The sequence below is a fragment of the Mesoplodon mirus genome (genome assembly GCF_964341445.2).
Source record: "Mesoplodon mirus genome assembly, chromosome: 3".
In the NCBI taxonomy this organism is placed as follows: Eukaryota; Metazoa; Chordata; class Mammalia; order Artiodactyla; family Ziphiidae; genus Mesoplodon; species Mesoplodon mirus.
In genome coordinates, this window is record NC_138978.1 from 69,716,838 (window position 1) to 70,770,322 (window position 1,053,485).

The 1,053,485-nt window shown below is 39.6% G+C and overlaps 3 protein-coding genes and 2 pseudogenes across 7 annotated transcripts; 3 read left to right on the forward strand and 2 right to left on the reverse strand.

Moving 5' to 3' along the window:
• Positions 1-10,716: 10,716 nt before the first annotated feature.
• On the forward strand, positions 10,717-591,880 carry ST6GALNAC3 (ST6 N-acetylgalactosaminide alpha-2,6-sialyltransferase 3). Of its 2 annotated transcripts, none has more exons than XM_082612775.1 (5): positions 10,717-11,028; positions 255,695-255,889; positions 365,088-365,497; positions 588,498-588,605; positions 589,669-591,880. In XM_082612775.1, the coding sequence occupies exons 1-5, from the start codon at positions 11,011-11,013 to the stop codon at positions 589,853-589,855; spliced, it is 918 nt and encodes a 305-aa protein (XP_082468901.1). In that variant the 5' UTR covers positions 10,717-11,010; the 3' UTR covers positions 589,856-591,880. The 2 variants fall into 2 exon arrangements, with proteins under 2 accessions (XP_082468901.1, XP_082468902.1); XM_082612776.1 differs by lacking the exon at positions 10,717-11,028 and adding an exon at positions 135,138-135,249.
• On the reverse strand, positions 95,343-97,236 carry LOC309800599 (protein arginine N-methyltransferase 5-like; annotated as a pseudogene). Its single transcript has one exon. The product of its transcript is annotated as a protein arginine N-methyltransferase 5-like (transcript).
• On the forward strand, positions 346,455-348,829 carry LOC309800059 (beta-1,4-galactosyltransferase 4-like). Its single transcript, XM_082613875.1, is given in 2 exon segments — positions 346,455-347,403; positions 347,405-348,829. Coding segments are annotated over 2 exon segments (972 nt in total). The 5' UTR covers positions 346,455-346,672; the 3' UTR covers positions 347,646-348,829.
• Positions 591,881-835,429: 243,549 nt separating the features above from the next.
• ST6GALNAC5 (ST6 N-acetylgalactosaminide alpha-2,6-sialyltransferase 5) lies at positions 835,430-1,018,437 on the forward strand (the record flags this gene model as incomplete). Of its 2 annotated transcripts, XM_082612413.1 has the most annotated exons (5): positions 835,430-835,516; positions 836,310-836,507; positions 998,088-998,497; positions 1,005,568-1,005,675; positions 1,018,206-1,018,437. In XM_082612413.1, exons 1-5 carry the CDS (start codon positions 835,502-835,504, stop codon positions 1,018,435-1,018,437), a joined length of 963 nt encoding a protein of 320 aa, XP_082468539.1. In that variant the 5' UTR covers positions 835,430-835,501. The 2 variants fall into 2 exon arrangements, with proteins under 2 accessions (XP_082468539.1, XP_082468540.1); XM_082612414.1 differs by lacking the exons at positions 998,088-998,497; positions 1,005,568-1,005,675 and having other exon boundaries at positions 1,018,206-1,018,340.
• Positions 917,767-920,455, reverse strand: LOC309800777 (transcription initiation factor TFIID subunit 9-like; annotated as a pseudogene). The gene is made up of 2 exons: positions 920,332-920,455; positions 917,767-918,404 (listed from the first exon to the last, which is right to left on the reverse strand). The product of its transcript is annotated as a transcription initiation factor TFIID subunit 9-like (transcript).
• Positions 1,018,438-1,053,485: the final 35,048 nt, after the last annotated feature.

Genomic DNA, 1,053,485 nt, shown 5'->3' on the forward strand with positions numbered 1-1,053,485 from the left:
TGTTTGCAATATTCCTCTTATAAAGTGGACAAGCACATTCAGAAACATTTTTTGACCATAAGAATTGAGGCAAAAGAGTTCTCTATATAAGTCTTCGTTCATTTTTACTGAAATAGCAGTTTTACTTACTTGGCTCTATTCTCCCATTGAGGTAATTAAGTTTTGTATGTCTGGAAATGTGCTCTGTGGCCTGACATCCTTCTCAGGGTCTATAAGGATGGCAAAATCTCTAAAAAGGCCTATCAAAGAGATCCATCAACAAACTCACAATAAAACAAAGCTCACAATACAGTGAAGAATATCCCAATTACCATATCAGTCAGAGTTACAGTAAAGTCCATAGGAGTTTAGGAGAGGAATTGAATGCTGCAGGTACTATAAGGCCAGGAACTGTGTTTGCCTTGTTCAGGGCTCCATGTCTAACGCAAATGAATTTGTTGAATAAATATTTCCTATTAGGATGGTCATCATCTAGATGGTAGCTTTTGAATGAGATATTTAAAGATGAGTTGAATTTTAACTGCTGAAGAGGAGAAGGGAAGACCATCCAGCTGGAGGAATGAGTTGTGAAAAATATGCAGCGGTAGAAAGAAAAGTGGGGAATGAGGGATGAGATTAAAAACTGCATAGAGCTGGATAAAGTCATTTACTAGATTATCCTTATGTATTATCTCACGCTTAGACTTCGTGTTGGCTTTGGAGAGATATCATTTTGTGTTTGTGTTTTTATTCTTCTATATATCATTCTTACCTGTCCTTCCCCTCCCCCAACACACAAATTTTGAATTAGGAGAAGGAGCATAGCTTATTGCTAGGGTCAGCTTGGGTTTTAGCTTTGAAACATCCTGAACAAAAATGATAACTGGGTATGTCTACCCTGAGGTGCAGAGCCAAAAGAAAGCTCTGCAGGACTCCAGAAGTATTTCATTTGATAACATGTCTTCAGTTTCATTCATGATGAACTCCTGGCTAAATCTCATTATTTTGCTTTTCCTAAATCCATAAAGAAGCCACCTGAAGTGTCCCTGAAGGACACTAGTGTGCTGATTGTTAGCATGGCTGGGTTGGTGCACAAGGTCTTTGGCACTGTGTACCCTGTGGAAATGCTGTCTCAAATGCATCATTTTGCTGAGTGCCCCCGCTCAATGCCAGCACTGGTTTGTCTTCTGAGTAGGCGTGCTTCCTAGAAATTAGCCTTCAGCTGACCCCACAGTACACCACACATGACAAGTTTAGTGATGTCACTCCCATGCCCTGACTGCAGACAAGAGACGCCTGAGAAGAGGAAGAAGTTTACCATTGAAGGGAAATGGAAAGTTTATTTTATGTCTCATCAGAGGCTCCACTGCCAGACACACGTTTCAGGGCCCAGTGTTCTGGACATGCAGATGCACACAGACACTGGAGTGTGGAGAATACAAGTGGAATGTGGGCAAAAAAGAGATGGGGAGGTCAGAGTTGTATGTAATGACTTTAATTTGTTGCAAGGGAAATGTCAGGTTTCACATGAAGGAGGATTTGGGAAAGATTAGAAGTACTGGAGCTGAATGTCCCTAAAGAATGTTGTAAAATTTCCTTTTCAAATATGATGGGCTCTCTCCTTTCTGAGATGCATTAAGTTAGCACCATCTTGATTGAAAACAGAGGGTTAATTCAGATGCACACTTAAGACATTAATAACATTTGTGCAGTAGCCACTTCTTCATGTCATTCAAAAATAGATAGAGCAATTCTGCAAATAAAGGGCTCGACTATACTTATTTTCTGTAATTCCTTCCTGGGCTTAGCAATATTTGGGTTTGCTGAAAATAAAAAAGCAAAAAAAAAGAAGTGTAGTTTAAAGGGGAAAACCCTTATTTAGTTATATGAGCACCTTGAATGTTTAGCAGAGCATCACTTACACAACAGTAATGCAGTCACCATTCTCTACATAGCTAAAGCTTTAATGACATTTTATGTAATCTCTGTTCAAAAGAAAAACAGAAAGTGTGTGTGTGTGTGTGTGTGTGTGTGTGTGTGTAGAAGAAACAGAAAGAAAATAATAAGATATTTTTGAAGTCAGTGGGTAAATATTTCATTTTAAGCATACAGTGTCTTGATGGAATATGGTGTCTGGGTTTGGAGGAGGAATAAATATTTTGAACCTGTTTACTTTATCATTTATTTATTTGGTTGCACCAGGTCTTAGTTGCGGCTTGTGGCCTCCTTAGTTGTGGCATGCAAGCTCTTAGTTGTGGTGTGCATGTGGGATCTAGTTCCCTGACCAGGGATCAAACCCGGGCCCCCTGCCTTGGGAGCGCGGAGTCTTAACCACTGCGCCACCAGGGAAGTCCCATGAACCTGTGTTTACTTTAGAATTAGTTAATATCAGTATGATTTTTACAAACTCTTCTTCCTAAAAAGTTACTTGAGGCAGCTCACATTCATTCAACAAATACCACTGAATACCTCATATGCTTTTCCAGTTGCCTAAATTTGTTGAAGACAGGTACAGAGTACCAAATCAGACAAAATTCATAATGACATGTACAGTGACTGTGATTACTAGCAGGAGACAATTCTCAATTTGGTCTTTTAAGCTTGTGTATATCTTGCCTTTGTTCTGGATTATCTTTTCAAGGATGTCTGTAGACTTACCAGTCTTGGAAGAGAGAGAATTCTCCTCAGGAGCAAAAGGCCAGCATGCTTATTGCCCATTATAAAAATTGGAGTTCCCTAAACTCAGGGTTCTTCTACTAAATGCAACCCACAGTGGGTGCAGGTATGTGGTTTTCAAGTTATGTTGTGAGAACTAGAGTTTGGGGAATGGGTGCAGATGCCGATACTCTGCCTGGGGTAATTGCTGTGAGTGTTAAATGCCCTATGCCTGTAAATTATAGTCCTATATCTCTGGTCCCAGGATCTTGGGCTTTAGCCAAGAGCCACAAACGTGTACAGATAATTTCTTAGTTTGCATGTAGGGTAAAATCTCAGGCCCTTCACAAATCTTGTCAATTACTTTGAGTATTTGCATTTTATTCAGACAAGTACTTGAGCCAAACTAGTACATTCTCAAGGTGAAATATCTCCCTTGGAATTTAATTTTCTTGTTAAATTTAAACTGAAAAATCTCCCAGGGATAAAAGGGTAAAGGATGTTGTAAAAGAAGGAAGAGGTAAAATGGGGTGATGGGAATACCAAAAATAGTGAAAAAAAAACAGGTCAAAGAAAAGAGCAGGACATAGGTATGAAACATTTTTGTATGTTTAGACAAATGTAGTTTATTTTTTAAATTTTGGGTTCATCCAATGGCTGTGCTAATAGACATACTTTTGCTGAAAATACAGAGAGGCTAGTTTATCAGGAGAGAGATGGTTTAATAATTTTCACCTATTTTTAAATGGCAAATTTTTATTACAATTCAAAAATGGAGAAAACTGTAACTCATTTAAAATGTAAGCTGATAAGAGATAAAGGAAATGGCAGTTTTCCAATGTTCTAATCATGCCATACTTATCCTAAATACTGCTGAATTCACCACTTGGAAGGGAAGACTAAGCTTATTTGTACTATGCCATTATTTAGAATGTAACTTCTTACTATTTCTTAATTACAAAAGTGTCAGTAAAAACTGCAAACTCAGTTATTTAAATACTTAATATCTTTGAAAATCCAGATCTCTTCATCTATTCGACAAAACAAATTTATTTATAAGATCCTATTCATTTCATTTTAATAAAAATAAAGATAAAACAGAGTGGAATGAACTGAAAAAAATAATAGCGTAAGTCCCAAGTCATTTTTTTTTTTTTTTTTTTTTTTTTTGCGGTACGCGTGCCTCTCACTGTTATGGCCTCTCCCGTTGTGGAGCACAGGCTCCGCGGCTATGGCTCATGGGCCCAGCCGCTCCGCGGCATGTGGGATCTTCCCAGACCAGGGCACGAACCCGTGTTCCCTGCATCGGCAGGCGGACTCTCAACCAGTGCGCCACCAGGGAAGCCCCCCAAGTCATTTTTTAATGAGAATAAATATCGGATAAACATAATGCACTGTGACTGATTAAAAAATACTGTACGTAGTGATTTTTTAGAAAAAATATCGTGATGGAAATAAGGCAGTTTTCATTTAGAAGAAAACCATCACTGACTTCTTAATCTACTGAAAACACCCACAGGGGTAATTACAGGCCACTCTTGTTGTTAAATATGGGCTGCAAAATCCATCTAAATCAAATAATCACTCTGTTGATTAAAAAATAAAAAGGAATAAGATGATCTGATATATGCCTTATAGAGAAATATAAGATGATCTGAGAATATCATATGTGGTGGTGGGATTACTAATACATGCAAAATTCTCTTCTCAGAATCTTTGAGTAGTATCCAAAATGGTAGGACAGTCTGATTTTCAATTTTATAAATTTGTGGCTGCTAACACTTTCTCACTTGGCATTCTTAATTATCTCTTCAGAGTTGCTGTGTTTCCTTGCTTGGGGCACAGAGAGGTGAAGAATGCAAAGAAAAAAAAAATAAGCCAGGAAACTTGTGATCTATTTGGGAAGTAAGGCCAAAAATAAAAGTCAAAATAAAGATTCAGGTAATAGGACAAGTTAATGTTAGAAGAAATGCCACTAGACAGGATGTGATTAACCACCAAAGATTTTTGCAAACAGTAATTGCTGGAATTCAAGTAGGGGAAACTATAATAGACTAGGGTGGTCCAAAAAGGCATCAAAGGCCAAATGAGATTTGGTTCAGCCTTGAAGGATGGTGAAATCTCGCTGAATGAAGAGTGCAAAGATTAAGAGATGGGGTTGGCAAACCAGTTTTGGGCTAAATCTGGCCTGGAGACTGCTTTACATACATGCAGAATCAAGAACGGATTGTACATTTTTAGGTGGTTGAAAAAAAATCAAATAAGAATATTTCATAACACTGAAAATTATTTGAAATTTAAACTTCAGTATCCATCAATAAAGTTTTATTGGCACACAGCCACTCTCCATTTGTTTATGTCTATGACTGTTTTTGTGCTACAGTGGCAGAGTTGAGTAGTTGTAACAGAGAACAAATGGCCTCAAAGTCTAAAATATTCACTATATAGATCATTACTAACAAAGTTTGCTGACTCCTGATGTAAGAGATAAAGGGCAATAATGGAAAGGAATGTTGGAAGGCCTATAATACACCCAGCTCTGGAGATGAAAAGGAACCCCTGCAGGTTTTGAATATAGGAGGAAGCCAAACTGCCTCTGCTTCCTAAACACATCACCTGCGCCTGCAAATGTTTGTTAAATCAAAACAAATGAACAACAATTTTTAGAGTCCTAATCCCACTGTTACTTTATATTTGTTGCTCTTCAAAAGGATGAATGACATTTCAGCATAGGAAATGTACCTTGACTCTCTGAGGTTGTCCATCCTAACCTCACACAGGTGTGCTATGAGCAGCTCTCACTGATTTTGACATTGTTGGACATGAAACAATACCTTGTATTTTGGGGCTTTTCTACGAGCGTATTTAGATGACTCCTCCCTGGACATTTCTTCTTTGGACTGCATGACATAATTTGTCTTCTACTTTTCCTACATAGCTCAGATATAGATACAAAAAGTGAGGGTTTGTACTGACACAAAGAATTGACAAAAAACCCTAGCTCTCTCTAGAGCCAGATTTTTAGAGAAAAAATGGTTCAGGCAAAGACACACTGCAGAAGGAGGCCAAGTGTTAAACCCCTCCTGCGGGTGTTCCCATCAGATCCACCGTGGATACATTTCAGATACCAAATTTCCTCTCTAATATTTTAAGGCAGCATGTCACCAAGCCTCACTAAGGGGTGAAATCTAAGAAGAGTGTAGAGAAACACACATGGGAAGAACATCACAATAAAAAGAAAACAAACTCTGGGAAATGTGGTTAAGAAATATCAGACTCAATTAATAGTGGAGACTTCAATAGCCTTGGAGAAATCCAATACAAACCAAATTCAAATGACATGTCAGTGCTTCCAGCCATGTTTGCTTTCAGTTGATTACGTTTTTAAAAAATCTTAGGGGGAATTCTTTAATGAAACCAAATCTGGCTAAAACCTACCTTCTTCTAGGTAATAAAAATTAGGTAAAAACATTAATTTCAGATTTTTCTCTTTTATTTAAAAACAGGTATCTTTTAAAAAACTTTTTGGTTCATTTGCAAAAAATTTTTTTGAGAAATGATGGGAACTTTCAATAGAAAGAGTAGAGCTGAGATGAAGTTAAGGGAGAACATTAAGAGAAAATGAGAAAATATACAATAGTTTAAAAATGCAACTTAAAGTCAAACTGCATAACTTGTTTTGGAGTTAATCCCAGATAAGTATCAGTATAGTCAGGGATAATGATGAATTCTGGATTAGAACTGTGTAAAGCTTTGAAAAAGCAGTAAGCTCAAGTCTTGGGAATGCGAAATGGATGACATTTTGGAATGAGCTTCTACCCTAAATGGAGGGAAATAAAGCTTAACTCGCATGTCAATATATTCTCATAAATATCCACCTAGAAGGGCACAGCTACAGGATACTTGGACACTTATACAGATACAGATACACACATGGATGTGGACAGATAGACATGTGCTTTAGGATATGAGAAAGTTCCTAGGTAAAAATTGTAACAGTGCAATGGTTTCTAGAAGAAAACCATCTCCTATCCTGGCTCAGAATGTAAAAAAATGACTTTCCCCTAACATTGTATAATGGATCTTCCAGTCACAGTCTCCTATAGAAGCATAATTTATGTAGTGGATGACAAGAAGAGTTTTATGATATCTGGAATTCATTTAAAATTTTTAGATGGGAAAAACTGAGATCCAATTAAAACCCTAATAAATGTCTCTGTGTTGAATACAAATATATTAAATTAATATGTGTGCAAGATGAACCTGGAAAAGTTATGGGAGTCTGCATTTTAATTCTAGTTCTATCGGGAAACTATTTAACTCAGAGAATTACTTGGTAATGGGACTGTTTACAATGAAGCAAAACTGAATTTAAATAGGACATTTTAGCCCATGACTTGTCATAACTCATGAGGTCTCAGCCTTAAGGCATGTTAAGATCTCACTGGTGAAACGCTGGCGAGGAAAAGGAAGACGGACCAACTAGCGCCAAGAAGAGCCCTCAGGAGGCTAAGGCAGCAATAGGGCCAGTCCCCAAGGATCTTACCTTGAAGGGAAGCAAGGGCTGGCATGCTACTACATGGCAGGCCCCACCCATGGCATACTCGACATACAGCAGAGAGAGTCTTTAGTTGGAGATAATTCTCATGGACAGAAGGTGGTAACAGCTTGGTTTTACAGGAGACCTGGATGGGATGTGCAGTGTCTCTGTTAAAGTAGGACCCAAGAGCTTAGGGTTTATAGATACAAGTGAGTGTACCTATCCTGTACACTCAAAAAGGTAGAATGTATCTATTTTCCACAGACTTACCTACTTGCTCTAGGTTTTGTATCCTAGGATGTATCCTAGGGAGGATATATTCTTACCCTACATTTTCTGACTATCAAATCTAAGACAATAGGGGACTTCCCTGGTGGTCCAGTGGCTAAGACTCCATGCTCCCAATGCAGGGGGCCTGGGTTCAATCTCTGGTCGGGGAACTAGATCCCACATGCCGCAACTAAGAGTTCGCATGCCGCAACTAAAGATCCCTCATGCCGCAACTAAGACCCAATGCAGACAAATAAATAAATAAATAAATATTTAAAAAAACCTAAGACAATAGACTAAATTTGAATGGTGTCAAATGGTAGAGATTAGGCCCCTCACCTACTTGGCAGCCGAGTGTAGCAGTTATGATGGCAGAGGCAGAAGTCCAACTATCTGGGTTCAAATCTCTGTTCCCCCCCTTACCAGCTGAGAATGACAACATCCATACAGATGTTGTGAGGATCAGATGGGATACTGCATATAATTGCAGGGTGCCTCTGTTTTGTTATTATTATTTTTGGAAACAGGCTTTTGGCTGTAAGTCACATAACTTGAGACTTGGAAAATTATACTATGTCTCTGGGCTAGACTAAGCTATCCCTGTAGTTTGGCCAGTTTTAAAACAAACAAACAAAATCCTGGCCATACCCTCCTCCCAGCCCCCACCCACATGCACATCTAGCTGCACCTTCATCCCCTAATAGGTTCAGAATGTGCTTTTATTACCATCTAACTGCTCTTCCCCTTCCAACTGCTGTCCAGCTGAAAGTGATTGTTGATATTGTTCTGTGAAACTTCTGGTCCAGATTTATTCTAGAATTGATTGACTTTGTTTTTAGGTTGTTATAAAATATGACTATTCCTGTCTATATTTAGTTATAATTTATGGATGCTAATAAAAGAATAACATTTTGGGAAGTGTGGACATGGGTGGGTGCGAGTTTAATTGAGAGATCCATACTCAAGACTGGGGGAGCTAGTGAAACCCTCCCTGTGGTATGCCCAAGTCACAAGATGCTAAATGTTTGCCTCCTCAGTGTTTATTTTTCTGAGACACCCGAGAAGAATGGCAATCATCCTATTCATACTCTCCTACAAGCTACCTTTACTGAACATCCTCCCAGCCGCACCCCCCCTTAGAAAAAAGAGCTACAGTTTTGAGAATGTTCATAGTGCCAGAGAGTGAGGTAAGTGGATTTACAAGCATTATCTTATTTAATTCTCACAAGGAATTATATATTATTAAATAAACTAAGGATTAAAGAGAGGTTAAGAAGACTGATCAAGGTCACCCAGCAAGGAAATGCTCAGCGGGGTTGCACGCTGGAGTCTGCTGCCATGTTGTCTCCCAGACCTGCAGACTTTCTGGATGGAGAAAGAGACCTCTGCTCACCCTTGCCCTTCCCACCTGCCACCCTGTCAGGCTCAGTCCTTCTTTCCTTAGAGCTTTGCTTCCACTTTGGTTAAGCACCTTACCACGTTATTTTATCATGTATCTCTCATCTTTCCCACTTGGCTGAAACTCAACTGATGTTAGAGACCATGGAAATCATTCTCTCATCTCCGATAGGTCCTGTACTACTTCCATAAAGGTTTCCTCCTCCAGTTAGTGGTAGCTCAAAAAAAGATTTATTCTTCCAGTAGCAGCTCAATAAAGGTTTATTGAATTCATAAATGGATGAAATACTGGGTTTTCCTGACCCACTAGAGACTGAGCTAAAGTAGTGGTTTGAAATATGCAGTCATGATCAAGGAGTTCTTCCTGAAAATACAGTAGATCTCTGAAGCAGATGGCGGGGCTGGAGGAAGGAGTGGGAGAGCAGAGTGTGGTCCCTCAGCGAGACTGAGAAGAGGAGCTTCCCTTGGGAGCAGGCTGTTCCTCCACAGCTCAGCCTCCACCCTTTCCCGAGGTTCCTCCTGCTCTCCCAGGATTCTGCGTGCTCTCATGAAGAAAACACCAGATCTCTTGAATGCCGAGGTTTCTGCTTTGCGGTTTGTGAGCCAATCTCATGACGTCACAGCCACCACCGGCAGCCCGCAGTGCTCTTCCTGACTCCACGGAGGCAAACTAGACTGGGCTTCCAGCAAGCGAAACCTCTTGGGTAAATACTTTGGGCCTGGTTTTTAGATTTCTCTGACAGACCAAGTGGTGGAGATCTGTGTATGTACACAGGACGGACGGTCTCTCCCTTTTTGGGCTATGTGTGTGATGTTACTTTCGTTATAGAAATAATTCTGCTTCTCTTAGTCAGCTCTTGCTGGGGAATTGGGCTTTCCTTGTTGATTTTCACTCAACAAGGAAAGAGGGTTTGCTGAGGAGAGGTGGAGAGGACCCACAACATGTCTTCTCCCAGGCCACGTGCTTCTTAGGTGGACCTCCTACATCACCCTTTGTTTCAGCATCAGAGAGTTCAGGTTGGATGGTGAAAAATGGCCTCTCTGGGTTTCCAGTCCTAATAGGAATGTGTAGATCTAACCTTGTTACTGAAGTTGCAACAAAATTCATCAAATTATAAACTTGTTCCAGGAAAGAGCTAAGTCCTGTGCATGTGTGCGACCGCCCGTGCACACACACACATGCACACAATTTATATATTAATTATACAATTAATGTATATATGAGATATACTATATTTTCATATACACATATATGCTATTTACAGTATATTTATGTATACACACATTTTTTCACAAACATAAGCTTAAAGCAGGAAAGAGCAATGCATTATATACACACACACATACATATACGTGTGTGTTTACTTACAAACAAAATATATCATACACAGTATACGGCTCACGGCATCTTTCAAGGATAGGTATTTGTGCTCCCTTTTTTTTTTTTTTTCCCCCCAGTACGCGGGCCTCTCCCGTTGCCGGAGCACAGGCTCCGGACGCGCAGGCTCAGCGGCCATGGCTCACGGGCCCAGCCACTCCGCGGCATGTGGGATCTTCCCGGACCGGGGCATGAACCCGCGTCCCCTGAATCGGCAGGCGGACGCTCAACCACTGCGCCACCAGGGAAACCCCCTTGTTTGCTACTCTTGAAGAATCCTTTGGGTACTTTTGTACCCAAAGCCTGTGGAGGGGTGATTCCAAACCCACTGAATTAAAAAGTGTGAAGTGTCTGCTAGGAGTTCGCTGATCTGTTAGGGGAGACCGAATCGAGGAGAAGAAAAGGCCACTTTCTCTTCCCAGCGGGACCCAGATCCCTGCCTGCTGTTGAGCGACTTTATATACAATGAACGACAGAACGTTTACAGAAAAAAAAAGAGAAAAGAAAAAGTAGCAAGCACCGAGGGGCAGCCGCCGGCGCCCGGGATGGCACGTGACCTTGGGGGGCGGGGTCCCGCGGGTCGCCAGCCAGTGGACGGGGCCGGGGGCGGGCCCACGACTCGGGGGGCGGGGCCTGTGCCCGCGCAGCTCTCACCGCGGTCCCCTTATTTGGATCTGCGGGAATGTGGGCTGGAGCGGTCCTGCAGCGGTACCAGCCTCCAGCCTGTCGCCTGGACTGCCCCTGACCCAGGAGCCCCGCTGCTCGGTGGCAGGAGGGCCGGCGGAGCGCCATGGCCTGCATCCTGAAGGTAACGACTCGCATCTATGGCTTGGACGCGTGGTTGGGCAGCCTCTTGCTGCTAAGAGGCGTGGAGCCAGCCGCGGTCCCACGGCATCCTCATCTCAGTTGTCTTTTCCTGGCGTTGATTTTCTTTTTGTTCGTTTGGCAAATGCATAGGGAGGGAGATTCTGAAACATGCAGCTGGCACGGCTTCTCTTCCGACCATTCCTGCTTCTCGCGCCTGCATTGAAGGAGCTGCAGACTGTTGGCTCCAGGGGAGAGCACGGCTGTGTGCCGAATAATGGGGATGGCAGGGAGGGGAGGGGTGCGCCCGCGAGTCCCGCGGCTCTGTTGCCTGAGGCCTTTCTGGGGCCACGCAGAGAAAAGGAAAGGCTGGACATGGGTTATTGGTGCTGAGGGGTGTAGCGCTTTGAATGGGGGTGAGAGTGTGCAGAGGGAGTTCTACCGAACATTTGATCGTATGAAGATAGAAACTTCAGAGTTTACAGGTAGTCCCTTAGGAATGAGTTTTCTGTGAGATCTGCTAACTCTGTATGCTGTTAGTTCTACTTCGGAAAAGTTCACAAGAGGGTGTATTTATTAGTAGAGAATTTCAAGCCTTCCTTTTGCTTATAAATTTAAACAGACAAACCTTCCTTTTGCTCATAAACAGACAAAATTATTTCACTCCCTATCAGAGTCTGTTCAGCCACCCCTTCTTTGTTGAGTTTTCTTTCTCCAAGTGTGTTCTTAGCCTGGACTGAGCATCTTTCTGGGTTCTTGTGGCATCAGGTGGTGGAACTTGGTACAAGTGCCTCACTTGAGAACTTTTTATTCCATAGGGAGTTTGTTTGTTTGTTTGTTTGTCTGACTACTGCTTCTACTCTTGCCTAACCTGACTGCATGAATCAAAAACATTCACAGCATGAAAGTTTCCTGGGCCTTGACTGGGAACGCAAAGGCCTATTTGTTCCGAGTTTGGGAGAGCTGTGTGTGACAGAGGAAAACACCAGAAATCAAGTTTTTTGGTTGTGCTATTGTGAAAGAGCATTTGCTTTTCTGTAGGATGATTTGAAGCCATCTACTGCTGTATTAGTTACCTGAATCCTCTTCCAACATGCCTTGGTGTTAATGATGCAAGTAAGAGACTAACCTAGTAGAGTTTGTTTCCATTTCTTAGAGTAAAGGAGATGAGGTATTTCCTGTGATTTTTCTGAACTTCCTTTGTTTGGTTTCAGAACATTTTCTGGGACATAATGGTATCAAGATCAAGAGAAAATAATACCTTGGTATTACAATATGGGATTTTTACCTTGGAGACTCCTAGCCCAAGGACTGAAATATGAAGATGAGTCATCTCTACTATTTATTGTGTTATTAACTGAAAGAGAAGTTGAGGAGCGTGACATTTATTGTTGGCTGTCTTCTTCCCTTTTGATTTCTCCCCTGCCTCATCTTGCACATGTTCCAAACATTTTTAATATGCATCCCAAGCTACAAATGAATCTGATCCAACCATTCCTTCCCTTTCCAGCCCCTCACACTGACCTCAGACATTTGGGGCATATCTGATTCCTCCTTTATTTTTTCTCCGCTGAAACTAATCTGGGGTGCAGACAGGTAAACTGCAAAGAGCAAAGGCTTTGGACTCAGAAAGACCTTGGTCTGAATGCAGGCTCTGCCAAGTGCTACCTGCGTGACCTTGGATAAGCTACTTAAATGTCTCTGAGTCTCAGTTTCCTCAATATAAAATTAAAGTAATAGCACCTCAGGGTTGTAATACTCCACAGGGTTGCTGTGGGGATGAAATAATATAAGATATGAAAAATACTTCGTGGCACAGGCATTCAATAGGTGCTATTTTTTCCTCACATATAATAATAACTACAATTTAATTAATCTTTACTATATCCTCAGCCCGTTTCATATAATATAACTCTTGGTCTTACACCAAACCCTGTAAGGTGAGTATCATTGTTTAAAACCGCATTTTACAGATGAGGAAGCTGAGGCTCCCGAGCTTAAGAGGTTTGCCCAAGGGAACAGGGTTAAGGACAGAGTGAGCCTGGACTTAGACCCAGATCTGCCAACCTTCTTTATATTTTAACTCTGTTCCCCGTACTTTCCCAGGTGATGACTTTCTAAGATGCCCTAATACTATTCAGAGTCTTTACCACCTTTGAGAAACAAAGTACCTTTGTGCAATGATGGTCTTGATGGCCTCTGGTGGGCCTTTTCCCCTTGTCTTTGAAAGGCCATGCATGGTGGAGTGGAGAGTCCAGAGACCTGGATTCAGTGCAAGCTTGGTCTCCTGCATATGATTTTAGACAGTCACTGCAACTTGCAACCTCAATTTGCCCAAGTTGTAGAATGCCTGATAAGGTTTTGTGAGGGTAAAATGATATACTGTTGTTGTTTTTAATGAAATATTTTCTGCCATATTGGTGTTGGTATCACAAGATGCATAAGCCATTGACTCCATTCTCCACTGGCTTACAGTATAGTAAGGGGGATAGAAAAGTAAATGAATGTGTTACAATGTGAAGAATAATAGGTCTGTGGAAGGCATAACAGAAGCATGGAGGGAGAAAGCAATGAACCCTCTAATTGGATAATCAGGATAGGGTTCCTACTTATGATATTGGAGCTGTGTTTTGAAGACTGAATATGATTTACTGTGATGAAGCTTGTGTTTTAGAAGGATAACTTTTGAGTCAGGGTCAACTTTATTCTGTGGGCAAAATCTACTCTTCTCAGCAGATTTTTGAGGTAGATCTTATTATCCCGAGATACAAAGAGGTTGATTAAAGTATCATTATTGCCTAAACAATAGTGACCCTAAATAGGAATCTTTGACTAGCTAAGAAGAGGAGCCTATACCATGGCAGCAAATGGTGGTCTTTTGGGGCATACAGAATATCTCCTCAAGGTATTGTGCATGGTAAGGGCCCATTCTGCCCATGTGTAGAGGTGGTTCTCATAACAGAATAATGATTACCTCAATAATCATTTAATTGTGGAATACATACTTACTCCACATTGCATGGGCTTTGAAGCCAGAAATATGTGGATTTTAATTATGGCTCCACCACTTACTAATTGTGTAACCATAAGCAAGTTTCTTGATTTCACTGCCTCAGTTTCTAAAATGGAGATGATCATGCATTCCTTAATGGGTTATTCTAGTGGTTAAATGGGAATATCTGCACATTAGTTAGGATAGGCTAGTTTACTGCAGAAAAAACAACCTCAGGTCTTAGTAGGTTCATTTCTTGCCATGCTCCTGGTTAGGCAGCCCTCCTGGGGAGCTGTGCCATTGTGAATAATCAAGTCAAGGGACAGTCTCTTTCCATGGGGTGTTTTAAAAGTCTTCGAAATTTGGTAGACAAGAAAGATATTTAATTTGTATTTATTTGGTTATTAGTGAAATAAAGCTTAAATTTATAGAAGTCATTTGTTTTTCTTCTCTTATAAATTACAGATACTTTAGTATTTTATATAATAAAAGCTGTTTGTATTTTCTTTTATGATTTCTACCTTTGGTCAGCAGGTACTTTTTTGAGAACAGTATCACGTATACCTTTGATATTTAACATGTATTTAGTGAGTTGTATTAAGGTTTTTTTTTTGGATTCAGTACTGAAATGGAAACTGAGTGAACATGTGGACACAGACACTTATTTCTGCCTTGGAGAAGATTATGGTTTTGCCAGGTTGATGATACTTAGGAACTTGAAGCAGTTAGACAATAACACAGTAGGTGCATGACTAAGCTACTGTTATCTTCTCTACCAGTCACCTGTCCTCGTATGACATTGATCCTTTTTTTTTTTTTCTTTTTTGGCTGTGCCACAAGGCATGAGGGACCTTAGTTCCTGGACCAGGGGTCAAACCCGTGCCCCTGCAGTGGAAGCACGGAGTCTTAACCCCTGGACCACCAGGGAAGTCTCTACTTTGGTCTTGATTGATGGGAAATTTGATGAATGTTGATATCAAGTTATGGGCTTGGTGTCTTCTTATTTACTTTTCCTCCACTGCCCCAGATCTAATCCTTCACCATACTACATTAATTCTGTCTCAGGAAATCTCTCAAATCTGCCCATTATTCTCTATCCCTATCACCTCTGCCTTGTCCAGAGCCTAGTATTTGTCTGTCTTTTGAAATAGCCTCCTTTCCTTCAGGCGCCTCATAATCTCGCCCATCTTCCACATCACTCTCAGATTATTGTGCAGAAGTGCAGTGCTGATCAAGCCATTTGTAGGCTTAAATGCTTGTCTTGGCTCCCCAGGCCCTGCAGGGTAAACCCAGCTGTTTAGCTTGGCATTCAAGTTCCTTGAGAATCTGGCCCCTGCCCACATATCTGGCCTCACCACCTACTACTCCCTTCCTCATGATCTAGACACTTACCTAAATGAATTCCAAGTCTGCAGATATAGGCCCTCCTTTCGTGGCTCTGTGCCTTTGTAGTATAGCACAGGGATTGAAAGCCTGGTCTTTGATGTCAGACCAACCTGTTCCAGCAGTGAAATCTCTAAGCCTCAGTTTCCTCATCTGTGAAATGGGAGCAAAAATAGTGCCTACTTCTTAAGGTCATGAGGAATAAATGAGCTAATTTCTACAGAACAGAACCTGACACATAATAAGTCCTTGATAATTATTAGCTATTAGTTGTAATTGTACATGTTGTTTTCTCTGCAGGAAATTCCCTCTGCTATCACTTTTCCTCCACAGAGAGTTCAACTTATCTTTCAACTCCTATTTCAGCATCAGGTCTGTGGTCAAGTCTTCCCCTGCCTCAGGCTTCCTCTGTGGCTCCATGGTTTGGTTCTTGTCTCTGTAGCAGCAAGTATTACCCTGTACTGTAAATTAGCTCAACTCTTTTGTTTTACTATGAACTCATATAGCACAGGGGCCTTTAGTAGGTCAATCAGCTGGTGTTTACTAAGCATATGTAAATGAATACTGTTCTTGCCCTAAGTAAGATTACAGACTCAATGAGAAGAAAGGTATACCTAGTGAGTATATGAGTAGTGGCGGTGTTGGTAGTTACCTAATTGAATCTTGGGGGCAGAAAAGACCTTGTCTTAGTCAACTTGATATCCATAGCAACTAGTCTGACTCACAGTAAAGTGTTTCCTAAATGTTGAATGTATAAATGATTTAATTTTTTTTGAGATGCTACTTACAGACAACAGCCTAACCTGGTCTCCTCTAGGAGTAGCCTAATTCTTCTTAAACATGCGTGGATTTTTCACTCTAGCATAAGCAAGCAGATGAGAGTTTATCAATTAGTTTGCTCCTTAAGTTCCTTCTCAGTTTGTTTCTTTTAGATCTGTTAGGGCTTCTCCTAAAATCTGGAGCCAATTTGAAATCTAGAGGGAGGGAGAAGAGAGACCTGGACTGGAAAGAAGAAAGAAGAAAAGTATAGGAGTGACTTACCTTTTGTCATGATCATTTCGTTTCCCTGGGTTAATAGAAACAAAAAAAGCAAAAGCAACAAACAAACAAACCTCAGCATCCACACCACAATTTGTGGTTCTCAAACTATGAAGTTTCAAAGGATTGGAAAATAATATGGCTTCACTGAGACTGGAAAGCCACAGAAACTTCACAGGTACACAGATTGCAAACCTGAAACTCTACGATAACCCCAGCAAGTAGAATAGACAAGGCACTTTGTTTAATAAATCTGCTATGACATTTCTTTCTGCTGCCCAAAGAATGCTGAAGTCTCAGTAGCTGCCCTGCCTAATTTTTAGGCTTATTGTGACTGAGCAGTTGCTTTTGCAAATTCCATTAGCACACTTTGGGCAATGAGTTGCTTGTGTACAAGCTTTGCTTTTTGGATGAATTGAGAACAACAGCAGCAATAACAGTTGTTCTTTATTGAACACCTAGTGTGTTCAGGCTGGGTCCTGGCCTGAGTGCTTTACATGTATCATCTCATGTGAACTTTTATTACAAATGAAGATACTGAGGTTCCGAGAAGCAAACTAACTTGCCCCAGGTCATGGTTAGTAAGTGGTGAAGGTGGGGTTGACTCAGGCTCTGGGTAGTGTTGTAGTGTGTATTTTACCTTCAGTGCCAATTCAGTGAATGTTTATAGGGGCTTTGAGTTTATTTCACCATCTTTTGAGTCTAGACAGCTTCCTAACAATCTCCTGATGGAGCTCTCTTTTAGCTGTGTTATTTTTATTTGTTCCTTCCTCAGAATTTCCTTTGTGACAGAGGAACTAGAGAATATAGAGGGGCCACAGAGACTAGGGAAATAAGAAGGTTCTAAGTCTGCCTCTAACACTAACAGCCTTTTGATCCTGGGCAAGTCACATGACCACAGCCCTCTTTCCTGAGAAACCCCCATGTCCCTTTGAAGGTGGGAGTGAAGGAGAGGAGTGATAGAGTTCGATTTACCCTTAGGCAAAGCTTCAGGGCCCCTTCAAGGCTCTGGGAAGAGGTTCTGGCATGGTTGTATTTATAATTTATATTCATTTTCTTAAAGAGACCCACAGATTCTATAAGCTTCAGGCTTCCCAGCCAGCATCCCCCCTGGGGCGGTGTTGGAATCCAAAAGAGATAAAGTTCGTGAATGCACTTTGTAAAGCAGAATGCGCTCTACACATGTGGCAAAACTATTATTGGTATCATTAATAATTAGATAACAGCTTGAATCAAGGAAACCTATCTTGGGGCTGGTGGGAGAAAAGAAGTTTAGATTTGAGGCAAGCAGAGGGAACCCATTAAGCTTTCCAGCAGATGACTGGGGAAAGTTATGATATCTCCTCCCCAGGAGGAACATATTCAGCTGTTTCTGAGAATTTAACACATGCTTATGCCTGAGGGTTGGGAATTGGATGAGTTCTCTATTTCCTGGATTCCGGGAAAAGTGGAGAAAGGCATTTTTCTAATTGAACAGAGTAGATTTACAAGTGTTACCAGGATCCCATTACAGAAAGCTGCAGTTAGATCCTGGTTACTAAAAGGATCATTGTTTAATTTATGGATTATCCAGATCCTGTTGGTCCCTGGCCACTCTGATGTACACCTTTTATGCGTTTTACTGCCAATTAGCACTTCCACCAGAGCCTGGAAAGGGAGAGGAGCTAAACTCCAAATTGGTTAATTCCTTTCCTTGTTAGCAGCTTTGTCAAGGTGTGTCAGCAGGAAGGTAAAGAAAATGGCTCAAATGCGGTGAAGAGATTATCTGTGCTTTCACTGTTGTTTTCTTTCTTCCTCAACTCAAGAATTAAGAGTAGGCCCTGCTTCTGATTTGAACTTGATTTAAAGTCAGTAAATCAAAGATCTTGGCCTAGGGCATCCAGGGACTTCAATAAACAGCAGCCTTGGGGTAGGTAACATTTTCAGAGAGCCTTTTGCCCACACCCCATATCTCCAGGCCTGTCTCTCATTTCCTGTGTGATGTGGAGGGGTGGAGACTCACAACTTCTGGTACATGGGAGACTGGGGGAAAGTTAACTCCTAAAGAGATGCTCAGGGGCCAGGAAAAGAGAGGTCCTGTACTTAAGTCATTCTAGTGTTTGTGTAAAAAAAATGTGTTTCTCTACATATACATAGTAAATATAAATAGAAATGTGCGCCCACATTCAATCATATCTTAGTATTTACTGAGGTTTGAAAACTCTTGCATGTAAAAGCCTTTTCTGGAAGGGATTTCTCTCTAATTTCAAAGGCTATTGTGTTTCCTAGGGAATTTATTAGCTGTGCATTTACCAGACACAAAATAAAAACTTTGGTCAGTTATGAAAACTCTGTTTGCATCTTGCTCTGAGAAGATCATGATCACAAGGGAATTGGAAGTAAAACGTGTATGTCCTGCATGGGAATGAGTCATAATGTGCGATTAAAATGTGCATGTGGAGCTCATCTTAGATTTTAAGGATTGGAATGAGCAAGCGACTGTCCTGGGACAATTCTCTTCCTTGGGACAAGTGGAATACCCACCTGTGGACAGCAGGGCTACGATTCCTGGTATTGTTGTTTGTTATTCTTGGCCCCAACCGTGTGCCTGACTAAAGAAAGAGATGTGAAAGTCTCTCTCTGTGGAGGGCTTGCCTTACCAATCAGGGAAAGTGGTAACCAGGAAAGAAGGTCTGTTCTCTACGGTGTGGGCAGGAAGAGGACTGTGGCTTGCAGAGGTCAGAGCTACACAGACTCTGATTCCAGCTTTGTGATGAGTTTGAGTAATGACAATAATACCTTTATTTAATGCTCTGTAACAGTGCAGTCCAGGAGAAATATAATGCGGGCCACTTAGGTAATTTTACATTTCTAAGAGCCACATTAAAAAGAAAGCAAAAAATAAATAAATAAATAAAAAAGCAAAAAGAAGTAGGCAGAATTTACCTAATGATATATATATATATTTTTTTGTTGTTGGTTTTTTTTGCGGTACGCGGGCCTCTCACCGCTGTGGCCCCCGCGCCCCGCCGCGGAGCACAGGCTCCGGACGCGCACGCTCAGCGGCCATGTCCCACGGGCCCAGCCGCTCCGCGGCATGTGGGATCTTCCCGGACCGGGGCACGAACCCACATCCCCTGCATCGGCAGGTGGACTCCCAACCACTGCGCCACCAGGGAAGCCCAGTAATACATTTTATTTAACACAATATATCCAAAACATTTTCGTGTCAATATGTAATCAATATCAACTTACGAATGAGCTATTTATATTCGTTTTTCATGAGTCTTCAAAATTCTGTATATATTTTGCCATTACAGCATATTTCAATTCGGATGCTAAATTTTCATCACAAATACTTGATCTTTATTTAGATTTTATAAAACGTACAGTTGAAAAAAGTAGATTCACATGTCTGAGTTGCTCCAGAGATGCTTCAAAGTTTTCCAAGAGTTGTATCGAGTATCAGGTTTTAAATGTAAATTAAAGAAAATAAAATGAAATAAAAAATGTGGTTCCTCAGTCACACCAGCCATGTTTCAAGGGCTCGACAGCCAAATGCGGATAGTGGCTACTGTATAGGACATCGTGTTCATGCAGGTAGTCATCCTTAGCACCGGAAGAGACTGCTAAACTTAGAGGCAATGAGAACAGTGTAAGGGGACCTGGGGGAAAGGATTGCCTACGGGGTAGGGATCAGAAGGGGAGGACACCTCTGTTTGTCAGACTCTTGGCACCCAAAGAAAAAGCAAATGAAGAGCAAGTAATGAGTGCCAGACCCAGGGATACACATTTGGGCCTTTGATGAATGCTTGAGATTTCATCTGAAATGGAGTCCTAAGCTTTTCCATATCCTGAGCCTGATTGGCCCCCCAGATGTTGAGCAGCTGTGAATTCTCCCAAGAGAGTGCTGCTTTGGTCTCAGCGTGGTCATGTGAACTCCTGGAGGCTTTGAGATCAGAGACAGACTTTATACACTTTTATTTGAATAGTTCCTTTGCTCTAGGAGGGAGGTACACATATGGCAGCAATTTAGACATCCAGAATAAACCACATGTCTTCTTTCAAGTCAAGAGAGGTGATTGGAGTTCCTTTCTACAGTTTGCTTTTTTTTTTTTTTTTTTGCGGTACGCGGGCCTCTCACTGTTGTGGCCTCTCCCGTTGCGGAGCACAGGCTCCGGACGCGCAGGCTCAGCGGCCATGGCTCACGGGTCCAGCTGCTCCGTGGCATGTGGGATCTTCCCGGACCGGGGCACGAACCCGTGTCCCCTGCATCGGCAGGCGGACTCTCAACAACTGCACCACCAGGGAAGCCCCAGTTTGCTTATTTTTTGACTGTTTATTTGTGTCTATAAAGTCAGCAATATGCTAATAGACGTATGTCCAATCGTGCTTAGAGCAAATGGGTTTGTAAACCTGCAGCTCTGTCTTGCTTGGCTGTCCTTCTTCATTGTACTCCTGCCCGGTTCCACCTAGTCTTCCTGAATCAGTGTTAGCATTTTTTCATGTGATGAACATTTCATTGTAATAATGGCAGCAGGTACCCTTTGCCGAGTGCCTTCTCTCTGGCAGGTAGCCTGCCAGATATTTTACAGATATTTATTATCCCACAACAAGATTGCAGGATGGGTATTATTACTTTCATCTGTCAGATGAGGAAACTGTTTCATATTGCTTAACAATATGCAAGAACACTAGACCAAGGTCCGCAAACTAACAGCCCTTGGACCAAATCTGGCCTGTTGTCTGTTATATATATATATTGATATAGTTAAGAATAGGTTTTGTATGCTAAAATTGTTGAAAAAATCAAAAGAAGATTTAATGATGTGAAATGTATGAAATTCCAATATCGATATCCCTAAATAAAGTTTTACTGGAATACAGCCATGTTTATTCATTTCTTAGTGTCTTTGTGTGCTTTCATGCTGTAATGGCAGAGTTGAGAAGTTGACATGTAGACTGTAGGGCCTGCAAAGCCTTAAATATTTACTGTCTTCCTCTTTACAGTTAAAGTGTGTTAACCCCTATGCTGAACTGTTAAGGTCTTACTGTAGACTGTAAGAGCCAGGGTCAGGGGCGGTGAGGGTACTCACACCTGGGGCCCCATGTCATGAATGTCAGGGATATTTAATGGGTATGGAGTCAAGCACTCCATGTGGAAGAGGAGACAAGCCTAGAGGGGGTAAGTAACTCCTCAAAGTCACATAGTGGGACTGGAATCAGACTCCAAAGCTTGGTCCCTAAGTCTGTTGCTTCTCACAGATAAGCTGACCACAATGCTGCTCAACTCGGACTGCACCAGGACCCCCTGAAGGGCTTGTTACACCAGAGATTGCTAAGCCCCGCTTCCAGAGCTTGATTTCATAGGTCTGGGCTGGGGTCCAAAAATATGCATTTCTAACAAGCCCCCAGGTGACGCTGTTGATGCCCATCTGTGGACCAACCACACCTCAAGTAGCCCTACTGTACTACATCCTGCTCAATAAATAGCTGCTGAGTTATGGAAGGCTTCAAACCCATGTATTCCCCAACCAAAACTAACTAGAAATTTAAGTCAAGTGCACTCTAATTACCTTTTTAAGCATTGTAATCGTTTGATTTCTGCCCCCATTGTTCTCATTAAACCCCGAGCTTTCTGATGCTATGGGACTCAGGCCACCTTGAGTGTTGAAATGCATGTGGCTCTGTGCCTGGCAGCAAGGGTCTGGGTCTGAAATGAACCGTCACTGGTGGCATCCCTCTTGCGTGTCTAGAAACTCTGTTTCTTTCAAATCAGTTTCAAAATCAGTTTATGATGATTTATGAACCAGGAATTTGTTTTCTGCTGATTGTATGTCAAATCCTTTCTCACTCTGTGCCCCCTATTTCTCTGCTGGCTAACAAGGAGCCCTGGGGGTGCAGGAAACAGCTTCTGTAGTCAGATTGTACTGGCTTTGGTCATGGAAGTTAATGCGTTAGTGCTAGAGTTCACTTTCTTAATTATTGATTTAGTCTCATATTTTAAAAGTCATTATTTAAGGATTAGGAATGGGGAAAATGAAGCCTGGTGAAAGATGATAGCTATTTTTTTTTATGTTGATTCATAGCCTCGTTTGGGATTTTAATAAGTAACAAAAAGCATTGGAAACTGCTGATTTAATCTCTTCTTACAGGCTCGTATTGGCATAAAAAAGAAAATAAATCTCTAAATTTTTGCTTTCTCCTGGCTCTCCATTTTTGTGCCTTTGTTTATTGTGGAGCCCATTTTTCTGATTTCCCCCCTTTCATCTTTGGCCTCCTAGCCCCTCTCCAGTTCAGGTGTTATAGAGATCATTAGCTAGTACAGTTGTCCCTTGGTATCCAGGTATCCACATGTCCGCTGGGGATTGGTTCCAGCACCCCACAGGTAAAATCTAATGCTCAAGTCCCTTATATAAAATGGCATAGTATTTGCATATGACTATGCACATCCTTCCATATGCTTTAAATCATCTTTAGATTACTTATAATAATTAATACAATGTAAAATTTATGTAACTAGTTGTAAATACAATGTAAATAGTTGCCAGCACAAGGCAAATTCAAGTTTTGCTTTTGGGAACTTTCTGGAATTTGAGTGTTTTTGAATATTTTTGACCCACGGACAGCAGAACCTGAAGACAGCAGAACCCACGGACAGCAGAACCAGGTTCAGCTGACTATGTTTAAAGAACGGTCATCTCAGCCCTGTACAAGGGGAGCCTTATAGAACTCTGTTGCTAAGCAGATAAAGCTGTGTTGCAGAGACCCGTGATACAAGCCATTCCAACAGAAAGAATTCTTCTCTGGGAAATGTGAGTCTTTTCTACTCCTGGTATAAAATCAGTGGTGTGGCGTTCCTGACAGCCCATGGTTGTCACCCCACACACCTTTGCCATGGTCTAGAGGCTGACTTTACTATCAGTCGCTCTTTTATTGCTGACCTTCTCAACCATGTCTTCCTGTCTTTCTCACTTAGTTCTCGGAGAAAATTCATTCCCCAGAAGCAGCAGATGACTGAACCAATGACACCTTACGCCTGTTTTCTTTTTCTTTCTTTCTTTTTTTTTTTTAAGATGTTGGGGGTAGGAGTTTATTAATTAATTTATTTATTTATGCTATGTTGGGTCTTTGTTTCTGTGCGAGGGCTTTCTCTAGTTGTGGCAAGCGGGGGCCACTCTTCATCGTGGTGCGCGGGCCTCTCACTATCGTGGCCTCTCTTGTTGCGGAGCACAGGCTCCATATGCGCAGGCTCAGTAGTTGTGGCTCACGGGCCTAGTTGCTCTGCGGCATGTGGGATCCTCCCAGACCAGGGCTCGAACCCGTGTCCCCTGCATTAGCAAGCAGATTCTCAACCACTGCGCCTCCAGGGAAGCCCACGCCTGTTTTCTTATTTATTTTTCTTTACATTCTTTCAGTTGGGAGTTAAGAGAACTTTCTCTCCTACCCTGGTTTATGTCACTTAATTATTTGTTCCTTGGCTGGTTTAATGTTTATTTAATTCTGCCATGCTGTTTAACCCTAGTGGCCTGGTTGATTGCTTTAACTGAGCCAAGATTTCCGCATGTGACTTCTAACTTGTTGGTAAATTAGGGTTTGTTTCTTTCTCACCCATCCTGGACCCTTGATACTAAAATCTTACTTGGAGAAATGACGTTCAAACCAAATACCACTCTAGATTTCTGTATTGGAACAGTTGAAATTCACTATATATTTTTCCAGATTTGTGTAGGTCTGTGTTTGACTTTTTTTCCCTCTTACCTTTGGGAAGTTTATTATCAAGCATTTAGAGAGAAGCCAAGTACTATGGGTGAGAGGAGGGGTAAAGGGAATGGAGGTAAAATAGAAGCTGAAGATTTTAATTCTTTTTGAATGGAAATTAGGGTCTGTATGAATAATAGTAATTGTAACAATAGCTTACATTTATTGAGTACTTACAGCTACTGTGTCGGGGCTTCATAGTTTTGTATTAGGTCATTTAATCCTGACAAGTACCTCATAAAATAGGTACTGTTATACATTCCCATATAGATGAGGAAACTGAAGCTTGGAGAGGTTACTCAGAGAGGCTATGTAACCTCCCCAAGGTTGTACCACTATTAAAGGAGGGGGTAGGATTTGAATCCAGGAGTTTGGCCAAAGAAAATATTCCTATAGTCATGCATGGGCAAACCTATTTGAAACTTGCCCACAATAATTTAATAACTTAATGATAAAATAATATCGGTAAGCTTTTTGAGCACTTTATTGTAGGTACTGTATTTAAGGCATATACATTATTTCCTTTAACAGTCAACAATCCTATTAGAAAAATACTATTATTATCATATCTATTTTACCTGGGAGGAACCACTGAGGATTGCAGAAAACTTTAGTTCTTTGCCCAAGGTCCTTGGGCTAGTGAGTGGAAAATTTGTGTGACCATATTATTTTACAGTTATTGGTATTAGCTAGCATTTACTATATGCAGTAAGGGCCAGGCACTATTCTCAACACTTTACACTTATTGATTCATTTAATGTCCATTTTTCAGATAAGGAAACCAAGGCACAGAGGGGTTAGATAAGGTCATCAAACCATTTTTGGCAGTAGTGAGACTGGAACGCAAGCACTTTGGCTCCGGGATCTGTATCTGTAACAACCTTGCACAAGGCCATAAATCCCCCCTCCCCCCCCAACTTTGGTGTTCTACCTCCTGGTGCAGAGAATCGCTTAGGACTATTGAAATCCATTCCAGTATCAAATCAACCCACTTCAAAGGAACTTGTGGAGATTAAAAAAAAATTGCTTGATTTTTGATGAGATAAGCTGAATTAAAAAATAAATTTGTTGAGGGCTTCCCTGGTGGCGCAGTGGTTGAGAGTCCACCTGCCGATGCAGGGGCCGCGGGTTCGTGCCCCGGTCCGGGAAGATCCCACATGCTGTGGAGCGGCTAGGCCCGTGAGCCATGGCCGCTGAGCCTGCGCGTCCGGAGCCTGTGCTCCGCAACGGGAGAGGCCACAACAGTGAGAGGCCCGGGTACAGCAAAAATAAATAAATAAATAAATAAAATAAATTTGTTGAGTTTATTTATTTTTTTAATGCCTTTGAAGATTTTTGAATCAGATACATTTAGAAGACCCATTAGGTCGAGTCAGACCTGGTGGAATTAGTTTCCTTGTGGAGGTGGAATTTGTAATTGAGCACGAGACAGTCATTCTGACTGGGTGGGGAATGCCAGGCAGTTTTCCCTCTTGACTGCTCTCCCCTTCTTCACCTGTACCCCGGAGTAACTCCATGGGGAAGCCAAAGTGCTCTTTTAAAGAGTAAATCAGGTCATGTCAGTTTCCTTATCTAAACCTTTTGGTGGCTTTCCATTTCACTTTGGATAAAATCTAAACTTCTTTCTAAGGCTTACAGTGCTCATGACCTTGCTCCTGCTTATTTCTGAGAAATCATCTCCTGCATCTTGGTCCCCTGCTTATTTTCATTCCATCCAGTTCTGTACCATGCCAAGTTCCTTCCTGCTTCAGAGCCTTTGGGCTGCTATTCCCCTGCCTGCCATACTTTGCCCCCAGGTTCTTTTTGAGGCTATTTCTTCCTACCTTTCATGTCCCAAATTAAAGTTTACTGCCTTGGACAGGCCTTTGCTGATTTATACCAATGAGACAGAACTCTTCCTGATATTCCCTGTTATGCTTCCCTGTTTACTGTGTGCATAACACTTTCTTAATATATGAATACATGCTTATTTGTTTGTTTGCCTGTCAGTCAAAAGACTAAAAGGGCAGAAATCATGGTTATTTTGTTTATCACTGTGTATCTAGCTTCTAGCATAGTATAGTCAACAAACGAATGAATGATTTAATTACTTAATTTCAGGCAAAAAGAATAGTAGGTACAAAGATAGGGTGGCATGAAGGAACAGGTCATTTTGGGGAATAGTGAAAAGTTGCGGATGACTGTCACTGAGTTCGTTTTGGGAGTCAGAGGAGATGATATAGTTGGAGTCAGATCATGAAGGACCATGTAGGTCCTACAAAGTAGTATGGGCTTTATCCTTTAGAAATGGGGAAACACTAATGGAATTTAAACAGATCATTAAATGTGGTGGAGATATTGGGTCAGAGAGAATATTCTGTTGTCTTATTTTAGAGTACTTGGAGTCCTTGGATTAACTCTGGTCATTGTCGTTGGTATTTGGAAATTACTTGCCCCAATTATGATTTTTCTACAATGATTGCACAGGCAGAATTTCAAATAGAATGCTGGAAATGAAAATGTGCCAAAGATGTAAGTGTGCTGGTTTATAGCAGAGCTTGGTGTTTTATCTATCATTGCCTAACCGGTTATATTCTGGGAGAAAATATTAGCAAATCATATGTCTGATTGGTTAATATACAAAATATATAAAGAACTCACATAACTTGATAGCAAAACAAAAAAACAAAAACAAACAATCCAATTAAAAAATGGGCAGAGGATCTGAATAAGCATTTTTCCAAAGAAGACATATAGATGGCCAACAGGTACATGAAAAGCTGCTCAACATCACTAATCATCAGGGAAATACAAATCAAAACAGTAATGAGATAATCACCTCACACCTATACCTGTTAGAATGGCTGTTTTCAAAAAGATAAGAAATCACAAGTGTTGGCGAGGATGTGGAAAAAAAGGAACCCCTGTGCACTCTTGGTGGTATAGTCACTGTGGAAAACAGTATGGTGGTTCCTCAAAAAATTAAAAATAGCACTGCCATATGATCCAGCAATCCACTTCTGGATATTTATCTGTAGGAAATGAAAATACTAACTCGAAAAGATACCTGTACCTCCATGTTCATTGCAGCATTATTCACATATTTGGACATTGCTGGTTCTAAATATGGTGGCCTTAATGATTACACAGCCAGAATTTCTCCTAGAAGGCTGTAAGATAAAACTTGGCAGTGTCATTTCTCTCCCTGGATGTGGTACAGTCAGTCACATTTAAGATACATGTTCCTTGAAGTCAAGGAGCTGGGCTGGGGTCTTGTACTGGCCCCAGTTTGTGTGTCCATGCTTTAATGAGAGTGTGTCATCTGTAAAATCTTTACAGTTTGGATAAGCAAATACGTCAATCCATTTGAAAGTGCTAATAAATGTAAAATATTGTTGGCAAATGATGCTACTACTACAGGTGTTGAAATTTTCACTTAGCCTGGGGAATCCTAAGTTTAGAAGTAATCTTTTGAGCCTTTAGATCATTGAATGCACAGTTTAGGTTCTTTCTGATATTGATGAACAGGTAGTGCTTGTAATATTAACTGTAGTTTTGGTTGAGTGAGGTACTTCTGGCCCATTACGCATTAAATGACTGCCGTTTCCTGGACCTGACTTAGAGTGTGGTTTCATATTACTGCCCTTGAGGCACCTGTTTATATAGCAGTACTGAGCTCCAGACCTCAAGCTAAGCACCACTTATGTATATTTATCAGTTAAAGCTTCAACACCCCTGTGACTCTGTTTTGTAATCTCTCTGTGACTCTGTTTTGTAATCTCCCTGTAAATTTGTATTGTTAGGGAGGAAATGTGGGCTTAGAGAAATTAAGTGCTTGAGGTCAAAGAGTTAGTGGATCTAGGGTCAGAGAGTCCAACACAGTTCTGACTCCAAAACCCTTGCTCTTCACCCCAGCCCTGTCCTAGACATAATGTTGTCCTACAGACAGGTCAGAACGGTAGGTAGGAACAGAGGGAGATCTCCTTTCCTATAGACTGTACATAAAAATGTCTCTCAAGCCATTTTGTCTGAAGCCCATCTTTCTGTCTTGGGTTCACGTCTATTTTTTAGAGATACTTTGTTTTGCCTAATAGATTTTTTTTTTTTTTTTTAGTAAATATTGCAGGCATCAGTCTTTTGTAAACTGAATCATAGTTAAATAAAGAAGTTTGCTATTTAAAGGACCTTGTGGTTAATCCCTTGGTAAAGAATTGTTTTGTAATTGAATATTAATGCCCTAGTTATACTGGTTTTAACTTGACTTTCAAAAAAGTAACCATGACAAAAGCTAATATTTTTTGATATGTAACAGGTTGTCTTATAAGCCTTTTTTTTTTTTTGCGTTATGTGGGCCTCTCACTGTTGTGGCCTCTCCCGTTGCGGAACACAGGCTCCGGACGCACAGGCTTAGCGGCCATGGCTCACGGGCCCAGCCGCTCCGCGGCATGTGGGATCTTCCTGGACTGGGGCACGAACCTGTGTCCCCTGCATCGGCAGGTGGACTTTCAACCACTGCGCCACCAGGGAAGCCCAAGCATTTTTTTTCTTATATTATATGGGAGTTTCTAATCTGATGCTCACAACAGCTCTGCAAGATGGGTGCTATTATTTTGTCAGTTTTACAGAGGAGGAAACTGAGATACATGGAGGCTAGATGAAGGGACAGCTTCATGGCATGTGACATGTATGATCACACAACCCCATGCTCAGAAGGGCCACACTTGATTTAATGTCCTGCAGTTGCTGTCTAAAAATTCTTCATAATTTTGAACAAGTCTCCACATCTTAATTTTGCACAGGGTCCTGCAAATTATGTAGCTGGTCCTGCCTAGGTGAGCTGTCCAAGGTCACTCAATGGTCAGTGGCAAAGTTGGCATTCAACCCCAGACTGCCTGGCCTTAAGCTTACACGATTCCATTTACATTCCCTGGTTTCCCATATCTCATATTCTTAAAGCAAGGTCCCTCCTCCACCTTCTTTTTCTTTGGGCCTGTCTTTAGAGGCAGGCGGTTTGATTCATCTCAGTTCAATCCTTTGGATTTGAGCTTTGTTGGACCGAGTGTCTGATACATACAATTTCCCCATTAGGTTTGTAGAAGAGCAGTAGGGAAGATTTTGAAGATATGACAAGAATTGCACATCCTTGCCGTAGTGAAAAGTCATAGCCTAAAAATAAATAGGAGTAACATGGAATCATTGTAACATTTTTGTTTTGCGCAACTCTCCTGGGGGGAGGGAAAGAAAAGAAAAAGAAAGCCCCAATGTATATGAGAGGAAGGCAGTCCCTCAGACTGCTTATCTGCATGCGGTGCTCTGGGGACTAGTGACACTTAATTACCTCATACAGTTTTATGGACTGTTTTATGAGAAGATGCTTTTTAGCCTTTCATGGATTGCTGTAAAGGGAAATAGAGAAAGACAGAAGAGGATTTCTATCACTTTGGTAAAAAAAAACTGTCCCTCTGTGGTCTATGCCTAGAACCTGAGACTGCCTGCGTTCCCTTTCAGCATTTCCTGAGAACTTTCTGTGAAGAGGTAGAGGCCACCAAGACCCTGGAGCTCGACGATGGAAAAAAGCGTGACACAGTGTAGTCACCACACCACACAGTGTGTAGTCACCACAGGGCACCTAGGGCTCTGACAGAGGCAGGCATCGGCCACAGGAGCCCCAGGAAAGCAGCAGCTGACAAAGTTAAGAGGAGTCTAGGAAGATCAGGGGAATTATCCAGGTGGAGAAGCGAGAGAGCATTCTAGACAGAGGGAACAGCAAGAACAAAAGCGTGGAGATGAGGGAGAAAATGGTCAGGGTGAACTGCAAATATCTGGTCCTGGCTGAAGTGCTGGAGATGGTGTAGGAGAGGTAGGTGGGGACCAAATACTGATGAACTTTGTATGCTAAGTTAAGGCGTGTGGATTTCTACCTGAGGTATTAGGGATGATAAGGACAACAGCCAACATTTACTGAGGGCTTCTCCATAAATTATAAATATCCACGTAGTCCCTGGTAACATGTATACCTGTTTGAGTGATGTGTGTGCACACTCACTACGTGAAATGACTGGGGTCTCAGGTCAGTTAGGTCCTCACTCTACCATTTACAGCCCTGGGATCTGGGAGCAGGCAGCTAACGTTCTGAACCTTTGTGTCCCTGTCTATAATCTAAATCATATCTGCCTCGCTGACTGTTGGCAGGAACAGTGTGAAGTAAGACTGTATACTTTGTATAGATAAAGTTTATTGTGTTAGTTTTCTCTAGTGTAAGAAATTTTATTTACTACTTTACTTTTTTTGGGGGTAACATTCATGGCAACTTTATATATCATTTCAAAGCTGGGGAGTTCTGGAGTTCTAGAGGTGGACTGTGGTTCATTAGCTGCCTTTTACAAAGACTGGGTGAATCATTGCCCTAATGGGCTGTGGGGGCGATAACAGTTTCCTGCAGGCATTGGGTCAGACTTCTCACTAGGTGTGATCTTGGACACATCACTTAACCTCTCTGAGCTACCGTTTCCTCCTGGAAAATGAAGACAAAGCTACCTACTTGTCAGGACTAATGTGAAGAAGATTAAATGAGATATTTGATGTAAAGTGCTTGACACATAGTAGGTGTTCAATAAATAGTAACTGTTATTATTTTTATTCCTGAAAAGAAAGGAGTTAGTATTCTGGTGTTGAGTGTTGGAAGAGTAGGGCATGGGTGTCAGAGGTGTTTATACACTTTCTTTCCTCTTCTCTCAGTTGTCCCCTCCTTCCCTCATCTCCAGTCATTTTCTCCCCTCAAGGTGGAATGAAATTGGATGTCTTATAAATGTGGAGCAGCTTTTGTCATAGTGCCCTCAGACATGCCCTTCTAACACTCTGACAAATGAATCAAAACATGAACAGCCAAGGGTTGTTGGTTGAATTTTCTAAATTTTCATCCTCTCACGAGCAGGGATAGTGCCAACTCTGCCTGGTGAACTCAGCCCAGACAGATTGAAGGAGCTGGCACTGCTGGGAGAGGGCTTGGTTACCTAGGAAACATTCACCTATGCTGATGACAAAGGGACTGTCACCGCCACCTGACACATGCAGACGTGTATCAAGTTATGGGGGGATGGAAAGAAACAATTTCCCCTGAAATGAGGTAGATGCAGCTGTTAATTTCTTTTGAATAGCAGCTAATTTTCTGTTTTCAGAGAAGCAGGATAAAGCTTAAACTTTAACTTCTGGCTAAAAATACTCAGTATGTGAACCTGGCAAAGCCTCTTACAAAAAAAAAAAACCAACAAAAAACCCCAGTCCTGGCACTGGTCTGTTAGGCTTCCTGTCTTTCAGCAACTTATTGCATTTATTTTACTGCTTTGGGGGATTAGAAAATAGTCTCTGAAGGCTATTTCTTTAATGACTTGGAATATTAATGTGGAAAATTTGCTTTTTGGACAATACAGTGACTACTATAGTTTTTGCCTATAATTGGCTATTGGGTTTTTCACTCCCTGAAGTCTTTTTTTTTTTTTTGATGTTTTCTTTATTGTTAAAGATAATGCACATTAAGAAAAGTGCATAAAACAATTAAATAGCCTAATGATTTATCATAAAGTGAATGTTTGTTAATGAGAAATGTTGCCTGCCATCTCAGTAAACAAAGGATGTTGCAGTCAACAAGCCATCATATTACAGTTACCCCCGACGGTGAGCCCAGAGGGAACTCAAGGACGAAAACAGGCTGCCCACCATCAAGCCATCAGTAACTGCAGCCATCCCACAACAGTGCATTCTGAGGAGACTCAGGATGGAAAACACAGCATACTGGCCCCCCATAGCTGTGGTACATATCAAAGGAATGATTTCAATGAGCCCAGACTTTTCCATCTTCCTATACATAGAAAAGCGTTCAAATCATTAACCTGAGATGTCTGGTTTTCTTTAATTAACAGTAATCTTTTGATGTTCTGACTGCCTGGTTTTTGCTTCAAAACTCCTATATATCCTGGTTCCTCCCTTACCTCCTAAGACCTGTCCCTCAGAGCTATCTGAGAGCTGTCTCCTGGGCTTAAGTCCTCAGAAAGTCCGCTGAATAAAACATAATGCTCAACTTTTACGTTGTGCCATTTTTTTCGTTCGACATGTTCATGATTGTTACCGACACTGAGGTTCCAGAAGCACCCCTCCAATTACCTTCTCTCACTCCCAAGGAGATCACTGTCTTGACTTTATAAAGAAAAGCAAAGAAATTATTACTAGAAGTTTTGTCACCTAAACATATATTTCTAAACATTGTGGTTTAGTTTTGTGTCTGTTTTGAATTTCATATGCATGGAGTCATAAAGTAAAATATTGTTTTTTGTTTGGCTTCTTTTTTCCCAGCATTTTGTATCTGAGGTTCTTCCCTCTTGTGCTGTGTAGCTGTTATTCATTCACTTGCTACATTTTATTATCCGAATATACTACAGTTTCTTTACCCATTTGGCCATGGATGGATATTTGGGGTGCTTCTAGTTTTTAGCTATTATAAATAATGATGTTATGAACATTCTTGCACGTGTCTCTTGGAGCACAGATGCACGTGTTTCTGTTGGTTGGAATTGTTGGGGCATAGGATAAATGTGTATTCAGCCTTAGTGGCGTTAAACAGTACTTTTTATTTATTTATTTTTAAATTTATGGCAAGGCACCAAACTCCCTGATGGCTTTCAGGCAAGGGCTTTTTTTTTTTTTTGCCGTACACGGGCCTCTCACTGTTGCGGAGCACAGGCTCCGGACGCGCAAGCTCAGCGGCCATGGCCCATGGGCCCAGCCGCTCCGCGGCATGTGGGATCTTCCCGGACCGGGGCACGAACCCGTGTCCCCTGCATCAGCAGGCGGACTCTCAACCACTGCGCCACCAGGGAAGCCCAAACAGTACTTTTTTAAAAAAAGTAAAATCATTACTCTGATACAAATGTAAAATGAACATGTGTCAGAGATTTCTTTTGACACATCAATTAATGAGAGAACCAATAAGATGTTACAACTAGTTCAAAGGAGTATTGAAAGACCCACGCATATGTAGGCAACAAGGGATGCTGAAATGAATTTGAGTAGATGCAGTGCAATCATCCATTGCATTCTACCAGACACAATTCATTTACATTTATATGGATAAGAAGCATTTGCATTATTAGTAGTTTCTACAACTTAAGTAGTTGTAGCATAGCTCAAAGACAATGAAAGGCAGGATAACATAGAAGGGGCACTAGCCTGGACACTCAGTACTTTTTTTCCCCTGTTCAAAGTCTTTCACAATTTTTCCTGGCAGTAGATAATACCAAACTGTTTTCCAAAGTGATTGTTTCAAATTACTCTCCCACTAGAAGTGTACCAGAGTTCCTGTTGCTCCATATCCTTGACAACAGTTGGTATTGTCAGACTTTTAATTTTTGCCATTTGGTAGGTGTTTAGTGGTATCTCTTTGTTATCTTAATTTGCATTTCCCTGATAAGAATAAGGTTAACCATTTTTTCACCTGTTTATTAGCTATTTGAATTTCCCCTTATGTGGGGAAATTCAGATTTGGATCTATTTCTGGGCCTTTTTGTTGAATCCCATAGATTTGCTTGACTATTTTTGCAGCAACACCACACTGTAGTGTTTTTATAATAAGTTTTATAATGTCTTTATTTCTGATAGAGCCAGCACTTCTACCTGCTGTTATTTTAAGACTAAGTCTAACCCTTTATATATCCTTTAGAATTTTAGAATTAGCTCATCAAATTCCACAAAAACTAAGGAATTTTATTTGTGGTTTTTCAGACTGCATTGAATCCTCAGAAATTTCACTCCTAGGTGTTTATCCTAGAGAAAACTACATCCATAGTACTATCATCTGCTAAAAATGACACTTTTATTTCTTCTTTTTAATTATTTTATCTTTTATGTCATATCCTAGAGAAAATATATGTCCACGAAAGAGTTGTAAATGAATATTTATAGCACTTTATTCATAATTGCTCAAAGCTAGAAAGAACCAATATGTTTTTACATTGTAAAACTACCAAGCATTGAAAAGGAGGGAGCTACTGATATACCCAACAACATGGGTGCATCTCAAAAACAGTGCGCTGAGCAAAAGAAGCCAGACACAAAAGAGGACATACTGTGCAACTCCATTTATAAGAAGTTTTATAACAACCACAACTACTCTGTAGTGATAAATATCAAATCAGTGTTTGACTGGAGTAGAGAGTAGAGGAGATTGGTGGGGGGAATGAACTGCACGGGACATGGGGGTACTGATTGGGGTGGTGATTATAGAGGTCATCAAACCGTACTCTAAAAATGTATGTATTTGATATGATGTATACAAATGATGTATTTGTATCCTATGCTTTAGTAAAGCGTAGAACATTCTTTTTTCAACCTTCATTAACTCTATGTAGACCTGTTTGGGAAGAACCGACGTTTTTACAAATTGGATTTTCCAACCTATGAATATGGTATATAGCTTCAAGGAATATTTGTCTTTAAATTCTCTCAATAATATTCTATTGTTTTCTACATAGAGATCTTTCACATCTTTTAAAGAATTATTCTTAGGCACTTATTTTTAGATATTCTTGAGTATTTTTGATGTTATTATGAAAAAATTTCATTTTGTTTAGAGCTGGTATATAAACATGCAATTCATGTTTGTATATTGATATTTTTTATCCAGCAATCTTGCTAAACACACTTATTGCCATTTATCTAGATTTTTTTTTTGATTTCTACATCCATAGTACTATCATCTGCTAAAAATGACACTTATTTCTTCTTTTTCATTATTTTATCTTTTATATCATTTTCTTACCTGATTGTACTGGCTAGAGCCAAGATGTTGATTTTAAAGAGAAAGCTTTCAAAATTTCATCAATATGTGTTGGTTTTGCAGTAGTCTTTTTAAAAAAAGATATAGTTTTAAGGAATTTTCCTCTTATTTCTATTTTGCTAAGAGTTTTAATCATCAGTGGATATTGAATTTTATTTAAGCATTCTTACATGTATTAAAATCATATGTATTTCCTCCTTAATTCTGTTAATGTGGTGAATAACATTTAAAAAAATGTTAAACAACCATGTGTTTCTGGAATAAGCCTAATTGGATCAAGATGGATTAATCTTTTTGTATATTGCTATGTTTGGTTTGCTAATGTTTTTTTAGGCTTTTTACCTCTGTTCATGAATGAGTGAGATAGACTTCAAATTTTCCTTTCTCACAAAGTCCATCTCAGGCTTTGGTTATTAAAGTTATGCTTAAAGTGAGTTAGAAAATGTTTTCTCTTTTTCTATTCTCTGGAGATGTTTGTGTATGATCAGCATTGTTTCTTCTTTAAATTTCTGGGAGAATTATTTGGTGAAGCTTTCAAGGTCTGGTGTTCTCTTTGTGCTAAAGTTTTAAATTATACATTATAATTATTTAATAGTTTAAGACTTCAGATTTTCTATTTCATTTTGTGGAAGTTTTGGAGAGGTAAAGTTTTCTAGAATTTGCCCCTTTCATCTAAATGTTCAAGATTCTTGGTGTAAATTTGTTCAAAATATCTTCTTCTTATATATTTAACCTCTGTATGATCTGTAGAGATGTCCCCTTTAAAAATTTCTGACATTGGTTTTTTCCTAATCAATCATTCCAAGGGTTTATCAATTTTATTAATCTTTTTAACATTTCCCTGGGTTGATCCTCTGTATTGTATTGTTTTTTCTTTACTCATTTCTGCTCTTATCTTTTTCCATTTTCTTCTACTTTAAGTTTGCTGATTTTTAAAAATGAGTTCTTGAAATGGGGTGCTTTATTCACTGATTCTCAGCTTTAATCGATTGTAATATACATATTTAAATAATAAAATTCACTTTAAGCATTATTTTTATTGCATCCTAAAATTTTATATGAAATCATTTTATTATCATTCATATAAGAGTATTTTCTAATTTCTACTGTGGATTTTCTAGCCATTATTTTGTTACTGATTTTTAGCTTCATTGCATTGTGAGCAAAGAACATACTCTGATTTCAGTACATTAAATGTGTTGAGACTTGTTTGGTTTCATAGCATATGGCCCACGTTTGCTATGCACTTTCAAATGTGTATTCTCTGGTTGATGGATACAAGGTTCTATACGTTTATTTGGCCAAGTTTACTGTTTATGTTCTTCAGATTTTCTATATCTTCACTGGTTTGTTTTGTCTTATTTGTTGTATAGGTTTCTGAGATGTGTGTTCACATCCCATGCTATGATTGTAGATTTGTCTTTTTCTTCTTGAACTTCTGTCAGTTTGCCTTTACATATTTGGAACAATGTTAAAGAAATTTTAAATTTGGAGTTGTTATATCTTCCTGATGAATTGAACCTTTTGACATTACAATTTGACTCCCCATACACCAAATAAGAATTTTTGCCATAAGTTCTACTTTGTTTGATATTAATAAAGCCACACGAGCTTTCTTTTGGTTAGTGTTTGCCTAACATATCTTTAAAAAAAAATCTTTTTAGTTCTCACATTTCTATATCCATATGTTTAAATGTGTTTCTTATATATACAGCGTATTATTGGATTTGACTACTTTTTTCTGTTAACTGGAACATTTAGTTCCCTTACTTTTAATGTAATCATGCACATAGTTGGATTGAAAATTATTATTATATTAAGTGCTTTCTTTTAGTACTGCTTGTTCCACGTTCCTATTTTTCTTCCCTTCTTTTGGATTGAGTTTACTTGTTTGTTTACCATTCCACTTTTTCTCTCTGTTAGCTTGGAAGTTTTACATTCTTTTATTATTATTTTAATGGTTACATTAGAGATTTTAGTATACATTCTTTTTTTAAAAAAAATTTATTTTTTATACAGCAGGTTCTTATTAGTTATCCATTTTATACATATTAGTGTATATATGTCAATCCCAATCTCCCAATTCATCACAACCCACCCCCCCTCCACCACTTTCCCCTCATGGTGTCCATACGTTTGTTCTCTATATCTGTGTCTCTATTTCTGCCCTGCAAACCAGTTCATCTGTACCATTTTTCTAGATTCCACATATATACGTTAATATACAATATTTGTTTTTCCTCTTTCTGACTTATTTCACTCTGTATGACAGTTTCTGTATCCATCCACGTCTCTACAAATGACCCAATTTCATTCCTTTTTATGGCTGGGCAATATTCCATTGTATATATGTACCATATCTTCTTTATCCATTCGTCTGTCGATGGGCATTTAGGTTGCTTCCATGACCTGGCTTTTGTAAATAGTGCTGCAGTGAACATTGTGGTACATGACTCTTTTTGAATTATGGTTTTCTCAGGGTATATGCCCAGTAGTGGTACTGCTGGGTCATATTTTAATTCTATTTTTAGTTTTTTTAAGGAACCTCCATACTGTTCTCCATAGTGGCTGTATCAATTTACATTCCCACCAACAGTGCTGGAGGGTTCCCTTTTCTCCACACCCTCTCCAGCATTTGTTGTTTGTAGATTTTCTGATGATGCCCATTCTAAATGGTGTGGGGTGATACCTCATTGTAATTTTGATTTGCATTTCTCTAATAATTAGTGATGTTGAGCAGCTTTCCATGTGCTTCTTGGCCATCTGTATGTCTTCTTTGAAGAAATATCTATTTAGGTCTTCTGCCCATTTTTCCATTGGGTTGTTTGTTTTTTTAATATTGAGCTGCATGAGCTGTTTATATATTTTGGAGATTAATCTTTTGTCTGTTGATTCGTTTGCAAATATTTTCTCCCATTCTGAGGGTTGTCTTTTCGTCTTGTTTATGGTTTCCTTTGCTGTGCAAAAGCTTTGAAGTTTCATTAGGTCCCATTTGTTTATTTTTGTTTTTATTTCTGTTACTCTAGGAGGTGGATCAAAAAATATCTTGCTGTGATTTATGTCAAAGAGTGTTCTTCCTACATTTTCCTCTAAGAGTTTTATAGTGTCCAGTCTTATATTTAGGTCTTTAATCCATTTTGAGTTTATTTTTGTGTATGGTGTTAGGGAGTGTTCTAATTTCATTCTTTTACATGTAGCTGTCCAGTTTTCCCAGCACCACTTATTGAAGAGACTGTTTTTTCTCCATTTTATATCCTTGCCTCCTTTGTCATAGATTAGTTGACCATAGGTGCGTGGGTTTATCTCTGGGCTTTCTATCCTGTTCCACTGATCTATATTTCGGTTTTTGTGCCAATATCATACTGTCTTCATGACTGTAGCTTTGTAGTATAGTCTGAAGTCAGGGAGTCTGATTCCTCCAGCTCCGGTTTTTTCCCTCAAGACTGCTTTGGCTATTCGGGGTCTTTTGTGTCTCCATACAAATTTTAAGAAGTTTTGTTCTAGTTCTGTAAAAAATGCCACTGGCAATTTGATAGGGATTGCACTGAAACTGTGGATTGTTTTGGGTAGTATAGTCATTTTCACAATATTGATTCTTCCAATCCAAGAACATGATATATCTCTCCATCTGTTTGTATCATCTTTAATTTCTTTATCAGTGTCTTATAGTTTTCTGCATACAAGTCTTTTGTCTCCCTAGGTAGGTTTATTTCTAGGTATTTTATTCTTTTTGTTGCAATGGTAAATGGGAGTGTTTTCTTAATTTCACTTTCAGATTTTTCATCATTAGTGTATAGGAATGCAAGAGATTTCTGTGCATTAATTTTGTATCCTGCAACTTTACCAAATTCATTGATTAGCTCTAGTAGTTTTCTGGTGGTATCCTTAGGGTTCTCTATGTATAGTATCATGTCGTCTGCAAACTGACAGTTTTACTTCTTCTTTTCCAATTTATATTACTTTTATTTCTTTTTCTTCTGTTGCTGTGGCTAGGACTTCCAAACTACGTTGAATAATAGTGGTGAGAGTGGACATCCTTGTCTTTTTCCTGATCTTAGAGGAAATGCTTTCAGTTTTTCACCATTGAGAATGATGTTTGCTGTGGGTTTGTCATATATCGCCTTTATTATGTTGAGGTAGGTTCCCTCTATGCCCACTTACTGGAGAGTTTTTATCATAAATGGGTGTTGAATTTTGTCAAAAGCTTTCTCTGCATCTATTGAGATGATCATATGGTTTTTCTTCTTCAATTTGTTAATATGGTGTATCACATTGATTGATTTGCATATATTGAAGAATCCTTGCATCCTTGGGATAAATCCCACTTGATCATGGTATATGATCCTTTTAATGTGTTGTTGGATTCTGTTTGCTAGTATTTTGTTGAGAATTTTTGCATCTATATTCATCAGTGATATTGGTCTGTAATTTTCTTTTTTTGTAGTATCTTTGTCTGGTTTTGGTATCAGGGTGATGGTGGCCTCATAGAATGAGTTTGGGAGTGTTCCTTCCTCTGCAATTTTTTGGAAGAGTTTGAGAAGGATGTGTGTTAGCTCTTCTCTAAATTTTTGATAGAATTCACCTGTGAAGTCATCTGGTCCTTGACTTTTGTTTGTTGGAAGATTTTTAATCACAGTTTCAATTTCATTACATGTGATTCATCTGTTCATATTTTCTGTTTCTTCCTGGTTCAGTCTTGGAAGGTTATACCTTTCTACGAATTTGTCCATTTCTTCCAGGTTGTCCTTTTTATTGGCATAGAGTTGCTTGTAGTAGGCTCTTAGGATGCTTTGTATTTCTGCGGTGTCTGTTGTAACTTCTCCTCTTTCATTTCTAATTTTATAGATTTGAGTCCTCTGCCTGTTTTTCTTGATGAGTCTGGCTAGTGGTTTATCAATTTTGTTTATCTTCTCATAGAACCAGCTTTTAGTTTTATTGATCTTTGCTATTGTTTTCTTTGTTTCTATTTCATTTATTTCTGCTTTGATCTTTATGATTTCTTTCCTTCTTCTAACTTTGAGTTTTATTTGTTCTTCTTTCTCTAGTTCCTTTAGGTGTAAGTTTAGATTGTTTATTTGAGATTTTTCTTATTTCTTGAGGTAGGCTTGTATTGCTATAAGCTTCCCTCTTAGAACTGCCTTTGCTGCATCCCATAGGTTTTGGATTGTCGTGTTTTTGTTGTAATTTGTCTGTAGGTATTTTTTCATTTCCTGTTTGATTTCTTCAGTGATCTCTTGGTTATTAATAACGTATTGTTTAGCCTCTATATGTTTTTGTTTTTTACGTTTTTTTTCTCTGTAATTGATTTCTAGTCTCATAGTGTTGTGGTCAGAAAAGATGCTTGATATGATTTCAATTTTCTTAAATTTACTGAGGCTTGATTTGTGACCCAAGATGTGATCTATCCTGGAGAATGTCCTGGGAGCACTTGAGAAGATAGTGTAATCTGCTGTTTTTGGATGGAATGTCCTATAAATAGCAATTATATCTATCTGATCTATTGTGTCATTTAAAGCTTGTGTTTCCTTATTAATTTTCTGTTTGGATGATCTGTCCATTGGTGTAAGTAAGGTGTTAAAGTCCCCTACTATTATTGTGTTACTGTTGATTTCCTCTTTTATGGCTGTTAGCAGTTGCCTAATGTATTGAGGTGCTCCTATGTTGGGTGCATATATATTTATAATTGTTATATCTTCTTCTTGGATTGATCCCTTGATCATTATGTAGTGTCCTTCCTTGTCTCTTGTAACATTCTTTATTTTTAAGTCTATGTTATCTGATATGAGTATTGCTACTCCAGCTTTCTTTTGATTTCCATTTGCATGGCACATCTTTTTTCATCCACTCACTTTCAGTCTATATGTGTCCCTAGGTCTGAAGTGTGTCTCTTGTAGACAGCATATATATGGGTCTTGGTTTTTTATCCATTCAGCAAGCCTGTGTCTTTTGGTTGGAGCATTTAATCCATTCACATTTAAGGTAATCATCAATATGTATGTTCCTATTACCATTTTCTTAATTGTTATGGGTTTGTTTTTGTAGGTCCTTTTCTTCTGTTGTGTTTCCCACTTTGAGAAGTTCCTTTAGCATTTGTTATAGAGCTGGTTTGGTGGTGCTGAATTCTCTTAGCTTTTGCTTGTCTGTAAAGCTTTTGATTTCTCTGTCGAATCTGAATGAGATCCTTGCCAGGTAATCTTGGTTGTAGGTTCTTCTGTTTCATCACTTTAAATATATCATGCCACTCCCTTCTGGCTTGTAGAGTTTCTGCTGAGAAATCAGCTGCTAACCTTATGCGAGTTCCCTTGTATGTTATTTGTCGCTTTTCCCTTGTTGCTTTCAATAATTTTTTTTTGTCTTTAATTTTTGTCAATTTAATTACTATGTGTCTCTGCATGTTTCTCCTTGGGTTTATCCTGCCTGGGACTCTCTGTACTTACTGGACTTGGGTAGCTCTTTACTTTCCCATGTTAGGGAAGTTTTCGACTATAATTTCTTCAACTATTTTCTCGGGTCCTTTCTCTCTCTCTTCTCCTTCTGGCACCCGTATAATGCACATGTTGTTGCGTTTAATGTTGTCCCAGAGGTCTCTTAGGCTGTTTTCATTTCTTTTCATTGTTTTTTCTTTATTCTATTGCGTGGCAGTGAATTCCACCATTCTGTCTTCCAGGTCACTTATCTGTTCTTCTGCCTCAGTTATTCTGCTATTGATTCCTTCTAGTGTATTTTTCATTTCAGTTATTGTGTTGTTCATCTCTGTTTGTTTGTTGTTTAATTCTTCTAGATGTTTGTTCTTTAATTCTTCTAGGTGTTTGTTAAACATTTCTTTCATTTTCTCCATCTTTGCCTCCATTCTTTTTCTGAGGTCCTGGATCATCTTCACAATCATTATTCTGAATTCTTTTTCTGGAAAGTTGCCCTCTCCACTTCATTTAGTTGCTTTTCTGCGATTTTATGTTGTTCCTTCATCTGGTACATAGCCCTCTGCCTTTTCATCTTGTCTATCTTTCTGTGATTGTGGTTCTTGTTCCATAGGCTGCAGGATTGTAGTTCTTCTTGCTTCTGCTGTCTGCCCTCTGCTGGATGAGGCTGTCTAGGAGCTAGTATGCATTCTTGATTTAGGCCTTAGAACACTTTAATGTTATTTATGTCTCTTTTGACTTACAACCTTGTCTTATATGTCATTATTGTTGTGTATTTTACTTCTATATATTGCAAATGCCCAAGATATTATTATTGTTTTACACAATCATTTATTCTGATTTACTCATATATTTATTCTGCTCTTTGCTCTCCATTTATTCTTTTTTTTTTTTTTTTCTGGTACGCGGGGCTGTCACTGTTGCGACCTCTCCCATTGCGGAGCACAGGCTCCGGATGCTCAGGCTCAGCGGCCATGGTTCACAGGCCCAGCCGCTCCGCGGCATGTGGGATCTTCCCAGACCGGGGCACGAACCCATGTCCCCTGCATTGGCAGGCGGACTCTCAACCACTGCGCCACCAGGGAAGCCCTCCATTTATTCTTGTGTCATTGATTTTCCTTATGGGATCACTTAATTGTTGCCTGAAGAACAAACGTCCTTTAGTGTTTCTTTTATTGTATTTCTTTTATTGTAGGTCTGCTGGTGACAGATTCTTTCTTTGTTTGTCTGAAATGTCTTTATTTCACCATCATTCTTAAAGGATATTTTCCCCATGCATAGAATTCTAGGCTGTCAGTTAGGTTCTTTCAACACTTTAAGGATATTCACTTATTTCTGGCTTCCCTTGTTTATGTTGATAAGTTAAAGTCTAATTTTTGTTCCTTTATTTTTCCTTTGACTAATTTTAAGTTTTCTGTTTGTGGTTTTCAGCAGTTTTAAAATAATATGCTTAGATGAAGTTTTCTTGTTATTAATTCTGCTTGGAATTTCTAGGGCTCCTTGTCTTAGCTCCCTCTAAGGCCAGATGTTTTTCTTCAGTTTTGAAAAGTTCTCAGCTATTATGTTGTCAGATATTGCTTTCTTCCATTCACTCTTCTTTCCTCCTTGGGCTATAATTACTTTTATTTACTTCATTAATTACTTGGGCATAATTACCATCTCACTTTATCCTATAATGTATCTTTTCCTGTATTTTCCATCATTTTGTCTTTCTGCGCCCCACTCTAGCTTTCTTCTGACTTCTAATTCCTACTTCAGCAGTATCTATTTTACTAAAGCTAAATTCATTCATTAAGTTATTAGTTTTAGTTAATATATTTTTAGGTCTAAACTTTCCATTTGGTTCTCTTTTTTTTTTGAGTTTACCATTTATCTTAATTTCTTAGGGCCTTTGTAATAATTTCCTATATTACTAAATAGTGAATGGCCTAAAACAACAGAAATTTATTCTCTCATGGTTCTGAAGTCTGTAAGTCTGAAGTCAGGGTGTTAGCAGGGCCACATTGCCTCTGGATGCTCCAAGGAGAAATCCATTCCTTTCCTCTTTCAGCTTCTGGTGACATTTCTTGTCTTGTGATCACATGTCTCTGTGCTCCATCATCACATTGTCTTGTCCTCTCTGTGTCAGTCTTAAAACTCCTTATGCTATTATCTTATAAGGATACATCTGATTTCATTTTGGGCTCACCTGGGTAATCCAGGAATAGCTCCTCCTGTAAGTTGGTCAGATCTTTTACCATATGAGGTAATATTTATTCCTTTGCCATATGAAGTAATATTCACAAGTCTCAAGAATTAGGACATGAACATATCTTTTGGAGGAGCCACCATTCACCCCACTATACCATTCCATGTTGAAATTTCTAACCTTGTAAAAAGTAAAACTTCTAATAAAAAGTTTCAGATAATTCCAAATATGGAGCCCTGTGGATCTATTTCTGTTTCTCTTGTTCCTGCTCGTTTTTATTTATATCTTCTTATCTTCTCATGTGCTTAGTTATTTTTAATTGTGTGTGAAATATTATATTTGCACAACTGTTTGCAGATATAATTTTTAGTCAACATTATCCAACTCTAGAGGGGATTAAGTTTGCTTCTGCAAGTCCTAGGAGCTTTAGCATTCTAGAAGCACCTTATTTCAGTTTCAGAACTGAGATGGTTTGAAGATAAGCCACAGTCCTCTGCAGGGGCCTGTTAGCTTTTTGTTCTTCCTTCCTGCTAGGGTGTAGCTCTTTGGGGATCCTAACCCAAAGCAAATGATATGCTCAGGTCTATTCACCCTATTTCCAGCAGACTGTGAACACAAATCTCTATCCCCCTGGCTCTTCAAAGCATCTGTAGAGGGAAAAGGGGTCCAAAATGTTGTTCTCTTTTCTCTGGACTTCCTTACTTCCCTTGATTCTCATTTAATGCCCCACCCCTACCCGCCATGTGGTTGACTTTGGGATGTTTTTAAGCATTTCATAAATATTTTGTCTATCTTTCCTTCTTGTCTTTGATGGAAAGATTTATTTGGCAGATCTAGCATATCTAGTGGCTTATTATCAGAAGCAGAAGTCTCCCTGAAGCTCTTCTCTTCTATCTTAAATTTTTATGATGAAAAATTTCTGACATCACAGAAGTAGAGAGAACAGTGCAAAGAACTGTGGCCCATACCACCACCCAAATTCAACTGTTATCAAGGTTTTGTTATGTTTGCTTGAACATGTTCATGATGTATGAGAAGAGAAAGTTAGAAAGCAGGGCAGTATTTAAACAGAGTCGTCCCTTTACCTCTTAAGTCCAGCATCAGAGGCAGGACTTCTTCCTTGGTTACGGCTGTGTCCTCAGCTCCTAGCATAGGGGGTAGCTGGTGCATATTTTGCACTTTGTGAGCTCCTGTTGAATGAATGAAATATTCTGTATAACCATAGACTGTTGAAGCTGGAAGAGGTCTTAACTTACCATAAGGAACCTCAGTTTATAGAAGGAGATGCTGAGATCCTAAGATTTGAGATGTGTTGAAGGTCACCTAGATGCATAGTAGAGTTAGGCCAAGGTCCTAGCTCAGGGCTCTTTCTAATTTCTATACTTCTTCCCCACTTTGCTAGCTGTTTAACTACCACTTTTTCTTCTTTTCTGATAAAACTGAAGTTTAAGGGCATTTCATTACAAGCATGATGATATAACATGGCATTAAGATATGACCAGGAAAAGTTTTATTGGCCATTACTACCTGCCTCAAGTGAGTGGTGAAGCCTTTGACCACTCGAGGCATGTATTAATAGCTCCATAAAATACATGCTGGATTGTTAGTGCTATTATCATCTGGCTACTACATTTCCTAAAATTATTGTACAAATACCACTTTAAACAATTTTCTTTTGCTCTTTTCTTTTTTTTTTTTCTTTTTAACTGGGAAGATTAGCCTTCTTTTATGAGGGACAATTCTTCATTTGCTAAAGAAACTAGAATTGTCAGTTAACTTGGAAATTTCTGAGTATGAGCATTGGAGTCAGACTCATCTGTGTTCATGTATTTGCTTTCTTATTTACTGGCTTTACAACATTTAGGCAACTTTCCTAACCTCTTTGAGCCTTCGTTTTCCCTCCTGTCAAATAACAACAAAATACCCACCTTTTAGAATTCATATGCGGAAAACACCTAACATAATCCTTTGAACATAGTAAGCAGTCAGTAAATCAAATATTGTTGTCATTATTATGAGGTTTAATTGTATGTTGTTGTGATGATGAATGCAAAAGGGAGTTTTTTTCCTTTGATTAGTGAATTATTTGTAAGATTAAAGAATGTCTCATAGCACTAACATGAACTTTAGTTTAATTTCTTATTAATAAAAGAGCTAATGTGAGTTGAACGTGTGCTCTGTTCCAGGCTGTGTACTAAGTGCTTAGGTACACTGTTTAATCCTGACTTTATGAGATAGGTGCTGTTATTATCCTCACAGGTGAAGCAATTTAGAAGTTAAATGATTTGTCTGGGATTTTCAAGCTGATAAGAGACAGAATTCATAGGAAACCCAGTGTTCCCCTTGCCTGCGGTCTTAACTGTTCTGCTGTACTGCCTCCCTCCAGGATGTCCAAAGTTCACAGCTGATGCCAGGGAGTTCATTGAAAAGAAAACATGTCTGATAAAAATTAAAATTGAGTGGGGAGAATTGGATCAGGAAAATGTTGCTAATGCAGATGGCTTTTGCTCATTGGGAGGCTGATGGAGGGCTTGGCTGAAAGTCTGCACTGATGCTTATTTTGAAGGTGGCCATGGTTAAACAAATGAATCATATAAACAAAGGGAATCTTGAACCTATTTAAGTAAATAGACTTTTCCCAAGCATTTTACCACTTCTCCACATACAAAATTAAATGCAATTAGTTCTAACGTGTTTATGATTATAGTCCCTTCAGACCTTCTCTGCTTGGCATACTTTTGGACGTTTGTTGATTATTTTTTAGCATCCACCTCCTTTTTCTCACAGCACCTAGATAATTCTTTTGGGAACCATTTTATACCTCATTCGATAGCAGCCACTTAGCCTGGCGGGGGGAATGGACCCTGATTGGCAGGACCCGTCTTTCAAATACCATCCTTCTTGAAGAGTATTGGGCAGACCTCACCCTGTCATTACTTAAGTCAGTGTATAACATTTTCCCTGTCTGTGTTGATGAGGTCAGCACTGGGCATGTGATCTAAATTGGTCAAGTCAGTGTGATGCACAGGACTTTTGTTTGAGAAAGAGAAAATTGCTCTTTCTCTTCATGGTCTGGGCTACCCATGTGAGGCTTGGTGCTGCTGCAGCCACTTTGCTTCCATGAGGGAAACCAGCCTAAGGATGACACAGACACAAGGAGGAGGGCAAAGGTGAAAGAATTGCAGAGAGGGTGAGCTGGAGCAATGATCAAACCATCTCTAAAGTTTGTCTTACTGCAGGACTTTTTTGGTACGTGAACTAATAAGTTTCATTTGTTGTCTAAGCTCGTTTAAGTTGAGTTTCCTGTTTCATGCACTTGAACTTATGCTAACATTTTTTTGCATTGTACATATACATTTCCTATAATTTGGGTTTTATGGTAATAGAGACTGAACCTCCCTATCATTGATTGGGATAAGCAAAGTTTAAGTATTAAGGCAAAACTCCCTGGCAGAAAGCAATGTTGTCCATGTTATTGAGGGCCGTGTAGCCTCTTGAGATGCCTTGGCAAGATTTTAGATGTGTTATATTGTAGGTCTTCTCTGTAAGCCTCTCTACTGTGGGTCACTCTCTGGTTTACCCAGTTATGTGATATCTGTAACCCTCACTTTCCCCATCCGTAAATTCAGGAGAGTAATAGTATCTACTTCATTTGGGGGGTGTAAGGCCTAAATGAGCTGATTTGTGTAAAGTGTCTAGCATAGGGTATGTCACATAGTGAATGCTTAATGAGTGTTGGTTGTTTCTCTTATTGGTGTTATTATTGTTTTAGTTAGTTTTCTTAAATTCTCTCCCAGAGCAAATCTTTGTTCCCTTTTTAGCCCTCATCCCTAAAAAATTGAACAGTGTTGATCAGAGCAAGAGGGGCAGACAGAGTTTTGCGAAGTCTATAAAATGACCTTGGAAACGACGTCATTTCCCTTCCTATGCTATGCTATGCTTCTCAGACTTGGAGCTCTGTGAGCGGGCCCTGGTCTGTGCTTTGACCTCAGCGGTGTGCCTTGTGCTTGGGATGACTGTGTCCTCCACGTGATTCTGTTGATGGCCTGCAGGGCTCTGTGCAGGAATCATCGGATGGTGCAGCCGAGTTCTTTGTGAGCTGAATAATCATGTCACTTGGTGGGGTGAGGCGGAGCAGTAGCAACAAAATACTTTTTTTTGCCTTTATTTATTTATTTTTTTTGCGGTATGCGGGCCTCTCACTGCTGTGGCCTCTTCCGTTGCGGAGCACAGGCTCCGGATGGGCAGGCTCAGCGGCCATGGCTCACGGGCCCAGCCGCTCCGCGGCATGTGGGATCTTCCCAGACCGGGGCACGAACCCGTGTCCCCTGCATCGGCAGGCGGACTCTCAACCACTGCGCCACCAGGGAAGCCCTTTTTTGCCTTTTTGAATTAAGCAAGCAGAAAATCCATTATTCAGGTATGAGGAATGTTAATTTTTAGATGGACGAGAGTGAACTTATTAATAACAATGACAGCAGTGTGGGACAGAGAATGATGACTGAAATCATGGGACCGAAGTATATAAATAAATAAAATAGTGGCACTTCCTAAGCATCTTTCCTGCCCCAGGCTCACTGCTGCTGTCAAGGGAAATATGAGTGTGGCAGCATTCACTCTGAAAAGGGAACACATATATATTTCCCTGTGTCTGAGATTTTTACATTCTGAAGAGCCTAAAGACGATTTTTTGCTATCTTTCTGAGAAATTAACTTCTGTTTTTCCCTTCCTGTGAGCCAAAAGAATAGTCGTCACATGCTCCCTGCTCGTGAGTTTCTGGAAAAAAACATAGGCCTCACTCAGGGTCTTCACCACCTGGGTAAGGTTTAATTGGTCATGGAGGAAATTTCCAGTGCTGGTTTGCAGTTGTAGTACACGCACATCTCCAAGTCTGAGTGGGCTGGGCCCCTCTTTGCAGACTAACTTCTTCCCTGACTAATCCCATGAGTACATGGCTGATGAGAATAAAAACAACTGTTGCTAATTAAGTACTCATCGAACACATTATTCTTTAATTGCGTTCTCATTTTATCTCATAATAATCAATAACCCAATGATATCTGTCCTATTTTTATCCTCATTTCACTGAGGAGGGTTTAAACGGAGGCTCAGAATGTTCAGTAACTTGCCCAGGACACAGTCTTAGGAAGTACACCCCCGCTCAACCTCAGGTTGGTCTGCCACCAGAGGATCTGTCCTTAACAACTATTCTACTCTCCCTTGATGCCATGATTATTTCCTTGCCTTGTAAACATTCTTGTATGTGGTATTATGCTTGTGTTCTTATTATTCTTGGTATGTAGAGGCATCTTTCTGCTTGCTTCTGCTTCCAGTTCCTTCCTTATTAATCAGTATGCACTTCTTTATGACTGAGCCCCTTTTTCCTATTGCCCTACTCTCTAGCCCACCTCATGTTTACATACAGTCCTGTGGGTGGACCCGAGTGGGTAGCCCATGCGCATAGGCTTTTACAAAGATGCAATGTGGAGAAGAATAGAAGCTTCTGTGGCAGGTCTAGGTTCTTTTTTCCACCTACTTCTTCCTTCTGCACCCCAGTGTACTTACTGTCCTTGTCTTTTTGCTCCTATTGCCTTTCCATTATCCTTGCAGCTCACATTCTGACATTCTGTCTGGAGACATTTAGATCTCCTGGCATCTAGGCTACAGAGTCCTAATACTTGAAGCAATTTTCAAAAGTGTGGAAAAGAGTTATATATAAAGAGTAATGTTTGGTAAAAGAACTGAGGGACAGAACAGCAACTTGGTCAGAGCCTGGCTCTTACATATGTGGTAATAGCTCAATATCTCCAATTTTCTTTCCACCATCTTCTTTAAAGTGCTTCCAAAGAAGAATTTGATCATGGAAGGTTATGACTGGTGGTAAGCCGCTCTCCCTGAGTTCAGTTATTCATTTATTCAACAAACAGTTATTGCCTGTACTCCTTAAGGTTCCTAAATTTCATTGGCTCACCAATGCTTTTATTGAAAGCTATGGATTCTTTTTCACAGCCTTGCATGTAGTTTGAATGGATTCATGGATTCATGGATCTTTGAAGCCCATCTGAAGACTACCAGCTAGGAACCCCAGCTTTGTGATGTACCACCTTTCTTGTTTAATCACATTCTAATCTCCACATCAAGGCCTTCTTCATTTATGAATATAGAGAGAAATTCAACCCAGATTCTTGGATGGCACTGTGTTCAGCCAAGTTCTGTTTGTTCATCACTGAAACTATACAAGGCTGTTAAAAAAGAAAGAAAGTAACTATGCAGAATTACTCATGATCAAAGAGGTGTCCTTAGCAAAGGTGCTGTCTTCATCCATCACCCTTCTGAAACTTGTTATGTAGGGTCTCTAAAATATTTTATGGGGAATTTAAATACTTTGTTTGAAATAAAGGTCCTAGGAGAGAGGAAAAAGAAAATCTCAGGTATGATTAGGCATAGTGGGTTAGGTAAGTCTCAGTCATTTTGAAAAAAGTAATACCAATACAGTGAGTTCTCAGATCTGTAGATGTGTTTGTGTATGTATATGTGTGTGTGTGTAATGTCTGAAGAAAATGAAGATTTTTACACCTAAAGGAAAAGAGCATCTTCCTTTGGGGTTCCGTAGTCCACAGCAGTATGACAGCTAATCAGAAAGCTGCCACTCTATGAGGGGTTTCATTGACCCTGTTTTCATCTTATTTTCTTGGATGATTTATAGTTTCTCTGACAGGTCTGGTGCACCCTTTGCATTCCTAGGAGGAGTCATACATCACTCAGAGTCCTAGAATACAGGAAGAGAACCACAGTACCTGGGCTTCATTGCTGTTGTGGTTTATACTGACTTCTGTCATAAACAGAAGTTGACTAGTTACAAAAAAGCAAATGGAATTTTTTGCTGACTTTCTGGTTACACACTCATTGCTCCCTCTCCCTCTGTTTCCACGCAGAAGACCAGAGCCTCCTGTAAACTGAGGTGAGGTGGAAAGGGCATGAGATCCCAGGGCTGGACATTTGTCTTTTGTTCTTAGGAGCTATGGTATAATTGGTCAAAGGGACTCATTATCTAGAGTTTCCCATAGGTCATTCTGGAATGTTCTGCTCAAAGGAGAAGAAGCCAAGTCCTATCTTCACTTTCCTGAAGTCTTCAGTGGCTCCTGACCATTGGGTGGTGTGTTCTGCTCAGTGCCAGACTATTTTGCTGTAGCATTTTGGAGAACCCAGATTCCTCTCTGGCCTGGCAGATCCCCTCTCAGGCTGAGCAGGGAGTGGCTGAGGCCATATCTGCATTGCTTGCTCCTGGCGTTGCCTGCCTGCCAGGGCACCACGCAGAGCCTGGGTGAAGTCATTCTTCCCTGAAAACCGAGATGGGAAATTTCATCTGAAGTATAGGAACTGACTGAGAAGGTTAAGAAGAGCCTAGCTGAGAATAAGGCTGAGGAGTGTGTTCTTTCAGGTTTAGAAAGGGATCACATTACTTTTACTTCTAGGGTTTCTTCTACTAACAAATTATTAAGATGAATTTCCACTGTAAAAAAATGGCAATTTGAAAGTATTTGAAAATGTACTAAATTAAACATTCATTTTTAAAATTATAAGGCACACTATGAGAAGATCAGGCAGTGAGCTGAGAATTATCACTGAAGTTTAATTTGTCATTTGCCTCTTGATATCTGGATGGAAACCAACGGGGCTGGCCATGCTCATTTCTTCTTTCTCTACCTTCTACCCACAGGGCCTCATTATAATTCCTTTTCATTCTTTTAGTTCCCTCATATTGTCCACATCCTCTCCTCCCCTGGAATCTTGCTCTCAGGAAAGAATCTGATCTCAGTTATCTATAGCTTGTAAACCTTAATGTGAATGTAAACCTGGATACTGATACTCCTAGGGGAATTAGAATGATATCACTTATTATGAATTAGAAGTCTTGCTTCTTTTATGAAGGAAGTACAGACCAGTACCTAAACACATTTCAAAAATAAATTTGAATACTTACCTGGCAGGGGAGATACCACGATCAAGAAGGTGGTTTTCCCAGGGTGAGGCTCATCCATTACGCTCGGGTGTGGTGAGCCCTACGATTTCCCCAAAATGTGGGAAACTTGACTGCATCATTTGTCTAAATTAATGCTGAGTATAACAGAGATATCAGATATAGAAGTAAAATCTTGTAGGCAAAGTTTGACCATGAGAACATAGCCTCATATAGAAATCTGCAGAAATCTAAGCGAGAGATTTGTATTTCTACTGGGCATGGAGTTGAGGGGGTTCCATCTATCTAGATCTTAAAGGACAGATGAGGTGGAGGAGTTCCCAAATGACGTTGTTATGGGATCTTCCCTGCAAACCTAGAACTCTGATAAAGTAATGGTGGGTGAGCAACTTTGTAAGACCCTGGAAGTAAGAAGAAGAAGAATCTGGAATGTGTTCTTATATGCTTTCGGTTATACCTTTGGTATGATGTGATGACCTCTTCCAGCTCTCAACAATGGCTTCCTTTTGGCCAGAGGTTATTTGACTGCTTCTGAGTGATCCTGAAAACATAATTCCTTGATTTCATCTGTGGCCATTTGTAACTCATTGATGGCTGTCTTGCCTACTGTTGTTTCCTGGGAATTCTTAGAGAAATTCTGAGATAAATAACTCCTTTGTCTGTGGAAGTTAGCTTTGGAAATGACAAATGAAATTTTTATCTTCAAGTTGTATGTACTATCCATTCCCAGGTGGATAAAAACTTATGTATATTTAACAGTTTCTCTGAAAAAGTATAGGAAGCACTGGCACCAAGATATTAACTAGAGTAAGAGGTCCCATTATAGTTTTCATAGCATCCTATCCTGTATTTTTTTCCTTGTAGCATTTATCAGAATTGCAATTCATTACTTGTGTAATGGTTGGTTATCAGTTTCTTTCCTAGAACAAAGACTGTGTCCTACACCAGGCCCAGAGTAGTGTTAACTAAACTTCTGAGTCATGGAATGAGAGGTGCTTATTTTCTTGTTTCTGGTTTTCTCTAGTTTTACAGCTTCTACCATGAGCATATTTTTTTTTCCTCATTACAAAATATGTCTTACTAAAATGAAGGGTGCATAATTAAGTACTCTGTATTACTTTTAAGAGAAGATATTTATGCAGCTGAAGAAAAAACCTACATGGAAAGAACTAGCAAAGAAAGGGACATATGGAAGAATGTATGGAAATGATAAGTTTCCTCCCCTGGATCTGAGAGCTTGCTAAGTGGAGGAGATATCCTAAAGAGAGTACAAAGTGTGCTGAGATCAAGTAGAGAGAATCCCCATAATAGCAGATAATTGACCTGGCAAATTTATCTTCTCTTAAAATAATGACACAGTTCATATTTGTTCTCTACCTTTTAGAATTGGGCTTGTTTTTTCAAGAAAAAAATAAGTGAGACTGTTACTGTAGAATCACTTGTTAGATGTATTATGTTTCAGGATATATTTCCAGGCACTTCATGGTGGAAATTTGGCCTTTGGAGCTTAGGCTTGGTTTTCATGTATTTTCTGTGTCAGTATATTGTAGTATGTCTTTAAGTACATTGGGTAGCAAACTCTCACCCCCAATGATTTATGACTGATTTGGAGTAGCTATAATTTTTTTAATGTCAGAAGAATTTAAATTTACTACATGACAATCATATTCCAAAGTCACACTTAGTAGTAAAACCACAGAAGAAGTCATTTACACTTAACAGGGGCTGTAGGTCTTAAGCAGTGGTCATTTGGTAATGTATCTTTTGATTTTAGGTTGAAAAGAAGCTTGATGTTTTGGGGTCTCTGGTTCTCAAGTGAGTGGCTAATAGTCTATTGTCAGAAAAGCACTCCCCAGTGCTTTTCAGAAAAGCATGCTCCCCAGGATCATGTACTTGGCTTCTTCGAGTGCAGAAACTCTGCTTCTTGGTGGACCACAGTTTGACTTTGTTTTCAGCGTTGCCGTGGTGTAACAAAGCATCCCTTGTGCCTTTGGGGTTGTCCTTGCCACCCATCACCTGCCAATTGGTTCCTGTCTATGGAAGTGTTCTGAGTTGGAAAATGAGGTGTGAGAAGTACTTTATTTAATTCTAGGCTACTCTTAACTTTTGGATACCGTTACATTTGAAAGTTTAGGATTTGGCCTGGTTCACTTGCTCATCTTTTCATTTGAAAATATGCATTAACTAATTTTTGAGAGTTTGATATTGCAGGGCGCCATACTAGGCAATGTGGAATTAGATTCAGAGAGGAGAGATAGGCTCTGTTCTCATTAAGTTTACAGTATGAGAGGCAAGAAAAAATCATCAACTGAAAAGCTATACAGCTTTTATAAAAATTTTTTATTTTATATTGGAGTATAGTTGATTAACAATGTTGTGTTAGTTTGTGGTGTACAGCAAAGTGATTCAGTTAGACATATACATGTATCTGTTCTTATTCAAATTCTTTTCCCATTTAGGTTATTACAGAATATTGAGCAGAGTTCCCTGTGCTATGTAGTACGTCCTTGTTGGTCATCTGTTTTGAATAGAGCAGTGGCTACACAGCCTTTTAATTGAAGTTGTGATCTGGTCTGGTATAGGTGTTATGAGGAAGTCTAAGTGGAAGATACGCTAGGGGGAAGTAGCTAGATGGGAGGGATGGAGAGTGTGGTGACTTTATGTGAAGACCTTGAAGTGAGAAGGAACTTTGTCATTGTAGAGATGCAGTGACTACAGCTCAGTGCAGGAGAGTGAGTGTGCCCCCAGGGCAAATAGAACAGAGGTCAGGGTCCAGATGGTGAGGCTCCTAGCCACAGTTGAGGGCTTTGGACTCTGAGCTAGGAGCTTTCAGTTGATTTAAATGTCTACTTCAGGAGGGATGTGTAGGGGACACATATTATTTCATTTGCGTGTAGCTTGGCCACCCCTCTGTTAGCCCCCTTGCTGTTTTGGAAATTGCTTCCCTATCACTATATCTCCATGATTACCATGAAGGCAGTCATGCTGCATTAGGCTACTCTGTGTCTGAACCACAGTGGATTGATCCAGGGGTTTTTCTTATTTGATTCCCTGGGATATTGGAATTGGCACTGAGAAAGAGAAGTTAGTTTCTCTCCTGGGGGCTGAAACAGGGGACAAAAGTGCAGAGCTGTTTGGAGGCCATGTTCTGTCAGGTGGCCTGAGACACAGAGATGGAGGAATGAAGCAAATCCACAGAGAGAATTTAAGGTGAAATCGGAGACACAGAACCTATTCCTGAGTCCTCCACATGCTCCAGGCCTTGGTTCTAGACCTTTCTAGTATGTATCTTAGCCTTGGATTCCACAATATAATAGTATTCCTCTAAAAAATCTTCTCTCCCCACTTTTTGTTAAAATTAGCCAGAGTTAGTTTCAGTGACTAATGTAAAATTATTTTTTTCTGTGTGTGCAGACATTTATAGACATATATTACAATTCTGCTTTAGGCACATCTTCTGATTGTAAGTGGACCTCAAAGCTTGTGAAGTCATGGAAAGTCAATCATCCTCTAGTTTAGTTTGAGGATACAAAGGAACAGGAGAAATTCAGTTCATCTAACATTTCCCAAGGATGAAAATGTGTTCCAAGGAAACTGCTGCATAAGCAGAAACACTAACAAGATAATTTATGGATTTGAGTGTAAAAACTTAATAAGAAGTGAAATTTTTTACCTGTAGTATTCTCTCTCATCTGAGTCTTTAAAGCCCACTCAGGTCTTATTTCTTTTTAAAGGCGATACAAACTGCAATAGTATTAGCATAAATAAAAGATGTGGTTCATTTATAAGCATGACCGACTACATTTTCTGAATTCAGTCTGCTGCACTTGCAGCTCTTGGAGTGAGCAGCTTTGCTAATGGCAAGGCCACTCGCGCTGGTCTAGCCTCTGGACCTGCTCATTTGAATGACCAGCCTCTGCAAACCACTGCTGAGGTTGGAGAAAGTGCTAGCCTGAAAATAGGCAAATTAAAGACAGTTCTACGGTGGTGTGATACCAACTCTTACCTACTGACCTCATCCTGAAACAGTGTAGTACAGCGGAGAAGAACAGGCTTCTGTGGATTCAGGCCTATGTGGAAACCCCACCTCTGCTCTTCACACACTGAGTGACTTCAAGCAAGTTACCTGATCTTTCTAAATAAAATGGGTTACTAACAGTACCTACTGCATTAGAATATTATGCTTCAGTAAAATAATATTTATGAAGCACATAGTAAGCTTTTCATATTAGCAATTATTATGGGTATTATTATGTAAAGCAGTTACCACAATGCCTAGAATTTGATAAATGCTATGGCTCTTTTATCCTTAAAATGTACATATCCATATCTTTAAAACTTCAGTGGGTAAACATCTCCCCTGACCTATCTGTCCCTGGACAGCAGGTGAAGAATTCTTGACTCATTCCAACCTCTCATTGGATAGGCAGAGAGATTGAGACCCAGAAGAGTGGCAGTTTCCCAAGGTCAGGCAGTGCCTGGCAGAGCTGGCTGTGGAACTCAGGGACCTGTTTCTTAATTCAGTTTTGTACACACAGCGTTGCCTATTTCATGTGTAGAAAATCTAGCTCATTCTTTGGCTTCATTGGTATGTATACAGAGGGCACATGACATTTGCAAAAGATACAGTTTGAGGCCATCCCAAACCTTCAGACTTGTGAATATGGAAATGTTTATACAGATCCTTATTTGTCCCAAATCATATTTCTGTTAGGGATCATGCGTTTCCTATGCAGAGCCTTATTTACTAAAGTATCTTCCTTTGCTTGATGGCAAATTTTCACAAGAAACCTGAGTTTGTAATCACTTCACACGTATTATTGCACCCAAGGACAAGGAAGGAATCTCCAAGTTTTATTGCTAGAAAGATGCTGGGCGCCTGGATTCTAAATGATTGCCCCAAACACTGGTTGCGTCATGTAGTTGAGCCAAATTTGTACTTCAGTGAAATTTCACACTAGAACATGTCATGGGTCTTTGGGATTGCTCATGAATAATTGAAGCAATGATTATTAAGTCCTTTAATTCTAGACATTTACTCTATGATGGTTCCGTTATACTTGACATTGGTCAGACTACTGGGTTCCATGGAGGGCCATATTTTAAGAGGGCTGCAGCCAAACATTATTATACACAAAGGAACAAGCAATGAGGATGGGAAGAAGTTCTTGGAGTTGGGTTCTGTGAGGGAGGGTAAAGGAATTGGGTCTATTTGCCCTGGAAGAGAGATGAAGAGGGGTAACAAAATCTGCCTTCAGATATTTTAAGGCTGTCAGGAGGAGCATACCCAGTATACTCTGTCATACTGGGTATTTCAGAAGACATATTTTAGGCTGTTTACTAAAAAAAATGTAGGTGATACTTGAATAACATTAACTATAACAATTAAAGCTTCCAGTTATTGAGCGCTTAATGGGTATGAAGTACTATGCTAAGTGCTTTCCAGGGATTATAGTCCCTATTATATAGATGATGAAACTGAGAGTCAAGTAGGTTTGGGAATTGGCCCCAAAGCTCCCCTTAAGTGGAAGGTCCATAGGACTCCAGAGCCTCGTGAAGAGCAAATGCCTCCCTCACAGGGTGGATGAGAGGTTCTAGGAACAATAGGCTCTGGGAGCACCTCCCTGCCTTGTGTTCCACTCTACCTGGCCATCCTAGCACAGGGCTTGGCCTCAGCCTGGGCTCAGCAAATGGTTGTACAATGAACGAATGAGTGGATCCTGCATTTGGTGGGAGATTGGACTTTTTTGACTGGGCTCTAAGGCCCTTTCAAACCCACTAACCATTTAGTAGGAAATAAAATATACATCCCCATCACTCAGCTGTTGGATATAAGCAAGTCACAGCTAGTCTGGCTTGGCTGGCTTTGGGGAGAGAGAGGCAGGTGATGAGAGTTCTGAGGGTGGGATTTTCCTTACCATCTATTAATGGGGCATGCCCAGGTTTATCTTGTGTTTCCTCCAAGTGCTGATCTGTGCATTCTGTGGAGCTTTGCAGAGACAAAAGACCTTAAAATTCTTTGAAAGATGACTCCCGTTGAATTTGGGTTAAGAGGCCAATTTATAGGAATAATAAATGCCTTATATTAGTGGCACACTCTGAACACTTGCATAAAATGTCTCGTTTGATCCTTGAGGTGGATAAATAAGATATAACTCCATTTTACGGAAGACACTGAAGCTCAGAGAAATTAAAGGACTTGCCCAAGGTCACATGAAGTTCCAGTTACCCTCTATAAGCTGCAGCCTTGGTCATCATCTATCTATTTGGTATCTCCACTTGGATAGGTTAATGAGTGCCTCAAATCCAGCATGACCTAACAAGAGCTCCTGATTCCTGCTCCTTTTCCAGTGCTCTCTGTCTCAATAAATGGCATCATAGTAAACTCAGGTATTTTAGTTTCCTATTACTGCTGTAGCAAGTTACCACTACCTTAAAACAACACTAACTTTATTATTTCACAGTTCTGGAGGTCAGAGTTCTAAAATGGCTTGGCAGGGCCGCGTTCCTACTGGAGTCTCCATTTCTCTATCTTTTCCAGCTTCTGGAGGCTGCTTGTATTCCTTGGCTACTGGCCCTGCATCACTCTGACCTCTGCTTTCATTGTCACATCTCCTTCTCTCACTCTGACCCTCCTGCCTCCATATTTCCTTTATGAGGACCCCTGAGATACATTGGGCCCACCCAGATAATCCAGGATCATCTCCCCATCTCAAGGTCCTTAATTTAAACACATCAGCAAGTTTCTTTTGCCATGGAAGATAACATATTCACACGTTTGGAGATTAGGTTACAGATATCTTTGGGAGCCATTAGTTGGCTTACCACACCAGATTCTAGGGCCAAAACCAAGGTGTTGTCCTCTGTTTTTTTTTCATCCAGTCCATCAGCAAGTCCTGTTGGCATCTCTGCCATCACCACCTTGCCCACCACCCTTTCTCACCTGGACCATTGATGCTCAAGCCTTTTCATCTGGTCTCCCTGTGTCCACCCTTGCCTCCCTACTGTTTGTTCTCCACATAGAAGCCAGAATGGCCTTTAAAAATGTGGGTCAGACCACACCACTCCTCTGTACAGGCCCTCCAGGAAGTTTATATCTTACTCAGAAAAAAAATCCATATCCCTTTCCATGGGTTATGGGCCTTACCGTTTGGCCCCCTTGGCCTTGCATTTCTGACCTCTTCTCCTCTCTCTGCCTTACTCACTCTGCTCTGGCCATGCCAGCTCTCTTGCTGTTTCTTATTCATGCCCAGGACATCTTTCCCTCAGATATCTACATGGCTCCCTCGCTGCCTTCTTTCCTGTCTCTGCTCACATATTACCTCCTCAAAGCATTTAAGAGGCATTGCTGTAGGAAAGTGACAAAGATCATAAGCAGATAGTTACTGTATATAGCACCACTGAGTTAAGAATGGGCAGTGTGTGAAGTACCAGCTGCCCAGGGAGGGGCATCAAATCTAAATGAGTGTCTGAGTGTGCTTTTATGTGTGGCACTTAGGGGATTGGTAGAGTGGCATTGACAGAAAAAGCCAGCAGAATGAGGTAGTAGCTAGGTTAGCTTTGAAGAAAGGAGTAGAGATTTTAAGAACAATAATCATAGCTACCACTTATGGAACACCCTATAGTGGTGTAATAAGTAATAGTAATCACTTATATACTTCTTAGCATGTTTCATGGTCAGTGCTACTCATTTTAATTTCTATTACGCTTATTCAGTACATTACCTCATTTTAATCCTCACACATTTCTGTGAGGTTGGCATGGTATTCTCCCTATTTTTTAGATAAGGAAACTAGTAGTAGAGGTAATTTGCCAAAGGTCACACAGCTAGCAAATGTCAGCAGTGAGATTTGGATTTGTCTTCAAAGCCTAATCTATTAACTACACAAACACTATTCTGCCTCTCCTCTTGGGGTGTGTGTGTGCGTGTGTGCACGTGTGTGCATATGCATCACAGGCGTGAGGGGGGCACCAGCTGTATGTTATTACCAGAGTATGAAATGGGAGGTGGGGAAGGTAAGGACGTGTGAGACAGAAGGCTGGAGGGGTAGGCCTGAATCTGCTTCCATTTCCTAAGTTTAGGTGTTAACATTTCCCCCTTTCCTCTCCCTGGGGGGTGAGAGTTTCTAAGTAACAACTTTTGGAGTTATCTGAAGAGAAAAAGAATGCTCTTAGTTTCAGGTGCAGCTGTGAGGTCTAAGCTGGAGAAGTGAGGCCAGCAAAAGGAGCTGGGCTCCTGACTATGATTGCTGGAGTGCCCGGTGATCCTGAGCTGGGCAATTCGCTTCATCTCCATCCGCGCTTCCTTCCTGGGCACCCGGCTCGCTGATGATGAGCTTGCGGTGGGAGGAGAGCCAGAGCCGAGTCCTGTTAACATCCCCATGATGAGGAAATCACATGCACCCTTTCAAGGTGATGTGAAGAGATGACTAAATGATTCTGAGAAGCTCCAGCTAGAAATCTTTTTAGACGGCATTGACTGGGCCAGAGAGGGGTTGGTTGCAGTTTCCCCCACCTGACCTTGCATAATGTAGCATGTCCCTGGATGGTGACATGCAGTACTCCACCTACTGTGTATTAAAAAGCTGTATTGACTTATTCCTAACAGAAAACCAGCTCTGATCTCCATTTCACAGCAGCTGTCATCTGCTGCCCTGTTCAGCAATGAGCACGAGGTCAGCCTGTCCCCAACTTCTTTTCCTTTTGTGACAGTGTTAAAAATAAAAAAGCTCCCTAATTGTTCCAATTCTCCTTCATCTGGATTTGATATCCTGCTTGCTACCTAGGCCTTTCAGAGAGCTCTTGTTGATCATACACTTTTTCAGAGTTCTCATTTGTTTAAATAAAACTTGGGGAAAGGTAAAGGGTTTGTGTGTAAACTGCAAACCTGCATCGTCCCATATGGTAGCCACCAGCTACATGTGGCTCCTGAGCACTTGGAATGTGGGTAGTCCAAATGAGATCTGCTGTAAGAGTAAGATACACACCAGATGACAAAGACTTAGTACCAAAAAAAGAATGTAAAATACCTCATTAATAATTTTTTATATCGATTACTTAGTGAATGATAATATTTTGCTATATTAGGTTAGATAAAGTGTGATACTAAAATTAATTTCACCTATTTATTTTTACTTTTTTACTGTAACTACTAGAAAATTTAAAATTACAAATGTGGCTTACATTCATGGCCTGCATTATATTTTTCTGGGATAGCCCCTCTCAACCTATAAGTAGCTAACAAGATTTCTGTCTGCTGTAATCCATTCTTAGAGCAGAAGATCAAGTGAATTAAAAACTTCCCCTCCTCTCCTTACCCCTTGCCTTTGTGGTCCTGGACCCACTAATTAAATCCTGTTTAGGTTTTAGGCACTGGGACTACTGATCACGAAGTGGCTGCTGGTTGGCACTTTGCCTCATTTTTACCATCCTCTGGTCTTTCTCTGGGGCTCCTCTGCAGGCTCTTCTCAGTCAGCCAGCCCTAAATGTGAGCGATCTCACAGTTCTGGCCTCAGCCTTCTTCTTCACTTCCCTCCTCTTCTCACTTTCCTCTCCTTGGATGATTCCATCCATGTTTATGGCTTCATTTACCATCTTTAGACTGATGACACCCAAATTTGTGTCTTCTGCCCCAACCCCTCTCCTGACATCATTAACTCAGCTGCTTCCTGGATGACTTCACTGGGTTGCCCTGTAGGTACCTCAAAGCTCAGCATGTCCTCAGTGAGACTCTGACTCTTCCTCCCATGTTTGTTTTTGTCCTCAGATCTTAGGAGTGGTGCTAACATCCATCTATTTCTCCAAGTCAGGTACCTAGGCGATAATATCCTTCCTTGTTGCCTCTCTCTTACATCCCTACATCTAGTCAATACCCAGGCCCATCAATTCTGCTTCTAAATCTTTTTGAGTCCACCCTTTTTTCTCCACATTCTCTGCTACTGCAGTAGCTCAGGACACCGTCTTCTCTCTATCTATGTCTGCCTCAGTATCCCCACTTCCTTCCCCATTGTCTCTAGTCTTGCTCCCTCCAGGACCCTTCTCTTCAGTACAACAAATATGATCTTTGTAGAACATAAAAGTCCTTGCTTTTATCATCAAGTCCATATTCCTTTCCATGACCTACAAGGACCTGTGTTTTCTGGATTCTGCCAGTCCTTCCAGCCTCATCTCTTGCTTTTCTCCCCACCAGCCCCAGCTCCCTACCCACTAACCAAACCAGACTTTCTTTATGCCTCACAGGACTGCTTTCCCTTGCCTTGCCTTGGCTAACTTTCTCAGTTTAGGTTAGGTGTTCCCATTGTGCTCCAGGCTTCCTCTACCAGTATCCTGATGATGATGCTGGGCTGCAACTGTTGGTTTAATTGTCTTTCCCTTCCCTTTAGTCTATGAATCCAGGAGATCAGGGAGTCTGTCTTTCTTGTTTATCTGTATTACAGGGGCCTGTACAGTGTCTAATCCATGTAAGAACTTCAGTAAATCTTTGTGGAGTAAATGAATAAGTAATTCAACTATTAGAGGTAGTTATAACATTGGACAGGAAGTGGAAGCCATACTCACATCCCTTGGCTCCTTGCCTGTGGGTGGAGTATGAGCACAGCCACTCAGGACAGTGCTGGCTGGCCATCACCCTGGACTGGGTTCTGCTCCACCAGCTAGCTACTCACTGTTTAGTTACTAGATCTTGGGGAGGCACAGAGTTAGCCACCATTTACCAACAACCAATATGGCTGAACTGGCACATATTGGTGAAAGATCTGGTGAGGGAAAGAGTTCACATTTAATGACTCAGAATAAGTTTTATTTGTGTTTGTGTGTATCTGGGGCTTTCATTTACCTGTTCTGCTCTTACCTGAACTTCCTAAGACCCACTGGCAAATTTGGAACACTTTATAATCGAAATGCACATGAGACAAGATCCCTATGGGAGTCCTTCTCTTTTCTGGCTGTGCAGCATTTACCTGAAACTCCTGAAAAGATGCATTTAACTTCCAGGCAATTGCAAGGAACAATGGCCAAGTGTGAGATGGAGATAGTTACAGGACAACATGAAACATACAAGATGGGCTTTTTTTCTCGCTGAACGGTATATTTCACGTCTACTAGAAGGTGTGATTTAGAAGTGTTCTCTAAGTTATATAACCACTTACTGTCCAGTCCATTCCTATCTCCTTCCTCTGCAGGAAGACACAGGTGGTGTCTCACTGTGTTTCTGGGCTGTGTTGGCACTGCGTCTGCACTGCATCCCACCAAATTGTTCATGACTTTGGTAGGGTCTGAGGATTTGAAAATGTTTAGATACAGATACAGCAGAATGATGAAACACTGAGTGCTGGTGATCAGCATATGCATAGTGGTTTGGGACTCAGCTTCACATTGAACTCCTTTCAAGTTGCAGTGCAAGACTCTGTTGTCCATCTGGAAGGAGCCATAAAGAATCTTTTGTCATCTTATTTCAGTACCTAGAATACAGTCAGAAGATCAGAAGTGGGTTTCTCGGTACAAAAAAAGCATGTGTTTCCCATCCGCAGACTCTTTTTTAGCTGGGTTCAAAATCTTTGTTGTGGACTGCTTCTGGCGTCCTCTCAGATTTTGCAGATCTGGGGATGATTCCTTTTTTGTCTCTGCCTTCTCTTTAACAGCAAGATCTGCTTCATCCTGATATATTTTTAGATACCAGTCAGGATATGACTTGTGCCCTTGCTAAGGTATTCACTGACACCCACCAGCCTCCAGTCTCCTACTTTAATTCCCAGTTTCTATGTTAGAATCCTATTTAGATAGATGGAGCCAGTTGAGTGGGCCCTGTGGAAGAGCCACATTCAGTTAGTGTAAATCTTCCTGCTGGTGTTGGAGACAGCGAGGTCTCCAGGGAGTCTGTCTGGAAATCTTATTGGATTTGCAAGACTTAAGTTAATATAGAAACCCTCCCCAGATAGTAAAGGGCCTCATTTCTTTGCCTCGAAAGATGTTTTCAGAGTTCTGTCTCAAGAGTCTTGCTGATAAGGAAGTTACTCCTAATATTTCAAGAAAAACAGAATACACAAAGTCTTCTATTTTCTTAATACTTTCCCTCTCCAAGCCCTTCCATCTCTTTAGTGTCATTTTTATGCTTCTCCTCTACATTTCTTTCCCTCTTTCTCTCACTCAGTCATTAAACTTAGGGCCCTGTTTCAAATGGAATTAATTACTAACCATGAAACTTGGTAGTGATGCCCTTAAGGGAAAAGTCCTTCTTTCTTTCATTTGTTTTCCTTTGGTGAGGAATGAATGTCTCTTACAGACGTAAGGGAGTACATTTCATGATGAAGTGCATTTTTTTTTTTTTTTTATAATCAAGTGAACATCTCCTTACTCATATAATGGGTACTGTTCTCTGACTGCTGCTCTGGGAAGCAACATCTAACAGAAGAAAGAGTTTGGGCCTTGGAGTCAGAACCACGAGCTAGAGACCCAGGTCCATCTTTATTCTGAGCACATGGTGTCACTGCTCTGTATTTCCATTAATTTGTCTATAATATGGGGATAATAATATTTACCGTGCCATGATATGTTAAGAATTAAAAGAGTGTACACAAATCAAAACTACAATGAGGTATCACCTCACACCAGTTAGAATGGGCATCATCAGAAAATCTACAAATAAAAAATGCTGGAGAGGGTGTGGAGAAAAAGGAACCCTCTTGCACTGTTGGTGGGAATGTAAATTGATACAGCCACTATGGAGAACAGTATGGAGGTTCCTTAAAAAACTAAAAATAGAGCTACCATACGACCCAGCAATCCTACTACTGGGCGTATACCCTGAGAAAACCACAATTTAAAAAGAGTCATGTACGACAATGTTCATTGCAGCACTATTTACAATAGCCAGGACCTGGAAGCAACCTAAATGCCCATCAACAGACAAATGGATAAAGAAGATGTGGTACATATATACAATGGAATATTACTCAGCCATAAAAAGGAACGAAATTGGGTCATTTGTAGAGACATGGATGGATCTAGAGACTGTCATACAGAGTGAAGTAAGTCAGAAAGAGAAAAACAAATATCTTAACGCATATATGTGGAACCCAGAAAAATGGTACAGATGAACTGGTTTGCAGGGCAGAAATAGAGATACAGATGTAGAGAACAAATGTATGGACACCAAGGGGGGAGAGTGGTGGAGGGGGGGTGGTGGTGGGATTAACTGGGAGATTGGGATTGACATATATACACTAATATGTATAAAATAGATAACTAGTAAGAACCTGCTGTATAAACAAATAAAAAAAATTAAATTCAAAAATTCAAAAAAAAAAGAAACCAGTTACAAAAGGAAAAATAAATAAATAAATAAATAAGAGTGTACATATTAAGTACCTAGCACCTAGTGGACAGTGGACATTCAGATGGTAGTTCTAAACAACTCCAGCCAGGGTCTTTTATAAATGTCTTGTTTCAGCCTTCTTGAGTCCAGGAGCCTTGTAACCTTCATGCCTTCAGTAAACTAGTTCTTGTACTTCCAAAACTCAGAGAAACATAAGACAATGATTAAAACAAAATTCAGAGTTTCCCAGATCTGCAGTGATGCTTTTAAAAGGGGAGTTTTGAGGTAGGAAATAGATTTCTGGCATCATCTTTAAGATTTTTGTGTGCTTATTGTGGTGGGCTTTGTGAAATGCATGGCCTCAAAGATGTGGGTGGATGTGTAAACAAGGAAGCTGGTGTTACAGGAGCCCAAGCAGCATGGAGAGGCCCAAACAACTCCCTCTGGGGAAGACTGACTGTCCTTGGGGCTTGGGCTTTTATTCAACATGAAAAGCCATCATGGGGGCCCTAAGCCATTAGTAATATTTCTATTGACAGCAGAGTGATACTGTATCTGCTTTGGCTAAAATATATAAATTTTCTACTCTCTTAATAACAGATGGTGGTGAAGGGGTACATGGTAACTGTGTGGACTGCATGTTTGTGTGCCCCCCAAAATTCATATGTTGAAACCCTAATCTTCAATCTGATGGTATTTGGAGATGGAGCCTTTGGGAGGTAATGAGATCATGAGGGTGGGACATTTATGATGAGATCAGTACCCTTATAAGAAGAGATAGGGGAGAGCTTGATTCCCCTCTGTTTGTCTGTCTCTCTCTGTCTTTGTCTCTCTGTCTCTCTCTGTCTCTTTGTCTTCGTCTCTGTCTCTGTGTCTCTTCCTTTTATCTTGGCCATGTGAGGATCCATCGAGAAGGTGGCTATCTATACACTAGACAACGGATCTGCAGCACCTTGATCTCGGATTTTCCAGCCCCCAGAACTGTGAGAAATAAATATTCATTTAAACCACCCAGCCTATGTTATTTTTGCTATAGCATCTGACTGAGACAGCAACTAAAGGGAATATGGCAACAGGTATGTTATTCACAGTGTAGACTTTATTGTAAATTTGAAATGGAAATAAAGTCGAGAGTCTGTATTTATTTACAATAAACTTTTTGTGCTAAGTGGGCTTTTCTAATGTTTTACTGTGTTGAAATAAACACTTATGATGTTCTTATGACATGCACTGTTTTCAACATTTTACGTTGATTATCTTATTTATTCCTCACCGTGGTGCTGAGGAAGGTATTATTATTATTTTCAGTAGCATCAAGAGATTGGAATAAAGATTCCACAAAGCCACTTGGTAGTGTATCAGTGGTGTCTGTCTTCTGAGATGGCAGTGATGGAAGGGCTGTCTGCTCATTCAGGGAGGCAGCCTCCTGTTAGTGTTACGAGCCATGGATTGTGTGCCTGGGGACATGCACACAAGTTAGGTGACCACATGCACACCCTCTAACTGTTCCCATCACATTAGAACATCCACAGTCTTTATCTCATCTTTAAGGTCCTATATGACCCAACTTCATCTTTTGTAATTCACCCCACATCTCTCTTTTTCCATAACCTGATTTATGTTTCCACGTAGCAGTTATTGCCACCTGACATTGTTATGTGTAGACAAGAAGATCCAGCTACCAGTCCCAGGTGAGGATTCCTACCACTTGGTGGACGGCAAAGAGCATAACAGTGCCAAGCCCCAGAAGTAGGAGTCCACAGCCCTCAATCCACTGTAGCACCTGTGGGCTGCAAGTTTCCAAGGAAGACTTATCACACAAAGTGCTAGTTAGTACGGGGCTTTACTCAGAAAGGAGGAGTGATGCAACAAGATTAGTGTCTCTGGTGTGTGCTTGTCTCATGGCCAACAAGTTTCTCCTGGTAACTGACACAGGAGGATGGGCTGCATAGACCCCTCTGCAGGCAGAGACCCCATTATCTCTCTGTGGAGAAGGCAGGGGGCACATGTGCCAGTGGGGCTGCCTGGGTGCCACGTACCACCCAGACAGGGAACACTTTCTTCTCATAAGGAAGAAGAATTTGGGGCCAAGTAGAAGCTTGGCACCTGGCCTGCCTATAAGGGAAGGTCCCAGGCCCAGAGCACCAGTTGTCAATGCTGGGGAGAGGATACAGGTTGTGCGAAGGCTGCTCCCCCAACAGTCCACCCCCAGCCCTCACTGGGATGCTAGGAAAAAAAACCAGACGAAGCACATCACACCCAATGGGACCACTGGCCACCCTGAACATGAGGCAGAGGTGTGTTCTGTGTGGTTCATGCCCCACAGAGCCTCACAGAGCCTGCCCACTTGAGACAGTAGGTGGTCAGGGCCACTCACAGGGCCTTCTGAAGAAGTCAGACTTTCTTGGAGTATGGCGCTGAGCCAGGAGCCCCAGGTGTCAGGGTTTAGCCAGCTGGGAAGGTTAAAGAATGAGTGTGAATGGGACTGTGGATTTACAGATGCTGACCATCCTGCTTTGGCATGGTTTTTCTCCAGCTCGGTCTTGACTTTCCCCGAATTGTTGATGCACACGCAGCAAGAGGTGTTGGCTAGAACACCCTGTTCTGCCAGGAGGTAACCCAGGGTGATCTGGTTGCCCATGGTCAGCTTGGCTGGCGAGTTCAGTGAGCCCTCTTGGTCCTGAATGGCCTAGATGATGGAGTTAGCCATTTCTGCCATGGTCAAGGGGTGGGTGTATATCTTTTCTGGGGCCTGTGTGCTATCCTGGTATTTAATTTTAGTTGAGTGGAACCAATTGTCAGTCTTCCCCTTGGGAACGATGTCACCTGCCACCCTTTGATGGGCCAGCAGAGTGGGGACCCTCTAACCTGCCATGCAGTTATCCACGTGGATGGTGGGTCTTAAGACCCTGAGGCAGCAAGACTCTTCTCAAGGGGAAAGGCCATAGCCCACTGAGGTCCACAAAGAAACATATCCCAAGTGAGAACAAGTGACTCCCACCAGGGTGTGGTTGTTGTATCATTGACTAATCTAGTTATACCTTGTCTCTGCCTGTTGTTGCCAGCTTGTGGCTTGAAGAGAAATATTTACACCTCTGCCTCTGCCCAGATTGCCTGTATGAGTCAGCAACACCTGACCCCCTGCGGGGTCCTTTCCAATCATGTTATAGGTGACATTAAAGCAGAGGACACTGGAATGATCCTGCATGTGAACTTGTATCAGTGGAGTCACTCAATGGACAGATCCATTGATGGCCTCTGTCATTATATATCAGCCAGGCCACCAAGGTGGGGGTCTGAGGCAAAAGAGTTCTCTCAGCCTTGGGTGGCAGATCCAGCTTTGTTTCAAGTCATCTTATTTGGCTACAGCAGTGCTGACTTTGATGAGGGTGTTGTCAGTCTAGGCATCACCATGCGTCCTGGAGAGGAGGAGAGATATCTGTGTTCCCCCCACCCCCATACCTCCCAAGGCAGGGGTGCTCCTGTTGTCACTTGAGGTGTAGAGTGTCTGGGGATGGCCACCCGTGCTGTCTGTCCTAACTAAGGGGCCAGTACCTCCTCCGGAACCCATTGCTCTTGCTGTTTCACTCAGTCCTTTCAGCCCATCATTCAATCCAGGCAATGAAGTTATGTCCTGTACAAACTTTGCATGTCTTATAACATTACCCCTACAGGGGAGTGGGAGTTCCTGTTGCTACCAGGGAATCCTAGCATTGTGGTGTTCTGTGACCCCCCTCCTTATTTCCTGTGAAGTCCTAGAGGAGCTAAGCACCCTGGAGCAGCATGACTTCCAAGTTAGAGTGGGGGTGGGGGACCTGTGTCAGGTGCTACTGCTGCATGGACCACAAACCTTCCTGGACAGAGGATTGAAGATGGAAAAAAGAAGAGGAGTGGTCAGATATACTGAAATTGGGATTCCTCAAGTATAAATTATTCAGGCTACTGCCTGGTTCTCCACCCCCTCCAAGCTCCGTATTGTCCAGAGTGTGCGTTGCAGTGCTAGAGCATCTCTGACCTCAGGAGGTATGGGGAGAGGGGACACTGACCCCTCCATCCCCCTGAGTGTCCGACTGTCTCTAGTGAGATGAGGATACCATCCTGCTAATAATCCTTGATATGTCTTCTTTAATTGTTGTCTTGGTCTTCCATTCCACCATTCAGTGGCTCCCTTAGCTTGTGGGTGGTATGGAATATGGAAGGTCCAGTGTATGCCATGGGATTGTGCCCATTGTTGTGTGGTTTGTGCTGTGAAAGAAGTTCCCTGATCTGACTGGGGGGCCAGAAGGTACCTGAACATGTGGCAGAGATTTCTTTTCCAGCATGACCAGGGTGATATTGGCATGTGGGTGCCATATGGGGGTGGCAGTTCCATATCCAGAGGAAGTGTCAATGGCTGTGAGTCACCAGAGCAATCCATACCTGGGTGTTAAAGATCCAATATGATCAGTCTGCCAAACCCAAGCCTGCAGATGCCCCTGCAGATATGTCCTAATTCTCCTCGTACTGCTTGGGCTTGTTGGCAGGAATTGCAAGATGTGCAAAACCACATCCGGGGCTTCTGCATCTTTGAGGATTACTCCCTTGGATTTGGCCCATTCCTGCATCTGAGGTGGGCTTCCATGACTGGTTCCTAATGCACCCAGTAGACTACCATTGCAGCTTGTTGGCTAAGGAATTCCATTCGTGTTCTTGTTCGAAAGGCCCTTTGCCATGAGCATCCTCATAAGTGACAGAGATTTGCCTGTTTCATGTGGCAAGGTATTGACATAGTCCTTGTCCTCACATGGGGAGTCCTTTAATAGTCCAGTTGTTTAGTTGCTAGTCTCCTGACCACATGGCTAGACTGTTTGCCACAGCCCAGGAATCAGTAAAAATCTAGCGAGGCGTGTTGGGTGGGTTGACTTGCACAGCCATTACCACCTCATGCAGTCCACTGGGTGGAGCGTCCTCTAGTTTCTGTTAAGAGGTGGCCATCCATGTGGCAGATGGCCGTGGCAGCCCAGTGGACTCCACCAGCTTTCAATTTTGCAGAACCATCATTAAATCAGGCCATGCCTTCAGCCAGAACCTCTTCAAGGGGTGGCCCCCAGGTGGTTAGGGGAGGGGCCGGGGCATCCCTTACAGGACACTGTTCCTGCTGGCAGGGTGGCTATCTGCTTATGGAGTCCACGGATCCCTTGGGATCCTGGCCTGGCTCGGTTTTGGATGTACCATTTCCATTTGATGATGGAACTTGTCCAATTTTGTTAGTAAGATTGGTGAGAACCCAAGCAAGGATGGTTACCTCAGGCCTCAGGGTCACATAAGGTCCTTTGATGGTGAGGAGTTCCGTCTCCACCAGAGCCCAACAGCAGTGAGAAGCTGCAGTTCAAAGGGTGTATATTGGGCAGTGGCTTCGGGCAGTTGTGGGTCCAGAATCCAAGAGTCTGGCACCCTAGTGTGGTTTCCTGCTGCCATAGACTCCAATCAGCATGTGTGGGCATTGAGGATACCTGCAGTTCCCTAGGGCTAGTGAGCACTAAGGTCACAAGGCCAGTGCCTGGGCTTCAGCTTGTTGAACAGCTTCCAGTGCTTGTTGAGAAGAGCCCCATTCTAAGGCAGCTTCCAGAAGGATACCCAGATGGGTCTCATGCTGTCCCCAGTATCTGGAGAGGCCCACTAACTGCTGAGCTTCCTCTTTATTAGTGGGTACAGCCAGCAACAGTGACTTCTGTTCAGCCTTCCCTGGAACACTCCGTTGACTCTTGTTTGTGTACTCCTGACCACAAGGCGTGGTGACTGAACTTCTGCTGTGATTAGTGTTCTACTGGCTGCCCCGAGAATGTACTGGTCCCTGTCTGTGTCATAAAAACCACCCTGCTTCAGACACACTGTCTCTTTCAAGAACTCAGTGGGGTTTTTTTTCTTCTTTAATTTCAGCATATATATCTTATTCAATTTATAAGTCAAATAAATTTTAATAATAACCCTGGGACCGTTTATAATTTTAGTCTTATTTTACACAGTTAATTAAATACTGTCAAACATTTAATTTTTTATTTATTTTTGTTGTTTGTGCTTTTTAAAATTTTATTTGTTTATACAGCAGGTTCTTATTAGTTATCTATTTTATACATATTAGTGTATACATGTCAATCCCAATCTCCCAGTTCATCCCACCACCACCACCACCCCCGCCGCTTTCTCCCCTTGGCATACACACGTTTATTCTCTACATCTGTGTCTCTATCTCTGCCTTGCAAACCAGTTCATCTGTACCATTTTTCTAGATTCCACATATATGCGTTAATATACGGTATTTGTTTTTCTCTTTCTGACTTATTTCACTCTGTATGACAGTCTCTAGATCCATCCACGTCTCTACAAATGACCCAGTTTCATTCATTTTTACGGCTGAGTAATATTCCATTGTATATATGTACCACATCTTCTTTATCCATTTGTCTGTCGATGGGCATTTAGATTGCTTCCATGACCTGTCTATTGTAAATAGTGCTGCAATGAACAGCATGTGTCTTTTTGAATTATGGTTTTCTCTAGGTATATGCTCAGTAGTGGGATTGCTGGGTCATATGGTAGTTCTATTTTTAGTTTCTTAAGGAACCTCCATATTGTTCTCCATAGTGGCTGTATCAATTTACATTCCCACCAACAGTGCAAGAGAGTTGGTTCCCTTTTCTCCACACCCTCTCCAGCATTTGTTGTTTGTAGATTTTCTGATGATGCCCATTCTGACTGGTGTGAGGTGATATCTCATTGTGAACTCTCAGTTTTAATAACTACCATTTCCTTAAACTATAAAATTTTGCCTTTATAAAAGTAGTATTATCTTCTTCAAAGAAAATTTCAGAAAGGAGAAAAAACTTACTCATAATCCCTCCATGCAAAGGTAGAATGGCTAAGGTTCTAGTGCTTTTCCTTCTACTCTGTTTTGTATATTTATTTGCTTCATGGCACAGAACTGTGTTTATGTTAATGCTTTGCTTTTTGAACTTAATATGTATTTTCCGTGTTGTCAAGTGACTTGTTTTAAAGAAGAACCAAATATTGAATATCTACTGATGTGACAGAGACAAATTGGGAGTTTCTACATAAGTTATCTCCTTTACTACAGCATCTAGTGAGGTGGACATTATTATCCCTATTTTGCAGTTGAGGAAATGAAGGCTCAAAAGGTTTCTGTCACTGGCCCAGACCATAGAGCTAATAAGGGCCAACGTCAAAATTCATCTGACGTGGGGCTGACTTCAAGAACCTATGTTCTTTTGACTGTGTGTTTTGATGGCTAAAAAATATGCCGTCTAATTGTATGACGTTGTGAAACTGAATCAGTGAGAGCACCCGTGGTAGGGCTACCTGCCCGGTGAGACATCATTCCTCCTTTCAGGCAGCCTCTGTCTTCCAGGCCCGACCCAGCACACAAGCATGCGGTAGAAAGGCGACTGCATTCCTTCCCGGTGCAGCTTTCCATTCATGGGGCTCTGCTCTGATCTTGGGCACACGTAATCGATGCCAGGTGTCACACGTGTCCCTCGTTTTGTTGTGGCAAAGGGGAGCCCACAGCAGTGCTCTTGAAAGGCTCTGCCCCACCCTAGAGTTGTGCCCCTGAATCTGTGATTTGGTGCACACCCCGGGCTTTTCTGCTGTGGCTCATTAAAGACCTCTGTGCGGGATGGGGCTCTTTTGACGTCAGGCCTTTCGTGCTGGCTCGTGTGCAATCTTCCGGAATCCTCTGCACAGGACGGGGAAGCAGCACTGCCTACCACTAACAGGCTCACAGTGGACTTTTAATACAGGTGCTTTATTTGAGAAGTTTATATCTTTTCATTGTAAAGAGCTAATAAAAAGAGACAGCTATAGGCCATTTATAAGTGCACTTCCAAAAACAAAATTCAGAGGGTTCACTAAATGCAGGAGCCTGGTCAATCGCTGTTTTAAATGCATTTATTTCTGTTGGGAGGCAGACTTTCCCCAAAATACCTTTGTTGTCAATAGGCTCTTTGTTCCTTGAGGTACAGCATACAAATAAATGCATTTATAGGACTTGCTAATGGGCGAGGGCTTTGAAATTAGTGGTAAGTTTGCAGTCTATAATATATCATCTAGTCATCTTTGATAAACTCAATTTTAATCTCATTAAGTGGTGTCTTCTGTGATTCTGTGTAGAGATCCTTGAGCTAATTCTATCCTACTTGGTTTTCACAGGAGAAAAAAAAATCCCCAATGGAACTGTTTACCAAAGTGTGTGTGTGTGTGTGTGTGTGTGTGTGTGTGTGTGTGTGTAAAATATTCCTTTTAGATGAGCAAGCCCCAGAAGATGCCTGGTAATAAATAGGTTTTACAGTTGGTTAAGCATCAGAGGTGGGGAGGCATCTAACCCCAGAATTATATGACATCTTTGTGCATGCCAATTCCAGGAACCTTACTGTTGTTCAGAAAAGGTTTGAAATATTTGGGAAGTTATGTCTTTCTTTTCACTCCCTTGGTTAGGATGATTTGGAATTGTAGTCTTTGTCAATAACTCTTTGATGAGATTATTCCCCCAAAGTCTGCTGAATCTATAGGCCTCAGAAGTGGCAATTCTCATACAAATCCTGGTACTGATGCTAACCATCATTTATCCAGTGTCAGCGTCAGCTCTAGGTGCTTGAAAAATAACATCTCACCTAGTTTTACAATAGCTTATGACGTTGACTTTTTCTTTTTTTTTTTTGTGGTACGCGGGCCTCTCACTGTTGTGGCCTCTCCCGTTGCGGAGCACAGGCTCCGGACGCTCAGGCTCAGCGGCCATGGCTCACGGGCCCAGCCACTCCGCGGCATGTGGAATCTTCCCGGACCGGAGCACGAACCCGTGTCCCCTGCATCGGCAGGCGGACCCTCAACCACTGCACCACCAGGGAAGCCCTGAAGTTGACATTTTTAACTTACTTTTTTGATTGGAAAGACAAAACTCAGATTTGTTCAGTAACTCGGTCAACATTATACAGCCAGGAAGTGACAGGAGGGATTGAAAGTGAGGTTTGCCTGTGTGGGCGTCTGTTTTCAGTCCACTGTGCTGCCACCCTGCCTGTTTATGCAGGGAGGAGGTTACTGCTAGGCTAAATGACTACCTGGCAGAAGACTCCGTGGAGCTGGTCCTTTCTATTATACTATGTCTGTCTGGGAAGCCTGAGGGTTTACGGACATTCTTGCCACTTTTTTAGGCACCTTCAGCTGTTAGCTGCTGTATAGACCTAATGTTTGGGAGAGTTTTTGGGAACCGATGATCAGCTGCGTGAGAATGAGATTTTCTTTAACTTGCTCTAAGTAAACATGCTCCACAGTTGAAGTGTGTTGGTAGAAACATGTTTCTGGGAGGCAGGTGATCCAAGTGGTAATGCTCAAGAAACATGAAATAGACAGAGATAGGAACCAAATAAATGCAATGAAAGTGCACGTCATTTTGTTCAAAGTATAAACTTCCAGTGGAGCAGAATCACCCTGCCCCCCACCTCCGTCAGCTCAAAAGATTTTGATTTTATAACTCTTTGTGTGTAATCTTCAGTATTTGAGCAAAAGACATTACTGGCTTCCTTTTTCATCCAGTTGAGATCACGTCCTCACAAGGGAAATTGTGGGTTACCGTGGGCTTCAGGATGGGGATCGTCTAGGCTGGAAATCCTTCTAAAGGATTCAGTTCCTTACCCAGGGCCAAACTGCTCGTCTGGTTCAGCAGGAAATGTCTACTTGAATATGCTTTACTTGCTTTCAGCTGCTTGTGACTCTGAATTCCCTGCTGCCCTGAGGAAGCCCTCCCCAAATCCTTGACCCAAACACTCCTTGGTAAGCCACTGGCGTGGCTCAAATGATTTCAGAACCTTACTCTAAATGCTGTTGCATCACCTCCAGAACAAATCTTCATGCTTTTGTGGTAAAACTTGTCTCTATGGTATTCAGACATATATTAGGTAATATCTCCACTCAGTTAAACATATGCCATGCACCATGACAGGTCTTGGGGATATGGAGAAAAAATACATGGTCTTTGCTCTGAAAGATCATACAGTCTAGTGAAGAAGACTGCAGTCTCAGAATGCAAAAAAGTGCCAATTGAAAAGATGTCCTTTTCCTTAAACATGAGAAAAGGTACAGTCATTTTCAGAAGGGCTTGTGGAGGGGAAATTTCTGGCCCTTTAGAAAGACAACCCCTTAGTGCTTTAGAGGGGTGACAAATCAGAGGGTCCTGGGGGTGATGTGTCCTCCTGCAAGGTCCCCCCAGATGACACAGTGTGGGGTGCTTCCTGAGGGCAGTATTGGTATTGCCAGCCTGCTCAGGTGGATGCCAGTTAGGAAGTGTGAACAAGTGCATTAGCCATAGGGCCAGAGCTTGATGCTTGAATCCTTGTACCCCATGTTTCAGCAGCTCTAATGCTCTTCATGGGCACCTCCCTAAATTGGTCATTATATGTAGATTCAAACAGCCTTCCAAATACAATACCCCTCTCAACTCAATGAGTTTCTGTGTGCTTTCTCTCTAAAATGGAGAGAAGTGAAACCTCCTAGTATTTATTGGTTCGTGTACCATTGCTGCTGCTGCTTTTTTTTTTTTTTACAATTCAATGAGTTTTTAAAAATTGAGTTATAATTGGCATATAACATTGTATAAGTTTGAGGAGTACAGTGTGTTGGTTTGATACATTTATATATTGCAATACAATTACTACAGTAGAATTAGCTGACACTGTCACATAATTATCATTTCTTTTTTTGTGTTGAAAACAATTAAGATCTAGTCTCTTAGCAACTCTGAAGTTTCATATAATACAGTATTGTTGACTATAATCACTATGCTATGCATTAGATCTCCAGAACTTTTTATCTATTGGTTTCAAGTTTGTACCCTAAAACAGCATCTCCCCAATTCCCCCATCCCCCAGCCTCTGGTAACCAACATTCTACTCTATTTTTACAAGTTCAGTTTTTTTTAGATTCCACATATAAGTGATCCCATACAGTATTTGTCTTCCTTGACTTATCTTACTTAGCATAGTGCCCTCAAAGTCGATTCATGTTGTCACAAATGGCAGCAATTCCTTCTTTCTCTTGGCTGAGTGATATTCCATTCTTCCTATCTATCTATCTATCTATCTATCTCACATCTCCTTTATCCATTCACCTATCAGTGGATGCTTAGGTTGCTTCCATATCTTGGCTATTATGAATAAGGCTTCAATGAACATGGGGTGCAGATATCTCTTCAAGATACTGATTTCAGTTCCTTCTCATATATAACCCAGGAGTGGGACTGTTGGATCATTTGGTACTTCTATTTTTAGTTTTTTGAGGAACTGCCATACCATTTTCCATAGTGGCTGTGCCAATTAACATTCCCACCAATAGTGTATAAGGGTTCTCTTTCTTTACACCCTCATCAACATTTGTTATTTTTTTAAAATAAAAGCCATCCTAATCATAGCCATATATATAGAAATATATATATATATTTCTATATATATATTTCTTCAGGCTTCCATTTGCTCTTTAGAACTTCAGAGTAATAAATTTTTTCATCCACCAAACACTAAAAAGGGCTTCTAGGCAGGTGATCCCCCAGTAACTATCCAGTGAGACAGACGCATAGTTTTGTAAAGGCAGCCAAAACCAACAGAATAAAGATTCTTGTTTCCATTTCCTTCATTTCCGTCCCCCCATGAATATAAGGTAGAGTTAAAAATATATACATAAATATATACAACTATATATACAAACACATAAACACATATATATGCACACTGCTATAGACTGAATGTTTGTGGTACCCCCCTTCCCAAATTCATATGTTAAATCATAATACTCAATGTGATGTTATGTGGAGATGGAGCCTTTGAGAGGTGATTAGGTCCTGGGTGTGAGGCGTAACTGTTGTGAATGGGATTAGTGCCCTTATAAAAGACCCCAAAGATCCCCTGTCCTTTTCACCATGTGAGGACACAGTGAGAAGACAGTCATTTATGAACCAGAAAGCAGGCTGACACCAGACACCAGCACCTTGATCTTGTACTTGTAGCCTCCAGAATTGTGAAAAATAAATTTCTGTTGTTTATAAGCCACCCAGTCTATGGTATTCTGTTACAGTAGCCTAAATGGACAAAGACAAATACGTACAAATTCACAAATGAGACCTTCACACACACACACACACACACACACACACACACACACATTCACAACTCAGACACATATGTACATTTATAACACTCTCACATTCACATAGATACAAATACACGTAAAAACATACACATGCATGTATATACACATCTAAACACACACACATACACTCTTACATGCACATTTCCTGTTTCCTGGGAAGAAACGTTTATTTGGTGAGAGTGGCTTCTTTTTTTCCATTTGCAGATTTACTCCTTGGCCTTTATCCCTGTAGGAAGCCAGGCTGAAAGCTTTTAAACAGCAGCAGCTTTTGTCCTGATAGCTATGTCTTTGTGACGTAGATTCTCAGAGAGACAGAGGTATTAAAGGTAAAGGTCTCTAAGCAAAGCATAATCTTTCCCAGATAAGTACTTGTCTAGTGCCAGGTTTCTGGGCTCAAAGTGGATTAGTGGGACAAGCACTTGAGTGAGCATTCAGGGCCTGAGTTCTAATTCTGGTTTTGTCACTAACCAGTAGGGCAAGACACTTACCTTCTCTGACCCCAGATTCTTCACCCGTAAATGAGGGTCTGGCCAGATGATCTCCAAGATTTTAGCTCTGAAATTCCATGCTTGTCTCTTTCCCAGTGATAGAGGAAGTACGAAGCAGAATAGGATGGAAATAGTATGTGAATAAGATCTGAAGATCTGAATCCCTACCCATCTTGAGGAGGAATAAGATCAATCCCCATTCCAAAACAAGAGAACCTCTTTACTTCCTCCCTGCTTTGCTCAATGCGCATGTTAGATGTATCTGTCAGTCACTGGTTTGTACATGTGGTGCCTCTCACCGTGAAAACTAGGCTCTTGAACAATATAATTGGTCTCATTTTAGTTTTCTGACTGCAGGAGCGGTTCCTTCCCCTGCCTCTCTCTTGCCTCAGCTCTTATTGATTTTCATGGTGAAAGGGATTCATCTGATGCTCTGTGGAAGTAGGTATCAAGATCCCTTGAGCAGAGAGTTTTGCATTCTACCTGTTTGGCATTTATAAGGTATTTCATTAACACTGTGGGTGATTCATGCCCCTTTTACTTTTGGCCGCCCTTTCAATGAATGCTGCTGAGGTAAGGAAGGCCTGCCAGGTGAGGATCAAAAAAGGGGTGGCTCTTAACACCGCCCTGGAGCCTGAAGGGCATCAGGTCCGTCCCGCAGCACCTGGTGGTCAGATGGTTCCCTGCTTACCTGCCTGTGCTCACCTCTAGCCACTCCCACAGGTCCTTGTACTTCCTTTAGCATACTGTTTATCAGATTATATTGAAGTCACCTGTTTATTTCTGCCTCTTTCAGGACTGTAACAACCTTGAGGCTTTGTCTTGTTTCTTATTGTACGCTCGATGACTTGCCTCTAGTAGGTACTCAACTCAGTCAGTATTTTTTTTTTTTTTTTTTTTTTTTTTGCGGTACGCGGGCCTCTCACAGCTGTGGCCTCTTCCGTTGTGGAGCACAGGCTCCAGACGCGCAGGCTCAGCGGCCATGGCTCACGGGCCCAGCCGCTCCGCGGCATGTGGGATCTTCCTGGACTGGGGCACGAACCTGTGTCCCCTGCATCGGCAGGCGGACTCTCAACCACTGCGCCACCAGGGAAGCCCAGTAAGTATTTCTTGAAATAATTAATGATGGGTTAATCTGGATGAAAGCAGGAATGAATGGAGGGCATTTTGTGGGGGGAGCCTGGAGATGTGGTTTTAGCACCCCATGCTGGGATGTCCCTGGTGGCTCCATCTACTGAGGTGGCACCAGGGAGCTTGCTAGTCTCTTTTGTGGCAGGCCTAAAGCATGTTTTCATTGGCCGGCATGGTCTATTTTATAAGGCTGAATTGGAACACCCTGCATAGCCAGGGATTTCTGCAGTGGAGATGAGTTTTGAGAGCTGTCCCATTTCTGAATAAGCGATAGTTCCTCTTGCCTGTAACACAGGGAAGAAGTGAGTTTGCATGTCCGTCTACCTCTGGACAGGCTGAGAGGTGACCACAGCTACTGGCATGCTAGACTGAAAGAGTCTAATATTCCTTCCAGCCAAACTCTGAAGCAAATAGCTCCTCTAGTGTCCCCCAAGGCCCCTGTGAGGCTTGTGCTCAAGTCACTTGAACAACTAGAGAATCCAGGTCAAATCTTAGGAGTCAAGATTCAACAAAAGAAATTATGTGTTTTTTTTTTTTAAATTGTGAAAGACTAAAGCTTATCTTTTATGCAGATGGTCAGCATCATGCTTGCTTGTGGCAGAAAAAGCATAAAAGATACATGAGGGTTTTTACAATTTAAAACACTTATTAAAATCCCTGTTGTATGCCAAGTTCTATAACTATGTTTTGGGGGAAATAACATGTAGAACTCCTCTCGTCTGGAAATGAAACGGGGAAATAAAATTCTTTGAGCATCTTCATTATAATAGATATTTTAGCATGCTTCATTCTTGTCACAGTAACTATGATTAAAGGATATATTGCTTCATGTCTTCCTGGGAGGGGCAGTGTGGTATTTTAGGCTTTAACAATACACTGCATTGCCCCTCCCAGGAAGAGATGAAGGAAAATGCCCATGAAACAATTGGAGTCCGTTCCAGTTAGTATCTGATCAAGTGCCAAAGCTTCAGATTGAAAGGGCAACAGAATCTCTAAGAAAGAGGGATCTGTAAGTGGACAAATCTTAAGAGGAGAGCACTTAGACCTTGGAGGATGAATACATTTAGTCATGAAGAGGAATCCCAGTAAGGGGCAGGTACCCCTGAGAGCAAAGACATGGAGATGGGAGGGAATGTTGGGAAGGTTGGAAAAATTCTATTTGGTTGGGATGCAAGTCCAGGATGAGTGAATTCGTTAAGGAAGAGGCTAAGCTGTTAGAACAGAGATTTAAAAAGTCGGGGGCTTAAATCCAATAGAAGTTTGTTTCTCTTTCACATGACAATATAGGTGTAGCTGCATATCTAGAAAGGATAGTTGCCTTTGTCCAAGGTGTCTTCCAGGGACATGGGCTTCTTTTATCTTGGTGCTTCATCTTCTCCTAGGGTGTCGTCTGTGTGCATGTCGTCATGGCTGGCTTGCCACTGCTAGCCATGGGGAAGAGGAGGAAAGGCAGCCTCCTTTCCATGATGAGATGTGAAGCTACATGACACTCCGAGGCACAGAGTTAAGATGTCTGGCCGTGCCTACCTGCAAGGAGGAGTGATACTGTAGGTAGGGTGGCAAGATATGTTGCTAAGAGAAAAAGGGAGACAGTCATCTCTGCCACTGTACAATAAGGAAGGTGGGAGTAAAACTGTGAAAGACTTTAAATGCTTTATCAGAGAACTTGTAGTCTTTCTAAAGATACTGAAAAATCATTTTGGACCTTTTCAGCCAGTGAGGGAGCGGCCATCTTTGGCTGTCTGGTGAGGGAAATGGGCAGAACTTGCTGGTAGTGGCCACGCTTCACTGTCTTGAAGACCTGATTTTTTTTTTTTTTTCTGAATTTTGCATCTGTTTCAGGACCACATTACTGCGAGCCACATTGAGTCCATTCACGTGGAGTATTACGTCTGGGTACACCATGTCTTTTATTTCTTTGGCTTTGTTCTATTTGAATATGTTGGCCTGAAGTCGGAGCAGGGAGAGGGCGCAGGAGGGATTACTTTCCTATCACAAAGAAATTAGATGCCTAAACTAGTGACAGTGATTTTTTTTAAAAACAGTTTTTAGAAAAATTGAACTTATTCTGTTTACCCTTATGGTAGGCTTTCTGGGTGGTGGGAAGGAACCTATTTTTATTTCATGAAATGGATCTTGGCAGTAGAGGATTTAAAACTAACTTTGGATTTATTTAAAAAGTAATCGCCTTACCACTAACTTGTCTTCTGTTCTTAAAGAGAGGAGAATGTTTACAGTGCTTATAGAATTTGCAGTTCTTTTCCAGTTGTGTGACAGTCTCATTAGCAGACTCATCTGTCAAAGCCTTGTTAGGTGATCACAAATTGCCCAGGACCCAATGTGGACTTCTAGCCAAGCCGTGTGTGTATGTGCGTGTGTGTCTACAGTATGCGTATGTCTGTGTATGTGTGTGGGTGTCGATGTGGATGTGGATGTGGATGTGTCTGTGTATGTGTGTGTGTGTGTGTGTGTATCTGTGCATATTTGAAATGTGGTGTTCAGGACATGGTGGTGAGACAGACTTTAATAGCATCCATTTTTTCCTCAAGTGGTCCCTCTCATAAAAGGTTGTATCCAGAAGAGGACTTAAAACATGTGAAAGAAAAAGTAAATTGAACGGTTCTGTTAGAATATAATACCAAACACTATGGCTTTTTTTCTCCTTGCCTCTTCATGTTGGAGAATCCATGAACATTTTTCAAACAATTCAGTAAAGTACTCTTTGGCTGACTCCCATGTTGAGATAAGAACTTCTGGGGAGAAAAACTGTTATGTAATAGCAGTATGGAGCCTTTTTTTGAAGAGAAACAAAGACTATCTTTCCTACCGAAGCAGATGGGATCACTGCCGCTCAGTCTCAGGTACCAAACATGTGCTTGAGATCAAGACTGTGAATCTGACTGAGTGATCACCAGCGCCTGCACTTTGAGAGGTAGTTTGGAGAATGGTTAAAAGAATGGCTTCTACAGCCAGATTGTCCAGGTTTTAAGCTCACTTGGCCACTTCCTAGCTGGCTGACCTTGGGCAAGTCCCTAGCCTTTCTGGACCTCAGTCTCCTCATCTGTGAAATGGTGTGATGTCCCCTTGCACAGTTGCTGTGAGGACTAAATGATTGGTACCAGTAACGTGCTCAGAGCAGTCTCCAGTACGTAGAAGCACTCAATTAAAGAGACAGGTTTTTAAAACTCCAGAGCCCATGTTTTTCTCACTTCAACACAATACCTCACTGAGAAAGGAGGGCTCGGGTATAACAGCCGGCTCTTGGGCACGGAATGAGAGGATGAGGAAGCATGCTGCTCGGCCCCAATGGATGGAGAAGTGTCACTAATGTCTGCTCAGAGGCCAAGAAAAGGGAAGGAGAAAGGAGCAATCAGAACATCAAGTGTCACATAGCTTTCTTTCCAAAGTATTATTAAGAAAACAGATGTTAACTGTTTGTAGTCAGGGACTATATCTTTTTTTTTTCTTTTTTAACTTTTTAGCTGCTCCGCGTGGCATGCAGAATCTTATTTTCCCGACCAGGGATCGAACCTGTGCCCCCTGCAGTAGAGGCGCGGAACCTTAGCCACTGTACCACCAGGGAAGTCTGTCAGGGACTGAATCTTATTTATTTTTACATCCATAGTGCTTGGCCCCTACTAGGAGCTCAGTAAATGTTGGAGTGTGTTGGCCTCTTTCTGGTTCATTCATTTGTTCAGCCATTGGACAACTATTTATTCAGTACCTGTTGTAGACTAAGCATGGCTTGAGGATCTTGGCGATCAGCAGTGAGGAAAATAGACAGGGACACATCCCCCCTGCCCTAGTGGAGCCTTCATTTCATCTGGACAGTGAACCTGTGCCGGCTTCTAATGTTTACCACCTCTTTTAATAAGTACGACACTCCACTTTCCCTCCCCGCCCCCAATTTTGTTAAGCAAACTAGTCTACAGTTCCTGATATTTTTATTTCTTGAAAGTTTGACATCAATGATTTTCTCAAATATTGGTTACCAACAGTGGTCTGGGGCTCTCCTTGGCATGTTGTGTAATATAGAGGAAAGAACTTCTTTCTTGGTGTCAGAAAACCTCCTGGGTTCTTAGCTCTGTTATGAGTTGAGTGGACTTGTGCATCTTCTGTGTTTCCAATTCCTTTATTGCAAAATGAGAAGAATGCTTATCTTGCAGTAGCTTGTCTAGGACTTGTGCGGTCCTAAGAATCAGCTGGGAAGTCTGAATCCTGTACCTTAACCCAGACTAAGCTAAGAATCCCCCTCTTTATTTTTCTTAGCAGCTCAGAGTACAGAGTCTTGCACCAACACCACACTATTACTACAATTTCATGTTTTTCCCTTGCATTTGTTCTTCCACAATTTGCACGTATGATTTTAGAACCTGAGCTTTCCAAGTGTAACCAAACAGAAGGGGCGGCAACACTTTTCTAGAAGGTTCAACAGGATTCACCAGGCAAACTAAGAAAGCAGTTCAGTCGCTTTCACTTTCAGCTTAATTCATCTAGCCATGCTGCCTCCCCTTAAGCCTCAGCCCTGGAAGATGGTCCATTGCTTTGCCACTCAAAGAGTGCGGTATATATAGCACCATGGGCATCTCTGGGGAGCTTGTTAGAAATGTGGAATCCCAGACCCCACCTCAGACCTACTGAATCAGACTCTGCAGCTTAATAACTTTCTCCCATTACTGTTTGAGAAGCACCTCTGGGTCAAAATACTATTCAGGTGTACTGTTCTTTTAAAATTATGGTAATAATTAGTGACTTGAAACTCACTTCTGATTTAGGACTGCATGGCTCTTTAAATAGATATAGCTGCATTAATGCTGTAGTAATGACATCACAGAATTGCTGGGATTTATGAGCTAGAGAGTAAATTCTATATGTGTTGAAAAATTCGATAAATTTGAATTTCACATGACAGTTTAATGGGGGCTTTAAAATTTTAACATGTGTAAATCATCTTCTGCTTTCTCAATGGCTTTTCCTGAGTAGTGGGATCAGAAAAGAAATTTATGTTATTCTGAGTTTTTTTTCCAATGTGGACTTGTAAGTGATTAAATGATTAATTTATAAATTTGCTCTCTGATTAGGAGGTGACTTTGATAATCTGGATCTGTACGGGTCTTCTAAGACAACCTGGTGAATAAACAGAAATGGCTTCCTGGGTCTTTGCTTTTTAAAACTTATTGCCAGCTGAAAGATGTAAAGGACAATTTAATAAATACAGACAACCTGTAAGCAGCTGAGGACAAGAGATGCTTGAATTATATATGTCTGTGTGAGTGGACAAGATGTGCTTTTCAAGATTGATGATTTAAGATGTTCTTTACATTCCTAGCCTGCTTAAACAAGGCTTAATTCTAAACAACATTTTCTTGTTTTCTTGCTTTTCCAAAATGCACTGTCCTTCCCCATCCCTTCAGGATTGATTGCAGGCGTGATCTAGGATGCTGCCTGTCTGAAGCTGTAACTTCTCTGTTTTTATAAAAGGAAGATTGTCCCTTTCTTAATTCTTTGTTTTCGTTGCTGTCAGATGGAAGGCTTTCAGAAGAAGTCAGTTAGCATTCATTGCACCTTCCCAGAAGGTGCCTCAAATTTTTTTTTTTTTTTTTTTTTTTTTTTTTTTTTTGCGACATGCGGGCCTCTCACTGCTGTGGCCTCTCCCGTTGTGGAGCGCAGGCTCCGGACATGCAGACTCAGCCGCCATGGCTCACGGGCCCAGCCACTCCCCGGCATGTGGGATCTTCCCGGACCGGGGCATGAACCCGTGTCCCCTGCATCGGCAGGCGGACTCTCAACCACTGCGCCACCAGGGAAGCCCCTCAACTTTTGATTGAGATGTTCTTGAGAATTCTGTGTTAGTGGCATCTTGGCATCCTCCTGTCTTCTTTGACTTTGGTGGCTCCTCCCCTCCCCTCCTCCCTGTTCTCCTGGCTACTCCCATCAGGCGTTTGCCTCAGCTTGCCATTCAGCTGCTTCTCTCCTTCGCAAATCCATCCTCTCCTTAGAATTTACAGGGTTTGATTACTTTCGCCCTTGATCAGCAGTTCACAAACTTTGTCCTGCCAGGTTTTAATAGGTATTCTGCTCTTCTTGACCCCTAAAAAAATTAATTGGTCAAGAGAGTGTGCAACTTGCTGATTTAGGCAGAATTAAACATGGTTCTGCTTGTTTATTTAACCACAGGACAACTCAGAACCTTTAATATGCTGCCAGGTGGGGGTTAGGTTGTTGGGTATCTTATTCTGAAATTTCTTTCCTGGTAGAACCCTCTTAGGAAGTATCTAGCAAGACCAGTGTTCAGTGGAATGTACTTCGGGACCTCTTCCTTAGTATCTCTCCCACGTGCCTCCCTCCATTCTATGCTGTGTCTAACGATCTCATGTGCTGCTGCAAATTTAGTATCCTTAAATTCGTCCTGAATTCACCACCACCAACAATCACTAACCTCTACTGATCACTGATTTTACTGCCAAGACATTTTCTCAGAAAAGCTCCTTTGCCTCTTCAGTGTCTGTGAAATCAAATTCAAACACCCTAATCTGATATTTAAGACCCTCTTGGACCAACCAGCTGGCAACCACACTTCTCCCTTCCCCAGAGTTCAGCATCCTGACTGTACCATTTATTTATTTTGTTTATTGCTTGTCTTCCTCAACTAGAACGTGCACTCCATGAGACTGGAATGTTTGTTTTGTTCGTGTGTATCCCAAGCATCCACAACAGTGTCTAGCAAGTGGTAGGTGCTCAGTAAATGTTTCAAATATAGCTTGAACGAATGATGAAGTGTTCTCAGTTTTGTCTCCTGCCTGTGCTCAGTGTTGATTCTCTGCTCTTTCCTTGTCCTTGTTCACTTCTTTTAGCCCTTCATCTTGATCTGACATCATCTCTCTACACCCTTCAGAATCTACCTAAGTACCATTTCTTCCAGAGTCTTCTCTAATCATGACCTTTCTCCCATTGTAAGGATCCCTCTCTTTGGAATGTTGCTCTTTATACCTGTCTTGTCAGTAAATACAGCCAGCCTTGCAGTAAAGTTACTTTTAAGCTGAAAAAGGATCCTGGGGTATTCATGTTTGCCTCTTAGGTCACTGTGGAATATGCTCAATAAATTTATAAATGAAGGGAGCAAACCCAAGATTGTGCTTTCTGTAAAGTGGGCCCTGTTTGTGTCTTTTCTGCACAGGGTGGGCTGCAGCAGTGCTGTCACGCCTCTGCATCCTCACTTGAGCCTTTGACGTGAATGCTTGACGTCCTCAACAGTCTGTTACTGGGAACTTTTAATTCTCCAATGTTTCTTTTTTCCCAGAAGACATTTCTTTGGTATGTTATAAAGCTTGGGTTGCAAAAATTTCAGCTGCTCGTCACGTTAGGAGAGGATGGGCTACGAATTGAGAGATGGGAGGGTGGCCAGGGGCTCGATGAGTTTATTTTCTTTTTGGTTTCATTGGCACATTTCATTCTTTTTTCCCTCTTTTGGGCGAACAGGTTTCCCACTTCACAGCAAAATTTCTGTTTAAATTTTTTTCCCCCAGTATCTTTAATTCTTTCTCTTTGTTATTTGCTTCCCCTCCCTTCCCTCAGAGAAAATTCAGACACTTCCACATGTATAAACAAATGCTGGGAGATTGCAATTCTCTTTTATGCGAAGTACATTTTCTCGGGCAGCTCTAAGCCCCGTGTGTGTTCTAAGGCTGCTGACATGGGCTTTCCACTGAGCCACAAGAAAGTGTGTCATTCTTTCTCTTCCACAGCCTGTCTCCTGTCCCCAGGGGACTCAGCAGCAGCCAATCCATAACTTGTCCTCTCTTGTCCTCTCTAATCCCCCAGGCCTTTTCTAATACAGCTTTTCCATTTATTCATGTATCACCAGCCATGACTTGTTCTGTTCCAAGGTGGGGATTGACCAAATGAATAAAAATATGTATTTATTTGAGACGTAGGATAGCAAAGGCTTGGGAACCAGGCAGACTTTCGTCCTCAGATTCCCGTGTACTAGTTGTGTAACCATAGTTATTTTCCTTTCCTAAGCCTCAGTTTCTTCATCTGTGAAATGGGGATAGCGTGACTGCCTCATAGTGTTGTGGCAAGAACCAGATAAGATAATTCATGTGAAATTTGGAGCACAGTGTGTAGCACCTGGTGATCATTCTCTAAATGTCCAGGACAGTGTGGATGAGGCTCTCAGCCTTTCTGGCATCTGGGGTCCCAGGTCCTGAATCTTTTTCATCCTTCTGTGCCTGACACATAATAATCATTTTTGTTTCAAAGACAAAAATGCAGGATTTTGCCTTCAAAAGCCATTCAACTAAGTAAAGCGAGGAGCAGGACATGGTTGGTCTCAGTCTGCCATGTCCAGGCATTTAAAAGAAGAGTCTTGGGGCTTCCCTGGTGGTGCAGTGGTTGAGAGTCCGCCTGCCGATGCAGGGGACACGGGTTCGTGCCCCGGTCCGGGAAGATCCCACATGCCGCAGAGCGGCTGGGCCCGTGAGCCATGGCCGCTGAGCCTGCGCGTCCGGAGCCTGTGCTCCGCAATGGGAGAGGCCACAACAGTGAGAGGCCCGCATACCGCAAAAAAACCCAAAAAACAAAAAACACAGAAAAAAAACAAAAAAAAAAAGAAGAGGCTTGTACAAGAAGTGCAGTGGAAAGGTGTATATTTCCTGGGAGTCTGGCATTCCCTATTAGTCTATAAGCAGACCTTTAAGCAAAGGAGGGCCTTTATGAGTTGTTTAGTCTGTTGGGTGACATTTCTTGGGTGATGTGGTGAGATTCTTAAGTAAGAATCTCATTTCATTCACTTATAAATGAATGGAACAAACCCAGCATTGGGTTCCAGTAAAGTAAGCCCCATTTGTGTGTCAGACTGCCCAAAGCAGACTGCAGCAGTGCTCTCCAAGCATCTGCGTCTCACTTGTGCCCTTGAGATGAATGCTTGACGTCCCTCCCTGGAGCATGGAGATGACCTGAGTTTGTACTCTGGCAGTGGTGCTAGATCTGCTCAGGAGAATGCAGATTTCTTCACGTTTCCGCACACGGTCCTGTACATTTCTGGATTGTACTTCCTCCTGTGTAGAATGAGGAGATTGGCTAGATTATCTCTAAGATATTCTAGCACTGAAGATCACATTTTCAGTCCCAATTTAAGAGCTTCTTTATATTTCCTGAAGGGAAACTTCTTTATATTTCCTGAAGGGATCTTCACCAATCACCGCCTGGGGGACTGGCTTTTATGTTGAGTGCTCTGGTGTGAAAGGCATACCTCTTTCAAGTTGACCTCAGCTTTCCTCTTTTACCTTTTCTCTTTTGTTCCTGCTTCCTCTCTTCTTTAAAGGTGTCAAGTAAAGCCAACAGTGATGAATCAGGTTTACTTTTCTTTTGGTGACGGTGAAATCGGTGAGTGGAGAGGTTTCGTCCTGTCTCAGTCTAGGTAGACTCCATTCCCTTCTCACTGCCTTTTTTCCTTTTGCTTGTTTACATCTTCCTTACTGAAATTTCCTTGGAGCTTTAGCATGTCCTCTCTTCATCATGTCTTTCCCTTTGTGATCTACGATTTTCTGTGGATAGTGCCAGTTTTCTGCAACCAGCCATGGAAAGCAGCCCTGCTTAAACTCACAAGGCCCAGCAGATCCCCTGTGACTGTGGCTTACACAGTGGGGGGGGGGGGCGATGGTGGGACACTGTGAAACATCTCCAGATGCATGAGTACAGAGATGGGTAAACAGTATACACTCACTGCTTGGTTTCCATCTGTTTTATCTGGACGATGACAGCACCTCAGACTGGGTGCAAAGATTTCTCCAGTGATGGTCAAATGGTGGCCTGAACATACAACAGGCTGGGAACCAGAGGTGACTATTTCAGCAGATCTTGGCTGCAGCTGAGCCTGTTTCTGCCAAGCCAGGGGTTGTCTTGGTCTCAGTGGAGCCGGGACTTCTGTAGCATTGTTACACTCTGGGCTGTAATCCTGACATTTCAACCTCTTGGACACTGAAGAGTGGTTGGGCCTCGAATCTTCAGCCACAACTCCCATTCAGCCTGCTTTGTGACCTGACATATCTGGCATTCAGGCCTCTTTCTAAGCGTGTATTAACACATTGGGGGTCCCTATCAGAGAGGGAACAGGGAGCCCAGGAAGTGGGATAGTGGCCCTGTGTTGATGTCTTTAGATCATTGCCCTCTGCCTTTGTTGGGGATTCCTTGGTGAGGGCTCTGCTAGGGTGTCAGGAGGAGCCATCAGAGCCCCCCTTGTTAGAGGGGAGATACACAGCTAAGCCGTGTCACTTTCGAAACTCTGCATTCCTGTCAGCTCTGGAGAAAATTACCTCCTTCTCACATCACAAGGAAAAGAGTAACTGTTTAAGGACAGGCCATTTGCAAAGACCGAGACCCTGAGAGAAAGGCACATAACCCCCTGCTCTAGTTTGGGTTTCCACAGAAGCTGAACCTGAGACAAGAATTCCAGGGTGCATTAGTTATATAGGAGAGGATCCCGAAAACAGGAGGAAGGATGTCAGCCAAGGCCGTGTTATCAAGCAAGCTGTCCCTGTGGACAACTGGCTCTTGATCCCACCCGGAAAGTCTGGGATACAGTGTAGCACAGGTGCCTCCGGGTTATCCCACCTGAGACATGAAGGATCTGCTGGCCAGACAGCCTCGGGCAAAGAGATGCAAGGGGTGAAGTAATAAAGGCCACGGAGATGTGGTGTAGCACCGGCAGCTTTGCTACAGCTGTTATCCCAGATTCACCTTCCAAAGGAGCTTAGTCATTTTCTTTACAGAGAATGAATCCAAAACCCAGAAAAGCAACTGAGCCTCAAGGTCACAGAGCCAGTTCTTGAGATTCAAGGTCACAAGGATCCAGGTTTCCTGACTCCGGTTGTAGTGCTCTTTCCACTTGGCTACTCAAGGCAGAAATCTAAATTTGTAATGATTTATGAGGCGTATGGTATCTGATTAATGGAACAATATTCCCTTTCTGTCGTGGATTTGTTTGTCTTTTTCTAAGTGAAAAATTATCAAAGGGATTCAATCCTGAGAGCCAGAGAAGGAGCAAAAAATGGCTGAATGTGTAAATAAAGTCTCCCAGGAAGATCATATTTTTGAAGGTATTCATTATTCATGTCTTTTTGTCATTGTCATGTCTTAAGTGTTTACTTGGGCTTCTAGCTTTTTGCTTTTCTAAGGACAAGGCTGATCCATTCTAGAAGAGCCTGACAGCCATCACCTTAACAATGGCTTATTAATATCCAGGTTATTTAAGATGCAGAGGAAACATTTATCACAGAAGAGCAGCTTCTCAACATGTCCTGCCAGGTGCGATGACGCATGTGCCTTGTGCATATCATGCATTTGTGGAGCTCCTCTGGATGAAAGGGTCAGGATTGCTTATAAAGCATTGTGTTAGGTGAGAGTGGGCTTGCTCTTCGATTCCGAAATACCCACAAGCCTTTGGTAACGCTGAGAGTGAAGCACCTGTGTGATTCCCAAGGCTGAGCCAGAGGCTTTAAGCAGCCTGCACCATAACCAGCTTACACCAAGGGGAACACATGCTGAGGATGTCGACTGTGGCCGCAGGCAGAAACAAAGCCCCTAGCAGACCGGAAGTGTTTACATTGGAAATAAAATGCCTGGGTGTGACTCTGAACTCATGGGACTAGCTAGAAACATGACAGGTTATTCTGAGGTTTGGCCTAATCATGGGATTAGCCAAAGACCACGTAAAAGTGGAGAAAAGGCTTGGAGATTCCATCTACATTTTCTCTAATTCTTGGATGCATTTTGGTTGTTGAGTTATGTCTCCATTTTCTTATTTATCTGGGGCCAAAAGTTTAAGTCCTACTGTGTGATCATTTATAAACTTTTGGAAAAGGGAGCTTCATATTGGAAAAGCTTGTCCAAGTCTTTCTTTAGAATTCCCAGAAGAGAATTGCTAGGTCTTAAGGTCAGCACATTTTTTTAAGGCATTGGAGGCATCTGGTCTCCAGAAATGGGGAGACCGTTTTTATACTCCCTTTTCTTGTAGTTTCTGGTATCTCTTCCCTTAGATCTTCTTCAGTTACGGATGTGTCATTCCTTTTTACTTTGCCAGCCTGATAAGTAGAAAATGATATAACGTCATTGCTTTAATTTACGTTCCTTTGAATATTATTGTGATATTTTTTCTTGTGCCTATTGCCTATTTGCATGTCATATGGAGTTGCCTGTTCTTGAAGGACACTGATAATGCTCTCCTCCCCTGCCCTACCCTTTTCTGCTGCCGGAATAACTTTAACTAGGCCAGGCGTTCCATTGCCTCTTCCCTTGGGTCCCTATATAGCTATGGGCTGGCTAGAGAGTAACTGTGAGCCCCTGGGGAGATGGCCCACCCACTAGAGCTGCTCCCAGCTCAGGGCATCACCTGCCTGTGTGTGCAAATTAGACCAACTGGTAACTTCTGGTTAACAAACCTGTTTGGCAGAAGGGATTTCAATTGGGGATAATCCTCATTCACTTCAATAAAGCAGGGAATGAGTCCGGGCAAGGGGGTCCACTTTTTACTTTCTAAAGTCAGACCTTTCTGTGTTTTGTTGTTGGTATAGCTTGCTCTGTATTGCCAACTTCTGAACTCAAAATGTGTTTTGTTTAAAAAAAATGAACATGACTTTCTTTGAGTGACTTACTTTTGCCTTCTAAGGAAGTGACTGGACGGGGACAACCATATTCTATATCAGGCCATCGACTCTGAGCCCCTTCATTTCTTATTTTCCTCTGTCTGGTATAGTGCTCTGGGGTGCTGTTTTTTTTGTGTGTGTGTGGTACGCCCGCCTCTCACTGTTGTGACCTCTCCCGTTGCGGAGCACAGGCTCCGGATGCGCAGGCTCAGCGGCCATGGCTCATGGGCCCAGCCGCTCCGCGGCATGTGGGATCCTCCCGGACCGGGGCACGAACCCGTGACTCCTGCATCGGCAGGCGGACTCTCAACCACTGCGCCACCAGGGAAGCCTGGGCTGCTGTTTTTGAGAGAAAGGTCTGTTAAAATCAAGAAATATTCACCCTTTTGGTATTTGCCCTGAGTTGGGCCCCTTGGAAATGGGCAACTTTCCCCATTTGGGTGTGTTCTTTAGGACCTTTCCTACTGGCTTAACGAGTTGGCTCGGTCTGTGTTAGTGGTGAGGAGATACCAGCTGTCTGTGGTTGGAGCAGACTTTTCAGTGTCGAAGATGAGCTATAGGCCAGGTAGATGCTAATCAGGAGAGGAGTAAAGCTGAACCTGGCCCAGTCCGCCTGAAATTGGGTATATTTATTTCCCCCACGAATTTTCTTGTATATGGGATGTGGCCTATTCTCTTGGAACACCATCAGGATAATGAAAAGGAGAAAACAGAGAGCAGGAACCAACAGCATGAACGCAACCTGCAACGGCCAGGTTAGCGAGGTGTCGGGCACAAGGTTCATACCCTGCATGCAGGACCCTTTCTTTCCCACTAGAGGGCACTCTTGTCACTCTTAAAGCGATAGTACCTGGGAAAAACTGGTTGCTTCTCAGTTGAAGTCCCCAGAAGCACACTGCATTTAAGATGCTACTTTGTGTCTCAGCTTCCATTCTCAAGGTGTGTTATGAACATAACACTCTCCAGCCCAGACAAGAATGGGAAGATTAGTGTCTGGAAACTTCTGTTGTAAATTAAGCATAGTCAGTCCCTGCTTATTTGTGTTTCATTAATGAGATGTGATTGTAGCCCTGGGGCTTTTTTACACGTTCAGAAGCAACATCTACTTTTGAAGTGCTGTACATCCAGTCTGCTCTTCTCCTTTGCCCACATACTTGGTGTAAATGTGGCTGCAGCAGGTCTGTATGGAGGTCGGTGGAAGATGAGGACTTGATCCTCTGTATTGATCCTGTTTATTTTGGGAGAGCTGGAGAGTACCCGTGGTTGGTGTGGGTCAGCCTGACAGGAGGTTTTCCATTTAGAGAGGATTTAAAATTTCAAGCAAGGGAAATGCAAGCCATATTTTACTCACTCAATACATCAGGGAGTGCTACCATTTAAAAAAACCACCATTCTGACTTCTGGGGTTTCCAGGTCATCTGGCAGCCACTGTATGGGATCAGTTCCTTGACCCTTTGTCAGAAGTTCCTCCAGATTACAAGGCATCTCTTTATGGACATCTTTACATTTATACCAATCATTTTTTTAAAAATTTGTCAGCCTTGGAGGATGTGTGAGGTGACTTGCCCTTTACTTGTAAGAATGAGGGGTGACTCCCCCCTAGAAAGTCACCAGTGTCAATCAGTAGAGCTGCTGGCAGTGCTATTCCTGTTGGGGGTGTAGGTTTTGGGAGTGGTCGTTGCTTGGCGACCAGCACAGTGACAGCTTGCTTTCTGGCTCCTTGAAACTAAATTTCCACAGGAAGAGCAAAAAGGACTCACATAGCAAATATCCCCCCTCCCACTCCCGATCCATGACTACTACTACCAGCATCATTACTAGCGAATAATTATATAACATTACTATGCTCCAGGCATGGTTTATTTTTGTTTATTTTAATGAGCTTTATGTTTTAGAACAGGCTTAGATTTACAGAAAAACTGTGAAGACAGTACAGAGAGTTCTTATATGCCCTATACCCAGTTTCCCTTATTATTAACAAATTAGTATGGCACATTTGTCACAATTAGTAGACCAATGTTGGTACATTATTATTAACTAAAGCCCAGACTTTATTCGGATTTCTTTAGTTTTGACCCACTGTGCTTTTTCTGTTCCAGGGTTCCATTTAGGATACCACATCATATTAATTGTCATGTCTCCTTAAGAGCCTCTTGGCTATGGCAGCTTCTCAGACTTTCCTTGCTTTTGATGACCTTGACAGTTTTGAAGAACGCTGGTCAGGTATTTTGTAGAATGTTCCTCTGCTGGAACTTGTCTGAGGTTTTCTCATGATTAGAGTGGGGTTACAGATTTTGAGAGGAAGACCTCAGAGATAAAATGCCATTCCCATCACACCCTATCAAGGGCACATACTGTCCACATGACTTGTCATGGTTGATGTTGACCTTTGTCACCTAGCTGCAGTAGTGTTTAGCAGGTTTCTTTCCTGTAAAGTTACTACCCCCGTATCCAGACTGTGTTCTTGGAAAAGTCACTGTGTGGAGCCCACACTTAGGAGTGGGGAGTTATGCTTCACCTTCTTGAGGGCAGAGTAGCTACACAAATTCTTTGCAGTTCTCCTGCCCAGGCAATTTATCTCTTCTCATCCATGTATTTATTTATTCAATTGTTTATTTACATCGGTATGGATATTCATGGAGATTTATTTTATACTTCGGGTTATCATAAAATATTACTTTGTTGCTCGGATTGTTCCAGCTTTGGCCACTGGGAGCCCTTTCCATTGCTCTGTGTCCTCTGACCTACTTCTATCATTGTGAGATGGTTGTTGTTCTTTTGAGTACTTTCTTATTTTCTGACACAAGATACTCCAGGCTCATCTTAACATCTCCTGCCCTAGTTCTAGAATCAGTCATTTCTCCAAGGGTGGTATTAAAACCAAGATCTGGGCACTAAGTGTTGTTGCTACAGGGTTGCTGTTGCTTAGAGGCCCTCTCAGCGGACAGAGCAGGGAAATGTATGTGTATGTACTAATTTATGAATTGATCTGTATGTAACCATCTGTATCTGTATTAAGCTAAACATGAGCCTACTGATGTCTCCAATTCTAATCCGTTACCACGTGGACCATTCTGGCCTCCTCCCCTTGGGGATCTGTGATCTCCTTCTCCAACAGTACGGTCAACTTGGCTCCCACCATCCCCCATGTATTTACCTAATTGTTCAGTTCCAGTATGCATGTATAGCAATGTCAGAATTGTTGACAAGACCCCCATGGAAAATAACTTTATCCACTAGAGTACAGTGCCTCTTATGTACAGTTTCCTTTGCTGTAGTTTTACAGACTTCTTATTTCCAAAGTTGCTTAGGGAGCACCTTTTTTTTTTTTTTTTTTTTTTCTCCACTCCTTTCAGTGAGGTTGTTTCATACATTTGTAATACAGTTAGATTGTTTGGTCACATTCTGCATTTCATCTTGGGATTCCCCTAACCTTTTCCATGATTTAAAAAAAAGTTTACATATATTAAAGTTCACTCTTTGTGGGTTTTGAGAAATGCAGGTATCGCCATTACAGTGTCATAGAGAATAGCTTCATCACCCTATGAATTCTCTGTGCTTCACCAGTTCACCTATTTAACCCTTCCCCAATCCACTGATTTTGTTTTTTTTGGAGCAGGAAAGGCCGTAACCTCACTTCATTTGTATTTCCTCCTTACACAAAATCATCAAAATAGGAACAGAGATGGGCAGCAAAAAGGGCTGCAAATTTGTTCAATCCACATGTTCTCAGGGCTATCCCAGAGAGCACTTGAGGCTGAGTGCCTGTTGGAGTAGCCACAGATCCAACACGAATTCCTCATGCCTTGGCCTGAAGTCTTCACAGATTGGTGGCGTGAGCCCTGCAATTCTCATCCTTTGCCCATCTTGACGTAAGGCAGGAAAGTGGACTGAAATGCTCCTTTCTGATGGGCAACAGAGCCCGTGGTGTACTTGCTGCACCTTTGGCGCTACAGGGGCGGAACCTGAAGCTGCTTCCAAGGCTCTAGACACTTGCAGACAGGGCTAGAGGCTGATGGTGTAAGAGCGGCCTGTGAGGTTCTGAATAGCAGAACAGACTGGTGCTGTCACAGCCCACTCATACCACACCATCTTGGAATTGCTGCATCACCAGAGACGCACACAGGTAGTCTGGGCTTCACGCACGGTAATGGGCTGCTTAATGGGGAAGAGGACGGGAAACTGTGAAAACATCTCAGGAGGGTGAGTCTCTGGACGGATACTCAGAGTGATGTCCTGATAAAGCACAGTCTCAAAGTAGCCTGCAAAACCATTGCAGCACTGTGTTCACCTCCACGGGAAACTCCAAGGTGCAGTAGCGGTTGTTGTCCATCATAGGATCTCTGTTGGGATGGCTGAAGGTAAAACAGGGCTGGGGTGCAGACGGCTGGTGGAAATTGTGCAGCCATAGCACATAAAGCATCTCAAACTGGGCCTCAGGGTCGCGGTCCTTTTCCCAACAGGCTCGGAACTCATTGTACAGCTTGGAGGAGGAGATGGGAGCTAGAAAGGAGGTATACTCGCCAGGGATGCTCACGCCATCATCTGGTGACAGCGCATTATTAGCTTAGGACCCCAGAAGCTCACTGACAATGATTTCCGCTTTCTCTGGAGCCACCCATTCCCGCATGTCCGATGAGACTGTCACCGGGCTTCCCCATTCTTCAAACTGCCAGTTCTCCAGCGTCACCACAGCATTTGGGTTCTTCTCCACAGCGTACAGCTTTATCCGCCAGTCAGCCTGCTTGGCTGCCCGCAGGGAGGCATTCACCAGGGGCCCCTGGCCTGTTCCCAGCACCATCAGCACGTGGACATTGGTGTCCTTCTCTTCCTCTGGCACTCGGTCTAACAGACATTTATAGATGGCCTGCTGGTGTTGAGAGTATTTGCTAGGGCCCTTTTCAAACACTTCGTATGTCTGAGATTCCAGATTATCCATCAGTGGCTGGAGTGGGGACTGCAGGTAGTCTTCATAGCCCTTGGCAAAGAGTTCATAGGCATTGGGTGGAGGTCGATTCTGGCTCAAGTCTTCCAAGTCCTGGAGGCAGGAGCAGAACTCTTTCTCTGAGTGGTGGGTGGTGGCTGTGATGATGAATTGCACATCCACCTTGAGGAGTTGGACGATCAGCCTCTGATGCATCTTAGAAAGAACAGGAAATCCCTTCTTATTGGTCAGGAAAATGCTGGTGGGGAGAATGGCTGCTTTGATGGGCTTCCCCAAGCCAACGATCAATGACATGATGAGATGAGAGGTCAGCACCAGTTTCGAGAGCCACCGCAATCCTCTTGCTATAATCACACAAGGCCTGGAAGTTGTGCCACCACATCCACGTCTTCTCCTCTCCACTGTACTCCTCTGTGTGTGAAGTTGGCGCATCTCTCAGGTCCTCTGGTGCCACCAGTGGCACCCACATCCAGAACATGGAGGAGTGGTGGCCAGTGGGATGTGGTTGGTCAAAACTCTTGCCAAGTTTGTGTTATCGTCCTGATGTAGGGGAAGCAGGAAAGCTGGAAGACCCAAATATGCCCCAAAATTCAGCTCCTGTAACATAGCTGCCTCGGAGCTCCTGTGGATCTTCTCCACTTTTGAGTCTGGATGAATCCATGGAGAAAGCTTTCCCACAATCAGTGTATTCCAGTCCCTTCCTGACAGCAGTAGGTCTGATCGTGTCTGAGGGCCTGGCCGATTCTTAGCAGGTTCCTGAGTGAACTCCCTCTTGAAACGTGGGTGGAACACAGGCATGCAGAGGAAATCAACCCCCTGCTTGGCCACAGCCCCCAGTGTGTCAGCCATTTCGGGGATGCAATTCAGGTCCCTCCCGCTGGACACGCGACTTCCATGGGCACCGCCGACCACCATCGCCTCCACCTTTTCCCTCGCGTTGTCCACGCTGAGATTCCCTGACCCCACTGATTTTTTTAACTGTCTCTGTGGTTTTGCTTTTTCCAGAGCGTCATATCGTATAATTGTAATAATACAGAACATAGCCTTTTCAGATGGGCTTCTTTCACTTAGCAAAATGTATTTAAGATTTATTTATGTCTTTTCATGGCTTGGTAGCTCATTTCTTTTTATAATATTTCATTGTGTGGATATACTCCAATTTGTTCATCCAGTCACCTATTTAAGGACATCTTGGTTGCTTCCAAGTTTTGGTGGCTATGAATAAAGCTGCTATAACATTTGCTTGCAGGTTTTTGTGTGGCCATAGTTCTGAAGTCAGTTGGGTAAGTTCCAAGGAGTGTGATTGCTGGATTATATGCCAAGACTATATTTAGCTTTGTAAGAAATCGTCAAACTGTCTTCCAAATTGGTTGTGCCATTTTGTATTCGTGCCAGTGAAGGATGAGAATTCCTGTTGCTCTTTTTCCTTGCCAGCAATTGGCATTGTCAATTTTCTTTTTTGTATTTTAGCCATTCTAATAGGTATGGCTATAAGGTATGCTGTGGTATCTCGTTGCTTTATTTTGTAATTTCCTAATAATGATGTAAAACATTTTTTCATATGCTTATTTGTCATCTATATACCTTCTTTGGTGAAATCTCTGCTCAGATCTTTTGTCCATTTTTATTGGGCTTTCTTACTGTTGAGTTTCATGAGTTCTTTGGATACAAGTGCTTTGTCAGATATGTGTTTGCAAATATCTGCAAATTTCTGTGGCTTCTCTTTTCATTCTTTTAAGTCTTTTGAAGAGTAGAAGTTTTTAATGTTAATAATGTCCAATTTAGATCATGCTTTTGGTGATGCTTCTAAAAACTCATCTCCAAACCCAAGGTAGCCTGGATTTTTTCCTTTGTTCTCTTCTAAAAATTTTATAGTTTTGCATTTACATTTAGGTCTGTGATACAGTTTGAGTTAATTTTTATGAGAGATGTAAACCCTGTGTTTAGTTTTTTTTTTTTTTTTTGCATGTGGATATTCAGTTGTTCCAGCACCATTACTTGAAAAGACTATCCTTTCTCCATTGAAATATTTTTGCTCCTTTGTCAAAGGTCACTTGACTATTTGTGTGGATCTGCTTCTGGGCTCTCTATTCTGTTCCATTGATGTATGTGTCTATTTTTTCACCAATACTGTGCTGTTTGGATTACTGTAGCTTTACTGTAAGTTTTGAAATCATTTAGTGTGATTCCTCTAATTTTTTTGTTCTTCAGTACTGTGTTTGCTATTCTAGATCTTTCGGTCCAGGCATGGTTTTAAGTCCTTTACATATATTAACTCACTTAGTCCTCACAGTAACCCACTAAGAGGCCCATAGAGATTAAGTGGCCTGTTCAAAGTCACATAGCTAATAAGTGGGGGAGGCAGGACCCAAGCCTCGGCAGTGTGGCTGCAGTCGCTGGCTCACATCCACCCACCAGGTGGCCTCTGAAGGTAATAAAGAAGGGATCCTTGTTTATTTTTGACACCTTAGTGAGAATACTTAGAGGTGATTTCCTGGACCCATTGTCTTGGGAAACAGGCAGTGTAGTGGGGAGTCTCAGAGTTCTTGCTTTAATTTCAGAGACTTAGGTTGACACCTGACTCTACCAATTATAAGCCTGGCTAGACCTTGGGCAAACAAGGCTCCATGGTCAGAGTCTTCACCTGTAAAATGGGAGCATAATGGACCTTTAATGGGATCCTGCTGGCTTACTTAACAGTCCCCTTTCTCAGCAAAGGTGGGTGTCTGTGCAGTGTGGTTCTGCTCCCTGTTCCCAAACACTTGTTTTCAGCTCTCTGATGCTATATTGTATTATACTTAACTGTTTTCATGTCTGATTTCTCCAATATATTGTAAGCTTTTAAAAGATAGACCTTTTGGGCTTCCCTGGTGGCGCAGTGGTTGAGAGTCCGCCTGCCGGTGCAGGGGACATGGGTTCGTGCCCCGGTCTGGGAAGATCCCACATGCCGTGGAGCGGCTGGGCCCGTGAGCCATGGCCGCTGAGCCTGTGCGTCCGGAGCCTGTGCTCCGCAACGGGAGAGGCCACAACAGTGAGAGGCTCGCGTACCGCAAAAAAAAAAAAAAAAAGATAGACCTTTTAATGGGTATCATTTATCTTTTCATCTCTGTCCCTAACACAGCGTCTGGCACATGAAAGGCTCTAAATAAAATGATTGTTCAGTAAATGCGGCAGGATATATTATAGATGGGTGAAGCTAGAAACAGGCTGACTCTAGGCACTGTCCATGGCTCAGAAGGCAGTTCGGTAAAGGACTCCAGGCCTAAATTCTCCAACCTAACTCATCATTACCACAGAAAGAGACACCATCTTCAATTCAGACTGTTCTGCTCTGTCCCCTAGAAAGTGTCTGTGCTTTCCTATCTCTACTCTTATTCCCAGAAAGTGGAAAAGGAAGCTGCCTCCCCACTCCATCACCACTCATCACTGCTTAAACCACATGGGAGCCTGAAACAGTGGTGAGAACCCTGCACTTGTCAGCAAAGGGCCTTGGTAGGGTTCCCAGCTCAACCACTTGCCACCTTCATGATCTTGGGCATACTCCTAAACATCACCATTCCCTCATCCATATACTGTGGCTACCATTTCTACCCATTTGTTAAGGAGAATAAGCAAGCAACACAGGAGTGTGTAGTTTACATTATAAAACACTAGGTAAATACCAAGAGCTATCATTAGATAATAGTAAAAGCTACTAATTACCAGGTACTTACTCACTGACAGGTACTGCTCTAAGTGCTTTGTACATTATCTTTTTTAAGCCTTATAAGCAATACGATAGCTCCTGTTATCCCTGCACTAACTAAGGTACCTGTAAGCAAGAGAGAGGCTGATTCTTCCTGGCTCAAGTTTTTTTTTTTTTTTTTTTAATGTACATTTTTAATCCAAATCTTGTGGTGTACTTTTTAAAAAATAAATTTATTTATTTATTTATTATTTTTGGCTGCGTTGGGTCCTCGTTGCTGCGCGCGGGCTTTCTCTAGTTGCGGCGAGCGGGGGCTACTCTTCGTTGCAGTGTGTGGGCTTCTCTTGTTGCCGAGCACAGGCTCTAGAGCTCGCGGGCTTCAGTAGATGCGGCGCGTGGGCTCAGTAGTTGTGGCTCGCAGACTCTAGGCGCGTGGGCTCAGTAGTTGTGGCGCACGGGCTTAGTTGCTCTGTGGCATGTGGGATCCTCCCGGACCAGGGCTTGAACCCGTGTCCCCTGCGTTGGCAAGCGGATTCTTAACCACTGCGCCACCAGGGAAGCCCCCTGGCTCAAGTTTTAAAAAATAAAAAAAAGAAGAAGGATAAGAAGGATAAGAAGGAGGGGGAGAGGATTAGAGGGGGCGCAGGGGGAGGAGGGGGAGGGGAAGAAGAAGAAGAAAATAAAATTTTTAAAAGTTGCTGGAGTTACTCAAAGAATGAATCAGTCCCTAAGCATCCAGCCCAGGCTGGGTAGGGACCAGGGGCAACCCCAGAAACTGCAGCAGCAGACATTGATGGACCTGCTCTCCAGACTATATAAAGGTGCATAAAGGTGCCTCAATACCAAGAGCCCCTGTCACTGGGTTTCAAATTCCTAGGCTAGAGAAGTTAATTGGCCTGACTCAATAATTTATAGGGATACTTACTATATGTGAGGCACTGTGCTAAATGCTTTACATGAGTTAGTTAACTTAATCTTCACATCCACCCTATGAAGGAAGTACTGTCATTGTTCCTGTTTTACGGATGGGGAAACTGAGGCAGGAGATGTTAAGTAACTTGCCCAAAGTTATGCAGATAGGTGTTGTGGAGTCAGGTTCCAGAGCCTGCCTTGTTATTTATGGCACTGAACTACCCTCCCCCACCTCACACCCACAGAGGGTCTGAATACATAGTTCTTTCTGGGATGGTTGTTGAGACATTCAGAGGCATTATTTGAACTGGCTATTAAAGGATGAGTTGGAGTTTATAGGTGGATTAGAAGGGAAAGAGTATTTCAAGTAGAGGAGACAATATGAGTTAAAGCACAGGTGGATGAAAGTATGTAATGTGTTCAGAAAATGACTAATAATTGCGGACGTCAAGGGGTAGAAAGGAATGGCTGGTGATTAAACTCAAAAGGTTAAAGCTAATGCAGTAGGCATTGCGGAGCTCTCAAAAGAATTTAAGCAGGGGAGTAATTGTCTAGATATGTTTCAAAACAATTCCTGTGGTAGCAATGTGGAGGCTGGCTTGAACGTGTGTCGGAACAGTTTGAAGGCAGGGGGACCTGCTAGAAGGCTCTACCATAGTCTAGATAAGACAGTGCATCAGCTTCTGAATAAGACAACAGATGTTCCTGCTTTTGGTGGTTTGGGGAAGTTGTACATCACAGAGTGAAGGAAGAGATGCTACAGGTTCATCAGAGTCCCATTGGGAAATGCTACCTTATTAGTCTCCGACAGTGCTCCATGAAGTAGCCAGTCTGGGAACTGTTTGTCACTGTTTGAACCAAGATAAGGGACTTGCACCAGAATGTAAATCAATGCACTGCTTCCTTCATTGAGAAAGTCGTGGCATGCACACCCCCCCACACACACACATTGACTGAAGCAAACAGTAAGCTCGCTTCGTGACAAAGTTGATTTACATTCTAGAGCAAACTCCTGTCTCCTTGTAGCCTGATAACAATTTGTAGACCTTCACCAGTCCACAACCACAATTAGAGGAGCTTGCTATATGATCAATTTATTATATTTATTATATGTAGGTGTTATACTTTAAATATCTTTTTCTCTACGGTCAAACCTTTAACGTGGAAAACATGGTTTCAGCGTTTTAAGAGTTTTCTTTTTATTCTACAGGCAAGCCACTTATGTCAAGGACTCCTCTTTTGCTTTTTATTTTTTGGAATGTTACATGATCACTTAACCTTGATTAATAATTAATAACTCTTTCTGTAGAGATGGGCTTGTGACCTCTTCCTGCTCTCCAGTATTGTTAAGAGCTAAGCTGCCTTTCAGACCTCAGGTTCTCTCCGACCTTCAAGACTTGGGCTATGATGCCTTATCCAGGATTCTCAGACGTTATAGAGCACTGGAGAGGGAATGGAAGTAATGATTTCTCTATCACTTGAGTGTAAAGCGTAAACCGAATCAACACTTAGCAGTGATGTTATTAAAGGGATTCAAACATCAGTAACGTGTCTGAACTAATGGACCTTAAAGATTCTTTGTGACCCTGAGATTTTTCTATTTGACTAAGGTCACAGAGCTAGTGTACGGCAAAGTGGGGCCGGCATCTGGGTCTCCTGACCCTCTGTCATGCTGCTTCTCTGCTTGCTTCCCAGCCCCCTCCCCTCAGTCCTTCACTAAAAGCAGCAGAAGAAATGACAGGTTCCTTAGAGGATGGAATAGATGCCGTGGGTCTTCATTTAATGATGGGACCTTTGGAGGTTTTTTCTCTGCTGATGACCACAGCAGAAAGATGCTTTACATACTGTATTGAGATCTAAATTTAGATAGCAGATGGGCTGACACTGATGTTCTAAAGTACATGTTGGGAAGATAATTCCCAATCTCCTGAGGAAAGAGGTGTCAAATTCAATTTTACTAAGGAGCTGAACTGTAATTTGGCTATTCCAACTCTGGCTTGCCCCAGCAATGAGCCACATAATTTGCCTTGAAAGGCCACCCCTTGATTTGGACACAGTCTGTACAGATGCCAGTTTAACACAGTGCCTAATGCTGAGTCTGTGCATTTCTACTGGTTTGCCTTGTCTAAATGCTATTTACTCATAGTGGTGCCCCTTATTGTTTCAGTTAAATATTATCAGGCTTTCCTCACAAACCCTTAAGTGAAGATCAGAGTTGGTCAGAAAAAGTTGTTAGAAATGGACATTTGTCAATGTCAATTGGCCAGAGACAGTCAGCACTTAGCTTGGGGAATAGGACCAAGAAAAAAAAAAGAGATCTTCAGAAAGCATGCTCCAGAATCCTCTGAAATCCATTGTCCAGACTTACAGCTCATCACCTTGGCTTTGCTGCTCACCAGCTGTGTGAGTGGGCATGTTACTTAGCTTCTCTGAGTCTCTTTCTTTATTGTAAAGTAGAGATAATAAGTCCCAATCCATGGTATGATTGTGAGAATAAATGACTCATATCAGAGGTGCTCAGCCCACTTTCAGGCAATCGGCAGGTCCTCAATAAGAGTTTAACTTGAATCTGTTGCACATGCATTATCCATTGTATCTCGATGTCTCTCTGTACCACAACATGCCATTTTATTCCTGCCTCCATGCCTTCTGCTTGTGAGCTGGAGCTGGGTATGGCCTAATGGTTAATGACCTGGCTTTGGTGTCAGGCACATCTGGCTGGAGTTTGAATTCTCTGTTGTGAGACATGGTTAAATTAATTGACTTCTTCAAGCCTCAGTTTCTTCACTTGATAAAATGGGGGAAATAATGGCACCTACCTTCCAGTGGCGTAGTGAGGATTAAATGAGCTAAGGCTTGTGAGTGCTTTGTCAAGATACCCATGAGTCAACGTATTGAGCTCCTGTTATGTGTTATAAGCCCTGGAAGTAGAGTGGTGGGCAAACTGGACAGTCCCTGCCATCACGGAGTGGCCAGGCCTAACAGGGTGTGACTATACACAGTTATAAACGTGGAAGTAAATAATTAGAAATAATTCCAGGGCTTCAAAGTATTTAAAAGAAGAATAAGTGCTATGAGAGAACTTACAGGGGGACCCAGCCGGACCTGGGAATCACATAAGACTTCACTGAACGTTGATGTGAACGATAAAGGGCGGGTGACCAGGTCCAGAGCCAGAGAAAGACTGTTCCTGGTAGGGGGACTAGCGTGTGTTTAAACTCAGAGGTAAGAGAACGTGTGGTATGTTTTGAAGGGGGTCTTATTCCTTGAATAAAAAATGAGGATAGTATTAAATAGTTCATTGATTTTAAGACTCACCTTTTTCTTCACATTTTAATGTATTTAAAACTTATATGTGTCTTACAATGAAAGACATTATAATATTGGCAGTATTCTTTTCTTTCTTGGTGGTGGGTAAAATAATGGGGTGTCTTACATTCAGAGCATTTTAAGATTTGATGAAATACAGTGACTTTTGCTTTTTGAAGATCATTGTGAAAATTCAAGTTGAGGTACACAATGCATCTGATATTTACCTGATGCTTCCACAGCAGTTTGAAGGTAGCTGCAGACTATAAAACCAGACCCACGACCCAGTACAAACTTTTCAAACTGCCAAAGTTAAAAGCTGTTACGGCCCATGCTTAGTAAAGCATGCCAAAGCTCAGAGCCACCCACCCTTAGCCTTAATGCCTCCCAGTGTATTTTGCCAATTTTAATATTGTTAAGGTTCATGGCAAAATGCTCAAGATGTTGGCGTCTTTGAGAAGCTGTCTCTCCTGCCCAGGTTCTGAACTAACCGAGAAATAAGATGAAAGAACTGGCAGAGGGAGAACCAAAATGTCACTAGTTCTAGCTTGGAGTGTGTAGCTTGCATCTGTGGGTAACTGGGCTCCGAGCTACTGCACCCAGAATTATCCTGTGCAGTCACAGGTACACCGATAGGGAAGGTGTGGAGGAACAAAGGAGGTCTGGGTGCTCTGTGGGCACTCCCTCCAAGGAAAGAAGGGAGAAGCAGACAAAACAGGAGCCTCACAGATCAGATCAGTCACTCTCTAGGGCAGGAGGGGAATGCCAGTAGGGCCCCAGCCAAGGAAAGGAGACTTTTGGAGTTGGGTAACACCTTGTATTGAATAGGCATAAATAAACACATTAGGAAGGAGAAAAGAAAGGATGATGTTAGTCAATTCCAAGGCTGAGTTTATGGAATCAGAATGAAAAAATGCATTTGATTGAAAAAAGTGGGCATTTAAAAAATGTCCAAGACTTAAAAAAAATGCAAAAAGTAGTAATAAACTGTGTTGCTGTAGAGAGGGGACAAAATGTTTAAAAAGGAAATTATTTCAAAGGTCCATATAAAGCCTTAGATTCTGTAAAGGCTGGTTCATTACTGGCCTATCTCTCTGCCCGTCAGGGAGTTGGCACGGAAGAGAGATCTGTGGTGCTGAGAAAAAGCCATGGGTGTGTTTTGCACCGCATATGGTTTAGCTTTGTTTTTGTATCTGACAAGCTAGTTTAATTTACACTTGTAGTTTTGATACACTCAGCACTGTGAATTAAGTATTGGGGGGGTCTGGTGAAAGGCACACAAACCACAGTAGCTCATTTCCTTTCATTGATCCAAGCCCAAAGCATTGCTGTTGCATCCTAGAGATTAAAACCCTTGATTCACACAAGAATAGTCTGGTGCAATCTGGAAAGATGTTGTCATGGTCTCTCAGGAGTAAATAATATGAATTTTTAAACATTCCGCAGGAATAATTAACATGATTTCAAGTATTCTAAAGCATCAGGATGTACAGTATTGCTTATTACAGTGGAAGAAACAGCCAGATATTTGGAGAAAACTGTAAAGGTAGAACTGTGTATTTTTAAGGACTAAGTATTTCTTCTGTTTGTTCTTAACCCAGCAGGTATTTGCTGAGGCTATTGTGTGTGTGTTCTGGGGACAGTGTTATCCCAAATAATAATATTATATAGAGATAGTCTATAATCTCCTACTTACAAACACTCTGATAGATTCTACCTCTTACCCTATCTTGGCATTTCTCTAGTGGAGCTATTGATGTTTACTGTCGTTTTTAGTGTTCTGCACTAAATTAAAAAAATAACTCTCCCTAAGTAATTACAGAATGTTCTAATTAATTTTATTATTAGCAGATATCCTAAAAATCATAAACAAGCACACACAAAAAAATGGAGCTAACCACTGTTTACATTTTTGTGAATGTCTTTCTAATATTTTATTTATTTTTGTATACACACATATATAATAAAATTATGTCATTATATGTATCATATATAAATTTTATGTATATAAAGTGTATGATAAATTTTATATAAGTAAAAGTTATATATAATTGTATAATTTTATTATATATATATGTATATCTGTATAAGCTAGCTTAATTTACAATGTTAATATACAAATTTATATTAAATTTATATTTACATATAATTTAATACATATACTTATATGTATTATAAAATATACATTTATATGTTTGTAGTCTGCCCATTTCTTTAACTTAGCAATAGGTCATGAAGATTTTTTTCATATCAATAAATATGTTTCTATGATGTGCTACTTAATGGTATCCATGTACAGTAAGTCCCCTACATACAAATGAGTTCCGTTCTGAGAGCACGTTCGTAAGTCTGATTTGTTTGTTAAGTCCAACAAAGTTAGCCTACGTACCCACCTAACACAACTGGTTATATAGTACTGTACTGTAATAGGTTTATAATATTTTTCACACAAATAAAACATAAAAACAAACACAAACAAAAAATAAATAGAACATTTTTAATCTTATAGTACAGTACCTTGAAAAGTACAGTAGTACAGTAGAACAGCTGGTATACAGGAGCTGCCATCGAGTGAACAGGCAAGAAGAGTTACTGACTGGAGGAGGGAGAGGGGGTGGGAGATGGTAGAGCTGAAGGATCGTCAGCAATAGGAGATGGAGGGCAAGCAGCAATGTCACTCATGCATGATGTTGATGACACAGATTCTGGTTCCTTGCTGGATTCAATTCTATATACTGTCTTGAAAAAATGATCCAATGATGTCTGGGTAGTAGCTCTTTTTTTCTCATCATAGATGACACAGTAGCACTGGACTGCATTCTGAATGGCTGCTGCAGCCTTTGTGTACCGTTCTTTGTTAAGGTCCTGTGCCTTAAAAACTAACAGTGCCTTCTCAAGGAAAGAAAATCCCTTGCCATTTCCTGCATTGTGAATCTCTTCGGTTCTTCAGTAACTTCTTGCTCTGTCTCTCTTTGTCCTTTCTCTGGGCCTCCAATCCCATCAGGTCTTCATGAGTAAGCTCCACATTCGCATCTTTGAAAGCTCGCAAGTTGAAGGTTCAAATGTAGGGGTCTTACTTATAGTTTTTAGTGGTGTTTTTGCTGGGTCAACATTATACTTAAGGAAAAAAGGACTTTGGACATGTATAACCAAAGTGCCCTCCAGAGAGTCTGTAAACGGTTTACATTGTTTTTTGGGTGTGCTTATTTTTCCATACCCTCTCACACCAGATAATCTCATTATTTTTAATGTCAGGTGAGACTATACAGTTGACCCTTGAACAACATGGGGGTTAGGGGCACTGACCCTCCAAGCAGTCGAAAATCCATGTATAATTTATAGTCGGCCCTCTGTATCCTCAGTTTCACATCAGGAGATTCAGACAACTGTGGATCATGTAGTACAGCAGTATTTACTATCAAAAAACAATCCACATATAAGTGGACCCATGCAGTTTAAACCCATGTGGTTCAAGTGTCAACTGTATTTTCATGTTTTATTTGCATTTTTGACTTTTTGATGCTAAATATTGCAAAGCTATTACTTGACAGCAAAACAGAAAACATGAAGTCTTATTTGATTCATTTGCTTTGAATCCCTTGGGGTCAGCTGCTCTGAGGCACAGGCCTTTGGGGTTGGCCTGGCCAGGATGGGGACCCAGTTGAGAAAACAGTGAAATTAAGGTAGTTTGAGAATATCATGGTCCCGGTAAAAGAAGTACCAGAAGATGAGAAAGAAGTACAGAGCAGAAGAAAGAGAGAAATCAAAGACTTTTTTTTTTTTTTCCTTAAAAATATTCTCCTTAGGTCTATACCATGAAAAGAAGGAAGAAAACTTCTTTTCCCCCTGTTAGCCACATTACCCCTTGGCCACTGTTCCAGAGCTTGGGACAGACTGTTTGTCCTATACTTTGTTTCTAATGTGGATGAAATAATTTTTCTGTGATCTTTTTTTTTTTTTTTTTTTTTTTTTTGCTGTACGCGGGCCTCTCACTGCTGTGGCCTCTCCCGTTGCGGAGCACAGGCTCCGGACACACAGGCTCCGCGGCCATGGCTCGCGGGCCCAGCCGCTCCGCGGCATGTGGGATCCCCCGGGATCGGGGCACGAACCCGTGTCCCCTGCACCGGCAGGCGGACTCTCAACCACTGCGCCACCAGGGAAGCCCTCTGTGATCTTTTAAAAACGAAGATCCCAATCGCATTGCTTCTCCAGAAAAAATACTTCCTACGTTACTAACTTTGGGAACATAAGTTATTGGTCATTTGGGAAACTACTTATCCTTTTATTTTTCCAATTTAAACATTAACCAAGGCAATCTAAGCTTTGCCTTTTTTTTCTCTTGGGTAACTTGATTCCTCAATTATAAATAATGATTATTTAATGTCTGTTAATTCTATCACAGTTTAGGGTGAATTCTAATTAGCCATTTCCCTAAGATACGTGGTTTGTGGCTTGAAAGGTTTTCTAATGCCTTTCCACCCTAGAACTAATGACTCAGAACCAAGAAAGACTGACACAGAGCTTCATCTTATGCTGGGGCTGCAAATGCTCCAGAGGGTGCCTACACCTCTTGCAGCCTTGCTGCTACATGGCAAATAACACCCGCCGCGAGGCTGGTCTCAGTATTGTACCTGCTCGGCATTGTGCCCAGAAGGCTTGGTTTGACTTACAGGATGCTCATCTCAGGGAGGTCACAAGCACTGTTTCTTCACTGGAGTCCGAGATAGTCATTTTTCCTAGTGCTTTAAAAAGATTAAAATGTGGTTTTATGGATAGTCATCACCCAGATTTTTGTGAAAGCGTCCCTAATCCTAATTAGTGGTATAAACAGATTCAGAGAGAGTAAAGAAAGATATCTATGGCTTCTAATTCAAATTAGGCTAACTGTAGTGATTGGTCACCCATTGTCTTAGTCTGTTGAGGCTGCCATAACAAACTACCATAGACTGTGTGACTTATAAACAACAGAAATTTATTTCTCACAGTTCTGGAGGCCTTAAGTCTGAGATCAGGATTCTGATGTCACGTTCTGGTAAGAGCCCTCTTCCAATTTACAGACTGCTAACTTCTTACTGTATCCTCACGTGGCAGAAAGAGGACAAGCTCACTCTTTGGCCTCTTTTTACAAGGGCACTAATCCAGTTCATGAGGGCACCACCATCATAATAGGGATTAGGTTAGATTTCAACACATGAAATTTTGAAGGACATAAGCATTCATAACACCCACCAGCTTTGGTATATAGATGTTCGGAGATTCAACATGACTTTCTGGAACAAAATAGCAGTTCTTTCCTGAGCATAATGTATAAACTGGGCTTAAAATATAAGTTGATTCATAAAAAAGTTGGTCCTAATTTTACCCTATATAAGAATGAAACGGGCCTCCCTGGTGGCGCAGTGGTTGAGAGTCCGCCTGCCGATGCAGGGGATACGGGTTCGTGCCCCGGTCTGGGAGGATCCCATATGCCGCGGAGCGGCTGGGCCCGTGAGCCATGGCCGCTGGGCCTGCGCATCCGGAGCCTGTGCTCCGCAACGGGAGAGGCCACAACAGTGAGAGGCCCGCATACCGCAAAAAGAAAAAAAAAAAAAAAAAAAAAAAAAAAAGAATGAAACATCATTCAGAATATTTAAAGAATGGGGAATTCTGTTCAGTAGAATTTTTTGATTGAGTTAAACAGAGGAAGGTAGGGAGTTATTGTTTAATGAGGACAGAGGTTCAGTTTTGCAAGATGAAAAGAGATGGATGGTGGTGATGTTTGCATAACAGTGTGAATGTGTTTAATATCATTGAACTGTATACTTAACAATGGTTGAGGTGGTATATTTTATGTTATGTGGGGTTTTTTTTGTTTGTTTTTTGTTTTTGTTTTTTTTTGCGGTATGCTGGCCTCTCACTGTTGTGGCCTCTCCTGTTGCGGAGCACAGGCTCCGGACGTGCAGGCTCAGTGGCCATGGGTCACGGGCCCAGCCGCTCCGCGACATGTGGGATCTTCCCGGACCGGGGCACGAACCCGTGTCCCCTGCATCGGCAGGCGGACTCTCAACCACTGCGCCACCAGGGAAGCCCTATGTTATGTGTTTTTAAACAAAATTTTAAGAAAGAGTTAAATGCAAGTTTCCTTTTGGAGAGCTTTTCAGTCCACATTTTGACTTAGTAAATGTAGGAGATTAAATTTAACTGTGTGTGTACTGGCTGTTTGAGGGTCATCATTATGCATGCAGCCCTCATTTTATAGGACTGGAGAGGCAGAATGTGTTTTGGATCTAGGACATGTTTGAGAAGGAGCTTAAAATTCCTTTATATTGTTGTGCATTCCTGTGATATGCATTTTTCTCCTAAATGAGCAGACAGAAAAATAAGTTGGATCCCAATTAATTGGGTTCTAATTTATCTGTGTTTTAGGCTCTATATTAAAAGATCAGCCACCTAACGTAGTATTTAATCGTAACCAATTTTGTATGTAACCGCACAGGAGAAAAAGAGCTTAAGTGCAGCTTTCTTCCCATCCATGCTTTCCCTCGGCCATTGTGCTTTGTGTTCTTGAGACTCAGTAAATTCTTTTGAAGGTCAGCTATGGCGCAGAGGAGAATTAATATTAAAATGCATTTAATAAATAAGCTGTCAGATGATTCTCTAAGATACATAGCAGCTGAAAGTCTTCCCTCCTTTTTCTTTCAGGTCGCTGCGTACAGGGGGAATGATGGTTAATATAGAGTCTCTGTTGGCATCTCCTAATGGGCCTTCAGTAATCATTTCTATCACAGTGTTGCTCCATTGCTGTCATCAGCCTTGAGTGATGGAGCACTTTTCTCACAGAATACAGCCCCTCCCTGGAAAGGAGGAAGCAGGAAGAGTCATCTATGTACCAGTGTGACAGGATGAGAATAGAAACAAAATCACAGATTTGGCAGAGAAGGCCTGCACGCTGACCCCGTGTTCCTGGCAGTCTGAGTGGGGTTTTGGTCTTTGGTTTGAATTGTCATGATTATTTAATGTTAAACCTGCAGAGTGTTATGAGGCCATGATTTTGAACTCTGTGCCCTTCAGAGGGGCTCTCCTTAAGGCACAAGTGCAGGAAGATTAAACATTAATTAAAGTATGCAAAGCAACTACACAGGAGAACAAAAAGTGTAAAGAAGCAGAAAAATAACTGGCCTCCCCAGTAGAGAAAGTCATTTTTAAAAGAAAGGTCTTGTATTGCACTTTAGAGGTGGATGTAATAGGACTTCACTAGACCCAGAGGCATGAGTAATTTCTCGGTAGAGTATTCTGCCTCTGATTCCTAAAAAAAAAAAAAAAAAAAAAAAAAATTGGAAAAACTCAGCAGGTGTTGGACCATCTCAGGGCCCTAATGGTATGGAGAGAAAGGAAACAAGAATGTGTTCAAGTTGTAAGTTGTAACTGCCCTTGATGTTTATTGAGACCCCACGGAGGGGTGGGGGAAGGGCTTCACAAGCCTGACTGAATGCCTTTCCTCCCTGTAGATTCCAATTCAGTATTGTGGATGTAGACCTAGGAGTCTGTATTTCCAAAAGATTCCTGGTACACAGCATGGTTTGAAAACTACTGGTCAAGGTCAATAGGTTTTTTTTTTTTGCGGTATGCGGGCCTCTCACTGTTGTGGCCTCTCCCGTTGCTGAGCACAGGCTCCGGACGCGCAGGCCCAGCAGCCACGGCTCATGGGCCCAGCCGCTCCGCAGCATGTGGGATCTTCCTGGACCGGGGCACGAACCCGTGTCCCCCGCATTGGCAGGCGGACTCTCGACCACTACGCCACCAGGGAAGCCCCGCTTTTTTTATATACATATGTATATATATACACACCACATCTTCTTTATCCATTTTTCTGTTGATGGACACTTAGGTTGCTTCCATGTCTTGGCTGTTGCAAATTCACCATCTCTATTGTTAACATTTGGCCCAAACCACCATCACCTATTGTCTGGATTATTGCCACAGTCTCCTAACTGGTCTCACAGCTTCTACCCTTGTTCCTAGAGTCTTTTCCCAGCACAGCAATCATAGTGATCCTTTCACATATTACTTAGGCCCTCCCTTCTTTGCTCAGAAGTCTTCCCTCTCAGAGTCAGAGCCAAAGACTTTATAGTGTCCTACAAGACTCTCCATGATGTGGATTTCCCAACTCAGTTTCTCTCACCTCATCAAAGGACTTATTTGTCCTTCGATCACTCTGCTCTAGCCATAATTTCCTCCTTGCTGTTTCTCATTTGGCCAAGCACATTCCTGCCTCTGGGTCACTGCCCTGTTTCCTCTGCCTGAAGCGTTTTTAAATGAAATATTTGTACGGTTCCCTCACTTTCCTTCAAGTCTACTTAATTTTTGCCTTATTAGAGAGTCAGTGCTGGACCAGCTTATATAAAAATGGAACCCCTTAATTCATTTCACATTCCTGCTTTGTTCTTCTTCATAGCACATTTCATCACCTGACATCCTGTTTATTTATTTTGTTTTTCAAGTGGTAGTAAATAGAAGCCCTGTGAGGGCAGGGCCTTTGTTTTGCAGAAACATGGGGTTCTTTTGCAGAATAGAACTAATGCTTAAGTTTCCCAACCAAAGTGTCAGGTCAAGTTTGCACTAAAAATATAATAGCTACTGTTATTGTTGTTGTTGTTAGTGTTGATTGAGGTTTGATTTAAAGGACTGAATTTATTCAGGCATGTGGTTGGGTTTCAATGAAAGTGGGATCCAGGACGTGGCTCCAGTCCCATAGGATAGTGTTGGTTGCTTCTATTCCACTTCTCCTAGAAGAGTGTGGGCTACCTCCTGATGGTTCCTGGGCTTTTGCTTGAATCATCTTTGTGGGCTTTTGCTTGAATGATCTTTGTGTAGGTGAGGACTTCCACAGGATAAGTTTTCCAGCTGTTCTTAAGCAAGTTATTAAAATTAAATACAACTACAGAATGGAGAATGTTCAACTTTTTCAATTACACAGGGTTTATGAAGGGTTTTTAATTATATAGGGTTCATTCCGTGTCCCCTTATATATAATCAATATGCAGTATTTTAAGTGCTTTTATCATTTGTGTGTTGAGGAGGTAATATCCATGGCAACCAACGCTTTTCTACATTAGCCAAAAAAATATGGTTAGTGCTCCATTCTGTGAAAAACATGCATGCAGGTAGTTTGCTTATTAACCAGGTTTGGTGTCATCCACACGCTTAAAATGTTAATAATTGCTAGCTATTAATATTGTAAATTTAGTTTAAATACTGTAAATGTCTGTTCTTCCAAGATTGAATGTTCAGATTAGAACTTAGAATTTCGTATAAGTATGTATAAATCATTTCAAATGGAAAAAAATGAATGCAAATCAGAGACCAGCTGGAGGCAGATTTGCATGATTATTTTAATGTTATGACAGGACACGAATACCCAGAAATTCGAATCAGAATGCTTGTGTCTCATACCTGCGAGGGTTGCTGAATCCCTCTTAAGTATCACCCTGTGTTATTAGCAGATCCTACTGATAGAAATTTGAGAGTCCAGGATCAAACTCACTCTGCCTATTTGTTTTCTCTGTACCCTGGGTTTGAAGATTAAAATGGAATAAGCATTTTCACTATGTAAGCAGTGCTTAGCACTTACATTCGTGTTCCTTAGAATTGCTCCAAGGTTTTTCAAAAGATAAATCATGCCATTTGATTATTGGCAATCATTTGTCCACTCAGCACCCTGATGCAGAATGCCCTCTGTACTGAGCAGCCACGCTTAAATGAGAATAAAAGAGTAACAGCATGGCAGTTTTTGCGAATGAGTCTAGACATAGCCTTCTCTGTAGCATGAAACTAGTATCTGGCTGATTGAGTCTTGTTGCAGATCATTGCTCATAAATGTGCTAAATCCTTTAGTGCTATTCATAAAGCTTCATAATGATGACTTCATAGGAGTTTCTTTTCTTTTTAGAGATGTGATTAGCTATCTGCTTTCAGTTTACACTGTTGCACTTGAAGTGTGCGTGTGTGTGTTTGTGTGTGTATGTGTATATAATGTCCTCTGGCCTTTTTAGCAATGATTCTCACTTTAATTATTCAAATGAATTGCTGATTAAAAATAAACTTTGATGGTCATGTTTATTTTTAAACATTGGGGATGATTCTGGTTTAAAAAGAAGGCTGGACAAGTATTTCTTAAAATTAACAAGTAAGGGTATCACTCCACAGAAACAAAGTAATTTTTTAGGAACAGAACACTTTATATATTGCTTGATGCTTTAGTCTGGTATGGTATTTGAAGAGCATAAAGTTATAACATAGATTTTCATTTTAATGGGAGAGTTGTAATACCCTCATAATTTTTTTTTTTTACTTCTCATTACTTTTTACAACCTATGAATTACCTAAAACAACTTAAGTCATTTGAATTTTGACTTGCCACTTATTTTCCTATGAGCTAAATCATCGTTTGAGAAATGGAGTCTATATTTACGGTATTGGTGTCTAAGGCTAGACGTAAGGAATATTACAGGGTTTGCAGATGCTGGCATGTGTAACGCAGTTCTAATGCTATCTGTTTGGGGCTTTGTTCAATATATGATTATGGAGAAGAATAGGAAAGAATGACAATGAAGTAGTAGTTACTGTCAGTCTTGTGGTAATATAATGAGAATTTGGGAGACGTTTCTGTACACTGGTTTAGCTCTACTATTTTGACTTGTCTGTAGAACATTTTGTATGATTTATTGTAAGCTTATTTCTCCAGTTCATTTATTTATTGATATATTATTACATTATTCTTTACCTAAAAAAAAAGGTCAGCACAAAACTTCAAGTCTTATTGTCCTTTTTGTTGTTGCTGCTGTAGCTGACTTTTGTAATAAATTTCAGAAATGGCATTTTTAGGGGGTGGGTAGAGACAAGTAATAACTATATGTTCATATATACTTCATATATATTATTGAATATATGTTATATATATGTATTGAAAGGGTGGAGACAAGGAATGTTTATATGTACATATATATGTTATTGACTATGTTATATATGCTGCTGAAACCTCGGGGCATTGTCATATACTACGTATACATCAATACATGGTTCAGTGTATGCATCCATATAAAATTATAACTATGGATATTGTTTAGTGTTTAGTCTCTCTTGTTTCTCTTCCCATTTCTCCTCTCCCTCTTCACTCTGAGCCCATCCAAGTAACCCATTTTAATAACTATTTTTATAATCTTTCATAATTTTCTGCCTTTAGCTCATTTCCAGTCATTAACTGTGTTATATGATCATCCCTTATGTGGGCAAAATGCATCTCCACAGGAGTATTTCTCTGCAAAAACTGTTTCTGCTTCATTATAGATAAGCTAGCTTATCCAAGTCACAAAGCTCAGAAAGTTCTAGCTTTTCCAGATTTGCCCAGGACAAAAACTAGAAATACAAAGTTGACCATTGACCCTTTGAGAAAGGTCACTGGGAGCAAACCAACTAATGAGAACCCATCAGCGGGAACTGATGCTATTTGGAGTTGGGCTGGAAATAAGGGCTCACTCTAGGGAGGTCATTGTGCGCTGTGGCTGATCAGAGGATGCTTTGTCACCCAAAATGGGTTGTGTTGGCCTGGTTGGGGGGTCTCCTTTAGACATGGTTATAAGTGGGGGAGAGTGCTTATGTATCCAGCTGTCTTATTGTGAGTTAAAAGGTTTGCAGGTGAGGATTTGCTCCAGTTTTCTTCTCACACTCTCCAGCTGAGCACAGCCGTGCTCCTGTCCCTGTTGAGGAATAATAACGGTAATGATCCTGATCATGACCTGAGAGCAGCAGGGACCATTTCCTGACCACCAAGTGCTCTCCTCTGCACTAATTGCTTTAAAGCAGCACGTCTTTTAACCCTCATCACAACCCCGTGAGCTACGGACGACCCACTATCTCCACTTTACAGATGGGGAAACAGGATCAGGGAGGTAAGTCACTAGCAGACAGTCACCAGGCTAGTCATTGGTAGAGCTGAGATGTAAATCTAGGACTGCAGTGCTTCCTAACCCAAGCCAATGTTGTTCTCTGCTTCTGCTTCTCTCTTTTTTTTTTTTTTTTTTTTTGCGGTACGCGGGCCTCTCACTGTTGTGGCCTCTCCTGTTGTGGAGCACAGGCTCCGGATGCGCAGGCTCAGCGGCCATGGCTCATGGACCCAGACGCTCCGCGGCATGTGGGATCCTCCCGGACTGGGGCATGAACCTGTGTCCCCTGCATCGGCAGGCGGACTCTCAACCACTGCGCCACCACGGAAGCCCGCTTCTGCTTCTCTTAATGTCTGACTTTGTGTTCAGTTCAAAAAATACCTCCTTCGCCCTTCCTGTGGGCCCGCAGGGACTGTAGCCAGTGCTGCAGAATCAGAGATGACCAAGACATGGACCTTGCACGGGAAGGCTCACAAATGAGTGGAGGGAGACTGACACGTAAATCATTTTACTGTAACATAACTGAGTAGCACTAGAATGTAAGCTCCAGGAAGAGAGGCCTTTTCTTTGTTTCATTCCAAAGCACTTAAATCAGTGCCTGGGACATAGCAGGCACTCAAATGCATGTATGCATGTGTCATGGAGGGAAGCATTTTTTGCCTTGTCTGGGGTTTTCATTTGTGCTCTCACTCTGAACCCTACTCCTGGCTCCTGATCCCTAGATAGCTTTGCCCACGAGCACCTGGAACACTCTGCTGCCCTTATAATTCATCCCACAAATGCTTTATGGAGCACATACTATGTTCTAGGTATTGCTTTGCCATTAGGGACATAAAGGTGGACAGACCAGGCACAGGCTCTGTCCTCATGGAGGAATACTCTTATACTCAGACAATCCGAATTCAACTCGGCTCCTTGCTCACACATGCTCCTCTGCCACCCACCATCACTGTGTCATCAGCAGGATTGATTCTTAATGGCAGAGAAGTCTGAATGGCAGAAAAGACCCACATACCCCAACTCTGACTTGACCAGATGCCATACCCAATGAGTTTCTCTGTAAAGACCTGCCGTGGATTCTCAGGTGAAATCTACTTCTTTGTTCACATGACATTGTCCATGGAGGAAAGAAGCAAACAGGTCAAAATAAACCCATTGACCATTGGGAAGATAAAAATCTTTAACATGTATGAGCCCCCTGCTATGTGCCTGGCAATGTTCTGGACATTTCTTCCCTCATTTAATTTGCAAAGTAATCCTGAGAATACAGTGATGTTTTCTCTGTTTTCCCAGATGAGGCCCGGTGAGGTTAGTGGGTGTCCAGGCTCAGAGAGCAAGGCGGGGGTTGAGTGGGGACGAGGAATGAAGCTCAGTCTCCCTGCAAACCTGCTTGTCTGGGACTGTGATACATTCCCAAGGCCATGAGAAAGGATCAAGGAGAGCTGGAGAGCAAGTTGCCCTGTGGTGCCTATTTATATCAGTGCCCTGAAAATTGTACCTGTAACTCATTGCCGCCATTGTCTACTTTCTGCAGACTTATTGGGGGCCTTTCTTGTGTTCCTCTGTAGATTTATGAGCTGGTACACAGTACCTCCACTCCACAGCAGTCTTTAGAGTTCCCTGAGGATTCTCGTAGAGATCACAATTATTTAGGTTCTAAATTACCCTTGTCCAGTTTTAAGCAGATGAGCAGTATTTTCACCCTGTAAACAATGATTCTTGAGGCTTATTGCTGCAATAATATCACGTTTAGTTTCCAAGGAAACTGCATATCCATCCCTTCTCTCCATCTCTTCCCTCCCACTTCCTCAAGCCTGAGTTTTTTTTTAAACTCAAAATGTGCCATTTTAACCTCCTGCTATTGTTAAAGTTTTAGTTCTGGCACCAGTTCCTAAGAAATTACAGTTTTCCTTCTGATGTTCTCTTTAATGTTTTGGATGCTTCTCTACAGAGTAGCCGTGCATTCTAAATGGCACTGAAACAAATTACTGCCTTCATAATGACACACAATAGATGAAAGTATCACACTTCAGAGTCACAGCTTCTTCAGCCAAATACCCTGGTTGTTTTACATCCTGCAGTTCTATAATTGCTTACTTGATATTCTATTGTGAGGCCCAGGAATAAAGGAAAGGTTAGGCTATGATATATATGTATATTTTACTCTCAGTATGTATGTATATTCCAATTAACTGACTGGATAGGTTCAATAAATTTGCAACTTCCAGATAAATTAATTCTTGGATCTAGACATCACTTTTTGTAAATTATGCTACTGGCGGCTAAAAAATATCCTTGGACATTGTATAAACCACTGAATTTGTTACTACGAAAGGCAAAGAAGTATGTACTTACTTTGTAATCCTGCTGGAAGGCAGGGGGTAGCCACACAGTGCCATAGGATGTCAGCATGGAGACCCATTGCTTAGGCATTTGAGCCGTGTTGATTGAAACCTCTCTCCTGACTCTTCAGTTTCCCTACCCTAAACACACACACATGCACACACACACACACACACACAAAATCACCTCCCCTTATAGAAAACAGCAGTGAACAGCCCTGTGTTTACAGAGACCCACTCGTGGCAGTGTCTGCATGTCTGCAGCAGCTAACTTCCATTCACTGGGTCCATCCTGGGGGTTGCCTTGAGCCTTCATGCTTCCCTGCATTCTCTGAGCTTTTCATACGGAGATCTACACCTTAGGAGTTTTTTTTCTTAAAATTGCTCTGAGACTTAGCTCTTGGAGAATTTGGAAATTGGGATCTGATCTGTCTTCAAAGAAATGAGCAGTAATTAACAGCCTATGAATGGATACTAGTAGAGTCAGAAATAATCTGTATGTGTTTTGTAGGTAAGAGCAAAAGTGGTTATTACTGTGCTTTTGGGATTTGGAAGGAATTAGTTCATGTAGGGTTAGAATTGTGAAGTCTGCTAAGGGATTGTTATATGTGGGAAATTGATCTTTCATTTACCTAGTCTTTTAAGCACTTGGAACTGCCTGGGGTTCTTACCAGGTACTAGCTTCTGGTAGGCAGCAGTCCAGAGCCAACCTTTCCAGAGGAGTTGGATGGGGCTAAGAGGGTGTAACCCTCTGCCCCCCTCTTCCCAAAGGAGAATGGGAAAGGGAGTTTCCTTAAGGGATCCTGGCTTTGCCAGGGTGTACGATCTGATGGGAGAATTTGTTCTTCTACTGGAAGAATACACTTCGTGTGCCCATCTTCATACAGGTAAGTTCTTAAATTATTTTCTTACAGCAAAGCAACTTGTACTTTTTTGCCTTTGTTTGTCACCACCACCCCTGTGCTAAGTCTACAACTTCCAGAAACCTAGAGACCAGCCATGGGTGCATAGGACCTCTCTGGCTGTTTTGTATCCATTTCTGTATGCAGTCACCATGGGCTTCTTGGTGTCCCCTTTTTGTTCTGGGCTGGAGCCTACAGGTCAGTAGACAGTGGAGTGAAATGTGGATGGATTCAGATTCACTTTGTGATTAGTGAATTTAAAATTTTAAAATCTGAGATGAATACACCTTATGATGAACAGTGAATAGAATGACTACTCAGAGATCAAAAGCCTGCAAAGAGTAAATCCAACAACAACAAAAAATAGCCTAGCGTTTGAAATTCCCTAATTTTAAATGGAAATGCCAGCTTAATTTGCAATTAGATTTGTCCCCTCACCCCACGTGGAATTGGAGAGAGAAAGGCTCTTGGGGGAAGTATAAGTAGCGCAAGTGGAGAGTGAAAGGGCAGAGACAGGTGGAGGGCAGGGCCCAGCTACAGCTGGTGAAGGGTCTTCTGGTCCAGGCTAAGGAGTTGGAGCATCATCTTGGAGGCTTGAAGGGACCCTGGAGGGCTGTCAAGCGGGGGCTGGCATTGTGAGAACCTGACCCCGAGCCTGGCTGGAGGCATGAGTTTCTAAGTCCTTGGATCATAGAATGTGAATTCTGAGAGCTCCATTGTGGCAGATAAAGGAAGGTTTATCTGGTGATGCTCTTTTCCTTATGAGAACCTTCTGACTTTGGGGTAGAGCTTAACAATCCTTGCTTTAAGACAACTCATTGTGTCTAATTGGTAATTAATGCAACAAAAGTATTGTAGTTACTCATGACATTTCTCCCATATAGTAATTTATGCTTGTTTGTCCATGACTGTTCTGTGATAGGGATAGGACCCAAGGACTGTATTATCTGTGTCTGCACTAATAGATCGGAGGGTAGCGTACAGTGAGAGTCAGGATCAGAGACAGGAAGGAAGGATTTTTGCAAAGCAGCACAAAGTTGTTAGAAGAGTACACAGTAGCACCTTTCTCCAGGGAAAGGCAATCCCTATTGAGGCATAGCCAGTTGGGGAAGAATGCTCTTGCCTTAGAGAAAAATACGCAGTAAAAGACGCTTTCAGCCTAGTCACTTCATGCTGCTTTGAAATGGTTGCTCTTTCTTTTCTTGTAAGCTTTGGGACATATGCCCAGCTGTTGGAGGGATTTAGCTTATATTATATCAAAGCATAAAACCAAGTAAAGCAAACAAAACAGCATATCCCCCAACACACACAAATAAGTACAAATGAAATTATTTGGTGAGGTAATTTCTTAAAAATTTCAGCTAGGGCTTTCCTGGTGGCGCAGTGGTTGAGAGTCCGCCTGCCGATGCAGGGGACATGGGTTCGTGCCCCGGTCTGGGAGGATCCCACATGCCGCGGAGCGGCTGGGCCCGTGAGCCATGGCCGCTGAGCCTGCGCATCCGGAGCCTGTGCTCTGCAACGGGAGAGGCCACAACAGTGAGAGGCCCACGTACCGCTAAAAAAAAAAAAAAAAAAAAAATTTCAGCTAGATGAGCAGAAGTGGTTCATGCCTCTGGTTTACAAGGGTTTCAGGCATTTAACCGCCCTTGTTGATCAGATTTGTAAAATAAAGCTTCCGTCATTTGTCAGAAAACTTTCTTTGCTATTCAGCATATTTGCTTATACACAGAGGTCCCCTTTTCTTGAGATAAAGCTTGTTAGTCATCCAGTCCAAACCCTGGCACCAATATACTATTTGCCATTGTTCTTATGGATGTATATGTATATACACACACACATATATATACATATACATAAATATATGATATATAAGGGTGTGCTATATTTATTTGAGGCCCCCAGGAGCAAGGTGCTCTTACTCAAAGGACATAAGGGAATAGAATCAGGCAGTTTTGCATCCCCAGAATCCCATTCAAAAATGAATGTTGGGGCTTCCCTGGTGGCGCAGTGGTTGAGAGTCCGCCTGCCGATGCAGGGGACACGGGTTCGTGCCCCGGTCCAGGAAGATCCCACATGCCGCAGAGCGGCTGGGCCTGTGAGCCATGGCCACTGAGCCTGCGCGTCCAGAGCCTGTGCTCTGCAACGGGAGAGGCCACAACAGTGAGAGGCCCGCGTACCGCAAAAAAAAAAAAAAAAAGAATGTTGGTTTCTAGTAGCAGAAACTAGAGTGTAGAAACTTACTTTTCAAAGTGTGGCCTGCAGACTAGCAGCGTCAGCATCACCTGGGAACTTGTTGGAAATTTAGAATCTCTGGTGCTTCCCCAGTATTACTGAATCAGAATCTGCATTTCACCATGCTCCTCAGTTGATTGCACATTAAAGTCTGAGAACCACTGGTATGGACTACTATTTCAGGAAGCTTGGCTGTGCAGAAAGCAGAGTAGTTGTGGAAGGGGCCCTAGCTAAACTGGAGCATAGGCTCACGGCATTTTTTAAAAAATTTGGACAAACCTCGAGTATGTATGTCCCTGTAGAAAAGGAGACATCTAGGAATGTGAGGTTTCAGAGAAAGGAGAGAAGTGGCTGAGGTTCTTGGGGGAGCTGGAGGAACAGAGGTGCAGGTACAGGTGGGAGATTAGGTTGGCCTGGGTGAGTGACACTTGTTCTTTTGAGATGGGAGGGAGAGAGGAAAGGGTGGAGGTGCATATACATTAGCTTGTATGTTGAGGAAGAATTAGGGAAGTTGGGAAGTTGAGAATAGTAAAGAATGATGACTTGCTTTCGCTAACAGTGGAGATGAGGTCATTTTCCGAGAGTTAAAGGGCAGGCCTGGTCATGGGACTTAAGGAAAGTCCCAGGGACCCTTGGAAAAACCCACTGTTGGGGGGAAAAACAGTAGATAAGATTAAGGAGGTAACAGCTTGCTTTGGCCAGCTCTCTTTGACAGTTCAAAACACCTTCTAGATCTATATAATGGAAGAGTTACCCTAGATCTAAATATACTAAATTCTAATGGTAAACATCATACAGATCTTCCTCAACTTAGGATAGGTGTGGTCCCCATAAATCCAAGTTGTAAATAACCATGTCAAAAATGCATTTAGGGCTTCCCTGGTGGTGCAGTGGTTGAGAGTCCACCTGCCGATGCAGGGGACACAGGTTCGTGCCCCGGTCGGGAGGATCCCACATGCCGCGGAGCGGCTGGGCCCGTGAGCCATGGCCGCGGAGCCTGCGCGTCCGGAGCCTGTGCTCCGCAACGGGAGAGGCCACAACAGTGAGAGGCCTGCGTACAGCCAAAGGAAAAAAAAATGCATTTAATATACCTAACCTACTGAACATTAGTCTATCTTACATTAGCGCAGCCTGCCTGACACGTGCACAGAACACTTACATTAGCCCACAGTTGGGCAAAATCATGTCACACAAAGCCTATTTTATAACAAAGTGTTGAATATCCGTTGCTTACCCTCGTGATTGCATGGCTGAGTGAAAGCTGCCGCTGCCACCCAACATCACAAAAGAATATCATACTGCCTATCACTAGCACGGAAAAAGATCAAAATTCATGATTTAAAGCACAGTTTCTACTGAATGTGTATCACTTTCACACTCCTGTAAAATCAAAAAATCACTAAGTCCAGCCATTCTAAGTCGGGGACTGTGTGTGTTCTTAAACTCATGTAATGCTGGTCTAAAATGTGGGATTGTATTGACTATATTAATATCGCTTATTTCTAAAAAATCAGAGTATCTTTACATGTGAACTAATTTTCCTCAAAGGCCATTATCCTCGTGAGAGGTGGAGAATATATGACGAAATTTCCCCATAGTCACAAACTGAGATTGGTACCAGGATCTGCTGGCTCCCACCAGAAGTTCCTTCCACTAGGCTATTTACAGTTCCTGATTTCTCAAGAGCCAGCACTCTACTTGAGCTGGAAAAAGAATTTTTGAAGAGTCCTGCTCTCACAGAACATCTGTGGGAATGCTGAAGGAAAAGTTAAATTGAGACACACTTTAATATTTTATTATCTTGACACGGCGTCAGAGTTCCTTTGCATTGTCTCTGCCAACAGGAAGTCATAGCTGCTTTTCATCCTTCTGTTGGCTGCTTGTTGCTGGGGCCTGTGTTTTGGTAAGAGGATGTTTTGTTTCTGAGTCCAGGTGGTTAAAATAGACTGCCTTAACTGGAATATTCGCCGCTATGTACTTCTCAGCACTGTGGATCATTTTTCAAATCTTTTCACTGCTTTTGCTCTTTGATCAGGAAAAATCACTTACAGGGAGACTGGAATCTCCTTTCATAGACTCCCATGTGTCCTTGTTTTCACCTTACTGGTCTTTACTTCTCTGAAGAGTCTGACCTTATGAATTAAATTCTTTCTGATTGTAACATTAGTCAGGTGAATTGAGAAACTGGGGACTTCTGTTTATTGATCCTTTCATCTCCTGTTTTTTTGCCTGTAAAGGTCATTTTTCAATTTCCCTGGAAGATTAGTCTACTTCTACCAGTAATTCTCAACAAACAGTAAGCTTAGGATATTAATATAAAGCCAGAATAAACATTAAGTTTAGAAGGGTCATAAAAAAATCTAGAAACAAGCCTTTGTGCTACTGAATGTAGCTTAAATTAGATAGAAAAAAATATCTAATAATCAAACGAGATTCTCCCATGCTGTGCAAGGTCCACAAAGGCCTCTTCTCTTTAGGGGTCTAGACTTGGAAGACTTCTCTTCATCCTTTGGTGAAATCATAAATGTCATTTTCTAAAAGATGCCTTCCTAAATGTCTACTTCCCTTCCAGTCTACATTAGATGTCTCTTTTATATCTTCGCTTAACACCCTTGACTTCCTTCACAACATTTAACATAACTATAGTTATATGTGTTTTGAATAATTATTTGTTTAAACTTGGTCTCCCCCCTTCTCCCACCTTCCACTACCGCCCCCAGACTATAAGCTCCATGATGGCAGGAGACTTGGAAATTGGAGTAGATACTAAATAAATATTCATCGAATTAATAATAATAGTAATAGCAGAAAATATTTATTGTGTTTACCATATACCAGAAACTGTGCTAAATGCTTTACCCTTCTTATCTGATTAATCCTTTGTTTTAGTCTGCTCGGGCTGCCATAACAATATACCATAGGTTAGGTAGCTTAAACAACAGAAATTTATCTTCTCACCATTTTGGAGGTTAGAAGTTCAAGATAAGGTCTGGCTGATTTGGTTTCTAGTTAGAACTCTCGTTCTGGCTTGCAGACAGCCACCTTCTCACTGTCATCCTCACATGACAGAGAAAGAACTAGTTCTCTGCTGTCTCTTCCTCTAAGGACCCTAATCGCATCAGATCAGGGACTCACATTTATGATTTCACTTAACTTTAATGACTTCCCTACTCCAAATACAGCCTTTAATGAAGTAGGCACTACGATTATCTCTTCATTATAAATAAAGATACTGAGGCTGAGAACAAGGAGCTTTTTCAAGGTTACACTAGTAAGTGAACTAGCTGGGTTGAAGTCACAGGTCTTGTGTACTCAACTGGGCTTCTAAGGGTATAAAGATCTGAACTATGTTACATATACAGTGAAGGATTACAGAATAAAGGTGTGATTAGAGTTGGTTAGGTATAAACCAGGGAAGACTTTTGGAAGAGAAGTAATTGGAGATACTGAGTAGGATCTTAAGGAACTATATGCAAGGAAGAAGAGGGTTTTATAGACTAAAGCTGTGCTTCCCAAATTTTGTGTCTTAGGACCTTGTTATTCTCTTAAAAAGCACTGAGAATCTTAAAAACCTTTTGTTTATGTGAGTTACATCTATTGATATTTATGGTATTAGCAACTAAAACTGGGAAGATTAAAACTATTTATTAATTCATTTAAAAGTAATAATAAACTCATTACATGTTAGCACAGATAATATATATTTATGAGACATAATTATACTTTCAAAAAAATTAGTGAGAATGGTAGCATTAAAAAAAGTTTTTGTAGGGCTTCCCTGGTAGCGCAGTGGTTGAGAGTCCGCCTGCCGATGCAGGGGACACGGGTTCGTGCCCCAGTCCAGGAAGATCCCATATGCCGTGGAGCGGCTGGGCCCGTGAGCCATGGCTGCTGAGCCTGCGCGTCCGGAGCCTGTGCTCCGCAACGGGAGAGGCCACAACAGGGAGAGGCCCGTGTACTGCAAAAAAAAAAAAAAAAAAAAACAAACAAAAAATTTTTTGTAGATCTCTCTAATGTCTGCCTTAATAGAAGACAGCTGGATTCTCATATCTTCTGCATTCAGTCTGTTTCAATAAGTTGTGTTGGTTGAAGTAGATGAAGAAAATTCAACTTTACACAGATATGTAGTTGGAAAAGGGAGGAGTATTTGAAAAGCCTTTTCTGATAATTAGGGACATTTTGCTTTGGTACTATAACAAAACTCTAAGTGGTGATTTTTTTTTTTTTTTTTTTTTTTCGGTACGCGGGCCTCCCACTGTTGTGGCCTCTCCCGTTGCGGAGCACAGGCTCCGGACGTGCAGGCTCAGCGGCCATGGCTCACGGGCCCAGCCGCTCCGCGGCATGCGGGATGCTTCCAGACCGGGGCACGAACCCGTGTCCCCTGCATCGGCAGGAGGACTCTCAACCGCTGTGCCACCAGGGAAGCCCCAAGTGGTGATTTCTTAAAAGTTAGTTTCAGTGTGAAATCTGAAACTGGATCAATGAACTTTTCATATACTGTTACATTAAAATCCATTGTCTAGCTTGCACTTTGAGTGGACTTTTTACCCATGCATGATTTTGTCACATCTTGCACCGGTCATTTGAAAATATTGGTTCACTGAGTTAATGAAGATCTTACAAATGTTGACACATTTTATTACACAGTAGCATTACATTCCTTAATATCTCCTCTCAAATATCTTATCAGAAAAGTCTTTAAGAACTGGGAAGCTGTCAGACTCATGGTGGTAGATATAAGTTTTATAAAATCCTAATTTTCATTTGAAAACTAAATTTTTATCATTGGCATCAAATACTGTTCGTTGTTTTTCTTGAAGTGGTAGGATCACTTCCTTCATTTTTTCAAGAAAAGATCTGCCAAATGCCCGAGTCTAAATAATCATACTTTGTTAGTTTTCCTTTCAAATAAAAATTGTGTTCAAGGAAAAAAGCAACTAGTTGAGCTCGTGACTCAAGCAGTTAGACAAGTGCTTTTCCTTGTAACAACAATTATATTTACGTGTATAGAGGTGCTTTATGCATTTTCCCCATTTCATCACATAGAATATTAAAAGGAAGTATACTCAAGGTTTAATAAAATTAATAATTCTTACTGGTCCATTAAAAACCCTCTTAACTGAAACCACAATTTACTTTATAGCAAGTGCATGGCCTTGAGGAACACAATGACTACCATTGCAGTTTGGTGCCACTGTCTTAATTCATGCTAAGGCACTAACACTTTTACCTACTACCATTGCTTTTGTATCTTTGGTGGCAATGTCAACAAAGCAAAAAAGGCAAATACATCTTAGTATTATTATAAAAACAGTTTTGCCCTTGTAGTCCCCTAATGAGGTCTCAGGGACCTTCCCACCCTCAAGTGGACTACAATTTGAGAACTGCTGGGCTAGAGGAATTGTCTTGTGGGAGTGAGTTCCCCAAGGGAAGCCAGGCACAGGCATGCACTTGGTTTGAGTATAAAGTTCAAGGATTAGCAGGCGTACCCTTGTAGTTGCTAGATGGGATTCTGCCCTAATCATTAAATTGCCTAATAAAGTTCAAGGATTAGCAACTCTGAAATAAGTGTGGTATGGATGACAGGGACAACCCTTAAATGAGGTTGGTAAGAGGGAGAAAGGTTTTAACAAAGAGTCCTAAAGCTCAGAAGCTCAGATTCTGTGGTAGTTGGTCTTCAAGGAAAACCAGAAGTTTCTGTAATTCATAGGGACAGAATGATACTGTTCATCTGTTTCCTCATCTGTAAAATGGGAATGTAATATTATTATGGTGTGAATTAATGTATAAACATCTTAGAACGGGGTCTGGTACATAGTAGGGCCTACGTAAGTGCTGTTGTTGTGAAAATGGAGTTGGGCCCTAGTTATAGGATGAATTAGGAAGCTGTTCTCAAACTTCAGTAGGCAGCAGAATGCCATGCAGGGCTCGTTAAAACACGGATCGCCAGTCACCACCTCTGGAGTTTCTGATTAGGGATTTCTGAGATCGAGGTCTGCTCTTCTGGATAGCATGCTCCCTGAAACTCTGAGTCAGAGGAGTTCATTTGGCATCCTTTTTTTTTTTCCAGGTTACTCAGCAAGCCATTGCCTTTTAGTTGATATCCTTGGATGAAAAGTAATGTCTACTTATTCTTCCTGTTTCATTTGGTTTTTTCATTTAACTTTGTCCAAGAACTGAAATTTTCTGTGTGTGTGTGTGTGTGTGAGTCTGTGTGTGTGTGTGTGGTTTTACCTCTGGGACAGTTAACTGATTTAGTATTTACTTTTTTTTAACAAGCTGTTTTGCCATGCCTCATTGTTATTAAAGCTAGATCAGATGGCTGGGTTCCAAAAATGCACCTGATGCCAACAGTCTTACTCACCAGCATGGTTTTCAACAATTCTAAGTACCTTGACTAATATCACAGGGCATCTTTGCCACTTTTCTGAACTTGCCAAAGCTTACTTTCTTTTGGGTCTTTGAAGTATAGACAAGGCTGCTGCTTTTAAGGCTGCTGATGAAGATGTGCTAAATGAAGAGTGTTGGTAGTTTGATGATTACCAGTGATGCTGATTTCAAATCATAATTCTTTTAATAAATATGCAAGTGCCAGCCATGTGAAAAGCTTTGTGCTAGATGCTGAGAACGAAACAAAAGGCAAGATAGGAATGGACCAGTGTGGGTCACCGATAAGCCAACAGGCAGTTATGAAACAGGGAAGGACAGGGAGCTGATTGGGCTGAGGGGGCACCTAATTCATGGGGCAGGGACGTGTTCTCAGTGTATGTGATATCAGAGCCGAAACCTTGAAGGAGGCTATGAATTAGTCAGGTAAAGAAAGCAGGAAAACCACACGGATAGTATTCCAGGCTGAATAAATAGTGTGCAGGAAGACCTAGAGGAGAGTGAGATCACAGTGTCTTGGAGAAAAAGTTTAATTTGGCTGGTTTGTTGATGTTAGGTCCGGTGGGGTGTGGTGGTGGTGTAGAATGTAGTAAATCACCAGAAGGTAGGAAGGTTAGGCAGAGCTCTCTATGCCTTTTGGGTTTCTTAATCTCAGCACTGTTGACCTTTGGGGCCAGATAATTCTTTGTTGGGGCGGGGCTGGGGGTTGTCCTGTGCATTATAGGGTGTGTGGCCACATCCCTGGTCTCTGCCAACCCGCGTCACCCCCCTCCCCGCCCCCGTTGCCAGGTGTGCCAACCAAAAATGTCTCCAGACATTGCCAAGTGTCCCTTGAGGGTGGGAGGTAAAATTGCCACTGGTTGAGAACCACCGTTACAGAGTTTTGTCTTTAAGGGCAGTGGAGGGCAGTTGCCAGGTTTTATTCCGGTGAGTGACATGAACAGATTTATACCTTTGGCCAAGCACTGTGATAGCGGCGTGGAGAAAGGTTGGGAGTTGATAAGACCGGAGACATGGAAACGTATTGTTGAGGCAATTTGAGTGGAAACTACCAGCCATTTGATCTAAGGTAGTGGCTATAGGGATGGAGAGAAGTGTATGGACTTGAGATATATTTAGGTGATAGCATTGACAGGCTTTGGTGACTAATTAGACACGAATGGCGAGGGAAAGAGAGGAATCAAGGCTGTCACCAGGATTCTGCTTGGTCCCTGAAAAAAGATGGTGGTGCTATTGCCTGATAAAGGGAGCGCAGGAGGAGGAACAGATTTCTTTGGGAGGATCAGGAGAGGAGGGCATGGATTTAGATATGTCGAAATTGAGGTACCTTGTGAGAGCCAAGAGGAGATTTTCATCTGTAGGCGGAGTTTTGGTTCTGGAACTGAGATGGATCAGAACCAATAACTATGTGAAAGTTGAAACTCTAGGTGAGACTGAGGGAGAATGCATTGAATGTGAAGAGCAGGACACTCAGGGTAGGTCCTGGTAAGAGTAAGAGGGGCTGATACGGAGGAGGAAAACCAGGATGTGGCAGTGCCAGGGAAGTTTAGAAGAGCTCAGTTCTGTGAAGAGGAGCTAGCTTTGTGTCCGTGGCTTAAGGTTCTGTCTTTCCTTCAATGGATTTAAGTTTCATGTGGTGCCAGATGTTCATTAGGGTCATTCTACAGTGACTGGAAACTCCAAGAGATAGAAGGGTGTGACCGGTTACGGAGACGGCCACATTTACTCTTGATACAACCCAAACGGAAGCTCTGAATCAATAAATCTAGAGTGGAAGACAGATGCTGTGCCTCTCCAGGATTGATGCTGGCCCAGACTGCTGAATCATGTAGTGGGCTTTGTAATGTAGACACATCTCCCCATCCAGAGGTTGCTTGCCGCTTCCGTAAAGAAAAATCTCTTTTGAGTTGATGAGTAGCAGAACTGTGTTTCTCTTTTATAAAAGCCACTTTTGATGAAAAAGTAATAACCTTAGAGATTGTGTAGCTATCACTGAAGTGTTACGATGCCATATAACCAAGTCTCCAGGATCAGCATTGTACAATACTGTATGAGTTTTTTTCCCTGAGTGGTATGTGCTCCAGATACCTGACTTTTGAAGGTATAATGTATTATTTACATGAAACTAAGATCCAGTGCATTCTAATTGGGTGTGGTTTATCATGACTATTTCAGAGTTGGGTCCTGTGGCCATATGCTAATTTGACTTGAAGGAAATTCTGTGCTGTGTACTTGGATTTCATGCTTAAAAATTTCATCAATAGTTTCACGGCTCTCTTAATTAAAATAAGATGCTTCATAACTTTTTCTGCATAACATGGAATGCACTTGGTAGCTCATATTTGAATTAAAACCCTTAGAAGCTTTACATTTTCTGGTCTGGCAATCTTTGTTTTTCTAATTTATGTGTCCCATTTGTCCGGAAGGAGTTGGGGAGTTGAAATTTACAGCCATCCCAACTGGGAGAGTTAAGATTCTTGATTAAATGAGAGCTTGTTTGTGTATTCAAATGGAAAACTGTGGTTGGGCAAAATAAAATTTGTAGTAAATTTCTAGCGGGTTATCTCCCAAACTTAGTGCAGTGTCCTCTTTCCTGGTAATTCCACCTGCCCAACTCCACATGGTGACTATGGGAGAAACCATTTTTGTATATACAACTTTATAGCAGTGACTGATTGGACCACAGTTGGGTTTCAATACTAAGCTATGCTAATCAGCCCCTGCATCTGGGACTTTGTAATTGGTTCTACCAGATTTCCAGCATGTCTTCGGGTGTGGACATTTTCTGCCATGTAAATAGGGAAATTGAGAAATCAGGTCTACAGACATGGAAGAAGGAAGGGAGAGGAGCAGAGACAAGCAACAGAGAGGAAGAACTCCCAGGTTTCTCTGGAGCACCTCAGTCCCCAGTTCCAGTATGTTCCCAAGATCCAGCTCATCTATGCCTTTGGAGGTCTCTCACAGACCCCTGAATCCTTCTAATAAATCACCCTGTGTGCTTAAGCCAGCTCATGGTTTCCTGCATATGGGAGCAATGAAATAGGCTACATTGCCTAGATTTCTATTTTCTGATTGGATGCTTGTTATCATGCTTTGTTTATATCCTAAAACAAGCTCTTTTATGAAGTGAATATTGTTTGATAGCTTTAAGTTGAGCTAGTCTTTGGTTTAAATGTTATTGATATTTTCTGAAAAATATAACAATGAGTATAGGAAATGTAATACCACACACATAAGTTTGAAACCAGATTCTTAAAACAAAGGAAGGATGTGTGTGTGTGTGTGTGTGTGTGTGTGTGTAAGCAATGGCTGCTTCCAGGTCTAGGAATCCAAGCCTTTTAAAGCTTGATGTGTAGACAAGGAAAAGAGAGTGCAGTGTCTCAGTGGGGGTTAGGAGCAGTACTGTGGTGACCGAAAGTAACCTTGGAGTGAAAGGTTGTTCCCAAGTCTTTTCCCAGGAGACTTTGTTTCTCATTTTCTGGTCCTATTCCTCTTTGTCCCCTGAAATACATGCTTTGAGAGCCCAGCCTAACTGGGGCCCTCTGATCACCCAGTGTTTTTAATGATTGGGAAGAAGACTGCTGTTGCATCTTTGACATTTGAAGATTAATAATAATATCCTTACAAAGTTCCTCTGTCCATAACACAGTAATGCAAAAACAAATTGTATCCCAGCGTATCTATTGTGTTCCTTTTTTATTATCCAAAAACTGAATAAGTGTGGGTTTATATACTGTATATAAACATATATTTGTATGTAGACATGTGCATTTGTATGTGGAGATAGATATGTCTTGGTATGTTTAGAAAGATTTTGTGATAGATAGCCCCTAAAGAGTTAAAAGTGATTACTTCTGGAAAGTGAGGTTGACAGCAGAAGAGGAAACTTTCACTTGTTTTACCTTAAATTTTTTAAAGTGGTGACAGTAAGATTGAGTTTAACTTTATATGCATTTTTATTACTATAAAAACAAAATTTTAAAGTTTTGTGATTTGAAATCATTATAATGAGAGATGAAAAACCAATAGTTGTGCTTACCTAAATATGGTTAGCTACTAATTAGGTTGTTAGAATAGTGTGGTGTGTGTGCGTGTCCATGAGTATGCATGTGTAAAGGTATAAGGAAAACTGATAATTGACTTCTAATTATAATAGATTGGGAAATTTTAGATGTCACATATAAATGTTTTAGATAGGTGAAAGTTTTGAATATCCGCTTCCATTATTGTGTAATTTCCAAATTATTTATTGACATCAATTGGTCTTTATGTAGCATATTGCTATTTTATAAATTCAGTTATGTTCATTTAAAGAAACTTTCTCATAGTGACTTTTTAAATTTCACTTCATCTCATCCTGGTTACAGCCTTTAGAATCCCAAAGTAAGGTTCTTAGAAACTTCTCAGTAATTTTACTGTGTATTTATAAGTTAACATCCTGTCATCAGTGTTTATGTAAGTGAGGGTATACGGAAAAATGTATAAGGGAAAGGGGAATTTGAGAGGCTGGTCCAAGTATTATTCAGTGTAAATATGAATGAGCAGTATTTCTTGGTTTTTCTTGGAATGAAAAGAAATAGAGGCAAACATAGCGATAAAGAGTCATATCCTTGATTCTATTACTTGCTGGATCTTTGATTTTGGACAAGTTATTTAACCTTTCAGAGTCTTAGGTTTTTCATCTTCATTCATTCATTCATTCATTCATCAAATATGGTACAACACCATGATGATTCAAAATTTCCCCTTGTAGCTTACAGTCTACATTGCATCTAAAATTTTAGCAAGCATCAAAATCACCTGCAGAGTTTAACACAGATAACTGCATTATGCTTCCAGATTTCTGATTTAGTGCCTCCCAGGTGGGAGCCCCGAAGTTTCATTTCTAACATGTTCCCAGGGGATGCTGATGCTACTGGTCCCAGAACCACACTCTGAGGGCCATCAGTCTAGAGCTTGCAGGCATTAGTCAAAGTTGTTGAATTCCAACAGTGCTAACTAAGTAGTACGGAAGAGAAGGGCCTGGTGCTACAAAAGGGCATGTGAACTTTGGGAGGTCAAGTAAGGTTTCCCTGAGTGACTCTTGAGCAAAAGGCAGAGAATGAGTGGGTAAAGGAGGAGTGAGACTGAGTAGAGGCTCTGAGGAGGGAGCCTGGAGCATGCTGGGAACAGTTTAGCTGTCGTACTGAGAACCAGTGAGATGGAGGTCATGAAATGAAACTGGATGGACAGGTAGCGCCAGTACAGAGTCATGATAAGGATTTTGTCCTTTACTCAAAGGGCAGTGGGAGAGCATTAATGTTCCTAAGGAGAGACATAAGGAGAAGGAAGTACAGTGGAGTGGGAGGCAATGATGTGATCTCTTTAATGTTTCAAGACAAATCACTTTACCATTGTCTGCAGTGTTGAGAACATGAATGTGGGGAGACGAGAAAGGAGATGATGTCGAAGTCCAGGTGAAAATTGATGGCACCTTTTAAAATGGGGTTAATAATATGTAAGGTTGTTAGGATGAAAAAGTAATAATGTGCATAAAATGCTCAGTGCTGGCATACAGTGAGTACTTAGACAATGTTATTTGCTATTGTAATTAATAAAAACAAATATTTTGAGGCCCAGATGCCTCAGGGCCATGGAAAGTGCCATTAAAATGTCATCTACACTTGAGTTTTCAGGCTTCTCCTACTCTACCCCAGCTAGAGTGACCTTTGAAAATGTGACAGTGAGCAAAAAAGAAAAAAAAAAAAAAGGAAAAAAAAGACGCAGATTATTAAATCCTTTCAGACTGAGAATCTGAAAGGGAAAGAGAATTCATCATTGAGAAGGAAACAATTTATAAGTGTCTATATGGCTAGTTGGCACTGATGATAATTGTTTGTAGTTCTCTTGTGTGTAGGAAAAAATAATAACTTTTCTGCTTAGGAGGTAGGTGGTAGGGAGAAAATAGCTGTTCAAAAAAGGAAGACTACAAAGAATAAACTATATTTCAATGGATCTGCTAATTACAAATAAAAATAAGAGGGAAAAGAAAGGTAAAATGTGGGGTGAGATGTGGAGAATCAGAGGCCTCAGCAGGAAGGAGGTAAAGAAGTGCCTTAGAGGGCTTCCCTGGTGGTGCACTGGTTGAGAGTCCGCCTGCCGATGCAGGGGACATGGGTTTGTGCCCTGGCCCGGGAAGATCCCACAGGCTGCAGAGCGGCTGGGCCCGTGAGCCATGGCCTCTGAGCCTGCGCGTCCGGAGCCTGTGCTACGCAACGGGAGAGACCACAACAGTGAGAGGCCCGTGTACCGCAAAAAAAACCCCCAAAAAACAAAGAAGTGCCTTAGATAGTATCATTTGGGATTCTAACAGGAAGACCTGCAATAGGGCATGAATCTGTCCTTGGATTCAGAGTGGCAATTTCTAGTTTATAATTACTAATATCCCCCATGTACATAGCATTTGGCATGTGCAAAATATACTGGCAAATGCATTAGTAAAATTTAACTATCCAAAGCTCTGGGAGCATTGACTTGGTAAAATAATGGAATCCCCATTAAAGCAAAAGTAATTAACTGACTCAGCACTTCTTCTGGCTAAAGTGGTTAGATGTCAGAGATGACTGTGAAGGGCACAGAGGGCAAATCAGGGGAATTTTCTGGCTACAGCAGAAGGATAACACATGGAGAGACAAAGCCATTGCACATACCTTTGAGTTTAACCCAGTGAGCAGGGGAAAACTGTTAATAGATGTTTCTAAGGGGGTCCTTTAAGTATATTTGGTCAGATTGGGTGTGTCTGTGTGTGTACATATATACATACATATACAATTAACTCCAAGGCTTTAAAGAAATTAAGCACAAGTATTTATTTATTTATTTATTTATTTTTGTGGTACGCAGGCCTCTCACTGTTGTGGCGTCTCCTGCTGCGGAGCACAGGCTCCGGACGCGCAGGCTCAGCGGCAATGGCTTACGGGCCCAGCCGCTCCGCGGCAGGTGGGATCTTCCAGGACCGGGGCACGAACCCGTGTCCCCTGCATCGGAAGGCGGACTCTCAACCACTGTGCCACCAGGGAAGCCCCCAGCACACGTATTTATTGTAAACCTTTGTGTAAGGTCTCTGCAAGGTTGTGGAGGGGATACATACATGCGTGAAGCCCTAAATTCTGTTTTCTGAAAGCTGAGCCTCAGACGGAGGTGAAGAGCACCCCGACCTCTACTGCAAGTCCTTCTACCCCATCCTCTTCCAGTCCTGCCTCTGTTGAAGCTCTGCGTGGGAACACATGGATGTGTTGGTGAGTTGTTGGAAAGGGAAGTAGGGGTGATACTTAGACAACATCAAATGACAGGAATGAAGTGTCTGCAATCAGAGACTGCCTATTTTATGCTGATGAAATCAGTTAAGTCTTAGATGTCAAGATGAATTTTTTTCAGTGAAAAATCTGCCTAGAGTCTTTAAAAAATGTAGGCAAGTCATCTATATGTGGCCTTAGCCCATTGCATTTTCGAAATACTGATTTATTAGGTGTATATTGATGTGGCCTTTGGACTGTTGGTGTTAAATAGGGAGATCTGAAAGTTCTTCAGTTCATCTTAATTGTGAAGTAATTGTCTGTCAAGGAAGGAAATACTTCCTGAGATAATCAGGTCTGCAGTTTTATAGGGTTCCAAGTATGGTAACTTTTAACGTATAATTAAACTTTATTGTTTCTGATTAATTTGTGGGAAGTTGTAGAATCAGAGTTTAGAAAATTTTAAACGAAATTGTTATTATATATTGAAGACAACTTAATGGCTGTCAGCCATGTGCAAGTGCTGTGCTCAGTCTTAGGATAGGTGCCAAAGAAATGTAAGGTTGTTCTCAGTCTCAGCTTCAAAGTAGAGTCACCTGGAGCACTTAAGAAAATTTTGGGGACCCAGGTGAAACTCAGATCAATGAAAGCTTCACTCAGGTCAATGGAGGCAGCACTCAGATAAATAAATGACACACTCAAGTCAATGAAGGACACACTCAGATCAATGAAGGTAGTGCTCCCATCAATGTAGGGGGCACTTAGCTCAATGAAGGACACGCTCAGATCAATGGAGGCTGCACTCAGATCAACGAAGGTAGAACTCATATCAGTCAAGTCAGAGTCTCTGGATATGGACCTAGGCATCACTAGTTTGTAAAGCTCCCCAGGTGATTTCAGTGTGTAGCCACATGTGAGAAATAGATCAGAGCTAGGGAGAGCTCTAAAAAACTACCCAGTATCAATTAAATAAAACCTCTGGGGATTAAGGTCAGGGAGGGGGGGTTGGTAAGTTTTACAGGCTCCCCAGGTGATTGTGACACACATTGAGGGTTTCGAACCAAGAGGATGGGCCTTACCCTCCAGAGGATACAGTCAAATGAGAGAAAAGGGTGATTTACATGTGAAACTGTTGAGGAAAAGTATGAGAAAGTCTATGTTTGAATACCAAAAACAAAACAAAAAAAATTGAATAAAAGCCAAGGAGTGATAAGAAAACATAAGTAGTAAATATTTGATGATAAAATGGTTTGTATTTAGCATGTTGATTCAGACAGAAATTGTTTTCGAAGTGTAGAAATTCTTGGAAATCCTTTTTTTCCATCATATGTTTTCACCATTTATTCTACATTATAGATTAAAACTTGATCATCTTACCTGCCAGAATTACTCTAAATTCTAGAGTGAAAGATTTAGAATTGAGAACTGCCCCTTTAATCTGGTCTCTAAACAAAGTCTGCTGTCTGTTTGTCAAGGAGAGCAGGGTGGAGCTGGGTTCCCTGGGAGAGCCATGATGGTAGAAGGAGTCCTTTTTATCCCACTGTGGAGGTGGGAGGTGGGGTGTGTGTGAGAGTGGTTGTTGGCCTGGATATCCAGGAACATGTTTCTCAAACGTGCACTGTTTGGAATACTCCATATTGCAGGATGTGAGTTTTAAGGCTAAAATCAGGCAATAGCAGTCTTCTTCTATGGGGTGTGGGGAGATTTACTTGATAGAACTTTCTCAATTTAAGTTCTTTTGCCATAATCTTTTAGCCCTTTGGTAACTGCTACTGATAGTTTCTTAAGAAAATTGAGTGAGGTGGCACTGGAGATTTCTTTGGATTTCCACAGCACTCCATCAGAATGCCAATAGCCTTGGAATTTTATATTATATTGTACCTTACCTCATAGGGTTCTTACATAGGCTTAGATGAATTGGTATATGTAAATGCGCTTAGGACAATGCTGGGCACATGGCGAGCACTCAGTAAATGTTAGCAATTCTGTACTTTTCCCACTACTGTTGTTACTTCCATCATTTGTTTTGGGGGCTGTGGGGCCCTTGAGGGCAGGCAAGATCTCTTCCTTTTCTTCATTTTCCGAATCCCCTAGCACAATGCTTGGCACAGAATCACGACTCACTAAATGTGTGCTAAGTGAAGGATGGGCCAGCTTGGATCTGATCGGCCAAAAACACTTATGCGATTATTGTAAGTGTAGTATATCAGCATTTCCGTGGTGTTCTACCTGAGTGAAGAGCTCCATGCCTTTCAAATGCTCTGACATGTCAACATTGTGGAAATGACTGCTTTAGAAGAAAGGGCTTGTTGTACATTCACTCGTCCAGGGTCTCCCTTTGCCTTCTTAATGGTGGATAGTCTATTACACCTCCCCGCCTACCTCCCTGACTGCTCAGTGTTCTCCAAATCACAGGTTGGTCCCCAAGTCATCATGCCCTGCAGAAGACTGACCTCAGGGCCAAAAAAGTGGTAGATAAAGATGTGGAGAGAGAGATCCTGGTGATGTGCCAGCTGGATATCTGAGCCCCCTTTCAAAAGAGCATCTTGTTTGGTCCCATCTGGCATCCTCTGAGGGAAATAAGTGCATTTGTGAATGGGGCCCTTGCTGCTACTACTTTTCTGTTGTCAAGGAGGAGGGAAATCTACAATGGATTGAGACATTGAAAGTACATATATTTTTTTCCTCCCAAAGAAACCAAAAGCATTTCCACAGCTATATTAGCCGATGCTGCTGATTTTATGCTTCAAAGAATTGATAATGAATACCTGGCAGTAAGTACTTAATCTGTGTGTGGTGACTGACAGATTAAGCACTAGGGATGTTAAGAGATTAGACCATGGATTCCCCAAACAGGAAATGTCTGTATTATTTTCCATCTTGGAATTGAATGAAGTTGCCTGTATGTTTCTCACCATAACCAGTGCCATTACATTCCCCCAATTTGGTTCTTACATTGTTTCTCTCTTTAAGACATCATTCATTTATTCAAATAGTGTTTCTTGAGCTCCTTTCATGTTATGGCTTTGTTCTAGCTACTGAGAAAATATAACGAAATGTGAGACATGGTCTTTTGACCCTAGAAGCTTATATTTCAGGAAACAGAAAAATGAGACCATAAGAAAATCCTGTGAGGTCTTACATGATGAAGTTCTATGAAGCCCTGGTGAAGGAGTCCTTTCAAGTGAGGGGAGCAGCACAGAAAAAAATACCACCTTTTAGCATGAATATAATCATGCTTCATCTGTTGTCAGCCTGAGATAGCTGAGGGCTGGTGGCTTTTAATTTTCCTCTAGGCTGTGGAAGGCAGTGGGGGTGGTAGAACTAGGAGTATGGTCATTGGAGTTATTTCTGGATTTGAATCCTGACCCTGCCAGTCTTCAGTTGTAGGGCTTTAGACAGGTGACTCAATATTTCTGAGCAAAACTAAATACATCTGTAGCTTTCAGAGATGTGTAAAGAGTAGCACTAATTCTCACAGCTAGCAAAGTAACTGGCACTTAGAAGGCATTCAGTAGGTGGTGATGGTTATTAATGGTAATCGTAGCAGTAAAGGTATTTCTACTGGGCCACTAAACTCACAGTTAAAGGGTTACTTCCTACAAAACAACTCCATTCACCTTGCCCAGGTTAACCTGTCTTTCTTTATATGAAAGATTTAGTACTTTTCATTCCCCTAAATTAGCAGCATTAGACAATATATCATGGGGTAATGGTTGCTTTCCTTGAGGAAGCAATATGTTTTTTATTTTTCATGTCATTGACATTTCTTAAGAACTCCCAAAGAAGGAAGCCTCAAGTAGTTTACACCTCATATTAAGAGCGGGGGGGGGGGCTTCCCTGGTGGTGCAGTGGTTGAGAGTCCGCCTGCCGATGCAGGGGACGCGGGTTCGTGCCCCGGTCCGGGAGGATCCCACATGCCGCGGAGCGTCTGGGTCCATGAGCCATGGCTGCTGAGCCTGCGCATCCGGAGCCTGTCCTCTGCAACGGGAGAGGCCACAACAGTGAGAGGCCCGCGTACCGCAAAAAAAAAAAAAAAAAAAGAGGGGGTTGTCAATCTAATATTTTTGACTTCTGGTTCCTCTTTCTGTCATTTCAGTGGTAACTAGCAACAACAAGCTTTTTCCTCCTTGTATTTGAGTCACTGTGCTGAATATCTTACACGATTAATCTCATTTAATTCTCCTAATAGTTCTGTGAGGTAGGTGTTAGCCCCATTTTATAAATTATGAACCCAAGTCCTCAGCTGTCCAGAGAGTGATAAGGTGGGATTTGAACTCTGGCAGTCTTGCTCCAGAGCCTGTGCTTCTCTCCCTGGTGCCTGGCTGTCTGCTCCTTCAGCTCCTTGCACTTATGGTGTTTAGCACCATTTGGGAGACTACACAGTAAGGGTGGTTACCTGCCCCCATTTCAAACTGATGCTAAAGGATGGATGTTAAATTTATCTCCTCTCCAGTGTTGATTCTCCACAGTCCAAATTCTTTACTGGCTGTTAAATTTTCTCCTTGGATGCTCCAATGTACCTATCATATAAAATGACCTTGGAACCTACTTCATGAGGAAGCTGTACTGTCCTTAGACCTGGGCAAGAGGAACTGGGCCCTGAGCCCTGTCCCTGTGCTTCAGAGGACCCCACTTTAGTGTTTGGTTTCAGCTGCTCCCACCCATGGAGTGATGAGTCCCAACGGACAAGGAGATGGATTGCCTGGAAACTGCACCACCCCTTCGGCACCACAGGAACCTAGGACCCCAAGACTCTCCACCCACATAGCTCTTACCCTATCTCAGGACTTGCTGGGACCTTTTCTCTGGGCCAGTCCTCCTGAGAACTGACTTTGGCTCCCTAGAGGGAGCACCTCTAGGCTCAAGGGATATGGGAGGCTATTGGGATGGTGCTGCATCTTACAGGGTGTCCTGACAATCACTAAGACACTGATTTTTCTATATCAAAGTGTTTTGCAAATGATAAGGTATTGTCTTAATCTGTTTGGTCTGCTATAACAAAATACCATACAGACTGGATGACTTATAAACAACAAAATTTTATTTCTCACAGTTTCGGAGGCTAGAAGTCCAAGATCAGGGTGCCAGTATGGTTAGATGAGGGCCCTCTTCTGGATGGCAGACTTCTCACTGTATCCTCACATGGTGGAAGGGGAAGGAATCTTTCTGGACCCTCTTTTATAAGGGCACTAATCCCATTTGTGGGGGCTCCACCCTCATGACTTAAGCACCTCCCAAAGGCCCCACCTCCTAATACCATCACCTTTGGGGGTTAAGATTTCAGTATATGAATTTTGGTGGGGATGCAAACTCTAGATTATAGCAGGTATCATACAAATTTAGCCATTATTATTTCATGCCTGCTTGAGCAACAGAAACTCAGGATTACAACCCAACGTTTGGTGGGGAATTAGACTGTGAAAGGATTAGAATCTGGTTGGTCACAACCTACTGGAAGGAGAATGGAGACTCCATGTGCCTCTGCCTTCCAGAGCATTGGAATTGCCACTGTGGATGAAATCCTAGGGCTTTCAGTCTAATACTTTCTGAGGGAAGCACTAGGGGACTTTTTAGTGCCAAGCCATTGAGTCAGACCTCAAAGGCTGAGGGTGGGCTTGGGAAAGGTAGGGTGAGTCACTGTACCTGTCTCTGACTTTCGTCTTCGATTAGGATCTGAGTGGCCCTGTTGTACATAACAGGATTCTCTTTCTGTTATGATGATGGGGTTTCTGAAGTAATTGTTGGTTTCCCTTTTTTTAAACATCTGCCTCTACCATTTTCCAGTCACACTGTACCTGGAGAAATATACATCATAAATGATTTTCATGTTAAATGTTCTCTTCCAGTGGGTTTGCCTGTATTCTATAGGCTTTTCTCCCCCCACATTTCTCTGGACAATTAGTGCTGATAAGGATTTTAAGGGGCTTCTCTCTCTCTTTATCTCTCTCTTTGGTGTTTTCTTTCATTCTTCTTGTCCTAGTGTTGAGTTTCTTTGGTCTCCAGAAACCTTCCATGCATCATCTTTAGAGATGAATTTATCTTTTGTACTTCTCAAAGCTTTTGTGTTTAGTGGCTCATTTTGCATATATGTTGGTGCTTTCTCAGGCCTTTTATTATTTTATTCTCCTATTTTCAAAGATGTCTTAGAATTTGCTGGGCTGATACAGTAACGTTCACTTGGTAAATTGCTAAGTTGCACTTTCTTGAGGCTAAGTTTGTGATGTTGTGCCCATTATGATGGCTGTTTCTACCCTATGTCGGTTGCACTTGGAGTGCTTCTTGCAGCCATTGAGCTTGTGCTGGGATAAAAGAATGGACTTTTTATTGTTGTGAGCACAGTGGCTCATGAGCTTCAAAAACTCTGTCTTTTACATCAGAGCATCTCATATAGTGGTGCAGATTGCTTCCTGCTCAAGCATGCCAGCCCAAGGGCCCAAATGGGGGCTGTCTGCCAGCCTGTGCTTCCCTTGCCAGATGCAAGGCTGCATCCCCAAGGGAGGACCCTTTTCCTAATACACATGAGGGTGTCACGTGGGCTGGCAGCCTGTCTGCTTTAACTTAGCAAGGTATCTTTAGGGGAGAAGCTGGAAGAAGAGGTTGTGGTGTTTCTTGTGGGGAGCAAAGATCTGCTTACTTGCCTGGAATCTTGAAGTCTCCCAAGATGAAGGAAGTCATTAGGGACCAAAACAAATTGTTTAAAAGTTGGTAAAGAACCACTTGGCCTGTGCTAGCATTTTTCATGCCCAGGATGATTTTTATGTTCCATTGGTTATTCGGTATACTCAGTGGGGGACTTGCAGTAAGAGCTACAGATCCGATTTCAGCCTGTGTAGCCCCTTGGTCACCCTTGCCTGCTGAGTCCTACTCTCCTTAGAGAATTGCTGCCCCCCCTGAGCTTGTCCCCAGGGGCCTTCAACCACCTGGCTTCCATTTTCCACCTACTTTGATCAATGCCTGGAGCAGCCCCACTTGGGTTCAGGGCTGCATTTTCTAGATGTCAACAATGTAGTGACTTGGCAGGCTTTGCCACACTGTAGTTGCATCTGAGAGCTGCACGTACCTTAGGTTTTTCATTTTTTTCCTCATGTGAACCATAAATATCCTTCCTCTGACTAGTATGCTGAAGGGATAGTACGCTTCCATTTAGCAGACATTTCTTGATGTTACCCTTTGTTCTGAATCTGTGACTTGGACCTTATCTATATGGAACTGAATTTGTTATCTGTTCGCCTGGACACCTGTTCTAACGTGGCCTGAGGCTTTCTGTATTCATCCTTGTATTAGTGTGCTAGGGTTCCCTAACAAAATACCACAGACTGTGTGGATTAAACAACAGAAGTTTATTTCTCACAGTTCTGGAGGCTGGAAGTCTAAGATCAAGATGCCAGCAGTGTTGGTTTCTGGTGAGAACTCTCTTTGACTTGCAGATGGCTGCCTTCTCCCAGTGTCCTCAGATGGCCTTTTCTCTGTGTGTGCATTTGTGGTGTCTCTATAAGGACATCAGTCCTATTGGATTAGGGTCTCACCTGTATGACCTCTTTTAATTTTAATTAAATGCCTCACCTACAAATACAGTCACAGTGGGGTTAGGATTTCAACATATGAACTTTGAATGGACACAATTCACTCTATAACGACCCACACTTGCTAGACTTTCTCATTTAAACATATCCAGTAGATATTAAAAGAACAACATTTCAGAGATACCTTTTTTGTCCATTTGGGCTCATGCAGCCAAGTTAAAGACTTTATTTCCACCCTCAGAAAAACACTCCATTTAGCAATAATTACACTTTGGATCTTGCCCCTTAGATGGGGTCCTAATTGTTATTTCCAAAAATCTAAGCCTCATTTTTGGAAACTGCTCCCCTGTGTTAAATATAGCGAAATGCTTCCAGACAATCTCATTTTGTTAAAATTAAACTGGTGTTTTCTGGACTCTATTTGTCCCATAAGCTGCATTCTCTAAGGGCTTGGCAGGCTGGGGCCCCCAGCCTGTGCTTACAGTAATCATGTTGACTTTTAATCAAGAGCTTTATTTTGGCAGGTTCTCTTTTCGGTCATTTGAAAAATACTTCCTGACTGTTCAGAGTTTAAATTCACCAGACTTAAAGAAGTGCTGGATCATGAAGAGGAATTTTTCTTGGGAAAAAACAGCTATCCTTGGGGCTTCCCTGGTGGCGCAGTGGTTGAGAGCCCGCCTGCCGATGCAGGGGACACGGGTTCGTGCCCCGGTCCGGGAAGATCTCACATGCCACGGAGCGGCTGAGCCCGTGAGCCATGGCCGCTGAGCCTGCGCGTCCGGAGCCTGTGCTCTGCAATGGGAGAGGCCATAACAGTGGGAGGCCCGCGTACCGCAAAAAAACCCAAAACCCCCCAAAAAACCAGCTATCCTTGTATATAGTATTAATGGGCAATTTTGGTAATGAGGGAGAGGATTTGATTATCCACCCTGGACCTTTAAAAATTTAGGAAACATCAGGACTTATTTCACATCTACTATGCAGTATTGAAGAAATTCAACAATTTGATTTTTTTCTGGGAAGAAAAGTGATTTCCATGAGAAGAGGGTTTTTTTTTTTTTTTTGAGACCATTTTGTAATGCAGGTGCATGATAAAAAGTGCACATTCTTTGGGGATTAATCATGAAATGTTTCAGGTTCGTTATAAGGAAGCTCATTAGTCTAGTGAAATAAGGGCCACTTTCTTGGTCATGAATTTTCTGTTTGCACTATTCGATCAGTTACTTGCTGGGCTAGGTAGTATCTGTGGGTGCCACTGGTGGATCTAAGACACAGGAAGGGAGAAGGAAAACATCTGAGGCTTTTATAGTAAAGTCTGATCCTTTCTGTGCTGAAAACATTTGGTAAATAGTTAAATCTACTGCTTATGCTTGAAATGAATAACTGAATGAGTAAATGAATGAATTTCATTAATTCAGGCTGGACTATTTCCCAAATAACCCAAATTAGTGATAGGCAAAGACAATGCTATGTGTTCATCAAGCCCCTGTTCCTTTTCCTCCTGAGCGCATGGCTGAAATTGTACTTCTCACTCTTCCCTGTTGTTGGGTAGGGCCATGGGGTTGAATTCTAGCCAGTGGAGTTTGGTGGGAATAACATATGACACCTCAAAACCTGACTTCTGAAATCCTCTTGCATGATCCTCCACATTTTGTCTCCTCCCTTGTCCAGTGATTGGATTCAGAAGATGCAGTGGAAAAGCTCAGGGGTAGTAGAGCCATAGGTGGAAGCATGCTGGGTCCCTGAAACACTGCATGGAAAGAGTCCCCCATCAACTCACATGAAACTGTGATGTGATTTGAACAAGACATAAATCTTTATTATGTTTTAAACCACTGAAATTTGATTTTGGGGTTATGTCACAGTAGCTTGTATTAATTACAATAGAGTTTCATCTTGGTTTTGTTTCTCAGTATTATTATGCTGAAAAATATTTGACCTGAAAGCAATGAACGCTGCAACCAAATGTACCTATGCCAGTTTCTGCCCTATTAAGACCATATTTTTTGTTGTTGTTCTACTTATTCCTAGTAGAAACACAGGGATGTGCTAACTTAGAGGCCTATTGAGCACTTGTCAGAAATCTTGTGAAGTTACATGCACGTTAAAACAACAAATAAACACACAATCTTTTAGAGAAGTGAAGAGTGCCAGGTATTTATTCTGCCTCTGAGTTGTGTTTAGGAGTCTGCCTTCCCTAGACATAAGCTAGCAAATGAGATCATCTACCTTTGGTGGCTACCACCATCTGACTAGGGGAAGGCAGACACCAGTTCAGGCACACGTTCTTAGTTGTGAAAATCCCACAAAAGAGATGTATTTGCAGAGACAAAGCACATGAGTTCCATGTGTGATGACTAATTTATTTTAGGTCTGAAATGAATGCCTACTTTTTGTGAATGCATTAATGGACTGCTTGCCCCTTAGGATTGTTCTGGGAGAAAAGGATTAAATGTCATTGAAAGAAACCCAAGAAAAAGCAATGACCAAAGGCCATAAACAGTGAGTTTATAAATTTTTTGTCCCTCTCCTCACTTTGAGAGGTAGTCATTTCATAACCTAGATTCCTCTAGAGCTGTGTAGCCCAATATGGCAGCTGCTAGTCATATGTGACATTTAAATTTAAGTAAAAATTAATTAAAATTAAGTGAAATTAACAATTTATTTCCCCAGTCACATTAGCCACATTGCAAGTGTGCAATGTCCACATGTGGCTAGTGGCACAGATTGGACAACACAGATATACAATGTTTCCATCAATCCTGAAAGTTCTATTAGACAGTACTCGTATAGAGAGCTTGCTTCGATATTTTCATCCTTTCGTGATGCAACCACATTTCCAGATTGTCTTACTTCTCAAATATTTAAAAGCACAATTAAAAACAAGACAACAGGCCCAAAATGGAGTCGTTTATGCTAAGCCCGATGTCACCAAACTGAGACTTAATTACAGTTTTGCCTCTCCCAGAAATGGAATATTAAACCAGTCAATCAGGAATCATCAGCATTAGTTAGGTAATCTGCCTGATAAACCCCTGCTACCCCTAAAGGAAGTAACCTTGCAAGAACCAATCTGCTCTTTTTGCCCAGTGCAACCTCCCTGGTCCTGCTCCCTTCTGTCTATAAAATCTCTTGACTTTTATAGCTCTTTGAAGCTCCTTTCTGTCTGCTAGATGGGATGCTGCCTGATTCATGAATTGCTAATTAAAGCCAATAACATGTTAAAACTTACTCAGTTGAATTTTGCTTTTTTAACAGCACTATGGTGTTTTTTAAAAGCACATGAGATGTTTTTAAGATTGTTGTAATATAAATTTTGGTAAAGGTTCTGGAACAAGTCACAAAAAGATGATTTCTGAGTACTTATAAAAGGAAGTTGTGAGAATTAGGTGCTATCAAGGGTTCATCAGTTAAGTTATGACAGATTCATTTCATTTTCCTCTGTGACTGGCATAACAATATAAGCTTCATAAAAGAAGAAATTTTTAAAATCTGTTTTCTTCATTGCTGTGTTCTCAATATTTCAGTGCTTACAGCATAGAAAGTATTCAATAAATATCTGTTGAACCACTATCAGAGAAATAGGTGGAGGCAGTTCGTTTCAGTTCATCAAGATAAAAAGTTCTCATGCTGTCTTTGAAGCAGTGGTTGCTGGGTAATAAGACAGTTGGGTGAGTTGCTAACTAGTTAAATAACCATGAGAAGCAGCTAATGAAAAGAGCTTGTGAGTTGGAATCAGATTTAGAGCTACCTTCAGTTCTTGGCTCTTTCACTTAACCTGTGTGATCCCAGGTAGTGATTTCGCTTCTCTGAATAACTTTTTTCATCTTTAGATTGGGCATAATAATATCTACATCATGAGGTTGTTGTGGGTGTCAGATATGGTGATATGAAAGGCTAGCATGAACATAGCATGGAAGGAGGTCTCTAGTAGAATTTTATAGGCAGAGTCTTCACTCTGACCTAGCCAATGTTTGTATCTCTGACATCAATAAACATACAGTGATTGGATTTGTGGATGACCTAAGCTGGAGTAAAAATCACAATTCAGGGCCTCCCTGGTGGCGCAGTGGTTGAGAGTCCGCCTGCCGATGCAGGGGATACGGGTTCGTGCCCCGGTCTGGGAGGATCCCATATGCCGCGGAGCGGCTGGGCCCGTGAGCCATGGCCGCTGGGCCTGCGCATCCGGAGCCTGTGCTCCGCAACGGGAGAGGCCACAACAGTGAGAGGTCCGCATACCGCAAAAAAAAAAAAAAAAAAAAAAAAAAAAAAAAAAAAAAAAAAAAAAAAAAAAAAAAAAAAAAATCACAATTCAGAGGGACCTTAATAGACTGAAAAGATAGGCTAAATCGAATCCTTTAAGGTTCATAAGGAGAAATATGATGATTTACACTTGATTTAAAGAAACATTGCAATGGTAGTGGACAGACAACATGTGGCTTAACCTCCGTGGGGGACTTAAAAACAGTTAGTGTCCCATGCACCATGTGCTTTGGCTGCCAGAAGTTAGTTTTAGCAAAGGAATAAGGCGCCCAGAGTTACATATTGGAACTCCTGGGAAGTTAAAAATGCTGATGACTGGGCCATTGCCAGAGTTTCTGATTTAATTGGTGTGGGACACAGCTTTAGCGCTGGGAGTTTTAACTTCACCTTCCTCACCCCTAGGCGCTTCTAATGTGCAACCAAGTTTGAGAAATACGGGTCTAACTGAGGGAGGTCCTACCTAGTTCTGTTCACTCCATATTTACACAGTCTGTAAATGTTACTTGCATGGAAGAATGCCTGATGGTGGTTCAGAATGCCCTGCTCAAGCTTGGAGTATCTTTGGGGAAGATGTCAGGACAGTGAGTGGACTGACAATTCTAATATTCTGAGGGGAAGTTTGAAGGAACAAAGCCCTTTGTCTTGGAGAACAGTTGGAAGAGATAACAAACAGTCTTGGACACTGCTTGCTTGGTCTGTCGTAGGAAGCTAGATTCAATTCCTCTCTCCGGCATTTCAGAGGGTAGAGAGGGATCCACTGAGTGCAAGCTTCAGGAGATAGATGAGGAAGTGCTTTGCCGACAGTAGTGCTTTCTGGAGGTGGCAGGGTTGCCGGGCTCTGGAAATTTACAGAGACCTCACAGATTTTGTGGTGAATTTAAAGGGATTTAAACAGGCTCCGTGATGGGTTCAACTACTGGCAAGTTTTCTTTCATCCGTGACTCACCTCCTGCTCTCTCACTTTCATCCCCTGCCTCGGGCATACCGGTCGCATCGCTGTTCTTTGAGCCCCACTCGCTCCACCCCCGGCACTTTCTCCATCTCAGGGTCTCTGTAGTTGCTGTTTCTTCCTCTTGAAGTACTTTTCCTCCAGATATCTGGATAGCTCCAGATATCTGCACAATTTACCCTCACCTCCAGGATTTTGCTGAAATTACAGTCTCTCCTTCTACTCCTTATCCCCCTTTCTTTTTCATTTTCCTTTATCAGCATCTGAAATCATGCAGACATAGACACACACACACACACACACACAGAGGTGTATATCTCTGTATGTATTCCTTTAATAGACTGTAAGCCTCACATGGTCCAGGACTTTTGTCTGAAGTGTGCACTGATGTAGCCCGCATGCCAGAAAAGTGCTGGGCTTTCACAGGTGCTCAAGAAACATTTGTTGTTGCATAAATCTCCAGGATCATTGAGTTCTATGGACTCTCACCAACTGTATCTTGCATTTTCTGTTCTGGCCTGGATGAACTTCCTGGAAGGAGGCCACCTAATTTATATCTTTGAAGGATACATTTAGTAATATATGGGTAGAATGACCACTTTCAAACTGTTTCTCTTTTCTTCCCTCACATCAGATGGGAACAGCATTTCTAAAGACAAAACTTTATTACTGATTAGCAGCTTTCAGGCAACCATTGAATGAAATCCAATGTGGAAAGGAAATATGAAACTTTACTGCAGTGTAATTTGTTTCTTCTGAACCACTTTGGGCCCAGTAAGGGTCAGTAATGCACAGGAAAGCTAGGTTTAATTCCTTTGATGTGTAAAAATTAGTGCTTTGTCATCAAGTACAGATGCAGGAGGACAAATCACCGGCACATTAAGTTGTTCCTGCTACATAAATTACAAATCTTGTTAGGAAAAAAGTATTAGCATCATCCCTTGTTATTTTAAAATGCCAGCTCTGATAAACAGTCAGCCTTGAGCATATATTAAAATGCTTGAATTGTCCTAAAATAAATTCAGCCTTTTAAGATAACACCTCATTTTAATTTCATACACGATTAAATCTATCAATTCAGAAGTCTTTTAACATATAAGTTTTGAAATCATAATAGTACTCTTTAACTCCCTGTGGAAAAACGTAAACCTCTCTCTGCTTCTTTAATAACTTTCCTTTATTGACTGAGAATTCTAAGAAATCCTCAGTTACTTTGTTTTGTGTTTTTGTGTGTTTTGCTCAAGGAGAAGAGGAAATTAAATTGTGATCCTAAATCTCTTTCATTTTTTGAAGGAGATTTTGCTTTTAATCATAGTCCAGAAGGAGGTTGAAAAAGCTTTGTGAATCAAATATTTTATCTCTCTCATGATGATAGTCTAAATTATTGTCTTATATCCAGCAAAATCTTTATTCCTACATCCAGTGGAACTTCTGAATTTTTCATTCTTAGCAGAAATAGTGCCTCCTCCCTGCCATTCAGGGTGACTGCTTCTCAGCTGTTTTGTAACTTGAAGACCTTTTCTTGCAAACATAAATCTGAGGAGACCGAAGCTCAGCGCAGGTTCTCACTGCCTGGCCTGGCCCAGGAGGCTGTCTTCAGACAGAGCCGCAGTACCGCCTTTTTAGAAGGAGGCATCCTCCTGTCCAGTTCAGAGACCTTGGAGGCTTGAATAGCCATACCTCTGTCCTCTTCAAAATCTCCTTTGAGGGGAGACTCTGTCACCAAATATTTATTGTTATTGAGAACTTCTGCATGTCAGACTTTGTGCTTGGGGCTGGAGGTACAGTGGTGAGGAAAACCATATGTTCTATAAAACTTACTCGACCTAAAGAATTAATGCAACATGTGCATATTACCTCTTTGAGATAAAGAAAAACTGGAAAAATTTTCATTTGCTGCAGAAAAAAGTTATATATATAATATATTCATACGTATCAGTATTTATCAAATATTTATTTATTTTTTCTTTCCTCACTTCTTCCTCTTCCCCCTCCTTTTATTCCTTCCTCCTTTTCTCCTCTTCCCTCTCTCCCTCCCTCTCACTCTTCCCTCCCTCCATCCCTTCATTCATCTTGATTCTTATTACCTAAGTACTGTATTGCAGATATAAGAATTAAAACGGAAGGCATTAGAATCAGAAAGACCTATATTTGAATTCTAGCTCTGCCACTTCATAGTAATATTGTTGCATTTGTCATCATACCACTATTATCGTTGTTGTTATTATTTTTAGTATAGATAACAATTACTTTTGCTACTTGTAGTTGTCTCTTACCATATCAGGCACCAAGGGATTTGCATGCACTTTGTATTTAATCCTTTCAACAATCCTATGATGAAGATAATACTATTGTCCCTATTACATAGCTAAGGAAACTATGCCTTGAGATTTTATATAATATGTTGCCTAAGGTCACCTGGTAATTAAGTAAAGGAATTGAGCCTAGCTTTGTGATTTGAACTTTCTGAGACTTGGTTCCTCCTTTGTAAAACAAAGGTACTAATTCCCGCCGTGGAAGCTGCTTGGGATGATTCAATGAGATGAATGATTTCACATTTGCAGTTTGGTTCCTGGCACAGGATAACATGATAATTGCTCACAAGGCATATGGCTGATCCTGCTCTGCCTTCAGCTGTCTGTTTTTAGGACTGAAAAATCTGCTTCCTTTCTTCTGTCTTCCTAGCTATTTCCTAGCCCCTTACTTAAGTTTGGGACTTTGTTCTTCTCATCATCCTAGAAAACCCAGTGAAGGCTGGAGTATTGAGAACTCACGAAATGTTTTTGAGATCCCATGTGACCCTATGACAAATGCAGAATGGGCACAAATGCAAATTTCTGGGCTCGAGGATGTGAGACCTCTGCTGGTACTTTCTCCTAGTTTGTCTCTGTAGCCAAGCAGGTGCTGGGGGCCAAGTGGGTCTTCTAGGGCAGCCTTCCCCTGTGCACAGAAATAAGCCCTCCCTAGAGGTGTCACGTGGGGCTTTTCCTGGTGACAAGGGCCCTGAAGAGTGAAAGGGAGATTGGGCTTTGGCTCTATGTTGCTAAGTGTGTGTTGTGAGTGGCCTGAGGCAGTTGTAGGGTTGGATATGGCAAACGTGTCATATGACATGTATGAAATGTCATTATTTGATAGCATGCAATTTTCTGTCTGTAACTGAATAAAATTCCGTGGTAGGAATGACATATTTGACACATAGACTTTGCTTCCTCTAACTCAGTTATAGTTCTTGTGTTAAGCAAGCTGGTGTTGGAGAATTGGATCTCTAGAGACCCATGGAGTGGTTCTAGATCTTGCTCTGGATTCCTGAGATGTAGCCTGTCCCAGACCTGAGTCATTCCTGTGACTCATGGTGGTTGTTACAGAGAAGGTACTTATCAGTGAATGAAGAAGAGGCTTATTACTGCTATTTGTAAACAGGATTGTGCTTGAAAACCTATCATGGCAAACTCTACTAGAGTAGAAACTTTTTGCCCAATTAATTTCTTTTTGCTATAATTTTCTCTTAATTTTTTGAAGGTTCCCTGGTTCACATTTCAAAGAGCTCACTTAATAATCTGGTAAATTTCATCAGAAGTATGAGGATAGGGTAAAACTTCTCAACTTTTTGCCCTGAAACTTCATAGTATGACTATAGGTAATTTCTTAAAGGCCTATATATACTAATTTTGTATTTGGGGGCATACATTAGAGACAGAAAAAATTAGGTGTTGAGAGTATGCATATTACACAAATTAATTCTCATTGTTTACAGTTGTTCTTTAAATACATGCGTTTTATACAGACAAAGTATTTTAGCAATTTGGTTCATTTTTAAACTATCTCATATCTTCATGCATGATTAATTGAGTCGCTCATTGCAGTTAGTTAATACTTGAATGTCTACTATATGCCAGGTAATGGGACTACTCAGGCCTTCACATGTCTTGTAATCTACTGACAGGTATGAACAAGTAATCAGATCATTGTAACTTAGGGGGAAGCACTATGGGAGCACATAGTAGAGGATGGCCTAACTCTGACATGGGGGGAGGTGGCAAGGACTTCCTCCTGGAAGAAGTAAGATATAAGCCAGGTCCTGAAGGGGCAGTGAAAGGTAACCTGGTGAAGCTGTTGTGGTGGGAGAGGGGGTTTGGACCAAGGAAGTAGCTCATGCAGATGCCTGGAGCTGGGAGCATGCCATGGTGTTATTGGGGTCTTCCTCTTCTCAGAGATATTTACAAGAGCAAGAACTTCAAATTGTGCCCGATCGGGGCATTTACAGTTTCAAAAATATTGCAGAAGCCTGGTGAACACCATCCCAGTCTTGACAGGTGCGTGGTCTGATATGTCCAAAGATAACACTTGTCACCCAGGGGATCCCCTGCCCTTAGGGCACAAACCTGAGCTTTTAGCAGTTTATTCTCACCTGGTGGCCAGGTTGGCTTTGGATTGGTTAGTGCAGACTGGTGCACCTGGAATAGGGATCCTCCTGGGGATGAGGTGGGAAGCCCTTGTAAACTGAAGATTCCAGGACTGCTTCTGTTGGGAAGAGAGAATGATTAGTGTGAGATGTAAGTATCAGGAAACTCTTTGCATTCTGGAACCCCTAATGAAGATGAGTTGTAGAGGCACACGGATCAGAGTCATGGAGTGTAATTTGATTAATTTCCCGAGAAACCAACTCAACGTTTTACGGTGCAAAGAGCACTGAAATTGGGAAAAGTCCAAAAGGTCTAGGTTCTAGTTCCAACTATGTACCCTGTAACAAAGCTATTATTGTTTTGTGCCACCACCGTAATATGGACTTGGCTGTACAAGGGCCTAAAATACCGTAGGACCAACTGTGGCTCTCACCAGGCTGTAACCGTTGCTGGGCTTCGTAACTTCCCTCTCCCCATATGCTCCTTGGAATATATTTTGTCGTACGTTGTTCAGATCACCTTTCATCCATCATTCCAAGTCCTAGTCTCTTGACTAAGAGATCAGCAACGAGAACCTGTTACCCTACTTCTGCTTGCCCTCCCTCTTTCCTTTCATTTCATGTGCTCAGCAATTCAGAACAAAAGAGGAAAACAGTAAGATACGTATTTCTTGTCAGACTTGAATGTGATCCTTGGAATAGGCTTTGTATCTGCTTGTTCCTTATAGCATATGATGGATTTCTCCCTTAAGTGTACAGGTTATTGGTATAGAATTATTAAGATAAAAATACTTTGACTCAAGGAATATCTCTGCTGTTTCACACTTCATGCAATTTTGTTACCCAGCTCTTGGCATGAGCTTTGTGTTGAAAGAATGAACTTACATTTTTGACTCTGTAATGTGAGTGATGAATAAGGGAAGGATTGGTCTGTTGCTGGGTGGCCACCCTCTTGAAGAAGAGAATTCTGAAATACTCTTTTCATCTGTTTTTTTTTCTTTCCATTTTTGGCCTCATTGAAAGCACTTAAGTGTTAAAAATTAAACATTTGAAATGTGGTTTTGGAAGTATCCAGGCTAGAGCTTACAAAAATCCATGTTACTATCTTGCATTGTCCAGTACAGTTAAGAACCTGTTCAGTGGGGTTTTGTGCAATGTTTCAACATTTTTCTGTTGTCCTGACTCTACTAATTCACCTTCCCGTTCTGCTTATTGATGCCAGGATGATTCTCCCTCACCGCCCCCCCCCTCAAAATACTTAATTATGTAGACTTTCTGGCTAAAACCTCCTAGCTTTAGGAATTCTTTCTTTTTTTTTTTTTTAACATCTTTATTGGAGTATAATGGCTTTACAATGGTGTGTTAGTTTCTGTTGTATAACAAAGTGAATCAGCTATACATAAACATATATCCCCATATCTCCTCCCTCTTGCGTCTCCCTCCCACCCTCCCTATCCCACCCCTCTAGGTGGTCACAAAGCACCAAGCTGATCTCCCTGTGCTATGTGGCTGCTTCCCACTAGCTATCTATTTTACATTTGGTAGTGTATATATGTCTATGGCACTCTCTCACTTCGTCCCAGCTTCCCCTTCCCCTTCCCTGTGTCCTCAAGTCCATTCTCTATATCTGCATCTTTATTCCTGTCCTGCCCCTAGGTTCTTCAGAACCATTTTTTTTTAGATTAGCTTTAGGAATTCTTAAACCTGGGTCTACAAATTGCAGTCAAGAAATTGGTGAACTCTCTGAGTACGTATGCAAACTTTTATGAGTAGAGGATCCAGAGTTTTGGTCTAAGTCTCAAAGGCATCCTTGACCCACTCTCGAATATCCTAACTCTTTCATAAGAAACACACCTGACCAACTTTATATGTGACCTCCAGCCATCATATGATGCTCCCCTCACATTGACCTGTTCAACATTTCCTGACCCCTCTGTTCTTCCATACATTTCTGCCTTTGACACTGCTGATCATTCTGCTTGCGAAGCCTTTTCTTCATCCTTGGCTTTGTCTGGTGAACTTCTATTTTACCTTCAAGATTTTATTCCAGGGCCACCTTCTCTGGAGAGATTTTATTGCCTTTGTCAGGAACAAAATGCTATTCTCTCATTTTTTTGCCTCCCTTATAATACTTAACACATTCCCCCCCCCCCCCAGTTTGAGGACAAGAAATGTATTCTGTTCAGCTGTGTGGGCCCAGCCTAGAGGATGGTGCTGGCCCAAAGTAAATGCTCATTAAACATTTGTTTAACAAATAGGCAGATGGTCGGTTGGAAAGCCCTTCTTTACTTAGATGGAGCTGAGACTGCCTTACAGAACCATAGTGCTGGAATCAACATTGCCTTCTTGCAGGTGAATGGTTTATGTAAGCTGGACATCAAGTTTCCTGTCCTCTGGATGAGGTATCTTGGTCTCCTGTGTTAAATAATAGTATATTGATTCTCTGTTCAACACAAACAGGTTATAATTGATTCCTCTAAGTTTTATGAAACAAGAGATTTCTGGTGCTGGAGATTGATTTTGGTGCTTATTAGCTTCTCAGTAAATCTCCAAGGGGACAAAGGGCCAAGGCAGATAGAAAGATTTCCCCTAAATCAGCCTGATAAAAAGTTCTGCATGACAGGATAGCCTTTGTCTTGTATTAAAATGCACTGTTTTCTCACCAGGTGACTTTGGAAAGTGTATGAATCCCTTATGAAAAGAGAGATCTGGTCTGGAGTTGTGGTCCCCTGGAGATTTAGTTGATATTGTGGGCATCTGATGATAGCAGAGAATGCAGGAGGGTCAGCTTAGTTTATTTCAGACTGCATGGGTGGCAACCTGGCATTATAGGACAGCTAAGTACCTAAGCAGATGGCTGCTTCCTGACTTGTGGATCAAGAGCAGGGATTGAGCAGCAGCCAATACAGTGATTCTTGTGATGCTCTTCTGAAGCCCTCTTTTATTTTTGTCTGCTGAGAAACTGAGCACCTACCTGCTTATCTATGAGACAAAGCCTTCCTTATTTCGTATATTTGATATAATCAAAGTCCACTATTCCCAAAGACTTTAAAGAGCCTCTAAATTTCCTGAAATGAGATTTAATCTGATATTGAATTTCATGCCTTCTGTCCGAAGAACAACCCTTCCTCAGTCCCCATTCCTGTGTGTGGATGCCAGAAATTTCATAATTAGAAACTTGTTACTTTAGCTTAAGGCTTGGTCCCCTGTGAAGAACACATTATACTTTTCAAGTGATGAGTATTAGTCTGATGAGTCCATCAGAAGCTCCTTTTCCTGAGATTAGCCACTGATGGAGGTAAGAAAAGGAGCTGTTACAAACGTGAGGGGAAAAACAGACCCATTAAAGAAGGAAAAGAACCTTCCCCCCGTACCCCACCAACAATAACATTTAAGGCCCCCAAAAGTAGCATTGCCTATGTCACTATTTATTCTGGAGGCAGTTTCTAACCTGCCATTTGCTTCACTGGATTTAGAGAGCCTAGTTAATACCCTCTCATTTTGTAAGGAAATAGTATTACTTAGATAATAGCTTGCAGAAAAGTGGGGAAAATATTTGCTAATAAGTTGCATACATCTATGAATTACACCATGGAGAGAAAATGATGACAAATTGGGATGAGAGGGCAATGAATGTTGTATGGGAATCAAAGATTTAAGCTCTGAAAGGAGCTATTTTATTTTGAGCCACTTTCTCTTTCGCTGCTCATCTTAGGACCCCAGTTATTACTTACTTGCTTCATCCTACCCCACTCCACTCATCCACACACACACCAGTCACCCAAAATACCCCCTAGTGTTTTCTTTTATTTTTGCGGTACGCGGGCCTTTCACTGCTGTGGCCTCTCCCGTTGCAGAGCACAGGCTCCAGACGCGCAGGCTCAGCGGCCATGGCCCACGGGCCCAGCCGCTCCGCGGCATGTGGGATCTTCCCGGACTGGGGCACGAACCTGTGTCCCCTGCATCGGCAGGTGGACTCTCAACCACTGCGCCACCAGGGAAGCCCAAGTGTTTTCTTTTAACGTTATTTTTGTGTTTAATCCTCATAAAGGTTAATAAAGTCTTCTCTCTCTCTGGTATAAAAGCATAACCGATGACTTTATTGGTGCAGATGTATTATGGCTGCTTTGACATTTATGTTTTCAACCCTGATAGATGAATGATTCTAATGAAAGTAAATCAATTGCACCCAGACTACGGGTATAAAATACCACACTCTGGGTTTTCTTCTTGTCTGGCAGATAGTGGAGGGTGAGAAATATTGAAATTTGACTTAATACTGTGTGTTTCTTCTGAAAAAGAGAATTCACTTTGTTTTGTCTCCTAAAGTACATTCAGGATCAGTGTTTGGCCTGGCATTTAGTGCCAACCTAGGGACACATGTCTCTAATGCTGGGGCCTATTTGCTCTCAAGGGACCCTAGACTGGAATGACTTCTTTTTTCTTCTAGAGTGTTGCATTCAATTAAAAATACTTACAAATATAGTTATTAAGAATCTTGTTAGAGATGGCAAATGGAGTTTTACTAGAATCCCCACAATCGGAAATCCCAGAGAATAATTCCAGTTCCTGGGTTAGGTTTAACTGACTTTTGTGATAAAAAGAGAAATCTTTATTTATCAGGCAGAAATACAGGTTTGTTTTTCCTTTTTGTTTGTTTGTTTTTTGTTTTTTTTTTTTTTTTTTTTTTTTTTTCACTCGAAAACAACAGAAATTTATTCTTTCGCAGTTCTGGAGGCCAGAAGTCTGAAATCAAGGTGACTGCAGGACCATGCTCCCTCCGAAACCTGTAGGAGAGGATCCTTCCTTGCCTCTTCCTAGCTTCTGGTGGTTTTCTGGCTATCTTTGGCATTCCTTGGCTTGAAGCTGCATAACGCCAATCTCTGCCTTCATTATCACGTGGTGTTCTTCCTGTGTGTCTCTCTTCATATGGCCATCTTCTTTTTTTTTTTTTTTTTTTAATTTAATTTTATTTTTTTGCTTTATAACAAATTTAATCAGTTATACATATACATATGTTTCCATATCCCCTCCCTTTTGCGTCTCCCTCCCACCCTCCCTATCCCACCCCTCCAGGCAGTCACAAAGTATCGAGCTGATCTCCCTGTGCTATGCGGCTGCTTCCCACTAGCTATCTACCTCACGTTTGGTAGTGTATATATGTCCATGCCGCTCTTTCACTTTGTCACAGCTTACCCTTCCCCCTCCCCATATCCTCAAGTCCATTCTCTAGTAGGTCTGTGTCTTTATTCCTGTCTTATCCCTATGTTCTTCATGACATTTTTTTTTCTTAAATTCCATATATATGTGTTAGCATACAGTATTTGTCTTTCTCTTTCTGACTTACTTCACTCTGTATGACAGACTCTAGGTCTATCCACCTCATTACAAATAGCTCAATTTCATTTCTTTTTATGGCTGAGTAATATTCCATTGTATATATGTGCCACATCTTCTTTATCCATTCATCCGATGATGGACACTTAGGTTGTTTCCATCTCCGGGCTATTGTAAATAGGGCTGCTATGAACATTTTGGTACATGTCTCTTTTTGAATTATGGTTTCCTCAGGGTATATGCCCAGTAGTGGGATTGCTGGGTCATATGGTAGTTCTATTTGTAGTTTTTTAAGGAACCTCCATACCGTTCTCCATAGCGGCTGTACCAATTCACATTCCCACCAGCAGTGCAAGAGTGTTCCCTTTTTTCCACACCCTCTCCAGCATTTATTGTTTCTAGATTTTTTGATGATGGCCATTCTGACTGGTGTGAGATGATATCTCATGGTAGTTTTGATTTGCATTTCTCTAATGAGTAAAGATGTTGAGCATCCTTTCATGTGTTTGTTGGCAGTCTGTATATCTTCTGTGGAGAAATGTCTATTTAGGTCTTCTGCCCATTTTTGGATTGGGTTGTTTGTTTTTTTGTTATTGAGCTGCATGAGCTGCTTATAAATTTTGGAGATTAATCCTTTGTCAGTTGCTTCATTTGCAAATATTTTCTCCCATTCTGAGGGTTGTCTTTTGGTCTTGTTTATGGTTTCCTTTGCTGTGCAAAAGCTTTGAAGTTTCATTAGGTCCCATGTGTTTATTTTTGTCTTTATTTCCATTTCTCTAGGAGGTGGGTCAAAAAGGATCTTGCTGTGATTTATGTCATAGAGTGTTCTGCCTATGTTTTCCTCTAAGAGTTTGATAGTGTCTGGCCTTACATTTAGGTCTTTAATCCATTTTGAGCTTATTTTTGTGTATGGTGTTAGGGAGTGATCTAATCTCATACTTTTACATGTCCCTATCCAGTTTTCCCAGCACCACTTATTGAAGAGACTGTCCTTTCTCCACTGTACAGTCCTGCCTCCTTTATCAAAGATAAGGTGACCATATGTCCGTGGGTTTAACTCTGGGCTTTCTATCCTGTTCCATTGATCTATCTTTCTGTTTTTGTGCCAGTACCATACTGTCTTGATTACTGTAGCTTTGTAGTATAGTCTGAAGTCAGGGAGCCTGATTCCTCCAGCTCCATTTTTCGTTCTCAAGATTGCTTTGGCTATTCGGGGTCTTTTGTGTTTCCATACAAATTGTGAAAGTTTTTGTTCTAGTTCTGTGAAAAATGCCAGTGGTAGTTTGATAGGGATTGCATTGAACCTGTAGATTGCTTTGGGTAGTAGAGTCATTTTCACAATGTTGATTCTTCCAATCCAAGAACATGGTACATCTCTCCATCTATTTGTATCATCTTTAATTTCTTTCATCAGTGTCTTATAATTTTCTGCATACAGGTCTTTTGTCTCCTTAGGTAGGTTTATTCCTAGATATTTTATTCTTTTTGTTGCAATGGTAAATGGGAGTGTTTCCTTGATTTCACTTTCAGATTTTTCATCATCAGTATATAGGAATGCCAGAGATTTCTGTGCATTAATTTTGTATCCTGCAACTTTACCAAATTCATTGATTAACTCTAGTAGTTTTCTGGTAGCATCTTTAGGATTCTCTATGTATAGTATCATGTCATCTGCAAATAGTGACAGCTTTACTTCTTCTTTTCCGATTTGGATTCCTTTTATTTCCTTTTCTTCTCTGATTGCTGTGGCTAAAACTTCCAAAACTAGGTTGAATAAGAGTGGTGAGAGTGGGCAACCTTGTCTTGTTCCTGATCTTAGTGGAAATGGTTTCAGTTTTTCACCATTGAGGACGATGCTGGCTGTGGGTTTGTCATATATGGCCTTTATTATGTTGAGGAAAGTTCCCTCTATGCCTACTTTCTGCAGGGTTTTTATCATAAATGGGTGTTGAATTTTGTCGAAAGCTTTCTCTGCATCGATTGAGATGATCATATGGTTTTTCTCCTTCAATTTGTTAATATGGTGTATCACGTTGATTGATTTGCGTATATTGAAGAATCCTTGCATTCCTGGAATAAACCCCACTTGATCATGGTGTATGATCCTTTTAATGTGCTGTTGGATTCTGTTTGCTAGTATTTTGTTGAGGATTTTTGCATCTATGTTCATCAGTGATATTGGCCTGTAGTTTTCTTTCTTTGTGACATCCTTGTCTGGTTTTGGTATCAAGGTGATGGTGGCCTCGTAGAATGAATTTGGGAGTGTTCCTCCCTCTGCTATATTTTGGAAGAGTTTCAGAAGGATGGGTGTTAGCTCTTCTCTAAATGCTTGATAGAATTCGCCTGTGAAGCCATCTGGTCCTGGGCTTTTGTTTGTTGGAAGATTTTTTATCACAGTTTCAATTTCAGTGCTTGTGATTGGTCTGTTCATATTTTCTATTTCTTCCTGATTCAGTCTTGGCAGGTTGTGCATTTCTAAGAATTTGTCCATTTCTTCCAGGTTGTCCATTTTATTGGCATAGAGTTGCTTATAGTAATCTCTTATGATCTTTTGTATTTCTGCAGTGTCAGTTGTTACTTCTCCTTTTTCATTTCTAATTCTATTGATTTGAATCTTCTCCCTTTTTTTCTTGATGAGTCTGGCTAATGGTTTATCAATTTTGTTTATCTTCTCAAAGAACCAGCTTTTAGTTTTATTGATCTTTGCTATCGTTTCCTTCATTTCTTTTTCATTTATTTCTGATCTGATTTTTATGATTTCTTTCCTTCTGCTAACATTGGGATGTTTTTGTTCTTCTTTCTCTAATTGCTTTAGGTGCAAGGTTAGGTTGTTTATTCGAGATGTTTCCTGTTTCTTAAGGTGGGATTGTATTGCTATAAACTTCCCTCTTAGAACTGCTTTTGCTGCATCCCATAGGTTTTGGGTCGTCGTGTCTCCATTGTCATTTGTTTCTAGGTATTTTTTAATTTCCTCTTTGATTTCTTCAGTGATCACTTCGTTATTAAGTAGTGTATTGTTTAGCCTCCATGTGTTTGTATTTTTTACAGCTCTTTTCCTGTAATTGATATCTAGTCTCATAGCATTGTGGTCGGAAAAGATACTTGATACAATTTCAATTTTCTTAAATTTACCAAGGCTTGATTTGTGACCCAAGATATGATCTATCCTGGAGAATGTTCCATGAGCACTTGAGAAAAATGTGTATTCTGTTGTTTTTGGATGGAATGTCCTATAAATATCAATTAAGTCCATCTTGTTTAATGTATCATTTAAAGCTTGTGTTTCCTTATTTATTTTCATTTTGGATGATCTGTCCATTGGTGAAAGTGGGGTGTTAAAGTCCCCTACTATGAGTGTGTTACTGTCGATTTCTCCTTTTATGGCTGTTAGTATTTGCCTTATGTATTGAGGTGCTCCTATGTTGGGTGCATAAATATTTACAATTGTTATATTTTCTTCTTGGATCGATCCCTTGATCATTATGTAGTGTCCTTCTTTATCTCTTCTAGTAGTCTTTATTTTAAAGTCTATTTTGTCTGATATGAGAATTGCTACTCCAGCTTTCTTTTGGTTTCCATTTGCATGGAATATCTTTTTCCATCCCCTTACTTTCAGTCTGTATGTGTCTCTAGGTCTGAAGTGGGTCTCTTGTAGACAGCATATATATGGGTCTTGTTTTTGTATCCATTCAGCCACTCTGTGTCTTTTGGTGGGAGCATTTAGTCCATTTACATTTAAGGTAATTATCGATATGTATGTTCCTATTCCCATTTCCTTAATTGTTTTGGGTTCGTTATTGTAGGTCTTTTCCTTCTGTTGTGTTTCTTGCCTAGAGAAGTTCCTTTAGCATTTGTTGTAAAGCTGGTTTGGTGGTGCTGAACTCTCTCAGCTTTTGCTTGTCTGTAAAGGTTTTAATTTCTCCATCAAATCTGAATGAGATCCTTGCTGGGTAGAGTAATCTTGGTTGCAGGTTTTTCTCCTTCATCACTTTAATTATGTCCTGCCACTCCCTTCTGGCTTGTAGAGTTTCTGCTGAGAGATCAGCTGTTATCCTGATGGGGATTCCCTTGTGTGTTATTTGTTGTTTTTGCCTTGCTGCTTTTAATATGATTTCTTTGTGTTTAATTTTTGACAGTTTGATTAATATGTGTCTTGGCGTATTTCTCCTTGGATTTATTCTGTATGGGACTCTCTGTGCCTCCTGGACTTGATTAACTATTTCCTTTCCCATATTAGGGAAGTTTTCAACTATAATCTCTTCAAATATTTTCTCAGTCCCTTTCTTTTTCTCTTCTTCTTCTGGAACCCCTATAATTCGAATGTTGGTGCGTTTAATGTTGTCCCAGAGGTCTCTGAGACTGTCCTCTGTTCTTTTCATTCTTTTTTCTTTATTTTGCTCTGCAGCAGTTATTTCCACTATTTTATCTTCCACCTCACTTATCCGTTCTTCTGCCTCAGTTATTCTGCTATTGATCCCGTCTAGAGTATTTTTTATTTCATGTATTGTGTTTTTAATCGATGCTTGATTCATCTTTAGTTCTTCTAGGTCCTTGTTAACTGTTTCTTGCATTTTGTCTATTCTATTTCCAAGATTTTGGATCTGGGAAATAGAATCTTGGATCATCTTTACCATCATTATTCTGAATTCTTTTTCAGGTAGAGTGCCTATTACCTCTTCATTTGTTAGGTCTGGTGGGTTTTTATCTTGCTCCTTCTCCTGCTGTGTGTTTTTCTGTCTTCTCATTTTGCTTATGTTACTGTGTTTGGGGTCTCCTTTTTGCAGGCTGCAGGTTCGTAGTTCCTGTTGTTTTTGGTGTCTGTCCCCAGTGGCTAAGGTTGGTTTAGTGGGATGTGTAGGCTTCCTGGTAGAGGGGACTAGTGCCTGTGTTCTGGTGGATGAGGCTGGATCTTGTCTTTCTGGTGGGCAGGTCCACGTCTGGTGGTGTGTTTTGGGGTGTCTGTGGACTTTTTATGATTTTAGGCCACCTCTCTGCTAATGGGTGGCGTTGTGTTCCTGTCTTGCTAGTTGTTTGGCTTAGGGTGTCCAGCACTGTAGCTTGCTGGTCGTTGAGTGAAGCTGGGTGCTGGTGTTGAGATGGAGATCTCTGGAAGATTTTCGCCGTTTGATATTATGTGGAGCTGGGAGGTCTCTTGTGGACCAGTGTCCTGAAGTTGGCTCTCCCACCTCAGAGGCACAGCACTGACTCCGGGCTCCTCAATTTGGGATGATGTGTTGTCTATTCATGTATTCCACAGATGCAGGGTACATCAAGTTGATTGTGGAGCTTTAATCCGCTGCTTCTGAGGCTGCTGGGAGAGGTTTCCCTTTCTCTTCTTTGTTCTCACAGCTCCTGGGTCTCAGCTTTGGATTTGGCCCCGCCTCTGCGTGTAGGTCGCCGGAGGGCGTCTGTTCTTCGCTCAGACAGGACAGGGTTAAAGGAGCAGCCTCTTCGGGGACTCTGGCTCACTCAGGCCGGGAGGGAGGGAGGGGCACGGAGTGCGGGGCGGGCCTGCAGCGGCAGAGGTCGGCGTGACGTTGCACCAGCCCGAGGCGCGCCGTGCGTTCTCCCAGGGAAGCCGCCCCTGGATCCCGGGACCCCGGCAGTGGCGGGCTGCACAGGCTCCCGGAAGGGCGGTGTGGGCAGTGACCTGCGCTCGCACACAGGCTTCTTGGCGGCGGCAGCAGCAGCCCCAGCGTCCCACGCCTGTCACTGGGCTCCGCGCTTTCAGTCGCGACTCGCGCCCGTCTGTGGAGCCCCTTTAAGCAGCGCTCTTAATCCCCTCTCCTCGCGCACCAGGAAACCAAGAGGGAAGAAAAAGTCTCTTGCCTCTTCGGCAGCTCCAGAGTTTTCCCGGACTCCCTCCCGGCTAGCTGTGGCACATTAGCCCCCTTCAGGCTGAGTTCTCGCCGCCTGCCCCAGTCCTCTCCCTGCGCTCTGACCGAAGCCCGCGCCTCAGCTCCCAGTGCCGACTGCCCCGGCGGGCGAGCAGACAAGCCTCTCGGGCTGGTGAGTGCCGCTCGGCACCGATCCTCTGTGTAGGGATCTCTCCGCTTTGCCCTACCCAGGTATGTGGGGAGTTTCTTGCCTTTTGGGAGGTCTGGGGTCTTCTGCCAGCGTTCAGTAGGTGTTCTGTAGGAGTTGTTCCACGTGTAGCTGTATTTCTGGTGTATCCGTGGGGAGGAAGGTGATCTCCGCGTCTTACTCTTCCGCCATCTTGAAGTGCTCGTTTGTTTGTTTTTTGTTTCCCCCAAATAATTTGAGTTTACAATGAAGTCAAAACCAGATGCAACTGGAAATGTCAGTTGGCTGTGCAAACTGACAGGAAAATTCAGGAAGCATATCCCTATTTTTTTTTTTTTTTCTGAACCCTGGAACTCTTCCCTCCCCTACATTCAGGAGTGCTGTGGCCCTCATCAGTCAAAGTGGACTCGGGCTGTAAATATCTAGTATGGTGTTGGTGTCTAGGCTGAATGTCAGCCTTCCCAGGTCCTTCCTGGAAGAAGTCATTGCCTTCTCATCTTGGATGCCTGAGAACTTCAAGATCAATCTCTCTTGTGGCATTTATCACGTAGTATTAAAACTATTTGTTTGTCCATCTGAATTTATCAGTAGACAGTGATGTCCTGAGGGCAGGGGATGTATTTACCCATTTTTGTATCTTCATCACCAACTTGATGCCAAGCACAGAGACAGCACTTAGTAAATATCTGCAAAATGAATTAAAGCTGTAGCAGATATTTAGAATTTAACAGAAGTAGAGTCACAGAGGTAGAAAACAAACTTATGGTTACTGGGGGTAAGGGGGGGAGGGATAAATTGGGAGATTGGGATTGACATATATGCACTACTCTATATAAAACAGATAACTAATGAGAACCTGCTGTATAGCACAGGGAACTCTACTCAGTACTCTGTAATGCTCTATATGGGAAAAGAATCTAAAGAAAAAGAGTGGATATATGTGTATGTATAACCAATTCACTTTGCTGTATACCTGAAACTAACACAACATTGTAAATCAACTATACTCCAATAAAAATTTTTAAAAAAACTAGAATTTTTACTCTGAATAAATACAAATGTATCATTGTGTTGTGCACATATCAGGGTTTAAAATCCCACTTACTGGAGTGTGTTTTAGCAGCAATTTAGGTTGTCATCCTGATACTGACTGGGTGAATTTCTGACCTATATTTAAAAAATATTTTGGGAAGAAAATGCCAAAACTTCCTTCTTACTCTTTTTAAAAGTTCAATTACATTAATAATCAGCATGTATTGAGTATGAGCATATTTCTAGTATTATTTGTTCTCATGTGACCATATAGCATGTATCCAAAGTGCTGTAAGAGATTTGCAGCTGGACTATACTAAGACCTTGGAAAATATTGTGCTGAGCTTTTCTGTAAGGGATGTGGTTTCTATAATCTGTGTTTGGGGCGGGGCAGTGGGAAATATCTAAAACCTGCAAGTACTCATTTGTGGAACATTTAATTTCATTACTTTGTTAACAAAGTGTGTTTCTGGAGGTAAACACCAATCAGCTACAATTATGCTTCGGGCTCAAGAGAATTGAGGTTAGGATGTCAAGGCAGAAAGATGCATATTATAGCAAAATATATTTGCTCTAGATGAGGATGGATTTTCCTATTGAAATGTTGGAAATAAACCATGGCATAGTGGTTTGCCTACCGCTTAGGAATTTTTAAGAACATTATAGTTCAAGAGTGCCAAATTTTAAGCAAAGCCTTGAGGTTTCAGTAATATTATGAATCAAATCATGACTCCTGTAAAAGCAAGCTCTCTGACCAAGGTTGAGCTTTCTTCTCCACCTTGCATTAACCTGAGAAATTTATGGCATGAATCCAATTCTTTTCCTTAAACACTTGTATTAACCAGGTTAATTCATAGGTGATCTGGTAACCCCAGAAAGAGAGGTCAGTTTGGAACCAGTGCACATGAAGCTCTTTCAAATTCATTTCAGCTCTATTTTATGTCTGACTTAATCCACCACATTTCTGTGTCTACTCTGTGCTCTGGGTCAAACTGTTGCAGCACATTTAAAAACCCTGTAAGAAGTGGGTCTCAGAACTCTAGAGGAACTATTATGCCCGTCTAACAAATTATTTTTTAATTATTTGTTCCTCAGTCTCCCACTTGGTTTCCTTCCAGGAAAAACGTTATCTCTGTAAATGAGACATGCTTCATATTGTACGAAAACATAAAATGTGTAACACTTTTTATTTTAGCTGAGAGTAAATTTAGATTCAAATTGTTTGCTGTATATCAGTTTGTAAGTTTGAAATGAAGCAACATAAGCAACTGTTTCTGCCTGGAGAAGTTCACACCAGTCAGGGAGAGAGCCCTGTGTGTTGATGATCATTCTCAGATGATAAATGTTTATGGACATCTCAACAGAGAATACAGAAGCTTGGGGAAGGGAGTCGCCCTACATTCAGATAGGCTTTATCAGATTCAAGTTGGACTCACCAGGCTAATGCTCGCTGCACCGGCTTAGGTTTCATGTTGCGCTGAGAGACTGAATATACAAACAGTGTGCCAGACCATATATAAAAATAGAACTTTGACCCATGACCTGCAGCGACCTGCCCAGGAAACTAACCTTATCTACAATAAATAGCCCAGAGACTCTAGGAAATCATGCTATCTCTAGTAACAATCCAGGAAGCTAAACAACAACTTCTTATAACACTCAGCCTCATGTGGCCAGGACTTGATTAATGACTGACAGCTTTCCTAATTCTTCTTCCCACTTCTAGTTAAGGACCAACCAGAGAAAGCCAAATATGCCCACCTAACCAGTCACATAGGATGTCCCATTTCTAATTAGCCTGTTTCCAGCTTCCCTGTGCCAGCGGCCTTCAATCAGGACACACCTGAAGCCTTCCCTTCTTTCCACCATGGGAAACTTTCCCACTCCTCTGCCTGCCTTCGAGTCTCTGCAAAAACACAAGTGACCGTGACTGGCTGACTCCCTCGCTGTAGTAAGCGCTGAGTAAATAGTCTGTGCTTGTTCTCACTTGGTTGGTCTTCGCTTATCTCCACAAGGCCTGGTTGGACAGGGAATGATTATCCAGGAGGACTTTTTACTCTCTGTAGGTGGCTGATCCCACGCGGCTGTTGTTTTTTCGGGTACATTAGCATTTCCTAGCTCAGGAGGGGTTGTGACTGGCCTGAGAGAGATGCACCATGGCCCTCCCAGTTGCCTTTCCACGTGTGGAAAGGGCAGAGCAGTAAAGCACATTACTAAATGTCAAGGCATGCGTTAGGTATTTCTATTTGATGGAGGACTCCATTTTCATGGCACTGAGTAGGGAGGAGCAGAGGGCTTCTTTGTGACAGAGATCAACGGCCAATGGCTTTTTTTAATGTTAAAGTATAAAGGAAAACCTTCTGAAATATTATCCTCAAAAGATTTGGAAATAGGAGATCTGAGTTTAGCGGGTCACCAAAGGGCTAATACTTGCTTATAGATGAGCTGGCTTAGAAGCTCCATACTCTTGTTTGTACTGATAATAGGACCCAATACAACAGATCTGAGAAACAAAAGCCAAGTTATTCCTTTTTCTTTTTCTAATGAAAATTCAATGACATTCCAACAGTGACCTCTCCTCAAATTTGGAGTACACATGAGTGTCAAGAGTTGGAACAATGGCCTAAGAACAGTTTGTAACCATATCACACCTTAGTTTGTTATTATATTTGGTTCTTTCTGCACTGAGTTCATTATCTGTGTTCATTCCATTATTACTATATTTAAAAATTGCAATTATGGAGCTTTAATAAGATAAAAGAAGTGTAGACCAGTATAGATAAAACAATTCTGAGTACGCGTCTTTGTAAAGTACTACACGGTGTTGTGCTAAAGAGCTGGATTCTGGTATCAGATTTCCCAAGATCAAAGTCTGGCCCTCTTATGTACAAACCACATGAACTTGAATAAACCTACACCATTTTTCTGGATTCCACATATATGCGTTATTACACGATATTTGTGGATAGAGAGATGCATCAGTAACCAGCAACACTGAAACTAGCTATGACTATCTATGACTAATATAGTTCAAGGAAGTGTGCTTTCCCAAAGTTGATAGTATTTATCCATCATATGGTGGTATGTTAGTCCATTAGGGCTGCTATAACAAAATAACACAGACTGGGTGGTTTATGAACAACAACAATTTATTTCTCACAATTCTGGATGATGGGAAGTGCAAGATCAAGGTATGGTCACATTCTGGTGAGGCCATCTTCCTAATTTATAGCTGGTGCTTTCTTGCTGTGTCCTCACATGGTGGAAGGGGCAAGGTATCTCTCTGGAGCCTTTTTTGTAAAGGCAATAATCCCATTCACGAGGGCTCTGCTCTTATGACCTAATTACCTCTCAAAGTCTTTGCCTTCTAATACTATCACATTGGGCATTAGGATTTCAACATATGGATTTTGGGGGGACACAAACCCAAACCATATTCAGACCATAGCAGGTGGCCTCTGAGCTTATTTCTGTGTTGTCAGTAGGGTTTAACATCTAGTGGTAGTGAGAGTGGTACTGGATGATCTATAGGGAGGTCCATTCACCCCACTCCATGGCCACTGGGTACATTTGGGGAAATTGGATCTGAACAAAGTCCCTTGCCTGAGAGGACATGAATGGACTCTGGATCCCAGCCTACATTCCACTCAGGTGGCACCAAGCCTATGCCCTGGCCATTTGGGAGAAAGGGCCCTTTTTCCAATTGACCCTGCCCAAGGAGCGTCCTTTGTACATTTCATCCAACCAGAGGAGCTCCTTTCTCTAAGGCCCTCTACGTGTCCTGCTCAGATTCCTCTTTTCCAGGATAGTAGGGCTGTAGTTGAACAGTCAATAAATTACTCCCTGGTACCCTCTATCCTCACCAAGTCCCTGCTTCCTGGTGCTGGGTGACTATTGTCCCTCCTCCTTTGGGTAACCTGTATCTTGGAAGAAGCAACAGGTACGACCTATGGTTAAGCAATGATGAACTCTTGACCTGATATTAATGCAAGGCCTGAGTGGTTTACAGCATCAGTCCCTAACCTGTTTGGCACCAGGGACCAGTTTTGTGGAAGACAATTTTTCCACGGATGGGCAGGGGTCGGGGGATGGTTCAGGCAGTAGTGTGAGCGATGGGGAGCCATGAGGAGCGGCAGATCAAGCTTTGCTTGCTTGCCTGCTGCTCACCTCCTGCTGTGCAGTTCCTAACATGCAGCAGCCTGGGGGTTGGGGACCCCTGGTCTACAGGAACTAGCCAAGCAGAGATAGACCCAGATGAGCCACCTATCAGCATGAGATCAGGGAAAGTCTCTCTGCTACAGTAACCTATGGGCCTGAGTTTTGGAGCCAGAGCAATTCCTGGTTTTACCACTGAGGAACTGTATGATTTTGGACACTGTACTTAACCTCACCAAACCTCTGAGACACGGGCACTTGAGGAGTGCCTGCCTCATAGGATTGTTATAGGATCAAAAAATAAAGTCTCTAAATGGACTGGAATAGTGCTTACTTTATAGTAAATGCTCAGTTCCTGTTTGCTGCTGCTGTACTACACCCATCCCTCCTGGTTCCTTCACTTTCTCTCAAATTCCTTTCCAGTAATAATAATATAAATACTGGAACTACCAATTCATACAGTGTTAGCGCTGGAAGAGTCCTGTTTAGTTAGATTTGGTGTTTTCTAATATGATTAAAATTAAGAGAGTTATAAATAAAGACCTGCTTTCAATTACAAAAAAGTCACCTGCATAGTTATAGGATGCATGAGATGCGGATTAGCAGCCATATTATAAAAAAGACTTGAAAGTTTTAGTTGAGAGTAATCTAACATCCATTGGCCAAAGCAAGCTCACAAGCAAACTCAAAAGTGAAGAGTGGGGAAGGGCATCCACCAACCATGAGGTCAAGGCAAGGTGTGGGTGTATAATGTCTGTACAGGAGAGTGAAGAGTTATGACCTACTGTCTAACCTACCACACAGGTTATGCAGTGGTATGGATGACCAGCTGTTAGAGCATTTATCTGTTCTAAATGGGCAGTGCCCGTGCTTGATGGGTTAGTGCTAGCATTATACTAAGAACTTTGTCTACAGTGTATCGTTTACTCTTTAACAAGAACCCTGTAAGGCATGCATAATCAATAGGGACGAGTCTTAGTCAGCTTGGGCTGTTACAACAAATTACCATAGGCTGGGTGGTTTTAAACAATAAACATTTAGTTCTCACAGTTTTCAGAGGCTGAGAAGTCCAAGATCCAGTATCTGGTGAGCACCTTCTTCCTTGTAGCCTCACATGGTGGAGAGTACAGAGGGAAAGGACTAGCTCTCTTCTTCTTCTTATAAGGATACATTCCATCAGTAGGTTTCCACTCTCATGCCCTAATTATTTCCCAAAGGCCCCATCTCAAAATACCGTCAGAGTAGAGACTCAACATATGAGTTTTGGGAGGATGCAAATACTCCATAGCAGGTCAAGATCTCAACCAAGGGCAAAAATGATTCTTGGTAACAAATAATCTTACTTTGTTTATGTGTAAAGTATATATATACGTACAATATATAAACAGATGTGGAGTATATCTGTGTATTAAAATTTAATAGGTGGGCAATTAAATAATACGTCTAAAGAGGCTCCTTAGGGGGTTGGTAATTTTTTTAAAATGTAAGAAGTACTGCCATCAGGTATTATTGTTCTTATTAAATAGATGTGAAAATGTAGGTTGAGAGGTAGGTTAAATAATTTACCCAAGAACACAAAATGATTAGGTGGGAGAGCTCTGACTGAAACCCACATCTGTGGTGCCAGAGCATATGCTTTTATTCACTGCACCACACTGCCTCCTGGTGGCTTGCTCTGAGGGTGGGGAAAGAGCTCTCTGACCTTCCACCTTTCTCCAGGTACTTTTGTGCTTCCCTTCCTCCCAAGTCCCTCTGTGCCGGCCTGGGACCTATGAAACTGCTGCTTCCCCCTCTAGGATCTGAGATCCCACATTCTTGGCTTCACTATTAGCCAGGAAATGCTCCAGGAGAATTTTGGCTGCGGGGTTGGAGGAATGGGTATTTGCATGTTAATATCATGCTGAGGAATTACCCAAAGTTACTGGCTCTTTCCCAGTGAGATTTCAGTCTCTTCCAGGCCAGTGGGAAGCAATCTGAAGCTACGTGCTTTGCGGATCCATGCAAATCATAGCAGAATAGCAGATGCCTGTCTCTGACCGAAGCCTTGTATGCTACATACCTTCATCTGACCCTCTTGACGAGAATCTCCTGCTGCTGTTTTATAAACTAGGCTCTGCACCTGAGTTTCTCTGTGTAGCAGTTCCAAGAACATTCAGTCTTCAAACACATTTCATAGTTAACAGAGGCAGCCATGAGAAACACTTTGTAGTTGCTTTGAAAGGTTGTTGCTTTGGAAAAATTGAATAGACTCAGCTTTTTAACCAGGGTTTCTAGGATCAACTTATCAGGAATTAGTGGATTTCTTTCTCTTCTTCCCAGAGGGCCCATGGAAGATGAGGAATATAAGCAAGAGCAAATCAATCAAATTTACATTTAAATGCTTCCTTCACAAGAGCACCCCAGAGGGCCCTACTTAGATAGTCAGATGCTAACAGCTACCCTTTCCCCCATCAAATACAGCCCTCCTTTGGTCAGAACCAGGAAGGGTGGGCTTCAGCTTCTCCACAGAGATTCCACTGTTTAAACCTGAGGTATCAGGGCTTGACATGGGCATTCTCTGTAGGGGGCACCGAGAGTCAAGACCCTCAGCTGATGGTATCTGGCTCTCAAGAGAAAAGGAAGAACTGTTCAGAGCCATTGTTCAAAAGAGAAAAATTGTTACCCACCCCACATTTTTAGTACCCAAACTCACACATGTGAGTAAGTACCTTACCTACCTGGGATGCCTGTAAAAGCCAGGGTTATTTTCTGAGAACAATAAGTAAATAGGTATCTCTCACTTGATATAATAATAAACTCCTATGCTTCAGTTCCCCCATCTTTAAAATGGGGATCATAAGAACACCCACCTATTTTAGTTTTCAAGGGCTGTTGTAACGAAACACCACAAACCGGGTGGCTTAAACAACCGGAATTTATTGTGTCACAATTCCGAAGGCTAGAAGTCTTAGATCAAGGTGTTGGTAGCATGCTTCCTTCTGAGGGCTTTGGGTGACCTGGTGGCAATCTCTGGCATTCCTGATCTCTGCCTTTATCTTCACATGGTTTTATCCCTATGTGCATGTCTATATCCAAATTTCCCCTTTTTATAAGAACACCACCTATATTGAGTATGATTGGAGTAGGGGCCCGTCCTACTCCAATATAACCTCATCTTAACTAATACATCTGCAGTGACCGTATCTCAAAATAAAGTCACATTCTTAGTTACTGGGGTTTAGAATTTTAACATATGAAATTGGGGAGGGACACAATTTAACCCGAAGCGCTATGTCACTAAAGTGCTGTGTGAGGATTAGCTGTAATTATTACTAGTAAGTAGACATATGAAAGAATTACAATATAAATAATTATTACTACTATTTGAGGCCCTACTATGTATCAGGGACTATATTGTTATACTCCCTTCTTTTTTTAAAAACGTTTATTTATTTTCTTATTACTTATCCATTTTATACATATTAGTGTATACATGTCAATCCCAATCGCCCAGTTCATCCCACCCCCACCCCCCGCCCCTTCCCCCCTTGGTGTCCATACGATTGCTCTCCACATCTGTGTCTCTATTTCTGCTCTGCAAACCAGTTCATCTGTACCATTTTCTAGGTTCCACATACATGTGTTAATATATGATATTTGATTTTCTCTTTCTGACTTACTTCACTCTGTATGACAGTCTCTAGATGCATCCATGTCTCTACAAATGACCCAATTTCGTTCCTTTTCATGGCCGAGTAATATTCCATTGTATATATGTACAACATCTTTATCCATTCATCTGTCGATGGGCATTTAGGTTGCTTCCATGACCTGGCTTTTGTAAATAGTGCTTCAGTGAACATTGGGGTGCATGTGTCTTTTTGAATTATGGTTTTCTCTGGGTATATGCCCGGTAGTGGGATTGCTGGATCATATGGTAATTCTATTTTTAGTTTCTTAAGGAACCTCCATACTGTTTTCCATAGTGGCTGTATCAATTTACAATCCCAACAACAGTGCAAGAGGGTTCCCTTTTCTCCACACCCTCTCCAGCATTTGTTGTTTGTAGATTTTCTGATGATGCCCATTCTACCTGGTGTGAGGTGCTACCTCACTGCAGTTTTGATTTGCATTTCTCTAATAATTAGTGATGTTGAGCAGCTTTTCATGTGCTTCTTGGCCATCTGTATGTCTTCTATGGAGAAATGTCTATTTAGGTCTTCTGCCCATTTTTGGATTGGGTTGTTCATTTTTTTAATATTGAGCTGCATGACCTGTTTATATATTTTGGAGATTAATCCTTTGTCCATTGATTCATTTGAAAATATTTTCTCCCATCCTGAGGGTTGTCTTTTCATCTTGTTTATGGTTTCCTTTGCTGTGCAAAAGCTTTGAAGTTTCATTAGGTCCCATTTGTTTATTTTTGTTTTTGTTACTGTTACTCTAGGAGGTGGATCCAAAAATATCTTGTTGTGATTTATTCAAAGAGTGTTCTTCCTATGTTTTCCTCTAAGAGTTTTATAGTGCCTGGTCTTACATTTAGGTCTCAAATCCATTTTGAGTTTATTTTTGTATATGGTGTTAGGGAGTGTTCTAATTCCATTCTTTTACATGTAGCTGTCCAGTTTTCCCAGCATCACTTATTGAAGAGACTGTCTTTTCTCCATTTTATATCCTTGCCTCCTTCGTCATAGATTAGTTGACCATAGGTGTGTGGGTTTATCTCTGGGCTTTCTATCCTGTTCCATTGATCTATATTTCTGTTTTTGTGCCAGTACCATATTGTCTTGATTATTGTAGCTTTGTAGTATAGTCTGAAGTCAAGAAGTCTGATTCCTCCAGCTCCATTTTTTCCCCTCAAGACTGCTTTGGCTATTCGGGGTCTTTTGTGTCTCCATACAAATTTTAAGATTTTTGTTCTGGTTCTATAAAAAATTCCATTGGTAATTTGATAGGGATTGCATTGAATCTGTAGATTGCTTTGGATAGTATAGTCATTTTCACAGTATTGATTCTTCCAATCCAAGAACATGGTATATCTCTCCATCTGTTGGTATAATCTTTAATTTCATTCCTCAGGGTCTTATAGTTTTCTGCATACAGGTCTTTTGTCTCCTTAGGTAGGTTTATTCCTAGGTATTTTATTCTTTTTGTTGCAATGGTAAATAGGAGTGTTTCCTTAATTTCTCTTTCAGATTTTACCTCATTAGTGTAAAGGAATGCAAGAGATTTCTGTGCATTAAGTTTGTATCCTGCAAGTTTACCCGATTCGTTGATTAGCTCTAGTAGTTTTCTGGTGGCATCTTTAGGCTTCTCTATGTATAGTATCATGTCATCTGCAAACAGTGACAGTTTTACTTCTTCTTTTTCAATTTGTATTCCTTTTATTTCTTTTTCTTCTCTGATTGCTATGGCTAGGACTTCCAAAACTATGTTGAATAATAGTGGTGATGGTGGACATCCTTGTCTTGTTCCTGATCTTAGAGGAAATGGTTTCAGTTTTTCACCATTGAGAATGATGTTTGCTGTGGATTTGTCATATATGGCCTTCATTATGTTGAAGTAGGTTTCCTCTATGCCCACTTTCTGGAGTTTTTATCATAAATGGGTGTTGAATTTTGTCAAAAGCTTTTTCTGCATCTACTGAGATGATCATATGGTGTTTATTCTTCAATTTGTTAATATGTTTTATCACATTGATTGATTTGCGTATATTGAGAATCCTTGCATCTCTGGGATAAATCCCACTTGATCATGGTGTATGATCCTTTTAATGTGTTGTTGGATTCTGTTTGCTAGTATTTTGTTGAGGGGTTTTGCATCTGTATTCATCAGTGATATTGGTCTGTAATTTTCTCTTTTGGTAGTATCTTTGTCTGGTTTTGCTATCAGGGTGAAGATGGCCTCATAGAACGACTTTGGGAGTGTTCCTTCTTCTGCAATTTTTTGGAAGTGTTTGAGAAGGATGGGTGTTAGCTCTTCTCTAAATGTTTGATAGAATTCACCTGTGAAGTGATCTGGTCCTGGACTTCTGTTTGTTGGAAGATTTTTAATCAGAGTTTCAATTTCATTACTTGTGATTCATCTGTTCATATTTTCTATTTCTTCTTGGTTCAGTCTTGGAAGTTACACCTTTCTAAGAATTTATCCATTTCTTCCAGGTTGTCCATTTTATTGGCATAGAGTTGATTGTAGTAGTCTCTTAGGATGCTTTGTATTTCTTCAGTGTCTGTTGTAACGTCTCCTTTTTCATTTGTAATTTTATTGATTTGAGTCCTCTCCCTCTTTTTCTTGATGAGTCTGGCTAATTGTTTATCAATTTTATCTTCTCAAAGAACCAGCTTTTAGTTTTATTGATCTTTGCTATTGTTTTCTTTGTTTCTATTTCATTTGTTTCTGCTCTGATCTTTATGGTTTCTTTCCTTCTGCTAACTTTGGGTTTTGTTTGTTCTTCTTTCTCTAGTTCCTTTAGGTGTAAGGTTAGATTGTTTATTTGAGATTTTTCTTGTTTCTTGAGGTAGGCTTGTATAGCTATAAACTTCCCTCTTAGAACTGCTTTTGCTGCATCCTATAGGTTTTGGATCTTCATGTTTTCATTGTCATTTGTCTCTAGGTATTTTTTGATTTCCTCTTTGATTTCTTTAGTGATGTTTTGGTTATTTAGTAATGTATTGTTTAACCTCCATGTGTTTGTGTTTTTTATGTTTTTTCCCTGTAATTGATTTCTAATCTCAAAGTGTTGTGGTCAGAAAAGATGCTTGATATGATTTCAATTTTCTTAAATTTCCTGAGGCTTGATTTGTGACCCAAGATGTGATCTATCCTGGAGAATGTTCCATGTGCACTTGAGAATAAAGTGTAATCTGCCGTTTTGTGATGGAATGTCCTATAAATATCAATTAAATCTATCTGGTCTATTATGTCATTTAAAGCTTGTGTTTCCTTATTAATTTTCATTTTGGATGATCTGTCCATTGGTGTAAGTGAGGTGTTAAATTCCCCCACAATTATTGTGTTCCTGTCGATTTCCTCTTTTAGAGCTGTTAACAGTTGCCTTATGTATTGTGGTGCTCCTATGTTGGGTGCATATATATTTATAATTGTTATATCTTCTTCTTGGATTGATCCCTTTATCATTATGTAGTATCCTTCCTTGTCTCTTGTAATCTTTATTGTAAAGTCTATTTTATATGATATGAATATTGCTACTCCAGCTTTCTTTTGATTTCCATTTGCATGGAATATCTTTTTCCATCCCCTCACTTTCAGTCTGTATATGTCCTTAGGTCTGAAGTTGTTCTCTTGTAGACAGCATATATATGGGTCTTGTTTTTGTATCTATTCAACAAGCCTGTGTCTTTTGGTTGGAGCATTTAATCCACTTACGTTTAAGGTAATTATCGATATGTATGTTCCTATGACCTTTTTCTTAATTGTTTTGGGTTTGTTTCTGTAGGTCCTTTCCTTCTCTTGTGTTTCCCACTTAGAGAAGTTCCTTTAGCATTTGTTGTAGAGCTGGTTTGGTGGTTCTGAATTCTCTTAGCTTTTGCTTGTCTGTAAAGCTTTTGATTTCTCCATGGAATCTGAATGAGATCCTTGCTGTGTAGAGTAATCTTGGTTGTCAGTTCTTCCCTTTCATCACTTTAAGTATATCATGCCACTCCCTTCTGGCTTGTAGAATTTCTGCTGAGAAGTCAGCTGTTAACTTTATGGAAGTTCCCTTGTATGTTATTTGTCATTTTTCCCTTGCTGCTTTCAATAATTTTTCTTTTCCTATAATTTTTCCAGTTTGATTACTATGTGTCTTGGCGTGTTTCTCCTTGGGTTTATCCTGTATGGGACTCTCTGCGCTTCCTGGACTTGGGTGGCTATTTCCTTTCCCATGTTAAGGAAGTTTTCAACTATAATCTCTTCAAATATTTTCTCTGGTCCTTTCTCTCTCTCTTCTCCTTCTAAGACCCCTGTAATGCGAATGTTGATGCGTTTCATGTCGTCCCAGAGGTCTCTTGGACTGTCTTCATTTCTTTTCATTCTTTTTTCTTTATTCTGTTGCATGGCAGTGAATTCCACCATTCTGTCTTCCAGGTCACTTATCCTTTCTTCTGCTTCAGTTATTCTGCTATTGATTCCTTCTAGTGTAGTTTTCATTTCAGTTATTGTATTGTTCATCTCTGTTTGTTTTTTCTTTAATTCTTCTAGGTCTTTGTTAAACATTTCCTGCATCTTCTCGATCTTTGCCTCTGTTCTTTTTCTGAGGTTCTGGATCATCTTCACTATCATTATTCTGAAATCTTTTTCTGGAAGATTGCCTATCTCCATTTCATTTAGTTGTTTTTCTGGGGTTTTATCTTGTTCCTTCTTCTGGTACATAGCCCTCTCCCTTTTCATCTTGTCTATCTTTCTGTGAATGTAGTTTTTGTTCCACAGGCTGCAGGATTGTAGTTTTTCTTGCTTCTGCTGTCTGCCCTCTTGTGGATGAGGCTATGTAAGAGGCTTGTGGAAGTTTCCTGATGGGAGAGACTGGTGGAGGGTAGAGCTGGCTGTTACTCTGGTGGGCAGAGCTCAGTAAAACTTTAATCTGCTTGTCTGCGGATGGGTGGGGCTGTGTTCTCTCCTTGTTGGTCGTTTGGCCTGAGGCAACCCAACAGTGGAGCCTACCCGGGCTCTTTGGTGGGGCTCATGGCAGATTCTGGGAGGGCTCACGCCAAGGCATACTTGCCAGAACTTCTGCTACCAGTGTCCTTGTCCCTTGGTGAGCCGCAGCCACTACCAGCCTCCGCAGGAGACCCTCCAACAGCAGCAGGTAGGTCTGGTTCAGTCTCCTCTGGGGTCACTGCTCCTTCCTCTGGGTCTGAAGGCGCACACTACTTTGTGTGTGCCCTCCAAGAGTGGAGTCTTTGTTTCCCCCAGTCCTGTCAGAGTCTTGCAATGAAATCCCACTAGCCTTCAAAGTGTGATTCTCTAGTAATTCTTCCTCCTGTTGCCAGGCCCCCAGGTTGGGAAGCCTTACATGTGTCCCAGAACCTTCACTCCAGTGGGTGGACTTCTGTGGTATAAGTGTTCTCCAGTTTGTGAGTCACCCACCCAGCAGTTATGGGATTTGATTTTATTGTGATAGCACCCCTCCTACCGTCTCATTGCAGCTTCTCCTTTGTCTTTGGATGTGGGTTATCTTTTTTGGTGAGTTCCAGTGTCTTCCTGTAGATGATTATTCAGCAGTTGTGATTGTGGTGTTGTCACAAGAGGGAGTGAGATTATGTCCTTCTACTCCACCATCTTGAACCAATCTTTGTTATACTTCCTTCTAATCCTTATTGAAACCTTCAAAATATGTTCTTTATCTCTAGCATCCCTAGTTTATAAATGGATAAACCGAAGCTTAGAGAGGTGAAATGATTTTGATGTGGTTGAAGCCTCCCAACTTGTTTAGAATTGTAAACAAGATTGTAATCTCAACATAATTGTGCAATACGTTGAATAACAAGAATATTTTAAAAATTTATAACTTCTTACTTGCTTTGTATGTAAAGCAATTTTCCATGTAATGTATTGAGTTTTCATGATCAAGGTTCTGCCACAATTTTCTAGATAGAAAGGTCAGCCATCTCATAAAAACTGTTAATTAGACCAGCATAAAATAGTCATTTTGATCTTGTCAATAATTTCTTTAAAATAGTGATGGTTTCCTGATTTAGTTAATGTTCAGTAAACAGAGTCCCCAATACCATATTAGGAATCATTAGAGCAGTAAAACCTGCCCCCTGCCTTCAGATAGCTTATGTTGAATTCCTGAGTGTGCTGAAGGGGATGGGCCATTGGCCAGGCCTGGAATGGGCTGAGCTGAGTGCAGTGGGCTGGGGCACGGTGAGGAAGAGTCATAGTGATGGTATCTGGGGGAGGGGTGTAGAAGAGCACATGGAGCCAGTGCATCCCTTCAGGCATTCTGATAGTTATTGTCAGTAAGTTAGAGGAGGTGGGGACTCATTTCAGCTGCACCTTTAGGCTCATTGAGGGGGCCAGTCAACAAAGCTGAAAGGTCTGAGGTATGCTTACTTACATTGACCCTTGCCTGATTTCCCAGAAATATGGTAGAAGTTAAATGGTTATATAGGCTTAGACTTTATCAGGGAATCAGTATAATTGGAGAAAAGAAAACTAGTTTCCTTCTCTTAGGGCCATCTCCCATGGAAATTCAGACTAGAATGAAAGGAAGTTATTTAGAGGGCACTTAACAGCCAATGACCCACGAGGACTCCTGACAAAATGAATACGTTTCTCGATATGGCAATGCTGGGTTTGATGCCATGTGCAAAAATGAATATGGCATGGTCCTTGCTTTAGAAGAGTGTATAGTCTAGTTGGGGAAGACAGATACTCCAAACTTTCCTCCTCACTGGTATGAATATGAAACACTTCCTGCTCTTGGATGAATTATGTTAATGTTGATTAATGATAATGGAATAATATTACTTTGCATTTGTAGGATGCTTTTAACTTTTCAAAGTGCTTTCTCATACTATTTTTCCTGCCAGACTGTCAAACAAACATGGAGATGGATGGGGTCAGGGCTAAGACCAGGTCTGGTATGGGACTCCCAGGAGCCTGGCTGCCACTCTTGTGAGGGGAGTGGCTTTCCCTTGACATTGCTTCTTAGCCTTCGGCTTCTACTCTTTTTTTTTTTTTTTTTTTTTTTGCGGTACACGGACCTGTCACTGTTGTGACCTCTCCCGTTGTGGAGCACAGGCTCTGGACGTGCAGGCTCAGTGGCCATGGCTCATGGGCCTAGCCGCTCCGCAGCATGTGGGATCTTCCCGGACCAGGGCATGAACCTGTGTCCCCTGAATCGGCAGGCAGACTCTCAAGCACTGCACCACCAGGGAAGCCCTCGGCTTCTACTCTTCCTCTCCATTTTCCACACTGTGCTGTCATTGTTCTGGTCTTCCTTGCTGTTGCCTTGGTGTTTTCTACATATCATGCTGTGCTATTTGGAGGAAAGCTATTACAGAAATCTAATAAATAATAAATTCCAGTGTTCAGACAGATCAATAGGATGCATGATAAGCAGAAGCCATTATGGCAAATGAAAAATGCACTAGAGGGTGCCCACAGCATGAGTCAACCTTCAGCCAGGAGAAGCTGAGCCTCTTGAAACACCAAAGAACAATAGGCCATCTTGAGGCATTTTGAAGTGTTCCTTTCTTAGTTCATCCACAGAAGTTTGTTGAAGATCTGTCTCCTGCCTGGCTGTGTGCTGGAAATTAGATGTGCAGAAACATTCTGTATCCAGGAGCTCGACAATTTAGCCAAGGACATGGGTGATGCAGCCATGGCTAATTGTAATGCAGTGCCATTGCCTCTGTAGACAATAAACAAAGATCTCTGGAGAGCTCAGAGGGGGAAGAAACCAACTATGCAGAGGACAGGGGAGAGGCTTTCATAAAAGTGATGACATTGGATTTCAACTGTAAAGGATGGATAGGACTTTTTTTCTGGTGGAAGAGTTGAAATAGGTGTGTGAAAATGTTTGCTAAGGGCGGGAAGTAGCACGTGCACAAGTGCTGGATTGAACACATACTGATATGTCCAGGGATTTTTTTGGTCCCGACTTTTTATCAGAACATTTAAAGTCTTTCTCAGTCTGGGGCAATGTAGATAACCAGCCTTATCTTTTTACTCAGCCTGCTCCAATATTTTGGATTTTTACCATTTAAGAATCTATAAGGTCCAGTAAGCAAGAAGTAAGCACAAGAGCAAGGAGGCTCAGCCTCAAGAGTGTTGGCAGAGCTGTTGTGGGCCGCCAGCTGTTTCCTGGGGTTCTCAAGTTGGCCCAATAGGAGGCAGAATCTGAAGGATATGGTCCAGCCTTATCATCACCCTGGTCACATGGAGAGAACACATAGAAGGGGCAGTTTGCCTCAGCGATGCTCTTCTTTTGAACTCCCCAGTTTCCAAATATGTGGTCCAAGCCAGCATCCTTGAACTTGACCTATCAGTAACCCTAATCTTCTTCCATGGAGGAGGAGGGGAGGATGTGGAAATAGGAGCCTTGAATTCTCCTAGGAAGAAACAACTTTGTTATGAAATCTGATGCAGGGCTGAAATGAGATGTGAAGAAGGCCCTGTGCTAATAGAAGTTTCTTCTCTCAGCACCTTAATCTTTTCTTCTGGATTCTCCTCCTTTTTTTATCTTCCTACTCTTTATTTCTACCTCTCAGTTGCAAGTTTTTATCCTCTGCCTCATTTCTTCTTTTTCCTATTCAGGTGGCCTTTGATAAATTAATTCTGGGGAAAAATATATACACTTTGAAGTCATAGGTGGGTTCAAATCTATGAACTATTACTAGCTTAGCTACGTGACCTTTGGAAAGTTACTTATCCTCTCTGGATCTTAGTTTCCTTAAATGTAAGTTGGAAAATAAATTTGTGTCTTTAGATTTGCTGGGAAGGTTAAATAAGATAAAGTATGTATAATACATCACATAGTGCGTTGTAGTCCAGGCACTCCATAAATGGTAACTTTTTTTTCACTGTTAGTTCTTTAGTGGTGGTGTGATATACTGGAAAGAACTTGAGATTGTAAGAGCACTCTCTCCAACAATTGTTATCTGTTTGTCCATGGGCAACTTATTTAACCTTGACTAATTTCAGTTTTTTCTTTGGGAAATTGAGAAAATGATACCCACTTCATTGAATTGTTATGCAGATTAATTGGGAGAACCTACATTAAATACTTAGCATGGTTTTACATGAAAGGTGCTTACAAATACCAGCTTTTCCTCCTCTTTCAAGTCTATATATAATTTCTAACTCCTTTAATCTTTGCTAGCATTCTTTCTCAGTTCCTTGCAGAATTATATGTAGTTAGCCATGTTGAGAAGTAACTTCTGGCTGATCACCCAAATCCATTCTCCTATTCTTCTTTAGTTTGACCATCTTCTCTCCATTTCCCAGCCTTCTTTATAGTTAAGTGTGGCTATCTGACAAAGTGTCCACCACTGGAATGTGAGTACAAGTGATGTGTGCCACTTCCAGGCTTGACCATTAACTTCCTACAAGTCTCTTCTGTGCTGTTCTCTCCCTTCCAGACAACAGGGGTGGGGTGGCCAGAGTGACCTTAGAAGCCTGTCAGCTAAGGTGCCCTTCAGCTTGAGTCCCTGAATAACTAGTGATCAGAGTAAACCCTCCACCACCACAACTAACAGATGGGTATTCACACACACACACACACACACACACACACACACACACACACACAGAGAATTGGAGCATTTGGAAATAAACTATTGTCTTTGTTCTGGCAGTTTAGCCTACCGTAATACTATTTTTTTAATTCAATCTCCAAGTTTAAGTGAGAAAGCTGGAAAATGCCAAACTGTAAAGCACTTTTGAAAGAGCACTGACCTGGTTTGAGACTTGCTTTGCACCTAACAGCTATGTGATCTTTTTTTTTTTTTTTTGACGTGATCTTTTTATTTACTTACTCAACCCTTCTCCTTCTTGTTGAAAAAAAGTGATGATAATCTATGTGACTCTGTTAGACTGTTTAATTTCTTCTGTCTCAGATTATTTACCTGCAAAATATGTCACAGAATCATTGTGAATATTAATTAGGAATATGCATGTCATAATTTTAAATTTGTAGAGCCCCACTAGCCATGTGTTGGTATTGAATACTTGCAATGTGGCTAGCCTGAATTGTGATACTTTATAAGTGTAAAACATACACTGGATTTCACAGGCTTGGTACAAAAATCTTGAAAAAGGAAGGTCAAATGGCTCAAAAATTTTAATTGTTGATTACACATTGAAGTGATAATATTTTAGATATATTGGGTTAAATAAAATAAATTTTTGAAATGAATCCCCCCCGTTTTTTTAGTGTGGTTACTAGCAAATTTAAGATTATATATATAGCTCACATTATTGGACAGTACTTCTCTCAACATTAAAGTTATCAGATATACATTTAGTATACTCAGATATCGTCTCATACCTCTGAATATGGGACCTAGGTAGTGGGAATTGGGAAGCAAGTTTTCTTTAAATGGAGATGATGGTTCTTATCTTGCTGGGCTGTTACTGGGATTAAAGATCTTATATGTACAGTGCCTGGTGTGCAGAAGTTGTTCAGCAAATGGTAGCTGTTGTTACTCTCCCACCTTTTCCTTTCATCCAAAAGCAACTTCCACGCTCATCAGTGACTGGCTTTGAATTTTCTCATTAAGGAAAACATTCTTTTGTTTTCTCTTTTAAAAGCGCTTCTAAAATGTATTTGCAATATCAAAGCTGAGACTGTTTTTGTTCTTTACAGCTTTTTTAATGTCACCATCTCCCTAAGTATGCAGTTATAACAGCTAACCTCTCTCTCTGGATCTAATCGAAGGAAACTGAGAGCGCTTAGCTTCCTTGGAATTAGGAAAATGGGTTTCAAGTCTAGCAATCCCTATTTAAAGCCCTTTGTTTAGCTAATGCTTTTCTTTAATCAAATCACTGCCTCAGTTTTTAAAAGGAGGGGGTGGTACAAAATGGCTATTATGCTAAGCCTAGAAATGTTTTATTTTTCCTTGTTTTGGGTCAGAGATCTGTAATTTGCACTGTGTACATGAAGCATGTGCTTTCCCACTCTGCTCTCTAGGAACCAAACACTTGTTTTCTCTCTTGTCCTCGCCTCTCCTCCCTGCTGAGTACCTACTTCCTCCTCTCCCCTCTTTTCTTCTTCCCCTTCTGTTCCCTCCTTTTCCCTTCTCTCTCTTTTCTCTTCTCCTCCTTTGTTCACAAAGACAAAGATGAAAAGAGGATGACACATTAGGAAGACTGAGAAACTGTCCCATGTGGCCACATAGAAACCAGAAGTCACGAAGATCGGACACTAATAAATTTCTTCTCAAAGCACTGATGTATTCTGTGTTAACACGACTCATTTCCTGGACAGAAATTGTTTATGTTCTCCCTCGAGGAGGTGGCCTTGAGAGATGTATGTATTTGTAAGTTTTCTTTCTTCCTTTTTAAAATAATAGCTTTTTGAGATATAATTCACTTACCATAAAATTTATCCTTTTAAGTACACAATCCAGGGGCTTTTAGTATACTCAAAAAATTGTACAACCATTTCCTAATTTCTTCATTTTTTCGACCTCCCCCAAAGCGAGTACTTATTAGCAGTACCAACAAGTACTCCCTGGAAACTACTAATCTACTTTTATCTCTATTGATTTACTTACTCTGGGCATTTTCTATAAATGGAATCATATAGCATGTGGCCTCCTGTGACTGGCTTCTTTCGCTTAGCATAGTATTTTTGAGGTTCATTCATATTGTAACTTGTGTCAATACTTCATTCTTTTTATTGCCAAAATTTTGTACTCTATGAATTTACCACCTTTTGTTTATCCCTTCATCAGTTGTATTCATTTTGGGCTATTATGAATAATGTTGCTACGAACATTTGTGTATAGGTTTTTGTATGAACATGCTTTTAATTCTTTTGGGTATATACCTATGGTGGGAGTGCTGATCATATAGTAACCATATGTTTAATCACCAAACTGTTTTCAAAAGTGGCTTCATCATTCTACAATCCTACCAGAAATGTATGAGGGCTACATTTCTCCTCATCCTTGTCAACACTTGTTATTGCCTGTCTTTCTGACTTCAGCCATCTTAGTGAGTGTGAAGTAGTATTTTGTGGTTTTGAATTGCATTTCTCTAGTGATTAGTAATGTTGAGTACCTTTTGATGTGTTTATTAGCCATTTGTATGCCTTCTTTGGATAAAGTCCTTTTCTAATGCTTTGCCCATTTAAAATATTGAGTTGTCTTTTTATTGTTGTTATTCTGCATACAAGTCCCTTATCAGATATATGATTTTCAAGCATTTTCTCCCTTTCTATGGATTTTTTCACTTTCTTGTGGTATTCTTTGAAGCAAAAATTTTTAATTTTGATGAAGTCCACTTAATCTATTTGTTGTTGTTGTTGCTTGTGCTTTGAGTGTCACATCTAAGGAATCATTGCCTAATTCACAAAAGTTTCTTTCAGGGCTTTAAAAACAGAGACATGAAGAAGAGGATGGCCTATAATTTCTAACCTGTCCTTGTCAGGCCTCAGTGGCTTCCAGACAGAGTTTTGGCTGTGCTATCAAAGAATTGTTAAAATCTTATTTTCATAGTGGGTCAGCGGTAGGAGGAGGGCACAGCTGCTAGGCATTTGGACACTGCATCAATTGCCTTAATTGGGCATTCCTCACCTCTCTAGTCTGGCTTGTTAATGGCTTTTTAAGTGAGACACCCCAGCCAAGTGAATTAGACTACTTGGCAAGTCAGTTCTTGCTCACTTGGAAGCGTTAATCCATGGAAAATAAGCAGATGCCTTCATCCAGGAGGAAACCTGAATCTCATTTGCAGAGGTGAAAGAAAAAGAGCTGCTGTCTGCAATCTCAGGAGCTTCCAAGTACACTTCTAAGGGCTGTCTGGAAAAGGACTTCTTATCGAACGACTCTACCTCTCCACCACTCTTCTTTAATTCAGCAAATGTTTGTTAGTGCCTGCAACATGGCTGAGGCACATGAGGGAGATGTGTCACAATGCCTGCCCTAAGGAGCTTCTACTCATGGGAAGGAATAGAAAATACACACATGAACTGGTTAGAAGTAATTCACTAACAATGTAAGATACGTTCCATTCTCTCCTCAACTTTGGGTATTCTGGCTTCAGTCAACCACTCTACACAAATTTTTCTTTCAGAGAACAACGAGAGTCACCAATAACCTGCTAGTTGCCAAATTTGATGAAATTCCAAATCTGTGCTTACAGCCTTGACCTTTCTTCTGGGCTCCACCCTGAATTTCCCCTTGTATATGACAGATCTTTACCTAGAAGTCTTGGCAGCGCAAGTTTCAAACGTCTAAAATGGAACTTCTGGGGCTTCCCTGGTGGCGCAGTGGTTGGGAGTCTGCCTGCCGATGGAGGGGACGCGGGTTCGTGCCCCGGTCTGGGAGGAGCGGCTGGGCCCGTGAGCCATGGCTGCTGAGCCTGCGCGTCCAGAGCCTGTGCTCCGCAACGGGAGAGGACACAACAGTGAGAGGCCCGCGTACCCCCCCCAAAAAAAAATTCGCTTCTTTTCTCCCTTCTTTCTCATCTCTTCTACCCTCACCAGTCTGTTCTGCTCCTTTGATCATGGCAAAACCACCTACCCTAGGTACTAAATTCTCCTATTTTCACCCCAACGTCACCAGCTCTAGTCTATTTATGTTTCTTCTTTTCCAACCCCACTGTCTTTTTTCAGGTTTTGATGATCTCTTTCCTGGACATTACAGTGTAAAGCTACTCTTCACCCAGTTTCTCCCCTAATCATTTGTCTACATTTCTGCCAAAATTATTTTTCAAAACCCTGAGCCCTATCCTGCCAGTCCTTTGTTCACATCTGCACTGAATCCCACAGCCTGGAGAATAAAGTCTCAACTCTTTGTTATGCAGCTTCTCTAGACCTGTTGATTCTTGCCTCCCTTTCTAGCCTGATCTCACGTAGCTCTAACTTCCTCTCTGTTCTCTGATCACACTGGGGTCTGCTGTACATCCCCGTCCCTTTGTCCGCTCTCTTTCCTCTGCCTGGAGTGGTGGCCTTTCTCTTGCTTCTCTGCTCCGTGAACTCTTACTCACCTTGAAGTTCCCAGACCCAAAATGAACCCTGGAAAGGCTTCCTTGAGACCCATGGCAGCTCGCATTGGCTTCTGTTAGAGTTCTTATCGTACTTCTGTGATTGGTCACAAGTTTCCTTCTGGCTCGAGTCCCTCACTCTGACTTTGATCAGTGCATTCTTCAATCCCTTGCTCTCCTTTCTCAGTCTTTCTGTGTCCCCCAAACTCCACTTATAAACCTGTCAGCTCCTAGAAAAGTAGAGACTCCCTTGCCTCAGCACCTAGTATAGTGCCTCACTCAGAAAAGATGTTAGATAAGGGTCCTCATGAATGAATTTGCTGACTCAAATATGATTAAAACTACTCTCCTCACCCACCAAAAGGGAAACATGTCCAAATTTCAAGTTAGTCCACAGTATGGCTTTCGTGTGTTAATGGTTTTGTTTGGGTCTTTTTGGATGGTGGGGAGAGTTATTATGTAAGTGTAACAAGAACCAGGGAAACAAATGGGAGAAATTTAGTGATGCTAAATTGGCCATGGAGGGCTATGGGCCAAGCCTGGGTGGGCTCATCTGGTCCTGCACTTGGCTCAGCAGCTTCTGTAACTGTGGCACACAGTCCCATAGAGATGGCTTGTGGAATGGGTGGCATTGTAGTGTAGTAGTTATGTGGACACTGGGATTTGAATCCAGGCTTATAGGTCTCATTCAAGGTCATCTGCCTGACTTCTCTGCAACTTGGTATCTACCACTGTGGTATGAAACAGGCACCCTCCTCAAAGTTTTTATAGGAATAACTAGGATAATATGTGTGCTGAGTCCTTAAGTTGTCAAATGGGAGCTATTGCATATGTATGTTTGAAAAGGTATGTATGTATTATTTAACTAGTCTGGAAAATGTATAGATGATATTTCTAATACATCTGATACAATTCCCCTAAGCACGGTTTCTTTTCATAATTTTTTGAATCTGGGACCAGGCTTGGACTCCTGAATGCTACTGGTGCTGAGAGAGATGTATAGTTAAAGACAGTGAACTGAAATTAGGCAAAGTGAAATTCTTCATAGAATTTATATCCTTGGGGGTATTTAAATGGCAATGTCCAAGGCTGTAAACACAGCTGAGAAATGCTGTTATTGCATTTAAGAATCTCTTTTCTGTAATATTAAGACATCTTGATTTAATTGGTAAGCTGCTCGGTGATAGCATTCAATTTAAATGAGGTTTGTGTATTGGGAGATCATAAGACAATCTCTCACAGATCAAAGATTGCTGATGAAGTCTACTTTATTGCCATGTGTCAGAAGTTAAATCACTGTCTACTGTCATGAACTGATCGATCAGATTCTCTTTTTTGATGGTATAATGCTAGTCGGGGGGGAGGTAGAGAAAGTGAGGATACAAAATAGAATTTTACCACTTCTGTATTGTGTTGCTTACTTTATGGTATTGGAAGACCTCTGTCTTACTGTACTGGGGTATTATCAGTCAGCATTTTCATATGAAACAAAACAGACACACACATATTGACACACAGACACATGCATGCACCCCAAGGCTGGAAATCTGAAGAAAATAGAGTATACAGAAAAATATAATTTTGTTTTACAAATTCCCAGGAGCCTTGGGTTCCTATGTTTAGAATTATTTCCAATTTAAACTTTCTTCTACATTGTCCATCTATTAGTAAATTGGCAACAAATTCCGTTTCTGAAAAAGAAGTAGAGATGAGTGTTTGCTGAGTTCCCTAAAGTCCTGGACAAAACATACTGCCATTGATATCTTTGGGCTTGGATGAAGATGGAGGAGCTCATTTAAAATGTGAAGCCTTTCACTATTAAAGCTTCAGATGAACCTGAACTGATGCAGAATCAAAGCTTTTTTGAGAGCATGACAGAAAGAGATTGATTATGTCAGCACCCCAGGTCTTGAAAATGTTTGTGAAGCATCAGACTTCCTAGTATATTCCATGACCCTGCTAGAATGTATCTCAAATTTGGTCAAATTAAAGGATTCTTTTACTGTTTCTTTTTTAAGATGGGCTTAATTGGAGCATACCCTCCATGGAAAATTATGGATGCAATTACATTAATCCTGGTCACCATGGTGACATATACCGATAAGCTTGGTTGAAAACACTGTAAGGCAGGCATACTAGGCATCAGTTACTCTTTTAGCATAGGAGCGTGCCCCTCTTTTCAGAACGTTCTGAATTTTTTAGTTTCCATTATTCTAGCAGATGGCCTAGGTTCTTGGGGCTACAATTAGTTCCCTGTGCACTGACCCGCATCTTTCAATGGGATTCTGTGGAAAGATGGTGTGTGCAGCACAGATCTTTTTGTGTGTGTGTGTGTGTGGTACGCGGGCCTCTCACTGTTGTGGCCTCTCCCGTTGCGGAGCACAGGCTCCGGACGTGCAGGCTCAGCGGTGATGGCTCACGGGCCCAGCCGCTCCGCGGCATGTGGGACCTTCCCAGACCGGGGCACAAACCCGTGTCCCCTGCATCGGCAGGCGGACTCTCAACCACTGCGCCACCAGGGAAGCCCTGCGGCACAGATCTTGAGATCCTTCAAAGGATTCTCAAAGCCTCTCAGTGGCCAATCCGTAGTTAAGGGGGAAATGGTGGTAAATGAGATAGAAGCCCTCTGTGAATGAAGTAATGGTCTGGAAGGGGCTATAAGTTTGGATTCTCATTCTGTTAATTTTCTCTCTGACCTTGGCAAATGCCTTTATTTCTCTGCCTTTGCAGAGAAAATTTCCCTGCTTTTGTAGGAAGGAATCATGCAAATGGTCATACGAAACCTTGAAACTGCAAAATGCTACAGAGATGCTAAATATATACCATCTAGGATGTGATTTTCCTCTGCTCTTAGGACAGTTACTATTTCTAGGCATAAGTGGATCAGAGGAGAATAGTACTCTGATGCTCTAAGGAGGAAACACGTGTTAAGCTGGATATTGGTGTGCTTAGCTACAATTAAGGAAGCTGCTGTGGCATTAGTGACTTACCCTTCATCAGGATGGCAAAGCTGTCTCATGCCGAGTTTTTGATTTTTCTCCCCTGTTCAGTTTGTTAGAAGTCTCTCTTTTGGGATAGGAGAAAATGGCAATTATCCTCCTCTTGTGTTGTTTCCATTTTTGGTAAGCAGTGGGCAGAATTTTCATTGGATAAAGCTTCAAAGGCTGTTTTTGTGAAAAATCATTCCCTCTTGACAATGACAAAACGGTAAGGGAGAGACTATAGTTGGCTTTTATTTCACCAGGTTCAACCATCTCCAAAGGCTAAATTCAGTGTCTGTCCCATAGACATTGGGTATTTAGTAATTGCCACAATCTGCCTGTGAATTTCTAGCTTTAAAGCTGTACTGAATTTTGCATTAAGCTGTTTTTGTCCTATGATGTTGACTACATTCCTGTGTCCGATTTCATCGCCTTCTTTCTCCCTTTTACCACTGAGTTGTTTGGGCTTGGGAGGAATACAAACTATTTTTAATTTTTATTTTGTTAGCTTGAACAAATTACAGTTAAATGATAAAATTTGTAGGAAAAGCAGTGCAGACTGAGGCCATCTGTATGCAGATTTTATCTGCTCGTTTGTTTTATCTGTTCTATAGTACTTTTCCATTGGTGCAAATAAGAAAAAGCCAATTGAACTTCCTGTCTGGAGAGAGAAAAAACGAGGCTGGAAATGCAGTCTTGCAGAGACTGTAAACTGGTCCTCTAAGGCTGAGTTTGGCCCCTGTGTGTATTCTGTTTGGTTGTTACAAATTTAAATTCACCTGCATTTAGGTGGCTTTCTAGTGCAGTTTGCTACTGTCCCCATTGCTCCTCAGTGTCTTATCTTCTCCCCGGTTCACTGCTTTATTGCCTCCTGCTCCCTGAATGAATTTGAGTTTGCAGCCCCCGTTGAAAGACTCATTCCTACTAGGAAGATGTGTGTGTCTATGCTAAGGGCTTGATCTTTTTCTCTTGTATGTAGGAAAGGCTATCTATGCCAGAACAATAATTGGAAACTGAAAGGGTAGAAAGAAAACAAGGACAAAAGCAAAAGGCAATAGAGGGGAGGGAGAAATGGAGTGTTGCTATTCAACGGGTACAATGTTTCAGTTACGTAAAATGATTAAGTCCTAGAGATCTGCTGTAGGACATTATGCCTATGGTTGAATACACCGTATTTTATGCTTAGAACATTGTTAAGAGGGTAGATCTCATGTTAAGTGCTCTTACCACAGTAATACGAAAAGCAAAAGGGAATATATAAAAGTCAGAAAAATAATGATATAAGGAAAATAAAATAGAAATCAAATCCCTTTATTTCTATGAGAGCTCCTATAAAGGAAAAGGAAAAAACAAAGTATAATGATACAGGGTGAAAATAGAATTAAAGAAGCCAAAAAAATTCTCAATGGTAAAACACACACACACACACACACACACACACACAAACACATACACACATGGTAAGGTATAATTAGGAAAAGCTATAAAGGGGCCCCAAATCTAACTTATTTAACCAGTGTGGGAAAATATAGGTACTTATAAAACTCGGAATTGAAACTATCTAATTTTAAAGGTAAAATTAAGGTACTCTAAAATAGCTTAAAAATATATTTTTACTTCATATGCATTTGACTTGTTATAACAAGTGCTAAATTACCTTTGTAATTTAAAAAAGAAAAGAAAAAGGTAATAGTCTTCCCTCCCGCTCTTCGATTCTTTTTCTTTGAAGCAGCCATTGTTGAATAGATTGCAAATCCATTCACTTTTTAAAATTTTAGTAATTTTTAAAGACAATCTTCATGTAAGAGAAGGCCAGCTATTTGGAATATTCCCTAATCATAACAAAAAGGCACTGAAACTCAGAGGCAGGAAGAGACCCCCATTATTGGTGCAAAGAGTAACGATGGAAAGAAAAGAAGGTTCCTGAACAAGCTGTTTTCCAGCAGGGTTGGTGTATGTTAAAGTGGTATCATAAGTGGCATCCTCCTGCTTCCGTGAGTTTAGATTGTATCAACCAAAAATAAAATGTAAGACAATTAAAAAAATGGAATTTGGAGGATACATGTGGGTAGGTTAGAACTGGATGTGTGTTCTTTTAAGTGTGATTTAAAAATATCTCCTTCTGGGCCTCCCTGGTGGCGCAGTGGTTGAGAGTCCGCCTGCCGATGCAGGGGACACGGGTTCGTGTCCCGGTCCGGGAAGATCCCACATGCCGCAGAGCGACTGGGCCCGTGAGCCATGGCCACTGAGCCTGTGTGTCCGGAGTCTGTGCTCCACAACGGGAGAGGCCACAACAGTGAGAGGCCCGCGAACCGCAAAAACAAACAAACAAACAAAAAATTCCTTCTGGTATTTATTATGGGTTCATAGGATGGCAGCAAATATCTCCAGTGAAATGGTTTGGAGTACATCATGAAGTTCTTGAAAACAAAATTACTTGGAATTTTTTTTTCAATCTTCACGAGACTTGAACAAGTGCTGTGTAAGTTATAAACAGGACACACTGAATAGTGATTTCACAGAAATGGGATAAATCTCAGCCACAGAAGTTAAAATCAGAGTAATCTGAGGCATTCACAATACTTTGAATATCCTGTCCATATCCAGGGCTACTGATTATATTTCTAAAGAAACTTACAAAACCAGATGTCTAGCTGGCAATTGGTTTTGATGAATCTCCAAATGTTAGCAATGAGAACATTTGACAGTCGTCAAAAGTAGCTAGTTATTATGAGCGAGAGAGGAAATTTTCTTATCTGCAAGTATAGAACTATCACAGGGAGGCATTGCATTATAATGTTGAGTTTATAAAGAAGATTTCAGAGCATATGGTTTAAACCTCCAATTTTTAAAAGTGACAGTGAACTGTCTTGGATGTTGGGAAGTATTTTAATACCTATACTACATGAATGTGGTTTTATTATCACCAGCCAAAATGTCTTCATGTTTCTTTCTTTCTTTTTTTTTTTTTTGTGGTACACGGGCCTCTCACTGTTGTGGCCTCTCCCGTTGTGGAGCACAGACTCCGGACACACAGGCTCAGTGGCCATGGCTCACGGGCCCAGCCGCTCTGCGGCATGTGGGATCTTCCCAGACCGGGGCACGAACCCGTGTCCCCTGCATCGGCAGGTGGACTCTCAACCACTGTGCCACCAGGGAAGCCCCATGTTTCTTAATTTAAATAAATTCATTTTCTGTTGCCAAGATTCATACCGTGACACTGATGTGGCTTATAATCGTGGTTCTGAAGGCTGCCTGTGCATCAGAATAATTTGGAGGGACTTGTGAAATATACAGTTGCCTGGGTCCCTCCCCACTCCTGGAGATTCTGATTTAGTAAATCTAGGTGGAGTTCAGGCATCTATATTTTCAACAAGCCCCATGGGCAATTCTGAACCACAGTCAGGTTTGAAAACCACTGGTTTGGGTAGTACCTGATTTAGCTCAAAGAATTTTCAAGTGTCTTTAGCTGCGCTCTTCAGCAGTAGTAGCACTTCGTACTGCAGTGTATATTCCAGTAAATCTTCCGCATTTGCTCTTTCATTGCCCCACTTGAGTCTTGGCTTATGCTCTGTTGCTAAATCCACTGTTCACTAATGAAAACGAGTAGCTTCTGAAATGGGTTGAGATTCAGTTGATAATCAGCCAAGAAAGAATGACAGATTATTCTGCTGAACGATATTGGGGAAAAAAGAGTGTGATAGAAGCCTGATGGTGTTATTTTATTTTCTGTTCAGTATCTTTGCACTTGTAGGTGCTTTTCCTTTCATTAAGTTGAATGTTATGCAGAATCCCGCTCTATACAGCAGGTGAATGTGGAGTTCTTTGGCTGGCAGCCCTGCCCGTTTGGCCTCCGTCTGACTCGGCCACTGGTGTTCAGGCACCTCTCATGAACCTGAAAACTGCTGTGACCTTTAAGTTTTTGTGTCCCACCTAAGGAAATAAGCAAATTGCCCTGGCTTTGTTACGTTTAAATTGTCTAGTGTAACAAGTATGTTCTCAAAGTAGAACTGGTCCTTCATTAAAATGATTTGTATGTTATTTACAGTGTTTTTTGTCATAAGCCTATATCTCCAACTTTTATGGTGAGATTTGATTGTAAAGTAGGATGAGGTGTTAAGTTTAATTTTTTTTGGAAGAAGATATTCATTCAATAAATATTTTTAAGCACTTGCTGTGTATGACACAATTCAGTTTAAAAAGTGCCATGTACTTCCTTGTAAAATTGCATAATTGTTAAATTGGAAGGCCAGATATTCTCATCTAATCTTGCTTCTTCAGGTCCTTACTTCCTTAGCTTTTTAAAGAAATGGGCACCTTTAGCACAGATGGGTCTATATCTAGATGATAATTGCAGAGCCATCAGAGCTTCAGGTTGCTGAGGAAGGAAATCAATTTTATTGTCACTTGAAGGCTCCCCTGGGATGGAGCAATATTAGAGGAAGCAATGCAGTCTAGAGTGTCGACTTTCCAGAGTTTTGGAGTTTGCTTAGAAGATAAATGATCTCTGACAAAATTCTTTTGAGTGCTTGCTATATATAAGATTCTTTGGGAGGGCTGGGTATGCATAGCATTGTAAGATGTGGCTCAGCCCTCAAGGGGCTTGGAGTCTAGCTGGAAATAAAGATCTGGCAGTAAGAAAACACAGTGAACCCAAATAAAGGGTTTGGACTCTACATGCTGCACGATGCATAATGTGATTGAAGAAATAGAAATCACCAATTTACACATCAGACCTAGAAAATCTGGTAAGTTGTTTTGGACATACTTGTGACCCTCCAAATTTACTTCCTCCAGAATTTTCTTTCTTTTTTTCTAATTTTTAAATTTTATTTTCTTTATTTTTTTATACACCAGGTTCTTATTAGTCATCAAGTTTATACACACCAGTGTATACATGTCAATCCCAATCTCCCAATTCATCACACCACCACCACCACCCCCCGCCGCTTTCCGACCCTTGATGTCCATACGTTTGTTCTCTACATCTGTGTCTCAATTTCTGCCCTAAAAACCAGTCATCTGTACCTTTTTTCTAGGTTCCACATATATGCGTTAATATACAATATTTGATTTTCTCTTTCTGACTTACTTCACTCTGTATGACAGTCCCTAGATGCATCCACATCTCAACAAAACACCCAATTTTGTTCCTTTTTATGGCTGAGTAATATTCCATTGTATATATGTACCATATCTTCTTTACCCATTCGTCTGTTGATGGGCATTTAGGTTGCTTCCATGACCTGGCTATTGTAAATAGTGCAGCAATGAACATTGGGCTGTATGTGTCTTTTTGAATTATGGTTTTCTCTGGGTATATGCCCAGTAGTGGGATTGCTGGATCATATGGTAATTCTATTTTTGGTTTTTTAAGAAACCTCCATACTGTTCTGCATACTGGCTGTATCAATTTATAATCCCACCAACAGTGCAAGAGGGTTCCCTTTTTCCACACCCTCTCCAGCATTTGTTGTTTGTAGATTTCCTGATGATGCCCATTCTAACTGGTGTGAGGTGATACCTCATTGTACTTTTGATTTGCGTTTCTCTAATAATTAGTGATGTTGAGCAGCTTTTCATGTGCTTTTTGGCCATCTGTATGTCTTCTTTGGAGAAATGTCTATTTAGGTCTTCTGCCCATTTTTGGGTTGGGTTGTTTGTTTTTTGATATTGAGCTGCATGAGTTGCTGGTATGTTTTGGAGATTAATCCTTAGTCAGTTGCTTCATTTGCAAATATTTTCTCCCATTCTGAGGGTTGTCTTTTCGTCTTGTTTATGGTTTCCTTTGCTGTGCAAAAGCTTTGAAGTTTCATTAGGTCCCATTTGTTTATTTTTGTTTTTATTTCCATTACTCTAGGAGGTGGATCAAAAAAAGATCTTGCTGTGATTTATGTCAAAGAGTGTTCTTCCTATGTTTTTCTCTAAGAGTTTTATAGTGTCCGGTCGTACATTTAGGTCTCTAATCCATTTTGAGTTTATTTTTGTGTATGGTGTTAGGGAGTGTTCTAATTTCATTCTTTTACATGTAGCTGTCCAGTTTTCCCAGCACCACTTATTGAAGAGACTGTTTTTTCTCCATTGTATATCCTTGCCTCCTTTGTCATAGATTAGTTGACCATAGGTGTGTGGGTTTATCTCTGGGCTTTCTATCCTGCTCCATTGATCTATATTTCTGTTTTTGTGCCAGTACCATACTGTCTTGATTCCTATAGCTCTGTAGTATAGTCTGAGGTCAGGGAGTCTGATTTCTCCAGCTCTGCTTTTTTCCCTCAAGACTGCTTTGGCTATTTGGGGTCTTTTGTGTCTGTATACAAATTTTAAGATTTTTTGTTCTAGTTCTGTAGAAAATGCCATTGGTAATTTGATAGGGATTGCATGGAATCTGTAGATTGCTTTGGGTAGTATAGTCATTTTCACAATATTGATTCTTCCAATCCAAGAACATGGTATATCTCTCAGTCTGTTGGTATCATCTTTAATTTCTTTCATCAGTGTCTTATAGTTTTCTGCATACAGTTCTTTTGTCTCCCTAGGTAGGTTTATTCCTGGGTATTTTTTTCTTTTTGTTGCAATGGTAAATAGGATTGCTTCCTTAATTTCTCTTTCAGATTTTTCATCATTAGCATATAGGAATGGAAGAGATTTCTGTGCATTAAGTTTGTATCCTGCAACTTTACCAAATTCATTGATTAGCTCTAGTAGTTTTCTGGTGGCATCTTTAGGATTCTCTATGTATAGTATCATGTCATCTGCAAACAGTGACAATTTTGCATCTTCTTTTCTGATTTGTATTCCTTTTATTGCTTTTTCTTCTCTGACTGCCATGGCTAGGACTTCCAAGACTATGTTGAATAATAGTGGTGATAGTGGACATCCTTGTCTTGTTCCTGATCTTAGAGGAAATGCTTTCAGTTTTTCACCACTGAGAATGATGTTTGCTGTGGGTTTGTCATATATGGCCTTTATTATGTTGAGTTAGGTTCCCTCTATGCCCACATTCTGGAGAGTTTTTATCATAAATGGGTGTTGAATTTTGTCAAAAGCTTTCTCTGCATCTATTGAGATGATCATATGGGTTTTTTTCTTCAATTTGTTAATATGTTTTATCACATTGATTGATTTGCGTATATTGACGAATCCTTGCATTCCTGGGATAAATCCCACTTGATCATGGTATATGATCCTTTTAATGTGTTGTTGGATCTGTTTGCTAGTATTTTGTTGAGGATTTTTGCATCTATGTCCATCAGTGATATTGGTCTGTAATTTTCTTTTTTTGTAGTATCTTTGTCTGGTTTTGGTATCAGGGTGATGATGGCCTCATAGAATGAGTTTGGGAGTGTTCCTTCCTCTGCAATTTTTTGGAAGAGTTTGAGAAGGATGGGTGTTAGCTCTTCTCTAAATGTTTGATAGAATTCACCTGTGAAGTGATCCGGTCCTGGACTTCTGTTTGTTGGAAGATTTTAAATCACAGTTTCAATTTCATTACTTGTGATTGGTCTGTTCATATTTTCTGTTTCTTCCTGGTTCAGTCTTGGAAGGTTATACCTTACTACAAATTTGTCCATTTCTTCCAGGTTGTCCATTTTATTGGCATAGAGTTGCTTGTAGTAGTCTCTTAGGATGCTTTGTATTTCTGCGGTGTCTGTTGTAACTTCTTTTTCATTTCTAATTTTATTGATTTGAGTCCTCTCCCTCTTTTTCTTGACAAGTCTGGCTAATGGTTTATCAATTTTGTTTATCTTCTCAAAGAACCAGCTCTTAGTTTTATTGATCTTTGCTATTGTTTTCTTTGTTTTTATTTCATTTGTTTCTGCTCTGATCTTTATGATTTTTTTCCTTCTGCTAACTTTGGGTTTTGTTTGTTCTTCTTTCTCTAGCTCCTTTAGGTGTGAGGTTAGATTGTTTATTTGAGATTTTTCTTGTTTCTTCAGGTAGGCTTGTATAGCTATAAACTTCCTCCTTAGAACTGCTTTTGCTGCATCCCGTAGGTTTTGGATCATCGTATTTTCACTGTCATTTGTCTCTAGGTATTTTTTGGTTGCCTCTTTGACTTCTTCAGTGATCTCTTGGTTATTTAGTAACGTATTGTTCAGCCTCCATGTGTTTGTGTTTTTTACATTTTTTTCCTGTAATTGATTTCTAATCTCATAGTGTTGTGGCCAGATGCTTGATATGATTTCAATTTTCTTAAATTTACTGAGGCTTGATTTGTGACCCAAGATGTGATCTATCCTGGAGGATCTTCCATGTGTACTTGAGAATAAAGTGTAATCTGCTGTTTTTGGATGGAATGTCCTATAAATATCAATTAAATCTATCTGGTCTATTGTGTCATTTAAAGCTTGTGTCTCCTTATTAATTTTCATTTTGGATGATATGTCCATTGGTGTAAGTGAGGTGTTAAAGTCCCCCACTATTACTGTGTTACTGTCGATTTCCTCTTTTAGAGCTGTTAGCTGTTGCCTCATTTATTGAGGTGCTCCTATATTGGGTGCATATGTTTATAATTGTTATGTCTTCTTCTTAGATTGATCCCTTGACCATTATGTAGTGTCCTTCCTTGTCTCTTGTAACATTCTATATTTTAAAGTGTACTTTATCTGATATGAGTATTGCTACTCCAGCTTTCTTTTGATTTTCATTTGCAATGAATATCTTTTTTTATCCATCCCCTTACTTTCAGTCTGTATATTTCCCTAGGTCTGAAGTGGGTCTCTTGTAGACAGCATATATATGGGTCTTGTTTTTGTATCCATTCAGCAAGCCTGTGTCTTTTGGTTGGAGCATTTAATCCATTCACGTTTAAGGTAATTATTGATATGTATGTTCCTATGACCCTTTTCTTAATTGTTTTGGGTTTGTTTCTGTAGGTCCTTTTCTTCTCTTGTGCTTCCCACTTAGAGAAATTCCTTTAGCATTTGTTGTAGAGCTGGTTTGGTGGTTCTGAATTCTCTTAGCTTTTGCTTGTCTGTAAAGCTTTTGATTTCTCCATCGAATCTGAATGACATCCTTGCCGGGTAGAGTAATCTTGGTTGTAGGTTCTTCCCTTTCATCACTTTAAGTATATCATGCTGCTCCCTTCTGGCTTGTAGAGTTTCTGCTGAGAAGTCAGCTGTTAACTTTATGGGAGTTCCCTTGTATGTTATTTATTGTTTTTCCCTTGCTGCTTTCAGTTACTTTTCTTTGTCTTAAATTTTTGCCAGTTTGATTACTATGTGTCTCAGCATGTTTCTCTTTGGGTTTATTGTGTATGGGACTCTGCGCTTCCTGGACTTGGGTAGCTATTTCCTTTCCTATGTTAGGGAAGTTTTCGACTCTAATCTCTTTAAATATTTTCTCGGGTCCTTTCTCTCTTTCTTCTCCTTCTGGGACCCCTATAATATGAATGTTGTTGCGTTTAATGTTGTCCCAGATGTCTCTTAGGCTGTCTTCATTTCTTTTCATTCTTTTTTCTTTATTCTGTTACATTTCAGTGAATTCCACCATTCTGTCTTCCAGGTCACTTATCCATTCTTCTGCCTCAGTTATTCTTCTATTGATTCCTTCTAGTGTAGTTTTCATTTCAGTTGTTTTATTGTTCATCTCTGTTTGTTTGTTCTTTAATTCTTCTAGGTCTTTGTTCAACATTTCTTGCATCTTCTTTTTTTTTTTTTTTTCTTTTTGCGGTATGCGGGCCTCTCACTGCTGTGGCCTCTCCCGTTGCGGAGCACAGGCTCCGGACGCGCAGGCCCAGCGGCCATGGCTCATGGGCCCAGCCGCTCCGCGGCACATGGGATCCTCCCAGACCGGGTCACGAACCCGTATCCCCTGCATCGGCAGGCGGACTCCCAACCACTGCGCCACCAGGGAGGCCCTCTTGCATCTTCTTGATCTTTGCCTCCATTCTTTATCTGAGGTCCTGGATCATCTTCATTATCATTATTTTGAATTCTTTCTGGAAGGTTTCCTATCTCCACTTCATTTAGTTGTTTTTCTGGGGTTTTATCTTGTTCCTTCATCTGGTACATAGCCCTCTGCTTTTTCATCTTGTCTGTCTTTTTGTGAATGTGGTTTTTGTTCCACAGGCTGCAAGATTGTAGTTCTTGCTTCTGTTGTCTGCCCTCTGGTGGATGAGACTATCTAAGAGGCTTGTGCAAGTTTCCTGATGGGAGGAATTTGTGGTGGGTAGAGCTGGCTGTTACTCTGGTGGGCAGAGCTCAGTAAAACTTTAATCTGCTTGTCTGCTGATGGGTGGGGCTGGGTCCCCTCCCTGTTGGTTGTTTGGCCTGAGGCGACCCAACACTGGAGCCTACCGGGGCTCTTTGGTGGGGTAACAGGGGACTCTGGGAGGGCTTACGCCAAGGAGTACTTCCCGGAACTTCTGCTGACAGTGTCCTTGTTCTCATGGTGAGCCACAGTCACCCCTTGCCTCTGCGCGATACCCTCCAACACTAGCAGATGAGTCTGGTTCAGTCTCCTGTGTGGTCACTGCTCCTTCCCCTGGGTCCTGATGAGCACACTACTTTGTATGTGCCCTCCAAGAGTGAAGTCTCTGTTTCCCCCGTCATGTCAGAGTCCTGCAATCAAATCCCGCTAACCTTCAAAGTCTGATTCTCTAGGAATTCCTCCTCCCGTTCCTGGATCCCCAGGTTCAGAAGCCTGATGTGGGGCTCATTACCTTCACTCCAGTAGGTGGACTTCTGTGGTATAAGTGTTCTCCATTTTGTGAGTCACCCACCCAGCAGTTATGGGATTTGATTTTATTGTGATTGCGCCCCTCCTACTGTCTCCTGTGGCTTCTCCTTTGTCTTTGGATTTGGGGTCTCTTTTTTGGTGAGTTCCAGTGATTGTTCTTTAGTTAGTTGTGATTCTGCTGTTCTCGCAAGAGGGAGTGAGCGCACGTCCTTCTACTCCGCCATCTTGCTTCAGGGTTTCAAACTTTTCTAGAGAAGCAAGGGCATGAAAGAACTCTAGACTCTTTCAAATGTGATTGGGGTGTCTTGTTTCTATGGGAAGATTTATAGTCTCCCTGCCTTTTCAATCCTGTTTTTCTATCTTATATGCTATAAAGAATCCCCAAGAAACAAGAACATAGAAGATGAATGCATGCTCTGTCAGAATGTAGAATTATGTCACTCAGCTCAATGGCCATGATTCCTTTTAGGAGATGAAAAAATTAAAAACGTAGGTGAGAAGCATTAGAATGAAATGCTCTAGGTTACTATTTGCTTACAAAATATTAGAAGCAGCTGCAGCAATGGAAACTTCTAAAGAAGAAATCAAATGCTAGATACTGGAGGGACTAAGGACTTTAGAGACCTAAATGAAAGGTAAGAGCTAGGACCCAGAGGAGAGACTGCCTGGGTCTAAACTGTGGGTCATCACTCCCTGGGAGTGGTTACTTAACCTCTTCTAGCCTATTTTACATGATAGTATGTATCACATGAATTGTTGGGTAAAACACTCAGCATAGCGCCTGGCACCTGGTCAGTGCTCAATAAATATTACCTGCTAGTACCACGACCACCACCATTCTTCTGTAATAAAAATTAAGCCCCATTGTAGCTCTATTTACAATAGCCAGGAAGCAACCTAAATGTCCATCAACAGAGGAATGGATAAAGAAGATGTAGTACATATATACAATGGAATATTACTCAGCCATAAAAAGAAGAAAGTAATGCCATTTGCAGCATCAGGGATGGACCTAGAGATTGTCATACTGAGTGAAGTAAGCCAGACAGAGAAAGACAGCTGTCATATGGTATCATTTATGTGTGGAATCTAAAAAATGGGTATAAATAAACTTATCTACAAAATGGAAATAGAGTTACATATATAGAAAACAATCTTATGGTTACCAGGGGGTTGGGGGGGAGGGATAAATTGGGAGACTGGGATTGACATACACACATTACTATATATGAAATAGATATAAGGACCTACTGTATAGCACAGAGAACTCTACTCAGCACTCTGTAATGGCCTATATGGGAAAAGAATCTAAAAAGGAGTGGATATATGTATATGTATAACTGATTAATTTTGCTGTACACCTGAAACTAACACAACATTGTAAATCAACTGTACTCCAATAAAAATTAGAAGAAAAATTAAGCCCTTATTTCTTGGAGAAGTCCATAACCTAATAACAATGCCTCCTTTTAAATAGTTTTAAAGCAGCCAGCACTCCATAGATTGCTGTGGGGAAATTGTAAGTGAAATGGGTGCTATGACCTACATGGTATTGGCAATAATACCTCTCTCTCTATCAGTGTGTAAATACAAGTGCTGAGTATACACACTCTGAAGCTGAATTTAACTAAACTTGGGCAGTAACATTTTCACTGTTGATAAGCTTGTATTTATTTGCTCTGGTTTACAAGGCAGCTGGGGTTGCCCAAAAATCTAGGAATCTCTTTCCAAATTTAAACTTTTCTCCTTCATTCATACAGTTGCTCTAGAACCTACAACAGCACTCCAGAGGGTGAATGGAGACTGGCTCATCTGTCCTCCTTTCTCATTCTCATGCCCTCATTTTGCTTTTTTCTTTCATTTTGCAACTGAAGCGTGAAATAACTAGGCTGTATCATGGAGCTAATTACCTCACCTGCTTCAGGGCCTTAGAACCCAAAGACCTGTGGGTGATCTGTGATCATGGCAAACAGGAAGCTTTGGGGACCATGCTTCACATTTGAAATCATTCTGGTTTGAAAATGCAGGAGGGAAGCCGAGTAGCTAGAGAGTAGCATGTGGCTGCCTAATCAGAAGATGTTGAAATGGAAAGATGTTGCAATAGAAAATCAAATGTCATTTATTCATCAGCCCACGCTTTCACAAGTACCTTCCTGGAAACCTTGGCATATTCTTTGTGGTGGTGGCCTTTTAAATGTCAATCTACAGAAGGGTTTCTGTTTTTAGCAAAGGCTGATTTTGAAGGCAATTAGATTATAGTTAAAAGTAATAGTCACCACTTATTGAGCACTTGCTATGCGCCAGGTACTGTGTTTGGCACCTTCTTTACATTATCTCATTCAATCAGGACAACATCCCTATAAGGTGGAATATTATTAGCATCATTTTTAGTTGAGGCAACTGAGGCTTAGAGATAAGTAACGTGCCCGAGGTCACAGGTAGTTAGTTGCAGATGATATATGAACCTGGATCTGTCTGATTGCAAAGCTTGTGCTCTTAACCACTTTTCTATATTTCTTCATGTACGTTTCATGGGGGTACAGTTTCTACTAAAAGCGTATTTTAGTTTGCAGATAAATCAAAGAAAATTAGGTCTAAAGAAAATTAGGTCCAGGCTCAGATTAAATTCAATATGTCCATCTCCGTCTTACTCTCCTTGGGCTCATTTTTTCATTTAACAGTTTTTTTAAGGGATTCTTTTTTTAACTTAACAAAATACCATGAACATCCATCTAGGTTAATACGTATCTGTCTGTCTTTTAATGGCTGCATGATATGGTTTGGATATACCATAATTTATTCAATTATTTTTTTATTGGAATGGCTGCACCATAATTTATTTAATCATTCTTTTATTGATGGGCACTCACACTATTCCAGATTTTTGCCAATTAGGTGACTTTTCTATTTGAAAGCTGCTGTCATCTGTATCTCAGCTGCCATGTGATAAAAATCGAGTATTGGCAGTGCTTGGACAATCAGGAGACACAAGCCCAGCGGTAAGCACCTATATGGTAGAGTCAGCCAGATCCTGGCCCTGTCATCCATCTGCTGTGTGACCTTGGCCAAGACATCCAATCTCTCTAAGTCTCAGTTTCTTCATGAAAAATTGGCGAAATATTGTTTTTCTCAAAGAATAACCCATAGGACCAATGGAATACCATGTGCAGAGGGCTTAGCACAGAGCCAGGCATGGAGCAGGTGCTACACAACAGGGCAACCATATTGCTGGGACCCAACAAAACGTCCTGTGATTAGAACTGGGACATGAGTTCTCTGAGGGCAGGAGCATGCCATTCATCTTTGGGCCAGGTGCATAATAGAGACTCAGTAATATGTGTTGATCAAAGAGGTCTGAAAACTTACTACTGTTCTGGGCAATATTTGCCTCTTCTCTCCTATATCTTTATTCCAACAGTTGCTGGACCACATTTCAAGAGTGTCTGGGATGGAGAACTTCCAGTGGTTTAAGTAGTTTTACCAAGGAAGTGTTTTTCACATGGAAAGAAGACAGGATGGAATTTATAGAGACCTTGACTCACAATTTTCATTTGACCAAACCATGTGTTTATGACTCCAGTGTCTGAGCTCTTAACCACTAAGCCACAATGCTGTAATAATCATGATATGATGATAGCTAACACTTATTGAACACTTGTCATGTACCAAAAAATGTACCCAGCACCCTTTACAAACTACCTCCTAATCAGCACAGCAATCCTGCGAGGAACATTCCCTCATTATCTCCATCTTACACTTGGAGAAACTGAGACTCATTGAAATATATCAGATTTGCCCAGGTTGGTGGGGCCAGAACTCTACCTCAGCTCTGCCCAACCCCAGAGCCACCATGCTAATTCCATGCCATTCTGCTGTAACTGTGTATTATTGGGCTCAGTTTTTATGGAGATCTGTATTTGTAAAGATATGGGAATATTTATTATAATACTTATGGTATTAAAAGAGGGATATACAGAGGGCTAATACAGGAGAGTATTGCTTTGTAAACTTTTGTTTGTTTTGTTTGATGTGGACCATTTTTAAAGTCTTTATTGAATTTGTTACAATATTGCTTCTGTTTGATGTTCTGGTTTTTTGGCCGCGAGGCATGCCGGATCTTAGCTCCCTGACTAGGGATCGAACCTGCACCCGCTCCACCGGAAGGCAAAGTCTTAACCACCGGACAGCCAGGGAAATCCCTTGCTTTGTCAACTTTGATGCCTCTTCTTTGATGTTAATATTTGGGTTGTATAAGTAATTAAGTTGTAATCAGTTTGCCAACTAAGTTGGTGTAAGATGAATACAAAATTCAAGAGTCTGTCTGGCTACTTTGTGTAGAACAAGGTAGAGGTGGTAAACACTGGAAATAACGAAAGCAGCTAAGAAACCCTTGTGTCATTAGGCGTGAGGTGAGGAAATCCAGGATGAGAAAGATGTCAGTGGAAATAGAAACAAATCAGCAACTGTGAAAAACGTTTGTGGTAGAACTTAAAATGGGTAATTATACCTCCATCCTGGAGTGGGCTGGAGGGCAGGGAGGATGGTTTGTCATCCTTCAGGATGTCCCTGGAGATTGGAAAGGTGTGCCTGGGGATTTCCTGCTTCCCCTTGAAAAACTTTAGGGAATATTCACAGGTGGTATTTCCTGACCTCTCGGAGTGATGGCTGTCATGTCCTTGACGAGGAAGTACTTTCTTTTCTCTGAGGCTCACTGGGTCCAGGGTTACGTGGTGATCTGAAGGCCGTATCTGTGAGGATCTTGTCTAAGGGTACCTCAGGCAAGGGTTCTCAGCAACAGTCTTAGCTGAGCCACCATAGTCCAGATCTGATCTTCAGTCTTATGAGTATAGAAAATGGTTATCTTCAGGTCATCCGGTTCAGTCTCTGTCTCATGAAAACTAAATTAGAAGAACAACATAAAGGTTATGGATTAAGTCCTTTGCCACTTTTAACTGTATAACCTTGGGTAAGTTACTCAATCTCTCTCAGCTTCAGTTTCCTCATATTAGCATGGGATCTTCCTTGTGAGATGCTGTGTTGATTAAATAGGCCCATGTGTGTAAAGCACTTACAGTAGTGCTTGGAATATAGCAAGTGCTTGATAAACATTATATGCTGATATTATCATGACTGATCTATAAGTCAGAATTAACTTATCATACAGTATCCTTTTTATAGGGGCACCAAAATTTAAATTCATATATCAAGTCTCTCTGTGCCCCACCCGCTTGTCACTTCTTCTGTCCTCCACCCCCATTCTCTTACTGAGGTTACTGGGAAACTGTATCATTAATCAGATGGTAGCTCAAGGAACATGGAGTCAACAAAGAAAGAAGATCATTTAGGCATGCAATACTGAAGCTCTGGAAAAGTGGCAAAATATTCAAACCTCATAATAGTGGTTACCTTTCTGGTAATGGAATTGGTTTAGTTTTCTCAGCTCCAGTGTCTCACTCTTTTGGATACTGCTAAGTAAACACATTTGCCTCTCTGAACATCATGTTTCTCTAATGCTTATCCCTGGCGATTGACATATTCTTTCTGTTGATGCGTTAGCATTATTCATTAAACCAAAGTCAGGGTCACCCTTTTTGTGGGCCTGGGAAGTGCTCTTTTTCTGTCTGTTATCTGTTGATTAGCTCTTGGGCCTGATTGGCATTTTGCAATGGCATACCATTATAATACCATTGTTACTTTGTATAACATGCAAAAACCATTGCATACTCATGGAGCTGGAAGGAACCACACAGATTACCTCTGTCTCCCTCATTTTACTGATGAGGAAATTTACTTAAGTAATAGCCTGAAATTCTATTAGAACCAGCAGAGAATGTGTCTGGAGGGAGTTGGGGGTTAGCTCTGGGCAGCCACATCAGCATAATAGTAGTAGCTTCAGTTTTTCTTCATACTGCAGTGAATTCATTTGTTATAATGAATCTATCTATCTATATATATTATAGCCATCAAATTATCTTCAGTAACTAGATAGGTGTTATTAGTTTAAACGTTTAAGACCCAGGAAGATATTTCAGTTCACCAAGCACATCTGCCATATGCACTTAAGGAGATTCTTTCCTGAATGGTAATTGTAGTAACTGCTGTCCTACTCTTGTAATATCTTCTCTAAAAATAATAATTTGTGCTTCAAATGTCTCTTTCTGTGAGTTGTTCAAAGTACTTTGCAGGAATCACTTATTTAAATCCATCCTTCGAGATGGTGTATGGATTAACTTACTGTGCAGTGGTTCAGAAGGAGGTGGGGACAAGTACCAGGAGCTCCTAAAATCCAAATCAAAACCTGGTCTTGTTCAGATGTGATCCTTATTAATCACATTAGAATAAGAATTTAGGTATTCAAAGCTATTTCACAGTGATTGAATTAATAGATTCTTGTTAAATTCTGCTGATATAATAGCGGTAGATATTGTATCAGGTGATTAAAACAAGATGGGGAAACCTTTTTTTGGCCCTAAAACCACCAAACTGATTATTGATGGACCATACGCCAAGACTCTTGACTATAACTGTAAAGCTTTGTCTACTAGATTATATTTCTTAGAGACATGTTTTCCACTTTTAAGGAATGGCCTTTATACCTCTAGATTCTAAAAAATAAATTCCCAATTCATCATTATATGAAGCCAGTTAGCTCTTGCGGGAATGTCAAGAGACCATTTACAGCATGCAAACGATAAAACTCAATGCCATTTTGCTCCAGGAATATTTATATAGGTGATATTTGACTGTGGCAACTGCTTTGAAGAAAGAAGAAAAGCCATTTCGACTAGAGTAAGGGACAATTAAAAATCAACACATCAGCTTTCAGTGTGTCATGTTTTTTGGGCACAGTTCAATTTTTTGAGACCATTTGTGGTTGCATCGGCCATCAAGGTTACCTGTAGGCAGGTCACAATAGTTATATGGGACGGTGATATTGGTACAATGTCATGGTCTAAGCATGTTATAGGCTAATAACCCAGCATTGCTAACCATTTTAAATCAAGACCATGAAATTCAACTGTAACATTTCACTTCAGTGCACAAACATTGCATTGCTCATCCATGTTGCTATTTTCCTTCCTTCTTATGTTTTTCCTGCCTCTGCTCTCCTCACGTTCATAAGCTGTGAAAACATGAGTGCACACAAATGCAACCACATTTCCTCTGAGTTCTTCACCACAAGCATATACGTTCATCAAAACTAAAGTGAAATAAGACTGAACATGAGACACAGAACATTCTGCATTTTATTGGTTCTGTGTCCAGTGTTCATTGAACTCATTCCTATGTGTAAGAGCAAGGATTTTGGATTTAGGCAGACCTGGGATGAATCCTGGCTCAGCTACTTACTGGCTGCGTGACCTTGTTCAAGTCAGTTTCCTTATCTATAAAATGAGGAGGATAATACTTGCCTCATAGTGTAATCATAAGGGTTAAATGAAAGTGTATATGAAGTCTCAAACTTAGGATCTAGAATAGAGGATTTTTCAGTAAATATAAGTCTCAGTGTTTCTCAAATCGTCGTATGCCTGAGTATCACCTGCAGTATTTACGAAAGCTTCAGATTCTTGTGCTCACGGCCATCCCCCTCCAAGGATTTGGGTCTGGTTAGGGCCCAGGAATCTGCAGCTTCACAGGTAGATGGTCTGAGGATCCTAGTTAGAAAAATTATGCTTGAGGTTCTAAGCAAATGGGCTATATATAATGAGTTTTTCAAACATTTCTGGGTTATGGTCAAATTCCCTCAATTTTTCAGAGGCAGAAATTCTAACTTTTGGGGGTCACTTCACCAACTGCAAATAGCTAGTAATAGAAACTTGCATGTTGTGGAATTTATTTATTCACTTACAGTATGTTATTAGGCACCTTGTCTCCAGTAAACCCTCTCCTAGCTCCAGGAAACACAGGGACAGACAAGGCAGGTGTGAAGGTGGAGCACTGGATGACCACCTCCCTTTCCTGGGTGCCCAGGGCTCCACTTCTCAGGACATTTCTTCCTTAGCATCACGATGACTCTATCAAGTAGGTCTGTAGATTTATTCAAGTCCCCACTTTCCAGGACTTATACTCTTGCTCCAGAAAGATGCTGGGTCTCAAAAGAAGTCATTTCAGAGGAAGTAGAGCTGGAAGCCCCTGCTTTGTTGGGACCAGACCCTGCATTCCTGGATAGGACCATGAATTTACTTGTTCTTATCATCAGATGTGGAGCACAGGCTGTTAGGGCAGCAGATGTGACCTCCCGCCTATGAAGGCAAAGCCTTCTAAAGCCTAGAGGACGAGGCTTGGTCTCTAGGAACAAAAGAGCAGCTATTGCTTTGAGGGCCTAACAACTGGCTCAGTGGGTGCCACCTCCAGTTCTCATCTCCCTGCTCCGTCTTGATTCCAGCCACCCATCTGAGCTTCCTGCTGCCACCCTCCCTGCGAGTATACCGGCCACTAACCATGCTGCCTTTTCTTTCACTCGGGGCAGAAACAATCCTGCATGTCGGCAAGTTGGGGACTATCTGTCCTCGTTTCATTTGCCTCTCAGCCATGTATTAGTTTTGTGACTACCTGCAGTCTCAGACTCAGTTGCTCTGTGGAATCAGCCACCGATGGCCCAGGGAAGCGTTTTCTTTGGGTTGTGTCCCATGGAGGGTCGTGCTTAGGTCTTCTTGAGAGACAGCACAGTGAGTGGTGAGAGAACTGGGCTGGGAGCTAACACTGCCAGCTAAAGCCCCTCCACTCCAGCCAGCTTCCCAACCTTGGCCAAGTCCCCGGTCTTTCTAGAGGATTCCAACTCTCCTTCCAGCCCAGGACGGCTGTGGGGCAGCAGCAGACAGTGTCTGTATTGAGATCTCTTTCCTACCTCCTGACCTCTTTGGCTCAGGTTGCTGAGCCCTTGTCCCCAGTTGTCTTCCCCAGTATGGATCCTCAAGGCCTGGCCTCTTGATCATGACTCTTTGCTTGATGGACCCGTGGAACTCTCTGCCTCCTTCTTCCAGCTTGAACTGACCTGTCTTGGACTTGGTCACTAGTCTGCTTCATGTAGGATCTTGATAGGTCCCCTACTCTGTTGCCTCCCTTCGCATCCCGCCCAAGCTCTGGCCCGCTGTGGTCCAAAGTCAGACAACACAGAGCTGCCTTCCTCGCAGTATTTTCCCCTTGGCTTCTCTCTTTTCTTCTCTGTGCCAGAGAAGAGTACCCGCATTCCCCACACTGTACTTTTGCCACCTTTTCTTCAGGGCCCAACTGAAAATCAGATAAAGATTATGAAGGAAAGTATATTAGTCCTGAGGCTGAATGTGAATCTGATCTTCATAATTCTCAGATTTGAAAAAAAATACATATTTTCTGAAGAAAGTAGACTATTATCTTAATTATCACCTCTGTAAAATTGCTATCAGTCAGAGGCCCAAGAAATGACTTTGCTCTGACTATGTGTGATATGCAAATGAAATGAATTCATGGCTACTGAAACCCCGAATTTAAAATCAGCTCTTTGTGAATCAAAAGCAGCCAATATTCTGTAAATCCTCCCCAGAAAGGTTTTCTTACAGAAGTACTGGCAGACTCTGTAATGACTGTGGCTGCTTTGATATGAGGATGTAGTCAATATCTCATGAAAAAAATTTCAACTTTCTACCTTCTGCAGTATAGAGAGAAGTGGAGGAAGTTCACGATGTTCTCATGTCCTTCTGACTCAGCGACCAAAATGCTTTATAATTTTTTAATTGATTCATCTGGATAGAGTCCATTCCCTGTAGAACTCACAGATCTCCATTTATGTAGGGAAGAAAATTGTAGTCCTATTCGCATGGCTGCTTGAAATTCCATTATTGATGTGATGAGCTCTTTGTTCCCCATTGTGATACAGATAAGATATTGAACTGAAGAAAATGCACTAAATACATCTTTCTCCACGAGAAGTGGTAGTGGTGCTGTTTGTTAATTCAAGATTTGTTTTGCTTTGCCAAATGGATTTGCCATTAATTTTACTCAGGCCACACAAAACTTTACATCAGCAACATGCAGAATAGAGGTGGGATTGTTGTGTAGTTGCCAGAATTTGTCTTGATGATGCTTGATGCAGATTTAAGAGAGAGAGAAAGCAAAAACAATACATTGTGCTGGGGTACCAGAGCCAAGGGCGGGACTGGCGTACTTGAGTGGACCCTTTCCTACCTGAGCCCCGCCTGGTGACCCTCAGCCTTTCCTTCAGTTCCCATACCCATCTAGTCAGCAAAGCCATGTGCGGGTGATCTTGATTGGAAGAGAGAGAGAGAAATTGGGTCTCGAAGTCTCAGAGCTGAGGTACTTATGCCCTAAACTCTAGGAGGCACTTCATTTTTAACTAGCGTCATGTCTCCCATAGTTTCACAACAACTCAAAGAAAATACAGAGCTGCTGGAAATTATGGGCAGCACCTGTCGGCTGAATGAACCTGACACAGTTTTTTTTCCTATTGTTTTGACATGATTGTGTTTTCCTTTATGCAGCCCGTAGTGAGCTCTGTGTAACCGTGATGTACCTGTCTTCCCAAGCCCAACCAAGGGCTTCTTTGTCAGATCACTTTGTCACCAATACCACATATTTTGGCACTTTGTGTGGCTTTGTATTGCTGTTTCATGTTTAATAGCTTCATGGGATTTAATGTTATTACTATAGAAAGACTGTATTTCACTAAAGGGAGAATATTTGGCTTTATTTGGGTTTTAGACTCTAAGCTGCAGTCAGTCGTGAAGAAGTCGGGAACCAAATTTGCAGCCCATCTCCAGCTAAGTGGACAGGATTGTGTGGTGGACACTGGGACATGGCCCTATTCCTGGCTTCATCGCATGCTTTCTTCTCCTTCCTCTCCTTTCTCCTTGTTGTCTATCTCTTCTAAGCCTCTTTCAGTCCTTTTAGGGATTAGGCAAAGTATAAATAACCTTCCATACGCTAAGCCAGAGGTCAGCACAGATGCTTGCAGCCTCCAAGTGGGTAATGAAATGACTCAGCCCAGGGAAGAGGGCATGGCCTGTCTCTGCCCAGCACCAGGCACAAGGGGCCACACTGGAAGGAGGGCTTGTTATTGCCAAATCTTTAGATTTTTTCAAAAGAAGTCAGAAATCCAGAGGCTTAAGTAAACTCCACCATTTTTAAACATAGGCAATTAATAATGTATGTGTACATGTACGTTATATATATATTCCTAGGTGCTATCCCAACTACCACCCCAATACTTAGCTGCCATAGTGCACGACTGATTTGCACCATCTGCTTTAAAGTTTTATTTGGTAGCTACCCAGTTATAATAGGATTGACTATCCTACTGTGGCTCCCTAGTATAAGGCCACGCATATTTGGTCACTTACCAAGTGCTGTTTGCTGATCAGCAAAAGCTGTTGAAGAATTCTGAAAGGAATAGAAAAAAGGAAAGCTCACGGCTTAGTTCCGTAAAGACCACATCCGCTATGAATATACCCTACAAAATCCTGGACCTTGCTAATGAGCCCTGTCTTCTCACCCAGACTGTAACTGCTCTAGAGCACTGTGACTTAGAATGGATCCCAATTGTATGTGTGCCTGAAACCCAGTGAGGCATTAAATTAGAGTCATAGCCATCTCCCCAATGGCACAATCACTCTGATTTTTATCATTCTAGATAAGGGATTCAGGGGCATTTACAGCAATGCTCCCCAAATGTTGGCTCCTGAGAAAATTTCTCTGACCTATAGCTCATACTGCGAGGAAAACCAGGTATTTCATGAAGTTAAAATTGTTAAACTTATTTTGAGATTATGTACTTATTATTTCCCAGGAGTGCGCCAAAATACCCTGCTGAGAAGGTCTTTTTCGAAAGAGTGCCTTTGCTTGACACAATAAAAAGTTGACAACCTTAGGACGGTTCCTCCCAGCTCTCTTTATTTCTTCATTTCTAGATTGTATTTGTCTGTGAGATGGAAAAGTCTGTGACCAGACTTGTGCAAATCCCTTAGCTGATGGAAGGTGCCGAGAGGGAGGGAAGGAGGGGAAGGGCCGGGAGCTCCTGTGCGGGACGAGCACACCCATTCTTACTGAAAGTGGTCACCTTTGTGAAGGGAGCCTGTCCTTATTCAGTCCACGCTTGGAAGAGATTTATCCAAAAGCTGTTGCAAGCAGCTCAGGTTTTTTTGGGGGGCGGGGAGGGGAGAGGGGTTGACCTTTACTAGTTTTGGAAGGAGAATGTATGACTCTTGAGAAACAAAAGATCTTATTGCCAGCGTGTTTGAATTCAGCAAATAGACCTGGAGATGGCCCCAAGGGATGATGGGCTCAAAGAACATGGATGATACCGTGTAACTTTGACCTATTTCATATGAGCATTGCTGAGCCTGCTTTTTGGAACTGGCTGCTTTGTTTGTTTTATAAATTGATCCTCATATTGATTCCTTACTTGATGGCTGTGGAAAAGAAGTCTCCCTCTTGTTTGAACTCATGTCTCTGTGGGGAATGATAAGTGAAGGATTGGCCTGTTTATTACATAAAAGTCTCCCTAGTCCTGGTTGATTTGGCAAGTGACTTCCTTGCTGAGAATTTTGCAAGCTGTAGTGTGGGTGTAAAGTGATTTGCTGTAATGGGAAAGGTTAGAAGAGAGGATCCTATCTCCATTTTGAAATGACACTTAACTGATGTCACTTCTTGGAACCAGAAGAACTTATTCTTGGAGTGAGAGAGATTATTTGTAAATTCATAGTTAGTCACAATAATTTATTGAGGACCCCCTTTGTGTCAGGCTCTATTCCAGGCACTGGAGCTATAAGCAGCCACTAAACAAAACAGACCCAAAGGCCTGTCCTCAGCGATCTTATGCTCTAGTGGGACGAAACAGACAAAAACAAAACAAAACAAAATCTACAACATAGGAGTACTATCACACAGTAAGTGAGGAGGAGACAATTGTATGTGGGAAATAGAGCTGGATAAGGGTGATCAGGAGCATGGGAAAAGGGACTGCTATTTAAAACAGGGTGGTCAGAGCAGGTATCCCAGACTAGGTGACATTTGAGTGCCAACTTTATTTATGCTTTAAAAAGACTGCTTCTGGGCTTCCCTGGTGGCGCAGTGGTTGAGAGTCCGCCTGCCAATGCAGGGGACATGGGTTCGTGCCCCGGTCCGGGAAGATCCCACGTGCCGCGTAACAGCTGGGCCCGTGAGCCATGGCTGCTGAGCCTGTGCGTCCGGAGCCTGTGCTCTGCAACGGGAGAGGCCACAACAGTGAGAGGCCCACACACTGCAAAAAAAAAAAAAAGAAAAAGAAAAAGACTGCTTCTACTGAGAAAAGACCACAGAGGAGCTGGGGTGGAAGCATGGGGGACCCATTAGGAGGCCATTGCAATAATCCTGGTGAAAGAAGCTGGTGGCTGGGAGCAGGGTGGCAGCAGTGGAGGGCTGAGAAGTAATCAGATTCCAGTGTATTTTGAAGGTACAGTTAACATGAATTTCTGATGTATTGGATACATTTATAAAGTAGGCTGGGACTTTAAGGGTTGTTTAGACCTCTTCTGAAGCCAGGTAGGGAGCATAAGTGATTGAAACTAGCTGCATGACAAAGGAACTTTTAGAAATGGAATGCTATGCCCTATTACATTAAAAAAATTAAAACACCATGTGAACCAAACTAAATATATTTGCACAATTGGCCTGTGAACTTCTAAAGTGCATCTTGTAACAGTCAAGCCCTTCATTTTACAGATGAGTGAGCCAAGGTCCCAGGAACTTCACTGACTTGTCCAAGGTCATTAGAGGCAGAATCAGGATTGGAACCTCAGGCTTCTTTGTTTCTAGTCCAGTGTCCTTTCATTACATCTGTACTTGAACCATGAATAGCTTTTCCACCTTAGTGTCATTCTCTGAGTAAGCGCCAGTGGAGTAAAATGCTCTTTTTTTTTTGCACTGAGGCAGCATGATGTATTCATTTTACTTTTCCTTTCAACTCTATCGTCAAGTGTCATCTTCTTAAACTTGCAAGCCTTTCTCTGTCCCAGCTACCCCACAGAACTCCCTTGGGACTGACTGACCCAATGTATGTGCCCTAGGGATTGTGAGTGTTGAGAGGATAGGGGTAACTCAGCATCCTCACTAGTTTGGTGGACACTGCAGTGAGGTAAAGAATAACGGAGAGAGCCTATATAGAATGGGAACAGAGGGCTATACTTTGCTTTGGGCAGCTTGGTAGATGGACCAGTATTTACATAAAAGATAAAAGAGGTAGTTGTGGGGAGAGGAGAGGCCATTTATAAGAGCGTTCAAAAGTTCACTTATAGTCCTTTCAGTGATGAGAGGTTTATTGCATTTATAAAGTTAAAAAATTATAGCCTTTTTCCTATTATAAAAGAAATACATCTGGTATATGAAATAATTTAATGTATTTCATAAAGAAGGCATTGTCAGGAAAAGAATGTTGAGAAAGTTAGATATCTGGGGAAACATCAAGTTATATTTTCATCTCATATCATAGACAGAAATAAAAATCTCCACAGATTAGAATATAAATGAAAAAATCGTAAAAATCTAAGGAAATTTAGTGAATATTTATTTGATCTTGGAATATAGAAGGATTTTGACTGTTTAAAAGCAACGGAAACGTAGAAAAAAACAGCATTTATTACATAAAAAGTTAAAACACAACCAGAAAAATATTCATAATACATATTTGACAAAAGGTTAATAACCTTAATGTAAAAAGTTTATATATATCTTGAAGGAAAAAAACAAACATCAATAGGTAATTGAGTTGAGAGGAAAAGCTCATAATTCACTAAAGAGGAAATATAAATGGCAAATAGACTTATAGGAAAAGCTTTAACCTTCCTAGTACTTTTTTTTTTTTTTTTTTTTTTTTTGCGGTACGCAGGCCTCTCACTGTTGTGGCCTCTCCCGTTGCGTAGCATAGGCTCCAGACGTGCAGGTTCAGCGGCCATGGCACACGGGCCTAGCCGCTCTGCGGCATGTGGGATCTTCCCGGACCGGGGCACGAACCCGTGTCCCCTGCATCGGCAGGCGGACTGTCAACCACTGCGCCACCAGAGAAGCCCGATGAAAACTTCTTTGATACCATTTTCTGTTTGTCAAGTTAGTAAAGGTTAAATACAAATTTTAATTCTTAAAGCTAGGAAATTAAGATAGACCCATTTGTATGTTCCCAATATAAATATTTCCTCGTATATCAACCTGGAAAGCAATAGGCAGCATGCATTGAGAGTGTTAAGATGTTAATATTCATTGATTTATTAATCTTACTTTTGAGACTTTATTCTTGAAAAGAAAAAACTAAAATTTGAGCAAAGATTTATATCGCAGACTTGTTTATAATAGGGAACAGTTGCAAACAATCTAAACATCCACTCAAGAAGTATAAATTTTGCTATACAATGGTGGAATGATATTTCTGGAAGTTTACCTTTCCACACACTTAGTCCTCATGCCACTCTTGTGCTTTATATACTATGGAGATCTGTTGTTAAGAATCTCTGGCCATTTCCAAAGCCAGTGGCACCTCACTGCTTCATTCAGTGGGAACATGTTATATGGCTTGGAAGTGAGAGTCTCATTTATCAAAGAAACTTTGGAGCATAAAACTAAAAGGAAGAAAAAGACCAGCCATAATCATAACATCCAAAGTTAGACATAGTTAATATTTTGGTATTTTTCTTTTTAATCTTTGTAAAATATATTTATAGCTAGAAGGAATTTTACTTAGCTGTCATCTGTCTATAATGAAAAACCCTTCAAACTATGCATTAATTATATATGTGTGTACATATATATCATGTATACATGTAAGCAACTTTTATCCTAATTCTCCAACTTCATATAGACTCTGAACCTATTCCAACTCATATTAATTTTTTAAAGTTTTTATAAAGATTCTAATTTACCCACAGCCTTTTAAAAACACACCTGCTGTGCAAAGTGAAGTTGGAGGACCCAGCTGTGAAATCTGTCTCTGTAAGTTTTTTAACCACACAGTGGCCTGGAGCAAGTATGGGGCGGTCTTTCATGGTTTGCCCTCAGCTCTCCCAAACTCCAGTAATACAACCTTATCTCTGATCAGCATCTTCTCCCATTACTCATTATTCCACATCAGGAATCCACAAGCAAGCAGTTAAAGAACCTTGAGTGGAACATGAGTTAAAACTATTCCTGTGGCCCACACTTCTTCAATCAATAAAAGATTGTCAGCAGTTCTATAGGCAGAACTTAATTCTAATACTATTCTTATATTATTTTTAAAATGCTAGTCCCGGTCCTCTCGGTCTCATTTCTAATCTGTGAAGGAAACAGTAAATGCAAACATAAGCATTTTAAGGGGACAGGCATGGAAATGAGATGCTTTTCCAGGATGCTCTCTTACTGTTTTCTTGACAAACTTGTGTGATTCAACACTTACTGATAGAGACTTTCACCAACAGTTTGCTGCTGTGACAGCAGGAGCAGTCAAATTTGGGGAATGTTGAACTTCATCTTGTGGTGAATTCAAACCTGGCGGAAGGCCATTGCTTCACTAGGAGATGGAAAAATGTCACTCTCCGAGACTGCAGTAAGTGGAGCCTAGAGTTCTGCTTTGAATACTGAGTGAGAGGCTAATGATATGGCGTCCTTGTAGACAGAGAGGCTCACTTCTTATGCCATATGGAGACTGTGTTTTCCAAACTGTGTTTGGTGCAATTATAGTTTTTCGGCTTGTGATAGATGTCCCTCTGGAAAAGTTCATTGCTCAAATGCATTTAGAGAAAGATTCATTGCAGGGCTTTAATATTCTAAGGTGCGTTGTGAATCAGTGTGAATAGGTTGTAGCATACAACATTTCCTAAACCTGTATGAACGTGAAACCTTTGTTCACGAGAGAGTAGTGTTTTCTAAAGCTTACTTTGGGAAATTCTATCCTGGGGTCTTGCAGGTGTAGCAGATTTGAATCTTGGTCTACAAACTCAGATATGTAAGAAATAGCACTTTTATTTTTAGAAATATTAAATTCTGATTTTAAAGCCCGTCTCTCCCAGGTGGCAAGAAACCTTCCTTGGGGCTCTGTCCCTACCTGTGCCAAAGTTCTGATCATTGCTCATTTGTCTACACTTGACCAGTTACTGGACAGTGCCTAGTAACCATCTTGAGGTCTTTCCTGGACAATACTTGAGTCTTCATTGCTAGAAATGGGGATGTAAATCTTTTTTACCCCCCCTGACTCCCTCTCTCTACCCCAAAAGTTTTTCTCCTCCCTCTTCTTTTCTTTTAATTTAAACATAGTTGATTCATAATATTGTGTTAGTTTCCGGTGTACAGCAAAGGAATCAATTATATATATATATATTTTAAATGGATTAATTTCCATTATAGGTTATTACAAGATATTGAATATAGTTCCCTGTTCTATACAGTAAATCCTTGTTGCTTATTTATTTTATGTATAGTAGTTTGTTAATTCCATACTCCTAATTTATCCCTCCTCTCCTTGCCTTTCCCCTTTGGTAACCATAAGTTTGTTTTCTTCTGTGTATCTACCATTAGGTTCTCCTGTTTTATTTTTTTCTTAATTGATTGTTTCTTGGTATTTAATAAATCCCTCCAGGATTTATACATTTTAAACAACAAGGGGATTTACTCACTTATATGTCTGGATGGTCCACTGGTGGCACTAACTTCAGGACTGGTTTGATTCAACAGTTTAATAGTATCATCATGGTACCAGTTTCATTCTTCCTCTGTACTGTGTTAATGTGATATGAGGTTGCGCCTAAGATGTATTTCTTTGTGGGGGGAGAATGGATAAAGTGATTCCAGGCTTTATATTTGCATACCATGTCTTCCAGAAGGAGAGACAGTTGGCTTTGGGTAACTTCTCAGAATATGAAGAATCTTTCTCTCATAATAACTCCCATCAAACCTCTCCTAACATCTTATTGGTCTTCATTGGATCCCACAAGTCCATTAACGTTATTTTATACCTGTGAAAATATATATAACATATAAGATAATGAAGAATAATATAATGCGAACCCATGGAGCTACCTCCCAGCTTAAGAAATAGAGTATTACCAGTTCTGTTGGATGCCCCTTCTAGACTTCCCTAGCTGTACCTCCTACATTCACTTCCAGAAGTAAGGTTTCTTTGTGTTTATTAATATCTTGCTTTTTAATATAATTCTACTCCATATGTATATATTCCTAAATAATATATTGTTTAGTGTTGTGTGATTTTGAATTTTATATTGATGATATCATCTATGTATATTCTTCTGCAACTTGCTTTTTTCTTTCTGCATGGTTTATGAGATTTGTCTATGTTGATGGACTTTTTCACTGTGATATAGCATTCCACTGTGTAATTAAACCACAGTTTATTCATCTGTCTACTCTTGTTAGACCTTTTTTGGTTTCAGTTTAAGGCTATCATGAATAATGCTGCCAAGCATCTCTCTTGTGCATTCTGGTGCCTGCATGGAAGGAGTTCCCAAAATATACATATATATTTGTTTATTGGTATTTTTATTTCCTCTTTTGTAAAATATCTGTTCATGTCTTACCATTTTGCTGCTGGGTTGTTTTTCTCTTCTAAATTAATCTGTAGAAGTTCTTATATATTCTGCTTATAAATCAAGTGTCAGTTATTTATGTTGCAGTATCTTCTCCCAATTTGTGATTTAGAGTTTCACTTTTTATATTTTTTAAAATAATGTCTTTTAATAAATTAAAAAATTTAAGATGGTTAAATATATCAAACTGTTCCTTATGATATATAGTTTAGTGTCTTATTATAAAAATATTTCCTACTTCAACTTCACTATACACTGACACCCCCTTCCCCACATGAGTCTTTAATTGACCTGGGATGAAAAAGGGGCACTATTGCATTTATTTTTTGAATATGACTATTGTATTAATTGTCTCAGCACCACTTATCTTTTCCCAATGATCTGCAATGACATCACTATTACCTATCAAGTTTCCATATATGTGTGGATTCATTGCTGGGCTGTTGTATGACATTGTCTGTGTGTCTGTGTTTGTGTCAGTACCATAATGTCATTGGCTTTTATAACTTTATAATAAGCTTTAAATCTGATTAGGCAAGTCTATTCCCACCTCCCCACCTTCTGTACATTATTCTTCAGGAGTGTCTTGGCCATTCTTGACCTTTTGCTCTTCTGCATAAGTTTTATAATTGGCTTGGAAATTTCCAATATTTTTACTGAATTACATTAAAATTATAGATTTGGGGGAGATGACATCTTTATAATTTTATAAGTTTGAGCCTTTGTGTCTGTAGCTTCATCTACCCATATCTTTAACCAATTTAGGTCTTTGTGTCCTTAGTTGCTATTATAAATGGTATATTTCAACATCACATTTTCTAACTATTGCTGGGCATTTTTCCCAATGGACTTGAGTGTTTACAGAACACAAGAAGGGCCTTTGATGTTGGTTTACCTCTACTTTTTGTTTGTTTTTTTGTTGTTGTTGTTGTTGTTGTTGTTGTTTTCTGCGGTACGCGGGCCTCTCACTATTGTGGCCTCTCCCATTGCAGAGCACAGGCTCCGGACGCGCAGGCTCAGCGGCCATGGTCCACGGGCCCAGCCGCTCCGCGGCATGTGAGATCTTCCCAGACCGGGGCACGAACCCGTGTCCCCTGCATCGGCAGGCGGACTCTCAACCACTGCGCCACCAGGGAAGCTACCTCTACTTTTTGATGAGCCCAAATCCTTGAGTCAAAGAATGATAGAGTTTACCTACTTGTCAGAAAGGAGAAGGAACAGAGAATAGAAATAAAGGGAGAACAATACAATTTAGAAGTAGTTGCTTTTTTTTTTTTTTTTTGCGGTACGCGGGCCTCTCACCGTTGTGGCCTCTCCCGTTGCGGAGCACAGGCTCCGGACGCGCAGGCTCAGCAGCCATGGCTCACGGGGCCAGCCGCTTCACGGCATGCAGGATCTTCCCGGACCAGGGCACGAACCCACGTCCCCTGCATCAGCAGGCGGACTCTCAACCACTGCGCCACCAGAGAAGCCCTAGAAGTAGTTTTGATAAATGTTCCTGCCACACCTATATGACCTTACTAAACCTTACCTCTCAAGGTAGGTGTAGTTTCTCCAGTTTCAATGACAAGGAATCCAAGGTTTAGAGGAGCCAAGTGACTTGCTCGAAGTCACACAGCTAATGTGTTTATGGCAAAGCCAGGGTTTAAAAGTAGGTGAATTTCACTCCAAAATGGTTTTACTCATCATACTGTACATTCCCTGAGGCAAAAAGAATGTTCAGAGTTTTCTAAGCACTGAGTACAATGACCAGAATGAAGAATTCATTCTATAGCCCAATTACGTGACATTCCACCCCCTCCCCGAAGTCAGCAGAGGTTCGATAGTACTCTCTCCCACTCCTTTTGGCACTGTTGCTGGCAGAGGAGGCCAACTGTCCCCCAGGGAAGCATTTTTACACACCTGAGGAAGCAGATAGCAGACATCACCAGCCTGCTTCCCTTAGAATGTGTGTTGATGCACACAGCCAGGCTGGCGAACTGAAATTGTAAAGCACAAGTCTGTGTGTAGATTTTTAATATTTTCTTAAACAGTCAGTGATGGAAAACTCCAATAACAACTCAAGTAAAAGCTTATAGCTGTGAAAAATCTCCTCTGTAGATCTGACTGGGAAGGATTCTCTGCTGAATGTGGCCAGGATGCCCGAGCCCAGTGTTCTTTGGTGAGAAAATTACCTCGAGTCATCTGGCCATCTATGATCCTCATGGGTGGAATAGTCCCCTGGAAGACACAGTTGTTATCAATCAACTTGCACTAGCCAACAGGCCTCGGAGCTATGGTGGGATGTTTTCACAGCATAAATGGGAGAAGGCTTTGTGGGGAAGAGATGACTAGTGTTCCTGATGGCTTGTCAGAGGCAGGTAGTGGCCATTATCAAGTGAGTGCAGCACATGAGAGTGCTGGGTTCAGCTGTGGTGCCCGGGGTAATGTCTGCCAGCGGTGGTCCAGCTGTCCAAGGCAGAAGAGGAGTCCACAGTGGCCATGGCCTCAGGCAGTCTCCCTGCTTTTTAGAGCCAGAGCACAGCTGTGACACCTGTGCCAGGCATGCCAACCTCAGGCACCTCACCTGGGTCTCCTCACCTGTGTTGCCTCAGAATCCAACAATGAAATAGGAAGAATTAGGTAGAAAGTTTCCAAAACTTAACAGACATCCTCAACGTAGATGCAATTTCAGAAACAGGGTAGAGATATAGGTTATTCAACCAGAAGAGTGCTAAATGTTTTCCTACCATAAAGGCTTTTTGACAAAGCAGGTGCTCAGTAAACATTTTTTCTGTTTCCTTTCCTCTATTTCTTGCCTCTCCCCTCCATCCTGTTCTGCCCCTTCTCCTTCTTTCATCTGTCATTCTCTTTTCCATTCCTTCCCCCTGCCCACTTCTCTTTCTCTTTCCTTCACTTGCCTATGTCTCCTCTTTCCTCCCCTCTACCATTTATGTCCTGAGTCAATGATGCCAAAGTAGAAAGTTGGAAAAAATTTCAGAAGTCCTATTTACATTTACTTCATCAGTTGTATATGTCTGTCTTTTGTGTGAGTAAATTGAGGACATGTTCTTAACCATATGTGGCTAGGAGTAAAGAAATACTCGAGACTGCTGCTTACAAATGTCTCTGTTTTCATCTTAGAACCATTGCGTCCTTTCCAGTTTGGGTACAGGAATTATGTTTTTTGTATGGTTCTTTCAGCATTTACTATTTTTGGTAAATGAATACCCAGCGTGCCATTTTGGGAGCTGTAACTGTTTCAATCAAGGGTGAGGACTGTGATCTTCTTTTGGCATGTCCCTCACTGATGCCACCAGAGACAGCAGATTGAGTTGGATGCACTATGGGCCATGGCAGGGGCTGGTCTTATGTACTATCACTAAGGATTCTTGTAAGAATGAAGTAAAATAATGGGCATAGAATTGAGAATGAAATAAATGGTAGCTGTTATCACCATTATTAATGTTATGTGAATGGTGTTGTACAAAGATTTGGACTCAGATCAACCTCTATTCAAATTCCAACTCAGTCACTTGCTAGCAAGTCACTTTATTCTATTTGAGACTCTGTTTTCTTTTCTGTAAGATGAGATCAAGAACACCCATTTACAATTTGGTCATAGAGACAAATGAGATAATATATGAAATCATCTAATACAAAGTAGATGCTCACTGAAATTCCCTTCTTTCTCCCCACCTAAGTCTATAAATGTTTTATAAATTTGACTCTTTAATATCATAATAACCTTTGAGTACTGACTGTTATTACATTATTACCCCATTTTACAGATAGGGAAGCTAAAGCACAGAGAGTTTTAATAACTTGCCTAGAGCCACATGGATAGTAACTGGCAGAGTCACTGTTATTTGGGTGAAGACACCTTATTGTGAGCTTTCTTCCTTTTAATTGAAGATATTATTACCCTGAGATATTGCCTAGAATCAATATGGATTTTTCTCGAGTCTGCAAATTTTCTTAGGAAGAAAACAACATGAAACAAAAGCACACTTAATTATGAGTTTATTTTCAGTGTTAATGAAGTAAAGGGGTGAATAAACTTCGTTTGGTTCCAGTCTGAGGGAGGCGTCAGATTGCAGCCTTGGCTGCTTCTCAGTGGTGAAGCTGGCCAGACAGAGATGCCTGCAGCCTACGGGGCAGAGCCTGTGCCAGCTGCTGCAGCCATGTGCCTGCGCTCCTCATCTGCACAGAGTGCACGCAGAGTGCAAAGGCACACAGATGGGAATTCAAGTAGGGCCAAGGTCACTGGGAAAAGCGTTGGAAAGTGAAGCCTGGCCAATAGACGGCACCCTTCTGTTTAACTGGAACTCAGGAGCTGGATTCAGAGGATAATGACTACAAACTGGCTGTGGTTTGGGTTTATTCAGCATCTTGTTCTTGTTTTCAAATGTTTGGTCCTTGGGAAGGCCCCAGACCTCACTTTGCTACACAATTGTACTGCCTATTTAGGAGCTTTCAGAGAAAATGTTAATCCATGTGGCCTACACTTATAATTCTTGAAGATCATTAACACATGTTTAGGCACAATTGACAGTAAGGAGAGGGAGGAAGAGACTGTATATTGAGCCACACCAGGTGCCGGGTGCTGTGATATCATCTCTACCCATGTTAGCTTAATTGATGACACCAGAGAGGCAGAAATATCTTCAGACAGAAATGGAAAAGGGAGGAAAAGGTTAACGGAGAAGGTAGGATGCATGGAAAATGGAAATGGAAAAGGTAGGGCGCCTCTAAGCCTTTTTGATGCCAAAATCCATGCCCTCAAGTCACCTGAACTGATTAGAAACAATATATAACCACCTTGTGTGAGGAGACAAAAATCATATTACATGTATTGCTCATTTTTCTCTTCTTCTGCCTGCTTGAAGGAGTTCTGTCTTTATTTGTTCAGTTCCTTTCCTTCCTTTTGTCCTGCCTTGAGAGACTGGTGATATTAAGCTTTCGTGAAGGATTTTTTTTTTTTTTTTTTTTTTTTTTTTTTTTTTTTTTTGCTGTACGCGGGCCTCTCACTGCTGTGGCCTCTCCCGTTGCGGAGCACAGGCTCCGGACACACAGGCTCCGCGGCCATGGCTCGCGGGCCCAGCCGCTCCGCGGCATGTGGGATCTTCCGGGATCGGGGCACGAACCCGTGTCCCCTGCATCGGCAGGCGGACTCTCAACCACTGCGCCACCAGGGAAGCCCCTCGTGAAGGATTTTAAGAGGTGGGGAGAGGGCAAGAGGATTATGGACACAAATACATATTCATATGTATATGTGTATTGATATTTTATATATTATATAAGTATATAGTTTCATATGTGATAAATACATAGACAATATAAAATGAGATTATACCATACTTAATCTCTTTTTTTTATCTGTTTGAAACCCTTCAAATTTATTATGAACATCTTCCCATGTCAAAATGTTTAAAACTACACTATCATTCTAAATATTGCCTAAAACTAACTGTATCCCAATACTTGATTATTGGGTATTTAGGTTGTTTCCAGTTTTTAGCTTTATCAACAGTGCTGCAAATAAGATTTGGAAAAAAAAAAAACTTTTAAATGATACAAATTCCTGTTTCTCAGAGAAAAGCTTTATTGAGTTTTCTTTTAAGTCAGAGGAATTATCTATATCTTCAAACTAATTTTTTTAAACCACTGGGATCATTCTTGCAATAGTGTATTTTGGAAGACCCACTGTGTTAAAGTCCTAGAAATGGCACTTCCTTCCATGGTTTCCCTCTTGCCCCCCAGTGACCCCTGAGCCTCCACCGTACCTCAGAATGCCCCCAGGACACTGTGGTAAAGCCACCGAGCTAGGTAGTAGCTTTGTTTTTTTTTTCTATGATATTATTATTTGCTTATGTTACACAGGACTGAAAATTTGTTTTTTCCATGTAAAGAGGAAACTCCATTTTCTTTTTCTAGCTCACATTGAGTTTGGATGTCCTACTTAACCAACTGAATTAATAATAACATTTATTTCTATTTTTATATATTATAATAGAGCCTTTATATTTAAGCAAATTCAAATCTATTCAGGTAGTCTGGGGTAGAGCTCATTGAAGGGTCGCATATGCCTGAGCAGGAACAGGTCCATTCGGTTTCCTTTGTCCCGTCAACTTAGGGGAAGGCACAAGGGATCAGGATCTTCCATAGCTCCTGAAATCAATAATAAAAAGAAAATCTGGCCTGGTTGGTACCACTGAGCGTCTCCATGTCTTGCCCTTTTTGATCATCTACCTTAAGTTTGGGTTTGAAATGTTAACCCTACACATCTTGTCATGACTTTAACCAGTTAGATTATTTTCCTGTGCAACAAAGTTTTTTATCCCTATGATTTCTATGTTTCTTTGACGATGCTGAGATGGGGAGTCGGGAAATATAAATACAGGCATCCACCTTTGTGTTTCCATTACATTTCTTTTGTTTGTGTCCTCCAAGGCGAACCCAAGTGTGAAAACAGTTAGCTAACAAATAAATAGGTGGCTGGGTTGTGGATGGACCTAGAGTCTGTCATACAGGGTGAAGTAAGTCAGAAAGAGAAAAACAAATACCGTATGCTAACACATATATATGGAATCTAAGAAAAAAAAAAAGGTCATGAAGAACCTAGGGGCAAGATGGGAATAAAGACACAGACCTACTAGAGAATGGACTTGAGGATATGGGGAGGGGGAAGGGTAAGCTGTGACAAAGGGAGAGAGTGGCATGGACATATATACATTACCAAACGTAAAATAGATAGCTAGTGGGAAGCAGCTGCATAGCACAGGGAGATCAGCTCAGTGCTCTGTGACCGCCTGGAGGGGTGGGATAGGGAGGGTGGGAGGGAAGGAGACGCAAGGGGGAAGAGATATGGGAACATATGTATATGTATGGCTGATTCACTTTGTTGTTGGCAGAAGCTGACACACCATTGTAGAGCAATTATACTCCAATAAAGATGTTAAAAAAAAATAAAGAAATAAATAGGTGGCATCTTTTCTTCAGATGTTGGGATTCAAATTGCTTGGAAATTCACATGTTGAGCCTAACTTATAGACTTCATGTGACCATGCAAAAGGGAACCTTCATGAATATGTTATTAGGAACCTGATCTCTTTGTCATTCATCCTTTTTGTGTCCTTGCTTGTTGGAAGATGAGAATTTTGTGATTGGTTCAAAGCAATGGAAATGTCAGAGAACTGAGTTAGATATGCATAGGATATTGAAAGGACAGAAATTTATGCCTTAAAGTATTACCGTTATTAGATTTATAATTTTAATTTTTTCCTCTCGTCTTTGATAAGGTGAATCATTGACAGGTCTCTGAGACCAGAAAGAAATTAGAAGGTAAATGTGTGTAGGTAACACCAAAGGATCAGAGAAGAAAATCCATTAGCAAATAAAAGCAAATAGGAAGAGGACATTATTGTAAGCAAAACTGGCAAAAAAGGTTCAGGGCCAGAAATTGTCAAAATCATTGGAAAAGTGAGAATTCTAATTTTAAAAGAGCACATTGGACCTATTTTTATTTTACTGGGGCCAATGGAAATAGATAGGAAAGTATAATTGAAACAAATGGGACTTAGTTGTTTTTTGAAACTTTAACAAGCAAAAAAGGACATTTTTGGGGAGTCCAATTAGTAGCATTAAGATAAATTTAATGTTCTGGCTTCCTGGGATTTGTGCCTTCAATTTATAAGCTTTACTGATAAAGAAGAAAATCAATTTCATTTCTTCTATTTCCCAGGGAAATAGCAAAAAGCTTAGGGATTTTGGGGGGGACTTTTTAATTAGGACTATTATAGAAACAAGTTAAAGAACCAAATAGCAAACCTGAAAACTATCTCTGGGGATAGAGTGTGGATGATGGTTGGGTTTGAAGGCAAATGATTATTCTTAGTCTTCCCAGGCTAAGGTGAACAAATCCACTTGCTCCTGACCCCCACCACGTGTCATTGCCCAGCTAGCTCTCTGAGAAGACGAAGCAAGCTTTATTATGTGTGAGATGCCAAGGCATCCCCAGAGAGATGATGGTGGTGTGAGTTGTGTCACAATGGGATGCCAGTACGTTTGTGGATAGGAAGATGCATGGCCACACTTCATCCTGCCTTCATCCAGCCAGGTCTCCCAGAAAGAGAGGCAGGAAATGAGGCAAGGAAAAGAGCATCTGAGTCGGGCTGGAGCTTCAGCTACATCCCCAAGGCAGATGTCTAGTGGACTAGACCTGGCTGCGTGGAGAAACTCCTTGTGCCTAACCTAGAATTTAAAACAGGCAGAAACACACACTTTCTTTCTATCCTGAAGCTCTCACCAGAAGCTTTGATCGTAACTTGCCGAATAAGGACAGGACAAGCGTTACCACCCTAACCTGTGAGAAGTAGAAGAATGTGCCGGAACAAAATAACTTTAGCCCCAAAGCTTAGAGCAAAAGTAGACTAGATGATCTTGCTTACAACTTTCTAAGCTGGGAATGCAGGGTCAGCCTTCTGTTGGAAGGGTGTGGTATGTGTGTGTGTGTGCAGGTGTGAGTATATATAGAGAAAGACTCTGACCACGGGGCATGTTGCCTCAGGCCCATGATAATTTTAGGGGGTCCATAAAATATTTATTTTTTTAATCAGGAGAAAAACTAAATATAATAATAATGAATATACAGTTATGGATCCATCCTGGATTATATTTGTCTCTCTACCAATGCAATCATAAAATGTGTTGCAACATTTTTTTTCGTAGAGGAAGGAGCCCATGAAGGCAAAAGTGCTGGGCCTATGAAAGTCATAATGCAGGCCTGAATGACTGGACAACCATGAGAGAAGCACAGATGGACCAGCAGAGCCTCAAAGAGGCAGACAGGGACAGAGCAGAGAGAGAGACAGGAAGATACACACAGGCTGAAAGAGACAGAGACAGAGAGAAGGAGATAAGGAAGGACACATACTTGGAGGGAGAGACAGGCAGATACAGGCACATGTGCACGCACGCGCATACACACACACACACACACTCAGAAACAATCTGACAGATACAGAGAGGCAGAGGGAGTGATGGAGAGCCAGGATAGACATACTGAGCTAGACAGACAGACACACACAGACAAAGGTATCACAGGGAGCATTCTGCTGGACGGGGGCAGCCATCACCTCAGTGTGATGTTTTCAACACCCCAGGAGCAAATGTGTCTGAAGAGTCACAGGCCTCTCTAGGCCCTCCCTTGTCTCCAGCCACGGAGACTCAAGTGAGAGAGAAGAGAGGGCCAGGCCTTCTCTTTTCCTGGGTGCTCCTGGGTACACAGCAGTCCCGAGAGGAAGGTTTCTGCCAGTCCTTGGTTTTGACCTTGGGCTGTACTCCTTCTCTGTGTGGGTGGAATAAGATGCAGTGGCCTTTCCCTTCCTCCGAAAAGTGCCATAGTCGATGCTATAAAGCCACTGAGCTCATGGGTGTACTTCAGCCAAGGCAGATGGGAATTGCAAAATTAGGCAGGAAGTGCCATAGCCTGAACCCTAGAACTGCTGCCTTGATTGTGAATGTACCAGGAGAGTGGGACAATTGGAACATGAAGACCTTGTCCCTTCATTGAAATTCACAGTTTCTGTTCATTTATATTGTCTCTGGAAAGTAGGGTTGGAGGTTGTTTATAAAAGACCCAGTTAAGATACACACCATTTGAAATGTCCTACAAGAAACCCCAATGAAATGCAATAATTTACACTAAAAAGTGTATATGCTTCAATCCGCTCTGAATTCTGGTCTGCTAATCTTGCCAGCAGATGGTTGTAGGAAGAAATCAATAAGGAAAAAAAATAAGTTATTAAACCAGGACAAGCTCGGCCTTTATACCTTTCAGGGCCAGAGAGGAAGCGATAGGCAATGGTACAGTGCCAGCCTTGAGGCAAAACTGCTTATGTGACCTTGGTTGTGAAAAGTGTTTTTAGGTTAAATAATTTCTTATTTTGCACAAATGATCACAGCATGTGTCTGTTTGTAAATTCATTCATAGCCACTGTCCAGCATCATTATGAAGATGATTTGCTTAGTTAAGAGAATACGGGCAGTTGAAGTTATTTATAAGTTTGCTTTTTATCAGTTGTAGGTTATTTTTCTGCCATTTGTTGACACCAGTGGAGTGTGGGGTGGTGCATAAATCCCATAAGAAATGGAGTTATATGATCACATTAAACTGAAGCCTCCTTCCCCCACCTCAAGCTAACAGCTATTATTTTGGATTCATTTTAGTAAGTGTGAGGAACTCATTGGTTTAGAAGATGAATAGTTTATCTAGAATCATCTGGTAGCAGCAGGTTGATTAAAGAGTGACTTGTCATCTCTAGCCCAGATTGTGGGTGTTATAAAAGCCAGCCTGTATTCTATGTGTTTCTACTGTGAATAGTACATTACATGTTCTAACTGATGACTACAAAAACACAGAGAGGGTATTGATTTTTGCTATTGATTTTTAATCTGGCCAAATTACTGAGTTATTTTATTCATTATATACTTATAGTAGATTCTATTGGCTGCCTTATGTGGACAATCACAGTCCCTGCAAACAACAATATTCTCCTTTGTCTCTTGAAATGGTTTTACCATTTAATTTTATTTTCTCCCTGATTATATTGTCTATAAATTATTATTGTTGTCAAATAAATGTTTCAGGAATGTAAATAAATAAATAAAAGCCAGCCTACTTTATACTGTCATGTGAGAAATGTACACAATGATGCCCAAAGAGTTTAAGCATTGTTGAAAGTTAGTCTCTTGGGTGAGTTTGTTTTTCTTCCACATTATACAGACATAAAGAGCATCTGCTAGTTTATTCTTTCCTGATTTTATGAACTTTTTATAATATAATAAACAAGTGATTGTACTTTTGCAAACAATAGTGTAGTTAACGACACTCTTCTAAGTGTATCATATTTAATTGTTACCACAGTCTTTGAGGTGGGAATACTGTTATTAATTCCATTTTCAGATGAAGGAACTGAGACACAGAATAGTTAAGTAACTTATCCAAGGCTGCACAGCTTGTGGGTAGCAGCGCTGGGATTAGCAAGCAGCCTGCCTTGGGAGCCAGTGTTCTCACTGCGTACACTCCACTGCCCTCATCAGAAGTAGTAGGAAATTATATGTCCCGCTCTCCGTTGAGAGAATATTGATTCATTTTGCGACTGAGAGGGCGGGCTCTTCTGCTTACTGGGATTTTTACCTGCTGCCTTTTTAGCCTGTGGGCCTAAAAGCTTTTATGCCTGTTGTCTGTTGTCTAGAAGCTTTGGGGGAACATATAAGATCACTGTGGAAGCCAGAGCTGAAATGTTGATTATTTTATTCTCTCCATCCTTATATCCAATATTAACATTTTTTAAGTCCTGGGGTCCAATTTCTGCTTTCAGAGTGACCAAAACAATGTCTCTGCTCACTCCTCCAGATAGATGTTTTGGTATGCACGTTCTAAACAACAAACCACATCAGACCCAGTCCCTCAAACATGCCAACCCATCAATCACTATTTGCTGGGCCCAGGGGAAAGTACCTAGAAGTGTAAGTCCTAGCCAAGCCTTCCCACCTGGGAATGGAGGTCTCGGAGGGAATGGCACACAGAACCAAGTCAACCCCTACCGCAAAGAGCTTCAGATGAGCAGTACGCTCGGTATGTGCTATGAAGCTCAAAAGAGGGAGAAATCAGATCTGGCTGGCTGGGCAGGGGTCTCCCAGGAGGGGACAGGATGTGGGCTTGTCTGAGGTGGGGAGGAGATTGGATTTGAGGTAGACCCTCAAAAGTAGGCTGGACTTGGATGACATTGCATGTGCAGAGGTGTGTGAGTGAGCCTCTGGGAATGTGAGAGACAGGTGTGGCCAGAGCCAGGGAGGGAGCACTGTTTTAGAAGTCCCAGGCGATGAGGTTGGAAAGACACCAAATGACCCAGGCTTCCCCACAGGGAGGAGGAAAACATATACTTTGCTCATTGGTGTATGAAGGCATGGAGCTCAAAAATCTGATTTTTGCATATGGTGTGTGGAACCAGTCTTCACCCTCCAAAGTTATGTCTTGTGCCAATATATGTTCTCATCTTGTTCTGTATTTTTAACTGCTATGAACTCTAGCAAAAACATGTTTGTTTTGTCCTCCTACTTGTGTTCTTGAAAACTGTGCTTATAGGACCTTATGTTACTTACACTCTGGTGTGTTACCTTTAATCTCAACCTCTGTGTGCTGTAAACATGACGGAAAGGTGACAGTTTCATTCGGAATAAACTCCATTGATCTCTGTCTGTGAGGCAAGATATTTTTCTCAAGCATTTTGGGGCACATTTTCTCTGAGAAACAGTGTGAACACAGAAGGAAGTCAGACTGTCTGGGTTCGGACCCCAGGTCTGACACTTATGACCATGGAACCTATGGTAAGTACTTATCTGTGCCTCAGATTTCTCAGCTGATTTGGGCGACTAAGTATGTCCAATCAGGTATGATGCTTTAAGCAGTACCTGGTACATAGTAAAGAATGGGTAGCTTACTTAAGTCCTCAACAGGGATGAAAGCACCCCAAGAGGGCAGAAATTCATGAATGGTGTGGTTAGGAAAAAAAATTGCCCTTTGGCAGGGGCTGCAAAAAAAGGGGTTGGGAAACACTGACTTAAATCAACTCCATTAAATTAGACTGAATGAAGCATTGACAGGAAGCATCCAAAAGGAAGTTTAGATGTACTTTGAGGCCTAGTAATCAACAGAGTCTGTAATGAATAGACTTCTACCAAGAGCCTATTGTAGGCCCAGCCTGGGGTCCACCCATTCACTTTACACAGTGAGGTAACCAATGAAAGGACGTTCCCCCTTCATTGGAGCCACTCATGGTGGGAGAACTGAACTGAGGAGGGAGTTACTTTGCCTAACTTGTCCAAGAAGAAAATGGCCAGGATATGTGGGGTTTGGCCTGGGCAGAGAAAATAGTAAAAGTTCACGTCTACCAAGCATTTTTTTGTTTTTTTCCAGAGTAGTTTCACACACGTATCTCACAAACACTGCTTTCCTTTAAAAATAACTTTTAATTACACGTATAATAAAGAAATATACTTTAAAAAATTTTATTGGGGTATAGTTGATTTACAATGCTGTATTAGTTTCAGTGTACAGCAAAGTGAATCAGTTATACATATACATATATCCACTCTTTTTTTTTTTAGATTCTTTTCCCATATAGGCTATTACAGAGTATTGAGTAGAGTTCCCTGTGCTATGCAGTAGGTCCTTATTAGTTATCTATTTTATATATAGTAGTATGTGTATGTCAATCCTAGTTCTTCCAATTTATCTCTCCTCCTGACTTACCCCCTGGTAAGCATGTTTATTTTCTACATCTGTAACTCTAAAACATACGCTCTTTAAGAAGAAAATTAATATATTACAAATAAGAGTAAATATTCCCTTTGAGCAGCATTTCTGTCTCAGTTCCCTGCTCGCCCCACAGGGTTAACCACTACCATTAATAGTGTATTATATCCAATATAGTTTTCTATTCATTTACATGCAAACTAAACATAAAAAAATGTACAATGTTACTTTGTATTCTTTTTACACTAATGATAACATACTATGCATAATTTCTACTACTAGCTTTTTTTTTTTTTTAAGCCCATGCATGTCTTGCAAAAATCATTCCGTAGTAAAACACACTGATCTATCTCATTCTTTTAAACTGCTGCTTGCCCATAGAATGAATATTTCATTATTTACTTACCCACTTCTCCTTCTGGTAGATATTTATGTTATTTCCATTTTTCCCTTTTACTACAGCTAGACAGCAGCCTCTTTGAGTATGTGGGTGTATTTCTATAGCTGCTCTTTGAAGCAGATATTCTCTTTCAGCAGAGGAAACCAAGGCCCAGAGAGGTGACACAGGACCAGAATCCAGGTCTTTTTGTTCCAAATTCAAGTTTGATGGCTGTTCTTCCCCTCCCCTTCCAAGGCTAGCTCACGTTCTCCCAAGACTGGAACATTTGCGTTTGGAGACCTATTTCCTAATAGCAGTGACATCCTAGGGGCTTCCCCAAACATTGCCGCTGCTCTTTTTCACTCAGTGATAGATCAGCTACTGCATGTTCCCTGAAGGAAGGCGGCTTTCAGGAGGTGGACAGCTCTGTGTGAATAAAATGGGGGTGGAGGGGATTGTACAGAATGTCTGACCCGACCTGTTTACCAAGCTTCTGTGCCAAAGAAGGCACTGTGTTTGCCTGAATGGCTGAATTTGAAAGCTCCAGCTCAGAAATGTCAGAATGAAGTAATGCTTAAATTATTAAACAAGAGGGTAGTAAAGAGGGTGAAGGATCGTAATCTGTGGAGACTGGCTTGTTTTGAACTGGAAAGGAAGAGATGGATGTTCTAATTGACTTTTACTTTAAAATAAAAAGGGTTCCTGGAGCCTACTAAAAGCTTAAATTTCAGAGAACCCTGAGCTTCTTTTTGATGAAACTTCTTCAATATTTTACAATATTGTTGAAAGAGTTTCTTACTTAATTAAAGTCCCCCAATACGTTACTGGAGAGGGTGCAGATCCGGATGGTTGGACCAGTCCTCTGTTTCCCAGCTGACTGAGACTGCAGTGCCTGAGGCCAGAGTGCCCCCTTCCATCAGCTGTCTCAGCCCTGAGCATGCCTGCAGCCCTGTCAGAGAAGATTCCAGTGGGAGCAGATACTGGCAGAGAGCATGGAGCCCAGCGAGTTCATCACGGCCTCACTGCCGCAGTTCATCCAGACACTCCCCTGGACCCAATTAGCAGATTGGAAATAGCATCCAAGTGTGTTGCAACCACTAAGGTAAAGAGGAATAGCAGACATGAAAGAATCAAGTGGGAAAAGAACATTTTGGATCCTGAAGGAGCAAGTTGCTTGTCAGAGATTTAACGAACTGAAAGAAAATAATTTGCTGCTCCTTAAGCCATTTTTCTGACACTGCTGGGTTTCATTAGCTTAGGGAAAAGCACCGAAATCGCAAAAGAAAAAAGGAATACTTATTGTTCCCATGTTCAGTTTCTTATTTAATATAACTTTTTCTGAAAAAAAAGATTTAATAGAAAAGGGAGGGCATCATTAACTTTAGAGTCTGCAAGAAATGAAACTGCAAAATGATCTGCTGATTAGTGATATGCAATTTGTTCCTTGAACGTCTTCAATAATGTGTGAATGTCACATTACATAACACTTATGATGATTAAACCAGAAGATGAAATAGATGGGATAGATCTTGTGTTCTTCCCTTGACTAGTAGACAACCCATCTCATTAATCTCTCTGGGATTGCAGCCTTAAATTGAATAAGCAGTGTTACTGGGGGGAGATTTATAGCCACAAGACTTAGCAGTCTCACCGAGGAAATCTTACAGTGCTATTTTGAGAGATCTCCAAGACAATTGCTGGGATTTGTATTCATTGTAGCCTGTCACAAAACATCGGCTGAACCAGTAATAATCAGTGAACCTTCTCAGGAACTTAATATTCTGACAGCAACATTGCAAATGGGTAGTTGTTGGTGCCCCATTTGATGGGAAGTTAAAGCATTCTGGGTCCCCATTTAAATTATTTTGTTAGAAATGGTGGCTTCAGTCTAGTGGGAGACTGTGCAGTGATAGACCTGGGTACTGAGGAATTCTCATGAAAAAGTGGTGAGTTTTCGACCTCATAAGGGCAGACCTCCACAGAGCAAGTGTGAGAGGACCTTATGAAATGTTTGTTGAAAGAATGAATGAACTGATGACCATGACTCCTCCTCATTTCATTTAAGTACTCCCTGTGACTGAAGTCCTGACATTTGATATATAAATGCCATTAAGTAAGATCAGCTTACTTAATGCAATTTTTAAAGGAAATGCCCTGCTACACCTTGGACCAGTAGCCTGGAGTGAAGTTTGTAAAGAAGTTTTGTTTTTCCATTCAGCTTTATTGAGGTATAATTGACAAATAAAAGTGTACATATTTAAAGTGTGCAGTGTGATGATTTGATATACGTATACATTGTGAAATGATTACAATAATCAAGTTAACTAACACATCCATGACCTGACGCAGTTACTATTTGTGTGTGTGTGATGAGAATGATTAAGATCTATTCTCTTAGCAAATTTCAAGTATACAATACAGTATTATTTACTACTCATCATACTGTACATTAGATCCCCAGAACTTCTTAATCTTATAACTGAAGGCTCTTACTCTTTGACCAGCATCTCCCCATTCTGCCTATTCCCCAACTTCTGGTAACCACCATTTGACTCTCTGTTTCTGAGTTCAATTTTTTTTTTTTTTTTTTTTTTTTTTAGATTCCACATTTAAGTGAGATCATAGAGTATTTGGCTTTCTCTGTCTGGCTTATTTCACTTAGCATATTACCCTCTAGGTTCATCAATGTTGTTGCAAATGGCAGGATTTGAACTTGAAGTTCTTTCTTTCTCATAGCGGAATAACACACATGCACACACACACACAAACTGCTTGCACAACCAGTTTAACTTAACAAATCACCCAATACAAGATTTCCCTTTAAAAGTCACCAGTAAGCCTTTACGTAACTACTTCCTCCTTTGAAGTGTTCACTTCCTCTCAAATTAGCCTATTTATTACTTGACTTGAGCTCCTTGAGCATGAGTCTATGCCTATCTCTGTAGCCCCATATCTTGATTATGCCTAGGACATATTAAATACCCTGGAAACACTTTCCAGTATATGAAACAAAAGTTATTATTTGTATGAAGTCAAAATCTATCTCCAAGTGAATTTCCACTTGGTAAACCTAATTCTATACTCAAAAAAAATATGCCAACTCCTTCTTCTGTGTGAGAGTATTTTGATGTTTAATCACTCCTCAGGTTTTCTCTGTTCCAGATTAATCCTTAGTTCCCTCAATTAATTATTTTCTAGAGCAGCTGTGTCAATCATTTTGAACTTTTTGGTCAACTAAAACCTTAGGTCTTCTTTTTTCCTTCTAGCAATATCAAGGAAACATTTCCACCCATCTTTTATTGGAGCAATGCTTTTTTTTTTTTCTCTGAATTCGTGACCTATCCCATTTATCATTGTAAAATTTAATCATATTGGTTTCTACCCATCTTTCTACCTTATTGAGAATTTTTTAAATGCTTATTTTGTCAACAGTGTTGTTGCCGTAGTGTTATATCTTTGAAGATTTGATCAATAAAGTTGGTAACAGAAAACTGTGGGTACTTTGGTAGATGCCAGTAAGGGTCCTTTTTTCCCTTTAGGGTGGCACTAATCTGTCATTTACCTTTCTTGTGTGTTCATTAGGCCTACAAAATTTCCACATGGTGCTAGAATTGGCTTTCGAAGATATTAAATCTATTGATTCTATCCTCCAATTTTACATATAAGGATACTGAATCCAAAAGAGCCCAAGGCTACATAGCTGGTTAGTAGATATACCCAGACTAGAACCAGAGCCAAGTGACACCCAAGACAGGTGTTCTTTCCTTTTTATCACAGCTGCCACTCTTTTTTAAAAAAATAGACCAGAAAGAAGTTTTACGTTCACAGCAGAATTGAGCTGAAGATACAGAGATTTTCCATATACTCTCTGGCCCCTTTCATGAGTAACCTCCCCGACTGTCTACATCCCTCACCAGAATGGTACATTTGTTACAACTGATGAACCTACATTGACACAGCATTATCACACACAGTCCATAGTTTACATTAGGCTTCATTACTGGTGTTATACATTCTGTGGGTTTGGACAAATTTATAATGATATGTAGCCATCATTGTAGTAACATACGGAGTAGTTTCACTGCCCTAAAGTTCCTCTGTTCTTCCCGCATTCATCTCTCCCTCTCCCCTAACTCCTGGCAACCACTGATCTTTTCACTATCTTCATAGTTTTGCCTTTTTGAAGTGTCATATAGTTGAAATCATACAGTAAGTAGCCTTTTCAAATTGGCTTCTTTCATTTAGTAACACATATTTATTAAAGTTCCTTAATGTCTTCTCATGGTTTGGTAGTTCACTTCTTTTTAATTCTGAATACTCCATTGTCTGAATGTACCTCGGTTTATTTATCCATTCACCTGCTGCAGGACATCTTAGTTGTTTGCAAGTTTGGGCAATTATGAATAAACATCTGTAAACATCTATGTCCAGGTGTTGTGTGGACATAGTTCTCAACTCCTTTGGAGCATGATTGCTGGATCATATGGTAATAGTAGGTTTAGTTTGGTAAGAAACCACTAAACTATCTTCTCCAGTGCTGCTCTTCATATCATTCTCAAGTTTAACACTGGAAACATTAAATGTCTTGTTGAAATTCCAACATATTGTGGAAGGTTTCTTAGTCTTTTAGGTGAAAGTCATGTACTAATGTTAATTTGAAGATAGAGTGGTGGTCTTTTCCTCTTTCTTCTTCTAAGACCATCAGTAAAATTCCTTCTGTTTCTAACAACTGGTACGTTATAGGTAGAAATAAGTGTGTGTGTGTGTGTGTAAGTGGATGTGCATTTGCTTTATGCCACAATTAAAGAGTAGGAGAAACAGGATAATTTACTGGTCAGTGAAAATCTTTCACATAATGGTAAACTGGTCATTTATGCACAGTCATTTTGGGGGAATGTAACCTTGCTTTGTGCTCACTAAGGGAGCTCTATCTTTGAGGAGAGACTGCATTTGTTCAATGGAAAGAAAATAGCTCTTTGTACCTTGCTGACTAAATGGCTAACTATTCTTCAGGTCTCATTGTTCCCATTATTCAGTATTTAAATACACATAATGTCTTTACTACCATTAGTCAGTATTTCAAAAGAGCTCTTTTCCTTAAATCTCTGAAACCCAGGACCAAAGAACACTTTTCTCTTAGGTGTATTTTATTATTGGTTAGAATGGAACCCATCCGCAAATTTTCAAAGGCAATAAACAGTGAGAAAAAGTTTCCCTTAGAATCTTCTTAGAACTTAGCTATTAGATGGTGTTTTTTTTTTAAAAAAAAACAAACAAACTTTAAAATCTGTTGTTTCATCAGAACTGTTTGCAGGGAAAATGTAAACCTCAGTATTGTTTAACTGCAGTCCAACAGAAGACTATCGTATCGCACTTCTAATCAAAAATAAATGGAACATAGTGGTAGGCTTACAGAAAGAGAGAGAATTAGATTTGATTAGATTAGCTTTAACCTGCCGGGAATAAAACTGTCTGTCTTTCCTGTTATTTGTTAGTGTTTATAGCAGGTTTCATCTACAATGCTTTCACTATTATTTCCAGGTAGTAAAAAGCAGTCAAGCAGAAAAGACACTCATAAATGTCAGAAAAGAGTAAGTTTTTTTGCATTTCAAGGGCTTTGAAGGTCAAGTTCAACCCACTTAAGAGAAGCAGAGTGATGGGTCTGTAGTAGCATGTTGTTAGTTGGTGTATTTAGGCATATAATTTATGTGAAATTAATAGTAATGTCTATTACTCTATGAAAGTGAAATATCCTGGGAGTATTTTATTTATTTTATACATTTTATTCACCTGTTAGAAGGTAAAATAAGCTAAATTTCCATAATTTGGGGTGAGGAAGAGAAGATGTTCAGTTTGTAAAAAGAGATCAGGTTATGGAGCGTTGTGATTCTTTCCTTGTTGCTTCCATTATATAATAATTTGATTCTTCCTGGTAGTTTCTCTACTCCATGCTATGAAAAGAGCTCTGTTAAGAATTTTTGCAAACCAGTGACAGATTTTTTTCCTCCAGAAAACCTTACTGAGATGTTTTCTTTTTCTGTATGAGACTTTATTTCTTTTCCCACCAGGGAGCGTGAGCAATTATAGTTTAAAGCTACTGAAAATAGGTATGTTCTGTGATATCAAAGAGCTTCTTGAAGATTTTTCCAACTGAAGAGACCCAAAGGTTGTATTTCAGGGTGCTACTAACATGGGCCTTTGTAGTTTAAAACTTTCAGAATGTTCTACCAAGTGTATTATTCTTTGGAGGTGTTGGACTTTAGTACTACTGTATTTGGTAAAGGTAAGGTGTTTGAATGAATCTGTATGTGTCTACGTGTGTTCCCACCTCTGCTGAACTGAGACTTGGTAGCTACAAATTGTTTCTCTCATGATGTAGGACGAATAGAGAGAGGATAGGGAGTAGGGAATAGAAGAGCCATTTACTGAGCACTCACTGTGTGCCAGTTACATAATATATATTACTTTTCAGTCCTCACTGTTACTATGAGAAGTGGTAGGTTACTATCCTCATTTTCCAAATTACAGATTCAGAGCTGTAAATTTCACTTGTCTGGGAGCAAACTCAGGTTTCTTTAGTGTCTGTGGTTAGCTCCTCTGGAGCCTCCACTGGGCTAGGCTCTAGAGAGGAAGAATTATATATAAGAAAGAATAAAACCAGATCAAAGCCAATTTCTTGGGAAAAGAGTGTGTGTGTGTGTGTGTGTGTGTGTGTGTGCGCGCACACATGTCTGTGTGTCTGTGTGTGTATGTTAGGTGGGGGGAGAATATACATGCAATATAATACTTTGAGAACTTTAATATCAGTAGATGGTGAAAGTTCAGGTGTCATTTTCTAAGGAAATGTCATTTGGTCACTCCACTTAGGTCCTGGCTTGCTCCTATTTTCCTGGACTTCTTTTCTTTTTTCAACCTTCTCGTCCCTTCCTCTTGTCAGTTTTCAGTCTGCAAATTCCTGTTGCTTTTCCTATATGGAAAATTGATGATTCCAGACCATGACTTATCTTAGAAACCCCAAATGTCCATGACAGTATTTTACTAAACAATGAACTATGAATGTGTATTCAATAAATATTTGTTGAGCACCATCTGTGTACCAGATATTATATGAGGATGATGTAGTAGTAACAAAAACAGACACAGTTCCTGCCCTTGTAGAATTTCAACCCTAATGGGAAAGAAAGACATTAAATTATTTTATGATGAATACATACGAGTTTTTCTTCTTCATATTTTTCTGCCATCATCAACTTTCTTATTTTAAGAGAATAGACTGAACTCAGATCCTGTATAGACATGGTGTAGGTGCTCAATAAATGTGTATTGATTTGTAGAAAATATTAAATTTCTTTAGCCCTCATCTTTCTTCTTACAAAAGTAATATTTTAAAATAAATTAGTCTTTGAGGAAAATCATCTTCTGTAGCTGACTATCAACATCAGTCAACATTTGTATGGAAATGAGGTGTTCGCGAAGAAAGGGCTTTTCATAGCCTTTATCAGAGTTAAACCTCATAAATTTGTGAGGAAGGGGCTCTTATAATCTTCATTTTACAGTTTAGAAATCTGTATATAGGAACTAATTTGTCCACTGTGGAGCTGAGATTATAATCTCTGTCTCCAAATCATCTTTTCTTTTGACTACATTTCCTCTTGAAAACGATTAAAACAAAACATCAAGAGATGTACAAGCATCTCAGTTTCCACTTACAATAACCGGTTTTTCACCTGAAAAGCACAAAGGCAAATTATTGTATTCATTTAATTTATTGATTCACCTACCTTTCTTGAGCACCTAGTATGTGCCAAAGAATGAGTTTCCAGGACTAGGGGTCCAAGATGTAGTCCTTTCCTTCAAGGTATTATAGTTTATTGGAGTAGATAGAGATATAACTTAATCAGTACAGGTCTATGAGAGAAGATATCCTTTAGGTATAATGGAAAGATCACTAGCTTTTTAGACAGTCTGGTTTGAGTCTTGACATCACTACTTATTGTTATCCTGGGAAAATCATTTTTCCCCTTTGACCAGGAGTTTCCTCAAAAGTGTAAAGTGGGAGATAAAAGTATTTGTGTGTATTACACTTGTAAACATTAGAGGAAATGTGTCTAAAGGGTCCAGCACAATTCCACACACATAGTAGATGCTCAGTTAATGCTACTACAATTATAACATGGCTGACCCAGTGCAAATTATACATATATATGTATATATGTTTGTTTTGTTCTTATATTTCTATTTGTTTTCTCTCCCTCCCTCTCTCTCTCTCTCTCTCTCTTTCTTTGTCTCTCTGTCTGTCTGTCTGTCTCTCTTTCTCTCTCATCTGGCTATAGACTCCCCAAGAATCTAGGGACTAATTTCCTGATGAGGCAGTAGAAAGGCTAGGGGAACGGTCTGAGAGGAGGTGAAGTTTTTTAGAGCATGAAGACAGATTTTTATTTTTGGTTTTGTTTTGTTTTGTTTTATTGTTTTCTTCTCCCAAACTGAAATTTTGGATAGAAGGAACTATACCAATATACGAAGCTATCAAAAAGCATGGAGCATTTCAAGGACCACAGGATGCTTACTATAGCTAAGATATGAAGAATGAGCTTGGGGAGGCCAAGAGCTAGGCTGGACAAATAGTCAGAGGTCAGACCATAAAGGGGCTTTTATATCATGCTAAGCCACTTGGGCTTTATCTTACCATACAGACAACTTCTCACCTAAATAGAAAAAGACAAGCCTAGAATTAAAGTGGTTGAAACAACTTATCTTGGTTTGTGGAGTTCTTGATTGCATGGAAAGAAGAGGAAATCTACTAAAAACATATTTGAAAACCCAAGAAATGATATATATTGAATAAGAATTTTTATGGTTGATGGATAATGGAGAGGTGAGTGTTCTAGTGAAATATACCATTAGGAAGCATCTTAAATTAAGTCTCAGAAGGAGCATGTGATGCTGAAATGTTACAGGCTAAAGCACCCTGGGGCAAATTTTGTCCCTTACCTGGCAAGTTCTAAAGCAGCAGAGACAGGCTCAGAGTGCCTGGACCCCAAATAGAACACTTAACCTTTCTCCCTGAAAGTCAGCGTAAATATTTGATAACATCTCCCTTTCTGTGAAGGGGCCCTCTCTCAGTGGGAGTGGTATCTGGTATTGCTCAGCAGAACAGAATTATTTGTTTTCTTAAGCCTTTCTTTAATGTCCTGGAGGTGGATTCTAAAAGCTCTTAAAGTATTTTGATTTTGAATTCTCACAAAAGTATTTTTTTCTTTCACAGTAATTCAATATAAAAGGTAATAAAAGTGATATATTCAGAAGTATTCAGGGCCTGCTATCAGTGCCACATGGGAATAAACTATCTTGCCACTTGCTTATCCCACTGGAGAAAAGAATCACAATTCACATACAGGAAATATTGCCTGTGTTTGCCTTCGTTTTGCTGGTGTTATCTGCTTTGCTGAAAGGCAGATTTTTTTTGCAGATAAAAGCTGCCCTGTCTTACTGAGCTGCTCATCTATTTTGCTCAGGAAGAAGAGGCTTTGTTAAAATCAGGAGCAAAGCCCGATTTGCAAAATAACGCCCCAGAATAACAAAATGCAGAAAAATGTCAAAATATGCTGACTTTGGGCCAACTTCATGCTGTGGAAAATTACCTAACAAATTTGGCAAATATTGTTTTTTAAGTGAACAGGAATGATGTGTTTTCTAAGCACCATCTTACGAATTGGTGGTCAGGTGCTCAAGAAGGAACGAGGGTGTGGAGGTGGCCTAGCCCTTGTCACTGAGCTAGTCCAGTAGATACGTGGCTAGAGGAGGTGAACTGTGTCATACTCACCTGGGCCTCCAGAACCATTCCCAGATTACTCATGTGTTTTGGAGGTTTGTTTACGCAAGGCTTCTGGCTTGACTGCTTTTGCCAAAGGGGAAGCATTGATGAACAAGACAGGTAGAGCGTCTGCTTTTCAAGAGCTCACAGTCCCACAGGGAAAGAGATATTAAGCCAGTCACTGCAACAGTGAACAGAGACATTTAGTAAATGGGAGGCTCAGTGTTGGAGGTGGTGAGATTGTGAAAGTTTGATCATTGGGACCCAATCCTGCAAAAGAATACCCGCCTAGGCTGGGTCTTGGGCACCAGAGCTGAGATTTTAGTTAAAATATGAAGATCTAGCACAAGCTTACCTCCCATCAACTGAATCTGTTTCTAAATTTGGGAAAGTGACCTTTGTTTCTTCGCAACTATTTATTGGTAATTCTTTTCCTGGAACTACCTTTGTGTATATTTTTATGATAATGTTTACTGAATAAATCTGAATATTTGGTTTATAGAAGTAACAATCTCCAGAGAAACCTCATCTTTATGCAGCCACATATAAGATACAAGAACAGGTTCTTTTTTTTTTTCTTGTTTTAATAAATATACATAGAATTGAAAATGTTCATACTCTCTTTGCTTTGATATCAGGTTTTCAACAAAATAACTCAGTGGACATTTAAAATTCCTATTGTGAGTGTCAGGGCTCAGTGGAAGTGGTTTGACCAGGGGTGTTAACCCATCAGTGTCCATATGCATATGAAAGACTGAACCTGATCCTATTCTGTATAACTGGGTGAAAGTATATGGAAGCTTCTTTTCAGACAAGGATTAAAAAGGAATGATCTCTTTTGCTGCAAACTTTTTATCAGCAGGTGCAAAATTGCTGCAATCAGGTAGGCTTTGGTAAGTGTCAGCTGCTGTCTACCAAGTTGAGAGATCACAAATTCTCATTCCATTTCTATTTCAATTACGTAGACACCAGGTTCAATTTCTGAGTGTCTGAAGGCATGCGTAACTCTGTGATAAAAAACGGTCCTGGACCTAGAGTGGGGGCTATGTACAGAGCTATGCTGCAAACCTTCCTCGAAGTGACATCAGCTACGACCAATCAGGGTTCCTGGTCATGATTATAGTGTCATTAGACTTGAGAGCAGCTAGGATCCTAAAAACATTCTATCATACAGATGAGGAAATTGAGACCTAGAGAGGATAACAGTCTTATCTGTGGTCACATGGGTTATAGACTTATCAAGGTATAGCCTCTGGCCTTTAGTTGCTAACTGTTTTGTGCCACAGAGGTAAATATATCAGGTCGCATTTATTAGCATCACTACTGACTGGAGCATTGTGTTGAAAGTGTTCTGAATTTGCATCCTCACTGGGAGAGAAATGGTACTGCGGTTGATTAGTAATGTCTGTCTGGAGAGAATGTGGAGGCATGGTATGCCATGTGTTTGCAGAATCTGGTTGAATGATGAAGGTTGACTGGTAATCAAATAATTACCACGTGTTGTGAATTATGCTTCAGAAAAAAGTGCTCTAAAATCTTCGTGGAGAGTCAGGATCATTTCAGAAGAGATGACCTCTGGGTTTGGTCTTAAAGAATAAGTAGCAGTTTTCTGACAGAGAAAGGAAAGAAGAAGACATTCCATGAAGGAAGGATAGCTTGTGCAGGGGAACCAATATGTGGAGAAGAGAAGGAAATCAATGATCACTGATTGCCTGCTATGTGCTCGGTCCTAAGCTTGGTCCTTTATGTGTTACCTCATTATTTAATTTTTATAATGACTCTATGATTTTATAGATGAGGAACAGGGAGAAGGAAAATTAAGATGCCCCATGTCATATAGCTACTAAGCAAAGTTGAGATTTTAATTATTGGGGCTCCAAAGTAACTAGTGGTAGCTACTCAGAGGCACACTCAGAGGTGAGGGGGAGAGGGTTGCGGGTAGAGGATATCATTAGTTTGGATTTGGACTATTACTATTGAATTTGAGTTGCCTCAGACATCCAAATAGAGGTGGCTAGTAGGCTATTGGAAATATGGCACTGACTGATCTGGTTATGATAAAAAAAAATATCAAAGCCTCACTGATTACAGACCTTGTGGGTAACAGGGGAGATCTTCCTGCCTTTGCTATTTTAGCACAGGAGACTATAAGTAATAAATTAATATGCTTTATGTTTCATGAGCAATTCAAATTACAGTCGAATGTTAAATCCAGAATTAATAGGAAAACTGTCTTACTTAGAAATTCAAGTGTTTTTGGCACAATACTACTTATTATCATCATGAGACCTGTGCCCTGGCAAAACTGTACTTGTGTTCAGCGAAAGACTGTTTAATATGTATGAGTTCCTCAACCAAGGTTCAACTTAGGCCTGTAAGGGAATTCTTTAAAGAGATGCTGGGAGGTGCAGCAGTTGATATCTGTGCATGGGGATGGGGTCCATATGAATGTGTGTGAAGGGTAGTCTAACTATTTTCAAAAAAAGGGGGGTTGTTGTTTTTTTAACTTGTGCAGTCTTGACAAGAAGAAGAAAAACCCAGAGGCTTTTTACATTGGTGAATTCCAGTACCCTGGGAAACTCCAGGACTCTGTCATCCTCTCTTCATGGATTTGTGGTTATACTTCCTTTAGGTTTTAGGGTGAGGGACAGGTGTTTAAAATAGTCCAGGCTACGTTTCTGATTATCTTTGTTCCCTAGAATGACGATGATGACAATGATAACCATGACAACTATAATAATACCGCTATATTTCATGTATTTAAAAATGGTTTTCTATTTTTTCACATATCTGAGAAGGAAGTGTGTCTTATACACAATACCTTGCAGTTGCTATTTGCCTACAACGGAGTTTAATTCTTCCAGATAGGATTTGTGTTGTTTCAGATGGTCACCTGGGGATACTACCATCTGGAGACCACTTTAAATTGAATTATTTACTGACTTTTACCTTGAATCACACTGGTGGTGTGAACTCATATCAAAAACCTGCATGAGTATCTGACTGTAGTTCAAGTTCTCAGGGGGGATTATTTTTCCTTTCTCTCTTCTTGCTGTGCCTTTCTGGATGGCAGCTCTATTTCTAGAATATTCTAACTTTAAGGGAATAGTATTTTGGTGTCACTTTTTGCAGAGACATCTTAGACTCCCCACCTTGTTTTCCTTTCTTATCATATTTAGAGTAACGGTGTGATGAACAATTGATGGTGTCTTAGATCTGATGAAATACTCTAACAGCAAAAGCTGACATGTGCTGAGCACTTTCCCTTTTCCAGGCAGTACTGTAAGGCCCTTCATATGTAGTAACTCATTTAAACCTTTAACAATCATATTAGGCAGGTACTATTTTTTCTCCAATTTTAGGTAAGAAAACAGAAGCACAAACAGGTTAAGCAATGTGCCCAAGGATACCTATATTGGCTCATTTAGTGTAACTTGACCACCCTGAGTCTACAGATAGGCTGCTGGTGAGAATCTAATTTCATCCCTATAAAGTTTCTGGCACAATACCTGATACTTGCTGAGCACACAGCAAACAGTTGCAAGTTCCTTCTCTCAGAAAATGGGCCATTGTCCTTATTAGAAGGACAGGCAATCCTTCTTTTATGCACTTTTCATTCCATGATGCGGAATTCTAGCTTTAAGTGTTCTCCTCAGACAAGAGTTAGTTGGTTTTCTAAAAAATGTGAATTCTTGTAAGTCTTTTCATGATGTGCTGTATAAATGATGTTGCTCTAAGCAGATCTGAGAGTTCTATCAGGAACTTCAAAGCAATGCTCAGCGAAAAGTCCGGTTTAACAAAGACTCAAATTCTTCCCACTTCACTTTATATTCCCCCTCCTAACCCTCCTCCCCGACCTCCCCTCCACACCCACATCAAATCTACACAGAAATCTCCAAGTGAGGTGAATTAAGAAGAAGAAAGAAAAGAACAATTTGTGGGGTTTCCCCTCATAGAAAAACATTTTTCCTAATGATCCTAAACTAAAACTTTTTGGATGATTTACTGCTTATATTTAGAAGAGAATAACTTTGAATCCCTCCATCCTTTCTTTTCTCCCCTTTCTTCTTTCCTTTCTTCCACAAATGTTTACTGAATGTCTTTTAAGTTCAAGACACTGTGTTTGATGCTGTCTGTATGAGAGATGTTTCTCAGCCTTTGTTCACGTCCTCAAGGATTTTTTTTTTTTTTTTTTTTGGCGGTACGTGGGCCTCTCACTGCTGTGGCCTCTCCCGTTGCAGAGCACAGGCTCCGGACGCGCAGGCTCAGCGGCCATGGCTCACGGGCCCAGCCGCTCCGCTGCATGTGGTGTCTTCCCGGACCGGGGCGCGAACCCGTGTCCCCTGCATCGGCAGGCGGTCTCTCAACCACTGCGCCACCAGGGAAGCCCCTCAAGGAATTTTTGTAAAGAAAATTATAGAGGAATTTTTCCCTCTCTCGCTTCCTCCCTCTGCATTCCTCTTTATCTTTTTCTTCTATCTTCTTTCACTACTCACCACCCCACCCCACCCTTATCCATGAACTGGAAGCCAGGGAGAAATAGAGGGCTTTAGGGAGGCTACACTGTTTAAGCTGAGTTATATTTGAACTTGTAGAGATGGGGATGGTAGAAAACAGCAGGGCACCAGTGCGGAGCAGCCTGGACAAAGTCACAGGAACTGGGTAGCCAAGGGGCGTTGGAGCGTGGTGAGAAGTCCAGGTGGAAACATGGAGGGCATGAAAGGAGAAATGGGAGATGAGGCTTTCAAGCATCCAACCAGCCCTTCTTACTTCACTGGCTATGTGGAGAATCATGTGAGGTGGTAGGCCTGAAAGTGCTTAAAAGGTGCTTTATACTGTAATGTCACATAGATTCATGTGACGTGGTAAGAAAACTCGGTGTCATCATCATCGTCCTCATCATTGTCATTCTCATCATTATCGTGATGCTTCTGGGCAGGACTCCCTCCCTAATGACATTACGACCACCAGAATTTATCCTTATGCTCCACTTCTGTGTCCTAAACACAAAGAATTGGATTCTAAAAGACAAACTCATCTTTTTCAGAGTAAAAGAAGCCAAGCAGATGTTCGTAGAAACCAAATAAGGCCGATGAAGACTATAAGTTGGCTGAGAATAAAACAAAAGCACCTGGTCTGATGACCTAATTATCTTCATTGCCCCTGGTTAGTTAGCCCCTCTCTTCCCTCAACAGAATGTCAGGGGTCAGGGAGAGGACAACAGGTGGACTGGAACATATTTCTTCCCATAAGTACAAGGATTTAATGAAAAAAGGAAAAAAGATAACTTCAGGTTCATCTGCCCCAGTCTCTGATGTTCTCATCATGAGAAACAGTCTTTTGGATTAAATTTCTCTGTGTCTATCTGTACAGCCACACTGAGAGACTGCTTGCGGGGTCCTTCATTTTTCATATTCAGTATCTGTCTTCAGCTCTATCTTGTGGTTCTGAAGAACTTTCATTTTCTTCTGCTATGTGAAAGGATATATGCTGAAGCAATACGATAAAGATGAAGAAGCAAAATGATATAAAACTGGTTTTATATAATTTTACAAAATAGACAAACTCAGTGAATGTAGCCCTGATTTTTTTCATTTGGTACTGTAGCAGTTTAAAAGTCAAAATGGGTCAGGAAACCTAATTCCCTCCTCAAATAAAAGAAGAAAAATGTGCAGGCATATTGAAAACTCACTGACATGTTTCATTAGGTTTTAAAATGTGTTAGAATGTTCAGTGTGACCTCTTATCATGCCATCTGACACTCAGAATGTTCACATTAACTTGAACTTCTCTAGTGTTTGCAGCTATAAGAAGTCTCCTTTGGGGGAAAAAAAATCCCTGAAGAAGTTTTGGCCATCTGTAACTTTTCTCTAGGACTAGCGTTTTGAACAGAATAATTTATGACAATGGGGGTGCCCATGAGAACTCTATTGCTTTGGCTTTTGTTTATTGGATTTGTAATTCTTACTGGACTGTACCCAGTCTGAACTGGACTGTCTGAAGGTGATGTGTGATGTGGCACCGAATTCTTTTTTTTTTTAATTTAATTTAATTTATGTATTTCTTATACAGCAGGTTCTTATTAGTTATCTATTTTATACACATCAGTGTATACATGTCAATCCCAATCTCCCAGTTCATCCCCCCCACCTCCACCACCTCCCAACCCCTGCTTTCCCCTCTTGGTGTCCGTACGTTTGTTCTCTACATCTGTGTCTCTATTTCTGCCTTGCAAACTGGTTCATCTGTACCATTTTTCTAGATTCCACATATATGCATTAATATACAAGTATGGCTCCAAATTCTTAAAGTAGATTACCATATTGAAGATGTTCTACTACTGTAAAAAATTCATTTTAATTTTATTTATTTATATATTTATGCATGTATTTATTTAAAGAAGCCATCAACATTTTGCTGTTTGGCTGCATCTTCACTGAATAAAAAGACTATAGAATTGTGGAGCTGAGAAAAAAAGACATACCCATTCTGTCATGTTGGTTCCTATAAACTGCCTGAATTAAGGCTCCATACTATTGATTGACAAAGGGTACCTAATATTCTCCAGCAGAAATGGAAGAATAATTGCTTTATTTTCCCTTAGTGCTAATCAATGGTACCCTGTAGTTGTTTTTTTTAATACTGGGAATAGAGCCAGAGTTAAATTTGTCCACAAATTACTGATTTTGAAATAATATAATTACTATGCTTCAGATCAGCCTCATAATTTTCCATATGAATTAGGTATTTTGCTTATTGACAAAATGTATTACAAAATCTGCTAATGGCTAGTACCAGTTTTTAAAATTTCTGAACCAATCCTGTAAGAGTGTTCCTGTTGGTATGAGTAACAGTTAACAACTTAGTTAATTCATACAGTAAAACACAGAATCTGGAGTCAGAATATCTGAGTTCAGTACCTGTCTTTACTATTTTCTTGCTCTGTGACCTTGGGCAAGTTACTCAACCTCTTCATATCTCTATTTCTTCATCTGGAAAGTAGGGATTACAGAAATATTTCTCCAACTAATAACACTCATTAAATATTATCTTCTCTTAAGTCTATGATGATTATTCATCCATATCTGCTATATCAGGACTTTATTCCCACTGGCCCTACTAGGAAAAGAAAAACCAGTCTCTGAAAGTAACAATTGCAGTTTTCATATTGAGAATTTAATGTCCATTAGTGATATCTGAAGAAGTAGTCCATTGTTGGCTTTTGTCATTATCTTTCCTGAAGGGTCTTTCCCGCCTCTCCATTCATTGACTACACCACCTCCAGAGTGAGCTTTCCTTGATCAGATCTGACCCTCTCTATCCCACACTTAGACCCCTTCTTTATATTCTGCAGAAAAGTCCAGACTTTGGCATGATATATAACTTCCTATAACCAAATCCCTTCCTGCCTCTCTAGCTTCACTTCTTCTGCCTTCTTCAAAGCCTACTCTCAAAATGTATTGCTTTTACCTATCACATTTTCTTCATCAGCCTCCTGGATTCCGAAATGCTGCTCATTCTCCCATGTTGACCTTGTTTTTGACATTCACTACTCTCTTCTTGATGGCCTCTAAGATTCTATTACCAGCTATGCTGCCTAAGACTGCCCTTGATAAGCTCCTGTGTGGGCTCCACCAATCTAGGATTGTCCACCTTTTTTTACCTTCCTTTTCTTATCCCCCCAACAAATGAGTGAGATTTCCCCCAGAGTTCACCATAGTTTAGCAAGCAGGATCCAGTTTGTTGATTCAATAAATAAAGTGAAACAAATGAAGGGATTTATGTATATAATCTGAGCTTTGCTAATTCATCCTTGTGCAAATGGGATGAAGCTTTGTTGTATTCAGGGAGAACCAGATTTGGAGCTTGGCCAGTGGCACAACTTTTTATATGGGAAAAGAAATTATATTTGATCAGGTCACAAATAAGCAATGAGTAGGGTCCTATCAATGTGTGAGTTTACTGAGTAACGGTATAAATAATACAGTTGACACTGTGCTTTCATATTTATTATTGAGTAAATGACAGCATATGGACAAAAGTGCACCGTTTTACCATGTAAGCAACGAATTCAGTCATTAAATAATACGATTTAGTTGAAAAATACGCCTTTGTACTGTTGTTTATCATTTACAAAAAAGAAACCAAAAATCTAGCAACCGACTAACCTAAAAGTTAAATAATTTATTCTGTGGTTAAAGTCTGTGGTAAGAAGAATAAAAACATAAAAATGTTAATAAAGGTTGCAAAATTGCTAGGTCCAAATCTCTGCAATTGTTTTCTCCCTAAATCATGAATTCTCTGTGGGTTTTATTTTGAAATAGGTATTTCTGCTATAAATTCTGATATCCTACTCTAAAGAGTGAGCAACTGGAATGCCACATTTTTGATGCATATTTTTGCAGCACAGAGGGGATTAAATTCTAAATGTCTCAGCTGTTAAAGGCCCCTTCAGACTTGCCCAAAAGAAGGAGAAAGCTTTCCCTAAAGCAATTCATCAGATCTATTTGGGCACAGTGACATTCTCTCAGAGCTTGTGTGGATGTTATACTGAATAGTTCAAGTGTTTGCAGCTGCTTGGAATATTTAAGAAAAAGACATCTCTCAGTTCTTATTGTTGTTCCCACAGGCTGGCCAACGCTCACCACTGGCTAATGTCCACCAAGGATCTCACAGTTAGTGGTTATATCATAATAGTGACACCTTCCATTTTTGAGTGCTCACTATGTGCCTGGAACTGTGCTCTGCTTTTTCCACCCATTATATCATTTAATGTTCACATGTCTGATCTTAGGGCAATGACTTATTAAATTTATGTCTGTTTTCTGCAGTACTAAAAGTTTGTTGAACTGAATCTTATGCATTATAAACTTGACAAGTACTTACTGTTGCTTTCTCTTACCTAATTGTTGGTTGTTGAATCTAGGGGATGCTCTGATTACCTCAATAAAGGCAGCAGTGATCACATCCATAAACAAATCGTTAGACAGTAGAACACATGTGTAAACAAGTAGAGTCTAATTTGCTGACTGTTGATAGACTCAAAACAGTTAAAAGACAAGCAACTGATGGGATAAACGTAATTCAAACAACTGGAAACAAGGTGTGGTGCTGGCAGTTCGGAATAAAATGAAGTGATTGATACATTTGATTGGAAAGTGAAGAATATTTTAGAGTTACAAAACAGCACTTTGATGTGTTTATCCTTTCGTTATCCTAATGTAAGGTAGATGGGACAGATAAATGCATCTGACTTAATGCATTTGGCTTATTATTTTTTGTTATGATTTGAACCTTGTCCACTTCCCAGCATATCTCCCACTACTTATCAAATGACTTGCACGTTTCTGACCAAATTAAGGCCTTTCAAAAACTCCTGTGCCTTTGTCTGTGCTGTTCCCTCTGCCTGGCATGGCCTTCCCATCTCCACTTGCCTAACTCCTTCTTGTTCTTTAGGACTGCATTTGAACATCACCTCCTCAGACAATCATTCTTTGAATTGTCCCAGGCACCGCTCTCCCCCCTCTTCCTCTGGACTGCCGCAGTGCCCTGTGCATACCTCCATCACCCCATTTGATATGTGGTATTATAATTTTCTGTTTACTTGCCAGGTGCACTGAATTGTGACTCTTTGGAAGCATGGTCTGTCTGTCTGTCTTTTATGGTTTTATTTCTGTGTTTCAGCACCTTGCCAAGTCTACACAGAATGTGGACTCAATGAGCAGTTGCACCTTGAAGGAGTGAATATATTCACGTATATCATGGATATTGGTATTTTGTTACTTCCCCAACTCCCACATCCCTACACAGAGACACACACATTCTCACTGTATTCTGGTGTCTGTAGATTGTGAGTAGCCTCATCCATGGTTTTCATTGTAGTTGTTGAAGCTCAAGGTCATGATCTGGCAGAAGTGACTACTAGAAGAATGTACTTCATGTTGAGTCCCGTTGTCCTTGTGTCCAGAATGTGGTTGACATTAGACCTCTTCTAGTGAAATTTCAGGGTGGTTTTATATCAGCACTATGGGAATGAGTTCATGTTAAACAAGAATATGGAAATATAAAGAAAGGCAGAGAACCGGGTTCAGACAATGCAACAGAAATGGGGCTGGAAGCCGGAGCTGTGAAAAGAGCCCATCTGCCCACTGCAGACTGTGATCCAGGCTCAGCACAGAGGAGTCAGTGTCTGGCTTCCACTCCCCGTTTGCTCCCCTCGTCTGCTCTCTGCTCATTACTTGGTTCCCTTTGACAGAACATGGGAGGCAGACACGGATTACTTGGGGAGCAGGCTTTTACAAGTGTGATTTAATTCCATTTTGAAGTTTCTGTCAAAATGGCTGATTTATTTTCCTCTCATGGATGCATTATGTATGTGTTGCTGTGTGAGATCAGTGAATTCAGAAGGGCCCTCCATGCTTTTGTCCCCAAACCCTCAGCCGTGCAATGCAATGCGGCAGCTGAGAGAAGCAGAGAGCCATGCTGAGCTCTGGAATAGACAAAGGCACAAATCCCATCTGGGTCTCCTTCAAAGCAAGCTGCTGTTTTGCAACAATCTACCCGTAAAAAAGGTTCTTACCAGTTTACTTAATGGGTGACTGGCCCTTTGGCTTTTATTTAGCCATCTGTTCTGGTCTATGTCCCTTTCAACTTGTAAGATCCGTCACCTCATTTAAGCTGTTACCTTGACACATTGCGGTGTTGTGGACATAGTGATTCCACAGAGGAACAAATTAAAACAGGTTTTCATGATTAGAAAGTTAAATGAGGTAAGGCTATGGTAGTTACTGGTGAGATGAGGGGTTTTGAGGAGGCAGAACTCAAGGGACTTTCAGGTGATTGGAAAATTGGGCTGGCTGGACAGGGGGATGGATGGGCTTTTACACATCACGGGAGCTGAGCAAGAGCAAAGACTTCTTTTAGGCATGTCTGACTTTGTGGTCTTGCTCTGCTGCCCTGACGGAGACTCTGACCGGGGAGGATACAGGGGCCACCTGTGGGTTTCATTTCTCCTTTGGGACATTCTGTGACGAGTAAAAGGAAGCCAATTCCACCAGGAAGTGGCGAGCTAAAAACACAACAGCACCCATTCCCAGGAAGTTACTTAGTTTCCCTTAAGTGTGAAGAAGAATCAGGGGCGAAGCCCAACTTCAGGAAGGAATACTTCACTGTGTCTTTGAAATGGAGTGGGACCCTGTGGTCCTCCCAACACCCCCATGTCCTCCGCCTGCCTTTTGTCTGTGGAAAAACTTTAGCCAGAGAATAAGTTTAATCAGAGAAGTGAGAAAATGCAGAAGCAAAAGAAAACAGTCCAGCAAGACTAAATAATAATAGTTTAGTCAGTAAGCCTAGTTGAGGACCTTTAGCTCCTCCTCAAGGGCTATAGATAACATTCTGAGCTGTCTTGTAGATACTGAAATCCCCACCAGGTGGAAGAGGTTAACTATATGATGACAAGACTGTAGCCATGACATAAGCTGCCACAATTACGAGAATTGGCTTCAAAGAAATAGGAACCAAACGACCCTGGAACTCCAGACTAACTGTCCCTAACACAATCAAGATGATGCTGATCAGACTGCCACATGACTAATTTCAAGATGACTGTCAGAGCTGATAGACGCCCCCCCCCCATCTTTAAAAGCTCTTGACCACTGGTTGGTTGTCAGTGCCGGGGGCACTCAGCCTTTGGGCAGGTGTCCACCCTCCCCCGCGGTGCTGGCATCCAAAATAAAGCAAACTTTCCTTTCCATCAACCTTGCCTCTTTAGTACTGGCTTTTGAGCAGCAAACAGCCAGACCCCCGCTTTCGGTTACATCTGCACCCTGGAGACAAGGCAGAGTTGTTCCTGACATCTGCCCTCAGCTCTGTTCTTTCTTCTTGCTCTAGACTTGACTTTCTGCCTGACCCCTTGATGGCTCCGTCCCGATGACCCATCAGTCCTTGAAAAGTAGGACTTAGAAAGCCAAGGGCTTCGTCTTCTTACTCTCTTAAATCAATTCTGCTCTAACCACCCTGGTTTCTCCTGATATGATCAGTATTATTGTAGTTACCTGGACTCAAAATCTCAGGCATCTCTGAATTTTCCATCTGCCACTTCTATCCAATCAGATTATTTTCTGTAGCCAAGTTCTCTGTCTTCCACCTAGATTGAGTTTCTCATGTCTTTTCTCACCTTTTTACACTCCCTGCCACTGCTCTCATTTCCATCCCTCATTACCTGTGTCCCAACCAATTGGAATGCTCTCCTAACTAGTTTCTGCCTATCTTTGGTTTCTCCCTGCTCCAAAGCACCTTACACACTGGCGTTTGATTATAACTTAAAACAGTCACATTTCAAAAATTAAACAAACAAAAATCTCTTTTGGCTTTCCATCAACTAACAAATTCAGTAGAGACTTCTCAGCTTGGTATCTGAGACAGTCCATAAAGTTATCGTTTGTATTTTCAGCTTTTTCTTCTCTGTGTCCCAGTAAAACAAAGTGCTATGTGGCTGTGAATAACTTCATGTTTTCTTGCCTCTTACTCTGTTCCCTCTTCCTAGAAAGCTCTGATCACACATCTCTACTGATTAAAATGCATGAATTTTATCAAGCTCAGTCTCAAATACATCTCTCCTTTCCCATGGCAGTCAGATGCAGTTGCTCCTACTCTGGTTTGATGACAACATGTTTAGGGGATGTTGTTATGCTGCTTGACGTGGATTTTTTTCCTACTCTTATTGTTAGCTTTTTGAATCTTTTGCATATCGTAGAGCACAAAGTTTCCTTCCTGTAGAGGGTGCTAGATAAAGAAGCGGAATATGATTTGTAAGGAGACTGGGTCTATAAGAATGTGAAAAATCCATTTATTCATTCACTCAGGTGTTTGTTGGGTGCCTACAGTATGTAAGGTGCTGTGTTAAGGACCTAGGATACGCAGAACAGTATGGCACAGTACATCCCAGTTCTCCAGGAGCTCAAAATTACATGCAGGAAAAGTCACATAAGGAATTATACCATGAAAGATGCACAACAGTAGAAGTGCCTCCAAAGTATTGGAGTGGCAGGACTTCTTACCTCTATTAGGGTAGATAGGTTGGGGCTGAGGGGATGATGGTGGGGAGGGAATTGAGCAGTTAGGAAAGGCTTCCTGTAGCTGGGAATGTCTGATTTGGGTTTTGAAAACTGCATAGGAGTCACCAAGGAAGATAGGAAGGTAAAGAGGGATTGGGATGGGATGGAAAGATAATCCAAGAAATCTGCTGTTTGTTCTCAGAGGCTCAGCACGCTAGGGCAACCTGGTCACCAAATGATTATTTTCTGTCTCCAAGTGAAATATCCTAAATGACAAAGTCCTTTGATCCCTTTGAAAGAGAAAGGGAGAGGAAGCACCTCTCAGAGACTGCTTTTGACTGAAAGTCATTCAGTCTTCTTCTTTTTTTTTTGACTGTTTTGTAGAGAAAGTCTGTGATTGCAGTGAGCTTCATAGCAGCGTTCCTCTTCCTGCTGGTTGTGCGCCTTGTGAATGAAGTGAATTTTCCCTTGCTACTAAACTGCTTCGGACAACCTGGTGCAAAATGGATACCATTCTCCTACACATACAGGCGGCCCCTTCGAACTCACTATGGATACATAAATGTGAGGACGCAAGAGGTAAGACCTCAGAGGGTTACATAGGGTTTGAGGGTATCCATGGTAACAGCTTTTCTTTAGGAGCAAGGTGGCTTGCAATCAATGAACTCATTACTCTCTGCCCCAGTGAGCTTCTTTGGGTCCCTGACATTTTCTGTTTTCTCCTTCTTAGACATTTACTGACACACGTCTAAAGTCTGCTGCCCCTCCTACATCAAATCTTCTGATTCACTGGCTTCATGTGGAGTTGAGGAAGCAATTACATATTTTCCTGGTGGTCTGTGGCATAACATACATATCTTTCCATTTAGAAATTCTGATCAGCAGTTACCAGCTGGAGAACTGGCTGGCTTTATTTCTTGGAGGTCAACTGGTTGGGGACAGCTCTCTGTAGAACTGCAGAGAATCATTTATACTCTTTAAAACTCTGTAATCCTTAGACCTGGAGCTAGAAAAGGCCAAGCTGATTTAAAAATTCTCAGTGGCTGCAGAGATAATGGGATTTAAAGAGTTTCCAAATTTAAAGGGGTTCAAATCATTCAAATCCTATAATCACTGAACCTCTAAATCTTTGTAGCCAATTGATGGTACAGAAGAGGATGGAGGTATATTGACAAGTAGAAAGTATACACTGTGCCAGCACTTTTGCAAGCAAGAATTTGTGTCATGGAGCGAAGTAGAAATAAAATGGACCTCACAAAATGTATGAAGTGTATAGAAGTGATTAATAAAATTGTTTTCACCATTTGTTTCAATGGAGTGGGATGAATGTGCGGTTAATATTCATCGATGCCAAGTCCAAGCCTGTTGGAAGTTGTTGGTGACAAAGGTACAAGTCATTAGTGTGTCTACATCACTGGGAAGAGTTTTGGATCAGATCCCATTGAAAGGTCATTTTTGCAAAGATACGAGAGAGGAGAGTTACCCACAGAATGCTACTCCCATCCCAAGAGTTATTCTTAGCATCAGGGAGGGATGTTGAAAACTGGCTTGGTCCAGACCCTTTTGTAGGCAATTTCATGCCTGAGTCATTGCTTCTGGTTAATTTGATTCTTTGAAAATTGTTTCTATATCTGCAGGATTTACAAGCTTTTTATTAGACCTTTATAGTTTAAAAAAAAGGCACCATTAATAACATAAATTTTTAGGAGCCTTGATGTTTATCCTTTAATTGGCTTTGAATTAATTTTTTAAAAGTGTCTACTGCTTGAATTTGTTGAGTGTCCTAATAAATTGATTACCTATATAAAAATGTATCTCTTAGAGAATAGTCTGTCTCACTCTTGTCTTTTGCTACTTTTATTTCTGGCTGTCGTGTAATATCCTATAACTCTACTGGATTGTGTTAATCATTTCACAAGTGCCTGCCATGGGTAGAAAATGAAACGTGACTGAATTGTCTCACGAATTACTTTCATGAGGGAAATGCCACCAAATATCAGAGGCTTTCATTTGTTTAAAAGTTAATAGACTGGGGCTTCCCTGGTGGCGCAGCGGTTGAGAGTCCGCCTGCCAATGCAGGGGACGTGGGTTCATGCCCCGGTCTGGGAGGATCCCACATGCTGCGGAGTGGCTGGGCCCGTGAGCCATGGCTGCTGAGCCTACGCGTCCGGAGCCTGTGCTCCACAGCGGGAGAGGCCACAACAGTGAGAGGCCCGCGTACCACAAAAAAAAAAAAAAAAAAAAAAAAGTTAATAGACTGGATTTTGGAGTGTTAAGGGGAAAACTGACCTAGGGCTGCAGTTCTTTAATTAGACATATTAACCAGCCACCTTTGAAATTCTTTTGGTATAGTTTTTAATACAATGACTTTACTACGGGATATTGATCATTATTTTGATCATGTGGAGGTAATTTCTTGAGAGGGAACATGATTACTGGAAAGAGTTTTTTTTTTTGTTTTTTTTTACAACTTTATTGGAGTATAGTTGCTTCACAATGGTGTGTTAGTTTCTGCTTTATAACAAAGTGAATCCGTTATACATATACATCTGTTCCCATATCCCTTCCCTCTTGCTGGAAAGAGTTTTAGACTACAGAGGCACACAGGCATGATTTGAGTGCCAGTTCTCACACTTACAAAAACAAGGTCAACTAGCAAGTTATTACGAGGATTAAATAGGACAAAGTGCCTGAAGTGCCCAGTTCCAAATTGATGTTCAATGAATGAGTTTCTTTTGCTGTCCCAGTACTTACCAGTTATGACATGAAATGCTCAGTGTGAACAACACCAAAATACCAAAGTCTTGAGTACCAGACTTTAAATTTTAAGGGATCTGGATTCAGGAAGTAAACATATGAAGGAGTTCCCAATCTCATTAGAAATCAGAGTTTTGCAAATTAAAACCACAATGAGAAGGAAGAAAAAAGCACAAGGAGGTAAATGTACACTAAATATCAGATTGGCAAAAAATCAAGAATCCAACAATACCAAGTGTTGGTGATGATGTGGAACAATAGAAACTCATATACCAGCAGGGGGAACAAGCGCTTTGGAAAAAACAGCTTCCCATTATTGATTAAGGCTGAAGATCTGCATACCCTATGTCTGAGCATTTCCAGTCATCCGTATATTCACTAGAGACATGCATAAGCATTATTCATAACAGCTAGAACCTGGAAGCAACCACATGTCTCTCAGTAGGAGAATGGTTAAAATTGTGCTACATACACTGGAATACCACACATCATTGGAAATGAGGAGATTGCAGACATATGTGATAATACGTATGAATCTTAGACAAACATAATTTTGAGCAAAAGATGCAAAAAATGAGAGAATACAAACAGTGTGATTCAATCTACAGATCACAGGAAGAGACAAAACTAAACGATGCTGTTTAGGGAAATGTATAGGAGGTAAAACTAAAAAGGAAAAAAAAAGAGCAAGGGAATTAAATATAACGTAAGTGAGAGAGCAGTCACCTCTGAGAGAAATGTGTGGTTTGTGATTAGTGCGAGTTTCTGAGATATCAGCAACATCCTGTCTCTTGATCCAGCTGGAAGTTACATGGGGGTTCACATTCTGAAGATTTATTAAATATGCATTCATGTTGTATGCACTTTTCTCTATGTCTATTTTATAATAAAAAATTAAAAATACATTCTGAGCCCATGTAGGATATTTAGTGACTGGAATCACACAAAGCGTTTTCATCTACTTTAACAGCAAGAAATATTTCACTAAATAAAGCAATGGGATAGTAACCTATCTAAAATAAACTAAAAATATTTGAAATAGGCAATTTCATTTTATGTAAAAACTAGCAGATATACAGCTAACTTATTCCTCTAGTCTATGCATGATAGAAAGGGAGGCCCCATGCTGTAACATTAGTACAGGTAATAAGCAGAAAATTTTGCATGGAAGTTGAAAAACAATGTATAACACTCCAAAAGAATGACAGATTTTCCTCCAAACTCAGATAGTTCTAGGCTAAATTGGGAGGAAAACAAATTTTGGTGACCCTTGTTGATTTCATCTTTCCTTCTCAAAATTCTACCCTTCCCACCCCCATGTCTGTGCTCTACTCTTAGCCCAAATTCTCTGTGCATTAGTCCTCACCAAATAATGGCTTCAAGTGCAGGCCTTGCCAGAGATAATTGTATTAGACTATTAGACTCAGAACGAAAAATCTTCAAGAGCCAAAGTAATATTGCAAAAATGATAAGTGGTGGATTTGATGTTCTGGGGCAAATAGCTATAATAGTGGCCCTCAAATTTTGCTTCAAAGATAACTACACACTCCTGTGTGCCTATTCACTCTATTCTAATCTGGAGAAGAGTCAGTAGCTATGGCTGAGCTGAGTCAAGTGGTAACCAAGATGATCTATTTATTTGAAAATCTTGGTCCTTGAGGTTTTTTCAGAAATTTCTCAGAAGAAAGCACATGCTTTCTAGAAACCACCAGAAGTCCAAGAATTTTTTTAAACACATAGACATGCCAGCAATGATTTCCAGACTTAGAGCATCTGCAAACATGATCATTGTTGATGATGGTTTTATGGCCCAATGCTTTAGCTGGATCAGACATTGCTGCCGCTGGACAAAAATTTTATGAGCAGAAATGTTTACAAGAAAGAATGTCTCTCCACTACTGTCTAAAAAAAGATGGGGTGTGGGAGTGGCAGGATTAGGTTGAAGATTTCCCGGACACTGGAGAGCTGAGTTGCTTGGGAGCAAAATTTGATTCTCTTGTTATCTTTAAAAACACACCATTGTAAAGCAATTATACTCCAATAAAAATGTTAAAAAAAAAAGAAATAGTAAGTGAAAAATAAAAAATAAATAAATAAAATAAAATAAAATAAAAAACCAAAAATGAGATGAGTTCCAGTCCCTTTGGCTTGGCACAAGTGGAAGTATAAGCAGTCTCATGAATCTGTGAGTCTGTCGTGAAGGCCTCCCATACAGTAAATTATACCCAGTTCAAGCTCGGCTTCATTTTATCAATTCACCTAGTTTTGAATGGTCTGCTCCCAAAGGAAGTGCAAGAAGTAAACGTACAAAGAACACAGGAGAGATAAATAGATGGACTTAGTTATATTTCATATGGTTGGAGTATTTTTTTTCTGGTCCAGATCCATAAAAAGGAATATGCAGTGAAAACTATGAGGACTAATCTAGAAGAGTTAAATTGAAAGAATTAAAATACCCATCCCACTACAATAATGACAGTCTAAATATAATGCAGTTGGTGATTGGCTCCCATTTTTTACCCTGTCGCCCTTCCCTTTCCTAACCAGTGTAGGCTAAAGTTCTTATATTTGGGAGAGGAGAAGTCTTGAGAAGCAGGGAAACAAAATGAGTGCCAGCTAACTCGGTGAGTGCTGAAATGCTGAAAGTCCCTCCTGGCCACAGAACCCAGAATTCCTCATCAGTACTTACGTTTGAGCTGACCACCACCAGGAGGTAGTGCCATGCTGAAGCTGGGACCGGGAAAGATTTAGATTTTACAGTAGGTCCTATACTTCCCCTGTGTCCCACCCCTGCTTTAATCCCTGACCTGCTAGCTGTTCATACTTGCCCTTTCATGTCACTACTGATTAATAATGCAGCCTTCCATTTTAACAGGACTGAATTTGAGAGACTCCACCTATAGTTTTATGGCAGTTACTGTATTATCCTTTGACCTTGGACATGATAAAAAAGCATGTAACATCTATATGTGTTTCAAAAAAAAAACATCTGTGCTTGGCAGTATCCTGGGAACTCTGCTTTCTCCTTAATGCAAGTTTTAACGATTCATTTTAAATTAATTGCGGCAGAAAAAAGGTATAAAAGACCAAAGTACCGCAGGGCTTGTTTCCAGGTAATGATTGTTTCTCCCTGTTGAGATCATGTCAGATTTTGAGGAAAAAGAAGGAAATGAACTTTAGGCTAGATTCTATCTGTAATTTCCAAACCATGGAATCATTCATTGTGTTATCTCTTTTGTGGTGACCTGGTGTGAGACATTGCTCAGAGCAAGCAACCTGCAACTTGTTTGTATTAACTACTAGATAAGAGAATCAAGCTCTGGAGTTCAATAGGATGCCACAGCCAGATCTTCCTGGTGATCAGGGGGGTGACAAATGTCTCCCTCAGATCTGATAAGAGATCCCTAACCCATTAGAGCTGCAGAGGATTTCAGGTATTTGGGGCAGAGTGCTCTTTCAGATGGTGCTAAAGATGTGCTAAGTGAAGAAGCACAGGATTTCTAGAACATAGCAATCAAGTTGTAGGGCTTATATTGGTTTGCTTAACAATTTAATGAGGCCGAAATATGTCTCTTATAAAAAGAGAACATTTTAAAGCTTCAAGTAGACTAAATAAGAATACTTAGGATCAGTTGCTGTGACAGACAGGCCGCACTAGCCTAATTAAAGACGTGCATAACATTTTGATGTTGCAGTAGCATTTCCCGAATTGTAGTTATAGCGACAATTAAGAAACAGAGCTGACTTTCTTGGCAGTAAAAGCACACACTCCACACATTCAAATAAATGTACACATGTAACTAAAGCTGCCATGAATAGGTTTTCTATATTTGGGAATATAGGCTTTGGATTTTACATAAGTATATTGAGAGCAATTATATGCAAATATGTTCCAAAAATTTAAAACTGATCAATTTAATTGTTAACTAAAATCTGAACATTCCATTTGTGTAATCGTAAAGCAAAATAACTTTCAACTATGGGCTTATTATAGGAAAGGAAACAACTAAATTAACATATAGCAAAGATCACTTCCTTGGCATGGGCATATTGGTTTCGTCATTTTGAAGATAATTTATCTTTTTCCTAAGCATGAGGGAGTGTACTTATTGAGTGGAGACAAGATTATGTTTCTCAGTCTGGTTGTGAAAGAGCAGCTCCCAAACAGTGGCCAGATCTCAAGTCAGTCTAAGCTCCACTGCCAAATGAGAGGGAAGGACACTGCTGTGGGTTATAATTCCAGAAAGCTTTTGTGGGAGAGGTGAGCCATGTGCATAGCGTAAGGATTTGATGGGACAGAGAGAGAAGGGAAAGTAGAGTTGAAGAGAAGAGAGAAAGTTTTGTGCTGGCCATTTTCCTTCGGCTCCTACCACACCCAAGTAGGCCAAGAGCGCTACACTTAGCCATAGTAAACTAATGTCTGCACTAGGAATCACCACTGCCTCATGCTCTGTTGATTCATTTTTCACCTCTCTCTGGTTCCATTCCCCTTAGTTTTTATCTTCCAGTTCCCCATATTGTTTGGTTGGTTACCCGGTCTTGCAGTGCTCTTACCTTGATCCTGATGCCACAAAAACTGTATATGAGGTCAATTCTAATAATGCTTCATTTTGTGTACCCCTGATATGGACATGGCACCCCATGTTCAAGGGGCCCCTGAGGCACCGCCATAGGCCTGCGTGATCCTCTGACTTGCCAGAGAAAGAAATCAGACACCTGTGGGGGCAGTAAGTAGGGCAATCTGCCTGGAATGCAACTTACTCTAGGGGATAGAAGGTAGAGGATGCATTCACTGGGTAATTATGATCTGGGGATGTGAATGGGATCCCTGGAAAAGGAAAAACTACACTCTTACTTGCAAAACAGTAATGCATATGTACAATGTATGTATCCATCCATATTCATGAACCACTATGTAAAATATACAGAAAATAGATCCATATGCACATACATGCATGCAATATATACATGCATGCATGCTCACAGGACAATTTACACTTTCTTAAATACAAACATACAGAGACTATATACATATACACTATATTATATCATAAAATGGTTAATAAATATAATTATCTGGTTAAGTATATATAGTGCCTTTTATTGCTCTCCACTATCCCTTTATTACAGAAACAATCCCTTACCTTCTGACTACAGGGGTGAGCATAAAATTCAGGCCAGTGATTGACCAATCTCGTGACGGGTCAGGGGGTGTACATATGGCCCTAGATGTGCCATTCTGAACCCTTCCCAGAGTTTATTGTTTTTCTGTGTAATGCTGTGAGAAAGGCCCTCTTTTCTTTTTAGTGGTAGAGCTGTGGAGATATGATTCTCTGGGTGTCAGTGGCTGTGTTCCCTGGAGAGAATGAAACCAAGACGTTGAGAGAAGTAAAAACCAGTTGCAGAGCTCAAGCAAGGGCCTGGACAGTACTCTAGTGCTGAGACCAGCCATTCTTGAAGTCAGCCTACCCACCTCTGTGATTTGACTGTAGAAGCCAGTAAATCGCTGTCTTTCATGTCTGCAGGTTTTGATTGTGTTTTGGTTACCTGCAACCACAAGAGTCCTAGCTGATATATATATATATATATATATATACACATATATATATACATTACATATTATAGTTATTTGACAGCAACAGCAACCAAACATTCTGAAACTCATCTTTAAACAAGGTGCTGCCTGGAGGATGTGAGGAGTTATCTTTCCAAATCCATGCTTCAAACCTGCCGGGAGGCCGAGTATGAGAAGACATATCCGTCAGTCCATCAGTTGGCTCAGGTGTCTGCAGAGATGTGCCCTATATATCTCCCTGCTCAGGGACATATGTTTAGGAAATTAGCTTGTCCTTTTGAGGTAGGGATGTGAAGGTCACAATTTCCCAAGGTTATAAAGCCAGAAAATGACCCGATAAGACTCATTACTTACTGAATTTCTAGTCTTACTCAACAGATTAATCATATAGTTTTATGATGATTATTCAGATGAAATCTTCCTTATTGCTTTGAGGCATCATCAGTCAAAACAGATTGATTTTTACTTTACAAATCACATCTGTTATTGATGAAAGATCTGGTATTATCACGGTTTTCAATGTAGTAATTGGTTCCCCAGGAAGATATAAGCTAATTTTATTCATTATCCAACCTTAGATAGAAAAATGCTCATTTGCCAGTTGTCATGTTAACACTCTTGAAAGGGGCCTATTAGAAATTCAGATATCAAATTACCTCATTTGTGACAAGCAAAGGAAAACAAAACAGAGTACCCACAAAGACCACCCTGACTTGAGAGTTGAAAAAGATAATAGAACTGGGGCCCCAATGGTAAGAGTTTTTGTTCATCTTTTCTCAAGTTCCAGCTAATAGCCTGATGGAGTGACTAGCACAAAACCATTCATCAAGCAGCAGTTCAGCCACTAAATATTGAATAAGTCCTTGTTCAGTTCCAGACAATGTGCTAAGGCTCAGCAATGAACTCCACTTTAAAGAAAAATTAAGATTGGGGTTCACTAAGGAAGAGAAAGAAATAGGTTTGGTTCGATTACAAGTATCCTGGAACAATACCACCTACAGGGCATTGACATTTCAGCATAACAGATTGATTCTGTTGCTGTTAAGAATAGTGAACATTCAAGTAATTTCAACTAAACAATTGTATTTAATATCTGGAAGATAATTTGTCACTAAGTAGATGGCATCAAATTGTGACTTCTCATTTTCCAGAGTAGGCTTACTTACAAAAGAAAAATATTCAGTAAAGAATTTTTTATTTCAAGAGTAACTATATAGCTCCTATATTAAATATTATTCTGTAAGGCTTTGGAAGAGGTATATCTAGTTAATTGAGTAATCTGTTTAATAGAATATTTTAAAGTATTTATTTAAAGTATTTAATTTAAAAGGAAAATGAAATCAAGAGTTCTGGTCTGGCAATACGGTAGCCTGAGATAACCTGACAATTCTGCTGTAACACCAGGACATGCTGGATAAAATAGGATATATTATTTAATGCCCAGCTGGCTTTGCTAGAAAGGAGGGAAATCGTCAGACACCAGAAACTGAGAAGGAATGGAAAGAGACATATAAGCCTGAAGTCTGATGGTGTGGTTTCCTGGGAGTTTATTAGTATCAGTGACTGAGGAGATGGGTAATATCCACCCTACAGGTTAGAGGGCAAGGCCTGGGTCCAGCAAAGGCAGAGAGTGGAAACACCCCTCCCCCATCCTAAAGCTGGGATTTTACAAGCTTTCCCCAAGTGAAACGTTGGGCTAGGAGAGAAATCATGAAAACTGGCACAGAAAACAGATAAGGAAGCTTATTTATATCTTTGGTCTTTAGATAACAAAAAATTGTCCCTGGAACTTCAAAATGCCAGACCTGTACCCTAGTGGTTTTACAATTTGAATTTTACTGCTTGCACTTTCTAGGAACTCTGCAAGCTGAGAAATCAACCGAAAATTTGGTTCCTAGCTGGTAATAAACTGGGGCTAAAGGAATTGGGACTCCTCTAGAGGGTGTTCCCATAACCCAAACGCAAAGGATTCTTAGAATGCACTGTTAGAAATTATAAAACACAAGGAAATGGTCTATTTATTGTGATTATTCACATGCTTTGCTATAAAAAAATATGACTGTTTGACTATGATGTGTTTCCCTATGCCCGATCGTAGTGTTTCATAATATACTGAATATTTGCTCTATCATCCTCCTCAGCTGAAAATTCTGAATTCCAAAATATACCTAGTCAAAAGGATTTGGGATAAGGGATCATAGGCCTGTGTGTTTAAACACCTCACACACCATTACCTTTTAGTCCTTACAGACAACATACTATTTCACTAATCTAACTCATTTTCCAAGGCCCCAAATTGGTGATGCTATGCCTGTGACTTTGGTTATCTTGTGAGGCAAAGGAAGAGACTGAGAATGCCTTGGTCAGCAAATTACATTAAATGGTTTCATGGAGGCTTCATCCGTTCAAGTCAGAAAGCTCATTGGATCACACTTGCTGAAGCCACTACATGCTGGGCACTTTGCTAGGCTCGGGAATTGTAAAGACGAGAACACTCTGTCTAAAACTACAGAACAATTTTTCTTAATGTTAAATGGTAATAAGCGAGATAGAGTAGTATATGCAGAGGGTTATTTTAACTCTTTATATGTAGACATAGAAAAAAGTTTTGGAGACGATATCTCGAAATATTAATTGTAGTGGTCTGTGTCTGGGTGGTACATTTTAGGTGACCTTTTGCTTAAACATGTTTTCCAGTTTTTATACAATGAGCACATATTGCACTTATTACTAGAACAAATTACTAGAAATAAATATTTTTTAAGCAATATCTATCTGTGAAACACAGATCTATCTGTGAAACAGCTGTTTCTGTCATCAAAAAAAAATAGAATTTAAAATGTCTAGATAGGTATATCGTTTGGAGTACTTTTAGAAGTGAGTATTCTTTTACTCCTTTGTGGGTTGCTTATAGTCACTTCCTTCCAAAGAGTACAACATGGAAATGGGAAAAAAAAGTAATTTTACAGTGGAGAAACTTGACAGACTCTACCTTAGCCAGGTGGTCAAGGTCAACATCAATAGCAATAAATCATGTTGGTAGTATGTTCCCTTGTGATGAAAATGGCAGTTTGCCTCTGTAGTCTTCCTCCCCCAAACCCATAACCCCTGACTAATGAGAAAAACACCAGAAAAGAAACAAGGAAAGTCTGAGAAACTGCCAGAGCCAAGAGGATCCTAAGAAGATATGTCTACTAACTGTAATGTGGTATCCTGGATGGGATCTTGGAACAGAAAAAGGGCGTTAGGTCAAAACTAAGGAAATCTCAATCAAGTATGGACTTTAGTTAATAGTAATTTACCAGTATTGTTTCATTCATTATAACAAATGTATCATACCAAAATACGATTTTGATAATAGGGATAACTGGATGTGGGGTATATGGGAACTCTGTATTGCCCTCTTTTTTCCTGTAAATCTAAAACTGTTCTAAAATAAAAAATTTATTGTAAAAAATGGATTTGGGTTTTTGACCTGTGTATCTATCTGGAAGGCTGGAATTGCCATTAACTGAGATGGAGGAAGACACAGAATGAGTGGTTGAAAATAGTTTGAAATATATACTAGTCCAGCTCCATAGGGAAGGGATGTATAAGACAAATGCATCGTGAATACATCATTGTTTTAATTTTCTATACTGAATACAACATACTTTCGGGAAAAAAAATAAGTATTATAGAAATAATTCCTGCCTTCTCCTCAAAAAGCTTATGAAATACAAGTCCTTCAAAGATTACCCCAAGAATACATGTGGAAGTCAGTGTGAGCTTTTAAATTCCTCTTAGCCATACTCATACACTTCAGCAGTTTCTTTTATTGTACAGCCAACCACTTTTTTGGCAATGTAAATTATTTGTGGAATTTCTGGGAAGAAAAGGTACAAACTAAACAACTTTTTGGTGTTCCATATGGTATTGTATTTTGCCAATGACTCTTTCTAATAAAGTTTAATAATATTTGTTGGATTGAGGACACTTAGCTATCATTCAGTTATCTTTCCCAATGCTCACAGGATGATGTTTTCAGCATGTTCCCAGAAGATGGTAACAATAATGTAACAGTAATAATAATGATGATGATGGTGATAATAAGCCAACACATGTAGTGCTTACTATGTGCCAGACATTGTTCTAAATGCTTTACATATACTAATTTATTTAAGCCTCATAATAACCCTAATAAGTAGGTATTAGTATCATCCCATTTTTCAGATGAGGAAACAGGGGCATAGAAAGGTTAAGGTGGAGTTGCTGAGACTTATACCCTGTTTCCAGAGTTCCTACTCTTGACCACCACACATACTGTGTCTTGTAATAATAGCTACCATTTATGTAATCACATCTCTGCTCTGGAAAGGCTTATAAAACTTGAGGATAAAGAGAGGGACTACTTTTCTCCTCAAAAAATGCCTCTTCCACATTTCTTATATATGCCAGAGATAGGCAAATGCTCACTGAAGCGTTTTGATAATTTCAAAATGTCCTGTATAGGTTATTTTGCCTATAGTTTTAGTACGTGGAAATACCGTGCACAAATGTTATATTTTTCTGGTCTTTGTTATTTCTCCCAAAACCCTTGAGACAGAAGTACTTTTATTTAAATATCCTGTTATGCAATCATTTTCTATATATTCTTTCTCTATATGCACATATTTGTGAAGTTGTAATTGTGGTGTATGTAAAAGTTTATGGATAGTTTTTACATTGCTAACCATTTATCATTACACTATCCTACAATCCTCTCTTTCCCTTTGTTTTGGTAAGCCCATTTCATATATGTTTTTTATTTTTATTTTTTTATGGTTTGATTTTCATACACTGTGAAATGATTACCACAGTAGGTTCAGTTAACATTCATCTTCTCATATAGATACAATAAAAGAAAAGAAAGAAGAAAAACAGGATCATACAATTCTAAACACTTTTCTGAAAAGTATCTGTTTTGTCCACAATTTTTTAAATTGAAATATAGTTGATTTACAATATTGTGTTAGTTTCAGGTGTACAGCAAAGTGATTCAGTTATATATGTATTTCTTCAGATTATTTTCCATTCTAGATTATTACAGGGTATTGAAAATTGTTCCGTGTGTTATACAATAAATCCTTGTTACTTATCTATTTTATGTATAGTAGTTTGTATCTGTTAGTCCCATACTCCTAATTACACCCCCTCTTCCCCTTTGGTAACCATAAGTTTGTTTTCTATGTCTGTGAGTCTGTTTCTGTTTTGCATATAGATTCATTTGAATTATTTTTTAGATTCCACATATAAGTGATATCATATAATATTTGTCTTTCGTTGTCTGACTTACTTCACTTAGTATGATATTCTCTAGGTCCATGCATGTTGCTGCAAATAGCATTTTTTCATTCTTTTTTTATGGCTGAGTAATAGTCCATTGTGTGTGTGTGTGTGTGTGTGTGTGTGTGTGAATGTATGTATGTATGTGTGTATATATATATTTTTTATTAGCTCTGTTTTTTGTGCTCATTATTTTGGTTCATTCATCAACATTTGTTTTTGGTAAATACTATTTTTAAAATTATTGTTCCTTGTGGGATTAGACTTGCTTCCTCTTTGCTCACCTTTTTTTTCAGAATATTAATTCACCTCTACATCATTTTGTTGAACAAAATGGAAAGTCTCGGTTGTATCAGACAACTATGTGCATAACAGTGCTGTGTAACAAATCACCCCAAAACTCAATGGCTTAAACAATAATAATTTATTCTTGCTCACTCTTCTGTGGGTCAGCGGGGATACCACCCATCCAGTGGGCTCCGCTGGGCTTAGCTTCAAATATGCAAGTTGGGCCCAGGTCTGCTTCCTGTGTCACTCTTCACTGATGACCTCTGGGCCAACTGGAGCATATTCTTCTCATGGGGAAGGCAAAAGCACAAGAGATTAAGCTCAACTTTGGAAGCACATTGCAAGCTTCTGCTGGCTTCACATCTGCTGACATCTCATTGACCAAAAGCAAGTCACAGAGCCAAACCTAATATGAAGATGCAAGAAAGTACACTTCACCCACCATGAGGCCAAGGCAAGTTACATGGCCGAGTCCAACATCATTGGAGTGAAGTGTACTCCTCCTATGGAGGTGAGTGTAGAGGGAATGCAAATTTGCTTCAAATAACTTCATCTACCCACACTAGTGAAATATTGATTGGAATTGCATTATATGTTAACTTAATAAAAACAAATGTTTTAATAACAATTGCTCTTTCTATTAAGGATGTATTACCTATACAAGTAATTTTTAAGTAATTTGCTGAAAAAGAGCATGTATATACATTTTAAACAAAGTTCTTGTGGCATCTAATAGGAGCTCAATAAATGTTTGCTGAGCTGTTTTCTTTTTCTTATCTTTAGTACAAGCTAAAATCATATTTATAGCTGTTTAATTTGGTATGCAGAAATGCTATTAATTTCACATATTTGTCTTGCATTTTTTGCTATACTAAAGAGTTCTAGTTAAGGTTTAGAAGTTTCCTTTGGATTGCTCTGGTGTGCAGTCTCAATGTTTTTAAATGATCTTTTTCTCATTTCTTTTCAATGTTTATTGCACTGACCAGAGCTTATCAAACAGTTGCAAATTTTAAAAGAGTGCTTCTAATGCTTGATCACTCAGCATAAAGTTGACCTGACTGGGTCTTCTTTACCATATTAAGGAATAACTTAATTGGTTTTAAAATTATTTTTCTAAAATTGTATCTATATGTGTTGATTTTATCAAATGACTTTGGGGCCTATATTGAAATGACTATGATTTTTCTCTTGGAACTTATCAAGATGGTACTTTCTTGTTTTGAACCATCTAAGCCAATTAATTTCATCTGTTTCATGATGTATGTATTAGGATTCTCCAGAGAAACAGAACCAACAGGATATGTGTGTATATATATAGAGAGATTTGTTTTAAGGAATTGGCTCTTGCAGTTATGGAGGCCTGGTGAGTTGGGTCAGTCCACTGTGCTTGAGACTCAAGGAAGAGTTGCAATTTGAGTCCAAAGGAAGTCTGCTGACAGAATTCCTTTTCACTTGGGAGAGGCCAGTCTTTGTTCAGTTAGGACTTCAGCTGATTGGATAAAGCCCACCCACATTATTGAGTGTAATCTGCTTTACTCAAAGTCCAATTTAAATGGTACTTGCATCCAAAAAAAACTTCACAGAAATATCCAGGATGATGTTTGACCAAATACCTGGGCACCATGGTCCAGGCAAATTGACATATGAAATTAACCATAACAATGTGTATGTAAGTCTTTTAATGAAGCATTGAATTTGAAAATTTTTTCACAAATAGTCTCTGAGTTATGTAAAATTATTCTCCTATATTGTAGATAAGGAAACAGAGACAAGGATAGGTTATACAACTGGCTCCAAATCACATTTGCTCAAAATGTCAGGGCTGAGTCTTGAAATCCAGACTCTGGAGCATCCAATGTGCTGAAACATTATTCTTTATACCGACCCTACTTCCTTTGCTCAGGGTTCAATGGCTTAGATCTTTCATATATGACTTAATCTTGATTACTTTTGTTGATGATGATGTATAAGAGCTGTAGATGATGAGTATAAGAGTTGTGATTTTTACTTACTAGTATAAGCTGATCTAAGTCGATTATCGTGTCACAGTTCACATCTGGACTGAGAACAAAAGCGAAGCCCTCCTCCTGACTTTTTACTGTATTGTACTGGTAGGCACAACAACCAGAACACCACCATTCTTGCTATCTTGCTGATGAATTGACCTCATATTTCTCTCCTTACATTTTTCAAAAGAAACTGCTGTTTTATGAGTTACTTAAGCCCTGTTTCAAAAGCAGTATGGTTGATAACTGTATTTCATCCCTGGCTGCACTGAGCCTTTTAACCCTGTATTCTTGAAACAATATGAGCTTTCAGACAGGATGTGTTCAGGACAGCCTTTCAGTGTGAAAATGTTGACTTTCTCAAATTAAAGAACTTGGCGAATATGGTAATATATTCTCTTGATTTTAAATTAGGTGGAAATTGATACCATCAGAAATCCACAGAGGATGAAAATGAGGCACAGTTTTAGGTGCTGAGCTATATGCCAAATAGCCCTTGTGTTTCTTTCTTGAATATCTCCTTCAAAGAGGCAGATTTGTCTTTGATATCCATGGGAGCCACATGAATATGACCTGACTCCAATTGCCCTCATCATCTCCAGAATTTACTTGTTTATTTATTTTTAGTGCATGGGTCTGTGGTCAATTTGCTCACTTGCTTCTTGAAACCAGCATGATCATTATAATTTTCCTTTTCATTAAATAACCCACTCTCAGCCTGTTTTTATTATCCCCACTTAGAAGTTGGGAATGGAGTCACCTAACATGAGGTCATTCATCTCTTCAGTGAATGGCGTGCCTGTGTTAAAAATACTTATGCTGACAAACCATAGGAATCATGGCAACAGAATAATATTCACCATCTGAGCCACCTTGACATTTTCCTGCTAGTAGGAAGCTTTCTTTTTTCTCTTTTGCTTTTAATGTAGAAGAATGCATCTTAAATTCTGTAGGCTACATAATCATGCCCATGAGCTTTCTCTTTTCAATGTGTCCTGCCCCCATGACTGTTTTTTTTTTTTTCCATAAGTGATGTTAAGTATGCAGAAAGCCAATTAGGAGATTCCACTTAGGATTCCTTCTCTTAACTGTTTCTCAAAGCTTATGTGGCATAACTACTAGAAAAGATGTTAGAAGAAGAATAATATATTCTATATTGGCCCTTCAGTTTCTCACCTTCATGCCTTAGTTCAAACTGGCAAGCTTCTGCTGTCTCCACATGTAGAAAATATACCCATTCCACAGAGCTCAGTCCAAAGGCCATTTCCTCCATGGTGGTTTGCCTGATTCTCTGTAGAAGTCACAGCTCCTTCCTGTGACCCTCTTCAGCACTTTTTGTTGTAACTAATAATGATAAATACTTTTATAATTCTTTACGCTTTACAAAGTTTATAGGCATATTATCCCATTTAATAATTTTGTGAACTTGATATGTTCTCCACTTTGAATTGAGAACATTCAACCAATGAAGCACAGAGGTTAAGTAATTTGTTAAGTGCCACACAACTATCCTCTGTCTCTGACATCACATCTCTTCCTTTGTCAGGTATATCCTGTTGGTCTCAAATCATCATCTTCTTAGCTAGCCCTTATTAAGCACTTCTTTTCGCCAGGCATTCTTCTAGGTGGGTATATGCAGCAGAAGTAATACCTAACACCTCCTTCCAGATACTCACATAGTCTTCAAAGGAACCCCACACAATATTATTATCCCACTATTTACAAATAGTAATCCAAGGGACAGAGAAGGTACATAACTTATTCAAGGTCAGATAACTGCAGGAAGCTACTGGGAGTGCCAGTTTTCCACATCACAAATAATGGTGTCTAATCAATGAAAATGCTACAGTTGCCAGAGGCTACCCTTCAGCCACCAATGCTACAGGAAGATTGAGCCCCATTTCCTTCTGCAATTCACACTTTGCAGGAGTGCTTTCCATTGGCAGAATGTAAATGGCATGCAGAACCCTAGTGGCCAGGAAATCTGGGAAATGTAGCTGTTAGTTTTCCAGCTCTTGCTATGTAGGATGGAGAAAGAGCACAGAAGGAGGTAAAAATGGATACTGAGGACCAAAAGACATTAGCTAGCATAGCTGTGATAATTATGTGAGGCTATTGGCCATTCCTTTTGAATAAGATGCTTTTAAAATGGTCATTGAATATTCAGTCACTCAGATTTGCAGTGGCTTCACCCAACCAATAGAAGGAGATGAACCACTGCATAGTTTGATGTAAAGAACAATTGCTTTTTGATGAGTAGTGGAACAGGACGGAGAAAGGAGTGGATGTTTTCTACAGCTCATGAGGAGAAACTTATTCTAACTTTATTGGAAAATTAATCACACAGACAGATGCCCAGAAGGGTATATCCAGATGCATTCCTGTTTGCAGTCACTCACTCCTTCGACTCTCTAAGTAATGATTGAGTAGAAACTTTCTCCCCCTTTCCTGTTCAAATGCTACATCATTAGCATTACTTCTCGTCCATAACCATTATTTCCTAAACGTTCTGCAACTTATTGATTTAAATACTGGATGAATTGCTATCAATTCCTCATCTTTCTGGTCACTCATTTCACGAATCATTTATGGGTTCCCATTCTGGTAATGGTCTTATCCTGAAAATGTCCTATCACTGTCTTTTCCCTATGACTTCCAACTGATTAGGGCAAATTTTTCTCTGATGAGTAAGTGTCTCAAGTGGGTCTTTGTTCGAAAAAGTGTCAAGACTCCTTTTATGGGGAATTAATGTAAATGCAGACATTTATTTACCAAAGAGTGTTAACTTAAGAATTAGTAGTTAATAATCACCCTACTTGTCAGTGTATTGTGTCTTTCCTGATTATTCCTCTCTTTTTGTAAAGAAACCTGCCTAGAATATCTCATGGATTTTCTCCCTCAAGTGTGCTTTCATGAAGTTCTCTGGAAGATTGATTGGAACACAAGGATTTCAGTTCATGGCATCCAGTTAATCAGCTCAGATTTGTTAAAGTCATTAGTGCTATAAATTTCCTTGTGCTCACTTTCATGATTTTCCTAACCTGGAGTTAATTCTGTGGCAGTGCATTAGTGTGGACAGGCTACCTTTCACCAAATGAGTGTTTTTAATGGAGCTTCCCCAGGTTAATGACAGTGGGGATCCCCAAAGGGAAAACAAAACATTTGGTTCAGATGTCTTGTGGGAGCTGAACCTGCTAGAATGCTCCTCTGGAGGTTTCATCACTAATTGGCCAACAACTGGAGCCTGCACCCCATCAATTCCTCTTCACTGAAGCTTTGGGATGTGGTACACTTTCTTTATCCAGCCATTTCCTTTTTCTCATTTTCTAATTCATGAAAAAGACCCAGAAACATTTGGAAAACTTGGGACTCAACAAATTGTGAGATAGATTTTCCTCTGCTGGTCCCATAGTGCTCAGATTGAGATGAGGTACTTAACTTCACTGAACTCTAAGTTACCTTGTATAGAACAGAGTCGATACCACGTCCTTGGAAAGAAATAAGGCCGTGATGAATCAGGTTTTTACCATGTGTAGGCTGTGCTAAGTGTCTCAGGGCTAATGGCATTCCTTGAGGTAGTGGATAAGGTGGCTGCAAGGGTAGAGCCTGTGTTTTGAATCAATCTATTAATACGACTAGTCCTTAAGACCATTCAGCCTATAGACTCTGACATCTTCCTGCCTCTCAGTTCTCTCATTGAACTCCCTCCCCATGGTATTCAAAGCTTTGGCCATGCTGAATCACTTTGAATTCCAAAATACACAATGTATTTCATGCCTTTCTGAATTTTCAAATGTCTGCCCCTCCCCCTCGTTTACCTGGTGAACTACCTTCCAGGCCTTTTCTGATTACCTTCTTCTCCTTGGTGTGCTTGTGTTCCTAGTGTAGCCTCTACCTATTTCTATCAGAGCACATATAACCATTTATTCCCATTACTTGTGTGCAGAGCTGACTTCCTCTATATACCCATAAGCTCCTAAAGGTCGGGTCCTCTATATATCTCAAGTCCCTTCCATTCCCTTCCTGTCTGTAGTGGTGCCTTCACACAGAGAGAAGCACATCTAAAAATATTTTTAAATGTCTGAGTTTCAGGGTAGTATTTATTTCAACCCTAAAAGAAAAATAAATTAGTTTTATCCAGCGATGTAGCTCTCCTCAGTTATAATATGTTCAGTGGGTGTGAATGCTCAGGAAGATTTATATTTCATAAGAATCACAGGAGGGAGGACAGTGATTGGAAGGTGTGAAGGCAGATTTGAGCTCAATATAAGTAACAACTTTATGTCATTAAAACTGTTCAAAATTCGAATGTGCTATGTTGTCAAATAATTAGGTCTCAATGATTGGAAGTATTTGTACCAAGACTCACAGGGATGCTACCAAATATATATTCTTCTATTGATTTGGAATGCACGCTTTGCCAAGATCCTTTCTAATCTTAAGATTCTATTTTTATCTCTATAATTTTGTTCAACTACCATTAAGTTCTCATAATTGCCAATTATGGGTTTGACATCCATCAATTTATCTCAACCTTCATTTAAAATTTTCTTATTAATCAGTCAATGAAAAAATTATCTTCTGCCTCTCTTCTCAGTGAATCTAGCTATCCTTGTTTATGCATGTTTTCACTCCCTGTCTATATGTATTGTAAAATTCCTAAGACTTTTATTAATGTCTTTCAATTTAAGAAAACAAATACTTGAATGATGGGCCAGATGCAGTAGGAGATAGAAAGAACATATGATAATGACTATGGTGGCTGACATTTATCAAGTGCTTACTGGTACTTTACCTATAAGAACACACTCGTCACAACAATCTTATGTGGTTGGTACTATTTTCTCATCTTATAGATTAGAATACTGAGGCACAGAGAGTTTAATCAATTTGCCCAAGATCATAGAGTTTCTAAGTGGAAGAACCCAAGCAAATCTAAAATCTGAACCTGTAACCATTAAGTATTGCCGACCTTTGAGGAATACATTTAGTAAGATAGTATCTCTTACTTCAAAGATGATTTCAGCTGGTAGAATTACATGTGTTTATTATATACTGGATAAGGCAATCCTTGCTAAAGATTTCTTCTTTGAAGCTTCTCTGTATTGTTATTGCTTTCTAGTATTCTGACATTGGCCAACCAAATCCATGCTTACCTAATTATACCATTTATGATTTTCTAAACTTGCTATCTAACTATATATCTATATTTTTTTAATTTTTAAATTTTTATTGGAGTCTAGTTAATTTACAATGTCATGTTAGTTTCAGGTGTACAGCAAAGTGAATCAGTTATACATATACATATATCCACTCTTTTTTACATTCTTTTCCCATATAAGCCATTACAGAGCATTGAAGAATAGTGTTCCCTGTGCTATACAGTAGGTCCCTATTAGTTATCTATTTTATATATAGTAGTGTGTATATGTCCATCCCAATCTCCCAATTTATCCCTCCCCCCCTTACCTCCAGTAACCATAAGTTTGTTTTCTACATCTGTAACTCTATTTCTGTTTTGTAGATAAATTCATTTGTACCCTTTTTTTAAAGTTTATTTTTTATTTATATAATTTATTTTTTGGCTCTGTTGGGTCTTCGTTGCTGTGGGCTTTCTCTGGTTGCGGCGAGCGGGGGCTACTCTTCGTTTCGGTGCGCGGGCTTCTCATTGTGGTGGCTTCTCTTGTTGCGGAGCAGGGGCTGTAGGCATGTGGGCTCAGTAGTTGTGGCTTGTGGGCTCTAGAGCACAGGCTCAGTAGTTGTGGCTCATGGGCTTAGTTGCTCCACGGCATGTGGGATCTTCCCAGACCAGGGCTCGAACCCGTGTCCCCTGCATTGGCAGGCGGATTCTTTTTTTTTTTTTTTTTTTTTGCGGTACGCGGGCCTCTCACTGTTGTGGCCTTTCCCGTTGTGGAGCACAGGCTCTGGACGCACAGGCTCAGCAGCCATGGCTCACGGGCCCAGCCGCTCCGCAGTATGTGGGATCTTCCCAGACCGGGGCACGAACCCGTGTCCCCTGCATTGGCAGGCAGACTCTCAACCACTGCGCCACCAGGGAAGCCCGTGGCAGGCGGATTCTTAACCACTGTGCCACCAGGGAAGTCCCCATTTGTACTCTTTTTTTTTTAGATTCCATATATAAGTGATATCATGTGATTTCATCTTTGTCTGATTTACTTCACTCATTATGACAATCACTAGGTCCATCCATGTTGCTGCAAATGGCATTATTTCGTTCTTTTTTATGGCTAATATTCCACTGTATATAAGTACCAAATCTTCTTTATCCATTTCTCTGTTGATGGACATTTAGGTTGCTTCCATGTCCTGGTTATTGTAAATAGTGCTGCAATGAACATTGGGGTGCATGTATCTTTTCGAATCTTTAGTTTGAACTCATAAGGATGTGATTCTGTCGCCATGTTTATGTTAATTCTCCTCCACTGAGACGTCTGCATTTATATTTTGCTTTTGTGGGAACCACAATAGTATGAAATAATCCAATGACAAATTGACTTCTTCTATAAGCACACCTAAGTCCCTGGAAAATATGATTTAGAGAAGCAATTTTCAAACTTTTAATATTCATCAGATTCACCTGAAACATTGGGTAAAATACTAATTTCTGGGCCCTAATACAGGGTTTCAGAGTCAGTAGATCTGAGGCCAGTTTCAAGAATTTGCATTTGTAATATGTTTCCAGATAATTCTGATGCTTCTGGTCTTGGCACCATACTTTGAGAGGCTAGGCTTTTCAGAGGTTAGGCTGTGTCACAGATATCACAGGTATTTTTAGAAAGCTTCACAGGTGATTCTAATGCACACTCAGGAGTTACACATATTCATAGTATTATTCCAGCTCTTTCAAAATGCTTGAGTTGATGCCATTTAATCCTTTACTGACTTTGTTAGTTTGGTCCAGAACATTCTACATTTTTCACTATTTGATAACATGTCTGCATCTACTTGCTTCAAAAGGTCATTTGGGAGTAGAACTCTACCTGATGCCTACCTCAGTAAAGACCAAGCAAATAATTAATTGAGGCTTTTAATACCTACTTTTCCAAATTATGTTTTCCAATTGCCATAGAGCACATAGCAGATGCTCAAGGAATGTTTGTTAAGTGAATGAATATCTCTTACAGAGAAACCTTATTCTACCAGCCTAGACTGACTGACCACCTGTCTCTAACCATGCTGGAGTAAGAATAACTTATTCCTGGTAAAAATCATTAATTTTATTGATCCAAAAGAGCTGTGTAAAATTGTTTTCCCCTTCTTACTTGCTATTTTCAATGTTTTCAATTTGGGCTCAGCCAGCAGTGCCACAGCTGAAGGGGCTGCATGGATTTTAATAAGGACTCCTATTTGGGGGAAAGAGAATAAGTGAGTCTGGAAGGCAGGGTCACACTTTCAAAGCCTGCCTGACATGAGGCAAAGATTAGAATGCTAGGGCAGGCTGAGAAGGCTGGGAGGAAGCTGCAGTTTCTCACCATAGATTTCCTCAGAGTGCCATTAGCTTACCAAGAAGAACTCAGGGTAGATTGCATTTACATAAGGGAAGCAAGGTAGGGCTCAGTTATCTTAATTTCTTTTGGTATCATTTCAATTATTTGTTAGAATAATAGGACTTTGATCTAAAACATGTTTCATAGTATTGTATTTCTTAGCATGGCAAGGCACAGAATATTTTCTGTTTTACTCTAATGATTGTCATGGAATGCTCTTAAATTTACCATATAAGTGAATCCCAAGATGCTTAAGTATAGAGATTTCCAATTCTAAACAGTAGTGTATCTCTGTGGTATAAACAAGGTTCTTGTATCTCATTTGGCATTGGTGATGGAATCTCAGCATTTGGGGCAGTTTACAACAGTCATATTCATGTTTGACCTCCATTAGAAATTCATGAGATAATCATTGGGATCTTAGACCCATTATGTAGGTGAGGAAACTAAGTCACTACAAGTTTAAGTTGTTTTATTTTGTCCAAAATAAAACAACTATTAGCGGTGAAGACTGTGACAACATCTCAGATTTTTTTTACCCCTGGCTCAATGCAAGATTCGAGACACTGCACTCCCAGCACCTCTGTGAAGAGTAGCTCCTTTTATTCCCATTTATCTGATGAGGAAAAATATGAGGCAGGGGAAAGATCAAGGTCAGAGGGCAAGGCTGATTGGGTGGTGCAGGCAGGGGTGAGAGCTGATTCGTTGGGGAACCGTATCTCTGAAATCTAAGCAGAAATCCATCCCACCCTGCCATATCAAGGGGATTCCTTAGTGATTATCCTTTTCTTCCCCTCTTGGTCTGGGATGCTGTGAGATTGTGAACAGCAGCTGAATAAGCAAGTAGCCAGGGCTTCCTCCAGATAAGCTAATATGCCGTGAGAGTGCAGACTAGCAGAGCTACCTTCACAGGCCAAGGAAGACATCTGCATTTGCCTCACAGCCCTAGTTGTGCAAATCTGCCCACAGCTCGAGGGATGCCGGTCAGTCCAGGCAGAGTCCAGCCTCTGATCTCCAGACTCTCCTCCCAGCTCTGTCCCCTCCTGTCATTTAAGCAGAGGCTAGGCTGAACCCCCTTGGACGTGGAGCACAGTCATTCCCACAGACCCCAAGCCCCTTCTGGCTGCTGTGTCAGCAGCTGGATGCTCGCCCGGGCTCTGCAGGACTCTGGAGTCTGGAGCCTGCTGGCCCCGGAGGCAAGAGGGCTGCCAGATGTGTATGCTAACAAATGGCAGAAGCTACTGTGCTATTACAGTGATACAGAAATAAGTCAGGAAATTCTCTCTCCCATGGCTTGGAATGCAGAGTAACTGAGGCAGCAAACAAACTTCTCTTTGTGCGTGAGGTGGAACTAAGTGTACCCATGGCTTCTGTTCAGGGATATCCTCCTGTTGGAATGAGGCCTTTTCCAGCTGTCTAAGGGTAAGGGGTTTAAAAGCAGGTTGTCTTAATATTTGATACCTAATGTGTGACCTATAGGTTACCATCACCTGTGGTGCTGGTTAGAAATGTGGAATCCCAGGGTCTAGCCCAGACCTACTGAATCAAAATCTGCATTTTAACAGGATCTCCAGAGGGTTTGCTTGAATGTTTGAGAAGCCCTCACCTAAAAAACACTCACAAGCCTGGGGAGAATCCTAGGGGCTTGTTCAACACTTGGGGGCTGTGACATTTTCTGTGTACTTTCCTAGCATAACTTGGTCACGTCGAATGGAGTTCTACCTCCAGTACTGGGGGATGGGGTGATATTAACCCTCCTGTGCTTTCTGGCCCAGAGCAACACTTCCAAAGGGCTGTGTGAGGTGGTGAATGCCCAGACAAGGAATTAACAGTTGCGCAAGGACTGCAAAGCTTTCTCCCGTCAGCCCTTGAGCACGTGGCCCTCCGTGGACCAGCCACTTACATCGTGCCTTCTGGTCAGAAGAGCCCACAGCTGCTCTGGTAGGGGCACAGCGAAGGGAGGAAAAGCATACTGAAAATGATACTGTGGCTATTAACATTTTTATAGGTAGACTGCTTTACAAAGCAGAGGGAGAGTATTACTCTTCTAAGATTAATATTTTTAACAAAAAGTCTGCCAGGAGAGGAGGCTTTTGCTGATAAACATAATTCTGCTGCTGATTTATCTAGTAATGGAGACTTGAAATTACAGGAATCAATGTGTATGTGAAAGCCATTGTCATTTGGTTAATTATGTTTTGCCAGCAGTGTGGGGAAGTACTTTATGCTCAGTGCAGCCAAATGTATTTCAGCCAGAATTCTTTATTGTGATGGGCCTAATGTAGATAAAGACAAAGACACCTATAATTTCATATTCCTGGACACTTGATTCATCTGGAGGCTTGACTTCCCTGCTCCCCTGCACCGGAGCTCTGGCATTTAGGTCTGCTTCCTCTAGAGCAGTGGTTCTTAACTGGGGTCATTTTGTAATCCCTCCCCCACCCCATGGGATATTTATGAATAATGGGAGACATTTTAGTTGTCATCACTGGGATGGAGGTGGTGTGGGTAGAAGCCAAGGATGATGCTGATGCTAAATATCCTACAAAGTACAGGACAGCCCTCACTCTCGCCTCCCAACAAAAAATTATCTGGCCCAAAGTATCATCAGTGCTGAGGCTGAGAAACCCTATGCTCGAGCACTTCTGCTTGTGATTCTGACCCAAAGAATTGGGGCCAAGTTCATGTCCTGTTTGTCAACAGATAAAGAAATTAGGTCTATGGACGTCACTGTCATCCAGGATTATCTACCAGGATATCCACCTAGGATGGAATCAAGGTGAGCGTCCAATAGAAGAGGTTGGAATGGTCCCCAGGCCACTGCCACCTGTCTGTCTTTGGTAGTGATGCTGTCTCCGTTTTCCTTTTCCTTCTTCCTGATGAATCAGTCATTGGTTTGGAAAGCCTAACCTGCATTATAATCTCAGCATTGCTATTTACTGAGTGACCTTGAGTATAGTAGGCAGAATAATGGCCCCCAAAGATGTCCATGTCCTAATTCCTGGAAACTGTGAATATGTTACCTTACATGGCAAAGGGGAGCTGAAGATGTGATTTGGTCAAGGATCTTGAGATGAGGAGATTTTTCTGGATTATCCTAGTGGGCCCAGTGTGATCACCAGGGTCCTTATAAGTGAAAGACAGAGACAGGAGAGTCAGAATCAGAGGTTTAAAGAAGCTATGCTGCTAGTTTAGAAGATGGAGTGAAGTTGGAAGAAGGGACCATCGAGGCAAGGTACGCATGCTACCACTAGAAGCTGGAAAAGACAAGGAAACAAATTTTCCATTAGAGCCTCCAGAAGGAATGTAGCCCTGCCAATACTTTGATTTTAGCCCAGTAAGGTGCATTTTGGACTTCTGACCTCCATGACTAAAAGATAATGAATTTGTGTTGTTTTAAGCCAGTAAATTTGTGGTAATGTGTTATAGCAGAGATAGGAAACTCATATATTGAGTCAGACGTTTTTCCTCTTGATGTCCTACTCTGTTAATAGGGTGTGGTCCACTGTAAAATGGGCCTCGATCATTCATTCATTCATTCATTCATTTTTTCCAACAATTATTTACTGATTACCTATTATGTGCCAGGCACTATTCTACGCACTTGGGATAGAGCAGTGAACAGCACAGACCACCTAATCTAGTGACAGGAGCCAATAAACTACAAAACATAGGTAGATGTACAAGTGATACATAAGTGATAAGTGCTACGAGGGAGAACTGAAGCAAGGAAAGGGAGCTGGAGTCCCAGTCTATTTCATAGGAGGTGTTTGGGGAAAGTTTCTGTGAAAAAGTGACATTCAGAAGAAACCTCAAGGAAGAGAGGGAGAAAGCCATGCCGATAGCTGAAGGAAGACTGTTCTCGACAGAAGAAAAGGCAAGAACACATGTCCTGAGCTAAGAGTTTGTTTCAGGGATTTAAAGTACAGGGAAGGGACCAGTGCGGATAATGAAAATAATTACCTCACAAGGCTGTCCTTAGAATTCCGGGCAGCAAACATGAAAACCCTTGGGGAATTTCAAAGCACCTTGCAAATATCAGTTATTATCATTGTTATGGTCCCTCAGAGTGTATTTGTGGGGCTTCCAAGTGACCCAGAGGTTAACCTTCATTTTTTGCCTCTACAAAAGTCAAGAGGAAACAGCTGTTGGCCCAAGGCTCTGGTAATTGGGCACAGAGGCCCAGAAATAGGAGTGTTTTCCCAGCTAGGAGCTCATGGTGATTCTGTGTGTGCCCTTCAGATCGACGAATCTTTGAGGGGTGGTGAGGACAGGGTAGGATGGATGGGAGATCATTGTTGCTGTGGCCAGTCTCACCTCTTACACCTCTCTGGTCCAGGGGGGTGCTCCCCACAAGGCAGCTGGGGCTTTGAGCGGTCAGCTTGTCTCTCACAATGGTGCACAGCCATCCTGGGAAAGGAATCGTCGAGGAATTTAAAGACCTTGGCCCCTGCCTGGCCAGGGACCAGAGAGAAGTTGTTAGGACAGCCTCTGACAGCCCAGCCTTGCCAGCAACTAATTCCCCAGGAGAAATCAAACTCTGCCAAAGGATGAAATTGAAATATTTGAAATATAATCTGCACAATTCTTTTTCCAAGGCGGGTGATAAAATGGTCTAGTTTTTATAAAAGGCTGAGAAAATTAAAATGCTGAAAGGCTTTGTGTTTGGGAGTAAGACTTTCCTTGGCAGCAGGGGCCAGGGATTGGAGGAGGCACCCCAAAGGCTCTGGGAGTCTAGAGCTGGCCTGTGTGCTTACTCATTAACATGTTAGGTTTAAGGGGGCTTTTTCAGTGCATTTTGCATCACGAATCTTGGAATGACCACGGCAAGGTCATAGATGATGTGTGTGTATTCCATCTTCCCTTAGCTGAATAAGCCACTTTTAGCTAAAAGGCATTTCAGTCATTAATTTGATTATCCTGTTAGATTTTTTTTTCCCTAAATGAGTTTCTCTAAGCTGCCTTTCCCCACTTTTTGATAGATAAATATCTTCAGAACTGAAAGACTAATGTGTGTGCTTTAACATCTGAGTTCCGAAGCTTTCTCCTTTTAGATACAAAGTAACAAAAGTAAAATGGACATCTGCAGCCCTACCACTTTGCAGCAAAAGAGCCTTTTTTAATAAAACTTATGCTTTAATATCAGTTTGTTCTGCAGTCTGGAGGGATTGTAAAAAAAAAAAAAAAAAAAAAAAAAAAAAAGGAAGGCTAAGCATGATGACAACTCCAAACCAGGAGGAATGAAAATAAAAATGCGAGATCAGTGTGTGTTCTGAGTTCTATGGGAGCTGCATCTGCAACCTAGAAAGCTTGGGAAACTAGTCCAAACCAGACAGAAGCCAGGCACGCAGCCAGGACGAACAGCTAGAAAAACTCTGAGGCATCATGGCCTGTCAGCTACTGGTATGCAGGCAGCCTTCCCCGTCCTCAAGGTCAGAACAAAGGCCTACCTTACTTCTTTCTTCTCCTCAACATCTAAAGCAAAACCCTACAGACTACAGAGGAGAAATGGGGACCAAACACCTTCTAGCTTTGAAGTGCTTTGATATTCTTTGCCTTTTATTTTCTTAAAGCCTTGATAGCGTGTTAACGCCATGGAATAGCAGGATTCCCTTACATTATATGATAAATGTGCTGGTGAAAAGCAATTGTAAGACAGGTTTTTACTGAGGAATTAAGGCTGTCTATGAGGATTGCTATAAGTAGCATATTCATTCACATATTCATCAAAGAGTTGTCAGGCACTGAGCTGAGCACTGGATGTGGGCAGGTGTGGGACAAGACCTTATCCCAGGCCTCCTGGAACTCACAATATAAACAGTGGGGGAGACAAATATTCAAATAAACCAACATGCAATTAAACTACAAATTGTTGAAAGTGTTATGAAAGAAATAGATGTGATATTATGCTAGGGAGTTATGGCTGGTAAAGGATGAGGAAAGCAACTTTAGCCAGGATTGGCCTTCCTGAGATTTAATCTGAGACTTGAAGATGAGGAAGAGCCAGCTATACCATTACAGTCCAGGAACGGAAACTGTTCCCTCTAGCTCCTCTGGGAAGACAGGAAAGCCTGTCAAAGGGAGATTTTTTTTTTTTTTTTTACATCTTTATTGGAGTATAACTGCTTAACAATGGTGTGTTAGTTTCTGCTTTATAACAAAATGAATCAGTTATACATATACATATGTTCAAAGGGAGATTTTTGATTGAGAAAGTCACATGGTCTAAGAGGAGCCTGTCACCCTTGTGCTTCTAAGGAGACATTCCCTGGTCCCCCTTCCTACCCACCCCCTGCCTTTTGCATGTCCTGTTCCCTTTCCCAGCATTTTTTTCTCCCTAGCTGTTACTAATATCTGACATATTTTCTAATTTGCTTATTTATCTAATTTATTGCCTGTCTACCCCACTAGAACGTGAGCTCTACAAGGACGTGCATTTTGTCCATTTTATTCACTGTGACTGTGTCTCTAGTGCCTAGAAGAATAGCGAGGTGTTCAGTGAAGACCATTTCTACTATATTAAGCTAGTTCTTTTTGCCCCTAGAGAGGAGAATGGTATTGAAGAAAGATCAAGAATTTTGAGAACTGCCAGATCTGGAATAATATGCTATACTTACAGGGTTGTTGTGAGATTGAAATGAGGAAAATGTATGTAGAAATGAGTTCCATGCTGGTGTATTGTAGGAGCTGAGTAGCCATCATTCTCCAGTGGTTCCTCAACTCTCTTTAAGAGAGCTATAGGGCTTCCCTGGTGGCGCAGTGGTTGAGAGTCCGCCTGCCGATGCAAGGGACACGGGTTCGTGCCCCGGTCCGGGAGGATTCCACGTGCCACGGAGCGGCTGGGCCCGTGAGCCATGGCCGCTGGGCCTGCGCGTCCGGAGCCTGTGCTCTGCAGCAGGAGAGGCCACAACGGTGAGAGGCCCGCGTACCGCAAAAGAAAAAAAAAGAGAGAGCTATAAACTTTGTGAAGTAGGAGAAGTTATCAAAGTATCAAATGTCTCTCCATTCCCTTGTTGGGGCCCCCCAGTCTCTTTCAGTTCTTTCTTCCAGCCTTCCTCTCTCTGTCACCTGTCTGTCCTCCTAGGCCCTCAGGACCCTTGGCTCTGGTTTACAAGGGAATAGCTGATTAATCTGCAACCAATTGCTGCTGAACCCCAAGTTGACAGCTGCTGTGCCTATGCCTGGAGCAGGCCAGCCCTCCTTACCGTGGTGGGTAAGCGTGGGCAAAGCAAGCAGACACCATCACCCTGCTTGTGGGCTCAGCTTTCCTCTCCCCCAGCGGTAAGGAGCAGACACTGCCCCTGTGGGCCTCTTTACCTCTCCCGCTTTCCTGTTGCTGACTTTTGTGTGTGTGTGTGTGGTATGCGGGCCTCCCACTGTTGTGGCCTCTCCCATTGCAGAGCACAGGCTCCGGACGCGCAGGCTCAGCGGCCATGGCTCACGGGCCCAGCCGCTCCACGGCATGCGGGATCCTCCCGGACTGGGGCACGAACCTGCGTCCCCTGCATCGGCAGGCGGACTCTCAACCACTGCGCCACCAGGGAAGCCCTGTAGCTGACTTTTTAAATCCCTTTTTGAATCCCTTTTCCTTAGAGTAAAAGCAGGAGAATGAAATAGTATAGAAGAACGAGAAAACAAGGCTAGAGAGCAGAGGTATAGAGAGAGGACAGAGTGCAGAGAGGAGAAGGGCGAGAGAAGAAGGAGAAGAAGGGAGCTAAGAGATGAACGAAAGAGCGAAGGAGAATAGAGGCAGTGGGTAAACAAACCTGCTGGATGTTTATAAGCATATCTCATACCCGCATAGAGGCTGTTAACAGCAAGGTCCATGATAACCCTAGCAGGGTAGTGTCTCTACCTTGGAATATTATTTCTAACGCTAAAAGTAATAGCATAATAACATTCATTAAACAGTGCTAAGAGTTTTACGTCCATTATCTCCTCTGCATGTTTCTTTCAGCTGAAGACAAATCCTGTCATTCCTATGCTCAGAATTTTTCAGTCATGCCCCATCTTAGAGTAAAAAGCAATATCTTTATGGGATCTGCTTCCCATCCCCACCTCTCAGTAGGACCCACTTCCCACCCTCATCTCAGAAAGTATTTACTCCTACTCTCTCCCTTGCTCCTTTCATTCCATCCACATTGGCCTCCTTGCAATTCTTGTTCAAACTAGCTGTCCTGCCTCAGGGCCTTTGCACTGGTTCTTACTTTTCCCAAAACAGTCTTTTCTCAGATGTCCTTATGCCTTTCTCTCTTGATTCCTTTAAGACTCTTCTTCCTTCACTTCCTAAACAAAAGTTCCTCCATCTCTTATAAAATGTCAGCTCCCCGTTGCCATCCTGCTACTCATTTTCCTCACCTTGCTTTAGTTTTCTCTGTACTACTTATTATCCCCTGGCATATAATATTATTTTATATCAATTGTTGGTCTTTTGACTCTAGGCTATGAATATCAGGACTATGTCAGCTTTCTTCTTGATTCATAGTAGACTTTGTTGGACAATATAATTTTCTTTGGCTTATTATTTACCATTGATTTTAGTCCAGACTCTATAAAGCTGATGTTAATGAATAGAAAACTATGGGATGCAAATCACTACTGTCCAATAGAGAAGCAAATGATTTCTAATAGTAGAGAACATTTTATTGGGTTTTATTGCTCTCTAGACCATTAGGCAGTTTTGTACATATATCTTAGAAATGTCTTTCAGCAATCTTTTCCCATCCATCTCTCCATCCATCCACCTGCCTATTGCCCTACCTACCTTCCTGTCAGTTTCTTGTATTCTCTTTTGAATTAGCTTTATTGCTTGCTTGTTCCTTCGTTAATGATTTTAGTATATCTTTGACACAGGCCCCTTATGTATTTGTATGAGAATATTTATGTTTTTAACTTTGGATATATATTAAATAGAACAGAATAGAATGAGATGGAATGATAATATAATATAGTATGGTAATATAATATAGTATCGTTTCCTAGCAAGGAAATGGTGGTATCTAAGCTATTTAAATCCTGGTGAACCCTAACAACTATCTAGTTCCCATGGTGCTACCCCCGATGAAGTTGACTATTTATAGTAGGGTTTACTGTACTTTTGCTTACTAGATATGAGAAGGGTATATAATGGTGGTTAGGAACCAGGGTTCTGGTGTCAAGACTGCCTGTGTTCAAGTTCTTGCTTTGCCATTTATTAGCTTTGTGATTGTGATGGTTAATTTTGTGTATCAACTTGACTAGGCCATGGGACACTCACATATTTGGTTAAATATTATTTCTGGGTGTGTACGTAGGATGTTTTTGGGTGAGGTTAACATTTTTTTTTTTTTTTTGCGGTACGCGGGCCTCTCACTGTTGTGGCCTCTCCCGTTGCGGAGCACAGGCCCTGGACGTGCAGGCTCAGCGGCCATAACTTACGGGCCCAGCCGCTCCACGGCACGTGGGATCTTCCCGGACCGGGGCACGAACCCGAGTCCCCTGCATCGGCAGGCAGACTCTCAACCACTGTGCCACCAGGGAAGCTCAAGGTAAACATTTTTAAATCAGTAGCCTGAGTAAAGCAGATCGCCGTCCCCAATATTGGTGAGCCTCACCCAATCTGTTGAAGGCCTGAATAGAATAAAAGAAATAATTCTTTGTCTGCCTGTCTTCAAGCTGGATTATTGGTTTTCTGCTGCCTTTGGATTTGGACTTGGACTAGAACAATACTGTCAGCTCTCCTGGGTCTCCAGCTTGCTAACTGTAGATCTTGGACTTCTCAGCCTCCATAATCATGTTAATCAATTCCTGATTAAAAAAAATCTTTTTATATATCTATCTCTATATCTCTAGATATATCTATCAATCTATCAATTAATCTATTTAATCTGTCATCTATCAATATCTATCTATTTATCTACTTATCCATCTATCCATCTGTCCATTCATCCATCTTATTGGCTGTGTTTCTCTGGAAAACCCATACTAATACAGAGATCTTGGACAAGTTGCCTAACTATACCAAAAAATAGGGCCATATTTGTATGTCTTATCTCAGAAGGCATTTTTAGAAGTAAATGAAGTTATATATATAAAGTGTTTAGCATGGTGTCTGGTATGTGGTTTAACAAATATTAGTTATTATGGTAAGTGCTTGATGTTCATCTTAGAAACTTTATAAAGAAAATGAAACTTTACAAAGCTATTGACAGTGTTTAATTAATACTCTCTCTGCAAACTGTGGCAGTAATTGTATAATAAGACAGCTTTCTTCCTGTTTTTCCTAAAAGCCTATGAACCGGAAGCTCTGAAAACAAGTTTTTACTGTAAAGGATATTCTATTCTTAGAGAACCCTACAAAATAAAATCACCCATGCTGAATGCACTTGAAAAGTAGCTCCTGTTATTTATTTTCTAACTTTCTATGCACTGTGTTATGGAAATAACTCATTATTTAGCACTGACTGTGTAGTCTGTAGTTTTATTGTCTTGTGCACTTTTTGACCCTATTGATTTACCCTGAAAGTCTGATTTAGTGTGAGAGACCACCTGTGATTTTTGTACATTTCAGAATGTGAAAGTATCTTTCCCAGACACTTGTACATTCTGATTCCCTTTGCACATGAGAGTGGATGTGGAAAGGCAGCTGAGCAGAGGCTGGCAGGCTTTCACAGGTGCTATGCCAAGTCTCCATTCATTCTAATTTAAGGTTTCTGTGCTAGAAGAACCTCCTCTCCTCTAAACCACTGCAGACCGAGAACTTCCAAGACACAGGGAGGCTACAGAAATTGAAATTATCATTGAATGATAGATTTTTCTTTCTCAAACAAGAACTTTGAAAAAGCTGATGCCAATTTTATGCAAGCCAGGCAGAATGATCATATATGTGATGAGGTGGTTGGTGGACAAGATTGGAGTTCTGGAATTTTTTAAGCTTTTCATGCAACATTTGTTATTTATGTAGCATATCTGTGCGCATACACTGTGCATTCATTTAGTAATCCACTATTAAATTAATATTAGGCCCCTATCTTTACATATGCAATACTTAATTTTTTTTGAATAATAAGGAAGAAAATGTATTTAAAGCACCTAGCATAGTGCCTGGCTAACAGTAGGTATTCAGTGATGAAAGCCAAGAGTTTTAATCTTCTCTTTAAAAATTCTACAAAGGTAATAAATGTACATAAAAAGAATCTGGGCTTCCCTGGTGGCGCAGTGGTTGAGAGTCCGTCTGCCGTTGCAGGGGACACGGGTTCGTGCCCCGGTCCAGGAAGATCCCACATGCCACGGAGCAGCTAGGCCCGTGAGCCGTGGCCGCTGAGCCTGCACATCCGGAGCCTGTGCTCCGCAAAGGGAGAGGCCACAACAGTGAGAGAGGCCCGCGTACCGCAAAAAAAAAAAAAAAAAAAAAAAAAGAATCTAATAGTACACAAGAATTGAAATAAAAAGCAGAAATTCCCTGTGCTGCTTCTGTTCTTCCCCAGTCATATTTTTTAAAGCCTCAGTTTAAAAAAAATTCAGTTCTTCCGATAGTTGCCTATATTCCATCAAACAATATAGGTACCAGTGGTGATGCATTCTCCACTGAACTCTTATAGAGAAATTCCCTGCTGGGCCAATCTAGATTCACCCAGGTCAGGGGCAAAGTTCCCTCTTACCCTTTTTCAGGTGAGGGTCTTACAAGTGTCCATGATTGTTGAACACCAGACCTGTTGTCCAGCAGGGGATGGATTGGTGTGGAGCAGTCCACAGTTGAGGACAGCTCATGTTCCGAACCCTTTCTGTGCTACTTTCCAGACCTCTGTGGGAGCTGTTCTCTTTCTGTCCCTCCAGGATATCTTCCCTTTCTTTCTTCTGTGTTGCCCCTCACCTTCTCTCATACTTTTCTCCACATCCAGTCTTACTCAGCCTCTCCTAGAGGAAAAGCCCTGCGAACCTCTTAGTCTGGCTCTTTGAAACTTTGTTTTCCCCTTTGGTGTAGACTGGGGATAAGTGTGGAAGGAGGAAAATAACTCTTAGGGTACAAATAAGACAAAAGAACTGGAGGGAAATGCACAGGGAACAACTAGATTAATATTTTGAGATAGAATCATCCTGCCTTATTTCTTTATTTTACCATTCCTCGACTTATCAACTTTAGACATTATTTATTGACTCCGCTCTATGAAAAGGGGGGATTTCACTCATCCTTTCTCCCTACCTTTCTTCTCCTTCCCTTCCCAGACTTTGATGGTTATGTTCATATTTTGCTTCTTCTGCTAATTTTCTTTTTAAGTTTAAATACTAAACTTAGACTTTGAGTTTTTGTTCCATCACCATTAGGCAGCCTATCTTGCCTCCCCACCAAGATGAGCATATTAGCTCCCCTGCTCTTCTCTCCCCTTTTACATTGGCAAGGTTGCTAGTGTTCTGTTCTATAACCATATTTGAAGTTTCCAAGTTTTATATATAATTTGATTATAAAAGTTGTAAACTAATAAACAGGATTTGTATTATAGTATTGATTGGCAAAATTTGAAAATGTACTCTATATTAGAAATTATTACTTTAAATTTCCTCATTTGTTAAATATATTGTGCCTAGAAAAGGAACCATCACTATACTCACAATATATATTGAAGGGTCATGAGGTCTGGAATGTATTTTCAAACACGTAGCAAAAATACGTATATAGGGAAACATAGAATGATACATAGATGGATAAAGAGATAAAGTAAATATGGCAAAATTTTAACAGCTGGTCATTCTAGGTACAGAGGATATTCATGTTCATTCTCTTACTCATGTAACTTTTATGTTGGTTTAAATTTTTTCAAAATAAAAATTTGAAGAAAAAAAACTAGTCCATTTCAAAGTCCAGAAATTTGAACAAGTTTAAAATAGATGAATGTATTGAATGCTTACATCTCCCTCACAAGATTTACCAAGTACTGAATTCAAAAAGAGTTATTTTTAAGCTTGAGTTTTTTAAGGTATTACTACTGAGAGTTAATAAGACTAAGAGAAAAACCATGAAAATGTTCTTTGAGTGACACATTTTAAAAGTATTCGTTTGGGGGCTTCCCTGGTGGCGCAGTGGTTGAGAGTCCGCCTGCTGATGCAGGGGACACGGGTTTGTGCCCCGGCACGGGAGGATCCCACATGCTGCAGAGCGGCTAGACCCGTGAGCCATGGCCGCTGGGCCTGCGCGTCTGGAGCCTGTGCTCCGCAACGGGAGAGGCCACAGCAGTGAGAGGCCCGCATATCGAGAAAAAAAAAAAAAGTATTCGTTTAAATCAGATTCTTCAGCTCAAGTGCAATTAATAGTCTAATAAAAGTATCATCAGTAAGGCGGGTAAATGTAGGAATCATGTCTTAGATTTTTAAACCAAGACAGGTTGAAAATAAACACGTTTTCCAGCTTCTTAGATAAGCTTTCTATTATACCAGCTCTACAACATGGATTAAAATTATTGTTTTATCTCATCTAAAACATGAAATATTAGTGTCATAAACTCTTTTAGTACTTGAACTAATACAGGGGCTGACAGTTGTGAAGCAAACACTAGGTTACTGGAGCTTTCCTAAGCATTATTACTCTGATATATGATCATACTATTTTAAACACCACATCTCAAGTTTCTGACACATATTTCACTTTTATAGTTCTAAGGATTTAGCAGCATCACATTCTTTTCTAACTCCTTACCCTTGTGACTAGGAAAAGTGTTAAATGAAGTACAAAAGTTCCAAGTGTAACTTAGTGCTGAGAAGTAAGGTAGATTTTGTCCTGAATCATGCATACTAATCAGCTTGTGAGAGTGGATTAATTTGCTAGAATTTCTTTGGATGTTCATGTCTATATTCATATGCGAGATTGAGCTACAGTTTTCTTCTTTGTGTATTAACTGTCAAGTTTTGGCATTAGGCTTGTGCTAGCTTTATAAAATGAATTGGAGAACTTTCTGTCTTTCTGTTCAGCTTGGAAACATATTATGTAGCATATCATTATGTGTGTTTTGAAGATTTCAAAGAATTTTTTTCCAAAGAAATGTATGGCCTAAATTTATCTTTGAAAATATTTCATTGATAACATTTTCTTTTCTTTCATGATTATCCATTACTGTTTTTAAGTCCTTTTTGAGTTCATTTAAAAAATTTATAGGGCTTCCCTGGTGACGCAGTGGTTGAGAGCCTGCCTGCCGATGCAGGGAACGCGGGTTTGTGCCCCGGTCCGGGAGGATCCCACATGCCGCGGAGCGGCTGGGCCTGTGAGCCGTGGCCGCTGAGCCTGCGCGTCCGTAGCCTGTGCTCCACAACGGGAGAGGCCACAACAGTGAGAGGCCCGCGTACCGCAAAAAAAAAAAAAAAAAAAAAAATTTATACATCACCAGAAAATTCCCTTTTTATCTAGACTTTCAAATTTCTTAGTACAGAATGTATATAGTGTTCTATGATATGTTTAAAATCTGTTATATCTATGTTTTCATATAATTTTATAACTTCTAATTTGCTCTGCGTTTTCTCTTTTTCTGTCTGTCTTAGATTTTCCATGTTTGCTCATTTTTTTCATTTTTCTGACAAACCAGCTCTTAGATTATTGATTTGTTCATTTTAGAATTCATTTATTGCCAATTATATTTTTACAGTTTTTTTTCAGAGTTCATGATGACAGGAGAATCACACACCCCAGTTTGCCTGGGACATGTTGGTGTTTGCCTACTGTCTCAATACAATTACCAATAACACCCTCTTTCCTCTCAAAAATATGTCAATTGGATAATAAATTATATGGTCATTCTAATGATGAGCGAATTACATAGTTTCCCCTAAGTACAACTTTAGAAGCAGCCTATAATTATAAAGTGTGCATTCTCAACCAGAGTGATGTTACATCCACAGGGGAGTGAAAATTGATTCTGGGGAGATTCGGGTGGGGCAAAAGTGCTTTGATAATATAATGGTTTGTGGCCATTCAAGGGCCACAGTACATAGATAATATATAGTCTATCTGTGGTATTAAAATTTCATGGGGGGGCTTCCCTGGTGGCGCAGTGGTTGAGAGTCCGCCTGCCGATGCAGGGGACACGGGTTCGTGCCCCGGTCCGGGAGGATCCGGCGTGCCACGGAGCGGCTGGGCCCGTGAGCCATGGCCACTGAGCCTGCGCGTCCGGAGCCTGTGCTCCGCAACGGGAGAGGCCACAGCAGTGAGAGGCCTGTGTACCGCAAAAAAAATAATAATAAAAATTTAAAAATTTCATGGGGGTGGGACTGCAATTAGGAAAAAATTGTTTAAACAGGCTCTGTAGAGGGACAATAATGAAATGTTGAAAAATGCTGTTGTAATACTGTTTTAATACTACCATTATTTTATTTCCTTTTTTGACTTACTAGTTACTCAGGTAATTTGTAACCAGTAAGTGATTATAGTTTATAATCACTTTATAAATTTGAAAGTGATTATAGTTTCTGTTTAAAAAATTGGTTAGTTTTTCAACACTGAAGTGATCCTGTTGACTTCATTTGTGACATAAGTGTTGTCAACACAGTTGTTCAGTCTGTGTCCTTGGCTGACTTCACCTCTCACCAGCATCTCACCCAGTTGACTACTTCCTCCTTTTTACAGCATGAATGCTACCAGCCTTGTAGGTTCCCAGGAACTGACAGTGAAGCACTCAGTGCAGTGCCTGTCTTCTGGTTTTCCCTCGACCTTACGGCTATTATCAGACTTGTTCTATAGCTTTTTCACCTCTGGCTGATTTCTAATTGCTGGAGTGCTAAAGAGCTTGAGCCTTGGGTCCTCTTTTCTTCTCTATCTATATTTTATTCCCAGGTGACCATATCCATTCCATTGCTTGAAATACCCTTGTATAACTTTATACCTCTATCCCTGATGCCTACCATGAGTTCCTTACTTGTATATTCCATTGCCTGCTTGACACTTCCACGGGGCTGTGTATTAGTTATCTCAGTGCACGTTCAGAATCGAGTTTTCTGTTCAAATTTATTCTCTTCCATTCCTCCCCATCTCAGTAAATGGCACGGTTATCCACTCAGTTTCTTAAGCCAAAAACCTAAGAGGCATCCTAGACATTTCACTGCCTGTCTGCCTCTACATCCTATCTATCAGAATGCCAGTCAGTTATATTTCCAAACCTGTCCACTTCTCTTGATTTTCCCTGTGACTCTCTAATCTAAGACACCACCAACTTTGTCACCTAGACTGGTCTTCTGCTTCTACTCTCATCCTCCAATTCCCATCCCAATCACCCATTCTCGAGAGATTTTTTTAAAAATTTTAACCAGATTACTTGGTGCCTCTCCTTAAAATCTTTATTGGCATTTTATTGTGGTCAAAATAAATGCCAACTCCCTATCATGGTCAATAAAGGAACCCGTCTCACATCTTTTCTCTAGCCGCACTGGCCTCCTTTTTTCCTGCCTTTTTTTTTTTTTTTTTTTTGGCTGCGCGCAGCTTGAGGGATCTTAGTTTCCCAACCAGGGATTGAACCGTCCCCCATGCAGTGGAAGTGTGGAGTCTTAACCACTGGACCACTAGGGAAATCCCCACACTGGCCTCCTTTTATTCCCAGAACATGCTGCACATATTTCTGTCAGGGGATTGCTTGCTGTTTCCTCTGCCTAGACACTGTTGAGGTCATGGTCTTCACATGGCTAGCCATTCTTGCCTGAAAAATCTCGGCTCAGTTGTCACTTCCTTAGAGAGGCCTTCCCTTGTGGTACTACAGCGAAATGTTGGCCCCTCTCCTCTGTGACTATTAAGTTACCCTGTACCAGTTTTTTTGTTTGTTTTGAACCAGAGTGATTATTGCAGGAATCTGGCCAAGGTTTTAGTTGGGTGGTTCCATCTAATTTTGGACTGGGGCCCCCTGCCAGGGCTGGGCAGGCAGGATAGAGGAAGGGGTAACAGAAGGCCACTGGGTGTGGACCTCAGAGCTGCAAGAGGGTATTGGGAGCCAGGCTGTAGGTGAAGGCTTTACTCTTGGGCTCCACTTTCAGGGCCTTCACAATGCTGGCATCTATCGCCATGGAGAACTTCTTGTGTCATTTACCTCAAAGAGTAGCAGCAGAGAATTATCTAGTAATAAATCTGTCCCCTTCCCAAAGGCCCCATGGGGTCAGCTAGGATTTGAACATTGCCTTCCATATTGTGGGCTCATCCCCACTTTCCAGTCACAGTGAAACTGACCCTCAGACATGGACTTGGGCCTCCTTGGCCTTTCCAGCCCCATTCTGCTCCACAAACCCCAGCAAGTGGATCTTGGGACATCCCAGGGTAGAGGCACCCTTCTCGTCTTTGTACAGATCTGCCAGGTTCACCTTGTTCCCACGCTCCTTTCAAGCAGCACCAATGTCAGGATGACATCTGCCACCTTGATAGGGGCTATGGCTACAGAGGTGCCACTGAAGCTGTGGGTCCTGCCAAATGTTCACCTTCCACCTCCTTCTGGTAGCTGTCCTGCTCCTGCTGCTGTCACTGATGTAGATTCACAGTGGCTGCCCCAGTGAGAACCAAACCAGTTTGACTTCCTGTCCCAGGTTGCCTGGGCCTGCCAGCCCTGCCTACCCACCAGCCCACCATCTACCCTGTACAGTAGTTTTAGAGTTGATCTTAGTTTGGGGAATGGCTCCTTTTTTCCTGTTGGCCTTCCACTTCTGTCTTGTCATCTCCACAAAAGAGGGGACCTTGTTGCTGCATGTACAACTCATCTTCAATAGCTAGAACAGCACCTGCCCCTCGGTGGGTATTTGTCGTGTATGTCATGGAATGAATTTTTGGCTTAATTCTCATAGATCCAAATAATGGAACTTAAATTATTAAATGCCAAGGGTGTGCTGCATTTAGAGGATGATTGATTTGTCACTTTAAAAATCAAAGCAGTTTTTATTTATGTGAAATTTTATGGAATTTGGTGAGGTGTATACCTATGTGGCTGGCTATATAGAGGAGAGGTTTCTTTTTTATTTCCTTCCAAATGATTAGTTATGCTTTGCAAGTATTGCTCCAGAACTTCTATGAATGTTGGTTTGGGGAAAGTAGACAGTACTGACAATTCTACATTTATCTATATTTAGCTATCAGGTTGATTATTTACCCCTTGCATTTCTTTCCTCTTTTTTTTTTTTTTATAAATGGTCCTAAAACAAAGTAAAACAAAACAAACCAAACATTTTTGTAGACCCTAATTGAGATAAGAAGGGAAAATTTGAGGTTAAAAAATATACATTATTTGAAATACTCTTTGGATGCAGAGGCTGACTTTATGTACTAAAACAGCATTTAAGAGGTATCTATGAATTTAATATAATTTAATGTATTTAGCATCTCATCAGGGTGATTAGAATTGCCTATGCTTTAGTCATTTCAAAACAATCACGTGGATTCTTTTTTGCTTAGCTTAAACTCAAAGTGACTTTTGTTGATAAAAGAAATCCCCGTCCCTCCTCAATTAATTTCTTCTTTCCGTGGAGATTGCAAGCTGTCAGAATTTCTTTAAAATGACCCATGAGCTTATTTTCAAGCAGTTTTAAACCAGTGATCAGTCTTTTAAAGCAACCTTTTATTTATTTTTTTCTAATTGGAGAGTAATATATATTCATTATAAAGAAATAAAATAGAAAGTATGCATATCCCCACCAAAGAAAATTTCCATTTTAGTGTATTTCCTTTCAGTCCTTTTTCTGATATATGGTCTTTTTCTCTTTCACTTTGAGCTATGCATTGTGATTTCCCTTTGTGATAGAGAGGATAAATCTGCTGGCTCCTTTCCTTTTATAGACTGCCACTTTCTCCACCAACCAAGAAAAAGTGTATTCTGGATTTCGCTTGGTTTGCAGCAATTTATGCTAGAAGAACTATAAAATGTAGAATCTGTAATCTGAATTTGGCCCACTCTGTATGAGAAAAAATAGCTTCCACCACAGGCAGAGAGAAAACTTTACGTATCACCCAGAGAGCCAGTGCTTTTGATCCATATTTCATGATCACAGCTGAGGCCTTTCCAAGCTCAGAGTGCATATCATTCATTCACTCTTTTAAACTACAAGATTACTTTTGGCCCTTTGTGTTGGCACGCAGGACTTCCTGTTCCTGATCTGCATGAACTATTTATCAAGTCAAGGGTTTAATCTATCAAAGTCAGAATTTTTTTGTTCTGCCTCTCTCTGTCTCGCCTTCCCATATGGTATTGTCTCATAAGTGTATACTTTTGGCTTAAAGAAGGTTATTTGGAATGCAAGGATTTATCACATTTCTCTGCTTTTTCAAAATAATATATTATGGTGCAAAGTAATATTTTATAGGAAACAATAATAATACTGTTAATCAGTTTCTAGAACCTTAATCTCCAAACCTGCTTCTTTGCTAGTATCCCTGGTTCCGTTTTTGCCAGTAGCTCCTACTTTTCCTACTTACTCAGTCTGAAAACTTGAATTATCTTTGATTTCTTTCTCTCACCTTTTCTAAGCATTTATTGAATTGTCAAATACTTTGGACTCTCTACCTCCTGGATATTTTTTGAGCCCACCCTTCATCACTTTTGTTTACTGCACTCTTGACCCTGTCTGCTATTTTCTAAGAAGAAAACCAGTCTGTTTAGAGTGCTTTTGATGGGATCCAGATATAAGCGCCAAAACAAATTAGGTAATGCGTTCAATAACACGGAGTGCTTGCCATTTGCCAAACCCTCTTCTAAGCTCTGGAGATGCAGCATTGAACAATAGAGTAAAAAAAGAAAAAAAAAATTACCTCACAGAGTTTACATTCTAGTGGGAAACGGGAGAGAGACCAAAAAAAAAAAAAAACCAGCATAAATAAGTAAAATATAGTGTGTGGATGTTGTTAAGTGCTATGAAGAAAAGTAAAGCAATGAAGGGACATAGGAGAGCTGGGGTGGACAAGGAAGGTATTAGATATAAAGCAGGTAATGGAGATGATAATGAGAGTTAATTAAAAATTAAAGGAGTATCATGAAAAAAAGAATACAGCAAAAGGCATTCTAGTTCTTTTAACTTTTTCTTGAATCTCCTAGTCTTGATACCAATCCATAGTGATAATTTATGCCTGAGCATAATTCCATAAAAACTGTTACGATAGCCACAAGCAATTCTCCCTCTCTCTGAGCCATCCCTGTACCAGGTCAGTACTTTCAGTGAAACCTTATTGAGATCCAAACATAATAATTGTACTGTCAGTAAATAAGGAACGAGGGAAGGAAGAAAGCAAGGAAAGGAGGGAGGGAGGGAGGAAAGAGTTGTGTTTGAGGGAAAGTACTAAGGTTGTTCCAAAGAGGCATGCCCACAGTACGTAACTCAAGGGACATAAAATGGGACTTCCAGGATGAGACACAAATGGGAACCATGAATAACATTTAGTGAACTCTTACTGCCAATAAGAAACAGTCTAAAATTTTTAGCCAAATAGTCATAGCCCTCCACCAACTAATTTTCCCACGTTTTCCCCTAGTGCTCCTGTGCACACTCCCCAGCACCAGTCTTCTGATTTCCTTCCTTGCTGCCTTTATTTTTTGGGTTTTTAAATTTTGTTTTGTTTTCCTAGCTGGAAGATCTTTTCCCACCATCTCATCAGTGTCTAAATTCTATTCACCCTACTGGACTCAGCTCAAATGTTTCCTTTTCTATAAAAACTTAATGAAAATAATGACCACCTCTTCTGAATGTTAATAACAGACTCTTTTGGAGGCACTTTGCATTGTATTTACTTATATATGAGTGTGCCTTCACATTTCTGTTGGACTGAAAGCTCTTTGAGAATAAGCTTCTGCTCTGACTAATCTTGTATCTTCCCCCATGACCAGCAAGTGTGTAGCAGGGGTGAGGGAATAATGAACAAAAGGGCTCTGTGGCATATTCATAATAGAGTGACTTTATATGAAGGCACTGGAAATGGGAATGTTGTGACATGCTTAATAGATGAAAGACATGAGATGTTCAGGTTGGAGAGGAGAAAAGTAATGACAGATAAGTTTTTAAATTCTTCTTCTTCTCCTCTTTCCTTCCTCTTTTCTTCTTCCTCTTCTTTTTTTTTTTTTTTCAGTCTTTTTCTTAGCTGACCTACTGGCAAAATTTATTGGCATTTACCACTCCTAATTTTTGAAATATTTTCTCCCTTCCATATCCATGATGTGAATTGATCCTTTTCATCTCTTTTGCTGACTTCTCTTCTATCCAGTGTTTAAATGTTGCAGTTTAAGCTCAGTATCTTAGGTACTTTCTTCTCCTCATTTTTGACTTACTGATGTTTATGGCTTCAGTTACAATCTACATGGTGGAGATTCATTATATATCCACCATGGACAAGGCCTCCGATCCCCCAACTGCCCACTCAACATTTCCTTCAAGATGTCTCAGGGGCTTCTCAGACCCAACATGGACAAGCAGAACTCATAAGCCTTTTCTGCTCTTTCCAATTTTAACAAATGGCATTAACGGCCTTCCATGTACCCAGGCCAGAATTCTAGAAATTATCTGACATTCCCTTCTCCCTGACTCGTCATAACCAATCCACTTCCAAGCACTCATTTTTTACCACCTAATACATCTGGAACTCACTTAGACCATTTCCAAGCAAGAGAACACCATCATCTCTTGCCTGAACCTCTCCAATAGCTTCAAACTGGGCTTCCCACATCCACATTTGCCTCTTCCCCTTTGTTTTCCGGTTCTCTGCAGTTACCAGGGTGATTTTTTTAAATCACCTGGGTGAGACTCCTGTGCCTTCCCCACACTCTTGTGGGCATGGCTGGGCAGGGCCCACAGGGCCCTGCTTTGTTTGGCCCTCCCTGCCACTCCAGCCTCATCTCACGCCATGCTCCCCTCACCTTCCTTTAGTCCATCCTTTAAGTATGGAGGACAAGCTGCTCCCTCTGTCAGGGATGCTCTTGTCTCCCTTCTTCAAATACCTAACCTTCAGCTATTTCACTTCTCAGATTAGTCGTCACTTCCTTGAGGAAGCATCCTCTCATCTCCCTCATTAGCTCAAATCCACTATTAGAATCTCTTATAGCACCATGTTATGAAAACACATATTGCTATTATAATTTTACATTTATTGTTGATGATATCTGGGAGGGGGATGGGGAGAAAGACTGTTGGAAGAAGTAAAACGAGAGAACCTAGGGGCCAGATTAAGAAGCATTTAGTAAACCAGGGATTTTATCCTAGAGGCAGTGGGGACCCATGAGATCATTTGAAGAGAAATGACAGGATTATATTTACATTTTATAAGTGTTTTGAGTTGAATTGTGTCCTCTCTGCCCACCCCAGAAAGTAGAATCAACTAGGACAGGTGAGAGATGGGCTTGGATTGTTGAGAGAGGAGAAGAAAGGCTTGAGAAATGATGGAGGATTTCAAGTCCCATTTATTAGTTGATGACTCCCAAATGCACACCTTTAGCTAAGACCTCTCTCCAGTCTTCCAGATTCTCATATCCAAATGCCAAGTCAGCTCCACTTGGATTTTCCACATCCACTTTGATGATGTTTGATTAAATGAATTAATTAAATTACTAATAATTAATAAGGGTTACCATATAGATAAATAACCCATCCCTCCAAATAATTATATGCTAAAGGGAGACATACATTCAAGAGTTTTTAATCAACCAGAACTTCTCAAGATGAAATGGATGCTCTTGGGAGGTAGATTTTATCTCTGATGTCTTTAAGCAGAGTCTAGATGACCATAAGTCTATGACTTCAGTCTATTTTTCTCTCTCTTTTGCATTCCTATAGCCCTTTGTTTATGGTTCTTTTATTATTCTCTTTACATTTTAATTATATATAGAGGCCTAGCTAAATTCCTCATTTTGTTATAAGATCTCTAAGAGCACAGACTATGCTTTGTTTATTTTACCAGTACCTGTAGCCTAACACTAAGCAGAATAACTTAATAACTGCTGCTCTGTTGAGAATGAACAAGTTTGGGCCCTGATTTCAAATATTCTCTACCCCAGGCATTTCTTTCAATAGTTTAATAATAAATATACTTGTTTATTTCCTTACTTAATAATAAAAATACAAAGTGTTGAGATGAAATATTTCTGGTGGCTAATCAATATTCCTGTTATCAGTTATCCATGCTAGGTTATATTATGTGTTAATTAAAAAAAATTATTTAATTTAATTTATTTTTTTATACAGCAGGTTCTTATTAGTTATCTGTTTTATACATATTAGAGTATATATGTCAATCCCAATCTCCCAATTCATCACACCACCACCACCGCCCCCTGCCCCCCGATATTATGCATTAATTTGATTCCGTGTTTTGCAGTATATGGTATGTGTATTCTGAAAAGGCATAATTGCTTGTGTTCATACATAATAAGTAGGCTGGGGAATTTGCCTAATGGTATATCTTAGTTATTAACAGTGATTGTCAAGTGTACATTTCAAGTTTAGAACCTCATTGGCCTTCTGATGGTAGCATTACAATTTCAAGGAAAATTTAAACCTTTCCTTTCATGTGCTCCTGTTCATTTAATCCTGTCAAAATAGGAGATTTTGTGTCTCAGAAAAAAGAGCTAGAGGCTAATTAAAGGGCTGATGGCAAAGGTTTCATGGCCCTCTGATTTCTCTGCAAATGAGTGATGAATTAAATATAAATGAGTCAGAAACATACCTCAGGGTTTGCTTTTGGTTTTGTTTCTGCAAATTGTGGTAAAAAATACATAACGTAAAATTTACCACTTTAACCATTTTTAAGTGTACAGTTTCAGTAGTGTTAGGTACATTCACATTATTCTGCAACAGATCTCCAGACTTTTTCATCTTGTAAAACTGAAACTGTATATCAGTTACTCCCCCATTCCCTGCTAACCACCATTCTTCTTTCCTTTTCTATGATTTGACTGTTTTAGATATCTCTATAAATAGAATCATACAGTATTTGTTTTTTTGTGACTGGCTTATTTAACTTAACATAGTGTTTTCCATGTTCATCCACGTTGTAGTATGTGACAGAATTTCCTTCCTTTTAAAGGCTGAATAATATTCCAGTGTATGCATATACCACATTCTGTTTATCTATTCATCTGTTGATGGATTTTGGGATTGCTTCCACCTCTTGGCTGCTGTGATTTTTAATTTTTTTATTTTTTGCGGTACGCGAGCCTCTCACTGTCGTGGCCTCTCCCGTTGCGGAGCACAGGCTCCGGACGCGCAGGCTCAGCGGCCATGGCTCACGGGCCTAGCCGCTCTGCGGCATGTGGGATCTTCCCGGACCGGGGCACGAACCCGTGTCCCCTGCATCGGCAGGCGGACTCTCAACCACTGCGTCACCAGGGAAGCCCAGCTGCTATGATATTTTTAAACTAAGTATATTTGAAAATATAAAGTTCTTACATTAGACATGTCAATTTTATAAAAATGAAGGAAGAATATTTTAATACACTTGAAAAATTCTCAAAAATCTTCATCATTTAAGTCTCCTTATTCTAGATTGTTATTCTCTGACAATAATGGTACCAAATATGTCTTTAATCAGAGAAATATTGTGAAACTCAGTGCAAGGAACATTTAAAACTCCAAAAACAGATATTGGATGTTTTGACAGATAAGTGAATAGACTCTGGAAATGAATGACTCTTGACCTCCTGAAGGATCAAGGAAACTTGGGACAGAATTATTAAGAAAAACCCATCCCTTTTAAAAACTCTTTAAAAAATTAAATTATTTTCCACAGTTACTGAAGATAAAGCTATTATTTTTGTTTTAACAAGACAATGAGTAGAATTTTCTGTGATATCTTAAATAATTTCAGAACCTAGAGTCTGTGGCTCTGAGGTTTGTGCCAGTGAAAATCAATGTGTCATCCACATAATTAAGATGCTTTCGAAGAAGAATTCACAAGAGCTTTGAGTATGTTTGTAAAAGTAGGTCCTAGAATTCTTTTAAAATAATGACAAGCATAGTCTTTCCATTCTTTCACATTCTTAAAACTGATAAACTAACAGAACCATGTACATTGTCTCTAATTTTCTGAGGATTAGGTTTATTAGTTTAATTCATGGTTATCGTTCTTGTGTCAACTACATGGATGTATGGATCTGTAAATATAATCTTCCACTTTCATTTGCTTTTTCTCTCCTCTTTTCTCTCTCCTTCAAGTCCTTATATTACCCACAATCCCTGGTAAAACATATGTGTTAGGTGTGAAATTACAGAATTGCCAGCCTCAGAAAAATCTATTGCCTTACTACTTCAGACTGAGTCCCTCCTGTTTCTCTTTTCACATTGGATGGTTTCTTTAATCAGATTTAACTTCTTGAATTTCTTTTTCTCTAAGCTGATTCTTAATACATTTCAGAATTCCTTTCAATGCATTCAGAATGCATTGTTTTCTTTATAAATCAATTTGTGCATGAAATATTCAATTTTTAACCAAGCTTAATTTTGTCCAATGCACTATTTGTTTTGCTTTCAAAGCAGGAAAGAAATCTGTGAATTCAAGTCCATGGTTCTCCTTTTAAAAACCCAGTCTGATTAGCCCCTCCAAATTCTTTTCCCCTGACTTTTAATTCAGCTTCTAAAATGAAGTATCTACTGTTTATACTGTTAGACATTTGAAGACATTTGAAACTAGATCTTAAGTGCAAAAAATGCACACAGTCAATTCTACTTGATTCCTGATTTTGCTGAAGCATCACCTGTGAGTTTTTTTCCCCTCCATGGATTATCTACTTCCCGAAAGAAGTAAATGATAAGAATAAGAATAAATGTAAGGACACAGGTTGCAAAATGAATGCCTTGTACCATGATCCTTCTCCCATTTTGAACATCTTCATTGAGAAGCTCTAGGTCTTTCCCTACTTGGTTTGATTTCTTCTGTGTGATTGTGGGTATAAAATGATTAAGCAGAAAGTCCCCACACAGCAAATATCAAGGTGCCCCTGATATCATAACTTGAAATCAATCAAGAAATCACTTTTTCATCTGGGTAAAAACTGCCTCCCATTTCCCTGGTCTGACAGAAAATACAAGCGCTGAAAACTATAGCCGATAAATAGTACCGTTGCTAGGCATAAGATTTGGAAGCCAGCACTTTGCAAGGAAAATTGGAATAAACAAAGCTCCATAGAAATATGGTTCATTAAATCTTTATTATATATGAGAGATTGAGAAGTCTTTAGAGTAAATATTAAAAATTCTGACATAAAGAAATGTCCATTCTAGCAGATCAGTCTTGGAAAATGGCAGTGTAGGACTCTGAGGCAGAGAATCAGTGCGATTGCAAAATCTAGACAAAATAAAGCAGAACAAGATATAAACTACAACCAGAAAAGAGAATATTCTCTAAGCAACACCTGGCTAATTCCTCAGTGTGAGGGAAATGGTGGTTGATATCAGAACCATATGGCTCATTATTCATGTAATTATGCTTGTTAACTAAAGAGTGAACCACATATATAACTTTCCTTTCATAGCATTAATTCAATCATTATTGGTTTTTCCTTTTCATTTATACTTAGAATAAATATATACTGAGGACCCACAAATGTTTCAGGCACTGACCTACAATGGTGAGAAGGGTACAGCGTTGCCCTCAGGGATCTTACAGGAATGGGGCAGATGGCAGGAAAGCACCACCACTGTGTGGTAAGCACAGTGCACTATGGAAACAGGAAGTGGGGATATTTATCTGAATTCTTGTAGGCAATGGAAATAAATGTAACTACGAACAAAGGATGGTAGGATTATAGGAGAGTAAGAGAGAAGGTTCCAGGCAGAAGCATGCACTAAATTTTGAATGGGGCAAAAGTTCCGTGAAGCTTTTGTTGTCATTCTAAAACCCCAAAGTAAAGGTTTTCTGTTCATATATTACTGATACCTCTCTGAACCAGATGAATATCAACTGTGATTTCAGTCAAGAGCTGACAGTGTGGCCACACTGGCTGTGCCACCTGCCTTCAACGTTTCATCTTAAGAGGGCTTGTCATGTAGCTTGTCAGATAGTGTGTTTATTCTGCATGTTGCTGGCAATTTGAGGCTATAATCTAGAAACACAATTTTTGGTCTCAGCAGCATGTAATGAGTTACTGCCTCCCAGGAACTTGGATAAAAATATGTCCTATGAAAAGGCTCCACGAAGCACCAATGTAAAAACATACCACAAAGCACCTCTTCCTTTCATAGTGCCACAGGGGCTATTGCTTTGAGTTTGACTCATAACCTGAATGGAAAAGCATACCCGTCGACTCATTCCATTTTGCTTTATACTTCTGTCCAATCCAACACCAGAAAAATGCTGAAGGAAATTCTCTGGGAGAGAGCTCACCACTTTGCCACTTGCCCTGTTATGTTCTAGATTTTTTTTTTTCTGCAAAGGTCCAGATAGTAAATATTAGTCTTTGCAGACCATACAGTCTCTGTCACAACTACTCAACTCTACCATTTGTAGCACAAAACCAGCTATAGACAGTATGCAAATGAATGTTCCAATAAAACTTGATTTACAAAAACAGGCAGTGACCTGTGGGTCACACTTTGCTGGCCCCTGCTTATAGCAGTTCTGTATGGAGCAGCATCTGGACCCTCACCCATACTCTTGCCGTGGCTTAGAATGCTGTTCTTCCCTCTCTCTGCCCAGCTAGATTGTAGTTATTCTTCAGCTCCTCAGCATAGAAGTCATTCCTTCAAGGATGAAGCCCTCACTGGTACCCCAGATCCACATTGTGTGCCCTCATGTGCTCCCCCAGCTCTGCGTACCTTTCCCTCCAGGGCACTGACTGATTTCTAGTCGTCTGGGGGCTTGTCTCTTCACTCCAGTCCACTGCAGACTGTGAGCTCCTTAAGGGCAGAAACTGGTCCGTTTTACGCCACCTTGTATCCCTAGCATGTAACACACAATGCCTGGGACATAGGAGGGGTTTAATAAGTATTTGTTTAATGCTTAAGGAATGAAATTATTTATTCCTTCTCTGACTTAATTAGGATTGTACATCTAGCAGGTGAAGTTTCTTTATGGCTTTATAGTTTATGAGCCATGTCACATTTTTAGTCCCTGTATTGTAACAAAGCAACCGTTTCATTGTATCTTGGTTCCAGTGGCATTCAGAGGGCTGTGGACATCAATAGTTTTAGCCCTTCTTTAGCTGAGTGCCATTTGGGTAGTCTGTGACCACTAAAAGTTTTGTCCCCCATTCCCCACCCCCTCCCCCTCGACTGCTGCTCTGCGGAAGTGGAGAATAGCACCTCTCTGTCCCCAAGAGTGTCTTTCACTCTTTAGAGGGGGGTCCCAGGACCGTGCTATCTGTGCTCCAGTGTCTAATAGGATTTTAATAAAATGTGTCTTCCCTAGAAACAAATAAGCCTACTTGACTTATGAGACAAGCCTGAAGTCAGATCAGATATAATCAGAACAATTCTTTCCTCCACCAGGGCCGAGGTTTCATTACTGGATCTAAATCGTGAAGCTCAGCCCTTGGGAAGAATTCTTTCCCAGGAAGCTCCTCTATCCCTTACAGGCACACACTTCAAGAAGCCTGCCCCCCAATTTGTCAACGTGCTCAGACATCACTTTGAATCCTAGCCAGAGCAAGCTGAGACCCTGGCCACAGAAGAATCTCTTCTTTTTCCTCTTCCACTTGCAGGAAGAACAACTAACAAACACATGGAGCTAACTAGGCACCAGACATTCACTATCTACAGATAGTAACTTATTTAACCCTCTTGACAGTTCGATTGCAGTATCTTTATTTTACCAAAGAAAAAATTGTAGCACAGAGAAATTTGCTACATTGCTCAAAGTCACACAGCTAGTAATTGTGGAGCTGGGAGCTGAACTTGGACAAGCTGATTCTGAGCTGGTGCATTAAATCATTTCACTGATGCTATGGTCACTCACTTCTTACCCTCACCCCTTCTGGTGGCATATACAGCCTCCATTCTACTGGTCTCTTAGAATCTCAGAAAATAAGAATGAAGAAGGGGCAGGAAACAAATAAGAGTGCATGACTTATGCTAGAGGCTGAGACTGAAGTGGAAATGTTCAGAGACCACATTAGATGTTAGGCAATACTGTCTCTACAATAGGTAGAAAATTCCAAATCAGAATATTATGAGCCTTGAAAATCACGAAGGAAATGAAAATGCACTTGAATGGTTATGCTACTTTCTCCTTTCAAGAGCTAGCTTGGAACACTGAAAAGATGTTCTTACTCACTAAGTGTTTTTCACTAAGTTTGAAGTCGAGTTTTAGCCACAAATAGATGTTTTCTCTAAAATTGAATCAGCTTATGAAATAATGTGGAGAATATAATGCCTCTAGCTGTTTTTCCCAGTGACAATGCCGCAGAGACCAAGCATGAGATGTGGCCACCTGTTGGACCAGGTACTCACCCCATCTGTAGAATGGTGACACGTGAAATGATTCTCACCATTCCATGTTGCAAAGAAAAATTAGTAACTTAATAACAATAAGCTTCATGGACTCACTTGTGACACAGAAACTGGCCACTATCTGAAGATCTCAGGTCCCACCTGCTTTGTGAAAACTGTCTTCATTACAGGCTTGATTAAATTGCCATAAATAGGCATCTATTTTTCAAAGTAAAAATCTTCCCTTTTTCTTCCAAACTTTTGCCTTCTCATATTTCCATCTTCAGTGGTTAATTCTTATTTGAAAAAAACATTCTTTTTATAGGGGCATCCCCAGACTAAAACATGCTCTTTCTGACCCAAAGAAACTGCTTCTTCATAAACTCATGGGCATTAAAATATTTGTTTTTCATAATGGTAATTGTATGACCATTTCTCTTTTTCTTTTTTTTTTAATTTATTTATATTTATTTTTGCTGTGTTGGGTCTTCATTTCTGTGTGAGGGCTTTCTCTAGTTGTGGCAAGCGGGGGCCACTCTTCATCGTGGTGCGCGGGCCTCTCACTATCGCGGCCTCTCTTGTTGCGGAGCACAGGCTCGAGACGCGCAGGCTCAGTAGTTGTGGCTCACGGGCCTAGTTGCTCCGCGGCATGTGGGATCCTCCCAGACCAGGGCTTGAACCCGTGTCCCCTGCATTAGCAGGCAGACTCTCAACCGCTGTGCCACCAGGGAAGCCCCTAAAATATTTTTTACAAGGTCACCAAAAGTGACTTGTGCAAGGGCATCTGAAGTCAGTACAGCAATTAATTGAGAAATCAGATTCTCTGTCCTCTATTTAAAATTATTGTGGATGAGATGAACCATCACTTTTTTGGCCTCAGAAACTGATTTATATAGAGAATAGAAAATGTTCTGGGAAAGTTTATTTTCCCACTGATAAAGCCAGTTTTTTACTTTGTAATCCATCCATCTACCCACCCATCCACACTTATTTATTTTGTTTATTCTCTGCCTCATACTTTAGAATGTAAATTCTGTTAGGTCAGAAATGTTAGTCCCCTTTGTTCACAGCATATCCCAGCACTTAGAATAGTACCTGGCAATAAGTGATGATAAATGTGAGGACTGTTGAGTGATTTTTCTTATTAGATAAATATTTATTTAGCATCTTCTACTTTTCAAAGTACGGGACTGACAGCCAAAAAGGATCTAAGATGAAATAGATATGGATCTCACTCTCAAGGAGATTCCAGACTAATAAAGCCATTATCAAAATATATTCTTTTAATAGCATCACTTTACAGGGGAATGTAGTTGTTTCCATATGAGAAATGAAGCAGAAGTGCTACTTATACTTCTCCCTGAGAGAAAAGCTTCCCTGAGGAAGTGACATGTGAGATAACCATTGAACAAGGGGGAAATTTTGGAAATGGGGAGTTGTAACGAAAAGGCATTCTAAAAAAAAGTGATAGTAGGAATTAACAAGTGGAGGTTGGAAATACAGGATATATAAGAAATGGAAAAGCAAGTGATTCAGGTTAGAGGAAGGAAGCTTGGTAGTAATGGAAGATCTATTTGGAAAGAGTGATTAGGTCAAATTATGGAGAATTTTGATGTCACTTGTTGGCAGTGGTGAGTCCAAGATTCTCTTTCTCTGTTATCTGAACCTCTCTATCTCACCTACACTGTAACTTCTGAGTGACAGTATTTTGTGCTCCATGTTTTGGGTTTCAGATCAGCAACTTGGCCAACCCAGTTTCTAGAGCCTGGAAGGAATCTTGTGGGAAATGCACATTTGGTCTTTGATCTACATTTTGTAGGTCAACAGGCTTACTTACTTGGCAGAAATTACAGGGCTCACAAGGATGTTGTTCTTGAATAATTTATCTAATATATTAGCCACAAACAAGCTTTCTTCTAAGCAGCTCACTACCCCTGTTCCTGCTTTGCAGGAGGGAGCTATGAATTGTCGCCTGTTCCAAGAGATTATTTCAAAGTTTATCTGGAGTATGGATTTCTCCATTCACCAGAGTTTAGCCCTAGAGCTGTGAAAGACATAGTATTTTCTACTTCCAGTATCATTTAGGGAGGACAGCAAAAAGTGTTTTTATCTTGGCACGTGAGCCTCTCGAGTGTGTCCTTGTTCCATAAGTGTACTTTGGCACCAGGAAGCGGAAGCAGCAGTTTTCAAGTAACAGGAGAAGCAGGCTGATTAAGAGCTCTGCATGGCCAGACGGTACTAAAGCTGCTTGCAGAGTCCTTGCCTAACAGTTGGGGGTTTTAATGGAAAATTTTTCAATTTTCAATCTTTTGGGTAGAATTTATTATTTTCCCCCTTCCCAGTTTCTTTTCTTCTAAATTCCTTCCCTCTCAATGAATGCCATGACTGTCCTATCTTTCCAGGTACTCAGATTTGGAACTTTAGTGCCATTAGGAAAAACTGGTGATAACATCATTTATTGAAATAAATTTAAGTAATTTATTTACTTAAAAAATAGAGGGCTTCCCTGGTGGCGCAGTGGTTGAGAGTCCGCCTGCCGATTGAAGGGACACGGGTTCTTGCCCCAGTCTGGGAAGATCCCACATGCCGCGGAGCGGCTAGGCCCGTGAGCCATGGCTGCTGAGCCTGCGCGTCCGGAGCCTGCGCGACCAGAGCCTGTGCTCCGCAGCAGGAGAGGCCACAACAGTGAGAGGCCCGCGTACCGGGGAAAAAAAAAAAAGAAAAGAATAATTTATTTAAATTAGCACTGAAGGCCAGAGCTGATTTCCATGGCATGGGTATTTGTTCTTTCAATTCATCTTCTCCCATTATTTTCACCTCCTATCTCTTGAATACATTCTGGAATGAAAATAATATCAAGTGCTAATCCATGAGTTGGTGATTTGAGAGTTCCAGTCGACCTACTCTGTAGGATGTAGCACAGCTATCTCCTTAAGAAAGCGATCAAGGTCATTTTGCTAATGACTCCCCTGATCAAAGCAGCCAGACATGCTCCCTGCCTCTTCTACATTTCTATAATAATAAAAGATTGTATCAGTAATGACACCATACTTATTTTGTACCCTCTTGAGGCTCTAATGACCGTGACTTTGAAGTGTTACCTTTTGTTGAAAGAGCTCAGGTGTGTGGCCAGGCAAACCTGGGTTCAAAGGTTTGCATTCCCCCAAAGCGTTCCATAGCCTCACCCTTCCCATCCCCAGCATTCTTTTCTTCTGGTGCCTAGTAAACATTACATTAAGACAAGAAGGAACACTCAGAGGTACCCAGTTGTTTACATTCAAGGGCCACAGATGAATTTCCAATTCTTTCTCCTGAGATTTATGTAACCTATAGTTTCACTACCACTAGTTAGAGAGAAGGAAAGCTTACACATTTTGCAGTGAGCCAGGGTAAAAGAGAACTCTTTTGTCAAGGTAATAATAACACTTAGCACTTACATAGGGCTTTTTATCTTCAAAGGGCTTTCTAAACATTAGCTAATTAGGAAGTCCGCTCAATGTGCAGCAGCTGTTGAAAAAAATAAATGTGATGCTTGGGTGTATTAAAAAAAGGGAGCAAAAACATGAGGACATCCTATATCAAGCAGCTGTGGTGCTCTGTCTAATTTGTTTGCTTCACCTGGTGGAATAGATCAGACATTAAAATAGTCCTGCTGCACAAAGTAATAATCTTTAGGGATAAGGCAGAGCTTGCACATAATGGAATATTGCAAGGGCTACAGAATATCTACCTGAAGAGGGAAAGCCAAAGAGAAGCCTCATCACCTTTCATTAAGCTTTCATAATCACAGACACATGCAACACTAATGAAACAGACATCTGACATGTAGGTACAGATGCTCTAAGAAAACTCATTGACATAAACAGGCATTCTCATTTATTCATTCAAATTCACTCGACAAATATGCGTTGAGCACTTACCAGACATTGGAGACATACGTTTAAAAAATTACATGGGAACAATCTAAAAACAACTATGGATCATCTTGGTACGTCATTTACCTATTGGGCCATAATTTTACATTAATATCAACACACACACGCATGCACACAAACATATTCAGTTCTGTCAACATTTTCCTTTGTTGACTCATTGGCAGAAACGAGCTAACATACCAGTGCATGAGCTGAGCTTTGAGTCTGGTTATGAAAACAAAGTAAACAAATAACTGAAAAATGCTTTTTGTTGTGATTTTCCACAATTGGCATTGGGAAGTAGCCAGCTTTTCTTTTTTCTTTCATGTTTTCTCACAGCAAAAAATTTACATTCTTTTTATATGTTATATATTATATATATTATTACACATAATTAGTATATATATAAATATTAATTTATAACTGTTATTCTGTTTAAAGTGTCTATTTGAAAGATTGGAAATTCCGCAGAGATGAGGGGAGGTGATACATAAAGAGGAGAGGGAAAAGGAAGTTGCTGTGGCTCTGGGAGCTACGGTCTCCGAGGCTCAGCTGGTGTCAGATCACTGGCCGGAGCCGGAGTCCACTGGCCACGCTGGCTGCTCAAGGGGCTGAGGACTTACGCTGAGGCAAGATGCTCCCGGCGAGATCGGCGAGGTGCTGGCAACCACGTGCGGCTCTGAAAATGGTGACCAAAGGAAGAACATTAAGGAGAAAAGTGACATAAATATTGCAGCTCTTGTTGCACATGAACCAGTCCGCGAAGGTACAGATAATGGTGATCTCCCTTCCTATGTGGCGGTATTTATAGAAGAGGAAGTTGGAAGTGACCTTAAATCTTTAAAGAAACTTGATAAACTCATAGAACAGATGACAGAAAGTAAAATGCAGTTAGAAGAACAGGTACTTACAGTTTCATCAGAAATCCCTAAAAGAATTCAGAGTGCCTTAAAAAATGCAGAAGAATCAAAGCAATTCCTTAATCACTGTCTGGAGCAAGAAACCCATTTTTTTCAGTTCCATTAACAGCCATCTGCTGGACTGCACAGCCCTGAATAGAAGATCTTGAAGCCATGGTTAACCAAATTGAAGAGATTGGACAGCATCTTGCTTATTTAAATAGATTTCCCAAATTGAAGAGCTCAGTGATAACATTCAGCAATATCTGATGACCAATAATGTCCCAGAGGCAGCCTCTACTCTGGTCTCTATGGCAGAACTTGACATCAAGCTTCAGGCATCATCCTGTACTCATCTTCTTGGTTTCATGAGAGCCACTGTTAAATTCTGGCATAAAATTCTCAAGGACAGTCTCACAAGTGATTTTGAGGAAATTTTAGCACAGCTTCATTGGCCATTCATCACACCCCCTCAGTTGCAAACTGTTGGCATAAGTCGACCAGTCAGTGCCCCTGAGATATACAGTAACTTGGAGACACTATTTTGTCAGCCCCTGTAACTGCAAACCTCGTATCTTTGTTGGAGTTAAAACTTATTAAAATTTCTTGTGCTTCCCTGGCGGCACAGTGGTTGAGAGTCCGCCTGCCGATGCAGGGGACACGGGTTTGTGCCCCGGTCCGGGAAGATCCCACATGCTGCAGAGTGGCTGGGCCCGTGAGCCATGGCCGCTGAGCCTGCACGTCCGGAGCCTGTGCTCCACAGCGGGAGAGGCCACAGCAGTGAGAGGCCCGCGTACCGCAAAAAAAAAAAAAAAAAAAAAAAAAAACTTATTAAAATTTCTTTTTTCTAGAGTGGATTTGTGGCCAGAGAGTAAAGTGACCAGAGAGCAAAGCTTTTTGAAAGTGGCCAGGGAGTACTGGGCTTGGTCTTGATCTGTGTATGCCCATGGAGTGGTGGACTGTTCTCCTTCCAAATAAATTGCATGGGGGTGGGAGGGCTGTGAGAAATTCTGAAATGCATGACTGTGCAAGTTTGTATCACATATAGGTCTCATGGGACAATCAAAAAAATGGTCAATTGGGAAGAAACCTTAGTAACTTAGTATTAATTTAATAACACGATTACTTGAATGTGTTTCCTTACTACTTATTATTCTTTATTTCAGGAAAGAGAGATTAATTCTAATAACATTTTTCATGCACTTTTTATTGAAGTCATAGGTAATGTAAAGTTAGACTACATATTATCTGTATTATAATTCATTTTACTTAGTATTATATATGTCTGATGGAAAAGTATATTGTGTGTATACATACATAAGAAAAAGAGGAAAGGGGGAGGGATCATATGATGTCAAAGTACAAGTGCCTGCTCCCCATTCGAGTACACACCATACTATTTATACCTGGCTACACGCCTGTGAGGCATATTACAACACGTTACTTCCCTTGTACTCAAAGAAAAAGAGCAGTTATACTTTTGATTGAGCTGCTTGTCAAAATGGGATTGTAGGGAAAAGTAGTTCCCCATTCAAGGAAGACAAGTCGTGGCAGAGACAGCAGGGAGGTGAATCAAGAAGAGAGGGTGCTCTAGGTTTTGGGAGAGAATCGAGAGGAAACATGTTCTTAAAGTAGAGAAAAATGTCTGCAAGAAATTATAAATAGGTTCGCTTTTACCAAGGGAAAGTTGCAAGCCTAAAAATAAAGTAACAATGAGAAGCTGAGTGATGCATGGTAACAAAGATAAATAAAAATCTGCTCAGTGTTTGGTAAGTTCAGAGCATAACACACCGTAAAGTGATTAGAAGATCTAGGCGTGGCTCCCAAGACCCCAGAACCAAACCACCCTCGTTGTTTGAGGGTGCATGTATGGGGTAGGATTGATGTGGTTAGAAAAAAATCAATTCAGTGATTACTGGCTCACCTGGTGCATTATTTATAATAGGAACTAGAGCTGAGGCCCATTCCAGCAGGCGGCGTTCCAGAGAGCAGGGAGCGTCTCTCTCCACTCTTCCCCCGGAGATTCGGCATTTAGAGGACTTCCGGGTAAGATGGCAGAAGAGTAAGACGCGGAGATCACCTTCCTCCCCACGGATACACCAGAAATACAGCTAAACGTGGAACAACTCCTACAGAACACCTACTGAACGCTGGCAGAAGACCCCAGACCTCCCAAAAGGCAAGAAACTCCCCACATACCTGGGTAGGGCAAAGCGGAGAGATCCGCACACAGAGGATCGGTGCCGAGCGGCACTCACCAGCCCGAGAGGCTTGTCTGCTCGCCCGCCGGGGCGCACAGCGCTGGAAGCTGAGGCTCGGGCTTCGGTCAGAGCGCAGGGAGAGGACTGGGGCTGGCGGCAAGAACTCAGCCTGAAGGGGGCTAATGTGCCACAGCTAGCTGGGAGGGAGTCCGGGAAAACTCTGGAGCTGCCGAAGAGCAAGAGACTTTTTCTTCCCTCTTGGTTTCCTGGTGCGCGAGGAGAGGGGATTAAGAGCGCTGCTTAAAGGGGCTCCACGGACGGGCGCGAGTCGCGACTGAAAGCGCGGAGCCCAGTGACAGGCGTGGGACGCTGGGGCTGCTGCTGCCACCGCCAAGAAGCCTGTGTGCGAGCGCAGGTCACTGTCCACACCACCCTTCCGGGAGCCTGTGCAGCCCGCCACTGCCGGGGTCCCAGGATCCAGGGGCGGCTTCCCTGGGAGAACGCACGGCGCGCCTCGGGCTGGTGCAACGTCACGCCGACCTCTGCCGCTGCAGGCTCGCCCCGCACTCCATGCCCCTCCCTCACTCCCGGCCTGAGTGAGCCAGAGTCCCCGAAGAGGCTGCTCCTTTAACCCTGTCCTATCTGAGCGAAGAACAGACGCCCTCCGGCGACCTACATGCAGAGGCGGGGCCAAATCCAAAGCTGAGACCCAGGAGCTGTGAGAACAAAGAAGAGAAAGGGAAACCTCTCCCAGCAGCCTCAGAAGCAGCGGATTAAAGCTCCACAATCAACTTGATGTACCCTGCATCTGTGGAATACATGAATAGACAACACATCATCCCAAATTGAGGAGCCCGGAGTCAGTGCTGTGCCTCTGAGGTGGGAGAGCCAACTTCAGGACACTGGTCCACAAGAGACCTCCCAGCTCCACATAATATCAAACGGCGAATATCTTCCAGAGATCTCCATCTCAACACCAGCACCCAGCTTCACTCAACGACCAGCAGGCTACAGTGCTGGACACCCTGAGCCAAACAACTAGCAAGACAGGAACACAACGCCACCCATTAGCAGAGAGGTGGCCTAAAATCATAAAAAGTCCACAGACACCCCAAAACACACCACCAGATGTGGACCTGCCCACCAGAAAGACAAGATCCAGCCTCATCCACCAGAACACAGGCACTAGTCCCCTCCACCAGGAAGCCTACACAACCCACTAAACCAACCTTAGCCACTGGGGACAGACACCAAAAACAACAGGAACTACGAACCTGCAGCCTGCAAAAAGGAGACCCCAAACACAGTAACATAAGCAAAATGAGAAGACAGAAAAACGCACAGCAGGAGAAGGAGCAAGATAAAAACCCACCAGACCTAACAAATGAAGAGGTAATAGGCAGTCTACCTGAAAAAGAATTCAGAATAATGATGGTAAAGATGATCCAAGATTCTATTTCCCAGATCCAAAATCTTGGAAATAGAATAGACAAAATGCAAGAAACAGTTAACAAGGACCTAGAAGAACTAAAGATGAATCAAGCATCGATTAAAAACAGAATAAATGAAATAAAAAATACTCTAGATGGGATCAATAGCAGAATAACTGAGGCAGAAGAACGGATAAGTGAGGTGGAAGATAAAATAGTGGAAATAACTGCTGCAGAGCAAAATAAAGAAAAAAGAATGAAAAGAACAGAGGACAGTCTCAGAGACCTCTGGGACAACATTAAACGCACCAACATTCGAATTATAGGGGTTCCAGAAGAAGAAGAGAAAAAGAAAGGGACTGAGAAAATATTTGAAGAGATTATAGTTGAAAACTTCCCTAATATGGGAAAGGAAATAGTTAATCAAGTCCAGGAGGCACAGAGAGTCCCATACAGAATAAATCCAAGGAGAAATACGCCAAGACACATATTAATCAAACTGTCAAAAATTAAACACAAAGAAATCATATTAAAAGCAGCAAGGCAAAAACAACAAATAACACACAAGGGAATCCCCATCAGGATAACAGCTGATCTCTCAGCAGAAACTCTACAAGCCAGAAGGGAGTGGCAGGACATACTTAAAGTGATGAAGGAGAAAAACCTGCAACCAAGATTACTCTACCCAGCAAGGATCTCATTCAGACTTGATGGAGAAATTAAAACGTTTACAGACAAGCAAAAGCTGAGAGAGTTCAGCACCACCAAACCAGCTTTACAACAAATGCTAAAGGAACTTCTCTAGGCAAGAAACACAACAGAAGGAAAAGACCTACAATAATGAACCCAAAACAATTAAGAAAATGGGAATAGGAACATACATATCGATAATTACCTTAAATGTAAATGGACTAAATGCTCCCACCAAAAGACACAGAGTGGCTGAATGGATACAAAAACAAGACCCATCTATATGCTGTCTACAAGAGACCCACTTCAGACCTAGAGACACATACAGACTGAAAGTAAGGGGATGGAAAAAGATATTCCATGCAAATGGGAACCAAAAGAAAGCTGGAGTAGCAATTCTCATATCAGACAAAATAGACTTTAAAATAAGGACTACTAGAAGAGACAAAGAAAGACACTACATAATGATCAAGGGATCGATCCAAGAAGAAGATATAACAATTGTAAATATTTATGCACCAAACATAGGAGCACCTCAATACATAAGGCAAATACTAACAGCCATAAAAGGAGAAATCAACAGTAACACAATCATAGTAGGGGACTTTAACACCCCACTTTCACCAATGGACAGATCATCCAAAATGAAAATAAATAAGGAAACACAAGCTTTAAATGATACATTAAACAAGATGGACTTAATTGATATTTATAGGACATTCCATCCAAAAACAACAGAATACACATTTTTCTCAAGTGCTCATGGAACATTCTCCAGGATAGATCATATCTTGGGTCACAAATCAAGCCTTGGTAAATTTAAGAAAATTGAAATTGTATCAAGTATCTTTTCCGACCACAATGCTATGAGACTAGATATCAATTACAGGAAAAGATCTGTAAAAAATACAAACACATGGAGGCTAAACAATACACTACTTAATAACGAAGTGATCACTGAATAAATCAAAGAGGAAATTAAAAAATACCTAGAAACAAATGACAATGGAGACACGACGACCCAAAACCTATGGGATGCAGCAAAAGCAGTTCTAAGAGGGATGTTTATATCAATACAATCCCACCTTAAGAAACAGGAAACATCTCGAATAAACAACCTAACCTTGCACCTAAAGCAATTAGAGAAAGAAGAACAAAAACATCCCAAAGTTAGCAGAAGGAAAGAAATCATAAAAATCAGATCAGAAATAAATGAAAAAGAAATGAAGGAAACGATAGCAAAGATCAATAAAACTAAAAGCTGGTTCTTTGAGAAGATAAACAAAATTGATAAACCATTAGCCAGACTCATCAAGAAAAAAAGGGAGAAGACTCAAATCAATAGAATTAGAAATGAAAAAGGAGAAGTAACAACTGACACTACAGAAATACAAAAGATCATGAGAGATTACTATAAGCAACTCTATGCCAATAAAATGGACAACCTGGAAGAAATGGACAAATTCTTAGAAATGCACAACCTGCCAAGACTGAATCAGGAAGAAATAGAAAATATGAACAGACCAATCACAAGCACTGAAATTGAAACTGTGATAAAAAATCTTCCAACAAACAAAAGCCCAGGACCAGATGGCTTCACAGGCGAATTCTATCAAGCATTTAGAGAAGAGCTAACACCTATCCTTCTGAAACTCTTCCAAAATATAGCAGAGGGAGGAACACTCCCAAACTCATTCTACGAGGCCACCATCACCTTGATACCAAAACCAGGCAAGGATGTCACAAAGAAAGAAAACTACAGGCCAATATCACTGATGAACATAGATGCAAAAATCCTCAACAAAATACTAGCAAACAGAATCCAACAGCACATTAAAAGGATCATACACCATGATCAAGTGGGGTTTATTCCAGGAATGCAAGGATTCTTCAATATACGCAAATCAATCAACGTGATACACCATATTAACAAATTGAAGGAGAAAAACCATATGATCATCTCAATAGATGCAGAGAAAGCTTTCGACAAAATTCAACACCCATTTATGATAAAAACCCTGCAGAAAGTAGGCATAGAGGGAACTTTCCTCAACATAATAAAGGCCATATATGACAAACCCACAGCCAGCATCGTCCTCAATGGTGAAAAACTGAAACCATTTTCACTAAGATCAGGAACAAGACAAGGCTGCCCACTCTCACCACTCTTATTCAACCTAGTTTTGGAAGTTTTAGCCACAGCAATCAGAGAAGAAAAGGAAATAAAAGGAATCCAAATTGGAAAAGAAGAAGTAAAGCTGTCACTGTTTGCAGATGACATGATACTATACATAGAGAATCCTAAAGATGCTACCAGAAAACTACTAGAGCTAATCAATGAATTTGGTAAAGTTGCAGGATACAAAATTAATGCACAGAAATCTCTGGCATTCCTATATACTGATGATGAAAAATCTGAAAGTGAAATCAAGGAAACACTCCCATTTACCATTGCAACAAAAAGAATAAAATATCTAGGAATAAACCTACCTAAGGAGACAAAAGACCTGTATGCAGAAAATTATAAGACACTGATGAAAGAAATTACAGATGATACAAATAGATGGAGAGATGTACCATGTTCTTGGATTGGAAGAATCAACATTGTGAAAATGACTCTACTACCCAAAGCAATCTACAGATTCAATGCAATCCCTATCAAACTACCCCTGGCATTTTTCACAGAACTAGAGCAAAAAATTTCGCAATTTGTATGGAAACACAAAAGACCCCGAATAGCCAAAGCAATCTTGAGAACGAAAAATGGAGCTGGAGGAATCAGGCTCCCTGACTTCAGACTATACTACAAAGCTACAGTAATCAAGACAGTTTGGTACTGGCACAAAAACAGAAAGATAGATCAATGGAACAGGATAGAAAGCCCAGAGATAAACCCACGGACATATGGTCACCTTATCTTTGATAAAGGAGGCAGGAATGTACAGTGGAGAAAGGACAGTCTCTTCAATAAGTGGTGCTGGGAAAACTGGATAGGGACATGTAAAAGTATGAGATTAGATCACTCCCTAACACCATACACAAAAATAAGCTCAAAATGGATTAAAGACCTAAATGTAAGGCCAGACACTATCAAACTCTTAGAGGAAAACATAGGCAGAACACTCTATGACATAAATCACAGCAAGATCCTTTTTGACCCACCTCCTAGAGAAATGGAAATAAAGACAAAAATAAACACATGGGACCTAATGAAACTTAAAAGCTTTTGCACAGCAAAGGAAACCATAAACAAGACCAAAAGACAACCCTCAGAATGGGAGAAAATATTTGCAAATGAAGCAACTGACAAAGGATTAATCTCCAAAATTTATAAGCAGCTCATGCAGCTCAATAACAAAAAAACAAACAACCCAATCCAAAAATGGGCAGAAGACCTAAATAGACATTTCTCCACAGAAGATATACAGACTGCCAACAAACACATGAAAGGATGCTCAACATCTTTACTCATTAGAGAAATGCAAATCAAAACTACAATGAGATATCATCTCACACCAGTCAGAATGGCCATCATCAAAAAATCTAGAAACAATAAATGCTGGAGAGGGTGTGGAAAAAAGGGAACACTCTTGCACTGTTGGTGGGAATGTGAATTGGTACAGCCGCTATGGAGAACGGTATGGAGGTTCCTTAAAAAACTACAAATAGAACTACCATATGACCCAGCAATCCCACTACTGGGCATATACCCTGAGAAAACCATAATTCAAAAAGAGACATGTACCAAAATGTTCATAGCAGCCCTATTTACAATAGCCCAGAGATGGAAACAACCTAAGTGTCCATCATCGGATGAATGGGTAAAGAAGATGTGGCACATATATACAATGGAATATTACTCAGCCATAAAAAGAAATGAAATTGAGCTATTTGTAATGAGGTGGATGGACCTAGAGTCTGTCATACAGAGTGAAGTAAGTCAGAAAGAGAAAGACAAATACTGTATGCTAACACATATATATGGAATTTAAGAAAAAAAAATGTCATGAAGAACATAGGGGTAAGACAGGAATAAAGACACAGACCTACTAGAGAATGGACTTGAGGATATGGGGAGGGGGAAGGGTAAGCTGTGACAAAGTGAAAGAGCGGCATGGACATATATACACTACCAAACGTGAGGTAGATATCTAGTGGGAAGCAGCCGCATAGCACAGGGAGATCAGCTCGGTACTTTGTGACCGCCTGGAGGGGTGGGATAGGGAGGGTGGGAGGGAGACGCAAAAGGGAGGGGATATGGAAACATATGTATATGTATAACTGATTAAATTTGTTATAAAGCAAAAAAATAAAATTAAATTAAATTAAAAAAAATAATAATAAATATAATAGGAACTAATTGGAAATAAGCCAAATATCTGTTTTTTGTTGCATCATGTTTTTCCATGAACAAAGGATTGATTAAATAAATCAGTATCTATAGGAGGAAGGCTATACACCTATTAAAACAAGGTGCTCTATCGCTACTAAAAGCGCAAAGATAAATTGATAAAGCGATGTCAGGCGTGGGGGAAAGTGTACATGATGTTAAAATCTGTGTAAAAATCTGTGTGTACATTCATACATATTTCTATGTGGAGAGACTGCTGACTATCTCTGGAAGGATAAGTAGGAAAATAGCCACAGTAGTTACTCCTGGGGAAGAGAATAGAACGATTGGGAGGCAGAAGCAAATGGAAGCCTTCCTTTTCAGTGTATATTTCTTCCTCCATTAAAAGAGAAAAACAACTTTTTATTTTGACATAACTGTAGATTCATAGCAGTTGTAAGAAATAATACAGAGAAATTCTGTATACCCTCACCCAGCTTCCTTCAATGGTAACATCTTGTGGAAATATAATTTCACAACCGGAAAGTTGACACTGATACAAATCCACCACACTTATTCAGATTTCACTGGTTGTACATGCACATGTATGTCTGTGTGTGTGTGTGTGTGTGTGTGTGTGTTTACATCTATGCAATTTTATCACGTGTAGGTTTACATTACCAATACTGCAGTCATGGTAGAGAACAATTCCATCACAAGGATCTCTTGTGCTTTTATCACCCTTTTATAGCCACAGCCAGCTCCCTCCTTTTCTCTTCTTCCTTACTCCTGGCAACAACTAGTCTATTTTCCATATCTATGATTTTACCATTTTAAGAATGTTGTATAACTGGAATCACACAGTATGTAACCTTTTGAGACTGGCTTTTTAAACTCAGCATAGTTCTCTTGAGAGCCGTCCAAGCTGTTGCATGTGTCTGTTCTTATAGACAGCATATTGTCAGATTGTTGTTTTTATCCACTTTGCAGAAATCTCTGACTTTTTTTTTTTTTTTTTTTTTTTGCTGTACGCGGGCCTCTCACTGTTGTGGCCTCTCCCGTTGCGGAGCACAGGCTCCGGACACGCAGGCTCAGCAGCCATGGCTCACGGGCCCAGCCGCTCCGCGGCATGTGGGATCTTCCTGGACCGGGGCACGAACCCATGTCCCCTGCATCGGCAGGCTGACTCCCAACCACTGCACCACCAGGGAAGCCTGAAATCTCTGACTTTTAATTGGTGTTTTTAGACCACTTACATGGGAGGTATTTATTGATATGTTAGGGCTTAAGTTTGCCATTTTATTATTTGTTTTCTGTTTGTTTCCTCCATTTCTCATATTTCTCTGCTTCTCATATTCCTGAGGGTTACTTGAACATTTTTAGGATTCCATATTTATTGCTTTATAGTGTTTCTGGTGGTATCACTTTGTATAGTATTCTTAGTGGTTGCTCTGGGTATTACAACATACATGTATAAATTAGCAAAATTTGTTAGTATTATATTCCTTTTTTAACTTTTGGAAGTTAATAATGGAACCGACCTCACAGAACTATTGTGAGGATTTGCTGAGAAAATGTATGTAAAGTTCTTAGTATCATGTCTGGCACATGGCAAAAATTCAAAGAAATTATTGCTATTATCTAACTGAATTTTCCCCTGAGTTCAGAGGTTGGGCTGGGCTCAGAGTTTGCAATTGTAGAATGACATGGTGCCATTCCTCAGGACAAGAAGCTAGTGCCCCCAGTTGTGCCTTTTGGTATTTCTCACTCCTCTGACTGCATGGATGGCACCATCTTTCTACTTTTTTTCCCACAAAGGCCAGATTTTACCATATAACAGTGTTTGGGGTGAAAAGGGCTTACTCCAGGCCTCTTGGCTCATTTCCCTACCCTTAGACTGATGGTCTTTGGTATTTTATAGTAGTTGGATAGAAAAACAAAGGGTAACTAAAAGATAGATATGGATTCATAGGTTTATACCTTGGGAGGATGAGAGGAAGATGTCAGAACTGGCAGCATTGTCCCTAGCAATAAGATACATGATCAGTCTTTTCCAACTTTCCCTGCATCCTTGTTGATAGATCTTTGGCTAGAATCTCTTGTCGGGAATGAGTGATGCTTACTTGCTTTATACAGGACCCAGAATATATGTAAATGACTCTTACAGTTGCTTTTTTTTAGTGTTTTCTGTGGTACAAAAGATCATCCAGGTCTGTTAGATGACACTTCACACAATCAGAACTGGCAGTTTAGGCTATTCTAACTGAATAGCCATTTCAGTGTACTTCCCAGAAATGATTTCTATTTTCCTTATTCCTTACTTGATACAGAAATTCTCAGACCAGCAGAAAAATTACCATGAGACCTAAGAATGTTTTCCTCTTTTTGTGACTCTTCTCTTTATGGGTCCTCATCCTTTACTTTAAAATTTCTGATTCATTTTGACTATCCATACATTTTTTCCCCCCCAGGGCTTTTTTCTCATGTATCTTGCCAATATCCCTAACCCCATTTCACCCTTCACCAGACCCTTCTAAATCTCCCATCATGAATTTTGTACCCAGATTAGAAGTTTGGCCCCCTCTCCCATCCTACTGAGCAAACTGCAAAGAGATTAAGACTAAGGGCAGTTTAGAGTCAACAAGAACTGAAAAAACTTGCAGCTGGTGGTACCATCTGTGCCTGTCAAACTGTGGCCAAGTAGTTTTCCATGGTGGAGAAAGATGGAGAATCTGATAATGGCTTTTGGTTTGAGGTTACTGAAAAATGAGGAATACTACCCAGGAGGAAGATTAGGAGAGCTGGTAGGCTGCTCGTTCTCTTTGTAATGTGTGGCTCATCTCTCAGAAAAACAGGCTTCTCCTGGCAAATGGTCAAATTTGACATCCAAGACCATAGAGTGGTCTCCCGTGTGCATTCTTTCTTTCCTAGTCCATCTGCAGAATTTAGTCGATGCCAGGTGCCCAACATGGCATAGGAGAGCATAGAGTCATGAGAAGGAATTTAAAAAAAACTCACAGAACTTACAAGAAACTGCTAAAGAGACGTTTCCTGGGCTTCTGGTGATTCAGAAACAGGAGGATGGTATAGAGTAGCAGCAGGGGAGGAAGCGGGGAGGATTCCTGCTGGCTGCATCCCAGGCTCTCCTGTGTTGGGGAGAATCTGACTCTTGGATGAAACAAAGAGGTTAGGAGCAAAGTATGGCAGTTAGGCCACATCACCTTTGTTAAGGAAAATAAATGGAAGTAGGTGAGGAGGCATGGGGTGTGGCAGATTAGCCACTTGGGCTTCTGGGAGAAGAAAAGGAAAGCAGGAGGCTATTTTTTTTTTTTTGCGGTACGCGGGCCTCTCACTGTTGTGGCCTCTCCCTGTTGTGGCCTCTCCCGTTGCAGAGCACAGGCTCCGGGCGCGCAGACCCGGCGGCCATGGCTCACGGGCCCGGCCGCTCCACGGCATGTGGGATCTTCCTGGACCAGGGCACGAACCCACGTCCCCTGCATTGGCAGGCGGGCTCCCAACCACCGCGCCACCAGGGAAGCCCCAGGAGATTTTTGAGAAGTGTTTTTAAACTGGGCAAGAAACTTGAACAGGAACTTCACAAAAGAGTGAAGGATAGTGAAATTGACAGTGAAAGGATACTCAGCCTCATTACTCATCAGGATAATGCAAATTAAAACCACAGTGAGATAAAAATATTACCTGAATGGCCAAACCAAAAATGACTGACAAAACCAAGTGTTGGCAAGGATATGCAGGAATTGGAACTTTGCTACGCTGCTGGTGTGACTATAATTTTTTTTTTTTTTTTTTTTTACGGTATGAGGGCCTCTCACTGTTGTGCCCTCTCCTGTTGCGGAGCACAGGCTCTGGACGCGCAGGCTTAGCGGCCACGGCTCACGGGCCTAGCCACTCTGCAGCATGTGGGATCTTCCTTGACCGGGGCACAAACCTGTGTCCCCTGCATCAACAGGTGGACTCTCAATCACTGCGCCACCAGGGAAGCCCTGGTGTGAGTATAATTAATACAACCCCTGTGGTAAACTGTTTATCACTATCTCTTAAAACTGAACATATGGCATACCTTGTTTTATTGTGCTTTGCTTTATTACATGTTGTAGGTATTGCGTATATTACAAGTTGAAAGTTTGTGGCAGCCTTGTGTCAAGTAAGTTTATTGGCACCATTTTTCAACAGCATTTGCTCCCTTCTTATCTCTGTTACATTTTGGTAATTCTCACAGTATTTCAAACTTTTCATTATTACCATTATATTTGTTATGGTGATCTGTGATCAGTGATCTTTGATGTTACTATTATGAGTCACTGAAGTCTCAGATGATGGTTAGCATTTTTTAGCAATAAAGTATTTTTAAATTAAGGCATGTACATTGCTTTTTTAGACATAATGCTTTGCACAGTTAATAGACTACAGTATAGTGTAAACATAACTTTTATATGCACTGAGAAACCAAGAAATTTGTGTGACTCGGTTTATTGCAATATTTGCTTTATTGCAGTGGTCTGGAACTGAACTCCCAATAGCTCCAAGCTATGCCTATATCCTATAACCTAGCAATTCTACTTCTAGGTATCTACTCAAACAAAATGAGTACATATGAGCACAGAACGTCATGCACATACATGTTTATAGCAGCTTTCTTCATAATAGCTACATTTAGGAATAATAAAAATGTCCATCAACAGTGGAATGGATAAACAAATTGTATATTTATATCATGAAACACTATATAGCACTGAAAAAGAATGAAATACGGGTGAGTCTCACAAAGATAAGATAAAAGAAATCAGATGTTAAAAGCTATATGCTGTATATCTAATTTATATAAAATTCAAAAGTAGACAAAGCTAACCTATATGTGGTATAGTGGTTGCCTTTTGGGAACAGAGAGAAGGTAGTAATTGGGAAAGGGCAGAGGGGCTTCTGAGGTCCTTGTAACTTTCTATTTCATGACTTTGGGTAGTGGTTACATACCCAGGATCAATTTGAAATAATCCATTAGGCTATATATTTATTATTTATGCCTTTTCTTATTCTATACTCCAATTAAAAAGTTTATTTAAAAGGAGGAGGAGTGTTGGATTATAGCTTAGATCTCATTTATTTATCTATTTAGCTATCTATTTATTTTAAAATTTATTTTTGAGAGACCAAAATAAGATTGGAATTATTTTTAAATTAATTGTGTTTTTCAACTCTATCCTTTTAACTGTGACATTGTGCCCAAACAATAGCACATGGAACCTAGAATGTCTGCCCTTCTATATAACATGCTTGGTTGTTCATCTTTTTTCTTTTTCCTTCCTAGTGCTTTCATACTACACACTTTTCTTCTGTGTAGCTTTCTTCTAGCAATGAAGAGTCTAATATTGACATTTAGATCATCTTGAGTCAGAGTTGTTTTTGATTGTACGTGATAACTCTGTTGCCTCATCTGATACTTGTTTATTCAGATGATAAACAGGCATAGTACTTAGGCCATGACGTGTATTTAGCATATTATTAGCAGGAAATGCATAATAACTTGGATTCTGATGAACACTACAGAAGTGGAGTGATGTGTAAAAATCACCAGAAATTTTGGTTGAGCCATGCGGGGCCTTTCTATGGTGGGACTTAAAGAAGATAAAATGTTGGGCAATGTTTTCAAAATTATGGCATTAATATTTGAGGATTATTTTGTTTTAAGGCTGCAGTGTCCAGAAATTGTCACTATGGTAGTAGTTTTTCTTGTTGTTGTTTATTTATTTATTTATTTGGCTGTGTCAGGTCTTCGTTGTGGCATGTGGGATCTTTTGTTCTGGTATGCGGGTTTTCTCTTCTCTAGTTGTGGCGGGGGCTCTAGAGCGCGTGGGCTCTGTAGTTTGCAGCACATGGACTCTTTAGTTGAGGCATGTGAGCTCAGTAGTTGTGGCGTATGGGCTTACTTGCCCTGCGGCATGTGTGATCTTAGTTCCCCAACCGGGGATCAAACCCTCATCCCCTGCATTGGAAGGTGGATTCTTTACCACTGGACCACCAGGGAAGTCCCGGTAGTAGTTTTTAAACTGGGTTCCTCAGAGGTTTTTGGCTCCAAGACGGTACAACTCAGGAGTGTTTATCTATCTATCTATCTATTTATCTATGACAAGGAAGGTTGAGATAAGAGTAACCAGAACAGGCAGCTCTGGGTGCATTTATTGGGAATCTATGTAAGATTTGTTTGCAAATAGTTTGGGCTACTAAAAACAAAAACAAAAGCAAACAAAACACACACACACACACACACACACACACACCTTTAGAGGATTTTAAAGGACTTTTGATGTTGGTAAAAAACTACCAGACACCAGGAAAATCTAATATCATGTAACCTAAAGGCAATACAGATGCACTTGCAATGCCAGGGGCAAGTGTTGGAATAAACAGCACATGGAATTGGAAGTTTGGAGTAAGGGCTCCCAGGAACATTCACTAAAAAATGCCCCTGAACTAAACATTAGCTAATATGTAGGAATAATAATATTAGTAAATACTTATTAAATATTTACTATTATTTAGTGATGTTAGGTATTTTCTACGTTATTTAATCCTGTAAGCACACTGCTTACAGACGTGATGGAGTAACTGGTATCAGACTAATTCTTCCACTAAGAAGCTGGATCAATTACTGCTTGAAGGCATCAGAGTGCACCTGAAAGGGCCAGAATTTGAGAGGTCAAGACAACTGAAAAAAGGACCTTCTCTGTGGCTTTTTTTTCTTCTGTGATGCATTTGTAGTACATAAAAGGGGCATAGAGGCTGAACAGAAGGTAGTGGCCTAGATCTCACAGGAATCTCAGTGGAATTAGGAGACATAAATTCATATTCAGGAGTACTAAGACAGCCATAATATGAAAGACCAAGATGCAAGAGAAAAGGGAACTCAGAGATATCTGAGCCAGCATTATGCATGCAAATTTCCCTAGGAATTTGTGGACCTCTACACTGTGCACTAGCAGACTGAGAAACTGAGAAACCAAGAAGAATGCAGCAGTTAAGAGACCAAAAGTCCAAAAAAAAAAAAAAAAAAAATAGAGGGAGAGAGAGAGCAGAATTCCAAACAGGGATTTAAGCAATCCCATAGAATTTAAAGGGCAGAAATTATAGTTCAGAGCCCTGTAAGGAGGAAGGGCCCTGGTAAAAATGGAAAACTCTCAGTTGAGACCCAGAAGAACTAGACTCTAAAAGCAAAATAAAACTGGAAATAGACCATTTTCTACAGGACCAAGGTAATATGTCTATGCTGTCTTCCAGAAGACAGTGAAATTCTCTGTGTAGGAAGATATCATCCAAAGCCTTATCATCCTTAAAATGTACAATAATCAAAAAAATGTACAGTAATCAATGGACATTTCCAGGTATGTCAGGAAATAAGACCAAATAACTGAATTTCAAAAGAAATAGAGATATATTACATGTTTTTGATATAATGAATTATCAGATTTTAAAATAACTATGATTAATATGTTTAAGAAAAATAGATGTGCAAATTGATTATTTCACAACTGGAATCTATAAACAAGGATCAAATGTTAATCCTAGAATTGAAAAACATAAATTAAGACTATAAGAGATGGGTGTAATAGTACATTACACATAGTAGAAGATTAGTAAAGCAGAAGATGTTAGTAAAACATGATAGACTGAAGCACAGAGAGGAAAAGGATGAACAATAAAGAAAAGAACACAACGGACATACGAAACCCAGTGAAAAAGAAAACTAACATAGTGCTTCTCAAAGTATAATCTTGAGACCACTTTTAGTATCAGTCCCTGACAAGATGAGTAAATAAGGATAGAGTATTTACAAATATTTATATCAATTGACTTTGCCACAAAATCTTTAATGTATTTTATGACAGAATTAGTCTACAAGAGATTATAAATAAAAGGAAAGAAAACATTCACTACAAATAGTTGACATAACATATGTGTACATGGAGTCCCAGAAGTCAAGGAGATAAAGAATGTAGCAGAAGTAACGTTTAAAACTGTATTGGCTAAGGATTTTTCAAAATGTTAAAGACCTTAAGGTACAACTTCATGAAGGTCCATGAACCATAAGCAGCATAAATACAAATAAAACCATACCTAGGAGCATCAGAATGAAGCTGTTAGTAACCTAGGACAAAGAAAAAAACATTGAAGGCTGCCAGAGAAAAGGAAAAAGAAAACCTTCAAAGGAACTATAGCAAGATTGAAGCTGCTTTTTCAATAGAAATGGTGGAATCCAGAATTCCAATGTACAATGGAATGGCATTTTCAAGGTACTGAAAAAAAATAATAATTATTAGCCTGCCAACTTAATTCTATACCAAGTGAAAATACCCTTCAAAGTAAAGATGAAATAAAGATATTTGCAGATGAATGAAAACAGAATTTGTTGTCAGCAGACTCACATTAAAATATTAAAGAAAATTATTTAAACAAAAGGAAGTGAACTTATATGGAAGTACAGGAACAAAAAAAAGGTGAAGAGCAAGAGAAAGTCTTAATATGAAGGTAAATATAGATAAATATCATGCAAAACAAAAATAATAATATCCAGTTAAATTAAAATACATGACAATAATGGTAAAAAAAAATGTAGGAGCAAGGTAAAGTATTAAAATGTTGTAATATCCTTGCTATGTTTGGGAATTGATGAAAATACTAAATTATACTCTAATAAATCAAGGTTGAATAGTGTAATTTCTAGGGTAATAACTTAAAAAAATAATACTTAAAAAAACTTTAAAATAAAGGATGTAGAGTAACAGGTCAATAAAGAAGAAATGGAAAATTTTTTTAATTACTTGATTAATTTTTTAAAAGACAAGAAAATAATAATAACAAAGAACAAATGGAAATAGGAAACAAGAAGGTGGTAAATTTGAATCCAGATATATTCATAGTTATATTAAATATAAATGGTTTAAATATTCCCATTAAAAGATGCATCTCTCAACCATATAAAAATGGTTTTTATGCTACCTGAATAGACACACATTAAATATCAGGACACAGAAAGATTGGAAATAAAAGAATGGCAAAAGATATACCATGCAAACACTTATCAAAAGGAAGCTGGTATAGCTATACTGATATTAGACATTGTAGATTTTAAGGAAAGAACTCATACTAAAAATGAAATAGGCCATGTCATGGTGATAAAATGAGCAATTTGACAGGAATATTCAATAATCTTAAAAGATATGTATTTAATAAAATATTTCAAGCAAAAACTGAAAAACCTTCGAAGTGGACAATTTGACAATCACAGTTGAAGATTTTAATAGATCTCACTCTCTCTTTAATTGTTAGCATTAGCAGACAAAAATATGAGTAAGAATATAGTATATTTGAAAACACAGTTAAAAAATTTAACTTAAATGGCACATATAGAACTCTATACCCCCAAGTTTCAAAATACACATTTTCAGATAAACATGAGACAGTCAATAAAATTGATTACATACTAGTCAATAAAGTAAGTCTTTAAAAAATTCAGTGTATTGAAGTTGCGTGGAGTATCTCCTCTGATCACAGTGGAATTAAGCTACAAATCAATAGCAAAAGATAACAAGAACATACACATATCCTATGACCCAGTAATTCCATTCCTGGATACCTAAAACAAATGTGTACTTTTGGCAGGAAAGGAGATGTACAATTATGTTCATGAAGTCTAAAATAACCCTTTGTCTATCAACAGTGGAATGAAAAAATTATGTCATATATTTATATAATGGAATAATGAATGAACTACTGCTATACATACAAAACAGCATGGTTGAGTCTTGCAGATGTAATGATGAGCAAACAGCCAGACACAAAGAATGCATCACATGTGGTTCCATTTCTGAATTCCAAATCAGGTAAAATTATGCTATAATGATACAAGTCAGAATAGTGTTTTGTTTTCTTACTGTATATATGTTGTACCTCATCAAATGTCTTTTAATAAAACCCCCCAAAACAAAAAAACCTCAAGATTAAAACATGAAGTACTTTCTGGGTGAAAAAACAAATGTGGGCAAACATTACAAACAGGGCATTTCTTGGGTTTCAGTTCTGTATTCCTCATGAGCCTTCCTCCACCTAATAAAGTCTTACTTTTAAACCCCATTAACATTCTCATCTATTATTTATTATGGAAATAAATATACCAGCTAATGGTATTATTTAATTGTCTCAGATCTTTTTTTTTCTCCCCCATCATATAGGGTCTGTCATGTGGGGCAGCATGATATAGTAGTTAAAGACACAGCCCTAGAGACAAGACTACTTGGTTTCAATCCCACCTTAATATTTGGACAAATCACTTGAACTCTCTGTGTCTTAGTTTCTTCACTGTAAAATCAAGGTAACAGTAATACCTATGTCGTAGTGCTGTTTTGAGAATTAAATGAGTCAATTACTTAAAACAGTGTCTGGGGCTTCCCTGGTGGCGCAGTGGTTGAGGGTCCGCCTGCCGATGCAGGGGACATGGGTTCGTGCCCCCGTCCAGGAAGATCCCACATGCCGCAGAGCGGCTGGGCCCGTGAGCCATGGCCGCTGAGCCTGCACGGACGGGAGAGGCCACAACAGTGAGAGGCCTGTGTACCGCAAAAAAACAAAAACAAAAACAAAAAAACAGTGTCTGGCACAAAAGTAAGCACTCTATAAATGTTTGTGATTGTCACTATAATTACCTTAGGGGATTGGACCGTTCCTTATATTTGTTTTAAATCCTTCTAATACCTAGAACTATACTGAGCAATCAAGAAGATGGGATTTCCAGAAAGCTGGAGGCACAGATATTTTGGGAACTGACTGTTTTCTCTCTATGGATGAGGATGAGCTTACACTGATGACAAGGCTGGCTCATGAACCAGGAGCTTAAATAGAGCTGCATAAATTAGTGTAAGTGTTAAGAGTAAGATAAGAAGAATTTGTTTTCCTAACTCTGGTGGGACTCTACAACCCTGGAGAGTCAAGAGCATCTTAGAACTGTGCTAAGGACCCAAATCGTGAGTGCCAGCACATGTGACATCAGTCCCTTACCAATGTACTCACCTTGCTTCCACTGCTAAGAACTCATGGCTAAGTAAGTTGGGAACTTATAGCAAGGGCATGTATATGTCATTTTCTGCAAATGTGTAAGCTACCTGAACTCTGAAAGCCTATGTATTTGAAAAAAAAAATGTTTGTGGATTTAATTGAATTAAATTATACTGATATGAACTGAATTGAATCTTGAGAGGTGGGTAAGAACTACAGTAGTTTAGTGGTTTAACTTGTAGGCTTTGGAGTCAGATAGATCTGAATTTGATTTACCAGATATGTGAATTTTCACAAAATATTTAACTTCTTAGGGCCTCAGCTTCTCCATTTGTAATATGTGGGCAATAGTCACAGGAACTCCACAGGGTCATTGTAAGGATTAAATGAGATATGTGTCTGGTACATGTATTAAGCACTCAGTAAATTATAGCAAATACCATTATTATAGATGTTGTTTTTTAGTTACTCTCAGCCAAGAGGCTTAAACCAGGCTGACCTGAATTGTGAAAATGAGCTGTGAGCTTTCCAAATGTGTCCTTTCTTTGTTTCTTAAAATCCATTTTGTTTTAGTCTCCTGATAACCCTTAGTTTGGATAGGGAGGTCCTATTATCTGCAATTAGCATATGAAATAACATAGAGATATAAAGTGATTTGCATAACAATCTCATAACTATTGGTGTTAGAGATGAGCTTAGAACTCAGGCCTCCTCAATGTTAGCCTTGAAATTTTTATTCCTTCCTGTTTTTTTCTACATTCTTATCTCCAGATACCCAGTGAGAGAGTATTTATAACCCCCATGTAAAGGATTCTTGAAAGATCAGGGTATTATCCTAAATTACTAGCCCAAGAACATCTTATCTTTTCAGATATGGTAGTTAGGTGGTTGACATAAGTCAACAGAGATATTTTAGGAGATCTAAGAGGTTTGATACTAAAGCTTCATTTAAGGATGCTCCCACTTTTAAGACCCAACATTTTCTCTCTCCCACACTAGAGCTCATTTTAGCTTGAACCTCTCTCCAGAATGGCCTTTCATCTTGCTGAATTCTTCTTGCTCTTAGTTGGGGTTTTTCTGTTCCTCTACTTCCCAGGCTGGGGATGGTTTCCTCATCATGTCTCCCACGTTTGTTGCTCCTCATTTAAAGCTATCAACTCAGCGATGAGTTTTTACATTGGAGCTCAAGGTTTCCTTGAAGAAAATTTAGGTCAACAGGCAAGCCATTTAATTTTTTTTTTTTAAACTAAGGTAACTCTAAGGCTGCAGGAGGTGTTCTACCTTCCCTCTCAGTACTAAATGTGAGCTTCACGAGGACAGAGACTTTGTCTCTTTTCCCTGCAGAATCCCCCAGGGCATGGGACAGTGCCATACGCCCATTAAGTTTTTCCTGAATGAATGAATGAATGAATGATGATCCAACTCAGAAATCCTTCACATTTTAGTTAATTTCCTATCTTTGTTATGCCTTTTTCCATACATTTCAGATTTTTGGTTTAGATTCTGTTTAGATGCTTTTTTGGGTTTAGGTTATGTTACCAAACTCAGGTTTAGCTGCTCGCTGCTCAAAAGTCAATAATTCGAGAGGCAGGCGTCAGCAGAAGGAAAGGTGCTCTAATCAGGAAATCTGGCAATCTGGGGAGAAGGTGGACTTGTGTCCAGAGACCAACTCCAAAGATTCTGCTCAGCCATGACAGTTTTTAAAGTGAAAAATGTGGGCAAGGCTCTTAGTGAATCATTGAGGCAGGAGGTTGGGTCCTGCATCATTCTCCATTGTGTACAGACTGTCTGACTCCCTTTTCAGATGTTATTTTGCCCTCATGATCTGCCTGCAGGACTCCTTAGGGGCCTGTTGGGGGTAGAGAGATAATCATTCTTTAACCACTTCATGCTTCAGTTTTAATTCTTTTTATCTAGGGAAACAATCGACAGGTTAGGCAAGGCATGGTGTGCATTCAGGAAAGTGTAAGTCAGGAATTAGTTTCAATTGCTTAGTGATCCCTATAATTAGGGGTCACTGTAATTATAGTGAACCCTATAATTAGGTTTTTAAGGTTAGATGGGGACAGAAATGGGTACATAGGAAAGGGGCAAAAGAGCTGCTTTCAGTTATTTGGAAAGACTGTAGAATTACTTTGTGTTCTAGTTGAATTTTAAACTTCTGGCTTCTTAGAGTAGTGTATTCTACCCATACTCTGGTCCAGGTGTTTATGGCCATGAACTTACCTGCTTCTGAAAATTGGATTTCATAGTAAATGAATTAAAAATGAAGCTATTAGTTTGTCTTAATTAAATTCTAGAGCTAAGTTACTTAGAAAATTTCAGATATAAGATTTTCTGATGATTAAGATCATAGGATATTCTTAAAATTGACTTTCTGTAAGATGCTGCTTTCCACCCTCATTGCCAGAGCACATAGAATAGCATTTGCTGCTATTTATTAGTCATGTTTGATTTCCCCTAATAGGACTTTCAGCAACCTTTTCTGACCAAACAAACAAATAAATAAACCTGTGAACAAATGAGCCCCAAAATAACAAAGTGTAAACCATCCTGTGCTGGGCCCTGAGCTGAGTCTCTGGTGTACTCTGGACCGGAAATTGTGAGCTCCTTCAGACTCCTGGGACTGCCTGATGCTACACGGGGAGCAGGGGGAGATTTGCTCTGTTTCCCTTTTGTGCCAAGTCAACCACAGACACTTTCATCCACTCTATTTCAAACAGTTGCAAGCAAAGGAAAAATGTCATGGGAATATCCAGACTTGAGCAGATAACAGCCCTACTCTTTATATCCCACTTATTAATCCCTAGGAAGGAAGGGGAGAAACGGTCTTTGTTTTTTTTTTTTTTTTTTTTTTTTTTTTTTTTTTTTTTTGCTGTACGCGGGCCTCTCACTGCTGTGGCCTCTCCCGTTGCGGAGCACAGGCTCTGGACACACAGGCTCCGCGGCCATGGCTCGCGGGCCCAGCCGCTCCGCGGCATGTGGGATCTTCCGGGATCGGGGCACGAACCCGTGTCCCCTGCATCGGCAGGCGGACTCTCAACCACTGCGCCACCAGGGAAGCCCGAGAAACGGTCTTTGGATGGTCAACTATCCACGTGCAGTAGTTGGATGCTGAGCCCTTTTCAAATGTACTCAGAATAAAAATGAAACCCTACTACTTGTTTTGCCTATTAGATACCATTATCTCCTTGGAACGCCAATTCATATCTCTTTGTGCTGTGTGTGGTTCTCACATATGGGATTTTAATAACCTCCATGCTGTGCTATGAATTTATAAGCAGGCCCGATAGAGGAAAAGCACCACAGGACTTTATTTTTTCATTATTTTTCTTTTGAAAAACAGGGTCTGCCCTGTTTTGGCAGAAATGCCCTGCCATTTCTGCAGGGTTCTTCTGACAGCACTGGCAGTGTTGCAGCTAGAGGTATAGCTGTTACCATGGAAAGGAATGAGCTCTTTATTTACTTGCTATCTATTTTTTCTGGACTCCCTTTCCCACCCCCATCCTGCCTTTACCCACCTCCATAACATCTTAGGCATTGTACTTGCAGCTTCAGTGAACTGATTGCACAGAAATAGGCCCTATTCTCCAGCTCTGTAGTTCATCTTACGTTCTGATATTTTTTCTGCACATCCTTTTAAATGTGGTTGCATTTCTCCTCCATACACTTCTGCAAGTCCTAAAAGCCTGTTTCGTATGGTGGGTAGGAAAGCAGACTCTGCAGTCAGCTAGTCCTGGATGTGAATGCTAGCTTTGCTCTCAGATCCTGGAGAAATTATTTGGATTGTTTTAATTCATTTATAAAATAGTAATGATAAACCTTCCTCCTAAGGTTGATGTGATGGTTAATTGGTATATTATTTATGAGCCGTTTAGCACAATATTTGACAGTGTTAATAGAAGTTGCTATTATTGTTATTATTCATTTAACAAATATTTACTGATTGCCTACTAGATGTCAGACACTATTTTAGATGCTGGAGTTATACAAAGAATAAAACAATTTCCTTGCTTTTATAAAATTTACCGACTAGTTAATAATCATTAAAATTGCAATTGAGGGCTTCCCTGGTGGCGCAGTGGTTGAGAGTCCGCCTGCCGATGCAGGGGACATGGGTTCGTGCCCCGGTCCGGGAAGATCCCACATGCCGCAGAGCGGCTGGGCCCGTGAGCCATGGCTGCTGATCCTGCGCATCCGGAGCCTGTGCTCCGCAACGGGAGAGGCCACAACAGTGAGAGGCCCGCGTGCCGGGGGAAAAAAAAATTGCAATTGAATATTACATATTGTACTCCTTTCAAATAACACTTAAAATCTGCCTTTTTCTTAAACATGAAGGTTAAAATTATTTTGTAGTCTTATGTGTAGATGAATAATCCTACTGTGTTGTTATTTTTTATTTTTCTTGCTTTCAAACCCCTCTTCCATTTTCATGTTGTACCCATTTGAACTGACCTGCTTAACGAAGGAAAAAATCCTGTGATCCTGGCTTCTCCAGCTATCATAACCTTTTTATTATAAATTCAAGTCTCTTTTAGATTCAGTCCGTCTAACTCAATATGGTACTTTATCTGAAATTTCATATTAGACCTCTTGGATGCTAAAGTAAAATGTAGGTTAAAAAAGCAATTTTTGAAAAGTTCAGGAGCAGAAAGAACTCAAGGGCTAAATCCTCACATATCTTTATCATCATGACTGTCCAGCAGAGCTCCTGACTAGGAATTTGCTTATAGGTGTGTTTTGACACATGTGCACACGTGCTTATGTCCACAAAGTCATATATTTATGTGGTTTAGACACTGAATACACTGAGTACAGTTTATATTTTATATTGTTTCCCAGTTCAATAAGAAGTTGGTGAACTGTATGACCCAATGGTACCAGAGGTCTCCATATTCTTGGAGATTCCTCAGAATTCACTGCACTTAAAAAAAATTTTAAGACTTACGTTCTGAAAAATATAAGATGCTATACAAATAAAGCAGAACACTATTTAACACTGATGTTTGGGTAATGGTGTTAAAACCACTCTATCAGTAAACATCGCAGATAACGAGTGTGATATTTACAGTACATCTGAATCTATTTTCATGCATTCAAAAATATTATTAACACCTGCTTTGGGGCAGGTAGATTGTTAATGCTGTTGATACAGTTGCAAACGGATTGTTCTCTTCCTTCAAGAAATTTAGGGTCTAACCGGAGAGACTGACAATAAATGAGTAAATGGATTAATAAGTACACAATTACAATTATGATAATGTCTCTGAGGGTACAATGCTGTGTGCTATGAAAAGACCTAATGGGGAGGATTTACTTTGAGCTGGATGGGTGGTCAGGATAAGACTTCTTTGAGAAGCTGACATTTAAGCTTGGTGGTGCATGATGAGAAGGTACCTGCAAAAATGGCAGGGGAAGTGGAGGGCAAAGTATTCCAGGGAAAAAGAAACAGAATAGTCCAAGTTCTGAGGCTGAGGCAAGAACATGACCTGGTCAAGAAACTTAGAGAAATTTGGTTGCTGGCTGATTATGACTGGGAGCCTAAAGCCACGTAAGACATTCCAAGGAATGCCAGAGGGCAGTGTCTTGCTTTGTGTCGTTTGTGTTTGGATTCAGTTACTTTCATGGACCTATATGCCTTTTGAGAGTAAGAAATGTGGATTCCCAAGCTCAGGATCTCCATGTTTATTTTGAATGCTAATTACCACAAATATGTTTTTAATTGGTAACTGTGTATCTTAGGCACACTCCATTACATTTAACCTTTGAGATCACTTTTAATTTATCCTCTTAAAAATGTTTTCTATTAAGAAAATATGGCACACATGAACCACATTTTAATTACTTCCTTCTGGAAGATTTTTGTGCTGGACACAATTTATCTGTCAAGGAGGAAATGAAAAACTGAGCATACTTAGAGAGAATGATGAAAATAAGATCAAATGCTAAACATCTCAATGTGTTTGTTTTCTAGATGATTTAGTATTCTGCTTTTACATAATACTGTTTATACACTCAGCCTAACTTTTTGGCTCCACTTATTAAGAATGTATATGATTTAATTTTTTATAATAGCCAGCAGTTTAACACAGCTGGGTATTTGCTTTCTCCCCTATCAATGATCTGCTACCACTTCCTATCATTGTATCATACTGACCTTTAATCCAGCCTTTACATACAAACTCAGTTATATATCCAATTCCTGTTTTAATGGGTTTTGATAGATTTCCCTGTGCTTATTTATTTATAGAAATGATTTACTATTTATATTGTTTTCACGGTACTTTTATTTCTGTGTTTCATTTTGTTTTGGAGGAGCCACCCTGTATTCTAACAAATATTTCTTCGTTGGGTATACATGAATTTTAGATAAGTTGTTCCATGTAAATAAATGTTGATGATTCTTTCTGCCAGTATCTGCAGCTATTATTATCTTTACTCTCCAAGTTGTTGTTGTTGTTTTTTTTGAAAGGAATTTATTATATTCAATCTGAGCCATGAGAGGGACTCTGATGTTAACTAATAGAGATGGCTGCCCCTCTCTGGCATCTACATTATGGATTTATTGACTACTACTGAATTTCTATAACACTAACATCCTTCAGATTTCAAAACTGAGCTAAGATTTATTAAAGATTCTGCTACTGGTAATCAACCTTTTAGCTAATGGAGCACATACTGAGTTTTTGCACAGAGAATGATGGTTCCCGACCAAGGGGGTTTGGCTCCAAAGACTAAGTGTTGCTCTGTGGCTTTGGCAGGCCTCAGAGGAGCCTGGCTGCTGGGAACTGAAATGCTCAGAGCTTGCCAACCCCAAACCACTGTGTTCTGCACAGCTCTCTAGTGCTAGGAGTTTGTGTGCCAAGGAAACAGAAACCTGTCTAGAATATAAACTATTTTCTCTTGACTTTTCCTTTAGGAAGACTAGAAGAGGTTGAACCTGTAAGTTGTTTTATGATTAAAAAATAACTTAGGACTTTACCTTGGAAGTTGAATACTACAATTTCATACAGAAAACAAAATGGCGCATTATTTATGCTCCCCAAATTACTTTATTCCCAATTATCAAAATGTCTATTAATTTTTTAAGTGATTAATAAAATTGTGGTGGTGGTGACACTTATTTCAGCTCTTGAACTAAAGCAGTCCCTGTGTGTGAAAGGCCTCAAGTTTTAACTGTGTGATGTAAGCCTGTGACAGGATGGAAATTATTCCAGCTGCGTGGTTATATATAAGTGAATGTGGGTTATGTGGGCAGGTAATGCTGATGATATTGGTAGCCCGTAAATTCACTAGCTAACAAAACTTTTTGCAGGATTGCATATTCTTTAGAAATAAGTCTCAAAGCTATTAGGAATATATATGTTTGACCTATAACATTGGAATTGACTTTACTCACTTTAATTCAACCATCCCTGTCTCTTCTTATTTACCCTCTCTCTATTCTTTCCTATTTCTCCTTCAGTACATACTTTTCTCCATCCAGTTTTCATCAGAGGGAAAGTTTTCTACTTAATCTAGCACAAGACTGAGATGTAAACCTGGGATCTTATGAAATTAGGGCTTAACTTACATTCAGTACAACTAGTACTATTCTAAGAAGGTAGACTCTTGTGAAAAATCAGTAAAACTTGGAACACAGAAAAGATTAAATTCATAGCATTTGAATAGCTTAATTTCATTAGACCTGTTGCCTGATCGTTTATGAGGATTCCTTGATTTCTTTTAGACCTGAGTTTCTCCACCTCAGCACTACTGACTTTTTGGACTGGATAATTCTTTGTTGTGGGGTCCTTTGCTGTTCATTGAAAGATCCTCTACCCACTAGATGCCAGTAGAACCACACCCCACACCCCAAATCTCTCCAGACATTTCCAAACGGCACCTAGGGAGGAAAACCACTCCCAGTTGAGAACCACTATTTTAGACCCAGGTACCTGGACACATGATGTTATAAATCAATACGTTATGCGTAGGTTTTTTAAAAAAGTCTGTTTTTAAAGACTGGATGTCCCCATCTTATCGCATTATTTCCTACAGCATTCAAATTCAAAAGCTGATGACCAATGCTAACAAAGCCTGAATAGATAGAAAGTAGACATCTTCCTTTTTATTAGATAATATGTCCGGCAATGAAAATCCCTGGATACAAAGAGCTTGTTAAGATGTATTATGTCAGATGAAAGTTCTATTTTAATAACTCGTTATTAGATGGACATTTTATTTTAGAAAAATGGATAATTAGCATTTTGGCTTATCACTTTCTCTCCATGAATACAAATAATTAGATAGACAGACAACCAAGAGAGACTTCATTAAATAATGGGTCTAATCAGCCTGGGACTAGAGTAAATTAGAGGTTAGACTTCCAGCTTGAGAGTTGGAACTCAGGGTTTGGTGGCAATGTCCTCTCATTCATCCAGGATATTTCTGTGGATTGACCTCATGTTGCAGTCAAAAACCAGAGCACAGGTCAGTTAGCTAGAAATAAAAGTCGAAATTCAGCTTGGGAAGCCATAGGCTACACTGCATTTAACTTGCAGCTGGATACTTGCAAGAACACATTCAAAGCATAACTACAAGTCTTATGGTGTCTGGACTTAGCAGCTTCAATTTCTAGATAATGGCCCATTATTAATGTGGAAATATTAGAAAGTTTTCCAGGGAAAAAATATCAGCCTGGAACCATTCCCCTTTGCATACATTATACACTTTACTGCCATCTGTGGTTATCCATACTACGCATAAAACCTAACTATTTTTCCAAAAAGGACTACAAATAACACTCTATTTCTTTTTGAGAACAGTCTTCCCAACACCCAGCTAGGAATCTATTTTAAAATTAATTTTCTTAAAAGATTTTTTAGTGTAATCTATCCTTTTGTTTCTAAGAAACAAAGCCCAATGCTGTTTGATTTGGAACTATCTTATCGCTCAGAGAAGACAAATAAGCATTAGTGGAATTTTCCTGGCCTTGGTCTTCTTTTAAAGCTTGCAGTGCAGTCTTAAGAATGGATCACAATTGTTACTTAGATTTCCTCTGTGGGGCAGTGGGGGAGCTCAGGTCTGAGAAATTATTCTTATCATGAGATGGAAGAATGATTTTATTCACCATTCATACTCCACATGCGTGATCCACACAGAAGCCTTTGCTCTGTGTGTCCTTAAGCTGCATCTGACATTTTACCTCCTGATGTTTTCTAAGTAGCATTTTTCTACCAAGCAGATTTGTGTGGGAAAAAAAATTAAGGTAACAAGTGTACAATCCTTCTGAAACATATTTAAATTTATTACTAGCATATTCTAAGAAAAATAACAGAGCAAAACCTAAACAGAATGATTTTACAAGTTCTGAAGGGAATCCTCACATGATACAATGCAAGAAATAAAAAGCCTTTATTTCCCCTCGAAAATGTGTACGTGTGTCCTTCTATTTATTAATCACATGATTTGTTATCGATGCATCTCTACTCACCCCTAAGAAGGGTGGATCCTAATAACTAGAGAGTCTTTAGGGGGCTGGGTGAGTGGTAGGTGTGAGCATTCAACTTGCAGGAACCCAGAGAAATATACTGCTTTGTAAATAAATGGAGAGATATAGAGTCTAGGGTGTGTTGCTTGGAAGAAATGAATGTTTGGAAGGGGAGAACCTTTTTCCATATTCCCATATCATCTTCGGTGAAATTTCCATTGTCCACTTATACTCTGTGGGGTGGTTTTTCTTTTGTGGGAAATGAGCAGTAGTGTTGAATTTTACTCAAATTTGCCGTGGGACAAATGTGGAGGTTGCTCAAGGGTAGCTAATAAATTAGTTGCAGAAGTTAAGAAACAGAGAGTCAAGAGTTGAGAAATCTTTGCAGAAGTACGCAGCTAGAAAGGGGCAGAGAGGGATTTGAATGCTAGTCTTATGACAAAGCCAATGCTTGTTTCTATTCTACTATGCTGCTGGAAACTGGTTCCATTATAATTTTCCCAAAACAACTTAAGTTCTTTTGGATGAGATAGAAGCAGAATATGAGAGAATGTTGAAGGTTGATGGTATTGAAATTATTCTATAAAATTATATATATTTATATATAAATGTTTATATATTAAACTTTCAAAGCCCTAGTGTTAATAGCTTTTATTTTAAATTATGTCTTCATTGTTTGACCCATTTTGGAAAATATGGTTTATGGGCAAATGTATGCTTTTGGAACCAAAAAGGTATAGAAAGGATATGGCCACGGTATCATAAACTTCTTGTCTCCTCTAACAAGAAATAAACACTTAATTGGAGCAAATCCCATTTTTTGAAATGTTACCTAAACTTTGCCTAAAATTAGCACTTGTTTGTTTACAGCCGTTGCACACACACACACACAAAATGTTTTCATAAAAATTAGAACTAGAAAAATTATTTGACTTTTCACATTCGCCCTCTCTGCCTCACCCCCTCATTTCCCGACTCCCTACTCCCCACCGAGTGAATTATATGGTACTGAAAGGTTATTTATTTATTTTTATGATCAGGCCAATCAATAATATATTCCTACCTAATTCATTAGATTGTTAATTAGGCCCTGTGTTTTAGATCTGCGGCTACAGACTGGAGCCCAGGAGTGAGGCAAGGAAGCTGTGCTGAGGATTTGTATGTTAGCTGCAGCACGCAGCCAAGATTCTTGCAAGGTTCAGATTTCCTTCTTTTAAGGCGAGAAGGAATCCCATTCTCTCCATGGCCTGTCAGTAAACCTATTTTGTAAGTGAAACAAAAATTAAAAATTTGTTTACATTATGCATTGGCTATGCTTTAACATTTTATGGCAACTGATCTGGTTTCAGTTAAGGACCTTATTTTTTTTTTCAGCTTTAAAACATGTAAAGTTGCTACAGTATTTGGTGCCTGCGAGATGCCCAAATTACTCTTTATCAAAATGATCCCATGGAGAGTTCTAAAATCTAGTTACGTAGACTTTGGAGAAGACTCTAAGAAAGTCTGAAATCTGCTCTTAAAAATGTGGCCAAGATGTACCATAATTTTCAACAAAGCGGTTTGGTTCATTCATCCTGCAAGTAATTTGTTTATTGTTGTTGTTTGATCTTCTGAAGCCTGAGTGGAATCTTTAGTTTGTCTAGTTTCTGCAATCTTGGGTCTTGGAAGAATGGTAATTTTCAGTTTTAACTAATTGCTATGCTTTACATGGTTACAGGGACTGTGCATTTTAGAAAGTCACTTCATTAAAGCATTAAAATACTGTGGGCTCAGTAATTTCATTTACTGGATCAATAACCCATGATATCTAGAAGAAGATTTAAAATAGTTTAAAAATAATTATTCAAACAAGAAAGGGATTTCAAATTATAATTACCATAGCAATAAAGGAAAAAGAGACTCCAAAGCAAGTATAAATATTATATTTAACCTTATATCAGATTTCTATAACTCAAAGGGTTTAACTTGTCCAATAGTAGATTACAAGATCTTAGACCTGAAATAAACTTCAGCAATCATCAAGCCTGGATGTAGAAATTCAAGTTTTGTTTTGTTTTGTTTTTTTCTTAAAAACCACTTATAATTCTGTATCCGGACAGCCTATTGCAGTTCATTCTTATATAAGGTGCTCATTTTCTTAGAGCATTCACAAATTTCATATTCAGTTTTTTTCCCTAGGTATTTTTCATGTTAGTTGTTACTGTGCATTAGAGTTCTTTTTATTCTAGTTCTGTTTTTCCTGATGGTATTATTTTGTACATTCATATTGTACAATTTTGTACATTCATATTGTAGCTGGCTACCATTTTTTAATTCTGCTATTAGTTCTAATCATTTTTCTTTGGTTGGTTGTGTTTGCAAGGAAGATTATCATATCATTTGGAAATAATGATGATTTTTCTTCTCTGTTCCAGTGTTAATACCTCCCCCAACCCTGCCTCTGGGCTTCAGTTATTTTATTGAACTTTCAGAACAATGTGAAATAATTATGATATCAGTGGGCATTCATGTCTTGCTCCCAGCCCTAACAAGACTATATCTAGTGCAGAGTTTCCAAACTATATTCCAAACTCTTATCCCATAAGATGTTAATCAGTTTCCTAGCCCCCCACCCCCCCAAAAATAAGGTGAGGTTTCCAGATAATTTTCTGGAACTCTGAATTAAGCAAAATGAGACAGATTTCCCTAGTGAATGACTTTACATAGCCTTTAGTGTTTAATATGCATTGGCGGTCTTCAAGAGGTGGAGAATATATGTGGCATTTCTCAACATATTTGTCTACAAAACATTGTTTTTGAAGACCATTTAGCTACCACCTTACAACACGTGACTGCTACCCTGGTAGGGCACTGTGATGTTGGTTTTGGTTTTGGTTTTGCTTTCAGAATGATATTCCTTATCACATTAAATAAATCCTACTCTTAGCTTACTAAGAGTGTTATATAAATAGAATCTTCTACTATGTGTTTCTTTGTATCTGACTTTTGCTCAACATAATGTTTTTAATATTCATCCATGTTGTTGATTTGTTTTCAATGCTAGATAGTATTCCCTTGCACAAGTGTGTTGATGAAAATTTGTGTTATTTGCAATCTAAGGGTTTTATAAATAATGCTGCTCTAAATATTCTTGTACATGAATCCTGGTACATAAAAGAATGCACTTTTATAGGATACATATATCAGGAAGTAGAATTCCTGGGTCTTAGGGTATATACATATATTCAGGTATACAGGATAATGCTACAGGTTTTCAAAGTGTTAATATAAACTTAACACTCTTACCAGTTATTGCTTGAGATTTCCAGTTACTATACAGTACATTCTTTTTAACACTTGGTATTGTCAGACATTTTAATTTGGGGCAACCTGGTAAATTTGCAAACACATCTTATTGTTTTAATTTGTATTTTTCTGATTACTAATAATAGGCACCTTTTCTTATGTTTATTTGCCATTTGAATTTCCTTTTTTTACGTAACAATTGAATTTTGTCAGTCTTCTGTTGCTTTGGCTGTCTCCTGTCTTTTATTACTGATTTGTAAGAATTTGTTACATATCTTGTATATTAACTCTTTCTAGGATACACACACACACACACACACACACACACACCCTAGGAGAGGGAGAAAATATATACCGTGGACCCTGGAACAACGAGGGGGTTAGGGGCACCAATCCTCCATGCAGTTGAAAATCCGTATATAATTTATAGTCAGCCCTCTGAAGACATAATTCCTCAACATCCGTGGTTTCACATCTGTGGTTTCAACCAACGGCAGACCATATAGTACTGTAGTATTTACTATCGAAAAAATAATCCCTGTGTAAGTGGACCCCTGCAGTTCAAACCTGTTGTTCAAGGGTCAACTGTATAAATATCTCTGTGGCCTGCCTTTTCACTCTCTTAATGTCATCTTTTGAAGGACAGCTATTCTTAAATTTAATATGGTTTATTTTCTCAGTCTTTCTCTTTCTTGTTAGTGCTTTTATGTCTTAAGAAAAAATTTCCTATTCTGATACTATAAAAGTTTTCTCCTGTATATTTTTTTCTTAAAGCTTACTGTTGTCTTTCAGATACAGGTTTCCAATTCACCAGAAACTGATTTTTGCATATAAGTAAGAGTCTAGATTTACCTTCTTCCATGACTTTATCCAGTTCTTCCAGCTCCACTTTTTTTTAAAGCCTGATTTTTTTTCTCCACTACTCTGCTTGGTGCTTTCATCACAACTTTTTGGGCCCTTTACTGTGTTCCATGGGTCTCTTTGTTTGTCCTTGTGCCAGTACCACCTTGTTCTTCCTCAGCGGTGTTTTAGCTTTCTTGGCCCTTTGCATTTCCATATAAATGTTAGAATCAACTTATAAAGCTCCAGAAAAGCCCGAGCAGCGGGGGCGGTCCCTGCGGCCGCTTCTCACCGCCTTCCCTTTCTCCGGGAGGTGATCGTCGAGGCTGCGTGTGGGGGAATGCTGGAGCGGAACTACCAAGCAGAAGCAGGCATTGCACTGTCAGTTGTCATCAGGTTTGCAATCAGATTGGAAAAGCTGAACTTGAAGCTTCCTGCCTTCAGTGAGGCCGAGAGATACCTACTGCTCGCATAATAAAAGACATGAGCTTCAACGTAACTTTCCACCTTTCCTATAAATTCCGATTACTGTTGCTTTTTACTTTATGCCTGACGGTGGTTGGGTGGGCCACCAGTAACTACTTTGTGGGTGCTATTCAAGAGATTCCTAAAGCAAAGGATCTCATGGCTAGTTTGAACAAGGGTGTAGTTTTGGGGAAGAAAGGAACTGTGACAGAGGAAGCCTCTGTGAAAAAAGCAAACCTTAACAACTGCTCTTCTGTGTCTCCACACCTCAAAGGCCAGAACAAGCTCGTTTTCAAACCAGATCTCACTCTGGAAGAAGTACAGGCAGAAAACCCCAAGGTGCACAGAGGCCGGTATCACCCTGAGGAATGCAGGGCTTTGCAGCGGGTCGCCATCCTCATCCCTCACCGGCACAGAGAGAAGCACCTGCTGTACCTGCTAGAACACCTCCACCCCTTCTTGCAGAGGCAGCAGCTGGAGTATGGCATCTATGTCATCCACCAGGCTGGAAGTAAAAAGTTTAATCGCGCCAAACTCCTGAATGTGGGCTATCTAGAAGCTCTCAAGGATGAAATTTGGGACTGCTTCATATTCCATGATGTGGACCTGGTGCCCGAGAACGATTTGAACCTTTACAAGTGTGAGGATCAGCCCAGGCATCTGGTGGTTGGCAGGAACAGCACTGGGTACAGGTTACGTTACAGTGGGTATTTTGGGGGTGTTACTGCCCTAAGCCGAGAGCAGTTTTTCAAGGGTTGAGCTTCATAGAATGAAAATAACCCGGCCACTGCCTGAAGTGGGTAAATATACTATGATCTTCCACAATAGAGACCAAGGCAATGAGGTGAATATAGAACGGATGAAGCTCTTACATCAGGTGTCACGTGTCTGGAGAACAGATGGGTTGAGCAGTTGTGATTATAAATTACTCTCTGTGGATTACAATCCTTTATATGTCAACATCACAGTGGATTTCTGGTCTGCCCCATGACCCTGGCTCTTCTGGTGACATTTGGAGGAACTGAATATTTGATTGCAATAATTTTGGCCTAGAGACTTCCCCTAGTAGCACACATTAAGAACTTGTTGCAGCCAATTATTGAGCTGATTCTCCCTCTTTCATATTTTCTTAGCAGAACTCCTGGTGATATGGAATGTAAAACAATTGTTTTGATCATGAGGGTTAAATATTGTAATGTAGATACTTGAAGGACTAAGTATAAAAGGACCACTCAGAAGATACCATGAAGGCTATTTGAGAACTCTGATTGAAGGAGATTTATTTAAGTTTGAAGTGACACATATTTTCTGGGATAAAAAGTGCCACAGGAGATCAGATTGCCGAATGTTCCAGAGAACCAGAATTGTTCTTGTCCAAGCAGGAAAGGGTTGAAGATATATTTCTGTTACTCATTTATCCTGCATGGTCATCTGGGAAGAAGCGGGTCCCAGGTGAGAAGAAGGCTGAAGAAGAGGGGAGAAAGGTGAAGAATGAAGATGCTGCGAACTTGGGACCAAAGAGGTGGCATAAGGACCGCATCAGGCGGAGAGTGGCTCCGGTGGTTGTACCGTTGCTATGGCTGCTGCCCTGTGGCAGGTGTCACCTGTCTAGATATGCCTTCCAGTAACATTTTATCTACTAGTTTCTGGAACATTTTTGTAAAATGATTTTGTACATGTAGGATATGAAATAGCAGTTTACAAATTACATATTAACTAATAATACATCAGAAGTACCTCTGTAGTAAAATATGAAAAAGCAAAAAAAAAAAAAAAAAAAAAAAAGCTCCAGAAAAGAAATCTTGTGGTATTTTGGGATTTTTGATTAAGATTACCTTGAATCTATAGACCAGTTTGAGGAGAATTTACATCTTCACATCGTTAAGTTTTCTATTCCATGTCCATGTTATAACCCTCCATTTATGGGGAGCTTTTTATTTATTTATTTATTTTTTGTTTTTGTTTTGTTTTGTTTTTTTTTTTTTTTTAGTCTCTGCTTTACAACAAAGTCAATCAGTCATACATATATATCTGTTCCCACATCCCCTTATGGAGAGCTTTTTAAATGCTTATCAATAAAGTTTTGTTATTTTCCCCACAGAGGTCTTGCACATATTTTATGATATTTATTCCTAGGTATTTTATATGTTGATGCCGTTGTAAATGATATACTTAAAATTTTTTATTATTGCTGATATATTGAAATACAATTGATTTGCATTCTGATTTGTACCTAACAATTCTAACTTTAATAAAAATTATAACAAATTATAGATGGATTATTTGATACCATTTTAGGGGAGGAATATTTTTCCCTTCTTTCTTTCTAGGTACTTTGGCCAGCCTAATAATTAAATTGACCTAAGACAGATTAACAGGAGAAAAACAAAATTAATTTTGTCGATATGGGAGCTCATAAAAATATGAGACTCAAAGAAGTGACCAAAGCAGGCAGCTTTTATACCTTTTAGAAAAAGAAACAATAAATTTGTGAAGAATTAACAAGACAAAGAAGTCTGGGCTTGGGGTAGTAAGTTAGTGAAGAAGTAACAAGTTTTGTTTATACAGCCTTCTTGGCCCTAAATTCTCTATCTCTGGTGATAAGGATGTCTCTTTACCTTCTAGTACAGGGAGGGTACCTTCTACGTGACAGATGTATTTCCTGCGTTCAGGGGAACAAAGGAGGGTCAGAGTATCCTTATTGCACAGGCTATTTCTTAAGTAACTCTAATTCAAAATGATCAGTATTCCAAGTGGCATATTTTGGGTGGCTTGCCTTGAACCACATCACCATCATGTCATCTGTGAATAATTTTATTTTTGTTTCTTCTTTTCCAATCCTTATATGTTTCATTTTTTTCCCTGATTTGCTGCACTGGCTAGGAACTCAGTACAATATTGCATAGCAATGGTGATAGTGGAAATCCCAACTTCAAAGAGACAGTTTCCAACATTTTACCATTAAATGTGAAGTGCAATGTTTGCTATAGAATTTTTGTTTTGTAGAAACATTTCATTAGATTAAGGAATCTCCCTGTTACTTTTCCTTAACTAAGAGGTTTTTTTGTCTCCGTTGGGTCTTCGGTGCGGTGCGCAGGCTTCTCATTGCAGTGGCATCTCTTGTTGTGGAGCACAGGCTCCAGGCACGCAGGCTTCAGTAGCTGCGGCATGCGGGCTCAGGAGTTGTGGCTCGTGGGCTCTAGAGCGCAGGCTTAGTAGTTGTGGGCGCACGGGCTTAGTTGCTCCACAGCATGTGGGAATCTTCCCAGACCAGGGCTCGAACCCATGTTCCCTGCATTGGCAGGCAGATTCTTAACCACTGCACCACCAGGGAAATCCCTGACTAAGAGATTTTAATCATTAGTTGATGATGAATTTTATCAAACTCTTTTTCTGCATCTCCTGAGATGATCATATGGTCATATGATTTTCCTTTTGAAGTGATCATATGATTTTATTATTAATGTTGCAACTTACATTGATTTTTCTTCCTAATTCTTTTATTTTTAAAAATTTCATACGAGTTGCAAGTTTCATTGAACATCATTTTTACTTGAAATAACAGCCAACAGACAAACTATGAATATTCAGATTTAGTTATTTGGCAGACATTTTCTAAAATGAGTGAAGTGAGCTTGTCACTTCAAGAAAATAACAGGCAGTATATTTAACTAATGACAAAAATTGAACTTTCAAGTCAAAATTAGCATTTTGGAAAATTTCTATTTGTCACCATCAGCTTTTTGGTTTTCCAAAACTTAAAGGCTTTTCTGATGAGGTCAGTGGTAACATCAATAAATGTGTTTAAAATATACATTTGGAAATATCAATGTTTCAAATATCTGCATAACTCATTGGACTAATATTTTTCCACATTAGCAGTGTATCATGTTATAAAATCATGCATGAGTTGAAGATCTATGCAAGATACAAGCTAGACAAATGGATTCTAATGCAACATAGACAATTTTATTGATATGGTTTTAGATTCCATATTGCAAATAAACTTTAAGAAACTGCCACTTGTCAAATTTTGGTATAGATTCAAATAAAAATATCCACAGTTATCTCCCTTTTAATATGACATACCTTTGTGAAGCTGGATTTTCTTCATCTACTTAAGCCAAAACAACATGTTTTAATGGATTGAAAGCAGAAACAGATGTGAGAATCTGGCTATCTTCCATTAAGCTAGAGATTAAAGAAATTTGTAAAAATATAAATAATATCATTCTTTTCATTATTTTTGTGGAAACTATGATTACTTTTCATAAAAAAAGTGTGTTACTTAGGTTAATATGAAATTGACATATTGGTTTTTTTAAATAAATGGATATGTAAATTTTTTAAATTTTCAATTTCTAATATGGTAAATATTAATACATATTCAGCTCACATAAACAACAGATCCTTAGAATACTCAATAATTTTTAAGTAAATGACACCGGAGACCAAAAAGTATGAGAACTACTGCACTAGGAATAACACCAGACATCCTAAGTTTATGAAAGTATAATGTTACTTAGCACATTTATCCTCTTCCCATGACAATGTAAGAACTTTAAGATATTTGAACTCCATTTACTTTCCCTCTCAAATTATACACTATTTTACGGTATTTTAATTCTAAAATTTCCTCTTTTTTTTGTTTTTATGAAGCTTCACTATGATATGTTTAGATGTTGATTTATTTTTATTTATTTCGCCTGGGAGTCATCAGCTGAGCCTTTTGAATTTGTAGATTCTTATAAGTTCTGGAGAATTCTCAGCCATTGTCCTCTGTCCATTCTCTCTCTCCTCTTCTCTGGTCTTTCAAATAAATTTGTGTTAGGCCTTCAAATTGTATTCTCTGTGTCTCTTAACCTATTTTTTTTTTAAATCTCATGTTTCATTCTGAACAGCTGCTCCTGTCTTCTAGTTCACTAATTCTCTTTAGCTTTGTTTGCTCTTTGTTCAGCTAATTTGCTGTTAAATACATTCATTGAATCCTTCATTTCATGTATCATATTTATCAGTTATAGAACTTCTAAGTGGTTCTTTTTCATGTACAGTCCATCACTTTTTATAGTTTTCATTTCCCTGCCAACATTTTTACTTGGCTTTTATCTCCTTGAACACAGTGAACATAGCTGTTTTAGTCTGTGCCCTGTAATTCCTTATGTGGAGCTCCTATAGGACTGTTTCTATTGGTTTTCTCTAATGGTGTTTTGTCTTTTCATATATTTGAAATTGTATTTGTAGCAATAATTTGAGGCCTAGGGTGCTATTATGTTCCTCCAGGGAAGAGTTTCTTTGCTTTTTCCAGGTGTCTAAGGTCATTTAGATGTTTAGGACTACATAATGTAATTTCCAAAATTGAGGTTTTCAGAGCCAACCAATTGACGTGAAAGAAGATGATAGATTTTTGCAAGACTGGTTTATTTCAAACTTACTCTTAGGATACATCTTAGGAGTCCTAGTCTGTCATGTCTGCACACAGGTTGGAAGAAGAATTTCCAGACACGAAGTATTTTAGAAAAGAGTGAGTTTATGAAGAACAAAGAGCAGAGTTAGTGAGAGGCCCTTCAAATACAGTGGGCCAACTTCCTGATAGACCAGCGAGAGCCGGCCCCCTTTGTGGGCTAGTAGCCAACTTTTATAGCCTCAAGACAAAGACAATTCCTGCTGGCAGGATGGCATTAGGTGATTGGTCAGGATGCTACAAGGTTACTACATGGTGATTATTTTGCTTAATATGGGGTGGGGGGTGCACTGTCTGGTTTAGATTAGGAGAGCCCATGGCAACAGGTGCTATGGGAGCTTGGTTAATTCTGGAATTTTTGCCCTGTGTCCTTGATGTAGGGTGTCCTTTATGTAGGGTTCCACATAGTCCAAAGTGGATGCTGATTTACCCTTTTTGGGCTCTGGATTCTGATCTCTGTCCTCCTAGACCCAGGAGCCTGCCAGAAACAGAACTTAGCTAATTATTCCAGAGCCACAAATGCCTCCAGGGCAAAAATAGTCCTTAGTGTTGGTGTACCTCCCTGAGTTCCAGAATTCTCCAGACTGGCAACTCCTCACTATCTTGTTAGGTCTTGGATAGTCTTAAAGAGATGGTTTTTATATTTTTTCCGGTTATTTTAGTTATCTTACATGGAAAGATGGTCTGAATTTTGCAAGTTAACATACTGAAGCAGATATTCTCATGCTGGTTTCTTTCTTTCTCTTCCTTCCTTCCTTCCTTCCTTTCTTTACTTTCTTTTTTTCTCCTATTGAATGATTCTTTAAATTCCACAGTGTTTTACAATTTTCAACAGTTTCACATACATGATTTCATATAATTCCATAATAACCCTTTTTTCCCCTACCCCTATGTTGCCCCTCCCTCTTTCCTCTCCCCACAGGTAACCACTAGTTTGTTCCCTATATCTGTGAGTCTACTTCTTTTTTGTTTTATTCACTAGTTTGTTATATTTTTTAGATCCCACATGTAAGTGATATCATACAATATTTGCCTTTCTCTGTCTGACTTATTTCACTTAGCATAATGCCCTCCAAGTCCATTCATGTTGCTGCAAATGGAAAAATTTCATTCTGTTTTATGGCTGAGTAATATTCCATTGGATATATGATATACCACGGCTTCTTTATCCATTCATTTGTTGATGGACATTTAAGTTGCTTCCATACCTTGGCAATTGTAAATAATGCTGCTATGAACATTGGGGTGCATGTATCTTTTTGAATTAGAGTTTTTGTTTTTTTCAAATATATACCCAGGAGTGGAATTGCTGGGTCATATGGTAGTTCTAGTTTTAGTTTTTTGAGAAACTTCCATACTGTTTTCCATAGTGGCTGTACCAATTTATATTCCCACCAATAGTGTGCAAGAGATCCCTTTTCTCCACATCCTCGTCAGCATTTGTTATTTGTAGACTTTTGATGATAGCCATTCTGACAGACGTAAGGTAATATCTCATTGTGGTTTTGATTTGCATTTCCCTGATGATAAGTGATGTTGAACATATTTTTATGTACCTGTTGGCCATCTGCATTTCCTCTTTGGAAATATATCTATTCAGGTCTTCTGCCCATTTTTTAATCAGATTTTGTTTTAATGTTGAGTTGTATGAGCTGCTTATGTTATGTTGGATATATTAACTTCTTATCAGTTATGTCATTTGCAAATATTTTTTCCCATTCAGTAGGTTGTCTTTTTGTTTTGTCAATGGCTTCCTTTGCTCTGCAAAAGCTTTTAAGTTTAATTAGGTCCCATTTTTTAAAATTTTTGCTTTTATTTCCTTTGCTTTAGGAGATAGATCCAAAAAAATATTGCTACAATTTATGTCAAAGAGTGTTCTGCCTATGATTTCGTCTAGGAGTTTTATGGTTTCTGGTTTTACATTTAGGTCTTTAATCTATTTTGAGTTTATTTTTGTATCTGGTTTTAGAAAATGTTCTAATTTCATTCTTTTACTTGTAGCTTTTCAGTTTTCCCAACACTACTTATTGAAGAGACTGTCTTTTCTTCATTGTATATTCTTACCTCCTTTGTTATAGATTGACCATAAGTGTGTGAATTTATTTCTGGGCTGTTTATTCTGTTCCATTGACCTGTGTGTCTGTTTTTGTGCCAGTACCATACTGTTTTGATGACTGTAGCTTTGTGGTATATTCTGAAGTCAGGGGCATGATTCCTCCAGCTCTGTTCTCCTTTCTCAAGATTCTTGTGGCTATTTGGGGTCTTTTGTGTTTCCATACAAATTGTAAAATTTTTTGTTCTAGTTCTGTGAAAAATGCCATTGGTATTTTAATAGGGATAGCATTGAATCTGTAGATTGCCTTGGGTAGTATGGTCATCTAACAATATTAGTTATTTCAATCCAAGAACATGGTACTTTTTAATGATAATGAATTTGAATATCCTCTGTTCTTTGGTTTTTGCATTTCCAAATTGGAAGGAATGACTTATACTACAGCTTCCTCCCTGAAGCCTGCAAGGCACATTTTTCTCCTTATTCCCCAAACAAGCATACCCTTAGGATATACAATACATGTATATCTCTCCCTGTCTCCAATGAAGGAACATAACCCCACTAAGACATTTTTGTTTCCTTATCTCTTCCATTTACTCATTTTTCTACCATTTCCTTCCACTTTCAGCTTGGAATTCATGTTACTAGTGCCCATAGTTATTTCTCAACTTTGAGTTTTCAGTACACCACTTGCCTCAATCTCAAGCCCTGGATCAAGCTCTAGCTAAACTCTTTCTTCATCGTTGCCTCTGTGCTCCTAAACAGTGTGAGAAAGAATGCATAACCTTACAGTATATTCATCAAAAGTCTATAATTTCTAAATTCTAACTGTGGCACAATTGGCAATCCTTTTGATTCTTGCTCAAAATATTCTCTTTCTCAAAAGTTCATGTCTCTTCCCAAGTCTGTTAAGCTTACCTCTAAGTCTCTCAATAATTAACCCTTACTTGCTTTATAGAAATATAAGGGAATCTGGAGTAAACTCTAGTTGTATTCCAATCTTGAAAGGTCACATGTTTCTCCTCAGTCTTAATTTTTTTTTCCTGTCTCAGAGGAAGAGGTGTCTCTACTTTTTCAAAGGCTATTCATCCAACTGTACTCTTAAGTTTCTTTTATTTATTTATTTATTTATTTATTATTGAACTATAGTTGACTTAAAATATGTATTAATTAGTTTCAGGTATACAGAAAAGTGATTCAGATATATATATCTGAATACATATATCTGAATATAAAAGAAGTAAATATAAATACACTTATATTTAAAATATAAAATTCTGAAAAGGATTTTCAGATTCTTTTCCATTATAGGTTATTGCAAGATATTGACTATAGTTCCATGTGCTATACAGTAGGTCTTTGTTTTTTATCTATTTCATATATAGTGGTATGTATCTGTTAATCCCATACTCCTAATTTAGCCCTACCCCACCCTTTTCCCCTCTGGTAATCATAAATTTGTTTTCTACATCTGTGAGTCTGTTTCTGTTTTGTAAATATGTTCATTTGTATTATTTTTTAGATTACACATATTAGTGATATCATGTAATATTTGTCTTTGTCTGACTTACTTCACTTAGTATGATAATCTCTAGGTCCATTGACGTTGCTGCAAATGACAATATTTCATTCTTTTTATGACCTAGTAATATTCCTTAAATTATTGACTCCTATCTTTCCTGGGTTCTCACTCCATTAGTGGCTCCTTTTCTTGTATTTGCAATTACTCCCTCTTCACCAACCCCCCTCTCAAACTACAAACCCCCTAAAGCATCCTCCAGCCTAGAAAATAAAACAAGATGAAAAACACCAAAAAAACTGTATTGAATGAATGTCAACGAATGTTCAATTTATCACTAGCCTTATATGCTGGCAGAAATTCTACATGACAATTAAGAGCATTTGTAAGGTAACATGATTTTCCTTGCTTCCAAAGCAAATTCTGACCAGAACATAAAGAACACCTCTAATGCTATATAATTAACAATATGTTTGTGGAAATAAAGTTCTCATGCTTGGTACTACATACAAACCTCCAATATATTTCCCATTTGTTCTTCATAACCTCTGACTTTTAGGACTGATTTCAATTCTAAGTGCCGCTCACCAATCTAGCAGTGTTTGAGAGGTAATGGAAGGATTTACTACACTATCATCTAGTGCGTGAGGGATCCAAATTTACCATTTTGTTTTTCATCCTTTTTTATCAGGCATTATGGTCTAATTTGCCATTGCTAATTCCTCTAGGACAATATTTCTCAAACCTAGATGCCCATTGGAATCATGTGTGAAACTTAAAAAAAAAAACTTACATGCAGGCACCATCCTCAAGAGTTGTCTGATTCAAATAGTCTGGGGTGAAGTCAGCCATTATAATTTTTTTTTTTTTTTTTTTTTGCGGTATGTGGGCCTCTCACCGTTGTGGCCTCTCCCGCTGCAGAGCACAGGCTCCGGACGCACAGGCCCAGCAGCCATGGCTCACGGGCCCAGCCGCTCTGCGGCATGTGGGACCTTCCCGGACCGGAGCAGGAACCCGTGTCCCCTGCATCGGCAGGCGGACTTTCAACCACTGCGCCACCAGGGAAGCCCCATTATAAGTTTTTAAAAGCTCCTTTGGTCATTGTAATGCACAGCTAGTTGAGAACCATGTCCCTAGTTGAGTGACATGTGAGATACTAATACCATAGCATAAATCAGCTTTCTCTCTTACTCTCTTTATGTGATCCACCTGGATAGTATGTTAGCACTGAGTCCTGAGCTCATCTTCCTGAAGGGAGAGGAAAATAATCCAGAGGTAAGTTGGCCTCAAAATCAGTCAAATTTTGTTATGATCTGATAGTGATAGTGAAATATGAATTACTCCCATTTTCTCAGTCTATAGGTGAAAACTCTTTTTTGGTTTGAAAAGACTCATTGTTTGCCTTCCAGTCCAGAGAAAGCAAACTGCTTTCCTTTGGCATGCCTTCATGATTATACAGATCCATTTTCTAAAGGAAGTTCCAAATAAAGAGAACACATCATCTACGGTGACGGAAAAACATAGTTTTATGGTGCTGGTTTTAGAATTATCTCCTGACATTAACATTTTTATGCGCCCCTCTATTAAGTTTTATGCTTGGATATAATGTCACCAGGTAGGAATCAAGGTAAATGCCATATCCCAAATCCACAGAGTCAGAGCCAAACTGTGGGTTATCACATCTATCTTTTTATGTGCTGTTACTCAGTGTATGATTTATACACACTGCTTTTGAAAGCTGCATTAACTGAAAGAAGCTAGCTTGTGGAGGGGCAAAAAAGTACATATACAGGCTGGCTTGTTGAACTGTGTTGATTTCTCTCTAGAACAGTCTTTACAATTCTTTGTTCACAGAGGTCTGCTGAAAGTGACTCAGTGTAGATGAAAACAGCTTGCTTAACCATTCCTGAAACACAGGAAAAATTAAAATACATTTTTTTCTTTGTCAAGCAATAAAAACAATGCCAGATTGTTAATGCCTTTTTTGTACCTTTCACTTGAAAGACCTCAAAAGAACATCGAGGAGAATAAAGGCAAAGTCTATTCCCCAATGGCGTCATTATACATGTTGAAGCCTCTAAAACGAAAACTCTAAAGACATCAGGAAGAGTAGAGGAATAAATGACAGCAAACTGAAGAGTGTGTCTCCAGAGCTTTGTTCAACCTGCTTTGTTCAAATTTATTCAAATTGCATGATGAAAAGCAAAGATTTCATTTGTTTCAACATTAAAGTAGTAAATTAGTGAGTTGTGAGTTGCTAATTGTCCTGTAAAGCATTTAAGGTGCCAGGGGTGCCCCATTGCCGATACTTTAAATTGCATTCTCATGCTTGAAGTGAAAGCAACCCTTAGAATAGTATAAAACAATGTTCTTAATAATTTAAGCTGGTTCGATTCAAACATGATTTCCGTTCTGAAATATTTATCGAAGCTCCTGCTTTTATTTGAGATGAGCAAGTTTCATTTTAGACTTCAAGACATCAAATAGAAATTCATTTTCAATATGGGGCTAAAGTAGGAAGATAGATTATCTCTCTCCAGTGTTGTGTTTCATCCCTGGCTGTGTCTGCTTACTTGTAGGGTATAGAATTAGCAGGTTTGGTTAAATTTTACTTGAATTTTTAGCGACCTTTTCTAATCCTGACTGTTTCATAATTTAATGTCTTGACCTTCGTTTTCTGTAGAGCCACCTCAGTGATAAATGCAGAGATTTAATAACTAGAACTGGTTGACAGGTGACCTTTCGTACCTGGCCATTTCTCTTTGCTGGGGAAACCACACTGTTTTGCAAGTTTTAATTCACAGATTTTAATTATCTATTGTATTGTCTATAAGCTTATTCATGGAGAAAAAAGTAAAGGTTAAATATTTCATTCTTCTTACTGATTAAAATGTAAAGTGCTTGGCAGTTGTCCCAATATATCATTCAAAAAGGAAAGGGCAGTTTGTCAGATTCTTACCCAAAGAAGAGAGAAGGGGAATTTTCCAGAGTGGTTGGTAGGAAGCAGGATGGAGAAAGTGGCCAGGAGGGTGAGCTGTCTCATTAGCTGGATGAGGGTGACCGTGGCCAGGAGGGTGAGCTGTCTCATTAGCTGGATGAGGGTGACCGTCTGTGTGTGTGTGTGTGTGTGTGTGTGTGTAAATTTAGAGCAGAAAAACAGAAAGAAGTCTTTAACTATATGTGTCCTAGTTTGAAGAGAAAAGTGACTGTGACTCAACAAAAGGTGAAACTTGCCGATCAGAGTGAATGACCTGTTAGTTTTGGTCATTCTTTTTTTTTCCAACCAGGCAAGGATCAGTTGGGCATGTCATGGTAAATTGGTTCCTAGAGTCCACCTAAATAATATTTACACACAGGAAAATAAAGCTAATTATTAAAATACCACAGACTCTTAAAAAGAGATGAGAAGAGCCATGTCTTCCTCCTTACCTCCATAGTATCAAGGATTTCTGGCGCTTACGTTCTTCAATGTTTATGCAAACGAGAATCCATTTCTGTTCTAAATGCTCATGCTTCTGGTAAGATAAAAATAAAAATCAGCATGCCTGTAAAATGACCTACAGGATGAGCATAGTATCCCAGGCAGCCAGTGTCCTAGAACCTTCATGCCTTCTTCATATGGAGAGGGGAGCGACTCAAAGAGTTAGAGGAGGGCTTGGCGTCTCGAGCTGACTTTGCTTCCCAAGGACTTGAAAGCAGCCCCTGGGGGCTTCTAGAGTGCATTTGCCTCAAGGAGGCTTTCCGACACGGGGAGGTATTCTCTTTAGCCACGGAGACCAGCTTATAACAACATCCGCCATGGCCTTTTGTTTTCTCGAACATGGACTGTAATCATTTAGTGCTTCAGAAAGAAACACAATTCACTGCTGCTATGAAAAGAAGTTTGAAAAGCAAATTGAGTGAAAAGATGTGGAGGACCATTTTAAAGCCAGTAAAACTGGTCATGATTAGTTTATCTTAGACTAAAATTTCAGTCGTATTTCAAACTGAAATATTAAGAAAAAAATGTCCACATAATTTCTTCTGCCATCATAATGCCATTGTCAGAAAGGAGAGGTTAATTCTACCCCCATGCAAACTGTAACACTCCTGAGGAGACTTTCATCAGCTAAGAACTTTGTCCTGTTTTGTTGAAATTCTTGGCCGCCAGCATGGTTAAAAACATTAATTTATAATTTAATATAAATAATTTTAATATGATACTGGGTGAGATTTGAGGTGTTTGCCTATATGTATATTAGGAATAGTGCAAATTAATAGTAAATATTTCTTTAATATCCCCCACTTCTTAATAGTGCTGTGAGTGCATTTCATGAAAGATAATATGTGCTCTCTTTTTAACCTGAAAGACATCTAGTACCCACTGGACATCATGTTTGTCTCAATTTCCTCAACTCAATCATGGGAAATAAAAACTAACTTTCGAAGAATTTATTAGGAGAACTGAATGGAATAATGTAATAAAGTGCTGGGCAGGATGACTGGCCCATAGTATGTATTCAATCATGTTAATATCAATAAATATAATACACCATACTTATATATCTCCCTCACACTGCTTCTTCCCTCTCTCATTCTCTCCCTGCATCCCAGACAGGAATCAAGTCCTTTTTCTTATAAGGAGGCAAATGTCAAGATTTGTTTTAGCAGAGAAAGGACTTGTTTTTCAAGGCAATCCCTTAGACCTTTAAAATAGTATATGAATTGACCCTAGTTGATCATAAAACTTCCCCACCTACTTCAAGGCTGTGTACTGAGGTTAAAGCTCACACTGATTAGAATTCTAAAATTATTTCACCCTTAACAGAGCCTTGCACAGAATAGGTACTAGGTAAAAATTACTTGATTGTTTACTAGATGTCACCAAATACTTAACTTTCCCCAAGCTGACTGTTCCCCAAGCTGATTTCCAGATATGCAGGTATAGAGCCAGTATTATTTTGCAGAGGGAGAAAATACCCAAATCAAATAAGGCAAACCTTGGAGATATTGCAGGTTCAGTACCAGACCACTGCAATAAAGTGAATATTGCAGTAAAGTCACACGAATTGTTTTGTTTCCCAGGGCATGTAAAAGTTATGTTTACACTATACTATAGTCTATTAAGTGTGCAATAGCCGTATGTCTAAACAAGTACATGCCTTAATTTAAAAAATACTTTATTGCTAAAATACTCTAACCATCATATGACAACGTGTGTTGCTGCACACCTTCAATTTGTGAAAAACGCAGTATCTATGAAGCGCAATAAAACGAAGCACAGTAAAAACAAGGTATGCCTATATAATGATGTTACAACTAAAAAAAAAAAATCAGTGTCTCAGATGTCAAATAAAAGAAAGCGTTTGAGGGCTTCCCTGGTGGCGCAGTGGTTGAGAGTCCGCCTTCCGATGCAGGGGACGTGGGTTCGTGCCCCGGTCCGGGAAGATCCCACATGCCGTGGAGCGGCTGGGCCCGTGAGCCATGGCCGCTGGGCCTGTGCGTCCGGAGCCTGTGCTCCGCAGCGGGAGAGGCCACAACAGTGAGAGGCCTGCCTACCGCAAAAAAAAAAAAAAAAAAAAGAAAGCGTTTGACATTTGTGAGCTTTCTCTTAACAGTGACACAGTTGCCTAGACAGGATCGGCTGTATATTTGTGGTGATCTCAGTTTATAGACACAGCCCAAGCCCAAGCAAAGCGTTTGGCTTGATGTTTTGAGTGTACAAGAAGAAAAGACAAAGAGGTCAAGTTTGTTTTTAATAAAGAAAAACAAAAAATAGGGACAAGTCAACTGAAAAGGAGAATTGAAAGTTAAGATGAGGCTTGATAAAGTGGAGCCAGATAAATCTTTCCAAAGGTCTCGGAAAATCCAGGGCCTCAATCTACAAAGAAACTGCTTACTGAGGCAGAACTGAGCTAGTGGACACATATGGAATAAATTTTCAAGCAAGGGCCTCAAATCAAATAACATAAATGAGCTCAAGAAACAGCAGGATGTTTTAACAAAGAAAGTTGAGATCACAAGATGCAGTGATAAAGCTAATAAAAGGAACTGAGATAACCAGATAAGAGCAGCTCTTGGGTCAAACCATCCATTCATGCCCAGGTGCGTCTTTCTTTTTATCATGGCTTACTGTAGTTTGAAGATGCCTTCAAACATATAAATGAGTCCCTTGCGCTTTAACAAGCTCTTGCTGTTACCTGAAGCTTCTGATTATGATTAGGATTGTTTCATTCATCTAGCCCTGCACTCCTATCATACTGTAAAGATGGTTCCTGCAACCAAGTGGTAAATAGAACAGTCACTCCATGCAGCCATGTCTCCTGGCACCTCATTCAGGAAATCAGACAGCTAGGCAGGTCTGAGAACAAGAAGTATATGACATGCAGAAGTTTCTTACCACTCTGGCCGTGGTGACAATATGGCCAAGCGAATAGTATAAAAGAAAGGGACACTTTAAAGATCACCACCTATCCCCAAAGTCATTACATTCGTAGCACCCTGCCCAATTACATGTTTGTCACATAGACAAGAGGCTGTTATTCCCAGTGTTTGCCCTCAAGTTGTTAGTCAGCTGCTGACCTCATAAACTGCACAGCTGCAACATCCTGATATGTTGTCATGAAACAGATTGTGATGTCTTAATTGATCACTCTCAGAGGTCACAATTGTCAAGTGAAACCAGTACACTGATTTTTATTAGTTAAATTAAGCTTTGTTACAGCAGAACCAGCTGATTCACTTTAACGACTTGGAAATCCAATGCAGATTGCTACATGTTGTAGATTAGAACACATCCAAGGCTTTTTCTTTATATCTTTCTTTTTTCTTTTTGATTCTTTTTTAATGTGTGGAGGCCCTATCCTCAAAATGTTTTTATTATATAGTGAAGCAACTTCTTGGAACAATAAATGGAACCTAACCCCCCTGTACCATATGCATCTTGGTGATAAGTTGGAATGTGCCATGTGACCCACACAATTTAAATCAGGCATTGATTTGTGTGACTCTAAGTGAGTTTGGAGGACTCAGCTAAGTGTAATGGATGTCAGGCCCAGCTGCAAATCGCCTGGCAGGAATAACATCGTGTTCTTCCTTATCATCCCCAAAGACTGTGGGCTCCTGGGTGCATGAGGAAGGGGCTTAGGTCAATGCCTGATTCTCAGAGGCATCCCCTTGTGCCTCCATTTGCCCACTGGTGAAGTTTTCACTATGGCACCAACCTAGAGAACCCCATTTCCAAGTGCTCTAATATACTCACCCACTTTGAGCAGACCTATTCTAACCTGGTGCCTGGATCACCTGCTGTCCACCTTAGTTCAGAAATCTTACTGTAGCAGGAGTGATGGACAGTCCCTTTCATAGCAGAGTTTTAAGGCACTTCACAAATGGACCTTTGTGGGCTGCATAAGTAAAGTTATTTTGAAATTCTTAATTTGACATCTCAAATAAATGCCCTTGATTCTAGTGTATTTTACAGTGTACCATAAAAATGAAATCAAAGAAGTAAAGTTAAATCATGTAATAACTGTTGGCATCCAGAATACAATGGGAAGCATAAGGATGCTCATCAAAGCAATTTTTATGTGATTAAAAAAATCAGATAATAGCTAATGCCCAGAAAGAGGCAGATAGGTACATTATGGTACATCCATACAATGGAATATTATGCAGGCGTTAAAAATATCTCTAAGGACTATTTACTAACATGGGAAAGTTTAATGATGTGAAATTAATTGAAAAATCAAGGCGGCCAAATTGTATAAATGGTATTGTAGCAGCTGTTGAGTGGTGGAAATATGGAGAGTTTTAATTCTTTTTATATTTTTCAAGTTTTCCACAACAAGCCCATATTACTTTAATAATCAGGAAGATAAATAAAAGCTGCTTGAGTAGGTTTGTTATAACATTTGCTGCAGGAGTCTGTGTTCAAGTCACCTTAAATCTAACAGGTCTGGAAATGAGCTCCTGCTTCCTCCCTCGGTCTGTTTCTCCTGAAGCCTTCTCCTTCTCAGTTAAAGGCAGCTGCAGGCTTCCAATTTCTTAGGCTAAAATTCTGAAGTTATCCTTGACTCCTTTCTCTCTCTCAGATCTCACCTTCCATCTACTGGTCAACCCAGCAAGCTCTACCTTCAGAAAATAATCCAGCATGTGACCAGCTTCTTACCACCTCCTCTTCTGCCCAACCTGGTCCAAGCCATCATCCTCTCTTGCTGGGATTATGGCAGCATCCTGTTCTCACAGTTTCTACCCCTGCCTTCCTTGTGTCAGTTTTCCACACAGCAGCCAAAGCTGTTACAATGTGAGTTGGATCAGTCATTCCCCTGCCCAGAACCCTCAGTGGCTCTTAAGTAAAAGGCCCTAAGTGATGGCTCCCCTGCCACCTCTCTTGCCCCAGTACTCACTTGCTATTCTCAATGCTCTGCCAGACCACATTGCCCTCCCTATTGTTCCTCTCCTACCCTGGGGTATTTGCAGTGACTTTTGCTTTTGCTTTGCAGGAATGCTTTTTTTTTTTGCAAAATCCCATGGTCAGCCCTTTTACTTCATTCAAGTTTTTCCTCAAATATAATTTTTTCCTGAGACCTTTTCTGGTCAATCCACCAACACACACACATACATTCTCATAGATACATCCTTACCTCCTTCCTTGCTTTAATTTTCCCTATTTAACACTTACCTGCATCTAACATATACTGTGCAGATTTGTCTGTTGCCTTTCTTCCCTCACTTGAGTGTAAGCTCTGTGAGGGCAGGGATATTTGTTTAAAGTTTTCACTGCTGAATCCCCAACCCCTAGAACATAGTACATAGTAGTTAATAGTTAGTCAAATAACTACTTTGAGTCCCTACCATTGACAGTTGTGTGATAATTATCCTGGTGACTTTTCTGAGTCTCTTTGCTACTCAATTTGCCCACCTAGATTGAACCTGTTGGTATGTTGATATGTTTCTTCTGGATTGCTTTTCTCTTTTCAACTAAATCAGTAATTCTAGATGAATCAGAAAAGTCCATTTCTTCCCTAATATTAAGTTCAGGGTCCTAATAAATTATCTTAATTAATAAAATTATCTTAATTATCTAAATTAAATTGCTTTCATTTCCTGACTTAACCGCTATATATTGAGCTACTATAGTATTCCAGGGACTTCTGGGGAGTGGGGTTAAAATGAAGAAGACAGACATTGATTCTGTCGTTACTGAGTTTACCGTCTAGTAGACAGGCATAATTAAATAATAAATTAAAGTGCAACACAACTACTGTTGGTTTGGTATAAATATATTTCAGAGGTATTCCCACACTCAGCAGTTATGACAATATCTGGATTTTCTGTTTTCCCAGAGGAATTTGTTTGGATAGATGGAACTTACTAATTTACACATTTCTTCCCTCACCCTGTTTCTCTTTTTGTTTTTCAGCCTTTGCAACTGGACTGTAACCTTTGTGCCATAGTGTCAAACTCAGGTCAGATGGTTGGCCAGAAGGTGGGGAACGAGATAGATCAGTCTTCCTGCATTTGGAGAATGAACAATGCCCCCACCAAGGGCTATGAAGAAGATGTTGGCCGCATGACAATGATTCGAGTTGTATCCCATACCAGCGTTCCTCTTTTGCTGAAAAACCCTGATTATTTTTTCAAGGAAGCAAATGCTACTATTTATGTTATTTGGGGCCCCTTCCGCAATATGAGGAAAGACGGCAATGGCATTGTTTACAACATGTTGAAAAAGACTGTTGACATCTATCCCAATGCCCAGATTTATGTGACCACAGAGAAGCGCATGAGTTACTGTGATGGAGTGTTCAAGAAGGAAACTGGGAAAGACAGGTGAGTCCTCTGAGAAGCAGCCTTATTGTCTTTTATGCTAAATCTTTGCTGAGTTCTTTTGCCAGCTATCAAATGAACAGAGTAACTTTTCAAACTGATTGTTATATGTTTTTGACTATTATGATTACTTGATGAGCCAGCAGCTAGGCCCCATTTATTCCACCTACCCCACCTTCTGTTCTCTCCCTTTTGATTGGCTTGAGGCTCCAAAAAAACACTGGCTGCTTCCCCAAGATATCTTTAGATTTCTTCTTATTTAGCTCAATTTGCTATTGAATAAATTGGATTTTAGCCGAAAGAAGTCTACACATTTCTGTTTTAAAATAGAAATGTGAGAGAACTTTAGGACCTAAACTCCTTTGGAAGCTGTGGCAAAAATTTACTGAGAGCACAAAACAGAACAAGCTATTGATTCTCTAATAAGGTTGCATAGCTTCTTGCCTGCAAATAGGTCCTATGATCGTGAACACCATAACTTAGCATTTAACATGTTAAGCAGAATACCATGTTGAAATTATGCATTCCTTAAAATCATTAGCAGTGGATTCTTGAAGTGAAATGAGATATACATACCGTTCACTCAATGATCTAAAAACCAATTTGCATTTTTTTCATTACATCCCGTTTCCTGCAGCATTCTGTAAACCACCTTTCCCGAGGCCTGCCTATCTTATTCTTCTCCTACTCCTTACTTTTCCTGCTTCCTCCCCCTGCTTCCTCTTCCTCCTCCTCTTCTCCCGTGTAACTATTTCTCACCACTTTTTCTTCCTCTTTAGAAAGGTAACCAGTATGTGAGAGAGAAGTAGAATTATAAATCAGTTTACCTTAGTTCATATATCTAGTTCTAATCAAGAACTGCTGAAGGAAAATATTGAAACTGATTGCTGAAAGTTTGAATTACTGTGAATTTTGCTCTTTTGTGTAATACTATGGATAAATTGAGCATTGACTATAATTCCAGTATTAACATTCTGATTTCCTCAAAATATCAGTCTTTTATTCTTCCTTATTATCAAATTTAAACTTTCAACTATATTGCAGTGTGTGTTTGAGAAGGGGAGTTTCTGATGTCTCTGGTTATAATTTAAATGCTGATAACTATTTCAAAATCTTATCTGGCTCAACTCTCCTACTGATAATGTAGGTGGAATTTAGTGTTTTCTACTTCTGAGAACCAAAAATGCATAGCTTCTAATGAAATGCAAGACAAATAGCCATGATAGTGACCCCTTCCACTTTAGTGTTAGCAAGAAGAATCCCAGTGTTAAGATTTGAATCAGTATAGCATAAACAGTCCAAAGAGACAGGCACTAGGGGTTAAAGGAGTAGGTATGTGCTTCAAAGAAATACTCTCACATGTAGCACCATTCTATATAAATACGACCATTCTCAAGTGGCTTTGGAAATTTCTGGTCTCTCACTAGCCCAGAGCAGTGCAGTTAATTAGGTATATTTGGTTTTTCATTAGTAACACTTAGCCCTCGGGGTATGCCCTAGTCATAACTATAAGCCCTAGAATAATTCTGTGGTATCAGAGAAGAGCTCAGCATGCTGTCTGTCCCCATGTGTTTATATCATGCTGGCTTTGCTGTGAGCTTTCAGTGAGACAGCACTGTCACAGATGTGTGGATTGTACAACAAGCACTGGAAGAGAATAGCTTTGGGAGATTCATTTTCCTACTGGCTGTGATGAGGAAAGCTGTTTGTATAGTGGGGAAAAGGACACTTGGTAAAATTAATTTGCAGGTATCATTCAATTGGTAGAGTTACCAAAATAATAGTAGAAAAAACAAGTCAAGATGATTTTATGATGCTTTCTTGCTGTTTTCTTCCCCAAGTCTAATCCCGTCTGGTGCTTCACTGAATACTACAACCAGACCAAAGAAGACAACTATGCTAGAAATGAGCAGAACAGATGGTTTTGGTAAAATCTGGTTGGTTGACAAAAGGTCAACCAAAACGACCTCAAGGGTAGCAATCTCCACAATGATTTAAATCTGTACCCTAAATTTAGCTGTGTGGATTTTATTGTTAAAGATTTCCCATAGTGACCTGATGTTCATTGCCAGATTTCAAAGAAGGATATTTTTTAGCTTTTTATGAAGGAAAATGTCAGACTTATAGGGAAACTAATGCTGTAATGAACTGTTGTATACCACAGCTCAGATTGAATAATTATTAACTCATAGGCAATCTTGTTCTATCTATATCCCTGTACACTTTCTCCCTCCCCAAGGATTATTTTGAAGCAAATGCCAGACATCATATTATTTTATTCATAAATATTTCAGCATGTATCTCTAAAAGATAAAGATTCTTAAAAATAAACACAATGCCATTGTCCTACAGAAAAATCAGCATACTTTCGTAATAACAATATATATTTAGTCTGTTTTCAAATTTCTCCAATGATCTCATTAAAATTTTTAACAGTTAATTGAATCGGGATTAGTGTTAAGGTCTGTGCATGTTCAAATCAAGATTAGCATAAGGGCTTTACAAATAATTGATATGTCTCCTATATTTCTCTTAACACATGGCTTCTTCGCTCCCACTCTCTCCCTTTATTATTGAAAAAAACCTAGTCATTTGTCCACAATCCAGATTGTGCTGATTACACCCCCATGGTACTTCGACTTTGGTATCTCTATATTGAGGATTTATTGGATTCGGGTCTAATTTTTTTAAAAAAATTATCAAGACTATTAGGTGATACTTCTATCAGCATGAAGACCATCTAGTTTTCTGTCTCTTTATGTTAGCATTCATTAATGATCATTGTCTAGATCGAATAGTTCATTAGAGATTACAGAATGGTGATATTTCGTCATTTCTTTTTCATTTATTAACTGATATACCTTATAAAGAGAAACTTGGTCTCATTAACCATTTGGTGACCATGAGGTAGAAGATAGTACCAATTCTTTCTCCTTATTAGTTTTTTTTTCTTGAAATTTATTTAATTTATTTTTTATACAGCAGGTTCTTATTAGTCATCCATTTTATACACTTCAGTGTAAATATGTCAATCCCAACCTCCCAATTCATCACACCACCCCCACCCCCTGCCGCTTTCCCCCCTTTGTGTCCATATGTTTGTTCTCTACATCTGTGTCTCAATTTCTGCTCTGCAAACCGGTTCATCTTTACCATTTTTCTAGATTCTACATACATGCGTTAATATACGACATTTGCTTTTCTCTTTCTGACTTACTTCACTCTGTATGACAGTCTCTAGATGCATCCACGTCTCTACAAATGACCCAACTTCGTTCTTTTTTATGGCTGAGTAATATTCCATTGTATATATGTACCACATCTTCTTTATTCATTTATCTGTCGATGGGCATGTAGGTTGCTTCCATGACCTGGCTATTGTAAATACTGCTGCAATGAATATTGGGGTGCATGTGTCTTTTCGAATTATTGTTTACTCTGGGTATATGCCCAGTAGTGGGATTGCTGGGTCATAGGGTAGTTCTATTTTTAATTTTTTAAGGAGCCTCCATACTATTCTGCATAGTGGCTGTATCAATTTACATTCCCACCAATAGTGCAAGAGGGTTCCCTTTTCTCCACACCCTCTCCAGCATTTGTTGTTTGTAGATTTTCTGATGATGCCCATTCTGACTAGTGTGAGGTGATACCTCATTGTAGTTTTGATTTGCATTTCTCTAATAATTAGTGATGTTGAGAAGCTTTCAATGTGCTGTCTTCTTTGGAGAAATGTCTATTTAGGGCTTCTGCCCATTTTTGAATTGGGTTGTTTGTTTTTTTAATACTGAGCTGCATGAACTGTTTATATATTTTGGAGATTAATCCTTTGTCCGTTGATTTGTGTGCAAATATTTTCTCCCATTTTGAGGGTTCTCTTTTCATCTTGTTTATGGTTTCCTTTGCTGTGCAAAAGCTTTTCAGTTTCATTAGGTCCCATTTGTTTATTTTTGTTTTTATTTCCATTACTCTAGGAGGTGTATCAAAAAAGACCTTGCTGTGATTTATGTCAAAAAGTGTTCTTCCTATGGTTTCCTCTAAGAGATTTATAGTGTCTGGTCTTACATTTAGGTCTCTAATCCATTTTGAGTTTATTTTTGTGTCTGGTGTTAGGGAGTGTTCTGATTTCATTCTTTTATGTGTAGCTGTCCAGTTTTCCCAGCATCACTTATTGAAGAGACTGTCATTTCTCCATTGTATATCCTTGCCTCCTTAGTCATAGATTAGTTGACCATAGGTGCGTGGGTTTATCTCTGGGCTTTCTATCTTGTTCCATTGATCTATATCTCTGTTTTTGTGCCAGTACCATACTGTCTTGATTACTGTAGCTTTGTAGTATAGTCTGAAGTCAGGGAGTCTGATTCCTCCAGGTCCGTTTTTTCCCCTCCAGACTTCTTTGGCTGTTTGGGGTCTTTTGTGTCTCCATACAAATTTTAAGATTTTTTGTTCTAGTTCTGTAGAAAATGCCATTGGTAGTTTGATAGTGATTGCATTGAATCTGTAGATTGCTTTGGGTAGTATAGTCATTTTCCCAATGTTGATTCTTCCAATCCAAGAACATGGTATATCTCTCCATCTGTTTGTATCATCTTTAATTTCTTTCATCAGTGTCTTATAGTTTTCTGCATACAGGTCTTTTGTCTCCCTAGGTAGGTTTATTCCTAGGTATTTTATTCTTTTTGTTGCAGTGGTAAGTGGGAGTGTTTCCTTAATTTCACTTTCAGAGCTTTCATCATTAGTGTATAGGAATGCAAGAGACTTCTGTGCATTAATTTTGTATCCTGCAACTTTATCAGATTCGTTGATTAGCTCTAGTAGTTTTCTGGTGGCATCTTTAGGATTCTCTATGTATAGTATCATGTCATATGCAAACAGTGACAGTTTTACTTCTTCTTTTCCAATTTGTATTCCTTTTATTTCTTTTTCTTCTCTGGTTGCCATGGCTAGGACTTCCAAAAGTATGTTGAATAATAGTGGTGAGAGTGGACATCCTTGTCTTTTTCCTGATTTTAGAGGAAATGCTTTCAGTTTTTCACCATTGAGAATGATGTTTGCTGTGGGTTTGTTTTATATAGCCTTTATTATGTTGAGGTAGGTTCCCTCTATGCCCATTTTCTGGAGAATTTTTATCATAAATGCGTGTTGAATTTTGTCAAAAGGTTTTTCTGCATCTATTGATATAATCATATGGTTTTTCTTCTTCAGTTTGTTAATATGGTGTATCACATTGATTGATTTGCGTTTATTGAAGAATCCTTGCATCGCTGGGATAAATCCCATTTGATCACGGTGTATGATCCTTTTATTGTGCTGTTGGATTCTGTTTGCTAGTATTTTGTTGAGGATTTTTGCATCTATAATCCTCAGTGATATTAGTCTGTAATTTTCTTTTCTTTATAGTATCTTTGTCTGGTTTTGGTATCAGGGTGATGGTGGCCTCATAGGATGAGTTTGGAGTGTTAGCTCTTCTCTAAATGTTTGATAGAATTCACCTGTGAAGCCATCTGGGCCTGGACTTTTGTTTGTTGGAAGACTTTTAATCACAGTTTCAATTTCGTTACTTGTGATTGGTCTGTTCATATTTTCTATTTCTATTTACTGAGCCTTGATTTGTGAGCCTTGATTTGTGACCCTAGTGTTGGAGGAGACCCTCCAACACTAGCAGGTAGATTTGGTTCAGTCTCTATGGGGTCACTGCTCCTTCTCCTGGGTCCCGATGTGCACACTGCTTTGTGTGTGCCCTCCAAGAGTGGAGTCTGTTTCCCCCAGTTCTGTCAAAGTCCTGCAATCAAATCCCACTAGCCTTCAAAGTCTGATTCTCTAGGAATTCCTTCTCCTATTGCTGGACCCACTGTTCAGAGACCTGACATGGGGCTCAGAACCTTCACTCCAGTAGGTGGACTTCTGTGGCATAAGTGTTCTCCAGTTTGTGAGTCACCCACCCAGCAGTTATGGGATTTGATTTTATTGTGATTGTGCACCTTCTACCTTCTCATTGTGGCCTCTCCTTTGTCTTTGGATGTGGGGTATCTTTTTTGGTGAGTTCCAGTGTCTTCCTGTTGATGATTGTTCAGCAGTTAGTTGTGATTTCAGTGTTCTCGCAAGAGGGAGTGAGAGCATGTCCTTCTACTCTGCCATCTTGAACCAATCCCCTCTTTTTTAGTTTTAAGGCATTCATGCCCTATCATTCTCCAAAAGTTACAAGTAGATTTATTATTTTCAGTATTTACATATTGACTTATGTACTTAAACATATTTGAAATATTTTAATTCATTCCAGTTATGTTCTTATGCTTAACTGTCCTATTTTGAGCTGTGGGAACCTCTTCAGACTGGATTTTGAGTCCTTTTGACATGTCTTTAGTAGTCTTGTAAAACAAAGTCTTTTAAATCTCCTTTGCTTCCTTGTATTATAGGATGTTTCAGGCTCTTCTTGTGCATATCCTGATGCAAACGTGGGTTCAGACTTTTTTTTCCAAAGAACTTTCGTCTTTTTTAGTATTGAAGAGAGCATAATCTTGGCACTACACATGCTCATTACTACTGGATTGGTCTTTGTTTCGTGGTCTTTTCATTGGACAGAGCTAGTATATAAACAACATATGCTGTATATATTGTTTAAAGATAAAATTTTTTTGAGTTCAAACTGAAACTTCCAATACAAATTCAGGTCTACCAGGTTTTTAGCTTACCTCATCTATCTTACATCTGTTCTTCTTTCTGCCATGCTGACAATCACAGGTCCTAGAGACACCAATGTAAATACTCATCTGCTTTATCCCACAGCATACACACAATGCTTTTAGAATAAAAATAACAGCACAACCAAAATATGATTACTGTGAACATTTTAAGATTATTTTGCATCAAAGAAAATGTTTTATGCAAGCATCCGTGTAGGTACATGCTCACAAAGTGTGTGTTGGTTATATCCTAATAAATGTTTTAAATATTTTTCTCCTAAGTAAATAGGAGGAAGTTAAGTGGTATACATCACTGCAGGCATGAAGGGGTGAAGAAAAAGCATTGTCCATATAATTTGACTTTTGTGTAAACTATTTTGGTTGATTTGCCTGCAGTTCCTGGAGGCAACTGCTAATTTTCGTCATCAGGTTTTTTTTTTAACATCTTTATTGGAGTATAATTGCTTTACAATGTTGTGCTCGTTTCTGCTTTATAACAAAGTGAATCAGATATACATATACATATGTCCCCATATCTCTTCTCTCTTGCATCTCCCTCCCTCCCACCCTCCCGATCCCACACCTCTAGGTGGTGACAAAGCACCAAGCTGATCTCCCTGTGCTATGCGGCTGCTTCCCACTAGCTATCTATTTTACATTTGGTAGTGTATATATGTCCATGCCACTCTCTCACTTTGTCCCAGCTTCCCCTTCTCCCTCCCCGTATCCTCAAGTCCATTCTCTAGTAGGTCTGCATCTTTATTCCCATCTTGCCCCTAGGTTCTTCATGACCTTTTTTTTTTTTTTTTTTTTAGATTCCATATATATGTGTTAGCATACGGTATTTGTTTTTCTCTTTCTGACTTGTTCACTCTGTATGACAGACTCTAGGTCCATCCACCTCACTACGAATAACTCAGTTTCCTTCCTTTTTATGGCTGGGTAATATTCCATTGTATATATGTGCCACATCTTCTTTATCCATTCATCTGTTGACGTCATCAGGTTTTTAATGGAGAAGTTATGTCACCATTATGATGTATAATTTATAAAATTAAAAAAATATTTTTCCAGGCTTCCCTGGTGGCGCAGTGGTTGAGAGTCTGCCTGCCGATGTAGGGGACGCAGGTTCGTGCCCCAGTCCGGGAGGATCCCACGTGCCGCAGAGTGGCTGGGCCCGTGGGCCGTGGCCGCTGGGCCTGCACGTGCGGAGCCTGTGCTCCGCAGCAGGAGAGGCCACAACAATGAAAGGCCCGCGTGCTGAAAAAAAAAAAAAATGTATATATATATATATATATTGTTCCTAGTAGTTAGAGTGATTCATGATAGGAAAGTAATTAAATTAAGTTCTTCAAAGAAAAATTTGCTTCTCAACTTGATTCTTCAAATTGTCAAAATCATTTTTAAAAAATACTAGCCCCTCCTCCATTCAAGGCGGGCATCTTTTCATTTTTCCAGTGGTTTTATTTTTATCATAAGGGATTCCTTATTGAGAAAACATGAAGTAATAAAAGAACATGTACCCTGTTAAATTTCTTAGAATGAGTTTAGATCAACTCATATGCATATTGGAATACTTTTTCAAACCAAATGAAATTTAATTTGCTTTCTTATCAGTTACTGACTAAAATTATTTGGCATGTCAGTTAGAAACGGTGACCTTCTGGGAAAGGCTGAGAGAACAGAGAGAGAGACTGCTTGCCCTTTCTCTGTTCATCTTCTGGGGCTTAGTTTTCTTTGGAATTCTAGGTCATTTGGGGAGTGGTCCCCTTTATATTTTTACTTACCAAATATTTTTCTGGGAAACAGCTACCTTCAACAAACCAGAAACCTTTGTAATTAAAGGTCTTGTAGTCAAAATAATCTGGACCAAAATGGATCTCTTTTCCCCCTTTGAATGATTGGTGTGCATACATAATACTAGCTTGCTGACATTTCCACATTTGCATTAATACATTTTAAGACTGAAATACCCTAGAGGTGCTGTAGGGCTGACAGTGGCACATGGTACTGCATTCAACATTTGCAGAATGTGATTATGTGCCTGGCCATGTACAGATGTAAAACGGATGTTACTCTCTTGGAGAAGCAACAAAGCCTGTGTGAGGTGTTCTGCTTACCTATGGGTGTGTAGGCAGTTGCAGCTTGCATCCCACTTTAGAAATACATTGGCAAATGCAGGCACATTATTTAATTAAGTAATAATCCCATTAAAACTGCAAAGCTAATTCAGGGCTGATAAAGGGCCCTGAGCTCCCCTAAATAGGTCTTCATTAGCGGGCACAAATGTGGCTCTGCCTTCAGGGATGGATGAAATTAATGAAAGCTAGCAGCAAATAGATCAATATTTCAAGACGTTACTGCTTCAGGTGCAGAGGATGTGAAGGGAAAGAGTTACTTTTAAGGTTCATTTAGGAAACAGGGTACACAAAAGTTAGTTTCAGAAGACACTGTCAAAATGGGAAACTGATTGGTAAATATCAAGATGGCTACATAGCTAATCATTGCCTGCATGCTCCATCCATTCCCACTCAGTCCTACAGAGACAAAAAGAAATCAGTGATGTGTTGTTTCTCACAGCCTTGTGTTGGAGTCGGTTTTGTCATCTGGTGTGGGTTTTAAGTGCAGCCCAGATTTCGCTGTTTTAGCTTTGGCCATTTTGAAAGTTTCTTGTGCTGCTGTGTGATCGATTTTAGGGATTAAATTGTCTCACATCCCTTAGGTTTACAAACCCTTAGTATTTCCTAGAGTGGAAAGAGGAAAGCCTCCCCCCTGAGAATTTAGAAACTCTCTGAGAGTCCCCTCTGTTGGGACACAAGGCAGGCAAACTGCCTCAACAAATGCAGTACAGCGAGAGGGAGGGGCAAAAGCAAAAACTGGAAGATGTGCTAGCCCGAGCGCCAGCCAAGAGGCACAGACACGTGCCTAGTTCACCCAAAGAAATCCTGTTACTCTACCTGGACTCTGAAAACAAAGATGTCTAGTTATTTCTAACTTGGAATAAATAGGTACTAACCTTAGGAAAACCTGGACCAAGGGAAAATAGGCAAAGTAGAAAAATTCTTGGATTGAGAGACAGAACCCAGTATTAAAAACAATATTTTCTTTTTTTTCTTTTTGAAGACAGTCTTTGCAAATATAGCATCTCAGCACTTTTTTCAGGAGCAACGTTGACTCATCTCTGTTAAAATGAATTAATGTTCCCACCCCAGCTGATGTATTTGGCAGAAACAATGAGTTCACACAGCAGTCACGGGCAGACCCATAGGACTTTGGAGTCAAAAGCATAATAAGGCATCCAGGGCTGTGTTTTCATGCTAACAAGCATTGGGAAATAGTTGACTTCCTTTTTCCCATTATTCATGATGGCATGTAGTGACCTACATTAGGCCTCCTCTGTAATACACACAGGCTGGAAACTAAAAATTCACTAAAAAAAGGGAAGAATCTATTTTAATAATGGGAATTTGGAAGGGATGTTTTTAATTTACCAATATATCAGTACTGACCTCTCTTTTGTTTAAAATTACACACATTCGTGCAAGGGCATGTGCACGCACGCAGTGGGTAAAACTAATTTGATAAAACAGCTTAGTTTAGGAGTAAAACGAGAAACATCTTTAATTCAGTGACTATATTTTTAAAAGGAAGACTGATATTCAGACTACTGATAGTTGTAGAAATCAAGACTTGCAACCAGTCTACTTCAGAAAATGATGTTCTCCTGAGGCTTAGGATATGACTTGACAGAATGGCTAGATACATAGCCAGATTATGCTGTATAGAAAGAAGTCCCAATAGACATTTATGCTAAACAGTCCCTCAATATAAAGGCTTTTGAACACTACAAAGGGTGTGAACCTCAAAGACAAATAGACCTTAAATCGAAAGCTTCGTTAGAGTGTATCTACACTTTAAACTTTATAAGGGCTTTAAGGGTCTTTTTTTCTTTTCTTTTCCTTTCTTGTTTGTTTGTTTAAAGTCATGGGATTTTTATTTATTTAAGTCATGAGGTTTATCTCTTCGGTTGTTTTACTTCCCTACTATAATTTGGATTTCTCCTCTCCTTTGATTTTTTTTTTTCATCTCCCAAGTTTAGATCAAAATCAAGGAAATTAAGAATGGTTATATACTGTCCATGAAAAATATGAAGCAGGGGCAATCTCTTTCTTTTTTCCTCAATTCTTGTATACCTTGACTCTTAAGACAGAGTTGGTTTCTTTGAGACTTTTCAACCTATACAGTATCCATCTATAATACTAGATTTTTACTTGCTTGGACAACATTTCAAAATATCTTGCTGAGATGCTGTAGGAGCTCTACAAATGTTTGTTGAATTGAATTTTTGCTTCTTTGAAAACAAAAATAAGAGACTATTTATTAGATATAGTAATGTTGACCTTCTAAATGGACTTCCCTCCTTAGCTTTTTTTTTTTTTTTTTTTACTAAAGAATGAGTGCTCTAGATCAGTACAGTATTTTCTTTCTTTCCTTCTCCCTTCCTCGCTTCCTTCCTACCTCTGTCTCCCTCCCTCTCTCTCTTTCTGTTTAGTACAGTACTTTTCAAACTTGAATGTGCATGCAGTCACCTGCTGATTCAGGTGATTTGGAATGGAGCCTGAGAATTTGCATTTTGAACAAGCTCCCAAGCCAGGCCAGTACTTTTAATCTGCTGATGACACTTAGAACTGCACTATGTTAAATTGCTTTGAATGAAGAGACAGGACAACATTTCATTTTTCCTTGAGTCAGAGAAATACATAAGGGAAGGATAACTATGTCTCAAATAGCCTTGGTAATCTACTTGTAGTTGGATGCCAGTTTTGTGACTATGACCTGTTCCTGGCCATTTAAACATGATGGCACCCTGAAGTCCTTAAGAATTCAATGAGGGTCTTATTTATCTCATCTTACTATGTTTATTTGTCCATTTCTCTCATTAGACAACACACTTCTTAAGAACAGGGACTTTGCTTATCTCCAGTTTATTTTCAGACCTAGCACAGTGGTGGTTTACCATCAAAAGAGCAAACAAATGTGTTGTTTTCACTCTACTTCTCTCAGCTAAATGGCTCACAGATATTTCAGGTTTCCTTGAAATGACCTCAGCAGTAGCTCATTTTCTTTCTTCTATCATTACCACTACTGCTGCTCTAGTTGAGGCCTTCTTTTCCTCTCATATGGGTGACTATGAATATAGCCTTGCCTCTATGCCTTTGCAGAGATTGCTCCCTCTGCCTAAATTTTACTTCCTCCCATTACCATGCACACAAATGCATCCTTTATGACCAAATTAAATGTTACCTCTTACATGAAGACTTTGGTAATATCTCTAATTAGAACTCATATTTCCTCCTCTGAAAATCCATAGCATTTGGACTTTTTTTAAAAATAAAAATCATCACTCTCTACCATGCATTATTATTTATGTCTAATTCTCCAGGTAGTCCATAAACTCTTTAAGGGAATATCAGCTCTTATATATTTGTTTCCCCACCACCTGATACAGTGTTTGACTCTAATAGGTATTTGGTAAACATTTGATAGATGAATGAATAAATGAGTTAAGGAGTGAAAGAAATAATACCCAATAGTTTTTTTTTTTAAGTTTCCAAGTCCCTTTGCCACTTGTTCCAAACACTTTTCTTCAGTATATAGGGGTCACAGTAATACCAAATGAGTCAAGTTATAGGATTGGATTTTGATAGAAAAGTTTCCACAGTTCTACTCAGACAGACCACCCCTTGCTCTATCTTACCCAAAGGCTGGCAAGTCTATTACCTTTGCCAGATATTTTGTGACTGGGCACTAGGTTTTTAATAAGTCACTGACAGAGCCATTCCTCAAATACAGGTTTGCATTTTACTTTCTCTTCAGTGGCAAAGCAGGTTCCAAGACTTCACTCACAATTCTGTTAGCTGTCAGTTGCCTGGTGAAAAAACAATTCCTAGCACCCAAGGTTGTACTCTTGGACCTTAGGCAGAAAGGCCACAGAAGGCAGGAAACCAAAGACCCAAGTAAAGGAGAACTGATCACTATCCAACTTCATTTTCTAATTGTCTTCTAGACAATATTTTCTTCACTGATAACAAAGAAAGTGAATTGCCTTAGTGAAAATAGTTTTAAATAACTTTATGAAGAACATAAAGAAAAGGAAAAAAATAGTAGCAGTGTCTTTTAACCTGCTACATAAATGGTTGATGAAACTGTACACAGACTTAGAGGAAAATTAGTGAGTATTTTGGCATAATTCAGATCATGTCACTCTTCTGCTCAGAACCCTGAGGTAGTCCCCTATTTCCCTTAGAGTAAAAGCACAAGTTTTTTTGTTTTTTGTTTTTAAACATCGTTATTGGAGTATAATTGCTTTACAGTGGTGTGTTAGTTTCTGCTGTATAACAAAGTGGATCAGCTATACATATACATATATCCCCATATCTCCTCCCTCTTGCGTCTCCCTCCCACCCTCCCTATCCCACCCCTCTAGGTGGTAAAGCACAAGTTTTTACAATGACTTACAATGCCTTCCAGGGTGACCTGGACCCTTGTTTCCTCTCTGGCCTCTATTTATTAAACTTCCTTCATGCTCATTCTGCTCTAGCCATACAGTCTTCCAAGCTGCATCTCAAACACACCAGGCATGCTCCCTCCTGCAGGCCTTTATTTCAGCCCTTTGCTGGATCACCCTTTCTCTTCATGTATTACATGATCAACTCCATCATCTTCAAGCTTTTGCTCACGTCTCCCACTCAGTGAATCTACCATGATACTACTTAACATTGAAATCCCCACTCCCAATAAGCAGCATTCCCAATTCTCCTTACTTGGTTTAACTTTTCCTTTCTTTCCCCAATAGCATTGTTTACCTTCTAATATTTTATGTACTTATGAATTTTATCATTTATTGTTTTTGTCGTTCTCCCCTACTAGGATGTAAGTTCCTTAAGGGCAGGGATCATTGTCTGTTTTTGTTACTTATATATCTCAGCACCTAGAATAGTGCATGGCATATAGTAGATACTTAATACTTGCTGAATGAATGACCAAGGGATGGAAAAACAATTAAGTAAATAAAGGATTCAGTCAAACTTGCAAAACTTATCTCATGGGGTCTACCAAAGCAAATTAAAAGGAAGAAAATACATGTGTTCAGAAACTATACAGTTAAGGTACAGGGTTTTTTTTAATTAATTTTTTTTATTGGAGTATAGTTGATTTACAATGTTGTGTTAGTTTCTGCTGTACAGCAAAGTGAGTCAGTTATACATATACATATATCCACTCTTTTTTAGATTCTATTCCTGTATAGGTCATACAGAGTATTGAATAGAGTTCCCTGTGCTTTACTGTATGTAGGTTCTTACTAGTTATCTATTTTATATATAGTGGTGTGTATTTCTCAATCCCAATCTCCCAGTTTATCCCCCCCACATTCCCCCTTGGTAACCGTAAGTTTGTTTTCTACATCAAGGTACAGATTTAAAGTAATTTGTTCTGCTGTTATTCTATAAAATAATACTAGGATGACAGTTCTCTTATTTGAAGAGATCATCATGTCACTCAAGGAACTGGTCTGACTGATTTTTATTCTTCAGCACATGGACCAGTTGTTTAAACAGAATAGACCAAATTAGCTAATTTCTTTGGTATCCACAAAAACAGCAAAAATCTCTGACTCTTATTTGGGTTGGTAGAGAAGTAGTTCCCAAGCATGAGCCTATATCTGAATCGCCTGGAGGACTGGTTAACACACAGATTGCTAGGGCTACCCTGAGAGTTTCTGAGTTGGTGGTTCTGGTACAAGGACCTAGAGTTTGCAGTTCTCACAACTTCCCAGGTAATTCTGTCATAGCTGGTCCTGGGACCACACTTTGAGAACCTTTGTGGTACAGAAAGATTCTAAGATATCAGGAGTTATATCCAATTGTTTTGAATACATTTGGTCCTATAATCTTTATACTGTTGGCGTAGTGTTCTGTGACCATCTAAAGTTACTTTTATTATGATTATTTTTATGGTGAGGAATTTTTTAACTTCCTGTGAAAATCCTACTGCAGCTTTGTCATTCTATTCTTCACTTTCTTATGATCTTGCTCCTCTGTAATCATGCCAGATGGTGCTGCTCATTAGCTTATGAAGAAGTGATGCTTTATCATTCTAGACAGACAAATCATTCTGTTCTCTGACTCTGAGTCAAGAATCAACATTTGGGTGTATGTTCAACCTACTGTTTGCTTTACAATTTTGCTCATTAGGTATTTATTACCCTGAAAATATATGAGCTAGTCATTATCCCTCTGTCATGTATTTCTCTCAAATTATATTCATTTAAAGTTCATATTGGCACCGTTTGACAACTGCCATCATCACAGCATTACCTCCACTAACATGTAATTTCTCTTTTGCCTGAATATCCATAAAATTAAGATGCTGGATAATATTCCATTCTCTGACTCACCATGTTCCAAAGGGATAACTGGGGTAATTGGTATTGCTGATTTGTGAAAAACAATAAAACTTAAGGACAATAAGTAGTATTATGATCAATGTCATCACATTCTTTTTAATTCATTGTATGTTTTCCTTATGAAGAAATCAGAATGAAGAGCCTATATGATTTAATGAGAAGTATAAAGAAACAAAACAAAACTAGAAACACTTAGTAAGACACTGGAAAGGTGGATGGGGAAACTTTTCCCATGTGAAGTGGAGAACTAGTTAAAACTCAAGACCTGGAAAAAAAATAACATACTTGTGCTATTCAGTTATTGGAGCAAAACCATATTTTTCAAAGTTCATAATTTTCTCTAAAAGGGTAATTAAAGTTAGTGCTAGATAATTCATGCCCAGGCACCATTACAGGCATACATGTAGCAGTCTCTTGATGTGAATAGGTCATTTATTCTCCCCAATTATGCTTCTCTACACAGTTGCAATATTGAAAATGTCAAGTTTTCTTGAACTTTTGCTGATTGGAGTGTAGGAAAAAGAGAAGGGTGTATAGTTGGAGGCTTCTGGGAGAGGTTGTCAGTTTGTCTTAATTCTTCTAGTTGAGAGTAGATCTTTGACTATTAAATCTTTACCAACTAAGATGTTCATATTACACGGCATAGTCGTATCATTGTGGAGGTGCAGAAGCACTGAAGGTAAATGCAAACAAAGAATGGTTGCTTTTTCAAGGTAACTTTTCTACTATGCATTCTGTATTTCTAATATGTTATGCAGTCCTAATCTGTCAGTCCATAACAAACACAGTTGGGTTTACTTAATTGTGTATTAAACTTTCTTCCATCAGTGGAGCAAATTTCACTTATTCTTCATGGCGACCATAGTTAATTTGTTCTTTATCATCTACTTCACTCATAACTTATAGCTAACCATCCCACCTTAATTAGGAGACAGGACCCTTCCAAAGAGTGAATCATTGGCAACTCTGCCACCTGGATAGAGTTACATAAAATATGTTAAAAACAGAAAAGACTGCATAACTGGTTCATCATATTTTCCTTAGCAGGTGGATTCTTAGTGGGCCGAGAGTGTGTTTCTGGTGTTTTGGCTGCCAAGCACATTGTGGGTGTTCAATAAATATTAAATAATAAGAAGAATTTCCTAATTAAGATGAACATTTTTCTATATTAAGCAGATGGTGCTCAGTAGGAGTAGCCCATTATTTACAAGTATGACGCAAGGTGCTGGCAATTGTCTAGGAAACATGGCTCCCACTTTGTATGCTGGTATATGTTAAAGCAAACTTTTGTGGCAAACAGCTTGATCAATATTAGTTAATGTTTGTGATAAAAACTGTGAATAGGGATGGACTTTGTGTATATATGCCTGTAATTCTGCTGTTTTGATTGTTAATATTGGCTTCGACTATAAAAATGTTTCTTGCTGGTTGCTGCAAAGCAAGTTTTGGCAAATCAGTGTCTGATTTTATCCCATAGGTTCACCATTTGATTTGAATCCTCATTATTGTCTGATTTCTAAAGAGATTTTTCTTTCAAGTCCTTTGAGTATCTCTTTGGGTTACTAAAACTAGATGTGAACACCTCCGTGATATTTGCAATGCTTATATTAGTAGCTAAAACCTCAGTGGAACTAACTAGAGTTAATTAGGCATTCCCAAAATACACATCATTCTATGATTTTGCAGATCACCGCAATGAAAATAACAGTCTAATTTCGTCAAGTCATGTATATTATAGGGAGAGGGATGATGAGACAAGGCAATTCTCAGTTCTTCGGAGGAGTTAATTTTGTTGTCAGCACATCCACATTTCCAGAAATCACAAACCACAGGCAGAACTTTCTAGCAAAAGTGATCACATACTGTTTCCATTTCTAACTTCTGCCTTCTATATAGTGCCTATGCAAATAGGGGCTTTCAAGGATGTAAAACTAGCATCTTCGTCTATTAGGAGCTCAGCGAGCAGCTGCCATGCTTTCTCATAAAGGATAGAAAACATCCTGTTTACTAACATACTCCCACATACACTCACACCAAGCTATTCTATTTAAGCAGAGCTTTTATTTTGGCTTGAGATAGGCAGCATGGAAGTAGAGCGTTATTCAAGTCTCTTGCAAACATTTCATTCATTCTTTAAGCACGTATTCCCTGGGTGCTAACTAGGTACCAGACATTGTCCTAGATGTGGAGAATCCACTGGTGTTTGAAACATGTTCTCTAGTTTTACCGGGAACTCATCAGAGGTTCTGGCATGTGTTGGCAGGTTCTTTGCACCGGGTCTCTCCCCCTTATTTTTAATATTTATAAATCATGCTCATCAGGCTGTCAGTAGGTAGGAAATGAAAGCAGCTGAGAAACCCTGCCAAGACAGAACAAATCCCAGAGTGAACTAAAAAATATGTTGACCACCGGGATGTGTGGCAAACCAAGATGTGTTCTTGAAGTGGCAAAAAATAAGTATGGTACAGAAGTCCAGGCTTACCTCACTGTCAGATAATCAGTGGGCTAGAGATTTCACCTGTGCCCTCTACAATCCCTGTTAAGGAGTCATGATCATGTGCTTTTCTGTAAGCCTGGAGTCTGTCCAAAACATGAGCTTATAAATATGTTAGCTTAAATCAGGCTTATGATAATATAGAAGATGAATTATCTTCCTGTTTTGAAAAGTATGTATTCTATAACTCAATATGTCTGGAGTCCTCCCAGAGACCTGTATGATTTTTTACCTTCAATTCCTTTAGATCTTTTTTTAAAAATTTATTTATTTTATTTTATTTATTTTTGGTTGCATTGGATCTTTGTTGCTCTGCCCGGGCTTTCTCTATCTGCGGCGAGCAGGGGCTGCTCTTCATTGCGGTGCGCGGGCTTCTCCTTGCAGTGGCTTCTCTTGTTGCAGAGCACGGGCTCTAGGTGCGGGGGCTTCAGTAGATGTGGCACGTGGGCTCAGTAGTTGTGGCTCGCGGGCCCTACAGCGCAGGCTCAGTAGTTGTGGCGCACGGGCTTAGATGCCCCGTGGCATGTGGGATCTTCCCGGACCAGGGCTCGAACCCGTGTCCCCTGCATTGGCAGGCAGATTCTCAACCACTGCGCCACCAGGGAAGCCCCAACTCCTTTAGGTCTTGATTCAAATGTTGCCTTATCAGAGAGCCCTTCTTTGACGACACCCTCCATCTGACGCCCCACCACAACCTGCCTACCAAACTCTATTGTCCTTTATGTCACACTTATCATGGCCTGAGACATTATCTTTTGGCTCTTGTTCTTCTACCCCCGCCCCACACTAGACCTGTAAGCACCATGAGAGTAAGACTGTGTTTTACCCAGTGCTGTACCTCTGCCCCCTCGAATAGCACCTGGCACATAGGAGATGCTCATGACACAGTTATTGAGTGGATAAAGTGACTCTGTTTGGAACTGTTAGGTCCTTAATTTAAGAAGCAACATTAGTCAAGAACTCCTAGGGTTGGAATGGAACTTAGAAATGTCTATCCCACTGCATCCCAACATTTATGCAATTTTACCCCTGTGGGCTTTATGCTTTGAAAGATGTGATCTACAAAAAGGACACAGATCAGTAGTATTTATTTCTCCATTTTTATAAATCTGAGACAAATACAACTGCCATTAAAAATTCTGATAACCAGAGGTGATATAGTTTCAGCTGAAAAGCAAAAAAGTGGATGTGTCAATAAGACTTTGTGTTGGACAAATAAATGACTCCTACATGACCTTTTGAAATTTTATACATAACTCAAGAATTTCTATTGCCAACTTCATGGTACCCTTGTCCAGAGATTTCAGTAAGGAAACTCCAAAATGAGCCCAACACACACATCTCATGGGTGAGGAAACCTGAGACCAGGATAGTTTTAGTGACTTTCTCAAGGTTGCACCTTTTACTGTAGTGAAGCTTTGATCACAGGGTCTTCTGAATCTTAGACCAGTGCCATGTTTACTGGTTCACATATATACTCTATGGAGCACCTGTTTCAGAATCTTCTGGAGAGGGTTGACAAAAACATAGCCTGTTAGCCCTGTAGATTCATAATCTCTGGGAATAGAACCTGGGGCTCTGCATTTTAATCAGTTCCCCAGGTGTGTCTTATGCATAGAAATGTTTAAGAACCAGGGACCTATTATGTGCCAGGATTCTTGATTCTCCTCCATTTGAATGGAAAAAATAAACCAATCAAATCTTATCACCAAACTATACGGATACATGTTTATTGAACACTTTAACCAACAGCTTTACTCAGGGAGGGACACAGGGCCATGTTAAAATCTGTTTAGTTTTACCATCAAGTAGATTATATAAGCTATGAGGTACTTTGAAATGTGGGGCTTAAACCTAACTAGTTCATTAATTTCTTCCACAAACCTTGTAGAGTCCAAGATGCCAGGGAGTCACAGATAATTGGGACAGCCCCAGTGTAGTTGGGGGAGACATATATGGTTTCACAGGGCTACAGGGAAGCCCTGAAGAGCTTGATGCTTCCATACAAGGCCTCAAGAACAAGTCACACACCAGCTAAGGCCAGGTGGTTAGCAGACTACATTTTTAAATCTCTTTGCAAACTGCTAGGTATCTCTCCAAGTCCCCCAGATAGTCTCAATCTTCACAAAAAGAATAATGAGTGAGTTCTCAGAGGTAGGGGTTAGAAGCAAAAAGTTTATTAGATGCTCTTATTATTGTTATTATTACTAGTTTTCAGGACCCACAATTACTGTTGCCATAATCACTGCCCAATCACATTGCCCTTGGCCTTTGTTCTAGTAAATGTCCCCCACTCTTCATCATCTTTGGGGGTGGATCATACAGTGCATCAGCATTTTACTTCTTGACGTACAACCCCGAGATTGAACAATTCAAAAAATTTCTCAAAATGGCTTTGTGGGCTATTAATTTAATTCGCTGAATGGTGAACACTGTTTAAGACATTTTTCAGAGATTAGGCTATTGAATATTTCATACCATGGAAACTGTCTTAGGAGAGAGTTGGAGAATTAAGGCACCAAAAATTGAAGGAAATATACTTGAGAAAACCTTATGAACTAGAACTTCTTATAAGAATATTAATATATTATTTTTCTGCATCTTGAAATTTCCTCAGGTGTGTATTGAATGAGCTGACTTCATGGCTGTAGTTTTGTTGTTCTTTCTATGTTACTTTGCAGTCCACCCTGTGGCCATCATATTGATTTCAACACTGTGGTCTTCACTATAGGAAAATGAAGGCATTAATAACTTGGTCTCTATGGACAGATTGTAATAGAAAACCTTATAAATAATTGCCCACTAATGGGAAAATTGAAAATATGCACTGTACTATAGTTGTCATAATGTAATCATTAAAATTATAATTATGTGACAATGAAATAACTCATTATGCATTAGTTTATCTTTACATAATGTTAATAGCTAATGAAAGTGTGACAATTACATCTAATTTAGTTTAACAACATTTATGTACTTCTTGTAAATGGACTACATTTTGCTTGAAACCGTGTATGTGGAGGCATTAGTGAAACCAAGGTCCATCTCTATTATGAGTTTTGAAATGCAACCATCAGTCCAAGCAGAAACTGTAACTTAATGCCTTTTTGTTAAATGAACTGCAAATGTGAGCTCTTACTAAGGGTAGCTTTATAAAAAAAGTTTCTTGGATTATGTCATTGATATAGTTAAAATACCCATTAGCCCTTCCCCTCCCACAAATGTGTGTGTGTGTCTGTATGTGTTTGACTCATCTGTTTTGTCTATAACTATAGACTAATTTTACTAGATTTTCACGTTAGAAGAGGTTCGCCCAGATTTGGGTTATAATGATGAACGGGGGTAGATGTTCGTTCTTTGCTATAGATTATAGCACACGACTGTCCCCAACAGCCTACCCACGTGACTTAGGCCACGAGTAAACTCTCTGTGCTTCAGTTTTCCCACGTGTAAAGTAAGGTTGGAATAATAATATCTGCTCTCTGTACTTCTGTTAGAATCAAACTAAATAATATTTATAAATGTCATAGCTAGAGCCTGGTACATGGTAAGCATTAGTAAATATTTGTTATTATTATGAAATATTTTACATCCATGTTATAAAATCAAGAGAATAATTCCAAGCTAATATCACATTTCCTTCACTGACATTTTATTACATATAAAGGAATCTTTCAGACTTTGATTTTTCCCTCCTTTAAAAAAAGTTCTTACATGTATCATATTGAAAACAGCATAGGGGCCCTCGATATGTAATCAGCATGTTCTCCAGAATGGAATTTTGAGACCCTTGAGCTCTGGAAGGCATTGGCCAAGTCACCAGGGTTTCCAGCTACTCAGGTTTCACTTTCAGAGTGATGGACTGTGGGATTCTTTCCAGACCCCTGGCCACTGTCATCATTCTTGGGTCATCAGGAAGCATCAGGAAGCAGAGGCTGTTCAAGGGAATCCAGGTGGAAGTTGGCAGACTTGGTCAGTTGCTACTGTACTTCCAAGAAGCTGTGACACTGGTCTTTTTCTTCTGTTCCCTTGATACATTAAGCATAAATGAAACATTCCCTCCCCGAGAGAACTCATTCAGTCCCATAGCGTCAACCATCACGGTTACATGTTATCTCCACCTCTGACATCACTTCTAAACATTAGTCTCTTAAACTAGGTATGCAATTTCCATAGGCAAATTAATCTGTCTAAAACTTGGCTCATCTTTCCAACCAAATTCTGATTGCATTACCAAGTCCACCATCTCTTACTTTGTAATATTGATTACATGCTTTATTTCTATTTCAAGGTTCCCATCATCTCATGTTGAAACTACTAAAATTTTCTCCATCTATTTTCTCCTTCCCATCTTTTGCCCTTCAATCCACATTTTATACTTCTAACACGTTAGTCATCTTAAATCACCTTTGCATTTCATTCACCTACCTACAAATTTTTTTTTTTTTTTTTTTTGTGGTACGTGTGCCTCTCACAGTGTGGCCTCTCCCATTGTGGAGCACAGGCTCCAGACGCACAGGCTCAGCGGCCATGGCTCACAGGCCCAGCCGCTCCGCGGCATGTGGGATCTTCCCTGACCGGGGCATGAACCCGTGTCCCCTTCATCGGCAGGTGGACTCTCAACCACTGCGCCACCAAGGAAGCCCTACCCACAAATTTTTGATGATTCCTCATGCCAATAGTATCTTTCATCTGGATTCTTGTCCTAAGAATTTTGCCCTATCTTCTCTCCAAGTTTGTCACCAGCTAGTCCTTACAAATATTCTCTAGCCCAAGCAAATGAATCTGCTCATTATCCTCCAACATGCTCTGAGCTTTGTATCTTTGCTGGTACTGTTCCCCCAACTGAAATGCCCTTCCTTCTGTATCCTTGTCATATAAATCCATTCAGGCACACCCCAAGAGTCAACTCTTTGATGCAGCTGTTTCTAACAGCCCTATTTGTCTCTCCCTCCTCTGAATTTCTCAGCCATTTATTTTTCCTGTCCTGAATCTTACTTTGTTCAGACTGTTTTGGCTTTTCCTTATCCTTTACATATGATTCTGGCTGGCCAATGAGATTGGCAAGATTGGAAGCCCCTCAAGACTGTCTTACGTCTCTCTGTGCAGATTACTAGGTATATATTAGGTCTTCAACAAATATTTGTTGATGAGAATGTCAATTTTGTAAATACTTGAAGACAATACTCAAAAGCCTTCTTGCAACTACTGGAATCTGCCTGGAGCTGATTTCACACTTAGAAGGATTGTTTTCTGAGCCTCTTTCTCATAGGAGTCTTGTGAAACCTCTTGGCAGAATTAAGCACAATCCCCTCTGCCCTGGATTCAAAGACCTGTTCCTTAGGGAAGTATCCTTTTAGCTAAGAGTTTATGGGAAAGGACAGACACACACAGATCAGCATCACAGCCCTGGTAGCCCCTCTCCTGCTAAGGGCAGCTTTCTCAATCTCCCATCTTAGTAGGGCCCTTAACTTACCTCATTTCTGAAAGAACAGGTGTTGGATCACCTGTAGCTGATGCCACTTAACGAACCCCAGAAACAAAAGCAGGTGAACGCTGAGTATGCTTGCCTCAACTCACTAACTAACTGGATAAACTTGGATAAGTCACTTCCCATAGTCTCCAGGCTTTATTTCCTCCACTCTAAAATGGATGAAGAGCTCAAACATCAAAATTTGCTGACTTTTGTTTTTTTAATCAGAAGCTAGATGGATCCAAATAAAATGAAAATCACATTTTGGTAAAAAAAATAAAATTCAAGGCAAATCCACCTGATTTTTTGTAGCTCTTCATTTCATAGAGGGAAATCTATCTCAAATTCTGTCTTCTCTCTGTCTCTTTGTCTCTCTCTCTGTCTTTGTCTCTCTCTCTCTCACACACACACCCACAATTCTCTACCAAGTCAGTTTTTTCTCAGGTATCTCTTGCACACTTAGTTCTCCTCTATGTGGAAAGAGCTGCCAATGAAATAAGATATGGAAACGTGATAAGAAGGTGACCTTCTTTTAGAATGTCTTATTTCTTACACTGAAAAAATTCCAGCTAAAATGTGTAGCTAAGTTACCTTCATTAGTTTTCTTTTTTTCTCTCTTTTGTAGTACTGAGTGATTTTTTTTGAGTTAGAAATAGTGAATATAACTGGAAGTCTTTTTCTTTCATTTGTACCATCTAAAAATATTTCTATTGTTTAACAAAAATAAAACAAAAGAATCGGGCAGATCACAAACTTACACAGGTGGTCTTCGAGGGTGAGATGTGGCAGGTGGGCATCTTTAGTCTTATGTTGCTTTTCTTCTTGTGGTGACGCCCTTTTGCCATCCCTGCTGCCTTCTGACTCTTGTGCTCATCTGTCCTCTCTCCTTCCGGTACCTGCTCACACTGTTCCCTCTGTGTCTCTCTTTGTTCTTCCTCAGAGCTCTTGACTCTGCTACTTAATGCTTTTCAGTGCCATGGTTCTTTGGCACAAGCTGATTTGATCACTGTCTTTTTTTTTCCCCTCCCTTTGAAAACTTTGTCTTGTGTATCTTCTAGATTTCTGGTAATGCTTGTCATTCTTGTTAGGTTTTGTTCTTGTTTTGCTTTGATTTTTCGTTAAGTTTTTTTTTAACTCTATGAGAGAAAAAGAAAGAGATTTTATCCCCCCTCTTATTCTAGGTTTTCCCTTCTGCTGCATTTTGTACTTTGTGTATGCATTATGCCTTAAAGTCCGAAGAAATAGTCAGCAGAGCCGGTGGTGGGGTTATGGATGATTTCTACTTTCTTCATTATAGTATTCTATATTTTCTGAAATTGTTTCATAGTACCTGTGTACAAATATTTCTAGAAAGAAAAAGCAATGAAATGAGTTGCATTTTGGCAAGGAAAAATATCTTAACGAGTGCCTGACTTTGGATCTTGCTTCTAGCCCTCCATCAAACCTCCTTTTCCCTGTCTGTCTTCACCACCAGCTGTGACTACAATGGCTGGCTGATCTGGAGACAGACAGCAGTCCACGGGATTGTGGAAGTGAAACTATGGTTAGCAGGCGCCTACAAAGCTGCAAGTCATGGGTCACTTCTGTTGAATTCCCTAAGGCTAGGCGCTTGCTGCAAATTGTTCCTGATGGGAGGAAATGCAGAGAAATAGCACTGACTACCTTATGAAATCCAGCACCCTTGGTTTAACATGACAATTATTTTTGAAAACTGCTGGTGATAGCAGATAGAGGTGAGATGTGATGAGACTTATTTATTATGATAGTATCACATTGTGATTACAGAGGTTTTTTAAAAAAATCTTTTATCTATTTATTCATTCATTTATTTATTTTAGTCTTCTTACTGATTGCTCTTATTGATTACTGGGTACTCATTTAAGTTGCATGACCAATGCTGCTGCTTGCTCACTCCTCACAGATGACAACCTCAAAAAGCAAACCATGGGGCTTCCCTGGTGGCGCAGTGGTTGAGAGTCCGCCTGCCGATGCAGGGGACACAGGTTTGTGCCCCGGTCTGGGAAGATCCCACATGCCGCGGAGCGGCTGGGCCCGTGAGCCATGGCCGCTGAGCCTGCGCGTCCGGAGCCTGTGCTCCACAACGGGAGAGGCCACAGCAGTGAGAGGCCCGCGTACCGCAAGAAAAAATAAAAAGCAAACCATGGCAGGCCCCCCCAGGAACTAAGGTGGCAGGGCTCTGAGTAAGGCCCAGGCTCCCAGATTTCCTTCCAAATGATGTGATCATTAACATGGGTTAAAACCTGTCTTAGGTGGCAAGAATCAGAGACAGAGATAAGAATCTTTGGCCAGAGAGCAAGCCCATTTTTACATGCCGCTAAAATTGCCACCTCTCATTGTATACATGTGAACATAAACATGGTATTTCATGACTAGAAACTGTCATGGTCTAAGCGCTTTGGTCTATCAGGTTGTTAACCGAACATATAAGCTTCTATCCTAAGAAATAGGATAGAATAGTAGACAAATCAGCATTTCATCTATTTACATCACAAGATTTATTAAACATCTCCTACAGACTAAAAACCCCGCAACAATGAAGAACATTGGCATTTCCTTAAAGCACTTCTTCCAGTGAGGGATGCAGACATTTTAACAAATAAATGCAAAGAAAGATTATAAAAAAGTATTTTAGAAGAGGTAGCTATTTACAGGATACACTAGTGAGAGAAGTTAACATTCTGGTAAACATTTTTTATTGTCATGTAAACAAATATGTCTTTGTATGGAATTCACTGCAATTCGCTGATGTATGTGTACAACTGCACACTATGAACTGTCACTGGAAGGTGACTTTTTATTGCCATTTTATATTTTGGTAATTCATATTTAGTACTCATAGTCACTTAGCTTCTCAGTATCTCATTTTCCTTATGAGTAAAGTTGAGGTAATATTTCATGTATTTGATATTTAATAGGTTAAGGATATTAAAAATATATATCAAAGGTTGATTGAAAATATCAAGCAAGACTCTGAATCTAAAAGCATATATATATAAGATGAAAGATACTCTAACTGTTACTAGTATTAGCCTATATATGGGGAAAATAAATGATTAAATAAACATATACATATCTATGGAAGACAAATTTATGAAAAGTGTGACTAGCAAATGGTGAGAAAAATCTAGTATCTCCTTTTTCAGAAATAACAAACATTCTTATTCAGTTGCTAAAGGTTAAAGGAATTCTAAGAGGTTTGACATTCCCATGTTTGAATGTTAGATCATAGATAATGATTGTCCTGAATGCTGGGTAAATAATTGACTAAATCTAAAAATGTGAAAAGCACTGCGCTGAGGTCCTGGTAATACTTTCCCTGAATAATGTTATTTAACCAAAGCTAAAAAGACTTAACTATAAATCTCCTAAAATTAATGTTTTTTCCTTCCTGAAAAAGTAGTTTCCATAGGACTCTGGTCAGTATTTCAGTATAACTTCAAAATAATATCAGTTTTGTTGTGTTCATGGTTGTACTGGCAAATTATTTTCCATTGATGATTAAACATCGATGAATCATCATAGAGAATATCAAATGACAACAGACCTATTGCCTTATGCTTCAACCTTTTCTAAAATTCCTCAAATTGGAGTGAAAACCCAAATCTCTTTCTTTGTTTTTAAAACTCCTTTGAATGAAATTTGTAATCCAATCTCTTTTGCATTAAAGCATTTGACTGCAAAAAGTATAAATTTTCTCTGGGTCAATATGCAATTTTCTAAACTCACTTAAGCTCAGACTGCTAATAATCAAATGAAACTGAGTTCTAAGCTAGATTAAAGGACAGATGATTGAGGATGGCAGTAATTCCCCAAGGACCTGGAAGTCCATCAGCATATCACATTTGGGAAACTGTTGGTCATTAAGGCTATGGGTGGTAAATTTAAGCCTAAAGGGAAGTTGCTTTCTTTTAAAATTGAATCGATCAGTGTTACTATTGAGCTATCCTGAGTCACAGTTTTTTTCATTTAATGAGGACTGTGTAACTCTTAAGAAATCAGGGTCAACATTTCTGTTTTACCTGTTTGTGGTGCTTCAGCCATTATTTAATACATTAAATATTGGAAATAATCTCTTAACCAAACATACAGTGGGTATATAAATGTTAGGGCTTTATTCTTAATTTATTTAACAAATCCTTAGCTTTGTATTGGGCACTGTGCCAATTATTACATTAACCTCATTTAATCCTTACAATAATTTTATGAGGAAAAATATTCCTCCCCCTCCATACACACACACAAACACATACAGAGATAAGGGAATTGAAACATAAAGACCTTACGTATAATCCAAATTTATTTTCGTCTAAGATGATTTACAACATATCTGAGGATTTTTTAATTTTAAAAATTCTCCATATTTTGAAAACTGACACAACTATTGATTATGGATCACCAATTTTAGGAATTGAACCATTGCATAGTCTAGGGATTTTATCTCCAATCCCCAATCCAGGTGGCATGATGTAAAGTGGTCTCTTGCTCTGACCAGAGGTTCAGTGTGAGTGAGCTTTGCTGTGCATTCAACTGACCTATTCTTTCTATTGTCAACACAGGGTTCTGAAAGCTCCTTTTTGCCGGTAATCCCTTGCAACCTTGTGTACCCATACCAATAGAAAATGCAATACTACAAAAACGAGGAAGACATTTCCTAATCTTGTGTTAGGTTTCATATCATTGCCTCTCGGCAACCCTGTTCAATAAGATTTGCTATTGCCTGATTATTTTCACAGGTGTGCTTTCTTGATTTCCAAGGTGAATTTGTTCTCTGATAAATATATCATTTGTTTACTCTCAGTGTTCAGTGAAGTCTTTTTCTTTTTTTTAACTTGCTGAATTCCTTATTATAGAGAGGCTACATATAATTTTACATTAATAATAAGGTTAATTATTTCATTTCATTTGGAACTTTTTTCATTTTTGTATTTTCTTAATTTCTTAAAATCAGTTCTAAGAATGTCCTTGGTTAATAATAGGTTCTCAAGCAGCATTATTTTTTAAATTAATGTCCAAATATAAAGAACTGAATATTCTAAGTGTGATCAAGTCTTAATATAAACTTATTTTTGCCTAAGATAATTCATCTTCTAAAGTTTTGAACCAAACCTGGATACTAATTTTTCAAATACTGATGACCTGTGGACCATTTAGGAAGGCCTTATGGTTTTCCTTAAAAAAATGAATCATCATTGTATGATATGCTATCAAACAACATATTCTGACTTTGTAATAAATCATTTAATTGTATTTAATTCCTACAGACCTCTGACATCTTCCTTCTTAATATTCACGCATAAGATTCATAGCTATAGCCTCTGCCTTCCTTATATGAAGTAGGAAAATCTTATTATTATTCTCTCTCTTCCCCTCTCTCTCCTCCTTTTATGTCATTAAACACCCCATGCTCCAACAAAACAATATTTTAAGCTTCTCTTCTTGCCTTTATGTTTGTAAATGCCTTTCATTCCACCTGTAATTGTGGTGCCCACTTTGCCTCCTCCAAACCAACTCACCAGGCCAAATCTGGTGCTTCTTTGAGGCTCAGAAGTGGCACCTCTTCCATGAACCCTCCCTGCTCTGCCCACATGTAGGCAGAGTGATTCCTTCTTTCCTCGGGCTCTCATATTTCTTGAGTATGGGCCAGATTGTAGAACAGAGTAGCTATTTGAGTAGATGTCTTCCTGACCAGCTAGAAGTGAGCTTTCTTGAGAGCAAAGGGCAGTTTTATGCTTTTTTGTATCTGTAACACTGTGCTCAGTAAACATTAACTTGGAAATCAGTAACACAGTGATATCATGAGCTAAATGTCCCATGATTTAGTTTTTCTTCTTTGAAATAAGGACACAGTTGCTCATTGCCACACACCTTTCTTAAAGGCTGAATGGATACTGAGATGTCTTTGGAAATGTCTGAAGGATTTCTATAATAGTATAGTAACTTTTTCATAGTAATTCTCCCGTAGTAACACTTCACCTAAACTTTGGTCAACATATATTCAATGGAATATTACTCAGCCATAAAAAGGAACAAAATTGGGCCATTTGTGGAGACATGGGCAGACCTAGAGACTGTCATACAGAGTGAAGTAAGTCAGAAAGAGAAAAACAAATATTGTATATTAACGCATATATGTGGAATCTAAAAAAAATGATATAGATGATCTTATTTCCAAAGCAGAAATAGAGACACTGACATAGACAACAAATGTATGGATACCAAGGGGGAAAGGGGAGGTGGGATGAATTGGGAGATGGGGATTGACATATATACACTACTGATACTATGTATAAAATAGATAACTAATGAGAACCCATTGTATAGCACAGGGAATGCTACTACTCAGTGCTCTGTGGTGACCTAAACAGGAAGAAAATTTTAAAAAGTGGGATATATGTATATGTATAGCTGATTCACTTTGCTGTACAGCAGAAACTAACACAACATTGTAAAGCAACTATACTCCAATAAAAATTAAAAAGAAAAAACTTTGGTCAAGATAAATGATGTCCATGGAGGGCATGAAATATACATTATCTGTTTTCTTGTGACACCTAACCGGAGAAGTGAGTCCTGGAGAAATGAGGTAGTACAAAGTTTTTGCAAAATAGTTACTGTCAAAACTAAACGAAGCTGTTTTAAGAGGCTCTTAACTCTCCCTAATATGTATAGCTTAAAATAAAACCTAATGTATAGAAATGAAAAAAGGACTTTTTTAAAAAAAGGTTTGGGCTTTAAAAAGCTATGCTTTATGTTTTCAATTTCTCCTTGTATGCTTCAGGAACTCTTAAGGATTTAGGAGTGTGTAAGGCATTGGGTTATTGCTTAGGTTGAAGCATCTATTTTTACAAAAGTATACCATCTCTGAAACTTTTTATTTCCTCTCATCTACCCACGCTTATTTCTATCAGTTGCCACTATATCCATTTTTGCAACCAACTAAAGATGTAATAGCATACATGATGTTAGGGAAATCTGTAGAGAGCATAACTACATTTTTCTTTCTTGGATTCATGTAGTTGGTAACCCCTAGATAAGCACTAGTGACTACATGTAAGGTACAGTGCTAGACACTGAGAATCCAAAGGTAAACAAGAAAAGGAGCTTATAACACATCAGACTGTAACCAACACCAAAATGGCAGTATAAACAAGATCCTATACTAGAAAAGAGGACAGAATTAAATCTAACTGATCAGAAATAGCTCCTACTTACCATTAGTGTGACTGTGGACGTATTACTTAACCTCTATGTGCCTCGCTTTTCTCTTCTGTAAATAAAGATGATAATAGTACCACCTCATCGGATTTAGTGGAGATTGAATTAATGTTTATGTTGTAAGTGCTTAGAACAGTCCCTAACACCCAGTATGTACTCAATAGAATATAAATATGAATGGTTTCATGAAGGTTATTCTGAATTTTTTAGGAGGGAAGATGAGAAAGGACTTCCCAGGCAGAGGTAATAGCTTGAGGAAAAACACAGTGTCAGGAAGGTATGAAGTGTGCTGGAGAGAAGTTTGGTGTTGGTAGAACTTTCTTTTAATGGAAAATATTGAGGAGATATCCTGGGAGTGAAGTTAGGCACTAGTTGAGAAAGAGCCTTGTATGCCAGATCAAGAATTTCTGACCCTGATGTTTATATTTTCAAAAAGTGAGCTTTGGGCTTCCCTGGTGGCGCAGTGGTTGGGAGTCCGCCTGCCGATGCAGGGAACACGGGTTCGTGCCCCGGTCCGGGAAGATCCCACATGCCGCGGAGCGGCTGGGCCCGTAAGCCGTGGCCGCTGGGCCTGCGCGTCTGGGGCCTGTGCTCTGCAAACGGGAGGGGCCGCAGCGGTGAGAGGCCCGCGTACTGAAAAAAAGAAAAAAAAAAAAGTGAGCTTTGTGGCAGAAAATGATGTTTTATGAAAGGGTACCAAGGGTACCAAGGAGCCCAGTTAGGGTCATAGCTGGTTATTACAACAGCCCATATTAGAGATGATGGGGCCAGGATGGGGCCAGGCTGTCCATGGAAGGGCAGCAAGAACACGGATTAGAAAGCAGAGACTATACCAAGGGCAAAATACCCACAGGTATATCCTTTCACGTTCCCAGAAAGTAGAACTGTATTTGATAAAATCTTATTGTTCCTCATCAAATTATATTTCCGATTTTTACCTTCAGACCACCCAGGAACATTATAGCCTCATGTACTATAATTGATTAATTTTATGACTCACTGTTTAAAGTAAATGGAAATTTTAAACTTGTTTTTTATCGTGAGAGTCCTTGTCTGGCAGTAACTAGGCAGAGAAAACAAGATAAAAGACGTACTTTTTTTTCACGAGCTACTGAGTAGAAAGAGAAGCAAAAAGCAACGTGGACACCAAATCTTAAGGAAATATGAGAGAATGTGGGTTTGCTCAATCCTGAAGGTTGAACAAAGGTGTGTGGACCTATGATTATTATTTTAATGATAATAAATATTTGTTGAACACTTACTATATTGCAGGCCCTGGGCTGTGTATTTCATACATCATCTCATTCGATAGTCTCAATAACCCTATGAGGCGGGTACAATTATTAGCTTTATTTTACAGGTAAGGAAAGTGAGCCTCGGGAAGATTATGTTACTTGTCTAAGCCAGCAGGGGGAGGAACCATAGAGAAGAAAATGTGCTCAAGGTGGGATTCCAACACAGATTTAATCCTAGAGCTTGCACACGTAGCTGTCCTATTTACTAAGAGCACCCAAAAAACACTGCAGGAAACACCATGTGAAGAGCTAAACAATTTTAAATTGAGACAAATGCCAGTATCCTTCATCAAATAGGTTCTTTCTCTGGCCATGATCTCTGAGGACACACTTTGGCAGGGTAAGCTTCCCTTCGATGCCCATCTCAGTCTTCAAGCATTTTAATTTCACTAAACAGCCCTTTGATGGTGTCTCACTCATCAGTTTATTAGAACTTTTTGTCATCTCATTTATGTTCTTCCAGTGCGCTCTAAGTACTAATGTGCAGATGCATGGAGCAGGTAAGTGGTACTGAGTGGAAAGGACCTCAGGGTCAGAGGTAAGGGACTTCTAATGGAGTGACCTGGGTCAGGTGAAGAAACATCAGCTGCAGTTTCCCCTTTCAGATGAGTTGATGTCCATTCCCCTTTATAATGGAATGATTAGTCAGCTCTAAATTTGCCACCTGGAATTTATCTACAGAAATGTTCCATTCTAAACTGATTTATTCCTCCTACCTCAGTTGTCTCCTCTGCCAGTTGATGTGTACTTAGAGGCTACACATTAATATTCACATTTCTGCAAGTAAAACACAAGCACAAAGGTAAACCCGATGCCTGTCAAATAATACAGTATATTTTATAAACCCAAATAAGGGACTTTCTGATTTTGCACTCTTTTGGATTATCCACATCACTGTCTGCTTTCATTAGCATGACATAGTTCAAAGTTGACTAGATTGGTTTTACTCCATACATGTCCAAGAGGCAATCTATCTGTGTTGTGAAATAACTCACCTCAGGATTTATTGAGCAATGATGTAGACTAGGGAAAAAAAGTATGAGGTGCTTTTTTTTTTTTTTTTTCTAAATCAACCAAGAACAATTTCCTATCTTTTCTTTTTCTTCTGTTTCCAGAAGCAGATCTGTTATCTGATGGGAACCTCCAATTTGTACTCAGCTTGGCATTATTCTAATACCACCCAACAAGGGACCCGACTCAGTGGGCTTTTTGACACTACCCCTTTTAGGATCCCTCTTTTGACTTTCACCAACAGAATGTGACTGCCAATCCAAAAATGTACTTCTTTCATGGAATTTTAGACTCAAAAATTTGAGTGGAAACAACTTGGCTCTTCCTCTTTCATCAGCCTCCTGGGGAATGCAACCCTCATTTTTTCACACATAGGACTGATAAGGAAAGTCAAAATGGTCTCCTACTGTGTTTTAGATCGTTCCTTTTTCTTCTTTTCTCTTTAAATAACTGGCTTTCTATAGCTTCCTTCTGTGATTTCTGACATCGATAGTATCACAATTATGATTACTCAAGATTTCTCTTCCTTGAAGTCTCAATTTCTGAAGTCTTTAGAGCACCAACTTGGTTTTATTCCAGCACACTTACTGGTATACTTTTGAATTATAAGATCCAAGTGTCTTGGCCAGACCAAGATAAAGCCGAGCAAAGCCAAAAACAGAGCTATCATTGTTAATTCAAACAGTTTCTGGGACAGGTTAAGGCAATGTTATCCAACTTGGCCTTAAAGAGTGATGGCTCTATCAGTTCATTCAGCCTGGAATTGGGAGGGCTCTGCCTTCTGTCTGCAAGAACGTGTTGCAGAGTACAAGGCAGGACTTCTTAGAAGTCCTGACCATGGCCAGAAACTCAGGGCCCTCTGTAGTTCCTAAGCATCTCTCCCCTTCCCTAACCTACCCCCATCAAGAATCCCTAAACCAAAAAGGATCTTACTTTCTGTTTTCAATAGCTTTGGCTGAAGTGTGAAGGGGACTGTGGTTTAGATTTCTTGGCCTTGTCAAGTTTTTAAAGCACAGCCTGATGCTCCATAAAAATTATTTTATGAAGATTGAAGGAAAATGATTTGAAAATGAAGATATTATGATAGAAAATAGCCTTCTGATCTTGACTTACGCATTCCAAAGAGGTCAGGGTCCCACGCAAGAGAGATGCCAAGAGAATTATATTTCACTTAAGTGCTGTTTACTTTCACTCTCTAGGAGGTTCTATAATGGGTGCGGTTTGGCATCTTAACAACTGTGGAAAATAGTGTTTCCGATAATTTCTCAATACAAATTTTCTTTAGGTTAGTTTTACTAGAGTAGTTCATACCAATGTTTCAGGTAACTGGAATTGACTTTCTACTTCTCACAGAATCAGAAGCAAAGAAGTTGGCATCTTTCTAGAGAAGGAGGTTAGCTTTTAATTTATGCTAGACGTGGCCAACTACAGGCTTCATTGTATCTCCATCTAGAGTTTTTCCTTTCCCAGTGAGTCAACTGATAGCTTCTAGCATGACATCCAGTCTTTAGCATTCATCTCTCTAAAACTTGATCAGATTATAGATCCTTTGAGTTAGATAAAGGGATATTAGAAGATGTTTTTTCAATCTATACATTTTTATGAGTCTGGATGCTCTAAATGTATTCTTCAGTTCTCTCATACAGCTTCTACAACATTGCTTACCCACTTATTTAACAATTTTTACTCAGTACCAATTCAAGGCCATGCTCTGTGCTAGGCACACAGTCCAGTGAGAAGCAGGCAAGTTCATGAAACACTGTGGTGAAACTGGAGAAGTTTTCAGAAATCAGCTCATGAAGAGCTTCATATGCCATTCTAATCTTGAAAATAATGTTGAAAATTCCTGGCAGATAAAATTGGCAATAATGTCATAATACATTTGCATAGGACCTTTATTTTCTAAACTATTTTCTTGTTTTTGAAGTCATTGGATTTCGATGCCTACCCTGTGAAGCAAGGAAAGGGGATCTTTCTGTCTCCTGATTACAGATAAGGAAAAGGAGGCTTATCCAAGATCACTCAGCTAGTGAGAGACAGGGCAGCCATGAGGAACCAGGCTGTGGATTCTTAAATCAAAGACATTTCATCAGTCAGCCTCTGCTTATGCACTTTGAGTTCAGGGAGTGGTATTTCCACTAATGACATGTTTGCTCATGGACATGTGCTATGTTATCTGGAAGATGACTCGGTCATCTCTCTATCTTTGGCAATGCTCACCACAGTGCCTTCAACCTAGTCTGTGCTCAGTAAATGACTTTCTGTGTGATGTATTATATACTGTCTGAATTTCAAATCATATGTCTCCTTTATTTTCGTCCTTAGGAAAAAAAAATAAAACGTGAAAAAATCAGTGAGGAGAAACTAGCTGACCAACATGTGAGCAGAGATTGCTTTTTTTGATGCATTCTTCCCATTCTAAACACCTAGGGATGTCCTTACCATTGCAGGGACTATCAAGGGCATAAGATAGTGTCTGGGCTCTGGTAGGAAGTCACTAATGTTGGTCCTTCTCCACTTTCCACTGTTCCCTCTGCTCTGGAGAAATGAACAGAGGAACAACATCTGACAGGGAGCAGAGTCACAGCAAGGAGTAGTCCTGACTCTCTCTTAACCAGCTGGCGAGTCTTGGGTCCTCTGTTTATTAGACTGAAACAGGACCCAAACACACTTGGGTCCCTCCCAGTCATCCCTAGCTCAGAAGATTTTGGTTATCAAACTACAATTCTTAAGTAATAATTCTTTCGTTTCTCCATTTTGGTAATTAAAGACATAGAAAAATACCAAGCAGAGCTGCTGATTTGTCTGAAATAACCAGTATTGACTAGAGAATTGTGTTCCAAAGCAGGGAAACATGATGCTGGTAGTTAGTATGTACAGTCTTGTCATTGGTAAATCTGGAATTTCTGGTAAGCTTTGTGAGCAGTTGAAAATGGTTTTCCAACTTGGTGAGAACTTCAGAGACCATTTAAGAACCATTTAAGATGCAACTTGGGAGCATCTTCTCCAGGAAGCCTTTGACACCTTTGCTGGTCCAAGCATGTCAGAGAACCCTACACATAAAAGTATCAGTGGTGTTAGAAGTGTGGTCCCAGGCCAGTAGCATCAGCATCTCCTGGGACTGTGTTAGAAAAACGAATTCTTAGGCCCTGCCCCAGACATGTTAATCAGAAACTCTGGGTGGAACCCTGAAATCTTTGTTGAAACAAACCCTCCAGGTAATTCTGATGCATGCTCAAGTTTGAGAATCCCTGCATGCTATTGACAAACATATCATATCAAAACTGTCAGCTTATATGTGTGCCTCCATACTGGACTAGAAGTTGAGGGTAGAGACTATTCATTTTTGTATCTACAGCATATACCCACTGTGTGTGTGTCTATATGTGTCCGTGTTTTACAAAAATGGGACTATACAAAATCTACTGCTCTAGCCTACTTTTATTTTCCCCTCAACAATATATCATGAACATTCTTTCTTTTGGATACAGATGTTTTGTGATATGGATGGCTGATAACAAATCTTATATTGGTTATATCAAAAATTTTAATCCTTTGTTATTATAGGACAACATGGAGTTATTTTTTATGAAAAGAATGCATATGTATACTTAAAAGTCTGTTTAAAAATAGCAGCTCATCCACCACTCCTCATTCTTACCTCTAGTGGCAATCACTTCTCATCTTCTGATGACACTCTTTACATCCATGTTTTTAAATAACATACATATATTTCTCTGGTGTCTCAACTTTAGACATCTCCTATGAAATTCCTGGGATGGCAGTTGAGAATTTTTCTCTCTCATGTCCCCACACACATTCTACCCCCATTCTCCCAGTATAGCTTTGTCATAATTTTTAGTTAAAGCAAAAGTTCAGCGTTTAAAACTGTATAAATAATGTTTATTGCAAAGGCAAGAAATAGGCTATGCTTATGTTTCTTTTCTTGAAAAACTTTTTCCGGTGATATTAATTGCCTTGTATTTTTACTTGCATCGTTTTCTAAACAGTCCATCAGCACTGCCACGTGCACATCAGTATCTTTCCCTGAGTATTCAAACATATGTTCTCCAGGCCTCTCGCATATTTGACATTGTAGGATCCCCACATCACATTTGTTGTTGCACCTCTGGTTCTCAGATCCTTGTCTTCCTCTTTCTTGGTAAATCCCTCATTTTGCTCTAGGACATCTTCCAGGAGTTCCCTAAGAAAGGGTGAATAAGAAAGATGAGTTGTTTTGCATTTTTTTCTGAACAAGTCTTTATTCTACCCTCCTGCTGGACCAATAGTTTGTTAAGAATGGAATTTAGCTGAGAAATCCTTTCCCTAAGAATTTTGGAGGAATTGTGCCATCATTTTCCAGTTGGGAGGTCTGATACTATCTTGATTAGTTTCAGACCTTTTGCTCCTTTGTGCCTGACCTGATTTTTTATCATTAGAAATTTTAAGCAGTTTTCATCATCTCTGGAGTCATGATATTTCAATGTAATATGCTTAAGTGTGGGTCCTTTTAAATGAATTATGCTAGGCTTCAGTAAGCAGTTTGAATATGCAGATTCTGGTTTGTTCTTACACTCTGGGAAATTTTCTTCAATTATTTTTTTGATAATTTCATCTATCTATTTTTTTCAGTTCTCTTTCTGAAACTTGTTAATCTTATATTAGATATGGCTTCGTTCTCTGGTTTTCTCTCCTTTTCTTTTCTCTTTGCTTTTTTATTCTGCTTTTGAGCAGATTTACTTAAATGTATACTCTAATGATTAGGTTTTTGATATTCAGCTATTAAATTTTTCCTTTTCAAGAGTTCTTTTGCATTCTCAGTTTATTTCTGTTCCATAACAACCTGTTCTTTTTTTATGGATACAGTATCATTTTTATTTATATCATGTCATTACATTTTTTATGTTTTCTGCACATATTATATGTGCATATTATTTTTTACCATTTCCTCTTTTTCTGTTTGTTTTGATTTTTGGCTTTCATTTTGGAAGTTTTCCTCAATTTATGGCAATCTTCTGCTGCTGATTTATATTTAAGAATAAAGCAGAGAATGAAAGCTGACTGAAAGTTGTGTGTTGGGTGGAGGGTTTTGTGTTCACTGTAGCTTGGTCTTGCTGATCCAGCTTTTTTGAGGACTCTTAATTTTGTATATGTAGGTTTTACTCTAGGGAGACATACAATTTCTTCAGGAGACACCCCACTCTCCTGGAGATATAACCTTGGTTGCTAGGATGCTGAGGATCTTGCCATTCTGTGTGCATATTTGTGAGTTTTAGCTACCAGGTTTTACCCCCACTTTCCATGGTGCCACTGCTCTCTTTATTTCAGTTGCTCTAGATGAGAACTCTGCCTCCCCTCTGAGGGATGAGTAGTTCTCTAACTACTGACTTTGGAGAAATACTCCATCTCTCTTTCAGCCCAGCATTTTGCTTCGCCTTTTAGGGTACTTTGAATTCTTAGTCTAACTGTTACTATCCCTACAAATGAAAGTTGCTTAAATTTTCAGAGCTTCCTTACCACTCTCCATGAAATGCCAACCTCGCAAGGGCATTGTAAGGATTGAATGAGTTATATATGTACAAACACTTTGTGAACTAACTGCAATACATTTCTTTCTTTTTTTTTAAACATCTTTATTGGAGTATAATTGCTTTACAATGGTGTGTTAGTTTCTGCTTTATAATAAAGTGAATCAGGTATACATATACATATATCCCCATATCTCTTACCTCTTGCGTCTCCCTCCCTCTCACCCTCCCTATCCCACAAAGCACCGAGCTGATCTCCCTGTGCTATGCGGCTGCTTCCCACTAGCTATCAGTTTTACATTAGGTAGTGTATATATGTCCATGCCACTCTCTCACTTCGTCCCAGCTTCCCCTTCCCTCTCCCCATGTCCTCAAGTCCATTCTCTATGTCTGAGTCTTTATTCCTGTCCTGCCCCTATGTTCTTCAGAACCTTTTTTTTTTTTTAGATTCCATATATATGTGTTAGCATACGGTATTTGTTTTTCTCTTTCTGACTTACTTCACTCTGTATGACAGTCTCTAGGTCCATCCACCTCATTACAAATAACTCAATTTCGTTTCCTTTTATGGCTGAGTAATATTCCATTATATATATATGCCACATCTTCTTTATCCATTCATCTGTCGATGGACACTTAGGTTGCTTCCATGTCCTGGCTATTGTAAATAGAACTGCATTGAACATTGTGGTACCTGACTCTTTTTGAATTATGGTTTTCTCAAGGTATATGCCCAGTAGTGGGATTGCTGGGTTGTATGGTAGTTCTATTTTTAGTTTTTTAAGGAGCCTCCATACTGTTCTTCATAGAGGCTGTATCAATTTACATTCCCACCAACAGTGCAAGAGGGTTCCCTTTTCTCCACACCCACTCCAGCATTTATTGTTAGTAGATTTTTTGATGATGGCCATTCTAACTGGTGTGAGATGATATCTCATTGTAGTTTTGATTTGCAATTCTCTAATGATTAATGATGTTGAGCATCCTTTCATGTGTTTGTTGGCAATCTGTATATTTTCTTTGGAGAAATGTCTATGTAGGTCTTCTGCCCATTTTTGGACTGGTTTGTTTGTTTTTTTGATATTGAGCTGAATGAGCTGCTTGTGAATTTTAGAGATTAATCCTTTGTCCGTTGCTTCATTTGCAAATATTTTCTCCCATTCTGAGGGTTGCATTTTCACCTTATTTATGGTTTCTTTTGCTGTGCAAAAGCTTTTAAGTTTCATTAGGTCCCATTTGTTTATTTTTGTTTTCATTTCCATTTCTCTAGGAGGTGGGTCAAAAATGGATCTTGCTGTGATTTATGTCATAGAGTGTTCTGCCTATCTTTTCCTCTAAGAGTTTTATAGTGTCTGGCCTTACATTTAGGTCTTTAATCCATTTTGAGCTTATTTTTGTGTATGGTGTTAGGGAATGTTCTAATTTCATTCTTTTACATGTAGCTATCCAGTTTTCCCAGCACCACTTACTGAAGAGACTGTCTTTTCACCATTGTATATTCTTGCCTCCTTTATCAAAAATATGTCCGTGGGTTTATCTCTCAGCTTTCTGTTTTGTTCCATTGATCTATATTTCTGTTTTTGTGCCAGTACCATACTGTCTTGATTACTGTAGCTTTGTAGTATATTCTGAAGTCAGGGATCCTGATTCCTCCAGCTCCGTTTTTCTTTCTCAAGATTGCTTTGGTTATTTGGGGTCTTTTGTGTTTCCAGACAAATTGTGAAATATTTTGTTCTAGTTCTGTGAAAAATGCCATTGGTAGTTTGATAGTCATTGCATTGAATCTGTAGATTGCTTTGGGTAGTAGAGTCATTTTCACAATGTTGATTCTTCCAATCCAAGAACATGGTATATCTCTCCATCTGTTTGTATCATCTTTAATTTCTTTCATCAGTACCTTATAGTTTTCTGCATACAGGTCTTTTGTCTCCTTAAGTAGGTTTATTCCTAGGTATTTTATTCTTTTTGTTGCAATGGTAAATGGGAGTGTTTCCTTAATTTCACTTTCAGATTTTTCATCATTAGTGTATAAGAATGCAAGAGATTTCTGTGAATTAATTTTGTATCCTGAAACTTTACCAGATTCATTGATTAGCTCTAGTAGTTTTCTGGTCGCATCATTAGGATTCTCTATGTATAGTATCATGTCATCTGCAAACAGTGACAACTTTACTTCTTCTTTTCCAATTTGGATTCCTTTTATTTCTTTTTCTTCTCTGATTGCTGTGGCTAAAACTTCCAAAATGCAATACATTTCTGCAATAAGGTTGTGACTCCTCTGTGTGGCATTAGCTGAGACCCTCATACTTTTGCACCAGTGGGCCCAGTGCTACATTGCTGCCAATTTGTATGGTGTACTGCAGTTTACAAAGTGCTTTTATGTATTCCTGAAGGCACAGGAGAATGAACCTACCTCTTCAGTGTCTGGAAACTGGTGAGAAAATTTTTTTAAGTCTTGTATAATCTTAAAAATACACATGGATCTTGCATCTTTCTTCATAAAGTGTCTGTTTTAATATAAAAATAATGTTCTTAGATCCCTTATCATAGAAAGAAACTGACAATTCAGGATGATGTACTATGTCTGGGATTTATATACTCTTAGCATGTCAGTAAATATCACTAGGAGTGAACATACCTCTGCTTAAGTTGTATAGAAAGAACTTCTAAGCTATTAGTTCTGAGAAATTTGGTTTCTTCCCTTTCCTAGATTTTTTTAAAATAAATTTATTATCGTTATTTATTTATTTTTGACTGCATTTGGTCATCTTTGCTGCGTGCAGGCTTTTCTCTAGTTGTGGTGAGCGGGGGCTATTCTTCGTTGAGGTGCACTGGCTTCTCATTGCAGTGGCTTCTCTTGTTGTGGAGCATGGGCTCTAGGTGCGTGGGCTTAGTAGTTGTGCCTCGTGGGCTCTAGAGCACAAGCTCAGTAGTTGTGGTGCATGTGCTTATTTGCTCCATGGCATGTGGGATCTTCCTTGACTAGGGCTTGGACCCATGTCCCCTGCATTGGCAGGCGGATTCTTAACCACTGCACCACCAGGGAATTCCCCTTTCCTAGTTTTTAAACTTAGATTCAAGATGGCCTGGCAAATTAAAATAGTGTCCTTAGACAATAAGGTACCCCTGTCTAACAGAAATATGGGACTAGAATGGGATTGACTGTGGGCTGCTGGGGGGGGAGTAGCTTATTACAAGTTTGTAAACATGCTTGCTCCCTATCACTGTACAAAACAATAAAAATTGCCAGGCGAGTGGAGAAGAAAATTAGCAGTGTTTCCATATTACAGGGTAGAAAAGAGGTGACACTGCAAGCAGAAATTATAGGCTATACTCATTTAAATAAATACAGATAACAAAATATGAACTTAGTTGAATGCAAAAAGTCTATTTTATTTTCTGTGCATCCAGTATAAGGAATAGCATCCCATACTGATTATTTAAAAATGGAAACACTGGGGCTTCTCTGGTGGCGCAGTGGTTGGGAATCTGCCTGCCGATGCAGGGGATGTGGGTTCAAGCCCTGGGTCCGGGAAGATCCCACATGCCACGGAGCGACTAAGCCCGTGAGCCACGGAACAACTGGGCCCGTGAGCCACAACTACTGAGCCTGTGTTGCACAGCTGCTGAAGCCTGTGCGCCTAGAGCCCGTGCTCCGCAACAAGAGAAGCCACAGCAATGAGAAGCCCACACACGACAAGGAAGAGTAACCCCCACACACCACAAGGAAGAGTAACCCCCGCTCACCACAACTAGAGAAAGCCCGAGTGCAGCAACGAAGACCCAATGCAGGCAAAAATAAATAAATTAATTAAAAAAAAAAATGGAAACACTGACTACTTCTATGAGATGTTTTAACATGTGCATTTAGCGTTTAACAGTGCTGTGGGATAGTTCTCATAAGTGTCTCCCTTCCTTAATCTCCGTCATTCCCTGACTCCCAGCCATCCTAAGTAAATATCCAAATTAAGTGAAAACCATGTTCATGCTTAGCAAACACAGTTTTTTGGTTTTTTTATTGAAGTACAGTTCATTTACAATAATCTCTTAGTTTCAGGTATACAGCAAAGTTATTCAGTTATATATATTTTCCAGATTATTTTCATTATAGGTTATTACGAGATATTCAGTATAATTCCTTGTGTTATACATAAATCCTTTTTATCTACTTTACATATAGTAGTTTGTATCTGTTATTCCCATACTCCTATTTTATCCCTCCTACCACCCTCCCTTTCCCTTTTGGTAACCATAAGTTTAGTTTCTATGTCTATAAGTCTATTTCTGTTTTGTATGTAGATTCATTGTATTATTTTATAGAGTCTACGTATAAGTAATATCATATAATATTTGTCTTTCTCTGTCTGACTCCCTTCACTTAGTATATTGTCTAGGTCCATCCATGAGGCTGCAAATGGCAATGTTTCATTCTTGTTTACAGCTGAGTAATATTCCATTATATATATATATATATATATATATTCCATTATATATATATATATATATTCCATTATATGTATATGTATATATATATATATATATATATATATGGCATCTTCTTAAACCACTCATCTGTTGATGGGTTGTTTCCATGTCTAGAGTACTGTAAGTAGTGGTGCTATGAACATTGGGATGCATGTATCTTTTCAAATTGGTTTTCATCTTTTCTGGATATATACCCAGGAATGGGATTGCTGGATCATATAGTAGGTCTATTTTTAGTTTTTTTAAGGAATCTCCATACTGTTCTCCATAGTGGCTGTACCAATTTACATTCTCACCAACAGTGCAGGAGGGTTCCCTGTTCTCCACACCCTTCCCAGCATTTATTATTTGTAGACTTTTGGATGATGGCCATTCTGACCAGTGTGAGTTCATACCTCATTGTGGTTTTGATTTGTATTTCTCTATTAATTTGTGGTGTTGAGCATCTTTTTGTGTGCCTATTGGCCATCTGTATTTCTTCTTTGGAGAAATGTCTATTTAGGTCTTCTGCCCATTTTTTTGATTGCGTTGGGTTTTTGTTTTTGTTTTTCCTTTGATATTGAGTTGTATGAGCTGTTCGTGTATTTTGGAAATTAAGCCCTTTTTGGTTGCATCGTTTGCAGATATTTTTTCCTGTTTTGTAGGTTGTCTTTTCATTTTGTTGATGGTTTCCTTTGCCGTGCAAAAGCTTTTAAGTTTGGTTAGGTCCCGTTTGTTTATTTTTAGCAAACACAGATTTGATGCAGAGTCTCTAGATCTTTTCAAACGTGTTGATGCCCTTAAGCACTTCCCTCAATTCTATATAGAACTTCTGGAGCTGCCATTGTGTGCTTGTGTGTCTATTAAAACACACATAATATAAAAGTTACCATTTTAACCATTTAAAGTGTATAATTCAGTGATGTTTAGTACATTTACAATGTGCAGCCATCACTACTATCTAGTGTCAGATCGTTTGCATCCCACAAAAGGAAAAGCTATACCAATTAAGCAGTTACTCCCTATTAGCCCCTGACATTCACTCATTAATCTGCTTTCTGTCTCTATGAATTTGCTTATTCTGGATATTTTATATAAATGGAATCATACAATATGTGGTCTTCTGTATTTGACTTCTTTCACTTAGCATGGTATGTTCAAGGTTTGTCCATGTTTTAGCATGTGTCAGTACTTTATTCCTTTATATGGTGGAATAATATTCCATTGTCTGGATATACCACATTTTATTAATCCATTCATCAGTTGATGAACATTTGAATTGTTTCTACCTTTTGGTTATTGTGAATAGTGATGCTGTGAATATTCTTGTACAAGTCTTTGTTTGAACACTAGTTTTCAATTCTTTTAAGTATATACCTTAGAGTGGAATTGTTGCATCTTATGATGATTCTATGTTTAACTTATTGAGGAATTGCCAAATGGTTTTATACCATAACTGCACTATTTTACATTTCTTCTAGCAGTATATGAGGGTTTCAATTTCTCTATATCCATGCCAATACTTGTTATTTTTTTCTTTCTTTTTTTTAATAGCTATCATAATCCATGTGAGTTGGCATCTTGTTGTGGTTTTGGTTTGCATTCCCATAATGACTAGTGAGATTGAGCATATTTTCATGTGCTTCTTGGCCATTTACATATCTTCTTTGGAGACATGTCAAATCTTTTGCCAATTTTAAAAATTAGGTTGCCTTTGTGCCGTGAAGTTGTAAGCATAAAACTTGAGACAAAATGGAAGCTACTTGTGGTTATTTTATTAGAAATTATACCACTTGGAAAAGTCTCAAGGATAAATTTTGCTAAGTTCTTTGTCCACTATTCAGTAAGAAGTCCCTTTCTCATTTCTTTCCCTTTGATCATTGGTCCCCTGGCTCCATCTGTCAAGAAATAAGGCAATCTTTGATTCCAGCAAATAAATGACACACTGCAAAACCAAGCCCCACTATTGCACCTAAAGTTTCATCCCTGTGGGTTTCCAGGAGTCGGCATTGCCTTCAAAGACAATTGTTAAATGGCCCTGGCTTCATTCTTCTTCATTTGCATTAGCAACTGCTATAAGCAGTAACAAGATAATAACCCAAACCAGCATCCTGTTATCGTTCATTTATTTGATTTAATACATAGAGATGTAGTCTCTTAAAGAGCATTTACTTTTCGTCTTCACATCATCAAAATCATTCTCAATGGAAACATTTAGCCTGATAATGGGGATGAATTCCTTTTTAGATCCAGTGAATAGGCTGGGGACTCAGAATTTCTAATTTTGTTTAAGCATTTTGGGTAAATGGATAGGAGAAGGAATGGTAGTAGATTTTACCATGGTTTGGTTAGGCTTCTGTAGTCAGGTGAGGAGGAGTAATGTTTGTGACCATTTTATTTGAATATCTTATTTATTAAAGTAAGATCAGAACATAAAAAAATATAACTTAGGAAAGATGGAAGTGGAAATTGAATCTTTGCCATCAAGATTGGTCATTGTCTTATTTAATCTGTCTCTGTTTTTTTCTTCTTATCTATAAAATTGTTCTTCACCCCATATCTGCTGGTAGTTCATATTCTCCATAGACGCCTCTAACTATGCAAGACACATAGTGATCAACGATCAGTTATCATTTGAATCTTAGTTCAATTTAATGAGCTGTGCTTTATACTTAAGTTGTCTCTCCCCTGGTGGTTGCCCATGGCAGACTTTGGAGTTTGATAGCTCTTCACTCCTTATTTTACATTTCATCTCTAAGTAATTATACCCTGTGCTCTTAAGCCTCAAAAGCATCAACATGTTTAAAATTACCAATTAAACTCTTCAGATAACAGTATTAAAACTTTAGGTAAAGATACTCAGGACCAATGATGCTTCATGCTGGAGCCTTTATTCTACATCTTTCTTCTCTAAAGACTTCAGGCCATGGTCTCCCTCTCGGCATGAACAACTGCCATGCTTGTACAAGTTCAGGGGACCCAGCCTCAAAAAGTACAGTCATTCAGGATATCATTTTGCAAGGGAGCTCTTGCCACCATCTTTGAGGGAGAAAGCAGAATGATGATCTTGATGTTGACAGTGGTAGTGATAGTAGCAGCGAGCATGCGTTGGCCTTCTGGTACAGTGCTAAGCTCCTTATTCTACATCATCCTACTTAATCCTTATCACAACTTCACTAGGTGGGTATCATTACCTTTTCATTTTACAGATGGAAAGACTGAGGCTCAGAAGGCTGTTCAAGGTCACTCAAGTAGTAAAAGGCAGAATAAGTATTGAGACGTTGGTTATTTTCATTTTACAGATGGAAAGACTGAGGCTCAGAAGGCTGTTCAAGGTCACTCAAGTAGTAAAAGGCAGAATAAGTATTGAGACATTGGTTACCCTGACTGAAGCCCTGAAAAGGCAAGCTGGGGAGGTTCTTGAAGGTACCTAGCATGTCTTTAGCATGGCCTCCTGTGGGAAGTGTACCTGACTCTCCCAGTCCAGCTGATCACAGGGCCTCCTGTTTCCTCAGCATTCTGTACATCTAAAGCAGCTAATGTCATCCGTGTAATAATTATTCCCACACTTGTCTCCATCTTCCCAGATTGTGAACTGCTGGAGAGCATAGGTGCTGTGTTTTTTATCTCTCTATATTTAGGACACAACACAGAGAAGGAACTCAAAATCTGTGGAATGAGTGGTTGAATTAATGGGAAAAAAATGTGTGTGTGAGTGAACTAATAGGTTATAGGTTATTTCCTGGTCTTTCTCCCAACTCTTCATATAAAATGGGCCCAGCCATCGCCATAGGTCCCTGGATAAATGATCCTGTTGTTTTTCTCTTTAGTTTCTCCAGTCCCCATTATTTCTTTTTTAGGCTGCACAATTGGCAGTTATATATAAGCTAAGCCAAATCAAACCTTTTAGAATTGTTAATCTCTATCCATTAGTGGGTCTTGAAATTAATTTAGTGGGTAGTAGTCAGCATTTTTTAAAGAAATAAACAGACCAGAAAGGAATACAACTTATCAGCATGCATGGCACATAGAAAGACACAGTATTTGTTTCAGATGGATGGATAAATAGAAGAGTCACGTGTATCAATAGCACTTTTTAAATATCATACATTAAGGCATGTTTTAAGTAGAGTAAATGCCATACTGGCATTTAGGAAAGTGTATTTCAAAATGTTTGACCACTATCTACACTAAGAAAAACATTTTATGTTGTTATTTAGTATATATCTGAGTGTGTGCTAGATTGCTATGTGGAGTATATTGCTTACTGTTTGAAATACACCATCCTAAATGACATCCCAATGTGTGACCTGTGACCCAACGTCACTTGTCCTGCTTAAACAGTTCCTAAAGTTTTACATTTAGTCAGCTTTTGTAAAAATTATGGCCAAGATTTAGGAATTTTTCTCCTAGTACAATTATTTTAACATTTTCTGATCAAAAATAAAAATACCACAGAGAATTTTCATAGGAAAAACATAGAAAGTTTTTAAAAATTTAATAGCGGAAGCTTAACTTTAAAATTCACAGGATTATTTCATTTTTGTACTCTTCTTTAAACTTGCTCCTCCAAATGTTAACCTAAAAGCACTGCTACTTTAGGTAAATTGTGGGGATCCATTTGTATCAGTCAATAGCATTAATATAGGATTTAAACTTCAACTTGCTGTGAGGGAGCCAAACTTTGCTATGGAATGCATTCATGTGCAGAGCTGCCTTGCACAGCTCGTTGGAGATAAGACAGTTTTGACTTCACATGCCAAACTTTTGTCACTTTGTCTTTTCATATTTCTCTATGACTCTGCAGAGACAAGCTTTTGATCAGTTTAGTAGCAAACTGAAAATGTTCTTTAAAAAATCCAATACTGAAGAATACCCAAGCAATACTGCTCTTTCTAAAACAAACATTTGCTGGGTGCTTACTCTGAGTGAGGTAATTATTGGACAATAGGATTATAAAGTGAGCAAGATACCATTCCTGCTCTAAAGGATCACCTGGTCTATGAGCTTTCCCACTTTAAGACTTGGTTCCATCTTGCCTGGGTCTATGGGTAGACGGAAGGTCCTCCATCTGCCCTCCAGGCCCACTCTATGATCTTCACCTAGTTCTCTGCCCTGGGAGGTCGGCCCATATGGATTGCAGCCAAGGACTCTTTTGCTCTCTGCCCTCTGGTTGGGTTTAGCCAGTGGGTGGCCTGGCAGGAGATCAGAAGGAGGGAGGAGAGTGAGGTAGGAGTATTTATTCTCCCAGTTCCCTCCTTGCAAAGTCATGCCAGGCAGGCTCTGTTGCTATACCGAAAATCAGAGCTCCTTTCAGGCACTCTCTCCACAGAGTTGTTTCTCTCTCTGTGTTCCAGTGACCACTGCCCCTCCTCTTGTTTCTCCAGTGCCCCACTGTTGCCAGGCCTGGGGTATAGCATATCACCATGGTTTGTCTACCCTGCCCACTTCTTTCTAGATCATCCCTTCAGCATTGTGTGCCTTGACAGAGCACCACTTTCACTCTAATGTCTTCCTTTAAAATCTTCCAGTTCTCCTGACTTATGCCTTAGCTAATTTTCTGACAGACACAGTTGAAACAATTTCAGAAGACTTATTTATTTTTATATATGTTTCCAGGAAGCCATCTGATTAATCAATACGGAAAGGTATTTAAAACCACAACTGCTGGTTCCTACAAATATATTTTATCTCTAACACATACTTGAAATGCTCAATAAATATTTGTCATTGTGGGTGATGTTGATCACAACACATGAAGTGGTCACAGCCTTAGTCATTAATTACCCAGTTCACTAGGCTTTGTGGCAGGTATCCTGGGAGGAAGTCTCCTGTGGAAGAATGAGGGAACTGTCTTGCTAACAAATTTGCCACCAGCCCCCAATTTGCGAGTCCTAGTTGGGTGTTGTCATCTGTTCTCAGGGAAGAATGAAAGAGTATGGGGTGATAACCTAAACCCTGGCAACAGCAATAACAGAGCCAGTGGCCATTTATTCATTGCCTGTTGTATGCCACACTTTGTACTGGACAGGCATCATACTAAGATCTTTACATTATCATCTTATTTAGTCATTGCAATTGCTCTACAAGGTAGCTCTTTTTTTTAAAACAATATTATTATTTTTTAATATATTTATTTATTTATTTATTTATTTGTGGCTGTGTTGGGTCTTCATTGCTGCACGTGGGCTTTCTTTAGTTGCGGTGAATGGGGGCTGTTCTTCGCTGTGGTGCGCAGGCTTCTCGTTGTGGTGGCTTCTCGTTGCAGAGCACGGGCTCTAGGCGTGCGGACATCAGTAGTTGTGGCATACGGGCTCAGGAGTTGTGACTTGCGGACTCTAGAGCACAGGCTCAGTAGTTGTGGCGCACGAGCTTAGTTGCTCCGCAGCATGTGGGATCTTCCCGGACCAGGGATCGAACCCGTGTCCCCTGCATTGGCAGGTGGATTCTTAACCACTATGCCACCAGGGAAGTCCCTACAAGGTAGCTCTTAATTCCATTTTATAGATGGAGAAGCTGAGAGTTGAAGAGGATAAGTGACTTGTGCAGGATTACACAGCTAGCTTCAGAACTAAGATTTGAACTTAGCCTCATCTAAGTCAGAAGCATTCTTCCCACTATTCCATCCCCCAAAAGCCTCTTTGTTTTTGCCATCAACTTTGCCAAAAGTCTCAGTTGCCATCATGTTTGATCTTATCAAAGCTTCAAACATGTTTTAAAAAGCAGGCATTCTATAAATTGCGGGGAAAAAAATCTGATTGGGATCCATTTCTTCCCTTCGAGTGGTAAAAGATTAAAGAGAATGGAATTTGAAGGAGAAGGAGGAGGAATAAATGAACTATATATTAGCAAAGGACTTTGGAAACCCTCAAGTAAATAACAATCAAGCATTGAATTTCCTGCATTTTAGATATTGAGTCATTTGCCCTACACCCAGTTAGGCTTTCTCCTGAACTTGTGTCCTCGGAGAATAAAAGGCTTTACCACTGACCAACTGATTTACTTCTATGTGCTTTTACAAGAACCCTACCTACCCTTTATTCCCTTGGAAGCAAGAATTTCCCAGAGTTTCTATGCTAAGATGAGGGAATGGGGCTAAAAGAAAAGAGAAAGCCAAGAAGTCTATCTGAAACCTGTCAGCATCATCTCAATGGGAGTTGATGTTTTGACTTCAATGAAAGAGCAAAAGCAAGCAAGCCAGCTGGTTATAAATTTAATTTATGAAAATACTACCTGAGGCCTAAAACATTCAACAGTACAGCCGTTGATTTCTTCTTTCTAGTTAGTTCACTGGGGAGTCATTTCTGTATTTGATATGGTGAACTTCAAATTGTCTTACTTTATCATTTAAATGTTGTATCAGCGGTACCCTGAAAGGAGCTGAGGAGTTGTATACTTACTGGGAAAAGACAAGAGAGTGTTTTTCACTTCTTTTAGGAACAAATATTCCTTGGTTGACAGGTTTTCCCTGTTAGTGAGGATTGCTATTGTTTCCTATTCTTTTCCAATCCTCCTTTATTTTCACCACAGTGTTGCATTTCCTCAGTTCTGTGTGAGGCACTGGGAGAGGGTAAATCATGATGTTCCAGGTCTATGTTCTTTCTGGTCTTTCTTAACCTCTGGGATTATTTTCTTTAACGTAGCTGTTGGAAAGTCAGCTGTTACCTGCCAGAAAATAAAACAACCAATTTTTCATTCCAAGTTAAATAAACATTGAAAAATCAGCATTCTACAGGGACCATTAGCTTATGTATCACTGTAATATGTTTTATGACTCTTGGTATAAAGAAAGCTCATATAGAAATAAATTGTGTCATAACAAACATTTCTCCCTGTGGTGGTTTGTAATAGCCTTAATATCAAATAAATCTAGATTGAATACTGTTAGTCTCCAGAAAAACTGACCTTCAATTTCAGATAGTTGTTTTAGATCATTGTGATGATGACACTGACTCAGATATAAGGAGATACAAACTTGTATCAACTACCTAGATCATCTTTTATTTAGAAGACGAGAGATGTCTCAATGAGGTGAAATTGCTCTGGAGTGACCCATTTTATTTACATATCTGCTTGTTCTGACTACCACTTCACCAAATGAGAATCCAGCACATAGCTCCCCGGGGTTCTTGAGAGAGCAAGTCATAGAAAGACACAGATTAAAACCCATGAGCAGTTATCATTTTACATCTGTAGATTAGAAATTCTCTTAAAAGTATAATAGTCACTGCTGGTACAATATTGGTGAACCTGCTGAACTCATATCCTATTGGTAGCAATACAGTTGCTTTAAAAAGCATTTTGGCAATACATAGAAGTGTCTGTATCCTTTAATCCTATATTTACACTTCTGGGAATTTAGCCTAAGGAAATCACTTAGAAGAATAAAAAAAGCTAAGATGTTCATTGCAGAATTTTTTATATTAGTGAACAGTTAGAGACAACTCAGCAAATTGAGAGTCAGTCAATTTTTTTAATCTATGTGGATTTAGATACATGAAGTCTAATTGGTGACATATAAAATTTTATGATATAGGGCTCAGTGAAAAAATATGATTATGAGGATATGAAGTTATTGTGAGTGTATGAAGAAACAGAATTTGGTAAAATGTGTTCAGATTTGGCTTTTAAATTTAATTTTAGTTTTACAATGTTGTTTTGTGTTCAGCAGTAATTAGGATCTAAAAACTACCTAACTCTAAAGATTAATATCAATGAGAAAGATCTTATATTTTTTATTGGAACTTTGCTAAGATATTGTAGCTGTTCAAATGTAAACCTTTGGGCCTGAGAGTGTCAAGGATTTGGAAAATTGACATTTAACTGATCAAATTTAAGCAAAAGAGAAACCAAATAGGTAATCAGAAGAGTTAGACATCTTTCCATAATAATGAAATCTTCCATTCTTGTTCTTTTTGGTTTTTTTTTATTATGCTCGTGCCTCGAGTGAGAATCTCTCATCAGATAATTTAGACAGAAGTCATTTTCCTTAACATGTTGCATCAGTGTAGTTTGTGGGGCATGAACTGAAAAATCCTTATATGAGTGGGGTAAATAGACTTTGTGGGAAGGCTCTATCCCAAAGAACCACAGGACAGAAAGGGAATATGAAAATATCCCTGCCAGGCTTGAATCAGACCTAAAAGTATCCATGGAAAAAGACCTGTTGGAAATAACCTAAATACCCAACAATAAAGGATTGGTTAAATAAAGCATGTTCTAGTCATACTATGGACAGTTAAATGAGCATTGAAAGTAAAGCAGAAAAATATCTGTTAATCAAGTAAATGTCTATAGTAAAGTTATGTGAAAAAAAGTGAGATAGAAAATTATGAATAGGACATGACTCCAATTTTTACACTCTCACTCATAAGAAAAAGAAATTAAAGAGATGTAAACTTGTCAATAGTGGTCACCTGACTAGTGGGATAGCAGGCAATTAATTCTATATTCATCCCATATTCTCCAATTTTTTTATCCCTTAATTAAGAGAAAGTTGTTTGTAAAAATTGTTTCTTGAATTTAATACAGGTACTTAAATACATAGTGATTGAACTGATGCCTGAAACAATTTTAGAAAGAGGTAATATATAAATTAAAATAAAATGAAATAAAATAAAATGCAATTTTGATTGCATCAATTGACTGAAAATCCACAGCAGTGTTCAGATAAGGTTATTTGCTTTTTATGAAATTCCACCAGTGAATAACTTGCGTTGAAATGCCAAATATTATGTAAGCTCTTGCTGACACTCTCATGTTTTCTTTTTTTTTTCTGAAAATCTTTTTTGCTAAAATTATGGTATTATATATACCAGAATCAATCATTCTTCCTCCCTGCCTTCCTCCCTTGCCTCCTTCTACCCTCCTTCCTTTCACTTCTACAACAGTAAGCAGAGTGAGTGAGGATGGGTTTAGTTCCGTTTGCCCATTTCTGAAAAGTCTTGGGTTCATAAAATCTTGAGAAAATGAAAGTAACAGAGAGCAAAGACCCTCACCTAAGTACTGGCTAGCAACTAGATAAAGCCTTTACTTCCAACTTGTTTAGTGCCTATGATTTAAATGGCTATTTGGGTCACATTGATGAAGAGCCTGATGTTAGCCTTCTAGAGTCATACAGTAAGAAGCAAAAAATCCTTTAGCCTTGAATTGTACTAAATAGAACACCCTGCAAAAAGACAACGTTGTATGTATTTCTTGGTTGTGAGTATATTGAGGGAGATCTGCCCCCAAATTTGTCAGCTTCTCATCACTCAATATACCAGCCCTGCAGTAAATGAAATGATGTAAACTCTCAACGTTACTACCTTCACCCACACCACTAAAAGGACTGATAAATGGGGAGTTTAGTCATAGTTTTGTTCCTGTTCTTTACTCATTTTTTACCAAAATATTATGTCTTTTCTTGTTATACTTGAGAATCTAGACACCTATCATTTGAGATTGAGGGACTATGGAATTCCAGGTTCAGAATATGAAGGGCCAGTGCAGTTACTTAGAAGGGGTTTCTAATCAATAGCAAAAACTATGGAAATTTCTCCTAAACCTTTTAGTGGTTTTGAGTAAATATTTATGAAGTAAAGAAACGAAGGAGGCAAGAAAAGAAGGACGGAATCAAGAGAGGCAAGGAGGAAGGAAGGGAGATACTCTGGCATCACCCACGAAAAAATAATAGTCTTTCTCACTGTATTTGCAGATGGGGAATCATTGCTTTTTCTGCCTCAGTAGTATAAAAGAAAAAGTGACACGAAGGATAACTTATTGATTATTACAATATTATTAGCTAAGTAGTAAAATAATATTATTTATGCAGGAGACAATTATTGTATCTATTTCTTTTAAATTCCTCTGGTTATGTGTTGCAATGATTTAGCCTGGGAGTTAGCCAAAATTGTTGGGAGTTTTTTCCCTAACAAAAGACTATTGTTGAAAGACTTCTTTTTCCCTGTTTATTGCTACCCTAACACAACACACCTCCTCCTGTTTCTTCCTTCATGTCCTTCTCATTTACATTTTTGCTACTTTATTATGGATTTGAAGGGTATCTAATAGCACAAAACATCAGATTGCCCCAGGATCCAGCACATTGTCTTGCATAGTGTAGGCGCTCAGTAAATATTGAATAAATTCAATTCAGAACATTGAGGGGGAAAAGTCACAAATTTATCAAATAATTCACAGACAGATACCTGGCAGCTATTCCAGTTAACTGTATTAAGGAAAGCTGAATCCAGAACATGTTTCAAATCATTTCTCTTCTTACAAAAGTTTTGTTTAGTGGCTAGAACACTTGTATCTCAGTATGTTGATCAAATGTGACTTGAGCCAGGGAGATTCACGATAAATAACACCAGGAGGCTTATGAATGATGTATAAAGCCCACCGATTTAATGACAGGTGAGGCAGAGGAGAGCAGTTACTTCATTTCAGAACAGTCAAAGCCTTGGCAGTGGAATACCACCATGGGAATACTGAATGGCTGTGACTGGTTTGTAGTAAGCTCCTAGAATGAAAAAAGTTTGAAATGTTCTGATGGGTATTCGATTTTATTATTTTTTTTTTCTGTATTAACGGAGCCATTGCTTCCGATGAGCACAAACGAAAATGGCCCCTTTTGCTTCTCTAGCATTTGCGCAGTGGAGATTATTTGGTCCAGCTGAGCGGCATTTCCAGTATTAACCTCTTTTTACTTGCAGCGAAACTATACTTTTTTTTTGGAAACAGGATCCTTCATGACTTGTTTTCTCTCTAAAGCTTAGGTTCTGCCACACATCAATCAAAGGATTGATTGCATTGCTACTGTGTGCCTAGTACTGTGATTCTCTGTGATTGACTTAATAGAAACATATCATAATACTCTTGGGTGGAAATGAATCATAGCTTATGGGTGAAAGAGATTCTAAGTCAAACTAATTGACTGCCAGCATCTAGGAATGGGGCATGATATGGTAGATAGTCTAACAAAAGACTGGCCTCCTCTCCCACTAGGTCTATTCTATTTCTGCATATAAAACCGATCACCCATTCTTATGTTTATTCCTCAAATAAAGCTCTTATTGTATCAGCCAGGATCCTTTTTGTTTCCAAGTTAGATGAAAGCTCCAGCTAAAAATGGCTTAAGCAACTTAGGAAGTTATTATATCACAAGCATAAAATACATTTTCTCCTGTGTTGTCTCTATTTTCAAACAGGTTTTTCCCTCATATGTACCCAAATCCAAGAGGAAGAAAAATCAAGGGCTTTCTTCCCCAAGAATTTGGACAAAAACTAAAGTTCTGATTACTTTAGTCCAAGTCAGGTCACATCTCAAGAACCCATCACTGAGGCCAAGGTTTTGCCTGGGTGAACTGTTCTCCCCTGGAGCTAGGATCAGCTCCAACTAGGCTGAGCATGGGACAAGGATGATTTTGCTCAGGTGCTTTTACCAGAAGCAGGAACTGGATGCTGTAAGCAGATGGCAGATGTCTATTCTACTGACTGATAGCCAGGCCTTGTGCTGGTTGTTGACAGAAAGACAAGCATGACTTGGTTTCTTCTTTCCCTCTCAGAATCTCACCCCTCCTGTCTATGTTAACACCCCGTTGCCAGTTCACCTTCTTAAGTCAAAGTTCTAATCCTTTCCTACTACTCCTCAATAATGTTGCTGGTTCCTTATTATCTATTGATTAAAATATTAACTTCTTGGTTAACCTCCCAATCCAGGCAAAAGCAACTGGTCACATATCTTTTGGGTTTTCCTGCCTCTGTGGCTTTGCCCTGGACATTTTGCTCCATGCCTATCAATGGTAGTCTGAATCTCTTTCAGGTCCAGTTCAAATATATCTTCACTGATACACTGAAACACCCACTGAGTTCCTTATTCTAGTGTTTGTAGCACTTAACATGAACTTATGTTATAGCACTGACTGTTTATTTAACAAATATTTATCGAATGCTTACTATATGCTTATAGCTGTTCCAAGTGTTTAAAAGTATTTTTCCTACTTTGTATTATTGTTCATGGTATTCTTGTCTTTTTTATCCAGAGATTTATAAGCTCCTCAAAAGTAGGATCCTTAAAGGCAGTGACATACCTACTCATTGTGGGCAATCAGCATATGCCTCATGGATGAACAAATGTTCACCAGTTTGCACATATAGTGAGCACTAGCATTTAAAGCTGAAAAGTGTAGGGCCTGTTTTTTTCTCAAATCTCTCTCTGCACAGAGTATGGCAACATGCATATACTTAGCATTCAATAAATATTTGTTGACTAAATGAGATAGAAATGAAAAATATTCAAATATCTAAGAATGAACTATTTGCCCTTTGTTTTACATTCTTCAGTCTTTTGGCATAATTTGTGAAACTTCTTGTTGTCATTGTATTTTTCCAAACAGCTTTCACAAGAATGTCTAAGTTCTGTTTTCGAACTTGAAACAGGATGAAGGTTATTTTTTTAACAATGGGGACTTTTTTCAATAGTTGCACATTTCAACACAATTGACCAATTTTTATAAGACTGAGTTTTATGAAGTTCTTCTAACAGCCATAGCGCTTTGCAGGCCCATGTTCTGTGCAGGTGTTAGTGAGTAAGGGTATTCAACAGCCCTTGCAAAATTGGTGTATAAGGAGGTAAACACTCGATTTGTGTAGTGACTTGCAAGCACAATGAACACTTACCTTTATTTGTGAGTTTGTGATTTGAATTAACTAACATTTCAGATGTTTCCATGCAGAAATTTGTTCTAAAATACATAAGCCATGAATGGGCTGGAGAAAAGATCCATTTTCTTGGTCTCAGCCATGCTGGACAAGGACCAAATTTCCCATACTTTGCCTTCCCAACCTGAACAGGAGATGGAAAGTCTCTGCCCTCTTTCTTCTCTTTTCAGTTTCATTGTTCCTCATCCCTCTTCACAAATAATTTGTCAGCCACCTTAGATGAGGACCAACAGGTGTCAAATGAAATTGGCAACTAGCATAGCCTTGGTGATTTTGTGAGAGCAGGTTCAGGGAAGCAGTAAAGGCAGAAGCCAGACTGCAGTGGACTGAACAGCATGAATAGTTGAGTCGCTGAATTCTGATGAATGAGTCCACAGACTCTGGAGGTGGCCATCCAAGTTCAAACCCAAACTCTGTCAATCACTAGCTGTTGACTGTGGGCAGGTTACTAAATATCTGTCTGCCTCAGTCTCCTCTTCTACCAACTGAGAATAAAAATAGAACCATCCCAAGGCTATTATGAGGAGTAAATGAGACCAAGTGGGTAAAATGCTTAGAACAGTTCTGGTTTCCTTACAAGTCCTCAGTAAATATTAGCTGTGGTTTTTGATGAGATTGCAAAGACAAGCTGAGATTACTTTTGAAGCTTGGCTGTGAGAACTTGAAAGAAAATGAGGTCATAGTTTGCTAGGGGGTAGAGATTAGGAAGTTTATTCCAGATAAGTGAAATATGAATATTTTATAAACTGGAGGAAAAGAAATGGTTCTCAGAGAGTGATGGGTTGAAGATGTAGAAAAGTTAGGGCTTAATTGATGGAATAGTATTACTGAGAAGATGAGGGAGGGTGGAACTTAGAGAAGGGGTGGATGGATGGATAACCCTTGGATAGAAGGGGTTTCTTGTTTCCTAAGTCTGGGGCTAGGGTGGGGCCAGTAAAGAGGGGCAAAGCTAAGGACACATATGGAGCAGAAAGTTGAAAGCATTCAAGGCTAATAGCTGGCTGCTTTTGTGAAACAGGAACAAGCTCATCTGGTGGGAGAAAAGAAGTGTCAGGAGTGAGAAATGGAGTAGGACTGATAAACAAAGTAGTTATGCAGCAGTAACTTCCGGAGACAAGATGGCACTAACCAAAATGTATAGTCTGACAAAGGAGTGAGAATTCTGGTTTGATGAGAAACTGTGCTCACAAAGTGAGACACTGGTGTTTGCTTCCACAGGTGATAAGTCTAAGGTAAACATCTGAAAATCATTGTGGTCTACAATGTGAAGTTAGAATTTACAAGCATTCTCCACCAAAAAAAAAAAAAAAAAAATTCTTCACCACAAATAAATGATTGACATATGTCCATACTTTTCTTGATTTACTGAGTCATCTTTCTCCTTGCAAATTTGCAATGCTATTGGAAAGGTAGATTGTAGAGTTGGATTTGATGCTGCCCCTATACCACCCAATCAGTCCTTGAATATACTTATAGATGGGAAATTAACTTTTTATAGGGCTGACCATTCTATTTTTGAGTAGACTGGAATCCATTAAGGTAGAAACATAAGTGCTAGAATATGGATTTTATTTTATTGTGGATGGTCACACAAAAAGCCTTCCCATCCTACGTGCCCTTGTGCAATGTTATTTTGTCACTTTTCCCATCAAGAGGTGGAGTTTATCCCCTCCCCTTGAATCTGGGCTAGACTTGTGAATTGAATGAAATAAAAGTGACACAGTGCAACTTCTGTGCCTAGGCCCTAGGAGACATTGCCATTTCCATGTTGGCCCTCCAGGAATCCTGAGCTACCATGTAAAAAAGTCCAACTTCTCTGGCCTGCTGGAGAGAGAAGCCAGGTAGATAGAGGCCCTGGGGATGAAAGATCATGGGAAGAGATAGGCCCAGGCAGCCCCAGCTGGCTCAGCCACCCAACAGTGTCACCAGATGTGTCAGTATTGCCAGCTTGATTCCTGCAGCCTCAAGTCAAGTTGCTCCCACCAACACATGTGGAGCAGAGACAAGCCATTGCCACTGATCTCTGCCAACATTGCAGAAACGTGAGCAGATAAGTGGTGGTTACTACTTTAAGCCTCCGAATTTTGAGAGCTTTATTATGCTGCAGTGGGGTGTGAAGGGGAAGAGTCTCAAGACAGGGGGTCAAATTAAAAGCCCTCAGACATAGTCCAGGTGTCAGGTGATGAGCTGGCAAGTACAGAAAGAGAAGTAGGTGAAAATGTGGGAGAGCAGTAGGCGGCCAGGTTCAGTATGACCTGGTGATTGGATGGGGGGCAAAGGAGAAAGGGAAATAAAATTATTATGAAACTCTAAGTCTGGGAAATAATGTTGTTGTGGACAGCAATATATCTAGATAAGGAACTGGATTCTTAAGGAAGGTAAGTCCAGTTTACAGTTGTTACTTTTGATGTGACAGCACAACTTCCCTGTAAAACTACTCCCAGAACAGCTAGAGACACAGGCCGGTAACTGAGGGCCTAGTCAGGGCTGGAGCTGTTAGAGGTTTCAAACAAAAAAGATGCAACCAGCTCTCTTTCCCTTTTGTTCCAGCCTGAAGGGTATTTTCTAATTCCTTTCTCCTGTATTTAGTAGCAAAAGCAGAGACATCAAGCAGAAGCGAGAAAGAAAGGAGAGGGAGAGACACATGTGAGAGAAAACAAGCAACGTAGTGCCCTGTGGGATTGCACCTTATTTTAGTAACACCTCTTGGAAGGCTGCACTGCTTAAGTAAAAATAAGAAACGCAACACTCAACTAAAATGATTGTCATTTACAGCTTCTCCCTTTAAATAGCCTCAAATGAAGATAAGAAACCCTAACCTCAGCTTTTTAAATCACAATGAAAAGGAAAAGAGATGCTTTCCTTTTATGGATTCTTAAACTTTCAGAAAGGGTGCGTTTGTGTCTTGAGCAGGATGGCTGTGTGTGTGCGTGTGCGTGTGTGTGTGCGTGTATGCGCGTGCCTGTGTGTGCACATGTGCATGCATTGCACGCGTAGGGAGGAGGCTGAGATCCCAAGGTGTGAGGCTTCACCTAGCAGGCAATGTCAGGACTTCCCATTGGCCAGGTTGTGCTGTATTTGTGAAAAAAGTGAAAAATAAAGTATACTGCATCTCTTCTAAGGGAGACATTATTGTGTTGAGATTGTATAGTGCAAAGATTACTCCCCCTTGCTCTGCGATCAGCTAGGACGGAGTCCAGGTCCTTGTCCCATTGCTTACTAACCACGAGGCTTGGACATGCTGTTAACCCCTCTGAGCCTCAGTCACTTCAGCTGTAAAATGAGGAGAAGGCTGTCTAACTCATGGGTTTGTTTTGAACAGCCAATGAAATATTGTATGTGAAGCACTTAATCTGGTAAGGGCACAATAAGTGGTACCTATAGTCATAAGAATTTGTGCTAATTTGGGGCTTTGTCATTTTTGGCCTATCACTGAGATGATTTTTCAGAAATGTTTACAGAATAAGGAAATGAGGTCTGAGTGATTTTAGTCAATGATTTAAATGTAACAATTGTTTAATATAATACTATTTCATAACAGGTCACTTTATAATTTATGTGTCTTTATGATTTCCCTCTTAGGGGACGGATTCCGTTGTTTCACAGAATCTTTGTAAATCTTTAGGCAAACCAAAACTGACATGTCAGTTCCTCCTTATTTCATTGTCCATAATTCTGGATGTAAGAAAATAAACAATGTTCTAATGCAGGATTCAGCAAACTTTTTCTGTGAAAGACCAGATAGTAAATATTTTTGTCTTGCAGGTCACTGATGATCTCTGTCTCTTATTCTTCTTTGTTATTTTTTACAACCCTTTAAAAATGTACAAACGATTCTTAGCTCATATGAAAACCGGTTACTCGTTGAAATTAACCTATGGACTATAGTTCACAGACTCCTGCTCTAGTGTAAATTTGTATTGTTTATTACGAGGGTACTAGTAGTTAACTAGTACCCTAGTTATAATAAATAAATACTGAAAAGCGAGTGAGAAAATACGTTAAGTAAATAACATGTAAGCGATTCTGATTCTGATTCACACACAGGCCAGCTTCAAAAAGACCGTTGATTGCTTTCCTTAATGGAACAGGGCCATTTTCATGGAGAAGCAATGAGCTTAGGTATGATTTTCAGGACTGGAGACCATTCAGCACATTAGTTCTGAACAATATCCTTGTGCTTTGCACAAATTTCTTTCCCCTCCTCAGAGGAGCAGTTTGGATACAGGGTTTTATGGCATCAGGCACAAGCTGCCATTAAAACCCTAAACTGAAAGTCGTGTTGCCCTTTACGAAAATGAACAGCTGGTTAGCCCAGACCATTGGCTGCCGTCACATCTATTTGTGTTGTTTACAAGTAGCTTGAATATCCCTTCACGTTGAGGGGCTTTTAAGACATGTTTCAATCACCCAGTGGGAGGGAAATCCTCGTCAGTGATTAGTGTGTCTTTCAGCACCTGCACCTGCCTTGGCTCCTGCCTCTCTGGACCCAGAAGAAAAATATTCTCATGGATGCCATGATCTAGGATTGTCTTGATCTTTTCTTTTCTGACTTGTGTTCCAACATGCTTCCTTGGAAATACCAGTAATGTCTTCTTCCCCGGCTCTTTGCCCTATTGTCATGCCTATCTTTCTACTTTCCATTGACTACAAAGAGAAAAAGGAGAAATATTTTTAAAACCTATAAAGTACCCCAAAATATTTATCCCTGGATATGCTGACAGCAGACCATATTCCTGTGTTTTAATCAAGCATGTTTTTGGTGAGTCCTATATTTTATGTTAAAAGAGGCAAATGGAATCATGACCCACTATCTGAGTAGCACCTTAGCTGAGGTCCTGGTACTCTGTGAGCCAAGCTGGACCATCAGAGATCCTTTTGGGTGGCTTGGTCTTAGTATAACATAGAGTCTGGAGCAAATTAGGGCAAGGAGCTTCCTGTCTTCCTTTTACCCTAAGCCTACACTGGAGCCTGGCCTTTGGCATCTCACCCATCTAATAAGGAATGAAGGCTGGCTCTGGAAGAGCACATTTGTCAGAGAAGAGAAGCAGCTCAAGATAGAGAGAGCCCGAGCGTGTTTGTCCTAGTTGTCCAGGACAGAGCTGGCCTGTGCTTCCTCTCCCAGCTTTCTTGGGGCCCTTTGCTCCAGACGTTCTCGGGGCAAGGGTTGCACCAAGAGAAAGAGCGCCCTCCAGCCTCCACTCACTGCTTCATTCAGTCATTCATCCACCCAGCACAGATTTATTGAGTAGTTATCACATGCCAGATACTCTTCTAAGTCCTGGTGACAAAGCAGTGAACATGAAAGACAAGGTATCTCATCATTTTACTCCATACCTTGTTCCAAAGATACCACTTTTCCTCAGGCTCTGTCTTTGATCACTTACCTTCAGCATTGTGACACCTGTGGGCCAGTGACCAAGGAAAATATCTTTGAACCAGACCAATCCATAGCATAGTCCTTCTTGGAAGGGTTGATAGGAGGGATGAAAAGGGAGCTGTGAGTTTCTTCTGCCTACTGGCCCCGTTTCTTACTTTGGATGACAATCTCTCATTCTAACCCCCTTCTAGTTTGCGAGAATAGAGGCAGTCCTGTTTGTTTTCATCTCCTAACCTCATCTGATCCTATTCTGTTCACCTGGTCTGGGCTAATTTCCCTTTAACTGCTTTATGGTCTTTAAATGAAGTCTCAGCCTATTGTAGGCCCACCTTGCAGGTGCCATCTCTATCATGTCATGCGGTCAAAGGTTGTTTTGTTTGGGGTAGGGAAGTTTCTTCTTCACCGGATGTAGACCACCTGTCCTGAGCTTTTGCAAACATGTCCTTTTCTGTTTTGTGGAGGCCCTGTTGGTTTACTTTCTGAGGAAATTTTGTTGAATCCCAGATTGAACCAATGCTTGTCCTATGTTTGATGTATCCAGGCTTTTCTGTTCTGGTTGATCTACTATAGGTAATTTTAGAGAGACTTCAGTTCCTCAGTGAAGTCAGATTCCTTGTCATCAGGCCCAGTATCTCTAACTCCCATTCAGATGGGAATGGGCTTTTAATACCCATAAGACAAAATAATGTTTTTTTTCTGTTCTAAAATCAAAATATTCCCAGTACTATTATTTTTACAGTCATGTGGCTGTAGATTTTTTTTCTCTGGTTGACCTTCTTCTTCTCATGTTCAGATTTGTGGCTGTAGCTCTTCCTCTTGTTCAATAATTCATAATACCTTCCTCAGCACAGTATCAACATGCTTAAAGTGGTATTCTGGAGACATACAGCAGAACTGAAATACTATCCACTCCACAAACATCTTCACATCATTAGAAGAGGCTGCTCCAGGAGGTGATTTGGGAGGGGCCGGTCACTGGAATGTATAGAAAAACAAAGTCAACATTCTTCTTTTTTCCCCAAACCTCACATAACATCATACAATCAAACAAGATCCTGATGTATGGCCTGTAAGGACTCCCCTGAGTATGTGAGTGTCAAACCCTTATTATCCAAATTTTTTAGCCCTTTACTGGTCAATCCACCTGTTAAAAAAAAAAAGTCACATTTTTTAATATAACATACTGACCTGAAAGTAGTGAAGTTGTCTATAGTTGTTGGTTACTAAATGCAACAAAGTTGACAACTCCCACGTCTATAATTAAATGTGTGAAACTAACAAATGGAAGTAATAGAGGAAGATTTTTTTATTTCTTTACTGGTCATGTTGTGACATCAATTTGTATTTAATAATGAGAGTGAGAACTTAGAGGATTTGCTTTTCATTATGGTGCAAATTAACATTCAACTACTGATCGAAATAGATTTGCATAAGAGTTACCACTATCAATAATCATTTAGACTTCATTTTACCCAGATAAGTTAGAATCTCCAGTGATAACAAGCAAGACTTTTCCTGTGTATTGCTGAAAAAAGATTAAAATAATAGCTTTTCCTTATAACGGGATCTTGCGATTGGACACAAGCCTTGTATATGTGGCTTTCTATATCTGTTCTTAAGTTTAAGTGTAAACATGAATTAATGCTTCATGAAACTAAGAAAATAAGATGGAGTTCAAAGATGATGTTGGATAGACAAAGGTCAGGAAATCATAGCTAGAAAGATACCAAAATATCACCTAGTCCATTCCCCTGCATGGGATGCATAGTACCTCCAGCTGCTATCGTACTTAATTGATCTCAGGAACAAAGAGGAAAAAGATCCTCCAGTAATCTGTTTAAGAATCCCTTCACTCCTGCCCCAAATACTAGTCCTTCAAACCCTCTTTATAGCAGTAAATTCTTATGTATGTATATAGCTTAAAGTAACATATTTGTTAGAGATGATAGAGGTAATGACAAGAGGTAATCACTATCCTTTATTACCCTGCAAATATGGTATATAACTGTAATATCAACCACAGTCAAAACACCATAGAGTGGGTGTTTCAATAGGCTAGACACTTTTCTGAGTCTTTTTTAAAGCATCATTCCAATACTATCCATTACTATTCTCTACAAAGAAATAGAGACCGAGAGAAGATAAGTAATTTGCCCATTTCCACCGTTTGTAAGGGACAGAGCTCGAACTTAGATCATCTACTCCAAACCCTCCCTTTTAACCATTCGGGTCCTGCATCATTTATAGGGCAAATGTGAATCTATTGAAAAACTCTGATTGGGTCCCCTCTGGTGAGTTTTCTCCTCTCTGAATTAACTGTATCCAATTTCTAACAGTTTGTCAGAGTGTCATGTTCTACCATTAGTCGCTAACAGAAATGTATGGTGTATTGTTATTTTAAATCCATACACATCAAGAAAATAGGCCTAATTCGAGGAAATTAAGGTAGTTGAAGCTTCCTGATGATTAAGCACAAGAATCTGTTGCTTAAGGAAGTTGGAGAATTTTCTCTTCTGAAAATCTGAAAGCAAAACACAGATAAGGTTTTAACAAACTCTGATTTCGGCAAATGGACGGTTCAGAGTAGGTGATCTCCCTTGGGTCTCCCCAGTCCTAACATCCCACAAGTCTGTAACTTCTGATAGGGACTGGATGTTTTAACCTTGCAAGGTCCCTTTTAGACTTCTGTTTTTATGCTTGAGTGATTCTTGGCTCTCTTTGGTTCAGCTCCACATTCTAGCATCTCTTTCAAATGGAGATCTCATAAGAGCTATTATTTAACAGGTTCCCAATGCACAATGTACAGAATTATATACAACTGTGCATTTAGGACTTCAGCAGTCATAGTTCATCAGCACTGTCTGTTCATTCTCCTATTTGATTAAGGTTAAACAACAAGACAATATTTCCTCACTGGGTAACATTTTAAAGTGCACTGTGTATGTGACAGATGGGATCTTATAAATGCATTAAGCATGCTTATTTTAATATCTAATCATATGCAAAAGTTCTAGAAATATTTTACATGCAAATGTCTGGGGCTTTGCAAAGGCCTGTAATAGAAATCCATACTCTGACTTCAAAGCCTTAGTCTCAACAACTAACCACTTGGCTATTTCCAAATCAAATTTCTTCAAACAAATCAAAGGCATTTGTCCTTCCCAAGAACCAAGTTCTGTGGCAAATTTGACATTTTAAAATCAAGCTGCTTATTGAGATATTAATGCACTGAAAAAAGCACCCAGATTTCTTTCAAGGGATGAGAAACACCTTTTTTCATGCTCCAATGACTCAGAAATTTGTCAAAGAGAATTTTATCAAATTTTCTTCACACACACACACACACACACACACACACACACACGCACACACACACCCCTCACCTTTGCAGTAAGAGCCAGCATTTGGAATTTCAGCCCAAGAGAGCTTCCATTTTCTGAAAGGTTATGAGCCCCTGAGATTTCAATCCTTTTGGAGTCATGATCACTGTGTTGCTTCTGAGTTGTTAACAATAACACTGATTAAGAGGAAAAAAGAGAAAAGATCCCACATACCAATATTAAATGCTTCACAAAGTAGGAATATTTTAAACACCACAGCATTTGTAGTGAGTAGAATAAAGTGCCCAATTTCCCAGGGAGCAGAGCAGAAAAGAAACAAAGAGAACGATCATGGTAAATAACTAACCTTTATCCAGGGCTTCCTGTGTGGAAGGAAGTGTGCCAATGCCTTCATGTGCATTGTTTCGTTTAATCCACCCAACAACTCTCCAAGGAGGTACTTCTACTGTAGCATTTTTAACTCATGAGGAAACTGAGGTTCAGTGAAATTAAATGACTTGACTGGAGGCACCTAGACAAAATTCAGATAGGGTTTATTCCAAGCCCCTGTTCTTAATTGCTTGACTATGTACTGTCTTCTCTAAGAAAGGAATGGAACAAGAAGCCCTGGCAAGAAGAGGTATCAGGAAGGAACAGGAACAGGAAGATCAGGTGGGCTTCCAATGGACAGTTCTCCAGCGCCCACATCCCAGAGCATACAGGCTGCCTCAGAACCAACACTTAATAAATATTTATTGAATGAAAGACTACATGAATTAATGCAAAACAACGTAAGACAATTTCCAGGCATTCTGGCCTTCAACCCCCATTACTTCTCCAGCCATCCATTCTAGCTCATTCTAACATCTGTCATTTGTCCATGATTGTGTAACAACCTGGCTTCCACTTCCAGAACCAGTGCTGCATGAATTTGTGAAGAGAGCAAAATGCTTCTGGTTCTTTGCTGGTACCATTATATCCCCAGCCCATGCTGTCCTTTATGCTGGCTGCTGGCTGTTCAGAACTCAGCAAGCCCAGGGCAAATACCACTCATGGACTTTTTGTGATCATCTTTCTTCTCCTTTCTCTTCCTCCCTGGTCAAAATTTCAAGATTTCTGGAACCAACTGTTTGTTTGCTTATCCGTCTTCCCCCTTTGAACAGTGAGATCTGTAAAGACAGGAGCGGCACCATCTTATATTGCACTGCCCATCATGGTACCTGGAATAGAGAAGTTGTTTAGTCAACATTTGTCATCTCAATTAGTGAATGAATGGATGAATGCTTTCCACTACAAACCTTATTTATCAAGATCGCAGGGAATTGGGTACTACCACTATTAATAATTGTCAGAACAATGTACTTATTTAGAGGTATTACTGTAGGAAGCTTTATAGTTCCCAGCGTTACAGGTGTATGTGTGTGTTCACGCATATATATGTAAATACAATATTTACTGAATACGTACTATGTGCCAGGGCTGTTCTAGCATTAGGGTATACTGTCAACTACTATACAATCAAAATGCAACTTTTGTTTTCTACCGTCCCTTTACATTTGGTTTTTTGGAGAGGGATTCTCTTTCCCTGCTCCTGGATGAAAATTCTAGTAGGCTCCATAATTCCTCTGCTCACTCAAGGGTAAAATGGTCCTAAAATGCCTTGAAGTCACAAATACAGTCTCAATTCAGTAACTGTGATTTCCAGTTCTAAGGAATAATCAAAACTCTGAACCTGAGTTAGCATTCAGTCTTCTCCCCTTCCCCAGGTGGAGCTCTGCAGTCTGAGAGGGGACCATGGGCTGAGGCCCTTTCTCTACTCTCCTTTGCTCATCTCTTTTCTCATCTTATAGCTGCTATTTAAGGTCACCTCAGCTCTGGGTTGAACAAGAGGTGGGAGGAAGGTTAAAGGGGATAGTACCGCACTATCCTTACTTGGATAGTTTTTACGTGGCTGATAGTTCTCTGAGCCTGACAGATGGTTCAAGGTGATCTGCCTGGTTGAGGAAGGTTTCATGGCTCCTTCAGAGGTTCCCTGCTGGGCCCCTTCTTCTGAGGACCCTCATCCTAAGCATGTTCCTAAGCATAGTCTAGTCTAGATGGTCTCCTGTGGCTCTTTTCTCAGCCCTTAGGAGCTAGAGGGTACATATGCTGGGTGTGAGCCTTCTAGGCAGACATCATCTAGGGATGATGCAAGAAAATCCTACACTTGCTCTCTCTCCTATATGACCCACCTCTGCTCCATGGGAAACATTCATATCCCTCCCCAGAATGACTCTGGGAGGAGAGGCCTGTTAATCAGCAGTTAGTGAGGCATCAGTCTTTTCTAGCTCCTGACCAGGAAACACAGCCCATAGACCTCCCAGTGATCTTCTTCCTTTCCCCTCATCAGACTTGGGGTAGAAGTGGGGAGGTGGAGATTTAGGAAAGCAAGAGCCTTCTGATGAAATCCCTTCATTCTTTCTCTTCCTTACACCAGACTCTAGACCCTCTTGGATTCTCAAAGTGGGGATTAAGTTCTAGGATCCAGGAGCAGTTTTTTGAAAGTCTGCACATGATGGGTTGACCTTGGAAATTCCCATCTATTTTACATTGCAGTCTCTGTAGACACTTCAATTTTTAGCATAATATTTTATATAACATTTTATACTGTTATATATATATATATATATATATATAGTGTGTGTGTGTGTGTGTGTGTATCTCTCAAATACTTTGAAAGCTAACAACTTGTGGAATGTAATGATAAAATTATTTTGTCACCTCTCTCTTTATTTTCAGTTTTTTCTCTGCTGCCAGATGAAACCTCAACTTGGATATATACCCATGGGTTTTCTGATACCTTTTAAGAAATAAAAATATTCTGGTCACTTTAAGCAACCAAATACTGTCACAATTTGGTACTTGAGATGTCCAGTCCCCTGTAACAGTCAAACCTAATTTCATTCAAAATTATAGCTATTCTTTCTCTTCCCAGTGGGCCCACAGCCTGGAAATGTGATGCATTTGGTTCCTTTTTCCTCTCTTGCTTCTCTCTGCACTAGCTAGCTGCTATTTATAGATCATTTGGAATTGGAGCAAGAGGTAAGGAGGAGAAGCAAGCTCTTGCATGGCCAGTTCTGCTGTAGGCTGGCCTCATGCTCTCTGGGCCTGGCCTATATTAAGACACTTTTTCTCATTGAACACTTTCATGGCTTCTTTGGAATCCCACTTCTACCCTCAGTGCCGGGAATTTCCCAACTGCATAGTTCTCTTGATATAGGTGATGATTCATTTTCCTCTGACTAGTTCCTTACTCCTTCCATAGTCCCAAGGAATTGGAGGGTGTTGGATAAGAGGCCCACCCCCAGCTTCTATTTGATGAGTTTTCCCATCTCAAAGGGACCGAATGGAGCTAACACAACCTCAATCTGGTTCTGTTGCTTACATGGCCTATGTTTAATCTAAGGCACACACTCACACAACTTTTGTCCCAAGAAACTCTGGGAGACACTTTTCAACTCATTATTGCCACTGAATGTTAGATGCCAGTTCCACTACATCTCCTCTGCTGCAGAGGACAGATACCAAATTTCCAAGAGGTCCTGTGAAAGTCCCTTTCACTTGATTGGCTGTGAAGGGGTGAACACCCCTTTGGGGAAGGGACCTCACAGCATAGCTCATGCTGAAGTTCCCACTCATTCTTTCCTGTCTTAAGCCTCTTATATTCTGTGTAGTTGACCTGCTTAAGATCATGTAATTGGTTTTAGTTGTCTCCTTTTCAAATCCTGCAGACTGGTCTGTCTCATAAATCACTTTGACATCTATTATCTATGAAAGCAGAGTGTTCAGCCAAAACTTCCAATTTTACTTCCTGATATGAATATACAATTTAATATACACTATCCCATGGCGTTTGCAGCATATATTATTATTCCTGTTTGACAGATGAGTAAACTAAGGTTCACAGAAGTTAGTAACCTACACGGTGGCTAGTTAGGTTTTCTCACTTCATGATCTTTGCTCTTTCCCTGACAATGAGTTAACCTGTTGCCCTTCTAAGAATGGACTGGAGGCCCAGTGAGTTAATGAACAGGAATAATTTTATTGGTGTTCTTTAGGGCAACAAAATTACCAAGAGAACCTTACACTGGATAAATAAAACACATAATTAATGAGAAGTACAATAAAGTAGTAGATTTAACGATGCTTTAGAATAAGTAGGCTTGAGTGAGAAAAATAGACTTACATCAAAAAGAAACAAAAAAGGGGCTTCCCTGGTGGCACAGTGGTTGAGAGTCCGCCTGCCGATGCAGGGGACACGGGTTCGTGCCCCGGTCCGGGAAGATCCCACATGCCGCGGAGTGGCTGGGCCTGTGAGCCATGGCCGCTGAGCCTGTGCATCCGGAGCCTGTGCTCTGCAACAGGAGAGGCCACAGCAGTGAGAGGCCCGCGAACCACAAAAAAAAAAAAAAAAAAAAGACCAAAAAATATGAGCTTAGTAAAAATTAAAAAGAAAAACATTATCTTTATTGCAAATTAGGTATCTGGTTATTTGATGATAAAAACTTAATGTGGTTTGAAAGAAAACTCATCAGCAGTAGTTTATCACCAACACTGAACCCCACCCATGCCATACAAAATGTCTTAGGAAACCAAGCTACCCTTCATGTTATAACACCACGGTAACACAAGGAAGTAGTTATGCAAACCTAACTTGGGCATGGAAGTAGGCTATGGTATAGCACTACTTAAGCGTACAGTATAAGCCACCCTGAGGGAAGTACTGAGCAGGAATCTAGATGGACTCAAAATAAGAGAATGAATAAAGGGGAAACGGGAAGGTTAAATAAATACGTTAAGACTAATAAGCACATGGGTTTGGAAGTTTGGGGTACTGCAGATCTGTTGCAGGGTAATGTCATTCATAAGCCATGTTTCATCACCTGTTCTATCAACTAGCTGATTCTCCTGCAAGGAGAGGTCATCTCCTGGGGCCCTGAGATTGTCTGAATTGCCTCTAACCCTACACTCTTACTTCACTCTAAGTGCTGGGCCTGCAAAGGGATGAGTGAGGGATACAGAACAGAGACTTGACATCTTACGTTTGCTGACTTATTTTTAAAGTACCACTAGACCTACTTTTATATATCATTTTACTCCCTGTTAAGTTCAATTTTAGATTCTTTTTTTTTACAGTTGCTTATACCATTCAGTAACCTTTCAAAACTGGATGCTGTCTTTGGAAGTAAAGAATAAACGATTTGTACTGGAAGTATTTCAAGTGCCTGGAGAGGTAGATGCTGCCATGTAGAGTGGGCAAAGTCCAAAAGACATGGCCTCAGGGCACACCTAGAGAAACCTAGAAAAACTGATGAGGGGACAACACTAAAAATAGCCTTTGGAGTGGGACTTGTATGACAAGGGAATTTAGGGGATACCAGAAGTAGAAAGGTGATCTTGGCTTGAAAGAAAGACACAAAAACTACCACTGTCATCTCTTCAGCTCTGGTGTCTCTGCTCAAGCATATCCTTTGCTCCTGATTTTATGTTAAGATCTCAATGTACTGATTCCTGATTTTGATTATTTCTCAAATGTGCCCTGTTAGTTTGACAGCTTCTAGTTTTCTAAAATGTAAGCCTTCTTGGACTGTCTGAAAGGAATGCCTGTCTTCCTGCTTTAAATGAGATAACATATACAGGTGTGTTTTCAGCTCTTCAGAATAAAAGTCAGTGAAGACATTGGTATGATTTCTGTCTTTTTATTATACAGTTTATTCTGATTTCAAAACATGTTTAACGTGTATTGATTGATTTATTTGGTCCACATTGTCCTTTCAACATATGCATTAAAGAAGAAGAGGTATTGAATTTGGTCATTCAGAACTTTTTCAAATTGATATCAACAAACTTATCAAGAATCTCCACAATCTGAAAATGTTATATGTGCAGGGCCATTTCCTCGGAGGATATGAGCAATTTCATGTATATGTCGCACACCTCCAGATTTGTTCCCCTTTCTCATCAGAGCTCCTTTTTCATCTCTGCTCAGGCTCTTAGTAGGGTCTATGCTCATATCTCTGTAAATCTCTGCAACTCTATGACATTTTTCAAATAGTAGAATATCTGTCAAAATGTCTTGGTGTTTATCACAACCTTGACTCAATCTTGGTAGTAGGATTTCTGAACGTGTTTCTTGTTCCATTTTCCTAATACTTTTCCTATCCATTTTGAGACCTAAATGATATCTTAACCACATCCTATGCTTTCTAGAATCCATACCACCTTAAATATCTAGAAATCTCATTTCTGACATTCTAATGGAGAATCCTGTTTTTAAGTAAAGTTGCTTTTTTTCTTGGAAGAAATTTTGGTATTATCAAGTCTCTTGAATTAAGTTTTCTAATCCATTTGTTCATTTACAAACACTCATTGGGTGTGTATTAGAGTTCTTCAGAGAAACAGAACCAAAAGGATAAAATAGGTATATACATATATAAATATATACATATATGATTTATTTTAAGGAATTGGCTTTTCTGGCATGGAGGCTAAGTTCCAAGATCTGCAGTTGGAAACTGGAGACCCAGGGGAACTAATGATGTAGTTCCAGTCCAAGGGCCTACAGGCCCAAGGCCCAAGAAGAGCCAATGTTGAGTCCACAGGCAGGAAAAAAACCAATGTCCCAGCTCAAAGCAGTCAGGCAGGGAGAGTTTCTTCTTACTCAGGGGAAGATCAGTCTTTTATTTCTATCCTGGCCTCCAACTGATAGGGTGGGGCCCACCCACATTAGAGTGGGCAATCTGCTTTACCCAGTCTATTGATTCATGTGCAACCAAATGTTTGGGCACCCTGTGACCCAGTCAGGGTGACATTTAAGATTAACCTTCACAGAGTGCACACTGTGTATGTGTGCTAGGTACCTACTTAATACACATTTTTACTGGTATTAGAAAATGGAGAGAATAATAGAAAGGCTGAATTTTACTATTATTAGAGAAGAGTGATAAAAATTACAGTATCCTTGTCATAATTTTGTTGCATATGAATTAGGTGCTTAAGGGGGGAATTTCTTGCTCTTGCTGGAATGTATACTATGGCTGCCAATGATGTGAAAAATTTCATTTATTTGTCAGGATAAGTAATGCTATGTCCTATAACAATCAACCCTTGTATTATGGTAGCTTAAGAAAAGAAGTTATTTCTCACTTTCGTCACAGTCTGATAAAGGTCAGGAGGCTATCCTAGGTAACTCACATCCAAGTTGTAATATCTAGTTGTAGAACCCTTCCATATGTTTAAATATGGATTTTTAAATCAACATGTGTCTCACTGGACTTTGAAAAGGAAAGAGATATAAAATCAACTCCAAGCATATATATTTAATTGATTGCTGGCTTAGAAGCTGCATAATCTTAGACAAATGATTTTTCTCCATTGATGATCTCTGTGGAACCCAGTGGGAAAGTACTACAAGTTGAGATAGTAAGTTAAACTTTCAACAGGTTTTGTTATTTGAGAGTCTTCCTTTGCAGGGAATTTTGGAAATAGGGACTTGCTGTTAGGATGTAGCAGAGGGAGCCCTCCAATTGAGCTTTAGATTCAAGTACTAAACTCTTCACATCAAGCTGGGTAACCTAGGCAAATAAGTTAACTACTCTGTGCCTTAGTTTCCTATTTTGAAACTTTGGATGTTGGCCACACTGGTATGTCTAAGATCACTTCCAAATCAAAATTTCAACTCTTCTAATTGGACAGTCCTCCCTTTAGGTTTAAGAATGAATTCTACTTGGAAGTGAGGGGAGGAAGTGGAAAGATGTGAAACAGTTCCTCTATCCATATGCAACAATCCATCTGAGATGTAGACAGGTGCTATTCAACTCTTTAAGTCAATGGAGCATCAACTGTGGTCCAAAGAGTGCTTTGTACCAGCAACACTGAGTCCGCAAGTCTCACTTACACAGAGTATTAGCTGCTTGTTAGTCACAATGTGCCAGAGACTTAGCTGGAAAAGCTGAAGCAGAAGGCAGCTCTGTAACGCTGTCACTATCACAGAGGGACATGGAGAACCCACACCAGGCATTCTGGCTTCTGGTTTGATTTCATTTCTGGATTAGACATCCTTATTTTAATCTTTATGCATTGTTTCAATTTGTTAGCATTGTTATATCTGAGCTTCACACAGAATGCAGATTTGCTCAAATGAATTCCCAAAACTTGTAGCAGGAGCACTTAGAACAACCCTGGGCAGACCCCAGCTGTGCCTTACACAGGCACACCACTCTCAAGGAGTCATAAAGACACTGCCACTGAGCCACCCCACTCCCGACCACATTGCTACAACCCCAAGAGAAACCACCTGTCTCGAGAGCTTTCCTTTCCTGTGAAGCAAGAGGTATAATTAAATTGTGTCCCAACAGTGAAGGTTCCTTAATGATGATGAGCCAAAACTAATTGTATTGATTTGTTTATTACTGGCTTAGGAGGCCCATCAAACAAATGGACTGAGACTATTTCCATATTCTTATCTGTTGGGTAAATGAGAAACAAATGACCTCTCCATATGTCTGCATCCTGAAGTCACTGCCCTTGAAAGCTGACTGCTCTGTGGCCTCAGGTGGGAGCTTTCTCCAATGCTGGGCCCATTCTGCCATCTGCCTTCTTCACATGCGTGAAGAAACGGAAAAGTTTGGTACTAGTTCTTTATTTTTAATTTAGTTGGGGGGATTCGTTTTTAACAATTACAATTTGGAACCTTACCAAAGGTGCCAGATGGTCTGCTTTCTTCAGGGGACCTAGTCAGGAGTATTAATAACCCTAATTCAGGATTCTCTGAGGAAGGGGGAGCTATAATATTGGAATGGCAGGAAATGAGCAGTCATTGACACCACAGAAATTCAAAGAAAGGGACTCTCCAGTTCCTGGAGGGGAATGAGGTGTAACTGTGGGCAGCTTTTGAGGGGGAGGGTGGACAGAGGAAGAAAGTCTGTTGAATCTGAGCCTGTTGGATCTTCTTGGTCTTTGGGAGCAGAGCCATTGTCCAGTCTGTTGCTCCATAAATTAAGAGAAATGAAGCAGAATAGAGGAGAGTTCTGAAGAGGGCCATGGTAATGTCCAAGACTGGAAAATTTGGGCCCAGGTGGAAAAAGTTAAAAGAAATGGTATAGTTTAGCCTCAAAAGCATGAAGCCAAACAAACCATGGATGGGAGGTTAATCTGTGACTGTTTGCCTTCACTGAGGTGAAGGAACAAAACTAAGCCTGATCCTTGTAAAAGATTTAGGTGATACAGAAAGAAAACTAACATTTATTGAGTTCACATTCTGCTCCAGTTACTCTGCTAATAGCCTTACATGTGTTGTCTCTTGAATTCTACCCCCTACCCCAGCAGGTAGGCATTCATGTCCCATTTTAGAGAGGAGGCAGCTAGGGGTCAGAGAATTTAAGTAACTTGCCTAATGGTACCCAGCTAGGGTCAGTAGATTCAAAGCCAAGATCATCCACATCAAAGTCCATAATCTTAGGGGATGAATACTGATCTCTGTCTCTCCTTCTTCATGTTTCCAATAGAAGACAAGGGAGTTCCTATCAGCACCTCTTCAACGTGGGCAATATTTTAAAAAAATAACCCTTCTTTCCTCTCTCTGTGTCCTCACTCTCCCCAAGGGAGGGCCTTATCTGAAAGGGGAGAATGCAGAAAGCCTGAGTGTCTTTGACCAGGCTGGTCAAGGGCAAGAGGACAACACAGACCCTTTGGCTGAGCTCTCTCATGCCCTGTGCACCAGTCTGTCCCCCTCTGAGGGCTTTGCCCCTGTGATTCCATGCAGCAAACAGGCCACACAAGAGCTGCTTCTGGCATCACAACCAGGGCGCTGCCCTCTTGTTCTCTGCATTTCTGCTTGTACCTGGTGGCCAAGTCAGAGCAGTGAGGTCCCAAGCAAAGGTGGTAAGAAGTCCTTCCACATTCTCCAATGCTTTTTATCACCCATAAAGCTGATGCTCTACTGTAATCACCAAATGGCTTGTTCTTTCTGTTCTCAATTGGTTAGAACCCCTATGATATGAAGAGTAAGTGGTTAGTGGGTTAGTGTCTTAAGTGTCCATCAACAGATGAATGGGTAAAGAAGATGTGGCGTGTACACACACACACAATGGAATACTCTCAGCCATAAAAATGAATGGATTAATGCCATTTGCAGCAACATGGATGGACTTGGAGAGCATTAGGCTAATTGAAATGTCAGAGAAAGACAAATACTGTATGATATCACTTATGTGTGGAATCTAAAAAATAGAACAAACTAGTGAATATAACAAAAAAGAAGCAAACTCACAGATACAGAGAACAAACTAGTGGTTACCAGTGGGGGGAGTTGGTTACAATATAGGGGTAGGAGAGTGGGAGGCATAAATTGTTGGATGTAAGATAGGCCCAAGGATATATTGTACAAAATGGGGAAGATAGCCAGTATTTTGTAATAACCGTAAATGGAAAGTAACCTTTAAAATTATATTAAAATTTTAAATTTTTAAAAATAAATTTTAAAAAGAGTAAGTGGTTAGGTTTTTTCCTAACCACCACTCTCCATGACTGACAAGACACTTGAAGGAACTTTCTGAATATGAGGGTCATTAAGATGATCTGATAGCTTACAGTATCTGGGATGGTTTGGTGGAGCTTTGATCAACAAGAGAAAGAAGGTTTCATAAAATCCTCTCTCTGCCTTGCTTGAAATTTATATAGTTGATCCCACAAATTTGAATTACTTTTTCCTAGTTCAAGTGTTTATTTTTGAGGAATTCAGTTTCTAAAACTCCGTCACATTTCGTCCTTCATTTGCAGGTCTAAACTACTTTACCATTCATGGACACTGTGTATGGTGGAGGGCCTTTGATAAACTTTGCCTCATTCACTTCTCAGGACAGCAGAGAAAAACAGAGGGAGACAGATGATAAAGTTTCCTCTCTGTAGAGGTAGAAAGTTACTGAAGTTTATGTGACTTGTCCAAAATTGCTTTGCTGGTAAGTGGCTAGAATGAGATTCTGACTGCTCTTCTGTGTTCTGATACATTAACCAGCTGGCATTAAAATATAACAGCACTTCACAACAGAATCTGTAAGAAAAGCAATTGATAAATTTGATTACTTAAGAATATAAATCTTCTGGATAGCAATATTAATTAATTAAACAACATAAAACTCTAAGTAACAGATGGAGTAATTTGCCCCACTTAACAGATAAAGGATTAATTTCCTTAATATGCAACAAGCTCTTTACATATCAATAAGAAAAATATAAACAACAGGAGTCAAAAAAAATAGGCAAAGAAGAAGACATAGAATTGGTCAATGATCAAGAAAAGATGGTTAAACATATATAAAGAAGTACCACTGAGATATGTTTCACTAATTCGCAATAATTTAAAAGTTTGATGATAGAAAACACTGATGAGGGTATAGGGAAAAACTTTCAGTGGGGGAGGAATTTGAAACAGCTTTTCTGGAGGGCATTTTGGCAATATTTATGATCACCTCTTAGTAATGTTCATAATATCTGGTAGAGTGTGAAGGTAGAGTCCCATTACTGGAAATAAAATGTACATAAAACCCAGAGGATATGTTTTCTAGCTTCTCAGCTCCCTTATCAGACTACACAGAGTTCAGCTCAGATGAAAACCAGGGAGCCTCTGCTCTAATCTCCTTTTCTATGTCCTCTCTTACCTCCTCTTTCCATGGTTTTTCCCTCATCAGATGGTCTTTTTATCTTTTGAGTCATTCTCCAGATTTGCAGCTCCCAGAGTCTCAGTTCTGTTAGGTCCTCCCCTAGTGAGATCCTGCTGTGTGCTGGGCTTAATGGAGGGGAAGGGGCCCTATGGACTTCAGAGTGAAAATATATAAGATAATAAAGCATTTCCCTTGCTGATTTTGACCGCCACATACAGTGTAACACAAATGCACTATACTAATAGAACTCGTCCTTGTGAGGAAGAAAGAAAATAAAGGAGGAATAGAAAATTCTATTCAACTATAATATACATTGACCCAGAAATTACACTTGGAGGAATTTATTCCATAGACATATTTGCAAGAGTGCATGAAGACGCATTTGAGGAAACTGATTGCAATCTTGTTTGTAATTGCAGAACATAAAATATAAATGGCCATCATAGACAACTGGCAAAATAAACCATGGGGGTACCTCTGTTATAGAATACCAGGCAGCCCTCAAGAATGGAGTAGATCTTCCATTATGCTCTCATAGAAAGTTGCCTAGAATAGAAAGCAGTCTCATATTCTTCAATGTGAGGATTCTTTTTTAAAGGCTTTGGTTACTTAAAATGTATATGCTTTTAGTGTTATAAATGGAATAGTCAAATGTCTACTTATATTTAATTTATTAATCTAATTACACATTCACATTTAAGATCACATAATTGCTTTGGAAATGTTTCCACTTTCTGCATTTATTGTATCAGTATTATTTAAATTATTTAAATATTAAACAAACTGGATTTCCTTTCTGTGCTATCTAACATATAATTTTCAGAGTACGTTTCACTTATTTCCATCTGTTACTTGAGATGCAACATTTGTTGGACCACATATGACGCTCTCACTAGAAATTTTATCCTAAACCACAAGTCCCCGTTCACATAACATCAGGAAAATTGTTTTACTATCACTCATTCTCTAAGGGTATATGTGGGGTTTCACAGCGCAACTACTTATTCTGTTGTTTATTAAGAGATCTTTGAAAGGCTTGTTTACACAATATCAAGCTTGAAATTTTGAGTTCTTACACTCAGGAATAAAAACTAATCTGATCAATTGATCAATTTCTTTACCTCCCTTTTAAGCAATTCCGTCAGGAAACCTCAATAAGCATTCAGAATTACGGTTGAATGAGGTTGTTGCAGGCTGATGCATCTTTCCCAAAAAACAATCTTTTGTTCAAAATTAAGTAATGAAAAAACAAACTTATGGTTACCAAAGGGGAAATGTGGTGGGGGGAGGGATAAATGAGGAGTTTGGGATTAACATATACACACTACTATATATAAAATTGATAATAAACATGGATCTACTGTATAGCACAGGAAAGTCTACTCAATATTCTGCAGTAACCTGTATGGGAAAAAAAATCTGAAAAAGAATGATTATATGTATATGTATAACTGAATCACTTTGCTGTACACCTGAAATTAACACAGCATTGTAAATCAGCTCTACTCTGATATAAAATAAAAATTAAATTAAAAAATTAAGTAATGAGGAAAGCTCTCCGTGATCTGAGAGGCATTGTAAGAACTCCAAAATAATTATCCTTCTTTCCTGAAGGATAATTTTGGGAAAGTAATTTCATCTTTTACTCAGGCATCTTTTACTCATCTTTTATGGAATGTATATAGATGTGGGAAAATATCCAAGAAATATTTTGAAGTAAAGGAACAGGTTGCAGAATAGTATTTACAGTGAACCCATTTATACAAAATAAAAAGGCAATACTAGTAAACATTATCTCTAATTATACATGGCATGCATTCATAAACCTTTCCTGGAATAATACTCAGTGATTACTACTAGGGTAGCAGGGGGAGGACCCCAGGAGGAGGAGGAAGACATATATTTTTCTCTTTTTCCCTTGTTCTAGTGTTGGCAGTAATGTATTAAATGGAAATTAGTTTAAAATGCACTCCTTTTCTTTGCCTCCCTGCCTCCTCATCCAAGCCATTTCTCATTTGGATTTCTGCCTGCTATTACATTGGGCCAAATTAAACTACTGACCGCCTGGTGGAAAAGTCCAGAGCCTGTTCGATGATTCCAGCCTCTTTCCTATCCATTCTCTAATGCAGGCAGTCCCAAAGCCCTGGGCATGCTCCATCTATAATTTGTAAATCCCCAGATGTATACATGATGCTTTATAAGGCAAATCTTTCAAAAGGTAAAGTCCTTATCCCAAGAGATTATGCTCTAAGTCACACAAACACCAGGGAGACTAAATCATTTTGTTGAGCTGAAACAGAAGGAGAATCAGTTTAGGGAAAATTGACTGAAGGAAGCAAATTTTATGAGGTGAGTAAAGGAAAAGAAAAGAACAAAATATGCTTATGAACAAGCTAAATACAATTTTTCCAAATTAGTGAAACCAAAGATTGAGAAGCAGGATATCCAGGTACCCCAAATGAGTAAACCTCAAGATGCAGAACGGGGAACAAAGCTACGGAGGCTTTGACAGGAGAACAAAGGGGAAAGGCAGCCCACATTTAATGAGTGCATACTATGAAATAGCAGCCCTGTTGCTTCAGTTTGAGAATCCCTGGCTCAGATGCCCAAACAGTAGAAGTTTCTTTTCCTCATATAGCAAGCAGACTGAATATAGGGAGCTGCTGAATTTGATTCAGCCAATCAATGAAATCAGAGCTCCTGATCATTTCAGCATCTCTCTGATACTTTTGCCCTCCCCAGCATTCCTACATTCTGAAATGTCAGTGTTAAGCATCACATCCTCCCACGATCCACTTCCAAGCCTTGAGACAAGGGTGACAAAGGGCAGTGTTTCTCCACCCGTGACTCTCTTATCCAGGAACAGTATCGTTCTCAGAACCCCTCCCCCAGCAGTTTCCCCTCACATCTCCTTAACTATAGCTGCGTCACATGCTCACCCTATTCCAAGGATTGCATCCACATTTCTGAGATCAAAGGATCTCTTCCTGATACCTAAAGAAAAATCAGAGTTCTGTTAGCAAGTAAGAAAAGGTGATGGTCTTTGGGGAAGTGACCAGCAATGCCTGACACATTAATCTTCTCAAATAACCTTTTGAGGTAAGTATTATTATTGCCATTAGTATTAGTTTTCTAGGGCTATCATACCAAATTACCACAAAGTGGGTGGCTTAAACAACAGAAATTTCTTGTTTCATAGTTCTGGAGGCTACAAGTCCAAAATTAGGGTGTTGGAGGACTTCGAAGGAAGGATCTCTTCCAGCTCTTTCTCTTTGGCTTGTAGATGGCTTTTTTTTTTCCCTATGTGTCTTCACATTGTCTACCTTCTGTGCTTACCTCTGTGTCCACATTTCCCCTTTTTATAAGGGTACCAGTTACATTGTACTAGGGCCCACCTAAATGGGCCCTAGTAAATCATTTTAACTTGATTACCCCTGTAAAGATTTTATTTCCAAATAAGTTCACATTCTGAGGTAGTGGAGGTTAGGACTTCAACATATGAATTTTAGGAGGGCACAATTCAATCTATAACACCATTTTACAGAAGAAACTGAGGCCAGTAAAGATTAGATAACTTGCCCAACACCACAATAGCTCCAAACCTAGCTCTTTTTTTTTTAACAATAAACTTGTGTTCTTCTCACCATAACACAAGCAAGCAAAAGTTAATGAATGAAAAATGGTGAGTGAATAATATTGTGATATTTCTAATGTATAGGACAGAATGTAGGAATATTATATGGTTATGTTAAAAAAATACACATTCTCAGCTAAAACATTTGAATGTGTATCTGAGCATAGACAAAATTTAAATTACACTTACAGGCCTGATAACATGAAACAGACATGAAGTTAAGTATGCTTTAAGCTCTATACACTAAAATAAAGGAAGCCAGCAGAAGAATTCAAGGAAGTGGGGCAGAAAGAATAACTGGCCCATCAAAGACTATCAGCAAGCAGGAGTTGCCAGTGGAGAAGCCATTCAATGGTGCCTTAATTACATTTGCAAAGATCCTTATTTTATATAAGGTCACACTCTTAGGTTCCAGGTGGACATAATTTTGTAGGGTCACAATTCAACCCACTACAGTATTGACTGAATGTCTGGGGGAATAAATGAATTAATATTCAGTGTGGCTTCACTATTTAGTGTGAGCATTTATACATTTATACTACAAGAAAGTAACCTGTTTATTGAATTATACAGAAATGTAAATGCAGATCAAACATGCAGGTAGCATAGGAAACCCAGAAATGGATGTTTAAAGAACATTTAGATGTTTGTGTTCGAGGGTAACACCATGATATCTTGGGCCTTCATTGTGTGGAGTCTTAGAGTTGACAGAACCTAACATAACTGTGGTCAGTGGCATAATAGATCATATTACAGTGAGCTTTTACTATTGCTGGAGTTATATTCACAACTTGAGTGTCTCTAAACTATTAAGTAGTACTATTAATATTGATATTTTTAAAAGATTTAGACTGTAGAAATGTATTCTGATGTGGAAAGCCTTTTTTATTTTAATGTTTATTTTTTAATTTATTTATTTTTCTTATTAGTCATCCTTTTTTTTTTTTTAAAGATACTTTTTTTTTTTTTTTTTTTTTGCGGTACGCGGGCCTCTCACTGTTGTGGCCTCTCCCATTGCGGAGCACAGGTTCTGGACGTGCAGGCTCAGCGGCCATGGCTCACGGACCCAGCCGCTCTGCAGCATGTGGGATCTTCCCGGACCGGGGTACGAACCCGTGTCCCCTTCATCAGCAGGCGGGCTCTCAACCACTGCGCCACCAAGGAAGCCCTGGAAAGCCTTTTAATAGGATCATGCCATGATCATTTTTTTCTAGCATATTTCAGGTGTGGCCTGTTCAGTGATAGATCAGAAGCTTCTAGTACTTCTCTCTTATCTTGTAATTTCACATTTGAGACCCAACATGACCAGCAAGGAGGTGGTATCATTACACCATAGTCCTACTAAACAGAAAACAATTCTCTATCAGTTAATGGGGCTAAATATTTTCTGGTACCTAGTAGAAGCATTATTATTTTAGGTAGTGATGTGCTAATTAGCATACTTAGGCAAAAAAATGGACAGCCAAAACTATTATTGCAAAACTCAGGATAATATTTAGACATGTAATCAAACTAGAGCTGTCTTATATCGTCAATTATTGACACCACAGGGTGGTCATTCTTCAATTTATAAATAGATCCACATACAACCTAAACTGGCAAGACTCAGTCAGCCTAATTTGAGAATTTCATTCCAAAGAGGCAAAGACTTCAAGAAGTTTAGATGTAGAATCACCTCTACATCCCCCGAGAAGCAGAGCTAGTCCCTCTGTCTGTACATTGCTTGAAATGCAGCACCGTATATTAAAAACACTGAAAATAGAGCTCAGAATGGAGGGCTTTAGACTGCACAATCATGAATATTTCACCTTTGCTGATCTTAACAATCAGAAATAATTTAAAAATGGACATATGGAGCAGCTTGTGCATGGGGAGAAGAGGTGCCACTTAATTTCAGAGCCAGGCACAGTGTTGATTTTGACTGTTTGTTCTTGTCAATAACCACTGACGGCAACCCTCTTTATTTAACATCAGAGGAAAAAATGAAACGCGTTCAGCTCCTACTTTGAGACGTAATCATTATTTAATAATGTGCTGTATATGAGACGTGAGTTTTATTTGACACCTTATATGCCAATAAACTTCAGAATGTTGCTGAGGCCCTTGGAAATGGAGCCCTTGAGATGAGAATGGTCTTCTGCTTTCATTAGGTAGTCTCCTGCACCCTATTGAATCTTGGGGCTCTTGCAAATCTTTATTAGCCAATGTATACCCAAGGGGAGAGGGAGGCTAATTTTACTATCACTGAAATATGACGGAAGTTCAATAGTAGTAGAATAATATTGCATTAAGATGGAATAAAGAAAGAAGACTCTTGTCCCAGGGAAAAAAGGAGTCTGGGCCCATCCCAGGCAAAAGTGTAAATTAAGTGAAAGATCTCTTACACTAAAACTTCCTCTTTCCATTAATGGTCCTTTTCTCTCTTTCAGTGACCCACATAAACAGATGATCATTGCCCTGAGGCTTTCCCTGGCTCTGTGCATCTTCCCACTGCTGAGGTTTTCAACATAGCAAACCCTTCCTAGACTGTGCTGCTTGCCCCAGACCTTCCCAACCCATTCTTGAAAAACATTATTGAGCAACTGTTGTGTTTGACTCTGTATTGGGAAAAATATACACGGGTATATAATTATGCTTTCCTTTCCAAGGCACATTTATAGTTCAAGCAGGACTTCTGTGCCTTATCCCAAAGGAGAGGCTAATAATGGGGGTTTCAGGTCCAAGACAGGAGGATTAGCTAGTGAAAAGGGGAGGCTGGAGACAATTTGGCTAAGGAGGCTTAACTCAGACAACACTCAGATAATGTCATAAAAGCAATCAGCTGTCACCTCTCTGTGCAGGGCAGGCCCTGGAGAAATGAGTAGAAATCAATAGAAGTAAATATGCATGAATGTTGAGGTAGTGGAGTGAAGCCTTAGAGCATACGTGGAAGGTAACAGAAATAAATATTTAAGGTGAACATCCCCTTGGAAATAATGAAAAATGATATGCAGCTGGGCTCTGGCAGGACTTCTCAGGAAGAAGTCAGCAGGATTAAGCAAATGCCCCCTGCCATTCATTATTTCACAAACAAAACATACAAAATTCTGGCCAGCTCGGTACTGTGTCTCTTAGGAGCTGCTGCTGGTTTTGATTCTGTTGGTCCTAAGTAAAGAGGAGGTGGAGCCAGAGGGGGAGCTGGTGGAGGAGGTAGTATGGGTTATGCAACCAGTGATGCAGCTCAGGATGTAATATGGTGGGAAATATTCATTTGTGCCACTTCTTTTTTATAAAACAGGTTTGTTAAGATATAATTGACGTGCTGTATAATTCACTCATTTAAAGTGTACAATGCAGTGGCTTTTAGTACATTGGGAGCTGTACAGCCATCACCATAATTAATTTTAGCGTATTTTCATCACCCCAAAATGAAACCCCATACCCCTTAAGTGTCATCCCTCAGGTCCTCAGCCCCCTCTAGCCCTAGGAAACCACTAATCCACTTTCTGTCTCTATGAATTTGCTTATTTTGGATATTCCACATAAATGGAATCATACAATATGTGGTCCCTTGTGACTGGCTTCTTTTAGCATGTTTTCTAGATTCATCCATGCTGTCACATGTATCAGTACTTCATTCCTTTTCATGGCTGAATAATATTCCATTATATGGATATACCACATTGTATTTATTCATTCATCAGTGAATAGACATTTGGGTTGTTTTGACTTTGGGGCTATTATGAATAATGCTGCTATGAACATTCATACAGAAGTTTTTGCATGGACATAAGTTTTCGTTTCTCTTGGCCATGTACCTAGGAGGGGAACTGCTGGGTCATGTGACAACTCTATGTGTAAACTTTTGAGGAAGTGCTAGACTGTTGTTAAAGCAGTTGCATCATTTTACTTTCTAGCCAGCAGCTTATGGAGGTCCAATTTCTTCACGTCCTTGCCAATTACTTGTTACCCTCTATTTTTTAAATTATAGCTCTCCTAGTGGGTGGAAAGTGGTATGTCATTGTGGTTTTGATTTGGATTTTCCTAATGATGTTGATCACCTTTTCATGTCCTTATTAACTCCTTTCACTTTGTTTTGGCTAATAAACTTGCCTTAGATGGATTTGTTATGCAGAAGAGTTTCACCTCTGATGTCTGTGGACAAAACAGCCCCTAGAGTGTCTGCAGAAAGACTCAGGAAGGCTGCATCCTGTTTGAAGTCTGTCACTTGAGCCCCAGTATTGCTGAAGCATGATATCCAGAAGTCAGCCACTAGAGCACATGTTGCTGAGAAAGGCATATAGGGGAGGCTCTAGAAAGGGAGGAAGGGAGGAAGGGAGGGAGGGAAGGAGGAGGGCCTCATGGAAGGCACCAGACAGGGGCTGAGCTGGACCCCAGGCTCCTAGGTGAGCATCAGGTAGCACATATCCCATGGCCTCCTTTCATTCTCATTTTATGCTCTAAAATTTTACAGGTTTTGGAGCACAGTGTCACTTTTAAGTTAATGAGAAGTTGACAATTGATGATGATGTCTGAGACACTGAGCGTATTTCTCACCTAAGAATCAATAAGAAAGATTTTTATTGGCATATAAAGATATACCGAAACTGCCAGGAAAAACCAGATCATGAGTGTAGAGCGTCAATTTAGTGAGGACAATTTACATTTAGAATAAATATCTTACCAAGTAAGACAGAATTTTCTAGATCTGAGAAGCTTCTAATATAAAAGTCTATGAATTGAACAGCTTGTCACCTTTAAGCTCATCAAGAAATGGGAATGGCATTATTTAGAAAGACCAACAGAGTTATTCTTCAACTGTTGATACAAAAAGTGTGAAATGATTTGAATGCTGGTGGTCTAAGGAAGTATCTTTTATCACTCAGTGCAGTCTAAGGAGAAAAAAAAAACAGGTAAACAAATAAGTGAACACAAAATGGAAGCTAAAGAAAAGGGGGAGGGGTGAGGATTATAGCTGCTATCGAATTTGCATTCAAAGAATTGTTCCAAGAATATTGGCAAAAATTCAGAGTACTGGCTTGGGTCAAATTGACTTAACGTATTAAGAATAGATGGAAATGTATAATATTGGGTTTGTTTGGGCTGATGCTACAGCAATATCTTGGTTAGAATCATAAAAAGAATGAAGAGTCATGCTTACTCTGACACTATGAAATGTAAGAGCAGTTCTTGAGATATTGGAACTACATCAAAGGGAACAAATAAACTGGATATTTTTTGTACCAATGAGATTTGAGTTAGGGGAGTGTATTAGCTTCCCACTGCTGCTGCTGTAACAAATTACCACAGACTTACTGGTTTAAAACAACACAAATTACTTTTCTTACAGTTCAGGAATGAGAAGTTGAAAATGGGCTGGCAAGGTCCTTTGTGACTGGTCCTTCTGGAAGCTTTAAGAGAGAATCTTGTTTTCCTGCCTTTTCCAGCAAGATGTGTGCAAGGCTGTCCACATTCCTTGGCTCATGACCCCACATCACTCTGAACTCTGCTTCTATTCTCACATCTCCTTTCTTCCTCTCCTGCCTCCTTTTTTTCTTTTCTTTTTTCTTTTAAGGTGTTTTTTTAAAAATTTATTTATTTATTTATTTATTTATTTTTGACTGTGTTGGGTCTTCGTTTCTGTGTGAGGGCTTTCTCTAGTTGCGGCGAGCTGGGGCTGCTCTTCATCGCGGTGCGCGGGCCTCTCACTGTCGTTGCCTCTCTTGTTGCGGAGCACAGGCTCCAGACGCGCAGGCTCAGTAGTTGTGGCGCACGGGCCTAGTCACTCCGCGGCATATGGGATCTTCCCAGACCAGGGCTCAAACCCGTGTCCCCTGCATTGGCAGGCAGATTCTCAACCACTACGCCACCAGGGAAGCCCTTTTTTCTTTTTATAAAACCCCTTGTAATTACATTGGGACTGAATAATCCATGATAATCTCTCCATCGCAAGATCCTCAATTACAATTTCAAAGTCTCTTTGCCCTGTAAAGTAATACATTCACAGGTTTCAGGGATTAGGACGTAGACATCTTTAGGGGGCCATTCTAACTACCTCAGGGAAAATGGAATTTCTCAGTTCTTTGAATAGTAGCCGGAAAGTGGTGGAGAGTGTGTTTGTTTTGTGAGGGCTGAGCCACACTCTCCAGGGCACAAGTTAAAACATGGTGGGCTGTTCTGAAGTGTCACCTGCTGATGATGAAATCAAAGGCTTGGATGACATAGATTTTCCACCTTAGAATAAGAGATCACAGCACCAACACATAGGACATGATTTAACCCTCAACATACTAAGAGCTGTGGACAGGAACTTGAAAATGGGTGTCCACACTGAATTTATTACCTAAAAGGCATGTTTTTGAGCTAAAAATAGTACTGTAAGATATTATGGGCTTTGGTTCCTACCCTTCACCAAAAATGTCTTGAATACCCTGAGTAAGGTAGTATGCTGGGTGCTGGGGAAGACAATACAGGTGAGACACAGACATGTAGTCTAGCAGCTCACAGCCAGAGAGAGCATATACACCATCCAAATGTGTTGTGATAGAAACAGTAGAGTGAGGGAGGGACACCAGAGGAAAGATGGTCCAAGAAGTCAGAGCAGAAAGTACTAAGGAGCAGAGAGAACATAGTGGATCCAAGAGTAATAATACCAAATAGTTTACCATATGCCATTCACTGGTCTCAGACCCTTATTTTTTTTTTTTTTTTTTTTTTTCGGTACGCGGGCCTCTCACTGTCGTGGCCTCTCCCGTTGCGGAGCACAGGCTCTGGACGCGCAGGCTCAGCGGCCATGGCTCACGGGCCCACCCGCTCCACGGCATGTGGGATCTTCCCGGACCGGGGCACGAACCCATGTCCCCTGCATCGGCAGGCGGACTCTCAACCAGTGCACCACCAGGGAAGCCCTCAGACCCTTTTCTATATAAATTCATTTAATCCTCACAAGTCAAGTCTAGTAAATTGACTATCTAGGCAGAGTTTCTCAGACCCATGTCTACTTCCCCTACCTGCTGTTACCACTTTAGTTGGGACATCAGGATCTTTTGCCAGTGTTTCCTAACTGGTGTCTCTGCTCCCTTCTCTTATCCTACACCAGAGAGATCCATTTATAAGATAAATCTAACTCTGCGATTTAAAACCCTTCAACTAGGGGTAAAATGGGAATAAAGACACAGACCTACTTGAAAAAATAAATAAATAAATAAATAAATAAATACATAAATAAATAAAATAAAACCCTTCAAATCCCGCCAAGTATAAAATGTAAATTCTCAAACTCTCCATTCAAAGCCCTGGAGAGTCTGACCTCTTTGACCTCACCTCCACCCATCTCTTTCCCCATTCGCTCTTACTATTTACAATCCAGACACAGTGGATTCCGTCTCTCCATAGGCAGCTGCGTGTCTCACACCCGTGGACCTGCCCTCCACACCTCCTTCCCCCAAGTAAATCCTGCTGTTGTTCTCCCCTTAAATGGCTTCTCCTCCTCAGAATTCTTTGCCAGTCCGCTCCTTCCCCCGCTGAGTGAATGCAGTGCTGCTCCCTCCCCTTCCTCCCACAGGGCCCTGAACACAGGCCCAGCATGTTCCTCTGCCCTCCCTATAGATCTCAAGTGTCTTCACATCAAGACATGGAATTTTCATCTTCCCCTCTCCAGCCCTTGCACAGTACTTGGCACACAAATGTTACAGTCAACTAAACTGAGCAAAAACACCCTCTCCCTGTACTCTGACTATGCTTTATTACATTCAGAGAGTGGTAGTAGAATCGTGGGTGATTTGAGGAAAGTTCAAACCAGAAAGGGCTCCACACTGAAGGCCTCTTGAATGTAGTGAAAATGAATATCAAAATCAATATGCTGCTCAGTTTAGGGTTATGAATAAATGATTTCAAATGAATTGAATTTTCCTCTCAACATTAAGTGGTGGAAAAACGTGAATTATTAGGTAATGTATTTGAAGTAATAGCTCTCTCCTGAATTCTCCTACAATTTGGTTTCACTTCTCTTACAGACCTCTATACTTGTGTCATGGCCACCTGAGAAATATTTATCCCCCTTAACGTCCCAAAGGGCAGGGACTGTATCTTAGGCTCCAGATTCGGAATTATTTCCTGGTGTTAGTTTCTTCTTCTTCTGTGCTACCATAACATCATTTCTTCCTTAAATGATTCTTCTTACATGAAAAAAACCTCATATTTGAATATTACGATTTTTGTAGGGGAAGAATTTAATAATATGTAAACTACAATTTAAAAATGTGAAAGATTGCCTCCATTTTTCCTTCAAAGTAACCTCTAGTAAGAGTCTAGCCCTTTTTCTATGCATAGACACACACCCGCACACACCCTGCACTTACATGGTGTTTGTTCTTTCTGCTGCTTCCTATTAGTAGATGCAGTTATACTAGCATTATTCTGCCACTTGAGTTGTTTTTCATTTTTTAATTTTTTTGAATTTTTGCATTTTATTTAATTTATTTTTTTATACAGCAGGTTCTTATTAGTTATCCATTTTATACATATTAGTGTATACATGTCAATCCCAATCTCCCAATTCATCACACCCCACCCCCCCATCCCCACCGCTTTACCCCCTTGGTGTCCATACATTTGTTCTCTACATCTGTGTCTCAATTTCTGCCCTGCAAACCAGCGCATCTGTAGCATTTTTTCTAGGTTCCACATATATGCGTTAATATACGATATTTGTTTTTCTGTTTCTGACTTACTTCACTCTGTATGACAGTCGCTAGATTCATCCACGTCTCTACAAATGACCCAATTTTGTTCCTTTTCATGGCCAAGTAATATTCCATTGTATATGTGTACCACATCTTCTTTATCCATTTGTCTGTCGATGGGCATTTAGTTTGCTTCCATGACCGGGCTATTGTAAAGAGTGCTACAATGAACATTGGAATGCGTGTTTCTTTTTGAATTATGGTTTTCTCTGGGTATATGTGCAGTAGTGGGATTGCTGGATAATATGGTAAGTCTATTTTTAGTTTTTTAAGGAACCTCCATACTGCTCTGCATACTGGCTGTATCAATTTACATTCCCACCAACAGTACAAGAGGGTGCCCTTTTCTCCACACCCTCTCCAGCATTTGTTGTTTGTAGATTTTCTGATGATGACGATTCTAACTGGTGTGAGTTGATACCTCATTGTAGTTTTGATTTGCATTTCTCTAATAATTAGTGATGTTGAGCAGCTTTTTATGTGCTTCTTGGCCATCTGTATGTCTTTTTGGGAAAATTTCTATTTAGGTCTTCTGCCCGTTTTTAGGTTGGGTTGTTTGTTTTTTTAATATTGAGCTGCATGAGCTGTTTATATATTTTGGAGATTAATCCTTTGTCCGTTGACTCATTTGCAAATATTTTCTCCCATTCTGAGGGTTGTCTTTTCATCTTGTTTATGGTTTCCCCTGCTATGCAAAAGCTTTTAAGTTTCGTTAGGTCCCATTTGTTTATTTTTGTTTTTATTTCCATTTCTGTAGGAGATGTGTCAAAAAGGATTTTGCTGTGATTTATGTCATACGGTGTTCTGCCTATGTTTTTCTCTAAGAGTTTGATGGTGTCTAGCCTTACATTTGGTCTTTAATCCATTTTGAGTTTATTTTTGTGTATGGTGTTAGGGAGTGTTCTGATTTCATTGTTTTACATGTAGCTGTCCAGTTTTCCCAGCACCACTTATTGAAGAGACTGTCTTTTCTACATTGTATATCCTTGCCTCCTTTGTCATAGACTAGTTGACCATAGGTACGTGGCTTTATCTGTGGGCTTTCTATCCTGTTCCATTGATCTATATTTCTGTTTTTGTGCCAGTACCATATTGTCTTGATTACGGTAGCTTTGTAGTATAGTCTGAAGTCAGGGAGTCTGATTCCTCCAGCTCCGTTTTTTTCCCTCAAGACTGCTTTGGCTATTGGGGTCTTTTGTGTCTCCATAAAAATTTTAATATTTTTTGTTCTAGTTCTGTAAAAAATGTCATCGGTAATTTGGTAGGGATTGCATTGAATCTGTAGATTGCTTTGGGTAATATAGTATATCATTTTCACAATACTGATTCTTCCAATCCAAGAACATCGTATGTCTCTCCATCTGTTTGTATCATCTTTAATTTCTTTCATCAGTGTCATAGTTTTCTGCATAGGTAGGTTTATTCCTATGTATTTTATTCTTTTTACTGCAATGGTAAATGGGAGTGTTTCCTTAATTTCTCTTTCAGATTTTTCATCATTCGTGTATAGGAATGCAAGAGATTTTTGTGCATTTTGTATCCTGCAACTTTACGAAGCTCATAGACTAGCTCTAGTAGTTTTCTGGTGGCATCTTTAGCATTCTCTATATATAGTATCATGTCATCTGTAAACAGTGACAGATTTACTTTTTCTTTTCAGATTTGTATTCCTTTTATTTCTTTTTCTTCTCTGATTGCCATGGCTAGGACTTCCAAAACTATGTTGAATGACAGTGGTGAGAGTGGACATCCTTTTCTTGTTCCTGATCTTAGAGGAAATGGTTTCAGTTTTTCACCATTGAGAATGATGTTTGCTGTGGGTTTGTCGTATATGGCCTTTATTGTGTTGAGGTAGGTTCCCTCTATACCCATTTTCTGGAGAGTTTTTATCATAAATGGGTGTTGAATTTTGTCAAAAGCTTTTTCTGCATCTATTGAGATGATCTTATGGTTTTTATTCTTCAGTTTGTTAATATGGTTTATCACATTGATTGATTTGTGGATATTGAAGAATCCTTGCATCCCTGGGATAAATCCCACTTGATGATAGTGTATGATCCTTTTAATGTGTTGTTGGATTCTGTTTGCTAGTATTTTGTTGAGGATTTCTGCATCTATATTCACCAGTGGTATTGGTCTGTAATTTCATTTCTTCATAGTATCCTTGGTTTTGGTATCAGGGTGATGGTAGCCTTATAGAATGAGTTTGGGAGTGTTCTTTCCTCTGCTATGTTTTGGAAGAGTTTGACAAAGATAGGTGTTAGCTCTTCTCTAAATGTTTGATAGAATTTGCCTGTGAAGCCATCTGGTCCTTGGCTTTTGTTTGTTGGAAGAGTTTTAATCACAGTCTCAAGTTCAGTGCTTGTGATTGGTCTGTTCATATTTTCTATTTCTTCCTGGTTCAGTCTTGGAAGGTTACCTTTTTAAGAATTTGTCCATTTCTTCCAGGTTGTCCATTTTATTGGCATAGTTGCTTGTAGTAGTCTCTTAGGATGCTTTGTATTTCTGTGGTGTCGTAACTTCTCCTTTTTCATTTCTAATTTTATTGATTTGAGTCCTCTCTCTCTTTTTCTTGATGAGTCTGGCTAATGGTTTATCAATTTTGTTTATTTTCTCAAAAAAACAGCTTTTAGATTTAGTGATCTTTGCTATTGTTTTCTTTGTTTCTATTTCATTGATTTCTTCTCTGGTATTTATGATTTCTTTCCTTTTGCTAACTTTGGGTTATGTTTGTTCTTCTTTCTCTAGTTCCTTTAGGTGTAATGTTAGATTGTTTATTTGAGATCTTTCTTGTTTCTTTTCGTAGGCTTGTATTGCTATAAACTTCCTGCTTAGAACTGCTTTTGCTGCATCCCGTAGGTTTTGGATCATTGTGTTTTCATTGTCATTTGTCTCTAGGTATTTTTTTATTTCTTCTATGGTTTCTTCAGTGATCTCTTGGTTATTTAGTAACGTATTGTTTAGCCTCCATGTCTTTGTGTTTTTTAAGGTTTTTTTTCCCTCTAATTGATTTCTAATCTCATAACATTGTAGTCCAAAAAGATGTGTGATATGATTTCAGTTTTCTTCAATTTACTGAGGCTTGATTTGTTACCCAAGATGTGATCTATCCTGGAGGATATTCCGTGGGCACTTGAGAAGAAAGTGTATTCTGCTGTTTTTGGATGGAATGTCCTATAAATATCAATTAAATCTATGTGGTCTATTGTGTCATTTAAAGCTTGTGTCTCCTTATTAATTTTCTGTTTGGATTATCTGTCCATTGGCGTAAGGGAGGTGTTAAAGTCCCCCACTATTATTGTGTTACTGTCAATTTCCTCTTTTATAGCTGTTAGCAGTTGCCTTATGTATTGAGGTGCTCATATGTTGGGTGCATATATATTTATACTTTTTATATCTTCTACTTGGATTGTTCCCTTGATCATTCTGTAGTGTCCTTCCTTGTCTCTTGTAACATTCTTTATTTTAAAATCTATATTTTATATTATATGAGTATTTGTTACTCCAGGTTTCTTTCGATTTCCATTTACAATGAATATCTTTTTCTATCCCCTCACTTTCAGTCTGTATATGTCCCTAGGTCTGACGTGGGTCTCTTGTAGACAGCATATATATGGGTCTTGTTTTTGTTTCCATTCAACCAGCCTGTGTCTTTTGGTTGAAGAATTTAATCCATTCATGTTTAAGGTGATTATCGATATGTATGTTCCTATGACCATTTTCTTAATTGCTTTGGGATTGTTTTTGTAGGTCCTTTTCTTCTCTTGTATTTCCCACTTCGACAAGTTCCTTTAGCATTTGTTGTAGAGCTGGTTTGGTGGTGCTGAATTCTCTTAGCTTCTGCTTGTCTGTGAAGCTTTTGATTTCTTGATCAAATCTGAATGAGATCCTTGACGGGTAGAGTAATGATGGTTGTAGTTTCTTCCCTTTCATCACTTTAAATATGTCAGGCCACTCCCTCTGGCTTGTAGAGTTTCTGCTGAGAAATCAGCTTTTAACCTTATGGGAGTTCCCTTGTATGTTATTGGTCCTTTTTCCCTTGCTGCCTTCAATAATTTTTCTTTGTCTTTAATTTTTGCCAATTTGATTACTATGTGTCTTAGTGTGTTTCTCCTTGGGTTTATCCTGTATGGGACTCACTGTGCTTCCTGGACTTGGGTGGCTATTTCCTTTCCCATGCTAGGGAAGTTTTTGACTATAATCTCTTCAAATATTTTCTCGGTTCCTTTCTTTCTCTCTTCTCCTTCTGGGACCCCGATAATGTGAATGTTGTTGCATTTAATATTGTCCCAGAGGTCTCTTAGGCTGTCTTCATTTCTCTTCATTCTTTTTTCTTTATTCTGTTCCACAGCAGTGAATTCCACCATTTTGTCTCCCAGGTCACTTGTCCATTCTTCTGCCTCAGTTATTTTGCTATTGATTCCTTCTAGTGTATTTTTCATTTCAGTTATTGTATTGTTCATCTCTGTTTGTTTATTCTTTAATTCTTCTAGGTCTTTGTTAAACATTTCTTGCATCTTCTCGATCTTTGCCTCCATTCTTTTTTCAAGGTCCTGGATCATCTTCACTATCATTATTCTGAATTCTTTTTCTAGAAGGTTGCCTCTCTCTACTTCATTTAGTTGTTTTTCTGGGGCTTTATTTTGTTCCTCTATTTGGTACATAGCCCTCTGCTTTTTCATCTTGTCTATTCTTTCTGTGAATGTGGTTTTTGTTCCACAGGCTGCAGGATTGTAGTTCTTCTTGCTTCTGTTGTCTGCTTTGTGGTTGATGAGGCTATCTAAGAAGCTTGTGCAAGCTTCCTTAACGGAGGGACTGGTGGTGGGTAGAGCTGGTTGCTGCTCTGGTGGGCAGAGCTCAGTAAAACTTTAATCTGCTTGTCTGCTGATGAGTGGAGCTGGGTTCCCTCCCTGTTGGTTGTTTGACCTGAGGCGACTCAACACTGGACCTTACCCGGACTCTTTGGTGGGGCTAATGGCGGACTCTGGGAGGTTTCACGCCAAGGAATACTTCCCAGAACTTCTGCTGCCAGTGTTCTTGTCCTCACAGTGAGATGCAGCCACACCCCATCTCTGCAGGAGACCCTCTAACACTACCAGGTGGCTCTGGTTCAGTCTCCTGTGTGGTCACTGCTCCTTCCCCTAGTTCCCAATGTGCACACTACTTTGTGTGTGCTCTCCAAGAGTGGAGTCTTTGTTTCCCCCAGTCCTGTCTTAGTCCTGTAATCAAATCCCGTTAGCCTTCAAAGTCTGATTCTCTAGGAATTCCTCTTCCTGTTGTCAGACTCCCAAGTTGGGAAGCCTGACGTATGGCTCAGAACCTTCACTCCAGTGGGTGGACTTCTGTGGTATAAGTGTTCTCCAGTTTGTGAGTCACCCACCCAGCAGTTATGGGATTTGATTTTATTGTGATTGCACCCTTCCTACAGTCTCATTGTGGCTGCTTCTTTGTCTTTGCATGTGGCTTATCGTTTTTGGTGAGTTCCCAGTGTCTTCCTGTAGATGATTGTTCAGCAGTTAGTTTTGATTCCAGTGCTCTTGCAAGAGGGAGTGAGAGCACGTCCTTCTACTCTGCCATCTTGAGTTGTTTTTTATATGTTCTCTAACAGTATGTCTTGAGAATATCTATATATAGATATATGTACATATACATATAAATAGATGTATACATATATGTATCTATAAATAATCATATACATACATATATGTATGTGTGTATGTATTTATATACATATATATAAATTTTCTTCTTTTTCCTGTTGTTTTCTTTTAATGGATATATGGTTTTTCCTTTTTTTGTTGTTAATGTTTTGCTTAAACTAATTGAGTTGGGCTTCTATAAATGGCAACTGAAAAAATCCTCTCTGCTCTTTTTTTTTTTGCTATTACTCAGTATATATTACTTTTGTATAAATGCAAGATTTTTGATAGGAGAGATTCCTAGAAGTGAGGTTTCTAGGTCTGGGAGTATATGCATTTTATATTTTGAGAGCTACACACTGACAGATTGCTTCAAAAAGAGTATATGTCTGGATAGTATATGAACTTGCTGTTTTCACCACATTTTCAAAAATACTATCAATCTTTTCAACATTCTAAATCTAATATATAATATCTTCTTATTTTAATACTTATTCTCCTATACTAGTGAGATTGATGAATTGTGCCTAAATTTCTTAACCACATGTATTTCTTTTCTTGTGAATGATCCTTTTTGATATTTCTAATATCTTGTCTTTATAATTTTTTCAAAGAACTCTGTATAAAATTAATAATAAACCATTGTATATTATGCATGTTATTGGTATTTTCTCCTAGTTACCTTATAACTCTGCTTACTGTAACTTTTTCAATATAGAAGTTTAAAATACATTTTTAATAAAAGCTTTCAGCCATTTCCTTTATTTTTTCTAAGTCCATTTATCATTTTATTTATAAATTTGATAACTGGTCAGACAGATCCCAATTAATTATGCTTTAATTTCAAAAGTTTTCTTTGATATCCTTGAACATTTTATTATTCTGTATAAACTAAATAATTCTCTGTTTAAATCTATAAGTAACCATGGATTGTGATTGAAATTTTATTAACTTTGTAGATTTATATTGAGAGAATCAACTTTTAAAATATGAACTCTTCTCACCCTGAAATATGATATATTGCTTCATTTATTCAAGGCTCCTTTTATGTCTTATAGTAAAATTTCATCATTTTCTTCATATACGTCTTGCACATTTTGCATAGATTTATGTCCTTGTGCTTTATACTTTTATTGTTCTAGTGAGTATGACTTTTTACATATGCTCTTAATGTTTTATTTTTGACATATAAAAAAGTTAATTATTTTTACCTAACTTATCTCATATAGTTTTTCATTAGACTTGTCAATTTTTTGTAGATCTTCTTTACCCTTGCAAAGAATCAGCTTTTGCTGTGATTAATCAATCTTATCTTTTTAAAGTTTACCTTTAATTATTGCTATGGTGTCTACTTTCCACTTTTATTAATTCCTTCCTTTAACATTCTTTTGTTTGCTTTGTTGTTTATAACATTATTAAGTTGATTTTTTATTTTCTATATGTTTTTATTTTGAACTGGTACGTTTAAGGCCCCCCCCCCTTTTTTAACATCTTTATTGGAGTATAACTGCTTTACAATGGTGTGTTACTTTCTGCTTTATAACAAAGTGAATCAGCTATACATATACATATATCCCTTTATCTGCTCCCTCTTGTGTCTCCCTTCCACCCTCCCCATCCCACCCCTTTAGGTGGTCACAACACACCGAGCTGATCTCCCTGTGCTCCACAGCTGCTTCCCACTAGCTATCTAGTTTGCATTTGGTAGTGTATATATGTCCATGCCACTCTCTCACTTCATCCCAGCTTACCGTTCACCCTCTCTGTGTCCTCAAGTCCATTCTCTACGTCTGCATCTGTATTCCTGTCCTGCCCCTAGGTTCTTCAGAACCTTTTTTTTTTTTTAAAGATTCCATATATATGTGCAAGCATACAGTATTATTTTTCTCTTTCTGACTTACTTCACTCTGTATGACAGACTCTAGGTCCATCCACCTCACTACAAATAACTCAATTTCATTTCTTTTTATGGCTGAGTAATATTCCATTGTATATGTGCCACATCTTCTTTATCCATTCATCTGTTGATGGACACTTAGGTTGCTTCCATGTCCTGGCTATTGTAAATAGAGCTGCAGTGAATATTGTGGTAACTGACTCTTTTTGAATTATGGTTTTCTCAGGGTATATGCCCAGTAGTGGCTGGGTCATATGGTAGTTCTATTTTTAGTTTTTAAGGAACCTCTACACTATTCTCCATAGTGGATGTATCAGTCTACATTCCTACCAACAGTGCAACAGGGTTCCCTTTTCTCCACACCCTCTCCAGCATTTATTGTTTGTAGATTTTTTGATGATGGACATTCTAACTGGTGTGAGGTGATAGCTCATTGCAGTTTTGATTTGCATTTCTCTAATAATTGTGAAGTTGAGCGTCCTTTCATGTGTTTGTTGGCAATCTGTATATCTCCTTTGGAGAAATGTCTATTTAGGTCTTCTGCCCATTTTTGCATTGGGTTCTTTCTTTTTTGATATTGAGCTGCATGAGCTGCTTGTAAATTTTGGAGATTAATCCTTGGTCAGTTGCTTCATTTGCAAACATTTTCTCCCATTCTGAGGGTTGTCTTTTCAACTTGTTTATGTTTTAAAAGGATCATACACCATGATCAAGTGGGGTTTATCCCAGGAATGCAAGGATTCTTCAATATATGCAAATCAATCAGTGTGATAAACCATATTAATGAACTGAAGGAAAAAAACCATAGGATCATCTAAATAGATGCAGAAAAAGCTTTTGACAAATTTCAACACCCATTTATGATAAAAACCCTCCAGAAAGTAGGCATAGAGGGAACTTACCTCCACATAATAAAGGCTATGTATGACAAACCCACAGCCAACATCGTTCTCAATGGTGAAAAACTCAACCATTTCCTCTAAGATCAGGAACAAGACAAGGTTGTCCACTCTCACCACTGTTATTCAACATAGTTTTGGAAGTTTTAGCCACAGCAATCAGAAAAGAAAAAGAAATAAAAGGAATACAAATCTGAAAAGAAAAAGTAAATCTGTCACTGTTTGCAGATGACATGATACTATACATAGAGAATCCTAATGTTGCTACCAGATAACTACTAGAGCTAATCAATGAATTTGGTAAAGTAGCAGGATACAAAATTAATGCACAGAAATCTCTTGCATTCCTATACAAGAATGATGAAAAATCTGAAAGAGAAATTAAGGAAACACTCCCATTTACCATTGCAACAAAAAGAATAAAATACCTAGGAATAAACCTACCTATGCAGAAAACTATGACACTGAGGAAAGAAATTAAAGATGATACAAACAGATGGAGAGATATACCATGTTCTTGGATTGGAAGAATCAACATTGTGAAAATGACTCTATTACCCAAAGCAATCTACAGATTCAGTGCAATCCTTATCCAGCTACCAATGGCATTTTCCACAGAATTAGAACAAAAGTTTTTAGAATTTGTATGGAGAAACAAAAGACCCTGAATAGCCAAAGCAATCTTGAGAAAGAAAAACAGAGCTGGAGGAATCAGGCTCCCAGACTTCAGACTCTACTACAAAGTTACAGTCACCAAGACAGTATGGTACTGGCACAAAAACAGAAAAATATATCAATGGAACAGGATCGAAAGCCCAGAGATAAACCCACGCACCTATGGTCAACTAATCTGTTACAAAGGAGGCAAGGATATACAATGGAGAAAAGACAGTCTCTTCAATACATGTTGCTGGGAAAACTGGACAGCTACATGTAAAAGAATGAAATTAGAACAGTCCCTAATACCATACACAAAAATGAACTCAAAATGGATTAAATACCTAAATGTAAGGCCAGACACTATAAAACTCTTAGAGGAAAATGTAGGCAGAACACTCTATGACATTCATCCTTTTTTAGATTCTTTTGTTTTTTTCTGGAGCATATCCTCAAGTGCTCCCTTCAAAAAGAACTATGGGATAGTACATCCTGAGAACTTGTGTCTAAAAATATCAAATTCATTTTTACAGTTGTAAAATAATTTAAGTGTGAAATTCTAGGTTGAAAATAATGTTTACTAGAACTTTGAAGACTTGGTTGGTTCTACAAGCTCTGTGCATCCAAATTTTCTGAAGAAGAGGCTGACATCAGTCAGTTCCTTGTTTCTTTGTAAATAATCTTTATTCACTGTATTGTCCAAAATAGTAGCCGCCCACATCACAGGTGGTATTGAGCCTTTGAAATATGGCTAGTAGATTTTTTAAATGAATTTATAATTTTATCACAGTTTAATTAATTTAAATGTAAGTTTAAATAGCCATGTGTAGCTAGTGACTATTGTACTAATGCAGCTTTATGATCATGCAGAAATAGCTAGTTGTTTCATTAACCTTTATTAATACTCAGGATGGGCTTCCATTCTGCATGAGTCATTCTTTCTTTCATACTCTTCAACTCTTTCACTTGTAGTTTTTTGTAGGAGAATCCCTCAATTTGATCTTCTAGTTCATTGTTCATTTTTCAACCATTCTGCTGATTTATGTTTATCGTAATTCTGTTTTTAATTTCAAGAACTCTGCTCATTTATTTTTCATAGCAGCCAGTTGCTTTTATCATAGATAATATATTTTTAAAATATGTATGAGATTAAAAAATATGTCTGTCTTTTTTTTTCTTGTTTTCTCTGTTAACATACTTTTTTCCCCTTGTTTCCTCTGTTAACTTCTGTTTTCTTGGTGGTTACTTCCTCTGTTTGTTGAGTCAGCGACTCTTTTCATGCTGTAGCTTCCCTCAAATGCTTAGTGATTCATGCATGTTTGCTCATATTTGTATCTAAGGATCTTGATTGAAAAGTATTGATAGTGACATTTATTTACTCAGTACAAATGAGAATCTCTATTGACCTAGCAGCAAATACAGGCTCTGATAACAGGAGCCTTTGTTCCCGGGACTAAAGAAGGGAAGAGAGACATATAACTAGACAGGCCACTCTTTAGAGATAGTTCATAGCCTCTTATCTTGGTACAGAAGACCATAAATTACCAGAGGTACTTCTCAGAATTCTCACTTTATATAGCTATACTTAGAGCTTAATCCTAGAGGCAAACATAGGAGTTGGCTGCTGTAAGAACCAGAGGTTGGTATAGTAAACACACACACACACACACACACACACACACAAAATTATCTGACCAATCACCCACATTCTATTATTTCTAACCTTCATTACTACTGATCTTGTGGTTAGTTAGGGTTCTCCTGGAAATTTTCACTTATTCTGGGGGCTCTCACTTTTATCTGTATGGCTTAGAGATTCCAGAGACGTGCTAAGTTTGTTTTTTTTAATATCGGATACATAAATGATTTAGAATTATTATATCTTCCTGGGGGACTGGCACCTTATTATAATATGACCTTGTTCATCCCTAGTAATCCTTTTAGACTTATAGTTTTTTGAGCTGGTATTAGTATAGCTATACCAGTTTTCTTTGGTTAGTATTTACCTGGTACATAGTACCTCCTTATTGTTGTAAACACATGTAAGTTTTTAAAACCTAGCCTGAAAATATTAATCTTTTACTTGAACTACTTTGTCCATTTATAGTTAATGTACTTATATATTTGGGTTTACAACAACCCTCTTATTATTTGTTTAATATTTGGCCCATCTGAGGGTTTTGTAAAAAGTGGTTTTTAGTATTTTGCCTTCTTTGGGATTAATCAAGAGGTTTTTGTCATTCAATTTTTTCTATCTGATATTTTCTCAGCTTTACATTTTAAATAATTCTCTTAATGGTTAAGAGATCAAAATATTCATCCGTGACTTATTACAGACTAATACAAATGTTTATTTTTACCTCTTCCATAATAATAATAGAACTTATCCCTTTTGTGTTATTGTCATCACACATTTTAATTCTGCATATATTTAAAATTCCTTAAACATAACCATTGTTTTTGTGCCATCTATATTCAGTTATATTTATCCACATATTTATCTTTGTGTTGCTCCTAATTTCTTCCTCGATTTCCATATTTTCCTCTATGATCATAACCCTTTGGCCTGAAAACTTTGTTTGATATTTCCTTTAGTACAATCCTACTGACAATGAATTGTTTTAATTTTTCTTTTTCTAGTCATGTTTTTTCTTTTCTTTATTTTTGAGGTACATTTTCACTGGGTGTAGAATGCCACATTAACAGTTATTTTTTAGCACCTCTAAGGTATTATTCCATTGCCTTCTGGCTTACCTCATTTCTATTGAGAAGGCAGCTGTTTTCTTATTGATGTTCCTTTGAAGATAGTGTCTTTTTCTTCCACTGGCTGCATTTAAGATTTATTTTATTTATCTCTCTCTCTCTTTTTTTTTTTTTTTTTTTTTTTTTGCGGTACGCAGGCCTCTCACTGCTGTGGCCTCTCCCGTTGCGGAGCACAGGCTCCGGACACACAGGCTCAGCAGCCATGGCTCACGGACCTAGCTGCTCCACGGCATATGGGATCTTCCCGGACTGGGGCATGAACCCATGTCCCCTGCATTGGCAGGCGAACTCTCAACCACTGCATCACCAAGGAAGCCCCTATTTATCTCTTTTTTTAACTCAGTTTTTTATTGATGTACCTTAATTCTTTTTAACAGTATTTATTTTGCTTTTAGTTTGCTGAGAATTTTGAATTTGTGAATTGATGTTTTTCTTCAGTTTGGAAAATTTTGTGCCATTATCTCTTCAAATACTATTTCTTTTCAATTCTCTCTTCTCCTTGTGCTAAACCAATTACGTATATGTCATAATATTTCTCTTTTGCTCTGTTCTCTCCCCCTACTGGTTCTTTGGTCTCTCTCTCTGTGCTTCCATTTGGATCTTTCCCACTGTCTTCAAATTCATTATTTTTTTCTCTCAACTCTGTCCAATTTGGTGTTCTATGCATTAATTTAGTTCTTATTGTAAGATAGGACACTTTTTACTTCTGCAACCCCCATCTAATTATTTTTATAGATTCTTTGGTGGCTTTTTGTGTGTGTCGATTAAGCTAGGCTGAACTACATTTCCAAGAATTCTCTTGCTTACATGTTTTGAGTTCAGGTGGGCCACAGTGGGATTTGGAAGGTAGAATTGATGTAGTAGCCATATAGATTTTACACTTAGAAGGTCATGCAGTGACATCAAATGCCATTGCATCTCATACACGTTGTCACTGATCTGTTTGTTCACCTCATTGGGGTTGGGCAGCAGTCAAGTGTTCAGCTACTACTCCTCTTTCAGCTTCTCTGAACCCTCAGCCAAATGTGTGTTCAAGTGGGTGATGAAGGGTAAGAGCTTCTTGTGTATGACAATTGCCATTAAAGTTAGAGGCAGTGAGAGACTGGTATGGGTGTTAGTCCATCCCTATCCAGCTCATTCTTTTGGATTCCAGTTTATTCTCACTGTCTGGAACTTTATGTCCGTCTTTATTTCCCAAATACCTAAACGTTAGATGCAAAGCTCCAGTATAAGACACAAAGACATCCACTGTATAGTGAATTTAACTAACTGTCACAGTTGTGTAGGGTTAAATCCCTATAAAAACTTAGAAAATCACATGTGAGTATATATATATATATATATGTATGTGTGTGTATATATACACACACACACATATATAAAGTATGTGAATAAAAATAAATAATGTAACATGACTGATTCGGATTCTTATTACCTGGGAAAATTCTCCAACATTTATCTTTTTTCTCTATCATTTTTCTTTTTTCTTCATATTAATCAGTTATTTTATACCCCTTATAACACCAATGTCTGTATCACCTATGAATCTGTTTCTGTTGCCTGTTTTTTTCTCCCTTGGTTTTTGGACATATGGTCCTGTCTCTTGCCCTATCTAGGATGATTTTAATAAATGAAGAACACTGGGTATAAATATTGAAGAAGTCCCAGATTTGTCATCTAGCATCAGAAAAGGATTATTTTTTCTCCTGCTAGGTAGAGTGAGGGGCTATCTTAAATCATTCAAGAATGAGCCAGTTTGGGGGCTCTATTGAAGTTTTTATTAAACTAAACTAAAACTCAGTCTATTGCTGGTTTTTCCTGCCTCTCCTCCAGAGACCTCATTGCTTTCAATTAAGAGCCTACTGTATTCACTAGGCCCACTACACATCTATCTTCTCAGCATCAGGAGACTACATATTTTTCCACTTTACTTCTCAGAGTTTGTGGTTTATCTCTTTAGTCTTCTGTCTTGTATACTTTCACAGTTTGGTGTGTATTTTGAGGGAAGAATCACTTCTGGCTTGAAGCTCCTCAAGTATCCAATTTTGTGAGTCCATCTCATTTAAATGCCAAAGTATCTGCTGGTTTCTCTGTCTTTAGCAGTGGTCCTCTACCCCATGAAAGCCCCGGTTCCCAGCCTCACCTTGCAAGAATCAGCATGTTTCCAGGGAAAATGCCACTGAAGATTATTATTACACCCTTCCAAGTGTCTCCTCTTTCCATGATTTTAGCCTCTCTAGTCCTTATTATTTCTGTAGCTGTATATATCTTTAAACAGAGAATTTTTGTGTTTATTTTGCGTTAAAAAAAAATTCTTAGCAGGTGAATTGGTCTACCAAAAACTACCTTAATCTACAAGGGACAGAAAAACCTGTCAATCTGTTCTTATTTATGTCATCCCAAATTCCTGTCAGTATACTGCTCTACTGTTAGGATGCCCAGTTTTCCAGTCTTACCATGCTTTTATAATGGGTTGCTATAAAGTCACATCAGAAGTAATTTAAGAAGAAAGGCAGTACCTGCAGTAAGCCATTTGAACTAGAAATCTCATAACATTTTGAACCTTCTGCATATTATTGTTCTATGATTATATCTGTCTCTACTACTATATTATACATTTCTTAAAGGTAAGAACTATACTGTATTCATGTTCTTGCTTGCTATAATACTTGCCATATGTAATTACATGTAGGAGGTGCTTACCATTTACTTGTTAACTAAATTATGAAATAAATGAATAAATGACCTCAAGATGTTCATGGTCAATGACTTTATTGATATCTTCCACATTTTGAATAGTATTGCCTTTAAAAATCTAACATATTGTATGAAATATTAGAGAAATAGAGACAAATATTTTGTTTCTTTAAAGAATGTAGTATAGTCTATGCCCTTAAACAAAACTTAAACAATAATAAAAACAATTTGTCTCTAGCTTCTAGGATTTCTCAAAGAAAATTCTTTAAAAATGAAGGACTTTAATCATCTGGTCCCTTTAGATTTTATAGTAGTTCAAAATATATAGGAAAAAATCCTGATATATATTTCACTTCTCTCCTAACACTTATATTTCCCTTTAGAAAAGAAAAAAAAAATCACATGAAAAAGAAAATTGAAAAGAAATGTTACCTAACACATAAAAAGTCATACTTTTCAAAGATTATATTTCCACTTCTACATAATATGCTCTCATTATGAAATCATCAGTGCATTTTTTAGTCATAAACAAGGCACTGAAAAGAAAATGAATAGCAATGTAAATGACTTTCTGGAAAGTGACATCTATTCCAATCTCAGAAAAAATTAACTTTCTGAAATATTAATTGATCATAGTGAGGAGGCCAAACTAGATAAACAGAGGAGCCAGGGAGTACTTCCCATGGGCTTGCAGCTTGTTGTGAAGACACCTATGAACACTGGCTTTGAATTTAAATTTAAAATAAATAAAAACAGATCAATGTATCAGACTGTCAACTTGAAGACTTCAACTGGGAATGCCATGCTTCTGTTCCTTTGCTATTCAAACACAGAGTAGGAAGAAACATAATTGTACTAGAAAAGAAAATTTCCAGGATTCCTGGCCATTAGATAGGAATTCCAAAAAGATCAACCTCTGTTCCTTTCTTCCCTGACTTAGAAATAAGCTACGGCTGTAGGTCATCCCATGAGCCAGTAAACAAACGTCCAGTTGTTTTGGCAATATTCAAACCCAATAGAGAGAACATTAACATCTTTCTCATAACTGGTACAGGAGGCAGCACCACTAGCTACAAACTTCCCAACCCCTTGTACTCATCACATTCTGGACTTCCCCTTTTACTTTACACTTGCATATTTCATTTTCCATGAGACTGCTATTTATACAACTTGTTTGCAAGGAATAAGACAACTCATTCAACACAGTTCCTTCAAATGCCAAACTTTTATTACCAGAGGCTTCAAATGAACACCTCTCTGCAGTGGGCCTAATGTGTGATGGAGTTAAAGATGAAAGCAAACTGTCCAGATTCAAGCTCAAGGACAAATGCCAAAAACAATGACAAATGCAGAAGCTGTGCAGTACTGCAAAGCATTCAGAAAGTGATGCCTGACCTTTCTTCATCTTTCCATTTTGTTCTGAATTTGCTACCACTGTATTTTGGAATAGCATAAACTTAGAGGAATGAAGGCTCATCTTCCCTCCTCTTTTGCGTGTCTTTCCATGAAGCTAGAACTTTGCTTTCTCTCCAGCGTTCACCCTGTCCCTGTAGTTTACAATATTCCAGCTCTTCTCAATAGCTTAGTGGGCACACAACTTCTGTTTCCAGCCCTGTTTATCAAGCAGTGAACTACAGAACCAAAAGGAGGCAATTTTTTTTTTAGAATCTGGTCTCAGAAACCTAAAACCCTGTGATTACAACTTCAGATAGTTTTATGCCCAGAGATCGAGCTGTAGCCCTTTCCAAATATTCACGCATGAAGCTCATTAATTTTCTTCTCTCAGTAACTGAAGATGAATCCTTTAATTTGAAGTGGCCATAACACTAAAGAGTCATGCCATTACTCTGGAATCCTTTAAGTTGATTTTTTTTTCCTCATTGACTCAGTGAGGTAAAAATTAAAGATAGCTCCTATTAGCTCTATATATGTCCTGAAGCATCTGCTCATGGTTGCAAATTGATCCATCGTAAATATTTATTTGTCTGTAAATGCCATGGAGTCAACGCTTCACTTTAGATTTCTTTCTTTTTTTTCCCCAACACAAAATTTCATGTAAAAGTTCTGTCAATAACATCATTTGCAATTTAAATGCTTTAAAAATATGATCCTTCCTGCTGTGTTTTTTAATACTTCCTTCATATTTAATTGCTGTAGACACTTTAGTTCCTAATTAAACTTTATGTTTATAATGTTGCAGTCATTAATAGACATGATAGGGGGAAAAAAAGGTGGTTCTAGCCCTTTTTCTGACTGCTAATTCTAGTCTTAATACTTTTCATAGCCATGATGAATTCATGGAGCGCAAAGAAGGATGGGTAGAAAGTGAGACAAAAGCAAGTGTACAGTTCATGGTTTTGAGGATTTACTAGACATTCTGGAAAACAAACTTGAATTGGACTTGAATTGAATTGGACTTCTTGATTTGTAGGGGAAATTACCTTAGAAATAGCATCTCAAACACTTGCAAGATGAACATCCTCATTTCTCAAGGCTCCTTTCTCTATCATATCCCCAGGTTTTGCGCTGGTGACAGAGAGGAGGATATATTGCACACACAAAACTTACCTCATCGTCGGAGTCTTAAAAGACTTTTATTGTGAGAGAATGGAGACACCTGATGAATCTAATGGGTTTTGGTCATAGAAAGATTTGCTATGAACCACTGCACCAAGGGTGAAATGCCCAAGAGGCTGACAAGCTTATTGCCCTTTTCAGAGATTAAATAGTTTTGGAAAAATTTTCTCTCCTGGCAGTTGTAATTGTGTCTGTGAAATAAGTGTTCACTCTGCTTGAGCACCGTGGTTTAAATGCTTCCTTCTATATATTCCCCCAGTGGATTGATTCTAAAAAGATCTGCTCAGATTTCCCTGTACCAATGCAAATTAACCCATGAACTTGATAACACCTCCCCTCAACCTTCAACATCCTTGCCATGTCCCATGCTAATGGGTAATCAGAGGCACCATCAAGTGCCTTTATTATGGATTATCTTTGTAGCTGTTTGAAGGAAGGGAAAGGAGCTGAAAAATCTTCCAGGTTAATAATGTGGTGACAGGGAATCGACAAAGGCTACCATCAGTAACCTTGAGAGTCTTAAGCTGCCAGAGTAGCACTCATGAGTAGGTAAAGATGTCATTTAGTTGTTGGAACTTCCAAGGCATCTGGGAGGGCCTCAAATGCTCCAAATAAAATAGGGTGAGGGTAACATCTCAAGAAGAGGGAAGAGGGTGCAAGCAGGAAAACACAAGCTCATCACAGGCATATCATCTATTCCCTGACTTTTCCCACTGTCAACATCGCATGTTAGTCTGCTAACAGCTGGCAAGTATCTGACCTTTTGGGTGATTTAGAGCATTTCTGTTTCTAGCCTGTGTATTCCTCTTCCACGGCAGTCATTATCTGGAATTCCTGGGTTTATCATTTTAAAGCAGCCTCAATATCATACCTCAAAATTGAATGTGAGAATATCAAAGAATTCTGGAGACAGTTAATAATCTTTATTTCTGAGTATTCAGTATATCCTTGGCACTGAGCTGAGATGTGAGTGAATTATCTTACTTAATCCCTTAACAGTTCTACCAGGTAGGTTCTGGTATTATCCTGTGGTAACTGATACTCCGAGAGATTGAGCAACTTGCCTAAGATCACACGGTTAGTAATTAGTTTAATCAATTTGAAGCCAGGTCTTCCTGATCCTAGAACTTGAGCTCATAACTATTTTCTTGTACTGCCTTCCCTTTAATCCTCAGTACCTTGAGAAAGCAGAATGAGCTGATGCTAGAAATAAGATGATTGTTTATAACCAGGATTGTATGCTCACCTGCATTCGGTCTGATTTTTATGCCATTCTATTAACGGGATTGCCTTCACAATAATTTTTAAAGTATTGTTTGTGGCTCCAAAGCCTCCTAGGATGGTGTTTAGCCCTATTACCTTGTTCAGGTACCTTTCTCTATCCACCTTTTTGGGTTGTCAGTGGTGATTAACGTCCATGCCTGAGGAAAAACAGGGGCAGTCACAGTATATGAATGAAAAAGCAGTGGCCAAGAATATCTTTGTTCAGGTGACTGGTGGGACCACCTCAGCATCTCCTGCTATCTAGAAGCAACTGTTAGCCAGATGACAAGAGAACATGAAGGAATTGATACTGAACATAGCCAAAACCATACCAGATGTTAACATCAGTCAGATCCTTTTTGAGAAAAGTAGAATTGGGGTGGGAAACAGAACGTGGAATATACATATAAAAATACTATGAAAATTTAAGGAGAAAGTCTTAATCAATGGAAATGACCACCGATAAGGTTAAGTGATTGGTGCACGGGCATTTGAAGTGGATTGATTGCTGTTTTCTTACATTTATAACCAATCAGAAGTGAATAATAATTATTCTATGGATATTGTATGTTTAAAGTTTACATGTCAAGGGCAAACCTCTAAGTCAGAGGATATTCCTTTTGCATTCACTGCCCGTGTGTCTCTGTCACTCTTGGTGGCATGCGTTTTTTTCCTTACTTGGTTTATCTGATTTTTTTCTTCCTTCCTTCATCCACCAAGTATTTAGATACCAGCTTGTTGGGAGATGGGAGGCAGGTTCAGGAACCTTCCCTGAAGGTTCCATCCTTACATGGATGTTGTAAGGATTAATGAACTAACATATTCTAGAATAATTTTAAAAGGTGAAGTGCTATGTAAGTGTCAAGCATGATTAACTAGCAGCCAAGTTATTAGGCACCTGAATATTCTGCATCTTTTCTGAATTTCAGAAAAATGAATGTGCATATTCATTTTCAAAAGCAATATTATTTGAATGATAGTCAGGCACTCAAATAAAAGTCTAACCCAATCCTAATTATCTCTACTCTTCTCATACCAGTCATATAGACCTTAAGAGTGACATATTTATGCAACTGTGAGTAGAATAGACATAATTACCAACCTCATGGAGTTTTCAGTGCATCAGGAAAAGGCACAGTGCAAAATACTAGTTGCTTTTCAACCTACATCCCATTATCCTAGTACAAGAAATATTGAGGCCTGGTGGTTGGGAGTGTGAACTCTGGCCCAGACTTCCTGGGGCCAAACCCTCACCCCACTGCTGGTTAAGTATTGATAACTTTGGGCAAGTTGCTTTACCTCTCCTTGCATTAGTTTATTTATATAAAAACTGGGGACAGTGTTAGTATCTATCTCATACCTGATATATATAAGTTGCTCAGAAAAGCAATTCCTAACTTGCAGTAATTGCTCCTTAAATATTAACTATTATCATTATAATCGTCGTTAATACTGGCCTCTACAGCTTCCACCCTCAGAGAAAGAAATAATAAATAGAATTGGTAGTTAATTTGCTAGGACCCAGGTATGATGTCTGGCAGCTTACAAAGCCCATTTAAGTATAATATTAACCTATGGTTGCTCAGCACTTGCCATGTGCCTGGGTGCTAACAACAACCTGGTGAGATGGGTTAGGACAGGGGCAGCTTTTAGTTTTGCTTTATTTGCTCAGTAAGGTTTTGATCCCCCTTCTTCTGGTAATTCACTCTGGCCACATCCTTTCACCGTAGGTGCAGGGGCGGGCACAATGCCATGCCCGTCAATCAGACTTCTCACCCTAAGGTTAACATGTGAACCTGTGGGGCCAATCTCAGGCCTCCCCTGACGTACTAGAGAAGGATTCGATTTGAAAGTGAAAAATAAACAGTTTTGCCACTGTGTTCATTATGCTAAATGACTGTGAAATTAGTGTTAAAAGTGACCAAGTTCATTCCAAGTTGAAGAGGTATGGCTGCAGAAGGAAAGTGAAGCCAAGCAGAGCTGAGCTGAGCTTAGAGATGGAGGTGGGAGTGCGTTCTGGTGGCTTTGAGTCCTGATCCTAGCATTTGAGGCCCAGGCTCCCATCCGTTGATTGGGTCAGATAGCCCAATATCCCTCCCAGCCCTGTGAGCCACTAGACTTATTCTTTGTGTTTCTCTTAAAGTAGTTTGAATTAAGTTTCTGTCTCTTGCAACTTAAAGAATGCTTACAAGACAAATGCTGTAATTCACCCATTTTATGGATAAGGGAATTGAGGCTCTGAGAAGTTAAGTGATTTGTTCATGAAGATCACATTACCAGTGATTTTCAGAACTTCATGCCCTATTTAATAAACCCAAATGTTATATTCCAGGGAAGAGAGCAAAGCTGAGGAATTGGAGATGGAGCTGATTATTAATGAAAGGGGCAGGGAAGCTTTGGGTCACCCTCGGGTCACAGCTATTCACATAGCTAATTCATTCACTGGTTCATTAAATATTTGTTCAGTCACAAAGAAACAATCTAAAGCGAGTTGTTTGGCAAGAGGAAGTGAGTGGTCAACAGGTGCCCTCAGCTCAGCTGGCTGGCTGGCTGCTCTCAGCTGCTGTCGGCATAGGAAGGGGTGAGAAGCCACAGAGCCAGGCCTCCTGTGTTTTTCGAGCTGCTATTCCAGTGAATGCAGTGTATGCAGAAGGTGTCAAACCTTGGGGTCTCTCAGAAAATTGATTATGGAGCTTGCCTCTTCCTTAAAAAGCAAGCTTTTGTTTTTATTAGCATGCGTAAATACGGAATAATTTCTGAATGTAAATATGGATGATATTTTATTTTCCTGACACGTTTGGAAGCAGCCTGGGGCAGGGTGGCAGTGAATCAGTAAATATCATGGGTACTACGCTGGGAATTCATCAACTGTGCACACAGTTCATGGACTTATGCCGTATGTTCCGTAATAGCATGTTTGTTAACGTGGGATTGGGCTGCCTAGTTGTATGACAAAGCTGCCACGTCAGTTTCTTGATGTATAGAAACAGGCTCTGCTAGCCAGATGTAGAAATCTAGCAAGGTCATTTTAGGAGTAATTTCCATTTTGTGTGCTTTTTTCCCCCTCATTGACTGTAGGAGAATGTGGTTTGCCTCATTACAATGTGATGCCAGGTGCACAACACAATAATGACCTTTATGCCAAAGTCTGAAGTTCACATAATTGATTAGATAGACTCCCATTCAGCAATGTTGGAAACCATTAGCTAGAGGCAGGGACCGTGTTAACTTCTTGACATAGGAGGTCACAGGGTCAAGGTGAAAGCCCAGGTCTGGACTCAGATGAAAGGAAAACAGTGCTGCCTGGCAGCACTGGGGTTTGAAGCCTTCCCTCTGAGAGTCAGAGATGTCCTGGAGCATGTGGAAAGCTAAGGGAAGGCCTGGGGAACCAAGGTGGGAACTGATAAAAGGGCAGCAGATCCCAACTCCACAGCGATGGGCTTGAGTGATGGGCCTCTCCAAGCAGGGGTGCTGTGGTAACCATCACCTCTGTTCTCTTTTCAGGTCCTTACTGCTAACATTTCCTTTGCCTCTGACCCTAAAGTATGCCATCTATACAAAAGCGTTACATCTTTTTTTTAAATTGATATATAGTTGACTTACAATATTGTGTTAGTTTCTGGTATACAGCAAAGTGACTCAGTTATACATACATATATATATACCTATTCTTTTTCATATTCTTTTCCATTATGGTTTATCACAGGATATTGAATATAGTTCCCTGTGCTATACAGTAGGATCTTGTTGTTGATCTAGTCTATATATAATAGTTTGCACCTGCTAACCCCAAACTCCCCCTCTATCCCTCCCCCACCCTTGGCAACCACAAATCAGTTCTTTATGTCTCTGAGTCTGTTTCTGTCTCATAAATAAGTTCTTTTGTGTCATATTTTAGATTCCACATATAAGTGATATCATATGATATTTGTCTTTCACTGTCTGGCTTACTTCACTTAGTATGATAATCTCTAGGTCCATTCATGTTGCTGCACATGGCATTATCTCATTCATTTTTATGGCTGAGTAGTATTCCATTGGGTATATATACCACATCTTCTTTATCCATTTATCTACCGATGGACATTTAGGTTGCTTCCATCTTTTTATTCTCTTGGATTCTGGATTGTTGGTGTTTACATGGGAAATCAAGGATTTCTTATGGAGTCTTTACAATAACTTGGGAAATTTGAGGGTTCTGTTTTCACCCACCCAGGGATGGGTTTCCTGCCAAAACCATGCCTGACTTCTGTCTTTTATTGAAAATGGCCAAACAAATTAAGTCCTTTTCTTGGTGATTATGGCAGTATTGACTGCCATTTTATTAAACACACATTTACAAATGGCACCTGAATATCCAACAATGCTCCAGACCTCAGGACCCTTCCTAGTGCACCTGTGTAGGAGTTACTGACAGCCAGCTCTTGCCCTTCTTTCTCTTTTTTCCGTTTTCACTCTGACTGAGAATGCAGTGTTTCATATCTCCTACAAACTACAAGAACCCGAATGTAAAAAATAGGCAATGAAAAGGGAAAGTAAAAAGTCACATGTTATCTGCAACCTGAAGCTTGTAAATAAAGAAAGAAGTAATAACCAGATGAGAATGCATTTGGTCAGAAGGAAAAAGAATGGGAGCTTGAGGATGTTAAGCAGAGGAGACACAATGCTTAAAATGATAAATCAAATGGCTTGTTTGTTTATTTGTTTACATCCTTGGAGTTATAAGTATCTTTGTCTGACCATGGGTTAATAGTTTTTCAGTAGGAGCCTATTGTGTGTTTTTATCAGTGTTTGATTTCCAGAGCTTCTGGCTCAGCCTGGGACAAAGGCTCTGTCTTTCACTAATGCTCATAGACGAATAATGTCTTTTTAAAATATTGCCAATTCTGCTGTCATTTCAGGACCCCAGAGACTCTGCTTATTAGGATGGCAGGCAAGCAAAGAAATGAGTTGGACATAGAGGTGGCAGGGGTTAATTTCATATTTGTCACGAGATCTTGCATGATTTCCCTAAAAGATATTTAATTTCCACTGGGCATAATAACTTGCAGCTGCTGGAATATGCTGTATACTAGTGGTGAGTTCTTGTCTTCAGAGATTTATGCAAGTCGTTATTTAAAAATAGAGATCCGGGAGTTACAGCTGGCTAATTAATCTACCACTAAGGAAAGCTAAGCAAGTGACCCACTTAACTGTTTTCAGGAACCACGGCTACACTGAAGCAAACTTTCAAAAACTGTCCTGCACAAAGAACCAAACTAATACATCCCTGTGGCATTTTTGTGGTCTTCTCACAGTGTGCGTGTCCCTTCTTCATCTCCCTTTCTTCCCCATGGACACCACTAATTCAGCCCTCATCCACACACATCTGAATGTTCTACAATTTGAATTCCTAGATGCTTCACCATCTGGGTCGTTCTTCCCAAGGACGCTGGCAGCCTCCCCTTCCTTAGTCTCCTCTTTCACTGCATCACTCCCCTGCTCATGTTTTCTGTCACCTCTGAGGCCTCTGCCTGACTTCTGAGGGTTCCCCTAAGAGACCCAAGCCATATATCTGCCCATATTTCCTCTACTCCCTCCACATGCACCTTCCCCTCTGGGCATAATGGTCTCTCCCCTCTCATACTGTCCCCTCACCTAGATCACCTTTTCCATTCCTCTCTCAGCCTGAACATGGTCTGTACAGCTTACAAAGCTCCACTGTGTCTATCCCAGGCCACCTTGATTTTTTTTTCCCTGGACTTGATGTCAGAGAGTTAACTTAATCAGGTCATGACACAATTTCATCAACATTGGTCTGTGAGGGCCCTGATCTTATCTTTAAATTAATCTATCAATTAATGTTTTTATTATATTTATTCCTATCTCCTTACCTCTCTGCATAGGCAGGCATTCTATTATGTTTTATGTGCATTATTTTTTATTGTATACACCTTTACCAAATAATTATTACTACTGTATATACAATTATTTTGCTTAACACACATATTAAATTTCATGTGTCTCCTACTATTTTCACTCAGGCTTATACCGTTAAAGTCCATCCATGTCTCTAAATCTGGCTGCTGCATACTGCATCGTAGGCAACCATCACCTTCAACTCTCAGCTTTCTCCATGATGTACACGCCCACATCCCTCCCACTATCTGGATCTCCCCTGCTCTGAAATCGCTCAGTATTCATTTACCCTACACTGGGCTCTTAATTGTACTGTATTTTCCTATGGTGTTTCATGTTTTTCCCTTGTCTTTTGTGTAACTCCTTGGAAATCAGGGACTATTTCTCATAGTACTCCCTCTCCCACTCCACCTCTTCCCATCCCCACCTCTGCAGACCTGCATAATCAGGGGTCAGTAAATCCTTGTTTACTTAGTGAATTGAATAGCGTGAACTCCATGAGGGTAGGCATTTTCTCTATTCTTAACCATATTTACAATGTCTGGCAAATGGTGCCTGGTATGTTGTAGGTGATCAGGAAATATGACACAAATGAGTGTCTCACTTTTCACAGAAGAAAAGGGATATGGAATAGTAGAATATACAGGGGTCAGAATACTATGTTCTAGTTTCTAATCTGCCACCAACTAGGTGTTCAACACTTAGCACATCATTTAGGTCTTGGTTAAACTGAATGATTTCTTGAGTCCTTGTTCACTCTAACTTGCAAAGGTTCTGTAACTTCACTAAAGTTTTTCAACAGGAAGAGAGTCTTTAATATGAAATCATCTCTGTGGAATACAGCAATCATATGGAAGGCTCTGTTGGGTTGAGGTGTTGGGTATAGGTGAGAGTCTGTCCTATGGCTTCTGATCTTAGGCTTCCAGAATGATAGGAAGGACAAAATGATTACTACCTGTAAAGTATAGTACTACCTGTAAAGTATAAGTATTTACTCTTATTTTTATAAATTTAAGAAAATCTACTAACATTTGCAGCAATCTCTTGTCTGGCATATGGAAGTCTGGTCTTCAAGCTTATGTGTCCCAAAAAAGGCCCCAGGAATTCTAGTATCACTGCTGAAATTAACAGCTCTCTTTTATAGGACAATAATCATCAGACAACAGTCTGATTTCTTTTAGGCCCAATCTGTTGTCTTTCTGATAATGGGCAGGTTCTTTTTTGAAGTAAAGCAAAAGAATATTGTCCTTCAGGCTCATGCAGCAGCTAATAAAGATGTTGAGACAAGAATCTTGAGTTCTATATTTGGTATCTATCAGAAACAAGTGTTTCCTCTATAGAGTAGTCAGTTAGAAATGGAACAGAATATGAATATATTAATATTTTATGCAGATGATATTTTCCCTTTAGTAGGGAAGCAGTAACTAAATAATCTAATTGGCTTTCTCTTATCTTTAAAGAAGTGAATTCAAGTATTGAACAAACCATTCTTAAAATTCTGAACAGCATTTAAATCATGAGCTTCTTTGTTGCTAGATGGCTTCTTTTTCTCTAGGTCAGAGGTAAAGCTATTTGTCTTAAAGAAGAAAACACTAAATGGTGTTGGTAATGGGCTACAGGTATTATAAGCTAACTATATTTGCTTCATGAGCAAAAGGAGCATTTGATAACTCTTTTATTCTACTGTTCTATTGGGCAAATGAAGTCTTAAACAGCATTTCAGTTTAATGCTTTTACATACAAAATCCAATTTGTGAATTTTAAAAGTTAAAAAAAAATCAGGTAAAAATACAAAATGAGAACTGGGGACTCCATAAGGGCTAGAAATTTTTGGACCAAAAAAGAAGTACAACCTCTAATTAAAAGGTTGGAGAAATAAGTAGGTAAAATGTTCAATTACCAACGACAGCACAGGAAAATGACTTTGAATCATTTGTTTTAGAGATCAGAAACACTGGAGTACACTGTAAGATTTACATGGGAATGGGGAATGGGGATTTTAAAAAAACACCTTGTGGTTTTGCTTCTGTTTCTGTTTTTCTTTTCTTTTACTCATGAACTTTATTTGGAGGAGTACCATAGCTTCCTAGTAAAATAAAGATGGACTGTGTTCTAATAACATTGTTCTGTGTTGTGTTTCTCAGGTAGTTCTCAGCTACAGCTGCCATTTATTTCCATATGGAATAAACTGAAGTAAAATATACACTTTGAATAGCCAAGAAGGATTGCCATGTAAATTCAGTGAGATATAATATGTTGGAAGATGCTCTGAAAAATCTAAAGTCCTATACACATATTTGTTTCTGTTATTGCTGCATTAAGTGAAAATCAGAAGAGTGCGTACCATGTACCAGGAACTGCTTTAGGCACTGAGGATTCAGAGAAATAATAACATTGATTTTGCCTTAAGGATTTATAATTAGGTTGGAGAAACAGAGAATGTCAGTGTATTGTGGAAATGATGGATATGTGCCAGGTGCTTGGGAGCATAGAAAGGGATAGTAAGGGATCCCTGACTAAGCTTTTAGAGTCAGAAAGACAGAGGAAGTTAGGGAGAGGAGAGGAAGGGAGTCCCAGGAGGAGGAGAGGACATGAATATAGCCTTGGGGTAAAAATTAGTGCAGTATATTCTGAGTCAGTAAGGGGATCAATATGACTAGAGCTTAAAATATCAAGCAGAGAATAGCAAAACGTGTCTTTGAAAGGTCAGATTACAGCAGGCCTGTATGCTGTGTTAGAGGTTCAGATTTTACCCCATTGTTGACAGAAACCCAATGAAGCCACAGCACAACGTGGTCACTCTGGGAGAGGATGGCAGGTGGATTTGAGGGTCAGGGAGAGCAGTGAGGAGGATATTACTGTAGTTCAGGTGAAAGACGGTGAGAGCGGGAACTTAAGTTCTCAGATAGAACAAGGAGGGCAAATCTGAAAAATAGTGAAGAAAGGCAACGTATGGTGATTAATTTTGTGAGAGTTGGTGAGGATGACCCTCAAGCTTATAGTCTGACAGACTGGGTGATTTGTAGTACGGTTTACATACAGAATACTGAAGGAGAGTCAGGTATAGGGCATAAGATATATGTTCATTTTTTGTCACGTTTATCTCAAGGTTGCTATAAGACATTTGAGTGACGGTGTCCAGGAGGCAATTGGATATATGGCCCTGAATTGTGAACTGCAGATCTGAGTAGGCAATTCAGGTTTGTAAGTCATGAGCATTTAAGTGGTGGTTAAAACCCTCAGAGAAGAGAAGCGAGGGCAGAAACCTGGGAAGGCCAGTGTTTAAAGAGTGGGCCAAAGTGAAAGCCAAGAAATCCTAGAGGGGACAGTGAGATGGTGCGAAGGCACCTGATACAGTGTCATAGCACAGAAACCAGAGGGACAGAGGATCAGGAACGTGGTGGGATCCAAAGGGAAACCAAAGCAATAAAAGCCAATATAAAGCCTTAAAAAGAATCCTTTAAATTTAGGAAACTGTGACTTTAGGTGACTGTATCAAAGCAGTCTCACTGCAGGGGTGGCAATCAACTACAGTCAATTGCGGAATAAATGTGGGGAGAGTGAGCACAGGTCTTTCTCTGCAGAGAATTTTGGGTGGGAGGGTGGAGAGGGCTAGGATGGCTGTGAGAGGAAATGCAGGGGCAGGAGCAGGTTATTTTAGGAGCGTAGAAGTTTAAGTTAAGGTTGGAGGCTGAAGAGAAGGAACCGATAACGGGAAAGGTAGAAATATATAAGAAAACAGGAAAAAATGGTGTAGCATGTTCCCAGAGGAAGTGGGAGGTGTGGAGAGGATGGGATCCACAGGAAAGGTTGTCTCTATGCCAGAAGGACTTAAACTCTTAAACCTCCAAGGCTGGAAGGATGGGTAGAAGGAAGAGAGTGGGCGATGGGGGAGTGGAGGAGGGAGGTCAGTCGTGCTTCCTGGCTTCAGGACAAGGTCATTAGTATTTACTCATTCTCCTAAGGCCCAAACACTGATTTAGCAAGTGAAATCATCTTCGCAAGTCCTTCATCATCCTTTTCAGGGTTGCTCTCCCAGCAGCCATTAAAGCTTTCCCCCCCGAGCAGCTTCAGTTCTCTTGTGGCTCCTCTCCCACCTCCATGCACAAGTTTTTCTCCAGCAGTGCTGGATTATCCCCCAGCCACTCCCCGCCACCCCACACTGGCTTCCCCTTAAAATATCCATTGAGAGCTTCCCTGGTGGTGCAGTGGTTGAGAGTCCGCCTGCCGATGCAGGGGACACGGGTTTGTGCCCCGGTCTGGGAAGATCCCACATGCCGCAGAGTGGCTGGGCCTGTGAGCCATGGCCGCTGAGCCTGCGCGTCCGGAACCTGTGCTCTGCAACGGGAGAGGCCACAACAGTGAGAGGCCCGCGTACCGCAAAAAAAAAAAAAAAAAAAAAATCCATTGATTATCAGCATTTAAGTATATTACAAACTACCTCCTTCAAGGAAGTAAATATCTGATACCCAATCAACTGTGCCAGCTTTCCCAGAAGCATCTGCCCTATAGATGGGCACTCGGGCTTTCAGGGGCCCTGCCCTATTAGACCCACCCTCTCAACCTTTCTTCTCACACTCCATCAATATGCGCCCTCTGTTCTAGTCACACATAAGTCTTCACTTTTTCAGAAAGTGAAGCACGTGGTATGAAGTTCACATGGTTGGAATAATAGTTAGGACAGTGAAGATTTTTTGAGGTGTCCCCATTGTCAGGTATGCCACAGGCAGCTCTGTAAGGAAAGGTTGCTGCTACTTCTGATATGGCATATTCCAATATAAGTTACCTCCATTCATTAGTTTTAAGCTACAGATTAGGAGTACTGCTTACCCCTTCTGTCTTAATAGAAAGTTAGGAAAATTTGAATCGGTGCTACTGTGTGTGTGTGTGTGTGTGTGTGTGTGTGTGTGTGTGTGTGGTATGCGGGCCTCTCACTGTTGTGGCCTCTCCCGTTGCGCAGCACAGGCTCCGGACGCGCAGGCTCAGCGGCCATGGCTCACGGGCCCAGCCGCTCCGTGGCATGTGGGATCTTCCCGGACCGGGGCACGAACCCGTTCCCCTGCATAGGCAGGCGGACTCTCAACCACTGCGCCACCAGGGAAGCCCCAGTGCTACTTTTTAAAAATCAGGCTTTACTGCTGTTTGCTGGTTAGTGTTACAATCACAAAAGCAAAAGCTAAGCCTTTTTCTTCTTTAAAAAAAATAGTGTTTTCCATTATGTCCAAATGACTAGAAGGAAAAAATACCCACAGCAGCTCCTTGGGCTCAGTGTCATACCTAGATACCTTAATCCCAGATGTACTGGCTAAGCCCAGGCTGATAGGATGGCTGGGCTAATAATAAAAACACCCCAGAGGCTCTGATCTCTGTGGAGTCTATATCTAAAATGTACAACTTTATGGCTAGGGGTACTGGTTTTAGAGTCAAACTGCTTTGCTTCCTGATTACCACTTACAACCTACGACACACCTCTCATAGAGTTGTGGGGACTAAGTGTGATCATGAACTTAAAGGGCTTCGCCTCATTGCCAGTACACAGTAAGTTCTCAATAAGTGGAGACTGCTATTGAATTATTACCATTAATAATTCATGCTTTGATTTAAGAAACTACCTGGTCTAACTATCTCCAGGCAAAGGCTGCTTTCTCATCCAAGTCTCTACTATATGGCTATAAAATGCTGAGTTTCCTTTTCAGATGTGCACACATACTTGCTTTGCTCTCATCACTGATGCCTACTCTCTGTAGTCAATTAACATGATCGACCACTTTGGGTAATCATTTCCTAAGAACCAGATGTGCTTACATTCAGTGGCACCCACTGTAATGCAATTAATTTTTCCAATAATAGACATCTAGTAGATAGGCACAGTAGAAATGAGAGCTGTGATGATAAGCTACCTCCTGCTTGCTCATTTTAAAGAGAGATTCATTAGGGACAGTGGTCCTCAATGCTAATGAAATGACACAATCTAATTAGAGAATTGCAGTTATATACACTAGTGCTAGAAAGAAAGGAATTGCTACCTGACAGGTAATGTCACTGTCTGCATCTTGCTTCTGCCCTCCTTTAGGATGCTTCCACCTTAGTCCAGATCTCATCCTTTCCTTGGGCCTATTCAGCCATCTTATGAATATTGGGAAAAGCCTAAGCTATAAATAGCTTGCTTTTTGATAAGATGATTCATGCCTGAAAAAGTTGATAATGATTTCGGAATTTCTTGTAATTGAGTTTTTAATTACAACACAGATAGCCAATATCTCACTCATATGTAATTTTAACAGAGATGACAAGCAATTTTATATTCTTTGGAGATCATTTGACAAGTGTTGGGAGCCTACAGTTAAGTACCAATGGCCTTGTTTTTGGACAGGAGTACCTGACAACCACTCACGCAGGGGAGATTGGAAACTGGAACATCTGGATCTCAATAAATTATTTGATAGAACAAGCCAAGTGCTATAACACGAGCTGCCACTGGGAATATAAACCTGATTGGTTGGCTTAGAATCTTGCTTTTCTAATTTATAGTCCACATATTATGATTTGAGATACTGTAGAGCCAATTGGTATATGGACAAGGTTCTACCGTAAATAAATTTTTCTATCTTTAGACTTTATCAGCATGTCAGATAAAATTGGCAAATATTTTTTTCTAATATATGCAGAGCTTATCCTTGGGATGGGTACCATATTTTCTTTACTCCTTTAGCATTTACTTAAGTGTTCTAGAGGCCATGCCCAGAGTTCTAGAGCTAGAATTAGACCAAAGAAATTGCTCCGTCCAAAAGAGCAGAGAACCAGCCCAGCACTGGCTGGTCCCTACTAGTACCTCCCACAAGCTTTCAAAAGCCATTCGCATAGACTGTTACATTGAGAGGTGCAAACTGATTTATCTTTTTCAACCACAGAGCAGTATTTCTCAGATCTTTGAATTTCAGAGACCAGGAAAAAAAATTATTCTTAATTAGAGTCCTATGAAGGGTGGTAACTTTTTAATTTTACCAAGTAAAGATGTTTACATTTTTTCTTCCTTTCCACTCGTTTGTGAGCATTTATTGAGCACATACTATCTGCAGCTACTAGAGTATGTACTGAGAATGCAACAAAAAGCAAAGCTAGACATAATCTATGCCCTCAAGTATCATATAGTCTGGTGGGGGAGATAGTTTTTAATCACTTACACTAATGTATATAAAATTCACAGTGATAAAGATGCTATTAAGGAAATAAACGTGGTTTTCTGACAGCATGTAACACATTAATTTTATATGGACAGTGAGGGTCAGGGAACTCTTCCTCTTTAAAACTGATGCTTGGACTTAACAGGTCTCAGACTATGTAGGCCATGATGCGAAATTTGAACTTTATGCTAAGAGTAATAGAAAACAATTAAAGATTTTGAAGCAGGATTTATGTTCTTAAAAGATGCCTCTGGATGCTATTGGAGAATGGATTGGAGGGGTACACGAGTGGAAGGAGTGAGATCAGTTGGGACGAAATTTCAGTGGCACAGATGTAACTAGTGTGATGGCTATGGTGATGGTGAGTAGTTGGATTTGAAGAATATTTTGAAACTAGAATTGCTGAGACATACTGATAGATGAGGGGGTGGTGGGAGGAGGAGAGAGGTATCAAGGATTTCTCTTATATTCTTGTTTGAGCAACTTGCCATTTAACACACTGTTTACTGAGGTAGAAAGACCAAGAGAGGAAGAGGTTGAGGCGGGAAGGGAGACTTGAGCATCCCTTTTTGGGCTCGTCAGTTTAGGGTGCCTGTGAGATATCCAGTGCAGGCAGATACATGAGTCAGAAGCTTGGAGGAGTATTCTGCTACTAGATATACATTTAGGAGATATCAGCTTATCGATGGTATTAAAGTCATGGGACTAGATAAGGTTTCACAGAAATAAGTATTATGGAACGTTGAGCATTTCGAGGCCCAATACAGGAGGGGAAGTCTTCAGAGCATCTTTCCTCCTATGAAAGGGATGACTTTTTAACACCCACAAAACAGAAAGAACACAATATCAGTCCTTTAAATTATGGACATTTAGTTGCATGAACTCCTCTCACCATTGTTGTTATCATTCTCATTTTGCTGCAGATCAGTGAGAACTTCGTCATGAAGCAGCAGTTGCAAATCACTGCCCTAGAGTTTCTGCAACTGCCTTAGCAGGAATGACCTCATTTTGGTAGCAGAAGGTCTTATCCACAGCCAGCTTTACCTGACCTCTTAGTCTCTCCACCCTTAAAAACACATCTGGGGTTTCTGATTCAGAGTAATACAGGATTGAAACTCACAATGACACAAAATCCTATGATATGATGTCAATTTCTCCCTACCCTGAAATGCAAAGTCAGTTCCCTCCTATGTACTTTGTGGCATTCCTAAGTCAGAGGACTACATTGCAAATGTAGTATAGTTATTTGTGTGCATCAGCATCACTTAACACTTGCATGGCTTTCTCCCGCTTCTGCACATCATAGTATTGGCATCCATCACAGTATTCTTTTCTAGTGGACCTAGTAAATGTTTCTGAATGATCCTATCACAATGTTCCAGACAGCTTGATCAATCAGATTGAATGTGGGATAATAGTACTACTACTACTAACAATAATACCCACTTTATTATTATACTTGCAACTGATATTATCAATACTAACATTCTAAAGACTTTGTGTAATGCATCATACTAAGGGTTGTCCCTACTTCATATTATGCAAACCCTAACTACAACTTAGAAGAATGGTGCCATTTCACAGATGAAGAAACCAAGGCTGAGAGAATGACATCCCAGGAGTACATTTCATTATCGTTTTTGCATTGGATTATAATTATATGCCATTATCTGTTACAATGGAAACTCACTGAGACTCTATACTTTTCCTGTTTGAAACCTCAGCACGTAATAATGCTTGGCACGCTTAAGGTGCTTATTAAAATCTGATGAATGTATGTAAAAGCATACTCATTGTGCTTCCCTTTATTACATTTTTTTTATAAATTGAAGTTTTGTGGCAACCCGGCATCAAGCAAATCTATCAGCACCATTTTTCCAAAAGCCCTATGCTCACTTCCTGTCTCTGTGTCACATTTTGGTAATTCTCACAATATTTCAAACTTTTTCGTTATTATATTTGTTACGGTGATCTGTGATCAGTGATCTTTGATGTTACTACTGTAACTGTTTGAGGGACACACCCATAATAGAAGGCGAACTTAATCAACGTTGAAATGACAACAAAGGATTTAGACTATTACATAAACTTAGTTGATAAAGTAGAGTTTGAGAGGATTGACTCCAATTTTGAAAGTTCTCCTGTGGGTAAAGTGCTATCAAATAGCATCGCATGCTACAAAGAAATCGTTTGTGAAAGGAAGAGTCAGGGGCTTCCCTGGTGGCGCAGTGGTTGAGAGTCCGCCTGCCGATGCGGAAGACATGGGTTCGTGCCCGAGTTCTGGGAGGATCCCACATGCCGCGGAGCGGCTGGGCCCGTGAGCCATGGCCGCTGAGCCTGCGCGTCCGGAGCCTGTGCTCCGCAACGGGAGAAGCCATAACAGTGAGAGGCCCGCGTACCGCAAATTAAAAAAAAAAAAAAAAAAAAAGGAAGAGTCAGGCGACGCAGCAAACTTCTTTGTTGTCTTATCTTAAGAAACTGCCACGGCCACCCCACCCTCAGCAATTACCACCCTGATCAGTCAGCCACCATCACCATGGAGGCAAGACCCTCCAGTGGCACAAAGATTACAGCTCACTGAACGCTCAGATGAGGGTTAGTATTTTTTTAGCAATAAAGTATGTTTTAACCAAAGTATTATGTACATTGTTTTTTAGACATCATGCTATTGCACACTTAATTAATTACAGCATAGTATAAACATAACTTTTATATGCACTGAGATACTAAAATAATCTGTGTGACTCGCTATGTTGTGCTATTCACTTTGTTGCAGGGGTCTGGAAGTAAACCCGCAACATCTCCAAGGTATACCAGTACTCTGTGAATCTAGAAGCCTCTTGAAGAGCAATAATTGTGTCTTAACATGATTTGGAATCTCTCACAGCACCTAGCATAATTCCCAATAAATGTTTGGAAGGTTGAGCGTGTGGGTTTAAAACTGGCTGAACAACTACTGTAAACCGAGAAGGCTCTGAGTGCTGCTGGCGGAGGTGGGGTCCCTACTGAAGGAGGATGAAGAAGATGTGCCGCCAGCTCTGCTGTTGGCACAACTGTGGGTCCGAGTCTTATTTAAGTGTTCTTATTCATGACCTGGATGGAAAGAGGGAAGAAGCTGCTTGTTTTTGGAATTCACTAATGGTTGCAATTTGGAAAGTATAGCGAGCAGCTCAGGCAACAGAAATAAAATGCAAACGACCTTTGAGACTTGAGGTATGTAGGCTGGGGATAATAACTTTGTGAGCATTTGAAAAAGGCAAATCAGTGAATATACCTGGGGGAGGAGAATCCAAACACAGAGCTGTTCTCCGGAAGCAGCCACCGGAACGCAGTAATGCCAAAGTAGGCCCAGGGGGTACAGTGGTCTGCAAATTAAATTCAGGTCAGCCAGGCCGTCCGGCAGGATAAAAGGGAAGTCCAGGTTGAGGCTGCCTGTGCAGAAGGGCATGGAGTAACAGTTCCTCTGTGGCCAGTTCTAGCTGAGCAGTACCTGGCCCCTCGTGCTGTGTTCCCACCGCCTCGTTCCTAGGGAAGCTCAGGCAATTTGGAAGAAGTGCAGAGAATAGCAACCAGGTGAATGAATTCAGGAGCCTGAGGAGAGGACGCAGATGAAGAGTAAAAGGATGAGAGAGCTAGAGTTTAGCTGCAGAAAGCTGAGGGAGAGAGGAGGGAGAGACCCAGAAACTAATAATAAATATCCAGGTCTATTCGAAAATAGCCGAGTGGAAATTTGCAGAATACCCTTCAGATTAAGGCTTTTCAGATGAAAATGGACAGTTTTCTTCCAAGCCATGGGCTTCTTGCCTGGACTGGCACTCTGCCTACTCAGGTGATCAGTGAATACTGTCTTATAAAATAACCTTCATTTGCCATAAAATTATATGATCCAGGAAATAGGCCAATAGGAAGCACATTAGAAAATAAGCCAGCCCTTTCCATAATGCCCAGTGAGGACAGGATTAAAGCAACTAGGTTTTTGTTGTGCTGTTCAAATCAGACTGTCTTCAACAATGAAGTTGCCTCTTCACATTCAGATAAATACAGAACAAAACAGAAACCTTTGTAGCATGGGGAATGCCTAAGACACTGTTGGCTAGACTCTGGTTAAGTCCTATCATTGCAATTTACTTCATGTCAAGGGGGCTGGTGAGGTGCTGATTTTTTTTTTTTTTCCCTCCTAGGCAGTGGAGGGGCGGGTAGAGGAAGCTGAATCTCTGGATTTAGGTGGACTAGGTGGACTTCATTTTTAAAAATTCGAACACAAAAACCCAAGTAGATTGATTAGGGATTAATTCTTTTTTTTATAGAGAGGAGTCTCTCAAAATATCAACTACCTGAATACTATTGAATTCACCTTGGTTTACAGATCGACTATACTGTTCTCAGCTTGGAGCCTGAGAGAGTCAAGTATTCAGATTCCCAGCCAGTTGCAGACTGGTTCCTTTATCAAGCTCCAGCCTCGGAGGGCTTCCCTGAGTTCCTCAAATGTGCTGTCCCCTCCTCTGCTGGCCTTGTCTACCCTCCCTCTCCCCTGCCCCATCCTGCTTTCTGCAGGGTTCGCTTCCCCCCACTCCCCTCCTCTCAGCTTCAATGTCCCATCTTCTCGAAGGTAGCTGTTTAGAATGATTTGGGCTGCAAAAGGAAATCTTATTAAAAGCGGCCCAAGCCAACAGATCTTTATAACCTGCTAAAAAGAAGTTCGGAGTAAACAGTCCACGGCTGGTACCATGGCTCAGCCCTGTCATCAAGGGCCCAGGAGCCTGTCCCTCTTGCTCTATCCCCAGAATATATGACTTCCATATTCATTCATCTCAAGATGTCTGTTCCACGCCCAACATCACATCCTGCTGCAGGCATGGAGGAGCTAAGGGGTCAGAAAGGCTTTCTTCCTGTGAGGCTTAGCTTTTTTATTCAGGAAAGGCCCCTGTCCCCAGAAGCTCCTAACTATATCTAATTGGTTAGAACTGTGCCAGATGCAAAGGAGTCTGGAAAATCATGATTAGCTTCCCAACCTCTATCGCAGAGGAAGGCAAGGGAGAAGGGGGGATGTGAATAGCTTCTAGGCAGCCAAACCTGCCACAGTATGTGCCTGCCCCAGTTATTCAGTCATAGTTCCCTGCTCTTCTCTTCATGGCATTGATCATGGTTTGCAGTTGTACATTTGTAATCCCACTGGAATATATATATATACATATATACATATATATATGTATATATATATGTATATATATATATATGTATATATATATATATATACACACATATATACATATATATATGTGTGTATATATATATATATATATATTTTTTTTTTTTTTTTTCCCTAGCTGGGTCTCTCACCACTGCATTGCCAGAACCTTGCTCTGTGCCTCATGAATGGCAGGTACTTAATAAATATTGCTTCAGTCGCAGGCTGCTTGGCTTCTAAAAGAAGAGAGAAGAGAAGCTACCTCTGAAATTATCATGGAATCACAACCTCCTGGGAAAATATGATTCTGGTTATAAAATTTGATTTCCACATAGCTCCTTTTTATTTATTAAAAATATTTCAAATATAAAGAGAGGTAAAATATAAATGAAATAGAATACTGAACATTCAAATACCCACTACCCAGCTCTATCTGATTTGCAGATTTTGCCATAGGCCTTTGTGGTCAGTGGAGACTATTGTGTTTTTTTTGTTTTGTTTTTGCGGTATGCGGGCTTCTCACTGTTGTGGCCTCCCCCCTTGCGGAGCACAGGCTCCGGACGCACAGGCTCAACGGCCATGGCTCACGGGCCCAGCCACTCCCAGGCATGTGGGACCTTCCTGGCCCGGGGCATGAACCCGCATCCCCTGCATCTGGCAGGCGGACTCTCAGCCTCTGCGCCACCAGGGAAGCCCTGAGGCTATTGTGTTTTGACAAACAAAACCTTTCCAATACAGCTGAAGTCCCTATGTCCCTTCCCCTGGCTCCAAGCTCCTGCTGCTACTCCTGCCGCTACTCCTGCCTTTCTCTCACTGGAGGTAAGCAGTATCCTGAATTTGGGTTTACCAGGCTATGCTCTTATACTATGACTGTATACATATCCATAAGCAATATAAAACTATAAGGTATTATTGTACATGTTTCCCAGCTGTATATAAATATTCTACTTTGTATAAACACTATAATGAATTACATGAGTATTAAAACTATTATTCTCCAATATTTTTGAACTATCAAGTTATTGATATTTAACCCTATTTTTGTAGGTAGCTCAGTACTGTTTCATTGTATAAATATACCACAACTTAATTGTCCTTTTTTCTCTCGGTATTTTGATTGACTGTTTACAGTCCTTTCCTATTACAAATAATGCTACCCATGATTAACTTTCTTCTACATATTTCTTTGTCACACGTGTGAAAGTTTCTTGTTCTAAGGTACTTATCCAGAAATAAAGTTACAGGGTGAAGGAGGTGTATTTCTTCAGTTTTCTTTGATTTTGCCAAAAGTCTGTAGTGGATGAGAGAAACTGCTTCTGTACTCAACATTTGGTATCAGATTCTGATTTTTGATGTGAAATGGTATCTCATTGTTTTATTGTGTATTTCCCTGACAATGGGGAAGGTTGAGGACCTTTCAATAGGTATGTCAGCCAATCAAGTTTCCTTTTATGAAAATTGCCTATTCACATCCATTGCCCTTTTTACGGGAACAGGGAGTTGTTTTTTTTTCTTACTGATCTGTAAAGTTCTTTATATATTCTGGATAGCAATCCTTTGTGTTAACACACAGTACAAATATCTTTTCCAGACTGTTGCTTGACTACTCATGTTGTTTACAGTGTTGCTTTGTGAATAGAAGTATTAAACTTTACTACAGTAAAATATACCAACTTATGAGTTTGTGGTTTGGGCTTTTTATGGCTTATGCAAAAAATCCTTTTCTTTACCTCCAAAAGCTTAAAGATATCATCCCATATTCTCTTTTAAAAAAGTTCAAGTTTTTGCTTCCCACAGTTAGTCCAGGTGGAATTAATTTTATGTAACATAAAGGGATCTAGTTTTCTTTTATTTTTTTCCACATGGATAACTAGCAATCTCAGCAGCATTATTGAATGCTTCCTTTTTGATCATTGATTGATATCAAGTTTCCATTTTTGCCTGGGTCACTTTCTGGGTTCAGTATTATATTTCAGTGGCTGTTTTTCTATCCCTGTGTCAATAAGACACCGTGTGTATCACCATAGCTTTAGAGACATTATTGCATAGGGTTAGGTGCAGGGGCTCAGGACCTGCTTGGGTTTAAATCCTAACTCTGCCATTGCTTAGCCTTGGTACCTTGAGAGAGCTCCTTAATCTCTTTGTGCCCTCATTTCTTTCTTAACTGTAAAATGGTGACAATAATTGTACCAAACTCATGACACATGAAAGGTTTTGCCTGGCATTTAATAAATACTCAGTAAAAGTCAGCTGCTATTATTTTTAGCTGTAGTATCACTATTATTATTACTAATTGTGATATCTGATAGGTTGGGCCATGTCTGCCCTTTTCTTCTTCAAAATGGTCTTAACTATTATTGACCTTTTGTGCTCTTTCAAATGGATTTCAAGATTGGCTTATAATGTCTCATGAAAAAGGCTGTTGAAAATTTGAATGTCATTGCATTTATACATAGATTAATTTGAGCCTTCTTATCCATAAACTTGGTATACCTCTGTCTATTTTATTCTTTGATGTCAATTGGAAAGTAATTTTATAATTTATTCCACAAAGATCAACACATATTTGTTATATTTTTTCTTAGCTATGTTTTAGTTTGTTGTTATTGTAAATGAGGTACTTTTTAATATTATTGTTCTTGAATGAGTTATTACTGCTGTGTAGAAATCCTATTATTATTTTTAGTTTGATCCTGTATCCAACCACCTTGCTGAACAATGACTAATTCTAATGGTCTGTAGATGCTCGTGGATTATTTACGCAAACACACTGATCTTTTACACAAAAATACAGTTTTGTTTCTGTCTTTCCATTATGTACCTCATTTTATTTTTCTTTTCTTACTGTGTTGACTGAGACCTCCTAACAGCATTAAAAAGAAGTAGTGATAGCAGGCATCCTTGTCTTATTCTACCTCTAATGGAGACATTGTTAAGTTTCATTGTTAAGTTTGATCCTGGCTATAGATTTTTGATAGATGATAATTATCAAGCTTGGGAAGTTCCCTTTTATTCTAATTTACTAAGATTTAAACACAAATGAATGTTAAGTTTTATTAAATACTTTTTTGGCATCTATTGAGTTTATCATGGATTGTTTATTCTTTACTTTGTTAATATTATATAATGCATTAATAGATTTTCTAATGTTGAAACATCTTTTACTTCTTCAAATAATACACATTGGTGTTCAAGAGTATTTCATAGAGACGCCTGGATCATTTCCTAAAGGACAAGAAACCTTAAGGTTTTTAAGCAATTATTATTTTTATTTTACTTTACATAAGTTTCTTTTTAGATCTTTGTGTGTTTAGTTCATAATTTCTTTATTTCTTTCACTTTTTTGCATTTCTACATTTTTAAAATGAAATATGTAAAACGTGTAATAGCAAAAGGTATGAACAGTGAGAGATGAAGAGGGTGGAAGTATTAGCTCTGCTTATTCTGGACCATGAAATAAGGGGGTAGAAGAACTTCCTATCAGCCAAGGATTCCTGAGGTAACTTGATCCCGTGCCATAATGACCCTAATTGCTGAGTAGGTGAATCATGCTGGCCCTTGGCTAAAAACTTGGTGAGGCCTGTATTAAGAGTTATTTAGGAAACAGACCCTTAACTGCTCCAGGTAACTGGGTCCAGCTTGTGAACTGGGAGGGCTTGTCCTCCTAGAAGCTGTCTTGTGTAGCACTGATGGTGGTGAAGAATGAATCTGCTCTTATTCCCTTAGCTCCACTTTTGTTTTTTCCTCTGTTTTTATTCATCTTGGGTAATTGCATCATTTTTGAGACTCATATACATGTAAAACCTTTTGTAGTTCTGATGCTCAACAAAGAAACTATATTCTGTTCAATAATTAGAGCTTCCATATTACAAAATTATTTCAGTGTAATTGCTCTTGGTGGTAAAATATCAGGTCAGGGTAGAAATATCATTTTGATGGTTGTTGAGCAATTCTGTTTCTGAATATCTATCCTAATTATATGCACATATTCATACAATTACTGAGAAGTTACTGTACCAAAAGAACGGTACACAAATACTAACAATAATGTGATGTCCTGGTCTGTTGGCTTTAAAAAAGATTTCAGAAATTGATTAAAACATTTAATGTTAGTTTTTCATTCCAGGTTTTGTGAACCAAGTACCTTATTCCAGTTGGAAATGTGTTACAAAGAGAATATTCTTTTCTCCTTCCTGCCTCATCATACAGAACATAGGGAGAACGATACCAAACTCCTGGGAGTTATCTCTTTGATTAACTGTGAAGTAATAAACACAGGAAAGCAGCAACAATTCATGCAGTTGGGTACTAAATCTCCACCTTTGTGGTCTGCATTTGCCAACTGTCTCCATATTTGACAGATAAGGTGCATCTGTGAATTTTAAGTTTCTCAGATTACAGTTAAGATATATAATGACTTTTCAAGATACATGCCTTCCCCCAAAACTTCTGCTACAGGAGGGAAAACCCAATTAAGCCAGCTTTACTCAGCTTCAAAACAAAACTTCAATGTGAAAATTGGCAGAAGAACTTAACTAATGAGGACACCCCTGCCCACCCTTGGAGAATGCTAGTGCTTGATGGAGCCAGTGCTCTCTGGGGACACAGGCTCTTCCTCTCTTAAGGCTGAAGTCTGGAGGTTTACTTGGTTAATAAAGCCAGTTCCTTTAGACATATGGATTGATGCAGGGACTGGTGGAAATTAGTATTTGGAACATTTGTTGCATATAGTTTTATCAGCACTTATACTTATTGGATGAAAGTTATCTGAGGAACTTTATTAACTCAAGCAGGCCCATGAAGAGCACTTTCAATGCTCTGAAGCAAAAATAAATTCCAGCTATGTAAAAATCTTTGGGTTGGTAAGGTCTGATTCCAGCCTAGAAATACTTCCAATAACCATAATGACTATGATGATAAAAGTAACAAATATTGCCTGAGCGGATACCACAGTTAAGCACTCCCTAAACATTAAAGAGCATTAACTTGTACTCATGAAAAACATACATAATTGGTATTCTGTCATTTTACAGTTAGAAACTGAGGTTCAGACAAGTTGAGTAATTTACCCAAGGTTACCTAAATGTCCCCTTTGGCAGGTTAAATTCTTTGTCTTCGGTGTAATGGAAACAGAGTGGTTGATTATTGCCTTTTATAAAATAGCCTTAATGCCCTTAAATGTAAAAGTTTCCTTGAATAATATAAGAAGGGAATTCAGGAAGACACTAGAAATGTCAGCTCATTAGGGTAAACATATATTTTATTGTTAACGGGCACAGGAAATTCACGCAACATGAAGTTACTGTATATCTTCAAGAGGATTGTAATGTAATCAGGCAGACAAATACATGAGGAATTGCTTGAGATAATTTTTTAAAATATCAACAAAGGCAAAGTAGGCAAATGCTTGGAATTGAATTTTGTTTCCTCTGGACCCCATTTGTATCAGCTTTTACAGCTTTTACACCAAAATGATGGGGGTAGGGTGGACAACTACTTCCCTTAAAACTTTCTTCCCACTTGCAAACCTATGTTGGTGATTCTAACGAGTGCATGTGAACAAATCAATGTGGAGAACACCGCAAAGCAAAGTGGGGCTGGTCATTCAAGGTCTCCTGGAGATGACATTTGAATCAGATCCAAAGAATGTGAGTTATGTTGATTAGTTCTGATTTGGGGATAGGGCAGAGTGAGGACCTTGAACAACTGGAGAAAGAGTGAGAAAATAGCAGGTGTAAAGAAGGGAGCACGAGTGGCAGATTGAATGAATTTTTCTAAAGTAGATGGACCAAGAACACTAAAGGAAGAAGTTGATAAAGAGCACATTAGAATTACCAGGAACCTATATTTTTTTAAGGCCAGGGTGCCAGAATAACTGAATCAGAAACTCTGGGAGTAGGGCATTTTTATAGGTTTATTGAGATATATAATTCACACACCACATAATTCATCCATTTAAAGTGTACAGTTCAGTGCTTTCAGTATAGAGCTGTGTAACTATCACCACAATCAATTTTAGAACATTTTTATCACCCCCAAAGAGAAACTGTATCCTTAGCAGTCACTCCCAGTATCCCTAATCCCTCTTAGTTCTAGGCAACCACTAATCTATTCTGTTTGTATAGATTTGCTTATTCTGTGTAATTCATATCAGTGGAATCACTCAGGCCTTTTGTGACTGGCTTCTTTCTTTAGCATTATGTGTTCAAGGTTTATCCACGCTGCAGTATGTATCAGCACTTTATTTTTTGTGGCAGAAAAATATTCCATTATATGGGTATATACCTATACATTTTATTTATTCATTTATCAGTTAATAGACATTTGGATTGTTTTTACTATTTTGGCTTTTATGAATAATGCTGCTATGAGCGTTCATGTACAAGTCTTTGTGTGACATATGTTTTTGATTCTTTTGATATATACCTAGAACTGGAATTGCTGGGTCACGTGCTAACTCTATGTTTAACATTTTGAGAAACTATCAGATTGTTTTTTGGAGCAGCTGCACCATTTTACATCCCCAGCAACAACATATGAGGGTTCCAGTTTCTACGACTTCGTCAACTCTCATTATTATCTATCTTTTGGTAATAGTCACCCAAGTGGTTATGAAGTGCTATCTCATTCTGGATTTGCTTTGTACTTCCTTGATGCCTAATGATGTTGGGCAACTTTTCGTATGCTTTTTGGCCATTTGTATATCTTCTTTGTAGACATATCTGTTCAAATCTTTTGCCCATTTGTTATTGGTCTTTTTGTTATTGAGTTGTAATAATTCTCTATATATTCTAGATAGAAGTTCCTTATCAGATATATAATTTAGAAATATTTTCTCTCATTCTTTGGGAGTCTTTCTACTTTTCGAGCACAAAAGTTTTTAATTTTGATGAAGTCCAACTTACCTATTTTTTTTTTGTCATTTGTGCTTTTGGTATCATATCTAAGAAGGCTTAGCCTAAGTCAAGGTTAGGAATATTTACTCCTGTACTGTCTTTTAAGAGTTTTATAGTTTCAGCTCTTACACTTAGGTCTCTGATCAATTTTTAGTTAATTTTTGTGTATGGTGTGAAGAACTTTATTTTTTTCCTTTAGGTATGTAGTTGTCCCAGTACTATTTGTGAAAAAAATCTGTTTTTCCTCTATTGAATTATCTTGGCATTCATGCAAAAAATCAGTTGAGTATAGCTGTATGGAGCAAATTTTGAAATCAAAAAGTATGAGTTCTCCAACCTTGTTTCCTCTTTTTCAAGAGTATTCCCTTGAATTTTCATACGAATGTTAGGATTAGCTTGTCGATGGGATATGGGTTTTTTCAAATTCCCCAGGTGATTCTATGTGTAGTCAGGGTTGCAAACCACTAATATAGAACTGAGAGGAAGGCAAATAACATTTACTGATCAATTACTATGCATCTAGCTTTTGCACTGGGTAACTTACATTTTTTAAATCATTTGATCCTCACAGTAACCCTGTGGGACAGACACGATTATCTCCAATTACAGGTAATAAATCTGAATCTAAGAAATGTTGTCTCATCAATAGTTAGTAGTGATACTGAGATTTAACTAGGTTTTTGCATTAATTATGCTAACTCCCTTCCCAGGAAATGTAGATTAGATAAGCTGGAAACTAACTCTTGCACTCCTATGGCCTTTGTATCACTATTATACCATTCATAATATGTTAGAGTTTATATGTATGCTTCTTCCATTTGGAGAATGGGATTGGGTGGGGACATTCCCAGCCAGAAGCAAAGAAGATAAGAAACTAAGTCCTGTTTTTTCAGTATGGCTGAAATGAAATGAAGCTTCTTAGGCAGGAGGAGTCATGACGTTTCACAAATTACAGACTGTGATAAATATTTCCACCAGTACACAGGAACATGAAAAAAAGAAGGGCAATCTGCTGAGTTTTTAATAAAGCTAAATTTACTTAAAATATTTGACTTCTGAGATTATTTTCTTTCCTGGTGTGTACATCCATGTAAAATATATTCTTGTTAAATTATGTAGAGAGAGTATAAACACTATTTGCTTTACTTATTGCTCTCCCGAATAATAGCAAAAAGTTTGCAAACTTACCTAAGTCTTCCAAAATTATTTTGCTTTTCTGGTTCATGGAGTCCAAGTCTAGAAATCACACTATACTCAATAGGGAACTACTAAAGAATTTTGAGTGTGAAATGAAATGAAACCATATCTTTATGTGTAGTAAAGAGCACCCTTTCAACAAACGGTGTTAGGACAACTGTGTATCCACATACAGAAGAATGGAGTTAGACTCTACCTCATACAATACACAAAAAGTAACAAAGTGGACTACTGACTTAAATGGAGTAAACAGAACTATAAAACTCCTAGAAAAAAACACAGGAGCAAATTTTTGTGACCTTGGCTTAGGCAATAGTTTCTTACACCTGACACCAGAAGCATAAGCAACAACAGCAAAACAGATAAACTGGATTTCATCAAAATTAAAAACTTTTGTGCTTGAAAGGAGACTGACAAGAAAATGAAAAGACAGTCCACAGAATTGGATAACATATTTGCAAGTTATTTATCTGATAAGGGACTTGTATCTAGAATATGTAAAGAATTATTACAACTCAATAACAAAAAGACAAATAACCCAATTTAAACATGGGCAAAAGATTTGAATAGACATTTCTCCAAAAAAATATATGAATGGACAATAACACATGAAAAGATATTCAACATCATTAGACATCAGAGAAATGCAAATCAAACCCACAATGATATACCACTTTCTAACCACTTGGGTAACTATTATCAAAAGATAGATAATGAGAGTTGGCAAAGATAGAGAAACTGGAGCCCTCATACATTGCTGCTGGGATGTGAAATGGTGCAGCTGCTCTGAAAAACAATCTGATAGTTTCTCAAAATGTTAAACTTACAGTTGTACACGTTCTAGTTACTTCACTCTACGATAATGAAAACTTATATTCACACAAAAACTTGTATGTGAATATTCACAGCAGCAATGTTCATAATGGCCAAAAAGTGGAAACCACCCAAATGCCTGTCAAGTAATGAATGGATTAAAAAAATGTGGTATATGCATACAATAGAATATTATTAAGCAATAAAAAATACAGATAAATGCTACAACATGGGTGAATATTGTAAACATTATGCTAAATAAGTCAGTCAAAAAAGGCCACGTAATTTATAGTTCCACTAATATGAAATATTCAGAATAGGCAAATCTATAGAGACAGAAAGGAGACTGATTAGTGTCTCCTAGGGCTGGGGCAGGTATGAGGAATGACTGCTAATGGGTGCAGGGTTTCTTTGGGGACTGATAAAAGTGTTCTAAATTAGGTCAGAATTGACACAAAACTTAGAGCATGTACTAAAACTCACCAAACTGTGTACTTTAAATGAATGAATAATATGATATGTGAGTTATAGCACAACAAAGTTGTTACAAAGAAAAAACGACAGGTTATTAAGTGTGAATGTGGAAGACAGGGTGTCAGAAACTGAAACTGTACATAAGGAAACAAGCTCAAGAATGTAGATACAGTCCTAAGATGTGATAAGTAGGGCTTGAACTAACATAGTGGTAACAGGGATGGTACAGCGAGAACAAATGCAGGATTATAAGGAGGTCACTGGGCAGGCTCTCCCAGCATCATCCCTGATGGGTGGTGAAACATCACTTTATTTTAAAACAGCCAGAGCTGAAGCCTCTGTCCGTCACTTCTTATCCTCCCACTGGTCTAGTTGGAGAATCATTTTAATTCATTTTATTGTTTCCAAAGCAAAATTTACTTGTCTGCAACATCTATCCATTGTCTTTAATTCTGCCTTGTAAAAACAGATATGTTGCTGTGATAACTTTGGAAAACTTTGTTTAGTCAACAATCAGGATCTGTTGTGGATTATAGAATGTATACATGTTTGTACAATAAAGGTCAGAGAGATTAATTCTCTAATTAGAATTCTACTTTTGAAAAACTAAACTGTTAATCAGATGTGCAGATGAAGGGATCAAACCCCCGTGTGGTGTTGACCCAGCTCTCTCACCATGAATACATCTGGACTGTGCCTAAAAGGCCAAGCAGCCCCAATGCCATGTGGGGCTTTACTGATGGCATCTCTCTGGAATACTGAGAAGGTACTATTGAGACTCCTGACATTCAGCTTAATCAAGAGGTGACCCTTTCAGGCAATCTAACAATATGCTTACATTACACAGACAGAATTTTTCTCTTAAGATTCCATTAAATACTTAACTAACACCACTAAAGAAAAATACAACCAACAACATAGCTGTATCAAAATGGGAAATCAATCAGTTTTCAATCTTGTCTGGCAACAATCTCATCAAACCAGGCAGGCAGGAGACGTGTGGAAAGGGAGGGAGGGATATTAGGCCTTGAGCCAGAGATGAAATTAAATCTTGTCGGCCCATCTATTTTAAAATCTGCATCACTTTCCATGTCCTGCAAAGGGAAAGACTGAGAGAGGCAGATGCCTGACGTCTCTTTTGTCTAGAGAATCCAGAGGTATCTCAGAAGTCATGCTGATGGTTTCCAGCACTTTCTTTAAAATGTTGCTCTTTTTACCTGTACAGTTTTCTCCAGGATTCCCCAAAGGAAGATAGTACTTAGGATTTCAGAGTCTCAGCAGCACCCTGATGAAAAGGTTAGGCATATTTAGTAATCAATTTAATTTTCACACCCCAAAGGAGTAGAAATAACAACAGTAAAGACAATAAAAAAATATTTTACATTGATTTAGCAGGGTACAATTACAAAGTACTTTGCATGTATTGCCTTATTTAATTTACACAGTGGAGAAGACTGTACTGGTTTGACGGTTCAATATATGTTTTGTTTGATTTTACTGTGAGAAAACGTGAAGCAAAAATTTTTCCTCCACAGAAAACTAAAGGCCATAGAAGGGATCTTAGCACAGCTTCCATGAGAGCACTCAGTAATGTTCTTTCTTCCTCCTGCCCCTGCAAAGAGACTTTGGCTAAGAGTCAATGTTCCTAATACCTTCAGCAGGACTAGACAGTAGTAATGATTTCTTCCATTTTGTGCAGGAAGGATCCATTAAGCATCTCATGTCCAGGGAGAAGTAGAAGAGGCATGGGAGTGAGCATATTATGACCACGTTCCCCTTTCTCTAACAAGGCCCTTCATAGAAAGGAAGTATGCTATCCTCTCCTGGTCTGCTATTTTGCCCCTAAGTAGACTGTAGACTTAATGTGACAGCGTAAGTTCTTATAGAAAACAGGGTAACATACTGGAATAAACTGAGGACCAGAGATTTAACATGAAGCTAAGGAAGCTTGGACATCAGGGCCCCTTGCTTGCATGGAGTAAAGAAAAGGAACTAAATCTCCATGTCTTCAATGATTTGTTATGATTTATTTGGTCCTTCTAAATATTTCCTTTCATACCTAATTTGTATTTATAATTTCATTTTTTTTCTTAAAGACCTTCATGGCCCCCAATCATATACACTTTAGGCTTCATATCACCTGGATCCATTCTTGCCGAGAATTTAATTCAAAATAATTATTCAGAAACCACAGCAAATGACTGTAACCTTCACAGCAAGGCCAGATTTGGATTAAATGCCAAATTAGTGGTAGATCCACTGGTGATACCAAACTGGTGAGATCCAAAGGTAACATGGCAGATTCAAATATGCAAAGTAAACGTGGCATCTTTATTTTTCTGAAATTGATCTAAACTTCATGAGTTTTCACCTTCCTCCTGGGTAGGAGAGAAACTTCACCTTGACAGTTCTGTTTCTTCTTTTTATTTCTATTTACAATACTCCTTTCTGGGAATTCCCTGGTGGTCCACTGGTTAGGACTTGGCACTTTCACTGCTGGGGCCCAGGGTTGGATCCCCAGTTGGGGAAGTAATATCCCATAAGCCTCGCAGCGCAGCCACACAAAAAAAATACTCCTTTCTAGGAAAATGCTTGAATTCTTCCCCTCCCCCTTTCTGTTCCCAAAGATGGTGTCTGGGTATATGGGGGTGGGGGGGAGGGTCCCTTGGTCCTGGTTTGGGGTGGGAGGGAGGACTCCTCTGATCTCATTGATGATGCCCATGGTTTATTCTGGGCTCTCATTGGGTAAGTTCACAGGGACTTGCCACGCTGGGAACAAAATGACTCCAACTGAAAGTATGCCTGCTTCAAAGCTTACCACGCATGCTCCTTCTGCTGTCTTCCAGAGCATAGGAGGAAGCTTCTGGATAGCCTCTATACCACACATGAGTTGAGAAAGATTCTGGAGTGCTAAACATAGGCCATTTCTCTTTGGTGAGGCCACCACTGAAGTCTCTTCCCAGAGCACAACTGTCCCCCCTTTCCCCAGGAGACATCAAGGCACATGTCTTCCTGTTGGTTCCCCTACCACTCTCTTCCTCTTTCTTCCCACAGAGAAATTCCTCAGAGAAAGGGGAGGCCCTTCCATTTTCTTTTCTCCTCTTGAATGAGCTTCCTCTAAGTCCTACCTTTTCTTCCTGGAACAATTAGCCTCCCAGCTCAGCTGAAGTGTCAGAAAGTGTGTCCTCTCTACTTATAGAAAAAGCACAAGCATACCTGATTTGTGCTTCAGGCCTGGTTCTTCGTGTGTTAATTGAAGCTAACAGATTTTAGAAAATCCTTTTCATGTTCAACAGAGCCAGTTGTTAAAAACTATTGTCTTGCCACCTGTGCCAAAAATCTGAATAGCCAAAGCTGCATCTCAACTCTCCCTTGACCTTTGCAATCCTGCCCTAACAATCCTAATTCTCCCTGGGGCAGATGGATGCCTCTGGAACAATATAGGGGTGTGCACAAAGGAAGGAAGAGGAAAAGAGCACATTAATTCAAAATTGTTATCTCTACCATTTAGACTACTGAAAGTCCTTTTTAAAAAGATTTTCTTCTGAAAGTGTTTCTATTTTGAGTAGTGTTGTATTTTTATTTTATTTCAGTTATTGTTCTAAGTGAGAATTTGGTATTGTGATATACTTAGAAACTAGTCAGGTAAGTACATATTTATATTTGGTTAATAAACAATTTTGTTTTTAAAGAAAAGATGACTTCTTCGGATAGTAGGTATGAGGTAATAGTAAATGGCAGGTGCCATCGGGATCCCTAGAGGCTAAATTCCAAACAGCAAGTAGCTCCCAGATTCTGAACCAAAATAGTGACATGCTATATCTATGTATCTGTCTATTCAACCATGCATCCTTGCATCCATCCATGCATCCATCCATCCATCTATCTATCTATCTATCTATCTCAGACTGTCTTGATATATAAAGCAGCTTTCAAAGGGGTGTGGCTTAATACCTGGAAGGTAAAGAGCAATTCATACTCAAAACATCCCCAAAATAGAGGGATTATGGCAAGAACTTCCTAACTAGTCTTCCTGCTTCTACCCTTTTTCCCTATAGTTTATTTTCTATACAGAAACCAGAACCTTTCTTATAAACTTGAATACCCCATCCAGTGGCTTCTAAACCAGACTCAGAGTAAAAGCTCACCTTCTTTACGATGTCCCATCAGGTCCCCCACCTCCTACTTCCTGCTTCCTCTCACTCCATTCCAGCCACACTGGTCTCCTTGCTGTTCCTCCCACCCTTCCACACACTCCTGCCCCAGGGCCTTTCCCATTACTGGGATACCCTTCCCTGAGATACTATGCAGTCTTCCCTCATTTCCTTCCACCCTGTTGAAATGTCACCTAACCAGAAAGTTTTTGCTAAACCACCCTAAATAAAATGAGTCCTCTCCTTGTCTTACCCATCATTCTTTCTCTTATCCTGTTTCATTCTTCTTCCTAACACTTGCTAGCTTTGTCAGAATTAATTTTTGGTCTCTTCATTGGAAAATATACAGCATGAGATGGGATCTGCTTTATTTATTACCAAAGGCCCAGCACCTGGAGTAGTACCTGAACAAAGCAGACCAGGAACTACTCTAGGTCAATTAACTGACCAACTCATTCAGTTTGCTTGGAAATTTCTCAGGCTTATCAGTGAAAATTTCACATCTTTGGAACCCATTCTGTCTCAGGAAATCCCGGAGAGTTGGTCACCCTACTCTCAATAAATTGTTGTTGAATGAAAGAAAGGAAAAAAAGAAAAGGGGGCTTCCCTGGTGGCAGAGTGGTTGAGAGTCCGCCTGCTGATGCAGGGGACATGGGTTCATGCCCCGGTCCGGGAGGATCCCACATGCCGCGGAGCGGCTGGGCCCGTGAGCCATGGCCGCTGAGCCTGCGCGTCCGGAGCCTGTGCTCCGCAATGGGAGAGGCCACAACAGTGAGAGGCCCGCGTACCGCAAAAAAAAAAAAAAAAAAAAGAATGAAGACAGGGAAGGAGGGAGGGAGCTAGGAAGGAATGGAGAGGGGGAGAGAGAGAAAAAGAGTCAGGGAAAGGATTAATATCTCCTGATTATTTATGTGGAAAGTAGAAGAGGTATTTTTGTACTGTTTTTAGTGGTCTGGATCAAATTAAATATGTTCTTAAAGCCTTGAGACCCTTTTTTTCTGGGTTTTGATGCTTCACAGTACTACAATGCATCTGATTGGAATTTCAATTCCAGGTTTAATATACTGTGCAAGTTGGTGTAGGCCCTATAATTACACATATTCATGGGAGCAATCATGACCTTACTTTTGATGTGACTGGCAAAGTAAGATACCAACAAGAGAACAGTAATCAAAGAAACAGGGGAGGTACCAATTGTTATTTACCTATGACATTTTACTAGAAAAACTCAAGCAAAATGAAAGACTGTTTCCAATGATGTACTAACAAAACAATATTATAAAATGCCATTTTTTCTTTCCGTTTACACAATAAAGCATTTTAAAGCTACACAACTTGGCAGTCACACCACCAGATATAATAATATCCTAATGTGAAGGTACTTAATAATATTGCAGTTTTAATTCCTTTGATATTTCAAAGATATCCTTTGAACAGCCCAAATCAAATCAAACTTGTGCTTATGGGAAATAGGTACTTCTCATGAATCCTTATATTGTGGTCCCAAGAACCTACTATGTCTCTTCTAGGTGCTTTTCAGTTATTTACCTCAATAATTTTTCAGCCTGTCTCAGGTGGGTGTGTAAATTTGTCATCAGTTTGTGGAATGTGATGAGGGAGGACCTGCCTTCCTAAGCTTGGAACTGTCAATTGGGTGTCAGGACCGCCCGTTCTCTATTGAGTATCTGTTTTATTTGACTTAAGCAAATATTTATATACCTCTGTGCCTCAGCAGCTGCATCTGTTTGGTAAAAATAAGATGATTGCCTCTTGAGGTCTTATGACAAAGGGAGAAGGGCTTTAGATATTAAAGAAAGGAAGAAAACACTTGAAACTCAAGACAGGAATCACATATTATTTTGTATCCCCAGTGCCGTCAGAATGCCTGGATAACTCGCAGTGGGCATTAGGAGGTTGCTTACCTATTATGTCATCCTATCCTGTAAGCCCTCCTGTGAAGCTCAGAGAGATTCAGCGCTTGCCCAGAGCTCAGAAGGGAAGTATAAGTTAGAGGCATGATTTGAACCCTGCCTTCCAACCATAGTCTGGTACTCATTCCAGGACGCCTGTGCATTTTCTCCAGCAATTGAATTGATTTATATGCTAAGCATTTCACCTTGTTTTAACACACTAAAGCTCATGTACAAAAATGTTATGGAAGGTTTGTGCCCAAGCCCGCTTCCGTATCATGTGTGTACTTTCTTCCTGGCACTCTCTCAGACCATCTCTATCCCAGCGTGAGTGTTGTCTATAAACCCTGTGTGATCGCATTGTAATTTGGAATCTTTACAGGAGCCCGACATCATTGAACCAATGCATGGGTTAACACCTACTTCGACACACACAACCATTCCCCACCTATACTGGCAGTTTCTACCCAGCCAAACCATAGCAGACTGAGGTTCTACATATGGAGAGGGGGCAATGGAAAGGCACAGTGGAGACACCAACACGCTGCACGTTACTTAGCATGCAGGCGCATTAATGAGCACTTGCTTCAAATCCCAGGTTTGCCAAGAGTGTCTCTGTTCGCATATCAAAGCAGTCATCTCGGGTGTGAGTGGAAATGTTAGTAGTATTCATTCCTGCCTAAATATTTCCTGGAACCCATTACAAAAGATTCATTTTCCAAATGGATTTTGTTAATTTAATTTATTGTGTGCTTGTTGCAGCTAGAAACCTAGAGGTAAATTGAGAAGAATAAATGGGTTAAACTGCCCCAGGGGATGGCTTGTCTGTGGAAACATCCCAGGCGTACAGAATGGACCTTAATGAGTACTGCTTGTCTAAGGATCTGATATGCATTTTGCAGAATAAAATAACTCTTTTTTCAGCAGTTGATAAACCATTCTTTAGGGAAATGAATGAAGGGCATATACCACTCTCTCGGCTGCCCAAATATACTCTTGTTTGAAGTGAAGGCAGCAAAAACAATACAATAAAAAAAATGATAAAATATGGGTTTCTCTATTTTCAGGTTACCTTTTCCTTCCAAGACATATTGTATTGTATTGGTACAAAACAAAGTTCAGTATATGCAAGGAGGAGAAAGTACTCCAGCCTGAAAATGGATTTCAGCCTGGCAAAAATGAATTAATAGAAACATGGCAAGTCAATTATTTAACCCAGTCTAGGGACTGTCAAATTAACCTTGTGTGAGCTGAGACAACTAAAGAAAATTCGGCTTGTTCTGCTGCAAAATTAGCCCAGTCAAATCAAAACAAGACTCCTAAGCAAATCAAAATGACACTTTCAAAATAAAATCATGTTAATATGGATTGCAAATGCAACTTTATTAGCAAGTCAACTTTAGAAGTGCAGTCTGAATGTGAAAACCTGACTGCTTGAAAAAAAAAACAAGTAATAACTGGCCTAATAAGACTACAATTTAGATCATGTAGGACAGCATCTAGGGAGCTTCTTCCTGCTTATTCTCACCGTGTATATTATTTATGGCTGCAGGTTACATTATATCCCTAAATATCATATTTCTCACCAGAAAGAGCACTGAGTAATTGGATGCTGCATGGCTTAATGTTCAATACTGACTCATTTTGATTAGACCCATATTTTATCGCTTGTGCTATTAGCATCAGATTTTTTTTTTAAGCCATGAAACTTCTGTGTTCTTCGATTTGATGTTCATAAAATTAGGGAAATCAGTTCCTAAAAACTACTTTTCAAGAATCAAGTGACTTAGTATCTCAGCCATGTCTAGGTGGCCCAAATCACTGATCATTTTTGGTCTGAGGCTAGATGTGAACCCAATCCATTTTCTGTAATGAAGCAGCAAAGTTAAAGAAGGGCTGAGCCATGCTCTGAACTATGGAAGTAATGGATCTAATAGTTAATTCAGTCATTTCTGAATAGTGTGCACTCATATTGGTTGAGTTAATAATGTCCATATTAAATCAATATGAAATTTAAACCTTTATAGAATATCTTTATGAAAATATTTTTATAAAATATAAACCTTTATGAAATATCATTAAAATGTATATATAGTAATGGGCAATTCTTCACCTGTGCTTTGGATCCTCTGCCCTCAGACCAAGGGTCCTTATTTTGCCTCCCTCCTTCTCTCCCTCCTTCCCTCGTTCCCTCCCTCTTTCCCTCCTTCCCTCCTTCCCTCCTTCCCTCCCTCCTTCCCTCCCCCCTTCCCTCCCTCCCTCCATTCCTTCCTTCCTTCCTTCTCTCCTTCCTTCTACACCTTCAATTATTTCTCTGTACTGTTGATTTTCCTCCATATAGCCTATGAAGTTGTGTAATTCCATCCATTTTTTTCTTATTTTTTATTTTCTCAATCCCATGTTCTCCTGTGTTTACTGTGGTAAAACTCCTCAATACTTCATATTAAAGTACTTCAAAGAGGTGTGCACTTTCCATGTTTCTCTCCCTAAGTTTTCATTTACTCTGTAACCCATATGGCTGTTTTTTCTTACTACCACACCAATAAACTTACCAATGACATTCTATGTTGCCAAAGTACATAGACATTTTCTGTTTTTTGAACTTCTCTTTCTGGGACATTTGACATATTTCCATTTATCAAAATGTTCTCTTCTTTTGCCTTAGAGGAGACCACTCTTTTTCATCTCCTTTGTTCTTTTTTCATCTCCTTCTATGGATTTTCTTCTTCTTAATCCAGAAATATTCTTCCTAGGACTTTTTTTTTCCCTAGGTTCTCTTTTTCTCATTTTATTTGTAGTCCTTAGGTGACTCCACCCATGCTCATGGCTTCAGGTACCACTTAGATATTTGTATTCTTGGCCTATGCCTGCTGAGATCCAGACCCAAATATCAGTTATCTGCTAGATGTCTCTACTTCAGTACCCTTCAACAAAGCTAAAACTCAAACTGCCTGAAACTGAACATATTCTCCTTTCTCCCAAAAGTGTTCTTGGCTTATTTTTCCTAAAGAGCAAAGATGATGCACATCCTTGGTGATGAACAAGGCTCCTTCCTATTCAGGCCTAAAGCCAGAATCTCAGTTATTTAAGATTCTTCTTCCTTGTTTATCACATTCAATTTTATGCCAAATCTTATCTATCCTACTTCATATCTATACACTTCTCCCCATTTCCACCACTTTTTAATTCTCTCTCCACTGAATTATTAAAATATTTTCTGGGGCTTCCCTGGTGGCGCAGTGGTTGAGAGTCTGCCTGCCGATGCAGGGGACACGGGTTCGTGCCCCAGTCCGGGAGGATCCCACATGCCGCGCAGCGGCTGGGCCTGTGAGCCATGGCTGCTGAGCCTGCGCGTCCAGAGCCTGTGCTCCACAACGAGAGAGGCCACAACAGTGAAAGGCCCGTGTACTGCAAAAATATATATATATATACATATTTTCTGGAATATTATCTCTATTTCTGATATGGCCTCCTACTAAATGCAAACCCAATCACATCACACCCCTGATAAAAATCTCTCAGTGGCTCCCACCTGTATTAGTCAGGGTTCTCCAGAAAATATCTATCTACCTATTTATCTATATCTATCTATCTATCTATCTATCTATCTATCTATCTATCATCTATCTATCTATCTATCTATCTATCTATCTATATCTATTTGTCATAAGATACTGGCTCGCACAGTTATGGAGGCTGAAAAGCTGAAGACTCAGGAAAGCTGGTAGTGTATTTCAAAGACCTGAGAGCCGGAGAGCCAATGGTGTAGATTCCAATCTGAGTCTGAAGGCCTAAGTACCAGGAGTGCTGAGCAAAGGAGACAGATGTCCCAGCTCAGTCAGGCAGAAAGTGAATTTAACCATCCTATGCCTTTTTGTTCTATTCATACCCTTGGTGGATTGGGTAATGCCCATCCACATTAAGGAAAGTCATCTGCCTTACTCCAATTCAAATACTAATCTCTATCAGAAGAAGAAGCATGCCTTCCTGTTCAAGTTTTTGGAATAGTGTGAGAAGGATAAGTAGTTATTCTTCTTTAAATGTTTGATAGAATTTTCCTGTGAAGCTGTCTGGTCCTGGATTTTTGTTTGTTGGGAATTTTTTTTTTTTTTTTTTTTTTTTGAGGTACGCAGACCTCTCACCACTGTGGCCTCTCCCGTTGTGGAGCACAGGCTCCGGACACGCAGGCCCAGCGGCCATGGCTCACAGGCCCAGCTGCTCCGCAGCATGTGGGATCCTCCCGGACCAGGACACGAACCGGTGTCCCCTGCATTGGCAGGCGGACTCTCAACCATTGCGCCACCAGGGAAGCCCTGTTGGGAATTTTTTGATTACAGATTCAATTTCATTACTGGTAATTTCAGATTTTCTATTTCTTCCTGACTCAGTCTTAGAAGGTTATATATTTCTAGGAATTTATCCATTTCTTCTAGGCTGCCCCTTTCTTCTTTGTGTCCAGAAGCATGCTCACAGACACACCCAGAAATAATGTTTAACCAGTTATCTGAGCACCCCTTAGCCTAGTCAAATTGACACATAAAATTAACCATCACACCCACTATTTCTATTATAGAACTTCTGTAGACATTTTCTTAGTGCTTACCATGGGGTTTATGTAAAATATCTTGTAACAATCTATTTTAAGCTGATAACAACTTCACTTACATACAAAAACTACACATTTACCTCTTCCCACACATTATATGTTACTGATACCACATTTTACATCTATTTTTATTGTATATTCATTAACATAATTTTATTTATAGTTATTTTTGATACTTTTATCTTTTTCTTCTTATACTAGAATTAAAAGGGATTTATCCACCATTCTTTCAGTAGTACAGTATTCTGTATTTGTTTATATATTTACCTTTACCAATGAGTTTCATACTTTCTTATGCTATCACGTTGCTGTTTAGTGTCCTTTTGCATCAACCTGCAGAACACCCTTTAGCATTTCTTGTCAGGCAAGTCTAGTATTCGTCTGAGAAAATCTTTATCATCTCTCCTTTATTTTTGAATCACAATTTTGCCAGGTATAATTCTTGTTCAGCAGGTGTTTTTTCCTTTGAGTACTTTGAATATATCATCTTGCACCCTTCTAGCATGCAAGCTTTCTGCTGAAAAATCTGCTGATAGTCCCATAGGTGTTCCTTTGTATATGACAAGTCAATCTTGTCTTGCTACTTTAAAATTATCTCTTCATTTCTGACTTTTGACAATTTGATTATACTGTGTCCTGGTGTGGATTTGGGGAGGTTCATCTTTTTTTTTGGATCTTTTGAGACTCCTGGATCTGAATGTCTATTTCCTTCTCCAAATTTGGGAAGTTTTCAGCCAATATTCTTTTGAATGATTTCTTCCCCTTTCTCTCTCTTCTCCTAAATAATATATACATTATACTCCCATAATGTGTATACAGGTTGGCTTATGTTGTCCCATAAGTCCCTTAAGCCATTTTTACTTTCTCACTCTTTTTCCTTGTTGTGCACCCACTATTTCTAGACCATAGTTTAGCAGATGAAACTTTTCTTTAACCTGTCCTGAACTTGTCTCCTACATGCATGGCTTCCTCCTATGTCTACTGATACAACAAACTACTTTTACTCTCACAAGTACATTATGTTTTTGTTTTGTTTGCTTGTATTTTTTTACCAGTCTGTGCCTTCCCTTTGCCCTGGGGAAACTTCCTATATCCCAACCTCCTTCTTCTTATAGCTATCTCCTGCTTATTCTTCAAACCTTAGATCCATCATCCCCTCCACTGGGAACTCTGGTTTACATCCCCTCTCCAGTTCACATATCCTTCTCTTAGCACTTACTAAACTTTACTGTGGTAAAGTTTACTGTAATGTTCTATTTGCCTTCATATGCCTTGAACTTCTCATGCTACCTAGCTAGTTCTTGTGAGATGTTCAGTAAGTGTTTTTAGAATAAATGAACAAAAAAAAGGTGAATAAATGACTGAGTCCCTCTTGATTCCTTGGACCAAAACATGTGGGCTACTTCTGTATCCATCTACTTTTAAAAGAGGTAACATCTACATTTATAAAGCCTAGTATCCTCATACCAGTTTAAGGGTCTTCACAGCCATGATTTTACCAAGGTTGTAGAACTGAATCCTCTTTCTTTAAAAAAAAAATCATGTTTTGTTAGGGGACTGTGTTTAATTCTTCACTTCTGTTAACCTCTGTTTTAAATCTTCAGAGCGCTAGAAGTGTTTACTATATTAGAAATGCAAAGGATTCATTTTCCTGGATAAAAGAATAGAAAAGGATAGCTAGAATTGTATATAGGAAAGAAAGGTCCACTGTGCATGAGTGAGTTGGTGCTTTTTATTTACCATATAGAAAGAGAGACTGAATTCATTATCATCCTGTTATGTATGTGTTAATTCAAAACCATTGTGGCACTCACTATATAGTTAGTACTGTTTGGTTCTGGTGGTTTGTAATGTAATGATTTATGCAAATTCCACATGACTTTCTTAATTCTCTTATTAAGAAAAAAGAAAGAACATTTCTATGTTCTCTTGTAGTAACTCTCAGAAGAAATTCTTCCCCTTTTAATCAAAATACATAATAATAACATCACTTTGTATCTTCTATTGTTATTGTATGTTAGGCATTTTTTTTTTATCAAGCAAGCTATATTTTTCTCATGGAAAAGTGATACTTTTCAACAAAAAATCAGCCAGAATTTTTACTGTAATTCTTTTTTTCTTTTTATTTATTTTTTTATTGAGGTATAGTTGACATACAATATTATATTAGTTTCAGGTGTACAACATAGTGATTCTACATTTATATACAGTACAAACTGATCACCACAGTAAGTCTAGTAACCATCTGTCACCATGCAAAGTTATTACAATATTGTTGACTACATTCTTATGCTGTACATTATGTCCTCTGACTTATTTATTTTATAACATGAAGTTTGTACCTCTTAATTCCCTTCACCTACTTCATCCAGCCTCCTCAACCCCCTCACAACTGGTGACCACCAGTTTGTTCTCTGTATCCATTTATATGTTCGTTTATTTGTTTTGTTTGTTAGATTCCACATATAAATGAAATCATATGGTATTTGTCTTTCTCTGTCTGACGTATTTCACTTAGCATAATGCCCTCTGACTTATTTCACTTAGCATAATACCCTCTAAGTCCATCCATGCTGTCACATGTGGCATATTTCATTCTTTATTACAGCCAAGTAATACTCCATTGAATATAAATATATATATACTATATCATCTTTATCCATCCCTCTATCAATGGATACTTAGGTTGCTTCTATACCTTGACTATTGTAAATAATGTTGCAACAAATGCAGGGGTGCATATGTTTGTTTTTCTTTGTAATTTTATTTTTTATTTTATTTTGGAGTGTAGTTGATTAACAATGTTGTATTAGTTTCAGGTGTACAGCAAAGTGATTCAGTTATCCATATACATGTATCTATTTTTTTTCAAATTCTTTTCCCATTTAGGTTATTACAGAATATTAAGCAGAGTTCCCTGTGCTATGCAGTAGGTCCTTGTTGGTTATCTGTTTTAAATATAGCATTGTGTACATGTCAATCCCAAACTCCCAGTCTATTCCTCCCCCCACCATCCTTCCCCCTTGGTAACCCTAAGTTCGTTCTCTAAGTCTGTGAGTCTGTTTCACATGAAAAGATGCTCAACATTGCTAATTATTAGAGAAATGCAAATCAAAACTACAGTGAGATATATCACCTCACACCAGTCAGAATGGCCATCATCAAAAAGTCTACAAACAATAAATGCTGGAGGGCTTCCCTGGTGGTGCAGTGGTTGAGAGTCCGCCTGCCAATACAGGGGACATGGGTTCATGCCCCGGGCCGGGAAGATCCCACGTGCCGCGAAGTGGCTGGGCCCATGAGCCGTGGCTGCTGAGCCTGCACGTCCGGAGCCTGTGCTCCGCAATGGGAGAGGCCACAACAGTGAGAGGCCCGCATACCGAAAAAAAAAAAATGCTGGAGAGGGTGTGGAGAAAAGGAAACCCTCCTATACTGTTTGTGGGAATGGAAATTGGTACAGCCACTATGGAGAACAGTATGGAGGTTCCTTAAGGAACTAAAAGTAAAGCTATGATATGATCCTACATATGTCTTTTTTAAATTGTGCTCTCTTTTTCTTTGGATAAATACCCAGAAATGGAGTACCTGGATTGTATGGTAGCTCTATTTTAATTTTTTTGAGGAACCTTAATACTGTTTTCTATAGTGGCTGCACCAATGTATATTCCCACCAATAGTGCACCAGGGTTCACTTTTCTCCACATCCTCACCAACACTTGTTATTTGTTGTCTTTTGATGATAGCCACCAGGTATGAGGTGATATTTTATTGTGGTTTTGATTTCCATTTCCCTGATGATTAGTGATGTTGAACATCTTTTCATGTGTCTGTTGGCCATTTGTATGTCTTCTTTGGTAAAATGTCTATTCACATCCTCTGCCAATTTTTTATTCATGTTGATTATTTTTTGTTGTTAAGTTCTGTGAGTTCTTTGTACATTTTGGATATTAACTCCTTATTGGATATATAATTTGCAAATATCTTCTCTCTTACAGTAGGTAGCCTTTTTGTTTTATTGATAGTTTCCTTTGCTGTGCAAAAGCTTTTTATTTGATAAAGTCCCATTGTTTTTTTTTGCCTTTGTTTCCCTTGCCTGAGGAGACATATCCAAAAAAATATTGCTAAGAATGATGTCAAAAAGCATACTACCTATGCTTTCTTCTAGCAGCTTTATGGTTTCAAGTCTTACATTTAGGTCTTCAGTCCATTTTGAGTTTATTTTTATATATGGTATGAGAAAGTAGTCCCATTTGATTCTTTGCATATAGCTGTCCAGTTTTCCCAACATCATTTGTTGAACAGGCTATCTTTTCCCCATTGTATATTCTTGCCTCCTTTTTCATAGATTAATTGACCATATAAACATAGGTTCATTTCTGGGCTCTCTTCTATTGGTCTGTTTCTGTGCCACTGTGCTACAGCTTTGATTACTATAGCTTTGTAGTATAGTTTAAGACCAGGGAGTATGATACCTCTAGCTTTGTTCTTCTGCTGTAAGATTCTTTGACTCTTAGTCTTTTGTGGTTCCATACAAACTTTAGGATCATTTGTTTCAGTTTTGTGAAAAATGTCATTGGTATTTTGATAAGGATTGCATTGATCTGTAGATTGCTTTGCCTAGTATGGATATTTGAATAATAATCAGTCTGTCAATTCATGATCACAGTGTCCATCTTTTCATTTTTCTGTGTTGTCTTTAATTTCTTTCATGAATGTCTTATAGTTTTCAGAGTATATGTTATTCACCTCCTTGACTAAATTTATTCCTAGGTATTTTATTTTTTTTGATGCAATTGTAAATGGGATTTATTTCTTAATTATCTCTCTCTGATAGTTCATTGTTAGTGTATAGAAACACAACAGATTTCTGTATATTGATTTTGTATCCTGCAACTTTACTGGATTCATTTATTATTTGAAATCATTTATTTGATGGAGTCTTCAGTGTTTTCAACATATAGTATAATGTCATTTGCAAATAATGACAGTTTTACTTCTCCCTTCCAATTTTGATGCCTTTCATCTCTTTCTTATCTGATTGCTGCAGCAAGGACTTCCATTACTATGTTGAATAAAAGTGGCGAGAGTGGGCATCCTTGTCTTGTTCCTGAATTTAGAGGAAAAGTTGCAGTTTTTCACTGTTGAGTATGATGCTAGTGGGTTTGTCATATATTACCTTTATTATGTTGAGGTATGTTCCCTCTATACCCACTTTGTTGAGGTGGGTTTTATTGAATTCTGAATCTATTGAGATGATTGTATGATTTTTACCTCTTTTTGTTAATATGTATCACATTGATGATTTGTGGATATTGACCACTCTTGCATCCCTGGAGTAAATTTCACTTAATTATGTCATATGATCTTTTTAATGTATTGTTAAATTTAGTTTGTTGATAATTTGTTGAGAATTTTTACATCTATGTTCACCAGTATTATTGGCCTGTAATTTTCCTTTCTTTCTTTCTTTTTTTTTTTTTTTTTGTATTGTCTTTATCTGGTTTTGGTCTCAGGGTAATGCTGGACTCACATAATGAGTTTGGAAGCATTTTGTGCTCTTCATATTTTTTGGAATAATTTGAGAAGGATGGGTATTTACACTTCTTTAAATGTTTTGTAGAATTTACCTGTGAAGCTGTCTGCTCCTAGATCTATTTATCATTATGTAATACTCTTTTGTCCCTTATTACAGTCTTTGTTTTAAAGTTTATTTTATCTGAGATAAGTATTGCTACCCCAGCTTTCTTTTTGTTCTCATTCACATGGATATCTTTTTCCATCCCTTCACTTTCAGGCTGTGTGTGCCTTTTGATCTGAAGTGAGCCTCTTGTAGGCAGCCTCTTGTAGGTCTTGGGTTTTTTTATCCATTCAGACATCTTATATCTTTTTATTGGCATATTTAGCCACTTACACTTAAAGTAATTATTGATAGGTGTATACTTATTGCCATTTTGTTAATTGTTTTCTGGTTGTTTTTATAATTCTTCTCTGTTCCTTTCTTCTCTTTTCATGTTATTTGATGACTTTCTTTAATGCTATTTGTGTATTCATTTCTCTTTATTTATTGTATATCTGTAATGGATTTTTGGTTTGTGGTTACAATGAGGTTTCTATATAACAACCTATGTGTAGAGCAGTCTATTTTTAAGTTATGGTCACTTAAGTTCAAGCACATTCTAAAAGCACTACATTTTTACTCCCCCCCATTACATTTTATGTTTTTGATGTCATACACATATGTATGTAAAAATGTAAATTTTGATGTCATACTTTACATCTTTTTATTTTGTGTATTGCCTAACAAATTATTTTTGATATAGATTATTTTACCACTTTTGTCCTTTAACCTTTATACTATCTTTATAAGTGGTTGATATACTACCTTTATTGTATGTTTGTCTTTACTGGTGAGATATTTTCTTTCATAATTTTCTTGTTTCTCATTATGCCCTTTTCTTTTCAATTTAAAGAAGTCCCTTTAACATTTCTTATAAGGCCAGTTTAGTGGTGATGAGCTCCTTTTCTTTTGCTTGTTTGGGAAACTATGTCTCCTTAGATTCTGAGTGATAGCCTTACCAGGCAGAGTAGTCTGGTTGCAAGTTTTTTTCTTTCAGCACTTTGAATATATCATGCCAGTCCCTTCTGACCTGTAAAGTTTCTGCTGAAAAATAAGGTGATTGTCTTATAGGAGTTCTTTGCACATAGCTAGTTGTTTTTTTCCTTGCTGCTTTTAAGATTTTCTCTTTAATTTTTGAAATTTTAATTACAATTTATCTTGGTATGTATCTCTTTTGGTTCATCTTGTTTGATCCTCTCTTTGCTTCCTGGATTTGGATGTCTGTTTCCTTCACCACGTTAGGAAAGTTTTCAGCCATTATTTGTTCAAGTAGGTTTTCTGTCTCTTTCTCTCTCCCTTGTCGTCTGGACCCCTATAATGTGAATGTTAGTACCCTTGATGTTGTCTCAGAATTCCCTTAAACTATCCTAATTTTTTAAATTCTTCTTTCTTTTTGCAGTTCTGATTGGCTGATTTTCACTACCCTGTCTTCCAGGTCACTGATCTGTTCTTCTGCATCCTCTAATCTGCTATTGATTCTCTCTAGTGTACTTTTCATTTGAGTTATTGTATTCTTCAGTTCTGATTCTTTCTGTATTGTATTTTCTATCTCTTTTTGAACTTCTCACTGAGTTGCCCAAATTCAGTGATGAACTTTATGGCTATTATTTTGCATTTTTTATCTGGTAAATCGCTTAGCTCTCTTTTGTTTAGTTCTTTTTCCTGAGGTTACTTTGTTTCCTCATTTTGCCTAACTCTCTATGCTTGTTTCCATGTATTATGTATATCACCTATGCCCCACAGTCTTGAAAGAGTAGCCTTATGTAGAAAGTGTTCTGTGGGGCCCAGTGGCACAATCCCTCCTGGTCTCCAGAGTTTGGTGCTCCAGGGGTATCCCCTGTGTCAGTTCTTCTGTTGTGGTTGGGCCACAGTTGCTGTGAGCATGCTGATGCATAGGGTTGTCCCCCAGGTCAGCTGGTGGCAAGACCCAGCTGCAACTGCTATGGGCATGCTGTGACCAGGCTGGCCCCCCAAGAGTGGGAGCTGCTTTGGAGAGGTGCCAGTTGTTGGGCAGGCTGGGGCTAGCCCTCTGGAGGAGGAATTGCTTTGGAGGGGCACCAGTGCTGGCTAGGGCTGTCTGTCAGATCGGGTGGATGGGTGGAAGCTTCTTTGGAGGGGCTGGGAGGGTTCTCAGAGGAATGCCAGGACAGGGTGAATGATGTTAGCTAAGTTAATGGAGAGTAACAGCTCCAGGCAAGCTAGGTGGAAGGAGAGAAAAAAAATGGTGCCCACCAGTGCTCCTGTCCCCAGAGAAAGTTCCACCAGATCCCTGTACCTCCAGCATATGCCATAACATTAGTCAATGAATCTCCTTCTCATATGACCTAGGTGCTTTGCAAGTCATTGTCTCTGCACTGGGACTTGGAGAGAGTGAGTTTGTGAATGAGCCCTTCAAGAACAGAATCTTGGTTTCCCACAGCCCTCTGGCTCTCCCTGACATAAGCCCTGCTGGTTTTCAAAGACAGATGTTTTGGTGGCTCATCTTTCCAATGTAGGTCCTCCAGGATGGGAAGCCCAGTGTGGGACTCAGACCCTCACTGCTCAAGGAGGACCTCTGCCTGCAGTTGTAATATCCCTCCCACTTGTGAGTTGCTGCACTGGGGATGTGGGTTCTGGCTAGACCGCATCTCTGCTCCTCCTATCTGTCTTGAAGTGGCCTTTTATTTATGTTGTTAGTTGTAAAAAATCTGTTCTGCTAGTCTTCAGGTCATTCCCAGAGATAGTTGTTCTATATGTATTTGTAGTTTCGGTGTGTCCATGGATGGAGGTGAGAACAAGAGCTTTCTATTCTGCCATCTTGATCCAGATTCCTTTTTTTCTTTTTTTAATTTTGTGTCCAAACAACTGGTGGATTGATTAGCTTTATAATGTTTTTACATGAACTAATTTTTTCTAACCTATTCCAGTAATATCTCAATATTTAATTTATACTTTAAATAAGATAATGATATTTTCTTAACCACACAACACATCTTTTCTTCTTTTAAAAAAAAAAGGAAAATAGGAGACTTTGAGGTGACTTAAACAGTGCCTGACACATAGTAAGTGCTCCAGAAATGTTACATGAATGAAAGAACTCAAATCCAGGTAAACATAAGAATAAAGAAAAAATAAGAGGGAGGCTGTGATTAGTTCCTTTGTTTGTTTGTTTTCATATCCATCACTTCTTGGTAGTTTCCCAAGAATAGTTAATTGTCCATGTGACAAGAACTTTATATCCTTATGTCACCTACCTCCATTCCCTCCCCCCACCAGGTTTTGAAATAATTTTACCAGACCACCTGATGCACACTCTTAGCTACTGAAGAATCTCTTGTCTGTCTCTTTAGCTTCTCCATAAATACACACATTTCTTCATTTGTTTTTAAGGCAGTGCTGTATGTGTAATCATGTGTGAATATTTATTGAACACTTATGGAACGAGCCACCTGTTCTTACAAATTAGCCGAGTTCTCAAGAAGGCCCAGATTAACGAATTAGTTGATGAAGGAAATTTGTTGCAGACAGCAAGCAGGCAGCTAAAGAATTTTTCAGCTTGTTAAAAGTATTGTTAGTCTCATAGCTTGGTAAAGAGACAAGAATATACAATACTGAACAATTCTAGGTAGTGACTTAGTACCTTAAGCTCACCAGAGAAGAAAATAAAATTGCTTGTCTTATCAGCTAAGAGAAGCTTTGCTGATCTCAGACCGTAGCCCAGAAAGTTAACTAAGTTTTGTAGAAGTGGATAATCTTTTCTCAGTGATCGATGTGGCTAGATTAGAAGTACGTTACCAGGGGAGTCATGGGGAAATAGGTTTCATTGTTTTAGCTGTACTTCTGGCTGAAGGCAAAGCTGAAAAAACCTTAGAAGTCACTTGGCCAGGTCTCATCCACAGAGCATGCAAGGCACCTGATGATTTCTACAGGCACTTTTTAAAAGTAATTACCAGTCCTTGTGAGTGAAACTGTCTTTCAGTCCCCTCACAAGCATCCAGTTACTTGTTGAAGCATCAAAGGTAATATGAACCTTCTGACAGGTCATTGTGTCACCGGCCTCCTCCTTTCACATTACAAATCCTGTTGTTGACTGGCAGGCAGCAGCATCCATCACATATATTTTAAACACCCAAAGGCAGTGTTCTTATTTTCAAGGAAGCAGGGCTCTGCATGTGAATTGCACAGGAGGGGGCAACTCTAGATTGTACCCTGCCCTGATCCAACTGGGGAGCCCTACTGTTCAGCTTGTCTATGCCCAGATCTTTGTGTGACTATGTGAATTAGGTCACATTGCTTGTGCTTCATCTATACAGAGAAAAAGGACAAACATCCTCTTGATGCTATGTTTATAAAGATGTTGCTCAGATTTGTACGAAGCTATGGCCAAGGTGAGATCTTTTTCCCATTCCACTTTCTTTTAATTTTGTGTCATACTATTAATAAAAGTCCATTTAAGAAAAACTATTAAAAAATGAAAAAGCGTAAAGAAAAAATAAACACATTCATAATATAAATACTGCTAACATTTTGTATTTATCCTCTGGTCTTGTACTTCTAGGAAATAATGAGTGGTCTGGTCGTATTTAAATACTGAGAGCGTATTTAAATTATGGGGACTTCCGGGTAAGATGGGACTTCTGGGTAAGATGGCGGAAGAGTAAGACGCGGAGATCACCGTCCTCCCCACGGATACACCAGAAATACAGCTACACGTGGAACAACTCCTACAGAACACCTACTGAACGCTGGCAGAAGACCCCAGACCTCCCAAAAGGCAAGAAACTCCCCACATACCTGGGTAGGGCAAAGTGGAGAGATTCCCGCACAGAGGATCGGTGCCGAGCGGCACTCACCAGCCCGAGAGGCTTGTCTGCTCGCCCCGGCGGCGCTGGAAGCTGAAGCTCGGGCTTCGGTCAGAGCGCAGGGAGAGGACTGGGGCTGGCGGCGAGAACTCAGCCGGAAGGGGGCTAATGAGCCACAGCTAGCCGGCAGGGAGTCCGGGAAAACTCTGGAGCTGCCGAAGAGGCAAGAGACTTTTTCTTCCCTCTTGGTTTCCTGGTGCGCGAGGAGAGGGGATTAAGAGCGCTGCTTAAAGGGGCTCCACAGACGGGCGCGAGTCACGACTGAAAGCGCAGAGCCCAGTGACGGGCGTGGGACGCTGGGGCTGCTGCTGCCGCCGCCAAGAAGCCTGTGTGCGAGCACAGGTCACTGTCCACACCGCCCTTCCGGGAGCCTGTGCAGCCCGCCACTGCCGGGGTCCCGGGATCCAGGGGCGGCTTCCCTGGGAGAACGCACGGCGCGCCTCGGGCTGGTGCAACGTCATGCCGACCTCTGCCGCTGCAGGCTCGCCCCGCACTCCGTGCCCCTCCCTCCCGCCCGGCCTGAGTGAGCCAGAGTCCCCGAAGAGGCTGCTCCTTTAACCCTGTCCTGTCTGAGCGAAGAACAGACGCCCTCCGGCGACCTACACGCAGAGGCGGGGCCAAATCCAAAGCTGAGACCCAGGAGCTGTGAGAACAAAGAAGAGAAAGGGAAACCTCTCGCAGCAGCCTCAGAAGCAGCGGATTAAAGCTCCACAATCAACTTGATGTACCCTGCATCTGTGGAATACATGAATGGACAACAAATCATCCCAAATTGAGGAGCCAGGAGTCAGTGCTGTGCCTCTGAGGTGGGAGAGCCAACTTCAGGACACTGGTCCACAAGAGACCTCCCAGCTCCACATAATATCAAACGGCGAAAATCTTCCAGAGATCTCCATCTCAACACCAGCACCCAGCTTCACTCAACGACCAGCAAGCTACAGTGCTGGACACCCTATGCCAAACAACTAGCAAGATAGGAACACAACGCCACCCATTAGCAGAGAGGTGGCCTAAAATCATAAAAAGTCCACCGACACCCCAAAATACACCACCAGACGTGGACCTGCCCACCAGAAAGACAAGATCCAGCCTCACCCACCAGAACACAGGCACTAGTCCCCTCCACCAGGAAGCCTACACAACCCACTAAACCAACCTTAGCCACTGGGGACAGACACCAAAAACAACGGGAACTACGAACCTGCAGCCTGCAAAAAGGAGACCCCAAACACAGTAAGATAAGCAAAATGAGAAGACAGAAAAACACACAGCAGGAGAAGGAGCAAGATAAAAACCCACCAGACCTAACAAATGAAGAGGTAATAGGCAGTCTACCTAAAAAAGAATTCAGAATAATGATGGTAAAGATGATCCAAGATTCTATTTCCCAGATCCAAAATCTTGGAAATAGAATAGACAAAATGCAAGAAACAGTTAACAAGGACCTAGAAGAACTAAAGATGAATCAAGCATCGATTAAAAACACAATACATGAAATAAAAAATACTCTAGATGGGATCAATAGCAGAATAACTGAGGCAGAAGAACGGATATGTGAGGTGGAAGATAAAATAGTGGAAATAACTTCTGCAGAGCAAAATAAAGAAAAAAGAATGAAAAGAACAGAGGACAGTCTCAGAGACCTCTGGGACAACATTAAACGCACCAACATTCGAATTATAGGGGTTCCAGAAGAAGAAGAGAAAAAGAAAGGGACTGAGAAAATATTTGAAGAGATTATAGTTGAAAACTTCCCTAATATGGGAAAGGAAATAGTTAATCAAGTCCAGGAGGCACAGAGAGTCCCATACAGAATAAATCCAAGGAGAAATACTCCAAGACACATACTAATCAAACTGTCAAAAATTAAACACAAAGAAATCATATTAAAAGCAGCAAGGCAAAAACAACAAATAACACACAAGGGAATCCCCATCAGGATAACAGCAGATCTCTCAGCAGAACCTCTACAAGCCAGAAGGGAGTGGCAGGACATAATTAAAGTGATGAAGGAGAAAAACCTGCAACCAAGATTACTCTACCCAGCAAGGATCTCATTCAGATTTGATGGAGAAATTAAAATGTTTACAGACAAGCAAAAGCTGAGAGTTCAGCACCACCAAACCAGCTTTACAACAAATGCTAAAGGAACTTCTCTAGGCAAGAAACACAACAGAAGGAAAAGACCTACAATAACGAACCCAAAACAATTAAGAAAATGGGAACAGGAACATACATATCAATAATTACCTTAAATGTAAATGGACTAAATGCTCCCACCAAAAGACACAGATTGGCTGAATGGATACAAAAACAAGACCCATATATATGCTGTCTACAAGAGACCCACTTCAGACCTAGAGACACATACAGACTGAAAGTAAGGGGATGGAAAAAGATATTCCATGCAAATGGAAACCAAAAGAAAGGTGGAGTAGCAATTCTCATATCAGACAAAATAGACTTTAAAATAAAGACTACTAGAAGAGACAAAGAAGGACACTACATAATGGTCAAGGGATCGATCCAAGAAGAAGATATAACAATTGTAAATATTTATGCACCAAACATAGGAGCACCTCAATACATAAGGCAAATACTAACAGCCAAAAAAGGAGAAATCGACAGTAACACAATCATAGTAGGGGACTTTAACACCCCACTTTCACCAATGGACAGATCATCCAAAATGAAAATAAATAAGGAAACACAAGCGTTAAATGATACATTAAACAAGATGGACTTACTTGATAATATAGGACATTCCATCCAAAAACAACAGAATACACATTTTTCTCAAGTGCTCATGGAACATTCTCCAGGATAGATCATATCTTGGGTCACAAATCAAGCCTTGATAAATTTAAGAAAATTGAAATTGTATCAAGTATCTTTTCTGACCACAATGCTATGAGACTAAATATCAACTACAGGAAAAGAGCTGTAAAAAATACAAACACATGGAGGCTAAACAATACACTACTTAATAACAAAGTGATCACTGAAGAAATCAAAGGGGAAATTAAAAAATACCTAGAAACAAATGACAATGGAGACACGATGACCCAAAACCTATGGGATGCAGCAAAAGCAGTTCTAAGAGGGAAGTTTATAGCAATACAATCCCACCTTAAGAAACAGGAAACATCTCGAATAAACAACCTAACCTTGCACCTAAAGCAATTAGAGAAAGAAGAACAAAAACATCCCAAAGTTAGCAGAAGGAAAGAAATCATAAAAATCAGATCAGAAATAAATGAAAAAGAAATGAAGGAAACGATGGCAAAGATCAATAAAACTAAAAGCTGGTTCTTTGAGAAGATAAACAAAATTGATAAACCATTAGCCAGACTCATCAAGAAAAAAAGGGAGAAGACTCAAATCAATAGAATGAGAAATGAAAAAGGAGAAGTAACAACTGACACTGCAGAAATACAAAAGATCATGAGAGATTACTAAGAGCAACTCTATGCCAATAAAATGGACAACCTGGAAGAAATGGACAAATTCTTAGAAATGCACAACCTGCCAAGACTGAATCAGGAAGAAATAGAATATATGAACAGACCAATCACAAGCACTGAAATTGAAACTGTGATTAAAAATCTTCCAACAAACAGAAGCCCAGGACCAGATGGCTTCACAGGTGAATTCTATCAAGCATTTAGAGAAGAGCTAACACCTATCCTTCTCAAACTCTTCCAAAATATAGCAGAGGGAGGAACACTCCCAAACTCATTCTACGAGGCCACCATCACCCTGATACCAAAACCAGACAAGGATGTCACAAAGAAAGAAAACTACAGGCCAATCTCACTGATGAACATAGATGCAAAAATCCTCAACAAAATACTAGCAAACAGAATCCAACAGCACATTAAAAGGATCATACACCATGATCAATGGGGTTTATTCCAGGAATGCAAGGATTCTCCAATATACGCAAATCAATCAACGTGATACACCATATTAACAAATTGAAGGAGAAAAACCATATGATCATCTCAATAGATGCAGAGAAAGCTTTCGACAAAATTCAACACCCATTTATGATAAAAACCCTGCAGAAAGTAGGCATAGAGGGAACTTTCCTCAACATAATAAAGGCCATATATGACAAACCCACAGCCAGCATCGTCCTCAATGGTGAAAAACTGAAACCATTTTCACTAAGATCAGGAACAAGACAAGGCTGCCCACTCTCACCACTCTTATTCAACCTAGTTTTGGAAGTTTTAGCCACAGCAATCAGAGAAGAAAAGGAAATAAAAGTAATCCAAATCGGAAAAGAAGAAGTAAAGCTGTCACTGTTTGCAGATGACATGATACTATACATAGAGAATCCCAAAGATGCTACCAGAAAACTAATAGAGCTAATCAATGAATTTGGTAAAGTTGCAGGATACAAAATTAATGCACAGAAATCTCTGGCATTCCTATATACTAATGATGAAAAATCTGAAAGTGAAATCAAGAAAACACTCCCATTTACCATTGCAACAAAAAGAATAAAATATCTAGGAATAAACCTACCTAAGGAGACAAAAGACCTGTATGCAGAAAATTATAAGACACTGGTGAAAGAAATTAAAGATGATACAAATAGATGGAGAGATGTACCATGTCCTTGGATTGGAAGAATCAACATTGTGAAAATGACTCTACTACCCAAAGCAATCTACAGATTCAATGCAATCCCTATCAAACTACCACTGGCATTTTTCACAGAACTAGAGCAAAAAATTTCACAATTTGTATGGAAACACAAAAGACCCCAAATAGCCAAAGCAATCTTGAGAACGAAAAATGGAGCTGGAGGAATCAGGCTCCCTGACTTCAGACTATACTACAAAGCTACAGTAATCAAGACAGTATGGGACTGGCACAAAAACAGAAAGATAGATCAATGGAACAGGATAGAAAGCCCAGAGATAAACCCACGGACATATGGTCACCTTATCTTTGATAAAGGAGGCAGGAATGTACAGTGGAGAAAGGACAGTCTTTTCAATAAGTGGTGCTGGGAAAACTGGATAAGGATATGTAAAAGTATGAGATTAGATCACTCCCTAACACCATACACAAAAATAAGCTCAAAATGGATTAAAGACCTAAATGTAAGGCCAGACACTATCAAACTCTTAGAGGAAAACATAGGCAGAACACTCTATGACATAAATCACAGCAAGATCCTTTTTGACCCACCTCCTAGAGAAATGGAAATAAAGACAAAAATAAACACATGGGACCTAATGAAACTTAAAAGCTTTTGCACAGCAAAGGAAACCATAAACAAGACCAAAAGACAACCCTCAGAATGGGAGAAAATATTTGCAAATGAAGCAACTGACAAAGGATTAATCTCCAAAATTTATAAGCAGCTCATGCAGCTCAATAACAAAAAAACAAACAACCCAATCCAAAAATGGGCAGAAGACCTAAATACACATTTCTCCAAAGAAGATATACAGACTGCCAACAAACACATGAAAGGATGCTCAACATCTTTGCTCATTAGAGAAATGCAAATCAAAACTACAATGAGATATCATCTCACACCAGTCAGAATGGCCATCATCAAAAAATCTAGAAACAATAAATGCTGGAGAGGTTGTGGAAAAAAAGGAACACTCTTGCACTGCTGGTGGGAATGTGAATTGGTACAGCCACTATGGAGAACGATATGGAGGTTCCTTAAAAAACTACAAATAGAGCTACCATATGACCCAGCAATCCCACTACTGGGCATATACCCTGAGAAAACCATAATTCAAAAAGAGACATGTACCAAAATGTTCATAGCAGCCCTATTTACAATAGCCCGGAGCTGGAAACAACCTAAGTGTCCATCATCGGATGAATGGGTAAAGAAGATGTGGCACATATATACAATGGAATATTACTCAGCCATAAAAAAAATGAAATTGAGCTATTTGTAATGAGGTGGATGGACCTAGAGTCTGTCATACAGAGTGAAGTAAGTCAGAAAGAGAAAGACAAATACTGTATGCTGACACATATGTATGGAATTTAAGAAAAAAAAATGTCATGAAGAACATAGGGGTAAGACAGGAATAAAGACACAGACCTACTAGAGAATGGACTTGAGGATATGGGGAGGGGGAAGGGTAAGCTGTGACAAAGTGAAAGAGCGGCATGGACATATATACACTACCAAACGTAAGGTAGATAGCTAGTGGGAAGCAGCCGCATAGCACAGGGAGATCAGCTCGGTGCTTTGTGACCGCCTGGAGGGGTGGGATAGGGAGGGTGGGAGGGAGACGCAAAAGGGAGGGGATATGGGAACATATGTATATGTATAACTGATTAAATTTGTTATAAAGCAAAAAATAAAATTAAAATAAATAAATAAATAAATAAATTATGGATAGAAGTGAGTGGCTGGCAGGAGAAGTGGAGAGGGATACAAGGAAAATATCTGCTGTAGACAGATGCCTTTATCTTTTTGTCTGGATAAGAAAATGTTCATTGTTCAATAAATGATAATTGAATATCTACTATGCACCAAACACTGTTTTAGATACTAAAACTACTCCAGGGGTTAATGCAAAAATGCCTTTGTAGAAGTTATAATCCATGGAAAGTAGCCAGGAAAGAGTAAAAACACCCAGTGCAAAACTTGAAAATCCAATAAATAATTTGCAAGCAAACTGTTCTAAATAGGGACTTACAGGACCTGGTATCTGGCAGGTTTTGAGTGATGATGTGTTAAATTTATGATCAGGAATTTTTATCCAATTTGTGTGTCTAAAATAGTGGATTACATAAAAATGAGATAGTCATATCAGTCTTATTTCTAGATGGTATTTTACAGTTTTTGGACAATTATTTAAGCCTTTATATAGAACTTCTCATAACTTGAGTCAAATCTATTAGGCTCATAGAATCTCAAAGATGGAAGAGACTTGAATGTTTTATATGGTCTGCCCTCTCTGTTCTTACCTGCTCTACACCCCTAGTCCCCATGGCTGAATCCTCTCCCCAACATATTAAATAGTAATTATCCACCTCTCATTGAAATCTTCAAGCACAGGAAGCTCTCTACTTCCTGGGGCAACCCATTCCACCAGCCAGTAACTCCAGTTTTAAAAATGATCTTCCTTCTATGAAGCTGAAATCCACAACCTATAGTTTCTTCTGTTGAAAGTAATGTGCAAGTCTCAGGAACCATCTCAGGCAGTGGAGTTGAGGCATGAGCAGATTTCTTTCCCAGGCGTGAGAGGTCATGCAGCCAGGAAGAGCCCTGAAAGTGTCTGAGGTGTTAAACTCTCTTCCATAAAACCAGTGAGAAAGATAATGGAGTGGATAAGGAAATATCAGTGAGGCATGGAAGGACGAGGGGGAAGTAATCTGGCTTTGACATCTGTCACTCCCTTGTCTGCAGGGCTGATTTTATCTGATTACTAGTTAGAAATGTGTCACCTTCCTCCCTTGCTGGTCTATATGTGGCCTGCCTCAAACTGTAAGGCAAAAGAGATGAGCTTCTAAGCTCTATCTGGACTCCTCTTTGGTCAAAGATATCTGAATAGCTGAGTTTTTTTAATAGAAACTCTGAATGTGGAATTGCAGTTTAAAGCAGCCCAAATACCTATTTTCATAGCTGAGGAGAGATTCTAACATGCAGAGTACGTCATGCAGAAGCCAGTGATGAAATGTCTTCGTTCGTGCCTTAACAAATGTTCATTTGATGTGCAGAGGAAATGAAATCCACTATAATTATCAATGGAAAGATAATCATCTTAAGTTCCTTTCCAACATCCATCACAAACACTCTGTTTCATTGTAAAAATAAAACAATTGCGTTTTTTCTCTCCATCTTGTGATTTCCAATAGCACCTTAAAACTACTGTCATATTCACTTATGTCCTTTGTGGCCAATCAGGAGGCAGAAAGACTATTCATTAATTGCATCATTGATTCATTTACCAAACATATTGAGAACCTAGGCTGTGTCAGACACTATTATTGTGCTGAGGATTCACAGACCAATCAGACAGAGCATCCTCCCATCCCCCAGAGGAACTCAAGGAGACAGACAAATAAACAAGTTATTTTAGAGAAAAGCACAAGGATATGAAGACATCTATGAGGCATGTTCCAGAGGACAAATCAGAGCTACTTAGAAAAAGAAGGGGTAGGACATTCTGGGCATCTTTGGAAAAAGGCTTGTGCATCATCTGATGGTAGTGGAGAGCTACTGAAGGGCTTGCAGGAAGGGAATAATAATAGAAGATTTGCATTTCAGAGCAATCATTCCGACTACAGTGTGCAGAAACAAGTAAACGGGAATAAGGTTAAAACAAGGAGGGCAGGGGGCACTAAGAGTGGATTGCCATCTACTTGCTCTAATCCCAGTGAGAAATCATAAGAGCCTAAAATGAAGTAGTAGAGTGTGGGTGGATTGGAGTGGACTAAGTTAGAAGGTATCAAGGAGAGAAGTTTGATGATAATTAAATATGGGAGTGGGGAAGGCATCAAGGGTAACTCTCAGGTTTCTGGCTCAGGGAGTTAAGGGGATGGTGGTGCTCCCACAGACATAGGTAAGGAATCATGAAGGAGCAGCATACTGATGAAGATCTACAGGAAAAAGGAGTGAGTAATGGCGTGTTCACCAATGATGGTGATCATGCACCAGGATCTGGGATCTTTTCTTTAGGTAGGAAGCCCGGACTTGGTGGTGTGGTGGACTACGTGATAAAGAACGGGCATCTTTTCTTTGAAACATTGGCTTTCCATTTTAAAATAAGAGCTCCTGGTTAAAGCTGTATGTCGACCCCATATGGGGACTCTAAGATCTAATTTTACTTAAGAGGCTAGCCAAGATTCTGAGAAGATATCAAATAAAAATCTTGGAACCTATGGAAAGCAATTTTCATAATTAGGAGGAACAGAACCCCATATATCATCATTAGTCTGAGACAAGGAACAGAAGGTTGGAGGAGGGAGGATGGTTTCTCTAAACAGGGAACAGGTGGCCTGTGTAGTTGGGGCCAGCTAGGGAAACCTTAGGCAACTCTGCTCAAAGAATTTCTCTGCTTCTCCCCTAGAGACTATCAGATGCAGTGGAGAACAGGATTATTAGCTATTTGGCAAAGGATGTTTCTCTTCATGATGGTGCTTTTATTCTTACAGCAACACAGGGAAAGTCCAAGGGATAGAACTTAATGGAACCCATAGACACTATGGAAGATGAAGTGTTTCTGTATCTCTTGATAAACCAAAGTTTTTATATCACAGAATATCCAAAAAGAAATTTGGCTCTCATTTGAATTGCTTCCTGCAAAGTTAATTGTTTACTCCCAATCCATAATTGATGATAGCTTTTCCCTTGCTGCAGTTAGACCAAGGAATCTTGGCAGTCTAGTGCTGTGGAAGCCAGGCACAAACAGGTAATAACACCCCAGGAAGAGCTGAAATATTAGTCTACTGAGACACGGGCCCTGCAAATTTCTCTGACTTACAAAAGAGACATCAGTCACAACTTAGAGCCTGTCTTGTAGACTTAGTTTCATAAAAGTTGCATAATAACTCTGGAATGTACAGATGACATGTTAGACAAAACGCCAGAAGGATGAGCTCTGAGGAGCCTGATTAACCCTTTCCACAGTAGTCATGGAAACGAGAGTGTTCTGATAACTGAAGGACTAGATTTGCATGCGTAACGAATTCCTTTCAGTCTCTCAGAGAGATTGAAAGATAGATAGATAGATAGATAGATAGATAGATAGATAGATAGATATAGAGATATACCTATACAGAAATGTACTTCTCTCTATATATGTTATATATACCTATATCTATAATGTGTATTTTTCTGAAACTGCCATACTCATTCATTATCTGGAGGCCAGAAACTCCATTACTGATCTAGCTGGATCTCTTGCCTGGAAGGAGTGTCCCTTCCCACTGTAGCCATCAAACTTCTATCCTCTTCCATGTCCCATTCAAGCCCTAACTCCTCATCTCTTCTTTATGGAGTTGCTTCGTGTTCACTGTGAATGTCCTTGATTTCCTTTCTCCATGAACTATTCAGAGTCTGAGACATAGGCAATGTCATCATCCATTTTGCCAAACTGTGCTGCAGTGGTTACTCTCCCCTCCTCCCTAGACTGAGACCAAAACAAGTTCTGAAATTACTTCTCCACGCCCACGATGGCTAGTACAGAGGTGCCCATGTAGTGTCGCCTGATTGAACAGTAGCTGCCGCCACCGGCAGTAGGAAGGAAGGAAAGAAGGAAAAAAGACAAAAAGAAAGAAAAACAAAATGCATTTCTGTTTCTATGGTTCAAAGGTTAAAACTGCATCTACACAGGGTTCTTCTTTTCCTTTGTTGACTTGATGCATAATTATTCAGCTACGATGGCGATTTTTTTAAAAAGGAGGGAAAATTGTGCTGTGTAAATATTTTTTCATAAGAAGGTTTTCTTTCTTTTCTGATATGTTTTGTTTTATTTAATCTGTCCTCACTGAATCTTATCCAAGCAAAAGTTGTTCATCTTCCCATTACTCTGATTTTGATGACAAGACTATAGAATGGAGCTCATTTTGATTCCTTCAAGGGAATTGTTTTGTTGGAAGGCCACGCTAGGTTTCCATCACCACCACATCCTTCTGCTGGGAAGGTAACCTTTAGCAAGAGCTATGGCCTCTTAATCTTTTAGTGGAAACTGCTCTTGTGAAAACGGGGCCTGATGGTATCTTGGCTCACTAATTCATGCCATGTGGGCCAAAATTAAAACATTAAAATTTCATAGATATAATATCATTTATAAATCGTGTCATAAAAGCATTCATTTCCCATAGACCTTGAAAACTGAGCATGTCTTCCTCCAGCTGTTGCTTAGAGTTCATTACAAACACACCAGTAACTGTCAAAAATAAAGCTGCGGGGAAGTGGGGGAATATTTAGTATTGACACCCGCAAAGCATCAAGCCACTGTCCTCTTCCCCCTGCAAACGCTGCCCACATCAGTGGTGATTTAACCTGCAAGGCTGCCTCAGCACGGTGATGGAGCCCTGCAGAATTGTATACATAGGCCAAGCAGCTCCGCGAGGGCAGCTTTCTCATTTTTTGTGACCGTATTCCGTTCAGATGGAGAAAGAGACTATTTGTTACTTTCCCTAAGTTTCTCTTCTATAAAATTTCAATATGTTTAGTGAGTGAGCACAGTAGACTGATTAAGTAGATGGTCAACATTTGCCACACTTCAAAAAATGACAGACGTTTCTTTTTGCCATAGCAGATGGGGAGTTAATAATCGTTTAAGTTACAAAAATAATTTGCCCTAGTTTACTACTCGGTTTTTAAAAAATTATTTTTGGCTACACCTGAATAAAATCCCTTTGTCCTTTTGAAATGGTGGAAATTAGGATATACACACTGAGGTGTTTCCGGGAGGTATATGGCACATGTTTGTTTGACTTGCAGATGCTAATGGATATATAATCACATTTGCCAACCATAAAACCCCTGTTGGTAAATCACTTTCATCTGCAATAATCCACCACTTTCTTGAAACATGCTAATTTGCTCTAATAATGCAGGGGCCCTTGAGGGTTTCTATGTTGTCTAAACAACTAGTTGTGGTAAGCAATCAGACGCAAGAGGCCATTATATAATAAACTGGCCTTTGTCAGTTTTCAGGAGTTTGGGGAGGGGGGTTGTTTGCTTGCTTGTGTTTCCTTTTAGGAATTTTATTGTGTTAACATTTCATAGGGCAGTTTTAAGATGGATGCTTTGACCTGTGATATGAAAAGTAGGTGATCCATCTTTTTATTGCTTGACTTGTTGGAAGAGTCCTTATGTATTCAGTTTTAAAGATTAACCCCAGGAAACTTGGAGCTGCTTTGCAGTGTGAATTCCTGGATCTAGTGCATTTTCTCCAGGCTGAAATCTACCTAGACATAGATATTTGGTTGTGTAGAATTCCCTTAATCATTGAGGTCCAGTGTCTGCATTCACATGGACACAGTTTATATACGCTACCTACCCATGCCTCATTTGTCTGGTATATAATCTGAAATGTGGTTTTGTGCTAATTGAAATATTGTTTTATTTGCTTTCAGCCTGATCTCAGCCTTCCCCAACAAGACTAAAAACAGTGTCAAGCAGAATAGATCAAAAAGATGCATCTCGGGATATATCTATGCATACACACATTTGTTTGTATGTGGACATACATATATTATATATTCTACACAAATGCACCTTTGAGAGAGTGTTCCTATTTTCCTTCTATCATGTTTATATATATTCATATGTTTCATGTGGGTATAGCTTTGGCCCTGAGAAAAATCAGACCATTAGATGTATGTTAACGTGACTGAAAAACCTGGAACAGCTTCAATTAGCCAGTTTCTGCTGGTCTTTTGGGTATATGCATTTATATGTCGACTAATTTTTTTCTTTTTCTTTTTATTGTGGAGAATTCCAAACATACACAAACATGAACAGACTAGTGTAATGAACCTCTGCATATCTATCACCAGCCCCAACAAACATCAATTCATCAATCTACCCTGACCAGTCTTCACCACTAGCCACATGTGCCCAATCCCACTTTGTATTATTTTGAGGCAAATCTAAGATCATATGCTTTTCATTATTTCATTTCTAAATATTTTAGTATGGACTTCTAAAAGATAAAAACTCAGTTTTTATATATGATCAGAATACTAATATCACACTAAAAACTTAACCTTACTTGTTTGTATCATCAAATATCCAGTGTTTACATCTCCAGTTATTTCATAAGTGTCATAAATACTTATACCTTTAAAAAAAATCAGGATCCAAATAAAGTTTATATATTACATTGATTGATAGGTCTTTAAGACTCTTAGAAATATATAGGTACTCCCCTCCTTCTTTTTTTCCCCTTGCAGTTCATTTGTTAAAGATACTTGGTTGTTTGTCCTGTACCTTCTCACAGTCTAGATTTTGCTGACTGCATCTTCACGGTATAGTTTAAAATGTTCTTTGGTCCTCTTATTTCTATACTTAGTAGTGGGATCTAGAAATTTGATCATATTCAGATTTGATTTTTTTTTATAAGACAGCTACATATCTGATATTGTCTACTTAGTAGAAAGCTCATACAGTAATGTCTAGTTGTTTCTTTTGGAGATGTTAGCCATTAGGGTTCAATGCCCAGATCCACTAATTCATTAGAGATTGATTACGAACCGGTAAGTTTCTTATTTTCTCATGCATTCTTCATTTATTAGGTGTAATATTTCTACAATCAAAAAATTCCCCTTAATTACTCTTGGGTTAACAGTGGTACAGTTAGTGTAGAAAAGGGAGGATAAATTTTTTATTCTTTTATAGTTTTCAGAATAATGCTTAGGACTTAGGTCCCTGGCATTCTTTTTTCTCTTTTTTTTTTTTTTTTTTTTTTTTTTTGCGGTACGCAGGTCCTCACTGTTGTGGCCTCTCCCGTTGCGGAGCACAGGCTCTGGACACGCAGGCTCGGTGGCCATGGCTCACGGGCCGAGCCGCTCCACGGCATGTGGGGTCTTCCCGGACCAGGGCACGAACCCGTGTCCCCTGCATCTGCAGGTGGACTCTCAACCACTGTGCCACCAGGGGAGCCCCCCCCACCCTGTCATTCTTAATTAGTACCCAATATATATATATTTTTTTCCGGTACGCGGGCTTCCCACTGCTGCGGCCTCTCGCACTGCAGAACACAGGCTCCGGATGCGCAGGCTCAGCGGCCATGGCTCACGGGCCCAGCCGCTCCTCGGCATGTGGGATCCTCCCGGACCGGAGCACGAATCCATGTCCCCCGCATCGGCAGGCGAACTCCCAACCACTGCGCACCAGGCAAGCCCCAATATTTTTTTTAACATCATGAAGAACACAGGAATTTAAAATTTATTGAAGTATTTCTATCCATTATAGTTATTATCCTTACTGATGCTCAAATTCTCCCATTTTTGCCCGGTAGGAGCCCCTTAAAGTTGGCTAAGTTCTTGTGACACATTTCTGTCCACTCTCCACTCTTTTGCAGTTTTGTATCTCAGAGACTTTGGAAATGGACTCCTCCCTCTCCACTGCATTCGGCCTAACCTACCTCATTTTCAGCTCACTCCAGGGGTTCTGTCACATGATTTCAACTCTGGGATAACTTCTCAAGGAGCTAGTTTTTAAATGTAAATGACTGAGAGACACAAAAGTGCCAGAACACATTAGTTTTCAACCACATGTCTTATTCTTCTCACATTTTCATGCTATCTTAGGGAACCAAATTGACCTGGTGTTTGGAATTCTGATGTGTTTTTGGTGGTCTCTTAGTCCCAGACTGCAAATTGCTATGCTCTGTGTCTCCTTCATCACTGCCTGGCACCTGGTAGCCACTGGAATATTTGTTGAATGAATCCATGATGGAAAACAACAAATGAAAAAAACACCCATGACCTCCTTTGACTTTCAGGAGTAAATTCAGTTTTAGATACTGTGTTGTGAAACTGAGCACAATATTAGCCGATGGGAAAGAGTTGATACTGCATGAGGAGGATGAGGGTGGATTTCCTGAACCATTTGGAAGGAGGGCTTCAACAGGAAATTATCCCTTGTGCTGAGAAGCATTCCCTATGCAGTCTCTCAAACGCTAATTTTGACAAGCACCAAAGCAAGACACATGCTTTGGAGTGTTACGGGATTTTGTGTCAAGAGATTAAATACTCAGTGAATCTGAAGGAGCTGGAGGTAGCTTAGAAGTACGGTTGCCTTATCTATTTCTTATCTGTTTAGGTGATTTATCTATTTTGATTTCCCTGAAATGTTTAGCGCCAAGATTTCATGGAAATAGGTGTTCTAAAAGCCACTAAATATTGTTTTTTAATTACCTCACGGCCTCAAAGGAAAAAGTAATCCTCATCTTCTTGCACTAAAATTCTCTATAACCACCAGCTCCCATAAAGATCATTCTTTTTAAAGCCTTGTTTCTTCCTAAGGAATGTTGATTTTCTACATAGATCACTGCAGAATGGAGTCAGGCAAAGAATAATCATTGTCATTCAAGTCAGTGCTTCACAATATATCCGGGTGCTAAGAAGCCACTCTAACTGGAAGGGGTCCATGTGTTGTAATAAAATTATTTATCCCCCAGACAAAGAAAGCAATAATTTTGTAACTTGTCATGTGTCAGTGCTTGCGTAGACACAAGAGATACATACAGTTGGGGAGCAGTGGTAAACAGTTTCCTGTGTACACTAAATCCATGCTGATCATACATCTTATTCCTTAAATCAGTAGTCTACAGACAATTTTTTATTGCCCTCACTCTAAAGGTAAGTGATTTTTGAACATTTAATCTCAATAAATTAGGTTAAACCATCTATATGAAATGGACATTTTATGGGTAAAAAATATTTGAATATTGACAATTTCCTATTTTTTAACCTTCTATTTCTATTTATTATTTACAAATATGCACATAGATGCTATGATCACTAATATACCAAAGCACAACTCTTTAAGGCAAGGGTCAATAATATAATGGGTATAAATCTGTATTTTATATGCTCCTAGATAGTTTCTGAATTGTTTAGTTACTTGTGTTCAGATCGTCACAGCTTTTATTCTGGCACTGTGCCTAGCAAGAAACTTGACTTCGGAGGGGGAAGTGTCAGCTCTGCCCAGTTTCTGCTGTGTGCCTGTGTTTGCATTGGTAGTATTTTTTTGTCAGTCTGTGGTTTCTTTGCAGGAATATATTTAAGGCTCTCGTGCACTTTGAAAGGGCTAATTAATAAGTCAAAGTTAAATAAAATAATAAATGTATAACCCAATTTGACTAAACCTCCTAAATCAGAGTGTGTCACAATATGCTGAAAAGAATGTTAATATGTTGACTCTCTGATATATGGATGAGTGATGCTGCCATTGTCATGTAGAATATTAAATGTTAGTAGAAGTTTATTTCTAATTTTTCAAATAGAAAATAGATATAAATGAAAGTTTAAATGTAATAGGAATTTTTCTTCCCACATGTGGTCTTTCCACATGACTGGGATTTCTCACAGCATGGTGGCTGGGTTCTGAGAGAGAGCCTCTCAAAAGCGAGCATTCCAAGAACACAAGGCAGACACTGTGTAGCTATGACCTAGTTTTGGAACTGACATAGTGTCACTTCTACCATCCTTTATTAATTAAAGCAATTACAGGCCTACCCAGATTCGAGGAGAGGGTACATAGACCTTACCTCTCTATGGAAGGAACGTCAATTTGTCAAATTGTCAATTTGTGGCCATTGTTTATAAACCACCACACTACCCAATTAATGAGTCCCATATATTGTGTCTCTAACAAATGGTCATCCAGGTTTACTACCTCTAGTGATAAGGAGCTCATTATTGCAGAAGACAAACTATTCCTTTTTTGGACAGTATAAAATATTAGAAAAACTTTTCTCAACTTAAACAAAAATATCCTTCTTCATAATTTTTAGTTTTTGGTCCTCCTTCCGCCCTCTGGAACTAGACAGAGCATGTCAGCTTCACTTTTCAAGTAAACCTTTTTCTTTTGGATGTTCGTATTCCTATAGGTGCTCTAACCAACTTTCCCATATCTCTCATGACCTGGTTATCCTCTAAGCAAACAGTTTATTCTTACCCCTCTGAAAATGCTGCTGAATTTGAGCACATGTTCCATTTAATACTGCCCCTTGCTGTCTGGGTAGCTACAATACTATTTGTATATGAAATAGTTTCCCAAAAGAAAACACATGCATTTATAGAACAATTTATTAAAGCACATTGTTAATATATAATTTTTCGGATGCTTGGAGTGTCGGCGTACTCTGAGCCAGCGAGAGCTGGTGTGGTAGACTGTTCTATATGCTTCCAGGCAGCAAACATTTGTGCCCCACATGGCAAATATTTTCATCCAGCGAACACTCCACTGCACCGTATTGAGTTGAAAGTGTTCAGCAATGTGTGTTATATACCCCCTCAGGAGCCTCTCTTTTTGCCATATATTTTTGTGTTCTGGTGAACGGCTTCAAACCATAATGGCAGACAAAATGTATGCAAGTCTAGTGCTGAGAATGAGACAAAGAAACACAGGAAGAGTATCATACTGGGTGTTAACATGCAGGGTTTCCAGCAGCTTGAGGAGCTTTTGATGAAAAGGTCAAGGTAGCAGATGGTAAAGATCAGCAGGAAATCAGGGATTGGTGTAAGTCCTTTTGACATTCTGAAGGGCCTTGTAAAGCATCCCTGTAGGATTGACCAACGGTTGTCTGAAAAATTCCTAGAAGAAACTAAAGCTAGAGCATGTCATGATTCCTAGTGTTTAACAAAAATGGTAGACTGCTTGCTAGCATATAATGCCAAGGACTCATCTTTATAGAGGCTATGTTCTTAGGACCCTGTGTGATGCAGATACAGAAATACATACCTCACACCAAAAAGCATATTTCAATATTCTAGGTGAGTTTTGATCAGGGAAGACTGAAGGAGAATTAACTTTGCTAAAATATGACATTTTCCATCTATTATTTCAGTTGGATTTAGCCTTTAAAATAGCTACTTTACGCTGTTGACCCATCATAAACTTCTTCAGTGAAGACCTCCAGATCCTTTTTAAATGAAATTCTACAAAGCCAGATTCTCTTCCTCACCCCCATTCCAACATTAAATGTGGTCATGGTGATGATGAGGCCCAGGACTAATGTTTATTGGACACTTGCTATGCTCCAGACACAATTAAGTGCTTTCACTATCTCAGGAAGTCTTCGCAACAAAAGTATGAGGAAGTTACTTATATTCTCTCCACCTTGGTATGGAGAAAATTATAGAAGCTAGGTAGGTCTTATAGTCAGCAAATGGTAGATCTGGGATCAGTGTATCACTTGGGGTGATATCAGATATTGAATATGCCATTTATAAAGTCAGCTATCCCTACCAGTTTAGGTTGTATTTGTAAACTCCATGAGGACACGACTTTATGTGGGACAGTGCTTGCTTGGTTCACAGAAATGCTGAACAAATGAATGAATGAATATGTTATGGGCCAATCAATCCATGAATCCACTAATAAGCATCTATGATACACAGCCCAATTCTTCTTGATGCAAATCAGGTCTGTCACTCTTAATGTATACTGAAAATATTTCTTTTAATCTATGGTTCCATAATTATAGAATTCCAAAAAACATCCTTCTGGGAGATTCAGCAGCACTGAGGCAGAGCAATCCTTTTGTTCAGGACATGTTATGTGTTTGTGTTTTCCAAATATTTTAAAAGCTAGCAGCAGCCTCAGGCATGAAATTATTTAATGGGCAATCCTAATAGAAAAAACAAGCTCTAAAAGAAGAACATACAAGAAATCCTACTTCTGACTCTCAGTGGAGATTGACATGGGTCATGCCAACTTTAGAGAAATATGGTACCCACCATTGACATTATGTGTCAAAAGAAACAAAACAAGATCATACTGTTGAGCTTTCTCAAAGGTGGAGTGAGGAAGGGAACCTTATCAATTAGCTAATTGTAGTAGATTGTTGAAAATATTGCCACTTCTCCTTATGGGCCCCTTCCTATGGGGCACCTCCCTGTGGAAAGATGATACACACACACCCCCACTTCTTTGATATCCAACTTGGACAGTTGACTTTTTGGGGCCAATGGCATGTGAGCAGAAGTGATGTGTGCCACTCCCAGCAGAAAGTTTTCAGAACCATTATGGAGTATACTGCCACATGGCCTTTTTTTTCTATGACAAGGCCAGCAATGTCCCAAATATGAGGATTCCATTAGCTTGGGTCCCAGAGTGAAGAAGACATATAGGAAACCCATTATGGTCATGTAAAACTAGCAAGAAATAAGTTGTTATAAGCACTGAGGACTTGTGGTTATTTGTTACCACAGCATGCTTAGCCTAAGCTGACTGATACACTAGTGGCTATGCTAAGGAAATCTGAACTAATCCTGGAGAAACATGTTAGGCATAAAAGGAAGAGCAGCACCTTGCTGTTCCAGCCACTTTCAGCAAAGGGAGAGCCCCATTACAGACACCATTTCTGAGGGTAGAGTTGGACAGACTAGGGATAGAGGCATACACAGAGTGGATGTACAGCTCATGCTGAGACCAAGTCCACAGATGAGGGTGTGAGAATAATATGAAAGAAGATGGCATTTTCCTGAAGAGTGGCAGAAAGTAAATAACATTTACTTTTTCTGATCTTACTCTTCTTCCCTATCATAATCAACCGATTCCATAATCCCTTCCTTTGAAATACATAGCGCTCTACCATCTGTGAGTACCTTAAAATCACTACAGTACCTTAAAAACAAACAAATACCAAATGGATTTTTGTTTTACTTACTTATGGGTTGAAATAGGAATTTTAGGTTGTGCATCTCAGAATCTACTGTGGCATTAAGCAGTCAAGGGTCTGGAGCACCCTGCCCCCCTCATAAATCAACTGACCTACTCCACTTCAATCCATTTCAAATATTTGTCTTCTAATTAGATTTCATTTGTACAAAGGGTTCTGTGACCAAAAATGTTTAGAAAACCACTGCCTCAGATAAGGCCATGAGATCATTTCCACTATGTGAAATGATTATCATCAAATTCTGCGGACTCTCTTCTGGTCTGTCCTAATCTCAACCCTTCTTTTCTGAGCGTGTGGCAGCAGAATCATCGCTGCTGAGATAAATATTCATGTGCATTGCATTTTGCTCACAGGCACTGTATAAACTATATTTAGAACTCTGAATGTTGAGATGTACTGTGTCAACATTGAAATTTAATTACTGTGATGGACTTTAAATCCATGTACCTTCTTACATCATGGAGTAAATATTACCTCCTATGTTTGTTCATTCTCCTTTACACTCCTGGAGGAAAGGGTTGCATTCTATTTAACAAGAACACCCACCTGCCCTTCTCTTCCAAGTGAATGAAATGAGCTCTCAGTTTTACGACTCTTTTATCTTTGTATTGTGAAAAAGAAATATTGTCTTGCTAAACTCTTGGGACACTTCCTAATATGTGATATCTCCCTGCTACTCCTATTATCACTCTTTCTGGTAATAAATGATAATGTTCATTGCTAGGATTTGTAAAGCTCTGTCAAGTTAGCCTGTTATTTTCAGCTCAGGTTAAGGTAAGGAATTTAGATTTATATGAGCCTGGCACAGTTTCATTAAGAACAAAAAGCATTTTAACTTTTCTCTCTCTTTCTGCAATGGACTTTATATACCTTAATGTTACACAAATCAGTGTTTTAATATTTCTTTGAAATGTATCTACTCTTTGTATGCTTTGTCAAAGTCAATAGCAAGAATAAAAAGTATCTACATGATAACTCAGAAACTGCTGCCTTCTTGGCCCTTAAATAATAGCTAAGTGGATGCTTTTAAAAATGAATCTATCCCTGGTACTTTTCCTATTTCTGTATAGGATTTTAGTTTTATTTAAAATGAATAGCATAAACCCCAGGTCCTAAAACTAATAGAATTTTTGCATTTACCTGCTGACCCAGAACATTGAGGTTAGAATGTGTGCCAGTTTTCAGTCATTCAGTTAGATGAAGCGATGCTTTACAACTGAAATGAGAAGATTTCTGTTAGACTCCAGCAGGCACCAGATATGATGGCCAGTTTGGGTGGATTATTGTTAGAATAACTTTATATTAGTATTGATAAGTGGTACAAACTAAGCTGTAGGAAGTAGATACAGGCCCCTAAATGAGAAGAGACAAGGAAAGAAATGTGTTTGATTACCTGACACCGATTCACCCTGTGAGATGGAAGGCTGATTAGAAGCCCAGGCACTGGGAGAGGATATTGTGTGAATCCTGGTCAGTACACCATGGGCGTGTACATGTCACTGGCCAGCTGGGTGTCCATGAAGGCTTTACTGTCCATCCAGTTCTCCTCAGCTCCTGTGTGTGTGTGCAGAGCTGTGACTGGGTTTGAGACCAAGTTCTTTAGATGCTGACACCTGGTATAAGTGAGGAGTAACCTGCAGTACTGCTGCTCTGTACTGGGCCTGGGCTGTCTGAGATGGTATAATGGAATACATGTTTGGACACAGAAGTTGGTTCAAATCATACTTCTATGACTTACTGGTTGGGCGACCCTGGGCAAACTACTTAATCTCTGAATCTGTCTGTTCATATCCAAACTGAGAGTTCCCATGAGGATTAAATGAAAGAATACAGGCAAAGTATCTAGTCCAATTCCAGGCACATAATGGGCTCTTGATAAAGAGAAGTCATGAAGATAGCCCTACCCTCAGGAGGTGAGATTCAGGCCTAATGAGTATCAGTGGCACAAGAGAAATGGCATGTGGGCAGTAAAGCCTGGAGGCTGGGATTGTCTAGAGGCAGGCTCATGGCACGGAAAGGTGCAGAAGATCCCACTGCTGTTTATGACAGTACTAGCTCCCTAAGAGCATCTACCATGGAGGGTCTACCTGAGCCTCCAGGAACATGAAGAAGTTACCAGGAGCGCTATGCTTCAGGAAGCCTGGGGAATGCCAGATGGGGATGGAAATGGGAAGCAGAGATGATAGATGCATAGAACACACTTTGCCCTTTTTTCCTTTTTTTTTTACCCATAGCCATTCTGCTCCTTGCTGGAACAGATCACAACCTAGAGCTCACTTCTGTTCTTACTCTGTGTACCACTAAACCCATCCTAAAAATGAATCATGGGAGTCATTCTGGTCTTTTGAGCTGCCTGTGCTCCTTACTTGGCCTTGCAATAAACACTGCAGTATCCTTCACCACAACCTGGTGTCAGTGGGCTGGCTTTACTGTGTGTAGGAGACCCTTGAATACTCCTAGACCAAAGGCTAGGTCCAGAAAATTATCAGAGCTTTTCTTGCAGACTCGGCTACAGCTCAGTGAGAAGTTGCAGGTGGCACAACTAGTGGGAATAAGAGCTGATAAAAACAAAATGAGAAGGCAGAAGATGGAAATGCTTAAAATTATGCAGATAACTATACTTCACAGAAAATATTATTTCAACTAAACTCAAGAAACATTGAAAAAGAAACTTGTCTTCTGTTCCTAACATAATTGTAATGTGAAGAAATACAACTTGTCGTCTTTGAGAATGAAAAGTCCTTTGTGACACCAACACCAGGAGTATTTTTAAGAGTTATAAAAATGTAGTACCTTTAAAGCTACTGTCCAAAAATAAAGTATGGCAAAATAAAATTTCGGAAGTCCAAAAAAAAAAAAAGAAAAAAGAATGATGGACTCAGTAAATGCTCACTAGTCATGAGTACTTTCTTTAAGTGTAGACTCTGTCAAAAGAAACAAATTTAAATAGTGAAAATAAAACATTCCACCCAGATTCTTTTTTAATGAAGCTATAATCAAATAAAGTGTACAATGCTTTCCCACTGTTCTCCGCCTTTGGTACATTCCTCCTGATCTCTGCTTTTCTATCACAACAAACGTCAGCATCTATGTGTTACCCAGGACACAAGGGATAGGTCAATAACAGTCAGTAGAAATATAAGGAAAAGAAAAAGTTAACTGAATTGCAAAGCTTATAGCACAGAAGGAATGCACTTGATATTTGCCATGGATGGGAAGCTACAGGGCAGCACACATGAGCTTGTTGGCCATTTGCCTGTTTGTCCTTAGGTCCATTTTCCTTCCTTCCCCTGCTCTACTGTCAATCACAAGAAACACCATTTTTCAGATTCCCTTGACAACCAACTTCCGGGTAGTTTTCGCCAGCAGAGGATACTGGCAGAAGACTGGAGGATGGGAAGAGGGAGAAGTCAAGGTATTTCTCCCTGTGCCTTTGGAGGGTATTTCCAGCAGAAGCTGTTTCTCCTTTAGCTCCACTCCCACTGGACATCCCTTCCCTCCACGGCCCCAGCTTCTGCTAGGCAGCCTCCACAGTGGTACATGTTTCAGCCTGAGTGTACTGGTTTCCAGAAATACCACTTCCTGGGAGACTTGGATTCCTGGCTGCTGCCTATATTTGGGATGTCTCATCTTCCCTTCATTGGCTTTTCATGTCTTTCTGTGTAACCAATTCCAGTATTAAATTTTCTCTATTTGAAGTACTTAGAGTGGTTTCTGTTTCGTTTCTAGACCCTGATATGTTACACATGGTGATAGGAACCTACTCTGTCCAATGACTCAGTTAGAATGGAAAAGTTAATGTATTTAAGCAGATGTGTGTCTACACAGCTCTGAATAAAAACAAAATTGCGTGAATAATGCACCAAGACATTCCATCCCAGCAAAGTATTGCTTTGGTCTCTAATATTTCATGCCATTTGCAACTATCTCCCTGTTTGTTATTCTGAGGATTTTTCATTAGGGCTAAACTATTTCATATGACAGTCAAACACTTCTACAGTAGTTTGCAAGAATTCTGTATTTTTCCAGCTGAGAAAAACAGCTCTGAACTCAGTTTTCCCTTCACCCTGTACTTTCTAACATATAGTTCATTCCTACTCACCAGAAAGCCTGCCCATTGCCCTGGTGTAAAGAAATTTGCCTGGTTAGCAGGACAAATGTGCCCTGACTTGCTTTCCACTATCCCCTTCTGAATGAGAAAACCAGGAGAGAGATTTTAAGTGGTTAGAGAACAAAACTTGCTAGTTTTTGTAAGCATTCAGACAGTAGCTTATAAAACAGGCCATTAAAAGAATTCATGTCAGGGCTTCCCTGGTGGTGCAGTGCTTGAGAGTCCGCCTGCCGATGCAGGGGACACGGGTTTGTGCCCCGATCCGGGAAGATCCCACATGCTGCGGAGCGGCTAGGCCCGTGAGCCATGGCCGCTGAGCCTGCGCGTCCGGAGCCTGTGCTCCGCAACGGGAGAACGGGAGAGGCCACAACAGTGAGAGGCCCGCGTACCGAAAAAGAAAAAGAATTCATGTCTGAAATTCAGTATTAATATGACGCAAAATGTCAGGTGGAGAACTGACTCCTCAGAGTTTTGGTCCTAACTGCACGGCTGCTTGAATAATATTCAGAGAACCCATCTGAAACAAGGGGCACTAAAAAACTGGCTTGTTTTAAGGGTAGCTGAAATTGGCATCAAAAATAGCAAAATTCAATTAGAAACCGATGAACTGGGCATTCAGGTATTTAATGAGTTAGAAACCAATTCTTCCTTGACAACCAGCACTCCTTCATGCATAGAGCTTTTCGTCCACACCAGACTTGGAAAGGAGGGGGCAACGATACTCCTTAATTTCTCTCTGAGGGGTAGCAGGTGGGTTCAGCTTCTATTCTTGTAATCCATTTTGTATTGTGTCACCTGCCTTTTCACTTGGCTAAGTACCCTGCAAACTGGGCATGTATTTTGGTCATCTCTGGCTGAGTCCAATGGCAGCTAAGAGCGAAATCAGCAAGGGGCCTTGGAAAATGTGTTCAGTTTGGCTAAGTTGTACCCATGTTGTACGTCTGTACTCAAGATGTGCCTCTATTTCTACTCCCTATTCACTGGGGTCCATAAAAGCCTGTGTAATCAAGATCCACCCTTTACTGAGGTTCTGAACAACTGCTTAATGTGTCCACATTTAATCCGCCATTACGTTTCAGTGTCTTTTCATAGGAAAGAACCTATCTGTGCTGTAAGAGAAATAGGATTAGGATTTTAGGAAGGCTATAAAGTAAAACAACAATAAATTTTCCAATACCCAGTTGTCAGGTATGTTTCACTACATTGCAAATATCAGATTACATTTTTAATCATTTCAAACTCACACTGGGAATTATACAAGAACCATACATTAGAGGAGAAAATAGACTTACCTTTTCTGTTGTCAGACTCCTGACACCCACATGGATTTTCGTGGTGGAGACTTCAGGAGCACTCTTAATACTGACTTATTTCCAATCAGAGCTGAGACATCAAAAAAGATGAACCCTCTGTGCATCCACTCAGTTTTTTTTAAAACTCATGTTTAAAATTAATAATTTTCTTGGGCATTCAACAGTGAATAATAAAGCTGAGCTCATTCATTTAAAGTTTTTAAAAAGCTCTAGATTAGTTCTCTGTGATACAGGTAGCCAGTATGCAGAAACCCAGTAACTGTCCCAGGGTTTCATCCTTGACTGTATGACCTTGGGCAGTATTTAATTGTTCTCAGTGTCTGCTTTCCCTAGAAAATGCAGATGATAATGGTGTTTACCTTGGATAATTATTATGAGGATTAAATTAGATCATTCATTTGTTTGTCATTCAACAAATACACTTTGAGCATCTCCTATGTAACAGACATGGAGCCTGTCCTTGTCAAGCTTATGGCTTGGAAGGGGAAATAGATATTGGTCAAACGATTACACAAATAAATATAATTACAGGTGGATAAAGGCTACAAAAAGAAGATATTTGATGCTACAAGAATACATGACAGGGGGACTTCACTTAATCTGGGGAGAGGGAGGATTAGAGAAGGTTTTCTGAAAAAATGCACATGAGTGAAGATATGAAGGATTATTGAGTTAACTAGGCAGGGAGTGTGCGTGTATGTGTGTGTAGGGTGTGGGGTGGACATTCAGGCCTGTGCTCAGGTTCCCTCTGGAAGCCCACCACCCTGAGAAAACTATTATTAACTTTCCTGCCAGTTTTGTTTATTTTTATTCTTCAACAAAATGAGTTGTATTTTTTGATCTGGAAATTTGGAGGATTACTTTGACAGTAGGTATATATGTGGGTCCTCTGGTGATGTATCTGTACTTTGTAGAGCACAGGGCCAATGTGCATGAAGTCCATGTCTCCTGGACACGTTTGATGGACAATATTTGTCATTCATTCAGAAAACATTTACCAGCCATCTACTCCTGCCAGGCACTACCCCATACACTGAGGATACAGAGATGAAGGAGGCACAGCCCCTGTCTTCAAAGACTTCAATCCTAGAATTTAGTGAGGAAAAGAGATACCAAAGCACATATTTATAATATGCCATATCAGAGCTGTGTATGTGGTCAATAAATTCTGGTGGCACAGAAATGGCCTGGCTGCCTCTTCCTGGGAGAGTCAGTAAAGACTCCCCAGGACGGGCACTCCAGAACAGCCTGTGCAAAGACATCATATCTATATCCTCAGGACCTAGCAAAGTGCCTGGCACCTTATATCTAAATAATAAGTATCTGTTTAATTTACAAATGACACAGTATGGAGTTCTATAAGTTATTCTAAGTGGTTCAAATAAACCATGCAAGAGTCAACTTATAGATATGAGGCCAGAAATGTAAACAGGGGTAAAATGGTGAAGATTTTTTAATACAAGGTAAAGAATCCTAGCCTTGGTTCTCTCATCTCGATGGTGGAAAGCAATAGAAGTATTGTAGGCAAAGGGAATGATGTAATCAGCTTTGCTTTATAGAAAAATCACGGCGGCAGCAGTTCAGGAGATGGGTACATTAGAGAAAAGGCTGAAAGTAGAGAGACCAGTCAAGAAACGATTATAGTTTCTTGGAACAGGGAGGATTCGGTTCTAAGTGAAGGAAGATGAAGGGGATGAATTTGAGAAACATTATGAAGAAAAATCCAGCAATAACACGTGGAGTTAAGGGAAAACAAAGAGATGGAAATGATGAAGAAATGTTTCTGGCTACGTGACTGCTGACACCCTTAACCAAGACGAGGATACAGAAATGGGAGAACAGTTGAGAAAACACACAAAGATCAGTTTGGGACATGTTACTGATGAGGAACACTGTACACACAGAGGGAAATTGTCCAGATGGAGAAAGCCCTGGGCCTCTTGTTTCATATTTGAAGATCATAAACTTACATACTTATTTACGCCCTCACTCAGGGAAGAGAAGGCATAAAAGAGAACCTTGGAGCCCCTGATTCTCACCCCATCACCCTCTACTCAGCTTCCTCTCAGACCTCCTGGTCCCTCCTCTGAGTCACTGAAGACCTTGTAAACTGGCTCACATCTCCCCTCCGCCCAAATTCCTGCTATTGCCCAGCCATTGTCTTCAAGACAAATTAGCTATTATGTGTTAACCTCTTCAGGACAGGAAAACCAAGATAAATGTTACCCGACATCTTGCCCCTCTTGGCCGTCCATCTGGGGATATAAAGGAGAGGGAGACGCACCTCACGTAACTTAGAATGGTGGGGCTTGAACTATTATACAAAGAACGTTTTATAGAACAGATATACTCTTAAAAGAACGACTCATTTCCACACATGAAAAGAATACAAATTTTGTGCGTACGTGTTTTGCCTTCTTTTTTGTTTTTAAATGGGTGTCCACTCAGAGTTGCTAAGTTGCTAAGAATTAAAACTGTCAACGTGATTTCTTCTAAATAGCACCCTGGGAAAGCACTTAAAGCCTCCATTTATTATCCAAATCTAACTTAAGGACAAGAATGGAATAATTATTTTTGAAAGAAAATAATCAATGAATCATTTATCAGTCTTCCTGTCCCTTGTATAACAAATTGTAATTAGTATGATGTCTGTGTTGGCAAGTGATTATCAGACAAAATGCAGTATAGAAGCAAAGGAAGATTCTGTAAAGAACTGTGTTGTTTTGCAGAGCTAATTGTGATGCTGTTGCTGGAATTTTGTGTGATTGCATTGTTAATTTTTAATTTGATATCTTTACTAGCAACAAGGTTATTAGCTCCTACCTTGAGTTCTTGGTGCCCACATTAGATAACAAAATCTTGGCATGGTGAGCATTTGGAAATGACTATTCATCTAAAATAGAAAAGAGATCCGGAGACTCTGCTAGCCTTGAACAAGGCACAATTTTAAGAAACTGAACTTGGCAGAATAAATAGATACTTTATAAACCATCTTTCTAAATATTTTCTCTCTTTGGTAAAGAATGTAACAACACGGTCCAGAGTTTCAAAATCACCTACCGGACTCTATCTGAGACTCTTTGCTCTACTTCCCCCAAAGTTTATTTTCATTCCAAAAATTAATCATTGAATGCCTACTAGTTGTGATACTTGTTGGAGAATCAAAGATGAATGGGACCCAGCCTCTGCTCTCAAGGCGCTCACACTGGAGTCTAATGGGAAACACAGCCGGCAAGCAAATGGTTTCAGTATAACGGAATAAACATGCTAATGTCATAGGTCATAGGTAGGTGCCATGACGGTAAAGCAGGGAGATTTACTCATTTGGAATCTGCAACCCACTCACCTGCAGAAATCTCTAAGAATTGTCCCAGTTCACACAAATCCCATCACAATCAGCATAAGAAAGAACCTGGAGTGGAAGGCACCCTTGTGCTACCTCTCCTCCCTGCATTTCATCCATAAGGAGCTCCTGGATTGGCTTAGGACAGGACTCTGAACATGGGTTAGGGGATAACTTTCAATGACTGCTGAAATCCAGTTATATGGCCATGGGATTTTAGTTGTGATTCTTGGAAATAAATATATTTTTCTGATAAATGTAGAGAATGAAAGAGTACTAACATAAAAATGAAGATATTAAAAAAAGAAGCTGTTTCGACAGATCTAGAACTGATTTTGTTTTTAAGTAGAGAGCTAGCAGTCCCATCAGTCAGTATTACAAATATGATATCCCATGATTTCCATTTGCAATACTACTTAGGGGTAAGCAGAAATGAAGAAAAACATACCGTATCTACCCAATTCTTTAAATGTTTTGTCCTCCTCTTAGAAAAAAATATACTTGTCTCTCAGAATTTTTCTTGACTTTTGGGACCTTCAAACATATCAAAGATCTGTAATACCCTCTTGTTACATTTAGCATTTCAGGAGACCTGAGTTACCAATTTATACTTCATAATAAGTTGTTTTTAACTATATCCTGATATTGTCCTCTCAGGAAGGAAAACCTCAATAACAATAGGTAAATAGATAGATGAATGGATGTATGGATGTATGGATGTATGGATGTATGGATGGGTGGATGGGTGGATGGATGGATGCACAGAAAGGGAGAGAGAGAGAGAGAGGGAGAGAGAGGTGTGACCCTTTGGGCCCTTTACCTTTTTTCTTTGATCATCTTTGAATTAACTATGATTGCACAGAATTTGCGTGAACAATTACCTATACTACCACTGATTTTTGAATTGATTTATGCAACTACTCAGTAGATGTATGAAAGTATGTCTGGGTGTATGAACGAAAATATAATACCATTTCTCATCTGTCTACAGCTTCTCTGAGGAGGTAATGATATAGGTAGTCAATATCCACCAGGCAGTGTTCCCCTAATAGGCTCACAGGTCTCCCATAGGCTATGCTTGGCAATTTAGTTGCTCAGAAAACTTTAGGACAAGAAATACAGCCTGCCAGCAGGACAGCATCAGGCTCTCCTCTTGGCAGACATCTTGCAGAATCCATACAACTATCCAGAAGCTATTCTCTTGGCATCCAGGTGACCGCTGAAGTGTAAGGAAATGAGCTTCATGCCAGGCAAGTGTGAGAGCTAACTTGGTCTAAAAGCCTCATGTCTGACAGAGCCACTGTTTCCTACAGCACCATAGGTATAGCTTCCAAGGCCCCCGCAAGGGTCATGCCAATTAGGAGGAGCCTCCACACTCAAGTAAGCCTAAAGCTATGGCTTCCTATCAGGTGTTTATAGTTCTTCCAGCACAGATGCAGTTTATCAACGAGGTAACATTTTTATCATAAGCAGTGTTGGCCTAGTAACATAGATGATATTCTACCTTATTAGGTTACAGGGGAAGAGAGCTAGAAAGTTAACTGAAGTTAAAATTCTCATGCAGAGGGCTTCCCTGGTGGTGCAGTGGTTGAGTCTTCCTGCCGATGCTGGGGACATGGGTTCGTGCGCAGGTCCGGGAAGATCCCACATGCCGCGGAGCGGCTGGGCCCGTGAGCAATGGCCGCTGAGCCTGTGTGTCCGGAGCCTGTGCTCCGCAACGGGAGAGGCCCCAACAGTGAGAGGCCCGCGTACTGAAAAATAATAATAATAATAAATAAATAAATAAATAAATAATTCTCATGCAGAAAGAGAAAGGTAGCACTGACTGATGTATATAAGCTTTAAAAACAAAATGGAGAGACGTTTTTAAAAGAAAGTTAAATTTTTGAACAGTTTTACATTTACAATATATTTCAAAGATTGTAGTACAGAGTTTCCATATACCTCACACCCAGCATCTTACATTAATATTTTTCATTTGCCATAATTAATAAGCCAATATGTACAGATCATGTTAGTATTAACTAAGATCCATGTTTTATTCAGATTACCTCCATTTTTCAAAAGACAGGAGACTTCTGTTTGGTGCTATATTCTATATTTAATCCATTGCATACTTAAAATGTTCAGAAACCACTCAGGATAGTTTAAATGAGACAGGAATCATTTCAAGTACTTATAACCCCACAGTGCTTAGTGTGTAAGAATCTTCAGGTCCACATACTGATTTATAATTCTCAAGGCCCAGTAACTATCAATAAACATCATTTATGTTTATTAGGCCACTTCGGACCTGGTTTTTACATTGAGTGAAGTTAAGTATATAAAAGTGAAGGTGTGGATTTTAAGCCTTTGGCTTTTCTTATATTTTCTTTTCTATATATATTTCTAGTCCATCTATTACCCTCCTCCCAAAATAATGGTCCCCTTGGCTTAAGGCAAAGAAGGTGTCCTCTAGTTGCTTACTATGGAAAAATAGTTCTCAGGCCTAGAGATAATCTGAATCACTTGGGGAAATTTTTGTGTGGGACCAGTGACTGACCTCACTCCAAAGACTCTGAATTAATTGATCTTTGTAGTCTCCTCCTTCCCATTTTCTGAGCTCTCCCCAGGTGATTCTAATGCACAACCAAGGCTGAGAACCACTGCATTGGAAAATGGAGACTTTACCTTTTTAATTCAGATAAACACATGAAATGTGGGCGTTGTTTATTAACATGAGGCCTGGAGGACTCCTGGAAAACTCTTCAAGGATCTCCTGCTTTAGCTTTTGTTTCCCCTTTGCCTCCCCAAACAGAATTAATTATTCCCTCCTTAATAATTTATGAATGCCTCTTTTATTTTGTTTGTTACTTGAAGTTATCATAATTTTTTAATGCTTATCTCTCCAGTTAGTCTCTGAGGTAGAGACCATCTCCTGTCTATGTGAGATAGTCTCAGCTTTTAACACAGTTCCTGGCAAGTAATAGTTGCTCAATAAGGGCTTTAGGAAGGAAAGGTGGTTGTAAATCTGCAAAAAAACAAAAAGACAAAGTATTCTTTAGTATTAACTGAAAAAGGTCTTCTTGGACAACACTGACTTCAAATTCCAAGAAATTCAGTAGAGACAAATCTGCACTTGTATTGTTACTGATAATTATAATATATATAGCACATATCAAGTTTTTATTTAAATAATTTAGCCTAGCATCTCAGTTTAGAAAACAAAGAAACATATAGTAAAATAGGGATTGCTAACAAGTATGACTAGTTCCATTAAGCCACAACAAAATTGAAATAACATCAGTCCAGGACTTTCCCCCCATATTTCACGTCAGAACATTTGTTATGACTGTTGCTGTCAATGAATTGTACACTTGGCCAGCCACTGTATCTCCACACACCGAGATGTCTGGGATGCTATTAGTCAGCCTCTTTAGAACTGAATTCAGGGACTTCCCTGGTGGTCCATTGGTAAAGAATCCACCTTGCAATGCAGGGGACGCCAGTGCGATCGCTGGTCAGGGAACTGAGATCCCATATGCCGCGGGGCAACTAAGCCCGCGTGTCACAACTACTGAGCCCGCGTGCCACAACTACTGAGCCTGCGTGCCTCAACTAGAGAGCCTGAGTGCCACAAACTACAGAGCCCATGCACCCTGGAGCCTGTGCACCACAACTAGAGAATAGAAAAACCGCACTCCACAACTAGAGAGGAGCCCGTGCACCACAACAAAGAGCCCACATGCCTCAAGGAAGATCCTGTGTGCTGAAAAGAAGACCCGACACAGCCAAAAATAAATTAATAAATAAATCTTAAATAAATAAATAAATAAATAAATAAAATATTTGAGAAAAAAACTGAATTCAATTTTGATTGAACATGTTTATACCTGTGAGCTTATAATTATCCTTGAGTTCATTTTAAGAGATGGTTTAAAAGGTTTTTGTTTTTTCCTTCTTGCTAACTACTGCTGTGTTTTCAGAGAGATTTACTAGTCTAAAAGATTTCTGGGGACATTAATAAAAGAAAGAAAATCCATAGTTTAGTCTGAGTCTGTAAGCATAAAGCAAAGAGATGGTAGGCAGTTTTCTACTGATTAGTTTTCCCAGTTGATGTGTGTAGGAGGCCTGCCAAAGACACTCCTACCCAGAACGTTCAGGGAGTGGCAAGAAGCTCTAATGAAGCAAAGAACCTAGGTACTCCAGTTTGACTAATTATTCATTTCTAGTCATCTTCTCTTCATTTATTCAATAAATGTAAGTTGCTTGCTTACCATGTGTGGGGTCCTGGTGATGACAGTGGTGAGTTTCCTTCCCTTTCTAGTGGGAACCTATAGTCACACACAGACCATACACACACACACACACGTATCACTTGACTTCACTTTTTCCATATAAAGCTGAATGGAAGCTCTAAATACCAATTAAGTTATATGTCTTATACATCTGATTTTGTGTCCTGATATTCAGACCCACTCTCCATTAACTCAAGAGTGGTCAAGCATGATTTGAGAAGCATGGGGAAATTGCTGATAAAACTACTCACCTGTGCTGAGAGTGGTCCCATACACTCATAGACTGTTCAGCTCTGCACCATGTGAAGAAGTGGGGTAGGCACTGAGTGCAGATACTGGAGCTGGCACTTCTCCATCTAACTATTGTGGGCATCATTTCTTGTGGGAGGGCAGCAGGGAGACTATTTACTGTTCTCTCCAGATTTGCAATGGGTAAAAGAATTCTGTTTTTTAAAAAGGTACCCCCATAATATACCAATAATGAGGAGAGAAAATTTATTCCTTGTTTTAAACTTTGAAGGACCAGATTAGACTGCTATTTTGAAAGAAATTTAAAAATTGGTTACTTTGGGCTTAACAAGCAAATGGACCTCTGAACAGCTGTTGATAATCTAAACTATTAGTAAGTAGAGGGCTTCTGTACTTTTACTGTCACTTTACTAATGAAGAAACTGAGACTTGAAGAGATTGAGTGATGGGCTCAAATTCACACTAATAAGTATCAGACCTGGGATTGGGAGCCCTGGGGTGTGTCTGTGCTCTCTCTAAAATAATGTATTGCTCACACTCTTTGCTCTGTCTGGCATGGCTCTTGTTCACCAGGCCCTGATTTTAATCATCCAGGCTCAGTTTAAGAGCACATAACCAGATGCCTTCACAACCAAGATGGCAGACTCTTCATGAAAGGGGTGCCAATCAGACTCCAGAAGGGCAGGGATCCCATGCACTCTTGCATTTCTGCCCACCCCAGAGTATCCAGGGCTTTCAGAAGGAGAGGCTGCCCCAGGGGACCAAAGGAACGACTGGAGTCGAGCCGACAAGTAGAAATGTTTTGCAAAATGTTGCTTACAGATTCAGAATTTAAACTGATGTTGAGGCCTTGGGAAAGAAATATAAATTCTAATCCTATTTCAATCTTTCTGGATCAAAACTTTTTGTATATACTCCACTGTATTCAATGATGGAAAAAAGTAAAATACCTTTTCAAACCTCCATTAATCCTTCTACTGATCTCTCCTATACCCATGATTCAGGTGTGCTTTATAGACAAGCACATAGCTTCACTGCCCATTCCTGCCATAAATACTTCAAAAATTAAAAAATAAACAGGAAACCTCTGTCAGGCCAAAAGGAAGGATTCTTTTTACTAAGTGAGGAGTAATTAGGGCATTTCTTCAATAATACCAGCATCTACCATATACTTCCTAATATACTTATAAAAAATAAATTGCTGGCAAAAATATGTGAAATCTAAGTATATCTAGTTCTCATTGCATTTCTGTGTTTTTCATGGAAACTAAAAACACTTTATGAAACTGAGTATTGAAATATTTATTTTTCAAAAATAATCTACCTTTATTAGTATTATTTGATTTTTTTTCATGGTTGTAGGTTCATTGCATTGCTTTTTTTCTTACAGATATTTTAGGATTGCAGATTTCCATAAATCTGATAGAAGAAATACCATTAATACTTCTCATTTATTTTTCATTAGCTATGCACATTAAAATAAATCATCTTTTATCATTCTCTTGTGCATAAGATAATTGAAATGTTTATGTAAGAGTTCATGATTGTTTTCACTTTTAGAGTATTAGCTTATTGTAAAAGAGCAATTGTAGAGTGAACATTGTGAAAAGGAGCTGAGTGCTATGTCTACCTATGAATATCCAAGAAATTATCATAAAATTCATTATTTGCTTATTTTATTACCCTTTCCAATTTTTAGCTCAGTGTGTGTGTGTGTGTGTGTGTGCGTGTGTGTGTGAGTGTGTGTGTGTGTGATGGGAAGAGTGTTAAGAGTGTTGCTTTAAAAATACTTCTGAGGGCTTCCCTGGTGGCGCAGTGGTTGAGAGTCCGCCTGCCAATGCAGGGGACACAGGTTCGTGCCCCGGTCTGGGAAGATCCCATATGCCACGGAGCGGCTGGGCCCGTGAGCCATAGCCGCTGAGCCTGCGCGTCCGGAGCCTGTGCTCCGCAACGGGAGAGGCCACAACAGTGAGAGGCCCGCATACTGCAAAAACAAAAACAAAAACCACTTCTGGTCTCTATCATATTTTATTATTTTTGGTAATGCATATCAATGAAATTATGATCACTAATACACAGTTTTCAGGACACACAATTTGATAGCCTATGTGCTGTGTTTATCCTCTACATTTGGAAAACTGATCTAGTGGGAAGAGAGAAATAGGTAGGAATTTAAAAATCTATTTTTTATCAAAGGTTATTTTAAAGGTATACTAATCTGGAAATGGGATGACCTTCACCTCTCTCAAATGAAGAGTCTTATTTCAACCCTACTCTCATTATTCAGTCCAACCTTCTCTGAGTACCCTCTCTGACTACATACATTCTTCAGGGAGCTAGGGATATAACGACCAATAAGACAGGACCCCTGCTCATTTTTCTGTGTCCCCTTCCCCTCCAAAAATTCCTGGATCTGAGTGTATGCCTCATCCAGTATATAAATCTACCTTATCCAGTATATAATCTCACCCAGTATATAAATCTCTTCCACCTCTGTGGCTGTTGCACTGTGCTGAGACTGCTGTACTGTGTCTTGAAGATGTCTGCTTGGTATGTTTTAAAACATGTCAGGGTTATTCTCAAATAAATGCAACAAAGTAACATTTTTTTGGCCAGCTTTCAACTTATGAATATGGATTAGTTTTAATAATTAGATTAGAACACTACTTCAGAAGCCATTTATCTAATGTATTTTTCCCAATCCCATTTCACTAAAAATTTTCCTGGAAATGGTCATCTATAAAATAGACAAAACATATTGAGGTCACCTTCAGGTTTTTTCAGGAAAATAGCATATTAAAGTTCACTAATTTCAGTTATTTTTACTTTTTATTTTCTAATATTCACTGAAATATAACCAAATAATTAATAAAAATAAAATGAAATGAGTAAGGTAGTTTGAGGGAAATGTATAATTATTTTTAATAAATAAAGGAATTAGGACATTGGGTCTTGGTTAAAAGAGATAATTACGGGGTAAAAGAATTTTAATCATTAGCTCAAGACGCAATAGAAATTTATTTTTCAATGTTAAAAGAGGAGATTAAAGAAAAGGCAACTAAATTAAAAGATAAAGAAAGCGAATTTACACACATAGAACTCCTATCATGTGCTGGCACGAAGTTCAATTTCAAAGACTGTTTTATTTAATCCTCACAACAACCCAATGATGTAGGGATAATTACTCCCATTTACAAGGACACTGTGGCTGAGGAAAATTCCTTATCTTTCTTCCCAAGCTTGGATGTCCGTGGCCAAGCCAGGATTAAAACCAAGGTCTCCTAAGAAAAATCATTTGGAGTCCATGGCCTAGAGACTGAATGGGAGAAGCCAGTTTGCACTGGAATGAGGAAGAAATGGGTTGGGAATAAAGAGATTATTAGCACAGAGAGTGCTGAAAGTGACCAGTTGAGGGAGAGAGCAGAGTGCTATCATATACCGAGCAAAAGTCAGGAAAGGAGAGACTTTTTTGAAGGAGTACGAAGAAGTCTAACTAGAAGTTGGCAGGGGCAGGATCCAAACACTGGGTCCTGGATGGAGTGGAAGCTATCCCTCTCCACCCAAATAAATGAAAACAGATGGCAAATGAAGAAAAGTTCAGAGGGGGTGGGGAAGATGGGGAGGAAGAAATATTCAGAGACTTAATCGGCTCTAATTGCTTTGCAAAGAGGTGAGAGACAGAGAATGTTAACAAGGCTTCTAGGAAGAGAAAAAACGCTGTAAATGTACATTTGACAGCTGAAAAAAAACATAACATGGGAGTTAAAATGGGTCAAAATTTAGCAAATAAAGTATTGTTTGGACATGGGAGTTGTCATGAGGCTGTGTTGAAGTGACAACTATACTGAGTAGCCACTGAAATGGATTTGTTCAGCCATTTGCATTAGTGAGCATTTAAATGCAACAAATATAATTTTGGGTGACAACGTGAATTAATAAAAGTCAGTGCTCTTGGATTAAAAAAAGAGAGAAAGAGAATAAAGGACTGAAGAAAAATGAATGGCAGCCCTAACTACTTACAGCTTGGTTAAGGATTGCGCATAGCAAGCACAGATAGAAAGAAGTGATAAGTGTGAAAGTCTGTTGCTGGCAGTGCACCCGGGACCACTTCAGTGGTGCGGCAGAAGCGGAGATGAGGGTAGGGAGAGAAAGATGTGCAGGTGCACCATTTGTGTGTGTGTGTGTGTGCGCACATGTGCATCCACATGGGAAATGATGAGTGAGCAGAGACAAGGAAGGGGGCCAACAGGAGAGACACAAATGTACCCTTGAGGCTTCCTAAACCCTTTTGTTTGTAAGTTGTTAGCAAAATAAATCGAAGTATAATAACAGGTTTGTGATTTTTAAGTGTAAGGCAAGCAAAGGAAATGTGCTTTTTAAAGAATCTTAAATTTGACATCCGATTAAGAATGGATTTCTTAAAAATAGCTCCCAAAGCACAAACTGTAAAGGAAAAGATTGATATATTTGATTACTCTTATTAATTATGTTAGTTAATAAATTAATATATTAATTTTTATTTTTAAAGTTTTCATCAGTTTAACTGATTGATTAATTTTAAGTTTAAAAATTTCAAAAAAAGTAAAAAGTAAAAGCCACAGAGGCAGAAGATACTTATACACATAACAGACTGGAGGATCATAAAGGATTACTGAAAAAATCACTAAGAAAAAGACAAACCCACTGGAAAAAGTAAGCAATAACCTGGACAGTTTCACAGAAGAAGAAACATGTATAGCTGATAAACATGTGAAAATATTCTTCACCTCATTAGTAACCAGGGCAATGCAAATTCAAACCAAAATTAAATACCATTATACACCCACCAGATTGGCAAAATTTTTAAGTCTTAAAATATATAGTATTACTGAGGATGTACAAACAGCAGCAGGAGCTATTATATGCTATTGATAGACATAGAAATTGGCCCCAGCCTTTAGAAAACAATTTGGAATTACCTTGTAGTTAAACATTTGCTTACCTTTCTACCTAAAAATTCTACTCCGAGATATTTCCCTAGAGAAACACTAGTACAGGTGTGAATGTTCATAGTAGTAATGTTTGCAAGAGGAAAAAGAAAACTGGAAACATCTTAGATATCCATTGACAAAATAATGGATAAATAAATTGTTATGTATTTAATGGATTTTACTATGGTAGTAAAAAAAATGAAGGAACTATAGCCACAAGCATTAACAGAGATGAATCTCACAAACAAAATATTGAATGAAAAAGACAAGTCATAGAGGAATACATAAAAAATGATGCCATGTATATAAAGTTGAAAAACTCACAAAACCAAATAATATCTTGTTTATGGACTCATAAATGTGGAGTAAAGCTATACTAAATATAATATATAACTATACTAAACTAAATCCAAAAACTAAAGTAATGAATACTCCCACTAGGGAGACAAGGGATTGGAATACAAGGGTCTGAATTGATAATGCTGTGTTTTTCAAGCTTGGTAATTTATTATTCTGTGGACTGATGAACACATTACCTCTAGTCCTTCGTCTGCATGAAATATTTCATAATAGTGAATGTAGATTTGGGCCCAAATTAAATTTGAAATGAAAAATCAAGTATATAGAAAAAATTTGGTATTAGTCTATAAGCATACATATCTGGTTTAAATGTATAAATCTTTGTGACTTTCACCCTGAACAACATAAAAATTGGTTGGTCCTTGCAAAGTCATAGTTCTTTGAAAAAATGGTTGACTATTTGAATTATAACAGATCAATTTAGTGTTTCATTTTTAATAGGTAAGAAGTACTTTATTATAATGAATCTGTCAATTTAACTTCTGTACATAAGACAAGATTACTAAAAATATATAGTATAATTTTTTCCAGAGTATGTTCCATGAAACATCAGAGCTTAATTGTTCTTTAATCAGATGTGTTCAGGAAATGCCGGATACTATACCCACTCTTAGAAATTCATAAGTAAACACCTAATCTGGCTGCTATATTGTTTTTTTCTATTAAAAACATTAATGAAAAGAAGAGTATGCACAATTTAAATACTCTTTATGAGAGATGGAGAGAGAATATAAACTCTAGCAAGGTCTAAAAGGATCATGCATCAAATGACCTCTGACACTGTCTTCTACATCTCTTTCTTTGACCCCTTACCCTCTACAGACCCATCAAATGTTGGAGTTCCTTAAAGATCCATTGTTGTTCCTCTTCTCTCCTTAAATCTCCCTTCCTCCCCTAATCCATAATCTGGTTATGTCAAGACCTCTCTATCTAGACCTGACTTGTCCGAAATCGCATTCTAAATTTGATTTGGAACTTCCCAAGCTGAGGTCGCAGAGGCATCTCAAATTTCACACATCTGTACCAAACTCTGTTATCTTACAGCCTAAAATATTGTGGTCTCTGGATTCTCCATTTCCATTATGGTGTCACTATCCCACCTAGTCTTCAAATTAGAAATACCTTCAGTTGGCTCTTTGCTGCATCATCTTGCATTCATTTTGCTATTCTTCTGGAATGTTCCTTAGTTCTAGTCTCTCTTCTCTTTAATCCTTTGTCATACCTTAGTCTCCATCTTCATTATGTCTTAACTGGGCTTCCTGTCTTGTCATTTTATCACTAATACTTCCCAAATGCATTTCATAATTCACATAGACTTATTATCATAAAAATCAAATCATGTTATTTCCTAACAAACATGTGTGAGATCTCTGTGGGTTAAAAGGTACAATAAAACACATAAACATAGTGAAGAAGACTCTTTTACAGTCCAGATTTAAAAATCTACCTCTTTCACCTAATTTCCTGCCTTTCCCTCATGTATACTCTATGGTGTGGTGATAGTAAACTTCTTATCATCCACTGAACGTGCCACAGTTTAACTTCTTTGTCTTTCATCATATACAGTTTGTCCATCAGGAATGCTCTCTCCTTCTTCATCCAACAAGCAAACTCCTATTCATACTTTAATACCCAGAAATATCACTTTCTATAGAATACCTTCTTCAACATTCCCAATTTGGACATCCATTGTAGCACCTAACACATTGTACTATCTCCTCACCTAACTCCATCCTCCTTGTATTTTCCGTAACCTATTGGCACTTGGAAGAATCTCACTAAATGTATGGATTCATGAAAAGAAGGATAGATGGAACTTCTGTTTTAAACATTTATCAATTTTACTGAACTTAATTTTGGGTGTAAACTTATTCAGAGTCTTTTTTAAGGTCATGTTTCCAGGACTGTGCTCACTTTGGTCCCCTTGTTTTTATTTTTATTTCTTTATTTTTTAGTCAATGACTTAATATTGTAAAAAGCTAAGCAGGTTTTGTAATCAGATTTTATAAAGGAATGCCATGGACAGGAAGGGGCTTTAGATCTCTTATTTGGCCTCAGGCTTTGGAGTAACAAACTGTGGAACAGGTTCTTAGAACCTATTCAATTAAGTCTCTTTGTTTAAAAAAAAATTTTTTTTTTAGTTAAGCTTATTGGGATTTATTAAAACAAGGCATTTTTCTCCCCTAACTGCTAATTAGTAGAAACTCTTCCCAGGACCTTTTTTTTTTCTTTTTTTTTTGGCGACAAATGTTCTATCTGTGGAATCTCTGATGATTTCCTTTTTTCTCTGCCTTCTGAACTAGACCTTAATTTACTAAGAAAACTCTCCAGTATGGTTAGGCCCAATGCTATCATATCTCTTCATAACAGAAGAGAAAGGTGTCCCGTCTAGGTGAGGGATTACTGAAAGGCATCCCTTTCCCTGGGCTTATGCAGCCAGAACCAAAGCATAAGTCTTGGCAAGCAGAATAAAGGCTGATTTCAGGCCCCACATGCCCCCAGCCTCCTTCCTGGCCCTGTGCCCTTGTTTAGGGGACAAGCTGTACAGCCGTGACCTACAGCTCTGGTGCAGACTCAGCAATGCTGTATCTTATATGGTCCCATGACTTACCCAACCAAGCATAACATTTGCCTAATTATCCCTGACAGCCAGCCTGCTGCTAGGTAACAGTGCCTCTTAAACTACCTGGCTTATAGGAATCTTCTGATACACTTAGATGAGCCAATCAGTCAACACAGATGGGAATTTTCATAGGCCTGTGATGGATTTTGATTAAACTGTGGTTTGTACCTAAAGCTTCAGTGTCCTACTTCATATAAAGTACAGTTTCATTGTAAAAGAGCCAGTCTAGCCTAAGCCAATGAGGTAGCCCTAAGTACATGAACCTAAGGCATGAACATACTGATATAAATGAAAAAGAAAGTTACATATAAAATAAATGAGTCAAAACATCCAGTGAATTTAGGAAATACTTAAGTAAATAGAAGAGACTAAATGGTATTTATTCACTCAATCAACAAATTCTTATTGAGCCCCTACTATATGACAGGTATTACTCTAGATCCTGGGAAAAACAGAAATTAACCAAATAAGTGACACTCATGTAATTTACAGTCAAACGGGAGGAGAAAGAGTAAACAAATCTCTACTGGTATTTATCAGGTGGTGATAAGTGCTGTGGAGGAAAATGAAGCTGGGTGAGGGAACTAGGGGTGAAGAGTGGTCAATTTGCTGTTGATACAGGGTGGTCAGAGGAGAGCTCACCAAGAAGGAACATTTGTCAGACAGAAGACCAAAGTTCGTGAGCTAGAAAGGTGTGACTGTATGCACCTGTGCCCATTTTATTCAGTGTTTGCCTTTTTAAAAAGCAATTTTTTTCAACATCTTTATTGGAGTATAATTGCTTTACAATCGTGTGTTAGTTTCTGCTGTATAACAAAGTGAATCAGCTATACATATACATATATCCCCATATCCCCTCCCTCTTGTGTCTCTCTCCCACCCTCCCTATCCCACACCTCTAGGTGGTCACAAAGCACTGAGCTGATCTCCCTGTGCTATGTGGCTGCTTCCCACTAGCTATCTATTTTACATTTGGTAGTGTATATATGTCCATGCCACTCTCTCACTTCATCCCAGCTTACCCTTCCCCCTCCCCATGTCCTCAAGTCCATTCTCTACGTCTGCGTCTTTATTCCTGTCCTGCCCCTAGGTTCTTCAGAACCATTATTTTTTTTTAGATTCCATATATATGTGTTAGCCTATGGTATTTGTTTTTCTCTTTCTTACTTCACTCGGTATGACAGACTCTAGGTCCATCCACCTCACTACAAATAACTCAAGTTCGTTTCTTTTTATGGCTGAGTAATATTCCATTGTATATATGTATCACATCTTCTTTATCCATTCATCTGTTGAGGGACACTTAGGTTTCTTCCATGTCCTGGCTGTTGTAAATAGAGCTGCAATGAACATTTTGGTACATGACTCTTTTTGAATTATGGTTTTCTCAGGGTATATGCCCAGTAGTGGCATTGCTGGGTCATATGGCAGTTTTATTTTTAGTTTTTTAAGGAACCTCCATAATGTTCTCCATAGTGGCTATATCAATTTACATTCCCACCAGCAGTGCAAGGGGGTTCCTTTTTCTCCACACCCCCTTCAGCATTTATTGTTTGTAGATTTTTTGATGATGGCCATTCTGACCAGTGTGAGGTGATACCTCATTGTAGTTTTGATTTGCATTTCTCTAATGATTAGTGATGTTGAGCATTCTTTCATGTGTTTGTTGGCAATCTGTATATCTTCTTTGGAGAAATGTGTATTTAGGTCTTCTGCCCATTTTTGGATTGGGTTGTTTGTTTTATTGATATTGAGCTGCATGAGTTGCTTGTATGTTTTGGAGATTAATCCTTTGTCAGTTGCTTCATTTGCAAATGTTTTCTCCCATTCTGAGGGTTGTCTTTTCGTCTTGTTTATGGTTTCCATTGCTGTGTAAAAGCTTTTAAGTTTCATTAGGTCCCATTTGTTTATTTTTGTTTTTATTTCCATTTCTCTACGAGGTGGGTCAAAAAGGATCTTGCTGTGATTTATGTCATAGAGTGTTCTGCCTATGTTTTCCTCTAAGAGTTTGATAGTGTCTGGCCTTACATTTAGGTCTTTAATCCATTTTGAGTTTATTTTTGTGTATGGTGTTAGGGAGTGTTCTAATTTCATTCTTTTACATGTAGCTGTCCAGTTTTCACAGCTCCACTTATTGAAGAGGCTGTCTTTTCTCCATTGTATATTCTTGATTCCTTTATCAAAGATAAGGTAATCATATGTGTGTGGGTTTACCTCTGGGCTTTCTATTCTGTTCCATTGATCTATATTCTGTTTTTGTACTAGTACCATACTGTCTTGATTACTGTAGCTTTGTAGTATAGTCTGAAGTCAGGTAGCCTGATTCCTCCAGGTCCATTTTTCTCTCTCAAGATTGCTTTGGCTATAAAAAGCAAATTTTATATTAAAACATTAACCCTTTGCATTCCATGTGTGTCACCAATGTTTTTCCCCCGCTCTGTCAATGTATTTTACTTTTGTGATTATTTTTGCCCCAGTGGAATTTTTTTTAATTGAATATGTTGATTTATAATATTGTGTTAATTTTTGCTGTACAGCAATGTGATTCCATTATACATATACATACATTCTTTTCTTATATTCTTGTCCATTATGGTTTATCACAGCATATTGAATATAGTTCCCCTGTGCTATATATACTGTAGGACCTTGTTTTTTATCCATCCTACATATAACAGTTTGCATCTGCTAACCCCAAACTCCAATCCATCCCTCCCCCAACCCCCACCTTGGCAACCACAAGTCTGTTCTCTATGTCTGTGAGTCTGTTTCTGCTTCATAGATAGGTTCATTTGTGTCATATTTTAAATTCTACATATAAATGATACCATATGGTATTTGTCTTTCTCTTTCTGACTTACTTCATTTAATATGATAATCTCTAATTGCATCCATGTTGCTGCAAATGGCATTATTTCATTCTTTTTTATGGCTGAGTAATATTCCATTGTGTGTGTGTGTGTGTGTGTGTATACCACATCTCCTTTATCCATTCATCTATCTATGGACATCTAGGTTGTTTCCATGTCTTGGTCATTGTGAATAGTGCTGTTATGAACATAGGGTGTACCAGTAGAATTTTGGTCAGAATTGCATTCAAACTCATTAATTTGGGCAGAACAGACATATTTTCAGCCTTCAGTCTTCCCAGTGAGTGAAACTGGTGGTCCAGTCCTGAAAGCCCCACAAATTTTTATTAAGATTATTCTTTAGTATTTTAAAAAAATATTTTTGCTGTTATGAATTTTAGGAATATTTCAGTACATTATATTTTCTACCTATTAGTTCTGGTTATAGGAGAAAACTATTCATTTTCAAATATATATATTTTGTATTTGACCATTTTATCAAGCTCTCTTATTCTAATAGTTTTGAGCTTCCTTCTACAATTTTTTAAATTTTTTATTTTCTTTATTGAAGTATAGTTAATTTACAATGTTGTGTTAGTGTACAGCAAATTGATTCAGGTGCACAGCAAATTGATTCAGTTATATATATATTCTTTTTCAGATTCTTTTCCCTTATAGGTTATTATAAAATATTGAGTAGAATTCCTTGTGCTATACAGTAGGTCCTTTCCTTCTATAATTTTTAAACAATTATTTCATGTAGGTATAAGAGTTCTGTTTCTTCTCATCATTAACATTTCATGTCTTATTCCATTATCTAAAATTTCCAGAACAATGTTAAAGAAAAAAAATAATAACAGCATACACATTTTTTCTTATTCCTGACCTTAATGACACATACCTTCTAGTATTTTACCATTACTTATGATGCTGGCACTTAGTCTAAGAGAGGGATTCTTTATTACATTAAGCAGATATCCCTTTGTTTGTAGATTAAAACAATTTTATTTGGATTGAATATTGGATTGTATCAAATTCTTTCTGGCATCTCCTGAAGAAATCATATGGTGTCGCCTTCAATGACTGATACAACACATTAAATTAATAGAGGCTCCACCAAAAATATTTCCCCGAGAACACTTTTTCCTCAGGCTGGTCCATCAAAAAAAAGTTGAGTGGGGAAGGAAATTGTCATCTAGTTAAATAGCTTAGGGAAATGCTGCCTCACATATTCACTTCTTAGAGATATATTAGCTCTTATCATATGAAGATACTGAGAAGTCCAGCAGTCAAGAAATTGAGTTAAAAAAATATAGACACCATAATGCCATATGGTGAGTAATTCTGTATTTGAAGGTTGCTAAGAGAGTAGATCCTAAAAGTTCTTATCACAAAAAAACCCCACATGTTTTTTGTATCTACATGAGGTGATGGATGTTAACTGAACTTATTACGGCAATTGTGTCAAAATGTATGTAAGTCAAATCATTACGCTGAACATCTTAAACACATACAGTGCTGTATGTCAGTTATATTTCAGTTAAATTTGTTAAACCCACCATTCCCAAACATTACCTGTTCCTCTTTCCCTTGTATAATATTGTTTAGTATCCCACTGATTTAGGGTTCCACCTAACACACTTAAGAAGTGCCATAGTAACAGCTTTACTTGTATTAAATTATCCTTGCCCTCCTGGAATAGAACTTGTTTGACCATAGAATATGGCTATTTAATTTAGTGCTGTGGTCAGTTGGTTGGGTTTTAATTGAAGATTTTTGAGTCTGTAATTATAAATGGGATTGTACTGTCATTTTTCATCCCTACCTGCTTTTGGCTCTTTCTTGGGTTTCAGTATCAGAGTGATGCCAGATTGGTTATATTAACTGGGAAATGGTCCATATTTTAGGGGACTCTGGAGCAATTTATGCAGCATAGGAATTATCATAGGATTCTTTTAACATCTTTATTAGAGTATAACTGCTTTACAATGGTGTGTCAGTTTCTGCTTTATAACAAAGTGAATCAGTTATACATATACATATGTCCCTATATCTCTTCCCTCTTTCATCTCCCTTCCTCCCACCCTCCCTATCCCACCCCTCTAGGTGGTCACAAAGCACCGAGCTGATCTCCCTGTGCTATGTGGCTGCTTCCCACTAGCTATCTATTTTACATTTGGTAGTGTATATATGTCCATGCCACTCTCTCACTTTGTCCCAGCTTACTGTTCCCCCTCCCCGTACCCTCAAGTCCATTGTCTAGTAGGTCTGTGTCTTTATTCCTGTCTTGCCCCTAGGTTCTTCTGGCCATTTTCTTTTTCTTTTTCTTTATTTTAAGATTCCATATATATGTGTTAGCATACGGTATTTGTTTTTCTCTTTCTGACTTACTTCACTCTGTATGACAGTCTCTAGGTCCATCCACCTCACTACAAATAACTCAGTTTCTTTCCTTTTTATGGCTGAGTAATATTCCATTGTATATATGTATCGCATCTTCTTTATCCATTCATCTGTTGAGGGACACTTAGGTTGCTTCCATGTCCTGGCTATTGTAAATAGAGCTGCAATGAACATTTTAGTACATGACTCTTTTTGAATTATGGTTTTCTCAGGGTATATGCCCAGTAGTGGGATTGCTGGGTTGTATGGTAGTTCTAGTTTTAGTTTTTTAAGGAACCTCCATACTGTTCCCCATAGTGGCTGTATCAATTTACATTCCCACCAACAGTGCAAGAGGGTTCCCTTTTCTCCACACCCACTCCAGCATTTATTGTTTGTAGATTTTTTGATGATGGCCATTCTGACCGGTGTGAGGTGATACCTCATTGTAGTTTTGATTTGCATTTCTCTAATGATTAGTGATGTTGAGCATTCTTTCATGTGTTTGTTGGCAATCTGTATATCTTCTTTGGAGAAATGTGTATTTAGGTCTTCTGCCCATTTTTGGATTGGGTTGTTTGTTTTATTGATATTGAGCTGCATGAGTTGCTTGTATGTTTTGGAGATTAATCCTTTGTCAGTTGCTTCATTTGCAAATGTTTTCTCCCATTCTGAGGGTTGTCTTTTCGTCTTATTTATGGTTTCCTTTGCTGTGTAAAAGCTTTTAAGTTTCATTAGGTCTCATTTGTTTATCATAGGATTTTATTTTCTTAATTTGAAATATTTTCTATAAAATAGCCAAAAGAGAGATGAACCAAACACAGCACCAACTGGTTGTCAGTGAGCTTGTAGAATCCCCCTGTTAGCTCTGTTTTCTTTACTGATGAGGCTTCAAGTGTCTCTATGTTTCCTCACTGTGAGTAAACATGATTGCTCTTTGCTCCGGAGGGATAATCATTCAGATAGAGCCCTCTGCTTAGAAGCAATAACTCCTTGTCTTGTCACTCCAGTTCACCACAGAACAGGGGGTCATCAAAGGTAGGTCAGGGAAGCAGGAAATGATAGAATCCCGGACAAGGGAGTCAAACTTCTCCATGAGCACGTTGTCCCTGATGCTGGGAACAAAGTGAGGAGACAAGGACAAAGGCCGGAGGGAGAGAGGAAACAGAGCAGGGTGAATTGTGAGGGTCTAGGATCCCAAGAAGAGGGTCGAAAATTATCGATCTGATTTTTAAAAATACTTCCTTTGAAGCACTGTTGGGACAATTTTGGACATTCTGTAAGGGAAGAAATGGGGTTTTAGGGCCACTTTTGAGACCAGTTCCTCCCCAAGCCATAGAACTCTTTATTCAGAGCAATGCCATATTATTATAGACAAAATACTTCATGGCTCTTCTAAGGGCTTGGGCATAAAAACACCACAAAGATGTTTATGTGTTTTCCTTTTTGATACAAGAATTACTCAACATCAAAAAGCAAAGTACCTTAGTGGTGCAGGGCCAGGCTCATGGCAGGCACCTTGCTGTGCTTGGTGTTTGTTGAGTAGCTGCACAGTGCTCGTTAAATAAATGCACATGTGTTATCTTCCCCTGTTTTTATGCGACGAATGTGCTCCTGAAACAATGTGGGGCATAAATTAAATTGAGAGAAATGAATCCTTTTTCCCAGGTTTATATATATATATATATATATATATATATATATATATATATATATATATATATATATATATATATGTATATGTATTAAATAACTCCTTAAGTGCTAAATATATATTGTTTTTTACTCCTTCATTAGTTAGTGTATTTCTTAGCACTGAATCTTTAAACTTCAGTTTTCTTTCCCTCAGTAATTTCAAGGTACAATAATCATTTCAGATATTTCAGCATATTCAAGCGGACTTAATATTCAAAATGATTCTTTCTAAATAAGCTAGTAAGTTACCAATTTTTTCTCCTTCTATTTTCACATGCCAGGTAGCCTAAAAATAAAAATAACGTACCTTTGTCTAAAACACAAATTGCACAAGATGAAGTCTTGCACCAAATCCTGGATGTATTTTTTTTAAGACAAAAAGAAACTGCTAAGATCACATATCCCTGAGTTATCCTCTGTAATGTCATGCATGTCAAGAAAGGAAATATGTGTGTTAGGAGAAAATAATGGTTATCAATAGAAAAGTGGTTCCTTCCCCTCCATGCTCCATCCCGCTCTTTACAGAAGCACATTTGTCTAGGTGACTTGTTGGGAGAAACTAATTCATCCGTTCATTCACTCAAAGATCCTTCCACTTAATAGTGCTAGGCCTATGTTTAACATGCTTATTAAATACTGTTACTTTTGTATTGGTGTACAAAGGAAAAAATGATAATAATCGAAGGAAGTTTTGGGTGGTATGTTGCAATATGAAATCAGGACTTGAATGGCTATAATATTTTAACCAACACTGAGTTCTCTGAAATTCCTTGATTATCACAAAACTGGACATCCTTCCTTACCCCTGATTAGAGAAAAATCTGATTTTCCTTTGCATTGCCTTCTTGAAAGAGATGATGGGGGAAAGTGCCACAGTGAAGAGCTGAAACTGAATCAAAGAATATTGACTCTGTGTCTAGCCCAGCTTGTGCTTTTCCAGTTTCAACACCTCACCAGGAAATACAGAGAGGCTGTTTCCACAATAAAGTCACCTGTGACTAGAAAATTATTGGGTAGGGAGATCGGAAAACATACCTTTCTTCATAGCAGTGCTGAAGTGTTTCCCTTTTTAAAAATTTTACCACAGTCCCCGCTTCCTATTTTTTTGTGATTTTAAAGAAAATGCCAAGATTGTGAAGGGACATCTTGGGTTTTGGTGGTGGCTCCCTGAGACTGGGCTCATATCCACTGTTGCCTCCAGCCCAGCCACCGCATCATTCCCTTCTGTTAAATCTGTACACAGATTTCATAGATGTACCACAATGGGTGACTGTCCTAATCTGAAGCCTACACCCAAGCCACCTTGTTACCCAGGGTTTTAAAGTACTAGAGGGATACAAAGAAACAGATGTGAGAGGTAACGTGAAGAGTTAACACAACCCAGTAACTAACGGGACACAAAGGATGAGGAAGAGGGCGGAGTCGAGGGTGATGCACATATCCTGGAGAATCATGGAGCCATCATCCAAACAAATAAATTAAACAAGATAATTCAGCAGCTGGAGCCATCTACTATCTGACATCTTTCTTGGCTGTGTTAATATCACCATTAATTCTCGAGCTATGAATGGAAGGAAACAGTACTCACAGCACCACAGTTCCGAGCACTTAGGTTTTCTTCTCTTGCAATGTGCAAATCAGCAGCTGCCAGCTTGTTTTAGAAAGGCTTCTCAATAAGGCTGGGCACTGTCTCTCATGCATTAATCCTGTTAGCAGCATACTAGTTATGGATGATTGCTAGCTACAAGCACAGCCCGAGGTGAATGGCAAGTGCTCTTACAGTCAGGGTTGCTCAAGGAAGTGGCAGGTCCAGAGCCATTTAAAAACTGGAAAGTGGCCTTCTGATAAATAAAACGGCACTTCTGAGGCCAAACATAATTGAATGAGCTTTGTGCTGACAGGAAGACTGAGGAAGCTTTCCTATGGGGCCAGTATGCAAATGTCACTTTCTGGACTTTGTTGATTGCAAAACTGGAGGCAACAGTGACAAGAGGAGTGCATGATGGCAGCCAAAAGCAGGGAGGAAAGAGACTTCCCTGTGCCTGTAGAATGACGTAAGACATTAATTGCCATGAGATTCCATTAAGCATGTGCTTTATAACTTCAGGAAGGTACAAATGACAATTTTCTGAGAGTTTGCTTTGCAGTGAAAAATTCAAAAGACTGAAATTAACTTAGGTAAATTGATATTTTACCTCACGATTTCAGGAATTTAACAGTGAATACACCTCTTGATGTTGATATGTCTACTGTGGGTCCAATAAATTTCAAAAACACATCTTCCCACCTTTTGGAGCCCCATCTTTGTTTATTCTCCTTTCTTTGGCATGCCATATATGGCCACCACTGTGCTATGATTTGTTATTTATAAAAAATACAGAGCATATTTCAATCCTGATAGATGAAATCAGAATTTTGGCTGAACTGTGGGTCAACTGACTAAAAAAAGGATTTTAAAATTTGATTCTATCTCAACTATAAGATTAAGAGCTGGGATTCTAATGCACAACATAGTGACTATAACTAACAATACCATATTATATACCTGAAAAATTTTGAGAGAATAAGTCTTAAATGTTATCAAAACACACACGCATACGTGTGCACACACACACAAATTGTAATAGCCTGAAGGGATGGAAATGTTAGCTAACCATATTGTGGTCATCGTTTTGCAATGTGTACATGTACCTAATCATTACATTGTACGCCTTAAACTTTCATATGTTATGTGTCATTGATATCTCAGTAAAGCTGGGGGAAAACCTGATTCTGGAGGCAAATGGATACAAGGGGTACATGTGAGGTTTACCAAATTTTGCATGGTGATTTGGGTTGTATCTCTGACATGTGGTGTATCCTTAGATATATCAGTAAGTACCTCTGTTACATCATCAATGAGAAAACACTGTTAAACTGTTTAAAATTCCTTGGGGGAAAAATGTTACCAATTTCTACTTAGGAACAGACTGCATTCTAAAAATTATTCAACTAAGTTGGACAAATTGAGTGCCTAATGTGTGCCAGACATAGTTATTAAGGTGGGATACATTTATATACACACAATGGAATATTATTCAACCCATAAAAAAGAATGAAATTTTGCCGTTTGCAACAACATGGATAGACCTGGAGGGTATTAAGCTTAGTGAAGTAACTCAGACACAGAAAGACAAATACTGTATGTTATCATTTATATGTGGAATCTAAAAAATAAAACAAATGAGTGTATCTAAAAAAATAGAAGGAAACTTACAGATATGGAAAACAAATTAGTGGTTACCAGTGGGGAAAGGGAAGAAGGGAGGGGCAAGACAGGGGTATGAGATTAAGAGATACAAACTACTGGGCTTCCCTGGTGACACAGTGGTTGAGAGTCTGCCTGCTGATACAGGGGGCACGGGTTCATGCCCTGGTCTGGGAAGATCCCACATGCTGCGGAGCAGCTGGGCCTGTGAGCCATGGTAACTGAGCCTGCGTGTCCGGAGCCTGTGCTCCACAGCGGGAGAGGCCACAACAGTGAGAGGCCCGTGTAGAGAAAAAAAAAAAAAAAAAAAAAAGATTAAAAAAAAAGAAATACAAACTACTGTGTATTAAATAGATAAGCAACAAGGATGTATTGTACAGCACAGGGAAATATAGCCATCATTTTGTAATAAGTTTAAATGGAGTATAATCTATAAAATATTGAATCACTATGCTGTACACCTGAAATTAATGTAATATTGTAAATCAACTATACTAGTCAATTATACTTTAATTAAATAAATAAACTTTTCAAAAAAAGTCAGGATACCTTTGCTTACCAGCATTCCTTCACTGGCAAGTTTCCAGTCAGTTTGCAAGTCAGCTATTTATAAATTGGGACATATTTTCCTAAAGAAACAAATTTTAAAACAGTGGTTAGTTCTCAGGCCAATCCTCAAAAGCTAATTTAATTCATAATAAAGTGGAACTCAACTTCTAATAGAATCCTCAAACCTAACAAGCATTTATAGCAGTGATTTTCAACCCTGGCTACACATATCACATTATAATCACCCAGGATAGTTTTTTTTTTTTTTTTTTTTTTTATGGTATGCGGGCCTCTCACTGTTGTGGCCTGTCCCGCTGTGGAGCACAGGCTCCGGACGCGCAGGCTCAGTGGCCATGGCTCACGGGCCCAGCCTTCCCGCAGCATGTGGGATCTTCCCGGACCAGGACACGAACCCGTGCCCCTGCATCGGCAGGCAGACTCTCAACCACTGCGCCACCAGGGAAGCCCCCTTTTTAAAAATTTTTATTAAGTACAAATACCCAGACTATACTCCCAGGACAATAGAATCAGAATCCATTATCAGTAGCAGTGGTGGTAAATGGAGCTTGCGAAAAGGTGCAGAGGATGGAAACAATGCCTCTAGGGAGAGTGGGATCAGGGCTATGGCTGGGAAGTGGAGCCAGGGCTCTGGGTGTAAAGAGTGGGATCCCAGTACTGCATAGGAAGAAAGATGCCCCTGCAAGAAGGAATAGGATTGTGGAATCACAATCATCACATCAGAGATTTGGGCCTCTGATGACAGTAAAGAGTTTTTCCAGAGTGGAAAAATGGTGGAAGGGTCTAGAATATTCAGCCTAGGAGCACAAGGATTGTGGCTGCAAAGATGGGGAGGGAGCTGGTCGGCATCACTCACCAGTTCCCTTTAACTGGTTCATAAGGAAGGAAGGCAGCTTCCTTCAACCTACTTTCTTATTTTGGGGTGAAGCTTTCACAAAATTTCATGCCTCATATTTCCCCTCTACAAAAAACAATGATGTATTTCTTTTCATCCTCTTGGCATGATTATGGACACTTAAGACTAAGCAGAGGTAAGGGGAAGAGAGGAGGAATGAAGGAAATCCAATCCGTGGGCTCCAAAAATAGCAATTCTGTGCATCTGCTGCTGCTGTTCAACAGGCTTCAGAGTTCAGTAGCTCTTCTCGTCACTTCTTTTCAGCCCCTTTAGTCAGAGACATGGGCATAAACTGTTATCACCAGCTGGTGAAAGCAAAGATGCAAGGCAGAGGATCTTCTCAACTGTTTTCCTGTGTCCTTCTCATTTTTATAGCTAGGCGTGGAGATTTCTGCCATTTTGTGACTGTTGCAATGTAGGAAAATCTGGGGAGAGAACAACATTCTCACGTTTCAGTCAGATGCTCTCAAATAAGAGGAATTTTCTAAGTTCTATTCTGCATTTCTCCTGGCATCTTCTAAGATATATTGCTTTTGCTCTGTGTTCTAGTTCCCACTTTATGAAATTTTTTCTACTCTGGATCAACAATATTACTGGGCTTAATGTATATACAAAACAGAAACTGACTCACAGACATAGAAAACAAATTTTTAATTACCAAAGGGGAGAGGGAAGGGGGGAGGGGCAAATTAAGGGTAAGGGATTAACAGATACAAACTACTGTATATAAGATAAATAAGCAACAATGATATACTCTATTGTACAGGGGATTATACCCATTATTTTGTAATCACCTTGTAATAATCATTGTATAATGGAATATATATAATTTGCAAAAAACTGAATCATTATGCTGTACACCTGAAACTAACACAATATTGCATATCAACTATACTTCAATAAGAAAAATAATTACTGGGCTAGAAGAATTCCAGAGTCACATGAAAGTTATCTCCTCTGATTGGAAGAATGGAATTATTGCCATTACCTTTTCTCTGATCAGAAAGATGGTCCTTAGATAAAAGGACCTAGTACAGGAGAAGTTTTGGTATGGGGAGGGTGTGCACAGAAGGACTTCGCAGGTACAGATTTACTGTAAGCAACAAACACACAGGTCCTTTCCCCAGATTGTCAGACAACCTGTGTATCAACGCTATAGGAAGACATACCTCCATGAAAACAATTCTTTGCTTCATTAGGCAAGGAATCTAGCTCAACTGGAAAATCTGAATAGCTTTCAAACTCTATCCCTTCTCAAGTTTAGAGAGAACAATGGATTTCTTAGGACTAAAATTCCTGGGCAGAATTAAATTGGAATAACTTTCTACCTTAGTGGACAATCAGCTTGTTTAATAGGTGAGACTCCATTAGCTTTGACTGTTTCAAGGAAGATTCAATCACTAAGTCACCTGAATTCGGGTGTTCTTCTGGTGCAGACAGATGCCCCTCTTAGGAATCAGCTGGTACTGTAGTAGAAGAACTAGATAAGTGTCTGTTTGACACATTGATGATAGCCTATAATTTGGCAAAGGTATTGTGTATAAGGTAGTCAATGAATCTCAGCCTATTGGAAAAATGACAAATAAAACCTCCTTCTCTAAGTTGGAGACTAAAATTCTCAGTCCCTGAAGACCCATATGTCAGTTGTTACTTCTGACCTTTTCTAATTGAATTATCCTTCTAATTGAATTATCTTTAGTGAGCCAAATAAAAACAACTTTAATAGATGGGGATGATGGGGGTACAGCTTAGCTTTTCCTATTGAAAATAAATATTCCCCTCAAAATAAATTATTTCAGGATTTATTGAGCCATGTAACTCAGAATAGCGATAATAGATTCAGATAGGCAGGAAATGGCAGCAAAATTGGTCTTTCTTAATCAGAAGAAGGTCAGTGCTGCTTTGTATTTTTTAAATTTCAGTTTTATGTATAGCTGGCTGCTTGGCTCTGGACGAAGCTGGTTTAATGATGATCCCAGTGATACTGGAGACCTTAGCATCAAGCATGGATACCCAATTCTCCTTCAATGGGGTGAAACCACCTCAAGTCTCTGTCTTAAATCCTTGTTAAATCCTGTCTTAATCCTTTTCAGTTGTTTAAAAATTATTTTTTAAATTCTGAAACTATGTGTGGTGACGAATGATAACTAGACTTATTGTGGTGATCATTTCGAAATATATACATACAAACGTCAAGCATTATGTTGTACACCTGAAACTAATATAATGCTGTATGTCAACAAGGGCTCATTTTTGTCAGAAGCAAGTTTGAGTCTGATTCTGTGCTAGAACTATTTCTAAAGGAAAAGCTTGGTTTAACTCAATTTCCAGTTAAGTCAAAAAACTAAGGGAGGGCTTCCCTGGTGGCGCAGTGGTTGAGAGTCCGCCTGACGATACAGGGTACACGGGTTCGAGCCCCGGTCCGGGAAGATCCCACATGCCACGGAGCAGCTAGGCCCATGAGCCATGGCCGCTGAGCCTGCGCGTCTGGAGCCTGTGTTCCGCAACGGGAGAGACCACAACAGTGAGAGGCCCAAGTACCACAAAAAAAAAAAAAAAAAAAAAAAAAGCTAAGGGAGGGTGAGTCCTTTCTTTTCTCTTCTAAAAACTTAAAGTAGCAGGAAAAAGTCTTTTTTCTATTTAGTTATTCTCCTACCTGATTACAATCTTTCCTTTTTTTTTTTTTCTCCTTAGTCTTAAGGGAATTATATGCAGAGGGAATTGCTGATAAGAGAACTAGGAGAGAAAGCCAAAACCTTCCTTTATTTACCTTTATCAGGTTAGCAGGGAACAGGCACCTATGCCGTAGGTAGAGACAGGTGATTAGCATTCAGAATACTGAAGACCACATCAATTTAGGAAGGGCATGATTTCAAGATAAGTTGAAGGGTAAGTTAGAAAGAAGTAACTTATTTAAGCCTAAGTATAGAACTTGGATCAGATCAGATAGTGATTGTTAATAAGAATTAAGGATTCAGTAGAAGCAAAGCCCCTAATTATACCTAGAGTATTAAATAGACTCATTATGTTAGAAAGGATCTTGGAGGTCAACCAATCCAACTTCAAATCTTTGGTTGCAAGGAACAGATGCCTCCTTCAGCTGACACAAGCCGAAGAGGAGAATTTATTAAAAGGTTGCAGAACCTAAGGGCTGAAAGGAAGCCATGCCTGGGGAATGAAGTAAATCTAGGAACTTGATCTTTATTTTCAGGACTTACCCCTTCCTCCCTCCCTCCTTCCCTTCAACCTTTCCTCCTTTCTTTTGTTTCTTTTTTTTTTTTAATTAGAGTATAGTTGCTTTACAATGTTGTGTTAGTTTCTGTTGTACAGCAAAGTGAATCAGCCACACGTATACGTATATCCCCTCTTCCTTGGATTTCCTTCTCATTTAGGTCACCACAGTACATTAAGTAGAGTTTTCTGTGCTGAACAGTGTGTTCTCATTAGCTATCTATTTTATACATAGTAGTGTATAAATAGAAACTGTCATACAGAGAGAAGTCAGAAAGAGAAAAACAAATATCGTATATTAACACGTATATGTGGAATCTAGAAAATGGTATAGATGAACTTATTTGCAAAGCAGAAATAGAGACACAGACGTAGAGTACAAACGTGTGGATATCAAGGGGGGAAAGGGGGGTGGGATGGATTGGGATATTGGGATTGACATACATACCCTTTATTTCTTTTTAAAGTTGATGTACATATCTACATCAGTGGCCTAAAGCTATTGTTTGAACATGACCATGGCTGAAATTCTAAAAAGTGTTTTGAATGGTAAGGCTATAAACACAAATCTATAAAGTGGTGATAATAACTCTGTGCCAAAAATACAGCTAGACATTTATAATCTCTCTAACATGGATTATGTTACTATAACTACAATTATAGAACTTTAGTGATGAAAGACCTTAAGCCTACCTAGGCCAATCCTCTTATTCTGCCACCAAAAAAAAAAAAAGAAAATGTGGCCCTAGAAGAAGCAACATGTTCAAGACTGCCTAGAGAGTTAACAATAGAACCAGAAGCATTGAGGTCTTTTGATGACTGCTCTATCAGACATGTGATACCTCCTCAGGCAATACTGAGAATGATGGTAACCAAGAAAGAACTTAGTTAAGAACCTGAGTTCTCTGATATGACTGTCTTTGGGCAAGTATGTTATATCTCCCCAAACCTTCATTTGTATAGTGGGGATATTAATACTCCCTATAGGAAGGGGTTGTTGTGAGAATTAAATAAAATGACCTATGTACAGCTCTTGGTACAATGCCTAGTACATATAAATGCTCCATAAATAATAGCAGTTATTATTTATCAAAAAAAGTTTACTTAGCTTTTTGCTGCATATCAAATAACCCTAAAACTCAGTGGCTTACAAGAACATTTATTTACTATTCACAGGTCTGTGATGAGCTATAGCTCTGCTAGGTTAGCTGAACTTGGCTCTAGTTTTGGGCTCGTATCTGCGTCACGGGACCCAGGCTGAAGGAGCACCCTCTACCTGGGATGTGTTGTTCTCATGATGGAGGGAAGAAGTGTAAGAAATGGGAACCATGTGACACTTCTTAAAATCTCCACTGAGAACTGTCTCAATGTTCACTTCTACTTATGGTCCATGGGTCAAAGTAAGTCATTTGGCCAAGCCTAAAGTCGTAAGGCAGGAAAATTACTGAGGCGTGAGCAAGCCATGTTCAAGGAGGGGACGATCAATACAATCTATCACAGGAAAGTTGACAGAAAATCTATTGTTGTTGAGACAAGGGCCTCTATGGCAGCTTGAATAGTCTGAAACTAGAACCCACACAGACTATCCATAATACCTCATGTCCTCAAAATTGTGGGCCATTTAGGAAAACCGGAGATCCAGGGAAGGCAACAGTTACTCAGAGTGGAGATTAGATGTTAGTGTACATAGTGTAATCCCTTGTCCCAGAAGCTTCACTGGGTAAAGGAGATGTTACTATGGAAGTCATGTAGCTCAGCATTTCTAGACCAGGAAGGTATTTCAAAGGGTTCATGTCCTTAAAGCAGCAGTGGTATCCATTTTCATTTCCAATTAAAAAAACAAAACAAAAAAAGCAAACTCAGTAATTTAAATGTTTTTGTAAAAACTGTTTCCCTTTTAAGTGGAACAGGTTGTGAGCCTTCAGGTGTGTACTGAGGAAGTCCACTTGGAGACTATGTGGAGATTAGATGAGTTTGCTTCTGCCTTGTAACTTAGTTTATAACACAGATGAACACCACTGGGTACCTCCAATAGCCTCACACATTTTTTAATTGTTTTTATTCTTAGTCGTATATTGTTAACACTTTTCTCAGTTCTGAATTAATGAAGAATTTAACAAGGAAGAAAATATATAATTCTGCCAATTTTCCCCCAGATACTTTTCTCCAGATCCATAAATTTCCTTTAGCTGAAACAACTAGCTATACAGAATGTCAAGATATCTCTAATATTTCAAAACATGATGTAAGGAAAAAAAATAAGTCAGTGTTACCTATGCACTCGGTCTCTAACCAATAACTTATTACGGAAATTAAGCACTGATGATGCTTTGAGGTTTCTTCCAGATTAGAGGACGGATCAGAGCTACTCTGTATTCCCGTTAGTCTCATTCCTCAAGTGCAACTGCACAGCCCATTCCCTCTGCCTGAAAGGCTCTCCTTCTGCTCCTTTTTCTGCCTGGTGTGCTTCCTTAGCCTGCAGCCTGAGCTGCAGCTCAGTTCTCAACTCCTACCTTCCCCAATTCCCTCCAGCAGCATCTGTTGCTCTTCCCTCAGTACTCTCATAGCACTCACAGGGGAATTACCCCCTTGATAACCCTATTTTTGAAAATAGTCATCGAGTCTGTCTCCCTGCCTTGACCCTGATTTGAGATCAGGGGCAACTTGGTCTTTCCAGTGCCTGGTGCAGTACCTCACACCTACAGTGCACTCAACGAATCTTTCTTGAAAGGACGAGGGAATCAAAGCTTTATAAGATTAGAAACAGGAGAAGTCATGGGGAGAGCATTTCAGGAAGAAGGAACATGTACACAAGTCAAGGGAAAAAAAGACAGAGGCTGACACATACAAGATGTGCTAAGGAGTCATAAATAGACCCATGTGACTAGACATGGGAGTTCAGGAAGAGAAGTCCTGGAAAATACAGTGGGAGGTCAGGTTTGTCAGGGGAGGGCCCTGAGAAATACCCATTGCCTTAGTCTGCTTGGGCTGCTGGAACAAAATACCATATACTGGGTGGCTTAAACAACAGAAATTCATTTTCAGATAGTTTTGGAAGCTGGTGGTCCAAGATCAAGACGCCAACATGGTCAGTTTCTGGTGAGAACTCTCCTTCTGGCTTGTAGCCTTCTTGCTATGTCCTCATATAGCATGAAAGGACAGAGCTCTGGTGTCTCTTTCTCTTCACATAAGGGCAGTAATCTCATCAGTAGGGCCCTACCTTCATGACTAATTACCTCCCAAAGGCCCCATCTCAATACACCATCACAATGGGGGTTAGGGCTTAAACATATGAATTTGGAGGGGATACAATTCAGCCAATACTGAATGGTTATGGAACCAGTCCTGCCTTAATGAAGTTGCCCAAAGAGATCTCCACTATCCATCCTTGCCATTCCTGAGGTTCCATTGTTCATTTAAGAAATTGAATGAAACCCCAGAAATCAACTTTTCCAATTGAGAGGGCTTTAAAGCCCAAGGGTAAGAGCAAAATAACCTTTTAATTTCTGAGATGAATGAAAAAAGTAATTTTTGTGAGTGGTATCTGCTATTTCTACAGCAGTCATAAATCATATCTTTGGGAGCTATACCATTTTACTTTTAAATGTACATTTTGAAAAGAACACAGTCATTTCTTATTATGCTCATTCTGTACAATTTCATTGCATTCATCACTAGTCGTAGAGTCCTGTTGATTCTACAGCAAGAAAATTATTTGTTGTATTTACAGTCCAAGAGCCTACTGATTAGCACAGGCACTTTGCATCAGCGGATTGGGATGGTAGTACAGTCCTCTAAGATTTATGGCTTTCTCCATTTACCCATGGTCTATTTTTCATTATTTTCCAGGCCTAGATTCCTTTCATTTGGTGCATTCTCTTAGGAATCATCCACAGTATGATGTTTTTATCCATTTGAAAAGTTTATGTCCATTTGCAAATGATTCAAGCCAAGTTGGGGAGTTCTGCTGCCTGATTTGCAGAAAGTTTGCTGCCTAAAGATTTGCTGGGCATGTCCCATTGACAGATAGTACAAATATACAGTGTTAATACAATGGGCAAACTCCAGAGTATTACCATAGCTCCCGACTGTCGAATGACATACAAAAATATATGACTTGGGGACAGCTGAAATTGCTTCCACACTTTGAGCTCTGCTTTCATTAGACTGGTTCACAATATTAGATTGAATCCCAAGGTGCTACTGATAATCACCAGCTGTTTTTCTTGGCCAGTCTCTTTGTTTAAATGTATTCTTTCATTATCCATGTACTTTTGGAAAAAAATGGGGGAAGAATGTTTTTAATTGAATAATCTGTATTCTGTCAGGTATTCCGTCTCCCTAGGAAGGTATATGGAAACTTAATTTCTATTTTTATTTATCCTGCCAGTGTAGTATATTGATGAGAGAACTGAGATCCAGTAGTGTTAAAACAAGACATGAAGTGTTGATTAATTCTCTTATAAAACTTCCTTTTTGCTCCTGAGTATAGCAGATTTCAGAAACTGCTGCCAATATTGTGCTGTCCAATAAATCTCCATTGTTGGGAGGGTCTGGATCTTCTCTGGGCTTTAATAAATGATTATTATGTTTTTGAAATTTTTGCTTGGAATGCCCCCAGGCCTTGTTTGCATTAGCTTATGGAAGAAATGAATTAGAAACAGTAGGACCAAAGGCCCCCAAAGGAACCATTCCATGAAGAAGAGGCAGGCACAGAGATGGAGGCAACTGGACTCCTCATCCTTGTTCCTCGACACTTGTTTCCCTTCCTCATTGTACGTTCCCCATTGCAGGCTATGACCTGCCCTTTGGGTTCAGGCCAAGTGAATTTGCTGATTCTTAGGGCTGTGTTGAAAGATAAGATAATAATTCAGTATTGAGCAAACCTGAATGGCTTCAGATAGACTTATCAAGAAGGAGAAGGAAGTAAGATGCTTGGCTGGTGAGGAAAGCCAGTGGGACAGTGAGAAGCCAGAAAGGGAACTGTAGATAAGGAGAGCCTGGAGAGCCTGCATTTGGGGTCAGAGACATCCCCATGGCAAACCCCCCTGAGCCAAAGACTATACACCAGGGAGTCAAGAAGTCTACTGCCCTCTTTGGGCTCAGGGGAGCTTGGAACAGAAAGGAATCTGGTGAAATGTGAAAGAGAACTTATTACATAGGACATACCCCACAACAGAGAACTGTCTCATTTAAAATAGGCCGAGGGCTTCCCTGGTGGTGCAGTGGTTGAGAGTCCGCCTGCCGATGCAGGGGACATGGGTTCGTGCCCCGGTCTGGGAAGATCCCACATGCTGTGGAGCGGCTGGGCCCGTGAGCCATGGCCACTGAGCCTGCGCGTCCAGAGCCTGTGCTCCGCAACGGGAGAAGCCACAGCAGTGAGATGCCCGCGTACCGCAAAAATAATAATAATAATAATAAGTAAATAAAAATAAATAAAATAGGCCGAGATTAAAAAATCATAATATAGAGAAAGTGCTATTATTTTGCCCATCAAAGTATAAGCTTCTTGAGTTTAGAGCCCAAGTCATTGAGCTAATTGTGCTCAATAATTACAGCATCCTGTGAATAGATAATAAGTTCAATGTAATTCAGTTTTCTTTTGAAAAGTAACCATTTCTGTTTCCTCAGTTCCTCCCCTGAAATTATCCCACAGGGAAATGTCACTCACTAGAAAGTTTCAGCTTGCCAGGCAATAGGAAAGAAATGCTTCATAATATGTTTCCGGAAAGGAGAAGGCGAGGGAGCATGCTCAGAAGCAAGCGTGCAGGTGAATGAAGGATGCTGACAGCCACAAATATTGAGACTGATAAACATAAGGCCAGCATGACAGACAACGAATCCCTGTGGCCATGTGATGGCCTTTAGACATCAAAGAACAGGGGTAAACATCAAGGGGCATGGTAGCTTATATTTTATTGGTAATAAACTAGATGAAAGATCATATTTTAAATGATATGCCTTCAAGCATGTGCTACATCAAGGTGTTGACAGCATCATTTTTCCAAGAGATGAGCAAGTAAATTTAAGTTGTTCCCAAGTGGTAACTATTTTGATTACCAAGGAGCAGTGGGATGCAAAGCTTGGCCGGTGGAAACAAATGATTGATAGCTTCCTTTTAACACTCCTGCCTTTATTTTCCCCTGCATAGCTCATTATTCTGCTGCAGTAATTTAAGCTTTCCTATTGCACTGAGTTAGGGGCTTAAATTCTCTTATCATCCCTATGGGAATCTTGATTGTTTATTTGTAGATGACAATAATTGTTTTTATCGATCCCCAAATGTGGAAGGTATAAAAAGTGCCATGGCTGATGGCCAGCTGGTACATAGTGTTGCGTGCATGAGTGACAAATTACAAGACAATATTTGGTCCCAGAGGAGACTCTTTTAGAATTTTTTAAGGCATCTGATGGTTATCACTAGGTCTCTCTAAGCTGAAAAGCATAAACAACTTCATGTACATCAACTCAAGTCTTTTTGTTATTGTTTTTTATTGAACCTGCAAAGGTCTACTAGGGTGTATAATTTATACTTCCTCCTTTCTAGTACACCCACACAGCAGGAGAGTTTAGAAATGGTGCAGCTACAAGAATTCCCAGATACAGTGCCATCCAAGCCAGTGAATTCCCTTAGGGACCCAGATCATCAGGGCATTTTTTCAGAAGAATTCCTGTATTAATCCAGCAGCTGCCATTATTCCACTGCAAGTATCGTTATATGGACATTAGCTCTGAGTATTTTGAGAAGAAACCACTTTCCTAGCCCCAGCAAGTATTATCGGTAGGAAACCTCACATGGTACCACATCCCAAATATATCAGAGACACCAGGGAAAAAATGCAACTGTCTAATTAAGTGCTGTTTGTAGGACAGGGCACTTGGGCAGTATGAACCTCCCAGTCTGAATCAAATGCAACAGAGTTTGCTTGAAGAGCTTTTGAGCTAATTATTATGATGTCTATCCAGAATGATCCAGAACAAAATAAATTAGATTAGGCTTAAAAGTAATCAATATCAGAAATGTAAAAATGTCCTTATTAGGTGGTGAGATGGAAAGATCTTTGACCAGATGCCAAACCCTGAAATTCCTGACCCTCTTTTCCTGTGGTAAAGAGAAGATAAATATGTAGAGAAATCACTTTGACATTTGTACCCTATGGGGTTCTGTTCTGAAAGCTTGGCAGTTGAACTCTCAGACATGAATATCTGGGCTGGATCAGAGTGAGCCAGGGGAGCTTACTTTGCAGAGGAGGGGTCCATATGTCACACAAGTGATCCCCCCCTTTATTCCAGGGCTCTAATATTATTTTGATCCTTGACAGCAACTCCGTGGAGGGACTGGCTCCTGGAAAAATGCATAAAAAGAAAAACAATTTGCCCTAATTTGGATTTTTTTCTCACTCAAATTAAGCTTTACCCTCAGTGCTATGGCTGTGCCTTTGGTCTTAGCCATTCCAACACCTTCCATGAGCAATTGTGTGAAAGAGGAAAACATGGACCTTTTCCCTCCAAAATTTAGTGACTGTAGCCACTACCATTGCCAGGTAAAACTGTATACCCTTTCTATATACACCCCAGGCATTTAGTGGCATGCCCATCACACAAGTGTGCATTAAATGTGACCTGATCAATTAATATGCTTGTTAATTACCCATCTAACACACATGGAACATGGAACTGCCAAATGGCTAAAGAATAAAACAGATTGACCACTGAAGGTGATGATTGCAGAATCACTTGATTTTAAAATTAGAAGAAACCTTAGATAGGACTAGTTGAACTATCTCACTTTAGAGACAAGGAAACAAAGATGACCCAAAGAGGCCAAATAAGTTGTCCAAAGCTTGACATTTGAGTAGGGGCACAGCTGGAATGGGAAACAAGACATCCTCACTTCTGTACTGCACTTGGTACTGACTCTGAAACTCCACTTTGTTACACTGATTGTGACTAATTGTGATAACATGTGTGCCTCCCTCCACTAGACCGTGTGCTCTTTAAGAAAATATCCCGGGCTTCCCTGGTGGCGCAGTGGTTGAGAGTCCGCCTGCCGATGCAGGGGACACAGGTTCGTGTCCCGGTCCAGGAAGATCCCACATGCCACGGAGCGGCTGGGCCCATGAGCCATGGCTGCTGAGCCTGCGTGTCCGGAGCCTGTGCTCCGCAACGGGAGAGGCCACAGCAGTGAGAGGCCCGTGTACTGCAAAAAAAAAAAAAAAAAAAAAAATCCCATATTCATCACCAGCTCCTAGCAGAGTCAGTGGCATATAATAGGATAACAATGAATGTTTCTTGAAAAAAATGAATAAATGGGTGAATATGTGAGACCTGTCTTTTCTCATCATGTGCAAATAGATGCTGTAATTTTTAGTGATCTCTACTAGTGCTTGGTTAGCCTAGTAATTAAGAAGCATAGAGAGGATTGGAAGGTAGAAAAAGTAGAAGGAAAAGGCAAGAAGAGGGGGAAAAATACAATTCAGCAGGAATAATAACGGGAAAGAATCAGTACATAGATAAAATTTCTAGTTTCGATTTGAGAGCTTTTAGTCAAGACTCTGTTCTTCTGATCTCTCCCAATTTTCAAATGACTTTTTAAGCAGATGGTGCTTTAAGCAGGTCCCTTCATCGCTGCTCCTCCTCGGACCCCAGAATGCAGGATTGACTGCAGGTTCCATTCTATTCTAAGCCAGCTTTTGCTCTTTTGTGTCTTCCCCTCCCTGTGCTGTGTCTTCCCACCCATTTGGCACCTGCTCCTAACCCATGCTGCTGCTAGTGTTCCTATCACAGAGGAGAGTGCATGTAACGTAATGGGATCTTGCTTCTGGAATGTTTTCCATTTAGAAGACACACCAGGAGATACAAAGGAAGTCAATTTACATAGCGGCATTTCAGACTCAGTGACAAATAGGCAGAGGGGTTAGATATAAATGCTCTGGGTCTGTTTCTCCTTCCAAATCAACCAAAGTCGATGAAAATAAAGGTTAAAAATCCAGTTATCAACCCCCACTGTGAGTCTGAAATGCTTGCCTGTTTTAAGTGATTTGATACCAAGTGGTGCCTGATTAAAAAAGAGGAATCAGGGCTTCCCTGGTGGCGCAGTGGTTGAGAATCTGCCTGCTAATGCAGGGGACACGGGTTCGAGCCCTGGTCTGGGAGGATCCCACATGCCGCGGAGCGGCTAGGCCCCTGAGCCACAACTACTGAGCCTGCGCCTCTGGAGCCTGTGCTCCGCAACAAGAGAGGCCGCAATAGTGAGAGGCCCGCGCACCGCAATGAAGACTGGCCCCCACTTGCCACAACTAGAGAAAGTCCTCTCACAGAAGTGAAGACACAACACAGCAAAAATAAATAAATTAATTAATAAACTCCTACCCCCAACATCTTCTTTAAAAAATATTTTAAAAAATTAAAAAAAGGAATCAAAGGATTCAGGGTCCTAATTGTAGCACACTGATGGCTTGGTCCTCGAGAACTGCAGCAAGGATATTGGACGTCAGTGGGAACACCTACTGGCTGGAGTTCTGTACCAGTGGTGAAGTGTTGGTTTGGAGGAGAAGAGCCGGCCATGTTCTAGTTTACCAAGACATCTAGATGGAAGATAGGAAACATAGTCTTTTTAAGACAGTGGTGCTACTCAGTTGCCAAACAACCTGGGTGACCCAGATGCCCCTACGGGGAAAGTTTTCAGCAGATGGGCAGTCATCTGTTTTGGATGGATTGGGTTGTCTTGGCTAAAGACAAATATGAAGATCAAATATTCCCTTGAACCATTTGGAACTTGACAGAATCCTCCAATCAGTACTTATCTAATTACTCTCCCCCTTCAGCTACTGTACTTCCCACCTCTTCCTTAAACATACCAAGCACACTCCTCATATTTGTGATATGGAACACTTCCTGGGACACTCTTCTCTCATACGGTCTGTTGAGCAAGGGGCATCTGTGTCTTATCACCAGGAGTAGAAGTCCAAACACTTCTGCCCACTGTATCTTGGTATTGGAGTCACAAAAGAAAACACAGCACAGTCAAGCACTGGATAGAAAAATGCTATCCTCACACAGAGAAGAGATAGAGCAAGGTCAGCTCTAATAGTGGGCATCGGTCCCCCACAGCCAGCAGGTCCCTCCCAGCAGCTGACACAGGCTCTTGGCCTGCATGCAACCCTCTTGTGCCACAGAACAAAAGACCCCAACCCCTTTTTAAAGGAGATGGATATAGCAGTGAGGTTAGCCATGTGCCATATGACATTTAAGCAAATGTGTACAACTTGACTGTGAAACAGAGAAAGATACTCACACACAGGGTGATAAGTCCAGCACAGGCTGTGAGAACTCCTTGATAAGGAAGTGTTCCGGGCCCAAGGCCCACTCTTATGTGACCAAGAGTGTGTTGAAAGGCTATCCACGTGAGGCTGCCTTTCCAGTATGGCTTACACAGTTTCTTCCCATTCACTCTCTCCCATCCCCTTTTTTCCCAGATCTTTGCTTCTGTTATCAAAAAGGCCTTCCCTGATCAACCTTTATAATATAGTCACCTCCAGATCCAATCCTCTGGCCTGCAGGAAGACAAAAGCCTTGGTTTTTGTGATAATTACTGCATCCACGGCACCTACAATGGTGAGGGGCACAGAGTAGATGTGGTGTTCAATAACAGTGTATTAAAGAGATTGGTACGATAGGTCTTACAAAGGAAAAGTCTTGTCTCACGATGCCTGGAAAACAGTGAAGGAAAACTTTTCAGATGCTTTCACAGACCAAGTCATTCACCTGCACTGCATCCAATTTTCACTTAGCAAGCCTCAGAGAAAGTGATATGTCCAGGTAAGTAATATAACACCATTATCACTCAGCTCCCATCAGGGCTCCAAGCAACTTTAGAAAACCTGTCCTCTGATATACAGTACTAATTTGTGTCTTACGGGAAATCAAATAAATTATTTTTCACCTGAAGGGAGCAGGGTTATTTAACTCCAGATATTCACCATTTGGCTTCTCTTCCATACAACATAGCTTTTAGGCTTAAGGTACTAAGAGTGAGAGCATGCCTATAAATTATTCAGAGATAATTCGAAATAAGTGTTTATCTTTGACAGATTGTCAAGTTTCCTTATGCTTTTTCCTGATAACAAGGACTATGTTTTGATAAAAATGTTGCCCGTTTCTCATCACACTTTGCTGTTGCTCTGTGTATGTCTTCTGTGTTGTTTTGTTTTGTTTGTCATTGTTTGTTTTTGTTCCGCCTACAGAGTCCAGTCTGGCTCTTATCTCAGCACGGGTTGGTTTACCTTCATTCTGGCCATGGATGCCTGTTATGGCATTCACGTCTACGGGATGATAAATGACACCTATTGCAAGTAAGATCACAGGAAATTATTTTTATGCATCTCCAATTCTGATATGTTGTCAAAATTTCACAATTCATTTTAATATCATAAATCTGAGAAACAGATAAAGCAACAATTATTTCCCAGCATTCTTTGCTGACATGACATTTTACTGTCAGTGCATCAAGTTGTGACTTTTAGGGATGATAAAAAAGAAAAATATTTACCACAGTCTAATGTCAAATGTCAGAAGGAACATTTTTCCCTTAGTCTGAGGCATATCAGGGACTTGTGGCTTGGAAATACAGAACAAGTTCAGTGGTTATTTAATTTGCAGAGCAGGTTTGTCATTTCTGTTGCTCTAATGGTTGATAGATGGCTATCTACTCAATGGTTGTATTTGATCTTGAAGGACAAAATGTCCTGAAGCCTCAGAGAAGCTGATACCTTAATGAGAATTCCTGGAAATTATATTTCACTACTAAGTGAGTAATCTGCCAGATCCTTATTTAAAATGGGTATGTTTATCCACAGTATATTCCTGCTGGTGGGATCGTTTCTAAGTAGATAATAAAACAAACGCTCCATGCTTCATGAAGGTAATGAAATATATTTCCCTACCAACAATTGGCACAATATTATTCAGAGAGTGTTTTAATCATATTGTCAAAATGGTAACTAAGCCACAATCTTCATAATCAAATATTTCTACCCTAACTATAAGCATAATGGAGCACAGATGAACCAAATATCTTACTCTGAAAAATCACTAAGCTTCTTCAAGCTCTGCAAGAGCAATCAGGTTATCCAAAGTTTGTTTCCATTATACACCATTTCCTCCTTCAAAGGATAGCTATATTTTTGCATGTAATTGGTGTGATATATAAATTTTATTTGATTTATTAAAGCACTAAGGATCTGGTATGTCTTCCTAAAAGCTTTTATGTATAATAGCTTTTAACTGAGTTCACGGACAAGAATCATGCATGGGTTTGCAAGTAAATGCATTTACTGGGCACATAATGGAGTCTTGTAAATGAATACTTCATTCTTCATCTCAGTCTTTCTCTCCTTTTCTTTATTTCTTTTTTAGGACAGAAGGGTATAGAAAAGTCCCCTACCATTACTATGAACAAGGAAGAGACGAATGTGATGAATATTTTCTCCATGAACACGCCCCATATGGGGGGCATAGGTTTATCACTGAAAAGAAAGTGTTTGCTAAATGGGCCAAGAAACACAGGATAATATTTACACACCCAAACTGGACAGTGTCTTGATGTTGGCTTTTCTGACCTTGCCACACCACTTGACATGATCATGATACTGCAACTGTGATGCTAATGATGCTGATGCTGGTGATGATAAAGGCAACAACAATGATGATAAAGTTTCTGTACATTCTCAGATATGGACGATGATTCTGCCAGTAATTTGAACTTGGGATTTCGTGGAGGGTAGTTGTGCTCATTACATTCTTTCTGAAGGTTCAACATTTCATACTGCACTTTATAATCTAACTGGAATTGAAATAAAGGCCAGTAACATGACAAGAGTGACCTAAGAAATGGGAAGATTATCCTTCAGGATAGTTGCCCAGGATTCTTGGACAGTGAGTAACTTCCAAAAGCCCTGGGATTTGGTCTCATGAGGCAAGGTTATTGACTCTGCTGTCTGTTGAACCTGAGCAGCTCCACCATCTTGAAGAATGGTTGATTGTCAAACACTGACCCAAGAAATGCTTTCTGGGTACAAGGGTCTTGCCACAGTAACTAGTTGGCCTGGGGGCAGGAAAGGAATCTCTTCCTGACTTACCATCATCCTACAGTACCTCCTACAGCTAAAGCCTCAGGCCATTTCCTAATTCACAAGGAAGATATGGACATCCTTCCCACCAGGATTACTTGACTATCTCAAACACTTCATTCAAAATGGGCTAACTAGCAAATCTTCTTGAATTTCTACTCTCATCACTCCATTTTTACTACCCCCCCAAAATATAACTAAACATATTACTAGAATGATCTGTATTAATGTTTAGTTATTTTTGGTTGAGTGCTAAATATTTCAGAAAGCTATTCAACAAGTAAGATACCAACACTGTAGTAACATAGACTGTGAAAACATTCTTAAAACATAACCAAAAGGGTTTACTAACTCTGCTTCAACATCCAACAACACAAAATTTTATGCTTTTTAAAATCATGAAACAGGGAAAGCAAAGCATATTTTTACATCAATTTGTATCCTACCATACTTCATAATATATATTTGTATATTCAAATTTCTATTTTATAGGCCCAAGATGTGTCTCTCCACACATTTCATTATCCTTGCCAAGTGCCAACTGTTAGACATGAAGAGGAAATGATTCTTTGTATTTAATCTGACCAGAGCTTTTGCCTTCTTGGGGTTTATTTTCCCCAAACTGTATCAGTTACTATACCATAATAACAATAATCATAATGATGACCTTGATGTCCAAAGTGCTTTGTCATGTAGAGTCCTTTCACATATGCTGTCCCATGTGATGCCCATGACCACTCCATCAGGCTATTGCCTATGCATTCTGACATATTAGCAGATGATCTCTAATTTGTTCATTGCTATGATATATTCCAGATTGCTCCCCTTGCTAATATTTGTATAGAATAGAGTTTATGTAGACTAGTAACCAATTGATTTCAGTGCCAAATACAATGTATTATATCAGGATTACGCAAAAAGTATCCCAAGGATGGCCCTGGCCATAAACTAGGAATTCTGTGAACAAAAGTACTTTTGATTTTTTTTTTCGTGGCTCTATTTAGGTGGGGAAAAGATGAGGTAGCAGAGATAACAGGAAGAAATAAAAGCAAAGAAATACCGTTTCTCATCCCCATCTTAAGATTACTTTGTTCTCCATATATTCATTGCTCATTAAATATTAGAGGGTTGATTTGCTGAGAGAGTAGCTAAGAGACCAAAAACATCCTTACCAATGATTCAAAAGACAAAAGCTGGGCTTAACTTACAGCCTGTTTTGGAGGCTGGAAGTGATGATGCATTTCACCTTGGGAGCCCTTTCCAGGTCTCTACCAGTGCTAAGTCCCATGATAGGCTACCTTTAAAATGGTCCATCTTGGACGAAAGCCTCTTTCCTGCTCTTTTCTACCATTTTAATACCTCAATATTTACATCCATAAAAATGACCAAGTGCCACTTACATTGTTGGAACTATTATTGTTGTTATTCTTTTGTTGCTTCCTTATGTGATTTTCAGTTCTACGTATGCTAGTTTTTGTGAGCTAATGATGGATAGAAATGCCCACTCAAAGAAAAATAAACAGATGAAAATGTCAAAATTGTAATACAGACTGTTTTTCCCCCCCTGTTGTGATACAGAAGTTCCACTTTGAAATAAAAAGGAAGCTTGGTTATCAGAGTGTTTCAGGGAATGACATAATGTAATTTATTTAGTTTCCTGGTAAATGGAGGACCAACCCTATTTGCTTTAGCCCTTACTAATGAGAAACTTTGGAAAACATCCTTGCTCTCCTACTTCACTGTCACGGTCTCTGATGGAGACTTTTGCAGAGCCCTGCCTCCCTCACTCTATGACAGTAGGTATGTGTAGAATAGGCAGTGTTTCCTTTGGAGTGGTAAGGGGGGGCCTCCCCTTTCCTCCCTTCCCTTTTTTTCCTTAACTAAACCCCAACTCTACACTTTTTATTGTTGTCTCTTATCTATTTTTTTCTAAAATTGGGAAACGAAAACCAGATTATTCTTAACATGGAGACCTAATTGAATGACTCCCAGTGTCATCATCATTTTGATAGAATCACATGACTTATTTTTCTCTGCATTCTTAATGTTCTCTGCTTCCATTTCCTGTTCCTCTTTACCCTCAGCTTCCTAATGTGGAAACATAAAGTGGAAATTTAAAGTCTAATTTCTCCCATGTTGAGAAATTTTCCATCTAAGATTTAATGATAGAGAAGAGAATGGTAAAGCAGCAATTCAAGGAGAGACCTTTGTAGTGCAAATTTCTGGTCCATTTTCTAGCAACTGAAAGAGATTTCATCCAGCACCTAAACATTGGAAAATTTAACTCATTCATCACTGATATGTATACATCCCAGAAGTTAAGTAATACCTGCGAAAAATAAAAATATTTCAATAGCATCCAAGGCTCTAGGCAAATGGACTGTGGAAAATGGTCACAATTTTCTGAAATCAACATAAAAATATGCAAGCTAAAGATAATAAAGTAAACATTATTTTTAATTCTGCAGAATCCTTGATAAAAAGCAAGAAAATTTTAAAGGGTTTTTTTTTGTTGTTATTGCGGTACGCGAGCCTCTCCCGTTGTGGAGCACAGGCTCCGGACGTGCAGGCTCAGTGGCCATGGCTCACGGGCCCAGACACTCCACGGCATGTGGGATCTTCCTGGACCGGGGCACGAACCCGTTTCCCCTGCATCTGCAGGCGGACTCTCAACCACTGCGCCACCAGGGAAGCCCTAAAGGGGTTTTAAAATGAATGTTGGAATCCTTTCTAAGTTAGCCTAGTGATAAGTACTAATTATTTATATTGTTATGATGGTAATGTGCATTAGAAACCTTTTAGAATATATGATTTTACATTGTTATCAAACCTATCAAAGAAAAAACAATTTGGGAGGACGTTTGTATGTATGCACATAGAGTCCCTGTGTGTGTGTGTGTGTGTTTGTGTGTGTGTGTGTATAAAGATATACATGCAATCCTATATTTCTCACTGATGTGTATAAATCACAGAAAATCTGTTTTAGACTTTATCTGAAATTTGTGGGGTTACATTTTGAATCCTGAATAAAAAAGAAAATCCAGATTAAATGTGCCGATTGCTAAGAGTACATAAAATCATATTCAGTGGCTGGCCAAAAGAATAAAGCTAGAGAAGCTGCTAAATCTAGAACTGAGGGCACAATTAGATGCCACAGTTGTCACAAATCAGACCTGGAAGTATAGCAATCTGTATCGTAGCCTCTGCTGATTGCAGCTCAGCTAAAGTCACATCGAAAAACAGCGCATCAAGCTCTATTTGCACTGATGTGAATGAACATTGGTCCCCCTATTCAAATAAGCCTGTCTTTACTGTAAGCAAACTCAGATTTGCATGATTTTTATTATATGGCTAGAGAACTGTGACCACTGTGGAAAAGAGAAAATTATATAAGGAGATTGCTCTTTGAGGATTTGGAATGAATCAGCTGATGTGGGAGCAAGAGTCTGAATTGGGGACTTTGCTGACCTTTCCAGAAGTATAAAGCCACTAGAAGAGAATCACTCATTACTTCCTCAGGTAAAAAACAACACTAAAGTACTTCAACTGGTGCTGTTAATTGAATGTTAATTATAAGCTCAGTTTAATTTCAATAAGTGAGAAAATATAATCAGATGGCTCACCTTTTTTTAAAACAACATACCCATCCAGGGTTTAATGTGGCATGTCAAATGCAAAGAACAAACTCTGTTGTCCAGTGTCAGTTGTTTGCATGTCTTAGCACAATAAATGATTTATAGTCCCAGGGCCAAGAGGGAAAAATGCTTTCCCCTTAACTGTAGTTTTAAGAGGCAAGACCTCATCATTTTAATAGTTTACATAGATCCCATGACTAAAGGGGCCAGTGCTAGCCTTTGTAAATTGTCTTGACTTGTAAAACTGCAAGGGGCTTTAGTGACTAAACAATCCAACTCCTGCATCTTGGAGTTCAGGAAATTGACTGGTAGAGGTGAAGTGGCTAGCTGGTGGCTATAAAACAGACTAATGGAAGTACTGAGACAAATTCTTATCTCACGTCTCCTTTTTTAATACTTTTTCCACTACATTGTTCGTTTTAGCACAGAATAGTAGCTGGAAAATGCGTAAGTGACTCATTGGAAGAGTCTATTCCTGGAAACCAGTAGCTCCAATTAATGTTGATTCTACTCACGATCTGAGAAATTTCTATACTAAAGTATATAAATATTTGCATAATTGAAGTAATATCTCAGTAATTGTTGATATGCTCTATCATCTATGTTGTTGCTTATACTGGGCCATGTTTGATTATCATAAGATTCTAGGATTAGTTTAAAGGATGTAAAAGTCAGTTTCTTCTTTTGTTATTGAGTATGATGAAGCCACTGATAGTCCTAAGATCTGTTGAGTATGGAGGTTGCCTGGTGTAACTGGCAGGTCCTGTTGTTGAATTATCCCCAGAGCCTAACTGTCCTCATCGTGGAACCAATTCAGTTGCCTAGGTTACTGAAATAATTCATCTGTACTGGTAGGTGAAATGTTACCTTTGGTATCATGCTCATGTTTGTACTACACATGATTTTGAGCCCACCTACTCTCTGGAAGGTAAATCAAATGCCCCACAAGACTCAATCACCATGAAGATTGAAAGGGCTTTTTCTTTACAGCCCATTCACGTGATACTGTTAGAAGAGGAGAATTTTGAAATATATGCACTAGGTTCTGAAATGGCTCCTGTGGCTCAGAGATAGCATATTGTCCTGTTCCTTGTTTTTGCTGAATCTTATAGAAACCACTAGAGTAAAATTCCATGTAAATTGCTAAGGCATCAAATCAGAACTGTCCTTGGGCATTGTAACATTGCAGAAAACGTCATTTTTTTTTTACTTCTCTACTTTTTTTTTTCTTTTCAGAAGAGGCACAATTTGTTTATGGAGTAAAAAGCTCTTCTTTCTCCACAGATATGTCTCCTTTTGTTCCTGCCTTGGAGACTTCAGAAAAATAGAAGTCCACTTTCATAAAAATGAAGAACATCTTGACAAAATAACCAACTGCTAAATTCATATATTTGCCTACATAGTGAGCAGCTTCTTCTAAGAAACTCCAAAGGGACCAAAAGCAGGGCATTTCATGGTTCCTTCTTACCTAACTTACAAAGCACTCATTTCCCTGTGTTTAACTTTGTTGTCATTGCTACTGAGTAAAACCCATTTCTATTATATGCACTATATTTTATGCTTCACTCATTTTTCTAAATTCACACAATTTTTGCTGTAGTCTTTCATTCACTTTAAAAACCTATAATCTTCACCTATTTATAGAAGAAACTGTAAATGCACAGTTGTGAATTTGGTGAGGTTTTATTTTCCTCTGGCACCATATTGCTTTATTTATAGGCATCATGTTTTAGAATAAAGCTTACTAAGTGGCAATGGACTACTGGTATATTTCAGTTTGATTTACTTTTACAACAAGATAAATGAGGAGAGGTGAACAAAGCCAGAGAGTATATGTCACTGAAGAGGAAAAAAAAAAGTTGGGCGGCAGTGGAGTGGGGAGAGAGAGAGATTCAATATATTCAATATCCAAGGCAGAAAGATGTCTAGGATACTACTGCAGACAATGGCAAGAGAAAATGTTGGTCAGCCTCCAGAATTTGCTTTGTCTACATTAACTATCTGATGCTGAAGTAGATTTCCTATCTTGCTATGTAAGACCTGTTAGCAAAGTTGGGTTAGTACATAAGCTGCTTAAAATAGAGAAGTCTTCCTTCTTTTCTCCCTCCCTCTTTCATTACTTCCTTCCTTTCCTCCTTCCACTCCTCCCATTCTCCCTTATTTTCTTCTAGAAAACTCAGCACACTTTCAGTTGAACATCATGCATGGATAGTTTCTCATTTTACAAATTAGCTTACAGTTCTTTACCAAACTCCATAAGAGACCTTTATTTGGATATGATCTTAAAATGAGAGTGTTTCTGGTAATAAAGTAATAATAACCTATGCTTATATGTCAGGTTTATTAAAGGACTGTTATACCTCATTCAGTCACCTCAAATACTCTGTGAGGTATGTAATGTTACTATCACCATTTCACGTATGAGAAAACTGAATCACAGAGAATTTAAGTAACTTGTTCAAGCTTGGCCAGCTAGGGATAGAATGAGGTTTTGAACCCAGGCAATTTGACCTAGAATCAATACCTGGTTGCAATAGGCTAATAGATGTAACCAAAACCCCCCACCCCCAAATTTCAGTGGCTTAACAAAATAAGGTTTGTTTCTCTCTAAAACATGAGTCCCCTATAGATGCTCCTCTCTAACCAGCTTGTCTCCAAGGATGACTCAGAGACACAGGCTCCTTCCATCATGTGGCTTTGTCCTCCACAGCATGCTTAGAGACCTCCCTATGTAGCCTGCTAATAGGGAAAGCATGGGGAACTTGTTTTTCAGGCAAGTCCAGAAGTGGTGTACATAATTCCACCCACATCCTACTGGCCAGGCTCAGTCATGTGACCTGGCAATGTTGTCTGTATGCCCAAGAGGAAAACAAACAGGGCTTGATGAACATTTAGCAGTCTCTGCCATAATATTCTTAGTCATGATGATATATAGCCTTGTGCAGCTATATGGATGACTCATTTATGTTCATAATCCTTATCAAGAACACAAGAAAAAAAAACTGCTTTACCTGGATGTCAGTACCCACACCTCAACAAAATAAAATAGGGAGCAAAATGCTGTTTTAGATCTTATGCCAAGAGAGGATATGATTTCCTTTACCAGAGAATGTGAGATGAGAAACTAGTAAGTAAGAAATACTTCTAAGCATTTACCAACAGTAGACTTTGAATGTCTTAATGATCTGTGGTTAAAGTAATACAGACTGATCCTTGTCTCTGATCATCCCATCTTCTTTGGGTACCTATTTCCTTTGCAAAGATTAGCCTCCCTTTTCAATTTTCCTTTGGTCTTCAGGTCTATGCAGTGCTGCAATGATATTTTAAAATGAAAAAAAATGAAACTGCATTTCTCATATTTTAAAATGACAAATATCTCTTTCATACCCTCCTCCCTTTCTCTGTTCACACTGGCATATGAACTTGTTCAAGGAAAAAGGTCCAAATAGGCCATAAGTGTTGTCCATCACCAAAACAGCACAGGGTGTATCCTCATGGAGAGAAGCCCCTCACACTCTCTCCTGACATTTCTCTTCCCTTCCCAATACTTTCTATTCTTTGATATTATTTTGTGTAAGATATCTAGAAATCCTTTACTCCTAACAGCAATTGTATTTCACATCCTAGATTTCTTTCTCATTTAATAGGAAACTGCTGTCTTGGGAAAAAATGCTTTGCATGTTAGCATATAAATTTTCTTAGTCTGTCTATTGAGACAGATAAGTTGAGACTCTAAAAACAAAATAATTAGAGAAGAGAACTTGCCAGTGTTTACCTTCTTCCAGGTCAACGTGAAATTCCTTTTAAGGACAAGAAACTATAGCTCCTGGTTGGTAAATGACAAAGGTTTCAATTTCTAACAGTTGTAACTGGTGATAAGACTATCTTAAGTTGCTTTGCAAGGATAAAATGAGGTTCTTACTATCCCTCATCTTATGGCTAAAATTCTTGAATAATACAAGTATACAGTGTATACCAGTAACATCTTACACCATGCACTGTTAAGAGTTCTTGAATCTAACATTGGTAAGACTTTTCAAATATACTGTTTTCTATGCTTATGAAATCACTCAAAAATCTATATAATCTTCCAAAACTATTTTCCTCCAAATGCCTGAACTTCTCCAGAAGTAAAACACCTACAATGAAATTAACTTAGAATGGTCTTCCATCTTCAGTGGCAGTTTTGCTTCAAATTAAAATGGCTTGTCCAGCATATCTTTTGGTGATGATGGTTATAATGTGTTTCATCTCTAGTAGAAAGGGCATACGCTACAATCTTTGATGGATAAAAGGGCATTAATGTTGGATGAGGACATTATTACCATGCAGATGCATCTGTGGATCATGTAGAGCTATGGGTGGTTGTTCAATATGAAACAATAGAAGAAGCAAAAAGAAAAAGAAAGCATTCAACAGCCCAACGTATGCGTTCAATGAAACCAAATGAAATTTGACAGGAACAAATGTAAAGACAGGCACTTCGGTTCAAAAAAGACAGGAGCATGACTTAACTGCAGTACTTGTGAAAAATATTTGGAGGTTTTAGAGCAATCTAATATGAGATGTAGCAATTTAAAAGATCACTATGACCTAAGATGCTAGGAGAGTCTAAGAACAAGTGGGGAGGTTCAGGATTAATCAGACCACTTCTGGGAGTATTTTTATAACTTGTTTTTACTTGATTTCTGATTGGACAAGTAGTACATTTTCACCATCAAAAAAATAGAGAAGACAGAAAGGTATGACACTCATTATCAAACTGCTTGGTATTTATCTGGTACTTTTCTATAGATAATAGTTACATTACATAAATATAAAATATGTTATTTTATAGCCTGCTTTGCTCCTTAATAAGAAATCACAGGCATTTTCCCAATGTCACTAAATTATCCTACAACATTTTCTGTTGCTACAGTGTTCCATAATCTATTTATCCATTCCTCCACTGTCATTTTTTTCTATATGATAAACAAGTTTGTTCATGAATTTTTGAACACTTCTCGGATTTTTTCTTTTGTTGTTCCAACATACAGTGTGCCTGCTTCTCTGCATCCTTGCCAAAAATTGGTGGGTTTTTTTCATCTTTGCCAATTTTACATATGCAAGAAAGATTATCTTGCTTTAATTAGCATTTAATTGCTTACCATGGAAGTTAAACATTTTTGCATATTTTTTGACACTTTATATTTTTTCTTTCATGAATTAGCTCTTCCAATATTTTGTCCATTTTTCTATCGCAGTGGGAGTCACAACACTTTAAAGATACAGACAAATAAGAATCCATTCAAACGAGAGGGGCCAGGATCACTTGGGAACTGGAAGTCATATTATACCGGGAATTGAAGACATTTATCTAGCTTGATAGAATGTTTAAAGGAGAACTAAATTCAAACATTTAAAAGGCATTAATGGAGGTGTGAAATTAGTGTTAAACTCTGTGGCTCCATTGGACAGAGCTAGAGTCAATGAATGAAATTTCAGATTATATCTCAGGAGGACATTCAGAAGAGTCCAAAAGTAAAGTGTGGATTTTTAGACTGAATTTGTGTAAATATTCTCAGAGAGATCAGACCATCCCCTCGTTCAGTGTTTCACGCAATTAGATAGAAAGTTGGATGTACTAGCCTCACCCCCAGACTCCCTTCAAAGCACACGTTCTGTGAAATAGGATGCAACTCCATGTGGGAAGATTTCACACTGAAGCTCTGAAAAAATAAGCCTAAAATGGCTGAGCTTTGGGAGCCCTTTTCTTTACCAGCAGTGTATTCAGAAGCCATCTTTTAAAACAAGTTATTTCTGATGATGGCAAATTTCACGGAATTCATGTTCAGAGTTGGTTCCTGAATTCTGGGGACACATTCAATTGCTGGTAGGTACACACACACACACACCACCACCCCCAGCTTTACAACTGCCTATTACTCACTTCATTCTTGTAATGCTTCACAAGGAGCCCTAATTTCCTTTGCTTCAGTGGGGAAAATTTGTTCACATTTCATATATCCATATTTTTATATACTTGTTATTGTGCTATGTCTTTGAAATGTAATGACTCAAGAAAATTACATTTAGTATCATAGCATTCCTCATGCTTGTAATTTATGACAATGGATATCACTGTAGATTTAGGAGTCATTTATATTGTCCACATTTTCTTATTACTGCTAGCTTAAATAAATTCTTCATATTGAGTTTAGCTACATTTTTCAGTTTTCTAGTCTGTACCACTCACTTTCAGTATATTCATAATCCTTTTATCTGATCTTTGTAGTTTCAAAATGTTGCCTTGGATATTTTAAGTTTTGAGCAATCAATGCCCTTTTCAAATTGCCTTCTTAAGATTTTTGTAAAATAATATTCTCCATAATACAACTTTAAATTACCTGCCTTTTCCTTTACTAGGCTTAATCCAAGAAGGCTAATTGAACATTAAGCATTTTAATCATCCCACACTGTCAAACTTGTCTTCTCATTACTGAGACTTGGATAAGCCATAAGCTTAAGTGTGTTCCTGGCAATGTAACTAGAGTGAAAGTTTGATAATATAACTAGTATATAACTATAGAATTAGTCCTGGTCTTTATTAATATCTATACAAAAATATTATTTTAACAAATATACATTGAATATAACCAAATTCATGGTACTTCATTAGAGCTTTGGAAAATACAGAGATGGGTAGGCTGTAGTATTTATCTTTATGGAGTTTACTGAAGAGCTAGAAAGATAAAACAAAATTTCCAGTAATTACAAGATGCCTTAGAACAAGGTAATAAACAAAAGAATGATACAAACAAAAAATATCATATGTTATACAGAAAAATAAGAAGTATAAGGAAATGATGATTCAGATATAAAAATTGTCATTATATTATATGTGCAAGTAATGTTCAAATATACCTATAAGGTGATTCAAACTCTCCAGATGACACAGCACATGTTAGATGTCAGGAAGTTCATCTTGAACTTCTATTAGCAATGCCTTTTGGAAGTGGTTAATACAGGAGATAGCCACCAAGACATAAAGACACTTTCATCTAAAACAAGATGAGGCTTCCTGACAGTAGTATCTTGTAGAATAACGATGTTTATTTGAAAATGTAGAGTTTATTTTTGAAAAATGAAATAAAAATGTCCATGATACAGTAAAATGCAAATATCTTCTCTGAAATCTGCTAGGGGAACCCCAGAGAAGGCTCTGGTACTATTTTTAAATGTATTCATTGAACAAATAGCACCTTTAAAGGACAGTTCAAAGTAAGCTGTGAATTTAAATAGCATAGGACGTGGAACAAATGTAGGTGTAAATATGCATCCATTTTATCCCTTTTATCCATGTAGATCAATTAGTCTTGTGTTATTATTCTCTATATGCATTCACTCTCAGCTTTAGGAGTGACTGTGAATGTGAATTACCCTGATTATGCTTTTTCTTATGATGGCTTTATCTATACGTATCTACTGAGCTTGAATGAAAATTTTCTAATGTCATGATAGCTATATGCATCTACTTGGAGACTTAAGCAGGGCTAAGAAACAGACTGGGAAAACAAAAATCATAACATGCACCTGACCCAATTTTCACCTGTTGTCTACAACTTCCGAAGAAAATCTAATGAAGGAATTACACTTTTTCATGTGATTAAATAGATTTCACGACCTAAGTAACCTACTTATGTTTCTCTAGAAGTGACCTATTCCAGGAAAAATTACTCTCCTGTGTGGTAGGTGAGTTACCCTGACTGGGGAGAGGGGAGAGGTCGTTTCAAAATCATAAATGAATAATTTTCCATGTCTCTTCTCAATCTCTGTGGAAATTTTACATTCTTTCCTAATGGTTCTTCTTCTCCATTATATATTTGGCTGGACGGGCTACCCAGTTCTCATGAACTATGGTCACTGAGTCCATACTTACAAAAAAGATCCACATATTTTGGTCAATTGATTTTCTTAGAGATGTCAAAGTAATTTAATGGAAAAAGTATAATCTTTTCAACATATGGGGATGAAAAATTGGATATCTACATGGAAAAAATGAATCTCATTTCTTACTTCACACCATGCAAAAAAATTAACCTGAAAAGGATAATTGGTCTAAGCATAGAAGATGAAAAAAAAAATTCTAGAAGAAAACAAAGTATAAAATATTCATGACTTTGGGTTACATAAAGATACCTAGGATGCAAAAATCATAACAGAAAAAATATTAATAAATGAGATTAATCAAATTTATACCTTTTTAAAAAGACACTATTAAGAAAATATAAGCCACAGAGAGGAGAAAATATTTGCAGAGGACTCATATTCTGAATATATAAAGAATTCTTACAACTAAATAATAAAAAAATCTGAATTTAACATGGACAATTTGAACATATGCCTCACAAGGAAAGATATACAAATGGCCAATAAACACTTTAAAATGTGCTCAACATCACAGTGAACAGGAAATATCAATTAAAACTGAACACTCTACTAGGCACTAGGGACTCTTTGGTGAAAAAATTTGACATAGTTCTTGCCTTTATGGAGTTTATAGTGTAATGATAGAGACAAACAAGTTAAAAGGCTTTCACAAACAATTGGATAGGTGCTGGGACAGGAAGAATACAGGTGCTTTGGGGGTGATGACAGAGGGAATCCTAACACAGACAAGAGGTTAGACAAGGGAATTATCAAGGCAGGCTTTCTGATAAAAGGGAATTTAAGTTGAGATCAATAAGGTGAGTGGAAGCAAATTGAGTAAAAGGGGTATGAAGAAGATAAGCATGGACAAGGAACAGTATAATGCAGAAAGTCATAATGAAGAGAGAAAGTATGACAAGTTCAAGAATCTAAAAGAAGTTTACTATGACTGGTTGGAGAAAAACCACATGGGTGAGAGGTGGAAGGTGGTGGTAAGAAATAGATGAGCAGTTTAATTAGAGGTCAGACCACATAAGTCTTTACAGGTTGTCATAAGAAATTTTAACTTTATTATGAGAATAACACATGAAAAGCATAGAAAGATTTTAAGCACAGGAGTATATTTGACTTGTTGTTTAAAAGCATCACAGAGAAGGAAGAGAAATCAAGGACAATTCACAAGTTTTTGGCTTGAACAATTGGGCAGATGTTGATACTACTATCTATGCTAGGAAATATAGTAGAAGAAGCAATTGGAGATGAATTAAGTTTAGTAGACGTGGTTAGTTTGACATGTGTATAGGACATGGAAATGAAGTTCTATATATGAAGCTCAGGAGATAGATCTAATCTAAAGATATAAATTTGGGAGTCATCTGTATAATGAAGAATAAAATGTGATAAGTGCTATGACAGAAATATGTATAGAATATCACAAAAGCACAAAGAACTTCTCTATTAGTTACCTATTGCTATGAGACAAACTACCACAAACTTAGTTGCTTATGACAACACACATTTATTATATCACAATTCCTGTGAGTCAGGAATTAAAGCATTGCTTATCTGGGTCCTCTTCTTTAGGGTCTCTAACAAAGCTACAATCAAAGTGTCAACCAGGGCTGACATCTCGTCTGAAAGCTCACCTGGGGGAGGATCCACTTCCAAGTTCATGTAATTGTTGGCTAAATTTAGTTTCTTGATGGCTGCCAGCTGGAGACTGCTCTTAGTTCCTTGCCATGTGAGCCTCTCCACAGGGCAACTCACAACATGACAGCTTACTTCATCAAAGTCACCAATGGAAAGAGTCTGCTAGTAAGATTAAAGTTATAATCTAATCATGAGCATGATATCCTTTCAATGTTGAGATATTCCATTGGTTAGAAGCAAGTTCCTCAATGAAAGGAGATTGCAAAAACCTGTAAATAACTATAGGCAGGATTATTTTGGGCTACCTACCTCTCCATCTCTACCTAGAAGAAGTAAAAAAGCTTCCACATAAAAGCGACTCATGAATGCGAGAGAAGATATGTGAATTCCAAATAGTCAAAAGAAGAGGGCAGACTAGTGATGCCCCAGTTTTCCATCTTGATGTTGATTTTCAAAACTTCCATATTTTCCTATGTCAGGACTGATCATGGACCAAATTGACCAAAATTTTAAAAGTTGTAATAAATCTAGTGTATAACATGAGAAAATGAATTCAGCTAGGAATAATCAAATGGAGTTGCTTTTTCAAGGAAAACCAAGATGAAAGGGATAAGAAAGACTATGAGAAGTTATCCTGTTTAAACTCTCAATAAAGTGGGTATGGAAAGGACATACTTCAACATAATAAATCCATACATGACAAACCTACAGCCAACATTATACTCAACAATGAAAAGCTGAAAGCATTTCCTCTAAGATCAGGAACACGACAAGGATCCCCACTCTCATGACTTTTACTCAACATAGTATTGAAAGTCATAGCCACAGCATTAGATAAGAAAAAAATAAAATAAAGAGAATCCAAATTGGAAAGACGAAGTAAAACTGTCACTGTTTGCAGATGACATGATACTATACATAGAAAATCCTAAAGTTGCCACCAAAAAAAAATTAGAACTAATAAATGAATTCAGCAAAGTTGCAGGATACAAAATTAATATACATATCTCTGTTTCATTTCTATACACTAACAACAAACTACTAGAAAGAGAAATTAAGAAAACAATCCCACTTAAAATTACATCAAAAAGAATAAAATATATAGGAATAAATTTAACTAAGGAGGTAAAAGACCTATACTCAGAAAACCACAAGAAACTGATGAATTAACTTGAAGGTGACACAAACAGATGGAAAGATATACCATGCTTATGGATTGGAAGAATTAATATTATTGAAATGACCATACTACCCAAGGCAATCTACAGATTCAATGCAATCCCTAGCAAAATACCAATGGCATTTTTCACAGAACTAGAACAAATCATTCTAAAGTTTGTATGGAAACACAAAAACCATGAATAGCAAAAACAATCTGGAGAAAGAAGAACAAAGCTGGTGGTATCATGCTCCCTGATTTCAAACTATACTACAAAGCTATAGAAATCAAAACAATATGGTACTGGCATAAAAACAGACACACACAGATCAATGGAACAGAATAGAGAGCGCAGAAATGAACATATATTTATATGGTCAATTAATCTATGACAAAGAAAGCAAGAATATACAATGAGGAAAAGACAACCTCTTCAATAAATGGTGTTGGGAAAATTAGACTACTATATGCAAAGAATAAAATGGGACTACTTTCTCACACCATATATAAAAATAAACTGAAAATGGATTAAAGACTTAAATGTAAGACCTGAAACCATAAAACCTTTGCAAGAAAGCATAGGGAATACACTCTTTGATATCAGTCTTAGCAATATATATATATATTTGGATATGTCTCCTCAGACAAGGGAAACAAAAGCAAGAATAAACAAATGGGATTACATCAAATTAAAAAGCTTTTGCACAGCAAAGAAAATTACCAACAAAATGAAAAAGCCACCTACTGAATGGGAGAAGATATTTGTAAAAGATATATCTGATAAGGGGTTGATATCCAAATTATACAAAGAACCCATACAACTCAACATCAAAAAAACAAACAACCCAATTTAAAAATGGACAAAGGACCTGAATAGACATTTTTTCAAAGAAGACATACAGATGGCCAACAGACACATGAAAATACACTCAACATCACTAATTATCAGGGAAATGCAAATCAAAACCACAATGAGATATCACCTCATACCTGATGAAATGGTTATAATAAAAGGACAACAAACAACAAGTGTTGGCAAGGATGTGGAAAATTGGGAACTTTGGTGAACTGTTGGTGGGAATGTAAACTGGTGTTGCCATCATGGAAAACAGTATAGCAGCTCCTCAAATAATTGAAAATAGAACTACCACAAAATCCAGCAATTTCACTGTTGAGTACATCTCCAAAGAAAACAAAAACACTAATTTGAAAAGATATATGGACCTCTATGTTCATTGCAGCATTATTTACAATAGCCAAGATATGGAAGCAACTAAGTGCCCATCGATAGATGTATGGATAAAGAAGATGCAGTAAATAGATATAATGGAATATTATTCAGCCATAAAAAAGAATGAAATCTTGCCATTTGTGACAACATGAATGGACCTGGAGGGTATTATACTAAGTGATGTCAGACAGAGAAAGATGAAAACCATATGATTTTACTTACATGTAGAATCTAACAAACAAAACAAATGAACAAACATAACAAAACAGAACCAGAATCATAGATACAGATAAAAACAGGTGATTGAGGGGAGATGGGTTGGGGCTGGAAAGAAAGAGGTGAGGGAGATTAAGAGGTACAAACTTACAGTTACAAAATAAATGAGTCACAGGTATGAAATGCACAGCATGGGGAATATAGTCAATAATTCTATAATATTTTTGTGTGATGACAGATGGTAAATAGACTTATTGTGGTGATCATTTCAAAATGTATAGAAATATCAAATCACTGTATTGCACACCAGAAAATAACATCGTGTTGTAGGTCAATTATACTTCAAACAAGTAAATAAACTCATAGAAAAAGAGATCAGATCTGTGGTTGCCAGAGGTGGGGGTGGAAGAGGGGGAAATGGTTAAAGTTGATTAAAGGTACAAACTTCCAGTTATAAAATAAATAAGCACTAGGGATATAATATACAATATGATTAATATCATTAACACTGCAGCATGTTATTTATGAAAGTTATTAAGAGAGTAAATCCTAAGATTTCTTATCACAAGAAAAAATTATTGTTTTCCTTTTTCTTTTATTTTGTGTCTATATGAGATGATGGATGCTCCTTAAACATATTGTAATCATTTCATGATTTATGTAAGTCAAATCATTATGCTGTAAACCTTAAAATTATACAGTGCTGTATGCCAATTATATCTCAAAACTAGAAGAAAAAAACATATTTTTACAAATGTACAAATGACTGGGGGAAAGAATATTACATATTTAGAGTGGAGGTCATGGTGATATAAAGAAATATGGCAGAATGAGTAGGTATGAATGAAGGAGTATTAAATCAGTCATTATCAAGGGAGTGAGATTTGTTTCTAAGCATGCATTTTTTGTTGTTTGGCTTCCTAAATAGGAACAAATACTTTGGGAACTGAGAATCCCAGACACCTTGGCACTGGATAGGTTCTGAGATGATGGGAAAAGGACAAAACAGTGAGAAATGCATTCAAGTATTAAAAATTGAGGTGATGTCAGGAAAACTCCTTTCCAGAAAATCTGATATTACATTTTAAAGTTAGGGTGAAGCAGTGGTTCACCCTAACTTTGGAGCAGTGGTTAAGAATCTGCCTGCCAATGCAGGGGACACGGCTTGAGTCCTGGTCTGGGAAGATCCCACATGTAGTGGAACAACTAAGTCCATGTGCCACAACTACTGAGCCTGTGCTCTAGGGCCTGTGTGCCACAACCACTGAGTCCAAGTGCCACAGCTACTGAAGCCCATGTGCCTAGAACCCGTGCTCCACAACAAGAGAAGCCACCACAATGAGAAGCCCACACACTGCAATGAAGAGTAGCTCCCACTCGCCACAGCCAGAGAAAGCCCACGTGCAGCAATGAAGAAACAACACAGCCTAAATTTAAAAAAAATTTTTAATAAATAAATTTAAAAAATTATAAATAAATAAAGTTAGGGTGATACATGCATCGTGAATGTTAAGTGCATAGAGGGAAAATTATAAGATCTCAAAAAAAGACAAAAATATCTTTGATATTTGATATTGTGAATGAAAAATATTTATTATTCATTTAAAATGCATTTAGTTAACAAATATTTACTAAGTAACAGTTGAAAGTTTAGAAGTGAGAGAGTGGAATGGATATATATACACTACCAAATGTAAAAAACATAGCTAGTGGGAAGCAGCTGCATAGCACAGGGAGATCAGCTTGGTGCTTTGTGACCACCTAGAGGGGTGGGATAGGGAGGGTGGGAGGGAGACACAAGAGGGAGGGGATATGGGGATATATGTATATGTATAGCTGATTCACTTTGTTATACAGCAGAAACTAACACAAAAATGTAAATAAATTATACTCCAATAAAGATGTTAAAAAATAGTTTGGGACATTTTTTAAAGTAGGAAGCTATAATATTTCAAATTAATATTCAAGCCTGGGGCTAGGCTATCTATATCACAGCTGGAATGTGGCAAAGGGGTAGAGAAAAAATAGTAAAGAGCTTTCAGATCTATACCACCTATGGCTAAAATAAAGTTGAGATTTCTTTTCTGGCTCTAATGATAGAATATATTCCTGACTTGGGGACACAAACTGACAGTTCAGAACTCCTGAGAGAAAGAAGACAGTTAAGTTTAGAATATATTACTATAAATAATAATTTCAGGAACTTCTCTAATTGTTATCCTTCTCAAATGAAAAACTTGATGGATGATATAGGTATGGAGTTGAAGAAAAAATAAGATACTCAACCAAAAAAAAAAAATAAGACAATTGTATCAGGTGTAATATTTTGTTCTCTTATTGCACTCTATATGAAGGTTAGATAGCTGTTATTTTTCTTTTCCCAGCACACATTCTTTCTTCTCCTGTGTTCATCCAGTAACAAACCATGATCATACAGGTGGGCCTGTAATCCAGGATGGGCCAAACTTTGTACCATATCACCTTGGCCATGGTGATCGATTTGGAATGGGTATCTACCCCAAGCAGGGACAATCAGATCCCTTTCCTGTGATTTACGTATAGACTCTGGGATAAAGGAAGTAACTCTTCCCAATGATGTTGCTACAAAAGTATGCTAACAGCCTATCTGGCCAATAGCTACAGTCCCTTCAAAGAGAAAAATACCCATGTTGCATAGAAGTGAAGAGATAAAAAGCTAGCTGCTTGGTGATACTTTTGAACCCTCAAAAAATCATGAATGATGCCATTCCAGTATGTTTTTCCTGATCACATGAGCCAGTAAATGCCCCTTTTCTCTTTTGTTTCAGAGAAACTATCAAAAAACAAAATTGTTTTTTAGCTATTTTGTTATTTGCTGTCAAAAGAATCTAGACTAATGAAATCTACCAACAACATGAAGGTCCCATTCTTTGAAAGATATTGTCTACTATGTTGCACCTATTAAGTAAAAAGTAATTTGTCTTACATTTTTAATAACTGAGAAATTTTACATCTATTCTAAACTAATAATCAGGATAAGAAAACTAAAATTACTTATTGAGTTGACAGAATTCCAACCAAAGAAAAAAAGTGTAATGCTTTGCTAACCTCTGGAAACCTAATTAAAGGTAAACATATCTTTTCTGTGAAGTTTTTCAAAATATTACAAAGGTTTTGGGACCTACATGACTACCCTCAAAGTGCTCCAGATTACAGAGACTCCAGTGTGGAAACTACGCTCACCAAGATAAATCTCTTTTAGCACTTACAATATAATAATGTAACACATGATTTGCATGCTTATGTTCCCTATTAGACCTTCAGATTTTTAGAAATAAGGAAAGTGGTGCAGAAATTGCTGGCTTTTTGCTAATATCTATTTTTCCATTCCTCCATAATGACAGAGCCTCTACTTTTTGGCTGGGCATATGGTCACATACCTTTGCAGATGGGTGTGGTCATATTAAATTCTGGTCAATGACATGTAAGCATGGATGTTGTGTAAGCCTGAGGTTGAAATTTTCTTAAAAAATATCTGACAGGTTTTTGATTCCATTTAAGGAGTGAGAACACTCCATACCATCTCTGATTAGAGCTAAAATCCCTAGTCCAAAAATATAAAGGAATTATCTGAGAACTCTGAAAAGTAAATAATAGCAGTCAGACTGAGCATGAAAACAAAAATTTGAAGACCATCCATATAGCAGTGAATTCCCTGGTGTTTTGTTTTTTTTTTCCTCTCATATATCCTGGATTATACTCCAGGTATCCCAAATCCTAGAACAGTGCATCATGCATTGACAGAAATCTATCCTCCCAAAATTATCTCTCTCTTCAGCCAGAGGGCTAGAGAGATAGGTTCCTACAAGATGGAACTATGGTAATGAAGCTATGACACTACAGTAGTGGTGGCAGTAGTAGGAGTGGCTCTGAAGGCTCTTTTCTCTGAATTCTCTACTCCAAGGTGGACCCAACTGGAGGAAGTACAGGGCAACCAGGGAGGCTAAAGGCCTGGATTAATAGAGCACCAGAAAAGGGTGCTTCTGAGAGCCCGAGTATGTGGGAGGAATCACAGAGAGGAAGGAGGTGGAAAAAGGAATCCTTTAAAATTGTGTATGAAAAGTGGCATCTACAAAACCTGTGACCTAACATCACATTGAATGCTGAAAGGCTGAATGTTTTTCTACTATGTTTGGCAACAGGCAAGGTTTTCTGCTTTCTCAATTCCTATTCGTCATTATATTGGAAGTCCTGTCCAGTGTGATAAGGCAATAAATAAATAAAATAAATAAAAAGCGTAAAATGAGAATAAAATTCTCCCTATTCCTAGATAACAGGGTTGTTTGCATAGAAAATCCCTAAAAATCTACAAAAAAACTTCTAGCACTAATTAGGGATTTTAGCAATGTTGTAGGAAAGAAGTTCAATATATGAAAAAAATAATTGTATTTTTAAATATTGACAATGAGTGATTGCAAACGTTTCTTTAAAAAAAGACCATTTATAAATTTACAATAGCTAAAAAAAGAGAGAGAGAAATGCTTACATATAAGTTTGGGGGAGACAAGTTTTCATGGGCTTCTTACATTCCTACCTGTCTTGCAGGCAAGGCACTGCACTGGCTGCCCTTAGTTCCAAACTACTCTTTCAAGAATATTCATAGATTTAAAGAAACATAAATAAAAATCCCTGCAAGATTTTTTTGTTGATGTAGACATGCTGATTCTAATATTTTATGGAAAGCAAAGAAAACTAAATTAACTAAAATGATTTTAAAAGAGAAGAACAAAGTTGGAGGGCTCACCCTACCCAATTTTAAGACTTACTATAAAGCTACAGTAATGACAACAGTGTGGTGAAAGGATAGAAACATAGATCAATGGAACAGAATTGAGAGTAAAGAAATAAACCCATACAAATATGTTCAATTAAGTTTTGCCAAAGGTGCAAAGGCAATTTAATGAAGGATAATAAAGAAAGGATGGTCATTTCAACCAACGGTGCTAGAACAATTGGATATCACTATGCAAAACAAAACAGAACCTAGATCCATTTCTCAAACAAAACAAAATTTAATTCAAAATGGGTCATAGACTTAAAAAAAAACAGTAGAGGCTTCCCTGGTGGCGCAGTGGTTGAGAGTCCGCCTGCCAATGCAGGACACACGGGTTCGAGCCCTGGTCTGGGAAGATCCCACATGCCACAGAGCGGCTGGCCCCATGAGCCACAATTACTGAGCCTGTGCGTCTGGAGCCTGTGCTCTGCAACAAGAGAGGCCGCGATAGTGAGAGGCCCGTGCACCGCGATGAGGAGTGGCCCCCACTTGCCACAACTAGAGAAAGCCCTTGCACAGAAACGAAGACCCAACACAGCCATAAATAAATAAATAAAAATTAAAATAAAGAGCTGGTGACATGTACGTGCACCGAGACAGCGTGAATTGGAGAAAAAACAAAAAACAAAAAAAACCCCTCAATAGGTTACCAGAGTAATTCAAGGTAAACTACAAATAAAGGATAATTGAGACAGCACCCAAATTAAAAAAAAAAAAACAAAAAACAGTAAAACTCTTAGGAGAAAATCTTCATGACCTTGGGTTGAGCAAACAGTTCTTATATATGACATTTAAAGTACAATCCACAAACACTCACACACAAAACTGAAAAGTTTTGAACTTTGAACTTCATAGAAATGGAAAATTTTTGCTATGAGAAAGACACTATGAGACACTATGAGAAAGATCATTAAAAAATAAGTCACAGCTTGGGGAAAATATTTGCATATCATTTATCTAACAAAGGATTTTTATACAGAAATGTTTTGGACTGCTATAACAAAATACCATAGACTCTTTGGCTTAAACAACAGACATTTATTTCTCAAAGTTCTGAAGTCTGGGAAGCCCAAGATCAAGGTGTCAGCCATTCAGTTCCTGATGAGGACGCTCTTCCTGGCTTGCAGAGGACTGCCTTCTTGCTATGGTCTCACACAGTGAAGGAAGAAAGAAAGAAAGAGAGAGAGAAAGTGCTCTCTGGTTTCTCCTAATAAGTGCACTAAGCACATCATGAAAACCCCACCCTCATGATATCATCTAAACCTAATTACCTCCCAAAGGCCCCATCTCCTAATCCATTACATTGGGTTAGAGATTCAACATATGAATTTTGGGACACAAACATTCAAGTCATAACAAAAATACACAAAGACTTCTCAATGCTCAATAATGAGAAACGAAACAACTCAATATAAAAATGGGCAAAAGAGTTGGACAGTGTATTAGTCAGAGTTCTGGGGGAGGTCAGTCCTTTTCCTTAAGGCCTTCAATTGACTGGATGAGGCCTGCCCACATTATGGAGGGTAATCTGCTTTACTCAGAGTCTACTGATTTAAATGTTAATCTCATCTGAAAAATATCTTTACAGCAACATACACATGTGTTTGACCAAATATATGGGTACCACCTAACCAAGTTGACATATAAAATTAACTATATACAGACATTTCTCTAATGAAAATATATGGATTGAAATAAGCATTTGTAATGATGGTCAACATCATTAGTCATTAAGAAAATGCACATTAAAACCACATTGAAATACCACATACATACCTATTAGAATGCCTTTAAAAATGTTAACAAACAGAAAAAAACACAAAAGCAAAGCAACAAAATCTCACAATATTAAGTGCTGTTGAGGATATACAGCAACCCATACACTCATATATTGTAGAGAGAACTGCAAAATGATACAGCTACACTGGAAACAGTTGGGCAGTTTCTAATAATTTTAAGCATATACTTACCCTATTACCTAGGCATTTAAAGAAAAAACTTATGTTCAGAACAAAAACGTGTATATGAGTGTTTATATCAATATTATTTATAATCACCTCAACTGGAAATAGCCAAAATATTCTTCAACAGGTGAAGGGATTAATTGTGGTACATCCTCACAATGGAATATTGCTCTGCAATAAAAAGAAATAAACTATCATTCATACAATATGATGAATTTCAATTGCATTATACTATATCAAAGAAGCCAAAACTAAAATATTGCACACTTTTATGACATATGATTCCATTTATATAACATTCTCTAAAAGCCAAAACTATAGAAATGGAGAACAGGTCAGCAGTTGCCAGGGGTTGGGTTTGTTGAGGAAGTTGACCCCAAAGAGGTAGAATGAAGGAATTTGGGGGCTGATGAAATTACTCTGTGTCCTATTTGTGGTGGTGAAACTGAGTAGGACCCTGTGGGGCTCCTGGACATGGAATCCTTTCAAACAGTTGCTAATCAGGGAAGGGAGGGGATACAGAGACAAGGGAGGAGCAGCCAAGAAACAATAGTGCAGCCTTGTGGCAGGGTCCTGGTTCCACCTCAAGGGATACACATAACAATATCTTTGAGCTCTTTACAGAACTAAAACCCTCACCAAATGGAAGATGTTAGCATTCTTCATTGCAAAGAAGCTCATCAAGATACCACCTGAGGCCAGATTAAAGGAACCAGAGAAGCTCATTAGGAGAACACCCAAACCAGTTTAAAGGGGTGCAGGCCCTGCACACACCCTGATCCTTATCAACAACTCTGCCCTTGAACCACTGCTATAAAACTCCTCACCAAATCCTCCCGATTGGTACACAAGTTTTGAGGGGCACGAGCCCGCTGTGTCCCCCTTTGCCTGGCAAAGCAATAAAGCTATTCTTTTCTACTTCACCCAAAACTCTGTCTCCAAGATTTGATTCAGCACTGGTGCACAGAGGCCAAGTTTTCAGCATCAGTGGTGGCTACACAAATCTATATATGTACTAAAACTCAAAATTGTATGAAAAAAGTTAATTTTTCAGTATGTAAACTAAAATAATAATAATTAAAAGTCTTTCAAAACTGGACAGCTGATACCCATTCTTTGTCCCATCTACTTTGTCCTGGGAACATGAATGCCAATTTGGACCATGACAACGTGGATGGTGGCAATTACCTGGAAAAAGGCATATATTACCACTGTACTGCATATTATTTTGGGGTTTTCTGTTAGTAGCATTCAAAATTGTTGTAAATAATACAGTCAATATCTTTTATTTATGATCCCCCCAAATCTAATAATGTATGTACTCAGTAAATAACTACTGGACAAAGAAAGGTTAATTTAATGAAATGTTACCAATTAAATATCAAAATACTATATCCCCCAGTTAGGCAAGCTATAAAATATTATTAAAACCATTTCACTAACAAGTTGAAAGAGAAGAGTTTACCATCATATTCTTTCCTGGCAAAATGAAGGATTTGATTGAGCCTATCCTGGATAAGTCAGGCATTTTTATCTATGGAACCACCATAACAAATAATCCATTCAACTGGTTTAAAACTATTTAAATAAAGTCATCAGACTCTCTCCTGGCTCAGGTTCCCAGGACTCTGATTGGAGTTACCCCTGCCTGTATTTTCCTGGACTGTTCAACTTAGATTAAAACTCCTGTTTCAGAGACTCTGAGTTCCCAAACTCTCCTGTCTGCTGGAATCTTAGAAGCCTTTTTATATTAACAAAAATAGGCAATACTTCAGAGGTGCTTTTATTTTGAAATAACCTTTGCCAAATCCTGTGAACCTAATTTACCATCTTCCTGTCACCTAAGTTATAAACACCTCACATCTAAGAACTTCCTGTAGCGATCAGAACCTACACTTCAACAAATTTCTTGAAATCCAGTTGTTCATTCAATAAACATGTATTTTCCACAGTAAGGATTCAATCTGGAATTTGGAAGATGGCTCTTATTTCATGCTGTCTAGGTTATCTACCGTCTTCATCATATATATCACCACACACACACACACACCCCACACACATGCACACCTGTCTCCCCTATTTTGGAAAAAAGTGTTCTTTTTAATACTTTCCATATCCCTGTCAGCATCTACCCAGCCCTAGTATTTGCATGGTATTTAGCCCATAGTAAACACTAAAATATTTCTTAGATAAATGACTATAACAAAAACCATAATTGAAAAGACTAGGAAAGGAGAAATAAATATTGTTATAGCAAGTAACTGAAGAAAGGAAAGAAGAAATTGGGCAGATTTTCAGCAACACATTTATCAGTTGTTTGCCCCTAGCTGGGCCTTTGGTCTATGTATTTATGGTTTCTCTGGTGCCATAGCTGCTGCTGGACTCTAGAGATTAGACTTCTTTTCTGCAATGGTTCAAAACCTGATTATGGCTTTGGATCAAAATAAGAGGAGCACTTTGAGGTCTTAAGGCTTCTGAATTCTGACAACACGAGGATGTTGGATCAAAGTGTCAGTAGCAGAACACCTATTTTGTGTAGGATGAATAAATCCTGGGGAGTTAAAGGTTTTCAGAATTTCTGTGTCTGACTTTTCTGACACTATTTTAAAACTTTGATGTAGTTTAGCTGGCTCACTTTTCTGAGTCTATATTCACCTATCACAATAACTCTTGAATAGCATCTTTATGAGAAATTTTAACTCTTGAAGAAAATGAGTTTAATATTATCTTTTTAATTGGGAGACATCCAATAAAAATTCATTAATTCAGTCAGTCAGTAATGTATGTACTATAGGTAGGGCAAAGTGTTATAAGTAAAACATCGACCTGTCTTCTATGAGTTTACCACCTAGTAGTAAAGATAAAATATGTACATCAAAAATTACAATCTGAAAAGCATGATAAGAGGTTCTGATTCCAATGATGGCATACTAACTTATACAGGACTAACTTCTGTCAAGAACAACTGGGAAAGCAGGATAAAATATGAACCAAAAAAATCTGTTGGAAAACATTGGGGAGCCATCAAGGAAGCAAGATCCTTAAAGAAAAGAAGTACAAAGAGTTAAGTCTGACACTTGGCTCTTCTTTTCCCTTCAAAGGATTTGCTGATTTGCAGGCAGCCTCTGAGAGACTGAGAAGCTAAGCAAAATTTTACACTAATAGGGCTTGGGAGTAAAAAATTCAAGTTCAAAGTCCCCAAAGAGAAGAGACTATGGCAAACATCTAAGGTTTCCAGTTGAGGTCTTTGAAAGGACTACTCACTAGAAAAAGGTTAACGAGAAATAGACCAGCCCGCCTGAAACCAGATTCTATTCAACTCTATCTCAAAGTGAATTAAAGTAATTTGCTCCCAGGCTAACTGGCTTCCAGAATGAAAATAAACCTTCTCTGAAAGAAAATAATATTACCCCAAATCAAATTATGTGTACATTTTTTCATATACAAGATCCAAAAAAATTTTAATAAAAATCTATTAGGTAAACCAATAGAAGACACCAAGGAAAAAGTAGATAATGGAAATGAACTTATGGGAAATACAAATATTGGAGTTATCATATATAAAACAAAAACAACTGTGTCTAATATATTCAAGAAAAAATATGTCAAGATGAACAATTCAGCAGATAAATAAGAAATTAAATAGAAATTATACAACAAGAAAACTTCAAAAACTGAAAATGAAATTCAATAGACAGGTTCAATAGCAAACTGGACATAGCTGAAGAGAGGACTAGTGAACTGAAATATAGGTCAGCAGTAGAGACCCAGGCTTAAACACAGGAAAAGTTTAACATACATGTAATTGAAGTCTTAGAAGGAGAAAAGAGTGAGAATATTTGAAGATATGTGGCCAAACATTTTTCTAAAACAAGAAAGACAACAAGCCACAGGTTCAAGAAATACTTTAAACTCCAAGAAGGACAAATACAAAGAAAGCAACACTTAAGCAGTTCATAATACAACTGGGAAAAAATGAAGAGAAAGTCTTAAAAGAGGTCAAAGAGAAAAAAGACACATTAATTTTGAAGGAGCAACAAGAATACTGACAGATGACTTCTCACTAGAAATAATGAAACCAGAAGATAATGTAATGCCATCTTCAAAATTGCCAACCTTAAATTTTATAACCAGCGATAATATCCTATAAGTATGAAGTCAAAACAAAGACATTTTCATGCAAATGTATTTTTCACCAGTAAGCCGGGCTGAAATAAATATGAAAGGATTTCTTAATACAGAAGATAGAAATCTACCCTAAATGGAAACATAGAAATGTCGGAAGAAGTAAAAAGCAATAGAAAGATTGATATGTAAGTAAATGCATATTGATAGCATATGATCAATTTATGGAATTTAAAATATGTTAAATAGAAATATATGACATGGGATTCCCTGGTGGTGCAGCGGTTAAGAATTTGCCTGCCAACGCAGGGGACACAGGTTCGAGTGCTTGTCCAGGAAGATCCCACATGCCGCAGAGCAACTAAGCCCATGTGCCACAACTACTGGGCCTGCGCTCTAGAGCCAGGGAACTACAACTACTAAGCCCGCATGCTGCAACTACCGAAGGCCGTGCGCCTAGAGCCCGTGCTCCGCAACAAGAGAAGCCACCACAATGAGAAGCCCGCACACCACAACAAAGGGTAGCCTCTGCTTGCCACAACTAGAGAAAGCCCACACGCAGCAACGGAGACCCAACGCAGCCAAAAATAAATAAAGAAAGAAATATATGACACAAAAATCAATAGGCATGAGAAGGATAAATAAAGTTTTCTTAATTCCTTATATCTTACAGGAAACGGTAAAAGTACAAATTTATGTTAGACTTTAATAAACCAAGGATGAATTGCAATCTTGAGATAACCACTAAAAAATAATAAAAGATTATATAACTAACAAGATAATAGAAATAGAAAATATAATAAGAATACTTAATCTAAAGGCAGGCAGAAGAAAAATTTTCCTTCTACCCTTCTAGTTTCTTTGGCTTGTCTAATAATCAAATTGACATAAGACAGATTAACTGGAGAAAAACAAAGTTTAATAACCTGTATATCCCCTGTACACATGGGAGAGACCCAGGAAAACTGATTAACTTGCCAAATGGCTGAAGCCACCACCTTAAATACCATCTTCAGCTAAAGACAAAAGGAGATGTTGGGAATGCGTGACTCAGTTATGGGAGGTTACCAGTAAAAGCACAGTAAACAAGGGTAAGGTTGTGATACAAACTGTTGCCTTCTCTATTGATCAGAGTAAATCCTCTGTATTTTTATAAAGGGTAACTTCTACAGGGTTTTCATAGCTTGTCCTGTGCCTGCTATTTCTTTCCTTCTTTTTTTATTTTTGACTGCATTGGGTCTTCGTTGCTGCACACAGGCTTTTTCTAGTTGTGGCGAGCGGGGGCTACTCTTCGTTGTGGTGTGCAGGCTTCTTATTGCACTGGCTTTTTTGTTGTGGAGCATGGGCTCTAGATGTGCGGGCTTCAGTAGTTGTGGCACATGGGCCCAGTAGTTGTGGCTTTCAGGCTCTAGAGTGCAGGCTCAGTAGTTGTGGCTCATGGGCTTAGTTGCTCCACAGCGTGTGGGATCTTCCCAGACCAGGGCTCGAACCTGTGTCCCCTGTATTGGCAGGTGGATTCTTAACCACTGCACCACCAGGGAAGCCCCCATGTGCTATTTCTTAAAAATAACCAGCTTAAAATAATCCTTATTCCTGTCAACTTAAAGAAAGATGCACAACATAAGAGTTGTGAGTTTAAGTTGTATTCAGGGTCTTGCTGAAGATTGTAGCCCAGGACACAACTATGCAGTTAGCTCTGAGAAGACTGCTCTGAAGAGGTGGGAGAAGCCAGTTTATGTATGATTTTTGGCTGAGGAATACACGCAGTCAAGCGTACAGCTGAGTTAAAAGTTCCTGCTAATCACAGAAAACAGATATCTTGAGGTAATGATTTTAGTCCTTTTCTACATAGGGGAAGATGCAAGAATCTGGGGTCACTAAAATTCTTCCTGAGATATACATCTAACTATCTAAGCGGCGTGCTTGTCCAAAGCACAGAGTGCCACATCCTGTTATCATCTTAATTTCTTCTCAAATTGCACTGTTGGTCAGCAATTGCAGTGGGTTATGACTCAACCCTTGTAGAACTCGGTGGTGAGCAACACTCTCTCTTACCAATCCTGATTTTTCTGCATCCATATGCCAAAGAGGCACATTTTGGGTTGGCAAACTCTACTCCCCTATAGCAGACTAGTACTGCATCTGATTATTTCATGCTTCCATTTTGACTGATATGCATAGGAATTTCTGATGGCATCCCATACATTCCTCCTTGGTTGGCAAGTCATCTACATAGCAAACTATCTTGCCTTAGGTTTTGAGTAGGCAGGAAAATCTTCTATGAGGTGCTCAGAAGAAGCCAGCTCCTCTGGAAACCATGGATCCCCTCTTCTATGATTCTATCTTGCCTTTCTTCCTTTCAACTTTCCTGTTGTCAGATCTTCCTGCCAGAGATTGAAGCCATGTCTCTAATCACATCAAAGCCTGTATGAAGTAGATTATAATACTTTTAAAATTACAGGCAGGAGAACAGTGGATAAAAGCTTAAGCTCTGGAATCAGAAGCATAGCTTTCAAATCCAGCCTCCAACTTATTAAAGTGTGTGGTCTTGAGCAAAACACTGATGATAAAGAAGGTGGTGCTTATCTATCATGTGTTAGGTGCTTACTCTGTGCTAGGCACTGTAGGTAAGAATTTTTCACACAATACCTCATTTAGTGCTAATAACTCAAGGGAATCCAGTAAATACCTACATTGTCAGATGAGGAATCTGAGGTTTTTCAGATTCACTACTCATAAAAGGTATGGCTTTGGGCAAGTTACTTAATCTCACTAAACCTCATCCACAAACGCTATCAGAGCTAATTTCTGTAGATACTGACATGACTAAACGAGGATGCCTGTAAAGAACTTGGCCTACAGCGAGCCAAATAAGTATTATCTACTAATATTATTATTACCCTCCACTTTCCCATATGTGAATTCTTTATATATGATATGAAGAAACCAAAAAATTATGCAGCCAATTAGTTCCAAGAGACACAGCCAAATTGAATTATTTTGACCAAAGTCTTCATTTTCATGATAGTTGACAATACCCACTTCATTTTGCATTATGAAAGCAGAATTCAAGATAGCAACATATGAGATTAGGTGTCAGGTTAAAGATAAGCAAATAATCTGGGATCACTTTAAAAATACCAGAAATGTCCCTGGATCACCTAGTGATAATGAGGCAGACAGACGTCCCTTCCCACCTGCTTCCTCACACCATCTCCACATTCACCTGTTTGAGGAAATTCAGGTGCCTCGGCCGTCCACCCACTTCATAGCCTATGCTATGTTATACCAAGCAACCCAAGCTCAGCTTCCCCACAAATGCTGCTGCTGCTCTTGCTTAATGCAGCCTTTTGTTTATCACTCTGGGCATCTATGGTCTCACAACTCCTGAAGGAAGAATCAATGCAGTCACTCTTCATTTCCATCTATCATGACACCTCAAAGCAATGTCCTTCACAATGACACTATCTTATTCTAATGCTTTACACAGTGTATTCTTTTGTCTCATTAATAACTTGACTTACGATGATAAAAGATGCCTTGAAATTCATCTTGCCTGTCTGTGGTCCTGCTTTCTGGAAATTCCAATTATGTCCAGATGTTTTCCTGCCCTCTCTACTTCTAGACACTCACAAGGGAAAATAAAAGCATTCTTTATTTTGCTTCTTATTGCTGATGGTGTGCTAGTTTCAGAAAAGATGATTAGTTCCATGTTTTCATGTGATTTCTGGTTCTAAATTCTTAAACTTATCATTAAAAAAATCAAATAGTATTGGCCAGCACACATGCCAAAAGTAGTTTTCCCTGATCAATAAATGACAGAAATAAATTCAAGCCTTCTGACTTTTCTTGTGATACATACATTAAAAAATATATTTTTTTAACAATTAAAGAAAAAATTTAAAGACTTCCTCTTCTGACCATGATAAGGAAGGCTGGATTTAGCTTTTTGCCAGAAACAACCAAAAAAGTAAACTAAATATATAAAACCTTGGTTTTCAAGATACTGAACACCAAGCAACAAAGGATAGTAATCTCTGAGAAATGGGAAACAAATGAGGTGAGTCTTATGATTGCCCCAGCTTACTACTTGAGAGTTTCCTGTCTCAGGGAGGGGGAACCCAAGAAAAATCTGGTGAATACTGTGAGTAGAGAATAAGAAGCTGGAATTCTAGAGAGGCCAAGGTGACCAGAGTTGGCAGGACAGAGTACAAGAAAGGAGAATGATACACAGAGAGAGAACTTCAGAGATTTGCAGAAGGCTCCCTAGAGTCTTCAGATGGTTATCAGCATACACCTTTGGGACCAGGGGATTAACTACCTGCAAGTATTAGAAGGAACAATTGCCAGAGTTCACACAGCCATGAATAGTGCCCATTTGCATTAGCAAAACTGGAAAATCTCATTATTTATAGAGCGCTGAGTACAGTACTCTGGAAAGTTCTTGATTGAGTGCTGGGGAATAATTAGGTCTATCCTTAATACCACTCTAGTCCCACCTAACAAATCTTAAGAGCAATATCTGAAAGGGTTAAACTGAATCCTAGTAACTTAACTGTGTCCCAAAACAAAGCTCAAGAATATTTCTAGAAATACAAAGATGTCCATTACCCAACAAAGTAAAATCTACAATATCTAGTATTCAATCAAAAGTTACTAAGAATGCAAAGAAACAGGAAAATATGAAGAAAAATTAACCAATTAAAACCAATCCAGAATTGACACGGATGTTAGAATTAGCAAAGATATTTTAAAAATTATTATAACTGTTTTCCCTATATTCAAAAAATTAAGTAAAGACAAAGATATATAAAAGACTCATATCAAATTTCTAGACATGAAAACTGCAATGTATCAGATTAAAAATACACAGGATAAAATTAATTGAGAAAGGAAGATAACTGAGATAGGAAAAATAAGATAACAGAGAAAGGAAAAAGCTAGTGAACTTGAAGACATAGCAATAGAAGCCATCCAAAGTGAAACACAGAGAGAAAAAATAAATAAAGGGGTGCTCAGGATGGATCTCACAGAGGAGGTGACTTTTAAACAAAAAATTTTACAGAAACAGGGACATAGCCACATGATATCCAAAGGAAGACAACCCCAGGTATTACTGAAATGATGGGTCTAGAAATAGTGATCATCACGTATTTAACATAGTATTTAGCATTTAATAAGCACTCAAGAGATTAAAGTTATCATTGCTGCTGTTGTTATTGTCCTTGTTAAACACTAAGAGTCTGGGAAGGGAACTCATATATACTCACGTATATAGGGGCTTCCTTTCGCTGGCACACATCTAGGCATTTCCATATATATTACCTCACATAATCCTCAAAATAACCCTGTAATATGGGTAACCTCATTTTATAAAGAAGAAAGCAGATATTTTGGGGAGTTGAGATATTTATGCAAGGTCACCAAGAGACTAAGATGAGACTTGATTTGACCTCAGAGTTCTCTGACTTCAAATCTTAGACATTTTCCATTCCTCCACATGGAATATGGGGACTTGGGGAAGTTAAATGCTCCAAGCTTTCACACACCTCTGTTTTGCCCAGGAGACACAAATTCAAATGGAGCTACCATGATAAGTGATGTGGGGAGCCTCCACAAGGCAAGTCAGCAGCCACTATTCAGCCCTGAGTTAGTATAGACAAGACAGAAGGTAGGCAAGTGTTGCTTGGGCTTCTTTGTAAGTTCTCCCAAGAGAAGTCAGAAATCTATATTTTCGGGCTTCCCTGGTGGCGCAGTGGTTGAGAGTCTGCCTGCCGATGCAGGGGACACGGGTTCGTGCCCCAGTCCGGGAGGATCCCGCATGCTGCGGAGTGGATGGGCCCGTGAGCCATGGCCACTGGGCCTGCGCGTCCGGAGCCTGTGCTCCACAATGGGAGAGGCCACAACAGTGAGAGGCCCGCGTACCACAAAAAAAAAAAAAAAAAAAAAAAAAAAGAAATCTATGATATTTTCTAATTTTTAAATTATTTATAACATGTCTTTACTTGAAAACTTTCTATGTGGGTCATTCAAAAGAGGATGATGATCCTAAGTACAGATTTGGAACCATTTATTTACCAACTCTGGTCTAGGTAATTAATTAATTAATCAATTAATTAATTAACATGAATATAAACTTATTGTTTTCTTTGATTATAAAAACGATGCATATATGTGGTTAACTAGTTTTTGATGAAGGCACCAAGAATACCCAGTGGGAAAAGATAATCTCACCAATAAATGGAGCTGGGAAAACTGGATAACTGCATGGCAAAAAATGAAGTTGGAATGTTGTCTTACACCATACACAAAAAATCAACTCAAAATGGATAGAGAATTTAAACATAAGACCTGAAACTGTAAAACTCCTAGAAGAAAATGTAGGGAAAAACACCATGACATTGATCTTGGCAATGATATATTGGCAAACAAACAAAAATAATTAAAAAATGGGCAAAGGACCTGAAGAGAAATTTTTTCAAAGAAGATATGCAAAAGACAAACAGGTATATGAAGGGGTGCTCAGTATCACTTATGACAGGGATTTGCAAATTGGAACCACAAATGAGAAGTCACCCTGCACATATTAGGAGGGCTTTTAGCAAAAAGTCAAAAAATCACAGCTGTTGGTGAAGATGTAGAGAAGAGGGAATCCTTATGTATTGCTGGTGGGAATGTAAATTGTTACAGCCATTATAGGAAAGAGTATGAAGAGTCCTCAAAAATTTACAAGTAGACCTACCAGAACAGCAATCTGCTTCTGAGTGTAGAGCCAAAGGAAATAAAATCACTATCGTGAAGATATATCTGTACTCCCATGTTTACTGCACCATTATTCACAAGGTCAGGATACGGAGACAACCTAAATGTCCATCAACAGATGAATGGATAAAGAGAACGTGGTTTACAATGACATATTATCCAGCCTTAAAAAAGAAGGAAATCTTGCCATTTGCAACAACATAGATAAATGTATGTAAAGGATGTTATGTTGAGCGAAATAAGACAGACACAAAAAGATAAATACTGCATGATCTCACTTACATGTGGAATCTTAAAAGGTCAAACTCATAAGAACAGAGAGTAGAAGGGTGGTTATCAAGGGACAAAGATGGGGGAAAGGGGAGGATGTTGGCCAAAGGGTACAAATTTCAGTTATAAGATGAAGACATTCTGGAGACCTAATGCACAGCATAATGACTGTAGTTAATAATGTATTATATGCTATACTTGAAATTTGCTAAGAAAGTAGGCCTTAAGTATTCTTACTGCACACACAAAAATAATGTGAGTTGATGAATATGTTAATTAGCTTGTTTGTAGTAATCACAATGTATACATATATCAAAACATCAAGTTTTGATGTTTTGATACATCTTAAATATATATAATTTTTATTTGTCAATTATACCTCAATAGAGCTAGGGGAAAAAAAGGAATACATAGAGAATGGAAGAAATTTGTTAAGTGTTCTCACCACACACACACACAAAATGGTAACTATATGAGGTGATGATGTGTTATTACTTGATTGTGGTTATCTCCCAATATATAGGGATTTCAGACCATCACATTGTACTCCTTAAATACATACAATTTTTATTTGTCAATTATACCTTAATAACACTAGGAAACAATTTAAAAAGTGAAAAGGACTTAGTGAGTAAATGAAATCATTTCTCTCTCAGTATCCATAAGCATCACACTCCCCAGTTAATTTACTCTGCAGCCCTCACATGTGCCCTCAAACTTCTCACACTCTTACTTCCACATTGACCCTGGGCTGATATCAAAGCCATCCTCTCCCCAAGATGCAACTCAAATGCCATCACCACCATGAAGCCTTTCCTCATCCTCCCTTCTGTTTTGAAAATCACTGGTAGGCTTCTCTACCTTCTACTAGAATCATTTTCATACCTGACTCATCCTTCCTATAAAATTGTCCTTTACCTAAGAACAAAACAGCCTTGTTTTCTGTAGTTTTTCTTTTATCCAATACAACACATAGGACAATCTTCTAAAAAATATTTTATTATGAGAAATTTAAAATATACACAAAAGTAGAAGGAATTGTATAATGAACCTGCATTACCCATCACCCAACTTCAGCAATTCTCAACGTATTGCCAAATTTGTTTTACTGTACCTCACACCCTCTACCTTTTGCTGATTATTTTTTACAGCTTTATTTAGATATTATACAATTTGTATACTGAAAAATTAACCAATTTTAAGTGTAGAGTTCAATGAGTTTTAGTAAATTAACCAGTCGTGCATCATCACAGTACAGTTTTTGAACTTTTCCATCAGCCTAACAAGCTTCTCCAGTGTCAGTTCAGAGACAATACCTGCTCTTACTCCCAGTCCCAGGCAACTACTGATCTATGTTCTGACCTTATAGGGTTGCCTTTTCTGGATATTTCATATATATTGTCATACGATATGTATACTCTGTCAGTCTTAATTTACTTAGCATATATTTTGGGGGTTCCCTTATGCTGTATTATGTACCAATACTCTGTTCCTATCTATTATGAAGTAGGAGTGCTTTGGAAGCATGAACTGCATTTTGTTGTCCACAACCAGCTGATGGCCGTTTAGATTTTTCCAGTGTAGGGCTGTGATGAGTGGTGGTGCTATAACCATTCACACATAACTCATTGTGTGGACATATGATTTCATTTTTCTTGGGTAAATTTCTAGGAGTGGAATTGTTGGGGAATCTGATGAATTTGTGTTTAACTATTTGAGGAACTGCCAAATGTTTTGCCAGTGGCTGCCTTATTTTCATTCTGATTAGAAATGCATGAGGGTTCTGGTTTTTCCTCATCGTCCCTGACACTTGATATTGCATGTATTATTGATTATGGCCATTCTGGTGGGTGTGTGGTAGTATCTCATTGTGAATTTTGATTTGCCTTTCCCTGGTGAAGAGTGATGTTGATCATCTCTTTGTGTCTTTATTAACCATCACGTATTTTATTTGATGAAATGTCTATTCAAATATCTGGTGCATTTATAAAGTGTTGTTTTATACACTTATGACTGAGTTGAGAAAGTTCTTTATATGTTCTAATGCAGGTCCATTGTTGGTAGTACGGTTTACAAATGTTTTCTCCCACTCTGTGGTTTCTCTTTCTATTTTTATGAATCAATCATAGACCTAAACGTAAAAGCTAAAAGTATAATAAAGGTAGAAAAAAATCCAAAACACAAAAACAAAGAATGCATAAGATTGTAAAAATATTCAAAAAGTACAAAAAAGAATAAAAGACAAAACAAAACTTACTGGAATTTCTACAAGTAAAAACTACTATGCCCTTTTAATGCATATTTTTCTGGTGCAAATATATCTTGTATTAATCAGCTGCATTTTTTTAAAGACTTGAATAGAAATTTCTCCAAAGAAGAAATACAAAAGGACAATAAGCATATGAAAAGATGCCCAACATCACTAGTTATTAGGGAAATGCGATAGGAAAAAGCAAATCAAAACTACAGTGAATAGCAATACAATCCCACCTTAAGAAACAGGAAACATCTCGAGTAAACAACCTGACCCTGCACCTAAAGCAAGTAGAGAAAGAAGAACAAAAAACCCCCAAAGTTAGCAGAAGGAAAGAAATCATAAAGATCAGATCAGAAATAAATGAAAAAGAAATGAAGGAAACGATAGCAAAGATCAATAAAACTAAAAGCTGGTTCTTTGAGAAGATAAACAAAATTGACAAACCATTAGCCAGACTCATCAAGAAAAAAAGGGAGAAGACTCAAATCAAAGAATTAGAAAGGAAAAAGGAGAAGTAACAACTGACACTGCAGAAATACAAAAGATCATGAGAGATTACTACAAGCAACTCTATGCCAATAAAATGGACAACCTGGAAGAAATGGACAAATTCTTAGAAATGCACAACCTGCCAAGACTGAATCAGGAAGAAATAGAAAATATGAATAGACCAATCACAAGCACTGAAATTGAAACTGTGATGAAAAATCTTCCAACAAACAAAAGCCCAGGACCAGATGGCTTCACAGGCGAATTCTACCAAACATTTAGAGAAGAGCTAACACCCATCCTTCTCAAACTCTTCCAAACAATTTCAGAGGAAGGAACACTCCCAAACTCATTTTATGAGGCCACCATCACCTTGATACCAAAACCAGGCAAGGATGTCACAAAGAAAGAAAACTACAGGCCAATATCACTGATGAACATAGATGCAAAAATCCTCAACAAAATACTAGCAAACAGAATCCAACAGCACATTAAAAGGATCATACACCATGATCAAGTGGGGTTTATTCCAGGAATGCAAGGATTCTTCAATATACGCAAATCAATCAATGTGATACACCATATTAACAAGTTGAAGGAGAAAAACTATATGATCATCTCAATAGATGCAGAGAAAGCTTTCGACAAAATTCAACACCCATTTATGATAAAAACCCTGCAGAAAGTAGGCATAGAGGGAACTTTCCTCAACATAATAAAGGCCATATATGACAAACCCACAGCCAACATTGTCCTCAGTGGTGAAAAACTGAAAGCATTTCCACTAAGATCAGGAACAAGACAAGGCTGCCCACTCTCACCACTCTTATTCAACCTAGTTTTGGAAGTTTTAGCCACAGCAATCAGAGAAGAAAAGGAAATAAAAGGAATCCAAATTGGAAAAGAAGAAGTAAAGCTGTCACTGTTTGCAGATGACATGATACTATACATAGAGAATCCTAAAGATGCTACCAGAAAACTACTAGAGCTAATCAATGAATTTGGTAAAGTAGCAGGATACAAAATTAATGCACAGAAATCTCTGGCATTCCTGTACACTAATGATGAAAAATCTGAAAATGAAATCAAGAAAACACTCCCATTTACCATTGCAACAAAAAGAATAAAATATCTAGGAATAAACCTACCTAAGGAGACAAAAGACCTGTATGCAGAAAATTATAAGACACTGATGAAAGAAATTAAAGATGATACAAATAGATGGAGAGATATACCATGCTCCTGGATTGGAAGAATCAATATTGTGAAAATGACTCTACTACCCAAAGCAATCTACAGATTCAATGCAATCCCTATCAAACTACCACTGGCATTTTTCACAGAACTAGAACAAAAAATTTCAAACTTTGTTTGGAAAAACAAAAGACCCCGAATAGCCAAAGCAATCTTGAGAACGAAAAACGGAGCTGGAGGAATCAGGCTCCCTGACTTCAGACTATACTACAAAGCTACAGTAATCAAGACAGTGTGGTACTGGCACAAAAACAGAAAGAGAGATCAATGGAACAGGATAGAAAGCCCAGAGATAAACCCATGAACATATGGTCAACTTATCTTTGATAAAGGAGGCAGGAATGTACAGTGGAGAAAGGACAGCCTCTTCAATAAGTGGTGCTGGGAAAACTGGACAGGGACATGTAAAAGTATGAGATTAGATAATTCCCTAACAACATACACAAAACTAAGCTCAAAATGGATTAAAGACCTAAATGTAAGGCCAGAAACTATCAAACTCTTAGTGGAAAACATAGGCAGAACACTCTATGACATAAATCACAGCAAGATCCTTTTGGACCCACCTCCTAGAGAAATGGAAATAAAAACAAAGATAAACAAATAGGACCTAATGAAACTTAAAAGCTTTTGCACAGCAAAGGAAACCATAAACAAGACCAAAAGACAACCCTCAGAATAGGAGAAAATATTTGCAAATGAGGCAACTGACAAAGGATTAATCTCCAAAATTTATAAACAGCTCATGCAGCTCAATAGCAAAAAAACAAACAACCCAATCCAAAAATGGGCAGAAGACTTAAATAGGCATTTCTCCAAAGAAGATATACAGACTGCCAACAAACACATGAAAGAATGCTCAACATCATTAATCATTAGAGAAATGCAAATCAAAACTACAGTGAGATATCATCTCACACCAGTCAGAATGGCCATCGTCAAGAAATCTAGAAACAATAAATGCTGGAGAGGGTGTGGAGAAAAGGGAACACTCTTGCACTGCTGGTGGGAATGTGAATTGGTACAGCCACTATGGAGAACAGTATGGAGGTTCCTTAAAAAACTAAAAATAGAACTACCATATGACCCAGCAATCCCACTACTAGGCATATACCCTGAGAAAACCATAATTCAAAAAGACATGTACCAAAATGTTCATTGCAGCTCTATTCACAATAGCCCGGAGCTGGAAACAACCTAAGTGTCCATCATCAGATGAATGGATAAAGAATATGTGGCACATATATACAATGGAATATTACTCAGCCATAAAAAGAAACGAAAGTGAGCTATTTGTAATGAGGTGGATAGACCTAGAGTCTGTCATACAGAGTGAAGTAACTCAGAAAGAGAAAGACAAATACCGTATGCTAACACATATATATGGAATTAAAAAAAATGTCATGAAGAACCTAGGGGTAAAACGGGAATAAAGACACAGACCTACTTGAGAATGGACTTGAGGATATGGGGAGGGGGAAGGGTAAGCTGTGACAAAGCGAAAGAGAGGCATGGACATATATACACTACCAAACGTAAGGTAGATAGATAGTGGGAAGCAGCCGCATAGCACAGGGAGATCAGCTCAGTGCTTTGTGACCGCCTGGAGGGGTGGGATGGGGAGGGTGGGAGGGAGGGAGATGCATGAGGGAAGGGATGTGGGAACAGATGTATATGTATGACTGATTCACTTTGTTATAAAGCAGAAACTAAAAAAAAAAAAAAAAACTACAGTGAGATACCACTTCACATTCAGTAAGATGGCTATTATGAAAAAGAGAAAAGAAAAAGTAAATAACAAGTGTTGGTGAGGATGTGGAAAAATTGGAACCCTTGTGTATTGATGATAGGAATGTAAAATGGTCCAGCAGCTGTAGAAATCAGTATGGAAATTCCTCAAAATATTAGTCATAGAATTACCATATGATCCAGCAATTCCACTTCTGGGTATATAACCAAAAGAAGTGAAAGTAAAGAATTGAGAACAAGAATCCAATTTACACCCAGACATAAAGATATACTTATATAGTTTACATAAAAGACATCATGCATATCTAATTCATTCTTGTTAAGTCACAGAATTGGAAGAACCTGGTTCCTAGTTTTAAAACTTCCAAACACCACAAAGTTTATTAATAAACTTAGATATAAAAAAAGGAATACTTACAGCTGCTTGGACTTTTAGTGAAAATCTGAATTTTTTTTTTTTGTTTGCTACTTCACACCTGTGAGTTTCCCCAGAGATCAACAGTAATACTCATGAATAAAAATAGTGATACAAGTAACCTAGAAAGTAAATAAGGAACACTATAACAAGTGTCTTTAACATTCCAGAACCTGCAAAGATATATTAGCCATTTAGGGAGAGAAATAATTTGCATACTCCATATAGCCCTAGATGACACAGACCATGTAGAGGAAAAGAGGTGTATTTTCAAGAGATTCTAAAACCAAGGTGCTCCATCCCAAATGAAAGGACTAATCGTTTTTCAAAAATGAAAGGGATTAGAAAAGGAGGTAGAAGCATGACATTTTCTGCTTAAGAAGGGGACTTTTATAAAATGTTTCCATTTGCCCGAGGTCAAAAACAAAGAGAATCTCAGATCTAGTATATTCCGGCCAAGCAAGAACTTCTTCAAGCCTGAAATGTTTATTTCTCACCTAGATTATCAGACAATAGGAGGTGGAAAAATAAATCTTGTGTCATCAGATAGCCATGTTTCTATTAAAATGCAGCGTAATGTATTTATAAAATGAAGTTCCAGATTGTGATCTGCTAGGTGCCTGACCTTTGCCCTGAGGGGTATTTTGGGGAATGATATCATTTTATAACAGTGGTGGTGCAACCCTTTTTCTTCTCAGTGCTTTGGACACAAAGACCATGGGATTAATTATATACTGTGAGCAACAATTCATGAATATTTAACACACTCATCTATACTTAATGAATAAATTTGCATCTTGACACTATTATTTAATGTGCTTTAAGGAAATACTGCTCATTACCTTTCAATTTTGTAGATTAGTTGAATGTAATCAGAATGATAAGGCAGGAGAGATATAGTATTATTTAAATAACATGGTTTTTTATGACTTCTGCTTCCATCAGTTTCCCCCACTCTTTTCTTTTAAGTAACTAGGTTTATTTTATTGTATTCTGGCTGTTCTGTATTAATCATTTTGTCTCCCTGCTCCTTGCAGAAGGGAGTTTCTTTAGATTCATGGAAAAACAATGCAAATTAAATAATCAGTGTTTTGCTTCCCTCTGTGTGTTCTGTAACAGGGCATTCTCTCACACAAAATGTCCCAATGCAATTGGCAGTAATTGCATCCTGGGCTGGCAGGCTCAGTGAGGTTGCAACAACCTGCACAGCAGGCAGAGGGAGCTGCATAACCAGTGGCAATGAGCAGACATCTCTTAACTTTCCTAAGAAAGATAGAATCCCAAGGAATCAGGGCTGAGAAAAGCCAGCTAACTGGCAAGGATACAGTCTGAGATGAGCTTCCCTGTTTGTTTGTTTGTTTGTTTGTCAGTCTTTGGCTCATTATGAGGAGCTTTTTCTCATAAGGATCCTTTGTTTGTGTGGTGGGCACCTAATCTACATATCCACTTTAGGGAGTTTGGGCTTGAGAACATGCCTCTAGGAATCTTATTCGTATGAAGGTTCCATAATCTTTCCAAAAGGAAGGAGACTTTGAGACAAAGAGTCAGACTCTTAGAAATCAGAATTAATACTGCCCAACAAAGAAGAAGGACAAAAATTGGACAATAACAAGAGGAACAGAAAAATAAAATCTTAATGCCAGACACTGTGCTAAATGTTTATGTACATTTTCTCACTTAATCCTTAGCTTATGAGGTCTCTGTCGTCATCATTATCATCATCATCAACATCATCACTGCCATTTTACAAATGCAGAAACTGAAGCTCAGATAGGTTAACACAGATGGTAAAAAATAGAGCTAAGATTTGAATCCAGGTCTGTTGGAACCTAAAGTTCATATGCTTTCAACAGTTCTCAGCTAATTGGGGCTTTAAAGGGCTTTGCTATCAAACATACTGGAGTTGAGTTAAAGTAGGTAAGCCTTCCTTGCCCCACAGTCCTTGGTCAGGTTCTATGTTGATTATGGTATATATGTATTATATATATCGTTTCCCCCGCCCCCATACTTGACTGAAAACTCCAAGAGGGAGGGGACTCCTGTTTGCTCACCACTCCATCCCTGGGACCTAGCAGAGTACCTGGCACAACATAGGCGTGTGTGTGTGTCTGTGTCTCAGTTTCTTTGTCTATAAAAATGTGGTGAAAAGTACCTAACACATGGTGAGAATTAAATGAGATAATTTATGTAATGTGACTATCACAGAGCCTGGAAGATAGTGTGCTCAATAAATAGCAGTTTAAAAAAGTAAAGCTGTGTAAGCTACTCTGAGCCCACAGGAAAGGGATGAGACCAGGTTTTGAGTTCTGATAACAAAACTGAGGGGCTCCAAGTCAAATACAGAAGCTCTTAATTATCCCCAAGACTAGTGTGACCCAGGAAACCAGTAAAGAGAACTATAAAGAATATAGGAATAGCAGATAGGAGAAGTAGTCTTACCCTCAGGGTAAGATGTAAACAGATCCCATAGCATAAAAGTAATAATGACCAGATTTGAACTCTCAGTCTTCATGGGGCCTGTGCAGCTGCTCACTGCCTCCTACAACCTGATTTCAGAAACACAGATGCAATGGAAATGGAAGAAAACATTTATACACAACCTCACAATCCCACTACCCTTTTTTCAGATGGCAGGATTCCAGCTTTCTGTGTCAGCTTAAGATATTTTAATAGCAGTTTGAAACTGAGACCCAGAAAAAAAAAAAAAAAACTATGAATGGGAATGCACAATCTAACCAAATGGCATTAAAATGTCTTCAGAATTGTGACTCATTGCTAAAGTTCAGAACTCGATCAAGAATTGAGAGAAGTTAACTGAAATATGAGTGAAAATATGTGATTCATATTACCCAGATCACATGAAAGCATTGGGAACGGTATGACCTTTGAGTCCCCTGATGACATAGGGAATAGTTTTTAAAAGGACTAAACATATCCATATATTATTCAGAAAGAATGACGTGGGTGAATTTAGTCCCTATATCTCCCCTGTAGTCTCAAAATCTTGACCAATAAGTATGACTATTTCTTTAGCCTGTCTAAGATGGTGTCTGTAACATGAGTATGAATTACTGATCTAATGACCTTAGCTAACTAGAGATTAAATTGTCGCATAGCTAAGTCAGTATCTTTTCAACCCTGGGAAGGTTTGGAAATAAGTAAAGAATGAATAAGCAACTCAAACCTACAGTGTAAATACTGTTGTGTCAAGTTTAAGCTAATCCATATTTCTTATTTAAAGTGATCATATATACAAATATCGAATCATTACATTGTACACCTGAAACTAATATAATATGTCAATTACACCTTGATAAAAATGGTTTAAAAAAGGAGTTTACTAGAAAAAAATAATAAAATGATTATAGTAGTTAAGATAACTTGGCATATCGAATCTGGAAGATTAGCCTTCTATTGCCAAAATTAAATCAGTAATTGATTTTAGATTTATAATTTAAATTGAAATCCTTAGACGATTTTTTTTTTTTTGCGGTACACGGGCCTCTCACTGTTGTGGCCTCTCCCATTGCAGAGCACAGGCTCCGGACGCGCAGGCTCAGTGGCCATGGCTCACGGGCCTAGCCGCTCCATGGCATGTGGGATCTTCCTGGACCGAGGCACGAACCCGTGTCCCCTGCATCGGCAGGCAGACTCTCAACCACTGCGCCACCAGGGAAGTCCTCTAGAAGAATTTGACTGTAAACAAATTCGAATACTTATGTGAATTTGAAATTTCCTATACTAGTTTAACTTATTACATTTATAAGGATTGCTTAAGTATTTGAGAAGATTTTGCTTGTTAGGATTTTCAATTTTCCTTTTCAGACATTTTAAAGGTTTTAAGGAAAAGTAAATGTGTTTAGTACATATGTGAAGTTGAAAAGTCTAAGCATATTTAATAATTAAGTCTATAAAGGGGACTGCTGGTTTAAAGGGTATGTATCAGGCAGGGTCCAATCAAGAGACAGAAGTCATACAGAAATAGTTGCAGGGAAAGTTTAATATAAAGAGTTATTATCTATAATGGAGGATTGGAGTAATAAGGGATTGTCTAGTAAGAAGTAAAAAGCACTATAAAGAATAAAGGAATAGCAGGTATAAGAAGCAGTCTTACCCTTAGGGTGAGATAGAGACAGGATTTTTGAATAAGTGCTTCCGTGTTTTGAACTGAATCCTTTTCGTTATCCTTATGGAGATGCATGTAAAAATTGGAACCAAAATACTTTCAAGTTATTTTTTGTTGCTGGATTGTGTTTCTTTATGTGAGACATTATGGTGACACTGAGTTTTGTGAAACCTTGGAATTTATCTGGATAGAACTTAAAAAATTAAATCTGACTAATAATCCATTTGAAAAGCAAATGCACTGCAAAAGCCCTTCCCAAGTTGATGACATCTCCGTCCAGAGCTAGGAGATGACTCCCACGGGAGAGCTGTGTCACTGGCCAAGTCAGCCATCCAGGGTATGGCATTTACTCCCTCATTTGTGCACCACACTATACAGCATGGGATAATGGAGTGAGGAGAAACCTCCCAACACTCACCTGTAAGGATCTGAGAAGGTTTATTCTTAACATTACTCTCCCTTCTCCACCCAGGTTCAGAATCAATAAAGAGACCCAAGTTTAGAATCAATAAAAAGAGAGACCCAAAAGTCAGGCAGATTATTGATGAAAGCTGATATTGGAGACTGATGATTTAGGTCTACTGGCCAAGTGGGTCTGGTCATACATTGCCCTGATTTAAACAGACTTACCCATCCATAATCATCGGAAGTGCTGAACAACAGTAGGCTTCCCCTGGAAGGGAGGAGTGAAGCAGAGCATAGTGTGTGCACTCAGTCAACTACTGCCTCCAAAGACAGCAGGGAGAGGAAGGAACTTAACATCGTGAACTCAGTGCCCCCAGTTGCATCAATTAATTGAGGTTTCATCATATGGAAACCTGAAGCTGGAGAAACTAGTTTCTCCCCAGATATTCCCTAACCTAAGGGTCGCTCAGGGCTGTGGTTATTCCATGGAAGAAAGAAATCACCCTTTACCAAGCACTAGCAGGAAGTTTAGATTTTGCCCCAGAAAACTTTGAAGTTGGTTAGAACAGTACAGGAGAGAACAGTACAAGTTCATTCTATACTCAAGGCTGAAAATTTGCTCTGCCATTTCGTTCCCCAACCTAAATCATGTCCATCACAATGTCTGATTTAGCTCATTACTGCTTCTGCAATGAGATTACATGACAACCTAAAGACTCTCCAGTAACAAAGACTGCCACATAATTGAACTAAGGCCATATTCCTTTGTGAAATTCCCAAGGAGAAATTGAACTTCGCAGATTAAAGTCCCAAGGAATGGTGGGCTGCACTGAACACTAAAAGCTCTTACCTCTCCCCTGCAAAACTACAAACACCAAACACGGAGGAACAGAGCAGACTGTACGCTTCCTGAGGGAAGCCAGCTCCCGAAGAGAGAGCGAGAGGAAGTGCTACGTCATGCCTCCCCTGCTCCTCCTAAACTCACGAAGCAGCGAGACTCCAGCAGAAGTCCCCAAGGAAGGAAGCAGTAGAAATACCCCTTCTCCCACCCACACTCACAACACGCACAGTAGACCAACCCCCCTTTCCAGAAGTGCTGCAGAAAGACTGCTATCTTATAAACAGGCAATAGAGAACACAAGTTCATGATGCACATGGAATTTTGAATTTATCCACCTTTCATTTCTTGCTGACCCAGAAACTTTCTAGCCCACCTAGACCCACCCTACCTAATGTCAGCTCCCCTCTGCTTTCCTTGTACCTAGGAATCTCCTATTGGGGCTGCCTTTGCCATTCTTGTTCTGTGGCTGAATTTGGATGACAATCCATCACTCTCTTCCTTTTTTTTTTTTAATATATATTCCCAATCACTAATTCAAACATTTTATTTCTCCAGTACTAATAATGGATATATGCCCTCCTATCTACACTCTTTTCCCAACCATTCTTATGACAGGTTAAGGCAGCTTATTCCTGGGATTTTCCAGCATTAGAATATTCTTAGACAATATATCCTTACTGACAATTCACACAACCATCACTCTCTTCTAATATCTCAGTGTCATCTCCCCACTAACAGATCTCAACTTCTGTACAATGTCTGCAAAGATGCTAGTTACAACTAGGTACTGTGAAGTATGCTAGATAGAGTTTCTAAAATTTTATCCCAAAACCAAAGTCTTTCAGTTATGGAGGAAACACCAAAACCTGCTTTGGCACAAAGCACTACATTTCCTATTTTTAAATCATTTTTAGTGTGACCTATAAATATGTTTATTTCTCTGTGAACAGACCTCCTTACTGAAAGAAAAAAATGAAAGTGTTGGTCACCACTGCCAAAAGGTGTCTTCATACTTTTACTGTCCCTCATTCTCTATGTCTCACCTCCTCTAGCAAACATTTCTTAGCTCCCCAGGCCAAGTTAGGGAACTGTTCTGTGCTCCCACAGTCCCCAGTGTACACCTCAATTATTGCTCTTTCCACTTGGCATTGAAATGCTCTGTTTATGTACCTAGTGGACATACTGCTTATGAGTCTTTTGGATGAAAAGTTCTTTGAGGACAAGAACTACCTCTGCCTCCCCAGCCCTGACATAATGTCTTGACACATAGAAAAATTAATTTGTGTTTGAGGTAATCAACTCAACTGCAGTTTCTTGAACAGCTTCCTATATAGAGCATTCTGCAGTGCAAGGCACTTGATGAAATCAGAAGAATGGTAACAATAACAACAGTACCTTATACATGGATAGCTCTTGCTTGTTTTTATAAAACATTATCAAAGCTCTTACTTCACCTGGTCTTTTCAACATCCTTTGAGAAAGTTAGGTAGAAGGGGTACTTTCAAGCCCATTTGACACTTGAGGAAAATTTGACCAATTGCATCTTGTTAGAAAGAGGCAGAACTATGTTCAGAGCCCTTGACTTAGAGCCTCTTCCTCAGAAACTGTGAGGGTCATTCCAGACCTTGCTGGGCTCTGATTGAAATGTTAGGTCTTCTATAGTGGAAACTCCATCCCTTTCCCCAGGAGAAACTCCTGTCCAAAATCACATAGTTCTCTATCTGTTGCACAGACCCAGACACTCATTTTCAATTCACTACCATGGAAATACTACTTTTCATCAACATCTCTAAGTTTCTAATTTAAAAAATTATTTACAAAGTGATGAGTTCTCTTTCTAAATTTTCAATTTCCTTTCCAAACAAACTTCAAATAACAGTGAACAGCCCTAGACAATGTATCTCTATTTTTTTTTTTTTTTTTTTTTTTTTGGCCACGCAGCATAGCTTGCAGGCTCTCAGTTCCCCAACCTGGGCCACAGCAGTGAAAGCCCGGAATCCTAAGCACTAGGCCACCAGGGAACTCCCAGTCTATCTCTATTTTTATTCTACTTGAAAAAGAAAGAAAACCACATCAGGTGATACATGACCTTTGATTCAGCCTAAATTGTCTTTGGTGTTCATGAAACTAATTTGGGGAGAAAAAAGTGCAATGTTATCTAAGTTTGTTCTACTATGTTGGAAAGCAAATGCTCCCAAGATCAGAGTAAAGGGAACTCAGGTGAAAGTAAGATAGATGGCCTTTTCTGTCCATTTTGCTGCTTCTGCTGGCAAGCAAAGTTGTAGAATGTGAGACATTCCTACAGATATTACCCAGAATCCATTTTCCAACTTTCTAGATGTTGCAACGCCACTGCCACGGAGGTGGCCAAGGCAGAAGCAGCACCAACTGCAATGATTCCAGGTTCCAGAACCCTGGATCACATGTACAAGAGCATGTTCTTGAATTCTTACCTCCAGTGATGGTTTCAGACGGTAGCTACCCTAGGGGTCAGTGAAGAATGGGTTTGAGAGCCTTCTAGAACCTCCTAGTACCCACTCCATCAGTCCTTCTGAGAATTTTGAAAGCAACCAATTCTCCATCTTAAATTCCTTCTTGCTTTAAGTATTTAGAATGATCTGTCTCCAGTATGAATCTCTAACTGACTCATTATTAGCTCTAAAGCCACATAGCTCACCCAGCTAACTCTCTCAGCTATAATTCAACCACTTATTCATTTCTTAGAATCTCACTTCTCTTCTATTTTTGGGCTCAGTGCTGAGCACTGTTTATCATCCAGTTTCATTCAGGGCCCTAGGTCAGTAATCTCACTGTGTGATACCCATTAGTTCATCTTGGTGGAACTAGGACAAGGTCAGAAGTGATTTTGCTGCCTTAATATTAAAGCAAGAATGCGGTTCCCACCATACTAAGCAGTCAAGATGGATCTGGAAATTCTTTTCCCCAGAAAAGATATTTTAAAATTGTCCCTTAAAGAAATAACCTTGCAAGGAAGAACTACTCATCAGCAAATGGCTATCATAAGTTTCTGGGTTTTTTTGGCTGTGTTGGGTCTTCGTTGCTGCGCGCGGGCTTTCTCTAGTTGCGGCAAGTGGGGGCTACTCTTCGTTGCCGTGCGCGGGCTTCTCATTGAGGTGGCTTATTTTGTTGTGGAGCACGGGCTCTAGGGTGCGCAGGCTCAGCAGTTGTGGCTCGCGGGCTTAGTTGCTCCGCAGCATGTGGGATCTTCCCAGACCAGGGCTCGAGCCCGTGTCCCCTGCATTGGCAGGCAGATTCCTAACCACTGTGCCACTAGGGAAGTCCCCTATCATAAGTTTTAAAAGTCTAGCTAATAGTGGAATTATTCACAAGAGCCAAGAGGTAGAAACTACCCGAGTGTTCACCACAGACGAATAGATGAATAGCATGTGGCATATACATGCAATGGAATATTATTTCATCATAAAAAAGAATGAAGTTCTGATACATGCTACCATAATGATGAACCTTGAAAACATTACAGTTAGTGAAATAAGCCAGACACAGAAGGACAGATGTATAGTTTCACTTCCATGAAGTATTTAGAATAAGCAAATTCATAGAGACAGAGAGTAGATTAGAGGTTAACAGAGACTGGGGTGAGAGGAAGGATGGTGAGTTATTGCTTAATGGTTACAGAGATTCTGTTTAGGGTGATGAAACATTTTAGAAATCAATGGTGGTGATGGTTACACAACACTGTGAATGTAATTAATACCACTGAATGGAATTGTACCTTAAGAATTATTAAAAAATCAAATTCTATATTATATATATTTTACCACCATCAAAACAATGAAAGGTTAAGTAAACGGCAATTATGTAAAAGCAGTGTTTAATTCTCTAAAGGTTTCTCGTAACAGTCTGGGGAGTAATGATGATGTAATGCAGTTTTCACCAATCACAGGAGCGGTACATCTGGAAACCATCCCTAACATAAGAATTCTCTTAGAGGTTTTTTTCTTTTTTCTTGTATAAATGTTCTACTTCCTCATGCCTCCAGCCAGCCTTTGTTTAACTCTGTTGTTCTCCACTGTCTCCCTGGGTCTATGCTCTTTCTCTTTTGGTCTCCTTTATCCTGCTGGAGATTCACATTTGCTATACTTGGAAATGACCCTGAACACCGCCAGTCTTCTTTCTGATCTCCTTTGTCTGATAGTGAGGGCCTGGGAAGAACTGGAATGGGAGAGAAGAGGTGTCTCAAAGGACCTGGAGGAGTTCTCAGGGGATCCCATGTGGGTAGTAGAGGCATTGCCAGTTTTTATGTTCCTCCTTTAAGGGAGGGAGAAGAAGAGGAGGAATAAGCACCTAGAGATATTAACAGCCTAAAACTCCAAGTTACTGCGCCACAAATAAGTAATTTCCAGCTACAACACCTTCCTTCATGGTCTCGATATTACACAAGCACTCTCCTGACACTGACTCTAAATGTGAGTTCTAACCTGGTTCAGCTATTCGGAGCAAGGCCTGAGAACCACTCACTCCCAGCTGGAAGTGGCATGCCTTTGTGTGTATCCCAGACAAGGCTTTTTAAAAAAAGTTTGTAAAACTTAAGCTGAAAGGCCATACACATGTGTCAGAAGCAAAAACCAAAGGGAAAAAGTTGGTTGCAGAAGTCAGTCTCATCAAATAAAAACCATACCACTAAAAAGTTTCCCTAAACTTATAATCAGCGCCCAAAATAGGCTTCAGAAGTGTAGGAGGAAGACAATTCATTCAAACAAAAGGAACTTAGAAGAATTCTTTGCCTTAGAAAACGTCTTTCAATCCCAGATCAAAATATGAAGCTCGATTTGCTTACCCGCCTACGTATATTTTTTGTTTTTAATCTTAATATCAGAATAACATAATAGCCCTCACATAAATCTGTCTCTGACAAAGCAGCTTTGTCATTATACATGCCAATGGTGGACCACACTGTAGCTCCTGTAATATCTGCATCTCAAGGTTAAGTAGCACGTTAGTCATAGAATTCTAAAAATAAGAATGATATTTCTTGAAATTCATAATGCTTTTTGTGCAGCGGAAGGTAATTTTCTCCAGATACATAAGGTTCTCTAGACTGGTATTCTCTTCACTGACCTTATGCCCCACAGGTAATCTCTGGGCTGCAGGATTGTTGTTTAAGCTATGCAGCTTGGCTCTAACCAAGATGATATTTTTTCCACACGACCTGCTGATGTGGGACATGGCTGAAATGAACCCCCTACAAGCTGTGGGGTTAACAGGGGCACTTCTGCCTGGTTCCAGAGTGAATCTAGTTTTCACCTAGCCCCCAACTTCATTTACCGAAGAAGACTACCTGAACGTGACTATATTTTATATAGCTACATTTTGAGGTCTATATTTTATAACATTTACTCAACTGCTAAAAAAGTGACAATCTTAAGAAATAAATCCCTTGCCAGAAACATTTTTTTTGCTTAAATTAAGAATTTTTTTATAACACTTCTCACTGTCTATCTCCCTTCACCCACTTCACAACCCCCCACATACAACCACAACCTAAACTAATTAAGGAATTATTCTCCATCGTATTCCTTTGAGAGAACTGTGTGCTTTTGTATGACAAAGACACTGTCCAAGTGTGATATGTGACAATCCTTATTCCATTTTAAGTTGCTAAAACTTGTGGGTGGAGGGGGGCTTTAAGACAGTAAATATATCCAAGGGAAAATCAGAGGTGCTGTGCTGGTGATGGACACTAGGTGAGCAGAATAATTAAGATCATACTTAGGGCTCAATAGGCTTTTTTTTTTTTTTTTTAACATCTTTATTGGAGTAAAATTGCTTTACATTGTTGTGTTATTTGCTGCTGTATAACAAAGTGAATCAGCTATATGTTTACATATATCCCCTCCTTCTTGTGTCTCCCTCCTACCTTCCTTATCCCACCCCTCTAGGTGGTCACAATGCACCGAGCTGATCTCCTTGTGCTATGTGGCTGCTTCCCACTAGCTATCTATTTTACATTTGGTAGTGTATATATGTCCATGCCACTCTCTCACTTCATCTCAGCTTACACATTCCCTTCCCCGTGTCCTCAAGTCCATTCTCTACGTCTGTGTCTTTATTCCTATCCTGCCCCTAGGCTCTTCAGAACCTTTTTTTTTTTTTTTAGATTCCATATATATGTGTTAGCATACGGTATTTGTTTTTCTCTTTTTGACTTACTTCACTCTGTATGACAGACCCTAGGTCCATCCACCTCAATACAAATACCTCAATCTCGTTTCTTTTTATGGAGGAGTAATATTCCATTGTATATATGTGTCACATCTTCTTTATCCATTCTTCTGTCAAACAAAGCAACTGATAAAGGATTAATCTCCAAAATACACAAGCAACTCATGCAGCTCAATATCAAAAAAAACAAACAACCCAATCCAAAAATGGGCAGAAGACCTAAATAGGCATTTCTCCAAAGAAGATATACAGATCGCCAACAAACACATGAAAGGATGCTCAACATCACCAATCATTAGAGAAATGCAAATCAAAACTACAGTGAGGTATCACCTCACACCAGTCAGAATGGCCATCATCAAAAAATCTACAAACATACAGAGTGAAGTAAGTCAGAAAGAGAAAAACAAATACCGTATGCTAACACATATATATGGAATCTAAGAGAAAAAAAAAAGGTCATGAAAAACCTAGGGGCAAGATGGGAATAAAGACACAGACCTACTAGAGAATGGACTTGAGGATATGGGGAGGGGGACGGGTAAGCTGTGACAAAGTGAGAGAGTGGCATGGACATATATACACTACCAAACGTAAGGTAGATAGCTAGTGGGAAGCAGCCGCATAGCACAGGCAGATCAACTCAGTGCTTTGTGACCACCTAGAGGGCTGGGATAGGGAGGGTGGGAGGGAGGGAGATGCAAATGGGAAGAGATATGGGAACAAATGTATATGTATAACTGATTCACTTTGTTATAAAGCAGAAACTAACACACCATTGTAAAGCAATTATACTCCAATAAAGATGTTAAAAAAAATCAACAAACAATAAATGCTGGAGAGGGTGTGGAGAAAAGGGAACCCTCTTGCACTGTTGATGGGAATGTAAATTGATACTGTCAATAGGTTTTTGAAGAGCTAGAAAGATCTTGGAGATCATTTAACACTTGAGACCAATTTCTCCATTTTGAAGAAGAGGGTTTGTTAAGTCTCGAGAACCTGAAAATCTTCTAATTCCAGTCTGGACCAGACAACTGGCTCTCTGTGATGAGTGTCTTCATGGATACAGGTCTGCTGTGAATTGTGCTTCACTTGGTCCTGGCTCCCATCCATGTGTGCCTACTCTTGGTTATGTGATACCATAATGAAAGGAAGATGGAAGGAAACAGAAATGGAACCAGAGTGAACCCTTCTCTCACCGTCAAGGATAAACAGATCACTTTAGACCTGTGATGGCCTCTTGCATACCTACATGGTTTAATAAATCAGTTCTGGCCCAGGACGCAGAAACATAGATTCTGGCCATATCTCTGGCACCCTCCGCCTCTGCCCATTCATATGCCCTCTGTCAGAGTTCTCCCCATCTCAATTCCCAACATCCATAGGCAAGCTAGAAGACAAGCAGGCAGTAAGTGAAGCATTTTTTTACACTCATAAGAAACATAATTGAAATTTACTCTGTTGTTCAAGAGGATGATGAGAAGAGAGATTGCTGTTGGAGCAATCCAGGGGGAAGAAGTTATTTTATAAGCTTTAAATGACACAGTGACAGCATTTTTTGCACCAAGAGTTGCAGTGAGAGAGAGCTTCACTGACACAGTTGTAGTGGGTAAGAAATTTGGTGGAGTGAACATACATCACTGACCCAGTGAGCTCAAGAAAGGAAACAAGAAGAGGAGAGGAATAAAGGGTGGGAGGGGAGAGAGTGAGAGTAAGATAGAGAAAGAGGGAGAGAGAGAGAAAAAGGGAGAGAGAGAGAGAATTCCTCAGACTTTAAAATCCAAAAGAGACCATAAAAAGCCAATTTCTCACTGTTAAACTCTAAATAGAGTGCTCATCCAGTGCTACATCCACCCACACTATGGGCCCGCCTTACTAGTGGACAAGTTCTTTTATGCTACTTGATTAAGATAACATCCTTGGAGAGGTTACTTAACTTTATGCTAAACTCTAAGCTGTGGCAGGTTGCATTAGAGTGATATTCCACGGTGATAACTAGCCTTTAAAACACGAAGCAGTCCTGGATTAACTTACCTAATGAATCTCAGGAATGGTCCCACTCAGTTATGAGTCATTGTGTTTCCCCATCTGATCACACTGCACTTCTCAGCAGTGGAGACTGACACCTTTGTCCATATATCATATTCACGGCAACACAATCATTTCAAGTGGGATTCTTTTCTTCCAATATTTGTTGAAACTTATTTTACACTCGGTAGGTATTTCATTGCCAAACACAATGGAAATTCCAGGCCCACTGTGGCCTGCTGTTTACCCACGACAAGGAAGGGGGTCAGAATGCTTAAGTTCCTGCCATCTTCATACTAGCATGGCCCTGATGTGATTATTCAATATCAAAACATGACGTTTCTGTTTCAGAGATAGCATGGAAAATTAAGAATGCCTTTTCTCTCGATGCTAATTAATGAAGGACTTTTAAGATGGAATCAGACACTGTCCAAATGGAAATGACACTGACCTTGGAATGGAAAGTTGGGCTTGGAGTCTGTCTTTCATTCATTCAGTAACTATTTACAGACAGCCTACTGTTTTTCAGGCACTGCGCTAGAGGATCTGTCACTTTCCACTTCCATGATCTGGGCATGTTATTTAATACACCCCTGCTTCATTTAGGCCAGACCCCTTTTACAGTGCCCAACTGCCCAACTGTACATGGCAGCCCAGTCTCAGCACCTCCAAAGCCATCCTTCCTGCATAGATGTGTGCGTTCTTTTGCCATTGTTCCATGTCTGAAAAACAAACACAGGCACAGTCCTCAAGGGCATTTCCTGCTAGTGAATCTTCCAAAACCCCCAGTACATCCTGTAAACACATAGAGGTGGCTCAAGATGGAAAGAGGGTAGAATCCTTTTAGCCCCTAAATGTCTAACGTCCAGGTGAGTATTCCCCCCTTTATTTATTTTTTATTGAAGTATAGTTGATTTACAATAGTATATTCGTTTCCAGTGTACAGCATAGCGATTCAGTGTTTTCGTAGATTATATTCCATTGTAAGTTACTACAAGGTAATGGCTCTAGTTCCCTGTGCTATACAATATATCCTTGTTGCTTATCTATTTTATGTATTGTAGGTTGTATCTGTTAATCCCACACCCCTAATTTGTCCATCTCTGCTTCCCTCTCCCCTTTAGTAACCACAAGTTTGTCTTCTATATCTGTGAGCTTGTTTCTGTTTAACATATACATTCATTTGTACTATTTTTTAGATTCCACATCTAAGTGATATCATACAGTATTTGTTTAATATTCCCCCTTTTAAAAGTTAGTCAGAAAAGCAATGGGGCTGGATAAATTGAGAGTGAACCAGTCTCTGCATATGTGAAACTCTTGATCATTTGCATTTATCCTTAGTGGGAAACCTGTCTCTCTAGGACTGAGGCCATTTACCATATATGTGACCCTACCCAAGTCACTTAATGTCCCCAGGTATCCATGGGTCTTACTGATGTTATCTTCATTCTCATCCTCATCCTCATCTGGACATCTGGTCAGAAAGAACATGGTTGGGAAACTCTCCCTTCAGGCTCTCCGACACCCTTTGTGGGTAGTCAGACTGCCTGGGTGAGATGAGAAATGTTATCTCTCACCAATGATCTCTCAAACATGGAAAGGCTGTCTGCCCACCAGAAGTCTATCTGTGTGAATGTCTCTCACAACCAGTGCAGATATTTAGGAATGAGAGGGAGTCATAGCAAACTTAGACAATCAGCCTCATTAATCCAGCAGAGCAAGAGCTCCTCATTCTTCTTTTAATAAACACAACTGGGCTGGGCACTGGCTGTTGACAAAGAAATCCATAGGTACCTCCACTTCAAGACAGTCCTGAGAGCCTCAGTCCTCTGGATGTAATGGTGAGGGGTGGGGGGCACTGTGCTTCAGATTCTGGGAGGAAGCCCACTCTCATTCTGAGAACCTCTCTCGGGAGGCCTTGTGATTGTCCAAGCCCTGGACCATCAGGGGTGCTGACCACACTCAGGCAGTGCTGGCAACTCAGTGCTAAGAGGCAGAGCATTTTCAGTTCCCATCTCTATGCCGATGACATAAAAATGCATTTTTCCAGAAAGATGGTATCAGGGGCATTGATGGTCAGAGCAGGGAGCCCTGATCACCCCCATCTGGTCAATGAATCCTCTACTTTCAATATGGCAGGTGAAAAGGTTATAGCATTTCCTAGGTTATAGTGATCGCTTGCTTGGGTTTGCACAGCCCAAAGGATGTTCCTAGGAATATGAGGTCATGGTTTGAGGTCCAGTTCTCACCAGTAGGAACCAGGAAGAGCCTCTTGAAGAACTGAATCAGAGTTGGGGACGTGGTCCCCAAAGGAGGGGTGTAGTGGAGTAAGATCCTAGGTTGTTCGATGCTGTGTGGGTTTATAGATTGGGCAGCCTAAGCCTACCTAGTAAAGTGTGTATCATGAAACAGCTCTTACAACTTAATGGGACTTAGTGTCTAGGCCTCTTTTTGGCCCATTAGAAACTAGTTTGTTAGCCTCAAAAATGAATTAGGCTGACAAAAAATATTTTAGATTGATAGACAGGATGAAAAGAAAGATTCCAAGTGGAAGATTCAGTAACCTACTCAACCTGTCTCTCTGAGTAACAGCCTTCTACTCTTTGAATAAACAATGATTCTAAAAGAGACTCTGGGGCAGCCCACACACATAACATGCCCTCACCTGCACCAGGTATCATTTAAAATGTCTGTGCCACCCAATCCCCTACTGAGGGAATCTGCCCAAGCCCACACTCTCTGTCAATGGGCCCAGCCAAACTCTATACCACCTGACCTCACTCTGGCCACAGCTTCAGCCCAGGGTCAGCATCTCTCCCAAGGGGAGTCCACAGCAAAGACAGCAGTGACCCAAGATTTATATGGCCAGGATCAAAATGTTTAGGTGAGTTGAGCCAATGAGATTTCTCTGTAAATATTTGGAACTGGAAGGCTGAGAGGCTCTTTTCGTTATGTGGGCCACCACAAATAGAATGATACATGTTCAGGGCAACCCTAGTGGGACATGCATAGTCTGAGGTAATGGGGGCAGAAATATAAGTAAGCAAAGGAAGGTGACAGTGGAAGAGGGGCCCAGAGCTGGCAAGAGAGGAAAAAAATGCTGTTGGGAGGGAGAGATCAAGTAGAAGGTAGCCCTGAGCTCTCCTCCTCCCTGCTGTTCCTGGCTTGCACGTCCTTTCAGGCAACTCCTCTCTTCTTGCCACTAGCTCACACAAATGCTGAATTTAAAACACCTCTCTGGTCACTCCAGGGACAGGCTGGCATTTGCCAGGTGGCACATCGGGGAGGTCCATGGAGGCACATTTTTCTTTCAATTTCCAGCTACATGGGGTGTCCAGTCTCTTACACAACAGGACTTTGTTTTCCCTTCTTCACAGGCAGAAACTGCTTATGGTTGCACACTCTTGACATTAAATATATGGTACCTGCATCCAGGTCAGTTGGTGGAAAGTAGTGGTCTTTACCCCAGGAACTGATTGTTTGATCACAGACTTATTAGAGCTGGAAACTATCACTTTTGAAATGATTCTTTACTGCAGTCTTGACAATAGTCTCATTTTTCTTCCTGAGGACACATTTTAAAGAGCCAGGTGGTGCATAAGCTGCAGCAGAACTCTCTGTGTTCTCTGCCCGCCCCCCCCCCCAGATTAGCTTCAAACACTTCTTTTTAATTCAGGGAAAATATTTATGCCCATTTGTTTAACACTATCCCAAATATCTCATTTGGTCCTCAAGCAATGAGGTGATGGAAGTACATGAGGTATTATTTCTCACAGATATAAAATTAGGGACCTACAGCAAAGAGAGAGATAATGACTTACAGAAAGTCACACAGCACTGGAGAGTAGCAGAGCTAAGACTTGAATCCAAGCCTTCTGATGCATGTCCAGTGTCTTTTCTGCCACAACAGAGGACATCTCTAATTTTTTTTCTACCAGAGTTTTCCCATTAAATTAGTACTGTAAATGGTATAATTAGGTTGAATCAAAAGTCCTTGACCTTTGGACAGAATATCTTTAGGGCACACATGTATGCTGAAAAGAAAAGTACACACTGGACTTCCTCTGCTCATCTGCAGTGGCCGACAGAACTCAAAGCCATGACCCTCAACTGCCAATGTGTTAAAAAGCATTAAAGTGTTCCTAGTGTTCATTGTATTCTTCCAATTGTTCATTTATTTAAAATGTACTTAGTGAGTGCCTGCTATATGCCAGACATTACTTTACCAACTAGGGGTAAACATGAATAACATGAGACAAAGTCCCTATCTTCACAAAACTTGCATTTTGGAGGGGATGTAGACAGTAATAAGGAATTACATAGAGTCACGTGGCAATAAGTACTATGGAAAAAAAAAGAGCATAGTAAAAAAACAGCGAGTGACAGAGAGATCATAAGGGAGTTAGACAAGGACTGAGGAAGTGACATTTGGTGCAGAAGCAAGGCCTGCGAAAATGTGGGGAAGAGTTCCAGCAGAAGGAACAGCAGGTGCGAAGCCCTGTGTCAGGAGAATGCTTGGTGCATCTGAAGAAAAACAAGGAGGCTAGCGTGGCTGGAGCTGTGTATCTGAGGGGATGAGAAGTAGGAAATGAAGGAGGCGGGTGAGCCAGGCAGGGTCAGACAAGTCATGGTAGAGCCTTTGGATTTTATCTAAAGTGTGATAGGAAGAGAGCATGACATTATTTGGTTTATGATTTAAGAGGACCACTAGCAGGGGTTTTTGGAGAAAAGACTGTAGGATGCAGACAGAAGAAAACAAGTGAGAAAGCCACTGCAGTGGTAGATGCAAGAGAGGATGGTACTGTACGCTGCTCCCATTAGCACACAAATACATTGCTATTTCTTCCATTTCTCTTGACCCCCATGTCCCCTAAGAGCTACTGCCTGAGTTCTCTGCTCCTCTTTGCACCAAAGCTCCTCAAAACAGGAGCAGATTCACTGTTTCCACTTTCTCTGTTCTCATTCTCTCTTAACCTCTTAACATTCATGTTTTTTAAAAAATCTTTATTGGAGTATAATTGCTTTACAATGGTGTGTTAGTTTCTGCTTTATAACAAAGTGAATCAGCTATACATATACATATATCCCCATATCTCCTCCCTCTTGCATCTCCTTCCCACCATTCCTGGCCCACCCCTCTAGGTGGTCACAAAGCACCGAGCTGATCTCCTTGTGCTATGTGGCTGCTTCCCACTACTTATCTATTTTACATTTGGTAGTGTATGTATGCCCATGCCACTCACTCACTTCTTCCCATCTTACTCTTCCCCCTCCCCATGCCCTCAACTCCACTGTCTACGTCTGCATCTTTATTCCTGTCCTGCCCCTAGGTTCTTCAGAAGATTTTTTTTTTTTAGATTCCATATATATGTGTTAGCATATGGTATTTGTTTTTCTCTTTCTGACTTACATCACTCTGTATGAGAGATGCTAGGTCCATCCACCTCAGTACAAATAACTCAGTTTTGTTTCTTTTTATGGTGGAGTAATATTCCATTGTATATATGTGCCACATCTTCTTTATCCATTCATCTGTCGATGGACACTTAGGTTGCTTCCATGCCCTGGTTATTGTAAATAGTGCTGCAATGAACATTGTGGCACATGATTCTTTTTGAATTATAGTTTTCTCAGTGTATATGCCCAGTAGTGGGATTGCTGGGTCATATGGTAGTTCTATTTTTAGTTTTTTAAGGAACCTCCATACTATTCTCCATAGTGGCTGTATCAATTTACATTCCCACCAACAGTGCAAGAGAGTTCCCTTTTCTCCACACCCTCTCCAGCATTTATAGTTTGTAGATTTTTTGATGATGGCCATTCTGACTGGTGTAAGATGATAACTCATTGTAGTTTTGATTTGCATTTCTCTAATGATTAATGATGTTGAGCATTCTTTCATGTGTTTGTTGGCAATCTGTATATCTTCTTTGGAGAAATATCTATTTAAGTCTTCTGCCCATTTTTGGATTGGGTTGTTTGTTTTTTTGATACTGAGCTGCATGACCTGCTTGTATATTTTGGAGATTAATCTTTTGTCAGTTGCTTCATTTGCACATATTTTCTCCCATTCTGAGGGTTCTCCTTTCATCTTGTTTATGGTTTCCTTTGCTGTGCAAAAGCTTTTAAGTTTCATTAGGTCCCATTTGTTTATTTTTGTTTTTATTTCCATTTCTCTAGGAGGTGGGTAAAAAAGGATTTTGCTGTGATTTATGTCATAGAGTGTTCTGCCTATGTTTTCCTCTAAGAATTTTATAGTGTCTGGCTTTACACTTAGGTTTTTAATCCATTTTGAGTTTATTTTTGGATACAGTGTTAAGGAGTGTTCTAATTTCATTCTTTTACATGTAGCTGTCCAGTTTTCCCAGCACCACTTATTGAAGAGGCTGTCTTTTCTCCACTATATATTCTTGACTCCTTTATCAAAGAGGAGGTGACCATATGTGCATGGGTTTAATTCTGGGCTTTCTATCCTGTTCCATTGATCTATATTTCTGTTTTTTGTTCCAGTACCATACTGTCTTGATTACTGTAGCTTTGTAGTATAGTCTGAAATCAGGGAGCCTGATTCCTCCAGCTCCATTTTTCTTTCTCAAGATGGCTTTGGCTATTCAGGGTCTTCTGTGTTTCCATACAAATTGTGAAATTTTTTTGTTCTAGTTCTGTGAAAAATACCAGTGGTAGTTTGTTAGGGATTGCATTGAATCTGTAGATTGCTTTGGGTAGTATAGTCATTTTCACAATGTTGATACTTCCAGTCCAAGAACATGGTATATCTTTCCATCTGTATCATCTTTAATTTCTTTCATTAGTGTCTTATAGTTTTCTGCATACAAGTCTTTTGTCTCCGTAGGTAGGTTTATTCCTAGATATTTTATTCTTTTTGTTGCAATGGTACATGGGAATGTTTCCTTAATTTCTTTTTTTTTTTTGCGGTACGCGGGCCTCTCACTGTCGTGGCCTCTCCCATTGTGGAGCACATGCTTCGGACGTGCAGGCTCAGCGGCCATGGTTCACGGGCCCAGCCACTCTGCAGCATGTGGGATCTTCCCGGACCGGGGCACAAATCCGTGTCCCCTGCATCGGCAGGCGGACTCTCAACCACTGCGCCACCAGGGAAGCCCTCCTTAATTTCTGTTTCAGATTTTTCATCATTAGTGTATAGGAATGCAAGAGATTTCTGTGCATTAATTTTGTATCCTGCTACTTTACCAAATTCATTGATTAGCTCTAGTAGCTTTCTGGTGGCATCTTTAGGATTCTCTATGTATAGTATCAGGTCACCTGAAAACAGTGACAGTTTTACTTCTTCTTTTCTGATTTGGATTCCTTTTATTTCTTTGCTGTCTCTGATTGCTGTGGCTAAAACTTCCAAAACTATGCTGAATAATAGTGGTGAGAGTGGGCAACCTTGTCTTGTTCCTGACCTTAGTGGAAATGGTTTCAGTTTTCCACCATTGAGAATGAGATTGGCTGTGTGTTTGTCATATATGGACTTTATTATGTTGAGGTAAGTTCCCTCTATGGCTACTTTCTGGAGGGTTTTTATCATAAATTTGTGTTGAATTTTGTCAAAAGCTTTTTCTGCATCTATTGAAATGATCATATGGTTTTTATTCTTCAATTTGTTAATATGGTGTATCATATTGGTTGATTTGCATATGTTGACGAATCTTTGCATCCCTGGGATAAACCTCACTTGATCATAGTGTATGATCCTTTTAATGTCCTCTTGGATTCTGCTTGCTAGTATTTTGTTGAGGATTTTTGAAACTATGTTCATCAGTAATATTGGCCTGTAATGTTCTTTTTTTGTAACATCTTTGGTTTTGATATCAGGGTGATGGTAGCCTCATAGAATGAGTTTGGGAGTGTTCCTCCCTCTGCTATATTTTGGAAGAGTTTGAGAAGGATAGGTGTTGGTTCTTCCCTAAATGTTTGATAGAATTCTCCTGTGAAGCCATCTGGTCCTGGGCTTTTGTTTGTTGGAAGATTTTTAATCACAGTTTCAATTTCAGTGCTTGCGATTGTTCTGTTTATATTTTCTATTTCTTCCTGGTTCAGTCTTGGAAGCTTGTGCTTTTCTAAGAATTTATCCATTTCTTCCAGGTTGTCCATTTTATTGACATAGAGTTGCTTGTAGTAATCTCTTATGATCCTTTGTATTTCTGCAGTGTCATTTGTTACTTCTCCTTTTTTCATTTCTAATTCTGCTGATCTGAATCTTCTCCCTTTTTTTCTTGATGAGCCTGGCTAATGGTTTATCAATTTTGTTTATCTTCTTAAAGATCCAGCTTTTAGTTTTATTGATCTTTGCTGTCATTTCCTTCATTTCTTTTTCATTTATTTCTCCTCTGATCTTTATGATGTCTTTCCTTCTGCTAACTTTGGGGTTTTTTTTGTTTTTCTCTCTCTAACTTCTTTAGGAGTAAGTTTGTTTATTTGAGATGTTTCTTGTTTCTTCAGGTAGGATTGTATTGCTATAAACTTCCCTCTTAGAACTGCTCTTTTTGCATCCCATAGGTTTTGGGTCTTTGTGTTTTCATTGTCATTTGTTTCTAAGTATTTTTTTATTTCTTCAGTGATTTCTTGGTTATTATGTAGCATATTGTTTAGCCTCCATGTGTTTGTATTTTTTACAGTTTTTTTCCCTGTAATTGATACCTAATCTTGTAGCATTTTGGTCGGAAAAGATACGTGATATCATTTCAATTTTCTTAAATTTACCAAGGCTTGATTTGTGACCCAAGATATGATCTATCCTGGAGAATGTTCCATAAGAACTTGAGAAGAAAGTGTATTCTGGTTTTTTTTTGGATGGAATGTCCTATAAATATCAATTAAGTTCATCTTGTTTAATGCACCATTTAAAGCTTGTGTTTCCTTATTTATTTTCATTTTGGTTGACCTGTCCATGGTGAAAGTGGGGTGTTAACGTCCCCTACTATTATTGTGTTACTGTTGATTTCCCCTTTTATGGCTGTTAGCATTAGCCTTATGTATTGCGGTGCACCTATGTTGGGTGCATAAATATTTACAATTGTTATATCTTCTTCTTGGATTGATCCCTTGATCATTAGGTAGTGTCCTTCTTTGTCTCTTATAATAGTCTTTATTTTAAAGTCTATTTTTTCTGACACGAGAAATGCTACTCCAGCTTTCTTTTGATTTACATTTGCTTGGAATGTCTTTTTCTGTCCCCTCACTTTCAGTCTGTGTATGTCCATAGGTCTGAAGTGGGTCTCTTGTATACAGCATATATATGGGTCTTGTTTCTGTATCCATTCAGCCATTCTATGTCTTTTCTTTAGAGCATTTAATCCACTTATGTTTAAGGTAATTATCGATATGTATGTTCCTATTACCATTTTCTTCATTGTTTTCAGTTTGTTATTGTAGGTCTTTTCCTTCTCTTGTGTTTCCTGCCTAGAGAAGTTACTTTAGCATTTGTTGTAAAGCTGGTTCGGTGGTGCTGAATTCTCTTAGCTTTTTCTTGTCTGTAATGGTTTTAATTTCTCTGTCGAATCTGAATGAGATCCTTGCTGGGTAGAGTAATCTTGGTTGTAGGCTGTTCCCTTTCATTACTTTAAATATGTCCTGCCACTCCCTTGTGGCTTGCAGACTTTCTGCTGAAAGATGAGCTGTTAACCTTATGGGGATTCCTTGTGTGTTATTTGTTGTTTTTCCCTTGCTGCTTTTAATACTTTTTCTTTGTATTTAATTTTTGATAGTTTGATTATTATGTATCTTGGTTTGTTTCTCCTTGGATTTATCCTGTATGGGACTCTCTGAACTTCCTGAACTTGATTGACTATTTCCTTTCCCATATTAGGGAAGTTTTCAACTATAATCTCTTCAAATACTTTCTCAGACCCTTTCTTTATCTCTTCTTTTTCTGGGGCCCATATAATTCGAGTGTTGGTGCATTTGATGTTGTCCCAGAGATCTCTGAGACTGTCCTCAATTCTTTTCATTCTTTTTTCTTTGTTCTGTGGTGCGGTAGTTATTTCCACTATTTTATCTTCCAGGTCACTTATCCATTCTTCTGCCTCAGTTATTCTGCTGTTGATTCCTTCTAGAGAATTTTTAATTTCAATTATTGTATTGTTCATCATTGTTTGTTTGCTCTTTAGTTCTTCTAGGTCCTTGTTAAACATTTCTTGTATTTTCTCCATTCTGTTTCCAAGATTTTGGATAATCTTTACTATCATTACTGAGAATTCTTTTTTCAGGTAGACCACCTATTTACTCCTCATTTTTTGGTCTGGTGGGTTTTTTACCTTGCTCCTTCATCTGCTGTGTGTTTCTCTGTCTTGTCATTTTGTTTAACTTAATGTGTTTGGGGTCTCCTTTCTGCAGCCTGCAGGTTCATAGTTCCTGTTGTTTTTGGTGTCTACCCCCAGTGGGTAACTTTGGTTCAGTGGGTTCTCTGGGCTTCCTAGTGGAGGGGACTAGTGCCTGTGTTCTGGTGGATGAGTCTGGATCTTATCTTTCTGGTGGGCAGGTCTACGTCTGGTGGTGTGTTTTGGGGTGTCTTTGAACTTAGTATGATTTTAGGCAGCCTCTCTACTAATACATGGGGTTGTGTTCCTATCTTGCTAGTTGTTTGGCATAGGGTGTCCAGCACTGGAGCTTGCTGGTCTTGCGTGGATCTGGGTCTTAGCATTGAGATGGAAATCTCTGGGAGAGCTCTCACTGATTGATATTACGTGGGGCCAGGAGGTCTCTGGTGATCCAATGTCCTGAACTCGGCTCTCCCACCTCAGAGGCTCAGGCCTGACACCCGGCCAGAGCATCAAGGTCCCATCAGCCACACGGCCAGGTAAATGGGGGAGTTTCTTCCCTTTTGGGAAATCTGAGATCTTCTGCCAGTGTTCAGTAGGTGTTCTGTAGGAGTTGTTCCACATGTAGATCTATTTTTGATGTATTTGTGGGGAAGAAGGTGATCTCCACGTCTTACTCCTCTGCCACCTTGAAGGTCCATCCAATGCCCAAAAGCCAAAACTCTTGATCGTCCATCTTTGCTTTTCAGACCATGCCCTACTCTCTTCTTCTCCTGTACATGCTCCAGCCACCTTGCTGTTCCTTGAATATGCCCATTATATTCCAGCCTTAGGGTCTTTGCATTGGCTGTTTCCACTATCAGAAACACTATCTCAAAAACATCTGTGTGACCGAATCCCTCTCCTCCTTCAAGACTTTATTTAAATTTTATCTTTTAAAATTAATACTGTTCCCCTGCTTCCCTGTTATGCTCTGTCCCCTTTATTCAGCTTTATTCTCTTCCACGGTGCTGATCATCCTCAAATATTTAGTTATTATGCTTAATTTGGTGGTCTGTCTCCTACAACTACAGTTTAAGTTCCTTGAAGGCAACAGTTCTGTCTCTTCCCTAATGAAGTCAAAGTGTATGGAATAGAATCATGCACATAGTTAGTGTTCAAAAAATATTTATTGGAGATTAGGGGCCAAAATGTTGAAGTAGAAGGACGTGCTTTCACTGCCTCTTGCAAGAACAGTAGAATCACAACTAGCTGCTGGAAAATGATCAACAGGAAGAAACTGGAACTCACCAAAAAAGATAACCCACATCCAAAGACAAAGGAGAAGCCAAAAGGAGATGGTAGGAGGGGCACAATCGCAGTAAAATCAAATCCCATAACCGCTGGGTGGGTGACTCACAGACTGGAGAACACTTATACCACAGAAGTCCACTCACTGGCATGAAGGTTCTGAGCCCCACATCAGGTTCCCAACCTGGGGGTCTGACAACGGGAAGAGGATTTCCTAGAGAATCAGACTTTAAAGGCTAGTGGGATTTGATTGCAGGACTTCAACAGGACAGGGGGAAACAGAGTCTCCAATCTTGGAGGGCACACACAAAGTAGTGTGTGCACTGGGACCCAGGGGAAGGAGTAGTGACCCCAGGGGAGACTGAACCAGACCTACCTGCTAGTGTTGGAGGGTCTCCTGCAGAGGTGGGTGGTGGCTGTGGCTTACCGTGGGGACAAGGACACTGGCAGCATAAGTTCTGGGAAGTACTCCTCGGCGTGAAACCTCCCAGAGTCAGCCACTAGCCCCACCAAAGAGCCCAGGTAGGCTCCAGTGGTTGGGTTGCCACAGTCCAAACAACCAACAGGGAGGGAAGCCAGTCCCACCCATCAGTAGTCAAGTGGATTAAAGTTTTACTGAGCTCTGTCCACCAGAGCAACGGTCAGCTCTACCCACGACCAGTCCCTCCCACCAGGAAACTTGCACAAGCCCCTTAGATAGCCTCATCCACCAGAGGGAAGACAGCAGAAGCAAGAACTACAATCCTGCAGCCTGTGGAACAAAAACCACATTCACAGAAAGATAGATGAACCAAAAAGCAGAAGGCTATGTACGAGATGAAGGAACAAGATAAAACTCCAGAAAAACAACTAAATGAAGCAGGGAGAGGCAACCTCCCAGAAAAAGAATTCAGAATAATGATATTGAAGATGATCCAGGACCTCGGAAAAAGAATGGAGGCAAAGATCGAGAAGATGCAAGAAATGTTTAACAAAGACCTAGAAGAATTAAAGAACAAACAAACAGAGATGAGCAATACAATAACTGAAATGAAAACTACACTAGAGGAATCAATAGCAGAACAACTGAGGCAGAAGAACAGATAAATGACCTGGAAGACAGAATGGTGGAATTCACTGCTGTGGAACAAAATAAAGAAAAAAGAATGAGAAGAAATGAAGACAGCCTAAGAGACCTCAGGGACAACATTAAACGCAACAACATTTGCGTTATAGGGGTCCCAGAAGGAGAAGACAGAGAGAAAGGACCCGAGAAAATATTTGAAGAGATTAGAGTTGAAAACTTCCCTAACATGGGAAAGGAAATAGCCACACAAGTCCAGGAAGCGCAGTGAGTCACATACAGGATAAATCCAAGGAGAAACATGCCGAGACACATAGTAATCAAACTGGAAAAATTAAAGACAAAGAAAAATTATTGAAAGCAGCAAGGGAAAAATGACCAATAACATACAAGGAACTCCCATAAGGGTAACAGATGATTTCTCAGCAGAAACACTACAAGCCAGAAGGGAGTGGTATGATATACTGAAAGTGATTAAAGGGAAGAAACTACAACCAAGATTACTCTACCCAGCAAGGATCTCATTCAGATTTGATGGAGAAATCAAAAGCTTTACAGACAAGCAAAAGCTAAGAGAATTCAACACCACCAAACCAGCTATACAACAAATGTTAAAGGAACTTCTCTAAGTGGGAACCACAAGATAAGAAAAGGACCTACAAAAACAAACCCAAAACAATTAAGAAAATGGTCATAGGAACATCCATATCGATAATTACCTTAAACGTGAATGGATTAAATGCTCCAACCAAAAGACACAGGCTTGCTGAATCATTACAAAAACAAGACCCACCTATATGCTGCCTACAAGAGACCCATTTCAGACCTGGGGACACATACAGACTGAAAGTGAGGGGATGGAAAAAGATATTCCATGCAAGTGGAAATCAAAAGAAACCTGGAGTAGCAATACCCATATGAGATAAAGTAGACTTTAAAATAAAGAATGTTACAAGAGACAAGGAAGGAGACTACATAATGATCAAGGGATCAATCCAGTAAGAAGATATAACAATTATAAATATATATGCACCCAGCAATGGAGCTCCACAATACATAAGGCAACTGCTAACGGCTCTAAAAGAGGAAATCGACAGTAACACAATAATAATGGGGGACTTTAACACCTCACTTACACCAATGGACAGATCATCCAAAAATAAAATAAATAAGGAAACAGAAGCTTTAAATGACACAATAGATGAGATATATTTAATTGATATTTATAGGACATTCCATCCAAAAACAGCAGATTACACATTCTTTTCAAATGCGCACAGAACATTCTCCAGGATAGGTTACATCTTGGGTCACAAATCAAGCCACAGTAACTTTAAGAAAATTAAAATCATATCAAGCATCTTTTCTGACCACAATGCTATGAGATTAGAAATGAATTACAGGGGAAAAAACGTAAAAAACACAAACACATGGAGGCTAAACAATACGTTACCAAATAACTAAGAGATCACTGAAGAAATCACAAAGGAAATAAAAAATACCTAGAGACAAATTATAATGAAAACATGACGATCCAAAACTTGTGGAATGCAGCAAAAACAGTTCTAAGAGGGAAGTTTATAACTATACAAGCCTACCTCAAGAAACAAGAAAAATCCCAAGTAAACAATCTAACCTTACACCTAAAGGAAGTAGAGAAAGAAGAAAAAAGAAAACCCAAAGTTAGCAGCAGGAAAGAAATCATAAAGATCAGAGCAGAAATAAATGAAATAGAAACAAAGAAAACAATAGCAAAGATCAATAAAATTAAAAGCTGGTTCTATGAGAAGATAAATAAAATTGACAAACCATTAGCCAGACTCATCAAGAAAAATAGGGAGAGTACTCAAATCAACAAAATTAGAAATGAAAAAGGAAAAGTTACAACAGACACCACAGAAATACAAAGCATCTTAAGAGACTACTACAAGCAACTCTATGCCAATAAAAAGGACAACCTGGAAGAAATGGACAAATTCTTAGAAAGGTATAACCTTCCAAGACTGAACCAGGAGGAAATAGAAAATATGAACAGACCAAACACAAGTAATGAAATTGAAACTGTGATTAAAAATCTTCCAATAAATAGAAGTCCAGGACCAGATGGCTTCACAGGTGAATTCTATCAAACATTTAGAGAAGAGCTAACACTCATCCTCCTCAAATTCTTCCAAAAAATTGCGGCGGAAGGAACACTCCCAAATTCATTCTATGAGGCCACCATCACCCTGATACCAAAACCAGACAAAGACCGTACAAAAAAAGAAAATTACAGACCAATATCTCTGATGAATATGGAGGCAAAAATCCTCAACAAAATACTAGCAAACAGAATCCAACAACACACTAAAAGGATCATATACCATGATCAAGTGGGATTTATCCCAGGGATGCAAGGATTCTTCAATATACGTAAATCAATCAATGTGATACACCATTTTAACAAATTGAAGGATAAAAACCATATGATCATCTCAATAGATGCAGAAAAAGCTTTTGACAAAATTCAACACCCATTTATGATAAAAACTCTCCAGAAAGTGGGCATAGAGGGAACCTACCTCAACATAATAAAGGCCATATATGACAAACCCAGGGCAAACATCATTCTCAATGGTGAAAAACTGAAAGCCTTTCCTCTAAGATCAGGAATGAGACAAGGATGTCCACTCTTACCACTATTATTCAACAAAGTTTTGGAAGTCCTAGCCACGGCAATCAGAGAAGAAAAAGAAATAAAAGGAATACAAATTGGAAAAGAAGAAGTAAAACTGTCACTGTTTGCAGATGACGATACTAAACATATTGAATCCTAAAGATGCCACCAGAAAACTACTAGAGCTAATCAATGAATTTGGTAAAGTTACAGGATATAAAATTAATGCACAGAAATCTCTTGCATTCCTATACACGAATGATAAAAAATCTGAAAAAGAAATTAAGGAAATGCTCCTATTTACCATTGCAACAAAAAAAATAAAATACCTAGGAATAAACCTACCTAGGGAGACAAAAGACCTGTATGCAGAAAACTGTAAGACACTGCTGAAAGAACTTAAAGATGACACCAACAGATGGAGAGATATACCATGTTTTTGGATTGGAAGAATCAATACTGTGAAAATGACTATACTACCCAAAGCAATCTACAGATTCAATGTAATCTCTATCAAATTACCAATGGCATTTTTGTTTTACAGAACTAGAACAAAAGATCTCAAAATTTGTATGGAGATACAAAAGACCCCGAATAGCCAAAGCAGACTTGAGGGAGAAAAACAGAGCTGGAGGAATTAGACTCCCTGTCTTCAGACTATACTATAAAGCTACAGTAATCAAGACAATATGGTACTGACACAAAAACAGAAACGATCAATAGAAAAAGATAGAAAGCCCAGAGATAAACCCATGCACTTATGGTCAACTAATCTATGACAAAGGAGGCAAGGATATACAATGGAGAAAAGACAGTCTCTTCAATAAGTGGTGCTGGGAAAACTGGACAGCTACATGGAAAAGAATGAAATTAGAACACTCCCTAACACCATACACAAAAATAAACTCAAAATGGATTAGAGACACAAATGTAAAACTGGACACTATGAAATTCTTAGAAGAAAACATAGGAAGAACACTCTTTGACATAAATCACAGCAAGATTTTTTTTGATCCACCTCTTAGAGTAATGGAAATAAAAACAAAAATAAAGAAATGGACCTAATGAAACTTCAAAGCTTTTGCACAGCAAAGGAAACCATAAACAAGTTGAAAAGACAACCCTCAGAATGGGAGAAAATATTTTCAAGTGAATCAATGGACAAAAGATTAATCTCCAAAATATATAAACAGCTCATGCAGCTCAATATCAAAAAACAACCAACCCAATCCAAAAATGGGCAGAAGACCTGAATAGACATTTCTCCAAAGAAGACATACAGATGGCCAAGAAGCACATGCAAAGCCACTCAACATCACTAATTATTAGAGAAATGCAAATCAAAGCTACAATGAGGTATCACCTCACACCCGTTAGAATGGGCATCATCAGAAAATCTACAACGAACAAGTGCTGGAGAGGGTGTGGAGAAAAGAGAACCTGCTTGCACTGTTGGTGGGAATGTAAATTGATACAGCCACTATGGAGAACAGTATGGAGGCTCCTTAAAAGACTAAAAATAAAATTACCATATGATCTAGCAATCCCACTACTGGGAATATACCCAGAGAATACCATAATTCAAAAAGACACATGCACCCCAATGGTCATTGCAGCACTATTTACAATAGCCAGGTCATGGAAGCAACCTAAATGCCCATCTACAGATGAATGGATAAAGAAGATGTGGTACATATATACGATAGACTATTACTCAGCACTAAGAAGGAATGAAATTCGGTCATTTGTGGAGACGTGGATGGACCTAGAGACTGACATACAGAGTGAAGTATGTCAGAAAGAGACAAACAAATATTGTATATTAATGTATATATGTGGAACCCAGAAAAATGGTACAGATGAACCGGTTTGCAGGGCAGAAATTGAGACACAGCTCTAGAGAACAAACTTATGGACACCAAGGGCGGAAAGTACTGGTGGGTGAGGGGGGTGGTGTGAAAAGTTGTGCGACTGAGATTGACATGTATACACTGATGTGTATAAAATTGATGACTAATAAGGACCTGCTGTATAAAAAAAATAAATTAAACAAAATTTAAAAAATTTTTAAAAATATATATTTATTGAATGGATGAAAGAATGAGAAGATGATACTAAATGTTGTCTAATTTTTACTCTAAACATGTCCTCAAAGGTAATACGAAGCAGTCATGTAACCAGTTACAATATTTAATGACTTGGAAAGCTATTTATGATCTAGTGGTAAAATTTTTACAATCAGGGCTTTCAGAAAAATAGTTACAATATTATCTAACTGTTATTTAAGCAATGTATATATTTTCATTAGAGAAGAATGAGAGGAAATATTTATCTAGCCAGTATTTCTGAAGTGCCTACTATGCACCATGCATTGCGCCTATTAACTCTCCCTGGGGTGAGGTTATAAATTGATTTTATTTCCTCTTTTTGCTTGTCTGTATTTTCTGTGTTTCTGTACTAGTCACCTATTAATTTTATATTAAAAATAATTAAGCTGAGAGTTTTTATTTGTTGATGTGCTTTAGTGGCTGTCTTTGGGAAGCGCATTTTCAGGATAAATGCATGGCCCTATGTTCATACTGGTTTACTACAGTAGCCATGGAAGAGGCTACAAGTGGAGTTTTTTCTTAAATTCCATTAACTAGAGAGAATTCCAGATCTCATTGCCTGTTCAAACAACTGCAGGGACAGCTATGACATCAGCAATCAACATTCCTCCAGCAACCAAAGAGATATTCTAAGCAATTTGTAAGCTACTGGGGGAAGAGCAGACATTTTATCATTGCCCATCCCTGGTCCCTCATATTTTAATTGCTTATTAGTAAGACACTTTGGAAAGTCTTGAGCATGAGAGAGAAAAAACACTGTAAATTCCAGTATAATTTCCTTGTATTCATTACATCACTGCCAACGTGAACATGATTTCCTTCGTACAGAGGGTGTACTATCATTTCTAAGAATGGTAAATTCTATGTACAGGTTTGAAGAGCAAACTTTACCTGGAGTTTATTCCCTGTAGGTATTTCTATAACATGCTATTTAAAGATTCCTCTATTTCAGTTTTTAAAAACCTCCATCTGCACATGCTGTCCTAGGCTGTGAAATTCTCAGCATTCGAGTGGGACAGATATTTCCCAATGCTGATTTTTTTTACCGTCACTGTGTGCTTTGTTATATCTGTCAGTTAATGAAATGCTTAATTAGCTCTTTCTTTTTGCCACAGAATCATTTTATAAAACTGTAAATTAAGAGCTTTGAAAATGAGACATCTCTATGTGGCACAAAAGTATTGAAATCCAGGTGTGTCCTTTAGCCATCTTTGTCTAATTGAAATAATCATGCAGGGTTGCTCCTGGTTCCACACAGGACACAGACTTCTCTATAGGCATGGGTTGCTGGTGATGGTGGCCACGCCAGCTCTACTTCCTGAGAAGCCCACATATCACTTGCTTTATCTGTAAATGACCAACTGGGGCAAATCAGGGAGAGTCACATCCTGGTTTCTGGGAAAATACTTCCAGTGAAGTTCACTCTAGGCTACTTAGAAGCTTTGTCTCTCCAATGACATCGACAGCAAAAGTCTTCACCCATCTTGACCACACTATGATGAGCAATGCAGTTGGAGAGTCGAGAGGTTTTCTGAGGGTTCTACTGCCCCTCAATGCAATTCACGTTGTCAGGTATAATCTAGTCAGTCAACTGCTCTAATCATTTTTTTTTCCAGTTTGAGTCTTACTTTTTTATTTATTTATTTATTTATTTTAACATCTTTATTGGAGTATAATTGCTTTACAATGGTGTGTTAGTTTCTGCTGTATAACAAAGTGAATCAGCTATACATATACATGCATCCCCACATCTCCTCCCTAGTCCACCCCACTAGGTGGTCAAAAAGCACTGAGCTGATCTCCCTGTGCTATGTGGCTGCTTCCCACTAGCTATCTACTTTACATTTGGTAGTGTAAATGTAGAGTGGTAGAGTGGCATACGTCCATGCCACTCTCTCACTTTGTCTCAGCTTACCCTTCCCCCTCCCCATGTCCTCAAGTCCACTGTCTACATCTGCCTCTTTATTCCTGTCCTGCCCCTAGGTTCTTCAGAACTTTTTTTTTCTAGATTCTATATAAATGTGTTACCATATGGTATTATTTTCTCTTTCTGACGTACTTCACTCTGTATGACAGTCTCCAGGTCCATCCACCTCACTACGAATAACTCAGTTTTGTTTCTTTTTATGGTGGAGTAATATTCCATTGTATGTATGTGCCACATCTTCTTTATCATTCATCTGTCGATGGACACTTAGGTTGCTTCCATGTCCTGGCTACTGTAACTTAAAAGCTTTTGCACAGCAAAGGAAACCATAAACAAGACAAAAAGACAGCCCTCAGAATGGGAGAAAATACTTACAAATGAAGCAACTGACAAAGGATTAATCTCCAAAATATACAAGCAGCTCATGCAGCTCAGTATCAAAAAAATGAACAACCCAATCCAAAAATGGGCAGAAGACCTAAATAGACATTTCTCCAAAGAAGATATACAGATTGCCAACAAACACATGAAAGGATGCTAAACATCACTAATTATTAGAGAAATGCAAATCAAAACTACAATGAGGTATCACCTCACACTGGTCAGAATGGCCATCATCAAAAAATCTACAAACAATAAATGCTGGAGAGGGTGTGGAGAAAAGGGAACTACTATAACTTAATGAACTTATTTTCCCTCCCTCCACTCCACTCACCTTGTCACCCCTCCAGCCTTTGCATTTGCCTCCTTAGAAGGTGATGCGCTCAGACAGCCACCTGCCCATGTTTCCTTTCCCGTTTAGCCTCTTTGGCCCTAGGAGTGAACAAGGGTGTTTTCTGAACAAGAGTGTATTTTATCTGTAGTCAAACTGGGATTTCAAGTGTGAGCTTTTTTTTTCTTTCCCCTTGGCTAGCTTATATTTGCTCAGGGAAAAACTAACAGGCAAATCAGCTGCCATATTGCCTGAGGTGAACAGTCAAAAACTAAGACCTTCTCAAGATGTTGCTATAACTACTATTTTCAGCCAGAAGAGACATTCTTTCTGCTTGTAAGGATGGTAATTTGGTTGGGTTAGGAGGTGCCACAGGAAGCAAGAGCTCAAGGCTGATCACCATTATGCAGACCTGGATGATGGCACATACATGATCAGCTGATTGCATTAATGTATCAGTGCATTCATTTAATGTGGTCAAAGTCAAGGAGGTCTGCTTCTCAGCGGTGCTAGACAGGAAGCTCAAAATATTACGTATGCTGGCAACAAGTGCCATGATTGATTTTTGTTATGGAATTAATCTGTCAAGAGTTGCAGTTGCAGGTTTGCTGCTGTGAATTATATCTCTGGTTCAGCTGGAAGACACAGTGCTGGAGAAAAGGGCTAAACTGACTGGCTATTTGTCTCAATAGGAGCTTTGTTAAGTCCTTGCTGCTGCTGCTGCTGTTGATAGGGAGGTATATGTGAGGGCTGGGGCCCAACCTCATTCCACTGAAATTGCAATTAAAAGAGACCCCCCCGCCATGTAATGGTAGCCAGATCAAATGTGGATGGATGGTTGGGTTGAGTTTCTTAACCTCTGGGTTCCTCTGCAGAGATCCTTATTTAGTACATCTGGGTGGAGCCTAGGGAGCTATATGTATATATATATTTTTTGCGGTACGCGGGCCTCTCACTGTTGTGGCCTCTCCCGTTGCGGAGCACAGGCTCCGGACGCGCAGGCTCAGCGGCCATGGCTCACGGGCCCAGCTGCTCCGCAGCATGTGGGATCTTCCTGGACCGGGGCACGAACCCGTGTCCCCTGCATCGGCAGGCAGACTCTCAACCACTGCGCCACCAGGGAAGCCCTAGGGAGCTATATTTTAACAAACATCATGGGTGGTCAGCAGCCTCAGTTGGAAAACAGGCATAAGGTGTGGAGACTTCACTGTGGTTGATGATGAGTCACTAGACAAAGAATTTACATGTCATAGCGTAGATGCAAGGGAAGCCCATGAGAGGCGTTAGGTAGAGATGAATTGGCATTTTAGAAGGAACACTCAGGCAATAGTACACAAGTGGATTGGAGACAGGGAAGTCTAAGATAGTGTGAACAGTGAGGAAGCTGCAATGCAATAAGGAATGATCATATTACTTTGAGGTGGGGACACACATTAGGGCTGTCATCCTGAGGCCCAACAAAGCTTGGTATTCACAGAAAAGGGATGTATTCACCATGGCCCAAGGCAATCATCCTTCATTTTGTATCCATCACACTGTAAAGAGTCATTGTATAGACTGGTCTCTTTTGAAATGAATTTAATTTTGATTCCCATTCCTCTCCTCTTTCCATCTGTATCCCTGATGATCCTCGGTGCCCAAGTGCTGGTTTGAGGGAAGCTATTTTATTTTGGGAGTCATAAAATAATTACATGACTGATTGTTCAAACATACTATTCATTACTATTCAAAAAAAGGTGGGGCTTCCCTGGTGGCACAGTGGTTGAGAGTCCGCCTGCCGATGCAGGGGACACGGGTTCGTGCCCCCGTCCGGGAAGATCCCACATGCTGTGGAGCAGCTGGGCCTGTGAGCTGGGCCCATGAGCCATGGCCACTGAGCCTGCGTCCAGAGCCTGTGCTCCACAACGGGAGAGGCCAAAGCAGTGAGAGGACCGCGTACTGCAAAAAAAAAAAAAAAAAAAAAAAAAAAAGTGGTCAAACTTTTTTTAGAGAATCATGAGATTTTGTTGTTTTGTTTTTCAAAAATGTCTCAGCCAGTGCTCAACTGATTGGCAATTTTAAACTCTTAAAGGCAGGGAATATAGAAATACAGAGTCCTGGGACCTCAGAAGAGACAGATCCCTTATTGATTATCCAGTGAAACTCATCCAAAACATGAATTTCTTCTACAACAATCCCTCCAAGAAATGCTACCACTAATAGACCAATTATGTCTAAAATATTAAACTAATAATGTCTAAAGCTTACATAGCACTAATGTGCTTTACATTTGTTAATTATTTAATCCTCACGACAACCATATGAGGCAGGCATTGCTTTTATCTCCATTTTACACTGAGGCACAAAAAGGCACAGCTTGTAAGTGACAGAGCTGGGGACTTGAACCCAGGCAATCTGTCTCCAGAATGTTCCTTTACCCATTACACTCTCCTGCCTTCAGTGCAGGTTTTGCTTGACTACTTCCAGGCATGGGGAGTTCACTAACCCCAGAAACAGCCTACTTCATTCTTGTCCATTCTGGTGGTTGGACATTCTTCCAATGACCTAAAGTTTTCTTTTCTTTTCTTTTTAATTTTTATTAGAGTATAGTTGCTTTACTATGTTGTGTTAGTTTCTACTGTACAGCAAAGTGAATCAGCTCTACATATGCATATTTTCTTCTCTGATATTTCCACCCATTGAGCTCTCTGGAGTAATAAGAATGTTTAATATGTCTGTTGCCAAAATCTTTTCCTGGGAATTCAGATTTGCCTTCCATGACTTAAAATGCCTATGTCAGTTCTCTGTAAAGTTTCTGTGTGTGGCAGTTAAAAGCTGGTGTATTTTTTTCTTTTACAAGTTCTGTTGGTCCCACTCTGAGTGTGTGTTTAATTACTACTGCATTTGTGTATTTGGTGATGTAATTTTTTTAAATCATAGGAGTAGAACTTTATATTTCCTTATTAAATTTCTTTCAAGATTGAGCCTATATGCGGCAACCTATTGAGATCTACTGCTGGTTTCATGGAAATAATTACTAAAACACGAAGAAATCAAAGCTCAGAGAGATTAAGCTGCCCAAGGTTTTAGGAAATGGAATTTGCACCCAGTTCTCTCTAACTTAAAAATGCATGCAAATCCAGTTGCTTGCTCTTGCTACCAGATCTACTTTTCACTGCATCTGTTTCTGACTTGCCTCCTGCTTAAGCCCTGGTCTTCCCACTAATGTGAAAGGGGCATGACTGCAGAGGATTGCCTTGTTTCAGCAGCTACCTCACTCTCTGTTCCTCATTTTTATTTGACTTGAATTGTGAGGAAAGATGTCGTCCTGATATATTGCCTAATCATAGTGTAGCATTTGGCTTGATAGTGACTCTTTTTAGCTGTAGCAACTGTATTATCTGTGATGATGGTTTTTAAAAAAACTTAATTAAAGCCATAATGAAGTTAATTCACTGCTGAACTAATAATGTTCAGAAAAAAATTATTCCAAAGACCAATGAGAATAAGCAGGAGGGTTTTTAAAGCTCTATTATTGGTCTAAGCGATCATACAAAGTCAAAACTGCCAGCATTATTTTTTCATGACAGCATGATGCTTAGGAAGGTATTTGTATGTTGTATAATCCAGATAGAAATATGCAACTGTCAAGTGGTATGACAGCCTGTACTGAGAGGGAAAGGTGTAGTAACAGTGGAAATCACCTCAAAGATCACTTTGAATCCTAAAAATAAGGACAATGATAAGGGAAGAAAAAAATAGAATTCTCACTGCAGGATCTTGAGATAATTTCTAATCTTTTCCAATTTTTCTCTCCCTTTCCCCGTACCAAGATACATCTGTGGACATAGGACATTCCTTACCATCATTTTAGAAGTACCAGTCTCCATTTCTATCTTAAATCATACTCTTCACATCCTTCCTTCTTTAATCAACTTAACAAGGTATTACCAGAAACCAGCTATGATCTTACATCTAAGCTAGTTACTCTGAAAGATTCATTGAAAGATAACTACAGTATAATTTTCAGAATTTCAAATCATTTGGTAAGGCAGACTATACAGAGAAGAAACAGCCCTCCTGCTGATATATTCAGTGTATCTTCGAGGACTGAACCCAACATGCTAGATACATATGCTTTAAGAATTACATAATTTATTCATTTATCCTAAAGACATCCAGTGAATGCCTGCATGTGTAGGAATCTAGAGGAGGCCTGGAGAAACAAAGATGAATCAGATATGCTCCCTGACCTCAGGGACTCTGAGAGACAGAAACATAAGCGGATGATCAGAAATCACCATGGTTGGGCTTTTTGTTAGGCTTGGAAAGACGGGTAGGGTTTTACTATAGGCGGAGCAAAAAGGAGCTGGTAAGATGGCACAATTCAGCTCAGCAGGAGGAAAAGAGAAATATAGGAGCATGGTAAGGTACACAGACTGGGGAAGGAAGTGGCTTTTTATTTGGAGGAGGACTGCATTGCAGAGGAGTGAGGAAGCCAGCCTGATCTGCAGGACCACCTTGTGGCTTCAGCAGTTACAGTGTTGCTAGGGCCCTGTTTTGGGAAGCCTTGCAGCAAGATGCTGTGCCTTACTAAAAGAGACACCTAAAGTATTTATTTTTCATATACTTGCATTGTTTTGTGACATTATTTTATATATACACCAGCCTTAACAATGTATTTCTACCCCTTGTACACCAAGCCTAACATCTATAGGACGCAGACCAAGATATACAATATGTATAAATATTTATAATTCATAAATCAATGTAACAAAATGTCAAATGAAAACTGTTCTGTCTTTCTACCTTGACAAATATATCTTCATAACAACCGGGAAGATCAGTTTTGAATTTAAGAGTTCTTGGAACCCTCCCAGTTCCATGCTGGAATTTGGTGGTTTGGGAAAATCTCCTTGATAGTCCACTGCTCACTCTTCCCATCCTTGACTCCATCCCACACTGTGGGATGTTCAAACGTATCTGGATACCTCTGACCATTGACGAGTTCCATCTCATCCCTCTCTCCGACCACAACCAACCACTCACTGGTCATACCCATGGCCTAGAGGGATGTTCATTTGAGGTTTGGTCCACTCTTGGGAGGACATAATGTCAGGGAAGAATTCTGCATAATCCTTAGTAGTGGGCTTTGAGACATGGATGATGAGTACCCAAAATGCAGCCTAGAAGTCGAGATTTGGGGAGATGCAGGTTCCTGGTGGGCCTGTTCTCTTGCCTCTGTAGGGATATGGACACTTCTACCCCAGTAGGGAAGAGCCGGGCTAGATAAGGGCCAAAGTTAAGTTCCCTAAAGTGCAGGATACAGGGGTTAGGGGTGGGGCTCTCTTAACCAGAACCAAAGGCAGTGTTCCCCCCCACCTCCATCTTGCAGTGGTTGAGTTATCTTGAGTCCTTTACCCTTCTAGGGACAGCACTGATGGTTAGAACTGAGGGTTTTTTATGCTGATATTCCCAAACTTTCCAATAAGATGGCTCCTTCGTTCAACTGTTACATTTTAATTTCTCCCTTAAAGGCCTATCTATTGCAGCCATTTTCCTCCAAGCCAGAGTCAACAGCCAGTTTGTATGTGTATGTGTGGGACAGAAGAGTGAGTTGGAAAATTCACCTTTCTTACAGGCCCAACGTAATGGATTATTAATTATCAAACATTAAACCCTTTCCGAAGTTCTTTAGATCATAGTTCACCCTGTGCTTCTCCACCAGTGCACAGAAGAATGCCTACCTCCTTTTACCATTGAGAAGGGAGAGAGAGTAAAAGAATATCAGGTAGGCAAAGAAAAAGCCCTGTTTCTTCTGGCTGCCAGGACGTGTGGGCAAGAGTTTACCAGGGGAAGGAGAAGTGTTGGCAGTGAGAGTGTTGTGTTATGAGCTCCACCCTGAAAGGAAAAGGAAAGGCTTTGGATTATGGACCAGAACTCTGAAGGCACAAAGACTCCTGTCCCTCTCTCTTTACAAGAACCTAGAGGAGGTTACCTCACAGGCTTGTGCCAACCACAGTGGGGACTGCCCCACTACAGCTGGGCAGCAAGGGTAGCAGAGCGGGGCAGCCTGAGTGCTCTTATCAGACTCCCCTTCTCCTTGGCTTCTTGACAGCAAGGACAGGACCCAGTGCCCTGAATTCTGGCAGCTAGCAATAGCAGCTCTTGGCCCCACTCATCCGCAGACATCTGCTCCCATCAGTTGAAATACACAATCACTAGATCCTTTGGGTTTGTTGTTCAAGTCTTAGTCCTCATCTAACTTGGCAACATGTGACACAGTTAATCAGCCCCTGCTCCTTGAACAGCTTTCTTCACTGAGCTTTCAGCATGTCACTCTCTCTAGGTTTTTTTTTTTCCTTCCCTATTTCACTAACTTCTTTCTTTTTTCAGTCATTTTTGCCTGTTCTTCCCCATCTCCCTATCCCATAAACACTGGAGTGCCCCATGGCTCAATCCTCAGACATTTATTCTTCTGTCTTGTTTTCACTCTTTGTGTGATATCATCTAGCCCCTTGGCCTGAAAGATCATCTACATGCAAGGATTTCTAGATTTGCATTTTCACATTGGACCTCTCCTCTGAACTCCATACTTTTATATGCATCTGCTTACTCAAGAGTTTATTGGGAAGTCTATCTTTACACTAAAATTGGATATTGACAATTTACTATCATAATAGTGCACTTAAACACAAGGTTCTCAATAGCTGATAGAATATGCAGTCAAAATTAAGTAAGGATAGATGAAATTTAAACAGCACAATGAATGTTTTTGTACTTGTAAGAGCATTGTACCCTAAAAATCCAGAATACACATTCTTCTTTGGTACACTTGGAATATTCATGAAAACTAATGATGTGCTAGGCCATAAAGACAGCCTCAATAATTTTTAAAGGATTAGTACCAAACATAGATTATTTCCTGATTATAATGCATATAGTTAGAAATTAACAACAACAACGACAAAAAAAAAAAAACTAAAGAAACACTAAATGCATGGAAATTTTATATTATACTTCAAAACAATTCCTAGTAAAAAAAATGCAGAGGAAATCAGGAAATATTTATAACTGAACAATTTTGAAACAATATTTATCAAAACTTGTGGTGTGCACCTAATATGTTACTTAGAAGAGAACTTATAGTCTTAAATGTCTGATTAGAAAATAAGAACAACTGAAAATTAATGAATTAAGTTAGAAACAGAACACAAGGTAAACCTTAAAATAGAGAAGGAAGGAAATAATAGGGATAAGAGTAAACATCAATGAAATGGAGGAGAAAAAAGGCTACTATAAACAGTATGAACAAATCAAATATCTGTTCTTTAAGAAAGAGAAGTTTCTTAAAAATAGGCAAAAATATGGAAAGAATAAACAGAAAAAGTGACAAATGAATAACTTTAAGAAGGCATCAGGTGGTATAACTACACATAGAGGGGAGATTAAGAAATAAAAAGAAAATATTTAGATCAACTTCACGCCAAAAAATCTGAAAACTGAGATGAGTTAGGCAAATTCCTAAATACTTATAATTACCAAAATTGACTCACAAATAAATAAGAAAGCTGAATAGTCACATAACCCTTAGTGAAAACAAACCAGAGGGTTTTTTTGCTGGTTTTACTGGTATTTCCATGAAATATTAAGAGACCAAATATTATTCTAATCTCACACAAAGTATCCCCAGAGTAGAGAAGAAAGAGTACATTCCCCTTTTAATTTATTGAGGTTGACACAACTTGGATATCAAAATTTGATAATGATAGCACAAAAGGGAAAAGTTACAGTCCAATGTTTCTTATGGACATAATTGTAGAAGTGCTAAATTATTAGCCAACCAAATCCAAACATGGTTGACCAAGTTGCCTTTATCTCAGAAATTCAAAATTGGCTTAACATTGGAAAATCAATAAATGTAATTCACTACATTAAGAGATAAAAGAGGAAAAAAATGATATGAACATCTCAATGACTACAGAAAAATTGCTTTGATGAGTTTCAATAAAGCAAGAAACAAAACTACTATTATTTGACAATAACATTATTATGTATATAGACATCCCAAAAGATCTTACTAAGCTATTAAAGAAAAAGTTAGTTAGAAAATATAATTTTAAATATACATTTATAATATCAAGAAATATATAAATTATCCAGTAATACATTTTTTAAATAGAAATCCAATTTTATTATTATTTTATTATTTTTTTAACATCTTTATTGCAGTATAATTGCTTTACAATGGTGTGTTAGTTTCTGCTTTATAACAGAGTGAATCAGTTATACATATACATATGTTCCCATATCTCTTCCCTCTTGCATGTCCTCCCTCCCACCCTCCCTATCCATCCATTCTCTAGTAGGTCTGTGTCTTTATTCCCATCTTGCCCCTCGGTTCTTCATGACCTTTTTTTTTTCTTTTTCTTAGATTCCATATATATGTGTTAGCATATGGTATTTGTTTTTCTCTTTCTGACTTCACTCTGTAAGACAGACTCTAGGTCCATCCACCTCACCACAAATAACAATTTCGTTTCTTTTTATGGCTGAGTAATATTCCATTGTATATATGCGCCACATCTTCTTTATCCATTCATCTGTTGATGGACACTTAGGTTGCTTCCATGTCCTGGCTGTTGTAAATAGAGCTGCAATGAATATTTTGGTACATGACTCTTTTTGAATTATGGTTTTCTCAGGGTATATGCCCAGTAGTGGGATTGCTAGGTTGTATGATAGTTCTATTTTTAGTTTTTTAAGGAACCTCCATACTGTTCTCCATAGCAGCTGTATCAATTTACATTCCCATCAACAGTGCAAGAGGGTTCCCCAGTAATAAATTTTTAAATATAAAAGACTTTCAAGGATAAAATTATAAACTCTTATTGAAAGATATTAAAATGCTAAATAAATGGAGAACTTTATCATGATCATGAATATGAGAATTCAATATTATACAGTTGCCTATTTTTCCACAAAGGGAAATTAGGGAAAGTTTCCTACAATATAAAAAAAAAATTATAAAGCTATAGCAATTATCAGCTTTGCATTGGCTCAGGGGTTGATAAATAGCCCAATAGAACAGCAAGAGCCTAGAAATGAACCCATTTAACATAGAAACAGAATATATGAGAAAACCAGCATTGCAGATTAGTGGGGCAGTGACAGATTATTTAATAAAATGCACTGAGACAATTGGCTCTTCACTGAACAAAAAATGAAATTGGATTCTTACCTAATGCCAGACACAAAAATCAACTCCAAATAGTTTGGCTACTTATATGTGAATGGAAAATTATGAAACATTTAAAACAGAATATAAGAGAATTCATCTATGACCTTAGGATAATAAAGATTTCTTAAACAAGACATAAAATTCAATTTATAAACTAAAAACAATACATCTTATCACATGAAATTTTAAAAAATGCTTGTTCAGTAAAAGATACAAGGAAGAGAGATATAAGAATCCAAAAGCTGGCAAAAAGATGCTTATTACATTTATCCAACGATGGATTAGCATCCCAAATAAACAGTAGGAAAATATCAGGTTTTGATGATCATGATCCTATGGCTGGTAGGATTGTAAATTGGCCCAGCCTCTTTGGAAAACTGTTTGACATTACATTGTGAATTTGAATATGCCCACTATCTACGACCCAGTATTTCCTACACACAGCCAAGAAAATATTGTATATGTGTATGAGGAGACATGTACAAGAATGTTTATAACAGTAAAACCTAGAAACAATCCACTCTCCATCAACAGTAGAATGGATAAATTGTGACGTATTTGAAATATGAAATAATTAAAATGAGTGAACAGTAGAAATACACATGAACATGGATGCTTTTTAAAAGATAATTTTGAAGGAAAAAAAGTAAGTCATTGATAGCCTTTATGATTACACATTTATAAAGTGCAAACAATAGCAAAATTTTAAAAAGACATATTTTCAGGAATATTTACATATCTAGTAAAACTATGTCAGAAGCAAAGGGACTGATTAACACAAAATTCAAGGTAAAGTTTACCTAAGAAGCAGGAGAAGAGTGAGTAGCCTGTTGGGGAGGGGAACCCAGTAGGGCTTCTAGAATACAAGTAATGTTATATTTCTAAAGCTGAGTGGTAGGTACATTCTAAAATTGTAGAGAGATATATTTTGATTTGTTTGATGCATTTCACCATAAAAAATGAATATAGGGCTTCTCTGGTGGTGCAGCAGTTAAGAATCCGCCTGCCAATGCAGGGGACATGGGTTCGAGCCCTGGTCCAGGAAGATCCCACAAGTCGCAGAGCAACTAAGCCGGTGCACCACAACTACTGAGCCTGCGCTCTAGAGCCCGCGAGCCACAACTACTGAAGCCCGTGCACCTAGAGCCCATGCTCCACAATAAGAGAATCCACTGCAATGAGAAGCCCGCGCACCGCTACAAAGAGTAGCCCCCACTCGCCTCAAGTAGAGAAAGCCCACACACAGCAATGAAGACCCAACGCAGCCAAAAATAAATAATAAAATAAGTAAATTTATATTAAAAAAATGAATATAATGTCTTGGAAAATCTTGTTAAAGATAAGTCACATTTAAAATGACTATCAAATTAGATGTGGGAGAGACAACTGTAAAAGAGGAAGCTGGAAATTTGCTCCTTTTTAAGAAAATTGAAACTTAAAACTACAGAAAACATAGTGAATGTAGCTTATGCAAAAAAGATAAGATTCACTTGAATTAATAATTCATACACAAATGAAAGTCTTTGAACTTATATTAAAAGCTAGGCAAAATAATGCCTATTTATGTTTTAAGTTGAAATCTTTAATGTATTTATGAATTTATTTTTGTGATTTCCTGCCTTGTTAAGCTTTCTCAAATAGCCAACCAAATATGGATAATGCAAACACCAGATAAGAAGGCTTCTATGGCATTATATCAGTCAATTAGACTAAAATCTAGTTGCTTTTCTTTTTCTTTTACCAGTGGGTGGCAGCTTGTGAAAAAGAGTGAATAGCTAAGAGATAAAATATTTACCTGTGTAGAGTGTGAGTAAAATTTTTAGTCCTCTTAACATAAGTATCTTATGTTTTCTGGGAATTAATATCTTATAAATACCACGTCTACTTAATCTGTGTTGATTATTGTGACAGAGACTGTCTGTTTTTCTCCTCCTAGAATAATTGTTCAAAAACACTTCCCAGTCTCCCTTGCAGCTTGATACGGTCATAAGACTGAATGGTGGCTGGTAGAATATAGGTGGAAGTGATTTGCACAACTTCTAGGCCTATGAAAATTCTACCATAAAAACCTCCCAGGTAAGACCTTCTCTGATATATTCCCCTTCCAGCTGGCTTGAACGGAGGTGACCCCACAGTGTAACCTGGAGACACAAGTGGAAGGCAGTGGAGCTTTAAGATGGAAGGAGCCTTAGTCACTGTGACATAACTTGCAAACAGGCTTACTTGACCAGGAGTATCTGCACTGGATGCCATGAGTAAGGAATAAACTTCAGCAATATATACTTCAAAGATGTTGGGGTTTATCTGTAACAGCCATTAGAATTTACCCTAATCAATGTCAGAAAAGCTAGTTAAGTGAAAAAGAAAAGGAGAATGAGGCTGCAATTGGATACCTTTTTCTTCTCTCTAGAGAACAGATCCAGAGCACTTCCATATACACAAGCTGGCTGGGCAAAGTCTAATGAAGGAAGAGGCAACTTTGCTCATTTGCTGCCCAATGATCTTTATGAACTGGCAAAGTCATCTGTAACCAAAGTTGTATTATTACCAGTGGCTAATCAGCCAACCAGTGATAAGATGCAAGATTATGAAAGGTTTGAATTGAATTGACACACATTCGTGGATTCGACAAATATTTATTGAGCAACTATTATGTGTTGGAAACTGTAAAAGTTCTGAGGATACAGTATTGTAAAAGTGCCTTACAAAGTGGAAATGCCCAGCATTACTAATGTTGGAATTATTGATATTATTGAATGTCTAGAATTCATTAATCCTCAAAACCCTCCACACTCTTGAGAGGAAGGACAATTTCTTTGTTTTGTTTAGCAACACCTTGAATTTTCCTTTTCCCTCTTCTCAATAGAAATAGTTCTAATTTTTTTAAGATATGGCTGAGAGTGTTGGTACTCCAAAAATATCCTCACTCACAAAATGTGCTTCACCGTATTTCTCTGTCCTCATGTATCTAGGTGGGTGCATGTGACTAGTTCCTGCTGGTGAAAAGTTAAAGGAAGTCTGCATCCTTTCTAATCTGAGGCAGAGAAGAGTGGATGTGCCTTCTCCACACACTTTGTCTTCCAACAAAGAGGTTAAAAGCAAGGGATTCTGGGATTCCCAACTTGCAAGATGGAAATAGCCTGGTCCCCAAGTCATAGCTAGGATGAGAGACATGCAGGATTGCCACGCAGGATTGCCACATGGCCTGCATTGCACTGTGCCATGAGTAAGAAATAAACATTGATTGCATTAACCTAATAAGACTTAGGGCTTTATTTAATGAGCTGATTCCTTACAAATAGAAAAGACTGTGCTATAGATTAAGACAAAGGAAAACAGTAAAAGATGAACGCAATTTATTGAAAGATTAGAAAGGAAACCAAGGAAAAAAGTACAATCTCAATCTTACCTGTATATTACTGAAAAAGCCTCTTGTTGAAACTGGTAAACGAAGGTGCCAATTCCCAGCCCCTTCTAACACCCCAGGAGCTTGCTCTTCCTTTCCCTATGACTGATCACAAAAATGCCACATGTAGAAGCTGAAATGGAAGACTTGAATTGTTACACACAAAGGCATTATTTATTTACCAAATTTCTGTGGAAATCTGAAAATACAACATTAAAAAAATTGGAAACTTTTGTGAATCGATGTGGAATTACTAATGATTTCATTCTAGCACAAGGGAATTGATTTAACTGGGAAAGAGAGTTAAAATACTTTATTAATGTTGCTAACGTGATTATCATTAAATATTATTAATACACCAATAGTGATGTGTGCACTGATATGCTACAGGGAGAATAAATGAGAAAACAATAAAAGCTTTGCATCAATTTGTAGATTTGAGAGGGTAGAGCTATTCCCTAGTGCAGGAATTTTTGTATTGCATTTGTAAAAGAAGTATGTTCCTTTTTCAAAGTCTGCTAAAGAGAAGGAAGCCAAGAAAAGAGTACATTGGATGTAAACAGCTGCTTTCTTTACCATGAACACTGAATGCTAGCAAAGAAAATATTGAAGAGATGATGCTACATACTAATAAAACAAGTTTCTGTGCTTCTCTTTTCTGTAAAATACAATTTATCTATAGTGGTATAAGCTGGAAGTGTTTCTTCTGAAAATTTTCCCTTACTGCTTTTCAATTTTTTTCTGCCAATAATCAACAAAACTTCACCACTTATTAAGAAAGAGTTATGTTCATTCTTTAAGCAATACACATATTCTCTAAGAATTACTCTGCTATCACTCTGTTGATAGTTGCATTTATGCGCCAATTCAAAATCCAAAATATTTGCCTCAGATATTAGCTACAGAGAGTACACATTCATAAAGATATGTTCTTGCAGCATAATTTCCTCTTTTTTATTAATCACCTTTCTGAGCTCCTTGTTTGCCAGACTTTGGCTTTATTTTTGTATTTTCTAATCAGTAAAATGCATTTCCTAAAGAAAATAGCTCGTTGCCATTAATGCGTGGCAAGAAAGCACATTTGGTTGGTGCTTTCAACCAGCTCCCACTGTGATACGATAAGACGTGTTTAAACATGTAATCATAATCTCCAGAGGTAGGCTAAGGCTGGCATCAGACTAAAAATCTCATCATGGCAATCGAGGAAGGGACTGGGTTCTGTGGAGAAATTTGCATAAGTTCCTTAATAATCACAAGCCTTATTTCTCCAATCGTCCCTCAGACCAAGTTTCTATTACCTCTGTGTTGACATACTGAATGAAAATAAGCTGTTGATGTATTCAGAAAAACAAAGGCTCCATAGTTGTATACATGGGTAGAAATATTAGTTTGCTTGAGAAATATTGATACAGTGTTCTCAGACAACAAAATATGTAGGATTGAGTTTTTGTGTCATATAGCATAAACAGCATCACAAACAGCATAAAATCACAGAATCACGAACATTTAGATCTGGAAAACATCTCTTACACTGTCATCATTTAATGCCTCTATTTTCAGAAAAGGAAACAGAGCTCAGAAGGATAAAGTGACTTACTCAACATCACACTAGTCAAAGACAGATTTAGGTCTTTCAAATAGTCAAACATTTCTTCTGTGCATACAATGTAGAGGGTTAACCAGACAAGTCATGAGTGAATGGAGGCCAATTCACTACCCAAGTGATCCATGGTGATACCTGCAGGCAAAGCTGTTCATTGATTTGCTACAGACATTGCAGAGGAACTTGAAAATGTACTGATTGCAAAACTTACTCACTTGAATTCAATATAACAAATGTTTATGGAGACCCCACTATGTGAAGTCACAGAATCAGGGAATTTTTGCACTTCCTTTTTTAGCATCTAATAAAATCCTTCAGGTTATTCTCATGGAAGCCACACCATGTCCTCTGCATATTTTAATTTGCATATATTCATCAGTACACATCAGGCAATAGAGAGGGAGAGGAAAAGGGACATTTCAACTTTCCTGGGAAGAAATGGAGGGGACAGCAAATGGATCATGGTAAAAGGTAGACTAAGTTTCTTCTGCACCAAAACAAAGTCCAGTACTGTTTTCCTTTTCTCTATTCCCAAGTTCCCCTCCTCCTTCCCCTCTCCTTTCTTTCTCCAGGGCTTCTCAGGCTTAGGATATTTTCTTTCTTTTTTTGAGGCTCTAAGTACATAAAAATTTAAAAATGACAAATCTAGAACATATATTAAATGTTTTCACTTACATTGACAATTTTGACACACACACACAAAGCAATGTAATTGCACTATTCATAAGATAATTATATTTTTAAAGAAATATTTCACTGCACAATAGATGCTGTGATCTGAAATGATGCACGAGCTTAAAATCGTAGGAAGGCTACCCTCTTTTTAACCTGTGTTTCTAACCTCTTTCTAAGTTGTCTGATGAGAGAAGCCAGAAGTTTAAATTTGAGGACTTTTGTGTACATGTCAACCAAGTACCCTCCTCTCTCTCCGCTGCTTCTATCCCACCTTAATAATCACCATATAATTAATAATCTCTTAACAGTTTCCCTTTCTCCTGTTGCCAGTACCCACACACGGCAGAGAGTTGTCAGGAAGCACAAGTTCAGGACCACGCTCAGGCCCTCTCTCTGGGCTGCAGAGTTGGGAAGGTGGGGATTAGTTGGGCAGCTGCATACCAAAAAAAGGAGTTCACTCAAGGAAACACCAATAGCTATTTTGAGGGAATAAAATCTAAGAGCAAGTCAAGTCAAAAAGTAAATGGGATGAGCATGATTTTATTTTGAGACCAGATCCAAACCCCAACTTGAAATTTGAAAGATGGGCCAAGGTGTGGGCCAAGGAGGGCAGAGACTGAAATTAAAGCAGGGCAGGTGAGACACCGGAGTTTGCTGTGCAAACTCCACAAAGGGACTGGCCTTTTCAGTCCATTTTCATTGGCCCCTGTGGCATCAGACTTAAATGTCATCATGGCAATCTTCCCATCATCTTGAACCTGAATGGGGAGAAGTTTGGTTCACTGGTGAGACTAGAGTTGGTAGAAAAATAGGGACAAAGCCATCCTCTAATCTTTCACTTCTTCCCTATCTCAAAACTAATAGTCAACTTTCATTACTCAGGAGCTGGTCATCTAAAATTCTCTTTCTTTGTCCACACACTAGATATTTGCTCACCATTGCCCCTCTACCAGCTTAAACATGGGAAGAAAGAGAGGGCAAAATCCAAATCGGTTAGAATCTGGCTTGGCAGGAAGGCTAGGAAAACCATTTAGCTATAATCATTTTCTTTTTTTTTTTTAATTACATGGTTTTTGTTTCACCACTATCATTGACCTTATTAAATCAAATGTTTGAGAACTGGCAGTTGCATAAGTTTTACCTGGATAAAGTGTTGCATAAATTGATAATGGCCACTTCGTATGTATAAGTCAATCTAGGGCTGCCAGCTTCCTACTAGGTTTCTAGCCCTGAGATTTCATGCAAAACTAGTATGTATGTGCATTTTCTTGGGGTGATTGTCTACAGATTCCCTTAGATCCTCAAAAGAGGTCTGTGACCCTAAAACTATAAAAATATCTTGTTGTTTTATAGCTTCACATTCATTCCCTGCCCTAAGCAACTTGCTTCCGGGTCAAAAGATAATTTACTTTGTTCTTTTCACATGTGTCAGACATCAAAATGGTCCTATTGCAGACAGAATATACCATTAAAAACAGTCTCTTGCCACATAAGCTTGTTATCTAAGGCATAATAAGCACAGCTGGCTTGAAGCTCCAGGCTGTGACCTGACTGGATTGTTGCAAAATTTGGACTGGAGTGGGTAGGGCATGCATACACATCAGTTTTCCAGGAAAGTTGAGTTTCAAGTCCTGGTCACCATGCTTTAATCCTGTCCTATAAAATTATATGAGAGGAATAGGAAAAGGGATCTGAGTTTGAATTTCATGCAGACTTTCCCCACAAAGAGGGAGTTACACATTTTTTCTCATTATAAATACCAAGACTTTGAGGCTTCCTCCATGAAAGACAAAGTGGAAGAGTCTCTCTGTTTTAAATGGCTTAACTATGGTCCTGCTAGTAGGCAGAGGGATGGATCAGAGGACATCCCCCAAGGATCTCTGAATTTCCAGCATTCTGTGAAGTTGAGACTTTATTTTACATTCCTCCAATCTACCTTGAAAATGGCCAGAAATGACATCTTGTTACAAGAATGCATCTTCCCCTCCAAAATCTGTCTCCAGGTAGGTGTCTGGGTGTTGAAGGGCTGAGCCCTCACTCCATTCTGTCAAATGCACATAAGTAGGACACTTTTCTTACACTTCAACTGAATTTCAGTGCCTGACACTTTGTCTAAGTTATTGTTTTCAGCCAGCCTGATGTTTGGCTGACTCCCAGGTTTCTAATAACCACATTTGGAAGGTTATATCTGAAAATGGAGAAGGCCATATAAATTGTACTTAGAAGTATATACATTTAAAAACTTCGTGGGACACATCCATCACTCCTGGACACCAGAATGATGATTTTATAGATCATGTAATTGTTCTGAACACCCTCTCTTAACAACCCTCATCTTTGAACTTATAGCTGTTTCATTTATTACAGCTATTTGGATCATTTAAAATTTAGCCCACTTTTCACCAGGTGATTTATGTTGTGTTTCTAAGTCCATTTTGACATCTTCTTCCATTTCTTCCACCAAAATAATCTCACCCTTACCATCTGAGTGGAGGCATCATTTACAGCTAGAGAAGCATATCTGGAAAATGCATTACCTTTAAACAGTAGGATTCATCATATCTGAGTTCATATGTCTGATAGCCAAAAAGCCCCATTTCATTTCAAAAGAAAAATTGCTTCTGTCAGTGTAAATAGAATGCATTATCTTCTTTTAATAACCATTCTTAAGTATGCTGCTGTATTACTTTTTCATAGCTGTATTCCAATAAGCTATAGAGTAATTGCCAGTTCTTCTGTCTAATAGGTTCATTATTCTTTTGCCATAATTGCAGCCATTAAATGTTCAATTGTTAAATTTCCACTCCTACGTTTACTTAGTGTTACATTTTAAAATGGGGCATGTCATTACAGCACCCCAGTGGCCATGGCTGTTGTTCAAAGTATTTCTAAAAGTCAATGAGATCTCTGTGAAATATGTCTTCATTTTTCATTTGTTCAGGTTTCCCCCGCATCCTGCCACATGACCTCTTCCCTTTTTTAGACCTTCTAAATAGGCTCTTAGAAATTGGTATATTTTACTAGAAGTTTGAGGACCAGGAGACATAAAGCTGAGCCCTCAATGTCTATGAGCACCACTGTTTCACTTTAATAACGTGATTCATGTGTAACAAGGTAAAGAAGCAAAGATTTCACCACAGAAATGAACACTTAATGGTTTTTCAAGAGCTCTGATTTATCTTTCATCATGTTAGATTTGTGAGGCTTTTTCATCAAATGAAAGACACGTTGGTCAGAGGTTATGGGACTGTTAACCCCTGGTCCGCAACATTCATGGTAATAAAGCAAATGTCTTCCCTTTATTGCTTGACATTTCTGGATGTGTCACATCCTCGGGTCTAGGCTCACCTATTCCATCTGATGCAATAGACTGCGTTAATTTGGGAAGTTATACTGATGAAAATGGATAGCGAAATGGTAAGACATTTTAACTTAATCACTGTATACAGTTCAGAGTCTCCCGATTTGTTTGGCTTTGTTTGTTTGTTTTGTTTATTTGCTTTGGGTTTTCAGTATAGGGCTGAAAGTTCTTTTATAAGACATCTTGTATTTCTTAAATACTCAAATATTATCCAAAAGCTTTGATCTAAGTCACATTTCATTTTTAAAGACTTTTCTAATCATCTATTCATCAGTTAATCATCCATTTCAAGGTAATTTTATTTCACTTCCATTAGCTTTTATTTCCTTCAGAAGCTGAAAATAATTTTTACAGCCAATGGGTTAGCATTGTAATTTTCTCCAACTCATTTCAGCTCTATGTTCTTTCAGGAATCTTCTATGATTTAGAGTACATTTTGAGTTTTGGTAAAAACAACAGAAACCTTTTTGATAACATGGTTCATGATATCAGATGTGGTTATACCCCTTACACCATAAACACTCTTATCCACACATCCACTTCCTTTGCTCATTTGCCTTGATATTAGCAAAAAAATAATAACTACATTTGTTAAGCATTTACTCTCATCCTGTCTCTGTATTATATGATCATACACATTTTCTCACTTAATCCCTATGAGGTAAATACATTTATTATTCTCATTTTACAGATGAGGAAACTGAGACTAGAGAGGTTAAACAACTTGCACAAAGTTACAGCTAATAACTGAGTGCATAGCTCACTCTATTTACTTCTACTCAACATAATTTTTAAGGGAGTATTGCTATAAACAGTGAAAAGAACTTAAACATATTGATGAAGCAGCAAATGGTAAATAATTCTTGAGAATTCTGCCACCTCCCTAGGCAGACGGTTTGGGAACTTGTTAAAAGTTACAGGGCAAAAGAGACACCCAGCACAGAATTCTTCCACCCTCTGTTCTCCTCCACAATAAGCCTGCTCACAAAATAGACTAACAAAAGTAACTGTAAAATTGACCTGAGAGCAATTTATAGCTTACAGTCCCACTAACTTTCCTACAAAGAAAAACTTAGATACAGGTATAACATATTTAACATAGATGTGTCCATCCTAAAACTCTATCAAAAGTGTCCAGGCATTCCTGTCTTTCACATATTGTTAATATAAATTTTGTAGTAAGACTTTAGATATAATTTGATTGCTGATGACAGAAACTGGATGATGCTTCTTTTTCTCTTCCCTGGCTACATTGGCTTTGCAACATTGCAAAAGAGAACATTTGTTGTTGTCAATAAAGCAGTCAGCTGTGTCACTTGGGGAAGAGATATATGGAGTGGGATGGTATTATTTTGACAATCACTTTCTTCCAAAGCAATACAGTAAATGTACCTTATTTTGCTCATTTATTCACAACACAATGGCCAAGATGGAAAAAGAAAGAGCACAGCATAGATTTGGGTCGACAAGAAAGCCATATTGTGTAATTAACAAAAAGAGGCACATTACTTGATGAAGTCAAAGGCATCACCCAAGGAGAATGGCTACAATGGCTGCAGGAATAATTGGAGAGAGAGTAAAAAGGTAAGCATCCCCATGTCTGAAAACAGATTTCTTACCTGTCTCATCAGGCAGGTGATCTTTTCATGGTGCTGTATTTTAGAAAATGGTCAGCTACAAGACACAGAAGTCATAAAAGATTTGCCAATCATAAAATATCTATCATTAGAGTTTATTTAGTGCAAGATAAAATTGGCTGATCAACTCTTAGAAACTTTCTGAAAGGATTGAGGATAAAGTGGTTTTTAAAAAAGTGTGTGTTTTCTGCTCAAATCTCTTTAGATTTGAGATTCACAAAGATTTGACATAAAGGAAATACATACAAGATCCATCTCTCTATTATATTTTAAAGCTTTTGTCAGATCTTTGAGAGTTAGCTCCAATAACAAATACTGTACTCATTTATTTAAATTAGCTATAATAAATTACAGGGTTTGGTAAAAATTACATTTTTCAGGGGCTTCCCTGTTGGCATAGTGATTAAGAATCTGCCTGCCAATGCAGGGGACATGGGTTCGAGCCCTGGTCTGGGAAGATCCCACATGCTGCAGAGCAACTAAGCTCGTGTGCTACAACTACTGAGCCTGTGCTCTAGAGCCTGCGAGCCACAACTACTGAGCCTGTATGCCACGGCTACCAAAGCCCGTGCACCTAAAGCCTGTGCTCCACAACAATAGAAGCTGTCACAATGAGAAGCCCACGCACCGCAATGAAGAGTAGACCCCACTTGCCACAGCTAGAGAAAGCCTGCATGCAGCAATGAAGAGCTAATGCAGCCAAAAATAAATAAGTAAACAAACAAGCAAATAAATAAATTTATTTTTAAATAATCAAAATTTTTAAAAAATTACATTTTTTCAGATATACATGTATAAAGATCATAAATGGTGAAACAAAGAAAGAGATCAAATGGTGATTTTTCCCCTGTTCTATAGAAACATTGAGTGACTTAAAACCCTCTCATATTGTTGTTTGTTGACAGAAAAAAAAATACACACATAAATATGAGATATTTGAAGAGGTTTAGAAAAGTCTAAACTGAATCTCTCTATGAGATGGAAAACTAACCCAGATGTGATTCCACTTTCCAAATCCAATCCAATCCAGAAGCCATAGAAAGATTTGTAGTGCCAAAACATTACAAGAGCAGTGCAAGAAACCCCTGGAGAAACAGAAGTGTGTGCTGGGGCTGGAAGGGGGCAGGAAAGCACTTAGAGTAGAAGAGGAGCAGGGAGGTAGGGGAAAATTTTCTTACAGTGTACTTTGTTCCACCTTATACTGCCCTACGTAGAGCAAAAAGTCAGCAACTCCAACCCAACTAACTGGGTGTTTTGTCTACTACTGGTACAGAAATGGAATCTTTCTTCTATATTGATCTTGTATCCTGCAAACCTGCTAAACTGTCTTATATTTAAGTAATTCCAAAGTGTATCCTTTTCCACATTCAAACACTTCTGAAATTAAAATGTATCTTATAATCAATTTATGATCACTATTTTGTAGATAGTAGTCATCATAGCCTGTGAATAGTGAACTTGGTCATAGCTATTGTCATCTTTTCAGTTGAATTGTGTATATAGTTATTAATATGTATGCTGTGTGTAACTATCAATTAAAATGTCTTTAAAATAATTACACTGTTATTAAGTAGTTTTTTTTTTTTGACCATGCCATGCAGCTTGCAGGATTTCAATTTCCTGACCAGGGACTGAACCCAGGCCAGGGCAATGAAAGTGCTGAATCCTAACCACTAGACCACCAAGGAACTCCCTATGAGTAAGTTTTTGAAAGAAAAGTTATTGAGTACACAAAAAGGCACAGAAACAGAGCAACAGAGCATAAACTAGATATTAATGTAGTAAATATTCATTATGAGAGGTATAATCATATCATATGGGAGGAAAATATTATATTTATTTGCAAAACAATAAAGTGTTATACAGAAGACAAAAAAAGGAAAATGTCCCTAAGCAGATGAAGTTGTGTGACAGGTTTTTGCCATAATTAGTGCAAAATAATTATCTGCCATACATCAAGCAATAAACTGAGAGCAGAACTTCCCTAAATTCTGAAAGGACTGACAAATCCTTCTATAGAAATAAAGACTAATTCATGCAGTATGCAGGACCATTGTTAAAGCAATGTCAGAATTTAATTGGTATCATTTTTTTTCTTTCTTAGTAGAAAATAATGATGAGTCTTAACAACTGAGAAAAAATTAAAGGCTCAATGTAAAATAAAATGAATTCTAATAATACTCATTATCATAGTAGAAAAATGACAGCTGAGTTTCTTTGTAATTCTTTTATTTATTTTTCCTGCCTTATTGTGCTGGCTAGGATCTCCAACAAACACTAAAAGAAGGGAAGGTGGAAGCCTTTTGTTTTTCACTGATTTTAAAGACAAAGCCTTAAGAATTTTATTTCAAACATGAGGTTTAAAAAAATTGTTGTAAATACCTTTATGGGTTAAGAAATTTCCCAATTGGGATTGACATATACACAATGCTATATATAAAATAGATAACTAATAAGAACCTACTGTATAGCAAAGGGAGCTCTACTCAATACTCTGTATTGATCTATATGGAGAAAGAATCTAAAAAAGAGGGGATATATATATATATATATATATATATATATATATATATAAAAAACTGATTCACTTTGCTGTACAGCAGAAGCTAATACAACATTATAAATCAACTATACTCAAATAAAAATTAATTTAAAAAAGAAACGCCCCTAGTTTGCTTAGTTTCAATCATGAATAGATGTTAAGTTTTGTCAAACAATTTTTCTGCATCTATGGAGATAATCATGTGGGTTTTTTCCTTTCACCTGTTGATGTGATAACTTACATTTATTAATTTTTCTAGTATTAAATCAATCTTGAATTCTTGGGTTAAACCCGAAGTGACCATAATATATTATCCCTCATATATTGCTGGATTTGATTTAATATGTTTTGTTTACAGTTTTTGCATCTACATTTATAAGTGACCTGTATTCTTCCTTTCTTGAATAATCCTTTTCAATTCTTAGTATCAAGATTAAACTAGTCTCATAATGTGCGTTTGAAAGCATTCCTTCGTTTTCATCCCTCTTGAATCATTTGCTGAGGATTAGAAGTAACTTTTCCTTGAATGCTTGGTGAAACTTGCCAGTGAAACCATCTGGTCCTGGAGCTTGCATTATGAGAAGAATTTTGACTACTAATATAATTTTTTTAATGTTTATAGCTCCATCAGTTTTCCTATTTCTTCTAGAGAAGAATGGTGCATATAACCTATTAAAGAACATAATCTATTACATTTATATTTTTATATTGTACAAGATTATAACCTATCTCATCTGTATATTCTAATTTATTTCCATGAAACTGCCTATAAATAAATAACACTTTATTATCTTTAATGTCTGCAGCTTCTACACTTTTACATTCTTAATATAGTTTGTGTCATTTTTTCTGTTTCTTCACTCTCAGTCATCAGTTTGTAAATTATATTAGCCTCAAAGAACAGTTTATCTTTTTAAATTCTCTATATTTTACATTTTAATTCTATTCATTAATTGATAATTATATTTATTTTTATTTCTTTTTTGTTGTTGTTTTTTGAGTTTATTCCACAGTTGCTTTCTAAATCTAGTTTTGATGATTAGGTTATTAATTTAAAAAAATTTTTTCTTACCTTTCAGTGTCAGCATTTTTACACTATATGGCTATAAAATTCCCTCTAGTTTTTGTTGAATCCCAAAATATTTGATATGTAGCATTTTAATTCTTGTCAGTTCCAAAGTGTTTTCTAATTTCCAATGTGACTTCTTTTCTGATCCATTGGTTGACTTTACAAATGTATATTTTAAAATTTCCAAATATAATTTTAAAATTATTGATTCTTAGGTTAATTGTATTGTGGTCAGAAGATGTGTCTATATGATTCCAATCTTTAGATATTTGTGGAGATATGTTTTATGAGCCAGAAAATGTTCAAATTCCACAAAAAGAGAAGCCACCGCAATGAGACACCCACGCACCGCAACTATTTGAATAGAATGAAATACATTCTATGTAGTTGTTGGATGCAATGTTCTGTATATGTCCATTGCATGAATTCTGTTAATCATATTACTTAACTCCCACCCAAAACAAAACTTTATACATGTAATGCAATTGTCATTTAATAATGAAACTATATGGCAAGGACTACAAGTAGTTTAGAAATCATACACATATGACATATTGTTCATACCCTCAGGTGGTGTGTTCAAATCTTCAACACTAATGTTGCAGAATTACTGGCCACAAAAAGAATGATGTTGGATGAAAATGTAAAAGAGGATATCAAAATCATAAAATGTTGGGGAGGAGAGCAAGAAAATGTAGGTTCTTCTTTTTTTTTAAGAATGTGTTTGAGCTTTTATGACTATCAGTCTAAAACAAGCAGGTATAGAAAGGGGTTAACACACTTGAAAAACAGGGTAACCAGAAATCAAAAAAAATACAACAGATTCACAAAAACCAAAAAGAAGAGAACAAATAAAAGGAAATCATCAAACCACAAAAAGAAAAACAAAAAGAAAAGGGAATAAAGAAGAAACATAGAATCAACTGGAAAACAAGGTTTAAAATGGTAATAAATACATATTTATCAATAATTACCTTAGGGCTTCCCTGGTGGCGCAGTGGTTGAGCGTCCGCCTGCCGATGCAGGGGACGCGGGTTTGTGCCCCGCTCTGGGAGGATCCCACATGCCGCGGAGCGGCTGGGCCCGTGAGCCGTGGCCGCTGAGCCTGCGCGTCCAGAGCCTGTGCTCCGCAACGGGAGAGGCCACAACAGTGAGAGGCCCGCGTATCACAAAAAAAAAAAAAAAAAAAAAAAAAAATTACCTTAAATGTCAACAGACCAAATGCTCCAATCAAAAGGCATGGAGTGGCAGACTGGATAAAAAAACAAGAGCCTACAACATGCTGCCTACAAGAGACCCACTTTAGGGCAAAGGCTATACATACATTGAAAGTGAGGGAATGGAAAAAGATACTTCATGCAAAAGGAAATGACAAGAAAGTGGGGGTTGCAATACTCATATCAGACAAAATAGACTTTAAAACAAAGGCCACTAAGAAAGATAAAGAAGGACACTACCTAATGATTAAAGGTTCAATACAAGAGGAGGATTTTACACTTGTCAACATGTATGCACCTAATATTAGAGTACCCAAATACATAAAACAAATACTAACAGACATAAAGGGAGAAATTGATGGGAATACAATAATAATAGGAGACTTTAACACCCATTCACAACAATGACAGATCTTTTAGACAGAAAACCGATAAGCCAACAGAGATCGTAAATGATACAATGGAACAGTTAGACTTAATTGATATTTTCAGGACACTATGTCCTATAAAAAGCAGAATACACATGGTTTTCAAGTGCACATGGAACATTCTCTAGAATTGACCACATACATAAGGCACAAAACAAACCTCAACAAATTTAGGAGTATAGAAATTATTTCAAGCATCTTCTCTGACCAGTGGCATGAAGTTAGAAATCAACCACAGAAAAGGAAATGAAAAAAACAATTACATGGAAATGAAACACATGCTACTAAAAAACCCAGAAGGTAAACAAAGAAATAAAAAAGAAATTTAAAAAAACCTTGAAACAAATGACAATGAAAACACACAATCATACAAAATCTCTGGGATGCAGCAAAAGCAGTTATTAGAGGGAAGTTCATAGTGATATAGGCCTTTCTCAAAAAACAAGAAAAATCTCAAATAAACAACCAAACATACCACCTAAAAGAACTAGAAGAAGAAGAACAAACAAAACCTAAAGTCAGCAGAAGGAAGGAAATAATAAAGATTAGAGAGGAAATAAATAAAATAGAGATTAAAAAACAATAGAAAAAATCAATAAAACCAAGAGTTAGTTCTTTGAAAGGGTAAACAAAAATGACAAATCTCTGGCTAGGCTTACCAAGAAAAAAAGAGAGAGAACCCAAATAAACAAAATAAGATATGAAAAAGGAGAAATATCAACCAATACTGCAGAAAGACAAAAAAATATAAGAGAATACTAAGAACAATTATTTGCCAACAAATTCAAAAACCTAGAAGAAATGGAAAAATTTCTATAAAATACAGCCCACCAAAATTGAATCAGGAAGAAATAGAGGGCTTCCCTAGTGGTGCAGTGGTTGGGAATCCACCTGCCAATGCAAGGGACATAGGTTTGAGCCCTTGTCCAGGAAGATCCCACATGCCGCGGAGCAACTAAGCCCGTGCACCACAGCTACTGAGCCTGCACTCTAGAGCCCGTGAGCCACAAGTACTGAAGTACTGAACCACAACTACTGAAGCCCGTGTGCCTAGAGCCCATGTTCTGCAACAAGAGAAGCCACCACAATGAGACATCCACGCACCGCAATGAAGAGTAGCCCCCACTTGCTGCAACTAGAGAAAGCCCACACACAGCAGCAAAGAACCAATGCAGCCAAAAATAAAATTAAAAAAAGAAGAAGAAATAGATAATTTGAACAGACCTATCACTAGAAATGAAATAGAATATATAATTTTAAAAACCACCCACAAACAAAAGTCCAGGACCAGATGACTTCACAGGTGAATTCTACCAAACATACAAAGAAGAACTTTTACTGATCCCTCTCAAATTCTTCCAAAAGGTTGAAGAGGAGGGAACACTCCCAAAGACATTCTATGAAGCCACCATCACCCTGATACCAAAACCAGAAAAGGTACCACCAAAAAAGAAAATTACAGGCCAATATCTTTCATGAATACAGATGTAAAAATTCTCAACAAAATATTAGCAAACCGAATCCAACAACATATATAAAAGATCATACACCATGACCACGTGGGATTCATCCCAAGTTCACAAGGATGGTTCAATATACAAAAATCAATCAATATGGTATATCACATCAACAAAAGAAAAGACAAAAACAAAACGATCATCTCACTAGATGCAGCAAAACATTTGACAAAATTCAACATCGATTCATGATAAAAACTCTTACCAAAGTGGGTATAGAGGGAACATATCTCAACATAATAAAATCTATTTATGACAAACCCACAGCCAATATAATATCCAATGGTGAAAAGCTGAAAGCTTTCCTGCTAAAATCTGGAACAAGACAAAGATGCCCACTCTCACCACTTCTCTTCAATGTAGTATTGGAAGTTCTAGCCACAGGAATCAGACAAGAAAAAGAAATAAAATGTATCCAAATTGGGAGGGAAGAGGTAAAATTGTCATTATATGAAGATGACACGATACTATATATAGAAAACCCTAAAGATGCCACAAAAAACCTACTAGAACTGATAAATGAATTCAGCAAGGTAACAGGATAAAAGATTAACATACAGAAATCAGTTGCATTTCTTTACACTAACAATGAAACATCAGAAAGGGAATGTAAAAATAAAGAAACCTTTTAAAATTTCACCAAAAAAATAAAATACTTAGGAATAAACGTGACTGAGGAGGTGAAAGACTTATATGCTGAGAACTATAAAACGTTAATAAAGGAAACTAAAGATGACTCAAAGAAATGGAAAGATATCCCATGCTCTTGGATTGGAAGAATTAATATTGTTAAAATGACAATACTATCCAAAGCAATATACAGATTTAATGTGATCCCTATCAAGTTATGCATGACATTTTTCATAGAATTAGAACAAATAATCCTAAAATTTATATGGAACCATAAAAGACCCAGAATTGCCAAAGCACTCCTGAGGAAAAAGAACAAAGGACAAACCCTCCCAGACTTCAGACAATACTACACAGCTACAGTAATCCAAACAGTGTGGTATTGGCACAAAATCAGATACACAGATCAATGGAACAGAATAGAGAGCCCAGAAAAAAACTCACACACCTGCAGTCAATTAATCTTTGACAAAGGAGATAAGAATATAAAATGGGAAAAAGACAATCTCTTTAGCAAGTGGTGCTGGAAAAGTTGGACAGCTGCATGTAAATCAATGAAGTTAGAACACACCCTCACACCATGCACAAAAATAAACTCAAAATGGTTTAAAGACTTAAGTATAAGACAAGACACCATAAAACTCCTAGAAGAGAACATAGGCAAAACATTTCTGACATAAATCGTACCAGTGTTTCCTTAGGTCAGTCTCCCATGGCAATAGCAATAAAAACAAAAATAAACAAATGGGACCTAATCAAACTTACAAGCTTTTGCACAGCAAAGGAGACCATAAACAAAATGAAAAGACAACCTACGGATTGGGAGAAAATATTTGCAAATGATGCGAACAGCAAGGGCTTAATTTCCAAAATATATAAACAGCTCATATATTCAACAACAACAACAACAACAAAAGCCCAATTGAAAAATGGGCAGAAGACTAAAACACATTTCTCCAAAGAAGACATACAGATGGCTGGTTAATAGGCACATGAAAAGATGATCAACATCGCTAATTATTAGAGAAATGCAAATCAAAACTACAATGAGGTACCACCTCACACCAGTCAGAATGGCCATCATTAAAAAGTCTACAAATAACAAATGCTGGAGAGGGTGTGGAGAAGAAGGAACACTTCTACACAGTTGGTGGGAATGTAAGTTGGTACAACCACTCTGGAAAACAGTATGGAGTTTCCTCAGAAAACTAAAAGTAGAATTACTATATGATCCAGCAATCCCACTCCTGGGCATATATCCAGACAAAACTATAGCTCAAAAAGATACATGCACCCTTATGTTTATAGCAGCACTATTCACAGTAGCCAAGACATGGAAACTACCTAAATGAATGAATGGATAAAGAATCAACAGATGAACGGACAAAGAAAATGAGGTATATATAATATACCATATAATATAAATGGAATATTACTCAGCCATGAAAAAGAACAAAACAATGCCATTAGCAGTTACATGGATGGACTAAGAAATTATCATAATAAGTGAAGTAAGTCAGAAAGAGAAAGACAGATACCATATGATATCACTTATATGTGGAATCTAAAATGACACCAATGAACTTATTGACCAAATAGAATTAGACTCACAAACAGAAAACAGACCCGTGATTGCCAAGGGGGAGGGAGAGAGGGAGGGGGAGGGATGGACTGGGAGTTTGGAGTTAGTAGATGTTAACTATTACATTTAGAATGGATGGACAACAAAGTCCTATTGTATAGGACAGGGAACTATATTCAATGTCCTGCATAATGGAAAAGAATATAAAAATGAATGTGTATATATGTATAACTGAGTCGCTTTGCTGTAGAGTAGAAATTAACACAACACTGTAAATCAACTATACCTCAATAAAAAAAAGAATGATGTTGGGCCATTTCCGTTATTTTTCTCTCACCAAAGTCAACCTACATGACATACAAGAGATTTTGGAACACTCTTGTATTGTACTTACACAGGATGTTTTTTTAAAAATCAGAAAAGCATCCTCTCTGTGTTAAAAAAAACAACAAAAACATTAATACTATACATTGCAGTGAACAATATCAATAAAGCAGGATGTGCTAGAACACATGAAATAATGTATTTGCTAGAAGCTGCTGAAGAAGCAACCAAACTCACGTGCCTTGAAAATGTAAGTACTTCTTACCTGACACCTGCTGAAAAAAAATTTCTCCCATCATACTACTCAAAAGAAGAATTTGAAATTATTTTGCATGTAGAGAAAGCTGAGATGGAAATCTTCACGACTTTTAAAACAAAATCTTGAAACATAACCACGTTGCATTGCTTCATTTCTAAATTCAAGGTTTAAAAACAATTTTTTTTCTCAATTTTATGGGTGTGGAAAAAAGTTGAAGGCAAAAATATTATAAATAAAAATGTATGAGGATATTATTAATAGCTTAAATATACTTCAGAAAATAGATATGATCTTCTTCAAGAAATACCCAAAGCTTTGGTTTGCTTCAGTAAAATTACATCATCACAATAGACCAAATTTTCAAGTTCCTGAGTTGAAGTGGAGTTGTGCCTTTTACCTAACTAGTTTAGTGAAGCTAGCCTGTTACCACTAGAAAGAAAGGAATGCATAATAAGCACTGGTGCCAACATCTTCCTCATAGAACCCTATCTTGGCAGAGTGGGTGATGATACCTTGTTTCTCTCCTGACTCTAATTCAAAGTAAGTATCTATTGTAAAAATGCATTATGGTGATCATAGTTTCACCAATAGAACTGATAATGATCAACAGCACTGAGAAATAGTGTGTCATTTCAAATGTTTAAACCTTGGTTATGAAAAATTTCAACATTTAGATTTAATTACACTTTAATAAAATTTCAGATTTTATTCTTATGCAACAGAATTGATTCTATTAATATGGCATTAACATTTGGCCTCAACTTTGGTTGAATATTGATTTCCAAACCCTGCTGAAATGTACATTTGGTGTACTTCCAGAATATAACTTAGAGAGACACCAGAATATGTGCATCCAGAAACGTGTTCAAAACCATTTACAGCAGCACTGTTCATAATTTTTAAATTGGAAACACAAATGCCTACCAACATTAAATTCAATAAATAAATTGCAGTACATCTATAGAATCAGGTACTACTTAGAGGTGAAAATAAGCAATCTAGAGATAGCACATTAATAGGGATAAATCTTACAAACATAATTTTAGGGAAAGAATCAAATCCCTGAATAATATGTGCAGTATAACTCCATCCATGTAAATTCAAAACCAGACATAATTAAATGTTATGAGGAAGAGGAGGGGGAAGACACATGTATAGATATTAAACTATTTCTTAAAAAAGCAAGGAAAGAATAATACACAGTTCTGGATCCTGTGTATCTCTGGGAAGGAGGCAATGGAATGGGATAGTTGAGGAGCACTTAGGAAGCTATAGGTTAGTGGTTATGTTCTAGTGCTTGGCTTAGGTAATGAATTCATGTTCATCATATTATTATGAAATGGAATGAAAATAGCTACCTCTGCATACACTGATCATAACAGTGTGTCATGAACCAACAGCTATGACTAACACAATTCTGTGCACCTGGAACCCATGAGAAAAAGCAGGGAACAATTATCCCCCCAAAATCAGGGTAGTAGTTCCTGACCTTGGTTACCACTGGTTAGTGAGAGAAGGGGCCATGACTGGATGTCTCTAAGGTACTGGCAACATTCCAGTTTCCAATCTAGATGATGGTTATATAAGGATTCACGTCATGATTATTTTGTAGACTGCATTTATAGGTTTCATATATTTTTCTGTATGTATAAAATAGTACATGATTTCTAAAAGTTAAAAGTAAACACATACACACAAACACAAGGATACATTCATATTACATATTCACTTGGATATATTAAACACATGGAGGTAAGTTTTGGTGGGAGTAGACAGTGGCAGTAGTCACTGGGGATGGGGAATCAGGAGTCGGCAAATCTGTTTCTGATAAGCTAGTGGTTTGGTCAGTTTTGCTTACACTCCATCTCCATAACTGGTGATCATGGAAAGAAAACCATACACATAACACCAAGGCTTAGAACAGCTCCATTGGACTCACTTCACCTACGTCGTCATTTTGATTATGAAAGGTAAATTATACTGCACATTTTTATAGTGATTATCCTCTGCTGAACTAAAGCAACAAAATTTCCACAAGCATCATATAGCATTACCTTATACATCCTCTTTGCCAGTTTTACTCCATTATTTACTATTTTTATCAGTTCTATTTCCACGGCACTTTATTAAAATGTATCATTTATTAAACCTAATTTTGAAAAAAGAAAATAAATCATCCATAAGTCCATCAAACTAACATAACTATATTGTTGTGCACACTTTCTTTCCACTCACATACGTATTTAAAACAGACGCCATCATAATGTACATTGTGTTTTAAGTCAGCTTTTTTGCTCTTAATGTCATAGTGTGAACATTGTTCCTTGTTATTCATGGTCTTCATAATTATAATTTTAATGGCTGAATAATATTCCATAGACTTAATGTTGCATAATTTACTAAAGAATTTCACAACTGTTTTATACATATATTGTTTCTCAGAGGCATTTTTCTATTCGTTATTATAAAGCTGCTACAATGAATATTTTCTGGCACATAGATGTCTTGCTTGGGTGGAATTATTTCCTTAGGACCCATTCCCCAGGGTGAGATTCCTGGGCTAAGAGCTATGCCTGTCTCTACAGTTCTCCCTTTATGTTGCCATATTGCTTTCAAGAGAATCATACTAGTTTACAATTGTCACCAGTAATGTACAAAAGTGCCAATTTGAATGTAAGCAGCTGGCATTTGTGAGATTAATCATTTCTGCTCTCATAAGTTCTTTCCCCAAGATAGAAATGCTTGACTCTTTACTTTTCTTTCTTTTTGAAAAATTAAAACTTCCCTGAATCAGGCTTGTCCAAAGTTTCTTCACCAACTAGCTTGACTGCACACCAAAGTTGTGTACAACTTAATGGAGAGCCACGCAGTCTCTCCCTCTCTACCACATGCTGTTTCTTCTGTAACAGGAGCTCATCCTTTCTGAGACCAGGCATTTGTTATAAGGAATCCATATTGCCCAAGATTCCTATCTCACCCAACTATATCTCAGTAGTTTCTTGAAGATATTTTTAAGATCTTCATTCCCAAATCCAATGTAGATCTTTCTACATTGGATAGCATGCTTGTATGTCTGCCTAAGTCTTGGACCTTGACCTTTTCTCTACACTGCATTCAGAACATCCTGTTGCTGTTTTGTCCTTTAAAAATTTTTTTTAAAGCATTTTTTTTCAAAAGAGCTCTTCTTTTCTACCAGTCTTTCAATATGGGCAGGGCCTATTTGAAATTAACATCCTGTCATTATCACTTTCTGCCATCTGCATTTCAAAGCACAAGAAGGTTAGAGGCTAGAACAGTGGTGCATTAAATAAGCCCAGCCCTAGGCTCCTTTGTTCCAGTGGGCGCCCCATCCATAGCATTCTGGTGACCTCGACAAGCTATTCCGGGACTCACTCAAAACACCCCATCAGCAAGTCCACATACCTGCTGGGGAGAGTGTAGAGAAGACATAAAAATTAACACCAGAAATTTGGAGGCAATTTTACTCTGTTTTCTAAGGTTAACTCCTAAGTGTGTATTCTCTCATATTCTTTTATTTTATTCTTCCAACCTCTTTTTGCATATTCTCCCCTTCCAGAGTGTATAGTTGGACTCTGCAACTTGTCCAGAGCCCCTTAGGAAACAAAACCCTTCATAAACCTAGTTCAGCCATAAAGATACATACTGGGCACTGAAAACAGTTTGTACTGCAGCAGCCATAGAGCGGAACACTGACAAACGTTGTTGATCCAAGTATTTAAACTTGTATTTCATTGTACACAATGTTAAAATCCCAAAAGAATGTAACTTACTTTTTTTCACCTTTTGAGTGTCTATCAAACCTCTGTCAGACTATGCTACAGTACAATGATATTGAAACTTATATTTCAGAAACCATATTCTTGCAAAAAGCATCTACCCCAGATTACATCCTTTCTTTCCTCTTCTCTGCTGAATGTTTGGGAAGGGGATAGTCATTTTTTATCCTGTGTAACAGATACACTAGGTTAGAAACACACACACATGAAAGCAAAACTATTTCTCCTGCTTTTACTCAACAGCCGTGTCCTTCCATGGGCTGGCTTCAACTTTAATGACATGGCATAATTTAAGAACAATTCACAAAATGAAAATGGGCATTTCAATGCTCCCTGTAACACACTACCACCTCTAATACCATTCTTTTGTGCCCATTTAAGCCTCAAATTAATTTCCCAGGTTATAAGATTTACCAGCAAGTATATGTTACCCTCATATTGGAACTTGAATTTCTACCTGAAACATTTTTCTTTTAGACCTAGCTGCACAGCTGATACATCTAACTTCAGAACATTTGTATTCTGAACTGTAAAAATCTCTAAGTTTTATCAGATAATTCTCTGAGCTTTTTTATATGGGTAATAAAACTTTCAGACTATGTTTCTACGCAAAGCGGATGACTGTTAACGAAACAAGTAGCACAGGCCTGGTTCACAGGACCCAAAATATCCTACAAAAGCAGGCGAGAGCCATTGGCAGACTGGATGAGGAAGTTCAAAGAAATAAGGAGGACACAGACAGGAATGAAAAGCAAGCCTGAAGCATCAGAGAGAGTGCACAGGTGACTAGGAGCTCATAAAAATCTGTAGGGGAAAGCCTCATTTTTCACACTTTTTTTCCATAGTGCTAGATTTTTAAAATATCCTCCTACCATCGAAGCAATTGAGTTTATGTCTCATGGAACACAGGTATTTCTGAATTCCAAGAAAAACAAAAAATTTGAAATGCTTCTAAAGAGAAAAAAGCAATCAACAAATTGGTATTCAAAACCTTATATAAACCACTAGATTCTGGAAAACAATAGGGCAATGTCTTAAAGCTATATTGATTTTGAACATAGATTTATTTGACAAGCCAACCAATGAAGGAATATAGCTTTAGACACACAAAGGTTCAGAAGGCATACCACCCAAGAATCTCTTCTACCAGAATATACTTCTGCAAAACAAAAATAAATCTAAGCAGAAGGAAAGTTTGGGGTGTAAGGGAAAAAACGGTGATGAAAAGACCAATAAGACAAAGAACTATTTACATCTGTGTTAATTAGGTGTTAACAAATGCTTCTCCTTCTGGTCATGACAGAGTATCAGGGACTGAATGAGCAGTACTACTTTAAACAACTGGAAAACCAGTCAAAAGAGACCACACATTGTTTTTCATTTATTGGACAACAGGCAGTACAGGATATTGCTGCCTGAAAGTAAAAAACAAAACAAAACCCCCCAAAAGTTCAGTCCTTCCACTTTCTTAGTTTACTTCTTGGGGTGAGTTTACAGGCCTCAGTGCAGACAGAGAGAAGCCAAATATCTCAGCAGTTGCTGAGCTGAGCTATTTCATATTACAGAGATGTCAAATGACAAAAGTGATATCAAAGGGCAGAATACCAGGGATGAGGGAGCAGCACAAGGACACAACTCAGAGAGGTCCCCTTACATCTCGGTCTACTCTGCACATGCAGGAGAAAAAAATTTCCAAATCTGGAGAAGAAGCACTGGAATGGAGTAGATGTAATAAACCCTGGAGCTCCCACAGGACTGGGAAGAGTCTGTGTTCAAACCAGGAAGCATAGAAAACCCACCAAATATATAAAGCATTGGGTAGAGTCCTCAGAAGAGTATTAATTAGTAATGGAGCAAAATTAGCCCCTGAATAAAGACAGCTCTGGATCCACCTTCACAAAGGCCAACGATATTTAAAGAAATACAGTAAAATCCATCATCCAACATTATAAATTTCAAAATGCCTTAGCTCTAATAAAAAATTATGAGGCATATAAAGATTCAAGAAAATACAACTCTTTAGCAAAAAAAAAAATCCACTAGAGGAACGAAATCAGCAAAAATGGCAGAGTCAGGAGATCTAAATTCTATTCTTCCATAAAAGTAATGAAAAAAAACTGATAAAAACTTTCAGAATCAACTTTTTCAGAACTCTGAAAATTAACCAAAGCCTTGCAGCAGTCTGGATAGCACTTACTCAACAAAAACAGCTGATTCTCAGTCAGAACAGAGAACTTTGTGGCATTTTAACTTACCCCAGACCCATCCCCTGCTTTTCAGCTTAGCAGTAGCCATTAAGATAACAGCTCTCATTCCCCTTACCAGAGGGAGCAAAGGGGCCACATTTAAGAGACTTGTAGTTATTTGTTCTGATTTTGGTGGCTCCCTGGAAGACAGGCTCAAAGGTTTTGTCTTTATCAACTGGTCCAATGCTAAAGCTGCTTCCCATGGGGAATTTGTTGAAAACCTTTGCAGGCTGATGTTTTAGTTGCTGCTGCCTAAGGTACAGTTGGAATAGGCAATATACTAACCAAAAAGCTTGGAAGGAAAAGCTAGAAAATGAGATGTCTGTTAGGGCTTCGAAAAGCTCCAACATATTCATGGGAACCTCAAAGGCCATGTGTATGTTCAGGGCTATGTGTGTGCTGAAAACACAACACTGGACACAGTCCTGCCCACCAGAAAGACAAGATCCAGCCTCATCCACCAGAACACAGGGACCAATCCCCTCCACCAGGAAGCCTACAAAACCCACTGAATGAACCTTACCCACTGGGGGCAAACAGCAAAAACAATGGGAACTATGAACTTGCAGTCTGTGAAAACAAGACCCCAAATGGAGTAAATTAAGAAAAATGAGAAGACAAAGAAATACACAGCAGATGAAGGAGCAAGATAAAAACCCACCAGACCAAACAAATGAAGAGGAAATAGGCAGTCTACCTGAAAAAGAATTCAGAGTAATGATAGTAAAAATGATCCAAAATCTTGGAAATCGAATGGAGAAAAAACAAGAAACATTTAACAAGGACCTAGAAGAATTAAAGAGCAAACAAACAATGATGAACAACACAATAAGTGAAATTAAAAATTCTCTAGAAGGAATCAATAGCAGAATAACTGAGGCAGAAGAACGGATAAGTGCCCTGGAAGATAAAACAGTGGAAATAACTACTGCACAACAGAATATAGAAAAAAGAATGAAAAGAATTGAGGACAGTCACAGAGACCTCTGGGACAACATTAAGCACACCAACATTCAAACTATAGGCATCCCAGAAGAAGAAGAAAAAAAGAATGGTGCTGAAAATATTTGAAGAGATTGTAGTTGAAAAATTCCCCAACATGGGAAAGGAAATAGCCACACAAGTCCAGGAAGCACAGAGAGTCCCATACAGGATAAACCCAAGGAGAAACATGCCGAGCCACATATGAATTGAACTAACAAAAATTAAACACAGAGAAAAAATCTTAAAAGCAACAAGGGAAAAGCAACAAAAAACATACAAGGGAATCCCCATAAGATTAACAGCTGATATTTCAGGAAACTCTACAGGCCAGAAGGGAGTGGCAAGATATATTTAAAGTGATGAAAGGGAAAAACCTACAACCAAGATTACTCTACCCAGCAAGGATCTCATTCAGATTCAATGGAGAAATTAAAACCTTTACAAACAAGCAAAAGCTAAGAGAATTCAGCACCACCAAACCAGCTTTACAACAAATGCTAAAGGAACTTCTCTAGGCAGGAAACAAAAGAGAAGGAAAAGACCTACAATAAAAACCCAAAACAATTAAGAAAATGGTAATAGGAACACACATATAGATAACTACCTCAAATGTAAATGGATTAAATGCTCCAACCAAAAGATATAGAATGGCTGAATGGATACAAAAACAAGACCCATATATATCCTGTCTACAAGAGACCCACTTCAGACCTAAGGACACATACAGACTGAAAGTGAGGGGTTGAAAAATAATATTCTATGCAAATGGAAATCAAAATAAAGAGTAGCAATTCTCATATCAGACAAAATAGATTTTAAAATAAAGACTATTACAAGAGACAAAGAAGGACACTACATAATGATCAAGTGATCAATCCAAGAAGAAGATATAACAATTGTAAATATTTATATACCCAACATAGGAGCACCTCAATATATAAGGCAAATGCGAACAGCCATAAAAGGGGAATTGGCAGTAACAAAATAATAGTTGTGACTTTAACACCCCACTTTCATCAATGCATAGATCATCCAAAATGGAAATAAACAAAGAAACACAAGCTTTAAATGATACATTAAACAAGATGGACTTAATTGATATTTATAGGACATGCCATCCCAAAACAACAGAATACACTTTCTTCTCAAGCACTCATGGTACATTCTCCAGGATACATCATATCTTGGGTCACAAATCAAGCCTTGGAATTAAGAAAATTGAAATCGTATCAAGTATCTTTTCTGACCACAACGCTATGAGACTAGATATCAATTATAAGAAAAAAAACTGTAAAAAATACAAACACATGGAGTCTAAACAATACACTACTAAATAACCAAGAGATCACTGAAGAAATCAAAGAGGAAATCAGAAAATACCTAGAAACAAATGACAATGAAAACATGACGACCCAACACCTTTGGGATGCAGCAAAATCAGTTCTAAGAGAGAAGTTTATAGCAATACAATCCTATCTGAAGAAACAAGAAACATCTCAAATAAATAATCTAACCTTACACGTAAAGCAACTAGAGAAAGAAGAATGAAAAAAACCCCAAAGTTAGCAGAAGGAAAGAAATCATAAATATCAGATCAGAAATAAATGAAAAAGAAATGACGGAAATGATAGCAAACATCAATAAAATTAAAAGCTGGTTCTTTGAGAAGATAAACAAAATTGATAAACCATTAGCCAGACTCATCAAGAAAATAAGGGAGAAGACTCAAATCAATGGAATTAGAAATGAAAAAGGAGAACTAACAACTGACACTGCAGAAATACAAAGGATCATGAAAGATTATTACACGCGACTATATGCCAATAAAACGGACAACCTGGAATAAATGGACAAATTCTTAGGAAAGCACAACCTTCCAAGACTGAACCAGGAAGAAATAGACAATATAAACAGACCAACCACAAGCACTGAAATTGAAACTGTGGTGAAAAATCTTCCAACAAACAAAAGCCCAGGACCAGATGACTTCACAGGCGAATTTTATCAAACATTTACAGAAGAGCTAACACCTATCCTTCTGAAACTCTTCCAAAATATGGCAGAGGGAGAAACACTCCCAAACTCATTCTATGAGGCCACCATCACCCTGATACCAAAACCAGACAAAGATGTCACAAAGAAAGAAAACTACAGGCCAATATCACTGATGAACATAGATGCAAAAATCATCAACAAAATACTGGCAAACAGAATCCAATAGCACATGAAAAGGATCATACAACATGAGCAAGTGGGGTTTATCCCAGGAATGCAAGGATTCTTCAATATATGCAAATCAATCAATGTGATAAACCATATTAACAAATTGAAGGAGAAAAACCATAAGATCATCTCAATAGATGCAGAAAAAGCTTTTTACAAAATTCAACACCAATTTATGATAAAAACCCTCCAGAAAGTAGCCATAGAGGGAACTTACCACAACATAATAAAGCCCATATATGACAAACACACAGCCAATCTCGTTCTCAATGGTGAAAAACTGAAACCATTTCCAATAAGATCAGGAACAAGACAAGGTTGTCCACTCTCACCACTATTATTCAACATACTTTTGGAAACTTTAGCCACAGCAATCAGAGATGAAAAAGGAATAAAAGGAATCCAAATTGGAAAAGAAGTAAAGCTGTCACTGTTTGCAGATGACATGATACTATGCATAGAGAATCCTAAAGATGATACCAGAAAACTACTAGAGCTAAACAATGAATTTGATAATGTAGCCAGATACAAAATTAATGCACAGAAATCTCTTGCATTCCTATACACGAATGATGAGACATTTGAAAGAGAAATTAAGGAAAACTCCCATCTACCACTGCAACAAAAAGAATAAAACACCTAGGAATAAACCTACCTAAGGAGACAAGTATACCTATATGCAGAAAACCATAAGACACTGATGAAGGAAATTAAAGATGATACAAACAGATGGAGAGATATACCATGTTCTTGGATTGGAAGAATCAACATTGCAAAAATGACTATACTACCCAAAGCAATCTACAGATTCCATGCAATGGCTATCAAACTACCAATGGCATTTTTCACAGAACTAGAACAAGAAATTTCACAATTTCTATGGAAACACAAAAGACCCTGAATAGCCAAAGCAATCTTGAGAAAGAAAAACAGAGCTGGAGGAATCAGGCTCCCTAACTTCAGACTATACTAGAAAGCTACAGTAATCAAGACAGTATGGTACTGGCACAAAAACAGAAATATAGATCAATGGAGCAAGATAGAAAGCCCAGAGATTAACCCATGAACATATGGTCACTTTATCTTTGATAAAGGAGGCAAGAATATCCAATGGAGAAAAGACAGCCTCTTCAATAAGTGGTGCTGGGAAAACTGGACAGCTACATGTAAAAGAATGAAATTAGAACACGCCCTAACACCATACACAGAAGTAAACTCAAAATGGAATAAAACCTAAATGTAAGGCCAGACACTATAAAACTCTTAGAGGAAAACATAGGCTGAGCACTCTATGACATACATCACAGCAAGTTCCTTTTGACCCACCTCCTAGAGAAATGGAAATAAAAACAAAAATAAACAAATGGGACCTAATGAAACTTCAAAGCTTTTGCACAGCAAAGGAAACCATAAACAAGACAAAAAGACAACACTCAGAATGGGAGAAAATATTTGCAAACAAAGCAACTGACAAGGGATTAACCTCCAAAATATACAAGCAACTCATGCAGCTCAATATCAAAAAAACAAACAACCCAATCCAAAAATGGGCAGAAGACCTGAATAGACATTTCTCCAAAGAAGATATACAGATTGCCAACAAACACATGAAAGGATGCTCAGCATCACTAATCATTAGAGAAATGCAAATCAAAACTACAATGAGGTGTCACCTCACACCTGTCAGAATGACCATCATCAAAATATCTACAAACAATAAATGCTGGAGAGGGTGTGGAGAAAAGGGAACCCTCTTGCACTGTTGGTGGGAATGTAAATTGATAGAACCTCTATGGAGGACAGTATGGAGTTTCCTTAAGAAACTAAAAATAGAACTGTCATACAACCCAGCAATCCCACTACTGGGCATATACCCTGATAAAACCATAATTCAAAGAGTCATGTACCACAGTGTTCACTGTAGCTCTATTTACAATAGCCAGGATGGAAGCAAACTACATGTCCATTGACAGATGAATGGATAAAGAAGATGTGGCACATATATACAATGGAATATTACTCAGTCATAAAAAGAAATGAAATTGAGTTATTTGTAATGAAGTGGATGGACCTAGATCTGTTTTACAGAGTGAAGTAAATCAGAAAGGTGAAAACAAATACCATATGCTAACACATATATATGAAATCTAAAAAACAAACAAAAAAACCCCAAAATGGTTCTGAAGAACCTAGGAACAGGACAGGAATAAAGACACAGAGGTAGAGAATGGACTTGAGGACATGGGGAGGGGAAAGGGTAAGCTGGGATGAAGTGAGGGAGTGCCATGGACATATATACACTACCAAATGTAAAATAGATAGCTAGTGAGAAGCAGCCACATAGCACAGGGAGATCAACTGGGTTCTGTGTCCACCTAGAGGGGTGGGATAGGGAGTGTGGGAGGGAGTTGCAAGAGGGAGGAGCTGTGGGGATATACGTATATGTATAGCTGATTCACTTTGTTATACAGCAGAAACTAACACACCATTGTAAAGCATTCATACTCCAATAAAGATGTTAAAAAAAATACTGAATCACTATGCTGTACACCTGAAAATAATACAGTATTGTAAATCAACTGTACTTCAATTAAAAAAAAACTTATTGCACTGTATTTAAAATTGGTGTATTTTGTTATCTGTGAAATGTACCTTGATAAAATTAATTATAAACATTAAAAGAAATAATATATTAAAATTGCAAATTTCCCAACCATAGGAATTTGAACTTTGAGTAGTTTATCTAGGTATACAAAATTTTTTGTCTTAATTTATCAATTTTCCTTAGTGTTGCATATAAATGTATGGTGAAAATTAAGAAAGAATTGTTTTCCAAGGAGAATACAGGATTAATGGGGACAAATAACTATATAGAACTGAACCTCAAGTTATTTCAGTAAGGCATGGGAGAAGCTAAGGGAGTTTTAAAGCATGTTAAATGTCTTGGTTAGACTAAGGAAGTGTATAGAGATTAAACACATGTAAGAAAATATAAAGTTAACCCCTATGAGGGAAGAGATAAAATGTATGACTTCAAAACTCCGGAGGAAAAAGGAACCAATAAAAGCAATCTAGGTCAAGGTAAAAAAGAATTATAATGAACCCAAATGCATCAAATAGCCCCATTAAAAGATTCTGAGATTAGGTGAGATACCAAAATTCTGGGGGGTGCTATTTACAAGAGACATACCTCAAATAAAATGACATAGAAATGTTGAAAATAAAGGGAAGAGCAAAGCTCTATTTGGCAAACGTTAGCAAGAAGAAAGCCGAGTGGCAATATTCACTTCAAACAAAATAATTCAACGTAAAGAACTATAGAAGATAATATATAATTATGATTTAAATTATTTACCATAGCCAGAAGGGAATAGAAACGGTCTGTGTAACTGGGAAGGCTTCAAGTAAGATTGACTCTCTGAAATGAATGAGGTTTGTGGCGACTGGTGAGCAGAAAAGAATTGGGAAATTTCCATATGGAAGGAACCAAGTAAGGAAAGTGTGATAGATTACACATATAGCCATACAGCCATTGAAGCACCTACCAAGAAGTGGAATCTACTTCCTCACCCCATGAATACTAGTTGACTTTATAACTTGTTTTCATGAGCAGAATGTATCAGAAATGACATTGTGCAAATTTCCAGCCTAGACCTTGCAGAGTTTGCTCTTGGACCAGGAGCCATTCCATCTCCATGTGAACAGGCTCAGGCTAGCCTTTTGAAGGATGAGAGACCCTTTGAAGGAGGGCCCCAGTGGTTCCAGCCCTCCCAGATGAGGCCCCAGATATGTGAAGGGGCCAACTGAAAATAGCCAAGCCCTACCCAGACCAGAAGAACGCCCAGTTGAGCCCTGTCCAAATTAACAACAGAACTGTGAACTAAATACAATTGTTGTTTTATGCCCCTAAACTTTGGGTGGATATCTGATTCAGAAAGGTATTTTGTTTGAGATGTCATAGGGTGAGGCTTCTTGCTAAGAAAAACTCTTCTGTTTTGGGGTGTGTTCAAGTATCTCTCACACATTCACAGGTGATCATACATCGTTTAAGGTGTAACCACAGGTCTGGGGAACGATTTGTACCAAAGGAATAGGGGTCCCACATCATACTGTTGAATCTCTGTCTGATACCCACTGGGTTGCTTTATCCCACAGCTTTCTTTGCCTCTAAAGTTATAAAGCTGATATTGTGCCACAAAGCGACATCATCTAGGGCTTAGGGTCACGTTCAGAGGATTTATTTAAATGTGGCTTCAAGTGTCACAGAGTGCCTTTCACACTGAAGTTCTGGAATCAGTGCAGGCCTCAGTGACTGAAGGACAGGTTAGTGAAGCAACATGGCGCAATACGAAAATGACGGCCTTTAGAAGTCGGGGAAGCTCAGTTTGAATCACAGCTCTGACTCATGCTAGGTGCATGTCATAAGTCAACTCCTCTGAGCTTCAGTCTTTGCACAGGCAAATTAGAATGAAAGTACCCACCCCGAGGAGGCACCTTGAGAACGAGACATGGCTGAGACTACTGGATCTGGAGTGAGACTGCCTGATGTGGGCTTTCTGTTCATCACCCTGTACCTCGGTTTTCTCATCTATACAAAGGCAAGAATTGTAGTGCCTACATAAAATTCTAAGAACACTGCCGAACACGTAGTAAGAGGTCAATAACATGTTACTTCTTGCTCCTGTCATTCCTTCCTTTCTTCCTTTTTGTGTTCAAAAGTGAACAACCTAGAAAAGAACCCTCAAATCCTATTTTATAGAGTTATTTTGAGTATTAAAGGATGAAAAGCGCATTGCATAGTTCCTGGCATGTAGTGAGCAATCACTAAATGGTACAAATAAGAGGCAAGGTGAAGGAACAGCAATGGCGAGTGGGGGACAGAGAACAGCTGGCGGGCTGGTCAAGAGCAACATTATGAGTGTGTGCAGACTAGTGTGACCATCTCAGTTTCAGAGTCTTGTATTCAGGTTTACCCTCTAAGTTTACATACCCAAGAAAGAGGTAGGCTTTGCATCCAGATAGCTTTTCATCTAACAGGTCTTGGGTATGTTATTTAAAAATTTAAGCCACAAACAGGAGATAATTGTTCCTCCTTTTCAAGTGCTTTAAAGGAATATTTAAACTGTATATAAAATACCAGAACATAGTATATTCTTTTTTTTCTTTTTTCTTTTTTTTTTTTTTTGCAGTACGCGGGCCTCTCACTGTTGTGGCCTCTCCCGTTGCAGAGCACAGGCTCTCGACGTGCAGGCTCAGTGGCCATGGCTCATAGGCCCAGCTGCTCCGCAGCATGTGGGATCTTCCCGGACCAGGGCACGAACCCGTGTCCCCTGCACTGGCAGGCAGACTCTCAACCCCTGCGCCACCAGGGAAGCCCCATAGTATATTCTTAATAAATCATAGTTATTTTTCCTCTGAGATTGGGAAAGCAGTACTATCATCCTTATAACAAAACACCAGAGAATGCATAGGATTTGCCTGTAAGCACACAGCAAGCATGTGGCAGCACTTAAGCCCAGATCTCCTGACTCTGAGTCTGTCGGGCTTCTATTGTGCATGTGGGTCTATACCGGGCAATACAACATTGTGGCTAATGGCACAGATTTTAGAGTTAGGCTGCCTAGGTTCAATTTCGAGTCAGCCCCTATATAACCTCGGAGAAGTCATTTAATTATTTGGTGCATTGGCTTACTCATCTGTAAAATGGGGAAACTAAGAGGTTTTTGAGAGGATTCATGCATGGAAAGTCCTTGGTACATAGTAAGTGCTCAATAAATGTTAGCTTTTACTATTATACATTATTACACTACACGACTTCATCAGATTAACCTGGATGGGTCCTTTTTGTGGGGGATTTTATAGCCACCTTCCTTCTCTGTAGGTATGTGGGAGGCTCAGAATCATTCCACTAAAATCAGATTATGCCAAGAATAAACAAGGAAACAGAACAAAGACCATGGACCAGATCTTTTCCTCTAGCTGTGAGAACTTCTGGGCATGTGGGGCATGAATTCAGTTCCAGTCGCCATCAAACTGGCTTTGCTTAGCCTGATGCCGAGGCCAAGACATTTTCTCAGGCCTCAACTTCTGGGCAATTCTGAAATGGGCTGAGTCATCAATAGCTATTTATTTCCCTGATGATCCAGTTTTTAAGTGTAATTAAAAGTGCATCTCCCGGGCTTTCCTGGTGGCGCAGTGGTTGGGAGTCCACCTGCCAATGCGGGGGACACGGGTTCGTGCCCCGGTCTGGTGGGATCCCGCATGCCGCGGAGCGGCTGGGCCCGTGGGCCATGGCCGCTGGGCCTGCGCATCCGGAGCCTGTGCTCCGCGACGGGAGAGGCCACAGTAGTGAGAGGCCCGCGTACAGCAAAAAAAAAAAAAAGTGCATCTCCCTTCTCTTAACACCATCAGGAGGAGGGGTGGGATTTTGAAAAACTCTGTCCTTTAGCAAGATATCTCAGCATAATCTTGGGGCTATAACATAGCTCTTGATGTGTAATTACCCTGTCACCTAGTGGAACTATTAGTTTCCTTCTCACTCAAAGGACAAATGTGAAACACAAAAGCATCCATCAAGATGAAGGATTAAAAATATTTTAAGAGGTGTCATTATTTACATACTACATGGCCCATAACCAAGCTGACAGGTTCAAACTGTGGTCCAAGGAGCTGACAGCTTGAAATCCCAAAGCTTCATTCACCAAAGAATGGCAGCAGGATTTAGTGGACAAGAGGACAAGTGACAACTGAGAGAGAGGCAAGGAAGTATTTTGTCTGTACATGTGTAGATGTGTCCACATAGAAGGAGGCTTCAAGGAAGGAGTTCTAGACTGGGTGTGTGCCCAAGCAGTAGAAAGCAATGAAGAGGAGACAAGGACTGTTTGCTGGGTGTAGGGCACTTTTCACAGTGATCATATCTATTCTTTGCAATGGCTCTGCATGACAGGTAATCCCACCTCCATTTGGCAGATGACAAAACCAAGACTCCAAGAGAGGTTACATAAACTGACAAGGTCCCAGGACAGATATCAAGCCCAGAATTCCAATCATTATCACCCCAACACTCAAATGCCTGCTTTTTCTACAACTCCTGCTGTTCTTTGCATTAAGCAATTATTCTGTGAATATAGAATTTTCCCTATTACTGCCCATATATTTCAGGCAAAACAAAATTTCCACACACACTGTCCACATAGAAGACATTCTTCTAAGTCAAGATGAAGTCATTTAAATTCCAAATCCCTCTCTCCTTCTCTCTCTCTCTCTCTCTCCTCTGCATCCACCCTGGAAAAGGATACTAGCCAAAAACACATGAGAAGAGATAAAGGGACTGATGAGAAGAAAGGATGTGATAATAAAGTATGAAAGTCAGGTTCTCTACTTATAATTGGCTTCAGTTGGGAGTTAAGTGCATGAAAGAGAGTCTAGATCAAGCTCTTTATGTATAATTATCAGGAGAATGATTTTAAGATTCTGAGATGTCATCTTGTTACTCTATATATCTGCTTCTGCCTGAGACCCTGTGCTGCTTCTTTTCATATTTTAATAATATTCCACCACAGTTCAGACAACAGAACACTTATAGCTGTGAATAAGCCACTGGATTCTGTCATTCTTTGCAAATTCCTAACAATTAGCTAATTTTACTAATGACACATGTTGGAGGAGGTAGATGACTTTTGCTGCAGGTCCAATGAGCAGACATTTTTTATAGCCTTACCACTCACAACCACTTGATGTCTATTTTTCTAATTTCTCCCCTTGGTGCTTTTCTTTCTTTCTCTTCCTTGTTTTCTGCTCACATGGTCTTTCTCATCTCTCCCTCTCTCTTTCTACATCGACCCTGCTAGTGGCACTCAAGGATAAAGAGTTTTCTTGTTCCTGAATAAAATATCCAAAGATTCACATGTGTTTTCTTTTCCCCAAGAGCCTACTGGGGGGATTCTGCCCATATGTTACTTATGTTTGGAATAAGTTAATTCCACTAGATGATATGAATAAGCTTCCTGTAGGGTAATGGCTTGAACTCCCTGATTCAAACCATTATCATCACTCTCCAGGACCACTTTAATGACCTCTCCTAAATGGCATCCCTAGTTACAGTCTTCCCATCCCCACTCTGCAATCCACTCTCACTCAACTGCTAGAGGGTTTTTGGGTGGCGGGGTGTGAGTGTGTGTGTGTGTGTGTGTGTGTGTGTGTGTGTGTGTGTTTAATACAAGTCCATTCATGTAGCTCTCCTGTTAAAATCCTCCAATGGCTTTGATCACACAGAGAAATAACTGCATAGAAAAGAGCTGGTCCCTGCCTCCCTCTCTACCCCCATCTTTTACTTGTCTTCCCACCCTCATCCACCCCAGCTGCAAGGACCTTCTCTTTGTTCCCATAGCCGGCCAAGATGGGTGCCTCTTTAAGCCCTTGGGTTTAAGCTGGCTTCTCTATGCTCTTCCTTAAATCTTCCTGTGCCCAGCTCCTTTTGTCATTTGATTCACTGCTTAATGTCATTTTCTGAAGGAGGCCCCCTCTGCCTAACCAAACAAAAGCATCCCCCAAGCTCCATCTATCACATCAGCCTGCTATGCGGTCATCATAATTTCTTATGTCTTTATTTTCTGTTCTCTTCATACCCCCACTAGAACGAGTCCTCCGCTAAGTCTGGAATTTCCTCTTTTCTTCACAAATCTCCATGCCCGGAATAGTGCCTGGCACATAACAGATGCTTAGTAAATACATGTGAAATAAATGAATACATATTCACAGTATCTTTTTAAAAAACAGGCTGTAAAATAGGTATATCTGCATTTCTGTAAGTATGGGTATGTGTGTATTGCCTCTGTGTGTGCGTATAGAGTAACTATTAAAGTAACAAAAATAATAACAGTGGTTATTTCTAGGTGACTCTAAACAATTCTTTTCTTTTTGTAAAATGTCTGTAATTTCTGGGTTCTTCAATTATCATGCATTTGCATGGGATTACCAGGTCAGATCTTACTTCCCAATATTTGTACTGAGTCTGTCCAGCCACCTCCACGGAGCTCCACTTGCAGCTTATGGCACCTGGAATTTCAACCGTTAAGTTGCTCCCCTCAGTGTGTGCTTTGTGTGAGAACGTAGATGACACAATAGCACGCCATGACAGCCATGGGGTTGAGCAGAAATTCTGGCTGACAGTGAAGTGCCTATCCCAGGAAACATCCCCGTGGCACTTTCAAACATGAACAGAAACAAGGTGCACACAAATCACACGAAGCTGTGCCTCTAGCAGAGAGCTTGAGACATGTGGACCCTCCATAAACCTCTACCGAATAGAATGGAATATTACAGGGTTTATTGTTCACAATAAAGTAAGAGGCAGAACACACAGCTTGATGTTCCCATCTTGGAACTGCTCTGTGGTTCTCGCCCTTGGCAAGATGACCTCATCCACCTGTATGCTTTGTGGTTTGAAGAGGATGGAAATCACAAAATGAAAGGAAAGGTAGCCATGGCCTTGGTATCATTTTGCTGTCATTTCCAAGGTATCTATTTCTCAGTTCACAATGAGGAGCTGGCAAAACGGCTCATCTGGAAAGACTTAGATGTTTTTGGGTTTCACCTGCCTTAACAGTTCTTCAGGGGACATTCAGTGGCGAAATACTGTCATTTTCCCTTTCGCAGCAATGACAGCCAGATCGGTTTTGGTTATGTAGTTATTGGTTATGCAAAATCAATTTTTTAATGCTCTAATTATTAGCTGTTCTGAAGAAATTGAGAACAATTCAATAAACAATAAATTGAGTTTATTGACGAGAGTCAGCAAGTCCTATGCCTATGATGTATCAGGGGGAAAGCATTGCTCTATCTGCTAACCGCTAACTGCTCAGTGAACAAGCTTGGGCGTCTGCAATTTTCATTATGATGAACTGTTGACCCAAGATAGATTTTCTGACCTGTCCGCTATAATATCTTTCTGTTAGGGCCATTCCATTGTAGCAATGGTGGCTGTTACTGAAACTTGAATGGGAAAATAAAGCTAAACATGACCAGGCTAAGGCATAGCATGTTTCAGATCAATAATCAGTACTGGGTGAGTGAGGCTGGAATATATAGAATGAGCCTCTCTGATTCATTTTTATTAAGCTGAAGTGGGTTTTATTGCAGCTGTTATGATCAGTTGAAGGCAAATAAAGAGAGGGAAATCTACACGGAAGAGGGAAGGGGTGCCTCTCAAGGGCAGCTAGAAATCCATCACACTGACCTAATCGCACTGGCACACTGTGATCCTGGTGATTCTCTCACCAAAGAGCTTTCCTTCAGGTCACCCGCAAAAGAAACAGCACATTGTTTTGTGAGCTTCACAATCTCTGAAAATACCTTGTAAGTTTCTCATGCCCACAATCTTACTTAACGTGTTGTATGAGGTAACAAAATGAACATTCTCTTAGGGCTGAAGTTGGAGTCATACTCACATGTTTTCTACCCAGCTTCATTCTAATTAAGCGCCACTCTGCCTACGGGCAAAAGGGGGTGGATCTGCAACTAAACACTCCAGATTCATGACGCGAAATAGAAAAGCAGATGGGAAATGTATGAATATTTGCACAAACATGTCAATGAGGTACCAATAATCCACGTGACTCCAATTCTCTCTCCTTCAACGTTCGTGTCACCTCAGCTTTAACGTGTTTGCAGGGGGAGTAAGTGATCGTGACAGCAACAGCTGAGTGCAGGAAAGCCTCATTAAGTCCATCGTCACTTACTTGACGTTTTCTGTGTTCAGCGTCTTCCCATCCTGGCATGCCTTGCTCTCTGGCACGGTTGCGTCACTGTTTGTGCTGCTCGCCCCTGCACTGAGAATGCGCCCCCCACCCCATGGCCACCTGTCACCATCCTGCCTCACGTGTGGGCCCCATTCCTTCCATCCACCGCCGGGTGGCTCTCTCTGGGCTCCTCAGTCAGAACCCCATCCACACACACACACACACACACACACACACACACACACACACACTGCCCTTGGTCCTTGCTCCCCACCCAGTACTGATTCCAGGTCCGGCCCCACCACACACAAGCCACAGAAACCTATAGACCGACTTCACCTCTCAGCGCTTCAGTAACATGGAAAAGTAACAGGAATTTGTTCTTTTTTTCAAAAACAAATTTTTTTTTAAATAAAAATTTTTTTGTTATTTATTTCACAAATCACATATCACCAGGCTTGGTGAAACTCAAATGAAACAATGCATTCTCAGCATCATACCTTACAAAGAGTAGGCATTCAATGAACATGATTACTATCATTTTTATATGAACATATCTTTTGGTTGATTGAAGTATAGTTGATTTACAACATTGTGTTAGTTTCAGATGTACAGCAATGTGATTCGGTTATGCACATATATATGTATATATCTAGATTCTTTTTTCAATTATTTTCCACTATAGTTTATTACAAGGTATTGAATATAGTCCCCTGTACTATACAGTAAATTCTTGCTGTTTATCTACTTTATATATGGTAGTGTATATCCTAACATATCTTAATTTTCTTTTAGGATATCAATTTCTTCCCTTTCAGCACATGTGGCTGAGAAGGAGGTGACAGAGAACCCCCCATTCATCCCCTCCTTTTCCAGCGGTGAGCACATGACATAAGGTCAGATCAGAGCTTCTGTCCCACGGGCCACAGTGATCAGTACAAGGATTAGTAAATCACCTCAATTTACAAGGGGCTATTAGGAAGGAGAAGGTTTCTTTCCACTGGGTTTTCTGAGTGGGAAGGTGTAAGCTTGGGTTGCTGATGGCCACCAGAAAGAGACCAATTCGGTAAATGAAGCCAACCTAGCTGAAATAGTGGAGAGGGAAGGAGAGAGTGGCAGAGGGTGGTTTCCAAGATGACAGGCCTTGAGCCTCTGGATCCAGCTGTGCTTGGAAACAGCCATACCCAGGGACTGACAAGAGAAAGAGTCCTGGATAAACAGCTTCCTCTCCTTCCTGCACCTCCAGAATTTTGAAATCCTAATGGGCAAAACATGTCCTGCCACAATGGTGCACACCAGTGTTCACTGTGCAAAACAGGTGCTCAGTATCTTTTAAGCTAACTTGTCTTTAAATCACCTCTAGTTCCAGCTGACCCAATAGCTGGAGCCACATGACCTCAGCCACCTGATGCTCTTTAACTAGGCTTGTCCTCCTGCTGAGTCATCCCCTTTCTGCGGGGAGAGAGCAGTGGCCTGGAGCTCACATTTTCTCCCATTCCTAGTAAGATGCCCCTTCACTGGCTCCACACTCACAGAGCTGTCCTGGATGTTGAGCTGCCCCTGAGGAGGCCCCTGGCCATCCTCCAGGTCTACACACCATTCTAAACGATAGAAGTGACCTGGACCATGAAGCTTTCCCTGATTACCTTCCTTCCATAGACAACGAGGGCTGATCCCAGGAGAGCTCACATCTCTGGTTTCTCCAGGCACCCGCAGATAGCCAAGCTGATCGTTTTCATTTATTATCACACTCCTTCTGTTCTTCCAAAACTTCCCAGTTACCCTCTGGTGTTCAGTCTGTCATCAACAATCTCCCCAACCTTTTCTCTGAAACTTGACTTCACTTTCTGGCTCTAAGTCAGTGGGTCTCAAGGTGTGGTCTGTGGACCAGCAGCATCAGCATCACCTGGGAACTTATTAAAAATGCAAATTCTCAGGCCCTAACTGAGACTTACAGAACTGGAAACTCTGGAGATAGGGCCCAGAAATCTGTGTTTTAACAAGACTCCAAGAGGATTCTGATGCTCTAACTGGAACTAAGATTTCCCTTGAAGATACTGTTTTCCTGGCACTTTCCTGAAGATGGTTTCCCCACCCCCATCTCTCCTAGGCCTGTATCTCAGACATAGGGATAGAGTATGTCCTGCTTGCTCCAATTTGTGCTCCCAAAGCTCTTATTCTCCTTCCTCCCAGAATCTTTAAAGTGCAAGTCATCAAAATTTGGTCCCCGCCATCCTTCCTGATTGCTTCCATCCACCAACACTGAGGTCCCTTCCCCTCAGTCATGGCCGCTATAGCATCTGAGCCTCTGTCTTCATCTCCATCTCTGTTCTTGCAGTCATTCTAAATGACTTCCCATCCCAGGGGAGGACCAACCACCATTCCCTGACATATTATCCTCCACCCTCCACTTCAGTCCCTCCTTCCTGTGCTCCTAACTTAGGCATCATTTTTGCCAGTAACACACACAAACGCCCAATTCATCTTACCTTCTGAATACCCTCCTTCTACCACTCCGGCTCTCTTATTCCAGTCTGCCCAATCCACCTCCCCTTTGACCCTAGAGGAATGTTCAGTCTATTAACCCTCCACCATTTCATTATTCTCATAATTTCCAAATCTATATCTCCAATCCTGACCTTGGTATGAACTACAGACACATATTTATGACTACCTATGAGATATGTCTATTCAGATGTCTAAAAAGCTACATCAAACTTAATGTCTTAAACTTAGCTCTTGTTTTTTTCCCCCAAACTTGCTCTTTCCCCAATGGTCCCTATGTCAGTAAATGGCACCACCACCCAGGAAGTTGTTCAAACTAAAACTCTAAAGTTGCCATCTATATTTTTTCTTTTTTTTAATATAACCTTCATTCAGTCCTTCAGCAAGTTTTGTAGACCTGACTGTCAACATTTATCCCAGCCTAACCACTTGTCTCCACCTCCAACTTCCAAAGCTTCAGTTAGCTCTTGCTTAGACTAATGCATTACCTCCTGTTTTCCTGTTTTTGTTTTTGTTTTTTTTTTTCCGGCCCTCTCACTGTTGTGGCCTCTCCCGTTGCGGAGCACAGGCTCCAGACGCGCAGGTTCAGCAGCCATGGCTCACGGGCCCAGCCGCTCCGTGGCATGTGGGATCTTCCTGGACCGGGGCACAAACCCGTGTCCCCTGCATCGGCAGGCGGACTCTCAACCACTGCGCCACCAGGGAAGCCCTCCTGTTTCCTTTTGGTCTCCTGAATACCATGCTCCACACTGCCACCAGAGTGATCTCCACACTCACATTAAATCACACCACCCACCACTGTCTTTCCATTGTAAAGGTATCAGGGAACTCTGAATCTCCTGCTGACCTCCTCTCCTCCTCCTTCTCTCCCACATAATATATTCTAGCCACAGCAGGCCTGCTTTCTGTTCCTCAAACACATCATTTTCTATCATGTCTCAAGGTCTTTGCATATGTTCTCTCCTTTGCCTTGGTGTCCTCTTCCTCCCACAAATTAGTTTGACTGTCTTTCTGTCATCATTCAGATTTTAGACCAAATCACCTCAGAGAGCTTTTCCTTAATACTCTAACTAAGGTAGCCCCCATTCCCCTAGGAATTCTTTATTCTAACTCCCTATTTAGTGTGTTTGTAACACTTAGTGACATAAAAATGTGTTGTTAGAATAAATATCCTATCTCATCATCCCACTCACCAAAATAAATGAAAGTTCCATGAGGTCAGGAACTAGGCTATATCTCTTAGACCTAGATTAGATCTAAATTAAATTGAGAAATGGCCTACAATTTAATTTTTTACTAATAGAGATGAACAGAACATTTCAAAACTGTGAAATGTATAAGGGAGCTTTCAAAGAGGATGTTTGGCTATGTCATAGAACAAAACCTTTAACCACCTTAGAAGCACCCATTTTCATACTAACTTTGTGATCATCTAAATACTTATGCTGAAACTTTGATTTAACAGCTATAAAATATTTTTTTTATTTCTGTGTTAGGGCAGGACAGCTGTCCAGCAACACGTCGATTGGCATAATTTCTGACACAACACAGAGCGAGCATTGTGATATTTGTAATTGTTTTAGAAGAGCCCACAGTTCAGACATTTTACTGGTTACTCCAAACTAGAACAGTTTAATCAGACATGATCTTTGCACTGTATGCCAATGTGACAAGGCTGATTTTTTTTTTTTTTCGGCACGTGGGCCTCTCACTGTTGTAGCCTCTCCCGTTGTGGAGCACAGGCTCCAGATGTGCAGGCTCAGCGGCCATGGCTCATGGACCCAGCTGCTCCGTGGCATGTGGGATCTTCCTGGACCGGAGCATGAACCCATGTCCCCTGCATCGGCAGGCGGACTCTCAACCACTGCACCACCAGGGAAGCCCCCTGACAAGGCTGATTTTAAGTAGCCAACACTGGGATTGTTAAAGGAACATTTCAAGGATGTACAGCCCACCAAGCTGGTCCAGGATGGCAGCCAAGTATTGGTGAGCAGACACCAGTTTTCATCTCTGTCATTTTTTTAAACACATGTCTATAGAGACATAAAAAATGGCTGATTAATTATTGGAAATCATTGGCTAACAATTGACAGAGCTTGACCAGAGCTGTGCACAGACTGGAATTGTACTCTCTCTCTAATCGTTCAAATGTACTCTGTTCCAAGGTGCTTAGGTAGTACCAGGACACGTGTGACAGTGTTCATTTTGTTTGGAGCCTGAAGAAAATGTGAAAACACTGGGCAGAAGGCAATTGCCATTTATAGTCGGAAAGAATAGTTCTTGTTAAAAATTATACCCTTTAAAAAATAAGATATAGCTCCCATTATAGCTTTCTCCTCTTCATCCTATGATTCCCTAACTTGTAATACTATTCACCATCATCAGGTCACCCAGGCTGAAACTGTGGTGTCATCAGAACTTGTCTCTCTCTCCCTCGTGTTGACTCTTAAGCTTGGATTTCTTCCACTCCACTGGTTCCTACCTGTGTTTTTATCTAGCGTTGCCTAAACTACCTCCATGCCTGCTGTACCCAATTCTCTCCATTTCTAGCATTGAGGACTGGGGATTGGGGGCAGGGAGCGTTGCTGAATCCCTAAAGGCATGCACGGGAACTGCCGAACTCCCTCACGGCCTCATTACAATGGGGAGGGTCAGAGGGCTCACTGAAAAAGGCCTTTGCTTTTGCCCTGTGCAATTCATTATTGGATGATTAGATCATCCATATCAAGTAATCCCCACTGAAGAAAAACTTCGTGAAACAGAACAGAAGCCATTCTTGACACACCATCCCCACCCCTGTGGAGACTAGGTACCATTCCTCCACTCTCCCTCAGCACCTGGGCATGGCTTTGTCAGGGACCTGACTGCCACATGTGGGAGGCTTATGTAATTAAAGCTTTGTCTGACTCATTTGAGCTCCTAAGACCACATACTTATATTACCATCATTTTATCCCTAGTACATATTACAATGCCTAACACATAATAGTAGCCTAGAAGAGCACCCGCCACTTCATAGGCATGCCATAACTCTCTGGTTAACCAATTAATTAATTATTGCATGATTGATTAATTAACCAGGTTGTTCATGGGCTGGAGGAGAAGGCATTAGGGACTTATCAACCTACTTTTTTGGGTACACAGAAAGTGAGGTACCAGGACCTCCAAATAGACCTGGAGCAGCCGATGATCTTAGTGCTATATTGTGAGACAAAATCATTAATTTTTAAAAAGATTTATTTTTACATGAGAGGAAACACATGCTCCCCAAAGTAAGGGCTTAATTCTCTGTATTCATTCTATACTTCTTCAGAGCCTGTGGATGGTACTTTATGCCTGAACTTTGATTCAAACAAATCAGCCTTGAAAATCCAAGGTTCCTTAATGAGCCAGCAGAAGAAAGATATTAATTTCTTTACAGTCTCATCACATCCACCCATGGATCTTTTCTGAAACATTTATTAAGCACATACTGCATGCCAGGTGCTGTAGTCATCCTTTTAGATGTATCATAGCACTTAATCACTATAACATTCCCATGAGGTGGGTTTTATTTCCATCCAGATTTTACAGGCAAGAAAACTGATGTCTAGGAAAGTTGCATTACTTGCCTATGGTCACAAAACTAGTAAGTGCAAAGCAAGAATTCTAAACCAGTTCTGTCCAACCCCTAAGCCATGTCTTAAGCATCATGATATTCTGCTTCTGCGCCAAAGGTGAAGGTAAATATAGAAAAGAGAGTGGAGAAAAGCACCTGTTTCCAGAGCAATACTTTGAGGTAGTGGTAGCATCATCAGGTAGTGTTAACTTCAGTGTTATCTACAGGAGGACAGCAAGGGTCTCTGCACTGGATTGTCAATAGTGGGTTATATATGTGCCTTGAATATGTATGTATGCGCTGCAGGGAACAAAATCAGTAAGCCATGGTACCTGCTCTAGAGATTGCCTTAATGTACAAATGAGATAAAGGTATGTTCTCAGGAAATACCAGATACAGTCATTTGGTCCAGTCTGGAGTCTGGAAAGACTTTCCGGAGAAGTTGATGCCTAGGAGTTATTTAGGTATCAGAAGAAAAGTAAGAAAGGGTTTCCAGGCTAAAGGAACAGAATTTACAAAAACTCAGAGGATTGAAATCATATAGTGGGTAGAAGAACCTGAAAATACTTGAGTTTCACTCAAATGCATAAAATAGAAATTAGGGAGTGAGCAGATGAATAGGGTGGCTATAAGCCCAGATTTTCCTGGGATGATACTGTTTTATACCTGATGTTCCAACTAAATTAAGTGTGGATATCTCTTTACACTCAAAAGTATGCTGGTTTGTTTGATAAATTATATGGCCACCCTACAATCGCCCGACAGATGAGGTTGCAGAGTGAAATAGAGGCCAAATCATAAAGAGTCTTTTATTTCACACTGAGAAGTTTCCAAAAGTATACTACATTTATCACTGATATAAGGAGATAATTTTAGGTAATACACAAACATTAAAAAAATTTTTAATAGTTAAATGTGCTTTTTAATGTATATTGCAGGAAAGCATAGCTAGCACATCAAGCTCATGATTTCATGAATATTTATGCCTTGGATAGACTAAAAATGGTTATTGCTCTGGTGATTGTTTCTACCTGGACCCATAAATTTCAGGCCCAATGTTCTGACAGGAGCATTTCAGACCTTTAACAACTGAAACGTCTTTCACAGCTCTTTGGAAGGTTGCAAAGAGCACGTGATAAGGGTTGGTCACATGGATTCTCCAGTATTGAATATTATGGGTATCAATGCATTCTTTTCAACAGTACACCGAATATCACTTTCAATGGTGTAGGACTATGGCAACAAAATGAAAGGGCTATAAAAATGTTGAAATCTAGGAAGCACTGCACTGGGAGAGAGGGAGTGTTGAAGGGCTCTAGACTAGGGATTTCCATGAGAATCTGCCCATTTTATGCTCCTACTTATAAGCTCTTCACTGTGGTCCCAGGTTGGACTTCAGGAGACAATGGTGAACGGAGAAAATCTAGGAGGAAAATTATTTTTGTAATTCAGGTAAAGGGTGGTGAAGCCTTAAAACTAAAAAGGTAGTGGTGGGATGGAGAGAAGGTAACATTATGAGATATATTCAGGAGCTAAACATGAACACGACTTGAGCAGATTGAGCAGAAGTGGGAGAGAGAAAGAATAAATAGTCTAGTTTGACTCCTAGGTCTCTGACTCAGGCAACTGGGTAGAAAATGGTTCCATGAACCAAGACCAGGACTGAAGGAGAAGAAGCAGGTTTGAAGCAGAAGACAGTGAATTCACCAGTTCTCCAGCTACAGCTTGACCACGTGCAAGTGGGAGGTAGATGGAATGTTTGGAAAAGAGCATCACATTTAGATTAAGAAGAACTTGGTTCAAATTTCAGTTTTGTTATTTACTTCTGAAAAATGTGCATAATATATTAGGAGGTTGTTGTGAGAATTAAATGACAGGCTATGTGTGAAAGCACTTTGTAAATTGCAAAGTGTCAGTTGTTATTCTGAAGTAGATAAGCAGAAGTGATAATGGAGTCTAAGTGTTTAGAGATTATAAGGCTCAAAGGCACACTTAAGGAGGCTGACCACATGGTCTGTTCTTAGTATGCTGTACTTCAACCACCTCCCAGAGATGAGATGCTATCTTATTTTTTTTTAAATCCTAGAGAAAGTAACCTTGTTAACCCATTTTAGAGTTTTAAAGCCCTTGATGTTTAACAATACCTAGCCTAATTTTATTGTGCTTCAACTCCTTTTGTCTATATCCTTGGGTTCATTATATTCTTAAAAACCCTTCATGAGGGCTTTCAATTTTTTCTTCCAGCTGAATGATACCTTATCTATAAAGCTATCTGTAAGCTATTGAATGTGTTCCTCAGGGTAACCAGATTAAAGAAATAACATTTCCCCACCTCCTTAAATCCTTTTTGAAAAAATGTAAGTTATAAATAAGGAAAGCTTATGGCATGTTATTTTTTCAAGCCTAAATACTAAGCTTTACCACTTATAATTTGAGTTTAGATCAATTACAAGTCATTCTAGCCTTAGTTTCTTAATCTTTCAAGAGTGGGTGCAGTGATGCCTGCCCTCACTCTATTTCTTGACATAAAAGAACATTGACAAATGTCACAGAGCAGCCTGGACCTTGGCTTGCTTTCTGTACTATGTTAGCAATTTGGAAGTAATGAAGGAGAATAATCTCTAACCATAAGGGTTCTAAATTGAGTTCTTTAAAATGTCGATCAATATGGCTGCTAGATCACAACTTTAGAAATAATGTAGACATCCCCAGGGTGATTGGGCAGTGTGTGGTCAGAATTGCTCCCTGTGTGCTTTGACTTTGTTTGTGTGATGCTCTACTGCCATGACGCACAGAGTTTGTATACTTTTACACCTAAGTATAGGTGTATGTGAGATAGTAGAGACATGGTGTCTTAGAACAGATGGCTATGTATTCTGATGAGGGGGATGCAAAACAGATTCTTTCTGAGATCAGTCTATTTACATGGACTTATAGATCCACACCATCTGGTTACAATCCCAAGTAAGCTTTAATGTCCTGCTCCTGCTGAGATCCAGTGGAAAAGAGAACGGAGGATCCCTGTCAATGAACAGATTAAGGCTTCAAGTTTCTCATGGAGCAACCTGCTGGTGGGCATTTTTCTGATGGCCACAGATCCTCTGAGCTCTGGATCTTTTAGTCCGTGGGTCCCAACTGGTACAAGAGCAGCAGCGTGGGCTGGCTGAGTGTCCTGCTGCCACAGGCTGTCCTGAGAATGGGCTGTAGCGCCCACCTCTGCTAGGCCAGCGGAGAGGAGTCCTGAGCTGAGGAAGCAGCGGAGCATGCAGAGATCGGGATCCTGGATTCATCTGTGGTAACCAGATATGCACATGTTGACAGGCATCAAAAGTGGCCAGACATTCAAGACTTGGAGACTTCAGACTAAAGTAACTAATTCTCCAGTCTTTTAAAAACATATACTTAAAAGCCAATCACACAATGCTTTTCAAAAACAGCAGTGGCACCAAAGTTCAAGCTAGTGTGTTAAACTCTGGTTGCAAGAGCTGGTTTTACATCCAAGGCCTAAAAACTTTTTAAAAACTATTCCGGAGTCAGTCTGATAAGAAAAAAAGGGAAGAGAATCTGTGCCTTCAAGACAGCACCTAATAAAAATTAAACAGAATTGAATAAACTTTTGCAGATTTCCTATGAAATAAGAAGTCATTACCCCCAAATCAGAGAAAATGTTTCATTCAGTTAACAAATATGTATGGCATGCTGATTTTATCAGGCCCTGTGTTTTTAACTTATCAGTTGGTTATACAGTCCTTTCTTTTTTTTTTTTTTTTTTTGCGGTACGCAGGCCTCTCACTGTTGTGGCCTATCCCGCTGCAGAGCACAAGCTCCGGACGCGCAGGCTCAGCGGCCATGGCTCACGGGCCCAGCCGCTCCGCGGCATGTGTGATCCTCCCAGACCGAGGCACGAACCAACGTCCCCTGCATCGACAGGCGGACTCCCAACCACGGCGCCACCAGGGAAGCCCTAAAGCCCAGTTTTATATGTAGTTTTAAGATGATCTACTGTTTGGTGTGATTCATGACACTGTTCTCCTTCCATTAACTCAGAGTTAATTATGTGGCCTCTTCTTTTCACTGCCTGAGATTTCCAAATTGAATCCAGCATTCTAAGGGACCCCGTTTTTCTTGGCAGCCACCACTATTATATTAAAATACACAGAAAATCATCTCGAGCATCAGCACCACCCAACCCCTAATCCCACAAGCAGCTTGCTTGGTGCTTATATATGACCCACAAGGGCTAAATAGAGTTCCCAAGATACCAGTAACTTCCTGGATCATTGAGTCCATGTATCAGCATAAAATTTCATGAACAGTTTAGGTGAAAAGATGGTAGAGCAGCTCTGAAAATAACATTGTAAAGGCTCAAATTAATCTCTAGCGGTAGAAATTTCATAACCCAAAGCTATTGCCAGGGAGAATTCTTTGTCCATTTACGCTTCGCTGCCTTGCTAAGCTCTCCCTTTCACTGAATCGGACTGTTTGGTTGTCTAGAGTTAATTTTCCCAGGCTTTGTTTTCACAAGACTTTTCTTTTTATGTTTTCTTTTCTTTCTTCTTCTGCTTCTCCTCCTCCTCTTCATTTTTCTTCTTATTCTTCTAATCTCTAATTTCTTCAATTTGCATGCCTTTCTTTGCTCCAAATGACATTTGCTAATACTCTCAATTTAAGTCCAAAAGTAAATGTAATTTCCTGGTTGCTAATGATAAGCACACAGTGCTGCCAGAGTGTCTTGCTCACATGTAGCTCTGGTCATGTTACCCTGCTGTACCAAATTCTTTAACTGCCCTTCTTATGCACTCAGAATAAAATCACACTTCCTTATCAAGGCCTTCATTTATTCATTCAATCAAACAAATGCATTTTTCCTAACCTGTGTACTAGGCATGGTTCTAGTACAGACAGATATGATATTAAACAAGATATCATATACCCTCATGAAAATTACATTCTAGTGTGAGACAGTGAGATAATAAAAAATTAAATGAGTAATATAATTTCTGATATAAACTATGAAGAAAATAAAGAAGGATAAGGGAGAGAGGGGGTCAGGGAGGGGGCCCCTTAGCTAGGAAGGTTAGGAACCCTCTCTGAGGGGTGACACTTGACCTGAAACCTGAATGACAAGATTAAAATGTTAGTTACCTATAAATTCAGTAACATGAACTAAGTTATTCTCTTATATATGAATTTTACTTTGTAAGAATTATTTTGAATAACAGTCTAACTTTGTCTATTTCTACATACTGTTTCCTTGTAGACTACATTTTTGTACTTGTATGAATCTTTTAAATGAATAGAATCTTACAGTTGGAGGAAGCACAAACTCTCTTCCAGCTAGTCCTGCTACTTACTCAAAATATGGGCTTTACTGGGCTTGAAAGCCCTGAGTATTGTGAGACCTTGGGCAATGGGTTTCCCTTACCAGGTAGAAAATGAGAACATCTAATATCTAAGACCCCTTCTAAGTCTAAAATGTATAAAATGCCATGATTCTCTTTTGAGTTATATATTTATGATCTATCAAAAACTAGTACCTAGGTTGACAAAAATCTATTAATCTATGAAATAATGTTTTAATGGCACAGGAGGTAATTAATAATAATTGATGAATTTGCCATGTTTCAAAAATTAATTTATTGCTTAACTTTTAGATCCATTATGTATGCTAAGACCCTTAATGCTTCAATGTTAGTGTTTTGATTCTTTTTTTTAAAGTAGTTGCTTAGTTTATTTAAAATATATAGAATATTTAAAATTTTGTAAATGCAATATAAACTAATATCAGGGTACTTGATGCTCTGTCTTGAATCTTGCAATCTAATAATTTACTATTTTAAAAAATTTATTATTATTATTTTTTGCTGCATTGGGTCTTTGTTTCTGCATGTGGGCTTTCTCTAGTTGTAGCGAGTGGGGGTCACTCTTCATTGTGGTGCGCGGGCTTCTCATTGCGGTGGCTTCTCTTGTTGTGGAGCACGGGCTCTAGGCACATGGGCTTCAGTAGTTGTGGCACATGGGCTCAGTAGTTGTGGCTCACAGGCTCTAGAGCACAGGCTCAGTAGTTGCGGTGCACGGGCTTAGTTGCTCCGTGGCATGTGGGATCTTCCTGGACCAGGGATGGAACCTGTGTCCCCTGCGTTGGCAGGTGGATTCGTAACCACTGCACCACCAGGGAAGTCCTGTTTTAATTCTTTTTGAATTCCAGTGTTTGTAGTTTTAGAAGACCATTTAAGGAATGGCTTGTCTCTGTAGTTTCAAACAAGATAAATAAAAACAAATAGATAATAATAGCTAACACTTATTGAGGTCTTATCAAGAACTCTGCTCTAAGTCTCTACACGTAAATATTAACTTGTCCCTCTTAACACTGAGATAGGTTATGAAACTCTTTACAGATGAAAAATCAAGGTATGGTTATTTTAATAGTCCAAAACCATTAAATAGAAGAGCAGGGATTTGATCCCAAGTAGTCAGATATCAGAGGCTATGCTTTTAATTACTATACTATACTATACTCTTATGCCCTGTATTGATGACCCTAGATAGATAAAGGCAAATTCGCACTTAACAATAGGGCTATGGTTGGGGGCAGGGAGCTAGAATGGTTTTTTAGAGTTTTTTAAGAAAAATATGAATATGTGGCCTAGAAGTTACTCTACTCTGAGAATCCTTTGAAAGACCTCTCTCCACTAAAAGAAATGGCATCCATTTTAGAGTATAGGGAAAGTATATTAGATATGTCCTTTGCTAAGTCATAATATACAGGTGAGAGGAAGGGTAGGAATGGAATTCACATGCCGCTTTTTAAGACCACAGTGTAGGGGAGGGATCAAGACCATAACTGAACCTGCAAAGCAAATACATGACGACACCAATAATTAGCTTTACAGATATGGGGTAAAAGGGAAAGGAGTTCTATTCATGTTCATGCCAAGATGAGCTAGGTCAATTTCAGGCTTGATGGGCACAACATAGTAAAGGTTTGCTCACTAGACTCAGGCCAAACAGCAGGGAAATGTAACCTCAGGTACCATCTTATACATATGTCCAATAAGCATAATAAAAAAATTAGGCTGGTAGTCATGTGTGTATAGGAAATGGATGCAATCTTCATATAGGGTTTTCCTTCATGCCCATAAAAGGAAAGTGAGATACTGAGAAATAAAGACTATAATCTAGAGCACATGCTGCTGATTCTAGGGACTACTTTTTTTTTTTTTTCTTTAACAGGGAAAGAAACTTCTCTCCACTCTGCTGAAAAGGGGAATAGCATTAGGTCCATAACTCACCAGAAGACCCAGTGGGTTTGAGACGCAGACAATTATTGCTCAGTGAATCGACTCTGATGGGAGATTCTCAGAAGAAGGATTACTGTCATCACTCTGGCTATTACTGACCAGTGGGCTGGACCTGTTAACAAGCCAAGCCTCACAGGGAGCATCTCACTGAGTCTTGACCACAAGAATACATCCTTTAACTCTTCCCCCTAGTGTTTCTCAGGGTTCCACAGTCCACTCTTACAAGTGGGCTTAGCCCATGTTATTTTCTTGCAGCTATGAATGTACGGCTTATTTACAGCCTGCTGAAGTCATTTTTATAAATAGTCTTCACTATTTGCAAAGCATTGGGGATGTAGCATTAGCAAAAGGATACAAAGATGAATAAGGTATAGTCTCTGATCTCAAAAATCTGATTAAAAAATGTAACTATAATACAAGGCAAAGTGAAATTCATTCTAAAGGCATTCCAAGAAGCAAGCTGTAGGAGGACAGAGTGTTGGGAATCCTTAAAATTTAGTATACAGCCTGGAATTTCGAGGCCATCAATCAGTTGCAAGCAACGGACAACACCCCTCACTAATATGAGCAGAAAATGAATTGAATAAAAATACATTGAGTAGCTTACAAAACCTCTAGGAGAGCTAGGCATGGAGGCTTGGCCAATGCCCAAAGTCACATAACACAAAGCTGGTCTGACGAAGACACCACTGCCACAAGAGCTGGGTGAAGGTTCCACAACATGTACCACTGACAGTGGACAGAGCTTTCTGGTCCCAGAACGGGAACTCTGCAGTCTCTGGAAACTGGATGTCGCTGCTGCCACTCTCACCAGAGCAGAGTCCATGCAGTTGCAGCTTCTCCATGCCACCAGCATCCAGCAGCCAGCCTGGAGTGGCTATCTCTCATTGCCAGCATCTGGGTCATGTGCCTACACTGTAATTTCAAGGATCTAAGGAATAATCATGATATTTTCAGTTTCTCTAGTAGGGTCCAGCTCTTTATAATTTGATGTGTGGGGAGGTGGCTCACAAACATATGAAGGGTATTCAGATGCTGGGGGGCCAACATTCACTGCACCACCTCCTACATCAAGCAAGCTATACTGGACACCGAGGTTAAGGGGAGGAGATTGGGAGGCAGCCCACTGTGGCTTGCATGTCCTTCTTCCTTTGTACAATGAGATGATGCTTTTTTTCACTTGCTACCATTCTATAGGCCCTTCTATCTGAGAGTATTTTGCAGTCTCCTTGGTGAGACAGCTGGGACTCCTAGGATTTATTTAATCATGGTATTTTCATTTGTGCCCAGGATTATAAACAAGGCTATATTGAAGGGCCAAATGCTTAATTAAAGGGAAAAATAATAATTCTTTTAAATTAGATGATGGTGTGGAAGAAAAATAGACATTATTTTAACAAGTGTTTTCAAAGAGACAGTTGGACATAACTCATAGAGGTGGATAGATTATCTGACAACCAAGGAAAGGCTGAGACTGTAGAAGCAGAGATAGCACCATCAGCTCTTTGTTCCCTGACAATGAGCAATATTCAATACATTTAAGGCTGCAGAATGATTTCAGGCAATGGAAAAATGCAATAAAGGGGAAAACCTCACTCAAGCATTTAACAGGATAATATGGAAAAGATTTCCCCAAGAGGCTCTGATTCACTAGTAGATACTCCCTTGAATTCTTCTGACCATTAAGTGTAAAACTTTGGTAACTAAAAAGAAATGTAAATCAAATGATTACATAGCATGAATGACGATTTAGAAGATCAAGGAATTCCCTCTGAATTTCATATACACAAATGTCCCCAAGTACATAACCCTCAACACCCCTCCACCACCAACAACTGAATTATATTAGCATCTCGCCAATCCTCGTTCCCTTTCTAATATTTCCTACACAGCAAATGAAGCCCTCATATGCCCAGGCAACCAATCAGGAGGTAGAACATCACAAAAAAATCTTCCCCAGCCTATCCTCCTCCATCTATTCAATCAGAATATTCCTCAAATTTTATGTCCTAAATATGCTTTCAATCTGTCTGCTTCTCTCAGTCTTCATCACCATCACCCCAGCTGAAGGCCCCGTCAGCTCTCACAGGACCACGGCCGTGTGCTTATGCTTGCCTCTTCAGCTCTAGACATGTAGCCCTCAGCCATCCTCCATGCAGCAGTCATAGGGCCTTCTGAAACTCAGATCTCATCATGGCTCCACCTTGTGTGGATTTTTGGATTCAGAGGAATCTGGTTTTGAATTCTGACTTCTCCACTAAGGTAGATTGGACAAGTCACTCAGCCTCTGTAAGCCTCAGTATCTTCATTTTAAAATGAAAAGTAATGCTTTTTCAAATGGACATTGCTCTAAGGATTAAAAGAGAAAATGTGATGAAAGTGTCTAGTGCAGTAGCCAGCATAAAATAAATCCTTCAGTGAAATTTTCTGTAATCATTACTAAGAATTAAAATCTTTTCAGTGTAAATTCACCATTAGAGGAGGATTCTAACACAAAGCAGATTTTTTGTTGATGTTTAAATAAAAAGACAGAAATAACAATGGATAAAGGATTATTTGCATGCCATAAGGAGTGCCATGTAACAAATGACACCCTTGGAACCTCCCAAAGGGAAAGGGGGTTGTTTACTTCTCAGTGGGAACAGTGTGCCAATGCAAAAAAAAAAAAAAAAAAAGAAAGAAAGAAAGAAAGAAACCCACAAGGTGCTTGAGGAGTGACAGCAGCAACAGCTGCAGCAAAATTAAATGTTTTCCAGGTATTTATTCATTTATGTATTCATCAAACATTTATTAAGCAGCTACCATGTGCCCTGTGCTTCTTGCTGGGAATACCAAGAATAGAATTCAAAGTGAGCTCTTGAAGGAGTTCACAGCTTAGGGAGAAAAGCATAATTTAATGTGCTTTATATGATAATAGAAATACACCCCATGTGTCTTGAGACCTGTAAGACCTCCATCAAAAGGGGAAGGAACTGAAGGGAGTGACAAGAGTAGGAGGAAAGAGAGGGGAAGAGAAGTTCACAGCAGCACACTGACAGACACATCATGGTAGACATCCTAGAGGATGAATCAGTGATGGGTCTTTTGATGTGGCTGAAGTGCATGCATCTGGTTGTGACAGGCCCTTGCTTTGTACTGGATGTGAATCTGGGACAATAATAAGTTTAGTACTATTGCCTCTGGAACCTGGGCTCATCTAAGGTGCGTCCTTGATCACTGGTCTCTCCTGTATCCAAGTTTAATTCATTCAAAGGCCGATACTCCTTCAGCCCTTTCTCCATCAAAACGCTCAAGGGGGGGTGAAATCAGCCCTTTTTCTGGGCCATTCTGTCCATCCACTTCCAGCTGATAGAACACTCTGAAAGATGCAGTGGCTTGAGGCTTGCTGGAGGGATAGCAGAAACCAAGAACAAAGGAATGAAAGGTCACATTTTAATCAACTGAGTTGTGTCCTTGGCCAAACAAGGATTTTTTCATACTCAGTGCTTCAGAGGGAAGGAGGCCACCGAAGACTCTCATTCATCTCTGATTCTCATATTCTCTCTCTCCCTCCCCCTGCCATCTCTCCCCCGTCCTTTCTTCCCCATACCTCTCCTTCATATCTCTGTTCAAACACCAAACTATTGTTCAAGAAAACTAAACTCCTTTCCAGCAAATTTCTTCCTGTATGCTCCTGCCTCAGTTACCCATGGCATTCTCTTTAGCCCAGTCACTGAGGGCCCCAGAGAAAGAAGGAGGGAATATGACTCCCCAGTTCCAATTTCATTTCCTTTTCAATGAGACCTGCATTTTCCCTGACTTCCTTACTAATGCTGAAGTCAAGTTACATGAATTTGAATCCCAGCCTGACCTCCATCTGTAAGATCTTTGAAGATTTAACTTAACTCTCTATGCTTCCATTTCTTCATCTGTAAAATGGCGAGAATCATAGTATCTACCTAATGTTGTCTAATGATTAAATGAATTAATACATATGAAGTGTTTAGAATAGTGTCACTATATAGTAAATGATAAATATTATCATTATTACTTATGAAGTAAGCATACTTCAAAAAGATATTCATTAATCCTCCTCATGAAAAGTTCCATATCTTTGGAGGAAAGGATATTTTGCTAGTTGGTATAGTGTTGGATTTGCTCGTAGATTAAATATCCCACCCCACCACCACCTTATACTGAGAAGCCCTTGGCTGTTCCTGCCTCACCTGAGTTTGGCTGTGGTATGAGACATTTACTGCTCCTTGTTACCCAGCCGGAAAGACAACAGCTCCTATGCTACAGCTCTTTGTCCTCTTGGAACTGATTCAGTGTTCCCTAGGCCCGATCATGTGGGACATACCAGGGGGTTAAGATTTTAATCCCAAGGCAGTGGGTATCTGCTGAAACTCTTGAAAGAAAAACTGGTGATCGAATTTTCATTTTAGAAAAAGAATTCTGGCAGTAGTTTATGTAGATATGTTGGACTGGAGGTAGAAGAGGCTAAAGGCAGGGAGACCATACAGGACACTGTTAAAATAGTCCAGGGAAGAGATGATGAGGTCCTGGCCCCAATCATGGCAGAAGAAATGAATTTCTTCTGAAGCAGACATACCAAAACTCGGACGTGGAAGGGAAAGATAAGTTTTTAGCTTAGACAACTGAGTGGGTAGCAGTGCCGTTAGTTGAGACAGAAATAAATGATCTGGACGGAGGACAATGAGTCCTCCCTTTGACCATGTTAAGTTGAAGGTATCTCGGGGTGGAGATGTACAGTACGCTGTTGGCAATATGGATCTACCTCTTGGTAGAAAGGTCCAGGAGATAAAAATCTAGGAGACATCACCACATAAGTGAGGGCCAACATGACTAAAATGGATGAGATTGCCTAAGAGCAAGATATAGAGCAGGGGAGAAAGAGGACCAAGAACAAACTTTAATGTCCAAGGTGGATGAAGAAGGCCAAGTGCAAATGAAAGGTTTGGTCAGGAAGGCAATAGGAGAACCAAAGAGTGTAGCATCACAAAAGCTAACAGATGAGGGACATTCAAATTTGCTCATTCAACCCAGCATTTATAGAACACCTACTATGTGCCAGGCACCACGGTGGGTGCTGAAAATACACCTGCAAAAAAAAAAATAATAATCCCTGCCCTCATAGAGTTATATTCAGGGAGAGGCAGATCAGGAACAGGAAAGTAGTGAAGTGTGCTATGAAAAAATCTAAAGATAAGGGAATTGGAGGTGATGAGGGAAGAGGGTGCCACTGTAGATACCAGGGTTCGGTGGGGGGGGCCTCTTTTTTTTTAAATTTTTATTATTTTTTGGCTGTGCCACACACACACCAAGCAGTGAAAGCTGAGGAGTCCTAACCACTGGCCCGTTAGTGGGATTCCCCAGGGAGTTCCTTTTTAAAAAGCGACATTTATGCAAAGATCCGAATAAAGAGAAGGAGAGAGCCATGCAAATATCTGGGAGAGTAACTTTCTAGAGGCAAAGGCACCAGTACATGCAAAGGCCGTGAAACAGCAGGGCTGGCTTGTCTGCAGAACAGTGAGTAGGCCAGGGTAGCTGTGGAGGGGTGAGTAAGGGGGATGTGATGGGAAATGAGGTGAGAGAGCTGGCTTTGGGCCAGACCATGCGGGGTCTTGCTGAGAGGTCAAGTGTGATGACTGAGAAGACACTATTGGATTCAACAATTAACAGGCCATTGATGACCGCCGTGAGAGCAGTTCACTCAAGCATTATGGAAAGAAGCCAAATAGATGTAGGAGTTGAGAAGTCGGTTCCACGAGAGAAAGGAGCTCGTATAAGCTCTCTTTCAAGTTGTGTGTCAATGAAGCAAAGGAGAAAGGGCAGGATCCTGATGGCATTGCAGGGTTGAGACAGGAGTTGTTGCAAGATGGGGAAAACCTGACAAAAAGGAAGATGCAAGACAGAAAGAGGGAGAATCATGAACAAAGGAAGGCCCTGCAGAGTAAAGAATGAGATCAGATGTGCAAGTGCAGGAAAGCTTTGGAGAAGAGGAAGCACCTCTGTGCTTATACTGCTGTGCACACGTGGTGGGCGAGGTGAGCTTGGGAGCTTGTGTGCACTGGCCTCTGTTTCTCCTGAGAATGAGGATGCAAAGTCCTGTGCTGACAGTGAGACGACCGGGTACAAGTGGGAGCCTGGGCAGGATGAGGTGAAGAGTATGGAGAGGAAGTGGCGTGGAATCAGAGAAGGGGTTGGGAGAGTGGCAGGCCACACTGAAGACACTGGCAAAGGCAGGAAGGCCATGAGAGGGTTTGAGAACCCCTGCATCCAGGGAGGGCCAGCACAGAACCTTGAGGGTTGGTGGATGGCAGTCAGGTCAGAAAGGACCCCAAGGCTTAAAAGGGAAGAGATCAGGGAGGACTAGGGGCCATCTGGGAAGCTGATGCCCACACACTAGTGCCAACCCCTAGTGCAAAGAAAGTGGCAGTTAAGGAAATCCGTACTATACGACGTCTGTGCGTTTAGCAGCACGTATTCACAGCTCGTTAAATCCATACACCATCTGTCCATATCCAACTATTTCCTTTGTTTCTGAAGTTCTGGTAAAGCACATCTTTCAAGTAGGGTTGACTGAAAAATACTTAAATTTGAGAGTATTTCAGCGTCAGTTATCTAGACATTATATAACATTACATCGTCTCTAACACCAGGCTGCCTGGGTTTGAACCCCTCCTCTGAAATCAGCTCCATGACCTTGGGAAAATTTCTCATCCTTTCTGTGCCTTATTTTTCTCAGCTGTAAAATGGAGATCATAATAATACCTCCCCTCATAGGGTTATTATGAATGTTTACAGATCACTCAGGATAGGGTCTGGCAATATGAACACTGTATAAATATTTGTTTAAAAATAAAATTCTCTTTTGGTCAGCAATAATGCTAACCATTGGACATGAATTAGCCTAATCCTCATTTAAAAACTATAAGATAGGGCTTCCCTGGTGGTGCAGTGGTTGAGAGTCCGCCTGCCAATGCAGGGGACACGGGTTCGTGCCCCAGTCTGGGAAGATCCCACATGCCACGGAGTGGCTGGGCCCGTGAGCCATGGCCGCTGAGCCTGCGCGTCCGGAGCCTGTGCTCTGCAGCGGGAGAGGCCACAACAGTGAGAGGCCCACGTACCACAAAAAAATAAAACAAAATAAAAACTATAAGATAGGTTTTATTGCTTCCATTTAAGAAATAAAAGAGACTCAGGAGGGTTAAGTGATGTTTCCAAGATCACACCGCAAGGAAGAATAGAGCTGGGATTTGAAGCCATGTTTATCTGCTCCCAAAGCATGTAGTCCTTTCACTAAATCATGCTACACTGTGAAAGTCTGCACTTGCAAAAGTTACATTGATATAGTAATTTCCAGTTACAGAAGGCCGTCTATGTACTTGATGCTCTTCCATTTGAGTGGCTTATGTGGGCCGTTTGCAGCTTGGCTATCGAGTTCAGCTCACCACACACACATACACACACACACACACACACACACACACAGAGCCAAGCTCAGCACTGAATCACAACCCAGATTCTGAGGTTAAGTTTAAAGTATATTAGTTTTGGTTTGGTTGTTCTAAACCTTTGATGACATTTGATACATTAACTTTCTGCCACCCTGAAGTATTTTCAAAATGTCAGCTGAAATGATTGACTTGTACTCACCATTTTTTAAGGTTTCTCAAGCCCTACCACAAAATAGAGATGACTGATTAAAGAAAAATGAGCCATTTCCCTATCTACCTTAGGAATTCCCTCCATAAACAGCACAGTGCATTTCCATTCTGGGTCCCTTGCTGGAGCATAGTCTTCAGAGAAGCAATCTGGGGCTTCCCAAATGCCAGTCCAGACTGCTCTGTGATGATGTTATACAGCTATGCAACAAAATGGGGAAAATAGAATAAAAATATCCACACACATTCAATTTGCGGAGGTTTCTTTTTTGGGAAGGACCCTCTTGTTAGAGACATAAGGTTGTACTGTATTCAAAATCGCATCATACACTCCAGAGCTAGGCTTGTGAATTCAACTCCCAGTCTCACCACCTACCAGAGGGTGACCCTAGGCAACTTTAAAACCCGGTGCCTCAGTTTCCCCTCTTATAAAATGAAGGTAGTAGTTTCAACCTGACATTTTTTGTGAGGATTAATTGAGTTCACACATATAAAGCATTTAGAATAAGCCTGGCACATAGCACTCAAATACACATAACCCACTAGTATCATCATGACATTCTGTCCTTTCTATCTTTTTGGTTTGCGAAATATCTTTTCCTTTTATAAACAGTATCACTAGTACACAATTGCTAGAGATGTTGGTTTGGGGTTTTTTTTTGTATGTTTAGTTGGTTGTTGTTTTAATATTCTTATTTGGAAAAATAAAAAGTTTAAATGATGTCGCTGACACATGGTGGTTGTTGATTCTTCTTCATTTTGTCATTTGTTGTTGTTTTAATATGCTTACTTGACAAAAGAAAAAATTTACAAACATATGTCAGTCCCCAATTTTTAAAAATTTACTGGTTCATGAAACGCCCAAGTTTGGGTATCACTATTCAACTTCAGGAATTCCCTCAATAAAATAACTACATCACCAGCTCCTGTGCAGTCACGAATTGTAGGACTTTCCATTTTAATTCAAGCCAGTGGGAAATAGGAATACAATAAAGACAGTGCAACTCCTGGGACACTTTTGCCAAGCCATCTAATTAAAGCTGCAGCAGTTATTCAGGCAAGGCAGGAAGATTACCATCAGCTTAAGTTAATGAAACTAGTTTCATAATTTGAGCATTTGGGGATATCAGAGGGCAGTGTGTCCATTTGCTTTATGAAATATCCCATATGGTTGACCTTAGATTTTTCTTTTAAATGTGAAATAACATCAATGTAGTCACAATTAACTCTACCCACAAATACACAGAAAATCTTAAATTGAGCCTTAAACTTCTTAAAATCTTAAACTTCCACAAATATGTTCTTAGACTGCTATAATTGCTATTCTGGTAAGCCTGTTAAGCAGTGTTTCTCAAAGTAAGTTCTTCAAAACAGGATTCCTCTGAATATTGTATTAGTTTCCTGGGGCTGCCATAACAAAGTGCCACAAGCTGAGTGGCTTAAGCGACGAATATTTATTCTCTCATAGTTCTGGAGGCTAGATATTTGAGATCCCCACCTTGTGTCATCAGGGACACGATCCCTCCGAAGGCACTGGGTGGGTGGGTGGGGGGTTTCCAGGCCTTTCTCCTAGCTTCTGGTAGTTCCTTGGCTTGTGACAGTACAACTGCAATATTCACATGGCATTCTCTTTGTGTGTGTATGTCTGTCTCTATGTCCAAATTTTCCCTCTTTATAAGGACTCTAGTCATATTGGATTAGGGGCCCAGACTACTCCAGTATGACCTCATCTTAAACTAACTGCATCTGCAATGACCCTATTTCCAAATAAGGTCACATTCTGAGATGCTGGGAATTAGGGTTTACTGTAGACTGAATGTTTGTGTCTTCCCAAAATTCATAGATTGAAACCTGTTCCCCAGTGTGATAGTATTAGGAGGTGGGGCCTTTGGGAGGTGATTAGGTCATGAGGGTGGAGTCCTCATGAATGGAATTAGTGCCCCTATAAAAGAGATCCCAGGAGCTCCTCTGCCTCTTCCACCATGTGAGGACACAGTGAGAAGACAGCCATCTATAAACTAGGAAGTGAGCCCTACACCAGACACAGAATCTGTCAGTTCCTTGATCTTTTGATCTTAGACTTTCCAGACTCCAGAACTCTGAGAAATAAATCCTGGTTATGCTACCTAGTCTATGGTATTTTTGTTACAGCAGCCCAAATTAAGACAATGCTTCAATATATGAATTTGGGGGGGACACATTTCAACCCATAAATACTCTTCCAAAGTAGGGTTCTGAGGCTAAAAAAATTGGGAAATTTTGCCAATTCTATCTACTGTCTACATTCACAAGGCACATCAGCATCTTAAAAATATTGAGACTCTACACAATAAAGAAACATTGTACAATAAGAAATCTTTGTAAAACCCAGTGTTTCTCAAATTTAGGTGACTTGGGAAGTTATTTTCTTAAGTGACATTTGTATATATCCCACAAATATCCCTCAGAAAATTCAACCAGAATAACCCTCAGAAAATGCAATTGGATTTCAAGCAGGAGAACAGCCCAAGGCTAAAACCATGGTGATCACCTATAACAACTACAAAAACAAATTCCAGGCAAGGCAGTAAGTCTTTGACAGTCTATAACCCTCTGGCCTCTTCTTGTCTCTTAGGGAGGAGAGTGGGAGTGTTACAAACTCCTGGACATAGAAGCCCTTTGTGGCAATTATGACAGACTCAGAGTCAAGTGGTCAAATGGGATGCCATTATTAAAGGTGGAGGGAAAAACATGACGCTGACATTCTGCCAAAGCACCATAAATGAGGTCATGCACTTGAGTGCACAGACTATTACTGATAACAGGCAGTGCCGGAAGAATTTGTGGGAAACTAGAGAGCATGGTGGAGGCTGTTTTATGGGGGGCTGGGGGGAGAGAAAAGGGGGTTGGGGAACAAGCACCAGAGCTGTCCTTGCCTCTCCCGGTAATCAGGTCTACAGCTGTCTGCCTGGAGCAGGTGCTCCGTGGGTCCAGGTCCCCAGGCACACAAGGACCAGAGCTCCCCACCTTCCCTGGCAGCCACAGCGCTGTGGTTTGTTGCCCTGCTAACCCCACCCTGCACATCTCCCTGCTAGACAGGAGCAGGAAAAAAGTCACCATGCAGGGGCCAATGTGCTTTCCTTTTCAAGCAGATGCTGCTTTATTGGACACCTGACTTTGCGATTAACTTTGGCTTACTGTTGCCATATGCCTTACCCAAAGCCGCTTTAGTTCCTGGTGCAAGCTGAGCCCCTGCAATTTAATTAATCCAGTACTGCCTCTGCTCTCCGCAGCTGGCTCACCACTGGGTCTGCAATTGGCATTTTGCTCGCCTCTTTTGGCCTGGCTAGAACAATTGCTGGTCTATTTGTCTCGACATGCTCATTATTGATTTAGCCCATAGACTCATATCAGACACTGCAGAGCCACTGTCTTTATCCAGAGCTGAAAGAAAAATATGTTAAATATGACAACACCTGTGACGTCTTTTTAGGCCTGATACGGAAAGGGAAGAAATGAACAGTTGTAAAGCAGAGAGGAGGAGGACCACCAACTAGGGGCATTAAATTGGAAAGCAAACTAGCCTCTGGTATGTGAAGATGTGGGAAGTGACACCCGAATTTTGATGAGAAACAAATATTGAATAAAACATTTGGAAACAGATGGGGGAAGGACACGAAGTCTACTTTTTAAAGAAAACCCACTCAACTGAATTCACATAAAAGGCAGCGTGATCTGGTAATAAAAGGCAATTGGCATCCTCTGGTTTAAAATGAGGCTTCAAAAGTAAACTTCTGGGGCTTTCAATCATAGCCTCTAAATCCCAAACATGGGCCTTTATCCACATGAAACAATTGCTTGCCAGGTGAAATGATTAGCTGAACAGGAAGATCAGAGATCGAGATACCCATGTGATGTTAGTATCATGAAACTCAACCAAGCAGTGTCTGGGAGATAAGCCTGAGCTCCTGTTTGGCCATTATTTGAAGCCATAGAAGAAGATCCATTTTCTTCCCTATTCCCACACCCCAAAGGACTCAAGTACACACACACACGTACTTGTACACACACACAAACACAGCTGGAATTCCTGCTTCCCCATTTAGAAAAAGATCTGCACTTTTTACCTGCCTCCTTGCTCCATTCCATCTTAAGGGAGGACATGGAACAAAATAAAAATGAACATATTGGGGAAAACTGTGGGAAAATATGACTTGGTTCTCCTAGTGAGAAATTGAAACCCAACAAGACTATGGGATAAAATGCAATTGTTCTTCAGTCTGCCTTACATTGTAAATTCAGCCTTGGAAACCAAACCAAAGGACTGCAGAAAGCTTGGAGATCAGGAGAGAAAACAAAACACAGGAGGTGGTCAGTGATTCCGTACAAGTGGTCTGGGGAGCTCTTTAAAACCGCATCATTATGACAGGCTCCCTGCAGGCCTTTTTCTAAGCAATTCCTCCTAAGTGCCCTCAGAGTGCAAACATGTTGTAAGTTCAAGGAAGAATGAATTTCTGAGATGGAATATGCAACCTCTTTGGGATCTGTGAACCAGAGGGTGGTGCAGGAGGGCATTTTGATGCTAGAAATTAGAATTGCTACAGGAGATAAAATAGAGTGGGAATCCAACCCTGTTTTGGCAAAGTTTGCAATATTTTGCAAAGTTTCTACAAGCAAAGAGAAAAACTCAAAACATTTTATTTCTAACAACATTGCTCTCTTTCCCACCTCAAAGCTGCCCATTTGTGGTTGTTGTTTCCACTAATAAATCATTGTAACAACAATATAGGAGCCGTGAGATGGTGAATTTCTATTCAAATGCACTTCATTGTCATTGAGATTAAATGCAAGGTATGCCTTCAATGTCTTTCTGAATGGTATCCTCTAAGCAATGCTCTTGATTTTGGCTGAACATTGGTGTGACCCGGGAAACTTTTTTTTTTTTTTTTTTTTTTTTTTTTTTTGCGGTATGCAGGCCTCTCACTGTTGTGGCCTCTCCCGTTGCGGAGCACAGGCTCCGGACACACACGCTCAGCGGCCATGGCTCACGGGCCCAGCCACTCTGCGGCATGTGGGATCTTCCCGGACTGGGGAATGAACCTGCGTCCCCTGCATTAGCAGGAGGACTCTCAACCACTGCGCCACCAGGGAAGCCCTGATGTCTATTTTGTTTTTGGTTTTTGTTTGTTTGTTTTTTTGGCTGTGCCATGCAGTTTATGGAATCCTAGTTCCCCAGCCAGGGATTAAACCTGGGCCTCAGCAGCGAAAGCTTGGAGTCCTAACCACTGGACCATCAGGGAATTCCCTTTTGATGTCTATTTTGTGATAATTGTAAAATGTATATATGTGTGTTATATATATATATATATATATATATATATATATATAATGACAATTAAAATACTGTACCTTTTTTCTTCTTAATGTAGTTCTTCAAATTACACTGGAAAACATATGAGGGCAGTACCTCTGTGTTACAAGCCTAGCACAATGCTTGGCACTTAGTAGGCATTTAATAAATCCCTGAATTAGTTAAGCAGGGACATTATTATACTACTTGAAGATGAGGATATTGAGGTACAGAGGAGGAAACTGAGGTTATAACTGCATTATTGTATGGATGATCAGCAGAGTTGGGGCTTTAACTCCATACTCTGATCTGCCAAATATCACTACCTTCCTTTCTTGGTGAGTAGGAGGAAAACTGAGGACCCCAGAAAACCAAACATCTATAGTTCCTTTATTGTTGCCTTTGGATACTCAACAATTAATTAGGTAGAGCCACTCAGATGTTAACAGACCTCAGCATCTTCAATGAATTTAGAGACCAAGTTGTTACGAATCTGGCCTGGACGTGGGTGCGTAGCCTTGAAGAATCACAGTGATTATCTCCTCCTTATGGCAAAAGCATATAAACCATGAGCTGGAAGGATCTATAGGGAAATACGGGTATGATACAGCATGTCTGTGAGGATATGAATACCTATTAAGTCTGCCCATATTCCCAACTGTCTCCCCTTATTTGGGAATTGTCTCTTGGTCCACGGAAGTGCTTCTCATTAACTTGATATTACGTGTCCCTACCTCTCTCATCATGGCTGATTAGACCAAGGATAAGCACCAGAACAAAGCCCACCATTTTGACATGGATGTGGAACTGGGACTGAGTGGCAGTGATCAGTCTCTGCCACTGAATGGAACTATAACATATGAATTTGGGTGCTGTGGGGTGGCCACATTCCACCTGATGGACCAGAACCCTGAGAAGAGGGTCGACACAGAAAGAGAGAGGGAGACAGAGACAGCGAAAGAGACAGGGAGAAAGCCAGGGAATCATGAGACACAGAGATAAGGGACAAAAAAGGGAGAGAGCCAAAGACTCATTCCAGATCCTTCCTGAAGTCCACTAGTCCTTAGATTCTGTGCAGGATCCCTGTATACTTAAAATAAATGTCCCTTTTATTTAAGTGAGGTTAAGTTAGTTCCTGTTACTTGTAACCAAAGAGACCTGACTAATATAGCTTGGCAGATGGTGGGGACAAAGCACAAAAGAGAAAAGAATGAATTTCGTAGTCTAACAGGTGGCAGGAATGAGGCACCCAGTCCTGTTCTCCCAGACTCGCCCACCTACTACCTTTCCATCCCACTCAGCAGACAAATTTCCATTATTTTCAATCCAGAATGGGAAACAAATGGAAGAAACAAAACTTAAATTATTATCAAAAGCCAAATGGAGGTGGACAGCCTCCAGCTACCACTCAGCCACCCTTAAGCAGCTGTCTCTAAGAGCTAAATGGAAACGACCAAGCCAACAAGAATTCAGATAGGAGCACACAGCAGCCTATCCCAGAGCCAGGGGAGAGGGAACCATGAGAGTGGGAAAGGGTTCCAGGGCTGAGACATTTGAGTGACCAAGTTAAGAACTGGAAAAAAGAGGAAGTGGGTAGGCAGAGCCACCAAATAGCTCCTTTAATCTCTTTAAGGGCCACATGAGTCACTATCGGGTGAGTCAGGAATAGTTTCCGGACAAAAAGCACAAACAAACAAAAAAACCAAACTCATTTATTGGAATGCATATATTAGATGAATAGCATCATCTTTAAGGAGGTACACAGATCTCAGCCATATCCAGATGATGAGCACCAGAAACCATGTTTTACTCAACTTTGTGTCACCTGTAAGCAGCCTGATGCTTGATTTAGAGTTGGCACTCAAAACATGCTTGGAGAAATTAATTAAATTGAATTGAGTATGCAGTCAAGATTATCACTATTGGTACTGCAAGTTGGAAATAGTCTCTTGATTATTACAACTAGAGGTGAATGTCTAATACTAATACATGGAGCCGTTGTTTCCGTCCAAAAGGGAGAAAATCAGAAACGTACTTTTCTACCAAAAAAGTTCAAAACAAAGTCTCCTACAATGTAGCATACCTGGGAAGACAAAACATAGAAAGAGGGCCTAAAGCATCCAGATTATAAAGACCGAGCTGCAGCTCTAAGCAAAGTAAGACAGTGAAGTGCTCCCTACATAGCTAGGGTGGGTTTCTCTACTGTGCAACCCACCCATGTTCCCTTACCCACTGCCAACATGCCTATCAGCATCAAACATTTTCATCATTTAATTAAGGGAGCTTATGAGTGTCCCAGAAGGATTGAAAAATGGAGGAATGTCCACTTGGGGCAGTTCAGATGGGGCTGAGCAAAGCCTCACCTCTTCTGGTGGACAACCCGCTAACAACAGGTGTGCTGGAAGCCATTACTAAAAGGGCCCCACCAGGCATCAAAGACAACATGAAGGGTTTACGTGGATTCCTCACTCAGATGATGGACAGTGCCTCCCAGAATGTTGAGTGGAGGGTCTGCAGGGCTGCTCTGGCTTCCACAAGGCCCCACTGTATCAGGGCTCAGTAACCTTCTGTTGCTGATTCCTTGCCCTTCCCTGTAGTTCCCTTAGGTGTGGCCCCTGCTCCTTCTCTAAGGTCATGCCCCATCCCACTCTCTACTTACCTTCAGGTCTCAAATGCTAAGCACATCTTAGCTTAGCTTTGATATCATTTCAAGGCCCTGGAGGCAAGATCATCTGATCTTTTTGTTTCCCTTGCCAGTATGATATTCTGGCATAATCTTTTGGTTCTGCATGCTTGAGGGCTGTCTTTGTGATTCTCAGAGCCTCTCCTTTCTTTCTTTTTTGTTGTGGTACGCGGGCCTCTCACTGTTGTGGCCTGTCCCGTTGTGGAGCACAGGCTCCGGACACGCAGGCTCAGCGGCCATGGTTCACAGGCCCAGCCACTCTGCGGCATGTGGAATCTTCCCGGACTGGGGCACGAACCCGTGTCCCCTGCATCGGTAGGCAGACTCTCAACCGCTGCACCACCAGGGAAGCCCCTCTCCTTTCTTAATGTATCTCTTCTAACCCAAGTTTCTCCTTTCACAACTTGTTTCTATTGTGGGCTCCAATAGCCTATAATGAAAGCCAGAATAAAAACCCCACTTGACCATTTCCTCTCTGCATTTCTGCTGCAATTCTCATTCTTTTCAGGGCAGAGCGGAAGCCTCCAGCCGTGGAAGGAACACATCAATCACCTTCAAGGGAGTGCTGAGGACAAAAGTGCACATTTCTTGCCATTATCTTCACATATCATCTTAACAAGAATCAGGTGGCCAGCATTTTGCAGTCTTTTGGAGGAAGAAAACTTGGTAACATTATTTCTAAAGATTGTACCTAAAAGGAGCTAAGAGCAGGGCTCTAAATAGGGAATTTTAAAAGCTGATAGTTCTTTCTAAAGTTTTATAGCAAAGAACTGAAGTGCCTGAATTCTGACCCCCAACTAAACTTCTAATGGGTAGAGGCCTAACAGAGGCCTCAGAAAAATGCAAACTCCTTGTCACTAGCTAGGCTTTTGCTCCACTTTTCTTTCAGGTCTTACCCTGGTGAACTGAGCTGGTATGTGTGAGACCTGCAAGAAGGCTTTAACCTTTCAGGCTAAAGTCAAGGTTAGAGGCAGACCTCCCTCCCACCTTCCCCTTGAGGCCCACCATTGACTCCTCACATAATGATGAGGTTGAGAACTGAGGGGGTCCCCTACGGTCAATGCTATATAAGAGGGAAGGAAGAATAAAAGGGAGGAAAAGAGAAGCAAGAAAAAGAGAGGAAGAAGATAACTTTTTAACCCTCTCCTCTCCTCCAATTCAGCTACATTCCTATCAGAGAAATCCCATTGACTGTAACTCGAAGATTCTATGTTGTCCTTTATCCAGTCAAAGCTCCTTTCTTGAGATTTGTATTGTCCAATATGGTACAAGTGAATATTAAAATTTAAATTTTAACTAATTAAGATGACATAAAATTAAAGATTCAATTCCTCAGTCACACTAGCCACATTTTGAAAGATCAAGAGCCATGTGTGAATAAAGGCTACTCTTACGTCAGCGCAGATGTAGAACATTTCCATCATTGCAGAAAATGAACCGCACTGTAAATCTAGACAATGGAGAGAAAGCGGGAGGGGTTAGAGTTCCTTAGAGCTTAGTGAGTGTGATCAATAAAGGTGACATCACAAAGTAGACTCAGTTAGTGGCGGTGGTAGTGGTAATAGCTTGCCATTTATTAAGCACCTACCGAGGTAGGTATGGGAATTATTTCCGTTTCACAGAAGGGAACAGGAAGATTATGTAATATGCTCAAGCTTACACAGCTATGAGGAGGGGGAGCCAACTTTAAATACAGACAATTGGGTTTCAAAAGCCCATTCTCTCAACCATGAGGTAGGATATAGAAAAGGATCCATAGAACCTGAAAGAAGAGTTCCCCATCCCAGACAGGTGGAGCCTAATAAAGAGATGTTTGAAAAATGAATAAGACTGTGCTTTTGCAGACACTGGCTATGGCTTTCCATCATCTACTCAGAGGGAAGAACTGGGACATCAGTATCAGAACCCACCTGTGCATCCTTGGTGTATATATTTGCAGATGTTGGTGTGATGTAAAATACATGTTCATTACTATTCCATAATCTCTAATAATCCTTTAGCTGTCATCCTAATCTTCCCAGGTTATAAGATCCATGGAGGTGGGTTTTATATCTGTCTTTCATATAACTGTATCACCAATATATATATATATATATTTTTGGCCATGCTGCTCAACATGAAGAATCCTAGTTCCCTGACCAGGGATCAAACCTGTGCCCCTTGCAGTGGAAGCGTGAAGTCTTAACCACTGGACCACCAGGGAAGTCCCTGTATCACCAATATTTAACACAGAGATTTTAGTAGTCTCCCAATATATATTTTTTGCATTAAAAATGAAGGAATAAATAAAAATAATCTCTGTGAGGTTTGTTATATACAGATATGTGGACCCGTAGGAGCTACACGATTATTAAAGTCAGGATGAATAATCATTCACATATTCTGGTGGTACAGATACTCAGCACCCTTTTCAGAATGTCTCTCTTATGTAATGGGCATTTGTTGGTTTTCCACTCAGCTTGCATTCTCCCTTCCTGCAGCACAGCTCTCCAGTTTCAAATTAGGGAATGACTCCTTCCCCGTGGTGTACAATCTTGGAGTACTGTCAGTCAAGGAGACCTGCTCTCCTCTAGCCATGTGGCAAGCCAAGGTGGACCCATCCAGCTCCTCCTCTGGACCGAGACTACAGAGTGGAGCTGCACAGGCACAGACAGCCAGTTGGAACAGATTCACCCTAGCTGCAATACCCGTAAGATTGTCCTTTGGTTCCTGAACTGGGATCCCTGGAAGTTTCTGATTTCTTCCTGTTCTGAACTGTTTTATCAGCTGTTTTTTTCAGTGCTATGAATACCTTGCATCCTTCCCAAACAAAACAAAAGAAAACAAAAATGTTTTTGATTAAGTTAGCCAAGTTGGTTTTGCTTTCTTTAAACCAAAGTATTCAACCAGTGCATCTAAGGAGGCTTTTCCTTATTTGCCTGTGCTCAGCATCTCAGGACCATTATACCATCTAGGGCTGGCTGCGTCATTTGTAAGCCCCATGCAAAATGAAATTGTGGGGCTCCTTATTACAAAACAGGGGAAAGTGTCGTTAAAGCTACTAAAATATAAGCTTTTCCTTTCTTCTGTGGTCTCTCAACTCATCATGGAGTTTCTTTTCTATTTAATGTTGTTCTAAGTAAAAAAGAAATTAAAATTTGAAATTATTATGATGAATTTTACTGTTTATATTTATATTGTGCAATGTCTATTTTAAATGCAAATATCAGAGCATTTAACTGATAGGTAAAATTACCAACACTACACAATTCATATTTTGTAGCTCATACATATGGGTTTTATTCTTTCCAGAATAGTGGGAACTCTACACAAAACTAATCCAACTGCTTTTATGTCACTTCTTGGTACACATACACTTCACCTTTGACTTACTGATAAGTGAGGAAGTACCCAAAGAAATAAGAATTACAGGAACCTTTTCTTTATTCATCATTTTCAACATATGTTTCAAGGAAGCAAGACAAGTGAGAAAGGATCTGATAATCTTTCTTGGTTATACATATTTCTTAGAAATCACTGCCTTCTTCCTGCATGCAGAGGAAGTTCTGGTTAGAATAGAAAGCATGGCCACTTGGGGCTGTCAGCACTGAGTCATAGACATGCCACAGTTATCTTATACTACCTTTGAGTCTCAGTGAGCTCCCACCTTGTGAATCCACCAGAATTCTGTGCCCCTGGGGCATTCAAAAGGCTATATGCAAATGGGGTGACAAAGAATAAGAGTGAGCACGCGTGTTGCCTGTACCTCCTCTGCTCATACACCTACTCCATTATCCCATTGTACTTTATGTATAAAATATAAGGTAAAAAATAAAATTGTTAAGAATTTCAGGACAGTGACAAAGACACACCACTTCTGGGCATAAGCCCCTGTGTGACAGGTCAGACTATGAAACTGGCCCTGATACCATAAGAACTTGTATTTGGAGCAAGAGCCATCAAACAGCCTACCCTCCCAACAGCTTCAGCCCTGAAGTCTGCTTAGCCTGTGAACTCCTCATTATAAGGAGGTGTCCCTGTATAATGCTCACCCCAGTGTCCTTTCTTTTTTTTTTATACCTCTCAAGGGTCAAGGGTAGCTTATGTGCTGTTATGTACAAGAAGATGTGATCCCTGCTCTAATAGGCCCTATATATTTTTTTTTTGCTTTATAACAAATTTAATCAGTTATACATATACATATGTTCCCATATCCCCTCCCTTTTGCGTCTCCCTCCCACCCTCCCTATCCCACCCCTCCAGGCGGTCACAAAGCACCGAGCTGATCTCCCTGTGCTATGCGGCTGCTTCCCACTAGCTATCTACCTTACGTTTGGTAGTGTATATATGTCCATGCCGCTCTTTCACTTTGTCACAGCTAGTGTCCTTTCTATAGGATTCAGGAAGAATAAGAGGAGGCGGAGTTTCAAATAAGAATTTTATACCTTTCCTATTGAGGTGCATTTCAAAGAAGCCTCTATAACTCTACTTAACACAAGGGCAGGGAGAAAAATCTCTGAAATTCTGCTGTTTTCTACAGCTGGAAATGAAGGGAGATTTTTACACAGCAGTAGAATATCCAGTAGTGACCCCCTACTAGAAAAGATGCAAATATTGCTGGAAACATCCTCAGAGAGAAGCCTGGAGAGTGACCCTCCTTGTTCTCAAAGCGTCAGCTCTGCCCTCCTATTGTGTCAGTTCCAATCTGATAGCACTGGAGCCAAGAAATTATAACAATTTTGAATTAGAAAGGACCTTTGAACTCATCAGACCTAACTCACTTTACATATGAGATTAGATGACTTTCTGAGGTCACAGCATTAGTGAGTAGCAGCACCAGCCAAGGACCTTAATTTTTAGCTTTTATCTCCATCTTTAGCCAAGGCATTCTTTCTCTTAAAGATAAAAATAAAGGATATACTGTATGATTCTAGTTACACAATGTTCTTTAAATAAGAAAATTTTAGAAAGGGAGAGCAGATTAGCGATTGCCAGGGGCTAGAGAAGAAAGAGAGTGGAGGAAGAGGGTGTGGCTGAGACAAGAAAGTGTGGCATCCTTGTGGGATCTCTGTCTTGACTGTATCAATATCAGTAACCTAGTTATGATGTTGTGCCACAGAGTTAAAAGGTGCTCTTTGGGAGAAACTGGGTAAAAGATACACAGGGTCTCTCTGTATTATTTTTCAAAACTGCATGTGAGTCTGCAATTATTTCAAAATAAAAATTTTAATTAAAAAACTGCATAAAGGACACATTGGAGGTTTAACTTCAATAATTCAAGATAAATAGTAAAGGAGACAAATACTAAATTGATAATCATTGAAATACTGAAATGAACCCTATTCTCTTACGTGAGTGACAAGAGGTTGTACCCAGGCCTTCATACTGTATGCTATTCCTGATTTTTCAGAATTATTATTTCATTATTGGCAGGCCTTACTTTTCAAAGTTTTTCCTGTCATAGGCTATTTGACAACACCCTTTGAAAAAACAAGAAGTCCCAGTCCCAGAATACACACAATGGAGGTGACACTGCTGATAACTGAGAATGTTTATGTTGTTTAGAATCCAAAGAGATTACAAACATCATGCAGCACCTCTGGACACTGTTGTTTCATCTCTTCAGGATATCTCAATGCAGGAGAAGAGAAGTCTTTAAAAGACTGTCCATTGAATACAAAATCACCTAGCAAAGATTATTAAGGCCCTTGGGGGCTGTTAGAGCCCATCCCAAAAGAACAGAGAAGTACCAGAGTGTTCCAAATTTGTCAGCATTGTCTCTCAGTCGATAGGCATTGCTAAATGATGGTGCCATTTCCTTATGTAAACACTGGTCTCAACTCAGCCTTCTGTACTAACTACCATCAGAGAAGAAGTATTCATTCCTTGGTCAGATACAACCTCCCTAACAGGTGTTTTGGAATGTAACTTTAAGGAAAGCGGGAAAAAGAAAAAGGATAAGGGCATTAAAATTCACAATAAGAATAATAAATTGGCTTCAAAGGAAGTTCTAAAAAGGGAAGCTCTTTGTTCTACAGAATCCCCAGTAGGTCAATGTTGATTACATTTGGAGGTAAAGCTAAAACATGATCACTAAGAACCGGAATATATTCAAGGGTGGATGTGAACTGCCTTTTCACAGATATTACTGCTTTGTAAACAATCATGAAACAGAAGTTATGTATATTATTAGAATCCTTAGGAGTGTGACTACATAAACGAAACATAGTGCACCACTTTGGGCATTTATCCTGATATTTGACTTTATTCCAGCATTTGGAACAAAATAAAGGTAGTTTGGCAAATGTGGACTTCCAGTTCTCTTAAGAAAATAATCGTTTTCTTCCAAAAAGAAAAAGAAAAAAAATTGTTTTATTTATCCATTCATTCTTTACAAAAAAAAAAAGAACTATTCTACGTAAGCACTGTACTAGCTAGGTAGTGGGGATGCATCTGTGAAGAATAATTATAGCAGCAAAAGTTCGTCTAATTTATATAGGCACCAGTCATATTATAACAAATATTAAATCGTATAGTTTTTCTAATAGCCCTGTGAGGTAGGTATTACTATCACCCTTGCTATATGGCTCAGGAAACTGGGCTTTCCCAAGGTTACAAAGCTAACGCAAATGAAGCTGAGATGTGAACACAGTAATCCTAGCTCCAGAGCCAAATTCTTAACCCCTATGCTATGCCTTACACAAAGACTGATTGATATGCCCCAACCCCATGGTTTCAGTTTACTGGGAGAGACAGACTTTAAACAAATAACTTTAAAGAATATTAAGAACTGGAAAGGCAGGGTCTGGTGAGGGTAACCAAGGGGAAGTGATCCTCCCCCTTTCTCTCTCCCTGAGTGTTCTAACCACTCCTCTTTGCTTTTGTGTTTCTTCTCTACCAAGCAGGGAGCGATCACTTGCCTTGTACTGGACCCTGGCTATCTTCAGCATGATGCATACGAAAACGTGTAAATTCTCCGGAAGAAAAATCATCTCTGGTCCACGGTAAAGAGCAAGGCTGTAAAATGTGCTGGCAATCAGGTGTCAGTTTCCTAGCTGCTTTTTGTGGGCATTTAAAAAAACGCTTGCTATTGGTATTTTATATTTCTTGCTGCTGATGTTTCCACTGAAAATAATTGTATTAATGTGAGCATTCAAACGGACAATGTGAAAGGAAAATTAAATAATGTTTTCGTATTACAAAACCTTCATGTGGGAACTGATGGCAAGAGCTCAATCTTCTTTGCTCGCGGGTCCCACGAGCCTAATTAACACTGGCTTGCAATCAAGGCTACTATTCTAGTGGCTACTTCCTCCACGGGCCTGACACCACAGCACTTCTGACCCTACTTCTTGTTTTCAAGTTCTCACAATAGATCTTTTCTAAAATGTCTCTTTTTCCCTTCTGAGAATGAAACTAGTGGTATTAGCTATCTCCCCCGCTGCTTTTCTTTGCAGATTCCTTTTTGGTTTTTTATTCCTAGGGCTCTCTCTGGAATGAAAGCACTTTTTCTATTTTGCAAAGGCTTTTTTTCACAGTGGAAAAATTGGAGTTTGGTACTAAGTAAAGTGGAGGCCCTCTGACAGTAAAATGATTAGAAAGCACTTTGTTCAGAATTCTAATCCCCTGCCCCACTGTGAGCACAGGATTACTCCCCAGAACGTGGATCGAGGGGTCCTGCAGGGGAGGGGAAGGACACAGTCTTCAGAGCCAGCTGGATTTAATTTAAAATTCCAAATCCATCACTTTCTAACTGTGTGACCTTGGGCAAGTTATCTGAACCACACAAGCCTCAGTTTCCTCATCTGTAAAATAGAGATAATAACATCTACTTTGCAGAGTTGTTTTCAAGATTCGATAAGAACAGAACAGTGCCTACAGCAAAGCACATCTTTTTCTTTCTTTCTTGTGGGGAGAGGGATGAAGGTCAGGGTGTAGGAGCATTGGATAGAGAGTTAAAGGAGGGTAGAAGAGAACACCATCAAGAGCTGGGTCTGAGAATTAGCGACCACAAGGAAAGCACGCCCCCAGGGGGATCACTCTGTTAGGACTTCATTGTGGTGTCCACCATGAAAGCCACATGTGAGGTCCCCGGTCAGACAGACCTGGGTTAAAGTCAATCCTCACCACTTACTGGTTGTGTGATCTTTCCATCTCCTGTAACTGGGGGAATTAATACTTGTTTCAAAAGATTATTATGAAGATTCAGTTGGATAATATTTGAAAAGTGCTTAGGCCAGTGCCTGACACATTGGAAGCTGTCAATAAGTGATAGCTGTTTTTAATTATCTTGGTAGCTATTTGTTGTCAGTTTTACTTTAAGCAACTTTCTAAATCTTTCCAGGCCTTAATTTTCTCATCTGTAAAATAGGTGTAGTAGGAGGTACCTCGTATGGCTATTGTTAGAATTGAGACAAACCATTTAAAAACAGATGGCAAGGGACTTCCCTGGTGGAGCCATGGTTAAGAATCTGGCTGCCAGTGCAGGGGACATGGGTTCAAGCCCTGGTCGGGGAAGGTCCCACATGCCGTGGAGCAGCGAAGCCCATGCATCACAACTACTGAGTCTGCGCTCTAGAGCCCATGAGCCGCAACTACCGAGCCCGCACACCTAGACCCCGTGTTCTGCAACAAGAGAAGCCACCGCAGCGAGAAGCCCATGCACCACAATGAAGAGTAGCCCCCACTTGCCGCAAATACAGATAGACCCCACATGCAGCAATGAAGACCCAACACAGCCAATAAATAAATAAATAAATATATTAAAAAAAAAAACAGATGGCAACATACATGGCACCTGGTGAGTAATCAATACTTGTTTCCTCTCTTGCCTGCTCTGGTAATTATAATGCTTGTTGAAGATTACTCTCAAATATACCTCCGTGAATGAATATTCCATTAATTATACCAATTTCTCATAGTTTGTCTGTTATTATTTCTTTCCAGCTCTTCAAAATCTTGCTTTTTCCTGTAATTTCATAACTGCCCTTGGTGTGGGATCCTTGTTGATTACCTGGTAGGTGTGTCTGAAGTTTCCCAGAAAGACCTTCCTTCCAAAACATGTCTCTACTATGGATCTCACATTTCTACTCTTAGCAATTTATTTCACCATGTTCTCCATAAAACAGAAATTCGTGTTAACACTTCAACTGGAGTCAATGAAAACTTTTTCCTTCTTGATAGGAAAACTAAATATCCTAGAAGGGAATGGGTGACAAAGTAAATGAAGGATGTGGACACAGAAGATAAAGCTTTCAGAAGAAAGGCAGAGGGGAGGGTACTCAATGGACATGATCTTCATATTTTCACAGTGCTTTAAGGAATGGACTAGCTTCTATGCATTCTAAATTCCTCCCCCACTCTCCCCTCTCTCTGTCTTCTTCCGTCCCCCTCCCCTCTTTCCTTCCTTTTCTGATTCACATTTATTTTTGTCCACTCAAACAACAGTCCCTGCTTTCTCTTTTTCTCCTCAGAGTGTTTTAAACTGTTTCCCATTTCCTCTTCATCGTTTCAGATACCATTTTTACTGCATTTGCAATCCGTATGCTGACACAGCATCATTCCCCTCCTTCCCTTTTCCCATTTATATCAAATACTGTGCAGGAAATTCATCCTGCTCAGTGTCAAATGCCAGATCCACTTTGGATATGCATTATTTTTTTCAAGGTAGGATTTATACCCACTGTCTATCCCGCAAACCTAACAACACACACACATACACACACACACACACCACACACACTCTCACACACACGTTCCCTATCCTTACCTGACCGGTGTATCCCGAAACTCTCTATTCTTTATACCCTTTAGAGATGCGTGGAAATATTAGATGGTGAAGGCTGGATCAGTTCAGAGTGAATTAGTACCCAAAATCTAGGAAGCATGGAAGCTTATCAGATCACATTTCTTCCTTTTTTTCCCCTGAAACTTATCCCAGCTTTTGAATTTGTAAAAGTGAATGAATAATTTGGTGAGAAACAGATTTCTGAGAAGATTTGCCCAGCCTCCAGCTTCTCTTTAGGGCTGAATTTTCCTAAGAACATTCTTTCCTTCTGGCAGTTGGAGAAATTCAGGTCCAGGGAAATAGAATGGACTCACAACTGCAGGATACACAGCTAGAGGAAACACATGTGCTATTAGAAATCTTAAGTGAGTCTGTAGTCAGCCATGTTTGAGTCCCATGTACACCTAATACAGAGATCAGTGTTTACTCTGGTGTAAACCTTCAGTGGATTAAAGATCTAACGTGATCTATGACCAAAACTGTTGGAGAAACCCACCTGTAGCAATGCCCACACATTCAGGCTCCAAACAAGTAATTCTTTAGGGACACCAAGAGCAAGGTACTTTGAGATATAATAATTGTAGTCCTGTGTCTGTCTACACCCACTACGGTCTCTTTGAAGGAAGGTTGTGTGTGTTTTACTAATATTCCGGACCCCTGGTCCCCTAGCACAGTACACGTTGCATGTCTTCTGTAAAGACTTTCTGAGGCAAACTGAACTGAGTGGATGTTAACTAAGCCATGCTTAGTGAGCAAAGTGCAAGATGAAGAAATTAAAGTTTCAAGCTACAGCAACACACCTGTTATCACATTCCACGGATTCGTCCCAACCAGATTCAACACAGATCTAGGCTCAATTTAAAGACAGAGACTGTGATCAGAGAAAGGCTGCCTTTCTCCAAGGTTCTTGTCCTTTTTTTCCCTTTTGTAACAGTGCTATGCATGTTCCATTTATTTGGTTTGTTACTTCACTGGATTGTGTATGCAATGCAGTATCACCAGACTGTGAGTTGAGACGATCAATTTATGTGCAACCAGAGAGATCCTGGGAAGCAGTCATGTTGCTCTGAAACAGTCTTGTCCTGACAGGAGGCTATTAGAAATGAGCTCCATCACACCCAGGAAGATTTACTTTTCTAAGACCACAGCACAGTCATTCATTAGAGCATCGTTTTTCATAGAACCTTGGAGTGGGAATCAGGAATTCCGGTTTCCACTTCTGCCTCTTCCCACACTGGGCTTCGGGACCATGGACAGGTCACTAAACCTCTCTAGACCCATCCAACTATACCTTGAATTTGTGTTTTTATATGTGTATTCTCATTTTTCCCCTTAATTCAGATTTTTGGGTTAGATGTTGCTACCCTTGTTCTACAGGCCCAACAGCAAACACTAGTTGAGCACTAAATCCTGTGCCCTGCACTGTTCTAGGTGTTAGAAATGATCAAATGTAAGGCGCAGAGAACTTTAGTAGTGACACAACTACCTAGAAATTTCTTCTAATGATGGCAACTAGGTAATTTTAATTAACCCTCTATCTGAAGACAGCAAAAAGGATAGATGAAATATAAAAAGCATTTCTTTTTTTTTTTTTTTTTTTTTTTTTTGCTGTATGCGGGCCTCTCACTGCTGTGGCCTCTCCCGTTGTGGAGCACAGGCTCCGGACACACAGGCTCTGCGGCCATGGCTCGCGGGCCCAGCCGCTGCGCGGCATGTGGGATCTTCCGGGATAGGGGCACGAACCCGTGTCCCCTGCATCGGCAGGCGGACTCTCAACCACTGCGCCACCAGGGAAGCCCTAAAAAGCATTTCTTAAAAGCACATAAGAACTAACAAAACCCAAGAATGACAAGGCCATAGTCTAGGAGTTGCTGAGGATTCAGAGAAGCAAGTCTAGCATCCAAAGGTGCTTTGGTCTGAGCACACTTGACTATTTGGAAGAAATAGCTGCAAAACCAAGCTGTGGTTCTGGTAGCATTGAAACAAGAGGGAAAAACACCCCTCAGGACCTGCCCCATCTGGGGAGTCTGACAATCCTTCCACATTAAGGTGGGACCCCAAAGGGCCACAGTCTCAAGGGTGAACCAGAAATAAACTCTTGCTAGACTTACAGCCCAGGTTTATTGGCAGAAGCCAATAAAAATCCTCTTGGAGAAAACTGTCATTATCCTAGGCCTCCAATTTTTTGAAATACAATGTCAAGTACAGAAATATAACTAGACAGCAAGGAGACATAAGTCAACAAGAGTATCTTCTCTACTCACAAGAAATTGACATGCTTGACATATCAGTCATAAACAATAAAATAATACATTTTGCTTGCCACGTTTAAAGAAATAAAAAGCATGCTATAAATTATCTACAAGTAATATGAAACTATAAGAAGTTACATGCCAGACTTGAAGAAGAACCAAGTACAACCTTTAAAACTCAAATTATAATAACAAATTAAAAACTGAGTTGTTGTATTTAAACTACATTAAATCCAGGTGAAGAGCGAATTGGTGAACTGGAGGACAGGTCAGAAGACATTGTACAGAATGTAGCACAAAGAAACAAAATATAGAATATAGAAAAGGTAAAATACATAGAAAATACTCTGAGAATGTCTAACCCACATTTAAACCAGATTTCCATAAAGAAAGGAGAGAGAGCATGAGATGGGAGCAATATTTGAAAAGACAATGGTAGATAATTTTCAAAAAATGGGGAATTAAACTCGAGGCTCATAACTCCAAACTGTATGCTCTTTCCTTGTGTTTGGAAGAGTCATGGATCTCTTCATCCCAGCCTTCTTTATAGTTTGATATTTACCCTTTTCCTTCATTTATTCTTATCATCTGTATTTGTTCTGGAAAAATACTGTAATATTTCTGGTTCTTAGAAGAATGGTGATGATGCAGCTCCCCATCTCCTATGGAGTAAAAGACTTAGTGAGTAACTCACAAGGAGCTCATTTACAATGTCAAGGAATCAGTGCTACAGTGATGTGTTTTTTAAAACAGTGCTGTGGGGAGTATAGAGCAGGAAGAAACTAACTCAGCCATGGGGAGTTTGAAAACCCTTCACCAAGGAGATGACACTTTAACTGGATCACAAAAAATCTTGAGGATGAATGGGAGTTTGTCATCTAATAACATGGAATGGCCACTCGAGGCAGAAGGAAGAAAATGTGTACCTGCATCAAGACATTATCATTCACGGAAAGTCTGAGAGAGAAACAATTGATGTGTGGAAGATAGAGTATATGATAGGAGAGGAGGAAATGTCTGCTGAACAATTAAGATGGCACTAAAATGGAATGAACACTCACTTAACGAATTTGGTCTCATCCTATAGGCCAGTATTTCTCAAGCTGGAGTCCACAGACCCTTGGGGTGGAGGAAGTGAGGGCACACTCTTGAGAGGCAAATGTTCTCCCAGAAAAGCTTTCTCCCCCCCCCATTTAGATGAGAATCTGAACAAAACAAAAGCAAACAAACCAAAGCCCTAAAATGAATACAGATGTATTCTGGATCATTTTGATTACCACTGTATTTGTTGTCCATGGTTACACTGTCACCTTTGATTCAATATGGGAGTTGAACACTTAACAGATTCCATTTTGCAAATAAATGAGCATGCTGGCTATAAACAATCAAGAGTAGAAGGGTCCATGGTATATTAGAGACTACATGCCTTATTTTAAAAAGTATTCAAATCTGATGTTAAAAGAAATAACTCTGTGCAGTTCAAACAAAACATGGCACTTCCAGTTTGCAACCCTGACCTAAAGTGACAGTTTTTAACTTTTAATGTGTTAGTAAGTGTATTTGATTGTATGGGGTTATATCAACACATCCTAATGGCAAAATGACAATTGTCCTACACTGAATTCATTGTATTTATGCTGCATTATTTTATCAGTTATTACCAAAAAAATGTTTCTTTCTCATTGACAACTGAAATAAAACACAGTTTCCTAGAATATGATATGTGTTTAAGTTAGGCAATAAATCGAGACCAATGTGAGATCATGAAGACAACATTGCAAGAGGAATGATGGCACCTTCAAGTGTTTCTGGTTTATAACAAATGATCAGAGACATTTATTAAGTAAATACTTTGTTTATGCCAAATAAAGGCCAAATAACATCATGGGGCACTGTACAAAGGAGGTTTTGTTTTAGTTTGAATAGACTTTCTTCCAAATTTCAGACAAAATGGAAACAATGGTAGAGAACTTGATTTATGGTTGAGTCATTTCAAAATGGTCTGAATGAATCACTTCCAATATTTACTGACATTTTTTCACTAGCTCGGTGTTGCAGCCATGAACAGTTCTTTAACAACTACAAGAACCAAAAAATGACTTCAAATGTTATTTTCCCATTCACAAGTCCAGAAATAATTGGATTAGGTAATCATTTAATGCAAATTTGTGTGTCATAATAATAAGCTATCTTCAAGTTACCAAGATAGCCTCATAGGGATCAAGAGACAACTCATTAAAATTGGCATTTGATGATTATTCCACAGAATAATCTAGGCAGAATTAGGATAAGTAGGTGGTCTGAATATCATAAAATAGTAAACAAAACTGTGACGTTACTTAATACCATTATGGACAACATTGTTAAATCAACAGTATTGCCCTCTTTAAAAAGAGTATTTTTAAATTTAAGATACAGATTAAAAATAGAACATAGAAATATAGAAAGATTTAGCTTTATCTTTTTACTATTAATCTTTCACATTAAATTAATATTGTTAATTAGAATTGTATAGGTTTTACAGTTTTGTTTATATTTAATTGTGTATTTATTTTTGGATTTAATTTGTACATCATCTATGAGATAAAGGAGTTGTTATATCTAGTCTTACATGTTTATAGATTTTGTTAATATTATGATAAATAATTTAAGTCAACACTGGGAGTCTGAAAGAATTTTTTTCCTTTAAAAAAAAGCCACCATTATAGGCCCTATGTGGCTACTGAACGATTTAAAAGAAGGAGTAAGTGATGAGATTTTCATTTTAAGTTTACCCTCAGGTGTGTGAAGGTTAACATGAGAAGGAGCAAGACCTAAGGCATGAGCTCCGTCAGGAAGCTCAAGTGATGTACTTGAGAGGTAACGAGGATTTTAACAGAAGATGTTGCTTTAGGAGTAGAGAAACTGTGACATGCCAGGTGGGTCTCTCATCGCTTATCTCCTGTTATGTACAATGGTTTGGGATATATTTTACAAGGTCATATGGCAAGGGTTTAGCAATATGCTTTTTTAGGGAAAAGGATAATGTACAATCTGGATCAAGAAGTCAGGAAAAGGTGAGGGTCTCTAGATCTTAGCATTATTTCACAGAGGGCATGCTGGGGCCTAAGCTTGCTGGACATGCATTTTGGGTCGACATTCCAGTGGAGAGATGCCCTCCACTTAGCCATAGGTCTGTCTCTTTGTAGGACAAGCTTGAGAAAACAGCCTAGCCATTGCAGGAATACATAGGCTGCCTAGTACAAGACTATCTGAATTTGAGGTGCTAGCAGTTTAGGAATTGCTCAGGAGTGCTTGTTCTTCAAAACCTAGAAAGTTTGGGCCCATGAGATGATGAGATTGACCCTGCTGAAAGGAAGAAACTTCTTGACCCATGGGAAGTGGAGCTTGGGTGCAGCCCCACCCTTTGGGAGAAGAAAAATCCTAGATCTAGCTAGTTCTCTGTTCAAATAATGAGAGTGAGCTTCCAGCATCACTTTTGGACAGTTATGCTCATTACACTGCAATATAGAAGTTATTTTATGGAGAGTATTCATCAGACTTGGTGATTAATTGAATCTGGAAGAGTGTATAAGACAGGGAAAGAGGAGTTAAGAATTACTCTGAGGTTTACACCTTGGTTAATTGAGTATATGATGATTCCATTAACTGAGATAAAGGATGCAGGAGAAGAAAAGGCTTTACGGGGAGGGGGAGATGATGCATTCGCATGTGGATATATTGAGTTAGAAGTATCCCTGATACATTCATTTGAAAGAAGTTGAGGCTAGCGAACACTGATTTGCAAGTCGGATGCACTGCTTATGCTTGAAGCTTGGAAAGTGAATGGCAATGACATTGTTCTATGTAGACTGAGGAGAAGCGAAGGGACTTTTAACATTTTAAAAGCAGTTCGGTATAGTAGATCAATTGTTGAGTGGGGATGAGCCTGGGGCAAAAGAGAAAAAACATATATTAGAAGCCCAAGAGCTATCAACATAATGAACCATTCAGAACATGTGAGAAATTTTAGGAAAGCATATTTTGCCATTGTTTAAGATATAGTTGAGTTTAGGAAGCAGATGACTTTTTCTCCAGAAGTTTGCTGATGAAGAGGAGAGAAAGAGGAGAGATGGACTAGGAATCAAAGGGGAACCACAGGAGAGGGCAATATTATTTACTATGCTATCATATCATATTAAAGAAATACCTATGAGGTTTTGGGTTGACAATATATAATATGTATGGGATAAAGTTGGGTCATATTTGCCTACCTCCAGTTTTTTTAAATAATAACTATTTTTAAGGAATTTACCAGAAGAGATTTTACTTTAAGTATAAAGTGATCTGCAAAATAATTTCTCTATTGTAATACCCTTCTATTGCTTCCCCTGCCTTCATTTTTAGCCCCTCGGAATCAGCCCTCCCTCCAATTCCCAAGACCATGGTAATCTATCAAAAATAAAATTCCAATCACGTCTCTCACATGCTCATGACTTCCATGATCTGGTCCTTGCCCAAATTCAAACATCCATTTAGCATGTATTCATTACATATCTCTATGTGCAGTCTGGTATGGGAGACAGACAAGTAAATGAGCAATCCTAATATATAGCATGGTACTTTCTATGATAGGGAGGCCTGGCACACCAGATCAGAGAGTTCCCCAGCTTGGTGATGGTTGAGCTGAGTCCTAAGGGAATGTCAGGAGCTCACTGCGTCTTTCATAAAAGCCCCACTTGGCTCTGGCCTTTTTGTTTCAACTTCCATGCCTTTGTATATGCTGTTCTTTCCAACTGAAATACCCACCTCCACGTCCATCAGCCTGTGGAATTCCTATTTATCTTCAAGATTTCACACACATATCATGTTTTCCCTGATGCTTCTTTTACATTCCTCAACTGGGTTAAGTGCCCCAGTTTTATAATCCCAGAGGATATTACAGTTACTTCTGCAGAAACACTTGTCTCCACATCCACCTATGCATGTACTTTTTCAGGGCAGGATAGGTCTTTCATCTCTAATACCTCCCTCCTAGTACAATGTCTGGCATATAGTAAATGTTCAATAAGTGTTTGTTAAATGACTGAGTGAATAAAAGTTCCTTGACAAGTGAATTATCTAATTCTAGAACTTTTTAAGATTTGGGACAAGTGGGTGCTGTGACCTTTGAAATACTCATTTAATCTCTCTGAACTTTTCCAGCTTTGTGTTTGGCTATTGATAACTAAGATCCTTTACCACAATAAAATACCATTACTCTATTTGATTCTCTGTGTCTATGAATATAACATAGTAAGATCTGATTGCTCAAACATGTCTGTTATCAGCAGAGTCTGACAGATTATGTAATTCATTTAACATTCAACCAATATTTATTAAACACTGTGTACAAGGATCTGGTCTCAATGTAAGTATTAACCATGCAGATAAAGGCCTTGCCCTCATTGAATTTATGATCTATGAGGGAAATATAGTAAGGAACTAAGTTTGTATGTAAATACAGTTTGAGATAAAAGCTATGGGAGAAAAATAACATGGTGCAGCAAGAGAGACTAACAGGGACAGCTTACTTTAAATTATGGGGTCAGAATATGGTGAAGAGATATTTAAAGCTAAGATCTAATGGGTGTATAGAAAGTGAGGACAGTGAGAAACTATTTCCTTCTAAGAGGAGGCATTTGAGAATGTATTTTGGACTGTTTTATTTATTTATTTATTTTTGGCTGCGTTGGGTCTTCGTTGCGGTGTGTGTGCTTCTCACTGCAGTGGCTTCTCTTGTTGTGGAGCAAGGGCTCTAGGCGAGCGGGTTTCAGTAGTTGTGGCATGCAGGCTCCGTAGTTGTGGTTGGTGGGCTCTAGAGCACAGGCTCAGTAGTTGTGGCTCACGGGCTTAATTGCTCTGCGGCATGTGGGATCGAACCCGTGTCCCCCGCATTGGCAGGTGGGTTCTTAACCACTGTGCCACCCAGGAAGTCCCGAGAATGTGTTTTGACTGCACAGTTGGCATGTCCAGAGCCTGGTGAAGGAGGGGGTAAATCCCTGGAGATAGGGTTGGAGAGGTAAGCAGGGGCCACATCATGCTAAAGATTATAGAATTATTTCTACAAGTAATGAGAAACCATTGAAGGGTTTTGAATAAGGAAATTATATAATCATTTTCATTTTAAAAGATCACTTGTCTGTGGTGTAGAAAATAGATTTGAAGGGACAAGAGGGAATATGAGAGCCCAATTAAAAGACTTTTTGTTTAGAAACTTAGATTTGTTTGCTTATAATAGACAACCCCAAAGAACAATGGCTTACAAGCTAGTATCTGACTCTCCTCGCAGGTAAAAGGAAGAGCTAACTAGGGCTGGAGCAGAGGCTTCTATGGCTATCTGGGCTTTTCCCTCGTGGGGTAGTCACAAGACAACCACTCAAGAATATGCCAGCACATCCATACGTTGGGGAGGAAGGAAAAAGAAGCTCTAAGGGAAAAATGGAACATGAACTCAAGCATCTGTCCTCACCCCTTTTAAAAGACCTTCCCAGAATCCACCCAATAGCGTTTACTCATATTTCACTCCTCAGAACTGTGTCACCTGGCCAACTCTATCAGCAGGAGAGCTGAGAAATGTTGATTTTCTAAAAAACGGGGTCTGTTACCAGGCCAGACAAAATCAGACTTTGAAAAGAAGAAGAGAAAAACGGATATTTGAGAGACAAAAAGCTGCCTCTGTCCCTGTCCACCTCTTTTCATCTCTTGAAGGGAGGGTGAGCATGGTTGGCTTGTATTAGGGAGGGCTGCGCTAGGTTAGGCAGAAGCAAGCTGCTGTTTGTAAGTTTAATGATGGGAAGAGAACTGTGCTTGAATGTAAAGGGCAGAAAAGGAGGCCTGGAAGATACTGTACATCAGCTCACTCAAAACCCATCCAGCCCTCTTCTAACTTGCTTTCCTAGACTAGATCCCTAGACTTCTTTGCAGCTAGAATGCTACCGTATTTTCTAGTTTACACCCATCCTACAAAGTCTCCCAAATTTGGGATGCAGACGTGAGCCATGTGTGGTGCTATTTTAATACTTGGGATATCAGCTTTTCTGGTCAGCAGTTGACAGAGATGTCTGCTCTTCTAGTGCTGCCAGAGTACTGGGGTCCTCTCTTTGAGCTTAATAGGTCAGGGGTGTGGTTGGGTAATTGGTCTGAGTCTGTAGTCCCAGCTGTGTTGTTCATGGCTATGTAGGATCCAGAGTTAATCCTCTGGCTCCCTTATAGATTTTTTTTTAGTTAAACAGTTTTCTTTAATAAACACTCTCCTGCTACAAGTAGCTAGAGTGGAGTCATTTGTCTACAGTTAAGGACCCTGACCAGTGTCGGAAATACTAACCCCCGGGGCAGTGTATAGGCAGTTTCTTGAACTGTTATGAATATATGTTTATATAATATGATGAATAATATACTCCATTTTATTAAAATCTGACTGTGTGTCAACTACCTACTTATCTCTCCTTCTGAAGATCTCAGAGATACCCCAGACTTAACATGTCCAGATCACAAACTCCTGATATTTGCCATTCAAACTTGTTCTTATGGCTTTGGGTTATGCAGTCCAGAAATTTAGATAATCCCCTCAGTGCATACATTCATTCCATAACCAAGTTCTAGTCTGCCTCCTAAATGTCTCTGGATTTCATTCACTTTTTTATGTTTCTACCATCGCCATCCTGGTTGAACCTATCACGATCTGTCTCCGGAACTACTAAATTTGTCTCTTAATTGATCTAACTGCATATTCTCTGGGTCCCCTCTAATTTAGTTTTTACAGTTTTGCCAGTTTTCAACAGAAATGTTGTAGATTAAGACAAACGTATTCACTCATCCCAAATCCCTGCGCAGTCAGGCCCTTGCCCAACTCTTTCGGCTTACCTGTCACTCCACCTCTGGTTCTCTAGCTGTCTCTTGTGCATGCCATGCTTCCCAGACACCGCACGTGCTAATTCCTCTTCTAGAACGCTCCTCTTTCCATTCTCTCCCTGGGGCGCTCTTACGCATCCTTTAGATCTCAGCTTAAGCGCAACTTCCAACTTGAGTAGGATCATGAAGGTATCCTTTATAACATCTATCACAGTGGCAATTTATTTATTTGTTTATTTATTTATTTTCTTTATTGGAGTATAATTGCTTCACAATGGTGTGTTAGTTTCTGCTGTATAACAAAGTGAACCAGCTATACGTATACATATATCCCCATATCTCCTCCCTCTTGAGCCTCCTTCCCTCCTTCCCTATCCCACCCCTCTAGGTCATCACAAAACACCGAGCTGATCTTCCTGTGCGATGCAGCTGCTTCCCACTAGCTATCCATTTTACATTTGGTTGTGTATATATGTCCGTGCCACTCTCTCACTTTGTCCCAGCTTGCCCTTCCCCCACTGCGTCCTCAAGTCCTTTCTCTACATCTGCATCTTTATTCCTGCCCTGCCACTAGGTTCATCGGTACACAGTGGCGATTTTAAATTTGTTTGTTTTTATTTAATCAATGCTTATCTAAACCCACTGGACTGTCAGTTCTAAATAAAGAGGAAAATGTCTTATTTGGTTCCGTATATACTGCATATTGTTTTAATTTATATTTTTCTGATTGCTGAGGTTGAACAAGCACAGTGCCTTTTGAACCACGAATAAAAGAATGAACAAACCAGATCGTCGCATATGTAATTAATAATTTTTATATCAAAACCACAAAGTAGGAAAAAATTCCAAATTTGCAGACAGGTTCCACAAACAGTAAGCAGCAGAGGCGGAACTTAAGTCCAGGCCTGTCTGAATCCAAAGCCTGAATTCTTTCCCTGTTACCATTCTGACTTCTTCTCTTAACTGAGACAATGAATGTGAGAGCACTTTGTAAAAAATATTAGTGAGGGTTGGGTGTTTTTATCATTATCGTCTAGGCTGAGAGAATAAACAAAGGGCAGTATTGCTGCTCACCATCAATATGAGATACCAAATGATGAAGAGAAGTCTCTAGCATATCCTGCATGGCACCACACTGTCAGCATCCTTGCATTTTGGTTTGGTTGGCAGTCTCAGTAATTTAGTATTTTGTTAGGTGTCTTGTAATAGCAACCACTAAAAACAAAAGTTCATCTTGATTATTAATGTCTCTTGAATATTTCTATAATAAATATAGTGTTCTGATCTGAACCAGTTAAAACTAAGACTTTATTCAACTCTCCCCATCTTAGAACCCATAAGTCATCAAGGATGTAATGTTGGAGACAAAGAACAAAGGGGTAGGAAGATAAGTACAGACAAACTAACTCATCGTTTCCTTATCTCTGAGGAATGTGCCCTCCCTGTAGTTCTGACCAACTCCAGCCAGTTACTTTAATTGGTCGCTGAGAGCTGGTAGCCTCCATGTAAAGCATGGTCTGCTCCTTCCACTTAGCAGAGCAGCAGGAGGGAAGGCACATAGTTCCTTAGAATCTCAAGAGGACCCCAGTCCTGAGGGCAATAACAAAAGCAGATTGGGACTGGGGACCACTTCAAGAGCAGCAGGGGCAGGAACTCTGCAGACTCTGAATGTCATGGCTTACTGATGACCAGCTACTCCAGCTCCTTGTCTCAAAGGAGGACAGGAAGGAAACAAAATCAGCACAGTTTTTCCAACACGTTCAACACGATCAAAATAACTTGTAAGTGGTGATAAATAGTATGAATAATGCTCTGGTATATTGCTTTTTAAAAAATAACCATTATTATTTTTGCTAAGAGGAGATTTGAAAGAAATGTAAGAAGTAGAAAGACATCAATTAAAAATTAGCCAATAATGGTGCCACCCAGAAAAAACTTCTGTTAATTTTGATCAGACGTATTTACTTCTAGTATTGTATATGAATATTTTCATGCAGCTTTTAACATCTAAATATATAATTTTGTATTCTTTTTGATAAGATATTATAGTATTATTATCTTACCATGTCATTAAAAATTCTTTATAAACATCATTTTAATAGCCAACGTAGTATTTCATTATAAAGATACACATGTTTTACTTAACCCTAGTCCTAACTGAAGATATTTTCTTTTTTTCCTTTTATTATATAACACTATAATAAGCACTTTTGTCACTAAATTTTTCTCTGTATATGTCATTATTGCCTTAGACTAGATTCTAGAGGGGAGATTTTTGCATTAAAGGATATAAAGAATAAGGTTTTCAATAATATTTCCAAATTGCTTTCCACTGCCAGCATGAGTACATTTCACCATATATTTATCAGCTTTAAGTATTAGCAATTTTTAAAGTCTTTACTATTCCAATAAAGAATAATAGTCTTATTTTAATTTATATTTCTTTGATTGATAATAAGAGTTAATTAGAATATTTTATATTGTTTATATTTCTTCTTTTATAAAATATATTTACATACCCATTTTTCTATTGGGCAGTGCTCATTTTCTTAAAGATTTATGTAAGTCCCTTATATAAGGATGAACATAGCTTCGTGAGACTAAGGTCTATGAGTAGATGTTTTTCCTGAAATCAATAGAGTTTGGCAATTCAACTGGCTCTAATTCATAAAAGTTATTATTAACATTTCAGAAGATGGTCAAAGAGATCACAAAGATTGAGAAAACTAACGACCAAGCTTAAAATTGTTATCTGTAACCAGTGACCTTTATATAACAAGGCATCCAGTGAGCCAGGCATTTTTAGGAGGAGAGAGGAGTCCCAAAGACCCTAATGGCCTCAAGGGAATTGCAGTATTTGCCTTCAAGGTAAGAATTCTGTTTGACTTTTTATCTAGGTGATGACTGATTATGAATATTAAAAACCCAAACTGATTCACGGATAATCAAATTAAGATGATAAGAGTTATAGATCACCTTCTATGTTGCTTTATATTGCTGGAATGGTGGGTTCCTAGACAAGATAAAATAAATTATCCAGTAAAAAAATATTACAAATGTGGAGAAAAAATAAAAATCAAACATTAATAATGACCTGGAAGATGGGAATTGAAGTGTTTTTATTTCCATCCCTACACTTTTTTGTATTTTTTCAGTGCATATGTACTATTTATAATCAGATGAAATGATAAAATTGTCTCAAAAAATGGCCTGGAGGATTGGCAAGTTCAACAAATTTAACAAAATTAAAAGAAGGGGGAAATGAAGAAATAAAAGGTATCTGAATTGGAAAGGAAGAAGTAAAACTGTCACTATTTGCAGATGACATGATACTATATATAGAAAACCCTAACGTATCCACCAAAAAAACTATTATAACTAATAAATGAATTCAGTAAAGTTGCAGGATACAAGATTAATATATAGAAATCTGTTCCTTTTCTACACACTAATAATGAACTATCAGAAAGAGAATTCAAGAAAACAATCTCATGTACAATTGCATCAAAAAGAATGAAATACTTAGGAATAAATTTAACCAAAGAGGTGAAAGACCTACACTCTGAAAACTATAAGACACTGAAGAAGGAAATTGAATACAATACAAATAAGTAAAAAGATATCTCATGTTTACAGATTGGAAGAACTAATATTGTTAAAATGTACATACTATCCAAAGCAATGTACAGATTTAATGCAACCCCTACCAAAATACCCATGACATTTTTCACAGAACTAAAACAAATAATCCTAAAATGTATATGGAACCACAAAACCCCCAAGTAGCCAAAGGAATCTTGAGAAAAAATAATAAAGCTGGAAGGATCACATGCTCTAACTTCAGACTATATTACAAAGCTACAGTCATCAAAACAGTATGGTACTGGCACAAAAACAGATACATAGATCAAACAAATAGAATAAAGAGCCCACAAATAAAGCATGCACTTATGATCAATTAATCTATGACAAAGGAAGCAAGAATATACAATGGAGAAAAGACAATCTCTTTAATAAGTAGTGCTGGGAAAACTGGACAGCCACATGTAAAAGAATGAAATTAGAACATTTTCTCACACCATATAAACTCAAAATGGATTAAAGACCTAAATGTGAGACTGGAAACAATAAAATTCCTAGAAGAAAAACATATGCAGAACACTCTTTGATGTAAATTATAGCAATAGTTTTTTGATCTGTCTCCTAAAACAAAGGAAACAAAAGCAAAAATAAACAGGTGAGACCTAACTGAACTTAAAATCTTTTGCATAGCAAAGGAAACCATTGACAAAATGAAAAGACAACCTACTGAATGGGAGAAAATATTTGCAGATAGTATGACCAATAAGCGGTTAATATCCAAAATATATAAATAGCTCATAAAACTCAATATCAAAAAAAGAAACAACCCTATTTAAAAATGGGCAGAAGACCTGAATAGACATTTTTCCAAAGAAAACATACAGATGACCAACAGGCACATGAAAAGATGCTCAACATCACTAATCATTAGAGAAATGCAAATTAAAATCACAATGAGATATCACCTCACCCCTGTCAGAATGGCCCTCATCAAAAAGTCTACAAATAACAAATGTTGATGAGGATGTGGAAAAAATGGGAACCTTTGTACACTGTTGGTGGGAATGTAAATTGGTTCAGCCACTATGGAAAACAATATGGAGGTTTCTCAAAAAACTAGAAATAGAACTACTATATGATCTGGCAAATCCACTCCAGGGTATATATCAAAAGAAACTGAAAATTTGAAAAGATGCATGGAGGCTTCCCTGGTGGTGCAGTGGTTGGGAATCTGCCTGCCAGTGCAGGGAACACGGGTTCAAGCCCTGGTGCAGGAGGATCCCACATGCTGCAGAGCAACTATGCCGGTGCACCACAGCTACCAAGCCTGCACTCTACAGCCTGCGAGCCACAGCTGCTGAGCCCACACACCACAACTACTGAAGTTTGTGTTCCTGGAGCCTGTGTTCCACAAGGGAAGTCACCGCAGTGAGAATCCTGCATGCTTCAGCGAAGAGTGGCCCCCACTTGCCGCAACTAGAGAGAGCCCGCACGCAGCAATGAAGACCCAACACAGCCAAAGATAAGTAAATAAAATAAATAAATTTTAAAAAAACATAGTGCTAAGGACAATTTATTTTAAAAAAAGATGCATGCACCCCAATGTTCATAGCAGCATTATTTACAATAGCCAAGATATGAACACAACCTAAATGTCTATCAACAGATGAATGGATAAAGAAGATGTGGTATACACACACACACACTGCTATATTATTCAGCCATTAAAAAGAATGAAATTCTGCCATTTGTGACAACATGGATAGAACTGGAGGGTATTATACTTAGTGAAATAAGCCAGGCAGAGAAAGACAAATACTGTATATTATCACCAATATATGGAATCTAAAATATAAAACAAATGGATATAACAAAACAGAAGCAGACTCACAGACATAGAAAACAAACTAGTGGGCAGGGGATAAAGAGACATAAGTTATTATGTATAAAATAAATAAGCTACAAGGATATGTTGAACAGCACAGGGAATATACCCAATATTCTATAATAGACTTAAATGGAGAATAATCTGTAAAAATTTTGAATCACTACGTTGTACACCTGAAACTAATATAACATTATAAATTAACTATATTTTGATTACATAAATAAATACTGTAAGTCACTCCCCAAAAAAAGGTGGGACAGGGAATAATACCACTAGAGCTATAATAAGTACATGAGACTCTTTCTGACATGAAAATTAGAAGAAGCATCCCTACTAACACCAAAGAAGGGAGACCTGTATTAAGTGATGAGATAAATTCTCTTGTAGTTGCCAAAGGACCAGAGAAGAGATCGCCATTTGGAGCACCACAGACCTAGACCTGGACCACCACTTTTACCTGAGTGATCTTATGAAAGTCCCTTAATCTCTGAGGATTCCTCATCTGTAAGGCACAAGCTAATAATACCCATTTGCAGGATAACTGAAAATTAGTGACAAGATATGTAATGCATTTAGCATAGGTTGGCACAAAGTAGGTACTCAGTAAATGGAATAATGTTATTTTTATTACTATCACTGTAACATGAAAATGACTTTTTATTCCCACTTTCTATATAAAGACATGGGTGTTCAGTGAGTTTAAATAACTTGCTCAGAAGTAGGTTAGTAGTGGAGTGGGATTGGACCAATGTATGTTTTGACTTCATATCTATGCTCTGAACCACTAAGATGTTCAATACATGGTATTTGAATGAATGAATAAACACTGAATGTAATGAGAAGATCCCCAAAGCCAATGATGCAATCAAAACCCCCTAGATTTTTTTCCCTGGAGAGTGTAAAATTCTAAGTAGGAAATAGGAGGACTTGGGGTCTACACTGCATTTTAATCCCTTTTCCCAATAAAAAAATTCTCTCTGTAGGAGAAAAGAACACACCAAGTCACATAACATTCTACAGGGTGTTAGGTGAGCAGAATTTAGTGGGTGGATGCAACTTCTGGCAAGAGATGAAATACATTTCAAGAAAACTGGGAAGAACAGGTTAGGAAATAAAAGCCATAGACCTGGGTTGTGTGGGATACAAGAGAGTGAAGCATTCCAAATAACTCATCAAATTTGAAACATCTGCACTTGCTTCTTTTCTCTTTCCCATGTCTCTGTTAAAATGTCATTTCTTCAAAGTAGTCCCTGACCACCTTAACAAAAATAAAGCCCTTCCCCAGTTTCTGTGTACCACATCATCCTGCTAATGTTTTTCATAATAGCAATCTCAATCGAAAATTATTTTACCTATTGGTTTACTAGTTTTTTCTGTCTCTCTCATTACATCATAAACTCAATGAGGAGAAAGACCTTGTTTGTCCTATTCATCAGCACAGGGCCAGACACATACTAAGGGCATAAGAAATGTTAGTTGAGTTCATATTTCTAAGCTGGGCAATTGAGAGTGTGGTGCCAATGACAAAGTTAGAAAGTACAGAAGAAATAACAGATTTCTGTGGGGATGGAGGAGGAAGAGAAGAAATTCGGCTTTGTAAGTTTTTTAAGCTTTAAGTATCAGTTTTAAGTTCTTGAAGAAATTGCAAATGGGAATATCTAGTGGCTCATTAATTAAATGCATATGAAGCTCAGGGCACTGATGCGGGCTGGAAATAGGGACTTAAGAGCCAACTGTATTTGATAGCAGCACTTGAAACCATTTGTATGACAAGGTACGTGCACACTGCTACTGATCCAAGGGGCCAAGTGGGGGCTGAAATCCAGTGTGAATCTGTGCAAGCTTTGTGTCCTGGAGCAGACCTGAGGTCCCTGGAAAAAAAGGATGTTGTACTCTTCACCAAACTGTGCTATTTGCTGGGTAAGCCATGTGCCCAAGGAATTGTCACACCCACCAAAGCTGGAGGAGAATGTTTTCTAATTTGCACAGAAGTATAATACAGACAAATAGCATGCTTGAGTATGAATGAAGAGCTCCCAGGAAAGAGGGTAGAATGGCAACAAAGGACCTACCACCTGTCTCATTCAGCTGGGCTACATTTTGATGCATGGATGCTTTTTGTTGAAAATATGAAGAAGGTTGGATGTGGGTTTCTCAGTGTAAGTGATTAAGTTCAAATTCCAGTTCCTTTGCTTACTAACTCTCACCTCAGAAAGGTCAGTTAACCTTGATGGGCCTCGGTTTTCTCATTTTTAAGATGGGGGAAATAATGGCACTTGTCCCATAGAATTCTTGAGAAGATTAGATGAAATAGTCAATAACTCACATGGCACAGTGCTCAGCACAGACCAAGCCCTGAGAAATGCTGATTGCCATTGTTATGACTGTAGTTTGACACTGATGCACCACCCTCTAGATTCCTCTTCAGGAAGAAAGGAACTTCTTCCCCCAGGTTAGTGTATTGCCAACAGAAAGCCCTATCAGCTTCAACAGGGATAGCCTTGGCTGCAGAGAGCCACCTTGCCCCAGGTTACAGACCCTTCCTGGAGCAGGAAGCATCCAATGACTGGTCCACGTGGGATATAAAGCCCCAGCCCTTTCACCCCAAGTCAGGACAATTCTGAAGGCTTATCCCAGCTTTAGAAACCCCCCTTAGGGTCAGCTCAGCCTCCATTGAGATTGTATCCCAGTTCAACTTCTCTCTCTACCCAACTGGGTGTCCTTCTACAGTTGAAAACACTCCCCAGTAACATTGTGCGCATTCATCTCCATCTCAGAGTCTGCTTCCCATGCACCAAATCTGAGACATCTGGTGCTGGGAGTGACTGGAGGAATCATGTGCCCTGGTGGGCTCTTGGAGCTGGACTACCTGCTTGCTGGCAACGAGAACCCAATCACTGGTGGCACAGGGAGTCTCTGACACACAGTGCAATTGTTTCACCAGCAGTAAATGGAGAAGGTACACCAGTGGAAGGTAATGCCTTTGCTTTTCAAGCTTTTGAGATATATTTGGGAAAATAGTACCTCTAAGTACCTGGAATTGAGTGGCTATCCTTAAGCCCACATGACCTCTGGAAAAAGATAACAAAATGTTAGGAGTTCTTGATCATCAATTAAAAGCTAAGTGAGAAAGCCAGAGGACTTTTTTGGAAGCAGGTACAGATGCTCTTACGCCTTAGAGTGGGAAAGCAGAGAAACGAAGGACCAAGCCCAGGACTTCACTAAAAGCATAGCAGAGCTCCAAGAAAGTTAAATTTCAAAATGAGGAAGGTCTACTCTGCCAAGCTCAGGGGCCTGGTAGATAAAGAATGTGACCCTGATACATGGGGTAAGGATATCTGCGTTGACGCATCTGAAAGTATTGAATCTCAGATACTCCTTAATATTCTGAACCTACAGAGGTAGCCCAGTCTACTAAGAACTAGAACCCCCCTCCTTCACTTGAAGATGATGCAAAGGACCAAATGTGTTCCCCTCCAGCTCCCTTCCTGTTCACTAGGCAAATAACTAGGGAAAGGTCACAATATAACCCAGCTAGCGTTCTCCAAAAGAGGTACTAATGTGATGGCAGCAGCTGGGAGGATACACAGAGGCCTGGATTCTGAGGATGCTTGATTAAGGGGCTTGAACATAATGTCTGATAAGGAAAAGCCTATCAGTTTGGAAGCACTCTACCAGGATACAAGATTTAACACCCTGACAAGGACTTTGGAAGATAATGTGAGCATGCTACCAGGATAATATCTAGAAGCATGGTAAAAATGATGATCCACACAAAGTGAGCTAGAATAGTCATGACAGATGGTTAAAGAGGGAAGTGGGGATAAAAGACTCAGAGAAGGGAGCCATAATAAAGTGGATATACTATGCAAGCCTGAAAAACCAACTAGAGGACTGTTTCATCAGAAAGCCCAAATGATCCACCAATTACCAAAGTAATAAAGAATGCACTGGTCAGATGGGTGCCAGTATCACTAAGAAGTTCAGTGGTGTCTTTCTTCTGCAGGCCAGGGCTGGAGATTCCATTATAGGAGTTCTTGATCATCAATTAAAAGCTAAGTGAGAAAGCCAGAGGACTTTTTTGGAAGCAGGTACAGATGCTCTTACCTCTTAGAGTGGGAAAGCAGAGAAACGAAGGACCAAGCCCAGGACTTCACTAAAAGCATAGCAGAGCTCCAAGGAAGTTAAATTTCAAAATGAGGAAGGTCTACTCTGCCAAGCTCAGGGGCCTGGTAGATAAAGAATGTGACCCTGATACATGGGGTAAGGATATCTGCGTTGACGCATCTGAAAGTATTGAATCTCAGATACTCCTTAATACTCTGAACCTACAGAGGTAGCCCAGTCTACTAAGAACTAGAACCCCCCTCCATTATAGTGCTAGACTCGCAAATAGCAGGTGGATAGTAAGACCCTAAAACATAAGTCCAGATGCCAGAAGCCTAATGGATGCAATTATGGTGAGTCACAGTCAGAAGTGCAGGCAGGGGCCCTGACCTACAGAGGAGTATAAAGATGGTTAATTATATTTGGCATCCCTGAATGTGAAAGTGGAGAATAAATGTGCAGCCAGTATGGGTACTAGTCAATATATGTAATCAAATGATATCAAGGATAGATGAACTGATACCTTGCAAAGATTAAAATCAAGGAAGAGGGCAGTCTCCCCAATTTAAGGTCACAATTCCTCACCCAGTTTGCAGGCCTGAGCCAGGATTCAGATCCAGAATCCACTGACTGAAAGAGGGCAGGCCCCAGGAAGAAGGGCCTTCTAACACCATGCAGGTGTACATAATAGTGGTTCCCCCAAAGTGACCTATAGCCATTTGCTTGAGTAGCTGTACATTGAAGAAAGAAGATTACCCAAACATTGAGAGGACTCTTGGACATGGAGTATGAGCTGCCACTGACACTTGGAGGTGGCATCATGGTCCCCCATTAGTATGAGGATATAGAAGGGCCAGGAAATAAATGTAGCCCTGGACCAGGTTCAGGTCACAGTGGGTGCATTGAGTCCATGGACCCACCCAGTATTCACTTCCCAAGTCCCTGAATGTATAATTAGTCTGAACACACCTAGTAGTTGACACAACTACATAGATAGTGTTTGGCCTGTATGGCAAGTGCTATCATAGTGAGGAAGGCCAAGAAGAAGCCTCTGACATTGTTCCACACTCTAAGCTAAGATGGGAAAATAATACTGTCACATCTCAGAGAGAATGGCAGAAAATAGTGCTACTATTATACCTAAAAGATGTAGGGATGGTGATTCTCATCATAACAGCATTCAGTTCATAAATCTGGCCCCTATAAGGAAACAGATGAATCCTGGAGGATCACAACCTGTTACTGCAAACTCAAAAAGTAGGAGCCCCAGTTGCTATGTTAGATGTATTACATATGCTAGAGAAGATTAACACAGTCTCAGATACATGCTATGCAGCTATTGATCTGGCAAATGGATTATTTTCCATCCCTATCAGAAAAGAGGATCAGAAATAGCTGCATTCACTTGAGTAGACAGCCATGTATGTTTGCAGTCTTGCCCCAGGGCTTTGAGAAAAAGACAGATCACGGAGCATCAAATGACCATAGAGCCAGAGCTGTCCATCATGACCTGAGTTTTGTCAGACTCACCAAGTCATAAAATTGGATGGGCCCAGCAGCAATCCATCTTAAACTGGAGGTGATACAGCCAGGATTGAGCACGAATGATTCTAGAGGGCACGGACAAGCTACAAGAAGAGTTAGGACAGACCCACGTGTCATCCACCACTGTTTTCATACCAGCAGTCCTCCCTCACCTGCTCTTCAACATGGGGGGTGGGGCCCTGAGACATCCCTCATGACCCACTAATGGAAAAGACCCCCAAGCCTGGTTCATAGGGTGATCAGTTTGGTACAGGGGTGAAAGCTGCAAATTAACTGTGGCAGCAACACAACCTCACTCAGAAGTATCCTTGATAGACAGTAATGAGAGGAAATCCTATCAACGGGTAGAGTTTTGGGCAGTTTACCAGGTCATCCAATTTGTGTAGAAAGAGATATGGGCCAAGGTAAGGGTATAAGTGGACTCATGGGCTATGGCAGATGACTTGGCTTGTTAGCCCAGGGCCTAAAAGGAGCAATATGAGAATCCCAGGAACAAGGAGTTCTAGAGAAGAGGGATGGGGTCGTGGGCCCAAAATGTTTATAATTTACCAAGATTATAGTGCAGCTCACTCTCCCCCTTTCCAATCCTTCTTCCTGCCCTTCCCTTCCCCATGTGTTGAACCCAGGAGTATAATCTAATAAATCTCCAACTCAGAGTCTGCTCCCTGGTAAAACCTGCCTGTCAACATTACCTGCAACATTGAAATCATAACTTTGTTTTCTGGTCTACCTCCAGTGCTAGTTCTGCCTGACACACATTAGGTTCTCAATAAACACTTGTTAAATAAATGACCAGACCCCAGGGATGCTGATTTGATAAGGTCCACGACAGAACTACATCTGAGCTCTGTACCCTCATGTAAATTCTAGCCTTCTTGGCTCTAATGCAGGTTTCGGTAGCCTGAGGAGGACACAAAATGGTGGGGTAAGAGGATCATTCCTGCTATGTTTTGTCAGTCCCAAATTGTTACGACTGCAAAAATACACACACACACGCACCTCAAACAGACATACCAAAACACACATTTTTGTCTGAATCTTAGATAGCCAGATTGCATATTAATAATTTTCAAAATCATCAATAACACAACTACATCATTATCACAGAGCAGTTATCGAACTTCTATTCTCAGTAAATTATCTTACAGAAAAATAGCACTTCATAGAGAATTAGAATTTTTCACACACACACAAAATAAGTTACTTGTTATTCAGTATTCCTGCTTAAAATTCTCATGGAGGCTCAAATGCAACACAACAGTAGAGTTGAAAATGTGATTTGTATTGTTAAAACTATCTCTTTTCATATACTCAAAAAATAGAAATACAAATAAATTTTGTTAAAATATATGTGGTGTTAGTTGCAAGGTCACACAACAAAGAGAAAACTGGAAGGGAACTTGAAAAATGTTCTTGGTGAGATTAGATGTTATGCATAATAGCCTCCTTCCTAAAATGTGGGGAATTTACCTGCTTTTCTTCAAATCCTCTCTCTAACTTGCTCTCATATTCTACTTTCCCGAAAAGAGAAAGAACTGTAAGTTCTGCTTGCACCATTGTGGGATAAGGAAAATTCTAATTTTTATCAAAATACTTTCCTTTGTAGATGGGACAAAACAACTGGATTGAATATGAAGTTTGGGTTCTCACACAATTTAATAGAACTGTGTTGATCCAGCCTGGATATAGGAAAGTGCTAGTGACTTCCAAAGTGTCCAAAGCCTGTGGTGGCAGCAGCGGCAGCAGCAGTAGCAGCCTGACTTGGCATCCTAACATCTGACTTCGTTATCTGAGTCACTGAGGTGATAGGATTTTAACAGTCAATTGTAGATTGTAGGTAGAAATTTACATGTCCCAGTATTTTTTGGTCCAAATCACTGCCTAAATTTTAAGGTAATCTCTATTGCTGGTTCATCTTTCATTTACTTGTTTAATTGTTAAAGTATTATATCATATTTAACAGGTTATAAAATGAATACTTAGGTACCGTAAAAAAAATGCTACAGGTAAAAAGTTATAGTCCTCCCCACTTCCCCTCCCATTTCAATGTATTCGTCAGCTTTATGAACAGGTAGTGTGTGTATGTGGGTAGAGATGTATAAATATTTTTATATGCATTGATTTTTATATAAATGAGATCATAAAATCACCTGAATTTTCATGTGTTTTCAATCTTTGACTAGACGGTCTATATTTTACGTATATTTTGTTTCGTAAATTTTCATTTCTGCTCTGCTTTTAGCTCTTCTGGTGTTACTTTTGTAACTACATGAAATGTACATATGTCCCCGTTTCTTGGTTTAACAATGTCGTACTGAATCTGTTGAGACTCCAGTATGAAAGTTGAAGATATTAGTGCATGTAAGTCTCTCATTTCTCTCCAAACCCTCACCACCTCACATCTTGGGTGTTTTCAGTTGTGTTATTACTCTTACCTTTGTCAAGTATAACAACGTTTACATTTTGGTCTGTGACCTTGATTCTCATAGCCTATTAGTCTCTTCTTTCTTACTATGGCTTTCTAATGCCAGAGGCCTTCATTTGATTCTTGTGGTTGGCTTGATTTCTTCATCATCTGTAGCTCAAATGTTTAAGAATCTATTTCCTCCTGTCTTTATTAATGAACTACTTGACTTGATACAAATTCCTGGGTTACCCTTTATTCTCTCTTCTCAGACCACTAAAGATATTGCTCCAATATCTCCAAACTTTGAGGCCAATCTGATTTTTTCCTTCCTGAATGCCATTTGCTCTTTTAACCTAGATAACAGTAGGGCTCTTTTTTATTTTTCTTGAGCTTTGTTGCTTCACCATACCATGTCTTGGGATTATTTATTTTTTGTATCTTGTTGTTGTTGTTGTTTCTGGAACAAACTTATGTGAGGGAATAATATACTCTCCTGGAGATCAGAAAACCTGGGTTCTAGAACTTGATATAAATGGGTGACCAGATCAGTCATTGAGGCTCTCTGGGACTAAATTTCCATATGGTAATGTAGGAGGAAAGAGTATATCATCTCCAACAAATCTTTTCAATAATACCCATGCAGATGCATGGCTTTATACAATATATTTTAAGTCACTACAATCCTTGATAAACTGTGAATATTATAAGAAACAAGATGATTATAATAAAGAAGAGAGAATAGGTGTGGATATCTCTTTAGCTCTTCCTCCTTGATACATGTTGAATGGGTTACATCAAACATAAATAAAGGTTCACATATGTGATGTTATGAGGATATGGGAAATTTACTAGGAGGGAAAAAGAATAGTCGAAGACTTAGGCTTTATTCTCAGAGTCCAGGTTCACCCTTGCTTGGAGGCATCATAGTGAGTTGGAAGAGCACCGGGCTCTGAGTCAGAAAATCTGGGTTCTTGTCTTATTGATGTAGCTGATTCACTGGTATGAGTTTGGGCAATCGATTCAGATAAACTCAGGTTTGAATCCTGGTTTTGCCATTTTCTAGCTGTGTGATTTGGGGCAAATTACAAGGCCTCTCAGAGCCCCTGTTTCCTTAGATATACAATAACAATAATTAGTTCAACTTTCTAGTTATGTCATGGGTATTAAATGAAGCAAATTTATTTAAATGGATGTTTAGGTCTCTACCTCAGAAGCTACTTTCTCTCTGAGCTCTCTTCTCATGTTAACGTTCCCTGAGTCTAATTAAAGTCAGGATAATATAGTATATTATTAATTTCCCCCTATTTCTCTGTGATATTTCTGTAAGGTACTTGCCATTTTAGCTTGGGTGTAATATTTTTCTACTGCTTGGAAATCTCATTTTTAATGAAATATTTGCTGAAGACCCATTTCTAGTCCCTAATTAGGCATGACAGATGGGTATCCCTGTGACCACCATTTAGTAACTGCAAAACATATCATAAAAATACATAAAGAGGAAGAAAACTGCCTGAGAGCAGCCAGATTCTCCTCATTCCTCTACTTAGCAGTTTCATTAGATTTGGGGAATTCTCTAGGTCAAGAAAAATTAGGTGTGTGAACAAGAAATTTGACATTTTATTTCCAAACAATCCATCTGCAGAATCTGAATGTGACATGAAATCTTGCTCAGTTAAAGAAAAGAACAAGTTAAATATAGTAGTTTTTGCAAATAATGAACAAGTGTTGGACTGTATTCTGATTCTGTTTAGAATGCAAAAGAGAAATAAAATATATGCTTAACTGCTTTAACTCTTTTAATTTTGTTTCCTGAAGCCATACATCATCTGTCTAGGTGATTGATGATATCATTTAAATTCAACCGCCCCCCAAAAAAATAGTCCATTAGGTTGCAAATAAAATTGTCATATTTTCCACTTACAAAAAGAAAAGGTAGGGCCTCCCTGGTGGCGCAGTGGTTGAGAGTCCGCCTGCCGATGCAGGGGATACGGGTTCGTGCCCCGGTCTGGGAGGATCCCATATGCCGCGGAGCGGCTGGGCCCGTGAGCCATGGCCGCTGGGCCTGCGCATCCGGAGCCTGTGCTCCGCAACGGGAGAGGCCACAACAGTGAGAGGCCCGCATACCGCAAAAAGAAAAAAAAAAAAAAAAAAAGAAAAAAAAAGAAAAAAAAAAAGAAAAGGTAAGGAATGAATAAATTAGTAGTCCAACATTCCCCCTCAGGGAATCCTGTATTAATCTTTTTAAAGTAATGAGCAGTGTGGTGGAATCAGCATGGGAATGAGAACTATTTACTAGCAGTGTGACCTTGGGCAAATTGCTCAACCTCCTCCAGCCTCATTCTCTTCATCCATAAAGTAGGGGTAAAGACAACAACAACAATAACTCAAAGGTTGTTTAAAAGAACAGGTTAAGAGAGCAACCTTGAAACGGCATTGTAAACCAAAACGACATCACCAATACTGGTTAATAATTAAAATTAAATCCTGGCATCCTTTTTTGTTTTTTATTTCACTTCTTTATAACCAACCCCAAATCTAGAGTATTTTTATTTCTCTTCTTTCTCCCAATGTGTAAGGGAAAATATGAGTTTTGAGAAACTATCATGTCCCTCTAAATTTTACTTCCAAATTTAAAGCATTAGTAAGTTCCATCTAATCAAATCAACATGTCTTGTTGAGCTTCTCAGGTGTGCAGTGCGTTGCATTAGGTACCATAAGGAGAGAGGAAAGGCAGAGGCATGTTCATTTATGGGACTTTATGAAATAGAATCACATTAAGCAAAGCCTGCCTTCAGTATAGATGGTGCTGGACATTTAAGTCATCCTGTTAAAAGGATTGAACCTTCTCTTTTTCTCTATTCCTTTGTGTTGGATTCTTCATTTTGCTTCTAAAGACCAATCTTCCTGCTGTACCATTGTGTCCTTTGCCCCCTGGAGGCGGATCTGTCTGGTTACATCAGCGGACCGCCTGATGGAGTTTAGTGAACATGCAGGAGAATGGAGGTGGGAAGGAGGGTCATGTTGGGGTACTTCCCAGCCGCTCCTGTGGGCTGGCTGTGTACTTCAGCTGAAGGCCACAACCTCTCTGTTTCTATTCTGGCGATTACTCCTTTCTCCATCCTTGCTAACCTGGGGTGTTATGGTATCTGGACCCTGTACATCCTTCATGGTTTTCCTGGACCCTGAGCACCTTTAGCAATACTCTCTTTAATAAGCTCTCCTCCAATGACTCAATTTCAATGCTTTTCTATTTGCTGACAAGACCCTGACAGATATACCCGCCTACTCCCAACCTCCCACCCACCTCTACCTACCCCCGACCCACTTCCAATTCCAGGTACTACTTGGTTTGGTGTCTCTACATCAGTGTTTTTCAGACTTAGGAACTTGCAAGCCTCTGAAAATACATTTATGGACTCCAGGAGTCCACAGACAGGAGTGTGAAAAGCATTGGTTTATCCAGCATTCCAGCCCCACCCCCCAACGTAAGAACCCAATGGGTTATTTTCTATTTACAGGAATCTGATCTTGTTAGAAAGAAGTCACAATAACAAGCATAGGTTATCGTTTGTTTTTATAATTTATTAGATAGCACAAAATCCCAATAGTCTACAAAACCTAAGTTCTTAGGACTTAAAAAAATATCAGAGAGAGTTTAATCTAGCACTTTCATTTTATAGTATAAATGAATGAACCCAGATTTAGAGAAGTTAAGTGATTTCCTCGAGACCATACAGCTTTCATCGGCCAAAGCTACAATCCACTTCCTGAGTCCTAATCCAATGTTATTTTCTGCCTGACATCTTACCCAACTTACACTATCTTATAGAGAAAATAATGAGACATATCAATGAAATGTTGTGTACCTGAACAGGAAGACTTTTCTAAGAATCTGTTCCTAAAAGCAAGAGAAAAAATATAGACTTTTGAGATATTAGGGCTAGAAGATACATTCAGCCTCTCCCTGAGTTCATAGGCAGGGAATCTGAGCCCCAGAAAAGATCAATATCATATGTTTCTCCTGTTTCCTGAAGTATTTTCATAACATTTTCCCCATCACTTTCAAGATCTCTCAGGGAACTTTGAATAATTTCACATCCAGAGTGTCTCCATAAATCTATCATTTTTCCTGTTGATAAGATTTTAAGACTCAAAGAGGTGGTAAGATAGAGAATAACAAAAAAGCGAAATATGCCATCTGATGGAGAATAGCTCAAGAGCTAACCTGTAAATTGAAATATGAGTTAAGGAGTTTTCTTTATACTAATATGATGGCAACTGACAAAGGCTCTCTGAAAGAGGACACCCTTGGCCAGTGAGCCCACAAAGTCAAGGTACCTGTGGTGATGCAATGTTCCATCAACATGTACGCTGGTGCTGACATTTGCCCAGGATACCATCATCAGTGCAAGACATTCAGGATGAAGTTTTCAATCTCTGTCTGAGGAAGGAGCGGCTGCCATTCAACCCACAGGAACACTTTCTCAGTGTCAAAATATGCCATTAACTCTGAGCTAGCATCATTTTTCGTCTTAAAGAGGATATTAAATAAGCAGAGTAAATTCATACAGGTGAGCTAACATGTACTAGCCATAAAACAGTACATTGTTCAGGTTGAATTCCTTTATTAAGGCTTATTCTGTGAGTCAATTGGCCAATAACTTTGCCAAATTGTTAAACTCTCTACTGAGGAAGGCCCCCACTATGATAAAATCAGCTCCAATCTTCTTCTTCTGCCCTTATGGAGTGGTACATTGGAATGGGACAGAGACCCTTGAGTTTTGTTCTTAGATGTCCCTTTCAGACAACCCAGGGCTACTCATCCCTGAGGTCTGGTCATCACCCTTTGCTCACCTCTAGAACAGGAGGACCTCTTTGAACACAGGCATTTTGCTCAGTCAGGTTAGAGCTTCTCTCTAAGAAAACAAGAGATGGGAGGGGGAAAAAAGGTAAAGTGTCTCCAAGTCAGAGATCCTATTGAGGAAATTCAAGGACTGGATGGATGATTCCCCAAATCCTTTCAAACTTTCTAATCCTCTGGTTTAGAACCACAACAAATGTCTCTGCCATGGTCTGCAGATTGATTACAGCTGAATGTAATCCATAGTGGTTTGCTGCAGAATAATCTAGACTTCTGAGTTTCACTGCAAAACATTTCTGCCCCTCTTTCTTCACTCCACCCTCCATCCCAAATGGCAGTGCTATGACTTTCTGAGACTTACCTGGCCAAGAGAGGGCCCTTTAGGATGGTAGAGGACTTCTCAGGCCTGTCCTGTTTGAAACCCCCAAATTCATTGCAAAGCTAGAGAGAGAGTCCAGAAATAAAGCCCATGGAGCCTGCTGGAGAATTTTACCCAATTTAGTACAGAGCAAGGGCCTTGAATTGAGGGCCTGGGTCTGAATGTTGGTGTAAACTTAGCCCAATTGAATAACCTCTCTGAGCGTTAGCGCTCTCATCTAGAAAACTGAGTGTAGATATTTACCAAGTGGGGTGGATAAAGGGTTAAAAGAGATTATGTATGAGGCCTGCACTGAAGTTCAGCTTCATCCCTGGGGTTTAGCCAAAATGTGGTATCTAGCTTCAACTTTGGCCTTGATCTTTGGAAGGTATTAATAGCCAGCTTACCTACTTCATCATCATTTCTGACATTCCCCACCTTGAGAGTCATCAGTGACTGCACGCTCTCATCAGTTACACAAGATCAATATGACACACAGCAAGACCGGCAATAAAAGCAAGCGTTTCTATTCAGCCTCATCATTCATGTACGAATATTCACCTTCTAGCATAGGTAAGTTATACCTGACCCTTCTCTATTTCTCTACCTTATCCCTATGACTACCTGAAGATAATACAACATTTATGTTTTCTATAGATTGTATGTCTCCCTAACTAGTATGCAAACTACACCAGAGCAGGAATTGATTTAGTTTTGTTCACTGCAGCATCCCAAATGTCTAAAAACAGTGCTAGCCAGTTCATAGGCACTTAATAAATTATTGTTGAATGAATGAATATGCAACAGATCCTAATTTCTATCCTCATACTCAAGTCTGCAAGAACAATCATTTTCTTTATTTTTCCATAACTGAACTTAGCTGCTGTTCACCAGATTGTCAGTGTAAGATTCAGCTCCATGTTTCTATGGCAGGGTCATCCATCACAGCTAAGGTCTGGGGGCCTTATATAGTATCAAGGTGTTGGAGGGTGGGCAACACATCCTCCCAGTCATCTTTCCATGTGGACGTCCGCAGAAATATGCCCTCTGGTTGCCTCTGAGTCATTCCTCCTCCTCCCCCAGACTTCTCTGGGTTTAGTGGCCCTCTCGCTCTTTCTCTGCTACTTCTAGGCCATCATTCTGTAGCTCCCAAGCTATATTGGAACTCTGAGTATCTAATGTTCATTTCACCTACACAGCACAGTCATTTCTCTTCTGGAGCCCTGTCACTTACCCAGGACTCTACCTAGGAAAGGGATAAGAGACCCTCTGTTTTCAGATCCCACAAACCCATCTGGGTTTTCCAGTGGCTGCACCCACCTTGTCCTGGGGCTGGGTCCAGAGAACAGAGCACATAGAACTTCTTTCTTAGGGGCTCATCCATGCTTCTTGTCTGACTGTCTTCTATCTCTAGTGACAGATTTTTTTTCCCCACTCTTCTTTGGACAGTCAGAATCTGTGCTTTTGAAACTCAAAAGAAAGGAATAAATTTCCTTTTCTCTGCTCTATGTACCCACTTTCTTCTTCTGTGCCAGTGAACACAGACTAGTTTAGCTGATCAAAACGTGGGAGAAGGGTCAAGACATAAAAAGAAATATGAGGAGAAAACAGTTATTAGCATTTCCAAAGCATCACACACACGCGCGCGCACACACACACAGAGTAAATTTTAAAAACCAGTCCAGTTGTTTAAGCCTCTCAGTGAAAATCTCCAGCCCTGTCTTATTTGGAAAATGGCAGATCAATTTATATAAGAGCTCTCAAACCCTCCTTCTAATAAGTTTGCCTAGGACATGCCAATAGTATCTATAAATAGACACAGTACCAAACTCCTAATATCTGGGCGCCATATCGGGTGGCAGGCCCCCTGCTTAAGCATCACCTACTCTGAGAAGCCTTGCCTGGTCCTCCCCCAAAAAAAGTCACCAGTCCCTTCTTAGTGTCTCTCACTGTATCCTACTGCATTAATTCACTGAAGTTAGACTAGAAGTTGCAGAAAACTCAGGAGAACAGTGGCTTAAACAAAAGATATGTTTATTTTTCTCTCATGATATTTGAAGGTAAGAAGCCCAAAGCTGGGCTTTGCCTCATAATCACCAAGGATCTAGGTTCAGGGGTAAATCTGCTTTGCTCCTGCCTCACCCCCTCCCTACAGGATATCTTCCTCAGATTCAAGATAGCAGCTTATTCTCCAGCTATTACATTCCAGGTAGCAGAAAAAGAAAAGCAGACAATGAAGGAATATCCCTTAACCTTAAGGAAACATCCCAGATGGTGCACACAGAGGTCCTGCTTATCTCCCACTGGCTGTTACTTAATTGCAAGGACATAACTACTTGTCAACTGGAGTTTGTAAAATAGTATTTTAACCGAAGGGCAGTGTTCCCAGAAAAATTTGGGCTTCTCATTTGTAAGAAAGAACAGATGTGTACTACAAGGCAGCTAGCAGGTTCTTCTACTGCTGGTTGTAGAATGGTTACCTCCCTTGTTTACCTGTTTTATCAATCACATAGTAAGTTCGTTGAAGAAAAAAAAAAAACACAAGACAAAACAGTGTCTCACTCATCTTTCTTCCCCAAGTTCTAGCACAGGGCAGACTGGAGTTACACTCAATGCTTATTAGTAAAGGAGAATTTGAAGCCCCTATAATGGAAGGCACCTGATAGATGTAAACTCTAGTTCTTAATTAAAATACAAAACAAAACCCAATAAAGCTATGTTTAAGAAGAACCTGTTTCCATCCCATTTTATGAAAAATAGGAAAGAGGCTCAGAAATATTAAGTAACTTACACAGGATCTCAGGTCCTGTGAGTGGCAGAGGTTGGACTTAAAGAAAGTACTGACTGACTCCAAAGTCACAGTCTTGTTTTTTTTTTTTTTTTTTTTTTTTTGCGGTACGCAGGCCTCTCACTGTTGCAGCCTCTCCCGTTGCGGAGCACAGGCTCTGGATGGCCGCAGCCGCTCCGCGGCATGTGGGATCTTCCCGGACCGGGGCACGAACCCGTGTCCCCTGCATCGGCAGGCAGACTCTCAACCACTGCGCCACCAGGGAAGCCCCCAAATCACGGTCTTTGTATTATGTGGGCTCCTTTACCTACTGCTTCTAGCCTTTCCTTACCTGCCATTAATGTGACAGTACCACGGGTTATTTATGAACCTTGGTTTATTAACCTGTATCACCATCACTCCAGTGAACGAAATGACTTGTAAAAGCAGTTCATCCCGGCTCTTGAGGATGAAGGCTTAGTACATCTCCCTTACTTATGAAGAAAACCCTTCCCCATTTGATCTCACACCATACCATCTACTCCAACCATTCCTTCTCTCTGAGCCTTACACCAAAAGCCAACTTATAAAACCATGTTCTGCTCTGCCTTGATGACTGCTTACTTCCTTTGCATGGAGTTTTGCTCAGCCTAGTATCTTAAGATGAGGAGGGGTTCAGTACCTGGACCACCAAGAGTGATGATTATAAAGTCCCTTCTTAGCTAAGATCTCTGCCCCATTTCATGAGATTCTGATTGCTGTCCCTGGCTCTTGTCATTGCTATGGTCACAAAAACAGGGATTCTCACAGCCTCCTCCTCTCCATCTTGACAGTGCCTTAAAATAGTTTACTGTCTAAAAATCTATTCCCCTAATCCACTGATTTAGTGTATTCTATTCTACTCATATAACACAAATTATTTCCAAGCATATGTAACCACACAATTATATCTCTATAAACCCTCTAACCCAATACATTTTATATGCTTATTAATTACACTAATAAACTTTCCAATAAAATTTCCTACTGATCTATATTACCCATCACATCACACTATTCTCCTCTCTAACAGAGAAATTCTTAAACACTTTAGCATATGACTATACAACTAGAATTAGTCACAGATCAAGATTAGTATATAAGGTCTTTGGAGGAGTGAACTAACTGTCTTAAATGTCTATACTCTCTGAACCCTCACCTTGCTGTGCATCATATCAGCGCTCACTTATTTCTCAGATTGATCCATATGGGAGAGTAAAGTCTAGAGCCAGTTGAATCAGGCTGGCTGTAGATAATCCACTGGGTTATTTTCAGCAACAAATTATATTCTCCTATGAAAACAATATTATGGTCTTATGATCAATAATGTTGAGTTCCTTGTCTTCTTTCCAAAATAGATCTTTTCAAGAAACCAATCTGACTTAGGAAAAGAGGGTTTTACCCATGTTTGGGTCCTACATTTTCTGACCAAGCCAGGTGGCTAATGAATAGCATTTAATTTTTTTTTTTTTTTTTTTTACCAGAATAGCAAACTGCCCAAGGGTAGACATTTCTCATTTTCCTCAGGAAGTGTTTATGAGAGCCCTGCCAGCATCTCACCAAACCTTGGAATACAGCCAGGGAGGGACAAGTGCCAATACCACTGGCATCCCTGAGGCACAGAGTTGAGGCACAAATTTCAGGTGATTTCAAGGGACTGGAACCTGGGATAGATCTGCAAATCCTCAGTTTCATTTTTAAAAATTTTTTTTAAAATATTTATTTATTTATTTATTTAGACTGTGCTGGGTCTTAGTTGCAGCATATGGGATCTTTAGCTGTGGCATGCAGACTCTTAGTTGCAGCATGAGGACTCTTAATTGCAGCATGCGTGTGGGATCTAGTTCCCTGACCAGGGATCAAACCCAGGCCTTCTGCATGAGGAGCATGGAGTCTTACACACTGGACCACCAGGGAAGTCCCTGCAAATTCTAAACTTTAAAAGAAGAATTTTAAACCATAAACCAATTCTATTTTAACTAAATTCAAGAAATATGTACTGAGTGCTTACTACACACCAGGAGCAGTACTAGGCACCAGGGACACAGATGAGAAGACACACTTTTCACCCTCAACAGGTTTACAGACTAAGGAGGGAGACAGAGCCAGATGCAATTAGCTGATGCTTGTCATACTGGGCCATGTGTTCCAATAAAGCCCGAGGAATAAAAACAATAACAAAAATAAGAATATAAATACAAATATAAGAATGACTAATATTTGCTGGTGCCTACTGTGAGCTCTAAATGCATTATCTCGTTTATTCCTCTTGGCAGCCGATAAGGTCTAAGTCAGTACTCCGCATTTTGCAAACAAGGAAATGCTATTGGGATGAGCAGAAAAGAAAAACAAATTCTGCCTTCAGGCATTGGGAAAGGCTTCACTGAGAAAGTAACATTTGTTGGAATCATCAAATCTGGTTCCTCCTTTAGCCCCCAGCAGGCAGCGATGGAGTTTCATAATAAAGTCACTGACAGAAATTACGTACTGGGGGATTCCAGTGCAATTGCTAATGGGGAAACTGCCTATACTAGATGACTAAATATGATGTTCTGGGTCATTAAAATTGTATTATGCATATGCTGAGGTTGGGGTTGGCTAAAACGTTATAGAGAGCTGCTAATCTGACCACTAGACCATGTTCAGTAAACTTGTTCAGGGATGAGCCAGAGTTAAAAGTGTAGATCCAGCTGTAAATAAGGAGATAATTGGACTGCATGCATCAGTTGATGAAAATCTGTGGCCAGCTGGAACATTTTTAAAATTTTATTTTTCATGAAATATTTCATACATTCAAAAAATTATGTCTAGTGAATAGCTAAGGTATAAAGAATGACTGACTGACCATCCATGTGCCCAAGCCATCTTAAGAAATAGAAAATGACTAATTATGGCACAGCCCCTGATATCCTTCCCCATTAGTTTTTCTTATTTCCCTGACTCCCCACCAAGGATTATGGCTTTTAAAAATAGTTTATTATATATGCACTTTAAAAAACCATATTATTATATATAACCATACATGGTTACATATATAACCCAGAAATATATGCTACTTATTTTTGTACATTTGAACTTTATTATGTGAACTTTTGTGATTTGCTTTCTTCACTCGCATTATGCTTTGGTTCCCATGCACATTGAGGCAGTTGTATTCAACCCCAGCAGTTTTATTCATTCATCTTCACTACTATAGTATGCAAAGTATTGATCCATTCTCCTGGCAATGGACATTTGGATAGACATTTGTGTAAACACAGGATGAACATTTTTATACACTACACACACGAGCAAGAATTTCTCTACAGTATACACCTAAGAAAGAAATTGCTAGGTAATATGTTTTCTTTAAGTTAAAAAAATAATGACAAATAATTTTCCAAAGTGTTTGTACCAATTTATACTCTTACAAGGTCTACGTGTCTCTCATTCTCATCATAACTAGTATTGTCCAGCCTTGCCAGTCTAATGGGTATAAGACACTAATTCACTGGTGTTTTAATTTGGATTTCTCTGGTTACTAATTAAGTTGAATATTTTCTTCTTATATTTACTAGCATCAGGGACTCTTGTTCTGTGAAATGTCTTTTTCATGTCTTTTGCTCATTTCCTTTTAAGTTTTCTTTTTATCTGTCTTCTGGTAAACATAAAATTTTATGTTAATGTAATCCAATTTATTTCTCTTTCCTTTATGGTTTATATTTTGTGTGAATTGTTTAAAAATGCTATGTCCTTACCTGAGGTAAAGATTTTATCCTATATTCTCTCTTATAGCTTTAAAGATTTCTTTTCACTGTTAAACTTCTAAGTCACCTGAACTAGATTTGTTTAGAATATGAAGCAGAGTTCCAACTGTACTTGTTTCCATAGGAAAAGCCAATGGTCCCAGCACCATCGATTGCATAGCCCATTTTTTCCCGCTTGGTTTGCAATGTGAGCTCTATATATGTCAGGTGTCTATGTATGGGTGGGTCTGTTTCTGGCTCTCTCTTCTGTTTAAGTGATCTCCTTATGTACCCATACATCAAGCTAATATAAAGCATTAAAATAAATCTTTACAGTCCTAGGTCAAGTTACGCCACATTTTTCTTTTTTCAAGCTCTTCTTGGCTGTTTGCTTGCCTTTTCCACTTATTCACTTTGGATGCTATCTATCAAGTTTTATCAACATTCAATTGCTATGTTAACAGATCAATTATGGGAGACCTGATTATCATATCTAGCAACATGTCATGTCTCCATTTATTTAGGCCTTCTTTCTACATAAAAGTCAGACATCTTTTGTTAAAGTTATTCCTTGGTGTCAATTTTTTGTTGCTATTTTTAGACATTTTATGTAACATTAACACTTTATAACTATTGGTTTCTATTTTATGACTATGCAGTTGACTTTTAAGAATTGATCTTATATCTAGCAATCTTCCTAAACTCTCCTAATGTGTTGTGTGTGCAAGTGTGTATACGTGTATATACATTAGATCTTCTACTTGGACAATTTTCACGTCATCTCTGAATAATCAGTTTTGTTTATTTATTTCCCCTCATGGCAACTTTTCTTTCTTTTTCTTGCTTTAGTCCAGTGGCCAAAGACTTTAGTACAACACTGAATAAATTCATAACATGTGACTTCCAAAATTGGAATAAATCAATAACTTCTTGCACAGGAGTCATGCTAATATTTTTGAACTCACTCCAGTGTTGGTATATGTGCTGCCAAAGTGAGAGAGTTAAACTCTGCTCCCTCAGGTGGCAGCTGGCCCCTCCTGGGTAGACATGCAGGGACCTGAGGAGATGACTCCACAGATGAGCTCTGCTTTCTGAGTGAGAGGCTGTTTCCAGGGCAACAAGTTTGAGCCTTTGGACCAGAATCATCCCTTTGACCATATCTCCCTCTAGCCCACCTCCTTGAATAAAATCTCATAAGAAGCCATGACATTTGTCTGTTTTCTCTTATTTCAACTACCTTGAAAAGTGAGCCAATGTTTCTGTCACAAGTTGAGCAGTAGGAGATCCCAGGCAAATGCATTATCAATCCTGCAGAGGACAAAATTTGCATTAGGTACTAATATACTTGATTATCTTGCCAGCCCCAGATGTGTCATCTTTATTACCTAAGTAACCAAGTGAATGTGCCTAGGCTTTTCAGCATGCAGTCTCTTACCTTTCCTTCTAAATTCCCATTACGCAAATTGGAATTTCAGCAGCCAGTGGCAGATTTGGGTCCATGCTACTTTTTTCTGGCTTAAGAAAGTGAAATTGAGCATTCAGTGTAAACTCTGCTGGATATTTAATCTATAGCATAAACTGGGACACTGACAGTGAAAAGGGGTGCTAAATAAATGTCTGAGCACAGGTATAAACTGGGACTCTCCTGAAAAGCCCAGGGTATACAACCACTCCAGCTATGCTGTTTTCATAAGTGCCCTTTCTTTCTCTAGCTCCTCTCTGCTGAAATGTTTCTTCCTGTCATGTCTCATACCTAATTCAAATGTTTCTCAGTTCTATTTTGCAAGGGATCCACCCAACCACCATCCAGCCTACAGTTCACTTGGAAACCATGAAACAGCAAATGAAGTATAGTTTAAGTACCTCACGGAAAATGATTTGAAAGAAAATCTGATTGACCTTAAATGCTGTCTTTCGCATCCTTTGTAGCGTTGCAGATAAGGGTCTAATCTTCTCACCTGTACTTTACTTTCTAAATTACATTATCCAAATTTCCTGTTACAGTGGATGGCATGCATTATCTAACACATATATACACACAAAATATAACATAAATGATGTATTTGTCCTTGATCAGGGAAATTTGCTGTAAACAGCACCACATCAAGATGCTCTTTGGTATACTTTTGTGCTTTACTGGTGACACTCAGAGGAAAGCATTTCAGTTGTTTTCAAAGAACATTTAAATAGGTTTCCAGCTTATTCTGCCAACCTGACAGGCCTCCTGGGCAGCTCGTCCCTGAAAGCCTCTGCCACAAGCCAACATCATTCTACACCAGAGTTATCATTTATTTATTGCATTTTAATTGGTTTCACTTATTGCCAGCTAACAAGAGGAGATGACCATTAAGTGTGGTTAGATATTAACTTGAGAGAGAATGGAGTAGGAACTACTCCAGTTGAAGAACTGGCTTATCTGAAACATAATTTAAGTTCCACAAACCACATTTATTGATACTCCAAATAGTCTTCTAACTGTCTCCAGTTTTACATTTGCATAAGAAATTAAAATGTTTAGGGACTTCCCTGGTGGCACAGTGGTTAAGAATCCTCCTGCCAATGCAGGGGACACGGGGTTCGATCCCTGGTCCAGGAAGATCTCACATGCGGCAGAGCAGATAAGCCCGTGCACCACAACTACTGAACCTGCACTCTAGAGCCTGTGAACCACAGCTACTGAGCCCCCGTGCTACAACTACTGAAGCCCATGCACCTAGAACCCATGCTCTGCAACAAGAGAAGCCACCACAATGAGAAGCCCGCACACCGCAGAGGAGAGTGGCCCCTGCTCGCGGCAACTAGAGAAAGCCCACGCACAGCAACGAAGACCCAACACAGCCAAAAATAAATTAAAAATTTTCTATTAAAAAAAGAAATTAAAATGTTTATCTATCATGAAAGATGGCTCTGAAGAGCTAGATTCAAACCTAGTACTGGGTCAAGTCTTACAGGTACATGGAGTATGAGAAGTTCACAAAAGGGCAAATGATAATAATAATGAACATTTATTGAATTCCTACCATGTGTCGGGTTCTTATCAAGAGCTTAATAGTTATTATCTCATTTAATCTTCATGCCCCAGTGATGTTGGTACTATTGTTATCTCCATTTTACAGATGAGAAAACGGAGTGACTTTCCTGAGGCCATAACATAGAGTGGTAGAGCTGGGATTTGACGTCGGAACTGGTGCCCTTGAATATCCCAGGATACAATAAGACTTGTTGTGTGTATGCATTAAGTGCCAAACCTCTGATGCTTGCCTTCAGAATCTCTTGCCACCAGATTCTGCAGACGTACCCAGCATGCCTGACATGCTTTACCCATGCTCCATGACTATAGTAAGATACAAACTTATTTATCATCCCTATATTGATTCATTCACCAAAAATATACACTGCTACAGCTATACAAAGAAGAGAGTCTCGCTTTCAGATTGTGATAATAAAGGAAAATTTCATAGGTGAGGCTACAGTTGACCTATTCTAAAAGTGAGGATGGGAATCTTTCCAAGTTAGAAGAAATAGAATGCGACAAGAGGCAGAGTTTGGAAAGCAGAAGGATTGCTTGGAAACATGGTGGTTCAATGTGGACACAAGATAATATCCTGTGACAGGGAATTCATTTGGAAAGGTAAGTTGGGCCTGATCATAGAAGTTATCAGATTAATTCAGGCAGCCACACACATCCCAGAAAGACCTATGGTTCCTTAGAGTCAGGGGCTGTGACATTCATCTTAGTGACCCCCTCTCCCACACAGGGCATTGCATGGTGTCTAGCTCATTACACTTATAAATATGCTAAACATATAAGGAAATAAAGTATCAGTCTTCCCAAGGCAATATGCTTTTTAAAAACATGGATCAAAACCTTAAGTGAGAGGAAATACATTCAAGTGGTATAGTGGGGCTCCCTTAAGAAAATAGTAAAGAGTTTAAGGAATTAGCAGCATCTCACTAGAACTCCTAAAACTGCATGAACTTATAATAACTAACATTTTCTGTGCTTGTGTTGTGTGCTATCCAGTGTCCTTGGTGTTACATTCAGCATCTCACTTAACCTCCACAATCCCTATGAATACAAACAATTATTATTCCCAGTGTCCATTCAGGGATACTGGGGGCCATTAGTAATCTGTGTCACACTGAACTAAAATTAGTGTGTAAGCAGAATTTATAGAAGCCTATAACTTAGGATTCTATTAAGTCTGACCACTCTCCAAGGCTTGGCAACACTAGAAATCTTATTCTACATGGACATACACATAGTTAAAACTCCCACTGTTTAGAGGAAGAAAGCTTCTTATTAGAATATTATTAGTGTGGTCTTGATTGATCGGGGTTTTCAACTGGTGCTATGCTTGCTTTTCAACTACTATTCCTTTAGTTTCATTACTCTAAAATTGGTAATGACTTTTTGGTGGGGGACTATAATTTTTCAGGAACTAACATGGAAGAGTTTGAGCATAGTGCTTATTATTTTGTTTTTCTCCAATTTTTTTGTTACCATAGAGTTTCTTTTTATTTTACACTAGAAGGTGGGAATGGGTAAGATAGATGAATCAAGGAATCTTTTGTTCCACCTAAGCAGGCAGCAGTCAAAAAATGGAAAAACTGACCTAGAAGAGGAATGCTAAATAAATGTCATCAGATCATCCTGCCCCCGCTCTCAGATCTGACACCTCTAATCAGTCACAGGCTGGATTATGCCAGGCCCTGCCCCCAGGAAGACAAAATCCAGCCACTTTCTCCCACTGAGCTAGGATGCAGCTTCAGAATCCTTCCTCACCCAGCATTCAGATATCATGTGGGCAGAGGAGTCAAACTCTATTTGCTATCTCTATCCTATAGCTATACTCTAATATTTGATTGGAAAAGAATCTGTGACATAATTACTGCTTATAAGGTACTATTTTGGGTGGCATGCACAGGGCTATTCAACATCATCAACATCGTCACTCACATAGCCGTGTTTAGGCATCATGCTAAGGGCTTTATAGATTATCTCATTTAGTCCTCCCAATAACCATCTGAGGCAAGGACAACCAATCCCTACTTTGTGACAGTTCTGTAGTCTCAGAGGTGAATCATATTTCCAAGCTCCTGACTTGATAGCCCCCAAATCCTAACAACTAATGGCATTTTAGTCTTTGAACAAAAAAGGAGTCGCTAGAATAATGCTCTGGAAAATCTTCAAATAACAAATATTTAAGTGATCCTGAAAATATGTGAATGCTAGTGCCATGAACAAAGTATATTCATGAAAGATAAGAAGGCTGTGTAGTGGAAGTTTTGAAAGGTGGACAAGGTTAGAGCTGAAATAAAGCCTCTAGATAAAATATAAAGAATATTCTGCAGGAGTATTCATTCAAGGGAATGATATACTTTCACCATGCTTAATTTCCACAACTGCCTGGGGGGTGAGTGTAATTAGCCACTTCTACAATAAACAATACTCAGTGAGATGAAGTCACCTTTCAAAGTCTCACCTCTAGGAGCCCGGATTCAAACCGGGTTGTCTGAATCCAAAGCCTGGGCCCACCCTGATGAGGCAACCTAAGAAGCAAATCAGTATTAGCCTTAAATGATGTTTGATTGAGCTCAGAAAGCACTGACACTGAAATTCAAAGCCACTGGATCCTACATTTGGAGACTGGCCGAAGTCAGTGATAGACTCAAGAAGCAGATCTAAGTAACCTTTAGGGTTAGGTACTGAGATGGAAAACAGAGTTAGCCACACATTTGAACACTCTCTTATCCAATAGTTTTTCATTTTAATCCAATATTTCTTCTTCCACTAAGACAAACTCTTTTCCTTTCTCACCTGATGTGCAGGTGTCAAGGGCTGTCATCATTCACTTTACCCCATTGTACTGTCATCAGGCAAATAATGCCAGTGATTATTTCTGTTCACTTGCCAGAGAAAATGCATCAGGAAATGTCAACCTTCCATTTCTCATCTTGAAGACGACAACATTAAACAAGAACCAAAATTCACACAGGTGAACCCATCTGTGCTAAGCATAGAAGCACACGGTCCTTACAATGAATTATTTCAGCATTTAAGCTTTTGGAGTCACATAGCCAACTTGGTCCAATTATTAACATGTTGGGTGTTTTTATGTTCTCTCAGAAAAAGACAATTCAGAAGGAAGTTCTCACTCATGCCCTCTTAGCATCTTAAATTTAAATCTCAGGTTTCAATGGCTCAGATTTTCCTGACATTTTGAAAGTAATTGGGGGCTGGAGACTTTGCATTATTTTTCCTTCTTGTAATTCATTAAAAAACGTGTGTCTCCTATTAACCCGCCAACCATTAGGCAGCTCCTAAATCAAATATGCTTCCTCATTGCTCCCCATCTCCTGGGATAATAACATTGATCAAACTTCATTGAAATCTCACTTAGTTGATGGTACAGATATTGCAGGGAAGTGGGAGACCACTAGGAGGTTCAGGATTGGGAAACTGTTACTTTTCCTATGGCTCACTTTGCCATAATCTAAAAAGAAATTGAGGGCGCGCTTCCCTGGTGGCGCAGTGGCTGCGAGTCCGCCTGCCGATGCAGGGGACACAGGTTCGTGCCCTGGTCCGGGAAGGTCCCACATGCCGCAGAGCGGCTGGGCCCGTGAGCCATGGCCGCTGAGCCTGCGCGTCCGGAGCCAGTGCTCCGCAACGGGAGAGGCCACAACAGTGAGAGGCCCGCGTACCGCAAAAAAAAAAAAAAAAAAAAAAGAAAGAAATTGAGGACAATATCCTTCCCTTCATAAAATATTTCTTTAAATGGAGTACGATTTATACACTAACAAAAAATTTGTAAATTCTTCTCCTAGCAAGTAAATTAAAATAAAATTACTTCTATAGGTATTTAAAGAGTATATTGCTAAATGTTTATTTTAGTATTACATTCATAAAAATTAATATCAGTCTTTTCAGAATTATTTGTCAACTCTTCCATTTTATATTATGTATAATAAGGCTCAAAATTAGGAGCTTAAACATAAAAATTAGACTTAACCATAATTACCCAACTTCTTATCCCCTAAATAAATATGTTCTTTAATTATTTTTCTTCTCACAAGAGTAATACATGCTTCTTGTATGTCATGCAAGTTTTACTAAAAGCAAAATAAAAAATATTTTAATGTTGTTTAATGTTGTCTTGTTTCACCCACAGTCCACTATCTGGAGTTAAACTCTGCTAATATTTTAATGTAGATGTCCCTGACTTTCATCTTTCCTTGTGAATTAACATATAGATTATGTATTTATTGGATGTGAGCAAAGGAAACCCAATTGAAGGAATTAATGCAAAAGGGCGGGGGGATTTACAATAAGCATAGTAAGATGTCTCCCTGAACTGACAAGAAGGAAGGCAGCCAGGTCTTAGACACAGACTAAAACATGGCAGCGAATTGGAAAAATCAGTTCCCTCCATCCTTCACTCTATTTCCTCATCCTGTTGCAGAAAATGACAAGTACCAACATCTTGTGATTTTAAATTTCCTCTATTCAAGCAAGCAGCCAAATGGAGACTGAACATTCTTGGTCACAGTCCCAAGGCTCCCTGGGAAGGTTCAAGATTCTTAAAAGAGTCCATCCTGAACAAAGTGGCACACTTATGTCCCAGCAACATGGCTGCTTCCTTTGTAACTGCATGCTTGGGTTGAAGGACAGTAACCAGAAGGGAGAAGTCACAGTGAGCCACAGATATCCACTAGCAATAGTTCTAATATTTTTATTTTGCAAAAGCAAAAGATAAACCATACATATTATTCTATAACTTGCCCCCTCACTTAATACATGTTGGCCAATGTTCAAATAGGCTTCCTTTATTCCCCATTTATTTTTTTATTGATGACACTTTCTCTGCATATTTGTTTCCCTAAAACCATGTTTCCCAATCATTTTTACATTATGACACACACAGATGCAAAATAATACTTCTGTTTCACACTCAGAAAACTGGAGGAAATATGAAGGCATATATACAGGGCTTGGTGCAAAATATATTTTCTTTATATTATAAAATTATGATTAAAAATAAAATAGAAAAAAGTAAAATTGAGGAACATTTAAAATACTGAATTTGTATAAAGCTTCCAAATAAAAGAGTCTCAAGGTATTTAATTAAAAACTAGCTTGCTTCCATACTCTTATTTGTATTTTATTTATATCAGAGTTTATTCTTAAAATAATAATACAAAAGTCCTGATGAAGAATTTTTCATGATGATATTTTCAAATTCTTTATAGGGACCATCAGTGAGAAACTTTGTATGGGTTGGTGATGAAAAAAAAATGTAAAGCACTTTTACTGTTACTCAAAAATGTACACATTTAGATTGCATTTAAAGAAACTAACAGCTCTTTCATTTACCTTTTAAAGTAATATTGAAATTTCTTGTGATAATGGGAATAATTTTGAATCCATTGAAAATTTCCATATTAAGTATTTCAAAATAATGACAATGCTCTACTTTTCAGAATGAACATATATCCTAGAAGAGGCCATCGTGAAGCTGGCTAAGTTGCCACTAAAGAGGCATTCTGCTACCAATGAACAGAAGTTTTTGGATATATGTGAAAACAGGGAGCTGTGCCCAACCCGATGTCCCACACTGGACCAGCTTCTCCTGGAGCTAGTGTGGTTCCCCTGACCACATCTCGTTATTTTTACACTGTCTTCTGAAAGAGAGATCCAGGATGCACAAGTATCTCTTCAACTGTGCTCTGCACACATGGTGAAGCAGACAGCAAATGAGGAAAGACACAGCCACCCTGTGGGGAACAAGGGGCACCATCAGACCCCTTCACCCTTCAAGGAGCCCTGGACCAGGCAGCTCCAGGTCAAAGGCTATGGGACTCCAACAGCCCAGGCTTGGTCAGCCACCCCACGGTCAGAGGAGATCTTTAGCTGGAGGCTGTAAACCATTTATAGCACCTTGGCACAAGTTGTGATCTAATGACATGGAAGATTTATTCATTTTATCTACTAGAACAATGGTTTTCAAATGTGTTCTATGAGCTCCAGGATTTTGTTCCAGGGCCTTAGAGGCCTTGGAGGTGAAAGGGAAGCCCAAGGATTAGAGTTCTGGGTTTGCTGCCCTGTCTCAACCAGAGCAGGTGTCACTGTGACCTCTTTTATATTTAGGTATGTGGGTGTGTGTATAGGGAGAGGGGAAGATTTCAACTGCTAAAAACAAAAAGCTTTTAACCTACAGGACCATATTGGTGTTCATCTTTAAAATTTTTTAAATCATATACAAACACATATTTCTGTTAACATCAAACATGAAACAGTATACTTCCTCCTATAAAATGTGAAATTTCACATCCCCCTTTACCAGCCAGTTTTTGTTGAAATCATCTAGGACTTTAGATCTCAATCTTTTTAATACATTTTGACATTATGTATCTTCTCCTTCCCTTTATTTTTGACATTTTATTTTTATTTTTTTATTTTTTGCTTTATAAAAAATTTAATCAGTTATACATATACATATGTTCCCATATCCCCTCCCTTTTGCGTCTCCCTCCCACCCTCCCTATCCCACCCCTCCAGGCGGTCACAAAGCACCGAGCTGATCTCCCTGTGCTATGCGGCTGCTTCCCACTAGCTATCTACCTTACGTTTGGTAGTGTATATATGTCCATGCCACTCTTTCACTTTGTCACAGCTTACCCTTCCCCCTCCCCATATCCTCAAGTCCATTCTCTAGTAGGTGTGTGTCTTTATTCCTGTCTTACCCCTATGTTCTTCATGACATTTTTTTTCTTAAATTCCATATATATGTGTCAGCATACAGTATTTGTCTTTCTCTTTCTGACTTACTTCACTCTGTATGACAGACTCTAGGTCCATCCACCTCATTACAAATAGCTCAATTTCATTTCTTTTTATGGCTGAGTAATATTCCATTGTATATATGTGCCACATCTTCTTTATCCATTCATCCGATGATGGACACTTAGGTTGTTTCCATCTCCGGGCTATTGTAAATAGGGCTGCTATGAACATTTTGGAACATGTCTCTTTTTGAATTATGGTTTTCTCAGGGTATATGCCCAGTAGTGGGATTGCTGGGTCATATGGTAGCTCTATTTGTAGTTTTTTAAGGAACCTCCATACTGTTCTCCATAGTGGCTGTACCAATTCACATTCCCACCAGCAGTACAAGAGTGTTCCTTTTTTTCCACACCCTCTCCAGCATTTATTGTTTCTAGATTTTTTGATGATGGCCATTCTGACTGGTGTGAGATGATATCTCATTGTAGTTTTGATTTGCATTTCTCTAATGAGCAAAGATGTTGAGCATCCTTTCATGTGTTTGTTGGCAGTCTGTATATCTTCTGTGGAGAAATGTCTATTTAGGTCTTCTGCCCATTTTTGGATTGGGCTGTTTGTTTTTTTGTTATTGAGCTGCATGAGCTGCTTATAAATTTTGGAGATTAATCCTTTGTCAGTTGCTTCATTTGCAAATATTTTCTCCCATTCTGAGGGTTGTCTTTTGGTCTTGTTTATGGTTTCCTTTGCTGTGCAAAAGCTTTTAAGTTTCATTAGGTCCCATGTGTTTATTTTTGTCTTTATTTCCATTTCTCTAGGAGGTGGGTCAAAAAGGATCTTGCTGTGATTTATGTCATTGAGTGTTCTGCCTATGTTTTCCTCTAAGAGTTTGATAGTGTCTGGCCTTACATTTAGGTCTTTAATCCATTTTGAGCTTATTTTTGTGTATGGTGTTAGGGAGTGATCTAATCTCATACTTTTACATGTCCCTACCCAGTTTTCCCAGCACCACTTATTGAAGAGACTGTCCTTTCTCCACTGTACATTCCTGCCTCCTTTATCAAAGATAAGGTGACCATATGTCCGTGGGTTTATCTCTGGGCTTTCTATCCTGTTCCATTGATCTATCTTTCTGTTTTTGTGCCAGTACCATACTGTCTTGATTACTGTAGCTTTGTAGTATAGTCTGAAGTCAGGGAGCCTGATTCCTCCAGCTCCATTTTTCGTTCCCAAGATTGCTTTGGCTATTCGGGGTCTTTTGTGTTTCCATACAAATTGTGAAATTTTTTGCTCTAGTTCTGTGAAAAATGCCAGTGGTAGTTTGATAGGGATTGCATTGAATCTGTAGATTGCTTTGGGTAGTAGAGTCATTTTCACAATGTTGATTCTTCCAATCCAAGGACATGGTACATCTCTCCATCTATTTGTATCATCTTTAATTTCTTTCATCAGTGTCTTATAATTTTCTGCATACAGGTCTTTTGTCTCCTTAGGTAGGTTTATTCCTAGATATTTTATTCTTTTTGTTGCAATGGTAAATGGGAGTGTTTTCTTGATTTCACTTTCAGATTTTTCATCATTAGTATATAGGAATGCCAGAGATTTCTGTGCATTAATTTTGTATCCTGCCACTTTACCAAATTCATTGATTAGCTCTATTAGTTTTCTGGTAGCATCTTTAGGATTCTCTATGTATAGTATCATGTCATCTGCAAACAGTGACAGCTTTACTTCTTCTTTTCCAATTTGGATTCCTTTTATTTCCTTTTCTTCTCTGATTGCTGTGGCTAAAACTTCCAAAACTAGGTTGAATAAGAGTGGTGAGTGGGCAACCTTGTCTTGTTGCTGATCTTAGTGGAAATGGTTTCAGTTTTTCACCATTGAGGACGATGCTGGCTGTGGGTTTGTCATATATGGTCTTTATTATGTTGAGGAAAGTTCCCTCTATGCCTACTTTCTGCAGGGTTTTTATCATAAATGGGTGTTGAATTTTGTCGAAAGCTTTCTCTGCATCTATTGAGATGATCATATGGTTTTTCTCCTTCAATTTGTTAATATGGTGTATCACATTGATTGATTTACGTATACTGAAGAATCCTGCATACCTGGAATAAACCCCACTTGATCATGGTGCATGATCCTTTTAATGTGCTGTTGGATTGTGTTTGCTAGTATTTTGTTGAGGATTTTTGCATCTATGTTCATCAGTGATATTGGCCTGTAGTTTTCTTTCTTTGTGACATCCTTGTCTGGTATTGGTATCAAGGTGAGGGCGGCCTCATAGAATGAGTTTGGGAGTGTTCCTCCCTCTGCTATATTTTGGAAGAGTTTGAGAAGGATAGGTGTTAGCTCTTCTCTAAATGCTTGATAGAATTCACCTGTGAAGCCATCTGGTCCTGGGCTTTTGTTTGTTGGAAGATTTTTTATCACAGTTTCAAATTCAGTGCTTGTGATTGGTCTGTTCATATTTTCTATTTCTTCCTGATTCAGTCTTGGCAGGTTGTGCATTTCTAAGAATTTGTCCATTTCTTCCAGGTTGTCCATTTTATTGGCATAGAGTTGCTTGTAGTAATCTCTCATGATCTTTTGTATTTCTGCAGTGTCAGTTGTTACTTCTCCTTTTTCATTTCTAATTCTTTGATTTGAGTCTTCTCCCTTTTTTTCTTGATGAGTCTGGCTAATGGTTTATCAATTTTGTTTATCTTCTCAAAGAACCAGCTTTTAGTTTTATTGATCTTTGCCATCGTTTCCTTCATTTCTTTTTCATTTATTTCTGATCTGATCTTTATGATTTCTTTCCTTCTGCTAACTTTGGGATGTTTTTTTTCTTCTTTCTCTGATTGCTTTAGGTGCAAGGTTAGGTTGTTTATTCGAGATGTTTCCTGTTTCTTAAGGTGGGATTGTATTGCTATAAACTTCCCTCTTAGAACTGCTTTTGCTGCGTCCCATAGGTTTTGGGTCATCGTGTCTCCATTGTCATTTGTTTCTAGGTATTTTTTTAATTTCCCCTTTGATTTCTTCAGTGATCACTTTGTTATTAAGTAGTGTATTGTTTAGCCTCCATGTGTTTGTATTTTTTACAGCTCTTTTCCTGTAATTGATATCTAGTCTCATAGCATTGTGGTCAGAAAAGATACTTGATACAACTTCAATTTTCTTAAATTTACCAAGGCTTGATTTGTGACCCAAGATATGATCTATCCTGGAGAATGTTCCATGAGCACTTGAGAAAAATGTGTATTCTGTTGTTTTTGTATGGAATGTCCTATAAATATCAATTAAGTCCATCTTGTTTAATGTATTATTTAAAGCTTGTGTTTCCTTATTTATTTTCATTTTGGATGATCTGTCCATTGGTGAAAGTGGGGTGTTAAAGTCCCCTACTATGATTGTGTTACTGTCGATTTCTCCTTTTATGGCTGTTAGTATTTGCCTTATGTATTGAGGTGCTCCTATGTTGGGTGCATAAATATTTACAATTGTTATATCTTCTTCTTGGATCGATCCCTTGATCATTAGGTAGTGTCCTTCTTTGTCTCTTCTAGTAGTCTTTATTTTAAAGTCTATTTTGTCTGATATGAGAATTGCTACTCCAGCTTTCTTTTGATTTCCATTTGCATGGAATATCTTTTTCCATCCCCTTACTTTCAGTCTGTATGTATCTCTAGGTCTGAAGTGGGTCTCTTGTAGACAGCATATATCTGGGTCTTGTTTTTGTATCCATTCAGCCACTCTGTGTCTTTTGGTGGGAGCATTTAGTCCATTTACATTTAAGGTAATTATTGATATGTATGTTTCTATTCCCATTTTCTTAATTGTTTTGGGTTCGTTATTGTAGGTCTTTTCCTTCTGTTGTGTTTCTTGCCTAGAGAAGTTCCTTTACCATTTGTTGTAAAGCTGGTTTGGTGGTGCTGAACTCTCTCAGCTTTTGCTTGTCTGTAAACGTTTTGATTTCTCCATCAAATCTGAATGAGATCCTTGCTGGGTAGAGTAATCTTGGTTGCAGGTTTTTCTCCTTCATCACTTTAATTATGTCCTGCCACTCCCTTCTGGCTTGTAGAGTTTCTGCTGAGAGATCAGCTGTTATCCTGATGGGGATTCCCTTGTGTGTTATTTGTTGTTTTTGCCTTGCTGCTTTTAATAGGATTTCTTTGTGTTTAATTTTTGACAGTTTGATTAATATGTGTCTTGGCGTATTTCTCCTTGGATTTATTCTGTATGGGACTCTCTGTGCCTCCTGGACTTGATTAACTATTTCCTTTCCCATATTAGGGAAGTTTTCAACTATAATCTCTTCAAATATTTTCTCAGTCCCTTTCTTTTTCTCTTCTTCTTCTGGAACCCCTATAATTCGAATGTTGGTGCGTTTAATGTTGTCCCAGAGGTCTCTGAGACTGTCCTCTGTTCTTTTCATTCTTTTTTCTTTATTTTGCTCTGCAGCAGTTATTTCCACTATTTTATCTTCCACCTCACTTATCCGTTCTTCTGCCTCAGTTATTCTGCTATTGATCCCATCTAGAGTATTTTTCATTTCGTTTATTGTGTTTTTAATCGATGCTTGATTCATCTTTAGTTCTTCTAGGTCCTTGTTAACTGTTTCTTGCATTTTGTCTATCCTATTTCCAAGATTTTGGATCTGGGAAATAGAATCTTGGATCATCTTTACCATCATTATTCTGAATTCTTTTTCAGGTAGACTGCCTATTACCTCTTCATTTGTTAGGTCTGGTGTGTTTTTATCTTGCTCCTTCTCCTGCTGTGTGTTTTTCTGTCTTCTCATTTTGCTTATGTTACTGTGTTTGGGGTCTCCTTTTTGCAGGCTGCAGGTTTGTAGTTCCCGTTGTTTTTGGTGTCTGTCCCCAGTGGCTAAGGTTGGTTTAGTGGGTTGTGTAGGCTTCCTGGTGGAGGGGACCAGTGCCTGTGTTCTGGTGGGTGAGGCTGGATCTTGTCTTTCTGGTGGGCAGGTCCACGCCTGGTGGTGTATTTTGGGGTGTCTGCGGACTTTTTATGATTTTAGGCCACCTCCCTGCTAATGGGTGGCGTTGTGTTCCTGTCTTGCTAGTTGTTTGGCATAGGGTGTCCAGCACTGTAGCTTGCTGGTCGTTGAGTGAAGGTGGGTGCTGGTGTTGAGATGGAGATCTCTGGAAGATTTTCGCCGTTTGATATTATGTGGAGCTGGGAGGTCTCTTGTGGACCAGTGTCCTGAAGTTGGCTCTCCCACCTCAGAGGCACAGCACTGACTCCGGGCTCCTCAATTTGGGATGATTTGTTGTCCATTCATGTATTCCACAGATGCAGGGTACATCAAGTTGATTGTGGAGCTTTAATCCGGTGCTTCTGAGGCTGCTGGGAGAGGTTTCCCTTTCTCTTCTTTGTTCTCACAGCTCCTGGGTCTCAGCTTTGGATTTGGCCCCGCCTCTGCGTGTAGGTCGCCGGAGGGCGTCTGTTCTTCGCTCAGACAGGACAGGGTTAAAGGAGCAGCCTCTTCGGGGACTCTGGCTCACTCAGGCCGGGCGGGAGGGAGGGGCACGGAGTGCAGGGCGAGCCTGCAGCGGCAGAGGCCGGCATGACGTTGCACCAGCCCAAGGCGCGCCGTGCGTTCTCCCAGGGAAGCCGCCCCTGGATCCCGGGACCCCGGCAGTGGCGGGCTGCACAGGCTCCCGGAAGGGCGGTGTGGACAGTGACCTGCGCTCGCACACAGGCTTCTTGGCGGCGGCAGCAGCAGCCCCAGCGTCCCGCGCGCGTCACTGGGCTCCGCGCTTTCAGTCGTGACTCGCGCCCGTCTGTGGAGCCCCTTTAAGCAGCGCTCTTAATCCCCTCTCCTCGCGCACCAGGAAACCAAGAGGGAAGAAAAAGTCTCTTGCCTCTTCGGCAGCTCCAGAGTTTTCCCGGACTCCCTGCCGGCTAGCTGTGGCTCATTAGCCCCCTTCCGGCTGAGTTCTCGCCGCCAGCCCCAGTCCTCTCCCTGCGCCCTGACCGAAGCCCGAGCCTCAGCTTCCAGCGCCGCCGAGGCGAGCAGACAAGCCTCTCGGGCTGGTGAGTGCCGCTCGGCACCGATCCTCTGTGCGGGAATCTCTCCGCTTTGCCCTACCCAGGTATGTGGGGAGTTTCTTGCCTTTTGGGAGGTCTGGGGTCTTCTGCCAGCGTTCAGTAGGTGTTCTGTAGGAGTTGTTCCACGTGTAGCTGTATTTCTGGTGTATCCGTGGGGAGGACGGTGATCTCCGCGTCTTACTCTTCCACCATCTTACCCGGAAGTCCCTATTTTTGACATTTGCAGAAAGTTTCATAACTACATTAGCAATAGTAATCTAAATTTAATGCTATTTCACTGGTTCCACCTTTCACTACATTTTCTTTTATAAATCTTCCTGATTTCTAAATTCTTTATTATGATTAATTTCTTGGTTCACTGGAGCACTTATTCAATATTTTTTTTCAGGAAAGGTACACTAACAGTATGTGCTCTGAAGCCTTGCACATTGGAGATTGTTTTCTTCAACCCTTCCATATGAAGGCTAATGTGTCCAGGGCTAGAATTCTGGTAACACAATATTTGCTCCTCGAAATTGCTTCAAAAAAAGAGAAAGGAAATCTACACTCTAAGCTGAAACTTTTCACAGCAGTCATTATGTAGACAGTGTTGCATTGTTTTCTTCCAGTGTTCGTTTTTTTTTTTTACTTTATTATTTTTATTTTATTTTTATTACTCTGCATTGATTTAATATACCCTACTCATACATTTGCACCAACTTTCAACATGAAATTAAATTTGTTTACATAAAATCATTTTGGCTCCAATAAAACTGTAAAAGGAAGAGTTTTGATCTCAGCTGGATTATTTTCCATTATAACGAATGCTTCCCTTGGATCTGCATGCTTTAAAGCATTGAGAAATCATTGAATTAAGAAACTTTGCCCTGATGTATCTAGTCATTTTAATTAATTCAACTCTAAGATTCATATTTTTCTTCCACTTAAAAATATTTTTCAGGATTTCCCTGGTGGTGCAGTGGTTAAGAATCCACCTGCCAATGCAGGGGACACCAGTTCGATCCCTGGTCCAGGAAGATCCCACATGCCGTGGAGCAACAAAGCCCATGCGCACAACAACTGAGCCTGTGCTCCAGAGCCCGCGAGCCACAACTACTGAGCCTGCATGCCACAACTACTGAAGCTGCACACCTAGAGCCCATGCTCCACAGCAAGAGAAGTCACGACAATGAGAAACCCGCGCACCGCAATGAAGAGTAGCCCCCGCTCGCCCCAACTGGAGAAAGCCCACACGCAGCAAAGAAGACCCAACACAGCCAAATAAATAAATTAATTAAAATATTTTTCTTTACTGTTTCTTTTTTACTTCCCTCCACCTGTGATGTCCTCTCCTGAAGATATTTCAATTATAGGGTGTCAGCTCACTTCAATCATGTCCTGTGTCTCTTTTCTCTTATTGTTTCCATTCCTTTATCCTTTTCCTTAGTGTCTTGGGACAATTTATCAAGCTTACTTCTCATTCATTAATTCCATTTTCTCCTGGGTTCAATTCACTGTCTGCTTGCTCCACTGCATGAATTCAGAGTTTATGTTCATCTCCAAGATGACGACTTTCAGACTCCTCCCTTTTCCGGATTGCCTGCTTTTGCATCATAAATGCAATTTACTCTTATTGAAAATGCAAATAAGAGGTTATCTGAGAGTTTTCCTTCGTCTTCCTGTGACTCAAAGGGTGACATCTGCCCTGTGGCATTAGCACGCCTGCTGTCTTTTGAGCTGCTGTTGCTTTATATCACATGTCCGGTGAGTGTTCTCTGTTTGCCCACTCTGCAGAGGGACAGCTATGTTTGCCCAGCATAGTTCAGGCAGATTCTGCCCCAGAGAATATGGGTCCCTGAGCAAATATTTCAGGCTCAAAGACACATAGAGAAAAAGAGGATTTAGGTTTGCTGTAGTTTTACTCTGTGAGATTAGAGGTATGGCTGCCCCCTGGGAAATCGGGAGGAAGCTGCAGCCCCAGGTCAGTCACTTCAGGGAACCTCATCTCTGTGCAGTGGTTCTTTTCCACAGCTGTTCTGGCAGCCAGAAAGTTATCTGGGGCTCTTGCTTCCCTTCTCAACCTGACACGACCACCTTCATTAGGAGCCTGTACAACGTAACTCATCATCTGAGCCAAACTGTCAGTGAGTGCTCTGAGGGCGCCCGTTTCCCCACATACGAGAGGCACTGCTGGTACTTACCTCGTGGTGGTGTTTGAGGATTGGATGGAGACGTCACACACACACACACACACACACACACCCTTCTGCCACATCTCCTGCCCCGGCCTCTTCCTCCCCACCCTGCGATTTCAAAGCTGGAAAGTACTTCCCTCAGTCTGGGCTCACCATCTTTTCCAACTGCAATAATTTGTTGTTTTCAATGGGAATTGAAGAAGGGAGTAAGTTCTTACCCCATTCCAGCAATATCTGGCATGAAGTCAGTTCTTAATTTAGATCTGTTGAATGAAAGATGATCCATAACACCAACTCCCCTCTCAATTCTAAAATTGTCCTGTTTATAAGTATGAGAAAGTGACCTAATGTCACCTCCAGAATGTCAAGGCTTACTGAAAACAGTTTTATCACAGTTGGCAGCAGCTGACACCAATCAAAGCCCAATTACTCAACGGAGAAGGTCAGAGAAATGATTTTAGAGTCCTTTAGGCTGGGAGTTAGAAAGGCAATTGGTCAGTGGTGTTTGACAAGAGGGTTGGAAATTTACTGAAGAGTTTTTAAAGGAGTGGGAACACCTAAATGAACATATCCTAATCAAAGATAGACCGAGCAGCTGAAATCTGTTCAAAGGCTTTGAGAGCTTCAGCACTGAGCTAATTTTAATCACCATCTTTAGATAAGAGAGAAGTAAGCAGGTCACTTTGGTACATTTAGAAATTCTATGTGAGGTTTAAGACCGAGAGTGCAGAGGAAGAAGACAGAGCCTACAGCTTCTCCCCACACCAATACTACAGAGGCCCAAACAGCTCTCTACATCATAAGACCAACACTCCTTCACAGTTTCTGGAATAAGTTCAAAAAGGATATTGGATTTGGAAAATAGAATGAAATTCATTTTGGAGCCACCAAATTAATCCTTCTTTAATGAGGAAAAACATGGTACATCCAAGATCAAAACAAATCTCAGAATGGCAAGAGTCAAACTATATAAACAGGCTAAGAGGATTTGCAGTACAAGAGAATAAAAATAAAAATTCAGACCTTCATGAGGCTCCCTCCCAGTGGATTTGGTTGTACATGGTACAAAGAGACATTGGTCAGATAAATTCAAAGCAATGATTGTTCATGACAATTTGCCTAAAAGCAGGCTGCGCACTAAAGAAAATGGAGCTCCCCTCACCCCACCCTAAAGGAGAGCATTAAATTCTTATGTTAAGCCACTAAGAAATGGGGATTTATTTACTGCTGTAGTACAGTCTAGCTGTAACATTAGCTTTCACTAAGGTATGCTGTGGAAACAACCACAAAATATCAGTAGCTTAGAACACTATTAGATGTTCTCACATTAGAAGTGGTTGTGGTTGGCTCTGTCTCTGTTTTGTGTGTCTTCATCCTGCATTCACGGTGAAGAAACAGCCCCTATCTGGGGGTGCTGCCGTTCTCACAGCAGTGGCAAGAAAGTGGGAGGAACCACATGATGGCTTTTAAAGCTCCTGCTCAGGGCTTCCCTGGTGGTGCAGTGGTTGAGAGTCTGCCTGCCGATGCAGGGGACACGGGTTCGTGCCCCTGTCTGGGAAGATCCCACATGCCACGGAGCGGCTGGGCCCGTGAGCCATGGCCGCTGAGCCTGTGCTCCACAACGGGAGAAGCCACAACAGTGAGAGGCCCGCGTACCCCAAAAAATAAATAAATAAAAATCTTTCAGTTTGAAATCAGCTATACTTAAATAAAATTTTAAAAAATTAAAAAAAATAAAAATAAAGCTCCTGCTCAGAAGTGGCACACAACATTTCTGTCATCATTTCATTGCTCATACCAAGTCACATGGCCAAGCCTTACTACAATGGAGCAGAGAACTATACCCCCTCCACAGGGAGGAGCAACAAATAACTGAGAACAATAATACAACCTACAATAATGCCTGAGCCTGGCTAATACACATATTTAGAACAGAAGCAAGCTGTCACCAAATAACAAAGCAAAAATAAACCCCCAAAACTATAATATGTGGTATTAGTCCAGCAGTGAGGTGTTGAGAAGACTGCTCCCTGAAGTGGGAGAGATGGAGATCCATGTATCATATTTGGTAAAACCATCTCCTGAGGTAATATGGGAGGCAGATCACGTGATGCCTGAGCAGGCATCTTTAGAGGGAGAGGTAGGAAAACTGAAATTTAATTTTACGTGTGTTGTTATTGACAATAACAACACATAAAATATGCTTGGCACATTTTGGCACACATTGCCAAGTGTGCTTGGCAATGCTACAAGACAAATAATACCACAGGGGGGGAAATAGCCAATTTCAAACAGAAATGAAGTGAATAGAGAGTCTAGAAATGTGGGGGTCTTGCAAGACCAAAAAAATCGACTGCTTCCAATCCCCAAACAGTAAGATATGAAATATAAAAACAACCTTAACTGATGAACAAACTAAACAGGAACTTTGGATTTTGCAGCAGAACTCACCCTGGTCCATCTATCCATCGACTCTGGGCTGATACACAAAAGATAAATTTCTATATTTGAGCTAGTATGCTTGGGGGTGTCTTTGTTATAGCAGCTTAGCTTGTACCCTAACACACAATCATAAAGTCTCTCTGAGTATCACTGTTTCCAAGATTCAGTTTTACAGTCAGTGTCTTAGAGATCAGAACAATTGTCCAGCCTTGTTTGACATCTAACCTAACCTTGAATAACTTCTTGTTCATTTAGCTTTTATAATTACCAAAAGAAAGACTCTCATCTAATTCATTTTCCACCTGGTATCAAGTGTCCCTCTTAGGGAAATATCAAAGAATTCATAGCATTGCAGGAAATTATAATCTGGTATAGATTTACATTGAATTTAAAGACTAGTGAAGATGCAAGGTCAAATCTAGGTAGTGACATTCTCCCCAGTTCAGTTCAGTTGCTCAAACATTTATTGCAAACCACGGAGATTGAGAGATAGGCAGATTTTGCCCTCAAGAAGTTTTCCACTGATTAAGGGAAACTTATCAATATGCATAAAGTTGTGGTATAGTGCAGTAGATGCTATTTCAGAGGAAAATAGGCATGGAGTGCTATAGGAACACAGATGCACAACACCTATCTCAGCTGGAGGCAAGGGCCTAAGGCAGGTTTTGCAGAAGAGGAGATGCCTTAGCAGAGTCTTAAAGGAAAAAGTGAAAAAAATATCTTTGCAAAGGGGAAGGGAACAGTACTTCAGGCAGAAAGAGCCACAGGAACTAAGTCAAGTATGCGAAGGTGACATCTTTATTCCTATTCCAGGATCCCCAGTTGAGTATTTTATCCAGATCTGTCACTCTTTATTGACTACCCAGCCATGGGGATTCTGGAAGCTACCTCTTGTGCTTGCCTTTCTTTTGTTGGGGAACCATTTCAGATGGCCAGCCTTAGAGAGTGTCCTTAGATACACTTGTGTGTAAAGTTGTATGTGAAGTTGCTAAGGGCTTAATAGTCTTCCTTCTCACATGTTGGTTGACAATTCTCCACAGTGTTTCTGCATGTCTTGTATCAGCTTTTGTTCCAAACTGCCTTTTCAAGGTTGTTTGGGTAACAGACAGCCTTGGAAGATAGAGATAGTATCTCCCTCCAGGACAGAAAGCACATTCGTTTCGTGACCCCGGATAATTAAGATAATGTCTCCTTCCAGACATTATCCCAAGGTTGGGCAAGTTTACCAGCATCACTCTTTCAAAAACAGGGATTTCCTCAACTGTGATGCACAACTTCACCTAGGTGTCCTGTGAGAGTTGGGGGCAAGGGGAACAAATGTGAATAAAGCTCATGCAGGCTGCAAAGCCATCAGTAATAGAGTCCTTTGTCCCTGACCCAGGAGATGCAGGTCCCCTGCCAGTATATATGAAATTGTGGCAGGATAACTTGTTAGCTTGTGAGTAAATAAAATCTCAGACTTCTCACAGTTCTTGACATTCCAGGGATATTTTCATTTTGGATCAGAAAACATTCCCTTAAACAAAGGGGATGAATTTCTAATGAAGAATTTCAGGCATTAACAACAGATAAAGAAATATTTTTTAAGCAATTAACTCTCCCATTGTCATCAGCTTACCCAGCTGTGTGTTAGGAGAGCCCTATGTGAGTGCTTTGGAACTGGCTCACCCTCTGAAATGAAGAAGTGGGAAAGTCAAGGTGAGTGGAGCCTTCAGAAGGAGATTACTAATGCTTTTCAATGTACTGCAAAAAAAAAAAAAAAAAAAAAAAAAAAATCTTTGGAAGCCTGGCAATGATTCATGTGTATGTTAATAACTTTTGAATTGTTGAGTATATTGTGTCATGTTCTAGAGTGTGGAACTGTGGTTAAATCAACTTTGTGGGAAACCATACATGTCAGACTTCCTCTCTTCTGAACTATAGGGGTTTTGCCATCGCCTGGGAAGTGGAGTGGTCCTTGTTACATAATCAAAGCTATCTCAGCAGCACAATATCCATTTTCAGCCTCTGGGGAAGCAGAAAGAGAGCATATAGAATACAAGCAAAATTTTTTAACATCTTTATTGTAGTATAATTGCTTTACAATGTTGTGTTAGTTTCTGCTGTATAATAAAGTGAATCAGCTATATGTATACATATATCCCCATATCCTCTCCCTCTTGCACCTCCCTCCCACCCTCCCTATCCCAGCCCTCTAGGTGGATACCAAGCACCAAGCTGATCTCCCTGTGCTATGCAGCTGCTTCCCACTAGCTATCTATTTAACATATGGTAGTAAAATAGATAGCTACTGTTTTACTAGTAGCTAGTGATATCAATGCTACTCTCTCACTTCGTCCCAGCTTCCCATTCCCCCTCCCTGTGACCTCAAGTGCATCCTCTACATCTGCATCTTTATTCCAGTCCTGCCCCTAAGTTCTTCAGAACCATTTTTTTTTTTTAGATTCTATATATATGTGTTAGCATGCGGTATTTGTTTTTCTCTTTCTGACTTACTTCACTCTGTATGACAGACTCTAGGTCCATCCACCTCACTACAAATAACTCAATTTCATTTCTTTGTATTCCTGAGTAATATTCCATTGTGTATATGTGCCACATCTTCTTTATCCACTCATCTGTTGATGGATAGTTAGGTTGCTTCCACGTCCTGGCTATTGTAAATAGTGCTGCAATGAACACTGTGGCACGTCTCTTTTTGAATTATGGTTTTCTCAGGGTATATGCCAAGTAGTGGGATTGCTGGGTCATACGGTCATTCTATTTTTAGTTTTTTAAGGAACCACCATACTGTTCTCCATAGTGGCTGTACCAATTTACATTCCCACCAACAGTGCAAGAGGGTTCCTTTTTCTCCACACCCTCTCCAGCATTTATTGTCTCTAGATTTTTTGATGATGGCCATTCTGACTGGTGTGAGGTGATACCTCATTGTAGTTTTGATTTGCATTTCTCTAATGATTAGTGGTGTTGAGCATCCTTTCATGTGTTTGTTGACAATCTGTATATCTTCTTTGGAGAAATGTCTATTTAGGTCTTCCGCTGATTTTTGGATTGGGTTGTTTGTTTTCTTGTTATTGAGCTGCATGAGCTGCTTGTATATTTTGGAGATTAATCCTGTGTCAGTTGCTTCATTTGCAAATATTTTCTCCCATTCTGAGGGTTGTCTTTTCAACTTGTTTATGGTTTCCTTTGCTGTGCAAAAGCTTTTAAATTTCATTAGGTCCCATTTGTTTATTTTTGTTTTTATTTCCATTTCTCTAGGAGGTGGGTCAAAAAGGATCTTGCTATGAGGTATGTCATAGAGTGTTCTGCCTATGTTTTCCTCTAAGAGTTTTATAGTGTCTGGCCTTAGATTTAGGTCTTTAATCCATTTTGAGTTTATTTTTGTGTATGGTGTTAGGGAGTGTTCTAATTTCATTCTTTTACATGTAGCTGTTCAGTTTTCCCAGCACCACTTATTGAAGAAGCCGTCTTTTCTCCATTGTATATTCTTGACTCCTTTATCAAAATAAGGTGGTCATATGTGTGTGGGTTTATCTCTGGGCTTTCTATCCTGTTCCATTGATTTATATTTCTGTTTTTGTGCCAGCACCATACTGCCTTGATTACTATAGCTTTGTAGTATAGTCCGAAGTCAGGGGAAAAGCATTTCTTTAAGTGGCATGGAAGTTGCATATTTCCCTTCTACTCATCCTCTTTTGGGAGAACTGGTTCATATGGCATACCCAGATGCAAGGGGAGCTGGGAGATTTTGCCTTTGGCTGCATTGCCTCTAGCTGTGTGCCCTGATAAAATCTGATGGGGTTGAGTAGGGGGTCTATGACTACAGAAAGGAGAGAAAGAACACTGGGAAGCAGATAGCCATCTTCTTCACAGACTCAAAATATGATAATCCACTGTCCTGTGCATCCTTGCAATAAATTCACTTGCCAAAGGTAATCTGGATGAGTCAGTTCCTTAAAAAGCCAAACCAATATATGTGTAGGTCTTCAACAATATTTCTTATTTAACCTGGTGAGGTAAAGGAGTACTTTCTCTTTATTTATGCAGAGTGACTACAAAAGCACCTGTGAGCCTCCCTGGCAGGTCCAGGGTGAGGTACAGAGCTGATGTCCCCATAAAAATGAAAATCTCTTGTGTACCAGGCCAACTGCAGTTACTCAGTGGAGAGAAATCAGCATCACTCATACTGAAAAGTAGCAGACAATTCTTTGTCACCACATTACTGTAGATTAAAAGTCCCTGCAATCCCACTCCTGGGCATATATCCAGAGAAAACCATAATCCAAAAAGATACATGCACACTGATGTTCATTGCAGCAGTATTTACAACAGCCAGGGCATGGAAGCAACCTAAATGTCCATTGACAGAGGAATGGATAAAGAAGTTGTGGTACATATATACAATGGAATATTACTCAGTTATAAAAAAGAATGAAATAATGCCATTTGAAGCAACAGGGATGCACCTAGAGATTATCATACTAAGTGAGGTAAGTCAGACAGAGAAAGACGAATGTCATATGATATCACTCATATGTGGAATCTAATTTTTAAAAAATGATACAAATGAATTTATTTACAAAATAGAAACAGACTTACAGATATCAAAAACAAACTTATGGTTACCAAAGGGGAAACATGGAGAGGGAAGGGATAAATCAGGAGTTTGGGATGAACATACACACACTATTATATATATGATAGATAACCAAGAAGGACCTACTGTATAGCACAGGGAACTCTACTCAGTATTCTGTGATAACCTATATGAGAAGAGAATCTAAAAAAAGAATGAATATATGTATATGTATAACTGAATCACTTTGTTGTACACCTGAAACTAACACAACATTGTAAATCAATTATACTCCAGTAAAATGAAAAAAAAAAAGCCCCTGGAGGTGGATGTGATGGAGAGATGGGGTTAATCCTCCCCTTTCCCTCTGTGTGGGCCTACTGTGGGAAGACACTATGAAAACAGGAAAGAGAGGGGAAATCTTTCTTGCCTGGACACAGTTTGTTCTAGAATGAAGAAGAGAAGCAATGTCCAGTTATGACTGGTCTGTTTTCTTAGTGGATTATCTAAATAATTCAGCAACATATTTTCTTGCTTGATGTAGAGGATGAAGTTAAAAAGGTGCCAACCAGCATTTTATTTGATATTTGTAAGAATTTGGGCTAAATTGGTTTGGGTCCCAAGAGTGATTCAAATACAAGTTTAAAAAAAAAAAAAAAAACCCAACAAGCCCTCCATCAGTATTTATTCGAGTTAAGTGAAAACACACTCAACTAAATGAAAATTAAGTTGGGAGACTAGTGTAATCAGCACAATCTCTCTTTAGCCTGTCACGGCCTGAGGGAGACACCTCTAACAGCTTAACCCTTCCACAGGTGTCACATGTGCCATTAGAATCTGAAATAAGCCACGTTCGCAGTGTATTTTTATTATTTTAGTTTGTTGACTGGTTTTGCTCTGTGCTGGCAATTCTAAAATGGTTCTCCACCCTGCGCTCTCTCTGTCACATGTTCTCTGCCTATTTCTCTTTCCTCTGGATCCTCCATCTTGTGGCTGGAATAATCCTTCTAAAACACAAATCTCATCATATCACTCCACTACTTTATTCCCTTCAGTGGCTTCTCATGGCCAAGGTTAGTGGCTCTCAATGTCTCCCCCACTGCAACACACAGGACAAATGTCATTCAGATGTAAGAACCCACCCCTTGCTGACCAAACCCCAACTCCCCACATTTTGTAGAGAAGCAAAGCAGATACTGTCACAAATATTTGTTAACAGAACCTTATGTACATGTAGCCAACAAAACATCTCATTTCATGAGAAAAAGAAATAGCCAAATACTGCCAATCTTTATTCTAAGGGGAGTTTCGACTTTTTCCAACAGAACCCTAAGGTTCTTCCTAATTCAGGGCTTACATCCTCCCAACTTTGCACATCGTTTGCACTCACTTCTTCCAGCTTCTGCTCTATTGTCACCTCCTTAGGGAGGTCTTCTCTGATGGATCCCAGTCAATGTTATCTATTTCCTTATGCTCTGCATTGCATTTTCTTAATTTCTTCTTCACTGCATTTATCACTCCCTGAGATTTTATAATTTTATTCATTTTTGAATTTATTTTCTCTCTCCGCTAGGAGACTATAAGTTCTCTAAGGGCAAGATCTTTCTTTCTTATTTACTGCTATATTCCCGGTAACTACAAGAACAGTGCATAAATATATTTGTTGAATGAATGAATAAACATTGAGGCACTGCTATTTCTTAAGCTAGAATTATTTTTATATTCAAACTTGTTATTAAAGTATAATATACATTCAGAAGAGTATACTTACATATCCTAAATGTACATGTTAAGTTTCACAGATGAGACACATTTGTGTAACCATCACCCAGATCAAATAACGTAATATGACCAACTACTCCAAAATCCCCTCATCCTCCTTCTCAGTCATTCACTCCCACCATAGATAATTATTATCTTGACTTTTACAGCATAAATTAGTTTTATCTATTTTTGAACTTCATCTAAATGGAATAATGAGTATATTATCTTTTGTGTCCGACTTCTTTTACACATGATGCTTGTGACATTCATATATATTGTTGTATGTAGTTGTAGTTTGGTTTTTGTTGTTTTTTAAAATTTTTATTGAAATGTAGCTGATTTACAATGTTGTTTTAGCTTCAGGGGTACAGCAAAGATTCAGATAGATAGATAGATAATTTATTTATATATTCTTTTTTAGATTTTTTTCCATTGTAAGTTATTATAAGGTACTGAGTGTAGTTCCCTGTGCTATACAGTAGGTCCTTGCTGGTTATCTATTTTATATATAGTAATGTGTACATTTTAATCCCAAACTCCTAATTTATTGCTCCTCCCCCTTTCCCCTTTGGTAACCATACATTTGTTTTCTATGTCTGTGAATCGATTTCTGATTGTAAATAAGTTCATTTGTATCATTTTCTTTAGATTCCTCATATAAGCAATATCATATGATATTTGTCTTTCTCTGTCTAACTTACTTCACTTAGCATGATAATCTCTAGGTCCATCCATGTTGCTGCAAATGGCATTAGTTCATTCTTTTTTATGGCTGAGTAATATTCCATCATGTATATATACCACATCGTCTTTATCCATTCCTCTGTTGATGGACATTTAGGTAGCTTCCATTCTTGGCTATTGTAAATAATGCTGCTATGGCCATTGGGGTGCATATATCTTTTTGAATTTTAGTTTTCTTCGGATGTATACCCAGAAGTGTAGTTGTAGTTTGTTCACTCTCATTACTGTATAGCTTTCCACTGCAGGAATACACCATAATTAATTTTTCAATACAATGTATTGGTGGCCATGTGGGAAGTTGCTAGCTAAGGGCTGTTACCAATAGTGCTGCTATGAACATTCTAGGACATGTTTTTGGTGCACATATGCATGCACTCCTGCTGGATGTGTACTTAGAAGTGAAATTGCCAGGTCATAGGATTTGCTATAGGTTCACTTTTAATAGACACAACTTTTTCACCAAGTATCTGTACCAATCACATTCCTACCAATGGTGTGTGAGAGTTCTGGATGCTTTTGAGCTCTTCATAGTTTCAATGATTATATATTTTTTCCTAAACATTTCTGATTGGTTTTGATAGTCTCTTGTTCTTTGATTTTTAAGTTTCATTTCTATTTCATGCATGGGTATGCTATATTCTATATGGGATAATCCACATAGCTGAAGTTTATTGAGCCCAAATCGTTGATTGGTTGTTTCTGCTGCTTTTTAAACATGGAGCTTATTTTCTCATGTGTTTGATGTTTGGGTTTTTTTTTTTTTCCTTAATCATGAGTTTGTATTTGCCTGAACTTAATCTTGGGAAATTTAAGTAGCCTAGGGTTAAAATGGCCTTCTCCAGAGAAGACTTGCAAGAGCTTCAGACTCCAGAACCAGTTTAATTTAATCTCAGCTTGATATTCGCCTAGCCACAGAGGTAGTCTAAACTTAAACCCCAGACACCACACGAGTGTAGGTCTATGGTAGCAAATTCTCAGGAGATAACTTTTGTTTTTCCCCTTGGAAGAAGTAGGCTGGTTTCACCGTCAATGTCTAACCCACCTTTTGATGAAGGTGTGGCTCCTTTTAGTGCCCAAATGTATGTGGGACTGGTCTGCTCATCTGCCCACATTGCACAGGCCTCAGGCCTAGTATTTCTTATCCCTCTATGAGGCATCAATCCTCAAAGTTCTATTATACTGGGAACTACATTCCCTCCCCCTTCCCACTCAGGACAGCCCAGTTATCAGTGTCCACTTAACCACTCTGGTTTCAGCTCTTAATCATCATAATTTTAAATTTTGTTCTGTTTATTACATTTAGGGGTTACTGCCCTTTAAAAATTTCTCTTACTTTCTTGAACATTTAGTAATGCATCAATACTTAAAACTTTTTTTGGTTGTTTGATTTTTAATTTATCCATCACTTAGGTGTTTGTCAGTGAGAGAGCTTTTCAAAATATCCAATCTGCCATGTTCCCAAAAGCCTAAGTCTATGCTTGGCTTCTTAATTTAAAAACAAGAAGCATTTCCTCTTCTTTTTCACTTCCCTCCCCTTCCCTTCCCTTTCTCTTGGAGAAGTAGCATGGATGGGGCTAAGCAAGGGAGGGGCTGATAGGCAGTAAGGCCAAGGAGGTACCTGCAAGTTCGGGGGGCCAAGGAGGCAGTGGTGTGAAGGAGGTATTTATGAGACCAAGAAGACAGCAACAAGGACAAGGAGACAACAGTGATGCTGAGGATCAAGGAAGCTGGGGGATTCCCTGGTGACGCAGTGGTTGAGAGTCCGCCTGCCGATGCAGGGGACACGGGTTCGTGCACCGGTCTGGGAAGATCCCACATGCCATGGAGCGGCTAGGCCTGTGAGCCATGGCCGCTGAGCCTGCACGTCCGGAGCCTGTGCTCTGCAACGGGAGAGGCCACAACAGTGAGAGGCCCGCGTACTGCAAACAAACAAACAAACAAAGCAAACAAACAAACAAAAACAACAGCTGGAATGATCTAGCCATTGGTGACATGCAGTGGGGCTGAACAAGTAAATAAACATACTCAAAATAATGCGAACCAAGTTTCTCACTATAAGAAGGATTACAAGTATAGAAAAGGGGAAGACTGAAAAAGAACTCTAAAGTGTTCAATTGGAATTGGGGGGCATCAGTGGGAACTCATGGTTTTTTAACAGCTATATAAATAAATATTAATGTATGTGTATATAAATATATGTATATGTATGCATCTTAGCTCTGTCCACTGACCCAGTATAAATAAGCACATCATACCAAAATCTTGGTTTCTAAATTCTGTCTAACATTAGAAGGAAACAGGACTCCTTGGGGAAATAACTAATCCCAAGGGTGAGACAGGAAAAATACAAGACAAACCTAGAATATTTTATTGGACCAGAATTGAAGGAATGCTCAAAGAATGACAAAGATACATCAAAGGGACAGAGGAGACAGCTTGAAGGGGCTCCCACTGGTCAAATATGGACATTATAAGCATCAAAATAAATACTGATAGTAACAGATTAAAATCTATTATTGAGTAAAATAAATTTCCATGAGTCCACGCTGATATGAGTGAATGAAGAGGAAAGAAGGAAGAGTTTTTCCTTACAACAGAAAGTCAACTAATAAATATAGAAGGAATGATGGAAATAGAAAACACCATCTGGCCATCAATATGCCGGTAGCTGATTTAGGCAGAAGTTGCCTTGGAAGTAAAGGCTGGTGGCTGATGGTTTGAAGAGGAACAGGATAAATACTTATCAATTACAAAAGAAAAAATAGTGACTTTGCAGTGTAGAAACCTGGACGACACCCTCATCTCATGACCCAGTGACCGAGGTTAACATCAGCAGTGATGAGTCAGGTCAACACCATGTACCTACTGATGTGACAAACCACAAAGAGCACAGCTTCGTTTCTACAAAGAATGCATGCCTGAGTCTGGTCATGAGGAAACTACTGGGGGACCCAGACTATGAGACACAGTGACAGGGCACTGTCCAGTATGCTAGTGCTGGCTGCATGTGGCTACTGAGCACTTGGAATGTGACCAGTCTTAATTGAGATGTGCTATATTTACATTGGATTTCAAAATTTTTATATGGAAAAAATAACATAAATAGATAATTTTTGTACTGATTACATTTTTAAATAACATTTTGAAAGAAATGGGTTAAATAAGTATATTATCACTATTAATTTCACCTGATTCTTTTTCCTTTTCCTAATGCTAGAAAAAAATTCCATTTTGCTTTTCCACTAGAAAATTTTAAAATATATACTTAGTGCATGTTTTGAGCATTGCTGAAAGGCCTGCGCTATTTGAAACTACCATGGGTGCGAAAGTTGGAAAGATTGAAGAACTATTCCAGGCTGAAGGAGACTAAGGAGAAAGGACAGTTAAGTGCACAGTTGGGGTCCACCCCGTTTCCTCATGACTAGACTCAGGCATGCATTCTTTGCAAGAATACCACAGCAATGAATGATTGCTTGATATAGATAGATAGATAGATAGATAGATAGATAGATATGCCGTCTCCTCTCATCTTTCTGATATATACATATGAGAGATTAGAAGACATAGATGGAATGCAGTAATATGTTAACAATTAGGAAATCTGAATGAAGGGAATGTAAGAATTTTTTATACTATTCTGTTAACTTTTGCATAAGTTTGAATTTTTTCAAAATAAATAATAAATGTACCTGAGGGTAAAATGAAAGATAAAAGAAAGTAATGATGGAACTACAACTCACAAACACCTCGACAATGCATTAGCTCTATAATCATCAGTGTCACACCAGTACCAGAAGCTCGCCATGCTCTGTGATGGAGACAGAATAGACAAATGATTTGTGTACAATTCTTGGAGCAGCAGTTAAAATTCCACTCAGTTCTCTCCCACTCAAGAAAACAAATCAGAATACAAGTAGACAAGATGAATTTATAGAAAGGACAGCCTTGAATCTGCTCTAATTTATAAAAGAAGTAATGTACCTGTAACCCTTGACATTTCAACTAATATCAAATTGCACCATGAAAGGGAAATGTGTTAACCACTCTACAATTGAGAACTGCTGACTTAGACCAGTTGTTCCCTACCATTTCAATGGTAAGACTTCTTGTATTTAAATTTTTTTCACAGAATATCACATGACAGTAATCCCATGGATTTTCATTCAATCTACAGATGAGGTTCTTAAAGAATTTGTCTTTTTAGACTGTGTAGTAACCTAGAGATCCATAGCCCACATATTGGGAATCACCAGGCAAGGATAAAAACCTCTTCAGGAGGGGCTTCCCTGGTGGCACAGTGGTTGAGGGTCCGCCTGCCGATGCAGGGGACACGGGTTCGTGCCCCGGTCCGGGAAGATCCCACGTGCCGCGGAGCGACTGGGCTCGTGAGCCATGGCCGCTGAGCCTGCGCGTCCGGAGCCTGTGCTCTGCAACGGGAGAGGCCACAACAGTGAGAGGCCCGCGTACCGCAAAAAAAAAAATAATAATAAAATAAAATAAAATAAAACCCTTCAGGATTAATTTTGTACTGACTCTTTGTTCTGCGCTACTTGAGGTTATCCAGACTCATCATGTTAAGACCATCATCACTTTGCTCAGGACTTCCTTATGTCAAGAGTATCTATCTTTCCCCTTCCTGCCTGCTTTAAGAGCTTTTCTACTCTGACCTAGTTAGGGTTATTAGACTCCAGTCTAGTCTTGGAATCCAATCTAATCTCTAATTAACATGAAACAAAATGAATTTGTTGGACGGATATAGGATGGTTCACAAGACGGAAGTAATATTAGAAGAATTGGGCTCAGAAGGGGCAAGAATCAGGACAGCTCCAGAGATTCTGGTGGGAGGAGCCAGACATGGTGCTGCCACCATGGGGATGAGTCCATTTCAACCTGATTTCGTTTCCTTCTTTGCATTACTCTGCTCAAGCTCTCACCTATTGGAAGATAAAGTTCAATTAGCCTAGGACATGTGTGAGGGGTCATGAACCCACTCATTGGTTAGAGAAGGGCAGGGCCCCTTGACTGAGAATTCCATCTAAATGACACAAATGAGAGGTGATTTGTGGGGGAGAGGTGATTTCTCACAAGAAAATCTTTCTCAAAAGAAAGTAGAGGAGAATGGATTCTGGGAGGCAGGAAAATTAACAAATCTTACCCCTATAATCTTTAAAACTTAATTCAAGCAACACATTATCAGGTAAAAGAAGGAAACGATACCAAAATAAAAATGTACTTACACTCTCTCCCACAAAAGGAAGACTGTGCCAGTGCAATGCAATGTGATTAGATTGACTCCTGGCCCCCACCCAGCTCCTATTCCAAAATTGGGCTGAGCTAAAGTTCTTATCTTCTTGAAAGGGGTTAGGAGAAAGGGTAAGTTAGAGAGTGACTGCCTTATAATCATTTGGGACTTTCCTAGTTTTGTTTAGAGGACATATTTTGTTTGTAAGTTGGCCTATTTTCCACATAACTAATAATTGAAAACATTTCCTTTTCTTTTACACAGTGACTGAAAGACCAACTGCAAATATTGTTTTTCAGGAACCTTATAAAATCACAAACTTTTTCAAAGTTTGGGCTCCAATTTTCATCTTATGGTGAGAGGTTTTATTATGTATGTATGTATGTGTGTGAGGTGAACGTAATAAACACTACACTATGGAAACACGTACGTATGTATCAATATGTATATGTGTCTGTGCCCATTCAGCCAGCCAGCCAGTCAACCAGCCAACCTCCTAACTATCTATCTATCTATGTATCATCTCTATAGAATAGCAAGGAGGGAAATACAACTCAAGGCTACACATTCTGTGTCTCTTTGCTTTGAACCATCAACTCATTTGTTGGGGTTCTTTGCTCAGTTCACTGACACAGACTTTCATTCTTGAAGGATATGAGTCCTTGGTGGACCTGCCTATGTGGGGTTGTGACAGTCTTCCATTAAGATCCCACGAAGCATCTAGCGTTTCCATCCTTGCTTCTCCCTAGTCTCACTGTGTATGTAGCTGTAACCCTATTTTGCTCTGCATGATCAACAAGCCCAGATGAAATACAGTCTCTTTGGGGGGCAGTTTCCTAGTGGCATGAAGAGTCTGAAAGGACAAGGCAGCACTGGTAGCTTCCAATTCATGGGAACAATTATTGTATCTCCTAGTAGAAATAGAACCCAGAGGCATAAGGACAGGAAGCACAAAGGTTGCTAGGAGGCATAAGATGTAATCACACAAGGCACCACTCCCCTTAGCTTTTGGTTGCCCAATGTCTGTATTTTGGTCATAGAGAACAGGAGGAGGAAAACATGCCAGATAGTAATCTCTGGTTTATAGCAACCTATAAGACAGCACACTAACTTTACAGAATGCCGGCTTCAGCCAAGAACAACAGTCTTCAATATTCTATTCTTCCACTTTAGAAGAGTAGCTGCTCCTGGGGGTTGAGGAATATCATAGTACCAGTGATTTCCATAAACATCATCCCGTTGCCCTTTATTCTGCGATGATGTACATTCTTTGGTCCAACGTTGCCTAGACCGTCATAATAATATTATAAGGCATTGGTTTGCACAGAGATGGTGTTGGAAGAGGCATGATGGATGGGGAAACCAAATCCTGTTGTCAATCCTGTAATATAAATATTCTTTTATTTCCATTTTACATATGAGGAAATTGAGACAATAGTTCAATAACTTGCCTGAGGTCACTCACACAGTAAGTGGCAGATACAGGATCCACGCCAACTGACCAGCTCCAGTGGATGATCTTACCTTCTCTTTGGAGAAGTGAGGTGACTCAACCAATGGAATGACCAGGCCTTGGTCCTCTAACGACTGCCTTATCACCCTGTACTCTCTGCTGTACTACCTGCCTGCTTGGAGGGTGCTGGAAAGAGAACACCAAGGATTTACAATCTGTAGGAGACAAAGAGTAAATATTCTTTACATAACCATTGAAAGTACTAAAGAGATCATGTTGTTTATCTTACAAAGATGAAATGTGAAACCTCTTTAATTTTTAAGTAGCATAGATATAATAGCATAGATTTTCACCAAACAGAAGGAAACTGAAATCATTGTCACCCTCCTCGGTAAAACCCTTCAGTTATACCTTACTACCTTTCACATGAAGTCCAAATGCCTTATCCAGGCAAACTTCACGCACTGGCTGCTGCTCACAGCACCACCCCAGCCCTACTGCTCACATTTTGTCCTGACTCCAGACTCCAAACATATTAAAGTACAAACAGGTTCTTCCATGTCTCTGGATATTTGCATAAACTGAACCCTCTGTCCAGAAAGTTCTTTTGCTCTTGGTTTAGTCCTGTTCTCCTGGCTGCCCTGGCCAACATGGTTGTATTAACCATATTCTTCATTTTGTATATTTTGATGCTTTGATATTTGGGGCCTTGCTGTTTCTGGACAGACCACTCCTCCAAGGGTTAGCTAATTCCTAGAGAAAGACAGCAAACAACTAGCCCAGAAGCACGCCTTTCACATATAAACTAAGCAATCCAGAGCCCATACCCCCAACAGTCTCCTTTACCAGCTCTCATTCACTTTCCCTAATCACCCCAGGGCCAGGCACTAGACAACTGGAGCCAGCCCCTCAGCCCCAGATCCTGCTGCAGTCATTCAACTAGCCACTCCTAAACTTGCTTATCCTGCCTTGCTCCACCACAAGAAAGGCTCCTGCCCACAGCCCTTCCTCCCCCTACATCCTGACCAACACTGGAGCTTTCTCACGTGGCCCCGTGTGGTATAGCATGCCTCTCCTCTTGGGATCTCCGAATATAACAGAGCATACATTATTTTTCAGTGGCAATCATCTCATGATCTGTTGGTCTCATCATAGCATACTTGAAAACTTAGTGAATTGATTGCTCCTGCTTTTTTGCTACCACTATACCAGTGCTGCTATTGCTTCACTTTCCACATACCACACTGCAATCCTTTATGGAATCCTTTATGCAATCCTTTAATTGCCTGTTAGCTTCCTGAGAAACTCTTTCGTCTTTGTATTATTAGCACATAGCATGCTGCATGTCAACAGTGTAGGCTCTCAATAAATGCTAGATAGGTGAAACAATTAATTATTTAATTATCCTAGAAGCCCCTGCATGTCAAATCACTTAGATTCAAATCTCATCACTTTTCAATTAGCCTTCCCACTTATGACACATACAAATGTAGGCCCCAAATTTACACATGGAAAATTAAAACTCAACTCATTGGTACATAGGACTAGTTGACATAAGCATGAAACAATGCCAACCATCATACAAGTGTCCAAGTTGAAAAGAAGTTTTACAAGTGCAAAATACTATTATTAGGTCCAAAAATGTATGTGTAAGAAGTTCTGAGCCAAAATATGGAATGGAGCTTTACTGCCTCAATTTTATATCATTCATTGAAAGTCCATGAATCTGAGGGCTCATAAATTCTATTTGACGATAACTTAGAAAAGGAAGAAATGACCTCCATATTTTTAACTCCTTGATGTATAACAATACATAAATTGTAAATGATCTCACAGTATATAATTTAGGCTACTGTGTTCTTAAAGAAGAGGGGAAATCACATGTAATTGAGGGCCTACTATGTGCCAGAGCCTGTGTTATAGAGGTCAAGCTTCATGATCATCTTGCAAGTTAGGTGCTATGACATCCCTGTCCCTTCAGAGATATCATGTTGAAGAAAATCCCTGCCTTCTGACTTGAAAAGGGAAATAAGTTCACATGAGAAGTTGACCCTGGTTGGAAGGGCACGGAAGTAAGGTTCTGAAAATAGAAAATGAAACAACACATGCCTCTATGGGAAGTGACGATAGAAACATTACAGAATATATACGAACACATGGGAAAAGATGTTAGTGTCTGAATTGAGATGGTGCAACAAAGAAGTGGTCATCCAGACTACACACAGTGGGAAATGGGCAGGCAGGGACACCTGCAGGTGCCAAGTGGGATGACTCGGGGAGAGGAGGTGTGAGCATATATAGCTGGGTTTCTACTTCAGTATCTTGAGCCCAACTAGCAACCCCCAAATACTGGAACCATGTCTGATACATACTTTATACTCTATGACTGTTTGCTTAATGAGTGAATATTTTTCAAACAATTTAAGTTGTTAAGTACAAATTTTAATGCAAAATTATCTGGTTGTGCCACTGACCTACCCTCGTTTGGATCTCACAAAAACAGGCCCCCCAGAAACCTCTCATCATGGCTCTTGCCTTGTCTGTCATCTTAGGAGATGTACCTGTTTATTTGAGGAGCGACAGGACAGGTGTGGGACATAGAAGGCATTACAAACAGAACACCTATAAGGATCCGTCAGTTTTTCATTTTTTATTCATGTTTATTTTTCTCTACCAGCAATAGGAAGGCCAGTGGTTTCCAAGCATAACTTCCAAGTTATGGCCACCTCAGCAGGAGGAAGAGATCTGGGCTTCCCATTCCTACCTCAACCAGACAGCTCCAATTTTAACTCACACAATGAGTTCCAGGAAATGTTTTATTTAAACTACAATAATAATTGACAGTTTTTTTAAAGTTCATTATGTGTGAGGGTCCAAATATTGATACTACGACTTAGTAACTCTGTGATCTTGAGCAAGATATTTTGCCTGTGTATGCCTCAGTTTCCTTATATATAAAAGGACACTACAACAGTAGCTAGCTGAGAGGGTTGTTGTGAGGATTAAATACATAAAAATTCTATATACCAATTGGAAACCCTCATCATTACCTCATTTAATCCTTAAAATGGCCCAGCTGAGGAGGGCAGTATTACCATTGCCCTTGCATGGATGGGACAACTGGAGCTTAGAGAGACTTGGTATCTTGCTCAAGGTCACAGCCTATAAATGGTAGAGCTGAGATTCAAACATGGATGTAGTTGACTTTTTTAAAAAGTTGACTCTTTAAAAGTGTCACATTTCAATGCTACTTAAATAAAATCAGCTGTTTTAAATGGCATATGCAATATTTTGAAACAAAAGGAAAAAGACAAGAATGATATAAATTAACATGGGAAGAGAAGCAGAAAGATGCTTATAGATCAATCATGCTTCTTACATTAGCAGAAATATTGCAAGAACACTCAAGAATGCACTTTTAAATTCATTCTGAAAACTCTTTAGCTGGCTTCCCTCTTGCAGCTGCTACCCCTTTCATTGCATGATGAACAAAAAGAATAAAAAGGCCGGCCTTCCTTGATGTAGCCCCAGCATCACCCCTGACTTCCCAGGTTACCTAGGAGCACAGCGAGCTTTACAGCACGTGCTCACTCAGCTTTCAGATCGTTGCACTGGGTCCTACGGGGATGGTCCTTTGTCTTTCACATTTGGAGGAAAAATTTGTTTTATTTTATGAGGGTCACAGTGTTTGCCCCTATTTGTCTTTTCCCATTCTACTTTGAGATATCATAAATAATAAAACAAAAGTCAGTTCCTAATGTGAAAAACTCCCTTCCCTGAAGCTTCCTGGCCTTCCTTTCTAGCTGTTGGCCTACTTTCAAATACTCCAAACTTTACAGACCTGTGGGATTTACGAATCCCCAACAGAGTCGCTATGCCCACCTTCACGGAGCTGCATGGCAGCAGCAAGATTTCTCGAGAGGCATGTGGAGGAGCTGAGTTCAAGTCCTGTCTCTTCTAACTGGTGGTGTGACTCTGGGTAACTTGCTTTAGCTCTGTCAGTCCCAGTTTTAACACCGTTAAAATGGCGATGATAATAATCATTCATCCATCCACTCAATTACATTCACTAAACACCCACTGTTTACCAGGCTCTGGGAAAACAAAGGTGAATTATACAAAATTTCTAAATTCGACGGCCCACAGTCTATATCAGGAGACAGATATCCCAACAAGTCAGTAGTGAGGAAGAGGGGAGGGACCTTGACAAGAGACGTTTCTGTTTGGAGCAGCAGCTCTGGAGGCAGGTGGAACTGACCATGAGCAAGAGCTGCCCAGGCTTAGCCGGAAACCACACATTTTTCTAGGTCACAAAACTACCCGGAGGTTCAAACAACCTAAGGAATTTGAATCCTTTGAAAACTCTCAAGAGTCCTTTGAAAACCCTGTGGGGACTTCAACCTCCAGCACCTGCCAGTCCCTGCCTGAGGGACTTTTCCGGCCTCCGAGCCTGCCTGCATGGCCACGTGTGAAGCAGGCAGCAGGGGCCAAAGAACCAGCGCCCATCGCTCCAAGCCCAGGGCAGCCCTCAACCAAATGCCCCTGCTCCCCCAGCCCCCGGTGGAAACACCAAGGCCTGACTTCTACACTGGCTGCCAGCATTTCTCCAGCAGGACTGAGCCACAGTTGTCTACCGCTGTAACTTGCTGGATGATGCACCATTTACTGGCTTCCGTTCCTCTCTATATCACTTCCCTACACTCCCCAAAGGGGTTTGCTGCACCTGCCAAAGAGATGCTTGCACATGGATCTTTATTGCAGGGTATGCTTGCGAGAGAACCCAAACTATGACATCATATAAGCCATTTTTTATTATTATTCTATATCACTGTGAAATGTGGCCAAAATTATACACTCCATTTTGCATGAAAAAAGCACATTTTGGGGGGAGGGGGCCATGCCGCACAGCTTGTGAGATCTTAGTTCCCCAACTAGGGATCGAACCCGGGCCCACGGCAGTGAAAGCACCGAGTCTTAACCACTGGACAGCCAGGGAATTCCCCAAAAGGCACTTATTTATAAATCCTCTTCTGCATAGTTAGGATTTGATCCATTTACCCATTATAACATAATACCTGCCTAAGAATTTCTTCAGTCCATCCCAACCACCACTGCCCTGGCTGAAGCCTTTATTTCTCACTCAGATTTCCACAACAGGGTCCTAGCTGTCCTCTCTGGCTCCAGTCTTTCCCCCTACAAAGCCATCCCTCTCACTGTCTCCAGAGACATCCACCTAGAAAGTAATTCTGACTACACTACTCCCAGCTCAAAGGGCACTACTGTGCAAATTTTTAAAGGCTTCTGGTACTTACAACACTCTACATCTACCTAATGGAAAATTGTTATAATACTCTGATATGTGTAAAGCATAGTCTACACATGGTCATGGTCATTTTCAAGGAAACTGATGAAATAAATATAGAAATCTGCAGTATCTGTGACTGTGATACCCACTTAGATGCACATCCTTGCGCACTGCACAACCTGCGGAACTGTACAGAACCACTCTGGTTCTGATGACTCTCTACCTTACCCACAAACTCCTTCTCTGTTGTCAGCAACTACCATGAGGTCCCATGCTTCCACGGTTTTGCTTTGTTTATGCTGTCCTTTCTGCCAAGGGACACTGGCCTTCTCCTGACCTGTTTCTAGTGATCCCTTAAAACCAGCTGAACGTTTCTCTTTTGCCAGAAATCATATCTGAAACACGCCCACCCAGCCATATGTCCCTCTTCTGTGATCCCCCTAATTCTTCATTTGTAACTCAACATTTAAACTTAACATATTGGGGTATAATTACCTGCTCATGGATTTGTCTTCTGTAAGTGAGGGCTGTGTCTTTCTCCTCTCTGCAACTCCAGCATCCAGTGGAGGCCTTGGCCTAGAGTCAGAGCATGTAGAAAACAGTGGAGTGTGGAATGTAGAGCTTGTGAGGGAAGGCTCTGCACTCAGACAGGTCTGGTCAAATCTTGGTTCTGTCCCTTTCTTGAGCAAACGACCTCACATCTCTACATTTCAGTTTCCTTGTTGGTAAAGTGGAGATGACATCATTCCCGATTAAAAAAGCCACTGCCTCCAATTAACACCATGCCTGATAGCAGGCACACAACACCTATTAACTATTATTTTTACTATAAGCTCAATAAACATTGGAGGATGAATTCTTTTATACCAAACAGGCGGCCTCTTATGAAAACATACCTTTTGTTCGATCCATCTGTATCGTCAGATTGGTGATGAACCCTTTCCATATGTTAGTGTATTTTGTCTACACAACTACTCTGCTCGAAAGGTTTTACTATCTGCCTGTTACAAATGAGGAACCTGAGAAGGGCAGTCAGTGGCTTGCTCTCAGTCGCGAGAGGTTGGGCCGAACCTGGTCTGTGTGATTCCAAGCCTGCGCTTTTAACTGAGCTGGAGAGCGTTAAGGGGGGGCCTCAGTGTCCGACTGCAGGATCAGAAAGTGGGCGATGCTGGTGGATGGGGCACAGGCTGAGATGTGAAGGAGCAGGACAGAAAGGGACTTGTTGAAAGACCCAGCTGACTGACCATAAGTACTGTAAATTCAAAGAACAGTTTTTATGGCTAATTCAGAAGGTTCCTGTGTAGAGATGAGATTCAAAGGGAGTGGTGGATGCATAGTTGGGAAGGACCTGGGATGCTCAGCAAGGATTTCTAACTTTATCTGGAAAACTGTACAAAAGCCAAGAGACATTTAAAAGACTGACCACACTGGGCTTCCCTGGTGGCGCAGTGGTTGAGAGTCCGCCTGCTGATGCAGGGGACACGGGTTCGTGCCCCGGTCCGGGAAGATCCCACATGCCGCGGAGCGGCTGTGCCGGTGAGCCATGGCCGCTGAGCCTGCATGTCCGGAGGCTGTGCTCCACGGCGGGAGAGGCCACAACAGTGAGAGGCCCGAGTATCGAAAAAAAAAAAAAAAAAAAAGACTGACCACACCACATGCTGACAGGATGTGGAACGACTGAAGCCTCATTTGTTGCTGGTGGGAATAAAAAACGGTCCAACCACTTTGGAAAACAGTTTAACAATTTCTTTTAAAGTTAACCCGACACCTATCACATGACCTGACCATTCCACTCCTAGGTATGCATGCAAGAAAAATGAAGCCATACATCTACCAAAAGACAAGTACGTCCTCAGTAACTTTATCCCTAAGAGCCCCAAACTGCAAGCGACCCAAATGTTCATCAACAGGAGAATGGATAAAAACAACTGTGTCATTTTCACACAATAGAATAGTACTCAGCAATAAAAAGGAACAAACTCTTAAAACACCCAACTAGATGGATAAACCTCAAAATAGTGTGCTAAGAGAAAGAAGTCAGACTGAAAGGCATATGCTGTATGTTTTCATCTATATTAAGTTCTAGAACAAGCAAGGCTGATCTATTGTGATAAAAATCAGGACAATCTTTGCTGTTTGCCTATTGGGTGAGAGGTAGTCTGACTGGGAGGAAGCATGAGGGTATTCTCTGGGATGATGGAAATGATCTATATCTTGACAGTGGTGGTGGTGAACAGGTGTATAATTTTGTCAAAACTCATCAAACTGTACCCCTAATTTTATGTATTTTACTGTCTGTAAAACACATCTTGAAGAAATAAAAGTAGCAAAAAAAGTACATCACAAAACAAGGCACTACCTTGTTTATATTTGTTATATATAAACAAGGTTATACTATCTAAAGATTGGATGTAAACTGTATTCTTATAAATCAGACCAATTTGGAGTTTAGTGGAAGAACGTGGTTGCAGGAACTCCTACAAAGCACCTATCCATTCATTCTTTAACAAATATTGATTTGTATGAACAAATATTGATTTAGCCTAATGCTACCACTTGCCAAAGTCTGGGTGGCTTTGGACAAATGACGCTCAGTGCCTCAGTTCACTCATTTGTGAAATGGGGAAAATAATAGTACCTACCTCGTGGGGTTGTTGTAGGGACTAAAAGTGTGAAATAATGTAAAACTCTTAGACGAGTGCTGGCACATAGTAAGGAGCTGGATAAATGTTAGTGAGTAATATTATTACTCTCACTTATATGCTGGGCTATGGATTTATGGAGGATCTAAACAGTAAGAGGACATAGTTCCAGTTCTAGAAAATTTATGATCTAGAAGGAAGGATGACAAATAAATATATAAATGAATATGCTTGATACAATAACAGAATCTGAAAAGTGCTTTGAGGGCATAAATGACTCACTGTCTTGGAATGGAAAATCCATTCAAAATGAAAATAATCAGCCATCTAAATCAAATCAAGTTCAGAGAGTCATTCACTGTTTTTTCAGTATTATCATTACTGTAATAATGCCTCCTATTGTTGGCATCTGGAATTTGGAGCTCCCAGGGCTCAGGCCGGTGACTTCTTTTCTTCTGTGTCCTGGCTTATCCCTAGGTGACTTCATCCATTCATGAACTGTGATGCTTTGTCCATGTCTCTAAGCCCAGCATGATGCCTGAATTCCAACCGCCTGTGACATTTCATACTGAGCACCTCTAAGTGCAAATCCTCTATTCACAGCCCCTCAAACCTGCTGTTCCCACAGCATTCTCCATCTTGGAACTAGCAGCCTCGTTCCCCAAGCCACCCACTCCTAAAGGCTTGCGCTTGCTTGCCTCCTTTCTTTTGCTCATGTTTCATACCCGGTATCAGCACATCCTGAAACCAGTCACTTCTCCTAAAAGCACCACCACCTCCTTCACCTAGACCACTGCAAGAACCTCCTAAGCGGTCTCCCTCCTGCTCTTGCTCCCCCAAAAGCTTTTCTCAGCACAGCAGCCAGGTGATCTTTCCAAAACATTAACGATCCAAGGCCTTCCTCTGCTCTAAACCCTCGAACGGGTTTCCTTCATGCTGTCCTTTTTTTTTTTTTTATGTGGTATGCGGGCCTCTCACTGTTGTGGCCTCTCCCGTTGCGGAGCACAGGTTCCAGACGCGCAGGCTCAGCGGCCATGGCTCACGGGCCCAGCCGCTCCGCGGCACGTGGGATCTTCCTGGACCGGGGTACGAACCTGTGTCCCCTGCATCGGCAGGCAGACTCTCAACCACTGCGCCACCAGGGAAGCCCCGCACTGTCCTTTTCATGGTCTGTGAGGCACTAGACAACCTGGCCCTGGACTTCGTCTCTGCCCTCCCCCACCCCACCAGTCTCCCTCTCACCCCCTCCACTCCAGCCACAGGACCTCCTTGCTGTCTCTTCAACATGCCAGCCAAGCTCTTACTTCATGGCCTTTGCACATGCTGTTTCCTTTGCCTGAAATGCCCTTCCTCCAGATAGCCTCATGGCTCCCTCCCTCCCTTTCTTCAAATCTCTCCTCAAATATCACTATCCTAGTGAAAACAGTGCTACACCCCACCCCAGTCTCTAGCTGTTTTACCCTGCTTTTTTCCCTAGTGCCTGCTATTCTATTATATTAGTTTATTGCCCTCGCTTGTCTATAAGCCTCATGGGCTTGCTTGTCTTTGTCACATCCTCGTGGCCTAGAACAGTGCCTGGCACATAGTAGATGCTCAATTGATATTTGTTGGATGAATGAATGAATGACTATTAGCTCATGCAGAGCTTCATCATTTACAAGGCAGTCACGTCTACAACATCTTAATGGGCCCTCTAAAAAAGCAGGGGCTAGGCTTTGTTTAGTCATTTTACAGGTCAGTCAAGAGTCTGCTGAATATTTTTCAGTCCTTTGCTCATCATGCAGCTCTTGGTCACACAGGTCAAACCCTGGTCTTTCACCTTTAAATAAACATTATGATGTTTATTCATCATAATCAAAATATTATTAGTCACAGTTAACAATCTGTCAGTACTCCTCTTGACACTTCACTTGTGGTATCTCACTTAACTTTCACAACAAAGCTTTGAGATAGGTTGCTATTCTACAGGTAAGGAAATTAAGGCACAGCTAAATAACTTACCCAAGGTCACAGAGCTGGGAAGTGGTAAAGTCAGAATCTGGGTCCTGGCAGCCTGACTCCTCGGACTTGTTCTCAGCCAGCCAGCCCATTAGGCACAGCTTGTGAAGTAAAGAGAGTTAAGGAAACTAAGGAACAAGTATCCACTTTGTTCTAGGACTTTCTGCCATTATGAAGCTTTTTGCTCTTGCAGCATTTAGCAGAACATTTTTTCTTTTCTTTTTTTTTTTTTTGCAGTACGCCGGCCTCTCAGTGCTGTGGCCTCTCCCATTGTGGAGCACAGGCTCCGGACTCACAGGCTCAGCGGCCACGGCTCACGGGCCCAGCCGCTCCGCGGAATGTGGGATCTTCCCAGACCGGGGCACGAACCCGTGTCCCCTGCATTGGCAGGCGGACTGTCAACCACTGCGCCACCAGGGAAGCCCAGAACCTTTTTTCTTTAAGGTCATAATGTGGAAATCAGTTGCATCTCAAATGCAGTTTATGTTGTCTTCTGCTTTTCATACATCTTTAGAATGTTTGCAGCATTTGTTTCTGATGTGAGAGGTCACTTAGGAGTCATGGGCAGGGCTCACTAGTTTCCAGCAGTCTGTCTTCTGCCTCCCTCAGAGCGTTGTGGTACCACCGTGGCCGTGTGCACTGGCAGACGCTCCCTCCAGCTCCAGGTCCCACTTCCCCACTCCTCCTCGCCCCATGACATGACAACGCCTTGTTTCATAAATCATTGCCTTCAGCCTATCACATAACCTACATTGTGGCACATTCAATTTCTTTCCCTTTCCTTTCCTTTCTTTTCCTTTTTTTTTCAAAAGTAAGAATCTATTTGATTGGATGTGATGGCACCAGAGGCAGAAATATGGAGAAATTTCAAACCGTGAGAAATCCATTTCAGCTACCTGGATATTGAGAAGCAAATTGTGACTACCCAACTTATTGAACTGGACAAGTTAGATGAACTAAAAAAGCTTTACTGACTTGTCTACTTGTCTCCGAGTCACTCAAGTGTCTGTGAATGTTGCCTATTTTCTGCTCTCTCTGGCTCTTCAAATTAATTTAGAAGTGTACAAAAAGTTACATAGAGGTGGCTAACCTTATGATATCAAACCTTATGATATCAGGTAATAATAAGCAAGCACGCAGAATTTGAAAAACGAGTCAAGTATTTTGATGGTTTCCTAATTTTTTTGTAATATAAAGGTTCATGACAGTTATTTGGGAATAGTAGGCTGTGAGTTCCTTCAGGGCAGCATGTGATCTATTTATCCAGGTATCCCAATGCCTGTCATGTAGGACGTGCTCACCAGAGGAGGTGCTTAGCATGGTAGGCACTTGACAAATATATGTTGAATCTCTAGTACTCAGTCTTTTATTGCCAACTTGAAGACTTGTCTCACACACACACACACAAACACACACACACACACAGAAACCCTAGGCTGTGAGCTCTTAGATGAGAAGATCTGTGCCTTATTCCTCTCTGCATTCCCTAATATAAAACCACCCAATAGCAGGTGATCATTAAATAATCACTGAATTAAACAGCACAAGGATTTTAACTTGTCACTTGTTTTACCTGCCCTTCTCCACTCCCCCTTGTTCATTTGGCTCTCAGGCCAGAGTGCCTAAAACCATTGCATCAATCTAATCAAATATTTGAAAGCCAGAGACCTTGAAACTATTCAAATCAACTTCAGAATTACATTTTTCAAATTTACCCTGGTCATTTCATAAGTAGATCTAGCTATTCACTAACTGCTATCCCAGGAGGTTAAAAAAAAAAGCATAAGCTTAATGAATTTGGTCAGACATACTGTGTAATGGATGTCCAACATGCTACCATGAGCTTAAATCATAAATATGATAGCTCTGTTTGGCATGGCAAAACATGTTAGAAGTGTTTTATTGGTCACTGGGCAACTTACTAGACAGAAGGGGAATGACTCTGAAAACTGCAGAAGCTACCACTAGTAGCATCTCAAAAGGAGCCCTGGAGAAACACAGATAATCTGCTTGCAATGATTCATCAAGTTGGTCCTTTGTTTCCCTAATTTGAGTGTCAAGTGCAACCATCCAATAAAGAATTGCCAAGACCCAATAAGATTCTCTTCTGGCTGCTGCTTTTTCTGCCCTAACTGGGACTATTCATGCCTAAAGCACAAATTGAATAAATAGCTTCAAGCCTGGCAATGTTGGACAGTGTTTGGATTTTTCTGTTTTTCCTTGAAAGGCTGAATCCCATATGTTTCTCACTTCCCCCCAAACGCATTGCATGGATAGTCATTGTTGCACCGATTAATTTGAACTTTCTTAATACTGGGTATACAAGGATGCCTCATAAGTTAAAAATAGTTCCTGTTTTATCATCAGTCCAGCAATGGATTAGTGAAGATTAAAAAAGGATTGTAACGCCTTTTTTGGCCTTGAGAAAGCTCTTATTGTGCCTATGGTTCAGTTGGCCTGCTATCATTTCCATCTTAATGTAATCTTTAACATTACGCTGCTACAGGTGAGGTGTTAAGTAATACATTAAGACAACTATTTTCGCTGGCTGAGCAATTTCACAAGAAATATGTTTTTAACTAAACTAGACATTTAACAAATGCCATTTGTAATTCAACACGGGGCGGGAGGAGGGAGAGTATCCTTAAGACAAGCTATGGATGTGAATTTCCTGAGAAAAAACAAATGATTTTTTAAAAAAATTTAATTGAAGTTCTGAATGGGAAATTATGTACTGTCAGTGCAGTAGACCAACACAGGAGAGCACCAAAGGCCTTAGGATTCTTACAAAATAAGCAGTAAGCAGTTTTAGCTCTAGCAGCCAGAAATCTTTCATTTAAATTAGGCAGAATCTGCAGGTCCAGTTAATCCTGTGGATATGATGTGCTGAATGTTCTTAACACTTTTATATCATTTAGATGAACACTAGGAACCTCAAGGTTCTGATAGAGAAATGAACTATAATATTTAAAACAAGTAATGAATGAAATATTTTCGATGAAAATGAGGATATAAAGATTGCATGAGAATAACTCGATTTAAAAAGTAAGATCAAGGGGAGGAGAATATCAGAAAGCTTACAGTTGGAAAACTGAAACAATAATTTCTTTGAAAAAATTATTTCGTGACAGATTCCAACACGCTATGAACATAAACGCAAATGCTATAAATAGAGCTATTGACATTTGGGCTGTTGACTTGTTTTTATCAAAATCACAGAACAGAAATCGTAGTTTGCAAATTTTCAAATGGCTATCATGTTCAGAATCCGGTAGGGTTCTCCTTCCCTTTTACTTGATGACTTCATAAAAGATAAATAAGCCTTCAGACCAAGAGGTGGGTATATGGGCACGGTTAACTCTCTCGCCCCAGAAATTCTACTCGGCTGAAAAGATTATTATTTGGGGGCGGGAAGGGGGGAATGCAGAGGGCTTTAGGACCCGGCAGGCGGCAGTTGTGTAGATCGCTGAGAGACTACGAGGGTCCGGTTCGGCTTCAATTCTGTCTCTAATCTCTGCAACAGCGGCTCTTCCTGGGTCCCGCGGCTTTTCCTGCTCACTCAGCCGCGGCTGGAGGCCCGGCGAAAATCAGAGCCGTTTCCGCCCCCATCACCCACGATGGAAACCCTCCAAGAAAAAGTGGCCCCGGACTCGTGTGCCTGAGGATTCCGCACAAAAGAGGTGCCCAAAATGAAGACCCTGGTGGTGAGTCATTTGTTATAACTCCTCTGGGCAGAGGCGGGACCCCCGGGCGCAGCGTCCCCGGGGCGCACGGGAGAGCTCCGGGGTGCCTGACCCTGCGCTGCGAGGTCGCCCGTTACAAAGGGACAACTTTCCACCTGCTCCGCGTCCACTCCCGATTCCTCGCTTCAGCCTGGCTCGGAATCCCAGAGCCCGAATGGGAACTCGGGTTGCTGGGCTCCTGGATCTCCGGCGGGAGTTCCGAGCGGCCAGCGGAGAGCTAGAGAAGCCTTGGAGTGGTGGGCGCCTTGCTCGGGGATGGGGATGCCCTAACGAAACAACCTGGCAAAAAACTAAGAGGGGCGGGAAGGGGGGACCTTTGCAGACTTTCTTGGTTTCCTTGTCGGATTTCAAACTTGCAAGGATCGCCAAGGTAGAGCCCCACGGGTCCAGAAAGGAGAAGCTAGACATTCCAAAGCCGAGCTGGGGCAGAGGGCCCCCTCCCAAAGTGTGAGCCCACCCCTGCCCCCGCCGCCGGCGCGCTCTTCTTCGCGTAGCCGGGCGCCGCGCACCACCTGTCCTCTGCCGAGGGATGCGGGAGGCGGCGGCGGCCCAGAGCAGCGACGCGCGGGGAACATCCCCTTCCGTACGCAGGGCGACGGTGCCTCCTCTGCCGGGCTGCGTGCTGCCAAGGTGGGACCCGGGCTACCCCCGCTGCCCCCGCCCGTCTGACCGTCGCGCCGGAGTCCCCGCCAGGCGCTCTCCTCCCGGGTCGGCGCTCAGCGACTCTCCTGTGCTCTCTCCCGCTCTCCCGCAGCGCCATGGTCTGGCAGTGTGTTTAGCGCTCACCACCATGTGCACCAGCTTGTTGCTCGTGTACAGCAGCCTAGGCGGCCAGAAGGAGCGGCCCCCGCAGCAGCAGCAGGCAGCGGCGACCGGCAGCCCCCCGCCGCACCGCGAGGCCCCCGCGGGACCGCGGCCACTGGACGGATACCTTGGCGTGGCGGACCACAAGGTGACAGCTTGCTCGCCAGCCTTCCCGCCACCCAGCCTGGGGGTCCCGCACACCTGAGCTTGCCCCCTTCCCCGGGGTTGGGAGGCGCCGTGAGTAGGTGCCATTCAGAGGCTGGAAGTGCGAGTGGACCCGCTGGGGTGGGACAAGATAGTTCCTACTTGGTGTGAATTTCTATTTGGAGCAGGAAGCAAAGTTTTTCCGGGAATAGGGATGAGATGGGTGCAAAGCCTAATTTCCTAACAGGAACTGTCCCTGGAATTAGAACCGCCTCATCCCCAGAATTGCAGCTATCGCTGGGTGCAGGGTTCCTGAAGCCTCGGGTTTGGCAGCCAAGTCGCGCCCTAGTGGGAGGAGACCCGGGAATGGCGCGGGCACCAGCCCGAGCTTACCTCCGACAGGGAACCGGAGGCTGAGTAGCAGCCAGTCCGCGGCCGCAGCTCAGGCTCGCAGACTCCTATCTGATCTCTGCTTCGGATGCTCTGGGCTAAATTATTACAGCCCTGGGGAGCGGCGCCCAGGCAAGCGCGGAAGGCTTGAGGCACAAACTCAGCTTCCATTGGCTTGAAACTCGTCGTTGAGGGCCTATTTTCCTCTGCCTTCTGGGAAGCCGCTGCATGGCTTGGCTAATAATTAATAAGGTGAATTTTTAAGAAATTGAGCCTTCTTTCCCTGGAATAATAAATCTCTCGTTTCAGTGTGTGAAGCCTCTGGGAGAATCCTAATCAAGTTTCCTGATTCTGAAAAGATATTTTAATACAGTTTAAATGTATTCCCCATTATTTGAAGCTGCTAATATATTTTTATTAAAACACAATTCCATTCTGTATATGCCCTATAAAGCTAGAGGATTTCTTGAAACCACCCAGCTATTCTGCTTTTTGTATTACTAGGTTGTATGGTTGTGAACCAAAGTAATATTTAGCAGGTGCTCCTTTTGTGTGAAAAGATGGTTCTAACCATGCATGAAAAAGTCAAACTTTTTTAAAGTGGCAATCAAAATACTTCTACTCACTTGTGCAATGGATAATGCTAAGGATTTTGGAGGATACAAAAGAATTTAAGGCAGGACACAGCCTTTAGGGATCTTTGAATGCCTGCGGGAAAACAAACAACATACCGTGAAATGTGGATGGATGGATAGATGACAGAGAGACAGAGAGATAGACAGTAGATACAAATGTATAGGAAATACTGCATATAAACAGTTATTACTGTTGGAGTACAGAGATGAGAAAGATCTCTGCCCGGGTAGGATCAAGGAAAGTTTCTTTGAAAAAGTGGAACTTGCACTGGGAAGAATTCACGGAAGCAGAAAAGAGGGAGAGATTTCATTAGGAAGTGATTTACTGGGGAAGGTGCTGGTGGTAGATCTTAAATCAAAAGTAGAGTGGGCCATCAGTTTCACAATTTCTGTTTTCACAAGCTTCTGTTTTCTCTTTAAGTTGTTGATTGATTACATACTTTGTATCTGCATGTGCAAGCAACCCATAAGGGCTGGAGTTCTAGAAAAGTTTGTGCATTGACTTCCCACTGTGGATGGATGTGGTGTTTATGTGTTTATAATGAATATATTGAACATGGTGGATTTTCATGGCTATAGTTTAGTGGAAATGGCTATCTAGCACTTGTGAAGCTTTGGCTAATAGGGGTGTCAAAAGGTAAATTTGCTGTAAGCTTTGATCTGCCTTTAGGAAAATATTGCTAATACTTCCCTTCCTGTGCTCTCCTGCTGGACAGACACCAGCTAAGAATATTGATAGCCTAAGACAAAATATGATGCCCTCATGTTCTTTTTCAAAACAGTGTTTATTCACACAAATATGTGGGATTCCATTTTCAATGTATCAGAGCTTTATTTCATTAAAATGAAGAACAGCCCTTTTGGGGAAGGAATGTGGGAACTGTATGAGAAATTGAGATAATCTGTAGTGAAGGGTTTTGTAAACTGTGAAGTGTTATGTGAATGATACATATGTGTGGAAGACCTTGAAATTCTTAGCAGAGAATTAAAAATGTGACCAGGAAGTTCTTAGCAGATAAAACCAATGAAATTCTTTCATAGAAAACCAACCTCTCACAAAATTCCATACCCAAAGGGTTCAACAAAGTTTACCCTACCTCAAGCAAAGGAACAAATGCAAATATTAAAATCTATGCCTTCTTTTTAGGCATTATTTCAATTGTCCCACTGAAGGAAATGTAAACTTCTGCTCAGAATGTAGTCACTTTACTGCTACTATTTAACTGGCCGGAAGTTCGGCAGTTTCATTTCCAATGGCTGTCTGAAGATGCATGTGTAAAACGTTTATGTCTTCTCCCAAAATTGCTGTTTAGGTTTACTTGCGATCTTCCTATAGTCTTGCTTAAGCAGAGGTAGAAATCATTTGTTAGACTATTACTAGGATGTTTTTTTCCAGTTAACACAGGGGATGATAAATGAAAGCTTTTCGATTCTTCTTATGTTGCCAGATGATACTCTGATTGCTTTTTTGTCCCGCTCTCACATCAAGCTTTAGAAAAATTATAGGATATGCTGAATGTGATGGCCACCAAGCCATATGCTGCTGCATATTGAATCAGAATTCCAACAGACTTTCAATTGGCCATTGATTTACTGAATCTGGAAAGAGTTACAGATACCATTTAGGAAAACGTTCACATCTCCATGGCTAGAGGTACCAAAGTCTGATAAATATGTAGTGTTTTTGTTCAGTTACATGATGGCATTAACATTATAACTCCAAGATTAAATTCAACAGGTGGTCCTGATCCTCAGCACCTGAATTTCACAAATTACCGCCTGCCTGCAATGATAGTCTTGTCTCATATGCTGCAGACTGAATTACTGTTGAGATTAAATCACTATGTGCTTTTGTTGAAAGACACGCTGCAAGTCAAGCCAGTGATGAGCAATATGTGTTGAAGCTTAAAATATCACTTTCCATGGTCGTATTCCCTACTTCCTCTTTCACAAACGATGCTAGCGGAAATTGTAATTCCAGTATGACTAAGTAAGTGAAGGCTACTTGGAGTTTCTTGTGATAATGAAACCATTTCATTTTCTCTTAGATAGATTTTTTTCTCTTCATTCCCAACCCTTCCCCTGACCTTTTCCCACAAATGTTCCACCAACTCATTTCCATCTCGTTACATGTCTGTCACTGCAGCTACTGTATCTGCATCCTGCCATTTCCTGGTCCCCGATTTTGCAAGCCATTGATTTCTAATCAGATCTTCCAGATCTAAGCAAAGAAGTCAATCTTCATGGCTTGGAGAAACTTCTGCCTTTAGAACTGCAGCATAATGTATAATCAAACTAAAACACACATGCACACAAACACACACACACACACACACACACACACACTCACTCACTAAATCAAGCAACCCTCAGAGGAAAGCTCCAAGTCTCCCAGCAGAGTGGAAGGGGGCATGAAGCACATTATGTGTTCAGTCTGGGTTGGCTCTGGGTAGATAAAGTCATTTGCCATCTGGTGGACCCTGTGAAATGAAACTGTGAGCCGAGTCCCATTTCCAGTGGGCCGGAGCCCTTTCACAGAGGGCCCACTTGTCACCTGGCTTGCCCTCTTCTTAGGTGGCTTATGAAAAAGCAGTGATAATGGGGCCTGAAGCTGAGCTGCTATCTCCTCGCTTCGGTAGTAGTCCCCAAGAATGGATTTTACACGTACTGGTGACATGCTTGCCCTTGATTCTTCCTTTCCTTAAGCACTCAGTTATTCAGACAAAACCAAACTGCTTAGAGGTTTAATACTATCAGTATTAATTGGTAGATGTCCAGTTGGAATGATAAGACAAGTCAATGCAAGAGTTGAAAAGTAATTCAAAACCGGAAAAAAAGGTATATGCCATATAACTTACGTTGAAATTATGGCGTAAGAATTCTTCCTTTAGAGAGGTATATACATTCTCAAATATAAGTTTACACCATTTATTAGACCCTGTTATATAATATTTGAGGCATCCAATCAATGATAAATAATTTGGATCTCAAAGAAATTTAAAGTGAGCTTATTTTCAGTGCTCAAGTATTACAAAATGTAATCTGCCAATGATAACAAAACTGTTATCACAAAGCATCAACCAAATGGAATCATGAAATGAACTGTTTTTTATGGGAGAAGAGTTCCAATAACGTGGGTGTTTTTAACTGGAGAAGTTAAACTATTTTAACATTTACTGAATAGTTAACCTTCCTTAATTCTGAAACCAGGAGTATTTCTCCACCTTCCCACAGGAGTAATCCCAAGATACTTTTATGCCAAAGCCCAAATTGTACCCAGCAGATGGTCTGACCTAGCTCCCTCTCAAGTTTCAGGCATTCTGGCCTCCTTGCTGATCCTTGGACACTCATTCTGCCTCAGAACCTTTGCACTTGTTGTTTCATCTCCCTGGAAAGCTCTCACTCAAGATCTTTTGCATGGTTGATTTCTTATGGTCATTTAGTCCTCAGATCACATATCGTCTTCTTGTGTAACACACTCTTTAAATAGCCCCCTTCTCACGAGTCATTCTCTATCATACCAGCCTGTTTTATTTTCCTTACAATACTTAACAATATCTGAAATAATCTTAAAGTTTACTTGTCTCTTGTCTGCCGACCCCCCAAGTAGAATCCAAGTGCTCTGATATCAAAGCATCTGATACATCTTGTTGACCAGTTTAAATCCAGGCCCTAATACTTGGCCATTGGTGGGCACACAATAAGTATTTATGGAAGGAAAGAAGAACGCAGGGCGTATTGGGGGTGGGGTATCCCTGGAGAAGGACAAAGCTGCCTTACCTTATGTCAAGTCCTTTCTCTGCAAGACACATCAGTGCAGTCCCAGGCCCTGGTATGTCTCATCTTTCCTAAATTTGATTTACTCCTCCTCTTCCTAATAATGATAATAGGAAATGATTTGAAACATAAGAGTCTTTGGGAATGAGATTTGGGAATCTACCATTTTAATAGGCTTCCCTTATGGTTCTTGTGCATGTTAAAGTTTGAGAATCATCATTTGAAACGTTTTTAATCATCATAGTGTGTAGTTCTGTAGCTAATGTCTGGGTTTTTGAACTACTCATAGCCCTTAGTAAATATTCATTGAAGGCCTAATCATTGCAAAATTCCAGGGTATCCTGGAAGAAGAGCACAGTCCCTGCCCTCAAAGAACCTTTGATCTTATTGGAAAGAAAAGACAAAGAAGCAAGAAAGATTAAATAATAAAGCAAGTCCTAAATAATAATATGAAACCAAGAAACAATACATCAAGGCACGGACACTAAAAAGGGGGCAATTTCTGTGATCTTTCTCATCTATAAAGTAAGTTAGATACTGTTGTTACCTTAGAAGTTATAAAACTTTGAAACTAAAATTCTATTATTCATTAGCCCTTTTAAATATATGGCTTCGTTCTGGCTTCCTTTCTCTCATTGGTTGTGAAAAAGAGTTATTAGAAAAAGAGCTATTTCAAGTCAAAGAGCTATTAATGTCAAGCCCAAGCATTCCCACTTATAGATGTTTTGGAAAAGTCAGATTCAGTGACAAACGTGTGTAGAGTCACAGTGGAAAGTTCCGTCTGCACTTAGACTGACTTTGCCAAGAACAGATTAAGATGCTTTGATCTGTTTTCTACTCATTAGCAGGGTGATGTTATTTGACTGTTTACAGAGGATGTGTCCTAACATAAAATATGTGTCCTAAAGGAAAATCTGTAATTGCTGGGATATTGTGCTTTCTTTCTTTTTTTAAAAACATCTTTATTGGAGTATAATTGCTTTACAATGTGTGTTAGTTTCTGCTGTATAACAAAGTGAATCAGCTATACATAAACATATATCCCCATATCTCCTCCCTCTTGCGTCTCCCTCCACCCTCCGTATCCTACCCCTCTAGGTGGACACAAAGCAATAAGCTGATCTCCCTGTGCTATGTGGCTGCTTCCCACTAGCTATCTATTTTACATTTGGTAGTGTATATAATGTCCATGGCACTCTCTTACTTCATCCCAGCTTCCCCTTCCCCCTCGTCATGTCTTCAAGTCCATTCTCTACATCTGCATCTTTATTCCTGTCCTGCCCCTACGTTCTTCAGAACCTTTTCTTTTTTAGATACTATATATAAGTGTTAGCATACAGTATTTGTTTTTCTCTTTCTGACTTACTTCACTCTGTATGACAGTCTCTAGGTCCATCCACCACACTATAAATAACTCAATTTTGTTTCTTTTTATGGCTGAGTAATATTCCATTGTATACATGTGCCACATCTTCTTTATCCATTCATCTGTCGATGGACACTTAGGTTGCTTCCATGTTCTGCCTATTGTAAATAGAACTGCAGTGAACATTGTGGTACATGACTCTTTTTGAATTATTGTTTTACTCATATGGTAGTTTTAGTTTTTTAAGGAACCTCCATACTGTTCTCCACAGTGGCTGTATCAATTTACATTCCCACCAACAGTGCAAGAGGGTTCCCTTTTCTCCACACCCTCTCCAGCATTTATTGTTTCTAGATTTTTGATGATGGCCATTCTGACTGGTGTGAGGTGATACCTCATTGCAGTTTTGATTTGCATTTCTCTAATGATTAGTGATGTTGAGCATCCTTTCATGTGTTTGTTGGCAATCTGTATATCTTCTTTGGAGAAATGTCTATTTAGGTACTCTGCCCATTTTTGGATTGGGTTGTTTGTTTTTTTGATATTGAGCTGTATAAGCTGCCTGTATAATTTGGAGATTAATCCTTTGTCAGTTGCTTCACTTGCAAATATTTTCTCCCATTCTGAGTGTTGTCTTTTCGACTTGTTTATGATTTCCTTTGCTGTGCAAAAGCTTTTAAGTTTCATTAGGTCCCATTTGTTTATTTTTGTTTTTATTTCCATTTCTCTAGGAGGTGGGTCAAAAAGGATCTTGCTGTGATGCATGTCATAGAGTGTTCTGCCTATGTTTTCCTCTAAGAGTTTTATAGTGTCTGGCCTTACATTTAGGTCTTCAATCCATTTTGAGTTTATTTTTGTGTATGGTGTTAGGGAGTGTTCTAATTTCATTCTTTTATATGTAGCTGTCCAGTTTTCCCAGCACCACTTATCAAAGAGGCTGTCTTTTCTCCATTGTATATTCTTGCCTCCTTTATCAAAGATAAGGTGACCACATGTTTGTGGGTTTACCTCTGGGCTTTCTATTCTGTTCCATTAATCTATATTTCTGTTTTTGTGCCAGTACCATACTGTCTTGATTACTGTAGCTTTGTAGTATAGTCTGAAGTACAGGAAACTGATTCCTCTAGCTCCATTTTTCTTTCTCAAGATTGCTTCGGCTATGTGTTTGCATACGAATTGTGAAATTTTTTGTTCTAGTTCTGTGAAAAATGCCATTGGTAGTTTGATAGGGATTGCACTGGATCTGCAGATTGCTTTGGGTAGTATAGTCATTTTCACAATGTTGATTCTTCCAATCCAAGAACATGGTATATCTCTCTATCTGTTTGTATCATCTTTAATTTCTTTCATCAGTGTCTTATAGTTTTCTGTATACAGGTCTTTTGTCTCCCTAGGTAGGTTTATTCCTAGGTATTTTATTCTTTTTGTTGCAGTGGTAAATGGGAGTGTTTCCTTAATTTCGCTTTCAGATTTTTCATCATTCATCTATAGGAATGCAAGAGATTTCTGTGCATTAATTTTATAACCTGTTACTTTACCAAGTTCATTGATTAGCTCTAGTAGTTTTCTGGTAGCATCTTTGGGATTCTCTATGTCTAGTATCATGTCATCTGCAAACAGTGACAGTTTTACTTCTTCTTTTCTGATTTGGATTCCTTTTATGTCTTTGCTGTCTCTGATTGCTGTGGCTAAAACTTCCAAAACTGTGTTGAATAATAGTGGTGAGAGTGGGCAACCTTGTCTTCTTCTGGATCTTAGTGGAAATGCTTTCAGTTTTTCACCATTGAAAACAATGTTGGCTGTGGGTTTGCCATATATGGCCTTTATTATGTTGAGGTAAGTTCTCTCTATGCCTAGTTTCTGGACAGTTTTTATCATAAATCGGTATTGAATTTTGTCAAAAGCTTTTTCTGCATCTATTGAGATGATCATATGGTTTTTATTCTTCAATTTGTTAATATGGTGTATCACATTGATTAATTTGCATATATTGAAAAATCTTGCATTCCTGGGATAAACCCCACTTGATCATGGTGTATGATCCTTTTAATGTTCTGTTGGATTCTGTTTGCTAGTATTTTGTTGAGGATTTTTGCATCTATATTCATCAGTGAGATTGGCCTGTAGTTTTCCTTTTTTTGCATGACATCTTTGTCTGGTTTTGGTATCAGGGTGATGTTGGCCTCATAGAATGAGTTTGGGAGTGTTCCTCCCTCTGCTACATTTAGGAAGAGTTTGAGAAGGATAGGTGTTAGCTCTTCTCTAAATGTTTGATAGAATTCACCTGTGAAGCCATCTGGTCCTGGGCTTTTGTTTGTTGGAAGATTTTTCATCACAGTTTCAATTTCAGTGCTTGTGATTGGTGTGTTTATATTTTCTATTTCTTCCTGGTTCAGTCTTGGGAGGTTGTGCTTTTCTAAGAATTTGTCCATTTCTTCTGTGTTGTTTATTTGATTTGATTATAGTTGCTTGTAGTAATCTCTCATGATCCTTTGTATTTCTGCACTGTCAGTTGTTACTTCTCCATTTTCATTTCTAATTCTATTGATTTGAATCTTCTCCCTTATTTTCTTGATGAGTCTGGCTAATAGTTTATCAATTTGGTTTATCTTCTCAAAGAACCCACTTTTAGTTTTATTTATTTCTGATCTGATCTTTATGATTTCCTTCCTTCTGCTGACTTTGGGGTTTATTTTTTTTTCTTCATTCTCTAATTGCTTTATGTGTAAGGTTAGGTTGTTTATTTGAGATGTTTCTTGTTTCTTGAGGTAGGATTGTATTGCTATAAACTTCCCTCTTAGAACTGCTTTTGCTGCATCCCGTAGGTTTTGGGCTGTCGTGTTTTCATTGTCATTTGTTTATAGATATTTTTAAATTTTCTCTTTGATTTCTTCAGTGATCTCTTGGTTATTTAGTAGTGTATTGTTTAGCATCCATGTGTTTGTATTTTTTACAGATTTTTTCCTGTAATTGATATCTAGTCTTATAGCGTTGTGGTCAGAAAAGATACTTGATATGATTTCAATTTTCTTAAATTTACCAAGGCTTGATTTGTGACCCAAGATATTATGTATCCTGGAGAATGTTCCATGAGCACTTGACAAGAAAGTGTATTCTGTTGTTTTTGGATGGAATTTCCTTTAATTTTCAGTTAAGTCCATATTGTTTCCCATGTCATTTAAAGCTTGTGTTATTTATTTTCATTTTGGGTGTTCTGTCCATTGGTGAAATTGGGGTGTTAAAGTCCCCTACTATGATTGTGTTACTGTCAACTTCCCCTTTTATGGCTGTTAGCATTTGCCTTATGTATTCAGGTGCTCCTATGTTGGGTGCATAAATATTTAATATTGTTATATCTTCTTCTTGGATTGATCCCTTAATCATTATGTAGTGTCCTTCTTTGCCTCTTGTAGTGGTCTATATTTTAAAGTCTAGTTTGTCTGATATGAGAATTGCTACTCCAGCTTTCTTTTGATTTCCATTTACCTGGAATATCTTTTTCCATCCCCTCACTTTCAGTCTGTATGTGTCCCTAGGTCTGAAGTGGGTCTCTTGTGGACAACATATATACAGGACTTGTTTTGTTTTTTTTTTTTTTAAGATGTTGGGGGTAGGAGTTTTTTTATTAATTAATTAATTTGTTTTTTGCTGTGTTGGGTCTTCGTTTCTGTGTGAGGGCTTTCTCTAGTTGTGGCAAGCGGGGGCCACTCTTCATCGCAGTGCACAGGGCTCTCACTATCACGGCCTCTCTTGTTGTGGAGCACAGGCTCCAGACACGGAGGCTCAGTAGTTGTGGCTCATGGGCCTAGTTGCTCCGCGGCATGTGGGATCTTCCCAGACCAGGGCTCGAACCCATGTCCCCTGCATTAGCAGGCAGATTCTCAACCGCTGCGCCACCAGGGAAGCCCAGGACTTGTTTTTGTATCCATTCACCCAGTCTATGTCTTTTGGTTAGAGGACTTAATCCATTTACACTCAAGGTAGTTATCCATATGTGTGTTCCTATTACCATTTTCTTAATTGTTTTGGGCTTGTTATTGTAGGTCTTTTCCTTCTCTTGTGTTTCGTTTCTAGAGAAGTTTCTTTAGGATTTGTTGTAAAGCTGGTTTGATGGTGCTGAATTGTCTTAGCCTTTGCTTGTCTGTAAAGGTTTTAATTTCCCCGTCGAATCTGAATGAGATCCTTGCTGGGTAGAGTAATCTTGGTTGTAGGTTTTTCCCTTTCATCACTTTAAATATGTCCTGCCACTCCCTTCTGGCCTGCAGAGTTTCTGCTGAGAAATCAGCTGTTAACCTTATGGGGATTCCCTTGTATGTTATTTGTTGCTTTTCCCTTGATGCTTTTAATATTTTTTCTTTGTATTTAATTTTTGATAGTTTGATTAATATGTGTCTTGGAGTGTTTTTCCTTGGATTTATCCTGTATGGGACTCTCTGCACTTCCTGGACTTGATTGACTATTTCCTTTCCCATATAAGGGAAGTTTTCAACTATAATCTCTTCAAATATTTCTCAGTCCCTTTCTTTTTCTCTTCTTCTGGGACCCCTATAGTTCGAAATTGGTACATTTAGTGTTGTCCCAGAGGTCTCTGAGACTGTCCTCAATTCTTTTCATTCTTTTTTCTTTATTCTGCTCTGCAGTAGTTATTTCCACTATTTTATCTTCCAAGTCGCTTATCCGTTCTTCTGCCTCAGTTATTCTGCTATTGATTCTTCCTAGAGAATTTTAAATTTCATTTATTGTGTTGTTCATCATTGTTTGTTTGCTCTCTAGTTTTTCTAGGTCTTTGTTAAATGTTTCTTGTATTTTTTCCATTCTATTTCAAAGATTTTGGATCATCATTACTATCATTACTCTGAATACTTTTTCAGGTAGACTGCCTATTTCCTCTTCATTTGTTTGGTCTGGTGGGTTTTTACATTGCTCTTTCATCTGCTGTGTATTTCTCTGTCTTCTCATTTTGCTTAACTTACTGTGTTTAGGGTCTCCTTTCTGCAGCCTGCAGGTTCGTAGTTCCCATTGTTTTTGATGTCTACCCCCAGTGGGTAAGGTTGGTTCAGTGGGTTGTGTAGGCTTCCTGGTGGAGGGGACTTGTGCCTGTGTTCTGGTGGATGAGGCTGGATCTTGCCTTTCTGGTGGGCAGGACTGCATCAAGTGGTGTATTTTGGTGTGTCTGTGAACTTACTATGATTTTAGGCAGCCTCTCTACTAATGGGTTGGGTTGTGTTCCTCTCTTGCTAGTTGTTTGGCATAGGGTGTCCAGCACTGTAGCTTGCTGGTCGTTGAGTGGAGCTGGGTCTTAGCATTGAGATGGAGATCTCTGAGAGAGCTTTTGCCGTTTGATATTACATCGGGCGGGGAGGTCTCTGGTGGACCAATGTCCTGAACTCGGCTCTGCCACCTCAGAGGCTCAGGCCTGACACTTGGCTGGAGCACAAAGACTCTGTCTGCCACATGGCTCACAAGAAAAGGGAGAAAAAAAAAAGAAAGAAAGAAAGAAAGTAAAATAAATAATATAAAATAAAGTTACTAAATAAAAAAATTAAAAAATATTAAAAATAATTAAAAAGTAATAAAAAGAAAAAGAATGAGAGCACAACCAAACCAAAAAACAAATCCACCAATGATAAGAAGTGCTAAAAACTATACAAAAAACCCCTCAGACAGACAGAACCCTAGGACAAATGCTAAAAGCAAAGCTATACAGACAAAATCACACAAAGCATACACATACACAGTCACAAAAGGAGAAAAAGGAAAAATATATATATTAGAAAAAAAGAAGGAAGAGAGCAACCAAATCAATAAACAAATCTACCAGTGATAGTAAGCTCTAAATACTAAACTAAGATAAATATTAAACCAGAAACAAGTTAGTTGCAGAAAGCAAACCCAAAGTCTACAGTTGCCCCCAAAGTCGAACTCCTCAATTTTGGATGATTCGTTGTCTATTCAGGAATTCCACAGCTGAAGGGTACATCAGTCTGACTGTGGAGATTTAATCTGCTGGTCCTGAGGCTGCTGGGAGAGATTTCCCTTTCTCTTCTTTGTTCGCACAGCTCCTGGGGTTCAGCTTTGGATTAGCCCCTGCCTCTGCATGTAGGTCATCTGAGAGCATCTTCTCCTTGCCCAGACAGGATGGGTTTAAAGTAGCAGCTGATTAGGGGGCTCTGGTTAACTCAGGCCAGGGAGAGGGAGAGATACAGAATGCAGGGCGAGCCTGAGGCAGCAGAGGCCAGTGTGTCATTGCAACAGCCTGAGGCATGATGTGTGTTCTCTTGGGGAAGTTGTCCCTGGATCACAGGACCCTGGCAGTGGTGGGCGGCACAGGCTCCCGGGAGGGGAGGTGTGGATAGTGACCTGTGCTTATGCACAGGCTTCTTGGTGGCTGCAGCAGCAGCCTTAGCATTTCATGCCCATCTCTGGGGTCCACGCTGATAGCCGCAGCTCACGCCCATCTCTGGAGCTCGTTTAGGTGGTGCTCTGAATCCCCTCTCCTCACACACCCCAAAACAATGGTCTCTTGCCTCTTAAGCAAGTCCAAACTTTTTCCCAGACTCCCTCCTGGCTAGCTGTGGTGCACTAGCCCCCTTCAGGCTGTGTTCACGCAGCCAACCCCAGTCCTTTCCCTGGGGTCTGACGTCCAAAGCTGGAGCCTCGGCTTCTAGTCCCCACCCACCCTGGCGGCTGAGCAGACAAGCCTCTCAGGCTGGTGAGGGCTGGTCGGCACTGATCCTCTATGCGGGAATCTCTCCGCTTTTCCCTCTGCACCCCTGTTGCTATGCTCTCCTCCATGGCACCGAAGCTTCCCCCTCCCCCCCCCCCGTCTCCGTTAGTGAAAGGGCTTCCTAGTGTGTGGACACCTTTCCTTCTTCACAGCTCCCTCCCACTGGTGCAGGTCCTGTCCCTATTCTTTTGTCTCTGTTTTTTTCTTTTTTCTTTTGTCCTACTCAGGTATGTGGGGAGTTTCTTGCCTTTTGGGAAGACTGAGGTCTTCTGCCAGCATTCAGTAGGTGTTCTGTAGGAGTTGTTCTACATGTAGATGTATTTTTGATGTATTTGTGGGGAGAAAGGTGATCTCTATGTCTTACTCCTCCACCATCTTGAAGCTCTGCCAGCATGAATTAATTTTAAGTTCGAAATATTTAATCTCTTTATGATTCTCCTTTGGCATGGCATAGGATCTCCTGGACGCTTGAAGGGAGTGAACCCTCTTACCCTGTTCACATGTGTCTGTAACATATGGTGACTATATTTCCAAACCAAATTTCATAATTCATGGTATGATGAATTTGAACATAATTGTGTTGGCCACAAGACAGAATATTTGCAATCAGATCCATCCTGGAAACATGAGATCTGTTATAGAGGGGACTTTCCTTATCTCTGAAGTCAAACAGCAGCTCAGTATAATTCCTGTCCTGCAAATATTGGGATAAAGAGAGATTAAAGATGAGAAAAGACTGAAACATTAAAACCCATCATCAATCAATAAATGATTCTGGAACCCTTCTATACACCTATTACATAGCCTTTGATCAGCTGTGAAGGATCTTAGATATAGAAAGACAAGGAGTGATTATTTCTTAAATAATAATATTATTACCCATACCTTGTGATTCAAGAGAAGAATCCCCTTGTGAGTCAGCAGATTTATGATCAAATGATCAATAAAAACTTGGGGATGGGGGCATTTATGAGATGTACTCAGATTCCTCTTCATAAGCTCTTTTAGTCTTAAACTCTTAGTGTGGGCCTGGGACAAATAAATATTTTCATTGCATGCTCTATTCAATATGGTTTCCCAAATAAAAGCCACAGGCATGAATAGGCTCAGTTTAGACAGTATATCGGCAGGGAAGCCTTCCTGGACTTGTAGCCCGGGAAAGATCTGAGCTGTGTGTTTTGTCATCATAGCCAGCATCTCATGATAATACTTATTCTGGTTGATTGTCATTTCTTGTCTAAAATTGTCTGCTTTCTCAGCTTGACTCGTGGAGTCTGGGAATTTTTTTCTCTTTTTTTGTCATTGAGTTCCCAGACTGGCATATAATGGGTCTTCAATAAGTATTTATTGAATAAATAAGTGTATCTATATGAAGATTTTATATTTCTTCTAAAATAAGACTGTTTCTGACTGCTTGGAGTTACTGACAAGGAATAGCTACACATCATAAATGTCCATTTCTCCAGCCACAATTTGTAGCTCTGTAACTATTTTATTTCTACTTTCTTGTACTAATCAGAGCTCTTAAGACATACTCAAAATTTTAGAGCTAGAATGAAAACTTCAAACTTATCAAAAGGAATTCAAGGGTGGTCATGCGATTTGCCCAAAGTCGAGGGTTAGTGGCAGTGCTAGGGCTAAAATGTGGGTCTCTAATGTGAATATCATTACCATAAGGGAAATTCAGTGCCAGTATATTCTAAGCCGTGACTCAACATTATTTGAACAGAATTTATTAAAATGAAGAGCCTAGGCCTATCCAGTTATTGGAAAGAGATAAATATTTAAACATCTTATTATTCTGAAATGAATTTGAGAATATGCCTCTGGGTAGTTAAAAAGAGCTCCCACCAGCCACTGACTTAGCAACGGGTACTCTAAAGGCTGCACAAAATGCATGACACTGATGTAATTGGAACAATTTGCAAATCAGAGTGAATTTTGCCTTTAAAAAGTAAACCAAGCCAAAAGGAATGTTGTGTTTAATTATTTGCAGAAAATGTCATGACTAGACCACTTATTTATCTGAATTACCTTCTCCACAGTGGGGAAGGAAACACTATCAGGAGAATCAGTTCACCAAGTATCTGGACTGCCATTCTGCAAGTAACCATTGATTCCTCCTAAATTCTGAGATGTGATTCTTACTCTGAGATAGAATTACTTTAGGCAAATAAGAAACCATTTTACCCATGGTAGGGAAAATTAACCTTGATAGTTGTTGTAGCTCAGAATGAAAAGGAAACTTTCTTTATTATATTCTCTTTTAATAGCTAAGGAGGTGTCTTTATTGCTCCTGGGAACCTCACAGAGTCTGAGGATACCCTGGCAGACTGAAATGCAGAGTTAAACCATTTTTTAATAAGAAAGCATATCCCGGAAATTAATTGCACATATGGGACCTCTCCACTGACTGAACTGCATTACTGTGTTTCTCATTTACAGATTTGCTTGTGTTCCTTGCATGCCTCCAATGGCTTCCCACTGCCTGGAGGATCAAGTTCAGACTCCATAGGAAGGCTCACAAGGCCCAACAGGGTCTGCATGGCCTAATTCTCCAACCTCACCTCCCACAGCAGCCCGCAGCCCAGGCTGCACACACCCTGGGAACACAGCTTGCTGTTTCACACTTACCTGCTCTTCCTCCCTCTCTCATTTTATCCACCAGGTAGGGGACGAATCATCCATTAAAATCCAGTGCAAGCATCTCCTTCCTAAAGTTTTCCCAGATACAGCCTCTATGCAGAGTAAGCCCTGAATTGTCTTATGCCAGCAGTGTATCAGTTAGTCAATCACATATTGGCTGAGTGCCTACTATGTACTAGACTCAGAGGAGGAAACGAGAGGAAGGACCTAGTCCTTACCCACAGGAAAATCACAGTGGAGGAAGCACATATGACAATGACTCTATCTTTGTAAGTGCTAAACTATTCTCTGTATCCTGTGCAGGCCTCTAATCACAAAGTATTGCTATTATTTGTCTGCATGCTTGTCTCCTCGACTAGGCTGTACCTTCTTTTTTTTTTTTTTTTTTTTTTTTTTGCGGTAGGTGGGCCTCTTACTGTTGTGGCCTCTCCTGTTGCGGAGCATAGGCTCCAGACGCGCAGGCTCAGCGGCCATGGCTCACGGGCCTAGCCACTCCGCGGCATGTGGGATCTTCCCGGACTGGGGCGCGAACCCGTGTCCCCTGCATCAGCAGGTGGACTCTCAACCACTGCGCCACCAGGGAAGCCCAGCTGTACCTTCTTGAGACCAGGAACATAACTTATCCATCCTGGTATTTCCAGAACCTAAAGCTGTACCTCATACATGGCGAAACTCAACACATCTTTGTTGAACGTTAGGTGGACAGAATCCTGTTGTAATGATATGTAATAGGAAGAGATTTGAACAAGTCTGGCTAATAGACTTAACATAAGAATGACAGAAATGATAAGTAGGGGCAGAAGGATTTCACATTTGTGGCGGACACATCTTTAGTTCCTGGTTCCCCTTTAAATGCAGAGCAGCATTTGCTGATCTTTCCAGAGTGGTTGCCCAGGTGTTGAGAGATGGGAATGCCTGTATTTAAGGGCAGTATGGTATCCTGGGAGGCAGGGAGGCATGTCTAAGCTTTTTACTTGTTATGAGCACTTTGGAAAGTCATGTAACTTGTAGGCTAGTCTGTAGAAGGGGCAGTTAAGCTAGATTTCATTCGGTCTCTCATTTATCAAATAATATTGTGTGACTTGCCATTGTGTTCGGGACCCAGAAGGCAACGATGCACAAGGTGGGATCCCTGACTCTATGAAACTTACATCTAGGAGAGAGGTATGTAAACAGACGTAAAATTACAGCACAGATTTGGAAAGAAAGATTTACATGTTATGGAGATTAGCTTTTTTTCCTGAAAGCTTTGAGGAAGTCTTTAAAGGGTGAATTAGAGGAGTGACTTCATCAGATTGTGTTTCAATGGATCCCTGTGGCTTTGGCATGGCACAGGTCAGAGCGGTCCTAGATTATAGGAAGAGGGACCAGTTAGCGGAGTGTGGATGTGATCTGAGTGAGTGAGAGGAAAAGAGACCTAAGGTTTCTGCCTGCCTTAAGTTTCTGTGATCACCCACCCCACTGTGTCGGTGCAGACAGGCTGAGTGCATCTTCTCGAGCAGCAGAAGGTTTGTGGCTCAAGATTGCCTCTCTGTATTTAGTGAAGAGTTTGAGGATGATCCCAGATGGCGCTCCAATTTTGAACCTCACTGTGCATCTCAATACCGCATACTGACTTGAGCAAAACAATGGTGTGATGGTTAAGGCTGAAGCAAGCTGTTCGTGGAAACTCCCTGACGCACACTGGCAACGAATGACAGGAATTAAACCCTCCACCTGCAGCAGAGCCAGTGGGGTGTGGAATAAATGTGATGAAGATACTTTATTAGGTAACAGTTCTACTGGGAGAGAATTTATTCTAGAATAACCTTATCAAGGGAGATTTTGTTGCATAATAAATCTCACCAGGTATAGATCTGTTGGAAGTATGGGGTAGAAGGTGGTTTCCTCTCCTTTCATTCCCATAGTTAGAGAGAGAGCAATTAGTGTTCTTTTAAATCACTTAAGTCTGTTCACAGCTTCTAAGAAAAGTAAAGTTTCTATTTGCCTTGCACCAGAAAGGAAAAGTTTGTCAAGGGGTTGGGGGGGGGGTCTTGTTCCTAATTCATTCAAAAGCATTTGGTTGGGAGCAAAAAATATATACATCTGAATGAACTCTGGTTTTATGGGGTTCCTGTTTGGAGTTACTTGGCAATGTTGCACCTGCCAGGCTGCCATCAGGGATTTCCAAGTCGTCTCCCATTACCTAAGTAGTATGTGCTTCCATTCTCTAGTGCAAATCATAAAGCTGGATCATTTCATTTTTATTCCTCTTGTTGCAAGTTTTGAACAAAGTGGTGGAAGTGATCACATTCTGCTTGTTTTCTGGAACATGGAAAAGGGAGAGGGGATTATAAGAATCTGTGTGTGTTCCCCATTACCAAAGAAAAAGAAGCTTTACCCTGATGCTCTAGCCATCATGAATCCCTTGAAGACTTATGCCCATCACTCTTACTAACAGCTGTGTGTGGTTTTTGGCTCCATTTGAAATGTGATGGAGTTTCAATACAGAAGTTCAGAAATAAAAGTCAGAGAAAGCTGTCATAAGAGAACAAGGTATGCGGACTGGATGGGCCTGCACTAGTGAAGTATAAAGATGAAATAACTGGACCCAGGACTAAGAAAAAGGACCAGAGTGAAAAAATAAGACCAGTTGCTTCTTCCCTGTTAACAAAGGGGCTCTCTTTCTGGCTGTACAGACGCGAAATACTGATTGGGTTCTAGAAAGGCAATAAGGGTGGCTTGTCACGGGCTCTGCAGTGGGGTAAGAGTGGTTTGACGTTATTACGTTTGAATGTGATTTGTTGTGCTGTGTGACAGAACAGAACATCAATGGACAAGGAATCTGTCGAAAATAAGTTCCTCTGACTAGGAATCACATTGTTGTTTTGTTTTGTTTTTTTCTGAAATGAGCACCATGGTGGCCCGCTAAGATGAGCAGGCTCAGGTCCTCAAGGGACTTATTAATCTCTGCCAAGTGAAGGATCATTCTTAATGGGTCCACAGAGCATCTTGATGGTGTCTCACCCTTTAGAAGGTCTGAAGGATGGAAAGGAGGCAGACCTGTATCTTCCAGGGTATTCTGCCTGCGAACACCAAAACTCAGTACTGTTTCATGAAAACTATGCCTGTAGGCCGTATTTGAGAGCATGGAATGCCTTCTACCTGAGAAGAGCTGCTTCTGCATCATCCCCGCAATAGCATGTTGAAAAAGAAATGAGAGAACAGACATAGAGGGCTAGTTTTGAAAAGCAAACTTTACCCCCACCCAGTTGCATATATTCTCACTGTCTTCTCAAAATGGCAAATGGTAAAAAAAGAACATAACAATTATTCATAAACTTACCACCCAGACATAATTACTGTTGATAATGTAATGTATTTCCTTACAGATTTTTTTTCATACATATCAAATGTATGTATCTGTTACACTTTAATGTACTTCTATCCTGCTTTTAATTCATATATGTTAGGTATTTGGGGTCTATATGTATATAGTGTTACCATATCACATGATTGGTAGTATAGCAGAGGGCATGAGCTATACAGTTAGATCCTAAAGACATTTTTTTTGGCTACTTTGGGCCTTTGTTGTGGTGCACGGGCTTCTCATTGTAGTGACTTCTCTTGTTGCGGAGCACGGGCTTGAGGCGCGCAGGCTTCAGTAGTTGTGGCATGTGGTCTCAGTAGTTGTGGCTCGCTGGCTCTAGAACACAGGCTCAGTAGTTGTGACACACAGGCCCAGTTGCTCCGCAGCACGTGGGATTTTCCTGGACCAGGGCTCAAACCTGTGTCCCCTGCATTGGCAGGTGGATTCTTAACCACTGCACCACCAAGGAGGTCCCCAAAAGACATCTTTTTTAATAGCTTAAAACCCAAATATATTCCAGTTAGAGTTGGGATAATTAGTAAATATGTCTTGATATTGATACTGAGTTCTCTACTTATTAATCCTGAAGATGTGTACATCCTTTATTAGCATAAACACTTTTTTTTCCTTTGGTGGTGGTGCGTGGTTTGTGGGATCTTAGTTCCCCGACTCCCCAACCAGGGATTCGAACCCGCACCCTCAGCAGTGAAAGTTTGGAGTCCTAACCACTGGACCACCAGGGAATTCCCTAAACACTCTTCTCTTTCCTCGTTGTTTACAACTCTCCAGCACTTTTTAGTGGTGGCGATGCTTCCATCCCTACCTTTCATCCTCTGCCTGTTTTCTTAGTTACAGAAAGTGTTCCAGGATTTTTCAGTTTTATGAATCATTCCCAACAGTCCCTTAATCCTTCTGGTCACTTTTCTCTAAATTCCCTCCAACCCATCAGTAGCTATTTTGGGGATGTAGCTAGTGACAAACTCATAGGGGCTTCCAGGGCTCAGAGATGATTGACATCTTCTTGGTCAGTGGATGGTCCCTTTCCAGATGTATGCCTCATGTTAGCTTTCATTTTCTGGGCTCCCACTTGTGACTTAATTCCCTGTCCATATATATTACAGATCTAATTGCTTGCCCATATACAATGCAGGTTTACTTTGATATAACTGTCTTTCCTAAAAAGAAATTTTGCAACACAAATATTTGTAAGTATCGCCTTCTTAATCAGCAAACTTTTCTGTATTTCTTTTTTATCTTCTAGTTTTATAAAACATTTTAATTCCTTTATCTTATTTTAATCCAAGTTGTTGAATCTGTGACTGTTCTTCTTGACTTTTTTTTGGTACTCAATGATGTCTCTGAGCTACTCTTTTTTACATTTTTCAAATATGTGCTAAGTGTTATTTCTTGACTTTAGCATAATTTCAGAACTCCTCATTATTCTTCTAGTCCATGGGTAGAATAATTCTGTCATTAAAGACATCAGGACCTGCTTCTCCCATGACAGCCAACTGGCAGGGGGTATATTTTATACATCTTGGTTTGGTGGCTTCCAAGAAAAGGGATGAATTGGAGAACAGGAGATCTTTGCCAATAAGCTCTTTATGAAATCAGTCCTTTGTTTTGATGCCTGAACTCCCTCCTTTATCCTCTAGATTGAAGCATCACTGAATCCTTCTGCTCCACTTCTGTTGCTGTTGTCGTTGTCTACAAGAAACCCACTTTATTTTTTTAATTGAAGTATAGCTGTTGTACAATATTATATGTTGCAGGTGTACACTATAGTGATTCGCAATTTTTGAAGGTTATACTCCATTTATAGGTATTGTAAAATGTAAGCTATATTCTCCATGTTGTACAATATATCCTTGTAGCTTATTTTATACCTAATACTTTGTACCTCTTACTCCCTACCTCTTTATTGCCCTGCGCCCCCCTTCCCGCTTCCCACTGGTAACCACTAGTTTGTTCTCTATATCTGTCTGATCCACCTTTATAAATGTTTTTATTGTGGTGACACATGTGTAACATAAAATTTGACATTTTAACCATTTTAAGTGTACAATTCAGTGGCATTTTAATTACATTTTAATTAATTCACTGTGTTGTCAATCATCACCACTATTTCCAAAAATTTTTCATCACCCCAAACAGAGACTCAGTAACCATTAAGTAATGACTCCCTATTCTCCTCTCCCTCCAGCCCCTGGTAATCTCCATTCTACTTTGCTTCTGTCTCTATGAATTTGTTTGTTTTACACATTTCATAAAGTGGAGTCATTGAGTATTTGTCATTTTATTTCTGACATTTCACTTAGCGTAATCTTTTCATCCATGTTTTAGCATGTATCAGAACTTTGTTCCTTTACACAGCTGAATAATATTCCATTTTACGGATAAGCCGTATTTTGTTTATCTCCTCATCTTTTGATTGACACTTGGGTTGTTTCCACCTTTTGGCTATTGGGAATAATGCAGCAATGAACATTGGTGTTCTTCTTGATTTTTTGAAGTACCTCCTTCCTTTTTCCCTCCTTTCCCATCCCTATGACAGCACCTGAGTCTCTAGCTCCAATCACCTCACACCTGGAAGGCCACTCTACCCCTAGCTGTTTCCCACTTCCATGCAAAAAAATAAAAATAAAAGTAAAAAAATAAAGACAAGAAGAAGCCATTAATTGCACTAGTTACATTTGTCTAAAGATCATATAAACATTTTGAAAAATAGAAAGGGGAAATGTTCCCATAATCTTACCACTTTAGTGTAAGTAATGGTATAATTTTGGTTTATTTCTGACAATCTTCTGCATTGCATTCTTCATTTTTTAAACTTAAATGTGAACATGTTATGTGTTCTTTAAAAATTTGTGTGTGATTTAAAGTCTGTTTTGTTTCCATTTTGCTGATAGCCATTAAGATTTCTTTTGGTTAATGTTTTTGCCTTTTATATCTTTTTGCCTTTTATATCCATCCTATAACTTTTAGTCTTTTGTATGCTTATGTTTTATATATGGCCAGACCTGTCGCTAATATTTGCAGGGCCTGAGGCAAGAGTACAAATGAAGGCCCACATACATCCTAATTGCTTTAATCAGTAATTATGTTTTCATTTAGGAAAGATTTTCAAGTTTCAGAGATTTCATATGACCTACCACAGTTATGGATTTGATCAGAATAATTATCTTGTACATTTTATTTTTCGATCAATAATTAAATCTTCATTAAGGGAAAAGGTTGTAATATCATACTTGATAATTTTATGTGGGTAATGCTTGACAAAAGTCAGTCTACTTGCAGAATTATCTCCAATTCCTTAAAATGTAAGTAGACTACTTCTTTGAAGATTTTCTATTTATTTTTCATTTTTTTCCCCCTGAGGCTCTTTTTCATATGTTCTATTTTATCTCAATCTAAAATTCTTCTCATTCTACCCCCTTCCCCTTACACACACTGAAGCAGTGACAAGCTCCACCCTAGCAACAGTACAATCCATAAATCTTCATAGCTTTTGAACACAGTGGCCTTTTGTTTCAAGGGCAGAGGACAAGAAATATGGAGAAGCACTTTTTCTGGGGCCTGAATGGTGTTCAGTATGAGTGGTTGTTTACAATTATGGATAATACTATAACAATGAGAGAGGTGCCTGTGTGGTCTTTGATATAATTGTGCACTGTTTATGATTTTTTCTGCCCTTTAAGCAGTGCTTCTCAAACATAAATGTGTGTATGAATCACCTGAGGATCTTATTAAAATGCAGAATTTGAATCTTTAGGTCTGAGTCAGGGCCTGAGAATCTGAATTTCTAACAAGCACTCCATGCAGCTACTGGTCCAAGAACCACATTTTGAGTAGCATAGGGCCCAGATCAAAGGTCCTTCTCATCTCATATTAAGCGTAATACTGCGTATATCCTGTATGAATAGCATATAGCAGGAATTAATTTTTAATCTAAATTTATAATCATTGTATTTTAAGAGTTAAGTTTAGTTCATTTACATTTATTGTGATTTTGGCTATATATTATTGATATATTGAAGGGTTGTTTTTTTTTTTAAAGAAGATGTTGGGGGTAGGAGTTTATTAATTAATTTATTTATTTTTGCTGTGTTGGGTCTTCGTTTCTGTGCGAGGGCTATCTCTAGTTGTGGCAAGCGGGGGTCACTCTTCATCACGGTGCATGGGCCTCTCACTGTCATGGCCTCTCTTGTTGTGGAGCACAGGCTCCAGACATGCAGGCTCAGTAGTTGTGGCTCATGGGCCTAGTTGCTCTGCGGCACGTGGAATCCTCCCAGACCGGGGCATGAACCCGTGTCCCCTGCATTAGCAGGCAGATTCTCAACTACTGTGCCACCAAGGAAGCCCAATATTGAAGGGTTTTAAAAAATCTCATTTAAACATTGGCTTTGTATTTATCTCTTTTCCTATGCTTTTTTTTTCTTCTTCTTCTCTTTTTCCCTCTTTCTCTGGATTGGTGGAGATTTGTGTGTGGGAGGGAAAGGAGATTGTCGTTCTTATTCCATTTTTTAACCTACACTGGCTGGGAAGTTATACTCTTGATTTCTATTCTTTTAATGTTATTCTTGAAATTTTAACATGCATACTTACCAAAGTCATAAGATAATTAAATCTTTATCCTCCTTCCAGAAAATTCAGGGACCTTAGAACACTAACTCTGGTCCATCCAAACAGTAATTTCACATGCTGCTATTGTATTGAAATATTTTATTTCTCTTTTTTTAAGCCTAACAAATTGGATATTAGCATTATTATTGTCATTATTTCAGATAATCAATGTTTATTTAGATTTACCTGCATATTACCAATTTTTTTACTCATCATTTCTTCTTTCAACTTAGATTTCCATTATCCTTCTTCCTGAAATAAATTTTTTAGAAGTTCTGCTGATGAAGTTCTGTTGGTAGTAAACACAGTTTTAGTTTTTCTGAAAATATCTTTGTTCACTTTCTGGAAAGAGAATACAATTCAAAATCACTAGTTATTTTCTCTCTCAGTATTTTGAAGGGCTAATTCCTGTGTTTTCTCCCTCTCATTGTTGATATTGAGCTGTTTGCCATCAGGCTAGCTGTCATTACTTTTTAGGTAATCTAAAGCATTATCTCTTTAAATATAGTGTCTCTCCTACACTCTGTCTCTTTGTAATGTTTTGTTGTCTATACTGCATTATGGGTGATTTTTTCTGATTTTTCAGTTTGTTAATTTTCTATTCAGCTATGTCTAATCTGTTATTTAACTCATTCACCAAGTGTTTTCTCCCCAGGTATTTCATTTTAATCATCATTTCTAGATTTTTTTTCCCCACATTGGCCTGGTCTTTTTTCATAGTGTCTTCTTACTTACATTCATGTTATTTCCACATCTGATAACTCCAATATTTTAAATCTTTAGAAGTCTAAATATGTTTTTTGGTCTTGTGCTAATTTTATTCAGGGAAACATTTATTTATGTGTTTTGTCTGTGCTTGTGTGGATGTGTATATTTATTGTGACTCCATGTTCACCTGGATTATATCTGTGGAAATTCTTCGTGACCTATGTTGAAAGTGCATTCCTCCAAAGAAAGCTTTCATTTGCTTCTGTCAAGCTCCTGGGGGCCATAACAACTAAGAAGTGCCACTTTCAAATAAGCCTGACCTTCTGCACGCATGCCAGTGGTGTGAATGTAAACTGCAAATCTGTGTGCTTTTTATGAATTCTCAAGATTGTCTACCCCCTTTACCGAGATTCAAGGACAGAACAGGCAGGTTTTCTTATACTTTCCCTGTGCTGGGTATATTTTCTTTTTCTAGTTCACTCTTTCTTTGAAGGTTATGGCCTTACAGGGTTCCCCTTCCTTGCTCAAGCTCAAGGCTCTGCCTCCTGTCCCTCCACGTGGCTGCTGAAATTTAAGGCTTTAAGTGAAAGGATCAGCAGTTACCCTTAGAGCAGCAGCTGTCTTCAGTGCCCACTCCTCATGCTTGATTTGTACTCTGGCTTCATTGTCAAACTCTGGGCACTTCCTTACTTGCTTGTTAGCTTAATAAAAAAGATTTTAAAACATTTTATTCAGATTTTTTTAGGAATTTTATTATCTGAGTGCTTGTATCAGTGGCAAATTTTTAAATATTATTTTAAAAATAAATACATGGTTACTATGGCTAATTTAGAAATACAGAAAAATAGAAGAATAAAGTAAAAATCTCCAGGGATTTTTTAAACTAAAAACGACATAACCATTAAAAAATTTTGGAATGTTTCCTTAAGGTCTTTTTTCTATGTACATTATTTTTACATAGATGATTTCACACCATATGTATCAATTTAAGCATAATTAAAAGATATTCACAAGTGGGAAAGTGGAGGATTATATAGCGAGGTTGGCAGCAAATAACATCAAGTCTTTCCAGTAAAATTCTCTATTATGCAGACTTCTATTTGTAGAAGGTGGAAATATTTTTTGTTTAATCATTCTTTTAGCACAGCATCCCAACCATATAAAAAAATTTTTTTAGAAGTGTTGAAATAGAACAGTATCAATATTTAATTTAGATGGTCATCAAACATGGCAAGAGATTTCACCTAAGGCATAGACATAAAAATAATAATAAAAGATCTAGGGCCTTCCCTGGTGGTGCAGTGGTTGAGAGTCTGCCTGCCGATGCAGGGGACATGGGTTTGTGCCCCGGCCCGGGAGGATCCCACGTGCCGCGGAGCGGCTGGGCCCATGAGCCATGGCCGCTGGGCCTGCGTGTCTGGAGCCTGTGCTCTGCAACGGGAGAGGCCGCAGTGGTGAGAGGCCCGCGTACTGCAAAAAAAAAATAAAAAAAAAAAATCTAGTCCTATGACTGGGATAAAAATCCCAGTCATTTTTGCCCCAACTTTCTTCTTATTGTATTGATTTGTCTTTATCTCGTTTGGTTGGAATATACATATAAATCACTTTTTCAATTATAATAGATAGGAGAGTTGACTTCCTGATTCCTTGCCTAGCTGACATTCTTAGATGCTTTAAATTTGACTGATAAAAAATTATTGGGTGACAAAATTTTTATTTCTAATCTCTCAGCTAGGTGCATTAGGGGATGCAATAGAACTCTAATTTGGAGCTTCCAATATATTTAGAAAAAAAACAGACAATAAAGCAACTATTCAATAAATGTTTCTCAATCTGATTTGATTCTTAATAATAGCTTTATTCATATATAATCCATCCTTTTAAAGTCTGCAATCCATTGGTTTTTAGCATATTTACACGCTTGTGCCATCATCACCATGATCTAATTTTAGAACATTTTCATCACCCCTAAAAGAAACCCCATACTCATTAGCAGTTACTTCTCATTCTCCTCTGTCCCCATTCCCTAGTTAACACTAATCTAATTTCTATTTCTATGGGTTACCTATTCTGGACATTTCATATAAATGAAATCATTGAACACTTGGCCCTTTGTGACTGGCTTTTTTTTTTTTTTTTTACTTTATTATTTATTTATTTATTTTATACAGCAGGTTCTTATTATTTATCGATTTTATACATACTAGTGTATATATGTCAATCCCAATCTCCCAATTCATCCCACCACCACCACAACCTGCCACTTTCCCCCCTTGGTGTCCATACGTTTGTCCTCTACATCTGTGTCTCTATTTCTGCCCTGCAAACCGGTTCATCTGTACCATTTTTCTAGGTTCCACATATATGCGTTAATATATGATATTTGTTTTTCTCTTTCTGACTTACTTCACTCTGTATGACAGTCTCTAGATCCATCTATGTCTCTACAAATGACCCAATTTTGTTCCTTTTTATGGCTGAGTAATATTCCATTGTATATATGTACCACATCTTCTTTATCCATTTGTCTGCCGATGGGCATTTAGGTTGCTTCCATGACCTGGCTATTGTAAATAGTGCTGCAATGAACATTGGGGTGCATGTGTCTTTTTGAATTATGGTTTTCTCTGGGTATATGCCCAGTAGTGTGATTGCTGGGTCATATGGTAGGTCTATTTTTAGTTTTTTAAGCAACCTCCATACTGTTCTACATGGTGGCTGTATCAATATACATTCCCACCAACAGTACAGGAGGGTTCCCTTTTCTCCACACCCTCTCCAGCATTTGTTGTTTGTAGATTTTCTGATGATGCCCATTCTAACGGGTGTGAGGTGATACCTCATTGTAGTTTTGATTTACATTTCTCTAATAATTAGTGATGTTGAGCAGCTTTTCATGTGCTTCTTGGCCATCTGTATGTCTTCTTTGGAGAAATGTCTATTTAGGTCTTCTGCTCATTTTTGGATTGGTTTGTTTGTTTTTTTAATATTGAGCTGCATGAGCTGCTTGTAAATTTTGGAGATTAATCCTTTGTCAGTTGCTTCATTTGCAAATGTTCTCTCCCATTCTGAGGGCTGTCTTTTCATCTTGTTTATGGTTTCCTTTGCTGTGCGAAAGCTTTTAAGTTTCATTCCAATGGCATTTTCCACAAAAATAGAAAAACTCTAAAACGTGTATGGAACTACAAGATCCAGAGTAGCCATCATAATTCTGAAAGAACAAAACTGGAAGTATCACACTTCCTGATTTCAAATTTCATTACAAAGCTGTAGTAATTAAAACAGTATGACAGTGGTATAAATATCGATACATAGACCAATGAACCAGAAGAGAGCCCAGAAATAAACCCCCACATATACAGTCAACTAACACCTGACAAGGGGTCAAAAATACTCAAAGGGGAAAGAATAGTCTCTTTGGGAAAACTGGATAATCCCATGTAGAAAAATGAAATTGGATTCTTATCTTACACCACTCACAAAAATGAACTCAAAATGGATTAAAGACTTAAACATAAGGCTTGAAACCATAAAACTCCTAGAAGAAAACATAGGGGAAAAGCTCCTTGATGTTGGTCTTGGCAACAAATTTTTGGATATGACACCAAAAGGACAAACAACAAAATCAAAAATCAACAAGTGGGACCACATCAAACTAAAAAGCCTCTGCACTACAAAAGAAAATCACAAAATGAAAAAGCAACCTACAGAATGGGAGAAATATTTTCAAACCATATTTGGTAAAGAATTAATATCCAAAATATATAAATAACTCATACAACTCCACATCAAAAGAAAAATCTAATTTAAAAATGGGCAGAGGAACTGAATAGACATTTTTCCAAAGACATCCAAATGACCAACAGGTACATGAAAAGATGCTCAACTTCACTAATAATCAGGGAAATGCAAATGAAAACCAGAATGAGATATCACCTAGCAACTGTTAGAATGGCTATCATCAAAAAAACAAGAAATAACAGTGTTGCCAAGGATGTAGAGAAAAGGGAACCGTTGTGCACTGTTGGTGAGAATGTAAATTGATTCAGCCACTATGCATAACAGGATGGAGGTTCCTCAAAAAGTTAAAGATAGAATTACCAAAAGATTCAGCAATCCCACTTCAGGGTATGTATCCAAAGGAAATGACAACCACATACTGAAAAGATATGTGCACCCCCATGTTCATTTCTGCATTATTCACAATAGCCAAGATCTGGAAACAACTGAAGAGTCCATAAATGGATGAATGGATAAAGAAGTTATGATATATATATGGATATGAATATTTTTCAGCCATAAGAAAGAAGGAAATACCATTTGCAACAATATAGATGGATCTTGAGGGCATTATGCTAAGTAAGATAAACCAGACAGAGAAAGACAAATATTACATGATATCACTTGTATGTGGAATCTGAAAAAGCTGAACTCATAGAAACAGAGAGTAGAATAGAGGTTGCCAGGGGCTATGAGATGGGGTAGTTGAGATGATGTTGATCAAAAGGCACACACTTGCAGTTAGAAGAGGAATAAGTTCTGGAGCTCTAATGCACAGCATTATGATTATGTATTGTATCTTTCAAAGTTGCTAAGAGACTAGATCTTAAATGTTCTCAGCACCAAAAGGAAATGTTAATTATTTGGGGTGATAGAGGTGCTGTCAAATATGACAGTGATAATCATAGTGTAATATATAAGTGTATCAAATCAATGTGTTGTGCATCTTAGACTTACACAATTTTTTGCTAATTGTATTTCAATATTTTAAAGATTTCCATCATCTAAAATTTATTTTAATAAATAACTAATAAAATAAATTCTACCAAGTACTTTACAGGTGGTAAATGTGCAATGAAAGTCAGTTGGAATGGGATAAATATTGAAATTTGTTTGAGATGCAAAATTAATGTGATTATGCTTCGGTGTTTTCACCACAATCATAGGTACATTCAGTATCTTATATTCATTCCTAACTATAATTATTAAAAATTATATGTCACAATATTGTAGAAATAGTCATTTCTCAAAGAAACATTTGGTGTTAGTTAGCCCAGAATTAGAACATATTTTTGCAAGAGAGGATGTTTCTTTTTTTAACATCTTTATTGGAGTATATTTGCTTTACAATGGTGTGTTAGTTTCTACTTTATAACAGCGTGAATCAGCTATACATATACATACATCCCCATATCTCCTCCCTCTTGTGTCTCCCTCCCACCCTCCCTATCCCACCCCTCTAGGTGGTCACAAAGCACCAAGCTGATCTCCCTGTGCTATGAGGATGCTTCCCACTAGCTATAAGAGAGGATGTTTATCAAATGTGCCATAAGGAGGAGCCAATTATTCGTGGGTTTCTTTTTTTTAGGATTTTAATAAATCCCCTGATTCCTGGTCAAAGCGGTTGAACATTCTAACAACGAACAAAATGAAAGCAAGAAAGTGGTCAGTCTAATTTCAACAGTGAACAAACTGATAAAAATAATTATCATTTCAAATATTTCATTTTTACATTTTGCAAATAAGAATGATTTTCCTTAAATATGTTTCTTATTCCCTCAGTGATTAAAAAAAAACACATTTAGATACATTTATTGCTAATGAATATTTTCCATAGTTTAATAACACTGGTTTGCTGAGAATTATCTGAATATATAATTAATTCAGATAATGAATTGGGAACAGACCTACGGATTAATATTTGCTCAGAACATCAGTATTTTAGGAAATAACATGATGTTTACAGTCAACACATTATTAGCCTCATTAGATGTCAGTGTAATTCACAAATAAATATTTTATAAAGCTCCTCAGTAGTCTCGAATGAGAAAATGTTTTCCTTTAGATCATAGAGGTTGAGAAAATGGAATAGTTGCAACAAGCATTCATGGTACATTAATTCCAACACCCTCTTCTGATGAAAATAAATGATAGGTATATTTATACATATCAACGACAGGGCCACAAAATATTTCAAGGACATTAAGAACTGTTTATTCATGGGATACATCTTACTTTCTTAGCCCTCAATATATTTTTGGTAGAATAAAAGGTCTTACTGTATATCGCAGCATACTGGTCAGCCTTTCAGGACCTTTCCCAATTAGGGTTGAAAGGAGCCTGGGTGCTCCAGCTAATACCTCCCTGTGTCCTCTCTCTGCATCTGCCACGAGGGGTCAGCACTGAGAGCACCTCAGCCCATGTTTGGGTTTTTCTTTTTACAGTAAGGCAGTGTTCTTCATTGTGAGTATGGTTAAAACCTATGTTTTTATGTGGAGCAGTTTGGTCCAGGCTGTGGTGATATATGATCTAATAGTCTAACATGGTATCATTTTAGCACTTTTATTGCAAGTCATCAAACACTGTATCTGGGAAACATGAGGATAAATTATAGTACATTCAGAAACTGCTGAGAAATAACAAGAAACAAGAGAACAAGGCACTTTGGGAATATAAGACCTATTGAATGAGAAATGTTTTGTGCTGGCTATAAATGGATTTGTTATTTTCAGAGAAACTCCATTGCATTGGTCTTCTGAACTGGGTAACATTTTCCTGATCTTTTGCCTAGTATAGCAAATAAAATCTTATGTATTCTTTTAGAGAATTTCCAGAGTGTCTTTATCAATTTGAATTTTGCTTTTTCACTTTATTATAAAGATGATTTTTAATTCTCCTCATTATGCTCACTAGGTGGCCATATAAAATGGAATAATCTATTTCTAACTGCAAAATATTACACATGATTATTTTCCAACCTAATTGTACAGTCAACTGAGAAAACAGGATGCATTTTTTCTCCCCTGAATTCCTTTGCAGAGTATCCTTTAGGATCAGAGGATGTTATCTTCTCATCTCCAGAAAATTGTTAGAAAATAATACATTGAGATTAACTTGTTCCCTTTTTGTTATGATTATGTTTCTCTAAGAGATTTTTTTTAAAAAAGACCTATGATCTTTTATAAAGGAAGTCCTAAGGACTATACTAAAAACTGTTAGAATTAATAAACAAGTTCAGCAAAGTTGCAGGATACAAGATCATTATGCAAAAATCAATTGTATTCTATACAGTTACAATGAACAGTTGTTACAGAGTCCAAGCTTATACTGCTCACTGCAGGACAGGCCAATGAATTGAGAGATGAGTTGTTGGGGCAAAGAATAGTGACTTTATTCAAAAGCCAGCAGACTGAGAAGACGGTGGACGAGTGTCCCAGAGAACCATGTTCTCTGAGTTAGAATTCAAGCTTCTTTTATACTAAAAGGGGAGAAAGTAAACTCAAACATTTCCTGGTCCTGGTCATCCTCTGGAGGGAATGAGTTAATTTCTTCCTTCTTGTAGTCAATCATGGGTGGGCCTGGTCAGGATGTTTCCTGTGGGCTAAACAAAGGTATTTTAGCTTAATGCTCATTACCTGGGAGGCAGGGTTCCCAGAGATGGGTCAGTATATATAATTTAAGCTTATAGGCAACATCCTTTTAGTGATTAACTAGTAAAAAAAAAAAAACAATAGAATACAAAGGTTAAATAAAAGAAATAGATCCAATATGGAGTCAGATTTGTTCTTCTCTATTATACAATCTGAAAATGAAATGAAGGAAATAATTCCATTTACAATTGCATTAAAAAGAACTAAATATTTAGGAATAAATTTAACAAAAAATGCAAAACTTATGCTCTGAAAACTACAAAACATTTTTGAAAGAAATTAAAGAAAATCTATATAAATGGAAAACATCTCATGTTCATGGATCATATGTCTTAATATTGTTAAGTTGACAGTACTTTCCAAGTTGTTGTTCAGATTCAGTGCAGTCTCTACTGGAATCCCAGCTGGCTTCTTGGTACAAATTGATGAGCTGATTTTAAAATTAATATGGGATTGCAGGGGACCCAGAGTAGCCAAAACAATCTTGAAAAACGAGAACAAATTTGGAGGCTTTCAAATTTCAAAGCTTTTCCTATTTCAAAACTTATTATAAACTGAGAGTCATCAAGACAGTGTGTTACTGGCATAAGGATAGCCGTATAGTTCAATGGAATAGAACTGAGAATGCAAAATTAAACCCATGTGTCTATGGTCAACTGATTTTAACAAAGGTTTCAAGACCATTGGATAAAGAATAGTCTTTTCAACAAATAATGTTGAGATGACTGGATAATTGCATGTAAAAGAATGAAATTGGACCCTTTCCTCGTACTTATTGAAAAATTAACTCAAAATGGATCAAAGACCTTAATGTAAGATACATGTAAATGCTAATTTCTTAGAAGAAAACTCTAAGAGATTAGAAGAAAATTTAGGAGTAAATCTGAATGACCTTGGATTTGGCAGTGGATTCTTAGGTATGACGCCAAAAACATGAGCAACAAAAGAAAAAAATAAATTGGTCTTCATCAAAATTAAAATATTCTATGCTTCAAAGGATACTATCAAGAGAGTAAAAAGACACCACAGAATTGGAGAAAAATTTAGAACTTGTATATCTGATTAGAGACTTGTATCCAGAATGTATAAAGAACTATCACAACTCAGTGATAAAAAGCCAAATACCCAATTTTTAAATGGGCAAAGGATCTGAAGAGACATGTCTGCAAAAAACATATACAAATAGACCATAAGGACATGAAAAGATTCCCAACATCATTTGTCATCAGAGAAATGTAAATCAAAACCACAAGATAACCCCCTAGGATGTATCTCATACACATCTAGGATGGCTGTTTTTAAAAAGACAGGTGATCATAAGTGTTGGCAAGGATGTAAAGAAATTGGAACCCTCATACTCCAGGGGTGCCCAACCCCCAGGTACCAGTACCGGTCCATGGCCTGTTAGGAACCAGGCTGCACAGCAGGAGGTGAGCGGTGGGCAAGTGAAGCTTCATCTGCTGCTCCCCATCACTCCCCATCACTCGCATTACCGCCTGAACCATTCCCCTTCCACCCCCACGTCTGTGGAAAAATTGTCTTCCACGAAACTGGTCCCTGGTGTCAAAAACGTTGGGGACCGCTGTCATACACTGCTGGCAGGAATGTAAAATGGTGCTACTACTTTGGAAAACAGTCTGGCAATTTCTCAAATGGTTGCACATAGAATTACCACATGTCCCAGCAATTGTATTCCTAGGTATATATCAATATAAATGAAAATATTCAGCTACAAAAACATTGATCACAAATGTTTATTTGTGATCAATGTATTGATCAATATTATTATATGATCAATAGCAGTATTATTTATGACAGACAAATGTGGAAACAACCTAAATGTCTGTCAACTGATCAATGAATAAACAACGTGTGGCATATCTGTACAATTGAATATTATTCAGCCACTGAATGAAGTACTGATACCTGCTATGATATGGATGAGCCCTGAAACCATCAGGCTAAGTTATAGAAGCCAGTCACAAAAACACACATATTATGTAATTCTGTTTCTGTGAAATGTCCACATAGGCAAATGCATAGAAACAGAAAGTAGATTAGTGATTTCTTAGAACTGGGGTGGGGAATTGGTGGATAGGAGGCTGAGAGCTAAAGGGTATGGGATTTCTTTTTGAGGTGATGAAAATGTTCAAAAAGTGATTGTGGTGATGGTTTCACATACTTTAAATATACAGGCATACCTTGGAGATATTATGGGTTCAGTTCCAGCCTACCGCAATAGAGCAAATATTGAAATAAAAGGAGTCACACAAACTTTTCGGTTTTTCAGTGCATATAAAAGTTATGTTTACACTATACTGTACAATAGCATGTGTCAAAAAAATGTACATATGTTTATTTAAAAAATACTTTATTGCTAAAAAATTCTAACCATCATCTGAGCCATCAGTGAGTCATAATCTTTTTGCTGGTGGAGGGTTTGAAGTATTGGGAGGATTACCAAAATGTAACACAGAGACACAAAGTGAGCCAATGCTGTTGGAAAATGGTGCTGATAGACTTGCTCCACACTGATTCGCCACAACCTTCAGTTTGTAAAAAATGCAGTATCTGTGAAGCACAGTAAAGTGAACCACGATAAAATGACATCTGCCTGTACTGATAGCCACTGAAGGGTGCACTTTATGCTGGTGAATTGTATGGTGTGTGAATTATATCTCAATATAATTGCCGTTATAAATGTGAAACAAAACAGGAATGAGATGCTCTCATTGGCTTAGTCCAAAGGCTTCTTGCTTATTCTGGGAGGAGCCCTACCTGAATACTTGGGTCCTAAATAGGCAAAGGTTAGTTTTCCTGGAAGAAGGATGAATAAATTCCAGATGGTAAAAAGTGAAAAAGTTTATTACACATGTCCTTGATATCATTAAGAGATCTGGTTCTTACAAAGTGAGAGTTCTATCAGGGTCTTTGGTTGGAAGAGGAAAGGGAAGGGATTGCACTTCCCAGTTATTAGATCTCATGACCGGCACCAACACATTCAGTAAAAGACACGTACAATAATGTTCATAGCAATACTATTAATAATAATCCCAATATCCATCAATATTTGAATTGGGATGTATTTTAAATGGAATACGATATGACAATAAGAATGGATAAACTACAAAAGCACACAATACAGATGAATCTCACAAACTTAATGTTGAATCAAGAGAGCCATTTAGGAAGATACAAACTATATGATTACATTTACATAAAGTTTAGTAATAGGCTAAACAAATCTATGTTGTAGAAGACAGATTAGTGTTTATCCTTGGGGGAGGAGCTGTGAGTGGGAGCAGAGAAGGGGCTTCTGGGGGGTTGATAATGTTCTATTTCTTGATCTTGGTGCTGTTTACATGAGTGTGTTCACTTTGACCAAATTCATTGAGCTGTCCACTTATTTATGCATCTTTCTTGCTATATGTTAAACTTTGTTAAAAGTGAAGTAAAAAGTAAAGAGTGTTGTTCATTTTCTGTAGAGTTCAGCAGCAAATCCTGTTTATCTCTCATGTAGTGGTAGAGATTTTCTGCCAAGGCTGGAGTGGAGGGGTCATCACTTACAGGAATCAGAGTTACAGGGCACTTCCTGAGCATAGAAAGAATAGACCCCTTCCAGCTTGGCCATTTCATTTTTGCTGTCTTGGAACCAGACTGTCTAGCAGTTCTGCCTAAAGTCAGGTGAACAGTGGTGGTGGTCATCTCCTGCCACATTGGTCAGTCTGCTCGGACATCCTCTCTACCTGATTTGCATAGATACAGAAGCCGTAAACGGGAGCACAAATGGAGTAGGAAACAGTATATTTCTCTATGGTGTGCTTATGTCCAAATCAGAAACCGTGCTCATTCTTTCATTAAGAAATGTAATTGCTAACTCACAGGGTACTGTTCTTCAAACTGTGATCGGAGGAAGGGATCTTTCTTTTTGAGTTCTATGAAAAACTAAAAATTCTGTGCTTTGATAATGAATAAAACAATCCTTCCAATTATAAAGATAGAAATTTTGTATTGAAAAGTTTTTTTCATAGAATAAAACCTCAGTTTCTTAAGTCAGCCTTTTGCAAATCGGGGTTTATGTATGGATTATCAAGAAAATATTCCCAATAAATGCACTCGGGCATGTTCTGGCTTGTTTGATGTATATGTGAAGCTTTGGGGGAGGTGAGTGGTACATTCATCTCTTTAATTTGCTGCAATCTTTCCTTGGAGCAGAGTGAATTTTAGCTGGTGTTAAGATGGAAAGAGGTGACTTCTGTAGTGTTCTTGTAGAACTATCTTATTCTTTTAAGCATACAGAAAGTTAGCATGACCTGACTGCTTCAAAGGAAGCAAAATGCTCTTGTCTTAAATGTATTTTGGGGGAGGAAAAGCCATAATGAGTCCTTTCTTTGTCTTTTTCTTAACCGAATTGCAGCAGATGATACTTAAGCTATTATCTAGCAACAAAAAATTCCATGCTACTGTAAAAAAAAAATTGCCTGCCCCAATTCCTCTCTGCTGGGCAGTAATATAGCCAAGTTAAAAGCCCTTTTGAGATGGAGAATATGACAAGGAAAGTGACACACCCCCTAACCAAAGTGGGCTTTCCAAGAGCTTCCAGAATAAAGCCACTCTCATTATGGTTTCTCACACTGGTTTTTGTTGGCAGCACTTCTCAGGAATCATTTCCTCCATGGGGGAAATAAAGTGGTAGAATCGTTCATGATTGTTGCAAAAGGTGAAGTAAGAATTTAAATTGAGAAAGGCAGTTAAAATATTATCTGAACTTTTGAACTTCCTGAACACATAATTATTCTTGGAAATCTGTACAAGATGGGAAAAGAGAATTAAAGTCATTTAACATATTGAATTTTAGAGGAATACTATCATTAAATATAGTACTTCTCCCATAATTTTTTGATTGTTGAGTACAGGAATGACAAGAATTTTATGAAGACACTTCTGATTGATAAGATGCAGTATAAACAGAAAGTTCTCTTAAGTAGTAAGGTGAATGTGTTTAGAACTTGAACTTGTCTCTTTTTGCTTAGAAGTCGGCATGATTAATGCAAGACGTCCGTCTGTATCTCCACCCCAGGTCTTTCTCTTAAGCTATAAATCTGCATATCCAACTACTTACTGCACACATTCCCTTGAATACTCCAAAGGTATGCTAATTCAACAGGTTCAAGAGAAAACTCATCATCTCAGCTTTCTCCTGCGCCCCGTAATTGAGCCTTTACTACTGTTTCCTATTTCTACTTTCTATGAATCATTGTTAAACCAGTTTCCAAAATCGTGTGTTCAGGTATCATCCTTGGGTTCTGCCATCTCAAATGCTACACACACCAATCAATCGCCTCTCCTAAGCCTCCTGAAGCCACCACTTTCTGTATCCCCACTCTTGCCCATCTAGAAGAGACCACCATCATTCCTCCCTTAACATTATTCTAACTAGGCTTCCTGGGTCCATCCATCCTTTTGCCTCATTTAATCCATTACCACCAGAGCAATCTTTCTAAAATTCAACTCTCAGGTCATTTCTCTACCCACTTGTTGGGTTTCTGTTCTTAGGATAAAACCCTTAACATGGCTTTTAGGATTCAGTTATGATCTTGACCCGGCTTACTACTCTAGCCTCTGTGAGTTCCTATTGTCCCTGCGTATGTCCACCTATCTTTGGTGGCAGCAAGGGACAGAAAGAGCAACTGAGGCAGCAGCCTGTCAGATTGGCTAATAACCCAAGCAAACTCATAAAAGCCACTAAGTCCAATATGAGGTCTTTCTGAGGGGTGATGGTGACAAGACACTTCATTGATTTTCACTAGCTGCAACTACACAGGTGAGAGAAAGCGCTTCTCCGCAATTTCTTACCTCACCAGGCTCTGGGCAGCCAGCCCTTTCATTTGCCACCCAAGTGCTTCCCCCTGTGATTTCATTCTTTGTCCTGGACTCATAGTCTTCCAGTTCTCCCATTCCACTCCACGTGACCCTAGTCTTGGTTGCTGTGTGCTTCATTTACATGAGGCTTTGCTCCCTATTAAGCTTGGGGAGAGGGATCTCATAATTGGGAACATCAAGACAGATATTTGAACTTAGGCCTTGACTGTTTCACTTAGTGGATTCCAGCTAAGTGGATATCCTTGGTTCATCCTAGTTGTAGTCCCAAGATCATCCTGGTCTTCTCCTTTATACTTTGTTATTATTTTCATATATCTTATTAGGAAGGAACATTAAAAACATTAATTTAGTGAATTACATTTCTATTATGGCAACATGTGAGCTATTACCAGCATGCAAGACCACCTGCAGAGCCTGTGGAAGGGTTTATTTCCCTCTGCCTGATTAACCTAAAACCCTATTTTAATGCAATAGATTACCTTTCCTATTACTCGCCTTTCACCATTTTCCTTCCCATCCAAGGCTCCAAGCAGACTAAATGTCTCAGGTTCTGATTTTTGCCATGCTTTCTTTCTTCTCAACACATTTACACAACAAATTGCCTCCAGACCGCTGGGATCATACACCTCCTCTTTGCTTGGCTACTTCTTAATCTCTGCTTAGACCTCCCTCCCTCCAGAAAGTTTGGGTTAGAGCTTTTTCTGTGTGCCCATAACCCCTTCCCCTTCTCTTCACATCACACTGAACACACTCTGTTGGGTTGTTTTGAATGTCTGTAAGCTCCGACACAGCACGATGCTTGTCTTTCTTGTCCATCCTTGAATCCTCAAAGCCTGTTGCAGTACCTGGCCCAGAGGAACTACTTAATGATCATTTCTTAATGATTGAATGACTAAATCACTCCATTAATCTCTGAATCAGTGAATCAATGAAGTTACAATCCTATAGAAGTCTCTGATACTCTAAGAAGTTGAAATTTTATTTCCTGAAATTACATATTAGTTTCATTTCTAAAGAATCTGATTTATCACTATTTTCAGTCATCACTACTGTGTTTATTAAAGCCTTGCTACTGTATGGCAAAATGCATGAGACATCTAATAATGCCTTAAGAAACCTGTTTCAGGCCTCTTTGTCAGCACTTTCCATTTTATATGAAATTATTGGTATTTGTGTCTCTTTCACCTGTAAGACATGAAGTGCCTCAAGGGCAGTGACCATGTCAGATTCATCTTTGTATCCTTACAACCTCATATCTATGCAGTGTCAGCAGTCAGTAAATGTATAAATGCTTAAGGTAGGCCTGAAATCAAATCTAGGCTCAACTACTTTCTGTCTCTGACACTTATCTCTGTACTTAAGCTCTCAAAGCCTCAGTGTCTTCATGTGTAAAGTGAGAATTCAATTGGTGTAAAAGATCACCTTGCAGGGTTGTTATGAAATATTACATAAAATATACTGTGAATTAGTACCTGGAACATACAGAAATTATGAATAAGCTAGACTAAAGGATAAATCTAAGCTTCTTTGTGAAGAATTCTGGTATATCAGAATGTTAATTTTTCAGTCATAGGCTGGCAAGACAGTTTCAGATCTACTAAAATCTTTGCAAAAGAAAACAAAGAGGCAACCTTTCCAATTTTTATATTAAGGATATTTATCTGAAATAGAAAACAAAGTGAGAAATTGAGATGCAAATAAAATACACTACAGGACAATTTATGGAGAGTTCAAATGTATCAGTTGCATAATTTGTCTTATGAATATACTTTTCAAAAAGGAAAACAAATTGGACAAAAGACTGTAAATCCTTGAAAATGAGATATACGCTTGGAGACAGCTTGTAGAAAAAAGGACAAGAAAAGCATAGCAGGACTTGCTCTTCCCTAACTAAAATGCCATAGCATTATCTGTAGTGTGTTCATGTTTTATCACTTTAGTAATTCTTCTTCCTTTCTTTGAATTAACAAGAAATCACTAAGGAAAAAGGTTCTCTAGTCATAATGTGTTTAGGAAAGTCAAGATGTTAAACATTCACATTAAAGGACTGGGAACCAAATTTACAAGAGAAAGAACTCTACCCTTAAACCTGAAGCCTCAAATTTCTCAGCATAACATGCCTCCATTTGCTAAGACTGAGATGTTTTTGCTGGCGTGGTTGTTCCTGTATTGTTTTATTCATCTTATAACTCTTTCTTTGTATTGGTTTGTCTGATGATTTTCATATCATATACTGTTATTTTAGCTGGAATTTGTAATTTTTTTCAATTGTTGGCTCTGTAATTATTGTAATTGCATCTTATTATATAATTTGTGTAAGTATATGCAATCATGGAATTAGAATACACAGGTGGTGATATGCAATGTCACAATTGCAGTGGTTAAAGATGGATAATTTTTTTAGTCTTTGGGGGGAAAAAAACCTAAGTAAATATAGTAATTTCAGGGGAAAGTATTTTAGCTGTCTGAATTGATTGCCCAGAGAAGTCAACCAAACATTTTTATTTAGTTGTAGATATGAGATTTTGGTTTTGCCTGTACTTATAACAAATGGATTTGGACATCTGAGTTTTAAATAACAAATTTGGTACCTGGTGGAACACTTATAAAGAAAGTTCCAACATGAACTTTAAAACATAAAACACTGAGGGTCAGATGTTTCTAAAGATACCTTTCCTTGTAGGTTGTTATCAATGTGAATTTGAAGATGCATTTATTAACACCGTGAACTGGATGTGTATTGTCACCACTGACATCTATATCTATAAAATTAAAGTTTATGTGGATGTAGATAAAAATGCAGGTAGTGGTGATTTATATGCCGTTCAGAATCCCTGTGACTAGAAAATTTGTTCCTCTAATTACTCATTAGGTAAAGAGTATATTTAAATAAGTAGTCAAGGCCAAAACAAGCATAATTCAAATTCAGCACCCACTAGATTCCTGGATGATGAAAACCAGTCTTTAATAAAAGTACCCCCATTAGCTCTAGGATTCCCGGTGCACTGAGAGACCACAGTCTATTGAGCTACATTCATCTTTAATTAAAGAGCTGCACTTGCTATTAGAAAATGAGAGATGAGCAAGTAAGCACATCTACTCACTCAGGGAAGACTTGCAGTGGGTATAGATCTTTGTTAAGGTTTTAACATGTTTCTAAAAATTCCTTGGTGGTAATAATAATCATTTGTGTATTTGAGAATTTAGAAAGTGAAGAGAAAACATGTTTTCTACCAAAATAAAACAAGATTGATCTAGTTATATGCATTAAAAAAAATTTCTCTGAAGCATTCACATAGAATATATCTCCCATGGATTGGCTGCGTTCATGGCTTTAGGAAGAAAGTATCTTTTGCCTTTGGACCAAGAAGAGAATCCATATTTTGGTTGAAAACAAAACTTTCTATATCTGTGTTCTAGTGTTTCAGAGATGCAGGTTGCAGGTGGGAGACTGGGACAGATGACACATGAAGGAGAGAAGTGAGTCAGCCACTTTGCACAGCTGCTCTGCATTGTCTCTCCCAACTCATCCCTTGTTCAGCATCTTAAGAAAAGTCATGCATTGCCAGAGAGGCTCTCCATCTTGTTTTCTCTTTAGTTCCTTTCAAAAGAAAAAAAAAAAAAAACAAAAAACCTAACTCTTTATGCCCTATTCAGATGTCATAGGTTGATCTTACAGACCAGAACTAAAACTTCATTATCCAGAAATTTTCTCTTCCAATTTGATCTTGGTCTAAATTGTATTTTTCAGTGAATGGAAAAAGTAAAGTTTCTTTAAACATCAAGAGTTTGGTATTCATTAGAAAATGAATGAAATTATTAAAGGATGGGATTTTGAAGTGCTCTTCAGTGCTCAATAAGGACAAACCACAAGGCGTGAATAAACTTTACCATATTTCTCTTTCAGTGCTCCAGTTAAAATCTAGCTGGTATGTCATTGGCATTGTAAAAAAATAGGATAATGTTTGTCAGTACAAAATTTGAGGGCTTTTCTCACCTTTTAGGTATTCTTGCTATTAGGATATACCTTAAAGTTACCTTGGTTTTGGCTTCATGGCCCATACAATGAATTTTCCCTTATGTTTGGTTAAACGAACATGTTAGTACAGTTTCCCTGTAAATTAAGCTTCGTGTGTCAAATGCCACCAAAAAATTTAGTATAGATATTAACAAAGTAACTTGACAAATAATTATAATGAACAAACTAAAAAAAGAAAACATTCTAAGTAGAATTGCTGCTCTTCTTGAGAATTAATTCCTCCTAGATTAATTGTGGAGTCTCCGCAGGAGCCCCCTCAGGATGAGTAGAAAGTCAGGTGGGCAAGGCTCTGAGCCCTACTTCCTTCAACTATACAAGTTTTGATTGGAAAAATGGAGTTTTGAATTCATTATTTGACCTTGCCTAGAACCAAGATCTTAGGCATGTGCTTTACTATTGCTCTTTGCACATGTATACATAAAAACAAAGAGGTTTTTATGTCTTCAATTTATAATGAACGTTAATGATACAAATAATCAACACAAAATAAAGCTGAAAAGACTAAAAGAACGTTGTGATAGACAAAAACTGACTTGCTTCTCACATTGAACATTGCTAAAAATCAAGCTAGGAAAAATTAGGCTAAATATTGACATCAGGGTCAAAAATGTCCTGCATTTGTTTATGAGTTATTATTGAGCTAGGATCACTAACAAATATATGCAGTGTGATTCAATCATTTGGAAAAATTAAACTGACAACCTACACACACCACACACACACACACATTCCTATTGCCTCCGGTTAATGGAGTTATAAATAATTTGAATCTTTGGTTTCTTATTTTTAAATAGATAATTTTTTATCCAAATAACATATTAAAGGTATTTTTTTTTCATTTTCAGCCTTTTCTAATAGATAAGAGAGGGTACATACAACCACCAATCAGTGAACTACTCACAGTCAACTGGTTCCTGACGACAGTGCCTCATTTTAGTTGAGACCCTTAAATCAATAACACTTGATGCTTACACTTATAAGCTCTATAAGTAATTTTTTAAAAAGAAATTTAATGAGTTGCATAGAAATTACCTTCTTTCTAAAAGATAGAGACATAAGCAAGAGTCAAATTGACTGATGTGCCTGAAATCTTTCCTGGCTTCTAACACAGTTTGAAAGTGAAGAAAAGAAGAAAGCTCAGTAAAACTTTTCTAAATATGGGGGTCATTTTTCCATAGCATCAATGTTGGAGGGGCAAGTCAGAAGAATGAGGTCCCACAACAAGCACTAGACACTCCTCTTTCCACAGCTTTAGTGTTTGTGAAATTTTGATACTTTGGACCCCACTGAACACTCTCTTTAGCTGGGGAGCAGCCCAAACACTCTGTTAAGTGGACTGCATCTATTATACACATATACACACACACAGATTTAAAATGAGGTTTACTGACGTGAAGTGACCTCTACAACTGAAGAATCTTAAAGATTCTGTTATGCCCGCTTCTTCTTTTCTTCTCTGTTTCTTTCTATTCATGTTAGGATTCCCACAATGTCATTAGGATATTGTAAAGTAGCATTAATATCCTACCTTTTCACTTCCTCAGGTAAGCACCTCTATTCTTTCTACCAATGCCTTGGTTCTCAGACCGTTGTCTTTCTCTTCAATCGTGTGTGTGTGTGTGTGTGTGTGTGTAGGTTGGCAGTTTAATTTTTTCTTTCTGAGCTGGTTTGTTTGCCTCTGGGTTTACCCCTCCAAATTTATCTTCCATGCACCTGACTGGGTGATCCTTCTGAAGAACAAATGTGACCATGGCACTCCCAATATAAGCAGCTTCCAAGCTTCCTGGGTGCCCTGGGGATGGAGCGAAAGCTCCTGCAGGGGGTAGACAGGCCCTCCCATCCACCCTGCTCGCGTCTTGGTTCCTGCACTCTCAGCCAGTCATGTATTTTCTAGCACTAAACAGTGTAGTTTTTCACATGCACCAATTATTCACACTATTTAATCCCACTCCTAGATTGTCACCCTGCCCAATCTCACAAATCTCTGCCTTCTTCCCTTAGTGAGTTTCTATTCATTTTTCAAGGCATGGCTCAGCCATCTTCTTATCTGAAAAGTTTTCTCTAACAGCCCCTCCCTCTTCAGTAAAAGGTGACTTTTCTTTTTTTTCCAGAAGAAATATACCAGTGGTCACACTGGGTATAGATGAACCAACTATCTCATCTGCTAGGCTGTGAGGTCTTTGATGTTAGAACCTGTATTAATTCATCTTAACGTCCCCAGGGCTTGATGGTGCTGAGTAAACGTGGGGTGCTCCAAACTAAATTCCGAAAGATGAAGCCAAGGGCTCTTAGTTCCTTAAAAAAATAAACTTTTGACCTTTCTTCACTATAATCTTGACAAACTCAGAATATGTTTACCTAAAATATCTTTGAAATTGAAGCTAGAGTGAGAATGAGAACTGTAGTGTTAAAGAATGAATTTTTTAGCATTGTTCAAGAAATAATAGAAAAGAGCTATAACCAGTTTCACTGAGGAGTGCTAATAAAAATCAGAGAAAACACCATAAATATAGCATTAAATAAGGTGGAAAGCTATGCTGAAGCTTGGAGATGGAAATATTTGTGGAAAAATAAGGCAGTGAGAAATAACGTCCTGTATCATGTTTTGACATGCTGTATTCATCTTTCTGGTGATGACTGTTTTTCACATGTAAATTAGGGGAAAAAAAAGGAAAAGTGCATGCATGTCATATCTAGGAAAGGAGAGTCAAGTATCTTAGAATAGTTTCTCTAGTCAGCTCTATATATCTGGCCTTTTGAAGTACGGGTGAATTTTTTAGTCTTGCCTTCTACAAAGAAATAACAAAACTTAGAAATTTTAAAATCTCAACTGCTATAAATTCAGTGACTTTCCATGAATCAATCTTATTTATTCTTTGACATCTTAGAGGAAAACAGCCATGTGACTGATAATCTTTGGTGAATTTGAGACTCATGTGACATAGAAACTGTGAGAAATTGAAACTAAAAGTACTGATATTTAGACTCTTTTAAAAACCTACCAGATCAGATATAATGACTATAATAGAATAGTGTACTTGTCTCCTTTACCAAAAACTCCAAACTAACACCATTAGTATACCCAATCTGGAACTTTAAATTGTGGTTTACTCTGAGTGCTTCATAGACCCTCTACCCACGGCTCCCTTCTGATAAGTCCCTTATGTATAGTTACCAAACTTTGTACCCATACTACCTTGCTATGCTGGTCACAGATGATTGGATCAGGGAACAGTGGTCTGCCCAGAGTCAGCCTATGGGCTAATCTTACAAAACAGACATGGCCAGTCAGTCAATTTGTACTGGAGAGTGACTGGCCAACCAATCCAATACTCTCTTGAAGAGTGTGAATACAGAAACACAGATAATAGAGTGATACCAAAGCCCACAGACACAGAGATAATAGGCAGACAGTAAGCAGAAGCCACAACAAAACAGAAGACGTAAGTTCAAAAGAAGAATACAAAGTCAGACTTCGGTAAAGGCAGTAGAAACTATTATTTAGTGAGAGGTTAGTGTCAGGAGAAGTGGAAACCAACAAGCATAATCAGAAGTAAACAGAGACATGGTTAGGATGAAGTAACTAGAATGAGGGAGGGTAGCCAGAATGAGTGGGAAATAAAGTGCTAGAGGCAGAGAATGTAGACTACCTGCTAGAGAAGTTTGATGGTGAAGAGAAGCAAAATTTAGTGGGAATTGTGCTTGAGGGACTTTATTTAGGATGGAATAGAGATGGGAACAAACTTATGGGCTAAGAAGCTTGGAGCTGAAAGAGAAACCACAGTTACTGAATGTGGCATGACCCCAGAGAATAAAACTGAGACAAAACTGGGGAGAGGGTGCTTAGCCTTTGAAAGGAGGGAGGAGCCTTCTCCTGACACAAAAGGAATGAAGAAAAGATGGGGTGGGGACACCAAGAACTAGAAAGAAAATGAGAGCGACAAAGAGCTCTTCTTTTCCTCTCTTGGAGACATGCTCTTGGGCATAAAGAAGAGTGAGAAACCAAAAAAGGAAAACAATGAAACAAAAAGAAAATCAACAAAACAAAAAGCTAGTTTTTCCAAAAATCAATAAAATTGATAAACCTCTAGCAAGACTGAAAGAGATAAGAGAGAAGACACAAATCACCAATATCAGAAATAAAACAAGGATATCACTGCAAATCTGCATCCATTAAAATGACAGTAATGGAATAGTATGAGCAAATGTACATTGGTAGATTTGACAACTTAGAAGAAATAGACCAACCCCTTGAAAATTACAAACTACCACACCTCAAACTGAATAGTCCTAAAGCCATTAATGAAATTAGATTTGTAATTTAAAAGTTCCAGAAAAGGAAATCTCCAAGTGTGTAAAACGAATTCACCACTTGAAAATCAATTGAAAGGCTAAAGGAGAAAAACATAGAATCATATCAATTGATACAGAAAAGCATTTGACAAAATCTTACATCCATTCATGATCAATACTCAGCAAGCTAAGAATAGAGGGGAACTTACTCAACTTATTAAGAATATCTACAAAAAATATACGGCTAACATCATACTTAGCAGCAAAAGATAATGCTGTCCCTCTAGGATGGGGACAGGAAGGAAAGGATGTGTGGTACCACTTTTGGTAAGCATAGTAATGGAAGTTCCAGCCACCAAAATAAGGTAAGAAAAAGAAATTTTAAAAGCATATGTATTGGAAAGGAAGAAATATAACTATCTCTTTTTGCAGATGACATGATTATCTACATAGGAAGTTCCAAAGAATCTCAAAAAAAAGAAAAGAAAGGAACCTATTAGAACTAATGAGTTCAACATTGTCAGAGGATAAATGACCAACATGCAGAAATCCATTGGATTTCTATATACTCACAATGTATATGTGGAAATTGAAATTAAAAACTTGAAATGATTTACAGTCACTCTAAAGTAAAGTAATACTTAGTATAGACTTAACAAAAACATGTACAGAATCCATATGTTGACAACCACAAAATACTGTTGAAAGATATCAAAGAAGGCAAATAAATGGAAAGACATTGTGTTCATGGATTAGAAGATTCAACATACTTGAGACTTTGCAATTCCTGCTGAACCCAAGCCACAGACAAGCTTATTATAAAATTTATATGGAAAGACACAGGCCTCATAATAGCTCAGACAATCTTTAAAAAAAGGAATACAGTGACAATAATCATTCTACCATATAGCAAAGCCTGCTGTATAGATATAGTAATCAAGATAGTGTGGTATTGCTGGAGGGACGGGCACATAGATCACTAGAACAAAATAGAGAACCCAGCAACAGACCCATACAAATATGCCCCACTGATTTTCAACAAAGGTGCAAAAGCTATTCAATGAAGAAAGGGTAGCTTTTTCAACAAACAGTGCTGGAGCAATTGGACATCCATAGGCAAAAAAAGTGAACCTTGACTTAGACCTTATACCTTATAAACCAATAACTCAAAATGCATAATGGATTTAAAGTAAAATATAAAAATATTAAACTTCCAGAAAAGAACATTAGGAGAAAATCTTCAGGATCTAAGGCTAGGCAGGGTTCTTAGTCTTGACACCGAAAGCATGATCCATAAAAGGAAAAATTGGTAAATTGTACCTCATCAAGATATAAAACTTTTGCTCAACAAAGACCCTGTTAAGAGAAAGAAAAAATAAGGTACAATTTAGGAGAAAATATTTGCAAACCACAAATCCAACAAAGGATTAGTATATAGAATATATAAAGAACTAGCAAAATTCAGCAGTAAAAAAAATAAAACTATCCAGTTAGGAAATGGACAAAGATATGAACAAACATTTCACTGAAGAAGATATATATGGCAAATAAGCACATGAAAAGATGTTCAACATTATTAGTCATCAGTTAAATGCAAATGAAAACCACAGTGAGATATCACTGCCTACCTACCAGAATAGCTCAATAAAAATTAGTGACAGCATCTAATGCTTTGTCAGTAACTGAATCACTCACACATTGCTGGTAGGGATGTAAAAGGATACAGCCACTTTGCTGTGCTTGACACAGCAAGCAGTTTAGTAGTTTCTCATAAAACTGGTTATATCATCTAGCAATAACAGTCTGGTAATTTATCCCAGAGAAATGAAAACTTATGTTCACACAAAAACCTGTACAAAAATGTTCATAGCAGCTTTATTCATAGTAGCCAAAAATTGGAAACAACCAAATGTCCTTCAATGGGTGAATGGATAAACAAATGAGCAAATTGTGGCATATCCATGCCATGGGATACTACTCAGTAATAAAGGGAATAAATGAGTGATACAGTAGCCTGTATGAATCTGCAGGGAATTATGCTGAGTGAGAAAAGTTGATCTTAAAAAGTAACCTACTGGATGGTTCCATTTATATAATATTCTTGAAATGACAAAATTAAAGAAATAGAGAACAGATTAGTGGCTTCCAGGAGGTTAGGGAGAAGTATGGGGGTGGGCGGGAAGGGAGATCAATGTGGCTCTAAAAGAGCAGCATGAGGGATCCTCATGGTGATGAAAATGTTTTAAACACTGACAGCCTCACCCATACCCTGGCTGTGATACTGCACTTTAGTTTTGCAAGATGTTACAATTTGGAAGATACTGCACAAAAGGCATACAAGATCTCTCTCTATTATTTCATGTAACTACATATGAATCTACTGATATTTCAAAACAGAAAGTTTATTTTAAAAAATTAAACAAAGGACTTCCCTGGTGGCGCAGTGGTTAAGAATCCGCCTGCCAATGCAGTGGACATGGGTTCGAGCCCTGGTCCGGGAAGATCCCACATGCCGCGGAGCAACTAAGCCCGTGCACCACAACTACTGAGCCTGTGCTCTAGAGCCCGACAGCCACAGCTACTGAGCCTGCATGCCACAACTCCTGAAGCCTGTGTGCTCTAAGGGCCTGCGTGCTGCAACTACTGAGCCCGTGTGCAATTACTGAAGCCCATGCAGCTAGAGCCTGTGCTCCGCAACAAGAGAGGCCATCGCAATGAGAAGCCCATGCACCGCAATGAGGAGTAGCCCCCACTCACTGCAACTAGAGAATAGCCCACGTGCAGCAACAAAGTCCCAATGCAGCCAATAAATAAATGATATTGCCAAATGAAAAAAGAAAGAGCTCCTGATAGGAGCAGAAATTGGAGACTTGCAGCATAGGACAGCTCACGTAGAAGGCACTTGGTTGTCAACTAGAGATGAATAAAAGGTTTACCGAGTTCCATCATTAGCCCCGCTGAGGTTAGATTTCATGGATATGAAGCAGAACAATTGACATAATTAAGTGTATTTGGAAAAGCATGATCCCAAGTTATGGCCGCCCCCTGCCACATCTAGGAAATACCATCCAGACATTCACAGAAACTATAATGTATCAGCTCAACACTTCAAAAGTTAATGTGCCATTCCAATGAAAAGAAACTGCATGCTGTACTCCTGGGCTTTTGCAAATGCATCAAATGAAAGTCCTATTGAAAACATGGTCAGATAAACACAGCATGATGGTACTAAAATGAGCATTACAGCCGGGTAGGGGAAAATCAACACTGCTGTGACACCAAAGAGTGGGAGAGACAGATTTCTGCTGGGTTGTCATAATTTGTGTGTGTATATGTGGGCACGTGTGTGCATGCAAAAGCACGAGTATATTAGTGTAGATTAGTATTGTATGTAAGTATAAGTGTGGATGAGTTGAAGCCTGAATTAAAGACTTTTTCTTCCAGATAAAAGAAATATTTGTATCTCCAAAGTCCGCGAACCTGTGTCTGTTCAGTGGCATTGCTTTTGCACACCACTATGCCCTTCCACTCCAGTGCCAACTGTGAAAGGTGAAATGCAGAACATTGAAGGGGTGCTCCACTACCTAAGTATCTAGAGATAACGCTTCCCTTTGGGAAGGTTCATTCAAATCACACTTCATGATGGCAGGTCCATCTCATGCATCTTTATATACCAACCACAGTTATTTTGACATAGGAACACGCAAATGTTTGTTGCATGGTTGAATGTATCCACATGTATTTTTGAGATCTAACTTTGTGTCTACCAGTTTATTGGACTTTCTGGAGGATACCAGAGTACTTAATATACTTTGCTTCTCATGAAATAATTATAACCAGAATTTTCGCATGTCTTCTTTTCTCTGCAGTGTCAGCTTTACTGGTGGGCTAGTTCAAACATGTTTCTTTAGCTTCCTCACATACTGTCACCTACATACCAAAAGTTCTTCTCTACTCTTCCCCTGAACTGGAGCCATCAGCAGTCCTACTAGCTTAAATATCTAGGGTTTTAGACCAAGGACATTTTCAACCAAGGGGACCAAGAGGTTCCAAGAGACCTTGAAGGATTAAGAACTATGCAGTCTTTTGGGTCCAAACATTCCTGACCAGTACAGACCCATAAGGAGTAATTAGATTTTTTTCACTTTTTTAAAATTAAAAAGAGTAAATAATTCTGGCTGGCCTGGTTTCCTTAAAGATTCCAGCAATCTATTTGAATTTGCCAACTCAAAGCCAAAGACACATTTATCTTTGCTACCAGAGTAACTCATACTTAAAGATCATAGAGGTGAACAGACCAGTGCAGAGTCCATTTTTCTGCCTTCAGTCAATAGTGTAGTCAAATTAATTCATAATAAGAACAGTCTGTCCTTTCTTTGAAATTTCAAATGACAGAGCCTCTCATGGAAATACATTCAGGAGTTTTAAAGCCTCCGTCATTAGGGAGTCATCCAAGCCAAATATTTGATACCGAAAGAAGAAAAACAATAAAGTGTTTGTGTCCTACATGATACACTCCATCATCAGTTATATGTTTTGAAAACAAATATAGAAAGAGAAACCTAGATTCTAATTTTTTACAGAAGTTACATTAATAAATGTAAGCATTCCTTCCATTCTTTGAAACTGGAGGAGATACAAATTGCCATTTCAAAAACTGCAAGTTTTGCTTTAGAGAGATGACATTTAAAAAGATAACTACTGACAAACTGTCTAGAAGAGATAGCTGGGACCTAGACTGACAGTTTAATCCATAAGCCAGCAGCACTGAAACCAGGATGTCAACCCACAAGCAGCTTTTCCAGGCTCCCTGGTTACTGAAATCCGCTGTGTCAGCAGAACTCTTCAGCGCCACGCCCCTCAACTCCAGCTGACAAATTTGTGGGAAAACTGAGCAAAAGTGTCTGCCTGATTGGAACAAAGAAATAGGCATCAGCAAGCGATTCCAGGGCTTTTTTCTTTCTTTCTTGTTATTTATTTTATTGATTTTCTTGTGAAAATGAAGCAAAGTAATAGTAGAAAACTTAGAAATTATTTAAAGGTCTAAAAGAAAAAAAATCAAGTTATAATCCTGCTATCAAGTGATATTCATTTTTATCTTTGCATATATTTTTCTAAAGTTAAAATAGCATGCTTATTTAGAAAATTCAAGCATTATAGAAAAAAGTGTAAGTATCCCATCATCCAGAGGCAACCATTGTTAATATATCATCCAATCATCTCTTTATTTGTACCCACACACACAATTATCACTGTAATTTATGTAAGGGGTCATTCTCCACATCATGCCCTGCATCTGGCTTTTAAAAATTCAATCAAATTTCAGGGAGATCTTTTCATATCAGGAAATATAGAAAAACATTCTTTTTAATACATGCAGATAATTCTTTTAAATGAATGGATGGTTGTTTTAGAAATTATGCAGCCAGCCCTTACTTATGAGTATGTAGGTTGTTTCTAGTTTTCTATTCTCTAAAATAATGCTTCAGTAAAGCTCTTTGTACATGTATTCTTGTACTTAATAGCTCTTTGAGATAAATTTCTAGAGAAGGAATTACTGGATCAATTTTGATATGTTTTTCAGGACTGCCATAAAGAAGACTGTGAGGATGTATGCTTTCACTAGTTACTGTGTAAGAAAGGTGGATTCTTCATACTGTCATCAGTATTACCATTATTTTCCCAATTTACTAGGAGAAAGTGAAACATTTACACCATTTGTTAAGTAAAAATGATAGGTCACTTTTACTAATAATTTTTCATGAATAATGCGGTCAAACATTTTCCATATATTTATAGACAGTTTAATTTCTTTTGTGAACTATCCATTTTCAAACTGGGATTTTGTCTTTTTAAAATTGCTTTGTAAAAATTTATTTTATGTTATAAATAAATACTTCATGTCTATAGCATATTGCAAATATTTTCCCAATTTGTCATTTGCCTTTTGATTTGTTTATGATGTATTAAAATTATGTATAAATGTTAATACTTTCAAATAGCAACTAATACATAATTTTATGTCTGGCTTTTGTCTTTTTAACATTATATTGTTTTTACCTTCCCTTATTATTATTATTTTATTTTATTTTTACTATTATTTTATTTTTATGGTACATGGGCCTCTCACTGTTGTGGCCTGTCCCGTTGCGGAGCACAGGCTCTGGACGCGCAGGCTCAGCGGCCATGGCTCACGGGCCTAGCCGCTCCGCGGCATGTGGGATCTTCCCGGACCGGGGCACGGACCCATGTCCCCTGAATCGGCAGGCGGACTCTCAACCACTGCGCCACCAGAGAAGCCCCTCCTTCCCTTATTATTAAAATTTCTAGTAAAATATTTTAATGAATGTTTAAAATACACTTTAGGAATGTACCATTGTTTGTCTGTTTCCTTACTGTCAGCTGTATTTATACTGTTCCAGTTTCTCACCACTATAAATAATGCTGTATTCGAGGGTAGTGAGTGATAAGCAGATGGAAAACATAAGGTAGCTGTGATCTTCAAAACTTTAGCAACAGGAGAGACTGAAAGTGAAATGAGACTATTTTTCCTTTTTCACTATTGGGAAAGATGTCAGGGATTTATTTAGCAAAAGTCCAATCGTGATACCTTCAAAAAAGATGAGATGCATGTTAAGAAAAAATAACCCTGGTGGAAAAATAAATATACAGAGGACAATAGTACATTAAACTTGTGTGATTTAATAGACATGATTTTAATTGAGCCTTCAAGTTTTTTCTTTGCACTTGTCCCATTTGTTTTAATGGGACATAAATTTGTTTTCCTTGACTGTAGAATCCCTCAGGATCTCCATCGCATTTTGTTACTCTTGGCAACAATAAAATGTATCCATTCTCTTTAGGCTGGTCTAATAGGTGGCATTATTGCATTTTTCAAGCACTTAAATTTGATTGATGAGCTTATCCATAAAGGTTGTACATAAATCTGTTAAAGTCATTTATTTGTGATTCCAGTATAATTGTGTATGCCAGTATTAATGCTTCTTTCCCGGAACTTAACCATATGTTGTAGGGCTTAATTTGGGGTTCAGAGTAGAAAGTGGTGATCTTTTCAATGTGTGATTATTGGGGAAAAGGAAGCTTGATGGGGGTAATCTGGGAGCAAACACACAGTTGGGAGGAGTCCCAGGTAGACCTTATGTTACTTTGCTGTTATTCAGCAATTTATATTGTGGGACTTCTAGCACCAATGAAGGTGAAATACAGTCTCACACTTTACTACCAACTCTGTTGTTTCTCTCTTTTCTTTACTAAGACCAGGGAATAGAACATAAAGGTCGACAGCTTTTTCCTAATCTGAATTGTTTTGAATATTGTACTGGTATTTTCATCCTTCATTGGTTTTTAACATGATGTGATGTATTATAGCTATATTCATTATAGTGTGCTGCACCAAAATTATGCTGTAGAAGAGGGACTTTTAATAAAAATGCTTGTGATTATTTGTGCTATATCAACTGTCACATCAAGTCCTTGGGGTTGGGTGTTTCAGTAGGGGTGTTTTTTTCCAATTTCATAGCAATAAATGCAGCACATTGGTTCCATTGCCATACCTAGGTTTTAGAGTTGTTTTGAACCATTGAGGGTTTTGCTGGTAGTTTGTTTCCATGGAATTTCAACTAAATCAGATGGGTGAGTCTACCACAGCTAGGAAGGATCAGGTGCATAATTGGACAGCTGTAAGTGAAAAGGTGACTTACTTTGGAAATGTGCTTGTCTACTCTTTTTGTTTGTTTGTTTGTTTTTCAGTTTTTTGGGCTTGTCTAGTCTTGAGTAGGTTCAGAATTGTTCATCTTTGCTCTTCAGGATGTAGCCTCTTGCCATCCCTACTCCCTTGGCTATTGGGATTCTGTTTCCTGTCCATACCCGCACAGTAATGTTAAAGTATCTGTCTCCCTGTGTGCATCCTACCAGAATTCAGGCCTATCATCTGTATATTCTCAGGGCTTGGTTCTTATTATGGGCTCTAGCACAAGGTGACATTTGATTAATTCAACTGAGTGAACTTAGTCTTGCCATCTTAATTTACTAAGGGATTAATACATGCAACTGATGATTAAAATGCAAATCCATCTTCCTTCAAACCTTCCTTTCTTCCTTTCAAAAATATTTGTTGAGTGCTTGCTTCAAATACTGTTCTTGACACAGAATATGGTGGTGAAAATGGTGGAAATAACCCCTGCCTCCAGGGAGTTAAAAATCTGATGAAAAAACTCAGTTGTATTATTTGTCCAATTCACATGTTTTTAAGTTTCAGATTAGAGAAACAAATCAAGTATCCTCTCATATTAAAAAAAATTGGGGGCTTTGCCACTGGCAGCATGGTATAGTAGAGAAGTATAGTAAAGAGCTGTGTAATCCAGTACTGTCGTCACTTTGCCACGTGTGGCTGCTAATACTTGGGATATGCTAGTCTGAATTGAGGTGTACTGTAATTGTAAAATATGCCCCAGATTTTCAAGATCTAGTATGGAAAAAAGAATGTAAAATATCTTATTAATAATTCATATATTGATTATTATGTGTTGAAATAATAGTTTTTATATTTTAAGTTTAATAAAATGTTATTAAAATTAATTTCACCTAGGGAATTCCCTAGCAGTCCAGTGGTTAAGACTCTACACTTCCACTGCAGGGGGCACTGGTTCGATCCCTGGTCGGGTAAGATCCTGCATACCACGTGGTGTGGCCAAGGGGAGAAAAGAATTAATTTCACCTAGTTTTTTAAAAAAATTTTTGTGACTACTATTTAATTTAAAATTACAGATGTCGGGTTTCCGTGGTGGCACAGTGGTTGAGAGTCTGCCTGCCGATGCAGGGGACACGGGTTCGTGCCCCAGTCTGGGAAGATCTCACATGCCATGGAGCGGCTGGGCCCGTGAGCCATGGCCGCTGAGCCTGCACTTCTGGAGCCTGTGCTCCACAACGGGAGAGGCCACAGCAGTAAGAGGCCCGTCTACCGCAAAAAAAAAAAAAAAAAATTACAGATGTCATTTGCATTTGTGGCTTGCATCGTATTGCTATTGAATACTGTGAGTATAGAGAGTAGTACAGCGTAGACTAGAGGCAGAAAGCATCACTTCAGATCCTGATCTTGCCCCCTACTGGCTTTGTGGCCTTCAGCAACTTACTTGACCTTTCTTTTGCCTTACTGTATCTTCTTGTAAAATCAAGATAGCAGTAGTACCTAACTCATACTATTATTATGAGGAAAGATGCATAAATCTTTTAGAACAGTGTCTGGCAAACAGATTACACTTTTTAAGTGTTTGTTAAATAAGTAAATAAATGCAGTGGTCACTAACACTTTCACGCTAGTGGGTAGAATTATCAAAGGGATAATGTCATTTTTAAGTAGCAGTGTTGTGACTAACCTATATTTTTCTAAGGGCAGTAGTAGCAATTATAGACTAACATAGTGAACATTTTTGATGGTTTACTAGTCCAATTCATTTCTCCCTGCCCTCCTCTTTCCTCAGAGCAGATGGAGGGAAGAGAGTAAAGCTCAAATGAATTAATTACCTTTCTCTCTAGCAGGCTATTTGGGAGAAGCATGCTGAAATAAATGGCAGATTTACAAAGTTTTATCTTACATTATTGCAGTTCTCTATTACTTTGTGTTGTTTCTTAGAAAGAAATCTAAAATATGAAAGTCCAAGTTTCTAAGTTTGAGAATGGATTCTTGACAAAGCAGATCCATTAAAGAACACTGTTGGCAATCTCTATGTACTTTTAACTAATTAGAGAGAAGACACTTTGAGGTCATTCAAATATTAAGATATTTATGATACCTGTATTTAAAGAAAATAAATATTTTTTAATAAATCACATATATTTTGATAGTTGAATCCTAGTCTATTCTATAGATAGTAGAAATTTCTTTTTGAATCCCTTATTTGTGAATATTTAAGTTGTTTCATTTTTTGCTATCACAACCAGAACAGCAAATATCTTCATATTGCATCTTAAAGCATTTGTGTAATTATTTCCACTGAACAAAATCCTAGAAGTTGAACTACTTGTTCAAAACAATGTGCATTTAAAATTTTGATATATGTTGCCAAATTGCCTTTCAAAAATGCTGCAAGTTATTATCTTGAAAACAGAGCTATTATAAATATTTTTTGCCTAGGCTTTTGCCTATGCTAGGTGACAAGTGTTAAGTCATTAAGGGTTTTAAAAAAATTTACTTTATTGAAGTAGAGTTGATTTACAATATGGTGTTAATTTCTGTTATACAGCAAAGTGATCCAGTTATATATATATATATATATACACACACATTCTTTTTCATATTCTCTTCCATTATGGTTTATCACAGGATAGTGAATATAGTTTTCTGTGCTATATAGTAGGACCTTGTTGTTTATCCAATTTATATGTAATAGTTTGCTTCTGCTAATTGCAAACTCTCGGTCCATCCCTCCCCCACCCCCCATAAAAAATATATATGGATTGTGGCAAAGAGACTCTTTTTTTTTTTTGCATTTTACTTATTGATTTTATAATGCGATTAACTATTTGTTTTTGAACCTGGCAAAGAGACTCTTAAGGTGACAACACCAGATTGAGATTAGAAGTTGATCCTACCCCAGTCAAGCCTCTGCTGAGACCACAATCCCAAAACCTTGATTTCAGCCTTGTGAGACCCTAAGCTGAAGACCCAGCAAAGTCATGCCCAGACTCCTGACCCATAGAAACTGAGACAATAAATATGTGTTATTTTAAGCCTCTAATTTGTAGTAATACTGTTATTCAGCAATAGATAACTAATACACTGATACTTTGACTTATCCAAATTTTCACCTCGAAGCATATTTTGTGGGTAAAGCAAGATATATATACACTGAAATTATTGGAACTCATTGTTCCTTTTCTCCGTTTTAGTTGTTTCTGCCATTTTAGCAAGCCTGGCTGAGGAATTTAGGTGTATGATATTTAATAATAAAATCAGTTATCATGTTTATAGTACTGTATAGCCTTTGAAAGTTTACCTGCAATAGATTTTCAGTTGGTAGATGATGACTCAGTTTCTCACATTCGTTTTGACCCAATTCTGTGGTTCAGAATGTATCATACACATATATCTAGGGTTCCAAGGAGAGCTATGGACCAGAGAGTTTTTTTTCAAATCATTAGCATATTCCAGATGGTAATTGGAGCTACTGAAATGGATTAAATTACTTGACTATCCGTAGAAGGTAAAGAAAACTAAGTACAAGGCCCAGGAAAGAAACAGCATTTAAGGGACATAAAGAAAAAGAATCAGCAACAGGGAAACCAAGTCAGGAAGATCAGCAGAGATTTAGGACAAAAATGATGTCAGGGATGCCAAGAGTTTCAAGATAAAGAGAGTTCCAAAAAAAAGAAAAGTAACATGAAACCCGAGTTAACTGGATTTAGGAATTAGAAAGTGATTCTTTTACCTTAGTGAGATGGGATGGAAGTTGGATTTTAATAAGTCACTAAATAACTTAGGAATGCGAAAGTCAAGGTAAATATTCACTTAGGTGATAGCTAAAGGGGAATAATGAGTCAAGAAAAGTGTTTTCCTTTAACGATGGAAAAGACATTTATGTTTGTTGTCCATGAAGAGTTACTAGAAGAGAGGTTGTTGGTATGGGAAAGGAAGAGGATTATTGTTAAACCGAGGTCCAGAATTTTGTGACAGGGCATGATGGGGGTGGACAGCATGAAGAATTAGCCATAGGTGGGGGAGAACACTTTTCTCCCAGACTAGAGGAAAAGAAATTAGCCTACATGTGGAAGTAAATACATTCTAGGTGTCGGCGTGAGAAGTCAGGGGATTTACATGAATTTAGTCTTCCCATGTGCTGAGTAAGTGGGGTCCTGTTGAACAGGGAAGGTGGGAAAATGGGTACAATTGCTGATGGAAATTAGAGAGAAAGTTAACTGAACACAAATGAGGGTCTGGCTGAGTACAGCTCAGCTTCGAAGAGGAGGTGAGAATCTCACCAAAGCTGAATCAGTACCATTCTGAAATCTCACTTGGAGTTGAAGGAGATAGGATTTTTGTTTGTCTCCATTAATGTGTGAAATACCTCTCAGCCCAGCTTTCAAGGCTGTTGCCAAGGCCATCCTTCTTGCACGCAGATGGACCGTCTTCACACATCTTGACAGACTACACTTTTGTCTTGCCTTTTAACTTGACAGAGTCACACACGTACACACAATGTAGGCCTTCAGGTTGGAAGTAAGGAATTCCATTTACGGGACATATTCCTTGCATGACGTGGCACATGCCTGCCATCCTCCCTAGAAAAGGCATTACTCCTTGCTTTCTCCTTCCCACTGGAACTGTTTGCAGTGCCTACCTCTTTCCTCTCCCGATTTAGGTAAACCGAGGTCAGAGTCATCCCTCATTTTTCTCTGAGACTGGTTCTTCTGGAAACTGTGCATGCATTACAACTCTTTAGAAGTAACTTGTCTTTTCTTCAGAAGAATCTAAGTCCATAAAACTAGAATTGTTTTCCATTTCATTTCTTAAATATATCTTAAAAGTTTGCTCCTAGCAAATGGTGTGTAAAGAAAGCAACCTCCATATCTGCATCATCTATGTACAGCTGGTGCTCTGGCCATGGCTGCCGCCAAAGTCAACTTTCAGATCTTCTGAAATTATCATGGCGGTTTTTCTTTCATTTAATAGAATGATTAAGTACATGTTATGTGTCTAGTGCTGTTCTAGGCTCCAAATAAGGACCCCAGCTTTCAGGGAGCTGGCATTCTTATGTGCGTGTAATGGGGGAGGGGAGGGAGGAAGGAGCGAAAATAAACAGTTAAACAAATACATATTAAAAAAAGATATGTCAGATTATAAGTGATAAGTATGAGCAAAATAAAATAGGTATGATGGATAACGACTGGGAAAAGGCTGGCTTTAGACATCTAGAATACTATCCAGAATTCAGATTATTAGATTGCAATCAGACAGCTAAACAGTCTGCGATTACCTTGGCAAGAATACAACTGGCATAAGACCTGCTGTGTCCATATTTTTGGAAAGCTGAATCTAAATCAGGAGAAATAATTCTCTTCTGTGAACTCAGGAGTGGGATACACATCCCAGAATTCAGCTGAGGTTAGTACAGCCAGTCCATCCTGTCCTCAGCCAAGAAACATCCTGAAAACCAGAAGAGAAGAAGCCAGGAAACCTTGCAGATGAGGGAAATTATTTGTTGGAAACTCAGTCTCTTGTCAGTAAATAGTCCTCTTAGTGTACTGGCATTCAGGCTCTCTCCTTTTACCACTCCTTTGTCTTACCTTTTTAAGCAACTGGTTATATAACACTAATAATAAGCATATTACCACCCTCACTTGTCCTGATCTTCACAGGGATGGCCTCCAACTCCATATTCTGTTGCTTTTGTTTAGACTTTGGGTTCTGAACTTACTTTAACTACATGCAGATTCTGGAAAATAGAGGTTTCCGGGGTTATGTTTGAATGATATTTGAGTGACAGGCTCCCTTTGGCCACACAGAATTTCAAGAGTGGGATTTAAAAAAAAATGTGGCTTTAGTTCAAACTCCAGCAGATTTTTTCACCTCAGAAATGGAATCTGGCTGTGGTGAGCCCCAGGGAATGTAAACAGAACCTTACCTGTAATTAACCCAGGGCTTCTCTTGTTCTCAATGCAAATGGAGTTATAATTGTATTTCCTTTAGTGGAATAGAAAGCCTGTGTTTCAGAGGGGAGCTGGCAGTTGAATAGAGGACAAACTGTCTAACTGTGACAGCTCCCTCCTATCTCCTTCTAGAAACCTGAATGATAATAAAACTGGAGTTGCATTTGATGTAAGACATATGGTAATTACTATAATAATATTATCACCCGAGTTCTGCAGTGGTTTTGTCAGTGAGGTGCAATTTCACATATTGTCTGCGATAAAATCCCAGTTTTTTTGGTTATTGATAGCAATGCCTTTCTAAAATGGTATAGGTGTTTTGTGACAGCTGCGAAGTGCCTGCTTCATATCCAGGTAATTGGGTTGAGAATAAGGCTGCGTGCTGAAACCTGAGGATGTAAGAAGTGGTGAAAGCGCAGGGAATACTGTGAATATTTTGGTAGTTATAAACAGGCTAAAAGGAAAGCCTTTGCTCGGTGGATCCTCTGAAGCAATCCTGAAGAAGAAAAAAAAAGAAAGACAGACAGATGGCCCCTTTTTAGAAAGCCTCTGTGGGGTCTTGAGGTATGACTTTGAAATTTTGAGCTAATCAATTATATTATGAGTCTGTAGGTAATATTTTAAAGCTGTATAGAGTGTTCACAAATTAGACTACAATTATTTTCATTTCATTCTGCTCTTGGTTGTTTCCTGAGTCAGATTTCACTTTGCCTAATTTCTGATTTAATAGAAATGACTTCTGCATAATAAGTATGTGGGCAGGTAACAAACACTTTTATTTATTTGTCACAGGAAAATTGGTTCCCCAGTATGTTATCCTGAGCTAGCTATATATACTCAATTTTACAGCTGCTTCCAGGGAACCAAATATTGAAGACATGACAGCATGTTAAAATGGACTACTCTAAACCTTTTTTTGGAAATATGTGGGAAGTGAGTAATAAATAACAATAGTATGTCTAAGCGATTCTGTTGCTGAAATTAATAAAATGAAACCAATATGAGGTCCAGATGGGGGAAAAATCAAATTATGGGTTTTTCCCTTTTTAATATCATCTCTCATGCAGAATTCATTTTTTTTAAATCCCACCAAAGACCCGTAAAACAGTGAGCTCTATTCAGGAGTTATTATTTAGGCACAAATCATCAGTAGTGGTGATATGACATTGCATACTCTTGTTAAATTGAATAAATATGTATATGTAAAGGTGTAGATTGGTAATTTAACTTTTCCATGAAGTGCTAAACAACCAGAAGTAATCTGAATAATTTAGGAAGAAAATTGGTGTTGTATAGATGGTTATTATGATTTAAATTCCTTGGTTAGTTCTTTTTTTTTGAAAAGGAAAAATTCAGATGTTGAAAAATTGAATTGTAAAGTTAGCACAAAAACTAAAGGCCTTTGGCCCTCGCATTTAGAGTAAAACATTTGGGATTTGTAAAAAAGATTTATTGTAAAGATGGTAATTCAAATCATTTTGATTCAATATAATTCAAGAATTATTATTATTACTATTATTATTAAATTTCTGAGAAGTCCAGGCACTTTCTTGTCCCTGGGAGTACAGACATGAATAAAATTAAGTCCTACTCTCATGAGCTTACACTTACAATGTATGGATTTGGTGCCAGACCTTGTATAGAACATTTCAGGTACAATTGACGATAACCCTTGGAGGCATTATACCAATTTCTCAACCAAGTTGAGACTGAGCTGTCATTTATTAATATGGTGAAGAACCAGGAATAGGTCCAGACTCCCCAAGCACTCTGAACTTTCCTCTAGTGTAATAGGAAGGTTATCTTCTGCAGAGGTAAAAACATTCTTAATTAAAAAAAAAAAAAAAGTCAATAAAAACACCGCTAGTTGGGTTGAAAATTTTGCACATATTTGTTTGTTCGTATACAATATCCTTTTGTATCTTGTTCTTTGACCATCTTCCAGGGGTCTTACTATTTTTACATTCACTTGAAGCTCATTATATAATTAAGCTTTTATGCCTTTGCCATATGTACTATAAATACTGTCCCAGTCTATCCCTTTTTTTATTTTGTTGGTACCAGATTTTTAAAGTAAATATCTGATTGATTGTCTTTTATTTGAAGCAACGGATCTATCTTTCAGATTGAAGTAAGAGCCAAACTTGCAGTTTATTTGGTTGTTCATACTCTAAAATAGAGTAGGGAAAACATACACACCAAAAACAGTGGCCCGTTTCTTCTTGTGAATGAACCTTTCCCCTTAGAGAAAAGTTCACCGGCAAGTTTCACTAAGGTTGTTCTTTCTTTGAGACATTATGTGCACGTGCTATCGGAGTCTGAAGGAGAAGGAAGCGTTTCTTTGGAGTAGTTCCCATTGTGGGACCAACCCTTACTTTAGACAGTATTATTATAAGGTAATTAAATAGTATTTGTGAGATTTATTTTCAGTTTTATAATGTCTTACCTTTTGAAATTGCATTAATCGTTGAGCTACTGATAATGAATCTTAGATACTAAAGATCTTTCCAAGGCCCATAGTAGAGGTTACATGGAGATGTAGTAGAAAGAACATTGGATTTTGTACCAGAAGATGTGGGTTTTCACCTACAGGTGAGGACATGGACCGAATGATTCCAAGGCCCTTTTAGGAGTGGGAGATTCTGGGACCATTGGAAAGTCTTCTTCTTTTTTAATAGGGGTTATTTTCCTTTTTAAAAATGACTCCTCTTTTTCCTTCCCCTTTCTAGATTTAGAGAAGTTTAAGAATGCAGCTGTACAATGTTGAGTCTCAGATATCTGAGCTGGCTCTTAGCTATATGAGTTTGAAGTCCAAATGAAAAATTGAAACTGAAGATGCACATTTGGAAGCTGTTAGTAGGCAAATATTACTTAAATCCATAGAAACAGGTAACATAAACACAAGATATTAGAAGAATTCAGAATGGAACTCTGAAAAGGTTCAGTGTAACAGTTCTATAGAAGAGGAACTGGCAAAGGAGACAAGGAATCATGTCTGAGAATTGAAGATGCCATTTGGTTGTCCAGTGAGGTGCAGAACTGATTATGACATCATGGTCAGTGTCAAGAAAGTACACAGATAATAAAGTTTTCTAAAAACAGAACTGTAGTCTAAAATGATACAATAAGGGTATTGGAAGGGCCATGTAATATACCTTACTGATATAATTATTGTTTGAATTCCTATGTAATTTAGGATTTAGAAGAAAGAGGCCTCATAGCCAGTTTTAAAGGGGATGGGGGTCTTCGTGAGGAGGAAATAATTAATCTGGGCCTCAAAGTATGGTGGGAGGAGCCAAAGTGAAGACATTCCAGACAGAGGGGAAAAACTAAGCCAAAGCAGGAAAAGAGCACAAATAGGATATGTTCCAAAAGCAGCATAGAACTCGGTGGTTTCCAGCCAGTGCTTATGTAAATGAGTTTGAGGGCTGAAAGTGGACAGGTAAGTAGGGCGCTATTATGAAGAGATTTAAATGCCAGGTGAGAAGCTTATTCATAAACAGTCAGGGAATTGGAAGTTAGTGAGTGAATTTGAAGTAGAGAAATTTGCTCCAGCTAACCATTTCAAATGGAAATTTTAAAATCATAGAAGTAGACAAATAATTTCTGACTTATTTATTAAACATAATTAACTAATACTTGAACACTTTCAGGCTCAGAGAGCTTCCTTTGGGTAGAAGCAGAAGTATGACTAGAAGAAAAGGGATAAAACTAGAAAAGAAAGTAGCCCCTTGTTGACAAAGTCATTCCCATACTCCATCATCAGTTCCCTGGCACCTCCAAGATACAGGAACTCCTCCAAATTCAGTCCAGTGCTTGTTCTCCCAGGAAGGAGAATAAACATCCTCTGACTTGATACCAGATAGGTCCTCCTTTCTATTTATTGATAGAAGGATTTTAAGAGAGAATCCAAAATCAAAATGGTGCAGGGGAAACGGGCAGGGAGTTTGCAGGTTCCTAAGGCACCAGTGCCATGTGTTCCAACCTTCTCTCAGCAAATATCTCCCAACCACATCTAAGTGCCAGATGCTCAGAAAATCAGCCTCATTCACTGTTGACAGCCATCAAATCTAGTTGATTCTTAGGATATTGTCTGACTTTTTTCTTCTCCGATTTAACTGAACAATAACAATTCATAACTCATTCCCTTCGAAAAGGCCCATGAAGAGCTAAGCCTGATCCTGACCAGAATGGAAAGTTGAGCTTATTTCATCTTCCATCAATTCCCCTTACTGTCTATCTCTCAGTCTGTCTGGAACCTCAGTGTGTAAGCTACACTGGTGCAAAGAAGGGATGGAGTCAGAGAAACAGTGGATTTCTTCAGGCAAAAGATGAGGTCTCCGATGAGGGAAGTGACAGCAGAATTAAGGGCAGATGGTCGAATGTAAAAGCTATTTCAAAGTGAGAACTGATTTTTTTCTCTTATAGGTTATTACAAAATATTGAGTATAGTTCCCTGTGCTAAACAATCTGAAAAAAGATACTTACATATGTATAACTGACTCACTTTGCTGTACATCTGAAACTAACACAACATTGTAAATCAACTATACTTCAATTTTTAAAAAAAGAAAAAAACAAACAAAAACAAAGTGAGAATTGATAGGACTTCGTGACCCACTGAAGGTGGAAGATGGGAGAGAGTAGAGACTCAAAACTGCGTCTGAAGTCACATTCCAACTTAGAACAGGAAGGAAGCTGGGCCTGTGTGTGTGCCTGTTTGTTGTTGGTGGGGGAGGGATGTTTAGGAGGCTCATTCTGGGCACATTCCTTGGAGATTCCACACTGAGATATTTTGTAGATAATCAAATATCGTCTCCCTCTCTAGAGAGTGACCTGGGCTGGAGAATATAGGTCTGGGGATCAGGAACATAGCAGTGGTTAATAGAAGCCAAAAAATAAAAATAAAATAGGATAAGATTACTTCAGGAGGGGTTGTAGAGCAGAGGTCCTAAACTAGCCCTGCAGGTGGTTTTTGGTTTTGCTTGTCATTTATTTTGGATTCTTGTTTTTGATGATTTGACAATAAAAGATTTTTCTGAAAGAACAAAGTTTTGTAAAATCACACACTAAAATAATAGGACTTTATGGGGGAGATAAGGATGAGGCAAGTCACTCAAAACCCATGTTTGTAACCAGAACATTAATAAAAATAACAATAATCTTATTAAATTATCAGCACAGTTAAAAACCATGTTAAATTCCTAATAATTTTTTTTTGGTGAGAACATTTAAGTTTTACTCTCTTAGCAAATTTCAATTTTACAATACAGTGTTATTAACAATAGTCACTATGTTTTACATTAAAGCCTCAAATCTGGGCTTCTCTGGTGGCACAGTGGTTGAGAGTCCACCTGCCAATGCAGGGGACACGGGTGCGTGCCCCGGTCCGGGAAGATCCCACATGCTGCAGAGCGGCTAGGCCCGTGAGCCGTGGCCGCTGAACCTGCGCATCCAGAGCCTGTGCTCCGCAACGGGAGAGGCCACAACAGTGAGAGGCCTGCGTACCACAAAAAAAGCCTCAAATCTTATTGATCTTATAGCTGAAAGTCTGTACCCTTTTACCAACTTTTTCCTATTTCTGCCCCTAATCCACCCCCTCTCAGCCCATGGCAACCACTTTTCTACTCTCTGTTTCTAAGGGTTTGGCTTTTTTTTTAAATTTCTCATATAAGTGATATTATGCAGTATTTATTTTTATCTGTCCATCTTGTTTCACATAGCACAGTCCCCTCAAGTTCCATCCACGTTGTTGCAAATGGCAGGATTTCCCTCTTTCTCATGGCTGGGTAATATTCCATTGTGTATATATACCACATCTTCTTTATCCATTCATTCGCTGATGGGCACAATTGGCTATTGTGAATAATGCTGGGATAAACATGGGAATGTAGATCTCTCTTTGATATCCTGTTTTTATTTCCTTTGGCTATGTACCCAGAAGTAGGATTGCTAGATCATATGGTAGCTTTATTTAATGGACCTTTCATACCATTTTCCGTAGTGGCTGCACCAGCTTACATTCCCACCAACAGTATGCAAGTGTTTCCTTTTTCTGCATTCTCACCAACACTTGTTATTTCTTGTCTTTTTGATGATAGTCATTCTGATAGGTGTGAGGTGATGGTATTTGCATTTCCCTGATGATTAGTGATGTTGAGCACTTTTTCATGTGCCTGTTGGCATTTGTAGGTCTTCTTTGGAAAAATGCCTATTCGGTTCCTCTGCCCATTTTTTAATTGAATTGTTTGGTTTTTTTGCTATTGAGTTGTATGAGTTCCTTATATACTTTGGATATTAATCTCTTATCAGCTGTATAATTTGCAAATATTTTCTTTCATTCACAGTTTAAAACCATGTTAAATTCTCAATAAGTGTTTTTAAAAAAGAGAATGACTAACAGCTTGATAGAAGGTGGTGTGAGGAAGGGTTGAGGCTGCTGAGTTGAAGAAGAAAGAGCAAATGTACTAATTAAGGCAAACACCCAATAAGTATTTCCAAGCCAGAGTGTATGCAGGCTTAAAGGAGGAACAGGGAATGAATGTACTTTGTGTACTTTGTGCTCAGCAGCTGTTACTCCTTGGTGTCAGATGATGAGAAAAACCAGTAGAAAATGAACACGAACCTGTCCCAGGTACTGATATCAGTCTCATCTTCACCAGGAGGACACATAAAAGAAACATTCCTTTTCCTCCTCTGTCCTACCCAACCAATAATATTTATGCTTGCAATTCCTTGCTCTCGGCAAGGGCCCTGAAGAGATCAAAGTGACTGTATTCCAATTTGATTGGCTTTAGCACGAGGGTATTCAGTATCCATTAGTCACAGCCTGCACTACTCCCTATTGTCTTTACACCCCCTCCTATCCCAACCATTCCACACGTTTATGTTTCCTGCTTTCTCTCCATTGGATTTTCATTTGTAGGCCCTTGTGTAGAGAAGGAAAGAATTTAGGGGAAAAGCTCACCTTTGAGGGCAGGTCAGGAGCTAAAAAGTGGTCACCGGAGAGGTAGATGGAGCATCGGAAGAAAATGTTAGAGCTGAAACCAGAGGAAGGGAGGATTTCAGAAAAGCAGAGTCATGAGTGTGAGATGCAATGGAGAGGTCCTAAGAGAGCATTGGATTTATGGAGCAGCACAGAACTGGTAGCTCTGCCAGGAGCAGTTTGTGCATGGTATGGTGAGGGCAGGGGCAGGCTGCCACACAGGGAAACGGGGCTGCAGAGAGGGAGGAGGGAACGTGCTCCATTCTTTCAAGAAATTTGATGGGGAAAGAAAGGAGAGAGGAGCAGTTTTACAGGGAGGCACGTTGAGAGAATTCTCTTTGTACGACGAGGAACACTCGAGCATACTATTTTTAGACTGAAGACAAGTAGCTACTGGAGAGGAAAAGGGAAATGATTGAAGATGAGAGAGCGAGAGCACGAGAAAAGACTAAACTCTCCAGGGAGCTTATTTCCATTACATAATTCACTAAACAAATGTGGACTCGTCTTTGTTTCAGTTCTAGCGCCTTCGGACTGGAGGTGTGATTTCTGACAATACATTCACAGAATCTCCCCTGCCCCTCTTCACACACACCCCAGTAACTGCTCTGGGTAGAGCCTTTGTAAAGATCCCCGTACTATAGTGATGAGGACCAGAAAACATCTGTTGGCAGTACTTTTGCCAAATTGGAATGAAAGGTTGCATCCCTGGAACAGCCAGGAACTGACTCAGGCCATCTCTGCTGTGACCCAGCCCTGAAGGCGGTGAGTGCATCTTCAGGATGAATGAAACCCCTTTATTACTGATATATCGCCTGTCTCATTATACTTAACATTTCAAACGTTATTAATTTTTAATTATTTACATTTAATTATCTGCATCACTTAAGCATCCAAATTCCACAGCTGATGTTCTCAATGAAATATTTACTAAACAATCAATCCGCTTGGATTCCACAGAGCTGAATATTTTCAATTTGCAGCAAACCTCTCCTCCAGGAGGCTGCCTTCTCATACTTGTGTTCTGGATGGACGTGGCTGCACTCTGGGCGCTTGCGGCTTCAGCTGTGGCATCCGCTTTGTCTCGGGGATGCTCTGTCAACTCTAACGGGATGGATGGCCCTGCTCAACATTAGTGTTAGCAGGTTGAGTGCCATGGGGACACTCATGCCATCTCCCTTCTCATTCCTCTTCTGTTAGGGCTGGAAATGCATTAACAGGGAGCCAGTTCAGGTGATAGGAAAGCGAAACAGTCTTATTGGTGGTCAAAAGGCAGAGGCAGGATGAAAACTAATCATAGCTCCCACAAGAGATGGCCACTCACACAACTGATCAACCAGCTGGCTTTTCCTTGCAAAATCAGGACCCACTGTCAATGGGAATGTCATTTCCAGAGCAAAGGCCAAGGGAAGCTGTGGGAAATATCCCACAGCTCCATCATCATTTGTGCAGGAGGAGGGGGCCCAGGGTCTACAAAATGTGCACTGGTTTCACTTGGTTTTCCAAGAGTGGAGTTAGAATTATGCTAATCTACCTGTACTCACAAGTGGGGTCTCCCTTGCAGCCTCTTACAAGATCACTGAGAGGGTTGATTATGTGATGTATCGGGGAGAGTCGTTGAGAGTAAGGGATATGCATTAGACGTTCATTCATTCCACAAGTATTTACTGATCACCTGCTGTGTGCCAGGCACTGGAGAGGCAGAGGCAAACAAGACAGACCTAGTCGCTACTTTCATGGAATTTATATTCCAGTAAATGTAAGTCTCTGGAATTTGAATCATGACTGCCACCTACTTGCTGAATGACTTTGCATAAGTTAATGAACCTCTACAGGCCTCAATTTCCTTATCTGAAAATGGGAGTAATCAGAGTACCTCCCTCATAGAGTCACTGTGATGATTATTTAGCTATGCACATGCAAATGTATGTAAGACTCAGGAATCATAAGACTGGCACCCATAGCCAGCTTCACTGAGTTGTTGTAGCTTAGTTATGCACGTATAGTTTCACTAAAACTTGTATTTGAGGCATTTAACAGAATTAACATTTTAATTATGAGTATTAAATTAAAATTGTTATTACGGGGCACAGCTCTAGTTTAAGGAGCAGTTGGAGACAAGATACAGATGTGGCTGTGGTGACCAGATGTTAGAGAGGAAGGACTTCTGAGTTCAGATAAAGTCAGACCCATTAGTATGCAACCTGGCATGAAATAAGTGTTCGATAAATACTAGTTGTTGTCAGTATTATTACGCTTATTAGGCCCTGAAGTCTTCATAAATAAATAAGACTGACATAATGGAGCACAAGTGTGGTACTTGTACATATCAAATAATAATAAATGTTAGCTCACACAGACATGTGTTAGTGTGCTTTTTTATGACAGGCTGTTTCAAACATGTATTAAATGGAAGGGACCTTAGAAATGATGTCATCTGGCTCCCTCAGTGTGATGAAACCTGAGATCCTTAGAAGTAAAGTAACTTGCCCAAGTCACATAGTGAGTGGTAAACTGGAAACCCAAATCTGGTCTTTTGCCCCAGCTGGAAAAGGTCTGCTGTACCTACACTGCCTCTCTTCGAAATACCTCACCTCACATTTGATGAAAATGATGATAAGTTAGGTCCACACAACATGGCAGCTGTAAACACCTTTCCCTTTCATGCCAAGCTCAGTTACACGTTTTGGAGTGCACTTATTTTGTCTTCGCTGGCTCCTTACCTTTCTGCCACCTGCCTTTTTGGGTTTATAATAAAAATAAAATCCAAACTCAAAAATCATAGGTCTGGGCTTCCCTGGTGACACAGTGGTTGAGAGTCCGCCTGCCGATTCAGGGGACACGGGTTCGTGCCCCGGTCCGGGAAGATCCCACATGCCGTGGAGCAGCTAGGCCCGTGAGCCATGGCCGCTAAGCCTGCGCGTCCAGAGCCTGTGCTCCGCAACGAGAGAGGCCACAATGGTGAGAGGCCCGCGTACCGCAAAAAAAAAAAAAAAAAATTGTAGGCCTGACAATCATAGCTGGTTTCACTGGATGGCTTAGTTATGCTTGTAGAGATTCACTGAAAACTTTTATTTGGAGCCTCAAAAAATTAGCATTTTTATTGTGAGTATTAACTAAAAATTGTCATTACTGGGCACAGCTTTAGTTAAGTAGCAGTTGGAGGCAAGATACAGAAGCTGTGGCTACGGTGACCAAATGTCAGGATTGTCAACTCAGTAAGCTTGGGTGATGAGTCAGACATTGGGTAATTTCTGGTAATTTCGTGTATCACACAAGCCTCTTAGGAACTACCTCTGTTCCTTCTTTTTTTTTTTTGCAGTACGCAGGCCTCTCACTGTTGCAGCCTCTCCCGTTGCGGAGCACAGGCTCCGGACGCGCAGTCTCAGCTACCATGGCTCACGGGCCTAGCCGCTCCGCAGCATGTGGGATCTTCCCGGACCGGGACACGAACCCGTGTCCCCTGCATCGGCAGGTGAACTCTCAACCACTGCGCCACCAGGGAACCCCCCTCTGTTCCTTCTTAAATATACAGTGTTGTGCTCAGTGGTTTGCACTGAACATATAACAGGCAGCATTCAGAAAAGTTGGTTGGCAGCTCCTTCTAAAATAGACCTGAGTTTATCTTTGTGGCATATAATTTCCCATGCTGAGGAGTTAACATTATCATCAACATAATGACAGGGCCTGCAGCAGGCAGTCCTGAAGTACTTCTAAATCCAGGTGCCCCCAACACCACAGCTCTTTCTAGCAGGCTGGGGAGAAGGCTATCTAATTCCATCCATGAAAAATCAAATGCAAGTAAAATGAGAGCTTAACCAGAAGCTTCCCCCTGCCCCCCTGATGTCTCAGTATGTAATTCTTGCTTTTAATTCAGTATTGTGACAAGACAGTACATCTAGTTCACGGAGACCAGTTCTAAAATATGAAGACATGTTAGCAGCCAAGGTTCGGGTTGTACACATTTCAAACGGTATGGGATTTCTCTGGAGTACAACAATATATATTGTGTTCTTTAACGAAAGTACGGTGTGAGTTTGCACACATAGGGTGCAACAGGAAGGTTGTGGCTGCCCAACAGATAACTTATTTAGTCGTCGTGTGCTGAGGAGCACAAGGGTTTGAGTGTAGACCCATCGAAAGAGAGGACGCCTGTGTGTCCCCACTGCTGCTTCTCTTACCCTAAGGCTGCCCAAGGTGATAGTTTTCATCCTGGTAGGATGCAGAAGTGCTTCCTCTGATATACGGTGCCAGAAATCTAGTAGTAAATGTGTCCTGGTTCTGTCTGAGAATGCTGGCCACAATTCCTGTGGAATTGCTTTCATTTTTTAAGAGAGAGAAATAGATGGCTATTGGGTCACTTCCACAGCTAACAGTTTATAGGTCAAGATGATCCGGAGCTAAGAAGTGTGATAGTCATTATGAAAAAGGGAAAGCTTTTTTTAGCAAAGAATTTTTGTTTAATCATAGGCCCAAGGAGACTGAGTATAAAAAGTATTTAAGGTACCAAGAATAAGTTAAATTGCCCCCTTTCTATCTTCCTTTCTTATCCCCCTAATTATTTATTCTGCACCCCCTACCCACCCCTGAGAATGTGAGCCACATGGAGGTAGGGATGTTTGTCCATTTGCTCACTGTGTATCCTCAGGGCTTTACACAGAGCCTGGTAAATGCAGTTATTCAGTATATACTCACTGGCAAGCAAATAAATGAATGAGTGAATTGTAATCTGAAAAACTATCCATCCAAACGAATTCATTTGTGGAAATAAGCTAGCACATTGCCTGTAAAGCAGCTTCCTTGAATAAGGGCAAGCTTTAAGATTCACAGGAGATTTTAGCATCGGCCTAATGACACCGATTTTCCCTGGAAACCGCTCTCTGCTCCTCTCTCCCAGTTTGTCTTCCCCAGCATTTCTTTTTGGGGATCTGTAGTTATAGCTTTTTCTCCCCAGAATTCACCTGAGGAGAAATTGTCTTTTCCTTACATTTGGATCTTAGCAAATTGAGGAAAACCAACTTAGGCGAACATCTGACCGTCTCTGGTAAAAAAGAGGCCAGGAAGCTCATGACAGACGGTGGCACTGCTGCCTTGGGGATGCTGGGCAGCTTGGGCCCGATTCAGAGTGGTTCTCCTGGGAAACCGGGATTGACTGGATTCTCTCCTGACTCAGCAGAAGTGCCAGTGCCATGCCAGTCACAGGGTGAAGCAGCTGTGGCGTGGGCCCTACACGGCGAGGGTCTGTAAAACCCTCCTTACTGTCCCAAGCCCCGTCGAGAGTTCTAAGATTCCAGGACTCACCTAAACCTGATAAACTGTGTCCAGAGGGCCCGGGGTTAACGCTGAGTTGTTCTTTGAGTACAAGATTGCGGTTTCCAATAAAATGGGTTTGTGATGCCTGAGGTGATTTTGCGGGAGAAAAAAAAGGAAGATTAAAAAGGCTGTGTCAAAATAGTGTTTTGATTAGACCAGAAGCATAATTTTAGAAAATGGAAAGTAGTAGAAATGCAGTCAAAAATGTGCTTGGCCCTGCCCTCCCAGGAGGAACGGGGGTGATAAATCATCCCTCGCTATTTCCAATTTTTCAGGTGTCAAATAGTTCTACATTTTGTAGACTTAAATTTTCTACATTGTGAAAAAAAGAATGAATGTACAACCCCATATATTTAAGCTTTTATTATTGCTTTTGACATCTTTTTTTAATTTTTGGAAGATATTCCATTTACCCTTTTCAGGAATATATATGATCCTGTGCTTTACTTTCTTGTGAAGGAGGGAGAGTTAAACAATAAGCTTTTGGTTTAGGAAGAACTAATTAGTAAATTTTCCTCCTGTTCTCCAGGCCTGTGGCAACTATTTCTTTCCTGACAACTGAACTTTGCATCCCAACCTCCATTACTCTTAATAGAAGCCAAGCATTCTCTCCCCCTCGCTGTGCTATGAGAATCATTTTTCCTCTAAGTGGAGTAAAGGCTGTGAAGTAATTTAGGTATTCACAGAAAAAATAGCCTTTTACTGTTGTTTTTTATTCATTCCCGGAATGAGGCTAAGAGAAACCCTGTTCCATTTTACTGTAAATACTATTAATCCAGAGATGACTTCTTAGTATACAGACATGACTGGTTTGAATTTAAATGAGTTGATATTCAGAGTTTTCATCTAGACTCAGATAAAACAAAAAATTATCCAGTGACTGTGGCTGAATTTAGAGTTGCTATTTAGATTGCTTAAACAGTCTTGTATTATATTTTCAGTACACCAGGTATGAAAAAAAGCGAGTAAGAGCTACATTCCACAATTCTGAGGTATATTAGATCCTGAAAGTATACACTTCACCTCCCTTACTGCTGACTTATTCTTTCCTGACCTCATTCCCAAAGAAACTCACCCATTTCCTCCACCAGGTCCAGGACCACTATCTTATTTTAAGTAAGAAGTTTTCACTCAAAAATAGGTAGAATTTTGAATTTGACAAAGTAGAGATTAGAGTTATGGTGCTGTTTTAAGAGAAGAATTGGGGGGTCTGATTCCCAATCTACATAATAATTCAACAGAATTTAAAGCTGTCTTTAGCACCTTGCATTAGCAGCGAGTAATTACCTCCAACTAGAATGAAATGAGGGTCAAGAATGGTCTCAAGCAATCAAGTGGAAGTGTTACTTGCTTTATTGAGCATGCTAATACAAAGCTGCATTTGGAAGAGTTAAAGAAGAAGAATGCCTCCAACCCAAATTGCCTTGTGAGCTTTTTTTGCAAGCGTGGGCCAGAATGGTTTGCGGATGATAAAAAAGTTTAAGTTGTTTAGTTTTAATACTTTAGATGACTTTACCTAGGAATTTAAGTGATTTGAGATTCATGTTTTTGCGTCTAAATTTAATGGTGCATTCTATGTACATAAGGATAAGCAGACATACATTATTTTGTACATGTAACTTAACTATTTTCAAATAGATGTGCCTATCCCTGAATGGATATGTTGGCATCCTACCAAATTACAAAATTAAGTAGATATGAATTAGTATATGGAAGTGTTACTGAACCAAACTTGGATTCGCCCACACACTGCCCAGCAAAGCCAATCAACTGACACAAAAGGAGGAAAGTACAGTGTCTATTTGCAGGGCACCAAGCAAGGAGAATGGGCAGCTCATGCTTAAAAGACCCAAATTCCTCTATGGTTTTCAGGGAAGGTTTTTAAAGGGAACATTTGGGTGAGGGTTGCAGGGTGCATGACTTTCTTTTGATTGGGGTGGTGGTTAGGTGACAAGGTGGAATTTCAGGAATCTCAATCAACTTTCTTTTTTTTTTTTTTAATTAGTTTCTGCTTTATAACAAAGTGAATCAGTCATACATATATCTCTGTTCCCACATCCCTTCCCTCATGCATCTCCCTCCCTCCCACCCTCCCCATCCCACCCCTCCAGGCGGTCACAAAGCACCGAGCTGATCTCCCTGTGCTCTGCGGCTGCTTCCCACAATCTATCTACCTTACGTTTGGTAGTGTATATATGTCCATGCCTCTCTTTCACTTTGTCACAGCTTACCCTTCCCCCTCCCCATATCCTCAAGTCCATTCTCAAGTAGGTCTGTGTCTTTATTCCCGTTTTACCCCTAGGTTCTTCATGACATTTTTTTTTTAATTCCATATATATGTGTTAGCATACGGTATTTGTCTTTCTCTTTCTGACTTACTTCACTCTGTATGACAGACTCTAGGTCTATCCACCTCATTACAAATAGCTCAGTTTCGTTTCTTTTTATGGCTGAGTAATATTCCATTGTATATATGTGCCACATCTTCTTTATCCATTCATCTGATGATGGACACTTAGGTTGTTTCCAGCTCCGGGCTATTGTGAATAGAGCTGCAATGAACATTTTGGTACATGTCTTTTTGAATTATGGTTTTCTCAGGGTATATGCCCAGTAGTGGGATTGTTGGGTCATATGGTAGTTCTATTTTTAGTTTTTTAAGGAACCTCCATACTGTTCTCCATAGTGGCTGTACCAATTCACATTCCCACCAGCAGTGCAAGAGTGTTCCCTTTTCTCCACACCCTCTCCAGCATTTATTGTTTCTAGATTTTTTGATGATGGCCATTCTGACTGGTGTGAGATGATATCTCATTGTAGTTTTGATTTGCATTTCTCTAATGATTAATGATGTTGAGCATCCTTTCATGTGTTTGTTGGCAGTCTGTATATCTTCTTTGGAGAAATGCCTATTTAAGTCTTCTGCCCATTTTTGGATTGGGTTGTTTGTTTTTTTGCTATTGAGCTGCATGAGCTGTTTATAAATTTTGGAGATTAATCCTTTGTCAGTTGCTTCATTTGCAAATATTTTCTCCCATTCTGAGGGTTGCCTTTTGGTCTTGTTTATGGTTTCCTTTGCTGTGCAAAAGCTTTGAAGTTTCATTAGGTCCCATTTGTTTATCTTTGTTTTTATTTCCATTTCTCTAGGAGGTGGGTCCAAAAGGATCTTGTGTGATTTATGTCATAGAGTGTTCTGCCTATGTTTTCCTCTAAGAGTTTGATAGTTTCTGGCCTTACATTTAGGTCTTTAATCCATTTTGAGCTTATTTTTGTGTATGGTGTTAGGGAATGATCTAATCTCATACTTTACAAGTCCCTGTCCAGTTTTCCCAGCACCACTTATTGAAGAGGCTGTCCTTTCTCCACTGTACATTCCTGCCTCCTTTATCAAAGATAAGTTGACCATATGTGCGTGGGTTTATCTCTGGGCTTTCTATCCTGTTCCATTGATCTATCTTTCTGTTTTTGTGCCAGTACCACACTGTCTTGATTACTGAAGCTTTGTAGTATAGTCTGAAGTCAGGGAGCCTGATTCCTCCAGCTCCGTTTTTTGTTCTCAAGATTGCTTTGGCTATTCAGGGTCTTTTGTTTTTCCAAACAAATTTTGAAATTTTTTGTTCTAGTTCTGTGAAAAATGCCAGTGGAAGTTTGATAGGGATTGCATTGAATCTGTAGATTGCTTTGGGTAGTAGAGTCATTTTCACAATATTGATTCTTCCAATCCAGGAGCATGGTATATCTCTCCATCTATTTGTATCATCTTTAATTTCTTTCATCAGTGTCCTATAATTTTTTGCATACAGGTCTTTTGTCTCCTTAGGTAGGTTTATTCCTAGATATTTCATTCTTTTTGTTGCAATGGTAAATGGGAGTGTTTTCTTTATTTCATTTTCAGGTTTTTCATCATTAGTGTACAGGAATGCCAGAGATTTCTGTGCATTAATTTTGTATCCTGCAACTTTACCAAATTCATTGATTAACTCTAGTAGTTTTCTGGTAGCATCTTTAGGATTCTCTATGTATAGTATCATGTCATCTGCAAACAGTGACAGCTTTACTTCTTTTCCAATTTGGATTCCTTTTATTTCCTTTTCTTCTCTGATTGCTGTGGCTAAAACTTCCAAAACTAGGTTGAATAAGAGTGGTGAGAGTGGGCAGCCTTGTCTTGTTCCTGATCTTATGGAAATGGTTTCAGTTTTTCACCATTGAGGACAGTGTTGGCTGTGGGTTTGTCATATATGGCCTTTATTATGTTGAGGAAAGTTCCCTCTATGCCTACTTTCTGCAGGGTTTTTATCATAAATGGGTGTTGAATTTTGTCGAAAGCTTTCTCTGCATCTATTGAGATGATCATATGGTTTTTCTCCTTCAACTTGTTAATATGGTGTATCACATTGATTGATTTGCGCATATTGAAGAATCCTTGCATTCCTGGAATAAACCCCACTTGATCATGGTGTATGATCCTTTTAATGTGCAGTTGGATTCTGTTTGCTAGTATTTTGTTGAGGATTTTTGCATCTATGTTCATCAGTGATATTGGCCTGTAGTTTTCTTTCTTTGTGACATCCTTGCCTGGTTTTGGTATCAAGGTGATGGTGGCCTTGTAGAATGAGTTTGGGAGTGTTCCTTCCTCTGAAATTGCTTGGAAGAGTATGAGAAGGATGGGTGTTAGCTCTTCTCTAAATGTTTGATAGAATTCGCCTGTGAAGCCATCTGGTCCTGGGCTTTTGTTTGTTGGAAGATTTTTAATCACAGTTTCAAATTCAGTGCTTGTGATTGGTCTATTCATATTTTCTATTTCTTCCTGATTCAGTCTTGGCAGGTTGTGCATTTCTAAGAATTTGTCTATTTCTTCCAGGTTGTCCATTTTATTGGCATAGAGTTGCTTGTCGTAATCTCTCATGATCTTTTGTATTTCTGCAGTGTCAGGTGTTACTTCTCCTTTTTCATTTCTCATTCTATTGATTTGAGTCTTCTCCCTTTTTTTCTTGATGAGTCTGGCTAATGGTTTGTCAATTTTGTTTATCTTCTCAAAGAACCAGCTTTTAGTTTTATTGATCTTTGCTATCGTTTCCTTCATTTCTTTTTCATTTATTTCTGATCTGATCTTTATGATTTCTTTCCTTCTGCTAACTTTGGGATGTTTTTGTTCTTCTTTCTCTAATTGCTTTAGGTGCAGGGTCAGGTTGTTTACTCGAGATGTTTTCTGTTTCTTAAGGTGGGATTGTATTGCTATAAACTTCCCCCTTAGAACTGCTTTTTCTGCATCCCATAGGTTTTGGGCCGTCGTGTCTCCATTGTCATTTGTTTCTAGGTATTTTTTAATTTCTTCTTTGATTTCTTCAGTGATCACTTCGTTATTGAGTAGTGTATTGTTTAGGCTCCATGTGTTTGTATTTTTTACAGATCTTTTCCTGTAATTGATGTCTAGTCTCATAGCATTGTGGTCGGAGAAGATACTTGATACAATTTCAATTTTCTTAAATTTACCAAGGTTTGATTTGTGACCCAAGATATGATCTATCCTGGAGAATGTTCCATGAGCACTTGAGAAAAATGTGTATTCTGTTGTTTTTGGATGGAATGTCCTATAAATATCAATTAAGTCCATCTTGTTTAATGTATCATTTAAAGCTTGTGTTTCCTTATTTATTTTCATTTTGGATGATCTGTCCATTGGTGAAAGTGGGGTGTTAAAGTCCCCTACTATGAGTGTGTTACTGTCGATTTCCCCTTTTATGGCTGTTAGTATTTGCCTTATGTATTGAGGTGCTCCTATGTTGGGTGCATAAATATTTACAATTGTTATATCTTCTTCTTGGATCGATCCCTTGATCATTATGTAGTGTCCTTCTTTGTCTCTTCTAATAGTCTTTATTTTAAAGTCCATTTTCTCTGATGTAAGAATTGCTACTCCAGCTTTCTTTTGATTTCCATTTGCATGGAATATCTTTTTCCATCCCCTTACTTTCAATCTGTATGTGTCTCTAGGTCTGAAGTGGGTCTCTTGTAGACAGCATATATATGGGTCTTGTTTTTGTGTCCATTCAGCCACTCTGTGTCTTTTGGTGGGAGCATTTAGTCCATTTACATTTAAGGTAATTATTGATATGTATGTTCCTATTCCCATTTCCTTAACTGCTTTGGGTTCGTTATTGTAGGTATATTCCTTCTGCTGTGTTTCTTGCCTAGAGAAGTCCCTTTAGCATTTGTTGTAAAGCTGGTTTGGTGGTGCTGAACTCTCTCAGCTTTTGCTTGTCTGTAAACGTTTTAATTTCTCCATCAAATCTGAATGAGATCCTTGCTGGGTAGAGTAATCTTGGTTTCAGTTTTCTCTCCTTCATCACTTTAATTATGTCCTGCCACTCCCTTCTGGCTTGTAGAGTTTCTGCTGAGAGATCAGCTGTTAACCTGATGGGGATTCCCTTGCGTGTTATTTGTTGTTTTTGCCTTGCTGTTTTTAATAGGATTTCTTTGTGTTTAATTTTTGACAGTTTGATTAATATGTGTCTTGGCGTATTTCTCCTTGGATTTATTCTGTATGGGACTCTCTGTGCCTCCTGGACTTGATTAACTATTTCCTTTTCCATATTAGGGAAGTTTTCAACTATAATCTCTTCAAATATTTTCTCAGTCCCTTTCTTTTTCTCTTCTTCTTCTGGAACCCCTATAATTCGAATGTTGGTGCGTTTAATGTTGTCCCAGAGGTCTCTGAGACTGTCCTCTGTTCTTTTCATTCTTTTTTCTTTATTTTGCTCTGCAGCAGTTATTTCCACTATTTTATCTTCCACCTCACTTATCCGTTCTTCTGCCTCAGTTATTCTGCTATTGATCCCATCTAGAGTATCTTTCATTTCATTTATTGTGTTTTTAATTGATGCTTGATTCATCTTTAGTTCTTCTAGGTCCTTGTTAACTGTTTCTTGCATTTTGTCTATTCTATTTCCAAGATTTTGGATCTTGGAAATAGAATCTTGGATCATCTTTACTATCATTATTCTGAATTCTTTTTCAGGTAGACTGCCTATTACCTCTTCATTTGTTAGGTCTGGTGGGTTTTTATCTTGCTCCTTCACCTGCTGTGTGTTTTTCTGTCTTCTCATTTTGCTTATCTTACTGTGTTTGGGGTCTCCTTTTTGCAGGCTGCAGATCATAGTTCCCGTTGTTTTTGGTGTCTGTCCCCAGTGGCTAAGGTTGTTTCAGTAGGTTGTGTATTCTTCCTGGTGGGGGGGGACTAGTGCCTGTGTTCTGGTGGTTGAGGCTCGATCTTGTCTTTCTCGTGGAGAGGTCCACGTCTGGTGGTATGTTTTGGCGTGCCTGTGGCCTTATTATGTTTTTAGGCAGCCTCTCTGCTAATGGGTGGGGTTGTGTTCCTGCCTTGCTAGTTGCTTGACATAGGGTGACCAGCACTGTAGCTTGCTGGTTGTTGACTAAAGCTGGGTGCTGGTGTTGAGATGGAGATCTCTGGGAGATTTTCGCTGCTTGATATTATGTGGAGCTGGGAGGTCTCTTGTGGACCCGTGTCCTGAAGTTGGCTCTCCCACTTCAGAGGCACAGCACTGACTCCTGGCTGCAGTACCAAGAGCCTTTCATCTACCCGGCTCAGACAGTGCTGGCATAGGAAAACTCGAGCTGTAATCGATGACTTGCCAGAGTCTGGACAACTCTGGGATTTAAAAACTCCAGGGGGATCCAAGAATAAGGGCTCCTACATCAATCAACTTTCTGGTTCCAACCAGACTGGGGTCAGCACGTTGTCACCATCCTCCACCTGGTCAGGGGTCTTAATTTCTGCATAACAACTCAAAGATATGCATCATATTGTTATGTACATTCCTTCAGGAGGACTCTGTCTTATCACTGAACTGTTGTTCAAGCTATCTTGTTTAATTGCTTTTCCTTTGTTTCTGCATTCCATCACTTCTCTAATTCGTAACTGTTTGAGTCTTCTCTTTGGAACTCAGGGAAGGCATAGGAGACTAAAATCTTTTCTACAAACAAGAAAGAGTGGGGAACACAGAGGCTTTTGTACATGGGAGGGCCTCACAGGGTCCTGCTAAATTTCAATCCCCCCTTTTCTTTAATACTTCTTACTCCTGAGGGGAACAGGGGTGGGACAAGAAAGGGAATTAAGTTTTAGATAGAGCGGTTAATCATACTTGTCAGGGGAATTCGGTTTTAGCAGGGGCCCTGATTTCAGAAGTACTAGCTGAGTTCAGTTCCTCTTGTGAAATTCTAGGCTCATAAAATGTACTGATCCAAACTCAAACACATTTTTATTTACTCAGTTATCCATGATTCCAGTTTGCATGGGCAACAATTCAAATTCATAACAATAATTTATTTATTAGCAACAGACTAACTTTGAGAATAAAAATGCAATCAGGTCGAGAATTCCTGAATCTCCTTTTTTTTTTAATTAGACATTAACTGAAGTTTAGGATGAATAATATTTTATGCATCTAGGTTGATGATAATATAAATAATCCTGGTCTAAAAGCTGTATCCTGTAGCTTTAAAAACATTTTTTCTGGGAGCTTCCCTGGTGGCACAGTGGTTAAGAATCCGCCTGCCAGTTCAGGGGACACGGGTTTGAGCCCTGGTCCGGGAAGATCCCACATGCTGCGGAGCAGCTAAGCCCGTGGACCACAACTACTGAGCCTGAACTCTAGAGCCCGCAAACCACAACTACTGAAGTCTGTGCACCTAGAGCCCGTGTTCTGCAACAAAAGAATCCATCACAATGAGAAACCCGTGCACCACAACTAAGAGTAACCCCCACTTGTCACAACTAGAGAAAGCCTGTGCACAGCAGCCAAAAATAAATAAATAAATAGATAAATTTATTTTAAAAAAAGAAATTTCTTCTCTATCATGTAACAGGAAATAAGTAGAGATTAAGCTCTCTTAAAATAATTAAAGAAGACAATTTAGATGATACAAACTTTATTTAACACTTCATGAAGTGAGCAGTCTCCATTCCCAAGGGTCCAGAGAACTTCAAAATGAACTGGAAGGCAGGAAGCTTTTATAGGATAAAGAATGAGGAATAGAGAAGGGAAATTTTAAATGAATAAGGAAAAGGGAATATGTAAAGAGCCCCGAGTTGGCTTGGCATGTGGGGATTGGTTGACTGGATATATTGCATTTCTGGTCAAGTGGAACATTTATAGGGACTTAAAAGTTACATGTTTCAGTTTGCTGACATGGCACCCCAGGCAGAAGCAGCTCCATCTTGGACCTAGACATTTATTTCAACAGCTCTTTAAACTTAATTAGTAACTTTATTTATTTTTTTTCAAGAGGACAATTAGTTTTTATTTCTGATGTTGTAGTAAGAAACACAATTGGTATCTTCTTTTTTTTTTAATTGGAAAGTATAATAACCATATTTACTCATTAAATACATTTTTTCTAAAACACAGCTTGGAAACATCCAGCATGCATGTTTAACCTCGGTACAATGGATTTAAAACCCATGTTACATGCATCAAGGCTAGATTACAAATTATCATGGTCATCATTATCTTCACATTTTATTTTCAATGCATTTGATGATTCACTGGCAGTATTTTGTGATGACACCATGTTAGTGGTAATAAGAATGTCTTTGGACCTAATTAATGATGGATTAATTAGAACATTCTGAACTGCTGATGTTGCAGGAATTGATGCTTTCACAGCTGGGGATTGTGAAGTGGGCATCTTTACTGTGAACCTTTGCCCTTTGAGGGACACTGGAGTCCCTACTTTAGTTGACACAGACATGGTGTGTGGGGTTGGTGTGCCAAGTGTGGGAGTACTTGGTCTGCTAATAACTGAACCAACACTTTACTGCAGAACTGTTCTTCCTGCAGAAGTAGATCCCTGTTTTGTAAAGATTTAAATCTATAATTTGGAGCAGTCAAGGAGTATCTACCAGTTGGCAATCTAGAGCCTGAACATGCCTTGATCAATGGCAAAGGGGTTTGATTTCTTTGCTTTGCGATATCTAATAAAAAATCTCTTGGGGGAGGAGAGGTAAATGGCTCAGAATCTTCTCTTCCTTCATTACCTTCATTTCTGTCAGCTGCAGACAGGACATGAAGACCCAGAATTAATCTGCACATTAAAATGATTAACCATAAGGCTATGTAATTCAGAAGGAAGGAGTGGGGATGAAAGGCTGAGTAGGAAAAAGAAATGAGACAGGAGATAGGATTGTTTTCTTTGCTGTGCAGAAGCTTTTTAGTTTGATGTAATCCCACTTGTCTATTTTCACTTTTGTTGCCAATGCTTTCGATGTCAGGTCCATGAAATCACTGCCAAGACCAATGTCATGAAGCTTATCCCCTGTTTTCTTAAGGAAAATTAGTAACTTTAAATGAGGGATTGTTAAAGTTAAAAGATCATGATTATTAAAAAGTTACAAAACTATTTAAAGTTTACCAAAGTATTTAATTCACCTTCAAAGTTTATCTTTTATCTTATAAGGGTTTTTTTTTTTTAGTACATATTAAAACAAGAAAGGAACACTTGGGGAAACTAGGGCCAGAAGAGAAAATTTGGGCATGTGTATAAATTCCCCTCAAATCCCTGTACCCTGTGCTGACACATTCATGTTTCTAAGCAGGATAACAGGAGAGGATCTCAAAAAAAAAAAATGCAAAACGTTGAATCCTGAAGAAGCTTCCTGTCCTGCATTCTGCCCCACCTTGTCATCCTCAGATGAAATGGGCTTGATAAATTAGAAGAAAGGTCAGGATAAGGTAGGCTATGCTTCAGTAATAAATAAACCTCAATGAGTAAATTGTTTAAGACACTGAGGATTTTATTCTGCACTCAAAGTCCAGAGTGAATCAGGTGACCCTCTCCTATCCTGAAGGCTGCAAGGTTGCTGTGTCAAGAAAAGAGGAAGTTAAAAGTTTCCCCACATGTCTGTAGGGGCCGGGAAGTGCCCTCATGACACCTTCTCCACATTTCATTGATTGTAACTCAGCCACATTATCCCAACCTAAGGGAGTTTGGGCCAGAAAGGGAACATGAAGTGGGATTTAGACGTTTCTGCCTCGGAAGGCTTTCTGACTCCTGTAAGCTTCTCCCACCTAAGTGATCAGCGCCCTGATTTCTCTCCTCAGAACCAACATCCCCCCAAAGAAAGAGAACTGGCCAGTGAGAACAAGCGAGAGAGAGTGAATGGGAGCACTATGTCTCCTACCAAGCCCCAGAGCACAGAATTCCAGAATAGTACCATATTCCAACGTTAGAGACTCCAGGTCATCCCACACATCATTTTATTAATGAGTGAAAAAAGAGAGAAAGAAAACTATTGAAATAGGACTATAAACAAGAATATACTTTTCACTCTACTTTCCTTCCTCCCGTGTGACTACTCCCACTGTAGTGAATCTGATAAAGTGTATGTCTGATTTTCTTACTCCAAAACATATCAAGAACGATAAGCTTCCTTAAGCTCAAATGACTCGTTTTCAACCTCATCTTCATTTGTTAAAGGGCAGCTATTATTATATGAAAAGAGCCTTTTCATATTCTACATATTCTGTGACATTGGGGTCACCAGCATGAGTGACACTTTCTGGACTCATCCAACCAACATTTTGAATGTCTTCCAGGTGCTGGCTCTTGTGCCAGGTTGATGCTTGGGCTGTACTCTTCTCTAGGAGCTCACAGTCAGCAGCTGCCCTCTGAGTCTGGGCAGGAAACATAACTACTGTTTCTTGTAAGCCATGCCCTGCGGTGCATCGCTGGGTCTGTGCTCAGCCAGAAAAGGAAAAGGGCCCCTGAGGCACCAGTTGCTCACTGCTCCTAAATAATCACATCCAGGATGGGGTGGCATATACATTAAAGGCAACAATTTTCACTGTTCTCATGGGAGTTAAAAATTGGAATTAGTTTTTCCCAAGGCCAACTTCAACTCTCTCCAACAGTCAGATTTTATTTGAGACCTGGGGGCCAGGGGAGAAGACAATGTATATTGGTGCCTGTTTGGAACTCACTTTTGCCATCAGAGAGGCTCCTGGCCGGCCGTGATGCTGGCCCACGGCAGGTGGGACTGAAGTGGGAGCAGAAGCTGTGAGCCGGGACTCCAGGAGGTGCACTTCCTAGACCCAGCTCTTCCATTAACTAGCTCTGCGACCTTGAAGGAGTCCTTTGGCTCCTCTGACCTTCAGTTTCCTCATGTGTAAAATCGAAAGCTTAGACTAGACAGGCCTCTCCCAGCTGAGACACCCTGTTATTCTGGACTTCTGTGTTCCTGCCTCTGTAATTGAGGTCCCCAGCCCTGTGTCACATGGGGTCTGCAGGGAGGATGCACTGGTGCACTGTCATCAGAGTGATCAACTTGAGAGGCATCCCCCCCGCAGGGACTTGCCAAGAGAAAAAGTATTAGATACGTCACCTCCAGAACTCTCTGGCACTGATTTTTTTCCCTACAACTTCCAAATGCTCACTGTAGTCACAGAATGAAGAAGGAAATAATCCTTCCCCAGGCAGTAAAGTCAACAAGTGGAATGGCTGGGGATCTCTGCACGCATGCGTACATCACTGAGACAGCCTTGCCAAAGGGTACTTAGTCTGTTGCTGAGGTTTTAGAGAGAGGCAGTTATTGGAGGCGGTGTGCTGCCTGTCACTGGGAGCCCGGTTCACCCAAGGGGACTTGCCATGTGGTATTGTGGAGGGACAGACCTTCAAAGAGGCTCAGCCTTCTCCTTGCATTCACACACATATTTTGCATATAAGGGAACTGAAGCCCAGGGAGGTTGACTGCCCAAGATCATGAACATTGGGCAGAGCTGAGATGAAAACTTGCATCTTCTGTCTGACTCCTGACTTACAGACCAAGTTTATAATGTACTAGAGAATTCATAGAGCACACTCACTGAAACTTGAACCTGGTATCAATAATAGTCATATGGTAATGATAGTGCCAGCAATGGTAATCGTATATACCACATATTTATGTTATATGTGTTTCCTATGTATTACACACACACACACACACACACACACACACACACACACACACACCATTTATTGAGCAGCCACCATTAGCCAGGCACTGTGCTAGTCATTTTATATATCTTAGCTCTGATTTTTACAATAACCATAAGATATAATCTCTTTATTATCATTCCTAACTTACAGGTAAGAAAACTGAGGCTTAAGGAGATGAACTCACTTGTTCATTTGGTGACATATAGCCCGCTCATTCCGCTGAACCAATTTTTCAAAAGTCTTAACTATGTACGGGCATTAAACTAGTCACCATGGTGGGATTTAGAAATAAATTAGGGAAGAGCTCTTCCTTAAGGACATAATAGAAACCTTTGACATAAGCCACAGATATATGTGACAGCAGTATAAGGGAGAAGATGTCAGAAGAAAGATTTGGCTATATTGAGGAATTCAGAGAAAAGGATGATTTTTTTCCATACTGAATGGATTAGGAAAGGAAAGGCAAGGTAGCTGAACTGAACCTTGATAGAAGGGTAGGTGCTGGGCACTGGAATCGGGGTGAAAGGCCTTCCAGAATAAACAGAAGCACAGAGCCCGAAAGTAGCTACACATGGAACCAACAGCAAATCGGTTGGGAAGTTTGATCTCTGACCAGTATATGCCACAGCAAAGGGACACTGAGTGTAAAATATTTACTAGGTAAAGGCCCAAGGTGACTAATCCCATGAACCACCAGTTGTAAAGAAATCTTGCTTTCAGATATTGTTATACCAAAAGAAATGGAAAAACCACTAGAAAACTTGTAAATTTGGCATCTAACCTAAAAGCAAAGTGGAACTGACCCAGCCCACAGTGAGAGACTCTTCGTGAGAGAAACTAGAGCATCTTCCTGTAAAGTCAAAAGTTGTAGGAGGTTGTTGATTCTGAATATACATATCTGAACATACAGGGAGTCAAATCAGTCTCCCAGAAACAGAACATCTGCAAATGGTAAAATCCTGATGTGGCACAGGTAACCTACATCACCACTTTAAAGGGGAGTGGTGATTTGTCTCCACTGAAGTAAGAACAAAGAGAGAGGATTGGACTTAAACTAGCGTTGTGCCAGTAAATGTTTACATACTAGCGCTCTTTTAAAATGTGCATATGGGGCCTCCCTGGTGGCGCAGTGGTTGAGAGTCCGCCTGCCGATGCAGGGGATACGGGTTCGTGCCCCGGTCTGGGAGGATCCCATATGCCGCGGAGCGGCTGGGCCCGTGAGCCATGGCCGCTGGGCCTGCGCGTCCGGAGCCTGTGCTCCGCAGCGGGAGAGGCCACAACAGTGAGAGGCCCGCATACCGCGAAAAAAAATAAAAAATAAAAAAAATAAAATGTGCATATGTCCGTGCTTCAGTTTATTATGAATTTTATTGCTCTAAAGGCAGTACACACTTTAGAAATAATAATAAAATACTAATACTACTACTAATAAGATACTAATATACAATATGCTTTGTTGTAAATTCCATATAGCCAACTGGTCCTCACAGAATGCTTTCATTGATTTTTGCAAAATTCTTGTGTCTGTAGACAATCTGTGGTTGCAATTAATGAATGAGTACAGTCCCAACAGGAATGTGGTTGATATTTTTGGTTACTTAATTAGAAGAAAGAGAAACGAAAAAGACCAGTGTTGGAACTTTTCTCACTCAGGACAAACCTGGATCAAAACGTGAGCAACTTCTTTGCAGAATCAAACAATAGTTTTCAAATAATAGAAGACTGGTTTTTCAATTTGATGCTATTCTTGATTTAATGGTTACAGACATAGCACACTTTAAAGCTTAATTTACAATGTTAACATTTTCTCCATTACTTTTTTTGCAATCAGCTGTACAATAAACCAAGTTCTGATTTGTAGTGTGTACTTATTTCTGTGATATAAACACTCTCATATGGCTGATTTCCAGCTACCAATGAGATATCATTGAATTCAGAGTAGGGAAGAGAGGCATAGTAGCAGAACTTGTATGATATTTCCACTGTTATGGACTGAATGTTTGTATCCCCCTAAAATTTGTATGTTGAAGCCCTAACTCCTAGTGTGATTGTATTTGAAGGTGGAGCCTTTGGAGGTAATTCAATTAAGATGAGGTCATGAGGGTAGGGCTCCCATGATAGGATTAGTGTCCCTATTAGAAGTGGAAGAAACACCACAGCTTGCTTGCTCTCTGCCATGTAAAGACACAGCCTCAGCTAGAAGGCTGTCATCTACAGGCCAGGAAAAGAGCTCTTACCAGCAACCAGATCCGCCCAGCACCTTGATTGTGAACTCCCCAGCCTCCAGGACTGTGAGAAATGTCTGTTGTTTAAGCCACTCAGTCTCTGGTGTTTTCTTATGGTAGCCTGAGCTGACTAATAATATAACCAGCATAGAGTGAATGTGAATAATTTCAAGGCATAGTTAATACTAAAATGTTGTAAAGCAATTAGAAAGTGATGTCTTAAGTATTTATTTCTTCTGCATTTGTTTCATTTACCTTTTATTTTGAAGTAATTATAGACACACGGGAATTTGCAAAAATAGTACAGGGTCCCACATACCCCTTATCCAGCTTCCCCCAGTGTTGACATCTTATATAACCGTAATACAATATCACAAACAGGAAATTGAGGCTCATACAATACTACTAAAGACATTAATCAGCTATCACCATTTTTATATGGATTCATTTGTTGGGTGTGTGTGTTTGTGTATATATGTGGTATGTGTGCAGTTTTATCCCATGTATAGATTTGTATAACCACCAGGACATTCAGGATACATAAATGTCCCATCATCACAAAGGAATTCCCTTGTGTTTTCTCTTTAGATTGTCACCACTCCATCCTCGTCTCTCATAACCCTTAATCTGTTCTCCATGTCTATTGTGAATATAACAATAAATATCCAGAATGTTTTAAATATAGAACCATACATTACATAAACTTTTGATACTAACTTTTTTTCACTAAGTATAATTCCCTGAACTTTGTTTCATGTATCATTCCTTTTGATTGCTAAGCAGTGTTCCATCGTGTGGATGTACCAGTTTGGTTAACCACTCACCCACTGATGGATATTTGAGTTGTTCCAGTTTTTTACTGTTATGGATAGAGCTCCCATAAATATTTGTGTACAGATTTTTGTGTGAAAGTATTTTTTTATTTTTCTGGGATGTGACCAAGAGTGTGACTGCTGAGTCATTTGATAAAGTACAAGTAACTTTTTCCAAATTATTTTGGAAATTATTTTCTAAAGTGGTTGTATCATTTTACTTTCCTGCCAGTATGTATGAGAGATCAAGCTTCTCTGCATCCTTGCCAGCATTTTGTGTTGTTACTATTTTTCATTTTAGCTATTTTAATAGTTGAATAATGATATTGTGATTTTAATTATTTATTTTTTAACATCTTTATTGGAGTATTATTGCTTTACAATAGTGTGTTAGTTTCTGCTTTATAACAAAGTGAATCAGCTTTACATATACATATATCCCCATATCTCCTCCCTCAATATTGTGATTTTAATTTGCATTACTTAATGGCTAATGATGTTAGACATCTTTTCATGTGCTTGTTTGTCACCCGTATCACCTCTTTGGTGAAATGCCTCTTTATATCATCTACCCATTTTCTAATTAGATTTTTTTGTTTCCTTACTGTTGAGTTTTGAGAGTTCTTTATACCATCTAGATATAAGAATTTTGTCAGGTATGTGGTTTGCAAGTTTTTTCTCCCAGTCTGTAACTTATCTTTTCATCCTCTTAAAAGGGTCACAAAATCTTAAATTTTGATGAAGGTAAATTTATCAATTCTTTCTTTTATGGATCATGCCTTTAATGTAATGTCTCAGGACTCCTCATGTAGGTTTAGATCCTAAAGATTTTCTCCTATGTTTTCTTATAAAAGTTTTAAAATTTTGCATTTTAAATTTAAATCCACAATCCATTTTGAGTTAATATTTTTGTATGGTATGAGGTTTTAAGTCAAAGCTATTTTTTTGCCCATGGATGTCCAATTGTTCCAGCACCATTTATTTAAAAGCTTATTTTTCTTCACTGAAATTTCATTTGTTTTTCATATAATTTATTTTCTTGTAGGTTTAATTTTTAATAATGGCTGTGGCTTGACATCCAGCTCACAAACTCCCTGAAAATTTAACCATGGGTTCTGGGAGCTAGTACAGGCTGACTGCAGCACACCATTGATTTAAACTGTGTTCTAAGGTTCTGATTAGAGGGAAAAAGACAGCCATAGAGATGATTAGGGATGGTGAGCATGTGTAAACATTGAAATATATAACGTAAAGCATTAGAAAAACACCAAGGCCCAGAGGTGGCATTAGTACCATCTTGTAGAAAATTAAAACTCAGATTTGAAATTCACATTTTGGAGAGAGGGAACAGGAATTGAATGTAAATTCGTGCTATTAATTTGAAATTGCTTAATTCATAGGTTCGCTTTAAACTAATTGGGTGGCCAAGAAGCTTGGTAAGACAGTCATGGCCTCTGTGGTCAAATGAAGCTGGGTCTGATTCTTGGCACTGACATTTATCAGCTTTGAGAACGCCTCAATGACCTTTAGTTTCCAGTAGTGTTAAAATTGGGAGAAGAATCCAAAGCTGTGTTCATTAATTTAACAAATACTTGATGAATTCCAGGCTATGTAGAAGGGATTAGGGATACAGCAGCAAGCAAAGTCATCACAATTTTTGCCCTCAAAGATTTATGTTCCAGTGGAAAGCTAGACAATGAACAAAAATCACACTAGTGAAAAATGGTGTCACAATTGTGATAAGTGGCATAAAGAAAAAAAAAAAGCAGGTGCTATGATTCAAACAGACAAGCAAAGAACCCAGTTCCTAGCACACAGAGTGTGCTAAGTGGTAACTATTTTTTTATTACAGCTTTGGGTAATACGAGGATGGTTCAGACAGAGGTCTGAAGACCTCATCTGAGGGCTTGACTACTCATCACTTACATTGCATTATAATGCCTGCTTTGCATAGAGAGCTGAATTGGATATACTTTAAGGGCCCTCTTAAGATTCTTAAGTGTCTAAAAATCTGTGACCATCATGTGTGTCAAGCAGGGATTTGTTTAATTTGTTTACATAGAGACATGGATAAATTCATCAATCAATATGGTAGTCATTAAGTCAGATGCTTCATATATTTATATTTTTAATAACATTTTTCTACCATACTCCCTAGTCATTGTGCCCTTTTAAAACTGGATTAAATTATGAAAAAGTACTTAGGGATCTACAGTTCTGAAACCTGGGACAGTGCAACGACTGCTGAAGTGTTTATCAATTTTATTTTCAACTATATACACATCGGGTTTTGTTTGGAAGTAAGTTATTGTTAATCAATGTTTTTTTGTAATGAAGCCCATAAATCCACATTAAATAAACATCCAAGCTTGTCGATGTCCTTTTGCTTTCCTCTTTGAGCTTGTGTATTTTCATCAGAATAATTCACTAAAGTCAACTTGAGTCTTTTTTTTAATTTTTGTGAGTTTTCCACTGAGTCTCCCCTGACCTACTGAGCAACGAGCCCCAGTGTCAGCGGCCTGGGCAGGTCTGGGGCAGGGGCTGCAGGACATCTGAGTGCTTCTGCTTCTTAACTGATGTTCTTATTCTTTAAAACAAAACGCATAATCTTTCCTCCCCACCACTATCTCTACCACCTCCATTTTTTCAATGGGAAGATGAGGAGTAAGAGGGATATGCCTAGTTCTTTCATTTTTTCTGACTATCATATTGGTGCTACCTTATTGTAAAACATTTGGAAAACTACAAACACTTCAAAGGAGAAAATAAAATTTTATCTGTGGTTGTACCGTCTGAAGAATTCTTTCCCCCATACCTTGAAACACTGGGCGTGATCATTCCAAAATTTCAGGGTTAAACTCTGTCACTGCTTCTGCATCCACCATGGTTTGAGACTAACGGGTGAAGCCAGTTACCTAACCCAGGCCCGAGATTCAAGAAGAATGTACAGCTCAAACATGCATAATGCTGGGTGGCAGGAACTCTCCTTAGTACTTTGCAGATACATTTCTTACAACAACCCTGCAAAAGTACGATTATTATCCCGTTTTCTAAACTCACAGAGGCAAAGTAAGAGACAACCTGAATCCAGACCCAGGAAGACCAGTTCCAAGTCCACAGACTAAATAACCTTCTTGGATGATAGAAAGCCTAGTGATAGGTCTGACCCCTCTCGTCCCCTGGCACATCCCTTTCTATGTGAAGTCAACACCTTCTTTGTTTCTTCGTCCCAATCCAGGTCTAATATTGACTTTGCTCATACTTTGGCTTGTTAAGTGATGCTGTCTATTACTCTTGTGAATAGAGGAGCTGTTTTGTCCCTTTACCCTCTTTTTAGAACCTTCGCTCCACTCAGTTCTATTGAAGGCCAACTACATTTCCATGACTCAGCAGTATTATTCCCAATCATCTCCCCATTTCTCCACATCTGGCTGTTCTACCCAATAACCAAAGTCTCATAAGATACCAAGCATAAATTTGTGAAGGAGGGAGGGAGATGATTAAGCTCACTTTTTAACAAGGAGGACAGGAGGATTTCTGAGGTCACTGAGGGGCAGGGACTCTTTACAACTATGGGGTGATAAATTTGGTTGATTTGTGTATGTCCTTGACTTTTTTCTATGCATAAGTTTAAATTTTTTTAAATTTTATTTATTTTTATTTTTTCCCAACTTGTGATTTTGAAATACTTCAGACCCACGGGCAAAACCCAAAGTATTTTCACTGGACACTTTTAACTGGTACCTACCATATTAGTTTCCCAGGACTTCCAAAACAAATCACCACAAATTGGGTAACTCATACAACAGACACTTATTCTCTCACAGTTCTGGAGACTAGGAGTCTAAAATCACGGTGTCCGTAGGCCCTGCTCCCTCTGAAGGCTCCAGGGAAGAATTCTGTGCCTCTTCCTGACATCTGGTGATTGCTGGCAGTCCTGGACATTCCTTGGCTTGTAATCCTCGAATCTCTGCTTCAGTCACCATGGCTTTCTCCCCTGTGTGTCTCTATGTCTCCTCTTCTTCTAAGAACCATATTAGGTTTAGGGCCCACCCTTATCCAGTATGACCTCATTTTAATTTAACTAATTACTCTGCAAAGACTCTATTTTTAAACAAGGTCACATTCTGAGATTCTGGGTAAACGTGTATTTTGGGGGGACTGTTTAACCCAGCACACTTACATTTATTAATTATTAACATTTTGACACCTTTGTTTTATCTTTAACTCCATCCATCCATGTGTGCACACATGCATCTATCCACACACAGATTTTGTTGATCCACTTGAAAGTTAGTACTAGACATCATACCACAACCCTACATACTTCAGCTGATATCTTCAGCTAAGAAAAAAAAAATCGTTCTACATAATCACAATATAATTACCACAACATAATAAATTTAACATTTGATACCATGATTTATATGAGATACAGACCATATTTAAATTTTCTCATTTATTCCAAAAATATTCTTTCTAGCTGATGGCTTTTTCCAAATCAGGATCGAATATAGGATCAAACACTACATTTATGTATTATGTCTTTTTATAGTCTCCTTTTACTAGATGAGTGCCCTCCCCCTTTTTTCTTATGTCACTGACATTTTTGAAGAGTCCATGCCAGTTATTTTCAAGACTATCCCATATTCTAGATTGGTCTGATTATTTCTTGATGATTAGATTCAGGTTAAATATTTTTGGAAAGAATACTACACAGATGATACCATATGTGTATGTGTCCCCCTAGTACATCACACCAGGAGGCTCAGAATGTCCATTTGCTCCATTATTAGTGACGCTAAATACAATCTCTTGGCTGAGGTGCTGAGAGCCAGCTCTCCCCCTTGTGATGGGGCCCATGATTCCCCATTTAAACAATTCCTGTTTCACATTGTCTTTTGAAAATTTGCCCATTTCTGTTCTGAGCTTTTGTATTTCTGACTAGAGGTTTTTAAAAAATATACAAAGTGCTTTTTTATGGACATTTAATTCAGTTGGGGTTTGTGTTACAGTTTTCTTCTACTTTGTAGTTTTGGTGGGGGAAGAATTTTCACCTGCTGAAATATTTTGGTTCTCGATTTCCATGGTCTTACAGTGACTCTGTGGGGATGATATCTGCTATTTTACCTTTGAAGAGTCTTGCATTTTCCTGAATCAGCAACAACAGGTGATTCTGTGCAGACAGTGGTAATATTTTGGAGAGGCTCACTTAATTTCTTAGTTGAAGAGCACTGTCTTCTGTTGATACACTTAAGAGCGCTTTTCAAAACTAGATGACATGGGGCTTCCCTGGTGGCGCACTGGTTGAGAGTCCGCCTGCCGCTGCAGGGAACATGGGTTCGTGCCCCGGTCCGGGAAGATCCCACATGCCGTGGAGTGGCTGGGCCTGTGAGCCATGGCCGCTGAGCCTGCACGTCCAGAGCCTGCACGTCCAGAGCCTGTGCTCCACAACGGGAGAGGCCACAACAGTGAGAGGCCCGCATACCGCAAAAAAACAAAAAAACAAAACAAAACAAAAAACTAGATGGCACCTTTTATTGGTGGGGGGCGGTGCCTTCTCGTTCTTTTCTGATGGACCCCTCATCTTTCTTCCTCCTTCTGCTTCGTCACCTGGGCTTTAAAGACCCCTCTCACCTCCCCAGAAAGGTTCCTTCCCAAGACTGCTAGCTCTGGGCAGCTCCCTGCATTTGTGTGCCCAGTAATGGTGTCCTGATCCAACAGATTATAGACTTTTGTCAGTGTTTATCTTTTCAGAGTGTGACACTTTCCTGCTAAGAATGACTTTATCTGTGCTCTGCCACTGCCAGGCCTGCTGCCTTCTCCTTTTCCCCAAGCATTCTCCAGACAATTCTCAGCTCCAACAAGTCTTCAGTGCTGGCTCTGCAGATTCCAGATTCTTCTTTTCCTAGCTCTGTGTAACTGGGATTTGTAGCATCCTCTGTCTTCTAGGTATGCAGTAGGCAGGGGTTATGGGTGGTTTTATTTGCTCTCCTTATTGATCTCTGTAGGTTCTGGAGGACACATTTAGAGAGATCCATATTTAGTTAATGTATAGAAACTCAAAGTCTGCATATATTTATTCTTACTTTCTTGGTATTTTAATGTAAATGAAATGATATATTTTGCTTATTTTAAAGCTACAGTGGTAGCATAATTATATCTATTTATATCTATGTATTTCTCTTTTTGTGATTTGCTTTTTAGCTTTAATTAACCCTTGAATTCTTCTGAAGTTCTGCTTACTTTTGGCTTACTTATCTAGACCTTCTGTTCTGGCCTGTAGGCACAGTAGAACCTAAGGAATCGTGGCCTAGTTTGCTCAGAAATGGACAGATGCTTAGAGAGATGAAGGGTAAACTAGGGCCTTGTCCAAATGTGGTTGATACTTTTTGAAGCACAAAATGGACAAGGGCAGGGTAGGGCTTGATTGTAAATTCTTACAGAGGTTGAGTGGCAGCCTCTTGGCACTTGAGGCTTTCATTTCTGCTGAGTTTTTTGAGGACCAGCTGTCCTTCAAAGCTGGTTGCTCACCAGATTCCTAGGAACAGCTTTATGCAAAGTCACGTTGTTAGACACTTGTTTATGTCCCAAATTCTTCATGAAGATTTTAACTTCTCATGAGCAACTCCTACCTCCTTCTCTCCCAGGGCTCCCTGCAGGGGTCCTACTCAAACTAGGTTCTCAGGGTCTATTCCATTACCTTTGAAAGCCTCTATCTTGAAACCTCAAGAGGTGTTCCATCAAAAGCAGTTTACTTTTCTTTGGAGACTGATGAGGAAAACAAAGGCACCTGAGCAGAAATGAGAATAGGAGCATTTGTGTGCTCTGCAGCCTCTCTAGGCTGACTCTAACATGTTAAGCCCTCTTCATTTTGCTCAAGAAGTAGTGAAAAAATAAACAAGACCATTAGTAACCCCCTTTAAAATATACATTAGGGCTTCCCTGGTGGCGCAGTGGTTGAGAGTCCCCCTGCCGATTCAGGGGACACGGGTTCGTGCCCCGGTCCGGGAAGATCCCACATGACGCGGAGCAGCTGGGCCCGTGAGCCATGGCCGCTGAGCCTGTGCGTCCGGAGCCTGTGCTCCACAACGGGAGAGGCCACAACAGTGAGAGGCCTGCGTACCGCAAAAAAAAAAATAATAAAAATAAAATAAAATAAAATATATATTATATGGGTATGCCCCAAAATAGCCACCCAAGTTGGTGCCCGGGTATTGCCAGTAAAGCCCTTTTGGAGGGACTAGATTATGAATTCAATTAAGAATCTCTGTATTTCACATTCAAAATGTCTGATGTTATTTGAACTTCTGTGAGTTATTCTGTTTACAGTTATTATTCATGGCACAACACATGTTCCTGGGATGTAAATAAATAAATAAGGCAGGGGGACATGAAAACTGAATGATGTCACCCTTCCTTGGACAAGCCCTTCAGTGGTTTTCCTTGTCCTGGGGTAAAGAACAATTTTTTTTTAATATCTTTATTGGAGTATAATTGCTTTACATTGTTGTGTTAGTTTCTGCTTTATAACAAAGTGAATCAACTATACATATACATATATCCCCATATCTCCTCCCTCTTGCGTCTCCCTCCCACCCTCCCTATCCCACACCTCTAGGTGGTCACAAAGCACCGAGCTGATCTCCCTGTGCTATGCAGCTGCTTCCTACTAGCTATCTATTTTACATTTGGTAGTGTATATATGTCCATGCCGCTCTCTCACTTTGTCCTAGCTTACCCTTCCCCCTCCCTGTGTCCTCAAGTCCATTCTCTAATAGGTCTGCGTCTTTATTCCTGTCTTGCCCCTAGGTTCTTCAGAACCATTTTTTATTTTTTAGATTCCATATATATGTGTCAGCATACGGTATTTGTTTTCCTCTTTCTAACTTACTTCACTCTGTATGACAGACTCTAGGTCCATCCACCTCACTACAAATAACTCAGTTTCGTTTCTTTTTATGGCTGAGAAATACTCCCATTGTATATATGTGCCACATCTTCTTTATCCATTCATCTGTCGATGGACACTTAGGTTGCTTCCATGTCCTGGCTACTGTAAATAGTGCTGCAATGAACACTGTGGCACATGTCTCTTTTTGAATTATGGTTTTCTCAGGGTATATGCCCAGTAGTGGGATTGCTGGGTCATATGGTAATTCTATTTTTAGTTTTTTAAGGAACCTCCATACTGTTCTCCATAGCGTTTGTATCAATTTACATTCCCACAAACAGTGCAAGAGGGTTCCCTTTTCTCCACACCCTCTCCAGCATTTGTTGTTTGTAGACCTTTTGATGATGGCCATTCTGACTGGTGTGAGGTGATACCTCATTGCAGTTTTGATTTGCATTTCTCTAATGATTAGAGATGTTCATCCTTTCATGTGTTAGAAACTAATTTTTTTTAGGACTTGTGAGCTCCTCTGTTGTCTGGCCTCTGCTTGTCTCTCTGCCAGCATCTGCCACCCCAACTCCCTCACTCCCCATGCACCAACCATACTGGCCTCAGTTCAGTTTCTCAAACATTCCATGCTTCTTGCCACCAGAGGATGCTTGCATAAGCTGCTCCCCTTCCCTGGCTCTTCCTACTCCCTGGAATGTACCCATCCTATCCCTTTCCTTAGTCAATACTTGTATATCTGCCAGAACTCAGGTCAAACACCACTTCTTCGTCCCTGTCGCACATTCTCATAGAAACTGGTACTCCTGGGGTATTTCTTGAAGTTGTAATTTTACTTTTTTTGCAGGGTCATTTCCATAACACTGTTCTCCTCCCACGAATTATCACCTTCATGACTGTAGGAACAGAGTTTGTTTTTGCCAACCATTGAATCCCATGTAGGCAGAACAAAGAGTGGTCCATAGGAATAGCTGAATAAATTTTTTGTTGGCTGCATGAATGAATTGATTAATGTAAAACAACTGGTGAGGGCTAACTGTCCAAAATGAAACAAATACTGAACAATTGTTTAGTCAGATAGACAGTCAGCTGATTATAAAAGCAATCATTATTTGGTAATCTCGGGAAAGAATGCTGAAACAACTGAACACACACATAGCCTGAGAGACAGATGGAATAACTAAGAGGGAAAGTTGAGGAGGAATGTTGAAGAAAACATGCTAAAAAATTCAGAGCTACTTGCTGGCTGTGTCTGAAAGCACAGTGTTCATTTCTAGTCACATCACTGCAGCAAGGAGTTTAAAGACACAGTGAAGAGAAGAGCCTGGGAAGGGTAGCCTGAATGATCCCAGATCAAATGTCAAGCAGCTCACAGAAAGTTTAGAGACATACAGTGGAAAGTCAAGAGGACTTGAAGGAGACGTAATTATAGATCCAAAGCACAATTGTAGTATGTGATAATGTCACCTGCTTTCATTTTAACAAAGACCTGTTTATACAATGCAGATCCTACAGTGGAGGTCCGGAAAATTCAAAGCAAATTTATGAAGTATTTTCATCATCAATAACAACTAAACGATCTAAAGTCATAGGGTAGAGTACTGAAATTGATATCTGAGGATAAAGCATTGTTGAATCTGAATGATTCTTCTCTCATGCATGCACACACATACATGCGTATTTAAGAAAAGTATAAAAAATAGTGTAACAAAAAGATGGTGTTAATTTGATCTTTTAAACCAAAATACTGAACTTTTAATCACCCTCTTTTTCTCGTAGTCTGAGAGAAACAGAAATATGGCTGTTGTTTTCCACTCATTACTGTATGCTTTTGACTCCAAAAGTGAAGGGAGATTTTTAATTCCTTACTGTTTACCAAGGGCTTTGAAGGGAATAGCTGAACACTGACTTTTTTTTAGAGTAGTTTATGTTAGACTTCATACCGGTATGGAAATGGAATTGACTTCTCAAAGCATAGTTCTTGAAGTATATCTCTTACATCTTGTGGAAATTTGTGCGTAGGATTGTTGGGACATTTGTGGAAGACCTGGTAAGAATAGAGAAGGGAATTGTTAGGATAACTGGAACAGACAGAGGGAGGGAGTAGGAAGGACTATGATAGTAGAAAGATATTGCCCACTACCTAGAGCCTGTCTAATTACTTACAACATTAAAAATGTGGCTAACAGTTCAAAGAGCCGTACATTTTTTTCCAGTTAGAAAATACATCAGATTTAAAACAACCAGCCAATGCTTTACTGATAATAAGCAAAAATTACAGAGGGCGTGCTCTGGATAATCAGATTGCTGTGCAGTTATGACCATTCCTATTAGAGCAGACACAGTTCTGCCTACAAAACCACCATGGAATTGTGCATAACCAGAGCCTTGAGTTGGTCTGAATGTCTTTGACCTTGAGCAAAGATAATCAGTAGGACTGAGCAAGATGGGGACTAAGGAACAAATTCAGGACAGGCCTGAATTGAAGAGTGAGGTGTCTTAATTATAGGATGATTATAGGTTTAGATGATCATCATATAGAGAGTGGGTGGTGGAGCTAATTCAGAAGGTAGGCAGAGGCTACCAGAGGCAACCAGACTGCTTCTCAAACTCAGGTGAAAACTTGAGTATGTCCTTACTCACACTATGTCCATTTGCATGTCTACCTCTGTGACAGGCAGAATAAAAGCCCACAACGATGACCTAAATAGGAAAAAGATGTCCTAATTGGTCTTAATACGTACCCTGATCCCCAGAACCTGTGAATAAGTTGTCTACAATTCCTTGCCTTACCATACATAAAGGGATTTTGCAGGTGTGATTAAGATTAGGGACCTTGAGACGGGGAGATTATCCCATGTTAGCCAGGTGAACCCCACCTAATCATATGAGTCCTTGAAAGGGGAGAACCTTCCCTAGCTGAAGTCAGAGTCAAAGGGAGATGTGACTACAGAAGAAAAGTGAGAGAGATGCAAAGCTGCTATTTTTGAAAATGGACGGTGGGGGATTTGAGCCAAGGAGTGCATGTGGTCTCTAGAAGCTGGAAAAGGCAAGGGAATGGATTCTTTTTAGAGCATCCAGGAGGGACCATATCCCAGCCAACACTTCGATTTTAGCCCAGTGAGACCTGCATCGGGCTCTGTCTGACAGAATGGAAAATAATAAATGATGTTGTCTTAAGCTCTTATGTTTGTGTTAATTTGTTACAACAGTGATAGAAAACTAATACAATCCCCTAATCTAAGCCAACAACATCACTCAGCTGAGCTACCACAGTCTCTTCCTAACTGGTTTCCCTGCTTCCGATTCTGTCCTTCTACAATCCACGATTATTCAGAGTTGTCCTCTTGAAAAATACCAGATAAGACTTCCGGGTAAGATGGCGGAAGAGTAAGACGCGGAGATCACCTTCCTCCCCACGGATACACCAGAAATACAGCTACACGTGGAACAACTCCTACAGAACACCTACTGAACGCTGGCAGAAGACCCCAGACCTCCCAAAAGGCAAGAAACTCCCCACATACCTGGGTAGGGCAAAGCGGAGAGATCCCCACACACAGAGAGAGGATCAGTGCCGAGCGGCACTCACCAGCCCGAGGGGCTTGTCTGCTCGCCCGCCGGGGCGCGCAGCGCTGGAAGCTGAGGCTCGGGCTTCGGTCAGAGCGCAGAGAGAGGACTGGGGCTGGCGGCGAGAACTCAGCGTGAAGGGGGCTAATGTGCCACAGCTAGCCGGCAGGGAGTCCGGGAAAACTCTGGAGCTGCCGAAGAGGCAAGAGACTTTTTCTTCCCTCTTGGTTTCTTGGTGCGCGAGGAGAGGGGATTAAGAGCGCTGCTTAAAGGGGCTCCACAGACGGGCGCGAGTCGCGACTGAAAGCGCGGAGTCCAGTGACGGGCGTGGGACGCTGGGGCTGCTGCTGCCGCCGCCAAGAAGCCTGTGTGCGAGCACAGGTCACTGCCCACACCGCCCTTCCGGGAGCCTGTGCAGCCCGCCACTGCCGGGGTCCCGGGATCCAGGGGCGGCTTCCCTGGGAGAACGCACGGCGCGCCTCGGGCTGGTGCAACGTCACGCCGACCTCTGCCGCTGCAGGCTCGCCCCGCACTCCATGCCCCTCCCTCCCGCCCGGCCTGAGTGAGCCAGAGTCCCCGAAGAGGCTGCTCCTTTGGCCCTGTCCTGTCTGAGCGAGGAGCGGACGCCCTCCGGCGACCTGCACGCAGAGGCGGGGCCAGGTCCGGGGCTGAGACCCAGGAGCTGTGGGAACGGGGAAGAGAGGGGGAGGCCTCTCCCAGCAGCCTCAGAAGCAGCGGATTGAAGCTCCACGGTCAGCTTGAGGAGCCCGGAGTCAGTGCTGTGCCTCTGAGGTGGGAGAGCCAACTTCAGGACACTGGTCCACAAGAGACCTCCCAGCTCCACATAATATCAAACGGCAAAAATCTTCCAGAGATCTCCATCTCAACACCAGCACCCAGCTTCACTCAACGACCAGCAAGTTACAGTGCTGGACACCCTATGCCAAACAACTAGGAAGACAGGAACACAACGCCACCCATTAGCAGAGAGGTGGCCTAAAATCATAAAAAGTCCGCAGACACCCCAAAACACACCACCAGACGTGGACCTGCCCACCAGAAAGACAAGATCCAGCCTCATCCACCAGAACACAGGCACTGGTCCCCTCCACCAGGAAGCCTACACAACCCACTAAACCAACCTTAGCCACTGGGGACAGACACCAAAAACAACGGGAACTACGAACCTGCAGCCTGCAAAAAGGAGACCCCAAACACAGTAAGATAAGCAAAATGAGAAGACAGAAAAACACACAGCAGGAGAAGGAGCAAGATAAAAACCCACCAGAACTAACAAATGAAGAGGTAATAGGCAGTCTACCTGAAAAAGAATTCAGAATAATGATGGTAAAGATGATCCAAGATTCTATTTACCAGATCCAAAATCTTGGAAATAGAATAGACAAAATGCAAGAAACAGTTAACAAGGACCTAGAAGAACTAAAGATGAATCAAGCATCGATTAAAAACACAATACATGAAATAAAAAATACTCTAGACGGGATCAATAGCAGAATAACTGAGGCAGAAGAACGGATAAGTGAGGTGGAAGATAAAATAGTGGAAATAACTGCTGCAGAGCAAAATAAAGAAAAAAGAATGAAAAGAACAGAGGACAGTCTCAGAGACCTCTGGGACAACATTAAACGCACCAATATTCGAATTATAGGGGTTCCAGAAGAAGAAGAGAAAAAGAAAGGGACTGAGAAAATATTTGAAGAGATTATAGTTGAAAACTTCCCTAATATGGGAAAGGAAATAGTTAATCAAGTCCAGGAGGCACAGAGAGTCCCATACAGAATAAATCCAAGGAGAAATACGCCAAGACACATATTAATCAAACTGTCAAAAATTAAACACAAAGAAATCCTATTAAAAGCAGCAAGGCAAAAACAACAAATAACACACAAGGGAATCCCCATCAGGATAACTGCTGATCTCTCAGTAGAAACTCTACAAGCCAGAAGGGAGTGGCAGGACATAATTAAAGCGATGAAGGAGAGAAAACTGCAACCAAGATTACTCTACCCAGCAAGGATCTCATTCAGATTTGATGGAGAAATTAAAACGTTTACAGACAAGCAAAAGCTGAGAGAGTTCAGCACCACCAAACCAGCTTTACAACAAATGCTAAAGGAACTTCTCTAGGCAAGAAACACAACAGAAGGAAAAGACCTACAATAACGAACCCAAAACAATTAAGAAAATGGGAATAGGAACATACATATCGATAATTACCTTAAATGTAAATGGACTAAATGCTCCCACCAAAAGACACAGATTGGCTGAATGGATACAAAAACAAGACCCATATATATGCTGTCTACAAGAGACCCACTTCAGACCTAGAGACACATACAGACTGAAAGTAAGGGGATGGAAAAAGATATTCCATGCAAATGGAAATCAAAAGGAAGCTGGAGTAGCAATTCTCATATCAGACAAAATAGACTTTAAAATAAAGACTACTAGAAGAGACAAAGAAGGACACTACCTAATGATCAAGGGATCGATCCAAGAAGAAGATATAACAATTGTAAATATTTATGCACCAAACATAGGAGCACCTCAATACATAAGGCAAATACTAACAGCCATAAAAGGAGAAATCGACAGTAACACAATCATAGTAGGGGACTTTAACACCCCACTTTCACCAATGGACAGATCATCCAAAATGAAAATAAATAAGGAAACACAAGCTTTAAATAATACATTAAACAAGATGGACTTAATTGATATTTATAGGACATTCCATACAAAAACAACAGAATACACATTTTTCTCAAGTGCTCATGGAACATTCTCCAGGATAGATCATATCTTGGGTCACAAATCAAGCCTTGGTAAATTTAAGAAAATTGAAATTGTATCAAGTATCTTTTCCGACCACAATGCTATGAGACTAGATATCAATTACAGAAAAGAGCTGTAAAAAATACAAACACATGGAGGCTAAACAATACACTACTTAATAACAAAGTGATCACTGAAGAAATCAAAGGGGAAATTAAAAAATACCTAGAAACAAATGACAATGGAGACACGATGACCCAAAACCTATGGGATGCAGCAAAAGCAGTTCTAAGAGGGAAGTTTATAGCAATACAATCCCACCTTAAGAAACAGGAAACATCTCGAATAAACAACCTAACCCTGCACCTAAAGCAATTAGAGAAAGAAGAACAAAAACATCCCAAAGTTAGCAGAAGGAAAGAAATCATAAAAATCAGATCAGAAATAAATGAAAAAGAAATGAAGGAAACGATGGCAAAGATCAATAAAACTAAAAGCTGGTTCTTTGAGAAGATAAACAAAATTGATAAACCATTAGCCAGACTCATCAAGAAAAAAAGGGAGAAGACTCAAATCAATAGAATTAGAAATGAAAAAGGAGAAGTAACAACTGACACTGCAGAAATACAAAAGATCGTGAGAGATTACTACAAGCAACTCTATGCCCATAAAATGGACAACCTGGAAGAAATGGACAAATTCTTAGAAATGCACAACCTGCCAAGACTGAATCAGGAAGAAATAGAAAATATGAACAGACCAATCACAAGCACTGAAATTGAAACTGTGATAAAAAATCTTCCAACAAACAAAAGCCCAGGACCAGATGGCTTCACAGGCGAATTCTATCAAGCATTTAGAGAAGAGCTAACACCTATCCTTCTGAAACTCTTCCAAAATATAGCAGAGGGAGGAACACTCCCAAACTCATTCTACCAGGCCACCATCACCTTGATACCAAAACCAGACAAGGATGTCACAAAGAAAGAAAACTACAGGCCAATATCACTGATGAACATAGATGCAAAAATCCTCAACAAAATACTAGCAAACAGAATCCAACAGCACATTAAAAGGATCATACACCATGATCAAGTGGGGTTTATTCCAGGAATGCAAGGATTCTTCAATATACACAAATCAATCAACGTGATACACCATATTAACAAATTGAAGGAGAAAAACCATATGATCATCTCAATAGATGCAGAGAAAGCTTTCGACAAAATTCAACACCCATTTATGATAAAAACTCTGCAGAAAGTAGGCATAGAGGGAACTTTCCTCAACATAATAAAGGCCATATATGACAAACCCACAGCCAGCATCGTCCTCAATGGTGAAAAACTGAAACCATTTCCACTAAGATCAGGAACAAGACAAGGTTGCCCACTCTCACCACTCTTATTCAACCTAGTTTTGGAAGTTTTAGCCACAGCAATCAGAGAAGAAAAGGAAATAAAAGGAATCCAAATTGGAAAAGAAGAAGTAAAGCTGTCACTGTTTGCAGATGACATGATACTATACATAGAGAATCCTAAAGATGCTACCAGAAAACTACTAGAGCTAATCAATGAATTTGGTAAAGTTGCAGGATACAAAATTAATGCACAGAAATCTCTGGCATTCCTATATACTAATGATGAAAAATCTGAAAGTGAAATCAAGGAAACACTCCCATTTACCATTGCAACAAAAAGAATAAAATATCTAGGAATAAACCTACCTAAGGAGACAAAAGACCTGTATGCAGAAAATTATAAGACACTGATGAAAGAAATTAAAGATGATAAAATTGGTGGAGAGATGTACCATATTCTTGGATTGGAAGAATCAACATTGTGAAAATGACTCTACTACCCAAAGCAATCTACAGATTCAATGCAATCCCTATCAAACTACCACTGGCATTTTTCACAGAACTAGAACAAAACATTTCACAATTTGTATGGAAACACAAAAGACCCCGAATAGCCAAAGCAATCTTGAGAACGAAAAATGGAGCTGGAGGAATCAGGCTCCCTGACTTCAGACTATACTACAAAGCTACAGTAATCAAGACAGTATGGTACTGGCACAAAAACAGAAAGATAGATCAATGGAACAGGATAGAAAGCCCAGAGATAAACCCACGGACATATGGTCACCTTATCTTTGATAAAGGAGGCAGGAATGTACAGTGGAGAAAGGACAGTCTTTTCAATAAGTGGTGCTGGGAAAACTGGATAGGGACATGTAAAAGTATGAGATTAGATCACTCCCTAACACCATACACAAAAATAAGCTCAAAATGGACTAAAGACCTAAATGTAAGGCCAGAAACTTTCAAACTCTTAGAGGAAAACATAGGCAGAACACTCTATGACATAAATCACAGCAAGATCCTTTTTGACCCACCTCCTAGAGAAATGGAAATAAAGACAAAAATAAACACATGGGACCTAATGAAACTTAAAAGCTTTTGCACAGCAAAGGAAACCATAAACAAGACCAAAAGACAACCCTCAGAATGGGAGAAAATATTTGCAAATGAAGCAACTGACAAAGGATTAATCTCCAAAATTTATAAGCAGCTCATGCAGCTCAATAGCAAAAAAACAAACAACCCAATCCAAAAATGGGCAGAAGACCTAAATAGACATTTCTCCACAGAAGATATACAGACTGCCAACAAACACATGAAAGGATGCTCAACATCTTTACTCATTAGAGAAATGCAAGTCAAAACTACAATGAGATATCATCTCACACCAGTCAGAATGGCCATCATCAAAAAATCTAGAAACAATAAATGCTGGAGAGGGTGTGGAGAAAAGGGAACACTCTTGCACTGCTGGTGGGAATGTGAATTGGTACAGCCGCTATGGAGAACGGTATGGAGGTTCCTTAAAAAACTACAAATAGAACTACCATATGACCCAGCAATTCCACTACTAGGCATATACCCTGAGAAAACCATAATTCAAAAAGAGACATGTACCAAAATGTTCATAGCAGCCCTATTTACAATAGCCTGGAGATGGAAACAACCTAAGTGTCCATCATCGGATGAATGGATAAAGAAGATGTGGCACATATATACAATGGAATATTACTCAGCCATAAAAAGAAATGAAATTGAGCTATTTGTAATGAGGTGGATAGACCTAGAGTCTGTCATACAGAGTGAAGTAAGTCAGAAAGAGAAAGACAAATACTGTATGCTAACACATATATATGGAATTTAAGAAAAAAATATGTCATGAAGAACATAGGGGTAAGACAGAAATAAAGACACAGACCTACTAGAGAATGGACTTGAGGATATGGGGAGGGGGAAGGGTAAGCTGTGACAAAGTGAAAGAGCGGCATGGACATATATACACTACCAAACGTAAGGTAGATAGCTAGTGGGAAGCAGCCGCATAGCACAGGGAGATCAGCTCGGTGCTTTGTGACCGCCTGGAGGGGTGGGATAGGGAGGGTGGGAGGGAGACGCAAAAGGGAGGGGATATGGAAATATATGTATATGTATAACTGATTAAATTTGTTATAAAGCAAAAAAAAAAAAAAAAAAAGAAAAATACCAGATAAGTAGTATTTTCTGGCTCAAAACTGTTCAACAAACCCATTAACCTTAGGCTAAGACCCAGAATTCTTAATGGCCTTTCTCTAACCTCATATCACACTGCTTTCCCTCCTGTGGACCCAGAAATACCCCCTCAGAAGTAGTTTTTTCTGACTTCTGTAATAATTGCTTCCTTCCTTTTCTCCATAATTTGATCACCTGTGTATATGTCACTAAATTATATAATTTAGTTTTGTCAGTTTCTTGAACAATATATAAATGGAATAATACAGTAAGTATTCCTTTGAGTATGACTTTCACTCAACACTATCTTTGAGAATCATATGTTGCATATAGCTGGAGTTTATTCATTTTCATTCTAATAATCCATCTCTGAATTCTTTTGGATTTGCTGTGTAAACAATCACATCATTTATAAATAAGTAAAATTTTCTTTCCTTCCAAAACTACTTTTATTTCTTGTTCTTTATAGCACTGTTTAGGACTTCTGGTACAATGTTGAATTAAAATGGTAATAGCGACCATTCTTGTCTCATTCTCAATTTCAGGAAAGTTTCAGTAAGTCATTAATAGGTACAAGGTTTGTTAAAAAATTTCTGTATTTCTTTTTTTTTTTTTTTTTTTTTGTAAATAGGATTTATCAGACTAAAGAAGTTTTCTCCTACATGTAATTAGTTAAATGTTTTTGGCATGGCTGAGTGTTGAGCTACTGAGATGATCATATCAACAATTTTTCTTTTTTATACTAAAAATAAGGCAAATTACATTAATTAATCTTTAAAATGTTAAATCAAACTAGTATTCCTGAAATAAAGCCCCTTTGATCATGAGGGGTGTGGTGTGTGTCTGTGTGTGTGTGTGTGTCTGTGTTTTACTACATTCAGTTTACTAATGTTTAATTCAGGATTTTTACAACTATGGTCATGAGTGAGATTGTCTGGTAATTTTCTCTAGTGCTTTATGTGCTGATTGGATTGATTCATTTGCCTTATTACACACCAGAAACAGACTGCTTTAATTACTGAAGCTTTACAGAATATTTTAATTTCTGAAAAAGCTAGTTCTTTTCCCCCTCTTGTTTTCTTGATGATTCTGGTTTATAAAATTGAAAATCAGCTTATCTGGTTACAGGAAAAAAACATGGTATTTTTACTGGATCTGAATGTAAAATGTAAATTAGGGAAGGTTGACATCTTTATGATTTTGAATCCTCCTATCAAAACATGTAGTGTCTCTTTTCATTTGTTGACATCTTCTGTTATATTCTTTATGCCTTTTTTAGAGGATTTTTCCCCCTAAGAGAATCCTGGATATATTCTTGGTAAATTTATTCAGAAGTATTTTATTATTTTTGTTGCTGTTGTAAATGGAGTCTTGTAGAAGGCTACTGTCTGTTTGTTAGTTTCATAAGCTGATACATTACTGCATTTCTTTATTGGTAGTATTGTGTTTTAGATATAAAGTCTTATCATTCCTTCTCCTTTCCAAGTTTTATACCTCTCATTATTTCTCATCATAATTTTATAAGATTTTAAGTCTGGTACATGGTTAAATAATAATGTGAATACTTGGTATCCTTTGCTTGTGAGGATACTTCTAGTGTTTCTCTACTAAGAATGACACTTTGGGATAGAGGTAAATACATTATCTGATGTTAAGCAACTAACCCATAATTACTGTTTTATCCAAAAATGGATTTAGTTTTTACAAATATTTTTCTGTATCTGTGGAGATTATCACATTATTTTCTTTTTTGACCCATTAAAGTGATAAATTATATCTATATATTTCCTAATATTGAACCATCTTTGCATTCCCGGAATATATTCCACTTCGTCATAATGATTTTTAATTCTGCAGGGTAAGAATGTTTAGAGCAACATTATAACATTCAAAAACTGGAAATTGGGCTTCCCTGGTGGTGCAGTGGTTGAGAGTCCACCTACCAATTCAGGGGATATGGGTTTGTGTCCCGGTCCGGGAAGATCCCACATGCCGTGGAGCGGCTGGGCCCGTGAGCCATGGCCACTGAGCCTGTGTGTCCGTAGCCTGTGCTCCGCAATGGGAGAGGCCACAACAGTGAGAGGCCCATGTACTGCAAAACAAAACAAAACAAAACAAAAAAAACTGGAAATAATCTACAAGTTCACCAACAGAATAATAGACAAATTAGGGTATTTTATACATGAATGGAAATTAACAGATTACAAACATTTGCACCAAGATGAATAAATCTTACAAACATAGCTTAAATTTTCCTAAAAGCAAGACACAAAATATATACTGCATGATTTCATTTATGTAAAGTTCAAAAGTGGGCAAAACTAGAGTATTTAGAAATACATAGGTGATAAATGTAAACAAATAAAACAATGATTTTCATAAAAGTTAGGATAGTAGTCGCTTTTTTTTTTTTTTTTTTTTTTTTTTTTTTTGCGGTACGCGGGCTTCTCACTGCTGTGGCCTCTCCCGCTGCGGAGCACAGGCTCCGGATGCGCAGGCTCAGCGGCCATGGCTCACGGGCCCAGCCGCTCCGCGGCATGTGGGATCTTCCCAGACCGGGGCACGAACCCGCGTCCCCTGCATCGGCAGGCGGACTCGCAACCACTGCGCCACCAGGGAAGCCCAGTAGTCGCTTTTAAAGGGGAGAGTGGGATGATTGGGCAAAGTTACCTGAGGGCCTCCTAGGGTGCTGGTGATGTTTAAATTCTTGACCTGGGTAGTATTTGCATGGGTCTGTGCTTTATAATTATTTATGGATCTTTATATTTAATGCAGTCTTTCCATATGTGTATATTGTATTATGAAAAGGTTTTTATAAATTACTTGCTAGTAATTCATTTAGGATTTTTGTGTCACTATTCAAAAGTGAGATATCTATCGTTTTCTCTTGCTTTTATCTTTTTTAAGGTTTGGTATGCTGTTTTTATAAGAGGAACTTGAAGATTTTCCTTTTTGTCTAGACTGTGAATGTATTAGAATCACTGTACAATTATCTGTTCTTTAAATGCTTAAATGTAAGACCCTGAAACTGTAAAACTACTAGAAGAAAGCATGGAGAAAACTCTTCTTGATATTTGTCTGGGCAATGATTTTTTTGGATATGACCCCAAAAGCACAAACAACAAAAGCAAAAATAGACAAAAGATATTACATCAAACTGAAAATGCTTCTGCACAGCGAAGGAAAAAATCAACAGAGTGAAGAAACAACCTACAGAATGGGAGAAAATATTTGAAAACCACACATCTGATAAGGGGTTAATATTCAAAATATATAAAGAACTCAACTTGATAGCAAGAAAAAAAATAACTCAAATTAAAAATGGGCAAAGTACCTGAATAGACATTCTTTTGAGAAATACAGATATACAAATGGCCAATATGTATATGAAAAGATACTCAATATCATTAATCATCAAAGAAATGCAAATCAAAACCACAATGAGATATCACCTGACACCCGTTAGAAAAGCTATTATCAAGAAAACAATAGATAACAAGTTTTGGAGAGGATGTGGAGAAAAGGGAATCCTTGTGCACTATTGGTGAGAATGTAAATTGGTGCAGGCACTATGGAAAAACAGTATGGAGGTTCCACAAAAAATTAGAAATAGAACTACCATATGATCAAGCAATCCTCCTTCTGTGTGTATATTCAAAGGGAATGAAATCAGTATCTTAAAGAGATGTCTGCACTCTCATGTTCATTGCAGCATTTTTCACAATAGCAAAAATATGGAATCAAACTAAGTGCCCATTGATGGACAAATGGATAAAGAAAATGTCACACACACACACACACACACACACACACACCACAGAATATTACTCAGTCTTAAAAAAAGAAGGAAATTCTGTCATTAGAACAACATAGATGAAACTGAAGGATGTTATGCTGAGTGGTATAAGCCAGACCGAAAAAGACAAATATTGCATGATCTCACTTACATGTTTAATCTTTAAAAAAAAGTCAGACTCATAGAAGCAGAGAGTAGAGTACTGGTTACAAGGGGCCAAGGGATAGGGAAATGGAAAGGTGGATGTTTGTCAAAGGGTACAAATGCAGTTGTATATGAAGAAGATTAAGTCTAGAGATCTTATGTACAGCATGGTGACTATTGTTAATGATACTGTATCAAATACCGGCAATATGCTAAGAGAGTAGATTTTAGGTGCTCTCATGACACATACAAAAAAATGGTAACTATGTGAGGAGATGATAAGTTAATTATCTTGACTGTAGTAATCATTTTACTATGTGTATGTGTATCAAATCATGTACACCTTAAATACACACAATTTTTATTTTAAAAGATAAAATACTTTTTTAAAAAAAGAAAGAAAGAAAAAGTTATGTGTAGATCTACATGACTGTGGCTAATATAGAGTTTCTTTTTGGGGTAAGGAAGCTCTTCTAAAACTAATCATAGTGATGGATGCACAACCCTGTGAATACACTAAAAGCCACTGAGTTGTATATTTTAAATGGGTGAAACATCTGGTGTGTGAATTATATCTCAATATACTGTTAAAAAAACTGAAGTCCCTTCTACTACAGTTTCTCCTTGTAAATATCTCTTTTTATTTTTACTCTGTCAGTCTTGATACTACTTTTTTGTTGCATATACAGTTTGTAACCTATATACTGCATTGTGAATTGTATCCTTTAACATTCTTTTTTTCTCACTTAATGCTTTTTGGCCTGGATAAGCAGGAAATATTGTTACTGAGGTCACAAATTCTGGATTGGTTAGGTTTAAATTCAGACTTTCACACTTGCAAAGCTAAGTGTCTTTGTGTCCCAGTTTCTTCATCCAAAAAAAATGGGCATAATGATAGTAACTATCTCACTGGGTTTGAAGCGGATTACATAAATTAGTATATATAAAACACTTAAGTAAGCAGTAAGTGCTTACTACATGCTTACTGGCATGTAATAAGTGCTTTATAAATGTTAGGTTAAAAATTGTCTGCTATTAAGCTTCATTATCATGACTCCTGCTTTTTGTTTACATTTGCTGATATACTTCTGTCCTTTTTGGATTTTTTTTTTTACTTTTCTGAATCCCTTTATTTTAATTGTATCTCTTGTATACTAAATATCACATCTGAAATTCATTTTCATTTGGTAAGTAATTTTGGCCCAGTTGGATATATTTTGTATTAGTTCTATCACTTTATCTTCTATGATGAATTCTTACTATTTTTTAGAAAGTGTTCACTATGATCAGTTTTCTTCACTTTGTTGTCTTTGTGAAGCTCTTTTGTGTTCTTGACGGGAAGTTTATGCTTTTTCTCTAGTTATCTTTAATTATAAATTACTCTTAGTCATGTTTATGAGTGTCCATCCTTATTAGTTACAACTGTGAGCAGTTAAACATTTAGTACGTTTCCTCCTCCTCCCTCCTCTCATCTCTCCTCTGCATGTTGATTTCAGTCAGAATTATCTTTCTTAGTATTTGCCTTGATATCTTTAAGAATGTTTAGGTTTTTATTTCTTGATTTATCAAGTTTAAATGAAATCCTTTGACTTCCAGCTCTTGTACAAGACAGGAAACACACTTACTCTTTCTTCCAATTTCTTTCCCTCTTCCCCTCCCAATTTTTCAGTTGTCCTATATCTTCCACTCTAACCAAAATTTTTTCTAGTTTTAGTGGTATTGTTAAATATATTCACTCTCGGGCTTCCCTGGTGGCGCAGTGGTTGAGAGTCCGCCTGCCGATGCAGGGGACACGGGTTCATGCCCCACTCCGGGAAGATCCCACCTGTCATGGAGTGGCTAGGCTCATGAGCCGTGGCCGCTGAGCCTGCACATCTGGAGCCTGTGCTCTACAACATGAGAGGCCACAGCAGTGAGAGGCCCACGTACTGCAAATATATATATATATATATATATATATATATATATATATATATATATATATATATATATATTTTCACTCTCTTCCAATCTTTTTCCAAACTTCTTGATTGGCTGAGTGTTGTTCTTTATTATTTTCCACAAAAAATGATCAACAAAATAATATTCCTCCAGTTTTTGCATCTTTAGAGTTGTTGTTTGTAGTCTTTATCCTTGAAAAATAGTTTGCATGTATATACCATCCTTATCTTAAACTTTCTTTACTTGAGAATCTTGGAAGTATTGTCTCTGGTATTCAGTGTTGCTGTATAAAAATATGAAGTCAGCTTGACTTCTCCTTATAAAAGTGACGATCTTTTCACCTGTCTGCCCAAAAGATTCTTTCCTTATCTTTTAAGCCCAGTAACTTTACTGGAATATGTCTCAATGATCATTCTAGGTCTTTATTTCTTTTGTTGCATTAACTTTGTCATTTCAATCCTCTATGAATCTGCTGTAGTAGCTGTAGATACTTTCTGTAGATTCTATCTTTCTGTAGTATCTGTTCACTCTTGTGCTCCATTTTGCTTTCATTTTTTTATTTTGCTGTTTTTTTCTTGTACACCTTTTCTAAGTTCTGCCACTTGGTAACTTATCTCCTGTTATTCTACTTTGTTTTCCCTGAGTTCTTCCATTTCTGCATTATTATCTATCTTCTTTCATCCAGTTCATCACTTCATTTTGGGGTTTTTTTTCCCCTCCAAATTCATGGCAAAACATGTTCACAACTTTCTTCTGCCCTATAATATTTTACAGGAGGATGTACTTTGTTCATAAATTTTGCTCCTTTTTTGCCTTTTGTCTTAGAGTATTTTTGTATAGATGTGATTGTTTTTTTATTATTCATCACTGAATGATTTTTGTTTTCCTAGACCAGGTATTTATAACAGCTTTCTTGAGAAAGGCCAGTTAGCATTCCTGTCCAGCACAGTTTCAGAATACAAAGGTCCTCTTCTTCTCAGAGCTTACACAAAGCTAAAAGGCCTCCTGAAAATGTGTCTTCTTCTTTTTTTTTTTTTTTTTTTGCGGTACGCAGGCCTCTCACTGCCATGGCCTCTTCCCGTTGTGGAGCACAGGCTCCGGACGTGCAGGCGCAGCAGCCATGGCTCACAGGCCCAGCCACTCCATGGCATGTGGGATCTTCCCGGACCGGGGCACGAACCCATGTCCCCTGCATCGGCAGGTGGAGTCTCAACCACTGTGCCACCAGAGAAGCCCTGAAAATGTGTCTTCTTGGTCTGAATCTTTCCTCTTTTTTACTGAACTTGTTATGGTTCTGTTGGGGTGGAAAGTAACCTTCTGTTTCTGCTCAGCAAATGGTCCAGGTTCTGTTTCTCAGGGTACACGTCTCACTTTCAGGGAGTGAAATTTTGTGGCATTTCCTGAGATCTGTCAAGGCTGGGCTCTTACCACTGACATCTTAAAATCTCTCCTCAGCCTTTCTCCACTTTCTCCTGGGAGAACTCAGTTGCTTTTAGAAAATATTAAAAACGTACTAGAATCTCTCTTGAAGTTTTATTCAAAAATGAGTTTTTGTTTTTTGTTTTTATTTTTTCATTCTTCTTGGGTGGTTTCCAGATAGAGGAGGTGTAAGGCTGTGTTACACAGCCATGTACATAGGCTAGGAGTTTCTACCCCATATCCAACCATCATGAAAAGGATATTCTTTTATTCTTTTGAAGATTCTTTCTTTTGCCACTTTAGTTTCTTTGTACAGTGGCCAAAAATAGTACAAGAACATCTTCTTTGCAACTTCAAGGCATTGCTCAACGTATGACAACCTGATTTATGGAACTTCTCTACCACAGAATTGATGGTTCTGAACATGAACTCAAACAGTAGTTACCTGAAAATCCAGACACATGAGATTTTGCCCCCCAATCTGTCGGTTCTGTCAAGGTGAAATGTGGACCTTCTCAGCCTTCTGTTGTCTCTGTTGCTCATTTCTAAGTGGTTGAGTAGAAGTGCCCCAGAGGAATCACGTTGGTGCTGGCTCCGCAGCTCTGTGCAGACTGCTAATCTTAAAGAAGACAGCTTATGCCTCCCCAGATTCTCTCCTGCTCCCTCTTCCACCTAATTGTTTCAAATTCAACCCCCCCGACACACACACACACACACACACACACACACACACACACACACACACTGTATGCTAGGAACCAGTGGGAAAGTGGATCAACTGACAGTCGACAGATTGTTTTATGAACCAAACTCTTCCTGGCAGCAAACCAGGTAGTACACTCAACTGGGTGATTTGAGAATTTAATAAAGAGGCAATTAATCCCATAAGACTTTGACTCCTCTGTCAGGATTTGGGGAAAGCTGAGAAGGGATAATGCAGTATCTTGGGGTTGGTAAATAGCAGGGAGCCTTTACCATCTCTAAGCCTGAAGGGACCAAGAGTGGGAGTGATAGAGGATCCCACAGAGGGTAAAGAGAAGGCTTCCTGAAGGAACTGTAGCCTTTAGTAGAGGGATGTAAACCACATAAGGAGGGAAGCAGGGGGAAAAAAATCCCAACCTCTATCTTTTTGCTCTCCCATCTCCTGCAGTGCCTCTCACTGGCCAAATCCAAGTGAAAGCCAAATGACAAATGGAGCCCATTGATCAATCCATAAAGATCAGCCTCCCAGAGCAGAGGGGAGAAGAGAAGAGAGTGGATCTGGAGAGGCAGACAGAAGATAAACAGCAGATAAATAGACTAAAGATAAATATACTAAACAACTTTTGAGAGGGACTTTATTCTGTAGCAAACACATTGCAAAGATGGGTGGCTTGCAAAAAGCAAATACAAGATTATGCTAAAGAAAACATAAATCTGAGGCCATATGTCAATTAAAAGGTGAGTTTTCGGGCTCAACACTGTTATGCATCACTAGGTGTAAATGAACAAATACGTAGATTTGAAAGCTAAGGCATAGAATTATTTAAACACATCCACTGAGCATTATCTAAAAATCATCCAGGTTCTATTACCATTTTGTTCTAACCCCCCCCCAATCACTTCTCATTTAGTTTCCATAAATAGTCCTCCTCTTCCCACCATTATTTTAGTCCCTAGATTTCCTATTTCAGCCTTCTCTGCTGGTTCTATGCTTTCTCCTGGGCGGGTTTTTTCAGTTCTTTGACATCAGTTTCCACATCTTCCCTAGCGAGACTCGAAACTATTTCTCTGGCTCACTTCTGTTTCGTGAGCCCCCAGTCCATAGATCTAGCTGCTTACTGGACGTTTGCACCTGGATGCTTTACAGGCATCTTAAATCTACATGCTGAAAACCTAACTCATTAGCTTAAGCCCTCCTGACACCTCTCCCGACAACACACACTTATGCTTGCACCTGACTTTGCAAATTTATTTAACATTTTATGGCTTCCTTAATTTTTGTTTTCTAACAAAACAGATCAGTTCATGGGGGGGATTTTCTATTTTGGCAGAGAAATAAGTAAATATTAAAAACTTTCATCTGCGCTTCTATAATGAAGAGGAAATCAACAATTTCCATAGTCTACAAGGGGGAGGTCAGTTTCGCAAAGTCACATCCCAGAGATAATCCTCAACATCTCTTTTATTTCCCACAGCCAGGTAGTCATAAGTCTACGGTAAAGAAATAGAGCTCATGTCTTCCCTGCTTGGCATTGTACCCCCCATGCCTGATATTGAAATCAGTATTTCTTGAATGAATGAATGGCTCTACGTCTTGCAATTCTACCTTCTAACTCTCTCCGCCTCCATCCCTGCTGCTACCACCTTGACAAGGATCCTCAACATCTTTTTCCTAGAGCCTTCTAAAGGTCTTCTTGCCTTCAAATATTCCCCTATGCCAATCCTTTCTCTTCACTGCAACCAATAGCCTTTTTAAAGGTTAATTCTGGTCCCACTACCCTCTATTTTAAATAATATAATAAAATAAAGACTGCCACGAACTCTCCCTTGTTTGCTGGGCCCACAGATGGTTCTTGTGTGTTTGCCCAACAGTGTACCTTACATCTGAATTTGCATGCTTTTAAGGAGGCATCCCTCTCTAGTGACCCGCTGGCCCCTGATCTACCTTCCAATTTGCTGCCTCTTACTTATAGGATAAAGACCCATCTCCTTAGCATGGAAAGCAACTTGCCTTTCTAGCCTCATCACCCTCCTTACCCATCTACTTACTTAGAACGTGGATACCTCAACTTTTCACAGTTCCCTACAATGTTCTTTGTGTGCCATACACCCTTCTCTCCCCCTGGTTATTCTACTCACACTTTAAGAAACACCTCAGATATCACCCCCACCAAGGTGCCTTTGTGAACTCTAGCATAGCTGCTTTTTCCTCTGTGATTGTGCAGTATTTTGTCTATCTTTGTGCTGCACAGTAATTACATCTTTACATTACGGGCTGCTCAGCTACTTCACAAGCCTCAGAGGCCTGGTCTGTATTGTAGTTTTTCTTTGCCTTCCCCATCCCTCAGTGCAAAATTTGGAAAACAGCAATGGCTAAGTCAATGTTTATTAAGTTAATGAATACTTTATTAACCTATATTTATAGAGTATTCTTAGTACACATTAAACAGTACCATCTCTCATGTCTCAGCATTATGTTTCACTGCAGCTTTCTGTAATAAATTTTGTGAGAAATATGGAATATTTCTGCACTGTTCTCTGGTCATATGGGAGTTTCATTCCTGTTTATATTTTTCTTGTACAAGCATACCCTGGAGATATTGCAGGTTTGGTTCCAGATGACAGAAATAAAACAAATATCACAATAAAGCAAGTCACGTGAATTTTTTGGTTTCCCAGTGAGTATAAAAGTTATATTTACACTATACTGTAGTCTATTAAGTGTGTTCAATAAAAATTTACATACCTTAATGTTAAAAATAATTTATTAAAAAAAATAAAAATTTATTGCTAAAAATGTTAACCCATTATCTGAGCCTTCAGCAAGTCAGTAGAAATATCAAAGATCACTGATCACAGATCACCATAACAAATACAGTACAAATAAAAAAGTTTGGAATATTATGAGAATTCACAAAGTGAGTAAATGCTATTGGAAAAATGGCGCCAATAGATTTGCTCGACGCAGTGTTGCCACAAACCTTCAATTTGTTTAAAAAACAAAACAAAACAAAAAACACCACAATATCTGTGAAGTGCAGTAAAGCAAAATGCAGTAAAACAAACTATGCCTGTATTACTAGAAATAATGACTGTAACTGCAGTGGTGAATCCCTGAGATTTCTGTTTAAGGAAATTGTTACTGTTGGAGAAATTGACAAAGCCTGACTCCTCCAGGCTCGACTCCTTGTATCTAAGCAGTTAATTGTCTACTGTGTTATGTTTAGCTTTCAGCCCTTGAAAATGCTTGTTGTTCACCTCCTTTGTGCACATTTATCCAGCTGTCTCCTCTTTTTTTCATTAAGCTCTCCCCATAAAGATTTATTTCTTCTGTTTTCACTTGTGAATTTCTGTCCACTGGCGCTTCCTGACATAGAAGCTATTTGAGGAAGCTTTGGTTGAAAAGGAGCAAGAGAGGACAAAAAACTTGTTTTTAAAGGTTCCCCCTTTCACCTAGTATTGGACGAAATTTCTTTAATATTCAACAAACTTGTTATAAAATAGCACACACTGTGAAATATACATACAACCACAATGTCATTGTAAATATATTTTTCTTATCAGTGAAGGCAACAGGCAAATCAACCACTCTTGCAAGGTCATATTTCACAGAGACAGCTGAACTCACCCAGGGTTCAATTATGTTATGAAGCCAGTGATTTAGCATTGTCATCTATTTTGATTGACACCAAAAGCCTTCCAGGACAGTAAATGAAAAGACATTAGAAAAAAATCACATACCAAATGGCTTGATAGCTTTAATGAGTTTTAAAATGAGGTAAAATAATCAAATCAGACAGCTCCATAAAAGAATTAATTTGGTCACTGGCTCTTTTTCCAAAATGACTTTGTTTTACTCAGTAAGGTGAGACTGTCTCTGTGACTAAAATAGTCACAATGAAATTCATAATGACATGACCTGGGGTGGGTAATGCATTTCCCAAAGTTTCTCAGGTGCTCTTCGTACTGTGGCCTCCTGATAAATGAGATGTATACCTTTTCTTAAGTTTCATTTTAATGAAAGTGAAAAGGAATGTGAAAGAAATATATTAAAAACCATGAGACACACTTAGAACCTCCACTTTGGGTAACTTGTATATTAAATTTTAGAAACTGGAATGACTCTGAGACGCGATTTATGGGCACCCATAAATTCAGGAGTATTCCCACACTGCCACAGACCACAGCAGCCATTTCTTGCAGTGTCAAGAGAAAAACACCACACAGGACAATAACCAGCCAGAGACAGGAAGTCCTGCTTCAGTTTTTGCTAGACTTTTGGCCCATACTCCAGAATAGATTATTAGAAAGGTGGTCTTGGCCCCTATAGAAATGTGAGCTTATGGCCAGACTAGAGGCATTGAGTCAAAAAGACTCATTTCCTGTCTACCCAAGCTTAAACCCCAAACTTTTTAGTGTAGCTCAAAACTGGGGTTAGTTCAGAAGTGAGATCTAAGGAGAAAATTACATATGGTCAGAATTCCCCACCAACTGTAAATCATCCACCATTGATACAGTTCACTGTCTCTTGGATTGAACATGAGAGTAAGTGGTCAGCTTACATTTTCTATGTTATTTAAAATATTATAGCTTTAAATACTAAGAGTGCCCTTGAGAGGCAAGGGGAACTGGGACAGAGTGAGGAAAGAGCAGATCCATAGATTCGACCTCAAAATTATATGGGCCACATTCTTATTGACGGTCAAGTTACCTGCACTTTTCGAATGACTGTTTCTTCTTCCTTTCCTCTCCCGCTCCTTTCCTCTGCTTTCTTTTTCTCCTAGAGTCCTAGGAATTTAGTCTAAATTCCTGCATGTAGTGCTTGCCACCATCACTATTTGGTATTTACATTTGTGTTTATTAAATGTATGTCTGTGTCACCTATGAGCCTGTTGGCTCCAAGAGGGAAGGGGCCGTGTCTTTTTTGGTTCAACATTTCATTGTCAGCCGCTAGCATAGAGCCCAAGAGGAGCAGAACAAGTCCGTCTTCACTGAATGGATAAGTAAAAGAGAGACCACTAGACATCACCACCTTTGAAAATTCTGCTCCTAGTAAATGTGGCTCAATCGCCTTGCAGTGCTATAGGCTCCTTTTCATTTACAAAGGGCTTTCACAAACCTGTCCTTATTTTAAAGGTGACAGGCCCGAGGGCCCCACCACATTCACAAAAGAGACTGAGACCTGGAGAGGTTAAGCGACTTGCGCAAAGTTGCACAGTTAACTTGTGGCAGAACCAGGCATTGAACCCCCGACTTAAAAAAGCCTGAGCCAGGCCAGTTAGGGTTCCCCATACCAGGTGGCTTCTCCTCCATGTGTGGACACTCCTCCGTATCAGAATGTGTAGACCATGGGTGTGTGGAGCAGCGAGCATGTCTCATCCCTCCCTCAGCAGGGTTGTTTCAAGTGCTTGCTCTGCACCAGACGTTGCCAAAGCTTTCAGACAACGAATGTGAATGAGGTGTGGTCCTTGCCCTCAAAGACACTCACAATCTCATGCCAGCACAGTGTTGTGAACACGTAAATTCCAGCATACATTGTTGAAATCCTACTCTGCCCACAGCTGCAATAATGGTCAGGTTAAATGGGAAGAAAAGCCAGGCTTGGTGGTTTGCACACACATTAAGGGCTATTGTTTCAGGTTTGAAACCAGATTTTAACCATTCAGCACATGCGTTAAGGATCCTTACAGTAATGCATGTTTGCAGAGCTGAGGCTAGAAGGCTTAAATTTATGGAACAACTGTGGAACTTCTTTCAGCATGGAGAGTTTGGAACAAGGATGGCACTGCCAGGGAGTTGCCCTGGAAAATACAGGCAGCAAGCACATTCTGTCTTTTCCCTTATGCCAATGTTAGTGTCTCTGCAAAATTCCAAGTGAGAAAAGAGCCTGCAGAGGTGTGAGGTGGAAATCATATCACAACATTCGAGTAGGTGAGACTAGCAGAGATGACAGGGGAGAAAATGGCACTTTAATGCATGAGAGTAATCTTCCAGGATTTGTACCAGGATGTGTTCAATTTTAACAAGAAGGGTTCCCAGAAGGGTCAGTTTCAGCAGTGTCATGTGAGCCCCCGGAGAAGAATAGATGGCTGATGAACTGGCACACTCGGAGGTTGAGTGTGCTAGGTAAAGCAGAGCGGGGAGGGGAGGTCCTGTGAAGTGCAAATTACGAAACAAATCTTTTCTTTCTTTTTGGTTTGTTTCACAATAGATGACTTTGAAACAAAAAGAGATAAATAACCCTGTAAGTGAGTAGAAATTTGGGAAGTAAAACTAAGTGATGAAGGATTGTTTCTCACCTGTAGGAGATACACAGTGTTTGTATGGTTTCTTGGGAAAGAAACAAGAACTCCTAGTTTCAAGAAAAAGTGGACTTCTTGGGGAGGAGACAAGTATGAACAATGAAGGAATATGACAAGGTTGTGAGGGTCTAGGGTGGGTAGCTTTGCATGAAACATGGAGCATGGCAGCAACAGATTAGGCTAGCTTGGGCTCAAAATGACCTAAAAATCTATAGAAAGCTTCCAACCAAGCAGTGCTATATATATGGAAGGCCCTGCCATGTGGATTGAAGCTTTTCTAGGACTCTTATTAGTTGATCCCTCGTAAACAGGATCTAGGCAACTAAATTACCACTCGTTGAATACTGTAGTGGGTATATGTAGAGATTCGAACTTTCTTTCATTTTGTACCAAAGAAATAAAATTAGATTATCTCTAAAAAAGCTTACATTTGAAGCTAACAGTTTGGGGTTGTATCTGGCATAGAAACACTCTCTAAATGACATTTTAAAGGAAAAAATGTTTAGAACGACTACATTGTATAATTGAACAAAGTATATTCTGATTCCAGATTCAATGACAGTCTGTAAGGACTATTGACAAGATGAATTATATTCTGTGCTGAGCAGAATTTAAGACATTATTCACAGGGAAAGAAGATCCAGTTTCCTTTACATACCATTTGCATATTGGGGTTTTTTTCTTATTAATAGAACTTAAATCTTTTAAAATTTAGAGTTTTAAAATTCCCCAGAGACTTTGAGCTATCATTGAGTAATCCATCAAAAATCCAGAGGCATTAAAAGTTCTGTGACTAATATGTGTGAAACGTTTCTGAGGATAAAATTCTTTTTTGTAATTATACACTGCAGAGTATGGAATAATTTCTACCGTGTGAATTACCTACCCAGGATACTATTTGAAAGTTCTATCTTGCGTAAATAACAGTCAGCCTCTTATAGAAGAGAAGCAGTGCTTTCATACCTGGAATGGAAATTATTTTAGAATCATCTACATGCAACATTTTTTTCATTATTACTCAGATCTAGTGACTATGAAAGGGAAGTAAACTCACACAGCTGGCTCTTTCAAGACAGTGATTCAGTTTATTCTTGTTTCAGTATTGGAGGAGAATAAAAAGGTTAGAATTACCTTTTGGATTCAATGTGGTATTTCCCCTTGATACCTAAACAAATGGAAGGCAGGCGGCTTTGCCAGCTTTACTCTAAAATAGTAAGGGATTTCCCTTGTAGTGTGTTTTATCTGAAATCTGGTACTTTTCCATCATGAAGGATTTACAGCCTGAAATCCTTTTTTTAATCCTTCAAACAAAGCCAGTGTCTTGTGACTTTTCCAGATATTGTCCTGGTTTATAAGGAGAAAGACCTGTACTTTAATTCTGGTCTAGTGTGTAAGTATGTTCTTACAAATGGGATGGTCTAGTACAAACCTGCCTGCCCTAGAGATGGTGACTTAGTGGCTATGAGGTGGGGTTTAGGAATATGTAGCATTGGGATTTTTTCTTTATTATGGTAAAAATTTATGTAACATAAAATTTATCATTTTAACCATTTCTTAGTGTACAATTCAGTGGCATTAAGTATATTCACATTGTTGTGCAACCAGCATGACTATCCCATACCCAGAACTTTACCATCATCCCAAGTTAAAAGTCTGTACCCATTAAACAAGAATTCTTCTTTCCCCCTTTCCTTCAGCCCCTGGGAATCACTATTCTATTTCCTGTCTCTAAGAATTTGACTATTCTAGTTAACTCATGTAAGTGAAATCACACAATCTTACAATATTTGTGCTTTTGTATATGGATTGTTTCACTTAGCATGTTTTCAAGGCTCTTTGATATTGTAGTATATATCCGAATTTCATTCCTTTTTAAGTCTGAATATAGTCCATGGTATGTATATACCACACTTCGTTTATCCATTCATCCATCAATGGATGTTTAAGTTGTTTCTACCTTTTGGCTATTGAGAATAACGCTGCTGTTGACACTGGGCTGCAAATGTCTGTTCAAGTCTCTACTCTGAATTTTTTTAGGCATATATTTAGATGTGGAATCACTGGATCTTATGGTAATTCTATGCTTAATTTTTTGAGGAATTGCCATACTGTAGGAATATATAGTTTTTTTGTTTTGTTTTGTTTTGTTTTGTTTGCGGTACGTGGGCCTCTCACTGTTGTGGCCTCTCCCATTGCGGAGCACAGGCTCCGGACGCGCAGGCTCAGTGACCATGGCTCACGGGCCCAGCCGCTCCATGGCATGTGGGATCTTCCTGGACCGGAGCATGAACCCATGTCCCCTGCAGCAGCAGGCGGACTCTCAACCACTGCGCCACCAGGGAAGCCCCCGGAATATATAGTTTTTAACCAGTACTCCAGGTGGTTCTATGATCAGGTAATTTGGGAAACACATATTTATCAGTTACACATTGTTGCAAGACAAACTGCCCCCAAAATTAATGGCTTAAAACAGCATTCATTTATTCAGCTCACAATAATGAGTGGCTGTTCTGGGCTAGGATAGGCTTATCTGATCTCTGTTGAGCTAGCTCAAGCTTTTGTGGTCACGTGGTAGGTCAGCTGGGTGCCGGCTGGTCCCAGTTGGCCTCAGTCATATGTCTCGCTGTTGTTCAGCTATTGGTTGAGGCAATGAAGTGACTGGGCCTAGAATCTCTCATTGCCCAGTGGTCTTGTTCTTATGGAGGCAGGGTTCCAAGAGCAGCAAAAGGACAAGCCCCAATGCACAAGCACCTCTCAAGTCTTTGCTTACATTCCATTTGCTTGTCCCATTGCCCAAAGCAAGTCATCTGGCCAAGTCAACATGGAGGGCACTCCAAAGGTTGTGGAGATTGAGAGGCAGAAAAGGAGCTGGGACCAGGCTATTATCACCCCACCACAGCCCAGCTGCTTAATTCAATTTTCCGATGAACTCTGGGTTATCTGAAAACTTTCTCCTGCCATCGTGAATCAGTGAGTGAAACGTAATGGTCTCTGAGTTTGCATATAGGCCTCAGAACTACATGCCGCAGCTGCTCTCAAATGCACTCCATTTGTGTGTTCATTCACTCATTTAATAAATACTTATTGTGCATCTACTCGGGTCTGGAACTCTTCTAGGCCTTAGGGACAAAGCCATCAACAACATAGTCCAAGTCCCTATTGTTTCAGGCATTTCCATTCTACTGTAGGTGAAGAAGTTCTGGGAGTGAGAATAAATGTGTTTGGATCCCTCACATATATCCACAAAGTTTTTTTTTAAAAAAGAAAAGCCTGGAGAATAGTCCTCATTGCCTCATTCTCCACTCCTTTGGGCCTTTATGAATGCTCAAATATAGGAAAAGAGGTTGGTTAATTAGAAGTTCCAAATATTTGAATGCCAGAAGGCAGATGTAAAACTCTGCAAGGCCATGAGAATTGACTTCAAGCTTATAACCTTTGTATGAGAGATGGCTTTGTTTCTCACCTCCCAAGTGCTTTCTGCAAGGTTGCGTGGCTAACACTTCTGGCCTCACAGCTGCCTGAGAGAGGGCAGCTGATTTTTACAGCGCGGAGGGCACTGAAGAGTCACATACAGCTGACTAGTGATGGATGTCTAGGACAGGAATTTTCTTTGCACACTTCTTTCTTTTCTTTTACTTTGTGTGTATTTAGTCCTGTGGGGGTAGGGTGGAATTCTGTATTTTTCAAGTAGCATGACTCTGTTGGAGAGGTTGATCTTTATAAAGTGAGAGTATCTGTTAGCACCTGGAGATGAGATCAGCTTAATACCCAGCCAGTGGCTCAGAGGTGCTAGGACACTCAGCACCAAAAACTTTGCCAAAACTGAAACTCACTACAGGCACAAGAGCTTACTTTGAGTAAGCAGCTGAGCTTCGTGTTTCTGTGTAATCAGACATTGCAGTAGGGGACAATGAGGAGATTACATGTGGGAGGGTCCAAAGCCTGCACTTTAGAGTCAGACTGATGCATCATTATTAGTAGTGACCTTGAGCAAGTGACTAACCTCTCCGAGTCTCAACTTATCTATCTGTAAAATGGGATAATAATACTATCTATCTCATGAAATTTGGAACTGTTAAGAGAACGCATGTAGAGCTCTTAGCACAGTACCTGTAGTAGGCGCTTGATTAAAATATTAGCTAAAGCTTACTTTTGTAATAAACGCTATTACGATGTACAGTTTCATTACCACAAAGAGGTGCCTTTGGCCTGGTTCTCAGGACCAGAAATTAAACTGCAGGGAAGGTACTCTGTGAACCAGCCTAGCGCCAGTTCAAGCTAAGAGAAAGACATTTATGAAAATAAATTTTGCTGTTTATTCATAGCCTGTCAGGAATTTCTATCTGGGCTGCTACCTAGTACTTAAGCAGTTTTTCTATGACTTGGAGTTGCCCCAAATCAGTCTTTCCCCGACAACAGCAAAACACAGCACCTGCAGCACTAGGGTTTTTAGAAAGAAATCCCCCCATATATCTCCTGGGTGGTTTTCCACCAGACTTTCTGGAACAGCCAACTATCAAAATGTAAATTTAGTCAATCTGGTGTTTTCCAGTTTGGACTTAGCTGAAAGTAGCAGCTGGACCCAGTGGGAGTTTCGTTGGGAGTTGACTTTGATGGATGGGAACAGGAGTTTTATGACATAAAAGGAGAAGGGAGAGAGGATTGGGGATCATGGGTACCAGAACCATGCAGCCTGCATTTTCTGGAAAAATCCAATTTCTCCATAAACCTGAGACACTAGGGAGAGGGTTAGATGCTACCTCTGGGTAGCCAGGGGATTGCAAGGCTTTGGTGCTGGGGTGAAGAGGGAGATAAAGAAATCAGGGGTAGGAGAGGGATCCAAAGGGGAAACAAATGAGGGTGAAAGGCAAACTTTTCAGCTGAGTTGAATGAGCAACATTAACTGTTATGCTGTGTGGAAAAATACCATCTTCCTGTCCTCCACCATGTGACAGGAAGCTGATCTGTCTGCCTGGATTTATTTCCCTCTGGGGCCGTATTTCTCTCCTCACTTTTTGTCTCACTTCCTAGCTTGCTATAGGTGATCTTCTTCCCCCTCAGGAAATCATAATTCTATCACTGTGAAAATTGAGGTGTTTTCAAGTTTCTTACTTGTCTTAGAGTATTTCTTAGGACAAATTGCCAATTTCCTCTTTTATGGAAAATACTAAAATATTTTTTTAATAGAGTGACCTTGCTCCCTTCCCATTTGCTGTTCTTTCTAATTTATTGACTGGAGCTAGAAAAATGGAATTGAAGGGCTTATCAGCCTGGTGGCAATAGCCACATTGAGAGCATTAAAAAGTTTGCTCTGGAAGTCCTTGAGGCGGAGTCCTTGGGCATTTTCACCAGTGACCATCCATGAAGTGACAGCACTAAAGACATGAGAGTCATTGTGTCTCTCTTATCCAGGCACACACATAGGGCCTGGTGCACAATCAGTGCTCGATAGATATTACTCAGTGATTGGAGGGATGGTCTATGATTAAAATAATAACCTTACCAGATACAATTGAAACCATTGGGGTTAACACCTGCAACAAGTGGTCCTCGGGCAGCTCTGCTTTGGATCGTGTCTCCCTCCTCCCTGGAGCACTCTCCCTCAGCCTGAAACACCGTCCCTCTAAACGTGTGGCCCGCGGTCCCCACCCTAGGAAGCCGGGTGGCTCAGTGTGTGCCAGTCACCTGAACCTGTGGCTCCAGGACACCCAGCTACTCTGGACTGACCACCTAGCCACTCCTCTTCTTAAATATGTCAAAGGGCATGTTCTAATTAGTTTGGAAATGGAAATTCATAGATTATTTCTAAAAGCAACTGCAACTCAGGAGCAAATTGATTCAATTCACCCATTCTCTTGAAAATGATGTTTGAAAGGAATGTTGCGCTGCCTCTATCTTCCCAAAGAAATCTACATGTCATTCAGATGTTGAGGAACCTGAGGAGGCAGAAATCTCTTCATCCCCTGATATTTCAGTTCGGATAAGAACCTTTGATCATTTTCCTTGAAGCCTGAGGCTACCGCTGTTGGACTCTTTAAAGCACAGACCAAACGCCCCAGCACTCTCTGGCTGGTAGGCAACTCCTTGCTGGGAATAAGGGCCGACATTTTTCCAAGGTCAGACATGACAGGAACAGAAACTTATGACACAACAGTGTAAATCAACTATACTCCAGTATAAAATAAAAATTGGAAAAATAAAAGAAACTTCTGAGTGGGGCTCAGCAGGACAACAATGATTAGAGCAATGAAGCTTTTATGGTGGGAAACAATGACTCCCTGCGCAGAATTAAGAGACGTGGAAACTTTTTTATTTTATGTGTCTTGGTCTCTCTGGCCTGCACGAGTTCACTCACACATTCAAACACGAGTAGAGGCTTAGGGGCACAAAAGTGTCACCAGTGGAGGCCACACTATGTTAACCCCTGGAGTAACACAGATATGTTGTCAGGGGGACAGAAAAACCATTAGAGATATTCTCTGGGGAGGTAGCCCAGTTATTTTTGTTTTTTAGCAAATACCCCAAATGTCCCAAAGCATGACAAGTTTTGGAAGTCCCTGTCTCTGAGAGCACTTCCTCATTTGTAGTTTATACAGTTGTATCTCAGACTAGTTGAACTTGTTTTATTTTTATTTCATATACAATCACGTTTATTTTCATTTTGTGTATAAAATAATTTTATTTTTCTATTTTGTGTATGTAGTATATAATACAATATAATTATTTTGTATCTAGTATCTTTAGATTGTATTTTTATTGTATAATATAGTGATGATAACATATTAACTGTGTACATAAAGACTGCTTATTATATACATGATATTGTTCCAAGTGCTTTATATACATTTTTACCATTAATCCTCACATTTCTTTTTTGAAAAAGGTGGTATTATTATCATCATTTTACAGATGAGAAAAGAGAGGCACAAAGAAACTAAGTGATTTGCCCAAGATCCATAGCTGGCAAGCAGTAGAGCTGGAATCTACCCCAGACCTGGTGGTTCTGGGGCCTAAGACTTTTAACTACCAACTGCCCTGGTCAAAGTGGCCTGAAGCTTTTTGAGCTTTGATTGGAGAGAACTGCATCCCAAAGCAGTAGAGAGGTATAAAAGTCAGTGTGAAGGGAATGGATGATGCATTCTCTGCAGAAGTCATATTTAGGAGTTTTTTGAAACTTAGATAAACTTAGACCATCTATTTGTGGCCTGGAGCATTCTTAGTTGATTAACGTCCAAACTTATAGAAATAGAGACTTTGCAGAACCCCAGCAACCAGCTGTCAAGACGAGTCTGGAAGGCACGGGAACTCCAGTACTTGCTCTAGAAATGAGAAAGGAAAAGCATCTGTATGAAGCAGCTCTTGGGCTTCACCCAACCTGGGACTGGGAGAATGTCTTGATTCTGAATGGCAGTTATTTAAATTTTTGATGCAAAGCCTTGATAGGTTTTCTGTCTTATGGAAACCCTTCTGTACTGAGAGGAAGGCTAGAAGGACAAGTCCTAATTGAATTGAGTAGACCTCCTCTCAGTAGGGGAGCCCTTCTCCATTGTGAGCCAGCAGAAGGGCTTTTATAATAATGTGGCCTAGATGCTTTTAGCTAAAGTTCCAGAATATTATGAGTAAATTAGGAGAGTTTTCTAATACATCTTAGGATTCATTTGTTCATTCACAAACATTTATCGAGTGTTTTTGCTGAACCAGCTGTACTCTAGGGGAGACAGAAAGGGATAAGGTAGAAAGGGATATAGAAATAAAGAAGAAATAGTCCCTTTCCCTAAGAATCTCACAGGTGAGTGGTGGAGACAGATAAGAAAACCAGCACCAGCTTCCTGAGGTGGTTCCATAGACATTTGAGAGTTGCTTATGGTGTCTTTGAGGCAAGGGCACTAAAAACCTCTTTGGGGTGGGAAAGTCAAGTCCAAGAAAACCCCTTAAAGGAGGCCCTTCATTGTGTCACAGAAGATTTGCAATGGTCCAGGCTGCTGTGGAGGGTATCCCAGGCAGAAGGAGCAGTGTGTACACCCGAGAACCTAAGATAAAGGCAGCCCCTCAGTCATGCAAGTGCACCATGAACAACCAGAACTAGCCAGCTGGTCACCCAACTCTTATGTACTCTTTGATGGAGGACTTGAACCCAGTTCTAGAATTTCATGAACCTCAAGTCAGGGTCTGTGTCTCAGTAGGAAGTCAGACTCCCTGTTTCTAGGGTCTTCTCTAGGATTGTGTGTCTAATTTTATACTAAAGCACCTGGAAAATGTATAATATTAAAACCATTCAGATCTACAGATTTAATGTGATCCCTATCAAATTACCCAGGACATTTTTCACAGAACTAGAATAAATAATCCTAAAATTTGTATGGAACCATAAAAGACCCAGAATTGCCAAAGCAATCCTGAGGAAAAAGAACAAAGCTGGAGGCATAGCCCTCCCAGACTTAAGACAATACTAGAAAGCTACAGTAATCAAAACAGTGTGGTATTAGCACAAAAACAGACATATGGATCAATGGAATAGAATAGGGAGCCCAGAAACAAACCCATGCACCTATGGTCAATTAATCTTCTACAAAGGAGACAAGAATATACAATGGAGAAAACACAGTCTCTTCAGTAAGTGGTGTTGGAAAAGCTGGACAGCCGCATGTAAATCAATGAAGTTAGAACACACCCTCATACCATACAAAAAATAAACTCAGAATGGCTTAAAGACTTAAATGTAAGACATGACACCATAAAACTCCTAGAAGAGAACATAGGCAAAACATTCTCTGACATAAATCATACCAATGTTTTCTTAGGTCAATCTCCCAAGGCAACAGAAATAAAAGCAAAAATAAACAAATGGGACCAAATCAAACTTATAAGCTTTTGCACTGTAAAGAAAGCCATCAACAAAACAAAAAGACAACCTACAGACTGGGAGAAAAATATTTGCAAATGATGTGACCGACAAGCTTAATTTCCAAAATATACAAACAGCACATATAAGTCAATAACAAAAAAAGCAAACAACCTAATTGAAAAATGGGCAGAAGACCTAAATAGATATTTCTCCAAAGGAGACATACAGATTGCCAAAAGGCACATGAAAAGATGCTCAGCGTTGTTAATTATTAGAGAAATGCAAATCAAAACTACAATGAAGTACCACCTCACACTGGTCAGAATGGCCATCATTAAAAAGTCATTAAATTTTTTTAAAAAATAACAAATGCTGGAGAGGGTATGGAGAATAGGGAACCCTCCTACACTGTTGGAGGGAAAGTAAATTGATGCACTCACTATGGAAAACAACATGGAATTTCTTCAAAAAACTAAAGTTAGAATTGCCATATGATCCAGCAATCCCACTCCTGGGCATATATCCAGAGAAAACTAATTGGAAAAGATACATGCACCCACAATGTTCATAGCAGCACTATTTACAATAGCCAAGATATGGAAGCAACATAAATATTCATCGATAGATGAATGGATTAATGTGATACATACACATACACACACACAATGGAATACTACTTGGCCATAAAAAAGTGAAATAATGCCACTTTCAGCAACATGGATGGACCTAGAGGTCATTGTACTAAGTGAAGTAAGTCAGAAAAGGAAAGACAAATACCATCTGATGATATCACTTATATGTGGAATCTAAAATATGACACAAATGAACTTATTTACGAAACAGAAACAGACTCACATAGATAGAAAACAAACTTGGTTACCAAAGAGGAAAGGGGATGGGGGAGGGATAAATTAGGAGTTTGGGATTAGCAGATACAAACTACTATATATAGAATAAGTAAACAACAAGGTCCTACCATATAGCACAGGGAACTATATTCAGTATCCTGTTATAAACCATAATGGAAAAGAATCTGAAAAAGAACATGTATATATACATACCTATATATAGATTCACTTTTCTGTGTACCAGAAACTAACACAATATGGTAAATCAACTATACTTCAATTTAAAAAATTAATATACATATATTAAAATCATTCAGCCTCTTTTGTGAAATTAGAACAGCCAAGGAGGAAAGGGGCTAATATTTCTTGAGCAGTCAGTCACTATGCTCTAGGCAAGAGGCTAAGCACTTTTTGGTTTGGAGAGATTTTCATCGTTGTCTTTTACATAATTGCCTTTACCAGCAACTTTCTCACCAAACTGTACCTGTTTGCCTTGATCAACCACTGAGAAGGATCCTCTGTTAGCCAGAGATGAGTTGTGACTTGTTTTCTCCTAGGTTTCTATTTGTATCTGGATACAGCTCCTTCCTCTGTGAGAAGCCATCCATAATCCATGGCATTTCTCTTAGCGCCTTGCTTCACAGCCCCACTCCCAGCTCCCATTCATCCCTTAGAGACTATCACGATTATTTACATCCATGTGGTGGCTCACCACCTTGAGTGAAAGGATAAACAATTAACGTCTCAGCTCGTGGCAGCAGGCTGGCCCTTCCAGAGTGACACTAGGACTTGTCTTGAAGAGGGCCATACAAAATGGCTACTCAAACTGAACTTTAATTATTTGATCAACAATTTGGCAGGTCAGTCAATGGGAAACGGTGTCCAGTCGGCTGAAATTGACCACACTTCCTTTCCCATCAATTGTCAAGCGAAATTGTGGATAAAGTCATAAGTAAAGGATCATTGCCCATCATTCTTGGGTCTGGATTTCCCTATCCCTTCTACTTACTTAAGCTCCAGGCTGATCGGTAAAAGCAAGTATTTTGCTCTTACAGAGGGAACCAGTATAAAACGTATACCACCTTCTGAGATGCAAGGAGAGGGGAGAATATTTTTATTTCATAATTGAGGCAGCTGCAGCCATATAATCCCCTAACCTTGTCAGGCAGCTCGGATGTGGAGGTTGGATTTGAAATCCCATGATCCATTATGCATTGCTTACTTCCACATCTATTACTGTTCCATCAGCCAGATGACAGGATTCCCCATCAGGGCCTCTGAACGCGTGGGACCCTTTCACTTCATGCCTCTGGATAGGCATGTGGAACTTCACACATGGGTTATTTACAGGCAATTAGCAGGAGGCAATGCGAGATTTAGTGTAGCTTTTCTGAAAGTTATGAATAAAGGATATAGGGAGGTTTTTTGCCCCCAGAAAGGCTTGGAATTATCCCGGCAATGAATTTGGTGCCTGTAACCACTGCCCTCTCAGAAGATGTTGTAAAATGGGGCATGTTCTTAACTAAGTTGGCTGAGAGCTTCTCAAACACACTGCTGGCCCAGGCTGGTGGAGAGAGCAGAACACAGACTCCAATTTACATCCACGCTTCCTCACTGCACCCCAAATACCCCGTGCCCCCAAACCAGCTCACCTCCATCCTTGCATCCTGGGGACCTGACAGCTCCTTATAAAAAGAAGGCCTCTGGGACCTGGTTGTCAGCCACCAGGAAATAACCAGGATGGAATTTTCTGAGAAACATGTCCATGTGTAAAAATTACTGTGTTTTCCTCACAATGATTTGTGAAGTAGAAAGGGTGGAGTTTTTTAATCTATATTTTGCAGTGTAGGAAATCAAGGTTTAGAAACTTGAGTGACCTCCCTAATGTCGTGAGGTAATTTAATGACAAAGCTGGAATTAAACTCCAGAGCGCCAGGGCAAGATACTTTTTTCCCTAAACCATATTTCCTTAATCAGTAGATTTCTATTTACCAATTTCCTCATGCATATACACATTCTTTATTCTCTCATTCACTCAAAAAATATTTATTGAGAACTCATGGTGTGCGTCTGCTTACTATGTACTCTCAAGGAGCTCACAGTCTAGGGAGAGAGAGATCAGCAAGCGAGCAAAATGATACAGTGTGGACAGCACTAAAGTGGTTGGATGGAGTATGGGGGCTTAGGGAGTACAGACAAGGGGCGCCGACTGCAGTCTTGCGGTGGTCCAGCAAAGTCTTTCCTGAAGAAATGGCATAAGGCCTCAAGGACAGGCAGAGGGAACAGCAAAGCCCCAGAGGCAAGACAGATCTTAACGGGCAGGTAGTCGGAGCTTAGAATACAAGGTGGAGAAGGGGAGAGATGGACTAGAGAGCCTCCCGGACCTATTCATGGAGGAGCTTGTAAGCCTATAAGTGGCTGTCTCCACAGAGCCAGGCTCCGCATCCCAGCATCCCAGCAGTATCTACCCCCTCCTCCTCCCCCTCCCTCTCCCCTTCTCCCCCTCCCCCTTCTCCCCCTCCCCCTCCTGCTCCTCCTCCTCCCACTCCTGCTCCTCCTCCTTCTCCTCCCCCTCCCCTTCCCCCTTCTCCTCCTCCCCCTCCTGCTCCCCCTCCCCTCCTCTCCCTCCCTCTCCCCCTCCTCCTCCCACTCCCCCTCCGTCTTCCCCTCCCGCTTCTCCTCCCTCTCCCCTCCCCCTCCTGCTCCCCCCTTCTGCTCCCCTCCCCCTCCTCCCCCTCCCTCTCCCCTTCTCCTCCCCCTCCCCCTCCCCTCCTCCTCCTCCTCTTTCTCCTCTTCTTTTTCCAGGAGGAAGGAAGATTGACTTTTGGTCACCGTCAAGCACTTCTTAGAATGGCTACAGCAGAAGTAATGTTTCTGCCTCCAAGTACACAATGGTGATTGCTCACGCAAAGATTTTTTTTTCTCAAAAAAAGAAAAAAAGTGAGGAGGGTGAGGGTGACTCTGTAGGCTGATTTGATCAAGGTCATTTGCTGCTAGTCTGGGAAGGAGCTGAGATTGGGGTCAGGCTTCCTGTTCCAGCTGCTTTCATAGTGGTATTTAAACACAATGCCTTTGGCCTCTTTGTATGTCAGTGTTTTTACTCAAAAAACTGACTGGGATGTGTTTCATAGTGGAGCAAATAATACCATTCTCAAGCCTTTAAACTGTCCTACATCCACAAAAGGGGATGGGATATTGCACTGAAATTAGGATCTTCAACAACTTAAATGCTTCCTTTTTAATTGAGTGAAAGTAATATACTCATAATTGTTTCAAATATAATGTGGTAAGCCTTGTGATTAAAACCTCTTATTTCTTTTTTTTTTTAATTTTTTTGGGGGGGCTGTGCTCTGCTGCATGAGGGATTTTAGTTCCCCGACCAGGGATTGAACCCATGCCCCCTGCAGTGGAAGTGCGGAGCCCTAACCACTGGACCGCCAGGGAATTTCCAAGACCTCTTATTTCTGACTGATGTGAATGATTCAAAAGGAAGGAGAATTAGCAATGGCATGAATGGGACATTATGTGCTACAAGTCTGGGTATCAGCATTCAGAAAATAGAGAGAGACTGAGCCTTCCTGTAATATTTCAGAGTTGGTGAGCAGGAAGGGAGCGAACTTGGTCCAAGCTGTGTGTTACAGATTCTGTAACCAGGAAAAGGCAAAAAGAAAGTGGAGACCAGTACCTCCCTGCTCCATCCTCAGCAGTAAACACTGGGGTACCCGCAGTGAGAGCCTTTCTCTAAGTACATGACATCAATGTCTATTTCCTTCAACATCATAATGTCAATGAGGTCAAACAGAGGATATTTCCACAAGATACTAAAATGGCAGAGTCTTATTCTCTGTTAACTAGAGAACAGAGTTGACAGTTATCCGATCGGTATGGTTTTAGGTGGTGCAAGTCCAGATGACTCCAGGAACCAGGAAGGAAGTATAAATGTGCAAGATTGGCCTGGTGGGTGCCAAGGACACAAGCTCTACATGCAGGGCTGGTTCTCAGCTCAGCCCCACATGCCTGGAATCACAGGGAATAGGGACCCAGTGACACAGATCCTCCAAGGCTTCAAAGGAAGCTAAAATGCTAATTTTTGCATTTTCCTTTTGTATTTTTAAATTACAAAGCTCTGATTTGTATCCTTATTTTGTGGGAGGAAGAGTTATAGTTTACTGTATATTATTTCTGGGATTTGGTAAATCTCAGTAATTAGGGAAAGAGATGAGTATAAGGATTTGGTATGAAGTATTGAAAACAAGCCTTCTTCAATATATGGAAGCCATGTTGTTGCAGAGATAGCGTGTAAAGAGAAGTAATGGAGGGAAAAGAAAGAGCACTGGGCATGGAGTAAGAGTTTCTGAGCCTTGGCGTGCCCACAGTCAAGGGCTTAAGTAGCTCCTCCATCTGCAGAAGCAAAGTCTTGATTCAGACGAGAGCTGGGCTCACTTCTAAGCATAATCCTCCACCCCAGTGAGATCCATGCAGCACCTCATCAGGGATGCCCTGTCTGCACCAAGCAGTGTTTGTTTGATTCAGAATTACAGGGTTTTCTTCTGTGGTGTGATAATGGAATAAGAATAAGAAGATTCTGTCAGCGGTGCAGAGAATATAGATAGAGGAAGGGAGGAAGGAGAGTTCCAGAAAGAGTCACCCCTTGGAAAAATCTGGTGCAACCTCATCCTCTTGCCATCAGGATTGATCCCTTTATAGATCATAATTAAACCTCGTATAAACAGTGAAGAATCCTCACAGCAGCAGCCATCTACTGAGTGCTTACCACACGCAAGGCAACACGCCAGGTACAAACATTCATTTTCTTCACAACAGCCCCAAGCGGTGGGTCTCTAGGAAACTATTACTGTGTGCAGATTTGCAGATGGGGAATGGAGGCTGGAGAGGAAAAGCCATGTGCGCAAAACACACAGCGAGGGTGAGACAGACCAACAAGGACTCTGGCTCCAAAACACTTGATCTCAGTCACGCCCAAGAGGCCAAGTTATGTGCTGTAGTTTTGGGCTTTCTGCGAGTCGGGCCTTAGTTCAAATCTGGCATTTGTCACTCACTGACCATCCCTGGGAAAGTAATTTAACCTCTTGAAAGCCCCAGTTTTCTGGTCTGTAATTGGGAAGAAGTGAAGAACCTGTCACAAGTTTTGAGGATTAAGTGAGCTCTAGATAAGGCATATCACGTACCTGGAAGCCTTCAATAAGGGGCATGATTATTGTTATTAGTCCATTATTATGCTCTACTGTCTTCTTTCTCATTGCGCTGCCAGAAGAAAGAGGCTGCAAACCATCCCGTCAAGCAGGAAAGCAAGAAATCACATAACAGTTGAATGTATTTCCCCAGGGAGTTGGAGACAGGGGGGTGCAAAAGGACTTGGGGGGCATCCATGTAGCCCCTTGGCCTGCTGACTGGACACTTCCATTCTCTGAAGTCCCCCCAGGAAGATGTGAATCCACAGAAATTCCCTTGAGCTTCTGGGAAGGAAAAATGCCATCTCTGCTTAAACCATTCCATTGTAAAGAAATCACATCCTCTGGATGACGGGGCAAGGAGGAAATATACCTGGATATTCCCCAGTGTAATTTGTTACAGGCAGCAGAAGTATTAGATGTTCCCCACAGCCCAATGGCATGGAACCTTGAAAAACACACATGAAAGGAGGGGGAGGTCCCCTCCTGCCAGCTGAGTGAAGCAGAAGGGGCAGCGTGCTTCGTTGTCAACACGAAGTGCCTCAGAGCACAGGGGCCATGGGGCAGCAGAAAGCGCTCCAGTGCAGTGCGGACCGGCCCAGCCAGGTTTCCTTTTGCTGCTGTGTCCTCATCACACTGTGGCACAGGATGCTCAACCTCCCAGGAGTTCTCACCGAGGCAGCTGCATCTTCACAGCTAAGGGCAGTAGAGAGTTGAAAGCAGTTCTCACAGTAACTCCAGCAGAAAATTCCCCACACTGTCCCAAGCACCATCTCCCTTCTCTGCTTCATGGTAATTCTAAAGCCTGGCCTGGAGGAACTTCTGCAGACTTTATAATAGCCCAGCTTAATGGAAAAGTGGCACCTGAGGCCTTCGTTCACAATAATCTGAGTAGTGGAAGGGTTGCTGAGAGTTCTTGCCCAGTTGCAATTACAGTGTTTTGGGAGGTTATTTCCTTTTGCAAGAAAACCCAACTTGGAGGTACCTGTAGCCCTGGCACATATTTAAAACAAAAAAAGTACTTGTCAAAGGAGCTTTGACCTAACTATTGTCATTTTGTTCACAGTTATGGAAATGGAGGAGTGTCTCATGATTCATTTTCCTCCTGCAAATTCCTGTTTTAGACTTTAAACTGGCCTGAAAACTAAACGGTCTTGACATCAGACCATAGACACCAGGCCACGTTGCCAACGCAACAGTTTAGCAGAAAGACCCAGACCATATTCTACATGAAAGTCCCTCAGATTGTGTTTATACTGTCAAAACAATGCAAAGAAATGAGCCAAGTATCTGTACTCTTTTGACGATGAAGAAAACTTTGATTGTGATAACACCGAGCAAAGGCTTCAGTGATGGCTCTGAACAGTAGACTGGGGACGCTTTTTTTTTTTTTTCCGGTACGCGGGCCTCTCACTGTTTTGGCCTCTCCCTTTGCGGAGCACAGGCTCTGGACGCGCAGGCTCAGCGGCCATGGCTCACGGGCCTAGCCACTCCGCGGCATGTGGGATCTTCCCGGACCGGGGCACGAACCCGTGTCCCCTGCATCGGCAGGCGGACTCTCAACCACTGCACCACCAGGGAAGCCCGGGACGCTTTTTTTTGATTGAAGTATAGTTGATTTACAATATTGTGTTAGTTTCAGGTGTACAGCAAAGTGATTCAGTTATACATTTTTTTTCAGATTCTTTTCCCTTGTAGGTTATACAAAATATTGAGTATAGTCCCCTGTGCTGTACAGTAAATCCTGTTGCTTATCTATCGTATATTGCTGTATAATAGTTGGTATCTATTAACCCCATACTCCTAATTTAACTCCCTTTCCCCTTTAATGGCCATAAGTTTGTATTCTATGCCTCTGAGTCTGTTTCCATTTTAGAAACTGAAGTCTCCTTATGATCTATGTAATGATGACAGGTGTGCTTTGGAGGGAATTCTCGTGTGTCATTGGTATTTTTAAAGTGCCTAGAATGTGCTTCTAAGAGGTATTTGAGGCTGTGGGGTTGCACTTAAGAGGCAGTTCCCACGTCTTTTCAACTTCCTTCTGATTACGGTTCTATTGTTTGGGAGAGAGCGGCCAATGGTGTTTATGCCATGCCTCTTACTAAATGTATTATTTTAAAAAAAACTACCCTAAACTTGGGGTAAAACCATAAGAACCATTTACTACTGTTATCTCTCAGTTCTGAGGGTTGACTAGATCCAGCTAGGCAGATCTCCACCAAGACCTCTCTTATGATTCATATGATTGCAGTCAGGTAGAGTCTGGAGCTGGAATCATTTAAAGCACCCTCACATCCCTGGGGGCTGATGATGGCTTTTCACTGGGACCTCAGTAGGAACCATTGGTCAGAACACCAACAAATGGTGTTTGTGTTGCCTGGGCTTCCTCACGGCATGGCTACTGGGTCCCAGGGTCGAGCGTCTCAAGACAGAGAGCCAGGCAGAAGCCAATGCATCTCCTAGTGCATTCCGTTCACTGGAGATAAGGCAGTAAGCTTAGTCCATAGTTAGGACAAGGGGAATTAGACTGCACCTTTTGATGAGAGGAGTGTCAAATAATTCCAGGACATGAAAAACTTCAAAACAGTCCTTTTTAAAAAAAAGCAGTCAAACCAGCCTCTTTTTTAAAAAAGCAGTCAAACCTTTCCTTCATCCCTTCCTTATCCACTCACATCTGAGGAATAACAACTTGAATGAGTCTACCAGAATCCAAGAAACCAAATTGGTTGGGGCTGGATCATGCTGCTTTTACCTTTTCCAGGATGAAGTTACATGTGAAACCACCATGCCGGTTTCTCTTTTATTTTTATTTTTATTTTTTTTTTTTTTATTTTTTTTTTTTTCTTTTTGCGGTATGCGGGCCTCTCACTGTTGTGGCCTCTCCCGTTGCGGAGCACAGGCTCCGGACGCGCAGGCCCAGCGGCCATGGCTCACGGGCCCAGCCGCTCCGCGGCATATGGGATCCTCCCAGACCGGGGCACGAACCCGCATCCCCTGCATCGGCAGGCGGACTCTCAACCACTGCGCCACCAGGGAGGCCCCGGTTTCTCTTTTAGAAGCCTCTGAAATTAGCAAATGAATCTCAAGTTGGATGGGTAAGACTCTTGAGTGATCATGATGTCATTACATTTTGGTGCTGCCAGAGGCAGGCTGCCGGATGTGACTCTTAAGTCGCCTCTCATTGTCCTTAAGCTAAGCAGTAGGCAAGACCCATTGTTTAAGAACCGCATTGTTCACGTGAGCTTTTGTCCTGGATAACAGCTCCTGTTCATCAATATGATACATTGCACTCTGATTTTCCACTTCTGTCTTTCTGTCTGGTTATTCCTTTCTCCTCTCTGATTGCTTTTTCTTCTTGGGCCATTACTCTAGTTGATAGTGCCAGGTTATCATTGGACCCCATCTCCCTCTCCAATAAGCCTGTGATTGATACTAATCTTCCTTGTGGGACACGTTTTACAGGATGCACAGTGGAAACCACTCTCTAAATCTTAGCTTTATATGTGCTGACAATTTACAAGGTTGCACCTCACTCTCATCTCAGGAGGCTTAAGGGGAGATTTGAGAACCGTGTAATCAGACCTCCTAATAAGAACAGAAATGCCTTTCATACACAGACGCTGTCATGCCATTCAGCAGTCTGTGCTACACCCCTGTTTGTCTTAAAAAAAAATTTTTTTTCCAGCCAACAAAATGCACATCTAAGTAAATACCATTTGGGACGTGGCCAGCTCCTAGAAGCCCAGCCTGCATCATTTCTTTCTTTTGAGGAGAGTGGTATTTTAATTGCTCTAGTGAAAGCTTTTACTTGCCATCAATTCCATAAAAACAGAAAATTAAGGTGGTAGCAAACACCTCACTGAAGCAGAAGCCTTGCTTAGTAATATAACTTCAACTTTCCTAAGAAAACCGAGCTCCCAAGAGACTTATAAACACAGCATGCTTCATCTGACATATGCTTGGGTTGCAATTTTATTTTTCCAGACCTGAGAAAGTGTTTTGATTCCTCATGTGAAGTTTGTACCCCTAAAATATGCAGACCAAGGGAGCCAATGTAATGCAGTATTTGGTTGCAACAGTATTAGATTCCAAGTGTTCTTCAAATGAATGCCCACAGCCAGGACATAGAGGTACTTATCAGACTCAAGGCTTTCAAGCCACATAGCTGAATTCATGATTCGTTAATTAGATCACGTGAAACTTGAAGAAGGAGGCTTCTGTCTCTTCTATCTCTGTATGGTCACATTGTGGACCAATAAAACTCACAATTATAAAAATTGGGCTTTTTTGATATTTTAACTTATCAGACTCAGTTACATCTATTGGGGAAAATAATACAAAAACTTAGTTCTTTTGAGTAGTTAGAGCTTACTCCCATTTTGTTCTCACATCTGAAAGTGGGACTGTCCTCTGGATTGGCGCTTTTAAAGGAGATGATATCCTAGAACCTTTCTATTTTTCTTCCTTTAACATCTGTGTTCTCTCTGAATAAATATTCCTGGTCAAACTGGGTGTTATGGGCTAAATTGTGTCCACTGTCCAAAAGTTGTATGTTAAAAGTCTTAACCCGCAGTGCCTCAGAATATAACTCTATTTGAAGCTAAGACCTCTAAAGAGGTAATTAAGTTAAAACAAGATTTAGGGTGGTCTCTAATCCAGTATGTCTGGTGTCCTTATAAGAAGCAGGGATTAGGACACAGATGCACAGAATGAGAGACAACCATGTGAAGACACAGTGAGAAGGCGGCCGCCTACAAGCTAAGGAGAGAGGCCTCAGAAGAAACCAACCTTGCCAACATCTTGATCTTGGACTTCCAACCTCAAGAACTGTTGGACAATACATTTCTGTTGTTTAATCCACTCAGTCTGGTATTCTGTTATGGCAGCCTTGGCATTGGGAGTTTTTCCTGCATATAAGCAGAAACTCATTTTTCTGGGTAACTAACTAAAAGTACCTTGCACATTTCTAGGTACAGCTCTGCACAAGGTTACAGTGCCCTGGTCTCACTTTCACAGTGTCAAAGATAAACAAAGCTGGACACTAGTCAAAGAGATAGATAAGGATGGATTCTAATAAGTAATAGACTGATTAAAAGGGGAAATAATAGGGAAAAGAGTCCAGTGTGAACTGAACCCAACTTTGATTTATACAGAGGTGTCTGGGCATTTTAAAGGGAGAATGAGGGTGTAGGGAGGGCATTAGCAAGGGCTCAGCAGAGTCAGGGAAGTGAAAAATGACAACAGCGGGAAGGTACTTGATCCATGTGAAACACAGCTGGGTTTCCTAACTGACACTTATGGAAGTTAGGTTTCTGCCCTCCTCCAGGGTCCCTGTCTTCAGATATGGGCTATCTTCAGGTGGCAGCCTTGGGTTTTCTCAGGCAGACACTTTAAGTGGGGCTACGGTCATCCTAGGGATGCAGGCTTGGGCTGTTAGAAACTATATCATTATTTGTTCAAGTCTTTGTGAGCCAAGGTTAACAAGCCTCATTCAGAAGAAGGCTCAGAGGAGCCTGGCTAGAGTTTGATCAAGAAGAGGATCTTTGTCAAGGGCCACCGGAGTCCGCAGAGCCTATGTGCTAACAAATTCCTCTTAAGCCCTCACAGCACAGGCTCCCACTGAGGGGCGTGGAGGGTAACCAGAGCTTTGTGCTGACACAGCAGCATCAGTAATGGAATCCAGGGCCATTGTGAATTGTGGGATGACACAAGTCTGGGAAGAAACTCCATAAAAGCAGACCTGAAATCTGGGGCAGGCTCAGAAATAATGGCAGGGGGGAGGCAGGAGCCTTCAAAGTTAGAATTTAGGATTGGCTTTTTTTGGTACCCACAGCATTATTATGCTGTGTTTACACAGCGTGGGCAGAGAAGCGAGAGGCTGAGCCTGGGGTCTAGCAGAATCGGGCCAGTGCAGAGCTACAAAGCAGGTGAAATGATTTTAAAAGGGGGAGTGATCTGGGTGCCTTAAGCAGGTGTCCTGTGCTAATGCTGGCTACATACAGCTCACACAGGTAAAGGGGTCACTGTCACAGTGACAAGTCTGAGAAAGCCCAAGAAACTAGCCACAGTCCAGACCCAGGGGAGTGGAGGAAAGGATGGTGTGGGCTTGGGAGCTTGGGGGCATCTCAGAAGCCAGGACCACAACAGGATTCTGACACCCAACACTGGACTGGGTCAGCTCCCGCCAGAAATATTCTCATAACATGCTATGCTTTTACTTCCTAGCGTTTATTAGTTTGTGATTATGTATTTGTGCAATTATTTGATTAACATCTGTTTCCTCCACTAAACCATATGTTCCATGAAGGCAGAAATCCATGGCTACTTTACTTTCTGTTGACTTCCCAGTATCAAACGTGCTCCCTGGCAAGAGTTGACACTCAGGAAATACTTGTGGAATGAATGAATGAGTTGATTCATGTTGATACCCCCAAACAGTCAGAGCCTCACTTCTAGTACAGAACCTTGTGGGATGCATTGAAGGTCAAGGACAGGAAGCAGTGTCCTCCCAGGGGTGAGAAACTCGTGTCCCCATCGGACCTCAGAGCTCAGATGGCAGGTGTATCACTGTGAGTAGAATGAGCATCTCACCTCTGAAAGGCCAGTGAAGATCTCAATGACTGAATCTATTTCTGGGGATTTTGAAGTTTGGGACCCAGAAACTCTCTGCAGAGAAGAAAGGAGGCAGTGTACCTACCTGTGGAGACCGGCCAGGATATGATCTTTGTTTATAAAGTCCACAGTCCTTGCAGGCAGGAGGAGGCACGACACAGACAGCTGTCCCAAGCCTTGCCTAGATGGAGCCAACAGAGACCATAACAGTCCATGGAGCACCAGATCCCCAGCTTCCCAGTGCAGGGATTCACAGATGTTTCCTGTCCTCTGACCCCACCGGCTGTGACCTGCCTTTCTATGTCAACTGAATACTGGCCAGGTCACCTCCCAGGCCCTGTGCCCCTTCTAACTTCCTCTGTCTCCTACCCCTGTTCCCCAGCTTTCCCTCTATGGATTCCGTTTATCTTAGGCATAAATATCATAGTCATTGAAATGTGCTGAAAAAGTTCCATCTATTCTGAAAACTCTCTCTCTCTCTCTGTCTCATACACACACACACACACACACACACACACACACACACACGCCCCTGTCCCACTCCAAGGATACTTAAATGCCTGACATTCCACCACAGTCACTGTGTTGGCTTAAGGAATTGAAGAGATTACAATTAAACCATTCTTATACCTGGACACAATTTACTTGGTGAAAATCAGCTTTCTCTGCATACCTGGAATAGTTTTGGAAAAAATGGATCATGGACTACATGGATTTTGATCAGGAAATATGGTTAACAAAGGTCTGGACCATGGGGTGCTTCTGTAGACACAGTGAGATACTTGGGTGGCTCTACCCATTGGGTCAAATCACCCAGGCCCCCCTCCTCCATCCTGCCCCTCCTCCCACAGGCAGTCTCCTAATTTCCAACTGCAGAGCCCCGCCTGCCAAGACCACCTGGCTCAGAGGTTCCACTCCCCTCAGCAGATGATAAAATACTAAATATGTAAATACAGGCAGGTCAGTTCAGTCTCCTATCACGATGCTCACTCATTTCCTTAGGGAGGATGGCACTTGTCCAAACTAGTTTCGGGAAAGAGTATCACCCCCTAAGATTTTCTGTTAAGAGGCAGCATTGCATAATGGGAAGAAAACTGGGCTGTAAGTTTTAGCCCAAGTTCTAGTCCCAGCGTTGACACTGACTCACTCTGTGACCTTGGGCAAGTTCTTCACCTCCCGAGGATGTTCTTTCTTTCTTGTAAATGTCATGCCGCCTTTGACTTGTTTGCTGCCACTTTTATGGGGAAAAGAGCCCTGGGAAATATGACTAAGGAGGGACCCCTGGCCCTCCTTAGCAGTGGAGGGGACCTTCGTGCTCAGACCCTGCGAGCGCTTTGGATCAGCCTCAGCTCCTCTTCAGTTAATTTCCCCCTCCTTCTCGCTAATCCTACTGTCACCATGTAAGGGCACAGCATGGCCGATTGCATTTAAAATTGCTTTCTAGAAAGTCCACACAGGCATCCTGGCTGGGCTGATTTTGTGTGGAGCTGTGACTGAGTCATCTCAGAAGCCTAATTCCAGCCTTGGCTGGCTTGCAGAGGTGTCCTTGAGAGGGGTTCAAAGGGCTAAACTTAGTGACTCTCCAGGGTAGGGGAAAGAGCCCTGGCTCCATGTGCCAAGGAACCGCTGACATAATCCCGTCCTCTCCAAAGTCAGCAGAGAAGTGTCAACCACTGCACATTTTTTACCTTTTTATCAGTTTACTATGTGCCCCCCCCCCCAGTTTGTATGTAGCCTCCATCATGGCAGAGGTTCTGTCTGGTCAGCTCACTCTTGTGTCTTTAGCATGTGGAATTGTACCTGGAAGATAGTAGACTACTAAGAAATGTATTTTGAACTAATGAATGAATGAATGGGAATGTGTTCGGTTCAAGTGTTCTGCTGCCAAACATATTCTTGGAGTCTGGCCCTCACCCCACTGTCCACCCCTAAGGTGATCAAGAGCAAGGCAGGCAGAGGTCTCAGGCAGGGATTCAGTGTTTGGGGTCATCAGCTACCCAAGAACCCTTTGCTCCAGTGTGAATGTTCCCCCAGCTGATGGAAGGAGCCTGGAGGAGTGGTGCTGACAAAGGGTCCCCTTCACCTCCACTCTAGAGACAGAAAACAATAAATGTAAGTAACAGAAAGGAGAGCAAAAATGTGCCAGCTTCCACTGCACAGTGCTTATGGGTCCTTTCAAGCTTCTATCATGCAATTAATCCCAAAAAGATATATTCCCTGCCCTCTGGTCACTTAAAACAAAAATAAATACTGCCCTTTATACTGAAAATGAATTGAAGTGGGTTCATGTTCCTTTATACTTAAGATGTGGGGCTCATGACCCATCTCAGGGGACCTGAAACTGGGGACGGGAGTGAAGGTCTACGTCCGTTTCCCATTGGCCTCTTCTAATGGCTGGAAGTATGAACTTGAGATGAGTGACCACTTACTGAGCATCCACTGTGGGTCGGACTCTGGGCTAAGCTCTGGATAAGGCAATATCCTTATGGCATTTGTAGTCTAGCAAGGGACCATAGCAAATAAACCACAGTTGTAACTAGATTCACAGTAATTGAAGTGACAGATGGTGGAGGGCTGAACTGTGGTGTTTACAGTAAAAATGGAGAGAAGTGAGCAGAATTGAGAGAAATTGAGGATGAAGGATTGTTTGGTTGAGATGGAGAAGGAAAAGGAGGGGTTAAGTAGGACTCCCAGGTTTCTGGCACGGGCAGCTGGGTGGAGCTGAGACCTTCACTGAGACAGAGGAAGAGTGGCAGCTTTGGGGAGACTGAAGATGCGTTCGGCACCAGATGTGTTGAGGGTGATGCTCCTATGTGCCATCCAAAGACAAAACTCCATTCGGAGGTGGGACAGTTTAGTACCAAATATTATTTAAAGAGTGGGGGAGTTTCACTGTTCTCATATCTTTAAACACCAATAGTGTTCTAGAGAGACATGTCCTCCTGCATTTGAAGACTGATTTACAGTCCTGGCATCTGTCATAAATAAGTCTTATTTTGTTTTTGCTTTTTAATTTTATTTTGGAGTCTAGTTGATTTACAATGTTGTTTTAGTTTCAGGTGAACAGCAAAGTGTTTCAGTTATACATATACATATATCTATTCTTTTTCAGATTCTTTTCCCATATAGGTTATTACAATAGGTCCTTGTTGATTATCTATTTTATATATAGTAGTGTGTTTATGTTAATCCCAACCTCCTAATTTATCCTTCCCCCCAACTTTTTCCCCTTTGGTAACCGTAAGTTTGCTTTCTATGTCTGTGAGTCTGTTTCTGTTTTGTAAATACGTTCATTTGTATCATTTTTTAGATTCCACACATGAGTGATACCATATGATATTTGTCTTTCTCTGTCTGACAGTAAGACTTTTTTTTTTTTTTTTGGTAAGTCTTATTTTTGAAACAAACACCATGTCAGCCCTGAGTGTGACTGAGAATGAGCCGGGCCAGGCCAGTGGGGAATCTGTTCTGTCAGCCTCTGTATTTACCAGTGCCTTCCTTCACTGACTCCTGCCCTGGCCCCCTGTGCTGTCAGCTCTGAAGGATATTTAGTCCTTCCAGCCTCAAATTACTTAACCCTCCTATAGCCTCTGAAGACAAACTCTGGATAACTCAGACACCTCAGGCATGCCCAGGAATTAGCACAAAAGACAAAAGTGTCCACCTCTGCTCAGCGTGGCCAGAGCCACTTACTAAGTTTCATACCTTCAAAGCTGAAGCAAACTTCCTAGTAAAACAGGTCCCTGTGCTCAAGGGGTGGATACTTTCTCTGGAGGTCAGAAAATGATCAAAGCTTCTTCAGAACTTCAGGATACTAAAAAAAGCCTTGTTATTCTCTGATTAGAATTCAAACTAGAGGAAAATATCATAGCCCTCTGAGCAAATCATGGGTGAATGGAAGGATGAAACCCAGTTCCTGCAGCTTTAGAAATTCCTATGTTCATTTATTCAGCTAACACATATTAGGCATCTTCTGTATTTAAGTCACCTTGTGGGACGGTGTGGGGACACAAAGATTAAAAAGTTATTCTGCCTCCCAAGGAGGTGACACAGAATGGTTAAAACTGGGGAAGAAATAATTTTCAGTATGAAGTGTGAGATACGCTGAGGGCTCATGAATTCACTGAAGAGCAAGCTGTGGCTCCCCTGAGGATTCATGAACCTTCACAGCCCTATGAGGGAGGTTCTGTCCTTACCATTATTTTATACATGAGGAATCTAAGGCACAGGAAAGTTGAGAAATTTGCCCAAGGTCACTAGTTAGTAAGTGATGGGATTTGAACCCAAGCAATCAGAATTAAGGACAACTTTGTTGATCAAATGGCCTTAATGGAGGACTCGAATGGTAGGTTGGCTTTCAGTGACTGGAGTTGGGGGTGGTGGCCACTCTGTGGGCAAAGACAAGGACATGGCACATTTGGATAAATGAGTGGTGGTCCAGTTTGGGGGAATTTAGCGTTCTTGAAATGGACCAGTAAAAAATCAGATATGAAGGGTCACTTTTAGAAATGTAGACTTCCCCTCTGTAAGTAACAGGGAGTTATGGAAAATCTTTGAGCAGGAGTGACGTGATCAGAACTGTAATTTAGAAAGAAAACGTGGTTCCCGCACTCTAGACACTTGGTAAAATAAGTCTGCAAAAAAGAAAGTTTCCTGGATGCCTGATGCGATAGTTACAGTTAAACCGCCTGCTTCATAAACAGATCCAAAAAATTGCATCATGGCTCAAAAGGACAGGTTTTTTTTCTCACATAGTCAAAAAAGTGAGCGTAACTGATATCTCTCATCCAAACAATGATTCGTGGACCTGGTCTCTTTCCATTTGTTGTCTCTGCCATCTTTGACACAGTGCTTCCAAGTTCACGGTGCCGTGTATACCAAGGCAGCAGAAGGGTGAAGAGTGGAGAAAGCACCTGCTGCTTAATTTCTTCAGTGACCTCTGTTCCGATTCCATGGGGAGGCACATGCCTCCCCCTAGAAGCATGGGGACGAGAAATGTAGTCCGGACTGGGCAGCCATTTCTGTCTATGACAACACTGTGGAGGGAAAACATGAATTTTGGTGGAAAGTCTCTCACACCTGAGTGAGGAAAGAAGAGCTTATTTACCCTTCAGCAACAACTTTTCAAAGTTGTCTAGCACCTCATTTTGAAGCATGGTTGAGGAATGAGTTTTATGAGCAAATGAAACTTAAAATAACATAAGCACGGTCCCTTTTAGTGCAAAACCGTGTTTGTCTAAATTATTTTTGAAGTTTCCAAATTGATTTTATACTTTCCTACCTAAGTGAACAAAGCTTAACTTAATTTAAGCTTTTCTTGAAGACTTAGGATCCCCATTAAGAATGTCACTTATTATAATGCAGTGTGTTATATACTGATGGCTTTTGAGAGGTGTGGAAATGTTTGTTCCTGCACTGAATGCCTCCAGAATTCTAGGCTGTTCTGCTAAATTTCTCTTTAAATTTTCTGATCCCCTAAGAACTCATACAGCCACTGTATCACCTAGTGTCTCCAATTTCTGTTTTCCAATGCTTTCTATGTTTTCCTGCCATTTTTGTTATCTAACTAGTCCTTTGCCTACGTAGGCTTCTTTTAGTCTTCCTTTAAGACACTTCGGTCATCTTTGCTTTGCAATATTTCCACTCAGCTCTTTGCCTGTCCTTTTGGACAAAGCATGCACACACTTGGGAGTGAGCTAGACCTCAGTACCAACACAGGCTGGGCCTTTGAAACTATGACCTTGAGCAATTTAACCTCAAACCTCTGTTTCCTCATAATATAAACCAAGATGGTAATATATACCTTGCCAGTTTACTTTGGGGTTAACTCATTTAATAATGGTAATATAGAAAGTTTCTCTGTAAAGACTGGTAGCTATCGTTATTGTTCTTTTGGCACTTATGGGACCTGATTTTTACTGGTATCCTCAATAGGAATAAATATAACCCACAAGACTGCAGGGAGTTGGGATCCAGGTACAGATGGAGGAAGAACCAGAATATGGGAGACATTTCCGTGGAGTGGATGGCTGAGGCCATGAGTCAAGGTCCTGAAAGTTGCCAGGAGTTATGGATACACTAATATGCTTGAGCATAGTCTAAAGAAAGTTCTAGCATAAATAGATGAAGCCAAAAGAGGAGTATCAAGAAAAGAAGACCAGGTAAAAATCTCCCTTATTTCTTATTTATTTATTTATTTATTTATTTATTTATTTATTTATTTATGGCTGCGTTGGGTCTTCATTGCTGCACACGTGCTTTCTCTAGTTGTGGCGAGCAGGGGCTACTCCCCGTTGCGGTGCGCAGGCTTCTCATTGTGGTGGCTCCTCTTGTTGCAGAGCACGGACTCTAGGCACAGGGGCTTCAGTACTTGTGGCTCTCAGGCTCTAGAGCACAGGCTCAGTAGTTGTGGCTCACGGGCCCAGTTGCTCCATGGCATGTGGGATTTTCCCGGACTGGGGCTCGAACCCGTGTCCCCTGCATTGGCAGGTGGATGCTTAACCACTGCGCCACCGGGGAAGTCTCTCCCCTGTTTCTTATGGAAAAAAAAAAATAAAAGCGCCTCCCCAAAAGAAACCTTTCTTAACCCTGAAACTCTCTCACGTTATCAAACCTATCTGCCTTCTCCAACCCCCAGGCTTCTTGAAGGAGCAGGGACACCCCTCTCTCTTCTTGCCAGGAATCAGCTTCCTTGTACTTTAGGTTTCCTCTCTGAGTCTGAGGGTCACCAGAGGACCGAAGACAGTTGTATACTGGGCAGCCTGCCCAAGAGATCCCATTACACAGACAGTAGGTGCTTAATAACTATCTGGTGAGCAAATGAAATGGGAAAAGAAGAAAAGGTGATTTGTCACTAATACAAAGTAAGTCATGCAGCCCAGACAATGCATCATATTTAGCAAATTAAAGCAGGGGGCCCAGGGTGTACATCAAGTATAATGTCCATCAATGGTCAGCAGAAGAGGAGGCTGTGCCTGCATCAGCAATCGTGTTTCTAGCCTTGTGCTTTATTTATTTAACTAATGGCTGCTTTGCTGGTAGCTCATCATGACACTGTTACTGAGCTTGGCAAAGTGAAAAATTACAATTTTGTTTACTCATGTGTTCCCAGCTGGGGTGCTGAGTTATCCAGGCTGCTGATGGCCATTCTTTCATTCTCAGAGCCCCCAAAGTATGCAGTTCAATAAACAAACCATCAGCCCAAGGACCAGATTATCAACACCGACACAATCTGGCTATTAGCTACCTGGCACTAGTCAATATCCAGAACCCCAAATAATGAGTCATTCTGGAAAATGAGTATTTGCACCAAAGTAAATAATCTATTTTGGATGAGTTTGTTCCTTGGTCTACACTTGGGCTTATCAATGGAAATGAAAACCCAAACAGAAAGCCTGGGAGAGGCCTTGGTTCTGGAATGGTCCCCTCGGCTGCATGAACTAGTTTGGTTACTTGTGCAGTAAATATTTAGTGAGTACCTACTATATATTAGGTCTTGGGGATATTTTGGTGACCTAAACTCAACACAGATATAGACTCAATTCTTAAGAACCTTGCCATTTTGTGGGGAAGAGAGACACTGAATCAATGATTGCAGATATGATGAGAATTATAGAGGAAGAAACCAGATCCTAAGCTAATCTGGGAGTTTAAGGAAGGTTTCAAGAAGTGGTACTTTGAACGAGTGATGAAGAATTACAAAAGTCATAAATGGGGAGAGGACACGGGAGGGAAAGTTTGAATGTTGTTATTATTATCTCATAAAATAACTGCCAGGTAGGTTATCAGGTTCCAGGGAAAGCACGTGCAAAGGCCCTGAGGCAAAGTCTTATGAATATTGCCACTTGGGGCTACAAGGAGCTATAGAGTCAAAGTCACTGTGACTAGAGTGTACAGAGCCACAAGAGAGTGGGGGATACAGTAGGACTTGGCAAGGTATCAGGGCCTGGTAAGCCACTAGAAGGATCTCGTCCTCAAAGCAATGGAGGTCATATAGGGGCACTAAGCAAAAGCAGGCCTTAATTAGATGTGCATTTTAGAAAGGCCACTCTGCCTGGTGTGGGGAATAGACAGGAATGGGTGTGGTAGGACTGGCTAAGAGGCATGGCAGTGGCTGGGCAAAGATCGTGGGTTGAACCAGGGAGGGGTCAATGAGAAGCCATGTATGGGTGGATAGAAATGATCAAACTCAACAGAGGTGAAGGAGGTTGAGTTCGCAGGCTCAGGGAGTGACTGGACATGAGGAAAGAGGATGAAGCAGGTTATTCAGGAGGCCTCTTTTTTATCCATAATTATTAAGCCATGATAGTAATAATAGTTATTCCTTGCTTAGTGTCTACCATGGCTATTTTACGGAAGAGAAAACAGACTGAGAGTAGGGAAGGACCTACCAATAAATGACTGAACTGAGATTCGAACCCAAGTCTGAATCAAGACAGTGTTCTGTCTACTTTAATGTTATAAATTTAATGTTTTGTTCAATTAGATATTTTTCTCATTTGGTCACCTGAAACATTGACTTTCTTCCCTCCATTTAACTAAGCTATTTGTGGAACTCCCGAGTTCTCATAATCATCTTGCCTTTGATCATCAATTATTAGTGCTCTTCCCAGATTCAGGCCATGCTGTATTTACCTTAGGTCACTTTCAAGTGTAGCAGAGGCCAAAGAAGCCAGTTCTGTGGAATCAGGCTCGTCTGGCAGCAGTAACTGTCACTTCCTCTAATGAAAATGGAGCTTTTTGTTTGTTTTAATGAGCACAGGGGGCCTTTATATCCAATCTCCTCCTAGAGGAAATAACTGCATATGAGTGACCTTTGAAGGAAATCACATCAGGGAGTTATTTGAAAGGCTGTGAGGTGAGTCAGGGTGTAACATCAACCATTGTACCAGCATTTCAGAGAAGAAATGGGCTCTAGAAACAGGCTTGTCTTGCTGAAAGCTCATCCACACCCCTTCTGGACAGAGAAAAATCATCTACTGCTTGCTGAAAAAGTAAGGTAGTGATGTATTAGGAGATTTCTTTATCTTTTGAGCACCTGTTGTGTGCCATGCATACATCATGATCTCTGCCCACATGGCACTGATGTTTTAGTGGTGGGGACAGACAATAAAGAAATTAAAAATGTAAATCATTAGAGATTGTGGAAAGTGCCATGAAGGAAATAAACAGGATCATGATAGGTGATTAATTTGTGTAACTTCCTCATCTGATAAAATTACAACAATGGTAGAACCTGCCTCTCAAGGCTGTTTCAGGATTAAGTTGGATGATGCATGTACTGTGCTTAGAACAGTGCCTTACACATGAGCTGAACATTTTGTCAGTGTTATTAGTGGTTAGTATCTTTGTTATATAATAAGTGAGGGAGGCCACCTCCAATTAGAGCAGTCAGGGAGGGCTTCCTGGAGGAGGTGGCTTTCAATCTGACACGTGAGAGATGAGAAGGGGCCAGCCATGTAAATAACAGGGAAAGCAAAGGCCAGAGACAAAAGAAGGACTGTCTGATCTCTCCCAGAAGCAGAAAGGAGCTCGGTGGTCAGTGGGGCTGGAGAATGAGGCAACAAGTTGAGGTCCATGAGGTAGGCAAGACTCCAGCCAAGTAAAGAATTTGCATTTTATTTTTCTAAAAAGGTAGGAGTAGGTGCTTTATGCTTTAAAATCTCCCTCTGGCAGCTGTGCAGAGAGTGAACTGTAAGGGTGAAAGCTGCAGGACAGAGTCTTGCTGGCTGGGGCTCTGGTGGGAGGCTGGAAGTCAGAGAGTAAAGAACTTGTTGGGGGCAGTGTATTGGTTTCCCAGAGCTGCCAAAACAAATTTCCACAAACTGGGTGTCTTAAAACAACAGAAATTTATTCTCTCACTGTTCTGGAGCCCAGAAGTCTGAAATCAAGGTTTTGGCAGTGTCCCACTGCCTCTTAAAGCTCTAAGAATCCTTCCTTGCATCTTCCAGCTTCTGGTGCTTGGGGGCAATCCTCAGAGTTCTTGGCCAGTAGATGAATCACTGCAGTCTCTGCCTGGTCACCACATAGCGTTCTGCCTGTGTGTCTCTGATCTCTTCTTATAAGGACACCAGTGATTGGACCCACCCTAATCCAGTATGACCTCATCTTGATTTGCATCTTAAGTACATCTGCAAAAACCCTTTTTTCCAAATAAGGTCACATTCACAGGTACCGGGGTTTAAAACTTCAACATATGTTTTCCGGGGGAACACAATTCAACCCACAACAGACAGGAGGGTCCTGACTGGCCATGCCTCTGAGAGGCTGTGCTGGAGAGAAGCCCCAGTGGCCCAACTTATGTGGCAAGAGCAGTCCCCAGACATACACAAGCATCAGTATCTTCCCTGTAGTAGGGGGTTTGGATGTTCTCTAGCTATTCCTGGTTCCTCCTTCCAAATAAGCAGGCAGGTGGTGCAAAGGCAGGCAGCCCTGCTGAGGGCAGCATATCAAATAATGGATGTTCCTTCTTATTCATCTGTCTCCACCATATCACTTCCATTTGTAGGTTCCATCTTAAGTAAACTATTAATTCATGACTCCTTTTCAGTGAGTGCTCAGTGACTTTGAACAATCTACGGACATAGGCGAATTTTCTTAGATTTGTGGAGTGAGGAGACCTGGGGTTTTATCCCAGGTGCTGCCCTTAGTGTGTGATCTTGAGTAAATCACATAACCTCATGAGTTCCAGCTTCTTCCTCGATGAAGGAACTGTCCTGGTCCAGGCATTCTTAACCTTGAGGATGCATCAGAATCACCTGTGTTGCTAAAGCACAGATTGCTGGCCCTCACCTCAGAGCATCTAATTCAGAAGGTCTAGGGTGGGGCCTGAGAATTTGCATTTCTAGAAAGTTTCTAGACTTTGTTGTTGCTGCTGATTGAGGAACCATATTCAGAGAACTACTGGGCTACTTAATCTCTGAGATTTCTGTCAGTATTTCTATTCTGTAATTCTAGAAAACTCATTTCAATATAATATGACTAGATAAATTTTCTAACTTTAATTATCAAAATCTGGCTTTCTTTTCTTTCCCAGCTTTATTGAGGTATAATGGACAAATAATATTGTATATGCTTAAAGTGTATAATGTGATGATTTGATATACATATACATTGTGAAGTGGTTACCACATCAAATTAATTGACACGTCTGTCACCTCACATTACCTTGTGTGTGTGTGGGGGGGGGTGTATGTGGTGAGAACACTTAAGATTTACTCTCTTAGCAAATTTCAAGTATACAATACTGTATTATTAACTATAGTCACCATGCTGTACATTAGATTCCAAGAACTTATTCATCTTATAAATAAAAGTTTGTACCCTTTGACCAACATCTGCCCATTTACCCCACCTCCAAGCCCCTGGCAACTGCCATTATACTCTTTCTTTCTATAGGTTCAGCTTTTTTTTTCCAGATTCCAAATATAAGTGAGATCATCTAGTATTCTGTCTGGCTTAATTTACTTAGCATAATGTCCCCTGGGTTCATCCATGTTGTTGTAAATGGCAGAATTCCCTTCTTTTCATAGCTGAATACTACTCCATTGTATGTGGAATAGTATTCTTTATTTGTCATTTTTCTTTATCCATTCATCCATCAATGGACACTTATAGAGTTTCCATATCTTGGCTACTGTGAACAATGCGGCAATGAACATTAAAGTGTAGATATCTCTCCAAAAGACTGATTTTGTCTCCTTCATATGTATATTCAGAAGTGGGATTGCTGGATCAAATGGTAGTTCTATTTTTACAAAATCTGGTTTAAATATAAACATATGTCCCAGACAATGCTCACCTGATTTTCCACTTTGGATTTACCTCTCCTGACTTAAAGGTGTTGATTAAAAGGTCCCTCTTTCCTTCTATTCTCCATGCACGTAGACCGTGCACCCTCCTCTGGCTTGTAGGTCCTTCACATACAAGACTGCTGCAGAAGTCACCAGAATGTTGACTTAGAGTTCAATAGAATCACCTACCCATGGTGGAACTTATTTGGGGTAGAGATGGAGTGCAATAGATGGAATTAGAAACCTGAAAACTAATGGCATAAATAAGACCATGAAAAGATGCTCAACATCATTAGTCATTAGGAAAATGCAAATCAAGAACACAATGAAAATTCCAATGGCATTTTACACAGAAATAGAGAGAACAATTCTAAGATTTGTATGGATCCACAAAAGACTTCAAATAACCAAAGCAATCTTGAGAAAGAAGAACAAAGTGAAGGCATCACAGTCCTTGATTTCAAACTATATTACAAAGCTATAGTGATCAAATAGTATGGTACTGGCATAAAAAGAGACACACAGATCAATTAAACAGACTAGAGAGCCCAGAAATAAACCCATGCATTTATGGTCAATTAATTTACAGCAAAGGAGCTAAGAATATACAATGGGGAAAGGACAGCCTCCTCAGTAAATGGTATTGGAAAAACTCGACAGCCACATGCAAGAGAAAGAAACTGGACAACCCTCTTCACCATACACAAAAATTAGCTCAAGATGGATTACAGATTTGAACATAAAACCTGAAACCATAAAACTCCTAGAAGAAAACATACATGGTAGGCTACTTGTCATAGGTCTCGGTGATGATTGTTTTTGAATCTGACACCAAAAGCAAAAGCAACAAAAGCAAAAATAAACAAGTGGGACTCCATCAAACTAAAAAGCTTCTGCACAGCAAAAGAAACAGTGAACAAGATGAAAAGGCAACCTGCTGAATGGGAGAAAATATTGCAAATCATGTATCTGATAAGGGGTTAATATCCAGAGTATATAAAGAACTCATACAACTCAATAGCAAAAAACAGACAAACAAACAATCCAGTTTAAAAATGGGCAGAGGGGGCTTCCCTGGTGGCACAGTGGTTGAGAGTCTGCCTGCCGATGCAGGGGACATGGGTTCATGCCCCGGTCCAGGAAGATCCCACATGCCACAGAGCAGCTGGGCCCATGAGCCATGGCCGCTGAGCCTGCGCGTCTGGAGCCTGTGCTCTGCAACGGGAGAGGCCACAACAGTGAGAGACCCGTGAACCCCCCCCAAAAAAAAATGGTCAGAGGTCATTATGCTGTACACCTTAAACTTATACAGTGCTATATGTCAATTATATCTCAATAAAACTGGAAGAAAAAATGGGCAGAGGATCTGAATAGACATTTCTCTAGAGAAGACATACAGATGGCCAACAGGTACATGAAAAGGTGCTCAACACCATTGATCATCAGGGAAATGCAAAACTAAACCACAGTGAGATAACACCTCATACCTGTAAGAATGGCTGTTATCAATAAGATGAAAAATAACGTGTTGGTAAGGATGTGCATCTTTTCAGGATGACAGGAATGTTCTTAAATTAGATCATGGTGATGGTCACACAACTCTGCAAATATTCTAAAAATCATTGAATTTACATTTAAAATGAGTGAATTTTATGGTATGTAAATTATATATCAATAAAGTTGTCAAAAGACATTTAAAAAATAGAATGCGTGTAAAAAAAATAGAATGCAATTCCATTAAAAATTTTAAAAAACTAATGGGATTTCCTGGACTTCTCTTTGAAGGTCACCTAGTGCTGAAGGTGGTTATGACATATGCAGGAGAATTCAAATACTGTGCTTTAGAATACATCAACCTACTCACCCAGACAAAAAAATATCAGGGACTGGTTACTAGTAGAATGGTGACACAAATACAGTAAGCACATTTCTTTCATACTGTTGATGTGCCAGGCACTGTGGTAGGTGCTACATGGTTTATCCTTCAGTCATTCATTCAAAAATATTTGTTGAACTTTTTCTTCATTCTCAGTACTGTTCTTGAGGCTGAAGACACAGTGTGAACAAGGCAAAGCTCCACCTTTCCTGGAGCTTACATTCTAGTAAGGGAGAAAGGCATAAACATGTAAACACACAAGCCATAATTAAGATTATTTTAGGTAGTGATGCTTGAGTTTAAAAATAGCCTGGATAAGGAATTCCTTGGCAGTCCAGTGGTTAGGACTTGGCACTTTCACTGTAGGGGCCCGTGTTCAGTCCCTGGCTGGGGAGCTAAGATCCTGCATGCTGCATTGTGCAACCAAAAAAAAAAAAAAAGATTAAAAAAAATAAGTCTGGATAATGGAGAGAGTGACAGAAGATGGAAAAGGAAGGCAGTGGAAATATTAAGGGATCAGGGAAGGTCTCTCTGGGGAGGTGGTTTGAGGTAACACCTGAAGAATGTGAAGGTGTCATCATGCAAAGATCAGGAGAAGAGCATACTGGGTGTGGAAATAATATAAATTATTATATTATATAATATAAATCACATCAGACAACAGGAAATGGAAATATGGCAGTGTAATTAACAGAAAGAAGAAAAAAGTAGAGGCATCACACTCCCTGATTTTAAACTATATTAAAAAGCTATAGTAATCAAACTGTATGGTATTGGCATCATCTTGTACAGAACTCTCTGGTAATTACATATTAAAGATCACCCCAGGAGCTTTGTGGAGACAGGAATATATAGGAGGGATGGAATGAGGGAAGTAAAGAGTTACGAGTGTGCAGCAGGAGCTAAAGAGAGATGATGGTGGCTTTGATGAAGGGGGTGGCAGCAGGGATGGTGAAGAGCTAGGACTGACATCTATAGGAGGAGAGATCCAATAGGACTGGCTGCGTTGTAGGGGGCAGAGAAAAAAGTGTCAAGAATAATCCTTGAATTTTGTCTTGAGCAGCTGGGTGGAAGTCACACCATTAATTGAAAAGGCAAACATTTTCTTTGAGACTGACTTTACTATATCCAGATCACAGATGAAGAAACTGGGGGCTCAGAGAAACTAAGCCAATTTACCCCAAATTATCCACCTAAGGAGTGGAAGAAACAAGTTTGAAGCCAATGACTTCAAAGGCCATATTTTAAACACTGCTCAGTACTTCCTCCTACCCAAGGAGTTCCTTCATCCTTAGCCAGCCAGTGGATGGAAATCATGGAAAGTGGCGCTGGTGGAGGGAGGAGGACTTCTTGCTGATGCGCGGGCTTTCATTGAACAAGAGGGAGAGGAGCAACTTGGAAGAGTAACATTTTTCTAGTGAATCATATTAAATAACCAGAGCGGCTTATACCCAGTGTCAGGGTAAACAGAGATTGACAGGTAATAAAAGCCCAGTAATTACAGGAAAATATCAGATTGGAAAGTGCAGAGATTCTTGAAACCTGCGAAGCCATTTAATATATCTTATGTTTGCTCCAGACCAACAATCAGCTCCCAGAGCAATATTGGTCTCATTACCAAACTAATGGACAGTATGTTCTGAGGTGGCTTTCTCTCTGCCCAATAAATCAGATTTTTTTAAAGTGAAGCCTGAGATTGCCGTGCTGCAAATGTTTGCAAGGACGTCACTGAGTGTTTTAGGTGTCAAGTTAAATTTGACTTAGCCTGTTCTGTTCTTTTAAGAAAGGCTCAGGAGGCATCAGCTGGGTCACAGGGAGAGAATGCCTTCTGCTCTTGCTCTTCGGGCTGTGACAGAAATCAAACCTGGATTCCCTGCGCGTGCTTTCTCAAGCAGGAATTGCTCCTGTCGCCGCAGCCCAAAGGAGCAAGTTGCAATGAAAGTTGTCATTCTCCCCTGTTCCCTGATTGTGGGGGGGGGGGTTTTCCCAGGAGTTGGGGGTGGAGAGAGAAGTTCATTCACACCTTCTAAAATATTCTAAATATCCCCAATATTCTAAAATATTCTAAGACATTCATGAGTCCCCAATGAGTTGCAGCCACTGTCCTAGGAACTGGGATGATGCATTGCATGTGCCCGTGTGTGTGTGTGTGTGTGCGTGCACTCCCTCTAGAAGCCAGCCCACCTGCCCCCATAGGCTCCTGTGCACCGCACTCCTGGGGCCTGGGCTGCTGCTCCAAGCATCAGTGGCCTGTAGAAGAGGTAACTCCTCCGTGCCTTGTAGATTTTCCTCAGCATTTTTCACTGCACAACAGCTCTAATGACCTTGGCATCAAGCTCTTACTGGGGATTAATAACCAGCTGGGTTTAATGGCCCTTACTGTGTCCTGGGCCACTTTCCCAGTCAGCCATTAATTGCAAGCAGTGCCCTGGGCTCTGGCCATTGTGGCTCCCTGGGCTGGGTGGCCCTGAGGCAAATGGCCCAGCCTCCTTCTCTGCAGACAGAGCTTCCTCTGTGCTCTCCCCTGCTTCTCTCTGTGGTATTAGTACATAGGGCTGCAGGAGAATTGTTGGTTAGGGCACCACATCATGTCTTCTTTGTATATATGGAGGTTTTCTCAAAGGACTGAGAAGCCTGGAGGTTGGCTTTCATTCACTCACTTATCAACCCATCAATCAATTTAGTATTAGTTGAGTGCTGTACATAGGTCAGGAAGCCAGAGAGATTATCAAGGTTGGAGTGACCTAACACGGGTGCCCATGTTTCCCTACAAAGGGCGGAACCCCTCACCAAATGAGTCTTTAAGGAAAATGTCCCCAAGAATCAGGGAAGCTGAATACTGTGAGAAAGAAGTAGAAGGCGTAGGTAGGCAGTGAGTCCACCAGAAACCACCACCCGTCTCCTGTCCTCGGTGGAGTTTTATCTCCCGGGCCTGCTGGCAGGGCCCCAAGTTCACCTTTCCATGGTCCGCTGAGTGATTCATCAACCCAGCATCTGAGTGTTTAAGGGAAGGACATGTTCAGTACTACATCAGGAATGTTTTTTTTCTTTTTTTTGTGGTACGCGGACCTCTCACTGTTGTGGCCTCTCCCGTTGCGGAGCACAGGCTCCGGACGCGCAGGCTCAGCGGCCATGGCTCACGGGCCCAGCCGCTCTGCGGCATGTGGGATCTTCCCGGACCGGGGCACGAACCCGTGTCCCCTGCATCGGCAGGCAGACTCTCAACCACTGCGCCACCAGGGAAGCCCCACATCAGGAATCTTAACTCACCAAGGCATGAGTACTTTCACCCATGTCATTAAGACACTCAGGATGATAATGGTACTTCGATGTGCAGGAACATGGCTGTCTCAGGGGACTGTAACATCCCAAGAACCTGGGTCCCACAGTTTGTATAGTCCTTCTGCCCCCCAAGATATCCTTAGTCCCTCTGAATGCAGGAAAGAGACTTCGTTTCTGCCTTGGGAAGTGATTCAGCCTTTGGTACATGCTCTTCTCAACTGCAGGAAGTGTAACATTGTTCAGAACAGCTATTGTCACTTTACTGGCACCACTTACCGAAAGGCACTTAAGGCATAATTCAGACTTAGATCTTTTTTGCATTGTTTGGTGCATCTGTACAACTCAAAGAGAGGATGCTGGTGCCTGAGGTAATCAATACCTCAGAGCTAAGGCAGGTGGGCAGGACTCATGAGGGAGGGCTTTCTGGGACTGGGTGGACCCCAGCATGTTCTGGTGGTGCCCAGTAATCACAGAGGGTCCGTATGGCACAGTCAGGAACCTTGGCCTTCCCTGAAAGGGTGTTCATCCGACCTCACATGGGCATAGTGGGGGGAGAGAGAGAGAGAGAGAGGGAGAGGGAGAGAGGAGGCCTTGCAATCTCCAGAGGTGTTACAAGTTTCACCCATCAAGCAGCCTATGCTCTGAGAATCACAGCAGAATAATTAATTATGGGGAAAGAAATGCTGGGACCTTTCTTTAGAATTTTTTCCCCAGTAAAAATGAGCACAATGTCTTGAAATTATAAATCAAACTGGAAAATTCAGGATAATAGTTCTAGGTGAGTCTGAGGAGAAAAAGCAGGTCCCAATGGCTTTCAGGTCCAGTGGAATGAAATCTTGCAAAGTGACCTTATTAAGCAAAAGGACCGAGTTACACTGTACCTCAGGGGTGTATTAAGTGCCTAATAAGTGTCTGTTAAATGAATGAAGGAATGAATATCTTCTGGCCACAAGTGTCTAGTTGGAGCTCTCTTTGTTTTACGGGTGAGAAAGTTAAGTACCCAATTTGTGATAAAGTCTTCTTTAGACCCTGGGTCTCCTGACCCTAATCATCATTTAGTCACATGCTATTTGCAGATGCCCTTGTCATCTTTGTAGGAATGTTTTAACATGAGTAGAAGTTTCCCAGGATACAGGACTTTGGATGCTAAAACCCAAACAACCCCTAACAAACCGGGCTCCTCTTCTACCTCTCAATATTCTCCTTGGTAAAACAGGGGTGATGATGTAGTATCTTTCTTATAGGTTTATTTGAAGAATTAATGCAATTATATAAAATGCTCAGAGCAGTGCCGGGCACATAGAGAACATCAGAAATATTAACTAAGTTGACCACCCTTTCCGTTGTGCCCCCAGCCCTGCTGTGCTCTAAACAGCCCCCTTTACAAACAGTGCGGCACAGCCCCACATTGTGTCACGTGTCATTGCACATCTCTGACCTACTGCCCCCCAGTAAAGTATAAACTTTGAGGGGTTCTGTTTTTCCATTCCATTCGCATTCTTGTCGCCCAGCACATTTGTCACCTAAGAGTAACTGGGTGTCAAATGAATGATGAGAATTTGCAGTGGTAGAATCGCCATTTCATAAGCCCATGTGTCAATTAGCAACCCAGAGCGATCAGTACACACTGATGTGGTGCGTACCTACCATGCACTCCACTCTGCCTGAAAAGCCCCAGAGCGGCCTTCACTTAATGAATGACGCCGTGCCATGTCCTATGGTAAGGACTGGCTTCAACCCCATGCAGTTGCTACTTTCGCAGGTCAAATATTGGCAATTTTAAATGGCTCAACCTACCACTGTGTACATTTTAATTCTATCAAAGTGGAATGGGGCATTAATTATCCTTGGTTAAAAATGAGAAAAGTGAGACTTGCAGAGGTTAGTGACTTGCCAAGGTCCCATAGCTGACAGGTAGTGTAGACAAGCCTGGACCATCCTGTGTGGGTGCCCTTGGCCACTCTGCAGTGAGGGAAGGTGACCGCCCTCGGTGCTCTCTGTCTGGTTCGGAAGACAGAGCTATGGCTTAGGAAACTCCAAAAGAAAACACAAGACTGTATATACGCAACACTAAATTGGATCCAGTTTTCTGAGACTGTGCAGGGAGCCAGTGAGTCTAGTTCAGAGTTAACAGAGAGGAAGGGTAGAGGCTCTGGGGAAAATCTAACAGTGCAACTGTCCTTCAGAACATTCTTGATTATCATTTTTTTGTGCACTTGCTGGCCTGGGCCTCCGACCCTAATTACATTATCTTCAAACAGCAACTGAGAGATATTTCTCATGAAACATGAACAGGGAAATGTTTAACTTGTAAGAATGTAGGTGTTCAGAAAGTACATCACTGGTTCAGGATGTTGAAATGAGCATTGTCATTGGCGTTGTCCCTGGTGGGCACCATAGGGCCAGGGCTTCCACAGGGCGCGAGTACAGTGGATGAGCTTGAGGCTTTCTTTACATTTTTGAAGATGGACTGGCTTAATTTCTCTCCCTCTCCCCTTAAACTGGGAGAAACTCTCCTAATTTTCATTTCAAAATTATGGCTTCTGAAGGGCTACAATTTGCATGTCTTTTCTCACATGATTCTTAGACGATGTCTATTTAGGATAAACATATTTGTACAGCATCCAAGAACACTGATACATGCTTAACTTCCAATAAGGTGAGTTAAGAGCATTAAAACTAGTGTCACAGCAAATTGTAGTATAGTGTTTTCTTCAACTTGGGGGTAACTTTGGATTCAGAAAGACCTGGGTTTGAAAGCATGACTTCATTACTTGCTAGTTATGCATCTCTGGGCAAATTTTTCAACATCTCTGAGTCTAAGGTATCATTATTTGTAAAATGGCAGTAACAGCAAGCTTGCTGGGTTGATATGACGATTTGATCTATTAATATCAGTAAAGCCCAGAGCCCAGTGGTCAACAGGTCACCGCTGGCTCTCTTTCCCTGTTGTCCAGTACTCCCTGTCACCAGTCTGGAAGAGAATGTAGGGGTGGATGGGGTAATAGCAGAAGGGATGTATTCTGGCATAGGAGGGAGAAGAGCGAAGATGGCAGCCCTCGGAGGCAGGGAAGTGACCTGCTGGTGCCAAGCGAGTGTTGCTGCTGATGGGGTCCTTCTCCCCCTTCTTGCAGCCCCTGAAAATGCACTGCAGGGACTGCGCCCTCGTGACGAGCTCGGGGCACCTACTGCGTAGCCTGCGAGGCCCCCAGATTGACCAGACTGAGTGCGTCATCCGCATGAACGACGCCCCTACGCGCGGCTACGGGCACGACGTGGGCAATCGCACCAGCCTGAGGGTCATCGCGCATTCCAGCCTCCAGCGAATCCTCCGCAACCGCCACGACCTGCTCAACGTCAGCCAGGGCACTGTGTTCATCTTCTGGGGCCCCAGCAGCTACATGCGGCGCGACGGCAAGGGCCAGGTCTACAACAACCTGCAGCTCCTGAGCCAGGTGCTGCCCCGGCTGAAGGCCTTCATGATCACGCGCCACAAGATGCTGCAGTTTGATGAGCTCTTCAAGCGCGAGACCGGCAAAGACAGGTACAGAGGCGCAGGCAGGGGGTGCCCGGGGTCCAGGGGAGGGTGAGGAAATGTCCTTGCTGGCTGATTCAACAAAAGCAAAGCTTTTTTTTTATGCTTATGTCAGATAAGTTCATCTCCTTAAGCTTCTTTTTCTTTAATTTTTAACCATTTTTAAAATTGAAGTATAGTTAATTTACAGTGTTGTGTTAGTTTCAGGTGTATAGCAAAGTGATTCAGTTATCGAGATATAATTTTTATATATATTATATATACACATACATATATAATAGATATATATTTTTCAGATTCTTTTCTACTATAGGTTATTACAAGATATTTAATATAGTTTCCTGAGCTCTACACTAGGTCCTTGTTATTTATCTATTTTATATATACTAGTAGTTAATTCCAAATTCCTAATTTATCTTTCCCCCACTATCCCCTTTGGTAACCATAAATTTGTTTTCTAAGTCTGTAAGTCTGTTTCTGTTTTATAAATAAGTTCATTCATATTATTTTTTTAGATTCCACATATACGTGATATCATACGGTATTTGTCTTTCTCTGACTTACTTCACTTGACATGATAATCTCTAGTTCCATCCATGTTGCTGCAAATGGCATTATTTTATTTCTAAAAGCTTTTGCTAAGTGCTTTTTGTTGTGACCACACTGCTCATGCCATCTATAGAGCTCATCGGTAGGGTCCTCCTGGAGACTGGACTGCTGAAGCTGAATTTATAGGGCAAAGTGAAAGGAAGCACTGAGACATTTATACAGATGATAATTCAGGGCCAAATCCCTACTCTGGAGGATGAGGCAAAACTGCTCCTGGCTTACACTGATAGTAAGTGCAAGATAATAGGTTTATTGCTTTTTTTTTTTTGCAGTATGCGGGCCTCTCACTGCTGTGGCCTCTCCTATTGCGGAGCACAGGCTCCAGACGTGCAGGCTCAGTGGCCATGGCTCACGGGCCCAGCCGCTCCACGGCACGTGGTATCTTCCTGGACCGGGGCACGAACCCGTGTCCCTTGCATTGGCAGGCAGACTCTCAACCACTGCGCCACCAGGGAAGCCCGGTTTATTGCATTTTATTTTACTTGTGTGAACACTAACCAAAAAGAAGTGTATGGGTTTATTTTTCTCTTTCAAAGGCAAATATTTATTCAGTCAACATATATTTATTGAGTACCTGCTACTTCACTGCACCTGGTACTGGGGATATACACAGTCAGAAATAAGGCAGATCTAGACCCTGCCCTCCCAGAATGTAGTCTTAACAGGGCCAGCAGATATTCACCAAGTAGTGGCCAGTGTGCTAGGTCATGTGAGGGGAAGAAAACGGTGCTATGACCAGTGGGACAGAGAGACCTGCCATAGTCTAGGACAAGGCTTACCAAACTGTTGCTTACAATTCAGTAATGGAACATGAAATGTATGTATTGAGTCACTGCAAGATTTTTTTTAATGTAATGGAAAGAATGGAATAAAACAGACAATACCAGCATTCATCTCCTATAGTAAGTAAGGCAAAGTATTATTTCATGGGATAAAATTTGTTTCAGTTTTATACATAGAAATATACATATACAAGGTCTTCTTTTGAAGTGATAAAATTGTCCTGGAATTAGATAGGGATGATGATAGCACAATTCTGTGAATATATTAAAAAAAACTAAATTACACACTTTAGAAAACTAAAATGAAATGAAAACCATGTACAATACATGTGAGCATATATGCTCAATCATGAGGTAAAATGTATTTCTGACTATAGGTCGAAATCTTTTGAAAAGCACTGGTCTAGAAGATGAGGGTGTGATGGACTTTCTCCAAAAGGTGTATTTAAGCGAGACCTAGGCCAATAAGTATTTATCCAGGTAAAGAAGAACCTGAGAAGGGGAGAGAGAAACATCCTTATGGGTATAAGAGCTCGGAGGTGAGAGGACTTCCAGGGGTTTGGAGAAGAGTCCCTGTGGCTGCAACAGGAGTGCTGGCGGGGAGTAGCCAGAGAGGAAGCAGAGATAAAGGGTGAGGAGCTGGCCAAATCTACGTAAAGAAAAGGACAGCTATAGGTATTGAAAGGAGCAGTGTGGTGTAGTCCAAACACACAGCTCTGGGTTGATATTCTTTGTCCCTCACTAGTTATATGGCCTTGGACAAGATAGCTAACATTTCAGTGACCTCACATGTGAAAAGGGCATAGTGACTAGGCCTCATAGGACCAGTCTAATAATTAAATTTCCTCATTTCCTTAATTCTAAAACACGTATGTTTATAACTAATACACATTTAATGATGTAATTTACCCCCTCCCTTACAAAAACTGTTCCTGTGTCAATTTTTTATCTTAAAACTAAAGAGATACAATAAGTAAAGAATGTGAAGTACTAAATCCTTTTGGCCAGCTTAGGCAGCTCATTATGAAGAACAGAGTCTTAAAGAAAGACCGAAGCCCATCATTCCCAAATTCTTTGCAGGGAAGAGCTTTCTTTTTAAATCCTTAAAACCTTGTGACCATTTGAGGGCTGGTCCAGACAAAAGTGGGCATGGCATCTGATGGACTGAGGAGAGGTGGACCTGGCCACTGGCACTGTGGTCTCCTTCCCTGGAAGCCCAGGTGACTCCATGGTTAGCCCAGCCAGTAGATCACATGGGGGATCCTGGTCGTCATCACATGCTGTCATGAAATCCAGTCACTTACTGCCCTTTAAAAACCACAAATAAGAGACTGTTGCTCATTTGAATGAGTTATTTAACCAAGAGAGCACTTTATAAGAGAAGGAGAATGAGGGAAGTTATTTACAGTTTCATTTTTTTCTGGTTGGAAAATTCAAAATAAGTAGAAAGACTCTCAATAGAAAACACTTCTCTCTTTTGAGTTTAATGGTTGTTTGCTAAATTTAAGTATTTCTGAAACACTGCTGCAGTGTTAGCTATTTAGGATATTTACACATTGCTCTGGATCTTCTTAAGGGATTAAGTTGAAAACTTGGAGACTAGTCATTGCATCCTTACATCTTTAGGAAACAATCTCACATCAAGACATAACCCACTCACTAAATTCATTAAATTCTGACCAGTGAAAACATTTTCCTCAATAAGCCTGTGTCCTTAGTGAGCCCAGATGGTAAGAGACAGATAAAGTTTCATGGACTGGCTACCAATCTTCTCATCCATCTCCTAGGATCCATGCAGTCCCCACACAGGGAATCACACTGATGGATTTGTAGGAGGCCAAAGTACACAGTCAACTTTTAGAATCTTTGTGCCTCTTACCTTTAAGAAACTGTCTTAAAGAAGTTCATATTGTATTGACTCAATATTCCATGTGTCCATTTTCTTAATCTTCAGTCTACTCCAAGCTAAAGAACAAAGTCAGAAACAACCCATCAGAACAAAACTATTTCTATAAACTAAAACACAAAACATTAGGGTCTAACAGTATTGCCTCTGTGTATGCTTTTCTTGAAACCTAACAAAACAGTGGCATGGATTAAAGATACACAAAGTATGGAATATCTAATTTTGCAATCTCATAATCAGGACATTCATTTCAGGCTAATATTTTGAAGAAATGAGATAATTCAATAGATTTTGATTTATGGAAATTTCACCCTACTTAAAAGTGGAGAAAAAAATGTCTCAGGAACAATCTGCAATTAAGAAGCATGACAAATGACATAGATGGCCAAGTGGTATTCTTTGATATTAGAAAGTAACTGCACTTGAAAATAACTTTATAATTGAATAGGGTAAATTAGGAAAATATGATTCAGAACCAATATTGTAGTAATTAGATAAAAGAAGTATAAATGAAATAACTGCAGGAAGAATATTTTCATAGAGATTATAAATGAGATTCTGGTGGAGCAGAAAGACCTTTAATTGTAATTTAGTGTGTACTATAGCATTATCAGCTCAGTGTGCTATTTCATCATATAAAAGAATATCTGATAATTTTCCCTAATTAGCGCATGACAGCTCTTCATATTCCTTCATTACAGCTGATTAAGTGTAAAAACACTAGATATTCCTTTGTTGGAAAAAGAGCTCAAATCTTTTTAGAACGGCAGCACAAAGCAGTTGCATTTCTATAGCATGTGATCCCAAAAGACTACTATTTCGCAAGTCCGCGGAATTTTAAGTGGAACTTTAAAGAAATGTTCACCTTAGTTTCTTTAGTCCTCCACTTTTTATTCTCCCCATTTTTACCCATTAAATCTTTTGCTGTAGAGTCACATCCCCCTATATTTCAGGCTGTGGCTTGTGATTTCTACTACATCACACAAAAGAAAGCCAAAGCTGTAGGGAAGTTTCTGCCACTGGGAAAAGCCCTCTTAGTGTTTCCTACAACTCAAAAGCATAGGGACATAAGTGTGATTCTTGGATCAGGAATCTGGGGGTATAAGTAAGCTGTCATTCTCCTCCTGGGCTCCACATCATTCCAGTTATTCACTCTCCCAGTTTAAGTCTAGAACAACCTGCCATCTCAAGGTCACAGCCTTGATGAAGACAAGGTCTAACTTGAGTCAAGGCACTGCCTTCTCTTCCGCTCCCCCATTCAGTCAGCTCTGCTCTGTCCCACCTCCTTCAGTCCCAGAGGTCTTCTGAATTTAGAGCCCTGGTGAAAAACAAGGGGGATTGTTAATACCTATGTAGTCTGGAGGCTCCAGAATTTTCTAATTACAGTAGGTTCCCTGCATATGAACAAGTTCCATTCTGAGAGTGTGTTCATAAGTCCAATTTGTTCGTAAGTCCAACAAAGTTAGCCTAGGTACCCAGCTAACGCAATCGGCTATATAGTGCTGTACTGTAATAGATTTATAATACTTTTCACAAAAATAATACATAAAAAAACAAACACACACACAAAAAATTTTAATCTTACAGTACCATACCTTGAAAAGTACAGTAGTACAGTACAACAGCTGGTATACAGAAGCTGGCATCTAGTGAACAGGCAAGAAGACTTACTGACTAGGGGAGGGAGAGGAGGTGGGAGATGGTAGAGCTGAAGGATCATCAGCAATAGGAGATGGAGGGCAAGCTGCAATTTCACTCATGCCTGATGTTGATGGCACAAGTTCCATTCCCTTGCTGGATTCAATTCTATCTATCCTCTTGAAAAAAAAATCCAGTAATGTCTGGGTAGTAGCTCTTTTTTCCTCATCATAGATGACATCTTGGGCTTGTAATAAAGATACTGTACTACTGTACTCTATACAGTACTGTACAGTAAAGTACAAGAAAGCACAACCACTTGTAGAGGATGCACACATGTGACTATGTATGCCAGACACGTGAACTAACGTGATTGGACATGCGAACACACGTTCACATCTTTGAAAGTTTGCAACTTGAAAGTTCGTATGTAAGGGACTTACTGTACTGCCCTGACTACTGATGATGGCTCCTACACAAGAGCCAGTAGCAGTGTTGGAAGGATATCAGTTGTTTTGTGTGTGTTAAAAAGCACTGGGAGTAATGGTTGAATTATTTATTTCATTTGCTCCAACCTAGCAACCAAGAGGGGAGGAAGGGATCTTGATGTATCAACACACCAGACTAGATAACTTTTTATGATGTTCTCTCCTTTAGTCCTCGAAATAGCACAGGAAGATAGAGCTTCCCATGCTTGCTTTCTAGATAAGAAATCAAGGTTCAAAGAACAGCAATAACCTGCCTCAGGTCATTTAGCTGGTGAATAACAGAAACTAGTAAGATACAAATCCATGCTATTTCCATCTTGAGAATTTTTTTAATGTACTTCCTGGGATATTACTGGATCCAGATACAATGGAATGGAAAATAAAAATGAGTAAAGGAATTAAGAACTAGAAAGTTGAAGCCACAAACTCAGGAATGACTGAATTACCCATTCCTGTCAGGTATGTGAGAAAACAAAAGACATCTTAAAATGCCTTTTTTGGTTGTTATTCCTTATGTGAAATGGAAATAATGCAAACTGCTTAACAAAAACTCTTCCTTTTCAAAGAGGGGTGCTATGCAGTGCAAGTAGAAAAGCTTTCCTGCGACTCTTTCATTCACATCACATACGGTGCTATGGCTGGGCAAAGTCAGACAGTCTGACCTTGGGGATAAGGTGTTTGAAACTGGCTAATGAGGCATGCCACAAGCCCTGAAAAAAAAAAGTAAATGCAGCAACCCCCGAAGAATTGAAATTAATATCCACAGCAGCATGGCGTGGTGGACCGAGCCATCCGCACAAGTCAAATTAGACCTTGATGTTGTGTCTCCATGATTACCCTTAGACTTGGTGTGTGGTTAGGGCTCAATACAGATGTTTGAATGGGCAAATGAATGAATGTTGGAACCCACCAATTTATTCCTTAAATTCTGTCCATTTTTGGTCTTTGAATAAAAATTTTCACAGGGCTCGGACTGTTCTGAGGTAAAATAAAGCAAATGCTCAATTAAACATAAGCATCCCTGTGTCCCTTTTCCTCTGGTCATTAGCCCATTCCCAAATGAATGTACTCCTTCTAAGGAAAGATATTCAGTCAAGATGTTGGTGTTAATTAGTCTAGTTGAAGGCAAGCTTTTACCCTAAGATCATTTGGTCGATCAGTTGATTAATTGATAGCTAAAGACAACTGTGTTTATTCACACTTAGTAAGCTCTTCCTCATCCACCCTGCTTGGAGAAAAAAGAAAACTTATAGCTAGTCAAGTATTCTAGTTAATAAAGAGCCAACACACGAGGATTGTCATCTTACAAGAAATTGAGTGGTAAGAATTTGCACTTAAGCATTGAAACATTGATCATCATTTTGACTATGTAGAAGTCCCTTGAGAATCCACCATGATGGACCGTTGACATCATTTATCATATTATCATGGAATATGGTGGTATTAGTAACAGATTTCTATCTGCTAAAGTTCCAGCTTTAGCAGAGAGAGAGAGAGAGAGAGAGAGAGAGAGAGAGAGAGAGAGAGAGAGAGTTTACCAAATGGAGAGAGAGAGTATGTATGTTTAAAGTCAGCCTTGTTCCAGAAAAGATTTAAGATGGAGTGGGTATAATGATTATTTTAGCAGCTTGTAGACTTAACTGTTGTTCCTTCCAGGAAGATCTCCAACACTTGGCTCAGCACTGGCTGGTTCACAATGACGATTGCCCTGGAGCTCTGTGACAGGATCAATGTTTATGGCATGGTGCCCCCAGACTTCTGCAGGTAGGATTTATTCTGCAAATGTAATTCATCAGCAGTGTTGTGCAGTGTTTATAAATATCTGATTCCAACTATCAACCATGAAACACGTCTTACTGTCTTCTTGAAGCAATTAATTAACAAGTCCCAAGTCCTGGTTCTAGAAACAACAAACAGCATTTAATTATGTGATATAAAATATTGAAAGTTTTTGTTTGTACTGCTGGAGAATTAATCCATCTTGTGGGCTTCATTAATCCTCTGAATATTTATCAACCAAAAGTAATGCAGTAATTGGCATAATATTAACTATGAACAAGCATTAAGAAATATTTGTTTTGGGGACTTCCCTGGTAGTGCAGTGGTTAAGAATCCCCCTACCAATGCAGGGGACATGGGTTCAATCCCTGGTCTGGGAAGATCCCACATGCCACGGAGAACTAAGCCTGTAAGCCACAACTACTGAGCCTGAGCTCTAGAGCCTGTGAGCCACAACTACTGAAGCCCGCGCCCTAGAGCCCATGCTCTGCAACAAGGGAAGCCACCGCGATGAGAAGCCACGCACTGCAATGAAGAGTAGCCCCCTCTCACCACAACTAGAGAAAGCCCGTGCACAGCAACAAAGACCAAATGCAGCCCAAAATAAATTAATTCATTCATTCATTAAAAAATATATTAGTTTTATTCTCATTTGAAAGGAATGTGGTAATTTTTAATGAATTAAAGAAGGCAATTTCTTTGACGGTTAAGGCCTGTTTTCCAAAATTAAAATATTCCTCTTAGTCTCTTTCCCTTTCCACATCAGTAGCCTCGGTTTGTGTTTCTAAGACCAAAAGCACAGGCATAATTATTTTGATGTAATAGTAATTTCTGTTGCTACCTTAAGTTACCTCCTGGCATGTGCCCAGGTAGAGTTCGGTGTGTACTAACAGACACACTGAGAAATATTCAGGGCCTGATTTGTGGAAGGCCGATTGAAATTTTCCTGTAACCTAAAGGAGCAATGCCAATAAAATCAGAAAGTTTCCTAGTTTTCAGGCATGCCTGCTGACCTACACATGGCCTCAGTCATGATCTTCAAATGGTAAGATCTGGGGTGGGAGGGCATTTTAAACTTGTTCATTAAAATTTATGCTTGCTTATACCTTCATGTGTTTTAAACCTAACAACTTCTCAAAGGCCGTGAGCCTTTAGGCAAAGTCTACCATTTGGAAGTTTGATGCAAGAATGATGAAGCATACTTAATTGTGCCATTATCACTTTGCCACTTTTCTCCCACCCTTTTTAACCCAAAGACCACACAGCAGCAGTACTAGTTTATATATGTAAGAGTCAGGTCACAGGGGAGAAGGAAAGGGGTGGACAGAGCAGGCCTTTGAAATCTGCCTGGACTCATGCATCCCCAGGGAAGACATAATGTAGTAAGGAAGGGGGTGGAGCCTGGACACAGATGGCACAGTTTCAAAGCCCAGCACTGCCACTTACTAACCTAGTGCGACCTTGAGTAGGTCGTTCATTCTCTCTGTCTCAGCTTCCTCGCCATTAGAAGTGGATGTGATGATAATAATAGACTCTGCCTCAGAGGATTGGAGGTGGATTAAATAAGTGAATACATGTAAAGTGCTTGAAACAGCGCCTAGTACATGGCCAGAGTGAGCTTGGATCCTCACCCAGTTCCTCATCACTTAATGCACTGGCCTTGTTTTCCCCTTTAACAACCTCTGTGCAAAAAAGTAGGTAAGATGGGGCTTCCCTGGTGGCGCAGTGGTTGAGAGTCCGCCTGCCGATGCAGGGGACGCGGGTTCGTGCCCTGGTCCAGGGGGATCCTGCATGCCGCGGAGTGGCTGGGCCCGTGAGCCATGACCACTGGGCCTGTGCGTCCGGAGCCTGTGCTCTACGGTGGGGGAGGCCACAGCAGTGGGAGGCCCGCGTACCGCAAAATAAATAAATAAATAAAAGTAGGTAAGATGGTGTAAAAAAGCAAACTACCTCCTCAAACCAACAGGCTAACAAAGGCAGTGGCCACCAACAGGCTAACAAAGGCAGTGACAGTGGCCCCTTTGGGCATGCAAAGAGCCATCAAAGCTGATGGTTAGACGGCAGATATAATTATGTAATATTGCCATTAGGGCACCGGAGAAAAAGAGCATGAATAAATTGAAATGTTATTGACTTAAAGTGTTCAAGGAAATATTGCACGTATTATGGAAAACAAATGAAAAGCAAGTTAACCTGTCATTTCTCTTACTCAGAGTTAGTTCATCACAGCTTGGTGCACTTAGGATGGGAACAATTTATACAATGACACTAGCAAGGAAGTCAAGATACTGTCTGTGCACCGTATGTTGGCAGCCGCTCTGAATTTCTGTTCCTCAGCCACCATCCCAAAGGTTCAACAGTTGTTCTCATAAGATGCTTTCAGCCAGAACTCATCAGAAGGATCCCTAACCCCAGTGTCCAGTCAGAGAGAGTGAAGAAGTGTGCTGGGTGTCCTTCCTCTGGTGCAGAGGGTTAGGCTGGTGACAGCATCCTCTTCGGTCCTGATGCCTGTTTAGGAAGGATAAGAAGGGACAGAGCAGGAGCAGCACAGACTGATTCCCAGGTTCCTTTCATCTTCACATCCAGGACACATGGGCTGAGCCACCAGGCACCCAGTTCCTACCGGTGACCTTGAATCTTGCTGTCCTCATCTGCAAAATGGGCATAAGAAAATAATAATAAAAGCAAACAGGTCATGGTGAGGATTAAATGAGATCATGGCTGTAGAACGTTTGACACAGTGCCCAGCACACAGTTAGTGCTCAGGAAAGATGATTAATAACATTAGTATTACTAATACTTTAATATTATACATAAAATATATAAAATAATTATTAATATTATCCTAAGCCCTTGAGAATTGCCCTGAAAGGTACCAAGAATTTTTGGGGGGTTCAAAGAACAGGCCACAGCTCTTGCTTCCTGGAGGCTTACGATAAGCCTTATCCACACAGAAATCTAACAAGCACAGCAAAGCCACTTGGAGTCAAAATGACTCTTGCAAACAGTATCACCACCAGAAAATGAAAAAGCAACTTATAAGTTAATCCAGCTACTAGTCTGATCATTCCCCCTTTGTCTTGATTTTGAAAGAAGCTAAGAACGCTAAGGCCAGCAGGGTACAAGTGTCATGAGCTGTAGGACTTAGGGAGATAAGATATCACCAGGGCCAAAAGTGGTAGGGAAGCTTTTGTGAGATGACAGACCTCACTCTGGTTGAGTCCACCAGAATATAAACACCTCGAGGGCAGAGACTTTTGTGTGTTGGGATCACTGTTGGAGTCGTGGTGCACAGGACAGTAGATCAGTACCGTCCTGGCCTATAGCAGATGCTCCATACATACCGAGTGAATGAATGGCCCTGTCCTCTCTCTCTCGTGCTGTAGTCAAAGGGTGTTTATATGACCGAAAATGAGCCATATTTCTCAAGGTCAGAAGCTGTGTGACCTTGAGAAAGTTATTCAACCTCACTGAGCCTTAGTTACCATGGGCAGGTTACTTAATGACCGTCTCAGAAGCCGTAGTTTCCACGTCTGCAGATGGTGATGACATTAGTACTTACCTCACGGGGTTATATGATAATTCCGTGACGTAATAGATGAGGAATGCTTGGCACGGTGCTGGTGTACATTAAGCGTGGATAAATTTACGAGGAGAAATGGCTCACTCGTCTGCAGGTGTGCACCCATGAACACATTTTAAGGAACTGTCTGGCGAGCACTAATGAACGGTGCTTGGTTGGCAGGGAGGGCCAATGACACGAAAGGCTCCCATGTGAATTGGGTCCCACTCTCCCTCCAGCTCCTTGCAGGACACCCCACGGGCTGCTCACAGCAGACCCCCCCATTCTGTGGCTCCTTTATGCCCAGTTTCTCACTGGAATGAAGAGTTAGGCACATGGGGCCAGAGTTCAGCAAACCAAAGGAGAGCCAACTGCTCTTTTTGGGTAAATTAACCTTTCCAGACTTTGAGATACAACTAGGAAGTCATTTACTAAACAAATCACAGAGATTTTGATTCATTCACCTAATTTGTATTGGGCACTTAGGGACATAATCAAAGATGAATGAGACAGGGTTCCTGCCTTCGGTCTCCTGCGTGTTACTTGGACACAATTCAGTCATAAGGGACAGAAGGTTCCCAAGCTTCCTCTGGGAGAAAATATTCACGTTCTGCCTGTCAGTAGTCTCTGACCCACAGGGCTTTATTGAAACATCCAGCTCTGGCTTTCTCCTGACCTGATCCGGTGGAACAAGGGCAAGGAGCTAAGATGAAAGAACATTGCTCCCTCCTGCCTCACTTCATCGACAGCAGATGAACTTCTCTCTGTTTTACCTATGGGCTCTCATATCACAAAGGGTCCCATGGCAAATAAGAACACTGACAGCCTTGATGACCTCTGGTCTAAGATACGGTCATGCCGCTTTCCAAACTAAATCACACTCTCACACACTTTTAAGGAGAATAGAGTCATCACCTTCTCCTTGCCAAGGAAACCAAGGCACAGAAGGACCAAACCCTGGACTGCTTCTGCAGTCATTTCCATCAGCTTAGCGTGGCAGTGACCCAAAGGGAATGTCAGCTGCTATATGCTGGGACATCTAAGGAGGTGCAGTAGGGGACTAAATTATATCCTGGGAGCAGACAGCTGAGCAATCCACGAGTGCCTGACTTCTAAGACGTGTGGGTGGGTCCACTCCTACAAGCCTGGAGCTGTAATTTTCCATCCATCTCTCCTGGAGGTCTGGCCTTCTCATCCCTTCCACCCAAAGGGCCTGGCTTACTTCCAGGAATCATTCATTGGCAAGAAGATTTCCAGTAGCCTCTAAACTACTAAGCACATGGACTCCTTAGGGAGATGGATAACCCCACGTTCATATTTAAAACCACAAATGGAAACAGTGAATGTATAAGTGGCCATGGTGGCAGATGAAGGACATGTTATTTGAAACCTGGCAGAATCTAACACTGACTAAAAGTCGTGTGACTGGCGTGCAGCCGTTTCCTCCTTAATCTGGTGCTGCAATAGCCTCCTGACCACTCTCTCCAACTCTGGTCTTTCTCTTTCCACTCCAAACACCACTGTGCTGTTGGACAAACCACAAGTCTGACTCTACCACTTAAACCCCTCCGTAGGTCTCCACAGCTTTTAGAAGAAAGTTCACACTCCCTGGCTTAGCACACAAGCCCTCAGGATCTGACCTCTGCAGCCACCTTAGTCTCATCTCCTCTACTCACAGACTTGTTTTAGCCGTACTGAGGAACTTAAGAAGGAGCTCACCCTGCACACACCTGCCCCTTTACCCTCATCTCGGAACATCCATCCCCTCCTTCTTTTTTTTTTTTTTTTTTTTTGCGGTATGCGGGCCTCTCACTGTTGTGGCCTCTCCCCCTGCGGAGCACAGGCTCCGGACGCACAGGCTCAGCGGCCATGGCTCACGGGCCCAGCCGCTCCGCGGCATATGGGATCCTCCCAGACCGGGGCACGAACCCGTATCCCCTGCATCGGCAGGCGGACTCTCAACCACTGCGCCACCAGGGAGGCCCCATCCCCTCCTTCTTAATCTGGCTGATCACTACCGGTTCTTCACCGTTATATTAATGGCTGATATTTTTTCTGCACATACCACATGCTGGTGCTGTGCTGAGTACAAGTACAGGTGCCATTTCATGGAAACTTTATGATAATCCCAGGAGATAAACATTATTATTATCGCCATTTTACATATGAAGCTTGAGGACATGAAACAGCTGGCCAAAGTCATGGAGCAGGTAAGTGATGGAGCTGGGATTTGAATTCAGGTCTTCAGGGCTCAAGAGCCAAAACTCTTAACCCCTCCCTCCACTGCTTTGGAGGTCCTCCTCCTCCAAGCTTTCCTTGCCTTCCTATCTGAGTCAGACCCCACCTGGGCCCCTACTGGGGCCTCTGCCACCTCCCCCTCTGCCTCAGCTCACTGAGTGACACGTCCATCTCCTTCATCAGCCTGTAATCTCCTCAAGGGAAGGGGTCCTATCTCAAGCCACGTTTGTGTCTCTAGCTCTTGCCATTGTGTCTGGCACGTAGTATGTATTCAGTATTGATTAACTCAATGAATAAATAAAAACCTTCCTTTCCTTGATGGTGTTTAGGAGACTGATTCTATATTTATTCCAAGATCAAAAGTGCCAGGTGAGTGAAAAGTATAATTAGCCAGTGGCAAGTTCCGATTTCGAGGGCCCAAAGAAGTCACTGGTGGCCGCCTGTATCATTCCCAGCCAAGGCCAGCACTGGGTCCTCAGGCATGAGGCATCAGTCTCCATCCTGCCTCTATCACTGGACTCCAGGCTCATCAGTGTTCAGAAAGCCAGAGAAAATTAATGTCGTGTCACACCAGAGACAGCCTCAAAATATATTATTATGGGGACATAGACCTTTAAATCATGCCGTATCCATATGGGAAGCCAAATCCATTCTCTCTAGATGGACTATAAATTGCAATGGAAAAGCTCCGTTATCATTGCTTTCCAAACTAAGGGATGGTGAGTATTTTTAATCTCATTTTCCATTGTAAATTATTTGTGATAATAATGGGCCAAGCATTTAAATTCTATCTAACAGTCATATTTCTGGTCATACTTAACACATTACCAAGTTTACAACTCTCTGTTACCCATCATTTCTTGAGTATTAATTAGCAGAGTAACGACTCAAGAGTGATCACTGTCATGGAACTAAATTAATATCTTATCCATAACGTGAAGGACATCTCAAAGGTATCGTGAATATCAGAGAGTTGATTCTGCTAGAGGTATTAGCTAGTGAACATTAATAAAGCTGCCAGCATACCAGGGCAAGTTCCTACTTGGCAACAGTCCACCCTGTAGAATCAGATGCTTACAGAGGACGGGTATGGAATATAATGCACCCACGTGGTTCACATTTTATGAAGTGAACTTAAAATACATTGTTGTACTTTTTTTTTCATCGATGCTTAACTTTGCCATAATTTCTTCTTCTATCTTTGCTATAATTTGACCAGCTTACTGGTCACTGGGTGTTTTCATTAGCTTCCTCTCTCCCATGGGTACAATTCATCTGGTATGAGATGTTATGGCACCACCTGAGGTGCCTGAGTGGTTGGGTGTGGATATGGGGTTCAGGCGATTCACCTGGGCCTTTGACCCATGACGGGTGGACAGCTGCAGGCTCTCGGCACCTTTTGTGCCCCAGAAACACAAGTATTATTTCACTGGCTTCCAAGGTGTGTGGCAGTTTCCTTCCAAAAGAGGCTGTAAAAACAAGAAATGAAGGGCTTCCCTGGTGGCGCAGTGGTTGAGAGTCTGCCTGCCGATGCAGGGGACATGGGTTCGTGCCCCGGTCCAGGAAGATCCCACATGCCACAGAGCGGCTGGGCCTGTGAGCCATGGCCGCTGAGCCTGCGCGTCCGGAGCCTGTGCCCCACAATGGGAGAGGCCACAACAGTGAGAGGCCCCCGTACCGCAAAAAAACAAAAACCAAAAAAAAACAAACCAAGAAATGGAGGCAGCAGAATAAAGGTGGTTCATGGGGCCTCCCGGTCCTGAAGCAGCTGTGTAGGAAGGCCTTTTAGGGGAACATTTTCTTCTGAATGCTCCGTACTGTCCCCAAGACCCCCAGTGCAAGCCAATTTCCAAACAACCGAGGTACTTGACAGCTACTGATTCAACACTATTTCTCAAACAGTTCCTGACTACCTGCTATATGGTACTATATACCATGCCAAGAATAAAAGTGTGTTTAGAGAGAGTATCTGAGAGCTCTAAAGAGAGGCAAAAACACCATTCTTTCATCGGGATCTTTGTAGCCTTCTAGATCGTCCAGCCCAAACTGGGAGATCAGGGTCAACCTAGATCATACCCAGAAATGGAAATATCCACCCTTACCTGTTAATGATACGAGGTCTCTTTCCAATTGCACAGCTTAGCTTTAGAAGATTTAAAATGGCACGTAACCAACTCCTGCTGCCATTGATAAGATATCAGTGGGCAGAATTGTAGATGAGCATGAGGCCTGTGCTTCGCACCCTGACCAGCTGCACAGTGCCCACCAGGCACGGGGCACCTCTGTAGGTGGGTGCTTGGGAGAATGCAGCAAGGACAGAGTTGCTCTCAACCATGTGGTGCCAACCTGATGGGAACCTGGGATGCCATTAGTGCAGACAGCCACCTGGTGGCACAGGAATTTTCCAAGACACAGAGCCTCACTCTTAAGAGTACAGCTTTGGTTCAGATCTGGGCCCTGAAACTTCTTCAATTTCTCTGGGTATGAGTTTTCTCATTTGTAAAACAGAGGTAATAACAGTACCTCTCTCACTGGGGCGACATGAGGATTAAATGTTAGTCTATGTGGAGTAGTGAGCACTATGTGAGTCAAGTCTAGAATCTTGGATGGCCCATGAGTGAGGCTGTGTGCTTAAACCAGGCACAGGACTCTCATCCTGGGTGCCGGATGCTCACCCATCACATGGAGTAGTGATACTTAACCTTAGACGCCTGATGGAGAATAAAGGAGATAATATAAGCTAAGCACTGAGGCTTAGCAGGTATTTAACTAAATCAGCCTTCTTAAACCTGGCTGCATATTAGAATCTCCTACAGAACTTTATAACATTATTACCTTTTTAAATTTTTTTGTTTCGAAAAAGTTTTAGACTTATAGAAAAAGTTGCAAAAATTGTACAGAGAGTTCCTGTATACCCTTCACCCAGCTTCCCCTAATGTTACCATTTTGGTCCAATTATCAAAATTATCAAAACTAAGAAATTAACACCGGTACAATACTCTTAAATAAATTTCAAACTTTATCAGCATTTCACCATTTTTCCTACTGATGTCATTTTTCTCCTGCAGAACCCAATCCAGGATCCCTTTGCATTTTCTTATCATGTCTCATTAGTCTCCTCCAGCCTGTGACAGTTCCTCAGTCTTTCCTTATCTTTCATGACTCTGACACATTTGAAGAATTCTGGTCATTGTAGGATGTCCATCACTTTGGATTTGTGTGATAGTTTCTAATTATTAGATTGAGGCTATGCATTACTGAGAAGGATACCACAGAAGCAATAGCATTTCATATCAAGAGGTACATGATGTCAGATTGTCTTATTACTGGTGATGTTAACCATGGTCACTTGGTGAAGGCGGTGTCTGCCAGGTTTACTCATTGTAAAGTTACAATTTTTCCCTCTATTATTAATAAATACATTGGGGGGACTTTATGCAAATAACCTATTTCTCCTCATGTTTTTCCTCTTTCATATTCCATTCATCTGTGCATCTTGCCTGCAGCAATTACTGCATTGTTCTAATGGTGATTTTCTATTCCCTCATTCTTTCTAGATTATTAATTGGAATTATTCTGTATTTCATTTATTTATTTATTCAGTAATTTATTGAAATCATCATGGACTCATGGATATGTATTCTGTTTTATTTTATGGGACTTATAATCCAATACTGCCATTATTTATTTTGATACTCAAACCTAAGGCACTTTTTAAAATACCTATGCCTGGGACCCTCTCCAAATCAATTAAACCAGACTCTATGGAGGTGGAACATATACAGTGTTATTTCTTTAATACCTGTGCACTACATGGTAGTTCTTTCATTCTCCCCACCTGCTTTCTCTATAGAGAAAAAACAAGCGTCCTTCACATTATTCTGCAGGATTTGTTCCCCCACTGGCCCCTGGAGGGCTGATGAGAGGCTGCTGCCACTTAGAGAACTGGCTCTGTGATTATCATGCCTGCACAGCCCACACCCCTGCACCTTCACTCCCTGAGCATCCCCTGACCCCAGACAGCAACCTGAGCTCCAGAATCCTCTCTTTTACAGTAGTAGCCTCCTGATATGGAAAGTCTGCTGATTTTTAGTGCTGTTTTCATTTGGATCAGGTGGAGGGAAAAAAAAAACTATGGCAGCCTTTAGAAAGTCAGGCTTGGGAAAAAAGGCTTAAGGAATTATAAGCTTGAACTTTCTGAAGGAAGGGCTTTCTGAACGGCACAGTGGACGACACCTGATGGCAGGCTGACAACCTACAGGAGAGCTGTTCCTGCAGTTGCTCCGGCTCTGTCTTCTAAGTCCCATCAAGCCCTTTTCTGCCATTTGGACAAAGTTTTAAAGCCTGGAGACAACCCTCAGTTATTTGGACACCTTTGAAACCATAAGAACCAAATATGTAAATTTAATTCTCCCTTTAGGAGATCAGTGTGGAGCCAGATACATTTTCATTCAAGGACATGGTCTTCCTGAGTAAGGAAATTGATCCTATAGCATCCTTTATCTGGTTTCCAATTTCCCTCTATGCCTAGGTGCCAAATCAATCTCATGATATTTTTAGAAACCTGATTGCCTCTTTAGTCAGATTGATGCCAATAATATGTCCAAAACTTCGATGAATCAGATTTAAAACCTGATCCGTACTGGAATAAAAGCTTAACCCCAAGTTTACCATGGCAACCTGAATTTAGCACGGTTCCCCAAATTATGCCATATGAATCTGGGGAGACTTGTCCCACAAATTTCTATTTCTCTTTTTAAAATTTTTTTTCTTCATAGTGGTCCTTTCCAACTTGAATTTTTCCTGCCATGCACTTTCTATATTGAAAACACCTTGTATTAAAATTTTAAGGGGTTTCAATTTCTAGGGTAAGTAAATAAGCAAACTCTATAATAACTGGACAGGACGGGATCTGATGTCTCACTATAGAACATAGAGATACTTCTGAGACAGGCATAATAGAGATGCAAACTATTAACTCAGTGCAGCATCCAACCCAGGATGAGGAATGTTTAAATGCTGCATGACAAAAGTAAATCTCTCTTCCTGGAAGAACTTTAACCTCAGAGGAGAGGAAGCTCAAAGGTTTATTGTCTTCAGAGCCATGAACTCGACACCCCTCTTGATAAAAGACTTCGATCCCTGACCCCAGAAAACTTGCTACTCTAAAAGCCGTTTGTGTATTGATCTCCTCTGAAGAAAACGAATAGGTATCTAGCAGGATGAGCATCTCTGGGAAACCAAGTTACTGTACTTAGAGTAAAGCTGAGTGCTGGGAGGGGGACCCCAGGGCATCAAGTGCTGTAAGGTGGTTTGCAGGAAGCTGGGACACTTTTTAAGAGAAGTGCCAAGAAGAGACCAAGAAGAGCTTAGTCTTGCAACAAGGCCGCTTGGTGAGTGTAGGTCAAGGTAGGAAGATTTATCTGCTGGGATATCTTGACTGATCTTATCATTTAGACTTCAAGACAGAAGAGGTGGGGTGGACTGGCCTAGAATGGAACCCAGTCTGAGACCAGACCTCTTTGGGGGTGAGATATTTTAGTAACCCTACATCAGGGCGCTCACCACCACCACGTTAATCCTGTTCACATTACCTTGAAGAAATGAGCCAGTGTTTCTCCTATGAGACGGAGACAGGGATATAGAGACCAAAAAATATGGGGACTCTCGGGCTACACAGCAGGGGTTGAAGATTTGGACTTTCTCAATGTAGAGACTCTAGGTTTGAGTACATTGTCCATCTAAAACAGCAAGAGAAAAATGGTGGCGGCGTGCCTGCTGAGTTTCTCCCGTGCGATCAAACTTGAATCATCCACTTTCCATACCTAGAGGAGGAATTGTTTTTAGAGGCTTGCTGTTTAGCTGCTAACTCCATATAAATTTCTTTCAACCACAGAACTTCAAAAAATAGTTATTGAACACCTGCTAAGAACAAGACAAAGGCCTGCTCTCATGAACAGACAATAAGCAAGTAAACAACAACAGCAGTTTCAGAGAATGATTAATGCCACAAGGAAAATAAATGCAAGTGAGTTAGAGAGAAGGAGCAGGCATCAGGATACATTTGAATCGATCCCCAGCAGTGAGAAGGAGTGAGCTGGTGGGAGAACGTTCCAGCCAGGTGACTGCCCTCAAGAGCCAAGGCCTCAGACTAGGGACCAGCTTGGTCGAGATGACCACCAGAGAGGCCAGTAAGGCGGGAGCATAGCAGACAAGGTCAAGTGGGTCAGGAGAAGGCTCTGGAGAGGAGCCAGATCACGGAACACCCTGTAGGCCATGCTCTTAGTGGAAGTGGAAGCCCCTGGAGGGTTTGGAGTGGGGCGGGGCTGGGGAAGGAGGATGATGTGTTTTTGTTTTGTAAATATCTTCATAGCTGTTTGTGCTAAACAGACTGTGTGGAGCAAGAGTGGAAATCATAACTATAGCTGGCTCTTAGGACTATGTAGTTTGCAAATCCCAAAAGCCTGAACATCCTACGGGCTCACGTTTAATCTTGCTGTTTGATAATGATGGTCGCTGAGTTTATTTCACAGCCTCAGATCCTCTTCACGTGCATATTGCTTAAACATCAGCAAAACCGTTTGTTGAATTCATTTAACTTGAAAGTATGGTTTGTGCTTATCAGCTTATTAAAGATAACATCTCACCTAAATCTGTGAAAGGAACTTTTTTTTTTTTTTTTGCTTTAATCAGTTATCTTGTTTTCCTCCTACAGGGATCCCAATCACCCTTCAGTACCTTATCACTATTACGAACCTTTTGGACCTGATGAATGTACGATGTACCTCTCCCATGAGCGAGGACGGAAGGGTAGTCATCACCGCTTTATCACAGAGAAACGAGTCTTTAAGAACTGGGCACGGACATTCAATATTCACTTTTTTCAACCAGACTGGAAACCAGAATCACTTGCTATAAGTCATCCTGAGAATAAACCTATGTTCTGAGGAATGTGTGTGGCCAGATGGAAATCCCAAGAACCCACTGTATCAGACATCAGGCCACTGAACTTTCTGAAACACCAGACATGAAAGAGGAACAGAATTGGTCACCGGGGTAGCTTCAGTCCTCAAGAAGTACCATGTACAGGTGCCTCTGAGGCGTGATTACACAGCAGTGCAGTTGGTTTGTAAGGGAAAATTCCAGAATGAATACATCCTAATGAGTGTCGTCCCTTTCAAAAGGGGTTACCATAGGGGCTGAACTCTCATTTAAATGATGTTGCCATGGCTAAAAACATTTTGGATCTCTTTAAGTATTGCCTTCAAAACTGAGACATTAGGAACTCAACATTAGTTGTATTCCTCTGTAGAAATACCACGTCAAAAGTCATTTTTCTATCAAATTGTATCCTAACCTGAACCTTTGTCATTTGTTGGACTCTGTATGTGTGATTTGTAAAAAGCAGCCTGAAAGTATGGACATGATTTCTGAAGAGTATATCTTCACTGTCTTTCATAAGCAAATGCCCAATATTTATTTATTGAGAGTTTTTTAGTGTGTTCTCGGCCAGTATTTTTATAGATTATGATTATGTGGTAATTTATCCTTCCTAATTCTTTAATCCTGAATGATGGTTGGAAAAGGCCCGGAACTGGGAGATGAGTTGCGGTGTTCCCAGTGCTCATCGTTAGCATGCGACGGTATTTGGCTTGTAAAGGTTGTGTTGCATTTTTTGAACCCTCAGGCTTCAAGAACAGCTATGACATTTTCCAATATGCAGAAATGCTCCAAATGACAACATTGAAAACCAAAAACTGCGTCGTTCAAACAAAAAAGATACCAACAAGAGAAACTTAAAGACAGTTTGCTTTAGTAATAATTGATGTAGGTTACTTCACTAAAGCCCTAGTTTCCTCTTCTGAAGAATGATGTCACTGTACCAACGCACCTCTTAAGTTTCATTCCAGATCTGAAATTCTCTCAACGAGCCTCTTGTTGACCTACATGAGGACTTTGCACTTGGAATGATGGGGCTCCCACAGTAGCAGGAGCCTTATTTTAGGGGGCCTTTTATATCCCCCTACTACCTATCCCCCTCTTGTGGTTAAAAACATACCTCCTCCATGGAACCCATTGGCCAAAATCCATCCCCTGCTTCTCTGGTGCTTCTTGTACCAGAGAGAGAGAAAGAGAGAGAATTTCCATGCTATTCTGAGGGCGGGGGTGGGGTGGGGGATCTTTCATGCTATTCCCTGACTACAAGAACAAGGAACTGCATTTCTGTGAGTTTGTGCGGAGAAAAGAATACAAGGAGATTCCCCATGATACGACTCATTTATCCTATGAACTATTCAGATTCACTTCCTGCAAATCTTACATTATATTCACTGCCGTTCCCTCGTCTTCAGAAGTATAAAGGACTTATTTTTATTCCGAGCCAAGATCAGCCAGTGTGAAAGATTTTCATTTACACAAGTAATATTGTTCAAAAATAGCCTTTAAAAAATATACCAATGTTTTCTTTACACATGGCTTAGGAGGCATTAATTTCTCTAATGCCAAATTTGAAGGCACCAGCAAATACTATGTATGGAGACTGACATTGTTTTACAAAACATGACATGGTTTGAGATTAAAGAAGGTTTCTCACATTACCACCTCTTTTCCCTTTCCTTAATTAGTACTGAGATTCCATTCCTTTGCATTAACTAGTACTATTAATTATATGGAGTACTGTTATTGAGATGCAAACACAGTCCAGATATTTATTTAGCAAAAATAAAGTTGGTATTATTGTGGTGCAGCGTGAGCTGTAAAAAGCCAATACAATGGAAATGTCTGTCCAAAACATACTGGAATGTGTCCTTTAAATTGTCTCAGTTTTTTAAAGAAACAATAGGATTCTATTCCAGCACAATCTCTTCTACAGCATAGACTCTGGACAAACAGTACTTTATGAACTTATAAAAAATCATAAGAATTTTACATAAATGATTCATAGGTCACCTTTCCCATCACTTGCAGAGATTATATTTCTCAGAGGTAAGTAGCTCCTTTAACAAGTTTTATTTTCAAGGCATACTAGGACATGCAAAGATGTAGCTATATTACCTAATCTAATAATATCTCAAATGTCTGTATTATCCTCAGGTTTTAGGGGTTTTGTTTTTTAAGATCATATGATAGCTCCACCTTTTTTGTAACTTTTCTCTCTCAGATACTCAAAAGAGTGTAAAGCAAAGGAATTCCGAAATTCCTGGCTTCATTGGGAAATGTTTTTTTTCCCCCCATTGGGAAATATTTTAAATCTACATGTGGCTAGGATATGTGAGTATGTGAATTTATATTTTTAAAGCTATGGTATAAATATGTAAGAAATTATCACTTGGACAGTGGTTTTATTACAGCATTTAAAGAAAATACCTAGAACTCTGATAGACCGTGCTGCTGGAACTGGCTGTGAGCAACTGAATTCTTCTCTTGCCAATATCATTTCATGACTATCAGTCTTAACACGATGCAACACCATTAAAATCAACTCTGATATAAAAGACTACAATCATGTTTACAGACCTCAGTGATTTCAATATCCAACTGTGTTTGGAGCCTACATCATACTCATTATGTTACATACCTTTCTCCTCTCTCCCCAGCTGTGTCATCAGCTTCCTCTCAGCTTTTAAGACCCCAGTAACACAAAGCTACGGCTGGCCCATCCTCGGCATCTGTTATTTCAACGCAAGAACATTTGGCAGAGGCCATAGCCATTATGAGCAACGATACAGGAATGCACAGGCAAAATCAATCACTTCAAATGGCCCATAAAAGGAGGAATCTTGCCTGTAATATTCTCCAGTAAATATTCACCCAAGAAAGCATACATTAAAAGAACATTAAGAGGTAAATATTCAGTGTGCTGCGTGGGGACTTTGCTGTGTGATTTCCATTACGGTTAATGGGTATTTGATAACTGAGTCCCTGTGCTTCACTAACCCTGGTATGTGCTCCTAAGGGCTAGACATAAAACCAGAGTGATGCAGGAACTTCCAAGGTCCTAAGATTGCAGAGTTAGAGCTTTTCTCCAAAACATAAATGAAAGCAAAACACAAAGTACTGTACTTAAAAGAGAAATTTCTGTGAGGTCTCTTGGAACCCTTAGGTTCCTACCAGATATGTGTATCAGATTACAAACAAGAGCTCTCAAGACAGATTACCTTTGTTTTCTGAAGTTCTCTCCATTACTGATCTTTTTGAATTGCATTAAAATGGAAGGCTGTAACCTCATTTTGAAATAAAAACTCACCTCAGAAATTAAAATTATTGATTTAGAAGGTAAAGGTATTTAGAAGGAAGGAAAATGTTGAAATTCTATCAGGAATGAGAGTGTTATTTAAAGGCATGTGTACCGATTTAATAGGCCCAAATATTTGCCCTTATGTAGGAGTGACCTCGTTTCAGAAATATACCCTGTATTCCATTGGCATGATGATTCAGGTTGTTAAACAGACCCACCCTGAAAGAAGGGTCTGTGTTCCCACTCTCTCTCTCTGAAGTGTTAGGAGGTGATGTTAGCACACTTACATCTTTCGTTCCTGACCCAATCATTTCTTCTACCCTCACTGCTTCTCTCTTAAACCTCAGTCTGCCTTTGCCATTATTCTCTCCTGCTGTCTTTTGTCTACAGTGCACTCTTAAACCAGCAGTCTTTGGTGTCTCTTAAGGTCTTCCTTATAGGTTTTTAAACTAGAGACCTACTTGGGGAACAGATTTGGGATGGGTCCTACCAGAGCAATAGCCATAGTAGGTTGGGAGGTCTACAGGACAAAGTTTTTCAGAAGTACCATCCTGGTTTCCCCATGGCCAAGGGAGGAGGGAAGGGGAGGAGTTCCAAAATATGGACTTTCTGTACCAAAACCAGGACAGTCCCAGGAAAGCCAGGACAGTGAGTCACCCTATCAAAAGGCCACTTCAATGAGAACTATAATACTAAAGCCTTCGGGGTAAAAGTGAACCAACCTCCTAGGTTCTAGCACATGCCATAAGACACTTTGGAGTGGGAAGAGGTGAGAGAGTGTCTACAAGGCTTATAAATGAATAGGAGTAACCCCTTTATTCTAGCTCCCTCATCCCCACCTACTCAGGGTATTGAGCCACCATAGAAATGCAAAAAAAGGCTGCAATCCTGTTTGTTTCCACTCAGTGCCCTAATATTATATGCTACCTTGGATTGTCCTTTGTCTTTTTATGTATGTGTCCTGTTAGTCTAATTAGATTGTAAGCTCTTTGAGAGCAGGGACTCTTTCTCCTTTGTCTTTGTAGCCCCATGCCTAACACAGTGCCTTGCACACAATAGGCGCTCAATAAATGTCTGTTGTTGATGATGACCTCTTAACGTTGGCCCACTGGATTGGTAATTGGTATATATTCTTCCATGTAAAAAGTACAAGAGACAAAATAGGTGATGAAATAGTTAAATTTTAAATGGTTTTTTATAGGGTCAGTCCTTAAATCTATAACATTTTTAATCAACAGAGCTGAGCTAGATTTGGTAGAATAATATTGCTGATTTCATTAGGTTTGCTATGCTGGCTGTTCTGAACCCACAAAGTGAAGTTCAGCAAGCTTTGTGTTCTTGTGGTTAGCGAACTGCTTTTAGCACAAATTAAATTTAATATTGACAAATGCTATACCACACGAAAAAGTGGAAAAGCATTTTGGGCTCTGACTTCTGTAGTTCAACTATAAAAGGGAGGCTAAAATGAGATGAGTATAACTTGCCTTAAACTTGACAGCTTACTTAAGCTGCTGAGAATCCAACAGGTGGTTACTGAGGGTCTATAAAAATTAAGCATATATTTATCTTGAAACAAAATACCTCCCCCCCAAAAAACCTTTTGTTTCCATGAAGCTCATCTAAAATTGTTTCATCTCTATCAGAACCTGAGGGGTAAGGAGAACTCTTGAGAAAGGGTATCCTCAGGTGGAGCATCCCAGGCTCCTGAGCCACCACCTGGCCAGCACCTGGTGTCCGATGACCACCTGGTTGGAGGAGAGGGTAAGATGGCATAAAGTCAGAAAGGGTGAGTAGCTGCTGGTGGGGGCCTCTACAGAAACCATAACTATTACCTCTTGAACATGTGGACACTCTGGAGTTCTTTTCCCTTCATTGTCTGCTCTTCCACATATTTGTTTAATTGTGTGATCTTGATTTCATTTTTTAGAACATAGGAAAAGGGCTACATGAAACTGAGAAGAGTGCTTATTTCTGAGTGGATAGGATTATAGATTTCCCCACATTTTCAGAGCTATTATAATCACAAAATGTAATTTAATGAAATATTAAGAAAGACATTATGCCAGGATTTCAAACTGAATCCCAACAGGAATGTTAGTAAAAAGCTAGTATCGATATATACCATGTCTAACTACACATAAGAGAATGTCATTGCTCACTACATAAATCATCTTAAGGATTAGCATCTTTAGATGTTTACCACATGACTAGTCTTTAATTTCAAAACCAAATATAGGGGAGGGATAAGTTAGGAGATTGGAACTGACATACACACACTACTGTATATAAAATAGATAACTAAAAAGGACCTACTGTATAGCACAGGCAACTCTTCTTAATTTTCTGTAATGACCTATATGGGAAAAGAATCTAAAGAAGCATGGGTATATGAATATGTATAACAGATTCACTTTGCTGTATAGCAGAAACTAATGCAACATTTTAAATCAACTATACTCCAATAAAAATTTAAAAGAATTTTTTAATAGTTAAAATAGTAAAAAAGAAAGAAAGAAAAACAAATATAGGAAATCCATGACACTGAGTCAAAATGTTTACAATTATATTTTATCTACTGACTAATGAGTGCTTTGCACAATGTCATTTTCTTTATATGTGTTTATTTTTTTTTTTATTGGCGTATAGTTGTTTTATTTGCAGGGCAGGAATAGAGACTCAGATGCAGGGGATGGACATGTGGACACGGGGGTGTGGGTGGGATGAACTGGGAGATTGGGACTGACATATGTGCACTACCATGTGTAAAACAGATAGCTGGTGGGAACCTGTTGTATAGCGCAGGGAGCTCAGCTCAGTGCTCTGTGGTGACCTAGATGGGTGGGACGGGGCAGGGGGTGGGAGGGAGGTCCCAGAGGGAGGGGATATATGTATATATATAGCTGATTCACTTCGTTGTACAGGAGAAACTAACACAACATGTATTCCACAATAATCCTATGATCCCACTGTGAAAATAAATAAGCTGAGACTAGGACAGGTTGCATACCCAGCCCCCAGAGTGATGAAGATGAGAGCAGACACGGCTTGCCATGGACCAAGCACTCTTCTAAGTTCTTTACATTTATAAATGCATTTCATCCTCACCATGACCCCAATGAGCAAATAGGTTCTTTCATTGTTCCCCTTTTACAGATGTGAAAACTGAGACACAGGGAACTTCAGTAACTTTCCCAACTTTCAGTAACTTACTAGGTCATGCATCTAGTAAGTGGGAAAGTCAGGTTAGACACCACAGGGTAGACAGACCCTCTGGAGTCTCTGCCTTCAGTCATCATGTACTTCCTGGCAGAAACTTAACCGTATAGGTAGCAATTTCTATCAGAATTATTTATCAGATTCTATTATATCATATTCATAATATATGTGATATTTGAGAAATACCAAATAATAAGTGGCAAATCCATAAATTATGAAGCAAACATAAGGAGGATATTACCACGACCCCTGATGCTACCTGAGTGTTCCTTCTATCATCTTGGATTTTTGATTTCCCATTCTCTTGCTTTATAAATAGTTTTATTACATACGGATATATCAACAAATAAAATGGGTTTTGTTTTAAATATTAATAAACATTATAAAACTGCTACAACATTGTGTATAGTCTTCTGAACATTTTTCCCCAAGAGTCATCCATTTTCTTTGTGTGTAACTCTAGTTTATTCTCAAGACTGTATAATGCCATTGTGTAAATATACCATAATTTATTTCTATCCATTCTTTAAGTAGACATTTGGGTTTTCAGTTTGTTGCTAATGCTTTTATGAACATTCTGGAAAGTTCTTTTAGTACATGCGTGCAAGAATTTTTATACAGAGTATATATATAGGAATAACATTCCTGGGCTATAGTTGTTCACATGTGCATGATATTTCCAGATTGTTTTCCAAAGTGCTTCGACACTTTATATTCCTAACAGTGGTTGTCCACATCCTTGCTAACACTTGACTTGGTATTTTCAGACTGTAAATGTTTGCCCATTTGGTACGTGTAAATTATATCTCATTGTCCTCTTGTATTTTCTTGATTCCTTATAAGGTTTAGCATTTTTCTTCTCCATTAATATTACCTCTCTATGAAATGGCTATTCATCTTCACACCCTTTTCTGTTGGGTTCCCTTCCTTTTTTCTTTTAAAACATTCTTAGTATATTCCATATACTGTATTTTTGTTGATTATATGTGTTGCAAATATCTTCTTCCAATTTCTGCCTTGTCTTTTCTTTTTCTCTATGGTGTCTTTCAATGACAGAAGTTTTTAATTTCAATGTAGTCATGTTTTCTATCTTTTCTTATGTCATTAGAACATCTTGTACTTTACTTAAAAAATCTTCCACTGTTCCTGGTCAATAAGTATCTTCCTATATCTTATTCTTAAAAATTTCAAAGCTTTTGTCTTTCATGTGGCAGTCAGGGATTTATTTTTTATAGAAAAAATACTTTTTGTTTTATATAAATACTAACCATCCCAGCACTATTTGCTGAAGAATTCATTCTTCTCTAGTGATCTACAGTCAAATTTCCATATATGTGGGGATTTACTTCTATTCTGTTTTCTGTTCCATTCTAACCAGTCTACCCCTGTACTAATACCACACAGTCTTAATTACTATAGATTTATAATAAGTCTTGATATCTTGTAGGGCAAGTTCCCCTTCACTTTATTCTTCTTCCTGAGGGATGTTTGCTTATTCTTTTTTTTAAGTCACTACTTTTTACTGGGGCATTTTTATTCAATACAGTACACAGATTTTATGTATACAGACTGTTGAAATGTTATATATCTGTACACCCATCTAACCACTACCCAGATCACAGGTTAGCACATTTCCAGCACCCCAGAAGGCTCACTCATGCTCTTTTCCAGTTAATCTCCTGGTCAAGGATAACCCCTTTCTGACTTCCATCAATGTAGGTTTATTTTGGGTGTTTTAAAGTTTTAGGTAAATAGAGTTACATGGTATATAATGTACTTCTTGTGTGTCTGGATTCTTTCAGTGAAAATTATGTTTGTAAGATTCATCCCCGTTGATGCATATAGGCAGTAGTTTTGTTTTCATTGCTGCATAGTATCACTTTGCACTAGAATTACAAATTCTAATGTTGGTGGTCTTTGGGGTTGTTTCCAGTTTGGGGCTACTACAAATTTAGCTATTTTGAAAATTCTTGTATATGTATTTTGACGGACATGGTGCTCATTTCTACTAGGTACACGGCAAAGAATGGATTTGCTCAGTCACAGGATTCACCTGTGCTTGGCCTTAGTAGATACTTACAGATTTCCAAGATAGTTGCACCAGTTTCCACTCCCACCAGCAGTAACTGAGAGCTCCAGTTGCTTCACATACTTACCAGCACAAGGTATTGTCAGTCCTTAGGAATGTAACCCTTTTTCTGGCTAGATAGTGGTAAATCATTATGGGTTTAGATTCATATATCCTTTTGTTGTTTAAATTTTAATAAATTTATTATTGGATATAACAGGAAGAGTGAAACTGACAGTCTAGGCAAAAAGTCAAGTGTGATTGTTAACTGGATATATATATAACTGGATATATATATATATATATATATATATATATATATATATATTTAATTTTTTATTGATGTATAGTTGATTTACAATATTGTGTTAGTTCCTGGTTTACAGCAAAGTGATTCACTTATATATGTGTGTGTGTGTATCTATATATATGTTCTTTTTCAGATTCTTTTCCATTATAGGTTATTATAAGATGTTGAATATTGTTTCCTGTGCATATATCCTTGATGAATAATGATTTTGAGCACCTTTTTTTATGCTTATTGGCCATTTGCATATCCTTTTTTGTGACATGCCTGTTCAAAGCTTTTGCTTCTAACTTTTTAAATTTTTATTTATTTATTTATTACACTGAAGTATGATTGATTTACAATATTATATTAGTTTCAGGTGTACAACATATTGATTCAGTATTTTTACAAATTGCACTCCATATAAAGTAATTATAAAATATTAGCTATATTCCCTGTGCCATACAATACACCCTTGTAACTTGTTCATTTTATACCTAGTAGTTTGTACCTCTTAATCACCTTCACCTATTTTACCCCTCCCCCACTACTGTCCCACTGGTAACTACTAGTTTTTTCTCTGTATCTGTAAATCTGTTTCTCTTTTGTTGTATTAGTTCATTTGTTTTATTTTTTAGATTCCACATATAAGTGAAAACATACAGTATTTGTCTTTCTCCATCTGACTTATTTCACTAAAAATAATACCCTCTAGGTCCATCCATACTGCTGCAAATGGTAGAATTTCATTCTTTTTTTATGGCTGAGTAATATTCCATTGTATATATATATACCACATCTTCTTTATCCATTCATCTGTTGATGGATAATTAGGTTGCTTCCATATTGTGGTTATTATAAATAATGCTACTAAGAACATTGGGATGTATATATCCTTTCAAATTAGTGCTTTAATTTTCTTCAGATATATACCCAGAAGTAGAATTGCTGGGTCATATAGTAGTTCTATTTTTAATTTTTTGAGGAAACTCTATATTGTTTTGCATAGTGGCTGTACCAATTTGCATTCCCACCAACACTTTCTCTTTTCTCCATGTCGTCACCAACAATTATTTCTTGTCTTTTTGATGATAATCATTCTCATAGGTGTGAGATCATGTCTGGTTGTGGTTTTGATTTGCATTTCCCTGATGATTAGTGATGTTGAGGATCTTTCATGTGCTTGTTGGCCATCTGTATGTCTTCTTTGGAAAAATGCCTATTTAGGTCCTCTGCCCATTTTTTAATTAGGATGCTTGGTTTTTTGATATTGGGTTGTATAAATTCTTTATACATTTTGAATATTGACCCCTTATCAGACATATCATTTGCAAATATCTTCTCCCATTCAGTAGGTTGCTTTTACATTTTGTTAATAGTTTCCTTTACTGTGTAAAAGCTTTTAAGTTTGATTAGGTCCCATTTGTTTATTTTTGCTTTTGTTTCCCCTGCCTGAGGAGACAGATCCAAAAAAATATTGCTAAGCCTTATGTCAAAGAGCATACTGCATCCAAATTGGAAAGGAAGAAGTAAAACTGTCACTATCTGCAGATGACATGATACTATACATAGAAAACCCAAACACTCCACCAAAAACTATTAGAACTAATAAATGAGTTCAGTAAAGTTGCAGGATACAAGATTAATATGCAGACATTTGTTGCATTTCTGTGCACTATCAGAAAGAGAAATCAAGAAAACAATACCATTTACAAACTTAGCAAAAAAAATAAAGTACCTAGGAATAAATTTAACTGAGGAAGTGAAAGACCTATACTCTGAAAACTTTAAGACATTGATGAAGGAAATTAAGATGATATAAATAAATGGAAAGTTATCCTGTGCTCATGGACTGGAAGAATTAATATAGTTAAAATGTCATTACCCAAAGCAATCTACAGATTTAATGCAATCCCTATCAAAATACTCATGACATTTTTCACATGACTAGAACAAATAATCCTAAAATTTGTCTGGAGCCACAAAAGACCCCAAATAGCCAAAGCAATCTTGAGAAAAAAAGAACAAAGCAGGAGTTACCATGCTCCCTGACTTCAGACTATGCTACAAAGTTACAATAATCACAACATTATGATACTGGCAAAGAAAAACAGAGAGCCCAGAAATAAATTCACACACATATGGTCAATTAATCTATGACAAAGGAGGCAAGAATATACAATGGGGAAAAGACAGTCTCTTCAATAATTGGTGCTGGGAAAACTGAACAGCTACATGTAAAAGATTGAAATTAGAACATTTTCTCACAACATATAAAAAAATAAACTCAAAATGCATTAAAGACCTAAATGTAAGACCAGAAACCATAAAATTCCTAGAAGAAAACATAAGCTGTATGCTTTTTGTCCATTCTTTTAGTTGGGTTGTCATGGTTTTTTCTTGTTTATGGGAATTCTTTAGTCTAGATTCAAGTCCTTTGTTATATATATTGCAGTGTGTGGCTTGCCTTTTCCTGTCTTAATGGTATATTTTGATGACTAAACACTTTTAATTTTAATAATTTTAATTTCAATTTATAAGTATTTCACATAGTATCATTTGTGTCCAAGGTCATGCAGGTAACTGCTTATGTTTTCTTCTAGCTTTGTTTTTTCTCTCCTTTCCATATTGTATATATGATCCATCTCAAATTGACTTGGTGATATAATATGAGGTAGGGCTCAAGGTTCTTTTTTTTTTTCCTCCTTAAGAAAATACATTTGACACAGCACCATTTATTGTAAATACCACCCTTTCTTCACTGGTGCTTTGGTGGTAAATCAGGTTATCATATATATGCTGGATTGTTTCTTGACTCTGAATTCTGTACCATTTTGTATGCTTGCATCATTGTCACGTTATCTTAATTATTATAACTTCACAAGTCTTGATATCTAGAAGTGGAAGGTATCTAGCTTACTCATCTTCTTCAATATTCTTTAGCTATTCTTGGCACTTTGTATTTCCACATACAATTTTAGAATCAGAGTATCATTTTCCATATTTAATAAAACCTGCTGGGATTTCTATTGAGATTGAACCGATTCTATGGACAGTTTGGAGAGGAATGACATTTTAATGAAATCAAGTCTTCAGTTCTTGAGCACAAAGTTTTCTCTATAGAGGTCATCCACATCTTTTCTTATATCTATTCCTAGATATTTGATGGGTTTGTTTGGTGCTATTACAAATGATTTTGTTTTCAATTTAATTTTCTACTTATTTGTTATTACTATATAGAATACAACTGCTTTTTGTATGGTGATCTTATATTCAGCATTAGAGCTAAATGAACTCAGTGATTTTGAAAGTTTTTTTGTAGATTCTTTGGATTTTCTTCATGTACAATCATAATTCTGTGAATACTGACAGTTTTATTTCTTTCTTTTCCATCTTATATTTTTTTATTTTTTTATTATACTGAGTAAGACTTCTGGCCTAGTGTTGGTTAGAAGTAGTAAGAGTGGTCATTTTTATTTTCTTCCCAACTTCAGGGAAAATTGTTTAATATTATTTAATATAAACCAAAAATAATGATGCTCACTATAGGCTTTTGGTAGATATATATTCTTTATCAGATGGAAGGGGTTCCCTTTTTTTAACATTTTTATTGGAGTATAATTGCTTTACAATGGTGTGTTAGTTTCTGCTGTATAACAAAGTGAATCAGCTATACATAAACATATATCCCCATATCCCCTCCCTCTTGTATCTCCCTCCCCCCTCCCTATCCCACCCTTCTAGGTGGACACAAAGCACCGAGCTGATCTCGGGGTTTCCCTTCTATTCCTAGTTTGCTAAGATTTTTTATTTTAGTGTCTTGGATTGAAATAAATGTTTATTCTGCATTTACTAAGATGATCACATAGATTTTCTTCCTTATTCTGTAATTGTGCTAAAGTACATTGATTTTCAAAAGTTCAAACCAACTTGAATTACTGGAATACACTTTGTGATGTCATATCCTTATTGTATTTGAGTGCTAATATTTTGTTGAGAATTTTTACATTGGTGTTCATGAGATAGCTTGACCTGTAATTTTTCTTGTATTAGCTTTGTCAAGTTTTGCTATAAAAGTTACACTGGTGTCATTAATGAATTCAGAAGTGTTTGTTCTTTTTCTATTTTCTAGAAAAGTTTCTGTGATATTGGCATTATTTCTTCCATAAGTGTCTGGAATAATTGAAGCCACTTGGAACTGTGATTTTCTGTGGGACGATATTCAGATTTTTCTCTTTCCTATTGTGTCAATTTTGGTAAATTGTGTTTTTTAGTATATTTGTCCATTTTATCTAAATTGAATAAAGTTTCTCATAAGATGATTATTCTCTTTTTAATTTCTTTAGGATATCTGGCATATCTCTTTTTTCTCATTCTAATTTGCCAGGGCTTTTTGTCTTTATTGTACATTTGCTTAATATATCCTTGAATATTTTATCTTTATTATCTTCTTCTCCTTTCTTCAGTTGAATTGGCTAATGTTTGTTCTATTTTCTTGAAGTAGGTTAGATTGTTGTTTTTCAACCATTCTTCTTGTTTTGCCTAACATATAAATTTAGAGCTATAAAAATTTCTCTAAATTTTGCTTTAGGAGCATCTCACAAGTTTTAGTATGTTGAATTTTCATTATCATCCACTTCAAAATATTTTCTAAGTTCTATTGTGATTTTTTTAAAATTCATGAGTCATTCATATATGTGTTGTGTAATTTCCAAATACTTAGGAATTTTCTAGAAATGTTCTAATTATTATTTTCTAATTCAGTTCCACTGTGGTCAAAGATCATACACTGCATGATTTCAATTCTTATTTGAAATTTATTGAGAATTGTTTTATGGCCCAAAATATTGTCTATTTTGATCAAAGTTCCATGATCAAAAAAATGTGTATTCTGCTATGGTTGTGTACAGTATTCTTTAAGTCAATTAAGTCAAGTTCATTACTAGTGTGGTCTAAATCGTTTTTATACTTATTTTTTCCTCTGCTGTTCTATCAGTTACTAAGAGGGATGTATTGAAATCTGTAACTATCATTGCAAATTTGTCTACTTCTTCTTTTAGACTGTAAATTTTTGCCTTATATATTTTGAAAATGTACATATTAGCTACATGTATATTTAGGATCTTATATCTCCCTGTTGAAGTGATCCTTTTGTCATTATGGAATATCCCTCGCTATCGTTAGTAATAATACTTCACTCCTTAAAGTCCATTTTGCCTGTTAGTAGTATAGCTATATTTGCTTTTGTTTTTTTAATGTTTGTATGTTTATATTCTTTTCTATCCTTTTTACATTCTTTTAATTTCAATTTCTTATGTCTTTTTATTTAAATAATTTCTCTTAAAAACAGCTATAGTTGATTGTTTAGTCTGTGTAGTCAAACAATGATAAAGAAGTATTTTAAAGTCTTCCAATATAATATTGAATTTCCTCCTATAAGTCTACAAATATTTTGAGGTGTATACAACTTTATGATTGTTTAATCTTCCTGGAAAATTAATGTTTATCATTTAGTATTAACCACTTTTATTCCCAAAACAGTATTGCTTTTTCCTTAAAGTCTGTATTTTTCTGCCATTAAAATAGCTACCTCAGTGTTCTTTTGGTTATTATTTCATAGGAATATATTTTTTCATTCTGTTATTTTCAGTATTTCATGTCTTTATATTTTAGGCATTTCTCATAAACAATAAAACTTTTTCTTTCTCTAATCTGACAACCTCTGTCTTTTATGAGAGAGTTGAGTTCATTTCCAATTTGAGGGGATGAATAATATATTTAGACTTGTTAAAATAATCTTACTTTGCAATTTCCATTCATTCTTCTTTTTCTCAGTTTTTCGTTCCTATACTGTCCTCTGGTCTCAACTGACTGTGATTGTTATTAATTGACTTTTCTTTTTCTATCAGTTTGGAAGTTATATATTCTTTCTGTTAATGGTCACTGTTGAAATTTTATCACATATATATATATATATATACATATAAAACAACTTTAAAAATTCTATGATAAATCAATATCTGTAGATTTCCTCTCCTGGCCTGAATAATCAAAGACCTTAGAATTCTGATTCTCAATGATAAAATTCCTACATACAGTATATTTCCAATTGAACCATTTTCAATGCCACACATTATAAGTTATTTTTTATTTTATATATAATATATACAGTTTAAATATATTAAAAATCTAAAAATACATACCTGCTTACATTTGTATGTTTTACTTGTTTCTTAGCTCTATATTACTTAATGCATATCAGAAATTTTCCATGGCTTTCTTTCTATTATTCTTTTTTTTTTTTTTTTTTTTTTTTTTGCGGTACACGGGCCTCTCACTGTTGTGGCCTCTCCCATTGTGGAGCACAGGCTCCGGACACACAGGCTCAGCGGCCATGGTTCATGGGCCCAGCCACTCTGCAGCATGTGGGATCCTCCCAGACCAGGGCACGAACCCACGTCCCCTGCATCGGCAGGCAGATTCTCAACCACTGCGCCACCAGGGAAGCCCTATTCTTCTTCTTTTTTTAATGTTTATTTATTTATTTTAACATCTTCATTGGAGTATAATTGCATTACATAGTTGTGTTAGTTTCTGCTGTACAACAAAGTGAATCAGCTATACGTATACATATATCCCCATATCCCCACCCTCTTGCGTCTCCCTCCCACCCTACCTTTCCCACCCCTCTAGGCAGTCACAAAGCACGAAGCTGATCTCCCTGTGCTATGCGACTGCTTTCCACTAGCTATCTATTTTATATTTGGTAGTGTATATATGTCAATGCCACTCTCTCACTGTCTCAGCTTACCCTTCCCCCTCCCCGTGTCCTCAAGTCCATTCTCCACATCTGCATCTTTATTCCTTTCCTGCCCCTAGGTTCTTCAGAACCTTTTTTTTTTTTTAGATTCCATATATATGTGTTAGCATATGGTATTTGTTTTACTCTTTCTGACTTACTTCACTGTATGACAGACTCTAGATCCATCCACCTCACTACAAATAACTCAATTTCATTTCTCTCTGTGGCTGAGTAAGATTCCATTGCATATATGTGCCACAACTTCTTTATCCATTCATCTGTCGATGGACACTTAGGTTGATTCCATGTCCTGGCTACTCTAAATACTGCTGCAATGAACATTGTGGTACATGACACTTTTTGAATTATGGTTTTCTCAGGGCATATACCCAGTAGTGGGAATGCTGGGTCATATGGTAGTTCTACTTTTAGTTTTTTAAGGAACCTCCATATTGTTCTCCATAGTGGTTGCATCAATTTACATTCCCACCAACAGTGCAAGAGGGTACCCTTTTCTCCACACCCTCTCCAGCATTTATTGTTTGTAGATTTTTTGATGATGGCCATTCTGACCAGTGTGAGGTGATACCTCATTGTAGTTTTGATTTGCATTTCACTAATGATTAGTGATGTTGAGCATGCTTTCATGTGTTTATTGGAAATCTGTATATCTTCTTTGGAGAAATGTATATTTAGGTCTTCTGCCCAGTTTTGGATTGGGTTGTTTTCTTTTTTGATACTGAGCTGCATGGGCTGCTGTATATTTTAGAGATTAATCCTTTGTCAGTTGCTTCATTTGCAAATATTTTCTCCCATTCTGAGGGCCGTCTTTTGGTCTTGTTTATGGTTTCTTTGCTGTGCAAAAGCTCTTAAGTTTCATTAGGTCCCATTTGTTTATTTTTGTTTTTATGTTCCTTTCTCTAAGAGGTGGGTCAAAAAAGATCTTGCTGTGATGTATGTCAGAGTGTCCTGCCTATGTTTTCCTCTAACAGTTTTATAGTGTCTGGCCTTACATTTAGGTCTTTAATCCATTTTGAGTTTATTTTTGTGTATGGTGTTAGGAAGTGTTCTAATTTCATTCTTTTACATGTAGCTGTCCCATTTTCACAGCACTACTTATTGAAGAGGCTGTCTTTTCTCCGTTGTATATTCTTGCCTCCTTTATCAAAGATAAAGTGACCATATGTGCGTGGGTTTATCTCTGGGCTTTCTATCCTGTTCCATTGATCTATATTTCTGTTTTGGTGCCAGTACCACACTGTCTTGATTACTGTAGCTTTGTAGGATAGTCTGAAGCCTGGGAGCCTGATTCCTCCAGCTCTGTTTTTCTTTCTCAAGATTGGTTTCACTGTTCAGGGTCTTTTGTGTTTCCATACAAATTGTGAAATGTTTTGTTCTAGTTCTGTGAAAAATGCCATTGGTAGTTTGATAGGGATTGCATTGAATCTGTAGATTGCTTTGGGTAGTACAGTCATTTTCACATGTTGATTCTTCCAATCCAAGAACATGGTATATCTCTGCATCTGTTTGTATCATCTTTAATTTCTTTCATCAATGTCATGGTTTTCTGCATACAGGTCTTTTGTCTCCTTAGTTAGGTTTATTCCCAGGTATTTTATTTTTTTCGTTGCAATGGTAAATGGGAGTTTCCTTAATTTCTCTTTCAGATTTTTCATCATTAGTGTATAGGAATACAAGAGATTTCTGTGTATTAATTTTGTATCATGCTTTTACCAAATTCATTGATTAGCTCTAGTAGTTTTCTGGTAGCATTTTTAGGATTCTCTATGTATAGTATCATGCCATCTGCAAACAGTGACAGCTTTACTTCTTCTTTTCTGATTTGGATTCCTTTTATTTCTTTTTCTTCTCTGATTGCTGTGGCTAAAACTTCCAAAACTATGTTGAATTATGGTGGAGAGAGTGGGCAACATTGTCTTGTTCCTTATATTGGAGAAAATGTTTTCAGTTTTTCACCATTGAGAAGGATGTTGGCTGTGGGTTTGTCATATATGGCCATTATTATGTGAAGGTAAGTACCCTCTATGCCTACTTTCTAGAGAGTTTTTATCATAAATCAGTGTTGAATTTTGTCAAAAGTTTTTTGGCATCTATTAAGATGATCATATGGTTTTTATCCTTCAACTTATTAAATATGTTGTATCACATTGATTGATTTGCATATATCGAAGAATCCTTGCCTTCCTGGGATAAACCCCAGTTGATCATGGTGTATGAACCTTTTAATGTGCTGCTCGATTCTGTTTGCTAGTATTTTCTTGAGGATTTTTGCATCTATGTTCATCAGTGATATTGGCCTTAGTTTTCTTTTTGTGTGACATTCTTGTCCAGTTTTTGTATCAGGGTGATGGTGGCCTCATAGAATGAGTTTGGGAGTGTTCCTCCCTCTGCTATATTTTGGAAGAGTTTGAGAAGGATAGGTGTTAGCTCTTCTCTAAATGTTTGATAGAATTCATCTGTGAAGCCATCTGGTTCTGGGCTTTTGTTTGTTGGAAGATTTTTAATCACAGTCTCAATTTCAGTGCTTGTGATTGGTCTGTTTATATTTTGTAGTTTTTCCTGGTTCAGTCTCAGAAGCTTGTGCTTTTCTAAAAATTTGTCCATTTCTTCCAGGTTGTCCATTTTATTGGCATATAGTTGCTTGTAGTAATTTTTCATGATCCTTTGTATTTCTGCAGTGTCAGTTGTTACTTCTTTTTCATTTCTAATTCTGTTGATTTGAGTCTTCTCCCTTTTTTTCTTATGAGTCTGGCTAATGGTTTATCAATTTTGTTTATCTTCTCAAAGAACCAGCTTTTAGTTGTATTGACCTTTGTTATTGTTTTCTTCATTTCTTTTTCATTTATTTCCAGTCTGATCTTTATGATTTCTTTCCTTCTGCTAACTTCTGTATTTTTTTGTTCTTCTTTCTCTAATTGCTTTATGTGTAACATTAAGTTGTTTATTTGAGTTGTTTCTTGTTTCCTGAGGTAGGATTGTATTGCTATAAACTTCCCTCTTAGAACTGCTATTGCTGCATACCATAGGTTTGGGGTCATCGTGTTTTCATTGTCATTTGTTTCTAGGTATTTTTTTTATTTCCTCTTTGATTTCTTCAGTGATCTCTTGGTTATTTAGTAGTGTATTTTTTAGCCTCCATGTGTTTTTATTTTTTATGTTTTTCTTCCTGTAACTGATATCTAGTCTCACAGCATTGTGGTTGGAAAAGATGCTTGATATGATTTCAATTTTCTTAAATTTACCAAGGCTTGATTTGTGACCCAAGATATGATGTATCCTGGAGAATGTTCCATGAGCACTTGAGAAGAAAGTGTATTGTGTTGTTTTGGATGGAATGTCCTAAAAATATCAATTAAGTCCATCTAGTTTAATGTGCCATTTCAAGTTTGTGTTTCCTTTATTATTTTCATTTTGGATGATCTGTCCATTGGTGAAAGTGGGGTGTTAAAGTCCCCAACTATTACTGTGTTACTGTCAATTGCCTCTTTTATAGCTGTTAGCATTTGCCTTATGTATTGAGGTGCTCCTCTGTTGGGTGCATAAATATCTACAATTGTTATATCTTCTTGTTCAATTGATCCCTTGATCATTATGTAGTGTCCTTCTTTGTCTCTTGTAATACTGTTTATTTTAGTCTATTCTGTCTGATATGAGAAGTTGTACCCCAGCTTTCTTTTGATTTCCATTTGCTTGGAATATCTTTTTCCATCCCCTCACTTTCAGTCTGTATGCTTCCCTAGGTCTGAAGTGGGTCTCCTGTAGATAGCATATATATGGGTCTTGTTTTTCTATTCATTCAACCAGTCTGTGTCTTTTGGTTGGAGCATTTAATCCATTTACACTTAAGGTAATTATCGATATGTATGTTCCTATTACCATTTTTTTAATTGCATTGGGTTTGTTATTGCAGGTCTTTTCCTTCTCTTGTGTTTCCTGCCTAGAGATGTTCCCTTAGCATTTGTTGTAGAGCTGGTTTGGTGATGCTGAATTTTCTTAGCTTTTGCTTGTCTGTAAAGGTTTTAATATCTCCATCATATCTGAATGAGATACTTGCTGGGTAGAGTAATCTTGGTTGTAGGTTCTTCCCTTTCATCACTTTAAATATGTTTTGCCACTCCCTTCTGGCTTGCAGAGTTTCTGCTGAAAGATCAGCTGTTAACCTTATGGGGATTCCCTTGTATGTTATTTGCTGGGTTTTCCCTTGATGCTTTTAATATTTTTTCTTTGTATTTAATTTTTGATAGTTTGATTAATATGTGTCTTGGTGTGTTTCTCCTTGGATTTATCCTGTATGGGACTCTCTGTGCTTCCTGGACTTGATTGACTATTTCCTTTCCCATATTAGGGAAGTTTTCAACTATAATCTCTTCAAATATTTTCTCAGTCCCTGTCTTTATCTCTTCTTTTTCTGGGACCCCTATAATTCGAATATTGGTGCATTTAATGTTGTCCCAGAGGTCTCTGAGACTGTCCTCAATTCTTTTCATTCTTCTTTCTTTATTCTGCTCTGTGGTAGTTATTTCTAGTATTTTATCTTCCAGGTTACTTATCCGTTCTTCTGCATCAGTTATTCTGCTATTGATTCCTTCTAGAGAATTTTTAATTTCATTTATTGTGTTGTTCATTATTGTTTGTTTGCTCTTTAGTTCTTCTAGTTCCTTCTTAAATGGTTCTTGTATTTTCTCCATTCTATTTCCAAGATTTTGGATCATCTTTACTATCATTATTCTAAATTCTTTTTCAGGTAGACTGCCTATTTCCTCTTCATTTGTTTGGTCTGGTGGATTTTCACCTTGCTCCTTCATCTGCTGCACATTACTCTGTCTTTTCATTTTGCTTAACTCACTGTGTTTGGGGTCTCCTTTTCACAGGCTGCAGGTTGGTAGTTCCCGTTGTTTTTAGTGTCTGCCCCCAGTGGGTAAGGTTGGTTCAGTGGGTTGTGTAGGCTTCGTGGTAGAGGGGACTGGTGCCTGTGTTCTAGTGGATGAGGCTGGATCTTGTTTTTCTGGTGGGCAGGACCACGTCCAGTGGTGTGTTTTGGGGTGTCTGTGACCTTATTATAATTTAGGCAGTCTCTCTGCTACTGGATGGGGTTGTGTTCCTGTCTTGTTAGTTGCTTGGCATGGGGTGTCCAGCAGTGGAGCTTGCTGTTCGTTGAGTGAAGTTGGGTGTTAGCATTGAAACGGAGATCTCTGGGAGAGCTCTCACCAATTGATATTACTTGCAGCTGGGAGTCTCTTGTGTTCCAATGTCCTGAACTTGGCTCTCCCACCTAAGAGACTCAGGCCCGACACCCGGCTGGAGCACCAGGCTGCATGGTTCAGAAGAAAAGGGAGAAAGAAAGAAAGAAAGAAAAGAAAGAAAGAAAGAAAGAAAGAAAGAAAGAAAGAAAGAAAGAGAGAAAGAAAGAGAGAGAGAAAGAAAAAGAAAGAAAGAGAGAGAGAAAGAGAAAGAAAGGAAGAAGGAAGGAAGGAAAGAAAGAAGGAAAGAAAGAAGGAAAGAAAGAGAGAAAATAAAGTTATTAAAATAAAATATTTTTTAAAATATTATTAAAATAAAAAAACTAATTAAAAAAAGAGAGCAACAAAACCAATAAACAAACCCATGAGTGATAACGAGTGCTAAAAACTAAACTAAGATAAATATGTAAATCAGAAACTAGTCAGTCGCATACAGCAAACCCCAAGTCTACAGTTTCTCCCAAAGTCCACCACTTCAATTTTGGGATGCTTTGTTGTCTATTCAGGTATTCTGCAGATGCAGGGTACATCAAGTTGACTGTGGAGATTGAATCTGCTGCTCCTGAGGCTGCTGGGAGAAATTTCCCTTTCTCTTGTCTGTTCGCACGACTCCCGGGGTTCAGCTTTGGATTTGGCCCCGCCTCTGCATGTACATTGTCCTTTGGCATCTGTTCTTTGCCCAGATATGAGGGGGTTAAAGAAGCGGCTGATTAGGGGGGTCTGGCTCACTCAGCACAGGGGTGGGGTATGGAATCCGGGTGAGCCTGCGGTGGCAGAGGCCAGTGTGACATTGCAACACAGCCTGAGGCACGTCATGTGTTCTCCCTGGGAAGTTGTCCCTGGATCACAGGACCCTGGCAGTGGTGGGCTGCACAGCCTCCCGGGAGGGGAGGTGTAGATAGTGACCTATGCTTGCATACAGGCTTCTTGGTGGTTGCAGCAGCAGCCTTAGCATTTCATGCCCGTCTATGGGGTCCATGCTGATAGCCATGGCTCACGCCCACCTCTGAAGCTCACTTAGGCAGTGCTCTGAATCTCCTCTCCTCGTGCACCCTGAAACAATGGTCTCTTGCCTCTTAGGCAGTTCCAGACTTTTTCCTGGACTCCCTCCTGGCTAGCTGTGGTGCACTAGCCCCTTCAGGCTGTGTTCACACAGCCAACCCCAGTCCTCTCCCTGGGATCTGACCTCCGAAGCCCGAGCCTCAGCTCCCAGCCCCAACCCGCCCTGGCTGGTGAGCAGACAAGCCTCTCAGGCTGGTGAGTTCTGGTTGGCACTGATCCTCTGTGCAGGAATCTCTCCACTTTGCCCTCTGCACCCCTGTTGCTGTGCTCTCCTCCATGGCTCCAAAGCTTCCCCCCTGCCCACGCCCTGTCTTCACCAGTGAAGGGGCTTCCTAGTGTGTGGAAACTTTTCCTCCTTCACAGCTTCCTCCCAGAGGTGCAGGTACCATCTCTATTCTTTTGTCTCTGTTTTTTCTTTTTTCTTTTGCCCTATCCAGGTACGTGGGGAGTTTCTTGCCTTTTGGGAAGTCTGAGGTCTTCTGCCAGTGTTCAGTAGGTGTTCTGTAGGAGTTGTTCCACATGTAGATGTATTTTTGATGTATTTGTGGGGAGGAAGGTGATCTCCACATCTTACTCTTCTGCCATCTTGAAGGTCCGATCTCTATTACTCTTAAATGACATACTTTAGAAGTTCCATTGGTGAAAATTTATTTGTAAGGAAATACTATCAGATTTACATGCTTGAAAATGTCTTTATCTCATCCTTGCTTTTCTGCATACACAATTCTAAGTTAAAAGTGATATTCTCTCACTTCTTTAAAGATACTGTTCAATTGTCTCCTGATTTATATTGCTGTTGAAAAGTCTTCTGTTTTTCACTTTATTCTGTTGTATGGTCTCTGGCTGCTTATTCAGTCTTGTTTATGTTTTTGTGGTTGTGAAGTTTAACTATAATATGTCTAGATACAGATTTTCTTTATTTTGCTAGGTATACAAGTTCCTTCCTACATGTATAGATTGACATCTTTTATCAATTCTGGAAAATGATTAGCCATTTTCTCTTCACCTATTGCCTCTCCTGCATTCCCTCTATTCTGCTTTTTTTGGACTCGGGTTAGATACATAACAAATCTTCTATTTTATTCTCTGTGCTCTTAATCATTCTTTCACATTTTTCATCTCCTTGTCTTTCTTTGCCACATTCTAATTAATTTCTTCATTTCCAGTCCCCGATTTGTTAATATTCTCTTATCTTGTCTAATCTGTTATTTAATCCAGTCCAACCCAGACCATCTGACCAATTCAGAGCAAATACTTGGGCCCAAACCCATATTTCTGTTCATATCCTTTGGGGGAACATTCCCATGTAGACTCCTTATCAAGCATGTTTCTGTATAATCTATACAAAATCACAAAATACCCAAGGAAATATGCCAGCATTTGGGAGATTCAACAGAAATAACAAACAAGACCTTGAATATTTGAATTATCAGAATCAAAATATAAAATTATTATATATGGAATTTTAAAAAATTTTAATGGATTTTAAAATGGGCAAGTTGTCATAGGACAAACTACAATTTCCAAAAGCATCTTCCTATAATCCTGTATGCCAAACCATCTCAACCTCATGGGAAGAAACAATTAACCTAAATAAAGAACTTAACATTTATCTATGTTAAATTTAATCTTACCGGTGTCAGCCTATCAAGACAATTTTAATTTTGTCATCTTGTACACATTTAATCTCTTATTGTCTGTGCTACGTGTAAAATTGATAAGCATATTATTCAAGAGATGGTTTTCTGGCAAGGCTTCCCTGTAGGATAAGAGAAAGCTGCTAATATGGATAGAACTGACCTGCCTGGTGTTTGTAACTTCAATCCAGCACATATTTCACCACTGTTTTACAAGTGGAAGCCTTTAACAAACATGTTGCTAAAATAGAAACAGTGTCTGTATCATCCCCCCTGGCTAAACCTAAAAACAAATCAAGTTGGAACCTGGTGACCACTGTATTCCCTCTCTTAAGTTCTTGCTTCAAAGAATTTTCAAAGTTTTTTTCTGTGACTCTTGGCTGATTTACAGCGTAACCCTTCCCTGCAGTGTTCTGCTCTGGTTTTCAGCTTCCTTTTTTTCCTTGTGCCACAAACACATCCGTCCACCTCTTGGGCTCACATGTCTACTTCCTTCCCTCCCTGGATTTCAAGAGAGATATGAGGATCTGGCTTGGCATCTTTAATAAGGGATCGAATGAAACAAGATGTTGGGAAGGGTTACCTTGATTTTCTTTATGCCTTTCCTTTTCACTATCACTTCTTACCCTTCTTTGAGGTAGTAACATGGTGTGCTTTTGACAGATGCCAAATTGTCTACCCAGCTAAGCCCTCCATGAGACTAGAGCTTTCTGTTCTGCATCAAATAAGAGGTCTACAAGGGGAAGCAACTCCAGCTGGGCTCATCCACAGGGTGAGAGAAGTTCGTAGACAGTTCACTGGCAAGGGATATGCTCCCACAGTGTGCCAGATTGGGACCTCAGTCCTCAGAAGTCTTCAGATTCTTAGTGAGTATTTTCAGCACAGACAGAACTGTCAATAGCAACAGGTACCACTGAGGAGGCAGGACTAAAGGTAAAATCTAAAGGTAAGTAGACAGAAGTGAGCATGGGCAAAAAGGAAGAACTCTACAAGAAGCCTGGAAATAAAACTAGAAACAGAGATTGCAGTGAAATTACTGCCAACCTTGAGTTCCAAGCTGGAAGTGTGACTTGGTGATGTTAGCAGTGTATCACTGAAGTTTAAGCATGGAAGTTATGTGAGTAAAGCAATGCTTTATGGGGTTCAAGGAATGTTAAAAATGTTTTTTTCTGCTGAGAATTATTTTTTAAAGAAAAACATCAAAATAACTTTAAGTATCAGTGTTTCAATTTCTACAAGATTACTCCTTGTTTTCAATATAATTGTAAGTGGCTATAATGTAGAGAGAAATGAATCTTGTTTGCCTTATTTTAGTAAAAATAAACCTGTATCCTTAACACCAGGTAGTCTTTCATTTTAGATGAACCATCACCATGTTATGCCAGATGTGTGTGTTGGTGTGTGTGTGTGCAGTTTATTCTGTCTGTCTATCTATAACTGGCTTCTTCTTCAAGCAAGTGTCAAAACTGTTGGGCTGACATAAAAATGAGTGAAATAATGCCATTTTCAGCAACATAGATGGATCTAGAGATTATCATACTAAGTAAGAGAGAGAAAGACAAATATCATATGATATCACTTATATGTGGAACCAAAAAGAAAGATACAAATGAACTTATTGACAAAACAGAAATAGACCCATGGACATAGAAAACAAACTTACGGGTACCAAAGGAGAAAGGAGGGGGGTGGGATAAATTAGGAGTTTGGGATTAACATATACACACTGCTATATATAAAATAGATAAGGAACAAGGACCTACTGTATAGCACAGGGAACTATACTCAAAATCTTGTAATATCCTGTAATGGAAAAGAATCTGAAAAAGAATAGAATCACTTTGCTGTACACATGAAACTAATACAACATTGTAAATCAACTATACTTCAATTACAAAACAACAACAACAACACGGTTGGACTGATTCTGGCAAGTGAAATAAAGAAGTGACTTAGCTGAGGTCAGAAAGGGGAGCTCCAGTTCTCCAACCTGATTCAACTCCAAAAGGACAGTCATTGCAAGCAGACAGCGGGCAGTGGCTGTATGCCCTCGTGGCGCAAAAGGCCTGCAAGCCAGGACTGTTCAAAAGCCCATCCTCGGGCTTCCCTGGTGGCGCAGTGGTTGAGAGTCCGCCTGCCGATGCAGGGGACACGGGTTCGTGCCCCGGTCTCAGAAGATCCCACATGCCGCGGAGCGGCTGGGCCCGTGAGCCATGGCCACTGAGCCTGAGCGTCCGGAGCCTGTGCTCCGCAATGGGAGAGGCCACAACAGTGAGAGGCCCGCGTACCACAAAAAATAAAAATAAAATAAAAGCCCATCCTCTACTCCCTTCCCAGCTGTGTGCCTCTCTACCACTTTGCTAAAACCTCCATTTTCTGTAAAACTGGGGCCCCTCTTATTGTGTCTATTATACAGTGTTGTAGTAAGAACTAAATAAGAATATATGAAAGGCTCCTGTCCAGGATAACTCAGTCCCAGCATGGCAGGGAGGTGCTCTGAAAGTGCTCTAAGAGAAATGGGTACATACTGCTGTAGACACCCATGAGGTCAAAGTTGTTATGGCCTCCTCCACATTAGAACACCTCCCTGCCCGACTGAGTGCTCAGCACTCAGTGCTTTTCCTCTCTCCTGCCCATCTTCTCCTGCTGCTAGTCTTTTAAGACTCATATCACATGTTGCCTCTGATGGAGCATTTCTTGATCTCACCATGTGGAGCTGACCTCTTCTCCCACTGTATTCTGCATAGATGTCTCTCCCAGTATTTGTTAAATGTCTCATTTCCCACACTAGACTGGAGCCTCCTCAGGTTCAGCACTAGCTGGAAATCATCTCCGTATCTCCAGCATCTATCGTGATGCTTGGGTCCAAGCAGAGGTGCTTGGGAAAGGGAGGGAGAGAGGGTAAGAGAAATGATTTCGGTCAACATGAAGAGGCTTCTGTCCTGCTCATAATCCATGGGTAGTAAAACAGGCACATACGTAATGTAGATACAAGACAGTTGGACCCAAGGTTCTATGGGGTAGGGAGGAGAGGAACTCTGTTCAGAAGGTCCCAGGGAGGTCTCTAGAGCCTGTCTGGTGAGTAAGAAATATCTTTGTTCTGTCTTGTTTATTGCAAAGTAGTTTAACCATCTGATGGGATAGACATGTGTATTGAGTTATATAAGCACTGGCTTATTTTTTCCACCAACGGGTAGTTTCTTTCCTTTTGAAAAGTAAAGTTTTCAGGAATTATTTGATCTTTATTTGAAGCCAATTAAATATTAAAGGATGTCTCCCTCCTTTGCATAAGTCAACAGAACTGAAAGTTCATTTCAGGTTAGGAGATAAAGGAGCACAGAGCTTTTGCATCAGTTCCTCTGTCTCCACGCTCAGTGCTCTGTGTTCGTGCTCATTTAACTCTTGCCTGTACCGCCCTGGCCTTCCAGGGTTGCCTTTCTCCCATTCATTCTGCCAGTGCAAGATAAGTCTCATAAAGTACTCATCTCGCTCAGAAACTTCTTCTGAATTCTGTCTAGCTGCCAGATTTAATCCTCATTCCGTAGCCTGGATTTAGAACCCACTGTCTGCCTTTTGAGCTCTAGTCTCCTCCCTCACAGCTCCTCCACGTGTGTCCTGAAGCTCCAGCTACCTCAGGTGACTTAAGATGGCTCCAGGCTTCGCCCAGGCTGCTCCTTGCACCTCAAGTGCTGACCCTTTCCCTGTGCCCCCATCTGTTGACAAGCCTTCCTCACCATAACCCTTTTCCCTGTTTCCACACTGCCTTCAAAGGCTCAATGGAGTAAGCACCTGCCATTGGCAGCCCAGCTTCCATTTCCCTACCTTGCGGGAGAAGGTTCCCTGTATTTTCTTTGGAAAGTCAATCTCTCCACCATTAACCATCTGGTTAGCTCTATACACAGCTCCAGGGGTAGGCCCTGACTGGCTTAAACCTACTGGCATATCCTGTCCCTCAGACACAAGAATTGGTTCAGGGATGGGAACATGACCCTATGCAGGGATACAACTCTTCCCCCCAGCTCATAATGCTTTCGAGTCTGAGACTGATAAGGCCATGTTTGCTACCACAGGAAGAATCACCTTGGGAGTGAAGCCATCACAGGGGAAACAGATATGAGTGATAGATCTTAGAATGTCACTGAGTGCTGGATCAAGCTGAGCCTGAAGACAAATCTCTTCTGGACATTGTTATGTAAATATTGATAAATTCTATTTTCTATTTTAGCATATTTGTGTTGGATTTTTTGTCCTTTTCAAAAAATTTGTATTCAACCTATGCTCTCAATCATGATACCTTCTAGAAGCTTTCCTGGAGCTCTCTTCACCTGGCTCCCCATCCCCAACTGTAAATAAATGAGACAGAATAAAGACATTTCTAACTTACCAGACAGGCTTCAAGACTGAGGCTATGTCATTCACAAAATGTAAAGATTAGATTGGCACCAGGGAGCAGTAAAGTGCATTGTCAGTGCAAGGATGTTTGTAATAATTCTACCACCCTGTGGGGCATTTTCCTTGGCTGTGGTTCTCCACACTCTCATTGAGTCCGCTCGGCAGGAAGCTTGGAGATGCAAATATAGCCATATATTGCTCATAAGCCATCAACAAAACTATAATACAATAGAATAGGAAATTAATAGATGCTTTATATGAAGAGTCTATCGTTTTGTAAAACTTTTCTTTCAGTTGTATAGATGCACACACATGTATGTGCATCAGATCACAGTGTGAAATCTCTTTCTTAGTGCAGAAAGAAGCAAAACATTTTTGAAAACCATTGATCTGGCTCCCAGCTGACACAATTCTATAATACAGAATACAAAAAAAATAAAGATAATAGTGTATGACATTAGAGAGGGTACATATTCTGTAAAACTTTTTAGTCATATAAACACATATATGCGTAGTCACAATATGAAATGTATTCTTGCTGTGGGTGGTAGCCCAAAAGTTTGAAATCCACTGATTTGCTTTCTAACTGAGGCCAGAAATACTACAAAACAGTACAATTGTCTGAGCTGCAGCCAGCAATGTGAAGGGAAGAAAAGAGGGTCCATGATTACCTTGGCGCTGAGAGCTATGTAGGTGGGAAATTTATTTGTTGAATGATTGCTTGGCTTCGAGGCAACTGGTGACGGCACGTCCGCAGGACAGCTCAGAGAGCCAAACCGACAACAGGGCTGGCCAAGCCAGGGGTGTGTATCTTTCTAACCTGTTTCCATGCCCAACTCTTCAAGGGACTCAATTAAAAGCCATGTAGACACAGGAGCCAGGAGCCTTGGAGAAAGGCTCAACCTTCTGAACTGCTTGCTACCTTTAGCTTTCAGTCTAAAGGAACCCCAAGGGATACTCTACAAAGAACCTGACCTTGGGAATCAAAGTAACAGACACAATCTGCTGGATTTTGTGGCTGCTCGAGTATCTGCAAAATAACAATAACAAAAGCTAGGTGTCTCTTAAAAGCAGGTAATTTGCTTTAAAAAAAAAAGTTTGCTCTTCTCATGTTCTAAATTGTTCATCTCTTGTCTCCTATGTTTATTTTCAGTTTGTTTTGTTCTCTAAATACTTAGCACTTAGAGAATGTTATATTCCTTTGACTAGTTTTAGATTTATTTTAATCTTTTAAAATAAATTGTTTCAGCTACCTGGCTTACTCTTTATATTCCATTTAATTCTCCCCTCCATTATTTTCACTTTAAAACATGTTTCCTTTTTCTACTTTAACTTTATTCACAACTATATCCTTGAAATTCTAAGGTTCTGATTTTAACATCTAAAATTTTAATTCTTTTATTTCATTTTCCCTAGTTAGACTTTGTAATTTCTGAGCTTCTGGTTTTGTGTTTTAACCTGTTTAATGTATAATGTATGTTCTTTTTATTTGGTTTCTCATATTTCAGCCTTAATTTTTCACCTTTGGTTTTATTGGTTTATAAGTGTATTTCCTTATTTGTAATTTTAATTATTCTGTCCCTTGTATAATGTGCATTTATCAGGCTGACAAGCAACAGAAATGCAAAGCTGACTCTTAACCACTGTGCTATTCAGCCTTATTAATCTGTGAGCACTTTAATAACCAAACAAGAATATTTCCTGCAGCAGTCTGCCTCTAACATGCTTTATTCTCTTTTGATCCATCTCCTTTCCTGGCAGGGTTACAAGAAATCCTGTTTCCTGAATCTTTTCATTTCCTGTACTCATTACAAGGGGCAAGGAGAAGCTGCCTAGAGCCGGAAGAATCCAGAGTTTTTAAAACAAAGTCAACGAGACCCTCGCTGAATGGCTTCCACGTGTCTGATAGGTCTGTGCATCTCCTGGGCCAGATCTGGCTGCCAGACTGTCAGAAGGAGTTATTCCTTCCATCTGTTAACCCTCAGTGGAAGTTCAGATTTAGGGGGAGGTGTAAGAAGGGGCTCCAATCCTTTGTCCATCTCTCTGGGAGGGAGGAGGACTTTCCCTTGAACGCAGAGGCATAATCTGAACAATTTGAATGACTGTGGCCAAGAATTTCACCATTTAGTGCCATCTGCTTTCTGTGAGGAGGTATATCAGTCAAAATGCAATCAGAAGACAGGAATCACATAGTAATTTGATCAAGGAATTTGAGCAAGGGGGAATTTGCTAGTGAGAGAGAAAGAGAACTCTAAAGAATAGAGGAATGGCTGGTATCAGGAGCAGCCACTGTACCTCAGGTTGAGGCAGAGGACCCAAGGGAGAAGCCACCCCTCCCAGGGTTGAGATCCAGACATTGTTGGAGAGGGTGCAGCAGGGCTCATTGGATGGCGGAGACGTTCACTGAGGTGTTGTCTCAGTGGAACTTGCTGGAAAGCTGCTCTCTGGACTGCTAGGGAAAGCTATCCTCACAGAGGAGCCACACCTTCGAATTTACTGAAAACTCCCCTCAAAGGGTGTGGGGAAAGTTGTCCAGAGGAGGTGCCCCTGCCAGCAGCACCCATGATGGAGATGCCCAAGGAGGTACACTGGGGGAAGGTGCCCTCCATAGGTGCCCCACTGCAAAGCAGCCAGAGGCAGCTTGCCTGGGACAGCAACTCATGCGGAGGTGCTTTGCTGGCTACCCTCTGCTATGAAGCTGCCCACAGGAAGGTGCTCTGTGCTGCCAACCGCTGGGCACTGCAGGAAACACATGCGCGCTGGTGAATGTGAGCGCGCGCACGGGCGCGCACACACACACACACACACACATACACACAAACACGCACACTGCAGGAGACCTATGGGAGGATTACACCAGGAACAGGAAGAGAAGCTCCTTCTTCTTGCCATGCCTCCCCAGCACCCTCTACCGACAAAACTTAGCATCGTGTTCACTATAATGGGGAAATTAGTCTTAAAGGGTTCAGCTGAGACAATGAATTGGTAATTGGAACAGTACAGTCCTTTGCCTGGTCAGCTCCTGCATTCACTCTTCCACACACGTGAGCTCTGTACAACAACACAACTCTATATTTCCATCTAACAGGATGTTGCTATTCTTCTTACAAGTGAAGAAATTCTCACCCTTCACCAAAATAAGGAGATACACAGCCCCAGCTGTTGCTGTGTGCACTGCTGGCTACACTAATTACTCCTCAAATTCCATCACAGTCCCATTGAATATTTTCTTACCTAAAGATTATATTGTAAGGTTAAGCCCCTCCAACGTGCATAAAAGTGGGGGAAAAGAGAGAGAAGAGAAATAGCATACACACACAAACATGTAACAGGCAAAGAGAAAATACACAAAACTACTACATTTCAGCACTTGGTCATGGGCCATAGTTGATACCTATAGCTTCCTACCTTCCCCTACCTATTGCGTACTTCCCTTGCTCTCGGCCAGAAGCTGAGATGGTCAGTTCATTATCTGGTGGAGTGACCCAAACTTTCATTCAAAAGAGTGAGTCCTCAATCATCCTGCCTTTTTATGGTTGTTTTGGGTTTCCATTAACCTTTGCTATTGGTCATGGAACTAGTAAGAGGCACCCTAGAAAATCCTCTTGCCACATAGTTGTTCTTGCCTTCAGTGGAGCAGCGACTTCAGCGTAGCAGCTACTCAACTTCCCTTTCGTAACTGGGATCAATCACTCCAGCCAGTAGAGTAACTCCTTATTTTTGGCATGTTGGTTCAGTGATATAAAGAGTCCCAAATGGCCAGGTGGCAATCCTCTCTTCAAATTCAATAGAACCACTGTTATATCCCTCGAGGAAAGTATTCTTTTCTTTGCACCTAAGACCACCATACTAGCAAAGCTCAAAGTTGCCAGGACAGGAAGCAAAGGTTCTGGAAATGTACTGTTAGGTGTAATAGTGAGAGGAGTTGCTCACATTTTCACTCTTGTTCCCAGTTCTATGAATTCTGGCTATGGGGGAAATAATGCCATGCAATGGTCTCTGATTTAAAGTCTATAGATAGAGCTCCCTCTTTTCAGAGTGTTGTGTCCTATAGGGTATGTGGTAAGTTTGATTAATTTCATGGGCATAAGCTCGCTGGCACACTTAGCTGCTGTGAAATGAGTTCCTTGATCTGACTCAATACTGAGCAGAATGCCATGAGGGTGGATAAGGATTTCTGTGAGTTCATAGATGGTTGATGCTGGCGAAAGCTTTAAGAGCAGGAAATGCAAATCCATACTCAGAAGATGCATCTATTGCAGTGCAAATGAATTTCTGCCCACTCTATGGTCAGTATAATCAACCCACTACCAGTCAGCCGACTGGCCCCCTCCTGGGGAATGGAGGCAGCAACCTGGTTACTGGCTGAGTTTTAATGAAGGTTTCTGCTACTGGTAGATTAGGCTGTCAGCTGAGGCATTAGCCAGATCAGCCTTGGTAAGGAGAAATCCAGCCTGCTGAGCCCCTGCATAGTCTCCATCCCACACAATGACTTTTCTTCATGGGCCCACTGGCAAGCACTGGGACGTCTAGCAAAAGAGGCTAACTGACACCCACAGAGCATGTCATTTCACCCACCTGATTATTAGGAGCCTCGTGTGTAGTAAATGCTGTGGTGAACATTTACATGGGCCACAGATGTCTTCACTGTCTGTGCCCAACTAGAGAAGATTCAGAATATAAAATAAGAAAAAAGAAAATAGAAAAGGAAGAGCCAGGCAATGAGGTGATGATGAAATATGGTAAGTTCAGTTTGGGGTACACTAAGTTTGAGATTCCTGTGTTTTCAGGTAGAAGGGGGTGCTTCTGGAACTCAAGAGAGATCCTGGGATATTCAAATTTGGCTGCCCAGTGCTGTAGAGGCAATAGCGGAAACCACAGGTGGGGATGAAAAGATTCAGGGACAGTGTTAAATTTGAAGAGTGCGAGGACAGAACTCTGCAGAACATCCGGGGTGCGCTGTCCAAGAGAAGCACTTGTTGGAGACTGAAAAGGAGAGGCCAAGTGAAGAAGACCTGGGGAGACGGCAGTACCACAAGGCAGAGGAGAAAATGTTTCTAAAACCGGGAGTAATCAACAATTATTACATATTAAGGAGAGATTAAAAAAAAAGATACAGGCAGTAAAATTCCATCTGATTTGGCAAATAGATCATTGATATCAGTAAGAAAATAGTTTCAGGCGAGTGGTGGGAGCAGAAGATAGGTTCACAAATGAATACAAGGCAAGGAAGCCAAGTTAGAGAATGTCGCTCATTCATTCAAAATAATAAGCTACAGAATGAAGTAGAAAAGAGCTCTATATAGCATTTCTATATTAGCATTTAAAGGGGGACATAGAATTTTGAGGAGTCTTTCAGATGAGAAAGCTTGAACATCTTACAAAATGTAAGGGAAAGCACTTCTATGCAAAGGGAGGTTGCAGGGCAAGAAGAAAGGTGATTTTATAAGTAATATCCCAGAAGAACGATGGGGTCTAACTCAATCTCTAAGACCAAAGGGGTTGGGGTAGGAATGGGAGGGGGGGGAAAGAGAGGTGAATTTGTAGAGGTAGAGAAGGAAGTTGCGCTAGTTCACTTCCCCCATCTTAATTTTCAGATTACACAGCAAAATCTTCAGACGATAGCAAAGTCTGAGTTGGTGGAACAGGACTGAAGAAAAATGACAATTTTGAAAGAGCAGTAATGGGAAAAGGAGAGGGAAAACAAGAGAAGTCTAATCTGATTGCTCAAATTTCATTTCCTTCTTGAAGTCTTCTCTGTTCCCCTGAGAATAAATACAATATGAATAATGCATCTCTTTAGCAATTAAAGTTAGAAGTTTCTTTTTAAACTCCCTATTCTATAGCTCTTGTTACATGGCACTTGTCATTTTCTGCTATACAGTTATTTCATCCTTTCACATGTTTCAAGAATTGATTTGTAATTCTTGAAAAAAGAATTCTGTTTCTTTGTAATCTCTCCTAGCATCTACTAAAGTGGGTAGGTATTAACACAGTGTTTCAGTAACTATCCCTGTACAACAAACCATCCTGAACATACTGAGGTAAAAATAACAATTTTTTTCACATTATTATCTCTCACGGTTCTGGGAGTGAACTGGAACTGGGTGGCTGTCACCTGCGGGTCTCTCCCACTGTTGCCATCAGGAAACATCTGGAGGCTCTCTCCCCCATGTGTCTGGAAGTTGATGTTGGCTAGTGGCTGGGACCTTGCCAGGGTAATAGCCAAAATAAACATACCTGGCTTCTCCAAGTGGCTTGGGTTTCCTCAGGGCACGGTGGCTAGGTTCCAAGAGAAGTATCCTGAGAAAGAGAGCCAGGCAGATGCTGTATCACCTTTTATGGCCTAGCCTTGAAGTCACACAGTATTATTCAGCCACATTCTATTTATTAGAATTAAGTCACTAAGGCCAGCCTGTATTCAGGGAAGGGGAATTTAGACTCACACTCCTGATGACAGTCGTGTCAAAGAAACTGCAGACACTACATACAGTAAGTGCTAATTAGATGCCCATTTAAGCATTAAACATTTTGAAAAAGCCTCAGAAGGAAAAAAAATGAGAACGAGAGTGGTCTATAGCATTAAAAGGTCTAATAGAATAATGCTAAAGAGTGGATAACCAACAAGGACCTACTGTATAGCACAGGGAAATCTGCTCAATATTGTGTAACAACCTAAATGGGAAAAGAAATTGAAAAAGAATAGATACGTGTATATGTATAACTGAATCACTTTGCTGTACACCTGAAACTAACAGAACATTGTTCATCAACTGTACTCCAATATAAAATAAAAAGAATAATGCTAAAGAGTCAATTAACCCATAAAATATGCTACCCATGGCTGTTTGTTTTACAAGTGAGTATTTGCAATCTTTTACAACCTCCTTTTTAAGAGATAAAATTGAGTTAGTTAGTAGAAGGTGTAGATCAGTGCCTCTCCTACTTTCATGTGCATGTGAATTACCTGGGGATCTTGTACAATGCAGATTCTGGTTCAGTAGGTCTAGGGTGGGGCCTGACATTCTGCA

What these genes read in the sequence shown, in the direction of transcription:
- ST6GALNAC3 (XM_082612775.1), top strand. An exon ending in AAGGAAACTGGGAAAGACAG is followed by an intron (nt 365,498 to 588,497) that starts GTGAGTCCTCTG and finishes TTCCGCCTACAG; the next exon opens with AGTCCAGTCTGGCTCTTATC. An exon ending in ATAAATGACACCTATTGCAA is followed by an intron (nt 588,606 to 589,668) that starts GTAAGATCACAG and finishes TTTCTTTTTTAG; the next exon opens with GACAGAAGGGTATAGAAAAG.